We start from the raw sequence: 1153433 nt of genomic DNA on the forward strand, positions 1-1153433 counted from the left end.
CCAAATTCGTCCCGATTTTTTTTGGGGACGTCCGTGACTTCCCCATAGCGGGAAAGCCACGTCAGGATGTCCACCCCAGAAAGTGACTCGTTACAGGTCACCACGGTCACTTTCTTCACGCCATTTTGGCGAGACACCGCTTGTACAGCGAAGTCTCGCCAGCTGGGCTCCCCCTTCACCAGCTCGTAATTTGACCAGAAGAGCTCAAGCCCCTCCGGCCGCACGAAACTGATGTCGAAGAAGAGGGTGGCCGCAGGATGAATTAGGGCAAAGATGTCAACCGCCCCAAAGCCCATCTTCATGAGGAGCTCCACCACCCTACTCCTGGGTGGGCAAGCTTCACTGCCCCTCCAGCGAAGACGGACTACATTCCTCCTCGCCACCCCCTGCCCGGCTGTCGGGAGGGACCATACGGTTTCCCCCTCCCTTCTATCTTGGAAGGCAGCCAGGCCATGTCTCTCCAGCCAGAAAGACAGGTCCACCTCTCTTCCCTCTACCAAGATCGACCGCTCTCCATTTTTTAGGGCTTCCAGAAAACAGCGCTGCAAAACGCCGTCCCCGGAACCCAGAGGCGAGGAGACCCCCCGAGCCCCCCGTGAACCCCCTGGAGCCCCAGCCACCACCCTCGCAAAAGAAAGGGGGAGGGGAGCGACTGGGGGGGCAGATGGGCCAGCCTCCCCCCCACCGCCTATATCCATACCACCATCCGCACCACCATCCGTACCACCATCCGCACCATTCATACTAGCAACATTTGTGACACCATTCGTACCCACCCCCACATCCTCAACACACAGCACACCATCCATACCGTCATTCATATCCCCAGTCGCCACGGCCACATTCACCTCAGTATTATTTTTATTATTATTATTAACAGTATGTTTTTTTTTCACTTTAACTTTCTCTCCTGCTGGGGGCCCCTGCTGCACGCTTCCTGGTGCAGCTTTACTGTTTACTTTTCCCAGGGGCGCCGCTGCCCCTTTAAGGCCCGCAGAGCAGAGCCGAACAGTCATTCCGCTCTGCCCGGGCTCAGGAGCAGCAGCACCTCCCGAGCTCTCTGCAGCGACCATTTTTTTTCCTTTGTCTTTGTTACCTGGAGCAGGGCCGGACTCTGCCTCCGGACCCTGCTCCACACCGGGACCACGGGCAGCCATAACTTCAGGCACCGGAGCCCCCGCACCACCAGATGACGGTAAGTGGGCAGGGGACCCCGGCACCCCCTTGCCGGCTTTACTTTTTACTGCCGCAGCACTGTCATTTTTTTGAGTGGGCGGAGCCACTCGCGGCCGACCCGCAGAGGCCACGCCCCCTCCGCTGGACACAGCACCAGTGGGCGGGGCTGCAGCCGCACAGGCCACGCCCCCTCCACCGGCCGCGATCACAGCGGGGGGTCCCGCGACCACCGAGGCTGCGCCCCCCCCGCCGGCCACAACCACAGCAGCGGGTGGGACAGCAGCCAAGGAGGGCACCCTCCCCCCGCATGCCACAACCACAGCGGGCCGGGCAACACTCGGGGAGGCCACGCCCCCCTCACGGGCCCCAGACACATGCATGGAGGGGACAACTGGGGTCGCAGCTGGGGAAGCCACGCCCCCCGACGCCACCCACACCGGAGACCCCGGGGTACGCCCAGGGCCCCCCACGGTACTGACGCCAAGAGGCATAGCCCCCGCACCAGCCGCCACCACCGCTGAACCCCTCAGCACAGGCCACTCCCCCTCGGCGTCCAGTGGCGGCGGGGCCCCCGGCACGGACCCATCACTGGCTCCGCGCACGGGGGTCCCTGACCTGGCCACGGACACCGGCAGGGGAGCGACCAGCACCCTGCATTGTGTCTTAGACTTACTCGCGCCCTTTCCTGGTCCCCGGGTCCCCGAAAAAGATCCAGCCTTATGAGCGGATCCGCATGTGGGGGACCTGGACACCCCAGCTCTCGCCGCCGGAGATGCGGCCCCGGCTGCCTGCACACCAGGTGCCGGGCCAGCCCCCCCTGCCACAGAGGGCTTGGCCCGAGCACCACCACCACAAACACTACCACCGGCTCCGCCGGCACCGCACTCCATATCACTGCCCGAATCAGAACTACCACCACCAGGCATGGCACTCCGATCCGGGCAGACTTTCCTCTCCCCGCTCCCTCGCTGCGGACCCACAACAGGGCCCGAGCCGGGGTGGGTAGCGGGTTCCGTACAATGGGACAGGGGAGCCCCGGGAAGGGGGACGTAGACATATTTATCTACAACGGATACTTTCACCTTCTTACGTTTTTTCCCCCTCCCGGTTGCCCCATCCTCGCAGACCTCGTCCCCAAACAACAGCTCGCCAAACCATGCTGGGGACTCGATCTGCCGCACTTGCTGCAGGATGAGGCAGCCCCCCTGACTGCTAGTACCACCACCATCCTCCCCCTCACTCCCGCTTTCCTCCGAGTTACTGGAGTCCGACGGGAGGGCCACTTGCTCAGGGGCTATCCCGCTATACGATACCTGGGTGCTGTTACTCCCCAGGCCTTCAGGTGGGTATGGCGCAGATGGACCGCCATCTTCCTCCTCTTCCTCTTCCTCCACCTGGTTGGGGCCTCCTGACCCCTCAGGAGACCCACCGGTCATGGCCCTAAACCGGTCGTCATTTTTTAGCTTCTCCTCAAAGGGGCCGCTTCCCGCCAGGATCTCCGCTCTGCGATTTTCCAGGGAGGCTATGGACCCCTTCAGCCTCTTCACCGTGGCGGCGACCTCTGCTCTCCTTGAGGCAGGGAGCCTGCAATTAGAAGATGCCCTGGCTCCCTTCAACTCCTCCCGGAGTATCCTCAGCTGTTTGGCGGCCTCCTCGTACTCGTGGACGTGCGCGCGTATTCGGGAGCCGTAGGTGGTGATCGGCTCCCCAGCCACCTTAGAGCCCCATATCTGGGGGCTCACCGCCGCACCTCCACTGGCCACCTCTCCTCCTCCGGGAGGAGGAACCGCCACGGCCACGGCCTTAGGGGCCCCGGTCTTCTGGGGCCTGCGGCCCCCCGAGCTCTTGCCACTTTTTCCCATGGCTTTTTTCTGCTCCTGGGACTGGCTGGATGACACACGGGGCCTCCTGATGATATGCACGGCCTCCCACCCCCAGCCGGCTTGCACCGGGGGGTGGGAGCCAGGGGCTCAGCCCCGAAGCTCAGTCCCAGGAACAGTCTCTGCTTCCTGGGAAGGGGCAGGCAAAGAGTCCCAGGTGAAAAATCTCCCTTCCCAGGAGCACACGGTCCACAGCCAAGCACAGCCGACCCTCCGTTCAACAGCCACGCCTCTTCCTCTGGGGCCCGAACCGCTGCACTCACAGACTCCAGTGAGGTGTCATTTCGAAGCCAGCGTCCCCAAGAGGTGTGCTAAGTATTTTTCGTGTCGATCGGATTTGTAGTTTTGGCGCAATTTGCGTTTGAAAATGTTTTTTCCCCTCATTGTAATGCATTTCAATAGGGAAATTTTCCCATAGGTTATAATGGCCGGGTTTCTGAGGCAATTTGAAATGTACCTGCCACCTGGCTGATTAGCTCATTGATATGTGCAGTCAGGCCCAGTTACTATGCCAACGCCTGCGAACTGTACATGACCCCAGCACAGTTTTGCCAGATAATATCAGCTCTTAAAGTGATAGCACAGCACAATTTCAAAGCACTATCTGTAGTCTTATTATAATTATTGCCCCGCTCACCAAATCGGACCCAGAGTGGCGCCGCCCGCCAAATCGGACCCAGAGTGGCGCCGCCTGCCAAATCGGACCCAGAGTGGCGCCGCCCGCCAAATCGGACCCAGAGTGGCTACAACTACCAAAACAGCGCCTGAGGGGCACCCAAGTGTGAAAGTCTTGCTGGGGCAACCCGGGCACCATTCCAAAGCACTATCTGTAGTTCCTTCAGGAAATACCCATCTAGTTAAATGCTGCTATCAATTTCTGGCAGTGGAATTTAACTTCCGTTTAAGGCAAGCATGCTGGAAATCTCACCCGTTGGTGACCTCGTCACATGATCGCAGGTCGCCGTTGAGTTGGCATGACAACCAGAGGTCTCCAGCAGACCTCTATGGATGTCATAGCCAAATTGCTATGAGCGCCGCCCGGTGGTCAGCGTTCATAGCAAGTGAGCATTTTTGCTACACACAGGTGATCTGATTATCGCCTGTATGTTGCAGAGTAGATTGGACAACTGCAGCTTCTATTCTCCCATGATGACTATTAAAACATGCAAAACGGAAAAAAAAGTTTTTAAAAATATTTAAAAAAAAAAAAATTATAAAAGAAAAATCACCCCCTTTTCACTCCATTCAAAATAAAACATTAAAAAAATTCAAAAGTACACATATTTGGAATCGCCCGATCTATCAATATAAAAAATTAATGAATCTGATTGCTAAAAGGTGTAACGAGAAAAAAAGTCAAAACACCAGAATTACGTTCAAAATGCAATAACAAGCGATCAAAAGATCGTATCTACACCAAAATGGTATCAATAAAAATATCAGCTTGGCAAGCAAAGAATAAGTCCTCACCCAGCCCCAAATCATAAAAAATAGAGACGCTACAGGTCTCGAAAAATGGTGCTTCTTTTTTTTCTCTTTTTACCTAAGTTTGAATTTTTTTCACCACTTAAATAAAAAAGAACCTACACATGCTTGGTGTCTATGAACTCGTAATGACCTGGAGAATCATGATGGCAGGTCAGTTACAGCATTTAGTGAGCATGGTAAAAAAAAAAAGACAACTGTGAAATTGCACTTTTTTTGCAATTTCACAGCACTTGGATTTTTTTCCCCATTTTCCAGTACACAATATATTAAAACCAATGGTGTCTTTCAAAAGTACAACTTGTCCCACAAAGAAAAAGCCCTCACATGGCCAATTTTGACAGAAGAATAAAAAAGTTATGGCTCTGGGAAGGAGGGGAGCAAAAAACGAAAACGCAAAAACAGAAAATGGCCTGCGGATAAGGGGTTTTAATATACGCTCTTAAAAATAAGAAAGCAACTAAGAGCAATACATCAGAAAACTTTTTAATGACTCCTTGACATACACATTTTTTTTTGCATTTTTAAAAGCTTGTAGGTATGTATTTACGTATTTGTTGTGGATTTTGTTGCAGAAATTTCTTCAGCTGTCCCATTCGTCTGAAGTAACCCCTTTCAGATTCTTAGAGCCGAATCTTGATAGCAAAAATTTGGCAAAAAGAATTAGCAATGTTCACCCTAAGTAATTCCATGTGCTTTGGCTTTTTATGTTTATATTTATTTTATTTTTAAAACATGTGTTTTACAGGCATTTTTCCAAGAGAGAGAAACCTATTGTAACACTGCCAGTTAAAGGCCATTTTAATAATTTGTTATCACTTGGAAAAAATACAGTTTTACTAAAAAGTTTACATAACCGGGCAGAATTTTTGCTTTCTTGGCCTTTTCTCAGAGAATATGAATAATAATAACACCAAAACGTTTTCTCCACTCACGGTTAGTAGTTGGGTGAAGTCAATTATTGCCAAACTATTGATATTGAGGTCAGGAGACTGAGATGGCCACTCCAGAACCTTCACTTTATTCTGCTGTAGTCAATGACACGCCGACTTGGTCTTGTGTTTTGGAACGTTGTCATGTTGGAATGTTTAAGTACGTCCCATGCGCAGCTTCCGGGCTGATGAGTGCAAATTTGCCTCCAGTATTTGCATTCATCTTTCCTTCAACTTTGACCAAGTTTTCTGTGCCTTTGTAGCTCACATATCCAAAACACATCAGCTATCCACCTCCGTGCTTTACAGTAGGAATGGTGTTCTTTTCATCTTAGGCCTTGTTGACCTCTCTCCAAATGTAACGTTTATGGTTGTGGCCAAAAGTTCAATTTTGGTCTCATCACTCCAAATTACCTTGTTTTGCGTATTTTAAGCGAGATAATTTGTGGCAGTTGTGCAGTAATGGCTTTCTTCTGGCGACTCGACCATGCAGTCCATTTTTCTTCAAGTACCTCCTTATTGCGCATCTTGAAACAGCCACACTGCTAGTTTTCAGAGAGTCTAGTATTTCAGCTGATGTTATCTGTGAGTTTGTCTTTGCATCCCCAACAATTTTCTCGGCAGTTGTGGACAAAATTTTTGCTCATCTACCTGACCATAGTTTTATTTTTACAGATCCCCTGATTTTCCATTTGTTAATCACAGTTTGAACTCTGCTGACTGACATTATCAATTCCTCGGATATCTTTTTGTATCCCTTTCCTGTTTCATACAGTTCAACTACCTTTTCCCGTAGATCCATTGACATTTCTTTTACTTTTCCCGTGACTCACAATCTAGAAATGTCAGTGGCCGGATGAAATATTCAAGAGTCACTCTGGATCTCAGAAACCCACTCAGACACTGATTATAAGCAAACAGGTCACAGGTGAGGATGTTACCTTTAGTAGCCATTCAAACCCTATTGTGTCAACTTCTGTCCAGTTATCAGGCCAAAATCACCAGGGTATGTGAACTTTTGATCAGGGTCATTTGGATGTTTTGAGTTGTCATTATGATTTTAAAATAGAAAGCACAGTAGTTTGACAATAAATGGCTTCAACCAACCACTAACCATGAGTGGAGAAAAATATTTGGTGTTATCATTCATATTCTCTGAAAAAAGGTCAAGAAGGCAAAAATTCTGCCGGGGTATGTAAACTTTTAAGCCCAACTGTATATGGCCACAGAATTATTGACTATAAAAAAGGCTTAAGGCAACTTCAACTAATATACTTTTAGTGGTACAATACACTGTAAAATTACTTTTTTTATCATCCGCTAGTAATTACCTTAGGAGTAATGGCAATCTAATCATAACAACACATCTATAAAAAGCTTCGTGTTAATACGCTTCATCAGAAGTACTAATTTTGTCACACATATATAATTTCACAGTTTTCCTGGATGTGAAAATTAAATGTGCGTCAGCTTTTATTAAGGAGAACGTCGTAATTTTCTTACACTTTCTGTCACTCAGTGGGCTGTGTCATATCAATGTACGAAAATGAAATGATGAGTGGTATGTATGTAGAAGGAGCGTATGCGCTCTTAAGATATTCTCACTCTCACACCCTCTCTTAAATATAAACACATACACAGAAACCACTTGGTTAATCACGATGAATCCAAAAGTTGCTAATTGGTAGAATTTTTAAAACAAAACTTTATTTAAGCAAAATAAACCTGTGTAGAACAATGTAGATCTTTAATTGGTGCATAATAAAATATTGAGCTCAGACTCAGATCATTTTCTACTATTCAGTAAAAAAAAATATATTCCCCATCGCTTTGTCTATTTTTTGCTGAAACTTTGATTAAGTTTTGTCAAAAGTATAGTATAAATATGTGTTTTTAAATGCTGAATTATACATCTTACACCTACTAGTAAATTCTATGATCAGACCTAGCAACCACTGCATTTTAATGGTTAAGGAGTGAGAAGGCCCTTTTTCATTATATCTTCACCACTTCTCTCCCATCCCCTGTTTCACAACTGATGGTAGCCAGAAAGCAGTCAAATAAATCCTTACCCCCAAATGGTGCCAATAAAAATTACAAGTACATTGGCTATGGATTGGATGTTTTAATGATATTATAATAAAACTGAATCCCTAAGAATATAGATGAGTGGATCTTTTGAAAATTAGCCTTTGCGAGTCTTGCTGACTATAAGAGCTTACACACTACAGGAGACAGTGAGAGAGAGAGAGAGGACCATGCTGACCTTAAGAGCTTACACACTACAGAGGAAAGAAAGAGGACCCCACTGATCATAATAGCTTATATTCTACAGGAGGAAGAGATGATCAGAGAGAGGACCCTGCTGACCACAGGATCTTACACACTAAAAAAGAATAAGAATTTTTGCAAACCACGAAATGAATCTTGCTTGATACAGCAAATTTCCAGAAATTCGACTCAACTCAATCCTCTGTGAATCAATCCCTCCTTCTCTAACTGAGACCCATTGTGACCATGTGTAGGACTAAAGGTTGTTACTCTTACCTCAAGAATCAACATTTTGGGAAGCTGAATTTGTACACCTGCTAAAGAGTGGAGGCTATCTGCAAATATAGGAAGCCATTCTTTCCCAATGATTTCCGGAAAGAGAACTAAAGCTTACCCTGCAAGAAAACCAAGAAAATAAGCCCTCTCACAGCTCAATCAAAAGAAAAATCAAAATGCTATTAGTCTCAGAAAATGGTCACACAAACCAAATTTTGTAGCAAAATATATGAAAAGTGGCAATAACAGTAAGACAATGTGTAAAAATGTAGTTTGTGTTTGGTAGAGTGTCTGCATTGAAGCTCTGTGTCCAACCTTGATCCTGTTACTTTGTCAAGGGTAATGGATATTTGATAACGAATGCACCCTTGTCTAAAAAAGACTAAATTATTATAAACAGTCAATTGTGACCACAAAAATTCCATTTACTTTTAATATAATAATTTGGCAGGTTTAGCCACCTAGCACAATAATATTAAGTTCTGCCTTTAATTATGGGTAAAAGACAGAATGTCAATATTCATAAAGTTTTACATTTTCTCTTTAATGTGAGGCTTAACTAATAGGTTTATGGAATATCTATATGCTGTCAATAAAATAGACAACATTTTACATAGCATAATAACCAAGATTTGTTTTCAAATCTATACCTCTTGGATCTGCAAATCCCCAACATGACAAATTGCTTCTAACTGGCATTATGACCTAGCACAGATTTAACAACCATTACAAAACTTGTTAAAGAGGATGAAGTAAACTTTCAATGCCCAGGGAACCATGAAAACCATAAAAGTTACTTACACTTCAAGATGGTTTTGCTGGCTGTGCCCTCAGAAGCTGCATATTTCACTGTACATTAAATGCAAGGTACACAAATACAAATAATATTAAAGAAAGACATAGATTTCCAAAAAGAATTTTTGCAAGAACGCAAAATGTCTTTTTCTTACAGTCCAATTAAAGAAATTGCAGACTTGGAACAGAAGAAAGGCCAGGACCCCTCACTAAAGCCTGTGTCAATTACCTACAGAAGATATATAGCTATGGACATAAGTCAAAGTACTAAGGGAAATAAAGCAAAAAGCAATCTGCAAGTTTTAATGAAACAAATAAGTGTAGGTGCAACTAACGTCCAGAGTGTATACTAAGAAATGATAGTGAGAGCCTGCAGCAAAACAAAAGACTTAATCAGAAGATGCATAAGAAGTTTACTTCCCAAACAACTGAACACGCAAAAGGCAAGTTTTGGATCAGGAAATAATTTGAGGCTGTTTGAAATGTTAATACATGGTAAATTAGTCAGCCTCGAATTGACTATACAATTGCTTCCTTTAAAAACTAACAATCCTTTTATGCCGCTATAAAAACAAATGTCTGCAAATTAGCAAATCTAAATAACTAGTATTTCAATATTGATCCCGTGCTTAAGGGTAAACCAGACAGAAAAAAAAAATGCTTCACATAGGTCCGGCTGCACAATACACCAAAGCCTCCCTTGTACTATGGTAGGTGCCTGTGTGAATACCACCCAGTCCCTCTGATGGCCAGAACCCTGACACCTCCATATGAAATCTCATTCCACTGCTGCTGGCAGTAGGACCGCGTGTAGCTGCAGGCTTACCTGTGACTCATTGGTGCTGCAGCGTACGATGCACTTTCGTGTCTGCAAGGTGCCGGTTCGTTGTTGGAAACAAGCGTGCAAGGGCTATGGCAACATGTGCACCGAATGGTGAGGCACGATATGCAGCTAGGGAAACTCCAGCCGGTAGCGTCCCTAGGTATTGCGTGGGGCAAAAAAAAAATGGCTGATAGGCTCCACCTACTTGTGACGTCCCATTCAGAATGGAGCGCAGAGGTGCTCAAAACAACAGGGGGACAGAGCTAACCATCGCGTTTCGAAGAGCCACACTCTTATTCCTCAGGGTTACCGCTCACTAGAATGTCGCTAGCATATATACTCTCAGGTTGAATTGGTGCGCCACCCATTTACTTAACCCCCAACCACTCAGTGCCTGTGTGTGCATATATTCACACCCTAACACTGAATCCAAAAACTTTGATCCATGGTTCTATATGTGATGGAAGATGAAATTTACAAAAATTTTATTGTATTGATCTACTGCCTTATTTTGTGTTCACTACATACATTTTAAAACCAAAATGTTATTTATAACGTTAAAACATAAATACTCGCCAAATCCAACATAATGCCAGTTATATGGTTATTTATAGTATATAAAATATCGCTATTATAGCTAAAATGGGGAATAGTTGCAGTCAAAAGCTAGGACTATAAAATTCTTTAATTGTTCATACAAGATACACATATATATAAAGCTATATATATAATTGTCTAAGGGTCACTTCAGTCTTTCTGTCTGTCTGTCTTTCTGTCTGTCTGTCTGTAACAGAAATCCCAAGTCGCTGATTGGTTGTGGCAAAACAGCCACGACCAATCAGCAACCGGCACAGTTGGCCGCTCCTTACTCCCCACAGTCAGTGCCCACTCGATACTCCCCTCCAGTCAGCGCTCACACAGGGTTAATGGCAGTGTTAACGGACCGCGTTATGCCGTGGTGTAACGCACTCGGTTATTGCTGCTATTAACCCTGTGTGACCAACTTTTTACTATTGATGCTGCCTATGCAGCATCAATAGTAAAAAGATCTAATGTTAAAAATAATAAAAAAATAAAAAATCATTATATACTCACCTTCTGGATCCAGCCCAGGCCTTTCCCGCTCCTCGCGATGCTCCGGTGACTGGTCCATGCATTGCGGTCTCGCGAGATGATGACGTAGCATTCTCGGACTGCATGTTAACATCTCGCGAGACCGCAATGCACTCTTAGGAGCGACGGGCACAGTCCTGCCGCTCCCTACTCCCCTGCAGTCAGTGCTCCTCTCTATACTACCCCCAGTCAGCGCTCGCTGCCCACATAGCATTGTAGCAGTCCATTAAACCAACTGCATTACTCCGTGGCATAACGCGGTGTAACACAGTCTGTTAACGCTGCTATTAACCCTATGTGACAAACTTTTTACTATTGATGCTGCCTATGCAGCATCAATAGTAAAAAGATATAATGTTAAAAATAATAATAAAAAAAAAAAAATCGTGATATATTCTCCTTCTGTTGCCTCTGCAGCAGCTTTTCCTGCAGCTTGCGATGCTCTGGTCCCACCGCTTCACTGATTGGTCACGACCAGCCGGCGCAACCAATCTGCCACATTGCCGCGGGATTTAAATCCCGTTTCGCTGATTGCTTGCGCCCAGCTGGCGCCACCAATCAGCGACATTGCCGTGGGATTTAAATCCCGCTTCGCTGATTGGGCGCCTGCTGGGCGCGACCAATCACCGACATTGGCGTGGGATCTAATGTTAAAAATAATAAAAAAAATAAAAAATTATTATATACTCACCTTCCGGATCCAGCCCAGGCCTTTCCCGCACCTTGCGATGCTCCGGTGACCGGTCCATGCATTCTGGTCTCGCGAGATGATGATGTAGCGGTCTTGTGAGACCGCTACGTCATCATGTCGCGAGACCGCAATGCACTCTTGGGACCGGAGCATCGCGAGGAGCATCGGTAAACACCTCGCTGGATCCGGGGGCCAACGGAAGGTGAGTATATAACTTTTTTTAATTTTAATTCTTTTTTTAACAGAGATATGGTGCCCACATTGCTATATACTACGTGGGCTGTGTTAGATACTGCGTGGGCTGTGTTATATACTACATATCTGTGCTATATACTATGTGGCTGGGCAATATACTACGTCGCTGGGCAATATACTATGTGGCTGGGCAATATACTACGTGGCTGGGCAATATACTACATCGCTGGGCAATATACTACGTGGCTGGGCAATATACTATGTGGCTGGGCAATATACTACGTAGCTGGGCAATATACTATGTCGCTGGGCAATATACTATGTGGCTGTGCAATATACTATGTGGCTGGGCAATATACTATGTGGCTGGGCAATATACAACGTTGCTGGGCAATATACTATGATGCTGGGCAATATATTATGTCGCTGGGCAATATACTACGTGGCTGTGCAATATACTACGTCGTTGGGCAATATACTATGTGGCTGGGCAATATACTATGTGGCTGGGCAATATACTATGTAGCTGGGCAATATACTATGTCGCTGGGCAATATACTATGTGGCTGTGCAATATACTATGTGGCTGGGCAATATACTATGTGGCTGGACAATATACAACGTCGCTGGGCAATATACTATGACACTGGGCAATATACTACATCGCTGGGCAATATACTACGTGGTGTGCAATATACTATGTGGCTGGGCAGTATACTATGTGGCTGGGCAATATACTATGTGGCTGGGCAATATACTACATCGCTGGGCAACATACTACATGGCTGGGCAATATACTACATGGCTGGGCAATATACTACGTCGCTGGGTAACATACTATGTGGCTGGGCAATATACTATGTGGCTGGGCAATATACTATGTCGCTGGGCAATATACTACGTGGCTGGGCAATATACTATGTCACTGGGCAAAATACTACGTGGCTGGGCAATATACTATGTGGCTGGGCAATATACTATGTCGCTGGGCAATATACTACGTGGCTGGGCAATATACTACGTCACTGGGCAAAATACTACGTGGCTGGGCAATATACTACGTGGCTGGGCAATATACTACGTCACTGGGCAAAATACTACGTGGCTGGGCAATATACTACGTGGCTGGGCAATATACTATGTGTCTGTGCTATTTACTATGTGGCCTGTGCTATATACTACGTGGGCTGTGCTATATACTACATGGCTGTGCTATATACTACGTGGCTGTGCTATTTACTATGTGGCCTGTGTTACATACTGCGTGGGCTGTTCAATATACTACGTGGCTGTGCTATACTACTTGTCTGTGCTATTTACTATGTGGCTGTGCTATATACTACGTGGCTGTGCTATATACTATGTGGGCTGTGTTATATACTAGTTGGCTGTGTTATATACTACGTGGGCTGTGTTATATACTGCGTGGGCTGTGTTATACGCTACTTGGCTGTGCTATATTTCTCTGCTGTATCTGTGCATCATGAATCATGGTATGTGTTAAAGAGGGGGGCCCACTGAGACTCTTTCGCTCGGGGCCCTCAAAAACATGGAGCCGGCCCTGGCTTCACTGATTGGTCACACCCGGCCATGAACAGTCAGCGACATGCGCAGTCCGCCCGCGAATTGGTGTGGAATTTGAACCACGCTTCGCTAATTGGTCGCGCCCGGCCGGCCAAATCCTGTGTATAAATTGCATTATTCTGAAAACTTCGTTAGAATCGGGCCACCATCTAGTAAATAAATAAATACATAAAAAGCCATTTTCCCCTTGGACCCCAGATGGGGCCTAAACACGTACAATCCAATTTTAATTTATTTTTCCTCCTCTATCTTTAATGTCTGACAACGGATATGTGGGTTAGTAATCCCAAAAAATGTTTTTGAAAATATTTAGAAATATTCCCAAACATTTAAGAAGTAGCCTAAAAAAACTTTAAAAAATCTTTTAAATAATTTTTTTAAATATATATATATATATATATATATATATATATATATATATATATATATATATATATATATATATTTAAAAGCAAATAATTCCAACTCATGATTAAGGCTCTTTGGGGCCAGACTATTCAAAGTAAATATCCATTGCATTTCCGCCCTGGACATACTTCGAATATAATCGCCCCCTCTTGGGTTATGACGGACCGTTTGAATACCCGTAAAAAATACCCCTTTCACTGATCTATTATGCTTATCCAAAAAATGACGTGACAAAGGGTGTCCAGTGTAGCCCTTTTGAATGTTTTTCAAGTTTTCTTTTATTTGTATCATAACGCATCGCTTGGTACGTCCCACATAGAGTTTGTTACATAGACACTGAATCAGATATATGACCCCTTTTGACCAGCAGGTAATTTTTTCTTTAATGGAGAATTCCCTGGTTCCACTTGAGTTTTTAAAAGTCAATTGTTGTATTTTCCTGAAATTGGTATTTATGCAACAGTAGCAACTCCTACATGGCATAAACCCTATATTGCATTGTGAAGGTGTTCTGGGCAGCCGTGCCGTATCCCCTATAGCCAGCTTCGTAGTGGGGGCTATACGATGGCCCAAAGATTGGGCCTTCCTATATATACATTTTGGTAGAATCGGTAGATGTTCCCCCACCATTTTACCCCCCCCCTAGGACCGCCCAGTGCTTCTCAATAATTTTTCTAAATTGTTTGTGTTCTGCGTGGAACTGGGCTACAAACGGCAGCTGGCATATTTGGTCTTTAATATCAATACGCTTTCTGCTCACAGATTTTGAGGGGTGTACCAGTTCATTCCTAGGTATAGCTTCCATGTCAAGTTTTACCTGTTCTAATAGGGATTCTGTATAACCCTTATCCAGGAACTGCTGGGTTAGAAATTTTGATTCTTTGAGGTAATCATCGTTTTTAGTACAATTACGTTTTATGCGTGCAAACTGGCTTTTGGGTATATTTGTGAGCCATATGGGGAGGTGACAGCTGGTTATGTGGATGAAGCTATTTGCATCCACTTCTTTATGATAACATCTAGTGTGTAGCTGATTGACTTCCACATAGATAGTAAGATCCAAAAAATTGACACTTATTTTACTCGTTGTCGGGGTAAATTCAAGACCATATTCATTGCTATTAAGGCTGGATAGAAAAGATTCCAGGTCATTTTGTGTGTCTTCCCAAATGAATAAGACGTCATCAATGAACCGACGCCAAAGAACCAAACCTTTGTGGAGTTTTCCGGCTGAGTATATTTGTGACTCTTCCCACTTGCCTACATATAGGTTGGCATAGCTAGGGGCAAACCTAGTCCCCATAGCTGTGCCCCATATTTGCAAAAAGAATTGATCCTCATATAAAAAGTAATTGTGCTGTAAAATGAACCGTATGCACGCTTGAATTAATTTAACCAGGTTGGCATATACATACTCAACACTTCAAGATAATGGCCTGCTGCTTGGCAGCCCTTATCCTGATCAATTACCATATATAGGGACTTGATCTCTAATGTCCCTAAAATATAATTGAATTTCCAACTAACCGCTTCCAAAATTTGCAATACATGCCCCGACAACGAGTAATATAACTGTCAATTTTTTGGATCTTAATATCTATGTGGAAGACAATCAGCTACACACTAGATGTTATCATAAATAAGTGGATGCAAATAGCTTCATCCACATAACCAGCTGTCACCTCCCCATATGGCTCACAAATATACCCAAAAGCCAGTTTACACGCATAAAACATAATTGTACTAAAAACGATGATTACCTCAAAGAATCAAAATTTCTAACCCAGCAGTTCAGAAACATTTTTTGGGATTACTAACCCACATATCAGTCATCATCAGACATTAAAAGTAGAGGAGGAGAAATAAATTAAAATTGGATTGTATGTGTTTAGGCCCCATCTGGGGTCCAAGGGGAAAATGTTTTTTTATGTATTTATTTATTTATTTATATATATGTGTATCTTGTATGAACAATTAAAAAATGTTTTAGTCTTAGCATTTGACTGCAACTATTCCCCGTTTTAGCTATAATAACGATATTTTATATACTATAAATAACCATATAACTGGCATTATGTTGGATTTGGCGAGTATTTATGTTTTAACGTTATAAATAAAATTTTGGTTTTAAAATGTATGTAGTGAACACGAAATAAGGCAGTAGATCAATACAATAGGATTTTTGTAAATTTCATCTTCCATCACATATAGAACCATGGATCAAAATTTTTGGATTCAGGGTTAGGGTGTGAATACATGCACACACAGGCACTGGATGGTTGGGAGTTAAATAAATGGGTGGCGCACCAATTCAACCTGAGAGTATATATGCTAGTGACATTCTAGTGAGCGGTAACCCTGAGGAAGAAGATCGCTCTTTGAAACGTGTTGGTTAGCTCTGTCTCCCTGTTGTTTTGAGTGCTTCTGCACTCCATTCTGAACATGACGTCACAAGTAGGTGGAGCCAATCAGCCATTTTTTTTTTTTTTGCCCCTCGCGATACCTAGGGACGCTATGGGATGGAGCTTACCTAGCTGCATATCGCGCCTCACCATTCGGTGCACATGTTGCCATAGCCCTTACATGCTTGTTTCCAACAACGAACCGGCACCTTGCAGACACGAAAGTGCATCGCACGCTGCAGCACCAATGAGTCACAGGTAAGCCTGCAACTACATGCGGTCCTACTGCCGGCAGCAGTGGAATGAGATTTCATATGGAGGTGTCAGGGTTCTGGCCATCAGAGGGACTGGGTGATATTCACACAGGCACCTACCATAGTACAAGGGAGGCTTTGGTGTATTGTGCAGCCGGACCTATGTGAAGCATTAATTTTTTTTTTCTGTCTGGTTTACCCTTAAGCGCGGGATCAATATTGTATTACGTGGTTTAGGGCTTTTGACACAGTTGGCACTACTCTGTCTGCATCCCAGCAGCTAATGAGTGTTGCGGTTTCCTCGGGTGAGCGCCAGTGTAATCTGTTTAATATTGAAACTAGTAAGTATTTCTTCAGTAATTCCTGATGTTAATCTGAAGTGTATACTTCGAATCTTCTGTAAACTCATTAAAGAAAATATTTCATTTATTTGCAATTATAACATATCCTGTAGGAGCAGACCTGGGCAAAGTATGGCTCGCCTGCCACATCCGGTCATTTGGCTGTTTCAGTCCGGCTCCTGGACCAAGAAAGCTGAAGGGCTGAAAACACTGGACCACAGGCCGAACCATGTCCTCCGCTACCAACATTCTGATATCATCCCTATCTGGGTCCTCTTCTATCAATCAATGTGTGCTGTTGAGACAGCAAACGCAATAACATCACTACTTGCTATTTGGAGAGGCGGTTCACCGGACACTGGAGCAGAACACGAGGGGAACAGGAGCGAGGTGTGTTGTTTTTTTTATATAGAATGTATGCCATTATATAAGGAGATATTTGAGGGCTCATATTGAATATAGGGAGGCTATGTGGGGGCTTAAACTGTGCATACATAGAATATATAAAAAGCTCATAGTGTATATAAGAGCTATGTGGGGGCTAATATTATGTATAGGGGAACTGAAAGGGAACTCATTCTGTATATAGAAGGGCTGTGTCAGGGTTCATACTCTATGTTAGCACACAATAATCCAAGACACACCAGCAAGTCCACCTCTTAATGGCTTAAGAAAAAAAAAAGACTTTGGAATGGCCTAGTCAAAGTTCTAAACTTAATTCAATTAAGATGCTGTGGCTTGACCTTAAAAAGGTGGTTCATGCTCAGAAACCCTCCAATATGGCTGAATTACAACAATTTTGCAAAGATGAGTGGCCAAAAATACCTCCAGAGCGTTGTAAAAGACAAATTGCCACTTATCACAAATAGAGATGAGCGAACTTGTTTGTAAAACGTTCACCATCTCAAATTTGGCATGAATGTAGAACATTTGGGTTTGTGTTTGGTTTCTAGAGCATTATTACTCAAAGTTGGCAAAATTTTGTCACAGTTCGGTAAATTATCGTGTTTCTATTAATGCTTTTGGTATGACTTTGGATAGGATAGAGGTGCTATATGATGAGCAGGTGGGACAAGGAGACGTGTTTGATGAGGGGAGAAGGTGTGTCAAGGTCAAAAGAGCTGCTGAGTGTATTTTTTTTCATTTTTTTTTTCTTTAATAACTTTTTTCTTTAACTATTTAATGTGTGTACATTCCGGCACCCAATCAGGGTGCAGAAATTATCCACAACGATATAACACAAGGTCTTCTGTGATTGGCTGCCGAAGTGACATGTCCCTGTCCATGTAAAAAGGAACATCTTGTTTTGCTGGCACCATTTTCTCAGTGTCACAGTCCAGAGAAGGCACTCCTGCTATTGCTGTTGCTGAATGTGAACTTGTTAGTTAATGGGAATCTGTCACCTCATTTCTCACATATAAGCTGCGGCCACCGCCATTAGGAGCTTATCTACAGCATTCTGTAATACTGTAGATAAGCCCCAGATGTAACCTGAAAGATGAGAAAATAAGTTAGATTATGCTCACCTGGGGGCGGTCCGGTGCGGTCCAGGTCTGATTGGCATCGCAGGTCCAGGTCCGATGCCTCCCATCTTCATGCGATGACGTCCTCTTCCTTGCTTCTGTAGCGGCTCCTGCGCAGGTGTACTGATTTGTACTGTTGTGGGCAGAGTAAAGTACTGCAGTGAGCAGGCGCTGGGCCTCTCTGACTTTTCCCCGTGCCTGTGCACTGCAGTACTTTGCTCTGCCCTCAACAGGGCAGAGAGTTACGCCTGCACAGGAGTGGTGACAAAAAATTATCTTCCAGCATCTAACTAGATTGTGCTAAATCTGTGTTGCAGTCTCAGGAGGCCCCATTTGCTAATCAAAATCATTTGGGCAAAATCTGTGTTGCAGTGAGGAATCAGAATGACAGATTTTGTCTCAAAAAGCATTAGGCCTAACATAGGTGTTCAGCCAGGAGGTCCGATTTGCTAATCCAAATCATTTGTGATAAAACTGTGTTTCAGTAGCAAATGAGAAGGCCAGTGTTAGGTGTCGAGTTCCCACCGCTGCACAGGGGGAATCTCGAACCATCTATGCAGCGGTCTCCCATTCTCCTCCAGCCGCAGTGGAGCCTGCTCAGCAGAGATATCGGTCCCAGCGTCTGGCTCAAGCTGATACTGTGCGGCTGGTTACTACTGTACTTCCAGGCTCAGCCAATACTGATCAGCGGTGAAGAAAGACCTGCTTTTCTTCTCCTGAGCATGCCCAAGGGATGACCTCCTATTGGAGGTCGGGGTCACATGCTCAGGTCCTGTAGCAGCTTCTATTGGACCACTAGGAAGGTCCCGGAGAGCTTCCGCTATAAAATGTTCGCATGGCCTCACAGCCATGCGCTAGTATAAACCTGTTATCGTGTGTGTGTGTGGATGCATGCCTGTTCTGGTGAATGCTCCTTAATCATACCGAATCCTAGTGATGTTGAATGTTCACGAATGATAGAGCTACCTTGCGCCTGACAGTGCTATCCTGCACAGAAGCACAACTTTATGGCATCAAATCAGCAGAGACCACCAGTGCGGCGCCGTTCGCAACCAGTGCGCTTTCCTAACCCTATTTAGGGTGGATAGTGGCATCCGCCAGTGCGGCGCTGTACGCACTCTGTGCGGTAAATGTTAGTTCAGATCTGTCCTGACAACTGGTCAGTGTAGGGTGGGAATTCCTGCTTGGACTCTGCATCTGACTCAGGGCATCCTCAGGTGCGGGCTTAAAAGCCACCGAGGGTCAGAGTGAGCCCAATCACCAGTTTAGTAGGGGTGATTCATAGGGATCCCACCTGCGACTTTCAGCTGCACCCTGTGACTGCAAACAGGGCACAGATTTTATTTGGCAACTCTATGAAGCAGCAGAGTTCGCTTCCATTCACACTGGGTGAGGTCTAACCCATGTGTGAGCAAGCATCCCTCCGCCATTATTCATTATTCATTATTACTTGCATCATACAATAGCTCCATCACACCCTAGCCCAGGAGTGGGTGTGATTTTTTTGTATACATTTGAGGCTGAGGGATCACAAAATATGGGCTTATATCCAAACAATTACATTATAGATGCATCACACACATCGTGTGATTGAGTCTTTGTGAACCATTTCACTGTAGAATCCAAACCTTGTTCTCTCATTAGAAAACAGGAAATCTTGTGATCTATAACTTTACTGCTCCATTCAAGACAATAATGAAATGCTATTAGCTGAGAACCAAACCAATTATAAATAAATCAAAGTGACTTCCAAAACCCCACTATTCTACTGAACTAGCTAAAGAGAGCCATCATTAAGAGTAAGTGTTTTTCTCCATCTTCATTACTTTTCATCAAGGCAAATGCTTGTATCCAAGTTTCAATTAATACACTATTCCAGTTATTACACCAAAGCTTCACTAAGGGTTGCTTTCTGTCTGCACTGCAACCATAATGGAGACCTTTGGCCTTATTATATAGTTATGACAGTCATTCTTTTTTCAATCAGTACGTGTAATCAGAGTAAGTACAGACTATGGTGCCACTGCCTGGTGATAACTACGTACAAGAGATACATTTTTCATAAAGAAGGAGCCATAGCATTCAGTGTAGCAGTCAAGTCACCTTTGATTAATACAAGTGATAGGTAGCTAGATAGATAGGTAATAAAATGACTGGTACAGTACTATTTTTTATTCAGTCTTTATATAGAATTCTGATATTTGTATTTGACTATTGCACCATTGTATTGTGTCTGGTAGGCTGGCACCTATACCTTTGTCTTTGTCCAGTGCTGCTGTTTTCCTTTACATTGGTACAGCACAATATATTAGGGTCATTAGGGAGACACATTCTGTTCAAAGGTCGTTTTTATGGCCTCTCTTCACTTTCCCTTACATTGATGTCATTATTGCTCCCCTACTACTATTTGGTACTCAAAGCTTCTGTAGTTGCCAACAAAATGATAATTTTTTAAAAACAATCAAAGCAAATTTTGGCATGTCCTGATCCATAAATGGTAGGATTTTAAGTAATCCCTGCTTAAAAGTGGGATTTTAATTACTTAATTTCAGACATTCTTTGACTGGGACTGGGGACAGGACAGGACTCACTAACATTATCATTGTTAAAATAAGGACGTGAAAGTAACTGAGGTTGTATAATAGTAGTACAGCATGTATGATTATGTGAACACAGCATTTACCTTACACAGTCATGATTAATAATGGAAATCTCAATTACCATTTCAATAATTCCCAGTTTAGATAAAGTTAATATATGAGCACCACAGGATCAGTACATCAGTTTGACTAAATCTCCAATTTGCCTCATTAAGATATTTACAAGTCCTTGAAATGTAATGGGTGTATTATTTCCTGTATTATCAAAACATTATTAAATTCAAATTAGAAAAATTGTCAGTTAATAGTCTTGTGGTACAATAATGGACCTTATCACATACCTGTATATCTAAAATCGTGTGAAACATCTCTACTAGTAATGATCATACCTGCAACAATTCAGAAGTTCAGCTGAATTTGGTCAGGAAATTTAAATTTGTCTCATTTTGCTTTAAGGGCTCTCAAAGACTCCACAGGATAAGATAACTTAAGATGAAAAACTAGAAAAAGTAATCCTCACCTCGGCACTCACCTTTCACGCTACCGCTGTCTCCCAATCGTCCTCCACATTTCTATTTCTAGTCTCTTCTTTACTTCTTTATGCAACATCTTTTTCCTCCATCTTCACTGAACATAAAGGCTGCGGTTGCATGACAGGTGAGCGTCAATGAGATTATTATTTTTCTTTTAATTACTTGGCTTGGTTATCTCCTATGGAAAAACTCACCATTTTAAATTTGTATAACATCCATATGGACTAGTAGAGGGAAACTGTGCAAAAAATCCCTAAATGTAGAGGTTTCTAATTTCAAATTACCGTACATACTCGAGAATAGGCCGAGATTTTCAGCCCAAATTTTTGGGCTGAAAGTGCCCCTCTCGGCTTATACTCGAGTCATGATCGGTGGCAGGGTCGGCGGGTGAGGGGGAGAGGGCGCTGAGGCATACTCACCTAGTTCCGGCGTTCCTGGCGCTCCCCCTGCCTGTCCCACGGTCTTCGGTGCAGCAGCCTCTTCCCCTGTTCAGCGGTCACGTGGGACCGCTCATTAGAGAAATGAATAGGCTGCTCCACCTCCCATAGGGGCGGAGCCGCATAATTCATTTCTCTAATCAGCGGTGCCGGTGATCGCTGATAGAGGAAGAGGCTGCGGCACCGAAGACCAGCTGTCCGGGGGAAGGAGCGGGACGCCGGGAGCAGGTAAGTATCGCATATTCACCTGTCCTCGTTCCACACGCCAGGCGTCGCGCCATCTTCCCGGCGTCTCTCCGCACTGACTGTGCAGGTCAGAGGGTGCGATGACGCATATAGTGTGCGCGGCGCCCTCTGCCTGATCAGTCAGTGCGGAGAGACGCCGGGAAGATGGCGCCGAGGAGCTGCAAGCAAGACAGGTGAGTATGTGTTTTATTATTTTATTGCAGCAGCACAGCTATGGGGCAATAATGGACGGTGCAGAGCACTATATGGCACAGCTATGGGGCAACGGTGCAGAGCACTATATGGCACAGCTATGGGGCAACAGTGCAGAGCACTATATGGCACAGCTATGGGGCAACGGTGCAGAGCACTATATGGCACAGCTATCTATGGGGCAACGGTGCAGAGCACTATATGGCACAGCTATCTATGGGGCAATGGTGCAGAGCACTATATGGCACAGCTATGGGGCAACGGTGCAGAGTACTATATGGCACAGCTATGGGGCAACGGTGCAGAGCACTATATGGCACAGCTATGGGGCAACGGTGCAGAGCACTATATGGCACAGCTATGGGGCAATGGTGCAGAGCACTATATGGCACAGCTATGGGGCAACGGTGCAGAGCACTATATGGCACAGCTATGGGGCAACGGTGCAGAGCACTATATATATGGCACAGCTATGGGGCAACGGTGCAGAGCATTATATATATGGCACAGCTATGGGGCAACGGTGCAGAGCATTGTATATATGGCACAGCTTTATGTGGAGTATCTATGGGGCAACGGTGCAGAGCATTGTATATATGGCACAGCTTTATGTGGAGCATCTATGGGGCCATAATGAATGGTGCAGAGCATTATATGTGGCACAGCTTTATGTGGAGCATCTATGGGGCCATAATGAACGGTATGGAGTATCTATTTTTAATTTTGAAATTCACCAGTACCTGCTGCATTTTCCACCCTAGGCTTATACTCGAGTCAATAAGTTTTCCCAGTTTTTTGTGGCAAAATTAGGGGGGTCGGCTTATACTCGGGTCGGCTTATACTCGAGTATATACGGTATTTCATTTCTAACTTTTTAAATGCACAGAAACATGAAATATTAAAATGCTTTCCTCATTTGCTCACAAACCATGAGAAACAGCAGAATAAGCCACTGTCAGATACCTTTAAGGGAAACTTATCTCCATGAAAATAAAGGGATTGGGCAGTTAAAATCTGTCAGGTCTTTATCTCTGTCAAAGTCTGGTATTCATGGAGAGTCATGAAGCCTCCTTAAACATTGCATGGTCATCTTTTCCTGTGGTGGATAACACAGATCACGCAGAATCCCATCGCTGCCACCACATGTGAAGAACCCGAAGCTCGCCACCCCAATCTCCAATTTGCCTCATAAAGATATTTACCAGTCCTTCAAATGTAATGGGTGTATTATTCCTGTATTATCAAAACATTATTAAATTCAAATTAGAAAAATTGTCAGTTAATTGATTACGACCGAGTGATGACATGGTACGCTTTCCTCCCTTGCACCAAGGTGATGTTCTGCACCCCCTGGGGACACGTAAGGTCAGCTTGGTACAGTTTTACAAAGACACGTGCTGTCCACACGGGCTCAGGGAGGCATGGACAGAGAGACTATGTGGCCCCACACTCGCCCATAACCCTGACAGGATAAGAGGCCCCTTTCACTAGCACCAGTGAAACAGCGCCTGATCAGCCCATTAGGACTGCTGCCAGTTCCTTGTTTGTTATAAGCCCAGTCTGTTAACCTGTGGATAGTGATTTTACAGCATTGATAAGAGCAGCTTAGTTTGGAGCTGAGCGGGAGGTGACAAGCTAACTGCTATATAAAAGTCTGCCTAAAGAGAGCTGAATGGAATGTTAGGAGTTAACCCCTCTACTGTAATGTAACTACAGTACTGTGCACACTCAGCCAGGGTCTAAGCAGGCACTGATGATCAATTTCTGTGACAATGAGCTGTATACTATGAAAAATAAAAGCTTTCATTGCAGAAGAATGACAGAAAATAGGCAACATACTTATTTTCATGCTGTCTAACAAATCAATGCAATTTAATAACTTGAAAATATTCCTTTAAATCTAAATAAATAAAAATTAGATAGTTTTGAATTTCAGCCAAGAGATTCTCTAACTGATTTCTATTAAATCACATTTCTCTTTAAAAAGAGGAATCTAAAGAAAGAGTGGGTGAGGGTATAACAAAAGGCTACCAGATGTCCCTTTATGGCTCTCTGCTGTCTTTGTCCTTGGGTTCAACAGAATAACAAAAACAAAAAACAATCTTAACAAATTCTGCTGTATGTATAAAAATGTTAAGGTTTTGGTCTTGGCTGCTGATGAAAGGAGTTGGAGCCTATGCTTTTCTAATTGTCTCTACCAATAAATTATTATCATCAATGATTTATAATGAATAGCCACTGATTAGTGTAATTAGAATTCATACAGTAAAAAAGTACTAAAACAACAATTTAGACAGTATAGTTTAATGGCAAAGATCATTATAGCTATTACATGCTGCAATATGGTTGTTAAATCGATTCAAAATGACAGCCTGGCAATATGCCCCTAAGGTTAAAATGGGTGTAAGGGGTATAGGCTTGCATCCTTGCCCTGAGGCATTTAGCTTTGCCACCACATGAACATTAGCTTAGGTCAATTGCTATATTTCATTTTGCATTTAAACTGTAAAAGTAAAGAAAAATCATGAAAATTCAAACCCATCTCTTGGTATTTGTAAATGTGCATATCAATCCCTACATACCTTCTATCCTAACAACTTTAAATTTATGTTCATGAATCCGAAGAGCGTGTGCATGCAGATGCTGGAATGAATATAAATGTTATGAAATAGTGAGGAGATCACGGCTATCAGGAAAGATGTATAGGTCCATGAGCTTCTAAGTGAGATGTCATTTAAATCACATGCAGTCCCCTGATGATGTATCCTTTTAGGAACTGTATTAATTACAGCATCTTGTTGATTGGTATCTTTAATACCAGCGCTGCCTGAACTATTTTTTACATCCAAAACGTCTTTTGTTTCCTTTTATATCTGTTATGAAAAAGCTACAGGAACGTCAGTTTATTTAATATGTATTTGCATGTCTACGTAGACAGGTACGAGAACAAAAACTGCACAAAATAGCATGTCTTTGATACTTTTGCTAAAAATAGTTATGCTTTGTGAGTGATCTGAATGTGTCCCCTGAGGTGACCTGAACATCAAAGACGAGCATCATAAATGAAATATAGCAGATCTCTCATGAGACGGGAACTTACATTAAAGTTTATGTAATTGTACACGGATTATTTTAAAAATATAACGCAAAGTATCCAAAATCACAATCGATCTGTCCTACTTAGAAAGCTATGCAAAAGATGTTCATACTGTTCCTTTTTCATTGATTTGGGACAATATTCTACTACATGGATGCACGAGCAGTGTCTGCCAATAAAGTGGTTGCCCCAGGTGAAGAATGAAGTTTCTCTGGTGACCACCAGCTAATAACATGGATCCATCATCTGTAACCTTGAGTAATTTGCCATTTTTAACAAGGGGAAAACTACATACAGCCAACAATGACAAAATAGACAGCTTTCTAATATGTCAAAGTGACTTCAGAACAATTCTGGAATCTCCACACTTTTTAAACAAACATACCTCAAACTAATGAAAGTAAATTATTTTAGATAAATAGATACAAATCTAAAAACATATTCTACTTGAAGCCGGTTCCAACTTTCTAGCACAGCACTTAACAGATCCGCTTTGTAGGAGAGAACCTTATCATAGACCAATGTTTTAATTTTTTGCCGTATACCTTTAATTGGTTTTAGACCAAGATTGCTTATCAGTCCTGTCAATGAATTGATATTCCTGTCCTAAAGAAAAACGTTAACATTCTTTACTCTGTGGCGAGATGCAATACAATTCTAAAAACATCATCATCTCCAAACATATTTTATTCTGATTTATTTTCTTTTGCTTAGGTGTTAATGATTTTTTCCAAAACCCAATTAATTCCATCATTTTCTCATCTTTTTTTCAGTATATTTGCTTTTTCTATACCGGCACTTTGGTGTCTTCTTTGGTCTATCCATATTTTCTCCTTTTGTAACACTGGTCAACACAAAAAAATCATCAGCATGTCTGTTTTATGGAGTTTGATGTGTTGATTCCAAAAATGTGCTTAGTTTTGCTCTATCACAAAGATTCTAAGATAGAAATATTTTTGTTATTGCGTTATTTCTGCATTTTCAATGTATGTGGTTTTTCCAATGTTATTCCCATTTCCCAACATTAGTAAAGGTTTCAGTGAGTTTCATGGGAAGGAGTATTGACAGTGCAGTCAACCAATCACTGCTTCTTGGAAAGTCATATGTTATGAGGAGGAGCTGTTATGAGGCGGCAAGATTTGAGTCTGTTAGAAAAGGATGGTGATGGCAGCAAGGACTGGTATGTGAGACTGAAAGGAGACAGGCCTCTACAGGGATCTGAGCCCTGCCACAGGGAGATAGAAGGGAAGGCAGCGGACAGCCGCCATTGTCAGAGGATTTTCACTGCATTTCTGGGAGGGAAAGTTGCCTCAGAGGGAAGAAAACAGCTCAGCCACTGAGTTGAAACTGAGTGAGGGTCTCCACAGAGAGAGAACCTGAAAGCAGCCAATATCACACTGAGAAACTGCCTGTCTGCAAATGTTCATCTGTAAGGAATAGGCTGACCCCTCACCTCACAACTGTATACAGTTATCTACCAGATTACCTCCACTTGGTGATCAAGACAAAAGCTTGGCCCCTTAAATGATATGTTCAAGTTGTTAAAATAGTCTTTGTGACTGGTTGAATATGAGGAAAGTGGCTATGCCATTTGCTGTTCCCATGATTTGGAAAGAACCCAAAAATCATAGTGATGACTGCTACTTTTGCTTTGTCAAACTAAAGGGATTTTCTACAATGAACAAACATAAGATTAATTACCCTGAACTTGAATCTGCAATTAGGCCAGTTCCACATGATAGTACCTTGCAGTTCCTGTACCACCATTGTCTGGATTGGATGAAAATGAAGTAGAATATGAAGACTTTCGAGCTGAAGCTACTGGGAAAGAAATGGAGACCTCAAGTCAAGATGAGTATGTACCTGATGGAGCAGCCGAGCAGCCAGACGCTTTACTCAAAATGAATTAAATGATCTCATCAGAGACCTTTCATTGTCAAAAGACAAAGCTGAACTTCTTGCATCTAGTTTGAAACAGAAGAATCTTCTTTATGATGATGTCAAAGGGTGTTATTACCGAGACAGATATAACTCGTTAACACAAATTTTCACAGTTGATGGACCAATGGTGTACTGTAACAATGTGAATGGCCTCTTTGAAGAACTGAATCAAGAGTATTCTGTTGCAGATTAGCGATTGATTATTGACTCATCCTAGAGAAGTTTGAAAGCAGTGTTGCTTCACAATGGAAATATGAAACCATCAATCCCTATTGCTCACTCATGTCATCTAAAGGAAAGTTATGAAGATCTGTCAGTTGTTTTGGATGCTATACAATATAAGTGTGGCGCCCCTAGGGGTATTTGCCACAAAAATAGTTATTGACACCAAATACAAATATTAAAATAGCAAGACTGCACTACCATCTCCAGCCAGAAGGGGGAGCTCAAGAGACCCCCCTTGATCTATTCTGGTCTGAGAAAAGGACTGGCAGTTGGGTTGAGGAGTTGAAAGTGAGAGGTCGTATAACTGAACTCCTAACAGCCCTATGACGGATTATAGGCCCGTGATACCCATAGTAGGAAAAGAGGAATAGAGAAAAAGAACATTGTGAGAACCGGGTAGCAATAATTTCTACCCAGAATAGGCGCAGAGATGGATACCGGATCCGTGGCTATATTCGTTATATATAATACAGCAACCGGAAGAAAGTGAGGTGATATCAGCTTCACCAGGGTAAGACGCAGCAACAGACACAGAGTTCAGCGGTACTCCCAGAGGGGGTAAGCCGACAAAAAAAAGGACTCGGGTTGTCCGGCGAACCAGAGCACAGAAGAGACAGATTGGGTTGGCAGCCAGTTAACAAACAGCAGCAGGGCCATACAGAAACTGCGCATAATAAGAGGTGGAAATCCTGACAGGGTCAAAGTAATTCAGAGTTCTTAAACAGACTCCGGTGACAGTATTGGTTGCAAATCCCTTTTTGTTGAAGTAAACTGGTTAAACGTTTCAGCGCCTCAGTCTTTCATTTGGACAATAGCCATCGATCCAGGATCGGGGTCATCACAGCTGAGAGGACCTGCTGCTGATCAAGTAAGTGTCTGTTCCTTCATGATATCCCTTACATTGTGCATCGCCTGAGGCCACAGCACCGGGTCAAGCCACTAGTGACATCCCCCTCAAGAGACGGACCTCATTGATCTGGTGCTGGGTACCTCGGTCTCTCGGGCGTCACAACTGGCGTCACGAACAGGATTGGGCCAGCCCGTACACCGGGTATTGTGTGCCATAATTGGAGTCTGAAACTGTGAAAATTTGGATGAAAAATCTTGGAGATTGACTTTGTTAAAGAAAATCCCATTCCCCATTGAAAACTATTGAAAGTGACTTTTCTCCATTGGTTATAATGGGGTAAAAATGGCCGCCATCCCCTGATGTGATCATCTCATAACCGTTAGGCACAAAACTGTTAATCGAGCTACGTCATTACCCAAGCCCCAGTCTAACTGAAAAACTTCAAAATCCACCATCACAGAGCGTGCGGAAGTTAGAGGCAGCAGGGGGCGTGTCATTGTCATCCTGCTGCACAGAGGAATGAATCTACATTATCTAGACGGAAGCTGGGACCGGAGGGGTCTGGATTAACTAAGGGGGTACAGTATGTCGCAGCACGGAGACGCCGCAGCACCCGGCGACGCTAATGCAGCTGAAAGACAGAGTGTCGATAGAGAGCCTGGCAGCGCAGCAGTGCAAGGAGTGGTGCCCATCATGCCGGTTTTGATGCCATATACCCCGGGTGGCCCGTGGCTTCCAATGTATGAAGGTGAACCTAATACCCTTGATGGTTTCAGGGAAAAGATGCTGGTTCATTTTGATATGTTCCCCGTGGGTGAAGCTCAGCGTGTTAGTCTCCTGATGATGCAGTTAAGTGGCCATGCTAAGCGAGAAGTCACGACATGGGCAACTGATCTAAAAGGTACTGTTGAATGCATATTTGCTGGATTAAAAGCTACATTTGAAACCACTGCCAGCAGCAAAGCTAGAGTACGATTCTTTAATTGCAAACAAAAAGCTAATGAGGGGGTGAGAGATTTTGCCTTAAACCTGCAGGAAGCCCTTAAATCACTTATACTGGCTGAACCCATTTTTAACACAGGAGCCGATAAACTGCTAAGAGATCAATTTATTGAGGGACTCTACACCCCTTCTCACCGGGGGCATGTGAGCATGCTTGTTTTTAAGAACCCTGAATTGACATTTGCCCAATGAAAGGAGAGCGCTATACATCTCCAGCTGGCAGAGGCACCTTGGGATCAGGATCTCACACAACCCATGGCAGATGCACTTCAGCAACGGGGAATGCCAGTGACATCAGCTACGTCTGGTGCCAGTGCTAAGTCCCTGGGGTCCATTACTAATGAGGCTCTTCAGCAAAAGCTTGACTCTTTAACTGATGTTGTTGCTTCAATGGCTAAAACCATGCAGGAGATGAGAGAACCCAAGATGGAGTTGGCAAACCGTAGAGAGGAGGCTCCATGGATGAGGTCCAGGAGATACCCGACATGGAGAGGACGACCCCGTGACCGCTACCATCCGGATGGACAGCCCATTTTCCGCCGTTGCCAGCAGCCAGGCCACTTTGCACGAAATTGTGATTTAAATGGGAATCCCCTGGGAATGCGGGCCGCTTCGCAGGAATGAATTTTCAAGGCCCAACACCCTGGCACGACAGGTACATCGGAGGATGACCCATCATCCCTATCATGCTGGACGGAATTCCCCTCAATGCTTTGCTGGATACAGGTTCCCAGATTTCATCTATATCATATATCCTTTATAAGAGGTACTGGGCTGAGGTAGATATTGATAAAGGACCCTCTGATGTTGAACTAGATATATGGGCCAGTAATGGTAAGTTGGTACCGAAACTAGGATTCAGGGAGATGACCATAAAGATTGGTAAAGCAGAATTGAAGAAACAGGGTATAATTGTCGTTGATGTTGACCGACAGAACTGTGAACCAACTGTATTGATAGGAATGAATGTGTTAGAGAACTGCTTTTCCGAAGTTATTTCTGTCTTACAACAAATTGCTGAAACTGCCCGATCCTGCCAGCAGAGTTCTCCGGTGGGAAATAAAAGTATTAATGTTAAGGCAACAGATAGAAGTTGCAGGTGGAGAAATCGGCAGTGTGAGGGTGAGTGATCCAACGTCTATTGTAATCCCACCAAAAACAGAAATGCTGGTATGGTGTAGAGCGGCCATTGGTACTAACGGACGAGACTATCAAGCCTTAATAGAACCAGCGTACACTGACAGCAGGTCCACTATACTCACGGCACGAGGGGTGGTCGAGGTACACCGGGGACGGGTGCCGGTACGACTTTTGAACTGTGGAGAGGAAGAGGTCACTTTGCCAAGGTACGCTACAGTGGCAAAGTTATATACTGTTGACAACAATGCCATCACAACCGTTGAGCCCTTAGAATCGACCTGTCAGGTGGAAAATAACGGCTCAGATGGAAAATTGGAGGATTGGTGCCAACAGCTAGACGTAGGTGTAGATTCAAGACCTACCCATCAAAGACAAGGGGTGTATAGATTAGTGACGGAATATGAACAGGTCTTCAGTAGTGTTGAGCGATACCGTCCGATACTTGAAAGTATCGGTATCGGAAAGTATCGGCCGATACCGGCAAAGTATCGGATCCAATCCGATACCGATACCCGATACCAATACAAGTCAATGGGACTCAAGTATCGGACGGTATTCCTGATATTTCCCAGGGTCTGAAGGAGAGGAAACTCTCCTTCAGGCCCTGGGAACCATATAAATGTGTAAAAGAAAGAATTAAAATAAAAAATATCGCTATACTCACCTGTCCGACGCAGCCGGGACCTCAGCGAGGGAACCGGCAGCGTTGTTTGATTAAAATTCGCGCTTTTACTTGGTTACATGAATTCCCGGCTTGTGATTGTCCAGGGCGGCCATGTTGCCGGGACGCGGACCAATCACAGCAAGCCGTGACGAAATTACGTCACGGCTTGCTGTGATTGGTCCGCGTCCCGGCAACATGGCCGCCATTAACCAATCACAAGCCGTGACGTCACGGGAGGCTGGACTTGCGCACTTTTTAAAAAACGCGCGTGTCCAGCCTCCCGTGACGTCACGGCTTGTGATTGGTTAATGGCGTCCATGTTGCCGGGACGCGGACCAATCACAGCAAGCCGTGACGTAATTTCGTCACGGCTTGCTGTGATTGGTCCGCGTCCCGGCAACATGGCCGCCCTGACCAATCACAAGCCGGGACGTCACTGGAGGCTGGACACGCGCGTTTTTTAAAAAGTGCGCAAGTCCAGCCTCCCGTGACGTCACGGCTTGTGATTGGTTAATGGCGGCCATGTTGCCGGGACGCGGACCAATCACAGCAAGCCGTGACGTAATTTCGTCACGGCTTGCTGTGATTGGTCCGCGTCCCGGCAACATGGCCGCCCTGACCAATCACAAGCCGGGAATTCACGTAACCAAGTAAAAGCGCGAATTTTAAACAAACAACGCTGCCGGTTCCTTCGCTGAGGTCCAGGCTGCGTCGGACAGGTGAGTATAGCGATATTTTTTATTTTAATTCTTTCTTTTACACATTTTTACATTAATGTTGTTTCGATACCGATACCCGATATCACAAAAATATCGGATCTCGGTATCGGAAATTCCGATACAGCAAGTATCGGCCGATACCCGATACTTGCAGCATCGGAATGCTCAACACTAGTCTTCAGTAAACACCCATTGGACTTCGGATGGATAGAAGGGGTGGAACATACAATCCCCACCGGTGACCATCCCCCGATAAAAGAAAGATATAGACCCATACCGCCCACTCACTATCAATGTGCGAAGGACATGCTGAGAGAGATGAAACAGGCCGGGGTAATAAGAGATAGTTGTAGCCCTTGGGCGGCCTCTCTGGTGATTGTCAAAAAAAGGACGGAACCATGAGAATGTGCATAGACTACCGGCGGATTAATAACATCACCCATAAAGACGCCTATCCCTTGCCTAGGATAGAAGAGTCCTTGACTGCTTTGAAATCTGCTAATTATTTTTCCACCTTAGACTTAACAAGCGGGTATTGGCAAGTCCCTGTGGCTGAGAGAGATAAAGAAAAAACGGCATTCACCACAACAATGGGTCTAAGCGAATTTAATCGCATGCCGCTCGGACTCTGCAACGCATCCGGTACTTTCCAGCGACTGATGGAATGTTGCCTCGGACACAAGAATTTCGAGACCGTCCTCCTGTACCTAGATGATGTGATCGTCTACTCAAAGACTTACGAACAGCACTTAACAGACCTGGCAGAGGTGTTCGAAGCCTTATCCAAGTATGGTATGAAAATCAAACCATCCAAATGTCACCTTCTCAAGCCAAAGGTACAATACTTAGGGCACATCGTGAGTTCGGAGGGAGTAGCACCGGATCCCGAGAAAATAACTGCCATAAGGGATTGGCCAAGACCTACCAACGCAAAAGAAGTGAGGCAATTCTTGGGATTAGTGGGTTACTATCGTAGATTTATAAAAGGATTTACCAAATTGGCAGCGCCCATGCAAGATGCTTTGATAGGGCAGACGAAGAAACCTTCAAACCGAAACCCTCCTTTTCAGTGGAACGACGAAAGAGAAGACTCCTTTGAACAACTAAAGAAGGCACTAACCGGAGAAGAAGTTCTGGCGTACCCGGATTACCATCAACCTTTCATCCTCTACACCGATGCCAGTAATGTGGGATTGGGAGCAGTGCTGTCACAAAAGCAAGAAGGTCGGGAGAAAGTCATCGCCTTTGCAAGTAGAAAACTCCGGCCAACTGAAAGAAATTCTGAAAATTATAGCTCCTTCAAATTGGAGCTACTGGCAGTAGTTTGGGCTGTGACTGAACGTTTCAAACACTATTTGACTGGTGCAGAATTTATTGTCTATACTGACAACAATCCATTGACCCACCTAGACACGGCTAAATTAGGTGCGTTAGAACAGCGATGGATAGCCCGGTTATCTAATTACAACTTCGTGATCAAGTATCGAGCAGGTCGCAAGAATGGAAATGCCGATGCCCTATCCCGGATGCCACACTTGAGAGATGTAGAAGAAGAAACGGGGGAGCTTGAAGAAATTGAACTACCAGCCTTTCATCTGCCCAAGGTAAAACATCGTCAGTCAAATACCTATCAGAAACAACAAGAAGTGAATTTTAATCCGTTAGCACACCATAGATGGGCTGACACCCAAGATAGCAATCCGGCTGTGAAGCTAGTGAAGGAACTATTGACTGAGCAAAGTGCATATCCCGATGAGGATGCCTCAGAAGAGACGCATCAACTCTGGAAAGAGAGAGGCAAAATGTTCCTGTATCAAGGGAAACTCTGTAGAAGATACACCAATCCGAAAACACATGAATTGGTTTGGCAGATTATCGTGCCTAAACAAGATGTGAGGATGGTCCTCGAGGCTTACCACAATGGTGCTGGTCACTTTGGTTGGAAAAAGCTAGAAGTACTTCTGAGAGAAAGATTTTATTGGGTCGGGATGAGAAAATCAATCGAACAGTGGTGTAGAAACTGTGGCCCGTGCAACCTCAGAAGGAACGATCAAAAGAGCCAAAGAGCACCACTGCAGCCCATAATCACCAAACAACCACTTGAACTGGTAGCCATGGACCACGTGAAGTTGACACCGAGCCGGTCCGGTTACGTCTATGCCTTGACCATCGTGGATCATTATTCGCGCTTCTTGGTAGTAGTACCTGTAAAAGTCTGACTGCAAAAACAGCAGCCAAAGCGTTCCAAACGTACTTTTGTAGACCCCATGGATATCCGGAACAGGTTCTCACTGACCAGGGTACAGCCTTTGAATCAGAGATCTTCAGAGAATTCTGTAGTATGTATGGTTGCAAAAAGATCCGGACGACAGCCTATCATCCACAAACAAACGGCTTATGTGAGAAGATGAACCATATTGTGATAGACCTACTAAAGACTTTACCTGAAACGGAAAGGAATCAATGGCCAGAGAAATTGCCTGACTTGGTGGATCTGTATAATCATGTCCCGGTGAGCTCTACCAACTGCACCCCAGCTTATCTTATGCGTGCAAGACCCGGCCAATTGCCAATCGATCTAGAAATGGGAATTCTGAAACCAGACGCAGAAGTTCAAGACTCCAATTGGGATGTCGTACGGCAAAAGCAGTATCGCCAAGTGCAAGAGAGTGTGGAAAGAAGCCTCCAGCAAACCAGAGAAAGACAAGAGCGAACTTTCAACCAGAATGCTCTAGCAACTCCATTAAGACCGGGTGACCAAGTACTCAAGAGGAATCGTCGAACCAATAAACTGGATAATCAATGGGAAGCCGTACCCTACACAGTTTTACCAACAAGAATGGATAATCCTAAAATGTGTCTCATTAGCAAAAACGGAGGTTTAACATCTGTACTAGTGTCAAGAGACAATCTTAAATTATGTCCGGAAACGTTGAAAGAGCCAGAAGTTGTCCAGCCAGAATCAGAAGTTATTCAACCTAATACAGGTTCAACCAGTAAAGGAAAAACAGGAGGAAATGTATCACACCTGTATAGGAGACTTTCCCAAAACCCTACTATCATACCATGGTGCAGTAGTGGTTCCCATGGTGGCCTTTTATCCAACAAAGAATCCAATATTAGAAGTCTCAAGACAGGAAGAGGTTGACCCCAGTGCAGCAGCCAGACACGGACAGTGGCCAGAAGACATCTTTTTTTTTTTTTAATAAATCTGTTGCTGTTTTCTTTTCAGCATTTCTTTCAGTATTCAAATTAATGGGACACAAAAATGCAAGTGAATATTTCCTGCCAACACTAGTCTAGATCAATCCGCAGCAAAAAATGGTGCATGTGAACAGACACTACAGAGGTTTTCTGAGAATGTAAAAATAATTAGCATGAAATGATAAATCCCCTGCAGCTCCAGCACTGATGCTCCAGGGGTTTCTGCTAGTCTCAGCACTGGGCTGCAGGGGTCTTTTGGCTTTGGGGGTCTCTGCCAGTCTCAGCATTGGGCTGCAGAGGTCTTGTGGCTCCGGGGATCTCTGCCAGTCTTAGCACTAGGCTGCAGGGGTCTTGTGGCTTCACCTTATATTATAGCTGCAAAGTGAATAATAACCATCAGGGACCCTGAACCATCGGCCACAGAACCAGAGGGGATTTAGCAGAGTAGGTTGGGGGACATGTAGGACTTTTTTTTAATCGCTTTTTATACTGCTGTTTGTGAGGTACGATGTAGAAAAAGATGGCAATTCTGCTGTTTTCTATTATGTGACTGTAAAGCCCCCTTCACAGGACCTATCATGTTTTTCACAGATGCCACATGTGCCCTATTTGACCTACACTGTTGCACTCATGTCCGTGTTTTCCCAGCAGCACTGATGACACCTGCGAAAACCCTTTAATGAACTTAATATAATAATTAGCGAAGCCCAGGAATCGTTGCAACCCCTTCAGGTCATGAGGTTGCACCCAATCAGAAATGACCTGAACTTTCCCCGGATCCATGCAGAAACCCTCCCCTTATACAATTAAACCCAGAAAAGACAGTTCTTGCATAAACAATGAACACTTCTTCAGCTTAGCGTATAAATGGTTCTCCCTCAGTCTCATAAGGACCGTACATATATGGTGTAAGTGTGACTGAGTATCCTCTGAGTATATCAAGATGCCATCCAGGTAAATGACCACATAGCGCCTAATCAGGTCAGAAAAATCAACATTAATGAAATTCTGGAAAACAGGGGCGTTAGTGAGACCGAAGGGCATAACCAAATTTTCAAACAACCCCTTGGTCGTCAGAAATGCTGTTTTCCATTCATCTCCCTCCCGGATCCTTGTAAGGTTATAAGCCCCTCGTAAGTCAAGCTTAGAAAACAATTTGGCCCCCCATGAGTTGATTACATAATCAGGAATCGAAGGAAAAGGATATGTGTTCTTCACAGTAATCTTTTTCAGTTCCTGAAAGTCGAGGCACGGTCGCAAACCACCATCTTTTTTTCTTCACAAATAAAAACCCTGCTGCCACGGGTGAGACAGAGGGCCAAATATGCCCCTTGCAGAGGCTCTCTGTGATGTACTCTTTCATAGCTTGGTGCTCAGGCCCGACAAATTGACAGACGAGCCTTGGGTAATTTGGCTCCTGGGACTAAATCAATAGCAAATCAAAAGGGCGATGTGGTGGAAGTGCCTCAGCTTCGCTTTCGGGAAACCACATCTTTGAAGTCCTTCAGGCACTCCGGAATACCCTCCAGACTGACAGACGACGCAGATACAGACTTTACCGGGTTAACAAAAGGTCCCAGGTTACAACACGGACCATTACAACCCCATTGAGTGATCACCCCCGCCACCCAATCAATGACAGGATTGTGGCATTGCAGCCAGGGCATCCACAGTATCAGTCCTGTAGGCAGATTACTCATAACAAAACAACTTAATTTTTCCACGTGAGTGGAACCTACTTTCAGAGAAAAGACATCAATCCTGAAACAAATTCCATCCCAGGTAAGAGGGGATGAATCAACAGCCACAATTTTAACAGGGTCTTTCAGCCTGACTGTCCCTATCTTATAACAAGTCACAACTTGGGCATCAACCAAATTAATGGAAAAACCGCAGTCAACAAAGGTGGTGGTCATCACAGGACTGCCAGCAAGTTCCAATTCCACCTGGAGCACAATTTTTGCAAGCGAGAAAAAATGTACCTGGGAGTCTGGACAACCTCCTCATTTGTTGCCCAGACTCAGTTGTTTCTCTGATGGTTTCACTGAAGAATGGCAGGAGGGGCAGTCCCTTTTCCAATGTCCAGAGGCCCCACAGTAAAAGTATAGTTGGTTGTCTCTACGGTGCCTTCTCTCTTTCTCCATAACTGAGACTAACACAATCTCCATCGGCTCAGTTACAGGTGCAGAGTCACACAATTTGGAGTACAAGGGAGTCTCTTGGTGCATCAGTCCTCTACCACGGAGTCTCCAGTCCATCCGGACCACCTGTGTCATGGCGTCCTCCAGGGTATCAGGAGGAGGATGAAGCGCCAGAGCATCCTTCAGACGGTCAGACAGGACATTGCGGAACAACCCCCTCAGGGCGGCATCTTTCCAAGGTACTTCGGCTGCCCAATGCCTAAACTCTAAACAGAACCATTCAGTGGAGTGCCTCCCCTGTGTCACACTCATCACCACATCCTCTGCCAGATGCACTCTGTCAGGCTCATCATAAATGTGCCCCAGAGCCTTAAAGAACAGGTTCATTCACATATGTCCAGGAGCAGAGGATGAGAGAGAAAGCCCATGCCTGTGGAGCCCCCCTTAACAAGGACATTATGACCCCCTCCCTCTGCCTTTCATTTTCAGAGGCCCGGGGATGCAATTCAAAGAACAACTTGCATCCCTCCTTGAAGACCCTAAACAATTTTTTCTCTCTGGAAAAACTCTCCGGTAACTTTACCGGTGGCTCGGGGTCCACTAGGGATATGTCAATAGGGCCCCCCTCCTGGAACCCCAACAGACCAGACCCCTGTAAAACATCTGCCACATCTTTCTGTACCTGTTGGTGCGAGTGGACCAGGGCATGCTGCTCCAAGGACAGTTTCTGCATAAGTATGGTCAGCTATAATGTCACGGCTCCTTGGTAATACTGCTGCGGGAAGAGCTGCAAGGGAGCTGAGCAACACACCAGGAACTAACCAGGTAACAACAAGGACCTGAACCATGTGACAGAGTAGAAGGTGATCGGGGCAGAGCCAGATAACGGGGAGCAGAGGAGATGATATACGAAGGAGAGTAGTCAAACAAACCAGGAGATCACGAGGTACCAAAGGGGTGAGACAGGGGATTGTCAGAAGTGAAGCCAGAGGTCAGAAATCCAGAAGAACAAACAGAGTAATGCACGGAGAACAAGGAAAACAATTTCAAACCAGGCACACACTCCAGGTGTCAGGCACACAGACTAGAACAAAGTATAGTTGACAGGGAATCTTAGTCTGGAGTGAGTATAAATGTATAAATACTAGTGTTGAGTGATACCTTCCGATACTTGAAAGTATCGATATCGGATAGTATCGGCCGATATCCAAAAAATATCCGATATCGCTGATACCGATACCCGATACCAATACAAGTCAATGGGACACAAGTATCGGAAGCTATCCTGGATGGTTCCCAGGGTCTGAAGGAGAGGAAACTCTCCTTCAGGCCCTGGGATCCATATTCATGTAAAAAATAAAGAATAAAAATAAAAAATATGGATATACTCACCCCTCCGGCGGCCCCTGGACCTTACCGATGTAACCGGCAGCCTCCGTTCCTAAGAATGAGGAGTTTAGGACCTTCGATGACATCGTGGCTTGTGATTGGTTGCGTGACCGCTCATGTGACTGCTCACGCGACCAATCACAAGCCGCGACGTCATCGCAGGTCCTAAACTCCTCATTCTTAGGAACGGAGGCTGCCGGTTACTTCGGTAAGGTCCAGGGGCCGCTGGACGGGTGAGTATATCCATATTTTTTATTTTAATTCTTTATTTTTTACATGAATATGGATCCCAGGGCCTGAAGGAGAGTCTCCTCTCCTCCAGACCCTGGGAACCATACACTGGGAACTTTCGATTCCGATTTCCGATATCACAAAAATATCGGAACTCGGTATCGGAATTCCGATACAGCAAATATCGGCCGATACCTGATATTTGCGGTATCGGAATGCTCAACACTAATAAATACCACTCCCAGATCAAAAGGGAGGCCAGCAAAATTAACCCTGAGAGAACAGGACATTAACCATGTCCTTACCATGACACTTATAGTACCTCTAATTATCGTCTTTCTTACCACAAGAGACCAGAGAATTTGTATTTCAAAATCATGATCTGCCAAAAAAGATGACTATCCAATTCTATACCACTCTGTACTAAGTAATATACTGTACAGAATACTGAATTATTAGCAATGATCATCAGCTACAATATGCTAAATAATCCATAAATATTTATGTTTTGAGTCTTTGTTGCTAGTGGATTTGTCTTTTTGTTTCATGTCATATACAATAAATAATATTTTACATCTACTGTATATGACATGACACTAATCAGTGGAGTTTTTTAACACCTTAGTGACCTAGCCAATTTTGACCTTAATGACCAGGCCACATTTTTTAAATCTGACCAGTGTCAATTTATGTGGCAATAACTCTGTAATGATTCTACGGATCTCACTGAATGTGAGAATGTTTTTTCATGACATATTGTGCTTCATAATAGTGGTAAAATATGTTCAATATGACTTGTGTTTATTTGTGAAAATATCTGAAAATTGGCAAAAATTTTAAAAACGACGCAATTTTCAAACATTACATTCTTATGCCCTTAAATCAGAAAGTTATGTTGCACAAAATAGTTAACATAACATTATAGGCACCTCTCCATTACTAATCTGTGGGCTTGATATCACCTGACAATACAAAGGTCACATCGATTCCCCCAACCATTACAGTACTTGCCACCGCTACAGGGCATGTGGGAACAGCGAGACTAAGGGTACCGTCACACATTGAAATTTTCATCGCTGCGACGGCACGATTCGTGACAGGGCTACAATTTTGTTTCTGGTGTCCTTTGACAGCTCTTTGGTCTTCACCATAGTGGAGTTTGGAGTCAGACTGTTTGAGGGTGTGCACAGGTGTCTTTTTATACTGATAACAAGTTTAAACAGGTGCCATTACTACAGGTAATGAGTGAAGGAAAGAGGAGACTCTTAAAGAAGAAGTTACAGGTCTGTGAGAGCCAGAAATCTTGATTGTTTGTTTCTGACCAAATACTTATTTTCCACCATAATATGCAAATAAAATGATAAAAAAACAGACAATGTGATTTTCTGGAATTTTTTTTCTCAGTTTGTCTCCCATAGTTGAGGTCTACCTATGATGTAAATTACAGACGCCTCTCATCTTTTTAAGTGGTGGAACTTGCACTATTGCTGAATGACTAAATACTTTTTTGCCCCACTGTATGTTGAAGTGGACTTTTTTTCTCCGTGTTTTTGTCTATGTATTGGTTTGGAGTAGTCCCAGAAGGGCACCCGAGGAGTGCCTAGAGAGAGTTGGTATTTACCACTCATCTATACAAAGTATATTGGTGCTTCATGACTGTAATATTAAATATTAGTTAAGAACATTATGCAGGAGCCCACGCAATTTAATTTTTATTTTATATTAACAGTTGCTGTTTGGTTACAGCCTATGTAAGTTCATTCTGTTAATGCTCCTACATAGGCTGATTACAGTGTTTGCGCATGTGCGCATGTGTGCATGTACGTCTGTGTGCCGGTGCAGGTGTTTGTAATTACTTACCAGCTTAGTAATGGGGGTGTCTGGCTGACACCTTTCCATTTCTAAACCTAGGGCTTGGTGTCCATGACAGCTGTTGACATCAAGCCCAGCCCTAATCCCATTACCCTGATGCTACTGCATCAGAATTAAAAGGAAGGTGTTGAACCCAGAAATTAAATCACATAACTTTTTTTCAATATCTATTTAGCCCCCAAAAAGCCTTCATTGCTGTAGAAAAACACAGGGGTTTGGGGGAATTTACAGCAATATCAGATTTATAAATTTTTTTTAGGTTTTGCTGCTATCACACTGTAAAAATGCTTTTATTTAATAAAAAGTATTTTTTTGCTCGTTTGCTCATTTGTTCATTGGGTCGGTACGATTACAGCGATATCACATTTATATATATTTTTATGCTATTTTTACCAACTAAAAATAATATTTTACAATAATGAATTTGTTTTTGCATTGCCGACAATTTGGTGCTTTCATTTATCCCATTTTTTTGTTACATACGATTTTTTGATCGTTTTAAATTTACTTTTTTTAGTCACTATGATGAAAAAGCAACATTTTTGGCTTGCTTTTTAAAAAATTTTTTTTACGCCATTTGCTATACTGAAGAAATAACATGCCGGTTTTATAGAGCGGGTTGTTACAGACATGGCATTACCGAGTATGTGTACTTTTCTTTGTTTATTTTTGTGTAGCAAAATGGCATTTTGTGATTTGCATGCACTATTTTGTGTGTTGTTTTTTTTTAACCTTTTAACATTTTTTATTTTACTTCTTTTTACATTTTCACTTAGTCCCACTGTGGGACATGTATAATTTTTCCTTTGATTGCTGGTCTCATACACTACAATACTCGTGTGCTGCAGAGCATGAGAGCAGTCAGTGAGTCACAGACTCAGCCTGTAAAACCCAACTTATAGCAGGAGCTCATAGGCCTCCGTACCCTGGGGTACTCAAATGACCTCAGATAATCATGGTAACCTTTGGGACCGGCAATTCTTGTTGCGGGGTTCCGATGGTTACTATAGGGGTCTTGTGACCCCTTTGCAACTATTTAAATACAGCTGTTGCAATTGACAGTGGTATTTAAGGGGTTATTTGGCCCTGATTGGTTGCAAAACCAGACAGGTCCAACACTGCAGGGTGTCAGCTGTCATATACAGAAGTACTCTGAATATTATAATATGTATAGCATGCCAGATACAAAACAAATAAACCTGTTAGATTAAAAGTAATGAAAAATGTAATTAGCATATGTTTTTGAACCCAAAATAATGACTCTCCAAATTATTACAATAGCTGAATTAAATATTTCCAATGTAATTGTACTAGGAAATACAGCTTACAAATAAATCTAAAATTTTAATTAGAGAAACCTGAAAGGATTCTTGAGTAATTTATTACATTATGCAATGTTAATTTTGGCAATGTATCCTTGTAGATGAATAATAACAAACAAAATAATTAATATTCAGCTCAGCAGATTGAAATTGGAAATGTGCAATTGTAAATCACGAACATTGAAGATACACTATGATGTATATTCAAGAAGAAAAATAGTTTCCATGCTCTGAGAAAAAATACGACATATATACAGTATGTATATATATATATATATATATATATATATATATATATATATATATATATATATACACTCACCGGCCACTTTATTAGGTACACCATGCTAGTAACGGGTTGGACCCCCTTTTGCCTTCAGAACTGCCTCAATTCTTCGTGGCATAGATTCAACAAGGTGCTGGAAGCATTCCTCAGAGATTTTGGTCCATATTGACATGATGGCATCACACAGTTGCCGCAGATTTGTCGGCTGCACATCCCAAAGATGCTCCATACAAGGTAGGATGGATCCACGCTTTCATGTTGTTTACGCCAAATTCTGACCCTACCATCCGAATGTCGCAGCAGAAATCGAGACTCATCAGACCAAGCAACGTTTTTCCAATCTTCTACTGTCCAATTTCGATGAGCTTGTACAAATTGTAGCCTCAGTTTCCTGTTCTTAGCTGAAAGGAGTGGTACCCGGTGTGGTCTTCTGCTGCTGTAGCCCATCTGCCTCAAAGTTCGACGCACTGTGCGTTCAGAGATGCTCTTAGGCCTACCTTGGTTGTAACGGGTGGCGATTTGAGTCACTGTTGCCTTTCTATCAGCTCGAACCAGTCTGCCCATTCTCCTCTGACCTCTGGCATCAACAAGGCATTTCCGCCCACAGAACTGCCGCTCACTGGATTTTTTTTATTTTTCGGACCATTCTCTGTAAACCCTAGAGATGGTTGTGCGTGAAAATCCCAGTAGATCAGCAGTTTCTGAAATACTCAGACCAGCCCTTCTGGCACCAACAACCATGCCACGTTCAAAGGCACTCAAATCACCTTTCTTCCCCATACTGATGCTCGGTTTGAACTGCAGGAGATTGTCTTGACCATGTCTACATGCCTAAATGCACTGAGTTGCCGCCATGTGATTGGCTGATTAGAAATTAAGTGTTAACAAGAAGTTGGACAGGTGTACCTAATAAAGTGGCCAGTGAGTGTATATATATATAACTAAACTATAAATTACATTACATTGAGGAAATGATAGCAAGTTGTGAGTTTATTTTGCTGTAAAAGAGTTTAGTCACTTGCAAAAAGTACTCAAACTTCCTTACCATGTGTTAGGGCTGGCAGAAAGCACCCAATCAATATAGAGATGGTAATAAGGTGCGTTCACAGCCTGGGGTCCACCATGCAGAGATGGAATCTGATGCTAGGTAATGGCGGCACTATATGGCGGTACTATGCCAGAATTAACACGGGTAAAGTCACCCGGTATAAAACTGATGCAAACTTTGTTACTTCACAGAGTCGCAGGGAACCAAAGGAAATGCTGTGCCCTGTTAGCTGTCACAGGATGCAGCAGAAGGTCACTGGTGGGATCCCTGAGATTCACCCCCACTAAGCTGGTGATTGATCTCGCACTGACCCTTGTTGGCTTTTGAGCCTGCGCTTGAGGACGCCCTGAGTCAGATGCTGAGATCAAGTGGGAGTTCCCACCCTACACTGATGGATTGTCAGGAGCAACAGGAGATAGCCGCACAGAGTGTGTACAGCGCCACTCTGGCGGATGCCACTGGTTTGACGCAGTAAGGATCGTGCTCTAGTATTTAGGATAGCACTGTCAGGCGCTAGATAGCTCCAACATTCGCGGGCATTCAACATCACTAGGAATGGGAATGATTAAAGAGCATTCACCAGAACAGGCATACATCCACATACACACACGATAACAGGTTTATACTAGCGCATGGCGGTGCAAACCTTTTATAGCTGTAACTCTTCTGGACCTTCCTAGTGATCCAATAGGAACTGCTACAGGACCTGGGCATGTGACCCTTGACCTCCAATGAGAGTTCTTTCCTTGGGCATGCTCAGGAGTGGAAAAGAAGGACTTAGTCCCAGGAGCGCCTGCTCACCAGTGATTAGAACTGCCTATAATGGCTAAACCTGGAAGAGCAGCAGTAACCAAACACCCAGTATCTGCCTGAGCAAGGCACTGGGACCAACATCTCTGCTGAGCAGGCTCTACTATGGCTGGAGGAGAGTGAGAGACCACAGCGGAGGTAGTCCAAGATTCCCCCTGTGCAGTGGCGGGAACTTGACACCTAACACTATGATGCTTTATAAGGGGTGATTTAACATGTTAAACAGCTACTACTGATGGGCAAACCGAAACATTAAAATTCAGGGACTGAACCAGACATCTAGTGTCCATGCACAGACTCCGAACATAGGTTTCTCATGAACGTCTGTGTTACTGTTCGGGTTCCGCAGCCTAGATAAAGCTTGTTTAAAGGCTGCAGCGCAGCCAAACAACAGGCTTTTCTGGTGTGGGCAGTTCAGGCTCCATCACGATCATGCCAACTATTGGCATTGCTGTGATTTACCGGCGCACCATGTGAAAGATAAGATAAAAAAAGACATGGGGATTCACATATTTTTGATAACAAGCACAGGGCTGCTGCCCTCAGCTGTCATCTTCATTTTGGCCGAATATTAAAAATAGTGGGGCCTCCACACTTTTCTAAAATTATTTATAGAGAGTAGGGGAGATGAATGGGAGAAATCTTGTGTGTGATTGTTGCAAGAAGAGATAAGAGGGACGTAGAGAAGGAGATCTTTTTAAGCATGGGAGGTTGAGCACAGGTAAGTAAAGGGAGACTAGGTCAGAGATGTATGGAGGAGACAGGTTTCCGATGGCTTTGTATGCCAAAGCTGGGCTCTTCAACTGTAGTCTCTGAGCAATGGAGAGCCAGCTCAGGGATTGTCAGAGGGAGAAGCCGGGGAATAGCAGAGTGACAGGTGGATTAGTCAACCAACAGAGTTTAGGATTGGAGGGGTGCTAGAGTGGTAAAAAGGAGGCCACAGAGCAGGAGGTTGCAGTAGTCGAGGTGAGAGATGATGAGCGCATGCAATAATGTTTTTACAGATTCATGGTTGAGGAATGTGCGGATCCTGGAGATATTTTGAAGTTGTAGTCAGCAACAAATGGAAAGACTTGGATCTGACATTTGAAGGAAAAATCAGAGTAAAGCTTGTGGGACTGGGGAGAGTGGGCAGCGATTAACTTTGATAGATTGGTCAGTTGGGGGGATGAATGAGAAGGTGGAAATATGATGAATTCGGTTTTATCCATGTTAAGTTTTAGAAATCTAGCAGAGAAAAAAAGATGAAATAGCGGACACACATTTTGGGATTCTGATTAGTAAGGAGGTGACATCAGGTCCAGAGATGTAGATCTGTGTGTCATCAGCACAGAGGTGATATTGAAAGCCACTATCAGCTGTCCCAGGCCAACGGTGTAGATGGAGAAGAGCAGGTGTCCTACCACTGAACCTTGGGGGACACCGACTGTCTTTTAAGTACAAGGAGATCCAACAAAGGGCCAAGTCTGTATTGCCAGAGATCGAAAAGTCTGTAGTAAGAAGGAATGTTCCACTGTTTCAAAGGCAGATGCCAGGTCCAGGAGGAGGACAAACTAGGGTCGCTTGAATTTTCCGGATAGTAGGTCATTGGTTACTTTAGTTAGGGCAGTTTCAGTGGAATAGTGCAGTCAAAAGCCAGATTGTAAATCTGTCAAAGAGGGAGCAAGAGGAGGGGTAGGAGGACAGTTCAAAATATACGTATTGTTCCAGTATTTTGGACACATAGGGGAGAAGTTAGATGGGATGATAGCTAGACACTGATAATGGTTCAAGGGAGCGCTTTTTGAGGATGGGTATGATCGAGGTATGTTTGAATCATGAAGGAAAGACACCAGTTGTTAGTGACAGGTTGATGAGGTGGGTTAGTCTTGGGATTAAGACTGTGGTAAGGTTTGGAATGAGGTGAGACAGCATTGGGTCAAATTCACAGGTGGCAAGTCATGATTTGAAGAGTAAAGAGGAAAGTTTTTCTTCGGTGATGGTGAAGTTGGTTTTGGAGGAGGAGAGTTGAGCACTAATGAGGAGGGGCTGTGGGGAATTTAAGCAAAAGCTTTGCCTTACGTTGTCTATCTTCTGCTTGAAGAATGAAGCAAAGTCTTCAGCTGAGAGGAGAGGGGGAAATGGTGAATGGAGGTGAGAAATGAAAGTACTAAATAGCTGTTTAGAGTTGTGAGACTAGTATGAAATGAGAGATGAGAAGTAGGTTTGTTTTGCTGCAATGAGCAATTGCACAGCATTTTTATAACTTCTGTTACAGGTTGGGCTGCTCCACTCCCTTTCTTTGGCAGCCGCATAGCGGTACACTTTGTAGATGAGGGCCAGAAAGAATATGTGCTCCAGTAGATGTAAAGTGGCCTCTGCTCCTCTTCCTCCACCTTAACATCACACACAGTACAGTCCTCAGAGGTGGCATCTCAATTACCCCTGTTTTCTCTCCCATGTCACACCTCTCAAACCACCAAACTGACTGTAGCGAAACACAGATGGCTGAGTCTGCAGATATGCTCAGACATTCTATGCCATGCACAAAAATTAACGAGTCGAGAGTAGGAAATCATCTGCACTGATGCCCAAAGTTTGTTTCAGCCCTCAGCTGAGTTTTTCCTGGCTGGTTATCAAAATTATGGGGGAACCCATGCCATTTTTTTTAAATAATTTATTTACAGTGCAGGAGCCAGCTGATGAATCCATCCATCAGCCACTCCTGCTCTCACTGTTATTAGAGCAGCCCCAACTCTGTCAGTGGCCAGCAATGTTCGCAGGTCTGCAGTTGCTTAGCCTGGGTCTTTTTTTCAAAAAAATTACACAACTCACGTTATCTGCCAATTTTGTTAAAAATGACAGTTGCTTACCCACTACAGTCGGGGTTAGAAGCTGTTACAGAAGTGGACATGCCTGCTGTTTTTGACTTATCTTAGATACCAAGCACATCCCATCTTTCTCAACCCACTGTAACATCTCCGCCTGCACAGTCCAGCAGCTTGACATTTTCACCCAAATCCACCCTCTGTTAGCACAGCAGCCAGCCCTCATTTGTGCAGTAGTGGTCATGTAAAAGATTGTTTCCTCCTACACATGGCAAAGCTATGATCTTGAACTTCATCATCTTCAATCTATTGATAATAATAGCCACTATTTTCATAGTGCAAACAAATTCCCCAGAACTTTACATGTTAGAAGTTCAAATAAAACAGTCATAAGTAGTGATGAGCGAGTGTACTCATTGCTCGGGTTTTCCTGAGCATGCTCGGGTGACCTCCGAGTATTTATGACTGCTCGGAGATTTAGTTTTCATCTCGGCAGCTGGATGATTTACAGCTACTAGCCTGCTTGATTACATGTGGTGATTCCCTAGCAGCCAGGTAACCAGCTTATGTACTCAGCCTGGCTAGTAGCTGTAAATCATTAAGCTGCTGTGATGAAAACTAAATCTCCGAGCAGTCATAAATACTCAGAGGTCACCCGAGCAATGAGTATATTTGCTCATCACTAGTCATAAGTTACAAAGTTAGGTATAAACAAACAATGACAGGAAAAATAATGATGACCCTGCTCTTCATAGCTTACGATATACAATGAGGTGGGGGTGAAACAAAATATAGGTGCTTATTTACAATTATGGTCCAGCCATCTTGAGGAAATGAGGGGTAGATAAAGGCTGCATAAGACTTTTGCACACGGTTAAACTTGATGGTGAATTATGTTCAGAGAAATAGAGAATATGATATGTATAAGGCTTGCTGGCTGCTTGGGGATAAAGAAATAAACCACTACACACCATAAGAAGGAGACCTAAACTACTAGACAACAGGGCTTATTGAAATAAATTACTAAATACATAAAGTTGGCTAGCTAAACTACAACATATCATAAGATGGAGAACTAAACTACTAGACAACAGGAATTGGAAAATTAAACTACTAAACAGCTAGGGTTGTAGAACGAAACAAATACACACCCAAACATGGAGAACTAAACTAATAGACAACAGAGATTGGAGAATTAAACTACTAAACAGCTTGGGTTGGAGAACTAAACTACTACACCAGGTGATGGATAACTAAAGTACTAGACACCAAGGTCTCACTATACAGCAAGTCTTGGAATCCCCAGGGCTTGTGGGACAAACCTCTGCATCTAATAATAATAATTAGGGTTGAGCAAAACGTGTCGGCCATTTTCAGAAGTCGCCGACTTTTGGCAAAGTCGGGTTTCATGAAACCCGACCCGACCCCTGTGTGGGGTCGGCCATGAGGTCGGCGATCTTCTGAATCTGGTATCGTAATTCCGATACCGAGTTCCGATATGTTTGCGATATCAGGAATCGGTATCGGAATCCATATTTAAGTGTTAAATAAAGAATCAAAATAAAAAATATTGATATACTCACCCTCGGACGCGCCCTGGTACTAACCGGCAGGCTTCCTTCCTAAGAATGAGCGCGTGAATGACCTGCGGTGACGTCGCGGCTTGTGATTGGTCGCGAGCGGTCACATGGACAAGCCGCGACATCATCTAAGGTCCTTCACGCGCTCATTCTTAGGAAGGAAGGCTGCCGGAAAGAAGCAGGGCGCGTCTGAGGGTGAGTATATACCTAATAGGAATATACTCACCCTCGGACACGCCCTGCTTCTTTCCGGCAGCCTTCCTTCCTAAGAACGAGCGCGTGAAGGACCTTAGATGACGTCGCGGCTTGTCCATGTGACCGCTCGTGATCAATCACAAGCCGCGACGTCACCGCAGGTCATTCACGCGCTCATTCTTAGGAAGGAAGCCTGCCGGTTAGTACCAGGGTGCGTCCGAGGGTGAGTATATCAATATTTTTTATTTTGATTCTTTATTTTACACATTAATATGGATCCCAGGGCCTGAAGGAGAGTTTCCTCTCCTTCAGACCCTGGGAACCATAGTATCCCATTGCACTGCATTGGGTTTCGTGTTTCGGCCAACCCCGACCCCGACTTTTTATAGGATCGGCCGATTTCACTCGACCCGACTTTTGAGAAAGTCGGGTTTCGCGAAACCCGACCCGATCCTATAAAAATAAAAGTCGCTCAACCCTAATAATAATCTTTATTTATATAGCATCAACATATTCTGCACCACTTTACAATTCAAAAGTTCACATTTAATAGTCATAGCAAAGTTAGCGATAATACAATAATTAATGCAAAGGTAATGACGAGCCTGCCTGTAAGAGCTTACAATCTGCAATGAGGTGGGGGTGACAAAGTACAGGTGCTTACTTTCAATTTTGAGAAAATGAGGAACAGATAAAGGCTGCATGAGCTGGTCACCAGCCAATATTTATAGTGCTTTTGGGAGCCATGGAGTTTGATGGAGGGTTATGATTAGAGAAGTAGATAATTGACTAAATATAATAGCGCTTCGATTAGGAAATGTGATAGGCTGCCCTTAATAGATGTGTTTTTAGGGAGCGTCTAAAACTGTGTAACTTGTGGTTAGTCCTAATTTCTTGGGGTAGAGCTTTCCAGAGGATTGGTGTAAGTCTTGAGAAGTCTTGGAGCCGGGAGTGGGAGGTCTGGATTAGTGTGAATGTTAGTCGAAAGTCGCTTGGTGAGCGTAACGAGCAGGTAGGCTGATAAACAAAAATTAGGGAGGAGATGTGCCCACTGTGGAGAGACTTGTGAGAACAAGCAGTTTAAATTGGATCCTATTGTGTATGGGCAGCCAGTGCCATGACTGGCACAGAGCGGAGGCGTCTGAGTACTGATTAGATAGATAGATGACGCTGGCTGCTGCATTAACCCCATTCTAAGATTGGGCGTAATAATATGCCCACGTTGGAATCCCTCCCTTTGATGTGGGCTCCAGCGCTGAGCTCACATCTTTCCCTAACTGGTCTGTAGGAGCCAGAACTCTTAATTAGTGTTGAGCATTCCGATACCGCAAGTATCGGGTATCGGCCGATACTTGCAGTATCGGAATTCCGATACCGAGATCCGATACTTTTGTGGTATTGGGAATCGGAATCGGAAGTTCCCAGTGTATGGTTCCCAGGGTCTGAAGGAGAGGAAACTCTCCTTCAGGCCCTGGGATCCATATCCATGTAAAAAATAAATAATTAAAATAAAAAATAAGGATATACTCACCCTCTGACGCGCCCTGGTAGTAACCGGCAGCCTGCTTTGCTTAAAATGAGCGCGTTCAGCACCTTCCATGACGTTACGGCTTCTGATTGGTCGCGTGCCACTCATGTGACCGCAACGTGACCAATAACAAGCCGTGACGTCATTCTCAGGTCCTAAATTCCTCATTCTAGGAATTTAGGACCTGAGAATGACGTCACGGCTTGTGATTGGTCACCTGGTGGTCACATGAGCGGCACGCGACCAATCAGAAGCCGTGACATCATGGAAGGCCCTAAACGCGCTCATTTTAAGCAAAGAAGGCTGCCGGTTAACAGCGGTGAGTTGCAGGGGCCTCCGGAGAGGTAAGTATATCAATATTTTTTATTTTAATTCTTTATTTTACACATTAATATGGATCCCAGGGCCTGAAGGAGAGTTTCCTCTCCTTCAGACCCTGGGAACCATCAGGATACTGTTATGGACCTGGTGGTTAGGAGCACCCGGAATGACCTGATGAGTAAACTAGTAATCGGAACAAGCTCTGGGACAGTGGGAACTCTGCTGACCGCAAACCCTACTCCTATCACACACACTAGAAATAGCCGTGGAGCGTACCTAACTCTCCCTAGATGCCTCTTCACAGCCTAAGAGCTAACTACCCCTAAAGATAGAAATAGAAGCCTAACCTTGCCTCAGAGAAATTCCCCAAAGGTAAAGGCAGCCCCCCACATATATTGACTGTGAGTTAAGAGGAAAGTCACAAACACAGGAATGAAACAGGTTTTAGCAAAGGAGGCCAGACTTCACTAAATAGTCAGAGGATAGAAAAGGGAACTATGCGGTCAGCACAAAAGACTACAAAAAACCACGCAGAGTAAGCAAAAAGACTCCCCACACCGACTCACGGTGTGGAGGTGCCGCTCTGCACCCCAGAGCTACCAGCTAGCAAGGGAATATCATGATAGCAAGCTGGACTAGAAATTAGCAGTACTAAGAAATATATTCAGGAAGCAGTAACAACAAATGAACTAGCAAAGACTTAGCTTCTGCTGGAGTAGACAGGTCCTCAGAGAAGTCCAAGAGAGATCTGAACCAATACTGAAACATTGACAGCTGGCATGAAGTAACGATCTGAGTGGAGTTAAATAGGGAAGCCAGCATAGCAATAAACGAGAGCAGCTGACAAAGCCAACCTCAGTGACCAGCAGTTCCGCTCAAAGCCACCAGAGGGAGTCCAAGAGCAGAACTAACCAAAGTACCATTCATGACCACAGGAGGGAGTCCGAGAACGGAATTCACAACGGTACCCCCCCTTGAGGAGGGGTCACCGAACCCTCACCAGGGCCCCCAGGCCGATCAGGACGAGCCAAATGAAAGGCACGAACTAAATCGGCAGCGTGGACATCGGAGGCAACAACCCAGGAATTATCCTCCTGACCATAGCCCTTCCACTTAACCAGGTACTGAAGCTTCCGTCTCGAAATACGAGAATCCAAAATTTTTTCCACCACATACTCCAACTCCCCCTCAACCAACACCGGGGCAGGAGGATCAACGGAGGGAACCATAGGCGCCACATACCTCCGCAACAACGACCTATGGAACACATTATGGATGGCGAAAGAAGCTGGAAGGACCAAACGAAATGACACAGGGTTGAGAATTTCAGAAATCTTATAAGGACCAATGAAACGAGGCTTAAACTTAGGAGAAGAAACCTTCATAGGAACATAACGAGAAGACAACCAAACCAAATCCCCAACACGAAGTCGGGGACCAACACAATGACGGCGGTTAACGAAACGTTGAGCCTTTTCCTGGGACAACGTCAGATTGTCCACTACGTGAGTCCAAATTTGCTGCAACCTGTCTACCACAGAATCCACACCAGGACAGTCAGAAGGCTCAACCTGCCCCGAAGAAAAATGAGGATGAAAACCAGAAATGCAAAAAAAAAGCGAAACCAAAGTAGCCAAACTAGCCCGATTATTAAGGGCGAACTCAGCCAATGGCAAGAAGGTCACCCAATCATTCTGATCAGCAGAAACAAAGCATCTCAGATAGGTTTCCAAAGTCTGGTTGGTTCGTTCGGTTTGGCCATTTGTTTGAGGATGGAAAGCCGAAGAAAAAGACAAATCAATGCCCATCTTAGCACAAAAGGACCGCCAAAACCTCGAGACAAACTGGGAACCTCTGTCCGACACAATGTTCTCCGGAATGCCATGCAAACGAACCACATGTTGAAAAAATAATGGCACCAAATCAGAGGAGGAAGGTAATTTAGGCAAGGGTACCAAATGGACCATCTTAGAAAAGCGATCACAAACCACCCAGATGACACACATCCTTTGAGAGACAGGAAGATCTGAAATAAAATCCATGGAAACATGCGTCCAAGGCCTTTTCGGGACTGGCAAGGGCAAAAGCAACCCACTGGCACGAGAACAGCAGGGCTTAGCCCGAGCACAAGTCCCACAGGACTGCACAAAAGAACGCACATCCCGAGACAAGGAAGGCCACCAAAAGGACCTAGCCACCAAATCTCTGGTCCCAAAAATCCCAGGATGACCAGCCAACACTGAGCAATGAACCTCAGAAATAACTCTGCTAGTCCATCTATCAGGGACAAATAGTCTCTCCACTGGACAACGGTCAGGTCTATCAGCCTGAAACTCTTGCAGCACCCGCCGCAAATCAGGGGAGATGGCAGACAGAATTAACCCCTCTTTGAGAATACCAGCCAGCTCAGGGACTCCCGGAGAATCAGGCACAAAACTCCTAGAAAGGGCATCCGCCTTCACATTCTTAGAACCTGGAAGGTATGAGACCAGAAAATCGAAACGGGAAAAAAACAGCGACCATCGAGCCTGTCTAGGATTCAACCGCTTGGCAGACTCGAGATAAGTCAGATTTTTGTGATCCGTCAAGACCACCACGCGGTGCTTGGCTCCCTCAAGCCAACGTCGCCACTCCTCAAATGCCCACTTCATAGCTAGCAGCTCCCGATTGCCAACATCATAATTACGCTCAGCAGGTGAAAACCTTCTAGAAAAGAAGGCACATGGCTTCATCACAGAGCCATCAGAACTTCTTTGAGACAAAACAGCCCCTGCTCCAATCTCAGAAGCATCAACCTCGACCTGAAAAGGGAGCGAAACATCTGGCTGACGCAACACAGGGGCCAAAGAAAAATGACGTTTCAGCTCCTGAAAAGCCTCAACAGCTGCAGAGGACCAATTCACCACATCAGCACCTTTCTTTGTCAAATCAGTCAAAGGTTTAACCACACTAGAAAAATTAGCGATGAAGCGACGGTAAAAATTAGCAAAGCCCAGGAATTTCTGGAGGCTCTTCACAGATGTAGGTTGAGTCCAATCATGAATGGCCTGAACTTTAACAGGGTCCATCTCGATAGTAGAAGGGGGAAAAAATGAAGCCCAAAAAGGAAACCTTCTGAACTCCGAAGAGACATTTAGACCCCTTCACAAACAAGGAATTAGCACGAAGGACCTGGAATACCATTCTGACCTGTTTCACATGAGACTCCCAATGATCCGAAAAGACCAAAATATCATCCAAATATACAATCATGAATCTATCCAGATACTTTCGGAAGATGTCATGCATAAAGGACTGAAACACAGATGGAGCATTTGAAAGCCCGAATGGCATTACCAGGTACTCAAAATGGCCCTCGGGCGTATTAAATGCTGTTTTTCATTCATTGCCCTGTTTAATACGCACAAGGTTATACGCCCCTCGAAGATCTATCTTGGTGAACCAACTAGCCCCCTTAATCCGAGCAAACAAATCAGACAGCAGAGGCAAAGGGTACTGAAATTTGACCGTGATCTTATTGAGAAGGCGGTAATCTATACAGGGTCTCAGAGAACCATCCTTCTTGGCCACAAAAAAGAACCCTGCTCCCAACGGTGATGAAGACGGACGAATATGCCCTTTCTCCAAGGACTCCTTTATATAACTCCGCATTGCGGCGTGCTCTGGCACAGATAAATTGAAAAGTCGGCCCTTAGGAAACTTACTACCAGGAATCAAATTTATAGCACAATCACAATCCCTATGAGGGGTTAGGACACTGGATTTGGGCTCATCAAATACATCCTGGTAATCCGACAGAAACTCAGGGACTTCAGAAGGAGTGGAAGCAGAAATTGACACCAACGGAACATCGCCATGTACCCCTTGACAACGCCAACTAGACACAGACATTGATTTCCAATCCAATACTGGATTATGAACCTGTAGCCAAGGCAAACCCAACACGACCACATCATGCAAATTATGCAACACCAAAAAGCGAATATCTTCCTGATGTGCAGGAGCCATGCACATGGTCAACTGAGTCCAGTACTGAGGTTTATTCTTGGCCAACGGCGTGGCATCAATTCCCCTTAATGGAATAGGATACTGCAAAGGCTCCAAGAAAAAACCACAGCACCTGGCAAACTCCAAGTCCATCAAATTCAGGGCAGCGCCTGAGTCCACAAATGCCATAACCGAGTAGGATGACAAAGAGCAAATCAGAGTAACAGACAAAAGAAATTTAGGCTGTACAGTACCAATGGTGACAGACCTAGCGAACCGCTTAGTGCGCTTAGGACAATCAGAGATAGCATGAGTGGGGTCACCACAGTAAAAACACAGCCCATTCTAACGTCTGTGTTCTTGCCGTTCAGTTCTGGTCAAAGTTCTATCACATTGCATAAGCTCAGGCCTCTGCTTAGAGGACACCGCCAAATGGTGCACACTTTTGCGCTCACGCAAACGCCGATCAATTTGGATGGCCAAGGACATTGATTCATTCAGACCAGCAGGCGTGGGGAATCCCACCATAACATCCTTAAGGGCTTCAGAAAGACCCTTTCTAAAAATTGCTGCCAGGGCACACTCATTCCATTGAGTAAGCACAGACCATTTTCTAAACTTCTGACAATATATCTCCGCTTCATCCTGACCCTGACACAAAGCCAGTAAGATTTTCTCTGCCTGATCCACTGAATTTGGTTCGTCATAAAGCAATCCAAGCGCCAGAAAAAACGCATCTACATTAAGCAATGCAGGATCTCCTGGCGCAAGGGAGAATGCCCAGTCTTGAGGGTCGCCACGCAACAAAGAAATAATAATTTTTACTTGCTGAATGGGGTCACCAGAGGAGCGGGGTTTCAAAGCAAGAAACAGTTTACAATTATTTTTGAAATTCAGAAACTTAGATCTATCCCCAGAAAACAAATCAGGAATTGGAATTCTAGGCTCTAACATCGGATTCTGAACTACATAATCGTGAATGCTTTGTACTCTTGCAGTGAGATGATCCACACAAGAGGACAGACCTTGAATATCCATATCTACACCTGAGTCCTGAACCACCCAGAGATTAAGGGGAAAAGAGAGACAAAACACACTGCAAAGAAAAAAAATGGGTTCAGAACTTCTCTTATCCCTCTTTTGAGATGCATTAACACTTTGTGGCCAGCTGTACTGTTATGGACCTGGTGGTTAGGAGCACCCGGAATGACCTGATGAGTAAATTAGTAATCGGAACAAGCTCTGGGACAGTGGGAACTCTGCTGACCGCAAACCCTACTCCTATCACACACACTAGAAATAGCCGTGGAGCGTACCTAACTCTCCCTAGACGCCTCTTCACAGCCTAAGAGCTAACTACCCCTAAAGATAGAAATAGAAGCCTAACCTTGCCTCAGAGAAATTCCCCAAAGGTAAAGGCAGCCCCCCACATATATTGACTGTGAGTTAAGAGGAAAATCACAAACACAGGAATGAAACAGGTTTTAGCAAAGGAGGCCAGACTTCACTAAATAGTCAGAGGATAGAAAAGGGAACTATGCGGTCAGCACAAAAGACTACAAAAAACCACGCAGAGTAAGCAAAAAGACTCCCCACACCGACTCACGGTGTGGAGGTGCCACTCTGCACCCCAGAGCTACCAGCTAGCAAGGGAATATCATGATAGCAAGCTGGACTAGAAATTAGCAGTACTAAGAAATATATTCAGGAAGCAGTAACAACAAATGAACTAGCAAAGACTTAGCGTCTGCTGGAGTAGACAGGTCCTCAGAGAAGTCCAAGAGAGATCTGAACCAATACTGAAACATTGACAGCTGGCATGAAGTAACGATCTGAGTGGAGTTAAATAGGGAAGCCAGCATAGCAATAAACGAGAGCAGCTGACAAAGCCAACCTCAGTGACCAGCAGTTCCGCTCAAAGCCACCAGAGGGAGTCCAAGAGCAGAACTAACCAAAGTACCATTCATGACCACAGGAGGGAGTCCGAGAACGGAATTCACAACAGGATACCTTCCGATACTTGGTGTCCCATTGACTTGTATTGGTATCGGGTATTGGTATCGGCGATATCCGATACTTTTCGGGTATCGGCCGATACTATCCGATACCGATACTTTCAAGTATCGGACGGTATCGCTCAACACTACTCTTAATAGTTTGTAGGGGATCAAATACTTATTTCACACTGCAAAATGCAAATTAATTTATATAATTTATACAACGTGATTTTCTGGATTTTATTTTTGATATTCCATCTCTCAATGTTAAAATTAACCTACCCTTAAAATTATAGACTGTTCATGTCTTTGTCAGTGGGAAAACTTACAAAATCAGCAAGGGATCAAATAATTATATCTTTCACTGCATATATATTCCCTGATGCTAGTCAAATGTCCTTGAAATATAGCATCTATCATCAACTTTATGATTAAAGAGGTTTTCCATCTTCAAATATAGCTTCTATTTTCAAAATGTGTGATTACGTAAAGGGGCTTTCCATCCCATAAGACTATATATAAATGGTTATTGCATAGGTAAAAAATGTATTTATATAGTCCATTAGCAATGGTGTCAGCTGGTTCCCAGATATATTTCATGGAATGACATTTCCTTTGGTCAAACTTCTCGGTAAAAACATCAGCAAACTGGCAAAAGAAGGCAGTGGCAAGTTCTTAAGTGGCCAACTTAATGTCTGGAACTAAACCCATGTTAGGCTACGTTCACATTTGCGTTGTGCGCCGCAGCGTCGGCGCCGCAGCGCACAACGCAAACAAAAACGCAGCAAAACGCATGCACAACGCTGCGTTTTGCGCCGCATGCGTCGTTTTTTTCATTGAATTTGGACGCAGCAAAAATGCAACTTGCTGCGTCCTCTGCGCCCCGACGCGGGCGCCGCAGCGACGCATGCGGCGCAAAACGCAAGTGCGCCGCATGTCCATGCGCCCCCATGTTAAATATAGGGGCGCATGACGCATGCAGCGCCGCTGCGGCGCCCGACGCTGCGGCGCTGGCCGCAAATGTGAACGTAGCCTTACAAGGGCAGATTTAAAGCAAATGATACATGAAGTGAACTCTTCAAACACCATACATATGAACCAAAAAATTTCCATGAAGAAGGAAGAAACAATGTTCCTGATCTCAACGTCAGAAATTTGTAGACAGTTACAATAAACAACTATTTAACATTTGCTAATTTTTTTCCTGAAGGGTGCGTTATGTAGTATCACTACTTAAAAAAGGAAAGGGCAGATCTATAATTTGTATTTTTTTTTACTTTTTGCCTCAATTACTTTATATATATATGCCAAAAATATGAACAAATTAATAAACTGATAATAATCTGTCCACTCAAACAGAAAACTCGACATCCTTAACCCCTTTCCGACATCGGGCGTAATAATACACTGATGTCGAACACCCACCCTTTTATGTGGGCTCCGGCTTTGAGCCCACATCTTTTACGACACATGTTAGCTGTTTTGAACAGCTGACATGTGCCTCTAACAGCTGCGGTGGAATAACAACCCACCCGTGGCTGTTAACTAGTTAAATGCCACTGTCAAACTCTAATAGCAGCATTTAACATGCGCTTCTGGTAAGTACGCCGGAAATCCCACCCATCGGTGACCCCCGATACGTGATCGCAGGTCACTGATGGGTTGGCATGACAACCAGAGGACTCCAGCAGACCTGTGGTTGCCACTGCCGGATTGCTATGAGCACCGCTCAGTGGTCAGCGCTCATAGCAAGTGAGCAATTCTGTTATATAGAGGCGATCTGATCATCGCCTCTATGTAGCAGAGCCAATTGGGTTATGGCAGCTTCTAGTCTCCCATGGAGACTATTGAAGCATGCCAGAATAAAAAAAGTTTCTAAAAATATATAAAAAAAAAAAAATAAATAAAAGTTCAAATCACCCCCCTTTTGCCCCATTCAAAGTAAAACAATAAAAAAACCAAATATACACATATTTGATATCACTGCATTCAGAATCACCCGATCTATGAATATAAAAAAAGAATTAACCAGATCGCTAAACGGCATAACAAGAAAAAAAGTCAAAACGTCAGAATTACTTTTTTTGGTGGCGCAGCAATGCATTAAAATGCAATAAGGGCGATCAAAAAATCGTATCTGCAACAAAATGGTATAACTAAAATGTCAGCTCAGCATGCAAAAATAACCAACCCAAGAACACGAAAAATGGAGACGCTGTGGGTATTGGAAAATCGTGCATTTTGTTTTTTTTTGTTTTTTTCATCACTTGGATAAAAAAGAACCTAGACATGTTTGGTGTCTATGAACCCGTAATGACGTGGAGAATCATAGTGGTTCAGTTTTAGCCTTTAGTGAACAAAAAAGTGAACAAAAAAAGCAAAGCAAAAAACAATTGTAGAATTGCACTTTTTTGCAATTTCACCGCACTTGGAATTTTTTTCCCGTTTTCCAGTATATGATGTTAAAACCAATGGTGTCGTTCAAAAGTGTAACTGGTCCCGCAAAAAACAAGCCCTCACATGTCAATATTGATAAAAAAAAGTTATGGCTCTGAGAAGAAGGAGAGCGAAAAATGAAAACGCAAGAATTAAAATACCTCCGGTCATGAAGGGGTTAATGTTTTATATGTCTATAGTAGAATGGCTAAAAACTTGCTCTTTCTTGCTTTAAATACTTGCTGAAATGAGTCATTGATGGTCCTTGGGAAGAAAGGTATTCTACTGTTTTCAGAAATTGAAGAAGTAAATTCAACTACATAGTAAACAGTTAAAAAATCTATTCAACCAACCATGACCAACAGCTTCACCAAACCATTGAAGCATTGAACAAGATCAATACTTGCACTTACTTTATAATATGTTTTTTGCTGTGTTGAGGATTTGTAATTCAGGGCTTAGCTTTGGTTAGATTTCTATCTACTTGTTCTTGTCGGCTGATGGTAAATAATATCTTAAGTCTGGACATGAACAGCTGATATGAAAAGTCCAGCATGATACAATGGAAAAGTCAGTTTACAACTTAGCATGACAAGGATAAGTCTTACTTTCCCCAGTTACAACAAATCTGTCTGTCAGTAAATATATACTATATAATAACTGGAGAAAAAACAAAAATAAAAGTTTTCTTGAAAATATATTAATTTTAATGTGAAAAAAATGTTTATACAACAACAACAAAAAAAATAAAATCTGCTTCTGTATATTTGCAGAAATTTTGATTTATTACCACAAATGTGAATGTGTCTAAAGGGATTATTACTTAAAAGGTTTTGACATTTGGACAGAGGGGGTGAGGAAAGTGCAACCTGGACACACTAACAGAATAAAGGGGGTGCATCACTAGTTAAAGATGAACTCCTAAAAGTTTATCCTCTTAATACACTGCTCAAAAAAATAAAGGGAACACTAAAATTCCACATCCTAGGTATCACTGAATGAAATATTCCAGTTGTAAATCTTTATTCATTACATAGTGGAATGTGTTGAGAATAAAACCTAAAAATTAACAACATAAATCACAACTAATATCCCACCGAGGTCTGGAGTTGGAAGTTACAGGCTGATCCAACTTCAGTGGAAATGCCTCAAGACAAGGAAATGATGCTCAGTAGTGTGTGTGGCCTCCCCGTGCCTGTATGACCTCCCTACAAGCCTGGGCATGCCCCTGATGAGGCGGCGGATGATCTCTCCTCCTAGACCTGGAATAAAGCATCTGCCAACCACTGGACAGTCTGTGGTGCAATGTGACGTTGGTGGATGGTGCGAGACATGATGTCCCAGATGTGTTAAATCAGATTCAGTTCAGGAGAATGGGCGGGCCAGTCCATAGCTTCAATGCCTTCATCTTGCAGGAACTGCTGACACACTCCAGCCACATGAGGTCTGTGCATTGTCCTGCATTAGGAGGAACGCAAGGCCAACTGCACCAGCATATGTTCTCACAAGTGGTCTGAGAATCTCATCTCAGTACCTAATGGCAGTCAGGCTACCTCTGGCAAGCACATGGATGACTGTGCGGCTCTCCAAAGAAATGCCACCCCCACACCATTACTGACCCACTGTCAAACCGGCGGTCATGCTGAAGGATATTGCAGGCAGCAGATCGCTTTCCACGGCATCTCCAGACTGTCACATCTGTCACATGTACTCAGTGTGAACCTGCTTTCATCTGTGAAGAGCACAGGGTGCCAGTGGCGAATTTGCCGATCCTGGTGTTCTGTGGCAAATTACAAACATCCTGTGAGCACAACCCCCATCTGTTGACATTAAGCCCTCAGGCCATCCTCATGGAGTCGGTTTCTAACTGTTTGTGCAGACACATGCACAATTGTGGCCTGCTGGAGGTCATTTTCATGGCTCAGGCAGTGCTCCTCCTGTTCCTCCTTGCACGAAAGCTGAGATAGCGGCCCTGCTGCTGGGTTGTTGCCCTCCTATGGCCCCCTCCACATATCCTGGTGTACTGGCCTGTCTTCTGGTAATGCCTTCAGTCCCTGGGCACTATGCTGACAGACACAGCAAACCTTCTTGCTACAGCTCACATTGATGTGTCATCCTGGATGAGCTGCACTACCTGAGCCACTTGTGTGGCATGTTGAGTCCGTCTCATGCTACCATGAGTGTGAAAGCACAACCAACATTCAAAAGTGACCAAAACATCAGCCAGAAAGCATTGGTACTGAGATGTGGTCTGTGGTCCCCACCTGCAGAACCACTCCTTTATAAAGTGTGTCTTGATAATTGCCAATAATTTCCATCTGTTGTCAATTCCATTTGCACAACAGCATGTGAAATTGAGTGTCAAACAGCACTGCTTCCTAAGTGGACAGTTTGATTTCACAGAAGTTTGATTTACTTGGGGTTATATTCTGTTGTTTAAGTGTTCCCTTTATTTTTGAGCAGTGTATATTGCAATTATCATATTATATAGCACTGTGTACTTACAATTGCTCATTTTTCCTTTCTGCCCAAATATTTCTTCTGTTTTCTCTGCTCTATGTAGAAACAACAAATCTCTTGTCCCTGCATTTATTTATCATCCCCCTATTCAACTACTGGCCCAACTGCTCCCTCCTTCTCCTTGCCAGGGACTTTTGCAGTGCCCTAAGACTCATGCAAAGAAAATTGACCACCTTTTTCTACATAGCTTAGAGGGAGTCAACTAGGCTGTTTTAATAATCTGATGTCATAGACCTAAAGGAAACGATAATTAAATGGGTAGAAAGTGAACATGAGGAATTGTAGGTACAAATTGCTATATAATATAACTGCAATATATTAAGAAAAGTTTTGATGGGAGTACTTCTTTAAGACTCAGTAGCGTGTTTAATTTTTTTTTTCACAATTCACTCCGAAACTACAGTAGTGATGTACAGCAATAAAGCTTTCCATCATCTAGCATTTATGGCATATCGACTAGAGATGAGTGAATAAATTTGCTTGGAATTAAATTCTACTTGAGCTTTTCAAAAATCTTCATTCTTCAAAATGCAGATTTTTTGTAATTTGGTTTTACTTGCAGTAGTGTGCCATCAAATAGTTAAAAGAAATAAAAAAATTATTATAATTATCACTCACCTCTGCGGCACCACAGTGCCTCCTCTTTTTTAGCGGTACAGAGTGGTCCTTGCCGCACCTCTGTGTAGGAATCTTTCAGGTATCATGGAGCCTGGGAGGGTTCTACACGGGCATATTACGTCATGACATGTGGGGATACGACAATGATCAGATGGGTGGCGGTCAGTAGAGCAGGGTTTGGAGAGGTGAGTGTTTTGGTGAGTATAATTTTTTTTTATTTTATACATGTTACATATATTTGCTGAAATCCTAGAGCATAATAAGATACATTAAATTTTACAGAAAATAACTTTTGCACAAATCAAGTTTCCCAGGAAAAAAAATTCATGATGAATTTGAACTTTACCTGATCCGTTGATTTCTAATATCAACAGTGCAGGTTGTATTTTTGGGATTGACATCTATCACAACACAGAAACAGAGCTAAGTGTCTCCCATTTACTATAAATGACAATGGGAAAACAGCATGTATCCATGTCAGCTTGATCTCCTCTCCACAGTGTCAAAACAGGAGATCACAAGATATGCCATAAATACGGTAACTCATATGGTATTAAACTCTAAAAAAAGAATAGCAATGCAATTTGGGCCCAGTGATTCAAAGAACACTAAAGAGAGAAAGCCATTCATGCACTTTCCTGTTAGAGCTGCACTGAAGATAACATAGTTACAGTTTTGGCTGGATTGCTGCTTTAAAAATCCTAAAATAAAATTTACTCGGGTGCATAGTAACATAGTAAGGACTTGTTCACCTGAAGCATTTTTGATGCATTTTTAATATATTTTCTTGTCCATAAAAAAATGCAATGCGTTCCACTAAGCGCAAAATGAATGTGATTTCTTAAATCTCATTCTCACAGTGCTTATTTTTATTGCATCATGCCAATTTTTCAGCATATTTTAATACAGATTTCTACATTGAGATAAAAATAGCTCAAAACTAAGAAAACAAATAAAGTGATGCATAAAAATGGACCAAAAATATACATATTTGCGTTGCATTTTTTGGCCATGGCCTGCATTTTTCATGCATCAAAAATGCTATGTACAAACATACCATGACATGTAGTAGTTTGTAGGGATGAAAAGCATTTTAAATTCAAGCAGTTCTGTTAAAAAAATGGCTAAAATCTGTTTTTCAGAATATATTTGTTTTTCTTTGGTCATCATCAGTGTCTCCATAAGCATTCTTTTCTCTTAAGATTGAGAAATGGTTGACCTTGACCAGGTGGGAGACTTTGGCTGTACAAAAACCTCCTCTTCTTAGCATTCATGAGAAAGCATGGAATTTTCTATTTTGACCAAGAACAAACTGTTTACGGTGATTTTTGAGACTGGTCTCTGCCAAATGATTATTTTTACCCATACATTGTGAAATACTCAACGTAATCAGAGTCCCTCTATAAAAGATGTGCTCATTCCATAATAAACAAGACTTCATTGAAAGACAAACTTGGGGTATGTGTCTTTGCTGTCTATTCTTCAACAAGCTTTGGTACCTATGCCAGTCAATTCTACCTCAGATAAAGCATCTCATCTATAACAGTTCATATAATTTTCTTATCATGTTGAACAAGAGAAAGACTAAAACCCTGTTGAGGTAAAAGCCAAATTCTACATTGCAAGTAGAGCATGGTGCACAACCTCAGGGCCGTATTTGCCACTAAGCACTTGAGGGCACATGCCTAGGGCAGGACGTTGTGGGGGGGCGGCACCTGAGCAAGTTTTTTGTTCTGTTCTGTTTTTTTACTTTAAGTCCAGGGTCTCCTCCCCGCTTGCGCCCGCCCGCCACCCACCTCACATCCACCCCCGCTTGAGGATGTCATACTCACCTACTCCAGTGATGCCTGGTCTCAGCGCCTGCAGCTAGTTCTGTGTGAGCGGTCACATGGTACCGCTCATTAGGTGATGAATATGGATGCATATTCATCACCTTAATGAGCGGTACCACGTGAGAACAACGAAGAAGCTGCCGCGCCGGGACAGAGCTGGGTTTGGCGTGTTGTGGAAAGGTGAGTATGACAGCCAGGGTGGATGGTGGGAGGATGAAGGAGGGCGGCGGGAGGATGGGGGAGCGAACCATGCATGCAAGATCGGAGCAGGAGTCGGGGAAAGCTGAGCCATTCATACAAGGGGGAAGCTGGGCCATTCATACAAGGGGGAAGCTGGGCCATTCATACAAGGGGGGAAGCTGGGCCATTCATACAAGGGGGGAAAGCTGAGCCATTCATATAAGAGGGAGGAAAGCTGAGCCATTCATACAAGGGGGAGGAAAGCTGTTGTGGATTCTGTTTTTGGGCTCCCTCTGGTGGTTACAACTGGTACTGGGTGACTTTGGTGGGTTGCGGTTTGTGGTTTCCACCTGTCCATCAGAGGCTGGGTGTTTCCTATTTAACCTGGCTTCCCTGTCATTCCCTTGCCGGCTATCAATGTTCTCAGATGTTCTCAGTTTGGTTCTGACTACCTGCTTCCAGATCTCTCAGGATAAGCTAAGTTATGCTTTTCAGTTGTTTTGTTTTTTGTCCAGCTTGCTAAATATTATTCTATGCTAGTTGGAAGCTCTAGTGGGCTGAGGTGCTCCCCATTTGCCATGAGTTGGCACATGGGTGCTTGTAATCTCAGGATGGTTTTTGATTAGGGTTTTTTGCTGACCGCTCAGACCCCTTTTGTATCCTTCTGCTTTCTAGTTATAGCGGGCCTCGTTTTGCTAACTCTATTTTCATATCTATGTGCGTGCCTTCCTCTCATTTTCACCGTCAATACATGTGGGGGGCAACTATACCTTTGGGGTTTATTTCTCTGGAGGCAAGTTAGGTCTTTATTTTCTCTGCAGTGCTAGTTAGCTCTTAGGCTGGCGCGTGGCGTCTAGAATCAACGTAGGCACGCTCCCTGGCTATTTCTAGTTGTGTTTGTCAGGAGTAGGGCAGCGGTCAGCCCAGGTTCCATCACCCTAGAGCTCGTCCGTTATTTTAGTTATTTTTGCTTGTCCAGTGCGATCCCCTAGCCATTGGGATCCATAACAGTATAGCCGGCCTACAAAGTGTTAATTGTTTGGGCTGAAGCAGGAGAAAAAGAAGTGTTGAAGGGAATTTTTTTTATTATTTTTTTTTTCCCCCTCAGAGTTTTGCTGCCTGGCCTTTAATTGCTGTCTAGCTGCTTCTTACCTCCTCTTAACCCTTGAATGGCTCTGACCTTAGCTGTGTAACATGGATGTCCAGAGTTTGGCTTCCAGCCTGAATACTCTCGTCTGCATTCTGTGTTGGCTTCTCTGGAGGGTGGTCTTGACTGATCACAAAAATCTGATTTACCTTGAGTCTGCCAGGCGTCTGAATCCTAGACAGGCTCGTTGGTCATTGTTTTTTTCTCGTTTCAATTTTGTGGTTTCATACCTGCCAGGTTCAAAGAATGTGAAGGCAGATGCTCTTTCCAGGAGTTTTGTGCCTGACTCTCCTGGAGACTTTGGGCCTACTGGTATCCTTAGGGATGGGGTAATATTGTCCGCCGTCTCCCCAGACTTGCGACGTGCATTGCAGGAGTTTCAGGCGGATAAACCTGATCGTTGTCCACCAGAAAGACTGTTTGTTCCGGATGATTGGACCAGTAGAGTCATCTCCGAGGTCCATTCTTCTGTGTTGGCTGGTCATCTGGGAATATTTGGTACTAGAGACTTGGTGGCCAGGTCTTTTTGGTGGCCTTCCTTGTCAAGGGATGTGCGTACCTTTGTGCAGTCTTGTGAAGTGTGTGCTCGGGCTAAGCCTTGCTGTTCTCGGGCCAGTGGGTTGTTGTTATCCTTGCGTATCCCGAAGAGGCCTTGGACGCACATTTCCATGGATTTTATTTCAGATCTCCCTGTCTCACAGAAAATGTCCGTTATCTGGGTTGTGTGTGACCGCTTTTCTAAGATGGTTCATTTGGTACCCTTGCCTAAGTTGCCTTCCTCCTCTGAGTTGGTCCCTTTATTTTTTCAGAACGTGGTTCGTTTGCATTGGATTCCGGAGAATATCGTTTCTGACAGGGGATCCCAGTTTGTGTCTAGATTTTGGCGGACGTTTTGTGCTAAGATGGGCATTAATTTGTCTTTCTCGTCTGCATTCCATCCTCAGACGAATGGCCAGACGGAGCGAACTAATCAGACTTTGGAAACTTATTTAAGGTGTTTTGTTTCTGCTGATCAAGATGACTGGGTTGCCTTTTTGCCACTGGCCGAATTTGCCCTTAATAATCGGGCTAGTTCTGCTACTTTGGTTTCTCCTTTCTTTTGTAATTCGGGGTTTCATCCTCGTTTTTCCTCTGGTCAGGTGGAGCCTTCGGAGTGTCCTGGAGTGGACGTGGTGGTGGACAGGCTACATCAGATTTGGAATCAGGTGGTGGACAATTTGAAGTTGTCTCAGGAGAAGACTCAGCAGTTTGCTAATCGCCGTCGCCACGTGGGTCCCCGACTTCGTGTTGGGGACTTGGTGTGGTTGTCTTCTCGTTTTGTCCCTATGAAGGTCTCTTCTCCCAAGTTCAAGCCTCGGTTCATCTGTCCTTATAAGATCTTGGAGATTCTTAACCCTGTATCTTTTCGTTTGGATCTCCCAGCATCATTTGCTATTCATAACGTGTTCCATCGGTCGTTATTGCGGAGGTATGAGGTGCCCGTTGTTCCTTCGGTTGAGCCTCCTGCTCCGGTGCTGGTGGAGGGAGAATTGGAGTATGTTGTTGAGAAGATCTTGGATTCTCGTGTTTCCAGACGTAAACTCCAGTATTTGGTTAAGTGGAAGGGTTATGGTCAGGAGGATAATTCCTGGGTGGTCGCCTCTGATGTTCATGCGACTGATTTGGTCCGCGCCTTCCATAGAGCTCATCGTGATCGCCCTGGGGGTTCTCGTGAGGGTTCGGTGACCCCTCCTCAAGGGGGGGGTACTGTTGTGGATTCTGTTTTTGGGCTCCCTCTGGTGGTTACAACTGGTACTGGGTGACTTTGGTGGGTTGCGGTTTGTGGTTTCCACCTGTCCATCAGAGGCTGGGTGTTTCCTATTTAACCTGGCTTCCCTGTCATTCCCTTGCCGGCTATCAATGTTCTCAGATGTTCTCAGTTTGGTTCTGACTACCTGCTTCCAGATCTCTCAGGATAAGCTAAGTTATGCTTTTCAGTTGTTTTGTTTTTTGTCCAGCTTGCTAAATATTATTCTATGCTAGTTGGAAGCTCTAGTGGGCTGAGGTGCTCCCCATGTGCCATGAGTTGGCACATGGGTGCTTGTAATCTCAGGATGGTTTTTGATTAGGGTTTTTTGCTGACCGCTCAGACCCCTTTTGTATCCTTCTGCTTTCTAGTTATAGCGGGCCTCGTTTTGCTAACTCTATTTTCATATCTATGTGCGTGCCTTCCTCTCATTTTCACCGTCAATACATGTGGGGGGCAACTATACCTTTGGGGTTTATTTCTCTGGAGGCAAGTTAGGTCTTTATTTTCTCTGCAGTGCTAGTTAGCTCTTAGGCTGGCGCGTGGCGTCTAGAATCAACGTAGGCACGCTCCCTGGCTATTTCTAGTTGTGTTTGTCAGGAGTAGGGCAGCAGTCAGCCCAGGTTCCATCACCCTAGAGCTCGTCCGTTATTTTAGTTATTTTTGCTTGTCCAGTGCGATCCCCTAGCCATTGGGGTCCATAACAGAAAGCTAAGCCATTCATATAAAGGGGAGAGCTGAGCCATTCATACAAGAGGGGGAGCTGGGTCATTCATACAAGAGGGGGGAAGCTGGGCCATTCATACAAGGGGGGAAGCTGGGCCATTCATACAAGGGGAAGCTGAGCCATTCATACAAGGGGGAGGAAAGCTGAGTCATTCATACAAGGGGGAGAAAAGCGGAGCCATTCATACAAGGGGGGAGAGCTGAGCCATTCATACAAGGGGGGGAGCATGGCCATTCATACAAGGGGGAGGAAAGCTGAGCCATTCATACAAGAAGGGAGGGGAGGAAGCTGAGCCATTCATACAAAATGGGAGGGGGGAACAATTTGAGTGGGGATGGGGGATTTATTATGTATGTGGTGATTTTGAGTGGGGATGAGGGGATTTATTATGTGTGGGGACAATTGCAGTGGGGATGGAGGGATTTATTGTGTGTGTGTGGGGACAATTTGAGTGAGGATAAGGAGATTTATTATGTGTGGGGAGAATTGGAGTGGCGATGGGGGATTTAATGTGTGGTGGAATATTTGAGGACACAAAATGAAAAGCAAAGGGGAGAAGGGGAAACAGTATGGGGGAATGGGGGGCATGTATGAGGAAACAGTACTGGGAAATGGGGGGCATGTATGAGGAGACAGTACTAGGCAATGGGGGCATGTATGAGGAAACAGTACGGGGGAATGGGCGCATGTATGAGGAAACAGTACTAGGCAATGGGGGGCATGTATGAGGAAACAGTATGGGGGAATGGGGGCATGTATGAGGAAAAAGTACTGGGGAATGGGGGGCATGTATGGGCAATGGGGGCATGTATGAGGAAACAGTACGGGGGATGGGTGCAGACAGTATGGGGAGCGAACTGGGGAATATATGCATGCACAGTATGAGTAGCAATGTAAAAAATGTTTGTGGGCAGAGTACGGGGAGTGAGGGTGATGGGATGTGTGCAGACACAGTATGGGGAGTCAGGTGCACAGGCAGTATAGAAAGCGAGGGGGTAAATATATGAGACAGTATGGTGAACAGGAGGGATGTGAGAGGAGACAGTATGAGGAGGGAGGGGAATAGTGTGATGAGACAGTATGGGGGAGAAAAGAGAGTGGGCACAGAATAGAAACTGAGTAGTGGGCAGCTGTGCCCCCAGGAGCGGACAGTATACCAAGGGGGGGGAGTGTGATGAGAGAGTACAGTATAAATACTGGGCCCTATAGGGGGGACACAGTGTGAGTGGACAGTGTGAAGAGGGGGCCGGTATGGAAAGGAGAGGTCAGTGTAAAGAGCATGTACCATAAGAGGGACAGTGTGAGGGTCATGTTTTGTGCAGACAATATAGTGAGGGACAATTTTTCATTCAGGAGCATTATAATGACACTTGTATATTTAAGGGCATCATGTGGAGATTTTCTGCAAAAGAGCGGAGAAGATGGAGGTCTGCAGAGATGGCTGTGGATGAGAAAACTCATCATATGGTCTGGACAAGATGAAGAAAAGAAGGAGAACGGCTCCAGAGGCGACGTCATCTATCAGGTACCTGGATGTAAATGTTATTTGTGATACTAATTCTCATATTTTATTTATGTTAGGAGCATTAAAGGGGATGTCCAGGTTTGTAATGAGTCTGCAGTCATTCTTTGTGACTGCAGACTTCTGACTTCTCACAGTGCGCACTGCATGCTGTCAGGATTCTCTCATGCCGGCGATTTACATACATGCGGTCACGTACTGACTAGACATGTGTGGCCTCACTCTTTGAAAATGAACTGAGCGAGGCCGGCAAAGTCTAGTCAGAATGTGGTCGGAAGTATACAAATCACATGCTTGTGCTGACATGACTGTCCACCGGCAAGGGAGAATCCAAAAAGTGTGCAGTGCATGTGTTGTGAGAATTCAGAAGCCTGCAATGTCAGGATTCAGCTCTGCAGGTTCCTGTAGTCATCACATGGACACTTCACTCACATGCGACTTTCACACTTATGGTCCTGTGACAACGAGCTTCTCTTCTGCTTCTCTCTATTTTTCACTGAACATTGAGAGTATTAGGAAGAGAAGCTCGTCGGTACATGACTAAGTGTGCAAATGGCATGTGTGCCGGGGGGGGGGCGCCAAAATGAATTCTTTCCCCTGGTGACAGAAAACTGACATACACCTCTGCCGGTATGCTACTGCAAGTGGTGATTACTGGGTCCGGTGGAGGGATGTCTGTGCACAGGCAGTGAGGCAGGGACTGAGGGTGTGCACAGCGAGAGAATGGAGACCCGGAGACTGCCCATCCCAGTCTACGCTGTAGCCTGGAGCCCTCATTAACATAGGAATATGTCAGTTAATAAATTGTTTTTGTAAAGCTTTATAGAGTAGTTTTAGTTCAGGGAGGGATGTTTAGAGATGAGCTAGCAAGGTGCAGGGACAGGTAGTGATGACTACTTGCAGACATGTGCGGCACTTGTGGTTTTGCACTTGTGGTGATACAAAAAACACTGCTAGCAGCGTTTTCTTCATTGCTGCAAGTACCGGATTTGCCGGATCGTGGCAAAACCGCAAGAGCCGCACATGTCCGCAAGTCCCATAGGGAATGAATGAGGCCGAACGCAGTGTTGCCGTAAGTGATCCGTTAGGCGGCAGATGCGAAAAACCGCCGGATCTGCTGCAAAAGGCTGCTTTCACATCAGCAATTTTTGCCAAAGTCAGTGCCGATAGTGTCATACTCACCAAAGGGGGAGGCAGCACTAAAAGTGCCTAGGGCAGCAGAAACTCTAAATACGGACCTGCACAACCTACTGACCTGGAGCCACTTATGGTCCTCAATAACATTCTGTTGTGCCCCCAACCCTATGAACAGAAAAATAGTTGTTTCACATCACAGGTTAATAATTTGTGAGCATCCATACGAAGAAGAGTAGAGTCAGCAGCTAAGGGACTGGAAAGTATCAATGGTGCACGGTGTAAACATCTCTGGATGCCTCATACAGGACAATGGGGTCTCATCACCTGTTTGACACTCCAGAAAGAAGTATGTGAATTAGACAGGTGGCTTTCCATGTCTGTGGCTTGCTCTACTATTCTTTATGGGTGTTCTGAAACATTAATTAAGCACCAAACCTATAACCTCTATTATAGAAAGCCATATGCATGCTTGACCTCTTTGTCATTAGGCCTATTCACTCAGTTTTTATGAGGATTTAGAAGCAGATTTTACTGCAAATCCACAATAAAAATGCTTCAAATACTCTGAATAAGCCTCATATGAGTTTTATTGGAAAGTGTTTGAAAAATGTGAAAAAAAGCAGTATTGTGTGCATTAAAGGAGCTGTCTCCATTCAAATAATTCAGAAACTTATTCAGAGTATTCAACACAGTTTTTTATGGTGATTTAGAAGCAGAATCTATTTATAAATCCTCGTCGAAAAACTCAGTATGAACATACCATTAGAGTGCTGATTTTTGGAGGTTTGAATCCTGTAAGTAGAATTTGTACCAGTCAGATATTTATGGTATGTACTTTTGATATGCCACAAAAGTCATAGAAGGTCATACCCCTTTACCTTTTTGTGTGGGCCCCAGATTCTTTCAGTATGACAATGTGGCCTTTAGACCAAAAAAGGTATTGCACCCCTGATGTATTGCAATTATATTAACACTAGATGGTGGCCCGATTCTAACGCATCGGGTATTCTAGAATATGTATGTATATAGCAGCCACATAGTATATAGCACAGGCCACGTAGTATATAGGAGCCATGTAGTATATAGCAAACACTACGTGGCCTGTGCTATATAATATGTGGCTACTATATACATACATACATACATATTGTAGAATACCATATGCGTTAATACAGGCCACGCAGTATATAACAGTGGCTACGCAGTATATAACACAGCCCAAACAGTATATAACACAGCCCACGTACTATATAACACAGCCCACGCAGTATATAGCAGCCACGCAGTATATAACACAGGCGACGTAATATATAACACAGGCCACGCAGTATATAACACAGGGCACGTAGTATATAGCACAGCCCACGCAGTATATAACACTGCCCATGTAGTATATAGCAGCCACGCGGAATATAACACAGCCCATGTAGTATATAGCAGTGTGGGCACCATATTCCTGTTAAAAAAAATAATTAAAATAATAGTTATATACTCACCCGCCGGGATCCAACGAAGCTCTGGCGATGCGCGCGCGGCTGCTGCCATCTTCCGTTCCCAGGATGCATTGCAAAATTACTAAGATGACTTATTCTTCTGGCTAATTTCGCAATGCATATCTGGGAACGGAAGATGGCGGCAGGAGGGGACGCATCGTCGGATGACGGAAGGTGAGAATAGCAGATTTTTTTTTTTATTATTATTTTTAACATTACATCTTTTTACTATTGATGCTGCATAGGCAGCATCAATAGTAAAAAGTTGGGGACACACAGGGTTAATAGCAGCAGTAACGGAGTGCGTTACCTGCGGCATAACGCGGTCTGTTACCGCTGGCATTAACCCTGTGTGAGCGATGACTGGAGGGGAGTATGGAGCTGGCGCTGGGCACTGACTGCAGGGGAGTAGGGAGGGACTAATCGGACTGTGCTCATCGCTTATTGGTCGCGGCAGCTGGCGAGACCAATCAGCGACGCGGGATTTCCGTGATGGAAGTTGCAGACAGAAAGATGGAAGTACCCCTTAGACAATTATATATGTAGATGCATCCATAAATGATTAACTTTTTTTTTATTAAAGCATTGTGGCCATATGAATGCCTTTGGTCACATGATGTCATCCTCTTTTGTAGAAATCGTTATACTTATTGGATTCGGTGTTGGCCTTGATGTTTGTGGAAGGGGAATCCCTTCATGTAACTGTATCTGGCCATAAAACCACATTAGTTACAGTGCCTACAAGTAGTATTCAACCCCCTGCAGATTTAGCAGGTTTAATAAGATGCAAATAAGTTAGAGCCTTCAAACTTCAAACAAGAGAAGGATTTATTAACAGATGTATAAATCTTACAAACCAAAAAGTTTTGTTGTGCAGTTAAATTTTTATAAATTTTAAACATAAAAGTGTGGGTCAATTATTCTTCAACCCCTAGGTTTAATATTTTGTGGAATAACCTTTGTTTGCAATTACAGCTAATAATCGTCTTTTATAAGACCTGATCAGGCCGGCACAGGTCTCTGGAGTTATCTTGGCCCACTCCTCCATGCAGATCTTCTCCAAGTTATCTAGGTTCTTTGGGTGTCTCATGTGGACTTTAATCTTGAGCTCCTTCCACAAGTTTTCAATTGTGTTAAGGTCAGGAGACTGACTAGGCCACTGCAACACCTTGATTTTTTGCCTCTTGAACCAGGCCTTGGTTTTCTTGGCTGTGTGCTTTGGGTCGTTATCTTGTTGGAAGATGAAATGACGACCCATCTTAAGATCCTTGATGGAGGAGCGGAGGTTCTTGGCCAAAATCTCCAGGTAGGCCGTGCTATCCATCTTCCCATGGATGCGGACCAGATGGCCAGGCCCCTTGGCTGAGAAACAGCCCCACAGCATGATGCTGCCACCACCATGCTTGACTGTAGGGATGGTATTCTTGGGGTCGTATGCAGTGCCATCCAGTCTCCAAACGTCACGTGTGTGGTTGGCACCAAAGATCTCGATCTTGGTCTCATCAGACCAGAGAACCTTGAACCAGTCAGTCTCAGAGTCCTCCAAGTGATCATGAGCAAACTGTAGACGAGCCTTGACATGACGCTTTGAAAGTAAAGGTACCTTATGGGCTCGTCTGGAACGGAGACCATTGCGGTGGAGTACGTTACTTATGGTATTGACTGAAACCAATGTCCCCACTGCCATGAGATCTTCCCGGAGCTCCTTCCTTGTTGTCCTTGGGATAGCCTTGACTCTTCGGACAAGCCTGGCCTCGGCACGGGAGGAAACTTTCAAAGGCTGTCCAGGCCATGGAAGGCTAACAGTAGTTCCATAAGCCTTCCACTTCCGGATGATGCTCCCAACAGTGGAGACAGGTAGGCCCAACTCCTTGGAAAGGGTTTTGTACCCCTTGCCAGCCTTGTGACCCTCCACGATCTTGTCTCTGATGGCCTTGGAATGCTCCTTTGTCTTTCTCATGTTGACCATGTATGAGTGCTGTTCACAAGTTTGGGGAGGGTCTTAAATAGTCAGAAAAGGCTGGAAAAAGAGATAATTAATCCAAACATGTGAAGCTCATTGTTCTTTGTGCCTGAACTACTTCTTAATACTTTAGGGGAACCAAACAGAATTCTGGGGGGTTGAGGGGTTGAATAATAAATGACCCTCTGAAAAAACTTTTCACAATTTAAAAAAAAAATAAACAAAGAAATAACATTCTTTTTTGCTGCAGTGCATTTCACACTTCCAGGCTGATCTACAGTCCAAATGTCACAATGCCAAGTTAATTCCAAATGTGTAAACCTGCTAAATCTGCAGGGGGTTGAATACTACTTGTAGGCACTGTATTTAAATTCACAAGTACGACACATAAATAGAGAAGAATGAACGTGAACTTAAACGTTGGGAGTTCATTCCGGACAGTTAGTTTTTGGTGCTAAACACCAAACACAGAATTCTACGGGAAGTCAGTTGCAATGTTCTGAGTTCCGGGGAGGTCCTTTGCAGAGAGAGAGATAGAGTGATTTTTTTCAAGATACAAAGTTCAGGTCTCCTTTGTTTTCAATAAGGTCCGGGTTCTGCTTCAAGTTTGGGTACAGTTCTAGCACCTGAATCGAAATTTGAATAAAGTTTGGGTCAGATACCAGAACCTGAACTTCCACGGGTCTACTCATCCCTACACATAAGTAGGGATGAGCGGACCAGTGGAAGTCTGGGTTTGTTGGGTTCGACCGAACTTTAGTCCAAAGTTCGGTTCGGGTACCAGAACTGCACCAAAACCTGAACCCGAACCCAATAGAAATCAATGGGGATCTGGAAAATTTCTCTCTCTCCTCCCCAAAATGTGAAATGGACTTCCAGGAGAAATCCGTGTTTGGAGTTGAACACCAGAGAGTAGCGAACCCGAACTTTAAAGTTTGGGGTTCATACCAAACCGAAGTATAAATGCCGAACACAAACTTCTCTCAGAAGTCCATTGTTCGGAGTTCTGAGGGAAGTCCATTGCAGAGAGAGAGAATTTTTCCAAGTCAAAAGTTCGGGTACCTGTTGTTTTCAAAGTGGTTCTGATTCTGCTTAAATTTCAGGTTCTGCTTAAAGTTCAGGTACAGTTCTAGTACTCAAACAGAACTTTGGAAAAAAGTTCAGGTGGGGTACCAGAATCTTGAATTCCACGTGTCTGCTCAACCTTATTCAGCACCGAACACTAACTGTCCAGTGTGAACCCTAAACTCTACAATTCAGGCTCGCTCATCTCTACACATAAGGCTACTGCAAGTAAATAAAAAAAACTCTGACGACACTTATACGACATGTTTTACTAGAGTGTTATGTGTATTTATTTACTGTCATTTACCGTAAATAAGGTGAGTAAACGTACTCAATTATTAATAATGTAAGAAAAAAAATGTGTAAATGAAAAGCATTCAGCTTTAAGCCCAGTCATTCTACTAAGGATGGCTCCTACAGTCACCTGTTCACACAAGCTTTAAAATACCTTTGTATTTCAAGGCTTATTAGGCCCCTTCACTTAATATGGCTCAGCCAGGAGACTTAAAGTGTTTTGTATAAATGCTCCATGACAGCATGATGTTCATGTGTTTCATGATGGCAGCATAAGAAATATAGGAAACATTTGTACAGAATTGATTTTGGTTTCTTCTTCTACTACTCTGTTGTGTTTAAACATTGGGGAACCAGATCATTACCATGATTTAATATTATATTCCCTCTGTGGCTTCACAAATGAATGAGACACAAATGATCATTTAATATCTGCACTATATGCAAACATGCAGCGAGCTTCATCCTACATAAATGTTCTTGTTTGTACATTACGATCTAGTTTTACATCTCTCTTGAGACTGGCACAATTATTCTTCTTCTGGCATTACACATCACTATTATTAATTGCCACCAGACTTGGCACTTTGACATACAGCACAAGCTATTTTACATAGACATTAAACATTGTAAATTTTTATAGTAAAGTTAAGTTTCTAAATCTCATGGGATTTTTTTCTTGTATTAATTCCATTTAATCAGTATGTGACTTACAAATACAGACACCATGAACTTCTCATCATTTTTTGTACGTGTATGTCATGAATATATACATGATGTCCCGCAAGATACTTTACATACAAGTAGAGTTGAGCGACTTTCATTTTTTTAAGATCGAGTCGGGTTTTGTGAAACCCGATTTTGTCCAGAGTCGAGTCGAGTGCAGTCGGCCGATTATCGCTAAAAGTCGGGGATCGACCGAAACACGAAACCCAATGCAAGTCAATGGGGAAGCATAGTCGGCAGTGAGTGGAGGCCAGGAAAACACCTACAGTGCCCATTTTAATGCCAAAAACATCCATTCTTGTTTCTGAAGCTTGTCAATCTTAATTAACTTTATAATAATAGTTGGGCATAGGGAATTGGGGGTCATTTGGCAAAAGTTGTGGGGGGAGTAGGGCCGGCTCAAGTTTTTCGTGGGCCCAGGAAATGCGGACTACGTCACGGCGGTGTTGCAGGGAAAGGTAAGTATTTCAACGTTGCAAGTGCTGTGATCCTGAGCAAGCAGGGGGGGCCCACTCGTTCGCATTGGCACTGGCACAGGGCCCCTCAAAGTACAGCGATGTGTGTTTGCATGGCGGGGGCGCCTCCCACCAGCAGCGACACTTTTGCGTACTCTGAGGGGCCCTGTGCCAGTGACGTCGCCAACGAGTATGCCCCCCCACCTGATGAAGGAACCTGCACTTTCATCTGCGCCTTCCTCTTTGTCCCCGTGTAAGGTGGTATAGTATGCGGGAAGGGGAACCTGACTTTCAGCAGGGTCAGATTCTGGCTGTGTAGAGTGCAAGGGGAATGTAGTGGTCTGGGTCAATGTACCAGCAGACTCATGTAGCACTGGCTGGGCAATGGGCAGGATGAGGAGGAAACACAAATATAGGCCCAAATAATAAAGTGGGCTAAATGCAGTTCAAAATTGGTAACAGGACTAACCAGGCGGCATTGCTTTGTTCAGTGGAGGACAACTGTAATGAAAGGCAGACACAGTTAGTAGGCCCAAATAATAAAGTGGGCAAAATAAAGTTCAAAATTGGTAACAGGAGTAAACAGGCGGCACTGCTTTGTTCAGTGGAGGAGAACACCAAAGAGCGGCAGACACTGTTAGTAGGGCCCAACCAAACTAGTAGGCCAAATGCAGTTTAAAATTTGTAAATATAGGTCGAAAGCCTGAAGATTGAAGCTCAGCTTTGTTCAGTGGAGGAGAAGACCAAGGAGCAGCAGACACCATTAGTAGGGCCCAACCAAACAAGTAGGCCAAATGCAGTTTAAAATTAGTAAATATAGGCCGAAAGCCTGAAGATTGAAGCTCAGCTTTGTTCAGTGGAGGAGAACACCAAGGAGCGGCAGACACCATTAGTAGGGCCCAACCAAACTAGTAGGCCAAATGCAGTTTAATATCTGATATAGGCCGAAAGCCTGAAGATTGAAGCTCAGATTTTTTCCTTGGAGGACAACACCAAGGAGCGGCAGACACCGTTAGTAGGGCCCAACCAAACTAGTAGCCTAAATGCAGTTTAATATTATAAATACAGGCCGAAAGCCTGAAGATAGAAGCTCAGGATAAAAAACCAGGAGAACACCGTTAGTAGGCCCAACCAAACTAGTAGCCCCAATGCAGTTTTCAAATTCCTATAGGCTGAAAACCTGACAATCGAACCTCAGCTTTTTTCAGAGGAGGACAGCTGTATTGAGTGGCGCAGACAGACACAGGTAGTAGGCCTTAACCAAAAAAGTTGGCTCAATGCTGTTTAAAAAAGGTTACAAGGGTACACAGGCAGCATTGGTGTGGTCAGCAGAGGACAATTGGAAGGAGTGGCGCAGACTTACTAGGCCTAAAATAAAAAGTAGGCTCTATGCAGTTTTAAATAGGTTACAGGGGTACATAGGCAGCAATGGTTTGGTCAGCGGAGGACGATTGCAAGGAGGGACCGCAGACAGACATACTAGGCCTAAAATAAAAAAGTTGGCTCTATGCAGTTTAAAATAGGTTACAGGGGTACACAGGCAGCAATGGTGTGGTCAGCGGAGGACAATTGCAAGGAGGGACCGCAGACAGACTTACTAGGCCTAAAATAAAAAAGTTGGCTCTATGCAGTTTAAAATAGGTTACAGGGGTACACAGGCAGCATTGGTGTGTTCAGCAGAGGACGATTGCAACGAGGGGCAGACCCAGTTAGTAGGGCCAAAAAAGTAATAGGCAAAATGCAGTTAAAAATAGGTTACAGGAGTACGCAGGCGGCCTAGCTTTGTTCAGTGGAGGACAACTGTAAGGAGTGTCTGACACAGTTAGTAGGCCAAAATAATAAAGTGAGTTTACTGTCTGGCAAAAAAAAAAATTCACAAATAAACAGGTGGCATACCTAGGTACAGGAGTGGGCTCCTCTACTGACTTGCAGACAGTGGTAGTTGGCGCAAAGTATTAACTGGTGTAAATGTAGGACAGGGCCCCAGAATATTTTTACTAGCATCAATCATGTCAATAAATTGGTATTGGCAGTGCCATTGAAGGATTTAACAACACAGACTAAACTGTGGTGGAGCAGTGAGAGGTAATTTTGCAAGTGGTAGAGCACTGTTTGAGCTGAGGGGGACACTCTCTCGTGGGCGGCGGTACTGGCCCAGGGCCCCTTATGTTACGACGGTGTGTCTGACGTTGGGTGTGCACCACCACTGCCAGAGACACTTCATTGTACTATGAGGGACCCTGTGCCAGTGCCGTCGCCCAAAAGTGGGCACACCCACCTGTTCTGCCAAACGGCACTCGCACGGGTGCTTGCACCAAGTGGTGACCACGGCCCCATGGGGGGGAGTCAGCCCATTTAGGGAGGTGTAAAAATGGCCTATGGTGGACATACAGCAGCTGCAAATGGAGAAATTGGAGCAGTCAGTAAGACGAGTCCAAAAGCAAGACCTTTTTACAGGAAAGCTAGGTGTCAGCAGGGAAAGGTGGGGAAAAATGATTAGAAATCCATGATTGGTTCATTTTAACCCCTTTCTGACATCTGACGTACTATCCCGTCGAGGTGGGGTGGGCCCGTATGACCACCGACGGGATAGTACGTCATACACGATCGGCCGCGCTCACGGGGGGAGCGCGGCCGATCGCGGCCGGGTGTCAGCTGCATATCGCAGCTGAAATCCGGCACTATGTGCCAGGAGCGGTCACGGACCGCCCCCGGCACATTAACCCCCGGCACACCGCGATCAAACATGATCGCCGTGTACCGGCGGTATAGGGAAGCATCGCGCAGGGAGGGGGCTCCCTGCGGGCTTCCCTGAGACCCCCGCAGCAACGCGATGTGATCGCGTTGCTCTGAGGGTCTCCTACCTCCCTCCTCGCCGCAGGTCCCGGATCCAAGATGGCCGCGGCATCCGGGTCCTGCAGGGAGGGAGGTGGCTTACCGAGTGCCTGCTCAGAGCAGGCGCTGGTAAGCCTGCAGCCCTGCACAGCAGATCGCCGATCTGACAGAGTGCTGTGCACACTGTCAGATCACCGATCTGTAATGTCCCCCCCTGGGACAAAGTAAAAAAGTTAAAAAATGATTTTTCCACATGTGTAAAAAAAATAAATAAAAAATAAATTCCTAAATAAAGAAAAAAAATATATATTATTCCCATAAATACATTTCTTTATCTAAATAAAAAAAACAATAAAAGTACACATATTTAGTATCGCCGCGTCCGTAACGACCCAACCTATAAAATTGTCCCACTAGTTAACCCCTTCAGTAAACACCGTGAGAAAAAAAAAAAACGAGGCAAAAAACAACGCTTTATTACCAAACCGCCGAACAAAAAGTGGAATAACACGCAATCAAAAAGACAGATATAAATAACCATGGTACCGCTGAAAAAGTCACCTTGTCCCGCAAAAAAATGAGCCACCATACAGCATCATCAGCAAAAAAATAAAAAAGTTATAGTCCTGAGAATAAAGCAATACCAAAATAATTATTTTTTTCTATAAAATAGCTTTTATCGTATAAAAGCGCCAAAACATAAAAAAATGATATAAATGAGGTATCGCTGTAATCGTACTGACCCAAAGAATAAAACTGCTTTATCAATTTTACCAAACGCGGAACGGTATAAACGCCTCCCCCAAAAGAAATTCATGAATAGCTAGTATTTGATCATTCTGCCTCACAAAAATCGGAATAAAAAGCAATCAAAAAATGTCATGTGCCCGAAAATGATACCAATAAAAACGTCAACTCGTCCCACAAAAAACAAGACCTCACATGACTCTGTGGACTCAAATATGGAAAAATTATAGCTTTTAAAATGTGGTAATGCAAAAAATATTTTTTGCAATAAAAAGCGTCTTTAAGTGTGTGACGGCTGCCAATCATAAAAATCCGCTAAATAACCTGCTATAAAAGTAAATCAAACCCCCCTTCATCACCCCCTTAGTTAGGGAAAAATAAAAAAATAAAAAAAATGTATTTATTTCCATTTTCCTATTAGGGTTAGGGCTAGGGTTAGGGTTAGGGCTAGGGTTAGGGCTAGGGTTAGGGTTAGGGCTAGGGTTAGGGCTAGGGTTATTGCTAGGGTTAGGGCTAGAGTTAGGGCTAGGGTTAGGGCTAGGGTTATTGCTAGGGTTAGGGCTAGAGTTAGGGCTAGGGTTAGGGCTAGGGTTATTGCTAGGGTTAGGGCTAGGGCTAGGGTTAGGGCTAGGGTTACTGCAAGGGTTAGGGCTAGGGTTAGGGCTAGGGTTAGGGTTATTGCTAGGGTTAGGGCTAGGGTTAGGGCTAGGGTTAGGGCTAGGGTTAAGGCTACAGTTGGGGCTAAAGTTAGGGTTAGGGTTTGGATTACATTTACGGTTGGGAATAGGGTTGGGATTAGGGTTAGGGGTTTGTCAGGGTTAGAGGTGTGGTTAGGGTTACCGTTTGGATTAGGGCAAGGGGTGTGTTTGGATTAGGGTTTCAGTTATAATTGGGGGGTTTCCACTGTTTAGGCACATCAGGGGCTCTCCAAACGGGACATGGCATCCGATCTCAATTCCAGACAATTCTGCGTTGAAAAAGTAAAACAGTGCTCCTTCCCTTCAGAGCTCTCCCGTGTACGCAAACAGGGGTTTACCCCAACATATGGGATATCAGCATACTCAGGACAAATTGGACAACATCTTTTGGGGTCCAATTTCTCCTGTTACCCTTGGGAAAATACAAAACAGGGGGCTAAAAAATAAGTTTTGTGGGAAAAAAAAGATTTTTTATTTTCACGGCTCTGCATTGTAAACTGTAGTGAAACACTTGGGGGTTCAAAGTTTTCACAACACATCTAGATAAGTTCGTTGGGGGGTCTAATTTCCAAAATAGGGTCACTTGTGGGGGGTTTCTACTGTTTAGGTACATCAGGGGCTCTGCAAATGCAACGTGACGCCTGCAGACCAATCCATCTAAGTCTGCATTCCAAACGGCGCTCCTTCCCTTCCGAGCTCTGCCATGCGCCCAAACAGTGGTTTACCCCCACATTTGGGGTATCAGCGTACACAAGATAAATTGGACACCAACTTTTGGGGTCCAATTTATCCTGTTACCCTTGTGAAAATACAAAACTGGGGGCTAAAAAATCATTTTTGGGAAAAAAATAATTTTTATTTTCACGGCTCTGCGTTATAAACTGTAGTGAAACACTTGGGGGTTCAAAGTTCTCACAACACATCTAGATAAGTTCCTTGGGAGGTCTAGTTTCCAATTTGGGGTCACTTGTGGGGGATTCTACTGTTTGGGTACATCAGGGGCTCTGCAAATGCAACGTGACGCCTGCAGACCAATCCATTTAAGTCTGCATTCCAAATGGCGCTCCTTCCCTTCCGAGCTCTGTCATGCGCCCAAACAGTGCTTCCCCCCCACATATGGGGTATCAGCGTACTCAAGACAAATTGGACAACAACCTTTTGGGTCCAATTTATTATGTTACCCTTGTAAAAATACAAAGCTGGGGGCTAAAAAATCATTTCTGTGAAAAAAAGAGGAATTTTTATTTTCACGGCTCTGCGTTACAAACTGTAGTGAAACACTTGGGGGTTCAAAGTTCTCACAACACATCTAGATAAGTTCCTTGGGAGGTCTAGTTTCCATTTTGGGGTCACTTGTGGGGAGTTTCTACTGTTTGGGTACATCAGGGGCTCTGCAAATGCAACGTGACGCCTGCAGACCAATCCATTTAAGTCTGCATTCCAAATGGCACTCCTTCCCTTCCGAGCTCTGTCATGAGCCCAAACAGTGGTTCCCCCCCACATATGGGGTATCAGCGTACTCAGAACAAATTGGACAACAACTTTTGGGGTCCAATTTATTATGTTACCCTTGTAAAAATACAAAGCTGGGGGCTAAAAAATCATTTCTGTGAAAAAAAGAGGAATTTTTATTTTCACGGCTCTGCGTTATAAACTGTAGTGAAACACTTGGGGGTTCAAAGCTCTCAAAACACATCTAAATAAGTTCCTTAGGGGGTCTACTTTCCAAAATGGTGTCACTTGTGGGGGGTTTTAATGTTTAGGCACATCAGGGGCTCTCCAAACGCAACATGGCGTCCCATCTTAATTCCAGTCAATTTTGCATTGAAAAGTAAAATAGCGCTCCTTCCCTTCCGAGCTCTGCTATGCGCCCAAACAGTGGTTTACCCCCACATATGGGGTATCATTGTACTCAGGACAAATTGCACAACAACATTTGTGGTCTAATTTCTTTTCTTACCCTTGGGAAAATAAAAAAATGGGGGCGAAAAAAATCATTTTTGTGAACAAATATGATTTTTTATTTTTACGGCTCTGCATTATAAACTTCTGTGAAGCACTTGTTTTGTCAAAGTGCTCAACACACATCTAGATAAGTTCCTTAAGGGGTCTACTTTCCAAAATGGTGTCACTTGTGGGGGGTTTCAATGTTTCGGCACATCAGGGGCTCTCCAAACACAACATGGCGTCGCATCTCAATTCCAGTCAATTTTGCATTGAAAAGTCAAATGGCGCTCCTTCCCTTCCGAGCTCTGCCCTGTGCCCAAACAATGGTTTACACCCACATATGGGGTATCGTTGTACTCAGGACAAATTGCACAACAACTTTTGTGGTCTAATTTCTATTCTTACCCTTCGGAAAATAAAAAAATGGGGGCAAAAAATCATTTTTGTGAAAAAATATGATTTTTTATTTTTACGGCTCTGCATTATAAACTTCTGTGAAGCACTTGTTGGGTCAAAGTGCTCACCACACATCTAGATAAGTTCCTTAGGGGGTCTACTTTCCAAAATGGTGTCAGTTGTGGGGGGTTTCAATGTTTAGGCACATCAGGGGCTCTCCAAACGCAACATGGCGTCCCATGTCAATTCCAGTCAATTTTGCATTGAAAAGTCAAATGGCGCTCCTTTCCTTCCGAGCTCTGCCATGCGCCCAAACAGTGGTTTACCCGCACATATGGGGTATTAGCGTACTCAGGACAAATTGTACAACAACCTTTGGGGTCCATTTTCTCCTGTTACCCTTGGTAAAATAAAACAAATTGGAGCTGAAATAAATTTTGTGTAAATAAAAATGAACATTTAACTTTTTTTCAAACATTCCAAAAATTCCTGTGAAACACCTGAAGGGTTAATAAATTTCTTGAATGTGGTTTTGAGCACCTTGAGGGGTGGTGAAGAATGGTGTCACACTTGGGTATTTTCTGTCATATAGACCCCTCAAAATGACTTCAAATGAGATGTGGTCCCTGAAAAAAAATGGTGTTGTAAAAATGAGAAATTGCTGGTCAATTTTTAACCCTTATAACTCAATAACAAAAAAAAAATTTGGTTCCAAAATTGTGCTGATGTAAAGTAGACATGTGGGAAATGTTACTTATTAAGTATTTTACGTGACATATGTCTGTTATTTAAGGGCATAAAAATTCAAAGTTGGAAAATTGCGAAATTTTCAAAATTTTCCCCAAATATCCGTTTTTTTAACAAATAAACGCAAGTTATATCGAAGAAATTTTACCACTATCATGAAGTACAATATGTCACGAGTAGTGTTGAGCATTCCGATACCGCAAGTATCGGGTATCGGCCGATACTTGCAGGTATCGGAATTCCGATACCAAGATCCGATACTTTTGTGGTATCGGGTATCGGTATCGAAACAACATTAATGTGTAAAATAAAGAATTAAAATAAAAAATATTGCTATACTCACCTCTCCAACGCAGCCTGGACCTCACCGAGGGAACCGGCAGCGTTCTTTGCTTAAAATGCGTGCTTTTCCTTCCTTCCGTGACGTCACGGCTTCTGATTGGTCGCGTGCCGCCCATGTGGCCGCGACGCGACCAATCACAGCAAGCCGTGACGTAATTTTCAGGTCCTTCTAGGCATTCAGTATTTTAAAATTACGTTCCGGCTTTGTGATTGGTCGCGTCGCGGTCACATGGGCGACGCGAGCAATCACAAGCCGTGACGTCACGGGAGGCAGGAAACGCGCGCATTTTTAAAATTACGTCGCGGCTTGTGATTGGTTGCGTGCCGCCCATGTGACCGCGACGCGACCAATCACAGCAAGCCGTGACGTAATTTCAGGTCCTGATGCCTATTTCTGCATTCAGGACCTGAAATTACGTCACGGCTTGCTGTGATTTTTCGCGTCGCGGTCACATGGGCGGCACGCAACCAATCACAAGCCGTGACGTAATTTTAAAAATGCGCGCGTTTCCTGCCTCCCGTGACATCACGGCTTGTGATTGGTCGCGTCGCCCATGTGACCGCGACGCGACCAATCACAAAGCCGGAACGTAATTTTAAAATACTGAATGCCTAGAAGGACCTGAAAATTACGTCACGGCTTGCTGTGATTGGTCGCGTCGCGGCCACATGGGCGGCACGCGACCAATCACAAGCCGTGATGTCACGGAAGGAAGGAAAAGCGCGCATTTTAAGCAAAGAACGCTGCCGGTTCCCTCGGTGAGGTCCAGGCTGCGTCGGAGAGGTGAGTATAGCAATATTTTTTATTTTAATTCTTTATTTTACACATTAATATGGTTCCCAGGGCCTGAAGGAGAGTTTCCTCTCCTTCAGACCCTGGGAACCATACAGGATACCGTCCGATACTTGAGTCCCATTGACTTGTATTGGTATCGGGTATCGGTATCGGATTAGATCCGATACTTTGCCGGTATCGGCCGATACTTTCCGATACCGATACTTTCAAGTATTGGATGGTATCGCTCAACACTAGTCACGAGAAAACAATGTCAGAATCGCCAAGATCCGTTGAAGCGTTCCAGAGTTATAACCTCATAAAGGGACACTGGTCAGAATTGTAAAAATTGGCCTGGTCATTAACGTGCAAACCACCCTTGGGGGTGAAGGGGTTAATGAAGGTTAGATCATCAACATTTTGGGTAGCCAGACGAGTCCTTTTTTCGGTCAGTATTGAACCAGCAGCACTGAATACTCTTTCTGATAGCACACTAGCAGCTGGGCATGCAAGCTCCTGTAAAGCATATTCTGCCAATTCAGGCCAGGTGTCTATTTTGGATGCCCAGTAATCAAATGGGAATGACGTGTGAGGGAGAACATCGATAAGGGAGGAAAATAGTTCGTAACCATACTGGACAAATGTTGTCTCCTTTCACTTTGAATTGATGCTGCAGTACCTGTTGTGTCTGCGGTCATTGCAAAATCACTCCACAACCTGGTCATAAAACCCCTCTGTCCAACGCCACTTCTGATTTGTACACCTCTAACACCTCTGCCATGTTACCCCCTGCAGCTCGTGTGAGAACCATCACCGCCGCTGTGTACTGGGAATGCCTGAACCAAACGGTCTACAAGAGTTGCTTGTTTGGTAGCCAATATTTGCTCAAGGTTCTTATGTGGCATGATATTTTGCAATTTCCCTTTATAGCGTGGATCCAGGAGGCAGGCCAACCAGTAATCGTCATCGGTCATCATTTTGGTAATGCGGGGGTCCCTTTTTAGGATACGCAAGGCATAATCTGCCATGTGGGCCAATGTTCCAGGTGTCAATTCACTGCTTGTGCTGGGCTGAGGAGCACTTTCTGGCAAATCAACATCACTTGTCTCCCTCAAAAACCCTGTACCTGACCTTGCAACACCACCAGTTTCTATTGCCCCTGAGAAGCTTCCTCCTCCCATAAATATTCATCCCCATCATCCTCCTCGTCCTCCTCCTCTTTGTCCGCCACCTCGTCCAGGAGACTTCCCTGAGCAGACAATGGCTGACTGTCATCAAGGCTTCCCTCGTCCTCGGCTGTAGACGCCTGCTCCTTTATGTGCGTCAAACTTTGCATCAGCAGACACATTAGTGGGATGCTCATGCTTATGATGGCGTCGTCTGCACTAACCAGGCATGTGCATTCCTCAAAACACTGAAGGACTTGACACAGGTCTTGTAGCTTTGACCACTGCACACCTGACAACTCCATGTTTGCCATCCAACTGCCTGCCCGTGTATGTGTATCCTCCCACAAATACATAACAGCACGCCTCTGAAGCATGTGCAGTGTGGAGTTCCACATTGTTGCAACATCGATTATTAGGCGGTGCTGGGGAAGCTGCAAAGATCGCTGATGGTTCTGCATACGGCTGGAGTGTACGGGCGAATGGCGGATGTGCGAGCAAAGTCTTCGCACCTTCAGGAGCAGGGCGGGTAACCCCGGATAACTTTTCAGGAAGCCCTGCACCACCAGGTTCAAGGTGTGAGCCAGGCAAGGAATGTGTTTCAGTTGTGAAAGGGCTATGGCAGCCATAAAATTCCTTCCGTTATCACTGACTACCTTGCCTGCCTCAAGATGTACACTGCTCAGCCATAACTGAGTTTCTTGCTGCAAGAACTCGGACAGATCTTCCGTGGTGTGTCTGTTGTCGCCCAAACACTTCATTTCTAACACAGTCTGCTGATGCTTACCACTAGCTGTTCCATAATGGGACACCTCATGTGCAACACTGGCAGCTGCGGATGGAGTGGTCGTGTGACTGCGCTCTGTGGACGAGCTCTCGCTTCTGCTGGAGGATGAGGAGGAGGAGGGGTGGCGAACGCCTACAGCCAACTGTTTCCTAGACCGTGGGCTAGGCAGAACTGTCCCAATATGGCTGTCCCCTGTGGACCCTGCATCCACCACAATAACCCAGTGTGCCGTGATGGACACGTAACGTCCCTGGCCATGCCTACTGGTCCATGCATCTGTTGTGAGGTGCACCTTTCTACTGACAGATTGCCTGAGTGCATAGACAATGCGGTCTTTGACATGCTGGTGGAGGGCTGGGATGGCTTTTCTCGCAAAGAAGTGTCGACTGGGTAAGTCATAGCGTGGTACTGCATAGGCCATCAGGGCTTTGAAAGCTTCACTTTCAACCAACCGGTAGGGCATCATCTCTAACGAGATTAGTCTAGCAATGTGGGTGTTCAAACCCTGTGTACGTGGATGAGAGGATGAGTACTTCCTTTTCCTAACGAGAGTCTCTTGGAGGGTGAGCTGGACTGGAGAGCTGCATATGGTGGAACTAGCGGGGGTGGTGGTGGACATGGCAGACTGAGAGAGGGTTGGTGATGGTATTCTTGCTGTTGGTCTACATACAATGTTTCCTACCAAGAACCTGGTGTTTCCCTGACTGCTTTGGCCTTGCGACGATACCTCCACATTTTCTGCAGGTGGTGTCGTAAACGGTGGGCTTACAGTGAGGGAAGGAATGTAGCGTTGCTGACTAGCTTCATTGTGAGCGGGTGCAACAACGCTATGGGACGTTTGGTAGTTAGTCCAGGCTTGCAAGTGCATGGTGGTTAAATGTCTACGCATGCAAGTTGTATTTAAATTTTTGACATTCTGACATCTGCTAAAGGTCCTTGAGCATTTATTACAGATCACTTTGCACTGATCATTCGGATCTTGGTTAAAAATTTGCCAGACTGAACTCTTCCTACTATCGAATACCTTTTCAGGCATTGCACACTGTGCTACTTTAACCGGATGGCCACGCTGTCCTACAACTGTTTTTGGTTTTGACACACATTTTTGGCCAGATAGGGGCCTGTCAGATGAAAGCTGTTGCGATGTTGATGCCTGCTGCAGCTCCTCCTCCTCCTCTTCAGAGCTACTCCCAGTGGCACCCTGTTCCCCCAATGGCTGCCAATCGGGGTCAACAACTGGGTCATCTATGACCTCCTCTTCTATGTCCTGTGCACCTTCCTCTGTGTCACCGTGTAAGCCGGTGCTATAGCTTTCGGGACGGGGCACCATAGTCTCATCAGGGTCGGATTGTGACTCAGTACACTGTGAGGGCAATGTTGTGATCTGAGTCAATGGAACAGCATAATAATCTAGCTGTGGCTGTGCATCTGTGCATTCCATGTCCAATTCATCTTGTAATGGGCATGGCCTGTTAACAATTTCCCTTTCTAACCCAGGCACGGTATGTGTAAAGAGCTCCATGGAGCAACCTGTTGTGTCGCCTGACGCATCCTTCACTGTTGTTCTGTGTGAAGGACACAAGGAAGCAACTTGTTCCTGACCTGGAGCATCCACTGACGACGCGCTGCTTTTAAATTTTGCACTTTCCGAAGAGGAGGCGAAAGAGCTAGAGGCAGAGTCAGCAAGGAAAGCCAAAACTTTTTCCTGCTGCTCTGGCTTTAAAAGCGGTTTTCCTACTCCCAGAAAAGGGAGCGATCGAGGCCTTGTGTAGCCAGACGATGACGCTGGCTCAACAACTCGAGACTTAGGTGCTATTTTGCTTTTCCCACGACCACCTGATGCTCCACCACCACTACCATCATTACCAGCTGGCAATGACCGCCCACGGCCACGACCTCTTCCACCAGACTTCCTCATTCTTGGAAAAATGTTACCAAACTAACAACTGTTATATGGTACTGTAAGACCAGGTACAAGGTGTACGTAAACTTGTTGTGAATTAAATCTCCCTTTATAGGTGTGGGAGACTGTTTGAAAAATCTGGCCCACTGTATTACACTACACAGTTTCAGTGTCAGAAAGTGGCTGACAGATATGCCACAAACAGGACTGACGCAGATGCACTTAGTGGCAATAGAAATTTCCCTTTATAGGTGTGGGAGACTGCTGGGAAAATCAGGCCCACTGTATTACACTGCACAGTTTCAGTGTCAGAAAGTGGCTGACAGATATGCCACAAACAGGACTGATGCAGATGCACTTAGTGGCAATAGAAATTTCCCTTTATAGGTGTAGGTGGGAGACTGTTTGAAAAATCTGGCCCACTGTATTACACTACACAGTTTCAGTGTCAGAAAGTGGCTGACAGATATGCCACAAACAGGACTGACGCAGATGCACTTAGTGGCAATAGAAATTTCCCTTTATAGGTGTGGGAGACTGCTGGGAAAATCAGGCCCACTGTATTACACTGCACAGTTTCAGTGTCAGAAAGTGGCTGACAGATATGCCACAAACAGGACTGATGCAGATGCACTTAGTGGCAATAGAAATTTCCCTTTATAGGTGTAGGTGGGAGACTGCTGGGAAAATCAGGCCCACTGTATTACACTACACAGTTTCAGTGTCAGAAAGTGGCTGACAGATATGCCACAAACAGGACTGACGCAGATGCACTTAGTGGGAATAGAAATTTCTCTTTATAGGTGTGGGAGACTGCTGGGAAAATCAGGCCCACTGTATTACACTACACAGTTTCAGTGTCAGAAAGTGGCTGACAGATATGCCACAAACAGGACTGACGCAGATGCACTCAGTGGCAATATAAATCTCCCTTTTTATGTGTGGCAGACAGCAGAAAGAAATCGGGCCCACTGTATTACACTACACAGTTTGAGTGGCAGGCAGATATTCCACAAACAGGACTGACGCAGATGCACTTAGTGGCAATAGAATTTTCACTTTATAGGTGTGGGAGACTGCTGGGAAAATCAGGCCCACTGTATTACACTACACAGTTTCAGTGTCAGAAATTGGCTGACAGATATGCCACAAACAGGACTGATGCAGATGCACTTAGTGGCAATAGAAATTTCCTTTTATAGGTGTGGGAGACTGCTGGGAAAATCAGGCCACTGTATTACACTGCACAGTTTCAGTGTCAGAAAGTGGCTGACAGATATGCCACAAACAGGACTGACACAGATGCCCTGAGTGGCAATAGAAATTTCCCTTTATAGGTGTGGGTGGGAGACTGCTGGGAAAAAAAGGCCCACTGTATTACACTACACAGTTTCAGTGTCAGAAAGTGGCTGACAGATATGCCACAAACAGGACTGACGCAGATGCACTCAGTGGCAATATAAATCTCCCTTTTTATGTGTGGGAGACAGCAGAAAGAAATCAGGCCCACTGTATTACACTACACAGTTTGGGTGGCAGAAAGTGGCAGGCAGATATTCCACAAACAGGACTGACGCAGATGCACTTAGTGGAAATAGAAATTTCCCTTTATAGGTGTGGGAGACTGCTGGGAAAATCAGGCCCACTGTAATACACTACACAGTTTCAGTGTCAGAAAGTGGCTGACATATATGCCACAAACAGGACTGACGCAGATGCACTTAGAGGCAATAGAAATTTCCCTTTATAGGTGTGGGAGACTGCTGGGAAAATCAGGCCCACTGTATTACACTGCACAGTTTCAGTGTCAGAAAGTGGCTGACAGATATGCCACAAACAGGACTGATGCAGATGCCCTTAGTGGCAATAGAAATTTCCCTTTAAAGGTGTGGGTGGGAGACTGTTGGGAAAACCAGGCCCACTGTATTACACTACACAGTTTCAGTGTCAGAAAGTGGCTGGCAGATATGCCACAAACAGGACTGACGCAGATGCCCTTAGTGGCAATAGAAATTTCCCTTTTTATGTGTGGGAGAATGCAGAAAGAAATCAGGCCCACTGTATTACACTACACAGTTTGAGTGGCAGAAAGTGGCTGGCAGATATGCCACAAACAGGACTGACGCAGATGCACTCAGTGGCAATATAAATCTCCCTTTTATGTGTGGGAGACAGCAGAAAAATCAGGCCCACTGTATTACACTACACAGTTTGAGTGGCAGAAAGTGGCTGGCAGATATGCCACAAACAGGACTGACGCAGATGCACTCAGTGGCAATATAAATCTCCCTTTTATGTGTGGGAGACAGCAGAAAAAAATCAGGACCACTGTATTACACTACACAGTTTGAGTAGCAGAAAGTGGCTGGCAGATATGCCACAAACAGGACTGACGCAGATGCACTTAGTGGCAATAGAAATTTACCTTTATAGGTGTGGGTGGGAGACTGCTGGGAACATCAGGCCCACTGTATTACACTACACAGTTTGAGTGGCAGAAAGTGGCTGGCAGATATGCCACAAACAGGACTGGTGCAGATGCACTCAGTGGCAATAGAAATCTCCCTTTTTATGTGTGGGATAATGCACGAAAAAATCAGGCCCACTGTATTACACTACACAGTTTGATTGGCAGAAAGTGGCTGGCAGATATATCAAAAAATACAAGGGTTGTAGTAGAATTTCAATCTCCCTACAATGATCAAAGGATAAGTATGGCAGCAATAAAAAGGACTGCTGCACACAAGAGTGTGGACAAAGAAACAAAAGAACTGTGCAGAAAGAAGCAACAGGATTTTTGCTTTGAAAAAAGCAGTTGGTTTGCACAGCGGCGTACAAACAGCAATGCAGCTATCAGGGAGCCTTATAAGCTACAGAGCTGATGAACAGAAATCTAGCCTCCACTGTCCCTGCAAAGAAAAGGTGGTGTTGGACAGTGGAAATCGCTACAGCACAAGGGGTTTGGGGGTTAATCTTTCCTCCCTAACAATATCCCTGCTTCTGACGAAGCTGCAGCAATCTCTCCCTATGCTACGATCGGCAGAAGTAAGATGGCGGTCGGCGTGCACACCCCTTTATAGCCCCTGTGACGCCGCAGAAAGCAAGCCAATCACTGTAATGCCCTTCTCTAAGATGGTGGGGACCGAGACCTATTTCATCACGCTGCCCACACTCTGCATCCACCTTCATTGGCTGCGAAATGGCGCTGAACGCGTCATATGAAACTCGACTTTGGCGCGAAGATCGCCGACCGCATGGCCGATCCCACACTGGGATCGGCTCGGGTTTCACGAAACAGACTTTGCTGAAAGTCGGCGATTTATGAAATTGACTGATCCGTTTCGCTCAACCCTACTTGTGACTATCCAAGACAGTGCAACTATCAATGTTGGATGTAGACAGTTCCCCATCTAAAGCGCAGGTTACAGAGGGACCATACAGTGTTCCAACCAGATAAAAATTATTTAAAATTACAGGATGTATAGTAAAGAGTACCAAGAGGCATAAAGTGTCTCGCTCCATTTAATGTCAAAGAATACTCTCTTTCACAATGCCAGCCAGAGAGTTCTCCATGAACAGTGTTCAGGAGATGGGTATCAATTTTTATTTTTAATATTTCACCTCCCAGCACTTATTAATAAGAAGCTGTGCTGTATAAACAGTTTTTCAAAAGAGCATATTTCATTTGGATTTTCTCTTTACTCAGTACAAACTATATATTTCATGTCTGTGGCTAATGGTGTAGATTGCACCTTACTCTCTTGTACTCATAAAAACATTTAGAAAGCAGCGTGCAATGCAAGGAAGAAAAAGGAATAGGATCAAACATGTTTTTCCAGTAGCTAAAAGGACAAGAGATGTTCTTCTTTGGAGCACAAGTTGATCCTTTCTTGAATGCTTTTTACCAAGATATCTGTTACAAATGAAAGACTCTTTCTCCCTGGGGTGTGATAAAGGACATGATTTATTTCATAAATGGCACTGGCCACTTCTATTAGTTCTGCTAACATTTCATTACTTATGAATACATAACCTACATTATTACTTTTATGATGCTACGGAGAACATTTTATGAAACGCTCCGTTGTCTATAGCTGGAGCATTGCTCTCATGTACACATACTGTATAAGATGAGCCCATGTACACAAAGCAATAGGAACAGGAATCCAATATGTTGTTCTGACTTTGATATGATGACCCTTATGAAGCCCTATGACTAGTGTTGAGCATTCCGATGCTGCAAGTATCGGGTATCGGCCGATACTTGCTGTATCGGAATTCCGATACCGGGATTCCGATACTCTTGTGGTATCGGGTATCGGGTATCGGAACAACATTAATGTTAAAATGTGTAAAATAGAGAATTAAAATAAAAAATATCGCTATACTCACCTGTCCGACGCAGCCGGGACCTCAGCGCAGGAACCGGCAGCGTTGTTTGTTTAAAATTCCCGCTTTTACATGGTTACGCGAAGTCCCGGCTTGTGATTGGTCAGGGCGGCCATGTTGCCGGGCCGCGGACCAATCACAGCAAGCCGTGACGAAATTACGTCACGGCTTGCTGTGATTGGTCCGCGTCCCGGCAACATGGCCGCCATTAACCAATCACAAGCCGTGACGTCACGGGAGGCTGGAAACGCGCTCATTTTAAAAAGGGCGCGTGTCCAGCCTCCCGTGACGTCACGGCTTGTGATTGGTTGCGTCGCGGTCAACCAATCACAAGCCGGGAGGCTGGACACGCGCCCATTTCAAAATGAGCGCGTCCAGCCTCCCGGCTTGTGATTGGTTGATCGCGGCGCAACCAATCACAAGCCGTGACGTCACGGGAGGCTGGACACGCGCCCATTTTAAAATGAGCGCGTGTCCAGCCTCCCGTGACGTCCCGGCTTGTGATTGGTCAGGGCGGCCATATTGCCGGGACACGGACCAATCACAGCAAGCCGTGACGTAATTTCGTCACGGCTTGCTGTGATTGGTCCGCGTCCCGGCAACATGGCCGACCTGACCAATCACAAGCCGGGAATTCACGTAACCAAGTAATAGCGCGATTTTTAAACAAACAACGCTGCCGGTTCCCTCGCTGAAGTCCCGGCTGCGTCGGACAGGTGAGTATAGCAATATTTTTTATTTTAATTCTTTCTTTTACACATTTATATGGTTCCCAGGGCCTGAAGGAGAGTTTCCTCTCCTTCAGACCCTGGGAACCATCAGGGATACCGTCCGATACTTGAGTCCCATTGACTTGTATTGGTATCGGGTATCGGTATCGGATTGGATCCGATATTTTGCCGGTATCGGCCGATACTTTCCGATACCGATACTTTCAAGTATCGGACGGTATCGCTCAACACTACCTATGACCCCTGACTCCAAATTACCAGTCAATTATAGTTTCTTAGAGAATCATTAGGAAGAAGAATCTAATCCCATTGTGATAGTTATGACTCACGCTCTGGTGGACCTAGCCCATCTATTTATTACAATGACGCTACAGTTGTGGGACTGGGATAGCCAAACACAGTACTCTGATATCTCTAGAATTCCCATAACCAATTAATAAACTGGTGTTCTGCATGCTCAATCACCACAACATAAAGAACATGGTTCTACAGATTGTGTTCTCAAGCTCAATGGGGGCTCCCCTTGAGTTTAGCAATTTATTTATTATCCAGTGGATAGGTGATAACTTTCTATCTCGGCACAAACCTTTAATGCATTTGTATAGGGGTTGGAGCTCAGTTACCATACAGCTACATTTTCGGCTCATTCTACACAACTGTTTGCTAGGGATGTTGGAGCATTTAGCTTAATTGAGACTTCCCATTAGGAACTTAAGCCTTACAGGGAAATTGTCATGTCTCCAAATACTATTAACCTGCAGGTAAAGGGTTAATATGCAGATTAATAGCATTACAAAGCTGTCTCACCTCTTTCATGAAAGCCTGGCTACCAGGAGAAAATTAACTTTAAAGGGACACTGTCACCTGTATTTGGAGGGAACAATTTTCAGCCATAGGGGTGGGGTTTTTCTTGCGTAAGGCAAGATTGCCTTGTGCAGGCATGTACTACGGAGGACAGAGAATGAACTTCAATCCAATATTGCAGCCAGCATGCAGCCAGCGGGTAAGGAAAGGGAGAATCAAACACCCGAAAACCCCGCCCCTATGGCTGAAAATTGTTCCCTCCAAATTCAGGTGACAGTGTCCCTTTAAGCCTGCATGGAGCCCCCAACTTTCAGTCAAAGAGGCACAGCCGGGGTGTCTTCAGTTGAGCAGCGGTTGTAAGCACGCCCTGACACTTTGATTATCAGTGTGTTCTGCAGCACATGTTTGCAACGGAAGCTGTAAATCAAAGTGCTGGTGGTGACTGCAGCTGCTCTGTGCTTGCCTCTATGTCTGAAAGCTGGTGGATCCAGGAAGAAATAAAGTTAATTTCCTACCATTAGCCAAGATTTCAGCTGAATAACTTTGCAACCCTATTAACATGCTGATTTGCCATATATTTGCAGGTTAATAGGGTTTGGGAACATGACAGGTTTCCTTTAAAGTGGTAACCTCATCCAAGACAACCCTTTTCAAATATCCACCGCTATGTAAACAGTTAGTCATTATGAGTTTGGCTACAGGCACTATTTAACACATATATCACTTTAATGAAAGCTAGACTACTGAAAAATAAAGATGTCTTCCTTATCAATCAGGCTTCTCATTTTTTTACTCTTTAAAAAATAGAAGCTGAAATTTAATTTGTTGCTATTGTCTAATCTTTTACTCCTCCTTTAAAAGGAACCTGTCATGTAAAAAGTCACTATTAATTTGCTTATGTGGGGTTAATCTGCAGGTTAATAGTGTTCTAAATCTGCTCCGTGCTTGCACTGAAAGACCCACTGCCAGGAGGAAAAGAGCTGATTTTAGTGGTGAGCGAAGGTGCTGAGGCACCGTGTTATTCAAGCATGTTCGGGTGTTCTCCAAGTATCTTGGGGGTGCTCCAATGAATTTGAGCCCCTGCAGTTGCGTGATTTGAAGCTATAGACAATGCAGGGATTGCCTGTTTTTTGGCAATCCCTGCATGTGTTGTGGCTGTCTACCACCGCCAAACATGCAGCCGCAAGGGCTCATATATATTATCTGAGCGCACAAAAGATACTCAGATAACATCCGCGCATGCTCAGATAACACGTTATCCGAGGATGTTCGCTTATCACTAGAGATAGGAGAACCCGAACAGTAAAGTTCGGCGTCCATACCAAACACCTACTATTTGGGCACTGACACCAAACATGGACTTCACCAAAAAGTCAGTGTTAGGCCGGGGTCATGCTTGCGAGTATGATGCGAGAAACTAGTGCATTAACACCCGCCGCTACTGCCAGCACTCAGGACCATGCAGCCGCACACTCCGGTCGGAGTGCCGGCGGCAGCGCTGAGTATTGATGCCAGAAACTTGCGCGAGTTTCTCGCATCACACTCACAAGTGTGACCCCAGCCTTATGTGCATGATAGCACAGCAAACACTGCTTCTGATTGGTAGTAAAATAATTACCGCCGGTAAGACAGCCTCAGCTGCCATGCTGTCATATGACACTGTTAGCCTGCAGCTGTAATAGGAAGTATAAAGTTTACCTCCAGTCACTGGTGTCGGCTGAGGGGACTACTGCTGCCATCAGCCTATACCTACTGCCATTAATAACAATGAGAGCAGCACAGCTGATGGGAGTATTCATCAGCCGGCACTTGTGCTCTAAAAAAATAATTTAAAAAACGGCATGGGTTCCCTTGTATTTTTAAGAACCAGCCAGGCAAAACTGACAACTAGGGGCTGCAGCCCTCAACTGTCAGTGTTATCAAGGTTGGTTATCAAGACTAGAGGGATCCCTATGCTTAATTTAAATAATTTTAAAAAATGACGTTGGGTTCACCCCATTTTTGACAACCAGCCTTGCTAAACAGACAGTTGGGGGCTGATATTCTCAGTCTGATAAGTGGCCATTGATATTGACCCCCCCGGCCTAAAAATATCAGCCCACAGCCACTCAGAAAAGGTTCCTCTGTTAGATGCACCAATTCTGGCACTTTGCCTGGCTCTTCCCACTTGCCCTGCAGCGGTGGCAAGTGAGGTTCATGTTTGTGGGGTTGATTTCAGCTTTGTATTGTCAAGTGACATAAAGCCTGCGGCTTAGTAATGGAGAGGAGTCTATAAGACACCGATCCATTACTAATCCTATAGTTATACTGTAAATACACACACAGCCAGAATAAAGTCCTTTAATTGAAAGAATTACAGACTTCTTTTATGACTCTAAATTGAACCATACTCACGTCATCACCCATTCCATTGAAGCCATCTTCTCCTTTAATAAAACAAAAATAAAAAGCAACCATATCCCTCACCTGTCAATCATTCTGTCCCACACCATAATACATGTCTGGGGATAAACAGTTTTCAACCTGGACGGTGCTAAGATGTGACCGTCTAGGCTGAGAACCACCGATGAATGAGCTGCTTCGAGATCCCCGCTAGTAAAGTGAGAAAAAGCCTCACGGTGCAGTTGTGAGTTCACTGCAGTTCAATGATAGAAATTTCTCACAGTGAACTGCAATGAACTCTATGAGCTCAGAGCTTCACTGTTAGACTTTCTCAATGAGGTCATCACAGTTCGGCCAGGTGATTTCTCGCCATGATCTGTGGTGAAGTTACTGAGCTTGAATTGTGGTGACCCCATCACTGACCTTTTTCCCTGAGGTCACCGCAGTTCAGCCCGACTAGGAGCGCAGCCTCAGTGACCTAAGGTAGCCTTAATGACGTCACAGAGGCTGCGCTTGCAGCAGCTCATTCTTACAGTGGTTCTTAGCCTGGACGGTCGCATCTTGGCACCATCCAGGTTGAAAACTGTTTGTCCCCAGAGATGAATTATGGCATGGGACAGAAAGATGGAAAGGTGAGGATTCAGGAATAAGGATGTTTTTTATTTTTGTTTTAATACAAGATCAAGTCTCACTCTTCCCAGCAACAAGGCTTTCAGTGTGGGAGTCGGGTAGTTTCAGAATGCTATTAACCTGCAGATTAACCCCATATCTTTACATGGTAGGTATATTTGATCAATCTCCCCATCTGTTTCTATTTCTCACCATTTTCTACTTTTTTTATTTGCTCCTAGAAGATTAATCATTTTTGTTCACATGCAAAGGCTTAAAACCTGTAATGACTTAGTCCTACTTTAATTTAAGAAATCATTCTAGGTAATGGTAAGCTAGGTACATTATATTTCACAGGCAGCACAAATCTTTCACTTATCCTAATTGTTTTCTACAGTGGAAGTAAACTAAAAGTTGTTGTTTGCACTTTGTTATTTTTTAGCCCTTAGTAATGAAAAGATCCTCAAATTGCTTGTTACTTATTAAAGAAAACTACCCACCTTCCTTATGGTACCTGATGACAAACATCTATTCCATTAATTGAATAGGCAGAGAATGCTGACTGCTCCACAAACAGCATGCAACACCGCTAGTGATTTCAAGGGATTTTCAACATGTGATATGCCATCACTTTATAAACCTGATGGCTATTTTTTTTTATATTCAGTGAAGGAAATAATTATTTGATCCCTTGCTGATTTTGTAAGTTTTTTCACTGACAAAGACATGAACAATCTATAATTTTAAGGGTAGGTTAATTTTAACATTGAGAGATAGAAAATCAAAAATAAAATACAGAAAATCACATTGTATAAATTATATTAATTTATTTGCATTTTGCAGTGAGTATATAAATATATATCTGCATGTATGTATGCATATATATATATATATATATATATATATATATATATATATATATATATATATATATATATACACTGCTCAAAAAATAAAGGGGACAATTAAACAACAGAATATGACTCCAAGTAAATCATACTTCAGTGAAATCAAACTGTCCACTTAGGAAGCAACACTGCTTGACAATCAATTTCACATGCTGTTGAGCAAATGGAATAGACAACAGATGGAAATTATTGGCAATTATCAAGACACACTCAAGAAAGGAGTGATTCTGCAGGTGGGGACCACAGACCACATCTCAGTGCCAATGCTTACTGGCTGATGTTTTGGTCACTTTTGAATGTTGGTTGTGCTTTCACACTTGTGGTAGCATGAGACGGACTCTACCACCCACAAAAGTGGATCAGGTAGTGCAGCTCATCCAGGATGGCACATCAATGCGAGCTGTGGCAAGAAGGTTTGCTGTGTCTGTCAGCGTAATGTCCCGAGGCTGGAGGCGCTACCAGGAGACAGGCTAGTACACCATGACCCATGGAGGGGGCCATAGAAGGGCAACAACCCAGCAGCAGGACTGCTACCTCAGCCTTTGTGGAAGGAGGAACAGGAGGAGCACTGCCAGAGCCCTGCAAAATGACCTCCAGCAGGCCACAAATGTGCAAGTGACTGCAAAAATGGTTAAAAAACCGACTCCATGAGGATGGTCTGAGTGCCCGATGTCCACAGATGGGGGATGTGCTCACAGCCCAACACCGTACAGGATGCTTGGCATTTGCCACAGAACACCAGGATTGGCAAATTCGCCACTGAGGCTCTGTGCTCTTCACACTGAGCACATGTGACAGACGTGACAAAGTCTGGAGACGCTGTGGAGAGCAATCTGCTGCCTGCAACATCCTTCAGCATGATCAGTTTGGCAGTGGGTCAGTAATGGTGTGGGATAGCATTTCTTTGGAGGGCCGCATGTGCTTGCCAGAGGTAGCCTGACTGCCATTAGGTACTGCGATAAGATCCTCAGACCCCTTGTGAGACCATATGCTGGTGCAGTTGGCCGTGGGTTCCTCCTAATGCAGGACAATGCCAGACCTCATGTGGCTGGAGTGTGTCAGCAGTTTCTGCAAGATGAAGGCATTGAAGGTATGGCCCACCCGTTCCCCAGACCTGAATCCGGGTGAACACATCTGGGACATCATGTCTCGCACCATCTACCAATGTCACATTGCACCACAGACTGTCCAGGATTTGGCGGATGCTTTAGTCCAGGTCTGGGAGGAGATCCCTCAGGAGACCATCCGCCGCCTCATCAGGAGCATGCCCAGGCATTGTAGGGAGGTCATACAGGCACGTGGAGGCCACATACACTACTGAGCATCATTTCCTTGTCTTGAGGCATTTCCACTGAAGTTGGATCAGCCTGTAACTTCATTTTCCACTTTGATTTTCAGCATCATACAAACTCCAGACCTCTGTGGGTTATTAGTTGTGATTTACGCTGATCATTTTTAGGTGTTATTGTTCTCAACACATTCCACTATGCAATGAATAAAGATTTACAACCCGAATATTTCATTCAGTGATATCTAGGATTTGGGATTTTAGTGTTCCCTTTATTTTTTTGAGCAGTGTATATATATATATATATATATATATATATATATATATATATATATATATATATATATACATGCTACATACATACAACATACATACAACATACAGTACAGACCAAAAGTTTGGACACACCTTCTCATTTGAAGATTTTTCTGTATTTTCATGACTATGAAAATTGTACATTCACACTGAAGGCATCAAAACTATAAATTATATACTTAACAAAAAAGTGTGAAACAACTGAAATTATGTCTTATATTCTAGGTTCTTCAAAGTAGCCACATTTTGCTTTGATGACTGCTTTGCACACTCTTGGCATTCTCTTGATGAGCTTCAAGAGGTAGTCACCGGGAATGGTTTTCACTGCACAGGTGTGCCCTATCAGGTTTAATAAGTGGGATTTTTTGCCTTATAAATGGGGTTGAGACCATCAGTTGTGTTGTGCAGAAGTCTGGTGGATACATAGCTGATAGTCCTACTGAATGGATATTAGAATTTGTGTTATGGGAAGAAAAAAGCAGCAAAGTAAAGAAAAATGAGTGGACATCATTACTTTAAGAAATGAAGGTCAGTCAGTCTGAAAAATTGGGAAAACTTTGAAAGTGTCTGGCTCACATGAGGACCGCCCCAGGAAAGGAAGACCAAGAGTCATCTCTGCTTCTGAGGATAAGTTTATCCGAGTCACCAGCCTCAGAAAATCGCAGGTTAACAGCAGCTCAGATTAGAGACCAGGTCAATGCCACACAGAGTTCTAGCAGCAGACACATCTCTACAACAACTGTTAAGAGGAGACTTTGTGCAGCAGGCCTTCATGGTAAAACAGCTGCTAGGAAACCACTGCTAAGGACAGGCAACAAGCAAAAGAGACTTGTTTGGGCTAAAGAACACCAGGAATGGACATTAGACCAGTGGAAATCTGTGCTTTAGTCTGATGAGTCCAAATTTGAGATCTTTGGTTCCAACCACCGTGTCCGTGTGTGCGACGCAGAAAAGGTGAACGGATGGACTCTACATGCCTGGTTCTCACCGTGAAGCATGGAGGAGGAGGTGTTATGGTGAGGGAGTGCTTTGCTGGTGACACTGTTGGGGATTTATTCAAAATTGAAGGCATACTGAACCAGCATGGTTACCACAGCATCTTGCAGCGGCATGCTATTCCATCCGGTTTGCGTTTAGTTGGACCATCATTTATTTTTCAACAGGACAATGACCCCAAACACACCCCCGGGCTGTGTAAGGGCTATTTGACCAAGAAGGAGAGTGATAGGGTGCTACGCCAGATGACCTGGCCTCCACAGTCCCCAGACCTGAACCCAATCGAGATGGTTTGGGGTGAGCTGGACCGCAGAGTGAAGGCAAACGGGCCAACAAGTGCTAAGCATCTCTGGGAACTCCTTCAAGATTGTTGGAAGACCATTCCCGGTGACTACCTCTTGAAGCTCATCAAGAGAATGCCAAGAGTGTGCAAAGCAGTCATCAAAGGAAAAGGTGGCTACTTTGAAGAACCTAGAATATAAGACATATTTTCAGTTGTTTCACACTGTTTTGTTAAGTATATAACTCCACGTGTTAATTCATAGTTTTGATGCCTTCAGTGTAAATGTACAATTTTCATAGTCATGAAAATACAAAAAAATCTTTAAATGAGAAGGTGTGTCCAAACTTTATTTCTGTACTGTACTGTGACAAAATCACTGGCAAAGTACTGGAGGGGAGATATGTATCACTGCGGTTGTTAGCTTCTGTGATTTGAATCTAGTGAAACGCTCCAGCACACTAAAGGTACCGTCACATTAAGCGACGCTGCAGCGATAGCGACAGCGATGCCGATCGCTGCAGCGTCGCTGTTTGGTCGCTGGAGAGCTGTCACACAGACCGCTCTCCAGCGACCAACGATGCCGAGGTCCCCGGGTAACCAGGGTAAGCATCGGGTTGCTAAGCGCAGGGCCGCGCTTAGTAACCCAATGTTTACCCTGGTTACCAGCGTAAAAGTTAAAAAAACAAACAGCACATACTCACCTGCGCGTCCCCCAGCGTCTGCTTCCTGACACTGACTGAGCTCCGGCCCTAACAGCAGAGCGGTGACGTCACCGCTGTGCTTTCACTTTCAGTTTAGGGCCGGCGCTCAGTCAGTGTCAGGAAGCAGAGGCTGGGGGACGCGCTGGTGAGTATGTGCTGTTTGTTTTTTTAACTTTTACGCTGGTAACCAGGGTAAACATCGGGTTACTAAGCGCGGCCCTGCGCTTAGTAACCCGATGTTTACCCTGGTTACCAGTGTAAAATATCGCTGGTATCCTTGCTTTTGCTGTCAAACACGGCGATACACGGCGAGCTAGCGACCAAATAAAGTGCAGACCTTCTAGCAGCGACCAGCAATTTCACAGCGGGATCCAGATCGCTGCTGCGTGTCAAATACAGCGATATCGCTATCCAGGTCGCTGCAACGTCACGGATCGCTGGCGATATCGCCTAGTGTGACGGTACCTTAAGTGCTGAGAGGGATTCATTGCCCAGGTTTATGGCTAGGTTGAGTGAAGAGCTGTATAGTGGGTGGGGGACTGTTCACCATATCTCCACACCCGTGTGGAGTCTGGAGGATAAATACACAGCCTTCTGGCTCATTGTAATGGTGTGTCTGGAGGTGTAAGCTACAGAGCTGTATTTTCATGATAAGGAAAGCTGAACTTTTGTTGTTTGTTCCTGAGAGGGCGGATCCTAGCAGCAGTGTGGACTGTGGCATATGTTATGTTTCTGTTTTACTGTTAGAAAACAACAAGGCCTTTCTGACCTAAGGCTGCACTGGTTTATGCAGTATCTTTAATAAAACAGTGGAAGATTTAACCAATTAAAGACCAGAGGTATTTTTGGTCTTGAATTTTCATTTTTTGCTCACCTTCTTCCCAGAGCCATATCTTTTTTATTTTTTTGGGCCAAAATTGCCATGTGAGGGCTTGTTTTTTTCACAGGATGAGTTGTTCTTTGAACGACACCATTGGTTTTAACATATCGAGTACTGGAAAACGGGAGAAAAATTCCAAGTGCGGTGAAATTGCAAAAAACAGTGCAATTCCACAATAGTTTTTTGTTTTGCCTTTTTTTACTTTGTTTCCTAAATGCTAAAACTGACCTGCCATTATGATTCTCCAGGTCATTACGAGTTCACAGACACCAAACATGTCTAGGTTCTTTTTTATCTACGTGGTGAAAAAAATTCCAAAGTTTGTTAAACAAAAATAAAAACATATTGCAACATATTCTGATACCCATAGCATCTCCATTTTTCTTGATCTGCTATTGGGTGAGGGCTTATTTTTTGCGCGCAGAGCTGACATTTTTAATTGTTTTAATTTGAATGGGGCAAAAGTGGAGTGATTTGAACTTTTATATTTTTTAAATTTTTTAAAATATTTTTAAAAACTTTCTTTTTTTACTTTTCACATGCTTGGGAAACTAGATGCTGCTATAACCCAATCGGCTCTGCTACATACAGGCGATGATCAGATCGCCTGTATGTAGCAGAATTACTCACTTGCTATGAGCGCCAACCACTGGGCGGTGCTCATAGCAATCCATCAGTGACAACCATAGAGGTATGCTGGAGACCTCTGGTTGTAATGCCAACCCATCGGCGGCCCGCGGTCACGTGACACGGGCGCCGATAGGAGGGATTTCCAGATCGCTTGACTGAAACCTGTGTTAAATGCCGCTGTCAGAGTTTGACAGTGGCATTTAACTAGTTAACAGCCACAGGTGGATCGCGATTCCAACCACAGCTATTAGAGGCACATGTCAGCTGTTGAAAACAGCTAACATGCACCAGTAAAGATGTGGACTCAGCGCCGGAGCCCACATCAAACGGAGGAAGTCTGACATGGGAGTACTATTACGCCAGATGTTGGAAAGGAGTTAAAGAGACAGTTTTCCTCTGTCTACCTCTATTTGCAGCCAAGTGAGCTGATCTACCACAGTTAGTGTTAGATGTGCAGGCAAGATGCCCAGAAAGCAAGCAAGTGCGACGGCAGAGGACATACTGCATGTCCTGGCTGAAGGTGGCTATAAGGATGGAACAGCGGTCAGACAAAATGCAGGAGCTGATCAAGCACCTGGTCCAAAGCCTGCAGCAACAGCAGCAGCTCCAGCCGCAGCCCAGCAGCAACAGCAAGCCCAGCAGGAGACAAACTCCTGATGCATTAGATTTAACAGCAGCAGTGACAGAAATAACTCCTGGTGGGGGTTATCCGCAGGAGGGAACCGCCCCTCCCCCAAATCAAAATGATGCCTCATACATCCAGAAGGTGATAAGATGAGCCATGCAAAAGTTGACCCTAGGTGACGACGCTAAAGGTACCGTCACATTAAGCGACACTGCAGCGATCTAGACAACGATGCCGATCGCTGCAGCGTCGCTGTTTGGTCGCTGGAGAGCTGTCACACAGACAGCTCTCCAGCGACCAACGATCCCGAAGTCCCCGGGTAACCAGGGTAAACATCGGGTTACTAAGCGCAGGGCCGCGCTTAGTAACCCGATGTTTACCCTGGTTACCATTGTAAATGTAAAAAAAAAACACTACATACTTACATTCCTGTCGCGTCCCTCGCCTTCAGCTTCCCTGCACTGTGTAAGTGCTGGCCGGAAAGCAGAGCGGTGACGTCACCTCTGTACTCTGCTTTACGGCCGGCCGGCGCTGACACTGGGGGACGCAGGGAAGCTGACGCTGTAAGTATGTAGTGTTTTTTTTTTTACTTTTACAATGGTAACCAGGGTAAACATCGGGTTACTAAGCGCGGCCCTGGGCTTAGTAACCCGATGTTTACCCTGGTTACCAGTGAAGACATCGCTGGATCGGTGTCACACACACCGATCCAGCGATGTCAGCGGGTGATCCAGCGACGAAATAAAGTTCTGGACTTTCTGCTCCGACCAGCGATGTCACAGCAGGATCCAGATCGCTGCTGCGTGTCAAACACAACGATATCGCTACCCAGGACACTGCAACGTCACGGATCGATAGCGATATCATTGTTAAGTTGGTCAGTGTGAAGGTACCTTAAGGCTTTATTGACTATGTTTGAAAGGGTAGCAGAGCAGGAGAAGTTGCCACTGGAATAGTGGGCAGAGGTGTGGCCTCCTATCTAACCGGTGAGACCCAAAAGGCTTATTATGGCCTTACAGGATGCTAAGGAGTATACCAAAATAAAAACTGAAATATTGGCATGCTCAGGAGTGACTATGTCTGTTAGAGCTCCAAGTGTCCACCACTGGGCTTATTGCGGTGACAAACCCCTTCACTCCCAAATGTTCGACTTACTACATCTGGTACAGGAGTGGTTGCAGTCGGAGTAATTTGCAGAAGGTTTAGGCCATGATTATAAATGTGTAATTTTAATTATTTAACCCCTCACTAAGATGGTTAAAAAAAGGATCACCACAATTTAATTTTTCACAGGAGAATCCCAAGACCATAGCACTACAAGTCACATTGCATTTTACGAGTGCCCTTGCAGGGAAGATACATTGATGAGTGCTGAGGATCAGGTATCAGCAGCTCAAAAGGAAATCTTATATTTCATGGAGCCTGACAGCGGAGATTTATAAGGCAGACTCGTTCCTCATTTTGTGGGATTGTCAGTGTCAGGGTGTGAATACATAGTACTGGATACAGTGTTTCCTGTAGGCAATAGTAGTAGTGTGTGTCTAGCAGGGAACAGTGTCTGCATCCAGCACCAGAGCTTAGCAGCAGGAGCTGTGTGTACCCTGCTGGCAGCAGACACTCGGGCATCAGAGGCAGCATGGCATTCTTATCCATCCTGTGATGCTGCTGCAGACAGATCTTGCTTCTGAACTTCACACTGACTCCATCCCTTCCTCCCCCACAGAGCAGGATGTCTACACAGTGTCCCTGGCAGCAGAACTGAGGACAGAGTGGAGAATCCTGGCACTGAGCTAGCTGTACTGGAAGGTTATTTCTTGTCATCCATTGCTCCATCTCCCTGCACATCCAGCTATTTCACATCCAAGTCTGCACTCTACACCTCCAGCGTTTATCACTCACTCCCTGTCCTATTCTCTAGCTGCCAGCATTAATGTGGACATCATTGCTGCTTGCTGTCCCCCCAGCCCTGGAACATCTGCCTCCCCCTCCCATTCATCTCCTCTTTTTTTCTTTTTCATCCTACTAAGGTCTGACTTTTGGTGGGGAGAAGAAAAGTGTGTGAGGGCTGCACTTGTCACCTCTCTCATCCCACCACCCCCATCATCTGGCTCCTGTGAGTCTTCATCATCATCATCATCATCATCATACACACGCGTCCACATCAAAGTGGAGAAGAGGAGGAGAGAAGAAGGAGGCACATAAGGGTTATTTGTAGGAGAGGAGGAGGAAGGAGAGAAAGCCTTACACCTGATCACATCCCAGGAAGACACGAGACCTAAGTGAAAGGGACAAGTTCTTCGCCAGCTGCTGGATTCAGAAGGGTTGTGTGAGTGGACATCTAGAGAAGAGGTCCTCTGCTCTGGGATTACTGCTGGGAGAAGATGCTGCACACCAGGTCTGTTGCTGCTGCTGGACTGCCCTGCTCCCACACTGGAGGTTCCCGGGCACTGGCGTCTGGATTTGCCTCATATTTCACCCATTGGATATGGCTTCTTGCCTGCTGCTACATCTCGGGGACCTCCAGCAGCCCAAGTAATGAAGGTAAATACAGCATCTCCTTCATGTTCCTCACAAGACACAAGCTGTAGCTCCTATTAGCGGCTCTGAGAAGCAAAGTGTGCGACATCGCTGACATGAGTCGCACCCATCAGTCAGTTAGGGGGGATGCTAGAACATAGGCATGTAAGACCCTAATTGTGACTATACCTGTTAGGATACAGTGCAGTGAATTCATGCCTTACAGCACACAATGATTACTGCTCATCATCAGCTTTACTGATGGCTGGTTTATGCTGGAGCCATGAGGAAGACATTCAGTGTTCCTGCACAAGAACTCACATAAAAGAACCGACTCTACCATGTGATGGGATGTTGCCTGATGCTGAGAATTCAGATATATATGTATTTATTGATATGTATTGTAGCCATACTCCATTCCTGTTCAATGTACAGACTTGGGAGCAGCTCCTTATCCAGAGAAATGACAGGATAGCTCTTGTCTATAAGTGTGGGGAATGTATCCATCCAGCTTCCACAAATATTTAGTATCTCTTTACATGAATGATATGACACAAAATCTATCAACTTGTGTATCCTCTTGTTTTAATGTTTAATAACACAGTTAATTTGAAAAACATGTAGATTTTCTCTTTTTTTTTTTTTTTTTTGGGGGGGGGGAGTATGTCATGTATTTCATGAACTTTATCAAGATCATTATAACTTGAAATAGCCATAGATAGTCCTAAGCATGATGTATCTATCTATCTATAGACATATACATATTTATATACTTACTGTGTGTACTTCATTTACATCTATGTATACCCAGTACACATATATCTCTATGTGTATGCATAGATAGATAATGTATATATATATATATATATATATATATATATATATATATATATATATATATATATATATAATATTTTGAGGGGAAGGAGGATGCATAATTTAAAGGAAACCCTCCTTGTCTAGAATTATTGGTACAGTGACTGTCAGTAGTGAAGAACACCAAAGCAATATCATGCTGTGCAGTCCTGATAATATTGTAGAGGAGATGAGAATGGAGTTGACTCTTGGGTCACAGTAGTGCTGCAGGGTTTATGCTGATGTCTTGTTAGGAAGTTGCTCCTTGAGCTTTGGAAATGAGTCGACAGCTGTAGAAGTCCTTGACTTTATTAGATTACTATTGGTAGGGTTCATGATACCTTAATTTGTCTTTCACCATGCACGTAGCAGCCTGAGTAATGGAAAGATTGTGATGGCAGTTGGATTTGGTCATTGGCTGGTGAAGAGTTGCCTATGTAATATAGTCTACAATCTGTTTGGTATTCGGCATCGGTAGGCCTCAAGCCTAGAAGTCATTCATTACACATGGTTATGAGTCAGTGGTTAGCACGAAAGCTAGTTATACTAGAAAACGTCTCCATTTCCATCTAAAAAATAATAATATGTAGTTTCCTATCACTTAGTCTTCTCAGTGATCCCATATTGATACAGTATGAGGGACTGAGAATAATAGCATTTATTGAGGTATCATATGGCTGATTTTGCAAGGTATTGCCATTACTTTAGGGTTATTATGTAGCTTTTGCTACAATAATGCTAAAGTACATAGATATATTTTTTATTGTTCCGTTTGCCCCTTTTTCACTATATTATTAGTTTCCTTTAAAGTTTGTTTCAGAAAGCTGATGCTAAATTTCATGTCAGCTTTCCAGTTTCCCTTAACAAAAAATACAAATTAATGTAAAAAGCTAATGTGGTGAATAAAAAAAAATGGTTGTAAAGTAAACTATGTCCTTAATGTAGACTGCAAGTTTGACTTCATCTAAGCCAATCATTAAAATTCCTAATATATTTGATATTTTCTCAGTACTATTGTAACAACTGTTCTAAAAATGAATTATTTGAATAGGAGGATTATAATTAATAGGGAACCTCATAGCTCCATGGAATCCATCAGATATTAGATGTAAGATACGTACAACTGCTCATAAGTATTTTTCTCTTTTCACCGTACAATAGCTTTCAGACCTACGCTATTTCTTTGATTATGTTGTGGTAGTAGGAGTAGTTATTATAGTAGTACTGGCTTAGTAGTGAAAGTGTAATGCTTGCATCCGACACATTCGTGGATTGGTTAACAAAAAAAATCGGATAACCAGTATATGTTGTATTTCACAATATAATTGTATCTTCAGATAAATTCCCATTATATCTCTATCCAATTTGAAAAATTCCCATCCATGCTATTGCGTTTGGAAATAACCATGATTGCTGTGGCGTGACTTGTATAGAGAGACAATTTGTCATTCTAGACAACTGAAATAACCGTCTACTGTTCCATCCTGAAACAAGTAATTGTTCCGAGTGAAAAGTTTCGTTGCTCATGTAGCTACGACTATGACGAACCTAAGTAGCAATGTCTTCAGGTTAAGGTTAGTAAGTAGAGTAAGGAATATTGCCTAATAATACCTTATATATCAGTATCAGACATTTTGACTTCTCATCAGTCATATACAAATCATCATTTTCATAGCAGTACGTTGTAAGCACCAGAACAAGTTGAGAGAACCTTGAACCCTTTGTTGCTTCAGAGATAGAACTGCTTCATCAATAGTTGGGTGTAGGATCATTTTGGCACGTGTGTCTTTTAAATCAGAGACCACCCTAATGATGGTAGAATTTACTATCTGTATATACTACTTAAGCAATGAGAAATAATTATCATAAAGCCTTATTATGACAGTTTCTCATTTTGATGCGTTGTTACTGTAAATCACATTTATCTGGTCTATGTCTGTGTAGGCTTAGGCCTACACATCTAAACTACAAACATTAATCAAAAAAATTTACTTATCTATAGAATACAAATTCAGATTTACACTTCATAGAACCAAGGAGGACGTCTCAAATATCTTCTTGCCCTTGGATGTAGGCTCCTTGAGTACAACCAAAGAGGACGTCTCAAATATCTTCTTGCCCTTGGATGTAGGCTTCTTGAGTACATTTTACCTTGGGAATACCAATTTACAATGTATATGTCTATTGAGACAACTTCTGACAGTGGTAGACTGGAGTTTACCTCTGTATCAGACCAAGTAACAATAGGAAGTCTTACCCAAGCCATTATTATCCTTTATCCATGGGGCAAAATGTGAGTGACTTACAAAGTCTCAGCTGGTGGTGGCGACCTGGTAAAACTCATCAGGAAATGCTTGTTTCATCACTATAAAATTCCGCTTTGCTGTTTTATTTATTTTTATATGAGCATGATATTGTCCAAGCATGTTTGCTATGTAGTTCCCGGACAATTGTCAAGACATGTCCTCTAATGACGATTTAATTTTTATTTTATGGTTCCAAAAGTTTTTCCCAGTGGTCAGGGTTAACATAGAAAAGCATGTGCATACTAATATTTATATGCTAAATTTTATTTTAGGTTTTCTTGTCTTAATTTGAACTGCCTATAGATAAGCAGTAAGAACACCATTACTTGTAATTGTTTCTGTTGTGAGAAGTATTTATAATGATAACCACACTATCAAAAATAATACTAAAAAATAATAATGGCATATAAACTATATGTAGAATCAGAAACCTTAACAATTTGCCAATTTTTCTCACAAATACTGCATAAAGCAAAATTATATATCAAAGTGAAGGAATATAGCCATGATTGAACATGGAGGTTTTCGTAGAGGGTGGTGTACTTACGTAATAACCACCATTTCACCAACAATAAATTTAAGGAAGTGTTCTTAACATTATAAATGATATCTAGACAGACAGACAAACAGACAGATAGTTATACATATATAGATTATATAAGAGATATACTGTAGATATGTAATAGATAGATAGATAGATAGTTGGCTGTATAAATAGATAGATAGATAGATAGATAGATAGATAGATAGATAGATAGATGAGAGATATAGATATATAGATATATATGAAATAGATAATAGATAACAAATTGAATATATAGATAGAGCACATCAAAAGAAAGAAAGACAGATCATCAGATATATAGATCTATAGATAGATATGAGAGATATACATAAATAGGTTAGAGATATAGAGATAGATAAATATAGATAGATATGGAAATTGATAAATAGATAGATATAGATGATTGATAGAGAGAAAGATAGATAGGTAGATAGATATGACATAGATAGATAGATGATAGATAGATAGATAGATAGATAGATAGATAGATAGATAGATAGATAAATAGATATAGATAGATATGAGATAGATAGGATACATAGATATAGGGTAGATCGATAATAAATTGAATAGATAGACTAACTGATAGATACAAGATCCAGTAAATACGTGAATAGATAGATAGAGCAGATGAAAAGATAAAAAGAAAGACATCAACAGATAGATAAAGAGTTAAAGAGATTTGAGATTCATTAGTTGGATAAGGAAATAGATACATAGATATATTGGATCAAAAAGAGAAAAAGACAGACAGATAGGCAAATAGATCGATAGACATACAGAAAGGTAAATATAGACAGATAGATAATATATAGCTGATAGATAGTGTATTTATTATTTATTACATATTTAATAATTTCAGTACTTCTGTTGTGCACCAGAACAGTAATATTGCAGATTGATAGGTTATATAGGTTATATTCTATAGTAAACTTTTATTTGCTTAATTAGCTTTTGATCTCAGCATATTGACCCTTCTGTCATTGTATTTATTTCACAAATATTAAAGTTTTATTTTAGATCTGATGAAACTGGAAAACAGCAATGATGGATCATATGGCGGCTATAGACGTGTAATGCTCCGCACAGATAACTTGTGATATCTTTTTCATAAACAGATGGCCAAGGTAAATCCTGTAGGCTACATACACTGCAAAGAAACCAGCGGTGGCTTTCAGAGCGTCACTTTGATGCGCTACCTTAGAAAACTGTTTGACAAGGTTCAGATAGACAAACAATGGGATGATAGACTAGAAGTCACAACATATGTGTGAGCTGGAGGAAGAGGAGCAGTGTAGAATTACTGGGTGGAACTGCATTTCAGGTTTCTCCGTCAGTCAAGGTTTCAATAGCTGAGTGCACAGAAATAAACACCCAGAAATGGTCTCCGGTCATCCTGTAATATTAACCAGTATTTACTATGGAGAGAATTGTCACTGTACTGGGGCCCATCTGGAACTAATGAGGTTAAGTAAAATCCCTGTGTTACAAAACTCCCCTCTAAGCCTATTCTTTCTTCCCTAAACCACATAACACAAAGGCTGTCCTTTTTACTGCCAACGTCTCTGCCCTCTCTGACCCTTTCCTGCTAAAATCAGGGGAACATCACAAAGAGAAGAGGGTAGGCACATGAGGCCAGAAATTTCAGATATTGTTGGAGGTTTTTCTGCAGTTTTCAGGAATGAGTATGTGAAATCTTTGTCATGGTAAATAGTTCATACATACTAATGAAAGAAACGGGCCTGCTATCATTTGACGACTTCCTTTCTGATGGAGTCAGTTGTAATCAAAGCCTTGAATTTCCTTTTTTATAGAAGCTGCATTGTCAGTGAAATGTAGCATTAAACCTCCAAAATTTCATATGTGTGTGGTATTTAGGCAACCACGTAAGAAAGAAGCTTCCTAGCTTGGAAGTGTATTATTAAAAAAAATAACCCTTAAGAAACGCAACGCTCTGTATTTTTATTTTTTAGAATTGATTTTTTAACATCTGGAAAGTGGAGCAAATTATAAAAATAAATAGGTAAATAAGATGATAAACTAATAACTAACTACATGAATAATAAACCAGTTAATCATCATTAGCAGATGCATATACTGGCCCTTGAAGAATGAATAACTGTTATCCGTATTTCACCTCTCAATCAGCACTGCAATGAAATGATCCAAAATGGGAGCATATTTACCACGTCTTGCGAATAACTGTCATTTCCATGTCTCATATACAGTTGGCGATGGATTTTCTCAGAGGAGAAATACCTACGTTTCTTTGAAATTGAATTATAATGGAGGATAGCACCAATCAAACAGCATGGCGTTTCTGGTAGATGAGACATAGAAAGTGTTGCTCCTTATATATAAAAAGTTTCGGAGAACTATAAATTAAGTTTTTAGTGGTAATTATTTATTTTACTAGTATATGATTTCACCACCGTCAAGGTAAATTCTCATTATAATATCAATTGTGATTATTATTACCGCTGCAAAATGAACTACTACTAATGCAGCGCAAATAATAATAATTTATATATTTAAGTATTCTTATTATTACTACTAATACAGCTAGTACTATCACAATAACCAGGTGCATTATTGATAGTACTTCAACATATACACTATTATTATTATTATTACTACCATTACTACTATTACTAGTACTTAAATCCACAGATTTTATCACAACATACACAAGCACTATTCCTAGTAATTTATTGTATATTTTATTAATATTATTTTTATTAGTACTGCTGTCACTACTAATGCAACAGTATCTACTTCAGTTTATTTTATGGTAAAATATATTCAACAGATTAGACACTAATAAAAAAGACTCTTCTGTGGTTAGGAGATATACAAGGAATAATTCTACCTATATTTGATTTCCTCCAAACACCCCCATGAACTGACTCCTTACAGGCAGATGTCCCACTTAGACCATAGTGCCCCGGGATATAATGCAGGCGTAATTCAGGTTCCTTTGTCCCCACAATATGAGTGAGGAGCGGGCACAAACAGAAGAGGTTCCCTGTGTAAGAACAGTACACAGGCCCTATAGCTCATAATTCATAAATCCACCTGCATAGGGGTATGAAAGTGGGTCTCTGTGCAGTGGAAAAGGTTGCACCACTGATATGTCTGCCCCTGCCATGAGTAAACTCTGCACACCCAACGGTGCCAAGAATAAAACTTATATCCACTCTACCAACACTTCCCCTTGGTGTTGTGATACAGCTCACCAGCATCACAACTAGTGCCGCCCTAGTAAAGTCAGGCACCTTCCAGACCTAGGCCATACAAAGCAATATGCTCCAACCAGCTGACAGCTAAGTGGCGAATCGTCCCAACCGCCAGTCAAAGCAGTGAAGTCTTGTGGTGCCACTGACTACTGCGGCCTCTCAGCTCCATGAAAATTCTGCAACAAAATCAATTATTTACACAGGACAATTCAGCATGAACAAAAAACATAATAAGACAATCATCCGGACAGTCTCTCAGGGAAACAAAGTGTCCATTCATAGAATCATGCAGTCTCTTGCTTCTTCTCCTTCTGAAGAACATTGAGATAAGCATATAGGTGATAACTAATGAGGTCCTCACAGGTCCTCTCTAACTCCATTGCTAAAAAAGAGCTCTCCATTACCCATTATTCTGTAAAAAAAATTGTGTGTGAGTGAAAATTGAATTAAAATTGTTGAGTGGTGAAGTAGGAATGTTCTGTTGAACGTGTATCATCATGGCAACCCCTGACCGTTTGCACTATGGGAGCATACGAGTTTCATATGCGGTGTTTGCTTTGTTGAAGATTCTTTTTTGTTCTGGCAGACTCACATCATCCATGGATTACTTGGTCATTCGTTCATCGAAATATTCCAGCATGCAGTATTACGTTTCTCATGCAGTGACCTTGGGAGAGGCAATATAAGGAAGGATATAGCCACTTCTCCACAAAGTCAGGTGTATGGTGGAAGTGCTACGGGTCATGGGTGAGGATCTATGTTGATCAGCTGATCGATCAGGCAGCTCCAATGTGATATTTTAATGGTTATATAAGCATTAATTTAATACAGTTACTGGGGACATGCTCATTTGGTTCTCCTAGGGAAGATTAACACACGGCAGATTTATTCCAGAACTTTCTACAACTGAAAATGAGTTGAATACATCATAACAGAGTTGTTTTGGAGGCACAAATCCATCAGCCATATTTAGATGAATGTAACTTTTGCAGGGTTTTTTGTAAGTAAACCAATGTGGATAACGTAATTTACATCAAGATCTGAAAATTTGATATCTCTTTACTAATTATTTATTTATTGCCCTAATAAAATAAAGTGAATCACTCAAAAAAGGCTGATTCTGCTCTAGATCACAGATATTAGGGCATTTTAATATTTCCATCGTTTCCTACATTATTTGTTTTAAATCAAGTCATTTGTCTTTTATATTGTGTAATCTTGTGTTGATTTTAAAATTGAATAATACATTTAATATGAAAACAGCGCTTTGAAAAATGAAGTGTAACCACTGATATTATTACTATAGTGGGATGGAATTTTAATGAGCGAGTGGATTTTATTTTCTTCAATTTCAGTTTCCTATGTGTATGCAAATTTGACGTATAGGCATTATGTTCTATGTTTGGCGGCATTCGCAATATTATGTGTTATTAAAAAAAATCCTAAAATGATATGGCTTCATGTGAAGCTTCTAATTTAATGAGATACTCTTCATTACTCTAAGGTAGCATTACTTAGAATATGACAAGCAATGAAATAAGCCACCTTTATATAACATGGACTTCCAAGGTGCCGAGTGGTTCATTAAGATGACCATACAAGTAATGCTAAAGGCCACCTGTCATTTGGCTGAAATATATCATTTCTTTACCTGGTCTACGTCACTTTTCTTTTTTTTAACTCTCCTCCTGAGATACAACCACTCTTCATTTTTGTACCCTGAATGCAATTCTATTCCTTTAAGCCAAAAAGGCATGAGTCTCAAAAAGACCCCCATATGGAAGAGTTGAGGATTACTCCTCCTTGGTAAAAAAAACTGGATACATACAGAGAAAAGAAGATCATATTATAAGTACAGGAACATTTAAAAGCAACATTAAAAAAAAGTCAGACTGAGGAGAACAGCAGCATTTAGAACAGGTAAAAGATTTCATACTCATGGTAAGTAGGGTTGCCTACCGTCCAGAATTTCCAGGACAGTCTGTAAAAATAAGACACTTTTTGCTCTGTCCGTAAAAGAAATTAAGGTGTCCATGATTTTTTTTGAAGCTAAGGAAACCTACACAAGTTATTTTGAGTGTAGTTATCAACATTTTAGAGAAATTAACATGATTTTACAATTGACAATGAACGCAGCTGATGTCTTTATATGAGAATTATGGACTGTAGACATGAATCACTTACAATCATAATGATTTGTTATGGTTTTCCAATGTGTCCATAAAAAATATTGTCTGCAAGTGATTTTCTGATAATCTAAAAAAAAATTAAAAAAAAATTTTTAAAAAAATTTTTTAAACTCAAGTTGGCAACCCTGATGGCAAGTGATAGGTTCTCATTAATGTGTAGTATATACCCACTAATTTCAGTGAATTCATCCAGCGACTGAGAGTGCTTGGTAGAGCAGCATTAATATTTTAGCTTTTTCATTTCCGCATACGCTATTTCTTCAACCATAACACAACCATTTGCCTGGGTCCTTACAATGCATCTGTACTACCTTTATTTCCATTTCAAAAATTGTTTAAAGAAAGGCAAATACTTATTTTTCCATTGTTGTGAAACGTAAAAGACTTGACGCCATAATTACTCTGGTACCGTTTTGTGGTAGGAAAGTGTTGTGATTTTCCAAGTATTTTCCTAGCTGTATACGTTAAAATGTATATTTTTTTATACTTATATTTATCTACTGTACATAATATATTTTAAAAAGTATCTAAAATGTATATTTTTGATAAATAACTATATATTACATTATATATTTTATAATGTAAATAAAATGTACTTTTTTCATATATTTAGCTTTACCTGAAATGTGAATATCATTTAAAAAAAAAGATCTATCAGACCATAACGTTGATTCCATTGCTCTAAGGTTCACGTTCATGGATTAGAATGGATACTCTGACACATCTTGCAGACCCATAACCACCAAACTGCAATGTACAGTTTGTCCTGCACCTCTCCAGCATTTACCTTTACAACAATTTGTGGTATAGTTGCTTTTCTTTGGCATTGAACTAGATAGTTTAACCTTCTTTCCTCACACACATCAATGAGCTTTGGAGGCCCATGACCCTGTTGGTTCACTTGTTGGACCACTTTTGGTATTTATATGCTGAGAAAATGAGTATCTTGGGCATGCTCGTAGATTATGTTTGTGTCCCCGCAGCTGCATGATTTGTGGCTGCTAGGACAGCCTGTATACATGTGAGGATTCCCTAACGAACAGGCAACCCCTGCATGTGTTCAGGTTGTCTAACATCCGCAAATCATGCAGCTGCGGCCAAGATATTCAGAGAACACCAGAGCATGCTCAGAAAACTTGAGTAACGAGCCCACTCGCTCATCACCACTTCTAACACAGCAACTTCAAGAACTGACTGTTCCTTAGTTAACTAATTTATCCCACTTCTTCACAGGTACTATTTTAATGGGATAATCAATTTTATGCAAATTACCTATAATGGCTGATTTGTGTAAAACCATTCATGAAGTAATAGCAAGTTACTTTATGGCCTATTATCAATTAAATAAATGTTTTTTTTTTGTAATGTACCATATTATGCGGACTTTAAGATGCACCAGACCAAAAGACGCACCCCAAATTTTGTAGTCTGATTTTATGGCAGTTTACCGGGGTATGGAGGTGGGACCTACGATGGATCGGAGTCTCACCGAACACCTCCTCCTTCCTGCCCGGGGCCCACAGCATCACCCTCTTCCTGCCACTTCCAGCTTTCCACAGCAGTGATCCTGCCTGCTGGGATCCTGCTCCACCACAACTGCCCCACCCTGGTAAGATACATTAGGATTATAAGACGCACCCCCATTATCCCCCCCCCTTAGTGTGGCTTATAATATGAAAAATACAGTATACATTATCCAAATGAAATAATTGCCTCTGTGTAAATCATTGTCACATCTTGATCCTTTTATCTAAATGTAAACTTATCCTCTGGCTCATAGATGGGGCATAAATGTAGCGTTAGCTGATAGTTATGCGCCTCTGACTTTTGGTGCAAAAAAAACACTCATTTTATCTTCAATTAGGTATGACATCCACTATATTGTTTGGGTCCAAAGATTTGAACTATTTTTTTCTCCAAGGTCAGGTGCAGAAACTCTGAACAGAGTTTGATCAGAGTGTGATCCGAGGAGAAGATGGAGATAAAAATTTCTCCATCTTCTCCATTCTGTCAGTCAGTGGAAACCGGAGTGCTGAGTGTTATGCAATCATTGGTTCCAAATCATAATGCAGTTATCTGTTCCTCAGACTGACTTAGTCTAAGATACAAAACTGACGTGCATGACCCCATAGAATAACATTGGTCCGAGTGCGATCCGATGTTTTGTCAGATCCCACTTGGATCAAAAATACGGTCATATCCACAAGCCCTAAATCAGAAGTGCGGGTACAAACACAGTAATGAGCAGTGATTTATGCCCTTGAATTTTTTATTTACGTGCAGTAGTATGTGGATGAACAGCCGCTATGTTTCTGGGTGCCATTGACATCAGCCTTTTGCATGCTACCTGAGAACAATTCTACAGCTCTAAATTTCTAGATAAAGAATAAATAAAGAATTACCAAATGTCTAGATCAATAACTATATAATAATAAACACATACATTAATCAATAAATCTCTAGAGCAAGACTCCATTAGTTGGGTGACTATTATAACAGGTATACTTCTTTAGTAAATGTGCCCCAGCATGACAGGTAGTCTACAAACCCTTCATGCGATTGTTGGCCTCTCATAGGGAATGGGTCATGGATTCTTAACCAGTTAGAGGCTACAATCCTGACTTTTAGATTGTGCATAGTCCCATGAGGACTTTGGTGTGGAGGGTAACGCTTCTAACAGGACTGCAGAAAAATGTCAGTATAAAATTAAGCAATTTATTTTATCTCCAAGGTTCATATCTGGAAATGTCATTGTGGATGGTTAGTGGTCCCTGCTGCCTGCTTTACACAAGCTCCCTATATGCTGTGTTTGCAAGCAGTATACAATCTGTTGGGGAAGATCCGTAAACTCACTGTTAGCTGTGAATTGTATATTTATATGTTGCAGAAAACTGGTAGCAACTCACATAATCTTAAGCTATAACCATTACGTGCAAAGCTATAACTGAACTGAGGACTTGAGCGTCTATCATCCTATTCACCAACAGACAAGCACCTGATATATGCATGCAAAGTAAGATACGAATTGGGACACTTTGCGAGTTTATGTTATGAAATTGCTCTCTACTTGCTGATATTTTTATTCCAAAATCTGAAACACTTTCCCACATTGAATCCTTTCCTTGATTTATGCAGCAGAATTGTGACACCTTTTGCAGTTGCCGACCCTTTTGCCCCCTAAAAAATGATTGCCTTTGTATGCTTTAGAGGTGAAAAATAAAACCTGTCATCTCCATTTGATGACATCTGCAGATGGTGATCCATTTCTGTTTTTACTAATTCTGCCTATGAATCATTGCTTCTGGGAAATAAAACTTCAGAGCAGCTGAGAGTATATTGAGATACTGAATGTGTAATACCAATACTATTGGGAATGCATTGACATTCATGTGCCGTGAGATCTCATATTGGCTGCAGGTAAAAGATAAGTTTGATACAACGGGGGAGCGGGTTTCCTTGGTTACACACCATTTCTAGGCAATAAGGAATGTTTGTTAAGCATTTCGAAGGGGCCGAGCAATTTTTTTTCATTTCTATAACAGCCAATAAAGAAAGTAATAAAACCCTTTAACGCACTCTTACGTAATCGATTTGGAATATTAATAACGATGACTGCAGAATGCATCCAATGGACTTAATGTCCCCAATGTGTTGCGTTGTCTAATACCATGTACATTTAATAATATTGTAGTCTTCTTATGGGAGAGATGGTTCCTTAGACCCTTTTAGGCAGCAAAAAATGTTTAACATGCGACTGCTATCTCTGCTAAGTTATCCCTAGAAACCTGCAATACTACATATTGTAGAATGTATCCAATATATGGAATGGCACTAATGCAAAATGTGTTGTGTTTAGAGATGAGTGAACGCTAACTGTAAAGTCCAGGTTTCATACCGTCCAGGGCTGAACTCCGAACACGGACTTCTTTCAGTTCATGATTGGGTACAGTTCTGGTACCAAAACCAAACTTTGAACTAAAGCTTGGTCAAACTCGATGAGCTTGAACATCCATGGGTATCATTTATTGACAGCTTACTTTAAAGGGGTTGTACACTTTCAAATCATTCCCTTCTTAATCAAAATATTTCTCCCCCATAAAATAATAAAGCTTATACTTAGCTCATGAGCTGGCGCCGTCCCCACGGTGTCGACTGTTGCTCTCCCCAGGGCACTCGTGTGGTATTATAACAAGTGACGCTGGTGCTCAATCAGCACTGGCGTCACTTAGAACAAATCGATTCAGTAGAAGCCCCAGGGAAAGTGAGTGCCAACACCACTGAAATGGTGCCATCATGGGAGGTGAGTATATATTTTATTATTTTATTGCGACAAAGCATGGGATATGACAAATATTTGTCCAAATAGTTGACAACTTCTCTAATCCATCTCCCGTATCTTTTGGACTATAAGACGCACCGGACTATAAGACACACCCAGGTTTTAAAGGTGGAAAATAGGGAAAAAATATTTGAAGTAAACAATGTGGTAAAATATTTAATAGCATAAATAACATGCTGTCATATATAATAACACCACATATAATAGTATGCTATTATGTTGAACGCTAAGGGTAGAAGATGTGCTACGGAACCAGTGTGGTGTCTGTAAAGTACTATATGAAGATGCTGGAGGGTGAGTATAAGAATGGGGGCACAGGGCTTATATTTAATCCACCACTCCAGCACTGAAAAATAACACTGGAGTGCTGCTTTAAGATCCCATGGCAGAACTATAACTCCCAGCATGCCCTGCAGATCCTATGACATGCTGGGAGTTATGGTTCACCACAGGTGTGGTAGAGTGCATTTTTATGTGTTGTAATTAATAAACTTTTATTTAACCCTTATCCGGCTGAATAGGTACAATTGTAACTATTCCGTTTTAAAATTGCAATAACTTTTTTTTGAAAAGACGTAGAGGGCTGAAATTTCGTGACATCTCTACATTTTTGGTCCAGAATATATTGGCCAAATTTCAATAAAATATCTCCACCCGCTTCCGAGATAAGGGGTCGAGATCTTTTTGCATCCATAACAAGCTGCATAGGTACAAATGTACCTCATATATTTTGAATGAAGATAATGCAAGGGAAAAAGCATAATTTTTTTTTTAATGATAATGCTATTTAACTATTATAAACAAGTAAAAAACTGTTCATTTACATTATAAAAGAAAATGTAAGAAACTTTTTTTTATTGATTTTCTTTGCAAGTAATGCATGTTGGCTTTGCTACAGAGTGTTCATCGCAAATGGGTTTCACACAAACCACACAAGACTTTCTAGTCTTGCGTTGTTTTCGCCTCAGGTCTCTGCAGACATAGCAACTACCAACAACAGGGGAGGGTCCACGACTACCATGAGGTATGTTGGGGCCAGCTGCTGGCTGCGATGCTACCACAATGCATCGTCCAAGCACCATTTCTACTGCACCTCGAAGAAAATGGTTTCTCATTATCATTTTGTTTGTACTACGATCTTCAATTGCAATCATACACAGCTGATTTGCGAGATCTTTCAGGAACTTTCTTCGTTGATCCTTTGCCCTGAAGCTTGGATTGTGTTCTCTGTAGATGATGTAGGATGCTAACCCACTGACATCAATCATATTGTAGAAAAATGCCAAAGTCCAACGTGATGTTCGTCGTTTCACAGTGTACTCTCCCAACATTTTATCCATAACATCAACGCCACCTTTTGTTATGTTGTAGTATTTTATTATCTCTGGCTTGGCTGCTAGTGTCTCTTCAACTTCTCCCGTCATGTGCATAGATGATAGAAGCACGACTGATTTGTTCTTCTTTGGTACATATGAACAGACTGTTGCATCATGATTGTAGGCAAAATTTGTCGAGTTTACAGGCCTTTCTTTGGCAAGCTGCATGTTGTTAGGTAGGAACCTTTTGTTTTTTCTCACTGTACCAACTAGTGTCATGTTCCAGGAGTTCAATACCTTAGCTAGTTCCATGGTTGTAAAGAAGTTATCGGTGGTGACATTTCTTCCAGAGCCTTTATACGAGCTCACTAGGTCCAATACTGTTCGTTCTCCAATGTTTACTTGTCGAGGACCATCAGTTGGTTTCCCAGTGTAGAGCTGACCTTGTAAAGGGTAGGCATTTGATGAGTCACAAGCCCAGAAAATCTTTATGCCATATTTAGCTGGTTTTGAAGGTATATACTGGGTAAATTTAGTATGACCTCTAAATGGAAATAATTGCTCGTCGACGGTGATACAATGATATGGCTTGTAGGCTCTCTCCAGATTACTGTTCAGCATTGTCCAGATGTCCCGTATTGGTGCAGCTTTATCTGTTTGCACACGTTCTGCACGTGTATTTTCGTTGTCAAACCTGATAAATCTGAGTATCATCTTGAAGCGGTCACGAGACATGGCTGCACGTATAAGAGGCAGAGCAGCAACATTCCACATTTCCTCCAGATTCTCTTTGTTGGCTCTGTGCACACCAGCAGCAATCAGTATGCCCAAAAATGCATGATGTTCAGTTTCAGTAAATTGCTTGAATGTTTTTTGTGGTGGCCGTTTGGAAGAATCAGGAAAACGTTGTACCAGTTCGTTGTTGTAAGCATCACAAACTCTCTTGGCCTTTCGATTCGTTTCCCGTAATATGATGTCACACATCTCGGGAGTCATGATGGACTTGAATAGCTCTTTTGCTGTATATAGGTTGCTGATTGCTGCAGGGCCACCTCTTTGTCGTAGGACATTACGAGATTTTGTTTGTGCATTTGGCAGTGGATTACTGCACCATTGAGTTTCATCCTTAGCAGTCCAAATGTCGCCTGCACTTTGAGGCACAGAATCATCCTCAACACTTTCGTCTGATTCGTATTCATTTTCATGCTCTATGACCATTTCTTGTTCAATGTCTGAATCTTCTTCAGTAACATCCACTTGTGGTACATAGTTTTCATCATCAGATGCAACATATGGTTCATCCTCATGCTCAGAATCAGATTCTTCTAGCATTCGCATTATTTCGTCAGACGTAAATCTGTAAATATGAAAAAATGTAAAATAAATAATTTTCCGAAATACTACATTATTGGCTTTTCACAAAATTATACTAACCTGCAAACATGTTTTCTTGGATTATGGCGGAAACTAGATCCAGCATTACTATCACTCATGATGACTTGCTAGATGAATTTTGGCTTCGTATTTTGTGCTGAATATAAATAAAACATCGTAAAACAATATGTAGATACTAATTATTATCCATTTTTCGTATAAAAATTATACCTATAGTGATAAGTTTCATACAAAATATATGTAAGCCAAGTCCAGGCTGAAAGACAATTTGACTGTTCTGTCCCCACATAATGAGAATAAAGGTATAACTGGCTGTTAGATGCTGTGAGACTTTCCTACCTTCGTTTCCAAGAAATTGAAGACTTCACAAGCCTAGAAATGTGTGCTCACAGCAATGAGATGAACAGCAAAATGGCTAATGAGAGGAGGGAGGCAGGAAGACAAGTAGAAGCCACTCCCAGTTTGAATTAACTTAATTGACAGCAACATAAGTGACCAGTAACAACACTGAACAATAGATATCAGCATAACATTTGTAGCTGAATGAACTTTAGTTTCTGAAACCAAGTAAAGTCTTCCCACAGTGGAGGTATATGTGAAGGTACAATTGTACCTATGCAGCCTGTTAAGGTTGTAAAATTATGCAGCCTGACAAGGGTTAATACTAACTTGTATAGGCAGTGCAGGTCCCGCAGCCAGCCACGCTGTGGTGACAGGTAATGAAGGGCTGGAGCATCACAACCAAGGAAACTGTATTCTTTTTAGTAAAGTGTCTGCAGGACCTGATGACATCATGAAGAGGGAGGGCTCTGTGCAGTCACGTGATGCTCCAGCTCTTCATGACCTCACACAGGTCCTATGCTAGAACATTTAGCATCCAGCACAGCCCGGACCAGGGCTGTGCTGTCCGGTATGCGGCATCCCTCCCTCCTCTGGCATCCTGCTCTTGCTCCCTCCTCCACCGGACACACGATCTCCCCAGCCGCTGCAGGAATCCGGCACTGGGGAGACCATGTGGGTCCGCTGTTTAAGTGAAGGAATGTTAATTTGCTGCTCCCTGCTCAGCGCTGACAGGTGGGCGGGGAAGCGACTAATGAATATTCCTTCACTTTAAGCATCGGGACCACGTGGTTTCCCCAGCGCCGAATTCCTGCAGCGGGGACCTTTTCCTGCCTCCTTCGAGTGCAATCCCAGTACGATCCCACTCCACCGCTGCCCCCTCCCCACATGTTACATTTGGACCACAAGATGAAACCCACACTTTCCTCCCAAATTTGGAGGAAAAAAAGTGCGTCTTATGGTCTGAAAAATATGGTATGTTTTTATGATGTTCTTTTGTGCCAATAGTCAAATCCATATTCCACTGATCTAAACTCAGAGAGCAACACAGTATATATATATATATATACAGTACATACTGTGCATATATATATATATACCATATATACTCGAGTATAAGCCGACCCCCCTAATTTTGCAACAAAAAATTGGGAAAACGTATTGACTTGAGTATAAGCCTAGGGTGGAAAATGCAGCAGCTACTGGTAAATTTCAAAAATAAAAATAGATACCAATAAAAGTAAAATTAATTGAGACATCAGTAGGCTAAGTGTTTTTCAATATCCATATTGAATCAGGAGCCCCATATAATGCTCCATAAAGTTTATGATGGGCCCCATAAGATGGTTCATACAAAAATATGCCCCATATAATGCTGCACAAATGTTGAGTATGGCCCCATAAGATGCTCCATAGAAACATTTGCCCCATACAATGCTGCATAAAGGTTGATTATGGCCCCATAAGATGCTCCATAGAAACATTTGCCCCATATAATGCTGCACAAAGGTTGATTATGGCCTCATAAGATGCTCCATAGAAACATTTGCACCATACAATGCTGCATAAAGGTTGATTATGGCCCCATAAGATGCTCCATAGAAAATGTGCCCCATATAATGCTGCATAAATGTTGATTATGGCCCCATAAGATGCTCCATAGAAACATTTGCCCCATATAATGCTGCACAAAGGTTTATTATGGCCCCATAAGATGCTCCATAGAAAATGTGCTCCATATAATGCTGCATAAATGTTGATTATGGCCCCATAAGATGCTCCATAGAAACATTTGCCCCATATAATGCTGCACAAAGGTTGATTATGGCCTCATAAGATGCTCCATAGAAACATTTGCACCATACAATGCTGCATAAAGGTTGATTATGGCCCCATAAGATGCTCCATAGAAAATGTGCCCCATATAATGCTGCATAAAGGTTGATTATGGCTCCATAAGATGCTCCATAGAAACACTTGCCCCATATGCTGCTGCTGCGATTAAAAAAAAATGACATACTCCTCTCTTGTCCTGAGCAGGCGGGGACATCGGCACTTGCAATATTCACCTGTCCCCGTTCCACTGCTACACGTCGCTCTGTCTTCCGTCTCTCTGCAGTGACTGTTCAGGCAGAGGGTGGCGCGCACACTAAACACGTCATCGCGCCCTCAGACCTGAACGTCACAGCCAGAGGACGCGGAAGACGGGGCGGTGTTCGGCGGTGGAATGAGGACAGGTCAATATAGCAATGCTCACCCTCCCCCGTTATATTCACCCTCCCGGTGCGGTCCCTGCTTCCCTGATGCGATGGTCTCTGACACTGGCAGCTTGTTCCTGTGTTCAACGGTCACTGGTACCGCTCATTAAAGTTATGAATATGCACTCCACTCCTATGGGAGTGGAGTTGCGTCCATATTCATTACTTTAATGAGTGGTACCACGTGACCTCTGAACACAGGAAGAGCTGCGGGAGCCAGAGAAGCAGGGATATGCAGAGACACGTCAGGAGCAGGTGAGTATGATTTGACAGCTGCTGCTCTCCCCCTCCCCCGCCGACCCCCTGTGACAATGACTCGAGTATAAGCTGAGAGGGGTACTTTCAGGCTAAAAAAAGGGCTGAAAATCTCAGCTTATACTCGAGTATATACTGTATATATATATACACTCACTGGCCACTTTATTAGGTACACCTGTCCAACTTCTTGTTAACACTTAATTTCTAATCAGCCAATCACATGGCGGCAACTCAGTGCATTTAGGCATGTAGACATGGTCAAGACAATCTCCTGCAGTTCAAACCGAGCATCAGTATGGGGAAGAAAGGTGATTTGAGTGCCTTTGAACGTGGCATGGTTGTTGGTGCCAGAAGGGCTGGTCTGAGTATTTCAGAAACTGCTGATCTACTGGGATTTTCACGCACAACCATCTCTAGGGTTTACAGAGAATGGTCCGAAAAAGAAAAAAAATCCAGTGAGCGGCAGTTCTGTGGGCGGAAATGCCTTGTTGATGCCAGAGGTCAGAGGAGAATGGGCAGACTGGTTCGAGCTGATAGAAAGGCAACAGTGACTCAAATCGCCACCCGTTACAACCAAGGTAGGCCTAAGAGCATCTCTGAACGCACAGTGCGTCGAACTTTGAGGCAGATGGGCTACAGCAGCAGAAGACCACACCGGGTACCACTCCTTTCAGCTAAGAACAGGAAACTGAGGCTACAATTTGTACAAGCTCATCGAAATTGGACAGTAGAAGATTGGAAAAACGTTGCTTGGTCTGATGAGTCTCGATTTCTGCTGCGACATTCGGATGGTAGGGTCAGAATTTGGCGTAAACAACATGAAAGCATGGATCCATCCTGCCTTGTATGGAGCATCTTTGGGATGTGCAGCCGACAAATCTGCGGCAACTGTGTGATGCCATCATGTCAATATGGACCAAAATCTCTGAGGAATGCTTCCAGCACCTTGTTGAATCTATGCCACGAAGAATTGAGGCAGTTCTGAAGGCAAAAGGGGGTCCAACCCGTTACTAGCTTGGCCGGTGAGTGTATATATATATATATATATATATATATATATATATATATATATACAGTATATATTTTTTAAAATCTATTTTGGGATGCTCACACAATGTAAATTTTGTCAGGATTTGGGCAGCCAAAGGAAAAGATCAAGTTATGTACTTTATTAAAATTCTATGCTTTTTAGACCATTAAGCAATGGCGCCAAGTTTTACCGTGCCCTTCTTAACCCCTTTACCCCCCGAGCCTGTTTTCACCTTAATTACCAGGCCAAATATTACAGTTCTGACCAGTGTTATGTTATGAGGTAATAACTCTTGAACGCTTCAACGGATCCCACTGATTCTAAGAATGCTTTATAGTGACGTATTTCATGATAGTGGTAAATAAATTTTGATATGACGTGTTGATTTCTGAAAAGAAATTTGGTGAAAATGTTGAAACTTTCGCAGCTTTCAAACTTTTAATTTTAATGCCCTTAAATCACAGAGTTATGTCACACAAAATAATTAATGAATAACATTTTCCACGTGTCTACTTTAGATATTTTTTGTTGTTGTTAGAGAGTTAGACATATTTTTTACACATTTTTTGTTGTTAGGAAGGTAGAAGGGTTACAACTTGACCAGGGATTTCTCATTTTTGCAACAAAATTTACAAAACCATTTTTTTAGGTAGCACATCACATTTGAAGTGACTGTGAGGGGTCTAGATGGCATAAAATTCATAAAAGTGACACAATTGTAAAAACTGCACCCCTCAAAGTGCTCAAAACCACTTTCAAGAAGTGAACCCTTCAGGTCCTTCATGGGAACTGAAGCAATGTGGAAGGAAAAAAGGAACACCTTTTTTCACAAAATTTTCCTTTAGAACCAATTTTTTTTATTTTTTCACAAGGGTAACAGGAGAAAATGAACCTCAGTATTTGTTCTGCAATTTCTCATGAGTACGCCAATACCCCATAAGTGGGGGAAAACCACTGTTTGGGTGCACGGCAGGGCAAAGAACGCAGTTTTGAATGCAAAATTGGCTGGAATCAAGAGAGGATGCCATATCGCACTTGGAAAGCCCCTGATGTACCTAAACAGTGGAAATCTCCTACAAGTGATGACATTTTCTAAACTAGACTCCTCAAGCAACTTGTCAAGATGTGTGGTGAGCACCTTAAAACTCCAGGTGTTTCAAAGAAGTTTATGACTTAGAGTCGTGAAATTAAAAAGTCACAATTTTTACACAAAAATGATCTTTTAACCCCAATTTTTTTTTTCACAAGGGTAACAGGAGAAAATGGACCGCAATAATTGTTGTGCAATTTCTCCTGAGTATGCCAATATCCCATATGTTAGGGAAAATCAATTGTTTGGTCTTTGCCTTAGACCATCTTCAGGATAGTTATTATCTGTAACCTTTACTTTTGGCTCTGGTTATCTATTTAGACCACTGCATTGTGGATTAGTTTATTATCTCTTTAGGGGCTTGCAGGGACTACCAGGATGAGTCAACATTGAGTGGGGGCGCCATTTGTGCATTCACTAGGGTGTAAACATCCGCTGACAGATAGGAATGAGAACATTTGGCACAATAGGGTGGGTGACTGTCCTTTATCTCTTGACCACCTGGCAGATTATATATATTTTGCCACTATTTGGTGTGTGTTTACACTAGTATAAATTAGTTGACAAAGTATTAATGAATACCAATAAAGTTATGTTTCAAATGTGTACAGTCTGTAAATTTAGACCTCCAGCTTTAATGGCAACTCATCTTCAACCGTGCCACGGTGGATTTGTGATTAGAATTGCTCGCCCTCAGGACCATGTGCTGTGAATGCCTCTGTCAGAGAATGACAACGTTATTTAAGAGATTGGCAGTTACCCAAATGTGGCTCTTAGTGGCAAATAATGGCTAAATGACAAAACAGCTCAGCGAAGTGCTATGAGATCACAGAGGGAAGAACTGGGTTGGTCAGGCTTCGGATCTGCACAGCATTATGCCAGGTTAGTGGCACATAGGTAGAAGATCACTGTGCATGCCTGAAGTCATAGCAGTCGCCGGGAATTTGTGTAATTTAGTTAGCAGGGAGGTGTCGGAAAAGCACAACAAAGACTATAATCATGTCTCTGTAGGCATGATATTGGTTAGTCATAATAATTAGAATGTTAGGCAATATGAGAGTAAAATGCTCTTTTTTATGAATGTGCAGGCACTCCTTAACATTGGGGTTGCTAGAAATCAGAATTTAATGACAAGTGCAGTGCTGTAATTAGTTAATAGGGGTAAATCCTGCTGTCAGGTTCCCTGTAATCGATACAGTGTTTCTTACAATTTTTGAAGCATATTAAAATGTACTGCGTGGAAGTGTCCTTATAAAAGATTGGAACTTTATTACATGATATATGCTGTATTCTATGCTAACTGCGGTGTTATTCACCACTTATATGCATTTGATCTGATTGGAGTCAGCATAGCCAGTTATGTTCACAATCATATTACTCTCTTTTTTAGCTAATAAGATGTACTAGATGAAGATGTAGCTATACAATGAGCATTGGCCCAAGGCAGCCTTCTGGACCAGTAGTCAAGAATAGAAAGACAGAGTTAGTATACTGTACAGTGTATTATGCCCTTTGTACTATCGCTGTAACAAGTCTATTAAAGCCAGTAGTCTGAAAGCTCCCTGCTTAGGGTCGCTGCCTCCTCCTTGTTAAAAGAAACTATACAGACAAAATTTCAACAGACACTTGCTTGTAGAATGTGACGTTATACACAAAATACATGTCATTTCAGGCTAATAGGCCAGTTCATGTAATATTATCAGGTATACTAATTATCATTTAGATCAGTGGTATCTACCCCTGATTCTGTCCATCAAGTACAACCAGGGAAGGGAGAGCACAAGTATAAAAAAAAGAGATTACATTTTATAATTTTATGTTTTTGTGTCTCCACTAATAATCCAGAGGATAAAAAAGTCATTAAGCCATCACAGTTCCTTTATGGCCCCTCCTCACATGCGAGCCTAGAATGAAAACAGAAAGTGCAACATTATGTTCATTTGAAAATAAAGTAATGAAGTTGTTGTGTTACAATCTAGTTTGGGCTTTTGTCATTTCTATTAGTCTACAATATCGAATACATAGTAATTGACTTTTTTTTGGATCATTGCATTTATTCATTTGCTTAATAGAAATCTGTTTTTGCCGGGTTAAAAAAAAATAGAGATTTAAGATATTAAAAAGGTTTATTTGCTTCAGAATTATTGTAATGAAAACAATTCTTTATACTTCTGCCTAAATTTTCACACGGAAATAGTACTTTTTTTTTTACCTAGTTAATTGACCATGCGGGAGAAGGGACATTTCTGTAAGGAGCTTCCTGTAATATACAAATATAATAATGGTCAACAAATAATCAAGTGGTGGATCTGTTAAGAGCCCTAACTTTCCTAGAATATCTCAGTTGGGGGTCCAACTCTGGGAAGTTTCACTGATTTTGCTAGTAAAGTGGGTTCTTTCAGTCATTAAAGTGTTAGGACCCTTACACCACTGCCTATATTGCAATGACTCAGAGCACCCAACAGTGTCTATTACTTGTATTCTCACGGAAGTAGGTTCTATTTCTGGCATAATTAATAACATGTATCACTACCTTTCTAATAATAATAGTTTTATTGCTATAGAGGCAATACATTCCACAGCACTTCACAAATCAACGAGGACATGTACAAATTATATAAAACATTACAGAGTAAAATATAACTCAACACTTACCAAGAGGAGACAAGGCCCTGCTGGCAAGCTTACAATCTATGAGGAAATGGGGGATTACAAAAGGTAAAATATGCTTGTCATGCATGGTCCAGCCATCAATATAATAAAGAGGGACATGATCCAAATATCAGCCAGATACAGATCTCCAGATACAAAGTGCTTAAGAGTGGATAGAGGGGACCAAATTCTGAAGAAGATTGAGGAACGTTGAAAGGGAAAGCTTAGCGTAGTGAGGTGAGATGAATGGCTAGTCTAAAGAAATGATATTGTAAACTTCAAACTTTGGATATTGGAAATTAACTGGATTGACTTGGGTAGTGCATTCCAGAAAACTAGCGAAGCAAAAGAGAAGTCTTGGAGATGGGAGTGTGGGATTCAGAATATAGAGGATGTTAAGTATAAGGTCATTAGTGGAAGGTATAGCATGGGTAGAGTGGCATACCAACAGGAAGGAGGAGATGTTAGGCAGTGCAGAACTGTGAAACTTATTAAAAGACATGTTAAACGTTTCAGTAAACTGTAAGCAGTATATGCTTTAGTTGAGTGCAAATGTGCCATTCCTTGAAGATCTTAATATTTAAGCTAGTGTGGTTGCTTAGAATGATTTGTTTATTGAATTTGATGTTTGCTGATAAATAGTTTTTTTTTTCCAGCAGCCTGACTTTCAGACATGTGTCAGCTTCTTAGTCCAAGACTGGCTCTGTACACACATCAGGGAAGAGGGGAGCAACTTGGGATCATTTGGGACAACAAGCCTTTTAATTTTCTTTGTAGAGTATATGTATTCATAAAATTGCAAATAGTTTTCAACAGTATCAGAGTTCCTTTAATAATTGTATAATGAAAACTTGAAAAAACAAAAAATGTAGGTAAATTATAAGTATTATATATAATCCATTGATGTATCTACACTTTGTAATCTCATGACAGGTCCTGTAGGGCTCCAACAGATGAACAGCGCTCCAATTGGGTGTGATAATAAAAATGAAAAATTTATTAAGCCATGGTACAGCAACGTTTCGACCACAAAAATTGGTCTTTTTCAAGCAAGACCAATTTTTGTGGTCGAAACGTTGCTGTACCATGGCTTAATAAATTTTTCATTTTTATTATCACACCCAATTGGAGCGCTGTTCATCTGTTGGAGTCTGTTTGGATATCCGGGATGGTTCCCTGGACATAGAACGGGCGCCCCATGAAGTGAGTGCTGTCAGCCCCTTTTTCTCTTTGTTTCTATAGGTCCTGCAGGGCAACAGCAGGGAATTATAATGCCTGCCAGGCTTTCATGTTATTTCTACAATACACCCCTGGTTAAGGGAAGCAAATCCAATAAGAACATTAGGAAATTGATATTCTAAAACAATACACTGTATTACACAATTCCAACCTTTCATCTATTTCATCTAAAGACAGCAAAACGTCTTTATTCTGTTATTCTAAGAAACATCCAGAACCATCACTTTGAAAAATAAATGATAATCATATACGCCCTTTCTTACAATATGAAATATAGTACAAGTACAGAAGTTATGAAAAGGTGACAATGAAGGTGAATATCCACCCTGTTATTTTGCTCACTAGTGATGTCTAAACAATATGATTTTATTTTAAATGATGGGCTGCAATGTAGATCAATGCACATTGTACATCCATTACGACTTACAAGAAAAATGTACTGCTCTGAAGCACTTAATTACAATAATTGCCACTAAGAGAATTCTGGGTGCGAATGCCAACTCTTGCAAAGAATGTCTACATTACAACTTGTAATCAATGAAATGTGTCAAATTCTTGACGTATGGGGACACGTATATGCTGTAAATCTTAGTATTTTTTTCCCCACAAAATAATAGGTCGCAACTATTAAATAAAGGAAAGTTACTTTTCTCTATGAATGGTAATAGAAATGTTTTACCATACAATTCCATTTTAACAGCCAAATTGATGTTATTTTTATGGTCCAGGTGGACACCAATATCCATAAATAATTAGTCAACGTTTATGGGAACCTGTAGACAATTTATAATTAAATCCTTCGCTCTTTCTTATTTAAAAATATGTTATTAACTTATTAGTTATTGCAGGAATTAATCTTCAAAAAAGTGGGTATGCGATTAGGAATTTGATTAACTTAACTGATCTTGTTGGTTTAAATATAAATATGCTGTTGTCTTCAAAAATAGTTCTTTAAAAATACATGTATTTTTTAATATAACTTTTCAATAAAAAATTATATCCTAACTGGTTTTAAAATGTCAAGGCTTTGTAAGGTATAGTTCTACGCTTTGTCTTTCAGGTTTTCTTTGCTTTCTCTTTTATTTGTCCTTGTTTTTATAAATTAGCACCTTCCTGCACTACTTTTTTATACCTCCTTTTGCTTTGCATTTTCCTTCTTTCATTTATTTTCGTACTGCATGAAAACTTAAGGGCACTTCTTCATAATTAGTTAGTTTACTGTTGGCTCCATATAGGTGTATAATTATATATTTTCAAATCATTTGTGTTCTTTTTAAGTTGATATCTAAAAAGGTTGTAGCATTATGTTACATTCTTTACAACTTATAGTTGCCACAAAAATATTTTTTTTTCCTATATGACTGCATAGTGCCCTGTACTTTTAGGTTTTCTTCTAGCTAACCTAAAAAATGCTCCTCTTTTATTGTTCCTGAAAGTTGGGAAATGGGTAGGGTACATTGAATACCTGCCCAAAATTCCAACCTTGACTGTCTTCTCTCCTAATTTCATTTAGTGTTTCAATCAGTGTTTTTTTATTTAATTGTTTTTGTTATTAGTAATTTGTTTTTAATTTTTCTGACTTTCCATAATCAAGTGGGAAAAAAAGGATACTACTAATGTAAGATCTTACTTATGGAAAGAAGTTACTCTGAATTATATTCAGGTAGTACAAGATACAGAGAGGGAGGACTGTATACGTTCAGTTTCTTCTTCAGTTTCACTCCATTGTGTTTCTTAAAATAAATAATCCTGTAAACTATGATAGCGGATTTTCAAGATATGAGAAAATCCACATTGATCAATACTGATATTGTTAACCCCTTAACAACCGCCGATGCGCCTTTTAACGGCGGCAGTTAAGGGTACTTAAACTACAGCGCCTGTGGAAAAAGTGAATAGCGCCCCCAGAGATGGATTTTCTCTGGGGTCTCGGTTACCGGGGTAGCCGAGACCCCAGAGAACATGATTCAGAGTTTTTTTACCGACCCCTGGGTTGTAATCGCCGGTAATAAACCGTTTACCGGCAGTCGCAAAAAAAACCCGCACATCAGAGGACAGAGAAATGGGGTCCCCGATCGCCCCCCGATACTCACCTGTCTCCCCCCTGTGCTCCTCGTGGCTCCCGATGGGCGCCGCTATCTTGTTCCGGCCAAAAAATGGCGGTCGCATGCGCAGTGCGCCCGCTGGCCGGCACCTGGAAGATCTTTGGGTCTCAGTTGCTGGGGGTAGCTGAGACCCCAAAGAACATGATCGGGGTCGGTTTTTACCTACCCCTGTTTTGCGATTGCCGGTAATTAACTGTTTACCGGCGACCGCAAAAAAATGATGTGTAATTCTTTGTCCTCTGATGTGATCGCACATCAAAGGACAGAGAAATAGGGGGATTCGGGGACCCTGTTATACTTACCGGTGTCCCTGGGTCCTCCTGTGTCCTCTCCTGGACGCCGGCTTCTTCCTTCGGTAAGAAAATGGCAGGCGCATGCGCAGTGCGCCCGCCATGATCTGCCGGCCGGCAGCTAGAGGAGTTGGGGCTAAAATTACGGTTAGGGTTAGGGTTGGGGCTAAAGATAGGGTTAGGGTTGGGGCTAAATTTAGGGTTAGGGTTAGGGTTGGGGCTAAAATTAGGGTTAGGGCTAAATTTAGGGTTAGGGTTGGGGCTAAATTTAGGGTTAGGGTTAGGGTTGGGGCTAAATTTAGGGTTAGGGTTGGGGCTAAATTTAGGGTTAGGGTTAGGGTTGGGACTAAAGATAGGGCTAAGGTTAGGGTTGGGGCTAAAGATAGGGCTAAGGTTAGGGTTGGGGCTAAAGTTAGAGCTAGGGTTAGGGTTGGGGCTAAATTTAGGGTTAGGGTTAGGGTTGGAGTTAAAGTTAGGGTTAGGGTTGGGGCTAAAGTTAGGGCTAGGGTTGGGGCTAAATTTAGGACTAGGATTGCGGCTAAAGTTAGGGTTAGAGTTCGGATTAGGGTTAGGGTTTTGATTAGGGTTGGCATTAGGGTTACATTTGGGATTAGGGTTAGGTTTGGGATTAGGATTAAGGTTAGGGTTGGGATTAGGGTTAGGGGTGTATTGGGATTAGGGTTAGGTTTGAGGTTAGGGTTGAGATTAGGATTAGGGGTGTGTTGGATTTAGGGTTCTGTTTAGGGTTATGGTTGATTGGGGTTAGGTTTGTGATTATCGTTAGGGTTGTGATTAGGATTATGGATCAGGTTGGGATTAGGGTTAGGAGTGTGTTGGCGTTAGGGTTGGAGTTAGAATTGGGGGGTTTCCACTGTTTAGGTACATCAGGGGGTCTCTAAACCCCACAGCCAATTTTGCGCTCAAAAAGTCAAATGGTGCTCTCTCCCTTCTGAGCTCTGCCGTGCACACAAACAGTGGATTACCCCTACATATGGAGCATCTGCATACTCGGAATAAATTGGACAACAACTTTTGGGGTCCAATTTCTCCTGTTACGCTTGTGAAAATAAAAACTTGGGGGCTAAAAAATCTTTTTTGTGGAAAAAAATATTTTTTACTTTCACGACTGCATTAAAAACTTCTGTGAAGCACTTGGGCATTCAAAGTTCTCCCCACACATCTAGATACGTTCCGTGGGGGATCTAGTTTCCAAAATGGGGTCACTTGTGGTGGTTTCCACTGTTTAGGTACATCAGGGGCTCTGCAAATGCAACATAACGTCCGCAGACCATTCTATCAAAGTCTGCATTCCAAAACGGCGCTCCTTCCCTTCCGAGCTCTGCCGTGCACCCAAACAGTGGTCCGCCCCACACATAGGGTATCAGTGTACTCAGGACAAATTGGACAACAACTTTTGGGGTCCAATTTCTCCTGTTACCCTTGTGAAAATAAAAACTTAGGGGCTAAAAAATCTTTTTTGTGGAAAAAAATATTTTTTATTTTCATGACTCTGCATTATAAACTTCTGTGAAGCACTTGGGCATTCAAAGTTCTCACCACACATCTAGATAAGTTCCTTGAGGGTCTAGTTTCCAAAATTTAGTCACTTGTGGGGGGTTTCTACTGTTTAGGTACATCAGGGGCTCTGCAAACGCAACATAACACCCGCAGACCATTCTATCAAAGTCTGCATTCCAAAATGGTGCTCCTTCCCTTCCGAGCTCTTCCATGCGCCCAAACAGTGGTTTACCCCAACATATGGGGTATCAGCCTACTCAGCATAAATTGCACAATTAATTTTGGGGTCCAACTTCTCCTGTTACCCTTGTGAAAGTATAAATATGGGGGTGAAAAGATTTTTTTTTTTTTAAATATGATTTTTTTTATTTTCATGGCTCTACATTATAAACTTTTGTGAAGCAGTTGGGGGTTCATAGTGCTCAACACACATCTAGATAACTTTAGAAATGTAGAAAAATTACACAGAACTGCTGTACCTCCGTGTTCACCTCCTCTGCACCAAATGTTGCAACTAAATGCCGCTGCTATGCCAAGTATGCCTGACATCAGACGCTGGGTGCACATAAATATTAAAATGTATGAATCCAAGCAAAGAAAGAACAGAAGTGCACTCACCGGTCTCTTGGGCGATAGTCCTTTATTTAGAACATATGCGGGCAAACTTGGGGAGAACGTGGACAAAGGACGACAGCCGTTTCGCGCTGCCGCGCTTCTACGGGTCTCAAATCAAACTGAGACGCGTAGAAGCGCGGCAGCGCAAAACGGCCGTTGAACTTTGTCCACGTTCTCCCCAAGTTTGCCCTCTCATGTTCTAAATAAAGGACTATCGCTCAAGAGACCGGTGAGTGAACTTATGTTCTTTCTTTGCTTGGATACACACATCTAGATAAGCTCTTTGGGGGTCTAGTTTCCAAAATGGGGTCACTTGTGGGTGGTTTCTACTGATTAGGTACATCAGGAGCTCTGCAAATACAACATGACGCCCGCAGACCATCCCATCAAAGTCTGCATTCCAAGCGGCGCTCCTTCCCTTCCGAGCCCCGATGGGTGCCCAAACAGTGCCCCCCCACATATGGGGTATCAGCGTACTCAGGACAAACTGGTCAACAGATTTTTGGGTCCAATGTCTCCTGTTACCCTTGAGAAAATTAAAAAATTGCAGGCTAAAAAATCATTTTTGAGGAAAAAAAAGGATTTTTTATTTTCACGGCTCTACGTTATAAATTTTTGTGAAGCACTTGGGAGTTTAAAGTGTCCACCACACATCTAGATAAGTTCCTTAAGGGGTCTAGTTTCCAAAATGGGGTCACTTGTAGGGGGTTTCTACTGTTTAGGCACATCAGGGGCTCTCCAAACGCGACATGGTGTCCGATCTCAATTCCAGCCAATTCTACATTGAAAAAGTAAAACGGCACTCCTTTTTTTCCAAGCTCTGCAGTGCGCCCAAACAGTGGTTTACCCCCACTTATGGTGTATCAAAGTACTCAGGAGAAATTGCACAACAACTTTTGTGGTCTATTTTCTCCTGTCACCCTTGTGAAAATACAAATTTCGGGGCAAAAAGATCATTTTTGTAGAAAAAATGTGATTTTTTATTTTCACGGCTCTACGTTATAAACTTCTGTGAAGCACCTGGGGGTTTAAAGTGCTCACCACACATCTAGTTAAGTTCCTTAAGGGGTCTAGTTTCCAAAATGGGGTAACTTGTGGAGCGTTTCCACTGTTTAGGCACATCAGGGGCTCTCTAAACATGGCATGGCATCCGATCTCAATTCCAGCCAATTCTGCATTAAAAAAGTCAAACGGCACTCCTCTTCCAAGCTCTGTGGTGCACCCAAACAGTGGTTTACCCCCACATGTGGGGTATCGGCGTATTCAGGAGAAATTGCACAACAAAATTTATGGTTACATTTCTGTTTTTACACTTGTGAAAATAAAAAAAAATGGTTCTGAAATAAAATGTTTGCAAAAAAAAGTTAAGTGTTCATTTTTTCCTTCCACATTGTTTCAGTTCCTGTAAAGCACGTAAAGGGTTAGTAAACTTCTTGAATGTGATTTTGAGCACCTTGAGGGGTGAAGTTTTTAGAATGGTGTCACACTTGGTTACTTTCTATCATATAGACCCCTCAAAGTGACTTCAAATGTGATGTGGTCACTAAAAAAAAATGGTGTTGTAAAAATGAGAAATTGCTGGTCAACTTTTAACCCTTATAACTCCCTAACAAAAAAAATGTTGTTTCCAAAATTGTGCTGATGTAAAGTAGACATGTGGAAAGTGTTATTTATTAACTATTTTTTGTGACATATCTCTCTGATTTAAGGGAATAAAAATACAAAGTTTAAAAATTGCTAAATTGTAAAAATTTTCGCCATATTTCTGTTTTTTTCACAAATAAACGCAAGTAATATCAAAGAATTGTTACCACTAACATGAAGTACAATATGTTATAAAAAAATAATCTCAGAATCAGCAGGATCTGTTAAAGTTTTCCAGAGTTATAACCTCATAAAGTGACAGTGGTCAGAATTGTAAAAATTGTCTCGGTCATTAAGTACCAAATTGGCTCTGTCACTAAGGGGTTAATCATTGATGGACTTGATCAGTCATGTTTACTAGTTGGAACGATTAATGAGAATTTATTTCTCCACTCCATTGTTGTACATTCCAGTAGACCAGCTTTCCTGCCTGCCCATTGCTTATTGTTGACCATTTCTTGTCGATTTGTTTTTGCTGTTATTAACAATCTCAGCTCCACTTACCAAATAGCTGGTTGAAGTGCAGGATCCTCACTGGCAACATGAGTGACAGCTAATCATTGCCGGTTTCACAGAACTGCGTCTTGCCAACTAGAAAACAATTATTGTCTACTATTGTTACTTTTTCATTGTAAGTGATCCACAGCTGCACTTTCTTTCATTTCTAAAAGCTTCTAAAAAGCTTAAAGCGTTTTCTTTTTTTTAAATAAAATTTAAATGTTACCTAACCCCCAGGCACAATTGCAAATATCTTATCTAAATAGGACTGAAATGATTCTTTGATTAATTTCGAAATAATTCTTATGCAGTGGTTACTCAAAAACCTCTCTAAAGACTTGGATTTAAAAAATTACATTATAACTGCTATCATCGGCCATTAGATGTATTTCAAAGGTTTGCATATTGTGTTTTAAAGTTAGTTCTATATTAAAGGGGATGTCTGTCCACAACAAACTTGGTATAAGTAATCAGTTTGGATTGGTGGTGCCTGATACCTGGCATCGACCACCGATCAGATGTTATTTTCTCGGTAGCTACCAAAGGTAAAAATATGGGACAGAGCTGCAAAACCTGGCCACGGACACGTATTATAATGAAGCTCTATATCTAGCAGAAGCTGCTGCACGTTAAAAGAAATCATGCTTTGCTGCTCCATTCCATGTGTTTACATATGACCAAATAAAAGCTGGTTAGTAGGAGTGCTGGGTGACGGTCCCCCACTGATCTGATATTGATGACCCTTCTTGCAATAAAATGAGTCTAAAATGCTGGACAAAAAATAACATGATAATAACCTGTTTTGTGTTTTAAGGTAGTATGTTATATTATGTTTTAAATCAGCAGTGTATGAGGGAAATTGAAATGGCAAAACAGTCCTGTGGAGTAATCTGTGCTAAATTTATTGACCCCTCCACTTCCTATCCATTTGTGATTAATTCCTTATCTCTTATGTTTCTATGAGCTTGAAATACAGGCCTGCAATCAGTTAGAGGATTTTCTGTCTGAAATATAAAATCCAGGGTTTAATACCAAACAAAAATTATATTTCCACATCTGCTAAAGCTGCAGTATTGGACTATTATAACATCAACAGATATTTTTGCTGTGTTTAACTTTTTTGATTGTAAAATCATTTTGTTTTGTTCATTGATTAGCAAATTAGTATAGTTTCAAGTTTAAAGAACAAAATCTCATTGTTCTCCCTGAAACCCTGTTAATTGTGTATGTAATGTAGTGCAAGTGTGGTAAATTACATAAAGATTGCCAGTGGCGCTGCTAGCGCTCCTGCCCTGGATTTCTGGCTTAGAACTCCAATACTTATAATAATCTTTATTTTTATATAGCGCTAACATATTCTGCAGCGCTTTACAGTTTGCACACATTATCATCGCTGTCCTCGATGGGGCTCACAATCTAAATTCCCTATCAGTATGCCCTTGAAAAAACTGGAGTGCCTGGAGGAAACCCACACGAACACGGGGAGAACATGCAAACTCTTTGCAGATGTTGTCATTGGTGGGATTTGAACCCAGGACTCCAGTGCTGCAATGCTAACCACTGAGCCACCGTGCTGCCCTAATACTTGCAATACGTCACGTACATAATTTGGAGGGTTCAAGGAAAAAAATACTGAAACGCTTTTTGCACGATCTTCAAATAATAAAATGTAGGATCCCATATACATTAGACAATTTAAATTACTTTGGCAGTGAGGTGGTGATCCAGCTGTCATGGTTCACATGGGAACCAATAAATGAATATGTCATAGGTAGTGAAGGGTGAACCCGTGGATATTCGGTTTCGGCGGTTCGGTCAAACATCTAAAATAAGCTTGGTTCAGGTACCACAATAGTACCCAAACTCAGACCCCATTCAAATGAATGGGGCACCGGACCAAAAATAGAAGAGACCCCATATCATTTGTTTTTATTTATTTATAGCACAGGCGCTGTCTGCTGAATAGTCAGATCAGTGGCAAATGCTCTCGCTGTTATCAATGACAGCAGAGGAAGGCTGAATCTTGTGACCACCAGTCACAGCGTGCGCAGTAATGATTTTACCACAGATCTGAGCTACCGGTGTTTCTCACACTGTCATGCAGATGACAGCATGAGAAACACCCGGTGTTTGGGCTGTCAAACCAGAACAGTAACATGGACTTCCTGGAGAAGTCCATGTTCGATGTCCGTGCCCAAACATTAGGTGTTCAGTACGACCCTACACCTTACTGTTTGGGTTCGCCCATCTCTAGTAAGATGTCCTTTCCAACATTGGGTGTAATAGTACGCATATGTTTGACTCCCTGTTTGGTGTGGGCTCCGGCACTGAACCCGCACCTTTCCGGGCACATGACAACTGATCCATACAGCTGACATGTGCCTGTTAACCAGTTAAGTGCTGCTGTCAATCTCTGACAGCGGCAATTAACTCGAGCTTACTGGAAGTATGTTGCTAATCCCGCCCATTGGTGACCCCATTACAGGATCGTGGGTCACTGATGGGTCGGCATGACAACCAGAGGTCTGCAGCAGACCTCTATGGTTGTCATTGCCTGTTTGCTATGAGGGCCATCTCGTGGCACTTGTACATAAAGTTTATGTACAAAATGACTGGAGACTCTCAAGAAAATAGGAGAGATTGAGGGCATGGAAAAAGGAGAACACATTGATGTACTTGGTGCTGTTGAGACATGGATGGATTCTTCACATGACTGTACTGTAAATCTTCCTGGATTTATGCTTTTTCAGAAATACAGGGCAAATAGGAGTGATATGAAAGCGAGTGAAAAATAGTCAATATGGGAGGAAAATTGTGATGAAGTTGAAACATTATGGGTGAGGTCGGGGACGGCATCGCCACCCGGCACACTTGGCACGTGTCGAGGCACTGAGCATGCAGGGGGCCTATGAGTCGTCAGGGACACCGGCACACTATGCAGCCCTTGAGTCGGGGGGAGCCCAGTGCCAGCGCCCCACTTGTTCAAGGCCCCTACACTTGCAATGCAAACCTCTCCCTGGTCCTTGGCAGCTCCAATGGTCTCCTGCTTTTCCTGACTCTGTGATGTCTCAGGACAAAGGACGCAATGACATCATTACTGTTTGCCCTCTGCTAAGCAGTCACAGTGCAGAGAGCCGGAAGGCCTGCGGTCAATGAGGATAGGTGAATATTTCATTTTTTATGTATGGAGCAACATGTTGGGCCCAATTTGTATGGAGCAATATATGAAGCCCATACTGTATGGAGCATTTTATGGGGCCCATTCTGTATGGAGAATACATGTGGCCCAGTCTGCATGGAGCAATATATTGAGCCCATTATTCTGTATGGAGCAATATATGGGGCCTATTCTGTATGGAGAATTATATGGGACCCATTCTGTATGGAGCAATATATGGGTCCCTGTTATGGTTCTCAATGGCAAGAGAACATAGCCCAGCAAACATAAGAACTAGCTCTTGGAAGGATGGAAACTAAACTGACCATGAACTAAACCTGCCGCACAACTAACAGTAGCCGGGTAGCGTAGCCTGCGTTTTATCCCTAGACGCCCAGCGCCGGCCGGAGGACTAACTAATCCTGGCAGAGGAAAATATAGTCCTGGCTCACCTCTAGAGAAATTTCCCCAAAAGGCAGACAGAGGCCCCCACAAATATTGGCGGTGATTTTAGATGAAATGACAAACGTAGTATGAAAATAGGTTTAGCAAAATTGAGGTCCGCTTACTAGATAGCAGGAAGACAGAAAGGGCACTTTCATGGTCAGCTGAAAACCCTATCAAAACACCATCCTGAAATTACTTTAAGACTCTAGTATTAACTCATAACATCAGAGTGGCAATTTCAGATCACAAGAGCTTTCCAGACACAGAAACGAAACTACAGCTGTGAACTGGAACAAAATGCAAAAACAAACAAGGACAAAAGTCCAACTTAGCTGGGAGTTGTCTAGCAGCAGGAACATGCACAGAAAGGCTTTTGATTACAATGTTGACCGGCATGGAAGTGACAGAGGAGCAAGGCTAAATAGCGACTCCCACATCCTGATGGAAACAGGTGAACAGAGAGGATGATGCACACCAGTTCAATTCCACCAGTGGCCACCGGGGGAGCCCAAAATCCAATTTCACAACAGTACCCCCCCCTCAAGGAGGGGGCACCGAACCCTCACCAGAACCACCAGGGCAATCAGGATGAGCCCTATGAAAGGCACGGACCAAATAGGAGGCATGAACATCAGAGGCAGTCACCCAAGAATTATCCTCCTGACCGTATCCCTTCCATTTGACCAGATACTGGAGTTTCCGTCTGGAAACACGGGAGTCCAAGATTTTTTCCACAACGTACTCCAACTCGCCCTCAACCAACACCGGAGCAGGAGGCTCAACGGAAGGCACAACCGGCACCTCATACCTGCGCAATAATGACCGATGAAAAACATTATGAATAGAAAAAGATGCAGGGAGGTCCAAACGGAAGGACACAGGGTTAAGAATCTCCAATATCTTGTACGGGCCGATGAACCGAGGCTTAAACTTGGGAGAAGAAACCCTCATAGGGACAAAACGAGAAGACAACCACACCAAGTCCCCAACACAATGCCGAGGACCAACCCGACGCCGGCGGTTGGCAAAAAGCTGAGTCTTCTCCTGGGACAACTTCAAATTGTCCACTACCTGCCCCCAAATCTGATGCAACCTCTCCACCACAGCATCCACTGCAGGACAATCCGAAGATTCCACCTGACCAGAAGAAAATCGAGGATGAAACCCCGAATTACAGAAAAAGGGAGACACCAAGGTGGCAGAGCTGGCCCGATTATTGAGGGCAAACTCCGCTAAAGGCAAAAAAGCAACCCAATCATCCTGATCTGCAGACACAAAACACCTCAAATATGTCTCCAAGGTCTGATTCGTCCGCTCGGTCTGGCCATTAGTCTGAGGATGGAAAGCAGACGAGAAAGACAAATCTATGCCCATCCTAGCACAGAATGCTCGCCAAAATCTAGACACGAATTGGGTACCTCTGTCAGAAACGATATTCTCCGGAATACCATGCAAACGGACCACATTTTGAAAAAACAGAGGAACCAACTCGGAAGAAGAAGGCAACTTAGGCAGGGGAACCAAATGGACCATCTTAGAGAAACGATCACACACCACCCAGATGACAGACATCTTCTGAGAAACAGGAAGATCCGAAATAAAATCCATCGAGATGTGCGTCCAGGGCCTCTTCGGGATAGGCAAGGGCAACAACAATCCACTAGCCCGAGAACAAGGCTTGGCCCGAGCACAAACGTCACAAGACTGCACGAAGCCTCGCACATCTCGAGACAGGGAAGGCCACCAGAAGGACCTTGCCACCAAATCCCTGGTACCAAAGATTCCAGGATGACCTGCCAACGCAGAAGAATGAACCTCAGAAATGACTTTACTGGTCCAATCATCAGGAACAAACAGTCTACCAGGTGGGCAACGATCAGGTCTATCCGCCTGAAACTCCTGCAAGGCCCGCCGCAGGTCTGGAGAAACGGCAGACAATATCACTCCATCCTTAAGGATACCTGTAGGTTCAGAATTACCAGGGGAGTCAGGCTCAAAACTCCTAGAAAGGGCATCCGCCTTAACATTCTTAGAACCCGGCAGGTAGGACACCACAAAATTAAACCGAGAGAAAAACAATGACCAGCGCGCCTGTCTAGGATTCAGGCGTCTGGCGGACTCAAGATAAATTAGATTTTTGTGGTCAGTCAATACCACCACCTGATGTCTAGCCCCCTCAAGCCAATGACGCCACTCCTCAAAAGCCCACTTCATGGCCAAAAGCTCCCGATTCCCAACATCATAATTCCGCTCGGCGGGCGAAAATTTACGCGAGAAAAAAGCACAAGGTCTCATCACGGAGCAATCGGAACTTCTCTGCGACAAAACCGCCCCAGCTCCGATTTCAGAAGCGTCGACCTCAACCTGAAAAGGAAGAGCAACATCAGGCTGACGCAACACAGGGGCGGAAGAAAAGCGGTGCTTAAGCTCCCGAAAGGCCTCCACAGCAGCAGGGGACCAATCAGCAACATCAGCACCCTTCTTAGTCAAATCAGTCAATGGTTTAACAACATCAGAAAAACCAGCAATAAATCGACGATAAAAGTTAGCAAAGCCCAAAAATTTCTGAAGACTCTTAAGAGAAGAGGGTTGCGTCCAATCACAAATAGCCTGAACCTTGACAGGATCCATCTCGATGGAAGAGGGGGAAAAAATATATCCCAAAAAGGAAATCTTTTGAACCCCAAAAACGCACTTAGAACCCTTCACACACAAGGAATTAGACCGCAAAACCTGAAAAACCCTCCTGACCTGCTGGACATGAGAGTCCCAGTCATCCGTAAAAATCAAAATATCATCCAGATACACAATCATAAATTTATCCAAATAATCACGGAAAATGTCATGCATAAAGGACTGAAAGACTGAAGGGGCATTTGAAAGACCAAAAGGCATCACCAAATACTCAAAGTGGCCCTTGGGCGTATTAAATGCGGTTTTCCACTCATCCCCCTGCTTAATTCGCACCAAATTATACGCCCCACGGAGATCTATCTTAGAGAACCACTTGGCCCCCTTTATGCGAGCAAACAAATCAGTCAGCAGTGGCAACGGATATTGATATTTAACCGTGATTTTATTCAAAAGCCGATAATCAATGCACGGCCTCAAAGAGCCATCTTTCTTAGCCACAAAGAAAAAACCGGCTCCTAAGGGAGATGACGAAGGACGAATATGTCCCTTTTCCAAGGACTCCTTTATATATTCTCGCATAGCAGCATGTTCAGGCACAGACAGATTAAATAAACGACCCTTAGGGTATTTACTACCCGGAATCAAATCTATGGCACAATCGCACTCCCGGTGCGGAGGTAATGAACCAAGCTTAGGTTCTTCAAAAACGTCACGATATTCAGTCAAGAATTCAGGAATCTCAGAGGGAATAGATGATGAAATGGAAACCACAGGTACGTCCCCATGCGTCCCCTTACATCCCCAGCTTAACACAGACATAGCTTTCCAGTCAAGGACTGGGTTATGAGATTGCAGCCATGGCAATCCAAGCACCAACACATCATGTAGGTTATACAGCACAAGAAAGCGAATAATCTCCTGGTGATCCGGATTAATCCGCATAGTTACTTGTGTCCAGTATTGTGGTTTATTGCTAGCCAATGGGGTGGAGTCAATCCCCTTCAGGGGTATAGGAGTTTCAAGAGGCTCCAAATCATACCCACAGCGTTTGGCAAAGGACCAATCCATAAGACTCAAAGCGGCGCCAGAGTCGACATAGGCATCCGCGGTAATAGATGATAAAGAACAAATCAGGGTCACAGATAGAATAAACTTAGACTGTAAAGTGCCAATTGAAACAGACTTATCAAGCTTCTTAGTACGCTTAGAGCATGCTGATATAACATGAGTTGAATCACCGCAATAGAAGCACAACCCATTTTTTCGTCTAAAATTCTGCCGTTCACTTCTGGACAGAATTCTATCACATTGCATATTCTCTGGCGTCTTCTCAGTAGACACCGCCAAATGGTGCACAGGTTTGCGCTCCCGCAGACGCCTATCGATCTGGATAGCCATTGTCATGGACTCATTCAGACCCGCAGGCACAGGGAACCCCACCATAACATCCTTAATGGCATCAGAGAGACCCTCTCTGAAATTCGCCGCCAGGGCGCACTCATTCCACTGAGTAAGCACAGCCCATTTACGGAATTTCTGGCAGTATATTTCAGCTTCGTCTTGCCCCTGAGATAGGGACATCAAGGCCTTTTCCGCCTGAAGTTCTAACTGAGGTTCCTCATAAAGCAACCCCAAGGCCAGAAAAAACGCATCCACATTGAGCAACGCAGGATCCCCTGGAGCCAATGCAAAAGCCCAATCCTGAGGGTCGCCCCGGAGCAAGGAAATCACAATCCTGACCTGCTGAGCAGGATCTCCAGCAGAGCGAGATTTCAGGGACAAAAACAACTTGCAATTATTTTTGAAATTTTGAAAGCAAGATCTATTCCCCGAGAAAAATTCAGGCAAAGGAATTCTAGGTTCAGATATAGGAACATGAACAACAAAATCTTGTAAATTTTGAACTTTCGTGGTGAGATTATTCAAACCTGCAGCTAAACTCTGAATATCCATTTTAAACAGGTGAACACAGAGCCATTCCAGGATTAGAAGGAGAGAGAGAGAGAAAGGCTGCAATATAGGCAGACTTGCAAGAGATTCAATTACAAGCACACTCAGAACTGAAGGAAAAAAAAAAAAAAAAAAATCTTCAGCAGACTTCTCTTTTCTCTCCTTTCTCTGTCAATTAATTTAACCCTTGGGGCCGGTCAAACTGTTATGGTTCTCAATGGCAAGAGAACATAGCCCAGCAAACATAAGAACTAGCTCTTGGAAGGATGGAAACTAAACTGACCATGAACTAAACCTGCCGCACAACTAACAGTAGCCGGGTAGCGTAGCCTGCGTTTTATCCCTAGACGCCCAGCGCCGGCCGGAGGACTAACTAATCCTGGCAGAGGAAAATATAGTCCTGGCTCACCTCTAGAGAAATTTCCCCGAAAGGCAGACAGAGGCCCCCACAAATATTGGCGGTGATTTTAGATGGAATGACAAACGTAGTATGAAAATAGGTTTAGCAAAATTGAGGTCCGCTTACTAGATAGCAGGAAGACAGAAAGGGCACTTTCATGGTCAGCTGAAAACCCTATCAAAACACCATCCTGAAATTACTTTAAGACTCTAGTATTAACTCATAACATCAGAGTGGCAATTTCAGATCACAAGAGCTTTCCAGACACAGAAACGAAACTACAGCTGTGAACTGGAACAAAATGCAAAAACAAACAAGGACAAAAGTCCAACTTAGCTGGGAGTTGTCTAGCAGCAGGAACATGCACAGAAAGGCTTCTGATTACAATGTTGACCGGCATGGAAGTGACAGAGGAGCAAGGCTAAATAGCGACTCCCACATCCTGATGGAAACAGGTGAACAGAGAGGATGATGCACACCAGTTCAATTCCACCAGTGGCCACCGGGGGAGCCCAAAATCCGATTTCACAACAGGTCCCATACTGTATGGAGGATTATACGGGCACATTCTGTATGGAGCAATATATGGGGCCCATTCTGTATGGAGCATTATATGGGGTCCATTTTTCTGTATGGAGCAATATATGGGGCCCATCATTCTGTATGGAGCGTTATATGGATTCCATTTTTCTGTATGGAACATTATATGTGACCCATTATGTATAGAGTACTATATGGGGCCCATTCTGTAAGAAGCATTATGTGGGACCCATTATTCTGTATGGAGCATTGCATGGCTCCATTAATCTGTGTGTAGCATTATATGGGGTCCATTATTCTGTATGTAGCATTATATGGGACCATTCTATATGGCGCTTTATATAGGGCCCATTCTGTAAGGAGCATTATATGGGGCCCATTATTCTTTATGGAGCATTATATGGGGTTCATTATTCTGTATGTAGCATTATATGGGGTCCATTATCACTTTAGAGCATTATATGGGGACCATTATTCTGTATGGAGCATTATATGGGGCCCATTATTCTGTATGAAGCATTATAAGGGGTCCATTATTCTGTATAAAACATTATATGGGACCATTGTTCTCTATGGAGCTTTATATTGCACCCATTCTGTGTAGAGCATTAAATTGGCCCATTATGTAAGGAGCATTATATGGGGTCCATTATTCAGTATGGCGCATTAAATGGGGTCCATTATTCAGTATGAAGCATTATACTATATGGGGTCCATTTGGCTCATAATTCTGTATGGAGCATTATGTGGGACCCATTCTGTCTGTTTAGAGCATTATATGGGGTCCATTATTCTGTATGGAGCATTATATGGGGCACATTCTGTGAGGAACATTATAAAGGGCACATTATTCTGTATGGAGCATTATATGGGACCCATTTTTTTTCTAGCGTTATATGGGGCCCATTATTCTGTATGAAGCATTATAAGGGGCCCATTTTTATGGCACATTATGTGGGGTTAATTATTCTATATGGAGCTTATATGGTATATATTATTCTTTATGGAGATTATAGGAGGCCCATTATTCTGTATGAACCAATATATGGGGCCCATTATTCTGTACGAAGCAATATATGGGGCTCATTATACTGTATGGAGGACTATGTGGTGCCAATAATACTGTATGGTGGACTGTGGTGCCATAATAATGTATGGAGGACTATGTAGTGCCCATAATACTGTATGGAGGACTATGTGGTGCCCATAATACTGTTTGGAGGACTATGTGGTGCCTACAATACTATATGAAGGACTATACTGTCCCGTCTAAAATGAAAACTTTTGAATTCCCCCAGGGCACACACTGTGCGCTGCGAGGATTTGCCCGTTTCTGAGCCATTGTAGAGATGATAATGTGTGCAAAACTGTAATGCGCTGCGGAATATGTTAGGCTATATAAAAATAAAGATTATTATTATTATTTGCATTAGATATCACTCATATAATGTAAGAAGTAAGTGAAATCTTTGGCATTGTGCTATACCTATATTTCTCTGCTGTATCTATGCATCATGAACCGTGGTATGTGTTAAAGGGGCCCAGTAAGACTCTTTCGCCATGGACCCACAAAAACCTGGAGCTTGCTTTGGGTGAAGTAAACACTGCAAAAATAATTTTTGGTGTAGTCCTCTGTTATGGACCTGGTGGTTAGGAGCACCCGGAATGACCTGATGGTTAAACTAGAAATATGGACAAGCTCTGGAAAGTGGGAACTCTGCTGACCGCAAACCCTACTCCTATCACAAACACTAGAAATAGCCGTGGAGTGTACCTAACTCTCCCTAGACGCCTCTTCACAGCCTAAGAGCTAACTACCCCTAAAGATAGAAATATAAGCCTTACCTTGCCTCAGAGAAATTCCCCAAAGGAAAAGGCAGCCCCCACATATATTAACTGTGAGTTAAGAGGAAAGTCACAAACACAGGAATGAAACAGGTTTTAGCAAAGGAGGCCAGTCTTCACTAAATAGTCAGAGGATAGAAAAAGGGAACTATGCGGTCAGCACAAAAAACTACAAAAAAACCACGCAGAGTGTGCAAAAAGACCTCCACACCTGACTCACGGTGTGGAGGTGCAACTCTGCACCCCCAGAGCTTCCAGCTAGCAAGGAAATATCATGATAGCAAGCTGGACTAGAATTTAGCAGTACTAAGAAACATATTCAGGAAACAGCAACAACAAATGAACTAACAGGAACTTAGCTTCTGCTGAAGTAGACAGGTCACCAGAGAAGTCCAAGAGAGATCTGAACCAATACTGAGACATTGACAGCTGGCAAGAAGTAACAATCTGAGTGGAGTTAAATAGGGAAGCCAGCATGACAATAAACGAGGGCAGCTGAGCCAGCAACCTCAGTGACCAGAAGTTCCGCTCAAAGCCACCAGAGGGAGTCCAAGAGCAGAATTAACCAAAGTACCATTCCTGTCCACAGGAGGGAGTCCAAGAACGGAATTCACAACAGTCCTCAACATCACTGAGGAGTTGGAGGGTCGACTGCATTATTAGATGGTGCAAGCTACGCAGGCTGCTACAGTAGAGATTATAGGAGACTTTACCTACCCAGATATTGACTGAGGTGATTGTGTTTCTATTTCAATTGTTAAGAGGAGAAAATTCCTCTGCTTACTGCAGGAAAATGTTATTGCTCAGTTTGTGGAGGATCCAACAAAAGGTAATGCTCTGTTCAGTCTGTTCATTTTTTAAGAATGTAGTTTGTTGGAAGCGTAGTTGATCACAAAAATCTTAGTACCAATGACAACAATATAATTTCATTTTGCTTAAACTGTGAAAAACATACTTGGCTGCTTTAAATGTATATTGGTCAGACTGCAAAATGTATTGCTATAAGTAACCAGAATAGGTAGGAAAAATCCAGACATTTTTTAAATATATAAATACAAAAAAACAAGGTCCTCACAAGAGGACCCCCAAAATAGTAGTTTTGGGGAGTTGGTCACTGAGAAAGAAGAGGAGACAGAATTATCAAATGGGTTCTTCATCTCTGCATGTATCTAAGAAGAGAGATATACATGTGCATCTCACAAAATTAGAATGTCATCAAAAAGTTAATTTATTTCAGTTCTTCAATACATAAAGTGAAACTCATATATTAGATAGAGTCATTACAAACAGAGTAATGTATTTCAAGTGTTTATTTCTGCTAATGTTGATTATGGCTTACAGCCAATGAAAACCCCAAAGTCATTATCTCAGCAAATTAGAATACTTTATATCACCAGTTTGAAAAAATGATTTTAAAATCTGAAATGTTGGTCTTCTGAAATGTATGTTCAAGTAAACGCAATCACTACTTGGTGGGGGTTTCTTTTGCATCAATTACTGCATCAATGCGGTGGGGCATGGAAGCGATCAGCCTGTGGCACTGCTGAAGTGTTATGGAAGCCCAGGTGGATGCGGACTATGTTTGATAGCAGCATTGATAGCAGCCTTCAGCTTATCTGCATTGTTGGATCTGGTGTCTTTCATCTTGCTCTTGACAATACCTGATAGATTATCTATGGGGTTAAGGTCAGATGAGTTTGCTGACCAATCAAGCACAGTGATACTGTTATTTACACACCAGGAATTGGTACTTTTGGCAGTGTGGACAGGTGCCAAGTCCTGTTGGAGAATGGAATTTCCATCTCCAAAAAGCTTGTCGGTGTTAGGGCTGGCAGAATGCACCAAATAAGTATAAAGATAGCAATAAGGTGCTTTCACAGCCTGGGGTCCACAGTGCAGAGATGGAACCTGCTTCTAAGTAATGGTGGAACAAGATGGTGGATGAATGCTGAAAACACGCAGGTTAAACGTCACCCTGTGTGAATAGAAGCAAATTCTGTTACTCCACAGAGTCGCAATAGAAACGCTGTGTGTCATGTTCCCAATGGCAGGGAATTAAACACATAACACGGGCAAAAACAGGACGAGCTCTAGGGTGATGGAACCTGAGCTGACCGCGATCCTGAACCTCAACACTCAACTAACAGCAGCCGGGGAACGTTCCTGGGGGGACTCTAGACGTCTCGCGCCAGCCGGAGATCTAGCTACCCCTATCAGAAGAATCACAGACCTATCTTGCCTCCAGAGAAATATTCCCACAGAAATAGCAGCCCCCCACATATAATGACGGTGAAATGAGAGGAAGGCACAAACGTAGTTATGAAAACAGATTCAGCAAAATGAGGCCCGCTTAAGCTAGATAGCAGAGGATACAAAAGGTGAACTGCGCGGTCAGCTTAAAACCCTTCAAAATACCATCCTGAAATTACTTGAACTCATGTGCCAACTCATGGTACATGAGTGGTAATTTCAGCCCACTAGAGCAACCAGCAGCAGAGAATTACATATCTGCAAGCTGGACTAAAAACATGAAAGCAAACATGAAACAGGGAAATCCAGACTTAGCTTGTCTTGAAGGTCTAGGAGCAGGTAACAAAGGTAACAGAGACACACTGATACATTGATAGCCGGCAAGGGAATGACAGGAAAGCCAGGTTAAATAGGAAACACCCAGCCTCTGATGGACAGGTGGAAACCAGAGACCGCAACCCACCAAAGTCACCCAGTACCAGCTGTAACCACCAGAGGGAGCCCAAAAACAGAATCCACAACAGCTGTGCCCTGTTAGCAGTCACAGGACTTAGTCCCTGGAGCATCATCCATTTTAAAATCTAATTGCTAAATAATATTTCTCATCTATTGCTTAAAATACCTAATATTTGTCTAGCAGTTGTGCGACTGGTGCAATCCGGGTAGAGATAATCTTACGCGACAATTTAGCAGGGGCAATAATCTTCATTACTCCGCATTTAGAGTGTGTCAGCAAGACAACTGAAAAAAAAATCATCATTTTCTATAGGTTTAAAAAATAACATCTTTATCTACAGTAGCAGTTGTGCGACTGGCTCAATTTGGGTAGATATTATCTTAAGTGACAATTTAGCAGGGGCAATAATCTTCATTACTCCACATTTGGAGTATGTCAGCAAGACGATTGAAAAAAAATCATAATTTTCTGTTGGTTTAAAAAATAGCTTTCTGTATCTAGCAGTTGTGCAGCTGGTGCAATCCAGGTAGAGATAATCGTACGTGACAATTTAGCAGGAGCAATAATATTTATTACTCTGCATTTGGAGTGTGTCAGCAAGGCAATTGAAAAGATCATAAATTTCTTTTGTTTTAAAAATACAGTATATTTATCTAGCAATTGTGCTACTGGCGCAATCCGGGTAGAGATAAACTTATGTGAAAATTTAGAAGGGACAATAATCTTCTGGCTTCCTGCCGCACCACTCCACTGAATCTGCCCTAACTAAGGTCACCATTGATTTATTAACCACCTAGGCCAAGCGACACTACTCTGGTCCTCCTCCTCCTAGACCTGTCCTCTGCTTTTGACATAGTAGACCATTCCCTTTTACTACAGATTCTCTGATCTCTTGGCATCACAGACCTAACAGACCAGACATTCTCCCACTCTCACCACCTCCTCACCTCACCCCCTATCTGTCGGAGTCCCGCAAGGTTCAGTCATAGGGTCCCTGCTCTTCTCCATATACACCTTCGGCCTTGAACAGCTCATAAAATCTCACAGCTTTCAGTATCACCTCTATGCTGATGACACACAGATCTACACCTACTAACCAGAAACCCACAATTTCTGTCTGCTATGTCATCCTTCTTCTCTGCTAGATTTCTAAAACTTAATATGGACAAAACAGAATTCATCATCTTTCCCCATCCCACTTGACAGCCCCAGCAGACCTATCCATTAAAGTAAATGGCTGCCAACTCTCCCTAGTCCCGCAAGCTCTCTGCCTCGGGGTAATCCTTGACACTGATCTCTCTTTCAAACCACATATCCAAGCCCTTTCCACTTCCTGCTGACTTCAACTCAAAAATATTTCACGGATCCGTACATTCCTCAGCCAAGAATCTGCAAAAACCCTAGTCCATGCCCTCATCATCTCCCACATTCACTACTGCAACCTTCTGTTTTGTGGCCTCCCCTCTAACACTCTCGCTGCCCTGCAATCTATTCTAAACTCTGCTGCTCGACTAATCCACCTTTCCTCCCGCTATTCTGCAGCCTCTCCCCTCTGTCAATCCCTGCACTGGCTCCGCATTACACAAAAACTCCAGTTCAAAATCCTATCCATGGCATACAAAGCCATCCACAACTTTTGTACTCCATACATCTCTGACCTCGTCTCCTGGTATTTACCTACACGCAACCTCCAATCCTCACAAGATCTCCTTCTCTACTCCCCTCTTATCTCTTCTTCCCACAATCGCATACAAGATTTCTCCCGTGCATCCTCCCTACTCTGCAACTCTCTACCACAACATATCAGACTCTCACCTACCATGGAAACCTTCAAAAAGAACCTGAAGAGCTACCCCTTCTGACAAACCTACATCCTGCAGTAACCACTGATCGACCAAGCCACTGCATGACCAGCTCTACCCTCACCTACTGTATCATCACCCAACCCTTGTAGATTGTGAGCTCTTGCAGGCAGGGTCCTCTCTCTTCCTGTACCAGTCATGACTTGTATCGTTTAAGATTACTTTACTCTTTTTTTTAAATTTATGTATACCCCTTTTCACATGTAAAGCACCATGGAACAAATGGCGCTATAATAAATAATAATGATAATAATTACTCCGCATTTGGAGTGCGTCAGCAAGATGATTAAAAAAAATTGGTTTAAAAATGAGTGTTTCTTTATCTAGCAGCCAAAGCCTGCAGAGATACACAAACGTGACTATTTACTTGTAATTTACATCAGTCTGCTATTTCACTGTGTAATTAACCTGCATCTCCAAAAAAATAGCCACACATAAAGGAGACTGTATCTCGTTATAGATTCCTGTGAAAATTTGATCAGCGTGCTACACTACTAATGAACCCAGACAAGTGCTTTGTTGTCCCACCTCAGCGTTCAGTTGTCCCTGCACCAGACATATACTAGAAAGCAGACATATCAATCCACCCACCCACAGGCCTAAATGCTAAACACCCACATTGCCAGATTGCTAGCCCTGGAAATGTTGCCATTTTGACTTGTGGGACAGAGTCTTTCCGCGACATCTTGGTGGTGGCAGCCCCATGGTACTCGATTCCCAGCTAACACTATTTTTCAGGGCATGCCATCCTGCATTACATAAGCACGTGTTACACAATATCAGCTATGATCTGGCTAAAGCAGTCACAGGGAAGGTCCACCTAATCACAGAGACAAGGGCAAATTCTTGTGGACAGGAATGATACATTTCCCTGATGGCACACTGGGTTAATCTGGTGGAGTCTGGGACAGAGTCAAAGGCTGGGACATCAAACATCTTACCCATACCAAGAATAGCGGGCCCAACTTCCATCAGGGTTTCAGTGTCCTTGTATTCCACTTCCTGTCTCTCCTCCTCCTCCTCCGCCTCACCATCACTCCCCAACTGGGAAATCTGCAGAACTGTCCTGTCAAAGCATCAGCATGCACTGCTGTAGCTTATACAGTATGTTTAGGTGATAAAGCTCACAATGCTAATGAGCAGTTGAAAGGGATAAAGGAACAGACAGATCAGTGGCTGTCCCCGCTGAACCTCCAACCAGGTCTGCTTGTGTGTGATAATGGGCATAACTTGGTGGCTTTAAAGCTCGGCAAGCTGATACTAGTTTGATGCATGGCCCATGTGCTGAACTTGTTTATACAGCAGTTTTTAAAAAAACATACTCTGACTTGCCTGACAAACTTGCCAAGGTACGGCGCAAAAGTCATCTCAGGCTTTCACCAGTCTAGCTGCACTCGTCACTGACTGATTTGTGACCTGTCCACAAGCTGGAATTCGACCTTTCATATGTTGGCAAGGCTTAGTGAGCAGCAGAAGGCAGTCTTTGACTTCCAGCTTCTCAATGCCCATCAAAGTAACACTCAGCCCCCACACTTATGAACTGCAGAGTGGGCATGGATCGCTGACCTATGTGAGATTCTTCAAAATTTTGAGTACTGCAACAAGATGGTGAGTGCTGAGGCCTCCTGTCCACAGCCTACAGTTGCACAGACACAACATACAACAACCACGACCAGTTCGTTGTCCCAGCACATCGTTCAATTGTCCCTTGTCAGCATATATGTCTGTTCACAAACTGTTAGATAGGGCATACATATTCCTTAGCAATTTACATTGTCTGGTGCTGGACAAAAACCATTGCTGACTTTTCCAGGCTCCTAAATGAGACTTGTGTCTCTTTATTAAACTGTTGCTTCCCTTACATTTTCTAAATTTGGGTCATTACAAAAAAAATGGTGGTGGCGTATTGGCCAGTTTCTATATATTTTAAGCACATTTGGGAGACTGAGTTAATATGCCCCGCAGACCTATTCAGGCCACAGCCTTACACATATTGGAACATTAATAGAAACAAAAGCCTCAATAACATATTGTAATCATTACAATAGGGCCTAAAAATAGCCCATTCCAAAACAAAAGAAACAGCAAAGCAAACCAACTCCAAAATATTGCCTTGCGCAGGCGTGTACTCTGGAGGACAGAGAATGAACTTCAATCCAATATTGCGGCCAGCATGCAGCCAGCGGGTAAGGAAAGGGTGAATCAAACACCCCGCCCATATGACCCAAAACTGGTCCCGCCAAATTCAGGTGACAGGTTCCCTTTAAGATCAGTAGCCTGAATTTCAAATTTGGCATCCGATGAGCAAATCCGCCTCATCCTTAAGAACTGACCGACCGGGACGGCCCTAATCGTAGGTGGATTGTGAGCTGAGGACACATGAATCAGAGCATTAACGGATGTTGGTTTCGGATATACATCCGTCTGGATGCGACCATCATGGTCGACCTCAAAAGAGACATCCAGAAAATTCACTTTTTTAACATCATATGTGTATGTAAGATGGATATTCAAAGAGTCCCCATAAAGTCCCCGAGCTGCTGCACCGTCCCTTCCCACAAAAAGAAAATATCATCTATATAATGATGCCAGCACAGCACATAGGAAGCGGCCTGCGGGCCCTCGTCATCAAAAAGGAATCTCTCCCAGGATCCCAGGAAGAGATTAACATACGAGGGTGCACAGGCCGCGCCCATGGCTGTGCCATGGCTCTGTAGGTAAAACTGGTCCATATAGACAAAAAAATTATGGGTAAGGACATAATGCAGCAGCTCGAGGATGAATTCACACAGAGGGCCATCCTAGTCGGAAGCCCCCAGAAAGAGGTGGACAGCCTCGATGCCATGTTGATGGTCAATGCACGTGTAGAGACTCTACATTGGAACATTGTCTGTTGTGAATTCTGCTCTTGGGCTCCCTCCAGTGGTTGTTAGTGGTAGTGCAGTTGTCTTGGGGTTGTAATCCAGGGAAGGTGTTTCTGCTGATTGCAGCTTTACTAGGTATTTAGGTGTGCAGGATCCATTACTCCTGGCCAGTTGTCCATTGTTCTTGGAGGGATTGCATCTCTCTCTGGTTCCTCATGCTCTGCTGCCAATTCAGCTAAGAAAAGTGTCTGTTTTTTTGTCTCTGTGCACACATGCAGTGTGTTTTTCAATTCAGTGCAATTCATTGTGTTTTTGTCCAGCTTAGACTTTGTTTGGATTTTTCAGTCATGCTGGATTCTCAGGAGTTGCAGATATACTTGCTATGTCTTTAGTTAGATGTAGTATATTTGTATTTTCTGCTGTGGATATTTTTAGGATTTTAATACTGACCGCTTAGAATTCTGTCCTATCCTTTTCTATTTAGCTAGAAGTGCCTCTTTTGCTAAATTCTGTTTTTCTGCCTGCGTGTGTCTTTCCTCTTATACTCACAGTCAATATTTGTGGGGGGCTGCCTATCCTTTGGGGTTCTGCTCTGAGGCAAGATAGAATTCCCATTTCCACCTATAGGGGTATTTAGTCCTCCGGCTGTGTCGAGGTGTCTAGGACATGTTAGGTACACCCCTCGGCTACCTCTAGTTGCGGTGTCAGTTTAGGGTTTGAGGTCAGTACAGGTTTCCACCTACTCCTGAGAAAGTCTCTCATGCGGCTCCTAGGTCACCGGATCATAACAATTGTCATTGCCATGCTAAGGCCTCTACTTGAGCTCTGTAGCACTGCCTGTCACCTGAGTAATTCATTCCACAGACTTCAACACTCTCTGGGACATATCCTGTAATTACTCCATTATTGCTCAAAGCCATGCAAAAGATACATTCTGCCTAGTTGGGTAGTTTCCAGAAGAGTGCGTAGGCTTGTGCAGATTGATCAGTGGTACTCCAGTCTCTTTCCCTTGAGGAGGCTCCTTCCAAGTAAAATGAGGCTTGTAATTGTTGTTCCTGACATGGGTTTCAGGCCTGGCAGACTGACCACAATACAAGCCCTTGCTTGCATACACTGTATTCTGAATTTAATTATAATGCTTTTGGTGTCTGGTAGAATCCAATTTACTGACATTGATCATACAGGTCCCCCACTCCTGTTTTATATTCACCTTACAGCGGCTTCACCCGCTATGACAGTGGTTTCATTGGGTTCCAGTGGCAAAAATGAGCTGTGGACCTTACAAAATGCAGGTTTCACAGAACATGATGGCCCTCTGAAAATTAAAAGCAAGGGACACATAATGACATGGCGGTAGACATGATGGTGGTGGCGGGCAAAGCCTAAAATTCAAATGGGCATGTTTGAAATAGCATTGTAAAGGGATGGGGAATATGTACAATTGTGCTCAAAAGTTTACATGCCCCAGCAGAATTTTTGCTTTCTTTGCCTTTTTTTTTTCAGAGAATATGAATGATGACATCAAAACTTTTTCACTCATGGTTGGTGGTTGGGTGAAGCCATTTATTGCCAAACTACTGTGTTTTCCCTTTTAAAATCATAATGACAACTCAAAACATCCAAATTATCCTGATCAAAAGTTTACATACCCTGTTGATTTAGGCTTGATACCATGCACAGAAGTTGACATATGGGTTTGAATGGCTACTAAAGGTAACGTAATGACCTGTGACCTGTAATCAGTGTGTGTGCATAAAATCTGAGTGAGTATCTGGGATCCAGACAGACTCTTGCATCTTTCATTCAGCCACTGATGTTTCTGGATTGTGAGTCATGGAGAAAACAAAAGAACTGTCAAAGGATTAACAGAAAAAGGTAGTAGAACTGTATAAAACAGGAAAAGGATACAAAAAGATATCTAAGGAATTGATCATGCCAGTCAGCAGCGTTCAAACTGTATAATAATAGAAAATCAGGAGCTCTGTAAAAACAAAACAGCGGTCGGGTTGAACAGCAAAAATGTCATCCACAACTGCCAGGAAAATTAAATAAGAAGTAATGCAAACACTTTGCAATTTATGTAAAAAGGAAATTGAGACAACCGATTGAAAGATATGCAAAAGCAAATAAATGAGCATGTCCAACTTTACACATTTTCTGTATTCACTTTATTCAAGAGTGACTAATTGTTAGGAAGTTAACCAGTCAAAGTGTAATCAGAAATGTATGCAGTTTGAATTGTAGGCCATAACTAAAAAACATGAGAAATCTTTGTTAACAGTACAGAATAAAGATGAACAAAAATTGTGAACATTTGCTATGTCATTATTTTATCAATAGATGAAATGCCTTTTTCCCATCAAATAAGACAAGGAAGGGTGAAATTCTAGTTCCCGTCTCAGCCTCCATAGTCTTCTATAAAGAAAATACAACTCACTTCTCATTCCAGATAAAAGCAACCAATTCTTTTGTCCTGGTGACCAAAACAGTCTTATCTTTCATTTATAATACATACCGTTTGTCAATTGTAACAAGCAACAAGCTTTTCCTTATCAGTTCATGAGCAATTTATGACTCCCACACACATTCCGATTGTATGTTTAATACAAGTTATGGGATAAGACCATGGAAAACAATTGTAGTGAGTCAATGAGAGAAACCGCTAGAAATTTGACCTGAAAGGCTAAATTATGGTATGACCCTGATTGAGCATCACATCCATCATTGCGTTTAATTTGACAGGCTTCTGAGAAAATTGCTTGTAAACAAGCTATAAAATGGCTATTCATGATGGTGGCCTGGGTATTAACTCCTCAACAACTCGCAGCGGTTTTAAAATATGTGTTTAGCAAAGATGTGTTTATTTTGTTATGGCCTAATGGAGAGTCAAAAGGGATTCAGTGAAGTGCTAATGGCATCAGATTTTATTAGCATCTCATTAAAAATGTTAAAGGTGACCATAGACATTGGAGCAGATGGAGGTCTATCAGATCTCAGAGAGGTCTTTGTCCAGAAGATCTAAAGCCATAGAGATTAGACAAGCTGATGTGTAAAATGGCTGGCTGAATTAAACACCACTAAATAGTAGGTTTGTCAATTGGTGATAACTGCTCACTAGGTTGCCCTCTACTAAATTCTCTCGTAAGGTCATTTCCATGGAAATATCTGATATTGCACAGAAAAATGTAAATGATAACCCCAGGCAAGGAGAGGCCTATACCAATTATACTGAATTACATTAACAGCTATCAGGTTAGGATATCATATTTTATGAAATTGTGCATGAAACAATTTTGGTGAACATTGTTAGATGTTTCACCCAACTAAGCTAGATATATTGGTTTTAACCTTATGAGATCATTATAGATGAATTTGACAATATAATTTTTTATAATTGTTATTGGACATGCTATAGATAACTGAATGATGACTCCCCCCCGAAAATCTTAAATTGAATACTAAATATAAAAATAATGTCTTCTTGTTTTTCTTTTTAGTGAACTTACTGGATTCTCGCTCTGTCATGGGTGACCTTGGATGGATAGCATATCCTAAGAATGGGGTAAGGCATTTTATAATGCATGAATATAACAATGTACATGTAAAATGGTCATTTAAAAATTGTAAAAATATCTACATTTATTGAGTTATTTGTACTGGCGGTAAGCTGGAACTATGCATTTAAATGTTCTATCGTGCGATTTCCATAATTTGCTGCAGTTATGTTGTACATGATGTATCTGTCAGAGAGTGTCAAATGCTTTTTCTTTGATATTTTTTTCTCTGTGTTCTGAGACAAATTACTGGTTTGTTTCCTTGGTAGGGAAAATCAGCTTATGCTGCATTTGTTCCATGATGGAATTTACTTCTTGCTGTGAGACAGAAAACAGCATTACAGAGCTTCTCTTGGTACTTCTCTCTATGGTATTTCTCTTTATACCATACTAGAAATGTTGCCAAAATTTTGCCATATAGTAGATGTGGATTAATATTAAATATTAAAGTATTGATGTCTCCCTTTTGTAAAGTGTTGTGTAGACCAGGAGGGGCATAATTTAGAGAATGTTTAGAGATGTATAGCAAGGGGTAGCATTGTATGTAAACTGTGATAATATATTATGGCATCTTTCATGCCCCAACACGCTATATGATGGTGGCGGTCCTGGATTGGTGTGTGGACTATGCCTACGGAGACGCTATGCCCTTGCAGTCAAATAAATAAGGCAGCACACTGCGGCGCTAAAACATGTAAACATGAAAAATTAACTGCATTACTGCACTAGAAATATGAAAAAATTAGAGCGTTTAGCGCACAAATTGGCCAGTTTAACTGACCGTCAGTTTTTTTTTATTTGCAATGCCCTTGCAGGCTGAATGATGCATTTGATTTCAGCTGGCAGGACCGGATGTTGAACAGTTCATTGAAGGAGACCACCAGTGAAAAATAAACAGTCTTTTACTGAACATCAAATTGGTTGGGATTATATACAATAGATAGTTTATGTATAATTTCACAAATGTTTCCTTCACAATAGGAAGCATCTTCAGACACAGTCTCTCTACCTCTTCAGGTTTACTTGCTTCTGCCTCACATTTCTCTGTCTTCACCACCACCCAGCACACTGCAACAGCATAGTTAATGAGAGTCCTATTCTCATTCCAGAATTCCACATCCTCTTCCCTGTTAAGGGAACTAGCTTGCCAATATGGCCAGTACTTATCTTTTCAGCGTGCTGATGCCTCGGAACTTGCAACCAGGGCAATCTCTTCATCTCACATTCTCTGTTCCATCCTGGCCCATTATCTATTTGAGTCATAAACTCGGGGCAATACTGATAGGCATCCTATCCCAGTACCCACCATCAATCCAATGCTTTGTCCTTTGGTTACTTTTTCTTTCATTACTCCAGATCTCGGTCTCCACCCACATCAGAGACTCTCACATTATGCTGCTTTGCTGTCTAGTCTGACCTTAGGTCTGTTTCTATCACATGCTGGGTCCTATATAACTTCTTGGCAGGAATCTGTCTTTGTCCCTTAAACTTAGCCCCTCCTACTCTGGACTAGTCCAAATCATTAACTCTAACTCTTCCTACTGTCAGGCAGAACACAACACCAACACTAATGACACATCTCAATTCACATTATACACTATAACAGTGCTCGTATATTCAAGGGGGAACGTGCACAGTGTGTCCTTCTCCTTACAATATGTAAATATACAGTAAATAAATGCATTAATATGTATAGCAAGGGACCCATGAGTCTATATGCCATGTGATTACATACTTTAAAGTTGTCTGTCTGTGTTTTCTCGTGATCGTCAAAACAGACCTTTACATGCTTGACCCCATAAACAAATACAGACTACACATATCAAAGTTAAGACCTCAAAACAGCATCCGAGAAAACACAGACCTCACACTCAAAACAAAAACTCCCAGATCAGACCCCTTTAAGATATTGAGATCCCTTCCCCCATTTAAACTTACTACAGACCAGAGTTCATTTTATATGCAACTCATACCAAACGCGCCATATTTATAGACCCCATGCCAGACTCGCTATACAGACTCAAGACCAAAACCGAAACCTTTGATTATACAGATCACAAACCAGATGCCTATAATGGAGACCTCAGATCAACCCTGCACTTTTCTTTACTTGTACGAAGCTAAAGACAACACCCTAACCTCAAGATGAGTGTCAGGATATTGTCTGCAGTTGATTACAGGAGTTAACAGGACTGCAGAAATGGGAATGGCTAAGTAAAATTTTAATAGTAGAGAGTACCAAGTAGATTTGCCTTCTCTTTTGAGAGTCAAGAAAGCATCTTCTTTTTAAAAAAAATCTCCTGGAAATTTTGGGAAAGTTGTCAACATTCACATGTCATCTAATATAAACCTGGAATAAATATACCAAAAAAACTTGTGTCCCAGATAGCCAGAGCCAATGGTGCTCATAGACACTTTCTACTTATGCTTGAACCTGACCCTATCTCTCTAACTACAGGAAGTGGTCTCTTTCCTTAATACTAAACCACTCCTACTTTGGGCTAATCCCGAACATTAACACTATCCTTACTCTAATGTCACTCTCTAACTATAGTCACTATCTATGCTACTTATCTTATGTTATCACATTCTACATATTATACAGTACTATACAAAGCAATTCACATGACACAATATATAACAAGACACAAGACATAATACACATTATGCAATTGGTGTCTTCAGTGGTAGGAATGTTACAGTCCAGTCCACATTTCTTGCACACTAAACACATTGCTCCCAGGGGTTGCATTGGTAAGGAGGTCACAAAGAAAAGTGCTCACCCTCCCCAGTCCCTGGAGGCTGTATAGGGAAATAATTGAAAGTAATGGGTTACAGCCGCTGCTCTCTATACACAGAGTGGTGACTAAACTTGCGCCAGTGCTTTCCCAATGACTGGACACTGAACCCTGCCAGGAGGAATAAACTTAGTTTACTTCCGGCAGTGGAGCTCAAAGGGTGAGTGCCATGCAGGACAAGACCAGAATGCTATTTATCTGCAAATTAAACCCATATTTGCAGGTTACAAGTGTTTTTTTTTGTAACAGGTTCACTTTAACCCAGATTCTGGCTCAATAGGAATGACAGGCAATAGGAATGACTCACATATTTTTGTTTCCCCCTCCTGTCCAAGATGGCAGGGGATCCTGCCCTTCCCAGTACCTTCCTATCTTTAGGTGCTGCTTGATGAAACCTCCCTACTCATTTTTGCTGCTGTCCTTGCAGAGAGCAAATATGACCTTCGTGGCTTTTCAGGCTCATTGCGCCTGAAGGGTCTTAGTACTTTCTTGGGGGGTTTTCATGACAATTGTTTATCTTGCTCTTTTTATGAAGGAATATTGCAAAGTTTGTGGATTTTTTTTAGAAACAAGTAGGGTTCTTTTGCAAATAAGAGGATTTTCTTAGAAATGGCCTCTCAGGCACATTGCGCCTGTACACATAATAATCACTGATATGATATGAAAATATGATCCGCCAACCTTGCTTTTTTTCTGCCAATGTGTTACTTCTGCTGAACTTTTGATGTCTGAATCTGAGTTAATATGGCTCCAGTAGCTTCTAAGAATCATAGAATGTTAGAGTTGAGAGGAACTTCCAATGTCATCAATACTCCAACACCCAACACCCTGCTTAATGCAGGATTCACTAAACCATCTCAGATAGAACTCAGCCCTTTTCGTGGCAGACTGTTCCACTCATTGATCACCCTCTCTGTCAAAAAGTTGTGTCTCCCCCCTTTCAGTTTCATTCTGTTGCTTTTCGTGTTTCCATGTGCAAATGAGAATAAGGATGATGCCTCTACACTGTGACATGTCTTCAGATATTTGTAGACAGCTGTTAAGTCTTCTCTTTGCCTTCTTTGTTGCAAGCTAAACATTCCAACATCCTTTAACCATTCCTCATAGGACATACTTTGCAGTCCGATCACCATGCTGGTAGCTCTTCTTTGAACGTGCTCAAGTTTTTCAATGTCTTATTTAAAATGTGGTGCCCAGAACTGGACACAGTAATCCACATAAGACCTGACCAAGGAGAAGTAGAGGGGGATTATTACTTTGCATGATTTAGACTCTATGCTTCTCTTAAAGGGAACCTGTCACCTGAATTTGGCGTGTACTCCGGAGGACAGAGAATGAACTTCAATCCAATATTGCGGCCAGCATGCAGCCAGCGGGTAAGGAAAGGGTGAATCAAACACCCGAAAACCCCGCCCATATGACTCAAAACTGGTCCCGCCAAATTCAGGTGACAGGTTCCCTTTTAATACATCCTAGAACTGTGCTTGCCTTTTTTGCTGCTGCATTACACTGTTGACTCATGTGCAGTCTGTGATCTATTAGTATACCCAAGTTTTTTTTACACGTGCTATTGCTTAGTTAAATTCCTCCCATTCTGTAGAATGGGCTCTAAGTGCCTTACAATTAGGATTTTGTTAATTTTAATGTTTAAATAGTTTTTAAACTGTTTTTAATAGTCATGTTCTGAAAACTGGAGGCTATTTGGTGGTAGTTGTGAAATTTGGGTACTTTTGTGTTTCATTACATTTATGGTTATTAAATTAGTTTTCTTTTGAATCTGGCTTTGTGTACTCGCTTTCATTACATCCCTATAAATGTCACCAATTACTTTTAGAGCCCATAAATTGAGATAATTAGATATTATGTGGTGGTTTTCTAACTTGTGCCTGTCAGGTGCAATTCGCCTGAACTTGTAAGTGACCGAGGTGCGCCTGACCAAGGCTTAAAGCTTAATTCCACCACAAAATGTCCCTTTATCAAATTGATCAAAAAACAGACTCCTACCTTCTTGTACCTTAGAGTTCAGTTCATTATCACTTTTTATTACTTTTCTGAATCCCTGGATTAAGTCCATGTTCTACAATTTTATCCTGGGACCATATGTTATCTCGCATAACTGCCTCTAGCTTCTTGGATGAAAACTCCCTGTTCCGTATTCTCTCCAGTTTGAGTTACTCTCTGTGCTATAACAGGTCTCTTAGTAGATTAGATACTGTAGTAAGTGACACCATTCTGATTTGATTGATTTGATTGACAGATGTCAGTATTTCATCATTTAGATTAGAACTGGGCATTACACAGGAAAGTTATAGAAATCACCTGACATGTTGTAAATGTTGTATAGGTCACATGGTTTTGTCACCAAACGTAGCATTTAAAAAAGACTTGTCACTTGACCAAAAAATGTAGCAAAATACTTTTTAAAATTTCCAGAACTCCCCTGATTTTGATGATCTTTTCCATTTTGTACCTCTTCACTACATTACACTTTTGTTAACCTTTTTCTTCTACTGAAGTTCACTTTGTAAAATATCTGCTTGCAGTCTAACTAGATGGTTCTTTACAGTCTTCTTTGAGGGCATACATTTTCATGTCTCCCTCAAAGACACTGCCAATCACAGCTCTGCAGCATCTGAGACTGCTAGACTACTATATCAGCTTTGAGCTGTGATTGGTAGCGTATGGATAGTAGGGGTGAAAGAGCTTGTCACCAGGGAAAAATACTTTAACCCCATCACAACCTTGCCCTTTTCCATTTTTGCGTTCTCGTTTTTTGCTCCCCTCCTTCTCAGAGCCATAACTTTTTTATTTTTCCGTCAATATGACCATGTGAGGGCTTGTTTTTTGCGGAACAAGTTGCACTTTTCAACGACATCATTGGTTTTAGCATGTTGTATACTAGAAAATGGGAAAAAAAATCCAAGTGCGGTGAAATTGCAAAAAACAACCAACACTTGTTTTTAGTTTTTTGTTTGGCTTTTTTGTTAAGTTCACTAAATGCTAAAACTGACCCACCATTTTGATTTTCCAGGACATTATGAGTTCATAGACATCAAACATGTCTAGGTTACGTTTTATCTAAGTGGTAAAAAAAAATTCCAAACTTTGCTTAAAAAAAAAAAACAAATTGGCAAATTTCCGTTACTGTAGGGTCTCCATTTTTCGTGATCTGGGGTCAGGTAAGGGCTTATTTTTTGCGTGCCGAGCTGGTGTTTTTAATTATACCATTTTGATGCAGATATGTTCTTTTGATCGCCCATTATTACATTTTAATTCAATGTCACGGTGACCAAAAAAACTTAATTCTGGCGTTTCAAATTTTTTTCTCGCTACGCCGTTTAGCGATCAGGTTAATCCTTTTTTTTATTGATAGATCGGGCGATTCTGAACCCGGTGATACCAAATATGTGTATGTTTGATTTTTTTTTATTGGTTTATTTTGAATGGGGCGAAAGGGGGGTGATTTAAACGTTTATATATTTTTTATTTTTTTCATATTTTTTAAAACATTTTTTTTTACTTTTGCCATGCTTTAATAGCCTCCATGGGAGGCTAGAAGCTGGCACAACTGGATCGGCTCTGCTTCATAGCAGCGATGATCAGATCGCTGCTATGTAGCTGAATTGCAGGCTTGCTATGAGCGCCGACCACAGGGTGGCGCTCACAGCAGGCCGGCATCAGTAACCATAGAGGTCTCAAGGACCTCTATGGTTACCATCCTGACGCATCGCCGACCCTTGATCATGTGACAGGGGTTGGCAGTAATAGTATGGCGGAGTTCGGGAAGGGGTTAAAGAAACACCCAGTTGGACTTCAAGCAGAGATTTCACATTGTGAACATCAGAAGAAACAAATGTGAATAACTCTTTGATGGAACAATGCAAGACAAAATGGAAAAAAGTCTGAATAAGGGGAGCTCAGGGATTTTTTTACAAAGTAGTTAACTATTTTTTTCAGCAAGTGACAGGCTCTTTTTAAACACAGTATTTTGACGGGCTGGTTGCTATGGAAACAATTAAGTACAACAGACGATGAATTGTTACTTACATTATTAGAAACTTTTCTACCCCAAAATGTTCAAATTTTTACCTCAAGGAGTTAATTGTCCTTTAGCTTTATGACTAAATAAGGATTCTTGAATGTAATGAATCCATAATTTTCTTCTACAATTTAGGTATTGACTAGTGACTAGTGATGGGTTATCAGCATTGCTCGGTACTCGATCGAGTATTGGGGTTCTTGACCGCGTATCGAGCAGTGCCAAGGATCGCGTGGTGCTCAAGTCCCCGTAAGAAGCTCATTTGAATCATCTGAGCCACTGAAGCTGGGTATTCCACTGCTAGGAGCACAGGGACTCCTCTGTCATCCATACCCTTTGTGAGCTGAACAACTGCGGGGACGTGTTTGTTTGTTGTGTCTCTCGCTGCATTAAATGTGTCTCTCTCATCTGCAAGCTACGATCCTGTGGAAAAATGCTTGTGTTTCCCATTCACTTCCATTATGCCCGCTACTTGAGTTGAGCTTATCCAAGGATCCAACCTGATTGATTTGGGTACTGGGTACTGAGCACTTGAGCATTTCAGTGCTCGATCATCACTAGTAGTGACATTAAATCCCAAAATTCACAATTATGTTCCTATGTTCTTTATGTCTAATCTAATTTTTTGTTAAAACCTCATCATGCCAAATTTGCAACATTATGTACTCAGATAAGCCAAGGGACAGCAGTGAAACTAGATTCTGATGAACAAGAGATTGATATATACTTTATAAATCTAATATACGGTAGTTAAATATAACTTCACAACTAGCATTTTGATGTAAATTGATATAAATAGATGGATTTATAGGTAGGTAAGTGGATAGGTGTGACAGAGATAGCTATAAGATAGATAGATAGATAGATAGATAGATAGATAGATAGATAGATATGGGGTAGACAGATAGATAGATAGAAGATATGACAGAGATGGAAGGAGAGATAGATGGATAGATAGATAGTGTAGCATAGCGCCTACTACGTGTCTTGGGGGACACTCGCTTGGCACGGGATTAACGCACTTGGGCACGGTTTTCTTACAAAACACCGTCTCTTAGGTTTATTTCACATCAGCAAAACCACATCCACAGGAACTTGATAACAGCATGAACACCGTCTGCATATATTCAGCTTTACCACAGTTTGTCTCTGACCCTGGTCAGCATAAGACACGGACTTCGTCCGTTACCTGCTGGCGACCTTCACAGGTTCCTGGACACTTCTTGGCTTCAGAGGTGCCCCATACACAATGTCTCTCTCCTCTGACCCCGGTCAGCATAACACACGGATCCCTTTCCATTACCTGTTGGTGCCGCACAGGTTCTCGGATACCTCTCTGTTGTGGATTCTGTTTTTGGGCTTCCTCTGGTGGTTACGGCTGGTACTGGGTGACTTTGGTGGGTTGCGGTCTCTGCTTTCCACCTGTCCATCAGGTGGGTGTTTCCTATTTAACCTGGCTTTTCTGTCATTCCCTTGCCGGCTATCAATGTACTCAGATGTGCTCAGTTTGGTTCCTGACTACCTGCTCCCAGATCTAAGGATAAGCTAAGTTCTGTTTTTTAGTTGTTTGGTTTTTTGTCCAGCTTGCTAATTATGACTCTATGCTAGCTGGTAGCTCTAGTGGGCTGAGGTTCTCCCCATGTGCCATGAGTTGGCACATGGGTTCTTGTAATCTCAGGATGGTTTTTGATTAGGGTTTTTTGCTGACCGCTCAGACCCCTTTTGTATCATTCTGCTTTCTAGTTATAGCGGGCCTCATTTTGCTAAATCTATTTTCATCTCTATGTGCGTGCCTTCCTCTCATTTCACCGTCAATACATGTGGGGGGCAACTATACCTTTTGGGGTTCATTCCTCTGGAGGCAAGCTAGGTCTTTATTTCCTCTGCAGTGCTAGTTAGCTCTTAGGCTGGCGCGTGGCGTCTAGAATCAACGTAGGCACGCTCCCTGGCTATTTCTAGTTGTGTTTGTCAGGAGTAGGGCAGCGGTCAGCCCAGGTTCCATCACCCTAGAGCTCGTCCGTTATTTATGTTATTTTGCTTGTCCAGTGCGATCCCCAGCCATTGGGATCCATGACACCTCTCCTCCACAGAGGTATCCTTCAGATGTTCTCACTGACCCCGGTCAACATTACCCACGGTTATCAGACCGTTCCACAGCACTGGCATGTGCCAGGTCCAAAGCCCCACCATGTGCTCTCCAGGGAGACGACACTCCCAACACATGGGCTCTCCAGGACCTTCCAGCACAGACCATTCAGGTCCAGACTCAGAGCCCATGTGACCAGACCTCAGTCACATTATATGGAACTAACCACTCACCTAGATGGGAGTGTGTGTGTGGCTAGTTTGACCCTCCCATCTCTCATAACTAGCCCTGCCAATCTCCCATTAGAACTACACATTTACATGTGGGACTACTGGTCCCAGACCGCAACACAAATTCAGACTGACAGCGCAGAGTATCCTCCTCTGACACACATACCGGCCATCTAAATTCTGCCGGACTTTGTCTCATCACAACAGCTATATCTTCGATTACCATGCATTCCTATGGCCTCCATGTGCACTCTGGGAAGCCCCCTACCTGTAACAGGGGTCACTACACCACAATAGATAGATAGATAGATAGATAGATAGATAGATAGATAGATTGACAGATAGATAGATATAGATAGAAGATATGACAGAGATGGAAAGAGAGATAGATAGATTGCTAGATACATTGCTAGCTAGCTAGATAGATTGATAGATAGATAGATAGATAGATAGATAGATAGATAGATAGATAGATAGATAGATAGATATGAAAGAGATGGATGGAGAGATGGATGGAAAGATAGATGACTGATAGATAGATATTGGATAGATAGATAGATAGATAGATAGATAGATAGATAGATAGATAGATAGATAGATAGATAGATTTGATACCTTCCATGAGAGGGTAATATTAAGGATGTATTGAGAGTAAAATAATGACAAATATAAATCGTATATATTTACCATGTACACATATGGCCTTCAGTAGTAATGTGGTCTCTGATGCACACTTTACTTTATGAGCCTCCAATAACTATTGTGTGGCACAACTTTTAATTAAGTCATCTGGAATAATGGAGCCATCAAGCAGTTTCCTTCTTTCTAAATCTCTGTGACATTACAGAGGATACATAACGTTACACCCATGTGTATACGCTGATTGAATCGTTCTACAGCGAGCTCCCATCCTTATGACCCATTTACTGTGCTTATCACGCTGATTTTATTTTCCACTCTTTACATTTTCTACAGTACAATTGCTTTCTTTAGGAAAATACACATCTGCTTACTGTAGGCAGTCAGATTCCTTTGAAGGATTCAGGGAGTTTTCTGCACAGTATGGAAGATAACCCTCTTTAGTCCGCTGAGAATATTGAGTCTGTGGTGTGGCTGGCTGCACAACATGTTCCGTTTCTGTCTCTACTCAAACAGCATTATAAGCATTCCTTTCAACAGTGGTGCAATGGGACGTCTAATGCTGTCAGAGCCATATCTAACTGGATAAATTAAGCTACATGATTTAAAAAGATAAAAGATTGTGGAGAACGCTGAATGCTGTGTTATTGGCATAATGTCAACGAGAGGAGATCGCTTTTAAATGAGAAGCTGAACAAATGGCCGGGAGATGACCTATATAATCTTTACTGCATTACGTTATCTGATTGAGTTCTTGTATATCTATACAGATATAATGGGTACCATAAATGTTATATTTATAATAGACATACATGAAGAAACACGACTGGAAAATACAATTGCCATAAGGAACGCTTCTGGCAACCATTTGTCTTAACCACTTCAGGACCTGCTGTCTACCACCAAGTGATTATTTTATTCATTTAGACAATATTATTTCTTCATCCATTTACATATTAGTGATTGAACCAATCGAAAATTTTTCACTGAGGGTTTGTGAATTAGTTATGTGTCTTTGTGGAATTTTCTGTTGCATTTTCAGTATTTTTCTCGAGAGGTTAAAAATGTGTACAGTTTAGACTAGTCAGCACGCATCATGAGCACATTAATGTTGGAGAGTTGGCAAAACCAGTCAGCCGATGCATTGTGGGCTTTATAAAATAATGGACCCTAGGGAGACAGAAATAAATGAAAAGAAACAGAGGATTTTTTTGGAAACCCCAAAGTCATTTCACATTGCAGTCTTTGTAATTGGCATATCCAGGGCACCAGTGGAAAGAATGTGCCATCCGGCTCGTAGCGTTTACATGTGGAATATCAAACTTGATTATTTTTGGTATTGCAGCCGGCATATTTTATGAACCAGTTGTTAGTAAAATTTAAAATTATTTTGAAAATCATGATCTGGTAGGGTTTATCAATCAAAGGGGCTAACAGGAAAAAACCCTGAAACAATTTTTGCTGTGAAAAGATAAAATATAACTTTTAATGAATATTCTTAAAAATGACAAACAACAATCACAGTGTAATAACTGTGCTGGCTACGTTCACTCTGCACCATACGCCCTGAGCTTAATGTCTGCCTAACAGTGGAGGTTGAGATCCTAAACAAATAAACGAGTGATGGCGCCCCTTCTCCTCAACAGCTGACCCTAAAACTCCTAAATGCCCCTACACTGGTGAATCATGCAAACATCCAATTGTACAAGTATAGGAGGATAGAGCAAAATGGGGTGCTGTATGATGACTAAAAATAGAGACAGACAACAATTGAAGGTGTGTGCTAGAAAAGGTGAATAAAACAACATTAATAAAAGGACATGTGCATAATAAGCATATATAGTACCCCACTATGCTGTTCCTTGCTGACACCAAATCTACCTGTCAGCGGAGGTTGGCACACTAATTGTCAGCTGATATGGTGCCCCCGTTCAATGGCATCTGACCCTACGAATCCCTTGTTGTGCAATTTCTCCTGAGTACGCTGATACCCTATATGTGAATGAATACTACTATTTGGATGAACAGGAGGGCTGGAAAGGGAAGGAGCACCGTTTGACTTTTTGAATGCAAAAATGGCTGCAATCGAGAGCAGATGCCAAGTTGTGTTTGGAGAGTGCCTAATGTGCCCGAACAGTAGAAACCCTCAGTGATCCCATTTTGGAAACTAGACCCCTTAAGAAATGTATCAAGATGTGTGGTGAGAAACTTGATCCCCTAGAGGCTTTACAGAGAGCTGTAAAAACAAAAAAATCACATTTTACCCACAAAAATTCATTTTTTAGAACAATTTTTTTTAATTTCTCAAGGGTAACAGGAGAAAATGGACCCCAAAACATGTTGTACAATTTCTCCTACATATCCCATATGTGGAGGAAAACTACTGCTTGGATGTACAGCAGGGCTCGGAAAGGAAGAAGTGATGTTTTGGAAGACAGACTTTGATGGAATGGTTTTGAACCCACAGGTACTACACAGAATTTGATTAACATTATGTCCTGATATTGAAAAAGTTAATTTTTTTCATGAAAATGTTGTTTTCGCCCCAAGTTTATAATTTTCACAATGGATAATAGTAGAAAACGGCCCCATAATTGGTTGAGCAGTTTGTGCTAAATGCGACTAACCCCTTTATGTGATCAAAAACGTCTGCAGGGCTAGGAAAGGAAAGAGCGCTATTTGCTTGGGGTAGATTGTGAATGCCATGTCTCAAATCTACTACAAATGACCCCATTTTGGAAACTAGACCTCTCAAGGAATTCATCTAGGGGTGTAGTATTTTTAACACATAGGTGCCACACAGAATTTTATAACATTGAGATGTGGAAATGTGACATTTTAGTGGTAAAAATGTAATTTTTGCATTTGCTGCAAATTTGTCAGGTACACAAGGGTTAATCGCTTTTTATTTACTTTTTGAAAAAGTGACTTTTTAAAAAAAAAAAATTTGAGCAGTTCGCCAAACAGATTAAATAACGTGAAAATTTTATGGAACGGGTTGTTCTGGATGTGGTAATACCAATTTCGTGTATCTTTTTGGCTATTTTTGTTTTATCACAACTTTTGCATTTTGAGTGGTGAAAAAGATTTTAGTGATTTATGGGTGGGGTTTTTGGTGTTTTTTTTTACTTTTTTACCTGTTTTATTTTTACTTTTTTTACTTTTTTACTGTGGGGTATGGATAATTTTCAGTGTGATCACTTGTCTCATACACTGCTCTACTCATGTACAACAGTGCATGAAACTGTCAGCGACTCACTGACTATGCCTGTGAGAGCCACTTTATTGCTGGAACTCACAGGCCACCAAACCCTGGGGTAATCACATGACCTCAGGGTACTATGGTAACCATCAGGATGTGTCTGATGGTTACTAAGGGGTCTTGTGACCCTTTAGCAACAACTTCAATACCGATGTCACGATTGACAGTGGTATTTAAGGAGTTAATCGGACCCGATTGGCCAGTGCTGAAACTACAGGGTGTCAGATGTTACCTTATACCTGATTTCCATTTTAAAACATTGTAAAACAGTGATGAGGGAATAAATACCCTTAATGACTGTCATTTTAATGCGTAATTAAGGGGTTAAGAAACTATATTTATATTGGCGCGAAATAGTACAGTAGTTTTTACATTAAATGGAACATGTCTGCAGGTTTTCCCACCCCAGATTACTAGCATGTGCATGTAGAATTATTTTCACATTTCCAATCTGTTTATCTATTACTGAGAAACCAGAGTGTTTGAATTGGTAACTCTCTTCCGCTTTATTCCCCACCAGCGTCACATCCTCCTGCTTGAATGAAGGCTCCTTTGCCTTACGTCACAAAGCATAGAGTAAGGAAATAGAGCTGAAGTGACAGAGGCTTCAGATCTACAATAGCTCTTCAGCCTCATTTGCATATCAATTCAACCTTTGATTTCTTAGTAAGGAATGAGTGGACTTGACTTGTGAAGGTATTGCTGGACTTTTCTTTGAAAGATCTACATACACATATACATAATTTGGGTGGTGATATCCTTCTGACAGATTCCCTTTAAATATCAGCATAAAGTAAACATTTCATTGTGAAAAACAAATTAGGATGATGTTTCATAGTACTGTACATAGTACAAAACAAAACCATCTGTCTCATATTTACCAATGATATATACTAATGGGACATTACATACATATACTATAATGACACGTACATATTCCACATTAATATGTATATCTATTACGGCTGCCTATTTCAATACATTAACATAATTTTAGAGTTCATCACAATTTGAAGAAACATTTCATTGATAAATGTGGTTCTTCTCCTATGATCACATATGCATTAGCCATCTTGTATTGCTACATAAATCAGATTTATGACTTTAGACCAGGCTACATCTGTAGCTCTTTATAAAATGCATACACAGTACAGTATGAGAAAAAAAGGATAAGGGAGTCAAGTAGTGGCTGCTGTCCAGTGACTTAAAAGTAATTGTACAATTCTCTGCGGTCTGCACCGTGCTATGATATATTTTGAAGTGAGTGTTCAGCTTGAATTATTCCCTTCTGTGAGAAAAATGGCAGTGCTGGATAAGTGTCCTCTGATGAAAGATTTCTCAAGTGTTTTCTGTCAAAACAACTGACGACAAATGAACTCTGTACAAAATGTGAGATTTGTTTTATGTGTTGAGTGTGCATGGGAATCTTTAGAGTATACATGTATATATGTTCTTGAAAGAATAACATCATGTTGTCCCTACAGACATTTCTGTCAATTTACAGGTTTAGGAGATATCTGCTTGTAGGCTAGCTTGTTAATGCCCATGCAATTGTCCCTACTAATAACCACTTAAAACCATAATTTTTTTCCTTATGTTCTATGAATTACATCTAGCAGTACAGATCCAAGGCTGGACAAACTCTTGTTTATCCTGCAGCTTTTCCACTCTATCCAAAGTCTTGATCATCAATAGATAATGATCCACTCAGTATACTGTGGCCATTTTCGTTAGATCAATGTATATGTGACTGGTTTACCACCTAATGAGGGTGTCCTGACGGTGTTTCTGATGGTAAATGTCTGGAGCAAGTAGAATCAATGTGCTAGATTGAAACATGAAACAAAAAACTAAATAAATTAACTGGAAATATAAATTGGTGTGCATGTAGGTGCATGTTCACACTGGCCACTAAACAGACAAAACCTAGGATAAAAACAAAATGACCTCTGCAGTAAATAAATAGCAATAGTGCATGAGAATAATATAAAGCACTTGGTTAACATAATTTTGATTTAAAAAAAGCATAAAAATAATCCCACCACGTCAAGGTGATTCTTCTCGTGACGGTCCTAACTGGTGATGAGCGAGTATACTCGTTGCTCGGGTTTTCCAAAGCATGCTCGGGTGACCTCTGAGTATTTATGACTGCTCGGAGATTTAGTTTTCATCGCGGCAGCTGAATGATTTACAGCTATTAGCCAGCTTGATTACATGTGGGGATTCCCAAGCAACCAGGCAACCCCAACATGTACTCAGCCTGGCTGTAAATCATTCAGCTGCCGTGATGAAAACTAAATCTCCAAACACTAACAAACACTCGTAGGTCACTCGAGCAACAAGTACACTCGCTCATCACTAGTCCTAACCTCTAGTATTAAAACCTTACCATATGTCTGATGATGTAAATGTGAATAAGGGCCCAGGTGGACCGAGCCCCCAACTAATGTTGAGCTATATAAAAGGAAGGCCACACACTTATTTGCACACACAAAAAAACAAAAAGGAAATGAACTGGAATATAGGTTTCTGTGCATGCAGCGTGTAAGTACGTGTTTACACTGGCCACTAAACAGGCAAAACCTAAGATAAAAACTAAATACCCTGCAGTAATTAAATAGCAATAATGCATGAAAATAATAAATAGATTGTAATATGTCCAATTCTATTGTTTCCAGAGAAGATAAACCAACATTTGAGTTGTGTTTCAGTAGTTTTCTTTCCTCTCCCCATTGAGAACACATGCCTGTATGACTATTAAGCTGACAGATATATAAAGTGTATGATAGGTCATAATGTTCCAAAGCATTAGAAATAGCATGTTAATACTTTTAAGGCTGATCTTCACAGATTTTTTAAATTCCTGTATATCTAATAGAGATGAGCAAATCTGCTGAAATTCAAACATGGTTATTCGCTTAATTTTGGCTGGGAAATTTGATTTAAAATTGAATAAATTGGGTGCAAATCGGATCTGCCAAAATGGGAAAAATAATTCTTAGAGGGCCATTCTTCAATTGACCCCCCATTGTCACATGGAGCACCAAGCATTCAATTGACATCAATGACATTTGTCATGCTGAACATGACATAAAAATTATATTATGAAAAATTCAGACTCTGTGAAATCTGAATTTTTCCGGAAAATTTCTTTCTTTCTTTCTCATGTTTTTTTTTCTCTTCCCTTCAATGGGTAGCCCTTTTAAACACTACTAAACTTTATATTGGTCTGTTTATTTGCTTATGTCAAAAGAACATTTTGCTGATTTATTATGAAGTGTAAATGATAATGCTTTATTGAATCACCTTGAGCAAATCGAGTCATAACTGTTTATGGGTTGACACGCTTGGTTCTTTTTTGCCTATTACATTATTGATTGAGATATTGACCTTTGGATAGTGTATCTTATGCATTATTCTAATACTGATACATCAGTGTTGTGAAAATGCTTAAATGAATAAGCAGTGGATATAAAAAGTTTATACACCCATGTTAAAATGTCATATTTTTGTCAAGTGAAAAAATCATACCATTTCAGAACTTTTTTCCACTTTTAATGTCCCCCACAATCTGTACATATCCATTGAGAACCAAACAAATCATTTTACATAGTAACATAGTTATTAAGGTTGAAGGAAGACTTTAAGTCCATCTAGTTCAACCCATAGCCTAGCCTAACATGCTCTAACATGTTGATCCAGGGGAAGGCAAAAAAAACCCATGTGACAAAGAGTAAGCTCCACATTGGGGAAAAGAATTCCTTCCCGACTCCACATACGGCAATCAGACTAGTTCCCTGGATCAACGCCCTATCAAGGAATCTAGTGTATATACCCTGTAACATTATACTTTTCAAGAAAGGCATCCAGTCCCCTCTTAAATTTAAGTAATGAATCACTCATTACAACATCATACGGCAGAGAGTTCCATAGTCTCACTGCTCTTACAGTAAAGAATCCGCGTCTGTTATTATGCTTAAACCTTCTTTCCTCCAGACGTAGAGGATGCCCCCTTGTCCCTGTCTCAGGTCTATGATTAAAAAGATCATCAGAAAGGTCTTTGTACTGTCCCCTCATACATTTATACATTAAAATAAGATCACCCCTTAGTCTTCATTTTTCCAAACTAAATAACCCCAAGTGTAATTACCTATCTTGGTATTGCAGACCCCCCAGTCCGCTAATAACCTTGGTCGCTCTTCTCTGCACCCGCTCTAGTTCAGCTATGTCTTTCTTATACATCGGAGACCAGAACTGTACACAGTATTCTAAGTGTGGTCGAACTAGTGACTTGTATAGAGGTAAAATTATGTTCTCCTCATGAGCATCTATGCCTCTTTTAATACATCCCATTATTTTATTTGCCTTTGTAGCAGCTGCCTGACACTGGCCACTGAATATGAGTTTGTCATCCACCCATACACCCAGGTCTTTTTCATTGACGGTTTTACCCAGAGTTTTACAATTAAGCACATAGTTATACATCTTATTACTTCTGCCCAAGTGCATGACCTTACATTTATCCTCATTAAAGCTCATTTGCCATTTATCAGCCCAAGCTTCTAGTTTACATAAATCATCCTGTAATATAAAATTGTCCTTCTCTGTATTGATTACCCTGCAGAGTTTAGTGTCATCTGCAAATATTGAAATTCTACTCTGTATGCCCCCTACAAGGTCATTAATAAATATGTTAAAAAGAAGAGTGACCAATACTGACCCCTGTGGTACCCCACTGCTAACCGTGACCCAGTCTGAGTGTGCTCCATTAATAACCACCCTTTGTTTCCTATCTCTGAGCCAGCTCTTAATCCACTTAACACATATTTTCCCCTATCCCCATTATTCTCATTTTATTTATCAACCTTTTGTGTGGCACCGTATCAAAAGCTTTTGAAAAGTCCATATACAGTGCGTCCACTGCTTTCCCTTGGTCCAGTCCGGAAGTTACCTCTTCATTGAAATTGATCAGATTAGTCTGACAGGAACGGTCCCTAGTAAATCCGTGCTGATACTGGGTCATGAGGTTATTCCTCTTCAGATACTGCAGCATAGCATCCCTTAGAATGCCCTCCAGGATTTTTCCCACAGTAGAGGTTAAGCTTACTGGCCTATAATTTCCGAATTCAGTTTTTGTCCCCTTTTTGAATATTGGCACCACATTTGCTATACGCCAGTCCTGTGGTACAGACCCTGTTATTATGGAATCTTTAAAGATCTAATATATAATTGCCTAGAATACTACTTCCTGCAATTTGTGCCAACTTCCGTGGCTTTGTCCGGAGCTAATGTCCGGAGATAATGTCCGGAGCTAATGTCCGGAGCTAATGTCCGGAGATAAGTGACGTCACCAGTGTCCTACACCCAGGCAGAGCACAGGGGCCCCAGGCAGCATATGGGGCCCCAGGCAGAGCACAGTGGCCCCAGGCAGAGCACAGGGGCCCCAGGCAGCATATGGGGCCCCAGGCAGAGCACAGTGGTCCCAGGCAGAGCACAGGGGCCCCAGGCAGCCTATGGGGCCCCAGGCAGAGCACAGTGGCCCCAGGCAGAGCACAGGGGCCCCAGGCAGCATATGGGGCCCAAGACAGAGCACAGGGGCCCCAGGCAGCATATGGGGCCCCAGGCAGAGCACAGTGGCCCCAGGCAGAGCACAGGGGCCCCAGGCAGAACATGGGGCCCCAGGCAGAGCACAGGGGCCCCAAGCAGAGCACAGGGGCCCCAGGCAGCATATGGGGCCCCAGGCAGAGCACAGGGGCCCCAGGCAGAGCACAGGGGCCCCAGGCAGCATATGGGGCCCCAGGCAGAGCACAGGGGCCCCAGGCAGCATATGGGGCCCCAGGCAGAGCACAGTGGCCCCCGGCAGAGCACAGGGGCCCCAGGCAGAACATGGGGCCCCAGGCAGAGCACAGCGGCCCCAGGCAGAGCACAGGGGCCCCAGGCAGCATATGGGGCCCCAGGCAGAGCACAGGGGCCCCAGGCAGCATATGGGGCCCCAGGCAGAGCACAGTGGCCCCAGGCAGCATATGGGGCCCCAGGCAGAGCACAGTGGCCCCAGGCAGAGCACAGGGGCCCCAGGCAGCATATGGGGCCCCAGGCAGAGCAAAGTGGTCCCAGGCAGAGCACAGGGGCCCCAGGCAGCTTATGGGGCCCCAGGCAGAGCACAGTGGCCCCAGGCAGAACATGAGGCCCCAGGCAGAGCACAGTGGCCCCAGGCAGAGCACAGGGGCCCCAGGCAGCATATGGGGCCCCAGGCAGAGCACAGTGGTCCCAGGCAGAGCACAGGGGCCCCAGGCAGCCTATGGGGCCCCAGGCAGAGCACAGTGGCCCCAGGCAGAACATGGGGCCCCAGGCAGAGCACAGGGGCCCCAGGCAGAGCACAGTGGTCCCAGGTAGAGCACAGGGGCCCCAGGCAGCCTATGGGGCCCCAGGCAGAGCACAGGGGCCCCAGGCAGCATATGGGGCCCCAGGCAGAGCACAGGGGCCCCAGGCAGCATATGGGGCCCCAGGCAGAGCACAGTGGCCCCAGGCAGAGCACAGGGGCCCCAGGCAGAACATGGGGCCCCAGGCAGAGCACAGGGGCCCCAGGCAGAGCACAGGGGCCCCAGGCAGCATATGGGGCCCCAGGCAGAGCACAGGGGCCCCAGGCAGCATATGGGGCCCCAGGCAGAGCACAGCGATATTTTGGACCACTGTGCGGTGTTTCAGACCCCCTGTGTGATGTCTGGGGCCCTGTTCTTAAGTATATTAAAGATTAAAGTAACGTATATTAAAGTATATTATAGATCAAATTTGACACGTTTATGATCACCATTGAGTGATATACTCAAGAATGACATAATTTTTCAACATTTTATGGTTTCAAACTGTAAACACTCAGAGTTTTTTTTAGTTCAACCAGAAAACCTTAACGGTTCATAAAAAACTTGACTGTCCAGGATATGATAAAAGTCATAGTATTCTGAATCTTTAACTTATAAAGATACTTTTACATGGGGTGATTATTGGTTCCAGAGAGGCTTTCGGCCGATAATCGTACACATGGCTGGTGACAGGACAATACAATATAAACGTTCAAAGGTAAACACTGATAACATTAAAATCTAATATATAATTGCCTAGAATACTACTTCCGGCAATTTGTGCCAACTTCCGTGGCTTTGTCCGGAGATAATGTCCGGAGATAAGTGACGTCACCAGCGTCCTACACCCGCTCAGGGTGGACAAAGATATATGCCTTCGTGGTGCGCGGCACTTTTCTGATTGGTTGCCGCCTGCCGCGAGCGACCAATCAGAAATGTGCCGTACTGTCAAGAATTGTCAGGAGCTGGTGAGTGCAGCCATTTTTTGTTCTTTCTTACTATTATTTATTAATTGTATTATTCTTACATTTGAATAAATAAAGTATATATGGATTCTAGACTCCCGATTCTTTAGAATCGGGCTGCCATCTAGTTAAAAATAATGGTCTATCAATGACTGTACTTAATTCCTGCAGTAATCGGGGGTGTATCCCATCCGGACCCGGAGATTTGTCAATTTTAGTGATTTTTAGACTCCGCCGTACTTCCTGCTGGGTTAAGCAGGTGACATTTAATGGGGACTTTTTGTTATCACTGATCATATTGTCTGCCATGGGATTTTCATGTGTAAATACTGATGAAAAAAAGTCATTTAGCATATTGGCCTTTTCCTCATCCTCATCCACCATTTCACCCAGACTATTTTTAAGGGGGCCAACACTATCATTTTTTAGTTTCTTACTATTTATGAAGTTAAAGAATATTTTGGGATTATTTTTACTCTCTCTGGCAATGAGTCTCTCTGTCTCAATCTTTGCTACCTTGATTTGCTTTTTACAGAATTTATTTAATTTTTTGTATTTATTTAATGCCTCATCACAACCTACTTCCTTTAATTCTCTAAATTCTTTCTTTTTGTCATTTATTGCGCCCCTTACAGCTCTATTTAGCCATATTGGTTTCTTCCTATTTCTAGTATGTTTATTCCCATACGGTATATACTATGCACAGGTCCTATCCAAGATGCTAATAAACGTCTCCCATTTTCTTTGTGTATTTTTATGTCTCAGGATATCGTCCCAGTTAATTGCATCAAGATCATCTCTCATCCATTGGAAATTTACCTTCCTGAAGTTTAGTGTCCTTGTAACCCCCCTACTACCCATCTTATTAAAGGATACATGAAAACTTATTATTTTGTGATCACTATTCCCCAAGTGACCCCCAACCCTTATATTTGCTATGCGGTCTGGCCTGTTGGGTAATATTAGGTCTAGCAGTGCCCCTCTTCTTGTTGGGTCCTGAACCAGTTGTGAAAGGTAATTGTCTCTCATAGTTGTCCTTTCCGTATTGTCTATGGATCTCAGTGTTGCCAGCTGCACATTTAGATTTAGAATCTGGGCTTCCAAATGCACAACGTGCTCACATCTCGCACAGCAGTATGCACCCTCGACCGGCTGATCAAGGATTGCATACATGTGGCAGGATGTGCACTGGATGGCATTAACAGTAGTGGAGCACATTTCCTAATGGGGATTGTACCAGACAAAAAAGTAAAATAAAAATAAATGCAAAGTATTAATAAAATACAGACAGCAATTCAGTAATTCCTCCCTTGGAAACTCCCTGAATCCAAAGTCACTGAATCACAAGCCACACACTTACCGCCGTTCGCACTTACGCTCAGGTCACACTCGCTAAGCTGAAGATTTAAAGAGATTTTTTTTCCCCCTCAGCAGCAATCCACCTTGCTGCTCAATCCACTTCCTTTTGAGGAGGGAAATCAAGATAACTTAAATAAAATAATGTGGTTGCATAAATGTGAACACTCTTTTATGAGTGGACATGTGTTTGTGTTCAGAATTAAATAATCACATTTGAACTCACGTTAAATTGCAGTTTGTACACAGCAGCTGTCATCATTTATAGTGGTTCTGATTAACCCCATATGAAGAAGTGATATTTTCTTAGTTGCATTTTACAGCAAAATCCATGGTCCATAGACAGCAAAGGGAACTCATTGTTGAAAATTATCAGTCAGGAGAAGGGTAAAAAAAAATATTAAAGGCTTAGATATACCATGGATCACTGTGAAGATGATCATCAAGAAATGGATAAAATTTGGCACAACAGTGACATTACCGGCAACTCATCGTCTCTCAAAAATGAATAAAGAGACAAGAAGAAAATTGGTCTGGGAAGCTGCCAAGAGGCCTACAGAAATATCAAAGAAGCTGCTGTGGGTATTTCTGACAAGTACTGGTTGAGTACTACATGTGACAACAATCTCCCATGTTCTTCATATGTCTCGTCAGTGTGGTAGATTGGCCAGGCGGAAGCATTTTCTTACAAAGAAAGCTATCCAAGTACAGATATGTTTTACCAAAACCTACAAAAATCTTCCAACAGCAATTGGGAAATTGTATTAAGGTCTGATTAACTTTTTTGGACCATAATTCCAAAAGTCATCACTGCACATCACCATCACATATCGCACGCCCCACTGTTCAGTTTTTGAATTTCCACAAAAATTTAAAATAACCAATAAATTTAATTCAACTTCACAATTGTGTTCCACTTGTTGTTGATTCTTCACCAAAAATTTACATTTGGTATCTTTATGTTTGAAGCATGATATGTGGGAAAAGGTTGAAAAGTTCCAGGGGGCCGAATACTTTCGCAAGGCACTGTATATCTCTAAATCAACAAAAGAATGGCTACACCTGAATAAAATGAAAATTTTGGAATGTTGCGAATTTTAGACGTGCGTTGGTGACAGACTCCTACTTAAAAGACTGAAAAATGTCATAAATTTGATATGTAAAACAAAGTATTAGTTTAAGGGTGTTGCTTATTTATGCAACCACATTATTTTAGTTCTTTATTTTCCTATTCCAACCCAAGTTTTCAGCTTATTTCTCAATTGAATTGTACATGTCATTTGTCTCATTAAAGGTGGAGACATGTTTAAGTGATCCTACTCAATGATTTTTTTTTATATGACAAAAGCATGGCATTTTAACTGGCTGGAGTGTGTAGAGTTTTTACATCCACTGTAAATAAAGCTTGCTTCTCTCTCTATACTAAACTAAATTGTACATCCTCAGAAACAAAGTAAGTTTAATATTACTTAACATATTTCTATCACTCTATTAATTCAAGAAAGTTATGGTACTGCCTGTGTATAGCATATTGTGAGAACAAAATCCATAAAGATATACTTTTTCTCCAAAACCCATCAGAATTATAAAGACATTACCAAGATATTGTGACAATAAATATCCTCTGCCTACATTATGTGAGTTTACAATAGCTTGGAGAAAGAATAGGTTGACCCTAAAATAATATGAATTGGTAATTAGGAATGCTAAACCAGATCCACAATATGGGATAGTCCCGATCGAGATATTCAATGGAGAGGTAACCATGCATTCATAATCACTTAGGCCACTATTTACACCAAGTATTTAAAGCATTTTTAATGAGGTAGAAGTAGTCTGATTTATGTCCCCAGTCAGTCTGGTGGGACTGGTTCTGCTTTCATCATTTCTACGTGGGTACAACTGAGTAGGACAGCTGACAAATGCATAGCCAACTTCTCTTCCTAGATATCAGTTGCCAGTTAAATGATTTTTGCGAAGAGTAATGAGTCATTTTTATGTACCCTGTAAATATTGTCCACTATTGAACACAAGAGTCTGACATACGTCACAAGGATTTACAAGGCTGTAACAACAGGAAATTGTAAAACAAGAAGAAAGATCAACCCACCTTCTTTCATGAAGAGCACAATAGCTAATATGAGTGCTCAATATAGCAGCTCTAGCTCCAGGGAAAGTATCCCAGTACATTGTCCATAGATTTTCATTGATTGTGCTTTAACATTTTGCTATATAACTCATTTCTATTACTGTAGATACTTTAATTGTAAATTGGAAGAAGTAATGAATAGCTGTATGCAGTGCAACAGAGTTGTTTTGGTAGTATCACAAACTAACAAAGGTGAAAAAAGTGGACAGAAAGTGGATTATCTCCTGCAACTTGAAGTATATGAGTCCGAAGGGATGATAAAAATGAAATTGTGTTTTTTTATCATCCCTTCAGACTTGTATACTTCAAGTTGTGCCGAGATAATCCACTTTCTGTCCATTTTTTTAACTTTGGTTGGTCACGAGGAAGACTGGTGGATCTGCATCAGCCAACATCTCTATGAGCCTATATGTATGGGCTCTATTTGGTGAGTAAATTTAAAATCTTGATACCCAGATAAGACCCTATTGTGCTATTTTCCTTTCAGCAGTTTATCAAACTAACAAAGGTGAGAATTCTACCTAGCAACTTCTTTCTGTTTTGTCCAAATTTTCATCAGAAATCTCTAGACTACAGAGTGAACGGTCCTATTTTCTTTGTGCAAAATTCCTGGAAGTAGCGTTTGGTAATTCTTCATATCATAAAAACTGTCATGATTTTATTGAATATGAACATATAACGCAAACATCCTACAGACAACAAATTTGTTTCCAGCTCACCAGTACATTTTGGCCAAATGCATGGAGATTCAGTAACTTGTTCTTAGGGCTGGCGGAAAGCCCCGAGTAAATATAGCGATAGTAAAGGTGCGTTCGCAGCCTGGGGTCGAACGTGCAGGAGTGTAACCTGCTGCTAGGTAATGGTGGCACTATATGGCGGTACTACACCAGAATAGACATGGGTTCCATCACCCAGTCTGTACAGGAGCGAACTCTGTTGCTTCACAGAGTCACAGGGAATCAAGGTAACGCTGTACCCTGTTAGCTGTCACAGGGAGCAGCATATGAATACTAGTGAAATCCCTGCAATTCACCCCCACTATGCTGATGATTGATCCTGCTCTGACCCTCGGTGGCTTTTGAGCCTGCGCCTGAGGACGCCCTGAGTCATATGCAGAGATTGAGCGAGAGTTCCCACCCTACACTGACCAATTGTCAGGAGTAATTGAAGATAGCCACACAGAGTGCGTACAACACCGCACTGGCGGTCACTGCTGGTTAGATGCAGTACAGATCGTGCTCTTGCGTATAGATTAGCCCTGTCAGGCACTTGTTAACTCCAACACTCGCGAGCATTCAACATCACTAGAAATGCGAATGATTAAGGAGCAATCAACAGAACAGGCATACAAACACACACAATAACAGGTTTATACTAGCGCATGGCCGTGCGGCCATGCAAACCTTTTATAGCTATAGCTCTCCAGGACCTTCCTAGTGGACCAATAGGAGCTGCTGCAGGACCTGAGCGTGTGACCCCCGACCTCTAATGAGAGGTCTTTCCTTGGGCATGCTCAGAAGGAGAAAAGCAGGACTTAGTCCCAGGAGCAACTGCTCGCCGCTGAACAGTACTGGTTATAATGGCTGAACCTGGAAGGCAAGCAGTAACCAAACGCACAGTATCTGTCTGAGCTCGGCGCTGGGACCGACGTCTCTGCTGAGCAGGCGCCACTGCAGCTGGAGGAGAATGAGAGACCGCAGCAGAGGTGGTTCGAGATTCCCCCTGTGCAGCGGCGGGAACTCGACACCTAACACACGTAGCAATAGATAGAAAAAAATGTTCTGACATCCAATATTCCATAAAATGAAAGCATTATTGCATATTTAAAATAATCAAGACACTGAAGGCTCAGGGTTTACACATTTTAGGTTTAGCAGCTCATAATCAAAGTAATAACTTTGACTAAAAGCAACTAATCGTAAAATTTGTAAGCTGTGTTCCTTGTGGTATTATTGTACTTGATACATGATAAAGCCTTAATTTTAAGGAATGTATTAGGAGATGCTGGAATAAATATCCTATACTTGCTTGGTTTATGACTGTCCTAGGCTCTTAATCAAAACCATGATTCATAAGGGACTACAAAAGCTGAACCTCTCTGTCCCCCCACATAATTGACTGTCATGTACATGATCCTCATTCAGCCTTCCTGATGTAGGAGTGACTATAAGGCTGGGGTCACACATGGCGTAAGACAATACGCCACGTATTATACGTCCGTACTACGGCCAGAAATGTTCCCAAAATAGTGATCCGTAGTCAGGGTGTGTCAGCGTATTTTGCGCATGGCATCCTCCGTATGTAATCCGTATGCCATCCGTACTGCGAGATTTTCGCGCAGGCTTGCAAAACCGACATCTAATGGATTTATGTGCTCAAATGTTAGGGAAAACATATATACAGTATATATATATACATATGTCATTGAGACACATATATATATATTCTGTATTTAGATTTCATTCAGCGCGATATCTGTGAACAGCCGGTAATTCAATTGCCGGCTTTGCATTTCTCCTGCACAAACCCGACATGATATGAGACATGATTACATACAGTAAACCATCTCATATCCCCTTTTTTTTTGCATATTCCACACTACTAATGTTAGTAGTGTGTATTTGCAAAATTTCAGCGCTGTAGCTGCTGAAATAAAGGGTTAAATGGCGGAAAAAATTGGCGTGGGCTCCCGCGCAATTTTCTCCGCCAGAATGGTAAAGCCAGTGACTGAGGACAGATATTAATAGCCAGGAGAGGGTCCATGGTTATTGGCCCCCCCGTGGCTAAAAACATCTGCCCCCAGCCACCCCAGAAAAGGCACATCTGGAAGATGCGCCTATTCTGGCACTTGGCCACTCTCTTCCCACTCCCTGTAGCGGTGGGCTATGGGGTAATGAAGGGTTAATGCCACCTTGCTATTGGAAGGTGACATTAAGCCAGATTAATAATGGAGAGGCGTCAATTATGACACCTATCCATTATTAATCCAATTGTTGGAAAGGGTTAAAAAACACACACACACATGATTTAAAAGTAGTTTAATGAAATAAACACAGCGGTTGTTGTAATAATTTATTGTTCTCGCAATCCATTTCCAGGCCCTCGCTTGGCAAAATAATAAACGCACAAGATACATACCTTCTGATGTCAGATCACGTCCCACGAAGTAATCCATCTGAAGGGGTTAACTAATATTACAGGCAGAGCTGCGATAAACCACTCGCTCGTGCCTGTAATCCCCGGGTGCTGAAAGGAAAGCAGGATCTGTACTTACATTGAGTCGCGGTGATGCGCCCCTGCTGGATGTTCTCATGAACTGCAGCCTGGGAACTTTTTCCCACGCTCCAGGTCATATGAGGACATCCACCAGGGGGCGCATCACCGCGACTGAAGGAAATGTAGGTCAGTGACCTACATTTCATTCATTCGCCGGGGATTACAGGCACGGAGCACAGCTGCATTTAGCAGGGCTCCTGCCTGTAAAATAATTAACCCCTTCAGATGGATTACTTCGTGGGATGAGACGGTTCACCAGAAGGTATGTATCTTGTGCGTTTATTATTTTTCCAAGCGAGGGTGTTGCTGATGGATTGAGAGAACAATAAATTATTACAACAACCGCTGTGTTTATTTTATTAAACTACTTTTAAATCATGTGTGTGTGTGTGTGTTTTAACCCTTTCCTACAATTGGATTAATAATGGATAGGTGTCATAATTGACGCCTCTCCATTATTAATCTGGCTTAATGTCACCTTCCAATAGCAAGGTGGCATTAACCCTTCATTACCCCATAGCCCACCGCTACAGGGAGTGGGAAGAGAGTGGCCAAGTGCCAGAATAGGCACATCTTCCAGATGTGCCTTTTCTGGGGTGGCTGGGGGCAGATGTTTTTAGCCAGGGGGGGGGGGGGCAATAACCATGGACCCTCTCCTGGCTATTAATATCTGTCCTCAGTCACTGGCTTTACCATTCTGGCGGAGAAAATTGCGCGGGAGCCCACGCCAATTTTTTCCGCCATTTAACCCTTTATTTTAGCAGCTACAGCGCTGAAATTTTGCACATACACACTACTATCATTAGTAGTGTGGAATATGCAAAAAAAAGGGGATATGAGATGGTTTACTGTATGTAAACCATGTCTCATATCCTGTCGGGTTTGTGCAGGAGAAATGAAAAGCCGGCAATTGAATTACCGACTTTTCACTAACAGCGCTGCGTATTTCTCGCAAGTCACACTGCTGGTCCGTGTGGAATCCGTATTTTTCTCGCCCCCATTGACTTTCATTGGCGTATTATTTGCGCAATACGCTGACAAACGCAGCATGCTGCGATTTTGTACGGCCGTAGAAAGCCGTATAATACTGAACCGTAATATACGGCTAATAGGAGCAGCCCCATTGAGAAGCATTGTGCCGTATGTAATGCGAGTTTTACGTACGTAGTTTTTGCGCTCTTACGTACGTAAAACACGCATGTGTGACCCCAGCCTCAGGTGTCTACATCACTCCACAGTTCAATCACACACAGATCATTCATTCAGGCTGCAAATTGAACATAACATGTTTCTCCAACAAATGGACATGCTTAATGCAGCCATCACTTACACCCAGATCATTGAAGCCCTCGTCGTCTGTAAAAAAAATAAAATAAAAAACAACCATATCTATGACCTGTCCAACAAACTGTCCCATGCCATAATTTATGTCTACGGTAAGTGGTTTTCCACCTGGACAGTGTCAAGATTCGACAATCCAGGCTAGAAAACGCATGAGAGAAATAGCTGCTGCGACCACAGCATCAGTGAGTAGCGGTGATGTTATCGAGGTTACCGCAGGTCGCTGAGGCTGTCACTTCGCTGTGAGCTGGGCCAATGAACTGTGGTGACCTCAGTGAGATCACCACTAGCACTGTGAGAAAAAGTCTCATGGTGCAGCGCTGAGCTTAGTGAGTTCAGCGAAGTTCATCATGAGAAATTTATTTATAGCATAGATGCCGGCTGATGATTATTCCTATTCCATTCAGCCACACCTGTCCTCACTATTAGCAGCAGAAGGTGTAGGCTGATGGGAGTATTATTCTCATTAGACGACACCTGTGACTGGAGGTAAACTTGTTACCTCTGTTCACAGCTGCTGTCTCATACTGTCATCTGCAGTGCTCTGACCGGCAGCAATGATCTTAACGCCGACCAGAGCCACTAGTGTTTCTCACACTGTCATGCAGATAACAGCATGGGAAACACCTAATGTTCGTGGTGCTGAACCCAAACAGTAACATGATATTCCTGGAGAAGTCAGTTTTCAGGGTCTCTGCCTGAACAGTATGTGTTTGGTACAGCCCCCAAACTTTATTGTTCGGGTTTACCCATCTCTACTCGGGGGTTTCATCTGAACCAATTCAATTGAGGTTTAGATGGAAACCCCTATGTGAATTTTCAGCATAGAGAGCTGGATAAGTGTGATCCCAAACGTTATGTAAAATGTTCCCAATAAAATCTTCAACTCAATCCACAAAACTCAAGTTCCCACCAAGGTCCATCATCTGTCAATGAAAATATAAAGGTCATCCACATTACTGGTAGCACAAATAATCAGGAGAAGTGCTATGACCCCTGCAAAAGAAATCCAGAGAATTCTGCTGTACCAAATCCAAATGGTCCCCTCCCTTCTTAGCAACAGCCTGCTTAAACCATATTTATCATCCACATATTTAGCATTTCTGTAGCAATTAGAGCCTGCTTAATTTATGGGTTGTGTGTCTGCAGAACCACGAGCTGGGCACAATGTACGTGCATTGCAATGTATGGGCACTGAAATGTACTGGTCACTACAACATACTGGGCAATGCAATGTGCGGGCAATACAAAGGCATATTTGCAATTTTCACTGAGCAACATCAGCTGCTGCTTGTTTCTGGAAAACACACATGGAGTCAAAATTATTACAGCACCTGTAGTTAAATTCCCAGTGGGTGTGTAATTTCCAAAAATGGGGTCACTTGAGGTGGGGATTACTATTCTAGAATAAATTGTTCTCCGACAGTCAAATAGTCCTCTGTCCCTCCCGAGTCTCACTGTGTGGGTAAGAAGAAGTACTGTACAGCAACATATGGGATTTTGCCACATTCAGCAGAAACTGTGTGTCAAATTTTGAGGCAATTTTCTTCCAATTTCCTCATATGGATATGTAAAATTTGGGGCTAAAACAAAATTTTGTGGTAAAATATATTTTTTCTTCACTTACCAATGGTATAAAATTCTGTGACTCAGCTGTCAATATGATCATTACACCCTTAGATGAATTCATTGAAAGATGTACTTTGTAAAATGGAGTCACATATGGATGGGATCTGCTATTCTGGCACCTCAGAGCCTCTATCAATATGACATGGCATCCTCAAACCATTCCAGCAAAATCTGAACTCTATCATGATGCGTCTCTTCTTACCTTCTAAGCTTTGCACTGTGCCTCAGAAGTACCTCAGGGTATTAGCGTACCTGTGAGAAATTGCAAACCAAATTGTACTGTACATTTTCTCCTATTATCCCTTTTGAAAATTGAAAACTTGGGGCCAAAGCAACATTTTAATGTAAAAAATGGTAATTTTCCAATGACTCAGCTCAATGTTATACAATTCTGTGTATTGCCTGAAGCTTTGAAATGCTCACTACTTCCTTAGATAAAATTGTAAAAATGTGTAGCTTCCAAAATGGGATCACTTGTGGGGGTTTCTGCTGTTTTGGCATGTCAGAGCCTCTTTAGATGTGATATGGCATTCTCAATTTATTCCAGCCAAAATTGCTCTCCAGAATTTAACCCTTTCCCGACCTGTGACGCCACTTAGGCATCATGAAAGTCGGTGCCAAACCGACCTGTGACGCCTATGTGGCTTCATGGAGGGATCGCGTCCCTGCAGATCGGGTGAAAGGGTTTACTCCAATTTCACCTGATCTGCAGGGACAGGGGGAGTGGTACTTCAGCCCAGGGGGGTGGCTTCATCCCCCGTGGCTACGATCACTCTGATTGGCTGTTGAAAGTGAAACAGCCAATCAGAGCAATTTGTAATATTTCACCTAGGAAAAGTGGTGAAATATTACAATCCAGCCATGGCCAATGCTGCAATATCATCGACCATGGCTGGAAACCCTGATCTGCCCCCCGCCACTGATCTCCTTCCCTGTCCTCCGTCCTGTGCTCCGCTCCCCTCCGTCCTCCTGTCCGCTCCCCTGTCCTCCTGTCCACTCCCCCCGTGCTCCGATCCAACCCCCATGCTCCAATCCCTACCGTGCTCCGATCCCCCCCTCATACTTACCGAGCCTCCCGTGGCCGTCCATCTTCTCCATGGGCGCCATCTTCCAAAATGGCGGGCGCATGCACAGATTCGTTCCAGGTACATTTTGATCACTGTAATAAAACCTATCACAGTGATCAAAATAAAAAAATAGTAAATGAACCCTCCGTTTATCACCCCCATAGGTAGGGAAAATAATAAAATAAAGAAAATATATTTACTTTTGTTTTTCCACTAGGGTTAGGGTTTGAACTAGGGTTAGGGTTAGAACTAGAGTTAGGGTTAGGGCTAGGGTTAGGGTTAGGGTTAGAATTAGGCTATGTGCATACGGTGCGGATTTGGCTGCGGATCCGTGGCAGATTGGCCGCTGTGGATTCATAGCAGTTTTCCATCAAGTTTACAGTATCATGTAAACCTATGGAAAACCAAATCCGCTGTGCCCATGGTGCGGAAAATACTGGGCGGAAATGCTGCATTGTATTTTCCGCAGCATGTCAATTCTTTGTGCGGATTCCGCAGCGTTTTACACCTCAATAGGAATCCGCAGGTGAAATCCCCGCAAAAAACAGTGGAAATCCACGGTAAATCCGCAGGTAAAATGCAGTGCCTTTTACCTGCATATTTTTAAAAAATGGTGTGGAAAAATCTCACACGAATCCGCAATGTGGGTACATAGCCTTAGGGTTAGGGTTAAAATTAGAGTTAGGGTTGGAATTAGGGCTAGGGCTGGAAATAGGGTTAAGATTAGGCTTGTGGTTAGGGTTATGGTTAGGGTTAGGGGTATGTTGGGGTTAGGGTTGTGGTTAGGGTTGGGATTAGGGTGGGGATTTGGGTTGGGATTAGGGTTAGGATTAGGGTTAGGGTTGGGATTAGAGTTAGGGGTGTGTTGGGGTTAGGGTTTTGATTAGGGTTATGGCTAGAGTTGGGATTAGGGTTAGGGGTGTGTTGGGGTTAGTGTTGGAGTTAGAATTGAGGGGTTTCCACTGTTTAGGCACATCAGGGGTCTCCAAACGCAACATGGCGCCACCATTGATTGATTCCAATCTTGCGTTCAAAACGTCAAATGGTGCTCCCTCCCTCCCAAGCCCTGAGATGTGCCCAAACAGTGGTTTACCCCCACATATGGGGTACCAGCATACTCAGAACAAACTGGGTAACAAATATTAGGGTCCAATTTCTCCTGTTACCCTTGCGAAAAATAAATTGCTTGCTAAAACATAATTTTTGAGGAAAGAAAAATGATTTTTTATTTTCACGGCTCTGCTTTAGAAACTTCTGTGAAGCACTTGGGGGTTCAAAATGCTCACCACACATCTAGATAAGTTCCTTGGGGGGGTCTAGTTTCCAAAATGGGGTCACTTGTGGGGGGGTTCTACTGTTTAGGCACATCAGGGGCTCTGCAAATGCAACGTGACGCCCGCAGACCATTCCATAAAAGTCTGCATTTCAAAACATCACTACTTCCCTTCCGAGCCCCGACGTGTGCCCAAACAGTGGTTTACTCCCACATATGAGGTACCAGCATACTCAGGACAAACTGTGCAGCAACTATTGGGGTCCAATTTCTCCTGTTACTCTTGTGAAAATAAAAAATTGCGGGCTAAAAAGAATTTTTGAGGAAAGAAAAATTATTTTTTATTTTCACGGCTCTGCGTTATAAACTTCTGTGAAGCACTTGGGGGTTTAAAGTAGTCACTGCACATCTAGATTAGTTTCATGGGAGGTCTACTTTCCAATGTTTAGGCACACAGGGGCCCTCTAAACACGACATGGTGTCCGCTAATGATTGGAGCTAATTTTTCATTCAAAAAGTCAAATGACGCTCCTTCCCTTCCGAGCCCTGCCGTGTGCATACAGTGGTTTACCCCCACATATGAGGTATCAGTGTACTCAGGAGAAATTGCCCAATAAATTTTAGGATCCATTTTATCCTATTGCCCATGTGGGCATTGTTTGGGGAGAATGTTGTCTAGCGCTTGATGAGATATCCGAATCTATCCAGCAGTGCTTCAAGCTTTCTACAAGCCTGCAGATGAGTATCAATGTTATGGTATTATCTTGATGATGATGGGGATGATTGTGTCCCTACCTAAGAAACATTGCCTCATTGGGGGCCCCAGGCTTGTGGGTCATGTTGGACATATTATATTTCAGTAAGCATTTTAAGCAGTAATAGTACTATCTGTTGCTTTATGTGTATGTCCTGAGCACCTGCTTATTGCTATTAATATTGAATCCTGATTTAGCGCTTTTTTTTCTTTTCCCTGGGTTTTAGGAGTTAATATTCTAACTGTTATTGTTAGTATTCCACCATTATTAGAGTATGATGTATGTATCCTTATATCGTATATATGGTGGCCGGTGTGGCTCATGTTTGGTGACTAATCGGTGACCATTCACATGTATTTTAGCATGACGGCATCTTCTATTTACCTACTCCTTTACCCAGGAAGTTGAATATATGTTTCATCTTGGACAATATTGAAACTACTGCAACTCATTCACTTATCTTTTGTAATTTTTGTGGGGCATATTCTGTTCTATCTACAGATGCCTGATATATAAATATTCTTTGTGTATTTACACAAGAATTGAGATACTGTTTGAATATTATTATTTTTTCTTATTTTTTGTTTTTGTTTTTGTTATCTTGTTTTCTAGATTTTTGGGTGTTGGGGTGTTTTGGGACATTTCTTTATTTTTCGATCCCCATTTAGGGATTTTTTAGGGACTCTAGGGTCGACGCGGAGTGGGGGCGCCTACCACTTCACATTAGAGCGCCTACCCCCATTGTTAGGTAGTTTCTTTTCCCTATAGGGATTTTCTGGTGTTTTTCAGGATTCCTAATTTAGGGAATTCTAGGGATTTTTGAGGGTAAGTCGATGCTGAGTGGGGGCGCCTACCGCAGGAAATTAGGGTGCCAACCCCCACTGTCAGGTAGGATTAAACGCAGTGACTCCCTAGGACCTAATAGGTACATAACTTGTTGCTTTTTATTATTTTCTGATTGGTTATGAAAAGAGATTTTTTTTACTGTTGTTTAATGAAAGTTATATTTTAGGGATCCTTGTGTTGTTTAGGTTGTGTAGTTTTTTAGGATTCCAACATACCCTTCTTGTGGTTTGGTTTCCAATTTATCCTGTTACCCTTGTGAAAATACAAAACTGGGGGCTAAAAAATAATTTTTGTGGAAAAAAATATTTTTTATTTTCACGGCTCTGCGTTATAAACTGTAGTGAAACACTTGGGGGTTCAAAGTTCTCACAACACATCTAGATAAGTTCCTTGGGAGGTCTAGTTTCAAAAATGGTGTCACTTGTGGGGGGTTTTAATGTTTAGGCACATCAGGGGCTCTCCAAACGCGACATGGTGTCCCATCTCAATTCCAGTCAATTTTGCATTGAAAAGTCAAACGGCGCTCCTTCCCTTCCGAGCTCTGTCATGCGCCCAAAGTTGTTTACCCCCACATATGGGATATCAGCGTACTCAGGACAAATTGCACAACAACTTCTGGGGTCCAATTTCTTCTATTACCCTTGGGAAAATAAAAAATTTGGGGCGAAAAAATCATTTTTGTGAAAAAATATGATTTTTTATTTTTACGGCTCTGCATTATAAACTTCTGTGAAGCACTTGGTGGGTCAAAGTGCTCACCACACATCTATATAAGTTCCTTAGGGGGTCTACTTTCCAAAATGGTGTCACTTGTGGGGGGTTTTAATGTTTAGGCACATCAGGGGCTCTCCAAACGCGACATGGTGTCCCATCTCAATTCCAGTCAATTTTGCATTGAAAAGTAAAATGGCGCTCCTTCCCTTCTGAGCTCTGCTATGCGCCCAAACAGTGGTTTACCCCCACATATGGGGTATCAGCGTACTCAGGACAAATTGCACAACAACGTTTGGGGTCCAATTTCTTCTATTACCCTTGGGAAAATAAAAAATTTGGGGCGAAAAAATCATTTTTGTGAAAAAATATGATTTTTTATTTTTATGGCTCTGCTTTATAAACTTCTGAGAAGCACTTGGTGGGTCAAAGTGCTCACCACACATCTACATAAGTTCCTTAGGGGGTCTACTTTCCAAAATAGTGTCACTTGTGGGGGGTTTCAATGTTTAGGCACATCAGGGGCTCTCCAAACGCAACATGGCATCCCATCTCAATTCCAGTCAATTTTGCATTGAAAAGTCAAATGGCGCTTCTTTCCTTCCGAGCTCTGCCATGCGCCCAAACAGTGGTTTACCCCCACATATAGGGTATCAGCGTACTCAGGACAAATTGTACAACAACTTTTGGGGTCCATTTTCTCCTGTTACCCTTGGTAAAATAAAACAAATTGGAGCTGAAATAAATTTTGTGTGAAAAAAAGTTAAATGTTCATTTTTATTTAAACATTCCAAAAATTCCTGTGAAACACCTGAAGGGTTAATAAACTTCTTGAATGTGGTTTTGAGCACCTTGAGGGGTGCAGTTTTTAGAATGGTGTCACACTTGGGTGTTTTCTATCATATAGACCCCTCAAAATGACTTTAAATGAGATGTGGTCCCTAAAAAAAAATGGTGTTGTAAAAATGAGAAATTTCTGGTCAACTTTTAACCCTTATAACTCCCTAACAAAAAAAAATTTGGTTCCAATATTGTGCTGATGTAAAGTAGACACGTGGGAAATGTTACTTATTAAGTATTTTGCATGACATATCTCTGTAATTTAAGGGCATAAAAATTCAAAGTTGGAAAATTGCGAAATTTTCAAAATTTTTGCCAAATTTCCATTTTTTTCACAAATAAACGCCAGTCATATCACATAAATTTTACCAATATCATGAAGTACAATATGTCGCGATAAAACATTGTCAGAATCGCTAAGATCTGTTGAAGCGTTCCAGAGTTATAACCTCATAAATGGACAGTGGTCAGAATTGTAAAAATTGGCCCGGTCATTAACGTGCAAACCACCCTCTGGGCTTAAGGGGTTAAAGCACCACTCCTACATTTTATTTTCAGCTCTGTAAGCCACCTGCCCCGTTCTTATGCTCACTTTCTGGCGGCTTCACCTTTTACTGATGCTGCTCTTGTCTTGTTATCTTGTGCCTGTAACTTCTGACTGGTCAATGAGAGGCAGAACGAGGCTATTATAAAGATGCATTGAAAAGTGACTATCAGATCACTACATGAAGCACTGGAGCTGGTCACTCATTTGCCGGAGACCGACGGAAGTCACGCTATAAAAGGCATGTGTGTAGGGGACAAGGGACAGGGGAATTACATTTGAAGTACGACTTGAGCACTGAAATAGAAAAAATGCCCCCAGCCCTTACTGATACTGGCTCTGCATTGGGGCCGGCTGTCACTCTGTAATCTTCGAACGGTGATTGAACCAGTGCTTGTGCAACCCCCTAGACTGAAACATGAACTCTGCCGGGTGGTAATAAAGTTCATTTTCTCCCTGTAGCGTTCAGCTAGGTTCGGGCACTGAGCAGGTTAGTAATGCTGTTAATCTGCAGATTTTTTTCTTGTGACAGGTTCCCTTTAAGTAGTTAAAAAAGTGTTATCTAGATATGGACAACTTCTTTAAAGTTTTTAAAGGTAAGAGAACTTGGTAAAATAAATGCAATAAAATATTAGCTTCGTGGGAAATGATGCCACTGACATTGTCCCTGGAATCCATGCAGACGCTATCCTTTTTACGACTCTTACCACTGGGTTACCAGTAAACAACCTTAAAAGAAGTACATAGACAATGGAAGTTGTATACATGTGTAATTGTAACAATATATAAAAGCGTAAAACAAAATAATACTCCAAAAAAATATATAACTTAAATGGTAATTTAAAAAAAGCAATTGAGGAGCGCTACATTCTTCAGATCTCATCATCTGTGAGATATAAGGTATTAACAAAAAGTGTCAGGGCAATTAAAATAATGATGAGGATCCATTGATGATTGTTCCTTAGAAGTGATGAAGTACGGTATACCCGCACTTGAGCACAGGTGGCTCAATCAACAGCACATTCATCTTCTATGACATACATGCTCAATCAGGGATATCCTGAACACCTGGCCTATCAGGGCATATGACTGGCACTGATGTAGCACAGAACAGACGATTGGCATGAATAGTAATCTATACCATTATATTGAAGAGCATAACAATATATGCTTAGAATCGAGCCTCCCAATGAGCGCTATAGTTATATACTATATTATTCTATTTAACAAGCAAATATCCAGTAGGCCAGAAAGTGTCCTGTTTGATTGGAAATGAATGATCACTGTAACGGGATATAAACATTTTGTGTCACTAATCCTCATGGATGACACAATTAAAGTCATAAGCACACAAATAATCCTCTAAGTTGGATTCAGCTCATTGTACAGTGCAAGCTCCTTCTGGTGCGCTCTCAGCTATACGCGGATGCCAAGCAGAACAACTGGCGCTCCTAGTGTGATTAACTTCCTCGGGGTTGTGTCTGCTCTGTGCCTCCTGGCTGATTTGAGAGTACATTTTACTCTCTCAAAACATAACATTTGGGATGAAGCTTCCCAAACAGAAGCCAATCAAATCACCATTAAAGTCATGTAGTCAGATTGGGGATTCTCTCTGCCAAGTTACATTTTCTATCCAAATTATGGTATATTAGCTCTGTCAGTTAGATGAATTTACCTGAATGGCATGTAATCAAAACACACAATTCAGAGACGACAGTTAAATCTGGGGAATTACACTGCATAATTCCCATACAAGAGCATTTAATGTGTCATTAGCACTATGGAGAGCGAAAGGAAATATAATGAATAGCTAATAAGGAAAGGAGATGTCTATGACGATCTCAGACTTATGTTACGTATCAATAAGCACGAATAAGGCAAGACAATTCTGTTTGTTTAAAATGAAATAAATATATATGACCAATGTTTTAGGTGTTCCAGTTTGATTTTAAAGAGTTTTTTACTTTTTGTGGAAAATCTAAGATGTCATTAATATTTGTCCAACCTAAGGTTGATAACCTTTGGATCATCACTGGCTCCCAATAACTTTGTTTGTTAAACATATACTGTACATATAAATATGCAAAGTACAAGAAACTGTTAGAAATGTTATTTCTGCATAACTTGGCCATTCCAGATCTGTGCTACTAAAAATCATGATCACATACATGTAAACTTAATTATGAGAAATCACATATTAACACTTTTTATTCCTTGTTACATATTTTGTAAAATAATTATTACAATTATTCTTAATGGGAACCTGCCAGGTCCCCCATGCCCTCCAATCCTGCAGCATTCACCTATTTATTTATGAGCAAATTCCCTTGCCTAAACATCCCTGTGTAACGGTAACGTTTCAGTGAACGTAAGTTAGAAAGAAAGCATTTATGTTGTCCCCGTTTCCTATGCTAATGAGGGCTTTGACTAGTTGATGGGGTGTTAGTTGCCAGAGACTAGTCAGCCCCTTGTGGGCTTGATAACATAACTTGCATTAGTAGCATCACTAAACTGAAAGTTCAGAAGATAGCTGCCGGTCACGTGCAGTACACCTCTGAAGGCAGGACGTGTACATCTAGCTTCAGAGAACCAGCGAAGCTGCCGGAAAGATCAACATGCATATGCTAGATTTGCATGAGCAGCTATGATGCTGCACATGCAAATTATGTTATCACGCCCAAAGGGGTATGATAACATGGAAAGAGGGCTGACTAGCCTGGGAAAACTAATGCCCCATAGACTAGTCAAAACCCAAAGCAAATGGGGACATTATAAATGCTTTTTTACACCTTGTTTTCACTCAATAATGTTATACAGGGCTGGTTAGGCAGGGAATTTTCTCATACATAAGTGAATGCTGCTGGGTTGGAGGGCATGGGGGACCTGACAGGTTCCCTTTAACAATGTTTTGGCTCACTCCAAGAAAAAGCTTCTGAGTGTGAATAATATGTTTAGGAATTTGGATTTGTGATTTTAAGGAGATGTAACTCAGCTTTATATGACTATGTATTTTTTTAGCAAGTTCAAGAGGTTGTGACTGCAGACCTTTGAATCCCCACCCAGTGCATGCACTGCACGCTATGGGGATTCACCAGTTTCTGACATGGGACCAGAGGGTATGTATGAGTTATACATACTCCCAGCCAGTAAGTGTGGCCTCACTTCCCTACACTTAGGCTCTCTTCTTGGCTACACCCACTGGAAGGCCATGTCATTAGTCAGGGCACAACATCACTCAATACAAGTGTATGGAGAGAGTCCACACCTACTAGACGAGTCTTGGCCGAGAGTATGTACAAAACATACACAACTCTGCTCTTAGTCAGAAACCTTCAAATACTCACAGCACACAGTGCGTGCACTAAACGTATTCATGAATCTTCAGTCTTCACCCTGGCCATGAAACGTCATAATTCGCTGATATTTCCAATTATGTAGAGATAACTTTTTTTTTCATCGCACAGACAGAATTACAATGAAAGTTAAGTCTCTTTCTACATAGCTGGGGCAGATAGCACAGCATCCACCATTCATAGCTCACATCTACCCACTCCCTGCACAGTACAACCACACCATATAAATCCCTCTCCAATTCTCCAATAGACGTCAGTAGTGCGTCATCTCTAGTATACGAGTTTTTATCATCCCTGTGTCTGTTTTAAAACAAATGTCTGAACTGCTGCTAAAAGAGCAAAGCAGTAGATCAGGGTGGGTTTCCTCCCGTTTCTCCGGTTTCTCACCATACCTCAAAGACTGCTGGGGAATCTAGATTGTGAGCCTCAATGGGGAGAGATAATGTCTGTAAAGTGCTGTGGAATTATATAAGTATAATAAATAAATAAGATCAAAGATAAAAAAATTCTGCAGCATCTCCATTGTTATCGCAGAATTTCAGCTTTTTGGTGCAGAATTTACCCATTCATTTAATTTGCCAGCCTACTTCATCTTAAACTGGTTGTCTGTCATAGTTTTGTTGTGTTTTTATGATGCTTCTGCAATCTAAACTGCACATAAAACAACATGAAAAATTGCAAAAAATATGCATGGATTTTAGATGCAGAAATACTGGGTGAACCTTCACTTAAAGTGATTTTTGTTTGCTGACAGCAGCTTTGACCTGTTACAGGATTTCCTTCCAGCTAAGGCTTCATTCAGACATCCATGATTTTTCTCAGTCATTTAAAAAAAAAATGGGCTGATGTTTGTCATAAATGTAATAACAAAATAGGGCCATTCTCTAAACCACCTTTTGATCGGGGACGTGCCACCCTCATATTGTGCATAGAAGCATAGCTTAACAATAAATTCTAAATGGAAAAAAGAGCTGACACTCATTGTAAAAGAAAAAAAAAGATTTTCTCTGCTGAAAGAATAATAAATTACAAAGCTTCTCCTAGAAATTGCAGTATTAATCATTGACAACACATAGATTTAATACCGAGGATGTACATTCTGAGGATGCAGATTCAGTTGAAATGCATTGCATCATAGAAACCCACAGGGTCCCTGCACATCAATACACTCCATCAACCAACCAGAGGCTGAGAACTGACGTTGGCGGGAAGTAGCTGCACATGGCAGTGATGTTAAATTTCCCTTGTTGCTTGGACATGAAGTCAGCTGCAGGATATAGAAGAGAACTCTGCATTTCATGGGAGCCAGGTAAGGTGTGCATCATTTTTTTTATGCATTAAAAATCAGCATCAGAACCAGGACCTTATATACCAGGATGGGCCCAGGATGAGGGACACATTGTTAGGTGTCGAGTTCCCACCTCTGCACAGGGGGAATCACAAACCATCTCTGCTGTGGTCTCGCATTCTTCTCTAGCCACAGTGGAGCCTGCTCAGCGGAGACATTGGTCCCAGCATCTGATTTAGGTTGATACTGGGCGACTGGTTACTACTGTTCTTCCAGGCTCTGCCTTTGTGGCCAGCGCTGATCAGCAGAGAGCAGATTTTTCTGGGACTAAGTCCTGCTTTTCCCATACTGGGCATGACCACGGGACAACCTCCCATTGGACGTCGGGGGTCACATGCGCTGGTCCTGAAGTGGTTCCTGTTGGACCACTAGGAAGGTCCTTGAGTGCTAAAACTATAAAAGGTTTGCATGGCCGCACGGCCATGCGCTAGTATCAGACCAATGTTAAAGAGCTCAGCGCCAGTGTGGTCATGCTTGTATGTGGTCAGGGTTTGGCTGAAATAAGCCCCTAGAATAACGGCACCTCCGGTGAGGAGTTTGTATGTTTGGATTCAGGGCCTTGGCTGAAATAAGCCCCTAGAATACCGGCACCTCTGGTGAGGAGTTTGTCTGCTATTCTAACTGCATGAATCTGTGAAGTAACAGAGTTCGCTAATACCGCCATATAGTACCGCCTATTACTAGCATCAGGTTTCTCTCCTGTACGGTGGACCCCGGGTTGCGAACGCACCAACTGTCTCATATATATATATTCGGTGTGTCCGCCAACCCTAACACATATTTACCAGGTTGACATCATTTGTACCACGATGGACCAAGAATGGTGGACATATTTACAAGGATGGGCCCAGGATGGGGACATATACACCAGGATGGCCGTGGATGGGGGACATATGTTCCGGGATGGGGTCACATATAAACCAGGATGGATCCAGATTGGAGGACATATATACCAGGATGGGCTCAGAATTGTAGAAATATATACCAGGGTGGGGGACATATATACCAGGATGTGCTCAGTATGCGGTACATATGTATCAGGATGGGGGACATATATACTAAGATGGTCCCAGAATGAGGGACATATTTACCAGGATGGAATACATATACCAGAAAGGTGCCTAGAATGGGAGATATACACTATCATGAGAACATATTTACCAGAAAGTGTACCCAGGATGGGGGACATATATACCAGGATGGAGGAAATTTTACCATGAAGGAGCACAGGATGGGGGACATATATACCTGGAAAGGGTCCAGGATGGGGAAATTAATGCATAATGGGGGCAACATGTATGTCTTTATAGGATTTGGAACTCTACAAGGGTCCATATACCTGACCAACAGAACCAGGGGGCCAGATCAAAATTTTACATTGGCCCATTGGACAACTTTACACCACTTTTTCATAGTGGTGGCATCTGTGTGCTGTCCGTGATTTTCACAGACCCATAGACTTAAAAGGGAAATTTTGATCCATGACTCTGATAAAAAATTGACACGTCTTTGTGATTTTTTTGAAGCCACTAAGTGAACAGCCCCATAGACTATAAATGGCTGGCTGTAAAATCACAGATAGAACATATTCGTGACTCACAGGCTTCTGACTGAGGCCTAAAGCTATTACAAATATGGGTGTAGTTGCACAACGTTTTATTATTGTGAAAGATAATGCCATTTTCAGGAAAATTACAGTAAAAAGAAAAAACCTGGGCTGAAGATCGCACTGTTATTATAGGACCTCAATGTTTCTATTCCTCTTCAGTTATATTATGAAAGCAGGCCATCGCCATCACATAACATGAGAAGAGATTTAAAAATATGAAATAAATCCCCGTCACTAAATGGTTTATAGAGGTGCCAGTCTCTGGCTGAAAACTAAATCCATCGGTGACCTGAAATGTAGGAATACAGTGACGTAGCGTACAGTTGGGTGGTGGATTGTTAACTGACTTTAGTCATACTTAACCCTTTCATTTCCGATCTCTGTTAGACTGCATATACTGATCCCAAGAAAGAATGTAGTATGTGGCCAATGCCAATATTTTACGCCTGTACATCACTGCTATATCATACTACCCCTTCTGCATTTACCAAACCAAAGCATCCCAGGCTATAATCATTCCTATCAAGGCATAGCTTGCCAGATGCGATAACAGAATTTTCCATTTTGCTGCTTTCTCTGCGGCGGCACATTGTTATAGTTAGTGTGACATTTCTTCCGCAGCTTAGCACTTTTAGTTCTTTTTTGTGCTTAATAATTTAAGGATGAATGCACACATTATTAGAGAGCGTAACGCATTGTACGCCATGCTGGCAATTATTCATTCTTTGAGTGACATTTCTCCGTGAATCCAATCCTTCATCTTTTTAGAATGCAAATTAATTAAAATGAATTATTATGAATAGAAAGTGGTTTACACTAATGATATATTGTTCACTCGGATAATTATTATATATTGTTTGGAAATTGCTTTAAATATATAGTATTTTTTAATTACGTATTAATGCATTCCAAATAAAATACCCTATATTTGAAGGTTATTTTCTGGCATATATTATAGGTTTCTATTTCTGCTAATGTGAATAATGCAACACTAATCATTGTATAATTATTCTGTGTGGTTGATTGTATCGTAAAGTGACGTGAAGGTTTATTGTGGCAGATTTTTTAATACAGTATGGATGGATGGGTTTTTCAAAAACATGGAAATCAGGGAGTGCTGCAGATTTTGGAATCCAGGACATCCCAATTCCAGAGCAAAAATGCAATGGTTTGCAAAGCTGACGTTAGCATTTGTGGTCCTGCTCTAGCTGAAATCAACGATTTGTTGTAAGGAAATGCTAAAGTCTTGCTTAAACTGGCGTATTTTCTCTCAGTCGGTCTGATTAAGCTAATGACACTCGTGAGTGTGAGTGTGATCCAACTCTCTTGCATGAGAGAATCACGTCACATCTGCGAAGACAGACAACTTAATGTCTACATCTTCTCCATTGTCTCTGTGAGAGCACATTGGACTGATCCGAGTGCAGTCCGATGTTTCACACACACTCATAGAATTGTATGGGTGCTCATAATCCAATTATCAGAGCCACTCAAAGCATGCCGAAATTGTTTTCGAATGCCAAATCGGCATACCCCATAGTATAACATTGGGCCGAGTGCTATCCTATAAAACATCGAATAGCAGTAGGCCGTGCTATATGTGCCAGTGTACGCACGCCCTTAGGCTATGTGCACATGTTGCATTTTTGTAGCTTTTTACGCTGTGATTTTTTTCCGCAGAAAAGAATCTGCTTTTTTTCAGTACCAACAAAAGCTATGAGATTTCTGAAATCTCATGCGCACAAAGCTCCTTTTTTCCAGATTCCATTTGAGCACTGCAGCGTTTTTGAAAATTTACACCATGTCATTTCTTTCAAAATTTTGCAGCATTTTTTTCACGCATAGAAAGCAAACAGAAATTGCAAAAATGCTGAAAATAATGAAATATAATATTTGTGCTGCATTTTTTTTGATAAATAAAACTGATATTATTAACATGTACTGCAGGCAAATAATACATCTAATCCACCTGAATAATGGAGCAAAAAAAAAATGCAACAGAAATGCGGCAAAAATGCAGATATTAGTTGTATTTTAACTGCAGTGTTATTACTGAAAAAAAGGTTTTGGCTATGAAAACAAAAAGCTACAAAACACCACATGTGAATATGGCCTTAGGCTACGTTCACATTTGCGGTGTGCGCCGCAGCGTCGTCGCCGCAACGCACAACGCAAACAAAAACGCAGCAAAACGCATGCACAACGCTGCGTTTTGCGCCGCATGCTTTCAACGCATGCGGCGCAAAACGCAGCGTTTTTTGTAAACGCAGTTGCGTTTTCAACAAAAAACGCAGCGTTTTGCGCCGCATGCGTTTTTTGTGCAGTGAGTCATTCTTCATCCCACCCACAAAAAAAAGTGTCTACACAATAGATAAGGACCACCAATGGCTAGAAGAGGGTTGGTGTTTATGTAATTGTGTATATATACCATGGCAGACATGAATTCCTCCCATTTTGCTGGTATTCATGATGGAGCGTCCCATGGACAGTATCGTCATGGATATGGAGATGGAATTTGCCTTGGCTCATGCCTATGCTGTCGCCTGTGCTCATCAAAGAGAAAGAGAAAAACGGAGATGGATTCATCGCCGATTTTGGATACACCCTATCTTGGAAGTCCGGGAGAGCCGTGGAGCATACCATAGCTTGTTTGGCGAACTGAATGAGAACCTGGAGAAATATTTCGAGTACACCAGGATGTCTCAGGAGAGCTTCCGGTATCTTCTGCGTCGGGTGGAAGGAGCCATTAGCAGGCAGGACACGCAGCACCGGAGAGCTATTTCCGCAGAGGAGCGGCTTCTGGTGACTCTACGGTACGTAGCTGTTTGAATGACTGAGATATGTTCGGCTACGTTCACATCTTCCCTTTTTTTTTTTTTTTTCTTAATTTTTTTTGGGGGTGGTATTGTCAATGTACTTTTATAAATTGCAATGTACTAATGTAATTTCTTTATCTTCTTGGCAGTTTCCTGGCTACCGGAGAGACCTTGCGATCCCTTCAATTTCAGTTCCGGATTGGAGTCTCCACTCTCTCCGGAATTATTGCTGAGACCTGCCGCGCTTTGTGGGATAATCTCCGGGAAGAATTTTTACCCGTCCCTACAAGCGATATCTGGTTGGCCAACGCCGAGAAATTTGAGGAAGTGTGTTCGTTTCCAAACTGTATTGGCGCGGTGGATGGCAAGCACATTCGGATTACCAAGCCAGGGAAAAGTGGATCCCTTTTCTACAACTACAAAAAATATTTTTCCACTGTGCTGATGGCAATTGCCGGTGCGGACTGCCGTTTTCTCGCAGTCGACATTGGTGCGTTTGGCCGTTCAAATGACTCGCGCACATTCAAAGAGTCGGATATGGGCCAAAAATTATATGGCAACAATTTCAATTTCCCCCAGCCACGACCTCTTCCCCACACCGAAGGCCCTGCGATGCCATTTGTTGTGGTTGGGGATGAGGCATTCCAAATGTCTGCCAACCTATTGAAACCCTACTCCAGTCGGGGCTTGGACCATACGAAAAGGGTGTTCAATTACAGACTGTCCAGGGCCAGAAGGACTGTGGAGTGCGCCTTTGGCATCCTTGTGTCCAAATGGCGGATATTAGGATCCGCCATTAATCTGAAAACTGAGACAGTGGATGAGGTGGTGAAGGCGTGTGTGGTTCTCCACAATTTTATTCTGGCCAAAGAGAGACTGAACATTGATCTCGATGAAACCATAGCCAACCCATTGCCCAATTTCCATGATCATCCTCTGAGGACAAGTGTGGAAATTGCGCAGATGAGGGATCGTTTTGCGGCCTATTTTGTGTCAGATGTTGGCCGTCTGTCATGGCAAGATACAATGGTGTAGTAAACTGTTGGACTGTATTCTGGTGTGACTATGCTAAAAATAGTTCACCAATGTAATGTGCCTTATCTAAAAAACTTGGAACCCTTTGTTTTTAAAATGTTGTGTTTTAATAAAAAAATTTTCTTAAGTTTTCTACCCTGCTTCAAAGACAAAATTTATACCATACCATATAACATATTTATTTGTTTGTCAGATCGCCGTGTATCGTTGTGTTTGACAGCAAAATCAACGATACCAGCGATGTTTTACAATGGTAATCAGGGTAAATATCGGATTACTAAGCGTAGGGCGGCGCATAGTAAACTGATATTTACCCTGTTTCCCAGTGTGAAAGTTTACAAAAAAACCAGTACATATACTCATCTTCGCGTCCCCCGGCGTATGCTTCCTGCACTGACTGAGCGCCGGCCGGAAAGTGAATGCACAGCACAGCGGTGATGTGACCGCTCTGCTGTTAGGGCCGTCACTCAGTCAGGGCAGGGAAGCGGACGCCGGGGGACGCAATTCTGAGTGTATGTACTGTTGTTTTATTTACATTTAACACTGGTAACCAGGGTAATCATCGGAAGCGCGGCGGCCTGCGCTTAGCAACCTGATGTTTACCCTGGTTACACGGGGATCTCGGCATCGTTGGTCGCTGGAGAGCTGTCACACAGACAGCTCTCCAGCGACCAAATAGCGATGCTGCAGTGATCTGCATCATTGTATGTTTCGCTGCAGCATTGTTAAGTGTGAAGGTACCTTTACGGTATGTGTCCACGTTCAGGATTGCATCAGGATTTTGTCACGATTTTTCTTCAGTATTTGTAATACAAAACCAGGAGTGGAACAATTATAGGCAAAGTGGAATAGAAACATATGCTCCACTTCTGTATTTATCACCCACTCCTGGTTTTGGGTTACAAATACTTATGTAAAATCATGACCAAATCCTCATGCAATCCTGAGCGTGGACACATAGCCTTAGTGATTGAAAACACCTCATACACTTTATTGTTTGTGAACACCTCATACAGCAATGAGAGACACACCAAAAAAGGCAAAATAAAAATGGTAAAAATAGTGTCTGACATTGCATATATGAGTTGTTTGAAGCATAAAATATGTGTAGACGGCGCACGGTGTGACTTGCTGAGAAGTATACAGGAAAATAAGAGCAAATATTGTATTAAAACCAAAATTTTTTATTGGGGGGAAACAGAAAAAAAAAAGGGGAAATAAACTTAGGGGGTATCAACCTGTGCCACCATGGGGGAATGGTAGGTTTCTTTTTCGGAATGGGGAGCGGAAAATGAGGATGACGAGGAGGAGGAGGATGTTGACCTATTATAGTCCAGGAGGCTGGATGGCAGGTCTAAACCCTCCGCAGGGTCTAATGGGGAGGAAACCGCCACCCCTGTAGGGGAGGGAGGAGGCAACACGAGCCTTTGTGAGGTTCTTGGTTGGCTCTGGCTGCTCCTACTGCGGCTAGAGCCCCGACGTCTACTTGTTGTTTGTACTGGAGCAGCCAGAGCCTCAGTGCGTGTCCTCTTGCTTTTGTGTTTTCTTTTCTTTCCACGATCTCCCCTAGAATGATGGCTGCGGGAGGATGAGGGCCTGGCAGGAGCAGGAGTCGGCGGCACACTGCTATGGTGCCTGTGGTGGCGTCGCTCGGCACTTGGACCAGGGTGGGTTGGCTGGAGTGGCTCTGCAGCAGTAGTCGGAGTCATGCTAGCCAGCGACGGTACTACTGGCAGTGTCGCTGACTGCATGCGCCGAGACTGCTGCAGAGCCCTCACGTAGGAATTGTTGCAGTCCTGCATCACCGAAATCTGGAGTTCCGGCGTAAGGTTTTCCACCATGCCTTTAGCAATTGTACTTAAAAAATGCTTTGCCGGATTTGAGAGCTCGGCTTCCAGGATTTCAAGGCGCCGTTCCATACTGGACATTTTATCGCTCAACGCCTTGAAACCGTTCTGGAACACCGTGCCCAAGTGCAAAAATTCGGGCATGACTGACCTGTCCGAGGCCCGCTGGCGCTGTCGGGAATTCCCGAACGAAGGTGCGCCAGAGGCCTCGGGCAGGGGAAAACCTGATGTACCGGCAGCCGGTTCTCCAGATGATGGTGGTGCAAGCCTGCTGTCGCTGTGGGAGGGCTGTGACGGGTCAGATGGCGATCCATGAAGTTCCGCTTCACAGGGGGGAGCTTGCTGGAGGGTGCTGCTGTGTGTCCTGTGAAAAGATAAGGAAAAAATTAGTCTTCAATTAATAACCTATCACATACGCCAACTCCTGTTAAAAAATTAACATTACATGACACATCAATACATTACAATCCCCTGTCTCTCAGTCTGTGTTGCCTATAATAAATTGCTGATTGTTACCGCCAGCTGACCATTAGGGCTGACGATAACAATCATGGACATACCTACGGTAGAAAATGACCGGTCATTCCCGCTGCAAAAGTCAATGCATACCTCTGTCATCGTTTTAAAACATTTTTTAAAAAAAAATCTTTCTTGATGCTGACTATGCCGCCAAATTATTAAAAAATGTAAAGTAAAAAAAAACATTTAAAAAAAACTTTTAAAAAAAAACACTTTGCTGATCTGATCGCAGGAACGGCCATGACGTTAGGATCATGTGATCCAGACGTCATCATTATTCATGCGATCAGAACTACCCTGGCTCAGAACGTAACCTGTCATGGACTACAATGACTCACGCCTAACCAAAAAATTACTAATGGGCTATATACCATTCCACTAGGGTAAAAGGTTGGCCAAAATGCTACAATGACTACATGGATGGCCAATACACTATGTTCCTTTGGAAATATACTATGTGTATATGTAGCTAGAACGTGTACTATGTGGCTGCTATATAGTGGCCTGGCAATCTACTATGTGGATGCACAATGTACGTGGCTGGGCAATGTACTATGTGGCTGTGCAATATGCTATGTGTCTGGGCAATGTACAATGTGGCTGTGCAATATGTTATGTGGCCAAAATACTTACTGTCGGCGGGTAAGGACCGGTCTTAGGAACTGGAGTGCCCTGTTGTATTTGTAGGGCACCGACTTGGACGCAGCAGCACCACTCCGAGCTTGCTCCTCCGCAGCACGGATCCCCTTATTGAAACGGTCCTTCATGGATCGCCATCTGGTCCTCAACTTTTTCACTGTGAATGTAAAGACAAAAAAATGGTTACATATTTAGCATTTTAAAAGGATAAAACAACCGTGAGCGATGCAAAGTTTAGGCGTTGATCGCATCACACACGGTTGTGTTTATCCTGGCAAGATGGGTCATAGCAGCGTATCTGCAATACTCACTAAAGTTGCCTTTGGCCTTCGCTGAGGCACTGTCAAAGCCATCCCACAGCGACTTTGCCACCTCTGCCCACAAACGCCTCAACACCACCTGGTCCATGTGCCGAGGGTCACGGCTGTCCCACAACGGGCCACGCTCCTGGATGCTGGAGATCAGGAGGTCCACATCTATTCCACTGTCTCCTTGGTCCCGTTGTGAAACCTAGAAAAATTAGAAAACAAATAGGTTAAAAATATGCAAATAATAACAACCACCAGTACCTGGAATGATAGGTACCTTTGCCCTATCCTTTGCCATTTGATGTATGTATATTGATGTTTTCTACACCTGTGTTTTGGAATGTTTGTGTGCAGGGAGTTCAACTTTATTTTACCTTCCCCCAATATTTGCTGCCCTGAAAATCTATAATGTACAAAGGCCCCGTCTCACATAGCGATTTACCAACGATCACGAATAGCGATACTGCCTGGCCGTGATCGTTGGTAAGTCGTTGTGTGGTTGCTGGGGAGCTGTCACACAGACCGCTCTCTCCAGCGACCAACGATCAGGGGACCGAATTCAGCATCGTTGAAACTGTCTTCAACGATGCCGAAGTCCCCCTGCAGCATCCGGGTAACCAGGGTAAACATCGGGTTACTAAGCGTGGCCCTGCGCTTAGTAACCCGATGTTTACCCTGGTTACCAGTGAAGACATCGCTGGATCGGTGTCACACACACCGATTCAGCGATGTCAGCGGGACCTCAACGACCAAAAAACGGCCCAGGCCATTCCAACACGGCCAGCGATCTCACAGCAGGGGCCTGGTCGCTGGTACGTGTCACACATAGCGAGATCGCTACTGAGGTCGCTGTTGCGTCACAAAACTAGTGCCTCAGCAGCGATCTCGCTAGCGATCTCGCTATGTGTGACGGGGGCCTAAGCTTAGTAAACATCCCTAGTGAAAGCAGGATGCTCCTCAAATGTAATGTTCCTCACAGCAGGATGCTACTGAAAAAAAAAAAATAAAGAAAAAAAATACTCACTCGCCGGCCTGACGCCACATCTTGGCCCCGATCTCTCTGCTCCCGCTGACCGTCTTCCCCCTCACTTGAAGAAGCCTGGAAAAATTGTATACAAAAATTATTGTCAATGCTACAAATGGCAGCGAATTGTAAGCAACTAGACATAATTACTCACCGCACTCCCCCGCGCCGATTGGCTATGCTCCGAAGAACTTGGCATTCTTGCAAGTTTGTTCTGCAATGAAAAAAATGAGCAAAAAATCACATCCAATGCCACATACAATAAAATAGGCCCAAAACATTAAAACAACCACAATTGACTGTTGACTGATAGGACAATGCAAACTCAAAAAGCGACACCACAACGCCATACATTGCAAGAGAACACAATCGAAGAAACAATACAAGAATAGAACCAAATAAAATTCAGAAAAAATAGACACCTATGTAAAAATTTCTACAGGAAAAAAAAAAGGCACAATGAAATAAGCAAACTAATGAACGCCATCATTTACAATTACAACAAGACATAATCCAAAACAACACCATCTGGTGACATCCACCAAAATACATCAGAAAAAGGCGCTAAATAACATTCTAGATAATAAGCAATAAACATTACGGGACAACCGCTGTTACAATATACAGCAACCCAAAAGATAAAACATAGTCCAAATGAAAAGAAAACACAATAAATTTTAAAAAAAAGGCCCCCAACTAAAAAAAAAAAAAAAAAAGGCCATACTACACACTTGTCAATGGAAACATTCAAGAAAGGAGATACATACGGAAGCCATGGGGAAAACGACATAAAACCATCAGTTTAAAAAAAAAAAAAAAAAAAAAAGGGAAAATACAATTGAAAATAGAATGGCATAGCAGCACAGAACAATACAATAAAAAAGGAAACATCATAAATGTAGCCCCCCCACCAGCAAGAAAAGACACTCAAGGAAAGAAAAAAAAATGCCAACAGCATAAAACACATCAAGACATGAGCCAAGAAAATGCCATACGGTTACCCCCAACAATAGAAACCAGAAAAACATGCACCAGAAATTTAACATAAAAATCTGCCAAATTTAAAGACATTGAACAACCGCATGACACCAGAACAACCCCAAATCCATAAAACCAATCCAAAACCAAGCAAGGCCGGTGACAATAAACGCCAGCATATAACGCCAGAAGTACATCAAAACAAGATTAAAAAACACAATTTTTCACTAACAACCCACAATGCCATAACCGTACAATAGCACAGACCAAACATTGCACAAATTAAATCCAAATCAAAAAATAACACACAGAATAAAAAATATGCAAAGAGAAATATATACTTACAGGTTTGGAAAGCAGATTCCCTTCAGTCAGTCTTCTCTGTAGATAGCCTTGTGAAAGACAATGCCAAACCCCTTTTTTTATCTCTATATATAGTGGGGGTTTTTTTGTCTAGACAAAAGTCTAGACAATGTTTTGCATTTTTTATTGGAAAACGCATGCGTCGTACAACGCACCACGACGCAAGTACTTGCGTCGTCTGCGTTGTCAATACAAGTCAATGGGAAAAAAGCCGCATCGACGACGCAAACACGACGCAAACACGACGCATGCGTTTTTTCCAAAGTCTGCGCCGCCCAAAAAATGCAACATGTTGCGTTTGCCGCGCCCTGACAGGTGCGCCCTAACGCCGCATGCGGCGTACAACGCACCAAAACGCATGACAACGCATGTACATGCGGCGCCATGCGGCCCCAATGGTAAAGATAGGGCCGCACGCCGCATGCGTTTTGGTGCGGCGACGACGCTGCGGCGCACACCGCAAATGTGAACGTAGCCTAAATCCAGAAAATGTTGTTTTGCATTACAAATAAAACTTATAAATATATAAATCAATATTCTTTGTGTTTCTCAGGTTGGACTGGAGTCAGACTAAATGTATGGAAAATTAGTCCCAGTCTCCCTGCCGAGAGTCCCATGAGTGTTCTCTGTATGGTCATCCGTGTGTAATGCGTTTTCAATGCGATGATGTGATTTTCTCGCACCTATGTATCTGTATGACATGAGAATGACTTTACATTTCTCACTGATTTATCCCATTGAATTAAATTGCTCATTGGCCTGAAATTAGGAAAATGTGTGCGTATTTGGGGTAAGCTAGACGAATGGACCATGTAGTGTCCGAGTTTTTCTCGCACCCATAGGCTTGCATTGACGAGACTCAGTCGACATACGCATAAAATCACAGCATGCTGCGATTTCACTCACTCGTAGAATACGCCCGAGAAAAAAAACGGTAATGTGAGCTGCCCCAGAAATTAACACTGGGCCGAGTGCTATGCAATGTTTTCTCACATAGCACTCGCCTGTATTCTACGGTAGTGTGACCCCGGCCTTAGCCAAGTCCTCATTACCCCCTTCTCTTCCTCTCTGTCCTGTGTTTGGCTGCTGGACAACTGGCTGCAGCTGAATCTTCCCTGCTTCCCTCTTCACACTGTGCAGTCTGATAAAAGATTTCTAAGCTCTACCTCTTATCTAAGGCTACTTTCACGTCGCAATGTGTCGTTTTGGAGAAAAAATGCATCCTGCAAAGTTGCCCGCAGGATGCGTTTTTTCTCCATACACTTGCATTAGCGACGCATTGCGACGGATTGCCACACATCGCATCCATCGTGCGACGGATGCGTCGTGTTTTGGTGGACCGTCGGCACAAAAAAGTTCCATGTAACTTTTTTTGTGCGTCGCGTCCGCCATTTTTGACCGCACATGCGTGGCTGAAACTCCACCCCCTCCTCCCCGGACTGCAGACTGGGCAGCGGATGCGATGTAAAACTGCATTCGCTGCCCACGTCTCACAGCGTCCGTCGGTACGTCGGCCTGACGCATTGCGACGGGCCCGTACAGATGGACCAGCGTGAAAGTAGCCTAAGTGGCAGGGCTTCCGTCATCCACCTGGACAGATTTTTGTATATGACTCAGTGCATGAGTCTGCACTAAACTTTGGGGAAATTACTCTATCACACCTTCTAGTGAGCATTGGTAAGAAGTGGATCAGGTTAGAAATAAATACAATTTTGACCATTCTTGTTTAAATATATTTAGATGCCAATTATTACTAATGCCGAATAAGAACACCATGGTTTTAAATCATTCTTCCTCAATATTTTTTCTCTTAGTCTTTGTTATTGGAAAATTAGAATCTGAAGTGGAATTAAATCTAACAATCCATTAATGCTGAGCGTTTAATCCTTTCCAGAATTGTAAAAAGACATTGAAAAGGTTGAAGCTAGTTACTCCATATTCTTGGGATATTCCCTGCCCCATACACCAATAAAGAATTATTACTGTGATAACAAATAGACGCATATCCCGAATCATATAAAAAGGATGATCATTGAGGGACTGCTATATTCTGGTGGTGAGGTACAGAAGGACACATGTGTGTGCTGTGTGTTTCAACAATGCATAAATATTTTCCAGTTTACATTTAACATACGTATTAAATGCACATCTGCACTTAAAAACAGTCAGCCAAATTTATGATGATATTGCCACTAAGATGGCAATATGGATAAAGCTTCAATATCTGGCATTTCTCAAGCAACCATTGAAGAGAGAAGATTACATCTGTTACGTAATGAGAGCAGGGCTGATTTGTAAGTATGTGACTGTGTGATTCTGTACCAGCTGCAGACAGCATGACATTATCTCTGGACACCTTGGCTGCAGAACATCGTTTGTGCACAGTACGTGCCATACTAATGAATGCACAAATGCATTTTCTAGCAGTAGATAAATATTGCAATGTTGATTTGTTTGCCACATTAAAAAGTTACATGCTATATTAACAAAAACTCAAGTCTGTCTAAATGAATAAAGTAGAATGAGATACATTTGCATATTCTTAGCAGAACTATAGCAGGACTTTGAAATATACAGTGCTGTCATAGCGTCTGGGGATGAGCGGTGAATGAGGTGGAATGATGTAGTTCAATAGAGCGAAAGGTTGTTCTACTTGAGAATACAACAAATAATCTTCCCTCTTGAAGCTTGATCAGTTTCTAGCCAGTTTCTAGCCTTCAAATCAAGCCCTTTAATTTTTTATCATTATTTTGGAGTTATGCTTAATAATAGTATCTTTAAAAGTTTAGATTTCTTGCAGATGATATGTTACCATGTACCAGCAGCATTAAGAATTTCATTGAATCTATTCTTCAATCTACCTGTGAAATTTACCCCTTGCCATTGGCTGCAACACAACCCCAAAACATGATTGACCCCCCCGCCATGCTTAATGGTTGGCAAGAGGTTCTTTTACTGAAATTATATGCCTCATCGATCATTATTGTTTCCAAAATGCATCAGTCTTATTTAGAAGTTATTTTGCCTATTTCTGAAGATTCATTTTATGGTAAGGATGCAGAAGCTGTTTTCTTCTGATGACTCTTCCATGAAGGCCATATTTGTGCAGGTGTCTCTGAACTCTAGAACAATGTGCCACAACTCCAGAGTCTGCTAAATATTTCTGAAGGTCTTTTGTAGTCACATGGGGGTTTTGATTTGCCTCTCTAGCAATCCTATGAGTAGCTTTCACTGAAATTTTGCTTGGACTTCCAGACCATATCTTGACCTCCACTGCTCCTATTAACTGGCATGTCTCAATTACATTTTGAATTGAGGAATGGGCAACTTGAAAATGATTTGCTATGTTATTATAACCTTCTCCTGTGTTTTGGGCCTCCATCATTTTCATTTTCCAGAGTGCTAGGCAGTGGTTTAGTATGGCTACTGTTTTTTGGCAAAAGGAGGCTGGGTTTTGATAAAGCTGAGAAATTTGCATCATTTGGCCTTTCCTAACAATGTTAGCGAACAAGACATAACCCAAACAGGCTAATTAATCTGAAACTCTGGTCAAAGATATCAGAGCACACAAATCTCCAAGGGTGCCCATCTACATATTGCTTAACTATTCAAAATAATAGTAATTTGGACCAGGGGGTCACTGTAATATTCCAAAAATATTTTAAACTAATGGATAAGGTGGATGTTTTAACCACTGAATGATTAGGATCAGTGTTATACAAGCAAATCATGGGATTCATGGAGTGCTTGAGTAAAGGTGTTCATAACTTGTCAAGCTAAGATAGTCATAAAAAAAGTCTGATGCTCATTGCCATGGCTGGTCGCCCAGACATATCAGTCAGCAGAGCACACAGACTTAAAGCTAGACTTTAGATCTTTAGAAATTTTAATTTGAAGGATTCTCCCCCAAAACTCGATTTGTGGCGAATACATTTGTGCAAATGTCAATACTGGAAAGCTTGTAATTGTTTGGAAAATATACATGGGTGAGGAGAGAGAGAGAACCAAGCTAACTTAAGAGCTTACACTTTACAGTCCAGAGTGAAATGACCCTGCTGTCCATAACAGCCTAAACTCTAAAGGAGAGTGAGAACCCTGCTGACCATAATAGCTAACACTTTACAGGAGAGAGAGATGACCTTGCTAACCATAAAAGCTTACACTGTAAAGAAGAGTTGCCCGGTGACTTTGGATATAGAAAATTACTCTTCTGTACAAACTGCTCCATAGGGACTTGCAGATCTATGATGACCCAAGTACTGACCACCAATGCACAAGATATGATTATCCGAAAGATGTCATAGCTGCAGGGCATTATGTAGCAATGCAAAATGATTTTGAGATGCGAATTGGAGCTTGAAATGTTTGAATACTCTTGAAAATGTAAATTTCAGAAAATTTTAATTGATAGATCAATCCACTCATCTCTAGCGACTGTCTTTACAATGTGTCAAAGTGCTCCACTGCTGTCAATCACATCAAAGGAAAGTATGAGACACAATGCACCAAATACATATACTTAGTTAGCATATATTAATTAATTTATAGGGTAGCTGCCTATTAGTTGGTGTATCTGGGAGGATGGTGTAGACAGGATCTCTCCTAGGATGGAGCATGGTTTAACATCATATACATGGCTCTTACTTGGAGATGTAGCATGGCCATGTGTAGACTTCCTAATAATGATAATTGAATCAAATAGTGGCTTTTCTGACAACACAGACTTGTAAGAAATATTTTATTTGTGATGCTACTGGTTGCCATCAGTTAAATTACTTTGGGACATTAACATATAGTGAACAAAGTTGAATGTTATAGAGACTAATAAGAGCATAAATACATTTGTATTTGGGCACATGCAATTCATAGATGGCTTCTCTGCAAATAGCGACTCTTAATTTGGTGAGCCTGGCCCTTTGTATTGCATGGATAGCCGTTCATCTGACTTGCTGGAATGAAATATTGAGTGGCTTTTTCAAGGGATGTGTATTACAAAAACATCTGATCACCAGATCATATAAGAGTCATACTCATGGGTATTAGCGGATTGCTGTGTAAAGTTCAGCATTGTATTATATACTAAACTCAAAACCTCTTTTTAATGAATAGGCAGAGAACAATTCTCCTTACGGTCTGTGTCACAGAAGATCTGAACACAAAATCCTTGTCTAGATGTTAAGGTTACTGCAGGATCATTAGCCTAAACTTGCTTATTTTGCTCAATATATTATAAATATTCATTCTGAACTTTGGGTAATTGTGAACTAACCTTTTCACACCTCTTAGTTTAAGACTGAGGATTTAAGTTCTGAGGAGCCAATACCAGTAAATGTTACTGCCTGCAAGCTTAAAATGTCTGATATCATCAGGGGCATCCACCACGCTGCCTGATCAGTAAAGCAAATCTTCCTGAAGGTCACTGTGAGTGAAGTTGTGCCGTCCTCTTCATGTATTGTATTTATGCTTTGCGCTTCATGAGCTTGCAATTCCTGGCCTTATTTCTGCTAATTAACATCTATCACAATGAAGCATCAGGATAGGCAATGACCTCAAAGGGCCAGCAGTTATGTCACATCGTGACTAGTGTTGAGCATTCCGATGCTGCAAGTATCGGGTATCGGCCGATACTTGCTGTATCGGAATTCCGATACCGGGATTCCGATACTCTTGTGGTATCGGGTATCGGGTATCGGAACAACATTAATGTTAAAATGTGTAAAATAGAGAATTAAAATAAAAAATATCGCTATACTCACCTGTCCGACGCAGCCGGGACCTCAGCGCAGGAACCGGCAGCGTTGTTTGTTTAAAATTCCCGCTTTTACATGGTTACGCGAAGTCCCGGCTTGTGATTGGTCAGGGCGGCCATGTTGCCGGGCCGCGGACCAATCACAGCAAGCCGTGACGAAAATACGTCACGGCTTGCTGTGATTGGTCCGCGTCCCGGCAACATGGCCGCCATTAACCAATCACAAGCCGTGACGTCACGGGAGGCTGGAAACGCGCTCATTTTAAAAAGGGCGCGTGTCCAGCCTCCTGTGACGTCACGGCTTGTGATTGGTTGCGTCGCGGTCAACCAATCACAAGCCGGGAGGCTGGACACGCGCCCATTTCAAAATGAGCGCGTCCAGCCTCCCGGCTTGTGATTGGTTGATCGCGGCGCAACCAATCACAAGCCGTGACGTCACGGGAGGCTGGACACGCGCCCATTTTAAAATGAGCGCGTGTCCAGCCTCCCGTGACGTCCCGGCTTGTGATTGGTCAGGGCGGCCATATTGCCGGGACGCGGACCAATCACAGCAAGCCGTGACGTAATTTCGTCACGGCTTGCTGTGATTGGTCCGCGTCCCGGCAACATGGCCGACCTGACCAATCACAAGCCGGGAATTCACGTAACCAAGTAATAGCGCGATTTTTAAACAAACAACGCTGCCGGTTCCCTCGCTGAAGTCCCGGCTGCGTCGGACAGGTGAGTATAGCGATATTTTTTATTTTAATTCTTTCTTTTACACATTTATATGGTTCCCAGGGCCTGAAGGAGAGTTTCCTCTCCTTCAGACCCTGGGAACCATCAGGAATACCGTCCGATACTTGAGTCCCATTGACTTGTATTGGTATCGGGTATCGGTATCGGATTGGATTCCGATACTGTGACGGTATCGGCCGATACTTTCCGATACCGATACTTTCAAGTATCGGACGGTATCGCTCAACACTAATCGTGACAAAGATATCTCATTACAAAATTAACAGTATTTTAATTCATATTGCTCAACCGGTGACCGAGAACAGATGTATTTAAGTGTATTCTGATTAAAGAACAGGGTGAGAATGTACTAATGCTGGCATTTTATATACAGCAACAGTTTAATAAAGAAATATAAGCCAAATTTATAAAGTCACGTTTGTGCCAGAAAATTACATTTGCTCCAGCTATGTGCTGGCATAGTTTTGGGTTATATACTAATGTTAATTACTGGCAAAAATTATATTAACTCTATTTTTTCATGAGAGATCCCACCTTTCAGACTAATTCCAGATCAGCTTTACAGCCACTTTTTTTGTTTAAATTACTTTTATTAGGTGAATTTTTACATAAACAAGGGAAGGTAAGGGTGGGGAAGACAGCAAAAAATAAGCAATTATGAAATGCAATATAAGAACTGAAAATAATATCAGTAATGCAATATATCATGTCTACCCCAAAACCTAAAAGATAAAGGATGTAAAGATGAGGGCAAGGAAAGAAGAGGGAATGTAGGAAAAGAGGAAAAGGAATAGGAAGGGTACAGACACTTTTGAAAATTGTCATGTGAAGGTCAACTCCTCAAAAAAGTCCCATATTACACAAATGTGGGATGCACCATATTTTGCAACTTTTTATGGCGAAAAGTAGAGCTAATAGTTTGAAATACAGATTTGCCAGATTTTCCATAAGTCTTAGTACTACAAAGCCTCTAATGGCCCAGAAAAGACACGCTCTGAGGTTTCCTCATTCTGTATTGAACCCATGTTGAGCTCTATAACATAAAGACAGTATAATTAGTGTCCTAGTGACAACCTATCTGGCTATAGGAAAACTGATGGTAACTGCTAGTAACTAATAGCAAACATAACAGCACACTGTACTAACAGACTTTCATTTTCTAAAAGTGTAAAATCAGTCCAAAAATTATCCCTTTCTGGGGGCAGATGCTATCTTGCAAAGTTTTTACCCAGGCAATGGTCATGGAAGAAGTAATATTTTTTTCTCAAGGGTTAATACAAACATTATTCCTGTTTTTTTTAACCATAAAAGTTTTATTTTAATAAACATGGTATAACAAAACAGGGTCGTACAAGTATTTAGTTTCTGTATAGTGTGCATGAATAATAAACGATATAAATGATGTAAGGCTATAAATGACCTTAATTTTACAAAGACGTAAATGACAAAGACAAGACAAGACAGTAAGGAGTAGAAGGAGGGGGGGGGGGAAAGGGAAAAACCTCAGTTAAATCGACTAATCAAATCCGAACTCAGCCGCACTACAGGTCGGATCCCGCTGCATAATAATCCCACGGGGACCATATTGCCTGGAAGCGCACCTCTGAGTCATTTAGTAAAGCTGTAAGGTGTTCCATCCTTCTGACATCCATGATCCGTCTAATGAGGAGCTGAAGCGAAGGGGGACTCGGCTGCCTCCAAAAACGCGCAATCAGGCATCTGGCCGCCATAAGGACATGTTGCAATAATCTATTGGAGAGTTTGCCCATACCCGGCACCCCGTGACCCAGGAGAAGCACCAGTGGGTTTAGTTCTATATCTGTATGCAATACCTTGTCAATGAGGGACTTAGCTTGACTCCAAAAAGGCACAATTTTGGGGCATGACCAGAATATGTGCATGAGGGACCCAGTGCTTCCTCCACATCTCCAACAGGAGGGAGGGACAGAGGGATTCAGTCCATGCAGAAACTCTGGAGTGTGATACCAGTGCATTAGTATCTTATAGATATTTTCTCTATAGAGAGTACACACTGACGATTTTGCGGCATTCCTCCAAATGACAGACCACTCTCGGGGAGAAATACGCCGCTCCAGGGCGGCCTCCCACTTGCGCATGTATAGAAAAGATTCACCAGACCCATCCCGTGGATCAGATAAAAGCTTATAAATTTCTGAGATCAGACCCCTGGTGTTCACGCCCCTCCTGCAAATTTTCTCGAAATCCGTGGGGATCGAAGCTCCCGCTTTACCATATAGGGTGTTAGCAAAATCTCTGATTTGTAGGTATTGAAAGAATTCCCTGTTGGAAATCGAGAAATGTTGCTTAAGATAATCAAAGGAGTGAATCTCCATGGTCTCCCCGTCTATAATATCCGCAAATCTAAATAGGCCCGCTTTAAGCCAAGGGTGAACCATAGGAGACTCTAAACTGCTTGGGAGCTGTGGATGATAGATGAAGGACACCAGGGGGGAGCATGGTGACATGAGGGCGAATCTCTGTGTGCAGGTATTCCAAATGTCACGGGTGAACTGCATGGGGCCTAAAAGGGGTGGAAAGGACTTACATTGTGCTGGCGACCATAAAAGAGAGTTAGGGTGTATTGGGGCATGCCATAATTTCTCTATTTCATTCCACTTGCTGTAGGCCCATAGGGACGTCCAGCAGGGGATTCTCCTCAGGTGAGTAGCCCAGTGGTAATTAAGAATATTTGGCACAAAAAGCCCTCCCCTGGTCTTATGAGCTGTGAGATCCTCCTTAGCCACTCTATGGCGCTTTTGTTGCCATATGAACCTAATAATAGCCACCTGAAGGGACTTCAAATCCGAGAACACATAATCCCTGAAGCCGTTGTCTTCTGTAAAAAGCAAAAAATTATAAAAACACCATAACCTCACCTTAATCCCAATCTCCATGTCACCGGAAAAGTGAAAAAATAATAAACAACCAATATCCCTCATCTATCCGCCATAATCCATACTGTCCCACGATGATTCGGATCACTTGTAGAGCAGTCACATCAGCCGACGACACACTAACAGGAGCGTGAAATCACTCTTGCAGTGTGTAGCATTGAGCTGCTGTAAGGTCACCGGAGTTCATCAGTTGAACTCTCAGGGAACTTTCTCACTGCAGCTCAGCACTACATACTGCAGGAGTGATTACATACTCCTGTCAGTGTGTAGCCGGTTGCCTGGCAGAGCAGTCTGTTCTCAATGTCATCAGGATCATCGTGGGAAATTATGGATTATCTCTTCACTTCAGTCAGGTGAGAAATATGTTTTTTTATTATTTTACTTCTTTTGCGGGCGACATTGGCTGCAGTGGACTGGGCAATTACATGAGTATGGTCTAATCTAAAGTCAACAAAAGAGTCCGTGTCATGATTTCAAATAATGGACTTTATTCTGTGTGATTTTTATACAAATATCACTATGAGGTTAGTAATGGCGGTGTCTTATAAATGCATCTCCATTACTAATCTCTGGGCTTAATGTCATCAGTAGTGTTGAGCATTCCGATACCGCAAGTATCGGGTATCGGCCGATACTTGCGGGTATCGGAATTCCGATACCGAGATCCGATACTTTTGTGGTATCGGGTATCGGTATCGAAACAACATTAATGTAATAATGTGTAAAAGAGAGAATTAAAATAAAAAATATTGCTATACTCACCTCTCCGACGCAGCCTGGACCTCAGCGAGGGAACTGGCAGCGTTGTTTGCTTAAAATTCGCGCGTTTACTTCCTTAGTTGAAGTCCCGGCTTGTGATTGGTCGCGTGCCGCCCATGTGGCCACGACGCGACCAATCACAGCAAGCCGTGACGGAATTTTAGGTGCTTCAGGATTTTAAAATTACGTTCTGGCTTGTGATTGGTCGCGTCGCGGTCACATGGGCGACGCGACCAATCACAAGCCGTGACGTCACGGGAGGCTGGACACGTGCGCATTTTAAAATGCGCGCTTGTCCTGCCTCCCGTGACATCCCGGCTTGTGATTGGTCGCGTTGCCCATGTGGCCGCGACGCGACCAATCACAGCAAGCCGTGACGTAATTTTAGGTCCTTCAGGATTTTAAAATTACGTTCTGGCTTGTGATTGGTCGTGTCGCGGTCACATGGGCGACGCGACCAATCACAAGCCGGGACGTCACGGGAGGCAGGACAAGCGCGCATTTTAAAATGCACGCGTGTCCAGCCTCCCGTGACGTCACGGAAGGAAGGAAAAGCGCGAATTTTAAGCAAACAACGCTGCCGGTTCCCTCGGTAAGGTGCAAGCTGCGTCGGAGAGGTGAGTATAGCAATATTTTTTATTTTAATTCTTTATTTTACACATTAATATGGTTCCCAGGGCCTGAAGGAGAGTTTCCTCTCCTTCAGACCCTGGGAACCATCAGGAATACCGTCCGATACATGAGTCCCATTGACTTGTATTGGTATCGGGTATCGGTATCGGATTAGATCCGATACTTTGCCGGTATCGGCCGATACTTTCCGATCCCGATACTTTCAAGTATCGGACGGTATCGCTCAACACTAGTCATCAGACAATACAAAGCTCACATCAGACCCACAAATATGAACCACACTTGCCACCGCCACAGGGCAAGTGAGAAGAGCAGCACATCTAATAGATGTGCCCTTTCAGGGGCTGCTGCAGGCTGCTATTTTTAGGCTGAGGGGGCAATATCCATCTCCCCCTACCATCCTGAGAATACCAGCCTCCAGCTGTCAGCTTTATCTTGTCTGGCTGTTAAAATTGGGTAAATCCCATGCTGTTTTAAAAAAAATGTATTTAAATAATTGAAAACATGGCATTGGAACTCATCTATTCTTGGTAACCAGCCTTGCTAAAGCTGACAGCTGAGAGTTGCAGCCCACAGCTATCAATTCTGCCTAGCTGGTTATCAAAAATACAAGGGAACCCATGCAATTTTTTTTTAATTATTATTTATTGCACAAATGACGGGTCAATTGATGCCACTTTTTCTGATTTCTGCCCCTAGTTTGAGCTGTTACGGCAGCTTTGGGCCATCCTAAAGGTGTCTGTGTTTGGTTTTGCCTCCCATTGAATTCAGTGGTGTTCAGTTATGTTCAGAGAACTGTTTAGTGAACATTGGGAAGTTCGGCGAACATAGCCAAACCAAACCTTAAAAGGTTCGCTCATCTCTAATTATAAATATTATTATTAAAACACATTGATATGAATGGGTACTGAACAATTATTACTTTATCTACTGGCATTGCTACAGGTTAAGCCCCTTTCATATTTAAGATTTTCTCATACTACTAATTATAATTAATGATGCTATTACATTATACCATATATACTCGAGTATAAACCGACCTGAGTACAAGCTGAGGCACCTAATTTTGCCACATAAAACTGAGTAAGCTTATTATCTCAAGTATAAGCCTGGTATGCATTGTCCCCTCATCCCTGTCCTGGAATGCGTGACTCTCCCGTCCCTGTCCTGGTATGCATGGCTCCCTCCGTCGCTGTCCTGGTGTGCGTGGCTCCCCTAGTCCTGTCCTGGTACGCATGGCTCCCCTCGTCCTGTCCTGGTATACGTAGCTCCCCCATCCATGTCCTGGTATGCGCGGATCCCTCCATCGCTGTCCTGGTATTTGTGGCTCTCCCCTTCCCATCCTTGTATGCATGCTTCCTATTACAAAAAAACCCAAAAAACATCCTACTCACCCTCCAGCGTGCCCTCACAGCACCTTGTTCCGGTTTCCAGCAGTTTTTCCTGTGCTGAGCGATCTAGTGGCACAGTTCGTTAAGATAATCAATATTCCCTTCATGCCTATGGGAGTGGAGACCTGTGCATATTCATTACCTTAATGAGCGGGGCCACGTGATTGCTCAGCACAGGAAGAGCTGCTGGAAGCCGGCGCCAACGAGATGCTGCGAGGGCACGCTGGAGGGTGAATAGCATGTTTGTTGGAAGCTGGCGGCTGTGGTTGCCGCTGCAGTTGTGATCGTGCGCGCTATGAGAGAAATGAATATTCATTTCTCCTTAGCAGCGGCAAAGGCTTTAGCCACAGCCACCAGCTCCTGCCACTGTCACCCGCTGCCGCTCCCCCTCCACCGCCAGCTTTCTGGGACAATTGACTCATGTATAAGCTGATGGGGACGTTTTCAGCACAAAAAAGTACGTTAAAACTCAGCTTATACACAAGTTTTTCATTCTAGCCTCAGATGAAACTCACTTATGCTAGTCTACATGTCTATTCGTCACAGACTACTTCATAGAAGAATTTAGAGAAACCTCCATCAGTTTATTTTGTATGCAAGAAAATCACTAGTGAAACACTAATGGTGAAAACAAACCCGAAAGTCAAACACTGATGAAAATCTGTTTGTTTTTTTTACATATGAGAAAAAATATGGAAAACATGGATGAGTTTCTGGAAAACCGAGTGACAGAAAATGTACATGTGCTAATTTTATATCTTTCTTTTTTGGATTAGTTTAAGACCTCTGCCATATTTATTCAGCTATACAAGTTTCCAAAATGTCAGTCCTGGAACCAAAGGTGAGACCCTCACATTTAAGGGATTTCAATGCATACATTTTTCCATATAGCATTTCACATTATTGATTTGTAAACCTTGAAAGGCTTGGCTGCTTTGCCAACCATTGCTGCACTCAAGCAGAGTGAATTTCCAGTAAGAGTTACAAAGTAATTGGAGACAGTCACAAGAATGATAATTGAGACAAAACTTTAAAGGGTTTCTCTTTACAAAATCCTTTGACCCTTCTGCTTTGTGACTGGCAAACACCAGTGATGGCTGAAGCCGGCATTGAAAAAGCAGAACAGTTCTCTTATAAAGCGTCCCTGCCACCAACTGCAAACAATGCTGACTCGGCTCAACCACTATTCCCGAATCACATTAATGCAGCTCACGACGTCCAGACTGAAAAGGCTTCAGTGTTTATTAGGGGAATATAATCGTTTAAGCCTGAATAAGCTTCAGAAGCCTAATGTGGCAGTTTGGTCAACAGAAATGAGATGTAAATTTGAGGTGAATAGCCCCTGATTACAGAAAAATGATTAATGCAAGATTCTAAATTGATTTATGGGTGCAGCTGTCAAGGCATAATTCAGGATGGTAATGCTATCTTCAGGAAGTGCTTTGGACAGATTACAGCCTAGGGAACAAGAATGATGGCAGACTACAATACCGCATCCATTTACAGTACAAGGACCATCTTGACCAAGCTATAGATTGATTAGTTTAGTGTTGCATTTTGCAGAATTATATCTACATGATTATACTTTTAGAAAAAAATGTGGATAGTTTACCACTGGATACTCCAGGTCTAAATAATGTGCCTGTAAGTAGTGATCCATAAAAAACATATTACACAGCGCCAAAAGACTTCAATGCTGCACGAAAAATGCCTTAAGCAATGTTAGCCTACAACTGGAATATCCAATGTACAGCATTGTCTGTAGGGTTTATTCTCTGATATTTCTTTACCACCAGTCTGAAAAAGGTTAGATACAGTAATTAATTCATGGTCATCATTGTGAGTGATGTCACGATGGGCAAGTAATTATATGAAACCGAAGAGAGACAAAACACGATTTTCTGAGAATTTAATGCAAAATTTGTAGATTACCCTCTGACAGTTGCCATGTAATAATAATAATCTTTATTTTTTATATAGCGCTAACATATTCCACAGCGCTTTACAGGTTGCACACATTATCATCGCTGTCCCCGATGGGGCTCACAATCTAAATTCCCTATCAGTATGTCTTTGGAATGTGGGAGGAAACCAGAGTACCCGGAGGAAACCCACGCAAACACGGAGAGAACATACAAACTCTTTGCAGATGTTGTCCTTAGTGGGGCTTGAACCCAGGACTCCAGCGCTGTAAGGCTGCTGTGCTATCCACTTGCGCCACCGTGCTGCCCTAGTATTACTGACCTCCGAAGTGCCACAGGATTTGCCTGTCCACGGGACAATGTTGTGGCTGCAAACTCTGCACACTTCTGAAGCCACTCCATAAGGGTTATTCAAGGTAACAAAAATATTTCTGCTTTCTTACAAAATGTGTGTACTATTGAAGCTCCTTTAACCCCTTCACAGCCGAGCCTGTTTTCACCTTCCTGACCAGACCAAATTTTACAATTTTGTCCACTGTCACGTTATGTGGTAATAACTCTGGAACGCTTCAAAGTATCCCAGTGACTGTGAGATTGCCAATATTTTTGGACATGTTTTACTTCATGTTAGTGGTCAATTTAGACTGATATATTTTGCGTTTACTTGAGAAATTACCGTATATACTCGAGTATAAGCCGACCCGAGTATAAGCCGACCCCCCTAATTTTGCCACAAAAAACTGGGAAAACTTATTGACTCGAGTATAAGCCTAGGGTGGAAAATGCAGCAGCTACCAGTGAATTTCAAAATTAAAAATAGATGCTCCATACCGTTCATTATGGCCCCATAGATGCTCCACATAAAGCTGTGCTACATATAATGCTCTGCACCGTTCATTATGGCCCCATAGATGCTCCACATAAAGCTGTGCCATATATAATGCTCTGCACAGTTCATTATGGCCCCATAGATGCTCCATAGATAGCTGTGCCATATACAATGCTCTGCACCTTTGATTATGGCCCCATAGATAGCTGTGCCATATACAATGCTCTGCACCTTTGATTATGGCCCCATAGATAGCTGTGCCATATATAATGCTCTGCACCTTTGATTATGGCCCCATAGATAGCTGTGCCATATATAATGCTCTGGACCTTTGATTATGGCCCCATAGATAGCTGTGCCATATATAATGCTCTGCACCTTTGACCTTTGATTATGGCCCCATAGATGCTCCACATAAGCTGTGCCTTATATATAATTCTCTGCACCGTTGCCCCATAGATACTCCACATAAATCTGTGCCATTGCTGCTGCTGCAATAAAAAAAAAAAAACACATACTCACCTCTCTTGCTTGCAGCTCCTCAGCGTCCCGTCCCGGCGTCTCTCTGCACTGACTGATCAGGCAGAGGGCAGCGCGCACACTATATGCGTCATCGCGCCCTCTGACCTGAACAGTCAGAGCAAGAGGACGTGAAGACAGAGCGGCGCCCAGCGTGTGGAACGAGGGAAGGTGAATATGTAATACTTACCTTCTCCCGGCGTCCCTGGCTCCTTCCCCCGGACAGCTGGTCTTCGGTGCCGCAGCCTCTTCCTCTGTCAGCGGTCACCGGCACCGCTGATTAGAGAAATGAATAGGCGGCTCCGCCCCTATGGGAGGTGGAGCAGCCTATTCATTTCTCTAATGAGCGGTCCCATGTGACCGCTGAACAGGGGAAGAGCTGCGGCACCGAAGACCGTGGGACGGGCAGGGGGAGCGCCAGGAGCGCCGGGACTAGGTGAGTATGCCTCAGTGCCCTCTCCCCCTCACCCGCCGACCGTGAGTCGAGTATAAGCCGAGGGGGCACTTTCAGCCCAAAAATTTGGGCTGAAAATCTCGGCTTATACTCGAGTATATACGGTATAAGAATTTTGATGAAAATGTCTCCATTTTTAAACTTTTAATTTTTATGCTCTTAAATCAGAGGGTTGTATCAGTTAGAACAGTTAAAAAATAACATTTACCACATGTCTGCTTTCAATAATCATAATTTTTAAAATTCAATTTTTTCCTGTTAGGAAGTTAGTAGGGTTAAAATTTGACCGTCAATTTTTCAACGACGAAAAAAATTTACAAAAAGAATTTTTTTAGGGACTACATCACATTTGAATTGACTTTGAGGGGCTTGTGTAAAATACCCAGAAGTGACAACATTTTAAAAACTGTACTTCTCAAAGCGCTCAAAACCACTTTCATTAAGTTTATTATTCAGGTGCTTCACAGGAATTAAAGCAATGGGGAAGGAAAAAATGAAAATATAAAATTTTCACATCAAAATTATATATGATAAAATGTTGATAAATGTTGGAATAGATCAGGGACACTATGTCGCATTTGCAGAGCACCTGATGTGCCTAAACAGTGGAAAATCAAAAAAGACCCTATTTTAGAAACTACACCTCAAGAAACTTATCTAGAAGTGTGGTGAGCACCTTGCACCCCAGGTGCTTCATAGAATTTTATAATTTTGAGCTGTAAAAATGAAAAACTACATTTCTTTTCACATACAGTAAATTATGGTTTTATACCATATTTTATATTTTCACAAGAGTAACAGAAGAAATTTCACCATACAGTTGTGCAAGTTTCTCCTAAGTGTGCCGATACCCCATATGTGGTGGAAAACTACAGATTGGGCGCATGGCAGTGATCGGAAGGGAAGGAGCACCATTTGACTTTTACAGCTCTGGCAAAGATTAAGAGACCACCACATCAAAACCCTGTCGTGGGCAGCCCAATCTCCAGACCTGAACCCCATTGAAAAACTCTGGATTGTAATCAAGAGGATGATGGATAGTCACAAGCCATCATACAAAGAAGAACTGCTCAAATTTTTGTGCCAAAAGCAGTGTGAAAGACTGGTGGAATGCATGCCAAGACGCATGAAAGCTGTGATTAAAAATCATGGTTATTCCACAAAATATTGATTTCTGAACTCTTCTTGAGTAAAAAATAATAGAATTGTTGTTTCGAAATTATTATGAACTTGTTTTCTTTGCATTATTTGAGGTCCAAATGCACGTGTTTTTTTTTCTTTTTTTAATTTTAACCATTTCTCCTTTTCAGAAAAAAAAAAGATTGCTTGGAAATTTGGAGACATGTTGTCAGAAGTTTATAGACTAAAAGTACAATTTACATTTTACTCAAAAATATACCTGAAAAATCAGACAAACTGAACATTTTGCAGTGGTCTCTTAATTTTTGCCAGAGCTGTATAACCCAAAATTGGCTGGAATCGATAGAGGACTCCATGTCGTATGTGCAGAGCCCCTGATGTGCGTAAACAGTGGAAAATCTCCACAAGTGGCCTCATTTTGAAAACTGCACCCCTCAAGGTCTGGTGAGCACCTTGCACCCACAGGAGCTTCATAAAATGTTATAACGTTGTCCCATGATTATAAAAAAATACATTTTTCCTGCAAAGATTTTTGCAAGAAATTGCCCCAAATTTTTTACTTTCACAAGGGTAAGAGGAGAAAAACTACCTTTGAGAACAGCAGAACCCTTGCAATATTGACCCCATTTTACAAACTACACCTTTCAATGAATTCATCTAGGGGAGCAGTGAGCATGTTGACACCACATATTTCTCACAGAATTTTATACCATTGGGTGGTGAAAAGAATAATTACATTTTAATACTAAAATTTTGCTTTATCCTCAAATGTTACATTTTAACACAGGGAAATGGGTAAAAATTGTACCAAAATTGGCACAAAATTTCTGCTGAACATGGAAATGCCCCTAATGCATCTGTACTTCACTACTTAGCCACACGGTGAGACTCGGGAGTGAAGGAGCACTATGTGACTTTTGGAGGACAAATTATTGTAGAATAGTTTTCAGCCTCCATAGGCAAAGCCCTTAAGTGCCATGGGGGTAGAATTACCTTTGTAATTACATCCTTTTGGAGTTTGCATCCCTGTAGGAATTAATCTACAGGTTTAGTGATGTTTTTGACTCCATGGGTGTTTCCCAGAAACAAGCAGCTGTGTATGTTGCCGAAAATGGAAAATGGCAGTGGTGCACACAGAAGCAGAGTCATTGAGCTGAGATCTAATCTGCGCATGCACTGCTAGAGGCGGCCATTTTCCTGAAGCCCATCACCAGGGGACCGGTGTGCAGAGCAGTGATAGAGAGTGATTGCAGACTTGTGAATCCTCACAGTGTGCATAGTGCATGCTGTGAGGACTCTCCGGTGCTGGGAGTAGGCAGTCATGTGACCACAAGTATGCTTTTTAGATACTTCCAGCTTTATTACATCTAGACTTGTCCAGCCTTGCTTATTTCACTTTTATTGAGCTATGCTGCACACATCTAGTCTGCACATAACTGCATGTATGCAAACCAATATACTTGTATTCATACGTCCGCCAGATCCTGACACCCCAGAATTCTGTCAGTGCACAGTGTGTGTACTGTGAGGATTCACGACTATGCAGTGACAGAGAGTGATTGCAGACTTGAACCCTAAGCCTGGACAACCCTTTTAATTTAATTTTTACCTGTGGTTAGTTTTACAATTTTGCATACATATTCATGATTCATAGCAAATAATAATCTTGTACTGCATGTTAGGTAAAATGTATTGGAGACATGTGTGGGGCACCTGGAGTTTTTTTTAAGTTTATATAATTTCTAAATGCTTGCTATAGAGTAGAATGAGCATAATTACAGGTCGATTATCAAAAACTCTTTCTTTAATCTCTGAATAATAGAACAAAAAATGTCTTGTTCTTAATCACTAACATTAAGTAACATGTTGCTCACTATCTCTTAATTATGTTCTGAGTGTCAAAAACTTAGAATTACGATAAAGCCAAGACCCTCAAGATCTGAACTCCTTACAGCCTCCAGATGCTCTGGATTATTGTCTGAATCAATGAATGGTATAATCCACTTTAGAAATGGTGATCACTCAGGATCTAATCTTAAATTGTAGCAAATCAGCAGCACAAATCTAATAACTATGCAACCTACTAGCCATAGGCAATCATTGCACTGAGTAATAACGCGATCAGGATGACACATTTCATAGTTGCCCGGGCATAGTAACCTAACTGTGGTTAGTTATAACAAATTATAATGATCATATCTATATATATATAAAGCTGAGTGTATAGCCGCACCCACTCCGCATAGCCACACTCACTCTAATATCCCATATCATCCTGTCAGTTAGAGCCACCGGACTACTACCCCTAATATCCCACATCATCCCATCAGCCAGAGCCACTGGACTACTACCCCTAATATCTCATATCATCCCGTCAGAGCCACCGGACTACTACTCCTAATATCCCACATCATCCCATCAGCCAGAGCGACCAGACTACTACCCTTGGTATCCCACATCATCGCGTCAGCCAGAGCGACTGGACTACTACACCTAAAATCCCACATCATCCCATCAGCAAGAGCCACTGGACTACTACCCCTAATATACCACATCTTCCCGTCAGAGCCAACAGACTATTACCCCTAATATCCTACATCATCCCGTCAGAGCCACCGGACTATTTCCCCTAATATCCCATATCATCCCATCAGCCAGAGCCACTGGACTACTACCCCTAATATCCCATATCATCCCGTCAGAGCCACTGGACTACTACCCCTAGTATCCCACATCATCTTGTCAGCCAGAGCCACCAGATTACTACCCCTAATATCCCACATCATCCCATCAGAGCCACCTGACTACTACCCCTAATATCCCACATCATCCCGTCAGAGCCATCGGACTACATCCCCTAATATCCCACATCATCCCATCAGAGCCATCAGACTACTTCCCTTAATATCCCACATCATCCCATCTGCCAAAGCCACCGGACTACTACCGTGTGTGTGTGTGCAATACATGCGCACATACATACATTCAGTTTTATATGTTAGATTACAGCATTTTAATTGATTTCTAAAAGAAATTTTAAAGGGAACCTGTCAGCTGATTCAGAATCCCCAAACAACGTGCAGCATGTGTCATAGTCTGGCTGTACAGTTGTGCCAGAGCATTTATGAGAAAATATAGTTTGAAGTCTGGAGCTCATAGGCAGAGAGAAGACTAGTCAGGTTGCACTCCCTATTCGGCTCCTCCTTGCACCATTCCAGTTAATTGACAGGTCTCATCCATATATATATAAAGAGGGAGAGATCTGTCAGTTACCTGGAGCGACACTGGGAAAAGTCTGCCAAGGGACCACAGGTAGAGACGAGTCTGGTCCACTGGGGGCTGCATCGTGCTAGTCCTATCTCGGTTTATGATCTACAGCTGTATCTTCAAGTTCTTTTCTCCCTGAAACACTACAGTGCTTTAGGAAACAATATACCTGTCTTCAATAAAGTAGACTGGCCCCGATTCATGCTGCACATGGTTTGGATAACTTGAATGATCTGACAGATATTATTGATACTGTGGTTACTGTATAAATAGTATGGTGGCTTTTTAGAATTAAAGAAATAAACATAACTTTTTGTCTTGGTGCATTAAAAAATGATCCACATTTTTTGCTATTTGATTTTTGAAAGGAGGCAGATATTTGCTTGTTATTTATATGAATTGTTTAGAGTTTTTTAAAAAATGACTGTACAGCATGACTATGAAAAGCGAACAACTGGAAATACAATGTGTTAGTAATTTCCAGAGGTCAGATAGAGCATCGGTTAATTACAGTCCAGTAAGCGCAGCTCATAGCTTACAGCTGCCATTGACTTTGGCCGTATGTACTTTACTCTCCTGGCTCAGTGCGAATGCAGTATTTTTATTCCAATCACCTCTCTGCTAAATACCTTACATTCACCAGCCCCCAGAGTCTCACTAGATAATATTGACTTAAGTTTATATTTGCTGCAAATATAATACAAAGTTAGCAAACAATAATGGGATTAAGGTTTTGGATTCAAGCATCCCTCGAGATATGACTCAACCAAAGTGATTCATACTTTATTGAAAAAATTAAGAGAAAGTCTTTTCTCATTAGGTTTTCATTGTTCATTTGTTAAAAACCAAAATAATTTGTCAAGCCTAAAATAGAAAAAAATATATATAATGAATGTAGGGATATATGTATTTCCAGAGTAATTTTTAAATGTTTGTGGGAATTGGTTTTTAACAGCCTGGCAACCATGTATGTACAGAATCATAGTTGTTCCATGAACTTCTGTGTGGTGCTACTGTATGCCAATGAAATTACGTCAGTTTGAAACCTCTAAAAATTAGGTGATGTCTAGTAATAATGACTGAAATGATTCAATGTAAATTAAATCTGAGTCAAGTTTTATGAAATTTGCTGGTCCTAATTATTTTGAAAATGTTATTATTCAATTTGCGTGAATCGCCCCCCCCCCCAAAAAAAAAAAAATGCGTTTACCTTTTTGTATATTGCAGAAGCTTGCTTCAGTCAAAGAAGGCCGATATGACTTGAGGCATGACCATGGTTGCTTTACCGTACGACCTTGCAACTATCATATCACGTGATATAACACAGCCATCCGTCAGGAACTATCATAGCTTGTATTGTTTTGAGCATGGGCAGAATATAGAACATCTATTTTTGGGTGACTTTAGGATAGCAAAATATATCACAGCAAACAGCTTAGGCATGAAGAAAGAGAAAGCCCTAAAACTCCAGACAGAAAAATTGTATATAACTGTAGCACTGAAGAAGATGAGAGGAATTGTCTAAAAATAATATTAGGATTCAATTGATAATGGGAGAAAGAGATAAAAAAGTTGCCTGCAACAGCTGCAGACTGTGATTGATCAGATGATATAGTGTGGCTGGCATCTGTCCCCCTGAATTTAAAATTCAATTAAACAGTTCTTTATGCACTAGAAAGCTAAAGCAAGACACAACACTAGTTTTTATAGAGAAAATAATCTGAAATCAGTATCAGAATATGTGCTTGCTAGTCACAAGCGACTGTACTGAGTTTTTTCCATTTCTTATGCAATTGTTTTTGCAAAGGAGAGGGGGAATAATCTTTTTTTTTAAAATATGAAATAAAGTTCTCATTTAGACAATTAACTACAACTGTCTATTTCACAAAGTGTGTATGTCACAATGAATTTCTCTTATTGCACATCTATTTTAATAGTCAAATCAGTGCATTCTAATCAATATAGTGCCCTTATGCAGGAGTTGGCTCTTTAAACGTGCACCTACCTAACATTTCTTAACACTTTTGGATAGCACATTGAGATTCACTTAAAAAATTGAATTTTTTTGAATTTCAAAATTTAACTGTGCATGTCTGTTTTTGTACACCTGTTTTACTAGTCCAACAGTGTTGACAACTGCACACACCACAGCTATTGTGGTCTGCTTCTCTTATAGAGCTGGATAATAAAGTAATTTATTTAAAATTTTAAAAAGGTGTTAAACTTTGTTAAAATCTTTTATATGACTAAAATCTGAGCTTTTTCCTTTTTATTAATCTGTTCAGTCTATAAAATAATTTTCATATACCGAGCTAGTAGGTGTGTATGCAGGCTTGTGTTCTGATTGGGATCTTTATTGCTTTATAACAAAGTAATCCACGGTACTCTGGTGAACCTGTCCTGTACTGCTTTACACAGACACTGTATTGATAGTAAAGGGCTCTGTAAAATGCTTAAAGTGAATCTTTCCCCATGTTTGACTGATATGAGATATGGCCACCACTTTTAAAGCTTTATATGCAGCGTACTATAATTCTGACTAGGACAGAGTAAAGTACTGTAGTGCGCAAGTGCCGAGGGCCTTTGACCTATCCCAGTGCCTGCACACTCCAGTACTTTTCTCTGCCTTCAACAAGGCAGAGAAGTATGTCTGCATAGAAGCGTGATGCCAGGGAGAATATGTGGATGATTTAGTGATGCGTCATCCACACAAAGCAAGAAGAAGGACGACATCGCAAAAAGAAGGGAGGCGCCGGACAAAGAGGAGCGACACCCCTCATACTAGACCACCCCACAGGCAAGTATAATACAAGCTCTTTTTCTTATCTTTCAGGTCGGGTTGGGGACAGATATACAGCATTATAGAATGCTGTATTTCAGGCCTGAAAGGTGGAGGCCGTATCTCAAATCGTTCAAACCTGGTGACAGGTTTGCTTTAATTAGCGTTTTGGTGGTGCTAAAGGTAATTTGCACTCTCACAAATTACAATTGGAGTTCCGAGACTCAGAACTTTGATGTATAGTTGAAGAAGATCCTAAAAGAGAAAGAAGCTTAGCTCTATCTAAATATATTAAGAGTGGATAACATGGAAGGTTGAATTTAAAAAAGAAACTTACTCAGCTGATGAAGTTGTGCAGTCAAAGGCACAACTCCCGAAATGATATGAACCGATTTGCAATAGACTGCGGCTAAACTGGTGAGAGGAGGGAAACCACTTCCAAGGAATTCCCAACGATAGTTGTACAGAAAAGGGAAACCAGAAACTGTCACTGTCACTGTGTAACATCAAAAATGATTCCTCCAATATGTTCCTGATAGGAATTTATTGGACCAGTAAAATGATGTATAAAAACCGTAAGAATACACAACGCGTTTCGGCTGAATCCTGCCTTCTTCAGGTATATACTGGATTCAGACGAAACGAGTTGTATATTATTACAGAGGAATCATTTTTGATATTCCACAGTGGCAGTATACAGTGCCATGTTGAATCAGATGGGCTCACACAAGTTTATTATTATTATTATTTATTTATATAGCACCATTGTTTCCATGGTGCTGTACAGGAGAATGGGTTACATACAAATAACAGATATCACTTACAGTAAGCAAACTAGGAATCACAGACTGATACAGAGGGGAGAGGACCCTGCCCTTGCGGGTTTACTGTGTGTGCTGACAACCTCACTTTTAATAAAAATATCAATAATGCAATGTAAAATAACCTATAAAGAGAGACTAGTTGCTGATAAGCTGGCAACAATAAAACAGACATATCTGGAAGGACTTAATGAAGCATATGTCTCATATCCTTGGTGCCAGGGGAGAGGAGCCATTAAGTCATGGTCAAGATGTTTGGATGCAGGACTAGAGGAACATACCAAATCGTTGAACCAGGATGATGGAAAGTCCACCTATGATTCTGCAGTAATGCATACTTTCATTATATTGCTTAATAAGCTAGGGTTAGAAATTGACATTTGAATAAGCCTGTTTATTAAGATTACAAAGACTGCTACTGTAACATATCTACATATGGCCTAGTGAGGCTAAATACAAAAGCTTATTCTTCTCACAGAACATATTGCCACACAAGGCTAATACTACCATTATTAATCTCTTCTTTCTACTCTTACATAGCTTTACACTCCTGCTTTAGTGGAAATGCACTGGCTTAAAAATAATGCTTTCATAAATGATTGAGTACCACAAAGTCGAATCGCATTTGTGTTTTGCTTGGTGTGGCTAACAGAAGCTCAGAGGAATTTTTAGCTCACACAGTAAATGCAGAACAGCAAATTCCAGTGTAGCGTTAGATTTGAAATATAGCACAAATTTCCATCTGAGGCCCTGCAGAATGGAGCAATATATAGCTCTGAAGGATCATTTTCAGCAGATACTGTATTACTCTAATTGTTTTAGATTTGTCATCCCAGTAAAATGTTATTTTTCTTGTAGAGGTATGCTTTATCTATTATTACTTGCTTATTAACTCAGAAAACTCTGTTGTGTGCCCTGGTGTATACTCTGCTACCTGCACATAAGAGTCCAAATGAAATGAAAAAAATGAAACGTTCGAAAGAAAGAGAGAATAAAAAAGAGATGAAGAAAGACAGGGAAGAAGGAAGAGGGGAAGCATGGGGAAGTAAGGGAAGGAAGGGGGGAATAAGGAAAGGAAATAGGAGGAATGGAGAGAGGGTAGGATGGATGTAATAAGAAAGAGAGGGAACAAGAAAGGAAGAAAGAAAGAAAAATATGAAAATGTCAAATATTCATATGACGTCCCAGACTGATGCTAAAATAAACCAATCTTTATCATGTTTTATAATCAGTTTAAATCAATTTCAGAGCCAAAAAAACTGCATATGACTTACAGGTAAATGAATACATAGGTCCTAGTTTATGAAAATCAATCCAAAAGGAAAATTGTCTTTGTTGCTGATAGCAATAAATCAGAGCTCAGCTATAGTTTTTAACTGTTTATGGAATGCCCCATTTTAAATGTGTGGGTGATCTGTATTAAATGTTAATCTGCAGTGAAGTCTAAAATGTCATTGCATAGTAAGCAACTACAGATCGTGCTGCATGCCTTTCTGATCGCTGTATACAAAGCAGTGAAGCAATGCAATGTATACAGATTAGGAAGCACTTTCAGTGCTTCCTCCTCTGGACCCAGCTATCAAAAACTGTTGGAAGGCACCAGAAGCTACTGGGTCCTAACAGACCCACATCAACTTTACTGCACAGCCAGGAGGCAGAATTTTCTTTGTAACTGCTGCTTAAATGCCTGTCCCAAATCTAAAGGGACGTCAGATAAGTATAAAAAAATAGTAATTATTGTAATACCCCCATAAGTCTTTTATGACCTTATGGGAGGCATAAAGTGTAAACTAAATGCATAAAATAGAAAGCTGGAATAAAGCAAAATAAAAAAAGAAAGCTGCTGTCAGTACAAATAGCTTTTCACTGGGTTCAAATCCTACCAACGACAACATCGTTATGTTCTCTCCTTGTTTGCATGGGTTTCCTCCAACTAATCTGGTTTCCTCCAACTAATCTGGTTTCCTCCCATACTCCAAAAACATACTGATAGGAAATTTAGACTGTGAGCCCCAATGGGGTAGCATTGACAATATTTGTAAACCACTATGGAATTAATGATGCTACATAAGAAAACTAAATAAATAATAAATAAATAAATAATTTATGCTCTTACTGAATCATGTGTACAACGTATAAATTAATAAGAACAAAAAGAGAAACACAATTTAATATACATTTACAATGTTTTTTTAGTAATTATTTGTGGTCAAACAAAAATGTACAAAAAAATAAAAAATAATCACAAATATGTAAAAAACAGACATGTTTTCTAAAAAAAGAATATAAATATATATGTCATTGTCATGGTCGAAAGTGTTGGCACTAATTATGAGCGATCATAATTGGATAACATGTTATCCAGGCATGCTGAGGTGTTACCCAAGTATCTTGGGCACAGCTGGGATAATATGTTTGAGTCCCTGAAGCTGCATATTTTGCGGCAGTAGAAAGCCACAACACATGCAGGGATAGCCTGTTTGCTTGGCAATGCAGTCAGGTGTCGTGGCTGTCTACCACCCAAGCATTCTCAGATAGCACAATAAAAAGGCAAATTGGACATTATTTCACTCAAAACCCTCAAAATGGGCCAGACAAAATTGTTGCCACCTTTCTAAAATTCTGGGTAAACAACTTTGTTTTAAGCATATGATGCTCTTTCAAACTCATCTCTGGCAAGTAACAGGTGGAGGCAATATGATAATCACAGCTGAAACCAGATAAAAATTGGAGAAGTTGACTCAATCTTTGCATTGTGTGTCTGTGCCACACTAAGTATGGAGAACAGAAAGAGGAGAAGAGAGCAGTCTGAGGACTTGAGAACCAAAATTTGTCCATGGTGCACATCATAATCACAAAAAGTTTGCAACTTTTCTCACTAGCTAATCTGCTGGACGTGGACAGCAGAGAAAAACTGATGAAAGGTTTGCAACTCAGGATAGTCAGGATGATAGATACTTCAAGGAGCACCCAGAAATGGATGGAAACAAAGCACTGGAGAGTTCTGAAGTGACCAACAATGAGTTTGGATCTAAATCCCATTGAACACCTGTGGAGAGATCTTAAAATTGCTGTTGGGGAAAGGTACCCTTCAAATATGAGACACATGGTCCAAAATTCCAGTTGAGAAGTGTATGAAGCTTATTGATGGTCAAAGGAGAAATAGGGTGCCAACACTTTCAGCCATGGCTGTATGTATAGATATTGAAAATGAGCTGCTCCAGAGTACCCCCTACCAATGCCAGAGTACCCCCTACTTCATTCAAGTCTAACAGAGGGGCTATTTTTTATAGAGAGTGGTGAAGGCAGTGCCATGCACTTAAAAATAGCTAAGCCCAGAATAATCTCTGAGACATCTGTGAAACTATTGCCTAACAAACAATTATAAAGTTTTGTAGGGAAGAAAGAAGTTATGGTTGTCTTTTGAAATCAACATCATTTTTGCACTGGTCATTGCACAATATTTTTTTTCTCAAGGACTAGGTTGGGCTGTTGTGGATTAGTGGAATAAAAGGAGTTGGCAACGGCAACATGTATTTGATGAAGGTGGAGGCCTGCATTCAATCAGTGAGTAGTTCTGTCACATTCATTGTCCTTTATTTCAGTTATTTGTTAGTATATTGACAACCTTCATATACAGAGGTTTCTGGGACACTGTAGAACCAAACGTGTTCACATCCTGGATAGTGTTGAGCATTCCGATACTGCAAGTATCGGGTATCGGCCGATACTTGCTGTATCGGAATTCCGATACCGAGATCCGATATTTTTGTGATATCGGGTATCGGTATCGAAACAACATTAATGTAAAAATGTGTAAAAGAGAGAATTAAAATAAAAAATATTGCTATACTCACCTCTCCGACGCAGCCTGCACCTTACCGAGGGAAGCGGCAGCGTTCTTTGTTTAAAATTCGCGCTTTTCTTTCCTTTACGTGAGTCCCGGCTTGTGATTGGTTGCGTGCCGCCCATGTGACCGGGACGCAACCAATCACAGCAAGCCGTGACGTAATTTCAGGTCCTTCAGGATTTTAAAATTACGTTCCGGCGTTGTGATTGGTTGCGTCGCAGTCACATGGGCGACGCAACCAATCACAGCAAGCCGTGACATAATTTCAGGTCCTTAAGGATTTTAAAATTACGTCCCGGCTTTGTGATTGGTTGCGTCGCAGTCACATGGGAGACGCAACCAATCACAAGCCGTGACGTCACGGGAGGCTGGACACGCGCGCATTTTAAAATGGGCGCGTGTCCAGCCTCCCGTGACGTCCATGGCCGCCCTGACCAATCACAAGCCGGGACTTCACGTAACCAAGTAAAAGCGCGAATTTTAAACAAACAACGCTGCCGGTTCCCTCGCTGAGGTCCAGGCTGCGTCGGACAGGTGAGTATAGCGATATTTTTTATTTTAATTCTTTCTTTTACACATTTATATGGATCCCAGGGCCTGAAGGAGAGTTTCCTCTCCTTCAGACCCTGGGAACCATCAGGAATACCGTCCGATACTTGAGTCCCATTGACTTGTATTGGTATCGGGTATCGGTATCGGATTGGATCCGATACTTTGCCGGTATCGGCCGATACTTTCCGATACCGATACTTTCAAGTATCGGACGGTATCGCTCAACACTAATCCTGGATTAAGCTGTCAATTATTTATTTGTGTATGTAGTCTCTGATGTAGATGTTCATTGACCACATTACAATATGAATGGAATCATTTCAACACCAATTTGTTCAAAAATGACAATCACTGTACAGAACAATGGAATACCATGAACTCCCATATTTCTATCTGCACCCAAATTAGGTCATCGTAAGGCTCTATGATGATATAGATTTGGCCCAGTAAAGTCATCAACGACGCCTATTCAAATCACATGCCTCATTTCTAGTTATCATATATTGGCTTTATACAAGGATGAATTCTACATAGACATCAAATTTATCAGATTGACAAACATTATTGCAAAATGTTTTTTAGTCCTTGCTCTCTTTTTGTGCATACAGTATAGAGAGAGGATAGCAAAGGGGTATTTTTAAAATTATTTTTTATGAGTATTTTTTGTATATATTCTAGAAAACACTGTTTAAATACACATGCAAAAGAGAAAACTATAATTTTGCTTTCAAACAACACAAAAATTGTTGCTTGTTTTATGTATTTTTTGGCATTTATCACAAATAAAGCTAATTAATACCCAATGACTAAATTGGGCTCCAATTTAAGACAGTCATCATGACAACTAAGAGAATCATTTAAGCTTTGGCATATGAACAAAATTAATTTTATTTTCTGGAAGCCGTTGAAAAAATAAACTATTTAAGCTACATTAATACATCCATTTGAGGGTTACCATCCTAGATATATGGACTATTTTTTATCATGTGTCATCTTCGTTGCACCCTAATTGCTTCTTAATTGAATCCTGGTTGCTTCAATTTTTCTCATCCACTTTTTTCACAGTAGCAGGTAGTCTGAACTTTTTTAAATCGTTGACTCATAACAATACATCAGTTTAATTAATGGATTAAGCCAAGATAGAACTCCGAAGTATCAAGTATGTCTTCCTAGTTTCATCAGCGTCTTGCTGATCCTCATTGACTTTAAAGGCCTGATCCACAAAATCTGATCACAAAAAACATGTTCTGAGTCTCACGAGGAGAGAAATGGACTCATTTTTAAAACTAATTCGTATATGGTCCAATAACACTCAATGGGTCAGTGTTTTGTCACAGAGAAAAACACACAGCACTAGGATGTGATTTGTAAATGTAGGACAACACACATAGAGAACATTATTTGATTTTTAACCTTATTTTTATGAACTTCTGCATTACTATTGATATACATTTTGCTGTATGACCTGTTTATATGTGTGTGACGGTTCTATTATTCGTCAGATGAACAAATGAGTCTTGGCCTTAAGTCTACAGGACCCTTGAGAATTAAAATAACCTCCAAGGCCTTCTAAGTCAGGTTATGCTAATCACAAAATAAATAAGACACTGTTATACAATTTCTGATACAGATTACAGAGATAAGATTAGGAGGCCGGACAGTGGTTTGTATAGAAAGCACTAAGCATGTGCCAAGATATGATTGTCCCGTCCTTCCCAAGCGAATTTCTCAAGATAAGCAGCCTTAGCAAATTACTATTTAGCACATTTTTTTTCTCCAGCTCTTTCAGCGCCTGCATTAATTTTAATGAAAGTCTATTTGATGATTTGTATTGGATTAGCTGGCTACTTTTCTCCTTCTTTTGTTTGCCTCTTCCATTGTGAAGAACGTTTGAAGCGTGATGGCATAATTCCATCACAAATAAGTATTGATACACAGAGTCTATTACATCAGGAATAGAAGTGAAGCATGTACAAGAGCAGATAATGGCCAGGTCACATTCTGTGGGATACACAAAGTAGTACAATATTTTTAGATCCTTGTTCTTAAATAGTTATATAGGTTGAAAAAATACCTAAGTCCATCAGGTTCAACCTTTCTCCATCAAATATACATTTTTGTCACTAAATAATCTGTATCCAACAAGGTTATCTGAACTGAGAAAATAATCCAGACCTTTTTTAAAAAATGTTATAGTGTCTGCCGTTACTATCTCTTGATGTAGGGGCATTCCACAGTCTGACTGCTCTAACTGAAAAGAATCTTTTCCTATTTTGATGCCGGAATCGCCTTTCTTCCACATGTAATGAGTGCCCCCTGTTCCTTATCATGGTCTTTGGAAAAATGAAAAAGTTGTAGCTCTCACAATAAAGCGATGCAAAAATAATATTTTTTTCTTTAAAATAGTTTTTATTATGCAAAAGCGGGAAAACATGAAAAAGATATAACTATGGTATCGCTGTAATCATACTGACCCAATGAATATAACTGCATTATCCATTTTACCACACATGGAGCGACATAAACAAAAAAAAAATCCTGAATTGCTGTTTTTTGTTCATTATGCCTCACAAAAATTGGAATAGAAAGCATTCAAAAAATGTCATGTGTCTGATAATGGTACCAATTAAAACGTCAACTTATCATACAAAAAATAAGCCCTCACATGTCGGCTGAAATATGGAAAAATTATAGCTCTCAAAATCTGGTAATACAAAAACATTTTTGCAATAAAAAGCGTTTTTTAGTGTGTGACAGCAGTCAAATTGTGTATTGATGTAATCACACGACCCGAAGAATAAAGTCACCTAATCATTTATAATGCACGCGGAACGGTGTAAAAAATAAATAAAAATAATTCTTCACCTGCTTACAGCAGGGTTTCCATGTAAATCTCTGAAATGTGTGATTCAGACAGAACCTCTGGGGGAAGATTCCCTATAATGAGGCTAATAGAGGCACTGTGGATGCCATAGGACCTGTGATCCGGCAGTGTTTGTCTTTTTAGGATGCATAAAAGTGCTGTCGGCCACAGTTTTGTACACTTCTGAAAAGAAGGACACAGCTGAACAGAGGCCAGACGGAGTCCAGAGTAACTCTTCTGCCTCATTATAGTGAATGGATCCCTCAGGGTTTCACCTGAATCACATCATTAGGAGACTTAGATGGAAACCCCAATGTAAATGCTCAGCATAGAGCGTCAGCTAAATCTGATCCCAAACTTTATGTAAAATGTTCCCAATAAAAGCTTCAAATCTGTGGACAAAAAAGCAAGCCCCCACTCAGGTTTATCATCTGTTAACGGAAATATAGGAAGCTTCCACGTTACTGGTAGCACAAAGGGTCTGCAAAACTAAAATAGATCCTCATCCCTCAAATCCAAATGCTCCTCCCTTCTGTGTCCCAGTGTGCCCAATCCGCATACAGCGCCCACATGTTTGGCATTTTCGATGCGATGAGAGCCCACCTAACTTACTGGTACATGTCTCTAGAAGCATAAGCTGGTCATAATGTACTGGTCACTACAGCATACTGGTCAGTACAACGGCAGTTTGCAATTTTCATTCAGCAACACTCACTGCGGATTATTTGTGGAAAACACCCATGGAGTCAAACTTGCCTCTACACCGGTAAATACTGTATATACTCATGTATAAGCCGAGTTTTTCAGCCCAATTTTTTAGCATAAAATACCCCTCTAGGCTTATACACGAGTCATGGTCCCAGTGCAGAGGAGCATCTTATGGGGCCATCATCAACCTTTATGCAGCATTATATGGGGCATATTTTTCTAAGGAGCATCTTATGGGACCATCATTAACCTTTATGCAGCATTATATGGGGCATATTTTGTATGGAGCATCTTATGGGGCCATCATCAACCTTTATGCAGCAATATATGGGGCATATTTTTCGAAGGAGCATCTTCTGGGGCCATCATCAACTTTTTGGAGCATTATATGGGCCCATTATAAACTTTATGGAGCGTTATATGGGCCCATCATGAACTTTATGGAGCATTATATGGGCACATCATGAACATTATGTAGCATTATATGGGTACATCATGAATTTTATGGAGCATTATATGGGCACATCATGAACATTGTGAAGCATTATATGGGCCCATCATGAACTTTATGGAGCATTATATGGGGCTCCTGATTCAATATGGAGCCCCCTTGCTTTGCCCAAGCATTGCTGAGTACACTTACCGTTATATCTCTGGTCTTGGATATACAGTATGTACCATATCTTGAGAATGTAATCGCTATGGTATGGATTTCTTTTTAAAAGTCCTTTTTATCCCATTAGAAATGGATCCCAATACTTCTAATCCTGGACCAAAGCAAAAATGCAGGTCATACGAATCTGGTTTCAAACTTAAGGTTGTGTCAAGAGCAGAAGAAAGCAATGACAGTATAGCAAGTAGGAAATTTTGTGTTAACGAAAAACAAGTGAGGGAGTGGCGGAAAAAGAAAGTGGACTTGGAAAAGATTCCAAAGGTATACAAATTGCATTAGGGTTGGTGCATTGTGCTAAATAAAATAAATAATAAAGCACAATCACAAATGGGGTTCACCATGCAGAGATGGAAAACTGCTGCTTTTAAACAATGACAGAACTCACGGCAAGCAATTGCCTGAGCAATTGCCTGTACACACTGGGTTAACATCACTCAGTGTGAACAGATTGCTGAGTTCCAACCTCTGTTACTCCACAGAGAGAAAAAGTACAGAAAAAAAGAGCTGCTCTGCAACTGAGCTGTGTCACTCGCACACAGAAACAACAGAGAAGCTCTGCAACAGAGCTGTGTCACTCACACAGAAATGAAAGAGAAGCTCTGCAACTGATCTGTGTCACTCACGCACAGCAACAGAATAGATGCACTGCAACTGAGCTGTGTCACTCGCACACAGAAACAAAAGAGAAGCTTTGCAACTGAGCTGTGTCACTCACATATAGAAACAGAACAGATGATCTGAGCTTAACATCTGGATTAGGGTTGTGCTTGCTCTGGAACTCTGCTGTGCTAACCGAACATATGTAGGAACCAGATGCTAAGCCAATGGCTAATTGTCCCCCAGTGACGCTAGCTGCCTGCCTACATGTACTGTCCCAAAGCTTAGACAGACTCATTACACTTGCAGACAGAGTGGTAGAGAATCTCTCACATAGCCATACATAAAATGATACTAGCACAGCGGCGTGCACCTCTGAGAGCCTTGTAAACATTAGGCTGCACCCCAAACACTCACTCCCAGCTGGCTGTGACATCGCCCGCAGGCCAATCTGGAGCTACCACATCATGGACATGCTCAGTAAGGTGATTTCTGGACTTGGGCTCCAGAGTGCCGGACTACACCTGAATATTACTGGTTACTAAGGGCTTGGCTGGAGAGGCAGCAGTAACCAAATGAACAGCATGAGCCTGAGCAAGACACCTTTATGTCTTTCCTGTCCTTTCTGAACATACTATAGCCCTCTTTGTTTGTCACTCAGTCATGACTTTTGTCTAGCCAGGTTTCAATAATGCCCATGACATTGTATTCTGTGGCTGACATAAGAGTCTCCAATTCAGTCATTTTGTTTACAAGACTTTTTGAATTTGCCAGCAGACACTTAATACTATTAACACATTTATTACTCCTACTACCCTCCCCTCATTCCTTGCATGACCCAGCACCCCAATCCTCATTGACCCTACTGTCACACTCTCCCTGTCCACTCTATTTATTCCCTTATTTGTACAACTACCTTCCTCCCCCAGATCCTAGTTTAAATGCTCCTCCATCCGAATGATCATTTTTCCCCCAGCACAGCTGCACCCAACACATTGAGCCCATCCCTACCGTGTAGCCTGTAGCTGACAGAGAAGTGGACCCAGCTGTGCATAAACCCAAACCCTTCCTTCCTGCACCAATTTCTACACCACTTATTTATCTCTCTTAGCGCCTGCTATCTTTCAGAAAACACCACTTTGGAGGTCCTGTACTTCAGCTTCTCTCCTAGTTTCCTGTAATCATTTTTAAATACCTTCCACCTCCCTCTAACTTTGTCATTGATACCGCGACTGCTGGATTTTCCATAGCCAGCAATCTGTCTATCTGATCCACAATAAGGCTTCTTTCACACATCCATTTTTTAGAATCAGTCACAATCCATCGTTTTTAGAAAAAAACGGATTCAGCAAATATATTAGCGATGGATTGTGACGGATGGCCTTCCGTTTCATCCATCAAATGGATCCGTCGTAAAGTCGTTGTCCGTCGGATGGAGACAACATACTAACGGTTTTTGTGTACATTGAAAAGACGCCCAGCGACGGATCCTGCAGTGTCCTTCGTTGGCTATAATGGAAGCCTATGGGCGCAGGATCCGTTGCTGTCCGTAAAAAGACAGATTCCAGTGGCGGATTCCGTTTTTTGCAACTGTGCATGCCTGGAACTCATTTTTCTTTTCAGCAAAATCCCTCTCTCTCGAATTCTGTTTCTTTAAATTCCGTCTGCAACTACTTCAATGGATCCATCAAAAAAAATGGAACCAGTGCATCAGTTTTTTACAATCAGTACAGGATCTGTCTTTTCAAGACTTTGATGGATTGTGATTGATTCTAAAAAACGGATGTGTGAAAGAAGCGTAAGACGAAAACGAGCTCCGGGCAAATAACATGCTGTCTTGCATTCATGGTAGCATCAAAAGATGACCCTAATTATAGAGTCCCTACCCCTGTCTGGTCATTTGCTGCACTCCTGTTGCCCTTTTTCATACAGCAGTCATTTTCCTGGTTTCTAGGAGCAAAATCCTATTCATCGCTATGCTATACTTCTGTTATTTACCATGGAAATGCAAAAATAAATTAACTTAGTCTAAGTTCACATTATGTTCTGCCAGGTTTTTGGCTCTGCTGTGGTTTCCATTCCCAAAAAAAAAGATTTGGATGGAACTCTCAACAAAGTCATATAAAATAATGAGGCAGACAGCGTCACTTTGCACACCATCTAGAATCCATTATGGCAGTGTCTGTCTTTAAAGGCAGGCTACTATGCTTTTGTGCACACCTAAAAAGTCAAAAACTGCTTCAGAGGAAAACAGATGAGAAATATATATTTATGGTGGGTGAAGGGGTTGCCTAGCTAGCTAAGATGGGCATAAAAGGTACATTTAGCTCACTTGAAAAAACTCTGGGCTGGCTTTTGGTTTTTGTGGGCCCTGGGTGAAAAGTCTCAGTGGGCCCCTTCAACACATACCATGTCATGATGCAGTGTAGCCAGCACTGGTCAGCGGCGTGCAGGCTTTTCTTGGACTAAATCCTGCTTTGCACACACTGAGCATGCCCACGGGAGGACCTCTCATTGGAGGTCGAGGTTCACATGCTCAGGCCCTGTAGCAGCTCCTATTGGATCACTTGGAAGGTCCTTGTCTGCTACAGCTATAAAAGGTTTGCATGGCCACATGGCCATGAGCTAGTATCAAACCAAAGTCTATGAGTTCAGCGCCAGTGTAGTCATGTCTGGATGTGGTTAGAGTTTGGCTGAAATTAGCCCCTAGAATACCGGCACCTCCGGTGAGGAGTATGTATGTGTGTATTCAGGGCTTTGGCTGAAATAAGCCGCTAGATTACCGGCACCTCCAGTGAGGAGTTGTTTGCCTGTTTCTCTGACTGCATGACCATACTTTTGCTCTGTTTGGTAGCTGAGTACCTCTGTGAGGTTAACAGGGCACAGCATCTTGTTTCTAGCAAATCTGTGGTGTTAACAGAGTTTGCTTATGCCACCATATAGGGCTGCCATTTGTCAGCAGCAGGTTCCTCTCCTGCAGGGTGGACCCCGGGTTGTGAATGCAACTATTAATACATATATATATATATATATATATATATATATATACTCGGTGCGTCTAGCCAACCCTAACACCATATAATGCTTCATACAGTATAATGGGCCCCATATAATGCTCCATACACTATATAATGGACTGCATATAATGCTCCATACAGTATAATGGACCCCGTTTAATGCTCCATACAATATTATCAGCCCAATATAATGCTCCTATAATACTTCAGATAGTATAATGGCCCCATATAATGCTCCATACAGTATAATGGATCCCTTATAATGCTTCATACAGAATAATGGGCTGCATATAATGCTCCATACAGTATATAATGGCCTCCATATAATGCTCCATACAGTATAATGGGGCCTCATGTAATGCTCCATACATTTATAAAAAACAAATACCTCTCCGCAAGACCATTCTCCTCAGTGTCTTTTGATTCTTTGCACTGCTCTGTAGTGAAGTCATCACACCCCCTACCATGAGACATCACAGAGTCAGACAATGGCGGCGCTGAAGCCACTGAAGCTGGTGGTAACAAGGAAAGGTGAGTTTTTGAGAGGGGGACCCGATGCCTGCACTGGTACCAAACTGTCCTGACTCACGAGCACCATAGTGTGCCAGTGTCTCTGATGCCAAGTGCCCCCCATTCATTCAGGGCCCAGGCATTTGCTCGAAAGTGCTGGGTGGTGATACCAGCCCTGAGAAGACCAGTACTATTAAAAACCCACAAAAGTTGGGGACATAGTTAGAGATTTTGCAATAGGGCTCATGAATTTCAAGTTACGCCACTGCTTGTCCATCTGTCTCTTTACAGTGATTTGGGGCTCCATTAGAGGATCCGTCTGAATCCTGTTTTTCAGACTCTCATGTAACAGAAAAATGTGAACTTGGCTTTTGGGTTAGAAAGGCCCTTTCCATAGTTTGATATGTTTCTACGTAGAATGAAATTGTAATCACTGATTGGTCATTGTTAGCGTGTTTTTTGGATACACCCAAGTGAAATTGAGCATAAATACACCCATGGGTGATTTTTTTCATACATTTAAAGGGACATTAACAGAATGTTTATACAATGTAGAGTTTAGCAAAATATGCAACAGTATTACTTTATAGGTTAAAAAATAGTTACAAAAACATGCATGTTAACCCATAGTGATGGAGCTAATGACCAGGCCAATTTTTAAAAAATCTGACCAGTGTCACTTTTTGAGGTATTAACTCTGTAACGCTTTAAATAATGCCACTGATTCTGAGATTTTTGTTTTATGACATATTGTACTTCATGTAAGTGGTAAATTTTGGTCCATATGATTTGCATATATTTATGAAAATATCAAAAGTTTGAGAACAATTTGAAAATTTTGCAATATTTAAACTTTACATTTTTATGCTTTTAACTCAGATAGCTATACCACACAAAATAATTAATAAATAACATTTAATAGGTGTATTTTAACTCAGCACAATTTTTAAAACATAATTTAATTTTGTTAGGAAGTTAGAAGGGTTAAAATTTGACCAGCAATGTCTCAATTTTCCAACAAAACTTACAGAACCATTTTTTTAGAGACCACATCACATGTGAAGTGACATTGAGCGGTCTATATGACAGAAAATACCCCAAAGTGACACAATTCTAAAAACTGCACCCCTCAAAGTCTTTAAAACCAAATTCAAGAAGATTGTTAACCCTTCAATTTCTTCACAGGAATTAATGGAATTTGGAAGTAAAAAAAAATGAACATTTTACTATTTTTTCACAAAAATAGTCAGTGCAGGAAGCTCTCGGCAACAGCGCAGCATTAGCAAGCGCTCCTGCCGAAAGCAGTTTTAACCCTGTGGACGCCGGGGGACGTGACAGACATCAGAATGTGAGTATGTAGTGTTTTTTTTTTTATAAATATCGGGTTACTAAGAGCGGCCCTGAATTAGTAACCCGATGTTTACCCTGGTTACAAGTGAACACATCGCTGGATCGGCGTCACACACACCGATCCAGCGATGACAGCGGGTGATTAGCGATGAAATAAAGTTCTGGACTTCTAGCTCCGACCAGCGATATCACAGCAGGATCCAGATCGCTGCAGCGTGTCAAACACAACGAGATCGCTATCCAGGATGCTGCAACGTCACGGATCGCTGTCGTTCTCGTTGGAAAGTTGCTCAGTGTGAAGGTACCTTAAGTTTCAGAAGTTCTGTCAATTATACTGTAAAAGCATCTGCAGGTAGTTTTTCAGCTAAAATAACAACCATCTAAATAAAAACCTAATGAACCCAATTATGGTTAATGTGGTTAATAAGGTCCATTTGGATCTGTTTGTGTTTGGTATAAGATGGCCCCTTTTCTTCCTATAACAGAACAGAAAAACAAAACTGAATTGTAGCCTGAATATAGCTCAACATGGTTTCTTTAGTCTACTTTAAAAATACATGTTTAAGATTAAAGAACTATTTCCGTAATGTATACCATTAAAATTCTCTTCCACTCCAGATCTACCTCTTACCATTGATCCCCATTGACCTTGTATATATACTAGTCCTCAATACAGAGCCCAACTGGCCATCTGGCAATTATGGCAAATGCCAGAAGGGCCTGTCTGGTCATGGGACGCCTTGTCTGCTATGTTGTTAGCAGAATCGATGTTCTCAAGGCATCCATATTATTATGGACGGAGCACAAAGTTACTTACTCTGTCACTGATCCCAGCAGCCACGGGAAACATTAGAAATATTGGTCTTGTAGTAAATCTTGCTTTCCTCCATCCAGGGTAATATTAGTAATATATTCCATTTGGTGCTTGGGGACGGGGACAGCATGGGCCTGTGTGATTTCAAATGCCAGGGCTGAATTTCAGCCCCAGTCCGTACCTGCCTCAATGAAATTTTAACAGTAACAGATTTCTTACATTTTAAAGAAACTTGTATTTCCTGCTACCTATAGCCACTAGACAGGAATCATCTTTGTCTTATTTTCTAATAAGATCTAGGGGGACTTGTCAGGGAGTCAAAAAAGCACTGAACTTTAGGAAGGCAAAGTTTGACCAGCTTAGAGATGCCCTTAATCTGGTTGACTGGGACAATGTCCTCAGAAATAAGAATACAGATAATAATTGGAAAATGTTTAAGAACATCCTAAATAGGCACTGTAAGCGGTTTATACCTTGTGGGGATAAAAGGACAAGAATTGGGAAAAACCCAATGTGGCTAAACAAAGAAGTAAGAGAGGCAATTAACAGTAAAAAGAAAGCATTTAAACTACTAAAGCAGGATGGCACCGTTGAAACTCTAAAATACTATAGGGAGAAAAATACTTTATCTAAAAACTTATTTAAGCTGCTAAAAAGGAAACAGAGAAGCACATTTCTAAGGAGAGTAAAACTAATTCCAAACTGTTCTTCAACTATATCAATAGTAAAAGAATCAAAAGTGAAAATGTAGGCCCCTTAAAAAATTGTGAGGAAAGAATGGTTGTAGATCACGAAATAAAAGTGAATATAATAAATGCCTTCTTCTCCACAGTATTCACGGTGGAAAATAAAATGCTAGGTGAAATGCCGAGAGATAAAGAAAACTCTATAAATAGATAAATCTCCGGGTTCGGATGGCATACACCCACAAGTACTAAGAGAACTAAGTAATGTAACAGACAAACAATTATTTATTATATTTAGTGACTCTATAGGGATGGAGTCTGTTCCACAGGACTGGCACATAGCAAATGTGGTACCAATATTGAAAAAGGGCTCTAAAAGTGAACCTGGAAATTATAGGCCGGTAAATGTGGCATATCTTGATTTTTCCAAAGCGTTTGATACCATGCCACACAAGAGGTTGGTGCACAAAATGAGAATGCTGGGTCTGGGGGAAAATGTGTGAAAATGGGTAAGTGACTGGCTTAGTGATAGAAAGCAGAGGGTGGTTATAAATGGTATATTCTCTAACTGGGTCGCTGTGACCAGTAGGGTACCACAGGGGTCAGTGTTGGGACCTGTTCTCTTCAACATATTTATTAACAATCTGGTAGAAGGTTTACACAGTAAAAAAATAATATTTGCAGATGATACAAAACTATGTAAAGTAGTCAATACAAGAGAAGATAGTATTCTGCTACAGATGGATTTGGTTAACTTGGGCAGAAAGGTGGAAGATGTGGTTTAACAATGATAAATGTAAGGTTATACACATGGGAAGAAGGAATCAATATCACCATTACACACTGAACAGGAAACCGCTGGATAAATCTGACATGGAGAAGGACTTGGGGATACTAGTTAATGATAAACTTATCTGCAGCAGCCAGTGCCAGGCAGTGGCTGCCAAGGCAAACAGGATCATGGGGTGCATTAAAAGGGGTCTGGATACACATGATGAGAGCATTATACTGCCTCTGTACAAATCTCTGGTCAGACCGCACATGAAGTACTGTGCACAGTTTTGGGTACCGGTGCTCAGGAAAGATATATTGGAACTAGAGCAAGTACAAAGTAAGGCAACAAAATTAATAAAAGGGATGGGGGAATTACTGTACAATACCCAGAGAGATTAGCAAAATTAGTATTATTTAGTCTAGAAAAAAAGAAGACTTAGGGGCGATCTATTAACCATGCATAAGTATATAAGGGAACAATACAAATATCTCTCCGAGGATCTGTTTATACCAAGGAAGGTGACGGTCACAAGGGGGCATTCTCTGTGTCTGGAGGAGAGAAGGTTTTTCCACCAACATAGAAGAGGATTATTTACTGTTAGGTCAGAGAGAATCTGGAATTCGTTGCCTGAATAGGTGGTGATGGTGAACTCAGTCGAGGGGTTCAAGAGAGGCCTGGATGTCTTCCTGGAGCGTAACAATATTGTATCTTACAGTTATTAGGTTCTTTAGAAGGATGTAGATCTGGGGATTTATTCTGACAGAATATAGGCTAAACTGGATGGACAAATGTCTTTTTTCGGCCTTGCTTACTATGTTACTATGTCACCTACAAATCAGTTGCTACCTTGAATTCATCAACAAGTAGGCTTATTATTTTAAATTGGACATGTTTTTGATGGGTGTCAATTATCGATGGAAAAAATGTAGTGCAGTAAAAAAAAATTAATTAATTGTTTCCTTTGTTTCACTTATATGAAACAACACAAAATTATTTGGAATTTTATGCAGGTTGTAGATTCAACATTCATTGAGTTACTGTGTAAATTGTGATTTTTTTTTAATCTTGTTACGATTAGGGTTGAGCGACTTTCATTTTTTTAAGATCGAGTCGGGTTTTGTGAAACCCGACTTAGTCCAGAGTCGAGTCGAGTGAAGTCGGCCGATTATCGCTAAAAGTCGGGGATCGACCGAAACACGAAACCCAATGCAAGTCAATGGGGAAGCATAGCCGGCAGTGAGTGGAGGCCAGGAAAACACCTACAGTGCCCATTTTAATGCCAAAAACATCCATTCTTGTTTTCTGAAGCTTGTCAATCTAAATTAACTTTATAATAATAGTTGGGCACTGGAAATTGGGGGTGATTTGGCAAAAGTTGTGGGGGGTAGGGCTGGTTCAAGGTTTTAGTGGGCACAGGAAACATGGACTACGTCACGGCGGTGGAGCAGTGAGAGGTAAGTATGTCAAGTTTGCAAGTGCTGTGATCCTAAGCAAGCAGGGGGGCCCACTCGTTGGCATTGGCACTGGCACAGGGCCCCTCAAAGTACAGCGGTGTGTTTGCACGGCGGGGGCGCCTCCCACCAGCAGCGACACTTTTGCGTACTCTGAGGGGCCCTGTGCCAGTGACGTCGCCAACGAGTATGCCCCCCCACCTGATGAAGGAACCTGTACTTTCATCTGCACCTTCCTCTTTGTCCCTGTGTAAGGTGGTATAACATGCGGGAAGGGGAACCTGACTTTCAGCAGGGTCAGATTCTGGCTGTGTAGAGTGCAAGGGGAATGTAGTGGTCTAGGTCAATGTACCAGCAGACTCATGTAGCAGTGGCTGGGCAGTGGGCAGGATGAGGAGGAAACAGATATAGGGCCAAAGAATAAAGTAGGCTAAATGCAGTTCAAAATTGGTAACAGGACTAAACAGGCGGCATTGCTTTGTTGAGTGGAGTAGCAAACCCAGGAGCAGCAGACACTGTTTTAAGGGCCCAAACACACTAATAGGCCAAATGCAGTTTAATATCTGATACTATAGGCCGAAAGCCATAAGGTTGAAGCTCAGCTTTTTTTAGTTGAGGACAAACACCAGGGAGGAGCAAACAGAGCTATTAGGCCCCATCCAGCAATTTAAAAAAAAAAAAAAGAGCCAGAAGGTGGAAACTCAGCTTTGTTCAGTGGAGGACAACACCAGGCAGGGGCAGACACCGTTAGTAGGCCCTAACCACCAATTTTTAAAAACACAGCACTTAATGAGAGCAAGAAGGTTGAAGCTCAGCTGTATTCAGTTGAGGGCAACTGTTGTGGATTCTGTTTGTGGGCTCCCTCTGGTGGTTACTGCTGGTACTGGGTGACTTTGGTGGGTTGCGGCCTTTGGTTTCCACCTGTCCATCTGAGGCTGGGTGTTTCCTATTTTACCTGGCCTTTCTGTCATTCCCTTGCCGGCTATCAATGTATTCAGATGTGCTCTGTTTGGTTCCTGCCTACCTGCTCCCAGATCTTTCAGGATAAGCTAAGTGCTGATTTTCAGTTGTTGGTTTTTTTGTCCAGCTTGCTTATTATGTCTCTATGCTAGCTGGTAGCTCTAGTGGACTGAGGTTCTCCCCATGTGCCATGAGTTGGCACATGGGTTCTTGTAATCTCAGGATGGTTTTTTGATTAGGGTTTTTTGCTGACCGCTCAGACCCCTTTTGTATCGTTCTGCTTTCTAGTTTACAGCGGGCCTCAATTTGCTGAACCTATATATATCATCTCTATGTGTGTGCCTTCCTCTCATTTCACCGTCAATACTTGTGGGGGGCAACTATACCTTTTGGGGTTCATTCCTCTGGAGGCAAGTGAGGTCTTTATTTTCTCTGCAGTACTAGTTAGCTCTTAGGCTGGTGCGTGGCGTCTAGAACCAACGTAGGCACGCTCCCTGGCTATCTCTAGTTGCGTTTGTCAGGCGTAGGGCAGCGGTCAGCCCAGGTTCCATCACCCTAGAGCTCGTCCGATATTTTGTATTACTTTGCTTGTCCCTTGCTATCCCTAGCCATTGGGATTCATGACAGTATAGCCGGCCCACAAAGTGTTAATTGTTTGGGCTGAAGCAGGAGAAAAAGAAGTGTTTAAGGGAAATTTTTTTTTTTTTTTTCCTTCAGAGTTTTGCTGCCTAGCCCTTAATTGCTGTCTAGCTGCTTCTTACCTCCTCTTAACCCTTGAATGGCTCTGATATTAGCTGTTTAACATGGATGTCCAGAGTTTGGCTTCCAGCCTGAGTAATCTCGCGGCAAAAGTTCAAAACATACAGGATTTTGTTGTTCACACTCCCATGTCTGAACCTAGAATTCCTATTCCAGAGTTCTTTTCTGGAGATAGATCTACCTTCCTGAATTTCAGGAACAATTGTAAATTGTTTCTTTCTTTAAAATCTCGCTCCTCTGGAGACCCTGCTCAACAGGTCAAGATTGTAATATCTTTCCTGCGAGGCGACCCTCAGAATTGGGCATTTGCATTGGCACCAGGGGATCCTGCATTGCTCAATGTGGATGCGTTTTTTCTGGCATTGGGATTGCTCTATGAGGAACCCAACCTGGAGATTCAGGCTGAAAAGGCTTTATTAGCCCTCTATCAGGGGTATGATGAAGCGGAAATATATTGTCAAAAATTTCGGAAATGGTCGGCGCTTACTCAGTGGAATGAGTGCGCCCTGGCTGCAAACTTCAGAAATGGTCTTTCCGAGGCCATTAAGGATATTATGGTGGGGTTCCCTACGCCTACAGGTCTGAATGAGTCGATGGCTATGGCCATTCAGGTTGATCGGCGTTTACGGGAGCGCAAACCCGTGCACCAGTTGGCGGTGTCTTTTGAACAGGCACCTGAGACTATGCAATGTTATGGTTCTCAATGGCAAGAGAACATAGCCCAGCAAACATAAGAACTAGCTCTTGGAAGGATGGAAACTAAACTGACCATGAACTAAACCTGCCGCACAACTAACAGTAGCCGGGTAGCGTAGCCTGCGTTTTATCCCTAGACACCCAGCGCCGGCCGGAGGACTAACTAATCCTGGCAGAGGAAAATATAGTCCTGGCTCACCTCTAGAGAAATTTCCCCGAAAGGCAGACAGAGGCCCCCACAAATATTGGCGGTGATTTTAGATGAAATGACAAACGTAGTATGAAAATAGGTTTAGCAAAATTGAGGTCCGCTTACTAGATAGCAGGAAGACAGAAAGGGCACTTTCATGGTCAGCTGAAAACCCTATCAAAATACCATCCTGAAATTACTTTAAGACTCTAGTATTAACTCATAACATCAGAGTGGCAATTTCAGATCACAAGAGCTTTCCAGACACAGAAACGAAACTACAGCTGTGAACTGGAACAAAATGCAAAAACAAACAAGGACTAAAGTCCAACTTAGCTGGGAGTTGTCTAGCAGCAGGAACATGCACAGAAAGGCTTCTGATTACAATGTTGACCGGCATGGAAGTGACAGAGGAGCAAGGCTAAATAGCGACTCCCACATACTGATGGAAACAGGTGAACAGAGAGGATGATGCACACCAGTTCAATTCCACCAGTGGCCACCGGGGGAGCCCAAAATCCAATTTCACAACAGTACCCCCCCCTCAAGGAGGGGGCACCGAACCCTCACCAGAACCACCAGGGTGATCAGGATGAGCCCTATGAAAGGCACGGACCAAATCGGAGGCATGAACATCAGAGGCAGTCACCCAAGAATTATCCTCCTGACCGTATCCCTTCCATTTGACCAGATACTGGAGTTTCCGTCTGGAAACACGGGAGTCCAAGATTTTTTCCACAACGTACTCCAACTCGCCCTCAACCAACACCGGAGCAGGAGGCTCAACGGAAGGCACAACCGGTACCTCATACCTGCGCAATGATGACCGATGAAAAACATTATGAATAGAAAAAGATGCAGGGAGGTCCAAACGGAAGGACACAGGGTTAAGAATCTCCAATATCTTGTACGGGCCGATGAACCGAGGCTTAAACTTGGGAGAAGAAACCCTCATAGGGACAAAACGAGAAGACAACCACACCAAGTCCCCAACACAAAGCCGAGGACCAACCCGACGCCGGCGGTTGGCAAAAAGCTGAGTCTTCTCCTGGGACAACTTCAAATTGTCCACTACCTGCCCCCAAATCTGATGCAACCTCTCCACCACAGCATCCACTCCAGGACAATCCGAAGATTCCACCTGACCAGAAGAAAATCGAGGATGAAACCCCGAATTACAGAAAAAGGGAGACACCAAGGTGGCAGAGCTGGCCCGATTATTGAGGGCAAACTCCGCTAAAGGCAAAAAAGCAACCCAATCATCCTGATCTGCAGACACAAAACACCTCAAATATGTCTCCAAGGTCTGATTCGTCCGCTCGGTCTGGCCATTAGTCTGAGGATGGAAAGCAGACGAGAAAGACAAATCTATGCCCATTCTAGCACAGAATGCTCGCCAAAATCTAGACACGAATTGGGTACCTCTGTCAGAAACGATATTCTCCGGAATACCATGCAAACGGACCACATTTTGAAAAAACAGAGGAACCAACTCGGAAGAAGAAGGCAACTTAGGCAGGGGAACCAAATGGACCATCTTAGAGAAACGATCACACACCACCCAGATGACAGACATCTTCTGAGAAACAGGAAGATCCGAAATAAAATCCATCGAGATGTGCGTCCAGGGCCTCTTCGGAATAGGCAAGGGCAACAACAATCCACTAGCCCGAGAACAACAAGGCTTGGCCCGAGCACAAACGTCACAAGACTGCACGAAGCCTCGCACATCTCGAGACAGGGAAGGCCACCAGAAGGACCTTGCCACCAAATCCCTGGTACCAAAGATTCCAGGATGACCTGCCAACGCAGAAGAATGAACCTCAGAAATGACTTTACTGGTCCAATCATCAGGAACAAACAGTCTACCAGGTGGGCAACGATCAGGTCTATCCGCCTGAAACTCCTGCAAGGCCCGCCGCAGGTCTGGAGAAACGGCAGACAATATCACTCCATCCTTAAGGATACCTGTAGGTTCAGAATTACCAGGGGAGTCAGGCTCAAAACTCCTAGAAAGGGCATCCGCCTTAACATTCTTAGAACCCGGCAGGTAGGACACCACAAAATTAAACCGAGAGAAAAACAACGACCAGCGCGCCTGTCTAGGATTCAGGCGTCTGGCGGACTCAAGATAAATTAGATTTTTGTGGTCAGTCAATACCACCACCTGATGTCTAGCCCCCTCAAGCCAATGACGCCACTCCTCAAAAGCCCACTTCATGGCCAAAAGCTCCCGATTCCCAACATCATAATTCCGCTCGGCGGGCGAAAATTTACGCGAGAAAAAAGCACAAGGTCTCATCACGGAGCAATCGGAACTTCTCTGCGACAAAACCGCCCCAGCTCCGATTTCAGAAGCGTCGACCTCAACCTGAAAAGGAAGAGCAACATCAGGCTGACGCAACACAGGGGCGGAAGAAAAGCGTCGCTTAAGCTCCCGAAAGGCCTCCACAGCAGCAGGGGACCAATCAGCAACATCAGCACCCTTCTTAGTCAAATCAGTCAATGGTTTAACAACATCAGAAAAACCAGCAATAAATCGACGATAAAAGTTAGCAAAGCCCAAAAATTTCTGAAGACTCTTAAGAGAAGAGGGTTGCGTCCAATCACAAATAGCCTGAACCTTGACAGGATCCATCTCGATGGAAGAGGGGGAAAAAATATATCCCAAAAAGGAAATCTTTTGAACCCCAAAAACGCACTTAGAACCCTTCACACACAAGGAATTAGACCGCAAAACCTGAAAAACCCTCCTGACCTGCTGGACATGAGAGTCCCAGTCATCCGAAAAAATCAAAATATCATCCAGATACACAATCACAAATTTATCCAGATAATCACGGAAAATGTCATGCATAAAGGACTGAAAGACTGAAGGGGCATTTGAAAGACCAAAAGGCATCACCAAATACTCAAAGTGGCCCTCGGGCGTATTAAATGCGGTTTTCCACTCATCCCCCTGCTTAATTCGCACCAAATTATACGCCCCACGGAGATCTATCTTAGAGAACCACTTGGCCCCCTTTATGCGAGCAAACAAATCAGTCAGCAGTGGCAACGGATATTGATATTTAACCGTGATTTTATTCAAAAGCCGATAATCAATGCACGGCCTCAAAGAGCCATCTTTCTTAGCCACAAAGAAAAAACCGGCTCCTAAGGGAGATGACGAAGGACGAATATGTCCCTTTTCCAAGGACTCCTTTATATATTCTCGCATAGCAGCATGTTCAGGTACAGACAAATTAAATAAACGACCCTTAGGGTATTTACTACCCGGAATCAAATCTATGGCACAATCGCACTCCCGGTGCGGAGGTAATGAACCAAGCTTAGGTTCTTCAAAAACGTCACGATATTCAGTCAAGAATTCAGGAATCTCAGAGGGCATAGATGATGAAATGGAAACCACAGGTACGTCCCCATGCGTCCCCTTACATCCCCAGCTTAACACAGACATAGCTTTCCAGTCAAGGACTGGGTTATGAGATTGCAGCCATGGTAATCCAAGCACCAACACATCATGTAGGTTATACAGCACAAGAAAGCGAATAATCTCCTGGTGATCCGGATTAATCCGCATAGTTACTTGTGTCCAGTATTGTGGTTTATTGCTAGCCAATGGGGTGGAGTCAATCCCCTTCAGGGGTATAGGAGTTTCAAGAGGCTCCAAATCATACCCACAGCGTTTGGCAAAGGACCAATCCATAAGACTCAAAGCGGCGCCAGAGTCGACATAGGCATCCGCGGTAATAGATGATAAAGAACAAATCAGGGTCACAGATAGAATAAACTTAGACTGTAAAGTGCCAATTGAAACAGACTTATCAAGCTTCTTAGTACGCTTAGAGCATGCTGATATAACATGAGTTGAATCACCGCAATAGAAGCACAACCCATTTTTTCGTCTAAAATTCTGCCGTTCACTTCTGGACAGAATTCTATCACATTGCATATTCTCTGGCGTCTTCTCAGTAGACACCGCCAAATGGTGCACAGGTTTGCGCTCCCGCAGACGCCTATCGATCTGGATAGCCATTGTCATGGACTCATTCAGACCCGCAGGCACAGCCCATTTACGGAATTTCTGGCAGTATATTTCAGCTTCGTCTTGCCCCTGAGATAGGGACATCAAGGCCTTTTCCGCCTGAAGCTCTAACTGAGGTTCCTCATAAAGCAACCCCAAGGCCAGAAAAAACGCATCCACATTGAGCAACGCAGGATCCCCTGGAGCCAATGCAAAAGCCCAATCCTGAGGGTCGCCCTGGAGCAAGGAAATCACAATCCTGACCTGCTGAGCAGGATCTCCAGCAGAGCGAGATTTCAGGGACAAAAACAACTTGCAATTATTTTTGAAATTTTGAAAGCAAGATCTATTCCCCGAGAAAAATTCAGGCAAAGGAATTCTTGGTTCAGATATAGGAACATGAACAACAAAATCTTGTAAATTTTGAACTTTCGTGGTGAGATTATTCAAACCTGCAGCTAAACTCTGAATATCCATTTTAAACAGGTGAACACAGAGCCATTCCAGGATTAGAAGGAGAGAGAGAGAGAAAGGCTGCAATATAGGCAGACTTGCAAGAGATTCAATTACAAGCACACTCAGAACTGAAAAAAAAAAAATCTTCAGCAGACTTCTCTTTTCTCTCCTTTCTCTGTCAATTAATTTAACCCTTTTGGGCTGGTCAAACTGTTATGGTTCTCAATGGCAAGAGAACATAGCCCAGCAAACATAAGAACTAGCTCTTGGAAGGATGGAAACTAAACTGACCATGAACTAAACCTGCCGCACAACTAACAGTAGCCGGGTAGCGTAGCCTGCGTTTTATCCCTAGACACCCAGCGCCGGCCGGAGGACTAACTAATCCTGGCAGAGGAAAATATAGTCCTGGCTCACATCTAGAGAAATTTCCCCGAAAGGCAGACAGAGGCCCCCACAAATATTGGCGGTGATTTTAGATGAAATGACAAACGTAGTATGAAAATAGGTTTAGCAAAATTGAGGTCCGCTTACTAGATAGCAGGAAGACAGAAAGGGCACTTTCATGGTCAGCTGAAAACCCTATCAAAATACCATCCTGAAATTACTTTAAGACTCTAGTATTAACTCATAACATCAGAGTGGCAATTTCAGATCACAAGAGCTTTCCAGACACAGAAACGAAACTACAGCTGTGAACTGGAACAAAATGCAAAAACAAACAAGGACTAAAGTCCAACTTAGCTGGGAGTTGTCTAGCAGCAGGAACATGCACAGAAAGGCTTCTGATTACAATGTTGACCGGCATGGAAGTGACAGAGGAGCAAGGCTAAATAGCGACTCCCACATACTAATGGAAACAGGTGAACAGAGAGGATGATGCACACCAGTTCAATTCCACCAGTGGCCACCGGGGGAGCCCAAAATCCAATTTCACAACAATGCAATGTGATAGAATTCAGTCCAGAAGTGAACGGCAAAATTATAGGCGGAAAAATGGATTGTGTTTTTATTGTGGTGATTCAGCTCATGTTATATCAGCATGCTCTAAACGCACAAAAAGGGTTGATAAATCTTTTGCCATTGGTACTCTGCAGCCTAAGTTCATTTTGTCTGTGACTCTGATTTTTTCACTGTCTTCCATTTCCGTCGATGCCTGTGTGGATTCGGGCGCTGCCCTGAGTCTTATGGATTGGTCATTTGCTAAACGCTGCGGTTTTAGTCTGGAACCTCTGGAAGTTCCTATTCCTCTGAAGGGAATTGACTCTACACCATTGGCTATGAATAAACCGCAGTATTGGACACAAGTGACCATGCGCATGACTCCCGTTCATCAGGAGGTGATTCGCTTCCTTGTACTGTATAATTTACATGATGTACTAGTGCTTGGTCTGCCATGGTTACAAACTCATAATCCTGTCCTGGACTGGAAAACAATGTCTGTGTTAAGCTGGGGATGTCAGGGGGTTCATGATTATGCACCTCCGATTTCAATCGCTTCATCTACTCCTTCTGAGATCCCTGCGTTTTTGTCTGACTATAGGGATGTTTTTGAGGAGCCTAAGCTCAATACGCTCCCTCCGCATAGAGATTGTGACTGTGCTATAGAATTGATTCCTGGCAGTAAGTTCCCTAAGGGTCGTTTATTTAATCTGTCACTGCCAGAGCATACTGCTATGCGGAATTATATTAAGGAGTCCTTGGAAAAGGGACATATTCGTCCATCTTCGTCCCCTCTGGGAGCAGGTTTTTTTTTCGTGGCAAAAAAAGATGGTTCCCTGAGGCCTTGTATAGATTATCGCCTTCTGAATAAGATTACAGTCAAGTATCAGTATCCATTGCCATTATTGACTGATTTGTTTGCTCGCATTAAGGGGGCTAGGTGGTTCACTAAGATAGATCTTCGCGGTGCGTATAATCTGGTGCGGATAAAACAGGGTGATGAGTGGAAAACCGCATTTAATACGCCTGAGGGCCATTTTGAGTATTTGGTAATGCCTTTTGGACTCTCCAATGCTCCGTCAGTCTTTCAGTCCTTTATGCACAATATTTTCCGTGAATATCTGGATAAGTTTATGATTGTGTATTTGGATGATATTTTGGTGTTTTCTGATGACTGGGAGTCTCATGTTCTACAGGTCAGGAAGGTGTTTCAGGTTCTGCGGGCCAATTCTCTGTTTGTGAAGGGCTCAAAGTGTCTCTTCGGAGTCCAGAAGATTTCTTTTTTGGGGTACATTTTTTCTCTTTCTACTATTGAGATGGATCCCGTCAAGGTTCAGGCGATTTGTGACTGGACACAACCTACATCTGTTAAGAGCCTTCAGAAGTTCTTGGGGTTTGCTAATTTTTATCGTCGGTTCATTGCTAATTTTTCCAGTATTGTTAAACCTTTGACTGATTTGACTAAAAAGGGTGCTGATGTTGCTGATTGGTCTCCTGCAGCCGTGGAGGCCTTTCAGGAACTTAAGCGCCGGTTTTCTTCTGCTCCTGTGTTGTGTCAACCAGATGTTTCACTTCCTTTTCAGGTTGAGGTTGATGCTTCCGAGATTGGAGCGGGGGCGGTTTTGTCACAGAGAAGTTCTAATGGCTCGGTGATGAAGCCATGTGCATTCTTCTCTAGAAAATTCTCGCCCGCCGAGCGCAATTATGATGTGGGTAATCGGGAGCTTTTGGCCATGAAGTGGGCATTTGAGGAGTGGCGTCATTGGCTTGAGGGTGCTAAACATCGTGTGGTGGTCTTGACTGATCACAAGAATCTCATTTACCTTGAGTCTGCCAGGCGTTTGAATCCTAGACAGGCTCGTTGGTCGTTGTTTTTTTCTCGTTTCAATTTCGTGGTTTCATACCTGCCAGGTTCAAAGAATGTGAAGGCAGATGCTCTTTCCAGGAGTTTTGTGCCTGACTCTCCTGGAGACTCTGGGCCTACTGGTATCCTTAGGGATGGGGTAATATTGTCCGCCGTATCCCCAGACTTGCGACGTGCATTGCAGGAGTTTCAGGTGGATAAACCGGATCGTTGTCCACCAGAAAGACTGTTTGTTCCGGATGATTGGACCAGTAGAGTCATCTCCGAGGTCCATTCTTCTGTGTTGGCTGGTCATCCTGGAATATTTGGTACTAGAGACTTGGTGGCCAGGTCTTTTTGGTGGCCTTCCTTGTCTAGGGATGTGCGTACCTTTGTGCAGTCTTGTGAAGTGTGTGCTCGAGCTAAGCCTTGCTGTTCTCGGGCCAGTGGGTTGTTGTTATCCTTGCCCATCCCGAAGAGGCCTTGGACGCACATTTCCATGGATTTTATTTCTGATCTCCCGGTTTCACAGAAAATGTCCGTTATCTGGGTTGTGTGTGACCGCTTTTCTAAGATGGTTCATTTGGTGCCCTTGCCTAAGTTGCCTTCCTCCTCTGAGTTGGTCCCTTTATTTTTTCAGAACGTGGTTCGTTTGCATGGGATTCCGGAGAATATCGTTTCTGATAGGGGATCCCAGTTTGTGTCTAGATTTTGGCGGACGTTTTGTGCCAAGATGGGCATTGATTTGTCTTTCTCGTCTGCATTCCATCCTCAGACGAATGGCCAGACGGAGCGAACTAATCAGACCTTGGAAACTTATTTGAGGTGTTTTGTTTCTGCTGATCAAGATGACTGGGTTGCTTTTTTGCCACTGGCCGAATTTGCTCTTAATAATCGGGCTAGTTCTGCCACGTTGGTCTCTCCTTTTTTTTGTAATTCGGGGTTTCATCCTCGTTTTTCCTCTGGTCAGGTGGAGTCTTCGGATTGTCCTGGAGTGGACGTGGTGGTGGACAGGCTGCATCAGATTTGGAACCAGGTGGTGGACAATTTGAAGTTATCTCAGGAGAAGACTCAGCAGTTTGCTAATCGCCGTCGCCGCGTGGGTCCCCGACTTCTTGTTGGGGATTTGGTGTGGTTGTCTTCTCGTTTTGTCCCTATGAAGGTCTCTTCTCCTAAGTTCAAGCCTCGGTTCATCGGTCCTTATAGGATCTCGGAGATTCTTAACCCTGTATCTTTTCGTTTGGATCTCCCAGCATCGTTTGCTATTCATAATGTGTTCCATCGGTCGTTGTTGCGGAGGTATGAGGTGCCCGTTGTTCCTTCGGTTGAGCTTCCTGCTCCGGTGCTGGTGGAGGGAGAATTGGAGTATGTTGTTGAGAAGATCTTGGATTCTCGTGTTTCCAGACGCAAACTCCAGTATTTGGTTAAGTGGAAGGGTTATGGTCAGGAGGATAATTCCTGGGTGGTCGCCTCCGATGTTCATGCGACTGATTTGGTCCGCGCCTTCCATAGAGCTCACCCTGATCGCCCTGGGGGTTCTCATGAGGGTTCGGTGACCCCTCCTCAAGGGGGGGGTACTGTTGTGGATTCTGTTTGTGGGCTCCCTCTGGTGGTTACTGCTGGTACTGGGTGACTTTGGTGGGTTGCGGCCTTTGGTTTCCACCTGTCCATCTGAGGCTGGGTGTTTCCTATTTTACCTGGCCTTTCTGTCATTCCCTTGCCGGCTATCAATGTATTCAGATGTGCTCTGTTTGGTTCCTGCCTACCTGCTCCCAGATCTTTCAGGATAAGCTAAGTGCTGATTTTCAGTTGTTGGTTTTTTTGTCCAGCTTGCTTATTATGTCTCTATGCTAGCTGGTAGCTCTAGTGGACTGAGGTTCTCCCCATGTGCCATGAGTTGGCACATGGGTTCTTGTAATCTCAGGATGGTTTTTTGATTAGGGTTTTTTGCTGACCGCTCAGACCCCTTTTGTATCGTTCTGCTTTCTAGTTTACAGCGGGCCTCAATTTGCTGAACCTATATATATCATCTCTATGTGTGTGCCTTCCTCTCATTTCACCGTCAATACTTGTGGGGGGCAACTATACCTTTTGGGGTTCATTCCTCTGGAGGCAAGTGAGGTCTTTATTTTCTCTGCAGTACTAGTTAGCTCTTAGGCTGGTGCGTGGCGTCTAGAACCAACGTAGGCACGCTCCCTGGCTATCTCTAGTTGCGTTTGTCAGGCGTAGGGCAGCGGTCAGCCCAGGTTCCATCACCCTAGAGCTCGTCCGATATTTTGTATTACTTTGCTTGTCCCTTGCTATCCCTAGCCATTGGGATTCATGACAGGCAACACCAGGGAGGGGCAGACACCGTTAGTAGGCCCTAACCACCAATTTTTAAAAACACAGCACTTAATGAGAGCCAGAAGGTTGAAGCTCAGCTTTATTCAGTTGAGGGCAACACCAGGGAGGGGCAGACACCGTTAGTAGGCCCTAACCACCATTTTGTTTTTTAAAAAACACTTAATGAGAGCCAGAAGGTTGAAGCTCAGCTGTATTCAGTGGAGGACAACACCAGGCAGGGGCAGACACCGTTAGTAGGCCCTAACCACCAATTTTTAAAAACACAGCACTTAATGAGAGCCAGAAGGTTGAAGCTCAGCTTTATTCAGTTGAGGGCAACACCAGGGAGGGGCAGACACCGTTAGTAGGCCCTAACCACCATTTTGTTTTTTAAAAAACACTTAATGAGAGCCAGAAGGTTGAAGCTCAGCTGTATTCAGTGGAGGACAACACCAGGCAGGGGCAGACACCGTTAGTAGGCCCTAACCACCATTTTTTAAAAACACAGCACTTAATGAGAGCAAGAAGGTTGAAGCTCAGCTGTATTCAGTTGAGGACAACACCAGGGAGGTGCAGACACCGTTAGTAGGCCCTAACCACCAATTTTTAAAAACACAGCACTTAATGAGAGCCAGAAGGTTGAAGCTCAGCTGTATTCAGTTGAGGGCAACACCAGGGAGGGGCAGACACCGTTAGTAGGCCCTAACCACCATTTTGTTTTTTAAAAAACACTTAATGAGAGCCAGAAGGTTGAAGCTCAGCTGTATTCAGTTGAGGACAACACCAGGGAGGGGCAGACACCGTTAGTAGGCCGTAACCAAAGTTGAAGGCCAAATGCAGTTTAATATCTGATACTATAGGCCGAAAGCCAGAAGGTTGAAGCACAGCTTTATTCAGTTGAGGGCAACACCAGGGAGGGGCAGACACCGTTAGTAGGCCCTAACCACCATTTTTTAAAAACACAGCACTTAATGAGAGCAAGAAGGTTGAAGCTCAGCTGTATTCAGTTGAGGACAACACCAGGGAGGTGCAGACACCGTTAGTAGGCCCTAACCACCAATTTTTAAAAACACAGCACTTAATGAGAGCAAGAAGGTTGAAGCTCAGCTGTATTCAGTTGAGGACAACACCAGGGAGGTGCAGACACCGTTAGTAGGCCCTAACCACCAATTTTTAAAAACACAGCACTTAATGAGAGCCAGAAGGTTGAAGCTCAGCTGTATTCAGTTGAGGGCAACACCAGGGAGGGGCAGACACCGTTAGTAGGCCCTAACCACCATTTTGTTTTTTAAAAAACACTTAATGAGAGCCAGAAGGTTGAAGCTCAGCTGTATTCAGTTGAGGACAACACCAGGGAGGGGCAGACACCGTTAGTAGGCCGTAACCAAAGTTGAAGGCCAAATGCAGTTTAATATCTGATACTATAGGCCGAAAGCCAGAAGGTTGAAGCACAGCTTTATTCAGTTGCAGCTTCTTTGCAATAATATAAAGAAGACGCGACAGGACAACACTCGGTGGATGCCATATCTGTGTTTTCAATGGAAAAAAACCTTTCAGTTAACTACTTGCAGGAGAAAGTTTTTGTAGCTGGTGGCCAATTTTGGTACTGTACCAGTTTTTGGTTGTATGTGTTTTTGTTTTTAATGTTAAAATGTATGCATTTGATATCTCTCCAGTATTTTCTTTATTATAAGCAAAATACTTATTTTTATATTTTCTGATGTTTTATACCGGAGTGTTCCTCGGGACACGCTTATAAACTTGATAATTGGTTCCAGGGGTACACGGGCAGCAGTGATCTGGTCAGTGGAGGCCTAGTGGAAGGAGGGACCGCAGACAGGCTTCGAAGGCCTAACATAATAAAATGGGCTGGCTGTAGGCACTGTAAAATAGGTTCCAGGGGTACATGGGCAGCAGTGGTCTGGTCAGTGGAGGCCTAGTGGAAGGAGGGACCGCAGACAGGCTTCGAAGGCCTAACATGATAAAATGGGCTGGCTGTAGGCACTTTATAATTGGTTCCAGGGGTACACGGGCAGCAGTGGTCTGGTCAGTGGAGGCCTAGTGGAAGGAGGGACCGCAGACAGGCTTCGAAGGCCTAACATAATAAAATGGGCTGGCTGTAGGCACTGTAAAATAGGTTCCAGGGGTACACGGGCAGCAGTGGTGTGATCAACGGAGGCCTAGTGGAAGGAGGGACCGCAGACAGGCTTCGGAGGCCTAACACAATAAAATGGGCTGGCTGTAGGCAATTTAAAATTGGTTCCAGGGGTACACGGGCAGCAGTGGTCTGGTCAGTGGAGGCCTAGTGGAAGGAGGGACCGCAGACAGGCTTCGAAGGCCTAACATAATAAAATGGGCTGGCTGTAGGCACTTTATAATTGGTTCCAGGGGTACACGGGCAGCAGTGGTCTGGTCAGTGGAGGCCTAGTGGAAGGAGGGACCGCAGACAGGCTTCGAAGGCCTAACATAATAAAATGGGCTGGCTGTAGGCACTTTATAATTGGTTCCAAGGGTACACGGGCAGCAGTGGTCTGGTCAGTGGAGGCCTAGTGGAAGGAGGGACCGCAGACAGGCTTCGAAGGCCTAACATAATAAAATGGGCTGGCTGTAGGCACTTTAAAATAGGTTCCAGGGGTACACGGGCAGCAGTGGTCTGGTCAGTGGAGGCCTAGTGGAAGGAGGGACCGCAGACAGGCTTCGAAGGCCTAACATAATAAAATGGGCTGGCTGTAGGCACTTTAAAATAGGTTCCAGGGGTACACGGGCAGCAGTGGTCTGGTCAGTGGAGGCCTAGTGGAAGGAAGGACCGCAGACAGGCTTCGAAGGCCTAACATGATAAAATGGGCTGGCTGTAGGCACTGTAAAATAGGTTCCAGGGGTACACGGGCAGCAGTGGTGTGGTCAACGGAGGCCAATTGTAATGAGTGTCTGCCAGTTAGTAGTCAAAAAACAACAAATAAATGTGAATGTCTCGCATTAAAACAAAGACACTAAAGGGTGCAATCATTAGGTTCAGGGGTGGGATCCTCTGCGTTGTTTCAGACCTACTAATTTAGCGCAAAGTATTTACTGTGGTAAATAGAGGACACTGCCCCTGACTATGTTATGTACCATCATACATGTCAACACAATGGCATTGTCAGTGGCAGGTATGGAAGGATGTCAGCGCATAGACTAAACATTGGTGGAAGTGTGAGAGATAACTGTGGAAGTGGTAGAGCAATGTTTGACCTGGGGGTGGGTGAACTCTCTTGTGGCCGGCGGTACAGGCCCAGGGCCCCTCATGTTACAACAGTGTGTCTGACGTTGGGTGCGCACCACCACCGCCAGAGACACTTCATTGTACTATGAGGGACCCAGTACCAATGCCGTCGACCAAAAGCGAGCACACCCACCTCTTCAGGCAAACAGCTGTCTCACGGGTGCTTGCGACAAGTCGCGATACCACGGCCCCGTGTGGGGAGTTTGGCCATTTAGGGAGGTGTAAACATGTCATATGCTGGACAATCAGCTGCAGAAAATTAGACATTAGAAAAGTAATTCACAGTAGTCCACAGACAAGAGCTTTTCATAGGAAAGCTAGGTGTCGGCCGGGCAAGGTGGGGCAAAAGATTTTGAAATCCAGTTGTGGTTCATTTTAATGAATGTTTGATCGTCAACATTTTGGGTAGCCAGACGAGTCCTTTTTTCGGTTAATATTGAACCTGCAGCACTGAATACTCTTTCTGATAGGACACTTGCTGCCGGGCAAGCAAGCTCCTGCAATGCATATTCTGCCAATTCTGGCCAGGTGTCTAATTTTGAGGCCCAGTAATCAAATGGGAATGACGGTTGAGGGAGAACATCGATAAGGGATGAAAAATAGTTAGTAACCATACTGGACAAATGTTGTCTCCTGTCACTTTCAATTGATGCAGCAGTACCTGTCCTGTCTGCGGTCATAGCAAAATCACTCCACAACCTGGTCAGAAAACCCCTTTGTCCAACGCCACTTCTGATGTGTGCACCCCTAACACTACTAATCTGCTGCCCCCTGGAGCTCGTGTGATAACGATCACGTGCGCTGTGTGCTGGGAATGCCTGAAGCAAACGGTCAACAAGAGTTGATTGTTTGGTTGCTAATATTAGTTCCAAGTTCTCATGTGGCATAATATTTTGCAATTTGCCTTTATAGCGTGGATCAAGGAGGCAGGCCAACCAGTAATCGTCATCGTTCATCATTTTCGTTATGCGTGTGTCCCTTTTTAGGATACGTAAGGCATAATCCGCCATGTGGGCCAAAGTTCCAGTTGTCAAATCTCCGGTTGTGATTGGTTGAGGGGCAGTTTCAGGCAAATCTACGTCACTTGTGTCCCTCAAAAAACCAGAACCCGGCCTTGCCACGCAACCAATTTCCAGTGCCCCCGGGAAAGCTTCCGCATTAAAAATATACTCATCCCCATCATCCTCCTCGTCCTCCACCTCCTCTTCGCCAGCTACCTCGTCCTGTACACTGCCCTGACCAGACAATGGCTGACTGTCATCAAGGCTTTCCTCTTCCTCTGGTGCAGACGCCTGCTCCTTTATGTGCGTCAAACTTTGCATCAGCAGACGCATTAGGGGGATGCTCATGCTTATTACGGCGTTGTCTGCACTAACCAGCCGTGTGCATTCCTCAAAACACTGAAGGACTTGACACATGTCTTGTATCTTGGACCACTGCACACCAGACAACTCCATGTCTGCCATCCTACTGCCTGCCCGTGTATGTGTATCCTCCCACAAAAACATAACAGCCCGCCTCTGTTGGCACAGTCTGATTAGGCAATGCTGGGGAAGGTTCAAAGACCGCTGATAGGTCTGCATACGGCTGGAGTGTACAGGCGAACAACGGATATGTGAGCAAAGTCCACGCACTTTGAGGAGCAGGTTGGAGAACCCAGGATAAGTTTTCAATAAGCACTGCACCACCAGGTTTAAGGTGTGAGCCAGGCAAGGAATGTGTTTCAGTTGGGAAAGGGAGATGGCAGCCATGAAATTCCTTCCGTTATCACTCACTACCTTGCCTGCCTCAAGATCTACTGTGCCCAGCCACGACTGCGTTTCTTGTTGCAAGAACTCGGACAGAACTTCCGCGGTGTGTCTGTTGGCGCCCAAACACTTCATAGCCAATACAGCCTGCTGATGCTTGCCAGTAGCTGGCCCATAATGGGACAACTGGTGTGCAACAGTGTCATCTGCCGATGGAGTGGTTGGCCGACTGTGGTCTGTGGAAGAGCTGTAGCTTCTACAGGAGGACGAGGAGGAGGAGGTGGTGCGAACGCCTACAGCCAACTGTTTCCTAGACCGTGGGCTAGGCACAACTGTCCCGAAATTGATGTCCCCTGAGGACCCTGCATCCACCACATTCACCCAGTGTGCCGTGATGGACACATAACGTCCCTGGCCATGCCTACTGGTCCATGCATCTGTAGTCAGGTGCACCTTTGTACTCACAGATTGCCTGAGTGCATGGACGATGCGCTGTTTAACATGCTGGTGCAGGGCCGGGATGGCTTTTCTGGAAAAAAAGTGTCGACTGGGTAGCTCGTATCGTGGTTCAGCGTACTCCATCAGGGCTTTGAAAGCTTCGCTTTCAACTAACCGGTAGGGCATCATCTCTAACGATATTAGTCTAGCTATGTGGGCGTTAAAACCCTGTGTATGCGGATGCGAGGATAAGTATTTCCTTTTTCTAACCAGAGTCTCATGTAGTGTGAGCTGAACTGGAGAGATGGAGATCGTGGAACTTGCGGGTGTGCCGGTGGACATGGCAGACTGCGAGACGGTTGGAGATGGTATTGTTTCCGCCGGTGACCTAGATGCAATATTTCCTCCTACAAAACTGGTGATTCCCTGACCCTGAGTGCTTTTGGCTGGCAAAGAAACCTGCACAGATACTGCCGGTGGTGCGGAAAATGGTGGCCTTACAGTGACGGAAGGGATGTTGCGTTGCTGACTAGCTTCATTGGCCGAGGGTGCTACAACCTTAAGGGACGTTTGGTAGTTAGTCCAGGCTTGAAAATGCATGGTGGTTAAGTGTCTATGCATGCAACTAGTATTGAGACATTTCAGATTCTGACCTCTGCTTAAGCTAGTTGAACATTTTTGACAGATGACTTTGCGCTGATCAATTGGATGTTGTTTAAAAAAATGCCAGACTGCACTCTTCCTAGCATCGGATCCCTTTTCAGGTATTGCAGACTGAGCTTTAACCGGATGGCCACGCTGTCCTCCAACAGGTTTTGGCTTTGACACGCGTTTTGGGCCAGATACGGGCCCGGCAGATGGAACCTGTTGCGATGTTGATGCCTGCTGCGGCCCCTCCTCCACCTCCGCTTCTGAACTACTGCCGCCTGCACCCTGTTCCCCCAATGGCTGCCAATCGGGGTCAATAACTGGGTCATATATTAACTCCTCTTCGAGCTCGTGTGCAACTTCGTCTGTGTCACTGTGTCGGTCGGTGGTATAGCGTTCGTGGCGGGGCAACATAGTCTCATCAGGGTCTGATTGTGGATCAGTACCCTGAGAGGGCAATGTGGTGGTCTGAGTCAAAGGAGCAGCATAGTACTCTGGCTGTGGCTGTGCATCAGTGCACTCCATGTCAGAATCAACTTGTAATGGGCATGGCCTGTTAAGTGTTTCACTTTGTAAGCCAGGGACGGTATGTGTAAAGAGCTCCATGGAGTAACCCGTTGTGTCGCCTGCTGCATCCTTCTCTCTTGTTGTAGTTTTTGCTGAAGAGGACAAGGAAGCGACTTGTCCCTGACCGTGGACATCCACAAGCAACGCGCTGCTTTTACATTTACCAGTTTCAGAAGAGGAGGCAAAAGAGCTAGAGGCTGAGTCTGCAATGTAAGCCAAAACTTGCTGTTGCTGCTCCGCCTTTAAAAGCGGTTTTCCTACTCCCAGAAAAGAGAGCGTTCGAGGCCTTGTGTAGCCAGACGACGAAACTGGCTCCACAGCTCCAGACTTACGTGGAATATTTTTATCCCCACGACCACCTGATGCTCCACTACCACTACCATCATTACCAGCTGACAATGAACGCCCACGGCCACGACCTCTTGCACCAGACTTCCTCATTGTTTTAAAAACTTAACCAAAGTAACTTTATTTGTTGCTGTCAAACAACTTACACGGTAAGCTATAACTTCAGTATGATTTCAATATCCCTTAACAGGTTGGTGAGACCACAAGGAAAATCAGGCACAATGTTACACACTCTGTTTTCTGTGGCACAAAATCACAGAGATGCCACACACGCAGGACTGTCACTCAAGCACAAATGTCAATATTAATCTCCCACCTTTTTTTTTTTTTCCCTCAGGGAGACTTTAGAAACCAAATAAGATATATTGTTTTTTTCAGGGACAATTTAGAAACCAAATAATAATAAAAAAAAAAAAGCTTTCTATGGCCCAGTGCCCACTGAGTGAGAGATGGCGCGCACAGGAGTCAGGATCAGGAGTGGCACACAAGCCCTGAGGACAGTATTAATCTCCCACTGATGGATGTAGTGTTTTTTTTTTCAGGTAGATTTTAGAACCCAAATCAAGCAAAAAAATAAATAGGCTTTCTATGGCCCACTGAGTGAGAGATGGCGCGCACAGGAGTCAGGATCAGGAGTGGCACACAAGCCCTGAGGACAGTATTAATCTCCCACTGATGGATGTAGTGTTTTTTTTTTTCAGGTAGATTTTAGAACCCAAATCAAGCAAAAAAATAAATAGGCTTTCTATGGCCCACTGAGTGAGAGATGGCGCTCACAGGAGTCAGGATCAGGAGTGGCACACAAGCCCTGAGGACAGTATTAATCTCCCACTGATGGATGTAGTGATTTTTTTTTCAGGTAGATTTTAGAACCCAAATCAAGCAAAAAAATAAATAGGCTTTCTATGGCCCACTGAGTGAGAGATAGCGCGCACAGGAGTCAGGATCAGGAGTGGCACACAAGCCCTGAGGACAGTATTAATCTCCCACTGATGGATGTAGTGTTTTTTTTGTTCAGGTAGATTTTAGAACCCAAATCAAGCAAAAAAATAAATAGGCTTTCTATGGCCCACTGAGTGAGAGATGGCGCTCACAGGAGTCAGGATCAGGAGTGGCACACAAGCCCTGAGGACAGTATTAATCTCCCACTGATGGATGTAGTGGTTTTTTTTTTCAGGTAGATTTTAGAACCCAAATCAAGCAAAAAAATAAATAGGCTTTCTATGGCCCACTGAGTGAGAGATGGCGCTCACAGGAGTCAGGATCAGGAGTGGCACACAAGCCCTGAGGACAGTATTAATCTCCCACTGATGGATGTAGTGTTTTTTTTGTTCAGGTAGATTTTAGAACCCAAATCAAGCAAAAAAATAAATAGGCTTTCTATGGCCCACTGAGTGAGAGATGGCACTCACAGGAGTCAGGATCAGGAGTGGCAAACAAGCCCTGAGGACAGTATTAATCTCCCACTGATGGATGTAGTGTTTTTTTTTTTCAGGTAGATTTTAGAACCCAAATCAAGCAAAAAAATAAATAGGCTTTCTATGGCCCACTGAGTGAGAGATGGCGCGCACAGGAGTCAGGATCAGGAGTGGCACACAAGCCCTGAGGACAGTATTAATCTCCCACTGATGGATGTAGTGTTTTTTTTTTCAGGTAGATTTTAGAACCCAAATCAAGCAAAAAAATAAATAGGCTTTCTATGGCCCACTGAGTGAGAGATGGCGCGCACAGGAGTCAGGATCAGGAGTGGCACACAAGCCCTGAGGACAGTATTACTCTCCCACTGATGGATGTAGTGATTTTTTTTTCAGTTAGATTTTAGAACCCAAATCAAGCAAAAAAATAAATAGGCTTTCTATGGCCCACTGAGTGAGAGATGGCGCTCACAGGAGTCAGGATCAGGAGTGGCACACAAGCCCTGAGGACAGTATTAATCTCCCACTGATGGATGTAGTGGTTTTTTTTTTCAGTTAGATTTTAGAACCCAAATCAAGCAAAAAAATAAATAGGCTTTCTATGGCCCACTGAGTGAGAGATGGCGCGCACAGGAGTCAGGATCAGGAGTGGCACACAAGCCCTGAGGACAGTATTAATCTCCCACTGATGGATGTAGTGTTTTTTTTGTTCAGGTAGATTTTAGAACCCAAATCAAGCAAAAAAATAAATAGGCTTTCTATGGCCCACTGAGTGAGAGATGGCGCTCACAGGAGTCAGGATCAGGAGTGGCACACAAGCCCTGAGGACAGTATTAATCTCCCACTGATGGATGTAGTGTTTTTTTTTTTCAGGTAGATTTTAGAACCCAAATCAAGCAAAAAAATAAATAGGCTTTCTATGGCCCACTGAGTGAGAGATGGCACTCACAGGAGTCAGGATCAGGAGTGGCAAACAAGCCCTGAGGACAGTATTAATCTCCCACTGATGGATGTAGTGTTTTTTTTTTTCAGGTAGATTTTAGAACCCAAATCAAGCAAAAAAATAAATAGGCTTTCTATGGCCCACTGAGTGAGAGATGGCGCGCACAGGAGTCAGGATCAGGAGTGGCACACAAGCCCTGAGGACAGTATTAATCTCCCACTGATGGATGTAGTGTTTTTTTTTCAGGTAGATTTTAGAACCCAAATCAAGCAAAAAAATAAATAGGCTTTCTATGGCCCACTGAGTGAGAGATGGCGCGCACAGGAGTCAGGATCAGGAGTGGCACACAAGCCCTGAGGACAGTATTACTCTCCCACTGATGGATGTAGTGATTTTTTTTTCAGTTAGATTTTAGAACCCAAATCAAGCAAAAAAATAAATAGGCTTTCTATGGCCCACTGAGTGAGAGATGGCGCTCACAGGAGTCAGGATCAGGAGTGGCACACAAGCCCTGAGGAAAGTATTAATCTCCCACTGATGGATGTAGTGTTTTTTTTTTTCAGTTAGATTTTAGAACCCAAATCAAGCAAAAAAATAAATAGGCTTTCTATGGCCCACTGAGTGAGAGATGGCGCGCACAGGAGTCAGGATCAGGAGTGGCACACAAGCCCTGAGGACAATATTAATCTCCCACTGATTGATGTAGTGTTTTTTTTTCAGGTAGATTTTAGAACCCAAATCAAGCAAAAAAATAAATAGGCTTTCTATGGCCCACTGAGTGAGAGATGGTGCACACAGGGATGGCACACACACGGATGGCACTCTAGCAGAAATGCAAATCTTAATCTCCCACAAAAAAAAAACAAAAAAAAAACAGGGACTGTCCTACAATTACTATCTCCCTGCAGTAATCTCAGCCAGGTATGGCAGGCAGCAATAGGAGTGGACTGATGCACAAATTAAATAAAAAGTGTGGACAAACAAAAAAGATAGCTGTGCAGAAAGGAAGGAACAAGAGGATATGTGCTTTGAAAAAAGCAGTTGTTTTCCACAGTGGCGTACACACAGCAATACAGCTATCACGGAGCCTTCTAGGGCAGCCCAATGAGCTACAGCGCTGAGAGAAAAAAAAATGTAGCTTCCACAGTCCCTGCACACCGAAGGTGGTGTTGGACAGTGGAAATCGCTACAGCACAAGCGGTTTGGTGGTTAGTGGACCCTGCCTAACGCTATCCCTGCTTCTGACGAAGCGGCAGCAACCTCTCCCTAAGCTCAGAGCAGCAGCAGTGAGATGGCGGTCGGCGGGAACGCCCCTTTATAGCCCCTGTGACGCCGCAGACAGCAAGCCAATCACTGCAATGCCCTTCTCTAAGATGGTGGGGACCAGGACCTATGTCATCACGCTGCCCACACTCTGCGTTCACCTTCATTGGCTGTGAAATGGCGCTTTTCGCGTCATTGAAACGCGACTTTGGCGCGAAAGTCGCGTACCGCATGGCCGACAAGCACAGGGGTCGGATCGGGTTTCATGAGACGCCGACTTAGCCAAAAGTCGGCGACTTTTGAAAATGAACGACCCGTTTCGCTCAACCCTAGTCACGATTAATGGTTGTCCCTTAATGGAACCCCATGTGCCCATTCTTTTGGATATAATAGTAAGATGGCTATTTTTTTGTACCTATCCCTAATGAGGATTTCATAAAGGAACATGTATGCCTCTGATTGAAAACTAGAGACACGTATTTGAATAGAAAAGAAATATGGTATTTGAATATTCTCTTCTAGAAGAAAATATTGCAACAGAAAATGTTTCTGTACCTATGGAGCCCCTTATTTGTGATTTTTTTTAGGGTACCGTCACACAGTGCAATTTTGATCGCTACGACGGTACGATTCGTGACGTTCTAGCGATATCGTTACGATATCGCAGTGTCTGACACGCAGCAGCGATCAGGGATCCTGCTGAGAATCGTACGTCGTAGCAGATCGTTTGGAACTTTCTTTCGTCGCTTGATCACCCGCTGACATCGCTGGATCGTTGTGTGTGACAGCGATCCAGCGATGCGTTCGCTGGTAACCAGGGTAAACATCGGGTAACTAAGCGCAGGGCCACACTTAGTAACCCGATGTTTACCGTGGTTACCAGCGTAAAAGTAAAAAAAACCAAACCGTACATGCTCACCATCTGATGTCCGTCCGGTCCCTTGCCGTCCGCTTCCCGCTCTGACTGTCTGCCGGCCGGAAAGTGAGAGCAGATCACAGCGGTGACGTCACCGCTGCACTCTGCTCTCACTGTACGGCCGGATCTGTCAGAGCAGGAAGCGGACGGCAAGGGACCGGACGGACATCAGATGGTGAGCATGTACGGTTTGTTTTTTTTTACTTTTACGCTGGTAACCACGGTAAACATCGGGTTACTAAGCGCGGCCCTGCGCTTAGTTACCCGATGTTTACCCTGGTTACCCGGGGACTTCGGCATCGCTCCAGCGCCGTGATTGCAACGTGTGACCGCAGTCTACGACGCTGGAGCGATAATCATACGATCGCTGCGACGTCACGGATCGTGCCGTCGTAGCGATCAAAATTGCACTGTGTGACGGTACCCTTAGTCACTTTTTTTTTCTTTTGTGGACATTGTTGACTCTTTAATTAAAATGGCTCACATGGTTCACGAATTTTGTACAAAATGTTCTTTATTTTTGTTTTTTTCACATTTTAGCAATAAAATATCACATTTTTCTAAAATAGCTGGGGTATGTAAAATAACTTTAGGTGGAACAAGAGTAGATTTACGACAAAATTTTAGACTTTTTGCAAAAGTCTAAAATGATGAATTAGGCGAAAACATCTGGACGCTCTAAACAGCGGTAAACTAAAAAAAAACAATCAGACTATCAGGAAAAAAAGTGATTTTAAAAATGAGCAACTGGAAAAAGGAAAAAAAGGTGCAAGATGCCCAAAACAGGCACAATTGCAATACTGAGTCAGGCCCATGGAGTTTGAAAAATCATGTACACTGGGACTGCAATATAAGCCTGTATGGCACTGGGGCTGCAATATGCATGAGATCTTAATCCACCAAGCAACAGTAATCCCAAGTAGAACATAGAAAAAAAATATTTTTAATACCAAATGCTGCAATAGTAGGATTCTCTGTGAATTATTTAGATGTTTTGATTTCTCAAAGACGTTCCTACTGTTTTAATGTCCCCCAGTACAGCACTTTTCTCACCAACTGAAAGTATAATTTAATGAGTGCGAATAAAAGAACACTCTAATTACCCTAACCCATAAAAGGTACATTGTTGGTTTAGAAATTATAATTGGCCTATTGTAGTGGGACAAATGGGAATTGATAAGTCATATTAGAAGTGAGTGATAGCATCTGGTCTACTAACCATCATTTTCCATTTTGCTACATTTCCATTCTAAAGTGAAGTGAGCTTGTTCCTGTTTTCTGTGGCAGCTTTTCAAGAATTTTTGTGTCCCACTGTGAAGATTAATTGCTCTCTAAACAGACTTTCTATAGAGTCCACCTGTCCAGTACTGTTATGGAGCTTTGCAATCTGACATATGAGTTTGCTTTTCTCAAAAAATGGAGGGAGGACCTTGCATGCCTCATTGGAACCACAAAATTACTATGTAATATTTATTTAACTTACAAGGTTCCTTTCAAGATTCTGAGAAGAATTTTCATTCATTTTTTTCAGGAAAACTGACCCATCATTTTATATATAAAACTAAATTTATAATGTGTCAGAACTGGCATTGCCTCTCAAATTTCTTTTGGCTGCGGTAATCACAGATCACCATTGGTGGTCAGCTACTTTACCGATCTAGAATAATTGGGTAATAACTAATATTCAAAGGTCAGCAAGGAATGATATCTTTCAATCTTCAAATGGAGGCTATATGAATGAAATCTGACATAAAAGAAAAGAGTTACATGTGCATATGTAGGCAAAATATAATAGAAAATCCTTAAGATACAAAACCTCGCCATATGCAGACAGATAGTACTATATTTCCTCATAGATTGTAAGCTTGCGAGCAGGGCCCTCATTCCTCTTGGTATATGTTTTATGTGATTAGAGTTATTTTATCTTTTATTATCTGTTCAAGTCCTCTCTAAAATAAGTGCTGTGGAATATGTTGGCGCTATAGAAATAAAAGAAATAAAATTATTATTATTTATTACTTAATGACCATACAACACTTTGCAAATATCTTTCCCATATCTTTTCTTCACATTGTGGTAGGTTATCTGAAAGGACAGTGTTGATACCATCATCTTGCATTTACATTTATTAAGTGTATATATATATATATATATATATATATATATATATATATATATATATATATATATATAAACTATAATCATGTTGATAACTGTGCATGGTTTTCTTGAGCATATCTAATCTTGAATAACTATATATATAACTGCTCATTCATTGTACTAATTGCCAGCTCTTCTTCCCCTCCTCTTACACTTACTGTTGGGGCTACTCAGCATTCAGTCTCAGTTCCCTTACTCTTTGTACCATCTCTATGCTGATGACACCCAATTATCACCGATATCACCTCTGTATTGCAACAAAGCACCAGTGATTGTCTTTCTGCTGTTGCTAACTTCATGTCATCCCACTAACACTGAATCTGTCAAAAATTTAACTCCTTGTGTTCCCCCTCTATTAACCTATTTAAGCCTGAAATTACCATTTAAATCTGTGGTTGTGCCATAGCTTCCAAGCAGCATACTCACTGTCTTGAGGTTATATTTGATTTGGATCTTTCATTCATTCCTTATATCCAATCACTCACTTGCTCATGCCACTTGCACCACAAAAAAATCTCTAAACCTTTTCTTACTTTTGACTTTGCAAAAACTCTCAATGTTGCTCTGATTCATTCTTGCCTGAACTACTGCAACGTACGGCCAATTCGCTTTCCCCTTACTAAACTCTCCCCTCTCCAATCTATCCTGACTGCAGCAGTTAGGGTCATGTTTCTGTCCAACCTCTACACTGATGCCACCACCCTTTGCAAATCAATGCACTTGTTTCCCATTCTCTACAGGGTCCAGTATAAACTTAGCACTCTTACCAACACAGCTGTCCACAGTTCTGTACCACCCTCATCTCTCTGTCTACCACCCTACCGATCATCTCCATTCCACAAAATACCTAAGACTAAAATCCTCTATAATCCGAAACTACCACTCCTGACTCCAAGACTTTTGTCATGCTGCACCAGTTTTCTAGAATGTACTACCCCATGCGATCCGGTTACTTGCCAGTAGCCATTGCTTTAAGCATGCCCTAAAAACACATTTCTTTAGACTGGCCCATCACTTCAATAATCTAACTATTCCCTGTTCTCCCTTCCATGTATTCAATAGCACTTTTTATCTGTACTTGTATACATACTTGCTGATGACTGGTTATTGCAGCATTATTTGAATGACATTTATTATACCGATGGCTGGACCTTACATCGCAAGCACTTTTATTTTTAACTCTTGTGTTGCCCCTATTTCCTCATCGATTGTAAGCTTGCAATATGGGCCCTTGTTGTTCTTGGTATGTGCTGAACTATGTTTTACTCTGTAATGTCTCATCTTTTTTATACAAGTTCCCTCTGAATCATACGGTGATGTGAAATATGTTGGCGCTATAGAAATAAAAATTATATATATATAATATATACAGTATATATATATACATATAAATGACAAAAAAAGGAAGCAGCACACCATTAATTTAGTGCAAACTTGAAGAAGGCCCACACACAGTGCCGAAACATCATACAGATGGCCATTAAAACAGCTTTTTTGCACTAAATTAATGCTGCGCTTCTTCCTTATTTTGTCTACTATAAGTACTGGTATGTACCTTTGAAGCCCTGCACCCACCTATTGCTATTTTTTCAGGTGCTATTCTTTTCTTTCATATATATATATATATATATATATATATATATATATATATATATATATATACACATAATACTTTCTTTTTAGAAATTTTGGATGTCTGACCAATGACCGTTCAATAATTTTATGTCACTGGGGGCTTCCTGTTTCCTTTAAAAAAAAATGTTAGAGAAAAGAGTGCACAAGCATCTTGGATGTCGGTATGTCCAATGTTTTGCTGCTTTGGAGGATAATCTGCAACTAGAAGGGTATGGCAGTTGCTTATTAGCCTCTAGTGATTGAAATGCATATGCAGGCTTGACACAGCATGCATAGTTATGGTGGAGTTGAAAAGCAATAGCTGTCTTGTGTATGGCAAGAATAAAGCCCATTTGACTGATGGTAATTATAATACATCTTCAAATATAAGACCTACACATTTTGCTATAATAAATAAAATTTACATGCATTTATACTTATTTGTGAAGTAATGTCTAATTTGGATTTTTTTTTTCCTGCAGTGGGAAGAAATTGGTGAGGTTGATGAGAACTATGCTCCAATACATACATATCAAGTATGCAAAGTCATGGAACAGAATCAGAACAACTGGCTCCTGACAAGTTGGATCTCAAATGAAGGAGCATCAAGAATCTTCATTGAGCTCAAATTTACACTCCGGGATTGCAACAGTCTTCCAGGAGGACTTGGTACTTGTAAAGAAACATTCAATGTATATTATTTTGAATCAAATGAAGAAGACAGCAGGAATATAAGGGAAAATCAGTATATTAAAATTGATACTATTGCAGCTGATGAGAGCTTCACAGAATTGGACTTGGGTGATAGAGTCATGAAGCTAAACACAGAGGTAAGAGATGTTGGACCATTGACGAAGAAAGGTTTCTATCTTGCCTTCCAAGATGTAGGAGCATGTATTGCCTTAGTCTCTGTCCGTGTGTACTACAAGAAATGTCCCTCAGTAGTACGTAACTTAGCACTTTTCCAAGATACTATAACTGGAGCGGATTCATCCCAACTTTTGGAAGTATCAGGAGTGTGTGTCAACAATTCAGTGACAGAAGAAGCTCCAAAAATGCACTGCAGTGCTGAGGGAGAATGGCTGGTTCCAATTGGAAAATGTATGTGTAAAGAGGGTTATGAGGAAAAGAACAATACTTGTCAAGGTAAGAATTTATTCCAAATTGAAATAATAATAAGCTCAAAATACCAAGAACACTCAAAAATTGCTGCAAAAAATTGTCTTCAGGTAGGGTAAACCTCTAAAAGAAGATGGCAGATATGCACAGACAATTGAAATGTGGTTCACAAATTTTGGTGTAAATAAGGGATGGGTTTCTGAAAGAGGTTGTTATATCATGAGGTTACACTGTATGTAATAACCTCTATTGCACAAATTGCAGGAGAATGTAATTTCACATTTACAGGCTAAACCAGTAGTTACCAAATGTAGAATATGTTACATTAAAGAGATTTGTCATATTTTAGAAAATCCCAGTCCCTGGGCACAGTTTGTTATTAAAAGATGTTCTCTACTCACCATCCCCAGATTTACCACTTAGTTTCTGCTACTGGTGTCTTTTAATGGCTGCAGCACTGACGTCACGCAACAGCATGGCAATTAGCTATTATTGAGGTCAGCGACTTTGAGCAAGACTTGCCACCTACACAAACAGATCCGTTGAGCTTACTGATTGGCTGCTGTGCTCTTGATGTGAAATCAGCTTTGCAGCCAAAATCAGATATCGAGAGCCGGGGCAGATACTCAGCCCTGGACCAGGGGATGGGGAGTAAAAAATGTTTTTTTTTATAACAAACTGCAGCCCAGGGTGAGTTTTCTGAATAAGGAGAAGAATACACAAAATACCATCTGCGTGAATCTCAATTTAATTGTGCATTTTGCTGTAACGTCACATTTTATGGAACTAAGAAGCTTATTACATTTGCTTCCAGATCAATGATTCTCGACTTCACTCTTTGTAAACAGGTCAGATATTAATTATATATGCTCCAGCAGAAGTCGGTTAATCAGGGTGACAGATTCAGCTATCCACTTGTTGATTTTGAATTTATTTTGATTCAGTAATGCTAATAAAATACGTCCAGCTTGATAATGCAGTGTAATGGACCTGAGAGCAGTGATCTGACATATTTAACGTCTTCCTTGTGGACTTTATAATTATTTTGATGAAACTAGTAATGAATATTCACCTTCTGATTTTATCAGTACTAAAAGCAACTCAAAAAGAGTCTAAAATAATTACCTGTCTATAATTCAACTTGTCTTTTGAGACTCTGTGGTTTACTGCTATTGTATACATGATATGTTCACCTTCCTGCGCACCTAAAAAATAATTTACAGTCCTGTGCATGTTGACTTGCAATTAGTGTTGAGCGATACCGTCCGATACTTTAAAGTATCGGTATCGGATAGTATCGGCCAATACCCGAAAAGTATCGGATATCGCCGATACTGATACCCGATACCAATACAAGTCAATGGGACACCAAGTATCGGAAGGTATCCTGATGGTTCCCAGGGTCTGAAGGAGAGGAAACTCTCCTTCAGGCCCTGGGATCCATATTACTGTGTAAAATAAAGAATTAAAATAAAAAATATTGATATAGTCACCTCTCCTGAGGCCCCTGCACCTCACCGCTGTTAACTGGCAGCCTTCTTTGCTTAAAATGAGCGCGTTTAGGGCCTTCCATGACGTCACGGCTTCTGATTGGTCGCGTGCCGCTCATGTGAAAGCCAGGCGACCAATCACAAGCCGTTACGTCATTCTCAGGTCCTAAATTCCTAGAATTAGGAATTTAGGACCTGAGAATGACGTCACGGCTTGTGATTGGTCGCGTGGCAGTCACATGAGCGGCACGCGACCAATCAGAAACCGTGACGTCATGGAAGGTGCTGAACGTGCTCATTTTAAGCAAAGCAGACTGCCGGTTACTACCAGGGCGCGTCAGAGGGTGAGTATATCCCTATTTTTTATTTTAATTCTTTATTTTTTACATGGATATGGATCCCAGGGCCTGAAGGAGAGTTTCCTCTCCTTCAGACCCTGGGAACCATACACTGGGAACTTCTGATTCCGATTCCCGATACCACAAAAGTATCGGATCTCGGTATCGGAATTCCGATACCGCAAGTATCGGCCGATACCCGATACTTGCGGTATCGGAATGCTCAACACTACTTGCGATACATTGCCAGCTTATAAGATGTAAGAGGTTTATCCAGTTTCTCAAACAGGAGAACTTGGGTAGTCTGGTTACAAGTAAGCTGAGCAGCAGTACTCAATATCAAGCAGCAGCAGAAAAAGCAATCAAGACTTTAGGGTGTATAACAAAGAGATAAAATCCTGTGATGCAAATATATTATTAACCCCCCCTAATAAATCACTTAATAGACCACATCTAAAATATGAGATGAAAGAAACACTCCCATCAAAAATTGTATACTCTTAATGTGTTGCAATCATCATATTATATAGTTATGTGTACTTATAATTGCTCAATTTGTCTTTCTACCCAGCATATTCTTCTCTTTGTAGAAACAGGAAGTATCTTGTTCCTGCTGTATCATTCCCTTCTTCAACTCCTGACCCAGCTACTCCTCCCCCCAGGGAGTTTTTGCAGTGACTGATGAGTCATGCAGAGAAAATTGACCTCCTGTTTCTACATAGAGCTTAGAAGGATATAGCTAGTGAGTTATAAATCATGTGATATCGTAGACCTAATGAAACACAGAAGAATCAGCTGAGTAGTAAGGCAAAATGAGCAATTGTAAGTACACAGTGCTATATAAAATGATGAGTGCAATATATTAAAATGATAAACATTTAGATATGAGTGCTTCTTTAACCCCTTAATCCCATATGATGTACTATCCCATCAAGGTGACCTGGGACTTAATTCCCAGTGACGGGATAGTACATCATAAGCGATCGCCCGCGCTCACGGGGTGAGCGCGGCCGATCGCGGCCGGGTGTCAGCTGACTATCACAGCTGACATCCAGCACTATGTGCCAGGAGCGGTCATGGACCGCCCCCGGCACATTAACCCCCGGCACACTGCGATCAAACATGATCGCAGTGTTACGGTGGTATAGGGAAGCATCGCGCAGGGAGGGGGCTCCCTGCGGGCTTCCCTGAGACCCTCAGAGCAACATGATGTGATCGCGTTGCTCCGAGTGTCTTTTACCTCCTCTCCCTGCAGGCCCTGGATCCAAAATTGCCGCGGGGCTGAATCCGGGTCCTGCAGGGAGGTGGCTTACCAAGCGCCTTCTCACAGCAGGCGCTGGTAAGCCTGCAGCGCTGTAAGTCAGATCGGTGATCTGACAGAGTACTGTGCAAACTGTCAGATCAGCGATCTGTGATGTCCCCACTGGGACAAAGTAAAACAGTAAAAAAAAAAATTTCCACATGCGTAAAAAAAAAATCCTAAATAAAAAAAAAATTTCAACTCATCCCACAAAAAACAAGACCTCAAATGACTCTGTGGACCAAAATATGGAAAAATTATAGGTCTCAAAATGTGTCTTTTAGTGTGTGACAGCTGCCTATCATAAAAATACGCTATAAAAAACGCTATAAAAGTAAATCAAACCCCCCTTCATCACCCCCTTAGTTAGGGAAAAATAATAAAATAAAAAAATGTATTTATTTCCATTTTCCCATTAGGGTTAGGGTTAGGGTTAGGGCTAGGGTTAGGGTTAGGGCTAGGGTTAGGGCTAGGGTTACAGCTAGGGTTAAGGTAAGGGCTAGGATTAGGGTTAGGGTTAGAGCTAGGGTTAGGGTTAGAGCTAGGGTTAAGGTTAGGGCTAGGGTTAGGTTTGGGGCTAGGGTTGGGGCTAAAGTTAGGGTTGGGGCTAAACTAGGATTAGGGCTAAAGTTAGGGTTAGGGTTGGGGCTAAAAATAGGGTTAGGGTTTGGATTACATTTACGGTTGGGATTAGGGTTGGGATTAGAGTTATGGGTGTGTCAGGGTTAGGGGTGTGGTTAGGGTTACCATTGGGATTAGGTTTAGGGGTGTGTTTGGATTAGGGTTTCAGTTAGAATTGGGGAGTTTCCACTGTTTAGGCACATCAGAGGCTCTCCAAACGCGACATGGCGTCCGATCTCAATTCCAGCCAATTCTGCGTTGAAAAAGTAAAACAGTGCTCCTTCCCTTCCAAGCTCTCCCGTGCGCCCAAACAGGGGTTTACCCAAACATATGGGGTATCAGCATACTCAGGACAAATTGGACAACTTTTGTGGTCCAAGTTCTCTTGTTACCCTTGGGAAAATAAAAATTTAGGGGGCTAAAAATCATTTTTGTGGGAAAAAAAGATTTTTTATTTTCACGGCTCTGCGTTGTAAACTGTAGTGAAACACTTGGGGGTTCAAAGTTCTCACAACACATCTAAATAAGTTCCTTGGGAGGTCTAGTTTCCAATATGGGGTCACTTATGGGGTTTTCTACTGTTTGGGTACATCAGGGGCTCTGCAAATTCAACGTGAGACCTGCAGACCAATCCATCTAAGTCTGCATTCCAAATGGCGCTCCTTCCCTTCCGAGCTCTGCCATGCGCCCAAACAGTGGTTCCCCCCACATATGGGGTATCAGCGTACTCAGCACAAATTGGACAACAACTTTTGAGGTCCATTTTCTCCTGTTACCCTTGTGAAAATACAAAACTGGGGGCTAAAAAATAATTTTTGTGGAAATTGTTTTTTTTTCACGGCTCTGCGTTATAAACTGTAGTGAAACACTTGGGGGTTCAAAGTTCTCACAACACATCTAGATAAGTTCCTTGGGAGGAATATGGGTCACTTGTGGGGGGTTTTAATGTTTAGGCACATCAGGGGCTCTCCAAACGCGACATGGTGTCCCATCTCAATTCCAGTCAATTTTGCATTGAAAAGTCAAATGACGCTCCTTCCCTTCCGAGCTCTGCCATGTGCCCAAACAGTCATTTCCCCCCAAATATTGGGTATCAGCATACTCAGGACAAATTGCACAACAACTTTTGCGGTCCAATTTCTTCTCTTACCCTTGGGAAAATAAAAAATTGGGGGCGAAAAGATCATTTTTGTAAAAAAATATGATTTTTTATTTTTACGGCTCTCCATTATAAACTTCTGTGAAGCACTTGGTGGGTCAAAGTGCTCACCACACATCTAGATAAGTTCCTTGGGAGGTCTAGTTTCCAATATGGGTCACTTGTGGGGGGTTTTAATGTTTAGGCACATCAGGGGCTCTCCAAACACAACATGGTGTCCCATCTCAATTCCAGTCAATTTTGCATTGAAAAGTCAAATGACGCTCCTTCCCTTCCGAGCTCTGCCATGTGCCCAAACAGTCATTTCCCCCCAAATATTGGGTATCAGCATACTCAGGACAAATTGCACAACAACTTTTGCGGTCCAATTTCTTCTCTTACCCTTGGGAAAATAAAAAATTGGGGGCGAAAAGATCATTTTTGTAAAAAAATATGATTTTTTATTTTTACGGCTCTCCATTATAAACTTCTGTGAAGCACTTGGTGGGTCAAAGTGCTCACCACACATCTAGATAAGTTCCTTACGGGGCCTACTTTCCAAAATGGTGTCACTTGTGGGGGGTTTCAATGTTTAGGCACATCAGGGGCTCTCCAAACGCAACATGGCGTCCCATCTTAATTCCAGTTAATTTTGCATTGAAAAGTCAAATGGCGCTCCTTCCCTTCCGAGCTCTGCCATGTGCCCAAACAGTGGTTTACCCCCACATATGGGGTATTGGCATACTCAGGACAAATTGCACAACAACTTTTGTGGTCCAATGTCTTCTCTTACCCTTGGGAAAATAAATAATTGGGGGCGAAAAGATCATTTTTGTGAAAAAATATGATTTTTTATTTTTACGGCTCTGCATTATAAACGTCTGTGAAGCACTTGGTGGGTCAAAGTGCTCACCACACATCTAGGTAAGGTTCTTAGGGGGTCTACGTTCCAAAATGTTGTCACTTGTGGGGGGTTTCAATGTTTAGGCACATCAGGGGCTCTTCTTAAAATCTGTAAATATCAGTAAGAATTAATGAAAAAAATCTGCATGACAAATACCTACATAACAGATGAATATCAGATGAAACTTACTTCCAATATATTTGCAAGGTTTAATTCATCTTTGACATTGTCTTGGATTTCCTGTGTAAATCTGCAATTGTGCTAAGGCCAAGCCTTTGTTTTAATGTCTGCCTGCCAATATTTTACATTGCAAAATATTGGTAAGGTCATATACAGAACAAACTCCTACCTACATTGTAGAAATATGGTGGATGTATGTACAATTGAGCCAAAAGGTTCCTTTCAAATGTTCGATTTTAATAAGATTTAACTTTTTGGCTACCCTCTCTTTGCATGTTGCATTTGAGTATATAGTGGTAATAAAGGAATTTAACTGACAGCAAGATAGTTTACCAGAGTAAGAAGTGGCTTACAAAGTTGCCTACACATCTTAGATACTGTTCGGTTGACAGATATGTTCCCCAACTCATCCATATATATAAATGCTCAGCTTGGTTCAGCACTTATGTGTATACTAAGGGGAGAGCAGAGTAAGCCAATGCTTGACTCAACTGACCACACCATCTGCCTGAAGAACAAAAAGGTCAAACAATTAAATTAAAATCACCCATCCTTATTACCACCAACATTATCTGCCTGTGAAGAATTGGGAAGGCCCTCGTACACATTAAATGGTTGGCTTATCACGCCAAAACTGTCTGGTTTGTTTACTTTCATCTAATTGCCTTAGAAATGTCTAATGCTCTGGATGATCCAGAGAATTGGCATAGACACAATTCTCCTAGTATGTATCTGATTTCCATGACACTTCTTTTGCGTTTTTTTTTAAACTGACTGGGAACTACTGACACTAATAGGAAACTGACTCTTGCTGCTGTATGTGTGTCTGCAATTTACTGACCATGTGACTTCAAAATTTAGACCGTTTCATCAAAGCAATTACAGTTCTTGGGTAAATTGCTTTGATAAGTGAAAAAAATAATGTACAAAAATGTTGACATTTTTGGTGTTTTCACACTGGTTGTTCCAGACCCATCAAAATGACGAGTGCTTGAGTTAGACGGGGTTGGAAACGAGTGTGAAGCCTAAGGTCGTCTAATTTGTGATGAGTTATGCACACCTTTCACCAGAAATCTTACTTTCATCCCTGACTGGAGTAAGATTGTGATGAGGCTCACAGAGGTACATATCTCTCATCCCACTCTCTTGATTTATTAAGAGGCTTGTGCATTTCTTAAAAAATCAGGAACTTCTGACTTCAACGTGTCCCTTCATCAAGGATGATGTTTGTCACATCAAACTTATTGAATTCAGGCCTTAGTGTTCCAGACCATGATATAGCAAAAGTGTGAAATTTCAACTATATATATTTTTTTTCTGAATAGTTGCATAGTTAAAACTATTCCAGACTAGAAGTATAGTCCATATGTTTCGATCTATCATAGTCAATACCATGGAATTATAAGGTACTTTTTTTTATATAATGCATCCAAATATTTCATACAATTTATGTCAAAATATCATTCATTACTTTAAGCTGTTATCAATATTTAGTATTAAGAAATATCAATGTGTATAGTAAATACACCACTAGTTCGAAAATATATTCATTTTATTCATGTGTCTTTAATAGTTTATCCTTATCAATTGCATGAACATAAATTCCAAATTTTTCACATTGTTAAATTCAACTAGAAGCTCTGAATTCACTGCATAGCTCTGACTGTTATATGGAAAGACAAGGGTTATGGTAAGAGATAGCAGTAAAGGTTTTTTTCCACTCTCTGAGTATATTCTAAAAGAAAAAAAAACTTGATGAAATAAGACCCTCTTGAATTTCCTAGGTTTTGAAGATGAGTACCCTTTTCTTTTATTCATTTACAGTATGGTAATAACCCTTATTTAAAAGAGAAATCTGTGATAATAATAGAGAGATAAATTTATAGTAAGAAATTATTTGATTATGATAATAAAAGGTTCTGAAAATGAATCCATACATACTGTTCTTAGGTATGCAAACATATACTCTTAAAATTGAATAATTATGCTATTGACTTCTATTGCAAAAATTGAGTAAATCTTAATGAATGTGTTTTTTATTAGACAGTAGCATATAATCCTACAGTTGTTTGACATTAGAAAATGTTATCTTTTAAGCATGCATTAAATAAAAATAATGAACTGAAAACGGTCCAGATCCAGTGCAAGCCGCTGTTGACTCCAAAAACTTTGCCCTTTTTGGAAGTCACAGCACCGCTACAGTTTGTAATTGGCTGCAGTGGTCAAGTGACTAGAAGAGGGCATAATCGGATGTCTCTCTATTGCTGCTTCACAATCCAAATTAGGCAGACACTTTTTCCACAGCTGCCACAGATATCTGATGTGGGCTACACTACATCTGCACAAGTATTCAAAGTTCAGCATGGCTCATTTATGGCTTATTTTAATCAATCCATGTCTAAAAAATACATGGATAAAAAGATAAAAGATAAAAAGGTATTCCTGACACTTCAGATAAAAACATATACCAAAAGTCACACTATGACATACATTACACCCAAAAGAAAGCATACTTTGTGTATACTGTAATTTGAATTTGTTGTTTTTTTGTTCTGTTTTTTTTGTTTGCTTTTTTGACAAAAGCAATACTCAAAAATAGATGCTAAAAAGATGATCAAAATAAAAGAAAACCTTTTTCATCCTATAATCTTATTTAACGACTTATTTTCTCTAGGGTTAGGATTGATGTAGCAATCTTCAGAGTATCATGAAATAAATCTCCAGTATAGAGCAAAGGGGTCAACATGGCTGTTGCAAGGGGCACTAGATAAAAGTCCAATATAAAATACCTTATCTCGTATCGTTGTGAAGTGTGCAATAATTAATCAGTTGAGAAATATGAGATATACAATGCCAAGCATTTAAAAAATTATATTTTAGAGTTTTATCACCTTTGCTAAGACATGTGCTCTAAAGTGATTTTAACAATGTCATAATCGTTGAACGTCTGCTTTGAAAATATTTTCAGCAGCAAAACAGTCATCAGAGAAACCACCATTTTTTGTATTACAGTATTGTCTGAGGTAGAATTATTTTCATCATCTTGGGTTTCCCAGTTCACTTACTAGCTCATAAAGTTGAATTGCTCCATTAGAGTGAAATTTACCAGTGAAGTCTATTACATAAGACACCGCGAGCCTGAGCAGCTGTGTCATGGTAATGTTCAATCCTGGAAGGGCTTACAGTGAATTACCCCATTACTTGTCAATAAGGGCCTAATTCAAAATCTTAGCTGCACCATATTTTATGTGTGTACTGCTTTACCTGAATTTCACCCTTGCACAATGTATACAGATATGTTTGGTATAATTTATAATATAATGCAGTTATCAAAGAAAGGAAAAAAAACTGCACAAAAAGGAAAATAGAAAATAGAACTTTTATAATTAGAAAAAACACATACTCATTTGAAAAAGGGTGCTGTGTTGTGAATTTGGATTCTGGGCTCCCCCGGTGGCTACTGGTGGAATTGAACTTGTGACATCATCTTCCCTGTTCACCTGTTCTGATTAGATCTGGGTGTCGCTATATAACCTGGCTTCTCTGTTAGATGCTTGCCGGTCAACAATGTTATCAGAAGCCTCTCTGTGCTTGTTCCTGCTCCCAGACATCTACTAGATAAGTTGGACATTCGTCCATGTTTTGTTTTTGTATTTTGGTTCCAGTTCACAGCTGCAGTTTCGTTACTGTGTCTGGAAAGCTCTTGTTGATCAGGAATTGCCACTCTGGTATTATGAGTTAATGCCAGAGTCCTAAAGTAATTTCTGGATGTGTTTTGTTAGGGTTTTCTACTGACCATGAAAGTATGCTTTCTGTCTTCTGCTATCTAGAAAGCGGACCTCAAATTTGCTAAAACTATTTTCCTGCTGCGTTTGTTGTTTCATCTCATATCACCGCCAATATATGTGGGGGGCTTCTGTCTCCTTTTTGGGCATTTCTCTAGAGGTGAGTCAGGTCTTATATTTCCCTCTGCTAGCATTATTTAGTTCTCCGGCCGGCGCTGGGCATATAGGGATAAAAAGTAGGACATGCTACCTGGCTACTTCTAGATGATGCGGTAGGTTTAGTTCATGGTCAGTACAGTTACATCTTCCAAGAGCTTGTTCCTATTGAGGCTTATGCTAGTTCTCTGGCCATGGAGATCATGACAGTTTGACCGGCCCACTAAAGGGTTAAAATCCTTGGCTGAGAAAGGAGAGAAATAAGAAGTCTGCTGAGAGTTTTTTTTTTTTTTTTTTTTTTCTCTAGTAGTTAGTGTGCTCTTAATTGGATCACTTGCCAGTCTGTCTATGCTGCAGTCTTTCTTTTTTTTCTCTCTCCTTCTAATCTTTGAATGGCTCTATGTTCACCTGTCTATAATGGATCTACAGAGTGTAACTGCAGGTTTGAATAATCTCGCCACGAAAGTACAAAGTTTGCAAGATTTTGTTGTTCATGCTCCGGTATCAGAGCCGAGAATTCCTTTGCCGGAATTCTTCTCAGGGAATAGATCTAGCTTTCAGAATTTTAGAAATAATTGTAAGTTATTTTTGTCCCTGAAATCTCGTTCTGCTGGAGACCCTGCACAGCAGGTTGGGATTGTGATTTCCTTGCTCCGCGGCGACCCTCAAGATTGGGCTTTTGCATTGGCACCAGGGGATCCTGCGTTGCGCAATGTGGATGCGTTTTTTCTGGCCTTGGGCTTGCTTTATGAGGAACCTCATTTGGAACTTCAGGCAGAAAAAACTTTGATGTCCCTATCGCAGGGGCAAGATGAAGCTGAAATTTACTGCCAAAGATTCCGTAAATGGTCTGTGCTTACTCAGTGGAATGAGTGTGCCTTGGCGGCTACTTTCAGAGAGGGTCTTTCTGATGCCATTAAGGATGTTATGGTGGGGTTCCCTGTGCCTGCAAGTCTGAATGAGTCCATGACAATGGCCATTCAGATCGATAGGCGTCTGCGGGAGCGCAAACCAGTGCACCATCTGGCGGTGTCCACTGAGAAGACGCCAGAAAACATGCAGTGTGATAGAATTCTGTCCAGAAGCGAGCGGCAGAATTTTAGACGGAAAAATGGGTTGTGTTTCTATTGTGGGGATTCTACTCATGTTATATCAGCATGCTCTAAGCGTACTAAAAAGCTTGATAAATCTGTTTCCATTGGCACTTTACAGTCTAAATTTATTTTGTCTGTGACCCTGATTTGCTCTTTGTCATCTATTACTACGGACGCCTATATCGACTCTGGCGCCGCTTTGAGTCTTATGGATTGGTCCTTTGCCAATCGTTGTGGGTATGATTTAGAGCCTTTGGAGACTCTTATTCCTCTGAAGGGGATTGACTCCACCCCATTGGCTAATAATAAACCACAATACTGGACACAAGTGACTATGTGTATTAATCCGGATCACCAGGAGACTATTCGTTTTCTGGTGCTGTATAATCTACATGATGATTTGGTGCTAGGATTGCCATGGCTGCAGTCTCACAACCCAGTCCTTGACTGGAGAGCTATGTCTGTGTTGAGCTGGGGATGTAAGGGGACTCATGGGGACGTACCTTTGGTGTCCATTTCATCATCTATTCCCTCTGAAATCCCTGAGTTCCTGTCTGATTATCGTGACGTCTTTGAAGAACCCAAGCTGGGTTCGCTACCTCCGCACCGTGAGTGCGATTGTGCTATAGATTTAATTCCGGGTAGTAAATACCCAAAGGGTCGTTTATTTAATCTGTCTGTGCCTGAACATACTGCTATGCGAGAATATATAAAGGAGTCCTTGGAAAAGGGACATATTCGTCCATCGTCATCTCCCTTAGGAGCCGGTTTTTTCTTTGTGTCAAAAAAAGACGGCTCTTTGAGACCATGTATTGATTATCGGCTTTTGAATAAAATCACGGTTAAATATCAATACCCATTGCCGTTGCTGACTGATTTGTTTGCTCGCATGAAGGGGGCCAAGTGGTTCTCTAAGATTGATCTCCGTGGGGCGTATAATTTGGTGCGGATCAGGCAGGGGGATGAGTGGAAAACCGCATTTAATACGCCCGAGGGCCACTTTGAGTATTTGGTGATGCCTTTTGGTCTTTCTAATGCCCCTTCAGTCTTCCAGTCCTTTATGCATGATATTTTCCGCGATTTTTTGGATAAATTTATGATAGTGTATCTGGATGATATTCTGATTTTTTCGGATGATTGGGACTCTCATGTCCGGCAAGTTAAGAGGGTTTTTCAGGTTTTGCGGTCTAATTCTCTGTGTGTCAAGGGTTCTAAGTGCGTTTTTGGGGTTCAGAGAATTTCCTTTTTGGGATATATTTTTTCTCCCTCTTCCATTGAGATGGATCCTGTCAAGGTTCAAGCTATTTGTGATTGGACGCAGCCCTCTTCTCTTAAAAGTCTTCAGAAATTTTTGGGCTTTGCCAACTTTTATCGTCGATTTATTTCTGGTTTTTCGGATGTCGTTAAGCCATTGACCGATTTGACTAGACAGGGTGCTGATGTTGCTAATTGGTCCCCTGATGCTGTGGAGGCCTTTCAGGAGCTTAAGTGCCGTTTTTCTTCTGCCCCTGTGTTGCGTCAGCCTGATGTGACTCTTCCTTTTCAGGTTGAGGTCGACGCTTCTGAGATCGGGGCTGGGGCAGTGTTGTCGCAGAAAAGTTCTGACTGCGCCGTGATGAGGCCTTGTGCCTTCTTTTCCCGTAAATTTTCGCCCGCTGAGCGGAATTATGATGTTGGGAATCGGGAGCTTTTGGCCATGAAGTGGGCGTTTGAGGAGTGGCGCCATTGGCTCGAGGGGGCCAGACATCAGGTGGTGGTATTGACTGACCACAAAAATTTGATCTATCTTGAGACCGCCAGGCGCCTGAATCCTAGACAGGCGCGCTGGTCATTATTTTTCTCTCGGTTTAATTTTGTGGTATCGTACCTACCGGGTTCTAAGAATGTTAAGGCGGATGCCCTTTCTAGGAGTTTTGAGCCTGATTCACCCGGCAACTCTGACCCCACAGGTATTCTTAAGGAGGGAGTTATCTTGTCAGCCGTTTCTCCAGACCTGCGGCGGGCCTTGCAGGAGTTTCAGGCGGATAGACCGGATCGTTGTCCGCCTGATAGGTTGTTTGTTCCTGATGATTGGACCAGTAGAGTCATCTCTGAGGTACATTCTTCTGCATTGGCAGGTCATCCTGGAATTTTTGGTACCAGGGATTTGGTGGCAAGATCCTTCTGGTGGCCTTCCCTGTCACGAGATGTGCGAGGCTTTGTGCAGTCTTGTGACGTTTGTGCTCGGGCCAAGCCTTGTTGTTCTCGGGCTAGTGGATTATTGTTGCCCTTGCCTATTCCTAAGAGGCCTTGGACACACATCTCGATGGATTTTATTTCAGATCTGCCTGTTTCTCAGAAGATGTCTGTCATCTGGGTGGTGTGTGACCGTTTTTCTAAGATGGTCCATTTGGTTCCCCTGCCCAAATTGCCTTCTTCTTCCGAGTTGGTGCCCCTGTTTTTTCAAAATGTTGTTCGTTTGCATGGTATTCCTGAGAATATCGTTTCTGACAGAGGAACCCAATTTGTGTCTAGATTTTGGCGGGCATTCTGTGCTAGGATGGGCATAGATTTGTCTTTTTCGTCTGCTTTTCACCCTCAGACTAATGGCCAGACCGAGCGGACTAATCAGACCCTGGAGACATATCTGAGGTGTTTTGTGTCTGCTGACCAGGATGATTGGGTTGCTTTTTTGCCATTGGCGGAGTTCGCCCTCAATAATCGGGCCAGCTCTGCCACTTTGGTGTCCCCGTTTTTCTGTAATTCGGGGTTCCACCCTCGATTTTCCTCCGGTCAGATGGAATCCTCGGATTGTCCTGGAGTGGATGCGGTGGTGGAGAGATTGCATCATATCTGGGGGCAGGTGATGGACAATTTAAAGTTGTCCCAGGAGAAGACTCAGCTTTTTGCCAACCGTCACCGTCGTGTTGGTCCTCGGCTTTGTGTTGGAGATTTGGTGTGGTTGTCTTCTCGTTTTGTCCCTATGAGGGTCTCATCTCCTAAGTTTAAGCCTCGGTTCATCGGTCCGTATAAAATATTGGAGATTCTTAACCCTGTTTCCTTCCGTTTGGACCTCCCTGCATCCTTTTCTATTCATAACGTTTTTCATCGGTCGTTATTGCGCAGGTATGAGGCACCGGTTGTGCCTTCCGTTGAGCCTCCTGCTCCGGTGTTGGTTGAGGGTGAGTTGGAGTACGTTGTGGAAAAAATCCTAGACTCCCGTGTTTCCAGACGGAGACTCCAGTATCTGGTCAAGTGGAAGGGATACGGCCAGGAGGATAATTCTTGGGTCACTGCATCTGATGTTCATGCCTCTGATCTGGTTCGTGCCTTTCATAGGGCCCATCCTGATCGCCCTGGTGGTTCTGGTGAGGGTTCGGTGCCCCCTCCTTGAGGGGGGGGTACTGTTGTGAATTTGGATTCTGGGCTCCCCCGGTGGCTACTGGTGGAATTGAACTTGTGACATCATCTTCCCTGTTCACCTGTTCTGATTAGATCTGGGTGTCGCTATATAACCTGGCTTCTCTGTTAGATGCTTGCCGGTCAACAATGTTATCAGAAGCCTCTCTGTGCTTGTTCCTGCTCCCAGACATCTACTAGATAAGTTGGACATTCGTCCATGTTTTGTTTTTGTATTTTGGTTCCAGTTCACAGCTGCAGTTTCGTTACTGTGTCTGGAAAGCTCTTGTTGATCAGGAATTGCCACTCTGGTATTATGAGTTAATGCCAGAGTCCTAAAGTAATTTCTGGATGTGTTTTGTTAGGGTTTTCTACTGACCATGAAAGTATGCTTTCTGTCTTCTGCTATCTAGAAAGCGGACCTCAAATTTGCTAAAACTATTTTCCTGCTGCGTTTGTTGTTTCATCTCATATCACCGCCAATATATGTGGGGGGCTTCTGTCTCCTTTTTGGGCATTTCTCTAGAGGTGAGTCAGGTCTTATATTTCCCTCTGCTAGCATTATTTAGTTCTCCGGCCGGCGCTGGGCATATAGGGATAAAAAGTAGGACATGCTACCTGGCTACTTCTAGATGATGCGGTAGGTTTAGTTCATGGTCAGTACAGTTACATCTTCCAAGAGCTTGTTCCTATTGAGGCTTATGCTAGTTCTCTGGCCATGGAGATCATGACAGTGCTGTAAATATTACATTATAGAGACTAGAGATGAGCGTATATGACGAGGGTCTAATTCGCCAAATCATGTGGATTATACTGGAAAATTCAATTTGCAATGAAGTTATTTTCTGTGAATTGAATGCTCCCTATTATGATCTGGGGCCTTTTAAAAATAAATATTAAATCTAACAAATAAATCTAATATTGTTGTGCAGGCAGGAGTCCAGATTTCCTAATCAAAAACCATTTGGCTAATGCTGTGTTGCAGTCAGAAGGTCACATTTCCTAATCAAAATTATTTGAGCTAATATTCCCTGAATATCCTATCAGGGTGAAGGCACCAGGGCCCCATTTACTAATCAAAATTGTTTGGGCTAATATTGAGGTGCAGGCACAAGGCCTCATTTCCTAACCAAAATTGTTTGGGCTAATACTGTGTTGCAGTCAGGAGGATTTCACATTTCCTAATCAATGGGATAATATTGTTTTGTAGGTACCAGGCCTCGTATCCTAATCAAATTTGTTTGGGTTAATATTGGGGTGCAGGCACCAGGATCTGGAGCCAGGGATGGCTATGTATGATAATGGTGAAAACCTGCTGGCGGCCCTTTGCCTGGGCTACCTCACACACGTGTCTTGCATGGCTCACATCCTCAATCTGGTGGTACAGCAATTTCTCTACCAATATCTTTGCCTGGAGGTGCTGCTGCAGCAAGCCCGGTCGCTGTGTGCTGACTTCTGCCATTTGCATACTGCAGGTCATCGACTTACATCGCAACAGAGGTCTTTCTGCCTACTGGTTAACTATTTGATATGTGATGTGCCGTCATGGTGGAATTCCATTTTTGACATATGGCAACAGCTATGAGCCCTGGTGCAGTATGTCCTTTTGCATAGTCGGGGCCAGCGTAGTACAAGCATGGTGCAAATCAGGCTTACGTAGTGGGCACAGATGAACGACTTCTGCACCCTTCTGCAGAGTTGCAAAATGGCTATTAACATTGCTAACACTGAAGATGCCCTCATCAGCATCATTATTTTGGTCATCTACATGCTGGAGCACACGTTGAATAGTTTGCATTAGGAGATGTTAGTCCCAGAGGATGAGGTGGAAGCTGAGAAGGATGCAAAATGGATAACAATATCTCCAAGTTCCTGACTGTCTTCACAAAGGCAGGTGTCATGGAAGGGTGGATTACAACTATCTAGTGGGGTTTATGGTATCAGACCAACTGTTAGTGAAAGTGCAGGAGCCGAGGAACAAATGTAGGCAGATGAGGAAGTGGTAATGGGCATGCAACAGTCAGGAGATGAAGAGGATAATAATCCCCTCTCTTTTGTCCATGCTTGGCAGGATGGGACGGAGCTAGCAAGCTTGAGTGGTACCTTGCCACCAACTCACCATGAACTTGGACCTCATGGAAGCGCCAAGAAAGAGTCCTTTCTTTGTGCACTATCTGCAACATGATGCCCATTTTGTAAGGATTAGAAATAGTGCGGTCTACTGGGTTACCGCTCAGTTACATCCACAGTACAAGAGTAAATTTTAGCATATTCTTGGGGACACGCACATGCTGTAGTATTGAAACACGCTGGTAGATAATCTTAAGAGTGGTTTTCCCCAAGACAGTAGTAGTAATTGTCAACTCAGCAACATTAGCAGCAGTAGCACTGTAAGTGGCAGAAGCAATTTCTGTGAGTCGTTTCACACATTTTTTAGACTAGCCCATGCACCAGAGTACAAGTTTGACACATTGTGAATGATTGGAAAGAATGGTGTAAGAGCATCTCAAGCTCAATATCAGTACCATCAGGGGGAATTTTGACACTTTTGCATTTTGGACATCAAAAATGGAAGAGTGACCTTAGCTTGCTGTAGTGCCTTTTTAGTTTTTTTCATGCCCGACAGCCAGAGTTCTCTCAGAGTGTCTGCTCAGCGCTGATGGTGGTGTCCTGGTGCATAAGCGCATCCGGCTCTCCTCTGAAAGTATAAGCCACCTAATTTTTATCAAGATGAGCAAGTCATGGATCTCCAATGACTTTTGCACCCCAGTCATAGACTGGACAAACTATGCGATGGTGCAGTTTTTAATGTGCTGCATTGTTCTTGCAATATTGCAGTCTGTGACACCTCTGATGTGGCTTCTGTGCTGTTGCTGCTGCTGATGTCACTAACAATTTTTTGGAATTGTAGAGTCTCTAAGTTGGGTGTCTATCTGGTGGGTTGCCTGAAAGTGTGTCAGAGGCCCATTATACTATTTATTCTCTGTGGAAATTGATGCCACTTTAGTAATATGTGACAATAATTTTTGGAAGATGAGAAAAACTGGGAACCAATGAAGTGCAATAGGGTCTTATCTGATGACAACTGGGTGTCAAGAAAGAAGGATGCACTCACCTGGGTTGGTTGCTCAAAAGCAATGTGTAATGGGCATATAAAACAGCTGCAGCAAGGATACCGGTCAGGAATTAGACCAAGCATAAAGGAATGTAGGCTGGAGGTATCACTCATGCGCTGCTGATATCGGAACAACGATGTAGAGATTAATACATTTATTAGGCAGGTTTAAATGTCAGTGTGTTTCGAGGTCACATAGGACCTCTTCATCAAGACGGAAACCTTCATCTGGTGGGTTGCCTGTAGTGGAAGGAGTGTAAGAGACCCATTATACTATGAAATAAATGAGAGAAGAAAAAGTGGCACTCACCCTTCTGTGCAGTATAAGTGTTGTCCTTTATTTGCGATTAGCAGATTACAGACATTTTCTGCGGCAGCTGGTGAGGAGAGGGGTGCGGGGAATGAACGACTGGACGACGGCCGTTTCACGCTCTTGCGCTTCTACGGGTTCATGGGACCCATTATACTATTCTCTGTGGAAATTGATGCTATTTTAGTGGTGTGTGATAATAATTTTTTTGAAATGTGGAGAATCCAAGTAGGGTTTCCCTCATGTGTATTGTCTGTAGCAGTAGGGCTCCCAGACCGGCAGGGCTGCACTTACTTTCAGTCAACTACCTGTGTTACTATGCTTAAATGTTTATAACAATAGTAGTCAACAATGCTGATATTTATGCCACTTGAGTGTGGCTGAGAAGAAAAGCAGTTTGAGATGTTGCATGAGGTACTAAGGTTCCCAGCACAGCAGGCTTACACTGGTCCCTCACCCACCTCATCTTAATTTAAACTTAAATTAAAAGCTCTAAATGTTGGCCCAGACTCTGATACCTCATGCATGGCACATGGATGACTGCTGCTGAGCCATTATAAAATGTATACTGTGTGTGAATTGATCATCAGTCAACTACCTCTGTTAGCATGCTTAATTTTTTCTACCAAAATTAGTCTACAAAGCTGAAGTTTGTGGCACCTGAGTGTGGCTGAGCAAAAATCCAGTTTGAGCTGTTGCATGAAGTATCAGGGCTCCCAGGAAAGCAGGCTTACACAGTCCCTTACCCACCTCATCTTAATTTAAACTTAAATTAAAAACTATAAATGCTGGCTCAGACACTGATACCTCAGACATGGCGCATGACTGAGTGATCTGTGCCATTATCAGATGTCTGCTGTTGGTCAGTTGACGCCACTTTTGCAGGTGTCTGCACCTAATTTTTGGAAATGTTTGAATTCCAAGTTGGGTTTCCTTCATGTGTGTTGCTTTAATCTGTCAGGTGTCTCAGAGTATCAGGCCTATACCTACTACTCATCCACCTGTTACTGATCAATGTTTTAGCTAGAAATTCTAGCCCATGCATCCATTCTGTGCAATTATGCTATTTGTACTCCTATTCCTGGTGTCTCCTCTAGTGATGAGTGAATATACTCGTTGCTCGGGTTTTCCCGTGCACGCTCAGGTGGTCTCCGAGTATTTATAACTGTTCGGAGATTTAGTTTTCCATTACAGCTAGATGATTTGCGGCTACTAGACAGCTTGATTACATGTGGGAATTCCCTAGCAACCAGGCAACCCCCACATGTACTCAGGCTGGCTAACAGCCATAAATCATCCAGCTGAGGCAAGGAAAACTAAATCTCCGAGCAGTCATAAATACTCAAAGATCACCCAAGCATGCTCGGGAAAACCCGAGCAACGAGTATATTCGCTCATCACTAGTCTCCTCCTAACTTGACCTGTTTTAGCAGCTTCCCCCACCCCGAAGGTGTTGTTATGCATTTCATTTTGTCTCCCATTTAATTCAATGGGGTTCAGTTGTTTTTGATGAACCGTTCGGCAAACATTGGGGTGTCCGCCGAACCAAAACAAACCTTGAAAGGTTCCTTCCTCTCTACACTTGAATAGTGTACTACTATTTCAACTATTCCAAAATTATATTAAGTCTAAGTTACTTGATCCATTAAATTAAATTGACAAAAAAATAAATAAATACATGGTATGAATAAAAACATAAATGAAAATCTATAAAAGTATACAACTCCTAAACCAAAGCTGTATGTACTCACATTGCTTTTAACATTAGGTTACTAGCTCTGAGTTTAGCTCACTTTGTCTTGTCCATACCTTTCCTTGGAGACGTAGATTTTGACAAGTTTCTCAAATACCATGAAGTAATAATAACGCTTTCTTTCCCTGAGCTAGAGTCTATTTAGAGCAATGATTATAAGGTAATTTACTGTTTTAGAAGTCACTTGATTGAGCCCGCACAGACCTCAATCTAGTGCTTAAAGAGCCTGCGTATTTCATTTTTCACTTTATATTCTGTTTACTGATTTGTTTTACCCTTTCAACCTGCTATGTTCACAGTCAAAATATCCTACCCATATGCTTTTCATAAAGAGATCAGAGATCACAGAAATTAACTTGATGAGTCCTACAAAGCAGGGTTATTCTAATAGAATGTGGGAACACTTTCCATGGTAATCAGATGGAAATGTGCAATTAGTGCAGTATAATTATGGATTTACTTCTGACAAGTGATTTCATTTTTGGCTAGGTCACAAAACGTCAGATAGCTTTTAAAGAGAACCTGTCACCTGGTCAAAAATGGTCAGTTCTTGCTGTTATCCTGACTCTCCCCTAAATATGACTTTTTATTAACATCCACCATATGGTTCCAAAGATATGTGTCTTTTTATTTGGAGCTATTCTTTATGGTCTTTCCAAAGGGTCATTGCTCACATGGTTATCTGGGGGTGTATATTTAGGTTGCTCTGCATTATTGCCATATGAGCACAATACCCTTGGTAAAGACCATAGAATATACTGTAACAGTAAATGCAAAGGCCTATATTTCTGGAATTACGTGGTAGATAGTGTTGAGCATTCCGATGCTGCAAGTATCGGGTATCGGCCGATACTTGCTGTATCGGAATTCCGATACCGGGATTCCGATACTCTTGTGGTATCGGGTATCGGGTATCGCAACAACATTAATGTTAAAATGTGTAAAAGAGAGAATTAAAATAAAAAATATCGCTATACTCACCTCTCCGACGCAGCCGGGACTTCAGCGAGGGAACCGGCAGCGTTGTTTGTTTAAAATTTGCGCTATTACTTGGTTACGTGAATTCCCGGCTTGTGATTGGTCAGGTCGGCCACGTTGCCGGGACGCGGACCAATCACAGCAAGCCGTGACGAAATTACGTCACGGCTTGCTGTGATTGGTCCGCGTCCCGGCAATATGGCCGCCCTGACCAATCACAAGCCGTGACGTCACGGGAGGCTGGACACGCGCCCATTTTAAAATGAGCGCGTCCAGCCTCCCGGCTTGTGATTGGTTGACCGCGGCGCAACCAATCACAAGCCGTGACGTCACGGGAGGCTGGACACGCGCCCATTTTAAAATGAGCGCGTCCAGCCTCCCGGCTTGTGATTGGTTGACCGCGGCGCAACCAATCACAAGCCGTGACGTCACGGGAGGCTGGACACGCGCCCATTTTAAAATGAGCGCGTGTCCAGCCTCCCGTGACGTCACGGCTTGTGATTGGTCAGGGCGGCCATATTGCCGGGACGCGGACCAATCACAGCAAGCCGTGACGTAATTTCGTCACGGCTTGCTGTGATTGGTCCGCGTCCCGGCAACATGGCCGACCTGACCAATCACAAGCCGGGAATTCACGTAACCAAGTAATAGCGCGAATTTTAAACAAACAACGCTGCCGGTTCCCTCGCTGAAGTCCCGGCTGCGTCGGAGAGGTGAGTATAGCGATATTTTTTATTTTAATTCTTTCTTTTACACATTTATATGGTTCCCAGGGCCTGAAGGAGAGTTTCCTCTCCTTCAGACCCTGGGAACCATCAGGAATACCGTCCGATACATGAGTCCCATTGACTTGTATTGGTATCGGGTATCGGTATCGGATTGGATCCGATATTTTGCCGGTATCGGCCGATACTTTCCGATACCGATACTTTCAAGTATCGGACGGTATCGCTCAACACTAGTGGTAGATTTAAAATAAAGCCAAGAATCATATTTAGAGGAGCCGTAATAAAATAAGAACAAAAGCTCGCCACTTTTGAAGTTCTGACAAGTCCTATATAATAACAAACACAATGTCATATATATTGCAGGATTCACGCTCTCAGGTAGGCATTAGGTAGCAATCACACAGGGATTCAAACCAAAAAACATCATCCTCTTCTGGGCACAAGTGTATCACTACAAATAAACAGTAAATTTAGCAGGGCACATACAGTTGTGTGAAAAAGTATTTGCCCCCTCCTGATTTCCTATTCTTTTCCTTAAATGTTTCAGATCACCAAACAAATTTAAATTTAGACAAATATGACATAAGTAAACACAAAATGCAGTTTTGATCCCTTAATGATGCATTAAAATGGTGATCATTAATGGTACTTATTCCGATATTGCTGTTTTAAAATGGCGATGGGAAAAGGGGAATAAGGGAGTAGTGCCGCCGAGCAGTGATTTCCGCAGTTGTCAGCTGACACCCTGCAGTATCAGACATGGATGGTCAGACCAATCAGGGCTGACTAACCTATGGAAATGCTGCTGTGAATAGCCACAATGGTATTTAAGTTGTTGCCAGACCCCTTTGACCATGGTACCCTGAGGTCATGGCCTGTGAGATCCAGCAATAAACTCCGTCTCACAGGCACTTTCAAAATTATACATGTCCCACAGTGGGACTAAGAAAAAAGTGCAAAAAATTAAAATAAAACTTAAAACAGTGAAAAAAACACATAAAAAAGAGCAAACAAATCACTAAAATCCAAATCACTGCTCAAAATTCAGCTTTTCTGCTAAAATAAAAATAACAAAAAAGTACACATAATTGGTATCGCCATATCTAGAACGACCAACTCTATCAAACTTGCATGTTTTTTATTTCATTTGGCGAACACTGTAAAAATAAATAATAAAAGACAAGTCAAAAATGTCGCTTTTTCATCATACTGACACAAAAAAGTGAATAAAAAGTGATCAAAAAGTCATATGTTAAAAAAGGTAAATATGAAAACACCAAACACTCATATGGCTCATTCGGCATAAAAGTAAAAAAGTTACAGCTGTCAGAATATAATGATGCAAAAGCAAATTCATTTTTGTGAAATTAGTCTGTAAAAAAAGCACAGCATAAAAAAAATATAAATCTGGTATCTCTGCAATTGTATCGACCCGAAGAACAAATCAGTCTTATCACTTTTACTGGATAGTAAACGGTGCAAAAATAAAAAAAATAAAAACAATAACCGGATGGCTGTTTAGATTTATTAACTTTCTAAACAAATTAATAAAAAGCGATCAAAAAATATTATATACGCCAAAAAATAAGCCCTCATGCAGCTCTGCTCACAAGAAAAAAATTAAAAAGTTACAGCTCTCTGAAAACGGTGACAAAAAACCTACTTTTTTTAAAATAGCATTTTTACTGCATGATAGCAAAACCTAAAAATAATTATATTAATCTGGTATCACAGTAATCGAACAGAACACAAGAATAAAGCCACCTCATCCCTTAGGGTATGTGTCCACGTTCAGGATTGCATCAGGATTTGGTCAGGATTTTTCATCCGTATTTGTAAGCCAAAACCAGGAGTGGAACAATTAGAGGAAAAGTATAATAGAAACATATGCTCCACTTTTGCATTTATCACCCACTCCTAGTTTTGGCTTACAAATACTGATGAAAAATCCAGACCAAATCCTGATGCAATCCTGAACGTGGACACATACCCTTATTCGGCACGGTGAACCATAAAAAATGTGAATAACTATTTTTGTACTGCTGTCTATTTGTTCATTTGACATCCCAAAAAATCAAAATAAGGTTTGGCTCACATTTATTCTGCTCTCTCTGCTGAGCGCTTACGTCGGGGTTTCTGTAAAAATTCCACAAAAAATCAATTTAGACAAACCCACGGACAGAACCACTCATGTTGTGAATTCCACTCTTGGGCACCCTCCGGTGGTTGTAAGTAGCACTTTTGTGAGTTCTGCTCTTGGTGGTTTTGAGTGGTATGGCTGCTTCTTGGATTTAGCATCAGCAGCTGCTTCCACTGATCGTCTTACTGGCTCGGCCATTTTAGTCTGGCCTTACCCCTCAATCAATGCCAGTTGTCAATTGTTCCTGCTTGGAGTCACGGCTCTTTTGGATTTCTCTGACACTCTGACCAGTTCAGCAAAGATAAGTCCTTGCTTGTCCTTTTGCAGTCCACTTGTAGTGGACTTTATTGTTCAGCACATTCTATGTTTTTCCCATTTGTCCAGCTTATCAGTATGGATCTATTCAGCTAAGCTGGAAGCTCTGGGCAGCAGATTTTGCCCTCCACACCTTTAGTCAGGTGTGGAGATTTTGCATTCTCTGCGGTGGACTTTTTCTAGTTTTTATTACTGACCGCACAGTGTTCTGTCCTGTACTATCTATCTAGCTAGAAGTGGCCTCCTTTGCTACATCTTGTTTCATTCTACGTATGTCATTTCCCTCTCCACTCACAGTCATTATTTGTGGGGGGCTGTCTATCCTTTGGGGATTTTCTCTGAGGCAAGATAGCTTTCCTGTTTCTACCTTTAGGGGTAGTTAGCTCTTAGGCTGTGACGAGGTGTCTAGGGAGAGACAGGAACATCCCACGGCTACTTCTAGTGTTGTGTTAAGATCAGGAACTGCGGTCAGTATAGTTACCACCTGCTCAGAGCTAGTGGCATGTCGCTCCTAAATCACCAGTCCATAACAGTACAACTGGCCAAAAATGAGTTGAATGCATCTCAAAAGAAGGAAAAGAAAAAGAGTTCTGAGCCATTTTTTTTTCTTTAGTCTGTTTTGTCTTTTTTCTTCCTCTTAATTTCTGGGTGGTTCAGGATTTGAGCGCGGGCAAGGATGTTCAGGGTTTGTTTTCTCGTGTGGATCAGCTTGCTGCAAGAGTACAGAGTATCCAAGATTATGTTGTTCAGACTCCGGCTTTAGAGCCTAGAATTCCTACTCCAGATTTGTTTTATGGGGATAGATCCAAGTTTTTGAACTTTAAAAATAACTGCAAATTGTTTTTTGCTCTGAAACCCCGTTCCTCAGGTGATCCCATTCAGCAAGTTAAAATAGTTATTTCTCTGCTGCGTGGTGACCCTCAGGACTGGGCATTCTCCCTTGAGTCAGGGGATCCGGCATTGCTTAATGTAGATGCATTTTTTCAATCGCTCTGATTTTAGTATGACAAACCTAACTCTGTGGATCATGCGGAAAAAACATTGTTGGCCCTGTGTCAGGGTCAGGAAGCGGCAGAATTATACTGCCAGAAATTTAGAAAATGGTCTGTGCTCACTAAATGGAATGAGGACGCTCTGGCAGCAATTTTCAGAAAGGGTCTTTCTGAAGCCCTTAAAGATGTTATGGTGGGATTCCCCACGCCTGTTGGTTTGAGCGAATCTATGTCTCTAGCCATTCAGATTGATCAGCGCCTGCACGAGCGCAAAGTGGTGCACCATATGGCAGTGTCCTCTGAACAGAGTCCTGGGCCTATGCAATGTGATAGGATTTTGACTAGAGCAGAACAGAGGGGATACAGACTTCAGAATGGGCTGTGTTTTTACTGTGGTGATTGAGCTCATGCTATTTCTGATTGCCCTAAGCGTATTAAGAGGGTCGCTAGATCTGTTACCATCAGTACTGTGCAGCCTAAATTTCTCCTGTCTGTGACCCTGATTTGCTCATTGTCATCCTTTTCTGTCATGGCATTTGTGGATTCAGGCGCTGCCCTGAACTTAATGGACTTGGAATTCGCCAGGAGTTGTGGTTTTTCTTTGCAGCCTTTGCAGAGCCCTATTCCTTTGAGGGGTATTGTGTGCTACACCGTTGGCCAAGAATAAACCTCAGTATTGGACTCAGCTGACTATGTGCATGGCTCCAGCACATCAGGAAGATTGCCGTTTTCTGGTGTTGCATAATTTACATGATGTTGTTGTACTGGGTTTTCCATGGTTACAAGTAAACAATCCAGTGCTGGATTGGAAATCTATGTCTGTGACTAGTTGGGGTTGTCAAGGGGTACATAGTGACGTTCCTTTGATGTCAATTTCCTCTTCCCCCTCTTCTGATGTTCCTGAATTTTTGTCAGATTTCCAGGATGTATTTGATGAGCCCAAGTCCAGTTCCCTGCCTCCACATAGGGACTGTGATTGTGCTATTGACTTGATTCCTGGCTGTAAGTTCCCTAAGGGCCGACTTTTCAATCTGTCTGTGCCAGAGCATGCCGCCATGCGGAGTTATGTCAAGGAGTCTTTGGAGAAGGGGCATATTCAGCCATCTTCGTCACCATTGGGAGCGGTGTTGTGGATTCTGTTTGTGGGCTCCCTCTGGTGGTTACTGCTGGTACTGGGTGACTTTGGTGGGTTGCGGCCTTTTCCACCTGTCCATCAGAGGCTGGGTGTTTCCTATTTTACCTGGCCTTTCTGTCATTCCCTTGCCGGCTATCAATGTATTCAGATGTGCTCTGTTTTGTTCCTGCCTACCTGCTCCCAGATCTTTCAGGATAAGCTAAGTGCTGATTTTCAGTTGTTTGGTTTTTTGTCCAGCTTGCTTATTATGTCTCTATGCTAGCTGGTAGCTCTAGTGGACTGAGGTTCTCCCCATGTGCCATGAGTTGGCACATGGGTTCTTGTAATCTCAGGATGGTTTTTTTGATTAGGGTTTTTTGCTGACCGCTCAGACCCCTTTTGTATCGTTCTGCTTTCTAGTTTACAGCGGGCCTCTATTTGCTAAACCTATATATATCATCTCTATGTGTGTGCCTTCCTCTCATTTCACCGTCAATACATGTGGGGGGCAACTAAACCTTTTGGGGTTCATTCCTCTGGAGGCAAGTGAGGTCTTTATTTCTCTGCAGTGCTAGTTAGCTCTTAGGCTGGTGCGTGGCGTCTAGAACCAACGTAGGCACGCTCCCTGGCTATCTCTAGTTGCGTTTGTCAGGCGTAGGGCAGCGGTCAGCCCAGGTTCCATCACCCTAGAGCTCGTCCGTTATATATTTGTACCTTGCTTGTCCTGTGCTATCCCTAGCCATTGGGATTCATGACAGTATAGCCGGCGCACAAAGTGTTAATTGTTGGGGCTGAAGCAGGAGAAAAAGAAGTGTTTAAGGGAAATTTTTTTTTTTTTTTTTTCCTTCAGAGTTTTGCTGCCTAGCCCTTAATTGCTGTCTAGCTGCTTCTTACCTCCTCTTAACCCTTGAATGGCTCTGATCTTAGCTGTTTAACATGGATGTCCAGAGTTTGGCTTCCAGCCTGAGTAATCTCGCGGCAAAAGTTCAAAACATACAGGATTTTGTTGTTCACACTCCCATGTCTGAACCTAGAATTCCTATTCCAGAATTCTTCTCTGGAGATAGATCTACCTTCCTGAATTTCAGGAACAATTGTAAATTGTTTCTTTCTTTAAAATCACGCTCCTCTGGAGACCCTGCTCAACAGGTCAGGATTGTAATATCTTTCCTGCGGGGCGACCCTCAGAATTGGGCATTTGCACTGGCACCAGGGGATCCTGCATTGCTCAGTGTGGATGCGTTTTTTCTGGCATTGGGATTGCTCTATGAGGAACCCAACCTGGAGATTCAGGCTGAAAAGGCTTTGTTAGCCCTCTCTCAGGGGTATGATGAAGCGGAAATATATTGTCAAAAATTTCGGAAATGGTCGGTGCTTACTCAGTGGAATGAGTGCGCCCTGGCTGCAAACTTCAGAGATGGTCTTTCTGAGGCCATTAAGGATATTATGGTGGGGTTCCCTACGCCTACAGGTCTGAATGAGTCTATGGCTATGGCCATTCAGATTGATCGGCGTTTACGGGAGCGCAAACCCGTGCACCAGTTGGCGGTGTCTTCTGAACAGGCACCTGAGACTATGCAATGTGATAGAATTCAGTCCAGAAGTGAACGGCAAAATTATAGGCGGAAAAATGGATTGTGTTTTTATTGTGGTGATTCAGCTCATGTTATATCAGCATGCTCTAAACGCACAAAAAAGCTTGATAAATCTTTTGCCATTGGTACTCTGCAGCCTAATTTCATTTTGTCTGTGACTCTGATTTTTTCACTGTCTTCCATTTCCGTTGATGCCTATGTGGATTCGGGCGCTGCCCTGAGTCTTATGGATTGGTCATTTGCTAAACGCTGCGGTTTTAGTCTGGAGCCTCTGGAAGTTCCTATTCCTCTGAAGGGAATTGACTCTACACCATTGGCTATGAATAAACCGCAGTATTGGACACAAGTGACCATGCGCATGACTCCCGTTCATCAGGAGGTGATTCGCTTCCTTGTACTGTATAATTTACATGATGTACTAGTGCTGGGTCTGCCATGGTTACAAACTCATAATCCTGTCCTGGACTGGAAAACAATGTCTGTGTTAAGCTGGGGATGTCAGGGGGTCCATGATGATGCACCTCCGATTTCAATCGCTTCATCTACTCCTTCTGAGATCCCTGAGTTTTTGTCTGACTATAGGGATGTTTTTGAGGAGCCTAAGCTCAATTCGCTCCCTCCTCATAGAGATTGTGACTGTGCTATAGAATTGATTCCTGGCAGTAAGTTCCCTAAGGGTCGTTTATTTAATCTGTCACTGCCAGAGCATACTGCTATGCGGAATTATATTAAGGAGTCCTTGGAAAAGGGACATATTCGTCCATCTTCGTCCCCTCTGGGAGCAGGTTTTTTTTTCGTGGCAAAAAAAGATGGTTCCCTGAGGCCTTGTATAGATTATCGCTTCTGAATAAGATTACAGTCAAATATCAGTATCCATTGCCATTATTGACTGATTTGTTTGCTCGCATTAAGGGGGCTAGGTGGTTCACTAAGATAGATCTTCGCGGTGCGTATAATTTGGTGCGGATAAAACAGGGTGATGAGTGGAAAACCGCATTTAATACGCCTGAGGGCCATTTTGAGTATTTGGTAATGCCTTTTGGACTCTCCAATGCTCTGTCAGTCTTTCAGTCCTTTATGCACAAGATTTTCCGTGAATATCTGGATAAGTTTATGATTGTGTATTTGGATGATATTTTGGTGTTTTCTGATGACTGGGAGTCTCATGTTCTACAGGTCAGGAAGGTGTTTCAGGTTCTGCGGGCCAATTCTCTGTTTGTGAAGGGCTCAAAGTGTCTCTTCGGAGTCCAGAAGATTTCTTTTTTGGGGTACATTTTTTCTCCTTCTACTATTGAGATGGATCCCGTCAAGGTTCAGGCAATTTGTGACTGGACACAACCTACATCTGTTAAGAGCCTACAGAAGTTCTTGGGGTTTGCTAATTTTTATCGTCGGTTCATTGCTAATTTTTCCAGTATTGTTAAACCTTTGACTGATTTGACTAAAAAGGGTGTTGATGTTGCTGATTGGTCTCCTGCGGCCGTGGGGGCCTTTCAGGAACTTAAGCGCCGGTTTTCTTCTGCTCCTGTGTTGTGTCAACCAGATGTTTCACTTTCTTTTCAGGTTGAGGTTGATGCTTCTGAGATTGGAGCGGGGGCGGTTTTGTCACAGAGAAGTTCTAATGGCTCGGTGATGAAGCCATGTGCATTCTTCTCTAGAAAATTCTCGCCCGCCGAGCGCAATTATGATGTGGGTAATCGGGAGCTTTTGGCCATGAAGTGGGCATTTGAGGAGTGGCGTCATTGGCTTGAGGGTGCTAGACATCGTGTGGTGGTCTTGACTGATCACAAGAATCTCATTTACCTTGAGTCTGCCAGGCGTTTGAATCCCAGACAGGCTCGTTGGTCGTTGTTTTTTTCTCGTTTCAATTTCGTGGTTTCATACCTGCCAGGTTCAAAGAATGTGAAGGCAGATGCTCTTTCCAGGAGTTTTGTGCCTGACTCTCCTGGAGACGCTGGGCCTACTGGTATCCTTAGGGATGGGGTAATATTGTCCGCCGTATCCCCAGACTTGCGACGTGCATTGCAGGAGTTTCAGGTGGACAAACCGGATTGTTGTCCACCAGAAAGACTGTTTGTTCCGGATGATTGGACCAGTAGAGTCATCTCCGTGGTCCATTCTTCTGTGTTGGCTGGTCATCCTGGAATATTTGGTACTAGAGACTTGGTGGCCAGGTCTTTTTGGTGGCCTTCCTTGTCTAGGGATGTGCGTACCTTTGTGCAGTCTTGTGAAGTGTGTGCTCGAGCTAAGCCTTGCTGTTCTCGGGCCAGTGGGTTGTTGTTATCCTTGCCCATCCTGAAGAGGCCTTGGACGCACATTTCCATGGATTTTATTTCTGATCTCCCGGTTTCACAGAAAATGTCCGTTATCTGGGTTGTGTGTGACCGCTTTTCTAAGATGGTTCATTTGGTGCCCTTGCATAAGTTGCCTTCCACCTCTGAGTTGGTCCCTTTATTTTTTCATAACGTGGTTCGTTTGCATGGGATTCCGGAGAATATCGTTTCTGACAGGGGATCCCAGTTTGTGTCTAGATTTTGGCGGACGTTTTGTGCCAAGATGGGCATTGATTTGTCTTTCTCGTCTGCATTCCATCCTCAGACGAATGGCCAGACGGAGCGAACTAATCAGACCTTGGAAACTTATTTGAGGTGTTTTGTTTCTGCTGATCAAGATGACTGGGTTGCTTTTTTGCCACTGGCCGAATTTGCTCTTAATAATCGGGCTAGTTCTGCCACGTTGGTCTCTCCTTTTTTTTGTAATTCGGGGTTTCATCCTCGTTTTTCCTCTGGTCAGTTGGAGTCTTCGGATTGTCCTGGAGTGGACGTGGTGGTGGACAGGCTACATCAGATTTGGAATCAGGTGGTGGACAATTTGAAGTTATCTCAGGAGAAGACTCAGCAGTTTGCTAATCGCCGTCGCCGCGTGGGTCCCCGACTTCTTGTTGGGGATTTGGTGTGGTTGTCTTCTCGTTTTGTCCCTATGAAGGTCTCTTCTCCTAAGTTCAAGCCTCGGTTCATCGGTCCTTATAGGATCTCGGAGATTCTTAACCCTGTGTCTTTTCGTTTGGATCTCCCAGCATCGTTTGCTATTCATAATGTGTTCCATCGGTCGTTGTTGCGGAGGTATGAGGTGCCCGTTGTTCCTTCGGTTGAGCCTCCTGCTCCGGTGCTGGTGGAGGGAGAATTGGAGTATGTTGTTGAGAAGATCTTGGATTCTCGTGTTTCCAGACGCAAACTCTAGTATTTGGTTAAGTGGAAGGGTTATGGTCAGGAGGATAATTCCTGGGTGGTCGCCTCCGATGTTCATGCGACTGATTTGGTCCGCGCCTTCCATAGAGCTCACCCGCATATTTCCATGGATTTTATTTCGGATCTTCCTGTGTCCCAGAAGATGTCTGTTATCTGGGTGGTTTGTGACTGGTTCTCTAAAATGGTCCATTTGGTACCTTTGCCTAAATTGCCTTCCTCCTCTGATTTGGTTCCATTGTTTTTTCAGCATGTGGTTCGTTTGCATGGCATTCCGGAGAATATTGTGTCTGACAGAGGTTCCCAGTTTGTCTCTAGGTTTTGGCGGGCCTTTTGTGCTAGGATGGGCATTAATCTGTCTTTTTCTTTGGCGTTCCATCCTCAGACAAATAGCCAAACTGAGCGAACTAATCAAACCTTGGAAACCTGTTTGAGATGCTTTGTGTCTGCTGATCAGGATGATTGGGTGGCTTTCTTGCCATTGGCTGAGTTTGCCCTTAATAATCGGGCCAGTTCGGCTTCTTTGGTTTCGCCTTTCTTTTGTAATTTTTGTTTCCATCCTCGTTTTTCTTCAGGGCAGGTTGAGCCTTCTGATTGTCCTGGTGTGGATTCTGTGATGGACAGGTTGCAGCAGATTTGGACTCATGTGGTAGACAATTAGATGTTGTCTCAGGAAAGGGCTCAATGTTTTGCTAACCGCCGTCGGTGTGTTGGTCCTCGGCTTCGGGTAGGGGATTTAGTCTGGTTATCTTCTCGTCATGTTCCTATGAAGGTTTCTTCCCCTAAGTTCAAGCCTTGGTTTATTGGTCCTTATAAGATTTCTGAGATTATCAATCCAGTGTCTTTTCATTTGGCCCTTCCAGCCTCTTTTGCCATCCACAATGTTTTCCATAGATCTTTGTTGCGGAGATATGTGGTACCCGTTGTTCCCTCTGTTGATCCTCCTGCCCTATGTGGTTGAGAAAATGTTGGATTCTCGTTTTTCGAGGCGGAGGCTTCAGTATCTTGTCAAGTGGAAGGGTTATGGCCAGGAGGATAATTCTTGGGTGGTTGCCTCCGATGTCCATGCCGCCGATTTGGTTCGTGCTTTTCACTTGGCTCATCCTGATCGACCTGGGGGTTCTGATGAGGGTTCGGTGACCCCTCCTCAAGGGGGGGGTACTGTTGTGAATTCCGCTCTTGGGCTCCCTCCGGTGGTTGTAAGTAGCACTTTTGTGAGTTCTGCTCTTGGGCTCCCTCCGGTGGTTTTGAGTGGTATAGCTGCTTCTTGGATTTAGCATCAGCAGCTGCTTCCACTGATCGTCTTTCTGGCTCAGCTATTTTAGTCTGGCCTTACCCCTCAATCAATGCCAGTTGTCAATTGTTCCTGCTTGGAGTAACGGCTCTTTTGGATTTCCCTGACACTCTGACCAGTTCAGCAAAGATAAGTCCTTGCTTGTCCTTTTGCAGTCCACTTGTAGTGGACTTTATTGTTCAGCACATTCTATGTTTTTCCCATTTGTCCAGCTTATCAGTATGGATCTATTCAGTTAAGCTGGAATCTCTGGGCAGCAGATTTTGCCCTCCACACCTTTAGTCATGTGTGGAGATTTTTGCATTCTCTGCGGTGGACTTTTTCTAGTTTTTATTACTGACCGCACAGTGTTCTGTCCTGTACTATCTATCTAGCTAGAAGTGGCCTCCTTTGCTACATCTTTTTTCATTCTACGTATGTCATTTCCCTCTCCACTCACAGTCATTATTTGTGGGGGGCTGTCTATCCTTTGGGGATTTTCTCTGAGGCAAGATAGCTTTCCTGTTTCTACATTTAGGGGTAGTTAGCTCTTAGGCTGTGACGAGGTGTCTAGGGAGAGACAGGGACATCCCACGGCTACTTCTAGTGTTGTGTTAAGATCAGGAACTGCGGTCAGTATAGTTACCACCTGCTCAGAGCTAGTCGCATGTCGCTCCTAAATCACCAGTCCATAACACACTCACTTATGAGGCAGATGTAGTAACTTTGGACTGGTCTGGGTACCTGTGGTGTCCCATCATTTTAGGCGTCTTTTTAGCACACAAGTGTTGGATGACAACAGATCTGTGCATGCCTAAAAGATGGATACCACCGAAGAAAAAGACAAACGGAGTAAAAGTGTCTCCATTTGCCTCACTATGGTGGGTGGTTCTGTTGGGGTTTTGTCTGAATTGCATTTTTGTGGGACAACCCAGGAGTAAGTGCTCAGCATAGAACACAAGAATGCAATCCCAGCCTTATTCTGGAAGCATTCGAAAAATATAACATACCACGAAATGTTACCAATCAAAACCCTATTTTATTTGCATAAAACTAGCCCTCACTCAAATCCATTATATGTCACTGGAACTATAGGGGGTTCCTACGTTACTGCTAGAACAAAGACTCTGTAAAAGCGACATGACTCCATCTGCCTCAAATAAAATCCAGTGAATTCTGCACTCCCAAATAAAAATGCTCCCCTCCTTCGGAGCCCCGCTGTGCCTAAACTACAGTAAGTGGCCACGTTTGACATTATTGTAATGGAGAGAAGGCACTTAATTTACAGGTGATCATCAGAAGCACAAGCTGAGCGCAACAATTTATAGGGGCTCTACACTGTGTGGGGACACAATGTATGGGTAATTGACAGGCAGATTTGAAATTCTCTAAAAAAACAGCGTGGCATGGATGTTACAAAATAGTGACTGCAGCCATAGATTAATTGAGAGGTGCAGTTTTTACAGTGGGATCACTTTTAGAGTTCTGCTGCTGTTCTTTCACCTTTGTTGACGCCCGTAAACTATTCTAGCAAAATCTGAGTTCCAAAAGCCAAATAGCGCTTTTTCCTTCTCAGCCCTGACATGTGGCCTAACAGGAATTTCTGACAACACATGGGGCAGCACTGCGTTCAGGAGAAATTGCGCAATAAATTGTGGTGTCTAGTTTCAGTTGTTAACCATTGTATAACTGAAAAATTTGCAGGAAATACAAAAATTACATTTTTACCACTAAAATGCCATTTCCACATCTCAATTTTATAAAATTCTGGGAGGCATCTTTGGGTTCAAGATACACCCCTAGAAAAATTCCTTGAGGGATCTAGTTTCCAAAATGTGATAACTTTTGGAGGGTTTCTGCTGTTTTCGCATATCAATGGCTCGTCAAATATGACATGGCATTTACAATCTATCCCGGGCAAATAGTGCTCTTTCCTTTCCTAGCCCTGCCATGTGCCCAAGTAGAAGTTTTTGACTACATATGAGGTATAGTCGCATTCAGGACAAACTGCGTAACAATTTCTTTCTCCGCTTTCTAATATTATCTATTGTGAAAATTACAAGTTTGGAGTGAAAACAACATTTTCGTGAACACTTTTTCAACATGATGACCTAATATTATAATGTTAATTTTTTTCTTTCCACATTGCTTTCGATCCAGTGAAGCACCAGAAGGGTTAATAAATGTCTTGAATGTGGTTTTGAGGACATTGAGGGTGCAGTTTTTAGAATGGTGTCACTTTTGGGTATTTTCTGTCATATGGGTCTCCCAATGTTACTTCAAATGTAATGTGGTCCATAAATAATGGTTTAGAAAATTTTGTTGGAAAAATGAGAAATTGCTGATCAACTTACAACTCTAACTTCCTAAAAAAAAAATATATGTTTAAAAAATGAAGAATGTAGATGTAGAAAATGTTATTTAGTAACTTTCACTTTTTTGCACACATCCCGGGTGCCAATCTGGAGCCGCCACATCACCAGAGCAGCTAACGTCCGAAAACCAATGAGAGGACGCCACATTACAGACATGCTCAGTAAGGTGATCTGTGGACTTAGACTCCGGAGTGTAGGGTTGCACCAAAATATCACTGGTTCACATAGACTTGGCTGAAGAGCCAGCAGTAACCAAGTGTATACCATGAGCCTGAGCAAGACGCTGGGATCGATGTCTGTGCTGAGCAGCACCCACCTTGGCCAGAGCTAAATGGGAGACCACTGCACCAGGCAATGATTGGGATCTATCCTGCGCAGTGGGAGAATCCTGATGCCTAACAGTATGCCTCAATGCAGGCTCACCTGAGCAAATTATTTTTTTTCTCCAAAACCAAAGTTCAAACACAAGAGGCACAATCCCACCAGTCTTGTTATCATGTTAAGCCCAAGCTCCAGCATCTTCCGGTGCCAAACACAAGTTTTCAACTCCAGGCACAGTTCACACTGGGCAGGCTGCAGCTTTCACATGGTTCTCTGCAGCTCCAATATACAGACTGCACAGCTTTTCTAGCTGACCCATACAGTCTCCATTCAGAAAGAGACCCTGGTTTGTCTCTCTCCCAACTACTTGGCTGATAACTCACTAGCAGCATATTTGACTCTGTTCAACATTCAGCAGACTGACACACCTAGTGAATACATGCCTTGGTTGTAGTAAAAAGCTAGGCAGGTGCATCTAATAAAATCATTCAGAGCTAGGACTTAACCCTGTCCTACCTGGATCTACTACATATCCCCCCTTTGCCCAAAGCAATGGGGTTGAGCACCAGCTAACAACACATAGAGCTTACATGGCTCAGCTACCTACAGATTGCACACAATGTTCTGCCCCCTGCACATCATGAACATACTCTGCAGCCTGCTTGTCATGCACACAAGCTCTGTTGTCTGCACATCACACACACAGGCTTTGCTACGTATGCATATTACAAAGATACTGCCTACAACATGCAGTCAATCTAGTACTACAAGCAACCATAGAAGACAACTTCTGTAAAAGTACCGTACTGCTTTGCAGACACACAGCCTCACACACATGCACTCACACTGGTCTGTGCTCAGTGCACTAGATTCTTCTCTTAGCCATTACTGTGAAAGGAGATTCACCACTTACATCATGCGGCCTTGTTACAATAGCCTACTTCTGGGGGCATGCCGAATTACTGGGTGCTACAGCTTTAGCACTTAAGTCCCAGAATAACAAATCTTGACCAATAACAATAGCATACAACAAGTCATTGACCAGTCCCACTTTGTGAGGCACAAAACCACAGTCTGTATGTATGTCAACCTGGGCCATATGATAGTTCTTTGCATCTTAATGGACAAACATTATCCTCACCCCCTTCCCAGGGACTAGCAAATGCAGAAGTCTCTCATTTGCCAGAGTCACCAAACTTCCTGCATTCCAAAGTCCCATCACTTGGACACCATCTGCGATAACCTGATATTCCTAAGTCCTTTATCCAGGATAAGGAACAGCACTGCAGGCAGGGTAGGCAAATTAGGAGTTGCGGCGGCCAATGCTGCAGTCCATTGAATCTAGGACTTGGTCAGTTTCATCATCTCACTGTGCTGAGGTGCTATATGAACCTCGTTGCACACCCTGGTTCTCCTCTGCACAACTCCACTTAAAGTGGCAGCTTCCAGCTCTTACGAGCCACTCCACTGACACCATTATACCACAGCAATGTCACCTTTTGACAGGACAACTCCATGCTTTCAGACCATGTTTGGCTGCCTTTACGCAGGATCCTCAATCTTTACACTTCAATCACCTATACTCTTTAAGAACTCAGGCCCACATCTAAAAGACCAAATGTAGAGATTCATGCTCTAAGACATTAGCTAGCGTTCACCCAGGCAGTGCGGTTTGGTCCAAGCAAATGCAGATTTATTGCTTTTATAAAACTCTACAGGAATAAAAAACAAAAAACAGCCTGTTCTGGGCACAAAGGTATCACAGCAGATAAACAGTTTATTTACAAGGGCACATGTATGTCAGTACGAGTCACCCAAACAGATTACAGTCCTTTCTCTCTTTCTTTTCTACCACACTTCATACACAGAAGAGGCACGATCCCAGCAGTATAGGTATCCCCTTCAGGCCGAGCTCTAGCAGCTTCTAGCGCCAAACAGAAGTTTTCAACTATAGGCACTGTTCTGAACAGACTGCAGCTTCCACACAGTTTTCTGCATCTGCAATATACAGATTGCTCAGCTTTTCTAGCTGACCCATGCAGTCTCCATTCACAGATACCATGGCTTGTCACTCATCTAGCTATAGCTCACATTTTGGCTGGCCACTCACCAACAGCACAATCGACTCTGCTCAACATCCAGCAGTCTGACAAACCTGGTTAACACATGACCTGGTTCTCATAAAAATCTAGGCAGTTACATCTAATCAAATCTTGCAGAGCTAGATCTTAGCCCTAGCCTACCTGGCTCTGCTAATGTGTGTGTGTGTGTGTGTGTGTGTGTGTGTGTATATATATATATATGTAACTCTGGCAAAAATTAAGAGACCACTGCAAAATGTTCAGTTTGTCTGATTTTTCTCTTCATAGGTATATTTTTGAGCAACATGTAAATTGTTATTTTAGTCTACAAACTTCTGACATGTCTCTGTATTTCCGAGCAATGAATTTTGTTTTTTTTTCTGAAAAGTAGAAATGGCCAAAATTGCATTCAGACCTCAAATAATGCAAAGAAAACAAGTTCATAATCATTTAGAAACAGCAATACTAATGTTTTAACTCAGAATGAGTTCAGAAATCAATATTTTGAGGAATAACCATGATTTTTGATCACAGCTTTCATGCGTCTCGGCATGCTTTCCACCAGTCTTTCACACTGCTTCTGGTGCAAAAATGTAAGTTCTTCTTTGTTTGATGGCTTGTGAGTATCCATTACCCTCTTGATTACATTCCAGAGGTTTTCAATGGGGTTCAGGTCTGGAGAATGGGCTGCCCATGACAGGGTTTCGATGTGGTGGTCTCTTAATTTTTGCCAGAGCTGTATATATATATATATATATATATATATATATATATATATATATATATATATATATATATATATATACATATACATGAGCACTCTATATTTTAGGGGTAGGTTGATTTTTAGAATATGAAAAAATAAAATCCAGAAAATCACATTGTATAAATTATATGCATTTATTTGCATTTTGCAGTGAGAAATAAGTATTTGATCTCCTACCAACCATTAAGAGTTCAGGCTCCTACATACCAGGTAGACGCACCTAATCAACTCGTTACCTGCATTAAAGAAAGCTGTCTTACATTGTCACCTTTATAAAAGACTCCTGTCCACAGATTATTATGTAAAAACACATAAGTTCATAGTAAATCCCATAAAGCAGATAGTATGTGTTAAAGCATAAATTAAACACTTTAACAACACAATAGTTTAATATATAAATTAAACATATTTAATAGTAAACACACTAAGACACAGTAAATAAAGTAGATATAAATAGCACATAGTATAAATATAAGCAACAAGAATAATGAGCAATAATCTAATATATCCAAAAAGAAAAATAGCAAAAATAGAAAATAATAGGAAACAAAAAGAAAATTCAGTATAATAACAGTAAATTCAGTTATACTAAAGCTTAAGATATAAAATAAAGACAATAATATATAAAAATAGTATACTATCCAGTAATCATTCATGAATTATATACAAAACTAAACTAAAATTTATTGTGTGGAAAAATCTATAAAAACAACAAGAAAAGGTAATGTAAAAATTTTAGGATAGTGTACATTAAATGAAACTTACAATTTTATAATGTAATCAAAATCTGAATATTATATTGAATTATGAATATTTTATGTGTAAGTACAACCTACTAGTGCATTATACAGTATGTTACTAAAACAAAGCTTTCACCATGCGCCATGAGCAGGTTTCTATAGAGCACATTATTTATTTATTTTCCTGGTCTTTCAGACTTGTTTCTACATTATTTTTGCTCTCAGAGTTCAAGCATGATTTAATATGTCACAACTCGTTTACGTAACTGGGTTTGATTGTCTGACATACTTCCACTAAAACAGGGCAGCCGTCCTTTCAAGCATGCTGCTGCCCAGACAAATGAAGTGTCACAACAGTTAGAACTTGTTCTTGTATTGTGACAGCAGTAGCTTCCTCTGACAAAGCCAGCAGCAGGGATTTTAGACATTAGCAATGCCAACAGACACATCACAGGTCATTGTGGACTAAGGCCACACACATGGCAAAACTTGAAAGGACTCATTGATCATTCATGTGAAAATTATCGGGGGTCCCGGAAAGGGTATTTGTGAAAATGGGAAAAACTCCTCCCGTGAGCTGTGCAACATTACTTGCAAAATAGAAGACACCTGACAATTCTATATCTAAAAATGCATTGGGTACCATAGGGAATGAAGTTATATCACAGAACAGTTCAACATGCTAGGTGCATGTCAATAAATATTTAGAATTGAGAGTCCTCAGTAGTTGATACCTTTTAATGGCTAACTGAAAAGATGGTAACAAATTGCAAGCTTTCGAGACTACACAGGTCTCTTCATCAGGCATAGACTCCATGAAGAGACCTGTGTAGTCTCAAAAGCTTGCAATCTGTTACCATCTTTCCTGTGTCAATGAATGAGCTTCGAGTTATTCACCACTATAAATCAGAAGATAATGGCTAGAGCTGTCTCTATCCTATAGAACATTGTCAACCTAAAGATATGTTGGCTTCAATATATTATCCAATCCTCTAGCAATGTGCATGTTAGCCTTGACTCAGTCTTTCAGTAAATCAAATGTATAGGACGTATGTATAATAATATCCCTGTACCTGGCAGTTTAGTGTCATAACCCCTATACACCAGCCATTTCCTAACTGGTATGAATGGGGAGTGTATTATGCTGACTCTTATGCTGACAACATAAAAAAATTCATCATTTTTTCACCCTTCAGCCTAGATATTCTTACATGACTCTTATTTCCTGCAGAGATCTGCAAGATCATCTTGACTATTACAAGACAAAAAGTAGATTATGCTAAGATAACCTAGTTTGAGCCGCATTGAACTCAAACAATGTTTTAATTACATATCTTTAAACTCCCTGGTGATTTTCTGCAGTTACAAGCAGGTCGCAGAATATCAAGTCTCCTTTATGTTGGATCAGGCACGTATCAATAAGGCCATCACACTATGGAAAATCGGTCCGAGTTCTCCATTTGGTAATCTGTGTGTAATGTGCTTGCAATGTGATGATGCGATTTTCTCCCACCCATGTATCCGTATGGCATCTGTATAACATGTGTATGGCTTTTCATTTCTCACTGACTTTCTTCATGATGTTATTTTAAAAAAAAGATGGGAAATCAGAAACATCAACTATATTGTTAAAAACATAAAGCACACATTGAAATAACAGGTTTATTTATTTCCAGTGTATTTGGCACAAAAAAAATATTCAAATTATATGGCAACTTAGGATACTATCCCAGGGCAACATGAAACTTGAAACCAACAACTTTAGCCATTAAAATACACTCTTTTTTGTAAATTCTGGTGTGAAGGTGGAGGTGATGGCAGGAGGCCAGCGTGAGTGTATTGTGGATTTTGAGGTCCTACCCAATTGGGCCCCTGAGAGGTGGATAAGGCTGGATTCTGGACCAAGGAAGGGCCCTGTTACATGGTCCTGGCTACTTGGGTAATGATATCCATAATCATATGGATTTGTGTTTGCCATTTGGGTAAACCCCCCAAAATGGCCATGTCAAACATACTCATGTTGTGACCACTCTCCTACAGTGGGTATGTTCAAGTGGCCATATTGGGCAGGTGTAGCTGAATTTGAAAAATGCGCATGTTGTTGGTGGTGTTGGCATGGGGTTTGATGTGGCTGAGGTGATGGGATTTGTTGTGGAAGAGGTTCTGGGACTGCTATTGGCTGCTTATCCTGGCTTCCAGGCATGTGTGGGTGGTTGTCAGTGGACATCTGCCATCTTTCAAGGAAGTTGAAAACCTTACTTGGATTGTTCGGTGCATGAATCTATCACAATTTGTACGACACCCCTGGCATGCAGCCTCACCTCAAGGGGAATTGTGTGCATATACCGTGCAAGACTCCGACCATATGCCTCCTCACCATCATTAACAGTGTGCCATAGATAGTCCAAAACACCAATGTCTACTTGGTGCCTGTTACTGGTGGTGGGAAGCTCCCTCCTGCGGTATCCCAGGCCTAAGATGGCTGCAGCCTATGGTGAGGTATCCAGGGGTAGCATAGGACTACTGCTATGTCCTCGTTCATCTTGTTCTTGATTGGACTCCTGAACTGCTGAAGGCTGTGGTGGTGGTGGTTGGTTTGTTGCTGATGGTGCAGAAGAAGGTCCAGCCACATCTTCAACTTCCCCAACAGGGCCCAATTTGACCTTGAAATCAGATGCTGTTTCTCATTCAGTAATGTTAGAGTCAGTTCTGTTATTTGTCAACATTCAAATTAAAAATAAAAATTAATTGATGTGCTATATATATATAAATATATACTGTATGTATATATATATATATATATATATATATATATATATATACAGCTCTGGCACAGATTAACAGACCACTGCAAGATGTGCAGTTTGTCTGATTTTTCTCTTTCTAGGTATATTTTTGAGTAAATTGTAACTTGTTCTTTTATTCTACAGATTTCTGACCACGTGTCTCCGAATTTCCAAGCAATAATTTTTGTATTTTTTTTCTGACAGAAAAATGGTCAAAATAAAAAAAAACACTTTAGACCTCAAATAATGCAAAGAAAACAAGTTCAGAATCATTTACAAACAACGATACTAATGTTTTAACTCATGAAGGGTTCAGAAATCAATAATTTGCGGAATAACCACGATTTTTTAATCACAGCTTTCATGCGTCTTGGCATGCTTTCCACCAGTCTTTCACACTGCTTCTGGCCGAAAAATGTAAGCAGTTCTTCTTTGTTTGATGGCTTGTGACTATCTATCATCCTCTTGATTACATTCCAGAGGTTTTCAATGGGGTTCAGGTCTGGAGATTGGGCTGCCCATGACAGGGATTTGATGTGGTGGTCTCTTAATTTTTGCCAGAGCTGTATTTGTGCTTTTTAGTGGTTGCTGCATCACTCCTTGCCCGCTGCTGGCGCTCACGGCGATACTGATAACGGCAGCTACATCAGCATCTTGTGACATCAGACTATGCAAAGTGACACAATAAATTAATATAAGTATGACCACCTTGTTTGCGTTTAGAAAGATAGGATACAGCATAAAGTTGCATTCAACTTGCCAAGTGTAAAGGGAAAAACAGGCCAGATATTCCAAAGAACATCACGTAGCATAATGTTATCTTATTTTGGGGGGCCTTTTCACTTAATTACTATTGTGAAGTTTTTACTTACTAATTTCCTGTTGGACCTCACGTGTACTTTCCTCATAATTGGGGAACATTTGGCAGCATAAGGGTCTCCAAGCTACATCCTTTCTGTTGTGGTCCACATAATTGGCGTTGTGTTGGTCTCATATTTCAGGCCCCTCCTGCACCAGGACAATCAGCATTTCCACATTAATATGTCTGGCCATGTTGCTAATATCTGTGGAGGCGTGTTCCTGGCTGTTTTATAGGTTGCCAGGAAAATTTGCATGCTAAGCTTCCTGTTCTTGGCTAATGCAATTTCCTGTCAGCTGGAAAATGTGTGTGTATTTGTCGCAGGCAACATGGATGGTCCGTGTGGCATCCGAGTTTTTCTCACACCCATAGCCTTGCATTGGCGAGTCTCAGACGATATATGCATACAATTGCAGCATGCTGCGATTGTACACGCACGCCGAATAGGCCTGAGAAAAAATGGTGATGTGAGCTTCCCCATAGATTAACACTGGTCCGAATGCTATGCAATGTTTTCTCGCATAGCACTCGCCTGTATTCTATGGTAGTGTGACGCCGACCTTAGGTGTGCAATAGTAGCTGTACCACCCTGCTTTGAATTGTTAGGATGCAAAAAGTTACCCCTTTTACATATGATGAAGTCAGTTTTATAAATGGCACTGGGTAGCCACCTGGTAGCCGAGAAGCTTATTACCTATTTTCATTTTTTTGTCATACTTTACAAGTATTACAAATGGAATCTAGTAGCTGACTAATTTATTATATATTTGCAATATTATTGTTATATAAATACAGATGCAGTCATTGAGCCTGTATTATAAGGGAGCCAAGAGTTACCCCTTTTACATAAGAAGACCCCAGTATTACACATGGAATCTGGTAGCTGACAAGTACAGTATATTATAGATTTTCAATTTTTTGTCATACTGATACAGAAGTAGTCATCGATCTTGTATTATTTTATTAACTAACTGCTTATTGCAATACATTTTCCTAAATTTTTCATGTTTTCAGTAGACAGTTGTCAAGACCATGAGGACAACCACTTAGCATCTTAATAGAAAACTGTCAGTTTTGTGTCAAACTTCTTTTATTCCTCAACAGATACAATATTAGACGAGTGAATGGCAGAACCGGCGGGGCTTCCTTCATTTGACTCAGACATTTTGAAATGTTTTAAAAAGATTGTAAAAAGTCTTCATAACTCAAAATTTGACTGACAAGTTAGACAGAAATACCACCATTTATTCATAATCTGTATATTTTTACTTTGTATATTATGATGTGGCGTTTTCAAAGAGAAAGGCATATGAAATACCAGCAAACCTACTGAAAAACCCATAGTCACAAAGATCTTGAACAAGAACTAGTAAGAAAATCAAAGGCATTGGATTTAGAGTGGCAACCAACGTTATGCCATTTTTTACCTAGTAGCCAACACTCTATAAAATGTCAGTGCTTTTTTTATAACAGCAATGTTATGCAACTGCTCCAATATTTAACTATTATATTTCATCCACAATAGTGGGAAAGCCTTGTTGCCTTGTCGCTATGAAAAAGCTGTTTAATTTATGGGCAACTGTCATGATTCCCAATGGCAAGGAAACATCAGAACACAAAAATAACGGACGAGCTCTGGGTGATGGAATCTCGAGCTGACCGTGAGCTAAATCTACCACACAACTAATAGTAGCCAGGGAGCATACCTACGACTTCCTAAATGCCACGCGCCAGCCGGAGGACTAACTACGCCTGGTAGAGGAAAGAACAGACCTGGCTTACCTCTAGGGAAATACCCCAAAAGATGATAGCAGCCCCCCACATGTAATAACGGTGAGTTAAGAGGAAAAGACATACACAGTATGAAAGTAGATTTAGCAAAGAGAGGTCCACTTACTAGATAGCAGAAGGATACAAAAGAGGACTTCACGGTCAACTGAAAACCCTTTCAAAAAACCATCCTGAAATTACTTTAAGACTCCTGTGTCAACTCATGACACAGGAGTGGCAATTTCAGCCCGCAAGAGCTTCCAGCTACAGAGAATAACAAAAACTGCAAACTGGACAAAAGATACAAAACAAAAGGACAAAGTCCACTTAGCTGATCAGCAGACTAGTAGCAGGAACATGCAACCGAAGGCTCTGGTTACAATGATGACCGGCAAGGAAATGACTGGAGAGCAAGGCTAAATAGGAAACTCCCAAACACTGATGGGAGCAGGTGAACTGAGACAGCAAAGCACACACAAGTCACCAGTACCACCAGCAACCACCAGGGGAGCCCAAAAAGTGGATTCACAACAGTACCCCCCCCTTAAGGAGGGGGCACCGAACCCTCACGAGAACCGCCAGGGCGATCTGGATGAGCCCTATGAAAGGCATTACTAAATACTCAAAATGGCCCTCAGGCGTATTAAATGCGGTTTTCCACTCATCCCCCTGCTTAATTCGCACCAAATTATACGCCCCACGAAGATCAATCTTAGAGAACCACTTAGCCCCCCTTATGCGAGCAAACAAATCAGTCAGCAAAGGCAACGGATACTGATATTTGACTGTAATTTTATTCAGGAGTCGATAATCAATACAAGGCCTCAGAGAGCCATCCTTTTTAGAGACAAAGAAAAAACCGGCTCCTAAAGGTGATAAAGAAGGACGAATATGTCCCTTTTCCAGGGACTCCTTAATATACTCGCGCATAGCAGCATGTTCAGGTACAGATAGGTTAAACAAATGACCCTTTGGAAATTTATTGCCAGGAATCAGATCTATGGCGCAATCACAATCCCTGTGGGGAGGGAGTGAACCAATTTTAGGCTCTTCAAAAATATCACGATAATCAGACAAAAATGCTGGAATCTCAGAGGGAGTAGATGACGAAATGGACACCAAAGGTATGTCCCCATGAACCCCCCGACATCCCCAGCTTAACACAGACATAGCTTTCCAGTCAAGGACTGGGTTATGAGATTGTAACCATGGTAATCCAAGCACCAAAACATCATGTAAATTGTACAACACAAGGAAGCGAATCACCTCCTGATGGTCTGGAGTCATAAGCATAGTCACTTGCGTCCAGAACTGTGGTTTATTACAAGCCAAAGGTGTAGAATCAATACCCTTCAGAGGTATAGGGACTTCCAGAGGCTCTAAATCAAACCCACAGCGCCTGGCAAAGGACCAGTCCATAAGACTCAGAGCGGCGCCAGAGTCCACATAGGCATCCACGGTAATAACTGATAATGAACAAATCAAGGTTACAGACAAAATAAATTTGGACTGCAAAGTGCCAATTGAAATAGACTTGTCAACCTTCCTAGTACGCTTAGAGCATGCTGATATAACATGAGCAGAATCACCACAATAGAAGCATAACCCATTTTTACGCCTATAATTCTGCCGCTCGCTTCTGGACATAATTCTGTCACATTGCATTTTCTCTGGCGTCTCATCAGAAGATACCGCCAAATGGTGCATGGGTTTGCGCTCCCGCAAACGCCGATCACTCTGAATAGCCATTGTCATGGACTCATTCAGACCTGTAGGCGCAGGGAACCCGACCATAACATCTTTAACGGCATCAGAAAGGCCCTCTCTGAAATTTGCCGCTAGGGCGCACTCATTCCACTGAGTAAGCACAGACCATTTACGAAATTTTTGGCAGTATATCTCAGCTTCATCTTGCCCTTGAGATAGGGCTATCAAAGCTTTTTCAGCTTGAATCTCCAAATTAGGTTCCTCATAAAGCAACCCTAAAGCCAGGAAAAACGAATCCACATTGAGCAACGCAGGATCCCCTGGTGCCAATGAAAATGCCCAATTTTGAGGGTCACCTCGCAGCAAAGAGATTACAATCTTAACCTGCTGGACAGGATCTCCTGAGGAGTGAGGTCTGAGAGAAAGGAATAATTTACAATTATATTTGAAATTCAGAAACCGAGATCTATCACCGGAAAACACCTCTGGTGTAGGGATTTTAGGTTCAGAAATAGGAGCATGTATAACAAAATCTTGTAAATTTTGAACCTTCGTAGCAAGATTATTTAAACCTGCAGCCAAACTCTGAGGATCCATCTTTAAACATGTGAGCTCAGAGCCATTCAAGGATTATAAGGAGAGAAAGGCAAAGGCTGTAATTAGAGCTGAAACAAAACTAATCCAACTATGGAGCAAGCATAGGGGGAAAAAAAAAAAAAAAAATCTACAGACTTCTTTTTTCTCTCCTTTCTTCTGCCAATAACTTTAACACAGGCCGGTCATACTGTCATGATTCCCAATGGCAAGGAAACATCAGAACACAAAAATAACGGACGAGCTCTGGGTGATGGAATCTCGAGCTGACCGTGAGCTAAATCTACCACACAACTAATAGTAGCCAGGGAGCATACCTACGACTTCCTAAATGCCACGCGCCAGCCGGAGGACTAACTATGCCTGGTAGAGGAAGGAACAGACCTGGCTTACCTCTAGGGAAATACCCCAAAAGATGATAGCAGCCCCCCACATGTAATAACGGTGAGTTAAGAGGAAAAGACATACACAGTATGAAAGTAGATTTAGCAAAGAGAGGTCCACTTACTAGATAGCAGAAGGATACAAAAGAGGACTTCACGGTCAACTGAAAACCCTTTCAAAAAACCATCCTGAAATTACTTTAAGACTCCTGTGTCAACTCATGACACAGGAGTGGCAATTTCAGCCCGCAAGAGCTTCCAGCTACAGAGAATAACAAAAACTGCAAACTGGACAAAAGATACAAAACAAAAGGACAAAGTCCACTTAGCTGATCAGCAGACTAGTAGCAGGAACATGCAACCGAAGGCTCTGGTTACAATGATGACCGGCAAGGAAATGACTGGAGAGCAAGGCTAAATAGGAAACTCCCAAACACTGATGGGAGCAGGTGAACTGAGACAGCAAAGCACACACAAGTCACCAGTACCACCAGCAACCACCAGGGGAGCCCAAAAAGCGGATTCACAACAGGCAACTGTCATGAACTCTTGATTATGTGTCCTGTTGTCGGCGTCTCTTCATACTGAGCCACAACAGATACCCCATTTCTTTGAGTGTTTTAGTTCTGTTATCTTTGTTACTGTTGATTTTGAATAAAAGTTGTTTTTTTACTCTGCTTTGTCCTATCATCTCTCGGGTGCAGCTTTAAATTCCTTTGCCTACTGGTGTTTTCTGCTGGTGATAGACTTTCTTGGATTCATTTACTTTTCTGTAGTTTGTGTTTATTGCAGTTATTTTCTGTGGGAGTCTTTTTCTCTTTATGGAACTGCTTCTCTAGAGATCCTAGGAGCTTCTAAGGACATTCTGAGTAAGCAGCCATCAATTGGGGGCATCATTACATTATCTTAGGGTGCCAATTTCTATAGTCAGGCAGGGACAGACCAGGGTCAGGGAAGGGCGCTTATTAGTCTGAACAGGAAGCTGTCAGATTCAAGTGTTTATCACCCTGGTTTGTACGTAACCTGTATGAATGTGCTTTGGCAATCATATCAGCATCATGTTACAGATTAACAGGAGCTGAGTTCTGCTCATTCTGGGCTTAGTCACTAATTAGTAACACCCACTAGAATTCCTAAGTAAAAATTGAATATTGAAATTCACATTAATAAAACAAGGCATATTGAATCTTTCCAATACTGAAAAATAGAGTGGACTAAAACTGCATTTCTTAATTTAAATTTACATAAAAAATATTCTTTTGTTGCCTTTTAGTGATGAGTGAATGTACACGGATAAGGTTTTATCCGAGCATGCTCGTGTGCTGAGTATCTTCGACTTGCTCAAATACTATGTTCGAGTCACCATGGCTGCATGTCTTGAAACTGTTCGACAGCCGCAACGCATGCATGGATTACCTAACAAGTCATCATTCTTGCCTTTACTACTTCTTAGTAAAGATCAACAAGTTAGATATAGACCATTTAAACTTTTTAAACTGAAGCAGAACCTAGCACCTGCACGTCTAAATAAATTCTGACCAAATTTTGTTCCCAATGTTCCAATACACACTTTTATTGAATACAAATTTGTTATAGGACCTTTTATTATAACTAGAAGTGATCTTCAGTGTAAACAGAGCCTAGGGTGACCAATAATGTCTAATCTACTTGTGGCATGTCCCTTTAAGATACCAGTAGAATACAACAACCTAAATTCTACCTTTAACACAGCAGATGAGCTATAGGAATCCTGGTCTGGATTCAATTTGATTTCTCTGCAACTGCCCTGCTGTATATTTGGACTTAGTAATCTTTTGCAATAAAAGAGCTAACATATTGTATAACTACAGAATCAAAGAGATCACCTAATGTATGTGTAGAGTCAATAAATGCGAATAATGATTTTAACCCCTTAATGACCGCCAATATGTCTTTTTACTGACCTGCATTATAAGAGAATATCATCCCCATGTAGTTGACAATCCAGCAGCTGTTGGCTGTACACTATAACTGACAACTTGCTGCACAATCAGTGTTGGCACCGTCCATATGTGTTAAACCCCTTAGATGCTGCTGTCAATAGTGACAAATCACAATGCTGCAAAGCCTCCAATTGCCCTGAAAATATATGCAAAACAATTTGATGACATGTGGGTTGTATCCAATCCCTTTTAAGCTCTGTAACACAATCACAGCTGTAGTAGTAGTGGATGGTAACCAGATAGTTATGAATAGATATTAATAGCACTGCATAGAAACAAAATTTGCAAGTGGTTTAAAATAAAATGTTCAAAAATTATCCCACTTACCAATTTATGATCAGTCAGACCATAATTTACAAAACATTGACTCAAACTGACAGTGTTGCTGTCAGAGGTAGCATAATCCATCTGTGATTGAGATGAGTGATGTACTATATATTCCATAAAACCCTCCTATTCCTCATCACTAATATTGTGACCTGTATTGTATGGTAGTTGTGCTTCTGCTGCTGCTTCTAGCTCCCACATTTTTAGCGTCAATAAAGTTGTTTTTTTTTCTTTTACACCACCTTGTCCATTGCAATTGCCACTTTTTCTTTTCCCATACATTTTTTCAACACTATATTTAACTTTTGACTATTGATTCAACCCAATTTTTCAACCCCTGTTACAAAGTTTGTAGGTAGGTACATGTATAAAAAGCAAAATGTGGCAGGAGGCCACTGTATAAGGGTGCTGTGTATTGTTGTCAAATTGGATTAATAATTCAGGTGCACAAAATAGATATGCACAGTTAAATGCTTACATTTTGATTCTATTTTTTAACTAAATTCTAACATTTTTCTAAAAAGGAGAAGCGAAGAAATGCTAGGTAGGCACACATAAAAAAGCCAGAACCTACAACAAGATGTTATATTGGTATGGTGTGTATAGATTTATAAGTTGACTAGCAAAGCAGGTGTGCAAAAATTTTTTTTTTTCGCTAGACACACTTTGTGAGGTAGGCAGTCGCAAGTCGATGTCTGGATTTAGGAGAATTTTTTTAACTCTTCATAGAAAAGGTTGCAGAAGAAATGCAAAAGCAGCGTCACAGTTGTTTGTAACATTGACTTCAGATTCTTATTCCTATGACATATATTGAGCGGTCTTGCTTCTGATTTCTAGTTCATTTATAAAGAATAAAAAATGTATAATTAGAATTTATATGCAGCTTGACAAATGCCATTTACACTATTAAACTGTTGAATCTGGGTCTAGCTCTCCTGCTGGCACCTTCCTTATCTCTCTCTTGCCTTATCAATGTAATCAATGTATTATTCACATCTATTGTCTTCATCTTCTTCAGTGTTCTAGTTGTGTAATACATTACTGTCTGGAATATTACACCAAAATTTAATTTCCCTTCCTATCCTTATTGCTGAGCTGTGAGCTTTGTTTTCCTTCAACTATCCAACTAGCCATCCAAGCTATAGCGATTGCCGAATAAGCTGCACAGGAAACTAGGCTTTCAGGATCGCATCGGCCGATTAGCTGATTGGCGCCGCAGCTGCATTTGTCGCGGCTGTGTCACAGTCACGACACAAGCAAGGAGAGCCTGTTTGTTGGACTCATCTCTAGTCAACACATCTGTCAGATTAAGTGCACATATTTGCTGTCCAAATAACAAACAAATATAACCTATAATAAAACCATAATGTGTAGGTGCACTGAACTAAGAAAATAAGAGCACATACAAAAACATAAGCTACTTAGTTGACATTTTTTCTCAAAAAGCTTAAAAACCATCCTAAACTCACTCTATTGCTAAGCTGTGACTTGTAAGGTAGTCTCATTATTCTAAAATCACATAAAATAGCTGCTGCATTCCCTGTTTAGGCTTTTATGCAGGCTTTGATATGCCCTCTTCATTGGATAAGCTATATCATGTGACGTGAATTATGAGGAAGTTGTCACGGTCAAGTCTGAGGTCATGTGATCCTTATATGGATGAAGCAATGATCTGCAATGTGAAAAATGAGCAGGTATTTGACCTGCGATTTTCTTGAAATTTGACACAAATTAGATCTGCTTATCTCTAATTCCTGACTAAAAATGCATAACATTTTTTACCAAAATTGCCATGTGAAACTAATTCTAAATCTTGTCAGCAGTAAAGTGTTTGTAGACCTTGATTTTTATGTAGTTTCAGAAATGATGCTTCCTTTAAACATGCCGTTATTTGTCAAGAGGTGATATTAATTTCCTAGGATTCTGGCGGCTACTGTCCTTGAATATAATAGCATTTTAACAATGGGAATTAGCTGATGATCCACATCGAAGCTTGATGAATAGATCTGTTAGTTTTGTTCTGGATGGTTAAGGAAGACTTGGCTATAGTATATTATTTGTATATTGGTGGCTTCATGGCTCACTAAGGTCATTAGCGGGATATTTCTCAAGCTGAATCATGACAGACCTTGATTTATTTCTATGCTCTTCTTCATGGGGCCTGTAATCTTATCTTCCTTGCATATGTTGCCAATTAGTCTGCGCGTAGTTCAGCAATATGTAGTATATTGCACGGCTAAAATGTAAAGTATTATATGACACTAGCCACACCTGTTACAAAATGAATCTTGGATATATTTTATTGGATTAATATTGTGAAACCAGATTCCTGAAAATATATACGTGCATCCAAGTTTGTGCTGTTTTGAGTAAAATCTACTTTTATTTTATAAGATTCCAAACCTTTGTGAGATTTTGGTGCCATGCACAGATGCTTATCAGGCTGCTGAACATGCTGGCAAAAGATTATACCAGTATTGTTTTAATCTTCATTCGCAGGCACTTGGAGCCACAGGAGATGGATTCTAGAAGCTGAGAACTTGAGCAAACAGATGAGCCTGACATTTGTTGATAAATTTAACTCTCAGTTAATATGGAGATAATCTATTCAACAACTGATGCTTCATCCTGAGTGCTCATTTAATAATTCTCCTCCTTGGGACATGTTTTCATTATAAGTAGCCTCCACCCCATATGGTAGCATGTGATTCCCACTGTTATTCTAAATTGACACCTTCCTTATGAATTCAGCACTTTGTTCTTTCAATGTTCTACTTCTATGAAAATAAGATCTTAATTTTAATTTGCATAGTAGATATTGGTGGACCCATTCCTTCTTTATCATATACATTGAGGGTACATGATTTAGTACTTAACAAGATCCTTTTCCCACCCTTTGATGTGCACTTGCTCCCACAATCACCCTATCTTATGCCAATTCATTTTACATGCACAGGAGCTAATGTACTTTGATACAAACATATTTAAAGGGTTTGTCTGAGACTTTAATATTGATGGCCTATCCTTATGTTAGGCCATCAATGTCTAATCAGCGGCAATGAGTCATCCACCACCCCACCGATTAGCTGTTCTCGGTGTTGGTAGTGGACATAACTGCTTAGTTATGGAGCTGCACAGGTCCATCAGTGGAATAGTGGCTGCAGCCAGGTACAGCATATCTGCCCCCTATTGACTTAATTAGGGGGCAGATGTAAACGTCCGACTGCTGCCACTATTCAGTCGATTGATACAATATGTTGCTCTTAAAACATATATTTATTGTTTAAAGAATAAATATACCGTACTTATTCTAGTTGCCTCTTGTCTTGACCTGTACAATAAAGTGATTACTTATATTCATTTATTAATAAATAGCATAAAAAAACAATGGCAGAATTGCTTTTTTTTATCATTCTCTATTTTAACCCCTTTCTGACCTAGGACGGGATAGTACGTCCGAGGTCAGATCTACTGCTTTGATGTGGCCTCCGGCGGTGAGCCCGCATCAAAGCCGGGACATGTGAGCTGTTTTGAACAGCTGACATGTGCCCGCAATAGTGGCGGGTGAAATCGCGATTCACCCGCCGCTATTAACTAGTTAAATGCCGCTGTCAAACGCTGACAGCGGCATTTAACCGGCGCTTCCAGGCGGGCGGCCGGAAATAAGCGCATCGCTGACCCCGTCACATGATCGGGGGTCAGCGATGCTTCTGTATAGTAACCATAGAGGTCCTTGAGACCTCTATGGTTACTGATCCCCAGTAGCTGTGAGCGCCACCCTGTGGTCGGCGCTCATAGCACACCTGCATTTCTGCTGCATGTAGCAGGGGCGATCGAGTTGTGCCTGCTTCTAGCCTCCCATGGAGGCTATTGAAGCATGGCATAAGTAAAAAAAAAGTAAAAAGATGTGAAAAAAATTAAAAAAATATAAAAGTTTAAATCACCCCCTTTCTCCCCATTCAAAATAAATCAATAAAAATAAATCAAACCTACACATAATTGGTATCGCCGCATTCAGAATCACCCGATCTATCAAGAAAAAAAGCATTAACCTGATCACTAAACAGCGTAGCAAGAAAAAAATTCTAAGCGCCAGAATTACGTTTTTTTGGTCGCCGCGACATTGCATTAAAATGCAATAACGGACAGTAAAAGGAACATATCTGCACCGAAATGGTATCACTAAAAATGCCAGCTCGGCACACAAAAAATAAGCCCTCAACCGATCCCAGATCACGAAAAATGGAGATGCTATGGGTATCGGAAAATGGCGCAATTTTTTTTTTTTTAGCACAAGTTTGGAATTTGTTTTCACCACTTAGATAAAAAATAACCTAGTCATGTCAGGTGTCTGTGAACATGTAATGACCTGGAGAATCATAATGGCAGGTCAGTTTTAGCATTTAGTGAACCTAGCAAAAAAGCCAATCAAAAAACAAGTGTGGGACTGCACTTTTTTGCAATTTCACCGCACTTGGGAATTTTTTTCCCATTTTCTAGTACACGACATGCTAAAACCAATGATGTCATTCAAAAGTACAACTTGTTTTGCAATAAATAAGCCCTCACATGGCCATATTGACGGAAAAATAAAAAAGTTATAGCTCTGGGAAGGAGGGCAGGAGGGAAAAACAAACACAATAAATCTAAATAAATGGGTTCATGTATAATAATCTATTAATAATAGATTACAATCTAGTATATTAATATAAATTGCATGTTGCCATATATAGTACTATATTAAATTACTATAAATTAAATGCTACTCAATATTTCTCAAAACTAATGCCTAAAACATACAATTGGTTCTATAAAAATAAAGACTATAATTGCTATACAACCATAAATGAAAAAAATATATTAAGGTTAAAATATGGGTTAAAATATGAAGTCTGAAATTGATGTTTGGGCAGCATGATATTAGAAAAACAGATGCCACACCAAAGCTCCTTGTGATCCTGTTAAATATAGAGGAGCCCTCAATACTTTTATGCATTCAATATTTATAATGCAAAAATAGGTTCTTAAAAAAGGAAAATATAAGTGTTTAGCTTATTCTTTGATGTCATTCTTGTGATTCATAGCTGCCTACAACTTGTTGTGTGGTATGTGATAAAGCCGAATTTGTCACTGTCTTCAGACACCTTAACCTCCATAATATAATTCCCGCTCATACTGTGTGCCCATACTGTCTGATAGCACTGCCTAATGTGCTTAACAGGATGAGTAATCTGTGTTGTTCATGCTGGGGGAGAGTCAGCACTTTTTAATGCACTCCTTGAGCCTGTCTACAAACACACTCGACAATAATAATTAAATGTTAAAAGACTGATGACAGATCTGAAGGGGCAATCACATATGCATGTGTATACAGTATGAATGGCACTCTGAATATCATGCTAAACAATACCTTTAAATAATCTAGTGGAATAGTAGCCATTGCTTGATGGCCCTAAATGACATAACATTTTCAATCAGGACTTTTTTTAACCAAAATTCAATTTTTAAATAGATTTTTAATTTTTTTACATTATAGATTTTACGTTTAGTAAAATATACGTCAAATTTTATATTAAGCTTTATATTATTAAGTCACTAAATATTTATTTTTAGGCACATAATTAGGGTTTGGTGTTTTTATTGAACCTTTGAATTATTACATTTTTAACACGTCTTTTTAGGGCTCAATGATTACCGTATTTTTTTACATATTATGAATCCCTCTTTTCACATTACACAGAGGTAGCATTGAAGCGTTATTGTTGTTTAAGGTAGCTTTTCATAAAATGTTGTCATGAGAGTGAACATAAGGAATGACAACATAACTAGCCAGTTTATGACTTGTATTTTATTCTATAATTATCACCAGTTTTGCCCTTTTTAGGCTCTATTTCTAATTTTTATTTCCATCTAAGCTGCAGCATGGAGACTACCTGCTTTTATGTCTGCTATACACACTACACGCAGAGAGAGAAGAATTATTGCTCTTTATCTATGTAGCACACAAAGACTTTGTAAAGCAGTACTCAGATGTGTGACTGTGAATCCAACACTAGGGTGAAGTAAACAGTTACTTAAAACTGTGTTAGGGTTGGCGGATTGTGCAAAATAAAATAAATGATAAAGCACAATCGCACTCCGGGGTCCACTGTGCAGAGATGGAAAACTGCTGCTAGTGTATAATGACGGAACACACGGCGAGTGATAACCCGCACACACTGGGTTGAACACCACTCAGTGTGAACAGCACATGAACTGAACTCACACACAGAAATTAAACAGATGTTCTGCAACTGAGCTGTGTCACTTGCACACAGAAATGAAAGAGATGCTCTGCAACTGAGCTGTTTCACTCGCACACAGAAATGAAAGAGATGCTCTGCAACTGGGCTGTGTCACTCGCACACAGAAATGAAAGATATGCTCTGCAACTGAGCTGTGTCATTCGCATGCAGAAATGAAAGATGCTCTGCAACTGAGCTGTGTCACTTGCACACAGAAACGAAAGAGATGCTCTACAACTGAGCTATGTCACTAGCACACAGAAGCAAAAGAGATGCTCTGCAACTGAGCTGTGTCACTCACACACAGAAACTAAAGATGATCTGCAATTGAGCTGTGTCACTCGTACACAGAAACGAGATGCTCTGCAACTGAGCTATGTCACTCGCACACAGAAATGAAAGAGATGCTCTGCAACTGGGCTGTGTCACTCGCACACAGAAATGAAAGAGATGCTCTGCAACTGAGCTGTGTCACTCACACACAGAAATGGAACAAATGTGCAGCATAATACCCTGACTAGGGTTGTGCTTGCTCTGGAACTCTACTGTGCTAACCGCACACATGTAGGAACCAGATGCTAAGCCAACAGCTAATTGCCCCCACTAACGCTAGCTGCCTGCCTATGTGTACAGTCCCAAGGCTAGACACACACAACATGAGCAGACAGAGTGGTAGAGTATCCACTGGCAACAACTACACATAAATGATACTAGCACACAGGACCTTGCCTGTGGACCAATCTAGAGCTGCCACATCACCAGAGCTGCTGACTTCTGTCCACAAATGAGAAGACGCCACCTCACGGACATGCTCAGTAAGGTGATTTTTGGACTTAGATTCCAGAGATTCAGGATTCAGCTGCCTATCTCTGGTTGCTATAGACTTGGCTGGAGAGCCAGCAGTAATCAAACAAACACTGTGAGCCTGAGCAAGAAGCTGGGACTAACATCTATGTTGAGCAGTGGCTGAGTCTGAATGAGAGACCACAGAGACAGATAAATCTGGGGATCTATCCTGTGCAGCGGGAAGTGTTGTGAATTCCGTTCTCGGACTCCCTCCTGTGGTCATGAATGGTACTTTGGTTAGTTCTGCTCTTGGACTCCCTCTGGTGGCTTTGAGCGGAACTGCTGGTCACTGAGGTTGGCTTTGTCAGCTGCTCTCGTTTATTGCTATGCTAGCTTCCCTATTTAACTCCACTCAGATCGTTACTTCATGCCAGCTGTCAATGGTTCAGTATTGGTTCAGATCTCTCTTGGACTTCTCTGAGGACCTGTCTACTCCAGCAGAAGCTAAGTCTTTGCTAGTTCATTTGTTGTTACTGCTTCCTGAACATATTTCTTAGTACTGCTATTTCTAGTCCAGCTTGCTATCATGATATTCCCTTGCTAGCTGGAAGCTCTGGGGTGCAGAGTGGCACCTCCACACCGTGAGTCGGTGTGGGGAGTCTTTTTGCTTACTCTGCGTGTTTTTTTGTAGTCTTTTGTGCTGACCGCAAAGTTCACTTTTCTATCCTCTGACTAAGTAGTTAAGTCTGGCCTCCTTTGCTAAAACCTGTTTCATTCCTGTGTTTGTGACTTTCCTCTTAACTCACAGTCAATACATGTGGGGGGCTGCCTTTACCTTTGGGGAATTTCTCTGAGGCAGGGTTAGGCTTCTATTTCTATCTTTAGGGGTAGTTAGCTCTTAGGCTGTGAAGAGGCGTCTAGGGAGAGTTAGGTACGCTCCACGGCTATTTCTAGTGTGTGTGATAGGAGTAGTGTTTGCGGTCAGCAGAGTTCCCACTTTCCCAGAGCTTGTTCCGATTTCTAGTTTACTCATCAGGTCATTCCGGGTGCTCCTAACCACCAGGTTCATAACAGGGAAGATCCTGATGCCTAACAGCCTGCAGCTCAGTTTGCCTTTGTATGTCCCTTTCTGTCATTGTGCAGAGTGCACCTCACTCCTCTTCCCACTCCCATCATGGGATATAATAGGAGCTATAACCTGTCTGGTTCTAGCTGTGTTTTTTTCAAAGTGGATGGTAAGTTCAGAAGGCGCGGGGGGTGGAAAAAAGTGACTCGAATCAAGATATGTTACAAAGTTTCTTTCCTGATCCCAACGGTTAATGAATTAATAAAACAGAACCAATATATAAAATGAAATTATATATATATGGGAAGTCTAATTAAACGTTATTATGACTTTGCTCTTTTCGCTCTCATATAACATCAGAATTCAGATGTCAAGATATGGAAGAGACATTCAACTATTTTGATTATGTTTGTACAAATTACATGGGAACAATCTGTTTCTCTAGGTGTTGACGTCCTCTCCCGGCTGAAGCCATCGGTGAAGTGTTTGTCAATTTAGAATGTCTGGGTTTCAGCTTTCTAGTTGAAAAGGAATACAAATATGTGTGGAGTAGCTCCTCATGCCTAATAATTAGCGCACTGTCACAGTGGCTGCCTCCTGTTGAATGCATCTTTCATGTGCAGTACTGAGAGTCCAATGTTCACACAACTGACAGGACTTGGCATTACTAACTGGCAGATGTTTCCAGCCACTGAAGTGCTGCAGGGTTACGGACACCCAGCTTTACCGCTGTGAATTAAATTGGTGTAGTGCTGAGCCGTCTCAAGAGATTTCACTCAAAGACAATTTTTAACAGTCACTGAATACTTCAGCAATTGCAAACTCATTGCCATGCTATGTCTTTGGAAGGTCTTTCTAATTGTTGCTGAAGTGGCACTCAAGACACATTTCTGATAATTCAAAAATTCACCAGTGCAATTGTGGTAGTTTTATATGTTTAAATTACATAAGATCTCAATCTCTTCCTACCCGTTATTAAAGTAAATCAATAGCAAATAACACATGTAGGACCCCATTCATTATTGCATTTTGGCCTATTTTTTTTGTCTTGTTTTTAGTGTTTTGCATCATTTTTCGTTTTTGCAGGAAATTCACCTTCCATTTTCACCTTTTCTTAGTCTATTTTATATGCATTCCTCTGTTTTTTTAATTAATTTACCACTGTTAGATGAGTTTAGATTTTCCAGATGTTACCAATCTATGGTTTGATTTATTTGCCTTTTTACTGACATCTGAGTAGAATTTCTTGTCAATAGCATCTTTAGAAATACCATATTTTGCGGTTTATAAGACGCATCGGATTATAAGATGCACCCCAAATTTTCAGGAGAAAAATAGGAGAAAAGCTTTTTTTAATAAAATGGTGGTGCTTCTTATAATCCATGCATCTTATTGCTTACCGGAAGTGGTGACTGCAGTGAAGCGGGGTCCCAGGGTCGCTGCTGGAGGAGGCAAGAATGGAGTGTTGCTGCAGGCCACAGGCTGGGATAATTTAGGAAGGTGACATGGAAAGTATATTACATGTATATATATACTTATTTATTTTGCTTCCTTGTAAAGCACTAAACTATACAATCTAGATTTTGTTGGAAGAAATCTCAAACAACATGGTGATAGCACACAAAGTCCAAGCGGATGTTGTCCTTGGTTGGAACTAGAGATGTGTGGAATTGAAAGCTACTCAAATTTTACAAAGATCTGCATTTGCTAAATGCAGATTTTTTGTAATTTACTTCTGAGTGGATCTAGCAAAAAGGCCGCCACTTTTTTTCTGAACCATAATGGGCCATTAAAAGGATAAGAAACATTTTTTTATACATACCTTCTGATCATCTCTTCAGTCTTTCCGCTATTCACTTCCACTCGTCATTGATGTGATCTCCAACCTCTTACGATTGAACCTTTGGGCCTCTTGCACGATGCCGGACTTCTGGGAGTCATGGTGCCCGGTGGGGTCGCAACGTTATGATGCCATTGACATCCAGCACGCCTGGGTAGAAACGTCCTTAACGCCATCAATAAAATCTTTAAATTCACCACCCAGTCTTTTGTGTGCCTGGATTTACCCTTCATTGACTAGCAGCTCAGATTCTCCACAACATTTTCCTTTCTGAGTGCCACGACACATGACATCCAGAAGTCCAGCATAATGCAAGAGGACCATCATGCTGCCTATACAGCTACAGATTATGAAAATGTTGAAAGTGACTTTTTGGCTAAAGTCACCAACTTTTGAAAGGATCACTAATTTGGTCAATGTTACATTGAAATTATATTGAATTTAATTGCCAAGATAACGTTATAACATTATTACAAAGCAAACAATAGATTAGCAGATTATCACACCTTAATCCAACAGGGGACAATTATTTTAAGACCAGCTTTAACAGGAGGTCATGTACAGACATTATACAGCATCATTATCTAACAGGAAAACCTTTTATAAGCCAAGTTTATTGACGAATTGAGTCTGTTGCCTGAGCCATTAATTATGTTGGCTGACATAAAGCAATATAAACAATGGTGTATTGTAATTAGCTTCCACCAATGGCTGCAGTTAGCGCTTATACAAATATACATTATTTTACTTGGTGATTTGTAAGTATAATTGAAATAATGGAAAAAATGTTATGCTCATAGGAAAGGATACCTCAATGTATTACCTCCTCTTGTAGAAATGAAGTAACAAATTGCTATGTAATTTTGGCAGCTGACTACTAGTGTTGAGCATTCCGATACCGCAAGTATCGGGTATCGGCCGATACTTGCGGGTATCGGAATTCCGATTCCGAGATCCGATACTTTTGTGGTATCGGGTATCGGTATCGAAACAACATTAATGTGTAAAAGAAGGAATTAAAATAAAAAATATTGCTATACTCACCTCTCCGACGCAGCCTGGACCTTACCAAGGGAACCGGCAGCCTTCTTTGCTTAAAATGCGCGCGTTTACTGCCTTCCGTGACGTCACGGCTTGTGATTGGTCACGTGCCGCCCATGTGGCCGCGACGCGACCAATCACAGCAAGCCGTGACGTAATTTTCAGGTCCTGAATGCCTAATTGTAGGCATTCAGGATTTGAAAATTACGTTACGGCTTGTGATTGGTCGCGTCGCGGTCACATGGGCGACGCGAGCAATCACAAGCCATGAGGTCACGGGAGGCAGGAAACGCGCGCATTTTAAAATTACGTCACGGCTTGTGATTGGTTGCGTGCCGCCCATGTGACCGCGACGCGACCAATCACAGCAAGCCGTGACGTAATTTTCAGGTCCTGAATGCAGAATTAGGCATTCAGGACCTGAAATTACGTCACGGCTTGCTGTGATTGGTCGCGTCGCGGTCACATGGGCGGCACGCAACCAATCACAAGCCGTGACGTAATTTTAAAATGCACGCGTTTCCTGCCTCCCGTGACGTCACGTCTTGTGATTGGTCGCATCGCCCATGTGACCGCGACGCGACCAATCACAAGCCGTAACGTAATTTTCAAATCCTGAATGCCTAGAATTAGGCATTCAGGACCTGAAAATTACGTCACGGCTTGCTGTGATTGGTCGCGTCGCGGCCACATGGGCGGCACGCGACCAATCACAAGCCGTGACGTCACGGAAGGCAGTAAACGCGCGCATTTTAAGCAAGGAACGCTGCCGGTTCCCTCGGTAAGGTCCAGGCTGCGTCGGAGAGGTGAGTATAGCAATATTTTTTATTTTAATTCTTTCTTTTACACATTAATATGGATCCCAGGGCCTGAAGGAGAGTTTCCTCTCCTTCAGACCCTGGGAACCATCAGGGATACCGTCCGATACTTGAGTCCCATTGACTTGTATTGGTATCGGGTATTGGTATCGGATTAGATCCGATACTTTGCCGGTATCGGCCGATACTTTCCGATACCGATACTTTCAAGTATCGGACGGTATCGCTCAACACTACTGACTACACGTTCTTGAAAGCTGTTTGTGCAAATTATACAATGCATCGTCCATTGTGTTTTACAATGGCACATTCTAGGTAGGTAATTGATATAATGGAATAGCAATTTAATTGTATCATAGGATGTGAAAACCAAGGCAATATATATTGACCTGAATGCAATTATCACTTTTACCATAATTACAAAACAATTATACAATTACAGAGTAATTATGTATCTGTCCTTTAAATAAAGTTTTACGTGTTTTCGAAGATGACTAAAATCATTGTGACATGTTTTATAGCAATGTTAACATAATATCTGGTTATTATTTATTGGAAAAGTGCGCCCAAGTACAAAAATTGGTTTATGTAAGTTAAAAACTCCACTCAATACTTGACATCTTCCTTAGGCTCTAGGCTAGCAACATTTTTACCCAAATAACTTACATTTTACATATACACAGTGGCATGTAAAAGTTTGGGCACCCCAGGTCAAAATTACTGTTATTGTGAACATTTAAGCAGGATGAAATTATCTCAAAATGGGCTAAATTTAAAGATAACACATTTCCTTTGTATTTTGGGCAACATAAAAATATTGTCATGTTTTACATTTTAAAAATTACAAAAAAGAAAATGGTTCTGTGATTGAAATACAGTGTTATGGATTACAGTTTTGTTCCTCTATGTTAAAGAAAAAAAAGTTTCCTGAATCGAAAACTTGCATTAGTCCAGAATTTGTCATAAAAGTAAATTGTGGCGTTGAAGTTTGTGTTCCCATTCATATTTCTAATATCTGCCTAAGGCGCCCAGTCTCAAGGTTAGATATGTTCTAGCTGTGATTCAACTTCCAGGGTCTCAGACTGAGAAGAAAAATTGTCGGCAGTTAGAAAATTGGTTCATAATTAGTATTTTGTAGCTGCAAGGTATGAATAAATTGAGTCTAGACTCTAGAGACGACTGAATCCTGGACATTTTTACACTTTTTGTATATGCTGAGGTGTATCAATTTTCTTTCTTGTACACACAAAGATATATATATATATATATATATATATATATATATATATATATATATATATATATATATATATATATATGTATATCTATACAGTCATTGCCAAAAGTGTTGGCACCCTTGAAGTTGTTCCAGAAAATGAAGCATTTCTCTAAGAATATTATTGCAATTAGTCCTGTTTTGTTATACACATGTTTATTTCCTTTGTGTGTGTGGAACAACATAACATAAAAACAGAAAAAAACGCAAATTGGACATGATTGCACACTAAGCTACGAAAAATTGCTTAACAAAATTGTTGGCACCCCTGATATAATATTTGGTTGCACACCCTTTGAAATAAATAACTGCAATCAGTCGCTTCCAATAAACACAAAAATGCTTCTTACACCACTCAACTGGAATTTTGGACAACTTTTCTTTTGCAAACTGCTCTAGGTCTCTCATATTAGAAGGGTGTCATCTCCCATCAGCAATTTTAAGATCTCTCCACAGGTGTTCAATGGAATTTAGATCCGGACTCAATGCTAGCCACTTCAGAACTCCCCAGCACTATGTGTCCATCCATTTATGGGTGCTTATTGTCCTGCTGGAAGACCCATGGCTTAAAACACAAACCCAGCTTTCTGACACTCGGCACTACATTGTGACCCCAAATCCTTCAGTAATCTTCACATTTCATGATGCCTTTCACATAGTCAAGGCATCAAGTGCCAGAGGCAACAAAACTACCCCAAAACATCTTTAAACCTCCACTTGACTGTGTTCTTTTCTTTGTAGGCCTCATTCTGTTTTCGGTAAACAGTGAAATGATGTGCTTTACGAAATAGCTCTATCTTGGTCTTATCTGTCCACAAGATGCTTTCCCACAATTATTTTGGCTTACATACATTTTGGCAAACTGCCTCGTAGTTTTTTTTATATCTTTGTGTCAACAATTCGGACCTCCTGGGTCTCCTGCCATAGCATTTCATTTCATTCAAATGTCAACGGATAGTTCACACTGACACTGATGCATCCTGAGCCTGCAGGACAGCTTAAATTTCTTTGGAACTTGATTGGGGCTGGTTATCCACCATCCAGACTGGCCTGCATTGCAACATGTCATCAATTTTTCTGTGTCGTCCAATTTTAGCTACAGTGCCATGGGTTGTAAACGTCTTGATTAAGTTGTGCACCATGGACAAAGGAATATCAAGATCTCTGGAAATGGACTGGTAACCTTGAGACTGTTGATATTTTTCAACAATTTGGGTTCTCAAGTGCTCAGACAGTTCTCTTCTCCTTTTTTTGTTCTCCATGCTTTGAGTGACACCCAAGCACACAGTGCAAGGTTGAGCTTTATCTAGTTTCAGCTGTGATTTTTATATTGCCCACACCTGTTACTTGACACTGGTGAGTTTGATGAGCATCATAAGCTTGAAACAAAGTTTTTTACGTACAATTTTGTAAAGGTGCCAACAATTCTGTCTGGACCTTTTTTGTGAAATTATGTCCAATTTGCCTTTTTTCTCTGTTTTTTTTTGTATTGTTCCAATACACATAAAGGAAATAAAGATGTATATAACAAAATATATGTAATTGCAATAATTGCCTGAGAGAAATACTTCAATTTCTGGAACAATTTCAAGGGTTCCAAAATTATATAACACACACACACATATATATGAAGAGAATGAATAAGTTCATGAATATAGAGGTAGATAAGGGATAGGTTTACTATCAATTATTAATAATGTGAATCACTTTGCTATAGATTATTCTGACTGTGCTTGCTGTGAAACCTCTCAGGTATATTACACCATTAACTATTATTTATTAGGTCATTTGTCTAACTGAAGTGTTATTGCACCAAGGGATATGGCAGATGCTATAATGAATGTATTTAATAACTTTTCTTTATTCTACAAATGCCTAGTTTCTTAGGTGCAGATATGTCAGTCAAAAGTTCACATCACACTCCTAAGTCCTTAGAGAACTTTCCAAAAATAATTTATTTTTATTATTAAAGCGAACCTGTCAGCAGGACTGTGCTCAGTAAACTACAGTTACTTTCTGGCACCATTATACTGATTAAAATGCTACCTAAGTTAATGAAATCCGTCTTGTGGTTGTTGCTTAATCTATATTTGCAGCTTTCAGTTAAGGATATGCTTGTGCTTTTGGTTGGGCCTGTGGGGGGGTGGTGGTCTGCTTACATATACATCTGTATGGGCTTATGACAGGTGACTGATCCCTCAGTGACCTGCCCCGTTTTACATACTGCATATACTATGGTGTGTTTAGAAAAAATAAATTTACATTGAGCAAAATTGGAGTGGCGGCGCCTGCGCACTAGCATGTAAAGCATTTTGCCTACAATATTGCCAGGTAAAAGAAAAAATGACCTTCATCAAAACTGCAACAGCAGGGAAGCAGGTGCAGTTGCATCTACTGCGTTCTGATAGATGCTACACCTTAGCCGGAACAATATTTCTAGTGATAAAAAAGATTTGGATGCAGTAAAATGGCATCTACACAGTGCCATCTGTCACGCTTTCATAGATGCCACTGCACAGATGCCTCTGGCGCCATTTTGCTAGAGAAAAAAATTGGCTGCAGTAAAATGTTGTCGGTGGCGACTCTGCTCAATAGCATCTATTGTAACACGATAGGTGCTACTGCGCATGTGTTCCTCACCAGCACCATTTTGATAAAGGTATTTTTTGTTCCCAACAATATTAAAGGCATAATGTATTACATGCTGCTGGCATTTTACTCAATGTCCATTTTTTTTTCTAAACACACCATAGTATATGCAGTATGTAAAATAGGGGGCAGGTCACTGAGGGATCAGTGACCTGTCACAAGCCCATACAGATGCATATGTAAGCACAGCACCACATAAAGACCCCCCACATTCACACCCAGAAGCATAAGCATATCATTAACTGAAAACTGCAAATACAGATAAAACAACAACCACAAGACTGATTTCATCCACTCAGGTAGCATTTTAATCAGTATAACGGCGACAACATGACACTGTCTGTAGTTTACTTAGCAAAATCCTGCTGACAGGTTCGCTTTAAAGTGGATCTTTCACCAGATTTAAAAAAAATTCAAACTGCATACATTTGTAATTAGATTTCCTAGGCCTGAAAAACATGGTTTATTTACAGTGAAAATCCATTACAGAATGATGTATAATCCTCAAATTAAAATGAGCACTTTATGAGTTTTCCTAGGGATGGACTCATAAAAGCTCGTTTTAATATTAGGGTAGGGAAAGGATTTTTAGATAATTATAGGGACAGTATCCCGCTAAATGTGCATAAAACATTGTATGAATGACTTTGAAGTGTGATTCTACATTTGTGCTTTATTGCTGCCTTAACTGTCCCGTATACTGTCTCCTATGCCGTCTGATTGTAGGGAATGGTCTGATAAAAGCAGTAGTGAGAGGAATTTTGGTGATATAGAGGGATAATACCACCCTCTTTTTTGCCTATATGTGCAAACTGTGGCACGAAGGTTGTTCCATTTTCCCATTTTGCCCTTGAAAAGATCAGGGTATAGCTAAGAATTATCCTTTTTCCCATATATAGGGTAAATCAGGGATCGTGATGGTGAGCCACCGTCGAGCGGGGGCGCCAACTTGAGACCCTTAGGGTGCCAACCTCCGCTGGTAGGCAGGGACGGATCTTCAGTCCAGCATAGGGAAAGTATCACTTGACACATACAGGTATGTAATTATCCATGTATGATAAACCTACTTACTTTTATATCTCACGTTTGCATGTTGATAGTTCTGGGAATTAGATTTTAACCTATATTAACCCCATCCCGCCGCGGCCCTTTTTCGTTTTTGTGTGTTCTTTTTTCGCTTCCCTCCTTCCCAGAGCCATAACTTTTTTATTTTTTCATCAATATGGTCATGTGAGGGCTTATTTTTTGCAGGATGAGTTGAACTTTTGAACGACACCATTGTCTTGTACTAGAAAATGGGAAAAAAATTCCAAGTGCGGTGAAATTGCAAAAAAAGTGCAATCACACACTTGTTTTTTGATTGGCTTTTTTGCTAGCTTCACTTAATGCTAAAACTGACCTGCCATTATGATTCTCCAGGTCATTACGAGTTCACGAGTTCATAGACACCTATCATGTCTAGTTTATTTTTTATCTAAGTGGTGAAAAAAAATTAAAAACTTTGCTAAAAAAAATAAATTGTGCCATTTTCCGATACCCGTAGCGTCTCCATTTTTCATGATCTGGGGTCGGATGAGGGCTTATTTTTTGCATGCCAAGCTGATGTTTTTAATAATACCACGTTTGTGCAGATACGTTCTTTTGATCGCCCGTTATTGCATTTTAATGCAATGTCGTGGCGACCCAAAAAACGTAATTCTGGCGTTTCAAATTTTTTTCTCGATACACCATTTAGTGATCAGGTTAATGCTTTTATTATTGATAGATCGGGCGATTCTGAATGCGGCGATACCAAATATGTGTCGGTTTGATTTTTTTTTTATTGTTTTATTTTGGATGGGGCGAAAGGGGGGTGATTTAAACTTTTATATATATATATATTTTTTCATATTTTTAAAAACATTTTTTTTAACTTTTGCCATGCTTCAATAGTCTCCATGGGAGGCTAGAAGCTGGCACCACTCGATCGGCTCAGCTACATAGCAGCGATCATCAGATCGCTGCTATGTAGCTGAAATGCAGGCTTGCTATGAGCCCCGACCACAGGGTGGCGCTCACAGCTACCGGGGATCAGTAACCATAGAGGTCTCAAGGACCTCTATGGTTACCATCCTGATGCATTGCCGACCCCCAATCATGTGACGGGAGTCGGCGATGCGCTAATTTACGGCCGCGCGGCCAGAAGCAGTAGTTAAATGCCACTGTCAGTGTTTGACAGCGGCATTTAACAGGTTAATAGCGGTGGGTGAATCGTGATTTCACCCGCCGCTATTGCATGCACATGTCAGCTGTACAAAACAGCTGACATGTCGCGACTTTGATGTGGGCTCACCGCCGGAGCCCACATCAAAGCAGGGGACCCGACATGCGCAGTACTAGTACGGTGCATGTCAGGAAGGGTTAAACTTTATACTGACCCACATATCTCTCAAGGACATGCAGTTCTGGAAATGTACCCTATTATCAACCTAATCCCACAGTATTTAATCCACTGCCTAATTAACCGTCTATTTCATAAAATTCAATAGACAAAGAATTCCTATTATTACACTGTAAGGCTGTCATAAAATGCTTGTACAAGTTTATTCATAGGATAGGCTCAAAATTTAGTGCTGATTAATTTCTTATTATCATTAATACTAATTTGAACTCCATGTTTTTAAAACAGTGCTCCCAAGGCTGCCAAATACTTTGTGACAGACTACCACCATTATGGGAAACTTTAGGGCTTACAAATAAATGTTTAGCTTTGCAGGAAGCTGAATAAAGCTCTTCTCATAAAACCTTTTCCAGTGAAAGCTTCAGGCAGCAAAAATTGTATAATTCAAAGTTTCCCATTCCTTTCACGCAAAGGCTATAGAAAAGCATTGTCTTTGTGCTCTCATCCCACAAAAACAGATAAAACTGGTTTTGGCGCACTTTTCGTCCTAATAAGTATAGGAATTGTCTCAGTTTTCATACCCTGTAACTTGCCATCGATTATTTCTCAGAAGATGATTCTTCATCAGCATTTTGCCAGCACAATAGATGCTGGAACATTCTTTCCTTCGCTTCCCAGCATGCAATGAGCATCCAATTATCTAATAGCTTGCCTCCCTCAAAATGAAAGCACACCTCTCTTTTAGGCCGTCTTTATGCATCCTGGTGATTTTTGGTATTGGAAAAACCAGTACTGGTGAGATTTGTGGTCCGTGTCTGTGTGCTATCCATATGTTTGTAAGTGACGTCCGTGTGCTGTCAGTGTGACATGTATGAAATGAAATGCAGAATAGAAGATAAAGAGTCTTAGCTATTAAAGATGTTCAAAGATAGAGATAGCGGTGAATACCATGATAGATAGATGGATGGATAGATAGAGAGATAGATAGATAGATAGATAGATAGATAGATAGATTAGCAAAACAGAAAGTTGTGGGCTGATATTAATAGCCATAGATATTGGCCCCCTCCCAGCCTAATATCATCAGCGCTCAGCGGCCCAGAAATGGCACATCAATAATAATAGCTCTTCCCACTTGCCCTGTGCTGTGACAAGTGTGGTAATAGGGTTGGGGTTGACCTCAGCTTTGTATTGTAAGCTGACAATTTTTTTATTGAAGTCTTAATTTAACACACGTTGTACTCAGCGAGTGCTGCATACAACTCCTATTATTGTCGCCTGGTCGGGCTGATCTCAAGGAGACCAGATAACAAAGATCAGAGCTGTCATCAACACCTATCACCTGGGAACAGCACAAAATGTATGGCTTTTTCCCCAGTGCCAGTACGTGTCATCTGTGTGTCATCAGTGTGCGAGACGCATTTTGTTCTTGGTGCATGTAAAAAAACCTGACATGTCTATGGGTTTTTCATATGGACACACGGTCCTATGTGAAAAACCAGACATGTGCGCATCACCATTGAATGTAACGAGTGTGCGTGTGTCCATAATTGCAGTCGTTAAAAAACAGACCGCATATGGACACAAAAAATGGATGTTTGGAGGGGACCTTATACCAATATTTGGTTTTACACTTCCTTTAGAGAAACAAAGACCTCCATTTCATGTAATCCATCTTCATGTCTCTTCTCCTAGAGATGGATTACACTAGGCAGTAAGCAGTCAATATTAAGTTCAGTAGGAGGGAGAGACCCACGGGATGAAACTTTTTAATTATTTTTTGGAGGTAAGACAACATAACTTTTAATACAATTATTTGCAGATTGCAGATTGCCCATTTAGCACATTGAGGCTGGTTTCACATTTGCGGATGAGGGCTTTGCAGAGGGCTGAGTAGTTCCTCTGTTAAGCCCCGCCCACTGCCACACTTCTTCCTTCAGCTCTGCCTACATCAGCATGCGTCCTACGTACCCTATATTTAACATTGGGTACTCAGGCCATGCGCATGTATGCGGATGCCTCCGCATGCATCGTTTCGAAGCTGCGCCGGCCTGCGTCGAATGCAACATGTATTTTATTGTGGTCGGCGCAGCGTCAAAGCGTCGCATGTGGAGGCATGCGCATACATCCGCATGGCCTGCATACCCAATGTTAAAGATAGGGTACGCAGGATGCATGCTGATGTAGGCGGAGCTGAAGGAAGAGGGGCGGCAGTGGGCAGGGCTTAATGGAGGAAGACGGCTGCTATCTGCAGCCCTGCTGAACGCTAGTGTGAAACTAGCCTAAATGATGTCTGTCACCAGGTTTTAATCTGAGAGCATCATAATGTAGAGACCGAGACTGCCATTATAGGTAACTAATTATATTTAATAATATAATTACTAATATAATGCAACAATAATAATGTAATTACTAATATAAGTACTATATATATAGTATACACATAGTAATTACTAATATACTACTATATATATTTATAATATTTACTAATATAATTGCCAATTCCAGCGATGAGTCACTTACTGGGCTTCTTGGTGCACTTTTGATCAAATCATTGTTTTATTAACAAGAGACTATCACTAGCGGAATAGTTAATCTGCTGCTATGTACCCTTTCATATTCATGAGCTCTTTTTAACCCTAACACCCACCGCTGATAGGTAGCTTTCTGCCTATGCATGATGTACACAAAAAAACTTCTTAACAGTGTGGGATAGTTATGCAAAGCTCAGAAGTTAGAGAACTGGTAGATCTGCATCAGTTAAAGCTTTGCATTGGTCTAATAAATGACATACTGCTGGAATCAGGGGCTCTGCTTCCACATTATAATGATATAAAAAAAACTATTGACAGAGTCCCTTTAATTGTAAAATGAGATCAAATTGTCTGGAAGTACAGTGATCCCTTACCAGTACTGTATATCTCTAAAAGTTAAATGAAGTTCAAATTAAAAAATAAAAAAAACTTGACGTCAATTAAAATATATTAGAAAATTATATTGGCAGCACTGGTGAGCTTTTTACTTTTTTTGTAAAAATTGAGCTGTAATCTGAGCCTGAGTATATATGTGTGTACAAATGGTAGGGTAATTTATGATAAAATTGTAACCTTTGATAAAACCATTTTCAAGTTTCACACGACATCGTAGAGTGTTGCCAATAATATTTTGTAGAGATAAATGGGCCAGGAAGTCACTACAGAATTTTGATAGAGAGAAGAGTACTACATTATTAATAAATTAAACAATTATAGATTTTACAATTATAGCTGTATAAAACTATAATGTGATTTAATGACTGCTCCACTGTCCAGGATACTGAGAATGAGTAGAAGCCATGTCACTGGACGCAGATGATCTCAATCACCAGTTTCTCATCTTACTGACACATCACACAATAGGAGCAGATTACCGAGGATTTAATTGCATATTAATCACATTTCAAGCAATTATCCCCTATTCAGAGATGAGCTAAATCCGCTCATTATGTGAACTGCAGCTTAGGAGACATGTACAATGTATTAAACATCTTCTTATCTGCCATATAAGAGGACCTAGCTTTCCTTGTCCCTCAAGGAATATGTGACTTGCACATTACCAGATTTATTTAGCTAAAACATTGAATAAAAGCATGATCTGTAGATGAGATTTAATGACGTATATCGTAGGCGATGACACATATAGTGAAGACTACCTGAAGCTCAGTGCTAAGATGCCTCCATCAAGAGCATTACATGGAAAATGGTAGAAAGCTGACGTGTAGGCAGTAACAAATATGTTAGCGATATATGTGGGAAAATGACTATTCACCCTGTGTTTGCAGTGTTTATTTGGAGTATGTGGTGGGAACACTCTCAGCGCATACAATCTATAGGACCCTAATGACATAATAAGTATGTCCTTTTGGCATAAAAAATATATAATGCAAGATTCCTTTTTTTATGTGAGCCTACAATTGATGTATTCTGTGTTCCGATGTATGAGACTGGGTGCATTGCACATTCAGTGTGAGTGGAAGAGAATGGGGTGACCACTCTGTATCCGAGCCTCATATCAACTGAGACCATACCAACAACTATATTGTGTCATTACAGTTTTTCTCCACTGTATAATTCTGTAGAAAAAAAATTACACTCAACTGTCTCTTGCCCGCAACAAGATGTCCGGTCCTTGTTTCCTCTTCTCTACTTTTCCCATCCTACAAATTCTCTTTGTCATTTTTCACTCCAGGCCTGTTCTCTAGGCTGGACAAGGAGTCAAACATTATGATCAGTGTCACCAGGTGATATCAGCTATGGGATGAGCTGGTACACAGTGCCTGGAGTGAAGAAGGCTGAAGAGAATGCACCTGACTGGGGGAAGAGGGAAGAAGAGGCAATTAATTAATTAATTAAATTATTTATTTTCATTAACATCCTACGTTTGTTATGCTCTGATGGAGATGCAACAGCATAATAAATAATATTCAGTTCACAGAGACAAAGTTCACTGTAAATCAAAGTTCCCTCTGAGAATGCGTAATTTGTCAAATTAGAATCTCAGCAGATCGGCTCACCTCTGAATGAATGTAATATACACACATAAAAGTATGCAGAGCCATGGACCTGGGTCAAATCCCATCAAGCACACCTGCAAGTAGTTTGTATGCTCTCCCTGTGATTGTGTGGGTTTCTTCCGAATACTCCGGTTTCCTCCCACACTTTAAAGACATAAGAATAATAACAGTGGATTTAGAGAATGAGACCCAATGGGAGCAGTGATGAGAAAAAAATATATAGCATATATATAGCATATATATATATATATATATATATATACTGTACATATATATAATATATTTGATACCACACTGGATGGATATATATAGCGATAGACACATAAAAGGGAAAAAATGCATATTTAAGGACACCGTAAGCAGCAGACAACTGAAAATTAAAAACGCTATAGAAAAGTGAGAAACAATAATACATTTGTTAGCTGACCTTCAGCGTCCCTTCAGCACATTGAACCAGGTGAAATTACAATAAACTCATACACAAAAGCCCAAGCATAGGCTATGCATTCAGTAGAAAAGGAGAGTTACAAACCAAAGCAGGTTGTAAATTGTATAACAAATAGTGTTGAGCGATACCGTCCGATACTTGAAAGTATCGGTATCGGAAAGTATCGTCCGATACTGGCAAAGTATCGGATCCAATCCGATACCCATACCCGATACCAATACAAGTCAATGGGACTCAAGTATCGGACGGTATCCCTGATGGATCCCAGTGTCTGAAGGAGAGGAAACTCTCCTTCAGGCCCTGGGATCCATATTAATGTTTAAAAGAAAGAATTAAAATAAAAAATATTGCTATACTCACCTCTCCGACGCAGCCTGGACCTCAGCGAGGGAACCGGCAGCGTTGTTTGCTTAAAATTCGCACGTTTACTTCCTTACTTGAAGTCCCGGCTTGTGATTGGTCGCGTGCCGCCCATGTGGCCGCGACGCGACCAATCACAGCAAGCCGTGACGTAATTTTAGGGCTTTCAGGATTTTAAAATTACGTTCTGGCTTGTGATTGGTCGCGTCGCGGTCACATGGGCGACGCGACCAATCACAAGCCGTGACGTCACGGGAGGCTGGACACGCGCGCATTTTAAAATGCGCGCTTGTCCTGCCTCCCGTGACGTCCCGGCTTGTGATTGGTCGCGTCGCCCATGTGGCCGCGACGCGACCAATCACAGCAAGCCGTGACGTAATTTTAGGTCCTTCAGGATTTTAAAATTACGTTCTGGCTTGTGATTGGTCGCGTCGTGGTCACATGGGCGACGCGACCAATCACAAGCCAGAACGTAATTTTAAAATCCTGAAGGACCTAAAATTACGTCACGGCTTGCTGTGATTGGTCGTGTCGCGGCCACATGGGCGGCACGCGACCAATCACAAGCCGGGACTTCAAGTAAGGAAGTAAACGCGCGAATTTTAAGCAAACAACGCTGCCGGTTCCCTCGCTGAGGTCCAGGCTGCGTCGGAGAGGTGAGTATAGCAATATTTTTTATTTTAATTCTCTCTTTTACACATTATTACATTAATGTTGTTTTGATACCGATACCCGATACCACAAAAGTATCGGATCTCGGTATCGGAATTCCGATACCCGCAAGTATCGGCCGATACCCGATACTTGCGGTATCGGAATGCTCAACACTAATAATAAAGTATAAGTAACGTGCAAATAAATGTAAAAAAAAAGGAGAATAAAAGGAACAATCTGTTTGGTGTAAATAAAATTGTACATGTAAATAAATGTGTAGCCTCTTATAGCAGTAATACCAAGCATACACTAAGGCATTTAGAGTTAAATGTCTGCACCTATTGCTGGTATTAGGTTAAATCAAAGTACATGCATCAAGTAATAGCATGTGAATACCGTACATTAATAAATGTGCAACTGTAAATTGCTGTTCACAATGTTGTGCTGGTAACTGAAATGCAGTTGCCCATTAAAAGGAGGAACGGTGCTGGTGTCCGTAAACATTCACGGTGGCATCTGCTGGACCACGTGCGGAAGCAAGTAGCGTGTGACCTTTCCCTTTTATGTGTCTAATGCCATATATATCCATCTAGCGCTGTGTTATATATATTTTGTTGCCTTGGTTTTTTACTTCTCTACAGTGTGAGGGGTGTTTTTTGCCACTTTGCTGCTTTTAGTATTACTTTTTGAAGGTTGTTTTTTTTGTGGTTGTTTCTTATCCTTTTTTCCCCAATATACAGTTGAAACCAGAAGTTTACTTTATAAAAAGACACATATGCATATTTTTTCTCAATATCTGATATGAAATCAGAATAAACCTTTCCCGTTTTAGGTCAATTAGGATTACCATAATTATTAATATTTGCCAAATGCCAGAATAATGAGAGATAGAGAATGTGTTAAGGCATTTTTATTACTTATTGCAAAGTCAACAGTTTCCATATATTTCATTAGTATTTCTTACCATTGCCCTTAAACTGAATGAATTGGGTCAAACGTTTGGGATATTCTTCCACAAGCTTCTCACAATAGTTGGTCGGAATTTGGACCCAATTCTCCTGACAAAACTGGTGTAACTGATCCAGGCCTGTAGGTCACCTTGCTCGCACCTGCCTTTTCAACTTTGGCCATATATTTTCAGTAGGATTGAACTCAGGGCTTTGTGATGGCCACCCCAAAACATTGACTTTGCTATCCTTAAGCCACATTGTTACCATTTTTGCAATATGTTATTGTCCATTTGGAAGACCCATTTCCGTCCAAGCTTTAACTTCCTGGCTGATGTCTTGAGATGTTGTTTCAGTATTGCCACATAATCTTCTTTTCTTGAGATGCCATCTATTTTGTGAAGTGCACCAGTCCTTCCTGCAGTAAAATAACCCCACAACATGATGCTGCCACCCCCAGGTTTCACAATTGGGATGGTGTTCTTAGGCTTCCAAGCTTCTCCCTTTTTCCTCCTAACATAATGATGTCGGACCAAAGCACGTTTATCTCTGGACACAGAACCCATTTCCTTCCTGACCAATATAATAGCTGGACATTCCCATCTTGTTTGTACTTGCGTATAATTGTTTGTACAGATGAACAATGCATCTTCAGGTATCTTGAAATTATACCCAAGGATGAGCCAGACATGTGCAAGTCCACAATTCTCTTCCTTATATCTTGGCTGATTTCTTGATCTTGAGACTTTCCCAAGATGCTACACAAAGAAGCAGTGTGTTTCAAATGTGTATTAAAATACATACTCAAGTGTGTCTCTGTCAGAAGCTTCCAAACACATGACATCATCATATGGACAGTCCATAATTGTTTAAAGGCATAGTAATTTTAGTGTACGTAAACTTTTGACTTTGCAGTAAGTGATAAAATGCCTTAAAACATTATCTCTTTCTCATTATTCTGGCATTTGGCAAATATTAATAATTATGGTAATCCTAATTGACCTAAAACGGAAAAGGTTTATTCTGATTTCATGTCAGATACTGAGAAAAACATGCATATGTATCTTTTTATATAGTGAAGGTAATTTTCCGGTTTCAGCTGTTTATATATATATATATATATATATATATATATATATATATATATACTGTTTAAAGCTGAGGTAGCGGTCCTGCTACTGGGTTGTTGCCCTCCTATGGCACCCTCCACATCTCCTGTTGCACTGGCCTGTCTCCTGGTAGCGCCTCCAGCCTCTGGACACTACGCTGACAGACACAGCAAACCTTCTTGCCACAGCTCGCATTGATGTGCCATCCTGGATGAGCTGCACTACCTGCCTGAGCCACTTGTGTGGGTTGTAGAGTCCGTCTCATTCTACCACGAGTGTGAAAGCACAACCAACATTCAAAAGTGACCAGAACATCAGCCAGAAAGCATTGGTGCTGAGATGTGGTCTGTGGTCCCCACCTCCAGAACCACTCCTTTTTTGAGTGTGTTTTGATAATTGCCAATAATTTCCATCTGTTGTCTATTCCATTTGCACAACAGCTTGTGAAATTGATTGTCAAACAGTGTTGCTTCCTAAGTGGACAGTTTGATTTCACACAAGTTTGATTTACTTGGAGTTATATTCTGTTGTTTAAGTGTTCCCTTTATTTTTTTGAGCAGTGTATATATATTAGATGGAGGCCCGATGCTATTGCATAGGGAAGGCGGTAATGTCAAAATGGGGTCAGGCTTTGCAGTGTTGAGAATCTCTCCCCCCATGTGCTCACCCACCTATCCACTCTCTGTTTCCCCATATGCTGACTTCTCCTGTGCTATCCCCCTTATCTGATGTCTCTCTCCTTCCTGTGCTGTGTTCTCTTCTCATGTGCTGTCCCATTTGATCTGTCTCCCCTTGTGCTCTGTTTCTCTAACTCCTGTGCGCTTTCTCCCCATCTGCTGCCTTCTCCTGTCATGTCATCTCTTCTTTGACCTGTGTACCCAATGTGCTCTTCCCCTTGTCTGCTCTCTCTCCACCACTGTGCTGTCTTCTTCCCTCATATGTTCTCTCGTTTGAGCTGTCTCCCTCCTGTGTGTCCTCTTTCCTACGTTAAAAATTGTCTGTGTCTGACTGTGTACAGAACATACCACAGCTCCTGGGCAGGTGTGGAAGCAAAAGACAATACTGACATTACAGCAGGAGATCGCAGAGGATACTTTTTGTGAGGTAAAATATTGTTTCAAAACAGTCAGTGAAATATTTTACCTGACAAAAGAAATCCTCTGTGATCCCCTGCTGTAATGTTAGAATTGTCTTTTGCTTCCTCTCCTGCCCAGGAGATGTGGTATGCTCCGTACATGGTCAGACACAGACAATTTTTAAAATGACCTTTTGTTCGTGGGAAAATCCAGCCATATGATTCACTGAGGTTGGCCGGAATTCGCACAGGCGCAGTAAATCAGAGTGCCACCATTTTGTGCAGATAGATTGCGGTGGTCAAATTAAAACTGCACATGTGCTTTTCCTGTACAAAGATGGTAGGGGTCAGTGAATCATTTGGCTGATTCTGGCGGTGGTGTGTAACAGTGTGTGTGTGTGGTGCGTACGGCGTATACAGTGTGTGTGGTGCAACAGTGTTCCGCTGGTGGTACCACACAAGAAGCTGCTACCACCAGCAGCTTCCATATTGAGACACCCATCACTTGGGTGTCCGAATAAGGAGGTCGGTGAACTTCCGCCACTTGGAAATTCTGGGATATGGACATATCTGGACGGAACAGGATGTGAAAATATTACAAGGTAAGTATATATATATATATATATATATATATATATATATATATACACACATGTATATATGCCTGTATATACAGTATATATTCCTTTTTCTTTTTTTTGCTATATATTTTAAGCATTGTCATATTTTATAGTTACCGGTAGTTGACCTCTGGCAAGAATGAAATTGTGGAGGCGAAAGAAATGATTACGAAACTCCAAATTCCCATGCTAACAATTATTATATTTTATGCAGTGTAGCACTGTAAATATTGGCCGTATCATGTACCTTACGAGGTAATATCAGTTATCACAGAAAGTTGATTTATTTTACAGAATACAAATTGAATTGGATTTAAGGTGCTCTGCCAGATCCTGTTTCATTCACATTCACCCTTTGATGAATAAAATGCTAAACTCCAGGTCATAGGGTGAAAAGGTAACTAAGAATGACTGTTTCATTTTTTATAATTATACTGGCATTGATCTCTATGTAATGCATATGCTACTCTAATACTTTATTAATATTCTGAGGATTTGCATTGAATTTTGTAAGAAGATTTTCAACAAGCACCTGCAGCCTACATTTAGGAGAAAGCAGAGCATTGGCAAATATTTCATGGGAAAGGGAGAACTTTACCTCATCTTAAAGCTAAAGTACAAGTTTTCATTAACTACATAGCTATGGGCTATCTTATGCTATGCAATTGGTCTTATGTCCACAACTGTATCTATTGTCTCCAAAGATATATCTAAGGCACAGTTTGATCTTTCTATTATACAACTATAATACTAGACATGTCTATTTTACCTCACAATGTTATTTTGTCCGGCCATATGAAACACTAGTCTGGTATTACCGTACTTAAGACTTTCCATTAAAGGTGCTGTCTCAAATTCAATTTGCCCATTAGTAAAAATCCTCTCCAAACTTAAGAATATATAATCAAGCTAAATGCCTAGGCAGGATTTCCAATTGTCTAGAAATTCCAGGACAGTATGTAAAACTTAGTCACTTTTTTGCCCTGTCCGTAAAACAAATTAATGCATCCATGATTTTTTTGAAGCTGAAGAAACTTTTACAGCTTATTTTTACTGTAATTATCATAAATTTACAGTTTACACTGATTACAGCTGACAATTTCATATTATAATTATGGGCTATAGACATGGATCATGTATATTCATAATGATTTATTATGGTTTTCCAATTTGTCCATAAAAAATATTGTGTCCATGATTTTTTGATAAGCTGTCCAGAAAACATAAAAATTCAAACTAGCAAAACTATGTGTAGGTTACAGGCCAACATGGGTTCTTCAAGTGGCCAGTTATCTAGGTAAGGAGTGCATGCTGTTAGCAGGTTCAATGCTTTAGACCTTGCTTATGCCTTTCTGAAGTTGGCCAGATTGCTAGATCCAGCAAGCCTCAGTGTCCTTGCGCTTTTCTAATGATGCGGAGTTGCAGCTGCCTCTGCTTGCAGCCTTGGAGAGTGGTCAGTTAGGGCCAGTGGTGTTACCATGATGCCAGCGTGAACCGTCAGTCTTCAGGAGTGAACTGCCCACTGTAAAGCAGGAAGGCAGGGGCCTGGTAGCAGAGCACTCCTGAGCATACATATTTAAAACAACCTTTTAACTATTGGTTTTATTCTTCAATGATGTTTCCTAATATAAGTCTTAATTCAATATAGCACAGAGTTCTCCATATGTCCCATAAATCATAGGCTTATAGGTTCAGTTAATCTTTTCCCATAGCATGAAAGTTGAGGATTTGAGAAGTCCAGGTCAAATATCACTGTTTCTTTGAGTTCAGTAAAAAACTGGAATAAAATAAAAGCGCAATAGGGTCTTATCTGTGTACAAGGAGATAAATTCTATTCAAATTTACTCACCAGATCGAGCCCTTACATAGACTCATAGAAATGTAAGCTGCTGCAGATCCACCGGTCTCCTCGTGACCAACCAAAGTAAAAAAAAAATGGGATGAAAGGGTAGATTCTTGTTTGTGCCGCTTAACAGATATAAAATCCAAAAATAGGTAATTCAATGAAAGAGTGGCTTTATTCAACACGTTTCGGAGCAACAAGGCTCCTTCATCAGGATACCACACGGAATGTACCTGTGATCCTGATGAAGGAGCCTTGTTGCTCTGAAAAGCATTGAATAAAGCCACTCTTTCATTAAATTACCTATTTTTGGATTTTCTATCTGTTAAGCGACGCAAAGAAGAATCTACCCTTTCATCCCATTTTTTTCACTTTGTTTCTTTGAGTTGACTCACACAGAAATAAACAGTTTTTGGTAACTTTTAAGTTTTATTATGAATATATATGGATGCATGGCAAGATTTGTATCTTTATGTTGTGAAATCTCTAAACTAAAAGAGTTGCCCTATCTTGATGACTCCTGTCCCCTTCATTAGCTGTTCCAGCTCATCTAATCCCATCAATAACAGCTGTGAAATCCCTAAACGGCAGCTGCCTAGGAAGAAATGGTGGACCAAATTTGAATTTGCCAAATCGATAGATTTTCTCATGAAATTCACAACAAAGTTATTTTATGTGAATTGAATGTCCCACAATATGCTATGGGGGACTCTCTAGACCTCATTGTCTAAAAACCATAAGAGGCGAAAAAAGAGTATACTCACCTCACCACTCACCTGTCTGACCCTTCTAGTACTCGACATCCGGTCCTCAGAGCTGCTGCCTCTTTCCCCGTTTACAAGCCAAAGCTTAATTCTAGGTCAGTATTTCTGGTTGTGACCAGACCTCACAAGTTACTAACATTTGGCCCATATGATGTAATGTATGTGCAAAGCGCAAAGAGCTGTGATGCCTGGTCATGGACTGAAATCCCATCCTAGAGTAAACAGACAAAAATTATGAAAACATAAAGAAGAGACCCTAAAGATCGGATGGCAGCCAGCTAACAGTGTTTCCCCTCATCTGGTCCTCCTCTTTCCGCCATCATATCTTCTTGTCACATAGTATGGCACACAGAGGAGGGATCACAGCAGCAATGAATATTACTCTTTAAGCATATTGGGCTTTTTTGATTGATGTGACTATTCTATCATTGATGAGGTGGTTATGCTCCTCATTTATGGTATGCACTTTGAGGCTACTGCGATCAATTGTGCCATCATCTACTATTCATCTATTTATATATTATCTATAACCTTTTTGTGCCCATGTAAGAATTACAATATGTATTAATTCATTGTCACTAGTGGTGGCTGCTATACATGTTCTTTATTATTGTATGCCCCATGCCTTGAGCTACCTTGTCTTATTATACTGTATTAATATTTTAAGTATTTTCACTAAAATTTTTATTTTTTTTAACAAATAAGGAGATTATTCTTGTCTCACTCTCATAACCAGGGTATGATGACTCAGGGTTTTGGATGATATATGGTTGTAGATTGGTCCCCATCACTTCTAATGTGGATCTAGTAAAATAGGTGTTTTAGTTTGGTGTTGAATCATCTCTAGTTGTGTCTATTCCATCAGAACAGAAGCATCTATTTGCCATAGTTCTCTTGACTTATAAGCAAATCCAAATTGAATGGCACCATTTATGAAAATCAAATGCCCTATAAAAGCTTAAAAATTGTTACATATTTAGAATCACAATACTTACATGATACAATATAATTTTACCAGGGCCGAACAACCATTTAATGTGTATGGGGACCTCCTAGTGGTACTATAATGGCAGATGTCCCAGGAGAAAAGGAATATTCAGTTGGATTTCAACATACTCATTCCTTCTGTTCTTCGAGAGATAAGAAGTATCTGGCAGCTGCTCACTCCCTTCTTCTAACTGGGAACACATACAGTTTCAACAGAGTTGACTATGCAAGTGTATAGGGAGTCGATATTTTGTGTGACTAGTTTAAGTCCTATTTCTACACACATAAATATTTCTAGAGATTTGGAAAAATTGGAAGATTCTGTCTAGACATTTCATTATACCAATGGGGTAGTCCATGAATTCTGTATATTTTAAAGTCTCAATTGCCTCAGAAAAAATAATAATCAAAGTAATTCAATTATATTTAAGTAAATAATATATCAGATAGACTGACCAACAGATTTTTTTTATGTATTTAGTTCTAAATGATTGTATTATTTTCTCTGTTATGGAGCCAGTCATTCTTTTTCTGTTATGACACAAATCGTAAAATTTGAAAAAACCCTTCCCAACCATTGCCCTTCTGATCTGATGAGTAATCTAAGAATAACTGGCCTTTGGTGAAGAATTCCAGAGTGGACTATATGTCATTGTTATCCATGTCTTGTTTGACATTAGCATAATGAGTATATGGATCAGATAAAGCTGTGTGTGCAAGTGCAGATTCCTTTTACTCAAGCATAAAATTAGATCTGGCAATTGGCTTCAGGGTAACTGCATGATGCAGTGCACTGGATTAGATGGACATTTCTGAGAGTGGTTTATTCATATCTGTTGACCTTTCTCAATGACCTGTTAAGGTGAACCTTCAAGTCCCTAACTAAGCAGATGTCTACTGGTGTTAGAACGAAGAAATTTAATAGACAATGATATTAAAAATGCATTTTTTTTTCTATTTTTATGCATGCTAACATAATTTAAGCAGAATTTAGAATTGGCTGAGCTGCATTTTCTCAATAGAGTAGAAGTTATCGTAATAATGTATAACTGTGGGTCACCAGTATTTTACCAGCTAAAGACAGATATTTACAAAGTTTTAATCTGTAGAATTACATTTCAATGATCAACCTTTGTATTACACAGGAAATCACTAGATGCTTGTGAAAGGAGTGCAGGAGCCATTGCTTCCAATCACCACTCCTACCAGTCTATTACATTATTTGGGGATCATGTATTTTTGCTGGTTTCTTAATTTAAACACATGTTATATTGTTTTTAATGTGTTGTAATCTTAGAAACAGGATATATACAGTTGTAGGTAGGTATAATGCCCTTTGTCATGATGCTAGGGAGAAGCCTTCCTACCCCTGAACTGGCAAAGGCCATGCGTCACTCTTGTGGACAGGGAAACTAGATTAAAAAGTATCTTCCCTGCATTTAGTCAATATTAGTGTCATTTTGGGCAAATTCTGTTGAATAGAGTCATTAAAGTTGATACTCATATCCAGGCAGAGGCCCGTGTTTGAGTTGGAAGGGAAGCTTTATTATATAGGAGTAGAGTTGGGTATATCAACTTGCGGAACTCCAGTCTATTGGTCAGGTCAGGGTTTTATGTCCTCTGGATGGGAGCTCTGATAATCTCTTACTGTACATTCTGGGATTCCCAAGGAGGATTTTGATTAACAGGGCTAATCAAAAGAGATTCTCAAGTCTCCCTTCCAGTGGTCACAGACTACTGATAAAGCTGATGGACCAAAGTCCTGTGAATCAATTGGCCCAACTCTATCTGAGAGCATGTTTGTTATGCTCTGCACTGAGAGCATGTTGTCCATGCCCATTTGACAACAATAAAAATCACCCTAGCCTAGTTGCTACTACCTATGCATACATATTAATCTAAACTGACCTATAGCCAACATAGGCTTGGTCCCATTCCGTAGAACTGATTCAACAACAGAACCATATAAAAACAAATAATATGGCTCAAGGAATGTAAAATATATATCTTTATTCACAAAATTGACAAGTGACAATAAAAACACAAAAATACCTCATAACACAGCTCAGCGTCACCCACGCCTAGGCAATACAATAAATCGTTGCTATGCCACACTGTTGTTAACTCCGTATTTGGACATTATTGATACATAGTAAGAGTGAACCAGAACTCTAAATCACATGTGCCCACTGGTATAACTATACCTAAGAGGGAACACAATAAAAGGAGCGCTCTCACGAGTTATAAGTCCAATCAGTGTCTAATGAATTCCGAAAAACATGTGCATAGATGACTGCAAGTATATTTACCGAGTGGCGTGCCACAGCCTGGATGAACGTCCCACCCCGACGCGCGTTTCGCCTGTTCTTCTTCCGGGGGCGTATCTAGCTAGGGAGGTGTGTGGTCTTTTAAATGACCGGGAGCCAATGGGTGATAAGCGTGGTTGCCAACTGTAACTATGCGCTAGTGGAAACATAGCTGGGGTATGACGGCGCATCCGGTGCTCAGTCTATCTCCTGACAGGAACAATCGAACTCCGGTCAATGAGACATGAGTGTTCCGCCCGGCAAAAGCCAGACGGAAGTCAGGCATCATCACATGAGACCAGAGCAGAGAGCTCCGGAGTGATCTGGGCAACGCATGCGCACACCCTGCCAAGCCGTAGATGGAGAAGGAGACGATGTGTCAATGCATTAAATACAGGGTAAAGTGTCCCATACATGTAGTGATTGCACTGTATGTATCATACATAAAGTGCAAATGTGCTAACAAGTGCATAACGTGCATGATGAATGGAAACAACCAAGGTGTATGGTAATGTAGTAATCCAGGATAACGTGCCGCATAAGTGTAGTAATTGCACTATATGTATCGTACAAAAAGTGCGTATGTGCTAACAAGTGCATAGAAAACTGTTATGGTTCTCAATGGCAAGAGAACATAGCCCAGCAAAACATAAGTACTAGCTCTTGGAAGGATGGAAACTAAACTGACCATGAACTAAACCTGCCGCACAACTAACAGTAGCCGGGTAGCGTTGCCTACGTTTTTTATCCCTAGACGCCCAGCGCCGGCCGGAGGACTAACTAATCCTGGCAGAGGAAAATATAGTCCTGGCTCACCTCTAGAGAAATTTCCCCGATAGGCAGACAGAGGCCCCCACATATATTGGCGGTGATTTTAGATGAAAAGACAAACGTAGTATGAAAATAGGTTTAGCAAAATTGAGGTCCGCTTACTAGATAGCAGGAAGACAGAAAGGGCACTTTCATGGTCAGCTGAAAACCCTATCAAAATACCATCCTGAAATTACTTTAAGACTCTAGTATTAACTCATAACATCAGAGTGGCAATTTCAGATCACAAGAGCTTTCCAGACACAGAAACGAAACTACAGCTGTGAACTGGAACAAAATGCAAAAACAAACGAGGACAAAAGTCCAACTTAGCTGGGAGTTGTCTAGCAGCAGGAACATGCACAGAAAGGCTTCTGATTACAATGTTGACCGGCATGGAAGTGACAGAGGAGCAAGGTTAAATAGCGACTCCCACATCCTGATGGAAACAGGTGAACAGAGGGGATGATGCACACCAGTTCAATTCCACCAGTGGCCACCGGGGGAGCCCAAAATCCAATTTCACAACAGTACCCCCCCCCTCAAGGAGGGGGCACCGAACCCTCACCAGAACCACCAGGGCGATCAGGATGAGCCCTATGAAAGGCACGGACCAGATCGGAGGCATGAACATCAGAGGCAGTCACCCAAGAATTATCCTCCTGACCATATCCCTTCCATTTGACCAGATACTGGAGTTTCCGTCTGGAAACACGGGAGTCCAAGATTTTTTCCACAACGTACTCCAACTCGCCCTCAACCAACACCGGAGCAGGAGGCTCAACGGAAGGCACAACCGGTACCTCATACCTGCGCAACAATGACCGATGAAAAACATTATGAATAGAAAAAGATGCAGGGAGGTCCAAACGGAAGGACACAGGGTTAAGAATCTCCAATATCTTGTACGGGCCGATGAACCGAGGCTTAAACTTAGGAGAAGAAACCCTCATAGGGACAAAACGAGAAGACAACCACACCAAGTCCCCAACACAAAGCCGAGGACCAACCCGACGCCGGCGGTTGGCAAAAAGCTGAGTCTTCTCCTGGGACAACTTCAAATTGTCCACTACCTGCCCCCAAATCTGATGCAACCTCTTCACCACAGCATCCACTCCAGGACAATCCGAAGATTCCACCTGACCAGAAGAAAATCGAGGATGAAACCCCGAATTACAGAAAAAAGGAGACACCAAGGTGGCAGAGCTGGCCCGATTATTGAGGGCAAACTCCGCTAAAGGCAAAAAAGCAACCCAATCATCCTGATCTGCAGGCACAAAACACCTCAAATATGTCTCCAAAGTCTGATTCGTCCGCTCGGTCTGGCCATTAGTCTGAGGATGGAAAGCAGACGAGAAAGACAAATCTATGCCCATCCTAGCACAGAATGCTCGCCAAAATCTAGACACGAATTGGGTTCCTCTGTCAGAAACGATATTCTCCGGAATACCATGCAAACGGACCACATTTTGAAAAAACAGAGGAACCAACTCGGAAGAAGAAGGCAACTTAGGCAGGGGAACCAAATGGACCATCTTAGAGAAACGGTCACACACCACCCAGATGACAGACATCTTCTGAGAAACAGGAAGATCCGAAATAAAATCCATAGAGATGTGCGTCCAGGGCCTCTTCGGGATAGGCAAGGGCAACAACAATCCACTAGCCCGAGAACAACAAGGCTTGGCCCGAGCACAAACGTCACAAGACTGCACAAAGCCTCGCACATCTCGAGACAGGGAAGGCCACCAGAAGGACCTTGCCACCAAATCCCTAGTACCAAAGATTCCAGGATGACCTGTCAACGCAGAAGAATGAACCTCAGAAATGACTTTACTGGTCCAATCATCAGGAACAAACAGTCTACCAGGTGGGCAACGATCAGGTCTATCCGCCTGAAACTCCTGCAAGGCCCGCCGCAGGTCTGGAGAAACGGCAGACAATATCACTCCATCCTTAAGGATACCTGTAGGTTCAGAGTTACCAGGGGAGTCAGGCTCAAAACTCCTAGAAAGGGCATCCGCCTTAACATTCTTAGAACCCGGCAGGTAGGACACCACAAAATTAAACCGAGAGAAAAACAACGACCAGCGCGCCTGTCTAGGATTCAGGCGTCTGGCGGACTCAAGATAAATTAGATTTTTGTGGTCAGTCAATACCACCACCTGATGTCTAGCCCCCTCAAGCCAATGACGCCACTCCTCAAAAGCCCACTTCATGGCCAAAAGCTCCCGATTCCCAACATCATAATTCCGCTCGGCGGGTGAAAATTTACGCGAGAAAAAGGCACAAGGTCTCATCACGGAACAATCGGAACTTCTCTGCGACAAAACTGCCCCAGCTCCGATTTCAGAAGCGTCGACCTCAACCTGAAAAGGAAGAGCAACATCAGGCTGACGCAACACAGGGGCAGAAGAAAAGCGGCGCTTAAGCTCCCGAAAGGCCTCCACAGCAGCAGGGGACCAATCAGCAACATCAGCACCCTTCTTAGTCAAATCAGTCAATGGTTTAACAACATCAGAAAAACCAGCAATAAATCGACGATAAAAGTTAGCAAAGCCCAAAAATTTCTGAAGACTCTTAAGAGAAGAGGGTTGCGTCCAATCACAAATAGCCTGAACCTTGACAGGATCCATCTCGATGGAAGAGGGGGAAAAATATATCCCAAAAAGGAAATCTTTTGTACCCCAAAAACGCACTTAGAACCCTTCACACACAAGGAATTAGACCGCAAAACCTGAAAAACCCTCCTGACCTGCTGGACATGAGAGTCCCAGTCATCCGAAAAAATCAAAATATCATCCAGATACACAATCATAAATTTATCCAAATAATCACGGAAAATGTCATGCATAAAGGACTGAAAGACTGAAGGGGCATTTGAAAGACCAAAAGGCATCACCAAATACTCAAAGTGGCCCTCGGGCGTATTAAATGCGGTCTTCCACTCATCCCCCTGCTTAATTCGCACCAAATTATACGCCCCACGGAGATCTATCTTAGAGAACCACTTGGCCCCCTTTATGCGAGCAAACAAATCAGTCAGCAGTGGCAACGGATATTGATATTTAACCGTGATTTTATTCAAAAGCCGATAATCAATACACGGTCTTAAAGAGCCATCTTTCTTAGCCACAAAGAAAAAACCGGCTCCTAAGGGAGATGACGAAGGACGAATATGTCCCTTTTCCAAGGACTCCTTTATATATTCTCGCATAGCAGCATGTTCAGGCACAGACAGATTAAATAAACGACCCTTAGGGTATTTACTACCCGAAATCAAATCTATGGCACAATCGCACTCCCGGTGCGGAGGTAATGAACCAAGCTTAGGTTCTTCAAAAACGTCACGATATTCAGTCAAGAATTCAGGAATCTCAGAGGGAATAGATGATGAAATGGAAACCACAGGTACGTCCCCATGCGTCCCCTTACATCCCCAGCTTAACACAGACATAGCTTTCCAGTCAAGGACTGGGTTATGAGATTGCAGCCATGGCAATCCAAGCACCAACACATCATGTAGGTTATACAGCACAAGAAAGCGAATAATCTCCTGATGATCCGGATTAATCCGCATAGTTACTTGTGTCCAGTATTGTGGTTTATTACTAGCCAATGGGGTGGAGTCAATCCCCTTCAGGGGTATAGGAGTTTCAAGAGGCTCCAAATCATACCCACAGCGTTTGGCAAAGGACCAATCCATAAGACTCAAAGCGGCGCCAGAGTCGACATAGGCATCCGCGGTAATAGATGATAAAGAACAAATCAGGGTCACAGATAGAATAAACTTAGACTGTAAAGTGCCAATTGAAACAGACTTATCAAGCTTCTTAGTACGCTTAGAGCATGCTGATATAACATGAGTTGAATCACCGCAATAGAAGCACAACCCATTTTTTCGTCTTAAATTCTGCCGTTCACTTCTGGACAGAATTCTATCACATTGCATTTTCTCTGGCGTCTTCTCAGTAGACACCGCCAAATGGTGCACAGGTTTGCGCTCCCGCAGACGCCTATCGATCTGGATAGCCATTGTCATGGACTCATTCAGACCCGCAGGCACAGGGAACCCCACCATAACATCCTTAATGGCATCAGAGAGACCCTCTCTGAAATTCGCCGCCAGGGCGCACTCATTCCACTGAGTAAGCACAGCCCATTTACGGAATTTCTGGCAGTATATTTCAGCTTCGTCTTGCCCCTGAGATAGGGACATCAAGGCCTTTTCTGCCTGAAGCTCTAACTGAGGTTCCTCATAAAGTAACCCCAAGGCCAGAAAAAACGCATCCACATTGAGCAACGCAGGATCCCCTGGAGCCAATGCAAAAGCCCAATCCTGAGGGTCGCCCCGGAGCAAGGAAATCACAATCCTGACCTGCTGAGCAGGATCTCCAGCAGAGCGAGATTTCAGGGACAAAAACAACTTGCAATTATTTTTGAAATTTTGAAAGCAAGATCTATTCCCCGAGAAAAATTCAGGCAAAGGAATTCTAGGTTCAGATATAGGAACATGAACAACAAAATCTTGTAAATTTTGAACTTTCGTGGTGAGATTATTCAAACCTGCAGCTAAACTCTGAATATCCATTTTAAACAGGTGAACACAGAGCCATTCCAGGATTAGAAGGAGAGAGAGAGAGAGAAAGGCTGCAATATAGGCAGACTTGCAAGAGATTCAATTACAAGCACACTCAGAACTGAAGGGAAGGGAAAAAAAAAAAAAAAAAATCTTCAGCAGACTTCTCTTTTCTCTCCTTTCTCTGTCAATTAATTTAACCCTTTTTGGCCGGTCAAACTGTTATGGTTCTCAATGGCAAGAGAACATAGCCCAGCAAAACATAAGTACTAGCTCTTGGAAGGATGGAAACTAAACTGACCATGAACTAAACCTGCCGCACAACTAACAGTAGCCGGGTAGCGTTGCCTACGTTTTTTATCCCTAGACGCCCAGCGCCGGCCGGAGGACTAACTAATCCTGGCAGAGGAAAATATAGTCCTGGCTCACCTCTAGAGAAATTTCCCCGATAGGCAGACAGAGGCCCCCACATATATTGGCGGTGATTTTAGATGAAAAGACAAACGTAGTATGAAAATAGGTTTAGCAAAATTGAGGTCCGCTTACTAGATAGCAGGAAGACAGAAAGGGCACTTTCATGGTCAGCTGAAAACCCTATCAAAATACCATCCTGAAATTACTTTAAGACTCTAGTATTAACTCATAACATCAGAGTGGCAATTTCAGATCACAAGAGCTTTCCAGACACAGAAACGAAACTACAGCTGTGAACTGGAACAAAATGCAAAAACAAACGAGGACAAAAGTCCAACTTAGCTGGGAGTTGTCTAGCAGCAGGAACATGCACAGAAAGGCTTCTGATTACAATGTTGACCGGCATGGAAGTGACAGAGGAGCAAGGTTAAATAGCGACTCCCACATCCTGATGGAAACAGGTGAACAGAGGGGATGATGCACACCAGTTCAATTCCACCAGTGGCCACCGGGGGAGCCCAAAATCCAATTTCACAACAGAAAACACAGTAACAGGAAATAAACCATATAAATAAAACCGCGGTCAACACTATGCTACCTGTTGTGCCATATGAACACGCAAATTATTTAAATGTGTCAATATAACCAAAATATTGGTGATTTTGATATTATTATTACTCATATTGATAAAAATACATAAAACAGGTGATATAAATACTATATATTATAATCCAAGGGATATATATATACAAACAATAAAATATATTTTATACTCTAAAAATACATATGTAATTGATTAAGATGAAATGTGTAAACATAAGTGCGACAAAATACCATATCAACCTACACTGTAAAAACATTCACATCAACATGATTATACTCCTACAAATGAGGCATTGACAAATAAATGCATCACATAACGAGCACATATCACCAACAGTATATATAACATTCCGCAGATGCCCATACATCATATTGAGTCACTGTTTGAATATGTCTTCATGGGTAGATGTTCCTCCGCGGATTAATAGGGGCATAATAAGATCAACAATGAACACCCGATCAACCAAGACCACAAGAGTATGATTCTAAAAGATAAAACATAATATCAATACATGATCAAATAAAAGAACCCCCCATAAAAAACTTCATATATGCAATGGAGACAGTTGTCACTTTTCTATAGGAATGCCCCAAATCCGAAACTTTCATTGAGACCCTGTGGCGCCATTGTACCCAACCGGTAAATCCAACGACTTTCTATCTGTGCAAGCAATTTCCCCAAGTTGCCCCCTCTAATTCCTAAAGATACCAAATCGATACCTTTCACCTTGAGGCCATGAGGGTTGCACTGATGGTATTGTCTAAAGTGCCTTGGTATGGTCTTCAGTGTTGATTCATCTTCCACTGTTTTTGCACCTATTATGTCTCTACAATGTTCACGCGTCCGAATTTTCAGTTCGCGTGTAGTTAGCCCTATGTACACCTTCTTACACGGGCATGTGGCATGATAAATCACCCCACGGGAGGCACATGTAATTCGTTTCCTTATTGTAAATGACTTGGTACCATTGAAATTTGAAAAGGTTTTGGCCTTGGTATAATTACCACAGGCCTTACACAAACCACAAGGGTAGAAGCCTGGGTCAGTAGAAAAAGAGCTCTCTCCTCTCCCTGGGTTGTACAAACTGTGCACCAAAATGTCTCTTAAGTTCTTGGTTCTTTTAGCCACTACCATGGGTCTCTCAGGCAAAATTCTCTTTAATATAGGGTCAGTCTGTAACACATTCCAATGTTTGTCAAGTATACCCTTAAACTGATGCCATTTGTTATGGTATGTGGTTATAAAACGTACCCCACTCGGTTTCTCAGGTTGATCCACTTTTTTCGATTTGTAGAGAAGGTCATTCCTATCAGTCTTTGCTGCTCTCTGGTATCCTCTCCTTATATTTCTCTTGCTATAGCCTCTTTCTGAGAACCGTCTACTGAGATCCGTGGCTTGTCGTTCGAAGTCTTCAGAATTTGTACAAATTCTCTTTGCGCGTAAAAATTGTCCTATTGGGATTCCTCTAATTGTCGCTGGGGGTTGTGAAGAAGTCGCATGGAGAAAAGAATTTGTGGATGTGGGCTTTCTATACAAATCTGTAAACAAAAAGCCTTTATCATCAACTTTAATAGACAAGTCCAGAAATTCAACATCTCTGCCAGCCTTGAAGGTAAGTTTGATGTTCAAATCGTTTTTATTTAATACCTCTATACAGGATGCTAATTCACCAGTTGATCCCTCCCAAATGAACCAAATGTCGTCAATATACCTCATCCAACCTGAAATCAGGTTGGCATGAGGTATAGGGTCACATACAAATATTTGTCGTTCCCATAGGCCGAGAAACAAATTGGCATACGATGGGGCACAGCTGGCCCCCATCGCAGTGCCCTGGCATTGCTTGTATACAGCACCCTTGAAAGTGAAGATGTTATGAGTAAGGACATACTCAAGCAACTGCAGCAGTAGAGCAACAAGATCCCCGTCCAAGTTGGTTGTGTTTAAATACCATGACACTGCCCTCAAACCATCTTGATGTCGTATGGATGTATATAGGGCCTCCACGTCAGCCGTCACCATGGTTACCCCATCGCCAATATGTACATTATCAAGTCTACGTAGGGCGGAATTTGTGTCCTGAATATATGACGGCAGGTCACTCACCAACGGTTTAAGGTAGTGATCGATAACCATGGTGACGACCTCGCAGACGCCCCCATTCCCAGACACAATAGGTCGACCTGGCGGGTCAATGGCATTTTTATGAACCTTAGGGATCAAGTATAAGGTTGGAAGGCGGGGGTGCATCTCTTTCACTACTTGTACCATTTTTTGGGGGATAATCCCTTTTTCAAAGGCCTGTAGAGTATCATTGTAAGCTGCTGTAAGTGTTGTACCTTTTTGATGAGAAGCCGTTATTTCAGGTAGAGGTGTTGCCTGTAAAAACTGGTGTCCTTTTTTTCTACAGCCTAGAACCACAACAACAGTAAAAGAATGGCTGTGAGCACTCCTTTACCCTTTATAACAGAAGGGAGGGCTCAAATTCAACATTTATTCCCTTAATTGACAGCAAATTATCACATATACAGTTGTATGGGAAGAGGGATAAAGTAATAAAGTAAACAGAATAAATCCCTGCCTAGTACAATGTAAAGTCAGGTGATTTGTATGGCAGTTTATTGCAACAAAGCAAATCTTTATGAAATGACCTCTATAAATTTCTTCATACACCCATAAGTATTGAAAGTAAGCACTGAAAGAATGCTTTACCTATGAATACATGAATACAAGATTTTCCAAGGGAAACTCAATGACATACTGATAGATGAACTGATTGATCTGCAGGGGATGAAGATTGAGTCAAATTTCTGGAGGTTTGTGGTATTATGCAAATTTAAACACTTTGAGAGTCTTGAGAATCTCAAAGTGAGATTGAGAAACTTGCCATTTCCCATGCTACCGGTGCATCAAAGAGCGTGATAACTGCGCTTTTCATTGCCACATGGACCTCCCCATAATGCCCTGTAGCTATGACATCTTAGGTATTAACTTGTATCCACGGAACTAGTCTGATTGCCGTATGTGGAGTCAAGAAGGACATTTTCGCCTAATATGGAGTTATTAGTGTCTTCCCCATGGGGTTTTTGTTATAGGTTGAACTCGCTGGACCTACCTTAAAAATATGAAACGATAATATATTTACTGCAAAAAACAAGCATATCTGTTAAATTGATACCATATAGCCTATACTTGAAAGATTCCACTTTATGACATACATCCCAGTCTATGGTATCCATCAACCACCTTTTTAGCAGATACGTGATAGACAAGCGTACAAGGTATCTTTTTAATAGATTCCTTACTAGTCTATAGTTGATGCATGCTATTAGGCATCCGCCACAAACTCTGTTAAGTGTAATATTTTGGAAGCCACAAGATGCAATATGGACAAAATCTTATACATTCCAATAATAATGCAAACTAATAAAGTGAAGATCTATGTTTGAGAAATATTGGTTATTAGGGTTGAGCGACCTTTACTTTTATAGGATCGGGTCGGGTTTCACGAAACCCGACTTTTTCAAAAGTCGGGTCGAGTGAAATCGGCCGATCCTATAAAAAAGTCGGGGTCGGGGTCGGCCGAAACTCGAAACCCAATGCAGTGCATTGGGTTTCCAATGGTTCCCAGGGTCTGAAGGAGCGGAAACTCTCCTTCAGGCCCTGGGATCCATATTTAAGTGTAAAATAAAGAATTAAAATAAAAAATATCGCTATACTTACACTCTGACGGGCCCTGGTACTAACCGGGAACCTTCCTTCCTTAGAATCAGCCTTCCAAGACCTTGCGGTGACGTCGCGGTGACGTCGCGGCTTGTGATTGGTCACGCGACCCCCATGTGACCGCTCGCGCGACCAATCACAAGCCGCGACGTCACCGTGACGTCACCGAATGCCCTGGAAGGGCTGATTCTTAGGAAGGAAGGCTGCCGGAACGAAGCCGAGGGTGAGTATATTCCTATTAGGTATATACTCACCCTCGGACACCCCCTGCTTCTTTCCGGCAGCCTTCCTTCCTAAGAATCAGCCCTTCCAGGACCTTCGGTGACGTCACCGAAGGTCCTGGAAGGGCTGATTCTTAGGAAGGAAGGCTGCCGGAATGAAGCCGAGGGTGAGTATATTCCTATTAGGTATATACTCACCCTCGGACGTGCCCTGCTTCTTTCCGACAGCCTTCCTTCCTAAGAATCAGCCCTTCCAGGGCCTTCGGTGACGTCACGGTGACGTCGCGGCTTGTGATTGGTCGCGCGGCCGCCCATGTGACCGCTCGCGCGACCAATCACAAGCCGCGACGTCACCGTGACGTCACCGAAGGCCCTGGAAGGCTGATTCTAAGGAAGGAAGGTTCCCGGTTAGTACCAGGGCCCGTCAGAGGGTAAGTATGGCGATATTTTTTATTTTAATTCTTTATTTTACACTTAAATCTGAATTCCGATACCAATTCCCGATATCTTAAACATATCGGGAATCGGTATCGGAATTCCGATTCCAGATTCAGAAGATCGCCGACTTCATGGCCGACCCCACACAGGGGTCGGGTCGGGTTTCATGAAACCCGACTTTGCCAAAAGTCGGCGACTTCTGAAAATTTCCGACCCGTTTCGCTCAACCCTATTGGTTATATACTGTAGATAATACTGTAGATATGTAATGTAAAAGCACTTGAATAAAGCTGAGCTGCCATAAAAGACAATGTTATTTATTTACAATGGTGATGCTGTGTTGGTTGAATGTGTACTGTATATATATATATAGTAGCTCCGCCCCCCACCACATCACCACACATAATCCTGCCCCGCACCCCATTACCACACACAATCCTGCCCCCACCACATTAACACACAATCCGCACCACATCACCACACACAATACCAACCCCCACAAATCCCGCCCCCCCACCACATCACCACACATAATCCTGCCCCCCAACACATCACCACATAATCCCGCCCCCCACCACATTACTACACATAATCCCTCCCCCTACCACATTACCACACAAAATCCCACCCTCCACCACATCACCACACATAATCCCGCCCCTCCACCACATCACCACACATAATCCCGCCCCCCACCACATCACCACACATAATCCCGCCCCCACCACATTACCACACATAATCCCGCCCCCCACCACATCACCACACATAATGCCGCCCCCCAACACATCACCACACATAATCCCACCCCCCACCCCATTACCATACATAATCCTGCCCCCCACCACATCACCACACATAATCCCGCCCCCCCACCACATCACCACACATAATGCCGCCCCCAACACATCACCACACATAATCCCTCCCCCCCACCACATCACCACACATAATCCCGCCCCTCACCCCATCACCACACATAATCCCACCCCCTCCATTACCACACATAATCCCGCCCCCACCACATCACCACACATAATCCCACCCCCCACCCCATTACCATACATAATCCTGCCCCCCACCACATCACCACACATAATCCCGCCCCCCCACCACATCACCACACATAATGCCGCCCCCAACACATCACCACACATAATCCCTCCCCCCCACCACATCACCACACATAATCCCGCCCCTCACCCCATCACCACACATAATCCCACCCCCACCCCATTACCATACATAATCCTGCCCCCCACCACATCACCACACATAATCCCGCCCCCCCACCACATCACCACACATAATGCCGCCCCCAACACATCACCACACATAATCCCTCCCCCCCACCACATCACCACACATAATCCCGCCCCTCACCCCATCACCACACATAATCCCACCCCCTCCATTACCACACATAATCCTGCCCCCACCCCATTACCACACATAATCCTGCCCCCCCACCCCATTACCACACATAATCCCACCCCCTTCATTACCACACATAATCCCGCCCCCCACCACATCACCACACATAATCCCGCCCCCAGCACATCACCACACTATTGTTATTAACTTCATTTTAAGTTAATTTACCACCTGCATAAGCGCTATTGAATGTTGTCATTATTTACTTTAGTTTAATCACCAGCAGCGTTAATTAGATAGCAATGAGCATGCCAAGCATTAGCTGGCTGAAAACATCTAGTATATATATATATATATATATATATATATATTTATAGAAAATGTATTGAATGTAGATAATTTAGTAGAGAATTATTGTTCCTTGATCACTATGATTTTGATTTTAGACCCTAAAACAAAGACATTCAAGGGAAGACTGAATATTATTGAGATGCATTGTGTCTTTTGCATCACCTTTTACGAGTAATGTCTGTATTATCCTAGTAAATTATCAGACTTAAGTTTCCTTTTATTGCATCTTAAGTCAGTATGGATACTCAAGCTGTGAACTCTGCAACGGTTGCTTTCAGTAAATAATAAAATTGAGATGTGGTAAAATCTAGAACGTAAGTCAACATTTATATACAAGGCATTAAACTTTGAATAGTTTCAAATGGCCCACAGCTTGACCTTTAGAAATGTATTTCATCCGCAAATAAAAGACTAGTGGAAGAAAGGTTCTTTAGCTCGGCGCGTACTTGAGTTGGATGCATTGTTGGATTTCCTATTGTCTCTTCTAGTTGCGGGATGTCAGCATGATAGTTACACTATCTGTTAGGGCTTGGAGAAAAAGGAAGATGGTTGAATGAAGCAAGGAACAATCCTCGAGTTGCCCAGCATGGGGAATTCTTTTCTGTAGTCTTTCTCTTTCTCTATGATATACAGAGATTAAGAGCTCAGCCCTATGAGCCATTCATTTGAAATCTTTCAGCCATTATTTTTCTATGCAGTAGGAATTGTAAAATGATAGTAACAACTTTTTTTTCTTTTATGACAAGACCATCTTGGTAATTTGAGATTCTGGCTGAGCGGCAAAGAAAATTTAATGATGAAAAGATCTTGTGATGGTTGGAGGATTATATATATTAATATCCTGTATTGTAGGAAACTCTGGTTGAATAACTTTCTGTTTTTCATTTCCTTGCATCTATAATCTCCGAGATTTGTTTTTATTAGTTGTGATACTCTTTTAGTTTTATTGTTCTGTTATACAAATGATCCATAAAACAATAATAGGAAAAGATTCTTGTGTTATCGCCTGTAAACAAGTAATGGTAATAATGCCAGAAATGAATGAAGAAAGATAATATGTAAAGCTAGAAATAGAATAACATGTGATGATTACCTGACATTATGATAGCTGATAGCTGTGGTATTTAAAGAAGAATCAATTCATTTAAACATCTGAAAACTATTGACATGGATTCGCTTTATATATAGTCAGAAATTTAGTCAATAAATTGTTCCAGAAAATGAAGTATTTCTCTGAGAAAATTATTTATTGCAGTTACACATTTTGTTACACATGTTTACTTCTTTTGTGTTTATTGGAATAACTCAAAATAACTGAGAAAAAGGGAAATTGGACATAATTTTACACAAAACTAAAAAAATCGGCTGGACAAAATTAATGGCACCCTCAACTTAATATGTGGTTGCACACCCTTTGGGATAAATAACTGCAATCAATCACTATATATAACCATCAATAAGCTTCTTATACCTCTCAGCTGAAATTTAGGACATCTCTTCTTTTGCAAACTGCTCCAGGTCTCTCATATTTGAAGAGTGCCTTCTCCCAATAGCAATTTTAAGCTCTCTCCAAAGGTGTTCAATGGAATTTATATCCAGACTCACTGCTGGCAGGACTCTCCAGCGCTATTCTGGGTGCATCTTGAAGTTTGTTTGGGGTTATCGTCCTACTGGAAGACCCATGACCAAGGACGCACACCCATCTTCCTGACACTGAGCATTACATTATGACACAAAATACTTTGGCAATATTCATATGTCATGATGCCTTGAACACAGTAAAGGAATCCAGTGTCAGAGGCAGCAAAACAACGCCAAAACATTTTTGAATCTGTGTTCTTTATAGGACTCATTTCGTTTTCATTAAGCAATAGAATGATGTGCTTTACCAAAAAGCTCTACCTCATTCTCATCTGTCTACAAGATGCTTTCCCAGAAGGACTTTGGCTTACTACAGTCTAAATTTTGTTTGTCTCTGTGTCTGCAGTGAGATCCTCCTGGGTCTCCTGCCATAGTGTTTCATTTAGTTCAAATGGATAGTTCGCACTGACACTGATGCACCGTGAGCCTGCCGGACAGCTTGAATTTCTTTGGAACTTGATTGGAGCTGCTTATCCACCATCTGGACTATCCTGCTTTGCAAACTTTCATCAATTTTTCTCTGCTGTCCACATCCAGGGAGAAAAGCTACAGTGCCATGGGTTGTAAACTTCTTGATTATGTTGCAAAGGAACATACAGATCCCTGGAGATGGATTTTTAACCTTGAGATTGTTGATATTGCTCAACAGTTATAAGTTGTAAAGCACTGCGGAATATGTTGGCGCTATATAAATAAAAATTATTATTATTATTATTAACAGTTTTGGTTCTCGGACAGTTCTCTTCTAATCTTTCTGTTCTCTATGCTTAGTGTGGCACACACAGACACACAATGCATGGATTGAGTCAGCTTCTCCCCTTTTTATCTGGTTTTAGGTGTGATTTTCATATTGCCCACACTTGTTACTTGTCACAGGTTAGCTTGAACAAGTATCAAATGCTTAAAGTAAAGTTTTTTACCCACAATTTTGGAAAGGTGGCAACAATTTTGTCTGGCCTATTTTGGGGACTTCGTGTGAAATTATGTCCAGTTTGCCTTTTTTCTGTTTTTGTGTGAAATAAACTTACCGTATATACTCGAGTATAAGCCGAGATTTTCAGCCCAAATTTTTGGGCTGAAAGTGCCCCTCTCGGCTTATACTCGAGTCACGGTCGGCGGTGGGGTCGGCGGGTGAGGGGGAGAGAGCGTGTCCCTTACCTAGTCCCGGCGCTCCTGGCGCTCCCCCTGCCCGTCCCACGGTCTTCGGTGCCGCAGCTCGTCCCCTGTTCAGCGGTCACATGGTACCGCTCATTAGAGAAATGAATATGGACTCCACTCCCATAGGAGTGGAGTCGCAAATTCATTCCTCTAATCAGTGGTAATGGTGACCGCTGACAGAGGAAGAGACTGCGGCACCCGGAGACCAGCTGTCCGGGAGAAGGAGCCAGGGACGCCGGGAGCAGGTAAGTATGTCATAGTTACCTGTCCGCGTTCCACACGCCGGGCGCCGCTCTGTCTTTGCGTCCTCTTGTTCTGACTGTTCAGGTCAGAGTGCACGATGACGCATATAGTGTGCGTGCCGCCCTCTGCCTGATCAGTCAGTGCAGAGAGACGCCGGGACGGGACGCTGAGGAGCTGCAAGCAAGAGAGGTGAGTATGGGGTTTTTTTTTTATTGCAGCAGCAGCAGCATTGTATATTGCACAAATTTATGTGGAGTATCTATGGGGCGACGGTGCAGAGCATTATATATGGCACAGCTTTATGTGGAGCATCTATGGGGCCATAATCAAAGGTGCAGGGCATTATATATGGCACAGCTATCTATGGGGCCATAATCAAAGGTGCAGAGCATTGTATATGGCACAGCTATCTAAGGGGCCATAATCAAAGGTGCAGAGCATTGTATATGGCACAGCTATCTGTGGGGCCATAATCAAAGGTGCAGAGCATTGTATATGGCACAGCTATCTATGGGGCCATAATCAAAGGTGCAGAGCATTGTATATGGCACAGCTATCTGTGGGGCCATAATCAAAGGTGCAGAGCATTGTATATGGCACAGCTATCTATGGGGCCATAATCAAAGGTGCAGAGCATTATATATGGCACAGCTATCTATGGGGCCGTAATCAAAGGTGCAGAGCATTGTATATGGCACAGCTATCTGTGGGGCCATAATCAAAGGTGCAGAGCATTGTATATGGCACAGCTATCTATGGGGCCATAATCAAAGGTGCAGAGCATTATATATATGGCACAGCTATCTATGGGGCCGTAATCAAAGGTGCAGGGCATTGTATATGGCACAGCTATCTATGGGGCCATAATCAAAGGTGCAGAGCATTGTATATGGCACAGCTATCTATGGGGCCATAATCAAAGGTGCAGAGCATTGTATATGGCACAGCTATCTATGGGGCCATAATCAAAGGTGCAGAGCATTGTATATGGCACAACTATCTATGGGGCCATAATCAAAGGTGCAGAGCATTTTATATGGCACAGCTTTCTATGGAGCATCTATGGGGCCATAATCAAAGGTGCAGAGCATTGTATATGGCACAGCTTTCTATGGAGCATCTATGGGGCCATAATGAACTGTGCAGAGCATTATATATGGCACAGCTTTATGTGGAACATCTATGGGGCCATAATGAACAGTGCAGAGCATTATATGCGGCACAGCTTTATGTGGAGCATCTATGGGGCCATAATGAACAGTATGGAGCATCTATTTTTAATTTTGAAATTCACCGGTAGCTGCTGCATTTTCCACCTTAGGCTTATACTCGAGTCAATAAGTTTTCCCAGTTTTTTGTGGCAAAATTAGGGGGGTCGGCTTATACTCGGGTCGGCTTATACTCGAGTATATACGGTATGTATAACAAAACATGTGTAATTGTAATTTTTTGGGGGGAGAAATACTTCATTTTCTGGAACAATTTCAAATCTGCCAACCCTGTCAGCTATGACTTTGTATATTAGAAGCCATGGTACTGTGAGATATCCTTCAGATTATAAAGAAAGCACAGATATGTCCACCTTCAATTTTCCTCATTTTTTTCTAACTTTTCATGATACAAGTTTAAAACATTTATTGCAACAAACTAGCAACTAGTTGACAAGCTGTTATTCCCATCACCACTGGGTGATCACATATGCATATATATATTATAGACATTTTCTGGCAGAGTGTCATAATATATCATGGTTTTTTTTATGTTGCTTTTTATAAGCCAGACATCTCTGAATATTTTTAACCAAGAGAAAAGACAAATCTGTAGATGGCATTACTTGTTAATTGCTTGGGAAAGTCTCTTTTACTTAGATGACTGGATGCTCTTCCATGTATTTGTATTGGTGTCATAAAGATTCATGGAACCTTAAACTCAAAATGATTATTGTCCTTTTGGAGAATTAAATGCTTTTGAATTATATAGGATCCAACATACACAACCCTCTTGACCTAATAAAACAAGTCCACCAGACATTTACAAAAGTTTCCATCATTTTTCATCATATATTATGCATGTAAAATTAATTTATTGAAATTGATATAACAGAATATAAAAAATGTTACATGTATCAAAATGTTATGGCTTCAGGGTAACTACATTTTTTTTATTTATTTTTTTTAAAGTGAGGTAGGGGCCATTGCCACTTTCTGTAGTATCTTTGCACAGGACAAGAAGAAAAACATGGTGCGGATTCTCATGAACACATAGTGATATGACATTCTTCCATTGCATTTTTTAGCGCTGGGGCTATACCTCTCTACTCTACAGCTCTGGCAAAATCTAAGAGACCACTGCAAAAAGTTCAGTTTGTCTGACTTTTCTCTTTATATTTATATTTTTGAGTAAAATGTAAATTGTTCTTTTAGGCTACTTTCACACTAGCGTCGGGCCCGGCCCGTCGCAGTGCGTCGGGCCGAGGTCACCTACGCTAGCGTTGTCTCCGCCGCACAACGGGGGCAGCGGATGCATTTTTCCAGCGCATCCGCTGCCCCATTGTGAGGTGCGGGGAAGTGCGGGGAGGTGGGGGTGGAGTTCCGGCCACGCATGCGCGGTCGGAAAAAGCGGACCGTCGGGAGCAAAAAAGTTACATGTAATGTTTTTTGGTCCCAACGGTCCGCCACAACACGGCGCAACCATCGCACGATGGTTGCGACGTGTGTCAATGCGTCGCAAATGCGTCGCTAATGTTAGTCAATGCAGAAAAAACGCATCCTGCAAGCACTTTTGCAGGATGCGTTTTTTCGGCAAAACGACGCATTGCGAAGTATTGCAGTTAACGCCAGTGTGAAAGTAGCCTTAGTCTATAAACTTCGGACAACATGTCTCCGAATTTCCAAGCAATAATTTTTGTAGTTTTTTCTGACAAAGAAAAATGGTCAAAATTAAAAAAACAACAACAGTGCTTTCAGACCTCAAATAATGCAAAGAAAACAAGTTCATAATCATTTAGAAACAACAATACTAATGTTTTAACTCGGGAAGAGTTCAGAAATCAATATTTTGTGGAATAACCATGATTTTTAATCACAGCTTTTATACGTCTTGGCATGCTTTCCACCAGCCTTTCACACTGCTTCTGGCGCAAAAATTTAAGCAGTTCTTTGTTTGATGGCTTGTGACTATCCATCATCCTCTTGATTATATTCTAGAGGTTTTCAATAGGGTTCAGGTCTGGAGATTGGGCTGCCCATGACAGGGTTTTGATGTGGTGATCTTTATTGCATCAGTCTCAGGTTAATCATGGATAGGAGGTCTTGCTGGGGGATATATGGACATATTTTTTTAATGTTGTTACTGCAGAACTAGTTAATGTTATAATTATCTCCAGGTTAGTACAAATACACCATGCAATGCTAACACTGTATAAAAAAGAGGAGCAATAAACCAAATAATGGCCTACCTTAACAAATTGCTATAAACAAAAAATGTCCACAATGATATGTCAAATACCTGAATAAAGTAAGTGGATAATAGTAATTTAAAAAAGCTATCAAGGAAGATGATATAATAATTAATAAGCTATGCTCATGTAAGGCATCCAAAATAAAATGCAGGCATTTGTCTTAAAAGAAGTATCTAATAAGCTTGGTAACATAAGTGAGTCTTAAGCAGGTGCTTTTTCAAAGACTTGGGCATCAAGTTTGAGATTTGGTGCACAACCTTCGGGCGAGCAGCCCATTAGGGTCAGTGGCTCTCCATTTAGTAGTGATAATTTGGTTGCCCTGTATGACTTCATAGGTCACACACCGCTAATATTGGGCCTATTCCCTCTTCTCTCCATAAGTCACACACCCCTTACATGACCTGTCCCCAAACTATCACTAATAAATAGATACCAGAGTCAGTGGAGCTTTCTTTAGTAGATAGGTTTGTCATCTTTTATGACTGCATAGGTCTCTAACCCCTAATATTGGCCCTGTCTTTTCTTTGTGCACCACACCTGTTATAAAGCCTAACCTTACTTCCAAATGCATTTATGGTCAGCGCCAACTCAATCAAATGCAAGCAAGCATTTATTTACAGATTTGTGGGCATATTGTTGTTCTGTTCTAAAAATGTAATGCATGGGTTTTCCAATCACGCATAGAGAACTATGCAGCAAATGTCTTTAGATTGCTTTGGATTCCTTACATCGCTTGGTTAGAAATTTTGTCATGTGGCCTGTACGTTGCTAAGGTAACAGCACGTTAGCTGAATAGATCAACAGTGAAAAATATGAAACTGACAATGTCTTCTTATTTAAAGCTCTAGGAAATACACAAAATACATTGTTCAACAGCAAAGCCTAAGGTATAGGAGCTTCAAACGTACGTGCTGTGAAATTGGCAAAACTCTTACAAAACTATCTTCTAAATACAAAATTAATTCTACAAAAAGCTCTATCTATCTGTCCTATCTGTCACATTCTCCATCGATTCCTACTAGTTGAAATTTTTGGGTTTGTTACAATTTTCTACCCCTTTGCGACCTGCACCGTACTAGTACGGCGCATTTCACTTCTCTCCTTTTGATGTGGGCTCCGGTCGGTGAGCTCATATCTTTCCTGGCACATGTCAGATGTTTTGAACAGCTGACATGTGCCCGAAACAGTCGGGGGTGGAATCGTGATCCACCAGCGCCTATTAACCACTTAAATGCTGCTGTCACACTCTGACAGCGGCATTTAGCGCGCACTTCTGACTATCGGACTGGAAATCCTCCCATCGGTGACCACCGTCATGTGATTGCGGGTCAATAATGGGTTGGCATGCCAAACAGAGGTCTCCTGGAGACGTCTATGGATGTCACTGCTGGTTTGCTATGAGCCCGCTCAGTGGTCAGTGCTCATAGCAAGTGAGGTATTCTGCTACATGGAGGTGACATGATCATCGTGTGTATGTAGCAGAGCCATTCAGGTTATGCCAGCTTCCCATGGAGACTATTGAAGCATCCCAATAGTAAAGAAAAGTTTTTAAAAATCTTCAAAAAATAAAAAAAGTATAAAAGTTTAAATCACCCCTCTTTCACCCCATTGCAAATAAAACAATAAAAAAATCAAACATACTCATATTTGGTATCGCCACATTCAGAATCTCTCAATCTATCAATTTAAAAATGGATTAACCTGATCGCTAAATGACATAGACAGAAAAAAAGTTAAAACCCCAGAATGAATTTTTTTGGTTACCACGACATTGCAATAAAATGCAATAATGGGCAATCAAAGGATTGTATCTGCACCAAAATGGTAGCATTAAAAATGGCAGCTCAGCATGCAAAAAATAAGCCCTCACCCAACCCGAAATAATGAAAAATGGAGACGATACAGGTCTTGGAAAATAGTGCAATTTTTTTTTTTAACAAACCTTGGATTTTTTTTCACCACTTAAATAAAAAATAACCTAGACATGTTTGTCTGTGAACTCGTAATGACCTGGAGAATCATAATTACAGGTTACTTTTAGCATTTGGAGAACAAATGAAAAAAAATCCCCAAAAATTGAGGAATTGCATTTTTTTTTTGCAATCTCACCGCACTTTGAATTTATTTCCCGTTTTTGAGTGCATGATATGGTAAAATTAATGATGTCATTCAAAATTACAATGTGTACCACAAAATAAAGCCCTCACATGGCCATATTGACAGAAAAATAAAAAGTTATGGCTCTGGGAAAAAGGGAAGCGAAAAACAGAAACGCAAACATGAAAATGAGCTGTGGCGCGAAGGGGTTAAAATGGACAAGATATCCACTTTGGATAGTAATAATGAAAAAGTAATCATTGATTTATTGCTAGGATAATACTCCATCCTGCCACAGCCATCTTCTGTTTTTTTCCACCCGCTAACACGCATACCGTTGCCATTTCATTGTCGACATAGTTGTTACTGTTTCCAAGACGAGTTCTAGTTTTGAATGTCACCAATGGAGACAAATTCTTACTTGGGGTCACATGATAAAACAAAGAACGTTCCACTGTTGTTACATTATATAACATTTCACTGAACTGTAAAAATAACACCTTTTGCAATTATGGGATACCAAATGTATGTAGGATTTTTTTTTGTACTACATTTAAAACTAAAACTTTCCAAAATTTTTTGGTTGGTAATCATTTCATTGAAAATACCAAAAAAGGAACAATTCAAGAAAAAACACCAAAAACAGGCAGAGATGCTTACCTGTCTGTATAGGCCTCAATACTAATGCACAAGCAGGGTGCAGCGGACCCAAACAAAATAACAGATGCACAGGTGCAATACCAAATGAGACAGCCAGCCTACAATCAGGGATTGGCCGTGTGGTACACCAATGCACTAAGATAAAAACTGTATGTGGCGTGTTCACAGAGGGAATGCAAGCATCTGGCTCCAGCCTATTAATGACGCCCTATGGCGGGCTGCCCAGTGCTACAATGCATCCCGTGTGAACAGAGGCCACAGTGTACAGAACCATTTGGGTCCGCTGCACCCTGCAAAAAAACAAATAAGTGCAAAACAAAACATATAAATATATGTAAGGTATTGGTTGATATTCTGGCCATAATATGGAAGCTGGCAACCCACAACAAGGGTCCTTACTTTTTGCCAGTCCTACACTAACATGAAAACACCAAAAAAGGAACAATTCAAGAAAAAACACCAAAAACAGGCAGAGATGCTTACCTGTCTGTATAGGCCTCAATACTAATGCACAAGCAGGGTGCAGCGGACCCAAACATACAGTTTTTATCTTGGTGCATTGGTGTACCACACGGCCAATCCCTGATTGTAGGCTGGCTGTCTCATTTGGTATTGCACCTGTGCATCTGTTATTTTGTTTGGGTCCGCTGCACCCTGCTTGTGCATTAGTATTGAGGCCTATACAGACAGGTAAGCATCTCTGCCTGTTTTTGGTGTTTTTTCTTGAATTGTTCCTTTTTTGGTGTTTTCATGTTAGTGTAGGACTGGCAAAAAGTAAGGACCCTTGACGTGGGTTGCCAGCTTCCATATTATGGCCAGAATATCAACCAATACCTTACATATATTTATATGTTTTGTTTTGCACTTATTTGTTTTTTTGCAGGGTGCAGCGGACCCAAATGGTTCTGTATACTGTGGCCTCTGTTCACACAGGATGCATTTTAGCACTGGGCAGCCCGCCATAGGGTGTCATTAATAGGCTGGAGCCAGATGCTTGCATTCCCGGTGTGAACACGCCACATACAGTTTTTATCTTAGTGCATTGCTGTACCACACGGCCAATCCCTGATTGTAGGCTGGCTGTCTCATTTGGTATTGCACCTGTGCATCTGTTATTTTGTTTGGGTCCACTGCACCCTGCTTGTGCATTAGTATTGAGGCCTATACAGACAGGTAAGCATCTCTGCCTGTTTTTGGTGTTTTTTCTAATCATTTCATTGGTAGTTTTTATTAGAACCTAATTTTCTACATTTTTTTAAACTTTTTTTAAGGAGTCAAAATTAACTAGAAACAGTTACAGTACTGGCTTTTTATTTATTTCAATTTTATGGTGCTCACATCTGAAATAAATGTATAAAAAAAGTTTAGTTTTGCACATTGAAATATTTATATTAGGATGCAGTATGATTTATGTTTGGCTGTATGTGACTTATCTGCTGTTTTTCAAATCTTCAGAGCAGACATTAAAGCATACCTATAATTTTATTTTTTTGCGTAAAGTTTATGAGCCTATAAACAAAGAGGAGTACAGGCTTATAAACTCTCTGTTGAATCCATACACTGTTTTCTGCTCAGCCCTTCAGCCTGCTGGGGAGTGCACTGCAGTGAGGTGTTTAGAGCAATTTGTGGGGGTCACAAAACATTTTAGGAAGGGAGAAGAAAGTATATGAAAAGATATAATGATGGATACACTTTTAACCCCTTCAATACATATGACGTACAATGACGTCATATGTCATGTCCTTGACTTTGATGAGCACTTTCAGTCTGAGCCCACATCTTTTCTGGCATTGATGCCATAAATGTAAACTTTTCAAAAACCCCTTTGTAAGATGACCTTTCAAGTCTGCAGTTTATTTCAAACACTTGTATTTTACATTAAATAAAATTTCTGATTTGTTTTTCTATAGAAATTTACATTGTGCTATTTCTCTGGAATTAATGCTGGAAATGTATGAATAAAGTGCCTACAGTGTGTTCCCCTTGTCAATGGAATGTACACAGTCAGATACAGTCAGCATTGACTGGACATTGCCAGACTGCACAGTTCAGAGACTAGTCCCCAAACGTAATACCCGTTGTTAATTTATTGTATTATTTCCAGTAGAGATAATTTTGCAAATTGTGACGTAGAGACAATTTGCATAATTAGTATCATTCCTGGAGGAGCATTGCGGCTTTAAGTCTCCTCATGTCGGCATGGTTAGCATGTCAATCTCCGCAAAGAGAAACGATACTTATTTGATATCGGTCGGACGCCTCTCAGAGCCATACCAGATCTCCACTTTGCACTGATGAGGGGCAGCACCCTGAAACACAGTGTCTGCAAGTTGAGATTCTGCTTTGGCTATTATCCTAAGTCATGTGACAAGGCTCGTTAAAGGGTCGACATTGACTTGTAGGATTGCTACTTCCAATAGGTGGCACTAGAGTTCTAGTTCTCTTCCTCTCTAAAGAGACAATTTGCATAATTAGCATATTTCCCAGAGGAGCATTGCGGCTTTAAGTCTCCTCATCTCGGCATGCTTAGCATGTCAATCTCCGCAAGGAGAAACGATACTTCTTGGATTCCAGTAGAGTTAAAAGAGATACTAAACAAGCAAAATGTGCATTTTTTTTATTGTAGAATCATAGTACCTTTATCTTATTATTATTATTATTATTATTATTATTATTATTATTATTATTCTAGTGTTCATTCAGGTTACTTTGAGAAATGTCAACATACTGAAACTTTTTTTTACTAAGGGAGATAGTCTGCTACCTGAGTTATGTGGTGCTGGCTTACTCCCCTCTTTGCATGTAGAACAAATGCATCCTCAGTAGAATCAAGGTTGGAAGCAATAGCTGTTGGCCAATGGAGAGTTTGTCTGACCGCTATGAAATGTGTAAGACCACCTTTAATGTGTAGTTATTGAAAAGTTAGGAATGTGTAATAGTCAAGATAGAGAACAATGCAGAGGTGTAGGCTGAAAATATAGAAATCTTGGAGCAACTAGAAACAATTGATTGGAGATGTTCTGGATGTAATGAATAATTGTATTAAATAAATACACCGCCAACACTTTAGTCCCAGCATTCCTGCCCTTTGTCCTGTCATTATTTAACTGGTAAGCAAAGTAAATTATGGAAAATGTAGCCTAATGGTTAGAGATTCATGCAGAGAAATATTACCATTCATGAGCTTCTTCCACTACCAGATAAAAGGAACAGGGACTCGCCAGAGGAACTAAACTAGTGCACAAAAGAGTGAATGATTTTACCATTGGATCTAATTTTGGGAATCCATTAAAGTACCGTATTTCTAAATTCTTAAGGATGTCCATTCACTATAATATGATTTAGTGCATTTCATTATTTAGCTAAACTTATTCTAAGATACCAGCTTCCTGTCCATTTACCAAGTATTTTATGTATCTATTACTTTCCATCCCCTGACTCCCGTAACTTACAAGTCATATGTATTTTGTAGGAAGTGTCTATTAATTGAGATGGGACAAAAAGCTATTTTACTATTACTGTTCCTTGAACAGGTCAATATATTGTATCACTTCTCGTGGCATCTGTTCTTAATAACTTCTTGTTTTCTTGCAGTAGACAGTTCATCAAAATGTCAAGTACTGTTAGATGCTGTACAGACCCTGTTTTTGAGTTTTCTGAAATCTCTGTCAGTTTTATATTTGTGCAACTGGATAACTAATTTTATTGTCTTTGAGCACAATGGGTGCTAATTATTACTTAGATAATTTTTTTTTAAAATTTGACACTTGCTGTAAATGGAGAATTAATACCGTATGTATTCTGTAATTTCCAGCATTATACAAATCTTTTTATTCTTTTTAATGGTTCCTGCTGAGAGGCTGTATTTGATAATAATAATATAATAGTATTCATATTCAGTTAATTATGGCCCATTCAGATGGCTGTATAGCACAAACGATGATCATATTGCAGTGCTTGGACTGGCCAGTGGCTTTGCTTTCCACAAGCATGACAGCTGCACAGAAATAAATGCTGTCACGCTCGGGTAAGGAGAGCCCTCGACCAGTCCGAGAATTGCGATACAATCGTGACCCAAGTTATACGGCCATCTGACTATGCCCTTAGAGCTCCAATCAAAATTATTCAATCCCCATTGCAATTTAGATTTAATAGTAACATTTACAAACTTTCTGCTGTTTTAAAAAAAATCAAGCATAAACAGCTTTAGTTAGCTCAATACAACTAATATAATGAGTGGTTTCTCCAAATTCGATACACATGCCATTTTTACTGACAACTGCAGTTGGAGAATTTTTCCACCCTCTTATGACAAGCATCTTTATTACTTGTTAGATCAACTTAGCAAATAGTTTCCTTTTTAATATACAAATAATGCTAAAATAATTCTTCTATTTTGCTAAAACAGACGTCATGACAAAACATGTTAAAAGGTCAGTGCAGTGTCTCCTAGTATAATACCAAATGTGGTTTGTATCTCAAGCATTGAAAAATCTAATCTTATTAACTAACACAAGGGGAAAACACAGCAGAAAATGATCAGATTTTCCAATTTCATGGCCAGAGATACCTTGGGAAGTTACAAAAGAAACGTTTAGGCTCTGTAACTAAGGTGGTGTGCCAAACAAAATACTAATAACAGTGCAGTTGCATATAAAGATGTCGTTTTTACAATTTTACAGCTGCAAAGTGTGAAAATTGCCGTTGAGACTGATTCCTGAGAACATACATTGATCAGAACAAGGATTATACCATTTATTTTTATTAGATGTGAGCAAATTGTTTTGTCTACTGTTATTTTCTTATTATCTTGCAATGTCAGAGTAATTTGTGTCATTTTATATACAATTTTACCTCAGATAGATTTTTCAAACAAACAGCCCTATCTAAACAGATGTAAAAGCTGATCGTAGACACCTTATATTGTTTCACGACTTAGGGTAAGTTCACGCAGGGCGTTTTTGCTGCTTTTTTCAGCTGCTTTTTACAGTACCAGCAAAGCCTATGAGATTTCAGAAATCTCATGCACACACATTGTTTTTTTTTATGATCAGTATTTTATGCTTTGCTGCATTTTTTGGACATAGGGCATGTCACTTCTTTAAGCGTTTTTCCGGTGTTTTCCACCCATTGACTTGAATGCATGGTGAAAAAATGCTGCAAATACGCAGGTTGACTTTTCTTGCAGCATATTTGCTGCAGAAAAGTCAAGGACAGCCAGATGTGACCTCACACTCGGCTCTGCTACATCTAGATGGCAGGCTGCATGATGCATCCATACAGCCTGTCATCCAGCAGAGCGGACCTGAACCCCATTCACTTGAATGGGGGCCCAACATTACAGTGTTTGACATGCTGTCATATGCATGACAGCGTGGCAAATACCATTTCTGATTGGCCGATCAGAGAGCCGCAGTTCCCACACTTGAAGACACAAAAGAGCACAGTGAGGTCAAAAATACTCTGTTGTAAAAAAAAAAAAAAAAAAATCACAGTAATCATCAAGTGCTAGTCAAAAGATGTAAAGAAAACAGGGTATTTAGTTGATACGTTTTTTTGCAAAAAAATGTATACTAAGCTGCTCCACCAAATCGTCAAGGTATACCCTTATAGAGCAGTCCTAACTAATGTATAAAATCCCTATCTGATATATTTAAAACCTGATCATCTGTATAGTACCTGTATAAGCAGGGTTCAGAGAAGGACTATCCATGTGGACATGCAGGATGGAACAGCTTAAATGCAAATGACCCCTAGAGGAGTGGTGGACTCCCCAGTCTTGTAGAAACAAGAGAACAATTAGAGAACCAGAAACACATGGGCCACTTGCACATTGAACAAGTCTGTAGGAACCTGTTCACACCACCAGAAAACTTGAAGACACAAAAGAGCACAGTGAGGTCAAAAATACTCTGTTGTAAAAAAAAAAAAAAAATCACAGTAATCATCAATCAGCAGTTCCCACACTGTCAGAAGACAGCGGGAGCGCTCAGCTGTGATCGGAGGTATAAATTCTCCAGTCACTGGAGTCAGCTGATGGGACTACTGATCCCATCATCTGACACATGCTAACGCTAATTACAGTTACAGCAGGAGTGGTGGATGGGAGATTTCATCTGCCGCTCCTGCACTATAAATAAATAAATTGTAAAAAATGGCGTGGGTTCCCTCCTATTTTTGACAACCAGCCATGCTAAAGCTCAAAGCTGGGAGCTGGTATTCTCAGGCTGGTAAGGGGCCATTGACATAGCCTCCCAGCCTAAAAATAGTAACCAATCTATTAGATGCACCAATTCGGGCACTTTGCCTGGCTCTTCTCACTTGCCCTGTAGCTGTGGCAAGGGGGTGACATTAAACCAGCTTAGTAATGGAGAGGTGTTAATAAGACACCTCTCCATTACTAATCCTATAGTAGTTAAAGGGTTAAATAAGCACACATAGAGTAAGAAAAAAGTATTTTAATGAAATAAAACACCACACAGTTTTGACATCTTTATTAGTCTGCCATTACAAGCAAAGCCCTTGATCTCCTGAAATAAAAATAAAAATAATAAACCAACACAAATACTCCCTGTTCTGATGCAGTCTATTATAACCAGTGTCCCATACAGTAATCCTTATATGGGGAAGATAAAGTTTACAACCACGAGTGCTTGCTAATGCGACTGCTCCCATCTGCAAACTACTGGGGAATGAGGAGATGCTTCCAGCGCTTGCTTTAGTGACTGGGGAGATGTCACTGAGCATGTGCTCCCTCACAGTTTGACCTGAGGTAACCTCTGGACTGTGGGAAAATGCCAGTAAAGAGGTTACCACAGGTAATCTATCTTTCCAATCTATTATATCAATCTATCTATTCATTCTATCTATTCTATATATTCATTCTATCTATAGGAAGTTTTTTTACTCTGTATGCGCTCAACTTTATTGGCATGCACAAAGAGAAAAAATTCATGAAAAAAAGCACCAAAAATGCACCTAAAGCTGCGTTTTTGGTGCAGCTTTTTTCCTGCCTAGAAGGTCAGGTTTTGCGGCAGAAAAAAAAGCAGCAAAAATGCCCTGTTTGAACTTACCCTATCTAATTTTTCGAACTTATTTTTTTTCTTTTTGTTAATAATTGTTAGCAATTTCCCTTTTAGAATTCTCTTCATGTCTAACATTCCCTGAGTATGAAACCCAGTTATCAATTACATTTTGACAATAGGACCATTGAAAGAAGATAAAGATTAGAAAAGCCTGATAGACCAGATATTACTAGTAACTATTGATCTGTTCAACCAGTCAGATTACTGGATTACATTTTTGCATGTTTTAATAATAGTAATATTATTTATAGCTGTTTTATATATTTACAGTGCTTCAGTTATTTGTAGGGATTCACATAGGGTGCTTAATGGGGAAAGTTCCCCAATTGGCTGTCAAGCCCATTCTGCCATGGTTCCACTGACAAGCCCTAGCAAATGGTTTAACCAGGCCTTTACTTGTCTTTGCACACATATTCATGTCTTGGTAACTCTCATGCCTCTCATGGCCAGATAATCCTCCTTCTCCAAGGAAGATTATTTCTGAGTGTGCTAGATGGGCAAGCACATAGCCCAGCAGTGACTTAAGCAGTTTTAGCGTTGATAACAAAAACATCATGAGCAAGAGCAGGAACTAAATGGTAAAATTGTTAAGTCTATGTGAAAGAGTCAGCCATTGGAAAGGCATCGATTTTTGTGATCCAGAAGAAAAAACATCTGTGTTGTAATGCCATCATTTGGGCTCCATGATATTGTGAAAAATTATCACTGGGATAATCTACTATTGGTCAACTTCATATTTAATACCATCTATATTGCTTAATTTTGTAATTCCTATATTAAAAAATTGACTGTACATGTTTGCATTGTGCTTAAGTTTTAAAGATCATCAGTGACGTCAGTTTCCAGGGCAAGGTTGGTCTCTGCTTTCCCTACTCGCTGTCTTGTCTCCTTTATCAGTGTGCATTAAAAGCGTGCTTTCTTGCAAGCTCGACACCTCATTAGATCAATGCGAGTTCACTATGTTACTATACATTCAAAGGAATAAAGCACTGTGAGCAGGATGTGCATACTGAGCATGTGTCGGAATTCACAACCGACACATGCTCAGTAGAGAAGGGGCTAGCACCCATGAAACAAACTTCACTAATTACGCTTCATCTTAGGGTGGAGAAAGCAGCTGCGACAGTGACTGCAGCCAGCCCCCTGAAGATGTCCCATTTCAGTATCCCAGAATGCACTGGGGATTCTCAAATTTCATCAGAAAAAAGCAAGAAGATAGAGTAGAAAGGGTAACAGTAGGGACTTTTCAATTAAAGTATATTATATAACTGATTAGATTATTACATTAAATAGATTGATATTAGGAATTAAATTAATTTTTGGTTTCAGATCACCCCTTTAACCTACACCATATCTTTTTGGGAATTTTTCCAAAATTAGCTCAATGGTCTATCCCATAGACCAATTCTAAAGTATTTTGGGCATGGCCACTGATACCATGTGAATAAACATGAATTTAACAGGATGTGCAGAAGCTTAACCTCTTTCTGCCATCTGACGTACTATCCCGTCAAGGTGACCTATTATTACAGCTGACATCCAGCACTATGTGCCAGGAGCGGTCACAGACCGCTCCTGGCACTTTAACCCATGGAACACTGTGACCTAACCTGTTCGCAGCATTCCGGTGGCATAGGGAAGCATCGCGCAGGGAGTGAGCTCCCTGCGTGCTGCCCTGAGACCCTCGGAAAAACGCGATGTGATCGTGTTGTTCCGAGCGTCTCCTCTGTCCTCCTCCCTGCAGGCCCCAGATCCAAGATGGCTGAGGGGGTCCTTCCAGATCCTGAAGGGAGGTGGCTTGCAAGCGCCTGCTGGGAGAAGGTGGTGGCAAGCCTCCTGCACTGCCTGTCAGATCGCTGATCTGACACAGTGCTTTCCAAAGTGTCAGATCAGCGATCTGACACTATACAATGATGTCCCACCCTGGGAAAGAGTAACAAAAGTAAAAAAAAAAATAACGTGTAAAAAGTTAGGGTTGGGGCTAAAGTTGGGGTTAGGGTTGGGGCTAAAGTTAGGGTTTGGATTACATTAATGGTTGGGATTATGGTTGGGATTAGGGTTAGGGGTGTGTCAGGGTTAGGGGTGTGGTTAGGGTTATGGTTGGGATTAGGTTTAAGGGTGTGGTTAGGGTTGGGATTAGGGTTAGGGGTGTGTTGGGGTTAGGGGTGTATTGGGGTTAGGTGTGTGGTTAGGGTTGGGATTAGGGTTATGGGCATGTTCGGGTTAGGGGTGTGGTTAGGGTTATGGTTAGGGTTGGGATTAGGAATAGGGGTGTGTTGGGGTTAGGGTTGGAGTTAGAATTGGGGGTTTCCACTGTTTATGCACATCAGGGGCTATCCAATTGTGACATGACATCCTATCTCAATTCCAGCCAATTGTGCATTGAAAAAGTAAAACATTTCTCCTTCCCTTCTGAGCTCTCCCGTATGCCCAAACAGGGGTTTACCCCAACATATGGGGTATCAGCATACTTTGGACAAATTGAACAACAACTTTTGGGGTCCAATTTCTTTTGTTACCTTTCTGAAACAAAATTTGGGGGCTAAAAAATAATTTTTGTGGAAAAAAAGATTTTATTTTCACGGCTCTGCGTTATAAACTGTAGTGAAACGCTTGGGGGTTCAAAGTTCTCACAACACATTTAGATAAGTTCTTTGGAGGGTCTTTTTTCCAATATGGGTTCACTTGTGGGGGTTTCTACTGTTCAGGTGCATCAAGAGCTCTGCAAACACAACGTGACACCCGTAGACCATTCCATCTAAGTCTGCATTCCAAATGTCACTCCTTCCCTTCCGAGCTCTGCCATGCGCCCAAACGGTGGTTCCCTCCACATATGGGGTATCAGCGTACTCAGGACAAATAGGACAACAACTTTTGGGGTCCAATTTCTCCTGTCAGCGTACTCAGGACAAATTGGATAACAACTTTTGGGGTCCAATTTCTCCTGTTACCCTTGGTAAAATAAAACAAATTGGATCTGAATTAAATTTTTTGTGAAAAAAAGTTAAATGTTCATTTTTTTTTTAACATTCCAAAAATTCCTGTGAAACACCTGAAGGGTTAATAAACTTCTTGAATGTGATTTTGAGCACCTTTAGAGTTGCAGTGTTTAGAATGGTGTCATACTTGGGTATTTTCTATCATATAGACCCCTCAAAGCGACTTCAAATGTGATGTGGTCCCTAAAAAAATGGTGTTGTAAAAATGAGAAATTGCTGGTCAACATTTAACCCTAATAACTCCCTAACACAAAAAAAATTTGTTTTCAAAATTGTGCTGATGTAAAGTAAACATGTGGGAAATGTTGCTTATTAAGTATATTGTGTGACATATCTCTGTGATTTAAGGGCATAAAAATTCAAAGTTGGAAATTAAGACATTTTCAAAATTTTCGTCAAATTTCTATTTTTTTCACAAATAAACGCAAGTAATGTCAAGGAAATACAACTAGCATGAAGTACAATATGTCACGAGAAAACAGTGTCAGAATCACCGGGATCCATGCAAGTGTTCCAGAGTTATTACCTCATAAAGGGACAGTGGTCAGAATTGTAATAATTGGCCCAATCATTAACATGCAAACCACCCTTGGTGATTAAGGGATTAAAATACTCATTCTACAGTTTCTAATTTATTTTTATTTTAATTTTTATCATACATATTCATCTGTCATTTTTAAGGATAGTACCGGTAATGGTAACTGATACAAATGCAACTTACAATTGAACTATAAAACACATTCGTTGTAGTTTGCATAATGATTGTTGCTAATGCTTAGACAACCATCCTCCAAAAAATAAATCTTGCAGGCTATTTGCAGGAATAGGGCTAGGTTTTCAGGTTAATAGGAAGTCTATATCTGTTCTGTAAATATAATGTATAAAACTTGCAAAGCGTAAGAGTCTAAAAGAATGATACATATTTAATGCAGGTCCTACCAAGTGATAGCTATTTTTTCGTATAGTCATTAATTTTTTAAATAAAATGATTAGACCCTTTTTTATTTCAGAAATACCCATGAAATTTATAGTTTCACAAAGCATTACTCATAACTTCAATTTGCCAAGCGCCTCTATTCATGTGACCTACATTAATCCTTGTTTCTCCAGCATTACCAATGCGGATGAGGCTCTAATAGTAAATATATTGCAGTAACTAGAAACAAATTAGTAGCAAGAAATAAGCTTTACATCATCATCCGGAACATGTGAAATCATATTCTGAAAAGTGAAAAATCTTAATAATTTATTAAATTCAAATATGTAAATAAATTACAGAATTGCACAAGTAGCAAATTCTCCAATAAAAACTACTGAATCAGCCAATTATGCTGATTTGGAAAGCAGCAGAAGATGCTTACATTTTTATTTTTACATAAATGTTTCATAAACTATAACAATGAGAGAAGCCAAACTAGAAGAATTTTAATGGTATAAAACCTAAAAAGAAGATAACTGGAATAAATAAGAAATGTCCAAAGAAATAGAGCACAGTGGCGTACAGACAATTATTATATATTTATTATGGAAGTTGCTTTTAAGTGCATGTAAAACACACAGAGTTGTAGTAATACAAATATAAGAATGTGATCTTTAAATTTGTCAACAGCTGGTGTGTCAGCACTCGTTCAGACGAGTGTATTTCCGCATTCACTATTTTCCTCTGTATGCCAGATGAAACTCACCCTTTCAAGATAGGTGAGCAAAAAAATCATATCCCCTAAAAGTCATCTGTATTGCCTCCAATTTTGACAGATACATTGGATTTGTTAATGTAAACTGTATTTTATATACATTTTACAGTGTTGATGAATAGATATTGATGGCACACAGATGTCATACAAATGGAATAACGGCACACTGTTTGCATATGCAATTCCGATGAATATCGTCCAAATGTTCTGGATGAAAATTGATTTATTTTTCTTTCACTGAACCTAGCCTTATAGAGATTGTTTTATAAAGACTGAATATATAAGTTAATAGCAAAATTTTCCTTTGCAAGTACTCCAATGATCAGTTGATATCCGTTAGGAAAAAGGAGAAACTGTTCGATTTATCTGTACTACATAGTGCCATTTGAAACCAATAAACTGCCTGTCCAGTAAGAAACATATTTTGTGATGGTCAAAAAAAAATACGGATCCTGAGTTGGGACTTGAGAAATTAGGTCTTCTAAATTGGATAACTTCTTTAAGACATATCAGTAAATCAAATACATTTTTGAAATCTTTAATTAACTGTGAGTGAAGGTGTTTATGCACTTTAGACAGCTGTCAGCTGAACGCTATTTCTTCTAACTTGACATACACATGCATGCTGAGTTCGGCTAGGCACACACGCTGTCATTTGACTATGTTAAATATGAACATGCCAATTCTTTCTTCAACAAAATCAATAAGGTAAAATTGGCACATTCTGTCAAAATTAGTAGGTTCAGACATCTTAGCCCTTTTGTTTATGTGTATATGTACCTTTAGTCTCTTCTAATGAAGTCCACCAACCATCAATCTTCTGACATGTCAGATAGTTTAAAATGGAAAATACCCTTCAACAAAATCAAACCTAGAACGGTACATTTGGTTATTCCGATTTATAATGTATATCACCTTTCCCCCGGAGAAGCGCTAAGTTGCTGATCTTTAGCGGTTTCACCTTTTGGACATGCACATGTCATGCAATAGAGCAATCTCTCTAAATGAAAAGCTGCATTGATTAAATATGACAAACAATGTTGACAGGAGAAAGCTGAAAAAAGAATATCAAAGAGAACCCTAGATTACTGTATATGATTTATGTATGGTGCAGCTTTACTTATATCATCTTGCCCTGGCAAACTAAGAAAGTCATGTTAACACTGTAGCAGTAAGTTCACACACAACTTATATATCCATACTAGAATGCTCGTCAATAATAATATGCATAATTTCATGTATATCAATATCTCAATTCAGTTCAAACCCATATACTGAATACATTTTGAGATCAACTATCTTTTTTCTTTCTTTAATCTCGGTGCTGTTCAATATGGAATGTATCCAATACAGCATTCGTGGTGCTTCACCTTTCATGACCCGCTTAGTACTTAGAAATTCCTTTTACATTTATCCTTGATATCTTACTATGATGGTCTCATATACACACTTCTAGCTTTTTATTTCTTTTCGCTTTTATCTAGTCCTTTATCGAAACGTTTGATGCTTTCATCACTGTCTACTATTTTTTTTTCAGAAGCAACTTTGCACTGTCTTTTATCATCTTTTCTATTGTATGTCATCTTTATATCTATATCAGGGTAATGTTTAGATGTAGCAGAGCTCAGTTTTTTATTTTATTGATTTCTAGAGCTAATCTATAAATGTCTTGACCCAACATAGGCAAGATCTGAGCTGTAAAAAAGGAGCTGAAATTTTGGCTTTCATTCTTGCCAATCTTACTGAAGCAGTGAAAGAGTGTTCCCCAATGAAAAGTAGCTTTTAATGTTTTAATTACAACTTTTAATCTAGAGATGAGCAAATAAGTGGAATTGAATGCAATTCCAATTTTACAAAATTATAAACTCACCATTATTCGGATTTTTTGCAATTTGCTTCCACATGGATTCAGGAAGATGTACCATGAATGTCCATCAAATGGTTAGAAAGATTAAGTGATTTTTATACTCACCTTAATATATTCACCTTACTGGCCCATGCACATCTCACCATCACCCATCCAGTCCTCAACGCATCTTCTGATCCCCGGCAGAACCCTCTCAGGCCTCATCAGAGCTTGAGGCCCCAGTTCAGTGTAAGAACATCAGATAAAGCTGCAAGGGATCAGAAGAACATTTGAAGACTGGACATGTGCTGTGAGAAGGAGAGAGAGCTAATTGAGAAGGAGAGCATAAAGATTTTTTCTATTTTTTACAAATTATGTTTATTATGCTCTGGAGTCTGAAGAGACCTCAGAGTATAATAAAGGACATTAAATTTGTAGAGAACAACCTCTCCGCAAATTGAATTTACAGGAAAAATCTGCAGGAACAGGCAAATTCTAAATTTGCCTGGTCCACTCTTCTCCAATAGTAATCGGTTTCCTAAAGCAAATGAATAAAAATAATGAAATTTTGTTGGCACATCATAGGCACACTTGAAATTATAACTTCCCATGCTTGTGTGATGTCTTTGGTCCCTATAATAAGCTGCCAGAGCTCAGCGTGATATTTTGGGGTAGAACAGTTCCTCAGAGCTGATGTGAACTCACCAAGTTAGTGTGGGATTTGTAATGCGCAGGTTCAGAATGCAAATTTTATACTCCAAGTACCTCATACATTGGCATCTGTTCAGCTGCAATATGAATGATCATTTTATCCTCTTAAAAAATCAGAGCTAATTATTGTAAAAAATATATTTTTGCAGATATCTTGCTGTCAATATGACTTGACAGGTGAATATTAAAAATGTATTAAAAATAATTTTGGGCGTTGTAATTAATAATTTATACGGTTATATATTTTCAGATGTTAATCATTTGACACATTTCTCAGAATTTTCATGTCACACACAATCAAGAGCTGTTGTTTCTCATTGCTTTAAGGGAAAGTATCACCTATATATTTTGTTTTTGCTAATTAAATTTAGATACAAGTACATTTTCTTCTTTTTATAGTTTGGTTTTACTTGGTGATGATAGATTTTTTAATTCAGTTTTCTGCAAATGATTATGGGGTGGTCATAAAATAAGTCAACTATTGGGTGTTGTAAACTTAGACCAGACAGTCTTAACCCTTTCAGGACAGATCAATTTTGGAACTTTAGGATGAAGCAGTTTTTTTCACATTCAAAGAGATGTAACATTTTTACTTTTTGTTCAATCCAACTGTATGAAGACTTTTTTTGCTGGATGAATTGTATTTATCTTTTATCAGAAGCACCATTTTGGGGTGCATAAAACTTATTTATTCATTCGTTGATGGCGTTACATGACAGATTTTGTATTGCTTATATATATATTTTTTTTAATTATGTTTTTATTTTTTTGTTTGCATCATTCATTAGTCAAACAAGGGAATTTCAACTTGTGGCCCATTCATCACATTGCTAAAGCTCTGTACAACTTGTGTTGTAGAGTATATTATCTACACTTTCACTGTTTGACAAGTAGCCTATCAGACCCCCTGGATTTAATAGACTGAGGGATATGGCAGAACTAAAAGCTATTGCTAGGCCTCTGGCTTCCATAGCTACATGTCAGCACCCTGCAATCATACTATGAGGGTGCCGATGGGTTGACAGAGAGAGCACTTTCCTTCTGTTAAACTGCTTACATTCATGGATAGTACGGGGTGGGCCATTTATATGAATACACCTATAATGATATCAACTTCCTGTTTGTGGCATATTAGTATATGGGAGGGGAAAAACTTTTCAAGATGGGTGGTGACCATGGCAGCCATGTTGAAGTCAGCCATTTTGGATCCAACTTTATTTTGTTCAATGGGTAGAGGGTCATGTGACACATCAAACTTATTGAGAATTTAACAAGAAAAACAATGGTTTGCTTGGTTTTAACGTAACTTTATTCTTTCATGAGTTATTTAAAAGTTTATGATTACTTACAAAATGTGTTCAAAGTGCTGCCCATTGTGTTGGATTGTCAATGCAACCCTCTTCTCCCACTCTTGACACACTGATAGCAACACTGCAGAAGAAATGCTAGCACAGGCGTCCAGTATCTGTTGTTTAAGATGCTGTACATCTCTCATCTTCACAGCATAGACAATTGCCTTCAGATGACCCCAAAGATAAAAGTCTAAGGGGGTCAGATCGGGAGACCTTGATACCCATTCAATTGGCCCACGACAGCCAAATCCCTTTCCAGGAAACTGTTCATGTAGGAATGCTCGGACCTGACACCCACGAGAACTAAAGCAATGTGGAAGGAAAAAATGAACATTTTGCTTTTTTCACAAAAAAAAATTTAGACCCAAACTTTTTTATTTTTACAAGGGTAACAAGAGAAAATGGACCACAACATTTGTTGCGCAATATCTCCGGAGCACACCGATACCCAGTATGTGAGTGAAAGCCATTGGTTGGGTGCATGGCAAGACTCAGAAGGAAGGGAGCACCGTTTGACATTTTAAAATTGGCTGGAATCAATGGCAGGCACCATGTCACGTTTGGAGAGCCCCAAATGTACATAGACAATGGAAACCCCACAATTCTAACTTCAACCACAACACAGCCCTACCCTAAACCTAATCACACCCCTAGCCCCAACTCTAACACCACCCTAACCCAAACACCCCAGCCATAGCCACAACACAACCATAACCCCAACACAACCCTAACACCCAACACCACAACTGTAACCCCAACCGTAACCTCAACACAACTTTAACCCTAGCCCTAACCCTAGTCCCAACCTTAACCCTAGTCCCAACCCTAACCCTAGCTCTAAACCCAACCCTAATCCTAGCCCAACCCTAATCCTAGCCCAACCCTAACCCTAGCCCAACCCTAACCCTAGCTCTAACCCCAACCCTAATCCTGACCCTAGCCCTATGCTAACCCTAGCTCTAACCTTAACCATAACCCTAACCCAACCCTAACCCCAACTTTTGCCCCAGCCCTAACACTAGATATAACCCAAACCCTAACCCTAATGGAAAAATGGAAATACATACATTATTTAAATTCATTTTCACCTAACTAAGAGGGTGATAAAGGGGTGTTTGATTTACTATTTTTTCTTTATTTTGATCACTGTGATAGGGCCTATCACAGTGATCAAAATGAACCAATAGGAGTAATCTCCTATTGTTGCCAGGTGCAGGCCGTCAGATCTCGGCGGGCGCACTTCGCATGCGCCCGTCATTTTCTTCCCAGAAGAAGATGCTGAGGGCTGGGGACAAAGCCTGAATGACCAGGGGACACCGCAGGTATCAGAGTGGCTCGTGGGACTCCATTTCTTTTTTCTTTGATTTGCTAGATCATATCAGAGGAGAGATAAATAAATGGGAAATCAGTTTTTTTGGGTTTTGCCGTTATTCTGTGAATAACAGCGACACCCCCCTACCCCTGGTAGCCGAGACCCCAGAGATTTTCCAACGCTGGGGGGCCCTATAACCTTATTTCTCAGTGCCGTTAAAAAGTGGCACTGAGGCATAAGTACCCTTGACTGCCACCATTAAAATGTGTATCGGTGGTCATTAAGGGATTAAACCAATGGTTTTTCCACACAAAGAACAAAGCTGAAAAGTAAGCCATTCATAAACTATAACTCATTCATACATATACATTTCGATGAGGAATAAGGTTCTTTAGTTTGAGTGCACATCATTAAGCAGAAGATATCTGGCAGTTCAGTTGACACTTTTCACACCATTGTGAAGAACTTATTCCAGCATGAGATCATTCCAAGGTTTATGTCTATTAAGTATATCTGGAACAAAGTAAAATGATAAATACATTACAGACCTGCAGAACAATGGTCTCTAAACTGAGTGATCTAAATTACTTCGTCTCATTCCAATCCCTGTTACATTTTAACATTTCCTTGGCAGTTAAAAGAGAGTCTATATATTTCTTCATAAAACTGTTACTTTACCAGAACCTGTTTCAAATTACTTTTTGTCGTCTTATTTTATAATTACTAGTGAAATATTTGACAAATGTTCCAAATTACAAAGAACTACCAGAAAAAGTATGTTACAACAGTAAGGACATGTTGCTTCAGTGGGTATCTTTAATATACTTGCTTCTTTGCTATATTCAGAAACTGACTTTCTTCCTTATCATATTACATAGCTTACTTGAAAGGATGTACTACACATTGTGCACTAAATGCATGTTTTTTAATTAAAAAGACTATCAATCTATTTTTACAAAGGAGTTATTTCTAAAGACAATTGGAAACAGAACTATTGAAAGATTTCAGTAATACAGTGTCATGTAAAAGTTTGGGCCCCCCTGTTCAAAATTATTGTTATTGTGAACAGCTAAAGATTAAATAACCTCTAAAAGGCCTAAAGTTAAAGATTACACATTTCCTTTGTATTTTAGGCAAAAAATATATATATATTTTTTCATAATTTATATTTTCAAAATTACAAAAGGGGAAATGGGTTGATGCAAAAATTTGGGCATCCTTGGAGATTTGTGTCCTCAGATAACTTTGATCAATGTTTCAATCTTAATTAGCCTGTTATGATTATGGCTTGTTCACTGTCATCTTTAGACAAGGCCAGGTAAAGCAAATTTCCCAGCTTTATAAGCAGCTACCTAGCACTCTGAAAATGAAAATGCTGGATGCCCACAAAGCAGGAGAAGGCTTTAAGAACATAGAAAAGTGTTTTTCAAGTTGTCCTTTCTTCAGTTCAAAATGTAATTAAGAAATCATATTTAACAGGAACCATGGAGGTCAAGATAAGGTCTGGAAGACCAAGCAAAATTTCAGTGAGAGTTTCTCATAGGGTTACTAGAGCTGCAGTTCAGTACACTCTCTTGACTGCAAAAGACCTTCAGAAAGATTTAGCAGACTTTGGAGTAGTACATTGTTCTACTGTTCAGAGACCTCTCCTGCATCCTCACAATGAAATTCAGCATCAGAAGTATGCAAAAGAACATCTAAACAAGCCTGATGCATTTTTTAAACAAGTCCTGTGGACTGTTAAAATAGAACTCTTTACCACAATGATCAAAGGTATGTGTGGAGCAAAAAGGGCACAGAATTTCAGGAAAAGAACATCTCGCCAACCTTTAAGCATGGAGGTGCATTAATCATCCTTTGGAGTTGTGTTGCAGCCAATGCCTTAGAGAACATTTCACGGGTAGAGGGAAGAATGAATTCAATGAAATTTCAACAAATTTTGGATACAAATATAGCACCATCTATAAAAAACTGGAGTTGAAAAGAGAATGGTTTCTACAAATGGATAATGATTATAAACACACATCAAAATGCACAATAGAATACCTCAAAAGGGTCAAGCTGAAGGATTTACAATGACTCTCACAGCTCCCTGATCTGAACATCATTGAAAATCTGTGGCTAGATCTCAAAGAAGCAGTGAATGAAAAACAACCCAGGAATCTCACAGAACTGGAAGAATTTTCCAAGGAAGAATGGATGAAAATCCCTCAAACAAGAATTGCAAGACCCTTGACTGTCTTCAAAAAGCGTTTACCAGATGTGATACTTTCAAAAGGGCGTGCTACTAGATACTGACCATGAAGGGTGCCCAAACTTTTGCATCAGCCTATTTTTTTGTAATTTTTAAAATGTAAAAGATAAAATATATGTATATAAAGTTTTGCCTAAAATACAAAGGAAATATGTTATCTTTAACCTTAGACCTTTAAGGATAATTTCATAATGCAGTATTGTACATTTTTTATAAACCAATATCTTGTTTTTATCAAATGGTTACCCATCTATTCCATATGTATAAGTCTCAGTTATATTTAGAAAGTGGCTAGTCCTATTGTCAAGTAATAAAATGATTTCTATAATAAGAAAACTCTTACTATTGCCTGATCCTTTGCGCTGAAAGACCAATGCTAAATTGCCAACAGTAGGGTCTGGACACCACTGGTTGACTTGGAGAACAAAAGGATCAGACATTTAAAATCAACAAGTGCAGTCCCATTCTGAACAAATTATTTTCAATGTTTTATAGATAGATAGATAGATAGATAGATAGATAGAGTTGAGAGAGCTTTATAAGTAGGGAGAAGAGCAGGATTGAGTTTGAGTCGAGCTTCCTGATATTTGCCATTTTTTGCAAATTTGAAATTTTAAAATTTGATTTGCAATGTGTGAAAAATTAAAAAAACTAGTGCTATTTCTTACTCTGACACACTGAAGAGTGTGAAAACATTTTACATAGTCACACACACTTTCCCATAATGCCATGCAGGTATGACATTTTACAGTTTATCATCACTCCTTGTGCAGAGGTGGTCATCTGGGCCATCACAGATCAGTGGTTCCAAATGGAGCACAATTTGTACAGAAGCCGTTTTCATCCCAAGAGTCGCTAACTTTGTCTCTCTTCTGTAATCTGTAATCTCCTATGATCAGTGAGGTTCTCTCTCTCTTGCCTGTAGAGTGTAAGCTCTTATTGTCAAGGGGTCCTCTCTCTCCTACAGAGTATAAGCTCATGATCATCAATGTCCTCTCTCACTTGTAGAATGTAAGGTCTTTTGGTAAGAGGAACCACCTTTCAATCATTCCCATAGAGTGTAAGCCCTTATGAACAACGCGATCCTCTCCTGTAGAGTGTATGCTCTTATCGTCAGCAGAGTCCTCTGTCTCTATCCTGTAAAGTGTAAGCTGTTATGGTTAGTGAGGTCTTCTCTCTTTCTCTTTTCTGTAGAGTATATGCTCTCATGGTCAAAAGAGCACTCTCTATCTCGTCTGTAGGTTATAAGCTTTTATGGTCACTGGGTTTTCTCACGATTCTGATCCTCACTTGTATGTTTTCCAAGCATTTACAAGCTTTCCAGTATTGAGATTAGCATGAAGTAAAACTAATTTTGAGGGAAAATTCAGTGAATTTGAAGTTCAAAAGATCCACTCATCTCTCTCTATATATATAATACCACATATAATGAACTGTACACATAAGCATAACGATATATATATATATATATATATATATATATATATATATATATATATATACACATATATATATATTTATTTATTTATATATACACACACACACAACTATGTTTATACTGTTATAAATTTATTTATTTTGTATTCTATTGTGTAGTGTGGTAGAATAACTACTGCCGCAGTTTATAAATATACTGTATCTGTGGTGTTATGTGAATATGCAATAGGTTAATTACTTCTCAAACTACTCTGGCATTATAAAAGAAAAGAGAATAGTGCGTAATGGAGATATCCACATTCTTTTCAGTGATACACTTAGAAGTTTGCCCAACTACTTAAAGTACTTATAGAATCTAGAGGTCATATTTTATACACTGAAAATAATGACAGATAATTAATAGCCTGCTATTAGTGAGCAAGTGTAGGATTCACAGCTTGATTGGGTATTTTTTTCCCCTGTCCTTTTTTTTGAGCTGTAAGACCTTGGCTGAGCGATGTTATAGCAACAAAATAGTCTTACAATCAAACCTCCATGAATCAATTGTTGACAGCCTTAAATGTGAGTAGCACAGAGGGTGGTCAGAACAGCTGCTGCTAAACCTGCTCTAGGCCGGTACTGTGAGACATGTACAAGTCAAGTTTTTGTGAAAATAATGTCAGGATGCAGACAGTAGTCAGCTTACCGGGGCCAATGGTGAAAGACATAACTTTTTTTCCTATCGTTCTTTAAAGTTGAAACATCTGCACCTGTTAAACATAAAGAGTAGGACTCTGTCATCAAAATGAGACTCCTGATACGGGAACATAAAACTACTTGGTTAGTACTAACATGGTCTGCTGAACTCCATGTACAACAGTAACGTACAACAGTAATGAGCATTTGAGACCTCTTTCATCAAACCTCTGCCCATAGGCTCAGTAATGTGTAAAAAAGCAAACTGAACCTTATGTGCCCTTTCAAAGTCCAGTGCTATGTCTCTGCTGCTGTCCCAGCCTCTGCTGATCTGATGCAGCTGTGACATAATGTTAACATTGCCAATCAGTGAGCTCAGCATCTCGTGCCATCTATATTAGCAAAGCTGCTGAGCTCAGCGATTGGCTGCAGTGGTGTCAAAGTTATGTCACAGCTGCAGCCAAACAACAGAGACCGGGATAGTGGCAGAAAGGCAGAGTTTAACCCGTGGAGGGTAAGCAAAACTAAGTTTGTTTTTCTACACATAACTGAACCTACCAACAAAAGTTTGGAAATACTGTAGACGCAAGACCTTCGACAATGGATTTCTCTATGTTAACAGGAGCCTGTGATGAGATCCAAACCATGTTTCATTATTGCAGATGTGCATGTTATCCTTTGAGATGATGTTGTGTTTCAGAGAACAGATATTTTGAAAAGCTGGCAAGGACTCATATACGTCTCACATGACTATTTCAAACCTTATCCTTGGCGGCTTTTCCGCACTCCATTTTCCTAGACTGATAGTTCTCTCCCTATGTTTGTGCATAAGCAGAGACCTGTCAGTCAGGGAATGGGGTGGGCAGGAATCACCATGGACCTGCCTGGGACTTGTCATTTGAGATACATATTCCCCGGTCAGCTCTTCAAAGTATGTTTTCTTTGAAATAAAGAAAACTGTAATGATACAGCAAGTGTCACATTCATGGCACACTTGATTCAGGTAGCATGAATTTCATGACATGTTCAAATTAACTTTAAACTCTATCATAATTTTTTTTTCAAACTGAAATTCATTTTTAACCCCTTCATGACCGTGGGATTTTCCGTTTTTCCATATTTGTCTTTCACTCCTCTCCTTCCCAGAGCCATACCTTTTTTATTTTTCCGTCAATTTGGCCATTTAAGGGCTTATTTTTTGCGGGACAAGTTGTACTTTTGAATGAAATCATTGGTTTTACCATGCCTTGTACTAGAAAACGGGAAAAAAATTCCAAGTGCGGTGAAATTGCAAAAAAAGTGCAATCCCACACTGGTTTTTTGCTTGGCTTTTTTGCTAGGTTCACTAAATGCTAAAACTGACCTGCCATTATGATTCTCCAGGTCATTACGAGTTCATAGACACATAACATGACTAGGTTATTTTTTATCTAAGTGGTGAAAAAAAATTCCAAACTTTGCTAAAAAAAATTTAAAAAAAATTGCGCCATATTCCGATACTCGTAGCGTCTCCAATTTTCAAGATCTGGGGTCGGTTGAGGGCTTATTTTTTGCGTGCCGAGCTGGCGTTTTTAATGATACCATATTGGTGCAGATACGTTCTTTTGATTGCCCGTTATTGCATTTTAATTCAATGTCACGGCGACCAAAAAAACGTAATTCTGGCGTTTCGGATTTTTTTCTCATTACGCCATTTAGCGATCAGGTTAATGCTTTTTTTTATTGATAGATCGGGCGATTCTGAACGCGGCGATACCAAATATGTGTAGGTTTGATTTTTTTTTATTGATTTATTTTGATTGGGGCGAAAGGGGGGTGTTTTAAACTTTTATGTTTTTTTATTTTTTTCACATTTTTTTTAACTTTTTTTTTACTTTTGCCATGCTTCAATAGCCTCCATGGGAGGCTAGAAGCAGGCACAACTCGATCGCCTCTGCTACATAACAGCGATCATCAGATCGCTGCTATGCTACAGAAAATCAGGTGTGCTGTGAGCGCCGACCACAGGGTGGTGCTCACAGCTACCGTGCATCAGTAACCATAGAGGTCTCAAGGACCTCTATGGTTACAATACTGAAGCATCGCCGACCCCCGAACATGTGACAGGGGTCGGCGATGACGTCATTTCCGGCCGCCCGGCCGGATGCGGTAGTTAAATGCCGCTGTCTGCGTTTGACAGCGGCATTTAACTAGTTAATAGCGGTGGGTGAATCGCGATTTCACCCGCTGCTATTGCGGGCACATGTCAGCTGTTCAAAACAGCTGACATGTCCCGGCTTTGATGCGGGCTCACCGCGGAGCCCTGCATCAAAGCAGGGGACCTGACGTCGGACGTACTATCACGTCCGACGTCAGGAAGGGGTTAAAGGGCCGTAATCCCCCCATTCAAACCTCATATTTGTGCACTGTTGAGAAGTGTTAATTAAATTCAATTTAATATTTTACAGTTTTTTATGCTTTTATTTTTTTATTTCATTAATCAATAGTACACATGAAAATAGACAACTTTGTAATATTTTTTTTTATCAGAGAAATCTGCTATTTTCTTTTCCAGAGTTGATCAATCATTCTCAAAATTCTCAATTCCGGGGTAAAATCTGTATTCCAGGAAGACAGATTTTAATATTACTGAGAAACAAGATGGCAGTTGCTACTGATAAGATATTAGGTAGATAGTAGGGGGTTGGGAAAGGGGAGGAGCCAAAGGCAGAGCTCCTCCCTCTGTCTCTCCCCTCCCTTCTACATATAATCTTATAAAAAACAAATGCTATCTTCTATTTCTGGAATATAAAAATCTGTCTTCACTGCATACAGATTTTACCGATAAAGTGAAAATTTATAGATAGAGATAGAATAGGATTTCTCTGATAAGATATATTACAAAGTCTTTTATTTTCAAGTGTACTATTCATTTATGAAATAAAATTAAAATGGCAGTCACGTTCTAATATCGATATTATTAAATGGAAAAATGATGATGAAATAATGGATAAAGTATGCCCAATGTTTTCATGACTTATATGTATTCCAACTCCCAATTGATTAAGTAATGTTTGCATTACTTCTACATTTATGTATTTAAGACGGGATCATCACAAATATTCTGAGCAGCATCTGATATTCATTATATTTCCCCTTGTATGTTTTATGCCAGATCTCAGCTGGAGGTAACCTAGTTTGCAATTACATTAAGTCAGAAATTTAGAGTTGTAAGCATTGCAAATTTGTTTAATGTGGAACTTTCCTCTATATTTAGCATATATAACACAGATGTAGTGAATTCTTCTATTAGTCAATCAGGATCCACAGAAATTCTGTTCTTAATCTGGTATACTCAGTCGTTTATAGTCCCATATAGCTACTGTATTTGGCAGGTGTCGGCAGAGATCCTTATTTTATATAGTGGTGCTGCAACCTGCTCATTTATCACTAGATATGAGATAATTGATTCTCACGTAGGAGTTTGATAGTGGATTTAAGTCTTCACATGCTGAATTTTCAAGCATTCAGTGGACTTTGGCCTCATGCATCCAATGAAAAATTAGTTTTAGTGGGCATTCTGTACAGATGCACAAAGTGCACTAGTTGGGCATGGTACTGTCTTTTTAAACATATGGTTCTGTATCATTATCTGCATGGTTACAATCTGTATTCCAAGTTCCATATGAAATTCAGTCAAAGTGCTATAAATAGTCTTATATTTTTAAAGACAACCTTGGAATTTATGGTTGCCAACCATACCACACAGAATATTATTTTTCAGTGTCTAATAAATTATATGGGGAAAAACTTGCATTATTTTTTGAGAGAGAGAGAACTTTTTTCACCTCCGAAGTTCAGGTTTTAATGGCATTCAGGTTCTGGTTCAAGTTCGGGTATAGTTCTGGTACCCGAACCAAACATTGGAATGAAATTTAGGTCAAGTACCAGGACCTAAACTTCCAGGGGTCTACTCATCCCTAGTAAACAAAATATACAAAAAACATCAACATGTGTTGGTACAGGGAGTAAGGAAATGTCTATAATGTAATAGTCACTAGAGGTAATTGAACCAGGGGTCACATCTGTAGTATGTGGTCACAGGACGAGAGCCATGCAAAGTATCTCCTACCTAACGGCATCCTTGTAGGCCAGGACCTAAACTGGCCTACCAGGACCTAAACTTCCAGGGGTCTACTCATCCCTAATAAACAAAATATACAAAAAACATCAACATGTGTTGGTACAGGGAGTAAGGAAATGTCTATAATGTAATAGTCACTAGAGGTAATTGAACCAGGGGTCACATCTGTAGTATGTGGTCACCGGACGAGAGCCATGCAAACTATCTCCTACCTAACGGCATCCCTGTAGGCATCACACCACAACAATGACATAGTGCCAGGCAAACAAATCAGATGAGGCACCAGGTTTCCTACAGGTAAGATGCCATTCACAGAGCTATGTAGCCACAGACTACTGACATGGCCACTGTATAGATCAAAAGAACCATTTGACATCACTATAGTCACATATTGGAACCAAAACGTCGCCACTATGGGCTTGTAAATAAATAATCAACTTTTGAATACTCTTTGGTGTGATGTCTCCAGTTTTCGTATTTTGTATGAATGGGTGATGAAAAAAACACTGAAAAAATGGAACAAAAATGCAAGGATCATGTTGTGCGTATCATTTGTATCAAAACATGATTCTATGGAATAGGAGTTTTTTTCAACAATAAACTTTATCAGCAGGCACACGAGACAAATCTAGAATGCCAAAACCACGATAAAAAAACGCAAGGAAAACATGCTTTTTTTCTGCAGCTTCTTTCCTGCCAAGAGATCAGATTTTACTGCAGAAGAAAATGCTGAAGAAAAGCTTAGTGTGAACTTACCCTTAAATGTTTGCATCTTCTAAACAGCACAAACTCATATATTAAATAGTCATTACAAGCATAGTGATCTATTTAAAGTGTTTGTTTCTGTTAATGTTGATGATTATGTCTTACAACCAATGAAAACCCAAAAGTCATTATCTCAATAAATTAGAATACTTTATAACACCAGCTTGAAAAATGATTTTAAAATCTGAAATGTATGTTCAGTAATTGCACTCTATACTTGGTCGGGGCTCCTTTGGCATCAACTACTGTATCAATGCGGCATGGCATGGAGGCAATCAGCCTATGGCACTGCTGAGGTGTTATGGTAGCCCCTGCTTTCATAGCAGCATTCAGCCTCATCTGCATTGTTGGGTCTGGTGTCACTCATCTTCCTCTTGACAATTCCCCATAGATTCTCTATGGGGTTAAGGTCAGGCGAGTCTGCTGGCCAATCAAGAACAGTGATAAATTAACTTTTTGATGAGTAATTTTGTGAGAAGCACATATATATATATATATATATATATATATATATATATATATATATATATATATATATATATCTAATATATAAAGCTGAATGTGTGTATGTATGTGTGTGTGTATGTGTGTATGTCCGGGATTGGCATCTGAACCGTCGCAGCTACAGCCACAAAATTTTGCACAGTCACACGTCTGGACCCCGAGAGCGTCATAGGCTATGTTGTGAGGTGAAATTTTAACCCCGCGCTTTCCAATTCACCAAACAATTTTGCCCCTATCTACATAATGGGGAAAAAGTGAAAGGAAAAGTGTTGGAGGCGTCGCAGCTACAGGCACAAAATTTTGCACAGTCACACGTCTGGACCCTGAGAGCGTCAAAGCTATGTTGTGAGGTGAAATTTTAACCCCGCGCTTTCCAATTCACCAAACAATTTTGCCCCTATCTACATAATGGGGAAAAAATGAAAGGAAAAGTGTTGGAGGCAAATTAACAGCTGCCAGATGTGAACAAGGGGGACTTAAAGAATGAGAGCGATGGCACCAAAGAGTATATACTGTACAGTTGCTAAGGTGGGGCCCCGACATGGGATAATCACCACACCACCACGGGGATATGAACACACACACAAAATGCGCCACACACTACCACGTGCTCGAACACATATACCACCCACAGCGCACATTTCACCACACATACACCAACCTCGCCACATAAAAGTTGAAACACAAAAGTCGCCGCTCAAAACTCGCCACGCGCAAAACTCTCCACATGCAAAACTCGCCACACGTGCAAAACTCACCTCATGGAAAACTCGCCACACGCAAAACTTGCACACGCGGAAAAATTGCCACATGCACAAAAGTTGCAACACATGCAAAAGTTGCCTCACACAAAACTTGCACATACTCAAAAGCCACCACACATAAAACTCGCCACGCGCAAAACTCGCCATGCGCAAAACTTGCTGCACACAACTTGCTACACTAACCTGTCACATGCAACTCGACACACAAAAAGTTGCTACACACATGTCGCCACAAAAAACTCATCTCACAAAAGTCGCTACATGCATGTCGCCACACGCAACTCAACACACACAACTTGACACACGAAACTCGCCCTAAAACACACACAAGTCTGGTATTATCCTTCAAAAATAAAAATCTGATTAATAAGCTGACAAACTACAAGAGCAACAAATGTACCATATAGGAATCCGGCAGCTGTCAGTCACATGACCAGTCTATTATGTGTATGTGTGAGCTAATATATACTGCCAGGGGGTGGGCTTACTGTTGGCTGGGGATTTATCAGGCTGCCAATTTAGCTTACAAATACTGAGGTAAAAATACTGACCAAATAACGTGTGAATGAGGTCTAATACAGGAGGAGATGACATACAGATATATACTATATACAGGAGGAGATGACACACAGGTATATACTATTTACAGGGGAGATGACACACAGGTATATACTATATGCAGAAGGAGATGACACACAGATATATACTATATACAGGAGAGATAACACACAGGTATATACTATATAGAGGAGGAGATGACATACAGGTACATACTACATACAGCAGGAGATGACATACAGGTATATACTATATACAGCAGGAGATGACATACAGGTATATACTATATACAGAAGGAGATGACACACAGGTATATACTATATACAGGAGCAGATTACCTACAGGTATATAGTATATACAGGAGGAGATGACATACAGGTATATGCTATGTATAGGAGGAGATGACATACAGGTATATACTATATACAGGAGGAGATGACACACAGATATATACTATATATAGGTGAGATGACACACAGGTATATACTATATACAGGAGGAGATTACATACAGGTATATACTATATATAGGAGGATATGACATACAGGTATATACTATATACAGGGGAGATGACACACAGCAGTTATACACTATATACAGGGGAGATGACATACAGGTATATACTATATACAGGAGATGACATACAGGTGTATACTATATATAAGGGAGATGACAAACATGTATATACTGAGGTGAAAATGAGAGGTGTGAGGTGAAAATGAAAAGGTGTGAGTGCAAAATGAGAGGAGTGAAGGAAAATAGTGGAGTGATCGGAAAATGACAGATGTGAGGTCGAAATGACAAGTGTTAGGGGGGAATGAGAGGAGTGAGGGGGAAAATAAGAGGAGTGAGGGGGAAAATGACAGGTGTGAGGGAGAAAATGAGAGATGTGAGGGGGAAAATGAAAGATGTGATGGGGAAAATGAGAGGCGTGATGGGAAAATAAGAGAAGTGAGGTGCTATAACTAACCACAGATATTTACTATGCCCAGGCAACGCCGGGCTCTTCAGCTAGCTTAGATTTACAATCTCCATGCTTTTCTCATGGTCAACTTTATGTGGCCTGTTCAAGAGTTGGAACAGCCAAAAATCTGTTTGTCTTTGCACCTGAAGGAAAAACAAAGAATGTCGTTTATCAAAAGGCTCTCGAATAAGTAGTAGAAGATTACTTCACATTACTTGGCCAATTTAGTTAAATCTGTGTGGAACATCTCTGGTGTTGAAATATATGTTGTAAAATGCTTCTATTAGCTTAGTTTTTGCCTTTTAATAATTACATTTCTATCTATTTGTTTTGTGGTTTTTTGTGCAGAATAAATTTTTGTTAACATTCTATTTTGCTAACAGCAGTTATTACCCCGGGCGAAGCCGGGTAGTACAGCTAGTATATATATATATATATATATATATATATATATATATACTGTATATATACGGTACACACATATATGTATATATATATATATAATATATATATGGTGATTCCATTGTTTTTAAAATGACCTGTTTGGTAACTTACAACATGGTTTGCTTTTTTTCACATATACTCGATGCAGTCCGTCTCACAGGATACATGTCACTGCATTCTCTAATTATACGGGGATTTAGCAGGGCTCCTCTGATGTTTTCATGAGAAGATTTTCTTTTTCTAGTCACCATAGATAGAGTTTTCAGCATATCAAATATAATCATGTTCTTGCTTTTCCTCTACTAATGGCATATCAGCGTGTTCACAAATGAATTCAATACCCTAAATACGCAACCTGACTAACAGAAACTTATCACTGGTTGCACTTTTTGACATGTTAATGAATTCCCCTCTGAAATGTAACTGCTTGCAGAAAGCCATACCTACGTTAAAGTACGGTTAATGCCTCTTACACAATCCCATGAGAAGATATTATGTTTGCCATGTCAGCAGAGCACAGATTCATTTTCATATGTCAGTCCAAAAAGACAAGGCATTTATTAGCAAAAAAAAGAGAATGATGTATTTTCACTCTTAATTTGCTGTATTTTTTAGATCTCTTTAATCAATATGGAATATAAAACTAGAAATTATTGCAAAATGTTATACTGAAAAATACAGTTTTGCTACATTAAAAAATGCTTTTTTAATACATTGATGTATTGTGATGTCTTTATAAATAATAGGTATGTATAAGATCAGATGCGTAAGGCTCATTCAGACATTAGTGATGTTTTTAGTATGCAAAAAAAGTTTGATATTCAATAGTGTTTTGGATTCGATTTTCATCTGTTTGGTCAGTGTGTCAGGTTTTACCATCAGCTTTTCATAAGGGATTTTGTAATACCAAAAAATAAAAATAAATAAATTGCAAATCTTCTGATTGGACCACCACCAGCAATCATACATTTTTGACCAATCCTATGGAAAGATGACAATTTTTTATAGAAAGATACTGTTGATTACCCTAATATCTGTTTTCTCATGGATACTAATAATCTAGGTTAATGGCTGTTGTTCATTGGAAATAAATTACCCTAGATCAAAGTGCAACAGAGAACATTAGGGACAGCCGTCGTGAGTGCGGACGACATATTGCATCCAAGCTAGGGTGCCAACCTCCACAGTCAGGAAGGGGTATACATCAGGGCATCTACAGGGCAAGAGAGTTTACTCCACATGAACTCTATACCCTAATATTTATTATAATTGATATTCTTTTCTTGGTTTTTTGTTTTCTATTTCGACTATTTTAATAATTGATCTAAATATGTTATATTTCAGCAGGATTTTTTTGATAAGCCCATGTTTGACAATGCCCTTTTATTACACGGGTTTGCTTGAAAATTGTTTGATCCCCAGTTGTCCAAATGTTTGAAGCCCCAGCAATTAAATGTAATCTGCCAGGAACTAGTTAGCAAGTGATTAGCTTATCTGCAGTGCTACCCTTGAGGAAATTAAGGGGTTTAGGGGTTTTGTCCCATGCATTACTGCTGAGACATGCATCTATGCTCAGAATGCCCTATTTCCATCCGTCAATGGAAAGGTGACCACACATATGCCATTTGCCACTCTCTACATTGATTTGTAGGGGAGGTCTAAAAATTATCAAAAATGATGGCCCTCATTGTATTTGGTGTTATTCTGGAGATAGATGCTGTGGGAGCCTTATGAATATGATATAATTACGGTAACTCTTTAACCATTGTAAGCTCAACAATAAAATCATTGTGAGTAATGTCTAGATGTGCTTCACCCACCAGTGATATGGAGGCACATTTTTGTAGCCACACTCTGCTATGCAAATTGATAGAGATCCTGAATGAGAGATGTAACATTTTGTTAAAGGGCATCTGTCAGAACAAACAATGGTTGTGTTCTTCTCTAAAAGATGTAATTGATACTTACCAATGCAATTGCTCCCTGACTGATATATAACTGTTTCAATTCATATGCAAATAAGGCTCAATTACTACGGGCATGTCAAAGCACTTCCCAAAGCTCTGCCTCCTCAGCTACATTCTCCTCCCATCCTGTGTAGTGAAGCCAGTGAACTATCTGTTACGAGGGTAAGACTTGGATTTATGGGCAATATAGCCAGAGAGGGCAAGGCTCGGGAAGTGCTCTGACACACTCATAGTACAGCATTTGGAAATGAACAAAACTAGTGATTTGTTTTTCTGGGAGGGAGCAATAGATTACATCACTAAAGATGTGGATAATGTTTTCTTTCAGAGAGAAAAATTATTATATAAACAGTTTGGCGGAGAGTGGACAGATTGCTTTTAAGGCCCAGATCACACATGCGAGTGTGATGCAAGAAACTTGCGCAAGTCTCTCAGCTCAATACCCGACATTACCGTCGGCACTCGGGACCGGACTGTGTGGCTGCTTGTATTTCTATGCATCTGAATGCTCCGGTCTTGAGTATCGGCGGCAGCACCAGGTATTGAAGTGAAAGACTTGCGCAAGTTCCTTGCATCACACTCGCAAGTGTGACCCCGGCCTAAAGAGAACCAGCTACTTGCCATAAATGTGTTAACCTGATGTAAATGCCTCTGTTCTCCTGAATTGTTTTATTTTTGTCTTAGTATATAAATCTAGCTTATTCAACCAAGTGGGCATGTTCCATAACTGCTCTCTATTGATATATTTTTGATGATCACACCCAGGTGGCTAACAAGTCTTTATACAGGGAGGAACCTGTATCCATATCTCAGGAATGAAGAGGCACATAGACAGAAAATTAACTCTTTCAAATTCAAGAGAACATTAATTTTTAGACCAGATTAATAAATTACATAGGTCAAGTAACAGGGCCTCCTTAAGGGGATAACCGTTCTTCCTTCAAAAAAATACTAAATAAAAGTATATAATAGTATAGGAATATAGTTTCAAACATGTGTAAAGTAAAGGGAAGTAAAGAGCATGAACTGACCAAAAAAGTCCCCTTACCATGTATAATATATAATCATAAATAACTTTATTAACAGCAACAAGGGTATCAGAACAAGGATGAAAAAAGTGATGCTAAAAACACAATAAATAATAATAATAAACAAGAACGCACACCCAAGGTGTTGTAACAATATGGGAAGGAGAGCTGGAAGTAAACACTATATATACATGATCAATCTTGACTCAAATAACACAAAAAATAAATCTCATTATAGAAACAGATAAAGTGCCAGTGCAATCCTCAAAGTGTTGAGCGATTATATGCGAACTGTTGTGAAATTGGATTTTGGGCTCCCCCGGTGGCCACTGGTGGAATTGAACTGGTGTGCATCATCCTCTCTGTTCACCTGTTTCCATCAGGATGTGGGAGTCGCTATTTAGCCTTGCTCCTCTGTCACTTCCATGCCGGTCAACATTGTAATCAGAAGCCTTTCTGTGCATGTTCCTGCTGCTAGACAACTCCCAGCTAAGTTGGACTTTAGTCCTTGTTTGTTTTTGCATTTTGTTCCAGTTCACAGCTGTAGTTTCGTTTCTGTGTCTGGAAAGCTCTTGTGATCTGAAATTGCCACTCTGATGTTATGAGTTAATACTAGAGTCTTAAAGTAATTTCAGGATGGTGTTTTGATAGGGTTTTCAGCTGACCATGAAAGTGCCCTTTCTGTCTTCCTGCTATCTAGTAAGCGGACCTCAATTTTGCTAAACCTATTTTCATACTACGTTTGTCATTTCATCTAAAATCACCGCCAATATTTGTGGGGGCCTCTGTCTGCCTTTCGGGGAAATTTCTCTAGAGGTGAGCCAGGACTATATTTTCCTCTGCCAGGATTAGTTAGTCCTCCGGCCGGCGCTGGGCATCTAGGGATAGAACGCAGGCTACGCTACCCGGCTACTGTTAGTTGTGCGGCAGGTTTAGTTCATGGTCAGTTTAGTTTCCATCCTTCCAAGAGCTAGTTCTTATGTTTGCTGGGCTATGTTCTCTTGCCATTGAGAACCATAACAGTTTGACCGGACCCAAAGGGTTAAATTAATTTACAGAGAAAGGAGAGAGAAGAGAAGTCTGCTGAAGATTTTTTTTTTTTTCCTTCAGTTTTGAGTGTGCTTGTAATTGAATCTCTTGCAAGTCTGCCTATATTGCAGCCTTTCTCTCTCTCTCTCCTTCTAATCCTGGAATGGCTCTGTGTTCACCTGTTTAAAATGGATATTCAGAGTTTAGCTGCAGGTTTGAATAATCTCACCACGAAAGTTCAAAATTTACAAGATTTTGTTGTTCATGTTCCTATATCTGAACCTAGAATTCCTTTGCCTGAATTTTTCTCGGGGAATAGATCTTGCTTTCAAAATTTCAAATATAATTGCAAGTTGTTTTTGTCCCTGAAATCTCGCTCTGCTGGAGATCCTGCTCAGCAGGTCAGGATTGTGATTTCCTTGCTCCGGGGCGACCCTCAGGATTGGGCTTTTGCATTGGCTCCAGGGGATCCTGCGTTGCTCAATGTGGATGCGTTTTTTCTGGCCTTGGGGTTGCTTTATGAGGAACCTCAGTTAGAACTTCAGGCGGAAAAGGCCTTGATGTCCCTATCTCAGGGGCAAGACGAAGCTGAAATATACTGCCAGAAATTCCGTATATGGGCTGTGCTTACTCAGTGGAATGAGTGCGCCCTGGCGGCGAATTTCAGAGAGGGTCTCTCTGATGCCATTAAGGATGTTATGGTGGGGTTCCCTGTGCCTGCGGGTCTGAATGAGTCCATGACAATGGCTATCCAGATCGATAGGCGTCTGCGGGAGCGCAAACCTGTGCACCATTTGGCGGTGTCTACTGAGAAGACGCCAAAGAATATGCAATGTGATAGAATTCTGTCCAGAAGTGAACGGCAGAATTTTAGACGAAAAAATGGGTTGTGCTTCTATTGCGGTGATTCAACTCATGTTATATCAGCATGCTCTAAGCGTACTAAGAAGCTTGATAAGTCTGTTTCAATTGGCACTTTACAGTCTAAGTTTATTCTATCTGTGACCCTGATTTGTTCTTTATCATCTATTACCGCGGATGCCTATGTCGACTCTGGCGCCGCTTTGAGTCTTATGGATTGGTCCTTTGCCAAACGCTGTGGGTATGATTTGGAGCCTCTTGAAACTCCTATACCCCTGAAGGGGATTGACTCCACCCCATTGGCTAGCAATAAACCACAATACTGGACACAAGTAACTATGCGGATTAATCCGGATCACCAGGAGATTATTCGCTTTCTTGTGCTGTATAACCTACATGATGTGTTGGTGCTTGGATTGCCATTGCTGCAATCTCATAACCCAGTCCTTGACTGGAAAGCTATGTCTGTGTTAAGCTGGGGATGTAAGGGGACGCATGGGGACATACCTGTGGTTTCCATTTCATCATCTATTCCCTCTGAGATTCCTGAATTCTTGACTGAATATCGTGACGTTTTTGAAGAACCTAAGCTTGGTTCATTACCTCCGCACCGGGAGTGCGATTGTGCCATGGATTTGATTCCGGGTAGTAAATACCCTAAGGGTCGTTTATTTAATCTGTCTGTGCCTGAACATGCTGCTATGCGAGAATATATAAAGGAGTCCTTGGAAAAGGGACATATTCGTCCTTCGTCATCTCCCTTAGGAGCCGGTTTTTTCTTTGTGGCTAAGAAAGATGGCTCTTTGAGGCCGTGCATTGATTATCGGCTTTTGAATAAAATCACGGTTAAATATCAATATCCGTTGCCACTGCTGACTGATTTGTTTGCTCGCATAAAGGGGGCCAAGTGGTTCTCTAAGATAGATCTCCGTGGGGCGTATAATTTGGTGCGAATTAAGCAGGGGGATGAGTGGAAAACCGCATTTAATACGCCCGAGGGCCACTTTGAGTATTTGGTGATGCCTTTTGGTCTTTCAAATGCCCCTTCAGTCTTTCAGTCCTTTATGCATGACATTTTCCGTGATTATTTGGATAAATTTATGATTGTGTATCTGGATGATATTTTGATTTTTTTCGGATGACTGGGACTCTCATGTCCAGCAGGTCAGGAGGGTTTTTCAGGTTTTGCGGTCTAATTCCTTGTGTGTGAAGGGTTCTAAGTGCGTTTTTGGGGTTCAAAAGATTTCCTTTTTGGGATATATTTTTTCCCCCTCTTCCATCGAGATGGATCCTGTCAAGGTTCAGGCTATTTGTGATTGGACGCAACCCTCTTCTCTTAAGAGTCTTCAGAAATTTTTGGGCTTTGCTAACTTTTATCGTCGATTTATTGCTGGTTTTTCTGATGTTGTTAAACCATTGACTGATTTGACTAAGAAGGGTGCTGATGTTGCTGATTGGTCCCCTGCTGCTGTGGAGGCCTTTCGGGAGCTTAAGCGCCACTTTTCTTCCGCCCCTGTGTTGCGTCAGCCTGATGTTGCTCTTCCTTTTCAGGTTGAGGTCGACGCTTCTGAAATCGGAGCTGGGGCGGTTTTGTCGCAGAGAAGTTCCGATTGCTCCGTGATGAGACCTTGTGCTTTTTTCTCGCGTAAATTTTCGCCCGCCGAGCGGAATTATGATGTTGGGAATCGGGAGCTTTTGGCCATGAAGTGGGCTTTTGAGGAGTGGCTTCATTGGCTTGAGGGGGCTAGACATCAGGTGGTGGTATTGACTGACCACAAAAATCTAATTTATCTTGAGTCCGCCAGACGCCTGAATCCTAGACAGGCGCGCTGGTCGTTGTTTTTCTCTCGGTTTAATTTTGTGGTGTCCTACCTGCCGGGTTCTAAGAACGTTAAGGCGGATGCCCTTTCTAGGAGTTTTGAGCCTGACTCCCCTGGTAATTCTGAACCTACAGGTATCCTTAAGGATGGAGTGATATTGTCTGCCGTTTCTCCAGACCTGCGGCGGGCCTTGCAGGAGTTTCAGGCGGATAGACCTGATCGTTGCCCACCTGGTAGACTGTTTGTTCCTGATGATTGGACCAGTAAAGTCATTTCTGAGGTTCATTCTTCTGCGTTGGCAGGTCATCCTGGAATCTTTGGTACCAGGGATTTGGTGGCAAGGTCCTTCTGGTGGCCTTCCCTGTCTCGAGATGTGCGAGGCTTCGTGCAGTCTTGTGACGTTTGTGCTCGGGCCAAGCCTTGTTGTTCTCGGGCTAGTGGATTGTTGTTGCCCTTGCCTATCCCGAAGAGGCCCTGGACGCACATCTCGATGGATTTTATTTCGGATCTTCCTGTTTCTCAGAAGATGTCTGTCATCTGGGTGGTGTGTGATCGTTTCTCTAAGATGGTCCATTTGGTTCCCCTGCCTAAGTTGCCTTCTTCTTCCGAGTTGGTTCCTCTGTTTTTTCAAAATGTGGTCCGTTTGCATGGTATTCCGGAGAATATCGTTTCTGACAGAGGTACCCAATTCGTGTCTAGATTTTGGCGAGCATTCTGTGCTAGGATGGGCATAGATTTGTCTTTCTCGTCTGCTTTCCATCCTCAGACTAATGGCCAGACCGAGCGGACGAATCAGACCTTGGAGACATATTTGAGGTGTTTTGTGTCTGCAGATCAGGATGATTGGGTTGCTTTTTTGCCTTTAGCGGAGTTTGCCCTCATTAATCGGGCCAGCTCTGCCACCTTGGTGTCTCCCTTTTTCTGTAATTCGGGGTTTCATCCTCGATTTTCTTCTGGTCAGGTGGAATCTTCGGATTGTCCTGGAGTGGATGCTGTGGTGGAGAGGTTGCATCAGATTTGGGGACAGGTAGTGGACAATTTGAAGTTGTCCCAGGAGAAGACTCAGCTTTTTGCCAACCGCCGGCGTCGGGTTGGTCCTCGGCTTTGTGTTGGGGACTTGGTGTGGTTGTCTTCTCGTTTTGTCCCTATGAGGGTTTCTTCTCCCAAGTTTAAGCCTCGGTTCATCGGCCCGTACAAGATATTGGAGATTCTTAACCCTGTGTCCTTCCGTTTGGACCTCCCTGCATCTTTTTCTATTCATAATGTTTTTCATCGGTCATTATTGCGCAGGTATGAGGTACCGGTTGTGCCTTCCGTTGAGCCTCCTGCTCCGGTGTTGGTTGAGGGCGAGTTGGAGTACGTTGTGGAAAAAATCTTGGACTCCCGTGTTTCCAGACGGAAACTCCAGTATCTGGTCAAATGGAAGGGATACGGTCAGGAGGATAATTCTTGGGTGACTGCCTCTGATGTTCATGCCTCCGATTTGGTCCGTGCCTTTCATAGGGCTCATCCTGATCACCCTGGTGGTTCTGGTGAGGGTTCGGTGCCCCCTCCTTGAGGGGGGGGTACTGTTGTGAAATTGGATTTTGGGCTCCCCCGGTGGCCACTGGTGGAATTGAACTGGTGTGCATCATCCTCTCTGTTCACCTGTTTCCATCAGGATGTGGGAGTCGCTATTTAGCCTTGCTCCTCTGTCACTTCCATGCCGGTCAACATTGTAATCAGAAGCCTTTCTGTGCATGTTCCTGCTGCTAGACAACTCCCAGCTAAGTTGGACTTTAGTCCTTGTTTGTTTTTGCATTTTGTTCCAGTTCACAGCTGTAGTTTCGTTTCTGTGTCTGGAAAGCTCTTGTGATCTGAAATTGCCACTCTGATGTTATGAGTTAATACTAGAGTCTTAAAGTAATTTCAGGATGGTGTTTTGATAGGGTTTTCAGCTGACCATGAAAGTGCCCTTTCTGTCTTCCTGCTATCTAGTAAGCGGACCTCAATTTTGCTAAACCTATTTTCATACTGCGTTTGTCATTTCATCTAAAATCACCGCCAATATTTGTGGGGGCCTCTGTCTGCCTTTCGGGGAAATTTCTCTAGATGTGAGCCAGGACTATATTTTCCTCTGCCAGGATTAGTTAGTCCTCCGGCCGGCGCTGGGCGTCTAGGGATAGAACGCAGGCTACGCTACCCGGCTACTGTTAGTTGTGCGGCAGGTTTAGTTCATGGTCAGTTTAGTTTCCATCCTTCCAAGAGCTAGTTCTTATGTTTGCTGGGCTATGTTCTCTTGCCATTGAGAACCATAACAGCGAACCCTAATTAATAACACAATGTGCGTGAAGCCGTAAACATAACATCATGGACCCATAAGCAATAAGTCACCTCGTGGTATAGATCATATTGGAAGCAATCTAGTAAAGTAGTGGACTTACATGACAAAATAGCTCCCTTGTCCGAGTGGCGTCCACCCTGTGTACACCCCATGTGTAAAGTAAGTAGAAAAAGTTTAAATAGCATATTCATATTTTTATATCTGCTTTTTATGTACAATAAACACTGGTTTATAAACTTGATAGAGTTGAACAAGAGGGATGCTCCCTTAGATGTCCAGCAATTACAGCAAATGTGTACAAATCAAAAAACATACAAATGCTACTTGAAGGTTTACTAAACAATTCAGGTTGGTCATATACAGCATTCAATTCCCAAAATATGTCATATTTTAATATTCTTAAAGATGTTTTGTTTTGAAAGATGACTTGCAGAAAGCTAAATTAACACCAATAAATATGCAGTCATCTTGCGGCCAAGATTCTGCTGCCCTTCCTGACCGCATTTTCCCATTTAGTGGTAAGATGTCATCAGGAAACATCTGCTGCTCTTGAGCTTTACCCAGCAGAGTAGTAAGTGATGCAGAACAATAAAGAATGCAATTTACACACTAGTAAAACATAAAACCTGTGCATAACGTAATTTCGGGCCATGTATTCCCTTTTAATATGATGCATTACAAAGCGTATTGATTATGTGTTGGGTCAAGAGAAGTAATTTTTTTAGTGATGGCTGCATTTTCCATGACGGTGTTGGTTCCCTAGGCCAATATTCATTACCATACTTTACTCTCAGTGGCCAATATGACAGATAAAGGTGTTCCGTAAACCCTGAAGAAAGTTCATGGATTGTGGAGTTTACATATACTAGGATATCCTCTCTGTCTTCACATGTTTGTGTACGGAAGAGTAATCATAGGATCTTACCACTGACATTCTTTCTCAAAGTCTTTCGGTAATAAAATGATTTCCCAGTGGAAACAAAAGAACTTTCCTTCTACAACATGATTACATAGAACATGGAGGGATTTGGTGACTATATTGGTCTATAAAGTGTTTTTATAAGCTGTTAAGCCTGCCCTATATTATGAGATAGAAAAAAGCAAATGTCCATAGCATCACGTTATTCCACAGTTCCTGACATTAAATCTCCGTTCCTGCAGACTCACGTACAAAGTATTTTTGAGCATCTGTTATTTTTTGCTCTTCCTCCGATGACCTGTGAAGAAAACATGAGATGAGACAATTAGCAGCTGTTAAAAGCATTGCAGCGAAAATCACATGAGAACTTTATTCAGAGGTAAATGAAAACAGAAAACATTTATCATCGACTGCATTGTGCTGAAGAATTATGAAATATCGTAAATATATGTATCTTTGTATACATTAGACATGAGTATCTATTGCTAGGTAAATAAGGTACATAAAGGCCTAACTTTCATATTGTACATCTTCAAATCTATAAAGTCTGTTGGGGGACACACTTTAATCTGTATTTAACAAGACCAGGTGCATATATTAGGAATATTTGTGTTCTTATAGTTATAGATAGTTTTAGATCTCCTGTTTTATGCAAGTTTTGAAAAAAAATGCAAAATCTGGTAGCCCTTCCAAATGATCTGTAGTTCTATTGCCCGCACCTCTGCATTGTGACCCCTAGCCCTTGGCATTGTCTCCAGAATGCTCTTGCGCCCTATGTGCATGCCGCTCTTAGAGGGGCAGCACGCATAGTGTAAATAGTTGAGTAGCTAAGAAGCATTTTGTATAATTTACTACACCTGAAAAATGGCTCTTAGCCAATAGCTTGGAGGCATCTTGTATAAAAGACTCCCTCTCCGCTAGGGAGTCGCCAAGCAATGTGTAGATTCATTAGAAAGTATGGTGTACTACTAGTGAGTTGCGAGGTCCCCTGGTCCTGTGTCTAGTGTCCTGAACCTGTACCCAAACCCCTGGTCCTGGTGCGGCCAGTGCCCTGAACCGCAACCCCTCATCTCTATGAGGTCAGTGCCCAAACGTAGTCCCCTGGTGCTGAAGTGGCCTGTAATGAATCCGAAGTGCCCTGGTCCTTGTGTGGCCAGTAATTTATCCAAACTCCCCTAGTCCTGGAGTGGTCAGTCCTGTTCCCAAAGTCCACTTGTCCCAGAGCATCCAGTGCTTAAATCTTGTCCACTGGCCCCGGAGTGGCCAGTGCTTGAATCTCATCCCCTCGTCCTGAAGTGGCCAGTGCCTGAATGCATTAACTCGTCTCGAAACAACCAGAGCCTGAACCTCATCCCCTGGTCCGTGAGCAGCCAGTGCTTGAAAATTGTCCCCTGTCCGTGTGCAGCCAAACCCTGATCCAGTATTCTAGATTGGCGTGTCAGAACCGAGCCCGAATCCATGTCAATAACCATTCTGTGCCAGAACTTATTAGCCTGAACAGAGACCTAGTCCTAATCATTGCCAGCGTACTTGACCCTTAGGGTCAGCAGCTGCAGTACCAGGCTCTGCTCAGGAGATGTACCTGGCAGCTACCTGCAGCCCAGTTTCTCTACAACATCAGGAACTCCAATGAACACCAGCTAGCCCTTTCTGGGCAGGCCCAGCCCTGTGGTATAGTCGGTCCACAAATCCACATGCGCCACCGTTTGGGGTAACATAGTCATGGTGAAAAATAATGATGACTTATTCCATGCCAAACCTGTATACTTTGTAATTCTAGTTGAAATGTATGCATACATATTAAGATTACTGAAGATTTCAAAACTTTTGATCACTGCTGTACATACCAACAGATATACACAAAAGTTCAGAACTCTATGTATGTTATGGTATGCCGCCTGCAAACAACAAATGTATGAACTTCATATAGTCATTATTTAGATATTGAGCACATTTGCCAAAAAACAAGATGACATCTTGAGAACAAACCCTTCGGTCTTTTATTCTGTTAGTGTAGAATCCCATCTGAAGCAAATACCTTGCTTTTGGCGGATGGACTCAAACAATTGATCAAAAGTTTTAACCTGTACTAAGAACTTTATACTTTTTAAGAATATCTTTCCCCAGATTTTTTTAATAGAAACTACATATTTCATTAAATAGATCTCCTGGTTTTATTTTTTTTACATTCTATTATTTCTGTAATGGATTTTTAAAATTTTTTTCTGTATTTTCCAACAATGAGCCCAGACGTCAACATGAAACTTTAGAAAACACAGACAAAAAGTGTATGCTAAACAGATGTATCCATTGAACCAATAACACGGATAATGGGGGGCTCTTTGTTTTCAATTCTATTTTTGTCTCCCCCCCCCCAAAGAAGACGTTGCCAGGCACACAATCCACAATCTATACTGCATGCTGCCGTATGAGTTCACCATTCCAGTAAGATAAATAAATGTATGGAAATATATAATATACAGTATAGTCTTCATTAAAAAATAATAATCCATTTTCAGAGGGCAAATCTAAATGTGTCTCCACATTTGTTTTTTCCTTTGGTAATATAGATGAAACAGAGCTAAATTTGTTCTTTAACCCATTTAATAATAATATCATAATGTATTATTATTGGTTACAAGCAATACAGGTTGCAAGTAAATCTGTGGATTCATCTTAAAGGAATTCTACGGGCAAAACCTGATACATGTTGCTAATGCAAAACTTGAGGAAGCGTGACTTCACAATGGACTCAGAATGTAAATGCAAATATCTCTGTATCATCCTATACTGTACACCGGGCATAATGCAGTACATCAATGTCCCTTTAACTGGTTATTCCCATTGCAGCCTTTTATGGCTTAACCCCTTAATCCCTGGGCCATTTTCCGTTTTTGCGTTTTCGCTTTTTGCTCCTCTTTTTCCCAGAGATATAACTTTTTTATTTTTCTGTCAAAATGGCCGTGTGAGGGCTTGTTTTTTTGCAGGACACGTTCTACTTTTGAACGCCATCATTGGTTTGAATATATGGTGTACTAGAAAATGGGAAAAAATTCCAAGTGTGGTGAAATTGCAAAAAAAGGTGCAATTCCATACTTGTTTTTTTTTCCTTTTACCATGTTCACTTAATTCTAAAACTGACCTGCCAAAATGATTCTCCAGGTCATTTGAAGTTCATAGACACCAAACATGTTTAGGTTCTTTTTTAGTTAAATGATGGAAAAAAAAATCTAAATTTTGGTAAAAAAAAAAGAAAGAAAAAATGCCTCCATTTTCCAGTAGTACAGCACCCCATAGGCAGACCCTGTAGTATAAGGCAGCACCCCATAGGCAGATCCTGTAGTATAAGTCAGCACCCCATAGGCAGATTCTGAAGTATAAGGCAGCACCCATATAGGTAGACCCTGTAGTATAAGGCAGCACCCCATATGCAGACTCTAGTAAAAGGCAGCAATCCCATATGCTGACCCTGTATTATAAGGCAGCACCCCATAGGCAGACCCTGTAGTATAAGACAGCACCCCATAGGCAGACCCTGTAGGAAAAAGCAATACACCCATATGCAGATTCTAAAGTATAAGGCAGCCCCCTATAGGCAGATCCTGAAGTATAAGGAAGCCCCCTATAGACAGACCCTGTAATATAACGCAGCCCCCCTATAGGCAGATCCTGAAGTGTAAGGCAGCCCCCTATAGGCAGATCCTGAAATATAAGGCAGCCCCCTACAGGCAGATCCTGAAGTATAAGGCAGCACCCTTGTAGGCAGATTTTGAAGTATAAGGCAGCACCCCATAGGCAGATCCTGAAGTATAAGGCAGCACCCACATAGGCAGATCTTGAAGTATAAGGCAGCCCCCTACAGGCAGATCCTGAAATATAAGGCAGCCCCCTACAGGCAGATCCTGAAGTATAAGGCAGCACCCTTGTAGGCAGATTTTGAAGTATAAGGCAGCACCCCATAGGCAGATCCTGAAGTATAAGGCAGCACCCACATAGGCAGATCTTGAAGTATAAGGCAGCCCCCCTATAGGCAGATCCTGAAGTTTAAGACAGACCCCCTGTAGGCAGACCCTGAAGTATAAGGCAGTACCCCATAGGCAGATTCTGAAATATAAGGCAGCACCCTTATAGGCAGATCCTGAAATATAAGGCAGCACCCCTATAGGCAGATCTGGAAGTATAAGGCAGCCCCCCTATAGGCAGATCCTGAAGTTTAAGCAGACCCCCTGTAGGCAGACCCTGAAGTATAAGGCAGTACTCCATAGGCAGATTCTGAAGTATAAGGCAGCACCCATATAGGCAGATCCTGAAATATAAGGCAGCACCCCCATTGGCAGATCCTGAAGTATAAGACAGCCCCCCTATAGGCAGATCCTGATGTTTAAGGCAGACCTCCTACAGGCAGACCCTGAAGTATAAGGCAGTACCCACATAGGCAAATGCTGAAGTATAAGGCAGCCCCCTTATAGGCAGATCCTGAAGTTTAAGGCTGACCCCCTATAGGCAGACCCTGAAGTATAAGGCAGCACCACCTCTATAGGCAGATCCTGAAGTATAAGGCAGCACCCCTTTAGGCAGACCCTGAAGTATAAGGCAGCCCCCCATAGGCAGATCCTGAAGTCTAAGGCAGCCTTCCTATAGGCAGATCCTGAAGTATAAGGCAGCCCCCCTATAGGCAGATCCAGATCCTGAAGTATAAGGCAGCACCCCTCTAGGCCGATCCTGAAGTATAAGGCAGCCCCCCTATAGGCAGATCCCAAAGTATAAGGTAGCCCCCTATAGGCAGATCGTGAAGTATAAGGCAGTCCCCCTATAGGCAGATTCTGAAGTAAAAGGCAACCCTCTATAGGCAGATCCTGAAGTATAAGGCAGCCCCCTAAAGGCAGATTCTGAAGTATAAGGCAGCCCCCTAAAGGCAGATCCTGAATTATAAGGCAGCCCCCATAAAAAACAATAAATAAATACTCACCTCTCTTTCTCCTTGTTCCAGCGGTTCTCCGACCTCCCGCTCATCTTCTGACAGCGGGTGCTGGGTGGTGATGTCATCACGCTCACTGTCAGTGTCAGCGTCGCTGACAAGAGGATGATGGGAGAAGGAGCACAGCGCAGCGCTCCTTCCCTTATCAGTGCGGTGATGGGTGGGGGGCCCACTACTGGCACCGGGCCCCCTCCGGCCTGCTCAGGAGCCCCATAGTGGGTGGCAGAGCAGCGAGATCGATTCTTCTTGCCCTACCATAGAATGTAACTGTATCTGCGCACTGCGAGCGACGATACAGTTACAGTAGCGTAGCTCCAGGTGGGCCCCCTCTGAGCACTGGGCTCGGGGCGATGGCCCCTCTGCCCCCCTCGTAGGTATGCTGCTGCCTACCAGTGTACCATCCATTTGTGGGACCAAGCTTTGACCTAAAGTTATTTAGGTTTATTTATTAAAGAGTGTTATTTGATTTTGTCTTTTCATAAATCAATACTACACATAAAATAAGAAATTTTGTATTATATTACCAGAGAAACCTGCTTCCTTCTCCTCCTGAAATTATCTTTCATTCTTAGAATTCACAATTTACAAGTAAAATCTCTCTCTTTCTCTCTCCTGTATCTCTGAATTGAATCTCTGTATTATTCACATAGTACTAGATTCATTTTTCCACTGCTGCAGTTGTACAACATACACTGTAGTATTTGTCCAATATTTTATGGCTTTCCCCCCTATTTTTATTGCTAAACTATGAGTTGTGACATACTCCCATTAAACAGATTCACCCCTAAAATGGATTTTGCATTCCTTGCCTCAGCTTTTATACAGTCCCTCCTAACTGTGCGCACTATGCGTTATGGCAGCTGTAAAGTATTAAGGGGAAATCCACTCCACTATGTCCGGGGTCATGTGAGCCTTCTCTGGCTGATGCAATCTTCTGATGATTTGCACTAATCACTAATGTCCAGCAAAATTATAATTCAATTGACTTCTAATTGATTGGGCATCTCTAATAGTAATAATAATAATAATTATTATAGCAATGATAATATAAAGAATTACATCTGTCTGGTCTTGTAAGTGTTTGTATCCTAAAATCGTACTATAAAATTAGGCACAGATTTCTAAAATAAACAAAGACCCTTGTTCAAAAAGGAATCAGGAACTCAAGAATTAATAGTAAAATCTAAAGTAATTTCATAGGATACTGAACTCTTCAATGACAGTAGGCAGGAAATACAAAATATGGTTTAACAATCTGCTAGTAACATTAAAGTTTCCTACAAAGTAGGTATTTCCTGTACGCAAGCATTGACCTGCACGTGTTCTCTAAACGATCAGAATATCTAAACATTAACATGAAGATTTGATTTATTGGTTAATGGATGGTAGGTGTACTATAAATATTATTCATAGACTAAAATATAGTAAGTATTCTCTTACTGCTGCGGATCAGTCATTTATCTACAACGGCAATAGTTTGGCTGAAAAAAATGAAAATGGATTATGTAGACAGGATGCTACTTGTCATATGCTGTCAATATAGGGTGAGTATTTTAAGAGGCAAATGAGTTCATTGACCAGCATAAATATTCACCACAATTCCCTATGGTCATTAGTAGCGTTAACGTGAGAGCCAACATTTCAACCATTGAGAGTTTTTTATGTAGAGGATACTGCATTTAGTTGTGGAAACAGCATCTACCAACTGGTAATTATGATCTATGGGTTTAAATCATTGAGGCTAAACATGGCCGTGTGAGTCTAGCCTTCAGTCAAGAGGATTCGTTAATCCAACAGTTTTCTACAGAATTGTCACCTAAATCTGCTTGAAAAGTTTTGAGACTTTCGGTGCTTTCATGTCAATTTCAGTTAGCTTTGTCATTTTCTTTGAAAAGTTGTGGGACGCTTCTTGGCAAATGCCAGTCTTGGGAAATCAGAGCCATGGATTCAAATTTCAGTAGAAGCCTTTGTACATTACCTATGGTAATCTGAATTTATGGATATCGTGACCCTATTAGGGATGACTGAACCGGATTTCAGATGTTTGTTGATTTGATGCAAGATATCCTATGTCATATATCAGTTCCACTTACAAATCATTAGACCTAATATTGGGGTGCAGCCAAAGAGATGTATGGATATCGTGACCCTAATAAATCCGATTTCGGTTATTTGTTGATTTGATGCGGAATATCCTATGTCATATATTACTTCCTGGCCTGTGAACATGGTTGTTTATGCAGAATGCCAAATTTATGCTGCTGATTTTTTTCTCCAAAAGGAAATCTGTCACATAACCTGACACCTAATTTGTTTGCATTTTCAGTGCAATCTAGTGTTTTTGTGGACTGAAGTCTTTACTTGAAATCTTCCTTTTTTTTTCCTAAACAAAACATTTTTTTTTCAAAATATACAAAATTATTTTATACACATTTATGCCTATTATTTTGCAAAATATTTAATGTTGTTTCATATAGCAGAATGCACACGCTTGCAAATACATTGGACAAGTGATATAAGATGTGTTACCGGAGAGCACTCGGCCCAATGTTATGGGGCAGTGCAGATCTGCATTTTTTTTTTCTCACGCTGATTTGGTATGAGAAAAAAAAAATTACAGCATTCTGCAAGTGGCTCCGCAAATCGGATCGCGCACACCCATTCAAGTCAATGGGGGCATGTAACACATCAGATGTCATCCAAGTGCAGCCCGATTTATACAGACATACACAATGGAGAAGATGGAAATTCTACTTCTCCGCACCTGTGATACCATTCTCCCATATGAGAGAATCAGATCACAGTAAAATGACGCTTGGCTCCAACTTCTGCCATATTTCCAGTTCCATCAGGTTGGATGGTGAACGTTGGTGGACAGCCATTTTCAGATCTCTCCAGAGATGATCAATTGGGTTTAGGTCAGGGCTCTGGCTGGGCCAGTCAAGAATGGTATAGAGTTGTTCTGAAGCCACTCCTTTGTTATTTTACCTGTGTGCTTAGGGTCATTGTCTTGTTGGAAGGTGAACCTTCGGCCAAGTCCGAGGTCCAGAGCACTCTGGAAGAGGTTTTCATCCCGGATATCTCTGTACTTGGCCGCATTCATGTTTCCTTCAATGACAATCAACCATCCTGCCCCTGCAGCTGAAAAACTCCCCCATACCATGATGATGCCACCACCATATTTGACTGTTGGGATTGTATTAGGCAGGTGATGACCAGTGCCTGGTTTTCTCCATACATACCAATAAGAATTATCACCAAAAAGGTATATCTTCATCTCATCAGACCAGAGAATCTTATTTCTCATAGTCTGGGATTCTTTCATGTATATTTTAGCAAACTCAATATGGGCTCTCATATGTCTTGCTCTGAGGAGAGGCTTCCGTTGGGCCACTCTGCCATAAAGGCCTGACTGATGGAGGGCTGTAGTAATAGTTGACTTTGTGGAAATTTCTCCCATCTTCCTACTGCATCTCTGGAGCTCAGACACAGTGATCTTGGGGCTCTTCTCCCACAATTTCTCAGTTTGGCTGGATGGCCAGGTCTAGGAAGACTTCTGGTGGTCCCAAACTTCTTCCATTTAAGGATTATGGAGGCCACTGTGCTCTTAGGAACATTGAGTACTGCAGAAATTCTGTTGTAAACTTGGCCAGATCTGTGCCTTGCCACACTTCTGTCTCTGAGCTCCTTGACCAGTTCCTTTCACGTCATGATTCTCATTTGGTCTGACATGCACTGTGAGGTCTTATATGGACAGGTGTGTGTGCCTTTCCAAATCAAGTCCTATCAGTTTAATTAAACACAGCTGGACTCCAATGAAGGAGTAGAACCATCTCAAGGAGGATCACAAGGAAATGGACAGCATCTGACTTATATATGAGTGTCTGAGCAAAGGGTCTGAATACTTATGACCATGTGAAATTCCAGTTCTTCTTTTTTATTAAATTTGCAAAAATTTCTACATTTCTGTTTTTTTCAGTCAAGATGTGGTGCAGAGTGTACATTAATGAGAAAAAAGAATGCACTTTTTTGAATTTACCAAATGGCTGCTATGAAACAAAGAGTGAAAAATGTATAAGGGTCTGAATACTTTCCATACCCACTGTACATTAAGAAGTCTATGCGTTTCTATACTGTAAAATGAAGGCTACACCCTATGTACTTTAAAGCAAAACTATTTTGGTATATTCTGGAGAGACTATTGATTTGTACAGCTTGTGCATCAAGAGCAAATTAAAAATAAAATGTGGGTGGATAATAATTATTATATATCTAAATGTACACATCAGTATAACTAATCATCATCACTTTCCCCATTGGTGTTTGCAATCTAAATTCCCTAACAGTATGACTTTGGAGTATGCAAATGTCTTGCAGATGTTATCCTTGCTGGGATTTCAACCTATGTCCCAAATGCTGCAAACAACAGTGCTAACCACTGAGCCATCCTGATGCCAATCAAAGGGGGTGGTGGTTTATACACTAAAAATGCTATTCCAGTCACTGGCTGGAGTAGGAATTCTTGTACTTAGCATGGATGTGCACGGCACTGAAAACAGGCACTGAATTCTTTAAGTGGCATGCCCCTTATAGGGTATTCATCGTCTTCTTATCCAGTAACGCAAGTGTGCATTATGCCAGTCTGGAAAAAATGGCCTCTCTGTGTGAACATACCCTAAAAGACAAATTCATTCATTCTATGTATAGTCTTTCTTGGATGAACTGGAGTGTGGCTAGGAGCCAGACTTTTGCATGTCACCGGTGTGATCATATTCAGTATGGTTTCTGTGTGAGCATCTGCTTTCCATTCTGCCACAGCTGCCAACATTGTATTATATTATTACATGCAATTTTCAATGCAACAGATGAGATCCAATTTACTCAGGCTGACCTACTTCACATGAAAAGCAGACGTGACAGCGAAACACCTGAGTTTCCCCAAATTACATCCCCACTGCACATAATAAACATAAATAGTATATCCTATCTGTGAGATTGTGTTTCATACACTCATTTATTTCTGCTGTAGAAATGTAATTATGTTAGAAATTGCGAACGTGTTCAAAGGAAAAGATGACAGATGACAAAATATTTCAGAATGGCTCCATTGTCCTCCTGCTTACTCAGATTAAAGGGAACCTGTCACCATGAAGATGCGGTCCAATCTGCAGACCCCATGTTATAGAGCAGGGGAAGCGAAGCAGATTTGATATATATTTCTGTGAGAAAAGATTCAGTATACCCCCATTTAATCTTCTGCTCTTTCTCGGCTTTTTGGTGCAAAAATTTAGGGAACCAATTGTACACCAGAATTCTGATGAAAATTGTTTAATGAACTGTGCCCGAAAATTTAAGAAAATCTGAAACCCACATCTAGTCTGATTAGTGCCTTATGCTTTATACTGCCTAATTGCTGACTATAAATTAAATCTGACCTAAATTTGCTGGACATGTTGAGGTTATTTTGTTTGTAGCAAGGCCAGAAGTTATAATCTAGTGCACCTATTACACTAGGTGATGGTGCTTACTTACCCCCCACCTGCTCCAGCGCCTAGTCTCAGGTACCCTTGGCAGTTCCATTCATCTTAGCGATTGGCTGCAGCATTGTCCATATGATGTCAGCAAAAGGGATAAATAATGGAATCCAAGAACATAGTATTGTGAATGGCGTCGTAATAATACAGTCACACCACAGTATGAAAGGACGATCTGTCACTCAGTTTTTTTAAACAATCAGACATTTTTCATCTTTATGTATGACAGATGACATCACACTTCAGGTAAATAAAGAAAGGTTCAGACTGCAAAAATTCAATCTGCTACTTCCAGCACATAGAACAGCGTCTATTTCAATGTGAATATGTAATACATTCTTCACGGCAGAGCTGTATATATATATATATACAGTATATGAAATCCTGAACTTCAGCCATTCCCAAGTAAAAATATGTATTTTTCAATTGAACAGTGATTTTATGAAGTGATGATTCGATCCACCTTAAGAATTATTGCAAGAATTCTGGAATGTCACTACTATTGTAAAGTGATTGGATAAGGTCTATACAGAAGAAGCAGCAAGTATCACTGCTCTAGCTCGATTATCTTCTTCCATGATCTATTTTACTATTTCAACTTATCATTTGTATAGTGAAGTAGCTTAGTATTCTGGGTACACAACAATAAAAAGTAACTTCCAAATAGGTGGCGCTATAGAGTTAAGTCCTCTTTTTCTCAGAAGAGGCAATTTGCATATTTAAATTCCCAGAGGAGCATTGCACGGCGAATAAGCCTCCTTACCTTGACAAGCCAGCTGGTATGTCACTCTCCATAAGGAGAAATATTACCCCTTAGACCCCAGTCCAGAGCCTCTCACCTAGCCAAATCAGTTCTCATGCTTCGCACTGACGAGGGCCAACAGCCCGAAACACCGTGTCTGCGAATTGAGATACTGATTTGGCTTTTATCCTAAGTCATATTGCACGACTCGTTAAAGGGTTGATTGTGACTTGTAGGATCGCTACTTCCAATAGGTGGCGCTATAGAGTTAAGTCCTCTTTTTTTCAGCAGAGGCAATTTGCATATTTAAAAAGTAACCAGTATTTTAAGTTTTATTCTATAAATCGATAACAAAAATAAGAAACTTTGAAATGTATCTTATTAGAGAAATCTTCTTCTTTCTCCTCCAGAACCGATCATTCTTTTCTCAAAATTCTTAATTCTTTTGTAAAATCTGTATTCATTGAAACCTATTGTACTCATTTCTGAGATAGGAAATGACAGTTTGTGCTTATAAAGTTACTAGATGGTGGCCCGATTCTAGCGCATCGGGTATTCTAGAATAAGTATGTATGTACTGTATATAGCAGCCACATAGTATATAGCACAGGCCACGTAGTATATAGGAGCCATGTAGTATATAGCAGACAAATAGTACGTAGCCTGTGCTATATACTATGTGGCTGCTATATACATACATACATACATATTGTAGAATACCCAATGTGTTAATACAGGCCACGCAAAATATAACAGTGGCCATGCAGTATATAACACAGCCCACGTACTATATAACACAGGCCACGCAGTATATAGCAGCCACGTAGTATATAACACAGGCGACATAGTATTTAACACAGGCCACGCAGTATATAACATTGGCCACATAATATATAGCACAGCCCACGCAGTACAAAGCACAGCCCACATAGTATCTAACACTGGCCACGTAGTATATAGCAGCCACGCGGTATATAACACAGCCCACGTAGTATACAGCAGTGTGGGCACCATATCCCTGTTTAAAAAAATAATTAAAATAAAAAATAGTTATATACTCACCCGCCAGGATCCAGCAAAGTTCTGGCGATGCCAGATGTCTGGCGAGACCGCTAAGTCTTCTGGGTAATTTCGCAATGCATCTCTGGGAACGGAAGATGGCGGCAGCCGCGCGCGCCAGGGCGGACTATGGAGGGTGAGAATAGCAGGGTTTTTTAATTATTATTTTTAACTGCATAGGCAGCATCAATGGTAAAAAGTTGGGGACACAGGATTAATAGCAGCGATAATGGAGTGCATTACCCACGGCATAATGCGGTCCGTTACCACTGGCATTAACCCTGTGTTTGTTGTGACTGGAGGGGAGTATGTGGGCGCTGGGCACTGATTGCAGGGGAGTAGGGAGGGACTAATCAGATTGTGGCCATCGCTGATTGGTCGTGGCAGCCATGACAGGCAGCTGGCGAGACCAATCAGCGATGCGGGATTTCTGTTAGGGAAGTTGCGGACAGAAAGACGGAAGTACCCCTTAGACAATTATATATATAGATATAGAGAACTGTAAATGTTGTTTCAGGAGATAATGCAGCAGAATGTACAGTGGGGAAAAAAATATTTAGTCAACCACCAATCATGCCAGTTTTCCCACTTAAAAAGATGAGAGAGGCCTGTAATTGACATCACACTGTGAGAGTCAAAATGAGAAAACAAATCCAGGAAATCAGATTTGGCCAAGATTTATTTTGCAAATTATGGTAGAAAATAAGTATTTGGTCATTAACAAAATTTCATCTCAATATTTTGTTATATATCCTTTGTTGGCAATGACAGAGGTCAAACGTTTTCTGTATGTCTTCACAAGGTTGGCACACACTGTTGGTGGTATGTTGGCCCACTTCTCCTTGCAGATCTTCTCTACAGCAGTGATGTTTTGGGCCTGTCGCTGGGCAACACAGACTTTAAACTCCCTCCTAATGTTTTCTATAGGTTTGAGATCTGGAGACTGGCTATGCCACTCCAGGACCTTCATATGCTTCTTACGAAGCCACTCCTTCGTTGCCCTGCCCGTGTGCTTCGGATCATTATCATGCTGAAAGACCCATCCACGTTTCATCTTCAATGCTCTTGCTGATGGAATGAGGTTTGCACTCAAACTCTCACGATACATGGCCCCATTCATTCTTTCATTCTTCCTTTGCAGAGAAACAGCCCCAAAGCATGATATTGCCACTCCCATACTTCACAGTAGGTATGGTATTCTTTGGATGCAGCTCAGCATTCTGTCTCCTCCAAAAACAATGAGTTTTGTTTCTACCAAACAATTCTAATTTGGTTTCATCAGACTATATGACATTCTCCCAATACTCTTCTGGATAATCCAAATGCTATCAAACTTCAGATGGGCCCGGACATGTACTGGCTTAAGCAGGGGACACATCTGGCACTGCAGGATCTGAGTCCCTGGTGGCATAGTGTGTTACTGATGGTAGTCTTTGTTGCGATGGCCCCAGCTCAATGCAGGTCATTCACTAGATTCCCGAGTGTGGTTCTTGGATTTTTGCTCACCGTTCTTGTGATCATTTTGACCCCACAGGGTGAGATCTTGTGTGGAACCCCAGATCGAGGGAGATTATCAGTGGTCTTGTATGTCTTCCATTTTGTTATTATTGCTCCCACAGTTGATTTCATCACACCATGCTGCTTGCCTATTGCAGATTCAGTCTTCCCAGCCTAGTGCAGGGCTACAGTTTTGTTTCTGGTGTCCTTCAACAGCTCTTTAGTCTTCGCCATAGTGGAGTTAGCTTTTTGGAGTGTGACTGTTTTGAGCTTGTGGACAGGTTTCTTTTATACTGATAACAAGTTCAAACAGGTGCCATTACTACAGGTAATAAGTGGAGGACAGAGAAGCCTCTTAAAGTAGAAGTTACAGGTCTGTGAGAGCCAGACATCTTGCATGTTTTTAGGTGACCAAATACTTATTTTCCACTATATTTTTCAAAATAAATCTTGCCAAATCAGCAAGGTGATTTTCTGGATTTGTTTTCTCATTTTAACTCTCATAGTTGTGGTCTACCTGTGATGTCAATTACAGGCCTCTCTCATCTTTTTAAGTGGGATAACTTGCACAATTGGTGGCTACCTAAATACTTTTTTTCCACTGTATGTGTCTCTGCCTCTAGCTTCTCTCTCCTTCCACTCACCTCTCCATAACATTTTAAAAGCACTAACTAATTTTCTAAGATATTAAGATAAACGATCAAGATTTTTTAATTTTGCATGTTTTTTTTTAACTGTAACTGAGGTATCCATAAGAGCCTTGGTTACAGAGGGAACAACCCTCTTTAGTGACATAATCATTTCTGATCTTGGTCTGAGAGAACCCATCAGTATTGTTGTAGTGGGCAAACACCCAGCAATCATGTCTTCCCCACGTCCTACTGAGCGATTTCTAGCTGGGACAAGAAATGAACTGCTTCAGCCTCCTCCACAGGATCCTTGGCTATTTCTCGAGAATGGACCATCTCCTGCTAAATTGCAGGTGCTTTAACCCAGGACCAAGCACCAGAAAGTTATGGCAGGAGAAAATAGAGTTATAATTGCACTCACCATCCTTTGAAAAGTTTCTTCTTTATTGGAAAATTAAAACATAGGGTCTGCAGGGGTGAATGGAATGATTGCCAGATGACAGCCATTTCTCACCAAAGGACGGCGAGTGCGATTTTTCCTCTACTTTTCCCTGATGTACTGTTCATGCTATATTATACGTACTGGTATTCCTACAAGGTCTGGTCCCCTGCATTAGAGGGAGTATCCATGGATGGTGCCAGCACACATCTTTGCTGCATATAAAGTGATGTACTGTATCTTACTTATTATCAGGTTAACAATAGCAAGCCTTGGCTGGACATGTTGGGGTTCCAATTAACAGTTCATACAATTCCTCCGATTCTCAAATTGTAATCTGTAAAGAAATTCATAGATGACTACAATTTTCTACAATAGAGAGTTAGCAATAATGATGACAGCCAAGAGCTGGGAAACGTTCTGTACCTTGTTTCATCATTTTAAGATGTTCATCCTCCAGATATTTTTCCCGTCAGCATGTATTTAGAAAATCCCCCATTTTCCATCTTTGCTGTATAATATTGGCAGTATTCTATGCAGTGAACACATAACGTTGAGCACCTAAAGGTGGGATGCGCAACCTATGGCCTGCGGCCACATGTGGCCTGGGATGTTCTTTAGTCGCCTCAACCATAGAATGTACAACTGTAGAATGTAAGTCCGCAAGGATAGGGTCCTCTCCCCTCTGTACCAGTCTATCATTGTAAATTTGTTTACTGTAAACGATATTTATAACCCTGTACGTAACCCCTTTCTCATGTACAGCACCATGGAATTAATGGTGCTATATAAATAAATAATAATAATAATCATAATAATAACCATCTGCTGACAGACATGATAGAATCTCACATGTATTTTTCATGACATGGTGAAAATCTGTGGTGAATAGCACCGTAAGGATGGGTATTTATGAATGGGGTGATATCTGGTAATTTCTGGGTCAGACATATTTCGGCAGAATGAGTGCGTTCTGCCAACTGTAGCATAGAAATGTGTAGGTAAGGTGTCCATGCATGAGTGCTGCTTTATTAATTGTAGTCTATGGGAGAAGAGAACCACTTGTCTGTATCAGCATCTGGCATATGCTACAATGGAGGGAGTAGAGTACAAGGTGTCATCCTCATAGGCTGCAAACCCAAAAGAAGGTTACCTCTACCTTCTTGATAGGTGGGAGTCCGATAAACGGAAGCAGCACCTCTTAGACATACATGACACATACTTTCAACATGTAATACATGTCATAGAAGGTAATACTGTGGTAATATTGCAGCCCTTAGAGTTGGCTCAATCTTAAAATGTGGCCCACTGATTCAAAACATTTGTGCACCCCTGATCTAAAGTGTACTCTTCTTCTTTACGTGACTTGGGCTGTAAGAGAACTTTCTAGCATAGGTTGTTCAAGTCTCATATTTCGTAATAAAACCTTTAAACCTACACAGTCCATGTGCAAATAATGTGATGAACCCTTCTCTAATCAGGGGTGCGAGTAATTACAGCATACAGCGATCACAAATTAGTCCTCTTGTGCACTTAATTAGTCCCATTAAATATACAGATACGGCGTGCATTGGAGAGGCCATCTGGATTAATGTAAAAATCTTAATTGGGAGATGAGCGAGGATCTTATTCAGATCACAGAGAAAGCTTTGTCTGGTCCGGAACAAAAGAAATCACGAGGTAGAGTTCTTAGCTGAAATCTGTCAAAGCTATCATACATATAAATTACAGCTGGAGGAAACGTATTGAATAGAGGGCATGTCTGGTTCACAATGTACATTGAGAGAGCTGTCAGCTATATCATACTCTCTGCAGGTTTTTCTACAAAAGGCCTATGGGAAATAATAGTCACCAGTATAGCTGGCGGCTTTCGGCAGAAATTCCCATTATTAATATTGTAATTTGATGGAATATGGAGGACTCGTTGGAGAATACAGCATTCCTAATCAGTTCATGTGTAGAAGGCATGTATATAATGTTTATTCGGTCGTGTGTAAGATGCAGAGGTCACTAAAGATGAGGCTGCTTGTTAGCTGCCGTATTGATATCCTTTATCTCGGGCTGAAAATGCACATTCTGCGCCCCATCAATATTCTTACCATGGTTCCTGCCCTCCAGTACTTTATTAAACTACCAGAATTGTCTCTGCAAGAAGTCTCTTTTGTGCTCTTGTTTCAACTCATAAAGCTTCTGATTGCTTTCTTGCGGTAATCTTTAGCACCACTGCCTTCATAATCCGGATTGAAGGTGAACTGTCAGTAAAGCACAGGACTGTTGAACATGTTTTGCATCTACCCCTCGGCTAAAAACTCACAAAGCCAAAGAAAAACGGTTCATGGTAGGAGACAAATCTTATGTTTAAATAGAGGATCGTGGCATTGTCATAGCAAAAAAAAAAAAACAGCAGAGCTAATGCTGGACACGATAATCAGAAATTCTACGTTGTGATCTTCTGTATTTAGAGAATCTAGAAAACATACACAAACTCCAAGTCAGGATGGCTCCAGTTTTATGTGGGTCTATTTGCCTGGAATTTTTCTTCAGCACCTTCCAAGAGCTAAAATATGTCTTTCCTTTTTCCGGACAATACAGTTGCACAATCTGCAGTTTTTATTATTGCCACTATGACTTTTTAATCTTTTATTATATGGTTTTGGGAGATGGGGGTCTGTAAATGACCAAAAAACTCACTTATTCTGCCATTTCAGTTTTCTTTTTTTATTTTTGCATTCACCATGTGGGATAAATATTATCTTTTTATTTGGTCAGACAGCTCTTTAATTTTTCTGAAAGATTTAATTACAAACTGGTAAAAGAGTGTTGATTTAAGCGTTTAAAAACATATATTTTTACATTTATACTTTTTTAACATGTACATTTTTAACTCTTGGGATTTTCCGTTTTTCGCTTCCCTCCTTCCCAGAGCCATAACTTTTTTTTTTTTCCCTCAATATGGCCATGTGATGGCTTATTTTTTGCAAAACAAGTTGTAATTTTGAACGACATAATTGGTTTTAGCATGTCACGTACTAGAAAACGGGAAAAAAAATCCAAGTACGGTGAAATTGCAAAAAATGTGCAATCCCACACTGTTTTTTTGTTTAGCTTTTTTGCTAGGTTCACTAAATGCTAAAACTGACCTGCCATTATGATTCTCCAGGTCATTACGAGTTCATAGATGCCAAACATGTCTAGGTTCTCTTTTATCTAGGTGGTGAAAAAATATTCCAAACTTTGCTAAAAAAAAACAAAAGTTGTGCCATTTTCCGATATCCTTAGCGTCTCCATTTTTCGTGATCTGGGGTCGGGTGAGGGCTTATTTTTTGGGTGCCGAGCTGGCATTTTTAATGATACCATTTTGGTGCAGGTATGTTCTTTTGATTGCCAGTTATTGCATTTTAATGCAATGTCACGGCGACCAAAAAAATGTAATTCTGGCATTTCAATTTTTTTTTCTCACTACACCATTTAGTGATCAGGTTAATTCTTTTTTTTATTGATAGATCGGGCGATTCTGAACACGGCAATACCAAATATGTGTAAGTTTGATTTTTCTTTATTGATTTATTTTGAATGGGGCGAAAGGGGGGTGATTTAAACTTTTATTTTTTTTTATTTTTTTCACATTTTTTTTACTTTTTTTTTACTTTTGCCATGCTTCAATAGCCTCCACAGGAGGCTAGAAGCTGGAACCACTCGATCGGCTCTGCTACATAGCAGCGATCATCAGATCGCTGCTATGCAGCAGAAATGCAGGCTTGCTATGGGCGCCGACCACAGGGGGGTGCTCACAGCTAGCCTGAATCAGTAACCATAGAGGTCTTAAGGACCTCTATGGTTACCCTTCTGATGCATCGCTGACCCCCGATTATGTGACAGGGGTCGGCGTTGCGCTCATTAAATGCACTGCACCGGTTAAATGCCGCTGTCAGCGTTTGACAGCGGCATTTAACTAGTTAATAGCGGCAGGTGAATCGCGATTTCACCCACCGCTATTGCGGGCATATGTCAGCTGTTCAAAACAGCTGACATGTCCCGGCTTTGATGCGGGCTCACCGCCGGAGCCCGCATCAAAGCGGGGATCTGACCTCGGACGTACTATCCCGTCCAACGTCAGAAAGGGGTGTTATATATATATATATATACAGTGGGGCAAAAAAGTATTTAGTCAGTCAGCAATAGTGCAAGTTCCACCACTTAAAAAGATGAGAGGCGTCTGTAATTTACATCATAGGTAGACCTCAACTATGGGAGACAAACTGAGAAAAAAAAATCCTGAAAATCACATTGTCTGTTTTTTTATCATTTTATTTGCATATTATGGTGGAAAATAAGTATTTGGTCAGAAACAAAATTTCATCTCAATACTTTGTAATATATCCTTTGTTGGCAATGACAGAGGTCAAACGTTTTCTGTAAGTCTTCACAAGGTTGCCACACACTGTTGTTGGTATGTTAGCCCATTCCTCCTTGCAGATCTCCTCTAGAGCAGTGATGTTTTTGGCTTTTCGCTTGGCAACACGGGCTTTCAACACCCTCCAAAGGTTTTCTATAGGGTTGAGATCTGGAGACTGGCTAGGCCACTCCAGGACCTTGAAATGCTTCTTACGAAGGCACTCCTTCATTGCCCTGGTGGTGTGCTTTGGATCATTATCATGTTGAAAAACCCAGCCACGTTTCATCTTCAATGCCCTTGCTGATGGAAGGAGGTTTGCACTCAAAATCTCATGATACATGGCCCCATTCATTCTTTCATGTACCCGGATCAGTCGTCCTGGCCCCTTTGCAGAGAAACAGCCCCAAAGCATGATGTTTCCACCACCATGCTTTACAGTAGGTATGGTGTTTGATGGATGCAACTCAGTATTTTTTTTCCTCCAAACACGACAAGTTGTGTTTCTACCAAACAGTTCCAGTTTGGTTTCATCAGGCCATAGGACATTCTCCCAAAACTCCTCTGGATCATCGAAATGCTCTCTAGCAAACTTCAGACGGGCCCGGACATGTACTGGCTTAAGCAGTGGGACACGTCTGGCACTGCAGGATCCGAGTCCATGGTGGCGTAGTGTGTTACTTATGGTAGGCCTTGTTACATTGGTCCCAGCTCTCTGCAGTTCATTCACTAGGTCCCCCCGCGTGGTTCTGGGATTTTTGCTCACCGTTCTTGTGATCATTCTGACCCCACGGGGTGGGATTTTGTGTGGAGCCCCAGATCGAGGGAGATTATCAGTGGTCTTGAATGTCTTCCATTTTCTAATTATTGCTCCCACTGTTGATTTCTTCACTCCAAGCTGGTTGGCTATTGCAGATTCAGTCTTCCCAGCCTGGTGCAGGGCTACAATTTTGTTTCTGGTGTCCTTTGACAGCTCTTTGGTCTTCACCATAGTGGAGTTTGGAGTCAGACTGTTTGAGGGTGTGCACAGGTGTCTTTTTATACTGATAACAAGTTTAAACAGGTGCCATTACTACAGGTAATGAGTGGAGGAAAGAGGAGACTCTTAAAGAAGAAGTTACAGGTCTGTGAGAGCCAGAAATCTTGATTGTTTGTTTCTGACCAAATACTTATTTTCCACCATAATATGCAAATAAAATGATAAAAAAACAGACAATGTGATTTTCAGGATTTTTTTTTCTCAGTTTGTCTCCCATAGTTGAGGTCTACCTATGATGTAAATTACAGACGCCTCTCATCTTTTTAAGTGGTGGAACTTGCACTATTGCTGACTGACTAAATACTTTTTTGCCCCACTGTATATATATATATATATATATATACACTCACCGGCCACTTTATTAGGTACACCATGCTAGTAACGGGTTGGACCCCCTTTTGCCTTCAGAACTGCCTCAATTCTTCGTGGCATAGATTCAACAAGGTGCTGGAAGCATTCCTCAGAGATTTTGGTCCATATTGACATGATGGCATCACACAGTTGCCGCAGATTTGTCGGCTGCACATCCCAAAGATGCTCCATACAAGGCAGGATGGATCCATGCTTTCATGTTGTTTACGCCAAATTCTGACCCTACCATCCGAATGTCGCAGCAGAAATCGAGACTCATCAGACCAAGCAACATTTTTCCAATCTTCTACTGTCCAATTTCGATGAGCTTGTACAAATTGTAGCCTCAGTTTCCTGTTCTTAGCTGAAAGGAGTGGTACCCGGTGTGGTCTTCTGCTGCTGTAGCCCATCTGCCTCAAAGTTCGATGCACTGTGCGTTCAGAGATGCTCTTAGGCCTACCTTGGTTGTAACGGGTGGCGATTTGAGTCACTGTTGCCTTTCTATCAGCTCGAACCAGTCTGCCCATTCTCCTCTGACCTCTGGCATCAACAAGGCATTTCCGCCCACAGAACTGCCGCTCACTGGATTTTTTTTCTTTTTCGGACCATTCTCTGTAAACCCTAGAGATGGTTGTGCGTGAAAATCCCAGTAGATCAGCAGTTTCTGAAATACTCAGACCAGCCCTTCTGGCACCAACAACCATGCCACGTTCAAAGGCACTCAAATCACCTTTCTTCCCCATACTGATGCTCGGTTTGAACTGCAGGAGATTGTCTTGACCATGTCTACATGCCTAAATGCACTGAGTTGCCGCCATGTGATTGGCTGATTAGAAATTAAGTGTTAACAAGAAGTTGGACAGGTGTACCTAATAAAGTGGCCGGTGAGTGTATATATATATTAGTTTCTTAACAAGTTTCCTTAGAGGATTTGAACTCTTGAGCGCATATGTGGGAGTGGTGAAGATGGTGGTTCACTCTCTCACATACCAAGTGGTTAAATGTATTTTATAGTAATGTATGCTATCTGTAAGCAAATCCCACTGGGGCTGCAGAATAGCCTAGACAGGGTTAACTGTATTGTCTGGTCCAGATTGGAGGATCTAAGTGATAGTGACAAAGACAGGAAGGTTTGTCAAAAAGTGAGCTCAGACAAGGAAAGAAGTCAGGACACCCCTCTGGTCAATGTAATCTTCACTGGAGAGTGTGTGTGTTTATGGAACACTAGAACAGAGAAGCAGACAGACAGAGAAGGAAAACAAATAAGGAGAGGAGCTTGAGGGGTGACTGTGGAATACTCCAAGATGGCGAGTTGGGGAAGGGAACTCTGGTTTAGCAACATGTGTGAGATCCCATGAGATTCCGGGGATGCAAAGTGTCAGCCAAGGTTTGAGAGCTGTAGGTCGAAGAATAGACTAGTCATCGAGGCTGGGGGCACATACAGTAAAGAAGTTAGCCACAGGCGCTTCATTTTCATGGTTCCTGAAAGTGGCTGAAGCTAGAGAAAGTAGGAAGAAGCAGCTGAAGAGGTTTAACTGTCTAGGAAGCTTGAAAGCCCCTACCTCCACTAGTGAAAAGTTTCATCACTTGTGCCGTTGAAAAATGTTTGTTGAAGAGATGACTCTGTACTGCAACCTAAAACTTTGTGGATCAATGAAATGAACAGTAAAGTTAAACTTGTTTTTATACATTTTTGCAGTCTTCTGTTCGTGGGGTCGCAGCAACACACAAACCAGAAACAGGCCCTTGCTTTCTGTCCGGGGTGTCGGACTCATGACACTCACCTACGACTTCCACCATGGGCAATGTTACACATACTGTAATATTGCAATCTACTGCATAAGTATCAAACTCCTATGAATTCCAGGCTGGCTTCATAGGATACAGCCATGGCAGAAATAGTAGGTACCATCAGAAGGCCCCTGCTTGCCATGGCAGCCCATCAGCACCCAGGAATAGTGTTGCAGGGAGAAAGGGGATCAGAACTTGGTGCAATGCAGTTGAATGATTTTTTCACTAACTGAATCTAAATCACGGCATGTACGAATTTGATCTGAAAATTGGATGAGACTCATCCATTCAAGTATGTGAGCGTGAGAACAATAATCGAATGCCATACAGAGATACAGTATAACATCCAATCTTGAAGTAATCTACTGATATTGGGGTCCCAGCAGCTCCACTTTGGCTTATGTGTAAAAGGGGAATGGCTTGCTTTATCACTTCAACATGTTAGCATGCCGTCCTCTCCGCCTAATAACTGTGACTAAGAAGGGGGATAAATTAGGTACTGAAGTAAAACTCCTTCACACACAACCCATATAGTCCACAGGCCGTATGCTAACAGAAGATGACCTCTCAGGCTCTCACATTTTGAATGCAAGTCAGAAGTGGCGCTGCCAGGATCCAGGACTAGCACTGGTATTATCTGTTCAGGACACAAGTGATTTAGGATTTTGGATATATTTATATTTAAAAAAAATTTTTTTTATTGGATATCCCCTTTAAGTAAACTAAACTAAAAAGATGAAATTTAAAGAATGATACAAGTCATAGGAATGTAAATGCCACACACAAAAAAAAATCACCCAGAAATCAGTCACAAGCTTTTTCTGTGGAAATAAATTGAAAATTTTCAATACAGATTTTAGCATTTGCAATAAGTGAAATACAGAGCAAAGTCTGCAAAATTTGCAAAGCCATATGACAGTGGACAGTGGGCTCATATGGTTTTTTTTTATAAAATGCAGCAATAAGTACTCTACAACAGTCATGGAAAATCTGAGAGGGTAAGAAACGGTTAATGTCAGTCCTTGTTACAACTTCAGTGTTGTGCGGTGATTGTGGCATGCAGCACAGCGAGCTGATTTATGGAACAATGCACTAATATAATTTAATGTACAGATTTTTGGCAAAAGATCCTCAGCTCTCTGGTTTCAATCCTGCAGCATTTTATGTTAGTGATGTGTTTCCGATAGCGGATATTTTTATTTACAGATACAGCGACAGTTCTGAACATTTTTCATGTTTATATGTAGAAGAATCACTATACTATTCAGCAGTTTGGAAGCAATATGTGTATATTCTCTTTAAATGCATTTTAAATCATGTAATAAATCTCAGCTTCCTGGATAATAGTCTTGGGTTGAAATATCTCTTGAAATAATACATTGACATATTAATACTGCCAAGTTTGTACAAGAGACGATCCAAATTTCTCAAAGATTGAAACCAAAAGAGATATGGAGTTTGTGTATCCCTTGTGCGGGTTTCCTACTGATTCGTTGGTTTCCTTCCACACTCCAAAAATGTACTGGTAGATTAAATGCCTTACTTTGAAGTTGGCACTCATACACAGTACAGAGCAAAAGTTTGGACACACCTTCTCATTTAAAGATTTTTCTGTATTTTCACGACTATGAAAATTGTAAATTCACACCGAGGGCATCCAAACTATGAATTAACACATGTGGAATTATATACTTAACAAAAAAGTGTGAAACAACTGAAAATATGTCTTATATTCCAGGTTCTTCAAAGTAGCCACCTTTTGCTTTGATGACTGCTTTGCACAGTCTTGGCATTCTCTTGATGAGCTTCAAGAGGTAGTCACCGTAAATGGTCTTCCAACAATCTTAAAGGAGTTCCCGATTGGGTTCAGGTCTGGGGACTATGGAGGCCAGGTCATCTGGCATAGCACCCCATCACTTTCCTTCTTGGTCAAATAGCCCTTACACAGCCTGGAGGTGTATTTGTTGTCATTGTCCTGTTGAAAAATAAATGATGGTCTAATTAAACGCAAACCGGATGGAATAGCATGCCGCTGCAAGATGCTGTGGTAGCCATGCTGGTTCAGTATGCCTTCAATTTTGAATAAATCCCCAATAGTGTCACCAGCAAAGCACCCCCACACTATCACACAACCTCCTCCATGCTTCACGGTGGGAACCAGGCATGTAGAGTCCATCTGTTCACCTTTTCTGCGTCGCACAAAGACACGGTGGTTGGAACCAAAGATCTCAAATTTGGACTCATCAGACCAAAGCACAGATTTCACCTGGTCTAATGTCCATTCCTTGTGTTCTTTAGCCCAAACAAGTCTCTTCTGCTTGTTGCCTGTCCTTAGCAGTGGTTTCCTAGCAGCTATTTTACCATGAAGGCCTGCTGCACAAAATCTCCTCTTAACAGTTGTTGTAGAGATGTGTCTGCTGCTAGAACTCTGTGTGGCATTGACCTGGTCTCTAATCTGAGCATTTTGCTGCCATTTTAAAGCACCAACTTTTCTTTTGGTTTTGTGTTCGGTGTCAAGTTCCCTGGTCATATTCAGATGCTGAAACGAACTTTGAACTTCAAGTCGGCCTAACCCTACAAACTTGAACATTCACAGGTCTGCTCAACCCTAATTGTGAGCCCCAATGGGGATGGTGATGATGATGTCAGTAAAGTGTTGTGGAATATGATGTCATTGCATAAATATGCAAGATTATCATTATCATATTTGTGTACTGGACATGTTATAGATATATTACATATCATTAATGCTGTGTAGTATATCTCCAAATTATCTGTACATTTTCAAACTATATATAGGGTAATTTTAATAATATTAATAATAATAAGATTTTTATTCATATAGCGACAAGATATTCTGCAGCACTTTGCATTTAAACAGTGACATATATAGACAATAGATTATATACAAGGTAAGACAGTTAAATCAGTTACAGAAGTAGTGAGAGTCCTGCTTGCAATCTTACAACATAAAATGAAATAGGGGAGGCACAATAGGTGAAAAGTGCTTGTTATTTTAGGTCCAGCCATTACAATAAATAGGGTTTTTCATGTAAAACTGTATGATCCAGTCATCAGTTAGTAGGTTTAAGGGCAGTTTTTAAGTGCATAGAGAGTGTGGAGACAGATACAAAGAAGGGAGCAGATTCTGAATACTATTTAGAAGGACAAAAAATGTAAGAGATAGGTTAATGTATTGAGATTATAGGCTTGATTAAAGAGATGTTTTTAAAGCACTCTTAAAAATAGTGGGGCTAGGTATTAGCTAGATCGTCTGCGGTAGTGCATTCCAGAAAACTGGCGCAGCACGAGAGAAGTCTTGGAGACAGAGGTGAAGTTTCGGATTATGGAGGATGTTATTCTTAGGTCAGTTGCAGAATGGAGGGCATGTGTAGAGCTATAGACAGAAATGAGACAGGAGATATAAAGTGATGCAGAACTGTGGAGAGCTTTGTGGGTGAGAGAGATACGTTTAAATTGTATTCTGTAGCAAATGGTCAAGCAGTATAATGACTGACATAAGATGGAGGCATTGGTGAATCGGCTGGAAAAGCAAATTACCATCCGCATTCAGGATGGATTGGAGAGGACAAACTTAGATTAGAGGGAGACCAATCAATAGAGAGTTGCACTAGTCTAGGTGAGAATGAGTCAGAGTGACACTAAGAATTTTAGCAGTTTTAAAGTGAGGAAAGGTCAGATTCTGGAGATGTTTTAAAGATACAGGTAACATGAGCAAATGAGCAATTGGATATAGGGAATAAAGGAAAGTTCTGTGTCAAATATAATCCCAAGACACCAAGCGTGCTGCTTGGGAGTTATGCTTGAACCCTCCAAGGTAATTTAAATGCCAGGTAGAGTTAGGTTAGTAGATGGAGGACACACAAGAAGTTTTGTTTTGGAGAGATTTAGTTTGAGATGGAGGGAGGACATGATGTCAGAGACAGCAGACAGACAATCCTTGGTATTCTGTGTTAAGGTGGGGGTAATTTTAAGTTGTTTTAGCTGATACCTCCTGACTTTTAAAAAAATGGAATTTTTTTTATCTTAAACCCTAATTTCTGTAAAGAGTGACTCAATCTTGTCCAGTGTTTCTACGTATACTGTCATTGTAAACGGAGTAGAACAATTCTGAGGTCAGTTACATTTTAAAAAGAGAAGAATGGCTTTTTTGTCATGTTATGAAAGAACCTCACAAAGAAAAAAATGTGGGAGGTTCTGTAGGATTGCATACATTAAGTATGGAGATATTCTCAAAATTTCTTCTGGAAGAGAATATCTCCCTACACACAGAGGCTGATAAAGCCTGACACAAAGCCACTTTAGATTTGTACTACTGCAGAAAAAGCAGGGATTATTTCGCTGGGTCAACAGAAGGTAGCTAAAAAGCTGCACAAAAATTTTGTCTTGCAAAATTAGAAAATTAGTATTTTGAAACACCAGAGGAGATACATCAATTAAGCGTGTTAGATTTTTGACTTAATTTGTGCCAAAAAAATCTTATGTGACTTGCACCCTATTTATTATTTGTTGTCTGAGCACAAATGTGATATATACTAAGCCCATTTATAGGTTATATATAGGCAGTCTTACGGTTGGGCAAATTCTTCAAACTGCGTGATCTACTTTGATAAAATTGTGTAGTCAAAATCTGCACTGTCTAAAGATTAGCCAGTATTGATAAGTATGCTGCACTAGATCTAGTCCTCTAAAGACCATTCATTATTATCGTGCATCTCTAGTATGGTTACATTAAAGTCAATAATCTCTGGCAGTTTTTAAACTGACTAAAACCTGTAGATGTGTGAAAAAGTATAAGTATAGTGTGTGCAGGTTATTTCACTCTCCAGCAGAGGAGCTTTGAGGGGGAGGCGGCAAAAAGTCTCTTAAGTACTCTTTAAAAGAGTAATTTTATAATTATAAAGATTCATAATAAAAGATATCCCTCTTGGAGATTTTGCACTAGTGCCCACAATCAGTGTCATTGGACACCTAATATATTTATCAAGCAGATATTTGAGCACATTTAAAAAAAGTAATCAAAAAATGGCAGTGTTTGCACTTTGAGGTCATTAAGAGAAATTTCAACTTGCTAACATTTTTGTTATTATTACTATGATGTACAGTAAAAAATTATATTGTGGTACTGTGTTAGCCACAAAAATCAAGGTAAATACTTTTCTGCTCAAAAATGACAAAAGTATTCTCGGAGTGATACCTTTATTGGCTAACCAGAAGAATTATGTTTGGAAGCTTTCAGAGCACAGAAGCTCCTTCTCTTACTCCTGCCTGAAGAGCGAGTCTCTTTGCTCTGAAAGCTTGCAAACATAATTCTTTTAGTTAGCCAATAAAGGAATTACATTGGCAAATAAGTTGTGCAGACACAACTTTATTGTTTGTTTTTAAAGAAATGATTTCGGTTTAATCTGATTTTTTAACACTGAAGTCTATGGAAAACGTATACGTTAATTAGCCATCCATTACATTCCATTTGAAATGGATCCTGTAGGCAAGAATCACATCCTTTTCAAATGAAAGAAAAATGGTTGACTAATTAACGGATCCATTGTCCATAAGAAAAAAAATGGATGCAGTTGAAATCAGCTGTTTAAAAAGAGAGCAAAAAGTGGTGTCTGCACTACTTTTTTGCTAACAAATTTCTCCTGGATCCCTTCTAACGGATAATTACTGGACATGGGAACATAGCCTTAAGAAGGGATTTGCCAGATTGAACTTCGCTGCCACTACTACGGATCACATCCCATTTATTGAGGCTGTCTAAATGTTACAATTGCCCTTAGTTTTAATCTTTCAGGTCTAAACGAGATACTGTAAAATCAGACATGTCTTATTCATATTTTATGTTTTGTCTTTTTTTTCAGCATGTCGTCCAGGATTTTTCAAGTCTTCCCCTCAGAGTCAGACATGCAGTAAATGCCCACCTCATAGCTATGCCCATGAGGAAGCATCAACGTCCTGTGTCTGCGAAGAGCGATTTTATAGGAAAGAGTCTGACCCACACACGATGGCATGTACAAGTAAGGATATTCTAAGCACTTTCATTTCTCTATTGCATGTCAATAAGGCAACATACATACATTCATATGAATGCAATTTATCCGCATGTTATATTGTAATGATGCATTGATTTTCTTCTACATTTGCCGCTTAGTTGAAGCTAAATTTATACCTGATTTGTTCACTCTACCTTTAAATTAGAAGACACCCCTTTGTGGAAATCTTAAGTTTCTAAATGCTATTTCACCTTTTGTAATAATTTTTTACTTAAATATCAAATTAAAAATTTAAAAAACTGAAGCAACCAATGAAATTGTTTTTAAAAAAAATCAACTATCGTTTTTTGGCTGCAGCTTTTTTGCAGACCTTTCTGTAGTTTGATACTTCAGTCGTATATTAAGCTTTTCAATGAATCTTCTGTTGTACTGTCTATAGCAGTGTTCCCCAACTCCGGTCCTCAAGAGCCACCAACAGGTCAAGTTTTCAGGATTTCCTTAGCATGGCACAGGTGATTAAATGCTTGCTTGTCCAGGTGATGCAATTATCACCTTTGCAATACTATGGAAATCCTGAAAACATGATCTGTTGGTGGCTCTTGAGGACCGGAGTTGGGGAACACTGGTCTATAGGTAGATATTTAGGATTATTATATAGTATAATTGAAACACGTCACCACTTCTGCATTTTTCACCCACTCCTGATTTGGGCTTACAAATACTGATGTAAAATACTGACCAAATGCTAAATGTGTGCACATGTCCTCATGCAGGTAGACTGAATGATCTACTTTCTTCTCTGCTCAACACTTAGCAGTGTTTGGAAAAGACACAGAGCCTCATATCACAGTACGCTGATCTCAGAGATGGGGGAGGTGCAGATTTCTAAGCACAGCACTCCCAGATCACTGAGGGAGCAGTGACAATTTTATTACACTGTTGGGGGTGGACAAGGGGAGCTGCCTCTGGACTATAAGATGCAGGCACTTTTTATCAAGGGATTTTCTTGCTAAAAAGTGCATCTTATAGTTAAAAACTACAGGAATCTTATTTGACCCATTATAGCTTGCGTATCTTTGAATATCACAGTTGGGCCAAGTTCACACGATTGTTCCATCCAGAAAACTCGGATGATTTTTTTTCTCATTTGTTATCCATAGGCAATACAATTTTTACTCTGTAAATAAACCTACAAAGATGGCAAAGTTTGTGGCACTTCCCAAATCTTATTACTCCAAAACCAAATAAGGAAGCATAAGCCAATGTAAAACACAAAAAACTTTATTCACAAATAATTCAAAAAGTAAAAAAAAATATAAAAAAGAGACACCAATACAAAAAGACTGCCTATCAGATAAATATTTTAGTCAGTTCCTAATAATCAATAAATATATTATAGGAACAGAGAAAGCCTAATCCAAAAATAGGAAACCTTGAGACAGTGTGAGACAAAGAGATTTATAGGTGCATATTGCATCCAAAAAAATCAGAATGTATAGTCACATCCAAAATTAATTTATAATCTCTTCAAGTGCAAATTGCCTCCTGATGGTCAAAAATATGTAGTTACATCCAGAAACAAATCACAATCAAATCAAGGTTTATCCTAAATCTGCCTAATATATATACTGTTAAGCATATAATTATATAAGTAAGTACATATGCTGTATAAAGTGCATAGTGCTTAAATAAATGTGCCTAAACAGGCTAAAGACCGCTGTGCAGTATAATAATACGTATAAAGCTCAATTGACAAATAGCTAATATAAACATGCAGTTTCCAATATAAGATCAGCTAGGAAGAAAACAAGGAATTATAGGGATTAGTTGCCACAAATAGTTAATGCCTCTATGCTACACCTAATGATTAAACCAAACAGTAACCTATCATGGTACCTCGAATATCTGAGAGCTAATTAGTCCTGAATTGTAGTCTGTGATTCCTCTTTTAATTTAACTATAAAGAACTTTATAGCCCAATACACATTTATTACCCTCATTCATTAGTCTTAATTTCTTCTCAGCAAGGCAATTCTAACACAAATACACTAAAGGATAATAAGAAGCGAAAACCATGGCTTTATGAAAGAGTCTATGATAATTTCAAGCACGCATATAGTTGTACAAACAATGTTCCTACACTCATAAGAATGCCACATTTATATTTTCTTTTTTTTGTTTGTATACTTTAAACAGAAGCCATATGTAAAAAAAGAGAATGCTATTAAAATTTATATCCTAGCTTCTATAGACACACACAATGGTGTAGAAGTATTTGCCCTGTTTTAATTTGTTATACCAAATTTTGTATATTTGTCACAGATACAGGTGCTTCTCACAAAATAAGAATATCATCAAAAAGTTAATTTATTTCAGTTCTTCAATACAAAAAGTGAAACTCATATTATATAGAGTCATTACAAACAGAGTGATCTATTTCAAGTGTTTATTTCTGTTAATGTTGATGATTATGGCTTACAGCCAATGAAAACCCCAAAGTCATTATCTCAGTAAATTAAAATAATTAACAAAAAACACATGCAAAGGCTTCCTAATCATTTAAAAATGTCCCTTAGTCTGTTTCAGTAGGCTCCACAATTATGGGGAAGACTGCTGACTTGACCGATGTATAGAAAGCAGTCATTTACACATTCCACAAGGAGGGTAAGCCACAAAAGGTCATTGCTAAAGAAGCTGGCTCTTCACAGAGTGCTGTATCCAAGCATATTAATGGAAAGCTGAGTGGAATGAAAACGTGTGGTAGAAAAAGGTACACAAGCAACCGGGATAACCGCAGCCTTGAAAGGATTGTTAAGAAAAGGTCATTCAAAAATTTGCGGGGGATGCTGCTGGAGTCATTGCTTCAAGAACCACCACACACAGACATATCCAAGACATGGGCTGCAAGTGTTGCATTTCTTGTGTCAAGCCACTTATGACAAATAGACAAAGCCATAAGCGTCTTACCTGGGCCAAGGAGAAAAAAACTGGACTGTTGCTCAGTGGTCCAAGGTGTTCTCAGATGAAAGTCTGGAGGAAAAGTGGAGAGGCACACTGTCCAAGCTGCTCAAGGTCTAGTGTGAAGTTTCCACAATCGGTGATAGTTTGGGCAGCCATGTCATCTGCTGGTGTAAGTGCACTGTGTTTTATCAAGACCATAGACAGTGCAGCCATCTACCAAGAATTTTTAGAGCACTTCATGCTTCCCTCTGCTGACAAGCTTTTTGGAGATGGAAATTCCATTCTCCAGCAGGACTTGGCACCTGTCCACACTGCCAAAAGTATCAATACCTGGTTTAAAAACAACAGTATCATAGTGCTTGATTGGCCAGGAAACTTGCCTGACCTTAACCCCATAGAGAATCTATGGGGCATTGTCACGAGGAAGATTAGAGACACCAAACCAACAATGCAGGCGAGCTGACGGGTGCTATTAAAGCAACCTGGGCTTCTATAACACCTCAGCAGTGCCACAGTCAGATCACCTCCATGCCACGCTGTATTGATGCAATAATTGATGCAAAATGAGCCCTGACCAAGCATTGAGTGCATTTACTGAACATACATTTCAGAAGTCCAACATTTCAGATTTTAAAATCATTTTTCAAGCTGGTGTTATAAAGTATTCTAATTTACTGAGATAATCACTTGTGGGTTTTCATTGACTGTAAGCAATAATTATCAACATTAACAGAAAAAACACTTGAAATAGATCCCTCTGTTTGTAATGACTACATAATATATGAGTTTCACTTTTTGTATCGAAGAACTGAAATAAATTAACTTTTTGATGATATACTAATTTGTGAGAACTGAGAAGCACCTGTAAATGGTTCTGAAATCAGACTACTTTCCATGTTAAACCAAAGTACCCCAATTAATAACAAAATGCTGCTCTTAAATGATTAGTCCATGCAAAAAGGAAACAAATCTGTTTAGCCCTACCTGCCCCTATATAAAACAAAGAAAGACAATGGCTCCTGCAGTGCATCATTGAGAGGTTACCTTAGGACAAAGGCTCACTTCATGGCAATTGCTGCCTGGGAAAATTTCTCACCCAGCAATGCCATAAGTGAGGCTAGGGACTATTTTTTTTACAGCGGCGGAGGAATACCTTCCTCCTGTCATTGTGTTTCTGGGACCCCTGGTGAGTGGTTGCAAAAGCTGTTGCTGCCGTTCTCCATGGGAGATAGTCGTGGGACACTCGTGGATTTCTGCGGACAGGGAGTATATTGGTTGTTTGTTTTTTTCATCTTTTTTACAGATGACACTGGCTTCGGGGATCAAAATGACAAGTAATGGTGAGTATGTACTCTATGTTTAATGTACTGTATGTCTATATGTATGTCATGTATGTAATGTATGAATGTACTGTATGGAGTATGTATGGAGTATGTATGGAGTTTTGTTTTTTTTCATTCAACACATTAGCCGGATGATGGGACTACTACTGTCCCATCATTGGCTAATGTGTCAATTACTGTCAGTGTAGCAGGCATCGTCCAATGGGACTTGTAGTCCCATCGGACGATGCCCGCACTGACACACCCTGCACGCCACACAGACACCCCGCACGCCGCACAGACACCCCGCACGCCGCACAGAGACTCCGCACAGAGACCCCGCACGCCGCACAGAGACCCCGCATGCCGCACAGGCACCCCGCATGCCGCACAGAGACACCCCACACACTGCACAGAGACACCCCGCACGCCGCACAGAGACACCGCATGCCGCACAGAGACCCTGCACACCGCACAGAGACCCCGCACGCCGCACAGAGACCCCGTACGCCACACAGAGACACCCTGCATGCCACACAGGGACACCCCGCACACCGCACAGAGACACCCCGCATGCCGCACAGATACACCCCGCATGCCGCACAGAGACACCCCGCATGCCGCACAGAGACACCCCGCACGCTGCACAAAGACCCCGCATGCCGCACAGAGACCCTGCACACCGCACAGAGACCCCGCACGCCGCACAGAGACCCCGTACGCCACACAGAGACACCCTGCATGCCACACAGGGACACCCCGCACACCGCACAGAGACACCCCGCATGCCGCACAGAGACCCTGCACACCACACAGAGACCCCGTACGCCACACAGAGACACCCTGCATGCCACACAGGGACACCCCGCACACCGCACAGAGACACCCCGCATGCCGCACAGAGACACCCCGCATGCCGCACAGACCCCAGAGGGCACCGGTAGGCCCACACAGAGCCCCAGCAGGCAGGTGCACATCCCTGGCAGGCCCGCGCAGACCCCGCCTGCACACACAGACACTCACAGTGTCCGCCCACGCACCACCCACACTCTTCCCCCCTCCGAAATAGGAAGGACAAGGACAGAAAGGGCTTATTTACATTCCGATATTTGTCTCCCATTGACTTGCATTGGTATCGGGTATCGGTATCGGCGATGTCCGATATTTTTGGGATATCGGCCGATCCAATCCGATACCGATACTTCTAGATATCGGAAAGTATCGCTCAACAGTAGCCCTTAGCCATTCTGGGATGTTTTTAGCTGTGTGTTTTGAGTTACTATCCTTTTTCGATGAAGGACCCATGACTTGCGACTCAGACTAAGGTTTCTGATACTGGATAGCGCACTATGACCTTATAATCTTGAGATATAATTGTACCCTACACAGATTCAAGACAGACTGTGCCAGATGTAGCAAAACTGTCCCAAAATATAACTGCAACAGGAACAGAATAGCCGGTCTCAGGAGCACAGAAGGAGAACACAGACACCAGTTAGGGTAAAACCACAACGCGTTTCAACGGCATGCGCCATCTTCTTCAGGTGGATATTTGAAAATATCCACCTGAAGAAGATGGTGCATGCCGTTGAAACGCGTTGTGGTTTTACCCTAACTGGTGTCTGTGTTCTCCTTCTGCGCTCCTGAGACCGGCTATTCTGTTCCTGTTCAAAGTCTTTCTCCCCCGTTGTGGGGTATCCGGCAGGAGCTGTGGGGACCTGCGCACTTATTTCCTCCTCATTGGGACGGCCGCTAGCGCTCCTTCTACAAACAGCCATTTGTTGTTCTACATCCAAAATATAACTGAGCTTCTTTTATGTTTCACAGTAGGTACAATGATATTTTCTTTGTATATGTAAACACAGAGCTAATGTGACTTGCCAAAAATTTCCAGCTTCATCTCATCAGTCCAAAGGACATTTTCCCAGAAGCTTTGTGGCACGTCAGTATGCATTTGGGCAAATTCCAGTCTTGCTTTTTAATTATTTGGATTCCTTGATTGTCTTCCATAAAGCCCACTTTGGCCACTGATATATATATTGACCATGAAGTTCACCTCTAATTTCTTTGAAAGCTGTTCTGGGCTCTTTGGTAATTATTTGTATTATCTGTCTCTTCAATTTGTCAACAATTTCCATCATGCAGCCATGTTGAAGGAGGTTGACTACAGTCTCATAGACCTTAAATTTCGAACTAACATGGGCAACTTTAGCAACAGGAACAACAAGCTGTTTCGAGATGATCTAATAGTCTTTAACTTTAACATGTTTGGCAATAGTTTTCTTTCTAATCTCCCAAGATAACTCACTCTTTAGCTTCCTTTGGTCCACGTTCAGTATGGAACACACCTGTATACCAGATATCATAGTCACTACTCTTCACCCTTTAAATAGGCAGACTTACTGATTTCAAGTTTGTAGAAGAATGTTATGCTAACAACAGAACACACTTTAGTTTAACATGTCCCTACAGTCAAATTATTTTCAAACTTTTTTAGGGGTACCATTATGTTTGTCCAGGCCAATTTCATTAGTCTGCTTTTTCAATTTTTCTGTTGAAATACAATTAAAAAGCAATGCATGTTTTTCATTACTAGATATTCAGTAAAGGTAAACTACTTTTGTCAGCTTCAAGTTATTTCACTGATCATTGTGGGTTTTTCTTAGTTTGTCTTACTTGACCAGAATGTTACCAACAATTTTATGTATTGTTGTACTGCAACAGCCAATATAAAATGTATGAGGACAAAGCATACATAAATGTAATCATTGTCCCCCAAACATCATGCATATTGTCGACAGCACATCAACTGGGTAGTGTGCTGCTGATTGAGATGATATTTATACCAGTGTAAACAATCCAATCGGTTGAATGTTTACATGGCAAAAATGATTAGGAACAATTATTTCTAGTGAAGCTAACTAAAGCCACTTCTAAACCTTCTGCTTCTTGTGCATATATTTATTAGAATGCTCCTGCATGCTTTTTTAACTTCCTTAGATAACTACACCAGTGAGCAAGTGTACAGGAGTAGCAGACAAAAGGCCAATTCATAGATATTAGTGCTAATTACGGTAATTTTTAAGATTTAACTAAGCAAAAACTAGACAAATTTACAGCTTTCTTTTTTTTCCTGGAGATGGGATGCTATGGATTTATCTTTATGTTTTTAGTTTTATGTTATTTTATTATTCTATGATTTAATCATGTTTTTTTTTATTAACAGCATATTTTTCTTTTTCTTTTCTAAGGGCCACCATCAGCTCCACGCAGTGCAATTTCCAATATCAATGAAACTAGTGTCTTCTTGGAATGGATGTTTCCTTCAGACACTGGAGGAAGAAAAGATGTCTTCTATAATATTGTATGCAAGAAATGTAACTCCATTGCCAGAGTGTGTGAAGAGTGTGGAATTCACGTTCGTTATGTACCTCAGCAAATTGGCCTCAGAAACACATCCGTCATGGTAATAGATCTTCAAGCCCACACAAATTACACCTTTGAGATTGAAGCTGAAAATGGTGTGTCTGAGCTGAGCCTGGGATCTAGGCAGTATGTCTCAGTGAATGTCACCACCAACCAGGCTGGTAAGTTGGATTTGAAATGTACATAGAAAATACTGTATGTTATTGATTACACTTATTGACTTGGGTGGGTAACTGAGTAACTATAAGTAAAGGAGAAATATTGGTTGAAATGTATATGCATGATTTGTTGAGAGTAAGGGTTCAGAAGCCGTGTCATCGGGTCTCTATAAGACCTGTGATGCCTTGCTTGGCACACTGTACCCTGGACACAGGCAGATCAGGGAGAGATGCTGATTAGAGAGGGACAGAATTGTAGCTGCTTATTAACCAGGGATTCAACCACATTTATATTTCTGTGAAGTACAACAACAGCCATTCTTAGAGCTAATAATAATACATATTAATACTGCTGTTATCAGAACTTAGGAAGGGATTGTGCTGAAGGGATTGTGTAAGACAGGATAGAGTGAATTGCATGTCCTTTCTGCTGCAGTCTGCAACAGATACCAAAACCCCTTCTCAGGGCTAATATTATTCTTTGTGTTCTTAATCCTGCAAATTGTTCTGAGCAGGGAAATATAATACACCATTTTTACTGCTACAGTTGGGTGCCAAAAGCATACAGAAAGACTTGCTTGGATCTGTATAGCATTTCTATAGTGATACTGTAGTCTCAGTCAGTCAATTGGACAAATTTCACTGGCATTGTAACACTACAATTTTTTTGAGCAGTGAAATTTTATACGGCATTTAGCGTGCTACACGTGTGCCTCATACCCCCAAAAAATAAATTGTTTGTTAAAAATATTGCATTGCTAAATTTATACTGCAGTCTGATACATCCGTCTGAGGTGTGCCAATTTGCCTGACATTGTAATTATTATTATTATTATTTATTGTTATAGCGCCATTTATTCCATGGTGCTTTACATGTAAGGAGGGGTATACATAATAATACATAGTAATACAGCGTTTTTTGAGCTGGAACATTTTATAAGGCATTTATCATGCTCGAGTGGGTATCAAAAGCCCTCCCCCATAAGAAAAGACCTTTGTTAAAAAAAAAATCACATTACTATATTGCTACTGCAGTCTTATACATCCATCTGAAGTCTACACATTTTGCGGGCTTTGTATTACTGCAATTGTTTTTCAGCAGTGACATTTTATACAACATTTATTGAAAGAGAGTTGAGCCTCAAAATGCACACAAAATATTTGGTTACAAATAGCATTGCTAGATTGGTACTACAGTCTTATACATCCATCTGCAGTTGGCAAATTTTGTTGGCATTGTAATACTGTCTGCAACATTTTCTAAACAGGGATATATCATACATAATTTTAAATTGGCAAGGCATGTGATAAGAGACAGGGAAGTAAATGTGATGCTGATGCTGAACATAGAGGCCTAGGATGTGGGGAAGGTGAAACTGTGCCTGCCATGGCAGCACAACACACACATCATGTCAATCTAGCTGTCCCACTTTGTAGTGGGGCGCGTGACACCACTCTTGAAGCCAGACCAGTTTGAAAAGGTTGTTGGATGCATAGTAGATAATGCTTTGTGTCAGTTTGCCAGCATCGCCCTGTTTACCACACGTTCCAGTTTGAGTAGCTGTGATTCTTGACCACATAATCCTCACCATGATACACCTTCCTCCCACCATGCCAAGTGCTCAGAGTCAAGTGATCCTACACTTGGACACTCCAAAGAGCTGTTCACATTTCCATTTATAGAACCAGCCTCTTCCCCTGCCCTTTCCGACTGGGACATGAGGAGATAGCATGTAGCGATGACCAAATATTTGAGCAGCCACGCTCACAAGAAGGCGACAGTGGGAAAAAGCAATTATTATCATAGAAGCTGGTTGATGAGGAAGAGACAATTGCCAGCAAGTAGTGTTGTTGCATCAGCAAATCAGGAGGAAGACAAGGGTGTGGAAGAAGATGAGGTGGTGGACAGTGAAGTCACTGAACCAACCTGGGAAGATGACATGCAGAGCGAGGACAGCAGTGCATAGGAGTATGGATCCACAGCACCACAGCAGGAATGAAGAGGCAGTGGGGTGGCCAGGGACACAAGGCAGGCAACTGATCACCAAAGCACCAATGCAGGGGAAGTTGCTAAGCAAACAGTAGGTTTAGGTGTTCATGAGTCTTTTTAAAACACAGTCCAGTTAACTCAAAAAAGGCCATTTGTAACATCTGCCATGCCAGCCTGTCCACCGCCAGCATGCTGGGGGCACATGCAAAGCAACCTGACAACTTGCTCCAAATGCCAGGTCCAGAACAGTGTCTGCAGGTGACACCACTGCCTCTTCCCCTGTTCTATGGGCATGCCAATCCCCTGTCCATGACGTAGGCGAAGATTCATCCCACCCTGCACCTGTTGTTGCACACTTGCAACCACCATCAGCAACCACGTCCACATATTTGTCCCAGTGCAGCGTTTAATTCTCCCTAAAACAGTTCTTGAAACGCAGCGTAAATACACAGGCACCCAATGCTACAATTCTAAACGACCACATTTCCAGAATATTTGTCCTGGAAATGTTGCCGTTTAGGCTTATGGAGATGGAACCTTTCCAAAATATCATGGCAATGGCCGTCCCTTGTTAATCGGTCCCCAGCCGCCACTATTTCTCCACGTGTGCTGTCCCAGCCTTACACAAGCCTGTGTCCCATAACATCAGCCATGCCCTGACAGACACTTTGACTGGAAAGTTCCACTTAACCACAGACACCTGGACAAGTGATTGTGGCCAGGGACACTACATTTCCCTATCAGCACACTGGGTAAACATTGTGGAATCCAGGACGCAGTCAGACCCTGGGATGGAAGATGTGCTACCGACACCAAGAATTTTGGGCCCTTGTTCAATTAGGGTTTCCCCCACCTTCTACAGCAATTCGTGCACCTCCTCTTCCAGCTCTCAGACTTCAACATCAGTCACAATCTGGAATCACTGTAGCACTGCCTTGGCCAAGTGGCAACAAGCTGTGCTGGAGCTAATCTGGTTAGGTGACCCATTGCACACCACCGCGGAGTTGCTGAAAGGTCTAGCAGACCAGACTGATAACTGACAACCTGGACAGTCGCCCTCTTGGTGCGGACAGAGAAGTCTTGGCTGTTGGCAGTCTGGCATACATGGATGAATTTATGTTCAATGGCCTTTCCCGCGACCCTCACATTGTATGCATTTTGACCAACATGAATTACTGGTTGTTCACCCTTCTAGACCCACACTACAAGGAGAACTTTAGATCTCTCCTTCCCGTGGCGGAGAGGTCTAATAAATTGTTGCAGTGCCAGACTGCCTCAGTTGAAGAATTATTTAAAAATGCCCATCTAACAATGCTGTGGCAGAGGTCACAGTTCCTTGGACAACCAAGGAATGGAGATTAGGGGACACACAACAGATGTAGCACAGACAGGGAACACTCTCAAAGGTCTGGGACAGTTTTCTCAGACCCTCACAGCGCCCAGGCCCTGATGTGTGGGGTACTCTGACAAGGAGGAAAACGTTTTGGAAGATGCTAAAGGAGTACCTTATTGACCATACCAGTGTCCTCTGTGATTTTTCTGTGCCTTACAAGTTAACTGTTGGGTATCCAAGCTAAACATGTGGCATGATCTGTCTCTCTATGCCTTAGAGGTTCTGGACTGCCCTGCAGCCAGCGTTTTGTTAGAATGGGTTTTTAGTGCAGCCAGTGGTATTATAACTGATAGACGCATCCACCTGTCAACTGAAAATGCTGACAGGCTGACTCTTATCAAAATGAACAAGGGCTTAACCCCTTAACCCCCTGAGCTTTTTTCGTTTTTGTTTGTTGCTCTCCTTCTTTCCAGAGCCATAACTTTGCTATGCATAACAAGGCTATGTGAGGGCTTATTTTTTGCAGGATGAGTTGTACTTTTGAATTATTCCATTGGTTTTACCATGTTGTGTAGCAGAAAATGGGAAAAAAATTCCAAGTGCGATGAAATTGCAAAAAAAAGTGCAATCCCACAGTTGTTTTTTGTTTGGCTTTTTGCTAGGTTCATTAAATGCTAAAACTGACCATCCATTATGATTCTCCAGGTCATTACGAGTTCATAGACACCAAAAATGTTCTCTTTTATCTAAGTAAAAAAAAATCCAAAGTTTGCTAAAAAAATATATATATATTTTCTGCATGCCGAGCTGATGTTTTTAATTAAACCATGTTAGTGCAGATACGTTATTTTGATCGCTCATTATTGCATTTTAATGCAATGCCGCGGAAACCAAAAAAATGTAATTTTGGTGTTTTGATTTTTTTTCTCGCTACGTCATTTATCAATCAGGTTAATCCTTTTTTTATTGATAGATCGGGCGATTCTGAACTCGGCAATTCCAAATATAGGTAGGTTTGATTTTCTAATTGTTTTATTTTGATTGGGGAGAAAGGGGGGTGATTTGAACTCTTTTTTATTTTTTTAATTTTTTTAAACACATTCTTTTTTTAATTTTGGCATGCTTCAATAGCCTCCATGGGAGGCTAGAAATCATCCACTACTCGATCGCCTCTGCTACATAGAGGTGATGCACAGATCACTTCTATGCAGCAGAATTACAGGCTTGCTATGAGCGCCGACCACTGGGTGGTGCTCATAGCAATCTGCCATCAACAGCCATAGAGGTCTCGAGGAGACCTCTGGCTGTGATGGCAACTCACCGATGACCCCCGATCACATGATGGGGGTCAGCGGTGAGAGTACTTCCGTCAGTGTGGCCGGCAGCGCTTGTTAAATGCCAAGGTCAGAGTTTGACAGTGACATTTAACTAGTTAATGGGCGCGGGTGGATCGCGATTCCACTTGAGCCCATTGTGGGCACATGTCAGCTGTTCAAAACAGCCGGAGCCCACCTCAAAGCGGGGAATGCTGCCAGCTGAAGTACTATTCCGTCACCTCGCATACAGGGGTTAATTGGGCTAGACTTCTATACACATGACAGCAACTAAACATAAACTGAAATCCAGTGGGTTTTTTTCGTTTTATTCGCATGCACCCCCCACCCAAACATGGGTATACGTTTCAGGATTTCATATTTTTTGTCTCATCCTCCTCCTCCTTTTCCTCCACCACAATATCAGCATGGTGATCACCCTACACTCACTATCAAGGGTATTTATGATGCCCGCATTAGCAATTTTTAGAGGCCTACCTTAAATATTCTTTGATACAAATGTATACCCCCAGAGGTAAATGTTTTTCAGCCCATGAATTTAGTACACGGGTATTACCAGTCTAGGATACCCATTCCTTAACAATGGGAAAAAATGTTTTCTGAGGCCTTCCACTACGTCTCTTCAAAGGGGTATTGAAGTGCCTCCGTCTATTTTTTGGCATCCCTTGCACTTACACATGCGCTTTACTACTGTAGGAGACCCACTCCTTAGTAATGGGAAAAAATGCTTTTCTGTGGATCCACATTGTAGATGAGGGAAAAAAAATTTAAATCAAAAGACCGATGGGTTCTATTAGTATATGATCCAGTGTGTTGTTGTAGGGCTGTCAGGTGGTCGTCACATATGGGTTCTCACACTGCATACAGTGTTTCACATCCGGGACATGAGAGTTTGTATGGTACGTGCAGAAGATCCTGGATTCCTCCATATCAGGCTGAGTAGATGTAAAATGCTCTCTTATATTCCCCGGCAGGGTTGATGAAATAACAGTCCTTGATGCTGCTACATTAAACTAATTGGTTTTTTTTCAGGACTAATTCAGATAGATTCCGTTCAGTAGGTATAGCGTATAACAGGCATCTAGCCAGGGATCATTGCCTTAAAAAATTGTAAGCTTTGCTGCTGTTTTTTCCATGAACCCATTGACCGATTCATATTATTTACTGTCATCTGTGCTTTGAAATTCATCAAAGTTGGCAGTTTTACTTGTGTTACTCCGATTCATGCTTTCTATGGTGTTCAGTACTCAGAAATTCATCGAAGCAGGCAAAATTAAATGATTTAATGTGTCCATTCACAGTTTCTCTGTAGAATCTGTTTGTAAGCGGTAGTGGTTGGAGACTGAACTACTGGACACTACTGGAGCTGGAATTACCACTTCTGAACTATCCAGTGCTTTGTTTCTATTTCTGTGTTTACCTTGAAGTATGTTTAAGGTCATTGTCCTGCTGGAAGAGCCATGACCTACTACAATGCAAACCCAGCTTTCAGAAGGGGGCCACTACATTACAACCCAAAATCCTTTGGGAATCTTCACATTTCAAGGCACCAAAACCTCCCTAAAATATCTTTTAATCTCCATCATATTTGACTGTAACTACTGTGTTCTTTTACTTATAGGCCTCATTCCATTAACACTAAGGGTATGTGCACACGTCCGGATTTCTTGCAGAAATTTCCTGAAGAAAACCGGAAATTTTCTGCAAGAAATCCGCATTTTTTTTTTGCGTTTTTTTTCCGTTTTTTTCAGGTTTTTTAGCATTCTGCAAGCGTAATTAGCTTGCAGAATGCTAAAGTTTTCCAAGCGATCTGTAGCATCACTTGGAAAACTGACTGACAGGTTGGTCACACTTGTCAAACATACTGTTTGACAAGTGTGACCAACTTTTTACTATAGATGCTGCTTTTGCAGCATCTATAGTAAAAGATAGAATGTTTAAAAATAATAAAAAAAATAAAAAAATGCTTATACTCACCCGCAGACAGCTGATCTCCTCACCGGCGTCCGTTCCGTATAGATGATGTGCGCGCAGGACCTTCCATGACGTCACGGTCACGTGAGCGGTCACATGACCGGTCTCGACCAATCACAGGACCGTGACGTCATCGGCAGGGTCCTTCACCGCACACCAGCTACAGAAACCGAACGGCAGCGTGCAGCGGTGAGGCGGGAACACTGCGGGGGACATCGAGGGTGAGTATAGGACTATTTTTTATTTTAATTCTTTTATTTTTGACCAATTATATGGTGCCCAGTGCGTGGAGGAGAGTCTCCTCTCCTCCACCCTGGGTACCAACCGCACATAATCTGCTTACTTCCCGCATGGTGTGCACAGCCCCGTGCGGGAAGAAAGCAGATCAATGGACTCCTAGGTGTGCGGAATCCCTGCAATTCCGCATTTTTAATGAACATGTTGCTTTTTTTTCCACGATGCGATTTTTTTCGCGGAAAAAATCGCAACATTTGTACAAAAAATGCGGAATACACTGTAAATAATAGGAGGCATATGTTAGCGTTTTTTTCGCGTTTTTATCACGTTTTTATAGCGAAAAAACGAACGCGAAAAAAACGCTAAAAATCCTGAACGTGTGCACATGGCCTAAGGGTATGTGCAGTGCACACGTCCGGATTTCTTGCAGAAATTTCCTGAAGAAAACCGGAAATTTTCTGCAAGAAATCCGCATTTTTTTTTTGCGTTTTTTTTCCGTTTTTTTTGCGTTTTTTTTAGCATTCTGCAAGCGTAATTAGCTTGCAGAATGCTAAAGTTTTCCAAGCGATCTGTAGCATCGCTTGGAAAACTGACTGACAGGTTGGTCACACTTGTCAAACATACTGTTTGACAAGTGTGACCAACTTTTTACTATAGATGCTGCTTTTGCAGCATCTATAGTAAAAGATAGAATGTTTAAAAATAATAAAAAAAATAAAAAAAATGCTTATACTCACCTGCAGACAGCTGATCTCCTCACCGGCGTCCGTTCCGTATAGATGGTGTGCGCGCAGGACCTTCCATGACGTCACGGTCACGTGAGCGGTCACATGACCGGTCTCGACCAATCACAGGACCGTGACGTCATCGGCAGGGTCCTTCACCGCACACCAGCTACAGGAACCGAACGGCAGCGTGCAGCACAGAGGTGGGAAGACATCGAGGGTGAGTATAGGACTATTTTTTATTTTAATTCTTTTATTTTTGACCAATTATATGGTGCCCAGTGCGTGGAGGAGAGTCTCCTCTCCTCCACCCTGGGTACCAACCGCACATAATCTGCTTACTTCCCGCATGGTGTGCACAGCCCCGTGCGGGAAGTAAGCAGATCAGTGGACTCCTAGGTGTGCGGAATCCCTGCAATTCCGCATTTTTAATGAACATATTGCTTTTTTTTCCGCGATGCGATTTTTTCGCGGAAAAAATCGCAACATTTGCACAAAAAATGCGGAATACACTGTAAATAATAGTAGGCATATGTTAGCGTTTTTTCGCGTTTTTATCACGTTTTTATAGCGAAAAAACGCGAAAAAAACGCTAAAAATCCTGAACGTGTGCACATGGCCTTAACAGTAGAATTATGTGCTTTATCAAAAAACTCTATCTTGTTCTTATCTATCCACAAGACACCTTGCTGGCCCTTACTTTCATTGTGTCTGGTCATGTCTTACACACCACATGGACAGATAAGGTAGTAAGATGATAAAATGACACTTTCTGTGGAATATTTATTTCACCATTGAAAGCAATGCAAACTAGCAAAAATGCAATAACTATAACTAGGCAAATCCTTAACAGTTTTAAATGTTATTTTGCATCAAAGAATGTTTCCAAGAAACTGATTCTAATAAAAAAGGGGATGCTGTTCTAGTTTCACCATTGTGACTGCTCCACAGGTTTTCCTGTGCTCCCGATCATTAGCTCTACTGGGCCCTGCAGCACAGCTCCATTTACTTGAAAAGATGCATGTGGCCTGGAAAACTATTGGCAAACAGTGCCACTTTGTGAGGAAAAAAAGTATTGTAATCTCAGGATCATAGGGGAACTGGAAGATATTTGCTGGCATATCTATAAACCACTAATTGTTTTAGAAAAACAGGTAATAGATAAATGGCTACATCAAAGGTCAAACTGACACAGTAACGTGCTAGGTATCTTCCAATTGGCCACAAAACTGGCACAGTAATAATGGGCTGTGTGTTCTGTGTGTATAATGATAACATCAACATCCATAGAAGATGAGTACATGATCTGGATAGAAGAAGAATTGATTCTTTTACGATCAGTGACATTCTGGGGTGCCTAGAGCCTAAGCGTGGAATTGATTCAACAGGGCTCGCTCTACTGCTATTGTATATGGAAATTTTACTTGTCCATACTTGAGCCTCATATACATGTATGCAATTCTGTGTGTAGTACAGCATGGACTCCTGATGAATTTTGTGCATTTTTAGCTTACACAGCCCAATACAAGTAATGTACTATACAGTCAAAGACTTGCTTACATACCTGTTGTATTTGCACTGCTTTTTTGGCATACATTTTTTTAAATTTCTTTCCAGAGTCACTTTCACCCCTTTCCTGCAAAATTCCACTCATTTTCTAAAAGGATGATAGAGCTACCCATGGCTGGGTAAAAGCCAAAACAAATGCAGCATTTCAAGCAGTTGTATGTGAGAATTCTGGCAAAATTTGCTTGATGAAGCGGCATCAATGTTTTGTATAAGCAGAGATGTGGTAGTCCAGCAGAGTCAGGCAGGGAGCAGTGTTCTGATCCTAGTGGCAAGGATCGCAAGTTTGACTAGCTAAGTAACTAAACCGACGACCAGCTTTGGGGAAGTGGTATCTGGATTGACCGCAACCTGATCCTATCCGCAAACAACTAGGAGAGGAGACCTTCATAGGAACAAAGCGAGAAGACAACCACACCAAGTCCCCAACGCAAAGTCGGGGACCCACACAGCGACGGCGGTTGGCAAAGCGCTGAAGCCTTCTCTTGTGACAGCTTCAAATTGTCCACCACATGATCCCAAATCTGATGCAACCTATCCACCACAAGATCCACTCCAGGACAGTCAGAAGGCTCCACCTGACCCAAGGAAAAACGAGGATGAAACCCCGAATTACAAAAAAAAGGCGAAACCAAAGTAGCAGAACTAGCCCGATTATTAAGGGCAAATTCGGCCAATGGCAAAAAAGCCACCCAGTCATCCTGATCAGCAGAAACAAAACATCTTAAATAGGTTTCCAAGGTCTGATTAGTTCGCTCGGTCTGGCCATTCGTCTGAGGATGGAAGGCCGACGAAAAAGACAAATAAATGCCCATCTTAGCACAAAAGGTCCACCAAAATCTAGACACAAACTGGGATCCTCTGTCGGAAACAATATTCTCAGGGATCCCGTGCAAACGAACCACATTTTGAAAAAACAGCGGAACCAACTCGGAGGAGGAAGGCAACTTAAGCAAGGGCACCAAATGGACCATCTTAGAAAAACGATCACACACCACCCAGATGACAGACATTCTCTGAGAGACAGGGAGATCTCAAATAAAATCCATGGAAATGTGCATCCAAGGCCTCTTCGGGACAGGCAAAGGTAACAGCAAACCACTGGCACGAGAACAGCAAGGCTTAGCCCGAGCACAAATTCCACAAGACTGCACAAAGGAACGCACATCCCGCGACAAGGAAGGCCACCAAAAGGACCTGGCCACCAAATCTCTGGTACCAAATATTCCAGGATGGCCTGCCAACACCGAAGAATGAACCTCGGAAATAACTCTGTTGGTCCATCTATCTGGGACAAACAGTCTCTCCGGTGGACAACGGTCAGGTCTATCCGCCTGAAACTCCTGCAGCACTCGTCGCAAATCTGGGGAGATGGCAGACAAAATCACCCCTTCTCTGAGGATACCAGCCGGCTCAGAATCTCCAGGAGAGTCAGGCACAAAACTCCGAGAAAGAGCATCAGCCTTCACATTTTTCGAACCAGGCAGGTACGAGACCACGAAATCAAAACGAGAGAAAAACAACGACCAACGAGCCTGTCTAGGATTCAGCCGCTTGGCCGACTCGAGATAAATCAGATTTTTGTGATCAGTCATTACCACCACACGATGCTTAGCTCCCTCGAGCCAATGTCACCACTCCTCAAATGCCCACTTCATAGCCAACAACTCCCGATTACCGACATCATAATTCCGCTCAGCAGGCGAAAACTTTCTTGAAAAGAAAGCACATGGCTTCATCACAGAGCCATCAGAGCTTCTCTGCGACAAAACAGCCCCCGCTCCAATCTCAGAAGCATCAACCTCGACCTGGAAAGGAAGAGAGACATCTGGCTGACATAAGACCGGAGCCGAGGAAAAACGGCGCTTCAGCTCCCGAAAGGCCTCCACAGCTGCAGGAGACCAATTAGTAACATCAGAACCCTTCTTGGTCAAATCCGTCAAAGGCTTAACAACACCAGAAAAATTAGCGATGAAGCGACGGTAAAAATTAGCAAAACCCAAGAACTTCTGAAGACTCTTAACAGATGTAGGCTGAGTCCAGTCATGAATAGCCTGAACCTTGACTGGGTCCATCTCAATAGTAGAAGGGGAAAAAATGAAACCCAAAAAAGAAACCTTCTGGACTCCAAAAAGACATTTTGAGCCCTTCACAAATAAAGCATTGGCACGCAGGACCTGAAACACCATCCTGACCTGCTTAACATGGGACTCCCAATCATCAGAAAAAAACAGAATATCATCCAGATACACAATCATAAATTTATCCAGATACTCGCGGAAGATGTCGTGCATGAAGGACTGAAAGACAGAAGGAGCGTTAGAAAGTCCAAAAGGCATCACCAAGTACTCGAAATGGCCTTCGGGCGTATTAAATGCAGTTTTCCATTCATCACCCTGCTTAATACGCACAAGGTTATACGCACCACGAAGATCTATCTTGGTGAACCAACTAGACCCCCTAATGCGAGCAAACAGATCAGATAACAATGGCAAAGGATACTGAAATTTGACCGTGATTTTATTTAGAAGGCGATAATCAATACAAGGTCTCAGGGAACCATCCTTCTTAGCCACAAAAAAGAATCCCGCACCCAGAGGGGAGGAGGAGGGGCGAATAAGTCCTTTCTCCAAAGACTCCTTTATATAACTCCGCATAGCAGCATGCTCCGGCACTGACAAATTGAAAAGTCGTCCCTTAGGAAACTTACTACCAGGAATCAAATTTATAGCACAATCACAATCCCTATGAGGAGGTAGAGAACTGAGTTTGGGCTCATCAAATACATCCTGGTAGTCAGACAAAAACGCAGGGACTTCAGAAGGAGTGGATGAAGCAGTTGAGACCACAGGAGCATCGCCATGAATTCCCTGGCAACCCCAACTTGACACAGACATTGCTTTCCAATCCAGGACTGGATTATGAGTCTGCAACCATGGCAGACCCAACACGACAACATCATGCAAATTATGCAGAACAAGAAAGCGAATCACCTCCTGATGAACAGGAGTCATGCACATGGTCACTTGCGTCCAGTACTGAGGTTTATTCATAGCCAATGGTGTAGCATCAATACCCCTTAGTGGAATAGGGAATTTTAAAGGCTCCAAAACAAAACCACAGCGCCAGGCAAATGACAAATCCATCAGGCTCAGGGCAGCACCTGAATCTACAAAAGCCATAACTGGGTAAGATGACAGGGAACAAATCAGGGTAACAGACAAAATGAACTTAGGCTGTAAAGTACCGATGGTGACAGATTTATCAATCTTTTTTGTGCGCTTAGAGCATGCTGAGATAACATGAGCTGAGTCACCACAGTAAAAGCACAACCCATTTTGCCGTCTATAATTTTGCCGTTCACTTCTGGTCAGAATTCTATCACATTGCATAGACTCAGGTGTCTGTTCAGAAGACACCGCCAAATGGTGCGCAGGTTTGCGCTCCCGCAAACGCCGATCAATCTGAATGGCCAGAGTCATTGACTCATTCAGACCTGCAGGCGTAGGGAACCCCACCATGACATTCTTAATGGCTTCAGAAAGACCCTTTCTGAAATTTGCAGCCAGGGCACACTCATTCCATTGAGTAAGCACCGACCATTTCCGAAATTTCTGGCAATACACCTCTGCTTCATCTTGCCCCTGAGAGAGGGCCAACAAAGCTTTTTAAGCCTGGTTCTCAAGATTAGGTTCCTCATAGAGCAATCCAAGGGCCAGAAAAAACGCATCCACACTGAGCAATGCAGGATCCCCTGGCGCCAATGCGAAGGCCCAATCTTGAGGGTCGCCGCGCAAGAAAGAAATAATAATCTTAACTTGCTGAACGGAATCACCAGAGGAACGAGGTTTCAAAGAAAGAAACAATTTGCAATTGTTCTTAAAATTCAGGAACCTAGATCTATCTCCAGAAAACAACTCCGGAATAGGTATTCTAGGCTCTGACATAGGACTGTGAACAACAAAATCCTGAATACTTTGTACCCTTGCAGCAAGATGATCTACACTGGAGGCCAAACTCTGGATATCCATGTCAGCAGCTGAACTCAGAGCCACACCAAGATTAAGAGGAGGAGAGAAGCTAGACACACAGCAGCTAGACACACGGCAGCAAAAAAAAAAAAAAAATTCCTCAAGGCTTCTCTTCTCCTGCTTCTGCCATGCAATTAACACTTTATGGGCTGGCTGTACTGTTCTGATCCTAGTGGCAAGGATCGCAAGTTTGACTAGCTAAGTAACTAAACCGACAACCAGCTCTGGGGAAGTGGTATCTGGATTGACCACAACCTGATCCTATCCGCAAACAACTATAGGCAGCCGTGGAACGTTACCTGGAAATCCTAGACGTCTCTTCACGGCCTGAGAAACTACCTATTCCTAGAGGGAAAGTAAAGTCCTTACTTGCCTCAGAGAAATGACCCCAAAGATATAGAAAAGCCCCCCACAAATATTAATGGTGAGTTAAGGGGAAAGCACAAACGCAGAGATGAAATAGATTTAGCAAATGAGGCCCGCTAACACTAGATAGCAGAAAATAGGAAGGGAGCTGTGCGGTCAATAGAAAACCCTAAGCAAAATATCCACGCAGAGATTGCTCGAGCCCCCGCACCAACTAACGGTGCGGGGGAAGCAACTCCGTACCCCAGAGCTTACCAGCAGCAAGAACTCACATATTAGCAAGCAGGACTAAACTCATCATACACTGAAATCATATTGCAGACTGATGAGCAAAAAATAATCAAACAGAAACTTAGCTTCTCCAGAAGAGACTGAAAACGAAGATAATCAGGGGAGATCAGAATAGCACTGAATACATCGACAGCCGGCAACAAGTGGAGGTGAAGCAGAGCTAAATAGGAAACTCCCTAGTGCATAACGAGGCAGCTGATCCAGCCACAGACCCGCAGGATAACAAACAAAGCCACCAGGGGGAGCCCAAAAACAAAACTCACAGAATACCACCTGTGACCACAAGAGGGAACCCAAAAACAGAGTTCACAACAGAGCAGTCAACGGTGTAACCTTAATAAATAGTCAGCTCAGTGTCCCATTCCATGGTTAAAGTATGTTTTTGCTAAAAGTTTCCAGTGTTTCACAGTAAAACACAGATATTTGAAATGATGGATACGGCCTCTGTGTGAGCAGGTTGCGGGATGCATAACGGACAGGAGGCAGAGGAAGGGTTAAACGATATTTTACCTGAACACGAGGTTACTCCACGCAGGGAGAGAAGGGGGTAACTAGGATTATAGCAGGTGACACAACCACAAATGGTGTGCAGGATGGGTTAAACAACAACAATGAATAATACAGCAGTTCTTTGAGGGTTAACTTATCAGTCTGGCGGCTTCCTGACTTCAGAGTCTTTGGTTCAAACAGTGACACCAACGCCGTTAGCGCGTGATGAGTCCAGTGTCGTCCTGAAGGTGATGATGATCTGGTTTTCGGCGGTGATGGTGTGTCCTTGTCATCTTGGACGGGGTCCTGGGTCTAGAGTTCATTGTGCGGTCTGAAGTACAATCTCCAACTCTGTCGGAGCTTATCATAGCTCGACAAATATAAGTGAGTGAGATCAGGCACAGTCTCCATTGAGTCATCAAGTCCTTCTTAGGCGGCACGCGCGCAGAACTTACTGGCTCGGTACGTTTGGCACCTTCAGCTGGAGGAGCCTCCGGGCACATGGCACGTTTTCACAGTCTCTGTATCTGGTCACAGAGAGTCTATCGTGCGGGCCTGCACTGTCACGGTGCTCAGAGGACGGAGCACCAACTGTTCCCTACTGTGCTCTGCTTGTTCCCACCAGGACTGACTGCTTCCACTCGTGCTCTGGCCTATTTAGCTTAGTTACGCCCCCTGCTGTCAAGTGCAAAGGTCGGTAAGGGTTTCTAAGCTTTCCCTCGGACAACAGAGAAGACAGCCCCGACAGTTCCGGACCCGGCACAAGAGAGGCATCTCCGGTTCGGTCCCTCTTCTTACATCTAAATCATGACATTCATGGTTGGGCAATATGAATCACCTGACAAGTTCCCTTTAACTTGTTTTTTTTAACTTACTACTTTGTGATATCTGTATTCAGTAAAGATAGACAGATTTTCCCACTACTGAGACAGGAGATGGCAGTTGGTGCTTTTAAAAATTCTATGGAGAACTAGAGATGGACACAAAAATTCCACTGCTGGTTCCATAGAACTTTATGAGCACCAACTGATATTTTCTATCTCAGTAATTAGGAAATATGTACAGTACTCATGAAAGACAGATTTTTCACATGAATTAAGAATTTCAGGAATGAATGATCAGTCCAGAAGGAGAAAAAGTGGATTTTTTAACAAGATATATATATAAAAAAAAGTTATTTTCACCTGTTATTTTGATTTATGGGAAAAATCATTAAATAAAATGATCGCTACTCTTTAAAATATATAAATGATATTAAGTTTTTTACTGAGAAAAAATCATCTCTTGCTTTTGGTTTTCGTTATGGTTGCTAATAATTTATGAGCAATAAAGAATTACATCACTTGTTGAATTCTTCCACACATATATCATACAATTATATATGTCTATGTAGTCATTCTGGTATTAATCAGTTACTGTCACGGGTGTGTTGGGGTGACTGACAGTCCTCCTGGATCCAGCTTTAGAATTTCATTGCGATTAGCTCAACACCTTCTTGATTTTTGTATTTCTGTTGTGGAGCAATATCCCCTTCCATTTAGGACCCAGTGGTTGCCTCCACCTTCTGTTGATAATTAGACACCTTTGCTGAAGGTTTAATTTAATTCAGGGTCTGCAGCATGTTGCTGGTGTTAGCTCTTAATTGCCTCTGTCTTGTTGGAAGTTCTAATAGTTGGTTATTTCCTTCTCAGAGGACTCTTAGAGGATTGCTGATGTAACATCTCGGTGATCTTCTCAAGCTAAGTGTTCCCCTCGTTCATGTACCGTATCTGTTTTTAGTTGTAGTGGGGACTGACCAGTGCTTTCCCCGCCCCTCACTATCCAGGGCTATTGCTAGGGTCAGGCAGGGATTATCTTCCTGATGGGCGATAGGTGCAGAACATATATAGGGACATTTAGGGCAGACAGGGTGATTTTGGATCTGCCTAGGGGTCTTCATTCCCCTCTTCCCTAGTGTTTGCGCTCCCCCATCCTTCTCCACAATTGTTGTGCACTTACTTCTCCCTCACCCAGCATGACATTTACCAATTCTTGCACATCAGTAATAATAGTTTCTCTGTCCCTAAGAATAACGAGAAACCTTTTAGTATTGAAGTATAGAGCTGAGCCAAGTTTGAGTTTGTTTATGTGTTTCTACAAGATGTTCTGAATGTGAATACTGCTCTGAAGTACATTGCCAGCATAAGCCTTTGCCAGCTTTCCTGTTTTGGAAATAAAACTTTTTGGCTTAGGTAGATGTATTTGGACATAGGTTTTATTTTGAAGTACATTTTTCTTCTAATAACACAGTTACTAATTTTTTCAATTCGGACTTGAATTTCATTTTCTGAGAATTTACTTTCTTTGGTCCATACGCTGTATAGAAATTGAGTATAGGATACACTTGGTTTCTTGCCAGAGGATCCTTAAAGACTTGTTTAACTTTATTTCTGAAATTAATCTAAATCTGGAACAAGAACAACCAAATTTACTTGTATTTGATAAAAACCTGGATAATACTCCTCTGCAACATTATCCACTCCTAAACGTCCACCTTATGCCTTTGTGTCCTGCTCTGTTCATGCCTAACATTTTAAAAATGAGGACTATATATATGTATACATATTTATATGGTTCTTCATTGTTTTGATAAATACTTTAGTAGCGTTTTTTAATGTGATTTCCTGTGGCAATATTTTTTGTGATTTCAAATAGGAGAAAAAAAGCAGTGCTAAAAAAAAACTAACCCCAGTTCATATGCTCTGGACCCTCTATGTAGGATGGAATGGAAACAAAGCTCCTCAAGAGGAGTTCACATTCATTTAAATGTCTGCAGTGTAGTATCACTTTTATCTAGCACCATTCACTGCCAGGAATATGTTTAGTTGGACAATACTTACCATTCCAAAATTAGTTTCCTTGAATGTACGGAGCAGGTCCCAGGGTGATTGGCTGTTGATCCTGGTGGCTGTTTAAAAAAAATGGATTGCCTCTGATGAGTCAACCTTTTTAAATGATTACTAGATATTTTAATGAAATTAGTAATCTCTCACTATTTTATATTAACTCTCTGTCTCTGGACAAACCTAATTCACTCTGTAGATCCGAATATGCCAGTGGACTCCAAAGATCTTAAAGAACAGCAATAAAATAATCCTTATGTCACTGCTACCTCCTAATTTAGTTTTCCTTAGATCTTTTTCTGTGTTCCTATAAAGATCATATATTGATTTCTAATTTTAACTTTTTGCAAAATCAGTATCCAAATATAGATCAAATACCCAATACCTAAAGTAGAGGGACAACTCTTCTTGTAGTTAGGCTGTATAAATGTAGAGGTCTAACCTAATTATGTAATTTCTATTAATGGAATTTTTTTCTAGGTTTGCATTCTCAAAGTACCATGAAAATCCAAATTTATAAGAGCCTAGAGGTAAAAACTTAGACTAAGGGCAGCTATTGTAATATACACCTTAGCCATATCTAATTAAGGGCAGCACAGTAGCCCTGCAGCTCTGAGGTTCTGTGTTCAAATCCCACCTAAGACAACATCTGCAAGGGAATATAAATTGTGAGTCCTAGTGGAGACATTGATGACAGATCTGAAAAGCACTGTGGAATACGATGGCGCAATATAAGTGAGTAAAATAAATAAAATGTAGTTATAAAATAGTTATAGCCCTCTATGTTATTTCTTTCACTACGTTTTTTTCTGTAAAAAATACTTGAACCCCGTTTCCCCATTGAGTCCATAGATAGAATATGAATAGCTGAAGATGACCCGAAAAAATAGAGAAAACAACAATAGGTCTCTGAAAGTAGTAGTGAATAGGTAATGCAGTACTTTTATGAGTTATAGGAGCCTGCTTCAAGTCGATCCTGTTAACCTACAGTGGCATGTAACAGTTTGGGCACCCCTGCTCAAAATTACTGTTATTGTGAATGGTTAAACAAGTTGAAGATGAAATGATCTTTAAAAGTCCTGAAGTTAAAGATGACACATTTCCTTTTTATTTTAGGCAAAATTTATATGTATAAATTTCATCTTTTACTTTTTAAAAATTACAAAAAAGAAAATGGACCAATGCAAAAGTTTGGATGTTTCTGCGCCCAGATAACTTTGACCAAGGTTTCTGACCTTAATTACCTGTTAGGATAATAGCTTTTTCACTATCATTGTTAGGAAAGGCCAGGTGATGCAAATATACCACCTTTATAAGAAATTTAGCCTCCTCTAACCTTGTGCCAAATAAACCAGCCATGGGTTTCTCTAAGTAGCTGCCTAGCACTTTGGAAAAGAAAATGGTGGAGGCCTAGAAAGCAGGAGAAGGATATAAGAAGATAGAAAAGTGTTTTCAAGTTGCCCTTTCCTCAGTTTGAAATGTAATTAAGAAATGGCAGTTAACAGGAACAGTGGAGGTCAAGATAAGGTCTGGGAGAGAAAGTCAAATTTCAGTGAGAGCTGCTCGTAGGATTGCTAGAGAGGAAAATCAAAACCCCCCGCTTGACTGCAAAAGACCTTCAGAAAGATTTACCAGATTCTGTAATTGTGGTACATTGTTCTACTGTTCAGAGACACCTGCACAAATATGCCTTTATGGAAAGTCATCAGAAGAAAACCTCTGCTGTGTCCTCATCATAAATACAGCATCAGAAGTATACACAAGAATATCTAAACAAGACTGATGCATTTTGGAAACAAGTTCTGTGCGCCGATGAGGTTAAATTACAACTCTTTGGCCACAATGATCCAAGGTATGTGTGGAGAACAACCACACATTCGCCAACCATTAGGCATGGGGTGGATCTACTCACTCTTTGGGGTTGTGTTACAGCCAATGGCATAGGGATCATTTTAAGGGTAAAGGGAAAAATAGATTCAATGAAATTTCAGCAAATATTTGATCCAAAACTAACACCAACTGTAAAAAAAGCTGAAGTTAAAAGAGGATGGCTTCTACAAATGGATAATTATCCTAAACAAACATCAAAATCCACAATAGCTCACTTCAAAAGGCGCTAGCTGTGGGTTTTACAATGGCCCTCACAGTCCCCTGATCTGAACATCATTGAAAAATTGTGGCTAGGCCTCAAAATATCAGTGCATGCAAGACGACCCAGGAATCTCACAGAACTGGAAGAATTTTCCAAGGAAGAATGGATGAAAATCCCTCAACCAAGAATTGAAAGACTCTGGTCTGGCTGCAAAAAGCATTTACAAGCTTTGATATTTTCAAAAGTAGGGGGGCTACTAGGTACTAACCATGCAGAGTGTTGCAGAGTGTCCAAACTTTTGCATTGGCCCATTTTACCTTTTGTAATTTTTAAAATGTAAAGATGAAAATATTTTTTTGCTTATAATACAAAGAAAATGTGTCATTTTCAACTTTAGGCATTTTAGAGATCATGTCATCTTCAATTTGCATAACTGTTCACAATAAAAGTAATTTTAAACAGGGGTGCCCAAACTTTTACATGCCACTGTAAGCGTCCTTTGAAATGAAATCTAGAAAATTAGAAATTTGACGGCTGCAGGTATATTCTGTGTTAATCGTCGGTACCAAAAAATGACAGTACAGACTTGATTTTATTGGAAAAACAAATAGCTACTTGTTTCAGCAGTGAACATTTGCCTACCACAGGACATGGAGACCTGAGGAAAGTACTGGTTCAGTGCCAAGATGCACGGAGAACACCTGCAGCATCGATGGTGTTTCCTGCTTTTATGATCGATACTAAAAGAAATGAAATACTTAGCAGCACTGACAAAAGTAATATTTGGACTGTATGAATTAATGTTGTATTTTTCTCAATTTAATTATTTGACCAATATATTTATGGGAAAATGGAGAAATAATTTTAGTATTCTTTAATATACATTCTGCCACAGTGACAACACAACATATGGCGAATTTCTGTTGCTGAATGAGTTATGAATTAGTTGAATATTTTATAGCTTTATTTATAAATCCCCAGTCGGTAATTGCACTTAGCCACAGTTTATTGGCCTTTCAGAAAATGGCTAGATTAATGAAAGGATGTAATCTATTGTGAAAACATCCTGAGAATTTTCTCAATGGCTATTTACTCTATTGCTTTGATCACACAGGTCTGTGCTACATTTCTTTATCTATGGAAGCAAAGGCACAATAAATCAGCAACATAAAAGAGATGTACATTTCGTATGTAAAAAGAGTTTATTGTGCTGCAATGAAAGGTGATAGGAATATATTTCATAATGTAGTAGCAGATGCACACCAGTGTTAAACTGTAACAAAATAGCTTGTAAGATGCTCTAAATAATGCACAACCTGAATAGCTTGAGCACTACCTAGATTTACTGAAAGGTTGTAAAGAAACAAAAAGAGAACAAAGTGAATAAAATTATAATCAATTCTTTGCTTTTTCGATTTATTTTTACTTGGCTAATAAACAAATAGTCTGTTGCTTAAATGTTGAATCATTAAGTAACATAAATCAGTGCAGTGAAAACATACACAAGTGGCTTAGAACAAAATAAAATGTATTTTTACTCAGTACAGAAATTTCAGGTATATTGATCCTGGTTATATTTATACTTAATAATATCAAAAATAATCACACTAATGCAAGATAATTTATTAGAAGAAAAATAGAGATTTCTGATAGTTTTTCTTTGTCTCACATTTCTGTGGCACTCAATTACCATAACACGCTTATCCATTAAATACCATTTGTTACATAGATAAGTCTTTGACTAAATCTATGCACCCTGCAATAATTACCAGGCTTTTTTGTGCCACAAATTGGAGGTGGCTGCCCTAAAAAAAAATGAAAATGCCTTTAAAGGAGCTGACTTAGAATATTTTGGCAAGCCAGAGTATTTTCCAAAAGCATAAGACACACATCCTCAGGCAGACTACACTTTAGCTTAGGCTGTTTTCACATTTGCGTTGGGCAGAGCTGTGGAGGGCTGCGTAGTTCATCTGTTAAGCCCCGCCCACTGTCGCACTCATTCCATTCAGCTTCGCCTACGCCGAGATGCGCACTGCGTACATATCTTTAACATTGGGTACACAGGCCATGCGAATGTATGCGGATGCCTCCGCATGCGTTGCTTTGAAGCTGCGCCGAACTGCGTAGAATGCAACATGTTGCATTTTGTTGCTGTCGGTGCAGCATCAAAACGACGCATGCGGAGGCATCCACATACATTTGCATGGCCTGCATACCCAATCTCAAAGATAGGTACGCAGGATGCATGGCGACGTAGGCGGAGCTGAATGGAGGAGGTGCGGCAGTGGGCGGGGCTTAACGGAGGAACTGCGCAGCCCTCCGCAGCTCTGCCCAATGCAAATGTGAAAACAGCCTAAGTGAGTCGCTCTCACGAGTGTATCATGTCCTCCTGGGTGAACTACGGTTAGAAAATCATTATGTATTGTGAATCACTGGTCTCCCATATAGCCTATGTTTTTTATTCCCCACATTACACCATGTTCCAAATTATTATGCAAAGATATTTTTCTCGGATTTTCCTAAATGGTTGGTGCAAATGACAATCTAATAAAAGTCATCACCCGTTAGACTATACATAAAATGTTATTGAAGAAACCTCCCAATGATAACAGTATAATCTTCAAAATGAATAAAAACTCAAACTGCACTGTTCCAAATTATTAGGCACAGTAGAATTTCTAAACATTTGATATGTTTTAAAGAACTGAAAATGCTCATTTGTTGAATTTGCAGCATTAGCAGGTTGCATTCACTGAGCAAAAAAGCTACTTAACTCCAAAACATCCTAACAGGCCAAGTTACATGTTAACATAGGAACCCAACTTTGATATCACCTTCAAAATTCTTGCATCCATTGAACTTGTGAGTTTTTCAAGAATCTCTGCTTGTATTTCTTTACATAAAGTCAGAATAGCCTCCCAGAGCTGCTGTATTGATGTGAACTGCCTCCCACCCTCAAAGATCTTTTTCTTGATGATACTCCAAAGGTTCTCTATAGGGTTGAGGTCAGGGGAAGATGGTGGCCACACCATGAGTTTATCTCCTTTTATGCCCATAGCAGCCAGTGACTCAGAGGTATTCTTTGCAGTATGAGATGGTGCATTTTCATGCATGAAGATGATTTTGCTCCTGAAGGCACGTTTCTGCTTTTTATACCATGGAAGAAAGTTGTCAGTCAGAAACTCTATATACTTTGCAGAGGTCATTTTCACACCTTCAGGAACCTTAAAGGACCCTACCAGTTGTTTCCCCATGATTCCGGCCCAAAACATGACTCCTCCACCTCCTTGCTTACGTCGCAGCCTTGTTGGGACATGGTGGCCATCGGCCATCCACTACTCCATCCATCTGGACCATCCAGGGTTGCTCGACACTCATCAGTAAACAAGACTGTTTGAAAATTAGTCTTCATTTATGTCTGGGCCCTCTGCATTCATTTCTGCTTGTGAACACTGTTTATGGGTGGCCAAATAGTAGGTTTATGAACCAAAGCAAGCCTTTGAAGGATCCTACTCCTTGAGGTTCGAGGGACTCCAGAGGCACAAGCAGCTTCAAATATCTGTTTGCTGGTTTGTAATGGCTTATTAGCAGCTGCTCTCTTAATCCTATGAACTTGCCTGGCAGAGACCTTCCTCATTATGCCTTTATCAGCACAAACATGTCTGTGCTCAGATTCAGCCACAAATCTCTTAACAGTACTATGATCACACTTAAGTTTCCGGGAAATATATAATGTTTTCATCCCTTGACCAAGGCATTGCACTATTTGTGTTAGAATCTGTTTTGTTTTTTTGACCATCCGCCATCTTGTTGTGGTTTTCTGGCTGCTGGTCTTTTTCCCATGGTGCTGGGTTGTCTTAGGTCAGGTGATTGAATCACCCTTTATTACCCAGCACCTGCCTCCCATTCCTTGCTGGACAACAGTGTTAATCCACTAGAGTTCTGGCTAGGTGCTTTGATAGCTTTCTGTGTTTGATATTGTGCAGTTCTGGGATCTCTGGTTCTGCTATCTTTAGTTTCTGTTTTCAGTTGGTTTCTGCAACCATCTCTGTGTTTTCTATTAGGAGGTGACCTGTTTTTAAACCAAGTCCTTAGATCTTTCAGGGACCTCCTTCCCCCTATCTATAAGTTTGCTGAGATTAACCTAGGATCGTCGGTGGGTCTATTCGCATTAATGGGTTACCCACTCCATCGTAGGGTATCAGCCTAGTTTCAGTGCAGGGTCAGTTTTCACCCCTTCTATCCTAGTTCTGTGTTGCAGTTCCCTAACAATTTGATGCTTTTCAGCAGCAGAGAGATCCTTTTTCTTTCCCATGTTACTGTGGCCTGCTTAATAATGTGGAACATCATTTTTAAGTACTTTTCCTTTAATTAGAATCACCTGGAAAACTAATTATCACACATGTTTAAGATTGATTTCAGTGATCCATTGAGCCCTGAGACACAATACCATTCATGAGTTTATTTGAAAAACAAAACAATTAAATCTTTATGACACTTAAATCCAATTTGCATAATAATTTGGATCATGGTGTAAATGGATTTTGTTTCCTTTGGTGCTGAAGAGTTTAATGACCATTTCTATGCTGGTTAGAATCATGCTGCTCCATCTTACAGCTGCTCCTGACCTGCTCATTTCCTCTCTCTATAAAATCTGTCCTACTTCCTGGTTTGCTGGAGTTGCTTTGCTGAAGTTGTAGATCACTGTTACTGCTGGAGATTGTTTTATGCTCTTTTTGGGTGTATGCTTTTCTCATTGCCTTATTCCTATTTGGTTTGTACATTCCTACCCTTCCCTAGATACCTCTCTGCCTTTGGTGAGCTTTTTTTTATGCAAGTTGCTTTTTGTTTTCCCTGGTTGTATTATGTGTTTATACACTAGCATTCCTGTCCCAGGCTTCTAAGGGTCCTGGGGGAGGGGAAGGGGACACTTTAGGGTATAACAGGAGAAGAGTAAGACTGGTGACCCAAACTTCTTCACCTTTAGATGTGCCTTTGGGAGCAGGGAGAGTTAGGGCTCCAGGTCTAGGGACGGTGCAGTGTCCCTTTCCCTAATTGCATACAGTCACAGTATGACAGATGTCTTTCTCATAGGTTTAGGGTTTATAAGGCGCAAATAATATACCCCATACGTCTGCCTCTAAGTAACTAGTACTTTACTCTGCACTAATGATAGGCAAATGCTGCTTAAGGTAAAAATTTTAACTATTTGCCCTAAAAGGTCTCCCTTCTCAAGCCTGTCAATCTCTGCAAGGCAGAATGTAAAATCATGGAAAAAAACAAAAACAAATATACAATAATGTACGTATTAAATTATAAAAATCACTAACTGAAAAGACAGCAGATTCTGTCTTGACAATTTTTTTATTGGGTGCCTTAAGTGTGATAGATACTCCTGACAAGAACATAATTTTGCCTCTATACAAGCAGTATTTAAGATCAGTTTGGTGCTTCCTCCTATATAAAGCATAAGCGATTTTGAGTAGTCATCATGTAACTACTCATTTGCAATTTAAATACATAGTCATGTGCCAACTAACTCTTCTTCTTGATTCTCTCAATGCTCAATGAAAAACTACACTGCGAGAAGCAAGAATAGAAAATCTCACATTAGTGATGACTCCGCTCAAGATTTGGCATGCTATGGTTCTTAATTTCAAAATTAATTCTACTAACATAAATACAAATTTAGTAATTTTATCTTGCTACATAGCACAGTACTTTAATAGCATAGTCATGTATCATGTTATGTGGAAAGTTATGGATTGTTATGGGTGTACAGCATCACAACCAATAACAGTACAGTAATGCAATCCCAGAATCATCATCACTCAAGAGATACCATCATTAGTATGTGAATACATCACCAGAACCACCATCAGTACGTGAATCCAGAACCAGAGCATGATCAGTACATGAGTACATCACCAGAAATACTGCCAGTGCATGCATAAATTGCCAGAACCATCATTAGTACATAAAGAGTTCACCACACCCACCATCAATACATAAATTCATCGCTAAAAATGCCATCAGAACATGAAACCATCTCCAGAATCACCATCGCTACATGAATACATCCCAGAACCATCATCAGTGCTTGAATTCATCACCAGAAGCAATGCCAGCAGATTAATACATCACCAGAACCAACATCAGTACATGGATTTAAAACCTTCATTAGTACATAAATACATCCCCGGAATCACCATCAATACTTGAAAACAACACAAGAACAAAAATCAATTCATAAATACATCACCAGAACCTCCATCAGTAAATGGATACATCACCAAGCTTAGTACAGCGATGAATTTTGCAATGTCAGATGCTCATCTCCATATACAATAGTATATTGAACCTATAACCCCCAGTATGTCAATAAAAATGATAAGATGATACTGGGAGTAGAGCCTTCATCAGGCTTTGGACAATACAGAAACCACAGGACTTATGAGACATAATTAGTATCACAAATAAACATTTACAGTGGGTACAGAAAGTATTCAGACTAGTGTTGAGCTTTCCGATACCGCAAGTATCGGGTATCGGACGATACTTGCGGGTATCGGAATTCCGATACCGAGATCCGATACTTTTGTGGTATCGGGTATCGGTATCGAAACAAAATTAATGTGTAAAAGAAAGAATTAAAATAAAAAATATTGCTATACTCACCTCTCCGACGCAGCCTGGACCTCACCGAGGGACCTGGCAGCGTTCTTTGCTTAACCCCTTCATGACCCAGCCTATTTTGGCCTTAATGACCTTGCCATTTTTTGCAATTCTGACCAGTGTCCCTTTATGAGGTAATAACTCAGGAACGCTTCAACGGATCCTTGCGGTTCTGAGATTGTTTTTTCGTGACATATTGGGCTTCATGGTAGTGGTAAATTTAGGTCGATAATTTCTGAGTTTATTTGTGAAAAAAACGGAAATTTCGCGAAAAATTTGAAAATTTTGCAATTTTCACATTTTGAATTTTTATTCTGTTAAACCAGAGAGTTATGTGACACAAAATAGTTAATAAATAACATATCCCACATGTCTACTTTACATCAGCACAATTTTGGAAACAATTTTTTTTTTTGCTAGGAAGTTATAAGGGTTAAAATTTGACCAGTGATTTCTCATTTTTACAACAAAATTTACAAAACCATTTTTTTTAGGGACCACCTCACATTTGAAGTCAGTTTGAGGGTTCTATATGGCTGAAAATACCCAAAAGTGACACCATTCTAAAAACTGCACCCCTCAAGGTGCTCAAAACCACATTCAAGAAGTTTATTAACCCTTCGGGTGTTTCACAGCAGCAGAAGCAACATGGAGGGGAAAAATTAACATTTAACTTTTTAGTCACAAAAATGATCTTTTCGCAACAATTATTTTATTTTCCCAAGGGTAAAAGGAGAAACTGGACCACGAATGTTGTCCAATTTGTCCTGAGTACGCTGATACCTCATATGTGGGGGTAAACCACTGTTTGGGCGCACGGCAGGGCTTGGAAGGGAAGGAGCGCCATTTGACTTTTTGAATGAAAAATTGGCTCCAATCTTTAGCGGACACCATGTCGCGTTTGGAGAGCCCCCGTGTGCCTAAACATTGGAGCTCCCCCACAAGTGACCCCATTTTGGAAACTAGACCCCCCCAAGGAACTTATCTAGAAGCATAGTGAGCACTTTAAACCCCCAGGTGCTTCACAAATTAATCCGTAAAAATGAAAAAGTACTTTTTTTTCACACAAAATTTCTTTTAGCCTCAATTTTTTAATTTTCACATGGGCAACAGGATAAAATGGATCTTAAAATTTGTTGGGCAATTTCTCCTGAGTACGCCAGTACCTCATATGTGGGGGTAAACTCCTGTTTGGGCACATGGTAAGGCTCGGAAGGGAAGGAGCGCCATTTGACATTTTGAATGAAAAATTATCTCCACCGTTAGCGGACACCATGTCAGGTTTGGAGAGCCCCTGTGTGCCTAAACATTGGAGCTCCCCCACAAGTGACCCCATTTTGGAAACTAGACCCCCCAAGGAACTTATCTAGATGCATAGTGAGCACTTTAAACCCTCAGGTGCTTCACAAATTGATCCGTAAAAATGAAAAAGTACTTTTTTTCACACAAAATTTATTTTAGCCTCAATTTTTTCATTTTCACATGGGCAACAGGATAAAATGGATCCTAAAATTTGTTGGGCAATTTCTCCTGAGTACGCCAGTACCTCATATGTGGGGGTAAACTCCTGTTTGGGCACATGGTAAGGCTCGGAAGGGAAGGAGCGCCATTTGACATTTTGAATGAAAAATTATCTCCACCGTTAGCGGACACCATGTCAGGTTTGGAGAGCCCCTGTGTGCCTAAACATTGGAGCTCCCCCACAAGTGACCCCATTTTGGAAACTAGACCCCCCAAGGAACTTATCTAGATGCATAGTGAGCACTTTAAACCCTCAGGTGCTTCACAAATTGATCCGTAAAAATGAAAAAGTACTTTTTTTCACACAAAATTTATTTTAGCCTCAATTTTTTCATTTTCACATGGGCAACAGGATAAAATGGATCCTAAAATTTGTTGGGCAATTTCTCTTGAGTATGCCGATACCTCATATGTGGGGGTAAACCACTGTTTGGGTGCACGGCAAGGCTCGGAAGGGAAGGCGCGCCATTTGACTTTTTGAATGGAAAATTAGCTCCAATCGTTAGTGGACACCATGTCGCGTTTGGAGAGCCCCTGTGTGCCTAAACATTGGAGCTCCCCTACAAGTGACCCCATTTTGGAAACTAGACCCCCCAAGGAACTAATCTAGATGCATAGTGAGCACTTAAAACCCCTAGGTGCTTCACAGAAGTTTATAACGCAGAGCCATGAAAATAAAAAATTATTTTTCTTTCCTCAAAAATGAATTTTAGCCCGGAGTTTTTTATTTTCCCAAGGATAATAGGAGAAATTGGACCCCAAATGTTGTTGTCCAGTTTGTCCTGAGTACGATGATACCCCATATGTGGAGGTAAACCACTGTTTGGGCGCACGGCAGGGCTCGGAAGGGAAGGCACGCCATTTGGCTTTTTGAATGGAAAATTAGCTTCAATCATTAGCAGACACCATGTCGCGTTTGGAGAGCCCCTGTGTGCCTAAACATTGGAGCTCCCGCACAAGTGACCCCATTTTGGAAACTAGACCTCCCAAGGAACTAATCTAGATGTGTGGTGAGCACTTTGAACCCCCAAGTGCTTCACAGAAGTTTATAACGCAGAGCCATGAAAATAAAAAATTATTTTTCTTTCCTCAAAAATGATTTTTAACCCACAATTTTTTATTTTCCCAAGGGTAACAGGAGAAATTGGACCCCAAAAGTTGTTGTGCAGTTTCTCCTGAGTACGCTGATACCCCATATGTGGGGGTAAACCACTGTTTTGGCACACGTTGGGGATCGGAAGGGAAGTAGCGACGTTTTGAAATGCAGACTTTAATGGAATGCTCTGCGGGCGTCACGTTGCGTTTGCAGAGCCCCTGATGTGCCTAAACAGTAGGAACTCCCCACAAGTGACCCCACTTTGGAAACTAGACCTCCAAGGGAACTTATCTAGATGTGTGGTGAGCACTTTGAACCCCCAAGTGCTTCACATAAGTTTATAACGCAGAGCCGTGAAAATAATAAATGTGTTTTCTTTCCTCAAAAATATTTTTTTAGCCCAGAATTTTTTAATTTTCCCAAGGGTAACAGGAAAAATTTGACCCCAAAAGTTGTTGACCAGTTTCTCCTGAGTATGCTGATACCCCATATGTGGGGGTAAACCACTGTTTGGGCACATGCCGGGGCTCGGAAGGGAAGTAGTGACGATTTGGAATGCAGACTTTGATGGAATGGTCTGCGGGAATCATGTTACGTTTGCAGAGCCCCTGATGTGCCTAAACAGTAGAAACCCCCCACAATTGACCCCATTTTGGAAACTAGACCCCCCAAGGAACTTATCTAGATGTGTGGTGAGCACGTTCAACCCCCAGGTGCTTCACAGAAGTTTACAACGCAGAGCCGTAAAAATAAAAAATCATTTTTCTTTCCTCAAAAAAGATGTTTTAGCAAGCAATTGTTTATTTTCACAAGGGTAACAGGAGAAATTGGACCCCAATATTTGTTGCCCAGTTTGTTGTGAGTATGCTGGTACCCCATATGTGGGGGTAAACCACTGTTTGGGCGCACATCAGGGCTTGGAAGGGAAGTAGTGACATTTGAAATGCAGACTTTGATGGAATGGTCTGCGGGCATCACGTTGCATTTGCAGAGCCCCGATGTGCCTAAACAGTAGAAACACCCCACAAGTGACCCCATTTTGGAAACTAGACCCCAAAAGGATCTTATCTAGATGTGTGGTGAGCACTTTCAACCCCCAAGTGCTTCACATAAGTTTATAACGTAGAGCCGTGAAAATAAAAAATTATTGTTCTTTCCTCAAAAATTATGTTTTAGCAAGTGATTTTTTATTTTTGCAAGGGTAACAGGAGAAATTGGACCCCAATAGTTGTTGCCCAGTTTGTCCTGAGTACGCTGGTATCCCATATGTGGGGGTAAACCACTGTTTGGGCGCACGTCGGGGCTTGGAAGGGAGGGTGCACCATTTGACTTTTTGAACGCAAGATTGGCTGGAATCAATGGTGGCGCCATGTTGCGTTTGGAGACCCCTGATGTGCCTAAACAGTTGAATCCCCTAAATTCTAACTTCAACACTAACCCCAACACACCCCTAACCCTAATCCCAACTGTAGCCATAACCCTAATCACAACCCTAACCCCAACACACCCCTAACCACAACCTTAACCCCAACACACCCGTAACCCTAAATCCAACCCTAACCCTAATCCTAACCCTAATCCCAACCCTACCCACAACTGTAACCCCAACACATCCCTAACCCTATCCTTAACCCTAACCACAAGCCTAATCTTAACCCTATATTCAACCCTAGCCCTAATTCCAACCCTAAGGGTACCGTCTCACATAACGATTTACCAACGATCACGACCAGCGATACGACCTGGCCGTGATCGTTGGAAAGTCATTGTGTGGTCGCTGGGGAGCTGTCACACAGACCGCTCTCCAGCGACCAATGATGCCAAGGTCCGGGGTAACCAGGGTAAACATCGGTTTACTAAGCGCAGGGCCGCGCTTAGTAACCCGATGTTTACTGTGGTTACCAGCGTAAAAGTAAAAAAAAACAAACCGTACATACTCACATTTCGGTGTCCTTCAGGTCCCTTGCTGTCTGCTTCCCGCTCTGAGTGAGTGCCGCCGTACAGTGAGAGCAGAGCGCAGCGGTGACGTCACTGCTGTGCTGTGCTCTCACTTTCCGGCCGGCAGACAGTCAGAGCGGGAAGCAGACGGCAAGGGACCTGAAGGACACCGAAATGTGAGTATGTACGTTTTTTTTTTTTTACTTTTACGCTGGTAACCACGGTAAACATCGGGTTACTAAGCGCGGCCCTGCGCTTAGTAACCCGATGTTTACCCTGGTTACAAGCGAACGCATCGCTGGATCGCTGTCACAACGATCCAGCGATGACAGCGGGAGATCCAGCGACAAAAGAAAGTTCCAAACGATCTGCTACGATGTACGATTCTCAGCAGGGTCCCTGATCGCTGCTGCGTGTCAGACACAGCGATATCGTATGGATATCGCTGGAACGTCACGGATCGTACCGTCGTAGCGATCAAAGTGCCACTGTGTGCATTCAGGACCTGAAAATTATGTCACGGCTTGCTGTGATTGGTCGCGTTGCGGTCACATGGGCGGCACGCAACCAATCACAAGCCGTGACATAATTTTAAAATGCGCGCGTCTCCTGCCTCCCGTGACGTCACGGCTTGTGATTGGTCGCGTCGCCCATGTGACCGCGACGCGACCAATCACAAGCCGGAACGTAATTTTAAAATCCTTAATGCCTAGAATTAGGCATTGAGGACCTGAAAATTACGTCACGACTTGCTGTGATTGGTCGCGTCGCGGCCACATGGGCGGCACGCGACTAATCACAAGCCGTGACGTCACGGAAGGAAGTAAACGCGCGCATTTTAAGCAAAGAACGCTGCCGGTTCCCTCGGTGAGGTCCAGGCTGCGTCGGAGAGGTGAGTATAGCAATATTTTTTATTTTAATTCTTTCTTTTACACATTAATATGGATCCCAGGGCCTGAAGGAGAGTTTCCTCTCCTTCAGACCCTGGGAACCATCAGGGATACCGTCTGATACTTGAGTCCCATTGACTTGTATTGGTATCGGGTATCGGTATCGGATTAGATCCGATACTTTGCCGGTATCGGCCGATACTTTCCGATACCGATACTTTCAAGTATCGGACGGTATCGCTCAACACTAATTCAGACCCATTTAAATTTTTCACTCTTTGTTTCATTGCAGCCATTTGGTAAACTCAAAGAGGTTCATTTTTTCATATTAATGTACACTCTGCACCCCATCTTGACTGAAAAAAACCCCAGAAATGTAGTAATTAGTGTTGAGCATTCTGATACCGCAAGTATCGGGTATCGGACGATATTTGCTGTATCGGAATTCCGATACCGAGTTCCGATATTTTTGTGATATCGGAAATCGGAATCGGAAGTTCCCAGTGTATGGTTCCCAGGGTCTGGAGGAGAGGAGACTCTCCTTCAGGCCCTGGGATCCATATTCATGTAAAAAATAAAGAATTAAAATAAAAAATATGGATATACTCACCCCTCCGGTGGACCCTGGACCTTAGTGATGTAACCGGCAGCCATCGTTCCTAAGAATGCAGTGAGTTTAGGACCTGCGATGACGTCGCGGCTTGTGATTGGTCGTGTGAGCGGTCACATGAGCGGTCACGCGACCAATCACAAGCCGCAAAGTCATCGAAGGTCCTTCACTCCTCATTCTTAGGAACGGAGGCTGCCGGTTACATCGCTAAGGTCCAGGGGCCGCCGGAGGGGTGAGTATATCCATATTTTTTATTTTAATTCTTTATTTTTTACATGAATATGGATCCCAGGGCCTGAAGGAGAGTTTCCTCTCCTTCAGACCCTGGGAACCATTCAGGATAGCTTCCGATACTTGTGTCCCATTGACTTGCATTGGTATCGGGTATCGGTATCGGCGATATCCGATATTTTTTTTATATCGGCCGATCCCATCCGATACCGATACCTTTGAGTATCGGAAGGTATCGCTCAAGACTAGTAGTAATGTTTGCAAATTTAATAAAATAGAAAAACTGAAATATCACATGGTCATAAGTATTCAGACCCTTTGCTCAGACATTCATATTTAAGTCACGTGCTGTCCATTTCCTTGTGACCCTCCTTGAGATGGTTCCACTCCTTCATTGGAGTCCAGCTGTGTTTAATTAAATTGATAGGACTTGACTTGGAAAGGCACACACTGTCTATATAAGACCTCACAGCTCACAGTGCATGTCAGACCAAATGAGAATCATGAGGTCAAAGGAACAGGCCAAGTAGCTCAGAGACAGAATTGTGGCAAGGCCCAGATCTGGCCAAGGTTATAACAGAATTTCTACAGTACTCAAGGTTCCTAAGAGCACAGTGGCCTCCATAATCCTTAAATGGAAGAAGTTGGGAACCACCAGAATTCTTCCTAGACCTGACCGTCCAGCCAAAATGAGCACTCATGGGAGAAGAGCCTTGGTGAGAGAGGTAAAAAAGAACCCCAAGATCACTGTGGCTGAGCTCCTGAGATACAGTAGGGAGATGGGAGAAAGTTCTACAAAGTCATCTATCACTGCAGCCCTCCACCAGTCAGGCCATTGTGGCAGAGAGGCCCGACGAAAGCCTCTTCTCAGTGCAAGACATATGAAAACTCGCATAGAGTTTGCTAAAAATCACATGAAGGACTCCTAGACTATGAGAAATAAGATTCTCTGGTCTGATGAGATGAAGATAGACCTTTTTGGTGATAATTCTAAGCGGTATGTGTTTAGAAAGCCAGGCACTGATCATCACTTGACCAATACAATCTCAACAGTGAAACATGGTTGTGGAAGCATCATGCTATGGGGGTGTTTTTCAGCTGCAGGGACAAGACAACTGGTTGCCATTGAAGGAAACATGAATGCAGCCAAGTATACAGATATCCTGGATGAAAACCTCTTCTAGAGTGCTCTGGACTTCAGACTTGGTCGAAGGTTCCACCTTCCAACAAGACAATGACCCTAAGCACACAGCTAAAATAACAAAGGAGTTGCTTCAGAACAACTCTGTGACCATTCTGGACTGGCCCAGCCAGAGCTCTCACCGAAACCCAATTGAGTATCTCTGGAGAGACCTGAAAATGGCTGTCCACCAACGTTCACCATCCAACCTGACGGAACAACTGGAGAGGATCTGCAAGGAAGAATGGCAGATGATTCTCAAATCCTGGTGTGAAAAACTTGTTTTATCATTCCCAAGAAGACTCATGGCTGTACTAGCTCGAAAGGGTGCTTCTACTCAATACTGAGCAAAGGGTCTGAATATCTATAACCATGTGATATTTCAGTTTTACTCTTTTAATAAGTTTGCAAAAATGTACTACATTTCTGACTTTTTTCAGTCAAGATGGGGTGCAGAGTGTACATTTAATGAGAAGAAAATGAACTTTTTGGAATTTACCAAATGGCTACAATGAAACAAAGAGTGAAAAATTTAAAGGGATATGAATACTTTCCTTACCCACTATACATCCAGATACCTTTTAGATGACATCTCTATAATTGTAGTTGTTCTTTTCTCTTTTCCATTTTTTCACATCCACAACTCATCTCTGTTGACTTCCATCTTATCCATTCCTCAGTCTCAATGCTATGCCCACTTCTCATATTTTACCCATCATACTATCCCTCCCAAGCTGTCCCCTCTCCATACTGTGCTCTCATTATGTCCCTTATACTTTACCCTCACAATATTTTTTTCCCTCCAAAAAATGCAAATGAAATGTTTTTTCCATGCCATAACTTACATTTCCACTGTCTTCTTCTCCTCTGCGGTGCAGGATTGATGTCAACAGCGGGATCAGGTTGCCTCATAAACTTACTGGTCCCCACCTTTACCCTGCAAGTTTTGATGGTCAAAGTTTCGATTACATTCAGGTCTGAAAGATGTAATACCTATGACAGCAAGGGACCGGTCTTTTACCATTTTTTCAGAGCCAGCTGTCAGTTGTACAAATATCTTGAGTTTCACCTGAAATTGCCACATGAGGCATGATGCCAAACCTGGCTCATTGCAGAGGTGGCCCAACAGAATTCCCCCGCTGACTTCACATGTATATGAGTGTGATAGTAAAGGTTGACTTAGGATAGGCCACCAATGTCTGATCAGTTGGGGTCGGACACCTGACACCCTCACTGATCAGCTGTTCTTAGTGTCAGCAGCCACTGGCTGGAAATGCTCATTTGTGGAGCTGTTACATCTTCTGATAGTGGCTGCAGCTAGCTTCTGCACATCTGCCTCCTACTGATTTTAATACAAGGTGAATGTGCAGTACTAAGCCTCATCCACTATCAGAAGATGAAGCAGCTGCGCAATTGAGCATTTCCAGACATCGGCTGCCAGATAGTTGGGAGGGCCAGGTGTAGGACTACGACCTATCAAGCATTGGTTACATATCCCAAGGATAGATTATCAGTGATAAAGTAGTGAATATCGTTTTATCATCCATTTTAAAAAGTTGCATACCATAGATAAAGTTATGAAAATGCTAGGGACCCATCTATTTTGACATGCACAAAATAAAAATTACAAGATTGGAGCAAAATGCTTTAAAAAATGGAGCAGTTTTATAAATTTGTCAAAAGAGTGAATCTGCTAAATTTAAAAGTCAGTAGCTTGCCCGAAATAACCTGGAAATTAAATTTGCATTTAACCTCTGCAGACCCCAAAGGATAATAAGCACATGTAAATACACAAAAATACTTATCCAGTTCTCAGCTGTCCTGCCCCACAGCCCTGCTTTAGTTGGATCATCTTATTCGGTCTGGTCATTGATGTGGTCTCTCTGGGTCATCTACATCATCTTCTGGTGCCAGACATCTTTGGTGTCTTAAGAAGCCTGGAATCTTTGTTGTTTCTTGCAATGTCAGTATATCACACAATATAAGTCAAGGCATCATGTAGTGAGTGAAGTACTATGTCATGACAGTGCTGAAGATGCTAGATGCCGGAAGAAACAGATGATGTCATTGCAAGACACCAAAAGTGTCCAAATGAGGAATTAACTGGTGAGTGAAGAAGACTATCGCATCGGAGTAGGTGTTGGGTGTCAAGTTCCTGCCTCTGCACAGGGGGAATCTCGAACCATCTCTGCTGCAGTCTCCCATTCTTCTCCAGCTGCGGTGGAGTCTGCTCAGCGGAGACGTCGGTCTCAGCGTCTTGCTCAGTCTTACTCTGTGCATAGGGTTACTGCTGCTTTTCCAGCTTCTGCCATTGAAGCCACTGCTGGGTAGCGGCGAGCAGACGCTTTTGGGACTAAGTCCTGCTTTTCCCCTTCTGAGCATGCCCAGGGCAAGATCTCCCATTGGAGATCGAGGGTCACATGCTCAGATACTGCAGCAGATGCCATTGGTCCTCCAGGAAGGTCCTGAAGGTGCTCAACTTCTGTGGCAGCTTCCCATTGGTCCTTCTGGGAAGGTCCTGTACATGCTGCAGCTATAAAAGGTTTGCATGACCGCACGGCCATGCGCTAGTGTACATTTGTATATGTGTGTGTGTTGATGAGTGCAAGTCGTCCTTAAATATCCCATGCCTATGGTATGATTGCTCGCGTAAGGAGGATGTTTGCGTTCTAGCGCCCATCTTAGCCATCAGCACATAACATACAAAACAGCGTCTATTACTGTGACCGCCAGTGCGGCACCATGCGCTTTCACAGCGCTTTTCTGACCCAAGCCTGGGTGGTTAGTGGCGTCCGCAAGTGCGGCACCGCATGTACTCTCGTGCATCTTTATTAATATTATTTCCTTCACTCTGACACCTCAGTTGCGGTGTCGAGCGCAAGAGGTCTATATGAACTCAAATCCTGTGTCTTGGGATTGAGTTCTGAGACTCCTTGCTTGCGCTCTTGGTGCGGTACCGCAGCCCTGTGATGCAACAGGGTTTGCTTCATTCACACAGGGTGAGGTTAACCCGTGTGTGTATCCGCATTGTACCGCCATATAGTCCGTCATTACTTGGCAGCAGGTTCCATCTCTGCACGGTGGACCCCAGGCTGCGAACGCACCTTACTCTATCTATTCTAATTATTTGGTGCGTTCTGCTAGCCCTAACAGTAGGGCTGTACGGCGTGACAAGTGAGAGTTGAATGAGTTTTTTTTTAAGCCCTTTCTTGCCCTTTATAATCCAACAACATAGCAGCTGGCCACCATTTTTCCTGGTTTCACCCAAAGCAAAACAAAAATATACATATTCAGGCAAATCTGAAATGTTTGTTTGATGCTTCACAAACCTATCTGCTTATCTTTAAAGGATAAAAATAACACAAGATTATATCACAAAACATATGACAAAGTCCTCCCATATTGTTTTACTTTCAGTTCATATAATTTGCACAGAGCAGTATACTATAGCAGCAATGTTCACTTCTTATTTATTCTAAATGTATGTTCTGGATTATAGAAACATTTTTTTTTCGAATGACTATACATTTGCACAGTAATAATATTACCAGCTTGAACTCCCACATGATGGCATGTGTTAATTATAATTAATTTGAAATATATTGCAGTAATTAGCTGCTATGAAAGAATGAAAGCAGCATGGCAAACCTAAAATATTAACATTCAGACACATTTGATTGGTATGTTTAACTTTTTATTTACTCATTTATTGGTAATTTTTTTCTTAAGCATTGAAATTTCCACACCAAGAAGGAAAAATTATGGAATTATGGAATTCACAGGATCAATAGACACAATAATGATATCCAAATGATGAAAAAATGTAGTCAAAATTTTCAAAACATCTCACTTTATCTAATATCGAGAATGAACACCACATGCAGAAATACATGCGCATAGAACCATTAACAACCACATCGATGTAAGTGCCTGTATTTCTGCACATGCTCTCATTCACTGTACTGAAAAAATCTAAATGCTTTGAAAATTCTTTATCATTTATATAACATTAGTATATTTATCAATCCTGCAATTTCTAGAATTTCTTTTCCTCCTTTCTATTTTAATTTAAATGTTAAGGAGTGTATTTATCTCATTACCTTAATAAGTAATTTACTTTGAACATTTCTTTAGTTCATCTCTATCCATTTTAGTCAATCTCTTGTAAGTCTCTTTGCAAAGTGTACTTTGAAACCAGACCATACAATGATAAATTCATATGATAAACAGTGAAATTGAATTTAATAAGGCACTAACTACCCCTCTATCTTATAAATCTAGTACTCAAAATGTGGTATGTGGCTTGGCAAAAAACAATTCAGAAATTCAGAAAAATTATTCATCTGTTTTAATCCTTGATTATTTATTAATTTATTAATTATTGATATGACTACCATTTTTGGAGGACTTCAAAAAGTACAGTTATTTTTTTAAGTAAAAGAGTGGTTTTTCACTCTTGATATAGAGTCTTAGAATTGTAGTATTTGATCCATAGTTTGCTTTTCTAGTGGAAACATTTACAAGGAGTCTGAGGTTTCTGTGGACCCCATGGAGAATGGGTCACAACTTACTATGGTGAACCATCCGAAATGCATATGGTCTATTTTTTAAATAGATGGAAAGTAGTAAAACAGATATTCTTACCAGTAAAAAAATATATATTTTAGCTTTGTGCTGTCTATGACTTAGTGATCAACCATAGCCATTTTTAAGTACAATCAATTAAGTTTGATGTTGAAAAAATATGATATTAGTAACACAGAAATCAGGTAAGTGACTGATATCTTCTACCTTCCATAGTTCATTTTCTTTAAATTTAAATATTGAGATGTTTCCGAGATCTCAAACGTTGAATAGCACCTTACTAGTGATGAGTGAATGCGCTCGGATAAGGTGTTATTCTTATCCTTATCTTCGACATGCTAGAATAATATATATGTTAATATATAATATGTTGAGTCCCTGAGTCTGCATGTCTCGCAGGTGTTCAACAGCCTCAACACATGCAGGGATTGCGCCTGTTAGTTAGGCAATCCCTACACGTGTTGAGGTAGTTGTAGAGCCATGAGACATGCAGGAGCATATTATTCGTGTATGACGAAGTCAATCGTTTAGCCCACGTGCATTCTTGGATAGCACCTTATCCGAGCACATTCGCTCATCACTAGTGTTGAGCATTCCGATACTGCAAGTATCGGGTATCGGCCGATACTTGCTGTATCGGAATTTCCGATACCGAGATCCGATACTTTTGTGGTATCGGGTATCGGGTATCGCAACAACATTAATGTAATAATGTGTAAAAAAGAGAATTAAAATAAAAAATATCGCTATACTCACCTGTCCGACGCAGCCGGGACCTCAGCGAGGGAACCGGCAGCGTTGTTTGTTTAAATTTCGCGCTTTTACTTGGTTACGTGAAGTCCCGGCTTGTGATTGGTCAGGGCGGCCATGTTGCCGGGACGCGGACCAATCACAGCAAGCCGTGACGAAATTACGTCACGGCTTGCTGTGATTGGTCCGCGTCCCGGCAACATGGCCGCCATTAACCAATCACAAGCCGTGACGTCACGGGAGGCTGGACATGCGCGTATTTTGAAAAGCGCGCGTGTCCAGCCTCCAGTGACATCCCGGCAACATGGCCGCCATTAACCAATCACAAGCCGTGACGTCACGGGAGGCTGGACATGCGCGTATTTTGAAAAGCGCGCGTGTCCAGCCTCCCGTGACGTCACGGCTTGTGATTGGTTAATGGTGGCCATGTTGCCGGGACGCGGACCAATCACAGCAAGCCGTGACGTAATTTCGTCACGGCTTGCTGTGATTGGTCCACGTCCCGGCAACATGGCGCCGTGACCAATCATAAGCCGGGACGTCACTGGAGGCTGGACACGCGCGCTTTTCAAAATACGCGCATGTCCAGCCTCCCGTGACGTCACGGCTTGTGATTGGTTAATGGCGGCCATGTTGCCGGGACGCGGACCAATCACAGCAAGCCGTGACGTAATTTCGTCACGGCTTGCTGTGATTGGTCCGCGTCCCGGCAACATGGCCGCCCTGACCAATCACAAGCCGGGACCTCACGTAACCAAGTAAAAGCGCAAATTTTAAACAAACAACGCTGCCGGTTCCCTCGCTGAGGTCCCGGCTGCGTCGGACAGGTGAGTATAGCGATATTTTTTATTTTAATTCTTTCTTTTACACATTAATATGGTTCCCAGGGCCTGAAGGAGAGTTTCCTCTCCTTCAGACCCTGGGAACCATCAGGAATACCGTCCGATACTTGAGTCCCATTGACTTGTATTGGTATCGGGTATCGGTATCGGATTGGAACCGATACTTTGCCGGTATCGGCCGATACTTTCCGATACCGATACTTTCAAGTATCGGACGGTATCGCTCAACACTACTCATCACTACAGCTTACCTCACTGAAAAATAATTCTAGTGGATAGTAGATTGGATACCTACCAATTGTACATCAATAATCTATTTTAAACCAAGGTGAAATGCCACCTTGGAGTAACCTTAGGGAATAATTATGTAAAATGCAATCTTTCTATGTAATGCTATTATTAGAAATGTTCCCTGCAGCTAGGGCATGGATCTAATAATAACATGCAGGGCAATGAGAAATTTAACATTTTCTAAAACTTCCCTATAGACACAGGCTGTAGACTGAGTGGTTGCCTTTAGGGCAACAATATGAGAATTTGAAATTCATTGCAGCTATTAAGCTTGTTATCTGAACTCTCCTACCACTAATGGGAGCATTTCTGATAATAAGATTTTATGAGCATTTAAAGAAATTCTTTAAACCTGTATTAAATGCCCTGCATTTTAACATGCAGTAAGAGACATATGCTTATGCACTCACGTTAGTGGTCAACCGGAAAAAGCATTACATTGTATTTTCTTTTTTAACAATTTCATATACATTTTGCAGGGATAATAAACAAAGATTACAGAGTGGTGTATTGGGAAGAATATACTGTATTTACTTTATTTTATTAGGATGTGTTATGGTTTTTAGATCACAATGCAAACCATGTTGAATTGCCAGATACATTGTAAAAATAGAGACCATCAATGCTTGGCAGACCCCACTGGCATATATATGATGCCATGTTATGCTGTCATGGAGTACATATTTTAGATCTGAAAAATCATGTATCTTTCAAAGTCTTTTAAATGGATTCACCTAAGCAAATAAATTTTAGTTCTGCAGAACTGTAACAATCAAATCACCCAATTCCCTCGAAAACAAGTCTGGTTTTTCATATTGTAAAAAATGAAATTTGGCATAAATAGAGAAAATAATTTTGCAATTTTCAAACCTTCCGTTCTCATGCTCTTAAAGAGATATATCACACAAAAGAGGTAATAAATAACATTTCCCACATGTCTACTTTACATCAGCACAGTTTTTGAAGCATGTTTTTTTGTTGTTAGGAAGTTGTAAGGGTAAAAGTTGAAAAGCAATTTCTAATTTTCCCAACAAAATTTATAAAACCATTTTTTATGGACCACATTACCTTTGAAGTGACTTTGAGGGGTCTATAAGACAGAAAATACCCGAAAGTGACAACATCCTAAAACCTGCACCCCTCAAAGTGCTCAAAACTATTTGAGTTTATTAACCCTTCCGGTGCTTCCAGGATTTTTTAGAATGTGTAAAAAATAATTAACATTTAAATAACTAACATTTTTCTTTTTTTTTTTTCACAAGGGTAACAGGAAAAAATGGACTCCAAATTTTGTTGTGCAATTTCTCTTGAGCATGCCGATATGTGAGGGAAAACCAAAGTTTTGGAGCACAGCAGAGATTGGAAGGGAATGAGCATCACTTGATCTTTTGTATGCAAACTTTGCTGGAACAGTTAACGAATACCATTTCCTGTTTGGAGAGCCCCTATGTGTCTGAACAGTTACAATCCCCCACAAGTGACACAGCTTTGAAATCTAGACCTCTAAGGGAACTTATCTAGATATTTGGTGCGCACATTGAACCCTTAGGTGCTTCACAAAAATGTATAATGTTGAGCCATGAAAATAGATAAATCACATTTTTTCCAACAAAAAGGTTTTTTAGCCTGATACTTTGCATTTTCATAAAGGTAACAGGTGATATTACACCATACAATTTGTTGTGCAATTTCTTCGTACTACGCTGATTACCCCATATGAGGGAGAAAACTACTGTCTAAGAGCACGGCATGGCTTGGATGGGAAGGAACAGCATTTGACTTTTTAAATACAAAATTTGCTGGAATCATTAGTGGACGCCATTTGGCGAGCCCCTGATGTGCCTAAACAGTGCAACTCCCCAAGTGACCTCATTTTGGAAACTAGACCCTTCAAGGAATGTATTAGATATGTGGGGAGAACCATGAATTCCCAAGTGTTTCACAGATGTTTATAATGTTGAGCCGTGAACATAAAAAAATCATATTTTCCCCACAAAAATGTTTTAGCCCCAAATTTTGCATTCTGATAATGGTAACAGGAGAAATTACAGCATACAATTTATTGTACAATTTCTGCTGAGTACGTTGATACCCCATATGTGGGAGAAAACTACTGTTAGAGTGCATAGCAGGGCTCGGAATGGAAGGAGCGTCATTTGACTTTTTAAACGCAAAATTTGCAGGAAACATTAACGGGCACCATGTCCCTTTGGAGAGCCCGTGATGTGCCTAAACAGTGGAAACCACTCACAAGTGACCCCATTTGTGCAATGTGACCCCTAAAAGAATGTATTTAGACATGTGGTGAGCACCTTGAACCCCCATGTGCTTTAAAGTAGTTTATAATGTTGAGCAGTAGAAATAAAAAAAAAATATTTTAGCCTCAATATTTTATATTCATAAGAGTAAGAGGAGAAATTGCACCATACAATTTGTTGTACAATTTCTCCTGAATATGCTGATACCCCATATGTGGTGGAAAACTACTTTTGAGGCACAGTGCGAAGCACAGAAAAGAAGAAGCACCATATTAGAGTTCAGATTTTGATGGAATGGTTTGAGGGTGTCTGTTGTGAACTCTATTTCTGGGCTCCCTCTTGTGGTCACAAGTGGTACTGTGTGAGTGCTGTCTTTCTGCAGGTTTGTGACTGGCATCAGCTGTCTCGTTATCTGTGGGCTGGTTTTCTATTTAAGCTCACTTGGACTCTCAGTCTATGCCTGCTGTCAATGTATTCAGTGCTATTCTGATTCCTTCTGACTACCTTGCTTCCAGTCTCTTCAAGAGAAGCTAAGTTTCCATTTTGTTCATTTTTTGATCATCAGTGTTCTATATGTTTCTTGTCCAGCTTGCTAATATGTGATTTCCCAGCTTGCTGGTAGCTCTGGGGGGCTGAGTTTCTCCCCCCACACCGTTAGTTGGTGTGGGGTTTCTTGAATTCTCAGCGTGGATATTTTGGTAGGGTTTTTTACTGACCGCACAGTTCGCTATCTGTCTTCTGCTATCTAGTATTAGCGGGCCTCATTTGCTGAATCTGTTTTCATTCCTACGTGTGTCTTTTCTCCTTACCTCACCGTTATTATTTGTTGGGGGCTTCCTATATCTTTGGGATTATTTCTCTTGAGGCAAGTGAGGTCTTGCTTTCTCTTTAGGGGTAGTCAGTTTCTCAGGCTGCGTCGAGACGTCCAGGATTTTAGGCATGTTCACCGGCCACCTTTAGTGTGTTTGGATAGGATCAGGTTTTGCGGTCAGTCCAGTTACCACCTCCCTAGAGCTCATGTCTATGTTTAGTTACTTAGCTAGTATTTCCTGTGATCCCCAGCCACTGGGATCATAACAGTACAGCAGGCCAAAAAAGTGTTTTATGCATCGCATGAAGTGGGATAAAAGAAGTCCTGAGTACAATTTTTTTTTTCTCCTCCTTTGCTGCAGTCTGTCTAGCTTCTCTCATCCCCTTAATCTCTGGGTGGTTTTGAGCTCAGCTGCAGACATGGATATTCAGAGTCTGACTTCTAGTGTGGATCATCTTGCTGCAAAGGTGCAAAATATTCAGGATTGTGTTGTTCATAGCCCTATGTCTGAGCCAAAGATACCTATTCCTGAGTTGTTTTCTGGAGATAGATCTAGGTTTCTGAATTTTAGGAATAATTGTAAATTGTTTCTATCTTTGAGACCTCGTTCCTCTGGTGATTCCGCTCAGCAAGTTAAAATTGTTATCTCCTTGTTACGCGGCGACCCTCAAGATTGGGCTTTCTCTCTGGTGCCAGGAGATCCTGCATTGCTGAATGTGGATGCATTTTTTCTGGCGCTTGGACTGCTTTATGAGGAACCTAATCTTGAGAACCAGGCAGAAAAGGCTTTGCTGGCTATCTCTCAAGGTCAGGATGAAGCTGAGGTGTACTGTCAAAAATTTCGGAAATGGTCAGTGCTTACTCAATGGAATGAGTGTGCCCTGGCTGCAAATTTCAGAGAGGGTCTTTCTGAAGCCATTAAGAATGTTATGGTGGGGTTCCCCACGCCTGCAAGTCTGAGTGATTCAATGGCTTTGGCCATTCAGATTGATCGGGGTTTGCGGGAGCGCAAATCTGCGCATCCTCTGGCGGTGTTCTCTGAACAGAGACCTGAGTCAATGCAATGTGACAGAATTCTGACTAGAATTGAGCAACAAAGTCATAGACGTCAAAATGGGTTGTGCTTTTACTGTGGTGATTCTACTCATGTTATCTCAGCATGCTCTAAGCGCTTAAAAAAAATCGCTAAACCTGTCACCATTGGTACTATACAGCCTAAGTTCATTTTGTCTGTTACTTTAATCTGTTCTTTGTCATCCTACTCGGTTATGGCTTTTGTGGATTCAGGTGCTGCCCTGAATCTTATGGATTTGTCGTTTGCCAAGCGCTGTGGTTTTGTTCTGGAGCATTTGGAATTTCCTATTCCACTGAGGGGAATAGATGCTACGCCATTGGCTGAGAATAAGCCTCAGTATTGGACTCAAGTGACCATGTGCATGACTCCTGTACATCAGGAGGTGATTCGCTTTCTTGTGCTGCATAATTTGCATGATGTTGTAGTGTTGGGTCTGCCATGGCTGCAGGCCCATAATCCAGTTCTGGATTGGAAAGCTATGTCTGTGTCAAGTTGGGGTTGTCAGGGGATTCATGGCGATGTCCCTTTGGTGTCAATTGCTTCTTCCACTCCTTCTGAGGTCCCTGAGTTTTTGTCGGACTACCAGGATGTATTTGATGAGCCCAGATCCGGTGCCCTGCCTCCTCATAGGGATTGTGATTGTGGTATAAATTTGATTCCTGGCAGTAAGTTCCCTAAGGGACGACTTTTTAATTTGTCTATACCAGAACATGCCGCGATGCGGAGTTATATAAAGGAGTCTTTGGAGAAGGGACATATTCGCCCATCCTCCTCCCCTCTTGGTGCAGGATTCTTTTTTTGGCCTAGAAGGATGGTTCTCTGAGACCTTGTATAGATTATCATCTTCTAAATAAAATCACGGTCAAATTTCAGTATCCTTTGCCATTATTGTCTGATCTGTTTGCTCGGATTAAGGGATCCAGTTGGTTCACCAAGATAGATATTCGTGGTGCGTATAACCTTGTGCGTATCAAGCAGGGGGACGAATGGAAAACAGCATTTAATACACCCGAAGGCCATTTTGAGTACTTGGTGATGCCTTTTGGACTCTCTAATGCTCCTTCTGTGTTTCAGTCCTTTATGCATGACATTTTCCGAGAATATCTGGATAAATTTATGATTGTGTATCTGGATGACATTTTGGTCTTTTCTAATGATTGGGAGTCCCATGTGAAGCAGGTCAGGATGGTGTTTCAGGTCCTGCGTGCTAATGCTTTATTTGTGAAGGGCTCAAAATGTCTCTTTGGAGTATAGAAGGTTTCCTTTTTGGGTTTTATTTTTTCTCCTTCTACTATTGAGATGGACCCAGTCAAGGTCCAGGCTATTCATGACTGGACTCAGCCTACATCTGTTAAGAGTCTTCAGAAGTTCTTGGGCTTTGCTAATTTTTACCGTCGCTTCATCGCTAATTTTTCTGGCGTGGTTAAGCCCTTGACGGATTTGACCAAGAAAGGTTCTGATGTGACTAATTGGTCTCCTGCGGCAGTGGAAGCCTTTCGGGAGCTGAAGCACCGGTTTTCTTCAGCTCCAGTCTTATGTCAGCCTGATGTCTCTCTTCCTTTCCAGGTCGAGGTGGATGCTTCTGAGATTGGAGCAGGGGCTGTTTTGTCGCAGAGAAGCTCTGATGGCTCTGTGATGAAGCCTTGTGCCTTCTTTTCAAGAAAGTTTTTGCCTGCCGAGCGGAATTATGATGTTGGTAATCGGGAGTTGTTGGCTATGAAGTGGGCATTTGAGGAGTGGCGACATTGGCTCGAGGGAGCTAGGCATCGTGTGGTGGTCTTGACTGATCACAAAAATCTGATTTATCTCGAGTCTGCCAAGCGCCTGAATCCTAGACAGGCTCGTTGGTCGTTGTTTTTCTCCCGTTTCGATTTTGTGGTCTCGTACCTGCCTGGTTCGAAGAACGTGAAGGCTGATACCCTTTCTAGGAGTTTTGTGCCTGACTCTCCGGGAGTTTCAGAGCCGGCTGGTATCCTCAAAGAGGGAGTGATTTTGTCTGCCATTTCCCCAGATTTGCGACGAGTGCTGCAGAAATTTCAGGCTGATAGACCTGACTGTTGCCCACCAGAGAGACTGTTTGTCCCAGATAGATGGACCAGCAGAGTTATTTCCGAGGTTCATTCTTCGGTGTTGGCAGGTCATCCTGGGATTTTTAGTACCAGAGATTTGGTGGCTTGGTCCTTCTGGTGGCCTTCCTTGTCGCGGGATGTGCGTTCCTTTGTGCAGTCCTGTGGGATTTGTGCTCGGGCTAAGCCTTGCTGTTCTCGTGCCAGCGGTTTGCTTTTGCCTTTGCCTGTCCCGAAGAGGCCTTGGACGCACATTTCCATGGATTTTATTTCAGATCTTCCAGTATCTCAGAGAATGTCTGTCATCTGGGTGGTGTGTGATCATTTTTCCAAAATGGTCCATTTGGTGCCCTTGCCTAAGTTGCCTTCCTCCTCCAATTTGGTTCCTTTATTTTTTCAGAATGTGGTTCGCTTGCACAGCATCCCTGAAAATATTGTGTCTGACAGAGGATCCGAGTTTGTGTCCAGATTTTGGCGGATTTTTTGTGCTAAGATAGGCATTGATTTGTCTTTTTCGTCGGCCTTCCATCCTCAGACGAATGGCCAAACCGAGCGAACTAATCAGACGTTGGAAACTTATTTAAGATGTTTTGTTTCTGCTGATCAGGATGATTGGGTGACTTTTTTGCCATTGGCCGAGTTTGCCCTTAATAATCGGGCTAGTTCTGCTACTTTGGTTTCGCCTTTTTTCTGCAATTCTGGTTTTCATCCTCGTTTTTCCTCGGGTCAGGTTGAGCCTTCTGACTGTCCAGGGGTGGATTCTGTGGTGGATAGGTTGTAGCAGATTTGGAACCATGTGGTGGACAATTTGAAGTTGTCACAGGAGAAGGCTCAGCGCTTTGCCAACCGCCGTCGCGGTGTTGGTCCCCGACTTCGTGTTGGGGATTTGGTATGGCTGTCTTCTCGGTATGTTCCTATGAAGGTTTCCTCTCCTAAATTCAAGCCTTGCTTCATCGGTCCTTATAAGATTTTGGAAATCCTTAACCCGGTTTCTTTTCGTTTGGACCTCCCAGCATCGTTTGCCATTCATAATGTGTTCCATTGGTCTTTGTTGCGGAGGTATGTAGTGCCTGTGGTTCCTTCTGTTGAGCCTCCTGCTCCGGTGCTGGTTGAGGGCGAATTGGAGTGCGTGGTGGAGAAGATCTTGGATTCTCGTATTTCCAGACGGAGGCTTCAGTATTTAGTTAAGTGGAAGGGCTATGGTCAGGAGGATAATTCCTGGGTTGTCGCCTCTGATGTCCATGCGGCCGATTTGGTTCATGCCTTCCATGCGGCTCATCCTGACCGCCCTGGGGGTCTTGATGAGGGTTCGGTGACCCCTCCTCAAGGGGGAGGTACTGTTGTGAACTCTATTTCTGGGCTCCCTCTTGTGGTCACAAGTGGTACTGTGTGAGTGCTGTCTTTCTGCAGGTTTGTGACTGGCATCAGCTGTCTCGTTATCTGTGGGCTGGTTTTCTATTTAAGCTCACTTGGACTCTCAGTCTATGCCTGCTGTCAATGTATTCAGTGCTATTCTGATTCCTTCTGACTACCTTGCTCCCAGTCTCTTCAAGAGAAGCTAAGTTTCCGTTTTGTTCATTTTTTGATCATCAGTGTTCTTTATGTTTCTTGTCCAGCTTGCTAATATGTGATTTCCCAGCTTGCTGGTAGCTCTGGGGGGCTGAGTTTCTCCCCCCACACCGTTAGTTGGTGTGGGGTTTCTTGAATTCTCAGCGTGGATATCTTGGTAGGGTTTTTTACTGACCGCACAGTTCGCTATCTGTCTTCTGCTATCTAGTATTAGCGGGCCTCATTTGCTGAATCTGTTTTCATTCCTACGTGTGTCTTTTCTCCTTACCTCACCGTTATTATTTGTTGGGGGCTTCCTATATCTTTGGGATTATTTCTCTTGAGGCAAGTGAGGTCTTGCTTTCTCTTTAGGGGTAGTCAGTTTCTCAGGCTGCGTCGAGACGTCCAGGATTTTAGGCACGTTCACCGGCCACCTTTAGTGTGTTTGGATAGGATCAGGTTTTGCGGTCAGTCCAGTTACCACCTCCCTAGAGCTCGTGTCTATGTTTAGTTACTTAGCTAGTATTTCCTGTGATCCCCAGCCACTGGGATCATAACAGGTGTCATGTCATATTAGCAGTGTCCCTGAGGTGCCAGAACAACAGAAACCCCCCATATGTGAGCTCATTTTACAAACTACACCCTCCAATTAGTTCATCTAGGGGTGCTTTGATCATTTTGACACCACATGTGACTCACAGAATATTATACCATTGAGTGGTGAAGACAGAATAAATTAAATTTTTGCTACTAAAATGTTGTTTTATCCCCAAGTTTTTTTTCTAACAGCTAAAAGGAGAAATTTTTACAACAAACTTAGGTCCATTTATTCCTGACTGCACCAATACCCTACATGTAATCAGGAAATACTTTTCAGGTACATTGCAAAGTTCAGAAGGGAATGAGCCCCATATTATAGCTTAGATTTTACTGTTATGGTTTGCAGGTTCCATGATCCACTGGCAGAACCCATGAGGTGCCAGAACAACAGAAACCCCCATAAGTAACCCAATTTTAGAAATCACACCTCTCAACAATTTCATCTAGGGGTGAAGTGATCAAATTGACACCATGGCTGTGTCATAACATTTTATACCATTGTGCAGTGAAAAAAAAAATTACATTTTTACCCCAGATTTTACATTTTCTCACAAGAAGTGGGTAAAAATGGCACCAAAATTTGTCGCACAATTTCTACTGAAGGTAGATATACTTGATGTGTGGCTGTACAGTACTGCTCATGGGAGACACAGCGTTATTTGCCTCCTGGAGCACAGATTTTACTAGAATAGTTTGCGGACTCCATATACAGAGCCCCCAATTGCTAGAAGAGCAGAATTCCTCCCACAAGTGACCACAGTTTGGAAATTATACCACCTTGGGAATTTATCTACAGGTGTAGTGATGATTTTGACTCCATGATATGATGCAGATGCAGTGCAATGTAGTGCAATCTCCAGCAGGGGGTGCTGGTGAGGGAAGAGAGGCTGCACACTCACAGAGCAGCAACACTTGGCAGCTGCACAGGTGTAACAGGTAACGAAAAAGTGGTCAAATGAGCTGAGCCAGCCTGTCAGGAGCAGAAGTAACAGCAAAGCACGTAGTCAGCAACAAGCCCGAAGTCAGAGCCAAACAGGAGTGCGGTATCCAAAACATGAGATGTAAGACAAAGTTGAGGTACAAGCCAGAGAGTCAAAGCCGGTCGGGGAACTTGGTATCAGAGACAAAAAACAAGAGGTGGGGTTCAGAGATCAGGTCAAGTCATACACTGTAGGGAAACAACGAGATGAACACTAAATCAGGGATAGTGAACGGGTCTAATACAAATATGGGAAGTCAGAGGCAGAAGAATCACCACGGTATATGCGTCAGCTGCTCTAGCTTGGAAGCATGAACTTTCACTGACGCTAACCAGCATACTGCAGAGGACTTAAAAAGCCCAGCCAGCTCCAAAACGAGGCTGAGGGGATTAAACCCCGCATGGCCAGTATGTTCTGACCAGCTCATGCTTCTGGAGACAAGCACCCGTAAATTAGGTGGGCTCTCATCGCTGCAGAAATGCAAAACACATGGATGCTACATGTGGTTTAGGCACACTGGAGCTCAGGAAAAAGGGGTCATGTGCATTTGGGAGCTCAGAATTTGCTGAATTTCTTTTGGAGGGTGAAGAGCCATTTCACTTTTTCAGAGTCTTTGTACTACCAGTTATGTGGAAGGCCTCTATATTTCAGTTAACAGATAATGTACCTGAGGAGGGACTAGCTTTTTTGTGGATTGAGTTGAATCTTTTATTGGGACCATTTTTCATAATGTTTATGATCACATTTATCCTGCCCTGTATGCTCAGCACTAACATTGGGGTTTCCATCTAAATCTCTTAGTGACATGATTCAGATTAACCCCCAGAGGAATCCATTCACTGTAATGAGGCAGCAGAGTTACTCTGGACTCTGTCTGGCATCTGTTCAGTGGTGTCCTTCTTTTCAGAAGTGCACAAAACTGTGGCCAACAGCACTTCTATGCAATCCTAAAAAGATGGACACCGCCAAATCACAGGTCAGATGTCATCCACAATGCCTCCATCTGCCTCATTATAGGGAATCTTTCAATGATGGTTCCATCTGAATCACATATTTTAGAGATTTACACGGAAACCCCAATGTAAGCGCTCAGCTCAGAGCACAGGATTAATGTGCGCCAAGCCTTACTGCAATATTTGGGAGGCAGAATGAATAAATCACCAGCAGGTGAAGAATTGGTTTAATTTATTTTGTACGCTGTTCCTCGTGCGGTATAAGTGATTAGGCAACTATATTCTTTGGATCGGAACGAATACAGCTATACTAGATGTATATCGTGTTTTTCTGTTTGGCAGCTGTCACACACTAAAATATGCTTTTTATTGCACATTGCCATATTTTGAGAGCTAGAATTTTTCAATATTTTGGCTGACAGAGTCCTGTTTTTTGCTGGATGAGTTGAAATTTTTGAACACATGACATTTTTTGATGGCTTTCTATTCCAATTTCCGGGAGATGGGATGCACAAAAAACAGCAATTCAGGAATTTTGACCTGCAGTTTTTTAAATATTTAAAATATTCCACTTGATTAATATTCATACCTAGGAAAGTGGATACTTAGAAGTTTTAGATTATCCACTAATGATGGACTTTGGAATAAAAATTTTACTCTATTTTAATCTCCAATATTTTTGGCTGTGACTTACATCTCCTTGACTACATAATAGATCTAAAGTATGTCACTCATACAGCAAGAAAACATTACCTCACAGGATTTTCAAGTGATCAGCGGAAGTCCTCACATGCTTCAGCACCTTGCATGCTAAGGAAAATATCCGAGTAAAATAGTAATGTCAAATCTACAGCTTGTTCAATATTCTCAAAAAGTTATGTTAGTTCTATTAAATTATAGTGAAACTTATCAGATGATTGCTGAAACTCTAAAGATTATATTGAGGATTGCTGCATATAACAAATTATCTGAAAATCCACAGTAGATTTGAAAAAATGGCTGAAGAAAAACTATGTTGTATGTGACTATACTTAGATGTCTAAGCAGAAGCATTTCTTCTAGTGGAGAGTGCCAAGTCAGCGTAAGGAGACTTATAAGCCATGAATCCCCCTCTGGGAATTTCAGTTTGCAAATAGTGTTTTTAGAGGCAAGGAGAACTTTAAATCTTGTGCTGCCTATTGGGGTAGCAATCCTAACATTCACTGTGCCTTGACACATCACTTAGGATAAGAAGCCAAATAAGACACTCCACTTGCAGACACGTGATTCAGGATGCAAAACATCCCTGGGTAATAATAGCAAGCAAATCTAATTATACCTGCAAAAAACACAGTATATGGCCACATGAGGGATATGTGAGAAACACTGTGAGATATATAGGTGTAAGCAGTGGGAAGCCATTAAGGTGAAAGACCAGGGTCAATGGTGGAGACAGAAGAAAAGAGCAACAAATTTGTAGTATGATTTTATGGAATGATAATAGTCAATATCATATGGATGTGGTAGTAAAAAATAAATGATTCATGATGTTGAATTGAGATGGATGAACCCAAACAGTAAAGTTCGGGGGTCCATACCAAACACCTAGTGTTCGGCCATGGACCCGGAACAACGACATCTCTAGAAAGTTTGTGTAACTGTTTGGGTTTGGAACCCCAAACATTGGATATTTGCAGTGCTGTCATAAGCATTGACAGTGCGAAAACCACCGGTGGCTGTGACCGGCGGTAAAAAGGTTACCTCAGGTCACACGCGTCGGCTGATGAGAAAGTACTACACCCTTCAGCCTATGCCTGCTGTCACTGATAACAGCAAAAGCAAGTGCCACTGATGGTAGTATTCATCAACCAGGACCTGTGCTAAAAATAAATAATAATAAAAAATGGAGTGAAGTCTCTTGCAACCCTCAACTGTCAGCTTTATCATGGGTGGCTATCATGAATTGAGGGGTCCCCATGCCGGGAATAATTTAATAAACAATGTGGGGTCTACCCCATTTTTGACAACCAGCCAAGCTAAAACAGACAGCTGGGGGCTGGTATTATCAGGCTGATAAAGGGCTATGTATATTGGCCCCCACCTAAAAATAGCAGCCCTCAGATGTCCCAGAAAAGGTTCATCTATTAGACACAGCGAGTAGTGCCATAAGTGAGGTCACCGGTGTTCAACTATGAACTCTGGTGAACTTTCTCATGAGAGCTCAGCACTTGACACTAGAGGAGCGATTATGCTCCTGTCAGTGTGAGTTGGCTGACATGAAGAGCGGTCAATGATGTGACTGCTCTACAAATCATCCGAATCGTCGTGGGACAGTATGGATTATCTTCATTTCTGAAATATGAGGGATATGGTTGAATATTTATTTTATTTTTTTTAAAGGGTCATGAGCATCAGTGGATTAGGTGTAAGGTAAATATCATGGTTGTTTATTATTTTCTGGGGGTTTATTTTACAGTTGACAAGGGCTTCAGTGGATTAGCCAAAAGGTGAGTATAACTGTGCTTTTTATTTTATTTCAAATAAAGGAGTATGTGTCTTTCTTGCAAATACAGGATTTTTTTCTGGCTTTTCAATTTTTATAACCTAGCTATAGGGCTAGTAAAAGATGCATTTTATGAATGCCTCTCCATTACTAACCTGTGGGCTTGATTTCAGTGGCCATAACAAAGTTGACATCAACTCCACAATCATTACTCCACTTTCCCTGTATAGAAATAGTATACACTTGAGTGTATACAGGTGCGCGCTGGGTATAGCTTCAGAGTAAGGATGATGATAGATAGCCGCTGCAATGAAAAACACTCTAAGTCCCACAAAATGTGTGCTATTGTATAAGCTTCATGCAGGTAGATTAAGGCAAGTAGTGACTGTATTAATACCACTAGCTAAAAGAAAGGGAAGCTAGGTAAGAATTAGAAATAGTTCTGCCTACCTCCCACATTGAATCATTCCAGAGCTGGAGACGTGCTGCCGTAGTTCACGGGGTACTCCTGGTAAAACGAAGAAATCCAAACTGGTGGCTGCTCCGGCCAGTAGCAGCCACCTACAACAACTAACCTCCGGGTAGGGTCAGGATCCTGTGGTCGGACGCCGCGTGAGGAAAGGCGGTGAATCCGTACTGTGAATAGGACCTGCGATACGTCACAGGTCACGTGACCACTGGCCGAGCCCGAGAGTGAGATAAGTAAGGAGTGCAGTGAGGATCAATCAGCCAACGCGTTTCGGAGACACCTGTCTCCTTCCTCAGGGATGATCCCTGCTCCGTACTGTCATTCCTTATATAGTATATCCCTACAACGCTGAATAATTTATTGGAAACCAAAAAGTTCAGTGCCCATGTTCAGGCCTCTTGGCGCAATAGTGTCCAGAAGAAAAATCCATTTTGTCTCAGTTCTGGACATAGCTTTAATATAGTTTCCACCCCTCCAATGTTTCTGCACCGTGGCTATGCCTGAAACTTTCATATGTTGAACTTGTCCATTATGATGCTCCGTGAAATGTTGGGAGAGTGGATGACCCAGAAAAAGATTCTTGATATATTCCTAATATGTTCCCCTATTCTTATTTTGAACTGGCGTTTTGTTCTCCCCACATATAGCTTCCCACAGGGGCATTCAATGGTGTATATTACCCCTGTGGTGGAGCAGGTTATAAAGTCTTTTATCTGAAATGTCGTGTCTCCTCTTTTAATATCCGTGCATTTTCGTGTAATAGTTTGTTTACACATGTTACACTTGTGGTAGGGAAAAAAACCTTTTAGTTTGTTATAAAGGATGGAAGACTGTACTGTAGAGGATTTTTGTTGTGCCGTAGGGGCAATCAAGTTTCCCAGATTTTGGGATTTCTTATACACAAAACGGGGTTTATCCATAATCATATCCCCATATGGATAAACCCCGTTTTGTGTAACATGTGTAAACAAACTATTACACGAAAATGCACGGATATTAAAAGAGGAGTAGTACGGAGCAGGGATCATCCCTGAGGAAGGAGACAGGCCTCTCCGAAATGCATTGGCTGATTGATCCGATTCCTCACTGCACTCCATACTTATCTCACTCTCGGGCTCGGCCAGTGGTCACGTGACCTGTGACGTATCGCAGGTCCTATTCACAGTACGGATTCACCGCCTTTCCTCACGCGGCGTCTGACCACAGGATCCTGACCCTACCCGGAGGTTAGTTGTTGTAGGTGGTTGCTACCGGCCGGAGCAGCCACCAGTTTGGATTTCTTCATTTTACCAGGAGTACCCCGTGAACTACGGCAGCACGTCTCCAGCTCTGGAATGATTCAATGTGAGAGGTAGGCAGAACTATTTCTACTTCTTACCTAGCTTCCCTTTCTTTTAGCTAGTGGTAATAATTCAGTCACTACTTGCCTTAATCTACCTGCATGAAGCTTATACAATAGCACACATTTTGTGGGACTTAGAGTGTTTTTAATCGCAGCGGCTATCTATCATCATCCTTACTCTGAAGCTATACCCAGCGCGCACCTGTATACACTCAAGTGTATACTATTTCTATACAGGGCACTATTTTTTCAAACTATTGGTGGAGGTTTGGTGGTGCTGCAGCAGGGTTTGATAGCATAGTGTCACTTAGCGCCACCAAATATGAATTACATACGATTACTCCACTTGCCACTGCACGAGTGGGAAGAGCCAGGCAAAGAGACAGAATTGACACATCTAATAGATACACCTTTTCTGGGGTGGTTATGGGCTGCTATTTTTAGTCTGGGGGGCAATATCTATGGCCTCTTACCAGCCAAGAATACCAGCCCCCAGCTGTCTGCTTGTCAGGACTCTGAACATTTTTTATTACCTTTTGTGCATTAATGCCCTTTTCCAAGAAGGCGTCTTTGGTCTCATGTGCACTGTGTCTTCCTGCAATAAAACTCCACCCCAGCCTTCAGTCTGTGCTAGAGTATTCTGCCTTGCATCCAGCTCCTGACTCTGGTGAATCCCTGGCTATATACCTGCTGCTGTGAACCTGTGTGGTGATCATGCTACTCTGCTCTGAGTTCCTGCTGCATACACCAGTTTCCAGTAATCCTCCTTCATCTGCTGCTCATGTTTATTTCCATCTACATTTGCTGGACATGTAAGCCGTTGCTGCTCTGCAAAAATCTGAGACTATTACCCAGGCCTCCCTGGTTGTGCTAATATATTATTTGAACTGCCTTATACGCATATCTATCTGTGTTTGGACTAAGACAAGGACTTATTCGTGTCAAGTATCCTCAAGAATAACTGTGCTTCATAGACTTTCTGCGTGATTGCATTTTCCGGTGCGGTGGACTTGAGTTTCTCTCTGCACCTGTTTGAATCACCGTGTGATAATATAGATTTTACCACTTATAAAACTGTGTCCTGTAGTTGTCTTGTTCCACGCAAAGAGTCTCCTGAGTTATTCCATTTAATTATTACAGGATACTCTAGCCTCAAAAAAGGAGACTGCTGGAACAATGACTGCAGGGAGCAGTTTAGAGCAGGTGTTTTCCATAATTAGATCACTGCAGAAAGATGTGGAAGGTCTGCAAAAGAAGTTTGGAAGCTTTGAACACAATCAGCAAGTGTTTGGACAGACTTTGCAGGGCTTAAGCACCCGCATGGCAGCCCAGGAAAACAAACATGGCATAGAGTCTCAGTATGGACGGGCTTTTCAGGACATAAGCACAATAATAGCTGCACAAGTGACTTTACCTCTGGGCAACCGCCACCAGCCAGCTGTCACGGGAGACCTAGGTAGGCAAGAGCTAATAACCTGGGCCCCTGTGATTTCCCTCAGACTAGGGAAACCCTGACTGACCCTCTCCCAGAGTTTACACTGATGGTGTGCATGTCTGGGCCTCGATCCTCACCCTGTCTCCTGTTTCAACCCTAAGCTGAAACCACCATCCACCACCCAGTGAAGAGACTATACACCAATACCCACAGTTAGCACAGACAAGGATAACGGAAAAATATGCAACACGCCGCAGTCACTCAGGAATACACTATAAGTGCACAGGGCAAAATAAATACAAATATAGGAAGGAGAAAATAAGACAAAGGGAAATACACCACCAGCAACGATACTCCAACTCCTAGCTCACCACTCCAGACTGAGATAACCTAGCACAAGACAGAAGCTATAATCGGCGACGCCCAATGTTCAGAAGAACTATTTAAAGGCAGTGGGCGTGGCCCAGCTTCCAATCCGAGCACCAGCTAAATTAACCCCGGACCAGCTAGATAAAATCTAGCCGACGCCACTGAGCACATAGTGGACAAAAGCGGAATTACCGCTGTCTGTCGAACGACCTAATATGAACAGCGTCCGACCTGACATTACCCCGCCTTCTACGAGGGACCCCTGGGCCCTCACGGCTTATAGGACCCGGCTTGTCCAGATGACGGCGGTGAAACATACTGACCAGTCGATCCGCATGAACGTCCGAGGCTGGTACCCAGGACCTTTCCTCAGGCCCATAATCACGCCAGTGTACCAAGTACTGTAAAGTGCGGTGCACTACACGAGAGTCAACCACCTTGGAGACTTCAAATTCCAAATTACCATCCACCAAGACTGGAGAAGGCATAGGTGTCGCGTCCACAAGACCCACCACCTTTTTAAGCAACGATCTGTGGAACACGTTGTGTATCTTATACACCGTAGGAAGCTCCAACTGGTATGCTACTGGGTTAATGACGGCGGCGACCCTAAATGGACCAATGAACCGTGGACCCAATTTAAGGGATGGTATTTTGAGTCTTATGTTTTTTTTGGATAACCACACCCAGTCATCCACACTCAGGTCTGGAACCTTGCACACGCCTACTGTCAGCCACACGTTTGTACCTAGCACCCACACTCAACAAGCGCTGTTTAACTCTCCTCCAGACTGATGACAGTTGTGCTCCTAACTGGTCTTCCTCCGGGACGCCGGAAGAGCCCCCCTGACTCAAAGTACAAAATTGAGGATGTAGCCCGTAAACACAAAAAAACGGAGACTCCCCAGATTACTCCTGGCGGTGATTATTGATGGCAAACTCAACCAAAGGAAGGAACATCGACCACTCCTCCTGGTTATCAGAAACAAAGCAGCATAAGTACTGTTCCAAATTTTGTTTCATACGCTCGGTCTGACCAGTAGACTGAGGATGAAGCGCCGAAGAATGAGAACTTGATCCCCAGCCGTGAGCAAAATGCTTTCCAAAATTTTGCCACAAACTGAGACCCCCTATCAGAAACGATGTCAGATGGAACCCCATGAAGTCTGACCACCTCCTGCACAAATACCTGAGCCAGAGTCTTAGCGTTAGGCAACGAAGGCAAAGACACAAAGTGCGACATTTTTGAGACCCGATCAACAATCACCAAGATGACCATGTTCCCAGCTGAGGAGGGTAAGTCAGTGATAAAATCCATGGAGATTTCTGTCCATGGCTTAGTAGGTACCTCGAGAGGAAGTAATGTGCCAACAGGACGGGAGCGGGGTGTCTTAGCCCCAGCGCACGTGGTGCAAGCTGACACGTATGAGACCACGTCCTGTCAGATCTTGGGCCACCAAAACCGATGTGACACCAACTCCAAGGTACCCCTAACCCCTGGGTGGCCAGCCAGGACAGCATCATGATGCTCCGCCAAAACCTTTAAGCTGAGATTAAGCCATACAAATGTTTTGTTGATGGGAAGCTCAGATGGTACCTCCTCCTGAGCCGCGGCAATCTCAGCCTCAACCTCGGTAGTGAGAGCCGAAACCACAACACCCTTTTGGAGGATGGGTACTGGATCTTCTCGAGGTTCTTCCCCCGGAAAACACCTGGACAGAGCATCCGCCTTAATTTTTAGACCCTGGTCTGTAAGTGACAACAAAGTTGAACCGTGTGAAAAACAATGCCCAGCGAACCTGCCTGGGAGACAGACGCTTGGCAGACTCCAAATAAAGCAAATTCTTATGGTCGGTAATAACAGTAACCTGATGAACCGACCCCTCCAAGAAGTGTCGCCATTCCTCAAAGTCCAATTTGATTGCCAACAACTCCCTGTTGCCGATATCGTAGTTACGTTCGGCGGGCGACAGTTTTTTGGAAAAATAGGCGCATGGATGCAAACCGCTCAAGGATGAGCCTTGTGACAGCACCGCCCCCACACCAACCTCAGACGCATCGACTTCCACAACAAAAGGTTTCGATATGTCTGGCTGCACAAGAATGGGGGCCGAAACAAAACTGTTCTTAAGAAATTCAAATGCGCGAACAGCAGCCTCAGGCCAAACGGAGAAATTTGTACCCTTTTTAGTCATGTCAGTTAGCGGTTTAGCAATGATAGAAAAATCTTTGATAAACTTCCTATAATAGTTAGAAAACCCAAGGAACCGCTGAAGTGCTTTTAGGTTATCAGGCTGTTCCCAATGTAACACCGCTTGCACCTTAGCGGCGTCCATTTTAAAACCAGAAGCAGACACAATATAACCCAAGAAAGGCAACTCTTGAACCAAAAATACACATTTCTCAAGTTTCGCATACAGCTTATTCACTGAGAAGCTGTAACACCTGCCTGACATGATCTAAATGAGTATCACGGTCGCAAGAATATATGAGAATGTCATCTAGGTACACGATAACGAACTTCCCCAAAACATGCGAGAACACATCATTTATGAAATGTTGAAACACTGCAGGTGCGTTTGTCCACCCAAATGGCATCACCAAATTTTCAAAATGACCCTCAGGGGTATTAAAAGCCGTCTTCCACTCATCACCTTGACGGACTCTTATGAGGTTGTACGCCCCCCTGAGGTCAAGCTTGGTAAACAACTTAGCACCTGCCACCTGGTTGAACAATCAAGCAAAAAAGGCAGCACACTGCAGCGCTAACACATGCAAAAATGAAACACAGAAATTGAACTGCATTACTGCACTAAAAATATGAAAAATGAGAGCGTTTAGCACATAAAAAAGGCCAATTTTATGTGTACCTGGTAGCCACTTTACGGCATCTCTCTTATACCAGGTCCTGCGCTATCCTTCCTCGCTGAGAATAAACGTCTCCATGTGAATGGGCACCTATGAAAACCTCTCATGAGACTAACATTCTCTTTCTCTGTGGAGGGGTACTGGACCTGATGCAATTAAGACACTTGTGACTAGGAGGCGGAGTGCTCGGTCAGAAGGCTAGACAATACATTTGAAAAAACTGACCATCACATCCAAACATAGATCAAGTGTGAACAGGTGCTGAACCTTAGAGTCACCAACTCCTATACAGTCAAGCAAAAAAGGCAGCACACTGCAGCGCTAACACATGCAAAAATGAAACACAGAAATTGAACTGCATTACTGCACTAAAAATATGAAAAATGAGAGCGTTTAGCGCATAAAAAGGCCAATTTTATGTGTACCTGGTAGCCACTTTACGGCATCTCTCTTATACCAGGTCCTGCGCTATCCTTCCTCGCTGAGAATAAACGTCTCCATGTGAATGGGCACCTATGAAAACCTCTCATGAGACTAACATTCTCTTTCTCTGTGGAGGGGTACTGGACCTGATGCAATTAAGACACTTGTGACTAGGAGGCAGAGTGCTCGGTCAGAAGGCTAGACAATACATTTGAAAAAACTGACCGTCACATCCAAACATAGATCAAGTGTGAACAGGTGCTGAACCTTAGAGTCACCAACTCCTATACAGTCAAGCAAAAAAGGCAGCACACTGCAGCGCTAACACATGCAAAAATGAAACACAGAAATTGAACTGCATTACTGCACTAAAAATATGAAAAATGAGAGCGTTTAGCGCATAATAAAGGCCAATTTTATGTGTACCTGGTAGCCACTTTACGGCATCTCTCTTATACCAGGTCCTGCGCTATCCTTCCTTGCTGAGAATAAACGTCTCCATGTGAATGGGCACCTATGAAAACCTCTCATGAGACTAACATTCTCTTTCTCTGTGGAGGGGTACTGGACCTGATGCAATTAAGACACTTGTGACTAGGAGGCAGAGTGCTCGGTCAGAGCCTTTTTTGCTTGACTGTATAGGAGTTGGTGACTCTAAGGTTCAGCACCTGTTCACACTTGATCTATGTTTGGATGTGACGGTCAGTTTTTTCAAATATAACTGGTTGAACAAATCCGGTATCTATGGCATAGGGTATGGATCACGAACCGTAATCTGGTTTACCTCCCTGAAATCCAGACACGGGCGTAGTCCGCCATCTTTCTTCTTCACGAAGAAGAACCCTGCTGCCACTGGCGAGGATGAAGGCCTGATGTGCCCTTTGCTCAAACTTTCAGCAATGTAATCCTTTAGCGCTTTTCTCTCCGGACCGGAGATGTTAAACATCCTTGCTTTAGGTAATTTGGCCCCTGGTTTAAACCTGATAGTACAGTCATAGGGGCGATGTGGTGGCAACTCAGAACAACCCTTCTCAGAGAACACATCCACAAAATCCAGAAGTGACTCAGGAACGCTTGGAGTCACAGCAGAAACACATGTGGCCAAGCAATTCTCCTGGCAGAATTCGCTCCACTGAATTATGTCCTGAGTTTTCCAGTCAATAACCGGGTTGTGCATAGACAACCAAGGAAAACCCAGAACCAATTGTGCCAGAGGACTTTTGAGCACCTTACATGTAACCTGCTCGAAATGAAGAACCCCAATGTGGAGTTTCACCTCAGCCACAAACTCAGTAATCTCCCCCTGGGGGAGAGAAGCAGCATTGATGGTTAACACGCAGTTAGGATGAGGCAGTTTTTCGATCCTAAAACCAGCAGTGTGCGCAAATTCCTCATCAATGAGATTTGTGGCAGAACCACTATCCACAAAAACAGTGATTGGCAGCTCTCTGCCAGCGACAATAACTTTGGCAGGGAGCATGCATTGAGAAACCACCATGGAGGATATACATAAGCTCAGATTGGACTCCTCCACACCCTCTGAGCTTAGAAGTTTTCCGCCGTTGCGTTTTTCTTAGACAGCAGAGGACAAACATTAACAAAATGACCAGTTTTACCGCAGTAAAAACAGGCTCCCTGCTTCCTGAGCACAGGGGCTTGATGCTTAAAATGTGACACCCCTGCGATTTGCATAGGTTCCGTGGGCTCACCTGCAGCAACCTCACGTGAACCTAAACCTTCACCCACAGGCGGCGTCTCATGCTCCCCCTGACGCAAACAGCGATCAATGCGGACCACAAGACTCATAGCAGAATCTAGTGAAGCAGGAGTCTCGTACATCAGGAGGGCTTTTTTAACCCTTCCAGAAACCCCATGAATAAACTGACTCCGCAGCACGGGATCGTTTCACTGTGTGTCGACCGCCCAGCGGTGAAATTCAGAACAGTAATCCTCTGCAACACGCTCCCCCTGGTGAATAGTGCATATCTTAGTTTCTGCTAGAGCCATTCTGTCAGGATCATTGTAAATGTGTCCAAGAACGGAAAAAAAACTCTCCACTGAGTTAAATGCAGCAGAATCAGAAGGCAAAGAAAACGCCCATGCTTGAGGATCCCCGTTGAGTAATGACAACACCAAACCCACACGCTGAGCCTCATTACCTGAGGAGATCGGACGCATCCGAAAATACAGTTTGCAAGCTTCATGGAAATAACAAATTTACTGCGTTCCCCAGTAAACTTTTCAGGCAAAGGAAACTTAGGCTCAGCAACTCTACCTGTCACTCCGGCTTGCACATTAGATACTGCTAGTCCCTGTTGCTGCACTGCCCCCCTCAACTCAGTGACCTGTAGGGACAGCGCCTCCAACTGGTGGGTTATGGAATTCATGGGATCCATGGAATTCAAATAATGTGGGCCGATTATAATGTCACGGGAGAGTGCACAAGGGACTTTACCCTCTGGGCAACCGCCACCAGCCAGCTGTCACGGGAGACCTAGGTAGGCAAGAGCTAATAACCTGGGCCCCTGCGATTTCCCTCAGACTAGGGAAACCCTGACTGACCCTCTCCCAGAGTTTACACTGATGGTGTGCATGTCTGGGCCTCGATCCTCACCCTGTCTCCTGTTTCAACCCTAAGCTGAAACCACCACCCGCCACCCAGTGAAGAGACTATACACCAATACCCACAGTTAGCACAGACAAGGATAACGGAAAAATATGCAACACGCCGCAGTCACTCAGGGATACACTATAAGTGCACAGGGCAAAATAAATACAAATATAGGAAGGAGAAAATAAGACAAAGGGAAATACACCACCAGCAACGATACTCCAACTCCTAGCTCACCACTCCAGACTGAGATAACCTAGCACAAGACAGAAGCTATAATCGGCGACGCCCAATGTTCAGAAGAACTATTTGAAGGCAGTGGGCATGGCCCAGCTTCCAATCCGAGCACCAGCTAAATTAACCCCGGACCAGCTAGATAAAATCTAGTCGACGCCACTGAGCACATAGTGGACAAAAGCGGAATTACCGCTGTCTGTCGAACAACCTAGTATGAACAGCGTCCGACCTGACACCAGCCCACGTAAGTTGCCCCCATTCAGATTTAATGGTAATCACGACAAATTTTGTGGCTTTGAGAATCAATGTATGCTATATTTTGATGTGCATGCTGACCGTTTTCCTAATGATAGATCCAAAGTATTGTGTGTAATAATGCTGCTGACCGCACGAGCGCTCGCCTGGGCGAATCCGATGATTGAGTCTCGTGACCCACGGTTAAATAACTTGGATGATGTCTTGGCCACTATGGCATTAATGTTTGATGACCCTAATCGCCGTGCAACCGCTGAATCTTCTTTATTGTATTTACGCCAGGCTAAACGTTCTGTCATTGAGTATGCTACTGAATTCAGGAGATAAGCGGTAGATACCCATTTGGACAGTTATGCACAATTGCCTATTTTTAAAAGGGGTCTGTCTAGTATTGTAAAAGATGAACTAGCTCACTCTGAGTCACCACAAGAGCTAGAGACATTTATACAGCATTGTGTGCGCATAGACATTCGCCTTACTGAGCGTAGGCAGGAGAAGTTTGCTTCATATAACCGTATTTCTAACTTTTCCCTTCATTCCAAAGAGCCTGCAGGTAAAACTTCTCGGGAGGAGGAGGCGGTGCCCATGCAAATTGATTCCGTTCAGAGGCGCAAGATCAATGAGCACCGGGAGCATCGCCTTCGTGAAAGTCTATGTTTCTACTGCGGCCAGTCTGACCACTTCTTGATCAATTGTCCTAAGTGTCCTAGACGGCCTAACAAGGTGCTAGCAGCAGTAGGGGAGTATGACAACTGTGATGATGAGTCTGACATCTCTGATGTAGCCTGCCTTTAAACGCTGTATTCCATTTACATTCTATGACTTCACCCCCCAAGGAGCTTAAGGAAAAGAACTCTCACTGTTCTCTCCCTATTAAGATCCTGTGTTCAGGACAGTGGATTTCCAGTGCAGCTATGATTGACTCTGGTGCAGGTGGCAATTTCATGGATATCGCATTTGCCAAGGAACATGGTATTGAAATTCAGCAAAGAGCCTCTCCAATTACCATGGAAACAGTGGATGGGTCACCTTTAATCTCTGGGCCTGCGGATCAGGAGACCGTACCCCTTGAAATTTTGTTGGAGCCTAATCATCAGGAGCAACTTTCTTTCTTGCTAATTTCTTCTCATTTTCCTGTGATTTTAGGCATCCCTTGGTTGCGTTCTCAGAACCCAATTATATACTGGGAGACCAAGGAGATTATCTTTCCAACAAGGAGCAACTCAGCGTTAACAGAAGCTGTCCCTGAGGCCACGGCTACGGAACCACATGTATAGGTATTTTCTTTACCTCCAGCATATAAAGAGTTCTCTGACATCTGTGACAAGAAGAATGCAGGTCAGCTTCCTCCACACAGGCATTATGACTGTCACATTGAGTTGCTTCCTGGGGCAGCTATTCCTTTTGGTAATGTATACCCTTTGGCGGCACCTGAGCTTCAAGCCTTAAAGGAGTATATTGATGAAAATCTGGCCAAAGGCTTCATACATCCTTCTTCCTCACCAGCAGGGGCACCTATATTTTTTGTAAAAAAGAAGGATGGGACCCTGAGACCCTGTGTTGACTATCGGGAACTCAATAAGGTAACCGTACGAAACCGTTACCCTTTGCCTCTGATTCCCGAATTACTGGAAAGAGTCCGCCATGCTAAGGTGTTCTCTAAACTGAATCTTCGTGGGGATTATAATTTGGTGCATATTCGTCCAGGGGATGAGTGGAAGACAGCATTCAGATGCCGGTATGGACACTTTGAATATCTTGTGATGCCCTTCGGGCTTTGTAACGAACCTGCACTGTTTCAACACCTTGCTAATGACATTTTCAGAGATTTGTTGGACCAGTTTGTGGTGATCTATTTGGACGATATACTAATCTTTTCTGACTCTTTAAAGGAACATGAAGAACATGTCAAAACTGTTTTAAGACGTCTGAAAGAAGAACCATCTGTATATTAAGCCAGAGAAATGCAAGTTCCATCATTCTGAGATACAGTTCTTAGGTTATATCATCTCTCCCCAGGGGCTGAACATGGAATCTGGTAAGATTCAGGCTATCCTTGACTGGCCGGTACCCAAGAACGTTAAGGAGGTCCAACGTTTTATTGGTTTTGCAAATTTCTACAGATGCTTCATTCAAAATTTTTCTGATATTGTCCGTCCCATTACTTCCTTGACAAAGAAGGAAAAGCCCTTTAAGTGGTCATCACAGGCTCAAGAAGCTTTTGATCAGCTTAAGATCTGTTTCACATCAGCACCGCTGTTGATACACCCAGATGCAACACTTTCTTTCATTGTGGAGGTGGACGCTTCTGATAATGCTTTGGGGGCTATTCTCTCCCAAAGAACTGGAGAGAAGGGTCTGCTACATCCTTGTGCTTTCTTTTCACGTAGACTAACCTCAGCAGAGAAGAATTACGATGTGGGAGACAAGGAATTGCTGGCTATTATTGCGGCTTTCAAAGAATGGAGGCATCATCTGCAAGGAGCTGCACAACAGATCATAGTGCTAACTGACCATCGCAATTTAGAGTTCCTTAGATCTGCTAGATGTCTTTCTCCTCTTCAGGCTCGTTGGAACTTATTTTTAAATCAATTTATCTTTGTTATCTTGTACCATCCAGGTTCTCGTAATGGGAAGGCTGATGCTTTATCCCAAATCCATGCTGCGGATTCCGTACCTGGAGCCCCGTCCAAGACCATTCTATCTGATGTCAATTTCATCAGAGTTATCCACGATCAGGACTTGTGGAAGAAGTGCAGAGAGGCCTATGAAGGTGATGTATTTCTGGCCAACCCACCTGTGGATATTAATCTTGTCTTTAAGGGTGGCATGTGGTTCAGAGATCGACGTATCTACGTCCCTGAGGTTGTCCATCTGCAGATCCTCAAGTTGGTACATGACTCCAAGTTGACTCGTCACAGGGGGGTACAGAAGACACAAGAGTTCCTGAGCCGATTCTTCTGGTGGCTAACTTGCCTGAAGGATACCAAGGACTATGTTCTCTCTTGTGAGGTATGTGCTAGTTACAAGACTCCTCATGTGGCACCTACGGGTCTTCTACAACCATTACCTGTTCCGTCCCACCCTTGGGGGTCTATATCAATGGACTTTATTGTGGAGCTGCCTACATCAGGGGGCATGAATACAATCATGGTGGTAGTTGATCACCTGACTAAAGCTGCTCATTTTGTTCTGTGCACTGGCCTCCCCTCAGCTAAAGATACAGTGAACTTGGTTATACAGAATGTCTTTCGGTTGCATGGGGTCCCGGATGAGATCATCTCTGACCGTGGAGTACAGTTCACTTCAAGATTCTGGAAGGGGTTTTGCTCTGCACTCAATATTAATGTCTGTCTCTCTTCTGCTTACCATCCCCAGACAAATGGTCAGACTGAGCGTACCAACCAGACGCTGGAACAATATCTAAGATGCTATGTCAGCCATCTCCAGGATGATTGGTTGGAGTTGCTGCCGTTAGCCGAATTTTCATATAACAATTCTCAGAGCGCCTCCACTAAATTTACACCTTTCTTTGCCAATCTGGGTTATCATCCGTGTATCTTACCTAGGTCTCCAATTAATTCTCCGGTTCCAGCAGTGGAGGAAAGGCTGACTGCGATGAGGCAAAATCTGGAGGTTCTGAAGGAATCCCTGACCACATCTCAAGAACGTTATAAGAGATCGGCTGATAGATTCTGTAAAACCTGCACCCATGTTCAAGGTAGGAGATTCCGTGTGGTTAGCAACTAAGAATCTGAAGTTAAACATTCCTTCACAAAAGCTTGGACAGAAATTCATTGGCCCTTTCAAGATCAATGGTATTGTGAGCTCTGTTGCCTGCCGTCTGAAGCAGCCTAGGACTATGAAGGTACATCCAGTTTTTCATGTATGTTTACCAAAGCCTGTATCTCCTAATACCTTCCAGGGACGTGTTGTGCCACCTCCGCAGCCTGTGGTGATTGATGTGCAAGAACAATTTGTGGTGGAGGAAATTGTTGATTCCAGGATTCGCAGGAATCGGCTCCAATATCTGATAAGATGGCAGGGATATCCCCCTGAGGAAGACTCTTGGGAATCTGTGGAAAACATCAATGCCCAACAGAAGACTTCTCGTTTTCATCAGAGATTCCCTGAGAAACCAGGTCCAGGATCGTCCTGAGGCTGCTTCTAAGGAGGGAGTAATGTCAGGACAGAATTGACACATCTAATAGATACACCTTTTCTGGGGTGGTTATGGGCTGCTATTTTTAGGCTGGGGGGCAATATCTATGGCCTCTTACCAGCCAAGAATACCAGCCCCCAGCTGTCTGCTTGTCAGGACTCTGAACATTTTTTATTACCTTTTGTGCATTACTGCCCTTTTCCAAGATGGCGTCTTTGGTCTCATGTGCACTGTGTCTTCCTGCTATAAAACTCCACCCCAGCGTTCAGTCTGTGCTAGAGTATTCTGCCTTGCATCCAGCTCCTGACTCTGGTGACTCCCTGGCCATATACCTGCTGTGAACCTGTGTGGTGATCCTGCTACTCTGCTCTGAGTTCCTGCTGCATACAACAGTTTCCAGTAATCCTCCTTCATCTGCTGCTCGTGTTTACTTCCATCTGCATTTGCTGGACATGTAAGCTGTTGCTGCTCTGCAAAAACCTGAGACTATTACCCAGGCCTCCCTGGTTGTACTAAGATATTATTTGAACTGCCTTATAAGCATATCTATCTGTGTTTGGACTAAGACAAGGACTTATTCGTGTCAAGTATCCTCAAGAATAACTGTGCTTCATAGACTTTCTGTGTGATTGCATTTTCCTCTGAAGTTCCCTATAGACGGCTAAGCTGTGTTTAATATTTATACCAAGTGTTGTGGACTTGAGTTTCTCTCTGCACCTGTTTGAATCACCGTGTGATAATATAGACTTTACCACTTATAAAACTGTGTCCTGTAGTTGTCTTGTTCCACGCAAAGAGTCTCCTGAGTTGCCCCCTATAATTATTACACTGCTTTAGCTTGGCTGGTTTTCAAAAATTGGGGCGTACCACACGCCATTTTTTAAAATTGTTCATTTAAATAATATTAAAAGTTTGTATGGGGACCCCTCTATTCTTGATAACCAGCCATGACAAAGCTTACAGCTGAGGGTTGCAGCCCACAGATGTCAGTTTTGCCTGCACTGGTTATCAAAAACAGAATAGAATTTTCATAATTATTTTTTATTATTTATTTATAGAAGAGGCATCAGCTGATGTATACTACTATCATCAGTGCCGCCTCTCGCTGTTATCAGCAACAGCAAGCATAGGCTGATAGGAGTAGTATTCTCTCATCAGCCAACACATGTGACAAGAGGTAACCTTTTTACTGCCAGCAAGAGCTGCTGGCTCCATATGTCATCTGACAGCATGGGAATCGCAGCTCTCTGGTGTTAATGATCTTACCCCCGATCAAAGCTCATGTTTTTGGCTCTGTCATGCAGAGAACAGCATGGCAAACAGCGGATGTTCATCCCCTCATTCAAACTTTTTTAGATGTTCGCCTGAACCTGCCGTACCCAAACATCCACGGGTTCACCCATCACTAGTGTTAAATCTACAGGTAAAAATTAGAAATATATTACATGAAAAAAGGAATGTATAAAAAAAGTACCGTATTTTCTGGCGTATAAGACGACTGGGCGTATAAGACGACCCCCCCAACTTTTCCAGTTAAAATATAAAATCTTCTTAAAAGTCGGGGGTCTTCTTATACGCCGTATGTCGTCTTATAGGGCCGGTGACTAATGTGCCTTTTGGGGGGGGGAGTGGTCCTGATGACGAAGAGGGGGCATCTCACAGGAAAGTGTGAGTGGAGTATCCCCCATTACCTCATTGTAGCTGCAGTGTGGGGTGCTGGGGAGCGGCGGCGGCCACCGCCCCACAGCACAGCACCCATGCGGCACAAAGAGGAGCAGCAGCTGCCGCCTCTCCCCAGCACAGAGACCCCATGCTGCAGCTACAATGAGGTAATGGGGGATACTCCACTCACACTTTCCTGTGAGACGACCCCTCTTCGTCATCGGGACCACTCCCTGCCACCCACCATATACACATTGGTGTCTGCACTCGGCGTACAAGACGGCACCCGGCGTATAAGACGACCCCCGACTTTTAAGAAGATTTTCAGGGGTTAAAAAGTAGTCTTATACACCAGAAAATACAGTAATATAAGGATGATAATCTAGGAATGATATATGTATTTCCAAACTATGGTAGAAGTGCTTAACCTATCAAGAATGTTGTGTAGAGAGACATGCGATATGATTTCACTAGACACGCCACGTGCTGTTAATTACCCAAGATGGAGCCGGTGTCCTGAAGGAAGTACATGCTAAGAATAATGATGTTACTACACATGCAAAGTGAGTTGGCTGAGTGACATCATGACAGATGTGATGATGTCACTGTGTATGTGCGCCATAGCCAGGATGAGGTAATGGGCGGGAGAAGCCATGTGATAAGCATGATATGATATAAGATGAAGATGGGCACAGTTGTTTGATGAGCTAAGTATAAGGGGTCGGTGGGCAGTGCTGTAAGTAGGAAGGAGTATGGCAAAATAGGTGAAGAGGAAGTGAATTGGTATGGAAATAAAGCAATTGAGAGGGAATGAGGGCAGGACAGTAGATGAGTTATGTAGCAATTGTAGACATGGAATAAAAAAAGGAAAAATTATGGTAAATCAAAATAAAGTAAAAAGAAAATGTGAAGTCAAAGGGGAGAATAAGGAGGACAGACATATCCCTAAAGAAGACTGTAAATAATGACCCTCATAAGTATTGATCTCTTGCTATGAGTGAATTGTTGTTAAACCTAAAAAAACAAATAACTGGGAACAATTTGCAAAACATGAATAGTGGATAGGGGATATGAGCTAACAATAAAGCATAGTCATTATGAGAAAGTTATAGTACAAGACACTAGCTATATAAGAAAAACAATAGGTTAGAAAATGAAATTGTAGTCTCTATGCAGACTCTTTAGGTGTAAGGTACCCAATCGATGAATTTCCTGCTTCCCTTCCTTTTCATGGTCATAGTTCTGCACTGACAGACTTCCTGATGTTTCCTAGTCAACATAAAGCTAGGTGAGATGCAAATGAGTTCTAATAGTTTGACTTTTTTCATTTGCAATGTGTCAGACTTGTCTCTTGTTGTACAAATCTGAGTTTTGTACATATACATAATTATTTATGTTAAGTGGTTAAAATTTAGTAACATGAATATCACACTATCTCTCCATCAAGACTGGAAAGGTGTTCTTAACAGATTTATTGGTTAATTTGGGATGGCATGCAGGTGGTTGCAATATTTATGAGACCTGTAATTACTTTTTGTAAAATGAGTTCCATAGAGAAATCAGCTCACAGTGATGAAATGTGATGCTTCTGCATATCCAAAGTCTCACAGTCACACTGTATGTCATAATGCAATATCCGGAGCTCTTTTTACCCAGCAAATAATTTTATTAGCTGAGAACACAATCTAGTTACCATTGAAGCCATTCTTAGCCCTAGGCACTATGAGCGAGTACTCCCTAAATTAGTAATTAAGCCCTCTGTAGGTTTACATCTCATGCAACAACAACCTCTTCCTCATTATTTTAGAGCTACGAGTAGGTACCCAATAATACCCTAGCAGAAAATGAAAAGTTTTCATATTACTAAAATCCTAGAAATAATGAGGGCTGCAAGGTGTATCTTATTTATACTTGAGTCTACTACACCAAGTGTGACTTTTACTAAAGTCTCATAGATAACTAGAGTTTGCACTTCCCTTCCCTTTTTAGCCTTAATTCAGTCTGTAAGGTCTGTCTATAACATCATTTTAATTAATGAGTACTTTGGCATGCCATTCATGTTTCAGATCCTACTGGGCATTTCTTTTAAATAGAGCAATTTTACTACAGAATATTCTGGGACTTTCTCCTTCATCCAAATGAGGGTTGCAAAAATCCATATGCTTGTCGTGGAAACAACCTCATTGAGATGAATGACAGATTTTCATTTACAGAAATTTCAGCAACTAATCTGCTGTGTGTTAAAATATCCTATCAGCTGTAAACAAATAGGATATAGTAATATGGAACAAAAATTACCTTTCAAATCTCTTTTTTTTGTCATATGAACATTGCATGTAATATTACAATTAAATCGACTATTTCCGAGTCAAACTAGAATTTATTTATCCAATATTATCTTACTAAGCATCATCTATCTATTAGTTTTTTAGAAAATGGGGTCTAGTCATTAATTTCTTACCAAAAATGGTCCTTCTGTTCATTCATTACAAGATACACAACACATGGACTAGCTATTCATATCTTACAAGATGGGGTCCAATTATGGAATGCAATGATTTGGAAATATGTTATAGCCATATTTTATTCACAACAAAACATAGAACACATTATCAGAAGTTGAAAGTTAGAAATTAACTCACAAATTGATGACAGCAACTCATCTCAAGAAAGTCGGGACAGGTCAACAAAAGCCTGGAAAAGTCAATGGTACTAATGAAAAACAGGGTCAATTCTCAACTATGGCACATGACTGTGTATAAAAAAGAGCATTTTAGAGAAGCAGAGTCTCTCAGAAGCAAAGATAGTCCAAAATTCCTCAACATAAAATTACATGAAACAAAATATTCAGCGATTTTGGAGAAATCATGTGCACCAAGGGCAAGGCCAGTGGTTAATACTGGATACTTGTGATTTATGAACCCTCAGGTGGTACTGCATTAAATACAGATATAATTCAGTCATACAAAATACTGTATGGGCTCAGAAATTCTTCCAGAAATCATTGTCTGTAAATATAGCGTGATGTGCAATCCACAAATACAACACAACGTTCTACTATCCTACCATGCAACACAGACGATATTTATTACACAAACTAGAAATGCTGCCATCTTCTTTTAAATCCAAAGCTCATTTAAAATGGACTGAATCAAAATGAAAAAGTGCTCTGTAGTCAAATAAATCAAAATGTGAAATTCTATCTGGAAATCACAGATGCCATGTCCTGCAGACTCAAGAGTAGAGTGACCATCAAGCTTTTAATAATCAAACAGTTCAAAACCTTGCTTGTTATGGGGTTGCATTAGTGCCTATAGCATGGGCAGCTTTCCAAACTCGAAAGGCTCTATCAATGCTGAGCAATACATAGAGATTCTGTCATGACTCTGGATAGGATGGTTCCGCCTCCATCCTGGTCAGGTCAGGGATAATTCAGTCCACCTCTCTTTGGTTTTGGGGTGGCTATTTAATGTTGGCAGTATCTGCATTTAGTGTCGGTGATACTTCCGTATATTCGGTTAGTGATTGCTGACCCAGGTGACTCATCCTTAATCGTGTGCCTCTGTGCTTGTGTTCCTTGCTGTGTATGATTCGGTTTGTCCTCTGACTTCTGCCTCTGTATCCTGTTTGTGTACTGCTCTGTCTCTCCTGGTTATCTGACCACCTTGGCTTGTCCCTGTTTACTCTTTGTCTTGTCCCTAGGTACTACGCGTTCGTCTGGCTTGTGACTCTCGCTCTCCTTGACCACTTTACTGTCTTTGCCCTGTTTGCTGCGTGCTCAGTGTCCTTCCCTGTACTCACATGCGGTGGCTATGCTCTCCCTGGTCACGTGATCGCTCAGTGCCAGGTCCTGTGCTCACTACACTAGTCTAAGGTCCTTGTGCACTGCGTGCCATCTGAATGCATTCCCTGTGTTCATTAATGTGCCCGCTGATAGCGTCCCCTTGGCAGCATTAGTGACACCTTAGGTGTCATTATAGATTCAGCGGGTAGCTGTAAAGAAAAGAATCAAATTTGACTCTCAACTTGAAGTGAATAATTTGTTTTACTTGGCACTATGAAAGCATGATTGTGTAATAATATTGAACTGTTTGTGGAAACCTCACAGCTCTAAATATGGCTTTAACCCCTTTCTGATATTAGAACTACGTCATATGCATTCAGCCGTGCTCACGGGGGAGCGTGGCCGATCGCTGTCTACTATGTGCCAGGAGTGGTCATGGACTGCTCCCAGTACATAAACCCCAGAACACTGTGATCAAACATGATTGCAGCGTTCCGGTGGCATAGATAAGCATCACGCAGGGAGAGGACTCCCTGCATGCTTCCCTGAAACCCTCGGAGCAATGCAAAGTCTCCTCTGTTCTCCTCCCTGCAGGCCCCGGATCGAAGATGGCCACGGGGATCCTTCTGGGTCCTGCAGAGAGGTGGCTTGCGAGTGCCTGCTGAGAGCAGTTGCCGGTAAGCTTCCAGCACTACCTGTCAGATTGCTGATCTGACACAGTGCTGTGCAAAGTGTCAGATCGCTGCTATATAGTAATGTCCCACCCTGGGACAATGTAAAAAAGTAAAAAAAAAATCACACTGTGTAAAAATATTTTTTAAAAATTCCTAAATAAAGAAAAACATAAATAAATATTGTTCCAATAAATACATTTCTTTATGTAAATAAAAAAAACAATAAAAGTACACATATTTAGTATCGCCGTGTCCGTAATGACCCGACCTATAAAGCTGTCCCACTAGTTAACCCATTCAGTGAACACCGTAAAAAAAAAAATGAGGCAAAAAACAACGCTTTATCATCATAGCGCCGAACAAAAAGTGGAATAACACGCAATCAAAAAGATGGATATAAATAAACATGGTACCACTGAAAACATAATGTTGTCTCACAAAAAAACGAGCTGCCATACAGCATCAACAGCAAAAAAAAAAGTTATAGCCCTCAGAATAAAGCGATGCAAAAATAATTATTTTTTATATAAAATAGTTTTTATTGTATAAAAGCGCCAAAACATAAAAATATGATATAAATGAGGTATCGTTGTAATCGTACTGACCAGAAGAATAAAACTGTTTTATCAATTTTACCAAACGCGGAACGGTATAAACACCCCCCAGAAGAAATTCATGAATTGCTGCTTTTTCTTCATTCTGCCTAACAAAAATCAGAATAAAAAGCGATCAAAAAATGTCATGTGTCCGAAAATGGTACAAATAAAAATGTCAACTCATCTCGCAAAAAACAAGACCTCATATGACTGTCGGCCAAAATATGGAAAAATTATAGCTCTCAAAATGTGATGATGCAAAAGCTATTTTTTGCAATAAAAAAATATAAAAAGCATCTTTTAGTGTGTGACAGCTGCCAAACATAAAAACCCGCTATAATAATCGACTATAAATAGTAAATTATCCCCCCTTTATCACCCCCTTAGGGAAAAAATAATAAATTTAAATTGTTTTTCTGTTTTCCTATTAGGGTTAGGGTTGGGGCTAAAGTTAGGGTTATGGTTGGGGCTAAAATTAGGGTTGGGGCTAAAGTTACAGTTATGGTTGGGGCTAAAGTTAGGGTTAGGTTTGGAGCTAAAGTTAGGGTTAGAGTTGGGGCTATAGTTGCGGTTAGGGTTTGGATTACATTTACGGATGGGTTAGGGTTGTGTCAGGTTATGGGTGTGGTTAGGGTTATGGGTGTGGTTAGGGTTAGGGGTGTGTTGAGGTTAGGGATGTGATGGGGTTTGGTTTAGGGTTAGGGGTGTGGTTATGGTTATGGTAAGGGTTGGGGTAAGCAGTGTGTTGGGGTTAGGGGTGTGTTGGGGTTAGGAGTGTGGTTAAGTTTGGGATTAGGGTTAAGGGTGTGTTGGGGTTAGGGTTGGAGTTAGAATTGGGGGGTTTTCACTGTTAGGCACATCAGGGGCTCTGCAAACGCAACGTGATGCCCACAGACCATTCCATCAAAGTCTGCATTACAAAATGTTAATTCTTCCCTTCCGAGCCCAGATGTGTACCCAAGCAGTGGTTTACCCCCACATATGGGGTATCAGCGTACTCAGGATAAATTGGACAATAACCTTTGGGGTCCAATTTCTCCTGTTACCCTTGGGAAAATACAAAACGGGGCTAAAAAATCATTTTTGTGGGAAAAAAAATATTTTTTTATTTTCACGGCCCTGCGTTATAAACTTTCGTGAAACACTTGGGGGTTCAAAGTTCTCATAACACATAGATAAGTTCCTTTGGGGGTCTAGTTTCCAATATGGAGTCACTTGTGGGGGGTTTCTACTGTTTAGGTACATCAGGGGCTCTGCAAACGCAACGTGACACCCGCAGACCATTCCATCAAAGCCTGCATTCCAAAACGGCGCTCCTTCCCTTCCGAGCTCTGCCATGCACCCAAACGGTGGTTCCTCCTCACAAATGGGGTATAGTCATACTCAGGACAAATTGCCCAACAATGTATGGGGTCAAATTTCTCTGGATACCCTTGGAAAATAAAAAATTGGGGGCAAAAAGATCATTTTTGTGGAAAAAAAAATATTTTTTAATTTTCACGGCTCTATATTATAAACTTTAGTGAAACAATTGGGGGTTCAAAGTGCATACCACACAACTAGATAAGTTCCATAGATGGTCTAGTTTCCAAAATGGGGTCACTTGTTGGGGGTTTCCACTGTTTAGGCACATCAGAGGCTCTCCAAATGCGACATGGCATCTGATCTCAATTCCAGCCAATTCTGCGTTGAAAAAGTCAAACGGTGCTCCTTCCCTTCCCAGCTCTGCCATGCTCCCAAACAGTGGTTTACCCCCACATATGGGGTATTGTCATACTCAGGACAAATTGTACAAAAAATTTTATGGTCCACTTACTCTTGTTACCCTTGAGAAATTAAAAAATTGGGGGCGAAAAGACCATTTTTGTGAAAAAAAATATGATTTTTTTTATTTTTACAGCTCTACATTATAAACTTCTGTGAAATAATTGGAGGTTCAAAGTGCTCATGACACATCTAGATAAGTTCCTTAGGGGTCTACTTTCCAAAATGGTGTCACCTGTCAGGAGTTTCCACTGTTTACGCACATCAGGGGCTCTCCAAACCCGGCATGGCGTATGATCTCAATTCCAGCCAATTTTGCATTGAAAAATCAAATGGCGCTCCTTCTCTTCCGAGCTCTGCCATGCGCCCAAACAGTGGTTTACCCCCACATATGGGGTATCGGCATACTCAAGACAAATTGTACAACAACCTTTGGGGTCCAATTTCTCCTCTCACCCTTGGTAAAATTAAACAAATTGAATCTTAATAATTTTTTTGTGAAAAAAGTTAAATGTTCATTTTGTTTAAACATTCCAAAAATATCTGTGAAGCACCTGAAGGCTTAATAAACTTCTTAAATGTTTTTTGAGCACCTTGAGGGGTGCAGTTTTTAGAATGGTGTCACCTTTTTGCATTTTATATCATATAGACCCCTCAAAGTGACTTAAAATGTGATGTGGTCACTAAAAAAAATGGTGTTGTAAAAATGAGAAATCGCTTGTCAATTTTTAACCCTTATGACTCCCAAACAAAAATTTGGTTCCAAAATTGTGCTGATGTAAAGTAGGCATGTGGGAATTGTTACTTATTAAGTATTTTGTGTAACATATCTCTGTGATTTAAGGGCATGAAAATTCAAAGTTGGAAAATTGCGAACTTTTCAAAATTTTCGCCAAATTTCCATTTTTTTCACAAATAAATGCAAGTAATATCAATTAAATTTTTACCACTATCATGAAGCACAATATGTCATGAGAAAATAATGTCAGAATCACCAGGATCTGTTGAAGCGTTCCAGAGTTATAACCTCATAAAGGGACAGTGGTCAGAATTGTAAAAATTGGCCCTGTCATTAACGTGCAAACCACCCTTGGGGGTAAAGGAGTCAATGAACAGACTTTGCATAAGTCACTCCACACAGGGAGGCCCAGGCAAAGAAAGTGCTTTGACACACCCAGAATACTTAAGCCTTTATTGAATATGAATTTTAACTGAGTTTTGTCAGTCAAGTAACAATAAAATGCATAAATAAAGGCATGGAAACTTTATCTTTTAGAAACATGACTATGTAAGTGGTTTGTGTGGCATAGATTATTATGATATTTTTTTTATTTTGATCACTGTGATAGGTTCTATCACAGTGATCAAAAGGAATCAATAGGAAAAAATTTGTATTGTTGCCTGGTACAGGCCAGCAGATTTTGTCGGGCGCACTGTGCTTGTGCTTGCCATTTAGTCTTGGAAGATGACACGGGTGGCTAGGGGACAGATCAGTAGGGCCCAGGAATGGCAGAGGTGCCAGGGTGCTCAGAGAACCCGTTTATCTCTTCTCTAAAGTGCTAAGTCATATCAGAGGAGAGAGAAATGAAGTGTAAATTGGACTTTTGTGATCGTTGTTATTCTGTGAATAATTGTGATCACATGACAGGAGACCATAAAGCATAATAACAGACGCAGATTCTTTACTGTAAGAGCAGTGAGACTATGGAACTCTCTGCCGTATGATGTTGTAATGAGTGAGTCATTACTTAAATTTAAGAGGGGACTGGATACCTTCCTGGAAAAGTATAATGTTACAGGGTATATATATTAGATTCTTTGATAGGGCGTTGATCCAGGGAACTAGTCTGATTGCCGTATGTGGGGTCGGGAAGGAATTTTTTTCCCCATGGTGGAGATTACTCTTACCACATGGGGTTTTTTTGCCTTCCCCTGGATCAACATGTTAGGGCATGTTAGGCTATGGGTTGAACTAGATGGACTTAAAGTCTTCCTTCAACCTTAATAACTATGTTACTATCATGTTCTCCAGGGTCTCAGCTAACCCCGGTAGCTGAGAACCCAGAGATTTTACAGTGCTGGGGGGCACTGTACCATTATTTCTCTGCGCCGTTTAAAAGCGGCGCTGGTGAATAAGTACCCTTAACTGCCACCATTAAAAGGCATATTGGCGGTCATTAACCCCTTAATCCCATATGATGTACTATCCCATCACGGTGACCTGGTACTTAATTCCCAGTGACGGGATAGTACGTCATATGCAATCGGACACTCTCACGGGGGGAGCGCGGCCGATCGCGGCCGGGTGTCAGCTGACTATCGCAGCTGACATCCGGCACTATGTTCCAGGAGCGGTCACGGACCGCCCCTGGCACATTAACCCCCGGCACACTGCGATCAAACATGATCACAGAGTTTCAGCGGTACAGGGAAGCATCGCGCAGGGAGGGGGCTCCCTGCATGCTTCCCTGAGATGATCGGTACAAGGCGATGTGCTCACCTTGTACTGAGCGTCTCCTCCCTGCAGGCCCAGATCCAAAATGGCCGTGGGGCTACTTTCAGGTCTTGCAAGGAGGTGGCTTACCAAGTGCCTGCTCAGAGCAGGCGCTGGTAAGTCTGCAGCAGGCAGGTTAGATCGCTGATCTGACACAGTGCTCTGCAAAGTGTCAGATCAGCGATCTGTCACTATACATGATGTCCCCCCCTGGGACAATGTAAAAAAGTAAAAAAAAATATTTAGATGTGTAAAAAAAAAAAACCTAAATAAATAAATATATATATATTGTTCCCATAAATACATTTCTTTATCTAAATAAAAACAAAAACAATAAAAGTACACATATTTAGTATCGCCGCATCCGTAATGACCTGACCTATAAAACTTTCCCACTAGTTAACCCCTTCCGTGAACACTGTAAAAAAAAAAAAAAAAACGAGGCAAAAAACATCGCTTTATTATCATACCGCCGAACAAAAAGTGGAATAACACGCAATCGAAAAAACTGATATAAATAAATATGGCACCGCTGAAAATATCATCTTGTCCTGCAAAAAACGAGCCACAATAAAGCATCATCAGCAAAAAAATAAAAAAGTTATAGTCCTCAGAATAAAGCGATGCAAAAATAATTATTTTTTCTATAAAATAGCTTTTATCGTATAAAAGCGCCAAAACATAAAAAAGATATAAATGAGGTATCACTGTAATCGTACTGACCCAAAGAATAAAACTGCTTTATCCATGTTACCAAACAAGGAACGGTATAAACTCCCCCCCCTCAAAAGAAATTCATGAATAGCTGGTTTTTGGTCATTCTGCCTCAGAAAAATTAAAATAAAAAGAGATCAAAAAATGTCACATGCCCAAAAATGGTACCAATAAAAACGTCAACTCGTCCCGCAAAAAACAACACATTACATGACTCTGTGGACCAAAATATGGAAATATGTGGTAACAAAAAAAATATTTTTTGCAATAAAAAGCGTCTTTTAGTGTTTGACAGCTGCCAATCATAAAAATCTGCTAAAAAACCCACTATAAAAGTAAATCAAACATCCCTTCATCACCCGCTTAGTTAGGGAAACTTTAAAAAAAAATAAAAAAATGTATTTATTTTTATTTTCCCATTAGGGCTAAGGTTATGGTTAGGGCTAGGGGTAGGGTTAGAGCTAGGGTTAGGGTTATGGCTAGGGTTAGGGCTAGGGTTAGGGGTAGGGCTAGTGTTATTGTTAGGGCTAGGGTTAATGCTAGGGTTAGGGCTAGGGTTGGGGCTAGGGTTGGGGCTAGGGTTAGAGCTACAGTTAGGGTTAGGGCTACAGTTAGGGTTGGGGCTAAAGTTAGGGTTAGGGCTGGGGCTAAAGTTAGGGTTAGGGCTGGGGCTATAGTTAAGGTTAGGGCTACAGTTAGGGTTAGGGCTAAAGTTAAGGTTAGAGTTGGGGCTAAAGTTAGAGTTAGGGTTGGGGCTAAATTTAGGCTTAGGTTTGGGGCTAAAGTTAGAGTTGGGGCTAAAGTTAGGGTTTGGATTACATTTACGTTTGGGATTAGGGTTAGGGGTGTGTCAAAGATAGGGGTATGGTTAGGGTTATGGTTGGGATTAGGGTTAGGGGTGTGTTTGGGATAGGGTTTCAGTTAGAATTGGGGGTTTCCACTGTTTAGGCACATCAGGGCTCTCGAAACGCAACATGGTGTCCAATCTCAATTCCAGCCAATTCTGCATTGAAAAAGTAAAACAGTTCTCCTTCCCTTCCGAGCTCTGCCATGCACCAAAACGGGACAAAATGGACAACAACAATTGGGGTCCAATCTCTCTTGTTATCCTTGGGAAAATAAAAATTTGGGGGGCTAAAAAAACATTTTTGTGGGAAAAAAATTATTTTTTATTTTCACGGCTCTGCATTATAAACTGTAGTGAATCACTTGGGGGTTCAAAGTTCTCACAACACATCTAAATAAGGTCCTTGGGGGGTCTAGTTTCCAAAATGGTGTCACTTGTGGGGGTTTCTACTGTTTAGGTGCATCGGGGCTCTGCAAATGCAACGTGACGCCTGCAGACCAATCCATCTCAGTCTGCATTCCAAATGCGCTCCTTCCCTTCCGAGCTTTACCGCCATGCGCCCAAATGGTGGTTCCCCCCACATATGGGGTATCAGCGTACTCAGGACAAATTGGACAACAACTTTTGGGGACCAATTTCTCCTGTTACCCTTGGAAAAATACAAAACAGGGGGCTAAAAAAAAATTTTTGTGGAAAGAAAAATGATTTTTTATTTTCATGGCTCTGTGTTATAAACTGTAGTGAAACACTTGGGGGTTCAAAGTTCTCACAACACATCTAGATAAGTCCCTTGGGGGGTCTAGTTTCCAAAATGGTGTCACTTGTGGGGGGTTTCTACTGTTTAGGTGCATCAGGGGCTCTGAAAATGCAACGTGACGCCTGCAGACCAATCCATCTCAGTCTGCATTCCAAATGCGCTCCTTCCCTTCCGAGCTTTACCGCCATGCGCCCAAACGGTGGTTCCCCCCACATATGAGGTATCAGCGTACTCAGGACAAATTGGACAACAACTTTTGGGGACCAATTTCTCCTGTTACCCTTGGAAAAATACAAAACGGGGCTAAAAAAAATTTTTGTGGAAAAAAAATGATTTTTTATTTTCATGGCTCTGTGTTATAAACTGTAGTGAAACACTTGGGGGTTCAAAGTTCTCACAACACATCTAGATAAGTCCCTTGGGGGTCTAGTTTCCAAAATGGTGTCACTTGTGGGGGTTTTCTACTGTTTAGGTGCATCAGGGGCTCTGAAAATGCAACGTGACGCCTGCAGACCAATCCATCTCAGTCTGCATTCCAAATGCGCTCCTTCCCTTCCGAGCTTTACCGACATGCGCCCAAACGGTGGTTCCCCTCCACATATGGGGTAACAGCATACTCAGGACAAATTGGATAACAACTTTTGGGGTCGAATTTCTCCTTTTACCCTTGGGAAAATACAAAACAGGGGGCTAAAAAATAATTTTTGTGAAAAAAAAAGAATTTTTATTTTCACTGCTCTGCGTTATAAACTGTAGTGAAACACTTGGGGGTTCAAAGCTGTCAAAACACATCTAGATAAGTTCCTTAGGGGGTCTACTTTCCAAAATGGTGTCAATTGTGGGGGGTTTCAATGTTTAGGCACATCAGGGGCTCTCCAAACGTGATATGGTGTCCCATCTGAATTCCAGTCAATTTTGCATTGAAAAGTCAAATGGCGCTCCTTCCCTTCCGAGCTCTGCCATGCGCCCAAACAGTGGTTACCCCCACATATGGGGTATCAGCGTACTCAGGACAAATGGCACAACAACTTTTGGGGTTCAATTTCCTCTCTTACCCTTGGGAAATTAAAAAATTGGGGGTGAAAAATCATATTTGTGAAAAAATATGATTTTTTACTTTGACGGCTCTGCATTATAAACTTCTGTGAAGCACTTGGTGGGTCAAAGTGCTCACCACACATCTAAATAAGTTCCTTAGGGGGTCTACTTTCCAAAATGGTGTCATTTGTGGGGGGTTTCAATGTTTAGGCGCATCAGGGGCTCTCCAAATGCAACATGTCATCCCATCTCAATTCCAGTCAATTTTGCATTGAAAAGTCAAACGGCGCTCCTTCCCTTCCGAGCTCTGCCATGCACCCAAACAGTGGTTAACCCCCACATATGGTGTATCAGCGTACTCAGAACAACTTTTGGGGTCCATTTTCTCCTGTTACACTTGGTAAAATAAAACAAATTGGAGCTAAAGTACATTTTTTGTGAAAAAAAGTTAAATGTTCATTTTTTTTTAAACATTCCAAAAATTCCTGTAAAACACCTGAAGGGTTAATAAACTTCTGTTTTTAGAATGGGGTCACACTTGGTTATTTTCTATCATATAGACCCCTCAAAATGACTTCAAATATTGGTGTTATAAAAATGAGAAATTGTTGGTCAACTTTTAACCCTTATAACTCCCTAACCAAAAAAAAATTTGGTTCCAAAATTGTGCTTATGTAAAGTAGACATGTGGGAAATGTTACTTATTAATTATTTTGTGTGACATATCTCTGTGATTTAAGGGCATAAAAATTCAAAATTGGAAAATTGCAAAATTTTCCAAATTTTCATCAAATTTCCGTTTTCACAAATAAACGCAAGTTATATTGAAGAAATTTTACCACTATCATGAAGTACAAATATGTCATGAGAAAACAGTATCAGAATCGCCAAGATCCATTGAAGCGTTCCAGAGTTATAACCTCATAAAGGGACAGTGGTCAGAATTGTAAAAATTGGCCCGGTCATTAACGTGCAAACCACCCTTGGGGCTTAAGGGGTTAAGGAATTAAAGGGACTCTGTCAGCACAGAATGACTGTTCAAAGGAAGTACAGGTGCTAGGTGCACTTTGATGTAACTAAACAGTTCAGTGCACTTTCTCACCTTCTATTTCCTCTATCTCAGCTCCCAGCTCTGACAGCTCTGGCTATATAGAGCCACAGGAGGGCAAAGATAGATGGAAAACAACCAGGTTGGAAGTGCACTGAATTGTATGGCCATGGCAGGGGTGCACAAAGCCTGTACTTGGTTTGTACAGTGGTTCTGTAGTGACAGACTTCCATTAAATAAAAAGTGCAATGTGAAATAGCCTAGATCTGGTGTGTTTAGCTTTGTGGTTTTTTTATTTGGCGTTTAGGGTCAGTGGTGTATTTTTCCCAAGGCTATTAGTATTACATTTTTTGAGTTTTTTTCATGAACTTCTCTCAAAATGCATTCACAAATATATAAAAAATGCCCCTAAAATGCTTATGAAAAATGCTATTCAAAAAGTGTCTGTGAAGAAAACTTTAAGACTTTATTGTATGTTTAGAAAACAATAATACGAAAATTTGTACAATAGGACAAAAAATAAAAAAATATATGAACTTTTCAAAATTGTGTTTAATATATTTCACATTTAGGAAGAACTTATATTAGCAAACTAGATATACAGTATCAGATGTTTTATTCTAGAGCTAACAACTGCTCAGCAGTGTATTTATATTTACGATCCTAAAGTGATCCAATACTTTTCTCTCAATGCAGGGTTTTTCTGTGACTAAAACATTGGAACAAACTGTAGGGAGCCCATCAGAGCTCTCAGCGGAACATTATAGTACTTGGTATATTGTACTCTTAGCTCAATATGTAACAAGATCACTTCTCTAATACTAGATTTGTAAACCACTCAAGCAATACATAGCATACACCACTTATTCCTATGGGAGCTGCAAGCAATATTTTAATCTACAATTAACCTTTGTTTAAGAATGAGATGAATCTTAGCTATTGGTTAAGCAATTTGTTAGCAGCTATGGCTTTTATCAAAGCAGTATGTAATCTAATGTCATTGACTTCAATGATATTAGATTTGGCATCATGATTCTACAATAATTTTTTAAAAATTTTCAATTAGTATCTGTCCACTTTTCTTTATTCTGTAAAGATCTGCCATAAACAGTATTTGCAAACATTTTCTGGAAGTTTTTTTTCTCTAGAAAGTGTATAGAATTGTGGTGATATTTTAACTTATATGTTGAAAAGCCTTGTTACAAGTATTCATTTTTTATTAGATTTGTACACTATTTTAGAAGACAATATTACAGATTGGGAACATTAAGTAAATCACCATTTTAGTTTCTTTGATGTTTGAATATTGAATAGATTAGATTACATAACATTTTTATGGTAATTTCATTTTTTATACATTTTAGATTTTTTTTTTTCATTTTCCATATCACCATTATCACAGTGGTAACTTGCATGCGTTCTACTGCATTCGTGCTACTCAAGGTTCACCATTCTGCGCATCCTTACATCTAACCACCACGCTGAGTCCAGGCAGCACTTCCATCTTTGCTGCATATCCCTGATGTCTCCACATGGCTATAGGGGAGCGCGGCCAGATCCTTCAGGTATTTAAGCCTGCTGTGTACTGCAAGGTTTGGATTCAGCAAATCACCAACCAGAAGGTGATATATGAGGCAGTGCCACCCTCTATAACTTAGCATGAGCTTAGGTTCCAGTTTGATGTTAGCATCTAGTTCCCAGTCAAGGTGTTTTGTTGATTATCCCTCCCGTTAATGATCTGGCTTGTCTTCTTGCTCTGTCTGTTCCCTCCACTCCTTACCTCGACTATGTATACTGAACCTGTGCTGCCTGTCTCAACTTTGGACCTTCTGAGTATGCTTCTGTCTCACCCCTCTATACCTCACATACCTGATCTGACCAGTGTGTTAGCTGCTGCAGGTCCAGACACTGCCTTGGAGTGACACCTGGTGCCTATCCTGTGGCCCAAGCCTATCCTCACCATCAGTGGTGCTTTGAAGACCAGGTAGCCAAAATGTCATGCCTCTCCAGGGTAAGTCCAGCCAGTGGCACATTGTGTCCACACCCACCAGCAATAAAGTAAGCACAGGCCAAGGACCCCGCTGACAAATCGGACCTAGGAACCACAAGTACAGTGCCTTGGGAAAGTATTCGGCTTCCTGGAACTTTTCAACCTTTTCTCACATATCATGCTTCAAACATAAAGGTACCAAATGTAAATTTTTGGTGAGGAATCAACAACAAGTGGAACACAATTGTGAAGTTCAACGAAATGTATTGGTTATTTTAAGTTTTTGTGGAAATTCAAAAACTGAAAAGTGGGGCATGTAATATTATTCGGCTCCTTTAATTTAATACTTTGTTGCGCCACCTTTTGTTGCTATTACAGCTGCAAGTCACCGGGGGTATGCATCCATCAGTTTTGTGCATTGAGAGACTGAAATTCTTGCCCATTCTTCCTCCTTGGCAAACAGCTCAAGCTCAGTGAGGTTTGATGGAGATCGTTTGTGAACAGAAGTTTTCAGCTCTTTCCACAGATTCTTGATTGGATTGAGGTCTGGACATTGACTTGGCCATTCTAACACCTGCATACGTTTATTTGTGAACCATTCCATTGTAGATTGTGCTTTATGTTTGGATCATTGTCTTGTTGAAAGACAAATCTCCGTCCCAGTCTCAGGTCTTTTGCAGACTGCAACAGGTTTTCTTCAAGAATGGTCCTGTATTTGGCTACATCCATCTTCCCATCAATTTTAACCATCTTCTCTGTCCCTGCTGAAGAAAAGCAGGCCCAAACCATGATGCAGCCACCACCATGTTTGACAGTGGGGATGGAGTGTTCAGGGTGATGAGCTGTGTTGCCTTTACACCAAACATATCGTTTGGCATTGTTGCCGAAAAGTTCGATTTTGGTTTCATCTGACCAGAGCACATTCTTCCACATGTTTGGTGTGTCTCCCAGGTGGCTTGTTGCAAACTTTAAACAACACTTTTTATGGATATCTTTGATAAATGGCTTTCTTCTTGCCACTCTTCCATAAAGGCCAGATTTGTGCAGTGTACGACTGATTGTTGTCCTAAGGACAGACTGTCCCACCTCAGCTGTAGATCTCTGCAGTTCATCCAGAGTGATCATGGGCCTCTTGGCTGCATCTCTGATCAGTTTTCTCCTTGTTTGATATGAAAGTTTAGAGGGACGGCCAGGTCTTGGTAGATTTGCAGTGGTATGATACTTCTTCCATTTCAATATGATCACTTGCACAGTGCTCCTTGGGATGTTTAAAGTTTTGGAAATCATTTTGTATCCAAATATGGCTTTAAACATCTCCACAACAGTATCACGGACCTGCCTGATGTGTTCCTTGGTCTTCATGATGCTCTCTGTTCTTCAAACAGAACCCTGAGACTAGCATAGAGCAGGTGCATTTATACGGAGACTTGATTACACACAGGTGGATTATATTTATCATCATTAGGCATTTAGGACAACATTGGATCATTCAGAGATCCACAATGAACTTCTGGAGTGAGTTTGCTGCACTTAAAGTAAAGGGGCTGAATAATATTGCACGCCCCACTTTTCAGTTTTTGAAATTCCACAAAAATTTAAAATAACCAATAAATTTCGTTCAAATTCACAATTGTGTTCCACTTGTTGTGGATTCTTCACCAAAAATTTACATTTGGTATCTTTATGTTTGAAGCATGATATGTGGGAAAAGGTTGAAAAGTTCCAGGAAGCCAAATACTTTCACAAGGCACTGTATAGTGTACAAGTATTGTACTATGAGGTTCATTTGCAATGTGAGTGTGAAGACCAGCTGATGCAGGCGATTAATGTGATGGCAACTCAACTATAGGATTTGTCCAATTCTATGTCCACCTTGTCCCATGCTTCATCTGCTACAGGTCCTCCTTCCTCAGCATCAACATTATCTTCATGGGTGTCACCTGGAGTTTACAGTTTCTGTTGGAGCAGCTAAGCTTCAGCTTCCTCTTCCGTTCTGCTTTGATGGAGACCACAAGGAAAGCCACGGCTTCAGAAACAAGTGACAGATCCACTTTTCTCTCCAAGCTCATCTTTTTCCTTTGGACGAAACCAAAATTGCATTCATGGTCTCTCTGATCCAATAAGTAGTGAATACCACATTATCTCAAATTTAAATTCAATCTATTAAACACACCAACAAACACAAAATCCAATAAAAAAGTCCCTTAAAAACCCGTTAAAAACACTGATGGTTATTTTTATTGATTGGGGGTTATATATATGTAAAATATGTGTATTTATCCATATGCACCATTATATGTTTTGACACATTATTCTAGTCTGTTAGTGCTCCCTATGAAGTATGATACACTAATATGGATATTAGCAGTCTTCATTTCATGAATATGTATTAAGATCTTCTACTCCATTATCTTGGTCGATATCTGTAATAACAATGTGTCCTTAACAAATGTGTTACCACACTGCCCTATTTTTGTGTTTGTTAATCAGTTTTTCAGAGGCTTTTTATGTGATTTTGTGTCTGCTTGCATGTTTGAATTAATAAAAATTGAATTTAAATTTGAGATAACATGGTATATACTACTTATTTCTCTACTTGGTGGTAATAGCTTTGATATGATATATTTTTGGTACCCCAAGACTTACTGGTATCTTGATTTGTATTGAGATGGGTCCATATATCCTATTCTCTGCATTAATTATGGTCTCCCTACTGTCTGGAAGTGCTTTGGCTTGGGCAAACCCCATTTAGGAGCATGGTGGTAACGAGACTCGCGGCGCATCTTGGAGATGTTCTGGGTACAATTTGAGGAACCTGGCTACACCTCATCTTCTGCCTCATCCCTGCTGACTCTAAGACAGGGCTTGGATACCATGGCTCAGTATGTCTTAAGCTTCTGCATCCCAGTGGCAGAGCAGGCTTGCAATGAAGAGGCAATGCTGGCAACTTCATGGCAGGGTATGTCCATTCTTATTAAAGATAAGTTAGCAGACAGAGATCCACCATCCTATCTATATGCCCTCATACATATTGCTAATATGATTGATCTCCATTTCCATGAGCAAGCTCTGGGACAGGCTCAAGTGTCTTCACAATTTGGAAGGGAACCTCCTAGGTTAGTTCCAACCTTACAGTACCCCTTGCTGTGGCAAGCTCCACCTCCTGCTATGGAGCAGGTAGAGAGAGCCAAACTTTCTGTTCAGGAGCTTCACCCAAGGTATAGTGTCAACTTGTGCATGTACTGTGGTGGCAAAGGCCAGGGCAGACAAATGTGAGTAAATGAAAACACCTGTTACTCTGCTGTGCCTCAGTGGACAGAGGTCACAGCTGATCACAAAGCACAGACTCAAAGTTTCAAACCCAGACGCATGATAATTACAATGTCATGTGAGCCTCAGGAGAGCAAGTTCCAACACCGCCAGAATGGCACCATAAATATATATTTTTTTTATTGGAAGGAAACATAGGGAATGAGAAAGAGTTGTCTGAGTAGTGGACAACCCTTTAAAAAAATTTGCACTACTGCCTCGTAGAAATTCAGTGCCTCTCAATTTGTATACTGTAGGTACTGGATGGAAAGAATTTTCTCTTTGTGAAGCTACCTTTGAATGTTATTTGTTTTTTTGGTATAAAAATAAATAAAAAGAACGTGTGTAAAACACTATAAAAAGTAATAGTGTGTGAAGATATTTTTTTACGAATCTGGAACACAGTACTGAAATACAAGAAAAAACCAAAGGCAATTTAAAACAAGGATGCAACTCCAAAGAAAATATAAATATATATATACATTTTTTTTTTAATTAAAAAAAAGAAATTTTAATGAAGAAAGTAATCAACAACAATTTATTATTTAACGCATTTCATTTGTGCAACCCAGGATGTATTTTATGAATTTTAGTTTGAGGTTGCATTTGCCCAGGGTTCCCTGGTGGAGATATAAGTCCTGGACACAAGTACTATAATCTATCTGAAAAAAACAAGCATGCATTGATCAATGGAGCAACCACATAACATTGTATGTGTTGAAATAATCTTATATAACATTCTTGTTACCCTCTGTGAATCTGTGCTGCCTGGTTTAGAATTTTGTTTTGTTCTATGCATTTTTTTCATCTTGTAACTATGGAAAGTAGAGCACATTTTATTGATGTTTTTAATTTCTGGTAATAAGGATTTCAATCTAAAATGAGCTGCATGTGTTATCTTGATAGAATGGCACTGTGTAAAAGAGAACTTTTGGAATGCAACAGTATTATTCACGATAAATGGAAAAAACATCTCTTCTGAGCAGGATTATATGGAATTTACAGCAACATTTTAATGAAACAAGTGACATATGAAAAATAAATAGACCAAAAACACAAACACGATTGCAGATTAAGATATGATCATGGAGTTCCATCTATAACCACAATCCGCAAGGTATCCAAATGGGTAATAGAATGATCATAAGTGATTGCATGGCTATATCACACATTATTATGTCATGTTGCATAATGATAATGTGTTCATTATGAAAAGGTCAGCTTGTTGTTAGAGGTAGAGGTTCAGACTGCATAACTACAGTATACTTTCGTTTTTCATGTTGGTCAACAATTTTGAGAGCTATTACTGTAATCTATCTAACCATTAGCGTTGAGCGATACCTTCCGATATGCAAAGGTATCGGTATCGGATTAGATCGGCCGATACCCAAAAAATATCGGATATCGCCGATACCGATACCCGATACCAATGCATATCAATGGGACACAAAATATTGGAATGGTTCCCAGGGTCTGAAGGAGAGGAAACTCTCCTTCAGGCCCTGGGATCCATATTCATGTATAAAATAAAGAATAAAAATAAAAAATATTGATATACTCACCCCTCGGACGGCCCCTGGCTCTCACCGGTCCAAGCATCTGCCTCCGTTCCTAAGAATGCAGAGTGAAGGACCTTCGATGACGTCCCTGCTTGTGATTGGTCGTGTGACCGCTCATGTGACCGCTCACTCGACCAATAACAAGCCGCGACGTCATCAAAGGTCCAACACTCACTGCATTCTTAGGAACGGAGGCTGCCGGTTACATCGCTAAGGTCCAGGGTCCGCCGGAGGGGTGAGTATATCCATATTTTTTATTTTTATTCTTTATTTTTTACATGAATATGGATCCCAAGGCCTGAAGGAGAGTCTCCTCTCCTCCAGACCCTGGGAACCATACACTGGGAACTTCCGATTCCGATTTCCGATATCACAAAATATCGGAACTCGGTATCGGAATTCCGATACAGCAAATATCGGCCTATACCCGATACTTGCGGTATCGGAATGCTCAACACTACTAACCATCCATTAAAACCATTTTGGTTGATCATCCAAACTACAAAGTCAGACTGATGTAATAAAGGGTGGTCCATACTACATAGGAAAACTGGTGCTCTTATTGGAAAACGTAATTTGAGCGTTTTGATTTTTTTCTCGCTACGCCGTTTAGCGATCAGGCTAATCATTTTTTTATTGATAGATTGGGCGAATCTGAACATGGCTATACCACATATGTATAGGTTTGATTATTTTATTGTTTTAATTTGATTTGGGTGAAAGGGGGTGTTTTGAACTTTTATTTTTTTATTTTTAAACACATTTTTTTATTTTGGAATGCTTCAATAGCCTCCATGGGAGGCTAGAAGCATGCAGTACTCGGTCGCCTCTGCTACATAGAGTTGATGCATAGATCACCTCTATGCAGCAGAATTGCAGGCTTGTTATGAGCACCAACCACAGGGTGACACTCATAGCAATCTGCCATCAACAACCATAGAGGTCTCAAGGAGAGATCTGGTTGTGATGGCAATGCACCGATGACCCCCGATCATGTGACAGGGTCAGCGGTGCGAGTACTTCCAGCTGAGCGTCCGGCATCGCTTGGTAAATGTCGCTGTCAGAGTATGACAGCGGCATATAACTAGTTAACCCCTTTACCCCCAAGGGTGGTTTGCACGTTATGGACCGGGCCAATTTTTACAATTCTGGCCACTGTCCCTTTATGAGGTTATAACTCTGGAACGCTTCAACGGATCCCGGTGATTCTGACAAAGTTTTCTCGTGACATATTGTACTTCAAGATAGTGGTAAAACTTCTTTGATATTACCTGCACTATTTGTGAAAAAAACTGAAATTTGGTGAATATTTTGAAAATTTAGCAATTTTCCAACTTTGAATTTGTATGCAATTAAATCACAGAGATATGTCACACAAAATACTTAATAAGTAACATTTCCCATATGTCTACTTTACATCAGCACCATTTTGGAACCACATTTTTTTTTTGTTAGGGAGTTATACGGGTTAAAAGTTGACCAGCAATTTCTCATTTTTACAACACCATTTTTTTTAGGGACCACATCTCATTTGAAGTCATTTTGAGGGGTCTATATGATAAAAAATACCCAAGTGTGACACCATTCTAAAAACTGCACCCCTCAAGGTGCTCAAAACCACATTCAAGAAGTTTATTAACCCTTCAGGTGTTTCACAGGAATTTTTGGAATGTTTAAACAAAAATGAACATTTAACATTTTTCACAAAAAATTTACTTCAGCTCCAATTTGTTTTATTTTACCAAGGGTAATAGGAGAAAATGGACCCCAAACATTGTTGTAAAATTTGTCCTGAGTACGCCGATACCCCATATGTGGGGGTAAACCACTGTTTGGGCGCATGGCAGAGCTTGGAAGGGAAGGAGCGCCGTTTGACTTTTCAATGCAAAATTGACAGGAATTGAGATGGGACGCCATGTTGCGTTTGGAGAGCCACTGATGTGCATAAACATTGAAACCCCCCACAAGTGACACCATTTTGGAAAGTAGACCCCCTAAGGAACTTATCTAGAGGTGTGGTGAGCACTTTGACCCACCAAGTGCTTCACAGAAGTTTATAATGCAGAACCGTAAAAATAAAAAATCATTTTTTTTTCACAAAAATTATATTTTCGCCCCCAATTTTTTATTTTCCCAAGGGTAAGAGAAGAAATTGGACCCCAAAAGTTGTTGTACAATTTGTTCTGAGTATGGTGATACCCCAAATGTGGGGGTAAACCACTGTTTGGGCACATGGGAGTGCTCGGAAGGGAAGGAGCGCCGTTTGACTTTTCAATGCAAAATTGACAGGAATTGAGATGGGACGCCATGTTGCGTTTGGAGAGCCACTGATGTGCCTAAACATTGAAACCCCCCACAAGTTACACGATTTTGGAAAGTAGACCCCCTAAGGAACTTATCTAGATGTGTGGTGAGCACTTTGACCCACCAAGGGCTTCACAGAAGTTAATAATACAGAGCCGTAAAAATAAAACAAAAATTTTTTCCCACAAAAATTATTTTTTAGCCCCCAGTTTTGTATTTTTCCAAGGGTAACAGGAGAAATTGGACCCCCAAAGTTGTTGTCCAATTTGTCCTGAGTGCTCTGATACCCAGAATGTGGGGGGAACCACCGTTTGGGCGCATGGAAGGGCTCAGAAGGGAAGGAGCGCCATTTGGAATGCAGACTTAGATGGAATGGTCTGCACGGTGTCACATTGCGTTTGCAGAGCCCCTAATGTACCTAAACAGTAGAAACCCCCCACAAGTGACACCATTTTGGAAAGTAGACCCCCTGAGGAACTCATCTAGATGTGTTGTGAGAGCTTTGAACCCCCAAGTGTTTCACTACAGTTTATAACACAGAGCCGTGCAAATAAAAAAAAAAATTTCCACAAAAATTATTGTTTAGCCCCCAGTTTTGTATTTTTCCAAGGGTAACACGATAAATTGGACCCTAAATATTGTTGTCCAATTTGTCCTGAGTATGTTGATACCTGATATGTGGGGGGGAACCACCGTTTGAGCACATGGCAGAGCTTGGAAGGGAAGGAGCATCATTTGGAATGCAGACTTAGATGGTTTGGTCTGCAGGCGTCACATTGCGTTTGCAGAGCCCCTAATGTACTTAAACAGTAGAAACCCCCCACAAGTGACCCCATATTGGAAACTAGACCCCCAAAGGAACTTATCTAGATGTGTTGTGAGAACTTTGAGCCCCCAAGTGTTTCACTACAGTTTATAACGCAGAGCCGTGAAAATAAAAAATCTTTTTTTTCCCACAAAAATTATTTTTTAGCCACCAGTTTTGTATTTTCCCAAGGGTAACAGGAGAAATTGGACCCCAGAAGTTGTTGTCCAATTTGTCCTGAGTATGCTGATACCCTATATGTTGGGGTAAATCCCTGTGTGGGCACACGGGAGAGCTCGGAAGGGAAGGAGCACTGTTTTACTTTTTCAACGCAGAATTGGCTGGAATTGAGATCGGACGCCATGTCGCGTTTGGAGAGCCCCTGATGTGCCTAAACAGTGGAAACCCCCCAATTATAACTGAAACCCTAATGCAAACACACCCCTAACCCTAATCCCAAAGGTAACCCTAACCACACCTCTAACCCAGACACACACCTAACCGTAATCCCAACCCTATTCCCAACCGTAAATGTAATCCAAACCCTAACCCTAACTTTAGCCCAAACCCTAACTTTAGCCCCTACCCTAACTTTAGCCCCAACCCTAGCCCTAACCCTAGCCCTAACCCTAGCCCTAACCCTAACCCTAGCCCTAACCCTAATCCTAACCCTAGCCCTAACCCTAGCCCTAACGCTAGCCCTAACCCTAGCACTTACCCTAACCCTAGCCCTAACCCTAGCCCTAACCCTAACCCTAGCCCTAACCCTAACCCTTGCCCTAACCCTAATGGGAAAATAGAAATAAATACATTTTTTTAATTTTTTTATTTTTCCCTAACTGAGGGGGTGATGAAGGGGCGTTTGATTTACTTTTATAGCGGGTTTTTTAGCGGATTTTTATGATTGGCAGCCGTCACACACTGAAAGACGCTTTTTATTGCACAAAATATTTTTTGCGTTACCACATTTTGAGAGCTATAATTTTTCCATATTTGAGACCACAGAGTCATGTGAGGTCTTGTTTTTTGCGGGACGAGTTGACGTTTTTATTTTTAACATTTTCGGGCACGTGACATTTTTTGATCACTTTTTATTCCGATTTTTGTGAGGTGGAATGACCAAAAACCAGCTATTCATGAATTTCTTTTGGGGGAGGCAATTATACCGTTCCACGTTTGGTAAAACTGATAAAGCAGTTTTATTCTTCGGGTCAGTACAATTACAGCGATATCTCATTTATATCATTTTTTTATGTTTTGGCGCTTTTATACGATTAAAACTATTTTATAGAAAAAATAATTATTTTGGCATCGCTTTATTCTGAGGACTATAACTTTTTTATTTTTTTGCTGATGATGCTGTGTGACAGCTCTTTTTTTGCGGGACAAAATTATGCTTTCAGCGGTACCATGGTTATTTATATCTGTCTTTTTGATCGCGTTTTATTCCACTTTTTATTCGGCGGTATGATAATAAAGCGTTGTTTTTTGCCTCGTTTTTTTTTTCTTACGGTGTTTACTGAAGGGGTTAACTAGTGGGACAGTTTTATAGGTTGGGTCGGGTTGGGTCGTTACGGACGCGGCAATACTAAATATGTGTACTTTTATTGTTTGTTTTTTTATTTAGATAAAGAAATATATTTATGGGAATAATATATTTTTTTTTTCTTTATTTAGTAATTTTTTTAAAAAATTTTTTTTTTACACATGTGGAAATTTTTTTTTAAACTTTTTTACTTTGTCCCGGGGGGGACATCACAGATCAGTGATCTGACAGTCTGCACAGCACTCTGTCAGATCACCGATCTGACTTAGAGCACTGCAGGCTTACCATGCGCCTGCTCTGAGCAGGCACTCGGTTTGCCACCTCCCTCTCTGCAGGACCCGGATGCTGCGGCCATCTTGGATCCGGGACCTGCAGCGAGGAAGGAGGTAGGAGACCCTCGGAGCAACGCGATCACATCCCGTTGCTGCGGGGGTCTCAGGGAAGCCCGCAGGGAGCCCCCTCCCTGCGCGATGCTTCCCTATACCGCCGGCACACCTCTATCATGTTTGATCGCGGTGTGCCGGGGGTTAATGTGCTGGGGGAGGTCAGTGACCGCTCCTGGCACATAGCGCCGGATGTCAGCTGCGATAGGCAGCTGACACTCAGCCACGATCGGCCGCGCTCCCCCCGAGAGCGCGGCCGATCGCACTGGACGTACTATTCCGTCCTTGGGAAGTAGGGCCCACCCCACATGGACGGAATAGTATGTCCAATGACAGAAAGGGGTTAATGGGAGCGGATGGATCGCGATTTCGCTCGCGCCCTTTGCTCGCACATGTCAGCTGTTGAAAACAGCTGACATGTCGCGGCTTTGAGGTGGACTCAATGCCGGAGCCCACCTTAAAGCGGGGGATACTGCCAGCTGACATACTATTCCGTTAGCTGGAAGAAAGGGGTTAAAAATGGATAAGACCCTATTGTGCTCTTGCATTTCTTTAAAAAAGTAAATATAAAACCATTAGCAATCCTTGGAACATGACTTTGTATATTAAACTAGACATGTGTTTCAGGGTGATTACACCTCATCAGTGCAATGATATGATTTGGCTGAGGGAGAGGCCTATGAAAGAATCAAAGGGCTAAAGCTTGTGAAGAGCGCCAAGATGAAGTTGGAAGACGTAATAGCTATATAGTGTCCAATATTATTATTATTATTATTTAGTATTATAGCGCCATTTATTCCATGGCGCTTTACATGTGAGGAAGGGTATACATAATAAAAACAAGTACAATAATCTTGAACAATACAAGTCACAGCTGGTACAGGAGGAGAGAGGACCCTGCCCGCGAGGGCTCACAATCTACAAGGGATGGGTGAGGATACAATACGTGAGGGTAGAGCTGGTCGTGCAGTGGTTTGGTCGATCGGTGGTTACTGCAGGTTGTAAATATGAATTTAAATTTTCAAGTAGCCTTTAAAAGAGAGGAAAAGGACAGGAACTCTAGTCCCACCTTACCCCTGAAACACATGTCTGCAACTGGAGTTTCTGATCTGGCTTCTTATGCTGAAGAAGCTACTGGCATAAACATAAGATCCAATTCATCAAAGATTTTACATGAAAAGTTGTATATTTTTGGCTCACCTTGAGGCTGCTCTAAAATCTTGCGGCCTTTGGCATTCTCACGCTATTTTCCTCGAACTTCAATGAAGTGGGCGCAACTGGGTCTTGAAGGAGGAGTGGTGTCCGTTGCCCATGTTATTCACTCAATACAACACGATACACTTTATTGATCCTGAAGGAAATTACAGTATCACATGATGAGCAATGATGTTTGCTACTCCACAAATCTTACTCCAGCAGGGATTGAAGAAGGTTTTATGGCACACCACTTGTCCGACAATCCTGTTTCATGATGGAGTATCTGTTGTGAATTTAGTTTTTGGGCTCCCCCGGTGGTCACTGGTGGTACTGGACTTGTGTGCTTCTCTTTCTCTGTTCACCTGTTTCCATCAGGATATGGGAGTATCCTATTTAGCCTTGCTGCTCAGTCATTCTAGTGCCGGCCATCAATGTAACCAGAGCCTTTCTGTTGCATGTTCCTGCTCCTAGACTACTGATGATCAGCTAAGTTGGACTCTTGTCCTAAGTTTGTTTTGCATTTTTGTTCCAGTTCACAGTTATGTTATTTTTCTGTAGCTGGAAGCTCTTGTGGGTTGAAATTACCACTCCGGTGTCATGAGTTGACACATGAGTCTTAAAGTAATTTCAGGATGGTATTTTAAAAGGGTTTTCAGCTGACCGTGAAGTTCCCTTTTGTATCTTCCTACTATCTAGTAAGCGGACCTCGCTTTGCTGAACCTACCTTCATACTGCGTATGTCTTTTCCTCTGAACTCACCGTCAATATATGTGGGGGGCTTCTGTCTCCTTTTTGGGGGAATTTCCCTAGAGGTAAGCCAGGTCTGTTTTTTCCTCTATTAGGGTTAGTTAGTCCTCCGGCTGGCGCGAGGCGTCTAGGGATAAAACGTAGGTACGCCCCCCGGCCACTATTAGTTGTCTGGTAGGTTTAGCTCACGGTCAGCTCGAGTTTCCATCACCCAAGAGCTAGTCTGTTATTTATGTTCTCTGACATTCCCTTGCCATTGGGAACCATGACAGTATGGCCGGCCCAGTGTTAAAACCGTTGGCAGAAGAAAGGAGAGAAAAAGAAGTCTGCAGATTTTTTTTTTATTTTATTTTTTTTTTCCTCTGAGTTTGCTCTATAGTTGACTCAGTTGCATTTCTGCTCCAATTGCAGCCTTTGTCTCTCTCTCTCCTTCTAATCCTTGAATGGCTCTGATCTCACCTGATTAAAATGGATCCTCAGAGTTTGGCTACAGGTTTGAATGATCTTGCTACGAAGGTTCAAAATTTACAGGATTTTGTTATTCATGCTCCTATATCTGAACCTAGAATTCCTATACCAGAGTTTTTCTCCGGGGATAGATCTCGTTTCCTGAATTTCAAATATAATTGTAAATTGTTTCTTTCCCTGAGATCTCGCTCCGCTGGAGATCCCGCACAGCAGGTTAGGATTGTAATTTCCTTGCTGTGGGGTGACCCTCAAGATTGGGCATTTGCATTGGCACCAGGGGACCCTGCGTTGCTCAATGTCGATGCGTTTTTTCTGGCTTTGGGGTTGCTTTATGAGGAACCTAATTTAGAGATTCAGGCTGAAAAAGCCTTGATGGCCCTATCTCAAGGGCAAGATGAAGCTGAAATGTACTGCCAAAAATTTCGTAAATGGTCTGTGCTTACTCAGTGGAATGAGTGCGCCCTGGCGGCGAATTTCAGAGAGGGTCTCTCCGATGCCATTAAAGATGTTATGGTGGGGTTCCCTGCACCTACAGGTCTGAATGAGTCCATGACAATGGCTATTCAGATTGATCGGCGTTTGCGGGAGCGCAAACCTGTGCACCATTTGGCGGTGTCTTCTGAAAAGGCGCCAGAGAATATGCAATGTGATAGAATTCTGTCCAGAAGCGAACGGCAGAATTTTAGGCGAAAAAATGGGTTGTGCTTCTATTGTGGTGATTCAACTCATGTTATATCAGCATGCTCTAAACGTACAAAAAAGGTTGATAAGTTTATTTCAATTGGCACTTTACAGTCTAAGTTTATTCTGTCTGTGACCTTGATTTGTTCATTATCGTCAATTACCGCGGATGCCTATGTCGACTCTGGCGCCGCTTTGAGTCTTATGGATTGGTCCTTTGCCAGGCGCTGTGGGTTTGATCTAGAGCCTCTGGAAGTTCCTATACCTCTGAAGGGTATTGACTCTACACCATTGGCTAGTAATAAACCACAATACTGGACACAAGTGACTATGCGTATGAATCCAGACCATCAGGAGATGATTCGCTTCCTTGTGTTGTACAATCTACATGATGTTTTGGTGCTCGGATTGCCATGGTTACAATCTCATAACCCAGTCCTTGACTGGAAAGCAATGTCTGTGTTAAGCTGGGGATGTCAGGGGGCTCATGGGGACGTACCTTTGGTTTCCATTTCGTCATCTATTCCCTCTGAGATTCCGGAATTTTTATCTGATTATCGTGATGTTTTTGAGGAGCCTAAGCTTGGTTCACTACCTCCTCACAGAGATTGCGATTGTACCATAGATCTGATTCCGGGCAGTAAATTTCCAAAGGGTCGTTTATTTAATCTATCTGTACCTGAACATGCTGCTATGCGAGAATATATTAAGGAGTCCCTGGAAAAGGGACATATTCGTCCTTCTTCATCTCCCTTAGGAGCCGGTTTTTTCTTTGTATCTAAAAAAGATGGCTCTTTGAGGCCGTGTATTGATTATCGACTCTTGAATAAAATTACAGTCAAATATCAGTATCCTCTGCCACTGCTGACTGATTTGTTTGCTCGAATAAAGGGGGCTAAGTGGTTCTCTAAGATTGATCTCTGTGGGGCGTATAATTTGGTGCGAATTAAGCAGGGGGATGAGTGGAAAACCGCATTTAATACGCCCGAGGGCCATTTTGAGTATTTAGTAATGCCTTTTGGTCTTTCAAATGCCCCTTCAGTCTTTCAGTCCTTTATGCATGACATTTTCCGTGAATATTTGGATAAATTTATGATTGTGTATCTGGATGATATTTTGATTTTTTCGGATGACTGGGACTCTCATGTCCAACAGGTCAGGAGGGTTTTTCAGGTTTTGCGGGCTAATTCCTTGTGTGTGAAGGGTTCTAAGTGTATTTTTGGGGTTCAAAAGATTTCTTTTTTGGGGTACATTTTTTCCCCCTCTTCCATTGAGATGGATCCTGTCAAGGTTCGGGCTGTTTGTGATTGGACGCAGCCTTCTTCTCTTAAGAGCCTTCAGAAATTTTTGGGCTTTGCTAATTTTTATCGTCGATTTATAACTGGTTTTTCTGATGTTGCTAAACCTTTGACTGATTTGACCAAGAAGGGTGCTGATGTTGCTGATTGGTCCCCTGCTGCTGTGGAGGCCTTTCGGGAGCTTAAGCGCCGCTTTTCTTCCGCCCCTGTGTTGCGTCAGCCTGATGTTACTCTTCCTTTTCAGGTTGAGGTCGATGCTTCCGAGATCGGAGCTGGGGCAGTTTTGTCGCAGAAAAGTTCCGACTGCTCCGTGATGAGACCTTGTGCGTTCTTTTCTCGAAAATTTTCGCCCGCCGAGCGAAATTATGATATTGGTAATCGGGAGCTTTTGGCTATGAAGTGGGCTTTTGAGGAGTGGCGTCATTGGCTTGAGGGGGCTAGACATCAGGTGGTGGTATTGACCGATCACAAGAATTTGATTTATCTTGAGTCTGCCAGGCGCCTGAATCCTAGACAGGCGCGCTGGTCGTTGTTTTTCTCTCGGTTTAATTTTGTGGTCTCATACTTACCAGGTTCTAAAAATGTGAAGGCGGATGCCCTTTCTAAGAGTTTTGAGCCTGATTCCCCTGGTGATTCTGAACCTACAGGTATCCTTAAGGATGGGGTGATATTATCTGCTGTTTCCCCAGACCTGCGACGGGCTTTGCAGGAGTTTCAGGCGGATAGACCTGATCGTTGCCCGCCTGGTAGACTGTTTGTTCCTGATGATTGGACCAGTAGAGTCATCTCAGAGGTTCATTCTTCTGCGTTGGCAGGTCATCCTGGAATCTTTGGTACCAGGGATTTGGTGGCTAGGTCCTTCTGGTGGCCTTCCCTGTCTCGAGATGTACGAGTTTTTGTGCAGTCTTGTGATGTTTGTGCTCGGGCCAAACCTTGTTGTTCTCGGGCTAGCGGATTGTTGTTATCCTTGCCTATTCCGAAGAGGCCTTGGACTCACATCTCTATGGATTTTATTTCTGATCTCCCTGTTTCTCAGAAAATGTCTGTCATCTGGGTGGTGTGTGACCGTTTTTCAAAGATGGTTCATTTGGTGCCCTTGCCTAAGTTGCCTTCCTCATCCGAGTTGGTTCCTCTGTTTTTTCAAAATGTGGTTCGCTTGCATGGTATTCCGGAGAATATCGTTTCTGACAGGGGGACCCAGTTCGTGTCTAGATTTTGGCGGGCGTTCTGTGTTAGGATGGGCATTGATTTGTCTTTTTCGTCTGCGTTCCATCCTCAGATTAATGGCCAGACTGAGCGAACTAATCAGACCTTGGAGACTTATTTGAGGTGTTTTGTGTCTGCGGATCAGGATGACTGGGTTGCCTTTTTGCCGTTGGCAGAGTTTGCCCTCAATAATCGGGCTAGTTCTGCCACTTTGGTTTCTCCTTTCTTTTGCAATGCGGGGTTTCATCCTCGTTTTTCTTCCGGTCAGGTGGAGTCTTCGGATTGTCCTGGAGTGGATACTGTGGTGGATAGGTTGCATCGGATTTGGGGACAGGTGGTGGACAATTTGGAGTTGTCCCAGGAGAAGACTCAGCATTTTGCTAACCGCCGTCGTCGTGTTGGTCCTCGTCTTCGTGTTGGGGACTTGGTGTGGTTGTCTTCTCGTTTTGTCCCTATGAGGGTTTCTTCTCCTAAGTTTAAGCCTCGGTTCATCGGCCCGTATAAGATTTTGGAGATTCTTAACATCGTGTCCTTTTGATTGGACCTCCCAGCATCTTTTTCTATCCATAATGTCTTCCATCGGTCATTATTGCGCAGGTATGAGGTACCGGTTGTGCCTTCCGTTGAGCCTCCCGCTCCGGTGTTGGTTGAGGGTGAATTGGAGTAAGTTGTGGAGAAGATCTTGGACTCCCGTGTTTCCAGACGGAAACTTCAGTATCTGGTCAAGTGGAAGGGCTATGGTCAGGAGGATAATTCTTGGGTGACAGCCTCTGATGTTCATGCCTCTGATTTGGTCCGTGCCTTTCATAGGGCTCATCCTGATCGCCCTGGTGGTTCTTGTGAGGGTTCGGTGCCCCCTCCTTGAGGGGGGGTACTGTTGTGAATTTGGTTTTTGGGCTCCCCCGGTGGTCACTGGTGGTACTGGACTTGTGTGCTTCTCTTTCTCTGTTCACCTGTTTCCATCAGGATATGGGAGTATCCTATTTAGCCTTGCTGCTCAGTCATTCTAGTGCCGGCCATCAATGTAACCAGAGCCTTTCTGTTGCATGTTCCTGCTCCTAGACTACTGATCAGCTAAGTTGGACTCTTGTCCTAAGTTTGTTTTGCATTTTTGTTCCAGTTCACAGTTATGTTATTTTTCTGTAGCTGGAAGCTCTTGTGGGTTGAAATTACCACTCCGGTGTCATGAGTTGACACATGAGTCTTAAAGTAATTTCAGGATGGTATTTTAAAAGGGTTTTCAGCTGACCGTGAAGTTCCCTTTTGTATCTTCCTACTATCTAGTAAGCGGACCTCGCTTTGCTGAACCTACCTTCATACTGCGTATGTCTTTTCCTCTGAACTCACCGTCAATATATGTGGGGGGCTTCTGTCTCCTTTTTGGGGGAATTTCCCTAGAGGTAAGCCAGGTCTGTTTTTTCCTCTATTAGGGTTAGTTAGTCCTCCGGCTGGCGCGAGGCGTCTAGGGATAAAACGTAGGTACGCCCCCCGGCCACTATTAGTTGTCTGGTAGGTTTAGCTCACGGTCAGCTCGAGATTCCATCACCCAAGAGCTAGTCTGTTATTTATGTTCTCTGACGTTCCCTTGCCATTGGGAACCATGACAGTATCTGACCAGTACATTTTCTCATCAAGACCAGCAAGAACAAGGCTGGTCTTGATGAATCGGGCCCATAATATTTAAAAATGTTGCAATTTCTTGGTTTAAAAATAGAGTAGCATTCTGGGAGTTGATTGTTATAGTTTAATCACTGGTTGGATTATCGCAGTGGGCTTAGTCAAAATTTACACTGTCAATCATAACCTGTTTGGCTAATGTAAAGTGTATGCTGGTTCAAAGAATCACAGGTTATTGTTAGCAGAAAATCGAACAATGCTGTTCTGTCTGCTGCAGACAGAGATTAATCTGCCTCACAAAGCTCACAGACTGGCCTGAATGATTAGTTAATCCAAGCAATAGCTCGATCACCTGATAGAAGAGGAATACAAAAGCCATAAATGTCTCTCAACCGCCTGGTGATTAATGCTTGAATCAAGAATGTTAGTATCCACAGATCACAAGTTAGCAATGTGCTTCTGTCCTTATCTTGAGATTGTCTCCAAAGCATGGCACAGTAATTAGAGCTGGCAAGACCTGAAAGAGAGCTATTATAGCACATCTTGCCATTTGCTTTTCCTTATCTTTCATTTTATCACTTCTTTTGTATATAACGGGTGCATTTTATTACTACTATTATTAGTAGTAGTAATATCCAAGTTGTATTAATAATGTGTGATAAGCCAGTGTCACACAAAGGCATTTTTTAGAGACGATCATATAATTTCTAATTGAATCAAATCTGTTTTGAGTTTTTAGGAATTTATTGACAATATGTGTTTTGCATTGCACAAGTAGTCTAACATAGCAAAGCACAAATAACACATTACAGAAGATTCAATCAGTCAAAGAAGGATCACATGGCCTTGGGTGCAGCTGGGTGGGATTCTTTGTAATGCTGTCAAGCCTTGGTGTTGGGATTGAATCCTGTGATGTCTTGCTGTGTGGTCCATTTGGTGTCTTTCCAGCTAATGATCGTTCTTTTGTCTTCTCTTTCTTTGGTTTGCTTCTATTCAGGTGTCTCTCATTTCCCTATTTGATTTTGTCCTATCACATCTTGGGAGGAGCTATTTACACTCACCTAGCACCTGCCTTCTTTGCTGGGAATAGTTCAAGGTTGATGTTGTTTGGAGTTCCAGCTCCTTAGCTAGAGATTATTTTGTAATCTGTTGCTTTCCTACAGTCTGTTTGTGTGTCTGCCTCCGTAGCACCATTTTCCTTCTCCAGTTTTTGGCCAGGGAGGTTTCCACGTCTTTGGTTGGTTTTGTAGGTCTTCTTATTTTCTTCCATCTTTCCTGTGTAACTGTGTGAACATGTTTATATGCTTGTGCCTCATACTCTAATTTATGTGTATTTCTTTTTATAGTTATTATTGTATTGGTGTTACACATTTTTATAGTGAAGGTGTAAGTAAGCCCATTCAGGGTCAGTCGATTTTGGGTGGAGGCACCATTTTATACTCTTAGGGTGCCAACCTCCATGGTCAGGCAGGAACAAGTCAGGGTCAGATAATGGACTTTATAGCCTGAACAGGGACCCATGAGTGCAAGTGTTGTCTCTCCTGGTTTGTACGTTACCTAACTAAGTATGTAGACTCAGTCTTAAAAAATTACTTGCAGCTATCACATCACATATTATACAACAGCCAATCAGGAGGGACTATCATAGCATATAGATGGAAATGCAGCAGTCATTTTGCTGTGAATCTGGATAGATAGCGAGAGAACATTACAGCCCACAGTTTAGCCATATAAATTGGAAGAGAAAGCCATAAAACACTGAATAAAGGAATAGTCAGAGCTGTATTTACAGCTACCGCTTCCCTAGGCACTCGCTCAGTATGTCCCAGCTGTTGCCAGCTTCCCCGTATACTATGGCTGTATTATTAAGTAAAGATGAGTGGATCTGATAGAATTCAAATTAGCCAGATCCCACATATTTCTAAAAGTATTCACTGCAAATTGAATGTCCCTTATGCTCTATAGTCTCTTCAGACCCCAAAGTATTAGAATAGAAATGTAATATGTAAATGTAAGAAAATAAACCAGGCTGGAGGTGCCTTTCTTGTGCCGGTCCGGAACTGTCGGGGCTATCTCCTCTGCTGTCTGAGGGAAAGGTTAGGGGACCGGATTGATCTTTGCATGGGCTGACAGGGGGTGTAGCTAAGCATTACCAAGGTGAGCGCAGCAGGGGTACAGACAGAGTTAGGAAGCCAGTGCGCGCGGCTGAGGAGAGGGAGAGCTCCTGCTTCAGGAACCGTTAGCAGCGGAGATGCACATGCCCGGCCGTGAGAGGAACAGACTGCAGAGACTCTGACGAGAAGCCCGTCGTGTACAGGATGGCACCCAGACATCAAGGTGCCAATCGCTCAGTAACAGTCAGTGCTGCGCGTGTGCCGCCTGACAGAGACTGTGACTGTGACCGGGTACTGCTGTTTCCTGTGCATACTCGTCGAGCCTCGCTTAAATTTGACAGGACTGTGGTATATACATTGCCTGCTACTGGAGTCTCTTTACTGCGGACTCCCCGGGACATTTCAAAGACTTAACATTGCCAGCTGGTAACGGATCATCACCGTCTTCAGGACCACACTGGATCCATATTGTGTCGACAGCTGTTGGCCCCATTATCTGTTGTGAATTAGACTTTTTGGCTCCCTCTTGTGGTTACTAGTGATATGACTCTGGGATTTTCTTCCCTCAGTTTGCACCCAGCTGGGTCGTTAGTTCAGGGGTGTTGCTATATAAACCTCCTGGAACCTTAGTCCAGTGCCTGGCATCGTTGTAATCAGACTCATTCTGTTTGCTCCTATCTGCTGGTCCTGGTTCGTGCAAAATCAAGCTAAGTCCTGCTTCTTTGTTTTTTGGGTTATTTGCTTGCTCTCATTTTTGTCCAGCTTGTACTAAATGTGATTCCTGACCTTGCTGGAAGCTCTAGGGGGCTGGTGTTCTCCCCCCGGGCCGTTAGACGGTTCGGGGGTTCTTGAATTTCCAGCGTGGATATTTTTTGATAGGGTTTTTGCTGACCATATAAGTTATCTTACTATATTCTGCTATTAGCTAGTGGGCCTCTCTTTGCTAAATACCTAGCTCATTTCTTACGTTTGTCTTTTCCTCTTACCTCACCGTTATTATTTGTTGGGGGCTTGTATCCAACTTTTGGGGTCTATTCTCTGGAGGCAAGAAAGGTCTTTCTTTTCCCTTCTAGGGTTAGTTAGTTCTCCGGCTGGCGCGAGACGTCTAGAATCAACGTAGGCACGTTCCCCGGCTGCTGGTATTTGTGGTGCTAGGATTAGATATATGGTCAGCCCAGTTACCACTGCCCTATGAGCTGGTTTTTGTGTTTGCAGACTCAGTAACTATTTCTGAGACCCTCTGCCATTGGGGTCATAACAGTATGCCAGGCCAACATTGAATGTTTAATGCATTGCAGAAGTGGGATTATAAGAAAGGAAATTCTGAGTTTTTTTTTTTTTTTTTTTTCCTCTCTTCCTCCCCTTTACCTTTGAGTGGCGTGTGCTTGCTGCAGACATGAATGTCCAGACCTTGATTACAAGTGTAGACCAGCTTGCAGCTCGTGTGCAGGGCATACAAGATTTTGTTACCAGTAGTCCTATGTCTGAACCTAAAATACCTATTCCGGAATTATTTTCTGGAGACCGATTTAGGTTTAGGAATTTCAAGAATAATTGTAAATTGTTTCTTTCTCTGAGACCCCTTTCATCTGGAGATTCAGCTCAGCAAGTTAAAATTGTTATTTCTTTTTTACGGGGCGACTCTCAGGATTGGGCTTTCTCGCTAGCGCCAGGAGATCCGGCATTGGCAAATATTCATGCGTTTTTTCTGGCGCTCGGATTGCTTTATGAGGAACCCAATCTTGAAATTCAGGCAGAAAAAGCCTTGCTGGCTATTTCTCAGGGCCAGGATGAAGCTGAAGTGTATTGCCAAAAATTTCGGAAATGGTCCGTGCTTACTCAGTGGAATGAGTGTGCTCTGGCCGCAAATTTCAGAAATGGCCTTTCTGAAGCCATTAAGAATGTGATGGTGGGTTTCCCCATTCCTACAAGTCTGAATGATTCTATGGCGCTGGCTATTCAAATTGACCGACGTTTGCGGGAGCGCAAAACCGCTAATCCTCTGGTGGTGTTGTCTGAACAAACACCTGATTTAATGCAATGTGATAGAATTCAGACTAGAAATGAGCGGAAAAATCATAGACGTCAGAATGGGTTGTGTTTTTACTGTGGTGACTCTACACATGTTATATCAGCATGCTCTAAACGCCTAACAAGGGTTGTTAGTCCTGTCGCCATTGGTAATTTGCAACCTAAATTTATTTTGTCTGTGACTTTAATTTGCTCATTGTCTTCTTACCCTGTTATGGCGTTTGTGGATTCAGGTGCTGCCCTGAGACTTATGGATCTGTCATTTGCCAAGCGCTGTGGTTTTGTTCTTGAACCGTTGGTAAACCCTATTCCTCTTAGAGGTATTGATGCTACGCCATTGGCGGAAAATAAACCGCAGTTTTGGACGCAGGTAACCATGTGCATGACTCCTGAACATCGGGAGGTGATTCGTTTTCTTGTTCTGCATAAAATGCATGATTTGGTCGTTTTGGGTCTGCCATGGTTACAGACCCACAATCCAGTCTTGGATTGGAAGGCAATGTCTGTGTCAAGTTGTGGCTGTCTTCTCGATTTGTTCCTATGAAGGTCTCCTCTCCTAAATTTAAGCCTCGCTTCATCGGTCCTTACAAGATATTGGAAATCCTTAATCCAGTGTCCTTTCGCTTGGATCTTCCGGTTTCGTTTGCCATTCACAACGTGTTCCATAGGTCTTTGTTGCGACGCTACGTTGTGCCTGTGGTTCCTTCTGCTGAGCCTCCTGCTCCGGTGTTGGTTGAGGGCGAGTTGGAGTACGTGGTGGAGAAGATCTTGGATTCTTGTCTCTCCAGACGGAGGCTTCAGTACCTGGTCAAGTGGAAGGGCTATGGTCAGGAGGATAATTCCTGGGTGGTTGCCTCTGATGTGCATGCGGCCGATTTAGTTCATGCCTTTCACGCTGCTCATCCTGATCGCCCTGGTGGTCTTGGTGAGGGTTCGGTGACCCCTCCTTAAGGGGGGGTACTGTTGTGAATTAGACTTTTTGGCTCCCTCTTGTGGTTACTAGTGATATGACTCTGGGATTTTCTTCCCTCAGTTTGCACCCAGCTGGGTCGTTAGTTCAGGGGTGTTGCTATATAAACCTCCTGGAACCTTAGTCCAGTGCCTGGCATCGTTGTAATCAGACTCATTCTGTTTGCTCCTATCTGCTGGTCCTGGTTCGTGCAAAATCAAGCTAAGTCCTGCTTCTTTGTTTTTTGGGTTATTTGCTTGCTCTCATTTTTGTCCAGCTTGTACTAAATGTGATTCCTGACCTTGCTGGAAGCTCTAGGGGGCTGGTGTTCTCCCCCCGGGCCATTAGACGGTTCGAGGGTTCTTGAATTTCCAGCGTGGATATTTTTTGATAGGGTTTTTGCTGACCATATAAGTTATCTTACTATATTCTGCTATTAGCTAGTGGGCCTCTCTTTGCTAAATACCTAGCTCATTTCTTACGTTTGTCTTTTCCTCTTACCTCACCGTTATTATTTGTTGGGGGCTTGTATCCAACTTTTGGGGTCTATTCTCTGGAGGCAAGAAAGGTCTTTCTTTTCCCTTCTAGGGTTAGTTAGTTCTCCGGCTGGCGCGAGACGTCTAGAATCAACGTAGGCATGTTCCCCGGCTGCTGGTATTTGTGGTGCTAGGATTAGATATATGGTCAGCCCAGTTACCACTGCCCTATGAGCTGGTTTTTATGTTTGCAGACTCAGTAACTATTTCTGAGACCCTCTGCCATTGGGGTCATAACAATTATCTACTTCGGAACCATTCCTGTCAGGAAGACGCCTGATGGATAAGTGACTTCATTGAGAACGGCTTTATTTGTTTTAATTGAGCTGACTTTTCCCCAACCAAACCCCTGTTTTCCCTATTCTGCCTGTATTTTTACCTCACGTTTTCGCTATCTCCCTGCGTGGAGTAAGTCCTTGTTTATTAAAACCTGTTAACCCTTGACCTGCCTCCTGTCAGTCATTGCATCTGCCAGCCTGCTCATATAAAAAAACCTTATCTTCACCGCTGTGGCCCTTGTGCTCCTCACATTCCTCATCCTGTCCTTGTCGCATCCCAAATGGTTCTGCACATGAGCACGTAACATCACAGCACATTTTTGGACATTGTGACCTTATGTGCGCATGCACAGAATGGAATGAGCAGGGCTTTGTTGTTTCATCTCTCTACATGGTATATACCTGCCACTTGTATCTTAGGCTACTTTCACACTAGTCTGTCGGTACGGGCCGTCGCGAACCGTCGGCCCGATGTACCGATGGACAGTGTGTTAATGTAGCACAACGGGGGCAGCGGATGCAGTTTTACAACACATCCGCTGCCCCATTGTGAGTTCTGGGGAGGATGGGGCGGAGTTTCAGCTGCGCATGCACGGTTGAAAATGGCGGACACGACGCACAAAAAAAGTTACATGGAACGCTTTTTTGTGCCGACGGGCCACCAAAACACGACGCATCCGTCGCATGACGGATGCGACGTGTGGCAATCCATCGCAATGCATCGCTAATGCAAGTGTATGGAGAAAAAGCGCATCCTGCGGGCAACTTTGCAGGATGCGTTTTTTCTCCAAAACGACACATTGCGACGTGCGTCACATGACGCTAATATGAAAGTAGCCTAACCCTGAGACTGCCTCGCAAAGTCTTATTATTATGCTGGCATTTACCTAGTATTATTACACAGGCAGTTCATGCCTATTGGTTAGCATTAGTTTACTAACTGCCATTTATGTTGAGGTCACATTTATATTACTTATTCTGTATGTGTGTTAAAGAGCTTGAAAGGGGTTGGATAAAGTACTAGGAAACCAGTGTGGCAAAAATAAATAAAACTACACATCAGCCAGGAGGAGGACAAAAGATAAGCAGATGCACAATTGCCTAGGGCACCACTGAGGAAGAGTATAAAAACAAAGGTAATTTTTTTGTTGAAGTGTATGGCATTTTTTTAATTGTGTATTGTTGCACCCACAGCTGTTGTGCACCAAGAGATTTATATATCTTTCGATCTCATTTCAAGGTGACCTTGGTTTAGAGGCCATTTTCACCTTTCACTCTAATATGATAAGTTTTAGGCTAAAATTTCAATAGTAGTCATAGTAAAATATGAGATTACTAAAATCAAAATTCAGTGTTTTCTTGAGAGTAAATAGGCCTTTATGAGTTAAAGAGGAGAACAACTGAAAATCTGTGGCTCCTTTAGATGCAAGCTGTCCATGTATCAAAATCAGCTGTTTATTGAGGGTCTCGATAATTGGACCATCAGTTGATCACCATAGTAGCTCTCCAATTAAAAGTGTTATCTGTTGCGAGATCCCTTGAAATGCTCTCAGAACAGCTGATGAATTTGAGAACAGACTGAGATTACATTCACACAGCTATGTGAAATGTCTGTGTGATGCTTGATTTACTATCGGACGACACACGGGTCCACAAAGATTCATTGATTTATTCACACATCCATGGAAATCACAGATCTGAATGTGAGATCCTGGAGTCTGACAACACGTTATATTTTACGATTTTAAGGATGAAAATGGAACATTCTCAATGGGTCTGTCTACTGTCTGATAAAATATTTGTTAGCACATCAAAACTTTACATGGGTGTGTGAATGTAACGTTAAAGGACGTACAATTTAATGAAGTCACAACATCATTCTAAAGATTGGAGATTCAACAAAGTTGTATTTTATCTATTTTTTTTATTATGAAGCATTTTGGACCACTTTATTGAACTTTCCCTTCCTCCGATCTTACTGGCGTAGAATGTCATTTTAACAACTGTTGTTCATACATTATATATATTTTACATTCTAGCTTTTATATTGGATGGAATAATAAAACCTGAAATTCACTCTTTTTCTCTAAATAAATGTCCCCCCATTATTCCAGTGGACTTGGAGAATATCATCTTTTTCAGAAACTCTATTGTGCATTTTTCTTGTTCATAGCACGATGTTGGCTCAGATATTATATTCGTTCTAGCATATTAGACTAGCAGATTGATATTGTCTCACGAGCTGCATGTGTTATGACTGTATGTGCTCAACAGACAGGACCAACATTTTGGAAAAGTCAGTAAATTATAGATATTTTATACCACTATGCAGAAAAAGATGGAATTAGCACATACAGTCTGTACAAAGCTGTTTACTGCTAAAGTACTTATGGAAATATCCAACAAGTGCTTTCTATAAAACGAAAATGATGACTTGTTAGCATAAGAGTGTTTTTGGTATTGCGATATTGACAACTTATACTTAGAATAAATTATCAATCTGTAATTGGTGGTGGTCTTATTGGTGGCAGTACGGCTAGTAGAAGAAATTTGGAAATCATAGGATCAATAAAAATGTTAATGATATGCAAATGATAAAAAAAATTAGAAAAGAATATTCCAATTCATCAAAACCGACATTTTTTCGCCAGTCTTGATGAGGGAAGGCACATTGTGGAATAAGTCGCTTGTGATTTATAAAGAGGTACACATTTCATAAATCAGGAGCATCTAAGTGGGGTGCGCCTACGTGCTCTATGTCAATAATCTTACTTCAATCTCTGACTGAAGTAAGATTTCTGGCATAGGGAATGCCACAGGTCATTATGAATCAGACCAGCTTGTGATGCTGTAAGAATCGGGCTGCACTCAGATGTCATCCGAGTGCAGTTCCATTTGAGAGAGTGGATTCAAACAGGGACAACGGAGAGTGGACCCACTGGACCGTGACGACGAACCCCTCTCGGACGAGCTGACCAGGTGGACCGCCCCCTATACAGGGAGCGTTAGGGGCAGGCCCGTGAGGGACTATCGCCACGGAAGCTGGAGGGTCGACTGAGATAAGAAGGGTACACTGCAGGAACACAGGGACCGAAGGAAACAGCGGAGGAAACAGAGGGAATGGCAAGGAACTACTGAGACGAGGGAGAAGATGGGAATACTACAGAGACACGGAGGCTGACGAGACAATATGGAGACACAGAGGCTGACGGGAGCAAGGAAATGGTAAAGGAGCCGGGCAGGTACCGCACAGAAACAGGAACTGAAGGAACAAAGCAGGAACACAGGAAAATCAGGCAGGTACTGCAGAGGAAGGAGGAGTCCCAAGGTCAGAAAGCTAGGAATGCACAGAGACCACAGGTGACCAGAAGCACTTGTAAACACAAATGATCATCAGGCACAGAGGAGCAGCAGGAAGCAGCTTATATACCAGCATGAGAGCTACTTCCGGGTTACAGTCCTCCAGGATGACGGAGAGGACAGGAAGGAGTGCCAACAGAGGAATCAGATGTGCGCACGCGCAGAGCTGAATGCGCCGTGCGCGCGCACCCGGCGAGCTGCAGAAGCCGGGGGCGAGCGCTGCATGACAGTACCCCCGTCTTTACGCCCCTCCTTTTTAAGACTTGAAAGAAACCGGGACAAAATGCGAGGGGCCTGAATGTTCTCACGAGGCTCCCAGGACCTCTCCTCAGGACCAAAACCTTTCCAGTCAACCAAAAACAAAGTTCTCCCTCTAAGTTTTTTCATGGCTAAAATGTCCCTAACTTCAAAGACATCATCCTCGGAAACAGGCGAAGGAGAACAAAGGTTAGAAGAATGAAACTGATTAAAAACTACGGGTTTAAGGAGAGACACATGAAAAGAATTAGAAATACGCAGAGAGGCAGGCAACTTAAGTTTGTAAGAAACGTCATTAATACGAGACAAAACTTCGAATGGACCGATATAGCGAGGACCCAGCTTATGTGAAGGAATTTTGAGACGGATAAATTTAGAAGAAACCCAAACCTTGTCCCCAGGATGGAATATAGGAGAATCGAGGCGTCTTTTGTCCGCATGTCTCTTCATCCTGACTTGAGCCAACTCAAGGGCAGACTTGGTCTCCTGCCAGACCCTGGAGAACTCTCTAGACAGAAGATCAGCCGCTGGTACAGTAGAGACAGGAGGAACCGGAAGAGGAAGACCAGGATGTTGACCGTAGACGATAAAAAATGGAGATTTGTTAGTAGCTTCACTGGAATGGTTATTGTAAGAAAACTCAGCCCATGGCAGCAAGTCAGACCAATCATTCTGATGGGAATTGGAAAAATGACGGAGATAAGTTACCAAGGTCTGATTAGTACGTTCCACCTGGCCATTGGACTGCGGATGGTAGGCTGAAGAAAAGTCAAGCGAAATGTTCATAGATTTGCAGAGGGATTTCCAGAAGCGGGCGGTGAATTGAACACCTCGGTCAGAAACAATATGTAAAGGAAGACCATGAAGACGAAAAATATGGTGAACAAAAATCTTTGCCAATTCGGGAGCAGAAGGCAAACCAGGTAGTGCAATGAAATGAGCCATCTTGGAGAAACGATCCATGACCACGAAGATGACGGTACAACCAGATGAAGAAGGCAGGTCAGTGATGAAGTCCATCGATAAATGTTGCCACGGAGTGGAGGGTACCGGTAAAGGATGCAAAAGCCCGGAAGGTAGTTGCCTGGGAATTTTATTCTTGGCACAGGAGGGACAAGAGGCGACAAAACTTTGGACGTCCTTGGACAACGTAGGCCACCAGTAATAGCGAGAGATCAGACGGAGGGTTTTTTTGAGACCAACATGTCCAGCTAATTTGGAGGCATGACCCCAAAGTAAGACGCGTTCTTTGTTCTCTTCAGCAACTAAGGTCTTACCCGGAGGCAACGAGGAAAGAGAGAGAGGAGCAACTGTGATGACTCTTGCAGGATCGATGATGTGCGCAGGTTCTTCCTCCATATCCACCGCCTGGAATGACCTAGACAGAGCGTCGGCTCTGGAGTTTTTATCTCCTGGCAGGAAACGAAGTTCAAAGTCAAACCTGGCGAAAAACAAGGCCCACCTGGCCTGCCGAGGATTTAGTCTTTGCGCAGAGCGGATATATGCCAGATTCTTGTGATCTGTGTAAATTACAAAACGATGTAAAGCCCCCTCCAAGAGGTACCGCCACTCCTCCAATGCCAACCTGATTGCCAAAAGTTCTTTATCACCGATAGAATAATTCTTTTCAGAGGAGGAGAAGATCTTAGAGAAAAAACCACAGGGCACAAGACGACCAGAAGAGGATTTCTGCGAGAGCACAGCTCCAGCTCCAATTGCAGAAGCATCTACTTCAAGGATGAAGGGTTTATTGGCCACAGGACGATGAAGAATAGGAGCGGAGGTGAAGGCCTGCTTGATGGACCGGAAAGCCTCTTCGGCCTCAGACGACCATAGATGAGGATTGGCACCCTTCCGAATCATGGAGGAGATTGGAGCAGAAAGAGAGGAAAAGTGAGGGATAAACTGCCGATAGTAGTTAGCAAATCCAAGAAATCGCTGAATTGCTTTCACTCCAAGAGGACGTGGCCAGTTGAGCACGGCAGAATCTTTTCCTGGATCCATACACAAACCAGCGTCGGAAATGATGAAACCCAAGAAGGGAAGAGATGACTGTTCGAAGACACATTTTTCCAGTTTTGCGTACAGCCGATTCTCTCTCAAACGCTGAAGTACTTGCCGTACATCTCTTCTGTGAGTAGACAGATCTGGAGAGAACACAAGGATATCGTCCAAGTACACTACAACACAGGTGTAAAGTAGATCCCGAAAAACATCATTTACAAACTCCTGGAAGACTGCGGGTGCGTTGCATAAACCGAATGGCATAACCAAATATTCATAATGACCATCTCTGGTATTAAACGCAGTCTTCCACTCGTCACCGGAACGGATACGGACCAAATTATAAGCTCCTCTGAGATCCAATTTGGTAAAGATTCGTGCTCCACGTAGACGATCAAAGAGTTCAGGTATGAGAGGAAGTGGGTACTTGTTCTTGATCGTGATAGTGTTGAGACCCCGATAGTCTATACATGGGCGAAGAGAACCGTCCTTCTTCTTGACGAAGAAGAACCCAGCTCCTGCAGGGGAGGAGGACTTTCGAATGAAGCCTCTGGCCAGATTCTCTTGGATATATTCGGACATGGCTTGAGTTTCGGTAGGAGACAATGGGTAAATACGTCCTCGAGGTGGAGTAGAACCAGGAACAAGGTCTATCGGGCAGTCATAAGAGCGGTGCGGCGGCAAGATCTCCGCCTCCTTCTTGTTAAAGACATCCGAGAAGGCGCAATAGGCTGGAGGAATACCCGTGGATTCCGAAGCAGACCGAAAGGAGGACGCAGGCTTGACAGGAAGCAGGCACCTGTTCAGACAAGACTGTCCCCACCGTAGAACATCTCCAGTGCGCCAGTCCAGAGTGGGTTCGTGATCTCTCAGCCAAGGAAGACCCAAAAGGAAAGAATGAGACAATGAAGGTAAAACATAAAAGGCCAGTTTCTCACGATGAAGAGCTCCAATCTGAAGTTCAACTTCCTCCGTAACTAAGTTGACGGTCTCCCGCAAAGGCTGACCATCGACGGAAGCTATTTGTCTAGGAGTCTCCAAGGGTCTAACAGGTATCCCAAGCCTGTTTACAACCTCAAGCTGAACAAAGTTCCCAGCCGCTCCTGAATCAACATAAGCCTCCAGAGAAAAGTGACGGGGACCTAAATGTAGAATAACAGACAAAACCAGAGGTGGAGAGGAGTCATAACCACCTAGGAAGGCCTCTCTTACCTGTCCTAGGCGGAGGCGTTTCCCGGCCTCTGAGGACAGGCGTGTAAGAGATGAGAGGCACTACCGCAGTAAAAACAGAGACCTTGTGCGAGTCTCTCCTTGCGGCGCTGCTCGGAAGACTCAAAGCGATCGACCTGCATGGGTTCAGGAGAAGATGAAGAAACCACTGGGGCTGTTTGAGAAAAAGAAGTCCCTTGAGCAATAGTGATCTGGCGAAGAGGTCTCTTTTCTCTGGCAAGCTCGCGAGTGCGCTCCTGAAAGCGCAGATCAATGCGTATGGCCAAGGAGATAAGATCATCCAAAGAGGTGGGAGTGTCCCGTCCTGCCAGCTCATCCTTAATCCGTGAAGACAAACCACGCCAAAATGCTCCAACCAAAGCCTCATTATTCCACCCAAGGTCTGAAGACAGAGTCCGGAAACGGATGGCGTACTGAGCTACAGAGAGAGTGGCCTGGCTAAGGTTAAAGAGGGACTCTGTGGTAGAGACCAGACGTCCAGGTTCATCAAAAACCTTGCGGAAGGTATCCAGGAATGGATTGAGTTGGGAGACCAAAGGATCATTACGCTCCCAGAGGGGATTAACCCACGCCAAAGCCTCACCCTCCAAATGGGATACTATAAAAACAACCTTAGCTCGATCGGTGGGATAAAGTAGCGGAGACAATTCAAAATGCAACTGGCATTGAATAAGAAAGCCGCGGCATGCTTTAGGATCCCCACCATACCGAGGAGGTCTAGCAAGTCGGGGTGAGGGTTGTGGCGCTGAGACAGGAGTGGAGACAGAGGCCACATTCTGGAGGGCGAGAAGCCGATCATTAATAGAGGCCAAAAAATTTGAAATATGGGACTGAGTGTCCCATTGTAGACCTAGCTCCAGCTGAAGGGCAACCAACTGCGGAGCAATACCAGGATCAGAAAGCTGTAAAGCCGCTAGGCGAGACTCCATATTTTTTAAAAACGACATGATCCTAGTCTGGTTTTCACGCAAAAAGAATAAGTCTTTTTGAGTAGCGGAAGCTCCAGCGGGGTCCATGGCCTGATGATACTGTGATGCTGTAAGAATCGGGCTGCACTCAGATGTCATCCGAGTGCAGTTCCATTTGAGAGAGTGGATTCAAACAGGGACAACGGAGAGTGGACCCACTGGACCGTGACGACGAACCCCTCTCGGACGAGCTGACCAGGTGGACCGCCCCCTATACAGGGAGCGTTAGGGGCAGGCCCGTGAGGGACTATCGCCACGGAAGCTGGAGGGTCGACTGAGATAAGAAGGGTACACTGCAGGAACACAGGGACCGAAGGAAACAGCGGAGGAAACAGAGGGAATGGCAAGGAACTACTGAGACGAGGGAGAAGATGGGAATACTACAGAGACACGGAGGCTGACGAGACAATATGGAGACACAGAGGCTGACGGGAGCAAGGAAATGGTAAAGGAGCCGGGCAGGTACTGCACAGAAACAGGAAATGAAGGAACAAAGCAGGAACACAGGAAAATCAGGCAGGTACTGCAGAGGAAGGAGGAGTCCCAAGGTCAGAAAGCTAGGAATGCACAGAGACCACAGGTGACCAGAAGCACTTGTAAACACAAATGATCATCAGGCACAGAGGAGCAGCAGGAAGCAGCTTATATACCAGCATGAGAGCTACTTCCGGGTTACAGTCCTCCAGGATGACGGAGAGGACAGGAAGGAGTGCCAACAGAGGAATCAGATGTGCGCACGCGCAGAGCTGAATGCGCCGTGCGCGCGCACCCGGCGAGCTGCAGAAGCCGGGGGCGAGCGCTGCATGACACAGCTCTGATGTCTTGCCCACACCATTTCCCCTTCCCTGCCCCAGCTTTGTATCCTGTGATTTCCATAATTTCACATTTTTATTTAGTGTTGCAGTTTCAGTGTGAGGCCAGGGTCAGACCTAATGTATCAAAATACAGTCCATTTTTTTTACTGCCGAGATACGCAGAAAAGTTCCTGATCCGTACACTCCCTGACAGAAATTATGTCGCTTATCCATGTTATGTAAATAAAAGCTTATAACCTGATGTTAAATTCATCCATAAATTATTCTTTTGAAAACTGAAACCCTCCGAAATGTGGTTTAGGTTAAGAAAATAAATTGGCATCAATGCAGAAATATTGATCAGTTAATGGACACAGAATTGTCAGATTTTGGCAAGACAAAAGTTTTGTCGCCTGATCATATAATGCACCCAATCCTAGTTTACATCCTCACCTGTGTTCAGTAAATGATCGGTTAATTAGTGTGTGTATATAAAAAGAAACCCAGCACCTCAGACCCTCATTTGAAGAGACTGGAGATGTGTTTGACAAGCCCAGGTCCAGCAGACCTCGCAAGACAACTGCTCAGGAGGAATGTTTGTTGGTTAGAAAATCCAAAGCAAGCCCCTCTTCCACTGTAGTAGAGCTCCAACTGGACTGGTCACCTCAAGTCCCTGTGTCAACTAGAACAGTTTGTAGGATTCTGTCTCGAAATGGCCTCCATGGGCGAATAAGTGCCCAGAAGCCAGCACTAAACAAAAGGCAAATAAAAAAGTGTGGCATTTGCAAAGTCCCACAGCCTGCTAAACAGATGGACGCTGGAAAAGTGGCAGAAGGTGGATTTCTCTGATGAATCTTCAGGAGAATTACACCACAGCCACAGCAGATACTGCAGGAGACCTACTGGAGCCTGTTTGGATCCAAAATACACACAGAAAACAGGTAAATTTGGTGGTGGAAAGATCATGGTCTGGGGTTACATTCAGTATGGTGTTGTGAGAAACATTTGCAAGGTGGAAGGCAATATCAATAGCCTAAAATATCAAGAAGTATTAGCTACCTCTTACATTCCAAATCATAAAAGGGGTCAAATTCTGCAGCAGGATGGTGTTCCATCTCATACATCCATCTCTACAACAAAGTTCCTCCAGGCAAAAAAGATCAAGGTGCTCAAGGACTGGCCAGCCCGGTCACCAGACATGAACATCATTGAGCATGTTTGGGGTAGGATGAAAGAGGAAGCTTGGAAGACAAAACCAAAGAATCCAGATGAACTCTGGGAGGTATGTAAGACTGCATTCTTTGCTATTCCTGATGACTTCATTAATAAATTGTATGAATCATTGTTGAACTGCATGGATACAGTCCTTCAAGCTTATGGAAATCACACAAAATATTAAATATGACTCTAATAGCACCACAAATTCATTCACTAATGTTATGCAACATATATTTGTATTTTAAGTTAATTATTTGTTTGAATATCACATTACATTCTGTGGGCAACAAAAGTTTTGTCTTGCCAAAATCTGACCATTCTGTGTCCATTAACTGATCAGTATTTCTTCATTGATGCCAATTTATTTTCTTAACCTAAACCACATTTCGAAGGGTTTCAGCTTTCAAAAGAATAATTTATACAACCAAAGGATGAATTTAATGTTAGGTTATAAGCTTTTATTTACATAACATGGATAAGCGACATAACTTCTGTCAGGGAGTGTATTCAATGCGAGGATGCGATTTTTTCTCAAAACATTATCCGTGTGTCATCCGTATGGCATCTGTACGGCGAGATTTTCTCACCGACTTGCAAAATGGACATAGAATGGATCCATGGGCTCAAATATTCATGAAAACATATATATATATATATATATATATATATATATAGTCAGTGAGACACACATATATATATATTTATATTTCATACAGAGCTAGATAGCAGAAAAGCCGGTAATTCAATTGCCGGCTTTTGCTATCTCCTTACCAAACCCGACAGGATATGAGACATAGTTTACATACAGTAAACCATTTCATATCTGTTATATTTTTACATATTCCTCACTAATAATGTCAGTAGTGTGTGTGTGCAAAATTTGAGAGCCATACATGTTAAAATAAAGGGTTAAATCATGGAAAAAGCTGGTGTGGGCTCCCGCTCAATTTTCTCTGCCAGAGTGAGAAAGCCAATGACTGAAGGTAGATATTAATAGCCTAGAGAGAGACCATGGTTATTGCCCCCCCCCCGGCTAAAAACATCTGCTCCCAGCCACCCCAGAAAAGGCACATCTGTAAGATGCGCCTATTCTGGCACTTAGCCACTCCCTTACCACTCCCCTGTAGTGGTGGGATATGGGGTAATAAGGGGTTGATGTCACCTTGCTGATGTAAGGTGACAATAAGCCTTGTTAATAATGGTGAGAGGTCAATAAGACATCTATCCATTCTTAATTCAATAGTAATAGGGTTAAAAATACACACACATTATGAATAAAGTATTTTAATGAAATAAATAAACACATAGGATTTTAATATCTTTATTGTACCCTCAATCCAACTGACGACACTCGTCTTCTGAAAAAAAAGGAAAATAAAAAAGCAACAATATCCCATACCTGTCCGCCATACAGTCATGTCCCATGATGTAAATCCATATGAAGGGGTTAAATACATTTACAACCAGGAGCCTGCTAATGCAGCCACCCCTTGCTGTAAAAACTGGGGAATGAATGGAATGCAGCTTCGTTGTATTGCGGTGCCGTCATAGAAGCTGTGCCCCCTGGTGGCATAAACTCATATGAACTCGAGCGTGGGAAAATATTCAGAAAAATTCCCATGTAAACCATGTCTCATATCCTGTGGGATTTGATAAAGAGAAAGCAAAAGCTGGCAATTGAATTACCATCTTTTCTGCTATCTAGCTCTGTATTAAATATATATATATATATATATATATATATATATATATATATATATATATATACCTATTCTATGTGAACACATTAATTTTATCTATTCTATTCTAACCTGTCAGTGTGATTTTACTGTACACCGCACTGAATTACCGGCTTTTCTATAGAACACCAGTGCGTATTTCTCGCAAGTCACACTGATGGTCCGTGTGTAATCCTTATTTTTCTCGCCCCCATAGACTTTCATTGGCAGATTTTTGGTGCAATACGCTGACAGGCACAGCATGTTGCGATTTTCTCAGCCCGAAAAATACGGCCGAGAAATATATGGCTGATGGAAGCTGTCCCATAGAGAAACATTGGTCCGTGTGCAATGCGTTGTTTTTGCGCCTCTCCCTCGTCCGTATTTCTCTCTAGTGTGACCCCGGCCTTATGGAGTGTATATAATGATACATTTTTCATTTCCAATGCAAAACAAAACTTTGGCTATATGCTGTCTTTAAATTTTTATATTGTAACTTCTTTCAAATTGCATAAAAACTTATTACAGCAAGATTGTGAGGCCTTCCCTTATAGGTATAGGGATAAAAAATTACTAATTTGTTGAACTGTCCCACTATACTGTTATCTGCTTCAACAGTTTTGGACAGCCCCAACAAATGGAAATAATGTTTCTTTCTTTATCTGTCAGACATTGTACGAATGACTTACACACATTCTGTATCAGATAACGGTTTGCCTTTTGTACCCACCTAAACTGTCTGCTCGCAGTATTAAATTCAGTTTGCTTTACAACTAGAAACATATAAAAGTGTTGTTAGAGAAATAAATCATATCAAGCAATTGGGTTTTGAACACAGAAATATGTGTTTTCACTCTTTGCTCATTATTTGCTTCCATAAGGTCCCCAGTGTGTATTTGGGAAAATTCTATTACCTATTAATTTTAAACAGCGAGCCAATCTAAAAAGTAATGATTCATACTGCAGAGGTTGGAATTTTAGCTGTCGTATGAAACCACATTGAGTTATGGATTACATTTGTTGCAGCATTTGGCTTATAAAAAGGGGTTTGTTCACAAAGGAGCTTAAAGAGACCCCTACAAGCTTTACAATGGTTCCTTATCCTAGAATTTTGGATGGCATTATAACTTTGTAGCAATATGAGCAATGTAAACTTTTATTCTAATGCTAACAGAAAAAGCATATAAAATGCTATTTTAACCCCTTCCCGACATGTGACGGTATAGTACGTCACATGTCGGGACCCCCGCTTTGATGTGCGCTCCGGCGGTGAGCGCACATCAAAGTCGCGACATGTCAGCTGTTTTTTACAGCTGACATGTGCGCGCAATAGCGGCGGGTGAAATCGCGATCACCCGCCGCTATTAACTAGTTAAATGCCGCTGTCAAACTCAGACAGCGGCATTTAACTACCGCATCCGGCCGTGCGGCCGGATATGAGCGCATCGCCGACCCCCGTCACATGATCGGGGGTTGGCGATGTGTCAGGAAGGTAACCATAGAGGTCCTTGAGACCTCTATGGTTACTGATTGCCGGTGGCTGTGAGCGCCCCCCTGTGGTCGGCGCTCACAGCACACCTGCAATTCTGCTGTGTAGCAGCGATCTTATGATCGGTGCTGCATAGCAGAGCCGATCGGGCTGTGCCTGCTTCTAGCCTCCCATGGAGGCTATAGAAGCATGGCAAAAGTAAAAAAAAAAAGTTTTTAAAAATGTGAAAAAAATAAAAAAAATATAAAAGTTTAAATCACCCCCCTTTCGCCCCAATCAAAATAAATCAATAAAAAAAAAAACCAACCTACACATATTTGGTATCGCCGCGTTCAGAATCGCCCGATCTATCAATAAAAAAAAAGCATTAACCTGATCGCTATATGGCGTAATGAGAAAAAAATTCGAAACGCCAGATTTACGTTTTTTTGGTCGCCACGACATTGCATTAAAATGCAATAACGGGCGATCAAAAGAACGTATCTACACCAAAATGCTATCATTAAAAACGCCAGCTCGGCACGCAAAAAATAAGCCCTCACCTGACCCCAGATCACGAAAAATGGAGACGCTACGAGTATCGGAAAATGGCGCAATTTTGTTTTGTTTTGTTTTTTGCAAAGTTTGGAATTTTTTTTCACCACTTAGGTGAAAAATAACCTAGTCATGTTAGGTGTCTATAAACTCGTAGTGACCTGGAGAATCATAATGGCAGGTCAGTTTTAGCATTTAGTGAACCTAGCAAAATAGGCAAGCAAAAAACAAGTGTGGGATTGCACTTTTTTTGCAATTTCACAGCACTTGGAATTTTTTTCCCGTTTTCTAGTACACGACATGCTAAAACCAATGATGTCGTTCAAAAGTACAACTCGTCCCGCAAAAAATAAGCCCTCACATGGCCAAATTGACGGAAAAATAAAAAAGTTATGGCTCTGGGAAGGAGGGTAGCGAAAAACGAAAATGGAAAAACGGAAAAAGCTCCGGGGGTGAAGGGGTTAATTAGAGATCGTCAAATTTTTTTTAAATTAAAATTTGTCTCTGTTTGACACATTTTTCAAGAAAATTCAACTTGTAGCAAATCTATTTGCAACAAAATGTCAGTACTACTAAGCCTTTAATTGCCTAGGGAATATGTGTAACACAGTCATAGGACTGCATTCAACTATTTTGAGCAATTTAGTGCAACAACAGCTTTAGAAATGTCAAAATAACCTCACCATATGAACAAATGGTTAGCGGTAGTAACCAACCAGCCTATTTAACACCATACAGCACTAACAAACATTTTAGTTTTTTAATTGTAAAAATGGTCCAAGAATTATCACTTTTCGGGGGCAGGGCCTGCAGGTTTATATACATTTGCGATGCATGTGGAAGAATCGGAATAATAAACTTTTTGAATGTGGTTTTGAGCACCTTGAGGGGTGCAATTTTTAGAATTGTTTCACATTTGGGTATTATCCGTCATGTAGGCCCCTCAAAGTCACTTCAAATGTAATGTGGTCCCTAAAAAAATGGTTGTGTAAATTTTGTTGGAAAAATTAGAAATCGCTGGTCAAGTTCCTAACAAAAAAAATTATGTTTCAAAAATGGTGATGACGTAAAGTAGACATGTGGTTAATGTTATATATTAACTATTTTGTGTGACATAGATCTCTGATTTAAGGGCATAAAAATTTAAATTTGAAGATTGCAAAATTTTATCCAAATTTCCATTTTTTTCACAAATAAACACAAGTCACATTGAATAAATTTTACCACTATCATAAAGAAAAATATGTCATGAAAAAACGTTCTTAGAATCAGTGTGATCTGTTAAAGCGTTCCAGATTTATTACCACATAAAATGACACTGGTCAGAGTTGTACAAAATGGCCAAGTGATAAAGTTGAAACCAGGCAAAGGGGTTGAAAGGGTTAAAGGAATTTTCAAGACTAATAAGGGTTTTGCTCTTTGAGCATTCTTCATCTCATCAACATGTCAGTATAATAAATAATACAAACAACCAGAACTGACCTTCCATAGGTCCAGTAAAAATATTAATCCCTTAACCCACGGAGCTTTTTTTTTTACATTTTTATTTTCCGCTCCCCTCCTTCCCAGAGCCATAACTTTTTATTTTTTTATCAATATGGCCATGTGAGAGCTTGATTTTTTGAGGGACGAGCTGTACTTTTGAATGACACCATTGGTATTCCCATGTTATGTGCTAGAAAATAGGAAAAAAAATCCAAGTGCAGTGAAATTGCAAAAAAAGTGCAATCACACACTTGTTTTTTGTTTGGCTTTTTTGCTAGGTTCACTAAATACTAAAACTGACCGACCACTATGATTCTCCAGGTGATTACAAGTTCATAGACATCAAACATGGCTAGGTGATTTTATATCTATGTGGTGAAATAAAATTCCAAACTTTATTTAAAAAAAGGCGATAAAAACTGCGTTATTTTCCGACACCCGTAGCGTCTCCATTTTTCGTGATCTCAGGTTGGGTGAGGGCTTATTTTTTGCATGCCGAGCTTATGTTTTTAATGATACTATTTTGATGCTGATACAATCTTTTGATCGCCCATTATTGCCTTTTAATGCAATATTGCGGAGACCAAAAAAACGTAATTTTGGCATTTTGACTTTTCCTCGCTATGCCGTTTAACGATCAGGTTAATCTTTTTTTCATTGATACATCAGGCAATTCTGAACGCGGAGATACCATATATGTGTATGTTTGAATTTATTTTTTTGTTTTATTTTGACTGAGGTGAAAGGGGGGTGATTTCAACTTTTATATTTTGTATATTTTTTTTATATTTTAAAAAACTTTTTTTTTACTATTGGAATGTTTCAATAGTCTCCATGGGAAACTAGAAGTTGCCACAACCCGATCGGCTGTGCTACTCAGAGGCGATGTTCAGATCGTATCTATATAGCAGATTTACTCACTTGGTATGAGTGCCAACCACTGGTTGCTGCTCACAGAAAGCCGGCCGGCACTGACAACCATAAAGGTCTCCATGAGACCCCACCCTTATCCCCATTGCGATCCCACCCGCGGATATAGCGGGCACATGTCAGCTGTTCAAAACAGCTGACATGTTCCCAGAAAGATGTGGGCTCACCACCGGAACCCACATCAAAGGGAGGGAGTCCGACATCAGCGAACTATTACACCCGAAGTTGGTAAGGATTTAATTCACAAGAAATGTACCCATTCAAAACACCCATTTGTAGATTGTGAGCCTTCGCGGGCAGGGTCCTCTCTCCTCCTGTACCAGTTATAACTTGTATTGTTTAAGATTATTGTACTTGTTTTTATTATGTATACCCCTCCTCACATGTAAAGCGCCATGGAATAAATGGCGCTATATCAATAAATAATAATAATAATAATAATTAGCGCTCTTACTATTATCATTTTTCTTCTTTTCCTTAAACAGGCATTCCAGGATAAAAAATAATTTAAATGCTTTAGACTGTTTAAAATAATAAAATAAATTATACTTATTCCTTGAATACCCTACATCTCCTATTATGGAAGTCACCTAGTCCCCACTGGTCTCTGCTTCCTAGTAACTTCCTGCACACACAAGAAAAAGCTGGAAATATTTGCATAGCTATTCACAGGATCCACAAGGGACTCGCCTCTTTCAGTAATTGGCTCATGGGTATTTCCAGCTATTTCTGTTTTGCTGAGGACTGCACTAGGAAGTAGAAACCTGTGAGGACTAGATAAGTGCAGGAGCAGGAGCTGAGGTGGATCATTTTTTTATATTAACCCCTTAGTGACCGGGCCAATTTTTTAAATCTAACCAGTGTCACTTTATGTGGTAATAACTCTGGAACGCTTCAATGGATCCCAGTGATTTTGAGACTTTTTTTCATGACACATTATACTTTATGATATTGGTAATTTTTGGTTGATATGTTTTGTGTTTATTTGCAAAAAATAGCAGAAATTTCTGAAAAATGTTTAAAAAATTAGACATTTTCAAACTTTGAATGATGATTATCCCTTTAATCCAGATGGTCATACCATTGAAAAATATTTATAACAGTTCCTACATGTCGGCTTTACATCAGCACCATTTGTAAAATGTTTTTTTATTTAGTTAGCATTTTAGAAGGTATAAAAATGGAGCAATAATTTTTCACTTTTTCAAGGAAATTTGCAAAAAAACATTTTTTATGGACCTATGCATGTTTAAAGTGACTTTGAGGGTCCTATATATTGGTAACCCCCCAAATGTTATGCCATTTTAAAAGCAGCACCCCTCGACATATTGAAAATGGCTGTCAGGTAGTTTATTAACCCTTCAGGTAATTTTTAGGAATTAATGCAAAGGGGCGTAACAGGAATGAGAAAGTGTATTTTTGCCACCTAAATGTCGGTAACTTCAGAGCAGGTTACTATAGGCGGCAGATTTGATAGCCGCTATTTGGCCGTGAATTGCCATGACAAACATCAGGACCACACAATCTTGGTCTCAGGGCACCGATGGGGATAAAGAGGAAACCACCACACTCTGTTAACCATTTATATGATGTAGTCACTATTGACAGCAGCATCTAAGGGGTTAATTGGATATGGACGGTGCAAACACTGATCGTGGCTGATGCAGCAAGTTGTCAGCTATAGTGTACAGCCGACAGCTGCTGGATTGTCTCCAGTATGGGGATGCTATTCTCTTATATCTCAGTTCAGTGAAAAGACGTATTGGCGGTCATTACAGGGTTAAAGTCTATGGCATTACAAAATGTTCTCTGGAATGCCCCTTTAATCCATACTTATAGCCCCCTATAACTTCCAAGCTGATATGATTTACTTTCTTTGCAAAATCCACATGCATTTTAAATGACCTGCATGATGATCATGCAGACATCAACTTACGGTCACATGGCCATAATATGGGCATATTTTACTATGCAACCAGACCTCCTGTGTTTTTTATTTTCTGAAACACACTTTTACTGATTTTATGTTGATCTGCGTGAGCCGTGCGGATGTTGTGACCATACTGTATTATGTACGGCATGTACGCCTATCCCAACCATCAGAAAGGCTCACACCTCTGTCTAAAAACTGATCATGTCAGCTAGGTTGGGACACAAAGCTTACCTGCTTTGCTAAATCTTTTCAAGTAAGGATATAAAATTGGATTTTTCTTTCTTAAATTTGTACAGAGCCAAAGAAACAGCCCACATATTTTCTTTTCTAGTCTCCAATTCAGTATTTTCCTTCAACAGGAACCACAGCATCCTTCCCTGGGCTACTATTAAATTCATAGAAAAATAAGTACACCAATCACCCCGACCTGTTTGGGCTGTGTGGGAAATGTCCTTTGGTGCCAAGCCTGCCAGTCTACATGATACAGCAATCAGTCTTCTTGATGAATGCCCTAATACTGCAGCCAATTTTTAACATAGTAGCTGAATCATGGCCTACAAAATAAATGGTTCTAGCTTACTAGAAGAAAAAAAATATCTTGCAAAATAGATTTCAATATTTACGGTATGCTCTAATATTCTTAGAATTTTGATCACTTGGAGTTATTTTAAGAAGACATATTATATGCTGTGCTAAATAAAATGCAATGTAAATTTAAAAATGGATAAGAGCTCAAAATCTATAATGTATGACATATTCATATGCCTTATTTAATATGGGATTATTGTGAGCAGTAGGCTTGAGAGTAATAAATGAATTGAATTTCAGGAGTAATACATATTCATTGCTTTTTTCTCTAAACAATGCTTTAAAATGATAATAAGAAAAGAAAAATAAGCAGAAAACTAGTTAAACTAAAACATAATGGAGTTGTCCATCTTTTTCTTACATAAATGCATGCAATTGGGATTAAAAATCACTTTTACAATTGGGTTTCATTCAATATTTTGCATTAGTTGCCACTACATTGTCTATTGCTGGCTTCAGAATGAGTTACTGGGAGTGGCCACATTATCTTTACTTTACCAGACTATTATTATTATTATTATTTATTGTTATAGCGCCATTTATTCCATGGCGCTTTACATGTGAGGAGGGGTATACATAACAAAAACAAGTACAATAATCTTGAACAATACAAGTCACAACTGGTACAGGAGGAGAGAGGACCCTGCCCATGAGGGCTCACAATCTACAAATTATATAGGTACGACAGGTTCTCTTCCTGCTTTTGTTAGTGTACCTGTAAGGTGCCCAAGGCGGTAGCAGCTGCTTCTCTATGCCCTACCAAAAATAAACAGTGTCCCAGTCCTTATGTAATGTGCTGTAAAGTCTACTTTGCACTTACCTGTAGGCCGGAGGTCTCCACTTCATCCATGTCCTTAGTTCCAGGATCAGTGGCATACAAATCAGGTGATACCCGGTTTGTTATAAAATGTACAACTTTACTGTACAGTTCAGATGTGTCAGCCTTTCACACGCAGTATTGGGCACAGCACTGTCCAGTTCCAGTTTCATCAACACAGCACATTTCAAGCCTCTGCATCCGTTCAGCTTGGACTATCCCTACGCTTGATCCTCCTGTCAGCCCCATGAATTTCCCATATGGCCCCACAGCACTCCCAAGATCTGCTAATTTACGTTCACATGTCTCCCTGTCCAGCTTCCTCTGTATGGAAGTGTCTAGTTTGGGCCAAAGGCCCTGGACATTGCAGGAAATTCCAAGAGAAATTTGGTGCAGGCTCATGCTTTTAGAATGTTATGTACTCCATGTACATTCAGCCCACTGCACATTGAACCTGAATTTCACACAAACCTCTCACTAACTCAGACTGACTAAACCAGGAATGCTTACTGCTCTTGCTTGACCATTCCCCACCCTGATGGGCTGGTCCCAAACATTTAAATGTATCTGTTCTTGCTGTCTGTTGCTAGGACTATCTAACATTTCACCTACATTCCATCACACAGCTTGCATTACTTTCCTACTTTAACACAATACTAACAATACTTATACCATACCTACACTTATATACTAACAGGCCCACCACTGCTTATCATCCCTAATGTTCCTGAGCTGAATGTCTCAGGTTACCTTCAACATTATCAATGGTGTACCCACACAGCATTATCAGTAATTATAACACTCTGTGCATTTTATATTGTACAATCAAAACACAATACAACTGCATATTAATATTCACACTAGAATTGATGTCTCTAGGGGAAGGTGTATGACAGTCCCTGCCACACCCTTACACGGCTGTCCTCACAGACTACATAGCTCTCCAGTTTGTATAGTGACTGCTGGTGGAGGAACATGTGACAAGATCTGTACATCTGTATTCTCCAATGGAAAGGCATATTTCTAATGAGAAGTTTTCTATTGGACAAAGCTGATGGGCAGGTCTGATCACGTGCTCTTCCACCAGCAGCCATTTTATGGACTGGAGAGATGTGCAAACTTCATTAATGCCATGGCATATAGTGTGGCTTCAGCTTGCGTCTCTTTCACAGTATCAATTATCGAACTGACTAGCAAAGTCCCATGTATTGCATGATGACCCAAGATGGAACTGCCCTTAAGGCTGCATTCACACCCCTGTGAAATTTCCAAGTGCTGTCTAGTTTTTTCCTCAGAGGCACACAGACCCATTCACATGTCCAAGAATGAAATCCGTTAGACTCAAAGCATGTCTTATTCTGGTCCTGTTTTGGGGATCAGAATCAGCCATTAAAGCCTATTGGGATCTGTGAAACACAGATGCAAATCAAAAACCATCCAATTTACTTCCATTTTGCATCCATGTCTCATGGAACTCTTGGTTAATGAGGAATTTGATTTACAAAAATGTGACCTTCCAGGGGTCGTTTTATTGACTTGGGAGCAAGGACATCACTTCAGGGGAAGTAACTAGGATACAATTATACAATTAGGGTATGTTTCCACGTGGTGTATTAGCTGCGGATTGGACGCTGCGTACAGCCGCAGCATCCAATCCGCAGAGTCCAGATGTTACAGCATAGTGGAGGGGATTTTATGAAATCCCATATCCACTATGCGTACAAAAACGCAGGTGGCAAACCTGTGTATACGCACATGCGGCACGTCTTTATAGACCGCAGCACATCTATTTATTTTGCGGAGATGCACAGTGTCCGCAAGATAAATAGCACTGTTCTATGTATAGGATGGGGTGATTCTGCATGGTTCAATGAACAAGAGTTGGCAGTGCTTTGGATGGAGCGGGGATCTGCTGCATTCAAAGCGCTGCTGGTACGCCACATGGAAACATAGCCTGAGGATGACATGAGAAAAAATACTTGGTCCATTTATATCAAAGGGAAGCACACGGATGTGTGAACGAAAGCTACCTTGAGGGGAGCGGGAGCGTGCAGTACCTTTTAGGACCACGAGTACAGAGCTGAACTGATTCTGATTCTTCAATTAGCTGATTGTTGGGTGGTCTAGGAATCAACCTCACTGATCTTATATTGATTGCCTATCCTGGGTCATAATAATAAAGTCACAGAAAACCCATTTCCAATCACATTTACAAGTGTAGAAAAATTTATAGGGAATGAACTATTGACAGATCCTATTGATTTCTTACATTTCAGCTAATCAAAATAACTTACCGTAAGTTATATTTTTTGGACTTGGATTTTGAACATAGTTTTTCCACCCCACATTCCAAGAGCTCTAACTTTTTTTATTTTTGTTTTGTCGTAGTTGTATTTTTCCAGGACTAATTGTAGTTTTGAAGGAAACTATTCATTTTACAATATATTATAATGAAAATTGAGAAAGAAGTAATCCATCTTTGTTTTTTGGATTTTACTTTGATGAGTTTACGTTACAGTAAAAATTACGCTGTAACTTTGCCCTATGGGTCACTATAGTTACAGTGATACCAAATGTATGTAGTTTTTTTTAATGTTTTCCTATTTCTTGACTTTATGGAATATATATTATGATTTTTTTGTTTGAATAATTTACACAATAAAAGGAATTTGATTTGAACTTTTCAATTTATTTTTAAAAAAACTATACATACTATATACATACTATATATTTTTCTTAAAAAATATTAATCATAGTTTTTTTATTTTCTTCTAATTTTCTTGGGGGACACGAACCTACAATTGCGTGATTGCTAGTACAGTGCAATACTGTAATATAGCAGGCAGTGTATTGCAAAGATTACCGATCTCTACATGCTGGGTTGCATCAGGGTGCACCTATTCACTGTTTCCAACCTCTTAAAAGGAATCTGTCACCAGGTTTTTGCATCTAAGGCTACTTTCACAGTAGCGTTGTGCACTGCACGTCGCTGTGCAACGTTGCAGCGCACTGACGCATAGTGTGGAAGCGCCGCACAACGGGGGCAGCGGATGCTGTTTTACATTACATCCGCTGCCCCATTGTGATGTGCGGGGAAGCGGGGGTGGAGTTCCGGCCGCGCATGCGCGGTCGGAAAAGACGCTATCGACGCACAAAAAAACGTTGCATGCAACGTTTTTTTGTGCCGACGGTCCGACGCAACACGACGCAACCGTCGCATAAAGGTTGCGACGTGTGGCAATGCGTCGCACTGCATCGCTAATTCAAGTCTATGGAGAAAAAACGTGCAGTGCACGACGCTAGTGTGAAAGAGGCCTAATCCAAGAGCAGGAGATTATTACTAGAGAACCAGTAAACCTGCTGCCAGGCAGTAAAATATATTCATGAGCCCTGCATTTTCAGTGGTGTGGGTGGGGTTATTCAGAGCTCAGCATTCAGAGAACTGATAGATCTGCAGCAGATAAAACAGGGATTTTATGAAAATGACATCATGTAGCATAGTAAGTGATTAATTGCTGGAATCAGTGTCTCTGTCTCTATAGCATGCTGCTCTCAGATGGGTTTTGCAAATGCCTGGTGACAAATTCCATTAACAGTGGCATCTATGGGCTTGAGCTCCTGCAATCAGAGCTAATTCCAAGCGTAGCAGTTAGATTCAAGTGCTTTCTGTATAGCACAGCCAGCGTCTGCTTTCTATGGAGCTCCTTTACACCTGCAGTGTACATTTATTGTCGATGACAATGTGGGCTGAGTGGGCTTCACATGCACAATGGGCCCGACATTTACTGTGGTTCGCCGGGTGCTGATGCTGGTTCTGTATCTATGTATTATTAATTTATTCCCCCCACAATACTACATAAAAAAAAATGCTTTGTTAAAAGTAGCATTTGCCAGCAGAAAAAGCCTAGTATGATTTCAGTAACACATCTTTCAGACAGAAAGGGGCAGTTTATGTTGTTTTGTTTTCTGAAATGTGTTCGAGCACAGCTTAGTGTCGACGCTGCGCAGCCCTCCGGTATTCTGAGAAAGCTGCCCTTGCAGAATTAGTGACCTCTAAAAACAGGTTCCTGTGCGATTGCACTTTTCCTTTTAAATCATACAGAGCAGTATCTGGTTGCAGACTTTTAGGATGGAATGATTGCAGGCTTTGTGCAGATGCTGAGATTAAATTACGTTTTGTTTGAGAAAGAAAACTCCAGAATACTTCTACCTTTCTGCTCCAGCACCGTGCATTGTAACGCAGATGTGCTCCGGATACAAAGACACTATCATCTGAATACCTTGGGGATCGATTTGATATACTTAATTGGTCTTTATCGCACAGTTACACTTTAACACTTCTATTAAAGAATGCTCAAAGGGGTAAAATTACCAGCTTTATGATCTACTCTGCGTATACTGTGTCTTCTTTTTATCTCTTCTTTATTCAGAGTAGGTCTGGAGTAACATTGTGGATAGTTCTGGTGTATATCTAGCCATAGGGTCCTTCTTTATCTAGATTTATTAGAACTGGTTATGGGATGTCCTTATGCAATGGAGTTCTTTATGTATTTCGAAGTAAACTACATAGCGGCCAGGTATTAGCTGTAATTGAATTGAAAATTTAAATTCAGCCTTGATTTGCCATTTTTTTCTGCACCCTACCTTTTGCTACATTTCTTTATATGATGTAACAATAAAGGAGGTTTGGGTTATTGATCCAAATTAAATTTATGTGGCTTAAAAAGTGGTCTATAGTTGTTTGTATGTGACTGATGTGCATGCAGACCTAAATATTAGCAAGGGTTACGCTTATAGTACTATACCATATCTTAATATTATATGTCAGAAATATACTGCCATACAGTGTATATAACATACATTGTTTTAGGATTAGAATTGACATCTTAAGCATGTTAACATCTTGGCATTGATGTAACATTGATCAAATTTAACCTCTTCCAAACATATTATGGACAGTTAAGTCATATGTCACATACCTGATGGCCATCAATATCTAACAGTGGCATGTACCACGCAACGGCAAGGGGGTACGTCATATTACATGCTGTGTCCATGACGTGATCGCTGGGCACCGATTTATGCATAGTTCCTCATCCCTATCCTTGTCTGCATGGTTCCTCATCCCTATCCTTGTATGCATGGCCGCAATGAGAAAAGCAGAAAAATAACCCAAAACATCCTACTTACCTTCCCTGTGCGCCTTCGCTGCATCTTGTTCCGGTGCCCACAGCTCCAGCTGCCGGGCTATCACATGTCCCCACTCATTAAGGTAATGAATATTCACTCCATTCCATGTCCAAGGGAGTAGAGAGAGGTGACTATTCATAACTCTTAAGTAGCGGTCACCAGTGATCGCCTGGCAGCTGCTGGAAGCCGTCGACTGACACTTTGCGCTCTGTAAAAGAAATGAATATTCACTGCCAGTGCAATGACTATTCATTTCTCTTTAGAAATGCCTCCTGTGACCTGCTGCTTTGCCGCTGCTGCTCCCCCGTTGTCTCCTGGGATAATGACTCGAGTATAAGCCGAGTGAGGCATTTTCACCACAAAAAAAGTGTTGAAAAACTCGGCTTTTACTCGAATATATACAGAATTTGGTATCGCTGAATTTGTAAAAGTCCGATCTAAAAAATATAGAATAGATTAATCTGATTGGTAAGCGGTGCAATGATAAAAAATAGATAATTAAAAAGGAGCAACACTCCAAAATAAGCAAAAAGGACATTTAATATTCCATATGGTGTGGTGACAGTTCGATTACATAGATTCTTGAGAAACATAACTGAAATGTTGCGACGCCACTTGGGCTATTAAATGTCCTTTTTGCTTATTTTGGAGTGCTGCCTCTGTTTTCATTTTTTATATATTTTGTGACAGGATATTTATTTGAGGGACCCTGCACCCTAAGTTTTCTACAAGGTATTGGTGCTGTTCCAATTTTTCTAGATAGATAGATAGATAGATAGATAGATAGATAGATAGATAGATAGAGTGTATGTGTTTCTGGAGTACTATGAGATGCCCTGGGAGGAACTATTGCTTCTGCTACGATCATGCTTGCTATTCAGCTTTCATGGTAATTCATCTTTTAGCTATAACAAAAAGCAAGAAAGGGAAACACTCAGCTACTAATGATTTTTTTCTCTGTCTCTGCAGCCCCGTCTCCAGTCACTCATGTGAAGAAAGGAAAAATTTCCAGAAATAGCATTTCCTTGTCTTGGCAGGAACCAGAGCGACCCAACGGTATCATCCTGGAATATGAGGTCAAATACTTTGAAAAGGTCTGACCTTCTGTAATGTACAATTATATCTTTGTGTTATTTGCTCTCACTAACTCTTCTTGGTTGGGGAGCCATCAACTACATTGGGAAATTGATTACTAATTGATTGTGTCTGCAGTAAATTACCAGGGTGACTTCCAGTGTGTGTTTTTCATTAGTGTGGCACAGCGGCCTGGGAAAACACATTAGAAGTTCAGGTTGGTGATGTTGGAAGACATTGCTCATCTGAATAAAGGTCATCCAATAACTTAATACAAAATATACAGTGCTGCATATATGTATCATAATTTGTTCTATTTGTTATAACGCATTGTGATACAAGCTCATCCAGACAGCGCAGGAAATCATTTTGCCTGTGAATAATTGCCTTAAAATGCCGCCTGTAAGTCATTGATTATTTGGCAAAAGCTGGAAACAAAACCCAGGAAATGAAAGCACGTTTGAAATATTCCACTTACTAACAGCATGTACGCCTGTAATTTTTCTTTCCTAGTCCTGTACTGTGCCACAGGCAAAAGCAATTATGTGATGTGATAAGAGAGAGTCTTACTAACAATGAAATGATATAAACTGTTATGTTAGAAGTGAGCAAAGCAAAAAAAATAAATAAATGGAAATTAGAATTAGGTTTAATACACTGATAAAGAGAACTTGAAAATATACAGAGCTTTGTGGTGAGTGTCTTAGTACATAGAGTTACATCAATCATACCATCAGCCAAGTATAATTCTCATCCAAGAGAATGAAAACATTAAGGCCTTACGTACATAACAAAGTCATATTATGGTCCTCTAGGCATATCATTTTCTTCTACAGTTCGCCACAGTGTTCTACTCTGAAATAAATAATACCGAGCATAAAATGATCCATAAAGCGGTATGCGCACTGGGGAGTTTAGTAAGATATGATTGCTGTATTAATGATTGGTTTAATATAGGTCCATATCAACCCCAAGAATGAGCAGTTTCCATGGGTCACAATTCTGCCTTCAGGCTCATTCTTATCTCAGTTATTTTTCATCAGAATTTATTTTACCAAAACCAAGAGTGTTTCTAAAACACAGAACAGGTGTCAATTTTTTAGTTATAGCTTTTCTCTGTATGTTCCACTCCTGGTTTTGGCATACAAAGACTGATGAAAAATCACTCATGTCTGAATGAGCCCTAAAGATAATCTGCGAGTGACAGTGAACTGTCACTTGCTAATTATCAGATATTTTTCAAAGAGATGTAATAGAAAACAAAACTAAATGGATTTGAAAATGTAACACATTTTGTGCATTTGTTCTCCACTTCATCGATGGAACTGGTAGATTTGTTACAAATTTATGACAGGGAAATCCGCAACACAGTGAAGTACTGTAGAATACATATGAGCAGGTCTTTTAAAATTCAGTATGCATTTTACAGATTCTAATTAGGCTGTTTTTCATAAATATGTAGAACAATTTGTGAATTAATGAGTTAGCATGCATTTAGTCTAGAAATCAAATTTTGGTGGCATTATGTGGATATCCTGCAGCTCAACTTAGATCACCCAAGAACCCAGCCGTGGGAGATCTCACAGCAATATGGACTAAAAAATACAGCTGTCTGAAGTAATTCTGTATAGTTCCATTAGAAAAACCAAGACCTTTGTGCTTGCAACATTCTCGATGGGAGTGATTGGCGGGGGGGGGGGGGAACACTGCTGCCCAATTAACCAATTCTCTGTTCCATTCTGTAATTTTAAGAAAGGCAATATTTTTTGCTTTTATCTTTGTATATAAATCAAGGACCAGGAGACTAGCTACACAATTATCAAGTCCAAAGAAACAGAAATCACTTCAGAGGGGCTGAAGTCTGCGTCATCGTACATATTCCAGATTCGTGCACGCACGGCCGCAGGATACGGTGCCTTCAGTCGCAGATTTGAGTTTGAAACCAGCCCAGTGTGTAAGTCATTTTAATTACTGTCAGCTCATGTCCATGTAATAGTTAGCGGAAAGAGTCAGCAGATCAATACCATAGCAGGGAATTGTCATTCTTACACTGCTCCATTTTTCCTCTCCCTGGTCTCATGCATTAAGTGAAGAGCCCTCTTTCGTGTCACTCACTTGGATCCTGATTTCTCCACTCCCTTAACCTAGGGTTATGGGATATAAAATTCAGATTGTTTTTTAAGTCGAATATTAATAGAAAACTGCATTGTAACTGACATTGTATTTTCCATATGATGCAGTATATTATTTACCCTTTGAAATTGTAAGACTTTATATTTGTGTATTGATTTTTACATAAAACTACACACGTGGTCAAAATTGTTGGTACCCCTCGTTTAACGACAGAAAAACCCACAATGGTCACTGAAATAATTTGAATCTCACAAAAGTAATAATAAATAAGATCTATGAACATGAACAAATTAAAGTCAAACATTGCTTTTCAAGCATGCTTTCACAGAATTGTTAAAAAGTTAAAATTCATTAAATAGGCCTGGACAGAAATGACGGTACCCATGAAAATAATGTGACAAAAGGGACATGTTAAATCAAGGTGTGTCCACGAACTAGCATCACAGGTGTCTACAATCTTGGAGTCAGTGAGTTGGCCTGTATTTAGGGCTACAGATACTCACTGTGCTGTTTGGTGACATGGTGAGTATCACAATCAATATGGACAAGAGTAGGAAAAGGAAAGAGTTGTCTCAGGAGATTAGAAAGAAAATTATAGACAAATATGTTAAAGATAAAAGTTTTAAGACCATCTCCAAGCAGCTTCATGTTCCTTTGACTGCAGTTGCACATATTATTCAGAAATTTAAGATCCATGGGACTGTAGCCAACCTCCCTGGACATGGCTGTAGAAAAATTGATGACAAATCAAAGAAACGGATAATACGAATAGTAACAAAAAAAACTCAGAAAAACTTCTAAACAGATTAAAGGTCAACTTCAACTCAAGGAACATCAGTGTCAGATCACACCATCCGTCTTTGTATGAGCCAAAGTGGACTTCATGGGAGATGACCAAGGAGGACACCATTGTTAAAACAATCATAGAAAAGCCAGACTGGAATTTGCCAAACTACACGTTGAGAAGCCACAAAGCTTCTAGTAGAATGTCATATGGACAGATGAGACAAAAATGGAACTTTTTGGTAAGGCATATCAGCTCTATTTCACAGATGGAAAAATGAAGCATATCAAGAAAAGAACACTGTCCCTACTGTGAAACATGTAGGAGGCCTTGTTGTGTTCTGGGGCTGCTTTGCTGCATCTGGCACAGGGTGTCAAGAATCTGAGCAGGTTACATTGAAATCTCAAGACTATCAAGGGATTCTAGAGAGAAATGTGCTGCCCAATGTCAGAAAGCTTGGTCTCAGTCGTGGTTCATGAGTCTTGCAACGGGATAATAACCCAAAACATACACCTAAAAATACCCAAGAATGGCTAAGAGGAAACCACTGGATTATTCTGAAGTGGCCTTCTACGAGCCCTGACCTAAATCCTATTGAGCATCTTTGGAAAGAGCTGAAACATGCCATCTGGAACAGGCAACCTTCAAACATGAGACAACTGGAGCAGTTTGCTCTTGAGGAGTGGGCCAAAATACCCATCGAGAAGTGCAGAAGTCTCATTGACAGTTACAGGATTTGTTTGATAGAAGTAATTGCCTCAAAAGGTTGTGCTACAAAATATTAAGTTAAGGGTACCATCATTTCTGTCCAGACCTATTTCATGAGTTTTATTTTTTTTTTAATTATGTGGAAGCATGGTTGAAAAACAATGTCTGACTTATAGATTTTTTATTTTTTATTACTTTTTTTCAGATTCAAGATATTTCTGTGACCATTGTGAGTTTTTCTGTCATTAAATGAGGGGTACCAACAATTTTGACCACGTATGTACATAGTGTTTTTCAGTCTTTAACCCCTTAATGACCAGAGGTATTTTTGGTTTTGCATTTTCATTTTTTGCTCCCTTTCTTCCCAGAGCCATCATTTTTTAGTTTTTGGTCAAAATGGCCATGTGAGGGCATGTTTTTTTTCAGGAAGAGTTGTACTTTTGAACAACATCATTGGTTTTACCATGTCATGTACTTGAAAATGGGAAAAAAATTCCAAGTGCGGTTAAATTGCAAAAAAGTGCAATCCCACACTTGTTTGTTGTTTTGCTTTTTTACTAGGCTGACTAAATGCTTAAACTGACCTGCCATTATGATTCTCCTGGTCATTATGAGTTCATTGAAACTAAACATGTCTATGTTCTTTTTTATCTAAGCGTTGAAAAAATATCCAAATTTAAATAAAAAAAAAAAAATTGCGCCATTTTCTGTTACCCGTAAGGTCTCCATTTTACATGATCTCGGGTTGAGTGAGGGCTTTTTTTTGGTGCAGTGAGCTGATGTTTGAGAATGAATCATCAGTTCATGAGATGACAGATGTAGATTTCTCTATTAGGCCGGAGTCACACTAAACGTATTAAAAATCGGTCCGATTCTCCCTGCCGAGAGTCTCACAAGTTTAATGCAAGTGTCATGTGAGTACAATCTGATTGCAATGCGATTTTAACATGAGCTTTTACATAGAGCAATTCTCTATGTCATTTACACATCGTATTCAAAGTTAATATTTGTGAGAGTTGGGACGGTTTCAGTATTTCTTGTTTATTAAATTTGCAAAAAATTCTACATTTCTGTTTTTTTCAGTCAAGATGGGGTGCAGAGTGTATATTAATGTGAAAAAAAATAACTTTTCTAAATTTACCAAATGGCTGCAATGACACAAAGAGTGAAAAATGTAAAAGGGTCTGAATACTTTTCTTACTCACTGTATATAAAAGAATGTTCAAGGTAGGCCTTCAAAAATTGTTTAGAAGAGCATCATAAATAGAGATGAGCAAATTTGTTCAGAAGACTTTCGCCAATCTCAAATTCAGCATGAACAGATTTGTTTTCGGTAACACAACAATTTTTTCTCAAAGTACAATCCTCAGAGGTGGCACCCCATTAATCCTTGTTTCCCACATGTCACAAATTTCCAAATGCCCAACTGACTTTGGGGAACCACAGATGGGCCATTCTGCAGAGCTATTCATGCATTCTATTCTATGGGCTTCTGAGGAAAGCATCTGCACCGATGCCCACAATATTTTCATGTTGTGTCCAGGGCAAGATGAAGTAGGGTCCGAGAAGAATCCACTGGGAGTGGAAGTGATCTTGATGAGACTGGTGTCAGGGCAGGAAGAGGAGGAAGGTGACTCTCAGGGTGAGGAGTGTGAGAACAGAGAAGATGACAATGAGGTTGTAGATCCCACTTTGTGTGAATTTATGTTACAAACAATTTTTTGAAAGGTGGAGACTTTAAGTTGTGTCTCTATCTGATGGGTTGCTTGTAGTAAAAGGTGTGTCAGAGGATTACTATACTGTTTACACTATGTGGAAATTGATTCCACTTTTTAGTGGTGTGTGATAATAATTTTTGGAAATGCAAAGAATCAAAGTTTGGCCTCCATCTGGTGGGTTGCCTGTAGTAGAAGGTGTGCCAGAGGACTATTATACTGTTTCTATTCTGTGGAAATTGATGCCACTTTAGTGGTATGTGACAATCATTTTTAAATGTGGAGAATCCAAGTTGGGTCTCCTTCATGTGTGTTGCCTGCAGAAGTAGGGCTCCAAGACAGGCAGGATTGCACTTACTTTCAATTAACTACTGTACCTGCTTTACTTTCCTTATGTTTTTCTACCAATAGTACTGTATGAAACTGATGTTTGTGCTAAGTGTGGCTGAAAAAAAAATTGGAGTTGTCGCATGAGGTTTCAAGGCTACTGGATAAGAAGGCTTCCACTGCTCCCTTAACCACCAGTTCCTCATTGAAATTTCATTTCCAGGCTGTTAATGCTGGGCCACATCCTGAAACCTCATGCATGGCCCATAGCTGACTGCTTCTCCATTATAAAGGGTTCTACTGTTGGTTAACAACCTACTTTTACTTTACTTACATTTTCTACCAATACTACTGTATGAAACAGATGTTTGTGCATCTGAGTGTGGCTGGAAAAAAATTGGAGGTGTTGCATGAGGTATCAAGGCTCTAAGCTAAGAAGGCTTACACTGCTCCATTAACCACTAGGTCCTCATTAAAACTTTTAAACTTTGAATTAAAAGCTGTAAAGTGCTGGCCCAAACTCTAATAACTCATGCATGACCCACAGCTGACTGCTGCTGTGCCATTTGCAATTTTTTAGTGTGGGTCAGCTGAAGCCACTTTTCATGGTGTCTGCCACTTATTTTAGCTGTTTGGGAAGCTTTTTATCGCCCTTTAAGGTGTTGTTTATACATTTGATATGGCCTCCCATTGAATCTAATGGGGTTCGGGTAAGTTCATTCAACGGTTCGGCGAGCATGTTTGGCAATGGTCTAAACGTTTGGCAAATCAAACAGAACTGAACCCTGAAAGGTTTGCTTATCTGTAATCATAAACACCCTTAAAAAATTTATAGAGAGGGTAGCATGATTACCTTGTTGATAAAATGTTGGATGAAAAGTAGGATTACAGAAAAAAGATGAAATCCTGAAGTGTATACCCATGTTTGGGTGAGAAGGGGTGCATGGGAATAGATCAGAAAAAAAGAAGAAAAAAACACTGTATTTGAGTTTATGCTTGGCTGCTGTCATCCAGTGGTAGAGAAGTCTTGTCCAGTCCAGCCTTTGTTAATTTTGATGAGTCAGCCTATCAGAATTATCAGTTGACAGGTGGATGTGCCTATTGGTTATAATACCCCTGTAGGCTCTAAAAACCTGCTCTGAGAAAACGCTGGTGGCAGGGCAGGCCAGGACCTCCAAGGCATAGAGGAACAGTTCATGCCACGTGTCTAGCTTGGATACCCAATAGCTGTAAGGAACAGAGGAATTATGGAGGATGCTGGAATGATCGAAACTTTTCCCTGCTTGTCAGAATACTCCGCGCATCAGGGCCTAGATGCTAGGATGGTCTGAGGAAACTGTTGCAGACTTTTGAGAGTGTTCCCCTTCTTCTACTGCATTTAGTGTGTGTCTCCCTAGACACCAATCCTTGGTTGTCTAAGGAACTGTAACCTCTGCCGTCAAATTTGTCAGATGGGAATTTTTTAATAATTTTCCAACCAGGACCTTCTGGAGCTGCCACATTTTATTACATCTTTCAGCCACAGGAAGGAGATATGTAAATTTCCCCTTGTAGTGTGGGTTTAGAAGGGTGACATACCAGTAATTAGTGATGGCCAAAATGCATACAATGTGAGGGTCACGGGAAAGGCAGCGGAACATAAACTCAGTCATGTGTGCCAGACTACCAACAGCCAAGACTTCCCTGTCCCCACCAAGAGGATGGATGTCCATGTTTTCCTCCTCATCCTCCCTCTCCTCCTTGTCTACAGATCATCCACACTGAACAAATGAGATGAAGGTGGTGTGGGTACTAATGTCTGTAGCAAAGGAAACCACCTCCTGTTCCTCCTCCTCCTCCTCATAATCACCCAATTCATGTTGAGAAGATGAGATGAGGCTGGGATGTGTAGCATTACCCAGTATAGTTTCTTGCTCCATATCAACTTGCCCCACCTGCAAAGCCTCCTCTTTAATTGTGAGCAGTGAGAGTTTCAGTAGGTAAAGAAGCGAGATATTGATGTGGATTATGGCATCATCGCTGCTCACCATCTTGGTCAAGTCCTTAAAGTTTTGGAGAACCACACAAATGTCAGAAATCCATGCTCACTCTTCTGCTCTTATGTGCGAAGGCTGACCAGAATACAAACAGGAATGGTGAAACTGGTATTCAACTACTGCCCTCTGCTGCTCTCAAAGCCTTGCCTACATATGTAATTTTGAGTTCCAATGCATGGTGACATCTCACACCAGCTGACTTGTGGAAACTGTTACACAAGCGGAGTATATTCACAACAAGCTCTGTCAGATCTGGGTAGTTTTTCAGAAACAGCTGAACCACTAAGTTGAGCTATGCATGGGCTATGCATGGTACATGTGCAAGGTAGCCAAGCTTCAGAGCTGCCACCAGGTTATAGCCATTGTCACACATGACTATGTCTGGTTGTAGGTTCAAGGTCCAGAGCCACAGATCAGTCTGGTCTTTTAGACCTTTCAACAATTCTGTGGCAGTGAGCAGTTTGTCAGCTAAGAAGAATACCTTAATCAGAGCTAGTTGCCTCTTGGCTGAGACAGTGGTGCAGTGCTTTTAGCTTGCTGATGTTGATATTTCTGAGATGGAGGGTGAGGAGGAGGTGGAGGAACTGCTGTAGAAGGCGAGAGCAACCCTGATTGAGTTAGGGCCCACAAATCTCTGTGTTGGTTGCTTGTGTTTCATCCCAAAGTCTGACTGGGTCCCGGCTTCCACAATGTTCACCCAGTGCAATCAGCACTTGTCCAGTTGTCTAGGTGTACTTTCCAGTAACAGCATTGGTCAGGGCATGGCTGATGTTATGATGTTATGGGACACCTGCTTGTGTAAGGTGGAGATGACATACTGGGAGAAATAATGGTGGCTGGGGACTGAGTATCAAGGGATGGTCACCACCATGAGGTTGCGGAAAACTTCTGTCTCCATAATCCTAAATGACAACATTTCTAGGGCAAGCAGGCTGGAAATGTGGCTGTATAATATTGTGGCCTGTGGGTTGGTGGCTGCGTATTTACTCTTGTGTTCGAAGGACCAGGGTATGGACAACTAAAAGCTATATTGGAACAAGGATGTGGACATCATTGCTGAGGATGCAATGACAGGTGCAGGGTGGGAGGTATCATTGCCTACATCATTGATAGGTGATTGGTGTGCATGTAGAACAGGGGAAGAGGCAGTGCTGTCAACCACAGAGACTGTTTCTGTACCCTGACATTTGGACCAAATTGTCAGGTGCTTTGATTGCATCTGTGTTAGCATGCTGGTGGTGTTCAAGCTGGTAGTTGTGCTGCTACTGCTGATGCTAAAATGGGATATGTTGCAAATGGCCTTTTTTGGCTTAACTGGACTGTCTTTAGAGAAGCTTCACACCCGGGAACACCTATCCCTTGGCTTAGCGAGTTTACCCATGTTGGTGCTCTGGGGAACAGTTGCTCGCCTTGTGTCTCTGGCCACCCCACTGCCTCTTCCTGCCTGTTATGGTGCTGCAGATCTCTCCCCCATGTGCTTCTGTCCTTGCTCTGCATGTTTAACTTCCCAGATTGGGTCAGTGACTTCATCATCCACCACCTCATCTTCCACTTCCACACCATGGTTCTCCTCCTGATTTGCTGATGATACCACTAGTTGGAAATTGTGTCTAATAATCATCCACTTCTTGTGACAGTATTTGCATTTTCCCACCATCACCTTCTTGTGAATGTGGCTGCTCAAATATTTGGGCATCTCTGCATGCAATGTCCCGCTTGAAACGGGCAAGGGCGAGAGGCCAGAATCTGTGAATTGAAATTTGAACAGCTAATCGGAGTGTTTAATTGTGGGATCACTTGTCTCTGGCACTCAACATGGTGAGAGGAAGAAGGATCAAGGTGAGGATTAGGTGGTCCAGAATCACAGCTAGTGAGAAAGTACCATATGGAAGGCAGGGTGATGCTGGCAAACTGACTGGAAGCATTATCTGCTATCCATCCAACAACCTTTTCACACTGGTCTGGCTTCAAGAGTGGTGTGTCGTGCCCCCATTGAAAGTGGGACAGGAAGCTACATCGACATGATGTGTGTGTTTTTGTTGTGCTCCCGCGGCAGGCACAGTTTCACCTTACACATGGCCTTGGCCTCTCCACTCACCATTAGCACCACGTTCACTTCCTCATCCCTTACCATGCATCTTGCCCATTTTAAACTATGTATGATATGTCCCTGTTTAGAAAGCGGTGCAGTGTTCCAAAGGCAGGAAAATTTGCCCACTTCAGATGGACTTCTAAGAGTGCAGTATCAATATAGTGGTGCTGTTCCTAACCAAATATTTTTTATGTGCTTTGAGGCACAACTGGGGCACAATAAATGCTGCATAAAATGTCACTGCTGAAAAAAATTGCAGCATTAGAATGGTAGGAAAATGTTCCAACTTCTGATGGACTTCTTAGACTTCAATATCAATATAGTGATGCTATTTCTAACCAAACAATGTTTTTTTTTGTTTTGAGGTACAACCCGAGCATGATAAATGCCATATAACATTTCACTGCTGAAAAAATTCATTATTACTATTGCAAAAAATTTGAGCCCCTCAGATGGACCGGTTATACTGAATAAGCAATAATATAGCTATGCTATTAAAGTCGAATCAAGTCTGGCTGTATGCTTTTGATGCACAACTGCAGCAGTAATATTGTTGTATAATATTTCCCTGCTCAGAACAATTTGCAGGATTAAGAACACAAAGAATATTATTAGGCCTGAGTAGGGGTTTTGGTATGAGTTGCAGGCTGCAGCATAAAGGATGGGCAATTGACCCTATCCTGTCCTACACAATCCCTTCAGCATAATCTTTCCCTAAGTGCTGCAAACAGCAGTATTACTATTAATTATAATTAGCCATAAGAAGGTCTGTTGTTGTACTTGAAAGAAATGTAAATGTGGTTGAATCCCTGGCTAATATGCAGCAACAATTCTGTCCCTATTTCACCAGCACCTCTCCCTGCTCTGCCTGTTTCTGGTGTACAGTGTGATGAGCATATCATCTCTGGTCTTATATAAACCTCTTGACGCTGTGCGGCAAGAAAATCACAGTAATTCCACAACCAAGATGGTTATGGCATTACAGTGACTGGCAGGCAATCCCAACATGTTTATTGACTGTCTAAAAAGCGCCAAACATGCGGGGTGGGGGCTCAAGCTCCCCCTCCAATGTGTGACCACACAGCATTTAATCTTAATTATCCAGATGTCTATTTTCAGTAAGCCAGGAGGCATAGACTGTTTTCTTTATGTTGACTCTTCTTATAGGTTGAATTGATATTTGTAAATTGATGAATGGTTATTTACCTCTTATATCAGCTCATACATCTTATTTTCTGTTATCTGTGCAATACAGTGATGCAGGGTCACTAAACAATGATGTTTGCTGATATGTTGATTACACATTATACCCGGCCATGCAGTTTGTTGACTTGCAAACAATGAAGGAAAAATTTTAAATAGTCAAAAAATGCGAGTTAACCTCATCAGCCTTTCCTCTTGACCTGTGATTGATGTCTTGAAGAACAGTTGTGAAATATAAAAAGGGATATGCCTCTGTATCATGGCATCCAATACATCCAAGAGATCCAAACATCCAGAAAACCAGAGAATCTTTTCAAAACCACAGCCAGCAACACTTTACAGGATAGCTGCCAGATTATGGCTCTATCACGAGGGATGCAGATTTGAAATTCTACAGGATGCCAGCTTGGACAACTATGGCCTGAACTGAAAGAATACAGATCTTCTCCATTGACCATCACTGAACACATGGATATGTTTGAGGTAGTCAGAATTTGGACCCACTGGTCACCTGAGCCCCATAGATACTTTTGGGAAAGCCAGGATTGGGACACACCATTCACCTGACACTATGCAGATGTTCAGAGAATCCAGGTTGTGACCCTCTGGCAACCTGGCCTTGTACCTCAATGGACTGTCACCTTCCTAAGCGTGCTGTTACTTGCTCTCTGTGTGTGCCACAGATGGGGTAGTTGACCCTGGAAGTTCTGAAGTCACAGCTGCTCTTATCCCAGCAAGTAAGCAGAAGGGTGAGACTGTAATTTTGCACCATCTTGGGTATTTTGCTTGGGTTGTTCTATGTGCTATTTGCCTATTTTGTGGTTCAATAAAGTATTTTCTTGTTGTTGTAACCTCACCCTGTGTTGTCTAAGTAGTACTATGCCCATAGTAAAAGGAAAGTTGGCTGTTCAGTTGGATGATCCCTGGTTCATACGGTCTCAAGCCAGTGGACTAGAGCACCCGCTGATCACGGAGTCTCCACATAGAGCATTAAAAATATAGTCACCTAGTAAGCATCTGGCTCAGGCATCTAGAGCACACTGATGCCTGAGCCAGAAACAAGTAGTGACGAGCACGCTTGCTTATCACTAATACTTATTAAATATTTTTCATGATTAAAACATACTTTTGATAAATTTTTGCTTGAAGGACATGTTTGTTTTGACTTAAAATAAGTAGAAAAGGAAAATTCCATGTACTTTTTCATTTGACTTGTATAGCAATTGCTGTTTTGTAACAATTTAGCTTTGTATAACTAAACCATATTCCCTGTTTTATGTCTATCTTCTCAGCCTATGCCGCAACCGGGGACCAGAGTCAGATTCCTCTTATAGCTGTGTCGGTAACTGTGGGAATTATTCTTCTAGCTGGAATGGTTGGTTTTCTTCTCAGTGGAAGGTGAGTGGGATCATGTTGAAGCTTTGAATACAACTTGGATTTGCATTTTATGTACACTCAATTCTATCTATACAATTACATTTATTTTATTTTCAGGTTTATATTTTACAGAGTAAACACTTTTAAAACTGTTCTAGAAAAAATAGCATGCATGGTTTTATTATAGATAAGAGGAAAAACCTGAGAAGGTTTCGTTAAAATGTAAAAACAGGACCTGTAGTGAAAAGCATTAGTAAGTTTCTCTGGGAGGACTCAGTGCCTTTCCTTTCTTTTCATATCCTTTCCCATGTATGTACAAGGCATTGATTTCTTCACTTGAACCACTCTCTTGAGAACCCAAGAAAATTAGTGAACTGTGCCTGTGACAAATGAGCTAAAATTCCTCTGGAAGCTGCAAGAAGCTTGTGTTTGGCTATGCATCATGTTTGCAGCAGGTCATAACAGCTAAATGCGCTCTACTAAGTGTTAAAGACACTTGTCACAAAGTAGTTCAATAATTCTGAGACTGCAGCTGTCTGTAAAAGTGGAATGTTATGTTGAATTTGGAGAAGCCACCTGCTATATTAGTTGTGTTGAGTTATTAAAATTGCTTGTTTGATTGGATTCATAACATGCATTCATAACATTTCTTGGATCATTTTGTGATATGGGTTTCATTCCTGGTTTTCTGTAAGCCCTGGGTTGGGCTGTCATCCATTTATAACCCTGACCTTCTAATTCTCACTGCCAGTTATCCCCTTTCTGACATTAGATATACTATCCCGTCGAGGTGGTCTGGGCCCCTATAACCTGATAGTACGTCATCACCGATCAGCCGCGCTCACGGGAGGACTATCACAGCTGGCATCCGGCACTATGTGCCAAGAGTGGTCACGGACCGCTCCCGACACATTAACCCCCAGAACACTGCAATCAAACATGATTGCAGAGTTCCGGCAGCATAGGGAAGCATCGCGCAGGGAGTGGGCTCCCTGTGTGATTCCTTGAGACATACGGAACAACACGATGTGATCGCGTTGTTCCGAGTGTCTCCTCCGTCCTCCTCTCTGCAGGCCCCGGATCCAAGATGGTTGTGGGGGGCATTCTGGGTCCTGCAGGGAGGTGGCTTGCAAGCGCCTGCAGAGAGCAGGTGCTGGCAAGCCTCCTTCACTGCCTGTCAGATCGCTGATCTGACACAGTGCTTTGCAAAGTGTCAGATCAGCGATCTGACACTATACCATGATGTCCCACCCTGGGACAAAGTAAAAAAGTTAAAAACAAAAATATTTACATGTGTAAAAAAAAGAAGAAAAAAAAATGTTCCAATAAATACATTTCTTTATGTATATATATAAAAAAAACAATAAAAGTAACACCTATTTAGTATCGCCGCGTCCGTAACGAACTGACCTATAAAACTGTCCCACTAGTTAACACCTTCAGTGAACACCGTAAAGAAAAAGGCAAAAAACAATGCTTTATCATCATACTGCCGGAAAAAAAAGTGGAATAACATGAGCTCAAAAAGACGGATATAAATAAACATGGTACCACTGAAAATGACATCTTGTCCTGAAAAAAACGAGCCACCACACAGCATCATCAGCAAAAAAATAAAAAAGTAATAACCCTCAGAATAAAGCGATGCAAAAATAATTATTTTTTCTATAAAATAGATTTTATTGCATAAAAGCGCCAAACTATAAAAAATAGATATAAATGAGGTATCACTGTAATCGTACTGACCAGAAGAATAAAACTGCTTTATCAATTTTAACAAACGTGGAATGGTATAAACGCCCCCCCAAAAGAAATTCATGAATTGCTGATTTTTGTTCATTCTGCCTAACAAAAATCGGAATAAAAAGCGATCAAAAAATGTCATGTGCCCGAAATTGGTACCAATAAAAATGTCAACTTGTCCCACAAAAAACAAGACCTCACATGACTCTGTGGGCCAAAATATGGAAAAATTATAGTTCTCAAAATGTGGTGATGCAAAAAATATTTTTTGCAATAAAAAGCGTCTTTTAGTGTGTGACAGCTGCCAAACGTAAAAACCCACTATAAAAAAACAGCTATAAATAGTAAATAAACCCCTCTTTATCACTGCATTAGTGAAAAATAATAAAATAATTTTTTGTATTTATTTCCATTTTCCCATTAGGGTTAGGGCTAAAGTTGGGGTTAGGGTTTGGATTATGTTTACAGTTGGGTTAGGGGTGTGTCAGAGTTATGGTTAGGGGTGGGTTGGGATTAGGTTTAGGGATGTGTTCGGGTTAGGGATGAGATTAGGGTTAGGGGTGTGGTTAGGGTTGGAGTGTGTTAGGTGTCGAGATCCCGCCTCTGCGCAGGGGGAATCTCGAACCATCTCTGCTGTGGTCTCTCATTCTTATCCAGCCGCAGTGGAGTCTGCTCAGCGGAGACATCGGTCCCAGTGTCTAGCTCAGGAAGATACTGGACGACTGGTTACTGCTGCCTTTCCAGCTTCTGCCATTGTAGCCAGTACTGGGCAGCGGCGAGCAGACGTGTTTGGGACTAAGTCCTGCTCTTCCCTTTCTGAGAATGCCCAGGGCAAGATCTCTCGTTGGAGATCAAGCGTCACATTCTTCGATACTGCAGCAAATCCCATTGGTTCTTTAGGAAGGTCCTGAAGGTGTTCTTCTGTGGCTGACTCCCATTGGTCCTTCTGGGAAGGTCTGGTTCTTGCTGCAGCTATAAAAGGTTTGCATTGCCGCATGGCCATGCGCTAGTGTACATTTGGAATCGTGTGTGTTGAGTGCAAGTCGTTCTTTAAAATCCCCTCCCTTGTGTATGACTGTTCGCAAAAGGTGGATGCTTGCTGTCTAGTGCCCATCTAAGCTGTCAACATAAAGATACAGGATACAGCGTCTATTGCTGTAACCGCCAGTGCGGCGCTGTGCGCTTATAGAGCACTTTTATATCCCAAGTCTGTGTGGTTAGTGGCATCCGCCAAAGCGGCACAGCACGCACTCTTGTGCTTTAAGTTATATGTTCTGTTACTTTGACACCCCAGTTGCGGTGTCTAGCGCAAGTGGTCTGAACGTACTCTAATCCTGTGTCTTGGGATAGAGTCCTGAGACTCCTTGCTTGCGCTCTTGGTGCAGTACCACAACCCTGTGATGCAACAGGGTTTGCTTCCTTCACACAGGGTGAAGTTAGCCCGTGTGTGTATCCACATTGTACCGCCATATACTCCGTCATTACTCAGCAGCAGGTTCCAGCTCTGCACGGTGGATCCCGGGCTGCGAACGCACCTTATACCATCTCTCTTATAATTTGGTGCCTTCCGCTAGCCCTAACAGGGTGTTTCCACTGTTTAGGCACATCATAGCTCTGCAAACGCAGCATGAGTTCCAATCTCAATTCCATCCAATTCTGCATTGAAAAAGTAAAACGTTGCTCCTTCCCTTCCAAGCTCTGCTGTGCGCCCAAACAGTGGTTTACCCCCACATATGGGGTGTCAGCGCTCTCAGGACAAATTGGTCAACATCTTTTGTGGTCCAATTTCTCCTGTTACCCTTGTGAAAATAAAAATTTGGGGGCTAAAAAATCATTTTTGTGGGACTCTGCATTATAAACTCAAGTGAAACACTTGGGGGTTCAAAGTTCTCACAACACATCTAGATAAGTTCCCTTGGGGGTCTAGTTTCCAATATGGGGTCACTTGTGGGGGGTTTCTACTGTTTAGATACATCAGGGGCTCTGCAAACGCAACGTGACACCCGCAGACCATTCCATCAAAGTCTGCATTCCAAAACGCCACTTCTTCCCTTCCGAGCCCTGACATGTGCCCAAACAGTAATTTTCTCCCACATATGGTGTGTCTGCGTACTCAGGACAAATTGGACAACAACGTTTGGGGTCCAATTTCTCCCGTTACCCTTGGGAAAATACAAAATTGGGGGCTAAAAGATAATTTTTGTAGAAAAAAAATGATTTTTTTAAATTATCACGGTTCTACATTTTAAACTTTAGTGAAACAATTGGGGGTTAAAAGTGCACACCTTACATCTAGATAAGTTCCTTAGGTGGTCTACTTTCCACAATGGGGTCACATTTGGGGGGTTTCCACTTTTTAGGCACATCAGGGGCTCTCCAAACGCGACATGGCGTCTGATTTAAATTCCAGTCAGTTCTGCGTTGAAAAACTCAAACGGCTCTCCTTCCCTTCTGAGCTCTGCCATGCGCCCAAACAGTGGTTTACCCCCACATATGGGGTATCAGCATACTCAGGACAAGTTTGTCAATATTATTTTGGTTTAATTTCTTGTGTTACCTTTGGTAAAATAAAAATTTGGGGGCGAAAAGATCATTTTTGGGAAAAAAATATGATTTTTTTATTTTTACGGCTTTACATTATAAACTTTAGTGAAACAATTGGGGGTTCAAAGTGCTCACCAAATATCTAGATACGTTCCTTAGAGGGTATCCTTTCCTAAATGGTGTCATTTGTTGTGGGTTTCCACTGTTTAGGCACATCAGGGGCTCTCCAAATGTGACATGGCATCCTATCTCAATTCCAGCCAATTTTGCATTGAAAAGTCATGCGCCCAAACAGTAGTTTACCCCAACATATGGGGTATCGGCGTACTCAGGACAAATTGTACAACAACTTTTGGGATCCAATTTCTCCTGTTAGCCTTGGTAAAATAAAACAAATTGGACCTGAATTAATTTTTTTGTGAAAAAAAGTTAAATGTTGATTTTTTTTAAACATTCCAAAAATTCCTGTGAAGCACCTGAAGGGCTAATAAACTTCTTAAATGTGGTTTTGAGCACCTTGATGGGTGCCACTTTTTGGTATTTTCTATCATATAGACCCCTCAAAGTCACTTCATATGTGATGTGGTCACTGAAAAAAAATGGTGTTGTAAAAATGAGAGATCGCTCGTCAAATTTTAACACTTATAACTCCCTAACAAAAAAAAATGTTGGTTCCAAAATTGTGCCAATGTAAAGTAGACATGTGGAAAATGTTACTTATTAAGTGTTTTGTGTAACATATCTCTGTGATTTAAGGACATGAAAATTTTAATTTGGAAAATTGCAAAATTTTCAACATTTTCACCAAATTTCCGTTTTTCTCACAAATAAACGCAAGTAATATCAAATACATTTTACCACTATTATGAAGTACAATATGTCATGAGAAAACAGTGTCAGAATCATCGGGATCTGTTGAAGCGTTCCAGAGTTATAACCTCATAAACGGACAGTGGTCAGAATTGTAAAAATTGGCCTGGTCATTAACGTGTAAACCACCCTTGGGGGTAAAGGGGTTAAAGTGCCTACTTTCTGTTGTTCTATCTGTTCCTGTATTGCTGTTGAATTCCTATTGTGCTGTTCAGCTAATCATCTGCAAGGGGAAATTTGCAGGGACATTTGCCTAATGTTATATGGTTTGCTTCATTCATCTATTACATATAGGTATTATGGTTCAGTATTTGTTGTACATTGCTACCATCCACTGGCTATTGTTATGATATGTTGTTCATGTATTATTACTGTGTTTTCCCATAGTATCTATATTTCCTCCTATCTTGTTTCCTCACATCTTTTCTGCTTGTCAGTGCCGTCTTGCAGCACATGCGACAGGACTGAAGAGAGGATTCACCTGTTACCTCTACCCTCCACCCTCCATATTCTACCTCATTTTATCCCTTCATCTTCCCTCAAATCCTACCTCATCTCACTAAGGTACTGTGAGTTAAAGTGGTTAAAAGTCGGCACCTCATTGTCTTTCCCGGATCAACTATATGCAGCTGGTCAAGCATAGGAGGGAAGAATTGCGAGTAACATTATCTGCCATAGCTTGTACAAAGATCCCTGCTCACATCCCTCAGACACAACTCATACACATGCATCTGTGGAAGAATACCTATTGTCTTATCACAGCTTGTTTCCTGACAATTCTTTTTCTGCTGATTGTGTACCTTTAATGTCCCCCTTGTTCTGACACTACTACTTTGACTTCATTTGGCTGGTTCACTCCTCTGGTCAGCAACTCTTCCATTGAAACAATTCAGTGGACCCCATTTTAAGACCAGGTCCCTTTACAGGTGTTAAAAAGAGAGGCATGGGTCCCTTTGGAATCTACCAGATGGAGGGGTTAGCGCCGATAATGTCCAAGGCCGCCTATTCGAGCCTAATATCTCTATAAGACGTTACAGGTTTATTGTAAACAGCTGAAAGTTAGTACATTTTGCTAATAAATCTAATATTCAATTTGGGTTGAATAATTTTGATTGCAATTGTAACTAAAGTGTTTTATCATAAACATCCTTAGAGTGCCTGAAATATGTAATGTCGTACTATAGTGAACAAATAACTATTTGCCTGATTTGTATTTCAGGAATAGTTGTTGTAGATTCATGCGTAAAACATATATTTTTGTGATTTCCATAAGCTTATTAGGACAGAAAATAATTTCACATTCAATTTGGATTATATTGTAAGGTCTGCATTTTTCAGTAAACTGAATTTCATCAACACAAATACCCATAATTATTTTATTTTACATCTTAAATTATTTGTATTTTACATTCAACTCCGTAATACATTGAGATTTCCTATTAAATTGCTGTCACATAGTTTTTCGACCAAAATAACAAGATTATTTATTAACTCGGTCCTAGCGAAGTTTACCTTTACAAGGGTCAAACGAGCTGTATTGACAATCCCTGTAGATGGTTAATTTTGTCTTTCCAGAAAGTTTCCAGTAATTATCTGGATAATTGGGGCCAGAACAAGACAAAATAGAAATGTATTTGCATAAATTGCAACTATTAGGTCTTGATTTGCTGGAAATCACAGACTTTAATTATTGAAATCTCATTGCAGACTCACAATTAGAAAATTAATTTTTATATATCTCTTCTCCGCTGAACTGATTGTTCAGTTAATATTTTGTTTAGAGATAAAGAATTAGCTGAAAATTAAATAATATTAACTAACTACTAATAAGCACTATAGCAGAAGTGCTATATTTCTAAATTATCTGTCAAGCATACATTTAACCTATTACTTGGTTGACCTAGCCTAGAAAAAAAGGTGTGCCATAGATGTGGCATTTATGTGAACCCTGAAGAATGATGTTCCACTCAACATTTATCCATTTGCTATGTAAAGGATGCTCGCTCTTCTTCAATTTTTTTTATTTTACTCATTTTGCGCCATTAATTTCACAGCGTTTTACAGACACCATCATCACTGTCCCCATTGGGACTCACAATCTAAATTACCTCTCAGTATGTTTTTGGAATGTGGAATGCAAAAGGAGCACCATGAGGAAACCTACAAAACACAGGGAGATTGTATGAACTCTTTGCAGATAATGGGATTTAAACCCAAGACCCCAGCACTGTAAGGCTACCGTGCTATTTCACCATGATGCCCCTTTGGATATGTGATAGATATTTATTTGTTATGCTTTGTTATATAGCGTCATCATATTAAAAAGCACTTTACAGATTTATCATCGCTGGCCTCATTGGGGCTCACAATCTAAATTCCCTATCACTTTGTATGGATGGAAACTGGACTATGCAGAGGAAACCTACAAGATCCTTGAATATGTTGTTTTTGGTTTTATTTGAACCCCCGTGCTGCAAAGAAACAGTGCTAACTACTTAGCCACTGTACTGCCCAAAGATCGACAAGTTATAGATCAGTGAGGATCTGACTTTTGGAATCTAAACTGATCGACTGGAAGGGCGCTTTTACCTCCAATAGAATAGAGCGGTAGTGCACATGCATGAGGCTGCTCCATTTATTCTCTGTGGGGCTGCTAACAAAAGCTTTGCAGCTCCATAAGAAATTAATGGAGTGATGGTCAAGCATGTGCACTGAGACCCCACTCTAATGGGGATAAAAGTGCCCTGGCAAAGATAAAAGTGGTCATCTGCTGATTGGTGCAGGTCCCAGCCATTGGACCCCCAATCTATAAGTTATCATCTATGCTTTAAATAACCATTTTAAGAAAATCTTGTCTAAAATGAAGAGGTATTCTATTGAACAGCAGTTAGAACTTCTGACTTCATTGTTTAGCCACATGTAATTAAAAGATGGACCCTAAGACTTATAGACATGTGGTTTCTAGGCAACCCAAAGGTAGAAAAATGCAGAACACTTTGCCGAACAAAGCTAATTTATGAAAATAGCCATAGTAGGTCATGGACAGGCTCTGTGATCCTCATGGTAGACTACTTATAGTGTTTGATATTTGCATTTGCATTTAGGTTGATTTAGTATAAATCCAAATGAATAATTTAGTTTTCACACAATGGTTGACATACAGATGTGACATCAGTAAAATTATGGACTGGCGGGGAATGTTAATCATCCAAACTGGAGCTTCTTTTACTAAACAATGTTTTACAGAACAGTGAATTTCACTTTGGGGAGAGAGCTTGATTTGTATAATGGCGCACTCAGATGTCAATGTGATGAACCCGTACCTCACCACCCCACTTGACATCACTATTACATGAGTAGGATCACGTAATGCGGTCTCCCCACTTCCATCATCGTGACGTTCCGCTCCTCCTGGGGATGCAAATGGTCAGTGTGAAGGATGAAACTGGATAGATCACACAGAATCACACTGCTGCCACCAAATGTAAAGGATGACACTAGAGAGATCACGCAGAATCCCACCGCTGTCACCACATGTGAAGGACCCGTACCTTACCACCCACCTGACGTCCCTATTACGTCAGATGGATCACGTAATGCGGTCTCACTGCTATCACCAACATGATGTTTCGTCATCCCTGGGGACACTTAAGGTCAGCTTGTTACAGTTTTACACAGACACCTTCAGTCCACATGGGCCTAGGGAGGCACAGGGAATGAGAGGATGTGTCACACAGAGTAAATGATGTGGCACCACACTCACTCAAAACCCTGGCAGACCCCTTCCACTAGCACCAGTGAAACAGGGCACTGCCAGCCCAGTAGACTATGTTGAGAAATTTTCACAGCACACACAAAGGTATAATGCAAATGTTTTTAATTTTTAATAATAATATTTTTTAATAGTTGCTCTAGATAAGTGCAAGTGGCGGACAAGGTAAAAATATATATATGAAATAAAGTACGTAAGGTTTTGACCCACTCCCGGGCTTAGATCACATAGTTGTTCTAGGGGAAGGGGGAACAAAAACAGATTGCCAGTGCACAAACATATAGTAGAAGGTACATACAATAATTATGCAACATTTACAATATACAAAAAAGACAGAGATTCCCGGAGGGAAAATACTATGACAACAATGCAGTCCATGTGATGAGACAGCATCCTGTATATCCTTCAGGTACTAGAAATATGTATCGCTTCCTCATTTCAATTGGGTACCTTAATGGAAATGTCGATTGACACTAAATATTTAGTGAATAATATGTGCAAATATGCAAGACCATAGACAATAATAGATTTATTGAAGTGAAGCAAGGCTGAAACCCCCCATAGGCAGAGGTGTGACCAAATAGGGGGAAGGTGGCAGGAACAATGGAGGCAAAAGTATTATGTACTGTATAGAGTCCAAATGGCACATGGAGATCTCCAAAGTGATAAGTGTATGTCAGATTCCTGGAAAGTGGAAAATAAGGCATGAATAGTTGTGGGATGGGCAAGTAAGAAGGGGCACAGCATTCATAATGTAATTACCTTAGTAGTAAAGGCTGTCAGGGTGCTCCCTTGCCTCCTGTGTGAATCTCTCCTGGGTATCGAAAAGGCCCACTGGACTCTTATATGGTGCAGACCGGAAGTCTGAGGGCATGCAGTCATGGGGGTGGACCTCTGGAACCAGCCATGACACATGTTTAATGGAGAAGCGGTGCGGTGAAAATAATAACATAGGTGGAAGATGGAATGGGTAATGAATATGATTTGAGGCATCACGCACTATGTGACCTGTAGTGCGCATCCCAGCAATAGGTGGTTGGGTGAGGTCATGTGGAGACGTGTCAGGCAACACGTTACCCGTGGTCATGTGACCCATTATTGGGATGATCAGTGTATTTACAAGACTAGAATTGTCACACGGGCACATCAGCCTGTCATGTTGGTGGCGTGCCGTGGAACAGTGTGACAGAATAAAGGGAATAGGACTTGCCAATGGGTTCTGAATATAGAGGAGGGAAAGTAAGGAAAGGACTCAGGGAGGGTTATGCTGGAGAGGATGGGAGCTGATGGTGGTATACATAAGGTTAAAAGGGGGGAAAAGGAGGAGGGGGTTGTTAGATGAAAATACCAGGTATAACAAAGGGAGGACATGGCACAAATGGGAGTAGGTATGGGAAAAGGAGGGGAAGTTAGGCATAGAAGACAAGGAACTTATCATAGCTTAGTCACTGATGGAGGGTTGTGGGGAAGGGAAGAGGATGAGGGGTTTCTCCTGTCTACCTGCTTTAATGGTTCTGTAATGGAAAAGAGTAGGTTATGAATTAATAAAATTGATTATGATTATCAGATCAGTAGGACTCATGTTTTGATTGTTCATAAAAAAAAGATCAAGCTCTTGAGTAAGGCTCAATGGAGCCAAAGTTTGGAGCTTATGGATCCGGTAGGATTCCCTTCACTTGAGTAGCGTAATGTGTTTACCCCCTCTACGTCACCTAGGGACCTGCTCCAGGACTTGAAACTGAAGTTGTGACATTTGTGTTGAGCTGTGGAGAAATATGCAGGAATGGGTAGCCAATTTTTGCCACATAGAATCATAGATATATGACTGGCTATATGGTCCCTTACATGTTGTACAGTTTCACCCACATGAAGAAGCCCACTGGGGCACTTGATGACATAGATAAATTGGATTTGCAGTTTTAGTATCCCTTGATTGGGAATGAGCCCTGCTCTAGGGTGATGTACTTTGCTGGATTTTACATCCGGTCCGGCCAGGCCCCTGCTACTCGTTAAGATCAAACACTGCATTGCTATCTGGATCCTACTTTTCTACTGTGCTATGTATCTCCATACCCCTGGGTGCTAGATTGGGTTGAGAGCCAGGCGGGCATTCACCATATTCTAGGGATCTTGGAAATATACACGATGGCTAGGATATATAATATCTCCATAACTCCATATAGAATTCTAGCTGGCTCAATAAAGCAGTTTAGACCACATGGTATCCACATGACAAGCAAGACTTTTGTTCTGAGCTTAACTGGCTTAAGGTGTGAGTTATGTCAATCAGAGCCTTTTGAGTCTTGACCCCCTGCTGCTAGCTGCACACTGAAGGGGGTCTAGGTGTTCTGTTACAGCTGCACATTGTCAGGAGGATTGTAAGCTGTTAATAAAAACCCCCATCCGTCACAGTCAGCTTGGTACAGTTTTACACTGACACCCTCTGCTCACACAGGCCCAGAGAGGCACAGGGAGTCAGAGAATGTGGCAGTGCTCTTGTTCACAACCCTGACAGGCTGATTGGCCAGTGAAACAGCACCTGGTCAGCCAGGTAGGACTGCCACCAGTTTCTCATTAGATATAAGCCTCATCCGTTATGGTATTACATTGGGACAGAAATGATCACTAGTTATTTATATATAAATACATATACAGTACAGACCAAAAGTTTGGACACACCTTCTCATTTAAAGATTTTTCTGTATTTTCATGACTTTGAAAATGGTAAATTCACACTGAAGGCATCAAAAATATGAATTAACACATGTGGAATTATATACTTAACAAAAAAGTGTGAAACAACTGAAATTATGTCATATATTCTAGTTTCTTCAAAGTAGCCACCTTTTGCTTTGATGACTGCTTTGCACACTCTTGGCATTCTCTTGATGAGCTTCAAGAGGTAGTCACCGGAAATAGTCTTCCAACAATCTTGAAGGAGTTCCCAGAGATGCTTAGCACTTGTTGGCCCTTTTGCCTTCACTCTGTGGTCCAGCTCACCCCAAACCATCTTGAATGGGTTCATGTCTGGTGACTGTGGAGGCCAGGTCATCTGGTGTAGCACCCCATCACTCTCCTTCTTGGTCAAATAGCCCTTACACAGCCTGGAGGTGTGTTTGGGGTCATTGTCCTGTTGAAAAATAAATGATGGTCCAACTAAACGCAAACCGGATGGAATAGTATACCGCTGCAAGATGCTGTGGTAGCCATGCTGGTTCAGTATGCCTTCAATTTTGAATAAATCCCCAACAGTGTCACCAGCAAAGCACCCCCACACCATCACACCTCCTCCTCCATGGTTCACGGAGGGAACAAGGCATGTAGAGTCCATCCGTTCACGTTTTCTGTGTCGCACAAAGACACGGTGGTTGGAACCAAAGATCTCAAATTTGGACTCATCAGACCAAAGCACAGATTTCCACTGGTCTAATGTCCATTCCTTGTGTTCTTTAGCCTAAACAAGTCTCTTCTGCTTGTTGCCTGTCCTTAGCAGTGGTTTCCTAGCAGCTATTTTACCATGAAGGCCTGCTGCACAAAGTCTCCTCTTAACAGTTGTTGTAGAGATGTGTCTGTTGCTAGAACTCTGTGTGGCATTGACCTGGTCTCTAATCTGAGCTGCTGTTAACCTGCGATTTCTGAGGCTGGTGACTCGGATAAAGTTATCCTCAGAAGCAAAGGTGACTCTTGGTCTTCCTTTTTTGGGGCGGTCCTCATGTGAGCTAGTTTCTTTGTAGCGCTTGATGGTTTTTGCAACTGCACTTGGGGATACTTTCAAAGTTTTCCCAATTTTTCAGACTGACTGACCTTCATTTCTTAAAGTAATGATGGCCACTCGTTTTTCTTTACTTAGCTGCTTTTTTCTTGCCATAATACAAATTCTAACAGTCTATTCAGTAGGACTATCAGCTGTGTATCCACCAGACTTCTGCTCAACACAACTGATGGTCCCAATCCCATTTATAAGGCAAGAAATCCCACTTAATAAACCTGACAGGGCACACCTGTGAAGTGAAAATCATTTCCGGTGACTACCTCTTGAAGCTCATCAAGAGAATGCAAAGATTGTGCAAAGCAGTCATCAAAGAAAAAGGTGGCTACTTTGAAGTATCTAGAATATAAGACATATTTTCAATTGTTTCACACTTTTTTATTAAGTATATAATTCCACATGTGTTAATTCATAGTTTTGATGCCTTCAGTGTGAATTTACAATTTTCATAGTCATGAAATTACAGAAAAATCTTTAAATCAGTAGATGTGTTCAAACTTTTGGTCTGTACTGTATATAATGGTCAGATATGCAAATACAATAGTGGTAAGACAAAATATATCAGTAGATGGATCATGTCAATTACCCGGTTGATATTCGACCATGTGTGGCCTGGGCCGCAGGGGCATGGGATGTCAGCTGGTTCCTAGGTCCATCACGGTTACTCGACATGGCCTCCACTTTTGAAGTGACCCACAAGCATAACAGAGAGAGAGGCCACATGGCCTTACACTAGTTTGTCATGCTGATTGACAGCCAGCTTCCCTCAATTAAATAGTGGAAAGCAGGTTGTCAATCATCATGACACTAGTAGTCCTGCCCTGTCAACAGAAAAACAGAAAAACTATGCTACTCTGTTGACAGGAAGTAGCTGAATCTCTAGCAGCAGTGATCAATGAAGGTGCTGGGTACAAAAGACAGGTAGTTGACACTGTTAGAAAATGAGCACCTTTGTTTTAAGTCCAAGATTTCTCCTTTAACATACAAAGAGCTAAATTAATATATAAACTGATTACTTTTTCTATATAATTTATTCCATACCTTTGTTGCTTCTGTCCATGTGCTAACTGAAGAATGTAGAACATAAATCCCTCTCTGCTGTGTACTGGGCTGTGTATGGAATCATAGCTGCCAGCCTCCTTCCATCTCCTCAGAGTCGATTGCAAATTTAGATATAAAATTTGCAGATTGGAAAAATGGCGAAAACACCGAACACATGTCATATCATGGATGCACACAAAAGAATTATGAATACAAATTAAATACTAACCGAAGAAGGTTAATTTGGTTCATATTTGCAATAAATAATATTGATACATTTAAGATAGAATTCTAAAAAATTACTTTCAATAATCAATAGTAATTTTACTAGTTTTTAAGGCAGAGATATTATTTGTCCCATCCCATTAGTAAAGGCTGGATTTTGGGACTGAAGCCACCAACTGTAGCTCAAACCACCACACATCTGTTTTCCAGCAATCCTGCATTTACATGCCAGACGTTGCAGGGCATAATTTGTTCACTAAGTGACAAATTTATAGCCTGTTTATCTGATTAGTAAATTTAGTACATCTGGAGGCTCTATGGTAGATAATGTTTCATGGACAGGTTTCCTGCCATGCATTATTAGTGAAGCTGAACTATTGCTGTGATGCCAACATAAACCTGCAATAGCCTTATAGTATTACGCAGTGCATCATGCTGAGACATATTTTTATGACACATTGGGGGTTTTCACGACTTCATCTTGTATGTTAATATGACATGCTGCTGTATATATTTATAGACCTCTAGAGAAATTCAGAATGAAAAATAAGCTGCCTTTATCATCTTTTTAATCTCACTTTAGATAATTTACCATGAGCCATTTAGCGATAACAAAGCCCTTTTTACAACTTTAGCAATCTCTGACTTGTGTAAGAATTCTCTAGATTTTTGTGTACTACTGTACAGTATTTTAGAATAGTTATGATTGTTAGAAAACACAACACTGTGCAAAAGTCTTAGGCAGAAGTTGAAAAATAACAATGCTTTAAAATAATAGTAATGTTAATAGTTTATTTTTGTTAATTAACAAAACGCAAAGTAAAGTAACAAAAGAGAAATCTAAATCAAATCAATATTTGGGGTTCAGTAAAATTAAAATAATATGAGGAAGGGAAAAAATGAAAAATGGTCAGCTCACTAGTGAAGGAGGAAGGCCAGATAGGGCACAATGCGCAGGTAATTAAAAGCAGGTTCTTGGGTTAAATATGCTTGAGAAAAGGATGTTCATCCAGTACCCTCTATGTGAGTTTCGAGAGTATGGTGTTCCACTCCTTTGACAACTTATGATTAATGCATGAGAATGTATTTAACAGTACTGTATTTTATTGATATCCTCCTGTGGCTGAAGTTCCGTATCACAGGGTTAACTGTAGGGCTACCCCATAGTGGAGAGCCAGATTGAGAATCGCTGAGATAGTTGCACAGAAAGTTGTAATTAGTTAAGAAATAAAAGTGGAAGAGGTAAGGACACCCTCTGTTTAAGGTGATCTTCACCAGGGGTGTGTGTGTATGAAGAGAGCAGAAAAGCAGAGAGAGAGAAAGCATCTAAGAAGAACTCCATTGGTGGCAGCAGAATACTCATAGCAGGTGATTTGGAGAAGGGGACATACAGTCGCAAACTTTGTTAGAGACCCTAAGGGTCTCTGGGGAACAGAAAAGTGTCAGCTAGGTCTTGGAAGCTGCGGGTCTGAGAAGAGACGAATCAGCGAGGCTGAGGGCATGCTCGATAATGTGGCAGACACAGATGCATAATTATGTGGTTCACGAAAAAAGTGAGCTTAAGGATAGAGGCCAATTGAAAATCTCAGCTAAATTGTCTATATGTAGAAAGGTTGATGGTCCCTTACTTGTGCAGCTGAAAATGTTTGTTGAGGACATGCCACTGTATTGTAACCAAGCAACGCGTGGCAGACCAGAAGAGCTGTGAGGTGTCCATTACTGTAACCTGTCCACACACAGATACTGAAAATGGACCCTAATTTCCTGTAGCCAGTTGGGCTGTGGAAAACAAGTCCCTCACCCACGACTTCTGCCCTAAGCCTCATTACAACTTAATCAAAACATAAAAATATAAAACTGTACCTTTATTAGGAATAAACATTACAAAACTGGGAAAATGTAAAATCATTGCAGTAGGCGCACAGACGTCTGTTCTACACATTTTAAGGATTTTCGACAATCATGATTAACCCCTTCATGACCTTGGGATTTTCTTTCCGTTTTTCCATGTGCGTTTTTCGCTCCCCTCCTTCCCAGAGCCATAACTTTTTTATTTTTCTATCAATATGGCCATGTGAGGGCTTATTTTTTGCGGGACGAGTTGTACTTTTGAATGACATCATTGGTTTTACCATGTCATGTACTAGAAAATGGGTAAAAAAATTCCAAGTGCGGTGAAATTGCAAAAAAATGTAATCCCACACTTGTTTTTTGTTTGGCTTTTTTGCTAGGTTCACTAAAAGCTAAAACTGACCTGCCATTATGATTCTCCAGGTCATTACAAGTTCACAGACACCTAAAATGTCTAGGTTATTTTTTACCTAAGTGGTGAAAAAAAATTCCAAACTTTGCTAAAAAAAAAAATTGCGCCATTTTCCGATACCCGTAGTGTCTCCATTTTTCGTGATCTGGGGTCGTTTGAGGGCTTATTTTTTGCGTGCCGAGTTGACGTTTTTACTGATATCACTTTTGTGCAGACACGTTCTTTTGATCGCCCGCTATTGCATTTTAAAGCAATGTCGTGGCGACCAAAAAAACGTAATTCTGGCATTTCAAATTTTTTTCTCGCTACGCTGTTTAGTGATCAGGTTAAGCCTTTTTTTGATAGATAGGGCGATTCTGAAAGCGGCGATACCAAATGTGTGTTGGTTTGACTTTTTTTATTGTTTTTTTTTTTGAATGGGGCGAAAGGGAGGTGATTTAAACTTTTATATTTTTTTATTTTTTTATATATTTTTTTACTTTTTTTAACTTTTGCCATGCTTCAATAGCCTCCAAGGGAGGCTAGAAGCTGGCACAACTCGATCGGCTCTGCTACATAGCAGCGATCATCAGATCGCTGCTATGTAGCTGAAATGCAGGCTTGCTATGAGCGTCGACCATGAGGCTTGCTATGAGGCGCTCACAGCAAACCGGCATCAGTAACCATAGAGGTCTCAAGGATCTCTATGGATACTATGTAGAAGCATCGCTGACCCTGATCATGTGACGGGGTCGGCAATGCGCTCATTTCCGGCCCGATGGCCGGAAGAGCCAGTTAAATGCCGCTGTCTGCGTTCGATGGCGGCATTTAACTAGTTAATAGCGGCAGGTGTATCGCAATTTCACCCGCCGCTATTGCAGGCACATGTCAGCTGTTCAAAACAGCTGACATGTCCCGGCTTTGATGCGGGCTCACTGCCGGAGTTCGCATCAAAGAGGGGGTTCTGGCCTCGGACATACTATCCCGTCCAAGGTCAGAAAGGGGTTAAAAGTGTTTTTTTGGCATGGAACGAGCAGACCAGATGTCGCGGGGCCTACTGCCATGATTTTAATGTTTGCCAGATTTTAATGTTTATCCTAATAAATGTGAAGTTTTAGATTTATTTGTTTTGATACAGTTGATGCTGGATAAACACCCATTTCTGGTGAAAAAAATGCCAACAGTTGATCTGGACAAGTCAAAAATTGAAATATTTGACCCCTTTCTGACATTGGGCGTAATAATATGCTGATGTCAGACACCCTCCATTTGATGTGGGCTCCGACAGTGAGCCCACATCTTTTCCGGCACATGTCAGCTGTTTTGAATAGCTGACATGTGCCTCTAACAGCCGCGGGTGGAATTGCGATCCGCTCACGGCTATTAACTCACAAGCACACCGGAAATCTGCCCATTGGTGAGACCATCATGTGATTGCGGGTCACCAATAGGTTGGCATGACAACCAGAGATCCCCTGCAGACCTCTGTGGTTGTCACTGCTGGGTTGCATGGGCGCCGCAGCAAGTCAGCAATTCTGCTACATACAGGCGATCTGATTATTGTCTGTATGTAGCAGAGGCAATCAGGTTATGGCAGCTTCTAGTCTCTCATGGAGACTATTGAAACATGCCAAAAGTAAAAAAAAAAAGTTTTTAAAAATTTAAAAAATATATAAAAGTTCAAATCACCCCCCTTTCACTCCATTCAAAGTAAAGCAATAAATAATAATAATAATAATTTTATTTATATAGCGCCAACATATTCTGCAGTGCTTTACAAATTATAGAGGGGATTTGTACAGACAATAGACATTACAGCGTAATAAAAACACAGTTCAAAATAGATACCAATAGGAATGAGACCCCTGCTCTCAAGCTTACAATCTATAAGAAAAAGGGAGACACGAGAGGTGGATAATAACAATTGCTTTTGTTGTTCGGACCAGCCATAGTGTAAAAAAAATCAAAAATACACATATTTGGTATCGCTGCATGCAGAATCGCCTGATCTATCAGTATAAGAAAAGAATTAACCCAATCGCTAAACAGCATTACGAGAAACAAAGTTAAAACGCCAGAATTACATTTTTTTGGTCACCGCAACATTGCATTAAAATGCAATAACCGGCCATCAAAAGATCGTATTTGCACCAAAATGGTATCATTAAAAACGTCAGCACGGTGTGCAAAAAATAAACCCTCACAAAACCTGAGATCACAAAAAATGGAGACTCTATGGGTATCGTAAAATCGTGCAATTGTTTTTTTTAACAAATTTTGGAATTTTTTTCACCACTTAGATAATAAAAAATCTAGACATGTTTGGTGTCTATGAACTTGTAATGACCTGGAGAATCATAATGGTAGGTCAGTTTTAACACTTAGTGAACAAAGTAGAAAAGCAAAACAAAAAACCATTGCACTTTTTTGCAATTTCACTGCACTTGGAATTTTTTTCCTCTTTTCCAGTACACGATATGTTAAAATCAATGGTGTCGTTCAAAAGTACAACTCGTCCTGAAAACAATATTCATTGCTCTGCATACCTGTGGCTTCCTTTTTGGCACCAATAGGGTCTCCTCTGGGTTTCTGTGGATTACCTCTAGGCGGCTATGTAGAAATTGAGACACAGTCCATTTCAACTTTAAAATGAACAACTTTACTAGTTTCCTTACATAGCATATCCATATTCATTACAGCATCATCAACAGGTTCCACTATACACACTTACTCCTCTTTCCCTGTACTCCTTCCTTGGTCACACGGCATGTGCATGGGACAGACTGTATCATAGGGTTCCTCAGCATCCTCCCTGTCCAGACCTAGTTCACTCAGGAATTCCCTCAGTCGTTTCGCCCCGGATCTGAAGGCATCAGCCGATGCTATAAGTTGCCACATGGTGAGCGACCAGCCCGTCTGTACTGCCGTGATGTTCCTTTCAGCTCCAGCTGTACTGCTGCTTTTCTGTTCTAGTGATACTGGATGGCTTTGCTCCAACTTAGAATGTTACGTGTTCACTGCTTCTATCCTGGGCTCTATAGCCTATCCAGACGGTTTAGGCACCCTGTCGTGACTAACTCTTAGAGGAAGTCCTCCCTTCCTTAACTGTAGCTGACCCCTCCTATAGAAAACTATGTACAGTGTATGAATTAACTAGAGTCTGTCAGCACTCCATCTTGAGGACTACATGGGTACTGCACTTTCCCTATGTAAAAACTATTATACATAGCAAGACAAGTGTATACATTTACACCAATAGAGGCAAAGGGGAATATTTAACATTAAAGAAGGGAGTGGAGTATTACATGATCCTGGTATACCCCTTACATTCCCCCTCCTTTTTACAATGGTCGTCCCTGACCATTCACCCAGAACCTTTAATATGGTAACCAAATACTCCACGTAGGGAAGTTAAATAATTCAACAAAATAGACATAAATATGTATATACATTAACTCATCGTGAGCCATATCTGTACAACATAAGAGTCCATGCTCCTGAAAATAAGTGGCACACAGTCCTCCAGGCTATATTCTCCTCAATACCGCAAATTTGCAGTCCGGTTCATCAGCAACAACATATTAACTGACACGTGACCCCACTGTTGAGTCAACAGCCTTTTAGGGGAAGGCGTCCCCCTCCCTTTGTGTATGGCATGGTCCCATGCGCCACGCGCAGGCTGCCTGGTATTTAAATGCAGTCTGTTGCTGCAGCCGCACCTGATCCATTAGTCCAAGGTCCCATCACTTCCACAGTGGCCAAATCCTGCTATCCAGCAGAAATGCCGCAACAAGCGCAACAAAAAATAAATAAAATAAAATCAACATAACAGTCTCTTCTGGCCATTCTGGCCATGTTACTCCTGACTCTGGGAGTGTTCCAGGGCCCCTCTGCTCACAGGGACATGCAACAGTCCCATAGTTTCAGTAGTGCAGCGAGCATAACATAACAAATGTTTAGCAGTGATTATCTCACAGTTCAACGGCATGCATCTCATGCCGCCTTGTCCATCCTGGGACTCCATGCCCGAGTACAGGCTGACACTTCTGCAGCCGCATACATCATTGGTAGCCAGGAGGTGTCAGAGGCAGAGTTTGACTTTGCGGTGGCTAAGGGATAGGGGGTCGACAGTTCTCATCTCGGGCCCAAACACAATTCTTGGCTGTCATCCTCAGTACACTGAGTTGCTGCCACCGCAAAATAGCCTCTGGGATAGTCCTTTTTGAAAAAGGAGACCCAATCCCCTTCTCTAGGGGTCTCACATACTTCACAGAGACAGCGTTCACATAAATCTTATCATTAGTACCTGTCTCTTTAATGAAGCTGTACCCCTGGTCGATGTTGGTGTGGACCAATTGTCCTTGAGAGCGGCACCTGGCCATAGCACCTTCTCCATATTGGCGCAGCTGGGCCCAGATTTCCTTCTCCTGCTGTTTTTCCCATTTATGATCTCTTCAATCCAGGCTGCCTGCCTGGGAGAGGGGCAGGGACCCTCCCCGCATGATGGAACCTGGATGCCCTGAGGGCCAATGCATTACTGGACGTGGGCCTGGGTTCTGGGGGCTGGGGCCATGGAATGGAGCCATCTTCTGGGATGAAGGGTTGGACATAGGCTTCCAAAGTGAGGGGACGTGACCTGGACCATCACTCCAGGGTCAAGGGATGAGGTTTTCTCACCCTATCTTGCTCCAGAACACCAACCGCTCCCATCACGGGACCACTGTATACTTCCATGGCTGTGCACTCCAGTGCTTGCTGATAAAGGTCCGGCTTTGCTCTCATATCCTCAGGTTCCTCTGGGGCGGTCGCCACCTCCAGCTCTCCGGCCTCCAATCCAGGACAAAATGGTTCCGGCCACCGCTGCTGCAGATGTCCCGACTCCTGTTGGTGCTACGATTCTTGCTTCGTCCTCTCCGCAGATTCCTCTGGCAGCTGCTGGTCCTGCTCCACCGATGACACTGGAAACCGATCAGTCTAGAATTCGTCCGCAACTTCTGTTAAGCCATTCGGCTCGGATCTTCTCCACCTCTTGCTGCCACCTCCACTCCATGCGGCCTCCACTTCTGCAGTGTCGAGTGCATGAGTGCTCCATGGCTGCCAGTTCCAGATCACTCAATGGCGCCTTGCAGCTGCGCTTGGCATTTCCATCTGAACCCCACCCATTCCAAGGTGGGGCCACCTCTAACCACGCCACCCATTTTCTGGCATTCGGTAGAGAGGGGCGAGGCCTTTTCCTCTTCATCCGCACCCACCAGGGATGGACCAGAAGGTGTAGCCAAGCTTGTTTTGGCTCCAATTCTGCATCTGCACACCCATGAAGGATGAGGTCCAAATTGTTGTTCTCTTATTTGGCACCATCCTCTGCCATCTTCATGGCCGCCATCTTTGCCATCACCAAGTCAGTCACATTTAAAGATTTAGACATGTCCATAATATCAGTCACATCCTGCCGCACTACGCCAAGTGTGAGGGGCAGAAACATGGCCATAATCATGGCTGAGGTCAGCTGTGTAGTCATGCCCTGGTCTCCCATCACATGAAAGCAATACTCATTGCTCTGCATACCTGTGGCTTCACTTTCGGCACTGACAGGGTCTCCTTTGGGTTTCTGTGGATTCCCTCTAGGCTTCTTTGCAGAAATCAAGACACTGTCCATTTCAACTTTAATGGTTTCCTAACACAGCTTATCCATATTCATTACAGTGTCATCAACAGGTTCCATTATGCACACTTCCTCCTCTTTCCCTGTACTCCTTCCTTGGTCACACGGCATGTGCACGGGATGGACCATATCATACGGTTCCTCAGCATCCTCCCTGTCCAGACTTACTTTGCTCGGGGATTCCCTCAGCCACTTCACAATTGATCTGAGGACATCAGCCCATGCTATAAGTTGCCACATAGTGAGTGACCTGCCCGCAAATTTAGGACTGCATTTCAGGAGTTAGGGCTGGTCAGGTTTTTGGTGTCTTCAGTGCTGATAAATACATGCAGATACTTATCGATTATGTAATACCAGCAGGGAGGCATCCAAATTTATTCAGTCATAGGACAGCAACCCTAAACATACAGCAAAAGTCATTAAAAACAATATTCAGCATTAAGAAGAAGAAAGAGTCTTGGAAGTGATGACCTGGCACCCACAGTGCCCTGATCTCAACATATTTGGTTTATTCACTTTGCATTTTGTTAATTGATAGAAATAAACAATATACAGTTCTATTTTTTAAAGCATTAATGTGTAGCATATTTCTTGTAGCTAATGGCAATACTGCAAAATGTAAACCATTGAGCTACAGTTGTGTGCACACAGCAATCATGCATATTTTAGTGCATAAATATAGATTCCCTATAATGAGGCAGATGGAGGCATTGTGGATGACGTCTGACCTGTGATTTGGCGGTGTCCATCTTTTTAGGATTGCATAGAAGTGCTGTTGGCCACAGTTTTGTGCACTTCTGAAAAGAAGGACACCACTGAACAGATGCCAGACAGAGTCCAGAGTAACTCTGCTGCCTCATTATAGTGAATGGATTCCTCTGGGGGTTAATCTGAATCACGTCACTCAGAGATTTAGATGGAAACCCCAATGTTAGTGCTCAGCATAGAGCGCAGGATAAATGTGATCAGAAACATTATGAAAAATGGTCCCAATAAAAGATTCAACTCAGTCCACAAAAAAAGCTAGTCCCTCCTCAGGTACATTATCTGTAACTGAAATATAGAGGCCTTCCACGTAACTGGTAGTACAAAGACTCTGAAAAAGCAAAATGGCTCTTCACCCTTGTACATAGCGTACAAAAAAGCACCATATGACAATATAGAGAGCTGCCATAAATTGCATAAAAAACTATATATGTAACCAAACCCAATTTTGCCATTATTGTCGGTACAGTATACACTAGTTTTGGGCCATATGAGCAAAAACTGTGTGTGCATTATGACCAAGTACCGTAAGTTTTCTCCGCACATTGAAAACCAGTGAAAATGTCTATTTCCCTCTTTTTACTATTGAAAAGAGACAAAACAATAAAAGGGAATTGCTTCTACATACAATATTGAATTGCAAATATAATGTTCAAAATTTGTATGTCTTATATAAGACATAATAACCGTAAGGTTTTCTTTATTATAGACGATGTGGTTACAGCAAAGCTAAACAAGATCCAGAAGAGGAAAAGATGCATTTTCACAATGGACACAGTAAGTATTATAGGTTTCCTAGTTTATGCATTAAAATGTAGAATAACAAGTGATTGCATTGTATCTTAATACATAGATTTATGTAAAAGAGCTTAAAAATAATAATAAACAAAATCTTATCATGTCGCATCAATGATACCCATACTTAGCGGGTTACCCACAATTTTTTGGGATGGCATGTCACAGGTATGCAATTCTGCTGATGCCCACATATTCACTTGACAGTCATATCAGTATTGTTCTAATAGGACCAGCCACAAAGCCCATTTAGTAGGGCAAGGAGTGAGATTCAGATGTTTAAGGACATGTTCTCGATCTTGTGTGAGGGGAAGAAGCCTGCAAAATGTATTTCTACTCTATGGCTATGTGCCCTTGATGAGTTTTTGGTGAGTTTTTTTTACACTGTAACCAAGCAACCTATTTAATGCTTGCAGAAAGTCTGCAGCATCAAAAACTCACAAAAAGCTCATCTTGGAAATATAGTGATGGGAGTTTTCATCAATCAGTGCCTGCACTGTAAATAAATACAATTATGTGGAGTTTTTCTATTTTTGATAACCAGCATGGCAATCTGACAGCTGCGGGCTTCAATCCTCAGCTTTCAGTTTTATCATGGCTGGTTATCAAGAATAGAGGGGTCCCATGCTATTTTTTTAAATTATTTAAATAAATATTTAAAAAAAAAAAGGCATTGGGTCCCTCCCATTTTTTACAACCATCCAAGCTAAAGCAGACAGCTGGGGGCTGGGGTTCTCAGGCTGGAAAGGGGCCATGGATCTTGCCTTCCCCCAGCCTAAAAATAGCAGCCCAACAGCAGCCGCAGAAAAGGAGCATGTATTAGATGTTCCATTTCTGGCACTTTGCCTGGCTCTTCCCACTTGTCCTGTGGTGGTGGCAAGAGGGGTTCATATTTCTGAGATTAATGTCACCTTTGTATGTTCAGGTGACATCAAGCCAAGCAGTTAGTAATGGAGAGGCATCTATAAGATGCCTCTCCATTACTAACCCCACAGTCATGTTTTCAATAAAAAACAGCCAGAAAAAAGTCCCTTATTTGAAATAAAAATACACGCCATTTTACAAATTTATTTAAAAATAACAATCACCTTTATACCCTCCATACACCCATTTCATTGAAGCCCTAGCACCCTGTAAAAAAATAGAAAACAATAAACAACAATACCTAATGCCCATTCCATTGAAGCACTGGTCTCCTGTAAAAAAAAAACAAAAATAGAAAGCAACAATATCCCTCACCTGTTCGACATACTGTCCCACGCTGTAATCCGTGTCTGTGATAAGTGGTTTTCAATCTAGACGGTGCCAAGATGCGACCGTACAAGCTGAAAACAACTGGAGAATCAGCTGTGTGGGGACCCCTCTATTCTTAATAACCAGCCGCAGCCATCAGTTTTGCCATGCTGGCTGTCAAAAATAAAAAGACCCCACATCATTATTTTGAAGAAAATAATTATACTCCCATCAGCCAGGTCTGCTCTTGCTGTTATTAGTGGCAGAAGGCACAGGCTGATGGGAGTAGTACTCACATCAGCCGATGCCTGTGACCAGAGGTAAATTTTAACCTCCGGTCACATCTGCTGGTTCACGCAGTCATCTGACATTGTGGGAACCAGATATGAATTAAACAATGATAAAAACATACTGAGAATTGCTGTGGAATATAGGACTGATGTAGCACAATCAGGGACATAATGCACAATAACATTTAGCAACCAAGAAGTAACATAATTTCTTATCAGAATCATTGTCCTTTTCATCTTTTCTGACACACACTGTCCCCCTTGTAAATAATAGCGGTACATACAAGCTGTGGGTTCTGTATCACACACTGTCTCACTCAAAATAAATATGAAGCAAAGGAATAGGGAGTACATTTATATTGCCCTATACATTGAATTTTAACACATAATGTGCCATATTAAATTAAATATATCATGCACTGTGAGCTACTAATGAATTATGCTTCACACTTTGCCCAAGTAATAATTTATTATTCACACTGTGCCATCCAAATAAAAGCACCATTTCAGCTGCTTTTTTAAATGTAGCGCTGAAGTGGTGTTACTAATATAAGTTCCTGCCTCTACTCTTATACTAAGCAGCTGCTGTCTGCTTCTGTTCTCTGTCTGCTCTGATTGGTCTCCATCACTTCTTGACTGGCCTGTGTTTGCTATGCGATCCGGAAGTCACTACTCAATGTAATTCTATGAAAGCCAGTACGAGGCCAAGACAAGGTTCTTATAGACTTTCATTGAGAGATTGTTTTGATCTCTGGCTTCCACTCAGTTAAAAATTGCGGTTACAAGAAGGCAGCGCTGGAACATAATGGTGCCAGGAAGAGCTCAAGACAGTGGCTTGTGAGTGTAATAGTAGAGTCAGGGAACTTAGATAAGTAGCACCACTCCAACACTGAACTAAAAAAACACTGGAGTGGTGCTTTAATTATAAAGCAGCTGACATCAATGTCACCCATGGATTAAAACATACAGCAATAAGGCCCTCTTCACAGGTTTTGATATTTCCGGTACTAAAAAGTCCAGTACTGAGCTATTTGTGTCCATGTGTTACATACGTGTGGCATCCGTGTGCCGTCCATGTGCCGCATCAGTGGGACACTTACCGGCGCCTGGAAAAAGCTGTACAGTTCATGCTGTTCAACAGCTGTGAACTGTTATTAATATGCTGGGAACCTTTTGGGATATTGGCCCGTTTCCCAGATTATTAACATCAGCCCCCAGTAGTCAGCTTTCCCTCTGCTGGTTATGAAAATTGAAAATTACACGAGAGCCCACATCATTTTTTATATTTATTTTAGACAAGATGTACACAGCGGGTGTTGAATACAACTCCCATTATTGTTACCTGATGGCGCTGATCTTAAGGAGATCAGGCAACAATGATAGGAGCTGACTTCAGCACCCGGCCCCTGGGAACAGCACAAACTGTACCGCTTTTTCCCAGGTGCCGTTACATGTCACACTGATGACACATGGATGTCATCCATGTGTCATAAGTTTGATCATGTGAGTCGTTTTACTGCCCATGCTGCTGTTAGAAAACTGACATGTCGACATGTTTTTCCCACGGACACACAGTCCGTGGAAATACACTGACGTGCGCAGACCCATCCATTTGAATGGGTCTAGGAGTATAAGTGTTTCCGGTACATGTGAAAACTGTCATCACATGTACCAGAGACACTGACATGTGAAGGAGGTTGAGTTGTTATCATTATCTATACTAACCCCTTGCAGATGTAGCTACAAGCATGAGAAGGGTCATAATCAATGGCATATTCTGGTATTTGAACAGCCCCATCTACATTTCACTTGTTCCTCATACAGAACTTATATTGTAAGCTCTAATTCATTATACTATAGTCTTATTTTTATATACAGTGTAGTAATGGTGCCTGTGTATAACTGTGACAACTAATAAGAAGTTAGTTTTCTGTTCCACTACAGTGAAACTTCCAGGAATAAAGACATACATTGATCCTCATACCTACGAGGACCCAAGCCAAGCAGTACATGAGTTTGCCAAAGAGATCGATGCTTCCTGTATAACTATTGAACGGGTTATTGGAGCAGGTTTGTAATTTCTGTACTTTCAGACTATGAACTGTAAAAACCATCTTTAATTGTATTGTACTGGCCCTGGATGCACAAACATTAGTGTATTTGACTTTTTAATGTTTAACTATAACTTGCACTGCACTGTATGTTGATGGAATAACTAATCTCATTGTAACATGCAGAGAAATACTTAAATTACTGTTTTTTGCTGAAGGCAAATATTGTATGATTCAGTTCTATTTTTCTGTGTGTAAATCATTCATTACCTCTTTGTCCTGGAGTAACCATAAAGGTTTTATTGAAAAGTTCCATAATTTTTTTAAAATGTAAAACAAAATACATGATTTGAGAGACTAATTCCTTTGTAAGCGAATGTCAAACTTCCTATAAGACTATGTGGAATTTCACATGCGGATATACTTATTCACTGACAATTGTCGCTGGCTATATCTGAATTTCTTTACATTATTCTAGACTAGTATCTATTTGTTCCTGTTATCAAATGAGCCTGACGACTTTAACTTTTTATTGCAGAATTGATATTTAAAGTCAAACCCCAGGTACATTACTTAAAGGGAATCTGTCACTAGGTGTTTGCTACCCCATCTGAGAGCAGCATGATGTAGGAACAGAGACCATGAATCCAGCCATGTGTCACTTACTGGGCTTTTTACTGCAGTTTTGATAAAATCACTGTTTTACCTTCTGCAGATTTATCAGTTCTCTGAATGCTAAGCTCTGTATAGCCCCCCTCACACCACTGATTGCCAGCCTTCTGAGTACATTGTGCATAGGCAGAAAGCTGCCAATCAATGTTGAAGGTGGGATCATACAGAGATCATTAATATAGGGGACTAAGTGGCAGCAGATTTACTGGTCCTCTAGTGATAATCTCCTGCTGATAGAGATATTCTAAAAATTACAGCAAGCAGCCTAGTAAGTGACACATAACTGGAATCAGGGTCTCTATTTCTACATTATGCTGCTCTCAGATTAGGTGGCAACAACTGGTATGAAAGATATTCTTTAATAAATAAAATAGAACAGCTATGATCTGTTAACATACCAAAATTGGTCATTCAAATGCAAATTTCCAAGGTGTTGTATATTCCACAGGAAAACATGTTTGCATGTTACTGTACTGTGGACGTTGCTCTTTTTCCTGACATCACAGAGTGCTTTTCAACTACTGGCTGAACTTCCAACTCTTGAACTTTGAGCTTTGCCCACTCCCTAAATGCATTCTCCTATAATGCTGGAAGTAATGGAAGCTCTGAGCTCTTTGTCCTGGATAATCCAGAATTTGGACTACAAATCTAGAAAAAGTACAATAAATTAAGAATAAGCACATGACTCCTGGTGGTACTGTAAGGTGGTGTGGTGCAGCATCCATCTGCCAAGCACTCGACAGGGGCACCCTGACACATTACGTGAAAGTAGAGATCCTGACTGGGTGTGTGGACTTGTACTGTGAGGGCATTATGCCCATGCAAGCTGCATATAAATGTCGGTTTACCAGGCCCAGATGTGTCACATTTCAATGATGGAGATCACAATTAAAAAATATACTCTTTAGTGAATGGCAGGTTGATAAGTGTTATAAACAAGGGCTAGTGGGAGCACAGTCTTATGAACATTTCCTTTACAACTCAAAGCATTTTCTACACAGTTTCCTTCTGTCATAGTCAATAGTGCCCTCTATAGCAACTGTTTTGGACTACATCTCCACAACTGACCTTTAACACTTCAATTCTGATTAACAAGTGTAATTTACTTGCTCTTTAGTTCCGTGTCCTCTTATCAATAATGCTGAGGCTCTTGAACTTCTGCCCTGGACACTTTACTCATCCCATGTACTCAGTCCTGTTTTAGGCCCATTACCTTCCCAGGTTATAAGCTCAGGCTCATGGCTAGGCGTCTTCTCCTAGAACCCGTTTCTGGAAGGTCACTCTGTCTCAGTCACTTATGCTCTTGATCTCGCTATCCCTTTTCTTTGATCTTCTATCACTTAGAGTCACCCCAGAATGTGGCACTGCTCACCTTGGACCTTTTAGTCCACTCACTATGAACTACAGGACCTATCTGACTCTCATAGTGGACAAAGCATAGTGGACAAAGTGAATGCATGGAGCAGTCAGAGCAGGAGATAATATCAAAAGAGAGGACAGTTTTTTACAACTTCCATAAGCTATTGTCTTATAACACTTGCCTACAAAATTTGAAAAGTTGTTTCATTCAGAAACTAAATATGCCATTTCTTAATGGTTTGATGTACTGAATGCAAATATCACAACGAAAACTGTCTATTGACTCTTGTTTCCTTGATATTGAAGAGCTTTCATTTTAGGACAATGTAAATTTGTAGGCAATTAATCATAATGTAACCACTACTTTAAAGTAACGATAATTAAACCTTTTAATCTTCGCCTGTGCCAGGTTATGCAAAATTTTTTTTAAAAAATTTGATTTGTGGTGCATAAATTCGCCATGAATCGCTGATGCTGAATTTCACGATGACTCTTGAACTGAGCATGCCTATATTTTCAGTGCAGCTAAAAGTCACCGCAAGGAGAATGTGATGTTATTTTTAGTGGGTAACTGGGAGCACTGAACTGTTCTACATGAGCTCCTAGTAACGCTTCAGCCAAATGGATTTCTATGCTGCCATTATTCGTTTTGTCCAAGGCAAAATATTACTTTCCTCTAGAAAGGCATTAGGTAGCGGTTTTAAAGTGTAACATCACAGTTATTGGACTGTAAGCATGCTGCACAGCGTAATATTGTCTTCGCGGGATCTGATTTTATGTGTTTGAATCTCTTATTTCTGTTTATTTTTCCTTGTAGCATAAGAAAACATTTCATTTGCATAATACATTTTATTAAGTTTGTCACCGTAGTTGTAGAACCTGTGTCCATGCTGTGTCCATGCTATTTCAGGGTTATTTCTTGCTAAGAGCCTAAGAATAAAAAATGCGATAGTATTAGTTCCTTTTCAAAATGGAAGTGGATCCAAACTGGAGAAGACTTAAAATGTTTACTACTTTTCTTCTCCATCTTTTTAAATTTTCACTAAGTAAAACATTTGTATGACTGCTTTCACAATTTGTCTCTATGTGAAAGATACGGTACATAGCATTTGGACCTATCAAGATTCTATCAGAACAAAGAGGAAAAACTTTTTTTCGTTTTGTTCTGATTGGTTCTGAATCCATTTTTTTGAAACAAAATATACAGCTCACATTCAGACACCCATCATGGCCTGAAACTTCATTGTACGACACAGTCTTAAAGTAGCTGCATACAGCTTATATAGTCAAACACATTAATAAATATGTCTTCATTTTATAGGGGAATTTGGAGAAGTTTGTAGTGGCCGCAGTAAACTTCCAGGAAAAAGAGAGTTCCCTGTTGCTATCAAGACTCTCAAAGTTGGATATACCGACAAGCAGAGAAGAGATTTCTTGGGTGAAGCCAGTATAATGGGACAGTTTGACCATCCAAACATCATCCACTTGGAGGGAGTTGTTACAAAAAGTAAGTACAAAATGTCTTCTGAATCTTACAAAATGCTGTACTATCATAAAGTTTAAGATGCTGTGGATCTCAAATACGGTATATGGATCGCTGTGGCCAGTTTTCATGAAGGCTAAAGTAAAATCAATACATTATTTACCGAAAAGACTTCCCATCATATTCAGGTACCACATATAGTTAGATGTACTTAGGAGTTTTCTAAAATGGAACTTATCAGATAATTCATGCTGCTCAAACCACACTCAGCATGAATCAGTTTCCCTCATTATAGACATCTTTCTTTTTATATGGCATAGTAGAGAAAACTGATACAGGAATGGGGACACTTATCATTTAGGGATGGGGGGCATTTCCACACTCTGCTTTATTAAAAGATCTTTTCTTTCCCAAAATGAGGAATAGGCTTGTCCATCTAGCCTCGGTGGAGGAAGTAGTTGGGTTGAAAGTACCTTGATGTGAAGAAGCTAGTGGAGTTTTTTTCAAGTTACAGTGTGAAAAATAGATGTCTGCAATTAGATTTTATGGAAGCTCCATCCAGTAAACAACTGAACCCTGTGTAGTTTTGGCATAGAATATTTAACAAGGGGATCTACCAATCCAAAAAATAGGAGTATAGCAAGGTAGTGGTGAATTTACTATAAAGTTAAAATATAACTCTTTATTAATAATTCCTTAAAAGACCACCATGGTCAAAACCGACAAACAGACAACAAACAACACTTAAAAGTCAATCAGTAACTCGAATTGATTATCAAAACCAGGCTTCACAGAATTAGAAGCAATCTCAATTCAATATAACACAATCAGAATTTCTTATTACCTTATCAAGCAAAGAAATGTGAAATTCAATGTGTGCCACAGTCACAATTCTTGTGTATATACAAACAGTCAAGACAAATAATCTGTGAAAAATGCCTATGTGTAAAAAGGAACAATCTCACCAGGATAAATGTTCAGTGGTTCACAACTTCCCGGTCTTTGAGATGGCTCCAAAATGTTCCTAGTAGTCCAGAGGTGGGGGGATGATATTCATAAAATCCCCATACACTTAGAAACCCACCACTAAGAATCCCAGACCATTTTACCGTATCCCCATAGTCTCCCAAAGCGTTTCATTTCTCAAATCATCAGGGGAGGGAAGAAAAGTATAGGGGGAAGTTCTCCTTAAAAAAGATGAACTTCCTTCATGTAGAATGTTATATTGCACAAAGAGCGCAAATAATTCCATGACAAGACACTTTTTATTGCAGCTTTCTTAAAAATAGATTAGTTTATTTAAAGGTTTCCCAACATAGAGGGATAATATTTGACAAAATTTTAGACTTTTCAGAGCTAATCACCAACTGGACTCGTGTAGCACTCATATTTGTTTCTGTCTCCTACCAGATGTAGGTAGCCTATTTAGCTCTCTTCCTCAAAGCTATTATTGCATCTTCTAACCACCGGACTTCAATACAGTAGTATCCTGTTTGCAACTAAAGCAGCTCTCTTAATGAGGACTCCAGCATTATTCACTACAGCTTCCTAACCACTAACCAAACCTTAGCACCTTAGCCCTACATCTATCCCTATCTCTTTAGGAAACTACTCTCTAGTTCTCTTCTGTAGTACAGTATTTCTCTATTCTCCATCAGAGGGTGAAGTAAATCACAGCCAATCACTTTTTGCTCCAAAACATGTTGCATGTGCTATGATCAGATGAGACAAAGATTGAGGTATTTGGCATTAACTCAACTCGCCGAGTTTAGAGGAAGAGGAATGCTGCCTATGACCCAAAGAACTCTGTCCCCACTGTCAAGCATGGGTCATGACTGGGTCTTCCAGCAAGACAATGACCCAAAATATACAGCCAAGGCAACAAAGGAGTGGCTCAAAAATAAGTACATTAAGGTCATAGAGTGGCCTAGCAAGTTTCCAGACCTTAATCACATAAAAAACTTATGGAGGGAGTTGAAACTCCGAGTTGCCAAGCAACAGCCTCAGAATCTTAATGATTTAGACATGATCTGCAAAGAGGAGTGGACCAAAATTTCTCATGACGTGCACAAACCTCATCATCAACTACAAAAAATGTGTGACTGCTCTGATGGCCAACAAGGTTTTTTCAACCAAGTATTAATTCTTGCCTGCCAGAGGGATCAAACACTTATTTCTCACTACAAAATGCAAATAAATTTATATAATTTATACAATGTGATTTTCTGGATTTTATTTTTGATATTCTATCTCTCAATGTTATAATTAACCTACCCTTAAAATTATAGAATGTTCATGTCTTTGTCAGTGAGCAAACTTACAAAATCAGCAAGGAATTAAATACTTATTTCCACCACTGTATATATATATACAGTACCATGCCAATGTTTTAGGCAGGTATGGGCACAAAGTAAGAATGAGTTCAAAAACAGATTTTTTTATATTTTATTTTTATTAATAAAATGCAAAGTGAATGAACAAACAAGACATCTAAATCAAATCAATAATTGACATGATCAACCTTTGCCTTCATATAACCACAACTCTAGTGTGTATAAAGCTAGTGCAAATCCTTCAATCTATGTCTCTTCATGTTATCCCAAACAAAATTGATACTGAGATCAGGGCTCTGTGGGAGCCACATCATCACTTCCAGTACTCATTGTTCAACTGTATACTGAAGATAGTACTTTTTGACATAGGCTGCATGTTGGTGCTTGTTGTGGAGATGCAGTATGAATTTGGAGCCAATCAGATACTTCGCTGATTGTATTGCATGTTGGATAAATATCTTGCTCAGCATTGAGGATACTAGTAATATTTAACAAATTCCTTACTCCATTTGCTGAAATGCAGCCCCAAACTTGCAAGTAGCCTCTACCATACATTACGGTTGCCTGCAGACACTCATTATTTTATCGCTCTCAAGCCCTTTGGAGAACAGTCAATTACTTTTTTCACGCATATTTAAGTTGCTTGTGTGATGGGGAATGTGACAGAGCAGGAAGAGACACTAGGCCGATAAACAATCCAACAAGATTTATTGGAACAGGGAACTGGGACAGCACAAATGAAGGTAATGCTACAGCATCCATAATGAGTCCACAATGAGTAAACAATGAGTCTGCACAATGAGTCAACAATGAGTCCACACAATGAGTCTACTATGAGTCCACACAAAGAGATCAGATCCAGGGGCGCCACCTGGTAATCCGATGCCAGGAAAATAAAGAAATAGTCTTTGGATGAGTTCAATGGATCCAGCAGATGAGGGACACAACACAGTCCCACATGGCAGCTTCTAACAATGCGCACGGTCACTGGGATCTTGCCTCAGCATAAGATCCAGCCCTTCTCAGGTCACCACCAATAACAGTCCTTAGATTCAGTCCTCAAATCCAGCAGGGTTATGACATATCACATTTCTATGTGGCAAATTATCTCCAATCTCCATACTTGGCACAGGACCTGGCCGCAGCTGCAGATCCTTGCTCTTCCAAGCACACAGCATCAACTAACTAAACATGTTGTTAATTGTCCTACCTTTCTTGGCATCAGCCCCCTTGAATATAGCTTCAAAGATTAAGAATGTTCCAGAAATCCTGTCTGCAGTCTGTCTACAAGTTTGTGCATTGGAGATGCCCCCTGCAGAGAGGAACAAAGAAAATTGTTCCCCCACCAGATACAGGACAAGGAATGCTAATGTAAGCCTGATTACAGTATTGTCCATGTGTACAGGCTGGGGTGACTCTCTGTTACAGCTTGGCCTTAAGGTACCGTCACACTCAGCGACGCTGCAGCGATATAGACAATGATCCGATCGCTGCAGCGTCGCTGTTTAGGTCACTGTAGAGATGTCAAACACATCAGCTCCACAACGATGCAGGAGTGATCCTGTGACGTAGCGGTGACTCACTTATCATTCTCACAGGTTGTTAGCTCCATGTTTAACATTGCTGACATCGTTGCTTTTGCTGTCAAACACGACGATACATGCCGATCTGATGACCAAATAATGTTCTGGACTTTAAGCTCCGACCAGCGATATCACAGCGGGATCCAGATTGCTGCTGCGTGTCAAACACAACGAGATCGCTATCCAGGAATCGCTATCCAGGATGCTGCAACGTCACGGATCGTTGTCGTTCTCGTTGTAAAGTTGTTTAGTGTGAAGGTACCTTTATTTTCATGTGGAAGATATACCGTAGCTTCTATACATTACATGTATACCAACTTAAGTGAAATGGCCACATTGTGAATGTGCTTTAATTCATTTATTCTGGTTCATTTCTTTGGTTTCACTTCTGGAAAGACTTCTGCGAACAGTAGATGTAGGTGGGTGTTGCTGGGTCCCACTGGATGTTGCAAATTCTGATCTCATGGCTCTCCTGGACATTTTCCTCTTTCGAAGGGAAGCAAGTATTTTGTGTTTTTCACCTGCTGCACTAAGGTTCCTTTGCTGACTGCTGCATCTATAGTTCTCAATGATTCCCATTTCTTGTTGTACCCAAAGCTGAGAATTAAAGTGAGATACTTATCAACTATGCTATACATTCACAGAGGCATCTTATTTACTGCAAATTTATTCTGCAGCAGGACATTGACTTTGAACATAGAGCCAATATCATTAAGGACTATCTTCAGTGCAAAGAAGAACAAGGAGCCATAGGAATGATGATATGGCTCTTACATACATCTTATCTCTACATCATTGAGTCTGTCTAGTCAGAAAGATTTATAAAAGTTTAAATTCACAGAAAATCTGTGGTTAGTTGTCCAAAATGTTTGGAACAACATCCCTGTCAAGTTCCTTTTAGATTTCTATTTTGTTCATTCAATTTGCATTTTCATGAAGTGCTATTCTTAAATTATTAAATTGTTTAAGCATGAAAATAAGCAAGTTTGCATTTGACTTGCTTTTTATATCTGTGTTGTCACTCTACTGCAATGAAAGCTTTTAGTTTTCATAGTGCGCAGCTTGTTTCTTTGGAACTGAGTGTTCTGTAGTTACATTTCTGGAGAGAAGTTAATTGTTAACATATCTGTCAGCTTTCTCCAGCCCATATATTTCTATACAGCAACTAACTGTTCACCACCCTCACCCTCTCAGCTCCTGACAACATCTCATCAGTCCTGTAAAATCACAATTACCATCTCCCTAGCAACCTATACCGTTCCTCCTCACCCCTCTCCTTCTTTCGCTGGCACCCAGCAACACTTCTCTCACTGTCATTAGCTGTGCTTTTGTTCAAATGTACTGTTATATCAATATACAAATATTGTGATAACAGTGTAGACTCAGAAAAAAAAACACTGACAGCTGAATGTGTTAAAGTAGAACTTGAATTGAGCCGTTATAGTTCTACTAACAATATAGTTCTGCTACTCACCAGAACTGTCACCCAAGGAAAAGAGATTGTCCTGCCAGATACCACGAAGTAAGGAGACTGTATAGATCTGAGCTACTCAGGAGACAGCTTGAGAATAACCCTTAAGTTGATAAAAATATCCAAACATTTCTATTTTTGAAAGCATTTTAATTTTGTAACATTTTTTGCACATCTGCCTTAAACTTTCGCGCAAACTTTTAATTAGAAAATTTAAATTAATTTTACTGAATAGATCAGCCAGTTTAATGTAGGCTAAGCGAGCATTAGGATTCATATTTACATTGCATAAGTGCAATGCAATTTCTGGATCAATTCTTTTAAAATGGGTCATTTAAATTGATTTTTCATACCCAAAATGTTTCTGGCCAATTCTGCTGCTACATAAGAAACATAAATACAATGAGTGATCTTATTAGGGTCCCCTAAATGAAAAACAACTTTCAGTAATTATTATATTAGAACACACAACTAGTTTATGAGTTCATTACATCATGCACTTTATAGGAGTAGTAGACCCTAACATTGTCATCAGTGTGTGAGAATAAAAGGCATTCATCTGAAAATATTACATGCACAATTTTATATGAGCACTTATAAAAGCCTACATCAAGTAGTATTGATTGCCCTAGGTTATTGAACAGTATCATTTTGTACATTATGTACTACACATATTTAAATTGGTTTCTATTACTTATTATACTGTATTAGTTCACTTACTGCTTCTGTATTATTATTATTATTATTTTGTTTATTCATTGTGTATTGAAGGCAAACCTGTAATGATTGTAACAGAATACATGGAAAATGGCTCTTTGGACACTTTCCTAAAGGTAAGCCTCTAAATAGTTTCTTGGGTACATTATATATCTGTTATATTTTATTAATTTCTATACCTTTAATTTGCTTTATATTGTAATACATATTGTGAATACAGTTAATCCCTTATCAGGAATGAGGGCCAGGGACTTTCATGGAATGGCTATTTGATTTATGAAAAATGCAATTTTGCATATAACTCTACTGTATGTATATGTTATGATGCGTCAAAAGCCATTTCTGATGCCATTTCTTTGCTTTATAGAAATACATTACACATGGTTATGTTAATTCATTATTTAGTTATATTTACATTCTTGAATTGCTACAACATGTATAAATTATTTCTTTCAGTAAGAACTTTTAATTTGTAATAATTGTGATTTTATTTACAAGGTACAGTAAAACCTCTTTGAGACGACTTTTACTTTGCCATGAAAAATGGTCTTGTTAGTCCTTTCAAAGGCCCAATTTATATAGAGAAGAGAAAATGTAAAAACTTACACAAAAGTTCTGTTCTCACTCATGGGTGGTCTTCCAAAAAAAGGGAACTTTTACAGAATATTTTAAGCTGCTTAACTGCCATGAGCTATTAGTTAGCTAACCTTTTTGCATAGAACCCAACATGTCTATAATATTTCATGTCTTGGAATAAAAAATAGAGCCAATGTGACTAGTCAAATCACCTTTGAATTCTTTGATTGTTACAAAATTTCTTTTTTATCTATATTTGTATGCAGTGAAAAAAAATCAACTTGTTTTATTTCCAAGTCAATTTTGTAACATTTGATTGCAATGCACAAATCTCATGCGGAAAAACAATGTGTAGGGCTCAATTCCAGTATGTGGCTGGCAAGCATTGCTCGTGCTAAATTTATTGCTCTAGACATTATCCCAGATTAACCTCTCCTTAAAATCTTACAAGTCTCATGAAGGAAAACATGTTTTATTTAATATTCTTCTTAGCAGTTACTAACTATTTAGTCTTTCACAGTGGGAGATGATGAATTCTCTAGGTAATGGAGTTTATGCTTATATTTCAATTAAGGTTTAACGCAACCTTAGTATAGCATAATATAAATTGTGTAGCACTTTTGTTTCATCAATGGATTTTTTTTACATTTTGTGCTGTAATTGTTACAATGTGGCAAGTATGAAGAGCCCGTGATGTGTCTCCCAGGAAACCTTCATTAATGGCTCATACTATCACATAGCTAAAGTTCACTCTAAATATTGTATTATCGCTTGGAGGCTAATGATTGCCATTATGTGCTATTCTGCTTCTGTCTGAATTGAAGAAAATTATGAGCTCCATTATTTAGATATAACAGAATTTTGAATGCGAGATTATTATTTTTATTATTTTCTTTTTCTCTAGGTTTATAAATACTTAAGAGTAATGTATGTGCAACATTAAAACCCCACAAATTTTCAGCATGCAATCATAATCTTACATATTTTACATCATTACATTTCAATAGGGCTAGAAAATATTTATAAATGAGTCACATTAGTAGAAGTAGTAGATGTGTCACTTTGTGACTCCACACTCTTTTTTTCCTTGTAGAGTGTGGTCTGACATATTTTTCAAAGTACTTTTTCCATATGGTAAAATTTTAAATTTGTGCCTCTCTATTGAATAATAATATACAAATGTATGCCATACAACTTCAAAGGTTTGGCAAAAAATATATGCATGCTAGGCTTTCATAATAGTATGGTCTGCAGCAAACAGTAAAAAAGAAAAACTTTCAGTCCAGTGCAAAATTAATTAAGCTTAATGTTAAAAGATATAAAAAATATATATATCTTTGACTTATTGCATGTGATCATAAAATGGCATTTATAGACAACTATGAGTTGTGTTTGGAATGCATTTTTATATATTTTTAGGAAATATTATTTTACAAAACTTCTAGCAAAAACTTGCATAATTAGCCTAACTAAATGTACGCTTGATATGGATGTTGTTTATGAATATATTAAAATTTTCCTTAATTTTTCCTACAGAAAAACGATGGCCAGTTCACTGTCATTCAGCTAGTGGGTATGCTGAGGGGCATTGCTTCTGGAATGAAGTATCTTTCAGACATGGGCTATGTACACAGAGACCTTGCGGCAAGGAACATACTCATTAACAGCAATCTGGTCTGCAAAGTTTCAGACTTTGGTCTGTCCCGGGTTTTAGAAGATGATCCTGAAGCCGCATATACTACAAGAGTAAGCTAGCTAATACTTAATACAATATATGATACATTTAAAAAAGCCCTACTGCTAGACCATTTTTCTGCCTTGCAAGGCGGTATTGTGCAATGTTTAATACAATGGGTTAAAGCAGTCCTAATTCCAACTTAGGGTACTGTCTCACAGTGGCACTTTTGTAGCTACGACGGTACGATCCGTGACGTTCCAGCGATATCCATACGATATCGCTGTGTCTGACACGCAGCAGCGATCAGGGACCCTGCTGAGAATCGTACGTCGTAGCAGATCGTTTGGAACTTTCTTTCGTCGCTGGATCTCCCGCTGTCATCGTTGGATCGGTGTGTGTGACACCGATCCAACGATGCGTTCGCTTGTAACCAGGGTAAACATCGGGTTACTAAGCGCATGGCCGCACTTAGTAACCCGATGTTTACCCTGGTTACCATCGTAAAAGTAAAAAAAAAAAAACAGTACATACTCACATTCCGGTGTCCGTCAGGTCCCTTGGAGTCTGCTTCCCGCTCTAACTGACTGCCGGCCGGAAAGTAAGAGCAGAGCACAGCGGTGACGTCACCGCTGTGATCTGCTTTCACTTTACGGCCGGGAGTCAGTCAGTGTGGGAAGCAGACTGCAAGGGACCTGACGGACACCGGAATGTGAGTATGTACTGTTTGTTTTTTTTTACTTTTACGATGGTAACCAGGGTAAACATCGGGTTACTAAGTGCGGCCCTGCGCTTAGTAACCCGATGTTTACCCTGGTTACCCGGGGCCTTCGGCATCGTTGGTCGCTGGAGAGCGGTCTGTGTGACAGCTCTCCAGCGACCACACAACGACTTTCCAACGATCACGGTCAGGTTGTATCGCTGGTCGTGATCGTTGGAAAGTTGCAGAGTGTGACAGTACCCTTAGAAGTTTCTGGAATTCAGGCAAAGTCAAGTGAGAACAGAGAAATACACAGGCTTGTGATTTCTAGCAATCTCCAGGGTTTGGGCTGGTGTCCTTTTAATTTTTACCCTTCATGAATATAAGTGTTTTTTACATAAATTTTAGGTGGCTCATAGATAATAGCAAATAACAGAATTTATAGCTGCATAATAAGTTAAAAACACTCACTGTGTTCACCCAGCTTTTTCATACACCTCAACATTTCTTTGTTCTAAACAGTTCTCTTGAGCGCTAAAACACCCAGTGAGATTTGGCAGATCTGACCATATTAACCTCTTCCTTTCACTAACAAAAATTTGCAACCATTGCAAAACAATGAACATTCCGATTGTAGCTTGAAAAGACTGTCAGTCAAGGATTCTAGTAGATATCTCGTAAGCTTTGTGTTCTGTGTAACATACTCTGTAATAAAATGTTCCTCACAGAGGATAAAATTAATCCCTGGCGCTACTTTACCACTATTGATTGTATTAAACACTGCATTAAACATTCCCTGCTATGAAAGTAGTCATTTTGATATTACATTGCCTGCCACGTGATTTATTGACTAGAACATGTAATTTGCATATTCATTACAGAAAGCACGAGAGAAGAGGACTAGATAGCTCTGATATGAACACATTACAATATATAGCTATGTCCGATATACCAATAATATTTACTGTAGTAGAATTAATAAATTCACTAATATATTTTTAAAAAGCTACTTGCCAATCCTTTTTCATTCAACATCACTAAACAAATTTGTCATTTCAACAAATCACCACTTGTAAATTAAAGGGAACCCGTCACCCCCAAAGGCGTTTTTAACTAAAAGAGCCACCTTGTGCAGCAATAATGCTGCATTCTGTCAAGGTGGCTCTTTTATTTCTGGTCCCTGCCAACGCTGCAATAATCGCTTTTATAATTTGTCCCTGATACCTTGAAATAGACCTGGGGGCATGTATATTCCCCTGGACAGAAATCCCTCCCAGCCATCACTCAGGGCCTCTGCGCGCTGGGTGCCGCCTCATCTTCCTTCATTAGCGTCCCCAGCGCCTGCGCTATAAGTTTTTTTTCAGGCATGAGCAGTTGCGCCCTGAGTGATGGCTGGGAGGGATTTCTGTCCAGGGGAAAAGACATGCCCCCAGGTCTATTTCAAGGTATCAGGGACAAATTATAAAAGCAATTATTGTAGTGTTTGCAGGGACCCGAACTAAAAGAGCCACCTTGACAGAATGCAGCATTAGTGCTGCACAAGGTGGCTCTTTTAGTTAAAAAAGCCTTTGGGGGTGACAGGTTCCCTTTAAGTGATTTCTCTTTTAATAGTAATATTTTGAGTGACTATATATATATATATATATATATATATATATATATATATATATATACAGTATATATACATATATATATATATATATATATATATATATATGTATATATTAACAAAACCAGAGAACATCTTGAAAACATGGGAATTTAAACGCTAAGTTGTGCCAAAAAAAACCAAAGCCACAAGCAAAAGGGCAACCAACTCCATATCTAGATCAGAAGAGGAGGACACAGGAGTGTGTAGGTTAAAAGGCAATAAATATTTTATTTCACATGCTAAATATCAATACATGGTGTATACAAATTCATACAAAAACGATTGCATAAGGATAGTTGAAAGAGAGCGGACATTCACCGGTGTAAATAGTCAGTTCAACCAGTACACATAATGGCAGTGAGCTGCTATAGTCTATAAATGTAGTCACCAAAAAGAGTCAGGTGTACAGGCAGCGCTTACCAGTAAATAGGACAATAACACACTGGGTAGGATCCAGAAGAAAAGATCCCTGACTCGCGTTTCGCTTCTTGTGAATAGCTTTCTCAAGTGGAAGTGAATATCAGTGTTACAAGGACTTTCAAATATGACTGGACAGCATACATGTGATTTAATCACATGCTCAGCCACAGCCAGTAAAATCGGCACTCCCGGCGCATGCACATGCGGAACACCAGGTGCCACAGCGGGAGACGGCGACAAGCATCACCGCACGTGAGCGGAGAGGGAAACTCCCCAGTCACGTGCGGGAGGCAGAAAAGATGCCACCCCCGACTCAGAGCAAGGGGACCACATGCCGCATGCTCATGGCCGATCATATATAACAGGGTGAGGCCAAGGTAAAGAAACCCCAGTAGCATGGTGTAGACCAGTGCATGATGGGTGTCAATACCAAAACAGAAATAAATGCACAAAACTATATAAACATTTGCATATCCATAACAAATGTAATCCTAATCTATGGAGTCTTTTTCAGCCCAAAAGGGTAAATCCCAAATGCATGATCGGTGGCCATATAGATTCTTATGTTAGAATGTGCAGTCCAGCCACAGACTCCATGTATTAGGATTATATTTGTTACGGATATGCAAATGTTTATATAGTGTTGTGTGTTTTTTTCTGTTTTGGTATTGTGTATTAACATGACACCCATCATGCACTGGTCTACACCATGCTACTGGTGTTTCTTTACCTTGGCCTCACCCTATTATATCTGATCGGCCCTGCGCATGAGGCATGAGGCATGTGGTCCCCTCGCTCTGCGCTGGGGGCAGCGTCTTCTCTGCCTCCCGCATGTGACTGGGGCTTCTCCCTCCCCTCTCACGTGCAGTGAAGCTTGACGCTGTCTCCCGACTTGGAACCTGGTGTTCTGTGCGCGCATGCACCGCGAGTGCCGATCTCACTGGCTGTGGCTGAGCATGTGATTAAATCACATGTATGCTGTCCAATCGTATTTGAAGGTCCTTGTAACGCTGATATTCACTTCCCCTTGAGAAAGCTATTCACAAGAAGCAAAATGCGCTTCGGGGGTCTTTCCTTCTGGATACTACCCGGTGTGTTATTGTCCTTTTTATTGGTAAGCGCTGCCTGTATACCTGACTCTTTTTGGTGACTACATTTATAGACTATAGCAGCTCACTGCCATTATGTGTACTGGTTGAACTGACTATATACACCGGTGAATGTCCGCTCTCTTTCAACTATCCTTATGCACTTTAATCGTTTTTGTATGAATTGGTATACACCATGTATTGATATTTAGTATGTGAAATAAAATATTTATTACTTTACTATATATATATATATATATATATATACTGTATATATATATATATATATATATATATATATATATATATATACAGTACAGACCAAAAGTTTGGACACACCTTCTCATTTAAAGATTTTTCTGTATTTTCATGACTATGAAAATTGTACATTCACACTGAAGGCATCAAAACTATGAATAAACACATGTTGAATTATATACTTAACAAAAAAGTGTGAAACAACTGAAATTATGTCTTATGTTCTAGGTTCTTCAAAATAGCCACCTTTTGCTTTGCACACTCTTGGCATTCTCTTGATGAGCCTCAAGAGGAAGTTACCGGGAATGGTTTTCACTTCACAGGTGTGGTTTAATAAGTGGGATTTTGTAAAAAAAAAAAAAAAACAAGTGGCCATCATTACTTTAAGAAATGAAGGTCAGTCAGTCCGAAAAATTGGGAAAACTTTGAAAGTGTCCCCAAGTGCAGTGGCAAAAACCATCCAGCGCTACAAAGAAACTGGCTCACATGAGGACCGCTCCAGGAAAGGAAGACCAAGAGTCATCTCTGCTTCTGAGGATAAGTTTATCCAAGTCACCAGCCTCAGAAATCGCAGGTTAACAGCAGCTCAGATTAGAGACCAGGTCAATGCCACACTGAGTTCTAGCAGCAGACACATCTCTACAACAACTGTTAAGAGGAGACTTTGTGCAGCAGGCCTTCATGGTAAAATAGCTGCTAGGAAACCACTGCTAAGGACAGGCAACAAGCAGAAGAGACTTGTTTGGGCTAAAGAACACAAGGAATGGACATTAGACCAGTGGAAATCTGGGCTTTTGTCTGATGAGTCCAAATTTGAGATCTTTGGTTCCAACCACCGTGTCTTTGTGCGACACAGAAAAGGTGAACGGATGGACTCTACATGCCTGGTTCCCACCGTGAACCATGGAGGAGGTGTGATGGTGTGGGGGTGCTTTGCTGGTGACACTGTTGGGGATTTATTCAAAATTGAAGGCATACTGAACCAGCATGGCTACCACAGCATCTTGCAGCGGCATGCTATTCTATCCGGTTTGCGTTTAGTTGGACCATCATTTATTTTCAACAGGACAATAACCCCAAACACACCTCCAGGCTGTGTAAGGGCTATTTGACCAAGAAGGAGAGTGATGGGGTGCTACACCAGATGACCTGGCCTCCACAGTCACCAGACCTGAACCCAATTGAGATGGTTTGGGGTGAGCTGGACCGCAGAGTGAAGGCAAAAGGGCCAACAAGTGCTAAGCATCTCTGGGAACTCCTTCAAGATTGCTGGAAGATGACATCCAGTGACTACCTCATGAAGCTCATCAAGAGAATGCCAAGAGTGTGCAAAGCAGTCATCAAAGCAAAAGGTGGCTACTTTGAAGAACCTAGAATATAAGACATAATTTCAGTTGTTTCACACTTTTTTGTTAAGTATATATTTCCACATGTGTTAATTCATAGTTTTGATGCCTTTTCATAGTCATGGAAATGCGGAAAAATCTTTAAATGAGATGGTGTGTGCAAACTTTTTGTCTGTACTGTACAGTATATATAATGAAAGCATTAATATTACCTTACAAATCCTCTGTCACACCCGTTACAGCATCCTAGTCCATCACTAATCTTTATTCTTTTAGTTCCGGTGATGCTGTATTAGAATGATATATGAGTAACCAGGACTCTCTGCTGTGGTCAGTGATTGGCTGCAGTGATCACAAGTGGTGTCAACGTGCTGTCACAGGATCCATTTTATATCATACAGATGGGTATGGCAGCCACTAAAATGCCAGATTAAAGTAGATTACTAAACTGCATTTTCCGTACTAGAGTAATTTATTTTCTACCACTCTTAATAATACAGTACTCATTTTACTGTCGAATAATAGTATCTACCAGTATTATGAACCATGTCATGCTCCATTCCATATGGGAAATCCAATAGTTTATGATGTGAAGTGTGTTTTTTTAGCAATTCTCTTATGTGGTTACACTTCTTTCAGTTTCTTTGTCAAGTTTTACTACTTTTATATTGCAGCAAAGGACATTTCCCTAACCCTTTACATCTGTACACCAGACCTTGTGTATTTCATTATTTGGCTTAGTATTGAGCTAGTACACTTGACACATTGCACATTTGCTGCCAGTATTGGGCTTCCAGAGGTCAGATTTGATCTTCCCATCCAGGACATGTATTATGCTTGACATTCAGGACCATACCCTGTTCTTCTGATACTATTGTACTTTTTATTACTTTCATGCAGGACTATAATAACTGTTCAGGAAGGAAGATTACAACACTGCTCTTGAAATATCTGTAAATGGAGTTCAATTCATTGTTTAGAAATACATCATGTGACTCATGACTTTTATTTTTCTCCAGAGACAAAATCATTACCAGTTGTTGGAAGTGAACATTTTATTTTCTGCATTACGCTGTCTGAGTCTCGATGATATGTGCGTTCATGGTTGTGAGACTTGTTTCACCTTATTTGCTTCATCTCATTTATCACTTTTTGAACAGAAAGGGCATTCACATTAGCACTTAACCATATGATATGATGTTCATAGGGAGGAAAAATACCAATTCGATGGACTGCCCCTGAAGCCATTGCTTTCCGTAAGTTCACCTCTGCTAGTGACGTGTGGAGCTATGGAATTGTGATGTGGGAAGTCATGTCTTACGGAGAGAGACCTTACTGGGAAATGACAAATCAAGATGTAAGTAGTAAAACAAGTAATCCTCAAATTCTTTGTTTTTAGGTTTATACAAAAAATAGTAAAATGTTTTATAAATTGTTTATGAGAAATAACATATTATGTAGCATATAAACAATGTTTAGGTCTGTAAAAATCTTTTGACTTATTATGTGGTTCATTAAAATTCAATTTGGGTTTAGTGTTTCTGATAGCAGCAATAGCTTTGTTAACCATGTGGTCAACAATATTAAGACCTCTGAAGAAATAACATCAACAAGTACACAGTATGCTGAAATGTTTTTCTGCTATTTTTCTAAAAGGTCAAATTCTACCCTGTACCTCTATCCCATGCAAGTCCAACATTTGCAAATCCCCAAACGCTAAAAGTATTGCTACCAATATGTTTATGCCAAGCCACTTCAGATTCCCTAGCAGAACGAAAGACTTTTGGATCCTATCAAATGGTCTACAACATACTTGAAAAACAGTAATGGAGAGAGAAGACTGAGTCAGTGATATTCGTGTAAATGACTTTAGAATGATGGCCTTAGCATGAGTCAATGAATCACCAAGAGAGATATTTAATATGCAAATTGCCTCTTCAGAGAAAAAGTGGACTTGAACTCTATTCCGCCACCTGTTGGAAGCAGCTATCCTACAAGTCACAATGAACCCTTTAACGAATCTTGTAATATGACTTAGGATAAAAGCCAAGTCAGTATCTCAATTTGCAGACACGGTGTTTTATCCTAAGTCATATTACAAGACTCGTTAAAGGGTTCATTGTGACTTGTAGGATAGCTGCTTCCAACAGGTGGCGGAATAGAGTTCAAGTCCACTTTTTCTCTGAAGAGGCAATTTGCATAGTGAATTTCCCAGAGGAGCATTGCATGGCGAATAAGCCACCTTACCTTGACAAGCCAGAGCTGGTATGTCACTCTCCACAAGGAGAAACCTTACCCTTAAGGTACCTTCACACTGAACAACTTAACAACGATAACGATAGCGATCCGTGACGTTGCAGCGTCCTGGATAGCGATATCGTTTTGTTTGACACGCAGCAGCGATCAGGATTCTGCTGTGACATCGTTGGTCGGAGCTAGAAGGCCAGCACCTTATTTCGTCGCTGGCTCACCCGCTGACATCGCTGAGTCGGCGTGTGTGATGCCAATTCAGCGATGTCTTCACTGGTAACCAGGGTAAACATCTGGTTACTAAGCGCAGGGCCACGCTTAGTAACCCAATGTTTACCCTGGTTACCAGTGTAAATGTAAAAAAAACCAGTACATACTCACCTTCTGATGTCTGTCGCTTCCCCCGGCGTCCGCTTCCCTGCACTGTGTAAGCGCCGGCCGGCCGTAAAGCAGAGCACAGCGGTGACGTCACCGCTCTGCTTTCCGGCGGCGCTTACACAGGATGCAGGAGGAGTGCAGGGAAGCGGACGCCGGGGAACGCGACAGGCACCGGAATGTGAGTATGTGTTTTTTTTTTTTTTACATTTACAATGGTAACCAGGGTAAACATCGAGTAACTAAGCCCGGCCCTGCGCTTAGTAACCCGATGTTTACCCTGGTTACCCGGGGACTTCGGCATCGTTGGTCGCTGGAGAGCTGTCTGTGTGACAGCTCTCCAGCGACCATACAACGACGAAACAGCGACGCTGCAGTGGCATCGTTGTCTATATCACTGCAGCGTCGCTTAATGTGACGGTACCTTTAGACCCAAGAAAGACTTTGTAATCATGCAAAAAAGCACAGTATATAAGGTTTAGGTTCACATCACACTAGGTTTATGTTTCTATTTGAAACTATGAGGTATTGCTGGATACCACTCACATTAGAAGGACCACATTGGACCCCACTGGCAAACATAGTGCTACATACAGTGTACAGTACATGATGGAATCTAGGATGGAGGCTCAAAATAGAGCCTTAGATACACAATAGTCTGCATTATTTTAAACATTATGTTATCCCTAAATTATCCCTAAAGCAATATCAACAAATTTTGACATCTTTTACATCATATTAAATTTTTTTTCACATAGTGTTGAATTTTGGTGAAACATTGACTTTTACATACCTGGTCAAAATTGTTGGTACCCCTCATTTAATGACAGAAAAACCCACAATGGTCACAGAAATAACTTGAATCTGACAAAATTAATAAGAAATAAAAAATCTATGAAAATGAACAAATGAAAGTCAGACATTGCTTTTCAACCATGCTTCCACAGAATTTAAAAAAAATAAAACTCATGAAATAGGCCTGGACAGAAATGATGGTACCCTTAACTTAATATTTTGTTGCATAACCTTTTAAGGCAATCACTGCAATCAAACGATTTCTGTAACTGTCAATAAGACTTCTGCGCCTCTCAACAGGTATTTTGGCCCACTCCTCAAAAGCAAACCTTTTTCAGACGGCATGTTTCGGCTCTTTCCAAAGATGCCCAATAGGTTATAGGTCAGGGCTCATAGAAGGCCACTTCAGAATAATCTGTTTTCCTCCTAGCCATTCTTGGGTGTTTTTAGCTCTGTGTTTTGGGTCATTATCATGTTGCAAGACCTGCGACTGAGACCAAGACATTTCTCTCTAGAATCCCTTGATAGTCCTGAGATTTCATTGTACTCTGCACAGATTCTAGACACCCTGTGCCAGATGAAGCAAAGCAGCCCTAGAAAATAACAAAGCCTCCTTCATGTTTCGCAGTCGGGACTGAGTTCTTTTCTTAATATGCTTCAGTTTTCTGTCTGTGAACATAGAGCTGATGTGCCTTGCCAAAAAGTTAAATTTTTGTCTCATCTGTCCATAAGACATTCTCCCAGAAGCTTTGTGGCTTGTCATCATGTAGTTTGACAAATTCCAGTCTGGCTTTTTTATGATTTTTTTCAACAATGGTGTCCTCCTTGCTCATCTCCCATGAAGTCCACTTTGGTTCATTCAATGATGGATAGTGTGATGTTACACTGATGTTCCTTGAGCTTGAAGTTCACCTTTAATCTGTTTAGAAGTTTTTCTGGGCTCTTTTGTTACCGTTCGTGTTATCAGTCACTTTGATTTGTCATCAATTTTCCTCCTTTGGCCAAGTCCAGGGACGTTGGCTACAGTCCCATGGATCTTAAGTTTCTGAATAATATGTGCAACTGTAGTCACAGGAACATCAAGCTGCTTTGCAGATGGTCTTATAACTTTTACCTTTAACATGTTTGTCTATAATTTTCTTTCTAATCTCCTGAGACAACTCTTTCCTTCGCTATCTCTGGTCCATGTTGAGTATGATACACACCATGTCACCAAACAGCACAGTGAGTATCTGTAGACCTATATACAGGCCCACTCACTGAATCCAAGATTGAAGACACCTGTGATGCTAGTTAGTGGACACACCGTGATTTAATATGTCCCTTTTGTCACATCATTTTCAGGGGTACTATCATTTCTGTCCAGGCCTATTTCATGAGTTTTATTTATCTTTTATTCTGTGGATGCATGGTTGAAAAGCCATGTCTGACTTTTATTTGTTCATTTTCATAGATCTTTTATTTATTATTAATTTTGTCAGATTCAAGTTATTTCTGTGACCATTGTGGGGTTTTCTGTCATAAATCGAGGGGTACCAACAATTATGACCAGGTGTGTATAATGGCATCCAGTTACTTTTAGAGTTTCTTATATTTGATTTTTAAGATTGCTCTATTCTGCTGCTAAAACAAAGTCATATGCCCGGACAAATATGAACTGAGCCTAGAGTTCTATAAGTCTAAATTATATCAATGATGTTCAACAGTAACAAAAACATTTCTCGACTATAAAACAAAAGTTAGACCCTCTATATCTTACGTAACACACATACAGTTTATCCTCAGTTCCCCAAATTTCTCATAATGACTATATACTGCATTAAACATAGGATTACGGACAATAGCTAGGTTAACAGATGGTGCAGAACATCTCATAATCATATTTTATTGCAGGCTATAACATGGCACATCAATCAGGACAACACTTTATTACATGCTGTGTGATCTCAGAATGAAAAATCAAACTGCAATTAAAAATGCCGAAGCGTGTTCCTAACTATAATTAGCTTATCTAGAAAAGAACATACCTTTATGGCTCAATGATAGTCAAATTGATCACCTAATCAGATGCTAAATCTGATTGCAAGTGCATGTTGGAATCAATTGAGAAAACTGTTTACGCAAAGCAGAATTCCCAGAAACTGCAGTGATAATGCATTGTGTTTTCCTCATTCTCTATGGAATGGAATAAAATAGCTATTCATGATGTTTGGCAACTCTGCAGTATTAGATTTAGCAGATGTATTGATTGCTACAAGTATTGCTACATTCAGTAGCCTGTAGCAATAGGATTATTCATGCTCATTTCTCAATGATCACCTGGGCTTTCTGGTTTTTACACAAGTTAATTCCTCTATGCAAGCTATACATGTCAAAATAGCGGCACTCTAGTTAAAACATGACCTTGATCTGCATTTACAATATATAGTATACATCTACTTTTGCATCATACATCATGACAGAATCTTGTTGCTGTTTTAACCTTTAATTTTTATGTATCATCATTAGTGTTGAGCGATACCTTCCGATATCGGAAAGTATCGGTATCGGAAAGTATCGGCCGATACCGGCAAAATATCGGATCTGGCCGATACCGATACCCGATACCAATGCAAGTCAATGGGACGAAAATATCGGAATTAAAATAAACCCTTTCTTTCCTTGTAGGTTCATTCTACATGAAGGATAAGAACTAAGAATAATGTAGGATGTATTGGGGGAGGTGGCGGAGACATTAAAGGCATAGAGGTTTAGCCCAATCAAATAGAATAGCAGGAATTTTAATTTTTTTTTAAGACGTTCGGAGTTACAAAGATATTGACTATGTTAAGATTTTTTTTATTTTGTCAGATATTGATGTTTCACTACTTCCACGCCCTTCACCCTCTTTTTTACTTCTCCCACACTTTCTTCTTCATCATCATCAGCATCTTTGACATCAAGTTCTTCTTCACCTTATTCATCTTCTTCTTCATCTTCTACCTATAATTTTTTTTGTGTTACATTGTTCATATTCTTTTTATTTAACTATTATTCTTCTTCATATTCAAATTCTTCATCATATTCTTATTTGTGACAGGCATTCCCAAAGTTGTTATCTATAAAAGATTGAAGATTACACCTTCCGTTCTGCCTGTCACAAAAGAGTTAGATTTGTCCGCGTTCAGTTTGGCCTGCAGCATCAGGCTTTATCCAGGGGCACCACGAGGAGGAACGGACTCACCCCCATACACTGCTTAGTCTTCTTCTGCTTATAATTTAGATAATATCTTTTGCTCTGATATTTAGTGTTATGCTTAATGTTCTTCTGCTCTTTGTTCTGCAGCCTCTTGTTCTTCTGCTTCTCGGTCTCCCATGTCGTCGTCGTCTCCAGGGTCATCGTCATCTCAGTGGTTGTCGTCTCTGGTGTCGTCGGCATCTTAGGGGTGGTCTTCCGGGTCATCGTCTTTAGGGTCTTGAACTTGTTAATGTAGCAGAAGGTACAAGAAGGCTGAGAAAATGCAGAGAAACAGCTGATGGAACTGGAACTCGGATGGCTACCCGAAGGTCCAAGAGCCAATGGAACTACCGAGGACCAGCTGACGTTACTGGAACTCGGTTACTAAGCAGGAGGTACCCGTGCCTGAAAGCACTACCAAGGACCACCTGACGTTGGTGGAACTCGGATACCCAGAGGGAGGCACCTAAGCCAAAGGCTCTGCCCAGAACCAGCTGACAGTGCTGGAACCAGGATGGGGAGCAGAAGGTACAAGAGCAAATGACACTGCCGAGAACCAGCTGATGGTACTGGAACCCGGATGGGTAGCCGAAGGTCCAAGAGCCAATGGAACTACCGAGGACCAGCTGATGTTACTGGAACCCGGTTACTAAGCAGGAGGTACCCGTGCCTGAAAGCACTACCAAGGACAACCTGACGTTGGTGGAACTCGGATACCCAGAGGGAGGCACCTAAGCCAAAGGCTCTGCCCGGAACCAGCTGACGGTACTGGAACCAGGATGAGGACCTATTCAAGCTTGTCTTCTTAGAGCCCCAACTAGTGGGGTTGGAGCAAAGGGTCAGCAGGGGGAGTAGAGTGTCGGCCGAAGCCTGCACTGGAGGCATTTGGAGGTCTGTTGTGTCTGCGTGGCATTTGCAGGACACGATGCCAGCTACACAGCAGGGGAACAGCTGGCGTTGCTGAACCCCACTGACACATTGGCTGGTGTTTTTCTCTGTGCATCTAGCACTTCCGGGCACCAACTGGTGGTGTTAGAGCCCAGGGTCAGCAGGAGGAGAGGGAGCAGAGTGTAGGCCGAAGCCTGCACTGACGGCAGCTTTGTGTCTGCATTGCGTTTGCAGGACACGTTGCCGGCTACACAGCAGGGGAACAGCTGGCTTTACTGAACCCCAATGACACATTGGCTGGTGTTTTTCTCTGTGCAGCCATCACTTCCGGGCACCAACTGACGGTGTTAGAGCCCAGGGACAGCAGGAGGAGAGGGAGCAGAGTGTAGGCCGAAACCTGCACTGGCGGCAGCTTTGTGTCTGCGTGGCGTTTGCAGGACACGTTGCCGGCTACACAGCAGGGGAACAGCTGGCGTTACTGAACCCCACTGACACATTGGCTGGTGTTTTTCTCTGTGCAGCCAGCACTTCCGGGCACCAACTGGCGGTGTTAGAGCCCAGGGTCAGCAGGAGGAGAGGGAGCAGAGTGTAGGGCGAAGCCTGCACTGGCGGCAGCTTTGTGTCTGCGTGGCGTTTGCAGGACACGTTGCCGGCTACACAGCAGGGGAACAGCTGGCGTTACTGAACCCCACTGACACATTGGCTGGTGTTTTTCTCTGTGCAGCTAGCACTTCCTGGCGCCAACTGGTGGTGTTAGAGCCCAGGGTCAGTAGGAGGTGAGGGAGCAGAGTGTAGGCCGAAGCCTGCACTGGTGGCAGCTTTGTGTCTGCCTTGCGTTTGCAGGACACGTTGCCAGCTACACAGCAGGGGAACAGCTGGCGTTACTGAACCCCACTGACACATTGGCTGGTGTTTTTCTCTGTGCAGCCAGCACTTCCGGGCACCAACTGACGGTGTTAGAGCCCAGGGACAGCAGGAGGAGAGGGAGCAGAGTGTAGGCCGAAGCCTAATTGAACCAATTTTAAAGGTAACCTTTAACCCCCCTCAGGTGTTACAAACTGGAAGAGCCACACCTTGTGCAGCTGTAATGCTGCACAAGTCAAAGGTTGCTCTTTAAGTTTTGAATCTTGCAGACGCTGAATGAAACATGTATAACATTTAGCCCCTTATACAGTCAAACTGTCTTGGAGGCGTGACGTTCCTTCTTAATGAGACGCAGCACAGCTGTCAAAAATCCCACCTTGGTGTTGGGCGCAGTCTCCTGAGCGTCGTTATTAGCTGTACAGGAGTCTGCGCTGTTGTGTTATCCCTTGGCCATGCGCTGTTAGTGCTGCCCGTCTTGTGACATCATTTCATGTCGGCTGGTGCGGTTCGCGATGCCCATGAATCCCAGCCCCGCAGTGTCTTTTCATTAATTCACACTGCGGGGCTGGGATTCATGGCCTTGCGCAGTCAATATGTTCGCCTCTCACTCGTGTCCTTACACATGCTGCAGACTGTGTGGCGTCAGCTGATCCCTTATCGCATGCCACGGCCATGAAGCCGTACAGTCTGAAGAAGGCGGAAGGAGATGAGTGACAACAGGCGAAGATATTCACTGCTCATGCCTGTCAATCACACCCTCGCAGTCTAAATAAATAAGACATCGAGGGGCGTTGTGTCGGGCAGGGAGGCCGCAGAGGCGCACCCAGCCAAATAATGATGTCAGAAGACGGGCAGCGCTACCAAGGGGGTCGCTGCGTGTCATTACAAAGAAAAGTCACACCTCAGGGACAGTTCAATGGTCTCAGGGGACACATTTTAGACGTGTTCAGTTCCACGTGTGCAAGGAGAGTAACTTAATGAGCCACCTTGTAAAAATGCAGCATTACTGCTGTACAAGGTGGCTGTTATACATACAAACACCTGGAGGGGGGACAGGTTCCCTTCAATTTCAGTTCTTGTGTCTGCGTGGCGTTTGCAGGACACGATGCCGGCTACACAGCAGGGGAACAGCTGGCGTTACTGAACCCCACTGACACATTGGCTGGTGTTTTTCTCTGTGCAGCTAGCACTTTCGGGCGCCAACTAGCGGTGTTAGAGCCCAGGAGGAGCAGATAGGAGGTATTGCAGCACACACTGCAGGGGAGCAGCTGACGTTACTGAACCCCAATAACACGGCAGCAAGTGTTAACTGTGCATCCAGCACTTCCAGGCACCAACTGGCGGTGTTAGAGCCCAGGGACAGCAGGAGGAGAGGGAGCAGGGTGTAGGCCGAAGCCTGCACTGGAGGCAGTTTTAGGTCTGTTGTGTCTGCATGGCGTTTGCAGGACACGATGCCGGCTACACAGCAGGGGAACAGCTGGCGTTGCTGAACCCCACTGACACATTGGCGGGTGTTTTTCTCTGTGCAGCTAGCACTTCCGGGCGCCAACTGGTTGTGTTAGAGCCCGGGGTCAGCAGGAGGAGCAGAGTGTAGGCCGAAGCCTGCACTGGAGCAAGTTGAAAGGGAACCTTTAACCCCCACCCCAGGCGTTTGTTGCTGAAAGAGCCATCTTGTACAGCACTAATGATGCAAAAGGAAAAGGTGGCTCTTTTAATTATGCTCCTTTCAAAGGCTGAACTAGACACTTATGAAATGTGTCCCCTCACACTGTTAAACCGTCCCGGAGGTGGGACTTTCCTTTGTAATGTGACGCAGCCCAGCCGTCATTCCTACCCCCTTGGTGCCATGCTCCACCTCCTCAGCGTTGTTTGATTCTGTCCCGGAGCCTGCACTGTTATGTTATCCCTTGGCCAGGCACCCTTAGTGCTGCCCATCTTCTGACATCATTTGGAGTCAGGCTGGCTGCGCCTGTGTGGCTGCGCTGGCCGAGATCCCGCCTCGCAGTGTCTTCTGATTTAATCACACTGCGGGCCTGGGATCCATGGGCATGCACAGTGCATATCTTCACCTCCGCCTCTGGTGCCATGCGCCGCCTCCTCAGCGTTGTTTGATTCCGCCCCGGAGCCTGTGCTGTTATGTTATCCCTTGGCCAGGCGCACTTTGCGGTGCCCGTCTTCTGACATCATTTGGTGTCAGGCTGGCTGCGCCTGTGCGGCCGTGCTGGCCGAGATCCCGCCTCGCAGTGTCGTCTAATGTAATCCCACCGCGAGCCTAGGATCCATGGCCATGCGCAGTGCATATCCTCGCCTCTCACTCCCCTCCCTCCGGCTTCTTCAGACTGTGCGGTGTCACGGCCGTGGCATGCTATTAGGGATCAGCTGACGGCGCACAGTCTGAAGAAGGTGGATGGAGATGAGTGAGAGGCGGAGGTGAAGATATGCACTGCGCATGCCCATGGATCCCAGGCCCGCAGTGTGGTTAAATCAGAAGACACTGCGAGGCGGGATCTCGTCCTGCGCGGCTGCACAGGCGCAGCCAGCCTGACACCAAATGATGTCAGAAGACGGGCACCGCAAAGTGTGCCTGGCCAAGGGATAACATAACAGCACTGGCTCCGGGACAGAATTAAAGAACGCGGAGGAGGCAGCGCACGTCGCCAAGGGGGTAGGAATGACGGGTGTGCTGCATCACATTACAAAGGAAAGTCCCACCTCTGGGATCGTTTTACGGTATCAGTGGACACACTTTAAAAGTGTTAAGTTCTGCGTGTGCAAGGAGCTAAACAAAAATAGTTACCTTTTCCTTGTGCAGCATAACTGCTGCACAAGTTGGCTATTTCAGTAACAAACGCCTGGGGGGGACAGGTTCCCTTACATTTCAGTTGTTGTGTCAGCGTGGCGGTCGCAGGACACATTGCCGGCTACACAGCTGGGGATCAGGTGATGTTATCAGCCCAATAACACTGGGTCGTATGTTTTGACTGTGCAGACGGCACTTCTGAGCCTCAACTGGCGGTGTTGGAGCCCAGGAATTACAGTTCAGGTGGTAGAAAGATGAACACAACAGGAGACCTGGATACTGTAGACAGTCACCCAATTATTTAATCAGGAACAGGAGTGGCAAATTCCTGCGAGATCCAGGCCTGGTTCATTTTCAGGAAAGTAAGCCGGTCAACGTTATCGGAGGATAGTCGCATGCGACGGTCAGTTAGTACACCACCTGCAGCACTAAAGACGCGTTCCGATAATACACTAGCCGCAGGGCAAGCCAGCACCTCCAATGCATACTGGCTTAGCTCTGGCCATGTATCCAGCTTAGAGACCCAAAACTTAAAAGGGGAAGAGCCGTCTGGGAGTACAGCAAGAGGGCAAGACATGTAGTCTGTCACCATCTGACGGAACCGTTGCCTCCTGCTGACTGGAGCCACCTGTGATGGTGTAGACATTTGTGGCGGGCACACAAAACTGTGCCACAGTTGGGCCATACTGGTCTTGCCTTGGGCAGAGGCACTGCTTCTGCTCCCTCTTTGTGCAGAGCCTCCTCCACTGCCTGGATGCACTGAGCTGCTTTGTAAAGCACTAGCAGCACTTCTCTCAGTTGGACTGGAGAAGATGATGGAATTCACCAGTGTGTCTTGGTACTCCCGCATTTTACGCTCCCGGTTCAACGGTGTGATGAGGCTTTTTATGTTGTCCCGGTAGCGAGGATCGAGGAGGGTGAACACCCAATAATCAGACATGTTGAGAATGTGGGCGATGCAGCGGTCGTTTCTCAGGCACTGCAGCATGTAATCAACCAGACTGCCAACTGGCCAAGAAACGCTGTCCCCTGCTTGAGGCGTGATCTCTGCCCGCTCGTCATCACCCCACCCTCGCTGTACACACTGACTACTGGACAATTGTGTAACTCCCTCCTCTGGATGGATGTCTTCCTCCTCCATTGACTCCTCCTCATCCTCCTCACAAAGTGTCCCCTGCCTACGCATTTGTGAGGAACCACGTGGCGCTGACTGTCCAGAAGATGATGGAAATGGTGAATCCTCATCCTCCACCTCTTCCACAACATCATCCCTTAGCGCTTGCAGTGATTTTTCAAGCAGGCAGATAAGGGGGACAGTCATGCTGACTAGTGCATCATCTGCACTCGCCATCCGCGTGGAAGTTGAGCACATGTGCCAGACATGGGATGTGAGTGAGGTTGCCGAGGCCCAGAGCTGCCACCAGATTTCGGCCATTATCACACACTACCATGCCTGGCTGGAGATTCACTGCCACAAACCACACATCGCTCTCCTGCTTGATGGCATTCCAGAGCTCCTGCGCTGTGTGGCTTCGATTCCCCAAAGAAATTAATTTCAAGACGGCCTGTTGACGTTTGGCCACGGCTGTGCTCATGTCGGTCGTAACAGGTAAACGTTCACGGGTCCATGTGGAGGTGGACTGTGACGGCTCCTGCAGCGATGATTCTGAGGAACTTGTGTAAGAGGAGGAGTCAATGCGTACAGACTGGATTCCTGCAATCCTTGGAGTGGGCAGGACACGTCCTGCGCCACTCGCACGATCTGTACCCGGCTAACCAACATTAACCCAATGGGCAGTGAGGGAAAGGTATCGCCCCTGTCCATGTTGACTGGTCCACGCATCGGTGGTGAGGTGGACCTTGCTACTGACGGTGTTCAGTAGCGCGTGTTTTATGCGTCCCTCCACATGCTTGTGCAGGGCAGGGACGGCTTGCCTGGTGAAATAAAAGCGGTTGGGCACATTGTACCCTGGGATTGCCAATGACATCAAGTCACGGAAGCTGTCAGTCTCCACCAGCCTGAATGACAGCATTTCCAGTGACAGAAGTTTGGCAATGCCTGCAGTCAGAGTCTGTGCTCGTGGGTGGTTTGCCGAGAAAGGCTGCCTTTTCTCCCATGCCTGTACTACCGATGGCTGTAGACTGGGCTGGGAGTGTGAGGATGACTGGGAACGTGGTGCTGCGGGTGGAATTACAGTGGATCTCTGGACAACAGTGCCAGAGGTTCTTCCATGGCGATACTGGGAGGAAGCCGAACCAGCTGTGTGTGAGCTGGAGGAAGAGGCAACATGAGCTGAAGAGGTGGTAGCTGCCGATGTTGGTTGGCCTAGCTCTTCAGTGTGTTTTTGTAACTCTGCCGCGTGCCTGGTCCGCACATGTTTCCACATGTTGGAGGTATTGAGGTTGCTGACATTTCTCCCTCTTTTGACTTTGTGATGACACACCTTGCATTTGACATAGCAAATGTCATCTGCAACTGTGTCAAAAAAGGACCAGGCACTGCAAGTCTTGGGAGCGCCCTTTTTGGCTTTTGGAAGAGACATGCTCCTAACGGGTGCCAAAGTGGAGGCTACAGGATCCGCAGTCTTCCCCCTCCCTCTCCCTCTTTGGCCCATTCGGGGAATCTCTTCCTCAGAGCTGCTCCCACCACCTTCCTGTCCCTCACGCCACGATGGGTCAAGGACCTCATCATCTACACTACCCTCTGCCCCCAACTGCTCCTGGGTAGTCTCAGCAGCAGAGCACGCACCAGAAAGTGGCACCTGAGTGTCATCAGCGGATGCGTTCTGCGGTGTGGTGACCGGAGGCACTGGCCCACCCGCCTCTTCAGACTCAGAGAGAAAAAGCTGTTGGGCATCACTGCACACTGCCTCTTCTTCCATTTCTCCAATGCTGCTTGGCTGGCCCCCTGTTTCCAAGCCAAGAGATTCAGAGAACAGAAGTAGAGACGGCTCCTGTCCTGGGCTCTCTGTCTGCCTGGGCAATTTGGCAGGTGGTGAAGAGACAGATGGGTGCTCTCCAGTGCTCTGTGTCTGAGAGGATGTGGCACTAATTGAAATCGATGTGTTAGCTGCCATCCATCCGACAATGGCTTCAATTTGGTCTTCACGCAGCAGCGGTGTACGGCGCTCTCCGACAAAGCTGCGCATGAAGGACTGTTCCCTGCTGAAACTGGGTGATGATGAGTCACCGGTGCCCGCAGCAGGCACAGAATCCCCACGTCCTCTCCCTGCTCTGCGCCCACGCCCACGTGCCTTACTCCCTGCCTTCTTCATCTTGGTTGACTGATAAAGATAAGCAGAAAAGTACTAATGGCTTAGTGTGCTTATTCCTGAACAGCTCCTAACAGGTATAAGAAACACTAATTTTCTAAAGTGTGGACTAGACTTTAATATGAGCTAATGTGGCCTACACAACTGTAAAGTGGTGTGTTTGGTGAACTTTATTATTTATTTATTTTTTGGGGGCTGAACTGACAACAGGGAGAGCTGCACTCACACGGAGACTGTGCAGACAGCCGTAAACGGCGCTGCAAGGCCCCAAAAACCTCCTCTACGTTATCCTATGTAGTGTTTTTCCACAATTTAGCTGGATACGGGTGGAAAGCCACTAATAGGAATTATTTTAAAAAATGTGCAGCGGGCTGCACTATTTGCAAAAAAGGACAATGGAATGGATAGAACTGTATGAGTCAGTGAACCACCCTGAGCTGGATACAACCGGCTGTGGCTGCACACAGACTACAGGGCGAGCTGCACTCACACAGAGACCGTGCAGACAGCCGTAAACGGCGCTGCAAGGCCCCAAAAACCTCCTCTACGTTATCCTATGTAGTGTTTTTCCACAATTTAGCTGGATACGGGTGGAAAGCCACTAATAGAAATTATTTGAAAAAATGTGCAGCGGGCTGCACTATTTGCAAAAAAGGACAATGGAATGGATAGAACTGTATGAGTCAGTGAACCACCCTGAGCTGGATACAACCGGCTGTGGCTGCACACAGACTACAGGGCGAGCTGCACTCACACGGAGACCGTGCAGACAGCCGTAAACGGCGCTGCAAGGCCCCAAAAACCTCCTCTACGTTATCCTATGTAGTGTTTTTCCACAATTTAGCTGGATACGGGTGGAAAGTCACTAATAGGAATTATGTGAAAAAAATGTGCAGCAGCCCCAGTGGCGTAGGAAGAGGGGTGCGGGGGGGGCGGGCCGCCCCGGGCGGCACAATGCCGGGGGCGGCTCCGACCCAGGGAGGAGGAGGAAGAAAGAAAAAAAATTGAGACGCGGGCCCTTTAAATCTTCGGGCGGCGCCGACGCCACCGCCACAACCAGGGCCGCCATACCAGCTGGCATTGGGCCCCCCGTTCTAATCCTCACCTCTCCTGGTTCCTGCGGCAGCTGCAGCTTCTTCACCGCTCTCTGACTCTGCGACGTCTCAGGGCAGAGGGTGCGATGACGTCATCACTGCGCGCTCAGCCTCTCTGTCCTGAGCGTTGCAGAGCCGGAGAGACGCTGAGTGCACGGGACCTGCGCTGGGAACGGGAGAGGTGAGGATTTTACTTTTTTTTTTTTTCTTTATGTCTGACTCAGACAGACAGATTGCTGGAGACAGACTGGGGGCAGATTGCTGGAGACAGACTGGGGGCAGATTGCTGGAGACAGACTGGGGGCAGATTGCTGGAGACAGACTGGGGGCAGATTGCTGGAGACAGACTGGGGGCAGATTGCTGGAGACACACTGGGGGCAGATTGCTGGAGACAGACTGGGGGCAGATTGCTGGAGACACACTGGGGGCAGATTGCTGGAGACACACTGGGGGCAGATTGCTGGAGACACACTGGGGGCAGATTGCTGGAGACACACTGGGGGCAGATTGCTGGAGACACACTGGGGGCAGATTGCTGGAGACACACTGGGGGCAGATTGCTGGAGACACTGGGGGCAGATTGCTGGAGACACACTGGGGGCAGATTGCTGGAGACACACTGGGGGCAGATTGCTGGACACACTGGGGGCAATGCTGGACACACTGGGGGCAATGCTGGACACTGGGGCAGATTGCTGGACACACTGGGGGCAATGCTGGACACTGGGGCAGATTGCTGGACACTGGGGGAGATTGCTGGACACACTGGGGGCAATGCTGGACACTGGGGGAGATTGCTGGACACACTGGGGGCAATGCTGGACACTGGGGGAGATTGCTGGACACTGGGGGAGATTGCTGGACACACTGGGGGCAATGCTGGACACTGGGGCAGATTGCTGGACACACTGGGGGCAATGCTGGACACTGGGGCAGATTGCTGGACACACTGGGGGCAATGCTGGACACTGGGGCAGATTGCTGGACACACTGGGGGCAATGCTGGACACTGGGGCAGATTGCTGGACACACTGGGGGCAATGCTGGACACTGGGGCAGATTGCTGGACACACTGGGGGCAATGCTGGACACTGGGGCAGATTGCTGGACACACTGGGGGCAATGCTGGACACTGGGGCAGATTGCTGGACACACTGGGGGCAATGCTGGACACTGGGGCAGATTGCTGGACACACTGGGGGCAATGCTGGACACTGGGGCAGATTGCTGGACACACTGGGGGCAATGCTGGACACTGGGGGAGATTGCTGGACACACTGGGGGCAATGCTGGACACTGGGGGAGATTGCTGGACACACTGGGGGCAATGCTGGACACTGGGGGAGATTGCTGGACACACTGGGGGCAATGCTGGACACTGGGGCAGATTGCTGGACACACTGGGGGCAATGCTGGACACTGGGGCAGATTGCTGGACACTGGGGGCAATGCTGGACACTGGGGGAGATTGCTGGACACACTGGGGGCAATGCTGGACACTGGGGCAGATTGCTGGACACTGGGGGCAATGCTGGACACACTGGGGCAATGCTGGACACTGCGCCTGTGCGGCCGCCCTGCTTGTGAATCCCAGCCCCGAACTCTGCATAATGCATAACACACTGCAGGGCTGGGATTACCAAGGTGGGTGGCCGCACAGGCGCAGTCTGCAAGCCTGGCTGTGACGTCAGACGGCCAGAGCTCTCTGCGCCTGCACCAAACAGCGATACACAGCGCAGGCACCGGATTTCATGGGTAAACAGTGCTGAGGGGACGGTGCCCGGCGTTGAGTGACGGCAATGGGGGGGCGCCAAACTCGGAAACAGCCCCGGGCGGCAAAAGCTCTAGCTACGCCAGTGAGCAGCCTGCACTACTTGCAAAAAAGGACAATGGAATGGATAGAACAGTATGAGGCAGGGAACCACCCTGACCTGAATACAACCAGCTATGGCTGCACACAGACAAGAGAGTGGGCTGCACTCACACACACACACACACAGAGACCTTGCAGATCGCTGTGAAAACAGCGCTGCAAGGCAAAAGCAAGGTGAACACACAGCGGTTGCTAAATTAGCCTGGGAAAAGCACAAAGAAGCAAATCGCTATCTCAACTGGCTCTCAGTCAGAACACAGCGTCCTGTCACTAACTGAATTCACAGCAGAGTGAGCCCAAAATGGCGCCAGCGACTTTCAAACTGCAGCATGACATCATTTCAGCAGCCAATCACAGCCTTGCCAGTAGTTTCATGCCCACCATGCTGAACAGGATGTGCCCACACTTGTAATCAGTCCTCATTGGCTGAATTCGTGCTGTTTGAATTGAGAACTTCCGATTCCGGTATCCGATATGCGGCAAGTATCGGATCTCGGTATCGGAATTCCGATACCGCAAATATCGGCCGATACCCTTGCGGTATCGGAATGCTCAACACTAATCATAATGAGATCATTTTACATTTAGGAATATTAAAGGGATTAGAAAAAAGAGCCAATGTGATCGCACTGATAGAGTGGCAATAAATGGTTGCACATCCAATTGGAAGAGTGTTTCTAGTGGGGTACCACAAGGCTCTGTCCTGGCTCCAGTATTGTTCAATATTTTTATAAATCATCTTGATAAGGTAAACTGAAGGTAAACTTATCAAATTTGCATATGATACAAGCTCAGAGGGATACCTAATATTAGAGAAGACAGAGAAAGGATTCAGAAGGATATAGATAAGCTTGAACAATGGGCAGCAACTAATAGAATGGTATTTAACAGGAGAAATACAAGGTTCTACATCTGGGCAAAAAAAATGAAAATTGTATCTACAGAATGGTAGGAATAGAACTAAGCAACAGCACATGTAAAAAAGATTTGGGTATACTAATAGATCACATACTTCAATTAGTCAATAGTGTGTTGCAGCAGCAAAAAAGGCAAGCACAGTTCTGGGAACTATTAAGAAAAGCATAAAGTTTTCATTTCGTGAAGTAATTATCCCCCTATATTCCTCCTTGGTCAGACCTCATCTGGAATACTATGTCCAGGTCTGGGCACCACATTTTTAAAAAGTTATCGAAAAACTGGAGCAAGTTGAGAGAAGAGCTACTAAGATGGTGAGCAGACTGCAAACTATGTCCTACGAGGAAAGGTAAAAGGATCTGGAATGTTTAGCTTGCAAAAAAGAATGCTAAGAGGAGACTTAATAGCTATCTACAAATATCTGAAAGAATGTCACAGTGTAGAGGGATCATCCTTATTCTCATTTGCACATGGAAACATGAGGAGCAATGGAATGAAGCTGAAAGAGAGAAGATACCGATTCAGTATTAGAAAAAACTTTAAGATAGTGAGGGTGATCAATAAGAGGAACAGGCTGCCATGAGAGGTGGTGAGTTCTCCTTCAATGCAAGTCTTCACATAGAGGCTGCACTGACATCTGTCTGAGATGGTTTAACGAATTTAGCATTGAGCAGGGGGTTGGACACGATGACCCCGGAAGTCCGTTCCAACTCTAACATTCTATTATTCTATGTTAATCTAGAGAGAGACAGACAGTGCCACTCTCCTCCATATGTTGCATCTGGTATTGCAGCTGAGCCCTAGTTTATCTAATCACATGCACCCATTCATTTTTTTCAGCTAAGATATTATTTATTATTTTATTATTTATATAGTGCATCTAAATAACATAGGGTACTTAGTAAACACTGTTTTTGATAAAAAAAAAAAGTATAAAAACCATACCAGCAGCACCAAGTTTTTCCCATTTGGTATGGTCCTAACCTCTAGTATTAAACCTTACCATATACTATATTTTGGTAAACTTCCTAATATACTGAATGCTCAGTGATATGCACAGTATTACTTCTTAGCTGTTAGAGCTTTACATATAATTAACAGATTGACAGTCATTGGAATTTTTCATATCTGCAGAGATGAATAACTGCTGCTAGTGTGAATAATGACGGATAGAAAAACTAGCGATTGCACTGCGTTAAAACCACACAGAACAAACGGGATGTAGAGTACCAAACTCAGCTAACCACCAAGTGGCAGAGAAAATATAAGTACTAAACTCAGCTAACCACCGAATGGCATAGAAAATATAAGTGCCAAACTTAGCTAAACACTGAGTGGCACGGAAAATATAAGAAAAGTGCAATACCCTTTTAAACCCGCAGAGATAGCAGCAAATGGCAAACTAGGTTTGGAACTCTATCGCTCTCCCAGGAAAGTCTAGACTAGTGGTTGGGCTTGCTCTGTAACTCAGCTGTGCTAACCGCATACATGACTGGAGACAGATGATAAGCCAAGCGGGGATTACCCACCCTACACTGCCTGTCTAGACACAGTCACTGGTAAAGAGTGGCACAAACACATGCAAACAGAGTTGTAGCGTATCCACACACAATTACCAATGATGCTAGCATGCCCACGTGCGGTGCTGGAAGCCCTTTCCTTTATGCGCTAGGCTCCACCCCAAGCACTCACGCCCGTGGGCCAATCTGGAGCTTCCGCCAGAGCAGTCAGCATCCAAGCACTAATGAAATGGCATCACATGGGCATGCTCAGTAAGATGGTTTCTGGACTTAGTCTCCAGAGGGTAGGGCTGCCTCTTTATACCACGGGCTACAATTGACTTTAACTGGAGAGCCAGCAGTAACCACATGGACACTACAAAGCAGTGCAAGATGCTGGGACAGAAGTCTGTGCTAAGCAACAATCCCAGCAGCTGGGCCTGAATAGGAGACTGCAGAGGCAGATAATGCTTAGGTTTCATGCCACGCAGCAGAAGAGTACTGGCTCCTAACATGGGCATTTGCCAGCTCAGTAAGCCCCATAGCTTTCTCCTAAAACATATTCACTAATATTCACATTGAAAAGGAACCTGACAACTGATTTAGCGTCTATCTCTGTTATTTTATCCAGGTATGTTTTATTCTCAAAAGCTGGCCAAGGACCATGCTGATCAGTTGATTAGACCTTGAGCCCGTTGCGAGGTGGTTCTGCCACCCTGCTCAACTTGTGCAACAGGTTTCTCTTTATGAACACATGTAGTGTGAGACCTGTCACTCAAAGAGAATAGGTGGGAAGGAAACAACAGGGGACTGATGAACATTGTCCTGTGATGTCACATTGATATCTTCCTCAGTTCAGGGCTATAGAAGCGAATGGGTGGCTATGACTTGCCATGTGGGTGGGGCTTACCTTGTGGGTGGGTGTGGCTTCATTCAGGAGAGCTCATGCTGTTCCATTGTATGCTGAAGCTGGAGACCTACATAGCTCCCTCTTGAAACTGTATGTTTACAGCAGGGTGTGTATACACACTTCTGCATACCCTGTGAAATGTATATACACCTTGCTGTATAACCTCCATATCTATCTCCATTAGTGTTGAGTAGTGTTGAGCGATACTTTCCGATATCGGAAAGTATCGGTATCGGAAAGTATCGGCCGATACCGTCACAGTATCGGAATCCAATCCGATACCGATACCCGATCCCAATGCAAGTCAATGGGACGAAAATATCGGAATTAAAATAAACCCTTTCTTTCCTTGTAGGTTAATTCTACATGAAGGAAAACAACTAAGAATAATGTAGGATGTATTGGGGGAGGTGGCGGAGACATTAAAGGCACAGGGGTTTATCCCAATCAAATAGAATAGCAGTATTTTTAATTTTTTTATGACGTTCGGCGTTAGAAAGAATTTGACTATGTTAATTTTTTATTTATTTTGTCAGATATTGATGTTTCACTACTTCCACGCCCTTCACCCTATTTTTTACTTCTCCCACACTTTCTTCTTCATTATCCTCATCATCAGCTTCTGTGACATCAACTTCTTCACCTTATTCATCTTCTTCTTTTCTACGTATATATATATATTTTTTTTTACATTGTTCATATTCTTTTTATTTAACTATTATCTTTTTTATATTCAACTTCTTCATCATATTCTTATTTGTGACAGGCATTCCCGTAGTTGTTATCTATAAAAGTTTGAAGATTACACCTTCCGTTCTGCCTGTCACAAAACAGTTACATTTGTCCGCGTTCAGTTTGGCCTGCAGCATCAGGCTTTATCCAGGGGCACCACGAGGAGGAACGGACTCACCCCCATACACTGCTTAGTCTTCTTCTGCTTATAATTTAGATAATATCTTTTGCTCTGATATTTAGTCTTATGCTTAATGTTCTTCTGCTCTTTGTTCTGCAGCCTCTTGTTCTTCTGCTTCTCGGTCTTCCAGGTTGTCGTCGTCATCTCCAGGGTCGTCATCTCCAGGGTCGTCGTCATCGGGGTCGTCGTCATCGGGGTCGTCGTCATCGGGGTCGTCTTCAGGGTCATCGTCTCCAGGGTCGTCGTCATCTCGGTGGTTGTCGTCTCTGGTGTCGTCATCATCTTAGGGGTGGTCTTCCGGGTCATCGTCTTTCGGGTCTTGAACTTGGAAATGTAGCAGAAGGTACAAGAAGGCTGAGAAAATGCCGAGAAACAGCTGATGGAACTGGAACTCGGATGGCTACCCGAAGGTCCAAGAGCCAATGGAACTACCGAGGACCAGCTGACGTTACTGGAACCCGGTTACTAAGCAGGAGGTACCCGTGCCTGAAAGCACTACCAAGGACCACCTGACGTTGGTGGAACTCGGATACCCAGAGGGAGGCACCTAAGCCAAAGGCTCTGCCCGGAACCAGCTGACGGTACTGGAACCAGGATGGGGAGCAGAAGGTACAAGAGCAAAAGACACTGCCGAGAACCAGCTGACGGTACTGGAACCCGGATGGGTAGCCGAAGGTCCAAGAGCCAATGGAACTACCGAGGACCAGCTGACGTTACTGGAACCCGGTTACTAAGCAGGAGGTACCCGTGCCTGAAAGCACTACCAAGGACCACCTGACGTTGGTGGAACTCGGATACCCAGAGGGAGGCACCTAAGCCAAAGGCTCTGCCCGGAACCAGCTGACGGTACTGGAACCAGGATGGGGAGCAGAAGGTACAAGAGCAAAAGACACTGCCGAGAACCAGCTGACGGTACTGGAACCCGGATGGGGACCTATTCAAGCTTGTCTTCCTAGGGCCCCAACTGGCGGTGTGTTAGAGCCCAGGGACAGCAGGAGGAGGAGCAGGGGGAGGGGAGTGTAGGCCGAAGCCTGCACAGGCGGCAGCTTTGGGTGTGTTGTGTCTGCGTGGCTTTTGCAGGACACGTTGCCGGCTACACAGCAGGGGAACAGCTGGCGGTGCTGGACCCCACTGACACATTGGCGAGGTGTTTGGCTCTGTGCAGCCAGCACTTCCGGACAGCAACTAGCGTTGTTGGAGCCCGGGCTCTGCAGGTGGAGCAGAGTGTAGGCCGAAGCCTAATTGAACCGATTTCAAAAGTCACCTTTAACCCCCCCTCAGGGGTTACAAAGTAGAAGAGCCACAGCTTATGCAGCAGCAGTGCTGCGCAAGTCAAAGGTTGCTCTTGTAATTTTTCTCCTTGCACACGCTGAATGGAACACGTATAACATTTAGCCCTTTATACAGTCAAACTGTGTAATGGAGGCGAGAGTTCCCTTTGTAATGAGACGCAGCACAGGTGTCAAGAATCCCACCTTGGTGCTGGGTGCAGCCTCCCGAGCGTTGTTATTTGCTGTACAGGAGTCTGCGCTGTCGTGTTATCCCCTGGCCTAGCGCCGTTAGCGCTGCCCATCTTCTGGCATCATGTAATGTCGGCCGGTGCGGTTCGCGATGCCCCTGAATCCCAGCCCCGCAGTGTCTTAACATTGTTAAAACACTGCGGGGCTGGGATTCAGGGCCTGGCGCAGCACATATGTTCGCCTCTCACACTCGGGTCCTTACACCCGCTTCAGACTGTGCGGCGTCATCTGATCCCTTATCGCATGCCACGGCCATGAAGCCGCACAGTCCGAAGAAGGCGGAAGGAGAGGAGGGACAGGCGAACTGATGCACTGATCCTGCCCATCAATCACACCCTCGCAGTCCCAATAAATAAGACACCGAGGGGCGTTGTGTGGGTCAGGGCGGCCGCAGTGGCGCAGCCAGCCAAACAATGATGCCAGAAGACGGGCAGCGCTACCAAGGGGGTTGCAGCGTGTCATTACAAAGGAAAGTCACACCACCGGGACGGTTAAATGGTCACACAGAGGACACATTTCAGACGTGTTTTCAGTTCCACATGTGCGAGGAGAATACGTTTCTGAGCCACCTTGCACACATGCAGCATTACCGCTGTACAAGGTGGCTGGATAACGTAAAAACGCCTGGGGGAGGGGGGACAGGTTCCCTTCAATTTCAGTTCTTGTGTCTGCGTGGCTTTTGCAGGACACGTTGCCGGCTGCACAGCAGGGGAACAGCTGGCGGTGCTGGACCCCACTGACACATTGGCTGGTGTTTTTCTCTGTGCAGCTAGCACATCTGGGCCCCAACTGGCGGTGTGTTAGAGCCCAGGGACAGCAGGAGGAGGAGCAGGAGGAGGAGGAGCAGGGGGAGGGGAGTGTAGGCGAAGCCTGCACAGGCGGCAGCTTTGGGTGTGTTGTGTCTGCGTGGCTTTTGCAGGACACGTTGCCGGCTACACAGCAGGGGAACAGCTGGCAGTGCTGGACCCCACTGACACATTGGCGAGGTGTTTGGCTCTGTGCAGCCAGCACTTCCGGACAGCAACTAGCGTTGTTGGAGCCCGGGCTCTGCAGGTGGAGCAGAGTGTAGGCCGAAGCCTAATTGAACCGATTTCAAAAGTCACCTTTAACCCCCCCTCAGGGGTTACAAAGTAGAAGAGCCACAGCTTATGCAGCAGCAGTGCTGCGCAAGTCAAAGGTTGCTCTTGTAATTTTTCTCCTTGCACACGCTGAATGGAACACGTATAACATTTAGCCCTTTATACAGTCAAACTGTGTAATGGAGGCGAGAGTTCCCTTTGTAATGAGACGCAGCACAGGTGTCAAGAATCCCACCTTGGTGCTGGGTGCAGCCTCCCGAGCGTTGTTATTTGCTGTACAGGAGTCTGCGCTGTCGTGTTATCCCCTGGCCTAGCGCCGTTAGCGCTGCCCATCTTCTGGCATCATGTAATGTCGGCCGGTGCGGTTCGCGATGCCCCTGAATCCCAGCCCCGCAGTGTCTTAACATTGTTAAAACACTGCGGGGCTGGGATTCAGGGCCTGGCGCAGCACATATGTTCGCCTCTCACACTCGGGTCCTTACACCCGCTTCAGACTGTGCGGCGTCATCTGATCCCTTATCGCATGCCACGGCCATGAAGCCGCACAGTCCGAAGTAGGCGGAAGGAGAGGAGGGACAGGCGAACTGATGCACTGATCCTGCCCATCAATCACACCCTCGCAGTCCCAATAAATAAGACACCGAGGGGCGTTGTGTGGGTCAGGGCGGCCGCAGAGGCGCAGCCAGCCAAACAATGATGCCAGAAGACGGGCAGCGCTACCAAGGGGGTTGCAGCGTGTCATTACAAAGGAAAGTCACACCACCGGGACGGTTAAATGGTCACACAGAGGACACATTTCAGACGTGTTTTCAGTTCCACATGTGCGAGGAGAATACGTTTCTGAGCCACCTTGCACACATGCAGCATTACCGCTGTACAAGGTGGCTGGATAACGTAAAAACGCCTGGGGGAGGGGGGACAGGTTCCCTTCAATTTCAGTTCTTGTGTCTGCGTGGCTTTTGCAGGACACGTTGCCGGCTGCACAGCAGGGGAACAGCTGGCGGTGCTGGACCCCACTGACACATTGGCTGGTGTTTTTCTCTGTGCAGCTAGCACATCTGGGCCCCAACTGGCGGTGTGTTAGAGCCCAGGGACAGCAGGAGGAGGAGCAGGAGGAGGAGGAGCAGGGGGAGGGGAGTGTAGGCCGAAGCCTGCACAGGCGGCAGCTTTGGGTGTGTTGTGTCTGCGTGGCTTTTGCAGGACACGTTGCCGGCTACACAGCAGGGGAACAGCTGGCGGTGCTGGACCCCACTGACACATTGGCTGGTGTTTTTCTCTGTGCAGCTAGCACATCTGGGCAAAAACTGGCGGTGTTAGAGCCCAGGGTCAGCAGGAGGAGCAGGGGGAGCGGAGTGTAGGCCGAAGCCTGCACTCGAGCAAGTTGAAAGGAAACCTTTAACCCCCCCCCCCCAGGCGTTTGTAGCTGAAAGAGCCATTGTGTACAGCACTAATGCTGGAAAAGGTAAACTTAGCTCTTTTAATTATGGTCCTTGTACATGCGGAACCTAACATTTATGAAATGTGTCTCCTCACAGCGTTAAACCGTCCGGTAGGTGGAACTTTCCTTTGTCGTGTGACGCAGCACAGCCATCATTTTTACCCCCTTGGCGCCGTGCGCCGCCTCCTCAGCGTTGTTTAAATCTGTCCCGGAGCCTGCGCTGTTAGGTTAGCCCTTGGCCATGCACACATGTTGCGCTGCCCGTCTTCTGACCTCATTTGGTGTCAGGCTGGCTGCGCCTGTGCGGGTGCGCTGGCCGAGATCCCGCCTCGCAGTGTCGTCTAATGTAATCCCACCGCGGGCCTGTGATCCGTGCCCGTGCGCAGTGCATATCCTCTCCTCTCACTCCCCTCCCTACGGCTTTTTCAGACTGTGCGGTGTCACGGCCGTGGCATGCTATTAGGGACCAGCTGACATCGCACAGTCTGAAGAAGCCGTAGGGAGGGGAGTGAGAGGAGAGGATATGCACTGCGCACGGGCACGGATCACAGGCCCGCGGTGGGATTACATTAGACGACACTGCGAGGCGGGATCTCGGCCAGCGCACCCGCACAGGCGCAGCCAGCCTGACACCAAATGAGGTCAGAAGACGGGCAGCGCAACATGTGTGCATGGCCAAGGGCTAACCTAACAGCGCAGGCTCCGGGACAGATTCAAACAACGCTGAGGAGGGGGCGCACGGCGCCAAGGGGGTAAAAATGATGGCTGTGCTGCGTCACACGACAAAGGAAAGTTCCACCTACCGGACGGTTTAACGCTGTGTGGGGACACATTTCATAAGTGTTTGGTTCAGCATGTGCAAGGAGCATCACGAAAAGAGGCACTTTTTCCCTTTGCATCATTACTGCTGCACAAGGTGGCTCCTTCAGTAACAAACGCCTGGGGGGGGGGGGGGTCAGGTTCCCTTACATTTAACTTGTTGTGTCTGCGTGGCGGTCGCAGTACACGTTGCCGTATACACAGCAGGGGAACAGCTGGCGGTGCTGAACCCCACTAACACATTGGCGAGGTGTTTGGCTCTGTGCGTACAGCACTTCTGGACGGCAACTGGCGGTGTTGGAGCCCAGGGACAGGTGGAGGAGGAGGAGGTTGGAGGAGGTAGGAGGAGGTAGGAGGGATTGCCACACACACAGCAGGGGAACAGCTGACGTTACTGAACCCCAATAACAGAGGAGGGACTGTTGACTGTGCGTACAGCACTTCTGGACGGCAACTGGCGGTGTTGGAGCCCAGGGACAGGTGGAGGAGGAGGAGGTTGGAGGAGGTAGGAGGGATTGCCACACACACAGCAGGGGAACAGCTGACGTTACTGAACCCCAATAACAGAGGAGGGACTGTTGACTGTGCGTACAGCACTTCTGGACGGCAACTGGCGGTGTTGGAGCCCAGGGACAGGTGGAGGAGGAGGAGGTTGGAGGAGGTAGGAGGGATTGCCACACACACAGCAGGGGAACAGCTGACGTTACTGAACCCCAATAACAGAGGAGGGACTGTTGACTGTGCGTACAGCACTTCTGGACGGCAACTGGCGGTGTTGGAGCCCAGGGACAGGTGGAGGAGGAGGAGGTTGGAGGAGGTTGGAGGAGGTAGGAGGGATTGCCACACACACAGCAGGGGAACAGCTGACGTTACTGAACCCCAATAACAGAGGAGGGACTGTTGACTGTGCGTACAGCACTTCTGGACGGCAACTGGCGGTGTTGGAGCCCAGGGACAGGTGGAGGAGGAGGAGGTTGGAGGAGGTAGGAGGAGGTAGGAGGGATTGCCACACACACAGCAGGGGAACAGCTGACGTTACTGAACCCCAATAACAGAGGAGGGACTGTTGACTGTGCGTACAGCACTTCTGGACGGCAACTGGCGGTGTTGGAGCCCAGGGGCAGGTGGAGGAGGAGGAGGTTGGAGGAGGTAGGAGGGATTGCCACACACACAGCAGGGGAACAGCTGACGTTACTGAACCCCAATAACAGAGGAGGGACTGTTGACTGTGCGTACAGCACTTCTGGACGGCAACTGGCGGTGTTGGAGCCCAGGGACAGGTGGAGGAGGAGGAGGTTGGAGGAGGTAGGAGGGATTGCCACACACACAGCAGGGGAACAGCTGACGTTACTGAACCCCAATAACAGAGGAGGGACTGTTGACTGTGCGTACAGCACTTCTGGACGGCAACTGGCGGTGTTGGAGCCCAGGGACAGGTGGAGGAGGAGGAGGTTGGAGGAGGTTGGAGGAGGTAGGAGGGATTGCCACACACACAGCAGGGGAACAGCTGACGTTACTGAACCCCAATAACAGAGGAGGGACTGTTGACTGTGCGTACAGCACTTCTGGACGGCAACTGGCGGTGTTGGAGCCCAGGGACAGGTGGAGGAGGAGGAGGTTGGAGGAGGTAGGAGGAGGTAGGAGGGATTGCCACACACACAGCAGGGGAACAGCTGACGTTACTGAACCCCAATAACAGAGGAGGGACTGTTGACTGTGCGTACAGCACTTCTGGACGGCAACTGGCGGTGTTGGAGCCCAGGGACAGGTGGAGGAGGAGGAGGTTGGAGGAGGTAGGAGGGATTGCCACACACACAGCAGGGGAACAGCTGACGTTACTGAACCCCAATAACAGAGGAGGGACTGTTGACTGTGCGTACAGCACTTCTGGACGGCAACTGGCGGTGTTGGAGCCCAGGGACAGGTGGAGGAGGAGGAGGTTGGAGGAGGTAGGAGGGATTGCCACACACACAGCAGGGGAACAGCTGACGTTACTGAACCCCAATAACAGAGGAGGGACTGTTGACTGTGCGTACAGCACTTCTGGACGGCAACTGGCGGTGTTGGAGCCCAGGGACAGGTGGAGGAGGAGGAGGTTGGAGGAGGTTGGAGGAGGTAGGAGGGATTGCCACACACACAGCAGGGGAACAGCTGACGTTACTGAACCCCAATAACAGAGGAGGGACTGTTGACTGTGCGTACAGCACTTCTGGACGGCAACTGGCGGTGTTGGAGCCCAGGGACAGGTGGAGGAGGAGGAGGTTGGAGGAGGTAGGAGGAGGTAGGAGGGATTGCCACACACACAGCAGGGGAACAGCTGACGTTACTGAACCCCAATAACAGAGGAGGGACTGTTGACTGTGCGTACAGCACTTCTGGACGGCAACTGGCGGTGTTGGAGCCCAGGGGCAGGTGGAAAAGCAGAGGAACACAATGTAGGCCGAAGCCTGAGAAAGTCGAAAGGGAACCTTTAACCCCCCCCCCAAGGCGTTTGTAGCTGAAAGAGCCAGCTTGTGCAGCACAAAAGATGCAAAAGGAAAAGGTGGCTCTTTTCATCATGCTCCTTGCAAACACAGAACTAAACACTTTTAAAATGTGTCCCCTGAAGCCGTGAAACCGTCCCGGAGGTGGGACTTTCCTTCGTAATATGACGCAGCACAGCCATCATTACTACCCCCCCGCCGCCGTGCCCCGGCTCCTCAGCGTTGTTTGATTCCGTCCCGGAGCCTGCGCTGTTATGTTATCCCGTGGCCAGGCACACTTAGCGCTGCCCATCTTCTGACATCATTTGGTGTCAGGCTGGCTGCGCCTGTGCGGCCGCGCTGGCCGAGAGCCCGCCTCGCAGTGTCTTCTGATGTAATCCCACTGGGGGCCTGGGATCCATGGCCATGCGCAGTGCATATCCTCGCCTCTCACTCCCCTCCCTACGGCTTCTTTTTCAGACTGTGCGGTGTCACGGCCGTGGCATGCTATTAGGGACCAGCTGACACCGAACAGTCTGAAGAAGCCATAGGGAGATGAGTGAGAGGTGGAGGTTCAGATATGCACTGCGCATGTCCATAGATCCCAGGCCCCCAGTGGGATTAAATCAGAAGACACTGCGAGGCGGGCTCTCGGCCAGCGTGGCCGCACAGGCGCAGCCAGCCTGACACCAAATGATGCCAGAAGACGGGCAGCGCTAAGTGTGCCTGGCCACGGGATAACATAACAGCGCAGGCTCCAGGACGGAATCAAACAACGCTGAGGAGCCGGGGCGCGGCGCCGGGGGGGTAGGAATGACGGCTGTGCTGCGTCATATTACGAAGGAAAGTCCCACCTCCGGGACGGTTTTACGGTATCAGTGGACACATTTTATAAGTGTTAAGTTTTGCGTGTGCAAGGAGCAAAACCAAAATAGCTACCTTTTTCCTTGTGCAGCATTACTGCTGCACAAGGTGGCTCTTTCAGTAACAAACGCCTTGGGGGGGGGGGGGACAGATTCCCTTACATTTCAGTTGTTGTGTCAGCGTGGCGGTCGCATGACACATTGCCGGCTACACAGCTGGGGATCAGCTGACGTTACTGAAACCCAATAACACTGGGTCGTATGTTTTGACTGTGCAGACGGCACATCTGAGCCTCAACTGGTGGTGTTGGAGCCCAGGAATTTAAGTTCAGGTGGTAGAAAGATGAACACAACAGGAGACCTGGATAACGTATACAGTGACCTAATTATTTAATCAGGAGGAGGAGTGGCAAATTCCTGCGAGATCCAGGCCTTGTTCATTTTCAGGAAAGTAAGCCGGTCAACGTTATCGGAGGATAGTCGCATGCGACGGTCAGTTAGTACACCACCTGCAGCACTAAAGACACGTTCCGATAATACACTGGCCGCAGGGCAAGACAGCACCTCCAATGCATACTGGCTTAGCTCTGGCCATGTATCCAGCTTTGAGACCCAAAACTTGAAAGGGGAAGAGCCGTCTGGGAGTACAGCAAGAGGGCAAGACATGTAGTCTGTCACCATCTGACGGAACCGTTGCCTCCTGCTGACTGGAGCCGTCTGTGATGGTGTAGACTTTTGTGGCGGGCACAGAAAACTGTGCCACAGTTCGGCCATACTGGTCTTGCCTTGGGCAGAGGCACTGCTTCTGCTCCCTCTTTGTGCAGAGCCTCCACCACTGCCTGGACGCACTGAGATGCTTTGGAATGCACTAGCAGCACTTCTCTCAGTTGGAATGGAGAAGATGATGGAACTGACCAGTGTGTCTTGGTACTCCCGCATTTTTCGCTCCCGGTTCAACGGTGTGATGAGGCTTTCTACGTTGTCCCGGTAGCGAGGATCGAGGAGGGTGAACACCCAATAATCAGACATGTTGAGAATGTGGTCGATGCGGCGGTCGTTTCTCAGGCACTGCAGCATGTAATCCACCATGTGCTGCAGACTGCCAACTGCCCAAGAAACGCTGTCCCCAGCTGGAGGCGTGATCTCTGCCCGCTCGTCATCACCCCACCCTCGCTGTACACACTGAGTACTGGACAATTCGGGAACTCCCTCCTCTGGACGGATGTCTTCCTCCTCCATTGACTCCTCCTCATCCTCCTCACAAACTGTCCCCTGCCTACGCGTTTGTGAGGAACCACGTGGCGCTGACTGTCCAGAAGATGATGGAAGTGGTGAATCCTCATCCTCCACCTCTTCCACAACATCATCCCTTAGCGCTTGCAGTGATTTTTCAAGCAGGCAGATAAGGGGGACAGTCATGCTGACTAGTGCATCATCTGCACTCGCCATCCGCGTGGAATAATCAAAGGGACGCAAAACCTGGCAGACATCCTTCATAGTGGCCCACTCTGTGGTTGTGAAGTCTGTACGGCGCTGACTGCGACTTTTTTGCGCCTGATACAGCTGGTACTCCATTACAGCTTGCTGCTGCTCACACAACCGCTCCAACATATGTAACGTGGAATTCCACCTGGTAGGTAGGTCACATATGATGCGATGTTCCGGCAGGCGGTGTCGGCGCTGCAGAGCCGCAATGCGCGCTTTTGCCGTGCTGGAACGCCGCAAGTGAGCACACTCTAGGCGGACCTTGTGCAGCAGTGCATCAAGATCCGGATAGTCCCTCAAAAAACTCTGCACGACCAAATTGAGCACATGTGCCAGACATGGGATGTGAGTGAGGTTGCCGAGGCCCAGGGCTGCCACCAGATTTCGGCCATTATCACACACTACCATGCCTGGCTGGAGATTCGCTGGCTCAAACCACACATCGCTCTCCTGCTTGATGGCATTCCAGAGCTCCTGCGCTGTGTGGCTACGATTCCCCAAAAAAATTAATTTCAAGACGGCCTGTTGACGTTTGGCCACGGCTGTGCTCATGTCAGTCGTAACAGGTACACGTTCATCACGGGTCCATGTGGAGGTGGACTGTGACGGCTCCTGCAGCGATGATTCTGAGGAACTGGTGTAAGAGGAGGAGTCAATGCGTACAGAATGGATTCCTGCAATCCTTGGAGTGGGCAGGACACGTCCTGCGCCACTCGCACGGTCTGTACCCGGCTCAACGACATTAACCCAATGGGCAGTGAGGGAAAGGTATCGCCCCTGTCCATGTTGACTGGTCCACGCATCGGTGGTGAGGTGGACCTTGCTACTGACGGCGTTCAGTAGCGCGTGTTTTATGTGTCCCTCCACATGCTTGTGCAGGGCAGGGACGGCTTGCCTGCTGAAGTAAAAGCGGCTGGGCACACTGTACTGTGGGACTGCCAATGACATCAAGTCACGGAAGCTGTCAGTCTCCACCAGCCTGAATGACAGCATTTCCAGTGACAGAAGTTTGGCAATGCCTGCAGTCAGAGCCTGTGCTCGTGGGTGGTTTGACGAGAAAGGCCGCCTTTTCTCCCATGCCTGTACTACCGATGGCTGTAGACTGGGCTGGGAGTGTGTGGTTGACTGGGAAAGTGGTGCTGCGGGTGGAATGACAGCGGGTCTCTGGACAACAGGGCCAGAGGTTCTTCCACGGCGATCCTGGGAGGAAGCCGAACCAGCTGCGTGTGAGCTAGAGGAAGAGGCAACACGAGCTGAAGAGGTGGTAGCTGCCGCTGTTGGTTGGCCTAGCTCTTCAGTGTGTTTGTCTAACTCCGCCGGGTGCCTGTTGCGCACATGTTTCCACATGTTGGAGGTATTGAGGTTGGCGACTTTTTGACCTCTTTTGATTTTTTGATGACACACCTTGCATCTGACATAGCAAATGTCATCTGCAACTGGGTCAAAAAAGGACCAGGCACTGCAAGTCTTGGGAGCCCCCCTTTTGACTTTTGGAAGAGACATGCTCCTTACGGGTGCCAAAGCGGAGGCTGCAGGATCCGCAGTCTTCCCCCTCCCTCTCCCTCTTTGGGCCGTACGGGGAATCTCTTCCTCAGAGCTGCTCCCACCACCTTCCTGTCCCTGACGCCAAGATGGGTCAAGGACCTCATCATCTACACTACCCTCTGCCCCCAACTGCTCCTCCTGGGTAGTCTCAGCAGCAGAGCACGCACCAGTAAGTGGCACCTGAGTGTCATCATCAGCTGATGCGGCCTGCGAGGTGGTGACCGGAGCCACTGGCCCACCCGCCTCTTCAGAGGAAGACAGAAAAAGCTGTTGGGCATCACTGCACCCTGCCTCTTCTTCCATTTCTCCAATGCTGCTTGGCTGGCCCCCTGTTTCCAAGCCAAGAGATGATTCAGAGAACAGAAGTAGAGACTGCTCCTGTCCTGGGATCTCTGTCTGCCTGGGCAATTTTGCAGGTGGTGAAGAGACAGATGGCTGCTCTCCAGTGCTCTGTGTCTGAGAGGATGTGGCACTAATGGAAGTTGATGCATTAGCTGCCATCCATCCCACAACGGCTTCAATTTGGTCTTCACGCAGCAGCGGTGTACGGCGCTCGGCGACAAAGCTGCGCATGAACGACTGTTCCCTTGTGAAAGTGGGTGCTGATGACTCACCGGTGCCCGCAGCAGGCACAGAATCCCCACGTCCCCTCCCTGCTCCGCGCCCACGCCCACGCCCACGTGCCTTACTCACTGCCTTCTTCATCTTGGTTGACTGATAAAGATAAGCAGAAAAGTACTAACGGCTTTGTGTGCTTATTCCTGAGCAACTCCTCCTAACAGGTATAAGACACACTAATTTTCTAAAGTGTGGACTAGACTTGAATATGAGCTAATGTGGCCTACACAAATGTAAAGTGGTGTGTAACTGGTGTGTTTGGTGAACTTTATTATTTATTTATTTTTTGGGGGCTGAACTGACAACGGATAGAGCTGCAATCACACGGAGACCGTGCAGACAGCCGTAAACGGCGCTGCAAGGCCCAAAAACCCTCCTCTACTTTATCCTATGTAGTGTTTTTCCACAAATTAGCTGGAGACGGGTGGAAAGACACTAATAGGATTTTTTAAAATAAATTAGCAGCAGACTACACTACTTTGAAAAAAAAGAAAATTGATTTGGCGGTATGACGCAGTGAAAAACCCTGAGCTGCAGACAACCAGGCTACGGCTGCTCACAGACTACAGGGCGAGCTGCAGTCACACGGAGACCGTGCAGACAGCCGTAAACGGCGCTGCAAGGCCCAAAAACCCTCCTCTACTTTATCCTATGTAGTGTTTTTCCACAAATTAGCTGGAGACGGGTGGAAAGACACTAATAGGATTTTTTTAAATAAATTAGCAGCAGACTACACTACTTTGAAAAAAAAGAAAATTGATTTGGCGGTATGACGCAGTGAAAAACCCTGAGCTGGAGACAACCAGGCTATAGCTGCTCACAGATTACAGGGCGAGCTGCAGTCACACGGAGACCGTGCAGACAGCCGTAAACGGCGCTGCAAGGCCCAAAAACCCTCCTCTACTTTATCCTATGTAGTGTTTTTCCACAAATTAGCTGGAGACGGGTGGAAAGACACTAATAGGAATTTTTGGAAAAAATGTGCAGCAGCCTGCACTACTTCAAAAAAAAAAAAAAGGACAGTATGAGGCAATGAACCACCCTCCCTGAACTGAATACAACCAGCTATGGATGGCCTATGTGGCTGCACTCAGACTAGAGAGTGGGCTGCACTCACACACACACACACAGAGAGACCTTGCAGATCGCTGTGAAAACAGCGCTACAAGGCAAAAGGAAGGTGAATAGTAGGTGAACACAGCGGTTGCTAAATTAGCCTTTGGAAAGCACAAAGAAGCAAATCGCTATCTCTAAACTGTCCCTCAGTCAGCAAACAGCGTCCTGTCACTAACTGAATTCACAGCAGAGTGATCGCAAAATGGCGCCAGCGACTTTTAAACTGCATCATGACATCATTTCAGCAGCCAATCACAGCCTTGCCAGTAGTTTCATGCCCTCCATGCTAAACAGGATGTGCCCACACTTGGAATCTTTCTCATTGGCTGAATTTCTGAATTTTGAATCATTGAACTTCCGATTCCGGTATCCGATACGCGCCAAGTATCGGAATCCCGGTATCGGAATTCCGATACCGCTAGTATCGGCCGATACCCGATACTTGCGGTATCGGAATGCTCAACACTAGTGTTGAGCGATACCGTCCGATACTTGAAAGTATCGGTATCGGAAAGTATCGGCCGATACCGGCAAAGTATCGGATCCAATCCGATACCGATACCCGATACCAATACAAGTCAATGGGACTCAAGTATCGGACGGTATTCCTGATGGTTCCCAGGGTCTGAAGGAGAGGAAACTCTCCTTCAGGCCCTGGGATCCATATAAATGTGTAAAAGAAAGAATTAAAATAAAAAATATCGCTATACTCACCTGTCCGACGCAGCCTGGACCTCAGCGAGGGAACCGGCAGCGTTGTTTGTTTAAAATTTGCGCTTTTACTTGGTTACGTGAAGTCCCGGCTTGTGATTTGTCAGGGCGGCCATGTTGCCGGGACGCGGACCAATCACAGCAAGCCGTGACGAAATTACGTCACGGCTTGCTGTGATTGGTCCGCGTCCCGGCAACATGGCCGCCATTAACCAATCACAAGCCGTGACGTCACGGGAGGCTGGACACGCGCGCTTTTTAAAAAGCGCGCGTGTCCAGCCTCCAGTGACGTCCCGGCTTATGATTGGTCACGGCGCCATGTTGCCGGGACGCGGACCAATCACAGCAAGCCGTGACGAAATTACGTCACGGCTTGCTGTGATTGGTCCGCGTCCCGGCAACATGGCCGCCATTAACCAATCACAAGCCGTGACGTCACGGGAGGCTGGACACGCGCGCTTTTTAAAATGGGCGCGTGTCCAGCCTCCCGTGACGTCCCGGCTTGTGATTGGTTGCGCCGCGGTCAACCAATCACAAGCCGGGAGGCTTGTATAATACATCAGCTGAGAGGTGATACATGGGAATGTGAGACACATCCTGCAAATTCGACCAAACTTATTATGCAATAATTGATGTTTTGACAACATTGGCAGTTTCCCCTTGTTTGGTTTAGTTCATCCTCACTCATTTTGTGCGCCGCGGTCAACCAATCACAAGCCGGGAGGCTGGACACGCGCGCATTTTAAAATTTTAAAATGGGCGCGTGTCCAGCCTCCCGTGACGTCACGGCTTGTGATTGGTTGCGCCGCGGTCAACCAATCACAAGCCGGGAGGCTGGACACGCGTGCATTTTAAAATTTTAAAATGCGCGCGTGTCCAGCCTCCCGGCTTGTGATTGGTTGATCGCGGCGCAACCAATCACAAGCCGGGACGTCACGGGAGGCTGGACACGCGCCCATTTTAAAATGCGCGCGTGTCCAGCCTCCCGTGACGTCACGGCTTGTGATTGGTTGCGTCTCCCATGTGACTGCGACGCAACCAATCACAAAGCCGGGACGTAATTTTAAAATCCTTAAGGACCTGAAATTACATCACGGCTTGCTGTGATTGGTTGCGTCGCCCATGTGACTGCGACGCAACCAATCACAACGCCGGAACGTAATTTTAAAATCCTGAAGGACCTGAAATTACGTCACGGCTTGCTGTGATTGGTTGCGTCCCGGTCACATGGGCGGCACGCAACCAATCACAAGCCGGGACTCACGTAAAGGAAAGAAAAGCGCGAATTTTAAACAAAGAACGCTGCCGCTTCCCTCGGTAAGGTGCAGGCTGCGTCGGAGAGGTGAGTATAGCAATATTTTTTATTTTAATTCTCTCTTTTACACATTTTTACATTAATGTTGTTTCGATACCGATACCCGATATCACAAAAATATCGGATCTCGGTATCGGAATTCCGATACAGCAAGTATCGGCCGATACCCGATACTTGCAGTATCGGAATGCTCAACACTAATCTCATTGATATTTATATGCATTTCATCCATACTTCCATCCATGGGAGTAGGGGACAAACTGTATTGGTAGAGCTGGTGCTCTGGCGCTTTGTGCATTACTTCTGTTCTTTGTAACATTGTCCAGTATTACAGGTCATGCTGAGTGTGATGTTGGTGGAGCATTAGGAGGGAGGTGTTTAGGAGGAGTTACAGGGAGTGTGTGTGTTAGGCGTCAGGATTCTCCCACTGCGCAGGACAGATCTCAAGCATTGCCTGGTGCTGTGGTGTCCCATTCTATCTCGGCCACTGCAAGTCGGTCTCAGCGTCTTGCTCATGCTCATGATATTCGTTTGCTTACTGCTGGCTTTCCAGTCAAGCCTATGGTAACCAGTGATATGCAGGTACAGTCTGATGTTTCAGAGTCTAAGTCCTGAGATCTGCCTACTTAGAATGTCTGTGATGTGGCTTCTGCTCATTGGTGGTCAGAGGGTTGTTGCACCAGTGAAGTGACAGCTCTGGATTAGCCCGCAGGCGACATCTTGGCTGACTGGGCATGAGTGTTTGGGTGGAGCCTTGGGTATAAAAGGCCCCCAGTGGCGCACGTGGGCATGCTAGTATCACTAATGTGTGGTGTATGTGAGTAGATACTCCACCACTCTTGTTGCATGTTAGAGTGTGTCACTATGCGCAGAGAGCACTATGTGGGCAGGTAGGGTTAGGACTGGGTAATTACTCCTTGGCTTAGCATCTGTTTCCTACATGTGTGCGGTTAGCACAGTTGAGTTACAGAGCAAGTCCAACCCTCAGGCTAGACTCCTCTGAGAAAGCAACAGGATCTTGCACCTAGTGCCACTTGAGTTAATTTCCTTTACACCGCTTCTGCTTCCCATGCGTGGTTAGCACAATTTATTTGCAGAGTGGCTTATACCTCTGTGTTACTTCCCCTGTGACATTTAACAGGGTTTAGTACGCTAATTACTTCTCGCAGTTCCACTCCGTGCAGTAATTGAGCTGGGTACTCTGAGTCCTGTTCACACTGTGTGGCATTTAAAACAGTGCCTTTTTGGCAATCGTTCACTGCTTAGTTCTGCCATTGTTCTCTAGCAGCAGTTATACATCTCTGCATGGAGGACTTTGGGTTGCGATTGCACTTTTCTATTCATTTTTATTCAGTGCAATCCACCAACCCTAATAGTGTGCTCACTGCTGGCTTGCAGCCCAATACAATGAATGATGGAACATATAGTCAGAAGAGAGCAGAGGATTCTGTAGATGAGATTATGACTGATACAGCAGAGCTGATAGGGCACAGAAAGCAACAAAGAAAAGCAGAAAACAACATGAAACTTGCCAGAAGAGGTATATGGTGATCTTTAGGGGCATTATCCTTAAAGGGGTTGTCTGGTCCAAATTGATAAGTCTACAGTTACTCTGTGTGACTGCAGACTTATGAATCCCTCCAGCGCACACACTGCATCTCTAGACAGGCCTTGAAGAGAAGTATGTACAGTACAGACCAAAAGTTTGGACACAACTTTTTTTTTTTTTTTCTGTATTTTCATGACTATGAAAATTGTATATTCACACTGAAGGCATCAAAACGTGTGGAATTATATACTTAACCTTTTGCTTTGATGACTGCTTTGCACACTCTTGGCATTCTCTTGATGAGCTTCAAGAGGTTGCCACCTGGAATGGTTTTCAATTCACAGGTGTGCCCTGTCAGATTTAATAAGTGGGATTTCTTGCCTTATAAATGGGGTTGGGACCATCAGTTGTGTTGTGCAGAAGTCTGGTGGATACACAGCTGGTAGTCCTACTGAATAGACTGTTAGAATTTGTATTATGGCAAGAAAAAAACAGCTAAGTAAAGAAAAATGAGTGGCCATCATTACTTTAAGAAATAATGGTTAGTTAGTCTGAAAAATTGGGCAAACTTTGAAAGTGTCCCCAAGTGCAGTGGCAAAAACCATCAAGCGCTACAAAGAAACTGGCTCACATGAGGACCGCCCCACGGAAGGAAGACCAAGAGTCACCTCTGCTTCTGAGGATAAGTTTATCTGAGTCACCAGCCTCAGAAATTGCAGGCTAACGGCAGCTCAGATTAGAGACCAGGTCAATGCCACACAGAGTTCCAGCAGCAGACACATCTCTACAACAACTGTTAAGAGGAGACTTAGCTGCTAGGAAACCACTGTTAACCCTGCTGTTTTATTCGTTTCCACTATACACTTGTACTGCTCTGGTCATTTTTGACCGGACCTATTAAAATGCTGTTTTAGCAACTTAACATTTTTTTTTAATACCTGTTGCATTATTATACTGTATGTGAACATGGTTGGTCATTATAAAAAAAACCGTAAAAAACTCAATTTTTTTTATTTAATTTGTGTTTATAAAGGTTACAAGGGCTTATTGAATTCTGCACAGAAATTACAAATTTGAGCTTAACTAACTATAACAACTACTACTACTACTATAACAACTATGACTAACTGTAACTATAACTAAAATTAACTACAGTATAAAATTTAATTGCGTGCAAATATTTTGAAAAAATAGTAATAGTAAATAGTAAAAATAATTTAAAAAAAACACTGTTGTGTCTTGAGTAAAATAAAACATGGTACTATGTGTCATGTTCCCAATGGCAGGGAATTTAACAACAGAACACGGGCAAAAAACAGGACGAGCTCTAGGGTGATGGAACCTGAGCTGACCGCGATCCTGAACCTCAACACTCAACTAGCAATAGCCGGGGAGCGTTCCTGGGGGGACTCTAGACGCCTCGCACCAGCCGGAGATCTAGCTTCCCCTATCAGAAGAATCACAGACCTCGCTTGCCTCTAGAGAAATATTCCCACAGAAATAGCAGCCCCCCACATATAATGACGGTGAAATGAGAGGAAGGCACAAACGTAGTTATGAAAATAGATTCAGCAAAAATGAGGCCCGCTAAAAGCTAGATAGCAGAGGATACAAAAGGTGAACTGCGCGGTCAGCTTTAAAACCCCTTCAAAATACCATCCTGAAATTACTTGAACTCATGTGCCAACTCATGGTACATGAGTGGTAATTTCAGCCCACTAGAGCAACCAGCAGCAGAGAATTACATATCTGCAAGCTGGACTAAAAACATGAAAGCAAACAAGAAACAGGGAATTCCAGACTTAGCTTGTCTTGAAGACTTTAGGAGCAGGTAGCAAAGGTAACAGAGACACACTGATACATTGATAGCCGGCGAGGGAATGACAGGAAAGCCAGGTTAAATAGGAAACACCCAGCCACTAATGGACAGGTGGAAACCAGAAACCGCAACCCACCAAAGTCACCCAGTACCAGTTGTAACCACCAGAGGGAGCCCAAAAACAGAATCCACAACAGTACCCCCCCCTTGAGGAGGGGTCACCGAACCCTCACGAGAACCCCCAGGGCGATCAGGATGAGCTCTATGGAAGGCGCGGACCAAATCAGTCGCATGAACGTCAGAGGCGACCACTCAGGAATTATCCTCCTGACCATAACCCTTCCACTTAACCAAATACTGGAGTCTACGTCTGGAAACACGAGAATCCAAGATCTTCTCAACAACATACTCCAATTCTCCCTCCACCAGCACCGGAGCAGGAGGCTCAACCGAAGGAACAACTGGCACCTCATACCTCCGCAACAACGACCGATGGAACACATTATGAATAGCAAACGATGCTGGGAGATCCAAACAAAAAGACACAGGGTTTAGAATCTCCAAGATCTTATAAGGACCGATGAACCGAGGCTTGAACTTAGGAGAAGAGACCTTCATAGGGACAAAACAAGAAGACAACCACACCAAGTCCCCAACACAAAGTCGGGGACCCACGCGGCGACGGCGATTAGCAAACTGCTGAACCTTCTGCTGAGACAACTTCAAATTGTCCACCACCTGATTCCAAATCTGATGCAGCCTGTCCACCACCACGTCTACTCCAGGACAATCCGAAGGCTCCACCTGACCAGAGGAAAAACGAGGATGAAACCCCGAATTACAAAAGAAAGGAGAAACCAAAGTAGCAGAACTAGCCCGATTATTAAGAGCAAATTCGGCCAGTGGCAAAAAGGCAACCCAGTCATCTTGATCAGCAGAAACAAAACACCTTAAATAAGTCTCCAAGGTCTGATTAGTTCACTCCGTCTGGCCATTCGTCTGAGGATGGAATGCAGATGAGAAAGACAAATTAATGCCCATCTTGGCACAAAACGTCCGCCAAAATCTAGACACAAACTGGGATCCCCTGTCAGAAACGATATTCTCCGGAATCCCATGCAAACGAACCACGTTCTGAAAAAACAAAGGGACCAACTCAGAGGAGGAAGGCAACTTAGGTAAGGGTACCAAATGAACCATCTTAGAAAAGCGATCACACACAACCCAGATAACGGACATTTTCTGTGAGACAGGAAGATCTGAAATAAAATCCATGGAAATGTGCGTCCAAGGCCTCTTCGGGATAGGCAAGGACAACAACAACCCACTGGCCCGAGAACAGCAAGGCTTAGCCCGAGCACACACTTCACAAGACTGCACAAAGGTACGCACATCCCTTGACAAAGAAGGCCACCAAAAAGACCTGGCCACCAAGTCTCTAGTACCAAATATTCCAGGATGACCAGCCAACACAGAAGAATGGACCTCGGAGATGACTCTACTGGTCCAATCATCCGGAACAAACAGTCTTTCTGGTGGACAACGATCAGGTCTATCCGCCTGAAACTCCTGCAATGCACGTCGCAAATCTGGGGAGACGGCAGACAATATTACCCCATCCCTGAGGATACCAGTAGGCCCAGAGTCTCCAGGAGAGTCAGGCACAAAACTCCTGGAAAGAGCATCTGCCTTCACATTCTTTGAACCTGGCAGGTATGAAACCACAAAATTGAAACGAGAAAAAAACAACGACCAACGAGCCTGTCTAGGATTCAGACGCCTGGCAGACTCAAGGTAAATCAGATTTTTGTGATCAGTCAAGACCACCACACGATGTCTAGCACCCTCAAGCCAATGACGCCACTCCTCAAATGCCCACTTCATGGCCAAAAGCTCCCGATTACCCACATCATAATTGCGCTCGGCGGGCGAGAATTTTCTAGAAAAGAATGCACATGGCTTCATCACCGAGCCATCGGAACTTCTCTGTGACAAAACCGCCCCCGCTCCAATCTCGGAAGCATCAACCTCAACCTGAAAAGGAAGTGAAAGATCTGGTTGACATAACACAGGAGCAGAAGAAAACCGGCGCTTAAGTTCCTGAAAGGCCTCCACAGCCATAGGAGACCAATTAGCAACATCAGCACCCTTTTTAGTCAAATCAGTCAAAGGTTTAACAACACTGGAAAAATTAGTAATGAACCGACGATAAAAATTAGCAAAACCCAAGAACTTCTGAAGACTCTTAACAGATGTAGGTTGTGTCCAGTCACAAATAGCCTGAACCTTGACGGGATCCATCTCAATAGTAGAAGGAGAAAAAATGTACCCCAAAAAAGAAATCTTCTGGACTCCGAAGAGACATTTTGAGCCCTTCACAAACAGAGAATTGGCCCTCAGAACTTGAAACACCTTCCTGACTTGTAGAACATGAGACTCCCAGTCATCAGAAAACACCAAAATATCATCCAAATACACAATCATAAACTTATCCAGATATTCACGGAAAATATTGTGCATAAAGGACTGAAAGACTGAAGGAGCATTAGAAAGTCCAAAAGGCATTACCAAATACTCAAAATGGCCCTCAGGCGTATTAAATGCGGTTTTCCACTCATCACCCTGCTTTATCCGCACAAGATTGTACGCACCACGAAGATCTATCTTAGTGAACCACCTAGCCCCCTTAATGCGAGCAAACAAATCAGTCAATAATGGCAATGGATATTGATATTTGACTGTAATCTTATTCAGAAGGCGATAATCTATACAAGGCCTCAGGGAACCATCTTTCTTAGCCACGAAAAAAAAACCTGCTCCCAGAGGGGACGAAGATGGACGAATATGTCCCTTTTCCAAGGACTCCTTAATATAATTCCGCATAGCAGTATGCTCTGGCACTGACAGATTAAATAAACGACCCTTAGGGAACTTACTGCCAGGAATTAATTCTATAGCACAGTCACAATCCCTATGAGGAGGGAGCGGATTGAGCTTAGGCTCCTCAAAAACATCCCGATAGTCAGACAAAAACACAGGGACCTCAGAAGGAGTAGATGAAGCGATTGAAATCAGAGATGCATCATCATGAATCCCCTGACATCCCCAGCTTAACACAGACATTGTTTTCCAATCCAGGACTGGATTATGAGTTTGTAACCATGGCAGACCAAGCACTAGTACATCATGTAAATTATACAGTACGAGGAAGCGAATCACCTCCTGATGAACGGGAGTCATGCGCATGGTCACTTGTGTCCAGTACTGCGGTTTATTCATAGCCAATGGTGTAGAGTCAATTCCCTTTAAAGGAATAGGAACTTCCAGAGGCTCTAAACTAAAACCGCAGCGTTTGGCAAATGACCAATCCATAAGACTCAGGGCAGCGCCCGAATCCACATAGGCATCGACGGAAATGGATGACAGTGAACAAATCAGAGTTACAGACAAAATGAACTTAGACTGCAGAGTACTAATGGCAAAAGATTTATCAACCTTTTTTGTGCGTTTAGAGCATGCTGATATAACATGAGCAGAATCACCACAATAAAAACACAATCCATTTTTCCGTCTATAATTTTGCCGTTCACTTCTGGACTGAATTCTATCACATTGCATAGTCTCAGGTGCCTGTTCAGAAGACACCGCCAACTGGTGCACAGGTTTGCGCTCCCGTAAACGCCGATCAATCTGAATGGCCATAGTCATAGCCTCATTCAGACCTGTAGGCGCAGGGAACCCCACCATAATATCCTTAATGGCCTCAGAAAGACCATCTCTGAAGTTTGCAGCCAGGGCGCACTCATTCCACTGAGTAAGCACCGACCATTTCCGAAATTTTTGACAATATACCTCCGCTTCATCATGCCCCTGAGAGAGGGCTAATAAAGCCTTTTCAGCCTGAATCTCCAGGTTAGGTTCCTAATAGAGCAATCCCAGTGCCAGAAAAAATGCATCCACACTGAGCAATGCAGGATCCCCTGGTGCCAATGCAAATGCCCAATTCTGAGGGTCGCCCCGCAGGAAAGATATCACAATCTTGACCTGCTGAGCAGGGTCTCCAGAGGAGCGAGATTTCAAAGACAGAAACAATTTGCAATTGTTCCTGAAATTCAGGAAGGTAGATCTATCTCCAGAGAAAAACTCTGGAATAGGAATTCTAGGTTCAGACATAGGAGTGTGAACAACAAAATCCTGTATGTTTTGAACTTTAGCAGCGAGATTATTCAGGCTGGAAGCCAAACTCTGGACATCCATGTTAAACAGCTAAGGTCAAAGTCATTCAAGGGTTAAGAGGAGGTAAGAAGCAGCTAGACAGCAGTTAAGGGCTAGGCAGCAAAACTCTGAGGGGAAAAAAAAAAAAAAAAATTCTCCTCAACACTTCTTTTTCTCCTGCTTCAGCCCAAACAATTAACACTTTGTGGGCCGGCTATACTGTCATGTTCCCAATGGCAGGGAATTTAACAACAGAACACGGGCAAAAAACAGGACGAGCTCTAGGGTGATGGAACCTGAGCTGACCGCGATCCTGAACCTCAACACTCAACTAGCAATAGCCGGGGAGCGTTCCTGGGGGGACTCTAGACGCCTCGCGCCAGCCGGAGATCTAGCTTCCCCTATCAGAAGAATCACAGACCTCGCTTGCCTCTAGAGAAATATTCCCACAGAAATAGCAGCCCCCCACATATAATGACGGTGAAATGAGAGGAAGGCACAAACGTAGTTATGAAAATAGATTCAGCAAAAATGAGGCCCGCTAAAAGCTAGATAGCAGAGGATACAAAAGGTGAACTGCGCGGTCAGCTTTAAAACCCCTTCAAAATACCATCCTGAAATTACTTGAACTCATGTGCCAACTCATGGTACATGAGTGGTAATTTCAGCCCACTAGAGCAACCAGCAGCAGAGAATTACATATCTGCAAGCTGGACTAAAAACATGAAAGCAAACAAGAATCAGGGAATTCCAGACTTAGCTTGTCTTGAAGACTTTAGGAGCAGGTAGCAAAGGTAACAGAGACACACTGATACATTGATAGCCGGCGAGGGAATGACAGGAAAGCCAGGTTAAATAGGAAACACCCAGCCACTGATGGACAGGTGGAAACCAGAAACCGCAACCCACCAAAGTCACCCAGTACCAGTTGTAACCACCAGAGGGAGCCCAAAAACAGAATCCACAACAACTATGTACACCAGCTCTTTTGCTGAGAATACCTTGTGGAAGCTCAGGCTTGTTTTTTCAACAAAGGAGTCTGATATATCCTGGACCTCTATAAGCCTCCCTTCCCCACCCCCATATTTTTACCATATGCTTTGGCAATGCTAATGTGTACTTAGTCCTGCCAATAAAGCTCATTTGCATTTGAATTTGAAATGGCTGGCTGAACTGCTTACTTACTGATAAGATAAGAAAAGAGACAACAGACACCACCCACTGGGCTCCAACACCACAAGGTCTGCTTTGCATGGAGACCGAACACAAGGAAAATAAAAAAAGCAGGGTAAATAACATACAGAGAAAAAAAATTGCACAGAACTGTACTGAAAGCCAATGTGTATGGTTTGTACTGAAAGCATGTGTAAAGGTACCGTCACACTCAGCGACGCTGCAGCGATATAGACAACGAGCCGATTGCTGCGTCGTCGCTGTTTTGGTCGCTGGGGAACTGTCACACAGACAGCTCTCTTCAGCGACCAACGATCAGGGGAATGACTTCGGCATCGTAGAAACTGTCTTCAATGATGCCGAACTCCCCCTGCAGCACCCAGGTAACCAGGGTAAACATCGGGTTACTAAGCGCAGGGCCGCCCTTAGTAACCCGATATTTACCCTGGTTACCATTGTAAAAGTAAAAAAAAAAACAGTACATACTCACATTCTGATGTCTGTCACGTCCCCCGGCGTCCACAGGGTTAAACTGCTTTCGGCAGGAGCGCTTGCTAATGCTGCGCTGCTGCCGAGAGCTTCCCTGCACTGAATGTGTCAGTGCCGGCACACGGCAGTAACAGCGGTGACGTCACCGCTGTGCTCTGCTTTACGGCCAGCACTGACAGTCAGTGCAGGGAAGCTCTCGGCAGCAGCGCAGCATTAGCAAGCGCTCCTGCCGAAAGCAGTTTAACCCTGTGGACGCCGGGGGACGAGACAGACATCAGAATGTGAGTATGTACTGTTTTGTCAACAGCATTGTCAACAGGACAATGACCCCAAAGACACCTCCAGGCTGTTTAAGGGCTATTTGACCAAGAAGGAGAGTGATGGGGTGCTACACCAGATGACCTGGCCTCCACAGTCACCAGACCTGAACCCAATTGAGATGGTTTGGAGTGAGCTGGACTGCAGAGTGAAGGCAAAAGGGTCTACAAGTGCTAAGCATATCTGGGAACTCCTTCAAGATTGTTGGAAGACCATTCCCAGTGACTACCTCTTGAAGCTCATCAAGAGAATGCCAAGAATGTGCAAAGCAGTCATCAAAGCAAAAGGTGGCTACTTTGAAGAACCTAGAATATAAGACATAATTTCAGTTGTTTCACACTTTTTTGTTAAGTATATAATTCCACATGTGTTAATTCATAGTTTTGATGCCTTCAATGTGAATGTACAATTTTCATAGTCATGAAAATACAGAAAAATCTTTAAATGAGGTGTGTCCAAACATTTGTTCTGTACTGTATAATGCTTACATACCCTTCAGTCCTGGATCAGAAACTTGCAAATCTCCTTAGCGTGCAGTGCATGCGCTGGGGGGATTCATAAGTCTGCAGTTACACAGAGTGACTGCAGACTAATTAATTTGGACTGGACAACCTCTTTAAGCATTCATAGCAAAATCATTAACTGAGTCAGGGTAATGGACAGCCTCTTTAACTTCTCAGCAACTGTTGGTAAAACTATCACTTTGTTACTGATTGAAGATTCTGACAGAACAATGGTTTATCATTTCTGAAGAGGAAGAAATCATTGGGTTATTTTGACACTGCTTTTGATTATAGGGTTCATAAAGTTGTCATGTGTCAGCCGTTGGTATCCATTCTGCTGAATAAATTGAGAGAGCACGAAGAACTAAGAAAAAATGAGGTTCATGACGGGGGAGTAGATGTAGAAGGAACAGATTTTTTAAATCTGTTTGTCTACTGAATGCCAGTAGAATTTTAACAGGGGGTACTCCCTACACATATGAAGATATGTATTTACTTCATTGCCTATTTCTACCATTTATTACTGTAGGGCATAATGTATTGGTGTTCAAGAGATTTGAAGGTGTTGCATAGCAATTTGAGAGTAAATCATCACCATTTTCTTGTAGCTTTATGTGTCTTCTGCTCTGGAAGAAAAGCAATCCCAGTGTTAAAAATATAAATAACACAATTGGTACCACTAATAATTCATCATAATATAGCTCAAAGTGGAAATATTAAAACGTAACTTTTAATTAATCAAAAGTACATAAAAAAAGAAGAATCACCCAAAAAAAACAACAAAAACAAAATAAAGGTCACATCTCTCCCATGTAATAGGTATCAGAGACCAACAACCTATAGGATAAAAGATTCCAAAACTGATGTCTCTATTTACAGAATCCAAAAAACTATGGTGTAATATTTAATGTTTAAATAAACGCTGTAAACAGCAACACACATAGGTAGAACAGCGTCAATTTTTTACACTCATAGCCGCATGTAGAAAACAATTTGGTTGGTTACCTTCAACCATAACAGCAAATATGATAGTAAGACAGGTAAAAAAAAAATTTTTGGAACAGTCTCACCAGATCTCATGGGCAGAGGAGCACCGGATATATCCTGGTCAGGTAATGGTCCGGAGAAAGGAAGGGACAACAAACCCTATGTCCATCCCTATAGGGCTACCGTTAGGCTATCCCCAAAAGACTCCCGCCCTTACAAGGGCAGTCCACAGCTACCCCTGCATAAATATGCCCTGCACTCTCCCTTGAGATATCGTCCCGACGCGTTTCCTCCAAGTTATTTCATCAGGGGACTTTGCTTGTGTTCAGGAGAAAGGTACTAAAGTGCTAAGTGCTAAGTGAAAGAGGGACACAAAGTCCTGCCACCCTCTATGCTGTCCTGCAGAGAGTGGTGGGGGCATAAGGATGATTTAAATAGAAATGCAGAATGATGTATAAATTAAAACGCAGGTCCGTGCCAATGGTAGGAGCGGTTAGCGTCGTAAAGGAACAGAAAAACAGTTTTGCCACTAAAAGGGATTACTTAATGTTTTGAATGTTGTATTTTTGAAACATCTAAGATATTATTTTCTTGGCTAGCAGCGACTTTTGGTCGGCTTGCTCTTCCTATCAGCGTCTAGGTATCCTAGATACACTTATTTCCGGGTTATGTCGGTATCCGGGTTCTTTCATTCCTGGTTAGCGTCGGGTATCCTAGATACGCTCACTTCCGGTTTGCATCTTGGTAACACATAGGCAAAACATTAAGTAATCCCTTTTAGTGGCAAAACTGTTTTTCTGTTCCTTTACGACGCTAACCGCTCCTACCATTGGCACGGACCTGCGTTTTAATTTATACATCTTAAGCTTACAGCCTGATGTTTAGTTGCTTAGCAGCGTTGCCTTCCGGTTTTGAATGCGCATGTCCGGAAGTATCCTCGCCGCATGGTTTTCGGCGTCCAACATACTGACACGTGAGTTTTATTCTGCTGTCATTTGTTATAGGATTATGCTTTTTCATTACATTATGCAGTGTGCGGTGTTACATTGGTCATGTGATCATTAATTAATAATGATTTGTGGGTGTATCTTATTACATTCTGCATTTCTATTTAAATCATCCTTATGCCCCCACCACTCTCTGCAGGACAGCATAGAGGGTGGCAGGACTTTGTGTCCCTCTTTCACTTAGCACTTAGCACTTTAGTACCTTTCTCCTGAACACAAGCAAAGTCCCCTGATGAAATAACTTGGAGGAAACGCGTCGGGACGATATCTCAAGGGAGAGTGCAGGGCATATTTATGCAGGGGTAGCTGTGGACTGCCCTTGTAAGGGCGGGAGTCTTTTGGGGATAGCCTAACGGTAGCCCTATAGGGATGGACATAGGGTTTGTTGTCCCTTCCTTTCTCCGGACCATTACCTGACCAGGATATATCCGGTGCTCCTCTGCCCATGAGATCTGGTGAGACTGTTCCAAAAATTTTTTTTTACCTGTCTTACTATCATATTTGCTGTTATGGTTGAAGGTAACCAACCAAATTGTTTTCTACATGCGGCTATGAGTGTAAAAAATTGACGCTGTTCTACCTATGTGTGTTGCTGTTTACAGCGTTTATTTAAACATTAAATATTACACCATAGTTTTTTGGATTCTGTAAATAGAGACATCAGTTTCGGAATCTTTTATCCTATAGGTTGTTGGTCTCTGATACCTATTACATGGGAGAGATGTGACCTTTATTTTGTTTTTGTTGTTTTTTTTGGGTGATTCTTCTTTTTTTATGTACTTTTGATTAATTAAAAGTTACGTTTTAATATTTCCACTTTGAGCTATATGTGTCTTCTGCTCTGAATTGGGAATTAGAGGATGTTTTATGTTTTGTGTGCAAATCTTCACCTTATTTGACAATGCTCTCCTTCTCTCAGGACCTTTGCAGATGACCAATGTAGCAGCTTATCTAAATTCTCACCTTTCACAGTAGCAACTATATTCTGCTAAACGCAATGTCAGAGGAATTTATAATCCTTAATAATAAAGTATTTGAGAGTTACTGATAATATGGCCGCCTCATTTAATGACTAAAGAGGCTCCAAACATGAGCTTCCTCTTAAAAAAACACTGTCAAATAAACATGCAAATATTTTACCAATGCGGTTTTACGCCATAATAGTAGCTATAAATAAACAATAGTAATCCCAAACTTGGCTGAAACCGTTCATATGTTATTTGAAATGTGAACAACTATAACAAATCAATTTGTCTTTGTTAGGTAATTAAAGCTGTTGAGGAAGGTTACCGGTTGCCAAGTCCCATGGATTGCCCGGCTGCTCTTTATCAGCTCATGCTGGATTGCTGGCAGAAAGATCGCAACAGCAGGCCCAAGTTTGAAGAGATTGTCAGTATGTTGGACAAGTTGATCCGTAACCCAAGCAGCTTGAAGACACTTGTTAATTCATCTAACAGGTAAACATATATTTTGAGAATAAGCTCAGTGGACAACATTGACAATACGCATACAAGGGTTGTAATAATAACTGCTAAAAAAATTAAAGGGATAATCAATAGATATAGTAATACTGTCCTTTATTTCTGTTTCCTGGTATACGAAAAATACTAAAATGCACTGTTTGAATGCAGAATTTACAGCAAGAAACTACATGTATACAACATGGCCGTGAAATGACTCATAAGATACAAAGACTATGCTTAATGGAATGTACTGAACTCAATGCCTTATGTAGCAGACAAATTATTACATCACTATGCAACCATAAAACTTTTTGTTTTCATTTCACTTCCTGTCACATTGAAGTCTACAATTCCAATGATTTCATTGCTATCTACTTTTCTACCTGTTTGCCCAGGTTTAAAAAAAGTGATTTCATCCCAAAACAGCACCATCAACTACAGGTTATGGGTAGAGATGAAAAAATCTGATGAAATTCGAATTTGGCAAATTACATAAATTTTACAGTTAAATTTGATTTGTAGCAAAGTTATTCTTTGCAAATTAAATGTTCACCATTTTGTTCTGGGTCCTATCCAGACCTCAGAGCATATAAACATAGGATGAAAAAAAATGAACACTCACCTTTCATCTGTCTCAGCGACCCCGCGGCCTGCTGTACAGCCCACCGTTATCTCTTCTTTTCTGCCATTAGTTGTTTTTGGCCTCTTTACTTCAAGTCAGGACTTCTGACACAACCAGGCCTCAGGCGTCATTGCGCGGCATGCCGTTTTGTGGGCAGCCTGCATCGTACAATCGTTACGTCACAATGTGTACTATGCAGGGACATCACACGTCTAGTCATGCCAGATGTCCTGACCTTGAGCGAAGAGGCTGAATCTATGCAATGGGGAAAGGGAAAAAATTGATGCTTGGGCTAGATGTCAGGATATAGGGATGGTGGGACAGTATAAAGTTGATGTAAGTATTTTTTATTTGGCAGTTTACATGGCTTCCTCAGTTCAGCAAAATTATGGCAGCAGATGGCCTCAATTTTGCTGAGTTTGTGGTGAGTGAATTATTAAAATTCCATTTACAATGTAAAATTTTGTGAGATTTGTGGCAATTTTAATTCTACTTTAATATATTTGCTTATTTCTAATTGGTGGAATTGCAGCCCTGCCCTTTTTTCTTAGAATGAGCTATGCTTCAATACCAAACACAACCTGTAGACAGTGATGGCACTGTTTTTGGGAGGCAGCAGCCATGTTTGTCTATACCTGGATAACTCATTTTAAGGTGGTTCAGAGACAGCTGACATTTGCGAGGTCTTAACTACACACGTATGCTTTAAAGGCCTGATTGACAAGGGACCAACTTTTAGAACCCCCACCAGTGTTTTCATGTGTAACCCTTAATTGTAACAGAGGGTCTTTATATAATAACACATTATGGGCCCTGTATTCTCAGAAATAGTAGGTTGTCCTGTATGGTGGACCCTAACAATAACACATTTATGGCATATCCTATTCTCTGTAGTTAAAAAAATCCCTTTAAACCACCAGATTTCTTTTGATTATAGGAGAATGTTGATGACCAGAAAAAAGTCTTGTTAGAAGAGGTACTCATATTATCTTACCAATACAAATTTCTAAATAATAATAATAATAACAACAATAATATTTGATAATTAAAAAATGATAAACAAATGGTAGTTAAACAGTCAACTTAATAATAATCACATTACAATTTTACCTCCTGAACAGCAGCCTATAGGCCAGATATGGTCATTCATTACAAAACAGGGAGAGATTTTGACCCATCTGCATAACCCAGAAGATGACATTCGGAAATAAGCCATAAATAAACACATAACTCATAGCTCAGCAATATAAATAGGGAACTTGATGAGAAGGGAACTGTAATAAGATAATAATGATAGCTTTGGCTGACACTCAAGGTCACATCAAGAAATTGAATTACATTAATTATGAAAAATTGTGCTGCTACCTGTAAATTACTGGGGAGATACAAATATCTGCTGACTGAAACTTCATTTATTACATGCAAATGACAGGAGCAGCTTTTTGCTATACAGAAAAAATAGTTATTTAAGCTACTCTGGTTGAAAGCAAAATACAGTGAGAAAAGTGATACAAACCGACACTATCTTCTCATGCCTTATAAGCGATGACCTATGGAAGACATTTAGCATGAAGTTTGCTTGGATACATACAATTATTCAGCTATGGTGTTTCATAGAGGGTTAGTTTAGATTTACTGTATGTTTTTCTACTTATTATATATATGCATTGCAGGGTATCAAATTTACTGGTTGAACAAAATACAGTTGGAGGTGCTGCATACAGATCAGTAAATGAGTGGCTAGAGGCCATAAAGATGGGAAGGTATGCTGATACGTTTGTGGACAATGGATACACTTCAATGGATGCAGTAACTCAAATGACGTTGGAGTAAGTAACAAGGTGTCTTAATGTGGAAAAACATGTATTCTTAGCTGTAGTGTTCCGAATTCCACTTAAAACTTCATGCTGAATATTTTTCATCTAAATATGAAAGTCAAGGAACTACCAAGGGCAGTGAGATTTGCCTTGCGTTCCTGAGCCTGATTCCATTTTTCATTTGTGGGACCAAACTATTGAAGTTCTACACTAAAGAAAAATTGACTGAAAATTTGTACAATCGGGTAGTGCTTAAGAGCCTGGCACCTCAGCGAGTCACCAGATCCAATTTTGCTATATGGATTTTTATGCTTTGTAATACTATTGGAAAACAATACACTCTTATTTCTACTCATACTTGTAAAATAACAAGATCATAAGTCAATAGTCAATTTTATATTTTTCAGCAGTATGATATCTACATTAAATGGGTTGTCACATAAAAAAAACATTTTAGCATAGGTGATAAAAATATTGCTGAGACCCCCACCAATCCTTAGAACAGGGGAGCCCAAAGTGCCCTGTGTGAATGGAGCTAGAGTGAGCATGTCTGCCTATCACTACTACTATAGATAGAATGGCAATCATTACACATGCTCACTACTGCTTCATTAATACAGAGGGCTTCGGGACTCTCATTCTTGTGATCAATGGAGGTCCTAGTAGTTGGATTCCCAGAGATCATTCTTGTATCACCTGTATTATGTATAGTTAATATATGTTGTTTTTGGACAAACCCTTTAGCATCATGTTTTCACCAAACTACAGAAAGAAACTATTGATTGTCTTCAGTACTTGACATTAAACATGGAATTGGTTGTCACTGATTGGTTAGTATGAATAATATCAAATATAATCTCAATACAGATGGATAGTGTTCATTACACATTTCATTTGATAAGATAGTAAAATCAATTTTTTACATCACTTTAAATTCTGACCATCACTTCTTCCTAAACCACATTATAGGCTATACATCACTGCTTTATTCATTTTTTTAATTAATAAATTAATTTTGTATCTTAGCTTAAACCTAATTCAATAAGGCTGCAAATGTAGGGATTTTTGCCCCATGCAATGCAGTATGTACTGTATATAGGTATAGTAGATCGACAATTTAAAATATATCAAAGGAACTATTCAAGACATTATTGCCTAGCTTTACGTGAACACTCTCTTCTGCAAAACTGACAAGCACCTAACAAGGAAATAAACATGGTGGTGCAGGATGCTGTGACTACCTTGCTCTTGCATACGCACTAACAGATACAACCGCACCAAAGTGAATGATGCACTAAGTTGTATGTGAACTTTGAATACATGAATTTTGAACTGCCTCACTGCTAAATACTTATAAAATTCAGTGTGTAGACTCATTTGCCAACTTGAAGGTGACGTCTGTATTCAGGCTATGCTTGTTGACTTGCTATACTGTTTGGTGTACCAACCACATCTGAGGACATCTTCAATATCAAGTTGTGTATATTGTATTCCTGGTGAAGAATTATCAGTAAATTTCTAGTTAGTAAATGCCCTTTTGTATGTTTTACTCTTCAGAGATCTTAGAAGGTTCGGAGTGACTTTGGCTGGTCATCAGAAGAAGATAATGAATAGCATCCAAGAAATGAGAGCCCAGTTATTGAACGGAATGGTGCCGTTGTAATTGTGCCATTCCAGAACCAAGCAAGTCTGCACTTTTTAACCTGCCCAGAGATTTATAGACACAGAGAAACCTGAAATGAAAAATAAAAAGGGAAGTATACTGCTATAGAGAACTGAAAACTGCTCAATGAACATACAACAGATAACTGAAAAATCAGTATTTGACTCAAACTTCCATTTATTTTTTCTGTTTGTGTCATCGTCCGTCATGAGTAATTGCAACGTGCATGGGACCTTAAGCTGGATGTAGAGGTGTAAAGTAAAGTTAGCCTGTTCTTTGGCTTTTGTAACAAAGGACTTTCCGTGATGCTTTGTACAGGAATTGTATATAGCATCCTGATAGTGCTTTTATTGTAGCAGCACGCGAACTACTTCTAAGAACTTACTTGAATGGATCATGTAAAACAACGTTTTTGTAGCCCTGTATGGCCTAGGAAAAGAAAAGCAGTTTACTGATGTTTACTAAGTCTCAATTGTCTACAAAGGTGTATTGAAGAGCAATATGTCTAAATTTTCTTGATAGTTATCTTTTTTTTCTGTTTTTGTAAATTGGTAAAAAATGCTGTTACACAGCATTAACGTATGAAAGAGTGTGTACAAACAAACAAATTGCTTGATAGACTGCAAATACAATATATTTATTTTTTTGTGTTCTAAATTTTAGTTTGCTCTCCGATAAGGTTAATGCATTAAAAAATGAATATGTATATACTGTACAGTTTGCTACACTCCCAGGTACATTTATTGTGCTGCCACTTAACGTCTGTTTGTTGTTGTACTTTTTTCCTATGACGATCGTGATGAGTTTCAAAATTTTAAACAAATGGATTAAAAAGATATTAAAATATCTTCTTCTCTGCAAACATCAGCTAAATACTGTCATGTCTAAGGCCGTCGTGCTGTATAAAAATTAAAAAAAAACTATGATAACAACAGGGTAATTGTATAAAGAAAAAATTAAACAACACTCAAGTCTTCATTTTGAGGTTTTCTATTAAAATATCTTTAAAAGTAAAATATTTCTTATTGTATTGATAGACGTCATGTTGCAAAGTCTTTTCTGAAGCAAATTAAGTTTTCCACAGCAAGCAACCAATCAAAATTCTGGATTTTTTCAGAAAACAGAGGAACTCTGATTGGTTACCGGCAACTTGGTTATCCCCCCCCCCCAGTTTTGATATGTGAGGCCAATTTTGTAACCAATCAAGGCTTAGCAGGATTTAATACTTATTGTTTATATAGCATATATTACATATCTAATTAATAAGTAATGTGTCATGTAGTAGTTGGTGATAGAACGATAGCCATCACGTGTCACTCGATTATTAATGAACAATTGGCCTGACCCTTAAATAGAATGTCTATGACTTGCTACTTAAATCATATTTTTATGCTACATAAGTTATTTTTTATTTATTTTTATTTTTCATTCATATCCACAGCTATCTGTGGCTATACTAGACTTATACTTCCTGTTCTTTCACAAAAACCATATGAACATTAACAACAATAGAATGACAAACCATATATCATTCTATTAAGGCAAATGTAAAAGTCACTGTGAAGGGGGAGCAGGAGGAGCTTGAAAGGAGTTGTCTGGTCCACTTTGTGTGACTGCAGACTTATGAATCCCCCAGTCCAGGCACTGTGCGCTGAGGGGATTCGCCTTTTTCTGAGAATTCTGCATACTCCCAGCCAGTGGGCTCAGCCTCACTCTCAATACACTTGTATGGAGCAAGGCTGCGCACTCTAGTTGGCCATGCTCACTAGATGGCCGCGTCACTATGAAAGTGTATTGAGCAAAGCCAAGTCGACTGGCAGGAAGTATGCAAAATGCATTCATAACCTTCAGTCCTAGCTCAGAAACCGGCGAACCCCCCCCAGCACATGGACTAAGTGACTGCAGACTTATCAGTTTGGATCAGACAACCCCTTTAACATCACTGATTGAGAATGATGAATCCTGTGTTTTCGACTGTGCATAGAGGTGTTACCTGTTATTGTCAAATTGCCTGTGATGATGATGAGACTTCTGAAAAGTCATCTGTAAAGAACAGGAAATAATAGTATAAAATAGACCCAGTGGATAGAGTAAAAATTGCAAGATTTCTCTTTTTATTTAATACAGATTGTGATATGAAAAAAATATTACAAAATAATTATTAAATCAAGTATTTTTGCTTTAAATGTATTTTTTAACATTTGGTAATTTTCTGATGATACATTCACTTGAAGTATCTCTACAGATTTGATGTCAGTCTTCATTCAGCTGTGTGATGTATGACTGTACCCATTGAAAAGGCTCCTTCTGTTCATTTCTGCTGAGATTTTGATTGTAAATTTGCACTTTCACCAATGAACTTCAGAAATATCATGCATAGTGACTAGAACAAAATAAGACATGTGGTCCCTTGCCAACCAATAAATGGTTACATGGCCTGACAAAGAAAGCAGGAATTTGATTGTCTTTGGGAAAACCTTAATGAAGCAACTTTCTTTGCATCACCCAACAAAGTTTCTCTTAATGGCTATACTATAGTATATAAAACTTTTTATTGTCATGTTGATAGACTTGACTATTTCTAAAACCTCAATAGACTTAATTCATAATGACCACACATTTTCTGGATCATTTGTCAGAAATTGCTAGTTTATATTGCGTACATTACTTTTTGAAAAGAAAATTACACAATGTATTTTTTTGAGAGTCTTCCTCAATACTAGATTTAAAAAAAACATTGACTGATACTGGCAGTTTATTGATTTTGGTTTATCTAATCATGCCGGTATAGGTAAGCACAAATTAAAATGTACCTTATATTATCTTCCATGTTTGTGTCCTACAGATAATAAACATTAAGTAGAAGTTAGAATGTAAATACTTGAATGAAAGAAGTACAACATTCTATTTTTCATCTGATGTGTTTTACCTATAAAATATGTGTTTGTATAGTGGCCCAAATGAAACAGAGTACTTCTGTCCTAGGAAGTGCGGTGCCCAAAAAAAGTGACTGCCTTCCAGGGTTTAGGTCAGCTTAAGCAGAATTATTAACAATGCTGAAGGCAAAGGCACTATCTGGATGGCTTTTTCTGAGTTTGCATATGAAAATAAAAATGATTCTGCATATAAATATTGTGGTATTGTACGATACCCTCATACAGATGTAGGTACCCTTCTTCTCAGGGGCTACAGAACAATGAAATTTAGGGACTTACAGGTGACCTCTTCCATGACTGTAGACATGTAGGCAAGGTCTGATTCATCAAAGATTTTACAAAAGAATTCTGGTGTACATTTTTTTTTTAAAAGTTGCAAAATGTTGCTTTTTTACATTCCTGACATAGGAGATGAAGGTCGCTACTGGTAAGATTCTATGTAGAGAAGAGGACGTATAGGTAGAGCTCCACCCTACTCCTTTCCACTCTTATGTACATAGATCTTAGTAATGCAAAAATCTGTTTCCACTGAACACGGATGATGCCTAGAATTGAGAATTTTGAGAATGAATCATCAGTTCTGGAAAAAGTAGCAGATTAATCTGATAAGGTATATTACAAAATTTTTTGTTTTCATGTGAACTTAATGATTTATTAAATAAAAAGTAAAACGATGGTTACAATTTAAAAGTAGAGTTTGATTCTAGATTTCTTTCATTATATGACTAGCATTGTGAATCCATCACTAGACTTGGCTCTCTACGTGCAGTAGATGGCAACTACATTACGTAGCTGGCATTTTTGTCTAATAGCAGCTTACAAAATTGAGTTCCAATTGCTGCAGTCAATCATTGAAATGCCGCTGGAGTTTCAATGGTGTGCACCAGCTACCATCGGCCCCTCTCACAATGCAATCGCGGGTTATCAAGGCCTGCTAAAGACCCGCCATCAATGCCATCTCAGTCACATGCTGAGGTTAATAAGATATCTCAATTGTCTCCATATACTGAGATAATTTGGTATTGCAATAATAATACAATGCAGTAAAAAATAAAAATAATTAAGCAAAGGGAAATTAAAAAAAAAATTGAATCACCCTCCTTCCTCTTTTTTCCGTAAAAAATAAATAAATTAAAAACTGAAAAAAAAAAACATATTTTATATTGCTGTGTCCATAAAAGTCTGGTCTATCAAGATGTAAAATTACCAAAGCCATTCTGTAAAATTGTGACAAGGAAAAAGATCTAAACTGTTTTTTTGATCACCACCCCTGCCTAAAAATAGTAACTGAAAGACTATGAAAATCAATCAGTAATCAGTAAAACCAACAGCTTGTCATGCAAAAGAACAAATGCCGAAAAATAAAAATGTCACAGGTAATTTTTTTTTTTTTTACAAACTTTTGAACTTTTTTCACCACTTAAGTGAAAAAAAAACAACTATGCAAGCTTGGTAACACCGTAATCGTACAGATCTGCGAATCATACTTTCAGGTTATTTTTAACATAGAATGAATGCAAAAAAAACAAACCCCTCCCAAAAACAAAAATTGCAAAACTGCATTTTTTCCCCATTTGGAATTAGTTACTGTTTTCTAGTACATTATATGTTAAAAATAATGACTTGTTCTGCAAAAACAAATCGCTGATATGGCTATGTAGATGGAAAAATAGAAAAATAAATATTGGGGGTGGTAGGGATAAATGGAAAGGCAAAAAAAATTGAATCTGTCCTTAAAGGGTTGAAATAAGCTCTATCAGGACCCCTAAAATGTTCATCATTTTAGGGTACATGCCCATGATCCGGAATAGCAGCGTTTTGGACACAGCTCACCTGCACTGCATCCAAAAAGCTGTGTTCTACATTAGAAGCACATAGAAATCTTATACCCACTGTACTTCTATTTACCGCTGTGTAAACTCTTCAATGGTGCGGGTTTATGAGCAGCAGCACCTCAATTTCTGTTGCAGAGATGCTAGTCTCCGCAACAGAAATTTCCACAATAGAATGTATTGGTCGTTGTGAATCCACATTCTTCAGTGAGTACATACGGATTTACCTATGTAATTAGAAAGCAGCGTTTTGGACGCAGTGAAAATATGTGCTACTTCCTGATCGTGGCCACGTACCCTTAATATCAGAATTATACATTTATTGTGAAATGTATTTTCAAATACACCAGCCTCATGTGGACGAAAAAAATGTTTTTAATAATGGATATAATTTGTATTGTGAAATCTGGTTACAGATCTATTTCAACACCTACTTGCCACCTACCATTCTTATACGGTGCATCAGGAGCACAGCCTGCATCATACACAACTGCTGCTGACTGTAACAGAAGTGATCGTATCTGAGATCAAATTGTCTTATTATCCCCTTAAATGACACTGTCAATCTAAAACCTGAAGGTGTACTGGTCACGATGCCATTGGGTTGCAAACTTGCGATGGTAGCTGAAGGCCCCTTTGCCTACCATGATGGTGTTCCTGTGAAGACTAGCCTGTGACTGGGCTTCGTAGGAGACCATGTTTTTCTATTTATACTGTAATGCAAATTCAGGTTCCCTAAGGTAACTAAAACACATTTTTTTTTAAATATTAATTTTTTTTAAAATAAGCTAGAAATCCAAGTCAGCCTCCTTTTCCAGGAATGCATCACACAAAAGTTTGGTCGGTCTTTCGAAGTATAAATCAATTTAACTTATATGGTAAACACAGTATTGTAGAAAAAAAAAAAAGTGTTTCCTTTTTCTTGGTCAATGCATCTCTTTGCAAATATACAATAAAATGTATCTAGAAATCACAGATACTAAAAGTGATATCAATAAAAAGATCTGCCTGGCCTACAAACAAAAAAGTTGATGGAAAATTGAAAAAAGTTATGTGTCAGAAAATGACACCAAAAAAATTTTTTTTTTAAATACAAATTACACAATTTCATTTTGTCACTAAAAAAATGGACTAGTTTGGTATCACTATAATTTACTAATCTGGAAAATCATGATGCCGAGTCACTATTACCACCCAATGAACTTCATAAAAACAAAACCCCAAAAAATGTTAGAAATGCGTCTTTTTTTGCAATTTCACCACACTTGGAATTTATTTTACGTTTTCCAGTAAATTATATAGTAAAATGAATGGAATTATTGAAAACTGCAACTCATTCAGCAAGAAAAAAAGCCCTCATATTTCTATGTGGATGAAAAATAAAAACTTATGGCTCTTGGAAAAAGGGGAAGTAAAACTGAAAACGCAAAATGAAATTTGTTGGACGGGGTTAAGCTCAGTGGACCCAATGATAGTAAAGGTATAAAAGAGACCACTTTGCGATAATGTTGTATTATTTTTTAACATGCTAGAAAGTATAGATAGAAAATGTACTTCTCTCATATTTTCTGCTCCTAATCTACAAATTAGAAACCATCATCTCTGCAAAATATAATTATACATTGACATAAATGATCATTGGGATTTTTTTTATTTAAATTATATAAAAAGTGTTTAGTACTTCATACTAATTAGAAAATGCAACAATTTATTATCCCCTAATAAGAGGTGAGCAAATCCGAGCTGAACTCCACACATTAACATCTCCTGGAAGTCCATTTCACAGTTCGATAAAGAAAGAGAGAAATAGATTTTTTTCCAGCTTCAAAGTTTGGGTCCTCATTGATTTCTATGGGGTTCAGGTTCAAGTTCTTATACACAGACTTAACTTTGGACTAAAGTTTCGGTCGAAATCAAACTTCCATGGGTCTTCCCTTAAGATATTATATTGATTCATAATTGTCCTTGATATATAGACAATACACAATGGCATGTTTATGAAATATTCCCATATTCCCAACTGCCGATTTATACAGACTTTTTTTGAAGGCATAAATAATTTCATTAGTACTAGCTTTCATGGCCTATGATATCTGTTTTTATTCAAAACCCCTCATTTCATATTTATTTTTTCATAGATTTCTACTCTCAGCCAATCATGCCTTATGTTCATGTTGCAGTAGAATGAACAGTAAAAATAACAAACATGAGGTTAATATGGCAGCATTTCAATTCTGTTGAACTGAACTTAGATAGCCATAGTGGATATCAGCGGCGTAACGTGAGACTCCTGGGACCCAGTGCAAAATCTTCAACATGGCTGACCAAAATCACAAGTCTTTGTCTTAATATGTGAGCCACAGCAATCTTTTGGGTCCTTCTAGTATGAAGAACTAAGGTGTGACTGCAACCTTTCCAACCACTGTAGTTACTCCATGGGTAAGGCCACTTTCAGAATTTGGTGAGTTTTTTACCTCAGTATTTGTATGCCAAAATCAACAATCAGAGGCTTCCAAATACTGAGGTAAAAATCTCACCAATTACTTAACGTGTGCATGTGGCCTAAAGGTCTTCAAATTCTGTTTAGCAGAACCAAGGGGATCAGGGTGTTGGACACATACTGTAATACATAGCTACCTTAAAACACAGATATCGTCTATTTCTAGATATTTCTAGATATTGTCTATTTCGACATATTCCCATGATAGTGACAATTACTTGATGACATTGACAGTGACTTAGTCAACAGCCACAAAGATCCACAACATTTATCGTTTCTATTGGAGCGTATTTTCTGAATATTATTGTTCTCATCTGACTTCCTTTACCACTATTCTTAGGCTAAGCTCCAACGTTGAATATTGAGTTTTTGATGTTGCAGATTTTCTGTAGCATTTCAACACGTATTAGCTAAATTAGGTTTCTTACGTTTTTTTCATTGCGTTTTTATCCTGCATTTTTATGCAGCAGTTTTTGTCTCTTCTTGGTATATTATGTGTTAAGTAAAGTTGCTTTGTTTTTGATGCTTCCTGGTATTTGGGTTTGCCAAAACACTATTCATTCAGTTATTCATTGCGTGTAAAGAGTACACGCAAATGTGTTTTTATCTGTGGATTTTTCGCATCTGTTGCACTTTTATGTGGAGTATTCGCAGGACAACTTGACATGTTGATTTGAAAAATGTCCCACAGCTGAGTTTATGGAGAATAAAACTTGCCCAGTTGGAATTAAATTTATATATATCACATCCATTTTGCCGGGCTTGTAAAACATTGCATTTTTTTAACAGTGAAAATACGCATGGTCAAATACCTTCCAAAAATGCATTGTCAGAATTTAACTTTTATAGTACATGAAGCAATGGTGCGCTCCTTCTCCTTAATGAGTATCATAGGTAATATCATTTAGAAATGCTTGGCATGTCTAGAATCTCTTTATCCATTTCCACAATTTTACGGATGCGCTATACATCAATGCACTGTAAATGAAATCCTACTGTCATGGTGCTGGAGAATAAACTGGTTGTTATTGATTGCTGTCCAGGTATTGTGCATTGTTGTCTGATCGACTTGTAAAAAAATGAAAGGTTTAAATCACAAGCACAGCAGACCATTTTACATTATGACATCTATTTACCTCATTATATATGTTATTATGAGGTCCATTCCTTCATACTGCAATGTATAGTGTATGATGAAGTTTACTTACTCTGTTCTACATTGTGTATGGTATAAAAATGTTCCTTGGCTCCATACTGTAATGTCTATGCTATTTTGGGTTTTTTTCATTCTGTACTACAATATACAGTATGTGGCATTATGAGATCATTTTGCTGTACACTACTGTGTACAATACAATGATTTTATTATTATGAGATGTATTCACTCCATACTACAATATGTATGGTATTTAGTGATGAGCGAATATACTCGTTACTCGAGATTTCTCAAGCACGCTCGGGGGTCCTCCGAGTATTTTTTAGTGCTTGGAGTTTTAGTTTTTAGCACCGCAGCTGAATGATTTACATCTATTAGCCAGCATAAGTACATGTGGGGATGCTCTAGCAACCAGGCAATCCCCACATGTACTTATGCTGGCTAACAGATGTAAATCATTCAGCTGCGGCGCTAAAAACTAAAACTCTGAGCACTAAAAAATACTCGGAGAACCATGGAGCGTGCTCGAGAAATCTCGAGTAATGAGTATATTCACTCATCACTAATGGTATTATCAAAGCACCAAGTTATATGGAAGTTCTCCAAAAATCTCTGCTACTTCTTTAGGTACTTCTTAAAATGAAGTGTCTCCTTCTTCCTGTTGTTCAGCTTCAAATGAATGTATGTTCGCATAGAATTTTAAAGCATTCGTCCTTACTGCTGTCATGCCACACTATCAATTGGTTCTGTACTTAGCGCCCATAAGGTTTGATATTACCCTGATGCATTGATTTACACATATGCAAGTCTATTTCTATAGGAATTAAATTTCAGTTCATGCATAGAGATGAGCGAACCCGAACTTAAAAGTTTGTGGTTCATAACGGTTAGTGTCTGGTGCTAAACGCTGAACACGTACTTCTATCGGAAGTCCATTGCAATTTTCAGAGTTCTTGGGGAAGGAGAGAGAGGAAGGGAGAGAGAGAGAGAATTTTCCAGCTCCAAAGATTAAGTCCACAATGTTTTCAAAGGGGTTCGGGTTCTGGTTCAAGTTCGGATCGAGTAATAGAATCCAAACTTCCACGGGTCCGCTCATCCCTATTCATGAACTAAAGTAAAATCTTGATATGGTTAGGAGGCAAATTCTGATTAAAACCTTTACTGGTCAGAATAGTAAAACACATTGATCATCATTGATGGAACATACAAAGGTGTGATTGCCATGCTGGGCGCCATGATACTTTGTATGTTACACATGCATAACCACTGTTAAACTATTTGGGAGTATAGCAGAGCCATTTCCTCATTTGCATTTGTGAAGAAGGCTGTGTTGCCTTTAACAGGATGTCCCTGGATAAAGAATTGACTGCCATCATCCAGCATATGTAGACTAGATTAGCATTGCAGTGATTATCCCTTCCAATTTTTCCTCTGCTGATGCTATATGTTCATTTTGGTTGTGTACATTTTTTTTGTAGTGTATGATACGAAATTTTATATTTTTACAAAAAATAAAAATTTTCAATAACAAACTTTGTTTTTTGTGTTATTATTATTAACACGAGAATATATTGTACTTTATACATTATTCTAATGTGTCTGGGAGTCTTTGGGTCTATAGTAGTTATCACTAGAGATGAGAAAGCACTAAAATGCTCGGGTACTCTTTGCTCAAACTGAGCAATTCCTAGTATTCAAATGCTTGTTATGATTAATGAGTATAATGTAGGTTAATGGGAAATCCAAGCTTTTTTCCAGCAGACCCTACAAAGAGGTCTAGGGGCCAGTGAAAATGTTTTAAATGGATGGGAAAAGTGCTGCATGGAAGGAGAACAGTATTATGAAGACCCCTGGAAGCATCTCTGACTGACAGAACACTGCTAAGAACCAAGGTGTCACACTTTTACTCCACTTTAACCCCTTCCTGACATATACTGCTTTTCGTGAGTTGCATTCTTGCAAAAAGCAGTATATGTATGGGACCACAATTGTGCGGCCTTAATCTGAGCACTGGGGCGATCGGGTACAGGTGTCAGCTCTGTGTGAGAGCTGACACCCTGCAGCAAATGCCATGATCGGTGCTAGCTCCGATTATGGGCATTTAACCCCTCTGATGCTGCTGTCAGCATTGAAAGCAATATAGAGGAGCATTGCGCAGGGAATGGCCTCCCTGTGTACTTCATTCAGGACAAAGCGATGTGATTGCCTTGTCCTGATGGTCTGCATACAGACCCCTTGCCACAAGATGGTCATGGGGTCCTTCAGAGAAGGTGGCTTTGCAGTGCCTGCAGAGAGCAGGATCTGAGATGCCTCCTTCCTTACCTTTCAGACCCTGAAGTGATGCTCTGTAGTGCAGAAGCATTGCAGAGCATACAGTAATATGCTATACAGTAATGTTCCATCCTGGGAAAATGTAAAAAAGTTTAAAAAAATGTTAAAAAGTGTAAAAATATTTTTTAAAAATCCACATAAATTAAAATAGATAACAAAAAAAGAAATATTTTTCCAATAAATACATTTATGTAGATAAAAAAGTAAATAATTAAAGTACACATGTTTGTTATCACTGCGTCCGTAATGACTCGCTCTATAAAACTGTCAAACTAGTTAACCCCTATAGTGAACACCATAAAAAATAAAAATAAAAAACGGCAAAAAACAATGCTTTATCATCATAGCGCCAAACAAAAAGTATAATAAAACACGATGAAAAAAATGAATGTAATTAACCATGGTATCGCTGAAAACCTCCTCTTTTCCTGCAAAAAACAAAACGCCATACAGCTCCATCAGCAGAATAAAGCGATGCAAAAATAATTATTTTTTCTATAAAAGAGTTTTTATTGTATAAAAGCACCAAAACATAAAAAAAGATATAAAAGAGGTATGACTGTAATTATTCTGACCCAAAGAACAAAAAATTTAAAAAAAAATTCCTGAATTGCTGGTTTTTGTTCATTCTGCTTCTCAAAAATCAGAATAGAAAGGGATCAAAAAATGTCATGTGCCCGAAAATGGTGCCAATAAAAATGTCAACTTGTCCCGCAGAAAACAAGCCCTCACATGTCTCTGTGGGCCAAAATATGGAAAAATTATAGCTCTCAAAATATAATGTTACAGAAACTATTTTTTGCAATAAAAAGTGTCTTTTAGTGTGACAGCAGCCAAGCATAAAAACCCGATATAAATCTGGTATTGCTGTAATCACACCAACCCGAAGAATAAAGTCACCTAATCACTTATACCGCACGAGGAACAGCGTAAAAAATAAATAAAACCAATTCTTCTCCTGCTGTTGATTTTTTCATTCTACCTCCCAAGATCGCACTAAGGCTCAGTGAACATTTATCCTGCGCTCTATGCTGAGCACTTAAACTGGAGTATCTGTGTAAATCTCTGAAATACATGATTCAGACAGAACCCCCGATGGAAGATTCCCTATAATGAGGCAGATGGAGGCACTGTGGACGCTGTAGGACCTGTGGTGTCCATCTTTTTAGGACAGTTTGGTGCACTTCTGAAAAAGACAATGCTGAACGGAGGCCAGACAGAGTCCAAAGTAACTCTACTGCCTTATTATACTGAATGGGTTCATTGGAAGTTTCATCTGTCATGTCATTCGAAGATTTAGATGGAAACCCCAATGTGAGTACTCAGCGTAGAGCGCCAGATAAATGTGACCATAAATGTTATGTAAAATGTTCTCAATAAAAGCTTCAACTCAATTCACAAAAAAGCAAGCCCTCACTCAGGTCCATCATCTGTTATTGGAAATATAGTGGGTTTCCACGTTACTGGCAGCACAAAGGTTCTGGAAAAGCAAAATGGATCCTTGCACCCAGAAGAAATTCAGCAAATTCTCTGCACCCAAAGCTAAATGCCACCCCTCCTTTCTGAGCCCCAGTATGCCTAAGCTTCATTTAGCACCCGCATGTTTGGCATTTCTGTAGTCATGAGTGCTTGCCTATGAGCTTGGCATAATTTACTGGTGACTACAGCATACTGGTCACTACAATGGCAGTTTGCAATTTTCGCTCAGCAACATCCACTGCTGCTTGTTTCTGGAAAACACCCATGGAGGAAAAATCATCACTACTTCTGTAGATAAATTCCCAAATGGTTATAACTTCAAAATAGAGTTACTTGAGAGGGGATTCTAGCTCTTAAAGGCTTTTTATATTTTAAACTATTCTAGGAAAACCTGCACTCCAGGAGGCAATTAGCACTCCATCCCTCCCGAGTCTCTCCATATGGCTGACCAGTACTGTATATCCACATATGGTGTATATCCACATTCAGCAGAAATTGTGCGACAAATTTTGGTGCCATTTTTACCCATTTCCCAGTATTAAAATTTAACACTTGGGGCTAAAACACAATCTTGGTAGAAAAAAAAAATTATTAAAGTCTGTGACACACCTGTGGTGTCAATATAATCACTGCACTCGTAGATTAATTCATTGAGAGGTTTAGTTTGAAAGATGGGGTCACTTATTGGGGGTTCTACTGTTCTGGCACCTCAGGGGCTCTGCTAATGTAACTCGGCAACCTCAAACAAATGCAGCAGAATCCACACTGTTATATGGTGTTTCTTCCCTTCTAAACTACCATAGAACACACTACCATAGAATACAATAAACAATAAAAAATTCCAAACCGACAGGAAATTGCAAAAAAATGTTAATAAGGCAAAATGTAAAAAGTATTTAAAAAATATACTTTAAGTAAATCAAAATTTATTTTTTTATTAAGAACTGCTAAAAATTAGGGACTCAGGTACACTAAGTATTAGACATAAAAGAGGGCCTCATACACATTTTGTTCAAATTGTTATGTATTGGTACTTTTAGACTCATAAAAGCTATGCAGTAAGTGCAAATCCTTCCAAGGAATATAAGCAGGGTCATCCATACACCCTTGAAGCCAACAACTGTATTGCCTCATTCAAATATTATGAACAAAATGTAGTTGTTCTTAGACTGATAGGTGCTTTGCACAAAGTGAAAAGCCAGGAAAAAATTGTAAGTATGGTCATCCATAGACCCTAGAAGGCAAAAACTGGTGGCCTCATTTAAATTTAGAACATTAAAAACACTTTATGTGATACAAAGCCAGGATTTGTTCATTGTTATCAGAGTGAGTCTGTCAGCACTTTCTGTTGATAGTCAAAAGCATATATCTGTTATGACCCCATTATGGCAATAAAAATCCGCTCAGACAAGACGGTAGTGTCAGGGCAGCCCGACACCTCCAAGGCACATAGAGGGACAGCCCATGCCAGGTGTCCGGCTTTGAAACCCAAAAGACAAAGGTTGCAGAGGAATTAGTGAGTACACTGGTTTGGGTGGCCAGGGATTGCTTGACCATCTTTTAAAACTTTTCCCTTCTTGTCAAAAATACCCAGTCATGAGGGTATGGATGCCAGGTGGGTGTCGTAAAATTGTCCCATGCCTTCAACAGTGTACCCCTTCCTTTGCTGTGTTTGGTGTGTCTGTCCCTCAGCTCTCCTCCTTGGTTGGGCCAGGAAGCTTTCCCCCTGCCGCTAGCTTTGTTTCATGGGCATTTCTTCATCATGTTTTCCACAATGGCCTTCTGATGTACCACCATTTTAGAAGACCTCTCTGCCTCAGGAAGAAGAGATGCAGAGTTCTCCTTGTAGCATGGGTCTAGCAGGGTGAACAACCAGCAGGGCAGGCCCGAGAGATTACGGTGCCCTAGGCGAAACTATTTTGTTGCGCCCCTACTACTTTTAACATACCTCCCAACTTTTGAAGATGGGAAAGAGGGACAAAGTTTAGGCCATGCCTCTGACCACACCCATTCATAACTAGCCACACCCATATCCACGTCCCAACCACACCCATTTAGCACTGCTGATCACACTGTTTCATAAAGAATAATTATAAACAAAAAAATATGGCCACACAGTGCTCCATACTGTATAATGGCCACACATGATGCTCCATACTGTATAATGGCCACACATGATGCTCCATACTGTATAATGGCCACACATGATGCTCCATACTGAATAATGGCCACACATGATGCTCCATACTGTATAATGACCACACATGATGCTCCATACTGTATATTGGCTGCACATGATACTTCGTACCGTATAATGGCCACACATAGCTACTCCTACACACGCTCTCCACTCCATACACCTCGTACACACGTGGCTCCGCTCCGTACACCTCGTACACATTTAGCTCCGCTCCATACACCTCATACACACATGACTCCGCTCCATACACCTCATACACATGGCTCCGCTCCGTACACCTCATACACACATGGCTCCGCTCCATACGCCTCATACACATTCAGCTCCGCTCCATACACCTTTTGCCTTTTGAAAAGATTTTTTATAATTTTTTTCTATTTTTTCTCTGGCGCCCCCTTAGGGTCGGCGCCCTGGGCGGCCGCCTAGTTCGCCTATACGTTCGGGCCGGCCCTGACAACCAGCAATCTTTTTTTACCAAGATTAATGTAATGTGAGGGTCACGGGCAAGGCAGTGGTACATATAGTCCTCTAAATGTGCCATAGTCTCTACATTCAACACTTCCATGTCTCCACAATGATGACTACTCTCCATCTTCTCCTACATCTCTTTCTCCTTCTTTTCCCTCCGTAGCCCATCCACTCAGGAGACCAGAAGCGAAGCCTGTGTGGGTACTAGCCTCTTTTGCACTCAGCTTTCTCCTGTTCCTCGTCCACCTCCTCATTGGTACCAAATCTACTCTGAGCAGATGAGACAAGGTAAGGCTGGGCAGTATCTCTCTGTCTCATGTCTTCCTCCATCTCCACCTGGTCCACATGCAAAACTACATGTTTAATTGTCAGCAGCAACTGTTTAAGTAGGCACATAAGCAGGATTGTCACACTGATTATAACATCTTTGCCGCTCACCATTTTGTGTAGTCCTCAAAACCTTTGAGAACAACACAAATGTCAGACACATATGCCCACTCTTCAGTTGTTATGTGCGGAGGCTGACCAGAATATATAAGGACTTGTTGGAGCTGGTATTACACAATTAGCCTCTGCTGGTCACAAAGCCTTGACAGCATCAGCATGTGCCGTCTGTAGTTCTAGTACGTGGCACACCAGTCAGTGAGCGGGCACTTGCATGTGTCGCTGCAGCAGGGCTGGATCAGCAGCAGCTACAGGTGACTTGCAGAAATGGTCGTTGACATAGCGAAATGGTCATTGACACAGCTTAACTTGACCAGATTCTCTGTCAAATCTGGGAAGGTTTTCAGAAATCACTGAACTACCAAGTTTAGCAAATGTGCCAAGCATGGTTTGTATTTGAGCTTGCCAAGCTTCACAGCCACCAACAAGTTATGCCCATTATCACACACGACTATGCCTTGTTGGAGATTCAGTGACAAAAAACACAGATCTGCCTGCTTTGTTATTCCTTTAAGTAATTCTGCCATGGTGTGAGGTTTGCCTCCTAGACAAATTAGCTTCAGCAGAGCCTGTTGCGGCTTCGCTGAGGCACTGCTGCAGTGCTTCCAGCTGATGTGCACAACGTGTTCTGAAATAGCACATCTGAGATGGAAGATGACGAGGTGCAGGAGGGGCAGCAGAAACTGGTGTAGGAGGTGGAAGACACCCTGATAGAAGTAAGAGAAGCAATCCTTGGCATCAGTAGAACATGTAGCATGCCAGGTGAGACTTGGCCCCGACCTCCACAATGTCGACCCAGTGTGCCATCAGGGAAATGTAGCATCCTTGGCCACAAACAGTTTTCGATGTGTCGGTCATTAAGTGAACAATCACAGTAACCGCATTAGTAAGGGAATGGGTGATGTACAAGCTTGTACAAGGCAGAGATGACACAGTGGTTTGCGATATATAAATAAAGGTTATTATTACTAGTAGATTGAAGATGATGACATTCAATCTGTTAACTTTGCCATGTATAGGAGTAAAGAATCTTTTTTGTGAGCACAACTGCACAAACAAGGGCTTGCTGCTGTGCCAACACAGGGTGGAGTAGAGTGAACACGATAAGCTGCTGGACTGTGAGAGATGTGCAGGCAAATATGTTATGGTGGACTGAGAAAGATGAAGTGTGCTTGGTATGTAAGATCAGTCAAAAACAGCAGGCATGTCCAATTTTGTTTCAGCTGACAGGCTCTCAATCACCTCAACTGTAGGGGGTAAACAAGTGGAGGTTCTTTGGCCTGTGTGACAACACTTGCCATGGTGAGGGAGGAGGAAGAATCAGAAGATGTGGAAGATGGGGTGGATGGTGGTTGGCGAGACCGCTAGTCTGCATTTTAGCACAATGACATTCCCAGATTAATGCATGTTAATCTCGCATTTGCCAGTTCATGTAAGTAATACTGAAATAATTTCATTTTTCTACTCTACTAGGTCTTTTTTTAAATTTGACAGATAACATGATTTAAAAAAAATTTACGGTCTGGAAAAAAGAAACAAGATAGCCAACTGCAGAACCTCGAATGCTGCTGTCCACTGCCAGAGTTAGGCCTCAGGAATGGATGCATTGGTTGTCGTGGTTGCATAACTCTGTGTCTACGTAACTTCCTTGTCTTGGTCCTCCTCCTCCTTTGCTGATCTATTCAGCTGTATGCCTCTGGGTTTACACCAAGTGTGATCTACTACCTCATCATCATCCTCTTTTCTCCCACTCCTCTCCCTGAGAGTCACCCTCCTCCTCTTCCTGCCTTGACAGCACAGTACAGTCTGCGGACGCCTCAAATATCTGAGTCTTGTCACTAATGGATCAACTTCACCTAACGGGATTAATGTCTGTTGACAAGGGTTTGGTTTTGCTCGGACAAAACTTAATCTGGCCATGGATCAAAGTCAGAAAAATGTGGTCATCGGTACAGATGATTTCCTCCTCTTGACTCTGACTCTGTGAATCTTTAGACTACACTTCCTATACCCATGGCATGCAAAGTGTGAAGAGATCTGCAGACATCTGTGGTTCACAACAGTCAGTTGGGTGCTTGGAACATTGTGATGTGGGGAAAAAAAGGTTAATTGCCACCACTGAGGACTGTAGTGTGTGTGATGTTAAGGTGGAGGAAGAGTAGCAGAGGCCACTTGATGCAGTGCTTGCCATCTACTGGAGCATATGTTCTTTCTGGCCCTCATCTACAAAGCGTATCATTGTATGGCTGCCAATGAAAGGGAGCAGAGTTGCTCGTGCAGTAAAAGAAGTTGTAAAAATGCTGTGCAAATTCTGACTGCAGCAAAACAAACTGATTTCTCATCCCTCATATCATACCTGTATGTCAACCCTAAACAGCTATTTAGTAAGTTCAATTCTTTCCTGCATCCACAAGTTCTCCCTCCAATCTCAACTGCATACTTTGCCTCACCACCTGTGAACTTGACACAATAACGTCCCACCTCATTCCAAACTTTACCACAGTCTTCATCACAAGCAAAACCCACCTCTTCAACCTGTCACTAACAACTGGTGTCTTCCATCCTGATTGAAACATACCTTGATCACACCTATCCTCAAAAAGCCCAACCTTGACCCATCCTCTGTGTCTACCTATTGCCCCATATCATTTCTCCCCTATGCCACCAAACTACTGGAACAACATGTTCATTTGTAACTGTCCTCCCACCTCTCCTGTTGCTCCCTTTTTGACCAAGTACAATCTGACTTCAGACTGCACCATTTCACTGAAACTGCAGTGACTAAAGTCACCAATGGCCTACTAACAGCCAAATGAAAGCGACACGAGTTTGTCCTCCTCCTTTTCCTGTACCTGGCATTTGTCTTTGACACAGTGGACCATTACCTCTTTCTGCAGACTTTCTGATCTGTTGACATTACACACTTAGCTCTTTGTTGGATCTCTTTGTATTTAACCGACAGTACATTCAGTGTCTACCACTCACACACCACCTCCTCATCTTGCCCCCTATGTGTCAGTGTCCACCAAGGTTCAGTTATAGGACAAGGAACTATGCTTAGAGGTCACATGCGTGTGCTCCCTCCCTCTAAAAGGTGACCTCCCGTATCAACCTACAGTATTCCCAACCTATAGCTGGGCGACCACCTTTTTAAGGCTTCTCCAATATGGAGGTGCCTGAGCTACGTTGTTAGTTTGCCTTGCATGGTTGCTAGTTGTCAGGTTCCCCAGGGCCAGCTGTCAGCTTGTCTACCCTGTACCCATCTGCTCTTACCTGTCTGTGCCCGTCTGCTCATACCTGTCTGTGCTCTTCTGTCCATCAGCCGGTCCAGATTGCACCTGCCAGCACCCATCTGTCTAACACCCGATCCAGAACGCACCTGCCAGTGCTTTTCTGCACCCATGGTTCTAGAGTCCCTACAGTGCCTGCCTGCATTTTTCCTGAGTATGGCTCAGCATGAAAGCAGGAAGAGATGTTGCATGTGGTATCAGGGATTCCAGCACAGGAGGACAACACCGATCCATCACCTGCCTCGTCTTACTGTGACACTAAATTGAAAGCTGTATATGCTGTCCCAGACCCCACTACCTCATGCCTGGCTGATTACTGCTGTGCCATGCTACAATTTGTACTGTGGCTGAATTGAGGCCACTTTCATAGTGTCTGCTCGTAATTTGATGCGTTTTGGCACCTGATAAAGGTGTTGTGCATATGTTTGTCTTTGCCTCCCATTGACGTGAATGGAGTTTGGTTATGTTCGGTGAATATTTGATTAATTAATTGCAAATTCGGTGAACGTAATCTGAACTGAATATTGAAATGTTCGCTCATCTCTACTCATCACTGCAAATTACCTTGTTCCAGAAGTTTTGAGGCTTGTCTCTATGCTGCTTTGCATATTGTAGGCAAGATATTTTGTGGCATTTGCACGGTAATGGCTTTCTTCTGGTGACTCGATCATGCAGCCCATTTTTCTTCAAATGCCTCCTTATTCTGCAACTTGAAACAGCCACACCGCTAGTTTTCAGAGAGACCTGTATTTATTTGTGGGTTTTTCTTTGCATCCCATGAGCTTAACATGTCACTCTCCACAAGGAGAAATGGTACTTCTTGGATCCTGGTCAGACTCCTCTCACACATCCAAACCAGATCTCACACTGACTAGGGGCAGTACCCTAAAACACAGTGTGGGCAAATTGAGATTCTGGTATGGCTTTTATTCTAAGTCATGTGATAAGGCTCGTTAAAGGGTTGACATTGTCTTTTAGGATTGCTACTTCCTATAGGTGGCACTAGAGTTCTAGTCCACTTCCTCTCTGAAGAGACAATTTGCATATTTCCCAGAGGAGCATTGCGGCTTTACATCACTCTCCGCAAGGAGAAACAATACTTCTTGGCTCCTAGGGTAGAGAAAGAGATAGCAGAGGAAATTGCAGAACCACTAGCCAGAAAGTTTTTAAAATGTTGGAAAACAACAGAAGTCCCAGAAGATTGGAGAAGCGTAAATATTTTCCCCATCTTCAAAAAGGGAAAGATGGAGCCAGGAAATTACAGCCAAGTGAGCCTTACTTCAATACACAGAAAGATCTTAGAGCAAATTATTAAACAATAGTGAATGAGTGAACGTGCTCGATGATACTCATATATCACTCGAGTATTTGGCTACTCGGATGTGCTCATCACTCGCTGAGTATTGGCTGGTGCTCGGGTTTAATGTTGGAATTCCTGCCCTGAATGTTTGCCACCTGTTACACAGCCAATAACATGTGCGGATTGCCTGACATTCACTGTAATGCTGTAGCTATTTTGGTAGTGGCAATACTGTCTGCACAGTTTTAGGAATCATGTTCCACTAGTGGTGATACTTTGCTTAACCATTATACTAAAAGTCCTTCCAATGGATAATCATTTACTTTTACTGTTTCTATACAATACATTCTGCATTTAGCCTAGGGGCAGCTGCTGGAGCAAAGAAAGTGGCTGAAAACAGCCTCTAAGCAGCCCGTAGGGTGAAAAAATTGACTGTTTTGTGATCCATACAGTTTAACCTGCCTTGTGTGAAATTATGGTGGTTTGAAATGTAAAAAAAAACACTTGGCCTACAGGTGACCAATTTTTTTTGAATGAAAAAATGTATTTTCAATTAATTAAGGAAATTTGAAATCCAAAGACCTGTCAATTAGAAAATGCGCAAGATGTGCGGTAAAAGATGGAGAGGTGGAAGTGCCGATCATGGTGCATGCAGACAGCTAGGACGTGTGGCTGGGGCAACTGCGCTTGATGCTGGGGCACAAGCATCATGCCCATCCATGACACATATCTTCCAATCCCACTCTGCAGGTAAGCACGGTACACCATTTCTGAAGCCACACCAGAGCAAAGAGGTGGTCCATTAAATAGCAGAAAATGCTTCCACCATGCTTGCCAGCACCACCCAGGCTTCCAGCCAAGAGGCTGGATCACTTAATCTTCACCTTTATCCTTCTTACTCCCACTATGTCGAGTCCCAGGAGACCAATGATCCTACACTAGGACACTCTGAGGAGCTCTTTAAATCATCATGTGTGTGGCCTCTCTCCCTGCAAGTTCAAAAAGGGATAGGAGAACAAGCCATTTAGTGATGCACAAAACGTAGTACAGCCATGGTCCATTTCACCATTTTCATTGCTCCCCAGACCTTGTAGGGTCTGTTGGAAAAATATTACTCATTACTCAAGCATCCAGTCATTAGGAATTGCTCAGTTCAAGTAACAAAGAAATTTAGTGCTCACTAATCACTATTAAACAGCATGTATGTAAGTACTTGGATAAGAATACTCTAATTAACTAGAGCAAGCATGGGTTTCTAGCAAGCCAGTCATATCTATTTTTTTTACATGACTGGGTTAATCAGAAAAATGCATTAGATATAGTATCTGTTAGGGGTCGAGTTCCCACCTCTGCACAGGGGGAATCTCAGTCCATCTCCGCTGCGGTCTCCCATTCTTCTCCTGCCACAGTGGAGCCTGCTCAGCGGAGACATCGGTCCCAGCGTCTCGCTCAGTCTGACTCTGTACAAAGAGATACTGCTGCTTTCCCTGCTTCTGCCATTGAAGTCAGTGCTGGGCAGCGACGAGCAGATGCTTCTGGGACTAAGTCCTGCTTTTCTCGTTCTGAGCATGCGCAGAGTAAGATCTCTCAGTGGAGATCAAGGGTCACATGATCAGATACTGCAGCTTAGGCCTTTGGTCCTTCAGGAAGGTCCTGTAGGTGCTCACGCTCTGTGGCAGCCTCTCATTGGTCCTTCTAGGAAGGTCCTGTATGTGCTGCAACTATTTAAGGCTCGCATGGCCGCACGGCCATGCGCTAGTATTGTTCTAAGTTATGTACTTTGCGCCAGTGTGGTCATGTATGATTGTGTTCAGGGACCCGGCTGAAATAAGCCCCTAGAATGCTGGCACCTCCGGCGAGGAGTTTGTGTGTTTGTGTATTCAGGGACCTGGCTGAAATAAGCCCCTAGAATGCTGGCACCTCCGGCTAGGAGTTTTGTGTGCGTGCATGACCACTGACTGCTCTCGTTTGGGTAGTTAGCCTGTGCCACTGTGAAGTCTAACAGGGCGCAGTGCTTTGAGTTTACGGCTACTCTGTGAAGTAACAGAGTTAGCTCATACCGCCATATAGTTCCGCCGTTTGCTAGCAGCAGGTTCGCCTGCACGGTGGACCCTGAGCTGCGAACGCATCTATTATAATAAAATCTCTATATTCATTCGGTGCTTTCCGCTAGCCCTAACAGTATCTCTCAACTGCAGCAAAGCATTTGACATAGTATCTCATACTATCCTTATTGACAAAATTGAGAAGTATGGGATTGACAAGGCTATGGTTAATTTAATTCATAACTGACTCAATAATCATACTTAAAGACTGATAATAAATGGCTGAACATCCAATTGGAAAAGTGTTTCAAGTGGTGTGCCACAAGGCTCTGTTCTGACCCCAGTGGTGTTCAACATTTTGATAAATGATTGAGATAAGGGAGCTGAAAGTAAACTAGTCAGATTTGCAGATGATGCAAAGCTAGGATCGATAACCAAAATTAGAGAAGACATAGAAGGGATTCAGAAGGATATAGATAGGCTTCAACAATGGACAGCAACTAGTAGACTGTTATTTAAGGGAGAAATGCAGGATTCTACACCTGGGCAAGAAAAAATAAAATTACATCTGCAGTATGGGAGGAATATAACTAAGCCGACAGCATGTGTGAAAAGGACTTGGGTATACTAATAATTGTACTTTCCAATCATACATCATGGCAGAATCATGTTGCTGCTTTTTACATTATGCATATTATGCATTATCTATCATCATGAGATCATATTACAATAAGGAATATTAAAAGGTTTAGAAAAAAGAGCCTATGTGATCGTACTCATTGAGTGGTAATAAATGGTTGCACATCCATTTGAAGAGTGTTTCAAGTGGGGTACCACAAAGTTCTGTCCTGGCACCTGTGTTCTTCAATATTTTCATAAATGATCTAGATAAGGGAACTGAAGGTAAACTTATCAAATTTGCATATGATGCATGCTAGGAGGGATAGTTAACATTAGAGAAGACAAAGGAAGGATTCAGAAGGATTTAGATAAGCTTGAACAATGGGCAGCAGCTAATAAAATGGTGTTTAACGGAGAAATGCAAGTTTCTACATCTGGGTGAAAAAATTAAAGTTGCATCTGCAGAAGTAGGATTAGAACTGAGCAACAGCACATGTGAAAAAGACAATGGCATTCTAATAATTAAAAGACTTCACATGAGTCAATAGTGTGTTGCAGCAGTAAAAAAGGCAAGCACATTTCTGGGATTGATTAAGAGAAGCATAGAGTTTAGATCACTTGAAGTAATTACCCCCTTCTCCTCTTTCTTGGTCAGCTGTCATCTGGAATACTATGTCCAGTTCTGGGCACTACATTTTAAAAAAGACATCGAAAAACTGGAGCGAGTTCATAAAAGAGCCCCCAGGATGGTGAGCTGACTGCAAAGTATGTCCTACAAGTAACGGTTAAAGGATCGGGGAATTTTTAGCTTGCAAAAAAAAAAATCTAAGAGGAGAGTTAATAGCTGTCTACAAATATTTGAAGGGATGTCACAGTGTAGATGGATTACCCTAATTTTCTTTTACACATGGAAACACGATAAGCAGTGGAATGAAATTGAAAGTAAGAAGATATAGATTAGATATTAGAAAAAATAATTCACAGTAAGGGTGATTAATGAGTGGAACAGGCTGCCACGAGAGGTGTTCTCTTTCAATGAAAGTCTTCAAACAGAGGCTGGAACGACATCTATATGAGATGGTTTAGTAAATCCTGCTTCGAGCAAGGGGTTGGAAACAATGACCCCAGTGGTCCCTTCCAATTCTAAAATTAAAAAAGAAAGGATAGCATGCACTCATTCTAAATGCATGATACCAAGTTGACAGTATTTTTCCAAACAAACTGTTTTCTCACGTGAAGGAGAATATGGGAATTATCATTGTGTAGCTAGATGCACTCCCTTAACAGGTTGATCTACATTTTCTATTAAAGAAAGTGCATGTCTTTCATGGCCTACCAAGGTCAATGTTTTGTGTGGGCACTGTAATGATGCACCACTACAACCAGGTCAAGTAGTGACACCTCCACCTCCAGAGAGTGATACGCTTTACCATCTACTGATACTGATCAATTATTATATCATGCTGCAAACCATGTAGAATTTATATTACTTTAATGTGAGGTATAGGCAATTGATTTGGGATTATTTTCATTTAATCAGGCCCTTCAAAGAGGCCAACAGATTTCACAGTAGCCATCTGTGGAATCCTCATGTTTATATTACAGCAAACATTGAAATGATGCAATAAGGGAAGTTTTACATCTTGCTCAACACTGTTAGGCGTCGGAATCTTCCCACGGCACGGGATAGATCCCAAGCCTTATCTACCTCTGTGGTCTCCCATTCAGACTCAGCCACTGTGGGTGCTGCTCAGCATAGACATCGGACCCAGGGTATTGCTCAGGCTCACAGTGTTAATTTGGTTACTTTTGGCTCTCCAGCCAAGTCTATAGCAACTAGCGGTAGGCCGCTGAAGCCTGAAGCTCTGGAGTCTAAGTCCAGAAATCACCTTACCGAGCATTTCCATGAGGTGGCGTCTTCTCATTTGTGGACGGACGTCAGCTTCTCTGGTGATGCGGCAGCTCCTGATTGGTCCACGGGCAAAGTCCTGTTAGTCTGGATATGAGTCTAGTGTATAAAAGACTCTAAGAGGCACACACCTGTGTGCTACTATCATTGTGTTTAATATTAGACAGTGTAGGACTGTCCCAATCAGAGTTACCTTGACGAGGTGGGATGGATTTTGTGCTATTTTTTGATCAAAAAACAGTATTACTAAAAACTCTGTGTTATTTAAATGCACTTTTCCTTTTTTACTTAGTTACATCAGGGTTTTTGCTTACTTTTTTCTCTTGTAGGTTTTAATGTTTTGTGGCCAATGTGAACATGCGTTTAACCTCTGCATGTGTACCAACTCAAGTTAAGCTCAATTTTTGTGTTTTTTTTCTCTGTATTGTTGCATTCCGTGCAAGCCAGGGTGTGGCCTCCCTGTTTCTGAGCTAGAGATTATATATAAGGCTTCCACAGTCTAGTGTTTCACTGATTGGGCCCAGTCCTTTTGTCTGCCCTTATTCACACTGAGGTCAACATTGACACATGGTAAGGTTTAAATATTAGACAGTGTAGGACTGTCCCGATCAGAGTTACCTTGACGAGGTGGGATGGCTTTCGTGCTATTTTTTGATCAAAAAACAGTATTACTAAAAACTCTGTGTTATTTAAATGCACTTTTGCTTTTTTACTTAGTTAAATCAGGGTTTTTGCTTACTTTTTTTCTCTTGTAGGTTTTATCATTTGTGTGTGGCTGTTGCCAGTGGATACTCTACCACTCTGTCTGCATGTGTTCTGTGTCTGTCTAGCTTTGGGACTTTACACGTGGCAGGCAGTTAGCATTAATGGGGGCAATTAGCCATTGGCTTAGCATATGGTTCCTACATGTGTGCAGTCAGCACAGTTGAGTACCAGAGCAAGCACAACACTAGTCCGGTACTATGCATAGCATCTGTTCCATTTCTATGTGCGAGTGATACAGCTCAGTTGCAGAGCATCTGTTCCCTTTCTGTGTGCAATTGACACAGCTCAGTTGCAGAGCATCTCTTTCATTTCTGTATATATGTGAAAAAGTTCACTTGCAGAGCATCTCTTTCGCTTCTGTGTGCGAATTCAGTTCATGTGCTGTTCACACTGAGTGGTGCTCAACCCAATGTGTACGGGCAATCACTCGCCATGTATTCTGTCATTATTCACTAGCAGCAGTTATCCATCTCTGCACGATGGACCCCGGGTTGTGATTGAGCTTTATTACTTACTAGATGGTGGCCCGATTCTAACGTATCGGGTATTCTAGAATATGTATGTCCACCTAGTATATTGCACAGCCCACGTAGTATATTGGCCAGCCACGTAGCATATTGGCCAGCCACGTAGTATATTGCCCAGCCACATAGTGTATTGCACAGCAACGTAGTATACAGCACAGAGCCATGTAGTATATTGCCCAGTGATGTAGTATATTGCCCAGCCATGTAGTATATTGCCCAGTTACGTAGTATATTGCCCAGTGACGTAGTATACAGCACAGAGCCACGTAGCATATTGCACAGCGATGTAGTATACAGCACAGGGCCACGTAGTATATTGCCCAGCCACATAGTATATTGGCCAGTCACATAGTATATTGCCCAGCTATGTAGTATATTGCCCAGCCACGTATGTCACAGGTTAAAAAATAAAAAATAACCATATACTCACCTTCCAGGGCCCCTTGTAGTCCTGTCGCCTACTTCTCGCGCAGGACCTGTGATGACGTCGCGGTCACATGACCGTGTCATGGTCACATGACCATGACGTCATGGCAGGTCCTTCTTGCGCAGGCGCGCGGGACATGTGATGATGTCACGGTCACATGACCGTGACGTCATGGCAGGTCCTTCTCGCAGACCATCCTTGCCACCAGAACCAGCCGCTTGCATGGAGCGGTCACTGGAGCGTCTCGAGGAGCGGGAAACGTGAGTATATAATGATTTTTTATTTTTTTTCTTATTTTTAACATTAGATGTTTTTACTATTGATGCTGCATAGGCAGCATCAATAGTAAAAACTTGGTCACACAGGGTTAATAGCGGCGGTAATGGAGTCAGTTACATGCAGCATAACGCGGTCCGTTACATCCGGCATTAACCCTGTGTGAGAGGTGACTGGAGGGGAGTATGGAGCGGGTGCCGGACACTGACTGCAGGGGAGTAGGGAGGGACTAATCGGACTGTGGCCATTGCTGATTGGTCGCAGCAGGCATGACAGGCAGCTGGCGAGACCAATCAGCGACTTGGATTCCATGACAGACAAAGGACGCGACCAATGAATATCCGTGACAGAAAGAAAGACAGAAGGACAGAAAGACGGAAGTGACCCTTAGACAATTATATAGTAGATTTTATTTAGCTCAATCTGCCAACCCTAACAGTATACTAGCACCAGGATCTGGTTAGTAATGGCGGATGAGCAGCGTCTTCAGCAGTACATCAAGCAGCTGGGGGACAGGTTGTCCAGCTTGAGCGGGCGACCTCTGCTGCAGCTCCTGTTCCATCTCTTTCACATTTCCCACTTCCCCAAAAGTTCTCTGGGGACATGAAGGCTTACAGGGGATTCGTGAACCAATGATCAATCCAGCTGGAGTTATTGACCTCATGTTTCTCTTCTGAGCGAGCTAAGGTGGGTTTGTGGTGTCCCTGTTGACAGACAGAGCGTTGGAGTGGGCTATGCCACTGTGCAAGTGTAAAGACCAGGTAGTCCGGAGCGACTCTCATTTTTTGGGTGCCCTGAAAAAGGTTTTTTGGGGGCCACAAGTAACCCATGATACTGCACTCCAACTAATGGCATTAACAAAGGGTTCATCCTTGGTTAGCCAATTTGCCATCCAATTCCATACTCTGGCTTCTGAGTTGGAGTGGCCTGATAAGGTTTTAATACCTATCTTTTGGAGGGGTTTAACGGATCATGTCAGGGATGCTTTGGCCACAAAAGAGATTCCCACTACTCTGGAGGAATTAATATCTGTGTCCTCTCGCATAGATCTCCGGCATGTTGAATGGGGATTAGAGAGAGCTCATAGTTCTGGAATTCGGTTGGCTCCGAACTTCGCCAATCACATGATTCCACCAACTCAGGCAGATGATCCTGTAGAGCCCATGGATGTCTCTCAAGCGAAATCTATCACCCACTCTGTGCTATGTTTTGCCTGCAGGCAGACCAGTCATTTTGCCAATAAATGTCCCAAGTGTCAAAGGGAGTCACAGCATCTGGTGGCTTTAGGGAGAGGCTCACTAGTGCCAGCAGATATGTCTTCCAAATTGGCCTTTGGGGTTTCTTTGTCATTTGGGTGTATTACTCTCAATGCTAGGTCTTGCGCGGGCTCCAGGGCAGAGGACAATTTCATGTCTGCTACATTCGCCCAATGGAACGCAATCCCAGTAGTGATGCTTCCTAAGCCAATGTCCATTCGGGTGGCTAATGGGTCTGTTTTACCAACCCCGATTTCCTGCTTCCACTGCATGGAATAGATCCCAAGACGTATCTGCATCTGCGGTCTCCCAATCAGACTTGGCTGCTGCAGGTGCTGCTCAGCAGAGATGTCGGTCCCAGAGTCTTGCTCAGGCTCACAGTGTTCGTTTGGTTGTTGCTGGCTCTCCAGCCAAGTCTATAGCAACCTGCTATAGGCAGCTGAAGCCTGAAGCTCTGGAGTCTATGTCCAGAAATCACCTTAATGAGCATGTCCATGAGGTGGTGTCTTCTCATTTTTAGATGGATGTCAGCTGCTCTGGTGATGTAGCAGCTCCGGATTGGTCCACGGACAAGGTCCTGTTCATCTGAACATGAGTCTAGTGTATAAAAGACTCTCAGAGGCACATGCTTGTGCACTAGTATCGTTTGTGTGTGGCTGTTGCCAGCAGATACTCTACCACTCTGTCTGCATGTGTTGTGTGTGTGTCTGTCTAGCCTTGGGACTTGTATACATGGCACACAGTTAGCATCTGTGGGGGCAATTAGCCATTAGCTTAGCATATGGTTCCTACATGAGTGCGCTTAGCACAGTAGAGTTCCAGAGCAAGCACAACCCTAGTCAGGATACTATGCAGAGCATCTGTTCTGTTTCTGTGTGCAAGTGACACAGCTCAGTTGCAGAGCATCTGTTCCCTTTCTGTGTGCAAGTGACACAGCTCAGTTGCAGAGCATCTGTTCCATTTCTGTGTGCGAGTGACACAGCTCAGTTGCAGAGCATCTCCTTAGTTTCTGTGTGCGAGCGACACAGCTCAGTTGCAGAGCATCGCTTTCATTTCTGTGTGCGAGTGACACAGCTCAGTTGCAGAGCATCTCTTAGGTTTCTGTGTGCAAGGGACACAGCTCAGTTGCAGGGCATCTTTTTCATTTCTGTGTGCAAGTTCAGTTCCTGTGCTGTTCACACTGAGTGGTGTTCAAACCAGTGTGTACAGATATTTTCTCACTGTGTATTCCATCATTATTCACTAGCAGCAGTTTTCCATCTCTGCACGGTGTACCTTGGGTTGCAGTTGCACTTTATTATTTATTTTATTTAGCTCAATCCGCCAACTCTAACAAACACCCAGACCAAGTGAGAATCATGAGGTCAAAGGAACTGGCCAAGGAGCTCAGAGACAGAACTGTGGCAAGACATAGATCTGGCCAAGGATACAAAATCATTTTTTGTGGCCTCCATAAAGAGATGGGTTTTCAGGTCCATCTGAAGGATCTGAGGGTGGTGGATAACCATATGTGTTGAGGCATGGAATTCCAGAAGATGGGGGATATTCGGGAGAAATCTTGGAGGCAGTTGTGTGAGGAACGAATAAGTGTGGAGGAGAGTAGGAGGTCTTGGGAGTATCGGAAAATATGTGAGGGAAGATATTGGGAGATTAGTTCAGAGATATAGGGAGGGGCAGATTGTGGATAGCTTTGTAGATCAGTGTTAGTAGTTTGAACTGGATTCGTTGGGGAATTGGGAGCCAGTGGAGAGATTTGCAGAGGGGAGAAGCAGGGGAGTAGCGAGGAGAGATTAGCCGGGCAATAATTCAATTCAGAAAAATGTTCCAATGCTTTTTCTCAGTTTTAGTGATGACAGAAATGTTCACAGACCACTTAACACTGTATAGCTGAGAAATGGAAGCCTACAAAATTTTTAAAAGCTTTTTTTCACTTTCAGAGATTACAGAAATGCTCACAGACCACATAACACTGCATGTCTGATAAATGGAAGTCTATAAAATTTTTAAAAGCTTTTTTGCAGTTTTAGAGATTACCAAAATGTTCACAGACTACACAACACTTGCAAGATTGCACTTACTGACTGTATTGGGGGACACTCATTTGGCAGCGGACTAACGTAGTCAGGCACGAATTTTCACTTTAACAGTCCATGTGGTTTATTATGGAGTCATAACATAAGCCACAGAAATATGAACGACAAGCAGTCTTTACATCAATCTTCACATCATAGTATACGGCTTTGAAATGCTGTCACTAAACACCCTGTACCTCTGTGTCCAGTTATCGTGGGTGACCGCACGCCATACAGTTCATTAATGTCCATGGAGCACAACAGGCACCAACATACGACATTACGGTTGCAGTCTCTAATCATGCTGGACTTTACTCCGTCCAGTTACCATGGGTGACTGCACAGTTCCCCATACGCTGGGTTACCTTCCAGGAGCTCCTGCTCCATACGCTGACTCCTGTCAGTACTCTCTCAGGGAAGTTGCCGAACTGGGATCACCGTCCCGGACAATGCCTTGCTCACCAGGCCACCTGACAGTCCAGATCCTCAGACGGGCTGTAGCTTCCCCAAACGCAGTGCCATCACGGACTCTGCACACGTGTCCTCTCTGTGTGCTATTCAGGACGTCCATCCCCATCTGGGACTGTCCAACACACAGGCCCCCAGGTCCAAGGCCTCCCCCATGTGCTCTTTAGGGATCTAGTCCTACTCCCAGGACCTCCCAACACAGAGGCCCTCCAGGACCTGGCACACAGACCACTCAGGTCCATCCATCTTTTCTCCCATGTGACCCACGTGGTCACATTATATACTTGTAGGCACTCGCATAGGTGGGAGGTGTGTGTGGCTAGTTCAACCATTACAACTACAGATATGCTTCCATGCATATCCTGAGGAGTACATGCAGCGCCCCCTAGCTGTAACAGGGGTCACTGCTTCACACACTGTATGGCTGAGAAATGGAAGCCTACAACATTTTTAAAATGTTTTGTTCAGTTTTAGAGATCACAGAAATGTTCACAGACCACATGACACTGTATGGCTAAGAAATGGAAGCCTAAAAAATTAAAAGCTTTTTCTGAATTTTAGAGATCACGATAGTGTATTGCTGAGAAATCTAGCCCAGGAGGATGTTTCAATGTTTCTGGGTGTGTTTTATAGCATAAAAAAGGACCTCAAATCACCTAATTTTTGATGGATCAAAATATATTCAATATATTCAGCCCCCACAAAAAATTACAGCTATATTTTTGCCAATGGACTGCACAGGCCTAATCCCTGGCTACAGACTTGATCCTGTCCCTCTTTTTCCCTCTTCAGGCTAAATGTAGATTGTATGTAATACAAACGAATAGCCCTTAGTAGGACCATTAGCTTGATAGATCAGCTTCAGCACTAGTATCAACACTACAGGCCTCTGATTCGTTATACTGTGCACAAAGGCCTAGACAAGCACTCTTTGCCTCCAATACGAAGTGTCACAGACCTGTACAATGATGTCAGAATGTCAAGCCAGGCGGAGCCTGTCCTTTTATGCCTGATGATGTCAGGCATCCAGCCAATCACAGTAATTCCACAACCAAGATGGATATAGTATTACAGTGACTCACAGGCAATCACCGCATGAGCTGGGGATTCAAGTTTTACATTGCGCACCACCCATTACGCACCGAGTAACAAGCACATCCAAGTACCGTGATACTCAAATGATAACCGAGTATTACCGAGCACGTTTGCTCATATAAGGGATCTTATAAAATTCCAACAGACCTAGCACATCCCAAAAGCAGGCCCCATATGAGCTCATCAAGAGAAGATATGAGGACATAACCTTGATCATTTAACCCCTTCACCCCGAAGCCTGTTTTCAACTTCCTGACCAGGCCATTTTTTTCAATTCTGACCACTGTCACTTTATGAGGTCATAACTCTGAAACGCTTCAACGGATCTTAGTGATTCTGAGATTCTTTTCTCATGACATATTGTACTTTATTATAGTGGTAAAATTTCTTCGATATGACTTTGGTTATTTGTGAAAAAAATGGAAATTTGGTGAAAATTTTGAAAATTTAGCAATTTTTGAACTTTGAATTTTTATGCCCTTAAATCAGAGAGATATGTCACACAAATTAGTTCATAAATAACATTTCCCGCATGTGCACTATACATTAACACAATTTATAAGGGTTAAAAGTTGACCTGCGATTTTTCATTTTTTCAATAAAATTTAGGAAACCTTTTTTTAGGGATCACCTCACGCTTGAAGTCACTTTGAGGGGTCTATATAACAGAAAATACCCAAAAGTGACACCATTCCAAAAACTGCACCCATCAAGGTACTCAAAACCACATTCAAGAAGTTTATTAACCCTTCAGGTGCTTCACAGGAGCTGAAGCAATGAGGAAGGAAAAAATGAACATTTAACTTTTTAGTCACAAAAATGATCATTCGGCAACAAGTTGTTTGTTTTCACAAGGGTAAAAGGAGAAATTGGTCCACTAAAATTGTTGAGCAATTTCTCCTGAATACGCTGATACCCCATATGTGGGGGAAAACCACTGTTTGGGCACACAGCAGGGCTCGGAAGGAATGCAAAATTGGCTGGAATTGAGAGTGGATGCTATGTTGCGTTTGAAGAGCCCCTGATGTGCCTAAACATTAGAAAACCCCCACAAGTGACCCTATTTTGGAAACTAGACCCTTAACAAACTTATGTAGCTGTGTGGTGAGAACTTTGAAACCCCAGGTGCTTCACAGAAGTTTATAACGTAGGGCCATGAAAAAAAAATCACATTTTTTCCAAGAAAATGATCTTTTAGCAACAATTTTTTTATTTTCACATGTGTAAAAGGAGAAAATGGTCCACAAAAATTGTTGAGCAATTTCTCCTGAATACGCTGATATCCCATATGTGGGGGAAAACCACTGTTTGGACGCACAGCAGGGCTCGGAAGGGAAGGAGCGCCTTTTGACTTTTTGAACGCAAAACTGGCTGGAATTGAGAGTGGACGCCATGTCGCGTTTGAAGAGACCCTAACGTACCTAAACATTGGAAAACTCATAAGTGACCCTATTTTGGAAACTAGACCCTTTAGCAAACTTATGTAGCTGTGTGGTGAGCATTTTGAACTTCCAGGCGCTTCACAGAAGTTTTACCATGAGATACGGCCTTCCCAAAACCCTGTCTGATGACAAATGCACACTTAGCAGGATGCTGCAGGCCTCCACTGATAAAGGCTAGGGGCAGCACAGGTGCAAACTACTTGATAAGAACAGCCACCCCCACACCAACGAAACATTGCAGGGGTTGGCTGCCTAGTAGAAAAAATGCACATTGATATAACTCACATAGGACGCCAGTCACACTGATAAGTGTGGTGCACAGTGTCTGGTATGCAACCTATTAATACAGCAGGCCTCCACTGATAAAGGCTAGGGGCGGCCTGCTGCATCCTGCTAAGTGTGCATTTGTCATCAGACAGGGTTTTGGGAAGGCCGTATCTCATGGTATGTATTTTTTCTGAGTTTTTTCTATGTGATCTGTTTTTTGATATTAGTTGTAGGACCCGCAATATTATAAGGACCCTTGATATTGGGTTGCGGGCTTACTTTATTTTGGCCAAAATATTAAACCAATACCTCATATAGTGTATGGGTTTATCACATGCATACATTATTTTGCACTATATCATATCCTTTTTTGCAGGATGTGGCCAGGCCTCTTTATGTTGACTAGGTTTTTCTGGGGCATCTGTCACTGTGTGCTGCATTTTATAGTGCTGGGCAGCCCGCCTGTTAATACAAGGGGCGTCATTAATAGGTTGCATACCAGACACTGTGCACCACACTTATCAGTGTGACTGGCCTCCTATGTGAGTTAAATCAACATTTAGCATTTTTTCTACTAGGCAGCCAACCCCTGCAATGTTTGGTTGGTGTGGGGGTGGCTGTTTTTATCAAGTAGTTTGCACCTGTGCCGCCCCTAGCCTTTATCAGTGGAGGCCTGCTGCATCCTGCTAAGTGTGCATTTGTCATCAGACAGGGTTTTGGGAAGGCCGTATCTCATGGTATGTATTTTTTCTGAGTTTTTTCTATGTGAGTTGCTTCACAGAAGTTTATAACATAGAACCCTGAAAAAAAAAATCAAATTTTTACCACAAAAATTATCTTTTAGCCCCAATTTTTTTATTTTCACAAAGGTAACAGGAGAAAATAGAAGACAAAAGTTGTTTCACATTTTCTCCTGAGTACGCCGATACCCCATATGTGGGGGAAAACCACTGTTTGTGAGCACGGCAGGGCGCAGAATGGAAGGAGTGATGTTTTGGATTGCAGACTTTGATGGAATGGTCTGCGGACATCATGTTGCATTTGCAGAGCCCCTGATGTGCCTTAACAGTGGAAATCCTCCACAATTGACCCCATTTTGGAAACTACACCTCTGAAGGAATTTATCTAGAGGCATAGTTTTATAGTAATAACTATAATGCTTTTGGATTTAGTGTATGAATTTATAATGTGGCGGTATGTGTAAGATGTGTTTGGTACATCAGATTATAGATGTGTTGTGTCAAAAGGGTATAAACTAATTTTATTAATTTGTGGACGTGTGGTACGCTTTGAAACAATCCTTAATGCAAAGGCCAGGTTTCTCAGGGCAGGTTTCACAATGTTAAGTTGTGTCCTTTCGGATTCCCCTCTGGGAGCATACTCTGCACCGTTTTTGTGATCAGCCTGTCCTCGCTGCTTGGGGAACCTGTCCTGGGAAATGTTGACCTGGACAATACGGGCACTATCAGATTCAGAAGTACTGGGGCCCTCACCTCCCCGAGTGCCAAACATTAGGGCCTTGATGACTTCTTCCTGAAACTGAAGGAACATCCCCGTATTGCCTGCAGATCTGAACAGTAGGGTTGAGCGAAACAGATCGGCACTTTTCAAAAGTCGCCGACTTTTAGCAAAGTCGGGTTTCGTGAAACCCGACCCGATCCCACTCTGGGATCGGGTCGGCGGTACACGATCTGTAATCCAAAGTCGGGTTTCATTTTTTATATATATATATATATATATGTGTCATAGAGAGTTCATGTCCTCATGAACTGCAGCCTGGGAACTTTTTCCCACGCTCCAGGTCATATGAGGACATCCACCAGGGGGCGCATCACCGTGACTGAAGGTAACTATAGGTCATTGACCTCCATTTCCTTCATTCGCCGGGGCTTACAGGCACGAGCACAGCTGCATTAGCAGGGCTCCTGCCTGTAAAATATTTTAACCCCTTCAGATGGATTACCTCGTGGGACGTGACAGTTCATCAGAGGGTATGTATATTGTGGGTTTATTATTTTGCCAAGCGAGGGTCTTCAAATGGATTGAGAGAGCAATAAAATATTAAAACAACCGGTGTGTTTATTTCATTAAAATACTTTTTAATCATGTGTGTGTGTGTTTTTTAACCCTTTCAAACAATTGGATTAATAATGGATAGGTGTCATAATTCACGCCTCTCCATTATTAATCTGGCTTAATGTCACCTTACAATAGCAAGGTGGAATTAACCCTTCATTACCCCATATCCCACCGCTACACGGGAGTGGGAAGAGAGTGGCCAAGTGCCAGAATAGGCGCATCTTACAGATGTGCCTTTTCTGGGGTGGCTGGGGGCAGATGTTTTTAGCCACGGGGGGCCAATAACCATGGACCCTCTCCTGGCTATTAATATCTGCCATCAGTCACTGGCTTTACCGCTCTGGCGGAGAAAATTGCGCGGGAGCCCACGCCAATTTTTTCCGCGATTTAACCCTTAAATTTAATAGCTACAGCGCTGAAATTTTGCACATACACACTACTAACATTAGTAGTGTGGAATATGCAAAAAAAAGGGGGATATGAGATGGTTTACTGTATGTAAACCATGTCTCATATCATGTCGGGTTTAGGCAGGAGAAATGAAAAGCCGGCAATTGAATTACCGGCTTTTCAACATTATCGCGCTGAAGCAAATATTAAAAAAGTATGCTTCCCCATTGAAATTCATTGGGTTTCATGTTTTGGCCGATCCCCGACCCCGACTTTTCAATAAGATCGGCCGATTTCACTCGACCCGACTTTTGAGAAAGTCGGTTTTCGGGAAACCCGACTCGATCTCAAAAAATGAAAAGTCGCTCAACCCTACTGAACAGCACAAAAGCATTGTACAGTGACATCTGTACAATGTGCACGGCCAATTTTTTGTACCATACTTTGGCTTTTCGCATGGCACTGTATGGTTGGGGGACCTGATCTGAAAGATCCACACCCCCCATGTACCGATTGTAATACAAAATACAATCTGGCTTTCGGACTTGTGTTGCTGTCCCACGAACCGTGACAATGGTGCTGTTGTCACGGTGTATGGTGGTCAGGATAAGGACATCCCTTTTGTCCTTATACTTGACCACCAGCATGTTGTCGCTGCATTAGGCTCTGCTTTCCCCTTTTCTCAGCATTTGCCCAATTAGCGGCTTAGGGAGGTTTCGCTGATTTTTTCGCATGGTGCCACATGCAGCTGTAACTCTGGCAGAGAAGTCCTTGAAGAGTGGGATGCTGGTATAAAAGTTATCAACGTAGAGGTGATAACCCTTATCAAGCAGTGGGTGCAGCAATTCCCACACAATTTTCCCACTCACCCCCAGGACAGGGGGGGCTTTCAAGGGGGTTAATTTGGGTGTCCTTCCCCTCGTAGACCCTAAATCTGTGGGTGTACCCTGAGGTACTCTCGCACAGTTTGTACAGCTTTATTCTGTACCTGGACCTCTTACTGGGCAGGTATTGTCAGAATTTTAGCCTCCCTTTGAAATGAACGAGAGATTCATCAATAGCAATGTACCTCTGGGGTATGTACGCCTCAGCAAATTTTCTGCTGAAGTGTTCAATGACTGGCCGAATTTTATATAGACGATCAAAGTTATGATCGTCTTGGGGAGGACACTGTGCATTATCACTATAATGCAAAAATCTTTGGATCCCTTCAAATCATGTCCTTTTCATGGCCATGCAGAATACCAGTGTACTGTAGAGCAGAGGTGTCAAACTGCATTCCTCGAGGGCCGCCAACAGGTCATGTTTTCAGGATTTCCTTAACATTCCACAAGGTGCTGGAATCATTCTGTGCAGGTGATTAAATTATCACCTGTGCAATACAAGGAAATCCTGAAAACATGACCTGTTGGCGGCCCTCGAGGAATGCAGTTTGACACCTCTGCTGTAGAGAATATCAGTAATCCAGTACAGACGAATCTGGTTTTTTTATAATGCCCATATGCAGCACAATTCCCCAAAATGTCATAATCTCTGCTGCATTTACGGGGGTCCATCTTGCGTATGATAACGTGGAATTTTGGGTGAAAAATTGCTGGGCATACAGGTTCGTCTGGGCCACCATAAGATTTATTATTTCCTCACTGAAAAATAATTTGAAGAAGTCAATTTCAGTGAGGCCAGTGGTGTCAAACTGGATTCCTGAGCTGCTGAAATCCGAAATGACTCGATTGCTGCAAAAGTTGCCTGGGTCCTAGGGTGCCTTGTTGGGGGGGATGAGGAGGAGGAGGAGAATCATCTTCATTGGCTGAATCCGTGTCGGATGCAAGGATGGCATAAGCCTCCTCTGGTGAATAGTGCCTTGTTGACGAATGGTCCATTTTTATTTTTTTTCCCAAACCCCGGGGATGTGTATGTAAGTTGTGCTTTTATACATGTAATGTGTGGGGCTTGTGTATAGGGTACACTTTATTATAACAAAACATAGAGAAAAAAGAAGTAGAGAGGTAAAATGTAGAAGAAAAAATGGAAAGAAAAATCAGATTTTAAAAAAAAGTTTGTATAAAAAAAGACGTTCACTACACTAATGCCCTCCCTATAAATTTATCCGACGCAAATTCTTTTTTACAAAAGAAAAATGGACGCCATCAACGATGTGACGTACGCTCCCCTAATGCACTCGCTAAAAAGTTAATCGACGCAACTAATTATTTTTTTTACAAAAGAAAAACGGACGTCACCAACAATGTGACGTACGCTCCCCTAATGCACTTTTTATGCAAGAAAAAAAAAAGCTACCTCCCTACCTATAAAACTACTCTGTACAAGATCGGTCATCACTAACGCCCTGACGCCGGCTGTACTAACACGCTACCACTAAAACTACGCTGTACAATTTTTTTTATCTAAAAGAAGATCGGTCGTCACTAACGATGTGACGCCGGCTACGCTACCTTGCTATGTCTAAAACTATGCTGTACTAACTACTATTATTTTTTTCAAAAAAAAGCTTGGACGTCGCTTAGACTGTGAAGTTCGCTACACTAACTAGCTAAAAAAGAAAAATTCCTGTGGCGCAGTCTCTGATCAGGAGCAATACTGATCAAAGAGCTGCGGACACAGGAAGAGCACAAATCCTCTGCGCGGGACGCCGCGCACAGGAAAAAAAAAGCGCTAAAAAGTGCGCAAAAAAAATCAATTGGAGGGATGAGAGGAAGGGGGTACTGGAACAGGGATGGGGGATGGGAAAGGGGACGTCAAACACTGACGCTGGCTACGGTACTTTGCTGAGTCTGGAACTACACTGTACTAACTACGATTATTATTTTTTCTAAAAAAAAAAAAAAAATCAGACTTCACTTAGACTGCTAAGTCCGCTACACTAACTAGCTAAAAAAAGAAAAAGTCCTGTGGCGCAGTCTCTGATCAGCAGCTGCGGACACAGGAAGAGCACAAATTCTCTGCGCGGGACGCCGCGCACAGGAAGAAAAGTGCAAAAAAGTGGGCAAAAAAATCAATTGGAGGGGGGGTACTGGAACAGGGATGGGGGATGGGAAAGGGGTGGGGGAGGTGCTGCTGCTGCTGTGATCACAGGAGTCACACAGCAGGCAGATGGCAGCACAGCACAGATCGCAGGAGATCAGCACACAGCACAGGAGGGCAGAAGATCACAGGGACGATCGCACTGGCTAACAATGGAATCCTTAGCTCAGGTGGCACAGAGGGGCTTAGACGACAGCTCTGCACGCCAAATCTGAGGTAAAGATGGCATGCAGGGCAGTGATCGCTACTTTAAATTAACCCTTTTGGCGCTGATTGGCTAGAAGCTATTGTTCAGCCAATCAGCGCCATATGGATTAATCAGGTTAGGTAACGTGGTGATCACCCCACCTACTGTGACCGCTGTGACTGGTGCTATGTCACACAGCACCAATCACAGCCTGTCACATGCTTTTTTTTTATACAACTCTATTTTCAGCTTTGCTGTGATTGGCTGGTGAGAGTTCACCAGCCAATCATAGCGATCGCCGACGCGGGAGGGGGGGGGGCGGATCAGCCCCAAGTGGTGACGTGCCAGGATGTTCTGCTATGAGAAACAGCAGCCATCCTCACCTGGTCACCACGCGATACAGCGCAGTGACCAGAAATAGCAGCGCCATACTAGTACTGCGGTTTGCAGGAACGCAGTTCCCGCAAAGCAGTACTAGTACAGCGCATGTCAGGAAGGGGTTAAAAATCAGAGTTTGAGTATCTGTCATCAGTCATTTTGGAAGACATAGTTCTCTGTTATAGTGTTCCTTTTTCCCAATCGGAGTTCTTACATCTATAAAGATAAGAGCCATTCCTGCAACATCATGTTTTGTAATTCTCTTACGTTATTCCTTTTCATTTTATGTAACTGTATATATCGTTCTGTTTTGTTCCCATTTTGTATCATTGTTGTTTATTGTTTATAAACATTGCCTACCTTTCTGTATTGATTATATAAAACTGAATAGTTCTGCTCCTCTTGCCCTGTAAAGAGCACCCCTGAAGCCTTACGCCACCTCTAACAGGTGTCAAATTTGCCTTTATAAATGGTTCGTAGTGGCAGCTAGTGGTTCCCTTTTGTTATTGTGGAGATTGCAGTAATCGGGATATCGGTATAGATATGTAGTATATAGATATATACTACATCTGGAATCTGCCTTGTATAGTGCAGGCTCAGCTCCTGAACTTGCTTCATACGCGGGAACATGACAAAAGATGTGCTATTATATATTTTATTTGGAAGAGGTTAATCAATAATGTTTTTGGTTATGTCAATAATATTTATTCTTACTGTCAAGTTGTCAAATATTTCACTGAAAACTTTCTGGAAGTTCTAAGGGGAAAGCTGTGTGTTCACTAAGAAGTGCGCTATTTACATATAAATTTTAGCCTAGAAATCGTAGACATTTCACTATGAAGGATATGAAAATTCAATCTTGCATTACATAAGAAAACTCTTTTCTTTAGATTGAAAGGATTTCATTTTCTTGTTACAACGACCACCTGCACCATTCCAAGGAATTGATGTATTTCAGGCAACCTGACTGATGCAAAAAAAAAATGTATATCCCAGTGAAAATGTGGTTATTTGAAAATGTTATTTGTATCAGTTTACCGATCAGACTGGAAGCCATCTTCATTTAAATGATAAAAGATTTTTTTTTCTCTATGCAGTTCAACATTAATGTCACTTCTGAAAGAAACCTAGATTTCCCACAAGAAAAATATTGCTTCTCATATCCTATGAGACTCTCAGTTCTAATGATTTGAGGAAGAAATCATTTTTCAAATGTGAAATACAGAAGTCATAGTTATTAGTGGGAGATATGGTTTGAAATCATTAAATTTGACAGAAAAGACTAAGTCAAGTGTTTTATCTCTGCTTTCTTATTTCTGGTCATATTTTTACAATGCGTATTTTAATAGAAAGCAATGCGAAATTGATAACAAAGTTTATGCTCTGTTTTTGTAATATGAACCTTTTTGCCTCTAGTTATGATAATCAAAATAATCATGTTATGCTCCATATGGCATTGTGTTTTTATAATGAGAAAAACGTGTGATTTCCTGCAAAATCTGTGTCGACAGATTGTGTGTAATATTAAACCTCAGTTACTTTAATGCTGTTCATCCCTCATAGTTGAAGATGACCAAGACTTCAGGGTGTAGAGGAGGATCAGAGGCTGTGAATCCAGAGGTGACTGATGAGGCCAATCCGGGCCATCAAGGCTCACATACGTGACATAAGTAAGTAGATGTGGTCAGACCAGCAGATACCACTTGTGCCTTGCGCACTTCTTGCTTTCTTTTTATCTTAAATATTTTCCTATCTTTGGCTGCACGTGCTCCTGAGGTGATCTTGCCTCGCCAAGCTGGATGAGTAAGCTTCTCTCATTCATTAATGTCGTCTCCCAGTTTTTCTGAGAAGCCTTGAGGTAGTCTTTGTAACATTTCTTCTGTCCCCAACTGCTTGCTTTCCCTGACACAATTCTCTATGCAGCAGTTGTTTAGGCAATCTGCTGTCTGGCATTCAGATCACATGTCCAACCACCTGGCTTCAGCTTTCAGCAGGAAAGTGTAAACAATACAGTGCCCAGCTTGTTCCAGGATTGCCATGTCAGGGACAATGTCTTGCCACCTGATGTGGAGAAGTCTATGGACACAGCTCAGTTCAAACTGATTGAGCTGTTTGGCATGCCCGCTGTAGACAGTCTAGGTTTTACTCGCAAAGAGAAGTGTGGTAAGGACCAGCACACATTAGACTTGGTAAGGCTGTGACCCGTTTATTCCCAGACATTCTGACATAGTCTCCTCATGGTGGTCATGTGCATGGCAGCGCGGTAAACACTGCCTCTGATTAGATGTGAGTTCATTACCACCAGCCAGAGAGCTGGTGTGAGCCCACAGCTGTGACCGGAGGCTAAAAGTGTACCTACTGTCAAAGGTGTCCACTGATGGGACTACTATTTCCATCAGCCTACAACTGCTGCTGCTAATAACAGCAAGAAGAGGTGGTGGTTGATGAGAGCATTCATCAGCCAGCACCTGCGCTATAAATGAATAAAATAATAAAACAAATTGGAATGGGTTCCCCTGCATTTTTGATAACCAGCCAGGCAAAACTGATAGCTGCGGGCTGCAACCCTCAGCTGCCAGCATTAGCAAGGGTTGTTATCAAGAATAGAAGGGTCCCCACACTGTTTTCTTTTAGAATTTAAAGGAAACCTGTCAGCAGGATAGTGAAGAGTAGCCTATGCTATAGTCTGATCACATGTATAATGTGCAGTTAACTATTTTTTTAAGCTATACATTAATTCATAAAGAAATCAGTCTGAAATTGAGAATTAAGAATTTCTCACCATGATATGCGGTGAAGTCACTTAGCTGAACTGCGGTGACTTCATCACTAACATTTTTTACATGGTGATGAGGTCACCGCAGCAGCTCATTCACCTGTGGTTCTTAGCCTGATTGTTCATATTTTGGCAACTTCCAGGTTGAAAACTATTTATTCCCGAGACATGGATTACGGCGTGAGACAGAACGATAGAAAGGTAAGGGATGTCCAAAGATATACTGATAGGGAATTTAGATTGTGAGCCCTAACGGGGACAGCGACGATATTGTGTGCAAACTGTAAAGTGCTGCGGAATATGTTAGCGCTATATAAAAATAAAAAAGAAGAAAAAGAAAGAAGATATTGTTGTTTCTTTTATTTTTGTTTTATTACATGAAATGTACTCCATACATCTTGTAATAACTGCTAAGTGTATTGTGATATCACAATCACGGGGTCTTTCAGCTGGCCTGAGACAGACCCCTTGGCTAATTTTTGGAAACCTTTGCAGATTGTGTAATGGAGAAACTCGTACTTTTTACCTCTTGTAGTAACTGCTAAGTGTATTGTGATATCCCCATCACGGCATCTTTCAGCTGGTCTGAGAGAGACCCCTTGGCTAATTTTTGGAAACCATTGCAGTGTGCAATGGTAAAACTTCTACTCTGTATCTCTACCTCTTGTAATAACTGCAAAGTGAATTTTGATGCCCCCATGACAGCATCTTTCAGGGTGTATGACATAGACCCCTTGGGTAATTTTTGGAAATCTTTGCACATTGTGCAATTGTAAAACTTGCACTCTCTATCTCTACCTCTTGTAATAACTGCAAAGTGTATTGTGATGTCCCCATGACAGTGTCTTTCAGCGTGTATGATATAGCCCCCTTGGGATAATTTTTGAAAACCTTTGTACATTGTGCAATGGTCAAATTTCTACTCTCAATCTCTATATAATATATTATTTTTATATGTTTTTGATTGTGTTGCCCATCTCACGGTCTCTTTAAGCATGTATCTGGTAGCCTGATGTTGTTTTTTGGGTCTGCACTTGGACATTTTGGAACATAAATGCATTAATGTGCTGCACACAATTTTTCATGTTTCAGCCTTACACATCTTAATTTATACTTACCTTGTAAATACTTCACATCCTGTTCCATCCAGATGTGTCCATATCCCAGAATTCCAAGCGACGGAAGTTCACCGACCTCCATATTGGGACACCCAAGTGATGGGTGTCTCAATATGGAAACTGCTGGTGGTACCAGCCTCTTGCACCAACGGAACACCGTCGCACCACACACACACACACACACACACACTGTACAAGCCGTACGCACCACACAGGCACATGCAAAAGCACACTGTATATGCCGTACGCACCACACACATGCACACACACTGTACACGCCGTTGCTGATCCCGGCGGCAGATGCGCGACTTGTCTACAGGCAGAGGAAGCCGGTCACATTAAAGGGGTTTTCCCAAGAACGAAAATTAATTTAAAAAACTGTCTGTGTCTGACTGTGTACGGAGCATACCACATCTCCTGGGCAGGGGAGGAAGCAAAAGACAATACTGACATTACAGCAGGAGATCACAGAGGAATTCTTTTGTCAGGTACAATGTTTCAATGACTGTTTTTAAACAATATTTTACCTCACAAAATGTATCCTCTGCGATCTCCTGCTGTAATGTCAGTATTGTCTTTTAGGTGAGAACACAGCACAGGAAGGAGAGAGACAGCAGGCAAAGGGGATAGCACATGGGGTAGACAGGTCAAAGACAAGAGCACAGATGGGAGAAGTCAGCACATGGGGAAAGAGAGAGTAGATAGGTGGGTGAACACATTGGGAGGAGAGATTCTTAATGCTGCAAAGCCTGCCCCATCTTGACATTACCACCCTCCCAATGTGATACCATCGGGCCTCTATCTAGTAATAATAATATGAGTAATGAAACATGTTCTCTCTCTCTCTCTCTCTCTATATATATATATATATATATATATATATATATATATATATATACTGTTAGTTCGAAAATTTTAACCACACATCCCTTTATAAAGGGAAATTTGACATAATACCTCTGTTACCATACGTCATATCCTGCTCATATACGAAGCACCCAAGTAGGTGGGCGGAATACCTGGTCCAAAATCTGTGTCTGACAGTGAAACCACTGGCCCTTCCCCTGTATTATGTCATTCTCACTCTGCTGTCCATGAAGGAGGCGTTGAAGCCTCCAGTCCACAACCAGCAGTTGCACAGACACAACAGTCATCAACCATGTCCAGTTCGTTATCCCAGCGCAGCGTTCAGTTGTCCCTTATCAGCATATATGTCTGTTCACAAATTTTTAGTTAGATAGGTCTTACATATTCGTTAGAAATTTACATTGTCCGGGGCTGGACAAAGACCATTGCTGACTTTTCCAGGCTCGTAAATAAGACTTTTGTCTCTTTATTAAACTGTTCCCTTACAGTTTCCCTAAAGCTTCCCTTACATTTTCTACATTTGGGTCCTTACAAAAAAATGATGTTGGGGTATTGGCCATTTTCTGTACATTTTAAGCACGTCTAAGACACTGGGTTAATACGCTCCACAGACCTATTCAGGCAGGAGCCTTACACATGTTGGAAAATGGTCATTACCACGCTAGGGCCTTTACCTGAGCTCTGTAACACTGCCTGTCACCTGAGTTATACACTCCACAGACCTCGACACTCTTTTTATTATTATTATTATTATTATTATTATACATTTTTATAGCGCCATTTATTCCATGGCGCTTTACATGTGAAATACGGGGCAAATATAGACAAATACATTAAACATGAGCCCAAAACAAGGCACACGGGGACATAAGGAGGGAGGACCCTGCCCGCGCAGCCTCACAGTCTGCAGGGGATGGGTGATTATACACTAGGAGAGGGTACAGCTGGTTGTCACGATTTGTCACGATTCACACCGTGACCGTCACCCCTACGTCATGGATTGGGGTGACTTTAGGCCAACAGATGGCTATCACATGTGCAGGGGGGCTTATCTTAGTTATCCCTTCTCTGCTACAATGTGATGAAAAACACACACAAGGCTATTGACCTCTTGTTTACAGCAGGGGCTTATTTTAGCTATCCCACTGCTCTTCAATATACCCCGAACTGCAGGGATTTATGTATATCCCGCTTTACAGTTCTGCTTGAACTTGCAGCTCTCTGGCGCCCCCCTTACCCTCAGGTCAGACTAGGTACTGCACCTAGGGTAATTATTCGCCAGAAAGGCTGCCTGCTTTGTACTGGCTATTGGGCACGCTGCAGCAAGGCGATATAACTATTCCCACTCAGGCAGGAACGATAATTAACAACGCCGCCGTCGCTACAACGTCTCTCAAAGGCACAGAGCAAAGGTATGCTGCCACCAGCTTCGATTAAACAGGTCCGAAGCTAACCCAAAACAGTGGCGTAATTCCCTTTAGAAGACATAGGGTACGTTTTAGAACAGGAGAATGAATCTAGTATTTTAAATATTTTACTCCATTAAAGATTAAGGCAGTGTTTATAAAAAGGTATAAAAGAAGTTACAAAATGAGACAATTAAAAATATGTACAAGGTAATTATAAAAAAACAGGGATTACATGAGAAATCAACACTTACATGTGTTCAGGACATTGCAGGCAACCAGGCTAGTGGGCGGAGCTCCCAAATGTCCCAATGCATCTTTTGGACATATCCTCTAATTACTCCATTGTTGCTCAAAACCATTCAAAAGATACATTCTGCCTTGCTGGGTAGTTTCCAGAAGAAGTGCATAGGCTTGTGCAGATTGGTCTATGACACTCCTGTCTCTTTCTCTTGAGGAGACTGCTTCTAAGTAAAATGAGGCTTGTACATGTTCCTTACATGGGATTCAGACTTGACAGACTGACTACAATACAGACCCTTGCTTGCATACACTGTATTCCAAATTTAATTTTAATGCTTTTGGCTTCTGGTAGAATCTAATTTACTGATATTGATCATACAGCTCCCCCAACTCCTGTATTGTATTCACCTTAGAGCAGCTTCACCAGCTGTAACAGTGATTCCATCGGGATCCGGTGGCAAAAATAAAACACATGTTTCACAGCACATGGTGGCACTCTGCATAATGGCAGCGAGGGCCACATAAAGACATGGCAGTGGACATGGTGATGGTGGCAGGCGATGCCAAAATTCAAATGGGCATGTTTGAAACGGCATCGTAAAGGGATAAGGAATATGTATTCCACTATCTTGCTAACTATTTGGCATGAAGGAGGGATCTCCCAAATGTAGGAGTGAGAGCCCTCACAAATGTTATAGTAAAAAATAAAGCCAAAACACTTTGTGTGAACATATGCTAAAGGGAAGGTATACTTTTTTAAAAAAATTTTTGCATTATATTGTAAGGGGGACGACGAGACAGCAGGTACCGACGTGTCGGGTCCGGACCTAAAGAGGCTGCGTCCACTGTTCCTGTGGGGAAGCATTATTAAGGCGGACCTTCCCCTGCTGCCTGAGGGAAGCGCTAGTGAGGGGCACCTTCCTGCTGACCGAGGGGGGCAGAGAAAGAGGAAAAAGAAGCACGCAGCAGAGCAATTTGGTGCAAACTGAGGGCAGCGCGCAGTCAGGTAGCGGTGCACTCCGCTCCCTGTCCCGACACAGAGTACCAGCTCTGAGAGAGGCCGTGCTGCAGCAGACCAGAAGGACAGGGACTACTGCATAGTGAGAGGCAGTGTGCCCAGCAGCAATCAAGAGATAGGGACCTTTGCAGAGTGTGCAGAGCCAGGGGTGCGCAGCAGCAGCCAGGAAGAGAAGTGCTCTGTCCTAGGGACATCAGTATCACACAGGTCTGCGTCCATACAGCAGTCCTGACAACAGCAGCTGGGATCAGAGAGCGAGAGGGATGTGCAGTGTGTGCCTGGTGAATAATCAGGAGAAAGGCGCCGCATGCTAAGTGTCCGTGAGTACTGCACATGCCACCTAAGAGGGATAGCATACATGACTGACTCTTGCTCCCTGACTTTGATAGCAAATATTTGCCCAGACACTTGTGACCTGACGTCACCTGGAATATAGTTGCAATGCTACGTTGGGCTCATATAGTATTATGGCTCATACCCTTGTTAGCCACTGCAGCATATGGACTAGGGGCAGTGGAAGGTACTGGAGACCGACCACAGTCGCAAGAAGACATGGCATTGATGCCTACATGGCTTTTCTGGAAAAGACACCACACCAGCCGTTGCCAGCGCCATTGAGTTGTCAGCAGGAGTTACAGTTGGCAGAACTTCTGACACAAGTGCTTCACAAGAACTGCCATTATCCGAACCGTCATTCTCCTACTTACAATATCCTTTGCCATCTAAACTGCTGAATCCCCTGTTTAAACCTTTACATCTCAACATCCTTTTCCCTTTATACTGTTTAACTCTTTACCTCCTTGCGTGGAGTATTCCCCTGTTATTAAACTTGTTAACCCTTGCTCTGCCTCCTGTCTGTCACTGCATCCCTCAACATGTTTACACTATACATGTGATTACCCTATATACTCGAGTATAAGCTGAGATTTTCAGCCCATTTTTTTAGGCTGAAAGTGCCACTCTTGGCTTATACAAGAGTTATTTTCCCAGGGGGTCGGCAGGGGAGGGGAAGCGGAAGCTGCCACATCATACTCACCTCCTCCCAGCGTGTCTCTGCAAGTCCCTGCTTCTCAGATGGTTTCCAGCACCCGAAGCTCTTCCTGTATTCAGCTGTCATGTGGTACTGCTCATTAAAGTAATGAATAGGGACGCACCTCCACTCCCATAGGCAGAGCGCATATTCATTAATTTTATGAGCGGTACCATGTGACCGCTGAACACAGGAACAAGCTGCCAAAGCGCACCAGAGACCATTGGAGAAGCAGACCATGCCAGGAGGGGTTGAGTATAATGGGGAGGGTGAGCCATGCAATATTCACCTGTCCTCTGGCTGTGACATTCAGGTCAGAGGGCACGATTACATGGTTAGTGCGTGCCCTCTGCCTGAACAGTCACTGCAGAGACCCGGAAGACACAGCTGTGCGCAGCGGTGGAACAGGGACAGGTGAATATCACAAGTGTCGGGGGCCTGAGCCAGCGGAGACTCCGGCACCTGGTACCCAGCGATGAGAGGTGAGTATGTAATTTTTTTTTAATCACAGCAGCAGCATATGGGGCATATTGTTCTATGGGGCCATCTGTTAGGTGTCGAGTTCCCGCCGCTGCATAGGGAGAATCTTGAACCATGCCTGCTGCAGTCCCCCATTCTCCTCCAGCCGCAGTGGAGACTGCTCAGTGGAGACGTCGGTCCCAGCATCTGGCTCAGTCTGATACTGTGTGGATGGTTACTGCTCCCTTTGCAGGCTCTGCTTCTGTAGCCAGCACAGGTCAGTGGTGAGCAGGCTTTTCTGGGACTAAGTCCTACTTTTCACACACTGAGCATGCCCACAGGAGGGCCTCTCATTGGAGGTCGGGGGTCACATGCTCAGGTCCTGTAGCAGCTCCCATTAGTCCACCAGGAAGGTCAGGAATAGCTGCAACCATAAAAGGTTTGCATGGCCGCACAGCTATGCGCTAGTATCAAATATGTTTGGCTAATGCCAGTGGATAGTCTACCACTCAGTCATATGCGGTGTGAGTCTGTTTAGTTCTGGGGCTGTACACTCAGGCAGGCAGCTAGCGTCAGTGGGGGCAATTAGCCACTGGCTTTGCATCTGGTCTCAGAACAAGAGCAACCCTAGTTAGGGTAATAGTTTGTGTACACCGTGTAACAGAGATCGCTTCCAGTTCACACGGGGTGAAGCTTAACCCACATGTGAGCTTGTAGTCTATCCGCCATTACTTTGCAGCAGGTGTCCCTGCACGGTGGACCCCAGGCTGCGAACGCACCTTGTAGCTACCTATATATACTCAGTGCATTCCAATAGCCATAACACCATCAACCTTTATAGGGCATATTATTCTATGGAGCATCTTATGGGGCCATCAACCTTTATGGGGCATATTATTCTATGGAGCATCTTATGGGGCCATCAACCTTTATGGGGCATATTATTCTACGGAGCATCTTATGGGGCCATCAACCTTTATGGTCAAATAAATAAGGCAGCACACTGTGGCGCTAAAACATGCAAACATGAAACCTGAAAACTGAACTGCATTACTGCACTAGAAATATGAAAAAATGAGAGCGTTTAGCGCATAAGTTGGCCAATTTATGTGTACCTGGTAGCCACATTAGGGCATCTCTCGTATACCAGGTCCTACACTTTCCTTTCCTCGCTGAGAATAAACGTCTTCATCTGAATGGGTACCTGTGAAACCTCTTCTTAGACTAAAATTCTCTCTCTCTGTGGAGGGGTAATGGACCTATTGCGATTAAAGCACCTGCGGCTAAGAGGCGGAATGCTCAGTCAGAAGGCAAATGAATACAAATTTCAAAAAAACTGACCGTCTAAGAAGAGGTTTCATAGGTACCCATTCAGATGAAGACGTTTATTCTCAGCGAGGATAAAATTGGCCAACTTATGCTCCAAACGCTCTAATTTTTTCATATTTCTAGTGCAGTAATGCAGTTCAGTTTTCAGGTTTCATGTTTGCATGTTTTAGGGCCGCAGTGTGCTGCCTTATTTATTTGACTGTATACGAGTCGGTGACTCTAGGTACAGCACCTGTTCAATCTTAGTCTATGTTTGGATGTGACGGTCAGTTTTTTGGAAATTTGTATTCATTTGCCTTCTGACAGAGCACTCAGCCTCTTAGCCGCAGGTGTCTTATTATTTTCAAATGTGAGTTAGAAAGGCATGCAGGAATCTTCTCCATGCTGTCCCATTTAGTTTTAGCTCTTTCCCATCCATTTCAGCTTTTTTCCCATGCCCCCAGACCTGTTTGTTGGGTCCAGCAGAAAAATATTCACCTTTCCCATTGACTTGCATTGGATTCGTTATTATTCGGTTTGAATACACAGATATCAGAAATTATTTGTGACGATTTTCCTGAATCCAAATATTTCACTTTTCGATCATCACTCCTCAGTAACCTAACACACCACTCTGAGCTGACACGGCCTGTGAGCAGATTCTGCCTGAATTCTTAATACTAACAGTCTTTGGTGTTTTTCCTGGAGATTTCTTTTTTTCACTTGTCACTGATACTGACATGTTTCCTTTCTACAGATCTAGACCAGACTTTTGGTTAGGCCGACGTCGCACTAAACATATGGAAAATCGATCCGAGTCTCCCTACCAAGAGTCGCACGAGTGAAATGTGACTGTCATGCGAGTACCATCTGATTTTTTACAACTACCATCCGATTTACATCAGAATGCTCTGTGAATGCTATCCAATTGCAATGCGAGTTTAACATCAGCTTTTACATACAGCAATTCCCTATATCATTTACACATCGTTTTCAAAGAAAATGTTCATCAAAACACACAAACTGTTGTGCTCAAAAGTTTACATACACTGGCAGAATTTTTGCTTTCTTGGCCTTTTTTTCAGAGAATATGAATGATAACACCAAAACTTTTTCTCCGCTCATGGTTAGTGGTTGAGTGAAGCCATTTATTGTCAAACAGCTGTGCTTTCTCTTTTTAACCCCTTAGTGACAGAGCCAATTTGGTACTTAATGACCAAGCCAATTTTTACAATTCTGACCAGTGTCACTTTATGAGGTTATAACTCTGGAACGCTTTATCGGATCCCGCTGATTCTGAGATTGTTTTTTCGTGACATGTTGTACTTCAAGTTAGTGGTAACATTTCTTCGATATTACTTGCGATTATTTATGAAAAAAATGGAAATATGGCGAAAATTTTTAAAATTTTGCAATTTTCAAACTTTGTATTTTTATGCCCTTAAATCAGAGAGATATGTCACAAAAATAGTTAATAAATAACATTTCTCACATGTCTACTTTACATCAGCACAATTTTGGAAACAATTTTTTTTTTTGTTAGGGAGTTATAAGGGTTAAAAGTTGACCAGCAATTTCTCATTTTTACAACACCATGTTTTTTTTAGGGACCACATCACCTTTGAAGTGATTTTGAGGGGTCTATATGATAGAAAATAACCAAGTGTGACACCATTCTAAAAACTGCACCCCTCAAGCTGCTCAAAACCACATTCAAGAAGTTTATTAACCCTTTACGTACTTCACAGGAACTAAAACAATGTGGAAGAAAAAAATTAACATTTTACTTTTTTTTGCAAACATTTTACTTCAGAACCATTTTTTTTAATTTTCACAAGTGTAAAAACAGAAATTTAACCACAAATTTTGTTGTGCAATTTTTCCTGAGTACGCCGATACCCCATATGTGGAGGTAAACCACTGTTTGGGCGCACCGCAGAGCTTGGAAGTGAAGGAGCACCGTTTGACTGTTTCAATGCAGAATTGGCTGGAATTGAGATCGGACGCCATGTCGCGTTTGGAGAGCCCCTAATGTGCCTAAACAGTGGAAACCCCCCACAAGTGACACCATTTTGGAAACTAGACCCCCCAAGGAACTTATATAGATGTGTGGTGAGCACTTTGAACCCCCAAGTGCTTCACAGAAGTTTATAACGTAGAGCCGTGAAAATAAAAAATCGCATTTGTTTTCACAAAAATGATTTTTTCGCCCACAAATTCTTATTTTCACAAGGGTAACAGGAGAAATTAGACCACAAAAGTTGTTGTGCAATTTCTCCTGAGTACGTCGATACCCCATATGTGGAGGTAAACCACTGTTTGGGCGCACCGCAGAGCTTGGAAGTGAAGGAGCACCGTTTGACTTTTTCAATGCAGAATTGGCTGGAATTGAGATCGGATGCCATGTCGCGTTTGGAGAGTCCCTGATGTGCCTAAACAGTGGAAACCCCCCACAAGTGATACCATTTTGGAAACTAGACCCCCCAAGGAACTTATCTAGATGTGTGGTGAGCACTTTGAACCCCCAAGTGCTTCACAGAAGTTTATAACGTAGAGCTGTGAAAATAAAAAATCTCATTTTTTCTACAAAAATGATCTTTTTGCCCCCAAATTTTTATTTTCACAAGGGTAACAGGAGAAATTAGACCACAAAAGTTGTTGTGCAATTTCTCCTGAGTACGCCGATACCCCATATATGGGGGTAAACAACTGTTTGGGCGCACCGCAGAGCTTGGAAGAGAAGGAGTGTCGTTTTACTTTTTCAATGTAGAATTGGCTGGAATTGAGATCGGACGCCATGTCACGTTTGGAGAGCCGCTGATGTGCCTAAACAGTAGAGACCCCCCACATATGACACCATTTTGGAAACTAGACCCCTTAAGGAACTTATCTAGATGTATGGTGAGCACTTTAAACCCCCAGGTGCTTCACAGAAGTTTATAACGTAGAGCCGTGAAAATAAAAAAATCGCATTTTTTCTACAAAAATGATCTTTTTGCCTCCAAATTTTTATTTTACCAAGGGTAACAGGAGTAAATGGACCCCAGAAGCTGTTGTACAATTTGTCTTGAGTACGCCGACACCCCATATGTGGGGGTAAACCACTGTTTGGGCGCATGGCTGAGCTCGGAAGCAAAGGAGCGCCATTTGACTTTTCAATGCAAAATTGACTGGAATTGAGATCGGACGCCATGTCGCGTTTGGAGAGCCCCTGATGTGCCTAAGCAGCAGAAACCCCCCAAAAGTGACCCCATTTTGGAAACTAGACCCCCCATGGAACTTATCTAGATGTGTAGTGAGAACTTTGAATGCCCAAGTGCATCACAGAAGTTTATAATGCAGAGTCGTGAAAATAAAAAATATATATTTTTTAACAATAAAGATTTTTTAGCCCCCAAGTTTTTATTTTCACAAGGGTAACAAGAGAAATTGGACCGCAAAAGTTGTTGTCCAATTTGTCCTGAGTATGCTGGTACCCCATATGTGGGGGTAAACCACTGTTTGGGCGCATGGCAGAGCTCGGAAGGGAAGGAGTGCCATTTTGGAATGCAGACTTTGATAGAATTGTCTGCGGGCGTTATGTTGCCTTTGCAGACCCCTAATGTACCTAAACAGTAGAAACCCCCAACAAGTGACCCCATTTTGGAAAATAGACCCCCCAAGGAACTTATCTAGATATGTGGTGAGAACTTTGAATGCCCAAGTGCTTCACAGAAGTTTATAATGCAGAGTAGTGAAAATAAAAAATATTTTTTTGTCCCACAAAAAAGATTTTTTTAGCCCCCAAATTTTTATTTTCACAAGGGTAACAAGAGAAATTGGACCCCAAAAGTTGTTGTCCAATTTGTCCTGAGTATGCTGGTACCCCATATGTGGGGGTAAACCACTGTTTGGGCGCACGGCAGAGCTCGGAAGGGAAGGAGCGCCATTTTGCAATGCAGACTTTGATAGAATTGTCTGCGGGCGTTATGTTGCGTTTGCAGACCCCTAATGTACCTAAACGGTAGAAACCCCCACAAGTGACCAAATTTTGGAAACTAGACCCCCTAAGGAACTTATCTAGATACAGTTAGGTCCAGAAATATTTGGACAGAGACAACATTTTTCTCATTTTGGTTATAGACATTACCACAATTTAATTTTAAACAAAACAATTCAGATGCAGTTGAAGTTCAGACTTTCAGCTTTCATTTGAGGGTATCCATATTAAAATTGGATGAAGAGTTTAGGAGTTTCAGCTCCTTAACCTGTGCCACCCTGTTTTTTCAAGGGACCAAAAGTAATTGGACAATTGACTCCAAGGCTATTTCATGGACAGGTGTGGGCAATCCCTTCATTATGTCATTCTCAACTAAGCAGATAAAAGGCCTGGAGTTGATTTGAGGTGTGGTGCTTGCATTTGGAAGGTTTTCCTATGAAGTAAACATGCGGTCAAAAGTGCTCTCCATGAAGGTGAAACAAGCCATTCTTAAGCTGTGAAAACAGAGAAAAAACCCATCCGAGAAATTGCTACAATATTCGGAGTGGCAAAATGTACAGTTTGGTACATCCTGAGAAGGAAAGAAAGCACTGGTGAACTCATGAATGCCAAAAGACCTGGGCGCCCACGGAAGACAACAGTGGTGGGTGATCGCAGAATAACCTCCATGGTGAAGAGAAACCCCTTCACAACAGCCAACCAAGTGAAGAACACTCTCCAGGAGGTAGGCGCATCAATATCCAAATCTACTATAAAGAGAAGACGGCATGAAAGTAAATACAGAGGGTTCACTGCACGGTGCAAGCCACTCATAAGTGTCAAGAATAAAAAGGCTAGACTGGACTTGGCTAAAAAACATCTAAAAAAGCCAGCACAGTTCAGGAAGAACATTCTTTGGACAGATGAAACCAAGATCAACCTCTACCAGAATGATGGAAAGAGAAAAGTATGGCGAAGGCTTGGTACAGCTCATGATCCAAAGCATACCACATCATCTGTAAAACACGGTGGAGGCAGTGTGATGGCTTGGCCATGCATGGCTGCCAGTGGCACTGGGTGACTAGTGTTTATTGATGATGTGACACAGGACAGAAGCAGCCAAATGAATTCTGAGGTATTCAGAGCCATACTGTGTGCTCAGATCCAGCCAAATGCAGCAAAACTGATTGGTCGTCGTTTCATACTACAGATGGACAATGACCAAAACATGAAGCCAAAGCAACCCAGGAGTCTATTAAAGCAAAGAAGTGGAATATTCTTGAATGGCCAAGTCAGTCACCTGATCTCAACCCAATTGAGCATGCATTTCACTTGTTAAAGACTAAACTTCAGACAGAAAGGCCCACAAACAAACAGCAACTGAAAACCACCGCAGTGAAGGCCTGGCAGAGCATCAAAAAGGAGGAAACACAGCGTCTGGTGATGTCCATGAGTTCAAGACTTCAGGCAGTCATTGCCAACAAAGGGTTTTCAACCAAGTACTAGAAATGAACATTTTATTTAAAATTATTGAATCTGTCCAATTACTTTTGGTCCCTTAAAAAAACAGGGTGGCACATGTTAAGGAGCTGAAACTCCTAAAACCTTCATCCAATTTTAATGTGGATACCCTCAAATGAAAGCTGAAAGTCTGAACTTCAACTGCATCTGAATTGTTTTGTTTAAAATTAAATTGTGGTAATGTCTATAACCAAAATGAGAAAAATGTTGTCTCTGTCCAAATATTTCTGGACCTAACTGTATGTGGTGAGAACTTTGAAAGCTCAAGTGCTTCACAGAAATTTATAATGCAGAGTAGTGAAAATAAAAAAATATATTTTTTTCCAACAAAAAAGATTTTTAGCCCCCAAGTTTTTATTTTCACAAGGGTAACAGGAGAAATTGGACCCCAAAAGTTGTTGTCCAATTTATCCCGAGTACGCTGATGCCCCATATGTGGGGGTAAACCACTGTTTGGGCGCACGGCAGAGCTCAGAAGGGAGGGAGTACCATTTGACTTTTTTAGCGCAAAATTGGCTGTCGTGTTTGGAGACCCCCTGATGTACCTAAACAGTGGAAACCCCCCAATTCTAACTCCAACCCTAACCCCAACACAGCCCTAACCCTAATCTCAACCCGATCCATAATCCTAATCACAACCCTAACGATAATCACAACCCTAACCCCAAAACAGCCCTAATCTCAACCCTAACCATAACCCTAATCAAAACCCTAAATCCAACACATCCCTAACCCTAATCCCAACCCTAACCCTAATCCCAACCCTAATCCCAAACGTAACACTAATCCCAACCCTAATCCAAACCCTAACCCTAATCCCAACTCTAACCCTAACTTTAGCCCCAACCCTAACTTTAGCCCCAACCCTAACCATAACTTTAGCCCCCGTCGTCACAAAAAAAGTTCAATGTAACCTTTTTTTTGTACGTCGCGTCCGCCATTTCCGCGGATGCGTGGCCGTAACTCTGCCCCCTCCTCCCCAGGACATAGACTGGGCAGCGGATGCGTTGAAAAACTGCATCCGCTGCCCACGTTGTGCACAATTTTCACAACGTGCGTCGGTACATCGGGCGGACGCATTGCGACCGCCCCGTACCGACGCAAGTGTGAAAGAAGCCTTAGGCTACTTTCAGACATAGCGCATTTTTGAGCACTATTTTGCGGGCGCTTTTCAAAAATGCGCAATGTCATTTTCGTCTGCCGGCAAAGTGAATGAGAAATTCACTTTGCCGTTCAGACACACCGCAAAAAAACGCGGCGCTTTTGTCTGCAAACACGCCGGCATAAAAAGAATTGACATGTCAATTCTTTACGCAGCGGCGTGTCTGCGTATCCCCCTAGGGCCCCATATTACCTTCCACACACAGCGCCTTTGTCCTGGGTGTCGGCGTCTTTGTACGGAGGGGTTGACACCCAGGACCGGACGTGACGTCGGACAGGAAGAGGGAAGCCCCCGCCCCCCAGTGAAGCAGCATGGAGTCCTTCTGTGTGTGTGTGTGTGCGTGTGTGTGTGTGTGTGTGCGTGTGTGTGTCCCCATGCGACGCTAGTGCCACCATTGTGCTAAGTCGCCGTATGGGACTACTACTCCCATCCGGTATTAGGATGGGAGAGTTGTCCCTGTGTCCGGCGACTTAGCACAATTGTAAAGTTACACAAAACACCTACACACAATACACATACATGACACACAGTACATACAACATATAACACAGAGTATATACTCACCAACAGCACACTTGTAGGCGAAGCCCTCGATCCTCCAGGAAAAAATCCAAAAATAATAAACAAAATTCATACTCCCTGTCCGCAGAATCCATAAAACGAGTGTCCCACGCCGATCGGCTGCTCTCCGGCAATACACTGCCAGGAGCGAAGCTCCTAGCAGTGTATCGCGTACTGTTCCGGAGTTCAATGACTCCGGCGTCTCGGTTAACAGCAGTACAGCTGCGTTGAACTTTCCCACGCAGCACTGCCGTTAAGCGAGAGTGCCGGGGTCAATGACCGCCGGTAAACTCGCTCGCGCATGCGCAGTGACACACCGACAGGAACTATGGCTCCTGTCAGTGTGTTGCTGCAGCCGTGGAGAGCAGACATATCTCTGGATGTGTCTGTTCTCCATGGAAAATCTTGATACGTGGCACTTAAATATGTGGCAGTTAAATACGTGACACGTGGCACTTATACGTGATACGTGTCACTTAAATACGTGGCACTGAAATACGTGATACGTGGCACTTTGATACGTGGCACGTGTCACTTAAATACGTGGCACGTGGCACTGAAATATGTGGCACGTGGCACTTTGATACGTGGCACGTGTCTCTTAAATACGTGGCACGTGGCACTGAAAGATGTGGCACGTGGCACTTTGATACGTGGCACGTGGCACTTTGATACGTGGCACGTGGCACTGAAATATGTGGCACGTGGCACTTTGATACGTGGCACGTGGCACTTTGATACGTGGCACGTGGCACTTTGATACGTGGCACTGAAATATGTGGCACGTGGCACTTTGATACGTGGCACGTGTCACTTAAATACGTGGCACGTGGCACTGAAATATGTGGCATGTGGCACTTTGATACGTGGCACGTGGCACTTTGATACGTGGCACGTGGCACTTTGATACGTGGCACTGACATATGTGGCACGTGGCACTTTGATACGTGGCACGTGGCACTTTGATACGTGGCACGTGGCACTTTGATACGTGGCACGTGGCACTTTGATACGTGGCACTGACATATGTGGCACGTGGCACTTTGATACGTGGCACGTGGCACTTTGATACGTGGCACGTGGCACTTTGATACGTGGCACGTGGCACTTTGATACGTGGCACGTGGCACTTTGATACGTGGCACTGAAATATGTGGCACGTGGCACTTTGATACGTGGCACGTGTCTCTTAAATACGTGGCACGTGGCACTGAAAGATGTGGCACGTGGCACTTTGATACGTGGCACGTGGCACTTTGATACGTGGCACGTGGCACTTTGATACGTGGCACTGAAATATGTGGCACGTGGCACTTTGATACGTGGCACGTGTCACTTAAATACGTGGCACGTGGCACTGAAATATGTGGGACACGTCGCACAAAAAAGTTACATGTAGTTTTTTTTGTGTCGACGGTCCGCCGAAGCACGACGCATCCGTCGCACGACGGATGCGACATGTGGCAATCCGTCGCAATGCGTCGCTAATGCAAGCCAATGGAGAAAAAACGCATCCTGCAAGCACTTTTGCAGGATGCGTTTTTTCTCCAACGACGCATTGCGACGGAAGCCAAAAAACGCTAGTGTGAAAGTAGCCTAACCCTAACCCTAGCCCTAACCCTAACCCTAAATTTAGCCCCAACCCTAACCCTAACTCTAACCCTAACCCTAACCCTAACTCTAACCCTAACCCTAACCCTAACCCTAACCCTAATTTTAGCCCCAACTTGTCTTCTCCTGCTGGCCGGCAGATGGCAGCAGATGGCGGGCGCACTGCGCATGCGCCCGCCATGATGAAAAAGCCGGCTGGCAGGAGAAGACAGAAGAGGACCCAGGGACCCCGGGTGAGTATGATAGGGTCCCCGAATCCCCCTATTTCTCTGTCCTCTGATGTGCAATCACATCAGAGGACAGAGAAATAACTGATCGCTTTTTTTTTTTTTTTTTTTTTTTTTTTGCGGTCGCCGGTAAACTGTTAATTACCGGCGATCGCAAAGCAGGGGTCGGTGCAAATCGACCCCGATCATGTTCTTTGGGGTCTCGGCTACCCCCGGCAGCCGAGACCCCAAAGAACATCCGGGTGCCGGGCGGCGGGCGCACTGCGCGTGTGCCCGCCATTTTTTCCCGGAAAAAAGATGGCGGCGCCCATGGGGAGACACGAGGAGCACCGGGGGAGGTAGGTAAGTATTGGGGGGCTATTGGGGGCCATCGGGGACCACATTTCTCTGTCCTCCGATGTGCGATCACATCGGAGGACAGAGAAATTAAACGGCAAATCGCGTTTTTTTTTTTTTGTTGCGACCGCCGGTAAACGGTTAATTACCGTCGATCGCAACTCGGGGGTCGGTAAAACCCCCCCGAATCATGTTCTCTGGGGTCTCGGCTACCCTCGGCAACCGAGACCCCAGAGAAAATCCGACTCTGGGGGGCGCTATTCACTTTTTCCACAGCGCCGTTAATTAACGGCGCTGTGGTTTAAGTACCCTTAGCGGCCGCCGTTAAAAGGCGTATCGGCGGTCGTTAAGGGGTTAAATCACAATGACAACCAGGAGTTGATTATAATGAGGTCAATCTGGGCAGTAGCCCAGGGCCCAGTGGTCTGGGGGGCCCTGGATTACCGCTCAGATTGACCGCTGCCATCAGGGCATTACTGCCCTGACTGGTGTTTTGGCCCGGTGCTCAACGGGCCCCTACTGTCGCTGCGGCAGTTTAACGCTATTGACGTATGGGCCGGTGCCTGCACGTCAATAGCTAACAGCGGCCAGCCAACCGGAGGCTGGCAGCTGACGCCAGCCGCAGCATGCATGTCGCCGGCGTCTGATGTCATTGTCAGTCGCCGGCGAGTGCGCGCTTTAGCTGCGAGGAGGGAGCTTCGCCAAAGGAGCGCGGTCAGGTGAAAATAACTCGTTTTTTTTTTATTGAGAGCGGCAATCCAGGGCACCCAGGCCAGAATGCTGGAGACTGGGGGCAAAGATGCTGGACACTGGGGGCAAAGATGCTGGACACTGGGGGCAGAGATGCTGGACACTGGGGGCAGAGATGCTGGACACATTGGGGCAGAGATGCTGGACACATTAGGGGCAGAGATGCTGGACACATTGGGGACAGAGATGCTGGACACTGGGGTAAGAGATGCTGGACACTGGGGGCAGAGATGCTGGACACACTGGGGGCAGGACTGGAGGCAGATGGGGCAGTATTGGAGACATGGGCAGAATGTAGATATGGGGCATGATTGTAGACATGGGGCAGAATGAAAGTCATGGGGCAGGATTGGAGACAGATCTGGCTGGAAGTGATGGTGGTCTGTGCTGGATGAAAGATGAAGGACTTCACCTAGAGTCGTCACTGGTGAGTCAATGTGTTACTTATACAATACACTGTATACTATATACAGAGCTCCTGTGTATAATGTCACCAGTGATCACTGTATTACCTCTACACAGGCACTGCATACTAAGTACAGATCTCCTGTGTATAATGGCACTTATGGTGATAGTATTGTGTTTTTTTAATTACTGATCAGTATTGTATTGCAGTATTAGGTCATTATGTGGTGGTAATATGTGGTCTGGACATGGTGTTGTGGTATTTGTTCCTTGTATGTGCTATTTGGTCACTTTGTGGTGGTAATATGTGGTCTGGTCATGGTGCTGTGGTATTTGTTCTTTGTATGTGATATTATTCGGTCACTGGTGGTAATATGTGCTCTGGTCATGGTGTTGTATTTGTTCCTTGTATGTGATATTATTGGTCATTTTAAAAATTGAAAAATAAACAAAAATATACCTAAATTGTATTGCGTATTTTAACAAATATTTAATAGGTTACAATAGAGTAGGGCCTGGCCAAAACAAAAGCTGCCGGTTATATGTGTGATCTGGTGATGGGAACTGTTAATGTGTGAAAGGTGAGAAGTGGAGTTTCACTCAGCAACTATTTTTCTGCAATAATCTGGTTCAGGTATATGATGACCCTGTTGCATGACCCCGTTACATGACCGGGGGGCCCACAGAGTCTGAACAGCCCGGGGCCCTGGCTTCCCTTAATCCACCCCTGATGACAACCCAAAGCATCCAAATGACCATGATCAAAATTCACATACCCCTGGTGATTTTGGCCTGATAACATGCACAGAAGTTGACACAAATAATAATTTTTATAATCTTTATTTTTATATAGCGCTAACATATTCCGCAGCGCTTTACAATTTTGCACACATTATCATCACTGTCCCTGATGGGGCTCACAATTTAAATTCCCTATCAGTATGTCTTTGGAATGTGGGAGGAAACCGGAGTGCCCGGAGGAAACCCACGCAAACACGGAGAGAACATACAAACTCTTTGCAGATGTTGTCCTGAGTGGGATTAGAACCCAGGACTCCAGCGCTGCAAGGCTGGTGTGCTAACCACTGCGCCACAGTGCAAACCCAAATGGGTTTGAATGGCTAATGAAGTTAAAATCCTCACCTGTGATCTGTTTGCTTGTAATCAGTGTGTGTGTGTATAAAAGCTGAGTGAGTTTCTTTGATCCAGACAGACTCGTGCATATTTCATCCAGCCACTGAGGTTTCTGGATTGTGAGTCATGGGGAAAGCAAAAGAATTGTCATAGGATCTGCGGGAAATGGTAGTTGAACTGTATAAAACAGGAAAGGGATACAAAAAGATATCCAAGGAATTGATAATGCCAGTCAGCAGTGTTCAAACTGTGATTAACAAATGGAAAATCATGGGCTCTGTAAAAACAAAACCACGGTCAAGTAGGCCAACAAAAATGTCATCCACAACTGTTAGAAAATTGTTTGGGATGCAAAGAAAAACACACAAATAACATCAGATGAAATACAGGACTCTCTGAAAACTAGTGGTGTGGCTGTTTCAAGATGCACAATAAGGAAGCACTTGAAGAAAAATGGGTTACATGGTCAAGTTGCCAGAAGAAAGCCATTACTGCGCAAATGTCACAAAGTATCTTGAATACAATATGCAAAACAGCACAGAGACAAGACTCAAAACTTCTGGAATAAGGTAATTTGGAGTGATGAAGAGACCAAAATAGAAATTTTTGGCAAAAACCATAAACGTTACATTTGGAGAGAGGTCAACAAGGCCTATGATGAAAGGAACACCATTCGTACTGTAAAGCACAGAGGTGGATCACTGATGTTTTGGGGATGTATAAGCTACAAAAGCACAGAAAACTTGGTCAAACTTAAAGGAAAGATGAATGCAGCATGTTATCAGCAATTACTGTAGGCAAATTTGCACTCATCAGTCCGGAAGCTACGCATAGGATATACTTGGACATTCCAACATGTCAGTGATCCAAAACACAAGGCCAAGTCGACCTGTCATTGGCTATAGCAGAACAAAGTGAAGGTTCTGGAGTGGCCAGCTCAGTCTCCTGACCTCAATATCATTGAGCCACTCTGGGGAGATCTCAAGCTCGCACTTCATGCTAGAAAGCCCAGTAATTTACAGGAATAGGAGGCTTTTTGCCAAGAAGAGTGGGCAGCTTTACCATCTGAGAAAATAAAGAAAATCATCCACAACTACCACAAAAGACTTCAAGCTATTATTGATGTTGGATAGGGCAAGAAATGGGGTATGTGAATTTTTGATCAGGTTCATTCGAATGTTTTGGGTTGTCATTATGATTTTGATTTAAAAATAGAAAACACAGCAGGTTGACAATAAATGGCTTCACCCAACCACCTATATATATATATATATATATATATATATATATATATATATATATATATATATATATATATATGTACATAGTACGGACCAAAAGTTTGGACACAGCTTCTCATTTAAAGATTTTTCTGTATTTTCATGACTATCAAAATTGTGAATTCACACTGAAGACATCAAAACTGTGAAATAACGCATGTGGAAATATATACTTAACAAACAAGTGTGAAACAACTGAAAATATGTCTTATATTCTAGGGTCTTCAAAGTAGCCACCTTTTGCTTTGATGACTGCTTTGCAGCCTCTTGGCATTCTCTTGATGAGCATCAAGAGGTAGTCACAGGAAATGGTCTTCCAACAATCTTGAAGGAGTTCCCAGAGATGCTTAGCACTTGTTGGCCCTTTTGCCTTCACTCTGCAGTCCAGCTTACCCCAAACCATCTCGATTGGGTTCAGGTCTGGTGACTGTGGAGGCCAGGTCATCTGGCATAACACCCCATCACTCTCCTTCTTGGTCAAATAACCCTTACACAGCCTGGAGATGTGTTTGGTGTCATTGTCCTGTTGAAAAATAAATGATAGTCCAACTAAACGCAAACCAGATGGAATAGCATGCTGCTGCAAGATGCTGTGGTAGCCATGCTGGTTCAGTATGCCTTCAATTTTGAATAAATCCCCAACAGTGTAACCAGCAAAGCACCCCCACACCATCACACCTCCTCCATGCTTCACGGTGGGAACCAGGCATGTAGAGCCCATCCGTTCACCTTTTCTGCATCACACAAAGACACGGTGGTTGGAACCAAAGATCTCAAATTCTCAAAGCACAGATTTCCACTGGTCTAATGTCAATTCCTTGTGTTCTTTAGCCCAAACAAGTCTCTTCTGCTTGTTGCCTGTCCTTACTAGCGGTTTCCTTGCAGCTATTTGACCATGAATGCCTGCTGCACAAATTCTCCTCTTACCAGTTGCTGTAGAGATGTGTCTGCTGCTAGAACTCTGTGTGGCATTGACCTGGTCTCTAATCTGAGCTGCTGTTAACCTGTGATTTCTGAGGCTGGTGACTCGGATAAACTTATCCTCAGAAGCAGAGGTGACTCTTGGTCTTCCTTTCCTGGGGCCGTCCTCATGTGAGCCAGTTTCTTTGTAGCGCTTCATGGTTTTTGCAACTGCACTTTCAAAGTTTTCCCAATTTTTTGACTGACTGACCTTCATTTCTTAAAGTAATGATGGCCACTCGTTTTTCTTTACTTAGCTGCTTTTTTCTTGCCATAATACAAATTCTAGCAGTCTATTCAGTAGGACTATCAGCTGTGTATCCACCAGACTTCTGCTCAACACAACTGATGGTCCCAATCCCATTTATAAGGCAATAAATCCCACTTATTAAACCTGACAGGGCACACCTGTGAAGTGAAAACCATTTCCGGTGACTACCTCTTGAAGCTCATCAAGAGAATGCCAAGAGTGTGCAAAGCAAGAGGTGGCTACTTTGAAGAACCTAGAATATAAGACATATTTTCAGTTGTTTTACACTTTTTTGTTAAGTATATAATTCCACATGTGTTAATTAATTCACAGTTTTGATGCCTTCAGTGTGAATTTACAATTTTCATTGTCATGAAAATACAGAAAAATCTTTAAATGAGAAGGTATGTCCAAACTTTTGGTCTGTGCTCTCTCTCTCTCTCTATATATATATATATATATATATTAGGTGGAAAGATAGAATAAATCCGGAAACTCATGTGCCACGCACAGTAAAATCACTGAGTGACAGGTAAAGATAGAATAGACGTATACACATAGAATACATAGATGTCAGTGACACCTATATATGTACAGTATTTATATTGCATAGATGGAGAGATACAAGAAAAGCCGGCAATTCATCTGCCGTGTATTGTGAAATCACTTCAGGAGCTGACAGGATAGAGGAGATGGATTACATGCAGAAAACACAAATAGAATATCTAGATATATAAATGTATGTGACAAATGCAATTAGTGTAGTGTGTGTGTGAAGCTTACTGTACATGTAGTTATTTATTAAAAGATGAACTTAAAAAAAAATGTCATGGACTCCCGAGCAATTTTCATAACCAGCAGAGGGAAAGCCGACGGTTGGGGGCAGATATTGATAGCTTGGGAAGGGGGTTATACTCATGGAGCTTCCCAGGCTATTAATATCAGCTCACAACTGTATAATAAGTCTTTATTGGCTATTAAAATGGGGGACCCCAAAAAATGATGTGGGGTCCCCCCTATAATTAGTAACCAGCAAAGGCTATGCAGACAGCTGTGGGATGATATTAATAGCCTAGGAAGAGGCCATGGATACTGCACCCCCAGGCTAAAAACATCAGCTCTCTGCAGACCCAGAATAGGTGCATTTCTAAGATGTGCCAATTCTGACACTTAGCCTCGCTCTTCCCACTTGCCCTGTAGCGGTGGCAATTGGGGTAAGGTAATAGATGGGGGTTGAGGTCACCTTTGTATTGTCAGGTGACATCTTGCCCCAAGGTTAGTAACGGAGAGGTGATAATAAGACACCCCTATTACTAACCCCATAGTCCCATTGTAAGAAAACACAAACACCCAGAAAAAAGTCCTTTAATTGAAAGAATTATACAGACTCCTTTAATTATCTTAATTAAACTATACGTATAACCCTGCCCATTCCCCGATCTCCTAGTCATCTGCAAAAGAGGGGAAAAAAAAACAACAATATTCCTCACCTTTCCGCAGAGATTCTTTTAATCCATTTGCCCCACGATGGGTCCAGCTCTGCTACATCTAGCTGGCAGGCTGCTTGATGCAACCATGCAGCCTGGCATCCAGTAAACACTGAGCACCGTGTGGGCATCAGGAGAACATTCTTACAACATTGTTTCCAACAGCAACCTGGCAGTCAGGGATGCTTCCAGGGGTCTTCTCCATGCTGACCCCATTCCACTTGAGTGTTGTTTCCATCCATTTTAGCAATTTTTCTGCCCCTCCAGACCTCCTGGGAGGGTCTGCCAAAAAAAGCTTGAGTTTCCCTTTAACTTCCATTATCCTAGTTAATCAAGTCGAGCCCATCCGAGCGTCCGACCTGCTCAATTTGAGTACTGAGCACTCGAGCATTTTAGTTCTCGATCACCACTACTTAAAAATTCACACTTGTTCTCATCAGACCATAACACACTTTCCAAATGCTTTTGGAAGACTGGATGTGAATTTTGGCAAATGCTTTCATCTTGCCACCTTACCCTACAGGACATATATGGAGAATACAAGAGATTGTTATAACATGCAGCACACAAAAAGTATTTGCCAAAAAATGCCTATTGGCAGCCTCCTGGACTAATTTTCTTCCTGTTTTTCATCAGTTCCTGTTGTGTCAAATTTAAGCAACGTCTTAATGAAAATAAGTGTTCGATGGTATATCTAATGGCTCATGGCTTGGATATTTTTTTGTACCCTTATCTTGACTAATAAATTTTAACAATGTGAACCCTTGCTGCATTGTAAGCTGTTTACAGACCATGGCTTTTTCTGTAAAATTTTTCCTCAGACTGTGAAAAAATCACAGCATGCGGCAAGTGGCTGCATCTATCAGCCAATAATCACAAATTCAAGTCAATGGGTGACAGAAAAAAAAATCGTAAGGCATTTGGACCATGCATGTACCATCTGATTTTTACGCACTCATCTCATAGGAAATCCGACATTTCATGAGCCAAGTAGAGGATATTCACTATGTGGTCTTTCAGAAAAGAATAGATAGAATAGAAAAATACACCAAGTAGATAGAAAGATGTCAGTAACATATAATTAGTGCAGTACATGTGTTGTTTAATGTACATGTATTTAGCTAATAATTAAATACATAAAATTAAAAAAATGGCATCAGGTCCCCCTAATTTTTTATTAACCAGCTGAGGGAAAGCCGACAGATGGGGGTTGATACTGTATGTATAGTCTGGGAAGGGGGTAATATACATGGAGCATCCCAGAATATTTATATCAGTTCATAGCTGTCCACTTAGCCTTTACTAGTTATTAACAAGATGTGACCTTCCAAAAAAAATGAAGTGGGATCCCTCCTATAATTAATAATCAGCAAAGGCTAGGCAGCCGGCTGCAGGCTAATATTAATACCTTAGGAAGGGGACATAGATATTGATTCCCTCCCAGACTAAAACATCACCCCTCAGTCACCCAAGAAATGGTGCATCCATTAGTTCTGGCTCTTATCCTCTGCTCTTTTCATTTGCCCTAGTGCAGTGGCAAGTGTTGTAATAGTATTGGGGTTATAGTCAGCTTTGTAATGTCAGCTGACATCAAGCCCAGGGGGTAGTAAAGGAGACCCCCCATTACTAACCTCATATAGATCAAATAAAGTACTTTAATTGAAATAAAAACATGAAGACCTGTATTTGAAATAAAAATGTTCCAACCCTCTTTTGCCCATTTATTAATGTATAAGTAAAACATAATAAAGCAGCATATTCCTCACCTGCCCGCAGATAATCCCTATGTGATGCTGTCCCACGAAGAACTCCAGCTCTACTACATCTGGGTGTTTTGCTGAGCAGTGGCATGATTTGACTGCTCATAAAGCCAGTTGGAGCACACAGAGAAGATGTATGATTACACTCATGCAATGTTTAGCAGTACATGATCAGACAATACATGGTACCTTCAAATAAGAAGTGGTACAAATATTAGATAGTTCTTAAAAAATACATAATTATTCTTGCACAAACTGTCCTCATTATATTGGACTATGGAACTATATTCACCATAACATTTTCAAAAATTGCAGTCACAATTGCAGACACCCCTTCAGAAGAAGCAAGAACGCGAAACGTGCGTTAAGGGTTTCCCACACGTGGTCCTTCAGTTTGATTCAGTGGTATGTTACCCTAAGGGTTATATGCATTTTTTGCTATGGGGATTGCCTTGCACCAATGTAATACTACTATATTGCACTTTGCACTTTGAAGAAAGTTTTTTTTCTCTGTTTATGCACTTTTGCAGTGATTATAATATAGCTTTAAAGAAGATGTATATGGGTATGGGATGGTGCTTGGCACACTCTGCAAAAAGACATATAAGGGACTATAGAAATGATTGAAGCAGGATATATGGTTTAAATCACCAATAGGATGTGGTTATTTCTATTCCACTAGAGGGCAGCATAATAATAAAGGAATATAAAAGATCATCCTATATATAAAAAAATCTCTTTATTGATTTTGTATGAATAAACTGTGGAGATTTGTGACTGCAATTTTTGAGAATGTTATGGTGAATATAGTTCCATAGTCCAATATAATGAGGATGGTTTGTGTAAGAATAATTATGTATTTTTAAGAACTATCTAATATTTGTGCCACTTCTTATTTGAAGGTACCATGTGTTCTCGGATCATGTACTACTTACAAATTATATGTTTTATTAATTATTGTGTTTAATAAAGAATTGTTGATTTTATTAAGAGTTCTCAAAGTCTTTTTGATAGAATAATTTAATCATTGATTCAGTAGAATTAGTATTTTGTGCCCAAAACTATCAGATATACACTGCTCAAAAAATAAAGGGAACACTTAAACAACAGAATATAACTCCAAGCAAATCAAGCTTCTGTGAAATCAAACTGTCCACTTAGGAAGCAACACTGTTTGACAATCAATTTCACATGCTGTTGTTCAAATGGAATAGACCACAGATGGAAATTATTGGCAATTATCAAGACACACTGCATCAGGATTTGGTCAGGATTTGTCATCAGTATTTGTAAGCCAAAACCAGGAGTGGGTGATAAATGCAGAAGTGGTGCATATGTTACGTTATACTTTTCCTTTAATTGTCCCACTCCTGGTGTTGGCTTACAAAAACTGATGAAAGATCCTGACCAAATCCTGATGCAATCCTGAACGTGGACACATACCCTAACAGGAGAAATTTGACCCCAAAAGTTGTTGTACAGTTTCTCCTGAGTATGCTGATACCCCATATGTGGGGGTAAACCACTGTTTGGGCACATGCCGGGGCTCGGAAGGGAAGTAGTGATGTTTTGGAATGCAGACTTTGATGGAATGGTCTGCGGGCATCATGTTACGTTTGCAGAGCCCCTGATATGCCTAAACAGTAGAAACCCCCCACAAGTGACCCCATTTTGGAAACTAGACCCCCCAAGGAACTTATCTAGATGTGTGGTGAGCACGTTCAACCCCCAAGAGCTTCACAGAAGTTTACAACGCAGGGCCTTGAAAATAAAAAATCATTTTTCTTTCCTCAAAAAAGATGTTTTAGCAAGCAATTTATTATTTTCACAAGGGTAACAGGAGAAATTGGGCCCCAATATTTGTTGCCCAGTTTGTTGTGAGTGTGCTGGTACCCCATATGTGGGGGTAAACCACTGTTTGGGTGCACGTCAGGGCTCGGAAGGGAAGTAGTGACATTTGAAATGCAGACTTTGATGGAATGGTCTGCGGGCATCACGTTGCATTTGCAGAGCCCCTGATGTGCCTAAATAGTAGAAACACCCCACAAGTGACCCCATTTTGGAAACTAGACCCCCGAAGGATCTTATCTAGATGTGTGGTGAGCACTTTCAACCCCCAAGTTCTTCACAGAAGTTAATAACGCAGAGCCGTGAAAATAAAAAATAATTGTTCTTTCCTCAAAAATTATGTTTAGCAAGTAATTTTTTATTTTTGCAAGGGTAACAGAAGAAATTGGACCCCAACAGTTGTTGCCCAGTTTGTCCTGAGTACGCTGGTACCCCAAATGTGGGGGTACACCACTGTTTGGGTGCACGTCGGGGCTTGGAAGGGAGGGAGCACCATTTGACTTTTTGAACGCAAGATTGGCTTTAATCAATGGTGGCGCCATGTTGCGTTTGGAGACCCCTGATGTGCCTAAACAGTGGAAACCCCTCAATTCTAACTTCAACACTAACCCCAACACACCCCTAATCCTAATCCCAACTGTAGCCATAACCCTAATCACAACCCTAACCCCAACACACCCCTAACCACAACCCTAACCCCAACACACCCGTAACCCTAATTCCAACCCTAACCCTAATCCTAACCCTAATCCCAACCCTAACCCTAATCCCAACCCTAACCACAACTGTAACCCCAACACACCCCTAAACCTATCCGTAACCCTAACCACAAGCCTAATCTTAACCCTATTTCCAACCCTAGCCCTAATTCCAACCCTAACCCTAAGGCTATGTGCCCACGCTGCGGATTCGTGTGAGATTTTTCCGCACGATTTTTGAAAAATCTGCAGGTAAAAGGCACTGCGTTTTACCTGCGGATTTACAGCAGATTTCCAGTGTTTTTTTGTGCGGATTTCACCTGCGGATTCCTATTGAGGAACAGGTGTAAAACACTGCGGAATCCTCACAAAGAATTGACATGCTGCGGAAAATACAACGCAGCGTTTCTGCACGGAATTTTCTGCACCATGGGCACAGCGGATTTGGTTTTCCATAGGTGTACATGGTACTGTAAACCTGATGGAAAACTGCTACGAATTCGCAGCGGCCAATCCGCTGCGGATCGGCGACCAATCCGCTGCGGATCCGCGGCCAATCCGCTGCGGATCCGCGGCCAAATCCGCACTGTGTGCACATGCCATAACCCTAACCCTACCCCTAACCCTACCCCTAACCCTAACCCTACCCCTAGTTCTAATCCTAGTTCTAACCCTAACCCTAGTGGAAAAAGAAAAAAAATATTTTCTTTATTTTATTATTGTCCCTACCTATGGGGGTGATAAAGGGGGGGGTTTATTTATTATTTTTTTATTTTGATCGCTGTGATAGAACCTACCACAGCGATCAAAATGTACTTTGTAATGAATCTGCCGGCCGGCAGATTCGGCGGGCGCACTACGCATGCGCCCGCCATTTTAGAAGATGGCGGCACCCAGGGAGAAGACGGACCGACTTCGGGAGGCTCGGTAAGTTTGAGGGGGTGGGGGGGGTGGATAGGAGCACAGGGGGGGAAATCGGAGGACAGGGGAGCGGACAGGAGCACGGGGGAGCGGACAGGGGGACGGAGGGGGGTACCAGACAGAACGGAGGACTGGGGAGGAGATCGGGGGCGGTGGGGGGGGCAGAACATGATTTTCAGCCATGGCAGATGCTATTGCAGCATCGGCCATGGCTGGATTGCAATATTTCACCATTTTCATAGGTGAAATATTGCAAATTGCTCTGTTGCACTTTCAACAGCCAATCAGAGCGATCGTAGCCACGTGGGGGCAAAGCCACCCCCCCTGGGCTGAAGTACAACTCCCCCTGTCCCTGCAGATTGGGTGAAATAGGAGTTAACCCTTTCACCCGATCTGCAGGGACGCGATCATTCCATGACGCCACATAGGCGTCATGGGTCGGATTGGCACCGACTTTCATGACGCCTACGTGGCGTCAAAGGTCGGGAATGGGTTAATGCATCTTGGCATGCTTTCCACCAGTCTTTCACACTGCTACTGGCACAAAAATTTAAGCAGTTCTTTGCTTGATGGCTTGTGACTCTCCATCATTCTCTTGATTACATTTCAGAGGTTTTCAATGGGGTTCAGGTCCGGAGGTTGGGCTGCCAATGACAGGGTTTTGATGTGATGGTCTCTTAGTCTTTGTCAGAGCTGTATATACGAGGATGGGTTCAGAAAGGAGGACATACAGGTGCTTCTTACTAATTTAGAATGTCATCAAAAAGTTACAGAGGTGCAGAGCGTTCAACATGAGGTGCAGAGTGTACATTAATGAGAAAACAAATGAACTTTTCTTGAATTTACCAAATGGCTGCAATGAAACAGTGAAAAATGTAAAGGGGTATGAATACTTTCCGTACCCACTGTACATCAACTATTTTCCCTCTCTGCATCTGTCTCTTCTTTCTAAGTCATTTTTAGCCATACTCTTGTTTTCTAATGCAATCCTAATACAGTCTGATGGCAGTAAAAAAAAAAAGCTATTTTAAGGAACAAATTTAATTACCTCCTGCAACTGTCATAAAATCTTCTATAATTACATCCTGTAGGGCAGGGCTAGGTAAAACAAATGAGCAGCCTGACTGATTTTGATCGGACTTCAATATAGAAATTGCAGTACACAATGAACAACTATTTACTTACTAACTTTCAGATGAAAGCTTTGTATCTGGAAAAAACACATTAAAGTTTGAAATGAATCTACAGTCTACAAATAATTTGTTAACTCTCCAGCAATAATGAAACTTCGTGTATTTTAATGAGGTTACTTTGCATTATGAAACTTTAATCTTGTGCATTTTGATCACATTGAGTAAAGTAGTAGCCTTCCTGCAGCCTTCTTTATTTACTTTATGATTTTCAGATATATTTCTTAATGTCATCTCTAAGTTCATAGGTAATTCATTTGTGAATTTCAGTTTGGAAAAATGTGTAATATTTTTGCCAATCTTAGGTGGTAAATATACATCAGTTGGAATTCAATACTTTATGTGTTTTTAACTGCCTTAGCGATGCAGGGTTATCCATTTGTCAGTATGTCATTTGTCAGCAGCTTCCATCAAAAAATGTTGATCCTAGTTAGTGTGAAGAGCGGAACAAAAATGGTTACCTCAATGAACCAAAAAGAATTTGTGATCAATATTGACCTGTCCATTCAAGGACATTTTAGCCATAGTGTGAAATCCTATTTTTTGTTTGTGAAACTGCCACTTAGGCGAAACTGTACTGTTCTGTTTGTTGTGAAACTATCACATAGCCGAAACTGTTTTTTTTTGTCTTCTCTTTTCTCTCTTTGTTTAAACAAGCAAAACTTGTATAACCACTGAAACTACCTGTACAACTATATAAAGAGGGGATAGCACCTTGAAGGCAGGCGTGCTTCAGAGGCTTCCCAGTGATATACTATACGAGACGTGTCTTGTGTATTATTTCTGGTGATTCCCCACTTCCAAAGGCTGCTCCGACTGAGTGTGGTCCCGACATTTTCTGGCGCCTGAACAGGGACCCGAGGTCTGTGTACTCCTTCAAGAACACCGGCAGAATACGAACGAAAAGAGAATCTGGGATAATGGACGGCAGATGAATAAAAACCTGGCCAGGTAAGAGACACTGTTAGATCTCTTATATCTGCCCTGCACTGTCCGTAAGATTTTCTGTGTCGTGTCCTTTAGCGGGTAGTTCTAGTAGAGGAGGATACCTATAGCTCGGGTTCTTGAACTACTTAGGAATTGACCACCTCACGGAGTACGGCATTGAATGAGAGTGAATGTGAATAGAAGGTGTGTGGAAGTTGGGAATAGCCCTATAAGCCGCCCAGGGTGTTGAAACAGAAGAAGTGACTGTCCCACTGGGCAACGTGGTTGCGTCCTTTCGGGGAGACCTCCGCGCCTATGTTCAATCTCTGATCCTGTCTTTGACGAAAACCTGGTGACGGATAAGTGTATGATAGTATGAGCCCAGGACAGATAAATTAGCCTGGGACAAGATACGTTGTATTTTGATCCTCTGTCTGGTTGCATTTGTGTTGTTTGCTATAGGTGTAGGAATCAGGATTTTCTTACATCAGCACGGTACGCAGAAGCCGTTAAACATCCTAGCTCCTTAGGAAGAAGGTAACGAGGTATTCTCATACCCAAACGCCACCTAGGGCAAGAAAAGAAAAAAGCTCAGGATAAGAAAATGGGGAGTAAGCAAACAAAGTCGGAACCAGAAGAATTAGATATCTATACTATCATAAAGGAGAGAAGTGGTGAAGATGCCACTAAGGGGCTGAGAAAGATTTTTAGTAAGTTTGGAGTTACTAAGGCAGAAGCCTTTAGTAGAAAAAAATGGGAAGGAATTCAGGAAAAAAAAAAAGGCATAATCAGAGACAAGAAATGGATAGATCAGATCCAAGCATTGATTGATGTCTCTAGGGTAGCAGAAAAAGAGGGATGGACATATAATCAACAGAATAAAAAGTGGTGTATTAGACCCGCAGGCTATGGAGAAAAACAAAATGTGGAATATAAGAACACCCCACCCCCATACCTTAACCCACATGCCCCATCTTTTCTCCAAACACCACCTCAAAGTTTAGCCGGACCAGGAGGATGGGTATGTCCGCACTGTGGACAACAAAATCCAGACTGGAGAAATGATTGCCTAGCCTGTGGTACACCTAGACATGGCACTGTACTTGCCCCTGTTAGGGTAGTACCAAGACTAGTGTTGAGCATTCCGATGCTGCAAGTATCGGGTATCGGCCGATACTTGCTGTATCGGAATTCCGATACCGGGATTCCGATACTCTTGTGGTATCGGGTATCGGGTATCGCAACAACATTAATGTTAAAATGTGTAAAAGAGAGAATTAAAATAAAAAATATCGCTATACTCACCTCTCCGACGCAGCCGGGACTTCAGCGAGGGAACCGGCAGCGTTGTTTGTTTAAAATTCGCGCTATTACTTGGTTACGTGAATTCCCGGCTTGTGATTGGTCAGGTCGGCCACGTTGCCGGGACGCGGACCAATCACAGCAAGCCGTGACGAAATTACGTCACGGCTTGCTGTGATTGGTCCGCGTCCCGGCAATATGGCCGCCCTGACCAATCACAAGCCGTGACGTCACGGGAGGCTGGACACGCGCCCATTTTAAAATGAGCGCGTCCAGCCTCCCGGCTTGTGATTGGTTGACCGCGGCGCAACCAATCACAAGCCGTGACGTCACGGGAGGCTGGACACGCGCCCATTTTAAAATGAGCGCGTCCAGCCTCCCGGCTTGTGATTGGTTGACCGCGGCGCAACCAATCACAAGCCGTGACGTCACGGGAGGCTGGACACGCGCCCATTTTAAAATGAGCGCGTCCAGCCTCCCGGCTTGTGATTGGTTGACCGCGGCGCAACCAATCACAAGCCGTGACGTCACGGGAGGCTGGACACGCGCCCATTTTAAAATGAGCGCGTCCAGCCTCCCGGCTTGTGATTGGTTGACCGCGGCGCAACCAATCACAAGCCGTGACGTCACGGGAGGCTGGACACGCGCCAATTTTAAAGTGAGCGCGTGTCCAGCCTCCCGTGACGTCACGGCTTGTGATTGGTCAGGGCGGCCATATTGCCGGGACGCGGACCAATCACAGCAAGCCGTGACGTAATTTCGTCACGGCTTGCTGTGATTGGTCCGCGTCCCGGCAACATGGCCGACCTGACCAATCACAAGCCGGGAATTCACGTAACCAAGTAATAGCGCGAATTTTAAACAAACAACGCTGCCGGTTCCCTCGCTGAAGTCCCGGCTGCGTCGGACAGGTGAGTATAGCGATATTTTTTATTTTAATTCTTTCTTTTACACATTTATATGGTTCCCAGGGCCTGAAGGAGAGTTTCCTCTCCTTCAGACCCTGGGAACCATCAGGAATACTGTCATGATCTCTGCAGGCAGAGATCATAGCAAGCCTATAGAGGGACAAGCTCTCGGAAGATGGAACTATACTGACCATGAACTAAGCCTGCCGCGCAACTAGAAATAGCCAGGTAGCATTTCCTATTTATCGCTAGATGCCCAGCTCTGGCCTAAGACCTAAATAGCTAGCAGAGGGAAATATAAGACCTGGCTCACCTCTAGAGAAATATTCCAAAGAAGACTGTAGCCCCCCACATATAATGACGGTGAGTTCAGATGAAACAACAAACGCAGCAGGAAAATAGTCTTAGCACATTTGAGGTCCGCTTACTAGATAGCAGAAGACAGATAGTATACTTTCATGGTCAGCAGAAAAACACTAACAAAACACCATCCAGAGATTACCTTAAACTCTGGCATTAACTCATAACGCCAGAGTAGCAATCCCTGATCAACGAGAGCTTTCCAGACACAGTAACAAAACTTCAGCTGTGAACTGGAACAAATAGGCAAAACAAAACATGGACAAAAGTCCAACTTATCTAGTAGTAGTCTAGAAGCAGGAACAAGCACTGAGAGGCATCAGATAACATTGTTGACCGGCAAGAAACCACCAGAGAAATGAGCTTAAATAGCGACACCCACTACTGATGGAACCAGGTGAAACAGGAAAGAGGATGACAAGTCCAATTCCACAAGCGGCCACCGGGGGAGCCCAGAATCCAAATTCACAACAGTACCCCCCCCTCAAGGAGGGGGCACCGAACCCTCACCAGATCCACCAGGGCGACCAGGATGAGCCCTATGGAAGGCACGAACAAGATCAGAAGCATGAACATCAGATGCATTGACCCAAGAATTATCCTCCTGGCCGTAACCCTTCCAGTTGACCAGATACTGGAGTTTCCGTCTGGAAACACGAGAGTCCAAAATTTTCTCCACAACGTACTCCAACTCACCCTCAACCAACACCGGAGCAGGAGGCTCAACTGAAGGTACAACAGGTACCTCATACCTGCGCAATAACGACCGATGAAAAACGTTATGAATGGAAAAGGACGCAGGGAGGTCCAAACGGAAAGAAACAGGATTAAGAATCTCCAATATTCTATAAGGGCCGATGAACCGAGGCTTAAACTTAGGAGAAGAGACCCTCATAGGGACAAAACGAGAAGACAACCACACTAAATCTCCAACACAAAGCCGAGAACCAACACGACGATGACGGTTGGCAAAACGCTGAGTCTTCTCCTGGGACAACTTCAAATTGTCCATAACCTGCCCCCAGATGTGATGCAATCTCTCCACCACCGCATCCACTCCAGGACAATCCGAGGATTCCACCTGACCGGAGGAAAATCGAGGGTGAAACCCCGAATTACAGAAAAACGGGGACACCAAGGTGGAAGAGCTGGCCCGATTATTGAGGGCGAACTCTGCCAATGGCAAAAAAGCAACCCAATCATCCTGGTCAGCAGAGACAAAACACCTCAGATATGTCTCAAGGGTCTGATTAGTCCGCTCGGTCTGGCCATTAGTCTGAGGGTGAAAAGCAGATGAAAAAGACAAATCTATGCCCATCCTAGCACAGAATGCCCGCCAAAATCTAGACACAAATTGGGTACCTCTGTCAGAAACAATATTCTCAGGAATACCGTGCAATCGGACAACATTCTGAAAAAACAGAGGAACCAACTCAGAAGAAGAAGGCAACTTGGGCAGAGGAACCAAATGGACTATTTTAGAGAAACGGTCACAGACCACCCAGATGACAGACATCTTCTGGGAAACAGGCAGATCTGAAATAAAATCCATCGAGATGTGTGTCCAAGGCCTCTTAGGAATAGGCAAGGGCAACAGCAGTCCGCTAGCCCGAGAACTACAAGACTTGGCCCGAGCACAAACGTCACATGACTGCACAAAGACTCGCACATCTCGTGACAGGGAAGGCCACCAGAAGGATCTTGCCACCAAATCCCTGGTACCAAAAATTCCGGGATGACCTGCCAATGCAGAAGAATGTACCTCAGAGATGACTCTGCTGGTCCAATCATCCGGAACAAACAGTCTATCAGGCGGACAACGATCCGGTCTATCCGCCTGAAACTCTTGCAAGGACCGCCGCAGATCAGGAGAAACGGCCGACAAAATTACTCCCTCCCTAAGGATACCTGTGGGTTCAGAATTACCAGGAGAGTCCGGGTCAAAACTCCTAGAAAGGGCATCTGCCTTAACATTCTTAGAACCCGGTAGGTATGACACCACAAAATTAAAGCGAGAAAAAAATAAAGACCAGCGCGCCTGTCTAGGATTCAGGCGTCTGGCAGTCTCAAGATAAATCAAATTTTTGTGGTCAGTCAATACCACCACCTGATGCCTAGCCCCCTCGAGCCAATGGCGCCACTCCTCAAACGCCCACTTCATGGCCAAAAGCTCCCGATTCCCAACATCATAATTCCGCTCTGCGGGCGAAAATTTGCGAGAAAAGAAGGCACAAGGCCTAATGACGGAGCAGTCGGAACCTTTCTGCGACAACACTGCCCCAGCTCCGATCTCCGAAGCGTCAACCTCAACCTGAAAAGGCAGATTCACATCAGGCTGACGCAACACAGGGGCAGAGGCAAAACGGCGCTTAAGCTCCTGAAAGGCCTCTACAGCATGAGGGGACCAATTAGCAACATCAGCGCCTTGTCTGGTCAAATCAGTCAGTGGTTTAACGACATCCGAAAAACCAGCAATAAATCGGCGGTAAAAGTTGGCAAAGCCCAAAAATCTCTGAAGACCCTTAAGAGAGGAGGGCTGAGTCCAGTCACAAATAGCTTGCACCTTAACGGGATCCATCTCAATGGAAGAGGGAGAAAAAATATACCCCAAAAAGGAAATTTTCTGGACCCCAAAAACGCACTTAGACCCCTTCACACATAAAGAATTAGACCGCAGAACCTGAAAAACTCTCCTGACCTGCTGGACATGAGAGTCCCAGTCATCAGAAAAAATCAGAATATCATCCAGATATATTATCATAAATTTATCCAGAAAATCGCGGAAAATATCATGCATAAAAGACTGGAAAACTGAAGGGGCATTAGAAAGACCAAAAGGCATGACCAAATACTCAAAGTGGCCCTCGGGCGTATTAAATGCGGTCTTCCACTCATCCCCCTGCCTGATCCGCACCAAATTATACGCCCCACGAAGATCAATTTTAGAGAACCACTTAGCACCCTCTATACGAGCAAACAAATCAGTAAGCAATGGCAATGGGTATTGATACTTAACAGTGATCTTATTCAGAAGCCGATAATCAATACATGGTCTCAAAGAGCCGTCTTTTTTTGAGACAAAGAAAAACCCAGCTCCCAAGGGAGAAGAAGATGGACGAATATGTCCCTTTTCCAAAGACTCCTTTATATATTCCCGCATAGCAGCATGTTCCGGCACAGACAAATTAAACAAACGACCCTTTGGATATTTACAACCCGGTATCAAATCTATGGCACAATCGCACTCACGGTGCGGAGGTAACGACCCAAGCTTGGGTTCGTCAAAGACGTCTTGATAATCAGAGAGGAACTCAGGGACTTCAGAGGGAATGGACGACGAAATAGAAACCAAAGGTAAGTCCCCATGAATACCCTTACATCCCCAGCTCAACACAGACATTGCTCTCCAGTCCAAGACTGGGTTGTGAGACTGCAACCATGGCAATCCCAGTACCAAATCGTCATGTAAATTATACAGCACCAGGAAACGAATAATCTCCTGGTGATCCGGATTGATACGCATGGTTACTTGTGTCCAGTATTGTGGTTTATTATTAGCCAATGGGGTGGAGTCAATCCCCTTCAGAGGAATAAGAGTCTCCAAAGGCTCTAAATCAAAACCACAACGATTGGCAAAGGACCAATCCATAAGACTCAGAGCGGCGCCAGAGTCAACATAGGCGTCCGTGGCAATGGATGACAAAGAGCAAATCAGGGTTACAGACAAAATAAACTTAGACTGAATGGTGCCAATGGAAACAGACTTATCAAGCTTCTTTGTACGCCTAGAGCATGCTGATATAACATGAGTAGAATCCCCACAATAGAAACACAATCCATTCTTCCGTCTAAAATTCTGTCGCTCGCTCCGGGACAGAATTCTATCACACTGCATACTTTCTGGCGTCTTTTCCATAGACACCGCCAGATGGTGCACCGGTTTGCGCTCCCGCAGACGCCTATCAATCTGAATAGCCATTGTCATGGACTCATTCAGACCTGCAGGCACAGGGAACCCCACCATAACATCCTTAACGGCATCAGAGAGACCTTCTCTGAAAGTTGCCGCCAAGGCGCACTCATTCCACTGAGTAAGCACAGACCATTTACGGAATTTTTGGCAGAAAACTTCAGCTTCGTCTTGCCCCTGAGATAGTGCCATCAAAGTTTTTTCTGCCTGAAGTTCCAAATGAGGTTCCTCATAAAGCAAGCCCAAGGCCAGAAAAAACGCATCCACATCGCGTAACGCAGGATCCCCTGCTGGCAATGAGAAGGCCCAATCTTGAGGGTCACCCCTGAGCAAGGAAATCACAATCCTAACCTGCTGAGCAGGGTCTCCAGCTGAACGAGACTTCAGGGACAAATAAAGCTTACAATTATTTCGGAAATTCTGGAAGCTAGCTCTATTCCCTGTGAAGAACTCCGGCAAAGGAATTCTCGGCTCAGATACCGGAGCATGTACCACAAAATCTTGTAAATTTTGTACTTTCGTGATGAGATTATTCAAACCCGCAGTTACACTCTGGAGATCCATTATTGTCAGGTGCACACAGAGCCATACAGAGATTAGGAGGAGAGAGAGAAAAAAGACTGCAGCAAGGCAGACTGGAGGAAAAAAAAAAAAAAAATTCCAGCAGACTTCTTATAACTCTCCTTTCTCAACCTGGGTCCTTAACACTTTATTGGCCGGTCAAACTGTCATGATCTCTGCAGGCAGAGATCATAGCAAGCCTATAGAGGGACAAGCTCTCGGAAGATGGAACTATACTGACCATGAACTAAGCCTGCCGCGCAACTAGAAATAGCCAGGTAGCATTTCCTATTTATCGCTAGATGCCCAGCTCTGGCCTAAGACCTAAATAGCTAGCAGAGGGAAATATAAGACCTGGCTCACCTCTAGAGAAATATTCCAAAGAAGACTGTAGCCCCCCACATATAATGACGGTGAGTTCAGATGAAACAACAAACGCAGCAGGAAAATAGTCTTAGCACATTTGAGGTCCGCTTACTAGATAGCAGAAGACAGATAGTATACTTTCATGGTCAGCAGAAAAACACTAACAAAACACCATCCAGAGATTACCTTAAACTCTGGCATTAACTCATAACGCCAGAGTAGCAATCCCTGATCAACGAGAGCTTTCCAGACACAGTAACAAAACTTCAGCTGTGAACTGGAACAAATAGGCAAAACAAAACATGGACAAAAGTCCAACTTATCTAGTAGTAGTCTAGAAGCAGGAACAAGCACTGAGAGGCATCAGATAACATTGTTGACCGGCAAGAAACCACCAGAGAAATGAGCTTAAATAGCGACACCCACTACTGATGGAACCAGGTGAAACAGGAAAGAGGATGACAAGTCCAATTCCACAAGCGGCCACCGGGGGAGCCCAGAATCCAAATTCACAACAGTATACCGTCCGATACATGAGTCCCATTGACTTGTATTGGTATCGGGTATCGGTATCGGATTGGATCCGATACTTTGCCGGTATCGGCCGATACTTTCCGATACCGATACTTTCAAGTATCGGACGGTATCGCTCAACACTAACCAAGACCCTTTAGGGAACCTGGTGCTGATGGAGTAATGGGAACTAGATATCACCAAACTCGACAATATTTCCCTTGGTCCCCCGCTGAAGGCATGTCTCTCTTGCATAACGCACCAGATCCCACCCAGTGTCCAGTTAGATTTGCACAATATATACAGCAAATTATGCAGACTCACGCTGGAGTTTGGGCAGATGGAGAAGAATTATGTAGAATGAAAATGACTCCTGGACTCTTCCAGGAGCTATTAGCAAATCTACAGGTACATAGGCCCCAGGCAGGAGATGGTGCCTTACAAACGATAGAATCAGGTACGCAATTTGTAGATCACTTAATGGTTTTCATGAGGGAAAAACAGAGGCAGAGAGGAACAACGGGAGTGGTGGCTCAGAAATCTGGACAATCAGTAGCTCCTATACTGTTAGAAACTGCCCCGGGAACCATTTTACCTCAGCTTAGGCAATACCCCATCAGCGCCCAGCAAGAACTGGCGATTTCTCAACAAATTCAGGATTATGTGTTACAAGGTGTTTTGGTAGAAATCAGGTCACCCGCCAATACACCCTTATATCCTGTTAAAAAGAAAGTTTCCTCCAAAGAAACTATGGTGAAATATCGCATGGTGCACGACCTACGGGAAATCAATAAGGTTTTGGCACCGGTCACCCCTGTGGTACCGAATCCTCATACCTTACTGTCTCAAATTCCCAGCACTGCTGCATATTTTACGGTAATTGACTTATCAAACGCATTTTTTTCTGTGCCACTACATAAGAACTGTTGGCATTTGTTTGCCTTTACATTCAAGGGTAAACAATTAGCATGGACAAGATTGCCACAAGGTATGGTACACTCACCAACTTTGTACTCTGAAGCAATGCAGACCGTGCTGAAAAATTTCACCCCAGAACCAGGAGTAGTCATTCTACAGTATGTAGATGACTTACTTATTTGTTGCCCTGATGAGCAGACAGCAGTTACCTCAACTGTTAATTTCTTAATTTTCCTAGCGCAAGAAGGCTGTAAAGTAAATAGACAGAAACTCCAGGCTTGTCAACAAACAGTCGTGTTCTTAGGTCACTGCATATCACAGGGCATCAGACACCTCACACCTCAACGTACGGAAGCCATACGTAACATGCTTGAACCCAGGAATCACAAACAGCTGCATGCTTTCCTGGGTATTGTTTCACACTGTAGACAGTGGATCATACATGCAAGTCAACTCATGCAGTCTTTATATGACTGTATTGCCAACACGCCATATTCACTCAGTGAAGAGGCTAAACAGTCATTTTCCTCTTTGAAAACAGCACTGGTATCAGCTCCGGCTCTGGGACTCCCAGACTACACTAAACCTTTTCAATTGATGGCAGCTGAGATATCCTCACATGCTACAGGGGTGCTCACACAAAAACATGGAAACAAACAGAGACCTGTGGCATACATATCAGCTCATCTGGACCCTGTAGCTAGAGCCGCACCTTCTTGTGTAAGAGTAGTAGCCGCAATTTCACTGTTATTAGATAAAGCTTCTGAGATTGTTCTTGATCACCCACTTCTAGTTCAGACCACTCATGATGTACATGGCATTCTTAACCAGGTCCAACCTAAACATATTTCAATGGCCAGACACCTCCGTCTCCAATGTTCCCTACTACTGCCGCCCAACATTTCCTTTGCCAGGGTTCAGACTCTTAATCTCGTGTCTTTGCTCCCTTTAGAGTCTGAGGGGGGTACCATACCTGAGGAAACTGCACTCTCCAACTCCTTTGACCCATCAGAGTCAATGCATGATTGTGTACAATTAATGGAACAAGAGACTCAGGGCTTACGTAATGTACGTGACAAGCCACTCTGTAATGCTACATTTGAACTTTTCATAGATGGCAGTAGATATGCAGATATGAATGGACAATTTCATACAGGTTATGCGGTAGTAACTCAGCATGAAGTGCTGAAAGCAGAACCTCCCCCTGCTAATCAGTCTGCACAAGAAGCAGAACTTACGTCATTAGTTGAAGCTCTAAAAATAGCCAAAGATCAGACAGCAAACATGTACACTGATTCTAGATATGCACATGGCATTATTTTCGATTTTGGCGTAATATGGAGAGCCAGAGGTTATATGACTGCTTCAGGCCAACCTGTTAAACATGCCTCCCTCATTAGACAGATTCTGGAGGCAGCACAAGAAACTAAAGAAATAGCGGTGATAAAGGTAGCTGCACATGTGAGACTCGACACCGAGGAAGCCAGGGGTAACGATAAAGCCGACAAAGCAGCAAAACAGGCAGCACGTAAACCCTTACATCATGCCCACACACTAGATAGCTCTGAAGATGATGAGGAGAGATTGAAGGAAGCTCAGAAACAGGTAGACGACGAAGAACGAGGGCAGTGGCAGAAAAAAGGGGCAGAAGATCAGCAAGGATTATGGAAAAAAGGAACTTTGTTGTGTTTACCCAGAGCCTGGTACCCCGCAGTGGCGAGTGACCTCCACCTACCTACGCATGTATCGGCAAACGGTATGACGCTCAAGGTAAAAGAAAGGTGGTTGGCTCCAGGCTTTGGTAATTTCGCTCGGAACATGTGTGCTGCATGCGCTATATGCCTGGCACACAATCCAGGTCAGACCATTAAAACCCCAACCAAGCATCATGTAAGACCACTGTATCCCTTTCAAAGACTCCAGATCGACTACATCCAGCTTCCTAGGTACAATGGATACGAATATGTGCTTGTGTGTGTGGACATGTTCTCAGGGTGGCCAGAGGCTTATCCAGTTCGTAAAGCCTCAGCAAAAACTACTGCCATTAAAATAGCACATGAACTGATACCCCGTTACGGCATTCCTGAGGTGATCGAGTCAGATAGGGGTACCCATTTTACTGGAGAAATATTCCAGAATGTTATGAAAATGTTGGGAGTAGAAAACCAGTTTCACACTCCGTATCACCCACAGAGTTCAGGTAAAGTGGAAAGATTAAATGGAACAATAAAATTAAAAATCCAGAAGGCCATGGCAGAAACAGGAAAGCCTTGGACCGAGTGTCTACCACTTGCCCTGTATTCCATCTGAAACGCCCCAAGGGGAAAGGCTAAGCTGTCACCACATGAGATTCTTTTTGGTAGAGCAGCAAATTTGGGTTGTTATTTTCCACAACAACTGATGTTGAATACTGAGACTTTAACTGCTTATGTACAAGAATTACAAAAACGTTTAACTAAAGTGCATTCGCAAGTTTTTGCTTCCCTTCCAGATCCAGAAAATCTCGAAGGAGGCCACAAGTTGGAACCTGGTGATCAAATCTACGTGAAAAGACACACCAGAAAGACTCTGGAACCGAGATTTGACGGACCTTTCCAAGTCCTGTTAACAACTCCAACAGCAGTCAAGCTTGAAGGAAAGGCATCATGGATACATGCAAGCCATTGCAAAAAAGCAGTATAAGACTCATGATATTGATGTTAATAATGTTAACCTCAACGGAGGCATGGGAAAGATTGAATTCTCTAGCCCCTTTGAACAATAGATTCGTACAACATCATAGAAAATTAGTGCATGATTTGTTAAATAATACGCAACCCCTGGCAGATTGTTGGATCTGTACCCATTCACCAGTATCAGCCACAAGTATACCTTTTCTAGCAGTTCCCGTGTCAGCTGAAGAAATATTCGCTTGGCCTAATTGTTCAGACAACCTGGCCAACAACCAACCTGGCAATACTAGACTATGGAATACTACAATCGCCATACCAGTTGTGGGATGGGTAGAATTTCCTTGGTGGCAGGGCAATCTTACAGGAAAAATAGGCAACTTACAATATTTAGCACTCAGAGGAGGAGCATGGGTACCTAGGAATAAGACTGGATTAACTGATTTAGGACAGGTCCCCACTGAAAATCTACAGCTCAGTTTCAGTACAACCACCCCTTCCTCTGATGCTTTCAAACCTACAGTATTGGAAAGGTACATACATAATAGAAAATGGGAACATTCCGAGTTGTTCCCCCAAGGTGATGCAAACAGTTGTACAAGTAAGCCGGGGAACCTGGTTTGTAATGAATCCGATGAGTATGTCAACGGAATGCATGTATGTGGGAATCCCGCAGCCGGGTACTGTAGCCCCTTGGGACAAAAACCCTCTTGGTGTATGCTTCAGAATGTATCTAGTTTTGTGGATTTGGCTCACAGATTGGTATTGCAGCACTCAGCTTTGTGGGATCTGCCTGAGGGTACATTTTGGATATGCGGAGAAGGAGCATATAAATGGCTTCCCGTAGGTATAAAGGGTACTTGTACATTAGGATGCCTAACCCCGGCTACTTTCATAATTTCGAACAAACAAGTGAATATGCAAGCCGTGCCCAAGCACACACTGTATAAAAGAGCTGCAGATAACTCACCACGTCCCTCGGGGAGGCCACATATAGTACAAATGGGAATTCCCAACAAAATTGCTAGTACCATTTTTATTTATCCTATGTTAACACAGATGTGGGATAAATTAGTTAGAGCCACGGATTATCTAGATGACCAGATTTGGGATATATTGGACATATTAAATACTAGTATAGCTGTACAGAATCAGCTTATAATAGTCACTAACCAACATACCCTGGTATTGGATTACCTAACTGCCTCACAAGGGGGTATGTGCCAAATCATCGGACCCACCTGCTGTCATTATATAGACCCGAATAGTACTATGAGTATGAGATTTAAATTAAAAGACGTACAACTACTCAGGGATCAGTATGACAAAGACAATGACCAAAATAAGGATAGCTGGTGGTCAGATACCTTTTCTTTTCTTAACCCGGCCAATTGGTTCAGGGGGATCGGTGGGTGGGTTACCGGGATTATGCAAAGCCTAATACATACAGTTATAGTTATTGTAATTATATATGTATTATTCAAGGCTGTACTCAAGGGTATCTCGGTATGCACAAATAAATTTTGTGTAATGGATGCGAGAATATAAAGTTTTTTTTTTTGTAATATCACAAAAAGAATGACTAAAATAATCGTCTATACGACAAGGTTTTGAATGGAATATGACAAAGGGGGGATTGTGAAGAGCGGAACAAAAGTGGTTACCTCAATGAACCAAAAAGAATTTGTGATCAATATTGACCTGTCCATTCAAGGACATTTTAGCCATAGTGTGAAATCCTATTTTTTGTTTGTGAAACTGCCACTTAGGCGAAACTGTACTGTTCTGTTTGTTGTGAAACTATCACATAGCCGAAACTGTTTTTTTTTGTCTTCTCTTTTCTCTCTTTGTTTAAACAAGCAAAACTTGTATAACCACTGAAACTACCTGTACAACTATATAAAGAGGGGATAGCACCTTGAAGGCAGGCGTGCTTCAGAGGCTTCCCAGTGATATACTATACGAGACGTGTCTTGTGTATTATTTCTGGTGATTCCCCACTTCCAAAGGCTGCTCCGACTGAGTGTGGTCCCGACATTAGCTTCACCAATGAGAGTCTAGTCTACTTTAACCCCTTCATCCCCAGGTGATTTTCCTTTTTTCTACTTTTTTTTTTCAATTTTATTCTTATTTCAAAAGCCATAACATTTTTTTTCTTTAATATAGACATATGAGTGCTTATTTTTTACAGGACGAATTTGCACTTTTGAATGACATCACTCATTTTATCATGTGATTCGCTGAAAAGCAAGAAAACAATTCCAAATGCGGTGAAATTGCAAAAAAGTTTACTTTCACAATTGTTTTTTGGGTTTTTTATTTACCATGTTCAGTATATGGTAAAACTGACCAAACAATATGATTCTCTATGTCAGTTCAAGTACTCAGATACCAAACATGTATAGTTTTTTGCCTAACTGGTAAAAAACAAAATTTGGAAATTTGTAAGACCATTCCAGGACTCGTAAAGTTTTTATTTTCCGGTTTATGGGGTTGCGTGAGGGCTTACTTTTTGTACTCTGTGCTGACTTTTTTATAGATACTATTGTGAGTTTGATATGATGTTTTGATCGTTTTGTTATTGCATTTTATTGCGATGTTGCAGCGGTGAAAAAAAACAATATTCTGGTGTATTGATTTTTTTTTATACGCTGTTTACCGATTGCAATAATTTATTTTAGGTTTTGTTAGATAAGACTTTCAAAAATGCATAGATACCAAATATGGGAAACTTTTATTTTTGTAAATTGTTTTATTTTTAATGGGACAAGATGGGGGTGATTTGAAATTTTGTGAGGGTTTTGTTTACATTGTTGAACTTTTTTTTTTTCACTTTTTTTTTGTATTTAACCCCTTAACGACCGCCGATACGCCTTTTAACGGCGGCCGCTAAGGGTACTTAAACCACGGCGCCGTTAATTAACGGCGCTGTGGAAAAAGTGAATAGCGCCCCCCAGAGTCGGATTTTCTCTGGGGTCTCGGTTGCCGAGGGTAGCCGAGACCCCAGAGAACATGATTCGGGGGTTTTTTACCGACCCCCGAGTTGCGATCGCCGGTAATTAACCGTTTACCGGCGGTCGCAACAAAAAAAAAAAAAACGCGATGTGCCGTTTAATTTCTCTGTCCTCCGATGTGATCGCACATCGGAGGACAGATAAATAGGGTCCCCGATGTCCCCCAATAGCCCCCCGATACTTACCTACCTCCCCCGGTGCTCCTCGTGGGTCCCCATGGGCGCCGCCATCTTTTTTCCGGGAAAAAATGGCGGGCGCACGCGCAGTACGCCCGCCGCCCGGCACCCGGAAGATCTTTGGGGTCTCGGCTGCCGGGGGTAGCCGAGACCCCAAAGAACATGATCGGGGTCGGTTTGCACCGACCCCTGTTTTGCGATCGCCGGTAATTAACAGTTTACCGGCGACCGCAAAAAAAAAAAAAAAAAAGCGATCTGTATTTCTCTGTCCTCTGATGTGATCACACATCAGAGGACAGAGAAATAGGGGGATTCGGGGACCCTAACATACTCACCCGGTGTCCCTGGGTCCTCTTCTGTCTTCTCCTGCCAGCCGGCTTTTTCCTTATGGCGGGCGCATGCGCAGTGCGCCCGCCATCTGCTGCCATCTGCCGGCCGGCAGGAGAAGACGAGTTGGGGCTAAAATTAGGGTTAGGGTTAGGGTTAGGGTTAGAGTTAGGGTTAGGGTTAGAGTTAGAGTTAGGGTTAGGGTTAGGGTTAGGGCTAGAGTTAGGGTTAGGGTTAGGGCTAGGGTTAGGGTTGGGGCTAAATTTAGGGTTAGGGTTAGGGCTAGGGTTAGGGTTAGGCTACTTTCACACTAGCGTTTTTTGGCTTCCGTCGCAATGCGTCGGAGAAAAAACGCATCCTGCAAAAGTGCTTGCAGGATGCGTTTTTTCTCCATTGGCTTGCATTAGCGACGCATTGCGACGGATTGCCACATGTCGCATCCGTCGTGCGACGGATGCGTCGTGCTTTGGCGGACCATCGGCACAAAAAAAGCTACATGTAACTTTTTTGTGCGACGTGTCCGCCATTTCCGACCGCGCATGCGCGGCCGGAACTCCGCCCCCGCCTCCCCTCACAATAGGGCAGCGGATGCGTTGAAAAAACAGCATCCGATGCACCCGTTGTGCGGCGCTTACAACGCTAGCGTCGGTACGTCGGCCCGGCACACTGCGATGGGCCGAGTACGACGCTAGTGTGAAAGTAGCCTTAGGCTTCTATCACACTTGCGTCGGTACGGGGCGGTCGCAATGCGTCGGCCCGACGTACCGACGCACGTTGTGAAAATTGTGCACAACGTGGGCAGCGGATGCAGTTTTTCAACGCATCCGCTGCCCAGTCTATGTCCTGGGGAGGAGGGGGCAGAGTTACGGCCACGCATGCGCGGAAATGGCGGACGCGACGTACAAAAAAAAGGTTACATTGAACTTTTTTTGTGACGACGGGGCTAAAGTTATGGTTAGGGTTGGGGCTAAAGTTAGGGTTAGGGTTGGGGCTAAAGTTAGGGTTAGAGTTGGGATTAGGGTTTGGATTAGGGTTGGGATTAGGGTTACGTTTGGGATTAGGGTTAGGGGTGTGTTGGATTTAGGGTTTTGATTAGGGTTATGGTTAGGGTTGAGATTAGGGCTGTTTTGGGGTTAGGGTTGTGATTATCGTTAGGGTTGTGATTAGGATTATGGATCGGGTTAAGATTAGGGTTAGGGGTGTGTTGGAGATAGGGTTGGAGTTATAATTTGGGGGTTTCCACTGTTTAGGTACATCAGGGGGGTCTCCAAACACGACAGCCAATTTTAAAAAAAATCAAATGGTGCTCCCTCCCTTCTGAGCTCTGCCGTGCGCCCAAACAGTGGTTTACCCCCACATATGGGGCATCAGCGTACTCGGGATAAATTGGACAACAACTTTTGGGGTCCAATTTCTCTTGTTACCCTTGTGAAAATAAAAATTTGGGGGCTAAAAAAATATTTTTTGTGGGAAAAAAAAATATTTTTTATTTTCACTACTATGCATTATAAACTTCTGTGAAGCACTTGGGCATTCAAAGTTCTCACCACATATTTAGATAAGTTCCTTAGGGGGCCTAGTTTCCAAAATTTGGTCACTTGTGGGGGGTTTCTACTGTTTAGGTACATCAGGGGCTCTGCAAACGCAACATAACACCCACAGACAATTCTATCAAAGTCTGAATTCCAAAATGGCGCTCCTTCTCTTCCGAGCTCTGCCGTGCGCCCAAACAGTGGTTTACCCCCACATATTGGGTACCAGCATACTCAGGACAAATTGGACAACAACTTTTGGGGTCCAATTTCTCTTGTTACCCTTGTGAAAATAAAAATTTGGGGGCTAAAAAAATCTTTTTTGTGGGACAAAAAAATATTTTTTATTTTCACTACTATGCATTATAAACTTCTGTGAAGCACTTGGGCATTCAAAGTTCTCACCACATATCTAGATAAGTTCATTGGGGGGTCTATTTTCCAAAATGGGGTCACTTGTTGGGAGTTTCTACTGTTTAGGCACATTAGGGGTCTGCAAACGCAACATAACGCCCGCAGACAATTCTATCAAAGTCTGCATTCCAAAATGGCGCTCTTTCCCTTCCGAGCTCTGCCGTGCGCCCAAGCAGTGGTTTACCCCCACATATGGGGTACCAGCATACTCAGGACAAATTGGACAACAACTTTAGGGGTCCAATTTCTCTTGTTACCCTTGTGAAAATAAAAACTTGGGGGCTAAAAATCTTTATTGTTAAAAAAAAATATTTTTTATTTTCACGACTCTGCATTATAAACTTCTGTGATGCACTTGGGCATTCAAAGTTCTCACTACACATCTAGATAAGTTCCATGGGGGGTCTAGTTTACAAAATGGGGTCACTTTTGGGGGGTTTCTACTGTTTAGGCACATCAGGGGCTCTCCAAACGCGACATGGCGTCCGATCTCAATTCCAGTCAATTTTGCATTGAAAAGTCAAATGGCGCTCCATTGCTTCCAAGCTCAGCCATGCACCCAAACAGTGGTTTACCCCCACATACGGGGTGTCGGCGTACTCAAGACAAATTGTACAACAACCTCTGGTGTCCATTTTCTCCTGTTACCCTTGGTAAAATAAAAATTTGGAGGCAAAAATATCATTTTTGTAGAAAAAATGCGATTTTTTTATTTTCACGGCTCTACGTTATAAACTTCTGTGAAGCACCTGGGGGATTAAAGTGCTCAACACACATCTAGATAAGTTCCTTAAGGGGTCTAGTTTCCAAAATGGTGTCATTTGTGGGGGGTCTCCACTGTTTAGGCACATCAGGGGCTCTCCAAACGTGACATGGCGTCCGATCTCAATTCCAGCCAATTCTACATTGAAAAAGTAAAACGACACTCCTTCTCTTCCAAGCTCTGCGGTGCGCCCAAACAGTGGTTTACCCCCACATATGGGGTATTGACGTACTCAGGAGAAATTGCACAACAACTTTTGTGGTCTAATTTCTCCTGTTACCCTTGTGAAAATAAAAATTTGGGGGCAAAAAGATCATTTTTGTAGAAAAAATGTGATTTTTTATTTTCACGGCTTTACGTTATAAACTTCTGTGAAGCACTTGGGGGTTCAAAGTGCTCACCGAATATCTAGATAAGTTCCTTAAGGGGTCTAGTTTCCAAAATGGTATCACTTGTGGGGGGTTTCCACTGTTTAGGCACATCAGGGGCTCTCCAAACGTGACATGGCATCCGATCTCAATTCCAGCCAATTCTGCATTGAAAAAGTCAAACGGTGCTCCTTCACTTCCAAGCTCTGCGGTGCGCCCAAACAGTGGTTTACCCCCACATATGGGGTATTGACGTACTCAGGAGAAATTGCACAACAACTTTTGTGGTCTAATTTCTCCTGCTACCCTTGTGAAAATAAGAATTTGTGGGCGAAAAAATCATTTTTGTGAAAACAAATGCGATTTTTTATTTTCATGGCTCTACGTTATAAACTTCTGTGAAGCACTTGGGGGTTCAAAGTGCTCACCACACATCTAGATAAGTTCCTTAAGGGGTCTAGTTTCCAAAATGGTATCACTTGTGGGGGGTTTCCACTGTTTAGGCACATTAGGGGCTCCCGAAACGCGACATGGCGTCTGATCTCAATTCCAGCCAATTCTGCATTGAAACAGTCAAACGGTGCTCCTTCACTTCCAAGCTCTGCGGTGCACCCAAACAGTGGTTTACCTCCACATATGGGGTATCGGCGTACTCAGGAGAAATTGCACAACAAAATTTGTGGTTAAATTTCTGTTTTTACACTTGTGAAAATTAAAAAAAATGGTTCTGAAGTAAAATGTTTGCAAAAAAAAGTTAAATGTTCATTTTTTTCTTCCACATTGTTTCAGTTCCTGTGAAGTACGTAAAGGGTTAATAAACTTCTTGAATGTGGTTTTGAGCAGCTTGAGGGGTGCAGTTTTTAGAATGGTGTCACACTTGGTTATTTTCTATCATATAGACCCCTCAAAATGACTTCAAATGAGATGTGGTCCCTAAAAAAAAAATGGTGTTGTAAAAATGAGAAATTGCTGGTCAACTTTTAACCCTTATAACTCCCTAACAAAAAAAATAATTGTTTCCAAAATTGTGCTAATGTAAAGTAGACATGTGGGAAATGTTATTTATTAACTATTTTTTGTGACATATCTCTCTGATTTAAGGGCATAAAAATACAAAGTTTGAAAATTGCTAAATTTTAAATTTTTTTGCCATATTTCCATTTTTTTCATAAATAATCGCAAGTAATATCGAAGAAATGTTACCACTAACTTGAAGTACAATATGTCACGAAAAAACAATCTCAGAATCAGTGGGATCCGATAAAGCGTTCCAGAGTTATAACCTCTTAAATTGACACTGGTCAGAATTGTAAAAATTGGCTCGGTCATTAAGTACCAAATTGGCTCTGTCACTAAGGGGTTAATAGTCCTCTTATGAGACTTGGAGCTAATCGCTTATACTACATATGAATAGAAAAAAATATGAATGCCATTCACAAGAATAATCTTTATTTTTTAATAATCTTTATTTTTATATAGCGCTAACATATTCTGCAGCGCTTTACAGTTTGCACACATTATCGTCACTGTCCCCATTGGGGCTCACAATCTAAATTCCCTATCAGTGTGTCTTTGGAATGTGGAGGAAGCCGGAGGAGACCCACGCTAACACAGAGAGAACATACAAACTCTTTGCAGATGTTGTCCTTAGTGGGGCTTGAGCCCAGGACTCCAGCGCTGCAAGGTTGCTGTGCTATCCACTGCGCCACCATGCTGCCCCATGACAGCCACAGGGGTGATTAGCAGAATGCCGGCTTACATGGCAACCTATCAGTGCCTCTTTGTCACATCCCCAGCAAGCAGACACGAGCATGGAATGGCGCTCCCCCCTGCCAGCTCCACTCTACCTGTGGCTGTCAAAGGCACATGATGGCTGATTTAATCATCCAGCATCTGTGAAGAAAGATATGAGCTTGATGTGGAGGCCCACATCAAAGTTAGTGACACAAAGTTAGACATACATGTACGCCAAAAGTCGTGAAGGGGTTATTATTATTATCCAGAGAAATCCATCTGCAAGTGTTCAACTACTCTGCATCACCACATAAGAGAAAATGAAATATTGCTATCTGCACCTTGAATTCAATGGGTAATCCAAGCTGTGCATGGAGGGTTTTCCAGTGAGGAAAACTTTTTTATGTGTTTTGCAGAAATGAGCAGTTCTACAGAGATTAGAATGCTACAAATTATGTGGTTTTACAAAGTAATTTGATTTGTGGTAAAGTTAAAGAAGCACTCCCATTAAGAAATTTGTTATTGTATAAATCTTTATGCATGTGAATGTAATGTTAGGTCTATGTGTTTATATGCTCATCTACCGCCACTTTCTTTGGGATCCAGCACCATTCTGACTCTCTGATTCATGTTGCAGTTTGCATGACCCTGAACTGGCTTTTACAATATAAGCTTATGAAGCATCAGAACCAGGCTCCATAGATTTACATTGTAAAAAAGAATTCCAGCTCATGCACGCAGTGAGCAACCTTGTCTGAAAAGTGGTGGCATCACTGAGAAGAGGAGCAAAACAGCGTTGGATCTCTGAGAAGGCAAAAATAGGTATGTATACACACTGCTCTACCTATATGTATAGCAACACCAAATAAATGAACTAGAACATATGTTGATATAAGTGCAATATGTACGCACCCAATTACAAACATAACCTAAGATAAAAAAAATGAATAAATACCCTGGAGTAAGTTAATATGTAAATTGTATTAGTAAATGTAAATAACATAGGATACTTAGTTGACACTCAAAATTTTAGAAATATGAACGGCACTAGGCTGTTTTGCACCAATTCATTTAAGAAAAGCGCTGGATCCTGTTAGGGCTCGTGCAGCACGTGTAGTTGCAGTAATATACGGGGGTGCTCAACACCAATTTACAATTTCCACATTTGTGGTTGCCTGTTGGTTGAGCACTGTTAAATTTTGCCACCTGAGATTTCTAGAAAACCCCATCCGCATAGGTTCAGTTTGCCATACTGTCCGGCATTTAATTACATGCAAAACCCAATATGTGGTCTACTTAATTCTCTGCCCATGTCTATTTTATTACATCGGCAAAACCATACGTCCGATGGTTACCAGATTCAAGGAGCACTATAATTCAGTGCTATCTGGTAAAGGGTGCCCCCGGTTTATCAAACATATACGAGACCACCATAATGCCAACCCGAATGTATTATGGTTTGCAGGTTTGGAGGTTGTAAAATGCCCAGTACAGGGTAGTGATCGCAATAAAATTTTGCTACAACGGGAGGCAAGATGGATAATTGTTGTGATTCGGTTCGTGGGCTCCCCCGGTGGTCTCTTGTGGTACTGGTGTCCTGCAAGCTTTGCCTTCTCAGTTCACCTGTTCCTATCAGGATGTGGGAGTATCCTATTTAACCTTTCTCCTTAGTCATTCTAATGCTGGCCACCAATGTATCCAGAGTGATTCTGTTGCATGTTCCTGCTCCCAGTTTTCTGCTCAGCTAAGTTGGACACTTTAGTCCTTAAGTCTATTTTTGCATGTTTTGTCCAGTTTGCACTTATGTGAATCTCTGCAGCTGGAAGCTCTTGTTGGGCTGAAATTACCACTCCAGTGGCATGAGTTGTCACATGAGTTAAGGTAATTTCAGGATGGTGTTTTGCAGGGTTTTGCAGCTGACCGCGAAGTCCTCTGTTGTATCTTTCTGCTATTTAGTTAGCGGGCCTCTCTGTGCTAAATCTGCTTTCATACTACGTGTGTCTTTTCATCTGCTCTCACCGTTATTATATGTGGGGGGCTGCTATCTCCTGTGGGGACATTCTCTGGAGAGAAAACCAAAACTAATTGGAACGGAGCATATATAAATATTATTGACCAAAAGAGAACCACAGTATGCCCCTAAAATATAACTTTTAATTAGATAAGGTAAAATGACCTATTGGGTCAGGAGACAATAGTTAATTTTAACAATATAAACTTAACACTAAGAAAGGATAGAGGTATAATAGGTGAGGGGGTGCTCTCTCCCTTACTCACCCTACCTTACCGCGGAGGTTGGCACCCTAAGTTCGACATGGCGCCCCCACTCAACGACGGCTCTCCCTTATGACCCTAAGGGGGACTAACAAAGAAACACCATCACCAACACCAAATATTTTTAAAGTGCTAATGTGCTTTAAAAATGCTTAAGAATAACACCTGCATAGGTATATACCAATATTTCATATACCACTTTTTCAATGTCCTAGGGCTCCAATGAGTGAGAGTCCTAGTGCCTTATGACTAAAGTGCAACTGTGAGCAGAGATTTAGAATAATCTTATAGCAGCAATTAATCTGTGTGTGCCATGTATTAAGCTATATAAAATAACCTTAAAGCATTCCCAAACCCCATCCGGGGAATATCTACAGTGTCTCACACGGAAGGTCACTAATAAAGAGGTAGTGATTGTTTTAATTGACAACAAAATCACCATATAGCATTGATCACTGTGTTATATAGATGTCCTAGTCAGCGCCTTAGTAAGTGATCATTTAGCCAAAATTGCAATGTACCACAAAAGAGGGGTAACCAGTGGGAAATAGTAACACTATTTTAAGTTATATATTCAGGTTATCAAATGACAACAATAGCTATACATCCACAGGTATACAAGCACACTAGTGTTCACGGGTGCTTATTTAAACAGATAAAGTCATAAGTCACATAGTGAAAAACTTGCAGGGATATAAATAATCCATAGTTTGATTGTGGTCATAAAAAGAAGATAGTACAAGAATGGTACTTATCAATCAATTGCCCATCCTATCCCGACGCGTTTCCCCCAGGAAGATAAGCCGGGGTTCATCAGGGGACCAAACCGGGGGCTATATTCTGGACCAGGGGCTGCTACAATGCGCTGCACCGTCCTGACCGCTCACTATTAAGGGTTACCTTGTCCCACTGTCATGTTTAAATAGCGTTCGCCGCCATAATCCACATGTCCACATACCGGATGTGACGTATCGCAAATATGACCCTCAAACTTCCGGTATGAGAAGCACATAACCCTTCCTAACACCGGGGAGACATTTCTGGTGACACTCGGCAGTGGAGCGCATTGCGTTCCAACATGCGCAATCGCGCTGGAAGGGAGGAGTGTCTAAAGCTCTGCTTTTAGATATGCGGAGAAGTCATTCCACTCAAGAGTATATTCAGCATTACCACTCCCCATATTAGGATAATCTCGTATACACGGCTCCTTCTCTTTATTAAAAGGACCAGTAGAAATTAATTATGTGGACAGAAGTTAGGAGCAAATGTCTCCAAAAGGAGAACTTGGTGAGACAACATGGAAAATCCTTATATGAAGGTCTCATATTAGAGCGGACAATTATCATTTACCACCACTAAGCTAGTGGGGTTACCTTTGAAAGACCCATTAAATATTGTTCCCCTAGTCAGATGGGAACCAACTTTGTGGTCTTATGAAAGACCTATACATTGTCAGTTTACCATCATTGAATACCTTGCGAACACAACAATATTTATTTCAGATGAAGCTAGTGAAGTTGAGTTGCTCATTCAGACCTGAAGGAGACATGGATCCCAAAATATAGATCCACCTAGTCTCCCGCTGGAGTATTTTTCTATCCCAGTCTCCCATTCGAGCAGAGATAGGGACGGTCTCTATAGCCTGGAACGAGAACGAGTCAAGGTCACCCCCATGTATTTCCACTATGTGTCGTGCTAGCGGAGTCTCACGTTTATGCTTAACATCAGAGGAGAAGATTATCTTTTGGGGGCGCTATATTGATGACATCCTCGTCCTGTGGTCAGGAGGGGTGGATCTATTTAGGAGGTTTGTGGATCACTTAAATAACAACAATCTAAATCTAAGGTTCACCTATGAAGTGGGAGGAGATAAGATTCCCTTTCTGGATGTCCTGATTTGGAAGAACAACGAGGGGACTTTGGGTAGCTCCATTTATCATAAACAGACGGTTACCAATAGCCTCCTGAGATGGGAGAGTTATCACCCCACCAATTTAAAGAGGGGCATACCAAAAGGGCAGTTCTTTAGACTTCGAAGGAACTGCTCCTCCCTATCAGACTTTGAACATCAAGCAGGTAAACTAAAACAACGTTTCAGACAAAGAGGATACCCGAACCATGTGATTGATGCCGGATATGAGACGGCACGAGGAACGAATCGCAATCAACTATTAATGGGTAGACCGAAAAAACAAAATGATAATTTAACTAGACTGATCGGTACCTATGATGATCAAAATCAGAAAGTTATGGGTATCCTGAGGCGTTATTGGAGCATCTTGAGGGCCGACCCTGATCTTGTTGGTTGGGTGTATCCCTAGATTTCCCTCAGTGACATACAGAAGGGGGAGATCGATACGTGATCACGTGGTTCACAGTCACCTTAATTCCCAAAAGGTGGGAGGTACCTGGTTGGAGTCTAGGAAACCAGGTACATTTAAGTGTAGAGGATGTAAAACCTGTAAACTGATTAATCAATCAAATACCTTCCGTAGCGTGGCCACAGGACGCATCTTTAGAAACAGGGACTTTGCCAGCTGTAGGACAATGGGAGTGGTTTACCTGTGTACATGCAGCTGTCCGTTAAATTATGTAGGGAAAACTAAGAGACAGCTGAGGATTAGGATAGGTGAACACGTGGGAGATGTTAAGCATAAACGTGAGACTCCGCTAGCACGACACATAGTGGAAATACATGGGGGTGACCTTGACTCGTTCTCGTTCCAGGCTATAGAGACCGTCCCTATCTCTGCTCGAATGGGAGACTGGGATAGAAAAATACTCCAGCGGGAGACTAGGTGGATCTATATTTTGGGATCCATGTCTCCTTCAGGTCTGAATGAGCAACTCAACTTCACTAGCTTCATCTGAAATAAATATTGTTGTGTTCGCAAGGTATTCAATGATGGTAAACTGACAATGTATAGGTCTTTCATAAGACCACAAAGTTGGTTCCCATCTGACTAGGGGAACAATATTTAATGGGTCTTTCAAAGGTAACCCCACTAGCTTAGTGGTGGTAAATGATAATTGTCCGCTCTAATATGAGACCTTCATATAAGGATTTTCCATGTTGTCTCACCAAGTTCTCCTTTTGGAGACATTTGCTCCTAACTTCTGTCCACATAATTAATTTCTACTGGTCCTTTTAATAAAGAGAAGGAGCCGTGTATACGAGATTATCCTAATATGGGGAGTGGTAATGCTGAATATACTCTTGAGTGGAATGACTTCTCCGCATATCTAAAAGCAGAGCTTTAGACACTCCTCCCTTCCAGCGCGATTGCGCATGTTGGAACGCAATGCGCTCCACTGCCGAGTGTCACCAGAAATGTCTCCCCGGTGTTAGGAAGGGTTATGCGCTTCTCATACCGGAAGTTTGAGGGTCATATTTGCGATACGTCACATCCGGTATGTGGACATGTGGATTATGGCGGCGAACGCTATTTAAACATGACAGTGGGACAAGGTAACCCTTAATAGTGAGCGGTCAGGACGGTGCAGCGCATTGTAGCAGCCCCTGGTCCAGAATATAGCCCCCGGTTTGGTCCCCTGATGAACCCCGGCTTATCTTCCTGGGGGAAACGCGTCGGGATAGGATGGGCAATTGATTGATAAGTACCATTCTTGTACTATCTTCTTTTTATGACCACAATCAAACTATGGATTATTTATATCCCTGCAAGTTTTTCACTATGTGACTTATGACTTTATCTGTTTAAATAAGCACCCGTGAACACTAGTGTGCTTGTATACCTGTGGATGTATAGCTATTGTTGTCATTTGATAACCTGAATATATAACTTAAAATAGTGTTACTATTTCCCACTGGTTACCCCTCTTTTGTGGTACATTGCAATTTTGGCTAAATGATCACTTACTAAGGCGCTGACTAGGACATCTATATAACACAGTGATCAATGCTATATGGTGATTTTGTTGTCAATTAAAACAATCACTACCTCTTTATTAGTGACCTTCCGTGTGAGACACTGTAGATATTCCCCGGATGGGGTTTGGGAATGCTTTAAGGTTATTTTATATAGCTTAATACATGGCACACACAGATTAATTGCTGCTATAAGATTATTCTAAATCTCTGCTCACAGTTGCACTTTAGTCATAAGGCACTAGGACTCTCACTCATTGGAGCCCTAGGACATTGAAAAAGTGGTATATGAAATATTGGTATATACCTATGCAGGTGTTATTCTTAAGCATTTTTAAAGCACATTAGCACTTTAAAAATATTTGGTGTTGGTGATGGTGTTTCTTTGTTAGTCCCCCTTAGGGTCATAAGGGAGAGCCGTCGTTGAGTGGGGGCGCCATGTCGAACTTAGGGTGCCAACCTCCGCGGTAAGGTAGGGTGAGTAAGGGAGAGAGCACCCCCTCACCTATTATACCTCTATCCTTTCTTAGTGTTAAGTTTATATTGTTAAAATTAACTATTGTCTCCTGACCCAATAGGTCATTTTACCTTATCTAATTAAAAGTTATATTTTAGGGGCATACTGTGGTTCTCTTTTGGTCAATGACATTCTCTGGAGGCAAGCCAGGACTGTGTTTTCTTCTACCAGGGAAACACCAAAAAGAAAAAATTCTTCACATGAAGGCAACACCATAAAAAATTAATATAATCTTTATTGAAATACACAACACATGTTGCAATAAAATATTGGCGGGTAGGGTACACAGAACACAGGACAAAAGGTGGGTAACCCAAAATACAGCTCCATAAGTAACTCAATAAAATAAGTAAAAAAGTGCAAATGTGCAGTTACTCATATATGACACACGTCATAAAAGTACATAGCAGTATAACCATTATTACTACTAAGGCAAAGTAGGCCAGTAAAGTGACAGTGTGCAAAAAATAACATATAGATATAAAATTTTTTGCCATATTTCCATTTTTTTCATAAATAATCGCAAGTAATATCGAAGAAATGTTACCACTAACTTGAAGTACAATATGTCACGAAAAAACAATCTCAGAATCAGAAAATAAAGCGTTCCAGAGTTATAACCTCTTAAATTGACACTGGTCAGAATTGTAAAAATTGGCTCGGTCATTAAGTACCAAATTGGCTCTGTCACTAAGGGGTTAATAGTCCTCTTATGAGACTTGGAGCTAATCGCTTATACTACATATGAATAGAAAAAAATATGAATGCCATTCACAAGAATAATCTTTATTTTTTAATAATCTTTATTTTTATATAGCGCTAACATATTCTGCAGCGCTTTACAGTTTGCACACATTATCGTCACTGTCCCCATTGGGGCTCACAATCTAAATTCCCTATCAGTGTGTCTTTGGAATGTGGAGGAAGCCGGAGGAGACCCACGCTAACACAGAGAGAACATACAAACTCTTTGCAGATGTTGTCCTTAGTGGGGCTTGAGCCCAGGATTCCAGCGCTGCAAGGTTGCTGTGCTATCCACTGCGCCACCATGCTGCCCCATGACAGCCACAGGGGTGATTAGCAGAATGCCGGCTTACATGGCAACCTATCAGTGCCTCTTTGTCACATCCCCAGCAAGCAGACACGAGCATGGAATGGCGCTCCCCCCTGCCAGCTCCACTCTACCTGTGGCTGTCAAAGGCACATGATGGCTGATTTAATCATCCAGCATCTGTGAAGAAAGATATGAGCTTGATGTGGAGGCCCACATCAAAGTTAGTGACACAAAGTTAGACATACATGTACGCCAAAAGTCGTGAAGGGGTTATTATTATTATCCAGAGAAATCCATCTGCAAGTGTTCAACTACTCTGCATCACCACATAAGAGAAAATGAAATATTGCTATCTGCACCTTGAATTCAATGGGTAATCCAAGCTGTGCATGGAGGGTTTTCCAGTGAGGAAAACTTTTTTATGTGTTTTGCAGAAATGAGCAGTTCTACAGAGATTAGAATGCTACAAATTATGTGGTTTTACAAAGTAATTTGATTTGTGGTAAAGTTAAAGAAGCACTCCCATTAAGAAATTTGTTATTGTATAAATCTTTATGCATGTGAATGTAATGTTAGGTCTATGTGTTTATATGCTCATCTACCGCCACTTTCTTTGGGATCCAGCACCATTCTGACTCTCTGATTCATGTTGCAGTTTGCATGACCCTGAACTGGCTTTTACAATATAAGCTTATGAAGCATCAGAACCAGGCTCCATAGATTTACATTGTAAAAAAGAATTCCAGCTCATGCACGCAGTGAGCAACCTTGTCTGAAAAGTGGTGGCATCACTGAGAAGAGGAGCAAAACAGCGTTGGATCTCTGAGAAGGCAAAAATAGGTATGTATACACACTGCTCTACCTATATGTATAGCAACACCAAATAAATGAACTAGAACATATGTTGATATAAGTGCAATATGTACGCACCCAATTACAAACATAACCTAAGATAAAAAAAATGAATAAATACCCTGGAGTAAGTTAATATGTAAATTGTATTAGTAAATGTAAATAACATAGGATACTTAGTTGACACTCAAAATTTTAGAAATATGAACGGCACTAGGCTGTTTTGCACCAATTCATTTAAGAAAAGCGCTGGATCCTGTTAGGGCTCGTGCAGCACGTGTAGTTGCAGTAATATACGGGGGTGCTCAACACCAATTTACAATTTCCACATTTGTGGTTGCCCGTTGGTTGAGCACTGTTAAATTTTGCCACCTGAGATTTCTAGAAAACCCCATCCGCATAGGTTCAGTTTGCCATATTGTCCGGCATTTAATTACATGCAAAACCCAATATGTGGTCTACTTAATTCTCTGCCCATGTCTATTTTATTACATCGGCAAAACCATACGTCCGATGGTTACCAGATTCAAGGAGCACTATAATTCAGTGCTATCTGGTAAAGGGTGCCCCCGGTTTATCAAACATATACGAGACCACCATAATGCCAACCCGAATGTATTACGGTTTGCAGGTTTGGAGGTTGTAAAATGCCCAGTACAGGGTAGTGATCGCAATAAAATTTTGCTACAACGGGAGGCAAGATGGATAATTGTTGTGATTCGGTTCGTGGGCTCCCCCGGTGGTCTCTTGTGGTACTGGTGTCCTGCAAGCTTTGCCTTCTCAGTTCACCTGTTCCTATCAGGATGTGGGAGTATCCTATTTAACCTTGCTCCTCAGTCATTCTAATGCTGGCCACCAATGTATCCAGAGTGATTCTGTTGCATGTTCCTGCTCCCAGTTTTCTGCTCAGCTAAGTTGGACACTTTAGTCCTTAAGTCTATTTTTGCATGTTTTGTCCAGTTTGCACTTATGTGAATCTCTGCAGCTGGAAGCTCTTGTTGGGCTGAAATTACCACTCCAGTGGCATGAGTTGTCACATGAGTTAAGGTAATTTCAGGATGGTGTTTTGAAGGGTTTTGCAGCTGACCGCGAAGTCCTCTGTTGTATCTTTCTGCTATTTAGTTAGCGGGCCTCTCTGTGCTAAATCTGCTTTCATACTACGTGTGTCTTTTCATCTGCTCTCACCGTTATTATATGTGGGGGGCTGCTATCTCCTGTGGGGACATTCTCTGGAGGCAAGCCAGGACTGTGTTTTCTTCTACCAGAGGTAGTTAGTTCTCCGGCTGGCGCGCGGCATCTAGAGACAACGCAGGAATGCCCCCTGGCTACTTCTAGTGTGGTGTGTAGGTTTAGCATTGCGGTCAGCTCTAGTTTCCATCACCCGAGAGCTTGTCCGTTTATTCTATGCTTCTGATGTTTCCTTGCCATTGGAAACCATAACAGATAATGGAGACCAATGCGCAGGGACCCATTGGTCTCAATGATAAATTAGACATGACTATATTCTTATAAAATTATCAAGTGACGTCTCTTAGAATTTATGATTCATAATGCCGTTATTTAATTGTGCCTATTGATATTGTTTTTGCACATAACCAATTGTGTGTTTTTAAATTTCACACCTGTTTGTGTCACGTCACATAGTTCTCTATAAAGGATATGACGTTTTTAATTTGTGCACCTGGACCTGTGGAAGCGCATCGGCGCGAAACGGCCGTCGTCCTCCTCCTCACTCCCCGCACCATTACCTGATCCCAGCCGCCTTTCCAAATGGTTTTTACATCATTTTATGACGAATAAAGGACATTAATTCAGCAGTTCATTGGGGTGAGTGCCACATTCTTTTTCTTATTTTTGGGACTTAGATGACACTGTTTTGATGAAAAAAGCATATAAACCATCCCGCCCAGACAAGGTGCACCCATTCAGCATGGTCCTTTCTCTAAAGTAAAACCACTCTGTGTGCCAACTGGTCTAGGGCGTACGTAGGCCTCAGATATCATTGTACCATGCCATTACTAAGGTAGCATGAGTGGTACCATAATTATGTCAGGACTTGCTGGTTCAGTGTGGTTACAGTGTTGATGCATCACATAGTTTATTTTTTTGTTCAGGAAAAAAAAAAAAAGGGCCTGATTTATCAAACCAGAATTCTGAAGTAAAAAGATTTGAAAAGTTACATAATTTTGGTGCAACATACGCCTGCACTAACATTCTGTGACTTTTGATGTTTTCCTGCCATTTTTGCCAAGCTCCAACAAGATTGGCAGAGTTGGAGTGTGACTGGAGCAGGTCAATCCCATTTGTCAAATTTATGCCATCAGGCCCGTGTCACATTTGCGAGTGCAATGCGAGAAACTCGCACGAGTCTCTGGCAGCAATACCCGGCACAGAAGCTGGCTCTCGGGTACTGAGCATTCAGCTGCATAGAAATACATGGAGCCGCATGCCCCGGTCCCGAGAGCCAGCGACAGTGCCGGGTGTTGGCTCAATGAGAAAAAAAAAATGATGTGTACACTTTGCGGAAAATCCGCTGTGGAAACGCTGCGGTTTAAAAGAAGTAGCATGTCACTTCTTTTTTGTGAATCTGCAGCGTTTTTGTACCCATTCCATTATAGAAATCCACAGGGGTTAAAAACACAGCAAATCCACAAGAAAACCCCATCAAAAATGCACAAAAAACCGCTGCGGAACCGCACAAAAAACCGCAGGTGCGTTTTCTGCCAGGAGAGGCAGAATCCGCACCAGAAATTCCTAAGCCTAATCCGCAACGTGTGCACATAGCCTTACTCTAGTTTGCAGTTGGAATAAGATTTTTGGCGAGGTGCACAGCACTTTTCAGATGTGCTGGATTTATGAGGTGTGTTCCTCCAAATGATTTAATAATGTCTGACTCCAGCACGCCACTTCATCAAGCCCAATGTGAAAAACATCAGTCTTGATGAATCGAGGCCAAAGTGTGTATGTGATAAACTACTGAATTTTTGCACACCCATTATAATTGTCTTTTTTGGTGTAAATAGACTCCAGATTAATACTGTGTAATTTTTCTGCTGCTATTTGGTCAAATCTTTTTGGTAAAGGGGAAAATGAGTTAAAAAAACACAAAATAGAAGTAAAAAATATATAGATATTTAACTGTGCAGCTGAATGCTTGAGTGTTGCAAACTACAGATTTTTTAAAACATCCATTTTGTTATCCAATGTGGTGAAAAGACACATCACACCAATATTGTGACCTACTCTTGGTTGGTCATCTTTTTGGGAAGAGGAGTTTGTGTTCAAAAATACAGAATACTGTGTAACTGTCTGCCTCACAAACGTCTCATTTTTTTCACACTATTTTATTAGTCAAATTTAATGAACAGTATGGTACAAAAGTTTCAGTCAAGTGTGGGAAAAGTACTGCAGAGTAAAAATGATTTAAATAATAGTATTAATAAGTATTATTTGGTGTGATCATCATTTGCCTTCAAAATAACACCAAAGCATCAATTTTTGTAGGTATATTTGCACATATTTTTTTGATGGAACTATGCAGGGAGATTGCTCAAATATCTTGGAGAACCACCTACCGATCTTCTGTTGAGGTAGGCCTGTGAAAATCCTTCTGTGTCTTGTAATTCCAGAAAGGCTTGATTATGTTGAGAGGTTTTGTTGCTGCCATATCATCATTTCCAGGACTCCTTGCTCTGTGTTATGCTGAAGAGAAGATAGTTTCTAATGACACTGGTTGTATGTTTGATGCCATTGTCCTGCTGCAGAATAAATTTGGAGTCAATTGGTAAGAAACATGAAACTAGAGCCAAAAGAGGGATTATTTTCAGATAGATTGTTAAAAAGTCATTCCTTCTTCACGTTCCATACAAAAAACTTGATACTTAACAAAAAAAATTAAATTTTTCGGATAGTTTGTTAAAATCCATTGCTTCTTCAATTACCTCAATGCTTTTTTTCTAAATGTGTTCTGCCTTGCCCAGGTGTTTTTCTTTGCTTCCTCAATGGTCATACTGTCTCTGCTCTGGTGCTCCAGTCTGTAAGGGGGTGTACCATGGAGGATGAGGTTCCTCAGCATAATGCAGCATTTGAGAACAAAGATTGCCACCTAGTGTCCAAACTACACAAAGTGGAACAAAAAAATGGGAGAAGTGTTTCAGGAAGGACAGGTCTAAAAAGAGCATTGGGTCAGTTGACCCCTGTGGAGCAGTTACTAGATATAAAAAGCAGGACTGATAAGTTGGGAAGTCAGCTGGCACCAGCAAGTGAAACCAGCGGGATGTCTAAGCAGAGGGACGCAAGGTACAAGTCACTGGACAATGCCAGTCAAGACCTGGGATCTAGACTACGCCGGTCAAGACTTGCGGCCCAGCTCTTATTTGTCACAGCATGATAGTTGATAGTGAAAGATCAAGTACCAAAGACCGAGTGTGGGCTGCCATCAAGAAGTGGACGTCCACGGTGGTAATTGGGAGGCACGTGTGAAGCCAGCCGTTGGATCCAACATTGATGCAAGATTCAAGGTTTGGTCACGGGTTGTCCAACAGCTGTGACAAGGACTGCCTAGTGTAAGGACGGCCCATATAGTGTAACCTGACTTTGACCCCCTGATTGCATCTATAGCCAAAGTGGAAACGTGCTACAGAGACAATCTTGTGTGGCTTTATAGCTGTGAGCAGCGATGAGTGAACTTGTTCGGAAAACGTTCGCCAATCTCAAATTTGGCACAAATTATTATTATTATTTATTTATTATTTATTTATATAGCACCATTAATTCCATGGTGCTGTACATGAGAAAGGGGTTACATACAGAGTTATAGATATCATTTACAGTAAACAGGTTTACAGTGACACACTGGTACAGAGGGGAGAGGACCCTGTCCTTGCGGACTTACATTCTATGGGATAGTGGGGAAGAGACAGAAGGTAGGGGTGAGGCGGCAGTGGCTCTGGCGGTGGTGAGGCGGCGGCTCGGTTATTGTAGGCTGTAGGCTTTCCTGAAGAGATGGGTTTTCAGGTTCCGTCTGAAGGATCCGAGGGTGGTGGATAATCGGACGTGTTGAGGCATGGAATTCCAGAGGATGGGGGATATTCGGGAGAAATCTTGGAGGCGATTGTGTGAGGAACAAATAAGTGTGGAGGAGAGTAGGAGGTCTTGGGATGAACGAAGATTACGTGAGGGAAGATAGTGGGAGATTAGTTCAGAGATATAGGGAGGGGACAGGTTGTGGATGGCTTTGTAGATCAGTGTTAGTAGTTTGAACTGGATTCGTTGGGGGATTGGGAGCCAGTGGAGGGATTTGCAGAGGGGAGAAGCAGGGGAGTAGCGAGGAGAGAGGTGGATTAGGCGGGCAGCAGAGTTGAGGAAAGACTGGAGTGGTGCGAGAGAGTTAGCGGGGAGGCCACAGAGGAGGGTGTTGCAGTAATCGAGGCGGGAGATGATGAGAGCATGCATAAGAGTTTTGGTAGATTGTGGACTGAGGAAGGAACGGATTCTGGCAATATTTTTGAGTTGGAGGTGACAGGAGGTGGCAAGAGCTTGGACGTGAGGTTTGAAGGACAGGGCAGAATCAAGAGTTACCCCGAGGCAGCGGATTTCAAGAGCGGGAGAGAGTGTGATGCCGTTCACCATAATAGATAGATTGGGTAGGGGGGATACGTGAGGTGGGGGAAAGATGATGAATTCGGTTTTGTCTACATTGAGCTTTAGGAAGCGAGAGGTGAAGAAGGAGGATATGGCTGACAGACACTTCGGGATTCTGGACAGCAGGGAGGTGACATCTGGGCCAGAGAGGTAGATCTGAGTGTTGTCTGCATAAAGGTGGTACTGGAAGCCATGGGACTTTATGAGTTGTCCTAGGCCAAGGGTATAGATGGAAAAAAGTAGGGGTCCTAGGACAGATCCTTGAGGGACTCCGACAGAGAGAGGGCGGGATGAGGAGGTAGTGTGGGAGTGGGAAACGCTAAATGTGCGGTTGGATAGGTATGAGGCAATCCAGGACAGGGCGAGGTCTTTGATGCCAAGGGAAGAAAGAATCTGTAGCAGTAGGCAGTGATCGACTGTGTCGAAAGCAGAGGACAGGTCAAGAAGGAGGAGGATGGAGAACTGTCTGTTAGCTTTGGCTGTGTGTTGTGAGTTTGGTTTTTGGGCTCCCCCGGTGGTCACTGGTGGTGCTGGACTTGTGTGCTTCACTTTCTCTGTTCACCTGTTTCCATCAGGATATGGGTGTATCCTATTTAGCCTTGCTGCTCAGTTATTCTAGTGCCGGCCATCAATGTAACCAGAGCCTTTCTGTTGCATGTTCCTGCTTCTAGACTACTATCAGCTAAGTTGGACTCTTAGTCCTAAGTTTGTTTTGCATTTTTGTTCCAGTTCACAGTTATGTTATTTTTCTGTAGCTGGAAGCTCTTGTGGGCCGAAATTGCCACTCCGGTGTCATGAGTTGACACATGAGTCTTAAAGTAATTTCGGGATGGTATTTTAATAGGGTTTTCAGCTGACCGTGAAGTTCCCTATTGTATCTTCTTGCTATCTAGTAAGCGGACCTCGCTTTGCTGAACCTACCTTCATACTGCGTATGTCTTTTCCTCTGAACTCACCGTCAATATATGTGGGGGGCTTCTGTCTCCTTTTTGGGGGAATTTCCCTAGAGGTAAGCCAGGTCTGTCTTTTCCTCTATTAGGGTTAGTTAGTCCTCCGGCTGGCGCTAGGCGTCTAGGGATAAAACGTAGGTACGCCACCCGGCCACTGTTAGTTGTGTGGTAGGTTTAGCTCACGGTCAGCTCGAGATTCCATCACCCAAGAGCTGTTCTGTTATTTATGTTCTCTGACGTTCCCTTGCCATTGGGAACCATGACAGTATGGCCGGCCCAGTGTTAAAACCGTTGGCAGAAGAAAGGAGAGAAAAAGAAGTCTGCAGATTTTTTTTTTTTTTTCCTCTGAGCTTGCTCTATAGTTGACTTAGTTGCATTTCTGCTCTAATTGCAGCCTTTGTCTCTCTCTCTCCTTCTAATCCTTGAATGGCTCTGATCTCACCTGATTAAAATGGATCCTCAGAGTTTGGCTACAGGTTTGAATAATCTTGCTATGAAGGTTCAAAATTTACAGGATTTTGTTATTCATGCTCCTATATCTGAACCTAGAATTCCTATACCAGAATTTTTCTCCGGGGATAGATCTCGTTTCCTGAATTTCAAAAATAATTGTAAATTATTTCTTTCCCTGAGATCTCGCTCCGCTGGAGATCCCGCACAGCAGGTTAGGATAGTAATTTCCTTGCTGCGGGGTGACCCTCAAGACTGGGCATTTGCATTGGCACCTGGGGATCCTGCGTTGCTCAATGTGGATGCGTTTTTTCTGGCTTTGGGGTTGCTTTATGAGGAACCTAACTTAGAGATTCAGGCTGAAAAAGCCTTGATGGCCCTATCTCAAGGGCAAGATGAAGCTGAAATATACTGCCAAAAATTTCGTAAATGGTCTGTGCTTACTCAGTGGAATGAGTGCGCCCTGGCGGCGAATTTCAGAGAGGGTCTCTCTGATGCCATTAAAGATGTTATGGTGGGGTTCCCTGCACCTACAGGTCTGAATGAGTCCATGACAATGGCTATTCAGATTGATCGGCGTTTGTGGGAGCGCAAACCTGTGCACCATTTGGCGGTGTCTTCTGAGAAGGCTCCAGAAAATATGCAATGTGATAGAATTTTGTCCAGAAGCGAACGGCAGAATTTTAGGCGAAAAAATGGGTTGTGCTTCTATTGTGGTGATTCAACTCATGTTATATCAGCATGCTCTAAACGTACAAAAAAGGTTGATAAGTCTATTTCAATTGGCACTTTACAGTCTAAGTTTATTCTGTCTGTGACCTTGATTTGTTCATTATCGTCAATTACCGCGGATGCCTATGTCGACTCTGGCGCCGCTTTGAGTCTAATGGATTGGTCCTTTGCCAGGCGCTGTGGGTTTGATCTAGAGCCTCTGGAAGTTCCTATACCTCTGAAGGGTATTGACTCTACACCATTGGCTAGTAATAAACCACAATACTGGACACAAGTGACTATGCGTATGAATCCAGACCATCAGGAGATGATTCGCTTCCTTGTGTTGTACAATCTACATGACGTTTTGGTGCTCGGATTACCATGGTTACAATCTCATAACCCAGTCGTTGACTGGAAAGCAACGTCTGTGTTAAGCTGGGGATGTCAGGGGGCTCATGGGGACGTACCTTTGGTTTCCATTTCGTCATCTATTCCCTCTGAGATTCCGGAATTTTTATCTGATTATCGTGATGTTTTTGAGGAGCCTAAGCTTGGTTCACTACCTCCTCACAGAGATTGCGATTGTACCATAGATCTGATTCCGGGCAGTAAATTTCCAAAGGGTCGTTTATTTAATCTATCTGTACCTGAACATGCTGCTATGCGAGAATATATTAAGGAGTCCCTGGAAAAGGGACATATTCGTCCTTCTTCATCTCCCTTAGGAGCCGGTTTTTTCTTTGTATCTAAAAAAGATGGCTCTTTGAGGCCGTGTATTGATTATCGACTCTTGAATAAAATTACAGTCAAATATCAGTATCCTCTGCCACTGCTGACTGATTTGTTTGCTCGAATAAAAGGGGCTAAGTGGTTCTCTAAGATTGATCTCCGTGGGGCGTATAATTTGGTGCGAATTAAGCAGGGGGATGAGTGGAAAACCGCATTTAATACGCCCGAGGGCCATTTTGAGTATTTAGTAATGCCTTTTGGTCTTTCAAATGCCCCTTCAGTCTTTCAGTCCTTTATGCATGACATTTTCCGTGAATATTTGGATAAATTTATGATCGTGTATCTGGATGATATTTTGATTTTTTCGGATGACTGGGATTCTCATGTCCAACAGGTCAGGAGGGTTTTTCAGGTTTTGCGGGCTAATTCCTTGTGTGTGAAGGGTTCTAAGTGTATTTTTGGGGTTCAAAAGATTTCTTTTTTGGGGTACATTTTTTCCCCCTCTTCCATTGAGATGGATCCTGTCAAGGTTCGGGCTATTTGTGATTGGACGCAACCTTCTTCTCTTAAGAGCCTTCAGAAATTTTTGGGCTTTGCTAATTTTTATCGTCGATTTATAACTGGTTTTTCTGATGTTGCAAAACCTTTGACTGATTTGACCAAAAAGGGTGCTGATGTTGCTGATTGGTCCCCTGCTGCTGTGGAGGCCTTTCGGGAGCTTAAGCGCCGCTTTTCTTCCGCCCCTGTGTTGCGTCAGCCTGATGTTACTCTTCCTTTTCAGGTTGAGGTCGATGCTTCCGAGATCGGAGCTGGGGCGGTCTTGTCGCAGAAAAGTTCCGACTGCTCCGTGATGAGACCTTGTGCGTTCTTTTCTCGAAAATTTTCGCCCGCCGAGCGAAATTATGATATTGGTAATCGGGAGCTTTTGGCTATGAAGTGGGCTTTTGAGGAGTGGCGTCATTGGCTTGAGGGGGCTAGACATCAGGTGGTGGTATTGACCGATCACAAGAATTTGATTTATCTTGAGTCTGCCAGGCGCCTGAATCCTAGACAGGCGCGCTGGTCATTGTTTTTCTCTCGGTTTAATTTTGTGGTCTCATACTTACCAGGTTCTAAAAATGTTAAGGCGGATGCCCTTTCTAGGAGTTTTGAGCCTGATTCCCCTGGTGATTCTGAACCTACAGGTATCCTTAAGGATGGGGTGATATTATCTGCTGTTTCCCCAGACCTGCGACGGGCTTTGCAGGAGTTTCAGGCGGATAGACCTGATCGTTGCCCGCCTGGTAGACTGTTTGTTCCTGATGATTGGACCAGTAGAGTCATCTCGGAGGTTCATTCTTCTGTGTTGGCAGGTCATCCCGGGATCTTTGGTACCAGGGATTTGGTGGCTAGGTCCTTCTGGTGGCCTTCCCTGTCTCGAGATGTACGAGTTTTTGTGCAGTCTTGTGATGTTTGTGCTCGGGCCAAACCTTGTTGTTCTCGGGCTAGCGGATTGTTGTTATCTTTGCCTATTCCGAAGAGGCCTTGGACTCACATCTCTATGGATTTTATTTCTGATCTCCCTGTTTCTCAGAAAATGTCTGTCATCTGGGTGGTGTGTGACCGTTTTTCAAAGATGGTTCATTTGGTGCCCTTGCCTAAGTTGCCTTCCTCATCCGAGTTGGTTCCTCTGTTTTTTCAAAATGTGGTTCGCTTGCATGGTATTCCGGAGAATATCGTTTCTGACAGGGGGACCCAGTTCGTGTCTAGATTTTGGCGGGCGTTCTGTGCTAGGATGGGCATTGATTTGTCTTTTTCGTCTGCGTTCCATCCTCAGACTAATGACCAGACTGAGCGAACTAATCAGACCTTGGAGACTTATTTGAGGTGTTTTGTGTCTGCGGATCAGGATGACTGGGTTGCCTTTTTGCCGTTGGCGGAGTTTGCCCTCAATAATCGGGCTAGTTCTGCCACTTTGGTTTCTCCTTTCTTTTGCAATTCGGGGTTTCATCCTCGTTTTTCTTCCGGTCAGGTGGAGTCTTCGGATTGTCCTGGAGTGGATACTGTGGTGGATAGGTTGCATCGGATTTGGGGACAGGTGGTGGACAATTTGGAGTTGTCCCAGGAGAAGACTCGGCATTTTGCTAACCGCCGTCGTCGTGTTGGTCCTCGTCTTCGTGTTGGGGACTTGGTGTGGTTGTCTTCTCGTTTTGTCCCTATGAGGGTTTCTTCTCCTAAGTTTAAGCCTCGGTTCATCGGCCCGTATAAGATTTTGGAGATTCTTAACCCCGTGTCCTTTCGATTGGACCTCCCAGCATCTTTTTCTATCCATAATGTCTTCCATCGGTCATTATTGCGCAGGTATGAGGTACCGGTTGTGCCTTCCGTTGAGCCTCCCGCTCCGGTGTTGGTTGAGGGTGAATTGGAGTACGTTGTGGAGAAGATCTTGGACTCCCGTGTTTCCAGACGGAAACTTCAGTATCTGGTCAAGTGGAAGGGCTACGGTCAAGAGGATAATTCTTGGGTGACAGCCTCTGATGTTCATGCCTCTGATTTGGTCCGTGCCTTTCATAGGGCTCGTCCTGATCGCCCTGGTGGTTCTTGTGAGGGTTCGGTGCCCCCTCCTTGAGGGGGGGGTACTGTTGTGAATTTGGTTTTTGGGCTCCCCCGGTGGTCACTGGTGGTACTGGACTTGTGTGCTTCACTTTCTCTGTTCACCTGTTTCCATCAGGATATGGGTGTATCCTATTTAGCCTTGCTGCTCAGTTATTCTAGTGCCGGCCATCAATGTAACCAGAGCCTTTCTGTTGCATGTTCCTGCTTCTAGACTACTATCAGCTAAGTTGGACTCTTAGTCCTAAGTTTGTTTTGCATTTTTGTTCCAGTTCACAGTTATGTTATTTTTCTGTAGCTGGAAGCTCTTGTGGGCCGAAATTGCCACTCCGGTGTCATGAGTTGACACATGAGTCTTAAAGTAATTTCGGGATGGTATTTTAATAGGGTTTTCAGCTGACCGTGAAGTTCCCTATTGTATCTTCTTGCTATCTAGTAAGCGGACCTCGCTTTGCTGAACCTACCTTCATACTGCGTATGTCTTTTCCTCTGAACTCACCGTCAATATATGTGGGGGGCTTCTGTCTCCTTTTTGGGGGAATTTCCCTAGAGGTAAGCCAGGTCTGTCTTTTCCTCTATTAGGGTTAGTTAGTCCTCCGGCTGGCGCTAGGCGTCTAGGGATAAAACGTAGGTACGCCACCCGGCCACTGTTAGTTGTGTGGTAGGTTTAGCTCACGGTCAGCTCGAGATTCCATCACCCAAGAGCTGTTCTGTTATTTATGTTCTCTGACGTTCCCTTGCCATTGGGAACCATGACAGCTGTGACTAGGTCATTAGTAATTTTTGTCAGGGCAGTTTCGGTGGAGTGGTGGGGGCGGAAGCCAGATTGGAGGTTGTCAAAGAGAGAGTTAGATGAGAGGTGGGAGGAAAGTTGACCATGGACATGCTGCTCAAGGAGTTTTGAAGCAAACAGGATCAGTGATATGGGGCGATAGCTGGGCATAGCAGTTGGGTCAAGGTTAGTTTTTTTGAGGATCAGTGTGATGGTGGCATGTTTGAAGGCAGAGGGGAAGGTACCAGAAGAGAGCGATAGGTTTAAGAGATGGGTTAGGGCTGGAATAAGCGTGTTAGTGAGGTTGGGGAGCAGGTGGGAAGGCATGGGGTCAAGTGCACAGGTGGTGAGGTGTGATTTGGAAAAGAGGCGAGTAAGCTCTCCTTCAGTGATGTTGGAGAGGGAGGTTATTAGGGAAGGGCAGAGGTCTGGTATATGGAGTGGTTGGGGTGGTGGACAAGTAAAGGTTTGCCTTGTTTGGTCGATGTTGTTTTTGAAGTAGGTGGCAAAGTCCTCGGAAGAGATGAAGGGAGTTGGAGGTGGCAGTGGTGGGCGGAGGAGGGAGTTAAATGTGCTGAACAGTTGTTTTGGGTTGTAGGATAGTGAAGATACAAGGTTCGTGAAATAGGTCTGTTTAGCGGAGGTGAGGGCTGATTTGAAGTCAAATGTAGCTTGTTTGAAGGCAGTGAAGTCATCTGGCAGGCGTGTTTTCTTCCAACGCCGCCCCGCAACCCTGGATGCTTGTCAAAGACTTTTTGTGACATTGTTATGCCAAGGTTGCCTATTGGTTTGTCGCACTGTGCCATGCGTGAGAGGGGCGACTGAGTCTATGGCTGATGTGAGGGTCGAGTTATAGAAAGCGGTGGCGCTGTCCGTGTCCTGCAGTGAAGATATGGAGGACAGGGGTAGGAGGGAGTCTGAGAGTCTGTGAGTGTCTAGATGTGCGAGGTTTCTGCGAGGATGTGGTAATGGCTGGACGTGGGGGGCAGGTGAGGAGGACAAGGATGAGAAGGTGAGTAGATGGTGGTCAGATAGGGGGAAGGAAGAGTTTGTGAGATTAGATAAGGAACAAAGGCGGGTGAAGATGAGGTCTAGTGTATGTCCGTCTGTGTGGGTGGCTGTGGTGGACCAATGGGTGAGCCCAAAGGATGAAGTAAGGGCCAGTAGTTTGGAGGCTGCTGGCTGGGGGGTGTCAGTAGGGATATTAAAGTAGCCCATGATGATGGTGGGGATGTCGGCAGAGAGAAAGTGAAGGAGCCAGGTGGAGAATTGGTCGATGAAGGCAGTGGCTGAGCCAGGTGGTCGGTATATGACAGCCATTTGGAGATTGGTGGGAGCGTAAATACGGACAGAGTGAACCTCGAAAGAAGGGAAGATGAGGGAGGGTGGGGGTTGGATAGGGTTGAAGGAGCAGTTTTTAGGAAGAAGGATACCCACTCCTCCACCATGTCTGTTGCCAGAGCGAGGAGTGTGTGCAAATTGGAGGCCGCCGTAACTCAGTGCTGCAGGCGAGGCCGTGTCAGGGGGCATCAGCCAGGTCTCAGTGAGGGCCAGGAAGAAAAGGTTGCGGGAAGTGAAGAGATCATGGACCAAGTGGAGCTTGTTGCAGACAGAGCGGGCATTCCAAAGTGCCCCAGAGAGGGGAAGCAGTGTGGTGGGGGTCAGTTGCACAGGTTTTAAGTGTGAGGGGTTGCGGTGGTTTCTAGTAGTGTGAGAAGGATAGGGTAAGAGGTAGTAATGTATGAGGCGGGGGGCAGGATTGGGGGATGTGTCACCAGCAGTGAGAATAAGCGGAGAGAAGGGAAACAGATGGGTGAAGGAAAATGAGGATTAGTGGAGCAAAAACGGTGGGGAAAATGTGAGCATGGTTAAAGAGCAGGTGAGGAAAAGAAAGGCAAGTAAATTTAGAAGATAATGATTAGTCTTACCGTCTGGCCGATTTCTGGACTATTTCTGCAATATTTCTGATGACACTTTAAATATGTCACTTCAAATGATGTCACATCTGACCAAGGCCATATCTGACCAGTACCATGCAACTTATACCATTTGAAGAGTCCATAAAATGAAGCCAGGTAAGAGAGGAAGAGGGAGGAGAAATGAGGTGGGGGATAGTTCACAGCAGGGAGCAATTCACAGATTGCAGTTAATAGGACATTTGATTAGCATCAAGGTTGGTGAAGGATAGGATAAGATGGGTGGATAGAGCTAGGTGTGAGGAACATGTGCATATCAATATGCATTCAGCAAGCTTGAAGTATGAAAGACGGAATTAAAGTCAGGGAAAAAGCAGCAACATACCAGCAGTTAGAAGAGGGATAGATGCACAAGGGATTCAGAGGGTGCAGTGCACAAATGTAGCATATTCAGATTCATGTTTGCTTTCACAAGAATTTTTACTCAAAATCAGCTAAATTCAGTCACAGTTGAATAAATCATCTCATTTCCACTAATGCTTTTATTACTTTGGCTAGGATAGTAGTGCTGTTTGATGAGTAGGAGCTATGGGGGAAGGTGTTTGATGGGGGAAGGTGTTTGATGAGGGAAGGGAGTGTGGAGAGGTTAGAGGAGTGGCACACTCTTTTTTCCCCTTAATTTTATGTGTGTTGATTCTGGCAGCCAATTAGGGCAGAGAAACCATCCACAATGTCATGACACAAAGTCTTCTGTAATTGACTGCCAATGTCACATGTCCCTGGCCAAATAAAAAGCGAACATCTTGTTTTGCTGGTGCCATTGTCTCAGTTTCACACTGCAGAAAGGTTGTTCATGCGCTATTGCTGCTGCTGAAAGTAAACTTGTCAGTTAAATAAATAGTATCCTGTCCTGTGTGAAATGAATCTTGCAAGCATCAAACTAAATTGTGCAAAATCTGTGTGGCAGTTTCCGGAGGCCCAATTTGCTACTCCAAATCGATTGCCATAAAACTGTGTTTCAGTGGCATATCAGAAGGCCAGATTTCCACTGAAAAATCATTAGGCCTAATATTGGGGTGCAGCCACAAGGCCCAAACAGCTACTCTAAAATGTTTGTGATAAAACTGTTTCAGTGGTCAATCAGAAGGCCAAATATCCACTTAAAAATCGTTAGACAGTAGCTGAACCTTGCGGGTATATAGCAGAGAGAGCACGCTCAGTTGATGGAGCATTCATCAACCTGTGCCTGCAATATAAATAAATATATATTTTTTTTAAATGAAGAGTGGTCTGTTCTATTTTTAATTACCAACATAGCAAAACTGAAAGCTGCAGGCTGCAACCCTCATCTCTTAGCTTTATTATGATTGGTTATCATGAACAGAGTGGTCCCCCCCATCATTTTTAAAAATTATTTAAATAAATAATTTTAAAAAATGGTGTGGGGTTCCCCCATTTTTGATAAGCAGCCAAGCTAAAGCAGACAGCTGGGGGCTGGTATTCTAAGGCTGGTAAAGGGCCATGAATATTGGCACCTCCAGCCTAAAAAAGCAGCCCACAACCACCCTAGAAAAGGTGCATAAAAACACCCAGAATAAAGTTCTGTATTGAAAATAAAAATCCACAAACTGTTTTAGAAATTTATATAAAAATAGCAAAGTTGTACTCACCTTATGACCATTGCATTAAGACCCTTCTCCCCTGGATTATAGCATGGGACATCTTCACTTTGGACAGGTGAGGGATATGGTTGTTTATTATTGTTCTTATTTTACACGGGACAAGGACTTCAACGGAATGAGTGTAAGCTGAGTATTTTTTGTGGTTTTTTATTTTCTATTTTTTACAGGGGAAAAGGGAGGTGGAAAAAAGGAGGAATGCACCCTTTTTACCATTTTTGGTAAAAAGAAGAAAAAGAGAACAGACAGCGTCAGAGCATCACATGATCCCAGTAGAATAAGACAGTCAGTTATATGTCATTGCCCTCCAGAAGGACGCATGAAGTGGATACACAGGGTGGCGCAGCTTGAGGAATTACAGTATCCAGAAAGGTTGAGGGAAAGAGAAACCCCAACAAAAGGTTCAAACAAAGGCCAAGGCTCAGGCTCCAGAACCAGATTCCGAAGCGGAAGTTCCACCGCAAACTTCCAAAATGGAATCCGAGCCTAAAGCAGAGGCAGTTGTGTCTCTGTGGTCAAAGCCCAGCTGCTGAGCGGAGTGACAGAATATTATGGTTGCGGCTATGGCTGTGAGTCCACTTCTGTCCATTGTTCCCAAACCCCTACCCATTATGTACATAGAGGGAACCGCAACCCTGGACTCTGAGGAAGCTATATGGATAGCGGGGGTGATTGAAAGAAAGAAAAGGCTTGAGAGGTGGGTGCCTATCTGGAAGGTCCTGGAGGAGATAAGGTCTTTGACAGGATGACCAGCAGTAAGATTCAGCATTTCAGCCCTGAACAGGGGTTCAAAAGCATCAGAGAGGCTGGGACCGTGCAGCAGGACAATGTAAACGACGGTTCCCTGAGGTACCAGTGTACCGCTCAAGTGTGGGACTGCATACAATTTATAAAAGAAAACCTGAGGGTCACAACATCCAGGGACCCTTCAGCACCAAATCCTACTTCTCAGGAACCTATGTATAGGATCCAAAGGAGCAGCAGAGAGTCTGTCTCCAGCAGTACATCCCCTGCGGACAGCAATAGAGTATCCAGCCAACCATAGGTGCAGACATGCAGACACCACAATCTACATGTGCCAGTGTCCCCAGTCAGCTACCTGCGTAGGTAAGACCAAAGCCTGGGAGATCTGGGTAAATAATGGCGACCGTGAAGAGGCCAGTTCAGACTTGACCTGCTACAGTGCTAGTTGCACTTAAACAGAAAAATGAGTACCATTGTGTCTTCGTGTGTGCAGAAGGCCCCCTGTGTTTACTGGGAATCCCAGGTGTTGGCATGGACAGCCGAAGGTTTATGTTTTTTTCCCCTCTCAGCTAAACACACACAGTTATAAACAGTGACATTTAAATACCCCTGAAGGAGAAAATGTTCATTTTAATTGTAATTTTATGTGCATTGGTGATGTTGGTGTCTTTCAGGTTCGGAATAGTCAAGGGCGACCATGTTTAATGAGCGGTGTTATATAAGGGTGTGAACTGTCGTGTCCCTCCTCTTGAAGACAGTGGTCATGTGATAAGAATAGTGTTCTACATTTTTACTGCATTTTATTGTGTCATGTGTAGTGTGAACTATGCCATGCATTTTTTGGAATGTAATTTGAATAATGCATGGTGTAACATATACTAATGTTGGTATGTAGGCATTACGAGGGTAATGCCTAACATGACTCATATGCACTCAGCTCAGGTATAGGGAAATTATTGGTTAAGCATAGGGTAACACATAGGTTAGTGCTTAAGAAATAGAAAGTGACTGTAACTCCATCAGGGACAGATACAATAAAAAAAATTGGGACTAGCCCAGATTAAAAGGAATGGTCACGCAAAAAGGAACCACTTCATGGTTTAGTTAGTTCGTGAATGAGTTTGTTGATGGAGTGACAAGGTCAAGTGCAAGAAGTAGTGGGCTTACAGTGAGAGGAGTACATTTGGAGTTAGGCGGTATGAGACATCATCATGTCACCTGATGAATAAGCATTTTGCTTGTTAATCTAGTGAAGCGCAGCCTGTTCAAAGGCACACGTTTCCATTATAGTCGATAGGACATGTCTGTGGTTTTTTGTGAACCATTTGTCCTCAATAAATTCTCAGAGATGTGTACATTTTTTATCAGAATCAAAAATGAAAATCACCCATGTAATTCTATAGGTCTATGAAAATCACGGACAGCAAAAGGATAGCATCCGTGGTGCATTAATGTCTGTGATTAGCATTGCAATGGATAGGAGAAGTTTGGGGATCTATTTATTTATCAATAGGTGAAAATCACTGATGAAATACTGGTGATAAAAATTGATACACTGACCAAGCACTGATGAAACGCTGATCTAATACAATTACTATTTTTTGTGCATACTGTATGGGAAAAACATATATCTGAATCAGGCCTTAAAAATACAGGCACTAAAGTTGATCAAAGAAGTTTTATAATTTGTTTTAACTTTATTATTATTATCTTAATATAATAATTAGTTGAAACCCAATTTAAACTATTAAATAAAAAAGAAATTAAGAGAGGTTCAAGTGGAATCTTCCAGTAGGTTACTCAGCAGTTAATTAATATTAACTAGATTTCATCAAAGAAATTTTTACAAACCAAAAAGCAAATTGATTGCTTTCCAGTGGTTTTCAGTGGTGTACGATTTAGGGGCTACACTTTTAAATCCTCTGTGTCATCTCAAAAGAGATATGCTACCTTACGTTAATCTACTCCTCTATCAGAAAGTCTCTTTGTTACATGTGGAGGTGAAATATGGTGGATACAATTAATATTCCAGTGCTGTGCCTACCATAATTAGAAGGCCAAAAGGCTGACAATGATAGCTGCAAAGCCAGGTCCTAGGTCGTAAATGTAATGGAGAAATAAATTAAGGGACCAGAACACATTGAAATCCAGAATTCAGTCACAGCTGGTATTAGCAATAGAGTCCTTTCTTCCGCTATTTTATCATTCACACTTCACTGATCTTTATGGAAATGACCAATACAGCGGGTAAGGCTACAAATAGGCCCACTGAGGTAATGTTAATACCTATTCTTATCAAATAGAATCACCATGGAGCTAATCTTCTGCAAATTATTTCAGGGAATTGATATTTCATGTGCAAATCAGGATGGCGGTAGAGCTGATCTCTGGCCAAGATCGACTTGGCGTTTATTAATCTAAGACAATGTACATCCTATTGGAACAAAATGAACATAAATGTTCTAAAAATCAGACTCCTAAGAGCAAGAGAATAGGACTAATTAATATATGAAAAAAGTCACACAAAAAAAGATTCATTTAATGCCAGATGAAAAGTCACATTAAAGTTAACTATTCAATTTGCTTTCTTCTGTAAATCTGTCTTGAAGGCCAGAAGTTTCCTCCCCAATGCTCCATATCATGTATGCGGTAATTGTAAACTTGTCAGTGTTATGTACTTGTCAATATTATAGTGTGTTGTGACAGCTTAAATGTGAGGAGTGTAAAAGAATAGATGAAAGGGCTACAGAAACAGATATAAATAGATTACTAATTAAGAAGAATGGCATTTGAGATTTTTTAACCCCTTCACCCCGAAGCCTGTTTTCACATTCATGACAAGGCTAAATTTTATAACTCTGACCAGTGTCACTTTATGTGGTAAGTACTCTCGAACGCTTCAACAGATCCTACGCGGATTTTGAGGCAGTTTTCTTGCAACATATTGTACTTTATGATAGTGGTAAAATTTGTTCAATATGACTTGCATGTAGTTATGAAAATATCGGAAATTTGGCGAATATTTGGAAAATGTTCCAATTTTCAAACTATTAATTTTTATGCCCTTAAACCATAAAGTTATGTCACACAAAATAGTTAATAAATAACATTTCCCACATGTCTAACTTACATAAGCACAATTTTTGAAACATATTTTTTATTAGGAACTTATTTGGGTTAAAAGATGACCAGTGATTTCTAATTTTTCCAACAAAATTTACAAAACCATTTTTTAAGGAGCATTTGAAGCGACTTTGAGGGGCTTATATTACTGAAAATAACCAAAACTGACATCATTTTAAAACCTGCATTGTTCAAGGTGTTCAAAACCATATTCAAGTATAATAATCTTAATATTAATAATCTTTATTTTTATATAGCGCTAACATATTACGCAGCGCTTTACAGACATTATCATCACTGTCCCCAATGGGGCTCACAATCTAAATTCCCTATCAGTATGTCTTTGGAAGAAGTTTATTAGCCCTTCAAGTGCTTCACAGGAATTAATGGAAAAGGAAAAAATGAACATTTAACTTTTTTCACACAAAGGTAAAAGGAAAAATTGGGCCGCAAAACAGTTGTGCACTTTCTCCTGAGTACACCGATGCCCAATATGTGGGAGAAAACTACTTTTTTGGCGCACGGCAGAGGTCGGAAGGGAAGGAGCGCCTTTTCACTTGTTGAATGTAAAATTTGCTGGAAATAGTTGAGGCCATGTCACATTTAGAGAGCCAATGATGTGCCTAAACAGTGGGAACAGTTCACAATTGCTAACATTTTGAAAACTAGACCCCACAGGGAACTTGTGGGGAACACTGTGAACCCCCAGGTGCTTCACAGAAGTTAGTAACATTGAGCCGTTAAAATAAAAAAAATCACGTTTTTTACACAGAAATGTTTTTTAGCCTCAAATTTAGCATTTTTGCAAGAGTAACAAGAGAAATTGCACTATACAATTTGCTGTTCATTTTTTTTCATGAGATACTCCATATGTGGGGCAAAAATACTGTTTTTCCGCACTGCAGGGGTGAGAAGGGAAGGCACGCCATTTGACTTTTTGAATGGAAAATTTGCTGGAATAATTAGCTGACACCATGTCACGTTCGGAGAGCCCATGATGTGCCTAGACAGTGGAAACCCCCCACAAGTGACCCCATTTTGAAAACTACACCCTTAACGTAATTTTTATGAAAGTGGGGTGTGCACCTTGAATCTCCAGGTGCTTCACAGAAGTTTATAATGTTAACCAATTAGTGTTGAGCATTTCGATACTTCAAATATCGGGTATCGGCTGATATTTGCTGTATCAGAATTCCGATATCGAGTTCCGATATTTTTGTGATATCGGAATCGGAAGTTCCTATAAGTTCCCAGGCGTGTGCAGTGCATATGGTTCCCAGGGTCTGGCGGAGAGGAGACTCTCCTTCAGGCCCTGGGATCCATATTCATGTAAAAAATAAAGAATAAAAAAAAATAAATATGGATATACTCACCCCTCCGACGGACCCTGGACCTCAACGTGCAACCGGCAGCCTCCGTTCCTAAGAATGCAGTGAGTGTAGGACCTGCTATGACGTCGCGGCTTGTGATTGGTCGCGTGAGCGGTCACATGAGCGGTCACGCGACCAATCACAAGCCTCGATGTCATCGAAGGTCCTTCACTCTGCATTCTTAGGAATGGAGGCAGACGCTTGCAGCGGTGACAGCCAGGGGCCGTCCGAGGGTGAGTATATCCATATTTTTTATTTTTATTCTTTATCTTTTACATGAATATGGATCCCATGGCCTGAAGGAGAGTTTCCTCTTCTTCAGACCCTGGGAACCATCCAGGATCACTTCCGATATTTGTGTCCCATTGACTTGTATTGGTATCGGGTATTGGTATCGGCAATATCCGATATTTTTGGGATATCGGCCGATCCAATCCGATACCGATACTTTCAAATATCGGAAGGTATCGCTCAACACTATAAACCATGAAAATAAGGAAAAACAATTCTTTAATTGATCATATTGACACCACAGATGTGTCATAGAATTTTATACCATTGGGAAGTGAAGAAAAAGTAATTACATTTTTAGCACAAAAAAAATTTAGCCCTAGATTTTACATTTTCACTGGGAGATGGGTAAAGAATGCATCAAAATTTGTCCCATAATTTCTGCTATATGTGGAAATACCCCATATGTGGTTGTACAGTACTGCTTAGCCACACGGCGACACTCTGGAGGGACGAAGTTCTATTTTCCTCTTCTAGCACATATTTTGCTAGAATAGTTTGCGGACTCCATATACAGAGCCCACAAGTGCAATAAGAAAAGAATCCACTCTCAAGTGACCCCATTTTGAAAATTATACCCTTTTAGGAATTTATCTACAGGTGTAGTGATGATTTTGACCCCATTGGTATTTTCCAGAAGCAAGCAGCAGTGGATACTGCTGAGAGAAGATTGCAAACTGCCATTATATTGCCCAGTTTGTAGATGCTCACATTATGGTAACCATCTCATGCTTCTGGAGACACATACCTGTAAATTAGGTGGGTTTTAATTGCTACAGAAGCGTAAAAAAGTGGTTTAGGCACACTGGGGTTCAGAAGGGGGGATGCATTTGGATTTTAGAGTGCAGAATTTTCTGGAATTCTTTTGGGGGTCGATAAGCAATAGCACTTTTCCAGAGCCAGTTCTGAGTCTGTATTAACAATCACCAGATTTATCCTCAAACATAACTATCGGCGAGGAGCTATATCTGCACTGGAACTGCTAACAAGTATTTTGAGGCTTTTATAGCAATGAAATGTACCCAAGAAGATGTAATACCCTATGGGTGAGCAATATAATACTGAGAAATTGTGAACAACTGAGAAGTTTTTTGAGAGTTAGAAGGCCAGAATTCCACATTAATATTGTTAGGTCTAATATTGGGGGAAACCAAGATGCCCAATTTGCTAATCCAGCAAATTTGTGATAAAACTGAGTTTCAATGAGAAATCAAAAGAACAGATTTCCACTTAAAAATCGTTAGGCCTAATACTGGGGTCCAGTCAGGATACCCAGAACCAATTTGTTAATCCAAATAGTTTGTCATAAAACTGTTTTCAGTGACAAACCAAAAAGCAAGATTTCTACTTAAACATCATTAGGCCTAATATTGGGGTGCAACCACAAGGCCAAGTTAGCTACTCCCAAATAGTTTGTAATGAAACTGTGTTTCAATGACAAATTACTGTAGAAGGCCATATTTCCAGTTAAAAATCATTGGACCTTATACCTTATATTAGAGTGCAGCCATGAGACCCAATCAGCTAACGAAAATCGTTTGTGATAAAACTGTGCTTCAGAAATCAGAAGGCCAGATATCCACTTAAAATCATCAGGTATAACAGTATTGTTCAGGCACTAGTGATGAGTAGTGTTGAGCATTCCGATACCGCAAGTATCGGGTATCGGCAGATATTTGCGGTATCGGAATTCCGATACCGAGTTCCAATACTTTTGTGGTATCGGGAATCGGTATCGGGATCCATATTAATGTAAAAAATAAAGAATTAAAATAATAAATATGGATATACTCACCCTCTGACGTGCCCTGGTAGTAACCGCCAGCCTCCGTTCATAAAAATGAGCGCTTGAAAGTCCTTAGATGATGTCGCGGCCTGTGATTGGTCGCGGAGCGGTCACGTGACCGCAACGTGACCAATCACAAGCCATGATGTCATCTAAGGTCTTTCAAGCGCTTGAAAGAAATCACAAACAGTACAATCCTCAGAGATAGCACTCCTATCACCCTTGCTCCCCCCGCGTCAAAAATTTTCAAACGCCCAACTGACTGTGGGAAACCACGCCGATCTCTGAACCACATGCCACCCTTAAAGACAAGATTAATATCCACAGGTGGGTTGGCCAGAAATACGTCACCTTCATAGGCCTCCCTGCACTCCTTCCACAAGTCCTGATCGTGGATAACTCCGATGAAATTGGCATCAGATAGAATGGTCTTGGACGGGCTTCAGGTACGGAATCCGCAGCATGGATAAAGCATCAGCCTTCCCATTACGAGAACCTGGACGGTACAAGATAACAAAGTTAAATTGATTTAAAAATAAGTTCCAACGAGCCTGACGAGGAGAAAGACATCTAGCGGATCTAAGGAACTCTAAATTGCGATGGTCAGTTAGGACTATGATCTGTTGTGCAGCTCCTTGCAGATGATGCCTCCATTCTTTGAAAGCCGCAATAATAGCCAGCAATTCCTTGTCTCCCACATCGTAATTCTTCTCTGCTGAGGTTAGTCTACGTGAAAAGAAAGCACAAGGATGTAGCAGACCCTTCTCTCCAGTTCTTTGGGAGAGAATAGCCCCCAAAGCATTATCAGAAGCGTCCACCTCCACAATGAAAGGTTGTGTTGGATCTGGGTGTATCAACAGTGGTGCTGATGTAAAACAGATCTTAAGCTGATCAAAAGCTTCTTGAGCCTGTGATGACCACTTAAAGGGCTTTTCCTTCTTTGTCAAGGAAGTAATGGGACGGACAATATCAGAAAAATTTCGAATGAAGCATCTGTAGAAATTAGCAAAATCAATAAAATGTTGGACCTCCTTAACGTTCTTAGGTACCGGCCAGTCAAGGATAGCCTGAATCTTACCAGATTCCATGTTCAGCCCCTGGGGAGAGATGATATAACCTAAGAACTGTATCTCAGAACGATGGAACTCGCATTTCTCCGGCTTAATATACAGATGGTTCTCTTTCAGACGTCTTAAAACAGTTTTGACATGTTCTTCATGTTCCTGTAGAGAGATTAGTATATTGTCCAAATAGATCACTACAAACTGGTCCAACAAATCTCTGAAAATGGCATTAGCAAGGTGTTGAAATGTTGCAGGGGCATTACAAAGCCCGAAGGGCATCACAAGAGATTCAAAGTGTCCATACCGACATCTGAATGCTGTCTTCCACTCATCCCTTGGACGAATACGCACCAAATTATAAGCCCCACGAAGATCCAGTTTAGAGAACACCTTAGCATGGCGGACTCTTTCCAGTAATTCGGGAATCAGAGGCAAAGGGTAATGGTTTCATACGGTTACCTTATTGAGTTCTCGATAGTCAACACAGGGTCTCAGGGTCCCATCCTTTACAAAAAAGATAGGTGCCCCTGCTGGTGAGGAAGAAGGATGTATGAAGCCTTTGGCCAGATTGTCATCAATATACTCTTTTAAAGCTTGAAGCTCAGGTGCCATCAAAGGGTATACGTTACCAAAAAGGAATGGCTGCCCCGGGAAGCAGCTCAATTGGACAGTCATAATGCCTGTGTGGAGGAAGCTGATCTGCATTCTTCTTGTCACAGATGTCAGAGAACTCTTTATAAGCTGGAGGTAAAAAAATACCTGTACATGTGGTTCCGTAGTCGTGGACTCAGGGACAGCTTCTGTTAACGCTGAGTTGCTCTTTGTTGGGAAGATAATCTCCTTGGTCTCCCAGTTGATAATTGGGTTCTGAGAACGCAACCAAGGAATGCCTAAAATCACAGGAAAATAAGGAGAAGAAATTAGCAAGAAAGAAAGTTGCTCCTGATGATTAGGCTCCAACAAAATTTCAAGGGGTACGGTCTCCTGATCCACAGGCCCAGAGATTAAATGTGACCCATCCACTGTTTCCACTGTAATTGGAGAGGCTCTTTGCTGAATTTTAATACCATGTTCCAATATTTTTTTATTATTATTTTTAACATTAGATGTTTTTACTATTGAGGCTGCATAGGCAGCCTCAATAGTAAAAACTTGGTCACACAGGGTTAATAGCGGCGGTAACGGAGTGAGTTACCCGCGGCATAATGCATGTCCATTACCGCTGGCATTAACCCTGTGTGAGCTGCGACTGTGGGGAGTATGGAGCGGGCGCCGGGCAGTGACTGCAGGGGAGTAGGGAGGGACTAATCGGACTGTGCCCGTCTCTGATTGGTCGCGGCAGCCATGACAGGCAGCTGGTGAGACCAATCAGCGAATGAATTTCCATGATGGAAGTTGCCGACAGAAAGACGGAAGTACCCCTTAGACAATTATATATATAGATATGCATGTACATACAGTATATAAGATGTGTGTCTGTGTATATTATATTTGTATACTGCATGTGTGCAATATATTGTGTATATGTATCTGAGCATACTGTATATAAACTAAATGTTTGTGTGTGTATACCTTATATATGTCCTTGTACACACTGTATGTCCATGAGCCATCTGTGTGCTGTACGTGTGCCGTCCGTGTTTAACATTGAAATTATGTGAGAGGCTTTGTAATTTCATTTCCAGTATCCATACTGGCACACGGACAGCACACTGATTGAAAACACTGGTGATATCGATATCGGTGTAACACGTACGTGTTTTATATGGACATGTGAAGGGGGCCAAACAGTGTTGTTTTAAATTTTGTGTATTTGCATTACTGAGTAGATGCAAAGAATATGCTGAGATGGCTTGTAGGCAAATTTAATTTCCAATTTTTAAAATTGGGAAAGGTGAATTTCCTATTTCTTTGAAATTATACATTTTGTTCAGTAAAGTCAGTTGTGTATAATATGTATTTTTATCTATTAAATAATACTCATTTTTTGTTATTGCACTTTAATGGGTGTTCCCATATTTCCAGGAAGTGCCACAATAGTAGAGGTGGTTCTCACAAATGGAACAGGCATCTGTTTCGCTGTTAGTGGAGAGATGGCCAGAATTTTGTCTACCTCACCACTCACATCACTGTGTGACAGGGTCCCGTGCTCAAAATAGATGCATGTCCCATTTGTGGGACTTATGCTTAACCCCTTAAGCCCCGAGGGTGGTTTGCACGTTAATGACCGGGCCAATTTTTACAATTCTGACCACTGTCCCTTTATGAGGTTATAACTCTGGAACGCTTCAACGGATCCCAGTGATTCTGACATTGTTTTCTCGTGACATATTGTACTTCATGATAGTGGTAAAATTTCTTTGATATTACCTGAGTTTATTTGTGAAAAAAATGGAAATTTGGCGAAAATTTTGAAAATTTTGCAATTTTCCAACTTTGAATTTTTATGCCCTTAAATCACAGAGATATGTCACACAAAATACTTAATAAGTAACATTTCCCACATGTCTACTTTACATCAGCACAATTTTGGAAACAAATTTTTTTTTGTTAGGGAGTTATAAGGGTTAAAAGTTGACCAGCAATTTCTCATTTTTACAACAAAATTTACAAAACCATTTTTTTTAGGGACCACCTCACATTTGAAGTCACATTTAGGGGTCTATATAGCAAAAAATACCCAAAAGTGACACCATTCTAAAAACTGCACCCCTCAAGCTGATCAAAACCACATCCAAGAAGTTTATTAACCCTTCTGGTGCTTCATGAGAGCTAAAGCAATGTTGAAGGAAAAAATGAAAATTTAACTTTTTAGTCATGAAAACGATCTTTTAGCAACAATTTTTTTATTTTCCCAAAGGTAACAGGAGAAACTGGACTGCAAAAGTTGTTGTCCAATTTGTCCTGAGTACGCTGATACCCCATATGTGGAGGGGTACCACTGTTTGGGCGCATGGCAGGGCTCAGAAGGGAAGGAGCGCCATAAGACTTTCTCAAGCTAAAATTAGCTGGAATTGAGATTGGACGCCATGTCGCGTTTGGTGAGCCCCTGATGTGCCTAAACAGTGGAAACCCCCCACAAGTGACCCCATTTTGGAAACTAGACCCTCTAAGGAACTTATTTAGATGTGTGGTGAGCACTTTTATCCCCCAAGTGCTTCACAGAAGTTTATACCGCCCGTACGTGAAAATAAAAAAACGTATTGTTTCCACAAACATGATGGTTCAGTCCCCAATTTTTAATTTTCACAAGGGTAACTGAAGAAATTGAACCACAAAAGTTGTAGTCCAATTTGTCCTGAGTACGCCAATACCCCATATGTGGGGGGAACCACTGTTTAGGCGCATGGCAGGGCTCAGAAGGGAAGGAGCACCATAAGACTTTCTCAAGCTAAAATTAGCTGGAATTGAGATTGGACGCCATGTCGCGTTTGGTGAGCCCCTGATGTGCCTAAATAGTGGAAACCCCCCACAAGTGACCCCATTTTGGAAACTAGACCCCCTAAGGAACTTATCTAGATGTGTGGTGAGCACTTTTATCCCCCAAGTGCTTCACAGAAGTTTATACCGCCCGTACGTGAAAATAAAAAAACGTATTTTTTCCACAAACATGATGGTTCAGTCCCCAATTTTTAATTTTCACAAGGGTAACTGAAGAAATTGAACCACAAAAGTTGTAGTCCAATTTGTCCTGAGTACGCCAATACCCCATATGTGGGGGGAACCACTGTTTAGGCGCATGGCAGGGCTCAGAAGGGAAGGAGCACCATAAGACTTTCTCAAGCTAAAATTAGCTGGAATTGAGATTGGACGCCATGTCGCGTTTGGTGAGCCCCTGATGTGCCTAAACAGTGGAAACCCCCCACAAGTGACCCCATTTTGGAAACTAGACCCCCTAAGGAACTTATTTAGATGTGTGGTGAGCACTTTTATCCCCCAAGTGCTTCACAGAAGTTTATACCGCCCGTACGTGAAAATAAAAAAACATATTTTTTCCACAAACATGATGGTTCAGTCCCCAATTTTTAATTTTCACAAGGGTAACTGAAGAAATTGGACCACAAAAGTTGTAGTCCAATTTGTCCTGAGTACGCCAATACCCCATATGTGGGGGGGAACCACTGTTTAGGCGCATGGCAGGGCTCAGAAGGGAAGGAGCGCCATAAGACTTTCTCAAGCTAAAATTAGCTGGAATTGAGATTGGACGCCATGTCGCGTTTGGTGAGCCCCTGATGTGCCTAAACAGTGGAAACCCCCCACAAGTGACCCCATTTTGGAAACTAGACCCCCTAAGGAACTTATTTAGATGTGTGGTGAGCACTTTTATCCCCCAAGTGCTTCACAGAAGTTTATACCGCCCGTACGTGAAAATAAAAAAACGTATTTTTTCCACAAACATGATGGTTCAGTCCCCAATTTTTAATTTTCACAAGGGTAACTGAAGAAATTGGACCACAAAAGTTGTAGTCCAATTTGTCCTGAGTACGCCAATACCCCATATGTGGGGGGGAACCACTGTTTAGGCGCATGGCAGGGCTCAGAAGGGAAGGAGCGCCATAAGACTTTCTCAAGCTAAAATTAGCTGGAATTGAGATTGGACGCCATGTCGCGTTTGGTGAGCCCCTGATGTGCCTAAACAGTGGAAACCCCCCACAAGTGACCCCATTTTGAAAACTAGACCCCCTAAGGAACTTATTTAGATGTGTGGTGAGCACTTTTATCCCCCAAGTGCTTCACAGAAGTTTATACCGCCCGTACGTGAAAATAAAAAAACATATTTTTTCCACAAACATGATGGTTCAGTCCCCAATTTTTAATTTTCACAAGGGTAACTGAAGAAATTGGACCACAAAAGTTGTAGTCCAATTTGTCCTGAGTACGCCAATACCCCATATGTGGGGGGGAACCACTGTTTAGGCGCATGGCAGGGCTCAGAAGGGAAGGAGCGCCATAAGACTTTCTCAAGCTAAAATTAGCTGGAATTGAGATTGGACGCCATGTCGCGTTTGGTGAGCCCCTGATGTGCCTAAACAGTGGAAACCCCCCACAAGTGACCCCATTTTGGAAACTAGACCCCCTAAGGAACTTATTTAGATGTGTGGTGAGCACTTTTATCCCCCAAGTGCTTCACAGAAGTTTATACCGCCCGTACGTGAAAATAAAAAAACGTATTTTTTCCACAAACATGATGGTTCAGTCCCCAATTTTTAATTTTCACAAGGGTAACTGAAGAAATTGGACCACAAAAGTTGTAGTCCAATTTGTCCTGAGTACGCCAATACCCCATATGTGGGGGGGAACCACTGTTTAGGCGCATGGCAGGGCTCAGAAGGGAAGGAGCGCCATAAGACTTTCTCAAGCTAAAATTAGCTGGAATTGAGATTGGACGCCATGTCGCGTTTGGTGAGCCCCTGATGTGCCTAAACAGTGGAAACCCCCCACAAGTGACCCCATTTTGGAAACTAGACCCCCTAAGGAACTTATTTAGATGTGTGGTGAGCACTTTTATCCCCCAAGTGCTTCACAGAAGTTTATACCGCCCGTACGTGAAAATAAAAAAACGTATTTTTTCCACAAACATGATGGTTCAGTCCCCAATTTTTAATTTTCACAAGGGTAACTGAAGAAATTGGACCACAAAAGTTGTAGTCCAATTTGTCCTGAGTACGCCAATACCCCATATGTGGGGGGGAACCACTGTTTAGGCGCATGGCAGGGCTCAGAAGGGAAGGAGCGCCATAAGACTTTCTCAAGCTAAAATTAGCTGGAATTGAGATTGGACGCCATGTCGCGTTTGGTGAGCCCCTGATGTGCCTAAACAGTGGAAACCCCCCACAAGTGACCCCATTTTGGAAACTAGACCCCCTAAGGAACTTATTTAGATGTGTGGTGAGCACTTTTATCCCCCAAGTGCTTCACAGAAGTTTATACAGCCCGTACGTGAAAATAAAAAAACGTATTTTTTCCACAAACATGATGGTTCAGTCCCCAATTTTTAATTTTCACAAGGGTAACTGAAGAAATTGGACCACAAAAGTTGTAGTCCAATTTGTCCTGAGTATGCCAATACCCCATATGTTGGGGGGAACCACTGTTTAGGCGCATGGCAGGGCTCAGAAGGGAAGGAGCGCCATAAGACTTTCTCAAGCTAAAATTAGCTGGAATTGAGATTGGACGCCATGTCGCGTTTGGTGAGCCCCTGATGTGCCTAAACAGTGGAAACCCCCCACAAGTGACCCCATTTTGGAAACTAGACCCCCTAAGGAACTTATTTAGATGTGTGGTGAGCACTTTTATCCCCCAAGTGCTTCACAGAAGTTTATACCGCCCGTACGTGAAAATAAAAAAACGTATTTTTTCCACAAACATGATGGTTCAGTCCCCAATTTTTAATTTTCACAAGGGTAACTGAAGAAATTGGACCACAAAAGTTGTAGTCCAATTTGTCCTGAGTACGCCAATACCCCATATGTGGGGGGGAACCACTGTTTAGGCGCATGGCAGGGCTCAGAAGGGAAGGAGCGCCATAAGACTTTCTCAAGCTAAAATTAGCTGGAATTGAGATTGGACGCCATGTCGCGTTTGGTGAGCCCCTGATGTGCCTAAACAGTGGAAACCCCCCACAAGTGACCCCATTTTGGAAACTAGACCCCCTAAGGAACTTATTTAGATGTGTGGTGAGCACTTTTATCCCCCAAGTGCTTCACAGAAGTTTATACCGCCCGTACGTGAAAATAAAAAAACGTATTTTTTCCACAAACATGATGGTTCAGTCCCCAATTTTTAATTTTCACAAGGGTAACTGAAGAAATTGGACCACAAAAGTTGTAGTCCAATTTGTCCTGAGTACGCCAATACCCCATATGTGGGGGGGAACCACTGTTTAGGCGCATGGCAGGGCTCAGAAGGGAAGGAGCGCCATAAGACTTTCTCAAGCTAAAATTAGCTGGAATTGAGATTGGACGCCATGTCGCGTTTGGTGAGCCCCTGATGTGCCTAAACAGTGGAAACCCCCCACAAGTGACCCCATTTTGGAAACTAGACCCCCTAAGGAACTTATTTGGATGTGTGGTGAGCACTTTTATCCCCCAAGTGCTTCACAGAAGTTTATACCGCCCGTACGTGAAAATAAAAAATCCTATTTTTTGCCCACAAAAATGATCTTTTCGTCCCCAATTTATTAATTTCCCAAGGGTAACAGGAGAAATTGGACAACAAAAGTTGTTGTCCATTTTGCCCTGAGTACGCTGGTACCCCACATGTGGGAGAAAACTACTGTTTGGGCACACGTCAGGGCTCGGAAGGGAAGTAGTGACGTTTTGGAACGCAGGCTTTGATGGAATCTTCTGCGGCCGTCACGTTCCATTTGGCGAGCCCCTGATGTGCGTAAACAGTGGAAACCCCCCACAAGTGACCCCATTTTGGAAACTAGACCCCCTAAGGAACTTATCTAGATGTGTGGTGAGCACTTTTATCCCCCAAGTGCTTCACCAAAGTTTATACCGCCCATGCGTGAAAATAAAAAATCCTATTTTTTGCCCACAAAAATGATCTTTTCGTCCCCAATTTATTAATTTCCCAAGGGTAACAGGAGAAATTGGACCACAAAAGTTGTTGTCCAATTTGCCCTGAGTACGCTGGTACCCCACATGTGGGAGAAAACTACTGTTTGGGCACACGTCAGGGCTCGGAAGGGAAGTAGTGACGTTTTGGAACGCAGGCTTTGATGGAATCTTCTGCGGCCGTCACGTTCCATTTGGCGAGCCCCTGATGTGCCTAAACAGTGGAAACCCCCCACAAGTGACCCCATTTTGGAAACTAGACCCCCTAAGGAACTTATCTAGATGTGTGGTGAGCACTTTTATCCCCCAAGTGCTTCACCAAAGTTTATACCGCCCATGCGTGAAAATAAAAAATCCTATTTTTTGCCCACAAAAATGATCTTTTCGTCCCCAATTTATTAATTTCCCAAGGGTAACAGGAGAAATTGGACCACAAAAGTTGTTGTCCAATTTGCCCTGAGTACGCTGGTACCCCACATGTGGGAGAAAACTACTGTTTGGGCACACGTCAGGGCTCGGAAGGGAAGTAGTGACGTTTTGGAACGCAGGCTTTGATGGAATCTTCTGCGGCCGTCACGTTCCATTTGGCGAGCCCCTGATGTGCCTAAACAGTGGAAACCCCCCACAAGTGACCCCATTTTGGAAACTAGACCCCCTAAGGAACTTATCTAGATGTGTGGTGAGCACTTTTATCACCCAAGTGCTTCACCAAAGTTTATACCGCCCATGCGTGAAAATAAAAAATCCTATTTTTTGCCCACAAAAATGATCGTTTATTCCCCAATTTATTAATTTCCCAAGGGTAACAGGAGAAATTGGACCACAAAAGTTGTTGTCCAATTTGTCCTGAGTACGCTGGTACCCCACATGTGGGAAAAAACTGTTTGGGCACACGTTGGGGCTCGAAAGGGAAGTACTGACGTTTTTGAATGCAGACTTTGATGGAATCGTCTGCGGGCGTCATGTTCCGTTTGCAGAGCCCCTAATGTGCCTAAACAGGAAAAAAACCCACAAGTGACAACATTTTGGAAAGTAGACCCCCAGAGAACTTACCTAGATGTGCCAACTTTGGAATTATTCTATTTCCTGTAAAGTAAATTAGTAGTGCATGGAGGTGTGGTACAATTTAAAGCAATCCTTCATACACAGGCCAGGTTTGTCGGGGCAGGTGTCGCATTGATAGGTGGTGTCCCTTCGAATTCCTCTTTTGTAGCACACTCGGCACCTTTTTTGCGGCTTACCTTTTTTTTCAGTTGGCGGGACCACCCCTGGAAAATGCTGGCCTGGTACGACACGTGTACCTTCAGTTCCAAAAGTACTGGAGCCCGCTCCTTCCCTCGTGCCAAACATCAGGGCCTTAACCACTACCTCCTGGAAATGAAGGTACGACGTATCGGTGTTGCGTGCACATCGTGACAGCAGGAAAGCGTTGAGCATTGCCATTTGTACGATGTGCACGGACAGCTTTTTGTACCACACCCGGGCCTTTCTCAAAGCACTGTATGGTTGGAGGAGTTGATCGGAGAGATCAACGCCCCCCATGTTTTTGTTGTACCCCAGTACACAGTCCGGTTTGCAGACCTGTGCAGAGGTACCCCGTACAGTGCTGAGGGCGCTGCCATCACCGTGTATGGTGGTCAACAGAAGGACATCCTTTTTGTCCTTGTACTTGACAACCAGCAGGTGGTCGCTACATTGGGCTTTGCTCTCGCCTTTTCTGAGCATCTGCCCAAGTAGCGTCTTCGGGAGGCCTCTCTGACTTTTGCGGACAGTACCGCAGGCTGCGGTACCTCGCGCAAAGAGAGATTTGTAGAGTGGGATGCTGGAATAAAAGTTATCGGTATAGAGGTGATAACCTTTATCCAGCAGTGGGTGCACCAAATCCCACACAATTTTCCCACTCACTCCCAGGATAGAAGGACACTCAGGCGGTTCAATCCTGCTGTCCTTCCCTTCGTAGACTCTAAAGCTGTGGGTGTACCCTGAGGTACTCTCACACAGCTTGTAGAGTTTGATTCCGTACCTGGCCCTCTTGCTGGGCAGGTATTGACGGAATCTAAGCCGCCCCTTAAAATGAATTAAGGACTCATCCACGCAGATGTCCCTTTGAGGCACGTACACTTCTGCAAACTTTTTGTTGAAGTGTTCGATGACCGGCCGAACTTTGAACAGACGGTCAAAGTTGGGGTCATCTCGTGCGGGACACCGTGCATTATCGTTGTAATGCAGGAACTTATGGATGGCCTCAAAACGCGTCCGGGTCATGACCATTCGGAATACTGGAGTGTTATATAAAATATCCACACTCCAATATTGCCGAAGTTCAGGCTTCTTCAGGATCCCCATGTGGAGGACCAGGCCCCAAAACTGCATCATTTCAACTGCGTCTACAGGAGACCAGTTAGAATATGATGAACCCGAGTTTTGGTCCAAAAATTGCCGAGCATACAGATTAGTTTGCTCCACCATGAGGTTGACGAAAGCCTCAGAGAAAAAGACTTTGAAAAAGTCTAGTTCTGTGAGGCCGGTGGTGTCAAACTTGATTCCTGATTCTGCCACAAAATCAGGAATCAGTGGCTCGTAATTTTCGGGTGGCGAGGTCCATATGGGGTCCGCAGTGGGGTGCGCTGGTTCGTCTTCAGCAATGGTGGGCGCTTCATCTTCATCACCGATGGGCCTAGCCTCATCTTCTGTCCTGCGGCGTCTGCGTGGCGGTTCCGCAGGGCCGGAGGAGGAAGATGAGGAGTGGGAAGAGGATGAGGAAGAATCAGAAAAATAAAGAAAAGTGGGATCCTCTCCCTCGCTATCAGTGTCGGAGGCAAGGAAAGAATATGCCTCCTCCGCTGAATAGCGCTGTTGGGACGAACGGGACGAGCGGGACATTTTTTTTGTAAGTGTGGTGCTTGGGTGCACTTTATTGGTAACTGTGTAAGTGTGGGGGGATAGTGCTTGGTGCAAACTACACTGAAAAGAAAAAGTTAAAGGAAAAAAAAAAACCTTTGAAAGAAAAGTATAAAACAGCAGGCCCTAGCTCTGATAAGTGAACCGCGTCACTTATCACAGTTCGGTGGCTGCTGGGTGTGTGAACGGGGATGTGAAAAAAAAAAAAAACGCAGGCACGAGAGCTCTGATAAATGAACCGCGTCACTTATCTAAGTTCAGCGGCTGCTGGGTGCGTGCACAGGGATTTGAGAAAAAAAGAAAAAAAAGCACGGGTTAGACGCGGCGGGGTGAGCGCACGGAGATGTGGGGGGAAAAAAAAAAAGAAAGCACGGGTTAGACGCGGCGGGGTGAGCGCACGGAGATGTGGGGGGAAAAAAAAAAAGAAAGCACGGGTTAGACGCGGCGGGGTGAGCGCACGGAGATGTGGGGGGAAAAAAAAAGAAAAAGAAAATTTTGGAAACTAGACCCTCTAAGGAACTTATTTAGATGTGTGGTGAGCACTTTTATCCCCCAAGTGCTTCACAGAAGTTTATACCGCCCGTACGTGAAAATAAAAAAACGTATTGTTTCCACAAACATGATGGTTCAGTCCCCAATTTTTAATTTTCACAAGGGTAACTGAAGAAATTGAACCACAAAAGTTGTAGTCCAATTTGTCCTGAGTACGCCAATACCCCATATGTGGGGGGAACCACTGTTTAGGCGCATGGCAGGGCTCAGAAGGGAAGGAGCACCATAAGACTTTCTCAAGCTAAAATTAGCTGGAATTGAGATTGGACGCCATGTCGCGTTTGGTGAGCCCCTGATGTGCCTAAATAGTGGAAACCCCCCACAAGTGACCCCATTTTGGAAACTAGACCCCCTAAGGAACTTATCTAGATGTGTGGTGAGCACTTTTATCCCCCAAGTGCTTCACAGAAGTTTATACCGCCCGTACGTGAAAATAAAAAAACGTATTTTTTCCACAAACATGATGGTTCAGTCCCCAATTTTTAATTTTCACAAGGGTAACTGAAGAAATTGAACCACAAAAGTTGTAGTCCAATTTGTCCTGAGTACGCCAATACCCCATATGTGGGGGGAACCACTGTTTAGGCGCATGGCAGGGCTCAGAAGGGAAGGAGCACCATAAGACTTTCTCAAGCTAAAATTAGCTGGAATTGAGATTGGACGCCATGTCGCGTTTGGTGAGCCCCTGATGTGCCTAAACAGTGGAAACCCCCCACAAGTGACCCCATTTTGGAAACTAGACCCCCTAAGGAACTTATTTAGATGTGTGGTGAGCACTTTTATCCCCCAAGTGCTTCACAGAAGTTTATACCGCCCGTACGTGAAAATAAAAAAACATATTTTTTCCACAAACATGATGGTTCAGTCCCCAATTTTTAATTTTCACAAGGGTAACTGAAGAAATTGGACCACAAAAGTTGTAGTCCAATTTGTCCTGAGTACGCCAATACCCCATATGTGGGGGGGAACCACTGTTTAGGCGCATGGCAGGGCTCAGAAGGGAAGGAGCGCCATAAGACTTTCTCAAGCTAAAATTAGCTGGAATTGAGATTGGACGCCATGTCGCGTTTGGTGAGCCCCTGATGTGCCTAAACAGTGGAAACCCCCCACAAGTGACCCCATTTTGGAAACTAGACCCCCTAAGGAACTTATTTAGATGTGTGGTGAGCACTTTTATCCCCCAAGTGCTTCACAGAAGTTTATACCGCCCGTACGTGAAAATAAAAAAACGTATTTTTTCCACAAACATGATGGTTCAGTCCCCAATTTTTAATTTTCACAAGGGTAACTGAAGAAATTGGACCACAAAAGTTGTAGTCCAATTTGTCCTGAGTACGCCAATACCCCATATGTGGGGGGGAACCACTGTTTAGGCGCATGGCAGGGCTCAGAAGGGAAGGAGCGCCATAAGACTTTCTCAAGCTAAAATTAGCTGGAATTGAGATTGGACGCCATGTCGCGTTTGGTGAGCCCCTGATGTGCCTAAACAGTGGAAACCCCCCACAAGTGACCCCATTTTGAAAACTAGACCCCCTAAGGAACTTATTTAGATGTGTGGTGAGCACTTTTATCCCCCAAGTGCTTCACAGAAGTTTATACCGCCCGTACGTGAAAATAAAAAAACATATTTTTTCCACAAACATGATGGTTCAGTCCCCAATTTTTAATTTTCACAAGGGTAACTGAAGAAATTGGACCACAAAAGTTGTAGTCCAATTTGTCCTGAGTACGCCAATACCCCATATGTGGGGGGGAACCACTGTTTAGGCGCATGGCAGGGCTCAGAAGGGAAGGAGCGCCATAAGACTTTCTCAAGCTAAAATTAGCTGGAATTGAGATTGGACGCCATGTCGCGTTTGGTGAGCCCCTGATGTGCCTAAACAGTGGAAACCCCCCACAAGTGACCCCATTTTGGAAACTAGACCCCCTAAGGAACTTATTTAGATGTGTGGTGAGCACTTTTATCCCCCAAGTGCTTCACAGAAGTTTATACCGCCCGTACGTGAAAATAAAAAAACGTATTTTTTCCACAAACATGATGGTTCAGTCCCCAATTTTTAATTTTCACAAGGGTAACTGAAGAAATTGGACCACAAAAGTTGTAGTCCAATTTGTCCTGAGTACGCCAATACCCCATATGTGGGGGGGAACCACTGTTTAGGCGCATGGCAGGGCTCAGAAGGGAAGGAGCGCCATAAGACTTTCTCAAGCTAAAATTAGCTGGAATTGAGATTGGACGCCATGTCGCGTTTGGTGAGCCCCTGATGTGCCTAAACAGTGGAAACCCCCCACAAGTGACCCCATTTTGGAAACTAGACCCCCTAAGGAACTTATTTAGATGTGTGGTGAGCACTTTTATCCCCCAAGTGCTTCACAGAAGTTTATACCGCCCGTACGTGAAAATAAAAAAACGTATTTTTTCCACAAACATGATGGTTCAGTCCCCAATTTTTAATTTTCACAAGGGTAACTGAAGAAATTGGACCACAAAAGTTGTAGTCCAATTTGTCCTGAGTACGCCAATACCCCATATGTGGGGGGGAACCACTGTTTAGGCGCATGGCAGGGCTCAGAAGGGAAGGAGCGCCATAAGACTTTCTCAAGCTAAAATTAGCTGGAATTGAGATTGGACGCCATGTCGCGTTTGGTGAGCCCCTGATGTGCCTAAACAGTGGAAACCCCCCACAAGTGACCCCATTTTGGAAACTAGACCCCCTAAGGAACTTATTTAGATGTGTGGTGAGCACTTTTATCCCCCAAGTGCTTCACAGAAGTTTATACAGCCCGTACGTGAAAATAAAAAAACGTATTTTTTCCACAAACATGATGGTTCAGTCCCCAATTTTTAATTTTCACAAGGGTAACTGAAGAAATTGGACCACAAAAGTTGTAGTCCAATTTGTCCTGAGTATGCCAATACCCCATATGTTGGGGGGAACCACTGTTTAGGCGCATGGCAGGGCTCAGAAGGGAAGGAGCGCCATAAGACTTTCTCAAGCTAAAATTAGCTGGAATTGAGATTGGACGCCATGTCGCGTTTGGTGAGCCCCTGATGTGCCTAAACAGTGGAAACCCCCCACAAGTGACCCCATTTTGGAAACTAGACCCCCTAAGGAACTTATTTAGATGTGTGGTGAGCACTTTTATCCCCCAAGTGCTTCACAGAAGTTTATACCGCCCGTACGTGAAAATAAAAAAACGTATTTTTTCCACAAACATGATGGTTCAGTCCCCAATTTTTAATTTTCACAAGGGTAACTGAAGAAATTGGACCACAAAAGTTGTAGTCCAATTTGTCCTGAGTACGCCAATACCCCATATGTGGGGGGGAACCACTGTTTAGGCGCATGGCAGGGCTCAGAAGGGAAGGAGCGCCATAAGACTTTCTCAAGCTAAAATTAGCTGGAATTGAGATTGGACGCCATGTCGCGTTTGGTGAGCCCCTGATGTGCCTAAACAGTGGAAACCCCCCACAAGTGACCCCATTTTGGAAACTAGACCCCCTAAGGAACTTATTTAGATGTGTGGTGAGCACTTTTATCCCCCAAGTGCTTCACAGAAGTTTATACCGCCCGTACGTGAAAATAAAAAAACGTATTTTTTCCACAAACATGATGGTTCAGTCCCCAATTTTTAATTTTCACAAGGGTAACTGAAGAAATTGGACCACAAAAGTTGTAGTCCAATTTGTCCTGAGTACGCCAATACCCCATATGTGGGGGGGAACCACTGTTTAGGCGCATGGCAGGGCTCAGAAGGGAAGGAGCGCCATAAGACTTTCTCAAGCTAAAATTAGCTGGAATTGAGATTGGACGCCATGTCGCGTTTGGTGAGCCCCTGATGTGCCTAAACAGTGGAAACCCCCCACAAGTGACCCCATTTTGGAAACTAGACCCCCTAAGGAACTTATTTGGATGTGTGGTGAGCACTTTTATCCCCCAAGTGCTTCACAGAAGTTTATACCGCCCGTACGTGAAAATAAAAAATCCTATTTTTTGCCCACAAAAATGATCTTTTCGTCCCCAATTTATTAATTTCCCAAGGGTAACAGGAGAAATTGGACAACAAAAGTTGTTGTCCATTTTGCCCTGAGTACGCTGGTACCCCACATGTGGGAGAAAACTACTGTTTGGGCACACGTCAGGGCTCGGAAGGGAAGTAGTGACGTTTTGGAACGCAGGCTTTGATGGAATCTTCTGCGGCCGTCACGTTCCATTTGGCGAGCCCCTGATGTGCGTAAACAGTGGAAACCCCCCACAAGTGACCCCATTTTGGAAACTAGACCCCCTAAGGAACTTATCTAGATGTGTGGTGAGCACTTTTATCCCCCAAGTGCTTCACCAAAGTTTATACCGCCCATGCGTGAAAATAAAAAATCCTATTTTTTGCCCACAAAAATGATCTTTTCGTCCCCAATTTATTAATTTCCCAAGGGTAACAGGAGAAATTGGACCACAAAAGTTGTTGTCCAATTTGCCCTGAGTACGCTGGTACCCCACATGTGGGAGAAAACTACTGTTTGGGCACACGTCAGGGCTCGGAAGGGAAGTAGTGACGTTTTGGAACGCAGGCTTTGATGGAATCTTCTGCGGCCGTCACGTTCCATTTGGCGAGCCCCTGATGTGCCTAAACAGTGGAAACCCCCCACAAGTGACCCCATTTTGGAAACTAGACCCCCTAAGGAACTTATCTAGATGTGTGGTGAGCACTTTTATCCCCCAAGTGCTTCACCAAAGTTTATACCGCCCATGCGTGAAAATAAAAAATCCTATTTTTTGCCCACAAAAATGATCTTTTCGTCCCCAATTTATTAATTTCCCAAGGGTAACAGGAGAAATTGGACCACAAAAGTTGTTGTCCAATTTGCCCTGAGTACGCTGGTACCCCACATGTGGGAGAAAACTACTGTTTGGGCACACGTCAGGGCTCGGAAGGGAAGTAGTGACGTTTTGGAACGCAGGCTTTGATGGAATCTTCTGCGGCCGTCACGTTCCATTTGGCGAGCCCCTGATGTGCCTAAACAGTGGAAACCCCCCACAAGTGACCCCATTTTGGAAACTAGACCCCCTAAGGAACTTATCTAGATGTGTGGTGAGCACTTTTATCCCCCAAGTGCTTCACCAAAGTTTATACCGCCCATGCGTGAAAATAAAAAATCCTATTTTTTGCCCACAAAAATGATCGTTTATTCCCCAATTTATTAATTTCCCAAGGGTAACAGGAGAAATTGGACCACAAAAGTTGTTGTCCAATTTGTCCTGAGTACGCTGGTACCCCACATGTGGGAAAAAACTGTTTGGGCACACGTTGGGGCTCGAAAGGGAAGTACTGACGTTTTTGAATGCAGACTTTGATGGAATCGTCTGCGGGCGTCATGTTCCGTTTGCAGAGCCCCTAATGTGCCTAAACAGGAAAAAAACCCACAAGTGACAACATTTTGGAAAGTAGACCCCCAGAGAACTTACCTAGATGTGCCAACTTTGGAATTATTCTATTTCCTGTAAAGTAAATTAGTAGTGCATGGAGGTGTGGTACAATTTAAAGCAATCCTTCATACACAGGCCAGGTTTGTCGGGGCAGGTGTCGCATTGATAGGTGGTGTCCCTTCGAATTCCTCTTTTGTAGCACACTCGGCACCTTTTTTGCGGCTTACCTTTTTTTTCAGTTGGCGGGACCACCCCTGGAAAATGCTGGCCTGGTACGACACGTGTACCTTCAGTTCCAAAAGTACTGGAGCCCGCTCCTTCCCTCGTGCCAAACATCAGGGCCTTAACCACTACCTCCTGGAAATGAAGGTACGACGTATCGGTGTTGCGTGCACATCGTGACAGCAGGAAAGCGTTGAGCATTGCCATTTGTACGATGTGCACGGACAGCTTTTTGTACCACACCCGGGCCTTTCTCAAAGCACTGTATGGTTGGAGGAGTTGATCGGAGAGATCAACGCCCCCCATGTTTTTGTTGTACCCCAGTACACAGTCCGGTTTGCAGACCTGTGCAGAGGTACCCCGTACAGTGCTGAGGGCGCTGCCATCACCGTGTATGGTGGTCAACAGAAGGACATCCTTTTTGTCCTTGTACTTGACAACCAGCAGGTGGTCGCTACATTGGGCTTTGCTCTCGCCTTTTCTGAGCATCTGCCCAAGTAGCGTCTTCGGGAGGCCTCTCTGACTTTTGCGGACAGTACCGCAGGCTGCGGTACCTCGCGCAAAGAGAGATTTGTAGAGTGGGATGCTGGAATAAAAGTTATCGGTATAGAGGTGATAACCTTTATCCAGCAGTGGGTGCACCAAATCCCACACAATTTTCCCACTCACTCCCAGGATAGAAGGACACTCAGGCGGTTCAATCCTGCTGTCCTTCCCTTCGTAGACTCTAAAGCTGTGGGTGTACCCTGAGGTACTCTCACACAGCTTGTAGAGTTTGATTCCGTACCTGGCCCTCTTGCTGGGCAGGTATTGACGGAATCTAAGCCGCCCCTTAAAATGAATTAAGGACTCATCCACGCAGATGTCCCTTTGAGGCACGTACACTTCTGCAAACTTTTTGTTGAAGTGTTCGATGACCGGCCGAACTTTGAACAGACGGTCAAAGTTGGGGTCATCTCGTGCGGGACACCGTGCATTATCGTTGTAATGCAGGAACTTATGGATGGCCTCAAAACGCGTCCGGGTCATGACCATTCGGAATACTGGAGTGTTATATAAAATATCCACACTCCAATATTGCCGAAGTTCAGGCTTCTTCAGGATCCCCATGTGGAGGACCAGGCCCCAAAACTGCATCATTTCAACTGCGTCTACAGGAGACCAGTTAGAATATGATGAACCCGAGTTTTGGTCCAAAAATTGCCGAGCATACAGATTAGTTTGCTCCACCATGAGGTTGACGAAAGCCTCAGAGAAAAAGACTTTGAAAAAGTCTAGTTCTGTGAGGCCGGTGGTGTCAAACTTGATTCCTGATTCTGCCACAAAATCAGGAATCAGTGGCTCGTAATTTTCGGGTGGCGAGGTCCATATGGGGTCCGCAGTGGGGTGCGCTGGTTCGTCTTCAGCAATGGTGGGCGCTTCATCTTCATCACCGATGGGCCTAGCCTCATCTTCTGTCCTGCGGCGTCTGCGTGGCGGTTCCGCAGGGCCGGAGGAGGAAGATGAGGAGTGGGAAGAGGATGAGGAAGAATCAGAAAAATAAAGAAAAGTGGGATCCTCTCCCTCGCTATCAGTGTCGGAGGCAAGGAAAGAATATGCCTCCTCCGCTGAATAGCGCTGTTGGGACGAACGGGACGAGCGGGACATTTTTTTTGTAAGTGTGGTGCTTGGGTGCACTTTATTGGTAACTGTGTAAGTGTGGGGGGATAGTGCTTGGTGCAAACTACACTGAAAAGAAAAAGTTAAAGGAAAAAAAAAAACCTTTGAAAGAAAAGTATAAAACAGCAGGCCCTAGCTCTGATAAGTGAACCGCGTCACTTATCACAGTTCGGTGGCTGCTGGGTGTGTGAACGGGGATGTGAAAAAAAAAAAAAACGCAGGCACGAGAGCTCTGATAAATGAACCGCGTCACTTATCTAAGTTCAGCGGCTGCTGGGTGCGTGCACAGGGATTTGAGAAAAAAAGAAAAAAAAGCACGGGTTAGACGCGGCGGGGTGAGCGCACGGAGATGTGGGGGGAAAAAAAAAAAGAAAGCACGGGTTAGACGCGGCGGGGTGAGCGCACGGAGATGTGGGGGGAAAAAAAAAAAGAAAGCACGGGTTAGACGCGGCGGGGTGAGCGCACGGAGATGTGGGGGGAAAAAAAAAGAAAAAGAAAGCACGGGTTAGACGCGGCGGGGTGAGCGCACGGAGATGTGGGGTAAAAAAAAAAGAAAGCACGGGTTAGATGCGGCGGGGTGAGCGCACGGAGATGTGGGGTAAAAAAAAAAGAAACCACGGGTTAGATGCGGCGGGGTGAGCGCACGGAGATGTGGTGAAAAAAAAAAAAAGGAAAACGGCAGGCACAAGCTCTGATAAGTGAACTGCGTCACTTATCAAAGTTTGGCGGCTGCGGGATGGGTGTACGGAATTGGGAAAAGGGGGCTGCTGAAAAAAAAGCGAGCACGAGTGTTGGTCAGTGAACTGCGTCACCAATCAACGCTCGGCGGCTGCTAAAAGTGCACACGGAGGCGACGCAAAGAGGGACGGAGGGGGTAAAAAAGAGGGGGGAAGGGGGGATGGGTGGATGGAGGGGGGGATGGGTGGATGGAGGGGGGGATGGAGGGGGGATGGGGTGGATGGAGGGGGGGATGGGGGGGTGAAGTGAGACCGGGTAGGGGCTGTTAGCACTTACCTTTTGTAGTCTCTCTTCTTTCTTTGGTTTTCTTCTTTCTTTCGCTTTTTTTGTATCGCAGGGGATTGTGGCGTTACAGGCTTCTGTAGCACCACAAGGCCCAGCAAGACAGGATCTGGCTGTGTGACCGCTCAGCAGGAGTCCTCAGCTAGAGTGAGGACCCCTGCAGAGCGGTCACACAGGTCACCTGCAGGTGACAGACAGGTCACAGAGCGGTCACACCGCTGCTGTGAGCTGTCATTGGTGGGATCGAATGATAACATCGATCCCACCAATCCCTGCAGGGCTTGGTGACCATGGCAAGTGCCTTGGATCCCTCCTATCCTAGGCAGGTCACTGCCAGGTCACCAGCAGGGCACACAGCGGTCATAACGTGACCGCCGCTGTGCCCTGTGATTGGCGCGATCGTCGATCGCATCGATCGCGCCAATCAGCACCTGCAGGCCCTGCTGGGCCTGCACTAATCACTGGCCTGTGATCGGTGCCATTGCAGCACCGATCCAGGCCGCTGCAGAAGGGGACAGCAGGGAGCAGGGCGCACGGTACAGAAGGGCACAGCGGCGGTAATACACACAGCGGTCATAACGTGACCGCCGCTGTGCCCTGTGATTGGCGCGATCGTCGATCGCATTGATCGCGCCAATCAGCTCCTGCAGGCCCTCCTGGGCCTGCACTAGGCTCTGGCCTACGATCGGTGCTATTGCAGCACCGATCCAGGCCAGCACAGCAGGGCACAGCGGCGGTAATACCTGTGATTGGCGCGATCGATACGATCGGCGATCGCGCCAATCCGGGGGGTTTTTGCCGGTGTCTGGCGTTGCCAGGCACCGGCCCTAGGATCGAGTACATCGGTACTCGATCCTAGCCTGCGACCTCATTGTTTCAGCCGCTCCGATTGGCTGAAACAATGAGGAACGCTGTGATTGGCTGTTCAGAATTGAATAGCCAATCACAGCGATCCAAAGGCCTGGGGGGCGGAGCCAGGCCCGGGGATGTCGGCGCCATCTTCATCCAGGTAAGATGGCACCGGCAATTTAATGCGATCACCGCGACTTAAGTCGCGATGTCGCATTAAACAGTATGACGTACTATCCCGTCACCGGGAATTAAGGCCCACCCCACCTCGACGGGATAGTACGTCATATGGGCTTAAGGGGTTAAAGGAAATGTACCTTGAAAGCATTTATTGCTGAGTTATGCAACTTTGCAACAGGCCCTGAACAAGACATAAGTGTTTCTTTTTTGCCTGGAGTGTTTCTATAGTTTGTTATTTATACATTAAGTTAAATTGGTTATTTATTGGCTAATTATTATTATTATTCACTATTACTGTATAGCGCCATTTATTTCATGGCACTTTACATGCGAAAAATAGTCTTAAGGTTCCTTTTGAAGGTTACCGTGTTAGGCTAATAAACACTTTGTTTGATATTACCTCATTTTGCAACAGAATTGGTATTATTTCTATTTAAATGCAAGGTGGGCCCCAATATTTTTCTCTGGTGGGCCAAGGTACTCCAGTCCGACACTGCATAAGACTATGACAACATTGTTCACAGCAGTGACCTGGGAGTCATAAATGCTTCCAGGGGTCTTCCCCATGCTGTTCCCATGTCATTTGAACACTGTTCCCATCGATTTCCACAACTTCTAATTCCACTGCAGACCGCCGGGGGGGTGTTTGCGCCGGAAAAATGCTCGAGTTTCCCATACACTTACATTGGGCTCGGTGCTCGGGTCGAGCACTCAAGCATTCCAATTTGCTTGACTCGAGCAATGAGCACTCAAGCATTTCAGTGCTCTCCCATCACTACTGTTTGGAGAATTGTTCAGTGAACAGAGGCCGTTCGGCAAATTCAAACAGAGACGAACGTTGAAAGGTTCACTCATATCTAGTGATGACGAGCATGAAAAACAGTTAACATCAATATGTTAAAATGTACCAGAGTGCTAAGATTCCAAAAAATAAAGTACTGCAGAAAATATTTTAGAGTTGGTCATGAAGGAGATTGAAAATTTCAGGCAAATTAAAATAAATACTGTATGCCGAAATCACCAACAGCTCAGTTACTCCAGTTTTTCTGTAGAATAATCTCAGATTCTCCAGAATTAACAGGATAATTATTCTAACAAAACACACATCTGTGAGTATATATGTATATATATATATATCTTTATTCATTACATAGTGGAATGTGTTGAGAACAATGAAACCTAAAAATTATCAAAGTAAATCACAACTAACGAATTATGCTCAAAATCAAAGTGGAAAATGAAGTTACAGGCTGATATAACTTCAGTAGAAATGCCTCAAGAAAAAGGAAATTATGTTCAGTAGGGGGTGTGGCCTCCACGTGCCTGTATGACCTCCCTACAATGCCTGGGCATGCTCCTGATGAGGCTGCAGATGGTCTCCTGAGGGATCTCCTCCCAGACCTGGACTAAAGCATCCGCCAACTCCTGGACAGTCTGTGGTGCAATGTGATGCTGGTGGATGGTGTGAGACATGATGTCCCAGATGTGTTCCATCAGATTCAGGTCTGGAGAACGGGTGGGCCAGTGCATAGCTTCAATGCCTTCATCTTGCAGGAACTGCTGACACACTCCAGCCACTTGAGGTCTGGCATTGTCCTGCATTAGGGGAACCCAGGGCCAACCACACCAGTATATGGTCTCACAAGGGGTCTCAGGATCTCATCTCGGTACCTAATGGCAGTCAGGCTACCTCTGGCAAGCACATGGAGGGCTGTGTGTCCCTCCAAAGAAATGCAACCCCACACCATTTCTGACCCACTGCCAAACCGGTCATGCTGAAGGATGTTGCAGGCAGCAGATCGCTCTCCATGGCGTCTTCAGACTCTGTCACATGTGCTCAGTGTGAACCTGCTTTCATCTGTGAAGAGCACAGGGCGCTAGTGGCGAATTTGCCAATCCTGGTGTTCTGTGGCAAATACCAAGCATCCTGCATGGTGTTGGGCTGTGAGCACAACCCCCATCTGTGGATATCAGGAACTCACACCATCCTCATGGAGTCGGTTTCTAACTGTTTGTGAAGACACATTTGTGGCCTGCTGGAGGTCATTTTGCAGGGCTCTGGTAGTGCTCCTCCTGTTCCTCCTTGCACAAAGGCTGAGGTAGCGGTCCTGCTGCTGGGTTGTTTTCCTCCTACGGCCCCCTCCACGTCTCCTGGTGTACTGGCCTGTCTCCTGGTAGCACCTCCAGCCTCTGGACACTACACTGACAGACATAGCAAACCTTGCCACAGCTCAAATTGATGTGCCATCCTGGATGAGCTGCACTTGTGTGGGTTGTAGAGTCCGTCTCATGCTACCATTAGTATGAAAGCACAACCAACATTCAAAAGTGACCAAAACATCAGCCAGAAAGCATTGGTACTGAGATGTGGTCTGTGGTCCCCACCTGCAGAACCACTCCTTTATTGACTGTGTTTTGATAATTGCCAATAATTTCCATCTGTTGTCTATTCCATTTGCACAACAGCATGTGAAATTGATTGTCAAACATTGTTGCTTCCTAAGTGGACAGTTTCATTTCACAGAAGTTTGATTTACTTGGTGTTATATTCTGTTGTTTGTGCTCCCTTTATTTTTTTTGAGCAGTGTGTATATATATACTGTATATATATATATATACTGTATATAATCTTTTAATAATCTTTAATTTTATATAGCGCTAACATATTCCGCAGCGCTTTACAGTTTGCACACATGATCATCGCTGTCCCTGTTGGGGCTCACAATCTAAATTCCCTATCAGTATGTCTTTGGAATGTGGGAGGAAATCGGAGGAAACCCACACAAACACGGAGAGAACATACAAACTCCTTGCAGATGTTGTCCCTGGTGGGGTTTGAACCCAGGACTCCAGCGCTGCAAGGCTGCAGTGCTAACCACTGCACCACCATGCTGTTTATATATATATATATTTTATGTCCACCTACTTTTGGAAATATATATATATACTAGATTGTGGCCCGATTCTATCGCATCGGGTATTCTAGGATATGCATGTCCCCGTAGTATATGGACAATGATGATTCCAGAATTCGCGGCAGACTGTGCCCGTCGCTGATTGGTCGAGGCAACCTTTATGACATCATCATCGCCATGGCAACCATTATGACATCAACGTCGATACTGTGCCCGTCGCTGATTGGTCGAGGCGAATTCGCGGCAGACTGTGCCCGTCGCTGATTGGTCAAGGCAACCTTTATGACATCATCGTCGCCATGCTGTGCCCGTCGCTGATTGGTCGAGGCCGCCAGGCCTCGACCAATCAGAGAAGCGGGATTTCCAGGACAGACAGACAGACTATTCTAGAATATGCATGTCCCCGTAGTATATGGACAATGATGATTCCAGAATTCGCGGCAGACTGTGCCCGTAGCTGATTGGTCGAGGCAACCTTTTTGACATCATCATCGCCATGGCAACCATTATGACATCTACATCGATACTGTGCCCGTCGCTGATTGGTCGAGGCCTGGCGGCCTCGACCAATCAGAGACACGGGATTTCCAGGACAGACAGACAGACAGACAGAAAGACAGACAGAAAGACAGACAGACAGACAGACGGAAAAACCCTTAGACAATTATATATCTATAATATAACGCTGGGAGCGTCACTCTGTCCGAAGCCTCTATAGACTGCGCAAGCGCACGCGCCGGCGCAGTCTAGACCCCACAGAGCGACGCTCCCAGGAGATCGCGGTATGCGTAAACACTGAACGCACACCGCTATCTCCAACGGAGAAGCAGGGACCGCCAGGAGGGTAAGTATATTTACCTGTCCCGTTCCTCCGTTGCGCGCTGCTCCTCCGTCCTCCGGTCCACATCCTCTGTCTGTGACGTTCACAGTTCAGAGGGCACGATGACACGCTTAATGCGCGCCGCCCTCTGACTGAACAGTCACAGCCAGAGGACCCGGAAGACAGACCGGCGCGCAGCGCTGGATCAGGCCCAGGTAACTATAGCAAGTGCCGGGGGCCTGAGCTAGCGGCGACTCCGGCACCTGACCCCCACAGTTCGCCGGCGTCCCCGCCTGCTCAGGCCCCCAGCACCGCCGCGCACAGCCACCGCACCCAGCACAGCCTGAGCCACCGCACCCAGCACAGCCTGAGCCACCGCACCCAGCATAGCCTGAGCCACCGCACCCAGCACAGCCTGAGCCACCGCACCCAGCACAGCCTGAGCCACCGCACCAAGCACAGCCTGAGCCACCGCACCAAGCACAGCCACCGCACCCAGCACAGCCGCCCGCACCCAGCACAGCCTGAGCCACCACATCCAGCACACCCAGCACAGCCGCCGCAACCAGCACAGCCACGCACAGCCGCCGCACCCAGCACAGCCACCGCACCCAGCACAGCCACGCACACCTAGCACAGCCACGCACAGCCGCCCACACCCAGCACAGCCACGCACAGCCACGCACACCCTGCACAGCCACGCACACCCAGCACAGCCACGCACAGCCGCCTGCACTCAGCACAGCCACGCACAGCTGCCCGCACTCAGCACCGCCACGCACACCTAGCACAGCCACGCACACCCAGCACAGCCACGCACAGCCGCCCACACCCAGCACAGCCGCCCGCACTCAGCACAGCCACGCACAGCCGCCCGCACTCAGCACCACCACGCACAGCCGCCCGCACTCAGCACCGCCACGCACAGCCGCCCACGCACAGCACAGCCACATACAGCCGCCGCACCCAGCACAGCCACGCACAGCCACCACACCCAGCACCGCCACGCACAGCCACCGCACCCAGCACAGCCACGCACAGCCGCCCACACCCAGCACAGCCGCCCGCACCCAGCACAGCCACGCACAGCCGCCTGCACTCAGCACAGCCACGCACAGCCGCCCACACCCAGCACAGCCGCCCACACTGATGGGGGCGCAGGATGGAGCAGCACATGATAGGGTGGAGCAGCACATGACAGGATGGGGGCACAGGATGGAGCAGCACATGACAGGGTGGAGCAGCACATGACAGGATGGGGGCGCAGGATGGAGCAGCACAGCCACCGCACCCAGCATAGCCACCGCACCAAGCACAGCCACCGCACCAAGCACAGCCGCCCGCACCAAGCACAGCCACGCACAGCCGCCCGCACTCAGCACAGCCACGCACAGCCGCCTGCACTCAGCACCGCCATGCACAGCCGCCCTCACCCAGCACAGCCGCCCACAGCCACACACAGCCGCCTGCACTCAGCACCGCAACGCACAGCCGCCCGCACTCAGGACCGCCACGCACAGCCGCCCACGCACAGCACAGCCACATACAGCCGCCGCACCCAGCATAGCCACGCACAGCCACCGCACCCAGCACAGCTGCCGCACCCAGCACAGCCGCCGCACTCAGCACAGCCGCCCACACCCAGCACAGCCGCCCGCACCCAGCACAGCCACGCACAGCTGCCCGCACTCAGCACAGCCACGCACAGCCGCCTGCACTCAGCACCACCACGCACAGCTGCCCGCACTCAGCACCGGCACGCACAGTCGCCCACACACAGCACAGCCACATACAGCCGCCCGCACTGACGGGGGCGCAGGATGGAGCAGCACATGATAGGGTGGAGCAGCACATGACAGGATGGGGGCGCAGGATGGAGCAGCACATGACAGGGTGGAGCAGCACATGACAGGATGTGGGCGCAGGATGGAGCAGCACAGCCACCGCACCCAGCACAGCCACCGCACCCAGCACAGCCACCGCACCCAGCACAGCCACTGCACAGCCGCCGCACCCAGCACAGCCACCGCACCTAGCACAGCCACGCACAGCTGCCCGCAGCCACGCACAGCCGCCTGCACTCAGTACCACCACGCACAGCAGCCCACAGCTATGCACAGCCACCCGCACTCAGCACCGCCACGCACAGCCGCCAGCACAGCCACGCAGCCGCCCGCACCCAGCACAGCCACGCCCAGTCGCCCGAACCCAGCACAGCCACGCGCAGCCAGCACAGTCACGCGCAGCCGCCCACGCACAGCACAGCCACATACAGCCGCCCGCACTCAGCACAGCCGCCCGCACTGATGGGGGCGCAGGATGGAGCAGCACATGACAGGATGGGAGCGCAGGATGGGAGCACATGACAGGATGGGGATGCAGGATGGAGCAGCACATGACAGGATGGGAGAGCAAGATGGGAGCAGCACATACCAGGATGGGGATGCAGGATGGAGCACCACATGACAGGATGGGGGCGCAGGATGGAGCAGCACATGACAGGATGGGAGAGCAAGATGGGAGCAGCACATACCAGGATGGAGACCATATACCAATATAAATGCTCGCCACCCGGGTGTAGAACGGGTTCAATAGCTAGTATAGATATATACATATATATATATATATATATGTCCAAAAGTAGGTGGACATAAAATAATAAAATTTATTTTGATTCATTATTATTATTTATTTTGATTTTTTATTCTGTTAAACCAGAGAGTTATGTGTCACAAAATAATTAATAAATAACATTTCCCACATGTCTGCTTTACATCAGCACAATTTTGGAAACAAATTTTTTGGGTTAGGAAGTTATAAGGAATAAAAGTTGACCAGCAATTCCTCATTTTTACAACATTTACAAAACTTTTTTTAAGGACCACCTCACATTTGAAGTCAATTTGAGGGTTCTATATGGCAGAAAATATCCAAAAGTGACACTATTCTAAAAACTGCACCCCTTAAAGTTCTCAAAACCACATTCAATAGGTTTATTAACCCTTCAGGTGTTTCACAGCAGCAGACAACATGGAAGAAAAAAATGAACATTTAACTTTTTTGGCACAAAAATGATCTTTAAGCAACAATTTTTTATTTTCCCAAGGGTAAAAGGAGAAAGTGGTCCTCAAAAGTTGTTGTCCAGTTTGTCCTGGGCCCGCTGATACCCCATATGTGGGGGGGGGGACCACTGTTTGGGCGCATGGCGGAGCTCGGAAGAGAAGTAGTGACGTTTTGGAAAGCAGACTTTGATGGAATGGTCTGTGGGCGTCATGTTGCGTTTGCAAAGCCACTGATGTACCTAAACAGTAGAAACTCCCAACAAGTGACTCCATGTTGGAAACTAGACCCCCCCATGAAACTAATCTAGATGTGTTATAAGAACTTTGAACCCCAATGTTTGATAAATCTCCCCCTTCATAACCGTATTACACATACTGTCCACCTACTATTGGACCACCCTGTATATATATATATATATATATATATATATATATATATATATATATATATATATATATATATATAATATATATATATAAATATATATATATATATATATACATATATATACTGTATATATATATATATACCGTATATACTCGAGTATAAGCCGACCCGAGTATAAGCCGACCCCCCTAATTTTGCCACAAAAAACTGGGAAAACTTATTGACTCGAGTATAAGCCTAGGGTGGAAAATGCAGCAGGTACCGGTGAATTTCAAAAATAAAAATAGATGCTCCATACCGTTCATTATGGCCCCATAGCTGTGCCATATAGTGCTCTGCACCGTTCATAATTGCCCCATAGCTGTGCCATATAGTGCTCTGCACCATTATTGCCCCATAGCTGTGCCATATAGTGCTCTGCACCGTCCATTATTGCCCCATAGCTGTGCCATATAGTGCTCTGCACCATTATTGCCCCATAGCTGTGCCATATAGTGCTCTGCACCGTCCATTATTGCCCCATAGCTGTGCCATATAGTGCTCTGCACCATTATTGCCCCATAGCTGTGCCATATAGTGCTCTGCACCATTATTGCCCCATAGCTGTGCCATACAGTGCTCTGCACCATTATTGCCCCATAGCTGTGCCATATAGTGCTCTGCACTGTCCATTATTGCCCCATAGCTGTGCCATATAGTGCTCTGCACTGTCCATTATTGCCCCATAGCTGTGCCATATAGTGCTCTGCACCATTATTGCCCCATAGCTGTGCCATATAGTGCTCTGCACCATTATTGCCCCATAGCTGTGCCATATAGTGCTCTGCACCATTATTGCCTCATAGCTGTGCCATATAGTGCTCTGCACCATTATTGCCCCATAGCTGTGCCATACAGTGCTCTGCACAATTATTGCCCCATAGCTGTGCCATATAGTGCTCTGCACCGTTCATTATTGCCCCATAGCTGTGCCATACAGTGCTCTGCACCGTTCATTACTGCCCCATAGCTGTGCCATATAGTGCTCTGCACCGTCCATTATTGCTCCATAGCTGTGCCATATAGTGCTCTGCACCACTATTGCCCCATAGCTGTGCCATATAGTGCTCTGCACCGTCCATTATTGCCCCATAGCTGTGCCATATAGTGCTCTGCACCATTATTGCCCCATAGCTGTGCCATATAGTGCTCTGCACCATTATTGCCCCATAGCTGTGCCATATAGTGCTCTGCACCATTATTGCCCCATAGCTGTGCCATATAGTGCTCTGCACCATTATTGCCCCATAGCTGTGCCATACAGTGCTCTGCACCATTATTGCCCCATAGCTGTGCCATATAGTACTCTGCACCGTCCATTATTGCCCCATAGCTGTGCCATACAGTGCTCTGCACCGTTCATTATTGCCCCATAGCTGTGCCATATAGTGCTCTGCACCGTCTATTATTGCCCCATAGCTGTGCCATATAGTGCTCTGCACCATTATTGCCCCATAGCTGTGCCATACAGTGCTCTGCACCATTATTGCCCCATAGCTGTGCCATACAGTGCTCTGCACCGTTTATTATTGCCCCATAGCTGTGCCATATAGTGCTCTGCACCGTTCATTATTGCACCATAGCTGTGCTGCTGCTGCAATAAAAAAAAAAACAACACATACTCACCTCTCTTGCTTGCAGCTCCTCATCGTCCCGTCCCGGCGTCTCTCTGCACTGACTGATCAGGCAGAGGGCGGCGCGCACACTATATGCGTCATCGCGCCCTCTGACCTGCACAGTCAGTGCGGAGAGACGCCGGGAAGATGGCGCAGCGCCCGGCATGTGGAACGAGGACAGGTGAATATGACATACTTACCTGCTCCCGGTGTCCCGCTCCTTCCCCCGGACAGCTGGTCTTCTGTGCCGCAGCCTCTTCCTCTGTCAGCGGTCACCGGCACCGCTGATTAGAGAAATGAATTATGTGGCTCCGCCCCTATGGGAGGTGGAGCAGCCTATTCATTTCTCTAATGAGCGGTCCCACGTGACCGCTGACCAGGGGAAGAGCTGCTGCACCCGGAGACCGTGGGACGGGTCAGGATCACCGGGACTAGGTAAGTATGCCTCGCGCCCTCTCCCCCTCACCCGCCGACCGTGACTCGAGTATAAGCCGAGGGGGCACTTTCAGCCCAAAAATTTGGGCTGAAAATCTCGGCTTATACTCGAGTATATACAGTATATATATATATATATATATATATATATATATATATATATATATATATATATATATATATATATACACTGCATGCAGAATTATTAGGCAAGTTGTATTTTAGAGGATTACTTTTGTTATTGATCAACAACTATATTCTCAATCAACCGAAAAGACTCAGAAATATCAAAGTTTAATATTTTTGGAAGTTGTATTGGTGTTTTTTTTATTTGGCTATCTTAGAAGGATATCTGTTTGTGCAGGTAACTATTACTGTGCAGAATTCTTAGGCAACTTAATCAAAACCAAATATAATCTCATCTCACTTGTTTATTTTCACAAGGTAAACCAATATAACTGCACAAAATTTAGAAATAAACATTTCTGACATGCAAAAACAAACCCCCCAAAAAATTAGTGACCAATATAGCCACCTTTCTTCATGATGACACTCAACAGCCTTCCATCCATAGATTCTGTCAGTGGCTTGATCTGTTTACGATCAACATTGCGTGCAGCAGCCACCACAGCCTCCCAGACACTGTTCCGAGAGGTGGACTGTTTTCCCTCTCTGCAGATCTCACATTTTATGAGGGACCACAGGTTCTCTATGGGGTTCAGATCAGGTGAACAAGGCGGCCATGTCATTATTGTTTCTTCTTTGAGACCTTTACTGTCCAGCCACACTGTGGAGTAGTTGGAGGCATGTGATGGAGCATTGTCCTGCATGAAAATCATGTATTTTTTGAACAATACCGACTTCTTCCTGTACCACTGCTTGAAGAAGTTGTCTTCCAGAAACTGGCAGTAGGTCTGGGAGTTGAGCTTCACTCCATCAACCCAAAAAGGTCCCACAAGTTCATCTTTGATGATACCAGCCCATACCAGTACCCCACCTCCACCTTGCTGGCGTCTGAGTCGGAGTGGAGCTCTCTGCCCTTTACTGATCCAGCCTCTGGCCCATCCATCTGGCCCATCAAGAGTCACTCTCATTTCATCAGTCCATAAAACCTTTGAAAAGTCAGTCTTAAGATATTTCTTGGCCCAGTCTTGATGTTTAATCTTATGTTTCTTGTTCAAAGGTGGCCATTTTTCAGCCTTCCTTACCTTGGCCATGTCCCTGAGTATCGCGCACCTTGTGCTTTTTGATACTCCAGTAACGTTGCTGCTCTGAAATATGGCAAAACTGGTGGCAAATGGCATCTTGGCTGCTTCAACACTTGATTTTCCTCAATGCATGGGCAGTTATTTTGCGCCTTTTTTTTTGTCCAACACGCTTCTTGCGACCCTGTTGTCCATTTGCCATGAAACGCTTGATTGTTCGGTGATCACGCTTCAAAAGTTTGGCAATTTCAAGACTGCTGCATCCCTCTGCAAGGCATCTCACAATTTTGGACTTTTCAGAGCCCGTCAAATCTCTCTTCTGACCCATTTTGCCAAAGGAAAGAAAGTTGCCTAATACTTAAGCACACCTTATATAGGGTTTTGATGTCATTAGACAACACCCCTCCTCATTACAGAGATGCACATCACTTCATTTACTTAATTTGTAGTTGGCTCTCAAGCCTGAACAGCTCGGAGTAGGACAACATGAATAAAAAGTATCATGTGATCAAAATACAACTTGCCTAATAATTCTGCACGCAGTGTGTGTGTGTGTGTATATATATACTGTATATATATATATATATATATATATATATATATATATATATATATATATATATACTGTAAATGACAATCTCAGCACCAACAGAAGGGCAAAGGAAATGCATAATGTTTTATTATTTATATTAAAGGGAAAGAAGGTAATTTATGGGGTTTTCTACTATGAAATTATTTTAGTTAATTGTAATGTTGCTAGAACTTGTTTAGTAGAACTTGATGTCACTATTGATTTTCTCTGTTTTTGAATATAGTGTTTTGGATATAATGTTTAAATAATTACTATAAAGAGCCTGAAGTTAATAAAATACTAGTTTATGTAACTTAATACCATGCATTTCACATCTGTAGCAATAGAATATTGTAAGAATAATTTCTCTATGGAGAATTTGAGGTTTCAAGATTAGTCATTTTTTCTCATTAGCACCATCTGCTGGTAACTGATAAATTTTTCAACATTTGACTAAAGGTACCCTCACACGAAACGACTTTGTAATGATATCGCTAGCGATCCGTGACGTTGCAGCGTCCTCGCTAGCGATATCGTTTAGTTTGACACGCAGCAGCGATCAGGATCCTGCTGTGATGTCGCTGGTCGCTGAATAAAGTCCAGAACTTTATTTGGTCGTCCGATCGCCGTGTATCGTTGTGTTTGAAAGCAAAAGCAACGATACCAGCGATGTTTTACACTGGTAACCAGGGTAAACATCGGGTTACCAAGCGCAGGGCCGCGCTTAGTAACCCGATGTTTACCCTGGTTACCAGTGTAAAAGTAAAAAAAACAAACAGTACATACTCACCTGCGCGTCCCCCAGCGTCTGCTTCCTGACACTTATTGAGCGCCGGCCCTAAAGTGAAAGTGAAAGCACAGCGGTGACGTCACCGCTGTGCTGTTAGGGCCGGAGCTCAGTCAGTGTCAGGAAGCAGACGCTGGGGGACGCGCAGGTGAGTATGTACTGTTTGTTTTTTTTACTTTTACGCTGGTAACCAGGGTAAACATCGGGTTACTAAGCGCGGCCCTGCGCTTAGCAACCCGATGTTTACCCTGGTTACCCGGGGACCTCGGCATCGTTGGTCGCTGGGGAGCGGTCTGTGTGACAGCTCCCCAGCGATCAACCAGCGACGCTGCAGCGATCGGCATCGTTGTCGCTATCGCTGCAGCGTCGCTTCGTGTGAAGGTACCTTTACTCTACCACTTTTGGCAGTTAATTGTTCAATTGTTTAATTCAAGGCCGTGATATAAAGACATTACATTCCACAGATTGTAGGGGTTTTTTATTTCACAATTTTATTTCTACTATATTTAATTTCTTTGATTTTTAGGTTGTTTAAAGTCAGAAGGATATAGTTTGTGCTCTGAAGTTGAACAGCACAGAACCAGTGGGGGTTCTAGGATAATGTAATATATAAATTCAATCAATAAGTCCTAGAAATGCCTAGTGCAACCTCAAATTTAGAATATATAGACAATATCCCAAAATCTTAGAGGGATAAAGAGGCATAACCACAGAAAATTAAAATTCCAAATATTTTATTAAGTAACATAATTAAAAAATATTTAAACGTAGCTGAAGGGCAAAAAAAAAGGGTGACTTTATCAGCACTCGAAATATCTTCTAGGGATATAATCCTAAGCTATACCAATATACTGTATATTCATTTACTGAAAAAATGAATAAACTGAAAAACATGCACAGTGCAATGTGCAAAAATGAATAAATAAATAAATCATTTTTGATGATGGTACATCTGTTCATTACTTTTCCATGACTAGAAGTACACAAATGAACCCTGATAAGATATGCTGGAAAATTCTATTTGCAAAAAAGTGCCAAAGCTCCTTAAGTTAATGCCTCCTAATAATAATTAAAACCATGTGGCCTAGTAAGCAGAAAAAAAAAATATATATAACTATATATAACTATATATATAATATATATATATATATATATATATATACACTGCAAGTGAAATGCATAGAATATTACTTACATTAAAGGTATTGTGTTAAAGATAATGCAGCGCTGTATCATGCCCTAGCTACCACCAAAATATATTACTGAATATGAGGTTCTTAGTTTAACATTCTGATCAGACTGTATGAAGCCCACTGCCATGCCACGGCGAACCTCTAAGTTTGCCCTAACTTCTATAGTTTTAAAGGAGTCCTGCAGTATGATAACCACCAGCACAACAACAATGCATCAGCAGGGCAGGTAGGATGGTGCCTCACAGTGCCCATCCTGCAAGACTTGGTTCCAATGACTCCAGACTGCATCGACCCACAAGCACAAAACCACAGCAACAATGGCCATCAAACAGCTGTGACACCCCAGGTTCCTAGTTGTCGCAGTTGCATTGCTTTCCTCACGGGGAGAGTTATGTCACCCTTGGAAGCGAGGGAGAATCTTCTCTATCAGGTACACACAAGCATACAACATGTTTACACTCCAGGCCAGAAGGGGGAGCTCTGATGCAGCTTGTGGGTGGCTCCCCTATATATATTCTGGTCAGGGAAAGTCAGCCAGTCTGAGACAGAGTTCCTGTCAGAGTGACAGAGGAGAAGGAAGTTAAGGGGCCGTGCAGCCACGAGGGTGCTGCAGCTCCTAGAGAAAGAGAAAGGGAAAGATGAAAAGATTGTAGAGAGCATGTTGGAGAATTGCAGTGCAGGAGAGTGACACCTGGGGAGAATAGATTTGACTGAGCTACCTCCCTGCAGAGCGCAGACACTGGTAGCATGAAGACCGAGGTTGTGAGGGACTCCAAGACTCACAGCAGAGACCAGCAGGACAGCTGGACTACACGTCACCTGTTCACCCTTCACACCTAGAGACACAGTTTCGCATACAGCCCAGGTCGTGATAGAGACCCTGTAAAAAGGTTCAAGCCACCTGTCATACAGGTTAGTGTCCCACCTTTAAGGAGGACAGAGAGAACAGTGAGGACCTTGACAGAAGCCACAGGCTGCACAGGACTACACCACAGCACTTGTAGGAAAGCTTCTAACTCCACCTGGTAAAGGGGACTCTGAACTCACTTCCAAGCTGGCTAGACCCTGCCTGTATCCCCTGCCTGTACCTGTGATCTGGTGCCCCCAACTGTGGCTGCCTGAAGTCTTCAGTAAACCAGGTAAAGAGATTGCAAACCTGTGTCCTCTGGTTCTTTTTACACTACCCACCATCTCCATTTACACACTGGGAGCCCTGGGGACCCAGCTTCACCTGTGGGAAGTTATACCATCTTAGCTGCCATAACATCACCCCAGTGGACCCCTTTAAGCAGCGTCGGTCACCTTTGACCGAGAATCACAGGTGGCGTCACGAACACAAACTTTATTCAAACCCCTTTTGTACATGGGTGCCCAGGGTCACGGACCGGGTCACCGCCGCCGTGACACATCCGCTTTAAGTACCGGACCCAGTACCAAGTACCCCTAGGCCCTGGCGGGTGACTCAGAGCACCAACATGAAATGAAAGGAGCATTGAAACTCATCTTCCTGAAGCTCTCAAGTGAGAGCAAAAATAGGCTGGAGAATTAAGAAGGTGAGTTACAATGCTCCTTTCATTTAGTGTTGGTGCTGTGTTGCAGCCATTGTTGATGTGGTTTTGTGCTTGTGGGGTAATGTGGTCTGGAGTCATGGGGACTCAGCCTTGCAGTGTGGGTTCTGTGAGTTACCAGGTCGCCCGCCCTGCTGGTGCATTGTTGCTGCGGCAGTGGTTAGTGCATGACAACGCTCCTTTAAGGCGATATCAGTTAGGACCCACTTAGAGGTTCACCATTATGTGGCAGTGGGTTTCATACAATCTGTCCAAAATGGTAGCCCCCCCACTGAAACACAGATATAGGGGGTCTCATGGGAACACAGACCATAACATGATTCTATTATTGTACTGGGTTCTTGTCATGTAAATGTTTTAATAGTTAATTTGTTCCTTCAAAGCAAGGTCAAAAGGTCAAGCATTAAGCTGTGGAGTAAGCGAGTAGGTTATTTATAATTTTATCTAGTGACTAGATGGTATTCTAGAATATGTATGTAGTTTATTTATGAAGATTTTAGAATAATACATTGAATACACAGGATTCGGCCAGCCACGACCAATTAGCGAAGCGTGGTTCAAATCCCGCACCAATTCGCGGCCAGACTGCGCCAGTCACTGATTGTTCGCAGCCGGCCATGTAGTATATAACAGCCCATGTAGTAAATAGCACAGCCACGTAGTATAATGCACAGCCACATAGTACATAGCACAGCCATGTAGTATATAGCACAGCCATGTAGTATATAGCACAGCCACATAGTATATAGCACAGCCCGCGGAGTATATAGCATAGCCCACGGAGTATATAGCACAGCCACATAGTATATAACACAGCCCATGGAGTATATAGCACAGCCATGTAGTATATAGCACAGCCCTCAGAGTGTATAACAGCCCACATAGCATATAACACAGCCACGTATTTTATAACAGCCCACATAACATATAACACAGCTCACGTAGTGTATAACACAGCCCACGTAGTGTATAACACAGGCTACGTAGTGTATAACACAGCCCACGTAGCGTATAACACGGGCCACGTAGTGTATAACACAGGCCACATAGTGTATAACACAGCCCACATAGTACATTGCACAGCCCACATAGTGTATAGCACAGCCCACATAGTATATTGCACAGCCCATGTGTGACCCTTAGACAATTATATAGTAGACTAGATGGCAGCCCGATTCTAAAGAATCGGAAGTCTAGAATCCATATATACTTTATTTATTCAAATGTAAGAATAATACAATTAATAAATAATAGTAAGAAAGAACAAAAAATGGCTGCACTCACCAGCTCTTGACAATTCTTGTTATTTAAGGTACAGTTACACAGGATCCATGAACATGCTTATGTGGCAAATGCCACAACAACGGTTCTTTGCTTAAGAACAATAATGTAAATAATAAATAATGTGTATCAATAACTATGTATATTGGTATGTTCTTTCTTGGCACAAATTGCAGGAAGTAGTATTCTAGGCAATTATATATTAGATGGGCATTTCCTGAAGGAAATACATGGTGCTTGAACAGCGCTACCAGCTTTACAGCAGCACTTTTCACACACGGGACTGGGGGGCGCGCTTACTTTTGCACCCGGGGCCGGGGGCACGCTTACTTTTGCACCCGGGGGCGCACTTACTTTTGCACCCGGAGGCGCACTTACTTTTGCACCCGGGGGCGCACTTACTTTTGCACCCGGGGGCGCACTTACTTTTGCACCCGGGGGCGCACTTACTTTTGCACCCGGGGGCGCACTTACTTTTGCACCCGGGGGCGCACTTACTTTTGCACCCGGGGGCGCACTTACTTTTGCACCTGGGGGCGCACTTACTTTTGGGGCCGCACTTACTTTTGGTGGGCGGAGCTCCTCGGCCTCCGATTTGGTTGGTGGGGCCCCTTGTCCTCCGATTTGGTGGGTGGGGACCCTCGGCCTCCGATTTGGTGGGCGGGGACCGGCCTCCGATTTGGTGGGCGGGGTGTCATGATCTCTGCAGGCAGAGATCATAGCAAGCCTATAGAGGGACAAGCTCTCGGAAGATGGAACTATACTGACCATGAACTAAGCCTGCCGCGCAACTAGAAATAGCCAGGTAGCATTTCCTATTTATTGCTAGATGCCCAGCTCTGGCCTAAGACCTAAATAGCTAGCAGAGGGAAATATAAGACCTGGCTCACCTCTAGAGAAATATTCCAAAGAAGACAGTAGCCCCCCACATATAATGACGGTGAGTTCAGATGAAACAACAAACGCAGCAGGAAAATAGTCTTAGCAAATTTGAGGTCCGCTTACTAGATAGCAGAAGACAGATAGTATACTTTCATGGTCAGCAGAAAAACACTAACAAAACACCATCCAGAGATTACCTTAAACTCTGGCATTAACTCATAACGCCAGAGTAGCAATCCCTGATCAACGAGAGCTTTCCAGACACAGTAACAAAACTTCAGCTGTGAACTGGAACAAATAGGCAAAACGAAACATGGACAAAAGTCCAACTTATCTAGTAGTTGTCAGAAGCAGGAACAAGCACTGAAAGGCATCAGATAACATTGTTGACCGGCAAGAAACCACCAGAGAAATGAGCTTAAATAGCGACACCCACTACTGATGGAACCAGGTGAAACAGGAAAGAGGATGACAAGTCCAATTCCACAAGCGGCCACCGGGGGAGCCCAGAATCCAAATTCACAACAGTACCCCCCCCTCAAGGAGGGGGCACCGAACCCTCACCCGATCCACCAGGGCGACCAGGATGAGCCCTATGGAAGGCACGAACAAGATCAGAAGCATGAACATCAGATGCATTGACCCAAGAATTATCCTCCTGGCCGTAACCCTTCCAGTTGACCAGATACTGGAGTCTCCGTCTGGAAACACGAGAGTCCAAAATTTTCTCCACAACGTACTCCAACTCACCCTCAACCAACACCGGAGCAGGAGGCTCAACTGAAGGTACAACAGGTACCTCATACCTGCGCAATAACGACCGATGAAAAACGTTATGAATGGAAAAGGACGCAGGGAGGTCCAAACGGAAAGAAACAGGATTAAGAATCTCCAATATTCTATAAGGGCCGATGAACCGAGGTTTAAACTTAGGAGAAGAGACCCTCATAGGGACAAAACGAGAAGACAACCACACCAAATCTCCAACACAAAGCCGAGAACCAACACGACGATGACGGTTGGCAAAACGCTGAGTCTTCTCCTGGGACAACTTCAAATTATCCATAACCTGCCCCCAGATGTGATGCAATCTCTCCACCACCGCATCCACTCCAGGACAATCCGAGGATTCCACCTGACCGGAGGAAAATCGAGGGTGAAACCCCGAATTACAGAAAAACGGGGACACCAAGGTGGAAGAGCTGGCCCGATTATTGAGGGCGAACTCTGCCAATGGCAAAAAAGCAACCCAATCATCCTGGTCAGCAGAAACAAAACACCTCAGATATGTCTCCAGGGTCTGATTAGTCCGCTCGGTCTGGCCATTAGTCTGAGGGTGAAAAGCAGATGAAAAAGACAAATCTATGCCCATCCTAGCACAGAATGCCCGCCAAAATCTAGACACAAATTGGGTACCTCTGTCAGAAACAATATTCTCAGGAATACCGTGCAATCGGACAACATTCTGAAAAAACAGAGGAACCAACTCAGAAGAAGAAGGCAACTTGGGCAGAGGAACCAAATGGACCATTTTAGAGAAACGGTCACAGACCACCCAGATGACAGACATCTTCTGGGAAACAGGCAGATCTGAAATAAAATCCATCGAGATGTGTGTCCAAGGCCTCTTAGGAATAGGCAAGGGCAACAGCAGTCCGCTAGCCCGAGAACTACAAGACTTGGCCCGAGCACAAATGTCACATGACTGCACAAAGACTCGCACATCTCGTGACAGGGAAGGCCACCAGAAGGATCTTGCCACCAAATCCCTGGTACCAAAAATTCCGGGATGACCTGCCAATGCAGAAGAATGTACCTCAGAGATGACTCTACTGGTCCAATCATCCGGAACAAACAGTCTATCAGGCGGACAACGATCCGGTCTATCCGCCTGAAACTCTTGCAAGGACCGCCGCAGATCAGGAGAAACGGCCGACAAAATTACTCCCTCCCTAAGGATACCTGTGGGTTCAGCATTACCAGGAGAGTCCGGGTCAAAACTCCTAGAAAGGGCATCTGCCTTAACATTCTTAGAACCCGGTAGGTATGACACCACAAAATTAAAGCGAGAAAAAAATAAAGACCAGCGCGCCTGTCTAGGATTCAGGCGCCTGGCAGTCTCAAGATAAATCAAATTTTTGTGGTCAGTCAATACCACCACCTGATGCTTAGCCCCCTCTAGCCAATGGCGCCACTCCTCAAACGCCCACTTCATGGCCAAAAGCTCCCTATTCCCAACATCATAATTCCGCTCTGCGGGCGAAAATTTGCGAGAAAAGAAGGCACAAGGCCTAATGACGGAGCAGTCGGAACCTTTCTGCGACAACACTGCCCCAGCTCCGATCTCCGAAGCGTCAACCTCAACCTGAAAAGGCAGATTCACATCAGGCTGACGTAACACAGGGGCAGAGGCAAAACGGTGCTTAAGCTCCTGAAAGGCCTCTACAGCATGAGGGGACCAATTAGCAACATCAGCGCCATGTCTGGTCAAATCAGTCAGTGGTTTAACGACATCCGAAAAACCAGCAATAAATCGGCGGTAAAAGTTGGCAAAGCCCAAAAATCTCTGAAGACCCTTAAGAGAGGAGGGCTGAGTCCAGTCACAAATAGCTTGCACCTTGACGGGATCCATCTCAATGGAAGAGGGAGAAAAAATATACCCCAAAAAGGAAATTTTCTGGACCCCAAAAACGCACTTAGACCCCTTCACACATAAAGAATTAGACCGCAGAACCTGAAAAACTCTCCTGACCTGCTGGACATGAGAGTCCCAGTCATCAGAAAAAATCAGAATATCATCCAGATATATTATCATAAATTTATCCAGAAAATCGCGGAAAATATCATGCATTAAAGACTGGAAAACTGAAGGGGCATTAGAAAGACCAAAAGGCATGACCAAATACTCAAAGTGGCCCTCGGGCGTATTAAATGCGGTCTTCCACTCATCCCCCTGCCTGATCCGCACCAAATTATACGCCCCACGAAGATCAATTTTAGAGAACCACTTAGCACCCTCTATACGAGCAAACAAATCAGTAAGCAATGGCAATGGGTATTGGTACTTAACAGTGATCTTATTCAGAAGCCGATAATCAATACATGGTCTCAAAGAGCCGTCCTTTTTTGAGACAAAGAAAAACCCAGCTCCCAAGGGAGAAGAAGATGGACGAATATGTCCCTTTTCCAAAGACTCCTTTATATATTCCCGCATAGCAGCATGTTCCGGCACAGACAGATTAAACAAACGACCCTTTGGATATTTGCAACCCGGTATCAAATCTATGGCACAATCGCACTCACGGTGCGGAGGTAACGACCCAAGCTTGGGTTCGTCAAAGACGTCTTGATAATCAGAGAGGAACTCAGGGACTTCAGAGGGAATGGACGACGAAATAGAAACCAAAGGTAAGTCCCCATGAATACCCTTACATCCCCAGCTCAACACAGACATTGCTCTCCAGTCCAAGACTGGATTGTGAGACTGCAACCATGGCAATCCCAGTACCAAATCGTCATGTAAATTATACAGCACCAGGAAACGAATAATCTCCTGGTGATCCGGATTGATACGCATGGTTACTTGTGTCCAGTATTGTGGTTTATTATTAGCCAATGGGGTGGAGTCAATCCCCTTCAGAGGAATAAGAGTCTCCAAAGGCTCTAAATCAAAACCACAACGATTGGCAAAGGACCAATCCATAAGACTCAGAGCGGCGCCAGAGTCAACATAGGCGTCCGTGGCAATGGATGACAAAGAGCAAATCAGGGTTACAGACAAAATAAACTTAGACTGAATGGTGCCAATGGAAACAGACTTATCAAGCTTCTTTGTACGCCTAGAGCATGCTGATATAACATGAGTAGAATCCCCACAATAGAAGCACAATCCATTCTTCCGTCTAAAATTCTGTCGCTCGCTCCTGGACAGAATTCTATCACACTGCATACTTTCTGGCGTCTTTTCCATAGACACCGCCAGATGGTGCACCGGTTTGCGCTCCCGCAGACGCCTATCAATCTGAATAGCCATTGTCATGGACTCATTCAGACCTGCAGGCACAGGGAACCCCACCATAACATCCTTAACGGCATCAGAGAGACCTTCTCTGAAAGTTGCCGCCAAGGCGCACTCATTCCACTGAGTAAGCACAGACCATTTACGGAATTTTTGGCAGTAAACCTCAGCTTCGTCTTGCCCCTGAGATAGTGCCATCAAAGTTTTTTCTGCCTGAAGTTCCAAATGAGGTTCCTCATAAAGCAAGCCCAAGGCCAGAAAAAACGCATCCACATCGCGCAACGCAGGATCCCCTGCTGGCAATGAGAAGGCCCAATCTTGAGGGTCACCCCTGAGCAAGGAAATCACAATCCTAACCTGCTGAGCAGGGTCTCCAGCTGAACGAGACTTCAGGGACAAATAAAGCTTACAATTATTTCGGAAATTCTGGAAGCTAGCTCTATTCCCTGTGAAGAACTCCGGCAAAGGAATTCTCGGCTCAGATACTGGAGCATGTACCACAAAATCTTGTAAATTTTGTACTTTCGTGATGAGATTATTCAAACCCGCAGTTACACTCTGAAGATCCATTATTGTCAGGTGCACACAGAGCCATACAGAGATTAGGAGGAGAGAGAGAAAAAAGACTGCAGCAAGGCAAACTGGAGGAAAAAAAAAAAAAAAAAAAAAAATTCCAGCAGACTTCTTATAACTCTCCTTTCTCAACCTGGGTCTTTAACACTTTATTGGCCGGTCAAACTGTCATGATCTCTGCAGGCAGAGATCATAGCAAGCCTATAGAGGGACAAGCTCTCGGAAGATGGAACTATACTGACCATGAACTAAGCCTGCCGCGCAACTAGAAATAGCCAGGTAGCATTTCCTATTTATTGCTAGATGCCCAGCTCTGGCCTAAGACCTAAATAGCTAGCAGAGGGAAATATAAGACCTGGCTCACCTCTAGAGAAATATTCCAAAGAAGACAGTAGCCCCCCACATATAATGACGGTGAGTTCAGATGAAACAACAAACGCAGCAGGAAAATAGTCTTAGCAAATTTGAGGTCCGCTTACTAGATAGCAGAAGACAGATAGTATACTTTCATGGTCAGCAGAAAAACACTAACAAAACACCATCCAGAGATTACCTTAAACTCTGGCATTAACTCATAACGCCAGAGTAGCAATCCCTGATCAACGAGAGCTTTCCAGACACAGTAACAAAACTTCAGCTGTGAACTGGAACAAATAGGCAAAACGAAACATGGACAAAAGTCCAACTTATCTAGTAGTTGTCAGAAGCAGGAACAAGCACTGAGAGGCATCAGATAACATTGTTGACCGGCAAGAAACCACCAGAGAAATGAGCTTAAATAGCGACACCCACTACTGATGGAACCAGGTGAAACAGGAAAGAGGATGACAAGTCCAATTCCACAAGCGGCCACCGGGGGAGCCCAGAATCCAAATTCACAACAGCGGGGACCCTCGGCCTCCGATTTGGTGGGCGGGAACCCTCGGCCTCCGATTTGGTGGGCGGAGACCCTTGGCCTCCAATTTGGTGGGCGGGAACCCTCGGCCTCCGATTTGGTGGGTGGGGACCCTCGGCCTCCGATTTGGTGGGCGGGGACCCTCGTCCTCCGATTTGGTGGGTGGGGACCCTCGGCCTCCGATTTGGTGGGCGGGGACCGGCCTCCGATTTGGTGGGCGGGGACCCTCGGCCTCCGATTTGGTGGGCGGGGACCCTCGACCTCTGATTTGGTGGGCGGGGACCCTCGGCCTCCGATTTGGTGGGCGGGAACCCTCGGCCTCCAATTTGGTGGGCGGGGACCCTCGACCTCTGATTTGGTGGGCGGGAACCCTCGGCCTCCGATTTGGTGGGCGGGGACCCTCGACCTCTGATTTGGTGGGCGGGGACCCTCGGCCTCCGATTTGGTGAGCGGGGACCCTCGGCCTCCAATTTGGTGGGCGGGGACCCTCGGCCTCCGATTTGGTGGGCGGGGACCCTCGGCCTCCGATTTGGTGGGCGGGGCCCCTCGGCCTTCGATGTGGTGGGCAGGGCCCCTCGGCCTCCGATGTGGTGGGCGGGGCCGGGCCCCTCGGCCTCCGCTTTGGTGGGCGGGGGCCGCTCGGCCTTCGATTTGGTGGGCGGGGCTCCTCGGCCTCCGATTTGGTTGGCGGGGCCCCTCGGCCTCCGATTTGGTGGGCGGGGACCCTCGGCCTCCGATTTGGTGGGCGGGGCCCCTCGGCCTCCGATTTGGTTGGCGGGGCCCCTCGGCCTCCGATTTGGTGGGCGAGGACCCTCGGCCTCCGATTTGGTGGGCGGGGCCCCTCGGCCTCCGATTTGGTTGGTGGGGCCCCTCGGCCTCCGATTTGGTGGGCGGGGACCCTCGGCCTCCGATTTGGTGGGCGGGGACCCTCGGCCTCCGATTTGGTGGGCGGGGACCCTCGGCCTCCGATTTGGTGGGCGGGGACCCTCGGCCTCCGATTTGGTGGGCGGAGACCCTCGGCCTCCGATTTGGTGAAAGGGGACCCTCGGCCTCCGATTTGGTGAAAGGGGACCCTCGGCCTCCGATGTGGTGGGCGGGGCCCCTCGGCCTCCGCTTTGGTGGGTGGGGCCAGGCCCCTCGGCCTCCGCTTTGGTGGGCGGGGCCGCTCGGCCTTCGATTTGGTGGGCGGGGCTCCTCGGCCTCCTATTTAGTTGGCGAAGCCCCTCGGCCTCCGATTTGGTTGGCGGGGCCCCTCGGCCTCCGATTTGGTGGGCGGGGACTCTCGGCCTCCGATTTGGTGGGCGAGGACCCTCGGCCTCCGATTTGGTGGTCGGGGACCCTCGGCCTCCGCTTTGGTGGGCAGGGCCCCTCGGCCTCCGATTTGGTGGGCGGGGTCCCTCTGCCTCCGATTTGGTGTGCGGGGACCCTCAGCCTCTGCTTTCGTGGGCGGGGCCCCTCGACCTTCGATTTGGTGGGCGGGGCTCCTCGGCCTCCGATTTGGTTGGTGGGGCCCCTCGGCCTCTGATTTGGTGGGCGGGGACCCTCGGCCTCCGATTTGGTGGGCGGGGACCCTCGGCCTCCGATTTGGTGGTCGGGGACCCTCGGCCTCCGCTTTGGTGGGTGGGGCCCCTCGGCCTCCGATTTGGTGGGCGGGGTCCCTCTGCGTCCGATTTGGTGTGCGGGGACCCTCGGCCTCCGCTTTGGTGGGCGGCGCCCTTCGGCCTTCGATTTGGTGGGCGTGGCCCCTCGGCCTCCGATTTGGTTGGTGTGGACCCTCGGCCTCCGATTTGGTGGGCGGGGACCCTCGGCCTCCGATTTGGTGGGCGGGGACCCTCGGCCTCCGATTTGGTGGGCGGGGACCCCCGGCCTCCGATTTGGTGGGCGGGGACACTCGGCCTCCGATTTGGTGGGCGGGGACCCTCGGCCTCCGATTTGGTGGGCGGGGCCCATCGGCCTCCGATTTGGTGGGCGGTGCCCATCGGCCTCCGATTTGGTGGGCGGGGCCCATCGGCCTCCGATGTGGTGGGCGGGGCCCCTCGGCCTCCGATGTGGTGGGCGGGGACCCTCGGCCTCCGATTTGGTGAGCGGGGCCCCTCGGCCTCCGATTTGGTGGGCGGGGACCCTCGGCCTCCGATTTGGTGGGCGGGGACCCTCGGCCTCCGATTTGGTGGGTGGGGCCCCTCGGCCTCCGATTTGGTGGGCGGGGACCCTCGGCCTCTGATTTGGTGGGCGGGGCCCCTTGGCCTCCGCTTTGGTGGGCGGGGCCGCTCAGCCTTCGATTTGGTGGGCGGGGCCGCTCGGCCTTCGATTTGGTGGGCGGGGTCCCTCTGCCTCCGATTTGGTGTGCGGGGACCCTCGGCCTCCACTTTTGTGGGCGGGGCTCCTCGGCCTCCGATTTGGTTGGTGGGGCCCCTCGGCCTCCAATTTGGTGGGCAGGGACCCTCGGCCTGCAATTTGGTGGGCGGGGACCCTCAGCCTCCGATTTGGTGGGCGGGGACCCTCGGCCTCCGATTTGGTGGGCGGGGACCCTCGGCCTCCGCTTTGGTGGGTGGGGCCCGTCAGCCTCCGATTTGGTGGGCGGGGCCCCTCGGCCTCCGATTTGGTGGGCGGGGACCCTCGGCCTCCGATTTGGTGGGCGGAGCCCTTCGGCCTCCGATGTGGTGGGCGGGGCCCCTCGGCCTCCGAATTGGAGGGCGGGGACCCCCGGCCTCCGATTTGGTGGGCGGGGCCCCTCGGCCTCCGATTTGGTGGGCGGGGACCCTCGGCCTCCGATTTGGTGGGCGGGGACCCTCGGCCTCCGATTTGGTGGGCGGGGACCCGCGGCCTCCGATGTGGTGGGCGGGGCCCCTCGGCCTCCAATGTGGTGGTCGGGGACCCTCGGCCTCCGCTTTGGTGGGCGGGTCCGGGCCCCTCGGCCTCCGCTTTGGTGGGCGGGGCCGCTCGGCCTTCGATTTGGTGGGCGGGGCTCCTCGGCCTCCGATTTGGTTGGCGGGGCCCCTCGGCCTCCGATTTGGTTGGCGGGGCCCCTCAGCCTCCGATTTGGTGTGTGCTCTGCCTGGGGCCACTGTGCTCTGCCTGGGGCCCCATATGCTGCCTGGGGCCACTGTGCTCTGCCTGGGGCCCCTGTGCTCTGCCTGGGGCCCCATGTTCTGCCTGGGGCCCCTGTGCTCTGCCTGGGGCCACTGTGCTCTGCCTGTGGCCCCATGTTCTGCCTGGGGCCACTGTGCTCTGCCTGGGGCCCCATAAGCTGCCTGGGGCCCCTGTGCTCTGCCTGGGACCACTGTGCTCTGCCTGGGGCCCCATATGCTTCCTGGGGCCCCTGTGCTCTGCCTGGGGCCACTGTGCTCTGCCTGGGGCCCCATATGCTGCCTGGGGCCACTGTGCTCTGCCTGGGGCCCCATATGCTGCCTGGGGCCCCTGTGCTCTGCCTGGGGCCCCATATGCTGCCTGGGGCCCCTGTGCTCTGCCTGGGGCCCCTGTGCTCTGCCTGGGGCCCCATGTTCTGCCTGGGGCCCCTGTGCTCTGCCTGGGGCCACTGTGCTCTGCCTGGGGCCCCATATGCTGCCTGGGGTCCCTGTGCTCTGCCTGGGGCCCCATATGCTGCCTGGGGTCCCTGTGCTCTGCCTGGGGCCCCATATGCTGCCTGGGGCCCCTGTGCTCTGCCTGGGGCCCCTATGCTCTGCCTGGGGCCCCATATGCTGCCTGGGGCCCCTGTGCTCTGCCTGGGGCCCCTGTGCTCTGCCTGGGGCCCCATGTTCTGCATGGGGCCCCTGTGCTCTGCCTGGGGCCACTGTACTCTGCCTGGGGCCCCATATGCTGCCTGGGGCCCCTGTGCTCTGCCTGGGGCCCCATATGCTGCCTGGGGCCCCTGTGCTCTGCCTGGGGCCCCTGTGCTCTGCCTGGGGCCCTATGTTCTTCCTGGGGCCCCTGTGCTCTGCCTGGGGCCACTGTGCTCTGCCTGGGGCCCCATATGCTGCCTGGGGCCCCTGTGCTCTGCCTGGGGCCCCATATGCTGCCTGGGGCCCCTGTGCTCTGCCTGGGTGTAGGACACTGGTGACGTCACTTATCTCCGGACATTATCTCCGGACAATAGCTCCGGACATTATCTCCGGACATTAGCTCCGGACAAAGCCACGGAAGTTGGCACAAATTGCAGGAAGTAGTATTCTAGGCAATTATATATTAGATGGTTGGTGCTCTTTTTCAGGATTATGATTGGTTGTTTTATAAAAGACTGGGAAGATAAAGTGTATAAAAGACTGACGTGATGCCAGTTATCTTATCATTCTGTCAGAAGAACAAAGATCCCACCCTCCCTCCCTCTTTTTAATGATCAATCTTATGTCATGATGTTTTATTTGAGTGAAAATCACCCAGTGTTCTGTGTGAATTGGATTATTATACGATTAATTTATTGGTCTCTTGGTTACTAACTTATAAAATGTTATAAAGTACTATTCTGATTCCCTAAATAAACCCCATGGCCATTATTCTTCCACAATTTGGTATCTTGTGTTTTTATTACATTTATTATTTGTTTTGTGTTACCATCATGCTCAGTTATATATATATATATTTTTGCCTAGCGGCATTAGATCAGTGTATGATTTTTGATGGTTCAGTCCACTCACTTTATGCATTAACACCATTTATACTGTATACCATTATATTATATTACATTACACTAGACACACATTACTTTTCCATATAAAACTGAACAACTGTATTCACATAGCGCATCAGTTGTCTTCAGTGTCAGGAACAGGGTAAGACAGTCCATGCAATTTGTTTCCTGGTCCTCAAGGCACTCTGATTAATCTAAAAGTTTCCTTTGTCTAGCACCCTCAAAGTAATAGCCACACTGAGCGAATGAATCAATGTAAGGCACAATTCTTATGAGTTTTCTTTAATGCCCATCAAGGTAAATGACCTGATTTCCTTCATTCAGTCAGATTTGTCACTTTCTGTCTAAAAGTGCCTTCCATGTTTTAAAATTATCAGTCTTTTCCATGTGTAGTCAATATGTCCCCTGGTTCTCAATAAATGTTCCCATACTGTTAAGATAGCCCCTGCTTTGCCTCTAATCGTGAAATGGAGTATAATATCAAACAAATTCTGGACTGTAAGAAGGTTTGTAAAAACATTTTCTATTTGATATACTGGAAAAGATATGGTTCCAAAGAAAGAAGCATGTTCCTTAGCCAATTCATGAGCAGCCATTTACCCTACTTCAGGATCAGGGACATTTTTGTATTGTATTGTACTGTATACTGCTCACAGCTACTAGGACAAATTAGTGATGCAGGATAAAGTCTGAAGACTCCATTATTTTATTGTAATGTGTATTCATTTTTAATAGATAAATAATGTTTCCTCATTCAAATAATGAAATAATTTTTGTCTTTTTTCGTGACACGGCCAGAGAGCATTGGCTTGCACTGTGGACTATGGTATTGCTAAATGATCCACTCATCTCTACACTCCGATCTTCTTAGTAACTTAGCAAACAACTCTCCCATCATCACCCAATACGTTTATTAAAGTAAAATGTTCCTTAAATGACTTTATATTGGATTGAACAAATACAATTCTATAAATGCTTTTTAAACTTCAGTATTTTATGATCTGTATATTATTTCCAATTAAGGTAATTAACTGTTTTCTCTTTTTCTGCTTCCAAACCTTTTCTTTATATTTTAAAAAGCAAGTTTCTTTGTGAATTAGCTACCGTTCCCTATTATTTGTTTGTTATCTGAATTTTTGGAATTTACTAGCGAACTGTTTATTTTAACAAGATGGCTGGGTCTCTACATTTTTTAATATCCCATTATATTCTAACCTTTTATCTAGATACTGAACTTTCCAAAGAATTAATTGTGCATGCATTTTTAATATACTATATTAGCACATAAGTGAGCAGGCACACTGGAGAAGAAGTATAACGTACACGCGATAGTTTAAGAGTAATAAGAAATCCTGTAAAAGTATGTGATATTGAAATACATATTACATAGCATTCTATATACTTAATTTGAGTCATTGTGAGGTTATTCTGTTGTCCAGGTAGGACAGCCCACTACTCTAACAGCTTTTCCAGATTGCTTCGGGTGGAGGTCAGGTGCTTAGATATTAAAGGGAATCTCTCACCTAGTTTTTCCCACGTAAGCAGCATAATGTAGGGCAAAAGACAATGATTTCCGTCATGTGTCACTTACAGTGTTACTTAGAGTAGCTTTTAAAAAATACTGTTTTATCAGCAGGAGATTATCATTGAATGACTAGAAAACCTGCTGCTATGTAATCAAACATATTAATGAGCTCTGCATAACTCCACACCTATCACTAACAGGTAGCTTCATGTGTGCATTGTACATTAGCAGTAGGTTGCCAAACCATGGCGGTGGTGGTGGGGATACACAGAGCTCAACATTCAAAGAACTCATTGATTTGCAGCAGATTAAACTGATTTTAACAAAATGACAGCAAGTAGCTCAGTAAATGAAACAGCTCTGGTGAAACCTGGTGACAGATTCCCTTTAAGTAATATTGTTCACAGTTGTGTCAAGTGAGTCAAAAAAACGTGGTTTATTATTATACCGCCAAACAAAAAGTGCAATAAAACGCAATCAAAAAGATGAATGTAAATAAAAATGGTACTGCTGAAAATGACATCTTGATCCACAAAAAACAAGCCACAATACATCTCTATCAGCATAAAAATAAAAAAGGTTATTGCTCTCAGAATAAAGAGATGCAAATATAATTATTTTTTATCTATAAAATTTTAATGATTGTGTAAAAGTGCTCAATCATAAAAAAAATAAATAAATACGATATTGCCGAATAATAAAGCTACCAAATCAATTTTACCAAATGCGGAATGGTATAAAAAAATATATATATATTCCTGAACTGCTGATTATTGTTTATTATACCTCACAAAAATTGGAATAGAAAGCGATCAAAAAATGTCATGTGCCAGAAAATAGCACCAATAAAAACGACAACTTGTCCTGCAAAAACAAGCCATGACATGACTCTATAGGACAAAATCTGGAAAAATTATAGCTGCCTAAATATCGGGATGTCAAAACTGTTTTCTTGTGTGCTTAAAAGCGTCTTTTTAGTATGTGAAAGCAGCCAAACATAAAAACCCAATATAAATCTGGTACTGTTGTTATTGCATTGACCCAGAGTATAAAGTCATATAATCACCTATAACGCACAAAGAACGTTGTAAAAAATGAATAAAGCCAATTCTTAGCATGCTGTTAATTTGTTCATTCTGCCTCTCAAAAATCGCAAAAAGGCCCGGCTCACATTTAGCCTGCACTCTGCACTTAGGGTTTACACCCGGATTTCCATATAAATCTCTGAAATATATAATTCAAATGGAACCCCCAGCAAATGGAGGTATTGTAGACCCCATAGGGCCTTTGATTCGGCCCTATACTCTTTTTAGGCGAGTATGAAAGTGTGGTTGACCACAGTTTTATGCACTTCTGAAAAGAAGGACAACGCTGAACAGAGATCAGATGGAGTCTAGAGTAACTCTGCTTCCTCATTATAGTGAATGGCTCAAGGATTTCATCTGAATCATGTCACTCGGAGATTTAGATGGAAACCCCAGAGTAAGTGCTCAGCATTAGAGTGGCTGGTAAATGTGATCCTAAATGTTATGCAAAATGTTCCAAATAAAATCTTCAACTCAGTTCACAAAAAAGCAAGTTCCTATTCAGGTCCATCATCTATTAATAGAAATTTAGAGAGCTTCCACGTTAGTCGTAGTACAAAGGCTCTGAATACGTGAAATGGCTCCTCATTCCCTCAAAATAAATTCAGCAAATTCTGCACTCACAAATCCAAATGCCCCCCTCCCTTCTGAGCCCCAGTGTGTCTAAACCACTGTTTCTTGTTTCTGACAAACACCCATGGATGAGTGGGATCCATTAAAGCATTCCAGAGTTATTACCTCACAAAAAGTAAGAGTGGCCAGAATTGAAAAAATTGGCCTGGACAGGAAGGTGAAAACAGGCTTTGGGGTGAAAGGATTAAAATCAAGTACATGCTATGATCATATGTCTCATTCTAAAGATAAAACCATGTATTTTAAAGATTGGAAAAGTATCAACTAAATGCTATTGTATGCTCGGATATAGTTAAAAAATACATGATATTCATGTTATGCTGGGTGATGGTGAAATGACCTCCTGCAGGCCAGCAAGAGCAGTGTGTCTGTCACCAGGGATTAGCAAGTATATTTGCAAGTATTCGGTACTCGCGGTACTCGGAACATAGTGAATATTTCACTACTCGCCTAGCAATATTTGGATCTCTTGCCCAGTCAATGGGTGCAACAAAAAAATCGCACAGCACTTGCACCATGTGAGTGCTGTCTGATTTTTATGCACCGGTGTCCTTTGAAAAGCCGGTAATTCAAATGCAGCTACAGTAAATTCACACTGACAGGTTAGAATAGAATAGATAGAATATACATACTGTATACACATAGAATAGATGTATAGACGTATATATGTGTCGGTGACACATATATACATATTTATATTGCATAGAGATATAGATAGAAGATTAGCCGGTAATTCATTTGTCGGCTTCTTTATAATCAATGCAGGAGCCGACAGGATAGGAGACATGGTTTACATACAGTAAATCCATGCAGAATAGTTTGATATATAGATGTGTGTGACCTATACAATTAGTTCAGTGTGTGTGCAAATTATGGGACTTGTATGTATTTAATAAAAGAATCTTTTTGGGGGGAACAAATGGAGTGGGCTCCCGTGCAATTTTCTGCACCAGAGAGGGAAAGCCAGCGACTGGGGGCTGATGTTATTTAGCTTAGGAAAGGGTTAATACCCATGTATCTTCCCAGTCTCTGAATCTCAGCCTGCAACTGTATATTTAGTCTTTACTGACTATTAAAATAGGGGGGACCCCCCAAAAAATGACGTAGGGTCCCCCTATAAGTAATAGCCAGAAAAGGCTATGCAGACAGCTGCGGGCTGATATTCATAGCCTTGGAAGGGATCATGGTTATTGCCCCCCCCCCAGCTACAAACACCAGCTCACAGCCACTCAGAAATGGCGCATCTGTAAGATGCACCAATTCCGGAACTTAGCCTCTCTCTTCCCATTGCCCTGCTGCGGTGGCATGTGGGGTAATAGGGGTTAATGTCACCTTTGTAATTTAAGGAGACATCAAGCCGGTTTAGTAATTGAGAGGTGTCAATAAAACACTTATCCATTACTAATCCAAAAAAAGTCTTTTAATGAAATAAAACACTAAACACAATGTGACCATTTTATTGTTAAGCCTAATCAATGTGACACCCTCTATATCCTGTAATAAAGAAAAAGTAATAAACCAACAATATACCCATACCTGTCCAGCATTCAGTCCCATGCCGTAATTCATATCTAGGGGATATACAGTTTTCCGATGCTCAAGAGTTCACCGCGGGCCAGGCTATGAGGTAGCGCAGCATCAGTGACGGCAACGCTAGTCACTGATGCTGTGCCGGCAGCTTCTCATTCATTCACCAGTGGTTTACAGCCAGGACAGTTGCATTAGCACCACTCCCTGCTGTAAACTGTATATCCCTTAGATATGGATTACGGTGTGGGACTGAAAGCTGGACAGGTATGGTATATTGTTGGTTTATTATTTTTTCTTCATTACAGGAGATCGAGGGCATCACGTGGATTAGCAAGAACAATAAAATGGTCAAACTGTGTTTATTGTTTTATTTCATTAAAATACTTTTTTCTGTCTGTGTATTTTTTTAACCCATTAACAGCTATAGGATTAGTAATGGATAGATGTCTTATTGACACCTCTCCATTACTAAGCCGGCTTCATGTCACCTTACAATACAAAGATGACATTAACCCCTATTACCCCAAAAGCTATGGCTACAAGGCAGTGGGAAAAGAGATGCTAAGATCCGAAATTGGTGCATCTTACAGATGCGCCATTTCTGGGGAGGCTGTGAGCTGGTGTTTGTAGCCGGGGGGCAATAACCATGGTCCCTTCCTAGGCTATGAACATCAGCCAGCAGCTGTCTGCATAGCCTTTTCTGGCTATTAATTATAGAAGGGATCCCACATCATTTTTTGGGGGGTCCCCTATTTTAATAGCTGGTAAAGGCTAAATATACAGCTGTGGGCTGGGAAGATCCATGAATATTAAACCATTCCTTAGCTATAAACATCGGCCCTCAGTCACTGGATTTCCCTCTCTGGCGCAGAAAATTGCGCGGGAGCCAATGCCATTTTTTTCTCTGAAAAGTTTCTTTTACTAAATACATACAAGTGCCATAATTTGCACACACTATAATAAATGTATTGGTCACACACATCTATATATCAAACTATTCTACATGGATTTACTGTATGTAAATCATGTCTCCTATCCTGTCGGCTCCTGCATTGATTTTACAGAAGCCGACAAATGAATTACCAGCTAATCTTCTATCTATATCTCTATGCAATATGAAGATATATACAGTACTTCTCATTTAACCCCTTAAGCCCCAGGGGTGGTTTGCACGTTAATGACCTGGCCAATTTTTACAATTCTGACCACTGTCCCTTTATGAGATTATAACTCTGGAACGCTTCAATGGATCTTGGCGATTCTGACATTTTTTTTCTCATGACATATTGTACTTCATGATAGTGGTAAAATTTATTTGATATTACGTGCATTTATTTGTGAAAAAAATGGAAATTTGGCGAACATTTTGAAAATTTCGCAATTTTCCAACTTTGAATTGTTATGCCCTTAAATCACAGAGATATGTCATGCAAAATACTTAATAAGTAACATTTCCCACATGTCTACTTTACATCAGCACAATTTTGGAACCAAATTTTTTTTTTGTTAAAAAAGGGAGTTATAAGGGTTAAAATTGACTAGCAATTTCTCATTTTTACAACAAAATTTACAAAACCATTTTTTTTAGGGACCACCTCACATTTGAAGTCACATTTAGGGGTCTATATAGCAAAAAATACCCAAAAGTGACAACATTCTAAAAACTGCACCCCTCAAGCTGATCAAAACCACATTCAAGAAGTTTATTAACCCTTCTGGTGCTTCATGAGAGCTAAAGCAATGTTGAAGGAAAAAATGAAAATGTAACTTTCTAGTCATGAAAACGATCTTTTAGCAAATTTTTTTTTATTTTCCCAAAGGTAACAGGAGAAATTGGACTGCAAAAGTTGTTGTCCAATTTGTCTTGAGTACGCTGATACCCCATATGTGGGGAAGAACTACTGTTTGGGTGCATGGCAGGGCTCAGAAGGGAAGGAGCGCCATTTGACTTTTTCAAGCTAAAATTAGCTGGAATTGAGATCGGACGCCATGTCGCGTTTGGTGAGCCCCTGATGTGCCTAAACAGTGGAAACCCCCCACAAGTGACCCCATTTTGGAAACTAGACCCCCTAAGGAACTTATCTAGATGTGTGGTGAGCACTTTTGTCAACCAAGTGCTTCACAGAAGTTTATACCGCCCATGCGTGAAAATAAAAAAATGTATTTTTTCCACAAACATGATCGTTTAGTCCCCAATTTTTTTATTTTCACAAGGGTAACTGAAGAAATTGGACCACAAAAGTTGTATTCCAATTTGTCCTGATTACGCCAATACCCCATATGTGGGGGGGGAACCACTGTTTGGGCGCATGGCAGGGTCAGAAAGGAAGGAGCGCCATAAGACGTTTTCAAGCTAAAATTAGCTGGAATTGAGATTGGACGCCATGTCGTGTTTGGTGAGCCCCTGATGTGCCTAAACAGTGGAAACCCCCCACAAGTGACCCCATTTTGGAAACTAGACCCCCTAAGGAACTTACCTAGATATGTGGTGAGCACTTTTATCCCCCAAGTGCTTCACAGAAGTTTATACCGCCCGTGCGTGAAAATAAAAAAAATCCTATTTTTTCCACAAGCATGATAGTTTAGTCCCCAATTTTTTTATTTTCACAAGGGTAACTGAAGAAATTGGACTACAATAGTTGTAGTCCAATTTGTCCTGAGTACGCCAATACCCCATATGTGGGGGGAAACCACTGTTTAGGCACATGGCAGGGTCAGAAGGGAAGGAGCGCCATAGGACTTTTTCAAGCTAAAATTAGCTGGAATTGAGATTGGACGCCATGTCGCGTTTGGTGAGCCCCTGATGTGCCTAAACAGTGGAAACCCCCACAAGTGACCCCATTTTGGAAACTAGACCCCTTAAGGAACTTATCTAGATATGTGGTGAGCACTTTTATCCCCCAAGTGCTTCACAGAAGTTTATACCGCCCATGCGTGAAAATAAAAAATCCTATTTTTTCCACAAACATGATAGTTTAGTCCCCAATTTTTTACTTTCACAAGGGTAACAGGAGAAATTGGAAAACAAAAGTTGTTGCCCAATTTGTCCTGAGTAGGCTAGTACCCCATATGTTGGAGAAAACTACTGTTTGGGCACACGTCAGGGCTCAGAAGGGAAGTAGTGACGTTTTGGAATGCAGGCTTTGATGGAATCGTCTGCGGCCGTCACGTTCCGTTTGACGAACCCCTGATGTGCCTAAACAGTAGAAACCCCCCACAAGTGACCCCAATTTGGAAACTAGACCACCTATGGAACTTGACTAGATGTGTTGTGAGAACTTTGAACCCCCAAGTGTTTCACTAAAGTTTATAACGCCCGGGTGTGAAAATAAAAAATCCTATTTTTTGCCCACAATTTTTTAATTTCCCGAGGGTAACAGGAGAAATTGGACCACAAAAGTTGTTGTCCAATTTGTCCTGAGTATGCTGGTACCCCACATGTGGGAAAAAACTGTTTGGGCACACATTGGGGCTCGAAAGGGAAGTACTTAAATTTTGGAATGCAGACTTTGATGGAATCGTCTGCGGGCGTCATGTTCCGTTTGCAGAGCCCCTGATGTGCCTAAACAGGAAAAAAACCCACAAGTGACAACATTTTGGAAAGTAGGTCCCCAAAGAACTTACATAGATGTGCCTCCTTTGGAATAAATTTGTTTCCTGTAAATTAATAGTGCATGGAGGTGTGGTACAATTTAAAGCAATCCTTCATACGCAGGCCAGGTTTGTCGGGGCAGGTGTCGCATTGATAGATGGTGTCCTTGCGTATTCCTCTTTTGTAGCACACTCGGCACCTTTTTTGCAGCTTACCTTTTCTTCCAGTTGGCGGGACCACCCCCGGAAAATGCTGACCTGGTACGATACGTGTACCTTCAGTTCCAGAAGTACTGGGGCCCGCTACTTCCCTCGTGCCAAACATCAGGGCCTTAACCACTACCTCCTGGAAATGAAGGTACGACGTATCGGTGTTGTGTGCACATCGTGACAGCAGGTAGGCGTTGAGCATTGCCATTTGTACAATGTGCACGGACAGCTTTTTGTACCACACCCTGGCCTTTCTCAAAGCACTGTACGGTTGGAGGAGTTGATCAGAGAGATTAACGCCCCCATGTTTTTTTTGTACCCCAGTACACAGGTCGGTTTGCTGACCTCTGTAGAGGTACCCCTTACAGTGCTGAGGGAGCTGCCATCACCATGTATGGTGGTCAGTAGAAGGACATCCCTTTTGTCCTTGTACTTGACCACCAGCAGGTGGTCGCTACATAGGGCTTTGCTCTCACCTTTTCTGAGAGTCTGCCCAAGTAGCGTCTTCGGGAGGCCTCTCTGATTTTTGCGGACAGTACCGCAGGTTGCTGTACCTCGCGCAGAGAGAGATTTGTAGAGTGGGATGCTGGTGTAAAAGTTATCGGTATAGAGGTGATAACCTTTATCCAGCAGTGGGTGCACCAAATCCCACACAATTTTCCCACTCACTCCCAGGATAGAAGGACACTCAGGCGGTTCAATCCTGGTGTCCTTCCCTTCATAAACTCTAAAGCTGTGGGTGTACCCTGAGGTACTCTCACACAGCTTGTAGAGTTTGATTCCGTACCTGGCCCTTTTGCTGGGCAGGTATTGACGGAATTTTAGCCACCCCTTAAAATGAATTAAGGACTCATCCACGCAGATGTCCCTTTGAGGCACGTACACTTCAGCAAACTTTTTGTTGAAGTGCTCGATGACCGGCCGAACTTGGAACAGACGGTCAAAGTTGGGGTCATTTCGTGCGGGACACCGTGCATTATCGTTGTAATGCAGGAACTTATGGATGGCCTCAAAATGCATCCGGGTCATGACCATTCGGAATACTGGAGTGTTATATAAAATATCTTTACTCCAGTATTGCAGAAGTTCACGCTTCTTCAAGATCCCCATGTGGAGGACCAGGCCCCGAAACTGCATCATTTCAACTGCGTCTACAGGAGACCAGTTAGAATATGATGAACCAGAGTTTTGGTCCAAAAATTGTCGAGCATACAGATTAGTTTGCTCCACCATTAGGTTAACGAAAGCCTCAGAGAAAAAGACTTTGAAAAAGTCTAGTTCTGTGAGGCCGGTGGTGTCAAACTTGATTCCTGATTCTGCCACAAAATCAGGAATCAGTGGCTCGTAATTTTCAGGTGGCGAGGTCCATATGGGGTCCGCAGTGGGGTGCGCTGGTTCGTCTTCAGCAATGGTGGGCGCTTCATCTTCATCATCTTCATCAATGATGGGCCTTGCCTCATCTTCTGTCCTGCGGCGTCTGCGTGGCGGTTCCGCAGAGCCGGAGGAGGACGATGAGGAGTGGGAAGAGGATGAGGAAGAATCAGAAAAATTAAGAAAAGTGGGATCCTCTCCCTCGCTATCAGTGTTGGAGGCAAGGAAAGAATATGCCTCCTCTGCTGAATAGCGCTGTTGGGACGAACGGGACGAGCGGGACATTTTTTTGTAAGTGTGGTGCTTGGGTGTACATTATTGGCAACTATGTGTAAGTGTGGGGGGGATAGTGCTTGGTGCAAACTACTCTGAAAAGAAAAAGCTAAAAAAAAAAAAGGAAATAGGAAAAAAAATACCTGTGAAAGAAAAGTATAAAACAGCAGGCCCTAGCTCTGATAAGTGAACCGCGTCACTTATCAAAGTTCAGCGGCTGCTGGGTGTGCGAACAGGGATGTGAAAAAAAACGGCAGGCACGAGAGCTCTGATAAGTGAACCGCGTCACTTATCAAAGTTCAGCGGCTGCTGGGTGTGCGAACGGGATGTGAAAAAAAAAAAAACGGCAGGCACGAGAGCTCTGATAAGTGAACCACATCACTTATCAAAGTTCAGCGGCTGCTGGGTGTGCGAACGGGATGTGAAAAAAACCCGGCAGGCACGAGAGCTCTGATAAGTGAACCGCGTCACTTATCAAAGTTCGGCCGCTGCTGGGTGTGTGAACGGAGATGTGAAAAAAAAAAAAAAGAAAAGGAAGGTACGGGTTAGACGCGGCGGCTGGGTGAGCGCACGGAGATGGGAAAAAAAAAGAAAGGCACGGGTTAGACGCAACAGCTGGGTGAGCGCACGGAGATGGGAAAAAAAAAAGAAAGGCGCAGGTTAGACGCGGCGGCTGGGTGAGCGCACGGAGATGGGAAAAAAAAAGAAAAGGAAGGCAAGGGTTAGACGCGGCGGCTGGGTGAGCGCACGGAGATGGGAAAAAAAAAGAAAGACACGGGTTAGACACGACGGCTGGGTGAGCGCACGGAGATGGGGAAAAAAAAAGGCAGGGGATAGACGCGGCGGCTGGATGAGCGCATGGAGATGGGGAAAAAAAGAAAAGAAAAGGAAGGCACGGGTTAGACGCGGCGGATGGGTGAGCGCACGGAGATGGAAAAAAAAAAGAAAGGCACGGGTTAGACGCGGCAGCTGGGTGAGCGCACAGAGATGGGAAAAAAAAGAAAAAGAAAAGGAAGGCAAGGGTTAGACGTGGCGGCTGGGTGAGCGCACGGAGATGGGAAAAAAAAAGAAAACGGCAGGCACGAGAGCTTTGATAAGTGAACCGCGTCACTTATCAAAGTTTGGTGGCTGCTGGGTGTGCGCACAGGTGTTGTGAAAAAAAAGGAAAACGGCAGGCACAAGCTCTGATAAGTGAACTGCGTCACTTATCAAAGTTTGGTGGCTGCGGGATGGGTGTACGAAATTGGGCAAAGGGGGCTGATGAAAAAAGAGCGAGCACGAGTGTTGATCGGTGAACTGCGTCACCAATCAACGCTCGGCGGCTGCTGAACGTGCGCACGGAGGTGGCGCAAAGAGGGACGGAGGGGGTTAAAAAAGGGGGAAAAGGGGGGAAGGGGGGATGGGGGGTGAGGCGAGACCGGGTAGGGGCAGTTAGCACTTACCTTTTGTAGTCTCTCTTCTTTCTTTGGTTTTATTTCTTCTTTCTTCTTTCTTTTGCTTTTTTTGTTTCGCAGGGGATTGTGGTGTTACAGGCTTCTGTAGCACCACAAGGCCCAGCAAGACAGGATCTGGCTGTGTGACCGCTCAGCAGGAGTCCCTCAGCTAGAGTGAGGACCCCTGCAGAGCGGTCACACAGGTCACCTGCAGGTGACAGACAGGTCACAGAGCGGTCACACCGCTGCTGTGAGCTGTCATTGGTGGGATCGAATGATAACATCGATCCCACCAATCCCTGCACGCCCTGGTGACCATGGCAACTGCCTAGGATCCCTCCAATCCTAGGCAGGTCACAGCCAGGTCACCAGCAGGGCACACAGCGGTCACAACCGCCGCTGAGCCCTGCGATTGGCGCAATCGATTTGATCGGCGATCGCGCCAATCCGGGGGTCTTTTGCCGGTGCCTGGCATTGCCAGGCACCGGCCCTAGGATCGAGTACATCGGTTCTCGATCCTAGCCTGGGACCTCATTGTTTCAGCCGCTCCGATTGGCTGAAACAATGAGAAACGCTGTGATTGGCTGTTCAGAATTGAACAGCCAATCACAGCAATCGTGAGGCCTGGGGGGCGGAGCCAGGCCCTGGGATGCCGATGCCATCGCCCTGCAGGTAAGATGGCACCGGAAATTTAATGCGATCACCGCGACTTAAGTCGCGATGTCGCATTAAACAGTATGACGTACTATCCCGTCACTGGGAATTAAGTCCCAGGTCACCTTGACGGGATAGTACGTCATATGGGATTAAGGGGTTAAAGATTTCTCTGTATTTTCATGACTATGAAAATTGTAAATTCACACTGAAGGCATCAAAACTATGAATTAACACATGTGGAATTATTTACTTAACAAAACAGTGTGAAACAACTGAAAATATGTCTTATATTCTAGGTTCTTCAAAGTAGCCACCTTTTGCTTTCATGACTGCTTTGCACACTCTTGGCATTCTCTTGATGAGCTTCAACAGGTAGTCACCGAGAATGGTTTTCACTTCACAGGTGTGCTCTGTCAGGTTTAATAAGTGGCATTTCTTGCCTTTTAAATGGGGTTTGGACCATCAGTTGTGTTGAGCAGAAGTCTGCTGGATACACAGCTGATAGTCCTACTGAATAGACTGTTAGAATTTGCATTATGGCAAGAAAAAAGCAGCTAAGTAAAGAAAAATGAGTGGCCATCATTACTTTAAGAAATGAAGGTCAGTCAGTCCGAAACATCGGCCCTCAGTCACTGGCTTTCCCTCTCTGGCACAGAAAATTGCGCGGGAGCCAACGCCATTTTTTTCTCTGAAAAGATTATTTTACTAAATACATACAAGTGGCATAATTTGCACACACTATACTAACTGTATTGGTCACACACATCTATATATCAAACTATTCTGCATTGATTTACTGTATGTAAACCATGTCTCCTATCCTGTCGGCTCCTGCATTGACTTTACAGAAGCTGACAAATGAATTACTGGCTAAACTTCTATCTATATCTCTATGCAATATAAAGATATATACAGTACAGACCAAAAGTTTGGACACACCTTCTCATTTAAAGATTTCTCTGTATTTTCATGACTATGAAAATTTTTAATTCACACTGAAGGCATCAAAACTATGAATTAACACATGTGGAATTATATACTTAACAAAACAATGTGAAACAACTGAAAATATGTCTTATATTCTAGGTTCTTCAAAGTAGCCACGCCAACCTCAGATGCATTAATTTCCACCACAAATGGTCTATCAAGGTCTGCTGGACCAGAACCGGGCAGAGGCAAACACCTCCTTCAGGCTAGAAAATGCCCTATCAGCCTCAATTCCCCACCCAGCTACATTGACCTCTTTCCGAGTGAGGTTCACAAGAGGCTTCAAAATCTTGGAAAATCCCTTGATGAACCTTCTGTAATAGTTGGCAAAATCCCAAAACCTTTGAAGAGCTTGAGGTTCTTTGGTAGCAACCAGTCCCCTATGCCCTGCACCTTAGGAGGGTCCATAGAGAATCCAGTGGATGACAAAATTAGCCCCAAAAATTCAATCTCCTCCACCTCAAAAGGGCATTTGGGCAGATTTATCCTTAGTCTATTGAGGACAATATGAACATGATCCATATGGGACAACACATCTTTAGAGAATATAAGAATATCATCAATATAGACAATAATGAAACTCCAAGGAATATAATGCCTCTCAAGAGTGTTAATAGCGGTTTTCCACTTATCTCCTGACCTTATGCAAACAAGATTATAGTCCCCCTTAAGATCCAGTTTAGTAAAGATCTTGGCTCCAATAAGTTGGTAAAACAAGTCAGGGATAAAAGGAAGAGGATTTTTTTTTTAACAGTAATCTTATTAAGCTCCTGGTAGTCAATGCATGGTCTTAAATCTCTGTCTTTTTTAGCTACAGAAAAGAACCCAGCACCCACTTCGGATTTAGAATGGTAGATGAATCCTTTAGTTTCGTTCTCTCTAACATAGTCCCCCATAGCTACCCTGTCAGGTTCAGACAGATTAAAAAATCTACCCTTGGGTAGTAGGGCATCGGCAGAACCGAGTTCCCCTTTTCAGAGAATACCTATGTAAACTCCTCCAAATAACCTAGAGTTTGAGTGGTAGAACACTCAATGGGAAGAATCTCATGAAAACATTTGCCCCAACACTCCTTCCCCCTCCCAATGACACCCCCAGCAACCCAGTCAATATAGGGGGTATGTTTTCTGAGCCAAGGAAGATCCAGTACCACAGGAGCTGGAATGGTTAGAAGGATCAAGAATGTTATCTCTTCCTTGTGGGGGCATCCCACCCACAGGGATACTTTACAATCAGCACAAGTTTCTACACCCTGAGAAAGAAGGGAGTTTTCCAGTGAGGTAAGTTTAATGACTGGTTCCAAAGCCCTAAGGGGAATCTCCAAAGTCTTAGCCATGGAGATATCCCAAAAATTTACTACTGCCCAATAATCAACAAAATCACGACATTTAGCCTCTCTCCCTAGGCAAATATAATGGAAAAAAAACACTTTTTTAAACAGGGGTACCTTTGCACCTAGTTGTGGGGACCCTGATCTAACGAGGAGCGGTCATTTCTCGGATGCTCCGGATGAGGGCAGTCTTGCGCCAGATATTTATTTGACCCACAAAGGAGGAACAATCCCTCCCTGGGAGATTACGGTAGCTCCAGAGATGGCACTACTCTCCTACCATGGGCTTTTTCCCATAGCCAATCTTGTCTCCTGTCCAGATGCATGGCCAGAGTCATGGTGGTCTTCAGACTTTGAGGTGGTCAGTGGTGCACAAACATGTCCTTTACAAATTCCTCCAGTTCATCCATTTGGAGGCTTCCATTGGAACAGAATTGAAAGTCTTAAAACAGAGGCTGGACATTCATCTGTCTGAAACGGTTTAGTGAATACTGCATTTTGCAGGCGGTTGGTCATGATGACCCTGGAGGTTTCTTCCAACTCTTAACCGTCTATGATTCTATGAATCCATTCAATATAGGTTAGAGACCATTTTTGGGGTTTCATAGCCCCATTGTCAGGATCACTGGGTGCTTATTGATTAGCTTTCAGTCAGCAAACAGTATTTTTTAGTTCTGGGAATGAAAACAAAATGCTGATTGCTGACTGAAGGCTAATGGCTAATGGAGTGAGATTGTGCTTGCTCAACCTCCTGTCCACTCATTGTCTATATGGCTGTTCCATTAAAAAAAGACTAAAAAAAGTCACATTTTTAAGATCGCTGAAGTCCCAGCAGTCTGTCCTCCAGTGACCGGTAAATCATTCCCTATGCCCTATCCAATCTCACTTCTGATAATAGCCCTTTAACCCTCAGTCTTAGAGATAACTGGATTGGTGTTCACAACCCTGGTCTACAGTACAGGTCAATGCTCTCTGGCCTCATACAGTTGCTGAGTGAAGTTTCTGAGCTTCTGGGTTCCCCAACGCAGTGTTTGATTTACCAGCTTGACATGACATCATCTTTACGGCACACAGATGCCTAGGCGCCACACCAGAAAATCATAAGCCAAGCTTCCCAGTGGTTTAGGAAAAAAAATATTCACAGATCTTATCCACAGCTAGGCAGAATTTACATGAACTGTGAACTCGGATTGCGCAAAGCAATAATTGTCAGTGTTAACAAAAGGTTAAATTGAATTCCATAAATTTAGGTTCAGGGCCGGTTTTAGGCAAAGTGGGGCCCTAGGCAAAAGTTTAAAATGGGGCCCCAAATGCTAACATATTGCACCAACAGAAACATTTTGGTTGTAGCTACATGCGCTGATTTCAGGCCACTAAACGAGCGTGATCAACAATATTGAAGTCATTCGCCACTTGTTTCCAGCCTCTTTACACTGGCTGGGGACAGAATGATCACTAGTAAATCAATCTGTCCCCATACAGTATCATCTTAGCAGAATATCTGCAGTTTTAACTGGGCGATGTGCTGATGAGAACAATGATTTTGTTCCGGCATATACTGTACATACATACACCGTACATACACACAGATACACATACCGTACATACACAGACATACACCTTACATGCATACACACATACAGTTATATACACAGATAGTATACACATACCGTACATACATATACCATACATACACACAAATACACATACATATACCATACATACACACAGATACACATACAAATACAGTATATGCAAACACATACATATACCATACATACACACAGATACACATACATATACCATCATACATACACATATCGTACATACACACATGCATATACCGTACATTCACACAAATGCCGTACACACATATACCGTACATACACACAGATACACACATATACCGTACATACACAGATACAGTTATATACATATAGTACACACATACCGTACATACATATAAAATAACCCAAATGCACATACCGTACATACATACATATACCGTACATGCATACACACACATATACCGAACATACAGATACACATACACGTACCGTACATACACACATACAGTATATACACATACCGTACACACATACATACACATATACTGTATGTACATGCACATAAACATACATATATACCATATATCCATACAAATTTATTTCACATACAGATACACACATACTGTACATGCATACACACACAGCCATACAACTATACCATACATACACACATATACTGTACATACACACACACACACAGATAGAAACATACACATAGATACACACAGATGCACACATACATATACAAGCATATACATACATACATACTAATCTTGTATAGGTGATCAGATGAGCCCTGCAGGTCAGTTCAGCTGGAGAAGGCTGCAGACCCCACTGTGGGGGATGGGGCACAGAGCAGACAGCACCTGATGATAAATTCTCAGTAAGGGAGGAAAAGACTCAAATTCAAAAAGTTCCATGACTAAAATTATGAAGAGATAAGTTATAAAGAGCACTATAACTGCACATTACTTTTCAGGTCACTTCACAGCATACATTTTGCTGCCGTGCTGCCCCTGCAGTGAGCTCCTCCCCCATCTCTTCTCTGTGAGGAGACGCTGCAGCCTGCTCTGAACAGAACAGTGGAGGGAGCAGAAGACCCCCTGTAAGTCCTGCTCTTCCTCCACTGATGTCTCTATGTGCTGTGCAGCCGGGGCCCCTGACTGTAGGCGAGCACTCACCATTAGGACGCTCCATGCAGGGGGACAGACGGCAGCCAGTGAGCGCTCTCCTCAGTCTGGTCACTGTGAGGTAAGGAAAGCGTTCATTGGCCAGCGTCTTTCCCTGCATGACACGCCCCCTTTTTGATCTCCTGCACTTCGCGCCCCGCTCTCTCCCCGACACTCGGTGTTCCATGATTACAGGAGGGGGTGAGAGGGGCCCGACCCTGCATGATACCGGACCTGCCTGCAGGGGCCCCCCTCCACCTCTGGGCCCTGGAGGAGTGCCATCAACAGTATGTCTGCCCCTGGCTGGGGGCCCCTAGGGCAGCGGGGGCCCCAGGCAGCTGCCTAGTCTGCCTGCCCCTAACGCCGGCCCTGTTTAGGTTTTATCCACAGGAGACTAGCCTTCTGATGAAATCTGGTAGCTACTGTGTTTTATCTAAACAGTAACTTGTACCAGAACATAAAGTTTACTTTCTATGGGCTCTATGCGTCTATGCTATCTTTGTCAATATGTTCTGGCAGTTTTCCATTCATTTTAAAGAGTTGTTTTAATTCTAGTACTGTCAGTGTGGAAAGGTCATGACAACTCTATTTGCCAAAATTAGGGCACATTGGAGACTTCATTAAAAACTCATTAGTATAATTTTATAGAACAATTCTCTGGGAAGGAACAGCAAACTCTGTAAAAAAATGTAGATTAACTATTTAATGATTTTGTGTGCTAATTAAGAGATTAATATTTAGTTTCATAGAAAGGCAATTCTCCAAAACAAGGAAATGAAGAAAAAACAAATTGCTTAAAGGGGTTCCTTAGAAATAAAGAGAGGAAATGTCATTATTATTTAATTTCTAAATGAGCGCAATTAGTAAATAATAGTGATGAGTGAATTAATTCTACACTATTCATTACTCTTATGAATAGGACGGTATTCGAGCTATTTGATACTCGGAGAGTAATTAGGTATTTGCCTTGGTATATTTGAGTGACCCGCCCAGCGCTATTTGGTGCTATATTTGCAGCCAATGAACATGATGGGCTGGCTTGCCAATCCCAGTAATGCCGGCACCATCTTTGGTGTTGCATTACTGTGATTGGCTGGCCTTCCAGTGTCACAGGGGATATTTAAAAGCTTCTGGCGCCATCTTGTGCACATTGTATCCGGAAACATTGCAGGGATAGCGTAGTTTGAGCATAGGAAGACTGAAAGGAGCATAGGGAGAGTGATAGGAGCTTACAGTAAGCGTTATTCATTCCAAAACACTCTTTTAAGAGCTGGAGATTGTCAAGATTAGTTGTTTGTTAGGTGGGGATTTAATAAGGAGAGATTTAATAGGAGAGAGAGTCAAAGGCAGGCACCTGGGTGTTCTCATCATTTCAAGTACATACATGCTGGAGATTTCTGCTGTTTTCCACTTTGTTGTATAGTAGTTAGTATTAGGAACAGACAGTATAATTAGGGTGAAATAGAAGGGCTTCATCCATTACAAAAATATAAAAATCAGCTATTTGAAGAGGGAAATAATATTAGGTAGTAATAGCATCTGTTACTGGCACAATCCAGGTAGACATAATCTTACGTGACAATTTAGCAGCGGCAAAAATCTTCATTACTCCACATTTGGAGTGTGTCAGCAAGACGATCTAAAAAAAACATAATTTTCTATTGGTTTAAAAATAGCATATCTTTATCTAGCAGTTGTGCGACTGGTGTAATCCGTGTCATAGATATTCTTACGTGACAATTTAGCAGGAGGAATAATCTTCATTACTCCACATTTGGAGTGTGTCAGCAAAGAGATCTAAACAAAATTCATAATTTTCTATTTGTTTAAAAAATAGCATATCTTTATCTAGCAGTTGTGCAACTGGCGCAAAAGCCTGCAGAGATACATAAATGTGACTACCTGTAATTTATGTCAGTCTGCTGTTGCCATGTATAATCACGCTGCGATTGCCAAAAAAATAGCCACCCATTGCTAGATACAGTGCATTTGTACATAATACCTTTGTAAGGGTACTTTTGAAAAAGGCCGCTCTGAGGAACTGTTTACGTTCCCTTGTAATGTGTCAGGCCTCTCAATATGCATCATTAAAGAAGGTCATGAGGAGCTGGAGTGCAGTGATGTCCAAACATTTGAGCACCCACGGCCAGGAGAAAACTACATTGGGGAAGGTCAATTCATGTCTGAAGAGGTGGAAGATAATCATGATGCACAGTTACCATTAGGTCAACCTCAAATCGCAACTCAGAAGGAGGATCAGGCTGAGGAATTGGAAGATAACATGGTCGATGATGAGGCCACTAATCCAACCTGGCATGGTGGTATTCCTAGCGAACACAGCAGTGCAGAGAGTGATGTATCTGTCCGTAGCACGAAAACAGGCAAGAAAAGGTATTAGTTTGACGAGAGCCCCCACTCGGCTAGATAACAGGCCAAGGGTGCATTGTTCCCCTGTATGGCAGTTTTTCTGAAAGTACTTCAGACAAAACAACTGTAATTTGCAGCATCTGCCAAACAAGGTTAAGAAGAGTCAAGAACACTGTCAACCTGAGTACCACAAGCATGCAAAAGCACATGGCAGCCAAGCACCCAAGTAGGTGGGTGGAACGCCTGAGTACAAAATCTCTGTCTGATGGTGAAACCATTGCCCCTTCCTTTGTGTTAAGGCCTTCCCAATCTGCTGACCATGAAGTAGAGCTGAACCTTCTGCCCACAACCAGTGGTTACACACACAACAGTCAGCAACTATGTCCAGTTTGTTGTCCCAGTGCAGCATTCAGTTGTCCCTACCCCAGACGTTTACCAGAAAGCAAATATATCCAGCCACCCACCCACAGGTCAAAAAACGCTAAACACCCATATCGCTAGCCCAGGAAATATTGCGATTTCAACTTGTGGGAACTGAGACTTTCCGTGACCTCTTGGCGGTGGCAGCCCCACGGTAGTCGATTCCAAGCCGACACTATTTATCCCAGTGTGCCATCCCCGTGTTACATAAGCATGTGTTACACAATATCAGTCGTGCTCTGGCCAAAGCAGTAACAGGGAAGGTCCACCTAACCACTAACATGTAGACAAGTTTTTGTGGAGAGGAACAATGCATTTCCCTGACAGCACACTGGGTTAACGTGGTAGAGTCAGAGGCTGGGACATCACACATCTTACCCACACCAAGAATAGCGGGACCAACTTCCATAAGGGTTTCAGTGTCCTCGTATTCCACTTCCTGCCTCTCCTCCTTCTACTCCTCTTTCTCAGTGGAACTAGCCTCTCCATGACTTCCCAGCTGGGAAATCTGCAGCACTGCCTTGGTGAAGCAATAGCACGCTCTGCTGAAGCTCATCTGATTAGGTAATAAAGCTCACAAAGCAGTCGAGCTGCTGAAAGAGATAAAAGAATAGACCGATCAGTGGCTCTCCCTGCTGAACCTCCAACCATGTTTGGGTGTGGGTAAAATGGATGTAACTTGGTGGTGGCTTTAAAGCTTGACAAGATGATACACGCTCCATGCATGGCCCACATGCTGAACTTGGTTATACAGCATTTTTTTAGAAGCATAAACTGAGTTGCCTGACCTACTTGCCAAGGTATACCGTATCAGCGCACATTTTGGAAAGTCATCTCAGGCTGTCACCGGTCTAGCTTTGCTGCAGCTGCGTTTTAATTTGTCTCGTCACTGACTGATTTGTGACCTGCCCAAGCACTGGAATTTGACCTTTGATATGTTGGCAAGGCTTAGTGAGCAGCAGAGGGCAGTCTCTGAATTCCAGCTTCTCAATGCCCATCCGAGTAAAACATCGCCCCCTCACATAACAACTGCCGAGTGGGTGTGGATCGCTGACGTATGTGATGTTCTTCAAAACTTTAAGTACTGCACCAAGATGGTGAGTGCTGATGATTCTGTTATGAGCATAACCATCCCGCTGCTCTATCTATTAAAAAGTTTTCTGCAGAATCTGAAAGAGGAAGGCTTGAGTGTCAAGCAAGTGGCTATGGAGCAAGATTTTACAGTGTATGATACCACACACTCAAGCCTCACACAGTGTTCTTAGGCCACATTGGGTGAGGAACAGGAGGAGGAGGAGTTACAGGAGTTTTTTCTCTACACTCCAGAGGTGACTCCCAATCACAGCTTCATGCCTGTACAGCATGGATGGCCTGAAGAGGAGGAGGAGGATGAGGCTATGCATCATGAGGAGGAGATAATGGTTAGTGTACTTCCTGGCGAGGACACTGAACGTTTGACTCTTTGTAGTCTGCCACACATGGCAGAGTTCATGTCCAGATGTCTTTCCCAAGACCCTGGCGTGAAACACATTTTGTCCACCATGAAATACTGGCTGTGCACCTTTCTTTACCCACGGTACAAGGAGAAATTTGCTTCTCTAATTTCAGAGGCAGACGTGCCATTTTCAGTGCATGCATGCCAGAAGGCCATACTCAAAAGATTACCCTCAGACAATGCTGGTGCATAGGTACCATCTCTTTTCACCCACAAGGATCACAGGGGAGGGCCACGCACACCAGGTGCAACTCAGGAGAGGGGGGAAGGTCCACCAAAAGGGCCATTTTCATGAGACTGTCCCATCAGCAAGAACTATCTATCTGTGGGTGTAACTATGTGGATGGTAAATTAATTATGCAAATTGCCTCTTCTGAGAAAAAGAGGACTTAACTCTATAGCGCCACCTGTTGGAAGTAGCGATCCTACAAGTCACAATCAACCCTTTAACGAGTCGTGCAATATGACTTAGGATAAAAGCCAAACCAGTATCTCAATACGCAGACACGGTGTTTCGGGCTGTTGGCCCTCGTCAGTGCGAAGCATGAGAACTGATTTGGCTAGGTGAGCGGCTCTGGACTGGGGTCTAAGGGGTAACGTTTCTCCTTATGGAGAGTGACATACCATCTGGCTTGTCAAGGTAAGGAGGCTTATTCGCCGTGCAATGCTCCTCTGGGAAATTAAATATGCAAATTGCCTCTTCTGAGAAAAAGAGGACTTAACTCTATAGCGCCACCTGTTGGAAGTAGCAATCCTACAAGTCACAATCAACCCTTTAACGAGTCGTGCAATATGACTTAGGATAAAAGCCAAACCAGTATCTCAATTCGCAGACACGGTGTTTCGGGCTGTTGGCCCTCGTCAGTGCGAAGCATGAGAACTGATTTGGCTAGGTGAGCGGCTCTGGACTGGGGTCTAAGGGGTAACGTTTCTCCTTATGGAGAGTGACATACCATCTGGCTTGTCAAGGTAAGGAGGCTTATTTGCCGTGCAATGCTCCTCTGGGAAATTAAATATGCAAATTGCCTCTTCTGAGAAAAAGAGGACTTAACTCTATAGCGCCACCTGTTGGAAGTAGCGATCCTACAAGTCACAATCAACCCTTTAACAAGTCGTGCAATATGACTTAGGATAAAAGCCAAACCAGTATCTCAATTCGCAGACACGGTGTTTCGGGCTGTTGGCCCTCGTCAGTGCGAAGCATGAGAACTGATTTGGCTAGGTGAGCGGCTCTGGACTGGGGTCTAAGGGGTAACGTTTCTCCTTATGGAGAGTGACATACCATCTGGCTTGTCAAGGTAAGGAGGCTTATTCGCCGTGCAATGCTCCTCTGGGAAATTAAATATGCAAATTGCCTCTTCTGAGAAAAAGAGGACTTAACTCTATAGCGCCACCTGTTGGAAGTAGTATGTGGATGGTGAAATTGACCAAGATGCTGAAGAACGACTTAAATGACCATACCAGTGTCCTTCTTGATTCTACAGTGCAATTAAACTATTGGTTGCCAAGCTTCACACTTGACCCGACCTCTCCTTTTACATCTTGGAGGTGCTGCCATGCCCTGCCGCAAGTGCATTGTTAGAGCGTGTTTTTAGATTGGCAGGTGCAACCATAGCACATAGACTTGCATGCCTGTCCATGGAAAGTGCATACAGCATATCACGCAGTTTGTATAACAGCATTGACAATACCAAAGTGGCATCAATTTTACCACAGTAGAAATAGTATAACAGGGACCGACAGGTCTTCCACTATGCCCAATCCAGCAGATGGACACGCCAACTGAGATCTAACATCTCATCATCATCCTCTGTGTTATCACATTCTTGGCCCTTGGAGTCACCCTCCTCCTCTTTCTGCCCTGACAGCACAGTATAGTCCACATGAGCCTGAGATATCTGAGTCTCATCAGGATCACCTCCCCCCAGGATGCTGTTCAACTCTACTTCGCCCTGACTCGTATTCAAGCTAAAAAAGATTTCCTCATCTTGACTCTGTGAAGCTTTTGAGTATACTTCTGATGACCATGGCACTGCTCTTCAGACTCAACCATCTGTGGTACTGTACAGTCAGTTGTATGGTTGGAGAGTTGGGAAGAAGGGGTGGGCAAGGGGAATTTTGGTACCACCTCTGTAGACTGTACTGGGTGTGATGTTTAGGTGGAGGAAGAGTAGGAGAGGCCACTTGATCCTGCGCTTGCCATTCACTTGAGCGCATGCTCTTTCTTGGCCTCATCAACCAGACGTACATCTGTGCGTCTGCCAAAGAAAGGTAGTAGAGTAGCCCATCCAGTAACAGAAGTTTTCAGATGTCTTTTCATAGGATATGACGTTGTTGGTCCACTAGTGCTTTCACTAACCTTACCACCTACCCCACGTACACATTGAACACCAAGCCTATTTTCCCTGCTTTCACTAACCTTACCACCTACCCCATGTACACTTTGAACACCAAGCCTATTTCCCCTTCCATCATGGCCTTGCTTTTTCCCAGGTATGTTGCTCAGATACTGGGGTAAGAGCACAGTATTTGCAACAAAAAATTAGATTTTTCACTGTGCACCACCTCTGCAAACAACTGAATTTCAGTGACTGTAAATTCCAAGGTGAAATATGGCATGCTGTATCATGTTAGTCACAGAAGAAAGAATTGTTTGAGCATGGATGAGGCCTGTATGATAAAGAACATATGCTACAAACAGTTTGACAGTCCTCTACTGCATGACGCTAGGAACACAAGAATTTTTTGTTGCCTCTGGATAAGGACTCTGTAACACGCTAAATGCTGTAAACTATTTTAAAATCAGGTAACCTACTGTATGACATTAGGAACAGAATAATTTTTTGGTGGCCTCTGGATCAGGCTTCTATATCACACCAAATGCTACAAACTATTTGAATGTGAGAGGTTCACTACTGTATGGCACTGGGAACAGAAGAATTTTTTGTGGCTTCTGCATCAGGCCTCTATAACACACTAGATGCTACAAACTATTTTAATGTCAGGTCCCCTACTGTATGACACTAGGAACAGAATAATTGTTAGTGGCCTCTGGATCAGGCCTCTATAACACACTAAATGCTTCAAACTATTTTAAAGTCAGGTCCCCTACTGTATGGTACTAGGAACAGAAGAATTTTTATGGCCTCTGGATCAGGTCTCTAGCATAGTGCTCGACAAGTGGAACCAACTTTTTACTATTGATGCTGCCTACAAAGATAGAATGTTAAAAATAATAATAAAAAAAAATATACGGTTATTCTCACCTTCCGACGGCCAACGATCTCCTCAGCGGCACTCCCGGTACGTTCCATTTCCAGGGATCCTTTGTGACGTCACGGTCACGTGACCACGACATCATCTCAGGTGATTTGCACAATGCATCCCTGGGAATGGAAGCTGCCACGTGCACCGCTGAGAGATGGGAGGACTTTGGGAGCCATCAGAAGGTAAGTATATTCCTATTTTTTATTTTAGTTCTTTTTTTACAGGAATATGGTACCCAGGGCCTGGAGGAGAGTCTGGGTACCATCCGCACATGAAGCGCTCATTTTACACATGGTGTGCAAAGCCACATGCATAAAGTGAGCGTTTCAATGCAATCCTATGGCACCACAATTCCATCCACAGAAATAATGAACATGCTGCGGTTTTTACCGCTATGTGATTCCGCACAGCAACTGCAGAATCCCATAGGATTGCATGAGAATGTGTTCTTAAGTGTTTTTTAAGCGTTTCCGCAGTGGCAAAAATGCGGCAGAAACGCATTAAAAAAAGCAACGTGGGCACACAGCCTTAGAGTGATTGGCTGGCTGCACAGCATCATCAGGTCTATAAGAGACCTGGAGCTGCCCTGCTCATCACAGTCACGTCCGAAATCAGACAGTGTAGGGAGAGCTGCTGTCGAGATAGCGTTAGATTTGTGCTTTTATTATTTAGTGTGGGTATATTATCATTGAATCCACATATCCAGCTAAACCAACAGTCCTTCTAAGGACTAATTATGAGGTATATAGATTGCAGTTTAGGTAGGCAGGGGAGTGTATGTGCGTATATACACATCAGTGAAAGGCATGCAGGCACTGTATGTGGCCATACAGATACCATTGCATACATCAAGAGGGTCAACTACTATCTGCTGCTGCTGCCTATTACATATATACCTAGCTCCAGGTATCAGTGGCTAGGAATAATTTTCTTTTGCACCTTAATCCTGATTATTTTATTGCAAAGCAATCCAGACCCCCTTTTTTTCTCCATTTGATTGTTGACAATGCAGATTACAGCAAGATCATTTCAATACTACAGCGTGAAAATCCAGCAATTTTAAATGGATTTGCCTGTCCCAGGCATCACATCTGAGTGTGCAGAAAATTCTGGCATTTTTTGTGGTGCTGTAGTATTTTTTGGAGTGTCTTATAAAAAATTTTGACACCATTTTGTTGACCAAAAAAATATTTAGCTGCCCAAAAAATATTCATCTGCCAAAAAAAATATTTAGCTGCTACAAAAATATTTAGATGACAAAAAAATATTTAGCTACAGTTCATATATTTAACATTGTGTTTTGTCTGCCACACGCATCGCATATCATTGCGCTAAATATTTTACAATTTTAGTCTTCCAAATAACTTTTTTTTGCAGTGTCATAGCCTACTTATTGACACAATTTAGGTTTGCAAAAAAAATCCAGGCCACATATTTAACAGTGTGCTTTGTCCGTCAGAAGCCTGATCTATCTGTGGCTTACAAATTGTGGCATTTCAGGCCTGCATTCCCATTTTTTTGCTGTGTTTTACCCTAGTTCAATAGACTACTTTGGGGTAAAAAATTTAAAAATACAGGTCACATATTGAACAGTCTGGTATCTCCATCAAAAGCCATATCTATCTGTGGGCTACAAATTGTGGCATTTCAGGGCTACATTCCACTGTATTTGCAGTCTGTTACCCTATTTCTGTATACTATTTTGGGTTAAAAAAAAATACACGCCACATATTTAGCAGTGTACTATCTCTCTCAGAAAGAAACAAGGAAAACAAATAAGGCTCCTAAAACAGTCTATAGTCATTAAAATACAAAGAATTTAATTATAGGGCCTTAATATGAGGAAGTGTGGGACACACTGTAAATTAGAACTAGGAAAACCACAAGAAAGAACCAGTGCAATAGTCCATAATTTAAACAAATATTGCAAAATTTATTGAAAAATACAAAAGGTTTCTAGCAGCTAGAGGGGTTAAAATCGGCAATCAAATGCACACTATATAGCAGGGGAGCCAGGGTGGCACTCCTGCTCGAATGGAATAAAGCACATCATAATGCTTGTAACAACTAGGATGTTGTATGTGAAACACATCATATACACACATTGCTGCAATAATACAAAAAAGTTCCTATGCATAAATGTGCACTAATCAGCAAGGTACAATAGCATACTTTACAGATGAAGCAACATACCTAGTGAGAGTACACAGTGTGCCACGCCGGCTCCCGCCCTCCCCAACGCGCGTTTCAGATGTTACCTTCCTCAGGGGTCGTGCCAAACCAAGAAGCCTAATCCTTTTACAGCTACCGTGCCGCAGAAGAGCCAATCACCCACCGCAGCGCAGACACGCCAGCCAGCGCTGATACACATGGGCCCATGTGACCATGCAGCAGGCGGCGGACGGAAGCAGAGGGGATCAGGACAAAGTAGCGGTTGGCGCATGCGCAAAAATCACATAGCGGCTATATTGGTATAGGGCAAAGTACCATAAAGAATACAGCTAAATATAAATGTATGCATGGTAAGTCTAAATAACATATGTATCCTGGCATTGCCACATACACCACAGGGCCTAGACAAAATGAAAAAGGACAATAGTAATCATAATTGTAAATAGCGAATACGCATGCGCAGATCGCTACATGTACAAGCCAATACAGGGCACCGCACTAACATGAAATGAAAAACAAATCATCAAAAAATAAGAAATACACCTCATGCAGCATTGTGCCCAAAAAGATGCACTGATATATACATTGAGATTGCAAAGCAACCATAAACCAACATATCAGAAAATCATAATGTGTTGCAATAGCCTTATTGATGATCAAACAGATGATCAACAAATACAATAAAAATAACTAAATAAAAAATAAAAATAGAAACATTAGTATAAATAAGCAAAAAACAAAAACAAAACAAAAACAATTAGCTATGCAATTCAACGGCTTGATTGTCACACGATGTTCACCGAATTTCTCATCATATCCTCATGTGGGCTCCACGGACAAGGAATAAAGCACTAAAAACATGACAGAGAAGCAAGAATTAAAAACAAACATGCAAAATTAATATGCGGATGAGAGCACAATTCATATGCAGAGCAGCCAGAAGATCATAAGAAGGGAGCAAACGAAAGACACTCATTTAAGGTACCGTTACACTAAGCGACGCTCCAGTGATATAGACAACGATCCGACCTAAACTAGATCGCTGGAGCGTCGCTGTTAGGTTGACGTAGAGACGTCAAACACAGCAGCTCCAGAACGATGCAGGAGCGATCCAGTGACGTAACGGCGACTCACTTATCGTTCACGCTCCATGTAAAAACATTGCTGACATCGTTGCTTTTGCTGTCAAACATGACGATACACGCTGATCTGGCGACTAAATAAAGTTCCAGACTTCTAGCTCCAACCAGCGATATAACAGCGGGATCCAGATCGCTGCTGCGTGTCAAACTCAATGAGATCGCTATCCAGGACGCTACAATGTCACGGATCGTTGTCGTTCTCATTGGAAAGTTGTTTATTGTGAAGGTACCTTAAGACCAAATGGTTGGACTGTATTCAATTGCAAAATCCATCTCGTCTCCGGTCTCCCAAGTCGTTTAGACAACCCCCCACCTCTAATGTTGATTTTAAGGGTATCAATCCCCCTTACCCTAAAACGGGCACTGTCACAATTGTGGAATTTTTTAAAATGACAGGGTATCCTTTTTAGGGTGGAGACATCCGTGTGGCTGACTGCCGCCTGTATCCCCAATACATGTTCCCTCGTGCGGACCTTAAGCTGGCATCTTGTCAGACCAACATAAATTAGTCTGCATGGACACGTCACATAATAGACGACATATCTGGTAGTACAAGTAATATGCTGTCTAATCTTATAATGCTTGGTGTCATCAGAGTTAAGAAAAGTATCACATCTATCAATATTGGGGCAGGCGACACATCCACAACACAGAACACTTCCACCCCTTATTGGATAATTGTCCAAAAACATAGATTTTTTATGACAAGTATAATGACTGGAGAAAAGATGGTCCCTCGGGATTTTCTCCCGTCTAAATGCCATGGAAGTTTTCTCAGGGATAAATTTGGCGATGACAGAGTTGACCCTAAGGATTGGCCAAGCCCCTTCTAAAATAGATCTCACCCTATCAGACTGCGAGCAGAAGGTGGTGACGAACCTCACCTTTTGGTTGTCTCTAGAATCAGATATGGTTTTGGAGCGCCCTCACATGTAAGGGCAATGGGGTACTCGGTACCGGGTCTATCTCGCTCGGTTCTGGGGATGTCACGGTGGCCCGACCCGGTCCGTGGCCCTTCTGAGGGGCTTCCACTTAAAGGAGTAGTTGTTTGCACGGTGTTTTGTGACACCACCTGTGGTATTCGGTCAGGGTGACCGATACTGCTAGGGGTCCGCTGGGGTGATGGAATGGCAGCTAGATGGTGTACCTTCCCACAGGTGAAGTATATCCCCAGGGCTTCCCAGATGTGTAGGTGGTGATGGTGGATGTCGTAAGGCGCAATGTATAACGAGGACACAAAGGTTGCAGTCTCTTTACCTTTTACTGAAGACTTCATAGTCCACAGTCCAGAGCACTGTTCACAGGGCAGGCTGAGTCTGGCCGGTCCGAAGGCACATCCAGAGTTCCCTTATCCAAGTGAAAATCAGTAGCCTTCCTACTAGCGCCTGTGTGTTGTAGTACCTCCCTGCTGAGCATCACGGGATAGTCCTCACAACTTTTGTGGATGTTTCTATTGTTCTCTCTCTCTCTGTCCCCCAGATGATATGGATAGGACAACCCGTATGACGGGGTAGGCCTGGAGCTATTTTATAGGGACCCTAGAGACGCCCGTCTCCCACAATTTGCCTCCGTGTCTTCATAGGTATTAAGGTCGGGCAGCCAACTTGGAATCAACTGTCCTGCCGGTCTCTGATGTTATGCGTAGAGCCTATTACTCCCTCGGTGTTCCGGCCACCGGCTACGCGCCTCAGAAGGAGGCTGCCGATCTCGGGGCAGAACTCCTCCCGGTATTATCTCCTTGTGCTGTGACTTTGTTTCTCACTCTACACAATATACTTCGCTTCGTGTCCTTTCTTAGGATGCTGCTGCAATGAAGTGCAGGCGCAGCTCCATAACGTTCTATCTCGTGCTTGGCCTCTGTCAGGATCCCACCCCTGACAGGGACCCTTTGTCTGCAGCTCAGATGTTCCTCCTTCTCCCCCTGTCTGCCTGACAGGTCCTCTCTGGGTCGAACCCAGGTAGCTTCTCTCTAACTTCCTATCCAACCCACCAGTTTTACCCGTGTGTGAGGAGTGGCCTAGTAAATAGTACCTTTGCTCCCCCTGGTGGACTGGAGTGTGAAATGTAGTGTGTGACTGTGATACCTGGCAAGGTTAACTCCTTTAGTACCATCAGACGTAATATCACTCTCCCTGGTGGAAGAGCGACATTACTGCAACGACCAGGACTCTGGGGTGCTGCACTTCCCCCCCGTTAAATCCAGTACTCCGGGACTGGGAAAAGAAAACAACAATTACAGGTTATTAAAAGACATGCACATTTTTGGAATGCTGTAAACAAGTAAATATAACAATGCTTCTCTTTATGGGAGTTGAGAACCCTTGAACGTTGCAAACAAAAACATATTTACATTGTGCAAAAGCAAATTGAAAACAATTATTATCTATCTATAGAATCAATTACCCATACACGTATTCTATCTACTAAATGCAAGGACCCTCTGAGGGTGTATTATAAAACATATTCTCAACATTATCACTATCTAACCTTTTAGCTACATACTATCACTATGTAAAACATTATTGCTATCTAACTACTTAAAGCAACATTATTACTTCTAAACATTCCCTTTAAGAGGAAATCTCAAGTCTCTTCTGAGGTAGTGCAAACAATCAACAAGTCAGTTATTACCTTTAAAGCAGGAACTTTCACGCTGTAATCAGGAAGAGTCTCTTCAAAAAGTTCTTCTTTGTAAAACCAGTAGGGAGCACCTTTAATAAGGTGCAAACTATGTTCAGCAACAGTTTGTGATCATGCGCAGTTCATGATTCTGCAGTTCTTTAAAGATGAGAAAACTTGTGCAAAAACATAAAACAACAGGGATCCCAGGTCAACAAAGAGATCCCTTTAAGAGTTAACCCTAGACGGGTTTTAAGCAGCAAAGAAAACAAACAGTTTTAAACGAAACTATGTACATTTTTCGGTTCTCCGAGGTTTATTCTTATAATAGGTTGCAAGATATCAGTCGATAGTGGACGCTTCTTGACTGAGGAAGTTTCGGCTCCGTGCTCTCGTCTGATGCGGTGTCAATGTCATTGGGTCGTCTCTCAGGTGCGGTCAAGTCACTAGGGGTCTGGATTCGGATGTCAGTTTTGGTAGCAAGTTCAGTAGCGGCAATAATGCACACCATGGTGGAAGTGTTAGGATTTGTCAGTTCAGAGACTAGGGGGTTAATGTCGTTAGTCTTAGTTGTGGCAGCAGGTAGCGCTTCGACGTCGACTGGCTCTGCTGGCGGCGGCGTCTGCAGCGGTTTTGGCAGCGGCTCCTGGGACGGTGCAGGGAGTAGTGGCGGTGTCGAGGAATCCTCCGCAGGTGTCGTCCGGTATGCTGCCTTGATGTTTACCCGCATCTGCAGGAGCTGGTCAATCAACTCCTCCATTCCGGCCTGCAGGAAATCAGTATCAGTGGTGGAGGCCTGGTTACGGTGCCCCTCTGGGTAGCTGGGGGAGTCCTCTTCTCCGACCCACGCTCTGGTCCTGGGCAGCTCGCCATGGCGTCCTCCTCGTCAGAGGTGTCAAACCGCATTCCTCGAGGGCCGCCAACAGGTCATATTTTCAGGATTTCCTTGTATTGCACAGGTGATAATTTAATCACCTGCACAGAATGATTCCAGCACCTTGTGGAATGCTAAGGAAATCCTGAAAACATGACCTGTTGGCGGCCCTCGAGGAATGCAGTTTGACACCTCTGCTCCACGTGGTTCCCCTCTTCCTCCTCCTTTTCCCACTCTCTTCTCCTTGGACGGTTTTGTTTCCTTTGTCTCCACCCGCCATTGAGGATCAGGAGGCGGATCTCGGCTGCTGACGGACACATCCTCAAGGTACAGAAATATTTAGACTGGGCGGCCATTATTTTTTGCGCTTCTCAGTTCGTTCACGCCCACAACTCCACGCCCTTCTTCTTCTCCTGCACTCCTCGTGGCCCTATAATGGCTGCAGTTTTGGCAGGAATTTTGGCGGCAAATGGCAATACACAGTCTTTGCAATAAATCACATTTCCAATCACAATCCTGGCACAGTTCTTAGGCACACATGACCTGATTTTTCAGGCTTAAGTAGATCCTGTTCATGACGCCAAAAAGATGGAGTGCCCCCACATGTAAGGGCAATGGGATACTCGGTACCGGGTCTATCTCTCTCAGTTCTGGGGATGTCACGGTGGCCCGACCTGGTCCGTGGCCCTTCTGAGGGGCGTTCACTTAAAGGAGTTGTTGTTTGCACGGTTTTCAGGACTCTGAACATTTTTTACCTTTTGTGCATTACTGCCCTTTTTCAAGATGGCGTCTTTGGTCTCATGTGCACTGTGTCTTCCTGCTATAAAACTCCACCCCAGCCTTAAGTCTGTGCTAGAGTATTCTGCCTTGCATCCAGCTCCTGACCTCTGATTACTCCCTGGCTATACACCTGCTCCTGTTAACCTGTGTGGTGATCCTGCTACTCTGCTCTGAGTTCTTGCTGCATACACAAGTTTCCAGTAATCCTCCTTCATCTGCTGTTCGTGTTTACTTCCATCTGCATTTGCTGGACATGTAAGCTGTTTTTGCTTTGCAATAACCTGAGACTATTAACCAAGCCTCCCTGGTTGAGCTAAGATTTGATTTGAACTGCCTAATAAGCATATCTATCTGTGCCTGGACTAAGACAAGGATTTATTCATGTCAAGTATCCTCAAGAATTACTGTGCTTCATGGACTTTCTGCTTGATTGCATTTTCCTCTGAAGTTTCCTATAGACTGCTAAGCTGCGGTTATTATTTGCACCAAGTGTTGTGGACTTGAGTTTCTCTCTGCACCTGTTTGAATAGCCGTGTGATAATATAGACTTTACCACTTATAAAACTGTGTGCTGTAGTTGTCTTGTTCCACACAAAGAGTCTCCTGAGTTATCCCCTATAATTATTGAAGGATACTCTAGCCTAAAAAAAAAAAAAAAAAAAAAAAAAAGGAGACTGCTGGAACAATGACTGCAGAAAGCAAATTAGAGCAGGTGTTTTCCATAATTAGATCACTGCAGAAAGATGTGGAAGGTCTGGAAAAGAAGTTTGGAAGCATTGAACACAATGAACAAGTGTTTGGACAAACTTTGCAGGACTTGAGCAACCGCATAGCAGCCCAGGAAAACAAACTTGCTGGCATAGAGTCCCAGTATGGATGGGCTTTTCAGGACATAAGCACGCAAATAGCTGCACAAGTGACTTTACCCTCTGGGCAACCGCCACCAGCTGGCCCACCTAAGTTGCCCCCATTCAGATTTAATGGTGATCGCGACAAATTTCATGGCTTTGTGAATCAATGTATGCTATATTTTGATGTGCATGCTGACCGTTTTCCTACTGATAGATCCAAAGTATTGTGTGTAATAATGCTTCTGACCTCATGAGCGCTCGCCTGGGCGAATCCGATGATTGAGTCTCGTGACCCACGGTTAAATGACTTGGATGATTTCTTGGCCGCTATGGCATTAATGTTTGATGACCCTAATCACCGTGCAACCGCTGAATCTGCTTTGTTGTCTTTACGCCAGGCTAAATGTTCTGTTATTAAGTATGCCACTGAATTCAGGAGATTGGCGGTAGATACCAATTGGGACAGTTATGCACAATTGCCTATTTTTAAAAGGGGTCTGTCTAGTATTGTAAAAGATGAACTAGCCCACTCTGAGTCACCACAAGAGCTAGAGACATTTATACAGCATTGTGTGCACATAGACATTCACCTTACTGAGCGTAGGCAGGAGAAATTTGCTGCATATAACCGTGTTTCTAACTTTTCCCTTAATTCCAAAGAGCCTTCAGGTAAAACCTCTTGGGAGGTGGAGGAGGTGCCCATGCAAATTGATTCCATTCAGAGGCGCGAGATCAATGAGCGCCGGGAGCATCGCCTTCATGAAAGTCTATGTTTCTACTGCGGCCAGTCTGACCACTTCTTGATCAATTGTCCTAAGTGTCCTAGACGGCCTAACAAGGTGCTAGCAGCAATAGGGGAGTATGACAACTGTGATGATGAATCTGACATCTCTGAATGTAGTCTGCCTTTATACGCTGTATTCCATTCACTTTCTATAACTTCCCCCCCAAGGAGCTGAAGGAAAAGAACTCTCACTGTTCTCTCCCTCTTAAGATCCTGTGTTCAGGACAGTGGATTTCCAGTTCAGCTATGATTGACTCTGGTGCAGGTGGCAATTTCATGGATATCGCATTTGCCAAGGAACATGGTATTAAAATTCAGCAAAGAGCCTCTCCAATTACCATGGAAACAGTGGATGGGTCACCTTTAATCTCTGGGCCTGTGGATCAGGAGACCGTACCCCTTGAAATTTTGTTGGAGCCTAATCATCAGGAGCAACTTTCTTTCTTGCTAATGTCTTCTCCTCATTTTCCTGTGATTTTAGGCATTCCTTGGTTGCGTTCTCAGAACCCAATTATCAACTGGGAGACCAAGGATATTATCTTCCCAACAAGGAGCAACTCAGCGTTAACAGAAGCTGTCCCTGAGTCCACGGCTACGGAACCACATGTACAGGTATTTTCTTTTTCTCCAGCTTATAAAGAGTTCTCTGACATCTGTGACAAGAAGAATGCAGATCAGCTTCCTCCACACAGGCATTATGACTGTCCAATTGAGCTGCTTCCCGGGGCAGCCATTCCTTTTGGTAACGTATACCCTTTGGCGGCACCTGAGCTTCAAGCCTTAAAAGAGTATATTGATGAAAATCTGGCCAAAGGCTTCATACATCCTTCTTCCTCACCAGCAGGGGCACCTATCTTTTTTGTAAACAAGAAGGATAGGACCCTGAGACCCTGTGTTGACTATCGAGAACTCAATAAGGTAACCGTACGAAACCGTTACCCTTTGCCTCTGATTCCCGAATTACTGGAAAGAGTCCACCATGCTAAGGTGTTCTCTAAACTGGATCTTCGTGGGGCTTATAATTTGGTGTGTATTCGTCCAGGGGATGAGTGGAAGACAGCATTCAGATGCCGGTATGGACACTTTGAATCTCTTGTGATGCCCTTCGGGCTTTGTAACGCCCCTGCAACATTTCAACACCTTGCTAATGCTATTTTCAGAGACTTGTTCAACCAGTTTGTAGTGATCTATTTGGACGATATACTAATCTTTTCTGACTCTCTACAGGAACATGAAGAACATGTCAAAACTGTTTTAAGACGTCTGAAAGAGAACCATCTGTATATTAAGCCAGAGAAATGCGAGTTCCATCATTCTGAGATACAGTTCTTAGGTTATATCATCTCTCCCCAGGGGCTGAACATGGAATCTGGTAAGATTCAGGCTATTCTTGACTGGCCAATACCCAAGAACGTTAAGGAGGTCCAACGTTTTATTGTTTTTGCAAATTTCTACAGATGCTTCATTCGAAATGTTTCTGATATTGTCCGTCCCATTACTTCCTTGACAAAGAAGGAAAAGCCCTTTAAGTGGTCATCACAGGCTCAAGAAGCATTTGATCGGCTTAAGATCTGTTTCACATCAGCGCCGCTGTTGATACACCCAGATCCAACACTTTCTTTCATTGTGGAGGTGGACACTTCTGATAATGCTTTGGGGGCTATTCTCTCCCAAAGAACTGGAGAGAAGGGTCTGCTACATCCTTGTGCTTTCTTTTCCCATAGACTAACCTCAGCAGAGAAGAATTACGACGTGGGAGACAAGGAAATGCTGGCTATTATTGCGGCTTTCAAAGAATGGAGGCATCATCTGCAAGGAGTTGCACAACAGATCATAGTGCTAACTGACCATTGCAATCTAGAGTTCCTTAGATCCGCTAGATGTCTTTCTCCTCGTCAGGCTCGTTGGAACTTATTTTTAAATCAATTTAACTTTGTTATCTCGTACCGTCCAGGTTCTCGTAATGGGAAGGCTGATGCTTTATCCCGAATCCATGCTGCGGATTCCGTACCTGGAGCCCCGTCCAAGACCATTCTCTCTGATGCCAATTTCATTGGAGTTATCCACGATCAGGACTTGTGGAAGGAATGCAGGGAGGCCTATGAAGGTGATGTATTTCTCGCCAACCCACCTGTGGATATTAATCTTGTCTTTAAGGGTGGCATGTGGTTCAGAGATCGACCTATCTATGTCCCGGAGGTCATCCGTCTGCAGATCCTCAAGTTGGTACATGACTCCAAGTTGGCTGGTCACAGGGGGGTACAGAAGACACAAGAGTTCCTGAGCCGATTCTTCTGGTGGCCAACTTGCCTGAAGGATACCAAGGACTATGTTCTCTCTTGCGAGGTATGTGCCCGTTACAAGACTCCTTGTGTGGCACCTACGGGTCTTCTACAACCATTACCTGTTCCATCCTGCCCTTGGGGGTCTATATCAATAGACTTTATTGTGGAGCTGCCTACATCGGGGGGCATGAATACAATCATGGTGGTAGTTGATCACCTGACTAAAGCTGCTCATTTTGTTCCGTGCACCGGCCTCCCCTCAGCTAAAGATACAGTGAACTTGGTTATACAGAATGTCTTTCGGTTGCACGGGGTTCCGGATGAGATCATCTCTGACCGTGGAGTACAGTTCACTTCAAGATTCTGGAAGGGGTTTTGCTCTGCACTCAATATTAATGTCTGTCTATCTTCCGCTTACCATCCACAGACAAATGGTCAGACTGAGCGGACCAACCAGACGCTGGAACAGTATCTAAGATGCTATGTCAGCCATCTCCAGGATGATTGGTTGGAGTTGTTGCCGTTAGCCGAATTTTCATATAATAATTCTCAGAGCACCTCCAATAAATTTACACCTTTCTTTGCCAATCTGGGTTATCATCCGTGTATTTTACCTAGGTCTCCAATTAATTCTCCGGTTCCGGCAGTGGAGGAAAGGCTGACTGCGATGAGACAGAATCTGGAGGTTCTGAAGGAATCCCTGACCACAGCTCTAGAACGTTATAAGAGATCGGCTGATAGTTTCCGTAAACCTGCACCCACGTTCAAGGTAGGAGATTCCGTGTGGTTAGCAACTAAGAATCTGAAGTTAAACGTTCCTTCACAAAAACTTGGACAGAAATTCATTGGCCCTTTCAAGATCAACGGTATTGTGAGCTCTGTGGCCTGCCGGCTGAAGCTGCCTAGGACAATGAAGGTACACCCAGTTTTTCATGTATCTTTACTAAAGCCTGTATCTCCTAATACCTTCCAGGGATGTGTTGTGCCACCTCCGCAGCCTGTGGTGATTGATGGGCAAGAACAATTTGTGGTGGAGGAAATTATTGATTCCAGGATTTGCAGGAATCGGCTCCAATATCTGATAAGATGGCAGGGATATTCCCTGAGGAAGACTCTTGGGAACCTGTGGAAAACATCAATGTCCAACAGAAGATTTCTCGTTTTCATCAGAGATTTCCTGAGAAACCAGGTCCAGGATCGTCCTGAGGCCGCTTCTAAGGAGGGAGTAATGTCAGGACTCTGAACATTTTTTATCTTTTGTGCATTACTGCCCTTTTTCAAGATGGCATCTTTGGTCTCATGTGCACTGTGTCTTCCTGCTATAAAACTCCACCCCAGCCTTCAGTCTGTGCTAGAGTATTCTGCCTTGCATCCAGCTCCTGACCTCTGATTACTCCCTGGCTATACACCTGCTCCTGTGAACCTGTGTGGTGATCCTGCTACTCTGCTCTGAGTTCTTGCTGCATACACAAGTTTCCAGTAATCCTCCTTCATCTGCTGTTCGTGTTTACTTCCATCTGCATTTGCTGGACTTGTAAGCTGTTTCTGCTTAGCAATAACCTGAGACTATTAACCAGGCCTCCCTGGTTGAGCTAAGATTTGATTTGAACTGCCTAATAAGCTAATCTATCTGTGCCTGGACTAAGACAAGGATTTATTCGTGTCAAGTATCCTCAAGAATAAATGTGCTTCATAGACTTTCTGCTTGACTGCATTTTCCTCTGAAGTTTCCTATAGACTTCTAAGCTGTGTTTATTATTTGCACCAAGTGTTGTGGACTTGAGTTTCTCTCTGCACCTGTTTGAATCACCATGTGATAATATAGACTTTACCACTTATAAAACTGTGTCCTGTAGTTGTCTTGTTCCACGCAAAGAGTCTCCTGAGTTATCCCCTATAATTATTACAACGGTGTTTCGTGACGCCACCTGTGGTATTCGGTCAGGGTGACCGATACTGCTAGGGGTCCGCTGGTGTGATGGAATGGCAGCTAGATGGTGTACCTTCCCACAGGTGAAGTATATCCCCAGGGCTTCCCAGATGTGTAGGTGGTGATGGTGGACGTCGTAAGGCGCAATGAATAACGAGGACACAAAGGTTGCAGTCTCTTTACCTTTTACTGAAGACTTCATAGTCCACAGTCCAGAGCACTGTTCACAGGGCAGGCTGAGTCTGGCCAGTCCAAAGGCACATCCAGAGTTCCCTTATCCAAGTGGAAATCAGTAGCCTTTCTACTAGTGCCTGTGTGTTGTAGTACCTCCATGCTGAGCACCACAGGATAGTCCTCACAACTTTAGTGGATGTTTCTGGTGTTCTCTCTCTCTCTGTCCCCCAGATGATATGGATAGGACAACCCGTATGACGGGGTAGGCCTGGAGCTATTTTATAGGGACCCTAGAGACGCCCCTCTCCCACAATTTGCCTCCGTGTCTTCATAGGTATTAAGGTCGGGCAGCCAACTTGGAATTAACTGTCCTGCCAGTCTCTGATGTTATGCGTAGAGCCTATTACTCCCTCGGTGTTCCGGCCACCGGCTACGCGCCTCAGAAGGAGGCTGCCGATCTCGGGGCAGAACTCCTCCCGGTATTATCTCCTTGTGCTGTGACTTTGTTTCTCACTCTACACAATATAGTTCGCTTCGTGTCCTTTCTTAGGATGCTGCCGCAATGAAGTGCAGGCGCAGCTCCGTAACGTTCTATCTCGTGCTTGGCCTCTGTCAGGATCCCACCCCTGACAGGGACCCTCTGTCTGCAGCTCAGATGTTCCTCCTTCTCCCCCTGTCTGCCTGACAGGTCCTCTCTGGGTCGAACCCAGGTAGCTTCTCTCTAACTTCCTATCCAACCCACCAGTTTTACCCGTGTGTGAGGAGTGGCCTAGTAAATAGTACCTTTGCTCCCCCTGGTGGACTGGAGTGTGAAATGTAGTAAGGTGAAGGTGAACTCCTTTAGTACCATCAGACGTAATATCACTCCCCCTGGTGGAAGAGCAACATTACTGCAACAACCAGGACTCTGGGGCGCTGCAGTTTCACTGCCATATAAGAGAGCATGACGAAAAGCATGTTTAGCCCTATTGTATGCACATTTAATCGACTTTCTACTGTATCCACGTGATCGAAACCGTTCTTTCAGCTCCTCCGCCCTAGATTTGAAATCAATATCAGACGAACAAATTCGACGGAGTCGGAGGAACTGTCCGACTGGCACCGATCTGATCATATGACGTGGATGACTGGAGGATGCGTGCAACAATGTATTAGTAGCTGTTTCCTTCCAGAAAATGTCAGTCTGTAGCATACCTGTATGGTCCCTCCTTATAGTCACATCCAGAAAATCCAAAGAAGTGCCACTATATACGAATGTCAGATGAATATTGAGGTCATTGCTGTTCAGGGTCTGGATAAGTTGCTCAAGGTCGGCAGGAGTGCCCTGCCAGATGAAGAAGATATCGTCAATGTACGTGTCCAAAACAGAACATGGTCCATAGACCCCAATTCATCTGACAGGAAGAGGTCCCTCTCCCACAGCCCCAGGAAGAGACCAGCATAGGACGGCGCAAAGGCCGCCCCCATGGCGGTCCCCTGGAGCTGCAGGTAGAAGTTCCTCTTAAATACTAAAAAATTGTGCATGAGAGTGAACTTCAAAAGTTCCAGCAGGAGGTCCCTAAGTCCCATAGATAAGGAGGACATGCCCAAAAAGAAACGTACTGCTGATAGACCATTCTTATGTATAATGTTAGTATATAGGGACTCAACATCCGCTGAAACCAGTAGAGTATCACTCTCAAGATGCAGTTCGTCTACCCTGTGCAACAAATCACCCGTGTCTTTCAGAAAGGAGGGGAGGCCTGAGACCAGAGGTTGTAGATGGTAATCAATCCACTTATTTATATGCTCCAGAAAGTTCCCCCTGCCAGAAATGATTGGTCTGCCAGGTAGTGAGGAGACACTGTTATGAATTTTCGGGAGACAGCAAAGGGTAGAAACAGTTGGTTCAGGAACCACCAAAGCTGACATTAAATCTTTGGAGATAATGCCATCCTCCAAGGCCTGTTTAGGAATATTATCGAGTTGAGAAGAGTAGGCAGAGAGAGGATTATATGTAAGCCTCCGATAACACGTCACGTTGCTTAATTGACGGAAGGCCTCTCCCTCAAACATACTAGTGGGCCAGAGGACGACATTGCCCCCTTTGTCAGCTAATTTCAGAAGTACATCCGGCAGTTCCTGAAAATATCTCAGCCTATTCCGATGTAAGATTATTATTAATCACAAATTTTCGTATTTTATATAGTTCCTCCATCACCACCTTAACAAACAACTCAACATTGGCACATGTTGATAATGGGGGAAACTTACTGGAGCGTGGACGAATGGAAGGAGGAATCTTACCTCCTTCACCAGTATGTTCAATTGCCAATTCCTCCAGAATTCTCAGAGCTTCCTGTTCCTCTTCTGTCTGAAAAAGAGAGTTAAAATTATTGGTGTTAAAATATCTCTTGAACAACAGTGACCTCACAAACATATGTAGATCTTTAATAGTGGCAAACAAGTCAAACCTGGATGTAGGTGCAAAGGAGAGACCCTTACCAAGAAACCCCAGATCTGTATCAGAAAGTGTATAATGGCTAAGATTAATCACCTTATTATCCCTATTGGTCCTAGATGGTGGCATATTTCTCTTATAGGGATGATACGAATGGTCACAGAGCCTACTGCCCTCCATAAATCCAGTAGTCGAAGCGAACACGGAGGAAACATCAGAACATCCACTTAAAGATGAAATAGAAATATTGGATGTACTTTTATGCAAATTTACATTATTTCTATTCCTCCAGAGATATACCCTTATAGATTGGTAATCCTTCAAATCTCTAGCGTATTTTGTCATCTGGGTGTCCTGGATTTTCTTCACAATTATATCCATCCATTTATCAAGATCAATTTCAAATTGTTTAATTTTTTCAGGTGAACAATCAGCTCCTAATTCAATTTGTACATTATCAATCAGTCCATCTAGTTCATTAATCTTAGTGGTGTTCAAATCAATCAAAAGCAGCATCAATACAATAGAGCAACTATTACATGTCTCCTCCCACTTGTCAATGAATCCAGAATCCGCAACCGAAAAGGATGGAATAACCCTCACCCTCAGTCCTCTAGAGATCATCTTGTTGCTCTTATATCTTTCAAGAAAAATTATTTTCCACCATAGTCAAGATAGCTTTTCAATATGATTTTTAATGGTGGAAAATGTATCCTCCCACATAGAATGAACTGGCTGCTGTGCATCTGCCCCGCCACTGCCAAAGACCTTATGCATCTCATTGAGCCACGATGTCAGGACTCTGAACATTTTTTACCTTTTGTGCATTACTGCCCTTTTCCAAGATGGTGTCTTTGGTCTCATGTGCACTGTGTCTTCCTGCTATAAAACTCCACCTCAGCCTTCAGTCTGTGCTAGAGTATTCTGCCTTGCATCAAGCTCCTGACCTCTGGTGACTCCCTGGCTATATACCTGCTCCTGTGAACCTGTGGGGTTACCCTGCTACTCTGCTCTGAGTTCCTGCTGCATACACCAGTTCCAGTAATCCTCCTTCATCTGCTGCTAGTGTTTACTTCCATCTGCATTTTCTTGACATGTAAGCTGTTGCTACTTTGCAAGAACCTGAGACTGTTACCCAGACCTCCCTGGATGAGCTAAGATATTGTTTGAACTGCCTTATAAGCATATCTATCTGTGTTTTGGACTAAGCAAGGACTTATTCGTGTCAAGTATCCTCAAGAATAATTGTGCTTCATAGACTTTCTGCGTGATTGCATTTTCCTCTGAAGTTTCCTAAGACTGCTGAGCTGCATTTGATATTTGCACCAAGTGTTGTGGACTTGAGTTTCTCTCTGCACCTGTTTGAATCATCGTGTGATAATATAGACTTTACCACTTATAAAACTGTGTCCTGTAGTTGTCTTGTTCCACGCAAAGAGTCTCCTGAGTTATCCCCTATAATTATTACACACGATTTCTCTCTGGTGCGAAAATCCATTATGTTGACCAATATACCTGTGCATAACACAGAAAAAAATTAGATAGAAACAAGGAAAACACATAAGGCTCCTAAAACAGTCTAAAATCATTAACCCCTTCCTGACCTGTGACACCACGTAGACATCATGAAAGTCGGTGCCAATCCGACCTGTGACGTCTATGTGGCGTCATGGAGGGATCGCGTCCCTCCAGATCGGTTGAAAGGGTTAACTCCAATTTTACCCGATCTGCAGGGACAGGGGGAGTGGTACAAGAAGAGTAGCGGGCACCACAGGCACAAATGAATCAGGGATCAACCATATGCATATAAAGAGGACAATCGAACAATCAAAAAATAGAGATATGCATAACAATGGGATCAACCTTCAAAAAATTACAACTTTATTGATACAAAAAAGGCACAACAGAGCAAGACATACATTTAAAAACAGTTAAAAGACCGAAACAGGAAAAAAAACAGCACATGGCTGATAAGCCACATGCAACCCCCCAGACAGTTGGAAGCAAATGCCATCAAACACTAAACAGTTCAGGAAACATCAATAACAAGGTAATATATGTATACATGTTTAAACATGAGCACTAATATATGTCCTTCTGCTGCCAGCTATACCCTATAGGCATGAAGCAGTATCCAAGAATGAAATACAATAATTAGGTTGCTTCCACCTCCCAGACCTATTTATTCAATATAAACCATAACATCACATGAAATGTTACCTAAGAACCTGGGGACAGGACGACCGCATATAAGTCAAGATATGCCCCACACAAGTAAGAGTCATAAGGTAGCAAAGGAGTATATCACCTAAGACACCAAGAATGAGGCGGACAACCGGCTCCAAAAAGTCTTGAGATACAGGGCAGCGGTAGCAAAATGTAAGGTGCTAGTGCTGGGGGGGACCTGAGCCCCACGCGTATCGACGCTACAGGAGTGTCTTCATCAGGGGAAATGTAAGGTAAACAATCTATGCTCATTGAGGTTAGGGTTGTGGTTAGGGTTGGGAAAAGGGTTAGGATTGGGATTAGGGTTAAGGTTGAGATTAGGGTTAGGGGTGTGTCGGGATTAGGGTTGTGGTTAGGGGTATATTGGGGTTAGGGTTGTGATTAGGGTTATGGCTAGAGTTGGGATTAGGGTTAGGGGTGTGTTGGGGTTAGTGTTGGAGTTATAATTGAGGGGTTTCCACTGTTTAGGCACATCAGGGGTCTCCAAACGCAACATGGCGCCAACATTGATTCCAGCCAATCTTGCGCTCAAAAAGTCAAATGGTGCTCCCTCCCTTCCGAGCCCTGACATGCGCCCAAACAGTAGTTTACACCCACATATGGGGTACCAGCATATTCAGGACAAACTGGGCAACAACTACTGTCTTCCAATTTCTCCTGTTACCCTTGCAAAAATAAAAAGTTGCTTGCTAAAACATAATTTTTGAGGAAAGAAAAATGATTTTTTATTTTCACGGCTCTGCGTTATAAACTTCTGTGAAGCACTTGGGGGTTCAAAGTGCTTAACACACATCTAGATAAGTTCCTTGGGGGTCTAGTTTCCAAAATGGGGTCACTTGTAAGGGATTTCTACTGTTTAGGCACATCAGGGGCTCTGCAAACGCAACGTGACGCCTGCAGACCATTCCATCAAAGTCTGCATTTCAAAACATCACTACTTTCCTTCTGAGCCCCGACGTGTGCCCAAAAAGTGGTTTACCCCCACATATGGGGTACCAGCATACTCAGGAGAAACTGGGCAGCAACTATTGGGGTCCAATTTCTACTGTTACCCTTGCGAAAATAAAAAATTGCTTGCTAAAACATAATTTTTGAGGAAAGAAAAATGATTTTTTTATTTTCACGGCTCTGTGTTATAAACTTCTGTGAAGCACTTGGGGGTTCAAAGTGCTCACCACATGTCTAGATAAGTTCATTGGGGGGTCTAGTTTCCAAAATGGGGTCACTTGTGGGGGGTTTCTACTGTTTAGGCACATCAGGGGCTCTGCCAACGTAACATGATGCCTGCAGACCATTCCATCAAAGTCTGCATTTCAAAACGTCACTACTTCCCTTCCGAGCCCCGACGTATGCCCAAACAGTGGTTCCCCCCCCACATATGGGGTATCAGCGTACTCAGGACAAACTGGACAACAACTTTTGGGGTACAATTTCTCCTGTTACTCTTGTGAAAATAATAATTGAGGGCTAAAAAATAATTTTTGAGAAAAGAAAAATGATTTTTTATTTTCACTACTCTGCGTTATAAACTTCTGTGAAGCATCTTGGGGTTTAAAGTGGTCTCCGCACATCTAGATTAGTTCCATGGGAGGTCTAGTTTCCAAAATGGGGTCACATGTGGGGGAGCTCCAATGTTTAGGCACACAGGGGCTCTCCAAACGTGACATGGTGTCTGCTAATGATTGGAGCTAATTTTTCATTCAAAAAGTCAAATGGCGCTCCTTCCCTTCCGAGCCTTGTTGTGCGACTAAACAGTGGTTCCCCCCCATATGGGGTTTCGGCGTACTCAGGACAAATTGTACAATAACTTTTGGGGTCCAGTTTCTCTTTTTACCCTTGGGTAAATAAAAAAATTGTTGCTAAAAGATCATTTTTGTGACTAAAAAGTTAAATGTTCATTTTTTCCATCCATGTTGCTTCTGCTGCTGTTAAGCACCTGAAGGGTTAATAAACTTTTTGAAAGTGGTTTTAAGCACCTTGAGGGGTGCTGTTTTTAGAATGGTGTCACTTTTGGGTATTTTAAGCCATATAGACACCTCAAACTGACTTCAAATGTGAGGTGGTCCCTAAAAAAAATGGTTTTGTACATTTCATTGTAAAAATTAGAAATCGCTGGTCAAATTTTAACCCTTATAACTTCCTAGCAAAAAAAATTTTGTTTCCAAAATTGTGCTGATGTAAAGTAGACATGTGGGTAATGTTATTTATTAACTATTTTGTGTCACGTAACTCTCTCTTTTAACAGAATAAAAATTCAAAATTTGAAAATTGCGAAATTTTCAAAATGTTCGCCAAATTTCCATTTATTTACAAATAAAAGGAAAAATTATCGACCTAAATTTACCACTAACATGAATATGTCATGAAAAAACAGACTCAGAACCGCTAGGATCCGTTGAAGCATTCCTGAGTTATTACCTCATAAAGGGACACTGGTCAGAATTGCAAAAAACATCAAGGACATTAAGGTCAAAATAGGCTGGGTCATGAAGGGGTTAAAATACAAAGAATCTAATTATAGGGCCTTAATATGAGGAAGTGTGGGACACACTTGAAATTAGAACTAGGTAAACCACAAGAAAGAACCAGTGTAATAGTCCATAATTTAAACAAATATTGCAAAATTTATTGAAAAATACAAAAGGTTTCTAGCAGCTAGAGGGGTTAAAATCAAATGCACACTGTATGGCAGGGGAGCCAGAGTGGCACTCCTGCTCGAATGGAATAAAGCACATCATAATGCTTGTAACAACTAGGATGTTTTATGTGAAACACATCATATAGTACAAAATACAATACAGGAGAATCAGGCAAAAAACTCCTAGAGAGGGCATCAGCCTTAATACTCTTAGAACCCGGAAGATACGAGACCACAAAATCAAAACGGGAGAAAAACAGGGACCATCGAGCCTGTCTAGGATTCAGCCGTTTGGCAGATTCGAGGTAAATCAGATTTTATGATCGGTCAAGACCACAATACAGTGCTTGGCTCCCTCAAGCCAATGTCGCCTTTCCTCAAACGCCCACTTCATAGCCAACAACTCCCGATTGCCGACATCATAATTGCGTTCAGCAGGCGAAAACTTACGGGAAAAGAAGGCACACGGTTTCATCAAGGAACCATCAGAATTCCTCTGAGACAAAACGGCCCCTGCCCCAATCTCAGAAGCGTCAACCTCAACCTGAAACGGAAGAGAAACATCTGGCTGACGCAACACCGGGGCAGAAGTAAATCGGCGTTTAAGCTCCTGAAAGGCAGAGACAGCCACAGAGGACCAATTCGTTACATCAGCGCCTTTCTTCGTCAAATCGGTCAGGGGTTTAACCACACTGGAGAAGTTAGCAATGAAACGGCGATAAAAATTAGCAAAGCCCAAAAATTTCTGAAGGCTCTTCACGGATGTGGGCTGAATCCAATCATGAATGGCCTGAACCTTAACCGGATCCATCTCTTTAGATGAGGGAGAAAAAATGAAGCTCAAAAAAGAAACCTTCTGCACTCCAAAGAGGCACTTAGATCCCTTCACAAACAAAGCATTATCACGAAGGATCTGAAATACCATCCTGACCTGTTTCACATGAGACTCCCAATCATCGGAAAAAATTAAGATGTCATCCAAATATACAATCATGAATTTATCAAGATAATTCCGGAAGATATCATGCATGAAGGACTGAAAAACAGATGGAGCATTAGAGAGCCCGAATGGCATCACAAGGTATTCAAAATGGCCTTCAGGCGTATTAAATGCAGTTTTCCATTCGTCACCCTGCTTAATACGAACAAGATTATATGCCCCCCGAAGGTCAATTTTAGTAAACCAACTAGCCCCCTTAATCCTGGCAAACAAATCGGAAAGCAAAGGTAAAGGGTATTGAAACTTGACCGTGATCTTATTCAAGAGACGATAATCAATACAGGGTCTCAAGGAGCCATCCTTCTTAGCAACAAAAAAAAATCCTGCTCCCAACGGTGAAGAAGATGGCCGAATATGCCCTTTCTCCAAAGACTCCTTAACATAACTCCGCATGGCGGTATGTTCAGGCACAGACAGGTTGAAAAGTCGGCCCTTAGGAAACTTACAGCCTGGAATCAAGTCAATAGCACAATCACAGTCCCTATGCGGTGGAAGGGAACTGGACTTGGGCTCATCGAATACATCCTGAAAATCAGACAAAAACTCTGGAACTTCAGAAGAGGAGGAAGAGGAGATTGACATAACAGGAACGTCATTATGAACCCCCAGACAACCCCAACTAGTCACAGACATAGACTTCCAATCCAACACAGGATTATGTATCTGCAACCATGGAAAACCCAGCACAATAGCATCGTGCAAATTATGCAACACCAGAAAACGACAATCTTCCTGATGGGCTGGCGCCATGCACATGGTCACCTGTGTCCAAAACTGGGGTTTATTTTTAGCCAAAGGTGCAGCATCAATGCCCCTTAAAGGAATAGGGTTCTGCAAAGACTGCAAGGGGAAACCACAACGCCTGGCAAATTCAAAGTCCATTAAGTTCAAAGCGGCGCCTGAATCCACAAACACCATGACAGAAAATGACGACAATGAGCAGATCAAGGTCACAGATAACAGAAATTTAGGTTGTACGGTTCCGATGGTAACTGAACTAGCGATTCTCTTTGTACGCTTTGGGCAGACTGAAATGACATGAGAAGCATCGCCACAATAAAAACACAACCTACTCTGACGTCTGAATCCTTGTCGTTCCGTTCTAGACAGAATCCTATCACACTGCATAGGCTCAGGCATCTGCTCTGAGGACAACGCCACAGTGCGCACAGTTCTGCGCTCCCGCAAGCGCCGATCAATCTGAATGGACAGAGACATAGAATCACTCAGACTAACAGGCGTGGGAAACCCCACCATAACATCTTTAACAGATTCAGAAAGACCATTTAGTCAGCACAGACCACTTTCTAAATTTCAGACAATACAATTCTGCCGCTTCTTGACCCTGAGGCAGGGCCAACAAGGTCTTCTCCACTTGATCCACATAATTTGGTTCATCATATAATAATTCTAGAGCCTGAAAAAAGGCATCAACATTAAACAAGGCCGGATTCCCAGATTCCAGGGAAAATGCCCAATCCTGAGGGTCGCCACGCAGCAGGGAGATGACAATTTTAACCTGCTAAATGGGATCACCAGCGGAACGAGGCTTTAGAGCAAAAAACAGTTTACAGTTGTTTTTAAAACTCAAACATTTGGACCTGTCCCCAAAAAACAAATCAGGAGTAGGAATCCTAGGCTCTAAAAGCGGAGTCTGAACAATATAATCAGAAATACCCTGTACCCTAGCAGCAAGCTGGTCTACACGAGAAACTAGTCCCTGAACATCCATGCTAGCACAAGACTCCTCAGTCACCCAGAGGAAAAGAGGGAAGAAAAGACCAAGCAGGCTACAGAAAAAATAATGGCTCTTTCTTCCCTTCTTCTGAGATGCATTTAACTCATTTTTGGCCAGTTGTACTGTTATGATCCGGTGACCTTGTAGCCGCATGAGAGACTTTCTCAGGACTAGGTGGTACCTGTACTGACCGCAAACCCTAAACTAACACCGCAACTAGAAGTAGCCGTGGGATGTACCTAACACGTCCTAGACACCTCGACACAGCCGGAGGACTAAATACCCCTATAGATGGAAATGGGAATTCTATCTTGCCTCAGAGCAGAACCCCAAAGGATAGGCAGCCCCCCACAAATATTGACTGTGAGTATAAGAGGAAAGACACACGCAGGCAGAAAAACAGGATTTAGCAAAAGAGGCACTTCTAGCTAAATAGAAAAGGATAGGACAGAATACTAAGCGGTCAGTATTAAAATCCTAAAAATATCCACAGCAGATAATACAAATATTCTACATCTAACTAAAGACATAGAAAGTATATCTGCATCTCCTGAGAATCCAGCATGACTGAAAAATCCAAACAAAGTCTAAGCTGGACAAAAACACAATGAATTGCACTGAATTGCAAAGCACACTGCAAGTGTGCACAGAGACAAAAAACCAGACACTTATCTTTAGCTGAATTGGCAGCAGGGCATGAGGAACCAGAGAGAGATGCAATCCCTCCAAGTACAATGGACAACTGGCAAGGACTCATGGATCCTGCAAACCTAAATACCTAGTAAAGCTACAATCAGCAGAAACGCCTGCCCTGGATTACAACCCCAAGACAACTGCACTACCACCAACAACCACTGGAGGGAGCCCAAGAGCAGAATTCACAACAGCCTACATGATCCTTTTTTGGCCTGTGTCTCACCATAATTCTATACAGTATTTTTCGTAAAAAAACAAACACACAGGCCACATATTGAACTGTATGGTATCTCCGTCAGACGGTTGATATATCTGTGGGCTACAAATTGTGGCATTTCAGGGCTACATTCCCCTTTTTTTGCTGTATCTTTCCCTAGTTAAATAGACTACTCCAGGGTAAAAAAATGTAAAAATACAGGCCACACATTGAACAGTATGGTATCTCCGTCAGACAAATGATCTATCTGAGGGATACAAATTGTGGCATTCCAGGGTTATATTCCCCTTTTTTTGCTGTGTCTGTTAGGTGTCAAGTTCCCACCTCTGCACAGGGGGAATCTCGAACCATCTCCGCTGCGATCTCCCATTCTTCTCCAGCCACAGCGGAGTCTGCTCAGTGGAGACGTCGGTCTCGCATCTGGCTCAGGCTGATACTGTGCGACTGATTACTGCTGCTCTTCCAGGCTCTGCCTTTGTAGCCAGCACTGATCAGCAGTGACAGGGTCTTTCTGGGAATAAGTCCTGCTTTTCCCATACTGAGCATGCCCACGGGACGATCTCCCATTGGAGGTCAGGAGTCACATGCTCAGGGCCTGTTGCGGCTCCTATTGGACCATCTGGAAGGTCTTGTAGCACTGCTGCTATAAAAGATTTGCACGGCCGCTCGGCCATGTTCTAGTGTATGCTTGAAAACGTGTGTGTGTGTTGATGTGTGAAAGTCGCTCATTAATCATCCCCTCCGTTGTGTTTGACTGCTTGCGTAAGGTGGATGCTTGCTATCTAGCGCCCGACAGAGCCATCAGTACACACGATACAGTGTCTTTTGCTGTGACCACCAGTGCGGCGCCTTGCGCTATTAGAGCGCTTTCCTGACCCAAGCCTGGGTGGTTTGTGGCATCCGCCAGAGCGGCACTGCACGCACTCTTTTGCATAAAAATTATTATTTAAGTTATACTCTGACACCCAGTAGCGGTGTTAAGCACAAGTGGTCTAGACGAACTCTCATCCTGAGTCTTGGGATTGAGTTCTGTGACTCCTTGCTTGCACTCTTTGTGCGTTACCGTGGCCCTGTGACACAACAGGGTTCACTTCTTTCATACAGGGTGAAGCTAGCCCGTGTGTGTATCCTCATTCTACTGTCATATAGTCCATAATGACTCAGCAGCAGGTTCCATCTCTGCATGGTGGACCATCTCTGCATGGTGGACCATCTCTCTAATTATTTGGTGCATTCCGCTAGCCCTAACAGTGTCTTACTTTAGTGCAATAGACTACTTTGGGGTACAAAAAGTAAAAATACAGGCCACATATTGAACAGTGTGGTATCTCCGTAAGACACCAGATCTATCTGTGAGCTACAAATTTGGGCATTTCAGGCCTCCATTCCACTGTATTTGCTGTCTGTTACCCTAATTCTATTCAGTATTTTGGGGTACAAAATACAAAAATAGAGGCAACATATTGAACATTGTGGTTTTTCTGTCAGACGCCTGATCTGTCTGTGGGCTGCAAATTTGGCCATTTCAGGCCTATATTCACTTTTTTTATGGTGTGTTACCCTAGTTCCATGCAGTATTTTTATGTTTAAATTAAAAATATACAGGCCAAATTTTGAACAGTGTAGTATCTCTGTCAAACGCCTCCTCTATCTGTGGACTAAAAATTGTGGTATTTAAGGTCACTTTTGAACTGGTATTCCTGTGTCTTACCTTAGTTATTTAAAACATTTTTAAAAAAATTTACCTACATTCCAGATAACTAGAACTGTGTTTTTTACTCACACTGATCACATATAAGTTTGCTGCAAATTCAGGTATTTGTAGTAAACTTGAAAAACATTTTTGTAGTCGATTTAAAATGGGCAAGGTGCGTGGTAAGGGACAGGGAAGTGGATGTGATGCTAATGGTGCATGCAAAAGCTGAGGCCGTGGGCAAGCTAAAAGTGTACCACAACAAACACCCACATCTTCTCACACGGCCTTCCTGTCCCAATTACAAGAGGACCGCAGAAGCACACCACTATTGAAGCCAGAGCTGTGTCAAAAGGTTGTTGGTTGGATAGCGAATAATGCTTACAGTCACTTTGCCACCACCACCATCATGTCTTCCACATGGTCAAGTCTGAGCAGCCGTGAGTCTGGACCGCATATTACTCACCCTGATCCTCCTTCCTCCAACCATGCCGAGTTCCCAGAGACAACTGATCCCACACTTGGACATTCCAAAAAGCTGTTCACTTTTCCATTTATAGATTCGTTCTTCTCGCCCGGTGCACTTGAAGCAAGGCAAGATGAGATCGCATGTAGTGATTCCCAAATATTTGAGCAGCCACGGTCACACAAAGGCGATGATGGGAAAGTGTCACAAGAGGTGGATGTTGATGAGACACAATTGACAGAAAGTCAGGAGGAGGACCTCGGTGTGGATGTGGAAGACGAGGTGGTGGATGATATAGAAACTGACCCAACTTGGCAGGAGGACATGCAGAGTGAGGACAGCGGCACATATGGGGAAGGAGGCATAGCACCCCAACAGGCAGGAAGAAGCACTGTGGTGGCTGAAGACAGAAGGCGTGCATCCATTCCCAGTAACACCAACATGACAAAAGTTGCCATTCCAACTGTTAGGTCTTCCCGAGTCTGGATGTTTTTTAAAGACTCTGCCGATAACCCCAAACAGGCTATTTGCACCACCTGCCATGCCCGCATTAGCAGGGGTAGCAAAATTACCAGCCTGACAACCACCAGCATGATCATGCACATGGCAGCAAAGCATCCGACTTTGTGGGCCAAACCCCAGGCTCCAAGAACAGTGTTTGAAGGTGACACCACTGCTTTTTCCTCTGTTGTGCATGCAAGCCAATCCCCTGTTCATGGTGCATGCGAAGATGCCTTGTGCCCTGCACCTGTCATTGCCCACAGTTAACTAGGACCATCATCAAGCATGTCCATGTCCTTGGCCCAGCGCAGCCTTCAGTTGTACATACCCCAGTCATTGGAACGCAAGCGGAAATATGCAGCTAACACCTCACAGTACTAAATTCATGCATTTCTCATCTGCTTGTGCTCAAAATGTTGACTTTTAGGCTCATGGAGATGGAAGCTTTCCAGAACCTGATGGCGACAGCCATCCTAAGGTACTCGGTCCCCAGTCGCCATTATTTCTCCCGGTGTGCCATACCAGTATTAGACAAGCACGTGTCCCACAACATTACCCATGCCCTCAGCAATGCTGTTACTGGGAAAGTCCACCTAACCATGGACACGTGGACAAGTGCTTGTGGGTAGGGACAGTAAATCTCACTGATGGCACACTGGGTTAACATAGTGGAGGCCAGGACCCAGTTGGACCTTGGGATGGAACAGGTCCTGAGGATTGCAGGTCCTATGTCAATCATGGTTGCCCCCACAGTCTACAGCTCCTACACCTCCTCCTCCTCTTCGTCTTCAGCCTCCATCTCTGAAATGAGCACATCAGTCACAAGCTGGATGCACTGCAGCACTGCTTCAGCCAAGCGACAACAGGCTGTGCTGAAGCTAATCTTCTGAGGTGACAAACCACACAATGCTGAAGAGTTGTGGACAGCTCTGAAAGAGCAGTCAGATTTGTGGCTGTTACCCCTGATCCTACAGCCAGGCATGGTCATGTGTGACATTGGCCGGAACCTGGTGGAGGCTCTGAGGTGAGTTTAGCTCACACACATACCATGCCTGGCCCATGTGCTATACCTCGTCACTCAATGGTTTCTCAAAAGCTACCTGGAGCTGTTGAATCTGCTTGTGAAAGTATGCTGCCTGGGTGCCCATTTTAGAAAGTCAGCTACAGCTTCAGCCACCCTTGTCGTGCTTCAGCAGCGTTTGCATCTTCTGGCTCAATGACTGGTGTGTAGTGTTGACCGATACCTTCCGATATGCAAAGGTATCGGCATCGGATTGGATCGGCCGATACCCAAAAAACATCGGATATCGCCGATACCGATACCCGATACCAATGCATATCAATGGGACACAAAATATCGAAATGGTTCGCAGGGTCTGAAGGAGAGGAAACTCTCCTTCAGGCCCTGGGATCCATATTCATGTATAAAATAAAGAATAAAAATTAAAAATATTGATATACTCACCCCTCGGACGGCCCCTGGCTCTCACCGGTCCAAGCGTCTGCCTCCGTTCCTAAGAATGCAGAGTGAAGGACCTTCGATGACGTCGCGGCTTGTGATTGGTCGCGTGACCGCTCATGTGACCGCTCACGCGACCAATCACAAGCCGCGACGTCATCGCAGGTCCTAAACTCACTGCATTCTTAGGAACGGAGGCTGCCGGTTACATCGCTAAGGTCCAGGGTCCGCCGGAGGGGTGAGTATATCCATATTTTTTATTTTTATTCTTTATTTTTTACATGAATATGGATCCCAGGGCCTGAAGGAGAGTCTCCTCTCCTCCAAACCCTGGGAACCATACACTGGGAACTTCCGATTCCGATTTCCGATATCACAAAAATATCGGAACTCGGTATCGGAATTCCGATACAGCAAATATCGGCCGATACCTGATACTTGCGGTATCGGAATGCTCAACACTACTGGTGTGTAATGTCCCCACGCATTGGAGCTCTACACTGCATATGTTGGAAAGGATTTGTGAGCAGAAGAGGGAAGCTGTTGACTACCAGCATCAACAAGGCAAGCATTATTCAGTTCAGACAACACACATAAGACCACAGGAGTGGACATGGATGTCAGACATATGTACCATCCTACAAAACTTTGTGGTCTCCACCAAGATAGTGAGTGGTGATGACGCCATAATTAGCATCACATCCCGCTTTTCTGCATTCTGGAAAGCTCTCTGCTCACAATAAAAGAGGATGTGTAGCGCCCCCACTGCCGCAGGGCCGAGGGGTACCCGGTACCGGGCCTCTGAGTCTCTGCTTCTGGGGTTGTCACGGCGGCTAGGCCCCGGTCCGTGACCCTGCCGTGGGGCGCACAGTGAATGATAGGTGTGGATGTTGGTGGTGCAGTTGTGGGGGTGCAGGTCGCGGTAAATAACGAGGACACCAGGTTGCAGTCTCTTTACCTCTTTACTGGAGATCTCTGAGTCCTCAGTCCAGAATATGGTTCACCAGGCTGCGCAAGTCCGGCCGGTCCAATGGCACCTACAGAGTTCACTTCACAGGTGGAAATCGATGCCTTCCTTCTTAGCGCTATGTGTTGTAGTCCTTCCCTGCTATGCTTACGGAAAGTACCCCACAACCGTTGTGTCTGTTTCTCGTGTTCCCTCACAACTCGATTAACTGATCTTCTGCTAATCTTCCGTCCCTTCCTGATGTTACAGTTAGAACGGACCCGTTTGTCGGGTAGGCCTGGAGTTCTTCCGGGACCCTAGAGACGCCCCTCTCCCGCAATTGCCTCCCAAGACTTCATAGGTGATTTAGGTGAGACAGCCCGCCTGAGACTGACTGTCCTGCCGCTGTTTAGAGTATTGCTTGAAGCTCTCTAATGAAATACTCCCTCGGCGTTCCGGCCACCGGTAATGCGCCTCAGTAGGGTGTTGCTCCGGTCTTACAGCATGACCCCTACTGGTATTCTCCTATTGCTTGATCTCGTTTCTCACTCAGCACAATCTATCTTGCTTCTAGTCCTTTCTTGGGTCCCGCCGCTTCCCGGAGCTGGCGCGGACCCGTTACGTTCTTTTTCAATGCCAAGCCTCTGTCAGGATCCCACCCCTGACAGAGACCCTACTGTCTCTTCCTCCACAACACCCTCTGCCACCAGGTGTTGCTTCGTTCAATCCAGTCAGCTTTCTCCTCTAACTTCCTGCCTGACCCCCAGTTTACCCACTATGGTGGGGAGTGGCCTAATGAATAGAACCCTTAGCTCCCCCCGGAGGCCCAGCTGTGAAATCTATTGGTGTCTGTGATACCTGATCAGATGAACTCCTTCAGTGCCATCGGACGCACCGTAGCTCCCCATAGTGGCGGAGCCACAGTACTGCAACGACCAGGACTCTGGGGCGCTGCACTCCCCCCTGGTTAAACACAGTACTCCGGGACTGGGAAGAAAACAACAATACAGGTTAGCAAAAAGACATACAATTTTGGTTGAGTGCAATAACAATAAGTATACTTAAACAGAGCTTCCCTTTATGGGAGGTGAGGACACTTAAACGTTACAAACATGGTTAACATTATAAATTACAGGTTATAAATAACTCCTGTTACCCAACCGGGTATTCTACTAAGTGCAAAATTGTTGAACAATAATTTAACTTTGCCTTTAAGGACATACACTCTTTATCCACTAAAGACCTTCCTATAATCACATTATAAGGTATTTTAACTTTTACATTCTCCTACTTTGGATCTGCAGGACCGCCTGTCCTATCGGCACCAGACCTACTGCCTCTCCTTTCTATTACAGGACCGCCCCGTTCAGCCAGGGCCTACTGCCTTTTCAACTACTATACACAGTATAGAACATAACATTACTTTCAGTTTTAAGAGCACTGAGCCATCTCTACATGACTCCTATGAGGACTCAGGGTTTACCTTCTATCCTAACTATCTATCAACATTATCAAGCATTTTCTTCTGAACATTAAGCCTTCTCATTATCTTTCTTTCTATCATGCATGCTGGACACCACGTCTATCCCTACGGGTCCACTGCATCCTTCTTCTATCTTTCGCCTTTTTCTTCTCAAATAACATCATTAACATTTCTTCACAATTAACCAATTGAACACATATAACTTCCTCGTGCAAACATTATCATCACTTTTCTCTCATCAACATTATTGCTACTTGTCTTAAGCAATATTACTATCAAAATGCGACAAATGAACATCCCCTTTAAGAGGGGACCAAGTCTCTGTGAGGTAGTATATCTTCTCAAACTACCAGTCCATACTCAGCAAAGGTTCCAGTACGGTATCTTCGCAAAGAGTCTTTAAATAAAACCAGTAGGAAGCGCCTTTAAGAAGGTGCAAACTATATACAAGAAGTTCAGATCATGCACTGTTCATGATTTCAGCAGTTTTTAAATAACGTAGAAAAAATAGAAAATAACCAAAAACAATAGGGATCCCGGGTCAACAAAGGGATCCCTTTAAGAGTGTACCCTGAGCGGGTTTAGCAGGACAACGAGAAACAGTAACTATTTACAGATTCATGGTATCGAGGTTTATCTTCATATTGAATCACAAGACATCAGCCGAAAGTGGGCACCTTCCGACCGTGCAGACTTTGATCCTAGGTCAGCAGCTGATGCCGCACCAGTATCACCAATGGATTTCCCTGGTGCAGTCAGACCACCCGATGTCTGGACCCGAAGGCGGACTCTAGCCGCCAGCTCAGTCGCTGCAATGAGACGTACGGCGGCAATGTTGGTAAGATCCGTTACGTCTGGTTCCATCATGGTTGAAGTACCAGACGACGCCCCCCCCCAGCTCACAACGGCGCACGTCCCGGGCATACCACCCGTATGCATTCCGATGACGGGTGTAAGTCACCGGATCTCCCCTTTGTAGCGGATCACCACTTCGGCCACAGCAGGGAGCCTTCACGTTGCAGCTGGCAACGAAGACGTCAGTTGGCAGCCCCGGTTCCTGTATGGAGCCCCATCCTCTCTTCGGGTGGAAGGCCAATACATTGCCCCGCCTCACCATGTCCCGGTCATCACATGCAGGAGGTGGTTGTCGTACCCTCGGTGGGGTAGTCAGCTCTGCCTCTTTCTGCCTTTTCCAATGTAGAATCAAGCATTGTTTGTATTGCTCCCAGGTAAGCACAGCAAGGGTGAATCCTTCTTCCCGAACTCCATCTGGCCCAACCCGGGGGGTGTCCCACTGGAGGGTCACCCCGTCTGGGCCTACGTCTACGGGTTCCCCCATCCTAGTCGGCAGCGGTGGCACCAGCTTCCCCATGGCATCGGGGGGTAACACCACTAGCTCTGCCGATAGTAGACGGCTTTTACTGGGGTGAGGACCGGTCGCGGGAGCGGGATCGAGCCGGGGAGCAGGGGCGTCTCCCATACCTGCGCCTGATGTGGTTCCACCGATGTCGATCCGGTCCATTAACGAGAACGCTGGAGTCGGCCGCAGCCCGGACCGCGGCTCCTCCAATGGGGTCCCCGGATGCGGCTCCGCCCACCATGGTTCCTCCTCCGCTGGCTCCGAGGACGGGATGGGTAAGCTCAGCTCCGCGGCCGGTTCCAAAGAATTCAGATCTTTCCGCTGCAGTGGACATAGGTCCGCCTCTGGTGAAGGAGGGCAAGCCGGAATTACTTCTTCCTCGTTCAGGCACTTGCTGTTCGTCATCGCTGCCTGATAGTCGGTGGCAGTGCATACACCTGACTCCGCCATTTCTCCGAGGTCGAGCTTCTCCGTCACCCGCTTCCCGCCGTTGCAAATCAGGGGGTCGTCCTCTGCTTGAGGGCAGGTTCTCACTTCGCAGCCAGAAGCACAGGGGGCAGTAGCCATTTCCCGCGCCACTCTGGTAGTCTCCTCCCATGGCACGCCCTCCTTCTTCTCTGGCGTAGCAATGGCGGTGGCTTTTGGCGCGAACTTTTGGCGGCAAATGGCGCAGCACAGTCTTTGCAATAAAGTACAGTCCAAGCACAACAAATCACAGTTCCAAGGCACACATGACCTGATTCTTCAGGCTTAAGTACATCCTGTTCGTGACGCCAAGTTGTAGCGCCCCCACTGCCGCAGGGCCGAGGGGTACCCGGTACCGGGCCTCTGAGTCTCTGCTTCTGGGGTTGTCACGGCGGCTAGGCCCCGGTCCGTGACCCTGCCGTGGGGCGCACAGTGAATGATAGGTGTGGATGTTGGTGGTGCAGTTGTGGGGGTGCAGGTCGCGGTAAATAACGAGGACACCAGGTTGCAGTCTCTTTACCTCTTTACTGGAGATCTCTGAGTCCTCAGTCCAGAATATGGTTCACCAGGCTGCGCAAGTCCGGCCGGTCCAATGGCACCTACAGAGTTCACTTCACAGGTGGAAATCGGTGCCTTCCTTCTTAGCGCTATGTGTTGTAGTCCTTCCCTGCTATGCTTACGGAAAGTACCCCACAACCGTTGTGTCTGTTTCTCGTGTTCCCTCACAACTCGATTAACTGATCTTCTGCTAATCTTCCGTCCCTTCCTGATGTTACAGTTAGAACGGCACCCGTTTGTCGGGTAGGCCTGGAGTTCTTCCGGGACCCTAGAGACGCCCCTCTCCCGCAATTGCCTCCCAAGACTTCATAGGTGATTTAGGTGAGACAGCCCGCCTGAGACTGACTGTCCTGCCGCTGTTTAGAGTATTGCTTGAAGCTCTCTAATGAAATACTCCCTCGGCGTTCCGGCCACCGGTAATGCGCCTCAGTAGGGTGTTGCTCCGGTCTTACAGCATGACCCCTACTGGTATTCTCCTATTGCTTGATCTCGTTTCTCACTCAGCACAATCTATCTTGCTTCTAGTCCTTTCTTGGGTCCCGCCGCTTCCCGGAGCTGGCGCGGACCCGTTACATTCTTTTTCAATGCCAAGCCTCTGTCAGGATCCCACCCCTGACAGAGACCCTACTGTCTCTTCCCCCACAACACCCTCTGCCACCAGGTGTTGCTTCGTTCAATCCAGTCAGCTTTCTCCTCTAACTTCCTGCCTGACCCCCAGTTTACCCACTATGGTGGGGAGTGGCCTAATGAATAGAACCCTTAGCTCCCCCCGGAGGCCCAGCTGTGAAATCTATTGGTGTCTGTGATACCTGATCAGATGAACTCCTTCAGTGCCATCGGACGCACCGTAGCTCCCCATAGTGGCGGAGCCACAGTACTGCAACGACCAGGACTCTGGGGCGCTGCAGATGCATTACAGGCGGAGCACGAGGACATGGAGCAAGGAACCATACAGGGTGATTACACACAGCCCAGCCTCATGTCATCCCAATGTGGATTGGTAAACAATGAGGAAGAGGAGGAGGAAGAACAGGAGCTAGTTTCATATGCTATAGATGGTACTACAAGCACAACTGTCATACCGTCTGTTCAGCGAGGATGGCCTGAGGACAGGGAGGAGGAGCACAGCATGGTCAGTTGTCTTGTTGAAGAGGACACGGAAGTAGTGTTGAGCATTCCGATACCGCAAGTATCGGGTATCGGCCGATATTTGCGGTATCGGAATTCCGATATTTTTGTGATATCGGAAATCAGAATTGGAAGTTCCCAGTGTATGGTTCCCAGGGTCTGGAGGAGAGGAGACTCTCCTTCAGGCCCTGGGATCCATATTCATGTAAAAAATAAAGAATAAAAATAAAATATGGATATACTCACCCCTCCGAAGGAGCCTGAACCTCAGACGAGCAACCGGCAGCCTCCGTTCCTAAGAATGAGCGAGTGAAGGACCTGCGATGACGTCGTGGCTTGTGATTTGTCGCGTGAGCGGTCACATGAGCGGTCACGTGACCAATCACAAGCCGCGACGTCATTGCAGGTCTTTCACTCGCTTATTCTTAGGAACGGAGGCTGCCGGTTACAGCGGTTACTACCAGAGCGCGTCAGAGGCTGAGTATGTCCCTATTTTTTATTTTTATTCTTTATATTACACATGAATATGGATCCCAGGGCCTGAAGGAGAGTTTCCTCTCCTTCAGACCCTGGGAACCATCCAGGATACCTTCCGATACTTGTGTCCCATTGACTTGTATTGGTATCGGGTATCGGTATTGGCGATATCCGATATTTTTCGGATATCGGCCGATACCATCCGATACCGATACTTTCAAACATCAGAAGGTATCGCTGAACACTACACAGAAGTCTTGTCTGTTAGTAGTCTGGCACGCATGGCTTACTTTATGTTGTGCTGCGTTTCCCATGACCCTCGCATTATGAACATTTCCGGTGACACTCATTACTGGTTGGTGACACTTCTAGACCCACGCTACAAGGAAAACTTTCAATCTCTCCTTCACGTTGCAGCTGGCAACGAAGACGGCAGTTGGCAGCCCCGGTTCCTGTATGGAGCCCCATCCTCTCTTCGGGTGGAAGGCCAATACAGTGCCCCGCCTCACCATGTCCCGGTCATCACATGCAGGAGGTGGTTGTCGTACCCTCGGTGGGGTAGTCAGCTCTGCCTCTTTCTGCCTTTTCCAATGTAGAATCAAGCATTGTTTGTATTGCTCCCAGGTAAGCACAGCAAGGGTGAATCCTTCTTCCCGAACTCCATCTGGCCCAACCCGGGGGGTGTCCCACTGGAGGGTCACCCCGTCTGGGCCTACGTCTACGGGTTCCCCCATCCTAGTCGGCAGCGGTGGCACCAGCTTCCCCATGGCATCGGGGGGTAACACCACTAGCTCTGCCGATAGTAGATGGCTTTTACTGGGGTGAGGACCGGTCGCGGGAGCGGGATCGAGCCGGGGAGCAGGGGCGTCTCCCATACCTGCGCCTGATGTGGTTCCACCGATGTCGATCCGGTCCATTAACGAGAACGCTGGAGTCGGCCGCAGCCCGGACCGCGGCTCCTCCAATGGGGTCCCCGGATGCGGCTCCGCCCACCATGGTTCCTCCTCCGCTGGCTCCGAGGACGGGATGGGTAAGCTCAGCTCCGCGGCCGGTTCCAAAGAATTCAGATCTTTCCGCTGCAGTGGACATAGGTCCGCCTCTGGTGAAGGAGGGCAAGCCGGAATTACTTCTTCCTCGTTCAGGCACTTGCTGTTCGTCATCGCTGCCTGATAGTCGGTGGCAGTGCATACACCTGACTCCGCCATTTCTCCGAGGTCGAGCTTCTCCGTCACCCGCTTCCCGCCGTTGCAAATCAGGGGGTCGTCCTCTGCTTGAGGGCAGGTTCTCACTTCGCAGCCAGAAGCACAGGGGGCGGTAGCCATTTCCCGTGCCACTCTGGTAGTCTCCTCCCATGGCACGCCCTCCTTCTTCTCTGGCGTAGCAATGGCGGCGGCTTTTGGCGCGAACTTTTGGCGGCAAATGGCGCAGCACAGTCTTTGCAATAAAGTACAGTCCAAGCACAACAAATCACAGTTCCAAGGCACACATGACCTGATTCTTCAGGCTTAAGTACATCCTGTTCGTGACGCCAAGTTGTAGCGCCCCCACTGCCGCAGGGCCGAGGGGTACCCGGTACCGGGCCTCTGAGTCTCTGCTTCTGGGGTTGTCACGGCGGCTAGGCCCCGGTCCGTGACCCTGCCGTGGGGCGCACAGTGAATGATAGGTGTGGATGTTGGTGGTGCAGTTGTGGGGGTGCAGGTCGCGGTAAATAACGAGGACACCAGGTTGCAGTCTCTTTACCTCTTTACTGGAGATCTCTGAGTCCTCAGTCCAGAATATGGTTCACCAGGCTGCGCAAGTCCGGCCGGTCCAATGGCACCTACAGAGTTCACTTCACAGGTGGAAATCGGTGCCTTCCTTCTTAGCGCTATGTGTTGTAGTCCTTCCCTGCTATGCTTACGGAAAGTACCCCACAACCGTTGTGTCTGTTTCTCGTGTTCCCTCACAACTCGATTAACTGATCTTCTGCTAATCTTCCGTCCCTTCCTGATGTTACAGTTAGAACGGCACCCGTTTGTCGGGTAGGCCTGGAGTTCTTCCGGGACCCTAGAGACGCCCCTCTCCCGCAATTGCCTCCCATGACTTCATAGGTGATTTAGGTGAGACAGCCCGCCTGAGACTGACTATCCTGCCGCTGTTTAGAGTATTGCTTGAAGCTCTCTAATGAAATACTCCCTCGGCGTTCCGGCCACCGGTAATGCGCCTCAGTAGGGTGTTGCTCCGGTCTTACAGCATGACCCCTACTGGTATTCTCCTATTGCTTGATCTCGTTTCTCACTCAGCACAATCTATCTTGCTTCTAGTCCTTTCTTGGGTCCCGCCGCTTCCCGGAGCTGGCGCGGACCCGTTACGTTCTTTTTCAATGCCAAGCCTCTGTCAGGATCCCACCCCTGACAGAGACCCTACTGTCTCTTCCTCCACAACACCCCCTGCCACCAGGTGTTGCTTCATTCAATCCAGTCAGCTTTCTCCTCTAACTTCCTGCCTGACCCCCAGTTTACCCACTATGGTGGGGAGTGGCCTAATGAATAGAACCCTTAGCTCCCCCCGGAGGCCCAGCTGTGAAATCTATTGGTGTCTGTGATACCTGATCAGATGAACTCCTTCAGTGCCATCGGACGCACCGTAGCTCCCCATAGTGGCGGAGCCACAGTACTGCAACGACCAGGACTCTGGGGCGCTGCAGATGCATTACAGGCGGAGCACGAGGACATGGAGCAAGGAACCATACAGGGTGATTACACACAGCCCAGCCTCATGTCATCCCAATGTGGATTGGTAAACAATGAGGAAGAGGAGGAGGAAGAACAGGAGCTAGTTTCATATGCTATAGATGGTACTACAAGCACAACTGTCATACCATCTGTTCAGCGAGGATGGCCTGAGGACAGGGAGGAGGAGCACAGCATGGTCAGTTGTCTTGTTGAAGAGGACACGGAAGTAGTGTTGAGCATTCCGATACCGCAAGTATCGGGTATCGGCCGATATTTGCGGTATCGGAATTCCGATATTTTTGTGATATCGGAAATCAGAATTGGAAGTTCCCAGTGTATGGTTCCCAGGGTCTGGAGGAGAGGAGACTCTCCTTCAGGCCCTGGGATCCATATTCATGTAAAAAATAAAGAATAAAAATAAAATATGGATATACTCACCCCTCCGAAGGAGCCTGAACCTCAGACGAGCAACCGGCAGCCTCCGTTCCTAAGAATGAGCGAGTGAAGGACCTGCGATGACGTCGTGGCTTGCGATTTGTCGCGTGAGCGGTCAAATGAGCGGTCACGTGACCAATCACAAGCCGCGACGTCATTGCAGGTCTTTCACTCGCTTATTCTTAGGAACGGAGGCTGCCGGTTACAGCGGTTACTACCAGAGCGCGTCAGAGGCTGAGTATGTCCCTATTTTTTATTTTTATTCTTTATATTACACATGAATATGGATCCCAGGGCCTGAAGGAGAGTTTCCTCTCCTTCAGGCCCTGGGAACCATCCAGGATACCTTCCGAAACTTGTGTCCCATTGACTTGTATTGGTATCGGGTATCGGTATTGGCGATATCCGATATTTTTCGGATATCGGCCGATACCATCCGATACCGATACTTTCAAACATCAGAAGGTATCGCTGAACACTACACAGAAGTCTTGTCTGTTAGTAGTCTGGCACGCATGGCTTACTTTATGTTGTGCTGCGTTTCCCATGACCCTCGCATTATGAACATTTCCGGTGACACTCATTACTGGTTGGTGACACTTCTAGACCCACGCTACAAGGAAAACTTTCAATCTCTTCTTCCAGAGGCAGACAGGTCTACAAAAATGGTGCAGTACCAGAGGGACCTTGTTGTGGAATTACTAAAAAAATTCCCATGTGAGAACGCTGGTGGCAGACGTCATAGTTCCATGGAAAACCAAGGAGTACTGGCACGAGAGAAACAACTCCAATCCAGCAGGGGCAGGGGAACACTGGAAATGTTCTGGGAGAGTTCTCTTAGACCCTCCCATCTCTCTGGCACAGAGGTACTGTCACAAGGAGTGCAATGTTTTGGAAGATACTGAGGGAGTACCTTGCTGACCGTACCAACATCCTCCGTGATTCCTCTGTGCCTTTTAATTATTGGATATCCAAGCTGGACCTGTGGCATGAACTGGCTCTCTACTCCTTGGAAATCCTGGCCTGCCCTGCTGCTAGCATTTTGTCAGAGCGGGTTATTAGTGCCGCTGGTGGAATTATAATTGATAAGCGCATCCGCCTGTCAACTGAAAATGCTGACAGGCTGACCCTTATAAAAATTAACAAGGGCTGGATTGGGCCAGACTTCTCAACACCACCGAATGATAACAGCGAAACATAACCTTCAATACAGTGACTTTTTTTGAGAGGAGTATTCCCATGCACCTCTTCACTCCCACACATGGGTATATGCTTCATGATTTTGGCTATTTGGTGTTATCCTCCTCTTTCTCCTCATCCTCATCATCCACCACCACTAGAACACCAGGGTGAACATGTTCCATGATGCCACAGTCACTCTATTTTTTTGCAAGGGTGTTTGTGATGCCATAAATAATTTTAAAAAATGTGTGCACTCAGGGGGAAATATAAGGAGACCCGCTCCTTTAAATTGGGAATAAATTCTTAGGAGGACATCCTCCACGTCTCTTCAGACACCATCACTAGAACACCAGGGTGAACGTATTCCGTGATGCAACAGTCACTCTATTTTTTTGGCAAGAGTGTTTATGATGCCCATAACTAATTAAATTTAAAAAAGTGTACCTCCAGGGGGAAATGTTTGTTAGCCTGGGAACTACAAGTATTGGAGACCCGATCATTTACAATAGGAGCATTTTTTAATTAGACCCTCCTCCACATCTTTTTCATGGGGCATTCGAGTGCCTCCTAATTTTTTGCAGGCCTTGCATTCACTGCATAGGCAAACACTATGGGAGACCCACTTCATAATAATGGGAACATTGCTTTCAGGAGACCCACCTCTACATCTCTTCCAAGGCTTATTGGGGTGCATGTTACTTTGGTGCAGGGCAGGCCTTGCATTAAGTGCATATGCTAACAGTATGTCAGCACCAAATTCCTAATAATGGGAACTTTGGTTTCATGTGGCCATTCAGGACATCTGTTCAATGGGTTGTTAGGGTATGTGTAACTTTGGTGCAGGGCAGGCCTTGCATTCAATGCATAAGCAAACAGTATGGTAGTACCAAATTCATAATAATGGGAACTTTGGCTTCATGTGGCCATCCAGGATGTCTGTTCCAAGGGTAATTGCGGTGCGTGTAACTTTGGGGCAGGGCAGGCCTTGCATTCACCGCATAGCCAAACAGTATGGGAGACCAAGTTCCTAATAATGGGAACTGTAGGGATTAGTTAGCTGATTCAACAATGCAATTCTCCACTTTTTGTTTGTTCTTCATTCTCAACAATCCTATTCTACACTTCAATTTCTTCATCTTCAACACTGCAATTCTCCACTCCAGGTTCTTCAGCCTCAACACTGCAATTCTCCACTGCCAGGTGTTCTTTAGATTCAACACTGCAATTCACCAGTGCAGGTTCTTCAGCCTCAACACTGCAATTCTCTACTTCAATTTCTTCAGCCTCAACACTGTAATTCTCCACTCCAGGTTCTTCAGCCTCAACACTGCAATTCTCCACTGCCAGGTGTTCTTTAGATTCAACACTGCAATTCACCAATGCAGGGTCTTCAGCCTCAACACTGCAATTCTCCACTTCAATTTCTTCAGCCTCAACACTGCAATTCTCCACTACAGGTTCTTCAGCCATAACACTGCAATTCTACACTGCCAGGTATTCTTTAGCCTCAACATTGCAATTATCCACTCCAGGTTCTTCAGGCTCACCAATGCCACTCACCAAGCAACGCTAAAGTTGAAAAACACAGCAAAAGTGCTACGTGTGAACATAGCTCAAGTGGTGGAGGAACATTTTTGTTTTGGGTCAATTATTTTGCCTTATATATAATTCATTACCCTGGAAAGGATGTTCTTTAACATATTTCCCAGGAAAATCCATTTTGGTTTAGTTTTTGAATGTTTTTGAGTGCACCTGTAAAAATGGCATAAGGCTCTGACAACATTGCTCAAAGCTGTGACCAAGGAGTCAGAAATGCTTCCCGGGGCATTCCCCATGATGTTCCCATGTCACTTCCTCTTCAACAGTTTTTGTCTTCCATCTGGAACTGCAACTCCTCTAATCTGTTTACACCTCTGCTGGAATGCCTAAAAAAAAGCACTGGCATCAGTAGAAAAGATATTTGGAGGCTTATTACATTTACTCACCAGATTTGCACAATCTTCACTGGTGTCTTCAAAGTCCATTCTGGGCTTTTCACAGGAAGTACCAGGCTCCTCGTCCTCAGAGGACCTCGACGAAATGAAGTCACCTTGACCTCCAAAACTGGCCAACTCCTTCTCAGTACCTATCCAAGGTACACTGAGGGACTTACCAAAAGAACTGTCCAATTCCACCTCCCAACAGACATCAGTCTGATGAGAAAGCTCATACTCAACTTCAGCAAGTTCCAAACTCATTACCTCTGGTAGATTCCGTTTGGGATAGGACCTCCTCATGTGCATCCATGATGTCAGGAGGCTCAGGTTCCTCATTAAGATTTGGGACTGTAACCTGTGGAATGTCAACAGCAGCAGCAGTGGGCACAGACACCTCACCTGAGACTTCAGCATAAGACTTAGGACAGGTCCTGGCCTTACAGTCCTGATACTTATGGCCCTCCTCACCACAAGCATTGCACATAACAGGACTGGTCCAGTCTTTTGCCATATGGCCAGAAGCATTGCAAATATACTGGATATGCCCAAAATTCTTATACCTTCTGCAGTACAACGGGGCATGCAGGAAAAAAAAATCTTCCCAATTGAAAAATTAAGAGTGGGGTATTGGATGCCTCATGGGCTTTGGGGATCCATTCCAAAAAAACACGTACTTCCTGATCCAAAGCCCTTCTCAATTTAGGACCCTGTAGGAGTACAGAACATAAATGCAATGTCTTTTAAAAATTAAAGTAATGTCATCAAGGGAAACAAAATGGTTATGCATAAAAACTACATGTGGGACATCCCCCTTACAGTAAAGCACAGTAAAGGTAGGATCTTCCAGCAAAGGATTTGCAACTCCATTTTTCAGGGCAGTAAGCAAATTCTGGCAAGCAGCCATGAAAGATATACCTGCCTTTCCTCTTGAACTCCTGTAGGCATAGTACCTCATACTTCCGAGTCTTCAGAATGTAATAAAACACCATGTTGGCCAAACATCCCGGAGAAAAAGTTTTTTTTATCTTCAGCTATGTCAAGCCTGAATCCATATTTTACCAGTCCCAGAGAATTGAAGCTTGACTCCCATCATCCACAGCTTCCAGGATCTCCCTTCCGATTCCTCCTGGCCATCTGCCAAAAGCAGCGACTGGCTTAAGCCATCGAAGTGGCAATGCCAAAGGACAAGAGAGCACACTCAAGGTGTATAGGAGACTTTTGCACCTCATCAGTGCAAAATGCAAGATTTGGTTTGGCTGGGTGAAAGGCATCTGACCGGGATTCAAGGGGTAACATTTCTCCTTTACGAGAGTGACATGTCAGGCATGCATAGGTGAGGAGACTTTTAAGCTGCAATACTCCTCTGGGAAATATGCAATTTGTCTCTTCAGAGAAGAAGAGGACAAGAATTCTAGTGCCACTTATAGGAAGTAGCTGTTACGGATCTGCAACACAGGACTAAGGTAGAAGGGGGAAAACTGACCCTTCACTATGACTAGGCTGAAACCCTATGATGGAGTGGGCACCCATCCCTTGCGAATAGACCCACCGACGATCCTAGGTTAATCTCAAGCGAAGACCTATAGATAAGGGGAAGGGGTACCCTAAAAGAACTAAGGACTGGGTACAAAAACGGGTCACCTCCTAGTAGAAAACACAGAGAAGGCTGCAGAAACCAATAGAAAACAGAAACTAAGGCTAGCAGAGCCAGAGGTACTAGTACTGCACAAAACACACACAAAACACTAAGCAAAACACCAAGCTAGAGCTCAAGCAGATTAACCCTGTTTTCCAGCAAGGACTGGGAGGCTGGTTAATAAAGAGTGATACAAACACCTGACCCAAGATAAACTCAGCACCAGAGGAAAAGGACCAGCAGCCAGAACTCCACAAGATAATGGCGGATAGTTTCAAACTAAACAGATTCTAACACCTATGATTGTTTTAGGTGGGTAAAGGATCTGAATTCATTTGGACGGTATCTCAGATTCTAACAGTAGCAATCCTAAAAGCGTGCGGATCACCCATGGAGACTGACATGCGGCACGTCTGTCCAGACCGAATTATGTCAATTTATCTTGCATACACCCTAGTCTCCACAAGGTAAATTTCACCCGTACAATGTATTGGACCTGGTGATTCCGCACGGTTCAATGGACACTTGCGGAATCACTTGCATTCAAAAGCCGTCAGCACTTTGGACATAGCGGGCATGTGCTAAGTCCAAAGCACTGCCAATTACTGACTGTGGAAAAGTTGTCTATGTCATGTAACAAGGCCCGGTGGAGGGTTTATATTGACTTTTAGGATTGCTACTTCCTATCGGTGGCACTAGTGTTTTAGTCCTCTTTCTCTCTGAAGAGACAATTTGCGTGTTTTTTTAAGCAACTTTCTATTTTTTGTTTTGTGGTTTTAGCTGTTGTTTTCAGATCCAAATTCATCAAAATGGCATACATAATTCATGAATTTCCCACAAAGTATAAAAGTGTTTTTTTAGGTCTTGAACTGATATTGAGATTGTGGGACAAAAAAAGTCACATTTTGGTAACAAACGCTATGACAAAATGTTGATGTACTCAAATATACATTAGGGGGTTGTGGAGTGACGTTGGGTCAAATTTTGCCACTTTTTAAAAAAGTCACAATTGATTAATCAGTCGAAAACATCTGGAATAGTTAAACTCTGCCCGCAAAGTGAACACAAAAAGAAAGAGCGCGCACAAATAACATAATGAAATGGGCACAAACAAAAAAACAAACAAACCCAGACAAAATTTTTTAACTAAGGCAATGATGAATTGCGGCCATTCGTGCACATACCCTTAGTGTAATTGCTGCTGAGAATTGCTGAACTACAGATGCAGACATTTCCTTTCACATTCTGCAAAATTCAATGTGAATTTGTAAATTTCTATCCAGATAGGCTAATCAGACCAAGAACAAAAGTCTTTCGTCGGCTGCCCTGATTGCAATCACATCCTACAGTGTAAGCCATATGCAAAATCTAAAATTGCACAGTTCATCAGTTGCTCTGATTATATATATATATATATACACTCACCGGCCACTTTATTAGGTACACCATGCTAGTAACGGGTTGGACCCCCTTTTGCCTTCAGAACTGCCTCAATTCTTCGTGGCATAGATTCAACAAGGTGCTGGAAGCATTCCTCAGAGATTTTGGTCCATATTGACATGATGACATCACACAGTTGCCGCAGATTTGTCGGCTGCACATCCCAAAGATGCTCCATACAAGGCAGGATGGATCCATGCTTTCATGTTGTTTACGCCAAATTCTGACCCTACCATCCGAATGTCGCAGCAGAAATCGAGACTCATCAGACCAAGCAACGTTTTTCCAATCTTCTACTGTCCAATTTCGATGAGCTTGTACAAATTGTAGCCTCAGTTTCCTGTTCTTAGCTGAAAGGAGTGGTACCTGGTGTGGTCTTCTGCTGCTGTAGCCCATCTGCCTCAAAGTTCGATGCACTGTGCGTTCAGAGATGCTCTTAGGCCTACCTTGGTTGTAACGGGTGGCGATTTGAGTCACTGTTGCCTTTCTATCTGCTCGAACCAGTCTGCCTATTCTCCTCTGACCTCTGGCATCAACAAGGCATTTCCGCCCACAGAACTGCCGCTCACTGGATTTTTTTTCTTTTTCGGACCATTCTCTGTAAACCCTAGAGATGGTTGTGCGTGAAAATCCCAGTAGATCAGCAGTTTCTGAAATACTCAGACCAGCCCTTCTGGCACCAACAACCATGCCACGTTCAAAGGCACTCCAATCACCTTTCTTCCCCATACTGATGCTCGGTTTGAACTGCAGGAGATTGTCTTGACCATGTCTACATGCCTAAATGCACTGAGTTGCCGCCATGTGATTGGCTGATTAGAAATTAAGTGTTAACAAGAAGTTGGACAGGTGTACCTAATAAAGTGGCCAGTGAGTGTATATATATATATATATATATATATATGGTGCATATATACTATATATATATATATATATATATATATATATATATATATATATATATATACACAGTATATATATCTCAAGCTCGATTATTTCATTGTTTAGCAATATGTCAAGATGTTAGCAATACTGAAAGGAGAATACACCGAAAGAGACATTAGCTAAATTATTGAATTAATGTAAATATTACAAAATTGCTACATAGTATTCAGAAAAAAAATAGTTATTAGCTATAGGACCAATATCACCATTTCTGTTTTAGGATTAGCTATTGCTATATATTCTTAGAAAATTTTGAGTGTTTAATCAATGGTGTAAGGAGAGTCTTACTGGCTCTGGGTCGTTTTGGACCCCAAAAAATTACCAGTGACAACAGAGAATATGGAAATTTATGAGTAATTAAGACACTCAGGTAAAGGAATGTAAAAAACAATATATAGATACAGTATATACTGTATATATAAAAATGTATTAATCACAAATATTAAAATGAAAGAAAGTATTATGTGTGATCCTGCATCAACATTATTACACAATCATGATTATACGTAGACAAGTCAAAGAATAGCTGGGGCCCATAGATATTAATGAAAATGACAATTCAAGTTTAAAAACCCACTCCGAAAAAGCACTAGCAGCACGGCAGGTCACTACCTCTTAAGCGTAGAGGGAAAGTTCATACCATGTGTCTAGCTTGGATACCCGATAGTTGTAAGGCACAGAGGATGCTGGTATATTCGGCAAGGTACTCCTTCAGGATCTTACAAAACATTTCCCTCCTTGTAAGAGTACACCATTTATCAGGGCCTGTGCACTGGGAGGGTCTGAGAAAATTGTCCAAGACCTTGGAGCGTGTTCACTTGCTTCTGATGCATCTGGTGTCTGTCTTCCTCATCTCCACTCCCTGGTTGTCCAAATTCCCAAATTACCGTCTGACGCCAGCATTGTCAGATAGAAATATTTAAAATAATTCCTCAACTAGGGCCTTCTGGTACTGCAACACTGTATTAGACCTCTCCACCATGGGAAGCAAAGATGTAAAGTTCTTTTTGTAACACAGGTCTAGAAAGGTGACCAACCAGTAATTAGTGTTGGCCAAAATGCATACAAACCAAGAGTCATAGGAAAGGCAGCGGAACATAAACTCAGCCATGTATGCCAGACTGCCAACAGCCAAGACTTCCCTGTCCCCCACCAAGAGGATGACTGCCCACGTTGTTCTCCTCCTTATCTTCCCTCTCCTCCTCGTCTTTAGGCCATCCATGCTGAACAGGCAGAATGAAGGTGGCGTGGTTAAGACTGTGTGTAGCACAGGCAACAGCTCCTGTTCCTCTTCCTCCTCATTATCACCTAATCCACATTGAAATGATGAGGCTGGGTTGTGTAGCATCACCCAGTATAGTTTCTTGCTCCATCTCAACTTTCTTTGCCTGCAAAGCCTCCTCATTAATTGTGAGCAGCGAACGTTTCAGTAGACAGAGAAGCAGGATGATAATGCTGATTATGGTTCACTATTTTGGTTGAGTCCTCAAAGTTTTGGATAACCACACAGAAGTCAGACATACATGCCCACAAATCAGCTCTTACTATATGTGCGGAGTCTGACCGGAATACCAATGGACATGGTGTAGCTGGCATTCTTATTATCTAGAACAGTAATGCTATTCGTACGTCAGATATATTACATATTTACAAGCTTTAACACCACAGAGTATTTTATTTGTTTGTTATATTTAGCGATGGCTACTTCTAGTTGGCACCTGTACACACCAGTTTTCTGATTTAAATGTGCCAGTTTTTTGCTATTTGTACATTAGCTCTCTGAACTCCGCCCTCCAGCCTGTGGCAGTTTTCATTTCAGTAGAATCATACCTAACTAGTGTTGAGCAATACCTTCCGATACTTGAAAGTATCGGTATCAGATAGTATCGGCCGATATCCGAAAAATATCGGATATCGACGATACCGATACCAATACAAGTCAATGGGACACAAGTATCGGAAGGTATCCTGGATGGTTCCCAGGGTCTGAAGGAGAGGAAACTCTCCTTCAGGCCCTGGGATCCATATTCATGTAAAAAATAAAGAATTAAAATAAAAAATATGGATATACTCACCCCTCCAGCGGCCCCTGGACCTAGCGGTGTTAACCGGCAGCCTCCGTTCCTAAGAATGAGGAGCTTAGGACCTTCGATGACGTCGCGGCTTGTGATTGGTCACGTGACCGGTCATGTGACCGCTCACGCGACCAATCACAAGCCGCGACGTCATCGCAGGTCCTAAACTCCTCATTCTTAGGAACGGAGGCTCCTGGTTACATCGGTAAGGTCCAGGGGCCTCCGGAGGGGTGAGTATATCCATATTTTTTATTTTAATTCTTTATTTTTTACATGAATATGGATCCCAGGGCCTGAAGGAGAGTCTCCTCTCCTCCAGACCCTGGGAACCATACACTGGGAACTTCCGATTCCGATTTCCGATATCACAAAAATATCGGAACTCGGTATCGGAATTCCGATACAGCAAATATCGGCCGATACCCGATACTTGCGGTATCGAAATGCTCAACACTATACTATAATTTTTTCTTATTATCTAGAGCAGTAATGCTATTTATATTTCATATATTTCATATTTACATGCTTTAACACTACAGAGTGCAACTTTATTTGTTTGTTATATATAAAGATGGCTACTCCTAGTTCGCACCTGTACACACCAGTTTTCTGATTTGGATTTGACGGTCAGTATTTTGTTATTGGTACCCAATTACTGCCTCTGCTGTTCACAAAGCTTTGCCAACATATGTAGTGTTGAGTTATAATGCATGGTGACATTGCACATGAGTTGTTGAGCTGGAAGATGCAAACGCTGCTGTAGCACTACCAGGGCGGCGGCAGCTGTAGCTAACATATGGAAATGAGTAGACACATGGCAAACTTTTACAAGTAGATCAGGCAGATCTGGGTAGGATTTGAGAAACCATTAAACCATTAAGATGTGCATGTGGGCTAGGCATAGTACGTGCGAGGCTGCCAAGCTTCAGAGCCACCACCAGGTTGCAACCATTGTCAGACATGACCATGCCTGGCTGGAGGTTCAGGGATGAGAGCCACAGATAAGTCTAGTCTGTTAGACCTTTCAAAAACTCCACAGCAGTGTGCGGTATGTCACCTAAGCAGCTTAGCTTCAGCAGAGCTTTTTGGCCAAGGCAGTGCTGCAGTGCTTCCAGCTTGTGACTGATGTTGACATTTCAGAGATGGTGGTTAAGGAGATGGAGGAGGAGGAGCAGGAACTAATCTAAAAGGTGGAAAAAACCCAGATTGAACCAGGATCTGCAATCTTTGGATTCAGCAGCACATGTTCCGTCCCAGAGTCTGACCGGGTCCCAGCTTCCCCAATGTTCATCCAGTGTGCAGTCAGGGAAATGTAGCATCCCTGGCCAAAAGCAATTGTCCAGGTGTCTGTGGTTAAGTATACCTTCCCAATAACAGCGCTGGTCAGGGCACTGCTGAAGTTATGGGACACATGCCTGTGTAAGGCGAGATGGCAAACCAGGAAATATAGTGGTGGCTGAGGACTGAGTACAGAAGGACGGCCACCGCCATGATGTTGCGGAAAGCTTCCATCTCCACAAGACTAAATGGCAACATTTTCAGGGAAAGCAGCCAGGAAATATGGTCTTTTAGTATTGTGGCCAATAGGTGGGTGGCTACATATTTACATTTCAAGGACTTTTTCTGGACCCTTCAGTTCGGCCCAAGTAGTTGGGTGCTTTGCTTGCATGTGCCTTTGAATGCTGGTGGTGGTCAGGCTGGTATTTGTGCTGCCCCTGCTGATATTGGCATGGCAGATGTTGAAAATGGCCTTTTTTAGCTTATCTGAACTGTCTTAAAAAAGCACCAGACTCGGGAACACCTAATAATTGGCTTGGTAACTTCTCACATGATGGTGCTCTGAGGAGCAGTTGCCCACCTTGTGTCTCTGGCCACCCCACTGCCTCTTCCTGCCTGTTGTGGTGCTGTATAGCAAATAGATCAATGGCTGCACTCAACTGTACTAAAGCAAGGAAATATGCGATACATGAAATGTGAATAGCATAATGGCTTGTGAAATCTATGAAAAAACACATGAGATGCTTAGCACAAGATTTGGCCAAAAAATGTGAGCCCATCCACCAAACGTCAAGGTAATCTCAAATCGGATGGGTCCCTGATCTGACTGCCTAGTGTGAACACTTACCTATGGCTAATAACATGGTAAAGCCTGCATTTATAGGAAGGTCGGAACCAACTGTGTTTGAATGTAATTAAAATCACAGCATGGTGAAGGTGATGGTGATCACAGCATGGTGATCAAGTCAGAAAAAATAGTACATAGTAAATATGGGTAAACTGACTGAACAGAAATCTAGTCTGAACAGGTGCATAACCAAAAAAGACTACATAGCAAACAGAGCAATGGCTGCACTCAACTGTACTAAAGCAAGGAAGGTCAGACCCAACTGTGTTTGGATGTAATTAAAATTACAGCATGGTGAAGGGCGGGGCGTTCAAGTCAGAAAAAACAGTACATAGTAAATATAGGAAAACTGACTGAACAGCAATCCAGTCTGAACTGGTGCATAACCAAAAAAAGTCTTACATAACAAATAGATAATGGCTGCACTCAATTTTACTGTGCTAAAGCAAGGAAATGTGCAATACATGAAATGTGAATAGCATACTGGCTTATGAAATCTATGAAAAAACACATGAGATGCTTAGCACAAGACTGAGTTCTGAAGGACGGCCACCGCCATGATGTTGCGGAAAGCTTCCATCTCCACAAGACTAAATTGCAACATTTTCAGGGAAAGCAGCCAGGAAATGTGGTCTTTTAGTATTGTGGCCAATAGGTGGGTGGCTGCATATTTACATTTCAAGGACTGGAGTAGGGACAACTGAACGCTGTGCTGGGTCGTGGATGTGGTTGCTGATGTTGGTTGCATGTGTGCAATGACAGGTACAGGGAGGGAGGCATCTTTGCCTACATCATAGACAGGGGATTGGCATGCACATAGAACAGGGGAAGTGGCAGTGGTGTCTCCCACAGACACTTTTTCTGGACCCTTCAGTTTGGCCCAAGTAGTTGGGTGCTTTGCTTGCATGTGCCTTTGAATGCTGGTGGTGATCAGGCTGGTATTTGTGCTGCCCCTGCTGATATTGGCATGGCAGATTTTGAAAATGGCCTTTTTGGGCTTAACTGAACTGTCTTAAAAAAGCACCAGACTCGGGAACACCTAATAATTGGCTTGGTAACTTCTCACATGTTGGTGCTCTGAGGAGCAGTTGCCCACCTTGTGTCTCTGGCCACCCCACTGCCTCTTCCTGCCTGTTGTGGTGCTGTAGATCTCTCCCCCCGTGTGCTGTTGTCCTTGCTTCTCAGGTTGAGTGAATGATGTCACCTTCTCAGGTTGGGTCAGTGACTTCATCGTCCTCCCCCTTGTCTTCCACTTCAGCACCCTGGCCTTCCTCCTCACCTGCTGATGTAACAACATCACTTGATGACAATTGTGTCTCATCAACATCCATCTCTTGTGACAGTAATTGCATTTTTCCTCAGTTGCATTCTTCTGAGTGTGGCTGCTCAAATATTTGGGCATCATTTCATGCAATTGCCTCATGTCCTCCTTGAAATGGGCAGGGTGAAAGGCCAGAATCTATAAATGGAAATTTGAACATCTCTTCGGAGTGTCTAAGTGTGGGATCACTTGTGCTTGGGCACTCATCACGGTGGGAGGAAGGAGTATCATGGTGAGGATTATGTGGTCCAGAAGCACGCCTACTAAGACTGGACAATGTGTAAGACATGGTGGTGCTGGCAAAGTGACTGGAAACATTATCTGCTACCCATCCAACAACCTTTTCACACTGGTCTGGCTTCAAAAAGTGATGTTCTGAGCCCCCTTACAAAGTGGGACAGGAAGCTAGATCGACATGATGTGTGTATTTGTTGTGCTCCTGCAGCAGCCACAGTTTCACCTTGACTACGGTGCTCACCATCAGCATCCCATCCACTTCACATTCCTTACCATGCACCTTGCCCATTTTAAGTTACAAATGATATATCCCTGTTGAGAAAACTTTGCAGTATTACTATAGCACAAAATTTGCAAAATTGATGTGGCTCATATAACATTTACAGAGTGGGCACAGATTAAGGAACTCTACACCCTTCTACACAGTTTTGAAATGGCTACTGAGATGGTTAGCGCTGACAATGCAATCATCAGAATCACTATTCCAGTCATCTATATGCTGGAGTAGACTTTGAATAGCTGTGGGAGGAGATGGTGGTCCCAGAAGAAGAAGAGGAAGCAGAGGAATATGCGGAGGGGATAATATTGTCTCTAAGTTCAAGATTGTCATCACACAGGCGAGTGCCAAGGGAGGGTGGATTGCTGCAATCGAGGGTGGCTGGTCTTAACAGACAAACTTATCGAAGGTGCAAGATCCGAAGAACAATTGGAGGACTAAGAAGTGATGAGTGAGCAACTGTCAGATGAAGAGGATAATCCTCCCCTCCCTGTTATTCATGGTTGGCGGCAGGGGATGAAGGAAACAAGCCTCATTGTTACCAAGCCACCAACACAGCATGGGCTTGGACCTTATGGGAGAGCCCGACTTATGAGTGCTTTCTTGCTGCACTATCTGCAACGTGATCCCCGTATAGTTATGATTAGGAGTAATGCTGACTACTGGGTTGCCACTTTATTAGATCGACATTTTTTGAAAGCAAATTTTGCCAGATGTTTCCCGCCCTAGAAAGTGACACACAAATGCTGGAATATTGAAACAAGCTTTTACACAACCTAAAGAGAGCTTTTCCACAAGACAGCAGTGAAGCACAAAGTTCGCATCGCAGCTGTAGACTTCCAACTTCCAGCACGTCAATTTGTCAATGCCTAAACATTAGCAGCAGCAGTGGTGGAAGTGGAAGAAGCAATTTCTGTGAGTCTTTTGACACTTTTTTTTAGACCAACTCGTGCACCAGCACAACAGAGTCCAAGTCTTACACATAGTGAACAAATGGAGAGGATGGTGCAGTAGTATCTAGAACTAAATATCAATACAATCAGGGAGGGTTTGGACCCTTTCACGTTTTGGTCTTCTAAAATGGATGAGTTGCCTGAGCTTGCTCACACGTCTTGGAGGTTTTATCGTGCCCGGCAGCAAGCGTTCTCTCAGAACATTTCTTCAGCGCTGATGGTGGTGTCCAGCTAGCTGTCTCCTGATCTCCAAGGACTTTTGCTTTGTACCCCAATCACATACTTTACAGACTAGGTGGTATTGCATTTTTTAAGTGTGCATTAATGTCACATAACTGCACTCTGGTGCATGTATTCCCAAAATAAAGCTTTTTATAACTTCTCCAAAATACCTGTCTTTCGCCAGGGAGGCAGGTCCTCACCCCCCTGCTTGAAACGCCACACTGCCGTCACTCAAATCTTCAGGGGCACCGGGCGCCACCCCCATTGCGCTGTTTTCGCATGAAATCCGGTGCCTGCACTGTGTAGTACTGTCTGGTGCAGGAACAGTGAGGTCTGGCCATCTGACGTCACAGCCAGGCTTGCAGACTGCGCCTGTGCGGCCAGTGTGGCCACCCACCTTGTGAATCCCAGCCCCGCAGTGTGTTATGCATTATGCAGAGTGCGGGGCTGGGATTCACAAGCAGGGCGGCCGCACAGGCGCAGTCTGCAAGCCTGGCTGTGATGTCAGACGGCCAGAGCTCACTGCGCCTGCACCAGACAGTACTACACAGCACAGGCGCCGGATTTCATGTGAAAACAGCACGATGGGGGCGGCACCCTGTGCCCCTGAAGATTTGAGTGATGGCAGTGTGGCGTTTCAAGCTGGGGGGTGAGGACCTGCCTCCCTGGCGAAAGACAGGTATTTTGGAGAAGTTATAAAAGCTATATTTTGGGAATGCATGCACCAAAAACTAAAAGAGCCACCTTGTTAGAATGCAGCATTACTGCTGCACAAGGTGGCTTTTTTAGTTTATAACGGCTGGAGGGGGTGACAGTGGCCCTTTAAGTGATCTGAACTGCGGGACCGAGATCTGGCTGCTGTGCTGAGAGAGAGCGGAGTATGGAGACCAGGACAATCTGCTGGACTTTGAGTGAGGTGCAGGCGAAGATATTATGGTGGATTGAGAACGATGTATTGTGTTAGGCGACAGAAAAGCAGCAGTCATGTCTACTTCTATAACAGCTGTTCGGCTCTTACTCACCTCAACTGTGGTGGATAAACAATTGTAGTTTCTTCTGCCGGAAACTTGTGTGAGAAGAGTTGGAATGGTCACAGAGGAGGAAGAAGCAGCAGAGAAAGTTGATGGGATGGCCAATGGTTGGTGAGGCCCGCTAGTCCACATTTTAGAGTATTGAGATTCACACAGTAAGGCATGTTGATCACTCATGTGCTGTTTTATGCTTGTCATTGTCAAGTTATTGCAATTTTTGTCACTGCTGACTTTTTTTTGTAAATTTTAGAGATAATGTTATCAGGATCACCTCTATCCTTGGTGGTTAATGTCTGGTGACAAGGGTCTGGATTAATCTAGGACTCTACATCATCCTGCCCCAGATCCAACATGAAAACATTTTGGGCATTGGTGCGGATACTTTTCTCCTCTGGGTTGTGTGATTCTTTGGACCAGTCCTCTGATGCCCATGGAATAGAATGTGTGAACAGCTTTTCAGAATGGCCAATCTGTGGTTCCCCACAGTCATTTGGGTGGTTGGAAATTTTTGACACCGGAGGAAACAAGGGTGATTGAACAACACTGTTATGCTTAACGATTTTTAAGTGGAAATATTGCCTTCTGATTTGCCACTGAAAAACAGTTTTAGCACAAACAATTTGGAGTAGCAAATTGGTACTCCAGGCTGCAACACTATATTAGGCCTAACAATTATAAAGTGGAAATCTGGTCTTCTGATTTGCCACTGAAACACAGAGTTAGCACAAACAATTTGGAGTAGCTAATGGGGCTTTTGGAGACTGTCACAAAGTTTTTGCACACTTTAATGCTGGAAGATCGATTTCACACAGGACAGGATCCTATCTATTTCACTGCCAATTTTACTTTCAGCACTAGCACAAAAGCGACCTTTCTGCACTGTGACACTGAGCTAATAGCGTCAGCAAAACAAGATGTCCACTTTTTAAAATACCTGAGACTTCAGCAACCAATCACAGAAGACCTTGTGTCATGACATTGTGGATGGTTTCTGCACCCTAATTGGTTGCCGGAATCAACACACATAAAGTTAAGCAGAAAAAAAGAAAAGCGCGCATCACTCTAATATCTTTTCAGACGCTCCTTTAACCTCTCCACGTCCCCTCCACTCATCAAACATACAGCACCATAAATTTGCCCACCTCAATTGGACATATTTTCCAAATTTGCACATTAACCCCCGGAACACTGCGATCAAACATGATCACAGCATTCCAGTGGCATAGGGAAGCCATGCGCGCTTCCCTGAGACCCTCAGAACAACGCGATGTGATTGCGTTGTTCTGAGAATCTCCTCCGTTCTCCTCCCTGCAGGCCCCGGATCCAAGATGGCTGTGGGGGTCCTTCCGGGTCCTGCAGGGAGGTGGCTTGTCAGTGCATGCTGAGAGCAGGTGTCGGCAAGCCTCCTGCACTTCCTGTCAGATCGCTGATCTGACACCGTTCTCTGCAAAGTGTCAGATCAGCGATCTGACACTATATAGTGATGTCCCACCCTGGGACAATGTAAAAAATAAAATTACACTGTGTAAAAATATTTATAAAAAATCCTAAATAAAGAAAAAATATATGTATTGTTCCAATAAATACATTTCTTTATGTAAATAATAAAACACAATAAGTACACATATTTAGTATTGCCGTGTCCATAACGACCCGACCTATAAAACTGTTCCACTAGTTAACCCCTTTAGTGAACACCGTAAAAAAATAAATAAAAAACGAGGCAAAAAACAATGCTTTATCATCTTACTGCCGAACAAAAAGTGGAATAACACGCGATCAAAAAGACGGATATAAATAAACATGGTACAACTGAAAACATCATCTTGGCCCGCAAAAAACGAGCCACTATACAATGTCATCAGGGAAAAAAAAAGTTATAGCCCTCAGAATAAAGCGATGCAAAAATAATTATTTTTTATATAAAATAGTTTTTATTGTATAAAAGCGCCAAAACATAAAAAAATATAAATGAGGTATTGCTGTAATCGTACTGACCTGAAGAATAAAACTACTTTATCTATTTTACCAAACACAGAACGGTATAAACGCCCCCCAAAAGAAATTCATGAACTGCTGGTTTTTGTTCATTCTTCCTAACAAAAATCGGAATAAAAAGCGATTAAAAAATGTCATGTGCCCGAAAATGGTAGCAATAAAAACGTCAACTCGTCCCGCAAAAAGCAAGACCTCACATGACTCTGTGGACCAAAATATGGAAAAAATTATAGCTCTCAAAATGTGGTGACGCAAAAACTATTTTTTGCAATGAAAAGCGTCTTTCAGTGTGTGACAGCTGCCAAACATATAAACCCCTATAAAAACCCGCTATAAATAGTAAACCAACCCCCATTTATCACCACTTTAGTTAGGGAAAAATAATAATAAAAAAAAAGTATTTATTTCCATTTTCCCATTAAGGTTAGGGTTGGGGCTAAAGTTAGGGTTAGGGTTGGGGCTAAAGTTAGGGTTAGGGTTGGGGCTAGAGTCGGGGTTAGGGTTTGGATTATGTTTACGGTTGGGTTAGGGGTGTGTCATGGTTAGGGGTGTAGTTAGGGTTATGGTTAGGGTTGTGATTAGGGTTAGGAGTGATATAGTAAAGCACGGCACTCTGGGTATCTGGGAGGTGCTCAAGTTAGGTATCCAACCCGTAGTACATCAATGATAATATACTTGGCACTCAGGAGAATTTTGTAGTGTAGAAAAACATCATTTATTCAGTGCATCCAGTTCAACATGAACGTTTTCGGTCCCAACATAGGACCTTCATCAGACAGGATTTTTGAATACTGTAATATATATATACAAAAATACAAAAGAATATTTTTAGAAAAAATTCTTGATGCACATTAAGGATACAATATATCATATTCAAAATTCTAGTTCAAAAAAGCAAAACAAATATCACTAGTGAAAGTGATCAAGCAGCAATCGTGACGGACTTTGGTGAATCCTGACTTGGAGCGTGAGATGTGAGCTTCATTTTGGAGAGACAGAGAGCTGTGAATGTGTCGATAAGATTATGATAAGGTGACCATGCTGGGTCTGGATAAGGGCCTTCCAGAGTGGATAAATAATGGTGAGATTGCCCCTGTATCGTGCAGGGTGAGCTGCCTAAAAACACAAGAATACAGACACGTGAAGTATTTGACAATATATGAAGCAACAAGGTAAACCAAAACATCAGATTGCCGTGTATAAGAGTAAGTGCTAGAGTATAGAGCATATGTGACCACCGGAGCTGCGTACAGATTCCCTGTATATCAAGAGGCTACCAAACGTCATGGTGACACGCTGAGGGTAGGTGTGAGCAGTTGCCCAACGAATAATGCGACTATGTACCTGGAATACACGATATGTTTGTATGGGCCCAAGGTTGGTGCCAAAAAACAGACAAAGTCCAGGAGGTATGGTGCCGCCTAAGGAAAAGGACATCATGTGGCCAGTATGAGAAAATTGCCAATAGGTGTTATGGAGGACCCACGGTACGTATAAGACAGGAGGACATGTTACCTCGTTCAAGTTTAGGAATATGCGCTGCCACAGGGCGAGACCGCTCGCTGGTGCAGGGAGCGCTGCAAGAAATGAGGGTAGTGCTACATGAATAGCTAGTCCGGTCATAAGAAGTAAATACAGGGTGTGGGAGATTGCCAATAGGCACTAAAGGGGAACCCTGGTACATCCTGAGCAACGGGACACAATACCTTTTGTGATGTGAGGAACTGCGCTGCAAGTGGGCGAGGTGCTCGCTGATGAGAAGAGCGCTGAAAGGAATGAATAAATAAAGGTGGTCCCAGTGAGATGAATAATCCGGGCATAATGTATGACAATGGAGGGGAGACTGGGCGTCGCTGTACCTGGTGCTGCAGAGAAGAGGAACTGGCGCCGTGCAGAGAATCCTCCCGGAGACGCTGAACCTCCAGCGGTACTTCCGGGTTTATGTGTGTGCCGACAGGGGGTCAGCTGACCCACTGCGTCACCGGCGTCACATGACTGAGCCAGCCGCGCATGCGCAGAAACGAGGGGAGCGCTGGGCCGATTTATAAGTGTACTGGCGCCTGTATCTATTGCATGAAGTGTATCAATGCACCGCGCAGCTGAGGCATGGGCGACAGGGCCACTGGGGGAGATATTGTGGGCACTATAGTGTGTATCAGTGTGGAATAAAAGCATGTGGGGACTATCTGTACAATGGAGAAATTGAGCTAGTTATGGGCACTACAGCGTACGAAAGAGGAATGAAATAGCAGGAAGAATGCGTGTGAGGGCTGCATATGCACATTGAAGAGAAAACTGGTCAGACCTGAAGGTCGTCACACAGCTGTGATAGAGTGGCAATCTAAATGCTCTATGTTAAACCGGCATGGTGTGGAAATACTATACCATGTGAAGGATAGTTGGTGCTCAGTGCCTGGTAGTGCAGCTAGCGATTCTGTGAGGATATAAAAGAAGGAAACAAATAAAGTCAATACAACATGCTCAATAAAGGGACCATAGTACAATATTCACAGTTTTACAAAAAAGCCGAGACGTCATAGTCCCTGTTTAATCCCTTTGGTTCTAAGGTCTGTAACGTGTAAATCCAAAAAGCTTCCCTTTTCTGGAGCATTTTGGTACGGTTCTGTCCTCTCCTAGGGATATCAATTTGTTCAAGAACCTGGAATCGGAGCTGGGCGATGGTATGATTTTTTTCGGAAAAGTGATAGGGGAGGGGGAGATGTGTCTTATTGCATCGGATTGTGGACTTATGTTGGGCCACTCTATCCTTCACCATTTGGGTGGTCTCCCCCACATATGCCAAACCACATGGGCACTTTATAAGATACACCACAAACGTGGATTCACAAGTAAAAAATCCCTTGATGGGAATTGCCTTGCCAGTTTGTGGGTGAAAAACAACGGAACCCCTCTGTATGTTGCTACACTGTAGACAGTTCAAACAAGGGAATGTCCCTTGTCTTTGAGTTTGAAGGAAGGTCTGCCTGGGGACCACTGTACTTGAACCAATGTCAGCCTTTACAAGTCTATCTTTGAGGTTTTTTGCTCGTTTGAAACATGGAAGGAAGGGCCTGGTGAATTCCGGAATATTGGGATAGCTTTTTGTTAGGATGTTCCAGTGTTTTCTGATTGTAGTTTGCACCAAACCAGAAAACGGGTGAAACGTGGACACGAAAGGAATTCTCTTTTGGTTGTCTCTTGGTCTAGTGTTAGATAGGTTCCTTTTGGCCTCTGTCAATACTCTCCGGGGATAGCCCCTCTCGATGAACTTGTGTTCCATTTCCGTAAGTCTGACTTTCTTAGTTTCTATATCAGAGACAATCCTCTCTACCCTATGGAATTGTGATTTTGGAATAGAGTTCTTAACCGAGGGTGGGTGACAGCTGGTAAAATGTAGGAGGCCGTTACGGTCAGTAGGCTTGGTGAATAGATCAATGGCTAGGGTGCCGTCCCTTTCCTTATATACCAGGGTATCTAGAAAACTAATCCTATGTGTGTCTTGTTGAATGGAAAATTTGAGCTCGGGCCAGATGTTATTAATATGTTGATCAAAGGAAAGGAGCGACTCAATGGGGCCGTCCCAGACGCAAAAAATGTCGTCGATATATCTCCGCCATACTTTGCAGTGGTCTTTAAAGAGGGGATGGTCATACACGTAGTCACTTTCGAAGGCTGCCATATAGGCCACGGCATACGGGGGCGCTACGTTCGCGCCCATTGCAGTGCCTTGTAGCTGGGCATAAAAGGTGTCCTGACACATGAAGTAGTTTTCTTTGAGTACCAAACCTAATAGGTCAGCACAGAAATGACGTATTTTGGTGTCTACCTTATTGTCACTCAGGAGTCTATCCGTGGCTGCCATACCTTTCTCATGCACTATAGATGTGTATAGACTATTGACATCCCAGGTAATTAGCAGAGAGGAAGAAGAGATAGGGCCCAAGGACCTAATGACCTGTATGAAGTCATTGGTGTCCAGCACAAAGGAGCGTGTGGTTTTAATTAAGGGGGTCAAGATCTTCTCGAGCACTATAGATAGAGGTGACAAGATTGAATCAGTCAAGGAAACAATGGGCCTGCCCGGTGGTTTGTTCAGTCTTTTGTGAATTTTAGGCAGGATGTAGAATATAGGAGTGATGGGATCTTTTTTGATCAGGAAATCCCTCATCTTACTGTCGATTGTACCTGTTTGAAAATGAAAATCTATAACCGGTGCAATTTGCTGGACCAGTCGGTTAAGGGGATTCTGGGGTATAACCTTATAGACCGTGGTGTCACTTAATTGTCTAGTGATCTCCTCAATGTAGTCAGTCCTGTCCATAACTACTGTAGCCCCACCCTTATCAGCTGGTTTGATTACAAGAGACTTATCCGACGCCAGTTGTTCCAGCGAGAGTTTCTCCGAGTGTGAGAGATTGGTCTGGAATTGAAATCTCCCCCGGTCCATATCGCGAGTCAACGTGTGGATGTCCCTTTCAACAAGGGAAACGAAAGTTTCCACTGGTGGGTTGGACCGTGGAGGCATGTACCCGCTGTGGCTCCGTAGTCCCAGGTCGTGAAGTTCGAGTAAGGTCTTGTCCTGCCTCGACGGGTTCAATACGGGAGGCAGTCCCGAGAAATGGACACGCAGCCTGAGGTTCCGATAAAACCTCTGTAGGTCCATATTAAGTTCAAACGAGTTGAACTTATACATTGGGCAAAAGGACAGGCCTTTCTGGAGTACAGCCAATTGATGTGTGTCCAGAGTTTTTGAGGAGATGTTGACTACCAGCGGGAGGTCCTTACCTGCGAGCGTGTCGCCATCTGATTTCTGTTTTCCACGGCGGCATTGGCCCCCCCGCCTCGTCTTCCCCTTTGACGGCCCCGATTGTGCCCTAAAAAAGAAGAAGAGTGGAAAGTGGAAGAGTTTGAGGTGCCAGGTCTGCTGTCGACAGAACCGGATGAGCTTAAAGAGCTGTGTCGTCTGGAAGACTGCCGAGTATCTCGCCACTGATAGACCCGGTTCTGCAGGTAGTCCTCGGTATCTCGTAGAAATTTTGATCTTTTCCTCTTTTCCACTTCCATCCTGTGTGCTTTCAAGAGATCTTGATTCTTTTGTTTGAGTTCCTGGTACTCTTCCTGGGGCATGGTACTGATCAGTTGGTTCTCTATGGCATTTATTTGAGTGTTCACTGTTTCCAGGTTCTTTTGGAGATAAGAAAGAGTTAAGGTCATCAGATCTGCCGAACATTTGTTCAGGATGTGTTCGAACTTGGTACAATAATCTTTGTCTTCCCTAAAAAAGGTTGGTTGTAGAGAGACCCTCAGGCCTCGTGGGATCCTCTGGACTCGGAGGTACTCAGCTATCGTGATGATATGTAGTTCTAGATGAACTGCTCGTCTGGACTCACGTTCCAGGTCACGATTCTTTAACTCTTTAGTGGGGATTTGGAGAAAGTCGCTTGGAGCGGTCACTTTGGACAGGATATCCGCCGCTTCTGTTGCGTTGAAAGAAAAGGTCTCACTTGACATCGTCCTAGGTGCTCGTGAAAAGGATCCAATATGTAATATAGTAAAGCACGGCACTCTGGGTATCTGGGAGGTGCTCAAGTTAGGTATCCAACCCGTAGTACATCAATGATAATATACTTGGCACTCAGGAGAATTTTGTAGTGTAGAAAAACATCATTTATTCAGTGCATCCAGTTCAACATGAACGTTTTCGGTCCCAACATAGGACCTTCATCAGACAGGATTTTTGAATACTGTAATATATATATACAAAAATACAAAAGAATATTTTTAGAAAAAATTCTTGATGCACATTAAGGATACAATATATCATATTCAAAATTCTAGTTCAAAAAAGCAAAACAAATATCACTAGTGAAAGTGATCAAGCAGCAATCGTGACGGACTTTGGTGAATCCTGACTTGGAGCGTGAGATGTGAGCTTCATTTTGGAGAGACAGAGAGCTGTGAATGTGTCGATAAGATTATGATAAGGTGACCATGCTGGGTCTGGATAAGGGCCTTCCAGAGTGGATAAATAATGGTGAGATTGCCCCTGTATCGTGCAGGGTGAGCTGCCTAAAAACACAAGAATACAGACACGTGAAGTATTTGACAATATATGAAGCAACAAGGTAAACCAAAACATCAGATTGCCGTGTATAAGAGTAAGTGCTAGAGTATAGAGCATATGTGACCACCGGAGCTGCGTACAGATTCCCTGTATGTCAAGAGGCTACCAAACGTCATGGTGACACGCTGAGGGTAGGTGTGAGCAGTTGCCCAACGAATAATGCGACTATGTACCTGGAATACACGATATGTTTGTATGGGCCCAAGGTTGGTGCCAAAAAACAGACAAAGTCCAGGAGGTATGGTGCCGCCTAAGGAAAAGGACATCATGTGGCCAGTATGAGAAAATTGCCAATAGGTGTTATGGAGGACCCACGGTACGTATAAGACAGGAGGACATGTTACCTCGTTCAAGTTTAGGAATATGCGCTGCCACAGGGCGAGACCGCTCGCTGGTGCAGGGAGCGCTGCAAGAAATGAGGGTAGTGCTACATGAATAGCTAGTCCGGTCATAAGAAGTAAATACAGGGTGTGGGAGATTGCCAATAGGCACTAAAGGGGAACCCTGGTACATCCTGAGCAACGGGACACAATACCTTTTGTGATGTGAGGAACTGCGCTGCAAGTGGGCGAGGTGCTCGCTGATGAGAAGAGCGCTGAAAGGAATGAATAAATAAAGGTGGTCCCAGTGAGATGAATAATCCGGGCATAATGTATGACAATGGAGGGGAGACTGGGCGTCGCTGTACCTGGTGCTGCAGAGAAGAGGAACTGGCGCCGTGCAGAGAATCCTCCCGGAGACGCTGAACCTCCAGCGGTACTTCCGGGTTTATGTGTGTGCCGACAGGGGGTCAGCTGACCCACTGCGTCACCGGCGTCACATGACTGAGCCAGCCGCGCATGCGCAGAAACGAGGGGAGCGCTGGGCCGATTTATAAGTGTACTGGCGCCTGTATCTATTGCATGAAGTGTATCAATGCACCGCGCAGCTGAGGCATGGGCGACAGGGCCACTGGGGGAGATATTGTGGGCACTATAGTGTGTATCAGTGTGGAATAAAAGCATGTGGGGACTATCTGTACAATGGAGAAATTGAGCTAGTTATGGGCACTACAGCGTACGAAAGAGGAATGAAATAGCAGGAAGAATGCGTGTGAGGGCTGCATATGCACATTGAAGAGAAAACTGGTCAGACCTGAAGGTCGTCACACAGCTGTGATAGAGTGGCAATCTAAATGCTCTATGTTAAACCGGCATGGTGTGGAAATACTATACCATGTGAAGGATAGTTGGTGCTCAGTGCCTGGTAGTGCAGCTAGCGATTCTGTGAGGATATAAAAGAAGGAAACAAATAAAGTCAATACAACATGCTCAATAAAGGGACCATAGTACAATATTCACAGTTTTACAAAAAAGCCGAGACGTCATAGTCCCTGTTTAATCCCTTTGGTTCTAAGGTCTGTAACGTGTAAATCCAAAAAGCTTCCCTTTTCTGGAGCATTTTGGTACGGTTCTGTCCTCTCCTAGGGATATCAATTTGTTCAAGAACCTGGAATCGGAGCTGGGCGATGGTATGATTTTTTTCGGAAAAGTGATAGGGGAGGGGGAGATGTGTCTTATTGCATCGGATTGTGGACTTATGTTGGGCCACTCTATCCTTCACCATTTGGGTGGTCTCCCCCACATATGCCAAACCACATGGGCACTTTATAAGATACACCACAAACGTGGATTCACAAGTAAAAAATACAAAATATTCTTTTGTATTTTTGTATATATATATTACAGTATTCAAAAATCCTGTCTGATGAAGGTCCTATGTTGGGACCGAAAACGTTCATGTTGAACTGGATGCACTGAATAAATGATGTTTTTCTACACTACAAAATTCTCCTGAGTGCCAAGTATATTATCATTGATGTACTACGGGTTGGATAACTAACTTGAGCACCTCCCAGATACCCAGAGTGCCGTGCTTTACTATATTACATATTGGATCCTTTTCACGAGCACCTAGGACGATGTCAAGTGAGACCTTTTCTTTCAACGCAACAGAAGCGGCGGATATCCTGTCCAAAGTGACCGCTCCAAGCGACTTTCTCCAAATCCCCACTAAAGAGTTAAAGAATCGTGACCTGGAACGTGAGTCCAGACGAGCAGTTAATCTAGAACTACATATCATCACGATAGCTGAGTACCTCCGAGTCCAGAGGATCCCACGAGGCCTGAGGGTCTCTCTACAACCAACCTTTTTTAGGGAAGACAAAGATTATTGTACCAAGTTCGAACACATCCTGAACAAATGTTCGGCAGATCTGATGACCTTAACTCTTTCTTATCTCCAAAAGAACCTGGAAACAGTGAACACTCAAATAAATGCCATAGAGAACCAACTGATCAGTACCATGCCCCAGGAAGAGTACCAGGAACTCAAACAAAAGAATCAAGATCTCTTGAAAGCACACAGGATGGAAGTGGAAAAGAGGAAAAGATCAAAATTTCTACGAGATACCGAGGACTACCTGCAGAACCGGGTCTATCAGTGGCGAGATACTCGGCAGTCTTCCAGACGACACAGCTCTTTAAGCTCATCCGGTTCTGTCGACAGCAGACCTGGCACCTCAAACTCTTCCACTTTCCACTCTTCTTCTTTTTTAGGGCACAATCGGGGCCGTCAAAGGGGAAGACGAGGCGGGGGGGCCAATGCCGCCGTGGAAAACAGAAATCAGATGGCGACACGCTCGCAGGTAAGGACCTCCCGCTGGTAGTCAACATCTCCTCAAAAACTCTGGACACACATCAATTGGCTGTACTCCAGAAAGGCCTGTCCTTTTGCCCAATGTATAAGTTCAACTCGTTTGAACTTAATATGGACCTACAGAGGTTTTATCGGAACCTCAGGCTGCGTGTCCATTTCTCGGGACTGCCTCCCGTATTGAACCCGTCGAGGCAGGACAAGACCTTACTCGAACTTCACGACCTGGGACTACGGAGCCACAGCGGGTACATGCCTCCACGGTCCAACCCACCAGTGGAAACTTTCGTTTCCCTTGTTGAAAGGGACATCCACACGTTGACTCGCGATATGGACCGGGGGAGATTTCAATTCCAGACCAATCTCTCACACTCGGAGAAACTCTCGCTGGAACAACTGGCGTCGGATAAGTCTCTTGTAATCAAACCAGCTGATAAGGGTGGGGCTACAGTAGTTATGGACAGGACTGACTACATTGAGGAGATCACTAGACAATTAAGTGACACCACGGTCTATAAGGTTATACCCCAGAATCCCCTTAACCGACTGGTCCAGCAAATTGCACCGGTTATAGATTTTCATTTTCAAACAGGTACAATCGACAGTAAGATGAGGGATTTCCTGATCAAAAAAGATCCCATCACTCCTATATTCTACATCCTGCCTAAAATTCACAAAAGACTGAACAAACCACCGGGCAGGCCCATTGTTTCCTTGACTGATTCAATCTTGTCACCTCTATCTATAGTGCTCGAGAAGATCTTGACCCCCTTAATTAAAACCACACGCTCCTTTGTGCTGGACACCAATGACTTCATACAGGTCATTAGGTCCTTGGGCCCTATCTCTTCTTCCTCTCTGCTAATTACCTGGGATGTCAATAGTCTATACACATCTATAGTGCATGAGAAAGGTATGGCAGCCACGGATAGACTCCTGAGTGACAATAAGGTAGACACCAAAATACGTCATTTCTGTGCTGACCTATTAGGTTTGGTACTCAAAGAAAACTACTTCATGTGTCAGGACACCTTTTATGCCCAGCTACAAGGCACTGCAATGGGCGCGAACGTAGCGCCCCCGTATGCCGTGGCCTATATGGCAGCCTTCGAAAGTGACTACGTGTATGACCATCCCCTCTTTAAAGACCACTGCAAAGTATGGCGGAGATATATCGACGACATTTTTTGCGTCTGGGACGGCCCCATTGAGTCGCTCCTTTCCTTTGATCAACATATTAATAACATCTGGCCCGAGCTCAAATTTTCCATTCAACAAGACACACATAGGATTAGTTTTCTAGATACCCTGGTATATAAGGAAAGGGACGGCACCCTAGCCATTGATCTATTCACCAAGCCTACTGACCGTAACGGCCTCCTACATTTTACCAGCTGTCACCCACCCTCGGTTAAGAACTCTATTCCAAAATCACAATTCCATAGGGTAGAGAGGATTGTCTCTGATATAGAAACTAAGAAAGTCAGACTTACGGAAATGGAACACAAGTTCATCGAGAGGGGCTATCCCCGGAGAGTATTGACAGAGGCCAAAAGGAACCTATCTAACACTAGACCAAGAGACAACCAAAAGAGAATTCCTTTCGTGTCCACGTTTCACCCGTTTTCTGGTTTGGTGCAAACTACAATCAGAAAACACTGGAACATCCTAACAAAAAGCTATCCCAATATTCCGGAATTCACCAGGCCCTTCCTTCCATGTTTCAAACGAGCAAAAAACCTCAAAGATAGACTTGTAAAGGCTGACATTGGTTCAAGTACAGTGGTCCCCAGGCAGACCTTCCTTCAAACTCAAAGACAAGGGACATTCCCTTGTTTGAACTGTCTACAGTGTAGCAACATACAGAGGGGTTCCGTTGTTTTTCACCCACAAACTGGCAAGGCAATTCCCATCAAGGGATTTTTTACTTGTGAATCCACGTTTGTGGTGTATCTTATAAAGTGCCCATGTGGTTTGGCATATGTGGGGGAGACCACCCAAATGGTGAAGGATAGAGTGGCCCAACATAAGTCCACAATCCGATGCAATAAGACACATCTCCCCCTCCCCTATCACTTTTCCGAAAAAAATCATACCATCGCCCAGCTCCGATTCCAGGTTCTTGAACAAATTGATATCCCTAGGAGAGGACAGAACCGTACCAAAATGCTCCAGAAAAGGGAAGCTTTTTGGATTTACACGTTACAGACCTTAGAACCAAAGGGATTAAACAGGGACTATGACGTCTCGGCTTTTTTGTAAAACTGTGAATATTGTACTATGGTCCCTTTATTGAGCATGTTGTATTGACTTTATTTGTTTCCTTCTTTTATATCCTCACAGAATCGCTAGCTGCACTACCAGGCACTGAGCACCAACTATCCTTCACATGGTATAGTATTTCCACACCATGCCGGTTTAACATAGAGCATTTAGATTGCCACTCTATCACAGCTGTGTGACCACCTTCAGGTCTGACCAGTTTTCTCTTCAATGTGCATATGCAGCCCTCACACGCATTCTTCCTGCTATTTCATTCCTCTTTCGTACGCTGTAGTGCCCATAACTAGCTCAATTTCTCCATTGTACAGATAGTCCCCACATGCTTTTATTCCACACTGATACACACTATAGTGCCCACAATATCTCCCCCAGTGGCCCTGTCGCCCATGCCTCAGCTGCGCGGTGCATTGATACACTTCATGCAATAGATACAGGCGCCAGTACACTTATAAATCGGCCCAGCGCTCCCCTCGTTTCTGCGCATGCGCGGCTGGCTCAGTCATGTGACGCCGGTGACGCAGTGGGTCAGCTGACCCCCTGTCGGCACACACATAAACCCGGAAGTACCGCTGGAGGTTCAGCGTCTCCGGGAGGATTCTCTGCACGGCGCCAGTTCCTCTTCTCTGCAGCACCAGGTACAGCGACGCCCAGTCTCCCCTCCATTGTCATACATTATGCCCGGATTATTCATCTCACTGGGACCACCTTTATTTATTCATTCCTTTCAGCGCTCTTCTCATCAGCGAGCACCTCGCCCACTTGCAGCGCAGTTCCTCACATCACAAAAGGTATTGTGTCCCGTTGCTCAGGATGTACCAGGGTTCCCCTTTAGTGCCTATTGGCAATCTCCCACACCCTGTATTTACTTCTTATGACCGGACTAGCTATTCATGTAGCACTACCCTCATTTCTTGCAGCGCTCCCTGCACCAGCGAGCGGTCTCGCCCTGTGGCAGCGCATATTCCTAAACTTGAACGAGGTAACATGTCCTCCTGTCTTATACGTACCGTGGGTCCTCCATAACACCTATTGGCAATTTTCTCATACTGGCCACATGATGTCCTTTTCCTTAGGCGGCACCATACCTCCTGGACTTTGTCTGTTTTTTGGCACCAAACTTGGGCCCATACAAACATATAGTGTATTCCAGGTACATAGTCGCATTATTCGTTGGGCAACTGCTCACACCTACCCTCAGCGTGTCACCATGACGTTTGGTAGCCTCTTGATATACAGGGAATCTGTACGCAGCTCCGGTGGTCACATATGCTCTATACTCTAGCACTTACTCTTATACACGGCAATCTGATGTTTTGGTTTACCTTGTTGCTTCATATATTGTCAAACACTTCACGTGTCTGTATTCTTGTGTTTTTAGGCAGCTCACCCTGCACGATACAGGGGCAATCTCACCATTATTTATCCACTCTGGAAGGCCCTTATCCAGACCCAGCATGGTCACCTTATCATAATCTTATCGACACATTCACAGCTCTCTGTCTCTCCAAAATGAAGCTCACATCTCACGCTCCAAGTCAGGATTCACCAAAGTCCGTCACGATTGCTGCTTGATCACTTTCACTAGTGATATTTGTTTTGCTTTTTTGAACTAGAATTTTGAATATGATATATTGTATCCTTAATGTGCATCAAGAATTTTTTCTAAAAATATTCTTTTGTATTTTTGTATATATATATTACAGTATTCAAAAATCCTGTCTGATGAAGGTCCTATGTTGGGACCGAAAACGTTCATGTTGAACTGGATGCACTGAATAAATGATGTTTTTCTACACTACAAAATTCTCCTGAGTGCCAAGTATATTATCATTAGGGTTAGGAGTGAGTCAGGGTTAGGGGTGTATTGGGGTTGGTATTAGGGTTAGGAGTGTGTTTGGGTTAGGGGTGTGGTTAGGGTTATGGTTAGGGTTGGGATTAGGCTTAGGGGTGTGTTGGGGTTAGGGTTGAAGTTAGAATTGGGGGGTTTCCACTGTTTAGGCACATCAGGGGCGCTGGAAACGCAATGTGACGCCCGCAGACCATTCCGTCAAAGTCTGCATTCCAAAACGCCCCTTCTTCCCTTCCAAGCCCCGACGTGTGCCCAAACAGTAGTTTTCTCCCATATGGGGGTATCAGCGCACTCAGCACAAATTGGACAACAACTTTTAGGATCCAATTTCTCCTGTTACCCTTGGGAAAATACAAAACTGGGGGCTAAAAAAATCATTTTTGTGGGAAAAAAAAGGATTTTTCATTTTCAAGGCTCTGCGTTATAAACATTAGTGAAACCCTTGGGCGTTCACAGTTCTCACAACACATCTAGATAAGTTCCTTTGGGTGTCTAGTTTCCAATATGGGGTTACTTGTGGGGGATTTCCACTGTTTAGGCATGACAGGGGCTCTCCAAATGTGACATGGCGTCTGATCTCAATTCCAGCCAATTCTGCTTTGAAAAAGTCAAACGGTGCTCCTTCCCTTCCGAGCTCTTCCATGCACGCAAACAATGGTTTACCCCCACATAACAGGTATCAGCGTACTCAGGACAAATTGTGCAACAATGTTTGGGGTCCAATTTTACCTGATACCCTTGGGAAAATAAAAAATTGGGGGTGAAAAGATCATTTTTGTGAAAAAAATATGATTTGCTTTTTTTATGGCTCTACATTATAAACCTCTGTGAAGCACTTGGGGGTTCAAAATGCTCACCAAACATCTAGATAAGTTCCTTAGGTGGTCTAGTTTCCAAAATGTGGTCACGTGTGTGAGGTTTCCTCTGTTTAGGCACATCAGAGGCTCTCCAAGCGCGACATGGTGTCTGATCTCAATTCCTGCCAATTCTGCATTGAAAAAGTCAAACGGTGCTCCTTCCCTTCCGAGCTCTTCCATGCACCCAAACAGTGGATTACCCCCACATATTGGATATCAGCATTAGTGTTGAGCATTCCAATACCGCAAGTATTGGGTATCGGCCGATATTTGCGGTATCGGAGTTCCGATACCGAGTTCCGATATTTTCAGTATATCGGATACCGGAATCGGAAGTTCCCACAATTCAAAGTGCCTGAATTCAGCCAATGAGGAATGATTAGAAGTGTGGGCACATCCTGATCTGCATGGTGGGCATGGAATTACTGGCATGGCTGTGATTGGCTGCTGAAATGATGTCATGATGCACTATAAAAGTCGCTGCCGCCATTTAGGGCTCACTCTGCTGTGAATTCAGTTAGGGACAGGACGCTGTGTTCTGACTGAGGGCCAGTTTAGAGATAGCGATTTGCTTCATTGTGCTTTACCCAGGCTAATTTAGCAACCGCTGTGTGAGAACCTTGCTTTTGCCTTGCAGCGCTGTTCACAGCTGTCTGCAAGGTCTCTGTGTGTGTGAGTGCACATCGCTCTGTAGTCTGTCTGCAGCCACAGCTGATTGTAGTTAGCTCAGAGTGCGTCACTGCCTCATACTGTTCTATCCATTGTCCTTTTTTGCAATTAGTGCAGCCTGCTGCACATTTTTTCAACTATTTCCTATTAGTGTCAAATCTATAAAAACAACTGCGGGCGCTGCACACAGTGTATCAACACTGGTAATCCTACTGCTGCAGATAAACGGACATAACTACCAAAAAGTCCGAAATGGAGTGAACCAACACCAAGAATCAATATATATATATATATATATATATATATATATCTGCGCTGTAGATTACAAGGGAGATCTGTTGATAGAAATAATATTTTACATATGTCACCCAACATACACTCTACCGTGAGTAGCCCACGGGCTACTCACGGTAGAGTGTATGTTGGGTGACATATGTAAAATATTATTTCTATCAACAGATCTCCCTTGTAATCTACAGCGCAGATATATATATATATATTATTTCCTATTAGTGGCTTTCCATCCGTATCCAGCTAAATTGTGGAAAAACACTACATAGGATTACACAGAGCAGCATTTTTTTGGCCTTGCAGCACCGTTTACGGCTGTCTGCATGGTCTCTGTGTGAGTGCACATCGCACTGTAGTCTATCCGCAGCCACAGCCACTTGTAGTCAGCTCAGGGTGCGTTACTGCCTCATACCGTTCCACTGTCTGTTTCTCAATTAGTGCAGCCTGCTGCACATTTTTTCAAATTTATCCTATTAGTGGCTTTCCCTCCATATCCTGCTAGATTTTGGAAAAACACTAAATAGGATTACATAGAGGAGCTTTTTTTGGCCTTGCAGCGCCGTTCACGGCTGTCTGCACGGTCTGTATGTGAGTGCAGCTCACTCTGTAGTCAGTTCTGCAAAAAAAAAAAAAAATTAATAAAGTTCACCAAACACACCACTTTACAGTTGTGTAGGCCACATTAGCTCATATTAAAGTCTAGTCCACACTTTAGAAAATTAGTGTTTCTTATACCTGTTAGGAGCTGTTCAGGAATAAGCACACTAAGCCCTTAGTACTTTTCTGCTTATCTTTATCAGTCAACCAAGTTGAAGAAGGCAGGGAGTAAGGCACGTGGGTGTGGGCGCGGAGCAGGGAGAGGACGTGGGGATTCTGTGCCTGCTGCGGGCACCGGTGACTCATCATCACCCAGTTTCAGCAGGGAACAGTCCTTCATGCACAGCTTTGTAGGAGATCGCCCTACACCGCTGCTGCGTGAAGAACAAATTGAAGCCGTTGTCGGATGGATGGCAGCTAATGCATCGACTTCAATTAGTGCCACATCCTCTCAAGCACAGAGCACTGGAGAGCACCCATCTGTATCTTCACCACCTGCCAAATTGCCCAGGCAGTTAGAGAGCCCAGGAGAGGAGCCATCTCTACTTCTGTTCTCTGAATCTCTTGGCTTGGAAACAGGGGGCCAGCCAAGCAGCATTGGAGAAATGGAAGAAGAGGCAGTATGCAGTGATGCCCAACAGCTTTGTCTCTCTGACTCTGAAGAGACGGGTGGGCCAGTGCCTCTGGTCACCACACCGCAGTACGCATCTGATGATGAGACTCAGGTGCCACTTTCTGGTGCGTACTGTGCTGCCGAGACTACCCAGGAGAAGCAGTTGGTGGCAGAGGGTAGTGTAGATGATGAGGTCCTTGACCCATCGTGGCGTGAGGTACAGGAAGGTGGTGGGAGCAGCTCTGAGGAAGAGATTCCCTGAACGGGCCAAAGAGGGAGAGGGAGGGGGAAGACTGCGGTTCCTGTAGCCTCCACTTTGGCACCCGTTAGGAGCATGCCTTTTCCAAAAGCCAAAACGGGCGCTCCCAAGACTTGCAGTGCCTGGTCCTTTTTTGACACAGTTGCAGATGACATTTGCTTTGTCAAATGCAAGGTGTGTCATCAGAAAGTCAAAAGAGGGAAAAATGTCAGCAACTTCAATACCACAAATATGTGGAAACATGTGCGGACCAAGCACATGGTGGAGTTACAAAAACACACTGAAGACCTAGGCCAACCAACAGCGGCACCTACCACCTCTTCAGCTCGTGTTGTTGCCTCTTCCTCCAGCTCACACACAGCTGGTTCGGCTTCCTCACAGGATCGCCATGGAAGAACCTCTGGCACTGTTGTCCAGAGACCCAGTGTAATTCCACCCACAGCACCACGTTCCCAGTCATCCTCACACTCCCAGCCCAGTCTACAGCCATCGGTAGCACAGGTATGGGAGAAAAGGGTGCAATTCTCGGCAAACCACCCCCCCGAGCACAGGCTCTGAATGCTGGCATTACAAAACTACTGTCCCTTGAAATGCTGTCATTCAGGCTGGTGGAGACTGACAGCTTCCGTAACTTGATGGCATTGGCAGTCCCACAATACAATGTGCCCAGCCGCTTTTATTTCAGCAGGCAAGCCATCCCTGCCCTGCACAAGCATGTGGAGGAACACATAAAACACGCGCTACTGAACGTCGTCAGTAGCAAGGTCCACCTCACCACCGATGCGTGGACCAGTCACCATGGACAGGGGCGATATACCTTTCCCTCACTGCCCATTGGGTTAATGTTGTTGAGCCGGGTACAGATCATGCGAGTGGCGCAGGACGTGTTCTGCCAACTCCAAGGATTGCAGGAATCCAGTCTGTATGCATTGACTCCTCCTCATACACAAGTTCCTCAGAATCATCACTGCAGGAGCCTTCACAGTCCACATCCACATGGACCCGTGAACGTTTACCTGTTACGACTGACAAGAGCACAGCTGTGGCCAAACATCAACAGGCCATCTTGAAATTAATTTCTTTGGGGAATCAAAGCCACACAGCGCAGGAGCTCTGGAATGCCATCAAGCAGGAGAGCGACGTGTGGTTTGTGCCAGCGAATCTCCAGCCTGGCATGGTAGTGTGTGACAATTGCAGAAATCTGGTGGCAGCTCTTGCCCTAGGCAACCTCACTCACATCCCATGTCTGGCACATGTGCTCAACTTGGTCGTGCAGAGTTTTTTGAGGGACTATCCGGATCTTGATGCACTGCTGCACAAGGTCCGCCTAGAGTGTTCTCACTTGTGGCGTTCCAGCATGGCAAGATCGTGCATTGCAGCTCTGCAGCGCCGATTCCGCCTTCCGGAACATCGCATCATATGTGACCTACCCACCAGGTGGAATTCCACGTTACATATGTTGGAGCGGTTGTGTGAGCAGCAGCCAGCAGTAATGGAGTACCAGCTGCATCAGGCGCAAAGAAATCGCACTCCGCGCCGTTCAGACTTCACAACCACTGAGTGGGCCACTATGAAGGACGTCTGCCAGGTTTTGCGTTCCTTCTATGATTCCACGCGGATAGCGAGCGCAGATGATGCACTAGTCAGCATGACTGTCCCCCTTATCTGCCTGCTTCAACAAACACTGCAAGTGCTAAGGGATGATGTTGTGGAAGAGGTGGAGGATGAGGAGTCACCAATTCCATCAGCTTCTGGACAGTCAGCGCTACGTGGTTCCTCACAAAGGCCTAGGCAGGGGACACTTTGTGAGGAGGATGAGGAGGAGTCAAAGGAGGAGGAAGACATCGGTCCAGAGGAGGGAGTTATACAATTCTTCAGTAGTCAATGTGTAGAGCGAGGGTGGGGTGATGCAGAGCAGGCAGAGATCACGCCTCAAGCAGGGGACAGCGTTTCTTGGCCAGTTGGTAGTCTGCAGCACATGGCTGATTACATGCTGCAATGCCTGAGAAACAACCACCGTATTGCCCACATTCTCAAAACAGCTGATTATTGGGTGTACACCCTCCTAGATCCTCACTACCGGGACAACTTACAAAGCCTCATAACACCGTTGAACCGGGAGCGTAAAATGCGGGAGTACCAAGACACACTGGTGAATTCCATCATAACTTAACACTTATAAAATGTGTCCTCTGATACCGTGAGACCGTCCCGGAGGTTGGACTTTCCTTCGTAATGGGACTCAGCACAGCCGTCATTCCTACCCCCTTGGTGCCGTGCGGCGCCTCCTCAGCATTGCTTGAATCTGTCCCGTAGCCTGCGCTGTTATGTTATCCCTTGGCCATGCACACTTAGTGCTGTCCGTCTTCTGATATCATTTGTTGTCAGGCTGCCTGCGCCTGTGCGGCCGTGCTGCCTGAGATCCCGCCTCACAGTCTCTTCTGATTTAATCACACTGCAGGCCTGGGATCCATGGGCATGCGCAGTGCATATCTTCACCTCAGGCTCTCACTCATCTCCCTCCGACTTCTTCAGACTGTGCGCCGTCAGCTGATCCCTAATAGCATGCCAAAGCCGTGACGCCGCACAGTCTGAAGAAGCCGGAAGGAGGGGAGTGAGAGGCAAAGATATGCACTGCACATGCCCATGGATCCCAGGCCCGCAGTGTGATTACATTAGACGACACTGCGAGGTGGGATCTCGGGCAGTACATCCGCACAGGCGCAGCAAGCCTTACACCAAATGATGTCAGAAGACGGGCTGCGCTAACTGCGCATGGCCAAGGTATAACATAACAGCGCAGGCTAGGGGACAGATTCAAAAAAAGCTGAGGAGGCAGCAAACGGCGCCAAGGGAGTAGGAATGACGGCTGTGCTGCGTCCCATTTTGAAGGAAAGTCCCACCTCTGGGACGGTTTCACGGTATCAGGGGACACATTTTATAAGTGTTTAGTTCTGCGCTTGCAAGGAGCATAACTAAAAGAGCCACCTTTTCCTTTTGCATCCTTAGTGCTGCACAAGATGGCTCTTTCAGCTACAAATGCCTTGGGGGGTTAAAGGTTCCCTTTCAACTTCCTCCAATCAGGCTTCGGCCTACACTCTGTTCCTCTGCTCCTCCTTGATTCCCTGGGCTCTAACACCGCCAGTTGGTGCTCGGAAGTGCTGGCTGCACAGAGAAAAACACTCGCCACTGTGTCAGTGGGGTTCAGTAACGCCAGCTGTTCCCCTGCTGTGTAGCCGGCAATGTTTCCTGCAAAAGCCACGCAGACACAATAGTCACTAAGCTGCCTCCAGTGCAGGCTTCGGCCTACACTCTGCTCCTATGCTCCTCCTTGATTCCCTGGGCTCTAACACCACCAGTTGGTGCTCGGAAGTGCTGGCTGCACAGAGAAAAACACTCGCCACTGTGTCAGTGGGGTTCAGTAACGCCAGCTGTTCCCCTGCTGTTTAGCCGGCAACGTGTCCAGCAAACACCACGCAGACACAACAGACAATAAGCTGCCTCCAGTGCCGGCTTTGGCCTTCACTCTGCTCCTCTGCTCCTCCTTGATTCCCTGGACTCTAACACCGCCAGTTCGTGCTCGGAAGTGCTGGCAGCACAGAGAAAAACACTCGCCACTGTGTCAGTGGGGTTCAGTAACGTCAGCTCTTCCCCTACTGTGTAGCCGGCAACATGTCCTGCAAACGCCACGCAGACACAACAGACACTAAGCTGCCTTCAGTGCAGGCTTCGGCCTACACTCTGCTCCTCTGCTACTCCTTGATTCACTGGGCTCTAACACCGCCAGTTGGTGCTCGGAAGTGCTGGTTGCACAGAGAAAAACACTCGCCACTGTGTCAGGGGGGTTCAGTAATGCCAGCTGTTCCCCTGCTGTGTAGCCGGCAACGTGTCCTGCAAACGCCACGCAGACACAACAGACACTAAGCTGCCTCCAGTGCAGGCTTCGGCCTACAGTTTACTCCTCCTTGATTCCCTGGGCTCTAACACCGCCAGTTGGTGCTCAGAAGTGCTGGCTGCAGAGAGAATAACACTCGCCACTGTGTCAGTGGGGTTCAGTAACGCCAGCGGTTCCCCTGATGTGTAGCCGGCAACGTGTCCTGCAAACGCCATGCAGACACAACAGAGACTAGTCTGCCTCCAGTGCAGGCTTTGGCCTACACTCTGCTCCTCCTTGATTCCCTAGGCTCTAACACCACCAGTTGGTGCTCGGAAGTGCTGGCTGCACAGAGAAAAACACTCGCCACTGTGTCAGTGGGGTTCAGTAACGCCAGCGGTTCCCCTGATGTGTAGCCGGCAACATGTCCTGCAAACGCCATGCAGACACAACAGACACTAGGCTGCCTCCAGTGCAGGCTTCGGCCTACACTCTGCTCCTCCATGATTCCCTAGGCTCTAACACCGCCAGTTGGTGCTCGGAAGTGCTGGCTGCACAGAGAAAAACACTCACCACTGTGTCAGTGGGGTTCAGTAACGCCAGCTGTTCCCCTGCTGTGTAGCCGGCAACGTGTCCTGCAAACGCCACGCAGACACAACAGACACTAAGCTGCCTCCAGTGCAGGCTTCAGCCTACACTCTGCTCCTCCTTGATTCCCTGGGCTCTAACACTGCCAGTTGGTGCTCGGAAGTGCTGACTGCACAGAGAAAAACACTCGCCACTGTGTCAGTGGGGTTCAGTAACGCCAGCTGTTCCCCTGCTGTGTAGCCGGCAACGTGTCCTGCAAACGCCACGCAGACACAACAGACACTAAGCTGCCTCCAGTGCAGGCTTCGGCCTACACTCTGCTCCTCCTTGATTCCCTGGGCTCTAACACCGCCAGTTGGTGCTCAGAAGTGCTGGCTGCACAGAGAAAAACACTCGCCACTGTGTCAGTGGGGTTCAGTAATGCCAGCTGTTCCCCTGCTGTGTAGCTGGCAACGTGTCCTGCAAACGCCACGCAGACACAACAGACACTAAGCTGCCTACAGTGCAGGCTTCGGCTTACACTCTGCTCCCCCTGCTGACCCTTGGCTCCAACACCGCTAGTTGGGGCTCTGGGAAGACAATTTTGAATAGGTCCCCCTGGTTCCAGTACCGTCAGCTGGTTCCGGGCAGAGCCTTTGGCTTAGGTGCCTCCTTCTGGGTACCCGAGTTCCACCAACGTCAGGTGGTCCTTGGTATTGCTTTCTGGCATGGGTACGACCTGCTTAGTAACCGGGTTCCAGTAACGTCAGCTGGTCCTTGGTAGTTCCATTGGCTCTTGGACCTTCGGCTACCCATCCGGGTTCCAGTACTGTCAGCAGGTTCTCGGCAGTGTCTTTTGCTCTTGTACGTTCTGCTCCCCATCCTGGTTCCAGTACCGTCAGCTGGTTCCGGGCAGAGCCTTTCGCTTAGGTGCCTCCTTCTGGGTATCCGAGTTCCACCAACGTCAGGTGGTCCTTGGTAGTGCTTTCTGGCACGGGTACCTCCTGCTTAGTAACCGGGTTCCAGTAATGTCAGCTGGTCCTCGGTAGTTCCATTGGCTCTTGGACCTTCGGCTACCCATCCGGGTTCCAGTACCGTCAGCTGGTTCTCGGCAGTGTCTTTTGCTCTTGTACCTTCTGCTCCCCATCCTGGTTCCAGTACCATCAGCTGGTTCCGGGCAGAGCCTTTGGCTTAGGTGCCTCCTTCTGGGTATCCGAGTTCCACCAACGTCAGGTGGTCCTTGGTAGTGCTTTCTGGCACGGGTACCTCCTGCTTAGTTTCCGGGTTCCAGTAACGTCAGCTGGTCCTCGGTAGTTCCATTGGCTCTTGGACCTTCGGGTAGCCACCCGAGTTCCAGTTCCATCAGCTGGTTCTTGGCATTTTCTCAGCCTTCTTGTACCTTCTGTTCAGTTCAAGACCCTAAAGACGACGACCCGGAAGACCGAGAAGCAGAAGAACAAGAGGCTGCAGAACAAAGAGCAGAAGAACATTAAGCATAAGACTAAACATCAGAGCAAAAGATATTATCTAAATTATAAGCAGAAGAAGACTAAGCAGTGTATGGGGGTGAGTCCGTTCCTCCTCGTGGTGCCCCTGGAAAAAGCCTGCTGCTGCAGGCCTAACTGAACGCGGACAATTCCTGTTGTAACTCTTTTGTTACAGGCTGAACGGAAGGTGTAATCTTCAAACTTTTATAGATAACAACTACAGGAATGCCTGTCACAAATAAGAATATGATGAAGAAGTAGAATATGAAGAAGAATAATAGTTTAATAAAAAGAATATGAAGAATGTAACAAAAAAAATAATAGGTAGAAGATGAAGAAGAAGATGAATAAGGTGAAGAAGAAGTTGATGTCAAAGATGCTGCTGCTGAGGATGATGAAGAAGAAAGTGTGGGAGAAGTAAAAAAGAAGGTGAAGGGCATGGAAGTAGTGAAACATCAATATCTGACAAAATAAAAAAAATCTTAACATAATCAATATCTTTGTTAGTCTACGTTCACATTTGCGGTCTGCGCCACAGCGTCGGGCGCCGCAGCGTCGCCGCATGCGTCATGCGCCCCTAGATTTAACATGGGGGCGCATGGACATTCGTCGCACTTGCGTTTTGCGCCGCATGCGTCACTGCGGCGCCACGCGTCCGAGCGCAGAGGACGCAGCAAGTTGCATTTTTGCTGCGTCCAAAATCAATCAAAAAAAGGACGCATGCGGCGCAAAACGCAGCGTTGTGCATGCGTTTTGCTTCGTTTTTGTTTGCGTTGTGCGTTGCGGCGCCGACGCTGCGGCGCACAACGCAAATGTGAACGTAGCCTAACTCCGAACGTCTTAAAAAAAATTAAAATTCCTGCTATTCTATTTGATTGGGCTAAACCTATATGCCTTTAATGTCTCCGCCACCTCCCCCAATACATCCTACATTATTGTTAGTTGTTTTCCTTCATGTAGAATGAACCTACAAGGAAAGAAAGGGTTTATTTTAATTCCAATATTTTGGTCCCATTGACTTGCATTGGTATCGGGTATCGGTATCGGTATCGGCGATATCCGATATTTTTTGAATATCGGCCGATCCAATCCGATACCGATACTTTCCGATATCGGAAGGTATCGCTCAACACTAATCAGCATACTCAGGACAAATTGCAAAACAAAATTTGGGGTCCAATTTCACCTGTTACCTTTGGGAAAATAAAAAATTGGGGGCGAAAAGATCATTTTTGTGAAAAAAATGTTTGTTTGTTTTTACTGCTCTACATTATAAACTTCTGTGAAGCACTTAGGGGTTCAAAGCGCTCACCACACATCTAGATAAGTTCTTTAGGGGGTCTACTTTCCAAAATGGTGTCATTTGTGTGGAGTTCAACTGTTTAGGCACATCAGAGGCTCTTCAAACCCAACATAGCGTCCTATCTCAATTCCAGCCAATTTTGCATTGAAAAGTCAAATGGCGCTCCTTCCCTTCCGAGCTCTGCCATGCGCCCAAGCAGTGGTTTACCCCCACATACAGTTGTGGCCAAAAGTATTGACACCCCTGCAATTCTCAGGTAATACTCAGTTTCTTCCTGAAAATGATTGCAAACATAAATTCTTTGGTATTTTATCTTCATTTAATTTGTCTTAAATGAAAAAAACACAAAAAGAATTGTCCTAAAGCCAAATTGGATATAATTCCACACCAAACATAAAACAGGGGGTGGACAAAAGTATTGGCACTGTTCGAAAAATCATGTGATGCTTCTCTAATTTGTGTAATTAACAGCACCTGTAACTTACCTGTAGCACCTAACAGGTGTTGGCAATAACTAAATCACACTTGCAGCCAGTTGACATGGATTAAAGTTGACTCAACCTCTGTCCTGTGTCCTTGTGTGTACCACATTGAGCATGGAGAAAAGAAAAAGACCAAAGAACTGTCTGAGGACTTGAGAAACCAAATTGTGAGGAAGCATGAGTAATCTCAAGGCTACAAGTCCATCTCCAAAGACCTGAATGTTCCTGTGTCTACCATGCGCAGTGTCATCAAGAAGTTTAAAGCCCATGGCACTGTGGCTAACCTCCCTAAATGTGGACGGAAAATAAAAATTGACAAGAGATTTCAACGCAAGATTGTGCAGATGTTGGATAAAGAACCTCGACTAACATCCAAACAAGTTCAAGCTTCCCTGCAGTCCAAGGGTACAACAGTGTCAAGACGTACTATCCGTTGGCGTCTGAATGAAAAGGGACTGTATGGTAGGAGACCCAGGAAGACCCCACTTCTTACCCCGAGACATAAAAAATCCAGGCTGGAGTTTGCCAAAACTTACCTGAAAAAGCCTAAAACGTTTTGGAAGAATGTTCTCTGGTCAGATGAGACAAATGTAGAGCTTTTTGGGCAAAGGCATCAACATAGAGTTTACAGGAGAAAAAAAGAGTAATTCAAAGAAAAGAGCACGGTCCCTACAGTCAAACATAGCGGAGGTTCCCTGATGTTTTGGGGTTGCTTTCCTGCCTCTGGCACTGGACTGCTTGACCGTGTGCATGGCATTATGAAGTCTGAAGACTACCAACAAATTTTGAAGCATAATGTAGGGCCCAGTGTGAGAAAGCTGGGTCTCCCTCAGAGGTCATGGGTAGTGTTGAGCATTCCGATACTTGCTGTATCGGAATTTCCGATACCGAGATCCGATACTTTTGTGGTATCGGGTATCGGGTATCGCAACAACATTAATGTAATAATGTGTAAAAAAGAGAATTAAAATAAAAAACATCGCTATACTCACCTGTCCGACGCAGCCTGGACTTCAGCGAGGGAACCGGCAGCGTTGTTTGTTTAAATTTCGCGCTTTTACTTGGTTACGTGAAGTCCCGGATTGTGATTGGTCAGGGCGGCCATGTTGCCGGGACGCGGACCAATCACAGCAAGCCGTGACGAAATTACGTCACGGCTTGCTGTGATTGGTCCGCGTCCCGGCAACATGGCCGCCATTAACCAATCACAAGCCGTGACGTCACGGGAGGCTGGACATGCGCGTATTTTGAAAAGCGCGCGTGTCCAGCCTCCCGTGACGTCACGGCTTGTGATTGGTTAATGGCGGCCATGTTGCCGGGACGCGGACCAATCACAGCAAGCCGTGACGTAATTTCGTCACGGCTTGCTGTGATTGGTCCGCGTCCCGGCAACATGGCGCCGTGACCAATCATAAGCCGGGACGTCACTGGAGGCTGGACACGCGCGCTTTTCAAAATACGCGCATGTCCAGCCTCCCGTGACGTCACGGCTTGTGATTGGTTAATGGCGGCCATGTTGCCGGGACGCGGACCAATCACAGCAAGCCGTGACGTAATTTCGTCACGGCTTGCTGTGATTGGTCCGCGTCCCGGCAACATGGCCGCCCTGACCAATCACAAGCCGGGACTTCACGTAACCAAGTAAAAGCGCGAATTTTAAACAAACAACGCTGCCGGTTCCCTCGCTGAGGTCCCGGCTGCGTCGGACAGGTGAGTATAGCAATATTTTTTATTTTAATTCTTTATTTTACACATTAATATGGTTCCCAGGGCCTGAAGGAGAGTTTCCTCTCCTTCAGACCCTGGGAACCATCAGGAATACCGTCCGATACTTGAGTCCCATTGACTTGTATTAGTATCGGGTATCGGTATCGGATTGGATCCGATACTTTGCCAGTATCGGCCGATACTTTCCGATACCGATACTTTCAAGTATCGGACGGTATCGCTCAACACTAGTCATGGGTCTTCCAGCAGGACAATGACCTAAAACACACTTCAAAAAGGACTAGAAAATGGTGTGAGAGAAAGCACTGGTGACTTCTAAGGTGGCCAGCAATGAGTAGTGTTGAGCGATACCGTCCGATACTTGAAAGTATCGGTATCGGAAAGTATGGGCCGATGCCGGCAAAGTATCGGATCTATTCCGATACCGATACCCGATACCAATACAAGTCAATGGGACTCAAGTATCGGACGGTATCCCTGATGGTTCCCAGGGTCTGAAGGAGAGGAAACTCTCCTTCAGGCCCTGGGATCCATATTAATGTGTAAAATAAAGAATTAAAATAAAAAATATTGCTATACTCACCTCTCCGACGCAGCCTGGACCTCACCGAGGGAACCGGCAGCGTTGTTTGTTTAAAATGCGCGCTCTTACTTCCTTCCGTGACGTCACGGCTTGTGATTGGTCGCGTGCCGCCCATGTGGCCGTGACGTATGAATGCAGAAATAGGCATCAGGACCTGAAAGTATGTCACGGCTTGCTGTGATTGGTCGCGTCGCGGTCACATGGGCGGCACGCAACCAATCACAAGCCGTGACGTAATTTTAAAAATGCGCGCGTCTCCTGCCTCCCTTGACGTCACGGCTTGTGATTGGTCGCGTCGCCCATGTGACCGCGACGCGACCAATCACAAGCCGGAACGTAATTTTAAAATCATGAATGCCTAGAATTAGGCATTGAGGACCTGAAAATTACGTCACGGCTTGCTGTGATTGGTCGCGTCGCGGCCACATGGGCGGCACGCGACCAATCACAAGCTGTGACGTCACGGAAGGAAGTAAAAGCGCTCATTTTAAGCAAACAACGCTGCCGGTTCCCTCGGTAAGGTCCAGGCTGCGTCGGAGAGGTGAGTATAGCAATATTTTTTATTTTAATTCTTTATTTTACACATTAATGTTGTTTCGATACCAATACCCGATACCACAAAAGTATCGGATCTCGGTATCGGAATTCCGATACCCGCAAGTATCGGCCGATACCCGATACTTGCGGTATCGGAATGCTCAACACTAGCAATGAGTCCATACCTTAATCCCATAGAACACCTGTGGAGAGATCCAAAAAAGGCAGTTTGCAGAAGGCACTCTTCAAATATCAGGGACCTGGAGCAGTTTGCCAAAGAAGAATGGTCTAAAATTCCAGCAGAGCATTGTAAGAAACTCATTGATGGTTACCGGAAGCGGTTGGTCGCAGTTATTTTGGCTAAAGGTTGTGCAGCCAAGTATTAGGCTGAAGGTGCCAATACTTTTGTCTGGCCCATTTTTGGAGTTTTGTGTGAAATGATCAATGTTTTGCTTTTTGCTTCATTCTCTTTTGTGTTTTTTCATTTAAGACAAATTAAATGAAGATAATAATACCAAAGAATTTGTGTTTGCAATCATTTTCAGGAAGAAACTGAGTATTATCTGACAGAATTGCAGGGGTGTCAATACTTTTGGCCACAACTGTATGGGGTTTCGACGTACTCAGGGCAAATTGCGCAACATCTTTTGCGGTCCAGTTTCTCCTATTACCCTTGGTAAAACAAAACAAATTGGATCTGAAATAATTTTTTGTGAAAAAAAGTTAAATGTTCACTTTTTTAAACATTCCAAAAATTCCTGTGAAGCACCAGAAGGGTTAATAAACTTCTTTAATGTGGTTTTGAGCACCTTGAGGGGTGAAGTTTTTAGAATGGTGTAACTTTTTGGTATTTTCTGTCAGATAGACCCCTCAAAGTGACTTCAAATGTGATGTGGTCCCTAAAAAAAATGGTGTTGTAAAAATGAGAAATCGCTGGTCAACTTTTAACCCTTATAACTCCCTAGCAAAAAAAAATTTGGTTACAAAATTGTGCTGATGTAAAGTAGACATGAGGGAAATATTACATATTAAGTATATTGTGTAACATATCTCTGTGATTTAAGGACATGAAAATTTTCCCACGCAGCAATTGCAATAAAGTAAGACTTTGAACTCAAGTAACCTCTCAGTGATGCACTGCAGGAGCCATTGTCTCCTGTCAGTGTGTCACTAAGGGTCCTATAGAGCAGTGACATCACCCGATGTCACTGTTCTATAGGGGAGATCGTCGTGGGACACTCGTTATTAATTGGACTACGGCGGACAGGTAGTATTATTTTACGTTTTTTTGCAGGCGCTGAAGTATGGTAAGTATGGTGAAATGAAGAATATTAAAATACTTTTTTCCTAATGTGTGTGTATGTTATTAACCCTTTATTACTATTGGATTAATAACGGATAGGCGTCTTATTGATGCCTCTCCGTTATTAACCCGGCTTAACCCCTTCATGACCCAGCCTATTTTGGCCTTAATGACCTTGCCGTTTTTTGCAATTCTGACCAGTGTCCCTTTATGAGGTAATAACTCAGGAACGCTTCAACGAATCCTAGCGATTCTGAGATTGTTTTTTCGTGACATATTGGGCTTCATGTTATTGGTAAATTTAGGTCGATAATTTCTGAGTTTATTTGTGAAAAAAATGGAAATTTGGCGAAAATTTTGAAAATTTTGCAATTTTCACATTTTGAATTTTTATTCTGTTAAACCAGAGAGTTATGTGACACAAAATAGTTAATAAATAACATTTCCCACATGTCTACTTTACATCAGCACAATTTTGGAAACAAATTTTTTTTTTGCTAGGAAGTTATAAGGGTTAAAATTTGACCAGTGATTTCTCATTTTTACAACAAAATTTACAAAACCATTTTTTTTAGGGACCACCTCACATTTGAAGTCATTTTGAGGGTTCTATATGGCTGAAAATACCCAAAAGTGACACCATTCTAAAAACTGCACCCCTCAAGGTGCTCAAAACCACATTCAAAAAGTTTATTAACCCTTCAGGTGTTTCACAGCAGCAGAAGCAACATGGAAGTAAAAAATGAACATTTAACTTTTTAGTCACAAAAATGATCTTTTAGCAACAATTTTTTTATTTTCCCAAGGGTAAAAGGAGAAACTGGACCACGGACATTGTTTTCCAATTTGTCCTGAGTACACTGATACCTCAGATGTGGGGGTAAACCACTGTTTGGGCACATGGTAAGGCTCGGAAGGGAAGGAGCGCCATTTGACTTTTTGAATGAAAAATTATCTCCATATTTGGCAGACACCATGTCACGTTTGGAGAGCCCCTGTGTGCCTAAACATTGGAGCTCCTCCACAAGTGACCCTATTTTGGAAACTAGACCCCCGAAGGAACTTATCTAGAGGCATAGTGAGCACTTTAAATCCTCAGGTGCTTCACAAATTGATCCGCAAAAATGAAAAAGTACTTTTTTTCACACTTTTTTTTTAGCCTCAATTATTTCATTTTCACATGGGCAACAGGATAAAATGGATCCTAAAATTTGTTGGGCAATTTCTCGTGAGTATGCCGATGCCTCATATGTGGGGGTAGACCACTGTTTGGGTGCACGGCAAAGCTCGGAAGGGAAGGAGCGCCATTTGACTTTTTGAATGGAAAATTAGCTCCAAACGTTAGTGGACACCATGTCGCGTTTGGAGAGCCCCTGTGTGCCTAAACATTGGAGCTCCCCCACAAGTGACCCCATTTTGGAAACTAGACCTCCCAAGGAACTAATCTAGATGTGTGGTGAGCACTTTGAACCCCCAAGTGCTTCACAGAAGTTTATACCGCAGAGCTGTGAAAATAAAAAATATTTTTTCTTTCCTCAAAAATGATTTTTAGCCCAGAATTTTTTATTTTCCCAAGGGTAACAGGAGAAATTGGACCCCAAATGTTGTTGTCCAGTTTGTCCTGAGTACGATGATACCCCATATGTGGGGGTAAACCACTGTTTGGGCGCACGGCAGGGCTCGGAAGGTAAGGCACGCCATTTGGCTTTTTGAATGGAAGATTAGCTCCAATCATTAGCGGACACCATGTCGCGTTTGGATGTTTTAGCAAGCAATTTTTTATTTTCACAAGGGTAACAGGAGAAATTGGACCCCAATAGTTGTTGCCCAGTTTGTCCTTAGTACCAGTGTACTAAGGACAAACTGGGCAACAACTACCCCATATGTGGATATATGATATATGATCATCATATATCCCCATATGTGGATATATCATATATATATGATCCACCCCATATGTGGATGTATGATACCCCATATGTGGAGGTAAACCACTGTTTGGGCACAAGTCAGGGCTCGGAAGGGAGGTAGTGATGTTTTGAAATGCAGGCTTTGATGGAGTGGTCTGCGTGCGTCACATTCCATTTCCAGAGCCCCTGATGTGCCTAAACAGTAGGAACCCCCACAAGTGACCCCATTTTGGAAACTAGACCCCCCAAGGAACTTATCTAGATGTATAGTGAGCACTTTGAACCCCCAAGTGCTTCACAGACGTTTACAACGCAGAGCCGTGAAAATAAAAAATCATTTTTCATTCCTCTAAAATTATGTTTTAGCAAGCAATGTTTTATTTGCGCAAGGGTAACAGGAGAAATTGGACCACAATAATTGCTGCCCAGTTTATCCTGAGTATGCTCGTACCCCATATGTGGGGGTAAACCACTGTTTGGGCACACGTCGGGGCTTGGAAGGGAGGGAGCACCATTTGACTTTTTGAATGCAAGATTAGCTGGAATCAATGGTGGCGCCACGTTGCGTTTGGAGACCCCAGATGTGCCTAAACAGTGGAAACCCCTCAATTCTAACTCCAACACTAACCCCAACACACCCCTAACCCTAATCCCAACCCTAACCCCAACACACCCCTAACCCTAATCCCAACTCTAGCCATAACCCTAATCACAACCCAACCCCAACACACCCCTAACCACAACCCTAACCCTAATCCCAAACCTAACCCTAATCCCAACCCTAACCCCAACCCTAACCACAACTTTAACCCCAACACACCCCTAACCCTAACCATAACCCTAACCACAAGCCTATTCTTAACCCCTTCCCGACCCATGACGCCACGTAGGCGTCATGAAAACCCGTGCCAATCCGACCCATGACGCCTATGTGGCGTCATGGAATGATCGCGTCCCTGCAGATCGGGTGAAGGGGTTAACTCCTATTTTACCCGATCTGCAGGGAGTGGGGGAGTGGTACTTCAGCCCAGGGGGGGTGGCTTCACCCCCCCGTGGCTACGATCGCTCTGATTGGCTGTTGAAAGTGAAACTGCCAATCAGAGCGATTTGTAATATTTCACCTAAAAAACTGGTGAAATATTACAATCCAGCCATGGCCGATGCTGCAATATCATCGGCCATGGCTGGAAATACTAAAGTGACCCCCCCCACACCCACCGATCGCCCCCCCAGTCCTCCGTTATGGGGTCCGGTCCCCTCCGTCCGCCTGCCGGCTCCCCCGTCCTCCTGTCCGCTCCCTCCTTGCTCATATCCACCCCCCCTGTGCTCCGATCCCCCCCCTGTGCTCCGATCCACCCCCCCACCACCCCTTCATACTTACCGATCCTCCCGGTGTCCGTACGTCTGCTCGCTGGGCACCGCCATCTTCCAAAATGGCGGGCGCATGCTCAGTGCGCCCGCCGAATCTGCCAGTCGGCAGATTCCTTACAAGTACATTTTGATCGCTGTGGTAGGTTCTACCACAGCGATCAAAATAAAAAAATAATAAATAACCCCCCCCCCCCCTTTATCACCCCCATAGGGACAATAATAAAATAAAGAACTTTTTTTTTTTTTTTTCCACTAGGGTTAGGGTTAGAACTAGGGTTAGAACTAGGGGTAGGGTTAGGGGTAGGGTTAGGGTTACGGGTAGGGTTAGGGGTAGGGTTATGGCATGTGCACACAGAGCGGATTGGCAGCGGATCCGCAGCGGATTGGCCGCGGATCCGCAGCGGATTGGCCGCGGATCCGCAGCGGATTGGCCGCGGATCCGCAGCGGATTGGCCGCTGCGAATTCGAAGCAGTTTTCCATCAGGTTTACAGTACCATGTACACCTAAGGAAAACCAAATCCGCTGTGCCCATGGTGCGGAAAATTCCGTGCAGAAACGCTGCGTTGTATTTTCCGCAGCATGTCAATTCTTTGTGCGGATTCCGCAGCGTTTTACACCTGTTCCTCAATAGGAATCCGCAGGTGAAATCCGCACAAAAAAACACTGGAAATCTGCTGTAAATCCGCAGGTAAAGCGCAGTGCTTTTTACCTGCAGATTTTTCAAAAATCGTGCGGAAAAATCTCACACGAATCCGCAACGTGGGCACATAGCCTTAGGGTTAGGGTTGGAATTAGAGTTAGGGTTGGAATTAGGGCTAGGGTTTGAAATAGGGTTAAGATTAGGCTTGTGGTTAGGGTTACGGATAGGGTTAGGGGTGTGTTGGGGTTACAGTTGTGGTTAGGGTTGGGATTAGGGTTACGGTTGGGATTAGGGTTAGGATTAGGGTTGGAATTAGGGTTACGGGTGTGTTGCGGTTAGGGTTGTGATTAGGGTTATGGCTACAGTTGGGATTAGGATTAGGGGTGTGTTGGGGTTAGTGTTGAAGTTAGAATTGAGGGGTTTCCACTGTTTAGGCACATCAGGGGTCTCCAAACGCAACATGGCGCCACCATTGATTCCAGCCAATCTTGCGTTCAAAAAGTCAAATGGTGCTCCCGCCCTTCCAAGCCCCGACGTGCGCCCAAACAGTGGTTTACCCCCACATTTGGGGTACCAGCGTACTCAGGACAAACTGGGCAACAACTGTTGGGGTCCAATTTCTCCTGTTACCCTTGCAAAAATAAAAAATTACTTGCTAAAACATAATTTTTGAGGAAAGAACAATTATTTTTTATTTTCACGGCTCTGCGTTATAAACTTCTGTGAAGCACTTGGGGGTTGAAAGTGCTCACCACACATCTAGATAAGTTCCTTCGGGGGTCTAGTTTCCAAAATTGGGTCACTTGTGGGGGGTTTCTACTGTTTAGGCACATCAGGGGCTCTGCAAATGCAATGTGACACCCGCAGACCATTCCATCAAAGTCTGCATTTCAAATGTCACTACTTCCCTTCCGAGCCCTGACGTGCGCCCAAACAGTGGTTTACCCCCACATATGGGGTATCAGCGTACTCACAACAAACTGGGCAACAAATATTGGGGTCCAAATTCTCCTGTTACCCTTGTGAAAATAAAAAATTGCTTGCTAAAACATCTTTTTTGAGGAAAGAAAAATGATTTTTTATTTTCACGGCTCTGCGTTGTAAACTTCTGTGAAGCACTTGGGGGTTGAACGTGCTCACCACACATCTAGATAAGTTCCTTGGGGGGTCTAGTTTCCAAAATGGGGTCACTTGTGGGGGGTTTCTACTGTTTAGGCACATCAGGGGCTCTGCAAATGCAATGTGACGCCCGCAGACCATTCCATTAAAGTCTGCATTTCAAATGTCACTACTTCCCTTCCGAGCCCTGACGTGCGCCCAAACAGTGGTTTACCCCCACATATGGGGTATCAGCGTACTCACAACAAACTGGGCAACAAATATTGCGGTCCAAATTCTCCTGTTACCCTTGTGAAAATAAAAAATTGCTTGCTAAAACATCTTTTTTGAGGAAAGAAAAATGATTTTTTATTTTCACGGCTCTGCGTTGTAAACTTCTGTGAAGCACTTGGGGGTTGAACGTGTTCACCACACATCTAGATAAGTTCCTTGGGGGGTCTAGTTTCCAAAATGGGGTCACTTGTGGGGGGTTTCTACTGTTTAGGCATATCAGGGGCTCTGCAAACGTAACATGATGCCCGCAGACCATTCCATCAAAGTCTGCATTCCAAAACGTCACTACTTCCCTTCCGAGCCCCGGCATGTGCCCAAACAGTGGTTTACCCCCACATATGGGGTATCAGCGTACTCAGGAGAAACTGGACAACAAATTTTGGGGTCCAATTTCTCCTGTTACTCTTGCAAAAATAAAAAATTCTGGGCTAAAAAAATATTTTTGAGGAAAGGAAACACATTTATTATTTTCACGGCTCTGCGTTATAAACTTCTGTGAAGCACTTGGGGGTTCAAAGTGCTCACCACACATCTAGATAAGTTCCCTTGGGGGTCTAGTTTCCAAAATGGAGTCACTTGTGGGGAGTTCCTACTGTTTAGGCACATCAGGGGCTCTGCAAACGCAACCTGATGCCCGCAGAGTAGGGTTGAGCGACTTTCATTTTTTTAAGATCGAGTAGGGTTTTGGGAAACCCGATTTTGTCCAGAGTCGAGTCGAGTGCAGTCGGCCGATTATCGCTAAAAGTCGGGGATCGACCGAAACACGAAACCCAATGCAAGTCAATGGGGAAGCATAGTCGGCAGTGAGTGGAGGCCAGGAAAACACCTACAGTGCCCATTTTAATGCCAAAAACATCCATTCTTGTTTCTGAAGCTTGCCAATCTTAATTAACTGTATAATAATAGTTGGGCATAGGGAATTGGGGGAAAGTTGTGGGGGGAGTAGGGCTGGCTCAAGTTTTTCGTGGGCCCAGGAAATGCGGACTACGTCACGGCGGTGTTGCAGGGAAAGGTAAGTATTTAAACGTTGCAAGTGCTGTGATCCTGAGCAAGCAGGGGGGGGCCCACTCATTCGCATTGGCACTGGCACAGGGCCCCTCAAAGTACGGCGGTGTGTTTGCATGGCGGGGGCGCCTCCCACCAGCAGCGACACTTTTGCGTACTCTGAGGGGCCCTGTGCCAGTGACGTCGCCAACGAGTATGCCCCCCCACCTGATGAAGGAACCTGCACTTTCATCTGCACCTTCCTCTTTGTCCCTGTGTAAGGTGGTATAACATGCGGGAAGGGGAACCTTACTTTCAGCAGGGTCAGATTCTGGCTGTGTAGAGTACAAGGGGAATGTAGTGGTCTAGGTCAATGTACCAGCAGACTCATTTAGCAGTGGCTGGGCAATGGGCAGGATGAGGAGGAAACAGATATAGGGCCAAAGAATAAAGTAGGCTAAATGCAGTTCAAAATTGGTAACAGGACTAAACAGGCGGCATTGCTTTGTTCAGTGGAGTAGCAAACCCAAGAGCAGCAGACACTGTTTCAAGGGCCTAACCACACTAGTAGGCCAAATGCAGTTTAATATCTGATAGTATAGGGCGAAAGCCAGAATGTGGAAGCTCAGCTTTGTTCAGTTGAGGACAACACCAGGGAGGGGCAGACACCTTTAGTAGGCCGGAAAAGCCTATTGCATTTTTTAAAATGGTAATTTGGAGCAGAAGGTTGAAGCTCAGCTTTATTTAGTTGAGGGCAACACCAGGGAGGGGCAGAAGCCGTTAGTAGGCCCTAACCACCATTTTTTTTTTTAAAAACCACTTAATGAGAGCCGGAAGGTTGAAGCTCAGCTTTATTCAGTTGAGGACAACACCAGGCAGGGGCACACAGACAGACACCTTTAGTAGGCCGGAAAAGCCTATTGCATTTTTTAAAATGGTAATTTGGAGCAGAAGGTTGAAGCTCAGCTTTATTTAGTTGAGGGCAACACCAGGGAGGGGCAGAAGCCGTTAGTAGGCCCTAACCACCATTTTGTTTTTTAAAAACCACTTAATGAGAGCCGGAAGGTTGAAGCTCAGCTTTATTCAGTTGAGGACAACACCAGGCAGGGGCACACAGACAGACACCTTTAGTAGGCCGGAAAAGCCTATTGCATTTTTTAAAATGGTAATTTGGAGCAGAAGGTTGAAGCTCAGCTTTATTCAGTTGAGGACAACACCAGGCAGGGGCACACAGACAGACACCTTTAGTAGGCCGGAAAAGCCTATTGCATTTTTTAAAATGGTAATTTGGAGCAGAAGGTTGAAGCTCAGCTTTATTCAGTTGAGGACAACACCAGGCAGGGGCACACAGACAGACACCTTTAGTAGGCCGGAAAAGCCTATTGCATTTTTTAAAATGGTAATTTGGAGCAGAAGGTTGAAGCTCAGCTTTATTTAGTTGAGGGCAACACCAGGGAGGGGCAGAAGCCGTTAGTAGGCCCTAACCACCATTTTTTTTTTTAAAAACCACTTAATGAGAGCCGGAAGGTTGAAGCTCAGCTTTATTCAGTTGAGGACAACACCAGGCAGGGGCACACAGACAGACACCTTTAGTAGGCCGGAAAAGCCTATTGCATTTTTTAAAATGGTAATTTGGAGCAGAAGGTTGAAGCTCAGCTTTATTCAGTTGAGGACAACACCAGGCAGGGGCACACAGACAGACACCTTTAGTAGGCCGGAAAAGCCTATTGCATTTTTTAAAATGGTAATTTGGAGCAGAAGGTTGAAGCTCAGCTTTATTCAGTTGAGGACAACACCAGGCAGGGGCACACAGACAGACACCTTTAGTAGGCCGGAAAAGCCTATTGCATTTTTTAAAATGGTAATTTGGAGCAGAAGGTTGAAGCTCAGCTTTATTTAGTTGAGGGCAACACCAAGGAGGGGCAGAAGCCGTTAGTAGGCCCTAACCACCATTTTTTTTTTTAAAAAACCACTTAATGAGAGCCGGAAGGTTGAAGCTCAGCTTTATTCAGTTGAGGACAACACCAGGCAGGGGCACACAGACAGACACCTTTAGTAGGCCGGAAAAGCCTATTGCATTTTTTAAAATGGTAATTTGGAGCAGAAGGTTGAAGCTCAGCTTTATTTAGTTGAGGGCAACACCAGGGAGGGGCAGAAGCCGTTAGTAGGCCCTAACCACCATTTTTTTTTTTAAAAACCACTTAATGAGAGCCGGAAGGTTGAAGCTCAGCTTTATTCAGTTGAGGACAACACCAGGCAGGGGCACACAGACAGACACCTTTAGTAGGCCGGAAAAGCCTATTGCATTTTTTAAAATGGTAATTTGGAGCAGAAGGTTGAAGCTCAGCTTTATTTAGTTGAGGACAACACCAGGCAGGGGCACACAGACAGACACCTTTAGTAGGCCGGAAAAGCCTATTGCATTTTTTAAAATGGTAATTTGGAGCAGAAGGTTGAAGCTCAGCTTTATTTAGTTGAGGGCAACACCAGGGAGGGGCAGAAGCCGTTAGTAGGCCCTAACCACCATTTTGTTTTTTAAAAACCACTTAATGAGAGCCGGAAGGTTGAAGCTCAGCTTTATTCAGTTGAGGACAACACCAGGCAGGGGCACACAGACAGACACCTTTAGTAGGCCGGAAAAGCCTATTGCATTTTTTAAAATGGTAATTTGGAGCAGAAGGTTGAAGCTCAGCTTTATTTAGTTGAGGGCAACACCAGGGAGGGGCAGAAGCCGTTAGTAGGCCCTAACCACCATTTTTTTTTTTAAAAACCACTTAATGAGAGCCGGAAGGTTGAAGCTCAGCTTTATTCAGTTGAGGACAACACCAGGCAGGGGCACACAGACAGACACCTTTAGTAGGCCGGAAAAGCCTATTGCATTTTTTAAAATGGTAATTTGGAGCAGAAGGTTGAAGCTCAGCTTTATTCAGTTGAGGACAACACCAGGCAGGGGCACACAGACAGACACCTTTAGTAGGCCGGAAAAGCCTATTGCATTTTTTAAAATGGTAATTTGGAGCAGAAGGTTGAAGCTCAGCTTTATTCAGTTGAGGACAACACCAGGCAGGGGCACACAGACAGACACCTTTAGTAGGCCGGAAAAGCCTATTGCATTTTTTAAAATGGTAATTTGGAGCAGAAGGTTGAAGCTCAGCTTTATTTAGTTGAGGGCAACACCAGGGAGGGGCAGAAGCCGTTAGTAGGCCCTAACCACCATTTTTTTTTTTAAAAACCACTTAATGAGAGCCGGAAGGTTGAAGCTCAGCTTTATTCAGTTGAGGACAACACCAGGCAGGGGAACACAGACAGACACCTTTAGTAGGCCGGAAAAGCCTATTGCATTTTTTAAAATGGTAATTTGGAGCAGAAGGTTGAAGCTCAGCTTTATTTAGTTGAGGACAACACCAGGCAGGGGCACACAGACAGACACCTTTAGTAGGCCGGAAAAGCCTATTGCATTTTTTAAAATGGTAATTTGGAGCAGAAGGTTGAAGCTCAGCTTTATTTAGTTGAGGGCAACACCAGGGAGGGGCAGAAGCCGTTAGTAGGCCCTAACCACCATTTTTTTTTTAAAAAACCACTTAATGAGAGCCGGAAGGTTGAAGCTCAGCTTTATTCAGTTGAGGACAACACCAGGCAGGGGCACACAGACAGACACCTTTAGTAGGCCGGAAAAGCCTATTGCATTTTTTAAAATGGTAATTTGGAGCAGAAGGTTGAAGCTCAGCTTTATTTAGTTGAGGGCAACACCAGGGAGGGGCAGAAGCCGTTAGTAGGCCCTAACCAAAGTTGAAGGCCAAATGCAGTTTAATTTCTGATACTATAGGCCGAAAGCCAGAAGGTGGAAGCTCCGATTTAGACAGTGGAGGACAATTTGAATTAGGGACTGCAGACAGACTTAGTAGGCTGTCCCCTGTGGACCATGCATCCAACACATTAACCCATTGCGCCGTAATGGACACGTAATCTTCCGTGGCCATGCCTACAGGTCCATGCGTCTGTTGTCAGGTGCACCTTTGTACTCACAGATTGCCAGAGTGCATGGACAATGCGGTCTTCTACATGCTGGTGGAGGGTTGGGATGGCTTTTCTCGCAAAAGAAGTGTCGACTGGTTAGCTTGTAGCGTGGTACAGCGTAGTCCATCATGGCCTTATTAATAGTAAATAAAATATATAACTAGGCTCTATGAACTTTTAAATAGGTTCCAGGGGTACACGGGCAGCATTGGTGTGGTCAGTGGAGGAGTATTGCAAGTAGGGGCTGCAGACAGGCTATCAAAGGCCTAAAATAACAAACAGTAGGCAGTCATGGCAGTTTTACATCGGTTACATGGATACACAGGCAGGCACTCCAGGCAGCATTGTGGTCAGTGGAGGAGTATTGCAAGTAGGGGCCGCAGACAGGCTATCAAAGGCCTAAAATAACAAACAGTAGGCAGTCATGGCAGTTTTACATCGGTTACATGGATACACAGGCAGGCACTCCAGGCAGCATTGTGGTCAGTGGAGGAGTATTGCAAGTAGGGGCCGCAGACAGGCTATCAAAGGCCTAAAATAACAAACAGTAGGCAGTCATGGCAGTTTTACATCGGTTACATGGATACACAGGCAGGCAGCATTGTGGTCAGTGGAGGAGTATTGCAAGTAGGGGCCGCAGACAGGCTATCAAAGGCCTAAAATAACAAACAGTAGGCAGTCATGGCAGTTTTACATCGGTTACATGGATACACAGGCAGGCACTCCAGGCAGCATTGTGGTCAGTGGAGGAGTATTGCAAGTAGGGGCTGCAGACAGGCTATCAAAGGCCTAAAATAACAAACAGTAGGCAGTCATGGCAGTTTTACATCGGTTACATGGATACACAGGCAGGCACTCCAGGCAGCATTGTGGTCAGTGGAGGAGTATTGCAAGTAGGGGCCGCAGACAGGCTATCAAAGGCCTAAAATAACAAACAATAGGCTCATTGCAGTTTTACAGCGGTTACATGGATACACAGGCAGCTAGGTGGTGAGTGGAGGCGTATTTAAAGTAAGGACCGCAGACAGGCTATCAAAGGCCTAACATAACAAACAATAGGCTCATGGCAGTTTTACAGCGGTTACATGGATAGACGGGCAGGCAGCTTGGTGGTGAGTGGAGGAGTATTTAAAGTAGGGACCGCAGACAGGCTATCAAAGGCCTAACATAACAAACAATAGGCTCATGGCAGTTTTACAGCGGTTACATGGATACACGGGCAGGCAGCTTGGTGGTGAGTGGAGGAGTATTTAAAGTAGGGACCGCAGACAGGCTTCAAAGGCCTAACATAAGAAAATGGGCTGGCTGTAGGCACTTTATAATTGGTTCCAGGGGTACACGGGCAGCAGTGGTCTGGCCAGTGGAGGACTAGTGGAAGGAGGGACCGCAGACAGGCTTCAAAGGCCTAACATAAAAAAATGGGCTGGCTGTAGGCACTTTATAATTGGTTCCAGGGGTACACGGGCAGCAGTGGTCTGGCCAGTGGAGGACTAGTGGAAGGAGGGACCGCAGACAGGCTTCAAAGGCCTAACATAAAAAAATGGGCTGGCTGTAGGCACTTTATAATTGGTTCCAGGGGTACACGGGCAGCAGTGGTCTGGCCAGTGGAGGACTAGTGGAAGGAGGGACCGCAGACAGGCTTCAAAGGCCTAACATAAAAAAATGGGCTGGCTGTAGGCACTTTATAATTGGTTCCAGGGGTACACGGGCAGCAGTGGTCTGGCCAGTGGAGGACTAGTGGAAGGAGGGACCGCAGACAGGCTTCAAAGGCCTAACATAAAAAAATGGGCTGGCTGTAGGCACTTTATAATTGGTTCCAGGGGTACACGGGCAGCAGTGGTCTGGCCAGTGGAGGACTAGTGGAAGGAGGGACCGCAGACAGGCTTCAAAGGCCTAACATAAAAAAATGGGCTGGCTGTAGGCACTTTATAATTGGTTCCAGGGGTACACGGGCAGCAGTGGTCTGGCCAGTGGAGGACTAGTGGAAGGAGGGACCGCAGACAGGCTTCAAAGGCCTAACATAAAAAAATGGGCTGGCTGTAGGCACTTTATAATTGGTTCCAGGGGTACACGGGCAGCAGTGGTCTGGCCAGTGGAGGACTAGTGGAAGGAGGGACCGCAGACAGGCTTCAAAGGCCTAACATAAAAAAATGGGCTGGCTGTAGGCACTTTATAATTGGTTCCAGGGGTACACGGGCAGCAGTGGTCTGGCCAGTGGAGGACTAGTGGAAGGAGGGACCGCAGACAGGCTTCAAAGGCCTAACATAAAAAAATGGGCTGGCTGTAGGCACTTTATAATTGGTTCCAGGGGTACACGGGCAGCAGTGGTCTGGCCAGTGGAGGACTAGTGGAAGGAGGGACCGCAGACAGGCTTCAAAGGCCTAACATAAAAAAATGGGCTGGCTGTAGGCACTTTATAATTGGTTCCAGGGGTACACGGGCAGCAGTGGTCTGGCCAGTGGAGGACTAGTGGAAGGAGGGACCGCAGACAGGCTTCAAAGGCCTAACATAAAAAAATGGGCTGGCTGTAGGCACTTTATAATTGGTTCCAGGGGTACACGGGCAGCAGTGGTCTGGCCAGTGGAGGACTAGTGGAAGGAGGGACCGCAGACAGGCTTCAAAGGCCTAACATAAAAAAATGGGCTGGCTGTAGGCACTTTATAATTGGTTCCAGGGGTACACGGGCAGCAGTGGTCTGGCCAGTGGAGGACTAGTGGAAGGAGGGACCGCAGACAGGCTTCAAAGGCCTAACATAAAAAAATGGGCTGGCTGTAGGCACTTTATAATTGGTTCCAGGGGTACACGGGCAGCAGTGGTCTGGCCAGTGGAGGACTAGTGGAAGGAGGGACCGCAGACAGGCTTCAAAGGCCTAACATAAAAAAATGGGCTGGCTGTAGGCACTTTATAATTGGTTCCAGGGGTACACGGGCAGCAGTGGTCTGGCCAGTGGAGGACTAGTGGAAGGAGGGACTGCAGACAGGCTTCAAAGGCCTAACATAAAAAAATGGGCTGGCTGTAGGCACTTTATAATTGGTTCCAGGGGTACACGGGCAGCAGTGGTCTGGCCAGTGGAGGACTAGTGGAAGGAGGGACCGCAGACAGGCTTCAAAGGCCTAACATAAAAAAATGGGCTGGCTGTAGGCACTTTATAATTGGTTCCAGGGGTACACGGGCAGCAGTGGTCTGGCCAGTGGAGGACTAGTGGAAGGAGGGACCGCAGACAGGCTTCAAAGGCCTAACATAAAAAAATGGGCTGGCTGTAGGCACTTTATAATTGGTTCCAGGGGTACACGGGCAGCAGTGGTCTGGCCAGTGGAGGACTAGTGGAAGGAGGGACCGCAGACAGGCTTCAAAGGCCTAACATAAAAAAATGGGCTGGCTGTAGGCACTTTATAATTGGTTCCAGGGGTACACGGGCAGCAGTGGTCTGGCCAGTGGAGGACTAGTGGAAGGAGGGACCGCAGACAGGCTTCAAAGGCCTAACATAAAAAAATGGGCTGGCTGTAGGCACTTTATAATTGGTTCCAGGGGTACACGGGCAGCAGTGGTCTGGTCAGTGGAGGACTAGTGGAAGGAGGGACCGCAGACAGGCTTCAAAGGCCTAACATAAAAAAATGGGCTGGCTGTAGGCACTTTATAATTGGTTCCAGGGGTACACGGGCAGCAGTGGTCTGGTCAGTGGAGGACTAGTGGAAGGAGGGACCGCAGACAGGCTTCAAAGGCCTAACATAAAAAAATGGGCTGGCTGTAGGCACTTTATAATTGGTTCCAGGGGTACACGGGCAGCAGTGGTCTGGTCAGTGGAGGACTAGTGGAAGGAGGGACCGCAGACAGGCTTCAAAGGCCTAACATAAAAAAATGGGCTGGCTGTAGGCACTTTATAATTGGTTCCAGGGGTACACGGGCAGCAGTGGTCTGGTCAGTGGAGGACTAGTGGAAGGAGGGACCGCAGACAGGCTTCAAAGGCCTAAAATAACAAACAATAGGCTCATGGCAGTTTTACAGCGGTTACATGGATACACGGGCAGGCAGCTTGGTGGTGAGTGGAGGAGTATTTAAAGTAGGGACCGCAGACAGGCTATCAAAGGCCTAAAATAACAAACAATAGGCTCATGGCAGTTTTACAGCGGTTACATGGATACACGGGCAGCTTGGTGGTGAGTGGAGGAGTAGTGCAAGGAGTGTCTGTCCCAGTACTCCCAAAATATAAATAGATGTTAATGTCTCGCAAAACAACCAAAACAAAAAAAAAGGTGGCATACTTAGGTACAGGGGTGGGCTCATCTGCTGAGTTTCTGACATAGTAATTTGGCAGTAACTATTTAATGGTGCCAATATAGGACACAGACACAGACTACTTTAAGTTGCATCATAGATGTCTACAAATTTGTATTGTCAGTGCCAGACATTGAATGATGTCAGCGAATAGACTAAAGATTGGTGGAGCTGTGCGACATAATTTTGCATGTGGTAGAGCACATTTTGAGCTGGGGTAGGGGGGAACTCTCTAGAGGCTGGCGGGACCGCCCCAGGGCCCCTCATGTTACAACGGTGTGTCTGACGTTGGGTGCGCACCACCACCGCCAGAGACACTACATTGTACTATGAGGGACCCAGTAGCAATGCCGTCAACCAAAAGCGAGCACACCCACCTCTTCAGACAAACAGCAGTCTCACGGGTGCTTGCGCCAAGTCGCGATACCACGGCCCCGTGTGGGGAGTTTGGCCATTTAGGGAGGTGTAAACATGTCGTATGCTGTACAATCAGCTGCAGCAAATTAGACATTAGAAAAGTAATTCACAGGCAAGAGCCTTTCATAGGAAAGCTAGGTGTCGGCCGGGCAAGGTGGGGCAAAAGATTTCGAAATCCAGTTGTGGTTCATTTTAATGAATGTTAGATCGTCAACATTTTGGGTAGCCAGACGAGTCCTTTTTTCGGTTAATATTGAACCTGCAGCACTGAATACTCTTTCTGAAAGAACACTTGCTGCCGGGCAAGCAAGCTCCTGCAATGCATATTCTGCCAATTCTGGCCAGGTGTCTAATTTGGAGGCCCAGTAATCAAATGGGAATGACGGTTGAGGGAGAACATCGATAAGGGATGAAAAATAGTTAGTAACCATACTGGACAAATGTTGTCTCCTGTCACTTTCAATTGATGCAGCAGTACCTGTCCTGTCTGCGGTCATAGCAAAATCACTCCACAACCTGGTCAGAAAACCCCTCTGTCCAACGCCACTTCTGATGTGTGCACCCCTAACACTCCTAGTCTGCTGCCCCCTGGAGCTCGTGTGAGAACGATCACGTGCGCTGTGTGCTGGGAATGCCTGAAGCAAACGGTCAACAAGAGTTGATTGTTTGGTTGCTAATATTAGTTCCAAGTTCTCATGTGGCATAATATTTTGCAATTTGCCTTTATAGCGTGGATCAAGGAGGCAGGCCAACCAGTAATCGTCATCGTTAGGGTTGAGCGAAACGGGTCGATCATTTTCAAAAGTCGCCGACTTTTGGCTAAGTCGGCGTCTCATGAAACCCGATCCGACCCCTGTGCTTGTCGGCCATGCGGTACGCGACTTTCGCGCCAAAGTCGCGTTTCAATGACGCGAAAAGCGCCATTTCTCAGCCAATGAAGGTGAACGCAGAGTGTGGGCAGCGTGATGACATAGATCCTGGTCCCCACCATCTTAGAGAAGGGCATTGCAGTGATTGGCTTTCTGTCTGCGGCGTCACAGGGGCTATAAAGGGGCGTTCCCGCCGACCGCCATCTTACTGCTGCTGATCTGAGCTTAGGGACAGGTTGCTGCCGCTTTGTCAGAAGCAGGGAGAGCGTTAGGCAGGGTCCACTAACCACCAAACCGCTTGTGCTGCAGCGATTTCCACTGTCCAACACCACCTTCGGTGTGCAGGGACTGTGGAAGCTATTTTTTTTTTTTTTCCCCTCAGCGCTGTAGCTCATTGGGCTGCCCTAGAAGGCTCCGTGATAGCTGTATTGCTGTGTGTACGCCACTGTGGAAACCAACTGCTTTTTTCAAAGCACATATCCTCTTGTTCCTTCCTTTCTGCACAGCTATCTTTTTTGTTTGTCCACACTTTTTATTTAATTTGTGCATCAGTCCACTCCTATTGCTGCCTGCCATACCTGGCTGAGATTACTGCAGGGAGATAGTAATTGTAGGACAGTCCCTGTTTTTTTTTTTTTTTTTTTTGTGGGAGATTAAGATTGGCATTTCTGCTACAGTGCCATCCCTGTGTGTGCCATCTCTCACTGAGTGGGCCATAGAAAGCCTATTTATTTTTTCCGTGATTTGTGTTCTAAATTCTACCTCAACACAAAAACACTACATCAATCAGTGGGAGAAAAATATTGGCCTCAGTCAGGGCTTGTGTGCCACTCCTGTGTGTGCCATCTCTCATTCAGTGGGCCATAGAAAGCCTTTTTTTTTTTTTTATTATTATTATTTGGTTTCTAAAGTCTCCCTGAAAAAAAAAAAATACCTAAAAAAACAGTGGGAGAGTAATATTGCCCTTTCAGCTTGTGTGCCAGTCTTGACTCCTGGGTGTGCCACCTCTCTCTCTCATTCAGTGGGCCATAGAAAGGCTATTTTTTTTTTGGTTTTTTTAATATTATTTGGTTTCTAAAGTCTCCCTGAAAAAAAAAAAAAAACCCTAAAAAAACAGTGGGAGAGTAATATTGCCCTTTCAGCTTGTGTGCCAGTCTTGACTCCTGGGTGTGCCACCTCTCTCTCTCATTCAGTGGGCCATAGAAAGGCTATTTTTTTTTGGGTTTTTTTAATATTATTTGGTTTCTAAAGTCTCCCTGAAAAAAAAAAAAAAAACATACAAAAAACAGTGGGAGAGTAATATTGCCCTTTCAGCTTGTGTGCCAGTCTTGACTCCTGGGTGTGCCACCTCTCTCTCATTCAGTGGGCCATAGAAAGCATTTTTTTTTTTCCTTGATTTGTGTTCTAAAATCTACCTCAACACAAAAACACTACATCAATCAGTGGGAGAAAAATATTGGCCTCAGTCAGGGCTTGTGTGCCACTGCTGTGTGTGCTATCTCTCATTCAGTGGGCTATAGAAAGCCTATTTATTTATTTATTTTTTTTCTTATTATTTGGTTTCTAAAGTCTCCCTGAAAAAAAAAAAAAACATAAAAAAACAGTGGGAGAGTAATATTGCCCTTTCAGCTTGTGTGCCAGTCTTGACTCCTGGGTGTGCCACCTCTCTCCCTCTCATTCAGTGGGCCATAGAAAGCCTATTTATTTTTTTTTTAAATATTATTGGGTTTCTAAAGTCTCCCTTAAAAAACAAAAAATACATAAAAAAACAGTGGGAGAGTAATATTGCCCTTTCAGCTTGTGTGCCAGTCTTGACTCCTGGGTGTGCCACCTCTCTCTCTCATTCAGTGGGCCATAGAAAGGCTATTTTTTTTTTGGTTTTTTTAATATTATTTGGTTTCTAAAGTCTCCCTGAAAAAAAAAAAAAAAACATACAAAAAACAGTGGGAGAGTAATATTGCCCTTTCAGCTTGTGTGCCAGTCTTGACTCCTGGGTGTGCCACCTCTCTCTCTCATTCAGTGGGCCATAGAAAGCCTATTTATTTTTTTAAAAAAATATTATTGGGTTTCTAAAGTCTCCCTTAAAAAACAAAAAATACATAAAAAAACAGTGGGAGAGTAATATTGCCCTTTCAGCTTGTGTGCCAGTCTTGACTCCTGGGTGTGCCACTTCTCTCCCTCTCATTCAGTGGGCCATAGAAAGCCTATTTATTTATTTTTTTTAAATATTATTGGGTTTCTAAAGTCTCCCTTAAAAAACAAAAAATACATAAAAAAACAGTGGGAGAGTAATATTGCCCTTTCAGCTTGTGTGCCAGTCTTGACTCCTGGGTGTGCCACCTCTCTCCCTTTCATTCAGTGGGCCATAGAAAGCCTATTTATTTTTTTTAAAAAATATTATTGGGTTTCTAAAGTCTCCCTTAAAAAACAAAAAATACATAAAAAAACAGTGGGAGAGTAATATTGCCCTTTCAGCTTGTGTGCCAGTCTTGACTCCTGGGTGTGCCACCTCTCTCTCTCATTCAGTGGGCCATAGAAAGGCTATTTTTTTTTTTGGTTTTTTTAATATTATTTGGTTTCTAAAGTCTCCCTGAAATAAAAAAAAAAACTTAAAAAAACAGTGGGAGAGTAATATTGCCCTTTCAGCTTGTGCGCCAGTCTTGACTCCTGGGTGTGCCACCTCTCTCTCTCTAATTGTGGGCCATAGAAAGCCTTTTTTTTTTTTTTTTTTTTTAATATTATTTGGTTTCTAAAGTCTCCCTGAGAAAAAAAAATAAATAAATTAGGTGGGAGATTAATATTGACATTAGTGCTTGAGTGACAGTCCTGCGTGTGTGTCATCTCTGTGATTTTGTGCCACAGAAAACAGAGTGTGTAACATTGTGCCTGATTTTCCTTGTGGTCTCACCAACCTGTTAAGGGATATTGAAATCATACTGAAGTTATAGCTCACCGTGTAAGTTGTTTGACAGCAACAAATAAAGTTACTTTGGTTAAGATTTTAAAACAATGAGGAAGTCTGGTGCAAGAGGTCGTCGTGGGCGTTCATTGTCAGCTGGTAATGATGGTAGTGGTAGTGGAGCATCAGGTGGTCGTGGGGATAAAAATATTCCACCTAAGTCTGGAGCTGTGGAGCCAGTTTCGTCGTCAGGCTACACAAGGCCTCGAACGCTCTCTTTTCTGGGAGTAGGAAAACCGCTTTTAAAGGCGGAGCAGCAACAGCAAGTTTTGGCTTACATTGCAGACTCAGCCTCTAGCTCTTTTGCCTCCTCTTCCGAAACTGGTAAATGTAAAAGCAGCGCGTCGCTTGTGGATGTTCACGGTCAGGGACAAGTCGCTTCCTTGTCCTCCTCAGCAAAAACTACAACAAGAGAGAAGGATGCAGCAGGCGACACAACGGGTCTCTCCATGGAGCTCTTTACACATACCGTCCCTGGCTTAGAAAGTGAAACATTTAACAGGCCATGCCCATTACAAGTAGATTCTGACATGGAGTGCACTGATGCACAGCCACAGCCAGAGTACTATGCTGCTCCTTTGACTCAGACCACCACATTGCCCTCTCAGGGTACAGATCCACAATCAGACCCTGATGAGACTATGTTGCCCCGCCACGAACGCTATACCACCGACCGACACAGTGACACAGACGAAGTTGCACACGAGCTCGAAGAGGAGGTAATAGATGACCCAGTTATTGACCCCGATTGGCAGCCATTGGGGGAACAGGGTGCAGGCGGCAGTAGTTCAGAAGCGGAGGTGGAGGAGGGGCCGCAGCAGGCATCAACATCGCAACAGGTTCCATCTGCCGGGCCCGTATCTGGCCCAAAACGCGTGTCAAAGCCAAAACCTGTTGGAGCACAGCGTTGCCATCCGGTTAAAGCTCAGTCTGCAATCCCTGAAAAGGGATCCGAGTCTAGGAAGAGTGCAGTCTGGCATTTTTTTAAACAACATCCAACTGATCAGCGCAAAGTCATCTGTCAAAAATGTTCAACTAGCTTAAGCAGAGGTCAGAATCTGAAAAGTCTAAATACTAGTTGCATGCATAGACACTTAACCACCATGCATTTTCAAGCCTGGACTAACTACCAAACGTCCCTCAAGGTTGTAGCACCCTCGGCCAATGAAGCTAGTCAGCAACGCAACATCCCTTCCGTCACTGTAAGGCCACCATTTTCCGCACCACCGGCAGTATCTGTGCAGGTTTCTTTGCCAGCCAAAAGCAGTCAGGGTCAGGGAATCACCAGTTTTGTAGGAGGAAATATTGCATCTAGGGCACCGGCGGAAACAATACCGTCTCCAACCGTCTCTCAGTCTGCCATGTACACCGGCACACCCGAAAGTTCCACGATCTCCAGCTCTCCAGTCCAGCTCACCCTACATGAGACTCTGGTTAGAAAAAGGAAGTACTTATCCTCGCATCCGCGTACACAGGGTTTTAACGCCCACATAGCTAGACTAATCTCGTTAGAGATGATGCCCTACCGGTTAGTTGAAAGCGAAGCTTTCAAAGCCCTGATGGAGTACGCTGAACCACGATACGAGCTACCCAGTCGACACTTTTTTTCCAGAAAAGCCATCCCAGCCCTGCACCAGCATGTTAAACAGCGCATCGTCCATGCACTCAGGCAATCTGTGAGTACAAAGGTGCACCTGACTACAGATGCATGGACCAGTAGGCATGGCCAGGGACGTTATGTGTCCATCACGGCACACTGGGTGAATGTGGTGGATGCAGGGTCCACAGGCGACATCAATTTAGGGACAGTTGTGCCTAGCCCACGGTCTAGGAAACAGTTGGCTGTAGGCGTTCGCACCCCCTCCTCCTCCTCGTCCTCCTGCAGAAGCTACAGCTCTTCCACAGAACGCAGTCTGCCAACCACTACATCGGCAGATGACACTGTTGCACACCAGTTGTCCCATTATGGGCCAGCTACTGCCAAGCGTCAGCAGGCTGTATTGGCTATGAAGTGCTTGGGCGACAACAGACACACCGCGGAAGTTCTGTCCGAGTTCTTGCAACAAGAAACGCAGTCGTGGCTGGGCACAGTAGATCTTGAGGCAGGCAAGGTAGTGAGTGATAACGGAAGGAATTTCATGGCTGCCATCTCCCTTTCCCAACTGAAACACATTCCTTGCCTGGCTCACACCTTAAACCTGGTGATGCAGTGCTTATTGAAAACTTATCCTGGGTTCTCCGACCTGCTCCTCAAAGTGCGTGCACTTTGCTCACATATCCGACGTTCGCCTGTACACGCCAGCCGTATGCAGACCTATCAGCGGTCTTTGAACCTTCCCCAGCATCGCCTAATCATAGACGTTGCAACAAGGTGGAACTCAACACTGCACATGCTTCAGAGACTGTGCGAACAGAGGCGTGCTGTTATTTATTTGTGGGAGGATACACGGGCAGGCAGTAGGATGGCAGACATGGAGTTGTCAGGTGTGCAGTGGTCTAAGATACAAGACATGTGTCAAGTCCTTCAGTGTTTTGAGGAATGCACACGGCTGGTTAGTGCAGACAACGCCGTAAAAAGCATGAGCATCCCCCTAATGCGTCTGCTGATGCAAAGTTTGACGCACATAAAGGAGCAGGCGTCTGCACCAGAGGAAGAGGAAAGCCTTGATGACAGTCAGCCATTGTCTGGTCAGGGCAGTGTACAGGACGAGGTAGCGGGCGAAGAGGAGGTGGAGGACGAGGAGGATGATGGGGATGAGTATATTTTTAATGCCGAACCTTTCCCGGGGGCACAGGAAATTGGTTGCGTGTCACGGCCGGGTTCTGGTTTTTTGAGGGACACAAGTGACGTAGATTTGCCTGCAACTGCCCCTCAACCAATCACAACCGGAGATTTGACAACTGGAACTTTGGCCCACATGGCGGATTATGCCTTACGTATCCTAAAAAGGGACACACGCATTACGAAAATGATGAACGATGACGATTACTGGTTGGCCTGCCTCCTTGATCCACGCTATAAAGGCAAATTGCAAAATATTATGCCACATGAGAACTTGGAACTAATATTAGCAACCAAACAATCAACTCTTGTTGACCGTTTGCTTCAGGCATTCCCAGCACACAGCGCACGTGATCGTTCTCACACGAGCTCCAGGGGGCAGCAGACTAGGAGTGTTAGGGGTGCACACATCAGAAGTGGCGTTGGACAGAGGGGTTTTCTGACCAGGTTGTGGAGTGATTTTGCTATGACCGCAGACAGGACAGGTACTGCTGCATCAATTGAAAGTGACAGGAGACAACATTTGTCCAGTATGGTTACTAACTATTTTTCATCCCTTATCGATGTTCTCCCTCAACCGTCATTCCCATTTGATTACTGGGCCTCCAAATTAGACACCTGGCCAGAATTGGCAGAATATGCATTGCAGGAGCTTGCTTGCCCGGCAGCAAGTGTCCTATCAGAAAGAGTATTCAGTGCTGCAGGTTCAATATTAACCGAAAAAAGGACTCGTCTGGCTACCCAAAATGTTGACGATCTAACATTCATTAAAATGAACCACAACTGGATTTCTAAATCTTTTGCCCCACCTTGCCCGGCCGACACCTAGCTTTCCTATGAAAAGCTCTTGCATGTGAATTACTTTTCTAATGTCTAATTTGCTGCAGCTGATTGTACAGCATACGACATGTTTACACCTCCCTAAATGGCAAAACTCCCCACACGGGGCCGTGGTATCGCGACTTGGCGCAAGCACCCGTGAGACTGCTGTTTGTCTGAAGAGGTGGGTGTGCTCGCTTTTGGTTGACGGCATTGCTACTGGGTCCCTCATAGTACAATGTAGTGTCTCTGGCGGTGGTGGTGCGCACCCAACGTCAGACACACCGTTGTAACATGAGGGGCCCTGGGGCGGTCCCGCCGGCCTCAAGAGAGTTCCCCCCTACCCCAGCTCAAAATGTGCTCTACCACGTCCAAAATTATGTCGCACAGCTCCACCAATCTTTAGTCTATTCGCTGACATCATTCAATGTCTGGCACTGACAATACAAATTTGTAGACATCTATGATGCAACTTAAAGTAGTCTGTGTCTGTGTCCTATATTGGCACCATTAAATAGTTACTGCCAAATTACTATGTCAGAAACTCAGTAGATGAGCCCACCCCTGTACCTAAGTATGCCACCTTTTTTTTTGTTGTGGTTGTTTTGCGAGACATTAACATCTATTTATATTTTGGGAGTACTGGGACAGACACTCCTTGCACTACTCCTCCACTCACCACCAAGCTGCCTGTGTATCCATGTAACCGCTGTAAAGCTGCCATGAGCCTATTGTTTGTTATTTTAGGCCTTTGATAGCCTGTCTGCGGTCCCTACTTTAAATACTCCTCCACTCACCACCACCAAGCTGCCTGCCCGTGTATCCATGTAACCGCTGTAAAACTGCCATGAGCCTATTGTTTGTTATGTTAGGCCTTTGATAGCCTGTCTGCGGTCCCTACTTTAAATACTCCTCCACTGACCACCAAGCTGCCTGCCCGTGTATCCATGTAACCGCTGTAAAACTGCCATAAGCCTATTGTTTGTTATTTTAGGCCTTTGATAGCCTGTCTGCGGTCCCTACTTTAAATACTCCTCCACTCACCACCAAGCTGCCTGCCCGTGTATCCATGTAACCGCTGTAAAACTGCCATAAGCCTATTGTTTGTTATTTTAGGCCTTTGATAGCCTGTCTGCGGTCCCTACATTAAATACTCCTCCACTCACCACCACCAAGCTGCCTGCCCGTGTATCCATGTAACCGCTGTAAAACTGCCATGAGCCTATTGTTTGTTATTTTAGGCCTTTGATAGCCTGTCTGCGGTCCCTACTTTAAATACTCCTCCACTCACCACCACCAAGTTGCCTGCCCGTGTATCCATGTAACCGCTGTAAAACTGCCATGAGCCTATTGTTTGTTATTTTAGGCCTTTGATAGCCTGTCTGCGGTCCCTACTTTAAATACTCCTCCACTCACCACCACCAAGTTGCCTGCCCGTGTATCCATGTAACCGCTGTAAAACTGCCATGAGCCTATTGTTTGTTATTTTAGGCCTTTGAAGCCTGTCTGCGGTCCCTCCTTCCACTAGTCCTCCACTGACCAGACCACTGCTGCCCGTGTACCCCTGGAACCAATTATAAAGTGCCTACAGCCAGCCCATTTTCTTATGTTAGGCCTTTGAAGCCTGTCTGCGGTCCCTACTTTAAATACTCCTCCACTCACCACCAAGCTGCCTGCCCGTGTATCCATGTAACCGCTGTAAAACTGCCATAAGCCTATTGTTTGTTATTTTAGGCCTTTGATAGCCTGTCTGCGGTCCCTACTTTAAATACTCCTCCACTCACCACCACCAAGCTGCCTGCCCGTGTATCCATGTAACCGCTGTAAAACTGCCATGAGCCTATTGTTTGTTATATTAGGCCTTTGATAGCCTGTCTGCGGTCCCTACTTTAAATACTCCTCCACTCACCACCACCAAGTTGCCTGCCCGTGTATCCATGTAACCGCTGTAAAACTGCCATGAGCCTATTGTTTGTTATTTTAGGCCTTTGATAGCCTGTCTGCGGTCCCTACTTTAAATACTCCTCCACTCACCACCACCAAGTTGCCTGCCCGTGTATCCATGTAACCGCTGTAAAACTGCCATGAGCCTATTGTTTGTTATTTTAGGCCTTTGAAGCCTGTCTGCGGTCCCTCCTTCCACTAGTCCTCCACTGACCAGACCACTGCTGCCCGTGTACCCCTGGAACCAATTATAAAGTGCCTACAGCCAGCCCATTTTCTTATGTTAGGCCTTTGAAGCCTGTCTGCGGTCCCTACTTTAAATACTCCTCCACTGACCACCAAGCTGCCTGCCCGTGTATCCATGTAACCGCTGTAAAACTGCCATGAGCCTATTGTTTGTTATGTTAGGCCTTTGATAGCCTGTCTGCGGTCCCTACTTTAAATACTCCTCCACTGACCACCAAGCTGCCTGCCCGTGTATCCATGTAACCGCTGTAAAACTGCCATAAGCCTATTGTTTGTTATTTTAGGCCTTTGATAGCCTGTCTGCGGTCCCTACTTTAAATACTCCTCCACTCACCACCAAGCTGCCTGCCCGTGTATCCATGTAACCACTGTAAAACTGCCATAAGCCTATTGTTTGTTATTTTAGGCCTTTGATAGCCTGTCTGCGGTCCCTACTTTAAATACTCCTCCACTCACCACCACAAGCTGCCTGCCCGTGTATCCATGTAACCGCTGTAAAACTGCCATGAGCCTATTGTTTGTTATTTTAGGCCTTTGATAGCCTGTCTGCGGTCCCTACTTTAAATACTCCTCCACTCACCACCACCAAGTTGCCTGCCCGTGTATCCATGTAACCGCTGTAAAACTGCCATGAGCCTATTGTTTGTTATTTTAGGCCTTTGATAGCCTGTCTGCGGTCCCTACTTTAAATACTCCTCCACTCACCACCACCAAGTTGCCTGCCCGTGTATCCATGTAACCGCTGTAAAACTGCCATGAGCCTATTGTTTGTTATTTTAGGCCTTTGAAGCCTGTCTGCGGTCCCTCCTTCCACTAGTCCTCCACTGACCAGACCACTGCTGCCCGTGTACCCCTGGAACCAATTATAAAGTGCCTACAGCCAGCCCATTTTCTTATGTTAGGCCTTTGAAGCCTGTCTGCGGTCCCTACTTTAAATACTCCTCCACTGACCACCAAGCTGCCTGCCCGTGTATCCATGTAACCGCTGTAAAACTGCCATGAGCCTATTGTTTGTTATGTTAGGCCTTTGATAGCCTGTCTGCGGTCCCTACTTTAAATACTCCTCCACTGACCACCAAGCTGCCTGCCCGTGTATCCATGTAACCGCTGTAAAACTGCCATAAGCCTATTGTTTGTTATTTTAGGCCTTTGATAGCCTGTCTGCAGTCCCTACTTTAAATACTCCTCCACTCACCACCAAGCTGCCTGCCCGTGTATCCATGTAACCGCTGTAAAACTGCCATAAGCCTATTGTTTGTTATTTTAGGCCTTTGATAGCCTGTCTGCGGTCCCTACTTTAAATACTCCTCCACTCACCACCACCAAGCTGCCTGCCCGTGTATCCATGTAACCGCTGTAAAACTGCCATGAGCCTATTGTTTGTTATTTTAGGCCTTTGATAGCCTGTCTGCGGTCCCTACTTTAAATACTCCTCCACTCACCACCACCAAGTTGCCTGCCCGTGTATCCATGTAACCGCTGTAAAACTGCCATGAGCCTATTGTTTGTTATTTTAGGCCTTTGATAGCCTGTCTGCGGTCCCTACTTTAAATACTCCTCCACTCACCACCACCAAGTTGCCTGCCCGTGTATCCATGTAACCGCTGTAAAACTGCCATGAGCCTATTGTTTGTTATTTTAGGCCTTTGAAGCCTGTCTGCGGTCCCTCCTTCCACTAGTCCTCCACTGACCAGACCACTGCTGCCCGTGTACCCCTGGAACCAATTATAAAGTGCCTACAGCCAGCCCATTTTCTTATGTTAGGCCTTTGAAGCCTGTCTGCGGTCCCTACTTTAAATACTCCTCCACTGACCACCAAGCTGCCTGCCCGTGTATCCATGTAACCGCTGTAAAACTGCCATGAGCCTATTGTTTGTTATGTTAGGCCTTTGATAGCCTGTCTGCGGTCCCTACTTTAAATACTCCTCCACTCACCACCAAGCTGCCTGCCCGTGTATCCATGTAACCGCTGTAAAACTGCCATAAGCCTATTGTTTGTTATTTTAGGCCTTTGATAGCCTGTCTGCGGTCCCTACTTTAAATACTCCTCCACTCACCACCACCAAGCTGCCTGCCCGTGTATCCATGTAACCGCTGTAAAACTGCCATGAGCCTATTGTTTGTTATTTTAGGCCTTTGATAGCCTGTCTGCGGTCCCTACTTTAAATACTCCTCCACTCACCACCACCAAGTTGCCTGCCCGTGTATCCATGTAACCGCTGTAAAACTGCCATGAGCCTATTGTTTGTTATGTTAGGCCTTTGATAGCCTGTCTGCGGTCCCTACTTTAAATACTCCTCCACTCACCACCAAGCTGCCTGCCCGTCTATCCATGTAACCGCTGTAAAACTGCAATGAGCCTATTGTTTGTTATTTTAGGCCTTTGATAGCCTGTCTGCGGCCCCTACTTGCAATACTCCTCCACTGACCACAATGCTGCCTGGAGTGCCTGCCTGTGTATCCACGTAACCGATGTAAAACTGCCATGACTGCCTACTGTTTGTTATTTTAGGCCTTTGATAGCCTGTCTGCAGCCCCTACTTGCAATACTCCTCCACTGACCACACCAATGCTGCCCGTGTACCCCTGGAACCTATTTAAAAGTTCATAGAGCCTAGTTATATATTTTATTTACTATTAATAAGGCCATGATGGACTACGCTGTACCACGCTACAAGCTAACCAGTCGACACTTCTTTTGCGAGAAAAGCCATCCCAACCCTCCACCAGCATGTAGAAGACCGCATTGTCCATGCACTCTGGCAATCTGTGAGTACAAAGGTGCACCTGACAACAGACGCATGGACCTGTAGGCATGGCCACGGAAGATTACGTGTCCATTACGGCGCAATGGGTTAATGTGGTGGATGCATGGTCCACAGGGGACAGCCTACTAAGTCTGTCTGCAGTCCCTAATTCAAATTGTCCTCCACTGTCTAAATCGGAGCTTCCACCTTCTGGCTTTCGGCCTATAGTATCAGAAATTAAACTGCATTTGGCCTTCAACTTTGGTTAGGGCCTACTAACGGCTTCTGCCCCTCCCTGGTGTTGCCCTCAACTAAATAAAGCTGAGCTTCAACCTTCTGCTCCAAATTACCATTTTAAAAAATGCAATAGGCTTTTCCGGCCTACTAAAGGTGTCTGTCTGTGTGCCCCTGCCTGGTGTTGCCCTCAACTAAATAAAGCTGAGCTTCAACCTTCTGCTCCAAATTACCATTTTGAAAAATGCAATAGGCTTTTCCGGCCTACTAAAGGTGTCTGTCTGTGTGCCCCTGCCTGGTGTTGTCCTCAACTAAATAAAGCTGAGCTTCAACCTTCCGGCTCTCATTAAGTGGTTTTAAAAAAAAAAATGGTGGTTAGGGCCTACTAACGGCTTCTGCCCCTCCCTGGTGTTGCCCTCAACTAAATAAAGCTGAGCTTCAACCTTCTGCTCCAAATTACCATTTTGAAAAATGCAATAGGCTTTTCCGGCCTACTAAAGGTGTCTGCCCCTCCCTGGTGTTGTCCTCAACTGAACAAAGCTGAGCTTCCACATTCTGGCTTTCGCCCTATACTATCAGATATTAAACTGCATTTGGCCTACTAGTGTGGTTAGGCCCTTGAAACAGTGTCTGCTGCTCTTGGGTTTGCTACTCCACTGAACAAAGCAATGCCGCCTGTTTAGTCCTGTTACCAATTTTGAACTGCATGTAGCCTACTTTATTCTTTGGCCCTATATCTGTTTCCTCCTCATCCTGCCCATTGCCCAGCCACTGCTAAATGAGTCTGCTGGTACATTGACCTAGACCACTACATTCCCCTTGTACTCTACACAGCCAGAATCTGTCCCTGCTGAAAGTAAGGTTCCCCTTCCCGCATGTTATACCACCTTACACAGGGACAAAGAGGAAGGTGCAGATGAAAGTGCAGGTTCCTTCATCAGGTGGGGGGGCATACTCGTTGGCGACGTCACTGGCACAGGGCCCCTCAGAGTACGCAAAAGTGTCGCTGCTGGTGGGAGGCGCCCCCGCCATGCAAACACACCGCCGTACTTTGAGGGGCCCTGTGCCAGTGGCAATGCGAACGAGTGGGCCCCCCCCTGCTTGCTCAGGATCACAGCACTTGCAACTTTTAAATACTTACCTTTCCCTGCAACACCGCCGTGACGTAGTCCGCATTTCCTGGGCCCACGAAAAACTTGAGCCAGCCCTACTCCCCCCACAACTTTCCCCCAATTCCCTATGCCCAACTATTATTATACAGTTAATTAACCCCTCTGTGACCTTTGACGTACTATCCCGTCGAGGTGACCTGGGCCTATCTGACCCTCGACGGGATAGTACGTCATAGCAGATCGGCCGCGATCACGGGGGGAGCGCGGCCGATCGCGGCCGGGTGTCAGCTGCATATCGCAGCTGACATCCGGCACTATGTGCCAGGAGCGGTCACGGACCGCCCCCGGCACATTAACCCCCGGCACACCGCGATCAAACATGATCGCGGTGTACCGGCGGTATAGGGAAGCATCGCGCAGGGAGGGGGCTCCCTGCGGGCTTCCCTGAGACCCCCGGAGCAACGCGATGTGATCGCGTTGCTCTGAGGGTCTCCTACCTCCCTCCTCGCCGCAGGTCCCGGATCCAAGATGGCCGCGGCATCCGGGTCCTGCAGGGAGGGAGGTGGCTTACCGAGTGTCTGCTCAGAGCAGACGCTTGGTAAGCCTGCAGCCCTGCACAGCAGATCACAGATCTGGCAGAGTGCTGTGCACACTGCCAGATCAATGATCTGTGATGTCCCCCCCTGGGACAAAGTAAAAAAGTTAAAAAAAAATTCCCCACATGTGTGTAAAAAAAAAATAAAAAAAATATCCTAAATAAAGAAAAAAAAAAAAAAATTATTCCCATAAATACATTTCTTTAGCTAAATAAAATAAAAAAAACAATAAAAGTACACATATTTAGTATCGCCGCGTCCGTAACGACCCAACCTATAAAACTGCCCCACTAGTTAACCCCTTCAGTAAACACCGTAAGAAAAAAAAAAAAAAACGAGGCAAAAAACAACGCTTTATTACCATACTGCCGAACAAAAAGTGGAATAACACGCGATCAAAAAGACTGATCTAAATAACCATGGTATCGCTGAAAACGTCATCTTGTCCCGCAAAAAAAGAGCCGCCATACAGCATCATCAGCAAAAAAATAAAAAAGTTATAGTCCTGAGAATAAAGCGATACCAAAATAATTATTTTTTTCTATAAAATAGTTTTTATCGTATAAAAGCGCCAAAACATAAAAAAATGATATAAATGAGATATCGCTGTAATCGTACTGACCCGACGAATAAAACTGCTTTATCAATTTTACCAAATGCGGAACGGTATAAACGCCTCCCCCAAAATAAATTCATGAATAGCTGGTTTTTGATCACTCTGCCTCACAAAAATCGGAATAAAAAGCGATCAAAAAATGTCACGTGTCCGAAAATGTTACCAATAAAAACGTCAACGCGTCCCGCAAAAAAACAAGATCTCACATAACTCTGTGGACTCAAATATGGAAAAATTACAGCTCTCAAAATGTGGTAACGCAAAAAATATTTTTTGCAATGAAAAGCGTCTTTCAGTGTGTGACAGCTGCCAATCATAAAAATCTGCTAAATAACCCACTATAAAAGTAAATCAAACCCCCCTTCATCACCCCCTTAGTTAGGGAAAAATAAAAAAATTAAAAAATGTATTTATTTCCATTTTCCCATTAGGGTTAGGGTTAGGGCTAGAGTTAGGACTAGAGTTAGGGCTAGGGTTAGGGTTAGGGCAAGGGTTAGGGCTAGGGTTAGGGTTAGGGCTAGGGTTGGGGCTAGGGTTAGGGCTAGAGTTAGGACTAGAGTTAGGGCTAGGGTTAGGGTTAGGGCAAGGGTTAGGACTAGGGTTAGGGCTAGGGTTGGGGCTAGGGTTAGGGCTAGGGTTAGGGCTAGGGTTGGGGATAGGGTTAGGGCTAGGGTTAGGGCTAGGGTTAGGGCTAGTGTTACGGCTAGTGTTAGGGCTAGTGATAGGGCTAGGGTTATTGCTAGGGTTAGGGCTAGGGTTAGGGTTAGGGTTGGGGCTAGGGTTGGAGCTACAGTTAGGGTTGGGGCTAAAGATAGGGTTAGGGTTTGGATTACATTTACGGTTGGTAATAGGGTTGGGTGTGTCTGGGTTAGAGGAGTGGTTAGGGTTACCGTTGGGATTAGGGTTAGGGATGTGTTTGGATTAGGGTTTCAGTTATAATTGGGGGGTTTCCACTGTTTAGGCACATCAGGGGCTCTCCAAACGGGACATGGCATCCGATCTGAATTCCAGCCAATTCTGCGTTGAAAAAGGAAAACAGTGCTCCTTCCCTTCAGAGCTCTCCCGTGTGCCCAAACAGGGGTTTACCCCAACATATGGGGTATCAGCGTACTCAGGACAAATTGGACATCATCTTTTGGGGTCCAATTTCTCCTGCTACCCTTGGGAAAATACAAAACTGGGGGCCAAAAATAAGTTTTGTGGGAAAAAAAATTTTTTTTATTTTCACGGCTCTGCGTTGTAAACTGTAGTGAAACACTTGGGGGTTCAAAGTTCTCACAACACATCTAGATAAGTTCCTTGGGGGGTCTAGTTTCCGATATGGGGTCACTTGTGGGGGGTTTGTACTGTTTGGGTACATCAGGGGCTCTGCAAATGCAACATGACGCCTGCAGACCAATCCATTTAAGTCTGCATTCCAAATGGCGCTCCTTCCCTTCCGAGCTCTGTCATGCGCCCAAACAGTGGTTCCCCCCCACATATGGGGTATCAGCGTACTCAGGACAAATTGATCAACAACTTTTGGGGTCCAATTTATCCTGATACCTTTGTGAAAATACAAAACTGGGGGCTAAAAAATCATTTTTGTGAAAAAAAAAGAATTTTTATTTTCACGGCTCTGCGTTATAAACTGTAGTGAAACACTTGGGGGTTCAAAGTTCTCACAACACATCTAGATAAGTTCCTTGGGGGGTCTAGTTTCCAATATGGGGTCACTTGTGGGGGGTTTGTACTGTTTGGGTACATCAGGGGCTCTGCAAATGCAACGTGACGCCTGCAGACCAATCCATTTAAGTCTGCATTCCAAATGACGCTCCTTCCCTTCCGAGCTCTGTCATGCACCCAAACAGTGGTTCCCCCCCACATATGGGGTATCAACGTACTCAGGACAAATTGGACAACAACTTTTGGAGCCCAATTTATCCTGGTACCCTTGTGAAAATACAAAACTGGGGGCTAAAAAATCATTTTTGTGAAAAAAAAAGGAATTTTTATTTTCACGGCTCTGCGTTATAAACTGTAGTGAAACACTTGGGGGTTCAAAGTTCTCACAACACATCTAGATAAGTTCCTTGGGGGGTCTAGTTTCCAATATGGGGTCACTTGTGGGGGGTTTGTACTGTTTGGGTACATCAGGGGCTCTGCAAATGCAACGTGACGCCTGCAGACCAATCCATTTAAGTCTGCATTCCAAATGGCGCTCCTTCCCTTCCGAGCTCTGTCATGCGCCCAAACAGTGGTTCCCCCCACATATGGGGTATCAGCGTACTCAGGACAAATTGAACAACAAAGTTTGGGGTCCAATTTATCCTGATACCCTTGTGAAAATACAAAACTGGGGGCTAAAAATCATTTTTGTGAAAAAAAAAAAGGAATTTTTATTTTCACGGCTCTGCGTTATAAACTGTAGTGAAACACTTGGGGGTTCAAAGCTATCAAAACACATCTAGATAAGTTCCTTAGGGGGTCTACTTTCCAAAATGGTGTCACTTGTGGGGGTTTTTAATGTTTAGGCACATCAGGGGCTCTCCAAACGCAACATGGCATCCCATCTTAATTCCAGTCAATTTTGCATTGAAAAGTAAAATAGCGCTCCTTCCCTTCCGAGCTCTGCTATGCGCCCAAACAGTGGTTTACCCCCACATATGGGGTATCGTCGTACTCAGGACAAATTGCTCAACAACTTTTGTGGTCTAATTTCTTCTCTTACCCTTGGGGAAATAAAAAAATGGGGGCGAAAAGATCATTTTTGTGAAAAAATATGATTTTTATTTTTACGGCTCTGCATTATAAACTTCTGTGAAGCACTTGTTGGGTCAAAGTGCTCAACACACATCTAGATAAGATCCTTAGGGGGTCTACTTTCCAAAATGGTGTCACTTGTGGGGGGTTTCAATGTTTACGCACATCAGGGGCTCTCCAAATGCAACATGGCGTCCCATCTCAATTCCAGTCAATTTTGCATTGAAAAGTCAAATGGCGCTCCTTTCCTTCCGAGCTCTGCCCTGCGCCCAAACAATGGTTTACACCCACATATGGGGTATCAGCGTACTCAGGACGAATTGTACAACAAATTTTGGGGTCTATTTTCTCCTGTTACCCTTGGTAAAATAAAACAAATTGGAGCTGAAACAAATTTTGAGTGAAAAAAAGTTAAATGTTTAATTTTATTTAAACATTCCAAAAATTCCTGTGAAACACCTGAAGGGTTAATAAACTTCTTGAAAGTGGTTTTGAGTACCTTGAGGGGTGCAGTTTTTAGAATGGTGTCACACTTGGGTATTTTCTATCATATAGACCCCTCAAAATGACTTCAAATGAGATGTGGTCCCTAAAAAAAAATGGTGTTGTAAAAATGAGAAATTGCTGGTCAACTTTTAACCCTTATAACTCCGTCACCCAAAAAAATTTTGGTTCCAAAATTGTGCTGATGTAAAGTAGACATGTGGGAAATGTTACTTATTAAGTATTTTGCATGACATATGTCTGTGATTTAAGGGCATAAAAATTCAAAGTTGGAAAATTGCGAAATTTTCAAAATTTTCGCCAAATATTCGTTTTTTTCACAAATAAACGCAAGTTATATCGAAGAAATTTTACCACTATCATGAAGTACAATATGTCACGAGAAAACAATGTCAGAATCGCCAAGATCCGTTGAAGCGTTCCAGAGTTATAACCTCATAAAGGGACAGTGGTCAGAATTGTAAAAATTGGCCCGGTCATTAACGTGCAAACCACCCTTGGGGGTGAAGGGGTTAAGATTGGCAAGCTTCAGAAACAAGAATGGATGTTTTTGGCATTAAAATGGGCACTGTAGGTGTTTTCCTGGCCTCCACTCACTGCCGACTATGCTTCCCCATTGACTTGCATTGGGTTTCGTGTTTCGGTCGATCCCCGACTTTTAGCGATAATCGGCCGACTGCACTCGACTCGACTCTGGACAAAATCGGGTTTCCCAAAACCCTACTCGATCTTAAAAAAATGAAAGTCGCTCAACCCTAGTCATCGTTCATCATTTTCGTAATGCGTGTGTCCCTTTTTAGGATACGTAAGGCATAATCCGCCATGTGGGCCAAAGTTCCAGTTGTCAAATCTCCGGTTGTGATTGGTTGAGGGGCAGTTGCAGGCAAATCTACGTCACTTGTGTCCCTCAAAAAACCAGAACCCGGCCGTGACACGCAACCAATTTCCTGTGCCCCCGGGAAAGGTTCGGCATTAAAAATATACTCATCCCCATCATCCTCCTCGTCCTCCACCTCCTCTTCGCCCGCTACCTCGTCCTGTACACTGCCCTGACCAGACAATGGCTGACTGTCATCAAGGCTTTCCTCTTCCTCTGGTGCAGACGCCTGCTCCTTTATGTGCGTCAAACTTTGCATCAGCAGACGCATTAGGGGGATGCTCATGCTTATTACGGCGTTGTCTGCACTAACCAGCCGTGTGCATTCCTCAAAACACTGAAGGACTTGACACATGTCTTGTATCTTAGACCACTGCACACCTGACAACTCCATGTCTGCCATCCTACTGCCTGCCCGTGTATCCTCCCACAAATAAATAACAGCACGCCTCTGTTCGCACAGTCTCTGAAGCATGTGCAGTGTTGAGTTCCACCTTGTTGCAACGTCTATGATTAGGCGATGCTGGGGAAGGTTCAAAGACCGCTGATAGGTCTGCATACGGCTGGCGTGTACAGGCGAACGTCGGATATGTGAGCAAAGTGCACGCACTTTGAGGAGCAGGTCGGAGAACCCAGGATAAGTTTTCAATAAGCACTGCACCACCAGGTTTAAGGTGTGAGCCAGGCAAGGAATGTGTTTCAGTTGGGAAAGGGAGATGGCAGCCATGAAATTCCTTCCGTTATCACTCACTACCTTGCCTGCCTCAAGATCTACTGTGCCCAGCCACGACTGCGTTTCTTGTTGCAAGAACTCGGACAGAACTTCCGCGGTGTGTCTGTTGTCGCCCAAACACTTCATAGCCAATACAGCCTGCTGACGCTTGGCAGTAGCTGGCCCATAATGGGACAACTGGTGTGCAACAGTGTCATCTGCCGATGGAGTGGTTGGCAGACTGCGTTCTGTGGAAGAGCTGTAGCTTCTGCAGGAGGACGAGGAGGAGGAGGAGGAGGGGGTGCGAACGCCTACAGCCAACTGTTTCCTAGACCGTGGGCTAGGCACAACTGTCCCTAAATTGATGTCGCCTGTGGACCCTGCATCCACCACATTCACCCAGTGTGCCGTGATGGACACATAACGTCCCTGGCCATGCCTACTGGTCCATGCATCTGTAGTCAGGTGCACCTTTGTACTCACAGATTGCCTGAGTGCATGGACGATGCGCTGTTTAACATGCTGGTGCAGGGCTGGGATGGCTTTTCTGGAAAAAAAGTGTCGACTGGGTAGCTCGTATCGTGGTTCAGCGTACTCCATCAGGGCTTTGAAAGCTTCGCTTTCAACTAACCGGTAGGGCATCATCTCTAACGAGATTAGTCTAGCTATGTGGGCGTTAAAACACTGTGTACGCGGATGCGAGGATAAGTACTTCCTTTTTCTAACCAGAGTCTCATGTAGGGTGAGCTGGACTGGAGAGCTGGAGATCGTGGAACTTTCGGGTGTGCCGGTGTACATGGCAGACTGAGAGACGGTTGGAGACGGTATTGTTTCCGCCGGTGCCCTAGATGCAATATTTCCTCCTACAAAACTGGTGATTCCCTGACCCTGACTGCTTTTGGCTGGCAAAGAAACCTGCACAGATACTGCCGGTGGTGCGGAAAATGGTGGCCTTACAGTGACGGAAGGGATGTTGCGTTGCTGACTAGCTTCATTGGCCGAGGGTGCTACAACCTTGAGGGACGTTTGGTAGTTAGTCCAGGCTTGAAAATGCATGGTGGTTAAGTGTCTATGCATGCAACTAGTATTTAGACTTTTCAGATTCTGACCTCTGCTTAAGCTAGTTGAACATTTTTGACAGATGACTTTGCGCTGATCAGTTGGATGTTGTTTAAAAAAATGCCAGACTGCACTCTTCCTAGACTCGGATCCCTTTTCAGGGATTGCAGCCTGAGCTTTAACCGGATGGCAACGCTGTGCTCCAACAGGTTTTGGCTTTGACACGCGTTTTGGGCCAGATACGGGCCCGGCAGATGGAACCTGTTGCGATGTTGATGCCTGCTGCGGCCCCTCCTCCACCTCCGCTTCTGAACTACTGCCGCCTGCACCCTGTTCCCCCAATGGCTGCCAATCGGGGTCAATAACTGGGTCATCTATTACCTCCTCTTCGAGCTCGTGTGCAACTTCGTCTGTGTCACTGTGTCGGTCGGTGGTATAGCGTTCGTGGCGGGGCAACATAGTCTCATCAGGGTCTGATTGTGGATCTGTACCCTGAGAGGGCAATGTGGTGGTCTGAGTCAAAGGAGCAGCATAGTACTCTGGCTGTGGCTGTGCATCAGTGCACTCCATGTCAGAATCTACTTGTAATGGGCATGGCCTGTTAAATGTTTCACTTTCTAAGCCAGGGACGGTATGTGTAAAGAGCTCCATGGAGTGACCCGTTGTGTCGCCTGCTGCATCCTTCTCTCTTGTTGTAGTTTTTGCTGAGGAGGACAAGGAAGCGACTTGTCCCTGACCGTGAACATCCACAAGCGACGCGCTGCTTTTACATTTACCAGTTTCTGAAGAGGAGGCAAAAGAGCTAGAGGCTGAGTCTGCAATGTAAGCCAAAACTTGCTGTTGCTGCTCCGCCTTTAAAAGCGGTTTTCCTACTCCCAGAAAAGAGAGCGTTCAAGGCCTTGTGTAGCCTGACGACGAAACTGGCTCCACAGCTCCAGACTTAGGTGGAATATTTTTATCCCCACGACCACCTGATGCTCCACTACCACTACCATCATTACCAGCTGACAATGAACGCCCACGACGACCTCTTGCACCAGACTTCCTCATTGTTTTAAAATCTTAACCAAAGTAACTTTATTTGTTGCTGTCAAACAACTTACACGGTGAGCTATAACTTCAGTATGATTTCAATATCCCTTAACAGGTTGGTGAGACCACAAGGAAAATCAGGCACAATGTTACACACTCTGTTTTCTGTGGCACAAAATCACAGAGATGACACACACGCAGGACTGTCACTCAAGCACTAATGTCAATATTAATCTCCCACCTAATTTATTTATTTTTTTTTCTCAGGGAGACTTTAGAAACCAAATAATATAAAAAAAAAAAAAAAAAAAAGGCTTTCTATGGCCCACAATTAGAGAGAGAGAGGTGGCACACCCAGGAGTCAAGACTGGCGCACAAGCTGAAAGGGCAATATTACTCTCCCACTGTTTTTTTAAGTTTTTTTTTTATTTCAGGGAGACTTTAGAAACCAAATAATATTAAAAAAACCAAAAAAAAAAATAGCCTTTCTATGGCCCACTGAATGAGAGAGAGAGGTGGCACACCCAGGAGTCAAGACTGGCACACAAGCTGAAAGGGCAATATTACTCTCCCACTGTTTTTTTTTTTTTTTTTTTTTTTTTCAGGGAGACTTTAGAAACCAAATAATAAGAAAAAAAATAAATAAATAAATAGGCTTTCTATAGCCCACTGAATGAGAGATAGCACACACAGCAGTGGCACACAAGCCCTGACTGAGGCCAATATTTTTCTCCCACTGATTGATGTAGTGTTTTTGTGTTGAGGTAGATTTTAGAACACAAATCAAGGAAAAAAAAAAAAATGCTTTCTATGGCCCACTGAATGACAGAGAGGTGGCACACCCAGGAGTCAAGACTGGCACACAAGCTGAAAGGGCAATATTACTCTCCCACTGTTTTTTTATGTTTTTTTTTTTTTTTCAGGGAGACTTTAGAAACCAAATAATATTAAAAAAACAAAAAAAAAAATAGCCTTTCTATGGCCCACTGAATGAGAGAGAGAGGTGGCACACCCAGGAGTCAAGACTGGCACACAAGCTGAAAGGGCAATATTACTCTCCCACTGTTTTTTTATGTATTTTTTGTTTTTTAAGGGAGACTTTAGAAACCCAATAATATTAAAAAAAAAAAAAAAAAGGCTTTCTATGGCCCACTGAATGAGAGGGAGAGAGGTGGCACACCCAGGAGTCAAGACTGGCACACAAGCTGAAAGGGCAATATTACTCTCCCACTGTTTTTTTATTTATTTTTTTTTTTTCAGGGAGACTTTAGAAACCAAATAATAAGAAAAAAAATAAATAAATAAATAGGCTTTCTATAGCCCACTGAATGAGAGATAGCACACACAGCAGTGGCACACAAGCCCTGACTGAGGCCAATATTTTTCTCCCACTGATTGATGTAGTGTTTTTGTGTTGAGGTAGATTTTAGAACACAAATCAAGGAAAAAAAAAAAATGCTTTCTATGGCCCACTGAATGAGAGAGAGGTGGCACACCCAGGAGTCAAGACTGGCACACAAGCTGAAAGGGCAATATTACTCTCCCACTGTTTTTTTATGTATTTTTTGTTTTTTAAGGGAGACTTTAGAAACCCAATAATATTTTAAAAAAAAATAAATAGGCTTTCTATGGCCCACTGAATGAGAGGGAGAGAGGTGGCACACCCAGGAGTCAAGACTGGCACACAAGCTGAAAGGGCAATATTACTCTCCCACTGTTTTTTTATGTTTTTTTTTTTTTTTTCAGGGAGACTTTAGAAACCAAATAATATTAAAAAAAACCAAAAAAAAAATAGCCTTTCTATGGCCCACTGAATGAGAGAGAGAGGTGGCACACCCAGGAGTCAAGACTGGCACACAAGCTGAAAGGGCAATATTACTCTCCCACTGTTTTTTTTATGTATTTTTTGTTTTTTAAGGGAGACTTTAGAAACCCAATAATATTTAAAAAAAAAAAAAAAAAAAGGCTTTCTATGGCCCACTGAATGAGAGGGAGAGAGGTGGCACACCCAGGAGTCAAGACTGGCACACAAGCTGAAAGGGCAATATTACTCTCCCACTGTTTTTTTATTTTTTTTATTTTTTTTTCAGGGAGACTTTAGAAACCAAATAATAAGAAAAAAAATAAATAAATAAATAGGCTTTCTATAGCCCACTGAATGAGAGATAGCACACACAGCAGTGGCACACAAGCCCTGACTGAGGCCAATATTTTTCTCCCACTGATTGATGTAGTGTTTTTGTGGTGAGGTAGATTTTAGAACACAAATCAAGGAAAAAAAAAAAATGCTTTCTATGGCCCACTGAATGAGAGAGAGGTGGCACACCCAGGAGTCAAGACTGGCACACAAGCTGAAAGGGCAATATTACTCTCCCACTGTTTTTTTATGTATTTTTTGTTTTTTAAGGGAGACTTTAGAAACCCAATAATATTTTAAAAAAAAATAAATAGGCTTTCTATGGCCCACTGAATGAGAGAGAGAGGTGGCACACCCAGGAGTCAAGACTGGCACACAAGCTGAAAGGGCAATATTACTCTCCCACTGTTTTTTTATGTTTTTTTTTTTTTTTCAGGGAGACTTTAGAAACCAAATAATATTAAAAAAAACAAAAAAATAAATAGCCTTTCTATGGCCCACTGAATGAGAGAGAGAGGTGGCACACCCAGGAGTCAAGACTGGCACACAAGCTGAAAGGGCAATATTACTCTCCCACTGTTTTTTTAGGTTTTTTTTTTTTTTTCAGGGAGACTTTAGAAACCAAATAATATTAAAAAAACCAAAAAAAAAAATAGCCTTTCTATGGCCCACTGAATGAGAGAGAGAGGTGGCACACCCAGGAGTCAAGACTGGCACACAAGCTGAAAGGGCAATATTACTCTCCCACTGTTTTTTTATGTTTTTTTTTTTTTTTCAGGGAGACTTTAGAAACCAAATAATATTAAAAAAAACAAAAAAATAAATAGCCTTTCTATGGCCCACTGAATGAGAGAGAGAGGTGGCACACCCAGGAGTCAAGACTGGCACACAAGCTGAAAGGGCAATATTACTCTCCCACTGTTTTTTTAGGGTTTTTTTTTTTTTCAGGGAGACTTTAGAAACCAAATAATATTAAAAAAAAAAAATAAATAAATAGGCTTTCTATAGCCCACTGAATGAGAGATAGCACACACAGCAGTGGCACACAAGCCCTGACTGAGGCCAATATTTTTCTCCCACTGATTGATGTAGTGTTTTTGTGTTGAGGTAGAATTTAGAACACAAATCACGGAAAAAATAAATAGGCTTTCTATGGCCCACTCAGTGAGAGATGGCACACACAGGGATGGCACTGTAGCAGAAATGCCAATCTTAATCTCCCACAAAAAAAACAAAAAAAAAACAGGGACTGTCCTACAATTACTATCTCCCTGCAGTAATCTAAGCCAGGTATGGCAGGCAGCAATAGGAGTGGACTGATGCACAAATTAAATAAAAAGTGTGGACAAACAAAAAAGATAGCTGTGCAGAAAGGAAGGAACAAGAGGATATGTGCTTTGAAAAAAGCAGTTGGTTTCCACAGTGGCGTACACACAGCAATACAGCTATCACGGAGCCTTCTAGGGCAGCCCAATGAGCTACAGCGCTGAGGGGAAAAAAAAAAAAAAATAGCTTCCACAGTCCCTGCACACCGAAGGTGGTGTTGGACAGTGGAAATCGCTGCAGCACAAGCGGTTTGGTGGTTAGTGGACCCTGCCTAACGCTCTCCCTGCTTCTGACGAAGCGGCAGCAACCTGTCCCTAAGCTCAGATCAGCAGCAGTAAGATGGCGGTCGGCGGGAACGCCCCTTTATAGCCCCTGTGACGCCGCAGACAGCAAGCCAATCACTGCAATGCCCTTCTCTAAGATGGTGGGGACCAGGATCTATGTCATCACGCTGCCCACACTCTGCGTTCACCTTCATTGGCTGAGAAATGGCGCTTTTCGCGTCATTGAAACGCGACTTTGGCGCGAAAGTCGCGTACCGCATGGCCGACAAGCACAGGGGTCGGATCGGGTTTCATGAGACGCCGACTTAGCCAAAAGTCGGCGACTTTTGAAAATGATCGACCCGTTTCGCTCAACCCTACCGCAGAGCATTCCATCAAAGTCTGCATTTCAAAACGTCACTACTTCCCTTCCGAACCCCGACGTGTGCCAAAACAGTGGTTTACCCCCACATATGGGGTATCAGCGTACTCAGGAGAAACTGGACAACAACTTTTGGGGTCCAATTTCTCCTGTTACTCTTGCAAAAATAAAAAAATTCTGGGCTAAAAAAATATTTTTGAGGAAAGGAAACACATTTTTTATTTTCACGACTCTGCGTTATAAACTTCTGTGAAGCACTTGGGGGTTCAAAGTGCTCACCACACATCTAGATTAGTTCCTTGGGAGGTCTAGTTTCCAAAATGGGGTCACTTGTGCGGGAGCTCCAATGTTTAGGCACACAGGGGCTCTCCAAACGCGACATGGTGTCCGCTAATGATTGGAGCTAATTTTCCATTCAAAAAGCCAAATGGCGTGCCTTCCCTTCCGAGCCCTGCCGTGCGCCCAAACAGTGGTTTACCCCCACATATGGGGTATCATCGTACTCAGGACAAACTGGACAACAACATTTGGGGTCCAATTTCTCCTATTACCCTTGGGAAAATAAAAAATTCTGGGCTAAAAATCATTTTTGAGGAAAGAAAAATTATTTTTTTATTTTCACGGCTCTGCGTTATAAACTTCTGTGAAGCACCTGGGGGTTATAAGTGCTCACTATGCATCTAGATAAGTTCCTTGGGGGGTCTAGTTTCCAAAATGGGGTCACTTGTAGGGGAGCTCCAATGTTTAGGCACACAGGGGCTCTCCAAACGCGACATGGTGTCCGCTAACGATTGGAGCTAATTTTCCATTCAAAAAGTCAAATGGCACGCCTCCCCTTCCGAGCCTTGCCGTGCACCCAAACAGTGGTTTACCCCCACATATGAGGTATCGGCATACTCAGGAGAAATTGCCCAACAAATTTTAGGATCCATTTTATCCTGTTGCCCATGTGAAAATGAAAGAATTGAGGCTAAAAGAAATTTTGTGTGAAAAAAAAGTACTTTTTCATTTTTGCGGATCAATTTGTGAAGCACCTGGGGGTTTAAAGTGCTCACTATGCCTCTAGATGAGTTCCTTGGGGGGTCTAGTTTCCAAAATGGGGTCACTTGTGGAGGAGCTCCAATGTTTAGGCACACAGGGGCTTTCCAAACGCGACATGGTGTCCGCTAACGATGGAGATAATTTTTCATTCAAAAAGTCAAATGGCGCTCCTTCCCTTCCGAGCCTTACCATGTGCCCAAACAGTGGTTTGCCCCCACATGTGAGGTATTGGTGTACTCAGGAGAAATTGCCCAACAAAATTTAGGATCCATTTTATCCTGTTGCCCATGTGAAAATGAAAAAATTGAGGCTAAAATAATTTTTTTGTGAAAAAAAAGTACTTTTTCATTTTTACGGATCAATTTGTGAAGCACCTGGGGGTTTAAAGTGCTCACTATGCTTCTAGGTAAGTTCCTTGGAGGGTCTAATTTCCAAAATGGGGTCAATTGTGGGGGAGCTCCAATGTTTAGGCACACGGGGGCTCTCCAAATGCGACATGGTGTCCGCTAAAGATTGGAGCCAATTTTTCATTCAAAAAGTCAAATGGCGCTCCTTCCCTTCCGAGCCCTGCCGTGCACCCAAACAGTGGTTTACCCCCACATATGAGGTATCAGCGTACTCAGGACAAATTGGACAACAACGTCAGTGGTCCAGTTTCTCCTTTTACCGCTGGGAAAATAAAAAAATTGTTGCCAAAAGATCATTTTTGTGACTAAAAAGTTAAATGTTCATTTTTTATTTCCATGTTGCTTCTGCTGCTGTGAAACACCTGAAGGGTTAATAAACTTCTTGAATGTGGTTTTGAGCACCTTGAGGGGTGCAGTTTTTAGAATGGTGTCACTTTTGGGTATTTTCAGCCATATAGAACCCTCAAAATGACTTCAAATGTGAGGTGGTCCCTAAAAAAAATGGTTTTGTAAATTTTGTTGTAAAAATGAGAAATCACTGGTCAAATTTTAACCCTTATAACTTCCTAGCAAAAAAAAAAATTGTTTCCAAAATTGTGCTGATGTAAAGTAGACATGTGGGAAACGTTATTTATTAACTATTTTGTGTCACATAACTCTCTGGTTTAACAGAATAAAAATTCAAAATGTGAAAATTGCGAAATTTTCAAATTTTTTGCCAAATTTCCTTTTTTTTCACAAATAAACTCAGAAATTATCGACCTAAATTTACCACTAACATGAAGCCCAATATGTCACGAAAAAACAATCTCAGAATCGCTAGGATCCGTTGAAGCGTTCCTGAGTTATTACCTCATAAAGGGACACTTGTCAGAATTTCAAAAAACGGCAAGGTCATTAAGGCCAAAATAGGCTGGGTCATGAAGGGGTTAATCCTATTTCCAACCCTAGCCCTAATTCCAACCCTAACTCTAATTCCAACCCTAACCCTAAGGCTATGTGCCCACGTTGCGGATTCGTGTGAGATTTTTCCGCACCATTTTTGAAAAATCCGCAGGTAAAAGGCACTGCGTTTTACCTGCGGATTTACCGCGGATTTCCAGTGTTTTTTATGCGGATTTCACCTGCGGATTCCTATTGAGGAACAGCTGTAAAACGCTGCGAAATCCGCACAAAGAATTGACATGATGCGGAAAATACAGCGCAGCATTTCCGCGCGGTATTTTCCGCACCATGGGCACAGCGGATTTGGTTTTCTATAGGTTTACATGGTACTGTAAACCTGATGGAACACTGCTATGAATCCACAGCGGCCAATCCGCTGCGGATCCGCAGCCAAATCCGCACCGTGTGCACATAGCCTAATTCTAACGCTAACCCTAGTTCTAACCCTAACCCTACCCCTAACCCTACCCCTAACCCTACCCCTAACCCTAACCCTAATTCTAACCCTAACCCTAGTTCTAACCCTAACCCTAGTTCTAACCCTAACCCTAGTTCTAACCCTAGTGGAAAAAAAAAATATATATTTTTTTTTTTTATTGTCCCTACCTATGGGGGGTGATAAAGGGGGGGTCATTTACTATTTTTTTTATTTTGATCACTGTGATAAGTTTACCACAGTGATCAAAATGTACATGGATCGCATCTGCCTGCCGGCAGATTCGGCGGGCGTACTGCGCATGCGCCCGCCATTTTGGAAGATGGCGGCGCCCAGGGAGAAGACGGACCGACTTCGGGAGGCTCGGTAAGTATGAGGGGGTGGTGGGGGGGTGGATCGGAGCACGGGGGGGGATCGGAGGATGGGGGGAGCGGACAGGAGCACAGGGGAGCGGACAGGGGGACGGAGGGGGGTACCGGACAGAACGGAGGACTGGGGAGGAGATCGGGGGCGGTGGGGGGGGGGCAGAACATAATTTCCAGCCATGGCAGATGCTATTGCAGCATCGGCCATGGCTGGATTGCAATATTTCACCATTTTCATAGGTGAAATATTGCAAATTGCTCTGATTGGCTGTTGCACTTTCAACAGCCAATCAGAGTGATCGTAGCCATGTGGGAGCAAAGCCACCCCCCCTGGGCTGAAGTACAACTCCCCCTCTCCCTGCAGATCGGGTGAAATAGGAGTTAACCCTTTCACCCGATCTGCAGGGACGCGATCATTCCATGATGCCACATAGGCGTCATGGGTCGGATTGGCACCGACTTTCATGACGCCTACGTGGCGTCAAAGGTCGGTAAGGGGTTAATGTCACCTTACAATAGCAAGCTGACAGTAACCCCTTATTACCCCATATCCCACCGCTACACGGGAGTGGGAAGAGAGTGGCTAAGTGCCGGAATTGGCGCATCTTACAGATGTGCCATTTCCGGGGCTGCTGCGGACTGGTATTTGTAGCCGGGGGGGGGGGGGCAATATCCATGGCCCCTCTCTAGGATATGAATATCAGCCCGCAGCTGTCTGCGTAGCCTTTCTGGCTATAAAATATAGGGGACCCCAAGTCATTTTTTGAGGGGGTCCTATTTTAATAGCCAGTAAAGGCTACACAGACAGCTGCGGGCTGATATTCATAGCAGGCTACAAATATTGGCCCCTGGCTGTCGGCTTTCCCCCTCTGGCGCAGAAAATTGCGCTGGAGCCCACACTGTTTTTTCCATTTTTTTTTAAATTAAATGCTCATTAAGGCCTCTTTCACCCTCGATATGGGTCCGTCGCTATGCGTCGGGCCGATGTACCGACGCACATTGTGAAATTTGTGCACGACGTGGGCAGCAGATGCATTGTTTCAATGCATCCGCTGCCCATTCTGAAGTCCGGAGAGGAGGGGGCCGAGTTTCGGCCGCGCATGCGTGGTAGAAAATGGCGGACGTGAAGGACAAAAAACATTCACTTGAACATTTTTTCGTGCCGACGGTCCGACAAAAAATGATGGATCTGTTGCACGGTGGACGCGACGTGTAACCATCCGTCACAATCCGTTGCTAGTACAAGTCTATGGGTAAAAAACGCATCCTGAGAGCACATTTGCAGGATCCAGCAAAAAATGTATGAAACTGAGATGTGACATGATGAATCCGGCCTCCGAATCAATTTTTTCATGCATGTTTCCATTCAAATCATGCACATTTTCCGTTTATTTATTTCCAAAAACCGCATCAAAACTGTACCAAAAACTGCATCAAAACTGCACCAAAAACTGCATCAAAAATCGCACCAAAAACCTGCATCAAAAAGCACAAAACTGCACCAAAAACTGCATCAAAAACAGCATCAAAAACCATACCAAAACCTACATCAAAAACAGCATCAAAAACAGCATCACAAACAGCATCAAAAACAGCATCAAAAACCGAGGCAAAAACCTGCAACAAAAGCTGCATCAAAAACAGCATCAAAAACCGAGCCAAAAACCTGGAACAAAAACTGCATCAAAAAGAGCATGAAAAACCGCATCAAAACTGCACCAGTTTTTGAAGCATGTTTTGGTGCAGTTTTGCTGCAGTTTTTGGTGCAGATTTTTGGTGCGGTTTTTGATGCAGTTTTCGGTGCAGATTATTATGCAGATTTTGATGCTGTTTTTGGTGGGGTTTTTGATGCTGTTTTTGTTGCAGTTTTTGATGCAAGTTGTTTGTGTGGTTTTTGATGCAGTTTTTGGTGCAGTTTTTGGTGCAGCTTTTGGTGCAGGTTTTTGCTTCCGTTTTTGATGCAGTGTTTGATGCTGTTTTGGTGCTGTTTTTGATGTAGGTTTTTGGTATGGTTTTTGATGCAGTTTTTGATGCAGATTTTTGGTGCGGTTTTTGATGCAGTGTTTGGTGCTGTTTTTGATGCAGTTTTTGATGCAGGTTTTTGGTGCGGTTTTTGATGCGGTTTTTGGTGCAGTTTTTGGAAGATAAATAAATAAACGGAAGATGTGCATGATTTGAATGGAAACATGCATGAAAAACAGAGTCAGAGGCCGGATTCATCATTTCACATCTCAGTTTCATACGTTTCTTGCCAGATCCGTCACTGTGCATGTTAGGGGCTGAGTTCCCACCTCTGCACAGGGGGAATCTCAGGCCATCTCCGCTGCGGTCTCCCATTCTCCTCCTGCCGCAGTGGAGCCTGCTCAGTGGAGACGTCGGTCCAGGTGTCTCGCTCAGTCTGACTCTGTACAAAGAGTTACTGCTGCTTTTCCTGCTTCTGCCATTGAAGTCAGTGCTGGGCAGCGGCGAGCAGACACTTCTGGGACTAAGTCCTGCTTTTCTCGTTCTGAGCAAGCCCAGAGTAAGATCTCTCAGTGGAGATCGAGGGTCACATGATCAGATACTGCAGCTAAGGCCATTGGTCCTTCAGGAAGGTCCTGTAGGTGCTCACACTCTGTGGCAGCCTCTCATTGGTACTTCTAGGAAGGTCCTGTACGTGCTGCTACTATTTAAGACTTGCATGGCTGCACGGCCATGAGCTAGTATTGTTCTATGTTATGTGCTTTGCGCCAGTGTGGTCATGTGAGTTTGTGTTCAGGGACCCGGCTGAAATAAGCCCCTAGAATGCTGGCACCTCCGGTGAGATTTTGTGTGAATGTATTCAGGGACCTGGCTGAAATAAGCCCCTAGAATGCTGGCACCTCCGGCAAGGAGTTTGTGTGCATGCATGACCACTGACTGCTCTCAGTTGGGTAGTTAGCCTGTGCCACTGTGAAGTCAAACAGGGCACAGTGCTTTGAATTTCGGCTACTCTGTGAAGTAACAGGGTTAGCTCATACCACCTTATAGTTCCGCCATTTGCTAGCAGCAGGTTCTCCTGCACGGTGGACCCCGGGCTGCAAACGCATCTATTATAATAAAACCTTTATATTTACTCGGTGCATTCCGCTAGCCCTAACAGTGCGTGATTTCACCGGACACAAAAAACCTTCCTCTGTACGTATTTTCCGTCAGGGGGAAACAGCTTTTTTGACGGATCTGGCAAAAAACGGATGAAACGTGTGGCCATCAAGTGCAATCCGGCGCTAATACAACGAGAAAAAACGGATCCGGGGGAAAAAATGGATCTGGCGGAAAAAAAAACAGATCTGGCGGTAAAAAAACGGATCCGGCGGAAAAAAACGGATCCTGCAAATGTGCTCACAGGATGCGCTTTTTACCCATAGACTTGTATTAGCGACGGATCGTGACAGATGGCCACACGTCGCGTCCGTCGTGCAATGGATCCATCGTGTTTTGTCGGACCGTCGGCATGAAAAAACATTCAAGTGAACATTCTTTTGTCCATCGCGTCCACCATTTTCTACCTCGCATGATCTGCCAAAACTCCGCCCCCTCCTCCCCGGACTTCAGAATGGGCAGCGGATGCATTGAATCACTGCATATGCTGCCAACGTCGTGCACAAATTTCACAATGTGCTTCAGTACGTCGGCCTGTTGCATAGCGACGGACCCGTACCGGCGCAAGGGTGAAATGAGCGTTGAATTTTTTTTAAAAAAGGAAAAAAAACGGTGTGTGCTCCCGCGCAATTTTGTGCGCCAGAGGGGGAAAGACGATGGCCGGGGGCCAATATTTGTAGCCTGCTATGAATATCAGCCCGCAGCTGTCTGCGTAGCCTTTACTGGCTATTAAAATAGCGGGGACCCCCAAAAAAATGAAGTGGGGTCCCCCTATATTTTATAGCCAGAAAGGCTACACAGACAGCTGCGGGCTGATATTCATAGCCTAGAGAGGGGCCATGGATATTGCCCCCCCCCCCGGCTACAAATACCAGTCCGCAGCCACCCCGGAAATGGCGCATCTGTAAGATGCACCAATTCCGGCAGTTAGCCCCTCTCTTCCCACTCCCGTGTAGCGGTGGGATATGGGGTAATAAGGGGTTAATGTCACCTTGCTATTGTAAGGTGACATTAAGCCGTTTTAATAATGGAGAAACATCAATAAGACGCCTATCCATTATTAATGCAATACTAGTAAAGGGTTAATAAAACACACACACAGTAGGAAAAAAAGTATTTTAATATTCTTCATTTCACCATACTTACCATACTTCAGCGCCTGCAAAAAACGTAAAATAATAAACCGTATACTACCTGTCTGCCGTAGTCCAATTAATAACGAGTGTCCCATGACGATCTCCCCTATAGAACAGTGACATCGGGTGATGTCACTGCTCTATAGGACCCTCAGTGACTCACTGACAGGAGACAGTGGCTCCTGCAGTGCATCACTGAGGGGTTACTTGAGTTCAAAGTCTTACTTTATGGCAATTGCTGCATGGGAAAATTGGCATAAAGTGAGACTAGGGACTATTTTTTTACAGCGGTGGAGGAATACAGTGCGGAAGGATACCTTCCTCCCATCATTGTGTTCCTGGAGCCCCTGGTGAGCGGTCGCATCAGCTGATCCTGCCGTTCTCCATGGGAGATCGTCGTGGGACACTCGTGGATTTCTGTGGACAGGGAGTATATTGGTTGTTTGTTATTTTAATCTTTTTTACAGATGACACTGGCTTTGGGGAACAAAGTGACAAGTAATGGTGAGTATGTACTCTATGTTATATGTACTGTATGTCGGTAAGTATTGCATGTAATGTATGAATGTTTTGTATGTATGTAGTATGTATGTAGCATGTATGTAGCATGTATGTAGCATGTATGTAGCATTTAGTATGTATGTAGTATGTATGTAGCATGTATGTAGTATGTATTTAGTATGTATTCAGCATGTATGAAGCATGTAGTATCTATGTAGTATGTATGTATGTATGTAATGTATGTAGCATGTATGTAGTATGAATGTAGCATGTATGTAGTATGTATGTAGTATGTAGCATGTATGTAGCATGTATGTTGTATGTATGTAGCATGTATGTAGCATTTTTGTATGTATGTAGTATGTATGTAGTATGTAGCATGTATGTATGTATGTAGTATGTATGTAGCATGTATGTAGCTTTTTTTTTTTGCATTAAACACATTAGCCGGATGATGGGACTACTACTGTCCCATCATTGGCTAATGTGTCAATCACTGTCACTGTAGCAGGCATCGTCTGATGGGACTTGTAGTCCTTTTGAAGAAAGGAGCAGCATCCGGTTCCAGGTGAAAAAATACAAAATCTTTATTCTGCCATTACATGATGCAACGTTTCGGCCAGCAACCGGCCTTTGTCAAGCATACATTAAAACATCAGTGGCCATCTTAAATAGTGTGGAGCCCAAATCTGGACCAATCACCACATAAGGGCAGCCTTTAATAAATCTTCCAAATAACAAAACAATATGTACATACATTAAAAGCCAATATATTATCGGCAGTACAGTGTTCTAACAATCAAGCTATCATGTAAAAACTAAATGAAATACATAAAGAAAAGGCTAAAAAGGACATCGCATCGAGAGGCATCCACCAATCACCGCTTTACTATGTGGCTGTCATAGTGACCCCCATGTTGTATACATATATATCCTCCAATCACCATTACCGATGATATATACATCAAAACAGCCCCAGTACCTCATTAATGGAGTCCACCGGCTCAAGAACGCCGGCGCATGCGCACACGGCTCCCCACGTCACCGGTCACATGACCACAACGCGAATGGAGCCCAATGCGCACGCGCAAAACAGCGCAGAGCCAAAAAACCTCACCCGAGTCTCCTGATCCATAACGCAGGCATGTATGAGACAGGGAGGCGCTGGAGTGCTGAGCACCCAGCCACACCCCCCGCCAATCACCAGGCCGCGCTGAACCCGTGCTCTTGGGGAGGACGCGGACCAGCCATATCCATGGCAACCAAACCAAAAATGGGTATAAACATGATGTTACAGCAAAAAATAGGGATTCGTCCACACGGCGATTTGGCAGGCAAGGAGAAAGGGAGGGATAACAACATAAAGCTCATCATGATCAAATAGTGGACATAATCCAAGTCTACATGTTTCTTGTATCCTCCAGATGTCCCTGGATGTCAAATCCCATGTTGAACTAAAAACAAAAAAACAGAGAAAAAAAAGGAAAAAAGAAAAAGAAAAACATAAATACATAATATATAATACCAAAGATTTTAAAATCAAACAATTTATATGTACATAAATACAGAAAAAGAACTCAAACCCTGTATGGGGGCAGGACTTCAGGGCAAACATATTTGGAGGTTATATTCAATATTTAACCCCCTCGGTTGCAGAGTCTCCAAAATGGAGATCCACCTCAATTCCTTTTGATTCAATTTTTGTACCCTATCTCCTCCTCTCCTCAACACAGGGACCCCATCGATAACCCTAAACCTTAACTGATTAATAGAATGTCTACATTCATGAAAGTGTTTAGGAATTGGTAACTCGAGCAATTTAGTTCTAATAGTGCTCTTGTGTTTGCTCACACGCGCTCTTATCTCCATAGTGGTCTCACCAACATACATGAGACCACATGGACATACAATTAGGTAGATCACAAATTTAGAAGAGCACGTGTAGCGTTCTTTAATTAGAAATCTCTTCCCAGTCCGGGGGTGGCTAAAGCTATCCCCTTTTAGCATATTGCTGCAACATGAACAACTTAAACAGGGAAAATTGCCCATCCGTGGTGGACATAAAGTCCTCTGGAGAGCAACCTTCCCTGTCCCCACATCAGATTTAACTAGTCGGTCCTTTAGATTGCGGCCCCGTCTATAAGAGAGAATGGGACGCAAGCTAAAGTCCTGTATCAGGGGCATACCCTTGTTTAATATTCCCCAATGTTTGTTAAGGATATTGGCAATCCCATTACTAGCTGGGCAGTACGTCTAAACGAATGGTATACATTTCTGTTTCACCTTAGTCCTGTGTACAATCAAATAACCATCTGGTAACCCCATTACCTTCTCCTTTTGGTGAGTCACCTTCCTTCTAGGATAGCGTCTGTGGACAAATTTTTCACACATCTCCTCCAACCGTACATCATGTGTGTCAGTATCGGAGACTATCCTACGTACACGGACTAACTGACTCCACGGAAGTGAGTCCATCATCTTCCTTGGATGGTAACTGTCATAGTACAAAAGACTATTTTTATCAGTAATTTTCGTAAATAAATCAGTACACAGAATGTCACCTTGTTTGTACACCATAGTGTCATGATCTCTGCAGGCAGAGATCATAGCAAGCCTATAGAGGGACAAGCTCTCGGAAGATGGAACTATACTGACCATGAACTAAGCCTGCCGCGCAACTAGAAATAGCCAGGTAGCATTTCCTATTTATTGCTAGATGCCCAGCTCTGGCCTAAGACCTAAATAGCTAGCAGAGGGAAATATAAGACCTGGCTCACCTCTAGAGAAATATTCCAAAGAAGACAGTAGCCCCCCACATATAATGACGGTGAGTTCAGATGAAACAACAAACGCAGCAGGAAAATAGTCGTAGCAAATTTGAGGTCCGCTTACTAGATAGCAGAAGACAGATAGTATACTTTCATGGTCAGCAGAAAAACACTAACAAAACACCATCCAGAGATTACCTTAAACTCTGGCATTAACTCATAACGCCAGAGTAGCAATCCCTGATCAACGAGAGCTTTCCAGACACAGTAACAAAACTTCAGCTGTGAACTGGAACAAATAGGCAAAACGAAACATGGACAAAAGTCCAACTTATCTAGTAGTTGTCAGAAGCAGGAACAAGCACTGAGAGGCATCAGATAACATTGTTGACCGGCAAGAAACCACCAGAGAAATGAGCTTAAATAGCGACACCCACTACTGATGGAACCAGGTGAAACAGGAAAGAGGATGACAAGTCCAATTCCACAAGCGGCCACCGGGGGAGCCCAGAATCCAAATTCACAACAGTACCCCCCCCTCAAGGAGGGGGCACCGAACCCTCACCAGATCCACCAGGGCGACCAGGATGAGCCCTATGGAAGGCACGAACAAGATCAGAAGCATGAACATCAGATGCATTGACCCAAGAATTATCCTCCTGGCCGTAACCCTTCCAGTTGACCAGATACTGGAGTCTCCGTCTGGAAACACGAGAGTCCAAAATTTTCTCCACAACGTACTCCAACTCACCCTCAACCAACACCGGAGCAGGAGGCTCAACTGAAGGTACAACAGGTACCTCATACCTGCGCAATAACGACCGATGAAAAACGTTATGAATGGAAAAGGACGCAGGGAGGTCCAAACGGAAAGAAACAGGATTAAGAATCTCCAATATTCTATAAGGGCCGATGAACCGAGGTTTAAACTTAGGAGAAGAGACCCTCATAGGGACAAAACGAGAAGACAACCACACCAAATCTCCAACACAAAGCCGAGAACCAACACGACGATGACGGTTGGCAAAACGCTGAGTCTTCTCCTGGGACAACTTCAAATTGTCCATAACCTGCCCCCAGATGTGATGCAATCTCTCCACCACCGCATCCACTCCAGGACAATCCGAGGATTCCACCTGACCGGAGGAAAATCGAGGGTGAAACCCCGAATTACAGAAAAACGGGGACACCAAGGTGGAAGAGCTGGCCCGATTATTGAGGGCGAACTCTGCCAATGGCAAAAAAGCAACCCAATCATCCTGGTCAGCAGAGACAAAACACCTCAAATATGTCTCCAGGGTCTGATTAGTCCGCTCGGTCTGGCCATTAGTCTGAGGGTGAAAAGCAGATGAAAAAGACAAATCTATGCCCATCCTAGCACAGAATGCCCGCCAAAATCTAGACACAAATTGGGTACCTCTGTCAGAAACAATATTCTCAGGAATACCGTGCAATCGGACAACATTCTGAAAAAACAGAGGAACCAACTCAGAAGAAGAAGGCAACTTGGGCAGAGGAACCAAATGGACCATTTTAGAGAAACGGTCACAGACCACCCAGATGACAGACATCTTCTGGGAAACAGGCAGATCTGAAATAAAATCCATCGAGATGTGTGTCCAAGGCCTCTTAGGAATAGGCAAGGGCAACAGCAGTCCGCTAGCCCGAGAACTACAAGACTTGGCCCGAGCACAAATGTCACATGACTGCACAAAGACTCGCACATCTCGTGACAGGGAAGGCCACCAGAAGGATCTTGCCACCAAATCCCTGGTACCAAAAATTCCGGGATGACCTGCCAATGCAGAAGAATGTACCTCAGAGATGACTCTACTGGTCCAATCATCCGGAACAAACAGTCTATCGGGCGGACAACGATCCGGTCTATCCGCCTGAAACTCTTGCAAGGACCGCCGCAGATCAGGAGAAACGGCCGACAAAATTACTCCCTCCCTAAGGATACCTGTGGGTTCAGCATTACCAGGAGAGTCCGGGTCAAAACTCCTAGAAAGGGCATCTGCCTTAACATTCTTAGAACCCGGTAGGTATGACACCACAAAATTAAAGCGAGAAAAAAATAAAGACCAGCGCGCCTGTCTAGGATTCAGGCGCCTGGCAGTCTCAAGATAAATCAAATTTTTGTGGTCAGTCAATACCACCACCTGATGCTTAGCCCCCTCTAGCCAATGGCGCCACTCCTCAAATGCCCACTTCATGGCCAAAAGCTCCCTATTCCCAACATCATAATTCCGCTCTGCGGGCGAAAATTTGCGAGAAAAGAAGGCACAAGGCCTAATGACGGAGCAGTCGGAACCTTTCTGCGACAACACTGCCCCAGCTCCGATCTCCGAAGCGTCAACCTCAACCTGAAAAGGCAGATTCACATCAGGCTGACGTAACACAGGGGCAGAGGCAAAACGGTGCTTAAGCTCCTGAAAGGCCTCTACAGCATGAGGGGACCAATTAGCAACATCAGCGCCATGTCTGGTCAAATCAGTCAGTGGTTTAACGACATCCGAAAAACCAGCAATAAATCGGCGGTAAAAGTTGGCAAAGCCCAAAAATCTCTGAAGACCCTTAAGAGAGGAGGGCTGAGTCCAGTCACAAATAGCTTGCACCTTGACGGGATCCATCTCAATGGAAGAGGGAGAAAAAATATACCCCAAAAAGGAAATTTTCTGGACCCCAAAAACGCACTTAGACCCCTTCACACATAAAGAATTAGACCGCAGAACCTGAAAAACTCTCCTGACCTGCTGGACATGAGAGTCCCAGTCATCAGAAAAAATCAGAATATCATCCAGATATATTATCATAAATTTATCCAGAAAATCGCGGAAAATATCATGCATAAAAGACTGGAAAACTGAAGGGGCATTAGAAAGACCAAAAGGCATGACCAAATACTCAAAGTGGCCCTCGGGCGTATTAAATGCGGTCTTCCACTCATCCCCCTGCTTGATCCGCACCAAATTATACGCCCCACGAAGATCAATTTTAGAGAACCACTTAGCACCCTCTATACGAGCAAACAAATCAGTAAGCAATGGCAATGGGTATTGGTACTTAACAGTGATCTTATTCAGAAGCCGATAATCAATACATGGTCTCAAAGAGCCGTCCTTTTTTGAGACAAAGAAAAACCCAGCTCCCAAGGGAGAAGAAGATGGACGAATATGTCCCTTTTCCAAAGACTCCTTTATATATTCCCGCATAGCAGCATGTTCCGGCACAGACAGATTAAACAAACGACCCTTTGGATATTTGCAACCCGGTATCAAATCTATGGCACAATCGCACTCACGGTGCGGAGGTAACGACCCAAGCTTGGGTTCGTCAAAGACGTCTTGATAATCAGAGAGGAACTCAGGGACTTCAGAGGGAATGGACGACGAAATAGAAACCAAAGGTAAGTCCCCATGAATACCCTTACATCCCCAGCTCAACACAGACATTGCTCTCCAGTCCAAGACTGGATTGTGAAACTGCAACCATGGCAATCCCAGTACCAAATCGTCATGTAAATTATACAGCACCAGGAAACGAACAATCTCCTGGTGATCCGGATTGATACGCATGGTTACTTGTGTCCAGTATTGTGGTTTATTATTAGCCAATGGGGTGGAGTCAATCCCCTTCAGAGGAATAAGAGTCTCCAAAGGCTCTAAATCAAAACCACAACGATTGGCAAAGGACCAATCCATAAGACTCAGAGCGGCGCCAGAGTCAACATAGGCGTCCGTGGCAATGGATGACAAAGAGCAAATCAGGGTTACAGACAAAATAAACTTAGACTGAATGGTGCCAATGGAAACAGACTTATCAAGCTTCTTTGTACGCCTAGAGCATGCTGATATAACATGAGTAGAATCCCCACAATAGAAGCACAATCCATTCTTCCGTCTAAAATTCTGTCGCTCGCTCCTGGACAGAATTCTATCACACTGCATACTTTCTGGCGTCTTTTCCATAGACACCGCCAGATGGTGCACCGGTTTGCGCTCCCGCAGACGCCTATCAATCTGAATAGCCATTGTCATGGACTCATTCAGACCTGCAGGCACAGGGAACCCCACCATAACATCCTTAACGGCATCAGAGAGACCTTCTCTGAAAGTTGCCGCCAAGGCGCACTCATTCCACTGAGTAAGCACAGACCATTTACGGAATTTTTGGCAGTAAACCTCAGCTTCGTCTTGCCCCTGAGATAGTGCCATCAAAGTTTTTTCTGCCTGAAGTTCCAAATGAGGTTCCTCATAAAGCAAGCCCAAGGCCAGAAAAAAACGCATCCACATCGCGCAACGCAGGATCCCCTGCTGGCAATGAGAAGGCCCAATCTTGAGGGTCACCCCTGAGCAAGGAAATCACAATCCTAACCTGCTGAGCAGGGTCTCCAGCTGAACGAGACTTCAGGGACAAATAAAGCTTACAATTATTTCGGAAATTCTGGAAGCTAGCTCTATTCCCTGTGAAGAACTCCGGCAAAGGAATTCTCGGCTCAGATACTGGAGCATGTACCACAAAATCTTGTAAATTTTGTACTTTCGTGATGAGATTATTCAAACCCGCAGTTACACTCTGAAGATCCATTATTGTCAGGTGCACACAGAGCCATACAGAGATTAGGAGGAGAGAGAGAAAAAAGACTGCAGCAAGGCAAACTGGAGGAAAAAAAAAAAAAAAAAAAAAAATTCCAGCAGACTTCTTATAACTCTCCTTCTCAACCTGGGTCTTTAACACTTTATTGGCCGGTCAAACTGTCATGATCTCTGCAGGCAGAGATCATAGCAAGCCTATAGAGGGACAAGCTCTCGGAAGATGGAACTATACTGACCATGAACTAAGCCTGCCGCGCAACTAGAAATAGCCAGGTAGCATTTCCTATTTATTGCTAGATGCCCAGCTCTGGCCTAAGACCTAAATAGCTAGCAGAGGGAAATATAAGACCTGGCTCACCTCTAGAGAAATATTCCAAAGAAGACAGTAGCCCCCCACATATAATGACGGTGAGTTCAGATGAAACAACAAACGCAGCAGGAAAATAGTCGTAGCAAATTTGAGGTCCGCTTACTAGATAGCAGAAGACAGATAGTATACTTTCATGGTCAGCAGAAAAACACTAACAAAACACCATCCAGAGATTACCTTAAACTCTGGCATTAACTCATAACGCCAGAGTAGCAATCCCTGATCAACGAGAGCTTTCCAGACACAGTAACAAAACTTCAGCTGTGAACTGGAACAAATAGGCAAAACGAAACATGGACAAAAGTCCAACTTATCTAGTAGTTGTCAGAAGCAGGAACAAGCACTGAGAGGCATCAGATAACATTGTTGACCGGCAAGAAACCACCAGAGAAATGAGCTTAAATAGCGACACCCACTACTGATGGAACCAGGTGAAACAGGAAAGAGGATGACAAGTCCAATTCCACAAGCGGCCACCGGGGGAGCCCAGAATCCAAATTCACAACACCATAGTATCCAAGAACTGCAAACGATCCACCGAATGAGTCATGGTGAATCTCAGTTCTGGATGTACACTATTCAATTCTGTCAGGATAGGACTTGTAGTCCTATCAGACGATGCCTGCACACCGCACAGAGCCCCGGCAGCCCATGCAGAGCCCCAGGAGGCCGGCACAGACCACCGGCAGCCCATACAGAGCCCCGGGAGGCCCGCACAGACCCCGCCCACACACACAGACACGCACAGTGTCTGCCATCACACCGCTCACACTCTTCCCCCCTCTGGAACAGGATGTAGAAGGACAGAAAGGGCTTATTTACATTCAGATATTTGTGTCCCATTGAATTGCATTGGTATCGGGTATCGTATCGGCGATATCCGATATTTTTTGGATATCGGCCAATCCAATCTGATACCGATACTTCTGGATATCGGAAGGTATCGCTCAACACTAGTCACAACTCATCAATAATCTTAAAATTGGGGTCAGCACATCTTTTCAAATCCCACATCCCACCCCAGCTCCTCTGACTTTGCTGAAGCTGGGTGGAAACGGCATGTAAACACTAGTGGTGAGCGAATATACTCGTTACTCTAGATTTCTCAAGCATGCTGGGGTGTCCTCCGAGTATTTTTTCTGCTCGGAGATTTAGTTTTTCTTGCTGCAGCTGAATGATTTACATCTGTTAGCCAGCATAAGTACATGTGGGGATTCCCTAGCAACCAGGCAACCCCCACATGTGCTTATGCTGGCTAACAGATTTAAATCATTCAGCTGTGGCAAGAAAAACTAAATCTCCGAGCACTAAATAATACTCGGAGGACCCCCGAGCATGCTCGAGAAATCTCGAGTAATGAGTATATTCGCTCATCACTAGTAAGCACCAAAAAAAAATCAACATGTTTGTTGAACCTCATATGGCGCAAAAAAATGTGCAACTTTTCTCATATAAAAGCTTTGATTTGGGATTGATCAATCAAACCATATTCAATAGAACATAACAAGCTATTTTAGGTACTTTTTGAGCCCTTATACTTTTAGTAGATATCTTAGACTGAACAAAATGCAAGATATACATGATTGTTCTGGTTTTGTGCTTATTATATGCCATGAATTATTTAAAACTAAGAAACTAGAAGATTTCCCCACAGGTTAGATTATTTAATTTACTGGTGACTTTACTATTTCTATTACTAAAGTAGCACATTATTTAAAAAATTGTGACACTAAGTGTGGCCATGGGTAAAATAAAAAAAATCCTTAAACAGTTAATAATCAAGGTATGTTTTATATAGATTCTTAAACGAATTATCTCAAAATGATAATCACTTCTTAAAAGGATGGGCTGCCAGTTGAATCCAGCAATTCTGTTTTGCTTTGTTTTGTGTAGTGCAGCTGGATTCACAAAAGATGAAGGATAAAAAATAGAGCATTTCTCAAGGTAATACAGGGGAACCCTGATCTGGTAACCCACAGCATAAAGTCTATATGCCCTAATCAATTGGACAACAATTATATTTCATTCATGGCTTAAAAAACTGTGGCCCAATTCATCAAAACTATTCATCAAAATTCTGGCATAAATCAAATTCAGTAGTAACATTTTTTAATTGGGTGGAGCTGGGGAATATTGGGAAGGAGTGATGCCACTGCTTTTCTTATTCATTATTAGAGATGAGCGAACTTGTTCCGAAAATGTTCGCCAATCTCAAATTTGTCACGAATGTTGCACATTTGGATTCGACATCGGATTCCCATGTTTTTTTCCTAAAAATCAGCAAAAGTTGGCCAAAGATCAGTACATGACCGAGTTCACTAAGGGCTCTTTCAGATGACACCCAGGCACTGAGGCTGCGTTCCCAGTTGGGACCCTGATCTGTGGTGATTAGCACTGCACTGCAAGACTTTTTCTCACTGTGCTAGTGACCGCAGTTCAGAGGCTCGATCTGGAAATCAGCCTCAGTACCTGCGGTAATCTCAATGACACCACCTCAGTTGTTCGCAGCCTGGGCGATCACATCTTGGCACCGTCGAGGTTGAAAGCAGATCATTCCCAGACGTGGATTATGGCATGTGACAAAACAGTGAACAGGTGAGGGATGTGGTTGTTTTTTCATTTTTGTTTTATTACAGGGACCATGGCTTCAGTGGCATGGGTGATGACATGAGTAAGGTTTCATTTAAGTTAATTAAAGAAGTCTGTGTCAGTCTTTCAATTAAAGGACTGTATTCTGGCTGTGTGTTTATCTACCATACAACTATCTGATTAGTAATGGAGAGGCATCTTGTAGATGCCTCTCCATCACTAACCTGTGGGCTTGATGCCATCGGACAATACAAAGGTGACTTTAACCCCACAAATATGAACCCCACTTGACACCACCACAGGACAGGTGGGGCAGCTGCAGGCTGCTATTTTTAGGCTGGGGGGCTATATCCATGACCTCTTACCAGCCTGAGAATACCAACCCCCAGCTGTAAGCTTTAGCTTGGCTGGTTGTCAAAAATAGGGTGGACTCCATGCTGTTCATTTTTATTATTTATTTAAATAAAAAAAACAGCATGGGGACCCCTCTTTTCTTGATAACCGGCCTTACTAACTCTGACAGCTGAGGGTTGCAGCCTGCAGCTTGTCAGCTTTTCCTGGCTGGTTATCAAAAATACAGGGAAACCCATGTCAATTTTTTAAAATTATTCATTTATAGCGCAACTCATGGATCTATTGATGTCACTTTGCCTGTTCTCAGCCCCTAATTTTAGCTGGTTTTGCCTCCCATATAAGTCAATGAGATTCGAGTATGTTCATCCAACCATTCTGTGAAAATGTTTGGCGAACAACAGGATGTTTGCTGATTCAATGTGAGCCTTGAAAGGTTTGCTCATCTCTATTCACGATGAGTCATGACTAGTGTTGAGCATTCCGATACCGCAAGTATCGGGTATCGGCCGATATTTGCGGTATCGGAATTCTGATACCGAGATCCGATACTTTTGTGATATCGGGAATCTTTATCGGGATCGATATTAATGTGTAAAATAAAGAATAAAAAAAAAAAATATTGATATACTCACCTCTCCGATGCAGCCTGGACCTTACCGATGTAACCGGCAGCTTCCGTTCCTAAGAATGAGCGCTTGAAAGACCTTAGATGATATGATGTCGCGGCTTGTGATTAGTCGCGTGAGCGGTCACGTGAGGAACATTTCCTTGGATTTTATATATAACTATATGAATTATACTCACAATACTGCTCATATTTTATGAAACTTCTTTGATGGAACTGCGCTTACAACAGCTATATTTAAAGAAAACAAAACAAACACCCTCACAATTATATTGTATGGTATGTAGGAGTCAGAGAGGTGAGACACTGCTCACCTAATGGAGTTGTGATTGTTACTAGTGATGAGCGAATATACTTGTTACTCGAGATTTCCCGAGCAAGCTCGGGTGATCTCCGAGTATTTTTTAGTGCTCAGAGATTTAGTTTTCCTCACCTCAGCTGAATGATTTACATCTCTTATCCAGCTTGATTACATGTGGGGATTCCCTAGCAACCAGGCAACACCCACATGTACTTATGCTGGCTAACAGATGTAAATCATTCAGCTGCGGCGATGAAAACTAAATCTCTGAGCACTAAAAAATTCTCGGAGGTCACCTGAGCATGCTCGGGAAATCTCGAGTAACGAGTATATTTGCTCATCACTGTTACAAATCCAATAAAAGCCTATGTTAGTGTCAGCCGCTGCAGTCCGCAAGCAGATAGAAAATTCCCTTCTTCTGCACACAATAGATTATGAAATGGAGGATAGGCATTTGAAGATCACCGGGCTGCTGCAGAAGATGAAAGGCTCCACATTCCATCATTGATACAAGTAGTTTTACCTCTCATCTTCTACAGTATTGTGGTGATCTTCAAACGCAAATCCTCCATTCCATAATTTAGAATAACTACCGTATTTTTCAAACTATAAGATGCACTTTTTCACTCCAAAAATTTGGATAAAATGGGGGTGCGTCTTATAGTCTGGATGTACTTACTGAGGCTGTGGATGGGGAAGTGGGGGAGCCGCGGACAAGCGGGTTACAGGAGGCAGGAGGCGGCTGCTGCAGCCAACACCTGTGCCCACTATTAAAGAGAAATTAATATTCACTGCTCTCCATGCCCATAATCCCTCACACCCCTATCCACTGGAGCCAGAACTGAGAGGAGGGAGGGACTATAGGCATGGGGAGCAGTGAATATTCATTCTGTTTAATAGCGGGCACACTGTTAGCCACTGCCACCGGCTTCCTGCAGCAGCTTTGCGGTCATGTGTGCCTGCTATTAAAGAGAAAGAATATTCACTGCTCACCATGTCCATGGGAGTGGAGAGCAGTGAAAATCAATTCTCATTTGCAGTGGGCACACATGATCGCCCAGCTGCTGCAGTCCCGGGCATGGGCAGCAGTGAGTGTTCCGGCAGTTGTCCTCGGCTTGTAAGCAGCACAAGACATCACAGTCATACACTGCTTACAAGCATAAATCAGTTGTTGGCATCAAAACAGAATGCTATCAGGTTGCGCAGGGAAGATAAGTAAAATGGTTTATTTTTTTAAAGTTTTTCTGATGGGTGTCATCAGAATAGGGATGGCGGTCATGCATATCAGGATGGGGATGGGGGCAGTGCATACCATGATAGGGATGAGGGGGGCATGCATACAAGGATGTGGATAAGGAGACCATGTATACCAAAATGAGAATGAGGGGACAATGTATACCAGGATGATGGCCAGTATATCAGGAAAGGGAGTGAGATGGGGAAAGATGAATTCTGTTTTGTTGAGTATGAGGGGACCATGCATACCAGGATAGGGATGAGGGGATCATGTACACCATGATAGAGATGAGAGGGCAGCGCATATTGAGGGCACCATGTATATCTGAATAAAGATGAGGGTACCATGCATACAATAATGGGGATGAGGGGACCATGTATACCAGGATGAGGATGAGGGGACCAAGTATACCAAAATAGGGATGTATACCAGAATGGGGGCCATGTATTCCAGGATAGGGATGAAGGGACCATTTATGCCAGGAATGGGATGAGGGGGTCATGCATACCAAGATGGGTATGAGGGGACCATGCATACCAGGATGGGGATGAGGGAGCCATGTATTCCAGGATAAGGATGAGAGGACCATGCATACCAGGAAATGGATGTGGGACCATGCATACCAGCATAGGGATGAGGGGGCCACGCATACCAGGATAGGGATGAGGGGACATTGTATACCAGGATGGGGGCCATGCAAACTAGGATAGAGATGATGGTGCCATGCATACCAGGGTAGGGATGACGGGACCATGTATACCAGGATAGGGATGAAGGGACAATGTTTACCAGGATGGGGGCCATGTATGCCAGAATAAGGATGAGGGGACCATGTATACCAGGATGGGGATGAGGGGGCCATATATACCAGAATGGGGATGAGGGGCCATGTATACCTGGATTGAGGACATATATAGTCCAGGATGGGGGACATTTGTAAAGAATTGGTGGATATGACCCTGTAGCCGTGTCAGCAGCAGATCCCCAAATAACAGTGCATCATGAACACATTTTTTTCTTCAATTTCTTTCTACTTTCCTCCACTAATCCTAGGTGCAACTTATGGAAGGATGTGTCTTATAGTCCAAAAATTATGATATATAACTAAATACATCCAACAAGATCTGACCAACATCCTAAATACTATCAGCCGTAAAGTTCTCTGGAGCTTGAATTGTGTAAAATAAACATGATCAACAGTGACACAAAGTAGTCCAGTATTATTATTTGGAAATGAGTTGTATGGAATGATAGCTTAAACACAACCATAATATGATTAATGACCTTCAAAAAATGAGTTCTCAGGAACATTCTGTTGTTTTCTGAAAAGCTTCAGTCAACTTTATCTGTCACTGATACAGATACCTACTGAGTGTTAATCAGAAAATGAAAATGATAGCAGAAATATAAATTTGTGCTGGATGTCATATTTTCCCCATGAATCTAAATGCTACTGGAATATAAAGACATATACCTTTAAATATGTCACCTCATGGACACTTCATTTCCAATTAAGGCAACTTGTTCCAAATTCCATATAATAAATCTTAATAGTGTCCTCACTGGGAAGATGCATTAGTCGAACATATCATGACCCTGACTACGTTTGGATGATATATTAGTACAATCCATCAAGAGAAGCAGTTCCTGATCTAGTGCTCACATGGTGGTACTGCCCTGAGAGAAATCAATGATGAACTACATTTAGATCAATCATCCAAAAAATGTTGAGAAATACTTGAGCATTTTAAAGCTCCAAATGTTCTTCATTCTTTAGCACATTTATTTCTAAGGCTAGCAGAAATGGAAGACTAAGTATATTTATAACGTTTCCATATGTTAACTATTGCTTCTTGCTCATAAAACCTGTCATATCAAATTAAGTATAGCGATCTCTTACATGCTTAACTGCAGCCAGCATGGTACAGTAAAAATATTGTAAGGAAAGACCCCAATTCAATGAAAAGTTGTTGATTTGAAAGCAACTTTCCTGGAAAATTACTGTAAAATCCTGGTCTTCACTATTATAATAAATTATAAGAGCTTGATTTCTGTCAACTACAGAGATGGTAACTAATAAATTAGGCACTAAAATAAAATATAACGAGAAAAAATAAATGTTCACTATCTATACAATGATCCTGAAAATTTCTGTACCAAGAGTACTTCAAATTAGTCCACAAATACATTTTCTACCTTCATATTTGGAGTTGTTTTACTAAATAAGCTTATTAATAATTGGTTATTTTCTTTTCTCACCAAGACCGTTTAACCCTTTAAAGGGAATTTATTAGTATGATCAACCCTCTAAAGCCGACTATATGGACATGCAGGTCCTAGAGAGTTTAACAAAATGATACCTGGATATCTACGATCTGATTTCTTCTTCCCGAGAAATTCATGCTTTTCCTAATACTTAAATGAGCTGTTAGAACTATGGGCAGGTCTCCAAGAGAATCTGCCTCCAGGGCTTATTTTAAAGGGAACCTGTCACCAGGTTTGGCCAAAATGAGTTATGGGCATCTTCTTTCAGGGCTGATAAACAGCATTCTATAATGCTGTAGATAAGCCTCCAACCCGACCTGGAAGAGAAGAAAAAGAACTTTTATTATACTCACCTTGTCCAGTCCCTGGGGTGTTGCTCTTCTTTGTCTGGTGCCTCTCATCTTCTTGTGATGATGTACTCCTTCTTGCTTCTTGTGGATGACACGTCCCTGCATCATCCACACAGTCTGCTCGGCATTGTGCTCCTACAGGCATTCATCCATGAGCTAAATACAAACGACTTGAACATCATACTCGTGTATAAGACTAGTAAACACTTGTTTGACTTGCTGGATGTCTCCATTCAGGTCGACGACATTGGCTTTGTACAGACTGATTTATTTCGTAAAGCCACATTGGTAAATTCTACCTTACATGCTTCTTCCCAGCATCCTGGTCACCTTATTGATAACATACCAGTTGGACAATTCTTGAGGACAAGAAGAATCTGTTCTCAAGATGTTTTCTTTGAAAAACAAGTGGATGATTTGTGTTCCAGACTCAAGAATCGTGGATATAAAAAGGAAACAAATTCAGCCTCAAACTAACAAGGACCCTCAATCATGCTTTATTATTCCTGCAAACCCTCATCATTGTGCCACTGTCAAGCCCTGCTTGAAGCAAACTTCCTTTTGTTGCAGCCAAATATTTCACATTGTGACTCATCAGTCTGCACCTGCTGCCATATTTTTCTGCACCCCGGATCCTATGTTTTCATGCATAGTTGAGCCTATGCCAGGACACGTCATAGTGAAAGGACTGACCTCTTAAAGATTAAGAAACATAATGATACATCTGATTGTAAGGTACATTGTATTTTAAATTATAACTCTAGAAGAGAAGAGATGTACAAAATTCTAAAAAAAACATTGGGCCGTTCTATCATTGGACAAAACTTTATCCAAATGCATTGATCGCTCTCTAGTCGTCACATATAGATGAGCAAGAAATTTACGTGACCAGCTATCACAAGGAGACAAAGCTATATATCTTCAATTCAAGAGGTCCAAAATGGGGTTGTTCCTCTTGTAATAAATGTGTAGCATGTAAGAATGTAGAGACATCCAATGAATTCACTAACTTTGATCATAGGAAATATACGATTAACCACAGCATTAATTGTACTACAAAGGCAGTGGTTTATCATGCCACTTGCCCCTGTGGGCTAGTGTACATTGGGATGACTACACGCAAGTTTAGGAGGCGTATCCGTGAGCATGTTCTGAATATTGAGGTGGCATCTCAGGTGATGGATCGATCAGTATTGAAACCCATTCCCCGCCATTTTTGGCAGAAACATAACTGTGATCCTACTGGCCTTTTGTTTAAAGGCATTGACCGTGTTTTCATTGGACCTCGTGGTGGCAATTGGAAAACACTCCTTGCCCAAAAGGAGACTGAATGGATTTACAAGCTCAACTCCATTGCTCCATCTAGTCTCAATGAGAACAACAGCTATGTACCATTCCTATTAGGAATTGGGCGTATCCCCTCAAAAATTCCTCTGGGGGGGGTCTTTCTGTTTTTGTTATGTTGTCTCCTTGCTTCTGATATGTTTTTGTTTTTTGGTGTCCAGTAACTATAAATAGCCTTTGAACTGTTTCCTGTCTTTTTATGTTGGTTTTAATTTGTCTTTTATCTTTTGTTCAAAATATTTTTTTACATTAGGTGGCTCCAGCTTCCCTTGTTTGCAGCAACATCACCTTTTCTGTTCCTGATTTTTCACTGTGAACAGGATGAATAATCTCATTGTATTTTTTTCACCATAGTATTTTATATGTGTTTTTGTGTTTTTTTTTTCACTTTTGTATATTTTTATTATTATTGTTTACATTTACACATATATATTACATTGTATTACATGTCACTAGGGTTGAGCGACTTTCATTTTTTTAAGATCGAGTCGGGTTTTGTGAAACCCGACTTTGTCCAGAGTCGAGTCGAGTGCAGTCGGCCGATTATCGCTAAAAGTCGGGGATCGACCGAAACGCGAAACCCAATGCAAGTCAATGGGGAAGCATAGTCGGCAGTGAGTGGAGGCCAGGAAAACACCTACAGTGCCCATTTTAATGCCAAAAACATCCATTCTTGTTTCTGAAGCTTGTCAATCTTAATTAACTTTATAATAATAGTTGGGCATAGGAAATTGGGGGTCATTTGGCAAAAGTTGTGGGGGGAGTAGGGCTGGCTCAAGTTTTTCGTTGGCCCAGGAAATGCGGACTACGTCACGGCGGTGTTGCAGGGAGAGGTAAGTATTTCAACGTTGCAAGTGCTGTGATCCTGAGCAAGCAGGGGGGGCCCACTCATTCGCATTGGCACTGGCACAGGGCCCCTCAAAGTACGGCGGTGTGTTTGCATGGCGGGGGCGCCTCCCACCAGCAGCGACACTTTTGCGTACTCTGAGGGGCTCTGTGCCAGTGACGTCGCCAACGAGTATGCCCCCCCACCTGATGAAGGAACCTGCACTTTCATCTGCACCTTCCTCTTGGTCCCTGTGTAAGGTGGTATAACATGCGGGAAGGGGAACCTTACTTTCAGCAGGGTCAGATTCTGGCTGTGTAGAGTACAAGAGGAATGTAGTGGTCTAGGTCAATGTACCAGCAGACTCATCTAGCAGTGGCTGGGCAATGGGCAGGATGAGGAGGAAACAGATATAGGGCCAAAGAATAAAGTAGGCTAAATGAGGTTCAAAATTGGTAACAGGACTAAACAGGCTGCATTGCTTTGTTCAGTGGAGTAGCAAACCCAAGAGCAGCAGACACTGTTTCAAGGGCCTAACCACACTAGTAGGCCAAATGCAGTTTAATATCTGATAGTATAGGCCGAAAGCCAGAATGTGGAAGCTCCGCTTTGTTCAGTTGAGGACAACACCAGGGAGGGGCAGACACCGATAGTAGGCCGTAACAGCCAATTTTTTTAAAAAACAGCAGTTAATAAGAGGCAGAAGGTAGAAGCTCAGCTTTATTCAGTTGAGGACAACACCAGGCAGGGGCAGACACCTTTAGTAGGCCGGAACAGCCAATTTCATTTTTAAAAATCGTAATTTGGAACAGAAGGTTGAAGCACAGCTTTATTCAGTTGCAGCTTCTTGGCAATAATATAAAGAAGACGTGACAGGACAACACTCGGTGGATGCCATATCTGTGTTTTCAATGGAAAAAAACCTTTCAGTTAACTACTTGCAGGAGAAAGTTTTTGGAGCTGGTGGCCAATTTTTGTACTGTACCAGTTTTTTGTTGTATGTTTGGAACAGAAGGTTGAAGCACAGCTTTATTCAGTTGACAACACCAGGCAGGGGCACACACCTTTAGTAGGCCGGAACAGCCAATTTTTTTAAAAAACAGCAGTTAATAAGAGGCAGAAGGTAGAAGCTCAGCTTTATTCAGTTGAGGACAACATGAATTAGGGACTGCAGACAGACTTAGCAGGCTGTCCCCTGTGTGGACCATGCATCCAATACATTAACCCCTTGAGCGACAAAGGACACGTAACCTTTCCGTGGCCATGCCTACAGGTCCATGTGTCTGTTGTCAGGTGTACCTTTGGACTCACAGATTGTCAGAATGCAAGGACAATGCGGTCTTTAACATGCTGGTGGAGGGGTGGGATGGCTTTACTCGCAAAAGAATTGTCAACTGGGTAGCTCATAGCGTGATACATCGTAGTCCATCCTGGCTTTATTAATATTAACTAAAATAAAAAAATAGGCTCTATGCACTGTAAAATAGGTTCCAGGGGTACACGGGCAGCAGTGGTCTGGTCAGTGGAGGCCTAGTGGACGAAGGGACCGCAGACAGGCTTCGAAGGCCTAACATAAAAAAATGAGCTGGCTGTAGGCACTTTATAATTGGTTCCAGGGGTACACGGGCAGCAGTGGTCTGGTCAGTGGAGGCCTAGTGGAAGGAGGGACCGCAGACAGGCTTCGAAGGCCTAACATAATAAAATGGGCTGGCTGTAGGCACTGTAAAATAGGTTCCAGGGGTACACGGGCAGCAGTGGTCTGGTCAGTGGAGGCCTAGTGGAAGGAGGGACCGCAGACAGGCTTCGAAGGCCTAACATAATAAAATGGGCTGGCTGTAGGCACTTTATAATTGGTTCCAGGGGTACACGGGCAGCAGTGGTCTGGTCAGTGGAGGCCTAGTGGAAGGAGGGACCGCAGACAGGCTTCAAAGGCCTAACATAATAAAATGGGCTGGCTGTAGGCACTTTATAATTGGTTCCAGGGGTACACGGGCAGCAGTGGTCTGGTCAGTGGAGGCCTAGTGGAAGGAGGGACCGCAGACAGGCTTCGAAGGCCTAACATAATAAAATGGGCTGGCTGTAGGCACTTTATAATTGGTTCCAGGGGTACACGGGCAGCAGTGGTCTGGTCAGTGGAGGCCTAGTGGAAGGAGGGACCGCAGGCAGGCTTCGAAGGCCTAACATAATAAAATGGGCTGGCTGTAGGCACTGTAAAATAGGTTCCAGGGGTACACGGGCAGCAGTGGTCTGGTCAGTGGAGGCCTAGTGGAAGGAGGGACCGCAGACAGGCTTCGAAGGCCTAACATAATAAAATGGGCTGGCTGTAGGCACTGTAAAATAGGTTCCAGGGGTACACGGGCAGCAGTGGTCTGGTCAGTGGAGGCCTAGTGGAAGGAGGGACCGCAGACAGGCTTCGAAGGCCTAACATAATAAAATGGGCTGGCTGTAGGCACTTTATAATAGGTTCCAGGGGTACACGGGCAGCAGTGGTCTGGTCAGTGGAGGCCTAGTGGAAGGAGGGACAGCAGACAGGCTTCGAAGGCCTAACATAATAAATTGGGCTGGCTGTAGGCACTGTAAAATAGGTTCCAGGGGTACACGGGCAGCAGTGGTCTGGTCAGTGGAGGCCTAGTGGAAGGAGGGACCGCAGACAGGCTTCGAAGGCCTAACATAATAAAATGGGTTGGCTGTAGGCACTGTAAAATAGGTTCCAGGGGTACACGGGCAGCAGTGGTCTGGTCAGTGGAGGCCTAGTGTAAGGAGGGACCGCAGACAGGCTTCGAAGGCCTAACATAATAAAATGGGCTGGCTGTAGGCACTTTATAATTGGTTCCAGGGGTACACGGGCAGCAGTGGTCTGGTCAGTGCAGGCCTAGTGGAAGGAGGGACCGCAGACAGGCTTGGAAGGCCTAACATAATAATATGGGCTGGCTGTAGGCACTGTAAAATAGGTTCCAGGGGTACATGGGCAGCAGTGGTCTGGTCAGTGGAGGCCTAGTGGAAGGAGGGACCGCAGACAGGCTTCGAAGGCCTAACATAATAAAATGGGCTGGCTGTAGGCACTTTATAATAGGTTCCAGGGGTACACTGGCAGCAGTGGTCTGGTCAGTGGAGGCCTAGTGGAAGGAGGGACTGCAGACAGGCTTCGAAGGCCTAACATAATAAAATAGGCTGGCTGTAGGCACTGTAAAATAGGTTCCAGGGGTACACGGGCAGCAGTGGTCTGGTCAGTGGAGGCCTAGTGGAAGGAGGGACCGCAGACAGGCTTCGAAGGCCTAACATAATAAAATGGGCTGGCTGTAGGCACTGTAAAATAGGTTCCAGGGGTACACGAGCAGCAGTGGTCTGGTCAGTGGAGGCCTAGTGGAAGGAGGGACCGCAGACAGGCTTCGAAGGCCTAACATAATAAAATGGGCTGGCTGTAGGCACTGTAAAATAGGTTCCAGGGGTACACGGGCAGCAGTGGTCTGGTCAGTGGAGGCCTAGTGGAAGGAGGGACCGCAGACAGGCTTCGAAGGCCTAACATAATAAAATGGGCTGGCTATAGGCACTTTATAATTGGTTCCAGGGGTACATGGGCAGCAGTGGTCTGGTCAGTGGAGGCCTAGTGGAAGGAGGGACCGCAGACAGGCTTCGAAGGCCTAACATAATAAAATAGGCTGGCTGTAGGCACTGTAAAATAGGTTCCAGGGGTACACGGGCAGCAGTGGTCGGGTCAGTGGAGGCCTAGTGGAAGGAGGGACGGCAGACAGGCTTCGAAGGCCTAACATAATAAAATGGGCTGGCTGTAGGCACTTTATAATAGGTTCCAGGGGTACACGGGCAGCAGTGGTCTGGTCAGTGGAGGCCTAGTGGAAGGAGGGACCGCAGACAGGCTTCGAAGGCCTAACATAATAAAATGGGCTGGCTGTAGGCACTGTAAAATAGGTTCCAGGGGTACACGGGCAGCAGTGGTCTGGTCAGTGGAGGCCTAGTGGAAGGAGGGACCGCAGACAGGCTTCGAAGGCCTAACATAATAAAATGGGCTGGCTGTAGGCACTGTAAAATAGGTTCCAGGGGTACACGGGCAGCAGTGGTCTGGTCAGTGGAGGTCTAGTGGAAGGAGGGACCGCAGACAGGCTTCGAAGGCCTAACATAATAAAATGGGCTGGCTGTAGGCACTTTATAATAGGTTCCAGGGGTACACGGGCAGCAGTGGTCTGGTCAGTGGAGGCCTAGTGGAAGGAGGGACCGCAGACAGGCTTCGAAGGCCTAACATAATAAAATGGGCTGGCTGTAGGCACTGTAAAATAGGTTCCAGGGGTACACGGCCAGCAGTGGTCTGGTCAGTGGAGGCCTAGTGGAAGGAGGGACCGCAGACAGGCTTCGAAGGCCTAACATAATAAAATGGGCTGGCTGTAGGCACTGTAAAATAGGTTCCAGGGGTACATGGCCAGCAGTGGTCTGGTCAGTGGAGGCCTAGTGGAAGGAGGGACCGCAGACAGGCTTCGAAGGCCTAACATAATAAAATGGGCTGGCTGTAGGCACTTTATAATTGGTTCCAGGGGTACACGGGCAGCAGTGGTCTGGTCAGTGGAGGCCTAGTGGAAGGAGGGACCGCAGTCAGGCTTCGAAGGCCTAACATAATAAAATAGGCTGGCTGTAGGCACTTTATAATTGGTTCCAGGGGTACACGGGCAGCAGTGGTCTGGTCAGTGGAGGCCTAGTGGAAGGAGGGACCGCAGACAGGCTTCGAAGGCCTAACATAATAAAATGGGCTGGCTGTAGGCACTTTATAATTGGTTCCAGGGGTACACGGGCAGCAGTGGTCTGGTCAGTGGAGGCCTAGTGGAAGGAGGGACCGCAGACAGGCTTCGAAGGCCTAACATAATAAAATGGGCTGGCTGTAGGCACTTTATAATAGGTTCCAAGGGTACACGGGCAGCAGTGGTCTGGTCAGTGGAGGCCTAGTGGAAGGAGGGACCGCAGACAGGCTTCGAAGGCCTAACATAATAAAATGGGCTGGCTGTAGGCACTTTATAATTGGTTCCAGGGGTACACGGGCAGCAGTGGTCTGGTCAGTGGAGGCCTAGTGGAAGGAGGGACCGCAGACAGGCTTCGAAGGCCTAACATAATAAAATGGGCTGGCTGTAGGCACTTTATAATTGGTTCCAGGGGTACACGGGCAGCAGTGGTCTGGTCAGTGGAGGCCTAGTGGAAGGAGGGACCGCAGGCAGGCTTCGAAGGCCTAACATAATAAAATGGGCTGGCTGTAGGCACTTTATAATTGGTTCCAGGGGTACACGGGCAGCAGTGGTCTGGTCAGTGGAGGCCTAGTGGAAGGAGGGACCGCAGATAGGCTTCGAAGGCCTAACATAATAAAATGGGCTGGCTGTAGGCACTGTAAAATAGGTTCCAGGGGTACACGGGCAGCAGTGGTCTGGTCAACGGAGGCCAATTGTAATGAGTGTCTGCCAGTTAGTAGTCCAAAACAACAAATAAATGTGAATGTCTCGCATTAAAACAAAACAAAAACACAAAAGGGTGCAATCATTAGGTTCAGGGGTGGGATCCTCTGCGTTGTTTCAGACCTAATAATTTAGCGCAAAGTATTTACTGTGGTAAATAGAGGACACTGCCCCTGACTATGTTAAGTACCATCATACATGTTAACACAATGGTATTGTCAGTGGCAGGTATGGAAGGATGTCAGCGCATAGACTAAGCATTGCTGGAAGTGTGAAAGATAACTGTGGAAGTGGTAGAGCAATGTTTGACCTGGGGGTGGGTGAACTCTCTTGTGGCCGGCGGTACAGGCCCAGGGCCCCTCATGTTACAACAGTGTGTCTGACGTTGGGTGCGCACCACCACCGCCAGAGACACTTTATTGTACTATGAGGGACCCAGTAGCAATGCCGTCGACCAAAAGCGAGCACACCCACCTCTTCAGACAAACAGCAGTCTCACGGGTGCTTGCGCCAAGTCGCGATACCACGGCCCCGTGTGGGGAGTTTGGCCATTTAGTGAGGTATAAACATGTCGTAGGCTGGACAATCAGCTGCAGAAAATTAGACATTAGAACAGTAATTCACAGTAGTCCACAGGTAAGAGCTTTTCATAGGAAAGCTAGTTGTCGGCCGGGCAAGGTGGGGCAAAAGATTTCGAAATCCAGTTGTGGTTCATTTTAATGAATGTTAGATCATCAACATTTTGGGTAGCCAGACGAGTCCTTTTTTCGGTTAATATTGAACCTGCAGCACTGAATACTCTTTCTGATAGGACACTTGCTGCCGGGCAAGCAAGCTCCTGCAATGCATATTCTGCCAATTCTGGCCAGGTGTCTAATTTTGATGCCCAGTAATCAAATGGGAATGACGGTTGAGGGAGAACATCGATAAGGGATGAAAAATAGTTAGTAACCATACTGGACAAATGTTGTCTCCTGTCACTTTCAATTGATGCAGCAGTACCTGTCCTGTCTGCGGTCATAGCAAAATCACTCCACAACCTGGTCAGAAAACCCCTCTGTCCAACGCCACTTCTGATGTGTGCACCCCTAACACTCCTAGTCTGCTGCCCCCTGGAGCTCGTGTGAGAACGATCACGTGCGCTGTGTGCTGGGAATGCCTGAAGCAAACGGTCAACAAGAGTTGATTGTTTGGTTGCTAATATTAGTTCCAAGTTCTCATGTGGCATAATATTTTGCAATTTGCCTTTATAGCGTGGATCAAGGAGGCAGGCCAACCAGTAATCGTCATCGTTCATCATTTTCGTAATGTGTGTGTCCCTTTTTAGGATACGTAAGGCATAATCCGCCATGTGGGCCAAAGTTCCAGTTGTCAAATCTCCGGTTGTGATTGGTTGAGGGGCAGTTTCAGGCAAATCTACGTCACTTGTGTCCCTCCAAAAAACAGAACCCGGCCTTGCCACGCAACCAATTTCCAGTGCCCCCGGGAAAGCTTCCGCATTAAAAATATACTCATCCCCATCATCCTCCTCGTCCTCCACCTCCTCTTCGCCCGCTACCTCGTCCTGTACACTGCCCTGACCAGACAATGGCTGACTGTCATCAAGGCTTTCCTCTTCCTCTGGTGCAGACGCCTGCTCCTTTATGTGCGTCAAACTTTGCATCAGCAGACGCATTAGGGGGATGCTCATGCTTATTACGGCGTTGTCTGCACTAACCAGCCATGTGCATTCCTCAAAACACTGAAGGACTTGACACATGTCTTGTATCTTGGACCACTGCACACCTGACAACTCCATGTCTGCCATCCTACTGCCTGCCCGTGTATGTGTATCCTCCCACAAAAACATAACAGCCCGCCTCTGTTGGCACAGTCTCTGAAGCATGTGCAGTGTTGAGTTCCACCTTGTTGCAACGTCTATGATTAGGCGATGCTGGGGAAGGTTCAAAGACCACTGATAGGTCTGCATACGGCTGGCGTGTACAGGCGAACGTCGGATATGTGAGCAAAGTCCACGCACTTTGAGGAGCAGGTCGGAGAACCCAGGATAAGTTTTCAATAAGCACTGCACCACCAGGTTTAAGGTGTGAGCCAGGCAAGGAATGTGTTTCAGTTGGGAAAGGGAGATGGCAGCCATGAAATTCCTTCCGTTATCACTCACTACCTTGCCTGCCTCAAGATCTACTGTGCCCAGCCACGACTGCGTTTCTTGTTGCAAGAACTCGGACAGAACTTCCGCGGTGTGTCTGTTGTCGCCCAAACACTTCATAGCCAATACAGCCTGCTGACGCTTGCCAGTAGCTGGCCCATAATGGGACAACTGGTGTGCAACAGTGTCATCTGCCGATGGAGTGGTTGGCTGACTGCGGTCTGTGGAAGAGCTGTAGCTTCTGCAGGAGGACGAGGAGGAGGAGGAGGAGAAGGGGGTGCGAACGCCTACAGCCAACTGTTTCCTAGACCGTGGGCTAGGCACAACTGTCCCGAAATTGATGTCCCCTGTGGACCCTGCATCCACCACATTCACCCAGTGTGCCGTGATGGACACATAACGTCCCTGGCCATGCCTACTGGTCCATGCATCTGTAGTCAGGTGCACCTTTGTACTCACAGATTGCCTGAGTGCATGGACGATGCGCTGTTTAACATGCTGGTGCAGGGCTGGGATGGCTTTTCTTGAAAAAAAGTGTCGACTGGGTAGCTCGTATCGTGGTTCAGCGTACTCCATCAGGGCTTTGAAAGCTTCGCTTTCAACTAACCGGTAGGGCATCATCTCTAACGAGATTAGTCTAGCTATGTGGGCGTTAAAACACTGTGTACGCGGATGCGAGGATAAGTACTTCCTTTTTCTAACCAGAGTCTCATGTAGTGTGAGCTGAACTGGAGAGATGGAGATCGTGGAACTTGCGGGTGTGCCGGTGGACATGGCAGACTGAGAGACGGTTGGAGATGGAATTGTTTCCGCCGGTGCCCTAGATGCAATATTTCCTCCTACAAAACTGGTGATTCCCGGACCCTGACTGCTTTTGGCTGTCAAAGAAACCTGCACAGATACTGCCAGTGGTGCGGAAAATGGTGGCCTTACAGTGACGGAAGGGATGTTGCGTTGCTGACTAGCTTCATTGGCCGAGGGTGCTACAACCTTAAGGGACGTTTGGTAGTTAGTCCAGGCTTGAAAATGCATGGTGGTTAAGTGTCTATGCATGCAACTAGTATTGAGACTTTTCAGATTCTGACCTCTGCTTAAGCTAGTTGAACATTTTTGACAAATGACTTTGCGCTGATCAATTGGATGTTGTTTAAAAAAATGCCAGACTGCACTCTTCCTAGCATCGGATCCCTTTTCAGGGATTGCAGACTGAGCTTTAACCGGATGGCCACGCTGTCCTCCAACAGGTTTTGGCTTTGACATGCGTTTTGGGCCAGATAGGGGCCCGGCAGATGGAACCTGTTGCGATGTTGATGCCTGCTGCGGCCCCTCCTCCACCTCCGCTTCTGAACTACTGCCGCCTGCACCCTGTTCCCCCAATGGCTGCCAATCGGGGTCAACAACCGGGTCATCTATTACCTCCTCTTCGAGCTCGTGTGCAACTTCGTCTGTGTCACTGTGTCGGTCGGTGGTATAGCGTTCGTGGCGGGGCAACATAGTCTCATCAGGGTCTGATTGTGGATCAGTACCCTGAGAGGGCAATGTGGTGGACTGAGTCAAAGGAGCAGCATAGTACTCTGGCTGTGGCTGTGCATCAGTGCACTCCATGTCAGAATCTACTTGTAATGGGCATGGCCTGTTAAGTGTTTCACTTTCTAAGCCAGGGACGGTATGGGTAAAGAGCTCCATGGAGTAACCCGTTGTGTCACCTGCTGCATCCTTCTCTCTTGTTGTAGTTTTTGCTGAGGAGGACAAGGAAGCGACTTGTCCCTGACCATGAACATCCACAAGCGACGCGCTGCTTTTACATTTACCAGTTTCAGAAGAGGAGGCAAAAGAACTAGAGGCTGAGTCTGCAATGTAAGCCAAAACTTGCTGTTGCTGCTCCGGCTTTAAAAGCGGTTTTCCTACTCCCAGAAAAGAAAGCTTTAGAGGCCTTGTGTAGCCAGACGACGAAACTGGCTCCACAGCTCCAGACTTAGGTGGAATATTTTTATCCCCACGACCACCTGATGCTCCACTACCACTACCATCATTACCAGCTGACAATGAACGCCCACGGCCACGACCTCTTGCACCAGACTTCCTCATTGTTTTAAAAACTTAACCAAAGTAACTTTATTTGTTGCTGTCAAACAACTTACACGGTGAGTTGTAACTTCAGTATGATTTCTATATCCCTTAACAGGTTGGTGAGACCACAAGGAAAATCAGGCACAATGTTACACACTCTGTTTTCTGTGGCACCAAATCACAGAGATGACACACACGCAGGACTATAGAAAAAAACCGTGTGCACTACTGTATGGATGGTGCTAAGGTAGGCTCCCACACCTTAAGTCAGATAAAGAAAAAACCTAGCACTCAACTTGATGCGTGTGTGAATTTTTATTTGTAGTACCCAATAAACGTTTCGGTCCCACATACGGACCTTCATCAGTTACTACAGGTGAGAAAACCAAAATAATATAACAACAAAAATAATATGAACAACAAAAGTATATACATAAATGAGATTCAGTTATAGTGCGGCATCAATGAGGTAGCAGGTCAAGAGAATAGGTGAGAGTACATGCTGAAGAGGACCGTACGATATATAAAGGCATAATCTATCCACTAGGTGAGATATTAGAAGGTGGTAATGTGAGACACGTACCGTACCAGGGTGAGGCTTGGGCATAAGAGACAGAAGTGTCTCAGGGCACACATACATGCAGCGTCTATAAGTCACATAAGGGGTAAGTTAGGAGTGTGACTAATAGTTGCTGTATTGTGAAAAAGTACCGGTGTGGAGATACCTTATCAAAGCGCTGAACTGATGTAAATGCTAGAGGTAAAGAAAACATAAGGTGAGCGCTATAATGGAAAGGGCTGTATGGGAGTGGTGTAAGGCAGCGCAAAATAAACATTACCTGATAGCGGCCAGACGTGATGTGCCGTGGTCAGACGCGGTATCCGCCGCTGGTCTGATGTGGGAGTGAGAGTGCCGCTACTAAATAGGCCTGGGGAGTATCCCTTTTGGCGCTGAACACCAATACAAATTTTGCGCTCGTAGTACCGGAAGTGACCTCATGAGAAATTGCATGTATCTGTCAAGCATGTGTGCGGCTGAGAAGCCGGCACACCAGCATGACAGGGGCCGGCGGAAGTGACGTATTTCTGTGTAGCTGTTCCTAGGGAACATGCTACGATCAACTAGGTTCCACCTAGTAGGATTGTCTCTCAGTGCTGACACAGATAGAGAAAAGGGGGCGGTGCCTAACGGAGCTCCTGTGAATGGTGAAGGAACTCCGTGATTTATGCCAGTATTCAGTGCTGGATTCAGCCGTGCAGGTTGTAGGGATGGTGAAAGTGGAAGAGGAGCTTGATCCAGTGTGGTCATAGAATGGTAGAAGTGACTTCAATATAAGCGGCTCTAGTAATAGAGAAAGAACATAATTACACACATGGCATATGTTATATGAATACAACCACTTAATACTGAAACTTCGCCTGTGTGCAAGAAAAATGACATGATATAATGGTACATATGTTAAGCAATATGAGAACAGCATTATATACAATGTAAGACCGTGTGAAGTAAACACAGGGAGCGAGGTTACAATGTCACACATATATAAGGTTGCCAACATCATCAAGGGAACCACTGAATGTCCGCTTTACTGTGGATGAGAAGTTTAACCAAAGATATAAAAACCGAATATCACTGATCAAATGGGGGATTCAGATAAATGAAGCCAAGTCATACTCCCTATTTAGACCCAACGGATGGAGAGTCTCCAAAGTGTGAATCCAGTAGGCCTCTCTACGTTTTAAACGGGCCACACGATCCCCACCCCGTCTCATCGGAGGGATGTGCTCAATTACTTGGAACCGTAATTGTGAAATGTTGTGACCCTGAGTATTAAAGTGAGACGGGATGGGTAGTAGAAGATGCTTGCAGCGAACCGTGGACTTATGTTTCGAGATCCGATCGCGTATGGGTTGTGTGGTCTCTCCTACGTATAGGAGACCACATGGGCATTTTATCAGGTATATGACCCATGAGGAGGAACAAGTAAAGTAGTCAGGGATGTGAAATGTTTTACCAGAGCGAGGGTGATGAAAAGAGGAGCCCTTCAGGACATTATGGCACTGTGAACAGTTGAGGCATGGAAATGTTCCCGTGCGGGGGTTTTGTAGGAAACGTTGTCGTGGGCCTACTTTATTTGATCCCACATCCGCCCGGACTAGTGTATCTTGGCTTCATTTATCTGAATCCCCCATTTGATCAGTGATATTCGGTTTTTATATCTTTGGTTAAACTTCTCATCCACAGTAAAGCGGACATTCAGTGGTTCCCTTGATGATGTTGGCAACCTTATATATGTGTGACATTGTAACCTCGCTCCCTGTGTTTACTTCACACGGTCTTACATTGTATATAATGCTGTTCTCATATTGCTTAACATATGTACCATTATATCATGTCATTTTTCTTGCACACAGGCGAAGTTTCAGTATTAAGTGGTTGTATTCATATAACATATGCCATGTGTGTAATTATGTTCTTTCTCTATTACTAGAGCCGCTTATATTGAAGTCACTTCTACCATTCTATGACCACACTGGATCAAGCTCCTCTTCCACTTTCACCATCCCTACAACCTGCACGGCTGAATCCAGCACTGAATACTGGCATAAATCACGGAGTTCCTTCACCATTCACAGGAGCTCCGTTAGGCACCGCCCCCTTTTCTCTATCTGTGTCAGCACTGAGAGACAATCCTACTAGGTGGAACCTAGTTGATCGTAGCATGTTCCCTAGGAACAGCTACACAGAAATACGTCACTTCCGCCGGCCCCTGTCATGCTGGTGTGCCGGCTTCTCAGCCGCACACATGCTTGACAGATACATGCAATTTCTCATGAGGTCACTTCCGGTACTACGAGCGCAAAATTTGTATTGGTGTTCAGCGCCAAAAGGGATACTCCCCAGGCCTATTTAGTAGCGGCACTCTCACTCCCACATCAGACCAGCGGCGGATACCGCGTCTGACCACGGCACATCACGTCTGGCCGCTATCAGGTAATGTTTATTTTGCGCTGCCTTACACCACTCCCATACAGCCCTTTCCATTATAGCGCTCACCTTATGTTTTCTTTACCTCTAGCATTTACATCAGTTCAGCGCTTTGATAAGGTATCTCCACACCGGTACTTTTTCACAATACAGCAACTATTAGTCACACTCCTAACTTACCCCTTATGTGACTTATAGACGCTGCATGTATGTGTGCCCTGAGACACTTCTGTCTCTTATGCCCAAGCCTCACCCTGGTACGGTACGTGTCTCACATTACCACCTTCTAATATCTCACCTAGTGGATAGATTATGCCTTTATATATCGTACGGTCCTCTTCAGCATGTACTCTCACCTATTCTCTTGACCTGCTACCTCATTGATGCCGCACTATAACTGAATCTCATTTATGTATATACTTTTGTTGTTCATATTATTTTTGTTGTTATATTATTTTGGTTTTCTCACCTGTAGTAACTGATGAAGGTCCGTATGTGGGACCGAAACGTTTATTGGGTACTACAAATAAAAATTCACACACGCATCAAGTTGAGTGCTAGGTTTTTTCTTTAACACACGCAGGACTGTCACTCAAGCACAAATGTCAATATTAATCTCCCACCTATTTTTTTTTTTTCTCAGGGAGACTTTAGAAACCAAATAAGATAAAATGTTTTTTTCAGGGACAATTTAGAAACCAAATAATAAAAAACATAAAAAAAATAAATAGGCTTTCTATGGCCCACTAAGTGAGAGATGGCACACACAGGAGTGGCACAAAAGCCCTGACTGAGGCCAATATTTTTCTCCCACTGATTGATGTAGTGTTTTTTTTTAAGGTAGATTTTCGAACCCAAATCAAGGAAAAAAATAAATAGGCTTTCTATGGCCCACTAAGTGAGAGATGGCACACACAGGAGTGGCACACAAGCCCTGACTGAGGCCAATATTTTTCTCCCACTGATTGATGTAGTGTTTTTTTGTTAAGGTAGATTTTCGAACCCAAAACAAGGAAAAAAATAAATAGGCTTTCTATGGCCCACTGAGTGAGAGATGGCACACACAGGAGTGGCACACAGGCCCTGACTGAGGCCAATATTTTTCTCCCACTGATTGATGTAGTGTTTTTTTTAAGGTAGATTTTCGAACCCAAATCAAGGAAAAAAATAAATAGGCTTTCTATGGCCCACTAAATGAGAGATGGCACACACAGGAGTGGCACACAAGCCCTGACTGAGGCCAATATTTTTCTCCCACTGATTGATGTAGTGTTTTTTTGTTAAGGTAGATTTTTGAACCCAAATCAAGGAAAAAAATAAATAGGCTTTCTATGGCCCACTAAGTGAGAGATGGCACACACAGGAGTGGCACAAAAGCCCTGACTGAGGCCAATATTTTTCTCCCACTGATTGATGTAGTGTTATTTTTTAAGGTAGATTTTCGAACCCAAATCAAGGAAAAAAATAAATAGGCTTTCTATGGCCCACTAAGTGAGAGATGGCACACACAGGAGTGGCACACAAGCCCTGACTGAGGCCAATATTTTTCTCCCACTGATTGATGTAGTGTTTTTTTGTTAAGGTAGATTTTCGAACCCAAATCAAGGAAAAAAATAAATAGGCTTTCTATGGCCCACTAAGTGAGAGATGGCACACACAGGAGTGGCACACAAGCCCTGACTGAGGCCAATATTTTTCTCCCACTGATTGATGTAGTGTTTTTTTGTTAAGGTAGATTTTCGAACCCAAATCAAGGAAAAAAATAAATAGGCTTTCTATGGCCCACTAAGTGAGAGATGGCACACACAGGAGTGGCACAAAAGCCCTGACTGAGGCCAATATTTTTCTCCCACTGATTGATGTAGTGTTTTTTTGTTAAGGTAGATTTTCGAACCCAAATCAAGGAAAAAAATAAATAGGCTTTCTATGGCCCACTAAGTGAGAGATGGCACACACAGGACTGGCACACAAGCCCTGACTGAGGCCAATATTTTTCTCCCACTGATTGATGTAGTGTTTTTGTGTTGAGGTAGATTTTAGAACCCAAATCAAGGAAAAAAATAAATAGGCTTTCTATGGCCCACAATTTGAGAGAGAGAGGTGGCACACCCAGGAGTCAAGACTGGCACACAAGCTGAAAGGGCAATATTAATCTCCCACTGTTTTTTTATTTATTTATTTTTTTCAGGGAGACTTTAGAAACCAAATAATAAAAAAAAAAAAGAAAAAAAAAAAAAGGCTTTCTATGGCCCACTGAATGAGAGATGGCACACACAGGAGTGGCACACAAGCCCTGACTGAGGCCAATATTTTTCTCCCACTGATTGATGTAGTGTTTTTTTGTTAAGGTAGATTTTCGAACCCAAATCAAGGAAAAAAATAAATAGGCTTTCTATGGCCCACTAAGTGAGAGATGGGACACACAGGAGTGGCACACAAGCCCTGACTGAGGCCAATATTTTTCTCCCACTGATTGATGTAGTGTTTTTTTGTTAAGGTAGATTTTCAAACCCAAATCAAGGAAAAAAATAAATAGGCTTTCTATGGCCCACTAAGTGAGAGATGGCACACACAGGAGTGGCACAAAAGCCCTGACTGAGGCCAATATTTTTCTCCCACTGATTGATGTAGTGTTTTTTTTTAAGGTAGATTTTCGAACCCAAATCAAGGAAAAAAATAAATAGGCTTTCTATGGCCCACTAAGTGAGAGATGGCACACACAGGAGTGGCACACAAGCCCTGACTGAGGCCAATATTTTTCTCCCACTGATTGATGTAGTGTTTTTTTGTTAAGGTAGATTTTCGAACCCAAATCAAGGAAAAAAATAAATAGGCTTTCTATGGCCCACTAAGTGAGAGATGGCACACACAGGAGTGGCACACAAGCCCTGACTGAGGCCAATATTTTTCTCCCACTGATTGATGTAGTGTTTTTTTGTTAAGGTAGATTTTTGAACCCAAATCAAGGAAAAAAATAAATAGGCTTTCTATGGCCCACTAAGTGAGAGATGGCACACACAGGAGTGGCACAAAAGCCCTGACTGAGGCCAATATTTTTCTCCCACTGATTGATGTAGTGTTTTTTTTTAAGGTAGATTTTCGAACCCAAATCAAGGAAAAAAATAAATAGGCTTTCTATGGCCCACTAAGTGAGAGATGGCACACACAGGAGTGGCACACAAGCCCTGACTGAGGCCAATATTTTTCTCCCACTGATTGATGTAGTGTTTTTTTGTTAAGGTAGATTTTCGAACCCAAATCAAGGGAAAAAATAAATAGGCTTTCTATGGCCCACTGAGTGAGAGATGGCACACACAGGAGTGGCACACAGGCCCTGACTGAGGCCAATATTTTTCTCCCACTGATTGATGTAGTGTTTTTTTTTAAGGTAGATTTTCGAACCCAAATCAAGGAAAAAAATTAATAGGCTTTCTATGGCCCACTAAGTGAGAGATGGCACACACAGGAGTGGCACAAAAGCCCTGACTGAGGCCAATATTTTTCTCCCACTGATTGATGTAGTGTTTTTTTTTAAGGTAGATTTTTGATCCCAAATCAAGGAAAAAAATAAATAGGCTTTCTATGGCCCACTGAGTGAGAGATGGCACACACAGGAGTGGCACACAGGCCCTGACTGAAGCCAATATTTTTCTCCCACTGATTGATGTAGTGTTTTTTTGTCGAGGTAGATTTTAGAACCCAAATCAAGGAAAAAAATAAATAGGCTTTCTATGGCCCACAATTTGAGAGAGAGAGGTGGCACACCCAGGAGTCAAGACTGGTACACAAGCTGAAAGGGCAATATTAATCTCCCACTGTTTTTTTATTTATTTTTTTGTTTTTTCAGGGAGACTTTAGAAACCAAATAATAATAATAAAAAAAAAAAAAGGCTTTCTATGGCCCACTGAATGAGAGATGGCACACACAGGAGTGGCACACAAGCCCTGACTGAGGCCAATATTTTTCTCCCACTGATTGATGTAGTGTTTTTTTGTTGAGGTAGATTTTAGAACCCAAATCAAGGAAAAAAATAAATAGGCTTTCTATGGCCCACTCAGTGAGAGATGGCACACACAGGGATGGCACTCTAGCAGAAATGCAAATCTTAATCTCCCACAAAAAAAAAAAAAAAAAAACAGGGACTGTCCTACAATTACTATCTCCCTGCAGTAATCTCAGCCAGGTATGGCAGGCAGCAATAGGAGTGGACTGATGCACAAATTAAATAAAAAGTGTGGACAAACAAAAAAGATAGCTGTGCAGAAAGGAAGGAACAAGAGGATATGTGCTTTGAAAAAAGCAGTTGGTTTCCACAGTGGCGTACACACAGCAATACAGCTATCACGGAGCCTTCTAGGGCAGCCCAATGAGCTACAGCGCTGAGAGAAAAAAAAAATAAAAAAATGTAGCTTCCACTGTCCCTGCACACCGAAGGTGGTGTTGGACAGTGGAAATCGCTACAGCACAAGCGGTTTGGTGGTTAGTGGACCCTGCCTAACGCTATCCCTGCTTCTGATGAAGCGGCAGCAAGTTCTCCCTAAGCTCAGATCAGCAGCAGTGAGATGGCGGTCGGCGGGAACGCCCCTTTATAGCCCCTGTGACGCCGCAGACAGCAAGCCAATCACTGCAATGCCCTTCTCTAAGATGGTGGGGACCAGGACCTATGTCATCACGCTGCCCACACTCTGCGTTCACCTTCATTGGCTGAGAAATGGCGCTTTTCGCGTCATTGAAACGCGACTTTGGCGCGAAAGTCGCGTACCGCATGGCCGACAAGCACAGGGGTCGGATCGGGTTTCATGAGACGCCGACTTAGCCAAAAGTCGGCGACTTTTGAAAATGAACGACCCGTTTCGCTCAACCCTACATGTCACTTATATCTACCTATACTGTATATTTGTACTGTTTATTAGTCATGGCACTTGGCACTTTACCTTCACATATATTTATATAGTATATTGCTGCTACTTTGATTGCTGTGCTGGCATGCCTTTGCTTTTAACTTTAATTTCATTTTGAGCTCACGCGAGTTACTCTGAGCATGTGATTGTTCCCATCACCTGAATGAGTTAGACCCGTCCTTGATGAAGCTATTGTTGCTGGTATCCTCCTGCATCTACTGCTGTATATACTACTTATAACCTTACCACAGGGCTTTTGTTTTTTTGCCTTTTGCCTTCACATCCTGGTGATTTTGTAAAGAGTTGGTGCGGTCCTATAGCGATCCGATGCCGCAGTTGAACAGAGTCCTCTGTTTCCATGTTGTTTCTAAGGCGTCAGTTTTTGGGCATGTCATCCGTGTACATTTCCAGCTTTATGTTGTGGAGATCTGATGCCGTAGTGGCAAAGAGTCTTTGGTTTCTATGGCGAAGGCTTGTGACACGTCATCCACATTTACTTCTGATATTGGTATCTACGTTCAGTCCCTGCTTTTTTTTTTTGTTGCGGTTCATCGCTATGGTAATGTGACAACAACCTGTGATCGCTATGGTAACGCACCTCATGTGCTACTCACTAACAGCTGCAGGATATTATCTACACATTAGGTGTCCGGCCCTCTGATTGGTCTATCAATGATTAAATACCTACCTGTACCAGCATTCCACCACCCCTGGACAAAGCATTTCATGCAAAACATGCGTCGGGTGTCGTGGGTGCCTGGACTGCTACTGCCAATTAGGTAAGGTATGTGACTCTGTTAAGTATGGGGTTTATGTCAATCACTTTTGTTGAACATTTGGGTCATGATTATAAAGTGGTTGGACAAAATAATGGAAACACCTAACGTTTTGACATCATAATCTTCGAACATGTGATAAACATGCAAACCGTGATGTATGGTAATGTTTTGTAGTTGATTATTTGTGTTATGTGATATGTGTATATAAATTAACTGTTTGTTTTGCATAATTGTAAGGACATTGATGAGAACCTGATACCAATGGCAGACCTCTCGGATTTTCAAAGAGGCCAAATTGTTGGTGCTCGTATGGCAGGCGCTAATGTAACAGAAAGTGCCCGAATGCTTGAGGTGTCAAGAGGCACTAATGTCAGCATTTGAAAGAGAAGGAAAAACATCTGCAGCAAAGCACAGGTCCGGCCGGAAGTCAAAATTGACTGAGAGAGACCGTCGGACTCTAAAGCGAATTGTGAGAGAGGATCGCAAGACCATGGCTCCGAAAATCACTGCTGAGCTCAATGAACACCTACAGAACCCAGTTTCCACGAAAACTTTTCATCGGGAGCTGCACAAATCTGGATTCCATGGAAAAGCTGCAATTAGAAAACTGCTGCTCTCAATGACAAATGTTTCCAAGCGTCTAAACTGGTGTAGAGGAGGAGGAATATAGACCGTATGCACTACTCCGAGAAGGTGCCAGGGTATGGTCCCACACCATGTGACAATATAAAATAGACCCGGCACTCAACTTAAAGAAGATCTCTTTTGTTTTTAATGCAAAAGAGAGAAAGGAAACGTTTACCGCTGTGGAAACGATTCATAGACGATATCTTCTCCATCTGGGATGGCCCACTAGAGACCCTTCAGATATTTTTTCATTTCCTAAATACCTCATGGCCGGGTCTATTGTTTACCATGGCATTTGATCTTAAAAAACTAAGCTTTCTGGATACAATGATCATCAAAGAGGATGATGGAACACTCTCCACAGACCTTTACACTAAGGAAACTGATCGAAATAGTCTTCTCCACTTTGATAGCTTCCATCCAAAATCCATGAGGACCTCAATTCCGAAATCCCAGGTCCAGAGAATCAATCGAATTGTGTCTAGTGACGTTACACGTTCAGTAAGGGTTAAAGAGCTACATACTAAATTTCACCAACGTGGTTATCCTGAGTCTGTCCTACATGACACAAATGATACTCGTTCCCAGAGTAGAATAGGTGCACCTAATCGGATCCCTTTCGTACATACTTACCATCCGTATGCCTACAAACTACACAGAACTATACGTAGACATTGGCACTTGCTAGGAGAAGCATATCCTGGAGTTCCCGAATTTCACATGCCATTTCTTCCCTGTTTCAAGAGAGCTCCCAACATCAGGGATAAACTAGTGAAAGCTGACATGATCAAACCTAAAACCACCTCAGGACAGCTATTCCAACAGAATCCAAAATTTGGTACATTCCCTTGCCTCCATTGTAACCAATGTAGTAATGTTATCAAAGGGGACTCATTTAACCATCCTCACTCGGGTAAACGCTTTAAGAAAGGGGGTTACTACACATGCAACTCCTCCTTTCATTAAATGCCCCTGCAGTCTGCTTTATATAGGTGAAACCACTCAGTCAGCGAGGGATCGCATATCCAAACATAAGTCGACCATATGTTGCAAGAATCTCCTCCTCCCTATCCCTGAACATTTCTCCTCACATAAAGGTACCGTCACACTAAACGATATTGCTAGCGATCCGTGATGTTGCAGCATCCTGGATAGCGATATCGTTGTGTTTGACACGCAGCAGCGATCAGGATCCTGCTGTGATATCGCTGGTCGTTGACTAAAGTTCAGAACTTTATTTGGTCGTCAGATCGCCGTGTATCGTTGTGTTTGACAGCAAAAGCAACAATACCAGCAATGTTTTACAATGGTAACCAGGGTAAATATCGGGTTACTAAGCGCAGGGCCGTGCTTAGTAACCCGATGTTTACCCTGGTTACTAGTGTAAAATGTAAAAAAACAAACAGTACATACTCACCTTCTGATGTCTGTCACACGTCCCTCACCGTCCGCTTCCTGCACTGTGAGCGCCGGCCGTAAGTGAAAGTACAGCACAGCGGTGACATCACCGCTCTGCTGTTAGGGCCGGCACTCAGTCAGTGCAGGAAGCGGACGCCGGGGGACACGAAGGTGAGTATGTAGTGTTTGTTTTTTTACATTTTACACTGGTAACCAAGGTAAACATCGGGTTACTAAGCGCAGCCCTGCACTTAGCAACCCGATGTTTACCCTGGTTACCCAGGGACATCGGCATCGTTGGTCGCTGGAGAGCGGTCTGTGTGACAGCTCTCCAGCGACCAAACAGCAATGCTGCAGCGATCGGCATTGTTGTCTGTATCGCTGCAGCGTCGCTTAGTGTGACGGTACCTTAATCATAGTGTCTCTCAATTGAGATTCCAGATAATTGAACATGTTCCGCAACCATGGCGGGGGGGGGTGACCGCATTCAGAGATTGAAACAACGTGAGGCCTATTGGATCCACACTTTAGGTACTCTTCATCCAAGAGGCCTTAATAGAGAGTATGACTTATTATCCTTTTTATGAATCGCCATCACTTGATTTTTTGTTACCATTACATATGAATATTGTGAGTTGACCTATGAGATCCTATGACCTATACTGTTTTTACGTTCATGTGTTTTCTATACAAATTATACTAATTGTATTTCTCCTTTTGCAGAACCGTCGTTATTGATCCGTCGCTTCTCCATACACCATCTGGAGCTCACTTTATCTCTGGTAGTCCCTGGCTATAGCCTTAGGGACCACATAGCTCTGGACACTGAGCACTCAGAGCCACCATACTCCTGTGAAACGCACGATAATGCAGCTGAAACGCACGTACTGAGCACGCTCGGCATTTCTCCCGCTCTAAGCTACAGCACGTCAGAGGCCTGAGTCAAGCCAAGCCCCCTTCCTTTCTTAATCACATCACATCTCACTCACAGACAGACTAGCGGTGGATACCGTGTCTCTGGAGGCACATGGACCCTGACTGTGAACAAGTTACTAAACAGGTCGGTAATTATCTCCTCACCACACACCACTACATCACCAACGCTATTACTTATCCAGCGCTCCTTTTATCCAGGCCACCTCTGGCACTCCTGATCTCACATGAGTCGGACCCCAAGAGCCTGCACCAATCTCTCATTTGGTATGATATCGCAACAACTTTATTTATACACTCAGCAAACTGCCTACACACATTTGACTTTGGCTCTGTACTCACTTTTTCTACAGACTAAAAGATACAAGCAGAGCTATACTGCTTTTTCTACGCTCCTCTTAGGCAGCACGGTATGCTCCTCTTGGTTTTTCAGTATTTTTCTTGGTTTCTATGGTAACATTTCAACATACAGGAGTTGCTGTTTGTAGTTTATTATGTTTCTTAACATATATCCTCATGGGGGTGATAACAGAGTAATACCGCCTTATGACTAATTGGATAATTAGAGTGCCTGTATAGTGTCATCTCAGCTATGTTCGTTAATGCTATGTTTATTGGAACTCCTCTTTTTTACAATGCAATATATTATACATATCACCTTATATGACCATGTTATCCTTTCATATGTACATACTTTCTTTGTTGTTTATTTATTGAGTGATGTTAACTCATTATGTTTAATTTCTGTACATAGTTACTGAAGAAGGCCAAGAAAGGCCAAAACGTTTTCTTTCTCTCTTTTGCATTAAAAACAAAAGAGATCTTCTTTAAGTTGAGTGCCGGGTCTATTTTATATTAGACTGGTGTAGAAACCTCCAGAATTGGTCCCTTGAGCAGTAGAAACATGTGATATTCTCAGACGAATCATAATTTACTCTATTTCCGACCTCCGGCCTAGTGTACATTTGGTGACAGCCAAAAGAAGCATTCCATCCAGACTGCCTTCTCCCAACCGTAAAACATGGTGGCGGTTCTGTGATGATCTGGGGTGCTATTTCATGGAGATTCGCCGGGCCGATGATATCCCTTCATGGAAGAATTAACAGCCGAGATTATGTAGGCATTTTGGGCGACCAAGCGCATCCAATGGTTCAAGCACTGTTCCCAGAGGGGAACGCCATCTTTCAGGATGATAATGCACCAATTCATACAGCTAGAATCGTTAAAGCATGGCACGAGGAACATTCTAATAAAGTTGAGCATCTCATCTGGCCCTCACAATCCCCAGACCTCAACATTATTGAGCATTTATGGTCGATTTTAGAGATACAAGTTAGACGTTGATATCTGCCGCCATCGTCGCTCAAAGAACTGGAGGGTGTTTTAACTGCAGAATGGGCTAAAATTCCTTTGGAAACAATTCACACCTTGTATGAATCCATACCTCGGAGAATTGAGGCTGTAATCGCCGCAAAAGGTGAACCTACAGCATATTAAACTAACTTTTGTTGATGCTTCCAGGTGTTTCCATTATTTTGTCCAACCCCTGTGTGTTGCACATATGGTATATACTCACTCTCTCTCTCTCTCTCTCTCTCTCTCTCTCTCTCTCTCTCTCTCTATATATATATATATATATATATATATATATATATATACAGTATATATATAGTGTTTGTTATCACTCTTGTTACTGCCTTGAGTCATATACACATACTGTGTTTTTTTTGGTTTTTTTTTCAGTCCAAGTGTCCCACCTATGTTGCTGACATATTTACTCCACAGCTCCAAAATTTCACCTTCAGTAGCATACAGGCAGCCGCAGATAAAAACCTTGTAGTTTAATTCTGGAAACAGTTGACGTTCCACTGTGAGGCTTGCTACTGCTTGTATCAGCCCCTATTCCTTGTTACACCTCCCAATGGTGTAGACTTCAGCTAAGGATAATGAACTTGTACTGTGTTTCTATTTTCTTGTTTGTACCAACTGGGGCCATGATTAAGAGCGGACCTGATGGAATATAAAGTGAAAGAACTGGATGATCTCTCAGCCATCTTGCAGACTACACATATGTACCAACACTAGTGTTGAGCATTCCGATACCGCAAGTATCGGGTATCGGCCGATATTTGCGGTATCGGAATTCCGATACCAAGTTCCGATATTTTTGCGATATCGGGAATCGGGATCAGGATGCATATTCATGTGTAAAATAAAGAATAAAAAAAAAAAATAGGGATATATTCACCCTCTGACGCGCCCTGGCTGTAACTGCTGCAACCGGCAGCCTCCGTTCCTAAGAATGAGCGAGTGAAGGACCTGTGATGACGTCGCGGTCTTGTGATTGGTCGCGTAACCACTCACGTGACCGCTCACGTGACCACGATGTCATCGAAGGTCCTCCACTCGCTCATTCTTAGGAACGGAGGCTGCTGGTTGCAGCGGTTACAACTAGGGCGCGTCAGAGGGTGAGTATATCCCTATTTTTTATTTTTATTCTTTATTTTACACATGAATATGGATCCCAGGGCCTGAAGGAGAGTTTCCTCTTCTTCAGACCCTGGGAACCATCCAGGATCACTTCCGTTATTTGTGTCCCATTGACTTGTATTGGTATCGGGTATCGGTATCGGCGATATCCGATACTTTTCAGATATCGGCCGATACAATCCGATACCGATACTTTCAAATATCGGAAGGTATCGCTCAACACTAACCAACACCCAAGGAAGGCAGCAGTCAGGCAAATAAACCACTTCTCAACTGAGTCATCAGCTGATATATCAAGACTAGTGATGAGCGAACGTGCTCGCCACTACTCGTTACTCGCCCGAGAATCAGTGTACTCGCCGAGCATTTCTGGCGTCTCCACCCAGCATTTTTGATGGACTTTAGAGACCCAATCACGCTGCAGGGATTGTCTGCCAGGCCATGAAATGCCGCAGCCATCTTTGTTGTGGTCATGCACTGATTGGCTTGGCCACACAGCATCATCCTGAGTATAACAGACCTGGCGCTGCCCTGCTCGCCATATTCTGCTCCGGATTCAGCGAGAGAAGGAAGAGCTGCTGCCGAGATAGGGTCAGAATCGTGGTTTTTATAGTTAGTGTAGGTCTGTAACTGTTAAATCCACAACTCCTGAGAAACCAACAGTCCTTTTTAGAGCTAATTCATGGGTCCTGATGCAGGGCACAGCATATCCACATCAATGCAAGGCCTGCAGGCACTGTATGTACGTACATTGCTCCCACTGCCGGTTTACCACTTTTTTTGCTGTTTCTTACTGTTAGGTGTCGAGTTCCCGCCTCTGCACAGGGGGAATCTCGAACCATCTCTGCTGTGGTCTCCCATTCTTCTCCAGCCACAGTGGAGACGTCAGTCCCAGCATCTAGCTCAGGCTGATACTGGATGACTGGTTACTACTGCCCTTCCAGGCTCTGTCCTTGTAGCCAGCAATGTTCAGCAGCGAGCAGGTCTTTCTGGGACTAAGTCCTGCTTTTCACATACTGAGCATGCCCAGGGTAAGATCTCTCATTGAAGATCAAGGGTCACATGCTTAGGTACTGCAGCAAATCCCATTGGTCCTCTAGGAAGGTCCTGAAGGTGCTCATCTTCTGTGGCAACCTCCCATTAGTCCTTCTGGGAAGGTCCTGTACTTGCTGCAGCTATAAAAGGTTCGCATGGCCGCACGGCCATGCGCTAGTGTACATTTGAAAACGTGTGTGTGTTGATGAGTGCAAGTCGTTCTTTAAACATCCCCTCCCTTGTGCATGACTGCTCGCATAAGGTGGATGTCTGCTATCTAGCGCCTGGCTGATCTATCAGCACAATAGCACACAAAACAGCATCTAAATTGCTGTGACCAACAGTGTGGCGCCGTGCGCTATTAGAGCGCTTTCCTTACCCAAGTCTGGGTGGTTAGTGGCGTTCGCCAGAGTGGCACAGTACGCACTCTTGCGCATTTAAGTTACTTTCTCAGTTATTCTGTTACCCCAATTGTGGTGTCGAGCACAAGAGTTCTACATGAACTCTAATCATGTGTCCTGGGATAGAGTTCTGTGATTCCTTGCTTACACTCTTTGTGCGGTTCCGCGGCCCTGTGACGTAACAGGGTTCGCTTCCTTCATACAGGGTGAAGTTAACCCATGTGTGTATCCTCATTGTACCGCCATATAGTCCGTCATTACTTAGCAGCAGGTTCCATCTCTGCACGGTGGACCCCGGGCTGCGAACGCACCTTATACCATCTCTTTAATTATTTGGTGCGTTCCGCTAGCCCTAACACTTACTCTACATATATACAGCATTATTTTGCATTTAAAAAAATACAGGCCACATATTTGGCAGTGTGTTATCGCTGTCAGATGTCTGACTGTCACTGTGCACATAGAAAGTCTGAGGAGCAGAGTGTGAACCCTTGGGTGGTGTTGTATTTTTTTTCTGTGTTACGATGGCGTTTGCTTCCACCAATAAAAGTGGTACTGCCAGAAAGCGAGGAGCCATGTTCACAGTGACCACCAGAGAGCGAGGCACCGTTTGCTCCATGACTGTGAGTACAGCGCATGTTCACAGTAGAGAGAGACAGTTCATGCTCCGTGTTCAGCTTTGCAAAACAATAATGAAAGGGCACAGAGGAATAACAGAGGACATTGGTACAGTCAGCAAGGTATTCCCTCAGCATTTTCCCAGACAAAGCACTCCTTGGAGAGTCCCCCACGCCTCAGGGCCAGGGCGATAGGAGGGTCTGAGAAAACTCTCCCTGAACTTTGTCAGAGTTCCACTGCCTCTGCTGTATTGGAGTTGTGTCTCTCTCACCTGTACTCCTTGCTTGGCCAATGAACTGTGACCTCTTCTGCCAGCGTTTTCAGATGGGATTTTTTTTAATAATTCAGCAAGAAGGGCCCTATGGTCCTCCAACATTGTAGTACACCTGTCTACCTCTGGAATAAGAGATTTAAAGTGCTCCTTGTAGCATGGGTCTAGAATTGTCAACAATCAGTATTGCCTGTCACCTAAATTTTTGAGAACACGAGGGTGACGGGAAAGGCAGCACAGCATAAACTCAGCCATGCGTGCAAGACTGCTAACTGTTAGATGTTGAGTTCCCGCCACTGCACAAAGGGAATCTCGAGCCACCTCTGCTGCGGTCTCCCATTCTTCAGCCGCAGTGGAGCCTGCTCAGCGGAGACGTCGGCCCCAGTATCTGGCTCAGGCAGATATTGTGTGCTTGGTTACTACTGATCTTCCAGGCTCAGCCATTGTAACAGGTACTGATCTGCGGCGAGCCGGAACGTAATTTTAAAATCTGGAATCAGGACCTGAAAATTACATCATGGCTTGCTGTGATTGGTCGCGTCGCGGCCACATGGGCGGCACGTGACCAAACAGAAGCCGTGACATCACGGAAGGAAGTAAACGCGCGCATTTTAAGCAAAGAACGCTGCCGGTTCCCTCGGTGAGGTCCAGGCTGCGTCGGAGAGGTGAGTATAGCAATATTTTTTATTTTAATTCTTTCTTTTACACATTAATGTTGTTTCGATACCGATACCCGATACCACAAAAGTATCGGATCTCGGTATCGGAATTCCGATACCCGCAAGTATCGGCCGATACCCGATACTTGCGGTATCGGAATGCTCAACACTAATACTGACCGCATAGTACTCTGTCCTATCCTTTCTATTTAGCTAGAAGTGGCCTCCTTTGCTAAATTCTGATTTCAGTCTGTGTATGTTTTTTCCCTCTCCTCTCACAGTCAATACTTGTGGGGGGCTGTCTATCCTTTGGGGATTTTCTCTGAGGCAAGATAGTTTTCCCTTTTCTATCTCTAGGGGTAATTAGTCCTCCGGCTGTGTCGAGATGTCTAGGGAGTGATAGGTACATTCCATGGCTACTTCTAGTTGCGGTGTTAAGTTCAGGGTCTGCGGTCAGTACAGGTACCACCTTCTCCAGAGTACGTCTCATGCTTCTCCTAGGCCACCAGATCATAACAGTACAACTGGCCAACAATGAGTTAACCGCATCTCAGAAGAAGGGAAGGAAAGTGCTGAGCCATTTTTTTTTTCTGTAGTCTGTTGTGTTTTTTTTTCCCTCTTTACCTCTGGGTGGCTCAGGAATTTGGCGCTGGCATGGATGTTCAGGGATTGGCTTCTCGTGTGGATCAACTTGCTGCTAGAGTACAGGGTATTTCCAATTATACTCCGGTTTTAGAGCCTAGAATTCCAACTCCTGATTTGTTTTTTGGGGACAGGTCCAAATTTTTGAGCTTTAAAAATAACTGTAAACTGTTTTTTGCTCTGAAACCCCGTTCCTCTGGTGATCCCATCCAGCAGGTTAAAATTGTTATATCTCTGCTGCGTGGTGACCCCCAGGATTGGGTATTTGCCCTGGAACCTGGGAATCCGGCTTTGCTTAATGTAGACACCTTTTTTCAGGCGCTTGGGTTATTGTATGATGAACATAATTCAGTGGATCATGCTGAGAAGACCTTGATGGCCCTGTGTCAGGGTCAAGAAGCGGCAGAATCATATTGCCAGAAATTTAGAAAATTGTCTGTGCTGACTAAATGGAATGAGGATGCATTGGCGGCAATTTTCAGAAAGGGTCTTTCTGAATCCGTTAAAGATGTTATGGTGGGGTTCCCCACGCCTGCTGGTCTGAGTGATTCTATGTCTCTGGTCATTCAGATTGATCGGCGCATGCGCGAGCGCAGAGTTGTGCACACTATGGCATTGTCTTCCGAGCGGAGTCCTGAGCCTATGCAGTGTGATAGCATTGTGTCTAGAGCTGAACGACAAGGATTCAGACGTCAGAATAGGTTGTGTTTTTACTGCGGCGATTCTGCTTATGTTATTTCTGATTGCCCTAAGCGTACCAAGAGAATCACTAGTTCTGTTACCATCAGTACTGTACAACCTAAATTTCTGTTATCTGTGACCCTGATCTGCTCATTATCATCATTTTCGGTCATGGCATTTGTGGATTCAGGCGCCGCTCTAAACTTAATGGACTTAGAATTTGCCAGACGTTGTGGTTTCCCCTTGCAGCCTTTGCAGAGTCCTATTCCTTTGAGGGGCATTGATGCTACACCGTTGGCTAAAAATAAACCTCAGTTTTGGACACAGCTGACCATGTGCATGGCGCCAGCCCATCAGGAAGATTGTCGTTTTCTGGTGTTGCATAATTTGCATGATGCTATTGTACTGGGTTTCCCATGGTTACAGGTGCATAATCCGGTAATAGATTGGAAATCTATGTCTGTGACTAGTTGGGGTTGTCAGAGGGTTCATGGTGACGTTCCTTTGATGTCAATTGCCTCCTCCCCCTCTTCTGAAGTTCCTGAGTTTTTGTCAGATTTCCAGGATGTATTCAATGAGCCCAAGTCCAGTTCCCTTCCACCGCATAGGGACTGTGATTGTGCTATTGACTTGATTCCAGGCTGTAAGTTCCCTATGGGCCGACTTTTCAACCTGTCTGTGCCAGAACATACCGCAATGCGGAGCTATGTTAAGGAGTCTTTGGAGAAGTGGCATATTCGGCCATCTTCTTCACCATTCGGAGCAGGCTTTTTTTTTTGTTGCCAAGAAGGATGGCTCCTTGAGACCCTGTATTGATTATCGCCTCTTGAATAAGATCACAGTCAAATTCCAATACCCTTTGCCTTTGCTTTCTGATCTGTTTGCTAGGATTAAGGGGGCTAGTTGGTTTACTAAGATTGACCTTCGAGGGGCATATAATCTTGTTCGTATTAAGCAGGGTGACGAATGGAAAACTGCGTTTAATACGCCCGAAGGCCATTTTGAATACCTTGTGATGCCATTCGGACTCTCTAATGCTCCATCTGTGTTTCAGTCCTTCATGCATGATATATTTCGGAATTATCTTGATAAATTCATGATTGTATATTTGGATGATATTTTGATTTTTTCAGATGATTGGGAGTCTCATGTGAAACAAGTCAGGATGGTATTTCAGATCCTATGTGATAATGCCTTGTTTGTGAAGGGGTCTAAGTGCCTCTTTGGAGTACAGAAGGTTTCTTTTTTGGGCTTCATTTTATCTCCCTCATCTATAGAAATGGATCCGGTTAAGGTTCAGGCCATTCATGATTGGATCCAGCCCACATCCGTGAAGAGCCTTCAGAAATTTTTGGGCTTTGCTAATTTTTATCGCCGTTTCATTGCCAACTTCTCCAGTGTGGTTAAACCCCTGACCGATTTGACGAAGAAAGGCGCTGATGTGACGAATTGGTCCTCTGCGGCTGTTTCTGCCTTTCAGGAGCTTAAACGCCGATTTACTTCTGCCCCTGTGTTGCGTCAGCCGGATGTTTCTCTTCCTTTTCAGGTTGAGGTTGACGCTTCTGAGATTGGGGCAGGGGCCGTTTTGTCTCAGAGGAATTCTGATGGTTCCTTGATGAAACCGTGTGCCTTCTTTTCTCGAAAGTTTTCGCCTGCGGAACGCAATTATGATGTCGGCAATCGTGAGTTGTTGGCTATGAAGTGGGCATTTGAGGAGTGGCGACATTGGCTTGAGGGGGCCAAGCACCGTATTGTGGTCTTGACCGATTATAAGAATCTGATTTACCTCGAGTCTGCCAAACGGCTGAATCCTAGACAGGCCCGATGGTCCCTGTTTTTCTCCCGTTTTGATTTTGTGGTCTCGTATCTTCCGGGTTCTAAGAATGTTAAGGCTGATGCCCTCTCTAGAAGCTTTTTGCCTGATTCTCCTGGGGTCCTTGAGCCAGTCGGCATTCTGAAGGAAGGGGTGATTCTTCCTGCCATCTCCCCTGATTACCGATGGGTTCTTCAGGAATTTCAGGCTCATAAACCTGACCGCTGTCCAGTGGGGAAACTGTGTGTTCCTGACAGATGGACTAGTAAAGTGATTTCTGAGGTTCATTGTTCCGTGTTGGCTGGTCATCCTGGGATTTTTGGTACCAGAGATTTGGTTGGTAGGTCCTTTTGGTGGCCTTCTTTGTCACGGGATGTGCGTTCTTTTGTGCAGTCCTGTGGGACTTGTGCGCGGGCCAAGCCTTGCTGTTCCCGCGCTAGTGGGTTGCATTTGCCTTTGCCGGTCCCTGAGAGGCCTTTTGGACGCATATTTCTATGGTTTTTATTTCGGATCTTCCGGTTTCCCAGAGGATGTCGGTTATCAGGGTGGTTTGTGATCGGTTTTCTAAGATGGTTAATTTGGTACCTTTGGCTAAATTGCCTTCCTCTTCTGATTTGGTTCCGTTGTTTTTTCAGCATGTGGTTCGTTTGCATTCCGGAGAATATTGTGTCCGATTGAGGTTCCCAGTTTGTTTCTAGGTTTTGGCGGGCCTTTTGTGCTAGGCTGGGCATTGATTTGTCTTTTTCTTCCGCATTTCATCCTCAGACAAATGGCCAAACCGAGCGAACTAATCAGACTTTGGAAACTTATTTGAGATGCTTTGTGTCTGCTGATCAGGATGATTGGGTGGCTTTCTTGCCATTGGCCAAGTTTGCCCTTAATAATCGGGCTAGTTCTGCTACCTTGGTTTCACCCTTCTTTTGTAACTCTGGTTTTCATCCTCGTTTTTCTTCAGGGCAGGTTGAGCCTTCTGATTGTCCTGGGGTGGACTCTGTGGTTGACAGGTTGCAGCAAATTTGGGCTCATGTTGTTGACAATTTGGTGTTGTCTCAGGAGGGGGCTCAGCGTTTTGCTAACCGTCGTCGGTGTGTTGGTTCCCGGATTCGGTTGGGGATTTGGTCTGGTTGTCTTCCCGTCATGTTCCAGGTTTCTTCCCCTAAGTTCAAGCCTCGGTTTATTGGCCCTTATAGGATTTCTGAGATTATCAATCCAGTGTCTTTTCGTTTGGCCCTTCCAGCCTCTTTTTCCATCCATAATGTTTTTCATAGATCTTTGTTGCGGAAATATGTGGTGCCCGTTGTTCCCTCTGTTGATCCTCCTGCCCCGGTGTTGATTGATGAGGAGTTGGAGTATGTGGTTGAGAATATTTTGGATTCTCGTTTTTCGAGGCGGAAGCTTCAGTATCTTGTCAAATGGAAGGGTTATGGCCAGGAGGATAATTCTTGGGTTGTTGCCTCCGATGTTCATGCTGAGGATTTGGTTCATGCCTTTCATTTGGCTCGTCCGGATCGGCCTGGGGGCTCTGGTGAGGGTTCGGTGACCCCTCCTCAAGGGGGGGGTACTGTTGGGAATTCTGCTCTTGGGCTCCCTCCGGCGGTTATAAGTGGTAGCGCTGCTGTCTCTGGATCGCAGCATTCATCAGGTGTGTCCACTTATTGCAATTCTGACTGGGCTATTTAGTCTTGCTTCACCCTTTAGTCAGTGCCAGTTGTCCATTGTTCCTGGAGGATTCACATCCCTGCCTGGTCTCTCCTGCTTTGCTGTTCATTTCAACAAAGATAAGTTCTGGCCTTGATTTTTGCAGTCCACATGCTGTGGGCTTTATTGTTTAGTTCTTTTCCATGTTTTTGTCTTGTCCAGCTTGGTCTGTATAAGGATTTGTTTAGCCAAGCTGGTATCTCTGGAGATGCAGATATACCCTCCATATCTTTAGTTAGATGTGGAGATTTTGTATTTTCTGTGGTGGATATTTTCTAGTGTTTTAATACTGACCGCATAGTACTCTGTCCTATCCTTTCTATTTAGCTAAAAGTGGCCTCCTTTGCTAAATTCTGATTTCAGTCTGTGTATGTTTTTTCCCTCTCCTCTCACAGTCAATACTTGTGGGGGGCTGTCTATCCTTTGGGGATTTTCTCTGAGGCAAGATAGTTTTCCCTTTTCTATCTCTAGGGGTAATTAGTCCTCCGGCTGTGTCGAGATGTCTAGGGAGTGATAGGTACATTCCATGGCTACTTCTAGTTGCGGTATTAAGTTCAGGGTCTGCGGTCAGTACAGGTACCACCTTCTCCAGAGTACGTCTAATGCTGCTCCTAGGCCACCAGATCATAACACATTACTACGTTGTGACAGCCACCAGTGTGATAAGTAACTAATGGATATATCCAATAATTAATGAGGTTAGATGTGTGCCGCCACATTAAAAGGTTACAAGTATACAAATATAGATCTCAAAATTTCATCAGAAAACATAGTATACGATAAATAAGTACACGGGATAATAGCAAAAGATAATAATTATTCCCGTATATTTGATTGATGCATTCAAATATCGCTTGAGATGATATACGGTCCAATCCAACCACAAATGATACAGTGTGAAATAGGTCAGCAGTGATTTGAAGGTAAATATTAAAACTGAAAAAATAACATAGCAACAAAATATAAAAATTAATCAGAAAAAAATAAAAATAAAAAACAACAAAAATAAAGTTAAAAGGATCCAAAAAGATTGCCCACAAATATGGGCAAAAAAGATGGGAAAAGTGTCTCCTCGCAGGAAAAATACCATTAATGACACTAAGGGGATACCTTACAGGAACGAAGAAAAACTAAGAGATTCGTTCACCCCCTTGGCATCATAGTGTTGAGGCGTACGATCCAACTAGCCTCCCTCTGTGCTAGGTTTTTTTTGTAGTTGCCACCCCTAACTCCCAAATGTATACTCTCAAACCCCCTGACCTGAAAAGACCCCGCGTCACAATTGTTTGAAGTGGCGGGGGATCGTTTTCAAGTCAGAGGGATCAGCCACCATCCTTACCGCACGAATGTCCCTGACGTGTTCCTGGACCCGAAGCCGACACTAGGAACAGAAGGATTTTATGGTGTCCTCTGAATCAGGCCTCTATAACACACTGGATGCTGCAAACTATTTGAAAGTCAAGTTTGACACTAGGAACAGAAGATTTTTTTGTGGCCTCTGGATCAGACCCCTACAGCTTAATTTCAACTCAACAAAATGACAAAGTGTGATACAGCGGGTTGTCTAACTTTTTTCAACTGAAAAAAAAAATATATATATATTTTTAATGTGCCTTAGGTCTGCAGACTGTTTCATATCACCACAGCACAAAATGACAAGGTAGGATACAGCAGGCTATTTCACATTTAGCTAGTGAAAAAATATTACTTAGAATGGTATACTCGTGCATGGAGCACAATAGAAGCAGTGCACAACACACTTTTAGGACATGTGCCTTGCTGGCTTTGTCTGTGGACCTCAGTAATAGCAAAAAAAAAATTGTTGGAAGGTAAATTTAACAGCCACACTGGAAATTTTACTTGTGTTTCCGATCATGAATCCAAATGTGCCATATTTGTGCCAAATTTATGTTTGAGGATCGTTTTCCACAATAATTCGCTCATCACTAGTTATAATGTGACAGGGGCGCCAATCTTAAGGGAGAGGGAGCCTATTCCCTACCTTCTAAATGCTGTGACTGATATCGGTCATGGCATTTAGTAGGTTAAAATGCTCGGTCCTGGCAGTGACAGCTGAGGTTCAGATTTCACTTAAGCCGAGCTCCCAGTTTTGACTGTGCATGCACTGCTCCTGTTCCTGCATTTTGCGGAACGCCTTCCCAACCATGACGTAAACTTACATCAAACGTCGTGAAGGGGTTAAAGATTCAGAAATTATACAATGAAGCCATAGCTTCTTGGATTTCTAGAGAGTGGTCTAAATCATCTTAGAGACTTACCAGCAAAATTATCAGTAAGAGCAGCAGACATAGAGGTTCAAAATTATGATGTTTTTGATTGAGTCAGCCCTAGTTGCTGCTGCTGTACTTTAATTTGTGCTGTATTTCTACATTTGACCTCTGTGATCAACTATTAGGTGTTTAAACTTTCGCTCTTATCAAGATAATAATTTTGTTGCTAATGGAAGGCATGATAATTCTTGTTCGGACCTAATAAAGACCACATAAATATCAAAGCAATACTTGAGTATTGTACCTTGTTCCAGACTCATGCACTTTTAAGAACTTTGAAAAATTATTCTCTTTTATTTTGCTGCATTTGTATCTTTTGTATCTTATCATTCTTATTCTTTTTTGTAAAAGCTTTTACTCAGTACTTCATGACATACGGTAGATAGCCAATTGCTGACTCAGCTACCTTTGCAAGTACAGTTACCCATTTTTTCTTTTCATATCAATATATCAATCATCAGGTAATTGCCACTACACTGGTTATTCGAAAGTTGTCAAACAGTCATAAAATTCATCGATATTGTCAATTCAAAAAGGGATAAATAGACTTCAGTGTCAAGTGGACTGAGAAAGGTAGTTAAGTCAGTGATCAGTTATCTCGAGCAATTCTATAGACATGAATGGGGCAGCTATAGTCATCAGGGACATAACCATAAAAGGGTGTAGGGATTACAGTTGTATTGGGGCTCTGAAGCCTATGTTTGCCCAGAAAGTCCTTTTGGGTCATATGAGAAATCAATACTTTTGAAAATCTGTGATTGTTGTGGTCCTTGTTGGAAATTTTCCATTGGAGTCCATTTGTTTCAGGATAGACCACTGACAGTCATTAATGACCCTAGCTGTTAGGTGCAGCTATTCTGCCTCTGCACAGGATGGATTCCAAGCCTTGTCTATTCCTGAGGTCTCCCATTCAGTCTCGACCATAGTGAATGCTGCTGAGCAAAGACGTTAGTCTCAGCGTTTTGGTCAGACTTGGGTTGTGTGCTCAGTTACTGCTGCCTCTCCAGGTTCAGCTATAGTAACTGGCAATACTCAGGGATGAGCAGTCACTCCTGAGACTAAGTCCAGGTTTCGCTCTACTGAGCATGCTTCTGGGTCGACTGGTCGTTGGTGGTCACCTGTAACATGCTGAGGTCCTGGTCCGGCTCTGGATTGGCCAGTGAGCAAGGTCCTGTCAGATTGATAGAAACTATATAAGGATCTTTGGCGTGCCCATCGGTGCGGTTTGTATACAAACTGTACCCTGCCATCTAACATCATCGCACTCTAATCAACATGTCCATTTCTCTATTCTTCCTACAGGCACGTTATCCAGCTTTTCCACATTGACTTTCCCATACCTCAGCCTCTTGCAAACAATTTGGTACATTACCCAGCTTTTCCACATTGACTTTCCCATACCTCAGCCTCTTGCAAACAATTTGGTACATTACCCAGATTTTCCACATTGACTTTTCTTACTTCTGCTGCTACCATTCTCTTGGTATGTCTTTCAACTAACCATTGCTTTACCCCAGTGTTATTTATGACCTTGTTTACTTTGGCTTAGTCATATGCATCTGGTCCACTCTTAATTATGTGACAAAGATGAGCACAGACCACTCTTCTCTGTTTCACACCTGAATGCACTTTTTTGCACATATATTGTATTACATAAGTGTTGTGAAATTGGATTTTGGGCTCCCCCGGTGGCCACTGGTGGAATTGTACTGGTGTGCATCATCCCCTCTGTTCACCTGTTCCCATCAGGATGTGGGAGTCGCTATTTAGCCTTGCTCCTCTGTCACTTCCATGCCGGTCAACATTGTAATCAGAAGCCTTTCTGTGCATGTTCCTGCTGCTAGACAACTTCCAGCTAAGTTGGACTTTAGTCCTTGTTTGTTTTTGCATTTTGTTCCAGTTCACAGCTGTAGTTTCGTTTCTGTGTCTGGAAAGCTCTTGTGATCTGAAATTGCCACTCTGATGTTATGAGTTAATACTAGAGTCTTAAAGTAATTTCAGGATGGTATTTTGATAGGGTTTTCAGCTGACCATGAAAGTGTCCTTTCTGTCTTCCTGCTATCTAGTAAGCGGACCTCAATTTTTGCTAAACCTATTTTCATACTACGTTTGTTATTTCATCTAAAATCACCGCCAATATATGTGGGGGCCTCTGTCTGCCTTTCGGGGAAATTTCTCTAGAGGTGAGCCAGGACTATATTTTCCTCTGCCAGGATTAGTTAGTCCTCCGGCCGGCGCTGGGCGTCTAGGGATAAAACGCAGGCTACGCTACCCGGCTACTGTTAGTTGTGCGGCAGGTTTAGTTCATGGTCAGTTTAGTTTCCATCCTTCCAAGAGCTAGTTCTTATGTTTGCTGGGCTATGTTCTCTTGCCATTGAGAACCATAACAGTTTGACCGGACACAAAAGGGTTAAATTAATTGACAGAGAAAGGAGAGAAAAGAGAAGTCTGCTGAAGATATTTTTTTTTTCTTCTCTTCAGTTCTGAGTGTGCTTGTAATTGAATCTCTTGCAAGTCTGCCTATATTGCAGCCTTCCTCTCTCTCTCTCCTTCTAATCCTGGAATGGCTCTGTGTTCACCTGTTTAAAATGGATTTTCAGAGTTTAGCTGCAGGTTTGAATAATCTCACCACGAAAGTTCAAAATTTACAAGATTTTGTTGTTCAGGTTCTTATATCTGAACCTAGAATTCCTTTGCCTGAATTTTTCTCGGGGAATAGATCTTGCTTTCAAAATTTCAAAAATAATTGCAAGTTGTTTTTGTCCCTGAAATCTCGCTCTGCTGGAGATCCTGCTCAGCAGGTCAGGATTGTGATTTCCTTGCTCCGGGGCGACCCTCAGGATTGGGCTTTTGCATTGGCTCCAGGGGATCCTGCGTTGCTCAATGTGGATGCGTTTTTTCTGGCCTTGGGGTTGCTTTATGAGGAACCCCAGTTAGAACTTCAGGCGGAAAAGGCCTTGATGTCCCTATCTCAGGGGCAAGACGAAGCTGAAATATACTGCCAGAAATTTCGTAAATGGGCTGTGCTTACTCAGTGGAATGAGTGCGCCCTGGCGGCGAATTTCAGAGAGGGTCTCTCTGACGCCATTAAGGATGTTATGGTGGGGTTCCCCGTGCCTGCGGGTCTGAATGAGTCCATGACAATGGCTATCCAGATCGATAGGCGTCTGCGGGAGCGCAAACCTGTGCACCATTTGGCGGTGTCTACTGAGAAGACGCCAGAGAATATGCAATGTGATAGAATTCTGTCCAGAAGTGAACGGCAGAATTTTAGACGGAAAAATGGGTTGTGCTTCTATTGCGGTGATTCAACTCATGTTATATCAGCATGCTCTAAGCGTACTAAGAAGCTTGATAAGTCTGTTTCAATTGGCACTTTACAGTCTAAGTTTATTCTATCTGTGACCCTGATTTGTTCTTTATCATCTATTACCGCGGATGCCTATGTCGACTCTGGCGCCGCTTTGAGTCTTATGGATTGGTCCTTTGCCAAACGCTGTGGGTATGATTTGGAGCCTCTTGAAACTCCTATACCCCTGAAGGGGATTGACTCCACCCCATTGGCTAGCAATAAACCACAATACTGGACACAAGTAACTATGCGGATTAATCCGGATCATCAGGAGATTATTCGCTTTCTTGTGCTGTATAACCTACATGATGTGTTGGTGCTTGGATTGCCATGGCTGCAATCTCATAACCCAGTCCTTGACTGGAAAGCTATGTCTGTGTTAAGCTGGGGATGTAAGGGGACGCATGGGGACGTACCTGTGGTTTCCATTTCTTCATCTATTCCCTCTGAGATTCCTGAATTCTTGACTGAATATCGTGACGTTTTTGAAGAACCTAAGCTTGGTTCATTACCTCCGCACCGGGAGTGCGATTGTGCCATAGATTTGATTCCGGGTAGTAAATACCCTAAGGGTCGTTTATTTAATCTGTCTGTGCCTGAACATGCTGCTATGCGAGAATATATAAAGGAGTCCTTGGAAAAGGGACATATTCGTCCTTCGTCATCTCCCTTAGGAGCCGGTTTTTTCTTTGTGGCTAAGAAAGATGGCTCTTTGAGGCCGTGTATTGATTATCGGCTTTTGAATAAAATCACGGTTAAATATCAATATCCGTTGCCACTGCTGACTGATTTGTTTGCTCGCATAAAGGGGGCCAAGTGGTTCTCTAAGATAGATCTCCGTGGGGCGTATAATTTGGTGCGAATTAAGCAGGGGGATGAGTGGAAAACCGCATTTAATACGCCCGAGGGCCACTTTGAGTATTTGGTGATGCCTTTTGGTCTTTCTAATGCACCTTCGGTCTTTCAGTCCTTTATGCATGACATTTTCCGTGATTATTTGGATAAATTTATGATTGTGTATCTGGATGATATTTTGATTTTTTCGGATGACTGGGACTCTCATGTCCAGCAGGTCAGGAGGGTTTTTCAGGTTTTGCGGTCTAATTCCTTGTGTGTGAAGGGTTCTAAGTGCGTTTTTGGGGTTCAAAAGATTTCCTTTTTGGGATATATTTTTTCCCCCTCTTCCATCGAGATGGATCCTGTCAAGGTTCAGGCTATTTGTGATTGGACGCAACCCTCTTCTCTTAAGAGTCTTCAAAAATGTTTGGGCTTTGCTAACTTTTATCGTCGATTTATTGCTGGTTTTTCTGATGTTGTTAAACCATTGACTGATTTGACTAAGAAGGGTGCTGATGTTGCTGATTGGTCCCCTGCTGCTGTGGAGGCCTTTCGGGAGCTTAAGCGCCGCTTTTCTTCCGCCCCTGTGTTGCGTCAGCCTGATGTTGCTCTTCCTTTTCAGGTTGAGGTCGACGCTTCTGAAATCGGAGCTGGGGCGGTTTTGTCGCAGAGAAGTTCTGATTGCTCCGTGATGAGACCTTGTGCTTTTTTCTCGCGTAAATTTTCGCCCGCCGAGCGGAATTATGATGTTGGGAATCGGGAGCTTTTGGCCATGAAGTGGGCTTTTGAGGAGTGGCGTCATTGGCTTGAGGGGGCTAGACATCAGGTGGTGGTATTGACTGACCACAAAAATCTAATTTATCTTGAGTCCGCCAGACGCCTGAATCCTAGACAGGCGCGCTGGTCGTTGTTTTTCTCTCGGTTTAATTTTCTGGTGTCCTACCTGCCGGGTTCTAAGAATGTTAAGGCGGATGCCCTTTCTAGGAGTTTTGAGCCTGACTCCCCTGGTAATTCTGAACCTACAGGTATCCTTAAGGATGGAGTGATATTGTCTGCCGTTTCTCCAGACCTGCGGCGGGCCTTGCAGGAGTTTCAGGCGGATAGACCTGATCTTTGCCCACCTGGTAGACTGTTTGTTCCTGATGATTGGACCAGTAAAGTCATTTCTGAGGTTCATTCTTCTGCGTTGGCAGGTCATCCTGGAATCTTTGGTACTAGGGATTTGGTGGCAAGGTCCTTCTGGTGGCCTTCCCTGTCTCGAGATGTGCGAGGCTTCGTGCAGTCTTGTGACGTTTGTGCTTGGGCCAAGCCTTGTTGTTCTCGGGCTAGTGGATTGTTGTTGCCCTTGCCTATCCCGAAGAGGCCCTGGACGCACATCTCGATGGATTTTATTTCGGATCTTCCTGTTTCTCAGAAGATGTCTGTCATTTGGGTGGTGTGTGATCGTTTCTCTAAGATGGTCCATTTGGTTCCCCTGCCTAAGTTACCTTCTTCTTCCGAGTTGGTTCCTCTGTTTTTTCAAAATGTGGTCCGTTTGCATGGTATTCCGGAGAATATCGTTTCTGACAGAGGTACCCAATTCGTGTCTAGATTTTGGCGAGCATTCTGTGCTAGGATGGGCATAGATTTGTCTTTCTCGTCTGCTTTCCATCCTCAGACTAATGGCCAGACCGAGCGGACGAATCAGACCTTGGAGACATATTTGAGGTGTTTTGTGTCTGCAGATCAGGATGATTGGGTTGCTTTTTTGCCTTTAGCGGAGTTTGCCCTCAATAATCGGGCCAGCTCTGCCACCTTGGTGTCTCCCTTTTTCTGTAATTCGGGGTTTCATCCTCGATTTTCTTCTGGTCAGGTGGAATCTTCGGATTGTCCTGGAGTGGATGCTGTGGTGCAGAGGTTGCATCAGATTTGGGGGCAGGTAGTGGACAATTTGAAGTTGTCCCAGGAGAAGACTCAGCTTTTTGCCAACCGCCGGCGTCGGGTTGGTCCTCGGCTTTGTGTTGGGGACTTGGTGTGGTTGTCTTCTCGTTTTGTCCCTATGAGTTTTTCTTCTCCCAAGTTTAAGCCTCGGTTCATCGGCCCGTACAAGATATTGGAGATTCTTAACCCTGTGTCCTTCCGTTTGGACCTCCCTGCATCTTTTTCTATTCATAATGTTTTTCATCGGTCATTATTGCGCAGGTATGAGGTACCGGTTGTGCCTTCCGTTGAGCCTCCTGCTCCGGTGTTGGTTGAGGGCGAGTTGGAGTACGTTGTGGAAAAAATCTTGGACTCCCGTGTTTCCAGACGGAAACTCCAGTATCTGGTCAAATGGAAGGGATACGGTCAGGAGGATAATTCTTGGGTGACTGCCTCTGATGTTCATGCCTCCGATCTGGTCCGTGCCTTTCATAGGGCTCATCCTGATCGCCCTGGTGGTTCTGGTGAGGGTTCGGTGCCCCCTCCTTGAGGGGGGGGTACTGTTGTGAAATTGGATTTTGGGCTCCCCCGGTGGCCACTGGTGGAATTGTACTGGTGTGCATCATCCCCTCTGTTCACCTGTTCCCATCAGGATGTGGGAGTCGCTATTTAGCCTTGCTCCTCTGTCACTTCCATGCCGGTCAACATTGTAATCAGAAGCCTTTCTGTGCATGTTCCTGCTGCTAGACAACTTCCAGCTAAGTTGGACTTTAGTCCTTGTTTGTTTTTGCATTTTGTTCCAGTTCACAGCTGTAGTTTCGTTTCTGTGTCTGGAAAGCTCTTGTGATCTGAAATTGCCACTCTGATGTTATGAGTTAATACTAGAGTCTTAAAGTAATTTCAGGATGGTATTTTGATAGGGTTTTCAGCTGACCATGAAAGTGTCCTTTCTGTCTTCCTGCTATCTAGTAAGCGGACCTCAATTTTTGCTAAACCTATTTTCATACTACGTTTGTTATTTCATCTAAAATCACCGCCAATATATGTGGGGGCCTCTGTCTGCCTTTCGGGGAAATTTCTCTAGAGGTGAGCCAGGACTATATTTTCCTCTGCCAGGATTAGTTAGTCCTCCGGCCGGCGCTGGGCGTCTAGGGATAAAACGCAGGCTACGCTACCCGGCTACTGTTAGTTGTGCGGCAGGTTTAGTTCATGGTCAGTTTAGTTTCCATCCTTCCAAGAGCTAGTTCTTATGTTTGCTGGGCTATGTTCTCTTGCCATTGAGAACCATAACACATAAGTGTCACGAAAGGAACGGGGCGGGACATGGCTTAGCAAGCTTAGCTTACGCTCCCACGCCGCCAGGCCACGATGACGTGGGGCGAGCATCCCAGGTGGTAATGGAATGTGGACCTACTGGACCACAGAGAGTGACCTGGGCCTACCAGGACAAGGGAAGGGTAGCGACCAGTGTCTGTGGCAGCTGAGAATGTGGACAAGGTGGTGAGATGCAGGACAAGATGTCACCGCACAATTTCAGGTATGAAGAAACATGAAGTATACTTAGACAAAGTCATAACACAGAACACAGGACATAATGTTAGGCTCCCGTTTCCACACATCAAGGAAGGGCGAATTATCACAGGACAGCAGACTTTACACGATGGCAAGAGGTCATCACGGGTTAATGCTGTCCAGGGTCATCTGGCATGGGCATTATCAGGAGAACCTCTCTCAGGCCTCAGGTGTAGAACTGGCACAGCAGGAGAACATCAAACACCGACCTCGGACAGATGACAGAACAGGATGAACCCCAGGGCACAAGCAAGAAATTGGGACACGTGCAAAACACGGACAGCACGGATCCAGGAACACCAACCTGGAAGCTCAAGACATCGGCTGGACAGATCCAGGACACACAGGCAGAGCTATCAGACTGGAGATTCCCCAGAAATATGGAGGAGGACCCCATCCAGGCACACGAGTATACTGGTGACTCCCCAGAAATACGGAGGTGGAGCCCATCCAGGAACACGAGTGTGAGCCGACTCTGAGACACAGTTTGGACCACCAGGAACACGCAAGGCAAGGCATCTTGACTCCGGAAAACAGATACAGCTCCAGGTACAGGACATCAGGGACACCGGCAGGACATTAGGGACACTGGCAAGACATCAGGTTCCAGGTACCAGACAGCGGTCATCAGACTCCGTATCATCAGACTGCAGTTACCAGACTCCAGACATCAAACATGACCTAGAAAGGAACTCAAACGGTATGGTGCATGCACCGCAGCAACAGACCAGAGCTGGACAGAGCTAGCACCACATAATAAGCTGAGCAAAGCGTAGTAGAAGATTAGCAGGAACTTCGGACTCCATCTTCAGAAGACGAACACAGGTTTATTCTCAAGACACAGGTTACAGCAAGTTAACACGGTGAACAAAAACGTGAGCACTGCTACAGAGGTGCACAGGTAGGTTCCCACACCTTAATACCATAAATGTAAAAGAACCTGGCACTCAACTTCAATGCGTGTAGCTTGAAAATTTATTGCGTAGTACCAAAATTTGTTGGTACTACACAATACATTTTCAAGCTACACGCATTGAAGTTGAGTGCCAGGTTCTTTTACATTTACAGCAAGTTAACAGTCTCTGGGTACATGGTACAAGGCACGGAAGGACTTCAGGAATATCACACAGCAGGAAACCAGGTTCAAGGGCAAGGACTTTGGTATCAACACATAGACAGGACAGGTCCAGGGTCAAAGACATCAGCTTTCCTAGAACTGATAGCAGGCAAAATAGGAGCTGGAAAAAAGGCAGACCAAGAGCAACCAAGAGGACCAAACACACATGGCTAGGTTAAGAAACCTAATGAGAAGTTCTGGCAATGCCTAACAGAGAAAAGGAACTTTAAGTAGGAGCTGCCACTCAGAAATAGGCTGGGGACAGCAATACAAGCACACACACTGCCCGTAATGAAAGTGGGGAAGATGTGCTGAGCGCACCCTAAGCACAGACAGAAACCAGTACAACATAGCAAGCGCAGGAACTGCGGCTAAAGGCACCTGGCAGTGACTGCACGCCTGGGCACACGTGGAAAGTCATGCACCAGCTGTAGATGACCTCGCAAACCACAGGTAGCTTCCACAGCGGCAGCCAGGGACTGCACACACGGATGGTCGTACAGCAGAGCAAAGACTTTACAACACATGCAGGGAACTGAGCAGCATCCATACAGGTAACAGTCAACAGTCTCCCAGCTGGTTAGGGGGAAAGAAGCAAAGGGTAGGAGCACAGACATGCAGAGTAATGCCGGGGAAACAAGGCACAGAAACAAGGACTCAGACCAGGATACAAAACCCCACTGGGTGGCTGAAACAATGACTCAGGCCAGGGTACAAAGCCCCACTGGGTGACAGAAACAAGGCACAATGACACCGGCATTACAATAAGTCCGCCAAGATGTCAGTCTGCCCAGTGCATCACATAAGTGTATCATTGAAGTGTGATGCTCAGAATTAATTCCAGAATTGAACCAGAAGGGAACTGAAGGGAACTGGACACAATCACCGTAAACAATGTTTCTGTTTGTCTTCACTCTGACCCCTACAATCCTTCACTTTCTGCTACCCGCCCTAAGCCTTACACCTACTAAGGAACTGTTTATCTCTCCCTACCCATCTCACCTCCTCCTCAGAACTTTTCCTCAACATACAATCCTGTGTCTCCAAACACTCACCTGTTAATACTTACTCTGCACCTCCTCAGTGCCGACGATATCTCTCCAAATCCCATACCTCCTCACCACATCCCCACAGTCATTTATACCTCCCATCCACGCTCTATCACAAATTTCCATAACCTCTCTAACCTTATACCCATTCGCCCAGCCCCCATTTCCCCAGTCCCACTAACAGGAGCTCTATGGAATGCTTGCTCTGTCTGCAACAAACTTTCCTACATCCATGAACTTTTCATTAATCACAAACTTTCCTTCCTCGCTTTCACCGAAACCTGGCTCACCCCCTCTGACATAGCCTCTCCAGCTGCACCATATGGTGGATTCCACCTTTCACACACACCCTGCCCCAGCAGCAAGCATGATGGAGGAGTTGGTTTTCTCCTGTCAGATAACTGCTCCTTCACCCGCATCCCACTGCCACACTCTGTTACCCTCCCATCCTTTGAGGTGCACTCTGTTCGCATCTACTCCCCCACCAACCTTCAACTGGCTGTCATTTACTGCCCCCCGAGGGACAGCCACCACCTTCTTTGACCATTCCATTACCTGGCTACATAATTGCCTTTACATTCACATCCCCACTATCAACATGGGTGACTTCAACATACCCATTGACAATTCCTTCTCAGCTGCCATTAAACTTCTATCTCTCACTTCCTCCTTCAGCCTCGCTCAATGGTCTTCTGCAGCCACTCATAAAGATGGCCACACACTGGACCTCATCTTCACCCACCTCTGCCCCCTATCTAACCTCTCTAACTCACCTCGATCTCTTTCTGATTACAACCTGCTTACATTCTCATCCCTCTCCTCTCCAGGGCCATAACCTCCACCCCACAAACTTGCACACCCTCGCAGAAATTTCAAGCACCTCGATCTACACTCACTTTCTGAATCTCTCCTCCCTCTTACAGACATAAGTTCCTTACACAATGTGGACACCGCTGCCGCTTTGTTTAAACACTCCAATAGCTGCAGATCTTGAATCGGTCTCCCCTCTTGCACATACCAAAGCTCCCAAAATCAACAGACAACTGTGGCACACCAGCCTGACCAAAGAACTGAAGCAGGCCTCCAGGGTTGCTGAGCGGAGATGGAAAAGATCACACTCCAAAGAGGACTTTACTGCATTCATACAGTCCCTCACTATTTCGAGACCACATGTGCTGCAGCAAAACAAACCTACTTCTCATCTCCCATATCCTCCCTGTTTCACAACCCTAAGCAGCTACTAAACAACTTCTATTCTCTCCTCCATCCCCCAGAACCTCCTCCCTCTCCTCTCATCTCAGCTGAAGACTTTCCCCTCATGCTTCAAATATGCCTCAATCACACCTATCCTCAAAAAGTCCTCTCTTGACCCATCTTCTGTATCTAGCTATCGCCCAAAATCACTTCTCCCCTTTACCTCAAAACTACTGGAACAACATGTCCATTTTGAACTGTCCTCCCACTTATCTTCCTGCTCCCTCTTCTACCGCTTATAATCTGCATCTCTCTACTGAAACTGCCCTAACTAAAGTCACCAATGACCTGCTGACTGCCAAAGCCAAGAAACACTACTCTGTCCTCCTTCTCCTGGACCTGTCCTCTGCCTTTGACACAGTGAACCACTCTCTATTACTACAGACCCTCTCATCTCTTGGCATCACAGACTTGGCCCTATCCTGGATCGCATCATACCTAAAAGACTGGAAATTCAGTGTCTACCACTCACACACCACCTCCTCACCTCGCTCCCTATCTGTTGGATTCCAGCAAGGTTCAATCGTAGGGACCTTGCTCTTCTCCATTTACACCTTCAGACTGGGACAGTTCGTAGAATCTCACGGCTTCCATTATCACCTCTATGCTGATGACGCACAAATCTACCTCTCTGGACCAGATATCACCTCCCTACTAACCAAAATCCCACAATGTCTGTCTGCTATTTCATCCTTCTTCTCTGCTAGATTTCTAAAACGTAACATGGAAAAACCAAAATTCATCATCTTTCCCCCATCTCACTCGACTCTCCCAAAAAACCTATCCATTTCAGTAAATGGCTGCTCACTCTCTCCAGTCCCACAAGCTCGCTGCCTCGGTGTAATCCTTGACTCAGATTTCTCCTTCAAACCACATATCCATGCCCTTTCCACCTCCTGCCGACTCCAACTTAAAATCATCTCCAGGATCCGTACATTCCTCAACTTAGAATCTGCAAAAACTCTAGTGCATGGCCTCATCATCTCCCGTCTTGACTACTGCAACCTCCTGCTGTGTGGCCTCCCCTCTAACACTCTCACACCCCTCCAATCTATCTTAAACTCCGCTGCCCAACTAATCCACCTATCCCCCCGCTATTGCCCAGCCTCTCTTCTCTGTCAATCTGTTCACTGGCTCCCCATTACCAAGAGACTCCAGTTCAGTCCTTTAGCTGCACTTTGCCATCTCTGCACGGTGGACCCCGGGTGGTGAACACACTTTACTATCATATTTTATTTAGTGCATTCCTCCAACCCTAACAGTATCTTAGCGGCAGGGTCTGGCTAGCAATGGTGGACGAACAGTGCTTACAGCTGTATAGTCAGCAGCTGGAGGGCAGGTTGTCAGCTCTTGAGCGTGCAATCTGAGCTGTGGATGTCACCGCGGTAGCAGCTCAGGCAGCCTCTGAAGTTTTGATTCGTGTGTCACCTTTGTTATGTCTCTTTCTTGTCTTCCTCTGCCTGCTAGGTTCACTGGAGACAGTAAAACCTGTAGGTGATTTGTGAACCAGTGTGCCATACATATGGAGCTGCTGGCATCACATTTCCCATCTAAACAGGCTAAGGTGGGATTCGTCATTTGTCTGTTGATGGACAGAGCGCTGGAGTGGGCTAGGTAGCTGTGGGAGCGCAATCATCCGGTGGTGCAGAGCGTCTCGTGTTTTTTGAGTGCTTTGAAGCAGGTCTGTTTGGGACCTCGTGTCACCCACGATACCGCGCTCCAACTTCTGGCTATAACCCAGGGCTCCTCAATGGTCAGCCATTTTGCCATCCATTTCTGGACTCTAGCTTCAGAGCTGGAGTGGCCAGATAAAGTCCTCATCCCAGTCTTTTTGGAGGGGACTTGCTGATCATGTAAAGGATGCTCTAGCCACTAGAGAGATTCCCGCCACACTGGAGGAACTAATATCGGTGTCCACTCGCATAGACCTTCAGCATTCTGAGCATAGGTTGGAGTGAGTCCAGTGTCAGCAGAGGTTTTGGCTGGTTCCAAACTTTGCCAAGCCTTTGGAATCACCGGTCCTGGTTTCTGAATCTTAGGAGGCCATGGAAGTTTCTCGAGCAGGACCTGAGTCCGTACACCCCCCGATCTGCTATATTTGTAGGCAACCTGGTCACTATGCCAAGTGTGCCCAACGGCAGGGAAATGACCCCGTCTAGTGGCTATAGGAGGAGGCTCACTAGACTCGGCAGCGTTTTTCTCCAAGTTTTAGTGCGACACTTTCTTTTGACTCGACCACCTTCTCGGCGGAGGTTTGTGTGGATTCCGGTGCTGAGGGCAATTTTATGTCTTCTGCTTTTGCCCAATGGCACTCAATACCCCTAGTAATGCTCTCCAAGCCATTTACTGTTCAGGTGGTAAATGGGTCTGCATTGTCCTCACAAATTATCCATCACACCATTCCACTTTCTCTGATCATGTCTCCAGAACATCACTAGAAAATTTTGTTGCTGGTCATGCCTGAGGGTATTGTTGAGGTATTATTGGGAATACCTTGGTTGCGCTATCACTCCCCTCATATTGACTGGTCTGCTGGGAGCATATTAGATTGGAGTGTGTTATGTAAGGGAAGATGTTTGAGGGTTCAGTTTAAGGTTGCCACATCAAAGGTCACCGCATACCTATCCTCTCTCCCTAAACATTATTGGCAGTACGCAGAAGTGTTCTCCAAACAGGCAGCAGAGACTCTTCCACTTCACCACCCCTATGACTGTCCTATAGATCTCATGCCAGGTGCTGAGCCTCCTCGGGGGACATATTTACCCTTTATCACTCCCGGAGACTAAGGCTATGTCTCAATATATCAAGGAGAAACTGGCAAGAGGGTTTATTAGGAAATCGGTGTCTCCTGCAGGGGCTGGGTTCTTTCTTTGCTCAGAAGAAAAATGGAGAACTGCGTCCATGTATTGATTACAGGGGATTGAATGCGATTGCCGTAAATAACAAATACCCTCTACCTCTCATCTCAGAACTCTTTGACATCCTGCGAGGAGATAGGGTATTTAATAAGTTGGATCTGCGGGGCGCATACAATCTGATACACATTCGAGAGGGGGATGAGTGGAAGATGGCGTTTAATACATGGGACGGGCACTATGAATATCTGGTGATGCCCTTAGGTCTGTGTAACGCCCTGGCTGTCTTCCAAGATTTTGTCAACGACATCTTCCGGGAGTTGTTGTCCACCTCTGTGGTCATCTATCTGGATGACATTCTTATCTTCTCTCCAGATATTGAGACTCACCGGAGGGATGTCTGCAAGTCTTTGAACTCCTGAAAGCCAATTCCCTGTATGCAAAGCTAAAAAAGTGTGCGTTTGAGCAGGAGTCCTTGCCTTTTCTAGACAATATTATCTTGGCCAAAGATTTGGCCATGGATCCTGCCAAACTAGAGTCTGTGGTGAACTGGCAGGAACCACATTCCTTTAAAGAGGTGCAGTGCTTTATGAGGTTCATTAACTACTATCGTCAGTTCATCCCTCACTTCTTTACCTTAGTGTCATGATCTCCATGGCCAGAGAACTAGCATAAGCCTCAATAGGAACAAGCTCTTGGAAGATGTAACTATACTGACCATGAACTAAACCTACCGCATCATCTAGAAGTAGCCAGGTAGCATGTCCTACTTTTTATCCCTATATGCCCAGCGCCGGCCGGAGAACTAAATAATGCTAGCAGAGGGAAATATAAGACCTGACTCACCTCTAGAGAAATGCCCAAAAAGGAGACAGAGGCCCCCCACATATATTGGCGGTGATATGAGATGAAACAACAAACGCAGCAGGAAAATAGTTTTAGCAAATTTGAGGTCCGCTTTCTAGATAGCAGAAGACAGAAAGCATACTTTCATGGTCAGTAGAAAACCCTAACAAAACACATCCAGAAATTACTTTAGGACTCTGGCATTAACTCATAATACCAGAGTGGCAATTCCTGATCAACAAGAGCTTTCCAGACACAGTAACGAAACTGCAGCTGTGAACTGGAACCAAAATACAAAAACAAAACATGGACGAATGTCCAACTAATCTAGTAGATGTCTGGGAGCAGGAACAAGCACAGAGAGGCTTCTGATAACATTGATTGACCGGCAAGCATCTAACAGAGAAGCCAGGTTATATAGCGACACCCAGATCTAATCAGAACAGGTGAACAGGGAAGATGATGTCACAAGTTCAATTCCACCAGTAGCCACCGGGGGAGCCCAGAATCCAAATTCACAACAGTACCCCCCCCTCAAGGAGGGGGCACCGAACCCTCACCAGAACCACCAGGGCGATCAGGATGGGCCCTATGAAAGGCACGAACCAGATCAGAGGCATGAACATCAGATGCAGTGACCCAAGAATTATCCTCCTGGCCGTATCCCTTCCACTTGACCAGATACTGGAGTCTCCGTCTGGAAACACGGGAGTCTAGGATTTTTTCCACAACGTACTCCAACTCACCCTCAACCAACACCGGAGCAGGAGGCTCAACGGAAGGCACAACCGGTGCCTCATACCTGCGCAATAACGACCGATGAAAAACGTTATGAATAGAAAAGGATGCAGGGAGGTCCAAACGGAAGGAAACAGGGTTAAGAATCTCCAATATTTTATACGGACCGATGAACCGAGGCTTAAACTTAGGAGATGAGACCCTCATAGGGACAAAACGAGAAGACAACCACACCAAATCTCCAACACAAAGCCGAGGACCAACACGACGGTGACGGTTGGCAAAAAGCTGAGTCTTCTCCTGGGACAACTTTAAATTGTCCATCACCTGCCCCCAGATATGATGCAATCTCTCCACCACCGCATCCACTCCAGGACAATCCGAGGATTCCATCTGACCGGAGGAAAATCGAGGGTGGAACCCCGAATTACAGAAAAACGGGGACACCAAAGTGGCAGAGCTGGCCCGATTATTGAGGGCGAACTCCGCCAATGGCAAAAAAGCAACCCAATCATCCTGGTCAGCAGACACAAAACACCTCAGATATGTCTCCAGGGTCTGATTAGTCCGCTCGGTCTGGCCATTAGTCTGAGGGTGAAAAGCAGACGAAAAAGACAAATCTATGCCCATCCTAGCACAGAATGCCCGCCAAAATCTAGACACAAATTGGGTTCCTCTGTCAGAAACGATATTCTCAGGAATACCATGCAAACGAACAACATTTTGAAAAAACAGGGGCACCAACTCGGAAGAAGAAGGCAATTTGGGCAGGGGAACCAAATGGACCATCTTAGAAAAACGGTCACACACCACCCAGATGACAGACATCTTCTGAGAAACAGGCAGATCTGAAATAAAATCCATCGAGATGTGTGTCCAAGGCCTCTTAGGAATAGGCAAGGGCAACAATAATCCACTAGCCCGAGAACAACAAGGCTTGGCCCGAGCACAAACGTCACAAGACTGCACAAAGCCTCGCACATCTCGTGACAGGGAAGGCCACCAGAAGGATCTTGCCACCAAATCCCTGGTACCAAAAATTCCAGGATGACCTGCCAATGCAGAAGAATGTACCTCAGAGATGACTCTACTGGTCCAATCATCAGGAACAAACAACCTATCAGGCGGACAACGATCCGGTCTATCCGCCTGAAACTCCTGCAAGGCCCGCCGCAGGTCTGGAGAAACGGCTGACAAGATAACTCCCTCCTTAAGAATACCTGTGGGGTCAGAGTTGCCGGGTGAATCAGGCTCAAAACTCCTAGAAAGGGCATCCGCCTTAACATTCTTAGAACCCGGTAGGTACGATACCACAAAATTAAACCGAGAGAAAAATAATGACCAGCGCGCCTGTCTAGGATTCAGGCGCCTGGCGGTCTCAAGATAGATCAAATTTTTGTGGTCAGTCAATACCACCACCTGATGTCTGGCCCCCTCGAGCCAATGGCGCCACTCCTCAAACGCCCACTTCATGGCCAAAAGCTCCCGATTCCCAACATCATAATTCCGCTCAGCGGGCGAAAATTTACGGGAAAAGAAGGCACAAGGCCTCATCACGGCGCAGTCAGAACTTTTCTGCGACAACACTGCCCCAGCCCCGATCTCAGAAGCGTCGACCTCAACCTGAAAAGGAAGAGTCACATCAGGCTGACGCAACACAGGGGCAGAAGAAAAACGGCGCTTAAGCTCCTGAAAGGCCTCCACAGCATCAGGGGACCAATTAGCAACATCAGCACCCTGTCTAGTCAAATCGGTCAATGGCTTAACGACATCCGAAAAACCAGAAATAAATCGACGATAAAAGTTGGCAAAGCCCAAAAATTTCTGAAGACTTTTAAGAGAAGAGGGCTGCGTCCAATCACAAATAGCTTGAACCTTGACAGGATCCATCTCAATGGAAGAGGGAGAAAAAATATATCCCAAAAAGGAAATTCTCTGAACCCCAAAAACGCACTTAGAACCCTTGACACACAGAGAATTAGACCGCAAAACCTGAAAAACCCTCTTAACATGCCGGACATGAGAGTCCCAATCATCCGAAAAAATCAGAATATCATCCAGATACACTATCATAAATTTATCCAAAAAATCGCGGAAAATATCATGCATAAAGGACTGGAAGACTGAAGGGGCATTAGAAAGACCAAAAGGCATCACCAAATACTCAAAGTGGCCCTCGGGCGTATTAAATGCGGTTTTCCACTCATCCCCCTGCCTGATCCGCACCAAATTATACGCCCCACGGAGATCAATCTTAGAGAACCACTTGGCCCCCTTTATGCGAGCAAACAAATCAGTCAGCAACGGCAATGGGTATTGATATTTAACCGTGATTTTATTCAAAAGCCGATAATCAATACATGGTCTCAAAGAGCCGTCTTTTTTTGACACAAAGAAAAAACCGGCTCCTAAGGGAGATGACGATGGACGAATATGTCCCTTTTCCAAGGACTCCTTTATATATTCTCGCATAGCAGTATGTTCAGGCACAGACAGATTAAATAAACGACCCTTTGGGTATTTACTACCCGGAATTAAATCTATAGCACAATCGCACTCACGGTGCGGAGGTAGTGAACCCAGCTTGGGTTCTTCAAAGACGTCACGATAATCAGACAGGAACTCAGGGATTTCAGAGGGAATAGATGATGAAATGGACACCAAAGGTACGTCCCCATGAGTCCCCTTACATCCCCAGCTCAACACAGACATAGCTCTCCAGTCAAGGACTGGGTTATGAGACTGCAGCCATGGCAATCCCAGCACCAAATCATCATGTAGATTATACAGCACCAGAAAACGAATAGTCTCCTGGTGATCCGGATTAATACACATAGTCACTTGTGTCCAGTATTGTGGTTTATTATTAGCCAATGGGGTGGAGTCAATCCCCTTCAGAGGAATAAGAGTCTCCAAAGGCTCTAAATCATACCCACAACGATTGGCAAAGGACCAATCCATAAGACTCAAAGCGGCGCCAGAGTCGATATAGGCGTCCGTAGCAATAGATGACAAAGAGCAAATCAGGGTCACAGACAAAATAAATTTAGACTGTAAAGTGCCAATGGGAACGGATTTATCAAGCTTTTTAGTACGCTTAAAGCATGCTGATATAACATGAGTAGAATCCCCACAATAGAAACACAACCCATTTTTCCGTCTAAAATTCTGCCGCTCGCTTCTGGACAGAATTCTATCACACTGCATGTTTTCTGGCGTCTTCTCAGTGGACACCGCCAGATGGTGCACTGGTTTGCGCTCCCGCAGACGCCTATCGATCTGAATGGCCATTGTCATGGACTCATTCAGACTTGCAGGCACAGGGAACCCCACCATAACATCCTTAATGGCATCAGAAAGACCCTCTCTGAAAGTAGCCGCCAAGGCACACTCATTCCACTGAGTAAGCACAGACCATTTACGGAATTTTTGGCAGTAAATTTCAGCTTCATCTTGCCCCTGCGATAGGGACATCAAAGTTTTTTCTGCCTGAAGTTCCAAATGAGGTTCCTCATACAGCAAGCCCAAGGCCAGAAAAAACGCATCCACATTGCGCAACGCAGGATCCCCTGGTGCCAATGCAAAAGCCCAATCTTGAGGGTCGCCGCGGAGCAAGGAAATCACAATCCCAACCTGCTGTGCAGGGTCTCCAGCAGAACGAGATTTCAGGGACAAAAATAACTTACAATTATTCCTAAAATTCTGAAAGCTAGATCTATTCCCTGAGAAGAATTCCGGCAAAGGAATTCTCGGCTCTGATACCGGAGCATGAACAACAAAATCTTGCAAACTTTGTACTTTCGTGGCGAGATTATTCAAACCTGCAGTTACACTCTGTAGATCCATTATAGACAGGTGAACATAGAGCCATTCAAAGATTAGAAGGAGAGAGAAAAAAAAGAAAGACTGCAGCATAGACAGACTGGCAAGTGATCCAATTAAGAGCACAGAGAAAAAAAAAAAAACTCTCAGCAGACTTCTTATTTCTCTCCTTTCTCAGCCAAGGATTTTAACCCTTTAACTGGCCGGTCAAACTGTCATGATCTCCATGGCCAGAGAACTAGCATAAGCCTCAATAGGAACAAGCTCTTGGAAGATGTAACTATACTGACCATGAACTAAACCTACCGCATCATCTAGAAGTAGCCAGGTAGCATGTCCTACTTTTTATCCCTATATGCCCAGCGCCGGCCGGAGAACTAAATAATGCTAGCAGAGGGAAATATAGGACCTGACTCACCTCTAGAGAAATGCCCAAAAAGGAGACAGAGGCCCCCCACATATATTGGCGGTGATATGAGATGAAACAACAAACGCAGCAGGAAAATAGTTTTAGCAAATTTGAGGTCCGCTTTCTAGATAGCAGAAGACAGAAAGCATACTTTCATGGTCAGTAGAAAACCCTAACAAAACACATCCAGAAATTACTTTAGGACTCTGGCATTAACTCATAATACCAGAGTGGCAATTCCTGATCAACAAGAGCTTTCCAGACACAGTAACGAAACTGCAGCTGTGAACTGGAACCAAAATACAAAAACAAAACATGGACGAATGTCCAACTAATCTAGTAGATGTCTGGGAGCAGGAACAAGCACAGAGAGGCTTCTGATAACATTGATTGACCGGCAAGCATCTAACAGAGAAGCCAGGTTATATAGCGACACCCAGATCTAATCAGAACAGGTGAACAGGGAAGATGATGTCACAAGTTCAATTCCACCAGTAGCCACCGGGGGAGCCCAGAATCCAAATTCACAACACCTTAGTAGCTCCTTTGGTAGCCCTCACCCAAAGGGAGCTAATCCCAAGCTGTGATCGGAGGAGGTCTCCAAGGTTTTTACTTCTGTGAAGTCCTGTTTTTGCCAGGGCTACTGTGCTATATCGCCCTGAAGTAGCTAAGCCCTTCATACTGTAGGTGAATGCCTCTTCCATCGGTGCTGGTGCTGTACTGTACCAAAAGAACGCTTGTGGTCAGAAACACCCATGTTTCTCCTATTCCAAGACTTTCACACTGGCAGAAGGGAAATATTCCATTGGGGACAGGTAATTACTGGCCATGAAGTTAGCCTTCTCAGAGTGGAGACATCTCCTAGAAGGGACCCGATACCCCCTCCAAGTGTTCACCGACCACAAAAATCTGCTGTATCTGCAAACGGCTCAGCGATTGAACTCTCGCCAGGCCAGATGGTCCTTATTCTTCTCCCAGTTTAATTTCATCCTCCATTTTCTCTCTGGGGCGAAGAATTTAAGGGCCGATGCTCTTTCTTGTTCTGTTGTCTCTTCTGTGGAGGGAGACGAGCCTCGGCTTATTGTTCTGCCTGAGAGTCTGCATACAGTAGCTTCGGTTTCGCTTGAGTCGATGCCTCCGGAAAAGACTCTGGTACCACCAAATCTGCAGCTCGAGGTCCTCTCTTGGGCTCACACATCCAAGTTGGGTGGACCTTTTGGGATCAAAAGGACCTCAGAGTTTCTGGCGAGGTCATATTGGTGGCCACAAATGCCATCTGACGTTAGGGATTACAACCAGGCGTGTGTCCTCTGTGCCCAGAATAGGCCTTCTCGGCAGAGGCGTGTGGGCTTGTGAAATCCCCTGCAAGTGGCAGGCAGGCCCTGGGAGATGGTCGGAATGGACTTCATTGTGGGTTTGCCCAAGTCCAGTAATAACACTGTCACATGGGTAGTCATTTCTTAAAGATGGTACATCTAGTTCCTTTTCTGCGTGTACTGTCGGCAAGGGATTGGGCTGCACTTTTTGTGAGGCACGTTTTCTGTCTTCACGGGATGCCGGACAAGATAGTCAGCGACCGGGGTTCCCAGTTCATTTCTCAGTTCTGGAGAGAGCTCTGTCACCTTTTCAGTATTGAGCTTAATCTCTCTTCAGCATATCATCCAGAGACGAACGGATTTGTTGAGAGGGCCAATAAGACTCTGGTCACTTACCTACGGCATTTTGTCTCTGCCAGGCATGATGACTGGGCATCTCTACTGCCATGGGCAGAGTTTGCACTGAACAATGCCGTCGCTGACTGCACATGTCAGACTCCATTCCTCCTTAATTATGGTCAGCATCCGCGTGTTCCAGTGCCTATGCCCACCTCATCCTCCAATTCCAGAGTGGAGGTTTGGGCTGTGCAGGCTAAGGACACCTGGGATTGCACACAGGATGCCATCAAGGCCTCTAAGGAGAGAATGAGGGCCTCTGCCGATGCGCATCGCTGCCCCGCCCCCGTCTTTGCTCCCGGTGACTTGGTGTGGCTCTCAGCTCGTAATATCAAGCTGCGCGTAGAGTCCACTAAGTTTCCTCCTCGTTATCTAGGTCCTTTTAAAGTCCTGGAACAGATTAGTCCAGTGGTGTATCGTCTGTCCCATCTGCCGAGCCTGAATGTCACCGACACCTTTCACGTGTCCCTCTTCAAACCCATTCACATGTCCCGGTTTTCAGAGTCATCTGCCGAGATGTCGGGTACGACCTCGGATGACTTTGAGGTGAACGCGATTGTCAGTTCCAAAGTGGTAGGCGGCAAAAAAATTTATTAAGTGGACTGGAAGGATCATGGGCCACAGGATAGGACCTAGGAGCCGGTTGAGCACATTTTTGCCCCCCAGCTTATTGCGGTCTTTGAGCATAGTGAGGCTCGCTAGGAGGGGTGGTAATGTTAGGCGCAGGGATTCTTCCTCTGCACAGGATGGATTCCAAGCCTTATCTTCTCCTGCAGTCTCCCATTCAGACTTGACCGCAGTGAATGCTGCTGAGCAAAGACATCAGTCTGGCAATACTCAGCAGCAAGCAGTCACTCCTGAGACTAAGTCCAGTTTTTGCTCTACTGAGCATGCTCCTGGGTTGACTGCTCATTGGTGGTCGCCCGTCACAGCTCAGGTCCTGGTCCAGCTCCGGATTGGACAGTGAGCAAGGTCCTGTCAGATTGACAGATACTATAAAAGGATCTTTGGCGCGCCCATCGGTGCGCTAAGATCATTTGTGCAATGCATGTGGAACTCTCCGGTGGTGTGGAATAGTTTGCAGGTTCTCATGGCAGGGTTATCGCCTATTAGAATTCCAGCTTCTCCGGAGAGGAGTTTGTGTGTGTACAGGGTGGGCGTTTAGCCCTTAGAATTCTTGCACCTTCAGAGAGGAGTTTGTGTGTATGCACTCGCTGCGTCTGAGTCCACCACCTGTTACCTTGCCCCTGTGGGGCTTGCGTACACCTGTGATGCTAACCGGGTACACGATTAGCACAATATTCACTCTGCAATTGTGTGCCGATAAACACAGTCCTGTTGCACAGCTCCTTTCCATTGCTGTGTGCGATTGGCACAGCCACATGATACTCCACTGAGTGACGCTAACTCAGTACGAGTCACTTATGTTCACTACAAGTATCGCCATTGTCCTTTAGCTGCAGTTTGCCATCTCTGCACGGTGGACCCCCGGTGGCGAACGAACTTTACTATTATATTTTATTTAGTGCATTCCGCCAGCCCTAAGACTAGCAGTTGATCGAATCACATGCATAGTAAGGATGAATAAGTAATCAAGACTTGTCCATGTAATTAATGTGACCTACAATGAACAGACATTTATCATGTATCCTGTTTGACAGCATGCATACAAACAAAATCTGTATAGACTTCATGTTTAAGTATGAAAAGTAACTTGAGCAAACATTTCAGAAATCAACTTAAGACTAAGAAGATTAAAAAGGGGCTTTAATAAACATAGACCAAAAAAATGAAATTACATTGCACAAGGTAAATTGTATTCCGTTCCAACCATGTGAGCAGAATGCAGGAAATATTTGCTGCAAATAAAATCTTTCCTGTACAAGAAAATGTTTTTATCTTTTATTCTTTTCCAAGCGAAACAAATGAAAGACATTGCGCCTGCCATACCAGGATGAATGTTTACTTAATGGCAATCATGAAGCAGAGGTCTGTTAAGAGACTGCGGGATTTGGGAGCTGGCGTGTGCTTTATGTGTTGGCCTCACAGCTGGTGCAGGTGAATTCCTAGCTATAATAAGTACTAACATTCCCCTTGGAAACATTCAGCTGTGGAAAAACAGACAGAAATCTATTATAAATGTGAGTGCAATGTCAATGTTTACGGAGAGAGAGGTCAAATAACAAAATTTCATTTGGTAAATGTCAGTTCTCAGCTGCTAAAATTTACATCCTACGCTCAATGAGGCCTACTTTTTTAATAAATATTAAATGCATAACACCAGTTTTATTTCTTTATTCTTTCTTCCCATCTTCTTTTTCAAGACATTGACTGCTGTGTACTATCATCGTTTTTCCCATTCGGTCTGACTTTTGTGGTTAGGCAGACAGCATCATGGTGGTACTTAATCATTAGTTTGTGTGTTCACATTATATTTTAGAACTCCTGAAAAGATCATTATTATTAATTAGCACAGACCACAAGATCGCTTGGGTATCAGCTCCTGAGGGAAGCTATTAGTGCGGCAAGATGATGAATGTAAGAATGTCTAAAAATAAAGAAATATCCTCAATCTATTTAGGAATTTTAATAGATTTGCACACATATGGCAATGGGTGGACTACATGTTGTTAGTTCTCCTCTGGGCTTGTGATGACTTTGAATTGTTGCTAGCAAGGGCATTTCACTTTCAATGTACTTTTCCTTCACAGAAGGATGAATATCTTTGGTGGCCTTACATTTGGAAATAAAAATGTTTCATTAGCCATAAAGATAGCCATAGGACTGCAAAGTGGTCCTGAAACCTGAAATCGTACATTGGAGATCTTAGTGACCTAAAGGTTTTGGTTAAAGTTTGGTTATATGACGGTTGCATAACTAAGGCGCTTATCTACATGAAAGTTACATCTTTAATTGCTTGTTGCTTTAGCAATATTTTCTCGTAAAGGAAAAATATGTGGTTGTACAATTTTTGGGTCCCCTTCGCACTGTATTTTTTTGTGCAATTTGTATTACTTTTTGTGTGCAAAAAAACTGTTGTATGAACAACACTGATGTCTGAGTGACACCTAAGGTACAGTACAAAAATGCCAGAGATCTATCCATTACAAGCCAACCCTAAAAATAAATGCAGCCACAACATTTTTGTAATGTACAAATCTCAAACTGAATGCGCAAAACGCATGTATGTTCATAAATGCCAGACATGTAGCAGGCAGAATTGGACTGCTTGGAGCCTTTGGTACAGGAGGAACAAATTAATGTAGTAGGTGTAGCTGAAACATATCTAGACAAAGACATTGCTTATAATGTGATAGGGTTGGATGAGGAAATAAATAAGAAAATAAATTCCAGCGGAAAAAGCTGAGAATCGGATGATGCTGTTTGCCAGAGTGCAGATGAAATTCAAAGTGGATCCTGTGGGATATATATTTTATTATTAAACTAGATGGTAGCCCGATTCTAACTCATCGGGTATTCTAGAATATGTATGTAGTTTATTTATGAAGATTTTAGAATAATACATTGAATACACAGGATTCGGCCGGACTGCGCCTTGTTCTCGGCTGGCCACATAGTATATAGCACAGCCACGTAGTATATAACAGCCCACGTAGTAAATAGCAGCCACGTACTATATAGCACAGCCACGTAGTATATAGCACAGCCACGTAGTATATAGCACAGCCCACCGAGTATATAGCACAGCCCACTGAGTATACAGCACAGCCACGTAGTATATAACACTGCCCACGGAGTATATAGCACAGCCACGTAGTATATAGCACAGCCCATGGAGTGTATAACTGCCCACATAGCATATACAACAGCTACGTAGTATATTACAGCCCATGCACGCAGTATATAACACAGGCCATGTAGTGTATAACACAGGCCATGTAGTGTATAACACAGGCCACGTAGTGATTAACACAGCCCATGTAGTGTATAACACAGCCCACGTAGTATATAGCACAGCCATGTAGTATATTGCACAGCCCACGTAGTATATTGCACAGCCGATGTTGTATATTGCACAGGCCACATGGTATATTGCACAGACCACATAGTTTATTGCACAAGCCACGTAGTATATTGCACAGCCCACGCAGTATATTGCACAGCCCACGTAGTACATTGCAGAGCCCATGTAGTACATTGCACAGCCTACATAGTACATTGCACAGCCTACGTAGTATATTGCAAAGTCCACGTAGTATATTGCACAGCCCATGTAGTATATTGCACAGCCCACATAGTATATTACACAGCCCAAGCAGTATATTGCACAGCCCACGCAGTATATTGCACAGCCCACGCAGTATATTGCACAGCCCATGCAGTATATTGCACAGCCCATGCAGTATATCGCACAGCCCATGCAGTATATCACACAGCCCACGCAGTATATAGCACAGCCCACGCAGTATATTGCACAGCCCACAAAGTATATTGCACAGCCCACAAAGTATATAGCACAGCCCATGCAGTATATTGCACAGCCCAAGCAGTATATTGCACAGCCCATGCAGTATATTGCACAGCCTACGCAGTATATTGCACAGCCCATGCAGTATATCACACAGCCCACGCAGTATATAGCACAGCCCATGCAGTATATTGCACAGCCCACACAGTATATTGCACAGCCCACGCAGTATATAGCACAGCCCATGTAGTATATTGCAAAGCCCACATAGTATATTGCCCAGCCCACATAGTATATTGCACAGCCACGTAGTATATTGCACAGCCCTTGTAGTATATTGCACAGCGCACGTAGTATATAGCAATGCGGGCATCATATCCCTGTTAAAAAGAAGAATTAAAATAAAAAATAGTTATATACTCACCTTCCGTTGGCCCCCGGATCCAGGCGAAGTGGTTACCGATGCTCCTCGCGCACTCCAGTCTCAAGAGTGCATTGTGGTCTCGTGAGATGATGACATAACGGTCTCGCGAGACTGCTACATCATCATCTCGCGAGATCGCAATGCATGGAGCGGTCACCGGAGTTTTGCAAGCAGCGGGAAAGGCCTCTTTTGGATACGGGGGCCGACGGATGGTGCGTATACAACGATTTTTTATTTTTTTTTAATTATTTTTAACATTAGATCTTTTTACTATTGATGCTGCATAGGCAGCATCAATAGTAAAAAGTTGATCACACACGGTTAATAGCAGCGTTAACGGAGTGCGTTACACTGCGGCATAACGCGGTCCGTTAGCACTGCCATTAACCCTGTGTGAGCACTGACTGGAGGGGATTATGGAGCGGGCACTGACTGTGGGGAGGAAGGAGCGGCTATTTTGCTGCCGGACTGTGCCCGTCGCTGATTGGTGGTGGCTGTTTTGCAGCTACCAATCAGCGACTTGGATTTCCATGACAGACAGAGGCCACGACCAATGAATATCCGTGACAGACAGACAGGCAGACAGAAAGACGGAAGTGACCCTTAGACAATTATATAGTAGATGTTAGTCAAAAGTATAAAAAAAAAAAACAGGGATACAATTGGTTAATGGAATGGATGCTTCGAAATAATGCACTGTTGAATCTGACTAGTGGTGATTAACAGCCAGACATCTACTCTAACAGCCTGGAATAGAGAATTTACTAATCCTGTCCATTCATATTCATTCATATCTAAAGCATCACTCACACAAGCGAAAAATTGGATTGCATTTGGACCAGTTTTATTCAACGATTCAGTGCTCATCTGCAATTTTTTCTCTGCTCGGATTGGATTGAGATCAGACTGAGAAAAAATTGCAGCATGCTGCGAGTCGATGCGAAAATCGGTTCATAGTCACCAATGCAAGTCAATGGATGCAATTTTTTAATTAGTTGGCACACAAACAGGTTGAATGTCATGCGATTTTCTTACAAATTTTTCCAATGGTGCAAGAAATTGCATAAGCACATTGCAGGAAATTGCAAGCCCAAAACATCCAGGCAAACTTAAAAAAACCTCATAAACACGCCTCCATGGAGTTCAGGATCATGCTATCACACATTATTCTGGAGATGCAGAGGCCAGAACTGTGGGACAAATGTGTCCCAAGCTGCCAGGACCATAGCTGTCAAGATACATTCTGGAGATTCATCTGTTGCCAGATGTATCCGACCTTTGAGGCTAGCTCAAGAGAGCAGCACACAACAATGAGTAAGTACCCAATAAATTAATAAAGTTGTTTTTCTGTATGTCCTTAAAAAAAATGTCACTACCCTCATACTGACATTCTTGCATGCAGGAAAAGTTATGCAGGGTCACAAATGCCTTCATCATACCATTCACATTCTGTTTGCTATGCTTTATGACTGGGTGGGGCAGAAACGAGTCAGAGAGGTTCCTGTACCACATCATCCTTGTATGGATTTTTAAAGATATGCATTTGGAATAAAGCTTGAAGATTTTTTATTATTATTGGATGTGCCTGTCCACATTTTTTTTTTGCTTTGAAAATTAGTGGTCGGTCAGCAGCATTGGAATGACACTCCGGAAAATAAAGACAGGTGTTTCCTAAAATGTGAGTAAGATGGATTTTTTCTCCTCTGATTTTATTTTGTTTACTTAGTTGAAGGCTGACAGGAGCACCCACCATTTAGCGCACAGAATGCCAAAAGCACACTCAACCATTCTGAGAGCACGAGACAGCCATAATTGAAAACTCGCCTCTGGTGCTTGAGTCCTCAACGTTGATAGGGCAGCAAGACATGATGAGTTAATTGGAAGGCCTCATCAGCAACTAATAAAAGAAAGAAGAATTGTAAGCATTTAAAGAGACCAGGGTGGATGAACAAAGAACTTAATCATTTGTTAAAAAGGAGAAAAGAATGATGTATCAAATGGAAAGAGGAAAACATATCTAAAGAAGTATATGATGCTGTTAGCGAGGAATGCAGGGCAAGCATTAGAAGAGATAAAACCAGTAATGAAGTAAGGCTTGCAAGGGAGACCAAAAGCAGTAAAATGATTTGGGGGTATGTCCAAAGCAAAAGAAAAGTAAAAGTTGCCATAGGATTTATACAGGATGAAAACGGTGAAGTGATCAAAAATGGTGTTGAGAAGGCCGAACTTTTAAATTCCTATGTGTCCTCTAAGAAAGTTATTGTAACAGCAACTGATCTTCACGGTGCCACCAAAGGAATAAAATTATCCACACTGTCTAAAAACAGAGAGATGGTGAGGGAACACTTAGCTAAATTAAATTAATTTAAATCTCCTGGTCCAGATTAACTACAGCCTACTATACTAAAATAGTTAGCAGAGGAAATTACAGAACCACTTGCCAGAATCTTGGATCCTAGAAAACAGGAGAAGTCCCAGAAGATTAGAAAAGGGCAAAAGTTGTCCCTAAATTAAAAAAATAAAGAAGACAGAGCCAGGAAATTACAGGCTTGTGAGCCTTACTTCTATACCAGGAAAGATATGAAATCAAATTTTTAAAAACATGTATGTACCATATATACTTGTGTATAAGCTGACCCGAGTAAAAGCCAAGGCACGTAATTTTGCCATGAAAAACTGGGAAAACATATTAACTCAAGTATAATCTGGGTATACATTGTCCCCTCATCCCTATCCTTGTCTGCACGGCTCCTTATCCACATCCTTGTCTGCATGGCTCCTCATCCCCATCCTTGACTTATAATCGAGTATATATGGTAAGCATGCAAAGCCTGCATGGGTTTGTAGCAAACAAATCATGCCAGACTAATTTAATTCCTTCTATGATGGAATCACTGACTGAATGGATCAAGGAAATGCAGTAGATATAGTATATCTTGACTTAAGCAAAGCATTTGATAAAGTATCCCATACTCACCTTATCAAAAAAATGACCAAGTACGGAATTGATAATGCTAAAGGCCCCGTCACACTTAGCGACGCTGCAGCGATACAGACAACGATGCCGATCGCTGCAGTGTCGCTGTTTAGTCGCTGTGTGGTCGCTGGAGAGCTGTCACACAGACCGCTCTCCAGCGACCAACGATGCCGAGGTCCCCGGGTAACCAGGGTAAACATCGGGTTGCTAAGCGCAGGGCCGCGCTTAGTAACCCGATGTTTACCCTGGTTACCAGTGTAAAATGTAAAATAACAAACACTACATACTCACCTTCGCGTCCCCCAGCATCCGCTTCCTGCACTGACTGAGCGCCGGCCCTAACAGCAGAGCGGTGACGTCACCGCTGTGCTGTGCTTTCACTTTACGGCCGGCAGTCAGTCAGTGCGGGAAGCAGATGGCAAGGGACCTGACGGACACTGGAATGTGAGTATGTACTGTTTGGTTTTTTTTACATTTATGATGGTAACCAGGGTAAACATCGGGTTACTAAGCGTGGCCCTGCGCTTAGTAACCCGATGTTTACCCTGGTTACCAGTGAAGACATCGCTGAATCCGTGTCACACACACCGATTCAGCGATGTCAGCGGGACCTCAACGACCAAAAAAAGGTCCAGGCCATTCTGACATGACCAGCGATCTCACAGCAGGGGCCAGGTCGCTGGTACGTGTCAAACATAGCGAGATCGCTACTGAGGTCGCTGTTGCGTCACAAAACTTGTGACTCAGCAGCGATCTCGCTAGCGATCTCGCTATGTGAGACGGGGCCTTTAGGCTAGGTGGATTCATAAGTCGCTTAGTGATAATACTAAAAGAATGGTGATAAATGGTTGCACATACAATTGAAAGAGTGTTTCAAGTGGGGTGCCAAAAGTCCCTGTCCTGGCCCAAGTGTTGTTCAACATTTTTATTAATGATCTAGATAAGGTAACTGAAGGTAAACTAATCAAATTTGCAGATGATGCAAAGGTAGGAGGGATAGATAACACTAGAGAAGACAGATAAAGTACTGAGAAGGATCTAGATAAGCTTGAACAATGGGCATCAACTAATAGGATGGTAATTAGCAGGGAGAAATGCAAAACTCTACATCTGGGCAAAAAAAAAAATTAAATTACAGAATGGGAGAACTAATAGAACTAAGCAACAACACATGTGAACAAGACTTTGGTATACTAGTAGATCACAGACTGCACATGAGTCAACAGTGTGATGCAGCAGCAAATAAGGTAAACACAGTTCTAGGATGCATTAAGAGAAGCATAGAGTCCAGTTCAAATGAAGTAATTATTGTTACGGAAAGCCCAGGGAAGTTAAGGCTGGCTACCCGGGACCCTGTGATATCCCTCAGACTAGGGGAAACCCTGTCTGTCCCTCTCCCAGAATTTACACTAATGGTGTGCTTGTCTGGGCAACCAGGCCTGGCCCTGACTCCTGTTTCAACCCTAAGCTGAAACCACCACCCGCCACCCAGTGAAGTGATATCACACCAACCCCCACAGAAAGCACAGACAGGGTAAACTAAAAACGCACCACGCTGCAGACACACAGGAAAACACTATAATGTGCTCAGGGCAGAGCAAATACAAATATAGGAAGGGGAAATATAACAAAGGTTAATACACCACCAGATACGATATATCTCCTACAAGACCACCACTCCAGACCGGAATCATTAGGCACGAGGCACAAGCTACAATCGGCGATGCCCAAAGTCCAGCACGACTATTTAAAGGCCATGGGCGTGACCCAGACTCCAATCCGAGTACCAGCTAGATTAACCCCGGACAACCTGAATAAAGTCTTGCCGGCGCCACTGAACGTATAGTGGACGTATGCGGAATTACCGCTGCCTGTTGGACGCCCTAGTGTGAATAGCGTCCGACATGACAGTACCCCGCCTTCTACGAGGGACCCCAGGGCCCTCACAACTTATAGGACCCGACTTGTCCGGATGGCGGCTGTGAAACATTCTGACCAGCCGGTCAGCATGAATGTCTGAGGCTGGAACCCAAGACCTCTCCTCTGGCCCATAACCACGCCAGTGTACCAGATACTGTAATATGCGGCGCACTACTCAAGAGTCAACTACCTTGGAGACTTCAAACTCCAAATTGCCATCCACCAAGACTGGTGGTGGCATCGGCGCCGCGTCCACTGAACCCACCACCTTTTTTAATAAAGATCTGTGGAACACGTTGTGTATCTTATATAACAAAGGGAGCTCCAATCGATAGGCTACCGGATTAATGATGGCAGCGACCCTAAACGGACCAATAAACCTTGGACTCAATTTCATGGATGGTATTTTGAGTTTTATATTTTTTGTGGACAACCACAACCAGTCACCCACACTCAGGTCCGGACCTGGCACATGTCTACTGTCAGCCACTCGTTTGTACCTTGCCCCCACACTCAGCAAGCGCTGTTTCACTCTCCTCCACACTGATGACAGTTGTGCTCCTAGCTGGTCCTCCTCTGGGACTCCAGCAGAGCACCCCTGACGTAGAGTACAAAATTGAGGATGATGCCTGTAAACACAAAAGAACGGGGACTCCCCAGAGGATTCCTGGCAGTGATTATTTATGGCAAACTCAGCCAAAGGAAGGAACGTCGACCTCTCCTCCTGGTTGTCAGAGACAAAGCAGTGTAAGTACTGCTCCAAATTCTGGTTCATACGCTCGATCTGACCATTTGACTGAGGATGAAATGCCGACAAATGCGACAACTTGATCCCCAGCTGTGAGCAAAAATCTTTCCAAAACTTTGCCACAAACTGAGAACCCCTATCAGACACAATGTCAGACGGGACTCCGTGAAGTCTGACCACCTCCTGCACAAATACCTGAGCCAGTGTCTTCGCGTTAGGCAACAAAGGCAAAGACACAAAGTGCGACATCTTCGAGAACCGATCAACAACCACCAGGATGACCATGTTCCCGGCTGAGGAGGGCAAATCTGTGATAAAATCCATGGAGATCTCTGTCCATGGCCTACTGGGTACCCCAAGAGGAAGTAGTGTGCCAGCAGGACGGGAGCGGGACGTCTTAGCCCTAGCGCACGTGGTGCATGCTTATACGTACGAGACCACATTCTGTCGGATTTTGGGCCACCAAAACCGACGCTGCACCAACTCCAAGGTACCCCTAACCCCTGGGTGGCCAGCCAGAACAGCATCATGATGCTCACCCAACACCTTTAAGCGAAGATGGAGCGGTACAATTTGTTAATGGGAAGCTCTGATGGAACCTCCTCCTGAGCTTTGGCAATCTCAGCCTCAACCTCGGTCGTGAGACCCAAGACCACAACACCCTTTTGGAGGATGGGTACCGGATCTTCCCGAGGTTCTCCAACCAGAAAACACCTGGACAAAGCGTCCGCCTTAGTGTTCTTAGACCCAGGTCGGTAAGTAACAAAAAAGTTGAATCGCGTGAAAAACAAAGCCCAGCGAGCGTGCCTGGGGGACAGATGCTTGGCTGACTCCAAACAAAGCAGATTTTTATGGTCGGTGATAACTGTAACCTGGTGGACCGACCCCTCTAAGAAGTGTCTCCATTCCTCAAAAGCCAACTTGATAGCCAATAACTCCCTTTTGCCGATATCGTAGTTACGTTCGGCGGACGACAGCTTCTTGGAGAAGTAGGCACAAGGATGCAACTCGCCCAAAGATGAGCCTTGTGATAGCACCGCCCCACTCCAACCTCAGACTCATCGACTATATCTCCTACAAGACCACCACTCCAGACCGGAATCACTAGGCACGAAGCACAAGCTATAATCGGCGACGCCCAAAGTCCTGCACGACTATTTAAAGGCCGTGGGCGTGACCCAGACTCCAACCCAAGTACCAGCTAGATTAACCCCGGACAACCTGAATAAAGTCTTGCCGGCGCCACTGAACGTATAGTGGACGTATGTGGAATTAGCGCTGCCTGTCGGACGCCCTAGTGTGAATAGCGTCCGACATGACAATTATCCCCTCTACTCCTCCTTGGTCTGGAATCATCTGGAATACTGTGTCCAGTTCTAGGCATCACATTTTTAAAAAGACATTAAAAAACTGGAACAAGTTCAGAGAAGAGCTACCTGGATTTTGAGTGGACTATAAATTATGTCCTACAAGGAACGGTTAAAGGATCTGGCAATCTGAGAATGTTTAGGTTGCAAAAACGAAGGCTAAAGGTACCTTCACACGAAACGACTTTGTAACGATATCGCTAGCGATCCGTGACGTTGCAGCGTCCTGGCTAGCGATATCGTTTAGTTTGACACGCAGCAGCGATCAGGATCCTGCTGTGATGTCGCTGGTCGCTGAATAAAGTTCAGAACTTTATTTGGTTGTCCGATCGCCGTGTATCGTTGTGTTTGACAGCAAAAGCAACGATACCAGCGATATTTTACACTGGTAACCAGGGTAAACATCGGGATACTAAGTGCAGGGCCGCGCTTAGTAACCCGATGTTTACCCTGGTTACCAGTGTAAAATGTAAAAAAACCAAACAGTACATACTTACATTCGCATCCCCCGCCGTCTGCTTCCCACACTGACTGAGCGCAGCAAAGTGAAAGTGAAAGCACAGCACAGCGGTGACGTCACCGCTGTGCCCTGCTACTGCCGGCGCTCAGTCAGTCAGTCAGTGCAGGAAGCGGACGCCGGGGGACGCGAATGTAAGTATGTGCTGTTTGTTTTTTTTACATTTTACGCTGGTAACCAGGGTAAACATCGGGTTACTAAGCGCGGCCCTGCGCTTAGTAACCCGATGTTTACCCTGGTTACCCGGGGACCTCGGCATCGTTGGTCGCTGGAGAGCGGTCTGTGTGACAGCTCTCCAGCGATCAAACAGCGACGCTGCAGCGATCGGCATCGTTGTCGCTATCGGTGCAGCGTCGTTTCGTGTGAAGGTACCTTAAGAGGAGGCTTAATAGCTGTCTACAAATATCTGAAGGGATGTCACAGTGTAAAGGGATCATCCTTATTCTCATATGCGCATGGAAACACAAGATACAATGGAATAAAACTGAAATGGAGAAGACACAAATTAGATATTCGAGATAAACTATTTGACAGTGAAGGTGATCAATGAGTGCAACAGATTGCTATGAGAGGAGGTAAATTCTCCTTCAATGGAAGTCTTCAAACATAGGCTGGACATATATCTGTCTGAGATGGTTTAGTGAATCCTGTTCTGCATTGTGCAGGGAGTTGGACATGATGACCCTTTAGGCCCCATTCAACTCTAACATTTTATGATTCTATAAAATATATATGATGCTGGTTCAGCCCTCAAACCCAGGAGAACACATGAAGGTGGGAGAGCAAGATCATTATTTTGAAGTAGCTAACCAATTGTGGAAGTTTTGAAGATTCAGGAATCTCCTATTCTCTCATAGGCCTCAATATCTACAATTATAAACATGCAGTTACAGTCAACTAATACAAATAGTACTGCAGAAATATACTGTTTATAATTGATCCTGATGTCATTCCCATCCTAGGCCCCGATACAGTTAGGAAAATGACTCTTCAAGCATGATCCATATGTTATCTGCTAATAGTCAGGTTGCGCATACTCCGGCATCACAACAGAATGGATTCGGTACCATATTGTGGCACATGTTCCTGAAAATTCCAGATATTGTTGACTTGCCCAGTTGGAATTCCAAATGGAGGGCCGAAAATGATAGACCAGTAGATAGTAAACTATTTGAAAAAGGTAACAATGCATAATTACATTTTGTCTGAGGATCCTTTATCATAAAATAGACATATAATGATGTTTAAAAAAAACTCAAAAAAGCAAAGGCAAAAAATAATTTAGCCACTGTTTTAGGATTGCTATATTAGGCATTCTCAGAAGCTGACCTTACCAGAGACAACATTGTCTCTGGTAAATACTCATAGTATAAAATGAAGCAATTGTAGCTACAGGTGCCAACAAACACAGCCACAGACATTTACATCTACTACTGAAAAGCAATATTGATGTTCCTAGTAGTGATGAGCGAATATACTCGGTACTCGAGATTTCCCGAGTACGCTCGGGTGTCCTCCGAGTATTTGTAAGTATTCAGAGATTTAGTTTTCAGCACCGCAGCTGAATGATTTACATCTGTTAGCCAGCATAAGTACATGTGGGGATTCCCTAGCAACCAGGCAACCCCCACATATACTCAGCCTGGCTTGCAGATGTAAATCATTCAGCTGCGGCGCTGAAAACTAAATCTCTGAGTACTTACAAATACTTGGAGGACACCCGAGCGTGCTCAGGAAATCTCGAGTACCGAGTATATTCGCTCATCAATAGTCCCTAGCTATAAAGCATATTAATTGTTAATAAAGGCAAAATCTTGCTACATAAGTTACACAGTAACCCGGGGACATGTGATAGTCCTCAATTAACAATTTTAAAAAATATTACATAAAAAAACACACCTTATTGTTAGAAGAAGTCGCTCCTCAGGAGAAATACTTTGCCACATGTTGGTATTCAGGTATGTTATTCATGGCCTTAGCACCTCCAGCAAATGATCAAATGTAGCCAGGTTTATCCGACAGTAAGCATAAAACTTTTCTGGATGCCTGCGTAGTTCCTGATAAATTTTATTGAAATGACCTTTTGTGGCCCTTTATTTCAGTAGTGGTTGGATCCAGTGTCAGTGCCGCCTCCTCGGATCAGTTACCGGGATAACACCCAGTGGAAAACTATTCGCTCTGTAGTGTTGAAGGTCAGATTGAATGTTATATTGCCCAGAAACTAAATAACTAAAACCACCCTTCAGGGGTATTATTGATGGAATATCACGCCAAAATATGTGCCCTCCCAGTGTGGTTCCTTGGAAAGTGTGTTTTGATAGGGTTGTAAATAGAGATGAGCGAATATTTCAATGTTCGGTTCTGATTACATTTGTGGAATTTGCAATATTCGCCGATTTAATTAGTCGAAAATATTCGACAAACATTACCATATGTCATTCAAGTCAATGGGAGGCAAAAACAAACGCATGCACAACACCTTATAACAGCCTCAAATGCTGCCAAAACATATCAAATGGGGGCAGACACCAGGATAGTGGCCTCAATTCACCCACAGTACAAATTTTAGCATGGCACTGCAACAATCAGCTAGTCATGAGGGACTGGGGTCTGGGACAGCATTTCCAGCTTTCAATTGAACGTCACAATAAGACGAGGTGGGTGAGGGATCAGTGTAGGGCCTCTTTGCTGGGTTCCCTGATAACACATGCAACACCTCTACCTGCTATCATGCTGAGCCACAGTCAGGTGACACAAATATCAGTTTTGTAGACTATCATTGCCAGAAAATTGTAAGGATAGTAACACGGGTAGTTGAGTCCAAGGAAGTGGAGGCCTGACATTGTCGGAGGCCTACTGCTACTGGCAACACGCATGAAGGAGACCCAACCATGAGTGTTCACATTTCCAAAAAATATTGGCCGACACCACCAAAGTAGCATCACTTTCACCACAGTAGAAATAGTATAATAGAGACCAACAGTTCTTCCACTACACCCAATCAAGCAGATGGACACCCAAACAGGAGTGTTCATATTTCCAAAAATTACTGGAAGACACTACAAAAGTAGCATCAATTTCACCACTGTAGAAATAGTATAATAGGGACCGACAGGTCTTTCGCTACACACCCGGTACAGCAGTTGGATACCCAACAAGGAATGTTCACATTTAAAGAAAAGAGGGCCTTACACAAAAAAAGTGGCATCAATTTCACAACAGTAGAAATTGTATAATAGGGACCAACAGTTCTTCCACTACACCCAATCCAGCAGATGGACACCCAACCAGGAGTGTTCACATTTCCAAAAATTATTGGCAGACACCACAAAAGTGGCATCAATTTCACCACAGTAGAAATAGTATAATAGGGACCAACAGGTCTTCCACTACACCCAATACAGCAGATGGACACCCAATTAAAAGTGTTCACATTTCCAAAAAATGTTGGCAGAAACCACCAAAGTGGCATCAATTTCTCCAAAGTAAAAACAGCATTATAGGGACCAACAGGTCTTCTAACTACACCCAATACTACAGATGGACACCCAACAAGGAGTGTTCACTTGTGCAGAAATGAGGGCCTTACATTACAGTAGTGGCATCAATTTCACCATAGTAGAAATGGTATAATAGGGCCCGACAGTTCTTTCACTACACCCAATCCAGCAGATGGACCCCCAACCAGGAGTGTTCACATTTTAAAAAATGAGGGCCTGACACCGCTGACGTGGAATAACTGTCACGAGAATAGAAATAGTATAATTGGGACTGAGACATATTCCACTACAGCTAACCCAGCAGATGTAGAGCAACCATAACTGTTCATATTTTCACAAATTTGTGTTATCAGCAGCAGCAACCACAGCAGGCGTTGAAACCACACTAAAGATATCACAGAGTGCAGTTAGGTGACATGAATCCATCACACTAAAAATGTACAGTCTGCAAATGGGGTGCAAAAGTCTTTGGAGATCCATGACTTGTTCATCTTAATGAAAGATAGGAGGTCTACACTTTCAGGGGACAGCCAGCTGTGCTTATCCATCAGGACACCACCAGCAGCGCTGAAGACACATTCTTAGAGAACACTGGCTGCCGGGCATGATAAAACCTCCAAGGTGTGTGAGGCGAACTTAGGCCACTCATCCATTTTGAAAGACCAAAATGTGAAAGGGTCCAAACCCTCCCTGATGGTATTGATATTCAGTTCTAAATACTCCTGCACCATCCTCTCCATTCGTTCACCTCATGTATGACTTGTACTATGTTGTGCTGGCGCATGAGTTGGTTTAAAAAGTGTCAAAGAACTCACAGAAATTGCTTCTTCTACTTCAACTACTGGTGCAGCTGCTGCTAATGCTTTGTCGTTGACAAATTGACATGCCGAGGTTGGAAGTCTACAGCTGCGATGCGAACTGTGTGCTTCACTGCTGTTTTGGGGAAAAGCTTTGTTGAGGTTGTGTAAAAGCGTGTTTCAATACTCCTGCATTCGCGAGTCACTTTCTGGGCTCATCTGGCAAAATTTGGTTTAAAAATGTGGATCTAATAAAGTGGCAACTCAGTAGTCAGCATTATTAATAATCATAACTATACGGGGATTATGTTGCAGATAGTGCTGCAAGAAGGCACTCATATGGAGATGAGGTACTGGCCTACCCTGTTTATGACCAACCATTTGTGCTCTAATAATAATAATAATAATTTTTATTTATATAGATTATGCTCTGTGCTCTACACAGAAGCCAGCAACGTGGGATTGGGAGCAGTGCTGTCCCAGGTGCAGAAGGGCAAATAAAGAGTAATTGCCTACGGCAGCAGGAAGCTTTGTCCCACTGAAAGGAACCCTGAAAACTACAGTTCCTTCAAGCTGGAGTTCCTCGCCATAGTCTGGGTGGTAACAGAGCGGTTCAAACACTACCTGTCCTCAGCAAGATTCACCGTTTTCATGGACAACAATCTGCTGACCCACCTGGAAACTGCAAAACTAGGTGCATTGGAGCAGCTATGGATGGCCTGGTTGTCCAACTACAAATTCACCATCAAGTACCCTGCAGGGCACAAGAATGCAAATGCTGATGCGCTGTCCAGGATGCCCCACTTACCAGAAGTGGGAGAAGATCCAGAAGCACTTGAAGAGATTGAGTTTCCATCTTTCCATCTCCCCGGGGTTACTCAGTATTCTCATCACACCGTGTCTGCGAATTGAGATACTGAATGGCTTTTATCCTAAGTCATATTGCACGACTCGTTAAAGGGTTGATTGTGACTTGTAGGATCGCTACTTCCAACAGGTGGCGCTATAGAGTTAAGTCCTCTTTTTCTCAGAAGAGGCATTTTGCATATTTTCATCATGTGAGGAACAAGCACAATAACAAGCGAGAAGCCATGCTGAACCCATTGCCCCACCATGGATGGACAAAGATGCAGGATAGTGACCCAGCAGTCCATCTGGTAAAAGAGCTGATAACACAAGCAGATTCACACCCTGGTCCAGATGCTCCGGAAGAGACTCAACAGCAGTGGAAGGAGAAGGGCAAATTGTTTATCTACGATGGTAAGCTGTGCCAGAGGAATGTCGACCTACACACTCACGAGTTGGTCTGGCAGGCGTTAGTCCCAAGACAAGATGCACCAATGGTCTTGGAAGCATACCACGATGGAGCAGGACACTTCAGATGGAAGAAGATGGAGGTCCTACTTTGTGAAAGGTTCTACTGGATTGGCATGAGAAAAGCCATTGAAAAGTGGTGCCGAGAGTGTGGCCTATGAAACCTGTGCAGAAAGGACCATGACACCATGAGGGCTCCCCTACAGCCCATAGTCACCTAACAGCCACTTGAACTGGTGGCCTTAGATCATGTGAAGCTAACTCCAAGCCAGTCAGGCTATGTCTATGCTCCGAGCATTGTGGACCATTACTCCAGATTCCTGGTAGTCATGCCTGTCAAGTACCAGACAGCGAAGACGGCAGCCAATGCCTACCAACAACACTTTTGTTGACCACATGGTTTCCCTGAGAAGGTACTTACCGACCAAGGCCCAGCCTTTGAAGCGGACGTGTTCCAGGAGTTCTGCAACCTGTGGAAAAGAGAAACTTATGGCCAGAGAAGTTGCCAGACTTGGTAGATCTGTACAATCACATCCCTGTGAATTCCACCAATTGCACTCCAGCCTGCCTGATGAGAGGAAGATCTAACAAATTACCTTTTTATCTTGAAATGGGAGTCCTCACACCAGAAGCAACAACATCAGATGCAGATTGGGATACTGAGCGACAGCAGAAATACCGTCAAGTACAAGAATGTGTGGAAAGAAGCTTGTCCCAGGCAAGACAAAAACAAGAAAGAAACTATAACCAGTAGGGTTGAGTGAAACGGATCGTTCATTTTCATAAGTCGCCGACTTTTGGCAAAGTCGGCGTCTCATGAAACCCGACCCGATCCCTGTGTGGGGCGGCCATGCGGTACGCGACATTTGCGCCAAAGTCGCGTTTCAATTACGCTAAAAGCGCCATTTCTCAGCCAATGAAGGTGGACACAGAGTGTGGGCAGCGTGATGACATAGATATCAGTCCCCACCATCTTAGAGAAGGGCATTGCAGTGATTGGCTTGCTTTCTGCGGCGTCACAGGGGCTATAAAGGGGCGTTCCCGCCGACCGCCATCTTACTGCTGCTGATCTGAGCGTAGGGAGAGGTTGCTGCCGCTTCGTCAGAAGCAGGGATAGTGTTAGGCAGGGTACATAAAGCCCCAAACCGCTTGTGCTGTAGCGATTTCCACTGTCCAACACCACCTTTTGTTTGCAGGGACAGTGGAAGCTACATTTTTTTTTCCTCTGCGCTGTAGCTCATTGGGCTGCCCTATAAGGCTCCCTGATAGCTGTGTTGCTGTGTGTGTATGCCGCTGTGCAAACCAACTGCTTTTTTCAAAGCACAAATCATGTTGTTCCTTCCTTTCTGCACAGCTATCTTGTGTGTTTGTCCACACTTTTGTGTGCAGCAGTCCTTTTTATAGCTGCCTGCCATACTTTTCTGAGATTACTGCAGGGAGATAAAGATTGGCAAGTCTGCCTCTGTGCCAGTGCTGTGTGTGGCATCTGTCTCTCATTGTGTGCCACTGAAAACCACTGTGTAATACTGGGCCTTTTTTTTTTTTCTCTAAATTCTCCCTGTAAAAAAAAAAAATTAGTGGGAGATAAAGATTGGCAAGTCTGCCTATGTGCCAGTCCTGTGTGTGGCATCTGTCTCTCATTGTGTGCCACCGAAAACCACTGTGTAATACTTGGCCATTTTTTTTTTTTCTAAATTCTCCCTGTAAAAAAAAAAATAATTAGTGGGTTATAAAGATTGGCAAGTCTGCCTCTGTGCCATTGCTGTGTGTGGCATCTGTCTCTCATTGTGTGCCACCGAAGACCACTGTGTAATACTTGGCCATTTTTTTGGGGGTAAATTCTCCCTGTAAAAAAAAAAATAATTAGTGGGAGATAAAGATTGGCAAGTCTGCCTCTGTGCCAGTCCTGTGTGTGGCATCTGTCTCATTGTGTGCCACCGAAAACCACTGTGTAATACTTGGCCATTTTTTGGGGGGTAAATTCTCCCTGTAAAAAAAAAATAATTAGTGGGAGATAAAGATTGGCAAGTCTGCCTCTGTGCCATTGCTGTGTGTGGCATCTGTCTCTCATTGTGTGCCACCAAAAACCACTGTGTAATACTTGGCCATTTTTTTGGGGGGGGGTAAATTCTCCCTGTAAAAAAAAAATAATTAGTGGGAGATAAAGATTGGCAAGTCTGCCTCTGTGCCAGTCCTGTGTGTGGCATCTGTCTCTCATTGTGTGCCACCGAAAACCACTGTGTAATACTGGGCCTTTTTTTTTTCTAAATTCTCCCTGTAAAAAAAAAATAATTAGTGGGAGATAAAGATTGGCAAGTCTGCCTCTGTGCCAGTCCTGTGTGTGGCATCTGTCTCTCATTGTGTGCCACCGAAAACCACTGTGTAATACTGGGCCTTTTTTTTTTTTCTAAATTCTCCCTGTAAAAAAAAAAAATTAGTGGGAGATAAAGATTGGCAAGTCTGCCTCTGTGCCATTGCTGTGTGTGGCATCTGTCTCTCATTGTGTGCCACGGAAAACCACTGTGTAATACTTGGCCATTTTTTGGGGGGTAAATTCTCCCTGTAAAAAAAAAAAATTAGTGGGAGATAAAGATTGGCAAGTCTGCCTCTGTGCCAGTCCTGTGTGTGGCATCTGTCTCATTGTGTGCCACCAAAAACCACTGTGTAATACTTGGCCATTTTTTTGGGGGGTAAATTCTCCCTGTAAAAAAAAAATAATTAGTGGGAGATAAAGATTGGCAAGTCTGCCTCTGTGCCAGTCCTGTGTGTGGCATCTGTCCTTCATTGTGTGCCACCGAAAACCACTGTGTAATACTTGGCCATTTTTTGGGGGGGTAAATTCTCCCTGTAAAAAAAAAATAATTAGTGGGAGATAAAGATTGGCAAGTCTGCCTCTTTGCCAGTCCTGTGTGTGGCATCTGTCTCTCATTGTGTGCCACCGAAAACCACTGTGTAATACGGGGCCTTTTTTTTTTTCTAAATTCTCCCTGTAAAAAAAAAAAAAAATTAGTGGGAGATAAAGATTGGCAAGTCTGCCTCTGTGCCATTGCTGTGTGTGGCATCTGTCTCTCATTGTGTGCCACCGAAAACCACTGTGTAATACTTGGCCATTTTTTTTTTTCTAAATTCTCCCTGTAAAAAAAAAAATAATTAGTGGGAGATAAAGATTGGCAAGTCTGCCTCTGTGCCAGTCCTGTGTGTGGCATCTGTCTCATTGTGTGCCCCCGAAAATCACTGTGTAATACTTGGCCATTTTTTTGGGGGGGGGTAAATTCTCCCTGTAAAAAAAAAATAATTAGTGGGAGATAAAGATTGGCAAGTCTGCCTCTGTGCCAGTCCTGTTTGTGGCATCTGTCTCTCAATGTGTGCCACCGAAAACCACTGTGTAATACTTGCCCATTTTTTTGGGGGGGTAAATTCTCCCTGTAAAAAAAAAATAATTAGTGGGAGATAAAGATTGGCAAGTCTGCCTCTGTGCCAGTCCTGTGTGTGGCATCTGTCTCTCATTGTGTGCCACAGAAAACCTAGTGTGTAATTTTTTTTTAAAATTCTCCCAGAAAAAAAAAAATAGTGGGAGATTAAGATTGGCATTTCTGCTTGAGTGCTGGTCCTGTGTGTGCCATCTGTCTCAAATTATTGGGGCATAGAAAACCTAGTGTGTAACATTGGGCCTGATTTTCCTTTCAGTTTCAGGCACCTATAAAGGTATATATAAATCCAACAGAAGTTTGAGTTCACCTTATAAGTTGTTTTACAGTAACAAATACCGTTACTTTGGTTACGTTTTGCAAACAATGAGGAAGTCTAGTGGAAGAGGTCGTGGCCGTGGGCAGTCATTGTCAGCTGGTAATGATGGTAGTGGTGGTGGAGCATCAGGTGGTCGTGGTAAAAGCAGTACAGCACCTAAGTCTCGAGTTGTTGAGCCAGGTTCGTTGTCTGGCTACACAAGGCCTCGAACGCTCTCTTTTCTGGGAGTAGGAAAACCACTTTTGAAGCCGGAGCAGGAGGAACAAGTATTGGCTTTCATTGCTGACTCTGCCTCTAGCTCTTTCGCCTCCTCCTCGGAAAGTGCCAAATGTCAGAGCAGTGCATCGTCAGTCGATGCTCCCGGTCAGGAACAAGTCGCTTCCTTGTGTCCTTCACCCAGAACAACAGTGAAGGATGCGACAGTCGACACAACAGGTTACTCCATGGAGCTCTTTACACATACCGTTCCTGGGTTAGACAGTGAAACAGTTAACAGGCCATGCCCATTAGAAGTTGAATCGGACATGGAGTGCACAGATGCACAGCCACAGCCAGATTACTATGCTGTTCCTTTGACTCAGACCAGAACATTGCCCTCGCAGTGTACTGAGGCAGAATCAAACCCAGCGGAGACTATGGTGCCCCGTCACGAACGCTATACCACCGGCTTACACGGTGACACAGACGAAGTTGCACATGACATAGAAGAGGAGGTAATAGATGACCCAGTTGTTGACCCCGATTGGCAGCCATTGGGGGAACAGGGTGCAGGCGGCAGTAGTTCTGAAGCGGAGGAGGAGGAGCCGCAGCAGGCATCAGCATCACAACAGGTTCCATCTGCCGGGCCGGTATCTGGCCAAAAACACGTGGCAAAACCAAAACCAGTTGTAGGACAGCGTGGCCCTCCGGTTAAAGAAGCTCAGTCTGCAATGCCTGAAAAGGTATCCGATAGTAGAAAGAGTGCAGTCTGGCATTTTTTTAAACAACATCCAAATGATCAGCGCAAAGTCATCTGTCAAAAATGTTCAACTACCTTAAGCAGAGGTCAGAATCTTAAAAGTCTAAATACAAGTTGCATGCATAGACATTTATCCACCATGCATTTGCAAGCCTGGACTAACTACCAAACGTCCCTAAAGGTTGCAGCACCCTCGGCCAATGAAGCTAGTCAGCAACGCTACATCCCTTCCCTCACCATTTCCCGCACCACCTGCAGTATCTGTGCAGCTTTCGTCGCCAGGCCAAAGCAGTCAGGGAATCACCAGGTTTGCAGTAGGAAACACTGCATGTAGGGCACCGGCAAGAATACCATCTCCAACCCTCTCTCACTCACCCATGTCCACCGGCACCACCGCTAGTTCCATGATCTCCAGCTCTCCAGTCCAGCTCACCCTACATGAGACTCTTGTTAGGAAAAGGAAGTACTCATCCTCGCATCCGCGTACACAGGGTTTGAACGGCCACATTGCTAGACTAATCTCATTAGAGATTATGCCCTACCGGTTAGTTGAAAGCGAAGCTTTCAAAGCGCTGATGGACTACGCTGTACCACGCTACGAGCTACCCAGTCGACACTTCTTTTCTAGAAAAGCCATTCCAGCCCTCCAACAGCATGTTAAAGACCGCATCGTCCATGCACTCAGGCAGTCTGTGACTACAAAGGTGCACCTGACAACAGATGCATGGACCAGTAGGCATGGCCAGGGACGTTACGTGTCCATCACAGCACACTGGGTGAATGTGGTGGATGCAGGGTCCACAGGGGACAGCAATATTGGGACAGTTCTGCCTAGCCCACGGTCAAGGAAAGAGTTGGCTGTAGGCGTTCGCCCCCCTCCTCCTCTTCCTCCTCCTCCTGCAGAAGTGAGAGCTCATCCACAGACCACAGTCGCACATCCACTCCATCCGCAGCTGCCACTGTTGCACACCAGGTGTGCCATTATGGGACAGCTAGTGGCAAGCGTCAGCAGGCTGTATTGGTAATGAAGTGTTTGGGCGACAACAGACACACCGAGGAAGTTCTGTCTGAGTTCTTGCAGAAAGAAACTCAGTCATGGCTGGGCACTGTACATCTTGAGGCAGGCAAGGTAGTGAGTGATAACGGAAGGAATTTCATGGCTGCCATAGCCCTTTCCCAACTGAAACACATTCCTTGCCTGGCTCACGCCTTAAACCTGGTGGTGCAGTGCTGGCAAACCTGGCACTGACAATACCAATTTGTTGACATCTATGATGCTAGTTAAAGTAGTCTGGGTCAGTGTCCTATATTGACACCAGTAAATACTTACTGCCAAATTACTTTGTCAGAAACTCAGCAGATGAGCCCACCCCTGTACCTAAGTATGCCACACTTTTTTGTTGTTGTTGTTTTGCGAGACATTAACATCTATTTATTTTTTGTGAGTACTAACTGTGTCAGACACTCCTTGCAATCCTCCTCCGCTGACCACAATGCTGCCTGTGTATCCATGTAACCGATTTAAAACTGCCTTGAGCCTATTTTTATTTATTTTAGGCCTTCGTTAGCCTGTCTGTGGTCCCTACTTGCAATACTCCTCCACTGACCACAATGCTGCCTGTGTATCCATGTAACCGATTTAAAACTGCCTTGAGCCTATTTTTTGTTATTTTAGGCCTTCATTAGCCTGTCTGCGGTCCCTACTTGCAATACTCCTCCACTGACCACAATGCTGCCTGTGTATCCATGTATCAAACAAAAAAGAGAAAAAAAGCCAGCTCACCGATAGATGCAAGAGGCACGGAACTTCGTCCTGACACGACGTAGTAGAATCCCAACAACAAAGAAAAAATGTTCCAGCTTCTTCATAAAATTTGATACTTTAATCCAACATATTAAAATAGAAAAGGACACACTCCTGGGACAATGCCATAGCACATGTGAAGAGAGCTACGCGTTTCGACCTTGCGGTCTTTGTCACAGCTGATCTATTAGGTAGCCCCTCTGATATAAGAAGGACTACTACACCAATGGAAAGGTGAGAAAAAGTCACCTGACCCGAAGGTTCTATGCAATATAAAATATAAAATATTATTAAATTGCTATGTGTATACAATCGAAAAAATTCAATAAAATACAAAGAATCCATAAACAGGCAGAAATAAACGGAAAAAAACCCAAAAAAAAACAAAACATAAAAATATATATGAATATATACATCAAAGTACTGCTGTTATCCATGTCAATAGTTGTTATATACACCAAAATCCTGCTATTATCTATGTTAATAGTGAAACATGAGTTCACTTTTTTTATTAAGACCAAACGGAAATCTTGTGCCTAAATTGAAAATCCAAAAGGCTTCCCGTGTGAGCAGAGCCCTATGCATATCACCTCCTCGTGGAGATTTGTTTATTTTTTCAATACCTGTTACTCTCAGGGAGTCCGTATTGCGTAAGTGTACTTCGATGAAATGTCTGGCTACAGAGGAGATGGTACGACTGTTCTTAGTTGTGCATTTAATATTGTACAAATGTTCTGATATTCTGTTTTTTAGTTTTCTTATTGTGCAGCCAATATATGATTTCTCACATGAGATACAATCTATTTTGTATACTATGAAGCGTGTATTGCAATTAATGAAAGTTTGAATTTTATATTTGTTTTCCATGTCGCTCGTACCAAAAAATTTTGTGATATTTAAATGGTCACACGTGGTGCAGTTGGTAACATTGCATTTATAGCACCCTATGCAACTCAACCAGGTGCTATTTAGTTGTTGAGAGGAAAAACAATTATGGGATAATATATTGCCTAGCGTGGGTGCCCTTCTGGCTATAATATTGCAACCATTATTTAGTAACACAGCAAGAATAGGATCTTCAAATAAGATTGGAATAGCTCGATTGATGATAGTTTTGATTTCATTAAATTGCGGACTAAATTGTAAACAAACATATGGTTTATTAGAAATTTTTTTGATATTTTTATTTTTGTTTTTATTGTTGTTCTTGCTGTTTGACTCTGCATAAATGAGATCTGATTGATTTTTCAAATTGACCACATTTGTCGCTCTATTAAGCATCCACTTAGGGTAACCCCGCTTAGTAAATTTTTTCCGTGATTGAGATAGATCTTCATCTAAGTCCTTGTTATTATTGCAATTCCGCTTCAGTCTGGTGAATTCACCCACGGGGATGGCTTTGATTGTATGTCTGGGGTGGCTGCTTTTTGCATGGAGAACCGTGTTGCCTGCTGTTGGTTTTATGAATGTGCGTGTGGACACTAATTCATTCGGAGTACCTGTCAATTCTAGATCCAAAAAAGAAATTTTGGATACCGCATGTACAAAAGTGAATTTTATATTACAATTATTATTGTTAATATAGCTTATGAATTCCTGTATGGCAGATACATCGCCCCTCCATATAATCAAAGTATCGTCGATGTATCTGCCATACCAGTGAATAAATGAAGAAAATGGTTTGGATGATGAAAACAAATATAAATATTCCCAATGGGCCATCACTAAATTTGCCAAAGATGGTGAAAATTTTGCGCCCATAGAAACACCTGTGCACTGCAAATAATAATCCCCATCAAAAGAAAAAAAAAAAATTGTGCGTTAATAGAAAAAAAGTGACCTGTAAAATAAAATTGGTCAAATCCTCTGAGTAGGTACTGTATTTCCTTAAATGAAATTGCAATGCTGTCATGGCTACATCATGCGGAATGCATGTATATAATGATATTACATCGCAGCTTAACCATGTGAAGTCTGATTTCCACTGTTTTTGTGTTATAATACCCAGAACCTCTTTGGTATCCTTAATATGCCCTGGGGTTCTTACAACTAATGGTTGGAGCAGAGAATCCAGCCATTGACCTAAAAATTCATTTAGTGATCCTATACTAGAGACTATAGGTCTCATTGGGGGAAATTCAGCCTGCTTGTGAATTTTGGGAAGCCCATATAAAATGGGCATTACAGGGTGTGAGACATGCATGTAATCCGCTTGCTTAGCGGTTAAATCCCCTAAGGATACACCTTCATCAATCATTATGTCTATTTGTTGTTTAAATAGGACAGTGGGGTCAGAAGTTAATTTTTTGTAAATGTTATTGTCAGAAATTAGTTTGAAAATCTCATTTTTATAATCTATAGAATTCATTATAACAATTACACCCCCTTTATCACTTGTTTTTATGACTATATGGCCGGCGTCACACTGGCGAGTTTTACGGACGTAAGAGCGCAGAAATTACGTCCGTAAAACTCGCAAAATAAACGGCACAATTATTCTGAATGGGGCTGCTCCTATCAGCCGTATATTACGGTTCAGTATTATACGGCTTTCTACGGCCGTACAAAATCGCAGCATGCTGCGTTTGTCAGCGTATTGCGCAAAAAAATCGCCAATGAAAGTCTATGGGGGCGAGAAAAATACGGATTAAACACGGACCAGCAGTGTGACTTGCGAGAAATACGCAGCGGTGTTAGTGAAAAGTCGGTAATTCAATTGCCGGCTTTTCATTTCTCCTGCACAAACCCAACAGGATATGAGACATGGTTTACATATATTAAACCATCTCATATCCCCTTTTTTTTTTGCATATTCCACACTACTAATGTTAGTAGTGTGTATGTGCAAAATTTCAGCGCTGTAGCTGCTAAAATAAAGGGTTAAATGGCGGAAAAAATTGGCGTGGGCTCCCGCGCAATTTTCTCCGCCAGAATGGTAAAGCCAGTGATTGAGGGCAGATATTAATAGCCAGGAGAGGGTCCATGGTTATTGGCCCCCCCGTGGCTACAAACATCTGCCCCCAGCCACCCCAGAAAAGGCACATCTGGAAGATGCGCCTATTCTGGCACTTGGCCACTCTCTTCCCACTCCCGTGTAGCGGTGGGATATGGGGTAATGAAGGGTTAATGCCACCTTGCTATTGTAAGGTGACATTAAGCCAGATTAATAATGGAGAGGCGTCAATTATGACACCTATCCATTATTAATCCAATTGTATGAAAGGGTTAAAAAACACACACACACATGATTAAAAAGTATTTTAATGAAATAAACACAGCGGTTGTTGTAATAATTTATTGCTCTCTCAATCCATTTCCAGGCCCTCGCTTGGCAAAATAATAAACACACAATATACATACCTTCTGATGTCCGATCACGTCCAACGAGGTAATCCATCTGAAGGGGTTAACTAATATTACAGGCAGGAGCTGCGATAAACCACTCGCTCGTGCCTGTAATCCCCGGGTGCTAAAAGGAAAGCAGAGTGATCTATACTTACATTGAGTCGCGGTGATGCGCCCCTGCTGGATGTTCTCATGAACTGCAGCCTGGGAACTTTTTCCCACGCTCCAGGTCATATGAGGACATCCACCAGGGGGCGCATCACCGCGACTGAAGGAAATGTAGGTCAATGACCTACATTTCATTCATTCGCCGGGGAATTACAAGCACGAGCACACCGCTGCATTAGCAGGGCTCCTGCTTGTAAATTATTTTAACCCCTTCAGATGGATTACTTCGTGACGTGACGGTTCAGCTGAGGGTATGTATCTTGTGCGTTTATTATTTTGCCAAGCGAGGGCCTGCAAATGGATTGAGAGAGCAATAAATTATTACAACAACCGCTGTGTTTATTTCATTAAAATACTTTTAAATCATGTGTGTGTGTTTTTTAACCCTTTCATACAATTGGATTAATAATGGATAGGTGTCATAATTGACGCCTCTCCATTATTAATCTGGCTTAATGTCACCTTACAATAGCAAGGTGGCATTAACCCTTCATTACCCCATATCCCATCGCTACAGGGAGTGGGAAGAGAGTGGCCAAGTGCCAGAATAGGCGCATCTTCCAGATGTGCCTTTTCTGGGGTGGCTGGGGGCAGATGTTTGTAGCCAGGGGGGGGCCAATAACCATGGACCCTCTCTAGGCTATTAATATCTGCCCTCAGTCACTGGCTTTACCACTCTGGCGGAGAAAATTGCGCGGGAGCCCACGCCAATTTTTTCCGCCATTTAACCCTTTATTTTAGCAGCTACAGCGCTGAAATTTTGCACATACACACTACTAACATTAGTAGTGTGGAATATGCAAAAAAAAAAGGGGATATGAGATGGTTTAATATATGTAAACCATGTCTCATATCCTGTTGGGTTTGTGCAGGAGAAATGAAAAGCCGGCAATTGAATTATCGGCTGTTCACAGATATCGCGCTGAATTAAATATAAATACAGACTATATATATGTGTCTCAATGACATATATATATATATATATATATATATATATATATATATATACTGTATATATGTTTTCCCCGAGCATTTGAGCACATAAATCCATTAGATGTCGGTTTTGCAAGCCTGCGCGAAAATCTCACAGTACGGATGCCATACGGATTACATACGGAGGATGCCATGCGCAAAATACGCTGACACACCCTGACTACGGATCAATATTTTGGGAACATTTCTCCGTATTACGGCCGTAGTACGGACGTATAATACGTGGCGTATTGTCTTACGCCAAGTGTGACGCCGGCCTATCTTTCATGGCTTTAATTTCCTGAATGGCTTTACTTTGTTGTTTAGATATGTTCTTTTTAGCTGGTTGTTTATTTTCATGTAGGAGTTTAAGATCACGTTCTACTATTTCTTGAAATGTATTCATGCATTCAGCTCGAGAATTTATAGGATAGAAATAGGGATTTTTTGTACCAAAATTATCTGCCTGATTAATACATTTATTTGTTCCATCACTACCCTGCAAATCCTGCAAAATTAACAATGACATTTGCTCGTGGAAATCTAATGCATGAAACTCATTTTCAACCCGGTCCTCAGTTTCTATTTCCTGTTCCTGGCTAGCTGAAAAAAAGTTTTTTTTATAGTCAGGTTCCTGATGAATTTGTTCACATCCAAAATACTTGCAAACAGGTTAAAGTCTTGATCCGGTGCAAAATTAAGACCAAATGCCAAAACTTGCAGTTGTTCCTGTGAAAAAATTTTTGAAGACAAATTTACAACATTCTGACTTATCTCATCATGCTTTTGTTGCGGCGGGTTTGCACACCATAATGATTTTCTGTGCTTCCTCCCACCGCGCCTTTTGCGTTTTTTGATTTATTTGATTGTTTGGCTAGATTATACTCCATGGGCTCATTGAGAGAAATGTCAGATGTGCTGAGACCATTGTCATCTGATTCGCCATCTCGAGAACTAAAGCTTACATAGCGTTTATTTGGTCTTCTGCGGCGATTGGAAAAACGTAAAATTGATCTTGGAGTACTATAAGACTCATTGCCATCATTCCAATTATATACTTTGTTATTGGCATAATCCTCTAGGTCTCGTTCAAATTTCCGTTTTTTCCGTTGTATGATTTCGTCCTCTAATGTTGTTAGTTCATCCCGGATCTTCTTATAGGTGTCACAATTTTCACAAATGACATTCATATTTTTTAGACTTTCTTTGGAACTGTCAATTTCCTTTTGTATATCCTGAAGTTTTTTCTCCTCATATTTAACAATGAGCCTCATGAGGTTCAGTGAGCAATTGCTTAATATTTCATTCCATTCATTGGAAAATGTTGTACCAAAGTCGGTGGTGGCTTTTTTCTTCAACCGTAAACCTCTTGGGATCATATCTTTCGATATGTAGTTTTGGAGGGTGGTTAAATCCCACCAAGTTTTTGTCTCTTGAATCATGGCTTTTTTTAACACAGTCCATGTGCTGGAAATATCAGAACTTGAATTGGTTTCATTGAATACATTGACAGGTACTCCGAATGAATTAGTGTCCACACGCACATTCATAAAACCAACAGCAGGCAACACGGTTCTCCATGCAAAAAGCAGTCACCCCAGACATACAATCAAAGCCATCCCCGTGGGTGAATTCACCAGACTGAAGCGGAATTGCAATAATAACAAGGACTTAGATGAAGATCTATCTCAATCACGGAAAAAATTTACTAAGCGGGGTTACCCTAAGTGGATGCTTAATAGAGCGACAAATGTGGTCAATTTGAAAAATCAATCAGATCTCATTTATGCAGAGTCAAACAGCAAGAACAACAATAAAAACAAAAATAAAAATAAAAATATCAAAAAAATTTCTAATAAACCATATGTTTGTTTACAATTTAGTCCGCAATTTAATGAAATCAAAACTATCATTAATCGAGCTATTCCAATCTTATTTGAAGATCCTATTCTTGCTGTGTTACTAAATAATGGTTGCAATATTATAGCCAGAAGGGCACCCACGCTAGGCAATATATTATCCCATAATTGTTTTTCCTCTCAACAACTAAATAGCACCTGGTTGAGTTGCATAGGGTGCTATAAATGCAATGTTACCAACTGCACCACGTGTGACCATTTAAATATCACAAAATTTTTTGGTACGAGCGACATGGAAAACAAATATAAAATTCAAACTTTCATTAATTGCAATACACGCTTCATAGTATACAAAATAGATTGTATCTCATGTGAGAAATCATATATTGGCTGCACAATAAGAAAACTAAAAAACAGAATATCAGAACATTTGTACGATATTAAATGCACAACTAAGAACAGTCGTACAATCTCCTCTGTAGCCAGACATTTCATCGAAGTACACTCACGCAATACGGACTCCCTGAGAGTAACAGGTATTGAAAAAATAAACAAATCTCCACGAGGAGGTGATATGCATAGGGCTCTGCTCACACGGGAAGCCTTTTGGATTTTCAATTTAGGCACAAGATTTCCGTTTGGTCTTAATAAAAAAAGTGAACTCATGTTTCACTATTAACATAGATAATAGCAGGATTTTGGTGTATATAACAACTATTGACATGGATAACAGCAGTACTTTGATGTATATATTCATATATATTTTTATGTTTTGTTTTTTTTTGTTTGTTTTTTTCGTTTATTTCTGTCTGTTTATGGATTCTTTGTATTTTATTGAATTTTTTCGATTGCATACACATAGCAATTTAATAATATTTTATATTTTATATTGCATAGAACCTTCGGGTCAGGTGACTTTTTCTCACCTTTCCATTGGTGTAGTAGTCCTTCTTATATCAGAGGGGCTACCTAATAGATCAGCTGTGACAAAGACCGCAAGGTCGAAACGCGTAGCTCTCTTCACATGTGCTATGGCATTGTCCCAGGAGTGTGTCCTTTACTATTTTAATATGTTGGATTAAAGTATCAAATTTTATGAAGAAGCTGGAACAATTTTTCTTTGTTGTTGTGTATCCATGTAACCGATTTAAAACTGCCTTGAGCCTATTTTTTGTTATTTTAGGCCTTCATTAGCCTGTCTGCGGTCCCTACTTGCAATACTCCTCCACTGACCACAATGCTGCCTGTGTATCCATGTAACCTATTTAAAACTGCCATGAGCCTATTTTTTGTTATTTTAGGCCTTCATTAGCCTGTCTGCGGTCCCTACTTGCAATACTCCTCCACTGACCACAATGCTGCCTGTGTATCCATGTAACCGATTTAAAACTGCCTTGAGCCTATTTTTTGTTATTTTAGGCCTTCATTAGCCTGTCTGCGGGCCTTCATTAGCCTGTCTGCGGTCCCTACTTGCAATACTCCTCCACTGACCACAATGCTGCCTGTGTACCCCTGCGAGATAACTCTAAGTGCCTTGAGCATATTTTTAGTTATTTTAGGCCTAGTAAGCCTGTCTGCGGTCCCTCCTTGCAATCCTCCTCCGCTGACCACACCAATGCTGCCCGTGTACCCCTGGAACCTATTTAAAAGTTCATAGAGCCTATTTATATATTTTATTTAATATTAATAAAGCCATGATGGACTACGTTGTACCACGCTACAAGCTAACCAGTCGACACTTCTTTTGTGAGAAAAGCCATCCCAACCCTCCACCAGCATGTAAAAGACCGCATTGTCCATGCACTCTGGCAATCTGTGAGTACAAAGGTGCACCTGACAACAGACGCATGGACCTGTAGGCATGGCAACGGTTATGGCGCAATGGGTTAATGTGGTGGATGCATGGTCCACAGGGGACAGCCTACTAAGTCTGTCTGCAGTCCCTAATTCAAATTGTCCTTCACTGTCTAAATCTGAACTTCAACCTTCTGGCTCTCATTAAGTGCTGTTTTTTAAAAAACTTGGTGGTTACGGCCTACTAACGGTGTCTGCCGCTCCCTGGTGTTTTCCTCAACTGAATAAAGCTGAGCTTCAACCTTCTGGCTCTCATTAAGTGCTGTTTTTTAAAAAACTTGGTGGTTACGGCCTACAAACGGGGTCTGCCGCTCCCTGGTGTTGACCTCAACTGAATAAATCTGAGCTTCAACCTTCTGGCTCTCATTAAGTGCTGTTTTTTAAAAAGCTTGGTGGTTACGGCCTACTAACGGGGTCTGCCGCTCCCTGGTGTTGTCCTCAACTGTATAAAGCTGAGCTTCAGTCTTTAGGCTTTCGGCCTAAAGTATCAGATATTAAACTGCATTTGGCCTTCAACTTTGGTTACGGCCTACAAACGGTGTCTGCCGCTCCCTGGTGTCGACCTCAACTGAATAAAGCTGAGCTTCAACCTTCTGGCTCTCATTAAGTGCTGTTTTTTAAAAAACTTGGTGGTTACGGCCTACTAACGGTGTCTGACGCTCCCTGGTGTTTTCCTCAACTGAATAAAGCTGAGCTTCAACCTTCTGGCTCTCATTAAGTGCTGTTTTTTAAAAAGCTTGGGGGTTACGGCCTACAAACGGTGTCTGCCGCTCCCTGGTGTTGACCTCAACTGAATAAATCTGAGCTTCAACCTTCTGGCTCTCATTAAGTGCTGTTTTTTTAAAAGCTTGGTGGTTACGGCCTACTAACGGGGTCTGCCGCTTCCTGGTGTTGACCTCAACTGAATAAAGCTGAGCTTCAACCTTCTGGCTCTCATTAAGTGCTGTTTTTTAAAAAGCTTGGTGGTTACGGCCTACTAACGGGGTCTGCCGCTCCCTGGTGTTGTCCTCCACTGTATAAAGCTGAGCTTCAGTCTTTAGGCTTTTGGCCTATAGTACCAGATATTAAACTGCATTTGGCCTACTAGTGTGGTTGGGCCCTTAAAACAGTGTCTGCTGCTCCTGGGTTTGCTCCTCCACTGAACAAAGCAATGCCGCCTGTTTAGTCCTGTTACCAATTTTTAACTGCATTTAGCCTACTTTATTCTTTGGCCCTACATCTGTGTTTCCTCCTCATCCTGCCCATTGCCCAGCCACTGCTAGATGAGTCTGCTGGTACATTGACCTACCCCTCTTGAGCGTGATACTGATTTATCATCTACAGACACTGATTTTTCTGAACCTGAGAATAGGAACAGGTCTACTAGAGGTAAAAATCGGGGGAGGGGTAAAGGTCGAGGTGCACGAGGATCTTCTGATAGATCAGGCAATACTCCCGGGGGTGATTTTTTAGATCAGGTGTATGCCCTGAGAAACAGACCACCTCAGGTGAGGAAATAGTAGACACAGTACGTTCTACAGTAACTGCAGTTGACAATCCCCCTGGGTCGGTATCTAAGCACAATATTCAGGTGATTAATCTTTCAGTAAGAATCATTGATAGTGCCGAAATGTGTTTATTAAAAAAAGGTCTGTCTTTTGTCCCCAACAGTGATTTTGATTTATTTAGAGCAGTAAAGGATCTTAATCTTTTTTTACATAAGATAAGGTGGAAAAAATACTTTCACCAGCAGGATTCTCGTGCTTGTGCTGACCTTGACATCCCTGCCGACATGCTGGCTGATGTGAGATTGCTCCACAGCATTGGTGAGTCTAATCCTAATCTGCAGGGCATGGGCCCCTTTACAGAACTGAAGCTGAGAAGTCACAGAATGCCACCCCCTGCTAGTGATCTTTCAGCTATCGATGTTTTCTCTAATTTGGTTACGTCTGATTTAATTGGCCTCTCGCAGTCCCATCTACGGTGTAGCTTCAATTGCACTAAAAGAGAGATGGAAGCAATGAAGCGCCTCGAGAGTGATGACACTATCGTAATTAAACCCTCAGACAAGGGTGGCAACGTTGTCATCCTTGACATTGCCCATTACCAACAGATCTGTGAATCTATTCTTTCTGATGGTGCATCTTATGAGGTTCTCTCACGGAATCCAATTAATGAATATCGTGAGGAACTCGCCCAGATTCTACAGATGGGTTTGGAGAGTGGGGTGATAGACAAAACGGAGTTTGATTTTATTCTTCCACGTCATCCTATAACAGCAACCTTTTACTGCCTCCCCAAGATCCACAAGGGCCTTAACCCTCTCAAGGGTAGGCCCATTGTGTCTGGGGTAGGTAGTCTTTGTCAGAATGCAGGCATCTACCTAGACCGAGTGTTGTCACCATTTGTGTCTGCCCTACAATCCTTTGTCAAGGATACCCCTGATCTCCTTCATCGTCTGGAGGGCCTCACGATTGATCCTGATGCACATCTTGCTAGTATCGATGTGGAGGCGCTCTATTCCTCCATTCCCCATGATAGGGGTTTGGAGGCCGTCAAATACTTTCTTCAAATGAGAGGTTTACAATTTGAGAAACACAATCATTTTGTTCTTGAGCTGCTCCGGTTCTGTTTGACACATAATGTGTTTACCTTTAATCGTAGGACCTACCACCAGCTGAGGGGGACGGCCATGGGCAGTCCCTGTGCCCCGGCCTATGCCAATCTCTTCCTCGGCTGGTGGGAGGAGACGATGGTTTGGAGTGATGACTCTGATGCATCTATGTGCCGTGTCCCAGATATTTGGACACGGTACATAGATGACATCTTTTTGATTTGGACGGGCCCTAGAGGTGATTTTGTCAGCTTCGTGGACAGGCTTAATCACAACAACATTGGCCTGTTCTTCACGTCAGTAATTGAGTTTTCTGCATTGCCCTTTTTGGATATCCTAATTACCAAAGGATCGAATGGTGATTTAGTTACTTCAAACTATAAAAAACCAACAGCTACTAATGCCCTCCTACATTGGAGTAGTCACCACCCGGAACATCTCAAGAGAGGTATTCCCAAGGGGCAGTACCTGAGAATTCGGAGGAATTGCTCAGATGACGCTATCTTTGAGTCTCAAGCTCAGGAACTAAGAAGGAACTTCCAAGATAGGGGTTATCCATCTAGGATCCTCTCGAGGGCCTATCATGAGGCAAAGAGTAGGGATAGACCTTCTCTGTTGAATCCCACTGTAAGGACACAGAACAATGATGTGGTACGGTTTATTACCACTTTTGATAATGGTGCAAACCATGTAAGAGATATTGTTGCTAAACATTGGTCCATATTAAAGATGGATTCGGACATCTCAGACTACCTGGATCATACCCCGTCAATTACTTACAAAAAGTCGCGGTCACTTAATGACAGATTAGTTCATAGCCATTTCTCAAGCCCTGTAAATGAGACATGGCTAAGGAGTGACACAAAGGGCTGTTTCAAATGTGGACATTGTACCGTCTGCCAATACATTGACACAGGCAATAACTTTGTGAGTAATGTTACCGGCAGAAACTATTACATCAAGCAATTTATTAATTGTAGTACTAAAGGGGTTGTTTATAAAGTCTCTTGTTCTTGTGGAATTGAGTATGTTGGGAAAACTATTAGAGAATTCAAAAAAAGAGTTGGGGAACATGTTGGGGACGTAATACATGGCAGAGACACCTCCGTCTCCCGACACGTTAATCAATTGCACAACGGCTCTCCTCGGCATCTCAAATTTATGGCAATTGAAAGGGTGATTAAACCCATACGAGGGGGTGATTGGGATCAGTTGTTATTACAGCGAGAGGCTAAGTGGATTTTTTACCTTAATACCGTTAGTCCACATGGACTGAACGACCAGATTAATTACAGTTGTTTCATTTGAATTGTTTTCCTCCTCCTTTCTTCTAGTCTCCTTTCGGTAGTACACAGTCATTCTATGATCTGATTATGCCTAAATCCTTATTATTGTCACCCACATTCTCTATTGGATGTGCATGATTAATAATTATTATTTTTTCTTCCACATTTTGTGGTTTGGGGGTTTATCTTTTTTGTGGTAACTTTTTTCAGAGACAGTACTTATATTGCTATATGCCGCTCTTTAGAGATTTTTTGCGGCTATATTGTGCATTTATGATCCTTCTGTATATACATATATGTGATGGACCATGCTCACACCTATCGTACATTGGTCCGGCTGTTTAGGTATTGCTCCCTAGTAACTGCTCATTCTTACTGGCACATAATATTCTTTTGAACCGGCATATTTTCCTATTGAGGGCTTTTTTATGCCCATTGCTTTTTACTCCAAATCATCTCCAGTGGTTTGGTTGTGGGTTTTAGTAACCTAGTAGCGGTAATTTTCTGTATATAACGCACATGTCACAATTGTGTACCGGCTCTTTATGATTCCCGCACATGCGCCCTGGTTCTACTCCGCTGGAGGTTTTTTGTTGGTATGCGTTGCCTAGTTACAGCCTCTTCCGGCCAGCGTACAGTCTTTTATGTATAACAATAACCCCTTTGCCAGGTTCGTATACATATGGTCAATATTGTGTCGGCTAGTTTCTATTAATGAACGCCTATGCCGATATTTTATGCTTACATCGGCGATCAGTTTAGCGTTACCTAGCAGCGGCCACTTCCGGTTCACACTGCGCATGACGGAAGTGCGTCTCTTACCGGCATGCGAGCATGGTTTCTCGGCGTGTGACGCCAACATAACAGTGAGTCTCCATTTGCTATGGGTATAATAGCGCTTATACAACACAGCACATGTTTTGATATTATTCATTATTGTGATATCTGCTAGTGGGTGTTTTGTCTCTATTGACCCAGAGCTATTGACTCATTGTCACGTATTCATTGTTGCCACTTGTTTGGATTGATTACCCCACCTGGTCTTTTAATTAGACCTTTTGTTATTTAAAGACCGGCCCTACGCCCCTCCATTCTCTGCAAGATAGCACAGAGGGTGGCAGGACTTTTTGTCCTCTAGCATAGCACAAGGCACTTTATCTCCTCATACAAGCTAGTCCCCTGATGAATAAGCTTGGAAGAAACGCGTTGGGACAATGACACAGGGAGAGTGCAGGGCATGTGTATGCAGGGGTAGCTGTGGACTGCCCTTGTAAGGGCAGGAGCTTTGGGGATAGCTTATCAGTAGCCCCATAGGGATTGACAGGGTATTGTCATTTCCCATCAAATTTCTGGATGTACTCCTGACCGGGGACCATTCAGCGCTCCTGTGCCCGCACCGTTGGAATTGGTGAGATTGTTCCTTTTCCAGTAACATATATCTGTTTATTATTTGGCATGCTTCTTTTTGAAGTGCCACCATTGTTTAAAGATGATCAATTATCTTTTGTGCAACCAGGTGTATGTGCATTCATGCTGCTAGTTATGTATAATTTTTCATGCAGCAGATTTGTATATCGTACCTTGGGCCATCTATATTCCGCAGGTGTTGCTTAATGCGGAGTTTGGAATCCTATTTGGGGTTATTCAGTCTTTAAGGTCTCTTGCATCAGACTGTACCCCTAATTTTTATCATATTTTGGGTGACTTTATTCTCTTTTATCTATATTTATGAGTAAAAGTTAAGTTTTATTATTCCACTTGTGCTGTATTATCATTTATATTTCTAGTGGTACCATCTGTGTGTTTACAGAACTACAGTTTTTGCTATTTTTGATACATTGACCTAGACCACTACATTCCCCTTGCACTCTACACAGCCAGAATCTGACCCTGCTGAAAGTAAGGTTCCCCTTCCCGCATGTTATACCACCTTACACAGGGACAAAGAGGAAGGTGCAGATGAAAGTGCAGGTTCCTTCATCAGGTGGGGGGGGCATACTCGTTGGCGATGTCACTGGCACAGGGCCCCTCAGAGTACGCAAAAGTGTCTCTGCTGGTGGGAGGCGCCCCCGCCGTGCAAACACACCGCTGTACTTTGAGGGGCCTTGTGCCAGTGCCAATGCCAACGAGTGGGCCCCCCCTGCTTGCTTAGGATCACAGCACTTGCAAACTTGACATACTTACCTCTCACTGCTCCACCGCCGTGATGTAGTCCACGTTTCCTGGGCCCACTAAAACCTTGAACCAGCCCTACCCCCCCCACAACTTTTGCCAAATGACCCCCAATTTCAAATGCCCAACTATTATTATAAAGTTAATTAAGATTGACAAGCTTCAGAAACAAGAATGGATGTTTTTGGCATTAAAATGGGCACTGTAGGTGTTTTCCTGGCCTCCACTCACTGCCGACTATGCTTCCCCATTGACTTGCATTGGGTTTCGTGTTTCGGTCGATCCCCGACTTTTAGCAATAATCGGCCGACTGCACTCGACTCGACTCTGAACAAAGTTGGGTTTCGCAAAACCCGACTCGATCTTAAAAAAATGAAAGTCGCTCAACCCTAATAACCAGCATGCCCCTGCAATTCCCTTGTCACCAGGTGAACAAGTGCCAAAGCGAAAAAGAAGAATGCACAAACTTGATGAAAAGTGGGAAGTAGAGCCACATACCATCTTACCATCAAACTTTGACAATACTAAATTGTGTCTTTCCCCAGTTGGAAATACCAGAACAAGATGTGATTCAAAACAATCCTGAATCAGAAGAGACTCTACCCCAGCGGACTCAAGCAACAGACGTCACACCAGCAGTAGAGCAAGTGGAGAATCCACCCCCTGCTATTGGTGAATCTGTCATGCCCACAGTGAGTGGAAGTAGTCGCAGGAGATCACTACGTAGAATCACTAGGAGTGTAGCCATAAAAGAGTGCACTACATCAGTGGTAGCGAGAATAGTGAATCCTGTCAGATCCCTATCTATCCCCGTACTGAGTAGATCTAACTGTAGTACCAGAGGTCAAGTAACAGGAACAAAATATATGAGATGTCAATAATTGCTGTTACCGGTTTTAAACTGTTTGCTTTTGCTTATTAAAGGTTGAAAATGGACAACAGGGTAATGAACGGTGAATTGCCCAAAAACTGTTACTGTATATAGTTGGCACCTTTGGTTCTACCCACATTACCAGCGTGGATAGGGCCTTGTTTGTTCACAGACCTGAAGCAAAACCGACTGATGTGGCTGAACACCGGGTCTGGATATACGCCTTGTAGCCCGCCCAAGCTTATGTTGGGGGTATATGATGAGTCCCCTGCATCGGTACTGTTATTTATGAACAAGGACACCCTGTTATAAGACCAGTTATACTTTTGTAAATATGTTTGCAACTTTAAAGCAAAAAAAGTGCCTCCCGTAAGGGAAGAAAAAGTTTAAACCTGTTAAATGCCTTTTTCAAAATGTTTTGCACTAACCTGTTTGTTTATGTTTTCTTTTCCCAGTCCAGGAGTACTGGATTTAACAGGGGGAGGGGAATGTGGCACCTCAGGAGTACAGGTGCTGCCTTCCTCTCGGGAGGGTAATACCATGCCTGGAGACAGGAGGGATCCCTTTGGCAGGTAACCTTACATTACAACACTGTTGTGAGTTTGGTTTTTGGGCTCCCCTGGTGGTCACTGGTGGTACTGGACTTGTGTGCTTCACTTTCTCTGTTCACCTGTTTCCATTAGGATATGGGTGTATCCTATTTAGCCTTGCTGCTCAGTTATTCTAGTGCCGGCCATCAATGTAACCAGAGCCTTTCTGTTGCATGTTCCTGCTTCTAGACTACTATCAGCTAAGTTGGACTCTTAGTCCTAAGTTTGTTTTGCATTTTTGTTCCAGTTCACAGTTATGTTATTTTTCTGTAGCTGGAAGCTCTTGTGGGCCGAAATTGCCACTCCGGTGTCATGAGTTGACACATGAGTCTTAAAGTAATTTCGGGATGGTACTTTAATAGGGTTTTCAGCTGACCGTGAAGTTCCCTATTGTATCTTCTTGCTATCTAGTAAGCGGACCTCGCTTTGCTGAACCTACCTTCATACTGCGTATGTCTTTTCCTCTGAACTCACCGTCAATATATGTGGGGGGCTTCTGTCTCCTTTTTGGGGGAATTTCCCTAGAGGTAAGCCAGGTCTGTCTTTTCCTCTATTAGGGTTAGTTAGTCCTCCGGCTGGCGCTAGGCGTCTAGGGATAAAACGTAGGTACGCCACCCGGCCACTGTTAGTTGTGTGGTAGGTTTAGCTCACGGTCAGCTCGAGATTCCATCACCCAAGAGCTGTTCTGTTATTTATGTTCTCTGACGTTCCCTTGCCATTGGGAACCATGACAGTATGGCCGGCCCAGTGTTAAAACCGTTGGCAGAAGAAAGGAGAGAAAAAGAAGTCTGCAGATTTTTTTTTTTTTTTTTTTTTTCCTCTGAGCTTGCTCTATAGTTGACTTTGTTGCATTTCTGCTCTAATTGCAGCCTTTGTCTCTCTCTCTCCTTCTAATCCTTGAATGGCTCTGATCTCACCTGAGTAAAATGGATCCTCAGAGTTCGGCTACAGGTTTGAATAATCTTGCTACGAATGTTCAAAATTTACAGGATTTTGTTATTCATGCTCCTATATCTGAACCTAGAATTCCTATACCTGAATTTTTCTCCGGGGATAGATCTCGTTTCCTGAATTTCAAAAATAATTGTAAATTATTTCTTTCCCTGAGATCTCGCTCCGCTGGAGATCCCGCACAGCAGGTTAGGATAGTAATTTCCTTGCTGCAGGGTGACCCTCAAGACTGGGCATTTGCATTGGCACCCGGGGATCCTGCGTTGCTCAATGTGGATGCGTTTTTTCTGGCTTTGGGGTTGCTTTATGAGGAACCTAACTTAGAGATTCAGGCTGAAAAAGCCTTGATGGCCCTATCTCAAGGGCAAGATGAAGCTGAAATATACTGCCAAAAATTTCGTAAATGGTCTGTGCTTACTCAGTGGAATGAGTGCGCCCTGGCGGCGAATTTCAGAGAGGGTCTCTCTGATGCCATTAAAGATGTTATGGTGGGGTTCCCTGCACCTACAGGACTGAATGAGTCCATGACAATGGCTATTCAGATTGATCGGCGTTTGCGGGAGCGCAAACCTGTGCACCATTTGGCGGTGTCTTCTGAGAAGGCTCCAGAAAATATGCAATGTGATAGAATTCTGTCCAGAAGCGAACGGCAGAATTTTAGGCGAAAAAATGGGTTGTGCTTCTATTGTGGTGATTCAACTCATGTTATATCAGCATGCTCTAAATGTACAAAAAAGGTTGATAAGTCTATTTCAATTGGCACTTTACAGTCTAAGTTTATTCTGTCTGTGACCTTGATTTGTTCATTATCGTCAATTACCGCGGATGCCTATGTCGACTCTGGCGCCGCTTTGAGTCTAATGGATTGGTCCTTTGCCAGGCGCTGTGGGTTTGATCTAGAGCCTCTGGAAGTTCCTATACCTCTGAAGGGTATTGACTCTACACCATTGGCTAGTAATAAACCACAATACTGGACACAAGTGACTATGCGTATGAATCCAGATCATCAGGAGATGATTCGCTTCCTTGTGTTGTACAATCTACATGACGTTTTGGTGCTCGGATTACCATGGTTACAATCTCATAACCCAGTCCTTGACTGGAAAGCAATGTCTGTGTTAAGCTGGGGATGTCAGGGGGCTCATGGGGACGTACCTTTGGTTTCCATTTCGTCATCTATTCCCTCTGAGATTCTGGAATTTTTATCTGATTATCGTGATGTTTTTGAGGAGCCTAAGCTTGGTTCACTACCTCCTCACAGAGATTGCGATTGTACCATAGATCTGATTCCGGGCAGTAAATTTCCAAAGGGTCGTTTATTTAATCTATCTGTACCTGAACATGCTGCTATGCGAGAATATATTAAGGAGTCCCTGGAAAAGGGACATATTCGTCCTTCTTCTTCTCCTTTAGGAGCTGGTTTTTTCTTTGTATCTAAAAAAGATGGCTCTTTGAGGCCGTGTATTGATTATCGACTCTTGAATAAAATTACAGTCAAATATCAGTATCCTCTGCCACTGCTGACTGATTTGTTTGCTCGAATAAAAGGGGCTAAGTGGTTCTCTAAGATTGATCTCCGTGGGGCGTATAATTTGGTGCGAATTAAGCAGGGGGATGAGTGGAAAACCGCATTTAATACGCCCGAGGGCCATTTTGAGTATTTAGTAATGCCTTTTGGTCTTTCAAATGCCCCTTCAGTCTTTCAGTCCTTTATGCATGACATTTTCCGTGAATATTTGGATAAATTTATGATCGTGTATCTGGATGATATTTTGATTTTTTCGGATGACTGGGATTCTCATGTCCAACAGGTCAGGAGTAGTGTTGAGCGATACCTTCCGATATCGGAAAGTATCGGTATCGGAAAGTATCGGCCGATACCGTCAAAGTATCGGATCTAATCCGATACCGATACCCGATCCCAATGCAAGTCAATGGGACGAAAATATCGGAATTAAAATAAACCCTTTATACACTTGTAGGTTCATTCTACATGAAGGAAAACAACTAAGAATAATGTAGGATGTATTGGGGGACGTGGCGGAGATATTAAAGGCACAGAGGTTTAGCCCAATGTAATAGAATAGCAGGATTTTGCGTTTTTTTTTATGACGTTCGGCGTTAGAAAGAATTTGACTATGTTAATTTTTTTTTTAATGTCAGATATTGATGTTTCACTGCTTCCACGCCCTTCACCTTTTTTTTTACTTCTCCCACGCTTTCTTCTTAATTATCCTCATCATCAGCTTCTTTGACATCAACTTCTTCACCTTATTCATCTTCTTCTTCATCTTCTACCTATTATTTTTTGGGTTACATTGTTCATATTGTTTTTAGTTTACTATTATCTTCATCATATTCTACTTCTTCATCATATTCTTATTTGTGACAGGCATTCCCGTAGTTGTTATCTATAAAAGTTTGAAGATTACACCTTCCGTTCTGCCTGTCACAAAACAGTTACATTTGTCCGCGTTCAGTTTGGCCTGCAGCATCAGGCTTTATCCAGGGGCACCACGAGGAGGAACGGACTCACCCCCATACACTGCTTAGTCTTCTTCTGCTTATAATTTACATAATATTTTTTGCTCTGATATTTTGTGTTATGCTTAATGTCCTTCTGCTCTTTGTTCTGCAGCCTCTTGTTCTTCTGCTTCTCGGTCTTCCAGGTCGTCGTCGTCTCCAGGGTCGTCGTCTCCGGGGTCGTCGTCATCGGGGTGGTCTCCGGGGTCGTCGTCATCGGGGTGGTCTTCAGGGTCATCGTCTCCAGGGTCGTCGTCATCACGGTGGTTGTCGTCTCTGGTGTCGTCGTCATCTTAGGGGTGGTCTTCCGGGTCATCGTGTTTAGTCTCTTGAACTTGGAAATGTAGCAGAAGGTACAAGAAGGCTGAGAAAATGCCGAGAACCAGCTGATGGAACTGGAACTCGGATGGCTACCCGAAGGTCCAAGAGCCAATGGAACGACCGAGGACCAGCTGACGTTACTGGAACCCGGTTACTAAGCAGGAGGTACCTGTGCTGAAAGCACTACCAAGGAC

At 43.3% G+C, this 1153433-nt stretch overlaps 3 protein-coding genes across 28 annotated transcripts; 2 read left to right on the top strand and 1 right to left on the bottom strand.

Moving 5' to 3' along the window:
* The first annotated feature begins 105818 nt into the window (after positions 1 to 105818).
* EPHA5 (EPH receptor A5) lies at positions 105819 to 710767 on the top strand. Of its 6 annotated transcripts, none has more exons than XM_077275122.1 (18): positions 106497 to 106839; positions 160456 to 160520; positions 282281 to 282944; positions 454897 to 455052; positions 462563 to 462898; positions 467192 to 467227; positions 595639 to 595763; positions 597538 to 597697; positions 608034 to 608139; positions 631461 to 631528; positions 634996 to 635139; positions 638473 to 638658; positions 644793 to 644854; positions 646851 to 647060; positions 653660 to 653809; positions 702413 to 702606; positions 704908 to 705063; positions 706609 to 710761. In XM_077275122.1, the coding sequence occupies exons 1-18, from the start codon at positions 106680 to 106682 to the stop codon at positions 706712 to 706714; spliced, it is 3084 nt and encodes a 1027-aa protein (XP_077131237.1). In that variant the 5' UTR covers positions 106497 to 106679; the 3' UTR covers positions 706715 to 710761. The 6 variants fall into 6 exon arrangements, with proteins under 6 accessions (XP_077131256.1, XP_077131264.1, XP_077131274.1 ...); XM_077275132.1 differs by having other exon boundaries at positions 635014 to 635139; XM_077275141.1 differs by lacking the exon at positions 467192 to 467227 and having other exon boundaries at positions 105819 to 106839.
* Positions 710768 to 959863: 249096 nt separating this feature from the next.
* LOC143785889 (uncharacterized) lies at positions 959864 to 967030 on the bottom strand. Of its 16 annotated transcripts, XM_077275082.1 has the most exons (7): positions 965532 to 966492; positions 964020 to 965303; positions 961620 to 961668; positions 960941 to 961000; positions 960750 to 960811; positions 960579 to 960655; positions 959866 to 960350 (listed from the first exon to the last, which is right to left on the bottom strand). In XM_077275082.1, the coding sequence occupies exons 2-7, from the start codon at positions 964462 to 964464 to the stop codon at positions 960216 to 960218; spliced, it is 828 nt and encodes a 275-aa protein (XP_077131197.1). In that variant the 5' UTR covers positions 964465 to 965303; positions 965532 to 966492; the 3' UTR covers positions 959866 to 960215. The 16 variants fall into 16 exon arrangements, 2 of the variants coding, with proteins under 2 accessions (XP_077131192.1, XP_077131197.1); XR_013218153.1 differs by adding an exon at positions 966573 to 967030 and having other exon boundaries at positions 959864 to 961000; positions 961620 to 965303; positions 965532 to 965608; positions 965703 to 965764; positions 965894 to 965953; XM_077275077.1 differs by having other exon boundaries at positions 959865 to 960350; positions 960750 to 961000.
* A 234-nt stretch (positions 967031 to 967264) lies between these two features.
* Positions 967265 to 972152, top strand: LOC143785945 (uncharacterized). 6 transcript variants are annotated; one of them, XM_077275108.1, is made up of 4 exons: positions 967265 to 968044; positions 970396 to 970444; positions 971064 to 971123; positions 971253 to 971436. In XM_077275108.1, exons 1-4 carry the CDS (start codon positions 967600 to 967602, stop codon positions 971356 to 971358), a joined length of 660 nt encoding a protein of 219 aa, XP_077131223.1. In that variant the 5' UTR covers positions 967265 to 967599; the 3' UTR covers positions 971359 to 971436. The 6 variants fall into 6 exon arrangements, 2 of the variants coding, with proteins under 2 accessions (XP_077131223.1, XP_077131225.1); XR_013218172.1 differs by having other exon boundaries at positions 967265 to 970444; XM_077275110.1 differs by lacking the exons at positions 971064 to 971123; positions 971253 to 971436 and adding an exon at positions 971714 to 972152.
* Positions 972153 to 1153433: the final 181281 nt, after the last annotated feature.

Source organism: Ranitomeya variabilis, chromosome 1, assembly GCF_051348905.1.
Source record: "Ranitomeya variabilis isolate aRanVar5 chromosome 1, aRanVar5.hap1, whole genome shotgun sequence".
NCBI lineage: Eukaryota > Metazoa > Chordata > Amphibia > Anura > Dendrobatidae > Ranitomeya > Ranitomeya variabilis.

Bases quoted from the DNA above. Each gene is read 5' to 3' on its own strand.
- LOC143785889 (XM_077275077.1), bottom strand. From the start codon at position 964,464: ATGTTCGGCAGATCTGATGACCTTAACTCTTTCTTATCTCCAAAAGAA. The intron at 961,669-964,019 runs GTAAGGACCTCC...ATATCCTCACAG, and splicing joins AGATGGCGACACGCTCGCAG to AATCGCTAGCTGCACTACCA. The intron at 961,001-961,619 runs GTATAGTATTTC...CATTCCTTTCAG, and splicing joins CACCAACTATCCTTCACATG to CGCTCTTCTCATCAGCGAGC.
- LOC143785945 (XM_077275108.1), top strand. From the start codon at position 967,600: ATGTTCGGCAGATCTGATGACCTTAACTCTTTCTTATCTCCAAAAGAA. The intron at 968,045-970,395 runs GTAAGGACCTCC...ATATCCTCACAG, and splicing joins AGATGGCGACACGCTCGCAG to AATCGCTAGCTGCACTACCA. The intron at 971,124-971,252 runs GTATTGTGTCCC...CATTTCTTGCAG, and splicing joins AGTTCCTCACATCACAAAAG to CGCTCCCTGCACCAGCGAGC.
- EPHA5 (XM_077275122.1), top strand. From the start codon at position 106,680: ATGCTGCACACCAGGTCTGTTGCTGCTGCTGGACTGCCCTGCTCCCAC. The intron at 595,764-597,537 runs GTCTGACCTTCT...ATATAAATCAAG, and splicing joins AGGTCAAATACTTTGAAAAG to GACCAGGAGACTAGCTACAC. The intron at 608,140-631,460 runs GTGAGTGGGATC...TCTTTATTATAG, and splicing joins GGTTTTCTTCTCAGTGGAAG to ACGATGTGGTTACAGCAAAG.